Below are 954,167 nucleotides of genomic sequence, written 5' to 3'. Positions count from 1 at the left end.
CATTCCTTGTGACATTTCAGGGATAGTTTTACCCATGGTGTATTTGTATTATAATGACCACTATGAAAAATGGTCTATGATATCTGGGCATATATCAGTATCACTGCTTTCAGTGTTATACAATTTAGTGTGACTACTGGGCTATTAATAATTCAAATCGTTACACAAACTAAAATGATGGAATCAGATTATTAATGACATTCACAACCGTGTTAGGAATCACACGTTAAAAGGTAAGACCTCGTTAGTTCTCAGCTCGCACAAGTTTCTCAACTTCTGAGAGTTGTCGTTCATATGGGGGCAACAGCTGATTAATATGAGGGTTGGAATAATTATGTTGTTATTTTCAATAATAAATCATCAGAAGCATGGTTGGAGTCATGCCTAATACATCTTGTAAATCAATTTTTCCAAAGATAGGTATTCTCACAGTGTATTCACTATATATATTTCAAATTACTCTGAATATTAAAACACGAGAGAATTCCATTCTTAAAAATAGCAGTTTACACAAGTACGATACAAGAAAATGTCGTAACCTACATCAACTATACTCAAGATTAACCATTGGGCAAAACTCGCTATAATAGATTTATAGATTTGTTTAATAGCAAAATTGATCTTGCCGATCTGAGGGTTTTCAAAAACTCCCTGTACAAGTATTTAGAATCCAGGGCATTCTAATCGTTAGAGGAATTTCTAGAGATATGAACTAATATGTTGTAATTAGGTATATTTTTATATATGTCTGACAGACATTGTTTGTATTTTGTTTTTTATACTTCTTCACGTGCTTATTTTTATATGTAGACTAAATACTGAATTTATGTCATATTTTGTGACGAGTCTAATAAGTTATACATTCTGTAGTCCTTTTTGTAATAACTTCAGTGACGAATAAAGTTCTATTCTATTCTAATAGTGAAAAATGCTCAAAGAAAGGTACATTTTCATCATTGTAAACAATAGCAATATGCTCTTCTAAGTTGAGCTTTCTGAATAAATGCCAAATTCTCATTCATATTTCTTGAATATTGGGTTGTTTATTGTTCAGGTTCAGACTTTCATAATTTAGAAAAATCTCGACAGATTTGAAATTCAAGAGACAAATAAATTTATAAAGTGATGAAAATTTAAGGACAGAAATATTCGGAAGAGTTAGTTGATAAAGTAAAAATGTTAAAAAAATAAACAGTATGTAATGTAAAAGTATGAGGACACTTCAGTTGTAAAAAAAAATTATTGTGAACTGGCAAGAAAATAAATCAAAAATATGCTTTACAAAATATCATTAATGATTAATAAAATGTTAATAATCCAACAAAAGTTGAGAAAAATAATGGAGAAAGAAGCAAGAAGAAAAAATTGAAAAGCGAGTCATCTCAGGTGATGCTAATAATTGAAATGTGAGATAGCTTTTGGTACATTATCTTATTGTTTTTTTTCACTATAATTTGTTGAATAAATTATTGACATATTGTTACTTACATTTTTCCCACCCATATTTTTAATTTATTTCTGTTTCAGGTAATGATAATTGATTTTTTTTTCAAATTGGCGTTCTTATACTACCTATTACATTTTTACCTTTTAATATTTCCACATTTTGATATTTTATTCAGTTTTTTTTACTAACTCACCCGAATATTTCGGTTCTAGTATTTTTAATATTTCATTCATTTATCTTTCCATATTTCAAATCAACAACACTTTTTCCGTCAGATGGCAGTGCAAGTTGTACGTTGTACATTTTACCATAAAATGTAATATAAATCTTGTAAGAAAAAAAGTAAACAAGAAAACGATAAGTAATGACTCTCTCTCCACTGAAAAAGTGGTTTTGAACCATAGTTGTGATTCTAACACAACTGATGAATTTCTTGATTCAAAATGAACTTTGAAAATGGTAACATGACAAGTAATTGAAGAAATCAGAATAGTCCCGATGGCCTTGTATTCCTGGACTATCTCAAAGACCACGTCAAGAATTTGATAGAAATATTTAACACAAAAGATTCGTAGGCATGGTAGGTTAAGGATCATAATAAGCAATTTATTATAAAAGGTTTGTTGCAGAGTACCTAACATTCCAACTGTAAAGCTTCAGCAAAAAAATCACCAATACATAAATAAAATTGTTACTTTATATTCGTTTATAACAAAACTTCAATAACAACTTGACATTGATACAAACATGATATTATAAAGGTGAATATCACAGAATGTATACAACATTCTGTCAATTAGTGACTTATTGTAATTACCATTCCAATACTCTGCCTCAATTCCATTAGTCAACAAAAGACCATGAAATATCTCAAAATACGCTTCTGCCCAGCACACTAATGGGATTCGGTAACAATATTTTCAAAACGACTATAAAAACTTTCCCTATGTTGATCAAAGAATGCAAACTTTCACTGCCGAAAGATAACTGTGTTAAAACTATTCTCTGGGTGTGTTGGCCGTGGTCTGCTGGTTTTTATGTATGACGTTTCGTCTACTACTGCGGTAGATAATATAAAAGCCGATGTGGTAACGGTCGCAGTGTGCGAATAATAATATGAAGATAACAGTATTCTTTCGTGAAATTTCCTCTATTTTGAATCTTTTTTCAAATTTGAAAAATGTCCAAAGAATTTTTGAAGATATTTGCAAAAAAACCATACCCATTTTTCTCAGTTGTTCATAACTTTTGCAAGTGGCACTTGATTTTTTCAAAAATCATCTACACACTATTTTGAATCAAATGACACCTTGTTCATATTTTTTGAGGCGGAGAAAAAGGTTTGACCTGTAAGGCACTCCTGAACTAGACTACCTATAAAATACTTTGGTTGAAGGTGGTTGACAATATGTTTCGTGGTGTATTTCATCAGTTCGGACTTCCATTGTCTAATATAATATAAATTGATTTGAAATCCCTGAAAAAAAATTTAAAAGATTAACCGAATATACCAATTTTATTAAACAAAAAACTGAAAATTACAAAAAATAACATACAAGCAACTACCAAAAAAATTAAAAAAATGAAATATTGATAAAAGCTGAAAGAAATAAAAAAATATTAACAAAAAATGAAAAATAAAAAGATTCCAAACCAAGTTACGTCACGACGTTTGGCGGGAGTTGGTCGTTATTCGCTTGATTAGAGGTTTCCATATGTTACGTATCTCAACTAAATGCATTGTTGGGCAACATATACGCGGCTTCTTTGAATTTTCTCCTGAACCAATGTTCCTCTTTGTGGATGATTTCAGCTTGAGCCCACTTGATGTTATGTTGACGAGTCCAAACATGCCCTGTTATTCCGGATTTGCTGGTTTCTCCTCGCTGTGTGTGTTTTTCGTGCTCAGCAATGCGAACTTTCAATGGCCTCTTAGTTTCACCTATGTATGATTCTCCGCACTCGCAGGGTATCCGGTAAATGCAATTCTTGGAATCGCAGTCCGCGTTTGGTGGCCTGGTTTTTGTGAGGCTGCTACGGATGGTGTTCCCAGATCTGTAACAGTTCCTGATGTTATACTTGGACCCAATCCTTCTTATCCTTTCCGATAATCCTCTGATGTAGGGAAGTACAAGTACTGGTTGTGGCGGCTTCTCTTCCTTGTGGATCTCTTGCTGTCTTCTAGCTAAAGCCTGTTTTTCAGGGATTTCAAATCAATTTATATTAGGTATATTAGACAATGGAAGTCCGAACTGATAAAATATAAAATACTTCATTCACATCACAATAAAATTGTAGTGACAAATTGTAAACAGATGAAGGAAATCTATTCAGTTAGAGATATAAATGAAAACCAAAAGCAAATTTTTCATTTTTTCCTGTATAGGTATCTCTTAAAAGGCCAACTCGGATTTTCAACATCATATTAATAGGCTCCGTAACATGCAACTTTGCCTTGATTTAACCTTCTCTATAACCTCTAACATTTTCATGATCCCCATGCATCTACTTTAATTTTCATCTGGTGTAACGGGCCCCTACATTTCTGACAAGTCTAATTGCACTAGACCAGTTTTGATGTATTTCTAACGTTCAAAATGAAAGTTTTCCACATTCCAGGAATGTAAAACTTATGAAACGGTTAACTTTCCACATGTAGATTATTTATTAATTAAATGGATCATAAGTTAGTGATAACTATTAATATATGTTGTGCAGTCATTAGAGAAAATATATCGTGTTACCCAAGCATGAACTACCTTCCTACTACAGAAGTATTAACATGCTATACACATAGATTCATTTTTGGATGTCATAAAACTTGTAAATTGAACCTCTGGCATAATGTAAATACTTCTCCTACACCAAATAATTGCAACACATTTTTCACCCTTCACAAGAACGAATCAGTTTTGGACTGTGGGAGAAATGTCATTTCAATGTACAACCACGCCATAAAAATTAAGCTGAGAATTATGTGATTTGTAACATTACTTGAATAGAACTGGCCGATACTTGATGAAAATCTATAATAAAAAAACTAATCAATACAGTTTATTGTAGGTATGATTTTCACGATAAGGGTTTTACAAAAACCGCGACGTGTTTTTCGCTATACAATAGCTTCTTCAAGCATAAAGAAGTTTATACTTGAAGAAGCTATTGTATAGTGAAACACGTGTCGCGGTTTTTGTAAAACCCTTATAGTGTGTTAGCATAAAGAAGTTTATGCTTGAAGAAGCTATTGTATAGTGAAACACGTGTCGCGGTTTTTGTAAAACCCTTATAGTGTGTTAGCATAAAGAAGTGTATGCTTGAAGAAGCTATTGTATAGTGAAACACGTGTCGCGGTTTTTGTAAAACCCTTATAGTGACAATTATAAAATAAACTGTATTGATTAGTTTTTTTGTAATATTAATGTTTATGATATATATTCCTACATTTTATTAATTTTCCATAAGTCACCATATACTCAGGTCTTCATTAAATTACAGGACTAGCCATATTGTATATAACAGAATACACATTACTTTCAAAACATTTTATTAAAATGAATTTTTTTAAATAATCATGAAATCGGTTGGCTGTCGTCTTTAGAACCAGTCTGTGAGAGATGTTTTACAATATCCACCCAGTTCCATCCTCTTGGTTTTTCACCTTTAGCATCTGTTCTGTTCCATTGACGTCTTTTTTGAGCTTTAGTCAGTTGTTCTTTTCTGTCTTTCTTAATATTTTCCTAAAAAAATAATTTCACTAAATTACATCAGGTCTAAATGATTTCCACTAGTATCCAGTTTCAATACAAAATTTGTCTCAAATTTTCCAGAATATCATCCTTTACAAAAAAAAATTAATGAAAACAAAATTTTCATCAAAAACTAAATATAAATATACTATTAGTTTTGACACAGGATTCAGTTCTGCAACTTGGTTAGATTAGGTTAGGAAAATAGATATAGATTATATTTGACTATTTTCACTTGTATAGTTTTCATATTTTTCATTCTATCAATTGTGGCAGATAATGAAAAGCAAAACATAATTTATTCTCCACCAAAAAAAATCTTCAAGCAGAAATCACAAGCTGTTGAAAACTACCAAGTATTGGAATAGACATTTATAATATACAGTCAATAAATATTGAATGCAATTTCTAGGTTTGGTAATGTGAAATGCAAACTCGGAGAAAGCTTCAATTATTCATTGTTTCATATTTATTGTAATATCCATTTTCATAAACGTTAAAATCTGGTTTTATATTGACTAGTGATTCCAGAAAATATCTTTCAATGAACCAAACTGTTTTAGAAAATATGTGTATGCAGAAATTTCTACGAAATCAGAAACTAGGTACCAGAAAATTAAAATCAGATTGGTAGGTACACTTGACAGTTTTATGTGTGTTTGTTAAATTATTCAAAACTAAAGTATATTAGACCTCCGAAAACCACAATAACCCCAGCAAAATTGTTTACACGTTACCATCAAATGGCTTGAATACAAATTCACTAATACCCGTTATAATACTTCCCTGAAAAACTCCATTCATTAGATACTCTCCTATGTCATCCTCCTAAACCGATGGGAACATTTCCAAAACAATGACTTTACACTAGAGATACTTTTCTATAAATATTATTCTTTCAAAGCCATGGAAAATCGACAAAATTTTTGTTGGAATTATTATTTTTCAACTTTCACGTATAATACATTGATGAAAATCGCACCCAAATTGGTTACACCATTTTTGAGATTAAAGCACACAAACACATAGATAAACTTAGTCAGTGGGCTATGTTTGAAGACTGGCAGTAAACAAATCTAAAGAAATGAACTTTAACAGCATACAATACAACATTCTGAAGATTAAATTTCATTTCAAATCTACTGTTGAGGAATTCATCGTAGCTATAGAAGGCTTTGTTTGTTAAATAATCTTTCAATACAATCTTCAGTTTATTTGTTTGAAGATCCCTGATCTGACAAGGCAGTTTGTTATAGAATTCTGGAGCATAATAAAGTGAAACATGCCTTGGTTTATATAGTCTAAGATTATTCATTGTTACATTGTCTCTTTTCCTTCTGTAGTGATTATGTACATTGCTTTGAGTTTTGTATTGACTAATATTTTTATGCATACAGACAATGCATTCGTATATGTATCTTGATGGAATGGTCATGATTTTGAGATAATAAATTTTGTCCGACATCGACACGATACCCCACGTTGTAAAGTACACACAGTACAGAAATCAAAATAAGGCTGATGAGTATATCGAGGAGGAAATCAATATTTAAAAACATTCACCTCTCCCAATATTCTTATAGAGTAAGATCTGGTAAATTACTACCAGAAAACAACTACTTTCTAGGCTAATACCATGATGGACATTGAATTATTCAGAGAGCGATTTATGTTACTTCACAGAGTCTTGCAGATGCTTCTCTTTCCTTTAGTGCAGGAAATATCCAAGCTAAACAGAAATACTTAATGAATGATATATCGTTGGAAATATGTGGGCAAACAAAAATATTACAAGTTCACGTCAAGCATTTTTAGAATGCTGGTCTACCGGATTGGAAAAGGTAAGCGACTTATTATTACCCACATTGGAAGTGCTGATGATTTTGTTGAGGTCAGTTTATTGATGTTTGAGTCAAAGCATTCCGGTGATTACATGAACGGATAAGTATTTGAAGAATATTTTGAGCAAATGTTGAACATGGCTCTGTTATGGTGATGGATATTGCAAGTTATCATACCAGAAAATACCAAATAATATCAACAAATGCATGGAGAAAAGCGTATATCATAATATTTGATAACGATTCATCAGATTTATCTGATGATAACACACCATAATTTTTGCCTGTGTGCAGTGGCGGATTTAAGGAAAAAGGCCCAGTGGGCAAAATTTCTTTAGGGCCCTCCCCCTTAGAAAATTATGTTGTGTCAGGTGTTCCATGGAAAGTGAAAGACATATGTTTTAAGAATTTATTGAATATAAAAATGTTTTCATTTATTATAAATGAGCATTATAAAAGTTGTATTCTATTTACATCGAGAAAATTTACATATTTTAGAATTTACGAAACCAAAATAAATTTTTAATTTTTGAAACCTCTTCTCGCTTTCTTCTCCGCGAAAACGTCGATGGTTGAATCCAGATCAATTTGATTGGCGACTTCCTGTTCAATAAAAAGTATACTGAAATCGTCCAATGCTTCTGCACTCATTGTAGAACGTTGACGATCTTTTACTCTTTTCAATGAACTCATTGTTCGTTCGGCGCTGGAAGTGCTGACGGGAAGGGTTAAGAACAAACGCAATAAACTGCAGCACTCCGGGAAACTGCTGATCAAATTTTTTTCAACTATGAAGTTCAAATATTGCAATGGACTATGCTTGTTAGAATCTTGTTCTTGTGAGAAATATATCTCAACAAAACTGATTAGCTAATACTTCAGGGCAGTTGTAAAAAAACTTGGATATTTCTCCATCAAATTGCACACATTTTTTTCAACTTCTTTTTCTTCCATGTTTTTGAATGATTCAGGTTTGAGAAATCCGAAAAGTGAGTTAATCTCATCAAAACCTTTGGCCCTTTCTTGTAACTCACTGCACATTCTGTCCAGAACTTCGAAGTACCCAATGCGATGTTTCGTTGCCATATCCAGAGAACTGTCCTCTGCTTTCTCGCCTGGCATTTTTTTCGTTCGTCGTTGTCTAATGATCGGAAAATCCGGATTCTTCCATCCCATCTTCTCCCATTGAGATTTAGCTTTCGAAACGAAAGAATCATACTTGCTCTCCTGACGCAAGTTTTGCAAGTTCTTCATCACATTTTCAAGACAATTTTGGGCCATCAAAAGATCAACTTCTTTTTTTTGTAATTGCATTTCAGCAATGTCAATGAATGATAGGACTGAATGCCACCATGTCAGATTTAGCAAAAATAGCCAATTGATCGCCGAAAGTAGAGAATTTGCGTCCATTATATCTTCTCCGGTAGCCCTTTCTCTCGATGTTTCTCGTTCTAAACAGTTGACAACACAGTCAAGATTTTGGATGATTGCTTCTACTGCTTTTAACCGTGCAGACCAACGAGTATCACTCAAGCCTTTGATGTGGAGTCTTCGTTTCTGTGATAGCGATTCGCTTTCGATATCTTCCGGTGGCACAGCACACTGTTCATCTCGTGTCTCTCTTCGACAGTCAGAGTTGGTCTCAAAAAGTTCTAGTTTCAATTCTTCCAGAAGTTGAATGCCGAAAGATTTTGTATTTTGAGACAGATTTTTGCTTTCATCCAAAAGGTTTTCCCATCGCCGATGAGACTGCGAGAAGTAGTTGAAAATTCGCTGTAATGTTGCGAAAAAGAGTTTGATTGAAGGGCTGGCGAATTTTTCAGCTGCATGAGATAGAACCAGGTTGAGTTGATGCGCTGTACAATGGATGTACGGAACGAAGGCCTTCTCTCCAACATATCTTCTGATAAGTGCTTGCAATCCATTCAGCTCTCCTGACATAACAGGCGCGCCATCGAAAGCTTGACCACATAAATGAATTTTTTCAAATAGATATTTTTCAAACAAGACCCCAATAATATCATGAGAAATCGAGACAGCATCCCCTTTTTTGATTCGAATGAAACATAAAAAACGTTCTTTGATGCATAGTTCCTTGGCTCCTGTCTCATATTTTTGGATTGTAACGTATCGCACCAATATAGCCATTTGGTCCAAGTGAGCAACATCAGTTGTTGAGTCAGCGATCAATGTGAAAAATTTTGCTTCTTTGCATTCATTAATAATAAAATTTCGCGTTTGATCAGCCAAGATATTCAATAATTCGAGTGTAATCGTTTTGCTCAAGTACTTTATCCGATTCGAGGATTCGATGTGATCATGTAGAGTCGAGTTATGTCGGGAGATGAGTTTGATGATAGACAAATATATACCAGGATTTTCTTCATCCATTTTTTCACGATGACCTCGAAACGCGACACCCAAGCCAGACAAAGTTCTTATGGTATCAAAAAAAATGTTCAAGACGTAACGCCATTTTTTCGCTTCTTCGCTAATTTGTTGATTTAGTTGATGACTGATATCAGCTTTCTTGAGAAAACTTGCTGCTGCAACGGCATTCTGGAGATGAGCCTTGCTCAAACTGTGAATTGAAATGGATCGCTGAACATGTTTCCAATCCGTGTAACCAGTGCACCATATACCTTTTTTCGTAACCTCATTTCCAAATAGCCAGCAATAATGGCAATAAGCATAATGTAGAGTCGGTGAGTATGATAACCAAGGGCTAAGATCATTTTCGTCGAAAGGCTTCTGCATACGTTTATAATAATACTGCGAGTTGAAATGGCGCCCATTTTCTGTGAGTTTGAATTTGCCATTGGGCATATCAGCTTCTGTAGGTTGACAAGGGCCAGCAAGTAAAAGCATTCTTTTCTGATCTTCGTTCAAAATCCGATTCTTATAAATTGCTTTGTCATTGTTGAATTTCGATACTATTAGCGGTGCATTCGCAGAAAATAATAATTCAGATTCGGACATTGGTTCTTTATCAAATGAATCAGTGAGTGCGGAGTTATCTTTCTGTTCATTATTGAAAAACGACTGGTCATTAACACTTCTGTCGACGGAGGATTTTTCTCGACTAACACTAGTCTCAGGTCCAGCTTTTACCGGTTCGTTCTCCTGCTTGATTTCTACTATACCTTCGTCATTACAAATTTCTTGGTGGATTAGCGGCGATTTTGTAGCCAATCTTTCATAGCTTGATTCGGTATGTCTTTTGGTAGATGAACTGGCGAATAGGGATTCTTGTTCTGCTGGATGAAATTCGATTTCCGTGGAGCTTTGATCATCGTCGTTTTGAAATTCTACTGATGTTGACTTTGGTGTTGAAGTTGTAGTTGGAAAGAATTTGCTGACTTTAGTCTGCTTAGGGTCTATTCCAGCATTTTCCAATTTTCTTTTTTCTCTATTTTTCCTCTTTTCAAATCCACTTTTTTCTTTTGTTTTTTCCATGTCAGCTAAAACCATTAATACACAATTTTTGAATTACAAAGGAACAACTGTTTAGTGACAAAATATTTCACCGAGGCTACCGAGGCGAGGAAAAGTGAGGGTTAGGGATGTTGATTTTTGGAAAAAAATTGGTTTCGATTTTAGTTGATTTATCCAGAAGAATCGTTTTGGACATTAATTTTGTTGAAGAAAAAATCGATTAAATCGAAAATCAATAAAAAAATAATTTCAAGCGATAATTAATGCTATTAAAGGATTTTTTAAAGGTATCATTTTCGTTGTGAGAAGAAATAATATTATAGGTACAGTAGAACTTGGATAATCTGAAGGTGAAGGGACCGATAAAAAAATTCAAATTATCTAATTATTCGAAATAAAGATGTTGATAGCTTCAGGTCAATCAATAATAACAATAGCATGCGTTGGGTAAAAAAATGTTCACTACATTATAAAAAATAAATCTGCACATGTGCTCTCAATGAGTGGAGTGCTTAATTATATAAATAAATAAATTTAATGTACATACCTAGAGTATCTGGAATCAAGTTGTTTGTTATCGAATGAATTCACAATTTACATTTCAAACGACTGCGGCACTTGTCAATAAACACTGGATAAATGATAAACGATTTCGATTGACACGGAAGTCGACAGAACTTGTAGAAACTACTCCAGTACAGTACTGTTCAACAACTTGGAGAAGGCTGATGTATGTCAAAAGATCCACCCGATCCCCCACTTTTCTACACATCGGCCTTCCCCTTCCCTAAGTTGTTGAACAGCATAGTGATAGCTCCCGTGCATGCGCGGGAGCACCCGGGCCCGGGGGCCCCTTTAGAACGTTTTTGATAAGTCAGAATATTCGACAAACTCTGAGAAAATCGTAGACGGTTTAAATAACTGATTTATTACAAAAGTTATTTGATTTTATATTTAATAACCCCTGATAACAGGGGCCCTGAATGACAATTGAACTTGTGCGGTCCACAAGGGAAGGTGTAACTTTTAGCATGAGGGGCCCTGAGCCTTTCGTCGGTGGGGCCCAGTGGGCAAGCGCGCTTTTGCCCACCTGTTAAATCCGCCACTGCCTGTGTGTGTATGTTTAAAATAAATTACTTGTTAGTACTTAGGTTTAACAATATTGAAAAATTTTGTTAGAACTTTGGGTAAGTTTTGTTTGGGTATATTTCTTTGTAGTACATTCCTGAAGTACAGTTTTGAAGTTTTCTACATGTCCTTCTGAAAAAAATCGCCGGAGGTTATGAAAATTTCAATTTATGTGTAATGAAAAGATAACCTGAAGTCTTCAACTTTTTCTTGATAATCGAAATCATATCTGATTATGAAGTCATACAGACAAGTACTTGGTTTAGCCATTACCCTCAGTGGTTCATGGATGGTATATATCTTGTTGAAATATGTTAAGTACAAAATGAACGGGAAAAAGTAATTTTCTTTTAATTTCACAAATGTTCATATGGAAGAGGTTTTTCTATAGGACCTTTCCTTTGATGTAATTCAATGTTCATGTGGAGTAGTTGTTTCATAAGGGCCCTTCTCTCCAGTTTCTGGAAGAAATCTTTTTTTGCCAAGAATTAACAATTTTGACAAACTTATTGGCAAATTATATTCAATTTAGCAGTTACCCTACTACTCCATTCTAAAGATTCTGAATAAAAAGTAACAAGTGGAAGATGAATCAAACAATATAAAAACAATGGGCATGATCATTCTAGTACAGGAATCATAGCAGAAAAACGTAGTTATAATAGAATCTCTTAGATACCTTTCAACATCTGAGCAACGGATCATCAGCTAATAGTCCCAAGTCTGGGAAACTTTCAAATCCCATTTTAAATCTACTAACAAACACAATTCAGTTCATATTGGACAAGGGACATTCTTACTTGTGTATCTGGTGACGAAATGCAAATTTTTTCAATTTCAAGCTTTTCAGGTTCATCTGGCTGCTCATTTATCAACTCTTCAAATTTTTCCTTAACAAATTCAAACAAAGAGTAAGTCATCGACATTCCTAAGTATTGTTGTGCTTCTGTGTTCACGAGATCGATAATCTTTGTCTTCAATGCCTGAATTCTGAAAGTGGAAATTCCATTACAAGAACTGTTTTGGGAAATATTCTGATACAAACTCTACTTCGAGGTCGACTTACATGTGTTTATTGTAAAAGGTATCCATACTAATATCCGGTGACTCATTTGGATACTCACTTCCCCATTTTATTTCTAGTACAAAGGACTTATTCGAATCGCTCTCACCATACTGAAATTCAGGGGTAACTCAATAATTACAATAAATAAAGGGACAATTACTTACTTTATATTGGTATGTGGTGGAATTGATTTGTTTGAAGGAATTGTCCCCATCATAAATGGATAGCAAAACCTCCATTTCTTCATCTTGTAGTTGGGGATCAGACATAATCACATTATGGGGCTAACAATTTGACAATGATATATGTATGTGTATGAAAAAATCGAAAATTCCAAAAACCGTAATCCTAACCTATAAAAAAAACAAATGAAAGCACTTTTTCTTCTTCTCGTTTTTTATGGTCTTTGCTTCACTTCGGCGTAGTAGACCAGTCTCCTCCTATTGCATAACGGATATTATGCTTCGTCCGGGGACGTTGTGTGTCTTGCTTAACGCAAACTACGTCTTTATGTTGTCGATATATATTTTTTCACTAATAACAGTCTGTAATTGTTTGTGGCCACAGGTAGTTTATTTTTGATTTAAGGGTGTCTGGGATTTTAACGGATTCAATTAGGAATATTAGGAAAATTAACCTTCTCATTTTTCTTTATAACTGTATATGGTTGTAAACTATATACTTAATAAAACCTTTGCAAATTCTATAGTTCAAGGTTTACAGTACTGTAATCATGTTCAAAGGAGCTGAGATTCCATTTTAAATCATTTTTTGATAAAGATCTTGTCCAGGGATAGTGTTGATGGGGCCCTCCAAAAATATATGGTTAATTGTTTCTAGTTGTCCACATTCACAGTTTGACTGTTACTAATCCCAATTTTAAATGAATGATATTTACAACTACAGTGACCTGTTCTCACCCTAATGATACTGGTAATATGCCTTCGATCCATATTCGGTATTTTCGTATACCATGGTTTTGAAGGATATTCGGATTGAACCGTAAAATACATTTTCCCTTTGTTTTGTATCTCATTTTTTTATTGTGTATAAAATTTTGAATTAATTTTTTGTTTTAAATTTGGGAAGGAATTCTTTTTATCCACCTTATTATCTAGTGGAATATTTAGAGATGTACCAATTTTTCCCAGAGTATCCGCTTTTTCATTACCTTCGATCTGTTGATGTCCGGGTTTCCAAGTCATCTTGAAAGTAATGTCATTTTGTAAGGCTAGTCTTATTCTGTCTTTGATATTTAATGTAATGTAATCGCAATTTATTGAGTTATCCGCATTTTGTATTTTTTCTATTGCACTTTTGGAAACTGTGACTATTATATTTTTTCTTTATTTCTTTTGCATAGATACCCTAATACTTTCATGTATCGCTATAATTTCCGCGTCACATATACTTATATGCTCATTCAGTCTAGCTGAAAAAGCATAATCAATCCCAGGAATGTTAATACCTATTCCCACTTTATTATTCTGTTTAGATGCATCTGTAAATACAAATGAGTATTCTTCCTTAAATTTCTCAACAAATAATCTAAAGTTGTTTTCATTCCCGCTATCAGTTTTTTAAGCTTTGAGTCTATTATTTCAATTTCTTGAATGTATGTGTCATATTCGAAAGTAAAACTCGGTATTACCTAATTTTTATATACAATATTTTCAAAATTAATACATTTTTATATGCTTCTAATAAATATGGTATTTGTTGTTCGGATCAATAAGTATTTTGTTGTTCGTGCATTATATTAAGTAATTCCAAAATGTCAATGATGGATGGTCGAAAATCTATGCGTTTGATTACGTATTTGTGAGCTAGCCATTGTCGTCTAGATTCTAAATTTATTACTCCTGCTTCCGCTAATATGGCGTTTATTGGAGTTGATTGCATACACCCCAGAATCACTCTGAGTCCCTGAATATATATTTGATCTAGCCCCTTTAGGTTTTTTCTCGTACATGGTTTGAAAAATATGCTACCATATATTAAATGTTCCATAACTATGCCGTTATAAGCCATTATCATTGTTGTGGGGTCTGCTCCCCACCACATTTTGGAAAAACTTTTTATAATGTTTATCTTTATTTGCTTAATTGATTTTGTTCTCAATGTGTTTGTCCCATATTAAATTGGGTGTAATGATTGTTCCCAAATACTTTACCTCAGTTTTATTCGAGTTTTTATTCGAGTTGGTCCTAGGTTAGTGTTTATTTGATCTCTACTATTTCTCTACTATTTCACCTTTTTCAACTGATAATTGAAGATCATGCTCTTCCAGCCATTTGTTAATATTATTTAATATATTGTTCATTTTATCTTTTACTTCAATAATATTTGTCACTTAACATAATACTATTAGATCATCCGCGTATGCTAACAATTTTCCGTATTTAGGTATTACATCAAAGAGAGATTTAATGTTTATATTGAATAGTAATGGGCTCAAGGGTGATCTTTGCGGTAACCCTTTTGTAGTTAATCGTGGACAGTGATAGACTTCCTGTTTATCTACAGTATAACCGAGTCGGTTATTAAGTATTCTGAATATTAAATTAGCTATATCGTGTTCAATTTTATATTTCATAAGATAATTACATAATTTGTAGATATTAACATTATCGATGCGCCCTTTATGTTTAAAAAAGCTACTATCACACTTTGATTGAGGTTAAATGCCAGTTGTATGTATGATATTAAATATCCTATACAATCCGTCGTCCCTAGTACTTTACGAAATCCCATTTGATATATCGATATTATTTTTTATTTTCACATTTACATTCTACCCTATTTTCAAATAGTTTTTCTTGTTCGCTCCAACTTAGGAAGAGGAATGAAATACTTTGAAAGAATTCCGATTTTCAATTATAGAATATCATCGACTTTAGGTCGATGATGGCCACTATCTGGCACTGATGAGTGGCTAATGAGCCCGAAACCGGTCTGCAAGTGTGCCCGTTCCAAAATTGAAGATCGACTGTTTCAGTTGTATTGCCAATTGCCTATGCAGGAAATTTTTTGTGAAGATTCCTGCACTAACGCCTGTCGGATATAATCCAACGTCCTCCGTGGTATTAGCCAAGGAAGTAGTTGTTTTCTGATAGGCGTCAGTCCATTCAACCTACTGTGTAGGTATATCCGAGACTGGCTTGAACGTTTAAAGTTCATTTTTTAGATCTAAAATTTTTTTTAGATCTAAAAAATGACGACAATGGCTAGCTCACAAATACGTAATCAAACGCATAGATTTTCGACCATCCATCATTGACATTTTGGAATTACTTAATATAATGCACGAACAACAAAAATTTTCATTTCTTCTGAAGTGATGACGATAATATATTCCTCGTTGATTTTATTGAATATTTGGGTGGGTGGTTCTATCGGCATCTGGGGGCACCTAGCATCCTTGTCGTGAATAAGGGCGGCAATGCAGTCTTTTTCTGGGTGGAAACTCAGGTTTTCTTGATTGCAGAGATATATGTCCAAGATTTGTGTACAGGGTTGGTCCATATATTGGAATATTTCTTCTCCGAGAGCCAAGTAAGGTTTTTTCGGGATGATTATGGTATTTGTTTCAGTTGGAATAGGAAACAAATGGAAGTATTGAAAGGTTTTAGGATAAACTATAAGAATATCTATGACAAAGATAATTTAATTTTTTGAAAAATAACAGTTTGTTTGAATAATTGAATACCATGAATGGACATCTAACTGAAGTATTTCGTCAGGACTTTAGTGATTGTGAAGCTCACTAATGATTTCTTCCAAACTTTGACTTGTTAAAATATCAGGGTGAACTATATGTAATTTTGTAAAAGTGATTGCATTTTTGACGTTATCAAGAAAGGTGATAATTACATTTGCATTTAAAAATATTTGATCTAGCATACTTGAATACACAGTATATTTATAAAATTGATCAGTTATATTGATCAAAGCTGGTTTATAGATTTCAATGTATTTAGAAATATCTTTCTGATTTTTGATAATATATTCAATATGTTTGGAAAATTTATCAATTATTTGTTTGGAAAGAGAAATTTGTGAATTAACTTTTTACAATTTTTTGTTGATTGCTTTTCAAAGTTTCGATTACCTTATCATATCGCTCTCCATCGGATGCGTCTTAGTTGCCAAAAAGCCATTTTTGGATTGTTCCTCCAACATTTTTTAATCCTCGTTTTTGTCTGATCGTTGGTGTATTTCGAATATTTTTGAGTTTATAAGAAATTTCGAAAACCAGTGGTTTTAAATGTTCGTATTTATTTGCCAAACTCCTAAAGTACATCTGTTTATTACTTGATATCTCATTCAATTTATTATAGTTCTTTATTAAATTTTTTATTTCAAGTTCAAGGATACTTAAATTAATATCGTTGAGAATCCTTCCATTTAAACAAGTTTAAATGGAAGGATTCCGGGGGAAGGACTTATTGTTTTTATTTCAATTTCTGGATTGGCCCTGACCATTGATTCTCAGGTTCTTCATTTTGAGCCTGTAACAAAGGTGGTTTTCTTAATTCTTTTATGTAAATTATTTCAACCTTTCTCTTTTTATTTTTTATTTCTACTTTGTTATGTTCTAAGATTTTTTGTAATGGTAAATGGTCCTAAATATTTATTGTTCTTTTTATTTCTGTTTTTCGGATTTTTCATGAAAACTTTTTGATTGATTTCAAATTCCTCGTTCGTGTTACCTTTAATGTTTGTTTTTTCTTGTATTTTTTCTTTGCGAGATTTCAATTTTTCCAAAACTTTTTCATAAACAGGGGTTAGTTTTTTATTGTGTTCTTGTACATATGTTGAAAAAAATTCTTTGGGGCTGAAAATTTCTTCTGGGCTTCTTGAATTTGTATGACCAAATATTAATTCAAATGGAGTAAAACCAGTTGAACTGTGAATTGAAGTATTGTAACCTAGTATGGCGTAATTAATGAGATCTGTCTTGTTAGGGTGTATTTCTTTCAAAATTCGTAGATGTTCGATTAAGGTGGAATGAAGTCTTTCTACAGGGCTGTTGGATTCATGGTGTCCAGGGGTGGTGAAATGTACTTTGATTTTGTGTAATTTCAAAAGTTCTTTGACAGTTTCGTTATTGAATTCTCGGCCACTATCAACAGTTATATTTTGAGGGGTGCCAGAAGAAGCAAAATACCTTACTAAAGCATTACAAATGTAAATGGCTGATTTGCCGGCTATTGGTATCGCTTGAGCGAATTTGGAAAAAGAGTCAATAATTGTCAAATATATTTGGGCGTCGAAAAAGAAATCATCGATGTGAATTATTTGAAAAGGTTTTGAAGGAGTTTCTGTCAAAACTAAAGGTACATATGGATTTTGCCTGGAATACTTTGTTCTTCGACAAATATCATATGAATTCATGTAATTTGTAATAGTTTGTTTCATATTGATCCAATAATAATTTCTTTTAAGATATTGTAAAGTTTCTTCGATTCCACGATGATTTGTTTTTCCTTCGTGATGATTTTTCATCAAGAGGATTTGTTCGTCCTGACCTTTTATAGTGTTGACAAGTTTTGTGCACTTGATTAATTTTAGAGTCTGTTTGCTAAAATTTTCAGAGTACACTTTTGTGAAATTTTTCATGAGTTGAGCGTTTTCAAAATATATGAAGTAATTAATATTCGGTTTCAAATTATTATCTTTCATGAAATTAAAAATCAAGAGTTCATTTTCTTCTGAAGGTAAATTTACTGTTGAAATTTTATGAATACCATATGTTTCTTGTTGAGATATTTTGTTTTGTTTATTTTTTAAAACGTGAATTTGATATATTTTATTATTGATTATATTATCTCGAATAGGACTTCCATCATTGGCTACTTCTTGTGATAAAGAATGGGGAGTTTCGTCGGTTTGAGAGATAGGTAGTTGATCGATTTGATTAGTAAGTTCATTCGGGGGATTGATTTGGATATCTGAAATAATATTAATTTTTGATTGTTTTCCAGGATTATCACTTGATTTATCTGGTTTTGAATTATCTACTGGATTTTCTGCTAGTTCTCTAAGAAAGTCTGAAGTTTCTTGGTCAATATCACCTGGATTGTTAGCTATGGAGTCGGTTTCGTGCATGTTAAGTTGAATACGTGAAAGTGCGTCCGCATTGGAGTTTAGAAGTCCTTTCTTATAAACAATTTTGTGGTTGTTTTGTTCCAATTTCAAACGCCAATGGAATAGTTTGGAATTGGGTTCTCGAATATTGCAAAGTCATGTTAGTGGGTGGTGGTCACATACAATTGTAAAGGGTCGTCCATAAATGTAAGTTCTGAATTGTTTGCAAGTCCAAACTATCGCAAGAAGCTCTCTTTTGATAGTGCTATAACGTTGTTCAGTCTCATTTAAAGTTCGCGAAGCATAAGCGATAGGCTTGTCTTGGCCAATATTACCTTGTGAAAGGATTGCGTCTGTGGTCACTATAAATTCTCTTTCAAAGTATAGGGTTGTTACATAAAATTTTCTTACATGTTTCGAAACTTTCGATAAAAGTTTGGTCATGTATTATTTTTGCATTTCATTTAAAACATGCGGTCATAGGTTTTGTAATTTTCGCAAAATCTTCAATGAATTTTCGATAATATCCCATTAAGCCGAAAAATGATTGATTTCTCTCTCTGAGTTTTTGGGATAGGGAATTTTTGAATTGCTGAGATTTTATACGGATTGGGTTTCACTCCCTCAGGGGTGATTAAATGTCCTAGGTGGGCAACTGATTTCTTAAGAAATTCAGATTTATCCAATTGTATTTTGAAATTTGCTTTCCTCAGTCTCTCGAATACGTTTTTTATTCTAGAGATGTGTTCTTGTAAGGAGCTACTGAATATTATTATATCGTCAAGGTACACTAAACAAATTTCGTTGTTTAAGCCCCTCAGAACATTATTTATTTTCCTCTGAAAAGTGGAGGGACCATTTTTTACCCCAATAGACATACGTCTGAATTCGTAGTGCCCATTTTGTGCAGAAAAAGCTGTTTTTGAAATATCATTTTTGTCCATTTCGATTTGGTGGTATCCTGATGCCAAATCGAGAGTTGTGAAATAATTCGACCTACCAAGTTTGTCTAAGATGTCTGTAATGTTGGGGAGAGGTTATTTATCGTCTATTGTTCGTTCATTCAATTTTCGATAGTCTATGACGACGCGCCACTTCTGTTTTCCACTTTGATCTAATTTTTGGGGAACTACCCAAATCAGGCTGTTCCAGGGTGAGGTAGAAGGTTGAATTAAACCCTGTTCTAACATTTTATTGATTTGGGAATTCACTTCATTTTTGTGAATTTCCGGAATTCGATAAGGGGTTTCATTTTTCAATTTTATTTTATGAGTAATTTCATTAGAGAAACTCAAAGGAATGTTTTCACAGTGAAATATATCTCTATAATCATAGCACAATTTTGTGATTGCTTCTTTTTCTTTTTTATTGCAATGTTCCAACCTCAGATTTTTCAAGTTATTTTTTAAAAGAAGGTCCTGTTGTTCGTTTACTTTATTATTTGTCTCGATATTTCCAACGAAATTAGTTTCATTTAAATCGAAAGGTTGAATTTCAAAAGGTTCTGTTATCGTGATTTTGAATGGCTTGGTGTTCGAGTTTGTTATTGTTGTATAAGCAAAATAATTTTCTATGTTAGCTTGTTAGCTAACGATAGCTTGTGGAGATTCTAAATTTTTTTCCAAAATCTATATAATTTAAAATTCCTAAACCAGATTTTTGAAGGACAGGAAGTTTTATAACTTGCTGCATTCTGCCAGGGATTATCAAAGTATGGAAACATTTTTGTGAAGTTTTATTTGATGTGTTTAGTGACTCATCAAAAATAATTGGAATTTGGTTAATATGAGTAATCAGTAATTTTTTATGAATATCGACTATTGCTTTTGATTGTTTTAAAAGATCCATTCCTATAAGTCCGTCATATATTTGATTAAAATCAAAAATATAGAATTTGTGACATTTCTCCATATTGAAAATCTCAAATATTGGAATAACAGCCACTTCCTTGTGGAAAGAAATACTATGAGAGGTTTGAATATTGAAATTTTCATTAAAAATATAATTTTGGAAAAATTTATTTGCCTAATTTGGACTCATGAGACTACGAGAGCTACCTGTATCTATTAAAAATTTTGCTTTCAATTTGGGAACGAATATATATGGTAAATTGTTCTGTAAATGATTGAGGTCTATATTTGTTATGTTGTGTTGTCCTGGGTCGAGATATGGGGAAATTTTTTTTCAAAAGTAAAATTCTCGGTTTCGTTAACATTTTCGTAAGGGCACTGGTTAAATACACTGTCCTGAAAGTTTTATAAATTGTCGTTATAAGCATTTGGGTCATTTTGTTCATTTATAACACCTGAATATTCATATGGTTGGTTTTCGAAGGGATTATCAAATTCTAACTGATCATTTGGGTAGTATCTAGTCTCTATATTATGAATTCCTCTGACATGAAATTTCTTGGACCGGAATTTTGAAAATAATTTCTATTAGGATTACGATTTTGTTGTATCGTAGGATTACGAGATGATGTTGAACGTTACGGAGTGTTCCAAATACTTGTTGGTTAGTAAAATATTTTGGAGGAGGCGTATTTTGTCTCGGTTGTAACTGGATAGGTTGAGATGGAAATTGGTATCTCAAATTTTCAACCGGTGGTTGGTTTTTATTTTGGAAATTTTGGGTATTGGAATGTGGTCTTTGAAAATTTTGAACTGGCATTTGTTGTCGAAAATTTGAAATTGGTTGTTGCGGTTTAAATTGATTAGATGATTGTGGTCTTGGAGGCATCGTTTTTTTATGTTGAAGAGGATTTTGAAAGTAATTATTTTGTTTTTGATTATAAATGAAATTTTCTTCTTCTAGAACATAAGAAATGGCTAGTTCTAAAGAGTTTGGATTTCGTAGTCTAACCATGTCTTGTATTCTTCCTGTTAAACCACGGATAAAGGTTTTTAAAGAAAGTTCATCGTAATTTCGCAATTTGAAAGTTCGTTCTTCCACACTCAGGTTCATTGAAACTAATTTTGAAGCAATTGTACTCCTACTTTTCTGAATTCTCTGACCGAAAGAGAAGAAAGTTTCATTTCGAAAAGGTTTCATTATCATCATTTCTTGAACAAGGTAATCTAGATTTCTTTGGTCTCCGAAACTAAGCCTAAGCAGGTTCTTTAAATTATCCCAATCTCGAATTTCTGGTCGACTTCCAACTAACATTAATGCATTTCCTGATAATTTCCCAATAATAGCTCTGATTGAAAATGTATTGATTGGATCATCAATATTTTGAAAATTTTGTAGGTAGAAATCAAATATTCACAATGTTCAATAAATACTTCTAAGGTACTTTCATTATCACCATTAAAATTTGGAATAGTATCAATATAAAGTTTCATTAATTGGTAATTGATACCCATTTCTTGAGGATTTACCATATTATTATCTCTATCTAATACTAAGTTATTTAATTGTCCAATTAATTCGTCAATTTTGATTGATTGTAAATGTAAACTTATTTTATTACTATTCTTTCTTTTATAACTTTTACTTATTACTTATTACTATACTTTCGAAAAATTGTAATTATCCTCTTTCTCTTCTTATGCTAAATTTATGTTTCATATTATTCTAATTCTTGTAATTTTTCGATCCGTCCGAAAACGGAAAAATCAAAATTTAGGTGTTTTCCCAAAGCCTAATCTTTTCTCACTCATCGACAAGAGATGAAATGAAATAAGTAACATTGCGTGTACTTATTGAATGAGATTTTTTATTAATTTTTTTTCGTGTAATTCCTCTAATTTTTTGATTCTACTGAAGATGAAGAAATCAAAATTTAGGTATTTTCCCAAAGCCTATCTTTTTCCTCACTCATCAATAACTGATTAAATGAAATAAGTACCATTGCGTGTACTTATTGTATAAAACTTTTTATCCATCTTTTTTTCATGTAATTCTTCTAATTTTTCGATTCTTCTGAAAATGGAAAAATCAAAATGTAGGTGTTTTCCAAAAGCCTAATCTTTTCTCACTCAACGATAAGAGATGGAATGTAATAAGAGACATTGCGTGTACTCATTGTATAAACTTTCTTATTCATTTTTTTTTTCGTGTAATTCTTCTAATTTTTCGATTCTTTTGAAGATGGTAAAAATTAAAATGTAGGTGATTTCCCAAAGCCTATCCTTCTTCTCATCATCAATAAGTGATGAAATGAAATGAGTACCATTGCGTGTACTAATTGTATGAAATGTTTAATCATCTTTTTTTTCGTGCAATTCTTGCAATTTTTAGATTCTTCTGAAAATGGAAAAATCAAAATTTAGGTGTTTTCCCAAAGCCTATTCTTTTCTCACTCATCAATAACTGATGAAATTAAATAAGTACCATTGCGTGTACTTGTTGTATACAATTTTCAATCCATTTTTCTTTGTGTAATACTTGTAATTTTTCGATCCGTCCGAGAATGGAAAAATCAAAATGTAGGTGTTTTCCCAAAGTCTATCTTTTTCCTCCCTCATCAATAACTGATAAAATGAAATAAGTACCATTCCGTGTACTTATTGTATACATTTTTTATACTTCTTTTTTTCATGTAATTCTTGTAATTTTTCGATTCTTCTGAGAATGGAAAAATCAAAATAAATGTATTTTCTCAAAGCCTAACTTTTTCCTCACTCATCAATAACCGATAAAATGAAATAAGTACCATTGCGTATACTTATTCTATGAAATTTTTCATCCATATTTTTTTGGTGTAATTCATTTAATTTTGCGATTCTTCTGAAAATGGAAAAATCAAAATGAAGGTATTTTCCCAAAGCCTATTTTAGTTAATATCATTATCACTCATTTTTGTAACTTTCTCCATTATCCTGAGACTAGACTCTGGCCTTTCTCCATTTTTCTGAAACTGAGAAAATGTTTTTCAATGTCTACTCGTTTTCTCATTACCAATGATTATCCGAGTGGAATCAGACTATTTTTTTTGAACTGATTTTAACACTTTTCCATTCAGGAAACTGATTCAAACTGTGGGTGTTTCCTAACTCATCAGTAACTTTTTCCTCACTCATCAATTACTGATAAAATGAAATAGGTACCATTGCGTGTACTTACCGTATAACATTTTTTATTCATCTATTTTCCGTGTAATTCTTGTAATTTTTCGATTCTTCTGAAAATGGAAGAATCAAAATGTAGGTATTTTTCCAAAGCCTATCTTTCTTCTCACTCATCAATAACTGATGAAATGAAATAAGTACCATTGCGTGAACATATTGTGATTCTTGTAATTTTTCGATTCTTCTGAAAATGGAAAAATCAAAATGTAGGCGTTTTCCCAAAGACTAATCTTTCCTCACTCATCAATAACTGATAAAATGAAATAGGTACCATTGCGTGTACTTATTGTATACAATTTTTTATCCATCTTTTTTTCATGTAATTCTTCAAATTTTTTGATTCTTCTGAAAATGGAAAAATCAAAATGAAGGTATTTTCCCAAAGCCTATCTTTTTCCTCACTCATCAATAACTGATAAAATGAAAAAAGTACCATTGCGTGTACTTATTGTATAAAATTTTTTATCCATCTTTTTTTCATGTAATTCTTCTAATTTTTCGATTCTTCTGAAAATGGAAAAATCAAAATGAAGGTATTTTCCCAAAGCCTATCTTTTTCCTCACCCAACAATAACTGATAAAATGAAATAAGTACCATTGCGTGTACTTATTGTATGAAATTTTTTATCCATCTTCCTTTCATGTGATTCTTGTGATTTTTCGATTCTTCTGAAAATGGAGAAATCAAAATGAAGGTATTTTCCCAAAGCCTATCTTTTTCCTCACTCATCAATAACTGATAAAATGAAATAAGTACCATTGCGTGTACTCATTGTATAAACTTCTTTATTCATTTTTTTTTTCGTGTAATTCTTGTAATTTTTCGATTCTTCTGAAGTTGGAAAAAATTATAAGTTTAGGTGTTTTCCCAAAACTTATTCTTTTCTCACTCATCAATAACTGATGAAATGAAATAACTACCATTGCGTGTACTTATTGTATGAAATGTTTTATTCTTATTTTTTTCGTGCAATTCTTGTAATTTTTCGAATATTCTGAAAATGGAAAAATCAAAGCTTAGGTGTTTTTCCAGAGCCTATTCTTTTCTCAATCATCAATAACTGATGAGATGAAATAAGTACTATTGCGTGTACTCATTGTATGAAATTTTTTGTTCATTTTTTTGCGTGTAATTCTTGTAATTTTTCGATTCTACCGAAGATAGAGAAATCAAAATGTAGGTGTTTTCCCAAAGCCTATCCTCTTTCTCACTCATCAATAACTGATAAAATGAAATAAGTACCATTGCGTGTACTTATTGTATAACATTTTTCATTCATTTTTTTTTCGTGTAATTCTTGTAATTTTTCGATTCTTCTGAAAATGGAAAAATCAAAATGTAGGTATTTTCCCAAAGCCTATCTTTTTCTTCACTCATCAATAACTGATAAAATGAAATAAGTACCATTGCGTGTACTTATTGTATGACATTTTTTATCCATCTTTTTTTCACGTAATTCTTCTAATTTTTCGACTCTTCTGAAAATGGAAAAATCAAAATGAAGGTATTTTCCCAAAGCCTATATTTTTCCTCTCTCATCAATAACTGATAAAATGAAATAAGTACCATTGCGTATACTTATTGTATAAAATTTTTTATCCATCTTTTTTTCATGTAATTCTTGTAATTTTTTGATTCTTCTGAAAATGGAAAAAATTATAAGTTTGGGTGTTTTCCCAAAGCCTATTTTTTTCTCACTCATCAATAATTGATGAAATAAAATAAGTACCATTGCGTGAACTTATTGTATGAAATGTTTTATCCATCTCTTTTTCGTGCAATTCTTGTAATTTTTCGATTCTTCTGAAAATGGAAAAATCAAAATGGAGGTATTTTTCCAAAGCCTATCTTTTTCCACACTCATCAATAACTGATGCAATGAAATAAGTACCATTGCGTGTGTATAACATTTTTCATTCATTTTTTTTTTCGTGTAATTCTTGTGAATTTTCGATTCTTCTGAAAATGGAAAAATCAGAATGTGGGTATTTTCCCAAAGCCTGTCTTTTTCCTCACTCATCAATAACTGATAAAATGAAATAAATACCATTGCATGTACCAAAACAAGAGGCGAAAAAGCCGTGCACGGTTGAATCTTAGGCATCGTTAGTAACATTAGTTATAAATAAAAGTGGTAAAAAACATAGAAAGTTTCATTTCTCTTTCCTTCATTTTGATTTCCTACCACGTAGTAACGGCTACATCCATCAATTTATTGAAAGAAGCAAGTACAGCTAGACAAGCCACATACTACTTCACACTAAAAATTAAGTACCATTAAGCATAGCAGAATTTATGGTTCAACCAAGATTGCCTGAAAAGAAAAATTACCCCGAAATCCATTAACATCAGTACCAGGACAAAAACACCAGCAGCGGAGAAGGCGATAATGAAGGCACGAGTGATCTGGCTATAAGAAGAGTGCAGGACACTGTTCTCAAAAAGGAGTATCCTGCAACATTATTTGAAGGTATTACACTGAACTTATAAACTCCACCAGATAGAATTTGACATTTTTTTATGACCAAGTTAGGTTTACAATTAGTGATTTCATATACCGGAAGTACCAAACTCAACTCAAGAAACTTTGGGCACTAACACAGAAGCAACAACATATCATACACAGCAAATCAGTCGAAGCAGATATCCAGTTCAGCGAAAGAATCATTAACTTGACCAAAGTAGAATTTAACAAAGAGGAAATTTCAACAATGTCCAAGGGGCCGAAATATACACAACAATAATTAATAAAAATAGTGTATACGTTGATAACAGGTACAGTTATTGCATTGAAACAGACAAATAATAGAGATATAGGGGATACAAGATAAATTAAGCAATTTAGAACCATCAATTCTCTTTATCAAACAGTAGAGAAACAGGCATAATGAAAACTATGCAACAAAAAATAAGAAATCATAATTTCGTTTTCACGAAAGCTGATAATTCGAATGCCATCGTTATCCTTGAACGAGAAACATATGTTCAGAAAATTGAGTCAGTCATTCGAAATGAAAACCTTGCTGTCATCAAGAAATACCCAACGAAAATAGTCAAAATGAACTGAAAAATTTCTCCTTAGATACTAAAATCATTTTCACGGAACCAGAGAAACGGAGAATCACCAAGATAAACCCCTCTTGCCCTTAACTATGAGGCCTGATAAAAACACATAAAGAGGATAACCCCATAAGACAGGTAGTTTCATATATAAATAGTCCGGTAAGAGAACTAGGAATACGTCTTAACAAGTTGTTTGAGAATATAACCAATTTTGTTCCACCTCACAGCATTAAAAATTCATTGACTTCAGTAGAAAACATAAGGAACCAAACCACGCCACATAATTCAATTTCAGTTTCATTCGATGTAAAGAGTATGTTCTTCAACATACCGTACAACGAGTGTAAGCCCCTCATTCTAGACATATTAGATCAAGCCAAAGTAGACCATATCACAACAAATTTTATAAACAGCATTCAGGTTTACCAATGGGCTCACTCTTTAGTTCACTTTTAGCAGACATATTCATGAACAACTTGGAGACCACTATAGTAAATTCTGAACTGGGTAAAAAACATATTCATTTTTGGTACTATATGACAGCTGAACCAATTTACGACATTTACGAACAATCTCAATAGCAAAACATTCAGTTCACACTCGAAATAGAGATAGAGACACAGATAAATTTCTTAGACCTGACCATTACACACAATCAGAATAAATTCGAGTTCAATGTTTTCAGAAAACCTAGCTAAATCCCAAGCGATTCTTTTCATCCATACAGTCATAAATTAGCAGTTTACAACTCAATGTTGCACAAAGCATTCTCACCACCTTTGTCTGCTAACAATATAGCTGGGGAAATTGATATAATACACAGATAGGTAATAAATATTACTGGAGTTTTTTCCCAACACCAAATCGTTATTTTCAACACCTCGACACGTGTTTCGATCACAAAGTGATCATCTTCAAAGAGGAAGATTAAAACTTCCTCTTTGAAAAAACTCCAGTAATATTCATTACTACACCAAAGGTTCCAAACAGTGCATCATAAGCAGATAGGTCATAATAATGGTTTCAACGCAGATACTATCCAGAAGCTAGTCAGGAAATAAAGCCGGAAATTCACTTACAGATTAATGTACCCTTAGGTCAAACAACCAGAAATCAAGAAATGGGTAAGAAATGCTAACATATTTTGGAAAAAGAACAGAGATAATTGCGGGTTTCTTCAGAAAAAACAATGTGGAAGTGGCATTCAGACCAGTCTCATTTCCTTTTCAATGCCAAAGATAAGGTGGACAAGTTGGAGAAATCTGGAGTTTATAGGCTTAAGTGTCCGGAGTGTAATAGTGTTTATGTGGGACAACATGGCCAAAATTTCCGAAAACGTTATGCTGAACATGAAAGGTCCTCCAAACTAGGAAAAATGATTCGACGTTTTCAAACCATTCCTTGGCATGCAACCACAAGTTTCCGAATCTAAACGATACGTAAATTCTGCACTATGCAAGGAAGGATTACAAAATCAGTTATTTAGAATCTTTGGAAATTCGCAAGCATAAACATTGCGGGTGCAACCTGTTAAATGATCAAATCTATTTAGTTTACCCGCCGGTTTTTAAATTGGCAGATCCGCATTGTGAACTGTGAATTCAGGTACCCAATCAAGCCAAGTACCTCTATTATTACCTACAGGAGTGGTATATAATGGCTAATGTAATGAATCATTGTTAGTTCATTGTATAAGTTTGAAAATGTCCTTATAGGACGGAACTGTAGTAATGTTGGTTACAAATAAAAGTGGTAAAAAACTTATAAAGTTTCATTTCTCTTTTCTTCATGATGGAATACTGATTAGATAATAAATTTTGGGATTGTCAAAATTCTTCCTCGCCTTTAATATAAGTTTCAAATGAAATACATAATGTAAATGGGGGTTAACTCAACCTGCGGAAACGATGCGGAAATGGGCTGGCGCTGTAAACACAACAACAGAAATTAATTGGCATGAAGATAAAGATCCAGCCATTATTGGGGAATGCCGCTGCAATTTTGTCATCTCATAAAAAACAATTGGCGGATTATATTGCACCGTTATCATTAATTATGGAGATAATTCCAGTAATATCCCAGCAAATAACCTACCATCGAGTTTTGCTCGTGAGGTGCATGAAATCATTTGTAACCGACATCCCCTTTCTGGTGTATAACGGGTCTTCCATTTAGCGTTTCCTATCTTTAAATTAAAATGAAATAAAGTGTAATTTCAAAATCTACACCTCACGATTTGTGAAGATCAAATCGTGAGGTGTAGTTTTTGAAATTACTATGGATCTTCATCAAGTAACGGCCGAATCAATCAGAAAAATAAAGTGTGTGTGTGATATCATCGAATTTTTTTTTATTCGTTTGAGGAACCTATTGACGCCACGGCTTTTCTGGGTGGAGCGCATCCGAATTTCCGTCCAATTTTCCAGACGACTCTGGCTCATAAATCGCAGCAGAGGTCTTGTCAGCCACGCGAAAACGACTGCCTCGGATTCGTACTTTGCCCTAACACAACACCCATTCTGATGAAACAATTTTATTATATGCCCGTTTTGTTGAATGCTATATCCGTCCATGATGATTTGGCAAAACATAGATACTGAATAAATGACAAATTATTTGACATACGTCAAGATGGCCGTTATCAATTGTCAAAGTTCGGAAGTCCCTGTTGGAAGACCCAGCATATGCGATCCCAGTTTATATATCTACCTTACGTCTTACGATGTAAGTCTTACGAATACGATGTAGTTCTTCTTGATCAATGAAATTATCAGATATTCGGATAACAAGCCTCCTACGTGAAATGATATCTTTCTCTAACTTCAAGTTCATAGTGGCTAGCCTTATGGCAGAATTTATTAGCCGGATCAATGCAGAAGACACTCTGTTACTCTTGGTTCTTTCTGTAAGTCTATTTAGGCTACGCGATTTATGGTTCCGATGATCACCTCACTGCCGGTAGATAGATAGATAGATAAATATACTTTATTGTCCAAGAATAAATTCTCATTGACAAAGTGTGGAATAAAACAAGACTATATGTATAATAGTAATAATGATAATGATAAAAACGTGATCGTTAATACATAATATTGTTTAGCTTATCTTGGCAGAACACTGAGAATATTTACAATTTGTCATCATAATATTCCTGCAGGCTATAATAAGCTTTCATGAGTAGTATATTTTTGACCGACTCCCTGAAACGTCTCTGCTCTACTATATCCCTAACTACCTGTGGTAAATGGTTGAACATTTTTTTCCCTTCGTACATGTTAGAGTGTTTTGATAGAGGCAATCTGGGTATTGGCACATGTAAATTATTACTACTGTTCTGTCTTGTGTTGTGGATTCTATGTGTATCTGGAGAATCAGTGTTATATCTTTTATGAATCAGGCAAACAACTTCAAGAATGAAGATGATGAATACAGAGAGGATTCTGTATTTAACGAAAAGTTGTCTACAACTATCCCTATGGTTTGCCCCACATAAAAACCGCAAAGATCTCTTTTGCAACACGAAGACCTGGTTCAATAGTTGTTTACTACAGAATCCCCAAAATGCAATGCCATACCTTAGATGAGACTCTACTAGGGCAAAGTAAGTCGATCTAGCAGTGAATATATCAAGTTCATTGGAGACAATTCTGACAGCAAATGATCCTGAAGCCAATTTTGTGCATAAAGATGTGATATGTTCTTTAAATTTTAATTTATTGTCAATATGCAGACCAAGAAATTTTGTGCAAGTCGTTTCTTCTATCTTCCTACCATCTAATAGCAAGTTGTCATAGCTAAATTTGAAGTTTACAATTTTGGTCTTGTCTACGTTGAAGGAGAGTTAATTAGAATCACACCACTGTTTGACTTTTTCTAAATCTAATGATATCATTTGCTTCAAATTGTTAGTATTTTTTTTCATGCCATAACAATGTGGTGTCATCGGCAAAAATTGTGAATGACCCTTCAATATCAACTGTAGCAAGATCGTTAATGTAAAATAGGAATAAAATGGGCCCTAGAACAGATCCTTGAGGTACCCTGCAATCAATAGCCGAAATGTCCGAATACACATTATTGACTTTCGTCAGCTGGGATCTACCTTTTAGGTACGATTTGAACCATTCAAGACTTATTCCTCTTATGCCATAACAGTACATTTTTTTATAAGTATATCATGATTGACACAGTCGAAGGCTTTCGAAAAATCGCAGAAAACTACCGAAATTGCTTCTCCCTCATTCATATTCAAGTATATTTTTTCCAAAAATGAGAAGATTGCATCATTAGTGTTTTTACAGCTTTGGAAGCCAAATTGACATTCATTCAATATTTTTCCATTTGATAAAAATCTCAACAATCTTTTCTTCACTAGCTTTTCGATTAATTTCGAGATAGTTGATAATAACGAGATGGGTAGATGATGATAATGATAAAAGGAATAGTTTAAGTTTATTAGCTATAATTTCTTCTCAGATAACATATACATATTACAATGAATAAACTATAAAAATATATAAAAAACCTCAAGTAGTAAGTTTGTGATAAAGTGTAAACATAATTCATTTCATCCGGTTTTCTATTCGTCTGGAATATTTATTGAAGTTGGGATTTTTCTTTACCACACTGTGGAAGTGTACTATTTCTGTGACCAAAGACACAATACTTATGAAATATCCAATCAGAAGAGCCACAAGAGCTCCAGAGAATTTCTTCATATTCATTAGAGCCTTCAAAGTTTCTGCGTCGTCTGTTTGAATTTCTGAATTTAGTACTTTCTGCATTACATCATCTATCCATTTTTTGACGAAGCCTGCTTCTAAAACCCTTCTTATATATTTATCCACCGCTGGTTTGATAGGAGAATTTTTTTGCAACCCTTGAAAAAATTGATATTCATTTTATTGGTCATAAAATCACATTGCCTCATCTAGAAAGAAATATTTATTATTTCTTAGAAAAGTCGAGATCTTTAACATTTTGTTTAGTATATCAATATTCATGTCAAACATAAGAAAACTCTTTTTTACGGTATGGTTGAAACTACATAGTGTGAAAAATCACATCAAGTTAATCGAGCAAATCAGAGAGACGCTCTCTATAAAATCTTCGGGTAAAATTAACATGCAATTTAACGAAAAACTGGGTGCCAACGTGATTTTATGTTGCAATTATGTTTTATAGAAATAAATTAAGTATTTTTATGATGTAATGATGATGATGTTCAGAAATGAGAGAGACTACAGCAGCATATCTATCTATAAAATATATATATATATATATATATATATATATATATATATATATATATATATAAAATCTAGAAAGGTTAATGCAGTCAATTTGCTGGAAAATAATTTCATGAAAATCAAAATACCGCCTGCCCGGTACTGACGATGCCCAATAGGCTGAAACAGCTGTCTACCGGTGGCTCTCAAATTGAAATCAATATGGGAATGATTCCGTGTGATTCCGTGTTAGGAATCACACGTTAAAAGGTAAGGCCTCGTTAGTTCTTAGCTCGCACAAGTTCCTCAACTTCTGAGAGTTGTCGTTCGTATGGGGGCGGCAGCTGATTAACGGAAAAACAGATTTTTTTTTCAAATTATACCGTCAACAGACACACTGCATTCCTCAATAGAACCGACTTGGCTTTTTCCACAGGAATAAAATATTACAATATTTTCTGTTGGGAGTTTGAAGGCCATGATAGAGCGGTTAGTCTTAGTCTTAGTCTTAGTGATATTCTTCAGTTTACTTCGAGAGCGCGTTGAATAAAAAGCCATACAACATGGAAGCTAGTTGTTCGGAATCCGTGAAGTGTCCGACACTGTCAGCATGAAATATAAATAAAAAACATTTGTTATGAATGTTTATGCTTATACAATTTCCGCCTGAAGTAAAAAATAAGGAGGAAGTAGTGTAAAAATGCGCGAGTGTGACCGGTGCCAATACATCAACAATATTTAGAATTTTTAAGAAACTTAAGGAAACAACAGCTTTTTGGAGCCGAAAGTATCCAATGGCAAAAAGTGTTTGAATATCGACGAAGAAGTCAAGAATTCTATTAGGAGAAGAGTACACTCTTTTCACATAAAAAACGAAATACCTACATCAAATAAAGTTTTGTCAGTTATTCGTGAAGACAGTTTTTTCCTGATATAAGAAGAACTAGATTATGGAAGATATTACATGAGCATGAGGGTCATACCGTCTCGAAGGTTTGACAAGATCAGAACATCAAAAGTGGAAGACTTTATGGAAGGGTGGTCCACTGCTTTGAAAATTCCAGTTGGAAGAGATCGTCGTCTTATCATCACTCACATAGGCAGCAGTGAAGTATTCGTGAAAGATGGATTGAATCCAATAGAGTTGGTTTGGGCTCAAGTTGAAGGATTAATGTAACCTCCAAGCTGTGTGAAGTTGAAGAAATACCTATACAGTGCTCTGGAAACAGTCGACCAAAAAGCTTGGGAAAAATGTATCCACAAAACAATCAGAATCGAAGCAGAGATGTGGGATCTGGATGATTGCATAGACTCATTATCAGAAAAAATTATTCCAGTTGTCCTAATGAAACTGATTCATCCAGTAAAGAATCACTCAACGAATCCCTGCAGACTTTTTTCAGATTAAAATTATCGCAATGTCTTATTCGAAGTGAGTATTCCCATTAAATCTATAAAATTGTTTCTGAATCAACTATAAAATCCAATGAGGAATATTAATCTTCATTTCCAAACCAACAAAAATATATCTCTCAGTGCAGCCACACTTTTCTACTTCCTGAAAATGTCAAAGTCGAAGCCGAAACGTGGAACAATGCAAAATTTTGAACGCGGTTCAACTCAAATCAGATGTTCAAATTTTCAACTGCGGAAATCTTTTCTATTTGTATACTTATCTGGTGATGTTTCGAATACTTTATCCATCTTCATTATCATACCGACGATCAATCTGATATTAGCAGTGTCAATCGTCACCAGATGATATATATTTCTTTTGATATGCAATTTTTTTTAAATTCAAGTTAATGACAAATTTGTTTTTTTTTCCAAAAAGCTAATTTATCAAATGCAGTAACTTTTTGCCTTTTCTACATTTGTATTTATTTGTAAATTTAATAATCTGATTATTTTTTGATCTGTAGAAGGTAACAATTCTAAATGATAAAAAACTATTTCAAATATTAATTGTCCTTCCCAAAATTAAATATTTGAATAAAATTAGTTTTTACCATATTTTAGTTATCTTGTCATTATACAAAATATAGCAATGGAAAATTCATATTAATACCCCCAGTTCGACGCCTAATAATATTATCTTAAACGTAATAGGTATCAGAAAAAACATCGAGCGGTTCTTTTGGCTCGTCAGCGGCGTCCTCAAGGGATATAGAGGGTAGACATATCTCAATGATTTCGTGGGTGAATTGCAGTGCTATTTGCTTGAGACGACTATGTTGCTTTCTTTGATGTAGCGACATGTTTGCATTTTTGAAATTCTTTTACTCTCAGACGATACTGAACGAACTATAGCAGTCATTAGAGCATCCTCTTCAGCTGAGGAGAGTTCTGCGATGACTGTTGCCTAGGACATTCTGAATTATTTTTCAGTTTTTAGTACATTTTAACATAATTTTTTTTACTTATTTTATTTTCATGTTTTAAGGTTTACGAGTTTTCAGTTTTTTACTCAATTATCCTCATTCTGTTATTCTACTAGTCAAACCGTGTCATTTGATATCCATATTGAGGTAGTTGTGAAAAATATGTTATCCGCCATTTTGTAGCTGCGGCCATCTTGGATTTACAATGATACAGAATGATGAGACAAACATCCGTACCGACGGTTTGCTCAGTAGATTACATCTTGATAACTTTAAGAATGTAACTGAACACGAGAAAGTATTCAAAAATCTTATAGGGAAATAAATAATCTACAAAAGGATTACATTTACATCGAAAAATTTCAGGCCAGACTTTGTATATCACTACAACGTGGAGTCTAAGAAATCATCCCCCAGTTTTTCAATCAAATTACTTTTCAACAATGAGAAAACCTAATCATGCAAAATATTTTTCTTAGAAGAATCACGTTACTAACAAAATTATCTTAGGATAAATTTCATTTCTGTGTTTTTATGACAGGTAATTTACTCAAAATTGTTAAACAACTCCATATTTTCAGAAAAAGCTCTTCGCGGGGAAATCAAATGTGAAATAAAATTTAGATACGTTTGAAAATATCTGAAAATAATTGTTGAGTTTTGATTCACCCCCTGTATTGGAAACATGTTTTTGGTCAAATTATTACTTGATGATGAAAAAACCACGAATCCAACGTGAATCGCTACTTTCGCATCGGCACCGCTCTCAGAGCGCCTTATGGATATTCCTGTAGTGCCTGTGTTTTGTCCTTAGAAAAAATGAGAGCTAACAATAATTGCCACAATGGTATCTAAAGATGATATTGCTTTTCTAATGAAGTGTTGCAAGGAAGACAACAGATAGGACAAAGGGCATACAATCCAAAATTATGGAATCAAATGAATGCAGAAGTTAACATAGTTCACAGCGATGAATCGGAAGAAATGGCACCCCCAGTATTATTCGCAAATGAAACGACTTATAAATGGAGTTCTGACACCAACGCCAATTTCTCACATCAGTGGGAATAGACAGGTCTTTGAAAACCTCCATTCTCATAGAGAATTCATTTGACCAAGAAGATTGAAGCAATGCACATTGGTCGCGTTAAGCTGAACGCTCTTTTGCCTCACACTTCACAAGGTATTACAATCAACGTTAGACTTCATTATGTTGTTCAAATCCTTCTTGTATTTATATATATATATATATATATATATATATATATATATATATATATATATATATAAATAAATAGGTAAGTACTTTTTGATCATTTCCATATTGAGCCAATTTAAGAGCCACCGATAGACAGCTGTTTCAGCCTATTGGGCATCGTCAGTACTGGGCAAGAGGTCCTCGATTGAAGACAAAATGAGAAAAACCAAGAAAGTACTTTATAAAAATAACTGCGCAAACGCAAGCGAAACATAAGTGGAACCACCTATTGGTGTGACACCCAAGTCAACTTGCCAAGTTTTTATGTCATTGTTGGTGGTTTGACCAATCTACCGACAACTGCGGTAGCAGAAATTTGGGAAGCTAACCTGAAATGCCATCGAAAAACGGATCCACATGTTTCTAGAAATGATATGAAATCGAGAAAGATTGATGCAGTCAAGCTGCTGGAATATAATTCCATGAAAATTAAAAGATAAATAGATAAGTACTTTTTGATCATTCCCATATCAATTTCAATTTGAAAGCCACCAGTAGACAGCTGTTTCTGCCTATTAGGCAGGCGGTCCTCGATTGAAGACAAAATGAGAAAAACCAATAAAAATTTTTGTATTTCATCTTTCCTAGAATTTTTATTCGAAACAGCTTATTTCATATAAACATTGAATTATACAAAAACACTTTTCTCTATTCAGTTTGTATTCCAGAAATTCGTTATGGAATTGAATCAGATATCATTCACAGGATTCCTACGCAACATAGTGAATGAAAGAGGTAAAATTTCACTTATATGGAACAATGTCATCCTCACTGGTAAACATCCAATGTTGCCTTATCAGGTCTTCATTAATAAAATTAGGACTTTTTGTCACGGAATCAGTTTGATCTACTACCAGTGAAGATGACAGTGTTCCATGTAAGTGAAATTCCAGCTATTTAATTCGATTCAATTCCATAACAAAAGTTTGGAATACAAACTGAATAGAGAACAGCCATTTTTGTATAATTCAGTGTTCATATAAAATTATTTGTTTCGAAAGTTTTTTTTTTCGTGTAATTCAATGTTTATATGAAAGTAGATAACTGTTTCGAGAGTGCTTTTCTATCAATTCGTGTCTGAAAGTTACTTCTTTGCATGATCTACACATCCAGGTATAGAGTTACTTATTTTCCAAAAATTGATCTCTCCTAAAAATATATCCCTTTCAATTCAAACATCATTTCCACTGTTGTTAATTCCGTTTCTTTCAAAAATTTTTTTTGAATACCTCAAGAAGAGTAACATTCGAGACTATCTGCTGAAAAAAAGTTCTGGTCACCTTGTTCTGAAAAATCTAGTTAACAGACCGCTTTGTCTTCTCAGGTGGAAAGTTGGAATACTCATCTGAATCTATGATTTGAAGGAGAAAAATGCAAGTTGGGTGTTGCCATATCCACTCGTCAAAAACCTACCTATAGATATTGGCATGTTGATGATACAGTCCTTCATTATGTGCAATGTCCTCTCCTCTGATTGATTTTGAATGTCATCAAGTGAAACTTCAGACAATTGAAGACGTAACTTTTGCTGTCTTTTTACCAGAGCACTTTTCAAAAAATAGGTATTTTCATAAAATGCGAAGGACGCTCTTGCTACTCTACTGACAGCTTCTTCTGAATCATTCACTAAGACGAAGTTCTTGGTAAGGGCATTCAAATCAGAATCATTCAGCGATCTGAAAAATTCTCCGTTCATTTCACCCCAACCACCACATGTCAATTTGCTCTTAGCTAGTTCTTGAAGTGTGTCTATTTTCACCCTGTAAAATGAATAGAAGATATGAAACTTTATGAATTTAGATACTTTCATGACAAAAGGCCTTTTTTCAAAAACACTATTCAGAAACGACTTATTACCCTCAAAGTGAATAAATGTCCACGATTTTCTAGTTAGATTTAATTTAGAGTTAATTTTCTCTACTTTCAATTTTTACTTTTACTACGGTTACTTTTCACCCTACTCCAAAAATTCAAAGTACATCACCCAGCTGAGAACCATAGTTGAGTAGTCTGTTTCAAACATTCAAACACTAAAATAACTCATCCATATGAATAAGTCAAATATCTATTGAGATATTAGACAAAATCTGATTCATTAATATTTGTGAAGTCATAGCTTCTAACTTCACAAGTTGAGCGACAACATGATTTGGTATACTCAGAAAATCACACCGAATACGATACACTTTTTGATATAATGTCTTCCTGTCCAAAAGTATTATTGCTAAGTTTTGTCTCCTGACGTAACGTACACTTTTGGTAGAATATACTATATTTCCATTGTATCCGCCTTAATGTATAGGATCATAATATGTATGCTCTGAAACTATGAGAGGTGTTTTGCTCAGCTGACAAAAGTGATACTCCGTCAATTTCTGGAGACTAATTCTAGCGAAGAATAATTTTCTCCAAAGTTTCACACTATGGTACATTTTTTTTAGAGCGAACCCCCTAGGCGTGCTCCCATTCTTAATTCGATCCAACAGAGAAGACAGTTAAGGTCATTTGATCAACCTCTATCTCCCCTGTAAACACAGCTCGAAAGCTGAACAATTGGGAAGCCCTTTACTCTTGATCTTCTGTCACAGGGAGTATAGTTGGGGTCATTTAGTTGATGTCCACCTCTTCTATAGACTCGGGTTATTTGTAGGACCTGCTCAACGGGAGATTGTTCCCTCTCGTGATGCAGATTCTACTTTCGCTGCTCAGGAATTTGGTACACGGCATATTCGTAAAATATCCTGTTTTTGATGAGGCTATAAATCGCTCCCAGGTCGCATCCTAGGTTTGTTCAAGAAATGGAGAACTGAGAAGCTCCCGCTCTTGTTTAGATGTTACAGGTAGGATAGTTAGGATCGTTTTTTCCAACCCCCATTTCCTCTGAAAACTAATCCCAGAAGCTGGAAAATTGAGAACCTCTTTTTTACTGAGCCTCCATCATATGGAGGACAGTACGAGTAGTTTAGTCGAAATCTATCTCCTCGGTTGCCTCAGATTATTCGCAGAAAACTATCGGGAGGTGATGGGGATTCTGCTTCTGTTGCTCAAGAATTGGGTGCAAGGCAGATTCATGAAATATCATGCTCTTGAAGACGCAATGAGTCACTTTCTGGATGCTCCATCACCTGAAGATTCGTGGAATGCTAGCAATCACTGATTGAATGGAATATTACAGGAGGAAAATAATTTGAAAAAACAGAAAAAGTGAATTATCAAGTATACTATCACAAATAATGAAAAACTGTTAAAATCGATTGAGATTTGTTGAAGAAGGATGACGCTTATTTTTATCAACCAATTTGAAATCATTTATTTATTTATATGTACCTATCCAAACATACCTACTGGTCTAATTACATGGATAAATATACATATACAATATTACAAATAATTTATATTAATTTACAAGAGATAAACATGAAAAAGAAAAGTAAAAGTAAAAATGAAAGTGAACTTAATTGAACTTAATATTAAGTTTTAATTCAACAAAAAAATTTATTTTGGTAGTAATAAGTTAGCATCAAGATGATAAGTTAATAATTTGTTTGATTTTTTCTAAACATATTCTGAGTTATTGATCAAACCAGATCCATGAGTGTGTTATAATAATTTGCTAGTCGACACATGCTTGTAAGAGGAGCTCTGGTAGTTCTATGTAAAACAGGGATATTAAATGTAACGTTAGTGAATTAGTTTTATTATTGATTATTTTAAATAAAAACTGCAAAATGTTAAGCACTCTTCGGTCTTCCAAGGATACAATTTTGAATTCACGTCTAAGATGGGTAGTTCTAACTACATTATAATCGGGATATACATGATGCTTTTTATAATATAGGAATCTTAGAAATTTGTTTTGAATTTTTTCTAGCAAGAATAACGTAGTTTGGTATTCTCTATGCCAAATTATTGCACCAAATTCTATTTTCAGCCTTACTAAACTATAATACAAAATTTTAAGAGAATGTATATTGGTAAAATTAAATGATTGTCTAATTAAATAATCTAGCAATCGGTTTGTGGACTTAGCTATATTTTAAATATGCGTAGAAAAGGACATTTGATGGTCATTAGTAATTCCCAAATCCTTTACCTCAGAACACCGATTTAGGGCCTCTTCATTATTTCTGTACTCGAACATAACAGGTTCTTTTAATTGCGTTATAGACAGAATACTACATATTTTAAAATTGAAATACAGTTTATTTTTCATGCTTCATTCAAAAATGCTATTTGAATCTTTCTGCAATAATACACAGTGTCTAACAGTTTGTATTCTCTTATAAAATTTGAAATCATCAGCGAACAAAGCCACTTTAGTATAATTCAATACTGATGGTAGATCATTAATGAAGAGAACGAATTGAAGGGGCCCCAAATTAGAGCACTGGGAAACTCCGGAGTTGGCCTCAAATTTACCCGATGTATTGCCATTATATTTGCAAATAAATTCTTATTAGTTTAAGAAGATTATATGACAGCCCAAACTTACTCAATTCACACAAGAGTACATCATGATCAACTGTGTGCATTAAAAATTTTACCAATTCACATATTTAAATAGAAGCATGCTTAAAAACTTACTTCGGTGCTGGTCTTGCTAATATCGCAGTCATGCTCGCTCTGTATGATGTAACCACTAATAAGCAGTATAACCAATGCCATCCTGTTAACATTCTTAGAGACCATCCAAACGGTAATTTTGGAATAGAAACGAGTAGTAACATACTGTAAGTATACAATGCACTGTTTACTGGCTCACTGAATTGATATAAACCTACAGGACCCCCTTCTGCTTTTGGTTTTTGGTATTTTTCTCTCATCTGTGTGAATTTTATATTTGGATCCAGTTTTTCTAGCTCAGGATATAAAGAAAGTGTCAGAACCTTCTTTTTTTTGAGTACTTTGTTGTTGTTAACTCCGGGATACGTGGAATGATCTAATTTATTTTTTATGCTTGTTATATGAATCTGGAATCTAGCCAAATAGTGGAAAGATAAAATACAAAATAGAAGAGACATGATTACACCAGTCCACATAACTGGCCTGAAAGAAAACGAAATGGGTCACATATGCATTGATTCAGAAATTGTGTGAGATTATTTTCCAGAATGCATAAAAATGAAAAATTTCAAGGCTATGCAGCTTTTACAGCCTTAAAATACACAGGATATTAAACAGGAAATTAAAATATGGTGCTCATGATAAGCTCTGTCAACATCAATATTGTTGACAGTTCTGGAACTTTATGATTTTGGAATATTTCACACAAATCCTGATATTTCGATTTGGAAGTTTATGTCGATACCTACGGTCATAGATACGCTGTCTGTTCAAAAAATAGGGTGACTTAATTTTTCTCAAAAAATATGTATTTATTCATATATTTATATTTTGCTTCCTTCAACGTAGCCCCCCCCTCAGATATAATACACTTGTCGAAGCATTCTTTCCAATTTTCCAAGATTTGAGTGTTGAAATTCGATATCGGTGCAGTTATAATTACTTGAAATTTTTGTATCTGTTTGAAATGTGGCATCCTTGGACAAGTACTAATAGTAATAACGAATGTGATAACAATGCAGACTTTTTCCTGTGTAGTGATTCCAATAGCGCTGGTGAACAATGCGAAAAAGAGATACCAGTGAATAAGATTCGGATGCATTTGAATATTGAAACACAGAGAGTATGTTTCAATGTATATAAGAATCTACATACCAAGTTTCGTTCTTTGAAATTATGTGGAAAAAAACTTGAGGACTGCAATGTTGACTATCATGAGAACATGGATGCTAATATTTTTGAGGAATGGTTGAAAACATATTGATCCCAAATTTGTATGCGAATAGTATAATAGTTCTTGACAGCGCTTCCTATCATTCGCGACAGCTCATCAAAGTACCGAATGAAAATTTGAGGAAAGATGGAATACAAAGATATTTAATGGATAACAATTTGTATTTTGAAGATAACTTTACCAAAAACCAACTACTTGAAGTTTTACAGACTAGCAGAAAAGGATTAAAAAAGTAATTTTAGTTGAAAAAGACTATATGGAAATTGGACACTTCCATATTAATGATGGAAATCATTAATTTAAATGACAGTTAAATGATTTGGACGATGCAACTAATTTTTCTTCATTTTCAGTATTTTACTATTAATGTAAGTAACAAAAAGGATTTGACTCTATAACTTCTGGTTTATTATCTGCGAGCGCTTTCGACAGCTGGTCGTGCTGTCATCCTCTAGGTCCTACTCTATCCGAACGTGTCATCCTGTTGAATGTCCTTTTATACGGTTCCAACGCCTCAATACAGGTACTTCAGGTACTTTAGTACACAACAAGACCTAACATTCAATATATTAAACAAATTAAGACACACTCCTAGAAACAATAAACCTAGAGAAGATCCAACACAAAGAATAGTACCTGATGTAATCCAAATTCAGGCAAGTTCACCTAAAGTACCTGAAGTACTTATATTGAGGCGTTCGGGCCGTATAAAAGGACACACAACAGGATGACACGTTCAGATAGAGTAGGGCCTAAAGGATGACAGCACGACCAGCAGTCGAAAGCGCTAGCAAGTAATTAAACAGAAGTATACCTGCAAACCATAGATGAGAAAATCTTAACAATAATAAAAACACATGATGAAAGAGGAGAATGGTTCAGATACGTTGACGATGGACTATACATATCACAAAACAATGGAATAAGAATAGATCAAATAACAAAAGAAATTAACGAAATAAATCAAAAACTATTTTTCAGCATTGAGGAAGAAAACAACTCAAAACTTAACTACCTGGACATAACCATCGGATATAATCACAACAAAACACAATTTCAAATGACAATATACATAAAACCTACACAAACAAGCTCCACCATACCCGCATGTTCAAACCATCCACCATCAAAAAAAATGGCTGCATATAATGCATTCGTATATAGAATGTTAAGGATGCCACTCAGCAAGGAAGCCCGGAACAAAGAACGGAAAATCATATACCAAATAGCGAACGAAAACGGATACACCCAAAAGACAATTAATTAGAAAACAGAATCAAACAAAAATACATAACAAGGATCAAGCCAACCCAACAGACAAAACAACACAACGATGGACAGAATTTACGTACGTAGGACACCAAACCAAAAAGCTAACGAACATCTTCAAGCCATTGAAAATCAACATCACATACAAGCCAAACACGAAAATAACACAAAAATTAAACAGCTATGAAAAAGAAGAAGACAAAAACCAAAACTGGATATACAGTATACAATGCTCGGACTGCAACAAATTCTATATCGGCCAAACCAAGAAAAAAACTGATCCAAAGGTACAATGAGCACAAAAAGGCATACATAAACCCAATAGTATATAAATCAAACCTCGCAACACACGCCTCACAAAACGAACATAACTTCTTACCGCCAAAGAACATAAAACTTATAAAACAAGTCAATAAGAGAAACCGCATGGACATTTGGGAAAACTTAAACATCCATAAATTTAAGTCAAAAATCACTTATCGAGGAACAAGTACAAATCAAAACACAACAAGACCTATCTGAAGCAAATGAACTTCAAATGTTCAAGCCAGTCTCTATATACCTACACAGTAGGTTTAATGGACTGACGCCTATCAGAAAACAACTACTCCCCTAGCTAATACCACGAAGGACGTTGGATTATATCCGACAGGCGTCAGTGCAGGAATCTTCACAGAAAATTTCCTGCATATGCAATTGGCAATACAACTGAAAGAGTCGACCTTCGATTGTGGAACAGGCACACTTGCAGACCGGTTTCGGGCTTATTAGCCACTCATTAGTGCAAGATAGTGACCATCATCGACCTAAAGTCGATGCATATGACAATTGCATAAGCAGAAAATTTTCTGTGAAGATTCCTGCACTGACGCCTGTCGAATATAATCCAACACCCTTCGTGGTATTAGCCAGGGGAGTAGTTGTTTTCTGATAGGCGTCAGTCCATTCAACCTACTGTGTAGGTATATAGAGACTGGCTTGAACGTTTGAAGTTCATTTGCTTTAGATTTGTTTAATGCCAGTTTTCAAGAATAGCCCACTGACTAATAACAACAAGACCTTACATTCAATATATTAAACAAATCAATACACACTCCTAGAAACAATAAACCTAGAGAAGATTCAACACAAAGAATAGTTCCTGATGTAATCCAAATACAGGCAAATTCTCCTAAAGGAACAGAAGTACCTGTATTGAGGCGTTCGGACCGTATAAAAGGACACACAACAGAATGACACGTTCAGATAGAGTAGTGCCTAGAGGATGACAGCACGACCAGTTGTCGAAAGCGCTAGCAAGTAATTAAACAGAAGTATACCTGCAAACCATAGATGAGAAAATCTTAACAATAATAAAAACACATGATGAAAGAGGAGAATGGTTCAGATACGTTGACGATGGACTGTACATATCACAAAACAATGGAATAAGAATAGATCAAATAACAAAAGAAATTAACGAAATAAATCAAAAACTATTTTTCAGCATTGAGGAAGAAAACAACTCAAAACTTAACTACCTGGACATAACCATCGGATATAATCACAACAAAACACAATTTCAAATGACAATATACATAAAACCTACCATATAAGATCCGTTATTTGAAAAGTCACATGTAGTTTACGAAATTCCCTGCAACAATTGTGATAAGATATATATATATATATATATATATATATATATATATATATATATATATATATATATATATATATATATATATATATATATATATAGGTCAAACAAAAAACAATTTAAAAACCCGCATAGCTCTTCATAAAAGTAATTGTAAAAATTTAAAACGAAATTCTTGTGCACTCACACAACATGTTCTAGATAATGATCATTCAGCCAATTATACTAACACCAAAATTCTCCATTTCGAACCAGATTCAAATAAAAGGCAATTTCTGGAAATGGCTGAGATCAAAATTAAAGAAAACAATATCAACAAAAAGACAGACATCGACAACCTCAGCAAAATTTATTCATTTTTACTAACAAAAAATATAAATCTGAATACATCCTGTAATATTAACACAGTATAAATCCCCATAATGAACGATAATAAAAATTTGAAAAAGTATTTCACATTATTCAATGTCAAAAAGTTGTCATTTTGATGTTGAAGACTTCTTTCAAAATTGAATATTCTCACATAGCACAGGTATTCTGTTTTATCCGTTATTATGTTTTATATATATATATATATATATATATACATATATAACCATTACCATATACCCATTACCATATACCCATATACCCATGATTCATAGCCAGTTATAACCCTTCTAAGCAAATCTGGATCGCCGTTGAAGTCAGTCAACAATTTGTCAGAGGTGATCATGCGACGGAATTTTTGGTTGATATTCAGCAATTTTGAAACAAACTTCGCTGCCACACGCTTCAGCAACTTCTCTAATAGTTATTCGACGATTCTTTATAAAAAATTCCTTCACTTCCTCAATATTTCATCGGTTGCTGATGTGCTGGGGCATCTAGGGTAAGCTTTCTGTGAAAAGCTTTTACTTGTCATTGTTTTTCAGACTCAGAGTACCATCACCGTCTGCCCCTGTCAACATTTCATTTGTTTTTGAGTACTCAATTTCATTTTTTATAAAATAATGCATAAATGCTGCAGACTAGGGGGACGATACATGGTGTTTTAACTTCACTAAATGTTTCGGGGACTTGTTCAGCACAATAAGACGTTCGATAGCTCTCTATAATTTCAATACAGACCATTTAATAATAATAATCAGTAAATTGTTATAAGTATATATCAAATTAAGTTACTCAACTGGATAAATACAAATTTAAAAAAGTATATGAAGTTAAACAAACAACTTTCTTCCTTATGACAGGTTGCTGCATTGCTACATTTAGGATTCATATTATGGTAAATATCCATATAGAAGTACATTTTTTTAATTTTTAACAACAAATATAAAATGTTTTGGAACACGGAATGACAGTTAATAATCAACGATTCATTTCTTATTTCTTATTATTTCACATCATTCATATACTTTAAGAAGTTTAATATCAAGTCTCACATCATTTTCTGAAATTTCAATATGTTTTCCTATAAATTAGTGCAGTAGTATCTATAGAAGTGAAATATTAAACAGCCGATCTGATGTTTTAGATTCTGTATGGAAAAGAGATCGATTTCTCTGAGTTTCGAAACTTCTTCAGAAGTATATATGGATTTTCTTTAAATATTTTTTAATCTGCTTCAGTCTTCAGATTGATTTATTTCATTTTTATGAATTAAGTCATTGAATTCATTATATTTTCATGGCAGTATGAATTTTTGATGATCTATTATATCTATTTTTATAGAAATTGCATACATATTGAGTACTCAAGTAGTTTTTTACCTGTTTTATCTACTTTTAAGTTTTTACGCGATGATTTTTATTGCATCCTTTGCAGTATTTATTAGCTGTATAGGTTTTATTTCAGATTGTAATTTTCATTGAAATTGATCAAAAATGGGTTTTTTAGTGTTTTAAATCATCCTATTTCAATGTATAGTAATAAAACTAAAGAAAATGTTCAGAATTTAAACGACGACGTGTAGAGGTGCATTACCGTTGACTTGCTTGAAAATTTATTATTGGACTGAAATACCTTCTGTTGTTACAGCGAATATTCTGTAGTAGTTTGAATACATATTTCGGGAATACCCTGCGAAGATGAATGTGTTTTTCACTTACGAGAAAGGAAGTATCAGAGTTTTCCAAGAATTATCTGTTAGCGATTCCGGTGTGAGAAACGTGAGACATTCTGTGTTATAAGGAACACTTAAATCCATTAAGTCGAGTATATATGAGGTATAGTACAAATCTCCAACAGCTATATCTGCATTTGCACTAACCATTTCTCCAATTATCCCAGTATATAAGCCTCCATCTAATTTTCTACCCCAGAGCTCTGTATCTGAATTTTCTGCTTCGTACACATCGCATTTGAAATTCATTGTCTTCGAAACAGCTTGGAGAATCTGCTTATAAAATAGTGCATGGATTAATAAATGAATATCAGGACATATAAATTAGTAAATTGATAGATGTAGCCGTTACTATGTGGTAGGAGATCATCATGAAAAATGAGAATTCAAACTTCCTACGTTTTTATACCACTTGAATTTGTAACTAACGTTACTGCAGTTTCGTCTTACAAGGCTATTCCCAAACGAATACAATAAACTGAAATAATTTAAAATGTACACCCTTATATACCTATACAGCAACAATAATGATAATACTATTTATTTCACTTGTTGAACAGTATGAAAGCATTACAATAAACATTTACATTCACATACAGTAACAAGAAAGACATCTATGTATAACTAAAAACGACTATGTATATAAAACAACAAAACATGACGGATATTAAACTGGGCATATAAAGGTAATTAATAATTTTTTTATCGAGAGTAACTATTAACACTCGTCAACGGTGTAGCAGTTTCTTTCAATGAGATATTTTTCCAATTGTGTTTTGAGTATGCAGATATTCATTGAGTCTTTAATAGAAACATCTAGCTTGTTATTATAGTTTGGGTCCAAGGTATAGGTGACTCTTCTGATACAGAGAGGTTCGGTGAGGATTCGCTATCAGCAACCCTCTAGCTCTAGTTGCGTATGGGTGGTCTTGTTGGTTTGCGCTAAATTTTTCTCTATTCTTATAAAAGTAGAGACACATATCATATATATACAGACCAGCAACTGTGAGTATTTCCAGCTCTTTCAATGAGCTTCTGCATGGGTGTCGCCATCATAAATTAGCAATTATTCGGACCGCGCGCTTTTGTAAAATAAATACTCTTTCAGCAGAGGAGCTCATACCCCAATTCAAGATTCCATAGCGCAAGTGAGAGCCAATAGTTGCATAATACAGATTTAGGAGAACCTCTCTTCCACAATAATTCGACATAAATCTCAGTGAATAACAGTTCTTTCGTAGTTTATCACATAGTGAATCTATATGAGGACTCCAATTGAGCTTATGATCTAGAATTTGACCTAGTATTTTTGTTTCTGGGTTGGATGTCACCTCTAATGGGCTATCTTCATATATTTCGAAAGTTTCGGTGGTGTTCTGCATTGAGAATTTTACTAATGCTGTTTTGCTGATATTTAGTGCTAAATAATTTTTATCAGACCATTCCATTATTTTTTCATATATGGATTCTGTTGTTTCTGCAAGTGCTAATGTATTACGATCAGCGACCAGAACATTTGTATCGTCTGCATATGCAACTATATGTACCTTCGAAAGACTATTTAGGTATTGTATCAAGTCGTTCGCATAAATAAGAAAAAGCAGTGGTCATTAGTAAGTTACATCCACAATGATTATTTATGTTGATGAATTTCTGAAAATTCCAAAAAATTGAGTTTCCGACCCTTGTCTGCACAGCGCAAAATGTCCGTATTGTTTAGATTCGGGTACTTGTGGTTGCATTCCAAGAAATGGTTTGAAAACGTCGAATCATCATTAGCTAGTCTGAAGGAGCTTCCATGTTCAGCACACCGTTTTGGGAAATTTCGGCCACATTGTAATAATGTGTATGTGATCCACGGTGGCGCAGACGCAGCTCAGCTACCAAAGCCAGAATTTTCTTGTGAAAATTAATCCACTTCAAGGTTAAAGTGGTACCTTTTCCCCAATCTACTGAGAGCTTGATCAGCGGTCAGTCCATAGAATATTAGTATTCTATGGTCAGTCTGTAACTACCTTCGTCAGGTGGGCAACACACATGGTGTAACTTGAGAAGTGGGTCTCCTATGTCGCATTTCAGGGAGATATCATCCTTTGCCTTCAGATAACCAACTACACCTGTGACGCATTTCAGGACCATACCCCCCATGGCTGCAGAGTACCAACTGCACCTACCAGCTAGAAGATGTCCTCCTGATCCTCTAAGGTAACCTGCAACCATCCAGCTTGGAATGTGCCTCTCTGAATTACCTGTGAACTATCTTCAGAAATTCCATCTACAGCAGACATAATGGCATACTGATGGGATTTTAGTTCATTGGTCGATATTGCGGTTGTCAAATGTTCAAGGTGCAAAATTATCTACCTAATGACCTCAGCAACTTTCCCATATGAAGGCGCCTGTCAGCCAGCTATACATAACGATACATCAAGTACAGCTATGCAGGATTTTTCACCACTGGTATAGGTGAATACTCGTTCAAGTATATCTTTCAGCCTCCTAGGTTTGTTTGTTTGTTCTTGCTCTTGATCCATTGTTACAGGGAAAACAGTTGGGGTTGTTTAGACTCAGAGTCGGATTCTTTGGTGACTTCATGGTCAATAAAGGATTCCATAAGTGGCTAGGAATACAACATTGGAGCCTACCGTGTAAAGTTTTCTTCGATAAGAGAACTCCTGGTATCTCAAAGTTCCGTTAGTGGACTCAAGAGTCATACATCCTTTCGGTACGAATACACACACATTTTAGAATGAGGTCATCACTTAGGTAGATTCTTATTTTTATTTTTACTGGTGACATTTGACCCGGCAGAAGGTATAGTGATCTACCATTTGAAGATAAACGTATGCCATAGGGTACTTTTCTGTGCACCTATAAAAATAGTAGAATATGTAGCGTATTGGTCAGTTATATCACAAAGTGATTAGGTAGCGGTTTCTATAGAAGCCCCCCGGCTTAGCACGGATAGCATCGTCGCCCCGACTTCGCTTGGATATCATCATATTCAAAGTAATTCACACAAAATCATACACTAAAACCACCCTTTTCAATCACTCCATCAAATGGTGACACCTTTCAGTAGTTTTTATTATTAAACGGTTTTATTCAGCTTGGCATACTTGTTTGGGTTAAATTCAGTAGTTGAAGTTTGAACCTCTTTCTGTTGACTCATTGATCTTGTATTTTGTACAAGTATTTAGTTTTGATGACAATAGAATTTAATAAGTTCTGTATCATTGTAAATTCCAAATGGCCGCAGCTACAAAATGGCGGATTACATATTTTTTCACAACTACCTCAATATGAGTATCAAATGACAGGGCTTGACTAGTATGGTTGTTTTTTATAGAGGTATAGAACTTTGAAATGGAATAAAACCAAGGTGAATTTTCAAATTGACATGAAATTTATTTCATTCGAAAGGTAATCTTCTGACATTATGATTTAAATATGACTTCTGGCCGCCATGGCTGGCTCGGATGTAGTCTAACCTGGAGGTCCAATTTTCGATGACTTTTTCAAACAGCTTATCAAAATACGAGAGGGCTACGAACAAAAGCTAGACAAGTTTTTGATGCATTCTCAATGAATGAGAATGAGGTTTTTATGTTGCTGGAAACCTGGCCTGACTCATCCATCGATAACTCGGAACTTTTTCCTGGTAATTTTAAAATATATAGGACAGACAGAAATTTCACTGCTACCAATGTTAGTAGAGGTGGCGGTGTGCTAATTGCTGTACACGAAGATATTGTCTCATCACCAGTCAATTTGTCAAATTATCATTTGCCAGTGTCTGGCTTTATTGACACAGTAGTTGTGAAATTATCTTTCTCCGAAAACAGTCTGTATCTGATATGCGTTTATATCCCCCCTAAAACAACGAATAATGAAATTGAAACATTATGGGAAGCTGTAGAATCGTTTGACCCACTGTATGACCATGCAATTCTGATGGCTGGGGACTTCAACGTACCTGAATATGCGTCATATTCAGAAACAGATCGTAGTAGCCCGCATACTACTTTTTTGAACAACACGTCAGAGTTTTTCGGCTTATCGCAAAATAACTTTGTTTTCAATGAGATGTTCAGACTTTTAGACCTGGTGTTCTGCAATCACTTCTGCCTCGTTGAAAAATCCCTAGATCCGTTTCCAAGATGCAAACAATTTTAAAAAAGTTAACTTTCCGCTCATGTATGAGCTGATCCCCAATCTCAATTGGATATTTCTAAATGCATTTCGCAATGTAGATGATGCCTGTCTTCACTTTTATGAAAAATTATACAGTGTATTTGATCGCTGCGTGCCAAAATTGTCGATAAAATTTAAAAATAATTATCCAGCCTACTTTGATGGTGTATTGATAAAGAAAATTCGAATTACAAACCTTGCAAGCCACTAACAAGCCAAAACACAAAAGTAATTTAACTCTGCAAAAAACTCTCAAAGAATTCAGAAGGTTGTTGATATACCATGAAAGTTAAACATACCTACATTTGACAATCAAAAAAACGTTTTAAAAATCTCTCTTGAAATACATATAATTTGCATTCACGATATTCGGAGAAAAAAATTACCATTAATTCTGTTTCACTTTGTTGGACCTTACTGATTCTTAGTAAATAGTACTCACCTCAATCTCAACTCCATGAAATTTGGTGGTAGTATTATTTTCATTTCTACCTAGCAGTGCCCTAACTCCATCTGAAGCATTTGTTCTAGTGACGCCTGGTAAATGGGGAAAAACAATCACTTTCAATGTTTGGTTTTGTAAATCTGAGGTTTTGTCTCTAAAAAGCTCAGCTCCTAAAACCAATATATTTTAATACCTAATATGGAAGATATAGTTCCTGAAATCAATCGGAATATTTTTAAAAGTACGATGTTTCTACTAAGATGAAAACTTATTGAGTAAAATCTACATTCGATCATTGAAAATTCCGTTTGCGTTCCACTCACATCTTCGAAACATTATGAACTCAATTAAAGGAAATTTACATTGTAGATTCATCCTGTTTGAATTGAAAGGGGTATATTTTTAAGAGAGAATAATTCTTGGGAAAGAAAGATTTTGGCTCTCTGCTTCTCCATCTTTATAAAAAAACATATGAGAATCTCCTAAATAAAGAAAGGAATTATTCAATTCCAAAACATTAACTCTATACAAAGATGTGTAGATCATGCAAAGAAGTTACTTTCAGACACAAACTGCAAAAAAACCCCTTTCGAAACAGCTACTGAATAGAGAAAAGTGGTTTTTCTATAATTCTGTGTTCATTAAAAAGTTGTCTGGAAAGTATTGTTTCTTTCATGTAATTCAATGTTCATATGAAACTAGCTGTTTTTCTTTCAGTTTGTGCCTGAAAGTTGCTTCTCTGCATGATCTATACATATTTGTACCTATATAGAGAATTGAGTGCTTCATTTTATGATGTTATCCAGATTGGTACTGAAGAGCTGATAAGGCAAGTGTTTAACGTCGAAACATCGGATGTCCACCATTGAGGATGCAAGTGAAATTTTACTATATTGTGTAGCATTCCTGTGGATGATATCTGATTCAATTCCATGACGAGTATAATCCAGTTGTATAATTCAGTGTTCATATGAAAGTAGTGTAACTCAATGTTTATACGAGTTTGAAAGTAAGTATTTCGAGACGGCTTTTTCATCCAGGTTATGTCTGAAACTCACATCTTTGCATGATCTACATATCTCTGTGAAGATTCAATTTAGTGAAATTGATTACTTCTTTCTTTTCTTTTGAAGATTTCCACTTTTTTGTATGAAGATGAAGAAGTGGAAAGCCAAAACTTCTCTTTCCTAAAGATCATCTTATCTCGGCAATGTGCGTTTCTCAATAGAGTAGGTATACCTACCGTCGGTAGGACGGTAACCTGGTGAGTTGACGTAGATGGTTTGCTCGACTATATACGACCGTCTACGTGTGAACCGGTGGTTCGAACCGCAAGGCCGGACGATCGATTTTCACTTCCTAACGTTAGGCTAGGTTAGGTCCAAAGTGAGTGAGTCTATTCGACCCTCCACCGCAACCCGCAACGGTTTATTGTGGCTCATACCTATTTACACTCGACCCAATAAACCCAATTTCTTAACGAAGTCGATTAGCTTGTGAGTGGTCTTTCAGGACAGATGCTAAGAGTACGGCTCTGCCGAATTCCAAAAACCTGATTCGGTCCCGCATAGTATGTGCCCTGCTGTTTCATCATTTTCCAAACAGAGACGACACACACTGTCTGCCGACAGTCCGAGTCTCTGCATATGATGATTCAAATGACAGTAACCTGTAAGACGGCCTGTTAGACATCGTAGTTCATTCCTACTGTAGTCCAACAACTGTTTGGTATCAAGTTTAGAAGGGTGAATAAACGCCTTGGAGGTAGCCAATCCTGGAAGATTCTGCCAGAAGTCCATAAATCTTCTTGCCATTCAGGGATTCAATCCTGGCAAAGCCTAAAGCGATGCCAATGACAGGTTCTGGTCTGATGAAGCTACTTGCAGCACCCTCCTTTGCAAGGGAGTCAGCAGCCTCATTGCCTTTCAGGCTAGTATGGCCAAGAATCCAGACCAGATACAATCTCTTGAGTCTTCGTAACGAGGAGAGTCGTTTTTTGGCAATTTGCTAACAATTGCTCAATAGGAGCCAGGAGCTTCCAACGCCAAAAATATTTTTATTGACTTGTGCTGGATTCTCCCAATATCTCCACATACAATTCGATAGCGTGAATTTCCGCTTGAAATACAGTCGCATAGGTTCTTAGGCAGGTTGATATCTCTGTACTGGGTCTGCGACTGAAAACACCTGTAGCAGAACCAGAAGGTGTTTTTGATCCATCTGTGAGCCAACAACTATCTGTCAACCAAGAGTCTGTTGCACTTGCATCAAATTGATTTATGCATTCGGCAATGTGCACAAGTCTATATGCAGTTCACCTAGCCTCTCTCTCCAGAAAAATGTGAAGAGAGAGGCTAATTGGATCTTCGAAGCCGGTGACCTGTCTCTGTAAGCCAGAGAGCTTCGCCTGGGCCGTTTTCTGTTAACTCTTCGGCCACCAGGCAATTGCACCATGAGTGATCAGTGGTGTGATAATCATCACATAAATCCAATGGATTCGTTTGAAACCTAAACACCAAGATTCACCACAAATCCTTCGGCATGTTCATAAGGACAGTCTGGCTTTGTGTAAAACTTTTTCCAAGTGAGCGTTCCAGGTGAGTTTTTTATCAAGGACAATGCCAAGATTTTCACCTCTGTTCCAAATGAAATGACTTTACCATTGAGGGAAAGTAGCCTTAGAACGTCCAATTTTCTCCTCCTGGTGAAGGGGATTATCACAGTTTTGCTGGGGTTGTCAGACATCTGCTCCCTCGGGCACCAACTGTGTTCAACGTCTATCGTGCTGAGTGAACCTTAGTCTTTAGTTCGCACAAGTTTCGACTTTTGAGAGTTGTCGTCCGTAGGGGAGCGACAGCAGGTTAAGGGAAACACATATTTTAACAGATCTTTCATACAAGGAACTGCATTCACCATAAATCGACAGATATAATATGAAATATAATCAACTGATTATTCGAAGAATAAAATAATAAATTTGTGAGACTTTAACTGAAAAGTGAAATAAACCTTTGCGTGCTTCAGTACATTCGGAGTCCAAGTGAATTTGAACGATTATTCTTTGTCAGTTTTGGGGACTTGTTTGTTTCGTTCAAAGCTGCTAGTAAAAAAAACTGTTTTTGAATCACCAACCTACCTTTTCTGAATTTCGAATGAGCCCAGATATCGACTTTCCAAAGTATAAGAATATTATTTATTGGAAGAGGGAAAGGTACAGTCATGATTTCGAACCAGCTCAGGTCATTTCCAGATGAATCTATAACAGCATGTTCTTTAATGAAAATTACATTTATTATCCTTTTCCAGAGATAAAACAGCGTCTTATCTAAAAGTCTGATATCAAACAGGAGAATGTACTTAGACATTGTGTCTAGCGCACGATATCTGAAACACAAAAGTTTTATATAATATAGCCAGTTAAGAACATTTATCCCCTGAAGTTTGGCCATTTGGAAAAGGAAACTATTCATACTTGGATTTTGGAAACTAGTATTCTCTCAGAACTTTCAACGATTCAATAACTAATGGAACTTCAATAATGGGAATTTTTAATGGGCATCAATTTATAACTATGCTCACGATGTTGATGCGCAGTGGAAATGCTTCCAAAATTACATTAAGGGAGTTAAATTTAGATATTTCCGAACCTCTGATAGAATAAAGTCCGTATCAAATATTGGTTCAAAAGTTGTGTTCGTTTTTATGAGTCTACTTTAAACTGTAATATCTCAGTGAATACTGACTCAATTCAATGCAATTCAATGTAAATAAGCGCCATTTGAGTCAGTCCACCTGTATCAACGTAACATACAGGGTGTTTCAAATTCGATCCTCACCACTAGTATCTCGGAAACTATGAGAGATACGAAGATGGTTAAATTGGGGAAAAGTTGCGCATTTACCTGACTAACAATATGCTGTTGAGAAAGTTATGAAATTCCGAGTATATCCGGAGATATCCGGAATAAACAGAAATTTCGAAAAATGGTTTTTATTCGAAGGATTCGAAATTAAATTGCACTTCCATATTGCCACTTTTCTCTGCTACATTATGGAGCTTTCAGATTTGCTATCCGACGTTTCTTCTTCTGGCCACCATCATCAACTTAATGTTTTCTCATGGGCGCTACATTGGATTCTTTCTGTTTTGAATAGAACCAGATTTGACATTTTCAATGATGTATCATAAGTTATCATTCTTTTTCGAAAAATTGGAGGTATTGAAGAAAATAATAATTCTTATCATAACAGGCTTTGACTAGGTTGTTTCTAAATTTAACTTTCAATTTGTTACATTCAATAACATTTTGTTATTGTACACGTCATTGAATTTTTGGCGAAAAATGGTGTCACGAAAGAAGAAAAAAAAAGATATGATACAAATTTATTACAAATACAATAGAAAAAGTGTCAGAACATCGGAAATGTATTTGAACTTGTATCCCGAAAGATGCACCACATCGAAACTATGTTGAAGTTATTGAATCAAAATCTCACCGAGTTTGGTTCATTTGAAAAGCCATTGAAAAAATACAGAGACAGAGTCAACAATCAAAATTTGATAAATGAAGTGTGTATGAGATAAATTAGACATTGTGTCCTTTTCAATGAAAATAGAACTTTGAACAAATAACAATGATTAACTAAAAAATGCTGGCCTTGTTCATGATAACACAACTGTGCCCTTCTTTGAATATTATTCACTGCACGATTTATTTCCCTCCTCAATCTACCGAACTCTCTAACAGTGCTGTGTTGAAAGTCCTCAATATTTTAATATTCCCTCTGACCATAAACTCTATGTTTTCCATAAGAATGTATCCATAACATTTAAGTCTGGAGACCTTGCTGGTCACCTCACCTCATAATTCCCTATCCATTTATCACCAAACCTTTCAATCAGGTAATTAGATACTCGTCTGGTAGTGTGCGGTGGAGCATCATCATGTTGAAACCAGATGTTGTTATAGTTAGTCAAAGGTAGATCATCCAAATAGTCTTCGAAAATGGACATTAAAAACTGGTGATAGGTTTTTCAATTAAGAATTCCGTCAAATAAATGAGGACCCAAAATTCTATCTTTGTAAATTCTTGCCCAAACATTCATACTGAATCTCACTTGAAGTCGAATTTCTCGGAACTGTCTGGGGTTGTTTATGCTCCAAATAATAATAATAATATATTTATTGCCATAGGTTTCCTATGAAACATCAGCAACGTCAAATACAAAATTGCAATTTTCAAACACATATAAATAAATGATTAAGTAAGTAAGTGAATATATATGTTACACTTTACAGACATTGTAAAATTCGTCAAGTGAATATAGGGGATTTTCAGTCAGATATTCCTTCAAAGTTCGTTTGAAGGTACTCATGGTATTGATTTCTTTAAAATGTGAAGGCAGTGTATTATATATTTTTATACAGTTATAGTAGGTACAGTAGGTATAGTATATACGGAATATTCCATCTGAATATTTCATCTGTCCAAATTACATTTTTCAGTAGAACAGGAAAATCAGGTCTTCTCAATAGCTAATTACAAAATTCTAATCGCCTTTCGGGATCACCTGGATGCAATTTTTGAGATATGTATATTTTGTAACATTTTAAACCGCTTACTTTGGGATGTCTCCAAGCACTTGTATGACAAATATTCATTTCGGAGGAAATTTGAAGTGTAGATTTCCCCGGGTTTATTTTTATCTACAAATTATTAATTTTTATTAAACAGGACACTCACGTCATACATATTCCATTTATCAAATTTTCTTCAGTTTCCTGGTCCATTCTGTCTCCGTATTTTTCCTCGGCTTTTCAAATGAACCAAACTCGGTGAGACTTTGATCCAGTAACTTGAACATGTGGTTGTCGTCTTTCCGGATACAAGTTTAAATACATTTTCGATGTCCTAACACTGTTTCTATCGTATTTGTAATAAATTTGTATATCTATTTTTTTTTCATTCGTGAAAGCCATTTTTCGCCAAAAATTCAATGACTTGTATAATAACAAAATGTCATTGAGTGTAACAAATTGAAAGTCAAATTTAGAAACATCAAAGTCAAAGCCTATTATGATAAGAATTAATTTTTTTCAATATCTTCAATTTTTCGTTATCTCCAATTTTTCGAAAAAGAATGATAACTTATGCTACATCATTGAAAAGGTACAATCTGGTTCTATTTAGAACAGAAATAATCCAATGTAGCGTTCATAAGAAAAAATTAAGTTGATGATGGTGGCTAGAAGACGAATAGTCGGATAGCAAATCTAAAAACATCATTATGTGGCAGGGAAAAAGTAGCAATGTGTAAGTGCAATTTATTTTCGAATCCTTCGAAAAATAAAGCCAGAAAAAATAAAAACCATTTTCGGAAATTTCTGTTTTTCCGGATATCTTCGGAAATACTCGGAATTTCAGAACTTTCTCAACAGCATATTGTTAGTAAGGTAAATACGCAATTTTTTCCCGAATTCAACCATCTTCGTATCTCTCATAGTTTCCGAAATCCCAATGGTGAGGATCGAATTTGAAACACCCTGTATGAGTCGAATAATTCCGTCAGCATGAAAGCAGTTTTAAGCAGGTCCTGATTGGCGAAATTTCTACCAGTGAGAAGTGCTTGAAAAGATGGTAGTTGGTTGGCGAGAGGTCTGGAGAATATGATGGGTGAAGCAGAACTTTGACGATCAATTTGTTAAATTTTTGGACGGTGATATATGAAACGTGCGGATGGGCGTTGCAGTAGAGCAGGATCGAACCTCCTCGGTTGACCAGTGCTAGCTATTTCTGATGCAATTTTGAGTACTTTTCGTCGATTTCCTCCCAATAGGTCTCTACTGTGATGGTTTGGCCCGGTTGCAGAAAATTATAGTGAATCACAGTAACCACGGTCTTTTTTTGGTGAATTTTCGCTTTGGAAAATGTCTGGGTGGCTCATCGGTATCCAACTATTGTCTTCTGTTTTCGTAGAAGATCCACTTTTCATCACACGTGACGATCCGATCCAAAAAGGATCATTTTGGTTGCGCAAAAGCAAAGACGAACACTCCTCAAAGCGTGATACTTTCTGTCAATCGTTCAAATCGTAGGGAACCCAGGACCCAATGGCACCCACGGCCTGATGACTTCGACAATTGCGGAACTAGTCAAATGTTACACCCATGCTCAATCTTTAAAGAGATGGGATGAAATCAAAGGATGTAATGTTGCCAGGATCACCTTGGGCGACCCTGGGAAGCTAGCGCCGAAGAAATATCTGGCGATGACCAGGAAAAATCTACGCCCTACAGTACAATTTCTGACTGGCCACTGTCAACTAAGGAAACACCTCCATAATATGGGGCTAGTGGACACACCTCTATGCAGGATGTGTGAACAGGATGATGAGACTATCAGGCATGACCTGTGCGAGTGCCCGGAGTTATCGTGAATAAGAGAGTATGTATTCGGCGAGTCTTGGCCTACACCTACCGATATAAAGGAGATATCTCCCAGCGACCTGTCCACCTTCCTGGAAAAGACAGGATGGACGATGGCCTAGGAGGGCAACTCCTCGGGAGGATGACAATGGGTCACATGTGGCCTAAGTGCGTAGGCTTACTCTCACCCTCACTACTCTACAGATACAGAGATCGTGGGGAACCCACTTTTCGAGCCTTTTGACCTTTCCAATACGTTTTAAAACACCAAAAACCACATGAGAGCTGACGTCCAGTTCTTCTCACACACCGCTTATGATGGGTGAGTCTCCACCAGATTCCTCAAATCCACACCTTGGATTATTGTAGGTCGACCAGTTCAGGGCTCATCTTCGAGGCTGAAATCTCTGGAAAGAAATTTTGCAAATACATATATTTATATTTTTTTTTTCTCATTTAATTTTTTTTTTTCGATATTGTAATATAGAAATATTGCAGGTGGAAATATGAGGGAAATATCTGTTGCATTTCTCAATACTAGGTCCTTGATTGGCCATTTTGCAGAATTAAAATCCTTTTTATTAAAAGAGAAATTCGATATTATTGGAGTGTCAGAAACGTGACTGTCAGATAACATTTTGACCAATATGCTGAATATTAAGGGATATACATTCATTCGTAAAGACAGAGGTGGGGGCGTTGGTATGTATCTTAAAAATATCTTCAAATTTAAAATTTTGAAATATCTTCAAATTTGAAATTTTGGAATATCAATCTTGTGACTATCTGGAACAAATTTGGGTTCAATTTAAATTTAACAAGCAAATTTACAAGGTTGGGTCACTTTATCGAGCACTGAAATGCAACACGATTGATTTTTTTAATGGACTAGAGGATTTGTTGTCAGAACTAACGATATCTTGTGATACATTCATTTGTGGGGGTGATATCAATATAAATTGTTTAGATTTGAATAGTCAGATAACTGCCTCATTATTAGATATTGTTGTCTTTCAATTCAAAACAGGTCATTGAATCCCCAACTAGAATATCAAAGACATCCAATAACCTTCTTGACATTATTTTGATTCCAAAGAATATACCTATCTAGTGTTTCTTGGGATATACGGGATGCTTCGAATATTCCAGATCATTACCTCATTCTCTGTAGATTAGATGGCAAAAAATCAGAACACAGTGGAAAATTAATTACATTTAGAAATCTTAAGACTTGAAAAAATTTATACAAGATGTAAACGACCTGATATTGAACATATTTGACATATTGTCACCCTTGAAAACAATTTCCTTCAAATACCAAAAACCTCCTTGGATTACAGATGTTATCAAAAAAATGATTGAACTGAGGGAAAAAGCTAACCGTAAATACAAAAAATTGCAGGACGAATGTCACTGGAACTATTATAAACAACTCAGAAATCGTGTAAATATAGCTGTCCGTAACGAAAAGAAATGCTATATAGAATTCAGTACAAGAAACAAAAATGGTAGTGAGATTCTAAGAAAAAGATTACAAAATTTGAATATACACAGCAAAACAACTATATCTATACCACAATATCTTAACAACTCTAATAGAATAAATCAGCACTTTATACAGTCATCATCGGATAAGTCTGAACCTGAACAAATTTTGCTCAATAAGTATATTCAAAACAAAAAATGTAATTTTGGGGAACTCTTTCATTTTTCGACAGTTACTGTTGAAGAAATTCATAAATGCTTGCTAGAAGAGAAATCACTAGCTACTGGTCTTGACTCAATAATCTTAGAAATGACATTACTTTGCTGCCCAACAATTCTACCAGTATTAACAAATATTGTCAATTCTTGTTTGCTGGAAGGTATTTTTGCTGATATCTGGAAAATGTCACGGATAATTGCATTGCCTAAGAAAAGTGATGTATTGAGTTACAGTGACCTCCGCCCGGTTAGTATACTACCATGTATGTCGAAGGTAATTGAAAAAATTATGAACTTTCAAATAAGACATCATCTTGAAAAATATACTATATTGCCTTCTGAACAATCGGGGTTCAGACCGGGACACAGTTGTGCTACAGCCTTACTTAATATTGTTGATGATATTATTAGAGAGACAGATGCAGGAAAAACAACTGTTCTTATTCTCTTAGATTATTCAAAAGCATTTGACACGATCAAACACGAAATTTCAGTCTGTATTTTACACTTTATATGTTTTTCGCACAGTGCTATTAGTCTTATGTGCAATTATCTACAGGACAGGAGTCATTATGTGGAGACTGCTGTGGGTCAGTTATCAAGAGAAAAGGTCACTTGTGGGGTTTCACAAAGGTCTATACTTGGCGCCATACTATTTAGTATATACACAAGTAATTTTATTTCAATCATTACAACTTCTAAAGTCCACTTTTACGCTGATGATACACAACTGTATCACTCATTTGCTCCAGAAGACTGGTTCGAGGCTCAAAATGTATATCTGAAGATATAAATCGATTAGTAGAAGTATCACATGCGCATAAGTTAAAAATCAACGCACTCAAAGTAAGTCTAAAGTAATGATATTTGGAAAAAACCAATATCACATTGAAACCATTATGAGAATAAAAATTCAAAATGAAGAGTCAAACAGAAAAACGAATTGAATGAGCAATGGATTCCTTAGTGCAAAGTATACCTGTTTCAATTAGACAGTATCAACATCATAGCAACAAAACTGGACTCAGCTCTAACAATTCGGTCTAGTGCAATACAAGATAGTCCCATCAAGCAATAAGAAACAAAAGGAATATTGAAGTGTTTTGGGTGGTATTTTTGAGTGAGTGAATGAAACTGAATGAATTTTATTCACTCATCAACGAACCCGGGGGTGTAATAGTATAATTTTTGATATGGGTTTTGTGAATCATTGGGTTAGGTATGATATTCAACTATTTTCTACCCCATGAAAATAGGGGCAGAAAATCGAAGTTCATTCATTTATGGATTCGGAATAAGTGATTGGAGGAATATTATACATTTTTCATATATAATATTATCCGACTCCGTTCTAGAGGCGCAATACACTTTTCAAAATAGATGATCATTGAAAGCATTAGAAGTATTGGTAGTAGAAAATATAGTGAGTAATTTCTAAATTGTTATATTGAGATTCTCACCTGTCTCCAAATTGCAAGAGTCTGGTAACTTGAACTCCATTTGAAATCAGAATTATGTATAGCTGACAACCTTCAGTTTTAGACAAAAGTAAGTTACTTTGAATTTCGAAACTTGGAGAATATAGATCTTCAGATTCGTCTACGTTTATCTAGAAACAAACTCAAAAACAGAAAAAAATACATTGACTTTTCAGTTGTTCTTCAAGATTCAGATGGAAATATCTCAAGAGTATATCAAATAATACATCAACATATATGAGAAATATATTATTTACGTAACAGGTACCCTTCACAAATTAGTTCTATAGAAAAATAGGAGGTGACTATTTTGTTATTCTGTATATGTATATCTTGTGCAGATCATGTGAAACATGTTCTTCCTTACGAATCGAAAATTTTGGGAAGAAAATTGGATTGGATAATTTAGGAAACACTTGCTACATGAATAGCATTTTAAAAGTGTTGTTCATGACGAAAAATTTGAAGAATGAGGTTTTAATGATGAACGAGAACGAGAATGTTTCCTAATTATTCACCAAACTCAAACACCTGTTCATGCAGCTGCAGTTTCGTAAGAATGTATCATCTTTCTCTTCAACCGATTTCCTGGAGTCTTTGAAGTCCACTAGATATTCGTTAGGACAACAAGAGGATTGTTCTGAATTTTTGGGGTTCTTCTTCTTCTCTTTGTGGGCAAAACAATAGCAGAATCAATACTTCTGACTGCTCTGGATTGAATACAGTCTATCTCGTCTTGTGTTTGTAAATCTTTTGCTGGAAAAATCCTCACTTATTTACTTTGTAGTAAATGATGTTCAAGAGGTAGCAAAAACGTAGGTATATGAATTTCTGGAACTTCATCTAGCGTTTAATAACCAGTCCGTGTGAAACTTATTGTTAAATCATCTCAAAATGGAATTTTTACAGGTGATGATAGATTGTATTGCAAAACAAGCGCCAAACTAATTGACTGTTATAAGAAAACAAGTATAGCTTTGGCACCAGCCAATCTAATAATAACACTGATGATCTTCAAACAAGACTCAACCTCTGACGGAAGCACCAAACTTTTTCGAAGGTTTGAAATAGATGAACTCTTCAATCTAGCAGACCACTATTATAATATTCATGCAGTCATTGTTCACTGTGGTTTTGGCGTTGAATTTGGTCATTATTACGCCTTGGTCAAAGACGAAACGGACTGGTTTAATTTTGACGATAGTCGTGTCACGAAGTGTTCTGGCGGTGTATTGGATTTATTGGAGCCTCTGGAAACACCCTACAATTTGTTTTATGAGAGAAAGGATATTGGCAGATCAAGATTTTCAGTTGATGTGGGCTGCAGGTTTTTACGGGTTTTCCTGCAGCTGAAAAAGCACATGCGCCACTGGAATCAATGAAGTCGCCCCGGAGCGCCAATTGATTTTTATTGTTGTTGTTTTATAAATAAATGAATAAAATTGACTTCTGTATTTGTCTCTCTGATAATTTCCGTTATTTGTCGAATGAAACAAAATAAAAAATCGACACGCTGAATGTTACTAAATTTCCTTACTTGTTTTATTGAAGGTATAGCATTTGATTTGACTCATTAGTTAGATAGATAGATAGATAGACATACACTTTATTGTCCAAGAAAATACAATCTTGTCGACAAAGCTTGTTAAAAAATCCGGTATATATAGCACTTCAAAGAATAAAAGAAAAGAAACAATTCAAAAACACAAATACACAGAATCACAATTTGAGCAAAACTAAGTTCACATATCTAATACATAAAGTATGATGAAGATATGATTAAAAATTTCGAATTTGATACATTTTTTTTTGTTTATTTCAGCAAATGTCAAAATGTGGATATGAAAACCTAAAAAAACTATTTGAGAATGATATTGCTACCCTGAGGAATTTCTTCAAAACATTTGAACATATTTTTCATTAGGTAAAAAAAAATGGTAAATTTTAATATTTCGTCCAATTGTCACAGAAGATATGATTAAAAATTTCGAATTTGATACATTTTTTTTGTTTATTTCAGCAAATGTCAAAATGTGGATATGAAAACCTAAAAAAAACTATTTGAGAATGATATTGCTACCCTGAGGAATTTCTTCAAAACATTTGAACATATTTTTCATTAGGTAAAAAAAAATGGTAAATTTTAATATTTCGTCCAATTGTCACAGAACTATGAAAATTTCGAAAAGTTTAAGCCATATTTTTTCTTATGAATAAATTGATAAACATATCTTTGCAACTTTCTATAATTTGTATAATATGAGAAATACCAGATAGTGGTCTCATCTATATTCAACTACATTCAAAATCGATGTATCGATTCCAAAAGTTCTTTCAATCCCCTTAAAAGTAAAATTTCACCAAAATCTCATATATGACTACAGATGGGGACAATATAGAAAACACTTTTTTTTCATTTATGAAAAGGTTTGAAATGATTAACAAATTCATGTTATTTTTCTGAATGCAAACGCTAGTATAACAATAATTCTCATATTCCGTATAATATTTTCGTTTCCAAATTTTGTCTGTAATTCAAATTGTTATTATTTTCTGAGCTGTACTTCAGTAACACTGAAATCTTACCACGATAAATGAAATAGCCATTCTGAATGTTCTAAACCACATTTCACTGAAAATTTGTGAGTGTATCTGATCTTTTAGGATGACTACACATTTGTAAGGGTCCAAAGTTTTCAACATAACTTCTTGCAGAAGTAAACTGAAACTATCATCTTGTTTTATTTCCGACAAATCTTCTGCAAATCTGAAAAAAACAACGCATTGTCATTCACTTTGGCTCTAAAGACATGCAAGTTATGTGAAAAGATTTTGCAGACTATCCAAGGAAATGCAGTGCTTGCAGATTCCCACCCCGGATCCAGAAACGATTATTATCATAACTTTTTCTCATTCTTTTTGCAGATCTCGATGTGAGAAGTTCTCTAGAAATTTTGTATTGTAATTTTGAGTAAAATAAATTGTTTTTAAAAACGGTTTTCGACTTCAAAGTTACTTAACTGGCGCAGTCGGTAGGATTATTTCGCAGTTCACAGCATCGGGTCCGATTCCGAAAATTGAACGTGAGTTTCAACTCTTTGGCGTTTACTACCTACCTCTGGAGTTCACACGAGGAAGCAGAAGGTACACATCAAAAAAGCAGCTCTGAAGTACAAGTAAGTACCGAGTTCCTTTTTTACCCATTTCCCTGAAGAGGAAAACATTAGATTTAGGCAAACATATATAAGTATTTTTTCTTAATTCTCAAATCCAATCCTGAATAGGAAGTAAGTACCGAGTTCCTTTTTTACCCATTTCCCTGAAGAGGAAAACATTAGATTTAGGCAAACATATATAAGTATTTTTTCTTAATTCTCAAATCCAATCCTGAATAGGATATTACATTGAATAATAACGTAAAATTTTGATGAATCATGATTCAGAAATTGAAAACTTAATAAATAACTTTGATACTACTGTGGTTTTAGAAGAAACAATGCCTAACGGAAACCCAGAACAAATTAACGTTAGTATGCTTAGATTATACGTAGATATGATTACGCCATACGATGGCAATCAAAACGGATTAAGTCAGTTCATTTCAAATTGTGATTTTCTAAATTCAACTTATTCAAATTCAACAAATCCTATTGAGAGATGAACTCAACCAACTAAGAGAAGAGCTCAATAACCGAACTAATAATTTATATTCATATTTTGCATCCTTGGGGGCCTTTAGCCAAATAATAGAAAATTGCCAAAGTTTGATAACATTTCTTGACAATTTAGAAAATGCAATCATGTTTGCCAACTTAGGTTATCTTCATCCTTCAGTAATTCCACTTAACGATTTAGTAAGTGCTATCGAACACATGGCCAATATCTATGGTTATAAAAAGATCCTCAAAACTCAAAATGCATACCTTTATTACCAGCTGGCAGGAACTCAAGTAAAAATTGAGAAATACAAAATTATTTTTGCAATACATATACCAATTTGCCTAGAAGACGAACCTATAATCTTATTAGTTTACTATACCAAAATACAATCATCACCCCCTATAAACCTTTCCTCATACTCGGTACCGAATATCACCAGTTTGAAGATAAACCATGCCCTCAAATAGATGGTGTGTTCCTGTGCCAACATCATGACGAAATTATAATCGACACCTGTATTATTGCTCTGATGAAGGACAAAAAACCCAATTGCTTGACGAATGAAGCCATTCTGAATCACCCCATAATAGAAGAAATCAATGACCGATTTCTCTTAATCCTGCCATCCAGTGAATCCGTTATAGCCCAAGCGGATTGCGAGAAAAGAAGTGTACACAGAATCGAAACAAATACTCTTCTGAAAATTCCAGAAGGCTGCAGTGTTGTTGTGAAAAGAAAGAAACTATTTTGGGAAACCCACTTATTCTTCCCAAACTGAGATAGAATATAGCTTCCAAATCTAATGGTGACCAACAAGAAAATAAGCCATTGATACTGAAGTCAATCAATTTCCAATCCATACGAGAACTTCAAACAGAAGCCAAGCTACTCCAAACGCCATACCTTAACCAATTAATACACCCAGCAATTTGGAATATACCCGGTGTAACTATATGTGTTCTACTCCTTACCGGATTCGCTATACTTTGGTTTTGGATGAAAAAGAAAAATGGCCATCGCAATACCAACCGACAGAAAGACCCTAAAGAAAACAACCCTTTATCCGTATTGTTTTCTCCTGAGGAGGGAGGAGTTATGTGAAGAGATTTTGCAGACTATCCAAGGAAATGCAGTGCTTGCAGATTCCCACCCCGGATCCAGAAACGATTATCATCATAACTTTTACTCATTTTTTTTGCAGATCTCGATGTGAGAAGTTCTCTAGAAATTTTGTATTGTAATTTTGAGTAAAATAAATTGTTTTTAAAAACGGTTTTCGACTTCAAAGTTGCTTAATTTGCACGACAGTACCCTTTGTTAACTTGCTACGTTTTAAATATGGATGATTGAAATTATTATTTCTCCAAATAATTGTTTATGTGAAAGGAACTTTTTGGCTTTCTACTACTTCATCTTGATACAGAAACATGTGGAAATCTCCTAAAGAAAGGAAGCAAGTAATCAATTATAAAAGAAGTAACTTTATACCTACATAGATGTGTAGATCATGCAAAGAAGTAATTTTCAGACAAAAACTGGAAGAAAAAACCTTTCTGAAACAGCTACTTTCATATAAACATTGAATTACACGAACGAACAAATTCTTCGAAACATATACTTTTATATTAACACTGACTTACTCAGTTTGTATTCCAAACATTCGTTATGGAATCAAATCAGATATCATTCACAGGATTTCTACACGATACTGAATGAAAGGTAAAAATTTACGTATATGGAACACTGTTATGCTATGTTATGTTATGTTCATAAATTACGATATTTATGTTACGGTATAAGTTTGATCTACTTATGTCATCGATGACATTCATTCACCTATTTGATTAAATTCCAGCCTTTTGGCTGGGATTGAATCAAAGTCACTTCTTTGCATGATCTATACATCTATGTATGAAGTTACTTCTTTTAAAATTGATCACATTCTTCCTTTCTTTGGAAGATTTCCACATTTTTCTGTATCAAGATGGGGTAGTAGAAAGCCAAAGACTTAGTCAATCCTTAAAATTTAACCCTTCCAAATTTCTTTCAATCCTGCGATCATTAATTTTTTTCAAACACGAAAATTGTTATCCATAACTGGGAGACTATCTTCTCTGAAAGAGCACTAAGAGGATCAATCAAACAAACAATCAATCATCCAATTTAATCAGTTCCAGATAAAAAACATTGGAATGGTACGATGGGTACAAAACTAAATCAAAATGGGAAATGCAGCACCTCATTGGTGAACATTCTATCAATTTTCTGGTATATTTTTTGATGACATTTAACGTATTTATTCAACTATTTTAAGCATAAATTGTAAAGATAGGGTCGACATATTGTTACGTTATCCCACGTGGGTTTACCAATATTTGACTACACTGAATAATGATCAAACTCAACTTCATTTCACTTCAAATACAACAAACACTTTAACTATTATTCAAATGTATATCGCTTTATTAGATCGTTACGCGTACCGCAATGTAACTTCCACTTGACTGCCTCGATGAGCGAGTGGATAGCGCTTATATTTGGCAATCGAAGGTGCTGGAACCTTTTTCGGAAGTCCATCGAAGCCGGTAGCATTATTCTTGCTACATTTAGAACGGCAGCGAACATCGAACATTAGCGCGCTCTTAACTACGTCACAATTGGTTTATGGCTACTAGTGGCGGCCAGCGTTATTTTCTTTATGGCATGATAAACAACAATCTTATATATAAAAATGGATGTTTGTTGGTTGGTTGGTAGGTAAGTGATAAACTTCTACATCGCTCAACCGTTCGTGATGAAACTTGACATGTGTAGGTAATTTTTCATAGAGAAGGTTTTTAGACTATCAATTTTTCTGAAACACGCCACTAGATGGCACTGTAGAACAATTTTTTGAAAGCACTGTTCTATAACGCTGCGCACGCCTAAGTTCGTTGATTCTGATTATGTCAAAACATTGGAACAGCAGCGATCCGGCAACATAGTACTAGTATGATATGAACTTTTGGTAAATCTACAGTACGTTGTATTGGCATTTTGATTGTGCAAAGACGTGTGTTATGCAGATATTGAACGTATGTTATTGGAGAAGTTAGTATTCATACTGAACAATGAAAGATATACAATTATCTATACTCTAGGCACTATATTCTCCGAAATATTATTGCATTAAAACGAAAACGTTGTTGTCAGGTTGTGATTCTATATATTTTTCTATATACTTTTCCCCATCGATTCAGTATAATTTCCATACGCCACTGCAAGAGACAAATTAAGGCAAAAATGTCAGTGATTTCTGAGAATTTCCTGCCTGCTATTTCGGAAATATAGTATAGTGGTGAATAGTCCATTTTCTGAACATATTTTAATGACAGAGTTCTGAATCATTTCTAGATTATGCAGAGAACTTTTGCATATGCCACCACGAACATGTATGCAATACCATATTATGAATTCAGTCCGAAATGTTCCTAGGCTGATTAGTTTTTTTTTTTGGGTTTGTTTAACGTCTAACTACTGAATAATCCATATGATCATTCCATCGAAGATAACTAATCTACAATTGCACCTAGTTTTATTATCGGTTTTATCGATGATAATAGGAGGGCGTCTACAATGAAGAATACTTGAGCAAGAAATTTAAATATTTTGAGTATTTTCATTTGGTTGACCTAGTTTTATTGTTTTTTCCACATTGAAAATCAGTAGATTTTTGAAAAGTAGATTTTTACTCGGCTATTTGAAGATAATTTTCGTTCTAGTTTTGTTCAGATTGTGTACTTAATTTCGAAATAAAACAACTAATTTAGCGGCTAATACCACGTTGGATATTGAATTATATTCGACAAACAAATGTAAGTAATACAATGTGTCCAAGATAAGAATGAACAGCATGGGGATATTGGAAACGGTAAGTGATTCGGTGTCCATTGAATTAGAGAAAAGTAGCGCATTTATGTGCTATTATAGATAGTATGCGCTAACACATAATGTTCTGGTGTCGTAATAATACTGTTGTTCGGTAGAATTTTTGACATATTACCGTTCCTACTTTTACATCTCGTACCTATCTTAATTGTGTTAAAAATGGAAAACGGTAGCTTTTCGAATACTGAAAATTTTGATAAGTTGTCATGTTACATTTTGTGTCAAAGAAATTGTGTTGATGCCAAACGTTCGTACTCTAATAACTATCCAGAGAGGCGACAATCTGGTAAATCAATATTTAGACGTTAATTCTTAATTTAAAAGAATACGGATCATTTAAAAACCTGTGGTTTCCCGACGAAAGCAATCTAATGAAGAAAGTAAGCGTGATGTATTACAGACCGTTTTTAAAAATCCTGAGATATTCACTCGCACCACTGAACATAATACCGGAGTAGCCAAATCCACCGCTCATTTCATTTTAAGAAAAAATAAATATCATCCATATAAATTTAGGATTTATCATGGACTCAGACCAGGTGACGATGCAATGCGAACAATCTTTTGTGAATAGTACACTAGAAAATACCAAGACGACGAAAATTTCTCTTTCAAATTAATTTGGTCTAATGAAACTTAGATCCCCAACAATGGCGTTTTTAATAGGCGGTATGTTCATTATTGGTCACAACAAAATCCGCGTGAACACAAAGTGTCCAGACATAAACATTGTTTCGATTTCAAAATGTGGGTTGGGATTCTCGGTACGCATGTAATTGGGCCTTTTATCTACAAAAACAATTCAACAAAAGAGCGGTACATAAATTTGTTAGTAAATGATTTGGAAGACGCTTTAGATAATTTGCCTTTAGCGGTTACTGACAGCTGCTGGTTTCCACAAGATGGTGCACCAGCACATAATGCTAGAATTGTTTGTGATTATTTGAACCGTCGCTTCCCAGGACAGTGGATACTCATAGTGATACATCCTGGCCTGCAAGGTACCCCGACCTAACCCCACTAGACTTTTTCCGTCGGGGATATATCAAGAATCAAGTGTACTCTCTGGAGGAGATTTGCTGAGATTGGTTACTGCATCCTTTAACAATTCGTCTGTGAGACGAGCGTACTTGTGCTTAGAAAATAACGGCGGGTTATTTGAACACTTGTTATAAGTTTCTATTTATTTCCTATAATACCTATTAACTCCTTGTTAGTTCATTACAATTACATTTTATGAACTAATCTTTTGATATTGCGACTCATCTTTGTATTCAACAACGCAAAAATTTCGGCAAGTGGAAAGTTAAAATTTATTATAAATAAGACTAATCAATTCACTTCATGTATCGAAATATGACATATTTTCAAGCGGATTCTATCTAAAATTGAAGAAAAGCAGGTTAAGTGATCACTTTTTATTTTGCGCGAGAAATGGTTATGAAATAATATTGTGTGATACGTTGCTGTATTCACAATGGAAAATGGAGTCGCATACAGGGTATACTTCAGTTTCGACCCGTATAAAAATACAAAGTTGATGATGTTTTCTAAAATACGAAACATCGCAGGAAAATTCTGCTTACGTTAACGTGTAGTGCTTAAAAAGTGCTATTTGTTTTACATTTCCTATGAAAATGAAGCTAGGAGAAAATATAAACGAAATTCTCAAATTTCGGGTTTTTTCGGATATCTCCGAAACTTTAAGGATTTCTAAAATACTGGCTCTTCCTAAAATATCTAATCCAAATACTCTTAACAATCTGCGCCCCATTAGTCTGCAACCTACTTGTTGAAAATTATTGGAAAAAATAATGAGTTTTCAAATCGAATGCTTTTTAAATTCCTTCAATTTTTTACCAATCAACCAGTCAGGATTTCGTAAAGAACACAGCTGTACAACTGCTCTCTTGAAAATAACTGATGATATTTTCGAAGCCGCTGACAAAGGTAACACGACTGCTTTGATACTCATATAGACTTCTCCAAAGCTTTTGATAGTATTAGTTATCCAATTTTATTTGCAATTTTGAACTTCATCGGGTCTCTGAACCTGCTATAAATTTAATTAAAAGCTATTCTAAAGATCGTTCACAGTTTGTAGAAACTTCGAGGGGAAAATCAAGCAGTGAATTTATTAAATTTGAAGTGCGTCAGGGATCTATACTTGGACCCTTATTATTTTGCATATACACTTGTGATCTAGTTTCTGTTTTAAGGCATTGTAATTCACATATGTATGCGGATGACACTCAACTATATCTATCATTTAACCCTAATGACGTTGCTTCTGCTAATCAAAAATTGAATGAAGATCTAGCTCGTCTTATTTCAGCATCTGAAGCTCATAACCTCAAAATCAACTCAAACAAAACCAATCTGCTTGTTTTTGGTACTAATCGTAGCTTGGTGGAAAGACATATTAATTTTGTTTTTGGTGATACAGTAATATGCCCCACGAACGTGGCAAAAAATTTAGGTATCGAAATGGACGTAAATTTAAGGTTTACAAAACATGTCACAAAATGTGTTCAAAGAAGTTACATGAGTTTGAAAATGCTTTATCCTCATCGTTATTTATTATCAATAAGTTTGAAAATAAAATTAACAAATGCGCTTGTGTTGAGTCATTTTGCATATTGTGATGCTGTGTATGGTTCATGCCTGGATAAAAAAGACCTTTCAAGAATTGAGAGAGTTCAAAAATCATGTCTTAGGTATATATATGGTATTAGAAAATATGACAGAATTTCATATAAACTTAAGGAAACCAATTGGTTAACTATGGAAAATAGATGTGTTTTACACTCGGCTACCCTCTTTCATAAAATATTGATTAACAAATGTCCATCATATTTGTATAACAAAATAAGATTTCTTAGCGATGTACACACTCTAAATTTGAGGTTTAAAGGGTTACTTTCTTCTCCGCCCCATCGAACCTCTCTATATCGACGATCCTTTAGTTATAATATACATAGTTTGTATAATAATATTCCACAAAAATATAAAGTTAGTAAAGTTTCTTCATTCAGGTGCTGTTACAAAAAATATCTCATCGCTGCTCAATCAGAAAGCCATAGATTTTATACTTCTGAAAAATTTTCAGTAATAACATTCAACATGTTTTCTTTCCCTCTTACCTCTCTCTCCTTCTTTTTTTCTCTTCTTTCTTTTCTCTTCTTCCTTCTTTGTTGCTTCTCTTGTTTAGTTTTCTTTTCTTCAAGGCTAGAACTAAGATCAACAGTACCCTTCCGGTACATACTGTTTATAGCCTTATTTGTAGTTTTTTTCATAATTTTTATAGATTGGATATTTATTGTATTTATATGTACTGAGAAACTACAAATAAATATTATTATTATTATTTTTTTCCACCGTCGTGTGCGCTGGTCATGCCCTAACCCCTCGAAGCCCCGATACATTCGGGAGGGCGCGCCAGCATTATCAACCACTCCCCACACCGTGGGGTAAGTGATCATTGGGTCCGAGAATCATGTGCCCTGAGCAAGCGCAGTGAGCCAAGAATGACAGCCTTCTGCATCCGTGCGGCTAAGATTTCTGCCTTAGTGCGGCAAGCCGGTATGATTTTAAGATTCGAGAGTAGAGAGGACATCATTCCACCAAGGACTCCAATAATCAGAACAACCATCTTGACAGAGAGATCTGGATAGAGTCTGCGGAGTTCGAAGAGAAAATCTCGATATTTAAACTGTTTCTCCTCCTCTTTTCTGACGATATTCGTCTCACCAGGAGCTGAAAACTCCACGACAAATATCGTTTTGCTCTGGTGGTCGAGAAGGACTACATCAGGATTATTAGCTTGTATGAGCCTGAGGGTGGGGAACGAATAGTTCCAATAAATTCTGCACTTCTCGTTTCCCACATTATTATTATTGTATTAAAACTTTCTAAATGGCATATTATTAGACACATATATGCGCTACTTCTCTCTGATTCAAACGACCCCGTATCACTTACCGTTTCCGATATCCCATGCTGTTCATTCTTATCTTGGACACATTGTACAGCTGCAGGAATACGACGTCATTCCTTATGGTAAAACGCATGCAAATTTGAGTAGGTCCGAATGACGATTTCACGACCTCCGGTCTTCTGTTGAGCGCTTCCTATCTTCAAATAAAAATGAAACAAAGTGTGTGTCAGATATCATCAAAATTTTTTATTCGTTCGAAAGACCTATTGATGCCGTTATGTGTGGAATATAATATCGTTTGAATGTCGGTTGCGGTTTCTCTGGGTGGAGCGCATTCGAAACATCCAATTTTCCATGACTGGCGTATAAATCAGGCTGAGTTTGACCGATGACATGGGTTATGTTGGTTTTGAGGACCGCTGTGGTTTGTGACTTATTCGCATACACTTGCGATTCAAGAAAACCCCACAAGAAGAAGTCTAACGGGGTCAAATCGCACGATCTCGGTGGCCAGTTCACATCACCTTCCCGTGAAATAATCATGCCCACAAATCGCTCCTGCAGCATATCCAATGTGGCACGTAGGGCCGTTCTGTTGGAATCACATGTCGTTGGTTTTCAGAACATCTAATTCAGGCCAGAAGAAGTTGTAATCATTGACCTATAGTGCTCGCCGTTGACAATGATGGCCTGGACAACGTCGTTCTCAAACCCCATCAGCCCAAAATCCACAGCAAACAGTGGATTTTTTGGAATACATTGGACGCTGGTGGATCTTATGTGGATTGTTATCGTCCCAAAAACCTTCGCACGGTGTAAGTCGGTGATTTCAATTTGAATTTTGTATCTAACGAATTTTATGTCAAAAAGACCAAAGAACTTTTCAATACATATGGTTCATCTCAGAAAGTAACAACCTTTACAAGAATTACTAATAACAGTAAGACCTTAATTGATTATGTGTCAACTAATTGGGACAGAACTGTAGCAACTCTTTTGGATGAATCTAAACTCACAGACCACCTTTTAATATCTGTTAAGTATTTTCATAGTGAAAAAATAAATTACAGAAACAAACAAAAACTGTTAGGAACTTGACAGAAAGAAATTTGTTCAACATCAATCTTAATTTGATAGATTGTAACTTTCCACTTAACAATACAAATGTGAATCAGATTTATGATAACATTAAAGAAAATTGTGAAAACATCTTGAATGAAATTGCATCTTTAAAAACAATTACTTTCTATGGAAAAGATCTGCCTTGGTATGATGGTCAAATCAGAAGGTTGAGTAAAGGAAGCGATTTTGCTTACAAGTTATTTAAAAGAAATGCTAATGATGTTAATTGGCATAATCATAAAAATAAACGTAATGCTGTCGTAAATATTATAAAGGTGAAGAAAAGTCAATATTGAGTTAATCAAATTGACAGCAACAAACATAACCCACGTTTAATGTAGAAAACTCTAAAAAATTTAATAAATCCAAAACAGTTCACAAACTATTTTGCTAATGGTATTAAATTTGAAAAAAATAATCAAAAATTTATCATTAGAGAAAAACAAGAATTGGCTAATTGTTTTGATTCATTTTTTGTAAATAGTATTACAGACATTATTTCTGATATTGAAGATATTGGATTTACCTGTCACATCGACTACGTTGATGAAGAGGGTTTCAGTGATTGTAAAATACTATTTTTTCACAGATGCATTATCGAGCAAAATTATACAGAGTAGTTTTGAAGTAATTGGACAAGTGTGGTGTCATTTTGTCAACACCTCGTTACAAAATGGTAGTTTTCCAGATGATCTAAAAACAAGTACAGTTGCGTCTATCGAAAAAAGTTCCAATATAAAGATATAGATGAAGCTATTAAAAAAATGAATGAAGCATTGCATAATATTGCTATATATTTGAAAACTAATGAATTGAAGCTAAATGTAAACAAAACAAAGGCTATGATACTTACTACACCGTTTAAATACAGAGAATTAAATTTAAATCAAATTGAAATAAAAATAGAAAATGATAAAATTGAGCTCATTACTGAATTCAAATATCTAGAATTCATGTTAGAAAATCATCTATCAATGAATAACCATTTCACCTACATACAGAAAAAAAAAATTTGAAGAAATTGTATTTTTTCACAAGAGTATCCCATCACTTGACTATGCAATCACGGATAACTGTATATAAGACAAGTATACAACCACATTTTGAATATTGTCTCACTCTTCTATACACAAGTGAATTGAATAAAATGAGAACACTACAAAAACTACAGAATCGCGCAATGAGGATTATTTTGAGAAGTGACAGGAGTACCCATATATCTTTAATGTTAAATACTCTAGAATGGTTATCTATAGAAAGTAGGCTTACATATTTACCGATGATTTATATTTACAAAATGTTACATAACCTTCTACCCTCATATTTTGACAAATTTGTAATTTTTAATAATCAAATCCACCAGTATAATACTAGAAAAAAAATTGTATGTAAATAATCAAACAAAATCATTCAACACTAAAACTTTAATGTTCAAATGATTTATTAAGTATAACAGTCTACCTGAAAATGTAAAGCCTTCTAACAGTCTTATTCTGTTCAAAAGAAATTTATTAGACCATTTAAGAGACCATTAAGGTATTATGTGATATTTTTTTACCTTTCATTTTTTTCTTGTATTTTCAATTATCGTAGGTAAGACTACTTATTAACAAATATAAGTATATCTTTTTTGTATTATTGTATTTATATGTATAGTAATGTTAACATTACTATCATTGTTGTATATATTAGGATGTATTCTATTTTGAATAAAGCATTTCATTTCATTTCCAAATTCGACAATTCTGTTCGTTCACGTACTCATTCATCCAGAAATGGGCCTCTTGCTCCAGAACCCATTCAGCGAACACACATGTCGTTGTCTATGGTCGTTTATATTCAGTTCCTAGGTCAGTTGAATTTTGTACTGACGCAAAATTCGCCAAGTTGTGGTCTGTGGAAAGCCGAGTTCTTGTGAGCGACGATGTTTTCAGCAGATCTTGTGTTTCGTAGACGTACGGGTGTTAGTCGATCGTTTACTGAACCAGTGGACTCAAATTCATCTACCACATTGTGAATACTCCTCTCGAATGGACGATTATGGCCGCCGTAAAATAGAAGAGGCGCACGGTACGTTGCCGAACAGAACACCCATTTTGGTAAAACAATTTCATCATTTGTACCCGTTGTTGAATGAAATATCCGTACATTGTAATTTGGCAACTAATTTGACAGATGTAGCCTCAACAATATGGTCGTTATCAATTGTCAAAGTTCGGAAAACCTTGTTGGAAGACCCTATATGTATGCAAGATACCCCACAGAGACTCTTGCAGACGTTTCTTGTTCATCCAGCAGCAGGGCCATACCGAAATCAATCAAGTAGATCACCTAAAGACCGATTGCAAGGTATTACCTCTCATAAGTGCAGGCAAGATCCTACCCAAACAACAAAGTGTCTCGTACTCGAATATTTTCAACGCGGCTAGACTGCTTGTCTTCATCTCAGATGTAAACTAGTAACAGCTCCATCTTGGACTCAGAACCGTTCCTTAAAGTACTCCTCTAGTTATTGGTGGGAGCAGTAATGCTTTGTTAAAATATCATCGAAAATCAGTTTTGAAGATTCAGTTTTGATTCATTGGTTTCATTTCTTGACAACTTTCATAGAAATTAAACTTTCGTTTATAAATAATATTGCTCAAATCGAAGTCAATCACTGGAAAATGTATACAAAAATTTTAAGGTAATACAGCAAAAAACAGTTACTTGACTAAGTTAATAATGACTCCATTGATCATTGAGGATTTTTTCAAACTGGAATAATGTAATTTCATTATTTTGTTTTGATAAAATGCGGAATGGGTACTTGGGTACGTTTTGAATCAATTCTACACCCTACTTTGAACGATGATTGGTATAATAATATGGTATAATAATACAAAATCAATAGATTGATCGACTTACCTGAAAAAAAGTTCGGAGTTTTTCGAACTTTGTCTTCCCCAATAGTATCGTAGTATCGTTGACTCATGAATATGAGTCTACGATATAACGAATGTAATTATTGAAGAAAATAAAGCGGAATAAAGTAACGACACAGCTACGGTAAATTGATGCTAATACTGAAATGTATTAGGCATGGTTATTGCGAATATAATTACTGGAGTTATTTAATTTATAATTGAAATTGGTGGCATATGATTCTTTACCCATTTTGCGATAACGCTATTGAAAATATACCGGAAAATAACAAACAGAATAGTAGCATGATTCACAAAATACAGTAAAGATTTTTACCTATTCTCTGATAGCACATTTTTCATGCAAATTAGGTTTGAATTTTTCATCTCGTATAAGTTGCTGAACGGATTCGTAACAGAAAAAAGGTCTTTAGTTTGAATACTTGATGAGATTGAGACAGATATTGATTGATTCGGGAGAGTTGTTTTTAATAATTCATTGAATGAGGAATTGCATGATTTTCAATGGATAATACACACGGATTAACTGTTCACAAAATTGTAGTTGATTCCATCATTGATAGTGATGAAAATCTAACGGAGTTGACATGTTGAAATTAGCACTGTGGGCTGGTTGAAATCGTTAAACCATTTTTGTTTTATATTTCCATCCGAAACATTCTTCTGCGTTTGAGAACGAAAACAATTGTTTTAATGATATTCTTGGGAAAGAAAGATTTTGGCATTCTACTTCCCCATCTTTATTTTAAAAAATGTGGGAATCTTCCGAAGAAAGCATTCGATTTAAATAGAAAAAATAACTATACCGGGTGTCCCACATTTTATGTGACAGGCAATATCTGGTTTGTTGAAGGAGACACACAAAAATGTTTCATACAAAAGTTTTAGGAGTTCATGAGAGCTATATTTTGGTATAATTTTTAAATATACAGGGTGTTTGGTGTAGGTGCTACAGACCAAAATTCCATTTTTTTAAATAGAACGCCCTGTATATCATTACATATTCAGATGCTACGTTAAATTCTGATATCATTTCATGTTTGGTTTTTGAAATTCGGTTACGATGTTGTTGAGTTATTGCACTTTTCCTTAAATATAAAGTTTCAAAAAAACTTATTTACTCGTACACGAATCCAGTCTATATCTTTTATTAAATTGAACTAGACTACTACTGAATACAAACCATTATTCTCACCTCTACGATACGATATCGATATCAGTTGAATATAATATTGAAATTCTTGAGAATGTGACTAACTTGAGGGTGAATTGCTTTATATTGCACAATTTCATCAAGTAGCTTATGCTTGTTGATGCCATAGTAACAAATGTTGAATTGTATTTACTTGTCAGTTCAATTCAGTGATTCTTTGCAAAACAGTAACTGTATTCTTTGTGCGAAAACTCCAGTATGCCTTTCGCGTTTAGTCCAAGTGATTGCATTGATAATAATTAATTTTTGGGGAATGTCAGAAAAACTGCCGTCAAGCACAACGTCTATACCAAGAACGTTTTCTAGACAGACCCATTCCGTCAAGAATGACTTTTTCGAGAGTTGTAGAAAAATTGCGAACTGGGTCATTTTCTTCTACTATAAAGCATCGTCATTATACGAGATCTGTTAGAACTGAAGATTTAGAGATCAATGTGTTGGCTTGTATTATTATTCATCCACATGAATAAATACCACCCATTCAAAATTCAGTTGGTACAAGGTTTGAAACCCACGGACTTTGAACGACGACTTTCTTTTCACTACTCCCCCTTTGAATGTGGATGATCTGAAAATGAAAATTCGACTAGCGTGCAGTGATATTACGCCTGATATTATAAGAGCGACTTGTACGAGAGAAGTGATTCGACGTTTCGAAGCCTGTATAATATCTAATGGGCATCACTTTGAACAATTTTTATGACTTATTTCTAGGTACCTACCATTCTTATGAAATGATTTATCAAGTTATATTATTTACATTGTTATTAATTAAAGATTTGTTTTCGAATACACCTCTTTCAATTTCGCAATTGTTTCATATTCAAAATGATTCCTGACTGAATTCCACAACTCAAAATTGAAACCATTACTTCGAACACCCAATATTTTTACTAATTTTCATGTGATCTGATGCAGAGAGAATAATTGTATGAGATATTTTTAAAAATAATAGTCGTTCTCAAGACTTTACATTTTAAGCAATAACTCAACAACGCCGTAACCGAATTTCAAAAACCAAACATGAAATGATATCAGAATTTAACTTAGCATATGAATATGTAATGATATACGGGGCGTTCTATTTTAAAAAATGGAATTTTGATCTGTAGCACCTACACCAAATACCCTGTATATTTAAAAATTATATCAAAATATAGCTCTCATGAACTCCTAAAACTTTTTTATGGAACATTATTGTGTATCTCCTTCAACAAACCAGATATTGCCTGTCACATAAAATGTGGGACACCCGGTATACAGAGATGTGTAGATCATGCAAAGAAGTAACTTTCAGTAACTGGAAGAAAAAACCCCTCTCCAAACAACAACTCACCTGTGTAACTTGATCTGATTCATTTTAATTTAGAAAAAAACTAAGTTCAAACTGAGTAATTTGAGTGTTTAAATCTCGCAACAAGCTTTTATATCATAAATTGTGTAATGACGTTATAAGTTGATAGTAAAAATTTTAAAGCAAAAGAATACTCAAATCTATAATGCAGTATTGTGGCTAAATCTTCTCATTCAATTAAATTTTATTCTTATTATTCACCAGTCGAGACGATGGTAAGCGACCAGATGGTACGTCTCATATACCATGGAAATACGATAAACCTGTGGTATGGGACTTCACTTGCGTTGACACGGTTGCGGCTTTCCATCTACCCATAAGTTCGAAGTCTGCTTGAACCGCAGCATTGTCTGGTGAAAAATTGAAACGAAAAAAATACCAAAATCTTGGTAACAGATATCTTCTCTATCCAGTAGCGATTGGAACTTTTGGTGTTTATGGCCCGGTGTCTCTGTTATTCGTTCAAGAAGTCGAAAGGAACTTAGGACAAGAAAAGAAAGATAACCGTTCTCCTTATTTTTATGATAGAAAGAATAAGTGTTGCTATTCAACGTGGTAATGCTATTTCTTTTTCACATAACTTTGATGAGATCATGCATTGCCCTTATTCCAGTACGAAATTAAAATCTCTCCAAAACAAGCCGAGATGTGTATATTCATCAGTCTCCTATCAAGGTTGATTCGCAAGTGATTGATCCACCTTCTTTTTCAGTGCGGTCAATGGATATAGGTCATTCTTGCCCCCCAAATATGAGCTGCAGTCGTCGTGGTTTTGGCTCCCTCTACGAAACCCTTTATCACTTGGAAATGGTTCTGATGCAGATTCTGTGGAAAATGTTTTTCCTTACGAATCAGTAGAGAGTTGTCCTGAAAATGTTGCGAAGATAATTTAGGAAATACTTGCCACATGAATAGCATTTTACAAGTGTTGTTCATGACGAAGAATTTCAAGAACGAGGTTTTAAAAATGAACGAGAACGAGAATGTTTCATTTTTATTTACCAAACTCAAATACTTGTTCATGCAGCTGCAGTTTTGTAAGAATGTATCATCTTTCCCACCAACCGATTTCCTCTTTGATTTCCTCTTTGAAGTCCACTAGATAGAACAACAAGAGGATTGTTTCGAATTCTTTGGGTTCTTGTTGAATACTCTTAGTGAGCAGGAAAATAGCAGAGTCAAAACTCCTGATCGCTCTGGATTGAATGATTCCTTACAGTCTATCTCGTCGTGTGTTTGTAGATCTTTTGCTGGAAAAATCCTCACTAGTTAACTTTGCCATAGATGTTCAAGAGGTTAGACAAACGAATGTGACTTTCTGGAGCTTGAACTAGCGTTTCTTAATATGACTGATAGCCAATCCGTTCAAAGATTATTGCTGAATCATCTGAAAATAGAACTTTTAACGCCAAATATGCGCCAAACTAACTGACTATTATAAGACAACAAGTATAGCTGAAGCATCAGTCAATCTAATAATAATACTGATGATCGTCAAACATGACTCCACCTCCGACGGAAGCATCAAACTCTTACGAAGGTTCGAAATAGATGAACACTTCAATATAGCAAACGACTATTACAATCTTCATGCAGTCATTGTTCACTATGGTTCTGGCGTTGAATCTGGTCAAAGACGAAACGGATTGGTTTGAGGACGATAATAGTGTCACTAAACATTCTGGCAATATTTTGAATGTATTGGAGCCATCTCATTTTATTCTATGATATCTATGGCATTTTTAGAAGTCATGATTTTCGAAGAAAAAAATTGAAATTAATTTTTATTTCGAAAACGGTAACAGATAGGTATAGAGAAATATCAAGAAAAGTTGTCGGGCAATTGTTGGAGATTCCAAAAATAATATTATATACAGAGTGTTCCATTTGAAAAATCAAAGTTGCTACTGCTTTCTAATAGAAGCGGCAACACCGCATTGTCGAAAATATTTTAGTTGGCTAGAGAATGTCCGAATATGCCCTCCATTAAATTTTCAAAGTGATCCGTTGTCTGGTTCACCAGAAACGTCTAATGTGCCATCCACCGTGAATCAGCCTGTATACTTTAGACTGTGGACCTTAGGTGACTTGTTGAGTTCGATTTTTTGTGGGTTCTGTCTAAGGAAAAAACAAGGCTGGGAAACAATTACTTGATATTCCAATTTAGCTAAACCTCAAGTACCTACACGTTGATACATATTAACTTCGTTATTTTAAGGTTTTTTATTAACTTTTGTCGACAAAAGGTTTCGGAGACGATTACTGCTTGCATTTCTTTATCAATAAACAACTTCTAAATTCTTTGCAACCTTATTTATATGCTAAAAATATCGCCGGGCACATAAATAAATTATCAAATTAATTAAATTGCATTCATATTTCTTTTCTTCTAATATTTTTTCAGGTTTTCCATTTCAGTAAATCTATTTCAAGTGAGAGGAAAATTGAAAATATGTTATGCTCCATGTGCAAAAGAGTATTCCAAAATTAAAAGATTCTTTAGTATACTTCAAGTGACTGCATAATCTTTCTTCTGATGGTGTAATGAGACGTTGCAATAAAGCTTTTCAAAATTTGGGAAGTTTTGTACAAGGAGAATACTTTAGGAATATTATTGAACAAGCAGAAGAGAAAAAATTCATTATAGATGTTCTAATTTGAAAACTTCTTCAAAAGCTGATTTACCTCAAGGTTATGTCTTTCTACATTTTTATCTTTATACAAAAAATGTGGGAATATTTCATTTAATTTATACGATATTATATCCCCCTTCTCGAAATGTGGAATATCGTTCGGTAGCCGGGCGGTTCGACGTGGGTGCTTTGTTCACTCAGTTAATCGGACGATGTGTGAGTCGATGGTTCAACCCGCAGGCTGAACGCTATCGTTCACTTGCTATCGTCCAACCTGTGTTGGGAATCACACCTTGAAAGGTAAGACCTCGTTAGTCCTTAGCTCGCACAGGTTTTGAATTCTGGGGGTTGTCGTTCTTAGGTGTGCGATAGCTGGTTAATGGAAAAACATATTTTAAACATATTTAAACAAACATATCAGATGTAGAAGTTACGGATCTTTTAGATTAAGTAGGTTACTTACAAAGGAAAGGACCATGCATGTATTATAACAGAATCGGAACATTTTCTTAATTGAGTCAAAGTTTATCACGCTATTGAATCCCATTTCTAGCCCACAAAGATCAAATAATTAGAGAAATATTTTGTTATTATCCATCAATGGTAATATTAAGTGAAGCCAGATGTACAGATAGTGTTCTTGATAGCGAAATTGTCATTTCAGGGTATTCTATCGTTAGATGTGATTCTAACAGCAGACATACTGGAGGAGTACTTATATATGTAAGAGGGGATATAAGTTATTCGTTAAAAGGAAAATATATACTGGATACCAATTACTGGTGCCAATTTATCAAAATTGAATTGAATAACACTAAATGGTTAGTAGGTGGACTCTACCATTCTCCAAATTCAAGTCATGATGTGTTCCTGGACAAATTTGAAGAATGGTGTGAGGACTACTTCATGAGAAATAAAAAGTGTCTTTTGATTGGTGACGTAAATATAGATTATCTTAGTAATACTACTCACGGCAAAAAAGTTAAAAATATAATGATGACTTTTGGTATTGAACAACTTGTTTGTGATTCGACAAGAATAACCTCTAATAGTTCTTCATTGATTGATTATGCGATATCAAATCAGAGTGGTCTAAAAGTTTGTGTTCACCATGAGCCTAAGATTACTGATCATTCAATAATTTCCGTTATTATACAAAATAGTGACTTTGCAATATCTACACCTTTTTTCACACGGAGATTAAATGATGAGGTTTTTCATAGTATCAACCTGAGGCTGATTGAATGTGAATGGTTGAAAACCTCCACTGATGTGAATGAGATTTACCATAATATTGAATCGGAGTGTAGATTAATTTTAAATGAGATAGCACCCATTATCGAAATCAAAAACAAACAAAATCAGGTACCTTGGTACGATGATGAGATAAAATCATTTTCAAAACAAAGAGTCAAATTGTATAAAGATTTCAGAAAAACTTCCAATGCCAATAAAGAGGAGTTGTGGAATAAATATAAATCAAAACGAAATGAGGTTGTTAATTTACTGAAAATAAAAAAATTGCAATACTTTGAAAATAAAATTGATTCAAATAAAAATGACCCTAAAGAAATGTGGAAAACTATTAAAAAATTAACAAAAGGTGAGAAGCAGCATATGAACTTCAAGTGCATTAACTTTAGCACTGATGGCACTATATCAAGGGTAAAAACTGAGCAAGATGCTGCCAATAAGTTTAATTCGTTCTATGTTGATAGCATTGAGCGGATCTCTAGTTCTATCATCTCTGAAGAAAAGTGGTCTCAGAAAAATCTTAAACCAGTGGTAGCTAGTTTTCCTGAATTTGAAAGTGTAAACCTAAGTAAGTTGAGATCTACTATATTTTCTCTCAAAAAAAAAGGCAGTATTGAGGAAGTAATTAGTGTCAGGTTTTTGAGAGAAACGTTTTATACTGGTGGAATTGTCTTCCTGAACTTGATAAATACTTCACTTGCAAATGGTAGTTTTCCCAACCAATTGAAACTCAGTACTATAATGCCCATTCCTAAAATTAATAACGCAATAGAAATGTCTGACTATAGGGCCATAAATACTTTACCAACTATAGAGAAACTCTTAGAAATAATAGTGCACGAACAAATAACTCAGTACTTCAGTAAGAATGATCTGTTTATGGGTAACCAATCTGGTTTTAGAGAACATCATTCATGTGAAACTGCCCTTCAGTTAACAATATCGAAATGGAAGCAGGTACTTGATGATGGTAAATATGTAGTGGCAGTATTTCTTGACTTCAAAAGAGCGTTTGAGACCATCGACAGAGAAATTTTACTTCTAAAATTGAAATATTATGGCATTCAGAGTAAAGTATTGAATTGGTTCAAAGAATATCTCAGTAATAGATCTCAAAGAACCAAAATAGGCAACTCTTATTCAAACGAAATTATTAATAATTTTGGTGTACCTCAAGGCAGTGTGCTGGGACCACTGCTTTTTATAATATATTTGAATGATCTCAATTATGTGCAAGGTCATGATTTTCTGAATTTATTCGCGGATGACACATTGGTTGCATGTTATGGTCACAATCTTAACGAAACAATAACTCGAATGAACCAAGTATTAAAAAAATATGAAACCTATCTGGGAACTAATAAACTAAAATTAAATACAAAAAAAACCAAAGCCATGATTCTCAGTAATAAACATAAATTAAAGTATGTGGACTATGAGTCTCTACAACTTACCATTGATCATGACAAGATTGAATGGGTAACCGAGTTTAAATACTTAGGTTTCATAATAGATGACTCACTAACACTGAACGCTCATAGCGATTACATTTGCAAAAAAATTTCGAAAAAACTCTTCTTTTTTTCTAGGATATCATCTCAAGTGTCTTTATTTTCAAAGATAACTATATATAGAAGCATTATACAGCCACATTTTGATTACTGTTCTAGTCTTCTATATCTCTTGGACAAAAACAACAAACAAAAATTAGAAAAATTACAAAATCGAGGAATGCGAATAATCTTGATGTGTAATAGATATACTCCCATTCAAATTATGCTAAATACTCTAAATTGGTATAGTGTAACGCAAAGACTATTTTATATGTCAATGATGTTCATTTATAAAATCACAAAGAATTTATTACCAAGTTACTTCAAGTCTTTTATTACTTATAACAATCAAATTCACCGTTATGATACAAGGACTAATAATGAATTTCATATAGCTAGAACCAAAACTAAAAATTCTATGATATCATTATTTTTCAGGGGACTGAATGATTTCAACGAACTCCCTCAAGACATTAAATGCTCGGTCACTATCGATAGTTTCAAATATCAGCTAAAAAAACATATAAGGTCACTGGATATTTATTAATTTTTTTCGTTCTTTTAACTTTCTTTTCTTTCTTTTTAGCTTTTAAAATACTTTTAACTTTATACACACACATTCATATGTTTCACTGTTTTACACTTATTTTGAAGAATATTTTTTTAACAGATTGATATAAAAATTGTTTTTATCTATTTGTATTTTATTACTAGTAGCTATTATAATTGATGTATTCATATATTTCGCGATATTGACAATTTTTTCACATTTATCATAATTTTTAAGATTTGTATGTATATTAGGAATTCCTATTTCAAATAAAGATATAAAGATATATGTGGATTGGTACCGTCCAAAATTCGACAATTTTGTTTGCACATTCATCCAGAAATGGGCCTTATCGCTAAATACACTTTTTTGATAAAAATTAGGGTCAACTGGTCCAGAGCCCATTCAGTGAACACACGTCGTTGTCTTTGGTCGCTTACCTTCAGTTCCTGGGTCAGTTGAATTTTGTACGAGTACAGACCCATGTCGCGATGCAAAATTCGTCAAGTGGTGATCTACGAAAGACCGAGTTCTTGGGAGCGACGCGAAATCGACTGCCTCAAATTCTCCTGCACACTCTCATAGACAGCGGCGATGTTTTCTGCAGATCTTGCGTTTCGTTGATGAGTGAGTGTTGGTCGATCATTCACTGAATCAGTGGACTAAAATTTATCTACCACATTGCAAATAGTTTTTCTTGGTAGGACGATTATGGCGACCGTAAAATGGGCGAAGCGCGCGGTACGTTGCCCGAACAGAACACCCATTTTGATAAAAAAATTACATTATTTGTACGTGCTGTTGAAAGATATATCCGTACATGGTGATTTGGCAAAACATACTGAATGAATGACAACTAATGGCCGGTATCAATTGTCAAATGAAAATCCCTGTTGGAAGACCCTATATTACCAAATGTTACGTCGGACATCATCAGTGGAATGCGCGTCGACTGCTAGAAAGAAAGTTATACCTGGAAGTCAACGCGCATATCACTGATGATGTCTGCCGCAGTAGGAGACGAAACGTTTGGTACTTCAGGTTTCATTTGAATACCAGCCCAGATTTCGCTCTCTTGAGTCCATAATATTTCAGTTACTTTTGCCTCATAATTAATTTTCGAAAATAATATTACCCTTTTTAATGAAATACAAACCCATCTAGATGAATTTGTGGATTTTTTAAATTAGAAAAAATGTAGGAATTTCACGAAAATCAATATTTTGGAAGGATTTTTCGAAACGCTTTTACAAAGTAGGATCTGCTAAAAAACCGCCAGAAAATAACTACTTCCTCTGCTAATACCACGATGGCCTGCATGTATGAAACCATCGTTTAAGAAAAAGAAATTTCAATTGGCAACAACTCTATCCCGTGAACAGAGCTTCAAGAGCGGGGAATAGACATTCCATGCATTAATAAGCCAAAAGAAATCAAAATTAGTCTGATGACTGTATCGAGGAGATATAAAACGTATAAGAAAAAGACATTTCAAGGTGGAATGTCAAAACAGTCATCTTTTTCAACCTTCCTACATAGTAGGATCGGAAAACAACTACTTCCCCGGTTAATACCGCTATTAACATTGAATGATATCCGAAATACATTTATGTGAGTCATCTCATAGACTATGGAGGTTGTATAGTCTCGACCATCCAGCAGCAGAACTACGTTATCAATCAAGTAGGTCACCTACAGACCGACGAAATTACCCCTCACAAAAATCACAGGTGATATACTTGTTTGATTTTAGGGCATCTGAAATAAAAAACGATACCTACTGTATTGACCATTCACTTGAAACATGTTTTAATCGACCCCAAAGCCTTCGTACTTCAACACGAATCACTTCATTCTATCAACCATAGAATACAAAAGCACACTGTTCCAGAATCTTACATGATTATAGTTTGGTGCAAGGAACTATGTTCAACAGATTCCAAGAAAAAAAGTAATAGTAGGTATGAAATTATTCACTTTTCCAGCTAACCGACCCCGTCTTCCCTACATCAAACATTCAAAATGTGCTTGAGATATATTTTGTAGTTTATTTATTGTATTATAATAATAATAATGATATTCTTCATTTACCAGAACACAGGATTATAAAAAGAATAAGGTATATCAAATACGCTACAACATTTCCTATGTAAACTGAAAAGGCGGAGTTCATCTTTTGAGCACCTGAAGTGCACAAAGTGGGTCTTCCACTCAACCTTGTGACAAGCAAAATAAAAGATCAAAATTGAGATAAACTTTAGATATATGTGCTGATTCAAATAACCGCTTTCTAAATATTAGAGAATTTCATACATTCAGACATATGTTTTCGAAAGGAGGAGAGTTTCATATTCTTAAAATCATTTCGAATATAGCATTGTAAATATTCGATATATTATAGGAAAAACTTTTCTCAAACAATGATTATTTGTGGATTGGTGGTGTTATAGTACCTTTAGATCTAATATTAAGATTGTGAATGTCAGTGCGGAACACAATCTTTCTGTGAAGATAGAAGGTAGTTTTGGTAGTATTATTTTATGGTATAAGGTGGAGCAGTGAAGTTTTCGGCGCGAGATTTCACATATTGTGTATATTTTGTATTTGTATCATTCGTGAATGACATTCAGTTTCCATAGCGAGTTTTTGTTGGAGAAGATAAAAATATTACTGTCTAGTTCAAATCACTGATTTTAAGTAGTTTCTTCAGATGCGACCTTTCGTGAGATTTGTCTCTGTGCGTCAAATTTACACATTGATATTTTTTCAATTTATCATTTCTTTCTTCATAAGTTTCCTATTTCTTGTATATCAATGAAACAGAAGAACACCGAAAAAGTTATTTTCTCATCTTTTATTTAAACGTCATGTGTTTTTCAAGCTCCATATCTCAATAAATATTTATTTTACTGTATCGTGGTATATACTGATTGATAGAGAACTTTGAACTCTATACTTAGATGCTGTTAATTTTTTTACAAATTTGAATTTTTTTCCTCTTTTCAGATTATTGAACGCACTGTTCGACGTTGGTTTGCGAACTTCAGTTCTGGAGGTTTTAGCCTCGAAGACGAGCCTCGAAGTGGTCGACTTACAGTAATTCAGGAAAAGGATTTGAGGATTCTGATGGAGACTGGCTCAAAAAGTCGGCGCCTAGTCATCATCTTGAAAGTTTCATCTGTCAATTTCACTTCAAAATAAAGTATTTATTCATGCAAATTTCAATATTTTGAGTTGACTCGTTCAAGAAATAAACGGAGGAGGGGGGGCATTAAAGAAATGCACTGCATATTAAATCACGTCTATCAAAAAAATTATATATTTTCTCTATTGAAGGGTATTAGTGGGGGATGGAAATCTCTAGGACTCAATGAAATACAAGTCGTTAAAAATAGATTGTATTAAAATTAACATCTCTTAAAGTTCCTCTTTATTAACAGTTTTTGATTCTAATAAATAATTTTCAGTATTATCACTTTTTTCAAACCATTCCTGGTAAACCTTAATTGGGTCGATCATCCAATGTTTATGGAAGGAAACAGCATCGTGGGTGTCCAAATAAGCGGCGGGATAATCGTTTGGTCTGGCCTGAAATGAGGAATTTCCAATTAAAATTTTCATACGTAGTGTTGTATTTTAATTGTTGACAAGTTGAAACAAGATATTGAATCGAATACGTATGGCTCAATCTCGATTGCAGTTCATATACATAAAACAATGGTCAGACTAATAAGGAACTGGAGTTCAAACTTGACAAAAACTACCAAATTGGATACAGAAACCCAAAATAATTTTCGAAAGTTACTCCATGCAGGTTGGATCGATGAAAAGGAACACGGCCGATTTTTCATAGTTGATTTGAAAAAATTGCTCTGACTATTTATCCTTATTTTGACAGAGAAGTTTAACTTTAGTATAGAGGTAGAGGATCAAGCGATACCTCGTTTTGTTCACTTTTGAATTTGGTACAGTAGAACATTATTGAGGAAATCTACAAAAAAACGAATGTTAGGCAAAGTTCATCGTGTTAATAGCACGATGTTTTACAACAATTGTTTATTCGTTCATTCACATAATATAATTTGAAATTCGATTCCAAGTAACATTTTGAATTCTACTGGAGTTCATCTAGGTTTACTGAATTTTCTATGGAGGTTTATCAGAAGCTATATTGATTTTAGTCACAAATCATACTAATCGTTTCCTCAGATTGAAAATATTTGAGTAAGAGTTTAGTCTTGAGTGCTACATAATTCAACCATTTAGTATTATAGCAAATCTGTTTCTATAGAAGTTCTTTTGTAACTGAAACAGATTGGTAGAATCTATTATTATTCCGTAGTAAAACTACGGTTTAGTTTAGTTTAGGTTAGGTCCAAAGTGAGTGGGTCTATTCGACCCTCCACTGCAACACGCAAGGGTTTATTGTGGCTCACACCTATTCACACAGTTGTTATGAATGTTTATAATTCGTTAAGAATACAATATCCGCCCGGAATAAAAAGTAAGGAGGAAATAGTGCAAAAATGCCCGAGTATGACCGGTGTCAATGGATCGACAATTCTCAGAATTCTTAGTGGAAAACAACACAACAAGGAAAACAACAGCTCTTTGGAGCCGAAAGTATCCACTAGTTATCTACGAAAGAGTCAAAAATTCTATTAGGAGAACAATACACTCTTTTTACAAAAAAAAAACAAATACCTACATTAAATGAAGTTTTGGTCAGTTATTCGTGAATACAGTTTTTTCCTGATATAAGAACTAGATCATTGAAGATATTACAAGAGCTGAACTTCATTTTTGGAAAACAACATAGAAAGAGTATGTTAATAGAGAAATGTAGAATGGAGAAGAAAGAAATAAAGAAAGCCAGAACAATGGGTAAATCTATTTTTTATTTGGATAATGGGTCAATGAGGGTCACATCGTCTCGAAGGTTTAGCAAGACCAGAACATCAAAACTCTAAAGTGTGTCTCTCAGTACAGTACACTTTTCAACTTCTTGAAAATGGCTTCAAAGTCGAAGCCGAAACGTTGAACAATGCAAAACTTTGAGCACGGTTCAACCCGCAATTCAGATGTTCAAATTTCTTATCGTGGAAACCTAATCTATTTGTGTATTTATCTGGTGACGTTTTTAAGACTTCATCCATCTTCATTATCAAACCTATTTATCAGTATCAGTAATAATAATAATACCAAATTGATTTACATCAAAAGACGAATTATAACTACAAATTATAATGTTTTGATTTAAATAGATTGGATAAAGAGGATAGTCTTTCAAACGACACCAGATGATAAATATTTATTTTATATGCAAAATTTGGAAAATTCAAGTTACTGAAAAATTATATTTTTTCCAAAGAGCTAATTTATCATTTGCAGTGATTTTTTGCCCTTTCTAAATTTGTATTTATTCTTGAATTTAATATTCTGATTATTTTATAGATCTGGAGAAGATAAAAATCCTAAATTATAAACCAATTTATAAACAAGTTGAAACCAATTCAGAGGTGTACTTTGAAAGTGACGATTTGAATGGAATATAATTTGAAAATTCTGAAAACTCCCTATAGAGTTTAGGCATCACAAGATTTTGTTTTCACAAGATACCAAGAACTGTTACACATTTGACTCGGAGGGACGGTAGCCGGTTGCTTAGGTGGTTAGGTCTACTTATTCAATCAACCGCTATGTGGAATGTTAGTTCGATCCCGACGACCTGACGATCGAATTTCATTGCGTAACGCCCAACCCATGCTACACACGTTAAAAGGTAAGGTCTCGTTAATACTCGGCTCACTCCGTTTTAATACCTACGGTTTGTCTTTCTGAAGAGGATAACTGCTGGTTAACGGAAGAAACATATTTTTTAAATTGGACAGTTAGGAGAGCCACCGTGTTGATTTTAACAACTGAGTACGGAAACCTTTGAAGAACATGCTTGAAAAGAATAATCATACAATATCATCGGACCCCATTTTTATAGGCAAAAGTAGTTTTGATAATAATTCGATTATTTGGCTGAATACTCTAAGGCTTTTTTGGTGCATACTTTTGTCAAGAACGATTAGACAATCATTTTAATTAAGGCAATATGTTGATGTTCGGTGAATAACAAGGATATGCTTTCAAAGTACAAGCACTATCATTAGGCATCAGTTCTTAGTAGTAAACAATTGAGAAGTTATGTCTAGTTATACTTCGTTCGATTAGTTTTTCATCTAGGAACCAGGGTCTGTTAAACTTCCTAACAAACAATGTGATGGTGGCAAAGGTCTGGCCAGTGAAGTTTATGCTGGGAAAGTGCCTGCGTCGGTGAATTGTCAATGGTTTTATATATTATATTCCCCAGATGAAAAAGCGTTTGAACTACTTTATGACTGTCGGACCTTTGATTGAGCGTCGTTGTGGTCATGTACAAGTTGGGCTAGACTAAACAAATGTATATATTACATCCTGCCGATGATCATACGCTTGGGAAAGTTAACAACGCTGAGGTGAGGCTTTTGTGGCTAGCGTTGCCGACACGAGGGCTTGCGAGTTTTTGCGAGAGACACAGAGAAGTGAGTCACCGGAGCCCGTCGAGGCTGAGGAAGGTGGCCTAAATAGGGGAGCGCATGGAAATTTAAGGAAAATCGGTAGTGAAATCGTAAGATGGTATTGGATACAGAGAAGTTGAAAGTGAAAGTGTTGGTGTTGAAGACACACCGGGTCAACGGAATCATGAACCACCAAAGAGGCATTATGTAAGTATTTTTCTTTTTATAAACTAATAACCAGTTGATATTGGGAGAGAGAGTTCACATATTATTTTGTCTGAGTTCACTTCCTATTTGCAAAGAGGTTAAATATTGTTGGGTTCCTATTGCGGGTTGTTTAGCTGAAGTTCATACTACAAAATCAAAAAAGAACGCAAATTTAAGGTTATACACCACTCTCCCTAAAGTAAAAGTAAAACAAAGTATTTTCTACTGAGTTGGTGCGTTTGTGATTGTTAAACAGGTTAAATCAATAGTAAATAGCACAGTGAACTTGGCGGCATATTATTTGTTTTATTTTCTTCTATTTTATAGAATTCAACATTTTCTTTATATAAGATTTTACACGTTGTTTTTTTATTATTTTGTCCATGGAAACGTTGTCAAGTCGAGTTGTAGGAAAACAAAAAAAAATAGAGACTTTTTAGTCAATTTATCGAGAAGAAAATAGTAAGGAAAAATTTTTACGAGAATATTTTATATTTCGTATTTCCATATCTCCGTTCCACGTTAGTATGCCACAATTCGATAACTTCCTCTCGAATTCATTGAATATTTTATATTCCGTATATTCATGAAAGCGCGAGAACAGCAACACTCCATCCGAGAATAACCTCCATTAATCTCGGTGATGTCTGTCAATTGTTATGGTAAACTTATGTTCAGTCGTAAGTCCTGTCGATTTGTTTATTTTTGACATTTAAAAATGTTTTGAATTTGTTACATTTTCATTTTATCCAGTGATACAGTGAACTGTACCTAAACAAATATGTTCCAAAGAAAGACAATTATTACGTCATCAATAATAAGTACGAATAACCTAACCTGAAAGTTTTCACACTCGTGCTGTTCTTTCATGCCTTAGTTATTTTTTATATCGTAATTTCTTGTTTGAGTGGCATTTCATAATGCCTAACATTGGTCAATATGGTAAAGCCTGTGAGCACATATAGAAAAATCTAAAAACAAATTGAAAATTTTTCAATCTTAAGTAACTGATATAGACTCCAAAGCTAGTATCAGTTTTTGAAAGAAAAAATCATCGAATTGCGGAAACCATTGAAAGAAGTGTACTTGACCATGTTTAGCTCATTTTCCAATAGAAGAATAATTTTTTTTCAAGTCATCAGCCGTCTTTGCTCCCAGTATCATTTTCACAAGTTTTTCTTAGGTAACTGAAACAAAACGTAAAGATGTCGGGAGGTGTAGATGTTCTTGGTATCAAATAGGATGCTGTTATCAAGATGTTGGCGGTTGGAACAAATCTTGGAACTGCAAATGAAGATTTCCAAATGTTCATAAATGTCGTTCTGATGGAAGTCATATTATTAATCTTCGTAAAACATGGGAAAAAGTCTTGATGGCGGCACGAGCTCTTGTGACTATAGATCAACCTGATGAAGTGTTCCTCATTTCATCCCATCCTTATGGACAACGTGTTGTTCTCAAAATTGCTGCACATACTGGAGCTACTCCCATAGCAGGAAGATTCACTTCCGGTGCGTTTACTAATCAGATTCAAGCTCGTTTATTGATTGTTACTGATTCAGCCTTAAATCATTAGCCTAATACTGAAGCTTCTTATGTCAACATTCCAGTTAACGCTTTGTGGAATAACTACCGATTCTCCTTCGAGATTTGGTGACATTGCTATTCCTGGCAATAACAAGTCTCCACACTGTATTGGTCTTCTCTGGTGGCTATTAGCTCGTGAGGTCCTTCGTCTTCAAGGAACTTTTCAATGCGATACCAAGTGGGAGGTTGTAGTCTATTCTTTTACAGAAAACCTGAACTGACTGGGCAGCTGAGGTCCCACCAGTTGCTCCTGTAGTAGCTGGCGCAACCCCTACGTATACAGCTAGCAGTACGGACGACTGGGCAACAGAAGTTCAAGAACAGTGGACAGCTACAAATACTACACAGCAACCCGCTGTTGCTACCAACTGGAGAAGTTCTAGTGATTGGCAATGAAATTGTTTTTAAATAATGACGTGTGATACATGAATTTGTATAAAAAAAAAAGAAAATCCTGAAAAAAATGCAGTTGATTTTGAGTTTGAGGATGATTCTTCCGTTTTCAATGCGAATCGTATGATTATTTTGTACATAAAGAAAGAGTTATCCAGAAAAAAACACAATGAACTTCACATTTCTTGAGTGTTGAACTATAAGGAAAAATATCACTCATACATCTCTTACTGAATTACTGGACTGTTTCGAAACAAAACCTAGACACGAATACAGTGTACCCGCGATCAACTCTTCAGTACACGCGGGTACTGAAGAGTTTCACGGTTCAAAATGGAGGATCAGACGGTTGTGAGTGCGAATCTACCATACATTCCTAGGATCACAGATAGAATTGAAAACCTTTTGGGAAAAAACAACATTAAAACGGTTTTCAAACCCATTAAGATGATACAACAAGACCTTAGGTCGGCTAAAGATAAAAGAGACCCACTATCAGCAGCAGGGGTATATCGCATGGTACATTTGAGGAAGGTACATTTCGGAACCACCAAAAGATCCATGGAAAGAAGGCTGAAGGGGCATGACAGAAACTATAGGCCCATTGCCCCAACCAAGTATACCATAGCCAACTGGTACAGGAGGCAAAAAAGATCTACAAACACATGGATAATGTCAACAGAAAAGAAGAAGCTGTGAACCTTAACAGAATATTGAATCCCATTCTAAGAAGTTCAAGAAAAGAAAATACCATGATGGCAGGTAGAAAAGGGTCGACGAATGTTATTGACCATTCACCTAATCCAGGTACAGGTATCATCGCAACAGACTACCTGAGCCAATATAAACACGCTTCACGCAGTTTACATAATCCAGGTACAGGTATTAGTACACCAACCTACGAGAGACAACATAAATACGTTTTACGCAGCTGTAATATCCAGTCCTCGGAGATGAACTCAAGATGTATACACGGCGTTCCAACGAAAACTTAACCCCCCTGTACGTCAGAAACGGAAGTGTAATCGAAAATTTCAAAGAGCACTTTAAATTTTATTTCTAGGGGAAATAATTCTCACATGGAAATTATACCCGAAACTTCACCCCCCTGCGGTCAGCAACTACCCCCCCCCTATTTTTTCAATGGCATGGGGGTCGAGTGATGCATCATTTGAAAGGTATTTCGCCCCTTCTATCACATCTGTAATTTTTCTCGAAATTGGTTTATTTGTTATTGAGAAATTGAATGTTGAACGTTTCATTTGAGAAAAAAACAGAAAATTCGCTGTCGTTCATTTCAATGGGGAAATCAACAACAAATAATATCAGTAGGAACAAAATCAAAGGATAAATAGTTTAAAATGACCTCCACCTGGTTCCATACGATACTACAGTCTACTCTCGAAAGCGTTCCGTATATTACTCAAGATATTCAGAGTCAGCAATCGGCATTTCCGAACAATTCTCTGTCGCAGGTCCTTTAAAATTTGAAGGCTTAGTAGAGTACACTTTCGACTTCAGGTGTCCCCACAGAAAAAAATCCATCGATGTGAAATCAGGTGATGTAGCTGGCCACTCCACTGGACTCCTTCTGCCTATTCAATGCATTGGAAAACGTTCGTCCAAAACTGTCTCATCCGAACATCAACATGTAGGGGTGCACTATTTTGCTGGGATGTTATTTCATTTTCTACTGAATTGTCATTATTTTCTAAAATTTGTGTAATTTTGAAATAGATTTAAGTACGTGTCTTCATTGAGATTACCTTCAATGAAGATTGGTCCAACAATATAATTATCAAGAATGCCGGCTCAGTCATTCAATTTTTGTGGAGTTTGTGAATGTGTTTCCATCACCAAATGAGGATTCACATCGCTCCAGTAAAGACAATGTCTATTTACTTCATTCAACATGAAAGAACTTTCGTCTGAAAAACATGTATTTTATAATAGGTTTGGGTTATTTGTCAATTTATTGCTGAACATCTCACACAACTGAAGTCGACGATCAGGATAATCTTCGTTTAATTCCTAAACTAGCCTTATTTTGAAAAGATGGAATTTGTAGGCTTTCAAAATCCGAAAAATACTAGTAGCTGATACACCAGACGCATTAGCTACTTGTCTGATAGATTGTCTATTATCCATTTGTACATGTCCTAAAACTTCAACTTCGACACCGTCATTTCTGACGGAACGGGATACTTCATGTTGTCTGTTGTGAACAGAACCTTAAGTTCGAAACTCATCCATTAACTGTTTAACGTATGTTGTGGTCTAGTTTGCAACAATTTCTATTCTTTCTTCAGTAGAATCAACCATGTTGGAACACAGTGAACAAGGATGACAATAATAATTCGTGTAGAAGTGACAGTCACCAATTACCTACTTTTTTTTCCTGCGACAACTAGATTCAACAAAAACTAGCACTGCAGAAAAAACAAACAGTGGTGTCCATTTCAAAACTTTTATCACTAATTAAATAAATTCTACAAATCTAGACTTGCGACAGAGAATTCTTCGGGAATGCCGATTTCTGACTCCGGACATCTTCAATGATGTAAGGAAAGCTTTCGAAAGTAGACTGTAATATTGCATGGAACTAGATGGAAGTCATTTTGAACACTTCATCCGTTGATTATATTGCCATTGATATTACTTTTGTTGATAGAAGGAAGTTATAGAGGAACAAAATACCTTTCAAATGATATATCACTCGACCCCCCATGCCATTGAAAATAATAGAAGGTTAGTTGCTGACCGCAGGGGTGTGAAGTTTCGGATATGATTTCCATATCAGAATTAGTCCCCCTAGAAATAAGAACGCCCTATATATCTCTGAAATCTTAAAATCTTTTCAGAATTCAATTTTTTTCAAGGAAATAGTAGAATATAATAAATTACTTGGTGAAAGGAATATTTATATTTAAATTCATGCACGGCTTGGGAAATCAAGCTGTGCATTTGAATATGGGATTAGAGCTCATTAACATCGAAGAACTCGAGTAGATAACGTAGTGTTAGTACAGTAAGTGGAGAGATTATACTGTGTATAATGTGTGAGCTATTTGTTGTCTTGGAAATGCCTTCGAAGAGTAAACTGACAAACAAGGTTCTCAGTGGACAAAACAGAGAAATTATGAACAAATTATTAAGATTATTGCAAGCGGAAGCAATGGTAGTGGTGTTATAATGATAATAAATGAAATTTCAACAAAAATAGTATTTCTATTTTACGTACGAACTGTACGAAAAATCAAATTAGAGATGAAAAAATTGACGAGAAAAAATATTTTCGCTTCCAAATGAAAATAGATGTAACAAAAATCACAGAATGGTGATGGACGACGCTGATTTGTCAATTTCACACAGACACCTAATCAATTTCCATGTCAAAGAGAAACGAGTTCCTACGTTTAGGGAGATTCAGAAAATTATTATCCGAAATATTGATTATTAGGGTAACAGGGAGTATTTGCGAAAAGAAATTCATAAGCTTCGATTTCGCTGGAGAAATGTGTTTTGCAGAATATCTACCGTCTACGATTCATAATCATTTCTAGTAACTATGCATTCAATTATCTATTAATTATCGGTTAGAAGTTTTATTCATTTGCAAGTGCCGGGCCTAAGAAAAACAACGCGTTCTTTTTTATGGCTTCATTCATCAACGTAACCTCCATCAAGAGCCACACAATCTAGTGCCGCTAGAACATTTCAATACCACTTTTGTAGAACGATTCATCTTTTGTCTTAAAATATGCCTCAGCTTCAGTAATAACTTCTTCATTCAAGCGAATTTTTTTCCTGTGAGCATTTTTGTGAGGTCTGCCAAGAACCAGTAGCTGGGAGCCAAATCTGGCGAATGTAGTATGTGCGAGAGCAATTTGAAGCCCAGTTCATGCAATTTTGCCATCGTTTTTATTGATTTGTGACAGCATTGTCTTGATGGAAGATCATTTTCTTTTCCTGTTTGTGTAATTTCCCTTCTCAAGATAGTTGATATGAGGTGGGTTAAAGGGCACAACAGGAGTAAAGGTAATCGCATTGCCGACTCTTTAGCCAAGGAAGCGGCTGGACTAAGAATTTTAGGACCAAGTGGCACCCACGGCCTGATGACTTCGACAATTGCGGAACTAGTCAAAAGTTACACCCATGCTCAATCTCTAAAGAGATGGGATGAAATCAAAGGATGTAATCTTGCCAGGATCACTTTGGGCGACCCTGGGAAGCTGGCGCCGAAGAAATATCTGGCGATGACCAGGAAAAATCTACGCCTTACAGTAGGATTTCTGACTGGCCACTGTCAGCTAAGGAAACACCTACATAATATGGGGCTAGTGGACACACCTCTATGCAGGATGTGTGAACAGGAAGATGAGACTGTCAGGCATGTCCTGTGCGAGTGCCCGGAGTTATCGTCAATAAGAGAGTGTGTGTTCGGCGAGTCTTGGCCTACACCTGCCGATATAAAGGAGATGTCTCCCAGCGACCTGTCCAGCTTCCTGGAAAGGACAGGATGGACGACGACCTAGGAGGACAACTCCTCGGGAGGATGTACAATGGGTCACATGTGGCCTAAGTGCGTGGGCTTACACTCACCCTCCCTACTCTACAGATACAGATACAGAAGATAGTTGATAACTGGACTCCAACTGACCTTATTGTAAATTTAGTTCAGGAGCGAGTCTACAGAGGAGATGGATGTCGAGTTTACGACTCCAACTGACCTCCCTGTAAATTTAGTTCAGGAAGGAGAGCTTATAAACTCCCCAACTCCTGATCCAATAACTGAACCTAAAAAAAAGGTTTCATGGTACAGCCAGGAAACATCTGACTCATCTCCTCAAGAGCGGGGTACCTTATAAAACCGCCTTGCACCAAATTCTTGAGCGGCGTACGCAGAATCTGTCTCAGGTGGGGGAACAAACCCCCCATTAGCAGGTCAGCAAACGTTTGCGCTCAAGTGATGATTCACCAAAACCAGAGGCGAAAAAGCCCTGCACGGCTGAATCTAAGGCATCGTCAGGTGTAGCTGACGTGCAAAAACCCTCATATGAGAATGTTGTCGTGGGTATCAAGGTGGGAATCTTGCAACTTGACTATCCGACTACCTCATTAACAGAGCATATACTTTGTGTCTGCCCCGCTGGGGAACGAATCAGGTCTTTAGAGTTCGGTAGAGCCGTACTCCTACCATCTGACCTGAAAAACCACTCACCATATAAACTAATTGGCTTCGTTAAGAAGCTGGGTTTATTTGGCCGAGTGTGAATAGGTGAGCCACAATAAACCCTTGCGGGTTGCGGTGTAGGGTCGAATAGACCCACTCACTTTGGACCTAACCTAATCTAACCTAGTTGATGAATGTTACACCAAGTACATCCCAAAATACCGAGGCCATAACCTTTCCAGCCGATTGTTGTGCTCTCGGGCGCTTTGGAGGAGGTTCACCAGTTGCTCTCCACCAAGATGATGATCGTTTTGATTACGAAGTGAAGTGATGGATCCATGTTTCATTCATTATCACATATCGACTCAAAAATCCCGGTTCGTTATGATTAAACACTGTTAGAATCAACAAGACGTTCTTGTTTTTGGTCAATAGTGAGCTCGCGCGGCACCCACTTTGAACAAAGCTTTCTATAGTCAAATGGTCATGCAATGTAGAGCCAACGCGTTCTTTTGATATCTTTACACTGTCACCTAACTCACGCAACTTTAGTTTTCGATCATTCAAAACGATTTTGTGGATATTTTTATGTTTTCTGGTGTTACTTTCTCATTTGGACGTCCACTGCGTTCTGCATTATCGGTGTCTCTACGACCACGTTTGAAGTCAGCAAACCAACGTTTATTTGTTGTTTCGATGGAGCGGAATCCTTGTAACACTTTTCAAGCTAATGCTTCGCTTGAACGATATTTTTTTCCATTAAGAAACACGAAATTGTTCTTGATTCATTTTATTGAAAATAACAAAAGTAGCTCTTAGCACAATAACTCGAAAACTTTTGAGTAGAATATTATGAAATTTCAACAGCCTTCTTTTGAATTTCAGATTAGATAAGGTCCAAAGTGAGTGGGTCTATTCGACCCTCCATCACAACCCGCAAGGGTTTATTGTGGCTCATACCTATTCACACTCGACCAAATGAATCCAGCTTCTTAACGAAGCGGATTAGATTGTATGCTGAGTGGTCTTTCAGGTCATATGGTAAAAGTACGACTCTGCTGAACTCTAAAAACATGATTCGGTCCCCAGCGGGACAGGCACAAAATATGTGCTCTGCTGTTTCATAATTTTCCAAACAGAGGCGAGACATACTCTCTGTCGATAGTCCGAGTCTCTGCATATGATGATTCAAATGACAGTGACCTGTAAGAAGGCCTGTTGACATCGTAGTTCATTCCTACTGTAGTCCAACAACTGTTTGATATAGAGCTTCGAAGGGTGAATAAACGCCTTGGAGTGAGCCAATCCTGGAAGATTCCAGCAGAAGTCCATAGATCTTCTTGCCATCCAGGTGTTCAATATTTGTTTGGCAAAGCCTAAAGCGATGCCAATGACAGGTTCTGGTCCGATGAAGCTGCTTGCAGCACCCTCCTTTGCAAAGTCGTCAGCAGCTTCATTGCCTTTCAGGCCAGTATGGCCAGGAATCCAGACCAGAGACAATCTGTTAAGCTAGACTGTCCGAGAATATTTTTTGATTTGTGTATGAGGTTGAATTCTTACAATCTCTAGGCACACATTTTAATAGCGTAAATTTCCGCTTTGAATACAGTGGCATAGGTTCCTAGGCAGGTTGGTATCTCTGTCCTGCCTGTGTTCAGTCTGTGACTGAAAACACCTGTACCAGAACCAGAAAGTGTTTTCGATCCATCTGTGAACCAACAAGTATCTGCTCTTAATATTTCCTTCTTCCGGAGGATCCAGTTCTCTCTACTCGAGAACAGTACTTTATAGGACAGTCCGTAGTTCCAGTATTAACCAACAGTATGTTGCACTCTGCATTAAATTGATTTGGGTAATTGGTAATGTGCGGAAGTCTATATGCAGTCCATTTCTCTCCAGCAAAATGTGGAGAGGAGGTGGATCTAGAAGGATCTCCATGGCCGCTGACGGTGTGGTACTGATGGCACCACTGATGGCCAGACAAGTCTGTCTCTGTGAGCCAGAGAGCTTCGCTTGTGCCGTTTTCTGTAAGGCCTTCGGCCACTAGGCAATTGCACCATAAGTGATCATTGGTTTGACAATCATCACATAAATCCAATGGATTTGTTTGGGACCTGAACCCCCTTTTGAAGTTTAGTACTAACTGAAAAAGCGGTGAATGTAATAAGACTAGCGCCATCTATGTGTCAGGTTCGAGGCTTTTCAGCCCCTGGAGTATCTATTGATTGTGATTATTTATAACTAATAATCTTCCAATTATTTTTCACCAGGAGATTGCTGGTGCTTGACCATCAGCCTCAGGCGTGAAGAAATTGTAAGAGGCAATATTGTTTGTTGTTCAAGTCTGAAACTACCAATACATCGCTTAATACGGTATCAATCCATTAAGTGCATGATTCATTTTCAGTCAGTTATACAGGGTGTAACATAAGTACGTTAAAATATTCAAGTGACGTATTCCTGAGACAATGCTTCGTTTCGGAGATACTGGGTGTTGAAATTGAATTTTTTTGTTCGCTTTTTGAAAATAACTCTTGCAAAAAATAAGTTATTTGCACGAAATTCGGTACCCTGGGTTTTTTCGACGTGGGAAATCATAATTTCGTTTTAATTTTTATGTAACATCTAGAGGGCGCTGCGTACGCTGTTATTATTCATTTCAAATTGCCCTAACTGTTTTGGCAGTGAACTTTTGGTACTTTTCATTAAAAAAACCTAATTTTTACACCTTTTCCAACTGAAAAAGGTACACCTCCTCAACAACCCTGGAGGTGATCGTTTTCGAGATATTTACAATTTTCTATATCTGAAGTTGCTGAGAACATTACAAAAACTAAGTATGTGGTGGATCTCGTCAAAATAAACAACTTTTTCCCATAAAATATTTAACGAAGAATGATTCGTTTTCGAAATACAGATTGTTGAAATTTTTCAAAACATGGTAGGTTTTTGTAATAAGTTTTTTGAAATTTTAGTTATTTTCATCAAACTTTATACGCACTATACCCGTACAGACTTTTCTGAACTGAGCATTATCGAACTGCTCATTCATCCAAATTTAAAAAATTTGTTAGGTTTAATTATTCAATTAGAAAGTGCTACATTTCGGAGTTTGTAAAAATCAATTCGGATAAGTACTATGTTATTTATTAGGAAAATCAACATATAAAAATTGAACGAAACAACTATTTCAACAACTGTTCAAAGTGACGACTCCCAACAGTAATACAAGCTTCTGCTCTCCTCATCAAAGAATTCCGCACCCGTTGTAAAATGCCCGGAGTGTTTCTTATCGTTTCCCTCAACATTTTCTTGTTTTCAATGGGTCTAGCATTAACTAGTGATTTTATGTGTCCCCAAAAGAAAAACTCGACGGGATTGAGTTCCGGTGACCTCGGAGGCCAATGCTCAGTGCCTCTTCTTCCTATCCATCGTTGGGGATATGCTACGTCTAAAAAATTGTTTGCTATCACACTGAAATGAGCAGGAGCTCCATCGTGCATAAACAAAGAGTGATTTCGGAGACCAATGGGAACATCTTCCATAAGTTGGGGAAGCTTGTGTTCCAAAAAATGTGTGTAGAAGTCTCCATTCAAACGTAAGGGGATAAAATAGGGCCCAATTAAATAATCCCCAATTATGCTTACCCATACATTAAAAAAGAGAATCTATCTTGGAAATGAGTTTGGGTTATCGCATGTGGGTTATCTTCCGCCCAGATTTGGTTGTTATGGAAGTTCATGATACCATTTCTTGAAAAATTAGCCTCATCTGTGAAGAGGATTTTTGATAAAATTTGCGGATGTTGTTCGACTTTTCTTTGAAGCCATTGAGCAAATTCGATACGTGGCTGGAAATCACGTAGCGTAAGTGCCTGGACACGCTGAATATGACATGGATATAATTGCTGTTCCTTTAAAATTCTGTAAACTGTCATGTGACCCACATTTAAAGTTTGACTGATTTTTCTTGTACTTGTCTCTGGATGTTCACTAATTTCTTCGAGAACCGCCTCCTCCAATTCTACAGTTCTTGTAGTCCGTGGCCGTCCTACTGCAGAATCTGTTTCAAAGCTTCCAGATTCGGAAAGTCGCCGGAAAAGATTCGCAAATGTCGCTGCACAAGGAGTCACGCGTTGGGGATACCTTTCCTGATAGATGCGTCTGGCCTCGCTTGAATTTCCGTCAGCCAAGCCGTATGCAAAAACCATATCAGCCATTTCAGCATTCGTAAAGTCGGGTATGGTACAAAAAAATCACTTCATAAACTCCGTACTGTGAATTTGTCAATTATTAGTTAAAAATTTGACAACGAACTTCTATTTTTATGAACAAACTTTCATAGCCTACTCGATTTAATTAACTCAATTTGCAAGTGGAGAGTGACAGAAATTATTGAAATAAAATTTGGCTAAAAGTAATATGCATCGATATAGAAAATTGTAAATATTTCGAAAACGATCACCTCCGGGGTTGTTGAGGACGTGTACCTTTTTTACTTGGAAAAGGTGTGAAAATTAGGTTTTTTCATGAAAAGTACCAAAAGTTTACTGTCAAAAAAATTAGGGCAATTTGAAATAAATAATGACAGCGTACGCAGCGCCCTCTAGATGTTACATGAAAATTAATACGAAATTATGATTTCCCACGTCTAAAGGGTACCGAATTTCGTGCAAATAACTTACTTTTTGCAAGAGTTATTTTCAAAAAGCGAACAAAAAAATTCAATTTCAACACCCAGTATCTCCGAAAAGAAGCATTTTCAAGCACAACGTCATATAGACTTTTTTTCTTAAAATTATCTCAGGAATACTTCACTTGAATATTTTAACGTACTTATGTTACACCCTGTATAACACAGAACGTCGTCCTTTTTCTCCCAACAAAATGAAATGTCACCTTTAACATTGATATAAGGAATAAATACAGTAGAACTAACAAATTATTTCGACTAGCTGACTTTTTATATGAAAGATACTTGCCTGATGAAACCCAGGAACGTGGGTAACTTGCACTCCCATCTTTGAGATGCAGTATCCTAAATACATGTCGTCTGGACTGTTTTCAGATGGACAACGACAATTTTTGATAATTTCGAGTAGAAGCGGTTTGCTGAATACCATACCGGCTCCACCAGTGATATAATTGTATCCAAAAGGTTCACGCATCTCGTATCCGTATCTTTCCCCTATTGCCATTTTCTTGTTGTAGTCGTAACATGACAACACTTTTTGAAGAGCATTGATACTGTAGGAAGAAAAAATGGTTTTGAATTTTGGTAATCATTAAAAATAGATTGATTTTAGGTGGTTGACAATGTTTCATGGTGAATTTCATTAGTTCGGATTTCCATTGTCTACTATGATATGATTTGAAATCTATGAAATAACAAATGGAAATTAAAAAAAGAATAGCTTAAAATAACAATTATATTAAGCCAAAAAATCCAATATTACAATAAAATAAAAATAAGGCAAAAAATTGAAAATTGAACAATTGAAAAGTAATTAACAATCGAAAACTAAAAGATTGCAAGCCTGGTAACTTCACAACGTTTCGATTGTTAGTATTCACAATCGTCTCCGGATGATAACTGAACTCATTAAACTCCGTTTGAAATCTGTTTTTCCGTTAACCAGCTGTCGCATCCCTACGAACGACAACCCTCAGAAGTCGAAACTTGTGCGAGCTAAGGATTAACGAGGTCTTGACTTTAACGTATGATTCCTAACACGGGTTGGACGATAGCTACGATAGCGGTCCTCAATTGAAGACAAAATGTGCAAAACCAAGAAAAGTACTCGATAAAAATAACTGCGTAAACGCAAGCGAAACATAAGTGGAACCACCTATTGGTGTGACACCCAAGTCAACTTGCCTGCCCGATACTGACGATGCCCAATAGGCTGAAACAGCTGTCTACCGGTGGCTCTTAAATTGAAATCAATATGGGAATGAACAAAAAAGTACTTATCTTTTTATCTTTTGATTTTCATGGAATTATTTTCCAGCAGCTTGACTGCATTAACCTTTTTCGATTTCATATCTTTTCTAGAAACATGTGGATTCGTTTTCCGATGGCATTTCAGGTTAGCTTCCCAAATTTCTGTTACCGCAGTTATCGGTTGATTGGTCAAACCACCAACACTGACATAAAAACTTGCCAAATTGACTTGGGTGTTACACCAATAGGTGGTTCCACTAATGTCTCGCTTCCGTTTACGCATTTTTTTTTACCAAGTAATTTTCTTGGTTATTCATATTTTGACTTCAATCGAGAACTGCCTGCTCAGTACTAATGCCCAATAGGCTGAAACAGCAGTCTACCGGTGGCTCTTAAATTGAAATCAATATGGGAATGAACAAAAAAGTACTTATCTTTTATCTTTTTATTTTCATGGAATTATTTTCCAGCAGCTTGACTGTATTAACCTTTTTCGATTTCATATCATTTTTATAAACATGTGGATTCGTTTTCCGATGGCATTTCAGGTTAGCTTCCCAAATTTCTGTTACCGCAGTTATCGGTTGATTGGTCAAACCACCAACACTGACATAAAAACTTACCAAATTGACTTGGGTGTCACACCAATAGGTGGTTCCACTAATGTCTCGCTTCCGTTTACGCAGTTATTTTTACCAAGTAATTTTCTTGGTTATTCATATTTTGACTTCAATCGAGAACTGCCTGCTCAGTACTGATGCCCAATAGGCTGAAACAGCAGTCTACCGGTGGCTCTTAAATTGAAATCAATATGGGAATGAACAAAAAAGTACTTATCTTTTATCTTTTTACTTTCATGGAATTATTTTCCAGCAGCTTGACTGTATTAACCTTTTTCGATTTCATATCATTTTTAGAAACATGTGGATTCGTTTTCCGATGGCATTTCAGGTTAGCTTCCCAAATTTCTGTTACCGCAGTTATCGGTTGATTGGTCAAACCACCAACACTGACATAAAAACTTGTAAAATTGACTTGGGTGTCACACCAATAGGTGGTTCCACTAATGTCTCGCTTCCGTTTACGCAGTTATTTTTACCAAGTAATTTTCTTGGTTATTCATATTTTGACTTCAATCGAGAACTGCCTGCCCAGTACTGATGCCCAATAGGCTGAAACAGCAGTCTACCGGTGGCTCTTAGATTGAAATAAATATGGGAATGATAAGAATAGTAGTTATCTATTTATCTTTTGAAATATTTTAATTTTTGATTGCTTACTTTTTATTTTATTGTAATTTCATTTCAGGGTTTTCTTGGCTTGATATAATTGTTATTTTCAGCTTTTCTTTACAATTTTCATTTGTTATTTCAGAGATTTCAAATCATATCATATTAGACAATGGAAGTCCGAACTGATGAAATTCATTAAAAATAGAGTTGAAACAGACTACTTATTTTCGACTTGTGAATTATATTGTAAAATTTGTAGACCCATGTCAAATTCAGATTCTGTTAGGAATCACCACAATGTGTAAAACAAAGTTGCTTTCCACTGTCTGTCCCTATGTATGCTCAGATCTATAAAAAACGGAACGGATTTTGTTGCGGGATTTTTTAATAGATAGAGTGAATCGAGAGGAAGGTTTGTATCTATGTATATAACATTCAAAATGTAGTAGAGAAACACTGATAATTCCAGAGGTTTCCAATGTGATGTCGTAATTAAAAATTTGTTTGCGCTTACGTTACAAACGCTGGCTGAACCCTTCGAGATAGATAAAAAAATTTACTATAGTATTGTACACTTCGAAAAGGTCTACAATTAAGTACCTTAAATACATTGTGCATTCAATATATATCAATATGGCCCTTTACAGCATGTAACTTAAATGAACATTTTCGAAGATATTACAGATTTAAAATGCAGGGACATAGCGGTTGCGGCGGTACCGGCCAGGGGGCCAGCAGCGCGTGCCTATAAATGGCGTGATGAAGGCCGCGCTCCGCCCTATAGCAGCGATCGCTTCGGAATATTTATTTATTTATTTATTTACGGGCAATCCCATTTAAAGTATAAATTACAATGTTAAATTATAATTAAATTATAATTAAAATCAGATAAGGTACTGAATTACAAATTACAATTAAGAAAAGCTTCAAAGGAGTAAATTTAAAGTTTAAAAGGGGTTACTTTTAGAGAATAAAACGACAAAAAACAATGAGCGACAATAAAACATATACTATCATCTTAAACTATACACTAAAACATTAAAGCACAGTATTCCGTAATTGAGTTTTAAAATGATGCAAGGATATGTTAAACATCTCAAGATAACGTCACTATCGGCTAATCGTAAGATTCTTGGAGTGCAGCTATTGAATGTGTAGTTCAAACTACAAAATGGCACATACAATGTTTGTTGCTGTCGAGTTGAGCGGTTTCAGCACAACTGAATTTGATGTTAATAATTTAATATCTGAGGAAGTTGTGTTGAACATTTTTGATGTTCTTAATATAAGATACACAATGAGGGGACCAGACAGAAGAACAATACACCAGATGTTTACGGACCAGTGAACAATAAAGGGCTTTAACAGCAGTTGGGTCAGTGAATTCGTGGGTTAGCCGTTTGATAAACCCTAGCAATTTCATGGCTTAATGGACAGCCGTGGATATATGTAGATTGAAGATCAAGGTGGGATCAAGAACAACCCCAAGGTCTTTTATTTGATCAACAGACTCCAAGACATGACTATTTGAAGTGTAATCAAAAGTGGTAGAAGGTACATGGGATCGATAAAAGCGCATGAAATGGCACTTTGTGGCATTCTTGGAAATTGTACAGAGAATAGATATCGGTCGGTTATTATTAACGTCTGACTTAGTACCCGATTTGTATGCATATTTGTATGTATATGTATATTTGGTATCAGCATTGCACCCGTGCAGAGCCGAGACGAGTCGCTAGTAGTTGATAAAATGAGAATGTCACAAGTTGTTTGAGAAAGACCCAATTGCTCGACGTTTTTGATGCTATTAATTGTATTGGGAAGGTCAAGAAACTCGGAGAGTGGATGCCCTACGATTTGAACGATTGGCAGAATATGTCACATTTCACGATCTGTTCTTCTTTGCTTTTGTGTAACCAAAACGATCCTTTTTTGATCGTATCGTCACGTGTGATGAAAAGTGGATCCTCTACGACAACATGAGACGTTCAGGACAGTGGTTTGACACCGATGAGCCACCCAGACACTTCCCATTGGCAAAAACCCAGAAAACAAGACCATAGTTGTGTATGGTGGTCAGCGGCTGGTGTGACTTACTATAACTTTCTGCAACCGGACCAACCAATGTAAAGAAAATTGCATCAGCAGCAGCCAGCACTGGTCAACAGAAGAGGACCGATCCTGCTCCACGACAACGCCCGTACCTATGTTTCACAAATCACCGTTCGAAAATTGAATGAACTGAGCGTCGGAGTTCTGCCTTCCCCACCATACTACCCAGACCTCTCGCCAATCGAGTACCATCGTTTCAAGCACTTCGGTAACTTTCTCATTGGAAGAATCTTCGCCAATCAGGACCGGGCTAAAAACGGTCTTAGCCGACTTCATCGAACCCCGAGCACACAATTATCATGCTGACGGAAATGGTCGACTTGTGTCACGTTGGTAAAAGTGCATTGATCCAAATGGCACTTATATTGATTACATTGAATAAGTATTCACTGAAATATTACAGTTGGAAGAATCGGACAAAACTTTTTTGAAACAACCTTATAATAGCATAAATATATATAAAATACTAGTTGTTGCCCGCGGCTTCGCCCGTGTAGAATTTGGTAGTTGTAGTACTAATTAGTTCTATGTTGCTGTATCGCTACTGTTCCAATGTTTTGACAGAATCAGAATGAACGAACTTAGGCGTGCGCAGCGTTATAGAACAGTGCTTTCAAAAAACTGTTCTACAGCGCCATCTAGTGGCGAGTTACAGAAAAATTGATAGCCTAAAAACCTTCTCTATGTAAAATTACTTATACATGTCAAGTTTCATCACTATCGGTTGAGCGATGTAGAAGTTTATCACTTACCAACCAACCAACCAGCAAATATCAATTTTTATATATTAGACTAGTACCATGTTACTGTATCGCTGCTGTTCCAAAGTTTTGACAGAATCAAAATCAACGAACTTAGGCGTGCGCAGCGTTATAGAACAGTGCTTTCAAAAAATCATTCTACAGCGCCATCTAGTGGCGAGTTACAGAAAAATTGATAGCCTAAAAATCTTCTCTATGAAAAATTACTTATACATGTCAAGTTTCATCACGATCGGTTGAGCGATATAGAAGTTTATCACTTACCAACCTACCAACCAACCAACATTCATTTTTATATATTAGATTAATACATGTGGTAAAAAAACTAGAGAATACAAAAATCTTACCCCAATATTGTATCATCATCTGCAATGACAATCCATTTTATATCGGTATCATTTTTCTCAATTATATTGGCGATATATTTCATAATGGCGATAGTTTTAAGACAATAACCGGATTTGGCACCTGAATCGCCCGCATCGATGGTGGGAATTGAGGAATCTGAGAAAAAATAGATTTATTTATAATTTTTTACGAATGCTGCAAATCAATCATACAACCTTCTTTATCACTGAAAAATTTGATCAAAGGCACATGTTTGCCCCAAGTTTTTTGTACAATAGGAACTCGATCGTGATGAAATTGCTCACATGTTTTGACAGCAAAAAAAATATTGTTTCTTGGCACCATTTTATCCTGAAACAAAATAAATTCAAATGTGAAAAACAGTTAAACCATTACACATGGTGAGTACCTACTCAACACTTTTTTCAAAAAAGTTACTTTGTATGCAATTTTATGATTATACATGGTGTATAAATGATGTCATTGATTTCAGAGGGTGATTATTACCTGTCATATTTCATGAAAAAAGTTCAAATGTAAGTGTGTTCTAACTTGCTTCGTTTCTGAGTAACGCGGTGTCGAAGTTTCACTAAAAATGTTGGTCTTTTGTTATTAAGACTTTTCGGCGATTTTAATGAATGAATGTTTGCAGTAACAAGGGACTTCTTTTCATGAAATTAGATTCCAAATAATTCCAGTAGCGTCGCAGAGGGTTACCTGGTTGATATTTACGTCATTGTACATCACTTTCTTTCTTCAAGTTTGATATTTTTATCAGATTGAACAATTATAAAAAAAACGTGTTTGAAGGCAAGCTTTCACAAGCTGTAACATATTCAAAATCTTCCCATGCAAGATTACCTATCTTGTATCCGCAGCAAGTCTATTACTCACAGAATAACCTAGATCAGCGGTTCTCAAACTTTTTTTGTGGCGGAACCCTTTTGGAAAGCGAAATAATTGACGGAACCCTACAATTAAACAATAGTTTTTAAACGTGTATTCTTTATTAATGAGCATTATGAAAGTACAATGTAATAGTTACTTATCGCTTACTTACATAACAAGTATAACAATAGAATATTTCAAAAAGGGAAAAATCTGACTAATGGGAGGCATGAAACTGTTTTTTATTTTTCATCAGTTGGTTGATATAGAACAGGGGTCGGCAATTAGTTTTAGGTGGGGTCCGGTAACTGTGGGAAAATTTTTACGAGGTCCAGAAAAAACAACTGATAAAATTAAGTGTATTATTTTGGTTTCAAATCAAATTCTGAATCATAAAACACAAGACCTAAAATTAATGTGAGAAATTACACTGACGGTCTTGAGCCAGTTTTTTATAGTTTGGTTCTCGAGAGAAATAGCAAATTCGAAGTGGTGGGCGTTCGTTAATCTCGAACGATATTTGTTTTCCAAAAAATTAATCTTTGAGAAAAATGTTTCACATACATTTGTCAAGCCAAACATAGTTTCCAAATTTATAGCTAGTTTCTTACAATTTTCATATATTTCTGGAATATGTTTGGTCCAAAATTCTTCAGTGGATACCGTTTTATATATTTGCAAAGACACATCTCCTTGCAAATCAATTATCTCTATTTGAAGTGATGCCTTTGGCAGTCACATCTGTCCATTCTGCAGCTACATCAACTTCAAATGACATTAAATGTCGGAATAACAATAAATTCTTGTCTTGCTTGCGACGAAAAGCAGACACGTTTTGTATCAGATCACATATTAATTTTCCATTTCCTTGTAATTCTGTGTTGAGCGCATTTGAATATTTCAAAATATTTTTTTAAAAAGCCACGACCAGCATATTATATACGCTTGTTTGTTCTTTCTGGCTCCCTCCGTATCTAAGTTTTGCTAGAAGGAGGTTACTTCTTCTTTTATCAGCCAGAAACTTTCAATAACTTGACCTTAACTTAGCTAACGAACATTTTATCGTATTGCAGTTAAGTCAGAATACGCTGTCAGAAAGAAAATCCTTGAAATGTCGGTATTGAAGAGCAGAATGAGTTCTCATAAAATTAATCAACTTGACCAAGCTATCCATCACTTCTTTCAGTGTAGCACCAAGTTTTCCACAAAGGGCTGCCTGGTGAAATATGCACTGATATGATATTAGACCTGAGTTTTTATCTCTGATTCTCTTTACTACACCTTTTTCTTTGCCAATCATTGCTGGCACCCCGTCAGTTGAAAGCGACGATATAATTTTATTTTAACTGATGTTAGATTCAGTAATAAATTCAACAATGACCTTGAATAAATCTTCTCCTCGAGTGTAACCTTTCAACGGCAATATTGCTAGCAACTCTTCCTTAAAAATCTATTAAATAATAATAATAATACGTTTATTATTTACTACAAACCCACAAACAATATTAAGTTTCAATAAAAAAAAAACTAGGTGAATGAAAGGTGAGAGTTCAGTTTTCTTTCAACACCAGGAAGAGAGAAACTGGTCTTTCAATCAGACCCTTACTACAAACTGAACTTAAAACTGAAATACACTTACTGACTAGTATTAGTAAACAAGAAAACGAGAAAAAAAACGAGGGAGAGAGAGAGAGAGAGAGAGAGAGAGAGAGAAGATAGGAACCCTTTTCATAATTTATTTTCACTTGTGAGGGCAGAGATTCCTTTAGGTAGTGAAACCGCTAGGTTGCATGACGACGCTGTGAGAATTTAATTTTTTGGTCTAAGTTGGGAGATATTTTCAATTATTTATTAATTTTTGTAGTTCACGCAAACATACAGTAATGGATTTTTTCAAAGAGAAACACGACCTACTGTAGTCGGTTATCTTGTACGTATTCATGTAACTAGCAATATTATATGAAAAACTACGTTTGAAAATTTCCTTTTTATGTCGAGGAATGATGATAAAAAAAGTTTGTCGAGTATTTCTATCATGTATGTCTTTTCTATATATGACTTTATCATGGAGATATTTGGGTTGCTTGTATTTCAAAATTTTGCAGAAGTAGCAATATCAAGAAATTTGGCGTGGCAAGGTGCCTTTTACAGGAGTTCAAGAACAGTGTTTTTAATATCAGCAGCAAAAATTTCCGTTTTTCGTGTATTACTTCTCGCTGATAATAGAATACTTTGAAATCACTTTTCGTACTGATGTTCACAATCTGAACATCAGATTTAAGGGTACTCTTACCCCACCTAGTTTTAAAACTGAATTTTTCAAGCGATCTTTTAGCTATAATATTTGCCAAGTGATCAACCTGTTACCAAAATAAACAAGAAATTCAGAACTTTCTGTTTTACAGAAAAGATTCAAACTACTTCTGTTCGAAAGTCAACTTTAAATATAAATTGCCCAACCCTATACACTTTTCATCATTATGAGACCAGAATAAGTCTTAGTAATGGACGTCCCCTCCAGCATCCAAATAGATATTGGAACAATCCCATCTTTTTTTTTTATTTCATGTATTACTTTCTTTTGTTTCAGCTTAGGTAGAATCTTTTTGAGATTGAGTGGAAGAACAACTCAGTAGCACTTGTGCTAACTAAGTTGAACTTCGCCTTTTGTTATGTTAGCAACTAGCTCTCTAATTTATTTAAATATTTTTATGTAACTACAGCTGGGTAACAATAAAGACGATTATTATTATTAAATTCAGCAACATCTTTTTTTCTTCTAAAAGTACCGTGACTACTTCTAACATAGATTTTTTCACTATCCCAGAATCTGAAAATGGTTTCTGCTGTTTATTAAGCGTCCAGCACACACATAGCACTGCTTCTGTGGATTTTCCTTGCTCGCTTATGCAACGAACTAGTAATTTTGTGCTTTTTCTGTGAGAACTGAGATTGAGGTTTTTCTTTACAAGCCTTACCTCCAAGAGGAAAGTTTTTGTGAAATTGTTGATGAGTTGTTTCGTAGTGTCACTTCAAATTACCACTCTTAACAATAGCGAAAGTTTTATTGCATATAAGGCACACTGGAACCGCTTGAGGCCTATTAGGCAGCGTAAAACAATATTGTTCCATATAATTCAACGCCCTTCGTGGTATTAGCCAGGGGAGTAGTTGTTTTCTAATAGGTGTCAGTCCATTAACCTACTGTGTAGGGAGTTGAGACTGGCCTGAACGAATTGTTCTTTTAGATGATTTGATTTATAGCCAGTCTTCAAGTATGCCCACTGACTATATGTGAAAAGTTTTCTTTCCTTATACGAGGAATTGGACAAATTTTGGATATGCAGTTGGTTACCTCGTTCACAGGCAGATGGGACGACTACAAAAATGTTGTTTGTTGTATGCTTCAGCTTAGTTCAAGGATTGATACTTTGAAGGAATTTGATTTTCAATTATCGGAAATCATCGACTTTATGATATATACACTACCTTACACTGACGAGTGGCCAAACAGCCCGAAACCGGTCTGCAAGTGTGTTCCAATAATTGAAAATCTATTGCGGCAGTTATATCGCCAACAGCATATGCAGGAATAACTTCTGTGAAGAATCCTACACTGACACCTGTCGGATATAATCCAACGCCCTTCGTGGTATTAGCCAGGGGAGTAGTTGTTTTCTGATAGGTATCACTCCATTAACATACTGTGTAGGGAGTTAAGACTGGACTTAACGAATTGTTCTTTTAGATGATTTGGTATATTACTTCAATTAATAAAGGTATGGTATACCATATCTACCTATCAATTATAAAGGTATGGTATACCTTATCTACCTATCAATTTTTATACTTGGTATATGACACATTACAATATTTGGCGGTCCGATGTTCGACTTTTCGCGATCCACATACGGACCGCGGTCCGCCTGTTGCCGACTGTTGATAGAAGACAGTTAAAGTTTCATATCAGGTTCGGTGTCCAATGTATTGCGGTACTTTGATTTCGTGGCTGCATTGTTTCGTACAAATATGTTGTTGGGAACGGGAGAAAAACATTCAGAGCCATATCGACAAGCATTGGATATTCGTCATTTTGAACATTGACTCCATACTTGTGTCTGATAACATTTCTATATCGTTTGACATACTTTCGGGCTTCTGCAAGTTGGGTAAAAAATGATTATGAATCCAGGAATTCAGTGTCATTTTTGTATTCCGTTCTTCGAGAAAATACTTCTCAAAAAGATGCGCGCATAGAATTGAGATATTGGACCAATTCTTCGAATACATCATCTTGAAACATTTCTGAGTCGTTATCGCTAACAAACTCACTGAGTGACGTAAAAGTTTCTATTTCTCTCTTACCAAATAAGTCGTAAACTCGACATCCATCTCCTCTGTAGACTCGCTGCTGAACAAAATTTACAGGGAGGTCAGGTGGAGTCGTAAACTCGACATCTACTTCCTCTGTAGACTCGCTCCTGAAAAAGGTCAATCACGGCAGAGCCCCGCATTACCATTACAAGGCGATGCTACGACGAGAGGGTGCCCGATATCTCGAAGGTTCCGTAGAGACAGCTGATAAGCTTAGTTTCATTCATCCTCTCGGCACGGATACACACACCTTAGGATTGAGCCATCGTTGGGATGCCATTCAGTTAGGGAATAACAGAACCACACATGATTTTGTCATTTTTGTATCCAGCGGGGCTACGTGGAAACAGGCATCCGATGGCCGGTTTGCTCAACCCACACATCCCAAGGCAATGCACTCGCCACTGGTTCAGGCAGTGAAAGATGAACAAAAACAGCCAACCAACGGTACGTTTACTCAAATGACTTGCATCGTTTTATTTGGAGTAGCCGAACGCCGCCTTTCGACAAGGCAGCGGTAGCTTTGTCTCGACCGTGGCTTCTTTGTGTCGGCTCAAGAAAGTATACCAATCAAAAACTTTTATCGCGAGAAACTAGATTGACACATGTTGATAGATGGAACAAGAATCGTTTCCATTTGTAAACATTGGTGTTCGCTTAGCGCGTGTGTGAATGGGATGCCAACGTACACTGGATCTCTTTTATGAAAAATCAAGAGGGTCGTAGATCGAGTATTTCCGTCAAAATATTTTACATAAAGATGGGTACAAGTAATTACACAATGGTATTTCTATACATCTTGATTAGTAACTTGAAGAACTATGATACACGTACCTACAGAATATGATGAATAGTTCAGTCATTATCATTTCAGCTAATAATTATTGGAAAGTATAATATATACTCACACAGGCAAGTAAACGACTTGGAAAACTAGCGCAATAAGGAGAATAACTGGAACAAAGGCTGGGTTCATGCTTTACAAGCGCAGCTTTGCATCCATAGTTGAATATATATTTCGCTAATTCGTACGCAACATCTATGCTGAAGTTGGAGATGAAGATATCATTTTCCTTCAACTGTTTGACGATCCTGAAAAAAATCCAAATCAGTTAAATATTTAAATGATGCTGTGGTAAACAATTTTGCGTTTACTATACTCATGTTGGTAGAAACTAGAGCCTCGTTTATTTTTGACAGAGCCTTATTCAGAAGGGGGTGAAGGAGGCAAATGTTGTCGCCCCCCAGGGAATAGATAAAAACCAGGAAAGGTAGATTTTGAACGGATTTCTGGGTAACTTGAAAATTATCTACAAGAAGATAAGATTCATCATGATGTGGACCCAGAATTGAATGGTAGGTATCACGAATATTTTCATTTCGTATGACGTATTTGAACTGTTCATTCATATTTACTCCCCAAAGAACACATGTTGAATACGTCACTGATATTTGAATTCGGTTCCCGAAAATTTAAACGCAAGAAATGTATCCAAATTGTCATAAGTACCTCTTACCATCCTTTATGTTTCATTTATAATTCATAATGAAAAATTATTGAACTACAAATATTCAATACTGCTTCCTCTATCAAATTTTATTAATATCTTATTAATATTACAGAAGAAAAAAGTTACGACTTGATTCAAACTCATCCATTCATAACTTATATTATATAAAAGCGTGTCGCGAAATTTGCCAATTTTATAAAAAATCGGATAATTTTTCTTGTCAGGATTTCTTCATTATTTAATTGCACAGGTAAATCACCTTGTAACGCATTTATAATTGGAAAGAAACCCAGTAAAAAGTAGATAAATTAGTAAAGTTCACTGTTTAGCCATATATTTTTTTTTGAAAAAAAGTACATAAATAATTTATTTCATCAATTCCATCACTACCTTGAAAAAGAGTTCAGATGAGTTTCCTGATAAACAGCTGTCGTCCCCTTACAAACGGCAACCCTCAGAAGCTGAAATTTGTGCTAGATACGAATTAACAAGATTCATTCTTGCAACCTAAGGTTCCCAGCACGGTGAGCGAATCAGAAAGATTTCCATTGGTGCAACTCGCATCACACACTTGCTTAAAGTGGTTACACATCAAATCCGAAATCAAACTCATTTCATGAGAGATATCATTTTCCGGGAGCCGGATTTCAACCACAATACAAACACTTTAACTGAAATTTCGGACTAATAATCAAATGTCTACCAACTCATTAGAAGACTTCGTACCGCACTTTCAACTGAATTTCTCGATATACATGTTGGTAGTATTTATATATCGTGATGAAAGTCTCTGGAAGCCGATAGGGAAGTCTCTCGAAGCGACGCGACATCTAGAAATATCGCAAAGCCAAAGTCGAGTGAGCGTGATCCTGCCAAAGTAACAATCGATTGAGGAAGACCAGTGGCGGCCGGCGTTATTTTCTTTCAGGGGATAATTCACAAAGATCTGTTATGAAAAATTGACCTAAAATAATAATTCACCTCAAAATTTATCTTACCTTTCGAGAATTGGAATTGTAACGCCAAATCCTGGTCCTAAATTTGGGTATTTGAATGCTTTGGGATCTTCATGAAAATTGAAATGATGTATTATTGTAGCCTCTTCATCGTGCAGGGAATGACCAACTAACACTTCCTGAAAAGCAATACAGATTTGCAATGGCAAAGTAAGTGAAAATAGTGGACTATTCAAAAAATGAGGTTAATGATACGTACATTCGATTAACTTTTTTTGTATAATGGTTCACTCGTTTCGAAAATACAGAGCTTTTCTTTTATTTCCCCCCCTTTTATTTTTTGAACGGGTCAACTTAATAAATTAAAATTTAGGATAATGAAATCAATGCATAAATAAGGTACTTCATTTTGAAGAGAAATTGACGGATGAAACTTTCAAGATGGCGACTGGGCGCCATCTGGGAAAAAAATTAAATGGAAAAGGAGTCTTGTGACACATCTGTTTGAAGCTTTTGACAAATGCTTCACAACCCTACAATATAATGTCAATATCTTCAACTACTACAAAATGGAGGAACTTTCAATAATTCCCTGAAGACAAACCCATTTATATCGATATTTCTAGAAATATTCCTTATTATCTGCCATATGGCAATTCCAACAACCTGATAAGTTTTCTTAAGTAATTTTTTGTTTATAAAAACGACAAAAAATGTCAGTATGACAATGAACATCATTGTTCAGTTAGTAATATTCTCATTTAGTTTTCAGTTTTACTAGTAGAAAGGTACCACGTCAACAATCTCTAAAATGGTCAATTCTCGTCCATTGGAAGAAAAAATTGAAGCGATTTTTATTTACGGTGCGATGCGTAACTTTCACGACACCGAAAAGATTTTCAATGAACGTTTTCCGAATCGTCCTATCTGTAGAAAATATTTGAGGGAACTTATATCCAAATTCACAACTATCGGTAGTGTACATAACAAAAAGTCCCCAGGTCATCCGTCCATTCCGAAAGAACAGCAAGTACAGATAATTGGTGAGATGGTTGTAAATCCTGAACAGTCTACTTATTCCGTCGCGAATGTTTGTGAGGTGTCTCCTTCTACTGTGTGGAGACTTTTGAAGAGGAATAAGTATCATCCTTACGAAATTAAAATGGTACACCAATTAACTGAAGATGACCCTGATTGAAGAACAGAATTCTGCGAAATCATGACGGAAACCATTGCAAGGCATCCTACCTATCTCCACAATATTTGTTTTAGTGACGAATGTACATTTTTTCAAACGGCAATATTCACAGACAAAATTGCCGTTATTGGAGTGACACCAACCCCTCACATTTTCGGGAAAACACATACACAATGTCCAGGAAAAAATAACGTATGGGCAAGAATATTGGGAAACCATATTGTAGGAGCTCTATTTATTGATCAAAATTCAACAGGGGAACTGTATTTGAATATGCTGGAAACTACTGTTTACCCTTTCATCACTGAAATCGTTGAAGACTATCCTAATGAATTCTATATGAATATTGTATTTCAACAAGATGGAACACCATCACATTACTCCAGACAAGTAAGAAACTATTTGGATACTACTTTTCCCGGTCGTTGAATTGGCCGTCGAGGTCCTATAGGATGGCCAGCCCGCTCGCCAGATTTGACACCTTGAGACTTTTTTTATTAGACTTTTTGAAGCAAAACTGAACCTGCTTCAATATTGGATATACGGCAGGAAATAATACATATTTGTAGAGATATTGAAGTTACTGTGTTCGAAAATGTTCGGCGTGAAATATCGGATAGGCTGTTCATATGTCAAGAAGTTCAAGGCAATCATTTCGATCATCTTCTGAACTGACATCAAGCTTATTACCTCATATTATATAGTTAAATGTCAATGTATTCAGGCAATTATTAAAAGTTCCACAATTTTGTAATAGGGTAAAATATTGACATTATATTCTAGGGTTGTGAAGCATGTGTCAGACGCTTAAAGGAGATGTGTCACAAGACCCTCCTTTTCATTTAATTTTGATTTTTTGAGTTTACCCGATCAAAAAATAAAAGGGAGGGGGACATTGAAGAAATGCACTGTATGTTCAACTGCTTACCATGTTTAATTTGTTGGTGAAACGCATACAAGTCAGAAGTGTTTCGCGTGTTCGGCGATTTTCAGATATCAAAAAAATGGATCTAAGAACTTGCATCAAATTTTGTGTGATTAATCGAATCAAGTGCTCATGAACATCTAAAATGTTGACAGTGGCGTGCGGTGATTGTACTCTAGGTCAGAAAAATGTTTACAAGTGGTACAAGCTTTTCACAGGAGGACGAGAAGATGTGAATGACAATGACGATAAAAATGTTGAGAAAGTGAAGAAAATTGTTATGGAGAATCGTCGAATCACTATTAGAGAAGTTAGGGAAGATGTCGGCATAGTTACAGTGGATCGGCATATGAGGTGGGATGACCACATAAACCATGTTGCAAAACGGCTCAGACTTTTAACAAAAAAAATTCATGAATTGAGAAATATTCTGGAATACAAAAATTTGATCACCATATACCAGTCTTTAGCAGAATCTGTAATAAGATACTGTATTGCTGCCTGGGGTGGTACATTCAACAATTATTCAAAAAACCTAAACTATACTCTACCGTACGTCTGTATAAGGAAACGCAGTTACTGAAAACAAGAGAACTCTATATGAGGCGTGCGTTTCCACTAAAATTGAGAAAATGGCGACAACACCTTCTTTGGCAGCTTTGACACATGCCTATATAATTGTAGTAGACCAAATCTGATTACTTCCAGTAATACCTACTATGATATTAAAAAAATAGTACGTTTCCAAAACTAGCTACATTTTTCATAAACACTGTTACAGTCAGTAGTTGTTTGAACCTGTTTTTGCTTAAATGAGAGATTGTATTTTTTTTTAAAGTTGAGTTGAATAAACACTATTTTTGCATAACATAAGTGTTTTTCAACTTCTTAATCATTCAGATAAATTGTCAAAGCTGTATAAATCCACAATATGTTTCCAAAACTCGTTTAATCCTACTTTCGTTTCCAAATAACTCAGCAAAACATTCTCTAATATTTATTTACTGACCGTATATAAGTTTTAAAGGACAACCAACCAATCAGTCACTCAAACCTACTTGATTTCCAAATTAAAGGTATCAAAAAAGTTGGATTTTCTCGAAATCACTTCTGATGGATTTAACAAGTTTGGAAACCTGCGCCTCATATCCACCAATGTTTAAGTTGGGTGTACAAAAACAAACTTTCACTTTAATCAACAAACAAAGAAAAATAAACAAGATTCGTCCAATCACGGTCCAAAATTATTCAATCTTCTGCCAGTTTACATAAGAAACAATTCCAATCTCAATACATTCAAAAAATCAATCAAAACATTCATTATGTTATGTTCAATACCGAACTTCTCGATTTATTCGGCTAAACATAAACGATGTTCAGCACGCTCTTCATCATTCCCAATGTTCATCAGTTCTGTAAATCAATTAATCGAAATGTGTGTGTATAGATATAGATATAAGACAGACATAGAATTGAATACCCTGAGTGGTAGATGGAAAGCGCAACACAAGTACTTTAGTTACTAAGGTGCATCCATCCTCACACTGAGGGTAATAAAACTGTATATATAAACTGTAAAAACTGTAAAAATGATGACCTTTAAATAAATCTTGAAAATCTTTTGATCTTGATCGGTTGGCTTATACCATGAACTTTGTTCGTATATTTCAGGCATGAAGCGTGTGGCAGCGAAGTTCGTGCCAAAATTTGCTTATAAGAGTCATAACTGGTGATAAATCATAGACAGATGGTTATGCCATCGAAACCAAAGTCCAAAGAGCCCAGGAGAGCCAAGAACAAAAATGCACGTCAAGTTTGATCAAATGTCAAGGTTTTGCTCACTGTTTTCTTCGATTACCGTGGCGTAGTGCATCAGGAGTTTTCGACACATGGTCGTGTGGTTAATGAGGAGTATTATCTTGAAGTTATGCGCCGCTTGCGAAAAGTAATTCGAAGAAATCGTCCAGTATCTTGGAAAAACAATTCATGGCTTTGCACCGAATCACTCGTCATTGCTTGTTCGTAATTTTTTGGAAAAAAACAACACCGTAATCATGCCTTAGCCACCGTATTCACCAGATTTGTTACCATGCGATTTTTGACTGTTCCAAAGATTGAAAAGACCCATGAAAGGACGACGTTTTGCGACGATTGAGGAGATACAAACCGAATTGCTGAGGCAGCTTAAGTGCATATCAAAAAGTGCATATCAGAAATGATTTGAGGAGATTGAAAAAAACGCTAGCACGAGTGTATTATATCTGAGGGAGACTGAATAAACACACACACAGCGTATATCCTACTTTCATTCTCGAACCTATCATGACATGATATCAAAGTATGGCAACAATGAAATTATAAAAAGAACGCTACGTACAAAACCAATTATAGTGACCTAAAATGAAAATGGATTGAAGAATGGATTACACAATAATGATAATAATAACTCCATAAAAGTGCTGAACTTGAACATTCTGTTTTAATGTACTTTTTTAAAACTCATATTTTGGGAGTCGATCCCGATGGATGGAAACCCAAAGAGAATTAATCAACAGCCAATTTTAATGCAACGTAAATCACCATTTTCGTACAGTCAAAAAAATTCAGAGCAGCCTCCTTATCTCATTCAAAAGAGCAAAAACAGAATTTCCAAACATGACCAATATAATCTCATTTATTTCATACATACCTCACAATGGTTGTACTTATCCAATATCTCTATTACTTTATGGACTCGCAACGACGTATAATCCTGAAGAAAAAATATCCATGATGCATTGTGTTTGTGCACCTTCAAGATATCTGATACTATTGGTATGATGGCCCACCCGGCGAAATGAGGAAAATCTTGTTGAGCTATGTGGACAACAGGACTTTCCTGAAATCGAGATGAAAATTTTATTACACTCACAACCCATCAAATGAAGAAAAACTGTCGCTCAATGAAATTTCATCTCTAATGAAAATGTTGGTTGTTTCAGCAGTTTAATATTATGTGTTTATATAGCTCCAATAGCAATAGCAATAGCTCTCAATAAATCTTTAATTTCGATGGAAATTTTGTACTTTTTACACAGATATTTTTAATTTTTATGCTTTTTTTTAGCTTATTACTATATGATGTCGAACAAGTTTTGGAAACTTTTTCTTTCTGTACGAATTCAAATTGAACCAAAGCGCTGTCAAAACTGCCCGAAAAATCAACCAAGCATTTGGCAATAATAGTGTCAAATATGGAAAATAAACATGAAATAACTCAAATTCATTAGAGCGAATACATGAATTGAAAGATGTTCTAACCTCAACTTCAATATTCTAAAACAAAAACACTCAGTATTCAGAAATCCATCTTTTAATATTCCAAGTTCATAGACATCAAAAGTGATACGATCGCAGGATATAGAAATATAAAACAATCTCCAAATATGCAAACTTTGCACAGATTGCATACTGAGCATTTTTCCTTAATACAGTGACCGGATCGAAGTTGCAATGTCAGCGTATAAAACTTCATAAATATTGAGGAAGGTCAAGATCAAGAAGAGAGAGTATTGAGAAATTTATCCAATATCTATTGATCTTCAGAAAAGGTTCCAGCAATGCAGCACATCTTCTTTTCTTCGATCCTGCTGGGTAGCAGTATAATGTAAATTTTTGGTGATTTATTATATTTTTGATTAACATTTTAGTGTAGGATTATTCCTGAAGTATTTTCCCCGTTTCGTTACGATACATATTTAATTAAGTTTTCAAAGGAGTTCTTTCATTATTTGGATTAATGATGAATGAGTGAAACAGCGAATAAAATCCTCTCGTTAATGAGCCAAGCGAGTACTGAGTTGCGACACGTGGTGGAGGCGCCGGACCTTTGTATTGTAATACTCAAAAACAATCCAGAGTCACCGTTATACCGTTGACTACTAGCATAATCCAAATCCCAAGCAGCCTACAGAAAATATTTTGCAAACAGTTTATGCCAATTTTTTGGCATTTGACATTTGTCATTTGTTGGGTCACCTGAATATTCACCACCAATAACCAAGTGGAAAAAAAGAAAGTTGTATGAGAGATAACGAAAAATGACTACTTGTGAAACACAGATTATAGAAAAAAAAAAAGAGGTATACGAAACGGAACTGCATCAGAATGTGTTATCTTGCAGGAAACTTTTAAGCTCTTTTTGAATTTATATAAATTACTATGGTGTTTTAGCGAATCGGGAATAGAATTATAAAGATGAAAAATCGAATACGAAAAACTTCTCTGGAAAATTGCGGTCTTGTGTTGTGGACATGTGATTACATTTTTGTTTCTCAAATTTATGTTGTGTACGTCTGTCCTGAATGTTATTTTACGATATAAATAAGGCGGATTTCTGTATAATATAATTTTATGAAATAAACATAATGAATGAACTTTGAACCTATCTTTCATGTTAAACCAGTTCAGTTCCGCAAGCTTGTGGGACACATGTTCATACTTCCTAATTCCATATATATATAACGAATACAAGAGTTTTGAACACGTTGTACTCTGGACCAGGTATCGTAGTCAAAACAAGGTCCATAGACCGGAAAACAATAATTGAATTGTGCTAAAACTAGAGACTCGCATAACATTTCCTTTATAGGTACATTGAGGTACATTTTGTGAGGATATAGTAATCGTAGTGCACCATAGGCTCTCTGAATATTTCGATTGATATGTTCTCTAAATCTTAAAGACTCATCTAAAATTGAACCAAGATTTTTTGCATTACTTTCAAATCTAATTACTTCATTATTCAGATACAGTTTCAAGTTATTTTTAACTGATGCTACATGAGCATTGCTTCCAAATACTAGTGCTACTGATTTTTTTGGATATGTATAATCTAGGAAGGTTGATGCCAAGCTGCTGGAAAATAATTCCATGAAAATCAAAAAAATAAATAGATAGTACTTTTTATCATCCCCATATTGATTTCACTTTAAGAGCCACCGGTAGTCAGCTGTTTCAGCCTATCAGCCTATTGGGCATCGTCGGCACTTTCTTGGTTTTTGGATTTTCAAAATTCATTTTATGATCCTCCGAATTAACATGTTCTGTTAATGCACAAGAATTAACATTTCGTCTACAGTCGCTCTTATGGGAGTTTTAATCTTCCTCTTTGAAGATGATCACTTGGTGATCGAAACACGTGTCGAGGTGTTAAAAATAACGATTTGATGTTGGGAAAAAACTCCAGTAATATTCAATAATACACCAAAGGTTCCAAACAGTGCATCATAAGTATATTATACTTATCAAGCCTAATCGGTCCCAAAATCTCTTTATATTTGCAGAAAAAAGAATAATTCGAAAAGCAAGAATTTAAATTGGCTACATGTCTATTGACCAATAAAATTGATCGTGTCTAGAGTAGAGTGGTCAAGTGTAGTGGTTTCTAATATCCAATCACAGATCGGATGATCCAATTTGACAGACGCCATTTTTGTTTTATTGTTGTCAACTCGGTGTGAATACAACGGTTAAAATTATATAATTACAGAACGTTTTTCTGTAAAAGGTAGGTCTCGGCGGGTACCTATTTTGCTGCATATTCCGTGTCATTAGTTTACATGTGATATACTGTTTGGAACCTTTGGTGTAGTAATGAATGTTACCGGAGTTTTTTCCCAACACCAAATCGTTATTTTTACACCTCGACACGTGTTTCGATCACCAAGTGATCATCTTCAAGAGGAAGATAAAACTAATAACTACTCAAAACTAAAGCTACTTATACTAATCAGGTACATCATACAGGTAGGTAATCAGTAATACCACCCATACAAGTGTACCACCCTAAATTAATTTTACAATTGGCATTTCTATTATTTACAATATGTCCTTATGTATGTTTAAATGTTACAGCTATATATAGAACAATTTTCAGCTATTTAAAATTAGTTTCACAATATTGCCTATCTAAATATATTTACAATGTGTCTTTTTGTAGTAATCAGTAAAACCAACAATATTATTTCAACAAGCTATATAGTATGCTATTTGGTATTGGTCCGTTAGCGTTATTCATAATATTATTACGTTTACTTATTTCCACACTCTCATAGGCATCTAGTTGCCTGTTGTTATTAACTTGTCTAACTAATCTTAAAGAACTGAAGTCTATGGAATGGTTTTGTTGCAAAATATGATGGGCGACTGCTGATTTTTCAGGTCTTCCATATTTTAAGTGTGCTATGTGTTCCTTATATCTCACTTTAATAGATCTTTTTGTCTGTCCATAATATTTTGCATCGCAGTCCTTACATTCAATTTCGTAAATTCCAGACTTTTCCGAAATCTTGACTTTGTCTTTTGGACTTCCCAAAAGGTTCTGCAGTGTATGACTTGTTTCAAAAACTACCTTCATACCTAGTTCCTTGAAAATCTTTCCAAAGTTCTTCGTATATTGGTGGTATGGAACTGAGATGTATTTATCTTGGTAAGTTGGTAAGTTGTAAGTTGTCGGGAGTCAGCTTTAAAAAAACTAGGCTCAACATTCATTTTGAAATTATTTTAAGTAAAATACGAAGTTTGTGGAATCCATCGACATTAGAAAGAGCACATTGTCACATACACTACGGAGGGCGCTGGCTGACTGGATGACAATATGGCTAATATATCAGTAACGTTGAATTTCCTATTTTTTGGTGGGTGGCATGAATGCATAATTGATTTATTTCATTAGGGTTCTTGAGCATTCGAAAACCATTTGAAAATACAGCTCGTTTAATTCTATTAAGAATTATATTTAGATATAACTTGTCCTATATCAGTTATCAAGGCAAATATTATTGTCCATTTCAATGCTTACTTCGTGGATTCGAGCGATCTCATTATTGTATTGTATTTATCTGTTTGCTGGCTTTATTCTTAAAAAAAATTAATGAATAATTACAGAAAATGTTAATTGATCGTTCATTTTCTCAGGAAAATGGAGTGCCCATATCACAATTCATTAGTTTATTCGGCATTGAAAATGTATGTCATACCGGATCTAATCTGCTTGTTTTTGCAACATTGAGTTTCAATTTTTTCTTAGCTGACAGTTCACGTAGGAACAATTCGTTTTTTCATTGAGTTTAGTTTGTGTATGTTTTGAAAGTGTTTTAGAGATATATTTGAATAATAATATGGTGCATTCTTGTGCTGATTTAAATTGTGCAGAAAGGTACAAGAAAACAGAAGGCACATTGGTTTATGAGTGAGTTATTTCATATAATAAGTTTATGTTCCCAAAGGATGAAATGATGAGAAAAAATAATGGGAGAAAGTATTGAAAAGAAAGAACTACAATCCTCCTACTCTTCCAAGACTCTATAGAACTCATTTAAAAAGTGACTATAAATGAAAGGGGAACGACAATATTTAATTTGATGACAGAGTTTTTTATTTCAACTTCAAGTATCTCCACAGAAAGTATTATCTGGAGTTTATTCAGTTACTGAAAGTATGAAACAAAATTATTTGAATTTTATCATATGATTAATGGTATTATTACCTCAGAAGTTTTTGTTGGATCAGTTCGAGTACAATCAATTCTGTCTAAACTTGACCTCATTCAACCTTTCTCTCAAGTTTTGAAAGATTCAACAGATTACCCAAGCGAGCCTATAACGCTTGAATTTAGTAGTTATATCAGAAAGAGGTTTGTATGTAGGAATCGTTAGTTTTTATAATAAATTGCAGTTGTACAGATTGAGGATTGTAGAATGAATTGAGTATTTGAAATGATTCTTCAATCCAGTTTGCTATATTTTTTGATTTTCATAACTTTATATTATTAGATAATGCATAAAATCATAGTTTAGGTAAATAATTTGTGATCTATCAGCTTTGTGTACTGATTTTAGATATAGAACTCCACATTCCATGTGGAGAATTTTTCATTAATTGAAACGTTAACGGGTTCATATACACTTCCATAATTGAACTGATAATTATAGGCTTCGTAAATTTTACGATTTGGCAATGTTGATTATTTCTATTGTTCCTATTGGTCAATGGAACAAGAAGCGGGAATAGGGGCGTGACGTCACCACACTACCACATTCGATTTATAATAATTATTAACGGGAAAACTACGGTACTTAGAGAGATAAAACAGAGTGCACTCTTTTTCAATTTAAAATTTCTATCAAGTGAACTATAAACCAAAAATCATGAAACAAGCCCATTATAGTCCAGTCCAATTCAGTCCACTGCTACGTTGCCAATGTTTCTATCCAGTTGAGTTGTAGTAGCTGAGCAGCCGTCAACCAAAACAAGATCAGAACCAAGACACGAAACGCTGTGCGGACTATGACAATATTAGTGTGGGAACTTATAGTTGCAAAATCAACTGGACAATATAGTACTTCATCGAATCCCGAGCATACAATTTTTATGCTGACGGAATTATTCGACTTGTTGTACGTTGCACAAGTGCACTTCGAATAAATTGGAGGAGTATTCACTGATATATTACAGTTTGTAGTAGACTCACAAAAACGGACAAAACTTTTGAAATGACCTATATAAAGTTCTGGTTCAAGTAATTTCGTTCTGTGCTCAAATGTCGGGTTTATTAATATCACGCATCATGTTGTAGGCAGTTCCGAAACGTTTTCGGATTTATTTAGAATCCAGAACAAACCTATTACTCGTACATGGGTTTCTCTACGCAAGGATTCAGATCATAATTGTTAGATCACTCTGAAGATTAGGTAGAATGTCCGAAAATAACTTACATAATCAACAACTCAATATTCTGCCTAATGATTTGGGAAGTCATTCTGACAATTGAACAACATTTTAGTAAATTTTGTACTTACATTGAATACAATTCCAGACTGGAAAATTATATCGTTCTTCAAATGTTCAGCTAACTTCATATTAAAATCATTTTCTTGACTAGAAATCACGAACACAACATGCCTTACATCTGGAACAAAAAAAATGATTATTTTAGGTTTGCATGAAAGTTTTTCGATTGATGACCTATTTATTTTGTAGAAATTCATCAAATATAGGATGACAAAACTTTCGTCTAATTTCTACTGAGATTGTTATTTGGTTTTGGTTTATTGAATCATTCTCAAGTAAACTGCCTGAATAATGCCTTATCACAAAAATACATTTCATTCTAGTTCAGATTTGTGGATGATATCCTCGTGGGTTCGAAGAGACAGATAAATCAGTTCCTGAATTTCCTCTCCACGATAAGATAAAATTCACGACAGAAATTGAACAAAACAATAGCATTAACTTTCTGGATCTCACTATTACAAAAATTATTAATACTTTCAGTTCAACATATACAATATGTAAAAGCCAAATGGAATACATTCATTAGTTTGGTTACGGTACACATTTTAACAAAATCCAGAAACACGTCTAAAAATACTACCCCTACCTTCAACCCCCATCGAATGACAGGTACAACCCAATTTTTTTAAATTGGAAGTATATGCTTGTGATATATCGTTTGAAAGGTCTCTTCATTTTCCATTCAAAAATATTATCCCTTTCAAGTTTATCGCAACAATTAAGATAAAATGAATCAAAATCATGTCGTTCTCGAAACGTATTGCAATATACTAAAAACTTATTCCATGTTGAGGTATCGATAATAAGAATGTAAGCAAAATCCATAACAATGTTCTTTAAAAAACTGTAATTTTCGTGGCAACGTTAATTTGAAACGCATTGTCAACTTATTTTGTATGATATAACATTAGTTGTCAGTATTTTAATTTGAGTCTGAAGTTCGTTAATTTCAAGTCTAGCAAATGGTGAGATTAACAGAAATGCATAAAATGACAGTTTTACAAATTATTGGTTACGGAGATAAAACCCAAACACAACAGGAAGTAGATCGCCTATTTCATAAGAAATTTCCAAAAATACCGCCCATCTCTCAAGGAACAATAAGCAAAATAGAGAAGCAGTTTCGCAAGCTTGGTCATGTGGGGAAGATAAAAAAAGCAGCTGCCAATGCAATGAGTGATGAACTCAAATTAGATGTGAAGCTTGAGTTTGAGTAAAATCCACATACATCAAGTAGACAGGCATCCACTACATCCAATGTTAGCCATACATCGATAGTAAACATATTGAAAGAAAATAAAATGCATTCCTATAAAATGATACCTACTCAGGAGCTCATGGAAGACGATTTTGACAGAAGAACATATGTGAGCGAATGATAGACATGTTGGATAACAATATCATACAATTGGAAGACGTTATGTTTTCTGATGAGTGTACTTTGTCTCTTAACCGTCATGTTAATCGGCAAAATTGCCGCTGATAGTCAACGGAAAATCCTCACTGGCAATACCCTCAAAAGGTTAATGTTTGGGCAGGAATTGTAGGAAACCGTATCATTGGTCCCTTTTTCATTGAGGCAACTTGAGTTGCGATAATTATTTGGCACAACTTCAAAATGATGTCATTCCCAGTGTAACAAATGTATATCCTGATCCAAGAAACCCTCAAGTTCCAGTGAATACGATATAGTTTCAGTAGGATGGATCACCACAACATTACCAAGTTAATGTCTGGCAATACCACGATACAATATTTCCCAATCGGTGGATAGGGAGGCGAGGATCGATTAAATTTCCAGCGTGATCACCTGATCTTTCATCATCAGATTTCTATTTATGGGGATATGTAATGAGCAATGTGTACAAAACTAAACCTTCAGATTTGAATGACTTGAAAGAACGAATACCGCTTGCGATTAGGTCGGTCACGCCTGATATATGTTAAATAATGTTAGAAGATAGTTTTATTTGGGATTAGGATGTTGCCAAGACGTTCGCGGTGAACATTTTGAACATCCACTTCGTTAACATCCATAGTTTTATCGAATTTCGGTAACCACATGATTTTAATTTATCTTATCTTCATTGTTGCAATAAAGTTGAAAGCGATAACATTTTTGAATAGAGAATGAAGACACTTTTCAAACGATATATCACAGACTGTACAATTTCCATGGATTCTTTCAGTCCATTATCACATAAGTTATCTGCATTCAGATCAATGATACTTAGAGCATTCATGATTCCGTCATCAGAGAAGGTATTTCAAGAAAAAATAAAGATCATGAAGCAAATAGCATCTAATAACCATATTCCATACTACTGGAGTTTTTTCCCCCAAAAGCAAATCGTTATTTTTAACACCTCTTGAGGTGTTAAAAATAACGATTTGGTGTTGGGGAAAAACTTCCAGTAATATTCATTACTACACCGAAGGTTCCAAACAGTGCATCATAAACCATATTCCAGTCAACTCAATTGAGAAAATCATCTCCAATGAAAATATAAAATTGATTAGGAACGAATTATATCCAAATCATGAGAAACCAAAAGAAGCTAAGAAATATGTTAGCAAGAGCTATTTGGGAAAGCTCTCTGAAAACACAAAAAAATTTTTTTTTTTAAATTTAGCATAATTACATAATTTACTAGTAAGAACAATGCAGAGAACATGTTATTCAAAGCAAAACCCAAAAGGGATAAGTGGAATATGGAGACTAGAATGTGGTGACTTCTGTTCAGCAGGTTATATAGGCTAGACAGGCAGAATATTAAAGGTAAGGTACAGTGAGAATGTGTTATCAGATGAAAAACCTCACTTAAAGAAGGATATTTTCCAAATTTTCTCAGAACCTCTATAGTGATTCCTCTTCATAAAGGTGCTGATATTGGTATCTCTTCTAACTTCCGACATATCTCCTTAATAACAACACTTGCAAAAATTATAGAAGAACTAGTTAAGAGAAGACTATTGTTTTTTTTTTTGAGAAAAACCAGATATTAAACAAATGTCAGTTTGGATTCCAGAGTAGAAAAAACACACATGATGCCATATTTTCATTACTGTACAGTCTATATAACAAATTAAATGATGGAGCTGTTGTATTCTGTGACGTATCTAAGGCGTTTGACTGTGTTTAGCCATGGTATACTGCTCCGGAAATTAGAACAGTATAGATTAAGAGGTGTAAGTCCCAATTGGTTTGAATCCTATTTATCTGAGCGTAGTCAAATTGTTAAAACGACCAGTTATTCTGAGAAAGGACAAACAAACTGTGGAGTTCCTTAAGGCTCAGTCCTTGGTTCACTATTATTATTTCTGTACATAAATGATCTGACATCTATTGATATCAAAGGTGAGTTCACCCTATTCGCTGTCAACACTACAATTTTATGACGTGATCAAAATCCCCCTGAACATGAAACAATAATGAATTGTAATATTAACAAAATAAAAAGATGGTGTGACGCAAATCTCCTCAGGTTTAATATATCGAGTGGTCTAATTTGTTGTATTCACTTGAATAGTCAAAAAAAAACAAGAACATTTACTCGATATTTTTGGTGTTAATGAAAATGCGGAAAGAACTATATTCCTTAATTTCTCTCGTACGTTTTTTGGTTCAAATAACAACAGCAGATAAGTGTACAAAAAGAATTTAGGCAAACGTTCATTGATTCAGTTCGGTTGCTTTTGAAATTATTTTAACTTTACTGTAAAAATGGTTTATTCCATTCCTGAACGAGTTGAAATTGTTAAACTTTATTATCAACATAATAGTTGTGCTAGACTTACTGCTCGCCTCTTTAATAACAGTCATCCCGGGAAAAAAATGTGAATGATTCGTACGTTGCCAAGTTAATCCAAAAGTTTGCCGATACCGGATCTGTCTGTAATGTGAAACACCAGCCACAGAAACCGATCAGTAATGAAGCAGTGGAAGTCGCTGTTTTGGGACATGTTGAATTATTTCATACTCAAAGTACCCGTCAGCTTGCTGCAGCCCCAGGTGTCTCCCGTTCGTCCATAATACGGATATTAAAAGCCTATAAATTTCATCCGTACAAAATTAAATTAGTATAGGAACTCAATGAAGGTGATCCTGATAGAAGGCTGCAATTTTGTGAACAACTGAGCCAGCTACTAATTGATGATCCGCACATATCATTCAACACGTGCTTTTCCGATGAGAGTACATTTTTTTTAATGGAGCTGGGAATAGGCATAATTGCCGTTGCTGGGATGACAGTAACCCACACTTATTCCGAGTGGTCCATACCCAGTACCCTCAAAAAATCAATGTCTGGTGTGGCATATTAGGTAGTCATATCACTTTTTATTCCTGGGAATTTAACTGGTGAGGTCTACCCGAACATGCTTGAAAATACAATTGATCCTCTCATAACAGAAATAATTGAAAATGACCAAAATCATAATGATGATCGGCTTCATTTCCAGCAAGATGGAGCACCTCCTCACTATGTTGCTCCGGTAAGAGAGTTTTTAGATGACCGGTTTCCTGGACGGTGGATTGGAAGGAGAGTCCACATCGAATGGCCTGCCAGGTCACTTGATTTATCGCCTTTAGACTTTTTCCTTTGAGGACACTCGAAAAATGAATGTTTTGCTACGCAGCCCGAGTCCATAGCAGATCTTCGCCATCGAATTACAGCAGAGTGCAGAAGTATAACACCTGATATGCTACAGAATGTTAGGAATAGATTTGAACAAAATCTGTATTATTGTATGGAAGCAAATGGGTCACATTTTCATCACTTGCTGAAGTAGGATTCTACTAAGTCAATTACACATTTCATAGTACTGGGTTGTAGTTGTTTTTCTTCATAATACCTACATGTTTGAGTGAAATACAACACATCAGGTATCATTGGAAAGATAATTTTGTGCCCTTTCAAATGATACATCACTCGACCCCACTTTCCTTTTAAAATTTTAGGGTTGTTACTCACCCTCGCCAGGAGGTTGAAGGCACAGGTAGAAAAATACATCTAAAATGTGTCCCTCTCAAAAGCAAAATTGACCTGTCCGAGCATTTTTGCGTTAAGTTACAAAAAAAGGAGAAAAGCAAGGTGCATACTTTTCGTTGGACCACTCTGTATCTAAAACGAACCTAATTTGCTTCAAATGTGCCATTGGCAATTTACAAGTTGAAAACATCTTTGTTGTGAATAGACCATCAACTTAATTTCTGTGACTAATTATTGACTTGTGATGTACTGTTTGGAACCTTTGGTTCCAGTACATCACAACCTTTGGTTCCAAACAGTAATGGTGTAGTAATGAATATTACTGGAGGTTTTTCCCAACATCAAACTCTTATTTTGATACCTCGACACGTGTTTAGATCACCAAGTGATCATCTTCAAGAGGAAAATGAAACTCTCAAGTTATTTACTGAGAGTTGATGTTCCTTTGAGGGAATCTTGTAGAGTTTAGCACTTGGGCCTGTTTGACCCTTTGGATTGCCTTCTTGATAAATCTCTTTCAGATTTTCTCAGGGCATTGATAGGGATCTTTTATATGGGATCTTTCAGCTATTTCCATAATATATGTTTCACTCCAAAAAATGCAAGACCATCTATCAGGTCAACATCACACTGGCTGACACCAGAAATTCATGATGCGAAAAACAGATTAATGTTCCTACACTCTTGGCAGAAACAACATCCAACTTCTGAAAACTCGAAAATATATAATGACTATGAAAAGAATTATTACAAACTGTTGGACAGTACCAAACGTACACTGAACGAAAAACGTATCATGGAATCTGACAACAAACAGAAGACAGTCTGGAGTATTGTCAATAAAGAAATTGGCAGAAACAGAAAACATGTAAAACCTGTTAACTTAAGTGAAGATGATTTAAATACCTTTTTCGTCACTAATGCCGAAAGCATTGTCCAAAAATTAGAAAAAATAAATATTCAACCTGAGACTTTGATAAAATTACCCCCATTACAAAATTCATTATTTTTCAAACCAGTCACCCCATCAGATATCAAGTCTGTTTTTGTTAATTTCAAAAATAAAAAAAGCGAAGATTTGGATGGTTTTAATATGTTTATCGTTAAAATATGTACTCCTTTTCTAACTGAACCACTAGCCGATGTTATTAACGCGTGCTTGACGGAAGGTGTTTTTCCCGAAGGTATGAAAAAAGGCAAGGTGTGCCCATTACATAAAAAAGGAGATCCTTCATTGCCAAGTAATTTTAGACAAATTGTTATTCTTCCTGTTTTCTCAAAAATACTAGAAAGAGTAGTTTAAAATTCATTAATTAGCTTCCTTAATTTAAATAATATATTAAGTCCTTACCAGTATGGATTCAGAAAAGGTTTGTCCACAACTGATGCCCTAAAATCTTTGACCGAATACATTGAGAACTGTTTTGAGGAGAATAAACACTGTTTGGGAATCTTCACTGACATATCAGCTGCATTTGACTGTGTAGACCACCAGATTTTATTATTAAAACTAAACAGATACGGGATACGTGGTACCTGTCTTAATTTCTTCAAGTCATACTTATCTCATCGTAGCCAAGCAGTAGTTGTTGACAATGTCATAGGTTCGTATATGTCTGTAACGAGAGGGGTGCCCCAGGGTTCTGTACTGGGACCACTCTTATTTCTGATATACATAAATGATATGCCAGATTCCATATCCTGCCATAATTTACTAACAAATATGTTTGCCGACGACACAACTTTCTGTATACAACTTGAAAAGGGGACTGATCATTTACCTATTTATCAAGATATTATGGCACATGCTAAGATTTGGATCACAGCCAATGATCTTTTTTTGAATGAGACCAAAACCCGCTGTGAAATCTTTAGTGTAAATGGTACAAATAGTTTGGTTGAAAATGAGCACATAAAATTTCTAGGTATAGTTTTAGACCCACAACTGAGGTGGACAGCTCATATGAACTGTTTATGTAACAAGCTGTCGCAAGTGATATTTGCATTAAGAAAAATACGACATGTCACAAACATGGAAGCAACAGTATCTGCGTATTATGCATTGTTTCATAGTCACTTGATGTATGGAATACAGTGTTACGGTAATGCAGTATCTACACATATTACGAGAATTTTCACATTGCAGAAAGCGGCAATAAGATCTATTTTAAATGTACCATGGGATACCAGTTGTAGAGAACTATTTCTTTCATTAAAAATCATGACCATCTACTCACTGCTCATTTATCAAAGTATAATAACAGTTAAGTCAAAGATAAATGAACATGCAACACACTCGTCAATTCACCCTCATGATACCAGATACAAACACAATTTGTTGGTGCCATTATGTCGTCTGCAACGAACGCAAAGAGACGACATACGGCTCTTCAACCTTCTTCCCACAGAGTTTAGGAATAGACCCTCGACGCAATTCAAAAATCAATTGAAACAGATACTATCAAATAACTGTTTCTATAGTATACTTGAATTCGAAACATTCATCAAGAAAAACAGAAATATCTTCATGACCCACAGAAACCTGTAGTTTTATTTATACTGATAGCACAATTCATCATTATCTATATACATACTTTATATATTTATAATGTATAATGCCATTGTTTTTATGTATTATTTGGGTTTTCTATTGCATTATACCTTCTATTTTTTTATCATTAACCACTTTTAATGTATGACCTTATATACATTTTTAAATGTATTTTTCTACTGACCTGTCTACAAACTTTATGTTTCTTGAGACCAATAAAAATTATTATTATTATTATTATTTCCTTGCTTGACTGTTGATCCTATTGAAGATTTAAGGCTCGCACCCCGACGGGGGGATAAAAGAAATGAGATTGAAACGATGATTCAAAATCATCTGGCCCGAGACATTTTTTTGTCTGAATAATGAAAAATTGGACTGGTTTCGTTTTTGTGTTCTGGACGAAATATTTTCTTTTCGGTACATCACTCATACTACAAATTTGGGTATGACCTTTGAAAAAGTGAAAATAAATATTTCCTCGTCGTGTGACTCTTCTCTGATAAAACAATAAATTTTTCTAGATAGGATCACAAGTTCTGGTCATTTCGGCCATACTCTCTGGAAAGAAAACTATCCCATCTATTCACTTTGGATGTGAGAGGTGTGTTAGAAAACACGATTTGAATAAAGTACGTGGACCGATAAGGGTGAAAGATTGTCGAGTTGCAGTAAATGTAATTCGTATTCAAGAAAGTGGATGCACTTTATCCTCTACAGGGAAATTCAATATTCGATTGATATATCTGCTTCGAACGATTTTAAAGAAGGAACTTTAGGAAGACGCTATCTTGTTTTAGAAAAACTAAAAAGTTGTATCCGTTTCTTTTGATATGAATGAGCTAAAGAGTTTGTTATCTGAGTGATGTGAAAATGAAAAATTTTACGGACAAATTGAACAAATCACAAATGTATTCGAATGCGGTAATATTTCTGTACGAATGTAATAATGGGTCATCCATATTGTATTTATTTTAAAGGGTTTTTGATTTTAGGGAAAGGGAAATCCGTAAATGTCATTTCTGTTTTTCAACATACTTTTTTAAACTGAATATTATGAACTAATTTTTGAATCTTCCATGCATTATTAGAGTATAATAAAAAAATATCTATATTTATGAATGCGGAAGCCACTTAACAATCATTTGTTTCTGTATCTCCATACCAAATGGTGAGTCCTAGGAAGCTAAAATTTGGTATATAAGTGCTTCTTAGGTCATAGATGCGCACTAAAACAATGATTTTTGAAAATTACAACTGGGGCCCCCTGGAAATAAAAGGGGCGCGTTCACATATGAAAATTACCTATTTATCACTGTTTCTCCGTACCGCTATATTTTCGATGGCTCAAATTGCCTATATAGGTTTCGTTTGTGGATGTGCAATAAGGAAGGGATTTTAAATATTTCAACTGGGAAGCTCCCCTGGAAATAAAAAGGGGGCGTTTACATATAAAAATTACCTTTTCATCTCTGTTTCTCTGTACCGCCTTATTTTCGAAGGCTGAAATTTTGAATGTAGGTTCTTTTTATGTTGTAATTGTGTAATAAGAAATTATTATTGAATATTCCAACTGAGGATCCCCCGCTGGGGATAAAAGGGGCGCGTTTATATATGAAAAGTACCTATTCATCACTATTTTTCTGTACCACTATATTTTCGAAGCTGAAATTTTTTATGTAGGTTCGTTTTATGTTGTAGATATGTAATAAGAAAGAATTTTTGAGAATTCCAACTGGGGCTCCCACCCCTGGGGATAATGTCGGTGCGTTTACATATGAAAATTACTTTTTCTTCACTGTTTCCCGTACCACTATATTCAAGAAGGCCTAAATTTTGTATGTAGGTTTGTTTTATATTGTAGGTGTGCAATAAGAAAGACTTTTTGAATATTCCAACTGGGGCGCCCCCCCTGCGGATAACAGCGGCGCGTTTACATACAGAGTGGTCCAACGAAAAGTATGCACCCTGCTTCTCTCCTTTTTTTGTAACTTAACGCAAAAATGCTCGGACAGCTCAATTTTGCTTTTGAGGGGGACACATTTTAGATGTATTTTTCTACCTGTGCCTTCAATCCCCTAGCGAGGGTGAGTAACAACCCTAAAATTTGAAATGGAAAGTGGGGTCGAGTGATATATCATTTGAAAGGGCACAAAATTATCTTTCCAATGATACCTAATTTGTTGTATTTCACTCAAACATGTAGGTATTATGAAGAAAAACAACTACAACCCAGTACTTTGAAATGTGTAATTGACTTAGTAGAATCCTACTTCAGCAAGTGCTGAAAATGTGACCCATTTGCTTCCATACAATAATACAGATTTTGTTCAAATCTATTCCTAACATTCTGTAGCATATCAGGTGTTATACTTCTGCACTCTGCTGTAATTCGTTGGCGAAGATCTTCTATGGACTCGGGCTGCGTAGCAAAACATTTATTTCTCAAGTGTCCCCAAAGGAAAAAGTCTAAAGGTGATAAATCAGGTGACCTGGCAGGCCATTCGATGGGACCTCTCCTTCCAATCCTCCGTCCAGGAAACCGGTCATCTAAAAACTCTCTTACCGGAGCAACATAGTGAGGAGGTGCTCCATCTTGCTGGAAATGAAGCCGATCATCATTATGATTTTGGTCATTTTCAATAATTTCTGTTATGAGAGGATCAATTGTATCTTCAAGAATGTTCAGGTAGACCTCACCAGTTAAATTCCCAGGAATAAAAAGTGGCCCTACGATATGACTACCTAATATGCCACACCAGACATTGATTTTTTGAGGGTACTGGGTATGGACCTTTCGGAATAAGTGTGGGTTACTGTCATCCTAGTAACGGCAATTATGCCTATTCACAGCTCCATTAAAAAAAATGTACTCTCATCGGAAAAGCACGTGTTGAATGATAGGTGCGGATCATCAATTAGTAGCTGGCTCAGTTGTTCACAAATCACTGAATGCCACTGTCAACATTTGGAGTGTTTTTGAGCACTCAGGTGGGACGGTAGTCTGGTAGGTTGATTTGCTTCATTCACTCAATCAACCGCTGTGTGAACCGGTTTTAGAACCGCAAGGCTATCGATTTTGACTTCCTATCGTCCAACCCGCGTTAGGAATCGCACGTTAAAAGCTAAGACACAAGTTTAGACTTTTGAGAGTTGTCGTTCGTAGGGAGCGACAGCTGGTTAACGAAAAAACAGATTTTAACTCAATTCTTTTTTATGCACAAAATTTGATGCAAATTCTATGATCCATTTTACCCGATAGCAAAAAATCACCGAACACGCAAAACACTAAATTGTATGCATCTCACCAACAAACTAAACGCGCTGAATAGATGAAACGAGTATACCAATATAAAAAAACGTCAATCTAATGTATGTCGCCCGCGAAATTTCAACATTAACCTTATTTTTTGAACAGCCAACGTATGTTTTCAATTTCCTTTCGAAATAATCATTCAGAAATATTGTGAGAGAAGTTTCATCGTCTGTTATACAAATATAGGAAAGTGGTTCAATTCAGTTTTTCTTTCATTTATGTCTGCATATCGCAAATCCACTCTTCCGTTGGTGAACATATCTCAAATGAATTCTGAAAATAAGAGAGAAATATTATACACGATTTCATTCAAGCTTCTCAACATGTTGAATTTATTTCCATAAATAATTCAACACATCAAGCTTGTATTGCTCAAGATTCGTCATTTAGTAGTATATGTATCCTGAAAAAACGGATTGCGAGAAAAAAGGGACCGAGAAAGTGCTATTAGGATATTTCGGTATTGTAGCATTTTATTGCAATTGCTAACATTTTCTCCCATCAGATAAAGGAGGAAGAAGACATTTTCTTTTATTGTCGAATATTCCAGAGAACAATGGAAAGGGGATTTGTATAACGTTTCAGAGAATCTATACATATTTTCGGTATAACAAAATACATATATGATACTCGTATTATTTTTTTTTTTTTGGAATCAGACCCGTCTTCAGTTTTGTTAATGGTTTTCTATAAATTGAAGGAAGATTAATCAGATATTTTCAAGATAAAAAGTTCATACAATTATGGGCTCGCAAAGCTCTCGTCTTTGGGATACATATTGTTGCAGATTTAATTTCGTTTATTATAAATCATTTTTGAAATGAACTTTATATGAACACTCAGAACATAACATTGAATTGAGAATTTTTTTCCCACTAGTCCTCAGGATTCTTCACATCCTTTGTGTAGAGGTAGGAATACTTGCGAAAAACACTTTTTGGCTTTCTGGTTCTTCATCTTCATACAAAAAATGTGGGAAACTTCTGAAGGAAATAAAAGTAACTAAGTTTAAATTAAACTGTTCACATTAATGCATAGAAGTTACAAACCATTTCGAAACAACTAGTTTCACACGGATATTGACTTACACATAACAAAATGTACTTTCAAAACGATTACTTTCATGTGAATATTAAATCATACAAAAATCACTTTTTTCTATTCAGTTTGTACTGGAAAAATATACTCCTTTCAATTTAAACAGAATTTAAATGAACGAATGAATGTTTTTTACGTACTGTCATCGATGACATGAGTAGATTCAACCTATTCGTAACATAAAGTTGTTGTTTTATGAATAAATTGAGTGTTTCATTTTATAATATTATTCAGATTGGTGCTGTAAAGGCAATGAGGCAATCGTCTTATTCCGAAACATCGGACGTCCACCAGTAAGGATGACGGTGTTCCATGTAAGTGAAATTTTACTTCTTTCATTCACTATATTGTGTAGCAATCCTGTGAATGATATCTGATTCAATTCCATAACGAATGTTTAGATTACAAACTGAATAGAGAAGAGTGTTTTTTGTATAATTCAGTGTTCTTGTACAAGTTTTCTCCAAAAAGATAAATGTCTCCGAACCGGATATAATAATGTCAGGACAGACAATTTCGCTTTCTGCTTCGATAAGTTGTTGAGGGTCAAAATAGACACCAATATGCCTTGGCACAATCATGTCGCTGGAATTGCAAAGGCTGCTTCTCAAAAGCTTGAAACACTGAACCAGAAAACTGTACACACCTCAGCAACTTTTGATGCTTCATAAAGCTCGGATCAGACCTTTTTTGGCGTAATATTCTCATGTAAGGAGCTCGGTACCTAAGCATACCCTGAAGCTGCTAGATTACACCCAGAAAAGTGCCATTCACCTGATTGGAGACACAAACAATCATCACTTGTAACCTTGATAGTCTGGAATATCGAAGAAAGGTTGGAGATTTGTCTCCCTTTTACAGATACTTTCACGGGAGATGTTCAAGTGACTTTGCACATTTGATTTCACCAAGAACGGTGCATATCAGAAGTACGCGATGGACTGTGGCTGCTTATCGTTTTGAGGTTCAACTCAGTACACCCCGAACTCCACTGTTTAAAAACTCTTTCGTTTGAATATCTGCGTTTATGTGATATAAACTTATCGAGAATGTTTTTCCAAATGATTGTAATCTCCAGCGATTCAAAACCAACGTGAATGGCGACTTCCGCTCTTAGACTGCCTTGAGGATTTTTCTGTAGTGATTGTGTTTTGTCCTAAAAAAAGTATTTGTTTCGAAAGTAGGGAATTAGCTGATTCTAGAGGGCTATTTCTAACAGTCTGTGTTTGAAAGTTTATTCTTTCTCTTGAAGTTGATCACTTGTTGATTGAAACACGGGTCGAGGTGTCGAAAAAAATGAAGGTTTGGTGGGCGCTTGATATACAAAAAATATAGCACAAAGCGCTAACGCTTTTTTCACAATAATAATAGTATTTTTCGTTCGTTATTGTTTTAAGCTTATTCAAAAAAAATATTTTTAACTTTTTAGTTCGATGTTCTTTAAAAGCGTGTTTTTTAATTTTTTAAACTATATTTATTTTTCATTTTTTTAGTTTCGTATGCTATAAAAGCGTGTTTTTTAGTCTTTTTAAACTATATTTATTGTATCTTAACTTTGGGATCAATCAGCCGTATATTGTTTATAAAAATGATCATTGATATTTTTCGATTCCGCAGAGGGAGCCTGAAAATCAGCTACCAAGCCCAAGGCAGCAGACACGCGAAGGAGGGTTACAAATAAGGCAGCAGGCACCCGTTTTAATATAAAAAATCATTTTTTCAAATTTTCACATTTAAATTTTCACATTTTCACATTTAAAGTGTGTTGGAATTATATCAAGAAGGTTACGTATACTGCCCTCTGCCCGCGAATAGATCAAGTAATAATGTCGATATATCAAGGAGGTTAGGTACAGCGCCATCTGCCCGCGAATAGATCCAGCAATAATGTCGATTATTCTGTTAAATACAGATCCCGAAGTTGAGAGTTACTAAGAAAAAAAACGAACATACATACATGCATACAGGTGAAGCTAATAAAAGCGTGTTAAAAATATAAAACGTTAAAGATAATTGAAGGGGTTATATTTTTAGGAGTGATTAATTTTTGGGAAAGAAAGTTCTTGGCTTTCTACTACTCCATCTGATACAAAAAAAAGGATAAGAGAATCTTCCAAAGAAAGGAAGGAAGTAATCAATTTGAAAATAAGTAACTCTATACATGGATGTGTAGATCATGCAAAGAAGTAACTTTTAGACACAAACTGAAAGAAAGTCCTCCTGAAACAGCTACTTTCATATAAACATTGAATTACACGAAAGAAAAAAATTCTTTTGAAACAAATACTTCTATATGAACACTGAATTATACAGAAGATACTTTTCTCTACTTAGTTTGTATTTCAAACATTCGTCGTGGAATAAGAATCAGATATCATTCACATGAGTTCTACTTTGAATTAATGGTAATAAATTGCACTCACATGGAACACTGTCACCCTCACTGCTATACACCGATGTTTCGCCTTAAGACACTTGCCCTAAGGCTCTTCAGTGCCAAATTGGATAACATTATAGAAAATACACACAAAGGCCTTTTTATATTCTGAAACTATAAAAAAAGTCCAGAAACGATTATTAAGAACACTCTTTTTCAGAAAACACAATGTTTGGCCTTTATTTATATCATACTAGTACTATGTTGCTGTATCGCTGCTGTTCCCATATTTTGACAGAATCAGAATCAACGAACTTATGCGTGGGCAGCGTTATAGAACAGTGCTTTTAAAAAATTGTTCCACAGCGCCATCTAGTGGCGAGTTACAGAAAAATTGATAGCCTAAAAAACTTCTTTGCGAAAAATTACCTATACATGTCAAGTTTCATCACGATCGGTTGAGCGATGTAGAAGTTTATCACTTATATACACACATCGGAAAAGTCTAGGGATATTTTTAAAAATGGCAATAATTTTTTTTAGATCGCTTTAGGGAAAAAAAGTTGACGGGTGATTATTAAACAAATGTAACTTACAACAAAATTTATTAAATGGTCAAAAATACTGAGTGCGCATATAAGCAAAACTAAAAAAAATATGGCTCTTCTTTGGCACCCGGAAAAAAATCATAATACAAAAAAAAATTGGAATCAGTACAAAGTATGGCCTCCACGCTGGTTTATTACGGCCCTACATCTATCGTGCATCGACAAAATGAGATTGTCAATGTCTTGTTGAGGTACATTTGCCCATTCAGTGATTAAAAGCTCTCTCAATTGAAACGTTGTGTGAATGTTCCCCATATGCGGAGTAATTCTTCGTTGAAGCATGTCCCACACATGCTCGATGGGATTCAGGTCCGGTGATTGTGCTGGCCATGGCAATACATCAACTCCTTCGTTGGTGAGCCAGTCAGTCACTAAACGCGCGACATGTGGACGAGCATTATCGTGCATTAGGTGGAAGTTTTCACTAACAGCACCAGCAAACGGACGAACGATAGGAAGAAGAATGGTGTCGAGGTTCTGTCGAGCTGTGAGGGAGCGATTTGGAAAAACGAGATCGGTTCTGCCGCCGATCATGATTCCGCCCCATAGCATTACTGTACCACCTCTGTATGTGTGGACTTCCTGGACGTATCTCAAACGTTCATTATTTCCAGGTCGTCTCCACAGTCTTACTCGACGAGAATCTGGATGAAATCCAAATCTGGATTCGTCTGTAAACAAAACTGTGGCCCAATCATTTGCATCCCAGTTTTGATGTTCTTAACACCACTCTAATATTCTACCGCGATTGCCTCTCGACAAAGGTGGACATCTAAGTGGCCTTCTGTTGTGGAGATCTGCTTCATGCAGTCGATTCCTGACAGTATCACGACCAATGGTTACCTGGTGCGTCTGCTGCAACACGTTAACCAACTCAGGTGCTGTGATTGTCGGTTGTCTTCTTGCGGTTAAGACCAAAAATCGGTCTTGAACTGCAGTTGTAGCGCGTCCTCGCCCTGGATGTTGTTCGGCTGGACTGCCAGTTTCACGGAAACGCTGCCACAATCGACTGATAACACGTTGGGAGACCCCCAAATGAAGAGATACATCATTTTGTCGCATGACACCTTGAAGAAGCCCTACAGCTCTATTCATCTCAGCCAATGGTAAGTGATGGCGTTCCATGTTAAAGCACAATATTTCCAGTTTAATTGCTGAGCAAGAACTGCATAGAATGTACAAACTCGACACTTTCAGATTATTCATTTTAGCCGAAAACCTACAGTTTGTAAAAAACTTGATAAAAGATTAGTTACCGTTTTTGCAGGCTTTGTTCAACCCATAGATATCTGCAGGGTGGTCGAGTGTACCAATTTAATCGAAATTAAACGACCTCATGCATTTATTTTTATGATATTTAGTATGTTATAAAAATATCCCTAGACTTTTCCGATGTGTGTATTAGATTCTAGCCAATTACAAGAATTTTACATGCAACCGTTGAAGACCGCTGAGAGTCCTCGGAAGTAATTTTTGTTTTTAACATTCTTAGAAAACTGAAAGTACCTGAAATTCTCTATAATACTGATTTTATTGTACCTGACCATCCCTTTTTTTTGTATCAGATGGAGTAGTAGAAAGCCAAAAACTTTCTTTTCCAAAAAAAGTTAAAGATAAGTATTGTATTATTGCATAGCTTATTTTTATAAAAGGCAAAATTATTGAATACAAGTTACTGATGGAAAGAATATTTTTCTTTGTGAAAAATACTTTTTCACTTCAATGTATCAACTTTTATCAGCTAGTGATCAAATCTGTGAAAAATATTTTTAGTCAATTAAATAAACAAACTCGAAAGTGGCTGCATCTAAGATAAACTTTGTTCGACACACGAGAGAAGAAAGAAATAAAAATAAGTTTCAGTTGAGGAAGCTCCATTTCATTAACGAAATAATTTAGGTTAGATGAAAAGACTGCAAAGTTGTCGAACGGCTCGTTAGCAAAGAAGAGCGTAGTGGACCGCAAAAGAGCCAAGAAAAGATAAATCACACTGAAAACTTTTCCCGGCAGAATCGGAAACTTTATTCAGTCCAACGGAAATACAAACCGATAGTTTGCCTCTCCTGCTTCTTGGAAATTTAGCAGCAATTTCCACTTTGGTACCATCGGGTTATGGTAGCAGTAAATAACTTGAAAATATTTCTGTGTGAATTGTGTACTCCTTATCAAATCAGACTCAAATGCTATTTATATTCAATAGAACTATTGAAAAAAAAAATCAGAGTTCTGTGTCAACCTACCGGAAAATAATTCCATGAAAATGAAAAATAAATTAATGAGTACCATTCTGATCATTCCCATATTGATTACAATTAAGAGCCACCGATAGAAAGCTAAAAATTCAATGAATGAATTTGATACAATCAAAATTAGGGAAAAATTATGGACAAATCACTCAAAAAATAAACAAACCGCAAACACGTGTTTCTAGTTCATCAGCTGTCATCAGCATGATATAGCCAATAGCAATGAATGAATTTTCCCTGCTCTTCTTTATATCAAATTCAGTCATCAAATTATCATCTATCTCGAATACTGGACCCGGATATTAAGTAGGTAGCTGAATTTGCCTCGTGGTGACTACAGTGAAATCTTTAACCCGTGATGACCTGACCGAAACCACAAAAGTGCGGTCTGCTTCTGCTGATGACCCCGTGCATATTGTTGTTTCTGCAACCAAGTGTTGCCTAACCTTGCACTTGGCTATACCGTACTGATTACAGCTCGTGAGCTAGAAACACGTGTCTACGGTTTGCTTATTTTTTGAGTGATTTGTCCTTTGTGCTTTGTAGATGGTAAATGCTGGTTCCACCCAGCGTCGCCCGGTGAGATACCATCGCAACAGCGATGGTTGCTTTCGGACTACCGTTTCGTTCCTGTGCCGCTGTTTCCGGGTTTGAGGGTGGGAATATAAGGAAAGATGCATGATGGCACTCCTAGGGTCAAAATACTACGGATGTAAAAAAGCTCCTCAATCGGATCTTCGCGTGGGGGCTGATTCAAGGGCATCATCCTGCAGAAGTTATTCGAACACCACTATTTCTGACAGTCAGACGGGTCTTCCTAACATCAGTCCACATGAAAATAACATGGTAACTGCATTTGCTAAGAGCAACTTTAGCCACTAGATACTAGTTGCCACTGGCAACTTTAAAATCGATTTCTGCAACATCAGAGGACTCAACTCAGGACAAACTCAGTGCACCAACATCTGTAATCAAATAGTCCTCATATTCTTGCACTCACAGAAACCAAAGTCAGTGCTTCAAAAACCCCGTCAATTTTCTATAGCCCAGCTATAATTTCTACTCCCGATTCAGACGTAACTTTGGAATATCTCTTTTTATCAGAAGCAATCTCTCCTGTCAACGGGAGGAAATGCTGGAACCCCGATGTTATGTGGTTCAAAATAATATCACAGAAGATCACCAAATTCATATATGCTGCGTTTATCGACCTCCCAGCGATTCACAATATTGGGCACTATTCTCTTCACTTACAAACACCATTGACTTTCTGTAAATCAATCATCCCAGTGCCGAAATTTCCATATTCGGTAACTTCCATGTCCACAATATCGAATGGCTCAAATTTTCAAATATCAACGACGAACAAGATCGCGAACCTGAGGCTTTTGCAATAAGCAGCGGACTTACTCAGATTATAAATGAACCAACCAGGAGTCCTGACCGTGATGGAAAATATGCTAGTCTTCTGAATCTATACCTAACAACCAATCCAGAAATTTACACAGTCACTGTAAGGTCTCCATTGGGATATTCTGACTACAAACTCATTTCAATGTTGAGTGAATTACCGATAAATGTTGGGGAACAATTTAAGCCGCGCAAAGTTTGGCATTACAGATCAGCTGAATGGGAGGATCTTCAAGACCATTTCCGAAATTTTCCCTGGCTAGATGTTTGTTTCAGCTCTGAAGATCTATCTATTTGTGCTTCTAAAATCACGAAAGGTATCCTATCATCCATGGATGCATATATAGGGCTATTCAAATTCGTGTCTGTACATGGAGATCTCGTAAACGAGATCGTAAACGAGTGTCGGTTAAATTGTGTATTTCAGAGATATATTCAATGATGTGAAGAAATTGAATATAGCTCTTTTGGTTCTGGAGATATACAGGAAAAACAAAAAAAATCCCAAACTATTTTTTTGCCTATATCTTCTTTAATCGCAGACATATTCGAAATCTGTCCACATTTTGCTATTGGCACTTGATGTGGGCTCTCATGAATCTTTTATACAGGGTGTCATCTGAATTAGGTCACCTCCATCTTTGAATTTTCAAATACGGACCTGTATTTTTTTGTGGTAGTTATATGATCGTAGACGTTCACTTCATACTGAGAAATTGAATTCAATTTTATATTTCGGGATGTTTCGGTAATATTCGATTGTAATTGTGTGAATTATTCCTTTTAAAATTACGGCCTGGAAATTCGTCGACTGAGTTGAATAAAATCATAATAGCAACTTCCACGTCTCCCTATGTATCATAGAGTTTTTCGAGAGTTTTTTTTTTCATTTTTAGGCACCTATTCATATTTTTTCCATTGCTCGGAGCGTTTTCTACAATGAACTTCGAATAAGAAAACCTTTTATGATTATTTGAAACATATCTACATCAAAAATATATTATATGTGTTTTAATAAGCAGAAGAAGAAATGATAGCAATAATAACATCCGAAACGAACACTATAATTGTAATGAAAAATGAAATGAAGTAATTTATATAGGTATCCAAAAAAATTATTGGCGCAATAAATGTTCCAATTAGAGTCCTTCCATTTCGAGACATTTTTAAACTCTGTTTTCCATATTATTTATTGCCCTTAATACACTTATTTGCTGCAATGTTGCGAAACATTCCCAATCTCGAGTCTTCCACATTTTCTATCTCTCTGCCAGCGTAAATCCTATTTTTCAATGTCCCCCATAGAAAATAGTCCAAAATAGTAAGATCTGGTGATCTTGCAGACCATCTTATTGTCCCATTATGGAAGGACTCCAGTTCGAACATTTATTGCACAATTGATTTTTTGGTGTATATAAATTACTTACTTCATTTCAATTTTCATGTTGTTATTATTGCTACCATTTTTTTTTCTGCTTATAAAAACACATATAATATATTTTTGTTGTAGATATGTTTCAGATAATCATGGAAAGTTTTCTTATTCGAAGTTCATTGTAGAAAACGCTCAGAGCAATGGAAAAAATATGAATAGGTACCTAAATATGAAAAAAAAAACTCTCGAAAAACTACGGTACATAGGGAGGCGTGAAATTTGCTATTGTGTTTTTATTCAACACAGTCAACCAATTTCCAGGGCCGTAATTTAAAAGGGAATAATTCACACAATTATAATCGAATATTACCGAAAAATCACGAAATATAAAATTGAATTTAATTTCTCAGTATGAAGTGAACGTCTACGATTCAAAAACTACAACAAAAAATACAGGTCCATATTTAAAAATTCAAAGATGAGGGTGGTCCAAGTCAGATGACACCCTGTATCGGGTTAGTAGCTATTAATAAAATACGCATGAGCGAATTCAATTTTTCTCGAAGGGACAAGGACTCGCTCTCTTCCGTTCGGACGATGGTCTGAGCAACATCGATTGGAGGATTGATCGCTTGAATTGTATCCTGTTGTTTTGAATACCTTAACATGATCTTCCTTATCCGACTTTTCATGAAGTGTTCATCGTTTGAACATAATCGCAGGAACGTGAAAGAAGAGTTCCTAGAAATATTTATTACATTAACTTAATCTTTGGTTATCATAAAATGGCGATATGCATGGTTTCATGCAATCGATATCTAGGTTTATCTTTGTAATCCTACAGTATTTCAGTGGTCATCTCTTCCGTTCATGAATGTTTTCAGGTTATTTTTATCGTGAGGGACATATTGATTTAGTTTTCACAACTTTGTGAAACGGAAATTCTTGATTTTTAAGAATTTGACTGCGTTTTTATTTTCACAGCACTTGGTTGCATGACGAATGAAATCCCAAAAGGGTCTTAATCAATTTCTTCAGAATAGAGGCTGAAGGATATTCCTGCTCGGAAAATATATATTAGAAACGCAGCAACCCACATGGATTCCTGTATATCCAGGCTGGAGATGATTCTGGCTGAGTATTAATACACACATTTTTCTTTAATCATAAAAATCAGTAATTTTGTGTTTGATCTCACCTAGAGTCACCTTTTTAAGCCGCCAGGTCCAGTGGGCAATTTTCTTAAAAGTTGGAATGAAATTTGTGTCTTACCTTTATCTTATCTTTCTCACGTCCCCTGTATTATCTTTACCTTCAAAAATATTTAATTAATTTCAATGAAATTCCTTGAACTCAATACTCATCCACTTGAAACTTGGATTACTTAGATTTTGCAAAGATATATTTGATTATCTCTTTCTTGGAACACTATCACGTTAGAAAATGTTTTGATTCAATGAACAAAATTTTCTTTGTTTCAATATTCTTCTGCTCCAATTTACTTGTATTGGTAATATTTTGTATATATAAACAGTTTCGATCATATATATTTGTATATATATATATATATATATATATATATATATATATATATATATATATATATATATATACATTCAGTGATGAACTTTAGTCACAACGCTTGTTAAAATATTTTTGTAGAACTGTTGTTCAATATTTTTGATATTAGAATTCATGTGTATAATTTTTCTTCTCTATATTCAATATATTCATCAATTGTATATTCGCTGAAAGACTTCAGTTACGATAGACATCCGGGGTTCAAGTGTGGTGTATATCTATCTGGTCCAATGTGTCATTAGTTCATATCGTTTTCATGATACCACTACCATGGTGAGCCATACCTGAGCTGTTGACCTTCAAGGTATAGTCTCCAGAGACTACAAGGGTGAATAAAGAAGCCCTACTGTGATCCCCAACCAATCGATTGATCTCCAAATCCACGCTCCATTTCCAAGGAATACAAAGGTGAATATAGAAGCCCTACTGTGATCCCCAACCAATCGACTGGTCTTCAAGGTCCACGCTCCGTTTCCATTGAGCTCTGACAGATACCCAAGGCAACCTACACGGAACCAGGGTGCAGTCAACCATTGTTAGAACTACCCTAACAGGTACCTCTGTTTGAATTCAGTTATATTTGTATACAATCAGTTATTATAGAATTGCATATTATTTTTATTATATTCCATATACATTTGATTGGTGTCTTATGGTTTTGTACAAAATAGAAGGAAATTACCGTTTTATATATATTTAAAGGAATTTTAAATTTTTATCCTTTTTCTAAAAACAAAAAATTCTGGCGTCCAGCCAAATTTCAATTTCAAGAACCTTGCTTGACACCTAATACAAATCTGAAACTAGCAAGTCAGCCTAAGAACACCACTCCAATCTCCACTGCACTAGCCTGGTAAATCTGCAGTAATTATTGCGTTAATTTATTACGTAATATTACGTTCACAATCAGAGAAGTGGGGATAAACTGCTTGCCAGTTCCAACGGCTCTAGATCCTTCTGGTCGGTGGCTGAAGCTGTTGATAGAACTTTACAAAATCCACAATTCCACCACTAACACAAGCGGATGGTTCAATTGCAACAACAGTCACAGAAAAAGCAAATCTAGTAGTTGAACAATTTGCGTCCCACTCCACAGTGGATTTTCTGGGAAAGGCACCACCACCTATTTCCACACTAGAATCCACAATGCAGGACAACGTCTAGTCAGGCGAATTCTGAAACAGCTCAATATAAACAAGGCATCTGGCCCTGATGAAGTGCCCTTCATCGTACCTAAAAAGTGCGCAAATGAACTCGCACCAGTATTTTGCAGACTTTTCAACCTGTCTTACAAGAAAGGGGGTTTTCCTTCTTGTAGACCAGTCGCTTTGCTATCGGTAATATCAAAAATCATGGAGAAAGTTGTAAACCACCTCAAATATTTGAAAGGCTTCAACATCTTGAGCGATCATCAATATGCCTTTCGGAAACAAAGATCAACAGGCGACCTTCTATCTATCGTATGTCACCCATATTTGAAATAACGCAATCGAAAAATACGGAGAATCATGAGCTGTTGCGTTTGATATTTCTAAGGCCGTTGACCGTGTGTGACATGAGGGTTTGCTGGCCAAACTTCAATGCTATGGCAGATTTTGGCGTCCAAAACGTTAAAAAAAGTATTATATTATTTCTTAGCAATTTTTTGATAGGTAAAATTGTTATATACAACAATTTACTGATAAATAGAACATTTTTCTTTGTGAAAAATACTTTGATTTTACACAGTAACTCATCGAGGTGAACTAAAAAGTTTGTCCTTTCTACACCTGTATGAAGTTCTTCATTATAATATTCATATTTATCTGATTGTGAAAAGTGAAAATACCCAAAAAAGGTCGATAAAAAACTGATTTTCCTCCACAAAAAATGACTTTCGTTCAATATTCTGAAAAATATATTGAACCGATTTTAAAAAAAAATCTGAATAAGTTGAAGGTTTTATCATGAAAAATTGACGGAAGAATAACAACTGAATTTTCACCGAATACTAAAAATTCAATAATGTGTTACTGTTCCCGAAAACAACTCAAAACAATGAAACAGATACGAAGTCTCTACCCAGAGACGAGACACTCTCCCTCCTAAGGCTAGTTACCAGATCATCGACGACCCAATCGAGATTATAAAGACGTGACACGATTTAAGAAATTGCTAATATTGAATTTGTAAACTGCTTTCGGAAAAGGTTTCTTTTTACCTTTGTTTTCATTCACTGCGGATCTATATATTGGGAGGATAGTCAACTAGAATACTAAAGAAATTGTAAAGTTAATTCTGGTTTGTTTTACATGGAGATGAAAGTTGCTCCAAATTTATTCTGGGTTTTTCTTCCGGTCAAATAAAGCCGTGATGGGTTGTTGTTGAATCGATGGTTGAATTGGTAATAAAACTTTAACGAAGTAACCCTAACCCAAATACTATTATACTCGATGGAATATTTGTTTCACACTAGTATTAGTTTTTATTCTGGTTTACGAGTACCACTCGACGAATTATTAGTTCCACTGATAGATTAAAAATGAAAATAATAATAGATTGCTTTTACACCTTTTCTCCCGCGAAAGAAGTTAGTCTACAGTCAGTGTTGAAATAAAAGGAATTCTAAAACGACACAACATAAAAACCTATAAACACACGAGAAGCATCAGAAATCCCATAAACAACCCAAAAGACATAGTCAACCTAGAAAACCAAGTTATACTAGACGGGCTGAAAAGTTTGTAGGCTGCCTCACAGATGGCGCTACTAGTATTGAATCCATGATTTCTAGTCAACCCTAATCTTCAAAAGACAAGTGTACAAATTTCACAGCTGTGGGACTATTAGTTTGTGGAATAGACAATTTTGAGTAAAGCAACTTCTGTTTGAAGGAAATTTCGTGTGGCTTGGCTTCGTAAACATCCGGACTTTGCACCAGGAAAATTACCCGTTGAGAAGTGGTTTGCTAAGTTTAAACGAAAACAGTATATGTGTATCGCACACTAAACAGTAAGTAATGCGAAGAGACGAGAGAAAAGCGTCCGTCCGACGAGAAAGGAGGAACCTGCTTTCTGCTGACGTATGGGTGAGGGAAAGGGAAGCCACACAGACTGGCTACGGCGCCAGTCTGTCTGGCTTCCCTTTCGTCCGCTTCGTCACGTAACGAAGCGGTTTAACCTCTCAAAAATCCACCAAAACTAACAAAAAATTTAATTAACGCCCTTCTGGGGGCGATATTTAGATCAAATCGCTTTCCCTGTAGAACAGCAAATAAGAATCTCGCGTTCTCTGGGGCTCAAACACGTATTCTTCCTGCAGGGTCTTGACCGTCGTACCAAAGCCCTGGTAATCTTCGTGCAACCATCGTGAAAAAACTTCAGATGCAATATGAGGATAACGGGAAGTTTGCAGACCATTATTTGCTCCCACGCTTCGACCTGCTCGTTAGTTTTTGACACCTTTCAACTCTTTTTAGAGACGAGTACCTTAAACGCTTCTTCGACATTTTACTTACTCAAGGTTGAGTGTCAGTGTGGAAAAGGCTGGATATTCTTAGTAATGGAGTCTCTGGCCCGATGAATATTATACCATTTGTTAAGAATGATGTTTTGAATATTACATCAGCTCGCGAAGAAACAATGTTACAGGCTTTTCATGAAAACACTATTTTAGATGATGACTATCCAAAGTGCTTCACGATGATCCTGAAATGTGGTAATTGCACCAGTCCTTATATTTCCAGAGAAGTTTATCATACCCTCAAAATTCATTGAAAACTATCAAATGGTATTCACGAAGAATAAACTGGTCTTCAACTTCTTCCTGTAAATGTTTTTTTTTAATTTGCAGCTCATACTCATAATTTGCAGTTTCTACGGGTAAAATATAGAGTTTTATTCGGAAAGCTCACCAAAAAAAAGGATACTAGTGAGAGTGAATGCAATTTTCGTACCTTCAGTATCTTGGAAATCAAAAGTATCGTGTTTTTTTTTTGCATTATTGGTTTTTGGAATATGCAACTTTTCCTAGGTTCAACTCTTCTCTTCTCTACTTATATATTATGCAGACTCAAATGATACATCTTTTTTGTGAAAGACAAAGTTTAACAAAACGTATAGAAATATGATTTGAAAGGGTTATATTTTTAGGAGTGACTAATTTTTTGGGAAAGAAAGTTTTTGGCTTTCTACTACTCCATCTGATACAAAAAAATGGATGAGAGAATCTTTCAAAGAAAAGAAGGATTAATCAATTTGAAAATAAGTAACTCTATACATGGATGTGTAGATCATGCAAAGAAGTAACTTTCAGACACAAACTGAAAGAAAGTCCTCCTGAAACAGCTACTTTCATATAAACATTGAATTACACGAATCACGAATCACACATGGTATATGTATACCAGTTAGGGTGACAGTGTTCCATGTGAGTACAATTTATTACCATTCATTCAAAGTAGAACTCATGTGAATGATATCTGATTCTTATTCCTCCACAAATGTTCGATATACAAACTGAATAGAGAAAAGTATCTTCTGTATAATTCAGTGTTCATATAGAAGTATTTGTTTCGAAAGAATTTTTTTCTTTCGTGTAATTCAATGTTTATATGAAAGTAGCTGTTTCAGGAGGAGTTTCTTTCAGTTTATGTCTGAAAGTTACTTCTTTGCATGATCTACACATCCATGTATAGAGTTACTTATTTTCAAATTGATTAATCCTTCCTTTCTTTGGAAGATTCTCTCATCCATTTTTTTGTATCAGATGGAGTAGTAGAAAGCCAAAAACTTTCTTTCCCAAAAAAAAAGTATAGAAATATATTACCCTTGATATTTGGAAAACTGCTAAAAATACAGGTCCGTTTGTAAATTTTAAAGTTGAAGGTCATTCATTTTGGACGACATCCTGTATGAAAAATCATATTATCATAATAGTCCAATGAAAGTTGCCAGACAGAGTGACAAAACATTTTCTATATTTCTGTAAATAAAAAAGTTATAGCGAAACACAGAATTTCTAAATATCATTTTTGTGTATAGCTCTTCAGCTTCCTGAAAGAACGTTCTCTGCAAGTTGCCGTCGAAGGATATCCCCAGGAAACCATATTGTCTTCAACCCCCTTTTTATTGTATATTGTGACTTATTTGCAAAAACCAAGAATCCATTATATTGCTTTGCTGACGACAGCAGACTTGTCTCGTCATTACATTTGGATTCCGATACATCGGCTGCAGAGGCACATCTTCACCGGCAGCAGGAGGTTGCATATCTCAATGAAGATCTACAAGTGATTTCGAATTGGGGTGAAAGTAACCGGGTTCAATTCAATGCCACAAAAATCCAGGCATCGGCTTTCTTCAAGAAGATAAATGTCTCCGAATCGGATATAATAATGTCAGGACAGATAATTTCGCCTTCTGCTTCGATAAGTTGTTTAGGGTCAAAATGGACACCAATATGCTTTGGCACAATCATGTCGCTGGAATTGCAAAGGCTGCTTCTCAAAAGCTTGGAACGCTGTTCCGAACCAGAAAACTGTACAATGTTTTTCCAAATGAATGTAATCTCCTGCGATTCAAATTCAATGTGAATCGCTTCTCTAGCACAAGCACCACTCTGAGAGCGCAATAAGGTTTTTCCTGTAGTACTTGTGTTTTGTCTTTGAAAAAATTCGGTTTTGCCCGCACATCTCCGGAACAAAAAAAGCTAGACCAGATATTTCGTTGCATTCAAAAGTGCCCTGAAATCGGCAACTTTGCCACAATTTAACAGACTCGGTATCTCCTTGTATACCCAAATGAAATAATTTTATTCCTGAACAGATATAAAGCATATGAAGAAAACCTCCATACGCCCGAAATAGTAAAACTCTCTTCAACTTGATGTCAGGTGAGAAAATAAGAATGAATTTCAAAGAGCTAATGTTACTAATTCAAGCCAGGATATTCGAAGGATATAGTTGCCGTCTCTACCAAACATTTGTTCAACTTCCGTAACCTTTAATGAATCCTGGAAGTTTACTCTAATACATTCTGTCACATATTTCCGAAAGTTTAACAAAGTTCCGGTTATATTTACGATCAACTGTTTTTGAAATATGAGGACGAAGAAGAAACTCGCTGAACTACTGTTTGTTGTTTGCGTTGAAATACTTTACATTGAATTGCAAATGGCAGTTTTCTCGAATATAAAATTGTTATGGAAACCACACTTTTCATTCATTAATATATATTTTTGGGTGTTATTCAAATCTACTTCATTGTAGTAGCACATTCTGGTCAATTCTTGAAAAATCTAGGTTTTCAATTTTTTCCTATACCTACTTTTCTAGTATAGAAAAAAGTTTGCGACATTTTGGTACAATTTTCAAGTTGTGTTTTTTAAAAATTGCGACATTTTGGTACAATTTTCAAGTTGTGTTTTGTAAAAATTCAAATTATGAACATAATTTTTAATTTTTAACTATAACTGTTGATTGAAATGAATGTTGTACAATGATTAAAGAAAGTTTACTCAACAATTTCAAGAGCGAAGTCAAGTCTGTTGCGAATCAAAGTGAAATATAGTAAAAACCATTTTTTTCACGTTTTCATTTAGATGCCCAGCAATTGTTCATTGCCTTACAGAGTTTATATGGTTAGAAAGTGTAAGTTGAAGCTGGAATCTCTGGCATAAAATGGATCTGAAACAAGCTCTGCTCCCAAATACCAGAACTGCAACATTCTTCTTCTTGACACGCATTTCACTAAATTTGGCGTCTTCATGATATGAAGACAATCATTTGCTTCACCAAAATATATTCAAAAACACACTTCAATATGAGATTTCTACTGGAACGTTTACAAAACCGCGGGATATATGAAATAAACTGTGGGGACTTGGCCAAGGTGGTAGTGCGCCCGACTCACGATCGGAAGACCGTGGGTTCGATTCCCGCCTCGACCAGATATTTTTCTCGAGAGAATTTATCTGGTTGAAGCTGGAATGATTCTGCAACCGTGTTAGGAATCACACGTTGAAAGGTAAGACCTCGTTAGTCCTTAGCTCGCACAAATTTTCCAACTTCTGAGAGTTTTCGTTCATATGGGGGCGACAGCTGATTACCGGAAAAACAGATTTTAAACAGATTTTTTTCAACAGGCAGACTATGACGAAAAGGATATCGGCCTGACTCAACGAGCTACTGAAATTTGTCTCAAAGAACACGATTCGATTTTAGACACTAGAAAAGTCTAGTGTCACTCAACATGCCTTGGAAAACGTCTATAAAATAAATAAAGACTATGAAGAAAAGAGAATTGAATCTTTCTATGTTTTTTACCACTTTTATTCGTAACTAACGTTACTGCAGTTTAGTCTTATAAGGACATTTTCAAACGTATACATTAAAAAGTTTAATGTACGAGTATGAAAATGTCCTTATAGGACGAAACTGCAGTAACGTTAGTTACAAATAAAACTGGTAAATAACATAGCAAATTTGATGATGATTTCCTACCACGTAGTAATGGCTATAACCATCAATTTATTAAATAAAGACTGTCTGAAATTGTTGGGATCGATACATGACACTTTACTTTGATTTTCGATAATTTCGAGAGTCTGGAAATAACGTGTGGCACATAAACTGTTAACAGTGATAAAGGTCCAAACAGCCCATTGTTAACTTTAATATAAATCAATCTGTTGAATATTAGCGAGCCACTTTGTACCCAAGAAATCATAGATGTGTGTCTAAAACTGAAAATGTACCTGTTACATATAAAAAAGCTATTTGAGAGTTAGGAATTAGTTTACTCCATCTCCTGAAGATGCCAACTTGGTTGATGAAACGATTATCAGAAAGGGTGTTTCAGTTCTGGCGTTTGGGAGCTGTGCTTGTATTGAGTGATGATATAAAAGTTTGCCGCAAGATTTACTCATTTCATAAAAAAATACATATTGGTTTATTTTCATCTCCACGGGTAAATCTCAGACAAAGTGGCGACTGTCATATGAATTATTTAATGTGACAAATCGATCAGTTTGATTCAATTTAAAATCTATTTTTAATAATGATTCATTTTTTAATTATCACTGGACACTTTTTTTATTATTTCTCACTTACACTTTACTTACTACTGCGTCATTGTTATAAGGTCAATCCCTATATTTATTCGGACACATTCTAAGTAGTCCCAACCTTTGTCGTGTTGTAATTCATCAAATGAAGTTGGCGGCCATGTTGTTTGATGCCATTTTGGATTTTTTACCTTGGATATCCAAATCATGGGGTTGCATAAAAAAGAATCCACCATCTTTCGGAATCGGCCATATTAGATTCAGAGTGTCATCTAATCATTCGTATTCTTTTCAGCAAATCCTTTCATTTGATATTCTTATTATGAAAGTGCATAAAAATGAATAGTCTGTAATTTTACGTGGTTCTTCATATTGGATTTAAAGTGACGCCATGTTATTTTTCGAATTTTTTTCAGGAAATATTTTCATTTGACAGCCATGTACTGGACGTACATACAAAAACTAGTCCATCATCTTGGAAAGTCCGCCATTTTATATTTACTTCACTTTGTGTTTCACTATGATACACATGTCTGTGGAAATGCTAATTCGCCATTTCGTTGAGTTTGACATATTGAAGAAAAAATGATGGCATTTACGTAATCGCGCATTATCACGAGAATTGAACATATGTGCTGAATTTCAGATCCAACAGATACTGGTAAGTGTATCAAATTCAACTAGCAAGATTTGATTACAAACACTAGGACAAGTGGAACCGAATAAAAGCTTGGAAATGAAAACAAAAAATTCAAGATATGTGCTTGATACCGGGGGTGTGAAACATTTGTCCTCGAATTCATAAAATCGTACCAAAGTATACTCTCATACGCAGTGGTGTCATGTTTCAATAATATGCGGCTTCAAAAAAAAATATACGTGTTTTCTTGCGACATCGAATGTGATTTTTTTTGAGTAAAGAATAGCTTATAAGAAATTCAACAATGACGGTATTCAGTTTAATCAAACATTTCACAAAAAAACTTGCAACTGGTGAACGAATCGCATAAAGCGATCTTCCTTCACACCAAAACGCGACTCTAAAGTTAGTCTCCAAAATACATGACGCCAACGTTGACCCATTCGAAATAAAAACATATGCTAAACAACTACATAACCACTACATTATTTTTATATCGTCCTTTGTTTAGATTAGATTAGGTCCAAAGTGAGTGGGTCTATTCAACCCTCCACCGCAACCCGCAAGGGTTTATTGTGGCTCACACCTGATCACACTCGACCAGTTCGAGTCTCTCCATATGATGATTTCAAATGACAGTGACCTGTAAGAAAGCCTGTTAGAAATCGTAGTTCATCCCTACTGTAGTCCAACAACTGTTTGGTATCAAGCTTCGAAGGGTGATAAATGCTTTGGAGTGAGCCAATCCTGGAATATTCTGCCAGAAGTCCATAAATATTTTCGTCATCTAGGTGTTCAATCTTTGTTTGGCAAAGCCTAAAGCAATGTCAATGACAGTTTCTGGTCCGATGAAGCTGCTTGCAGCACCCTCCTTTGCAAGGTATAAGCAGCCTCATTGCCTTTCAGGCCAGTATGGCCGGTAATCCAGACCAGATACAATCTGTTACGTCTTCCTATAGAGGAGGGTCGTTTTTGTCAATTTGCTACCAATTTAGACGTTGCTCGGTAGGAGCCGAGAGCTTCCAAAGCCGCTTGACTGTCCGAGAATATTTTTATTGACTTGTGTATGAGGTTGGATTCTTCCAATCTCTCCGCACACAATTCAATATTATAAATTTCCGTTTGAAATACAGTCGCATAGATTCCTAGGTAGGTTGATATCTCTGTCCTGGGTCTGCGACTGAAAACACCTGCACCAGAACCGGAAGGTGTTTTGATCCATCTGTCAATCAACAACTATCTGCTCCTAATATTTCCTTCTCACCGAGGATCCAGTCCCCTCTACTCGGGATTAGTACTTTATAAGGCAGTTCTTGGTTGACAGTTGGAGGCATAAAGTCAGAGGTCATTTCTAGAATGCTGTGACTTCCAGTGTCAGCCAACAGTCTGTTGCATTCTGCATTAAATTGATTTGTGCAATCGGCAATGTGCAAAAGTCTATATGCAGTCCATCTAGCCTCTCTCTCCAGAAAAATTTGGAGAGTGGGTAGTTCTAGAAGGATCTCCATGGCCGCTAATGGTGTGGTACTGATGGCACCATTGATTGCCAGACAAACCTGTCTTTGCAAGCCAGAGAGCTTCGCTTGGGCCGTTTTCTGTAAAGTTTTCTACCACCAGGCAATTGCACAATAAGTGATCATTGGTCTGACAATCATCACATAAATCCAATGAATTTTTTGGGACCTAAACCCCAAGATTTAACATGAATCCTTCGACAGTCTGGCTTTGTGTGAAACTTTTTCCAAGTGAGCGTTCCAGGTGAGTTTTTTAACCAAGGACAATGCCAAGATATTTCACCTCCGTTCCGAATGAAATAAACTCACCATTGAGGAAAAGTGGCGTTAGATCGTCCAACTTTCTCCTCCTGGTGAAGGGGATTATCACAGTTTTGCTGGTGTTTCAGACATCTGCTTGCCAATATGACAAAGTCATCTGCATAAGCTTGCAGATCCACTTTTCTTCTGTGAAAGGAATCAATCAGATTTTCCATCCGGAGCGACCACAGAACGGGAGATTGTACTCCACCTTGAGGGCAGCCTCTGGTGACCCTGAACCTAATGGCCTCGCCTTGAAAAGTCGTAGTTGCAGTTTTGTTTACCAGCATGGCATAGATCGAGCCATTTATGGTCGAACCTTTCCTAGCAAGAGATGATCCTATATATTCAGGTAGTGCATTGTCAAATGTTTCTTCGATATCGAGAAATACAGCAATCGCAATCTCCTTGTTGTCAAGAGATTGGGAAGGTTCCATTTGTTTGGTCTTGTCGTAACCCAGATAACAGAATTTTGTCAACTTAGAGAGGATTGAAGGTCCTCCCATAGGCTCAAAGTTAGGTGGTTGAATTATCCACTTCCGACTCTCTGTCTATGATTTTGAAAGCCAACCTTCCCTTCTTTCTCTTTATATGTCAATTGAAGAGACCGACACAACCCATCATTCCAACGTTATTATGTTTTGAAGGCCGATATTCTATATTTACCTTGCAGGCCGATACTATTTCTCCTGCTTTAATATTCCAATCGCTGGAGCTCTTTCACGCAGCGCGCGTTCACACACACACACACACACAGACAAACGCACACATACACGCACGCACTACTATCGGAGTTTCGTGCAACAATACCAAAAAATATTATTTTAATATTTTGCGAGCTAGACAAAACTCTTCTTCTTCAAAGGAAAATATTGTAAAACATATTGGAAACAAGTCTTCAGTAACTGTTACTTCTGATGCCGACTGCACTGAAAGTGAAAGATTTAACTACAGCCGGCATCAAAACTAGAACCGTAGCCATAGTGATGATAATTTCAATTTGGTAGAAGTTAAACGTCATCTTCAGTATAGAAATGTCAGTCACGAAACATCTAATGCGAGTATCATTCGTTTATTGACCTTCAGTGGGTTCATTCTAACTAATCGGACTACTATTTTCCATACACAAATGAAAATTAATGATAAAACATTCCTCAGAGGAAGAACAGAATTTTTTTCATCGAACTAGAAACTCAACTTACTTTATAATGAAAGACCGGTTCAGTCCCTTCACTCGAATAGTATGTAAATCGGGGGTGCTTTTAGAAACTCAGCGTATTGTTTCCGACATCAATCGATCAAAAAGCTTTTCGGTTTTGAGTAGACAGAAACTTTAGAGTGGCTTATTCGTCTGATATACTTCGCGCCTCTGTGGCAAATTCAGACTGGGAGTTTTTACTAGTCTCTGATCAAGAACTCATGGATTGAATACCCTTATGATGAATTACGATCCACATTTTTCATTTGCAAAAATTAAACCATTGAAAAATGAGCTCTAGCAGACAATTCTATTGTATGACTATGAACACAGAGACTTTCACGACCCAAAAGTGGTGATCGAAGAGAATAAAATCCGGGCTGGTAGGTCATGGTCGAAAATACTCTGAAATACCAAGCGTTTCCCCTGATTTTGCAGTAGTATATGCTTTGAGTGTGGGGACCAATGTTATATCTCAAGTTTCGGAAGCCACTGTTTAATTTTTCAAAGATTCGGACCAATTCATTCGTGTATTTTGGTTCTTATGGAAGAACTAAAAGCTATGAGTCATCATCTTTCTGAAAAATTGAAGATTTATGAAGATACTCTGAATTTTCGAAAATCTCTATAAGCAAAATAAATATCAGTCCAATGTGTTCGACTACAACATAACTGACCATTTTCCTATTTCTTCGGAGTACAACTGTAGCAAAATTATAACGAATGATCATCAACAGAATAAATATAAAACGTATATTGATTACAATAATTTGAAAACTGACATCAGTGATGAAGACTGGACATGTATTTACAAATCACAAGACATCAATGAAATGATGGATAAACTCAAATACATTATAAAACGATATATAGAGCTTTTCATGATGAGCGTTAATTAGCCGTTTCTGACAAAACCTGAAAATTTCACAGTATGCATAAATCAATATGACCTACACGCCTAAAATATTTCAGACGAAGCGGCGTTGTCGCTTCTAAAGTAACGGCTTCTTTGATTTTTCAAATGGAACACCCCATATATAATATCATATTATGATTCATTATCACTTTGTCAACCAGTTCATATACTATTTCCCTATACCTATCTATTACCGTTCAGAAGATATAAATTAATTTCGATATTTTTTTTACCAAACATGAACTTTTATAAATGCTGATAATCTTGAACTCTCTTGCACTAAAACGATCAAATTTGAAATGGAATGGAGTGATACTATGAGGATCTTTATTCCGAGTCATATTTTCATTTGCCTCATACAGGGTCTTCAAAAAATGCAGATACTTTGATCTTATGAAAAAATGAGTGGAACTCAATTTTTTCAAATGGAACACCCTGTACATTTCAACATTTTTGAGCTCTACATCCAATTTTAGATTAACTGTGTTCAGATAATACTATTTCTATTTTGAACCGTTTTCGAGATAAACTGTTTTAAACGGAAACTGACGTGGTTTTCTTGCTCGTTTTTTTGAATTCATCAATTATTTTGGATATTCAACATTTTTTTTATACTCAGTAATATTTCTTTTTGATCCAGTTTTTTAACCGTCTCAGATCAGTCAATTCGAAATTGGTATGTACCTACCTTAGAAAAAGTTACAATTTGTATACATTGAGGTATTGGTCTCTAACGTACAATAGTACACATTAATATTTTTTTATAGTGTGCTTTGGAAAAATAAATAAACCAATTATTTAACGTCAGACTTTTGTTGGTGGTTTTGACTGATTGTAATAGCTACCAATTATAATAATAGAATAATGTCAAGATTAGGTTACAGTAATGAAGATTTCTTGAATTTATTAATAATTTATGGTTAGTGCAATAGAATTACAAGTAGAACATGCCGAGTATTTCATGAAAGATATCCACAACTTCCGAAGCCGAATAATAATGTGATAAATCGACTCCAAAAAAACTGTAGGTTGAATGGAACCTTCCGTCCAAAAATCATTCGTAAGAAGACTAAAGTGGATGATGATGACAATGGTATAACAGTTTTGGGATACTTTCATGCATTTCCAAATGCTTCTCTGCACGAGGCTGAAAGGGAGATAGATATACCCTACGTGACAATTTGTCGAATTCTTAATAAGCATAAATGGCATCCCTATAAGTTCTACTGTGTCCAACATTTGAAAGAGACTGATTTACCTCGTAGAGTGGAATTCTTTGAATGGTTACTTGTCAAGACTCGAGAGGATGAACATTTCCTTGACAATATCATATGGACAGATGAGGCCAAGTTCACAAAAAATGGAGTTTTCAATAGACACAACAGTCATTATTGGGCGCCAGAAAATCCCCATGTTGTCCGCCAAAGTGGTTTTCAAGAAAGATGGCAATTCAATGTATTTTGTGCCATAAAGAATGAGTCAATTTTTTATATCGAGTTTTATGATGATAATTTGAATGCATCAAAATATGAAGATTTACTGAGGAATGGAATTCAAATGATTTTAAATAATAGACCAGGAAGATAACGTGTATGGTACCAAATGGATGGTGCTCCACCCCATAATTCTCATTCAGTCAGCGAAGCTTTAACCGAAATCTTCGAAGACAGATGGATTGGTAATAATGGACCTTTTCGTTGGCCTCCTAGAATACCAGATGGCAATCCATTAGGTTATTTCGTGTGGGGTTTCATTAAAAATATGGTTTACTCTACTCTAATAACAATAATGGAAGATATGAAATCGAGAGTTACAACTGCTTTCAATAGTTTGACTCCAAACTTGATCAGAAGCGCTACACATGACAATCTTTTGATGAGATTACTTTTTTGTTTAAGTAGAGGTGGAGTTGTGTTTGAACATATTCTGAAATACACTGACGATTAAATTAACTCATTAATTTATGGGTTTATTATTTTCAGTTCGTGTTTCAGCGTTAATAAAACTATTGTTTGAAGAGAAGTTTCATTCGATGGTTGAGGAGTATTTTAATAATTATCTTTTCATTGTATCATCGGTGACTAATTGAGAAACATCAAACGAAATATATTTTACAAAATTGAGTGATGAACAAGGAAACCATGTCAATTTCCGTTTGAAACAGTTTATCTCGAAAACGGTTCAAAATAGAAATAGTATTATCTGAACAAAGTTAATCTGAAATTGGATAAAGAGCTCAAAAATGTTAAAATATACTGGATGTTCCATTTGAAAAAATTGAGTTTCACTCATTTTTTCATGAGATCAACGTATCTGCATTTTTTGAAGACCCTGTATGAGGCAAATGAAAATATGACTTGGAGTGAAGATCCTCATAGTATCACTCCACTCCATTTCAAACTTGATCGTTTTAGTGCAAGAGAGTTCAAGATTATCAGCATTTATAAAAGTTCACGTTTGGTAAAAAAAATATCGAAATTAATTTATATCTTCTGAACGGTAATAGATAGGTATAGGAAAATAGTATATGAATTTGTTGACAAAGTGATAATGAATCATAATATGATATTATATATGGGGTGTTCCATTTGAAAAATCAAAGAAGCCGCTACTTTATAGTAGAAGCGACAACGCCGCTTCGTCTAAAATATTTTAGGCGTGTAGGTCGTATTGACTTATGCATATTTTTATGGAATTTTCAGGTTGATCCGTTGAATAGTTTGCCAGAAACGGCTAATTAACGCTCATCATGAAAAGCCATGGATACAAAAACGATAAAATTTAAGACAAAAAAAGTAAGAGAAGCCTGGATGTGCCGGAAATGCTAAGCAAAGCCAATAAAAAAATAATACTTCTTTTCAACTTTGTCAGATCCTGATAATGATAAGCTGCAAGAAAGGTACCGAATACTCAAAAACAGTCTCATCCAAACTATGAGCATAGCCAAGAAAGAATATTTGAACAAAATCACAAAAAAGAGTCCGAATTTCTCCAGCGGCCTATGGAATACTATCAATGATATATGTTCAAACCAGGAAAAAGAAACAAAAATAGAATCCATAGAGATTAATAAAAATATCATGAAATCTAGAAATGGAATCGTAAATCAATTCAACATTCATTACAGTAAACCAGGAGAAAATTATGCGAACAAAATCATCAATCCCAAAAATTTTTCAGACGACATTGACAACATCAAGAATAGTATATAACCAACATATACAAAAGAATGATAGACGTCATCAATTATCTAAAAACGAAGAAATCACAAGGATGGGATCTAATCAGATCTGAAACAGACAAACAATTGTGTGAAAAAAATTGATATTTACTTAACATGCATAATTAATTAATGTTTTGGAGCAAAGTAAATTTCTAGAATGCCTTAAACTAGAGATCATCAAACCTATACACAAGAATTGAAGCAAAGAAAAAATATAAAATTTTCGACCAATTTCCTTGTTGGCATTTTCCAAAATTTTTGAAAAACTTGTTGATAAAAGGATTTACAAATACTTAGAAAAATTTGGCATACTACATCAGATATATATGAAGCACTAGATAAAAAATACCCACTCATATACATTTTCGTGGATCTGTCAAAAGCCTTTGATACCGTTTGCCATAAACGTCTACTACAAAAAATCTATTCCTACGGCGTAAGAGGGCCCGCCTACAGTTTACTGAAAGGCTGCTTAACAAATCGTAAACAAATAGTTGAAATTGAAGTGACTCGAGAACCGTCACTTTTGGAGTTCCACAAGGGACGGTACTCGGGCCACTTTCATTCACCTTCTATTCACAATTTATGTGAACAGTCTAATGACATCTAGATCTGAAGATAAACTCATCAGCCTTGCAGATGATATAGCCATTTTGTATGAAGCGGAAACCTGGGTAGGTTTAAAGGCAATAGCAGAACAAAACTTGAAAGGAATATGTGACTGGATCAAATTCAATAAGCTTACAATGAACGAGCACAAAACGTATTATCTTCCTTTTATTTCGTATTCCAATCACTTACCCAATCTAGGACCTCTTGTAATAGATAATAACACGAGCATACAAGAAAAAGATCGATCAAAGTATATGGGCATAATAATAGATAGACATTTGAGATGGGACCACCATATCCATAATGTAAAAAATTAATTGAGTGATCTACTGAGTAAGTTCAGATAATTTGCTTAATTCCTCAACACGAAAAATCTGAAAATATTATATTCTGCTCTAGTACAATCACAGCTGAGTTATGGAATCTTGGGATGGCAAGGTGTGGCGGGAAGTAATCTGTATAATTTGAATATTGTACAAAAATGGATTCTGCGAATATTAAATAAAACATAAGGTATTTCAGTGGCTCGCTAATACACAGAGAACTATATTTTTGATATAAGGCGATTGTTCTGTCATCGAATATTGACAAATATCTATAAAAATGACATAAAAATACAACCTATTGTACACCCATACGACACTTCAACAAAAAAGCAATTCACAATCGTGCCAAACCGAGCAAAAACTATCGGTCAACCATCCGTTTAATTTCTGGCACCTAAGTTACACAATTTACTACCAGTTTCAGGATCACGAAAAATTACAAGACAACCAACATTCATGTTAAAATGTCGATAACAACCACCGGAAGAAAACTTTTTAATGATCTCATTGACTTGAAATTTTTGTAATGAACTGTGACCACGCTCCATATTACTCAAATATTATTACCCACATAAAAGACTACCCATATAAAAGACTATACACTTATCTTCACCCGAATTACGATGAAACCCCAATACAATGTCAATCTAAACGGGACTAGACTAGACCAATATAACTAAAAAGGACTTTTCCTAAGCGCATTCACTTTCTATTTTACTTCTATCTATTGTTATAATGAACTTTGCAAATTGTTGGAAAATAAAGATTTTTATTTCACCGTAGTATGCGCTGGTCAGGCTCTATCCCCCGATACATTCTGGAGGACACGCCAGCATTATGAATCAATACCACTCCCCACACCGTGGGGTAAGTGATCATTGGGTCCGGGAATCATGTGCCCCGAGCAAACGCAGTGATCCTTAGTGCAGCAAGCCGATGTGATTTTGAGATTCGAGAGTCCTTTCCACCAAGGACTCCAATAGCCGGAACAACCATCTTATCAGAGTGGTCTGGATAAAGTTTGCGGAGTTCGAAGAAAAAATCTCGATGTTTCATCAGTTTTTCCTCCTCGTTTGTATGAGCCTGAGGGTGGGAAACGGATAGTTTAAAAAAATTGGGGATTTTTCGTTCCTCACAGCGGATTCAATATCCACGGAGCGTAGGGCAACACTGGTGTCTCGTCAATACCGTAATAGTGCCGTAGATGATAATAAAGCCTTCTTAGGGCCGAGTTATATCGATGGATGTAGGCCAAGACCACATATGTTGGACATGCTGACAGTAAGCCAAGGTATTCAATGTTATTGAAGAAGATCCCATGCATTGGCATATCATTATGTTGCCACAGAAGTAAGGTGATCTTTGCGGCTTTTATATGAGCTTTTGCTGAACGGGTAACAACTCGGTGACAGAGTTATTATCACCTCGGTTCAGTATCGAAAACTAAACCGAGGTCATCAGCTGCTCGGGCAGCAGCCCTGAAGAGAAATGCTTCAATTCCTGCTTTCTCATGGGGATCCAAACTCCTGACGACTTTACAGGCTACATCCAATACCATTCTGTCAAGTAGACACTCCAAAATCAAAAGTCCACGGCGTCCCTGTTGTCGGAGGAAGTATAACCGTGGAACGGACAATTTGGGCTTACTATGGAGATGCATCACTTTTCGGATCTACACGTCGAGTTGATACAGCTCATCCCGAGTCCACTTCACTACTCCAAACGAGTAGAGAAAAATTGGAACGGCAAGCATATTTGTTGCCGCAACTTTGTTCTTTCCCGACAGTTCCGATGACAAGATCTGTTGAGCAGTTTATCTTTACATCCAGCGACTCCTGTCTTCGATCCTCTTTGCTCATATATCTATCCGAACACTCGGTCAACATCATTATTAATATTGTTAATATTTTCAACCGTAGTTTGCGCTGGTCAGGCCCTATCCCCCGAAGCCCCGATAAATTCGAGAGGGCGCGCCAGCATTATCAACCAACGTCCACTTCCCACACCGCGGAGTAAGTGTTCATTGGTCCGAAAATTATGTGCCCTGAGCAAGCGAAGTGAGCCAAGAATGACAGCCTTCTGCATCTATCCGCCTAATATTTTCGCCTTGGTGCGGCAATAATCTCCAATAATCAGAACAGCCATTTTGTCAGAATGGTCTGGATAGAGTCTGCGGAGTTCGAAGAGAAAATCTCGATATTTTATCAGTTTTCCCCCTCTTTTAGGACGATATTCGGCTCGCCAGGAGCTGAAAACCCCACGACGAATATCGTCTTGCTCTGGTGGTCGAGAAAGACTACCTACATCAGGCTTATTAGTTTGTATGAGCCTGAGGGTGGGGAATAGTTCCATTATATTCGGCACTTTTTGTTCTTCACAATGGATTTAATATTCCCCGGAGCTTAGGGCACCACCGGTGTCTCGTCAATATCGTAATAGTACCGTAGATGGTAATAAAGCACTCTTAGGGCCGCGTTATGTCGATGAATAAAGGCCAAGACCACATATGCTGGATATGCTGACAGCAAGTGCATTAGGGACTTGGACGCCTCGCGGTAGGCCCTGCACCTTGTGTCAAGAACCTCTATACTTATCACGCAACTGCGGTAGACTAAGGTGTTGAAGATACCATCCTGGCAAGCCATGATGAACCCCTCAGTTTCCGACCTGAGGAAAGCGAAAGACAGACGCTTTGATAAGCCAAGGTCTTCAATAATATCCCATGCATTGGAACATCCTTGTGTTGCCGCAGTAGTGAGGTGATCTTTGCGGCTTTTATATAAGCCTTTTGCTGAACAGGTTCCAACTCGGTGACAGAGTTGTAATCACCCCGTTCAGTGTCGAAAACTAAACTGAGTTCCTCAGCTGCTCGGGCAGCTGCCCTGAGGGAAAATGCTTCAATTTTTGCTCTCTCATGAGTAGTTGTTTACAGCTGATTCTCGGCCTCCCCCCACCACTATGACGTATTAATTGCTTTTTTTATTGGTTGTTGTTTGGTGAAGTTTTTTTGTTGTGCAGTGAAGTCAAGGCGTTGTGACCTTGAAGTGTCTGGTGCATGGATCGTTCAGATTTTTTTTTCATATGAGATTTTGTGTGTTCATGTGTGTGTGTAGGAGAATGCACGGTACAGGGTTTCATCATGTGCTTGTTTGTCTATGTATAAACATACGTCTGCATACTTCGAAGATCCTCCAAGTAATAAATGCTCCATCGGTGTTAGGGCACCAAGTTAGTAGTGGAGTGACGTCACAGCAATAACCGTTCAACGGCTAGAGAGCGACATGTTCACTCCACGACGTGTGGCAGAGTAATGCGTATTCATCGGTCTGCCCTCACCTCTCCCGAAGCGATGAAAGTAGTTGTTTACAGCTGATTCTCGGCCTCCCCCCACCACTATGACGTATTAATTGCTTTTTTTATTGGTTGTTGTTTGGTGAAGTTTTTTGTTGTGCAGTGAAGTCAAGGCGTTGTGACCTTGAAGTGTCTGGTGCATGGATCGTTCAGATTTTTTTTTCATATGAGATTTTGTGTGTTTATGTGTGTGTGTAGGAGAATGCACGGTACAGGGTTTCATCATGTGCTTGTTTGTCTATGTACAAACATACGTCTGCATACTTCGAAGATCCTCCAAGTAATAAATGCTCCATCGGTGTTAGGGCACCAAGTTAGTAGTGGAGTGACGTCACAGCAATAACCGTTCAACGGCTAGAGAGCGACATGTTCACTCCACGACGTGTGGCAGAGTAATGCGTATTCATCGGTCTGCCCTCACCTCTCCCGAAGCGATGAAGGTTCGCTCTAGCCCCGCTATCGATGGTGACACAACGGCAGCCGAGGACCGTTTGCCTAGCGTCTACCCTCTCCGAGACCGCAACGACCACTGCTTGCTCGTATATCGACATCTGTTATCGCATTCAGTTGGGAGGTAATCTTGGCGCATGTAGTTGAGAAGTGGGGTTGGCTATGACGTCTTGACGGGTCCTATCAGAGTGTATTTAAGAAGCGTACGAGTGTTGGCTATGTCAGTTTACATCAAGTGAGTTAGTGAGAACTATTATATAAAATGTATTCCTGTGACTGTGGTAAATCTTTCACTCGTAGTGATAATCTTCGTCGGCATCAGCTCCAGAGTTGCCAAGGAGGGCCTGCAGTGAAACGGGTGAGAGTGGATAATGCAACACCTATGTATACGTGCAATTGTTGTAATGTGACAATTCCTATGACCCAAGTGAATTCTCACCGAAGAACCATGAGTCATAAAAATAATGCATGTGTTCAATTGTCTGACGGTGTTCAAATTATAACGAATGCATTCAATTGCCGCATTGCTACATACAGGGTGGAGAGTTCGATTGTAACCAGTGACTACATGTCATTTTTCAATAAGATTAGGCAGAAGGTCATTGAATTACTGGAATCAGCCATCAGGATCCATAAAAGCATCAAGGTGAATATGGAAGTTTTTGGGAATTATATTCTTCAGACTGATGATTCGAGGGACACGAAGTCATTTAATTCCCAAAATAAAATAGTGGACCAATCTTCAGATTTGAATGCTGTTTTTGATGGATTCCGTGATGTAATTGTGGCTCAAACGACTGAGTTCCAGGATCGTGACTCAGGTATTTATTTTTTAAAAATTTCAATAAGATTGAATAGTAATATTTTTTTTTATAATTCAGGTTGGACTTGTGAAAAAATATTGTTTCTCGAGGTCAACATTAATAAATACAGTCCACTGGAAGGACGTTCATATGTGAAGCTGCCTCAATGTATTCAATGGAAGAAAGCTGTTGTGAATGTTCGTAATGAAGATCAATATTGTTTTGCTTGGGCTATAACATCAGTATTATATCCTGCAGATAGTCGAGTGTCCGAACTTACGTCATATCCACATTTTTCCACTGTTTTAGATGTCACAGGTATGGATTTTCCGGTTAAAGTTAATAATAAGAGTATCGAAATATTCGAAGATAGGAATGATATTTCAATTAATGTTTACGGTTTAGAGAGTACATTTGAGAAGGGTAAAATGAAGTATGAAGTGATTGGTCCATTGCGATACTCACAGAGAAGACTCCGGAGACATGTCAATTTGTTGTTTATAACTGATGACTCCAGTAATGGTCACTATTGTTGGATCAAAGATCTTTCAAGATTAGTTTCTAATCAACTATCAGCTCATAGACAGAAAAAATATTTTTGTGACGGATGTTTGATATATTTTTCTGATGAGAGATTGCTTTTACGTCATAATATGTATGATTGTAATCACATTAGTACCACAACACCAACTACTAATTTAAAGATCAATAAATATGGTAGAATGGTTGCGGAAAATAAACTAATGTTTGAAAACTTTGAGAGGCAAATGAGGGTGCCATTTGTAGTGTATGCTGATTTTGAATCAGTGCTTAAACCGATTCATGTGAATGAGCCAAATCCTGGAAGTTCATACACGATTAAAACATTCAAACATGCCCCATATTCATTTGCTTATTTGATAAAGTGTTCATATAATGATGATTTGACAAAATTTGTTACATATAGGGGTGTTGATGCAGCTCAGAAATTTGTGAGTAGCATTGAAGATGATTTGAAAGAGATACATGAAAATCATCTCAGAAACCCTAAACCAATGGATACACAAACTGTCGAAGAAGAAGAACAGTTTGTTGCAGCCAGAACTTGTGGTATATGTAATAAAGCATTTACTGATGGTGAAGTCAAAGTAAGAGATCATTGTCATGTCACAGGAAAGAAAAGATCACATGCCGCTCACTCGAAATGTAATTTAAATTTCAAAATACCAAACTTCATACCTATCATTTTTCATAATTTAAGTGGTTATGATTGTCATTTATTCATAAAAGAATTGTATAGGAATAAAGAGAAAGTTGATGTTATCCCGCAAACTAAAGAGAAATATATATCTTTCACGAAGCATCTCTTTACACACAGCTATACCGATAAAGATGGTGTGGTTAGGAAGAATTATCTCAAAATGAGATTTATCGATAGTTATAAATTTATGACTAATTCGTTGGAGAAGTTGGGTGCAAACTTGACCTCCGATCAATGTTTGGAGATGCACAAACATTTCCCACAAATTGAGAAATTCAATTTGATGAGACAGAAAGGTGTATTTCCATATAGTTTTGTTGATGACATTGACAAATTGAATTATCCATTACTTCCGACAAAAAATCAGTTTTATGACACACTCAATTGTGAACATATATCGGAAACTGATTATGATAGGGCTAGAAAAGTTTGGAATTTATTCGAGTGTCAGAATTTGGGGGAATACTCTGATTTGTATTTGAAGTCGGATGTATTGCTACTATGTGATATTTTTGAAAACTTCCGCACCACAAGTTTAGAGATATATAACTTAGATCCGGCACAATATTACACTGCACCTGGATTATCATGGGATGCCATGTTGAAGTTCACTAATGTTGAATTGGAATTACTAACTGACATTGATATGATTCACTTTTTTCAAAAAGGTATACGAGGTGGAATTAGTCAATGTAGCGAGAGGAAACATATAGCAAATAATAGATTTTTACCCAATTATAATCCCAACGAACCTTCCACATTCATTACATATTTAGATGCAACAAATCTAATCAAATTTTTTATTTGTAGACGCTGTTATGTCAGACATTTTTATGTCTACATCACTTGTAAGTTTGTCAAATTTACGAGTGAAAGTTATCCGAGCCTCTGCAATTTTATCGTCAAATGCTTGCCGGGCGTCCCGAGCAATATTGCCTATTGTGGATTGTATTGCAGCTTGTAGGGCTAGAAGTATAACTTCCTTTGCTCCATTAATTTCCCCCTCAAGATATGATACAGTTACACAATCACTCTTGTCAATTGGTTCACTTGTATTTTTCAATATTTTCCTTTGCATGTCATAATGACCATCTTTTGTTAATTTAAAACCATTCCCAGGAGGACCTCGAATGACATTACCACCCCATTTTCTTTTTCTACCAAACTTATCGATTGTTTTAGACATTGTGCACTCTACGATGATTCTCTTCAAACTGATATTTCTGTCATTTACATTATACTATATATTGCAGTAATTGATTAGGGAAATAGAAATAATACAAATAAAATTTTAATCATTTTATATTCATTACAGTAATACATATACATACATACATAATACATTAATATCACATTACTTCTATCATATATTATTAATTATAAATGGCTACATGAATATCAATATTGAATTTTCCGGTTTTGAAGATATTGAATGATATTTCAATCATTGATCTCGGCAGATAATAAATTAATCAATTGATCCAATGGAGTCTCCTGAGATTGTGATTGTTGAATAATATTACTTATCCAACGAATGTTCTCATTTGGATCGTTTTCATAAAATTCAATATCATTATGACCCCAAGGAAGAGTGTGGGTAGTATTCGGAATGATAAATCGTTTATCGTCGTGATATGATAATGCAACTTTATTTTTTAATTCAGTATACATATCATGTAACACGCTTCTAAATGAATTCATCTTTCTGAATATCATACCACCTTGTTCGACGATTTTTTGATAATCTTCGCATGTCAATTCATTCTTTATTACAGATCGTTTAACCCCTTTGGCTTTCTTAAATTCACCATCAACAGATTTCACATAATATGCTTTAGCACCTGTACCATAAAAACTCATGATTGGATCATTTGGAAATTCATCTTTGAAGTTACCCAAGACAACTTGTTACTGGAATATTGAATTGGTTAACTATACTGTAATTGGATGTATCAAATCTACTTATGTTAGTTTTTATGAATTCATAAAAATTTTCTGTGTTTACTTTAAGAATGAGCGAGTCGGTATCTGTGTAAAGTAAAGAGACATTTTCATCAAAGTGTTGTTTGATGCATCCATAGAAAAAGTCATACATGACTGTTTTAGATAATTCTAATATGGAAAATCCCAAATATAATGGTTTATCGTAATGAACCTTCACTCTACCCAATTGAATGGCAACGAAATTATCAGTGAAAATTGAACAATTTTTGAAATTTGGTTTGGCTATGAGAGTGCTGGCACCTATATTTTTCTTTATATTTTCCCAATGTGTAACGAGTCTAACATCAATTCGATTATCTACATTCTCCATTGTCTTTCCATACACCGCATTATTCATTAGTTTATAGAAATCTTTAACAGATTTGTTGTTAGACCTATTACGCATTTCAGTATTAAGATCTATATAGGGTTTCATCCAGCATGATTGTTTGAATTTCAATACTCTATGTGTATTCATTACAATCAATCCATTTTTGACAGCTTGCTGTAGATTCCTATAATGAACAATATATTTTCTTTTATCATTCAAATTTGGAATTATTTTGGGAATTTTCGATTGTGTACGAGGTGGTATTATTTTTTCGACTAAAAATGGAAGGTCAGAATGTTTATCATGCAACTCTTGTGGATAATGAATGTCCACTTCAAATACATACCCATACGGACTATCAGTACTCACATCCATCACATCGAGATTAAGAATTTCATTTGGTGTCAACCATGTAAATTCACTTGTTGGTAGAGGTTGTGACATACTGTGACCGTATAGATTTGTTGCATCTAAATATGTAATGAATGTGGAAGGTTCGTTGGGATTATAATTGGGTAAAAATCTATTATTTGCTATATGTTTCCTCTCGCTACATTGACTAATTCCACCTCGTATACCTTTTTGAAAAAAGTGAATCATATCAATGTCAGTTAGTAATTCCAATTCAACATTAGTGAACTTCAACATGGCATCCCATGATAATCCAGGTGCAGTGTAATATTGTGCCGGATCTAAGTTATATATCTCTAAACTTGTGGTGCGGAAGTTTTCAAAAATATCACATAGTAGCAATACATCCGACTTCAAATACAAATCAGAGTATTCCCCCAAATTCTGACACTCGAATAAATTCCAAACTTTTCTAGCCCTATCATAATCAGTTTCCGATATATGTTCACAATTGAGTGTGTCATAAAACTGATTTTTTGTCGGAAGTAATGGATAATTCAATTTGTCAATGTCATCAACAAAACTATATGGAAATACACCTTTCTGTCTCATCAAATTGAATTTCTCAATTTGTGGGAAATGTTTGTGCATCTCCAAACATTGATCGGAGGTCAAGTTTGCACCCAACTTCTCCAACGAATTAGTCATAAATTTATAACTATCGATAAATCTCATTTTGAGATAATTCTTCCTAACCACACCATCTTTATCGGTATAGCTGTGTGTAAAGAGATGCTTCGTGAAAGATATATATTTCTCTTTAGTTTGCGGGATAACATCAACTTTCTCTTTATTCCTATACAATTCTTTTATGAATAAATGACAATCATAACCACTTAAATTATGAAAAATGATAGGTATGAAGTTTGGTATTTTGAAATTTAAATTACATTTCGAGTGAGCGGCATGTGATCTTTTCTTTCCTGTGACATGACAATGATCTCTTACTTTGACTTCACCATCAGTAAATGCTTTATTACATATACCACAAGTTCTGGCTGCAACAAACTGTTCTTCTTCTTCGACAGTTTGTGTATCCATTGGTTTAGGGTTTCTGAGATGATTTTCATGTATCTCTTTCAAATCATCTTCAATGCTACTCACAAATTTCTGAGCTGCATCTACACCCCTATATGTAACAAATTTTGTCAAATCATCATTATATGAACACTTTATCAAATAAGCAAATGAATATGGGGCATGTTTGAATGTTTTAATCGTGTATGAACTTCCAGGATTTGGCTCATTCACATGAATCGGTTTAAGCACTGATTCAAAATCAGCATACACTACAAATGGCACCCTCATTTGCCTCTCAAAGTTTTCAAACATTAGTTTATTTTCCGCAACCATTCTACCATATTTATTGATCTTTAAATTAGTAGTTGGTGTTGTGGTACTAATGTGATTACAATCATACATATTATGACGTAAAAGCAATCTCTCATCAGAAAAATATATCAAACATCCGTCACAAAAATATTTTTTCTGTCTATGAGCTGATAGTTGATTAGAAACTAATCTTGAAAGATCTTTGATCCAACAATAGTGACCATTACCGGAGTCATCAGTTATAAACAACAAATTGACATGTCTCCGGAGTCTTCTCTGTGAGTATCGCAATGGACCAATCACTTCATACTTCATTTTACCCTTCTCAAATGTACTCTCTAAACCGTAAACATTAATTGAAATATCATTCCTATCTTCGAATATTTCGATACTCTTATTATTAACTTTAACCGGAAAATCCATACCTGTGACATCTAAAACAGTGGAAAAATGTGGATATGACGTAAGTTCGGACACTCGACTATCTGCAGGATATAATGCTGATGTTATAGCCCAAGCAAAACAATATTGATCTTCATTACGAACATTCACAACAGCTTTCTTCCATTGAATACATTGAGGCAGCTTCACATATGAACGTCCTTCCAGTGGACTGTATTTATTAATGTTGACCTCGAGAAACAATATTTTTTCACAAGTCCAACCTGAATTATAAAAAAAATATTACTATTCAATCTTATTGAAATTTTTAAAAAATAAATACCTGAGTCACGATCCTGGAACTCAGTCGTTTGAGCCACAATTACATCACGGAATCCATCAAAAACAGCATTCAAATCTGAAGATTGGTCCACTATTTTATTTTGGGAATTAAATGACTTCGTGTCCCTCGAATCATCAGTCTGAAGAATATAATTCCCAAAAACTTCCATATTCACCTTGATGCTTTTATGGATCCTGATGGCTGATTCCAGTAATTCAATGACCTTCTGCCTAATCTTATTGAAAAATGACATGTAGTCACTGGTTACAATCGAACTCTCCACCCTGTATGTAGCAATGCGGCAATTGAATGCATTCGTTATAATTTGAACACCGTCAGACAATTGAACACATGCATTATTTTTATGACTCATGGTTCTTCGGTGAGAATTCACTTGGGTCATAGGAATTGTCACATTACAACAATTGCACGTATACATAGGTGTTGCGTTATCCACTCTCACCCGTTTCACTGCAGGCCCTCCTTGGCAACTCTGGAGCTGATGCCGACGAAGATTATCACTACGAGTGAAAGATTTACCACAGTCACAGGAATACATTTTATATAATAGTTCTCACTAACTCACTTGATGTAAACTGACATAGCCAACACTCGTACGCTTCTTAAATACACTCTGATAGGACCCGTCAAGACGTCATAGCCAACCCCACTTCTCAACTACATGCGCCAAGATTACCTCCCAACTGAATGCGATAACAGATGTCGATATACGAGCAAGCAGTGGTCGTTGCGGTCTCGGAGAGGGTAGACGCTAGGCAAACGGTCCTCGGCTGCCGTTGTGTCACCATCGATAGCGGGGCTAGAGCGAACCTTCATCGCTTCGGGAGAGGTGAGGGCAGACCGATGAATACGCATTACTCTGCCACACGTCGTGGAGTGAACATGTCGCTCTCTAGCCGTTGAACGGTTATTGCTGTGACGTCACTCCACTACTAACTTGGTGCCCTAACACCGATGGAGCATTTATTACTTGGAGGATCTTCGAAGTATGCAGACGTATGTTTGTACATAGACAAACAAGCACATGATGAAACCCTGTACCGTGCATTCTCCTACACACACACATAAACACACAAAATCTCATATGAAAAAAAATCTGAACGATCCATGCACCAGACACTTCAAGGTCACAACGCCTTGACTTCACTGCACAACAAAAAAACTTCACCAAACAACAACCAATAAAAAAAGCAATTAATACGTCATAGTGGTGGGGGGAGGCCGAGAATCAGCTGTAAACAACTACTCTCATGGTCACGGATCATGCAGAGATATTTTGTCATGTAGACCCTCCAAACTCAAAAGTCCACGGCCTCGTTGTTGATAACTTTTTTCTCTTTCTTCGCTGAATGGTAACATGACCAACCTATGAAAGCGAAAATGTAGCCCTGCAAATTTTTGTTGTAGACAATGATAGAGTAATCAAAAATGTATCTGAAAGTACTGGCACTCTTCCTATATACATCAAATTGCATTTCTTATAACTGATAGATCTAGAAATGGTAGCTTCTGGTTATTTTCAATTTAATACGTAAACTTCATATCTGAAAATCTGTTTCCTCCTATTTGTGAAGTAGAGGATTTTGTGTCAAACTGTATATCTGTTCATTGATCAACGCGAGTGTTTTTCAATGAATCTTTTCGATCTCTCAGTTCACGTGAAAACTTCACGTCTATATTGGAGAATTTCTCCTGTGACGTAATTCGCACACATTATTTATTCATAAGAAATCAAGAGATGAATGATTATCCGTCACTATCCCACTAGTAGGTGATTTATCAAAAAAAGGAACGTAATATCGTGAGACGGCAGTTTCATGCAACCATTTAAATGCCCATGAGAGTGAACAACATAAAAGCAGTTTCGATTTTTGTTATTACAAAATTTATTGGTAGTAAATCAATTCTGTATGGGGAAGATTTGGCACAGAACAATAAAATATATCTCCTAATTTACAATATTTGAACTTGAAATTTGTTCAACTACTCGGCAATCGGACAGATCAAAAGGTTTCGGTGTTCTGCTTGTGTTTTTGTAAACTGAGTTCGCTAAATGGAAACAGCCGGAGATATTATTACTTTATTCAAAGTGTTGATCTGTGGTGGTTATAAATTTCGACTATCGGCACTGGACAGGCTATTTTTATTAATTTATTATATTTCAAACAAGAATGGGATTCAATTTTCCTTAGAACATAAGCGAAAAAAAAGCAATGGACAGTATGAAGAATGCATCAATTTAATTGCTGTTCGAGTAGCGGGAACGATAGAAAACAGTTCATAACAAAACCGCGACTCACAGTAGTTTTTGAATGTTTGTGGGAATTCGAGTTTCGGGTTTGTACGAAACTGAAACAAGTTTTTTGTTTCTGTTCGAACTCGGCCCAACTATCAGTTTGATAATTCGCAGTTTTCTCAAAACTTAACGGAAAATTAAGGTGAAATTCAATATAAAATACCTGAAAGGATCGTAGCCTAGTTGGCCTAGTGGCCTAGTAGCCTAGTGGGTGTGACAGCTGTTTGACGAAAAAACAGATTTCAACAGATTTAACAGATTGGCGTTATGATTCCTTCTACCTGCTTCTTATAGAATTAAGGCGAGCTTAGTGTAATTTATGGCGAAAACTGAGAAAGAAAGAAAACTCTGTCTCTTGGTAAGGAGTCAGCTTTAACAAAACTAGGCTCAACATACATTTTGAAATTATTTTAACAAAAATACGAAACTATTGACATTAGAAAGATCACATTGTCGCATACACTACAGAGAGCGCTGGCTGACTGGATGACAATATGAATACATGACATGAATGAATACAGAATTGTTTTATTTTATTAGGGTTCGTGAGCATTCGAAAATACAGCTCGTTAAATTCTATTTAGAATCATATTTGGATATATCTTGTACTATATCAGTCATCAAGGCAAATATTATTGTCCATTTTTATGCTTAATTCGTGGATTCGAGCGATCTTATTTTTATATATTTATTTGTTTGCTGGCTTCATTCTTTTAAAAATGAATGAATAATTACAGAAAATTTCATTTGATCGTTCAGTTTCTCAGGAAAATGGAGTACCCATATCACAATTTATTGGTTTATTCGGCATTGCTTCGTGCTTGTTTTTGCAACTTTGCGTTTTAACTTTTTCTTAGGTGACAGCTCGCGTAGGAAAAATTCGTTTTTTCATCGAGTACAGTTTGTGTGTGTTTTAAAAGTGTTTTAGAGATATATTCGAATATCAATATGGTGAATTCTTGTGCTGATTTTAATTGTACGGAAAGGCATAAGAAAACAAACAGAAACCGCATTGGTTTATAGGTGAGTTATTTCATATAATGAGTTTGGGTCCCCAAAGGATGAAATGATGAGAAAAAAATTGGTGAAAGTATTGAAAAGAAAGAACTACAATCATTCTTTTTTTCAAAGAATCATTTAAAAAGTGACTATAAATGAAAGGGGAATGAAAATATTGAATTTGATGACACAGTTTTTTATTTCAACTTCAAGTATTCTCCACAGAAAGTATTATGTGGAGTTAATGCTGTTGCTGAAAGTATGAAACAAAGTGAATTAATATTTTTGCAAAAAAAATAAATGCTTTTCATTTTACTTCATTAAATTTTATCATATGCTTAATGGTATTACCTCAGAATCTTTTGTTGGATCAGTTCGAGTACAATCAATTCTGTCTATACTTGACCTCATTTTTATTTTCATGACTGTATATCATTAAATAATACATAAAATCATAGTTTAGGGAAATATTTTGTGATCTTTCGACTTCGTATACCTACTGATTTTAGATATAGAACTTATTTCCAAACATGATTTTTCGTGGAGAATGTTTCATTAATTGAAACGTCAACCGGTTCAAATATACTTCCATAATTGAATTGATAATTATAGGCTTCGTAAACTTTACAATTTGGTAATGTTGATTATTTCTATTGTTCCTATTGGTCAATTGAACAAGAAGCGGGAATAGGCCTGTGACGTCACCGGCCTACCACATTTGATTTTTAATAATTAATTACAGGAAAATTACGGTACATAGAAAGCTGAAACATTCTCTAGCCAATTTGAAATTGAATGGTATAATCAAATCATTTGCTGATGATACTACTATCATATATTTCTCAGACATTAACGAAAAACTAAAAAATTATATAAAGAATGTTTCGGATGAAATTCTCATTTGGCTTAATGAACATAAGTTGCGGGTTAATTTCAATAAATGCTCATATATGAATATTTCCCGGAGACTAATTATTACAGAAACAACAAAATTTATAGGTTAATATATTGATGTGTGCTTTCAGTTTATGTCATCTCCCGAAGGCGCCAATATGGATGGTGAAACGCGCGTCAAGAATAGTGTTACAGTTCTGGTGCTCATTTTGGAGTATAAAAAAACCTGAGAAACAATCTCAATCACGTTAAAAATTGAATATATCACAAAATAAACTTTTAAAACAAAGCCCAATGGTTGGCGCTTCAAAAAAAAAAACCTTCCTGTTTCTTCGTTGTATAATTTTGATGAAAAATTTTTCTTATTGACAAATATTTGAAAGGAAACTTTTCAGTTAGTTCTTCGTGATATTTGTATAGATTTCAGATGGTGAAAGGTTATATACAAATAAATCTGAGAATCACCACTGAAAATCCCTTTCAAAGTATACAATTCATAAGATTGAACACTTCATGGAATATCTTGAAGTCAAAACCATATTTTATAATTGGGTTTTGGAAAACGGCCTTAAAGAGAATTAATTTCTGCTGAAATACTTTCCAACATTTTCTCATCTCAGCGCGCTACTGTGTTCAGATGTTTGAGAACTACTTTGAAGAGGTAATATTTGCCCAAATTAGGAAGCTCATTCTGTATTCAACATTGCTCTGAACAAAATGAGAGTTCTCAAAAGATGGTAACTAATGATTTATTAACTCAAATACGAAGTAATCTTGTTAAAATTCAAGAATGTCTATTTTTATGTCTAGATTTTGGAATTAGTCATTTCAGTAAAGGAAAACAATAGGTTCAAAAATTTCAACAGTATGTCTTTCTGAAAAAAACTGTGAGTGAAATTTTAACTTTCTTATATAACATATTGTCTAGCAATCCTATGAATTATATCTGATTCAATTCCATACTGAATGTTTGGCGTACAAATTGAATAGAAAAACGCGTTTTTTGTATAATTCAGTGTTCAGTGAAAGTATTTGTGTCGAAAGTATTTGTTTTTTTCGTTTAATTCAATGTCTATATGACAATAACTGTTCCGATAGGACTTTTTCTTTCAGTATCTGAAAATGACTTCATTTCATGATCTACACATGTTTATAAAGATTTTATTTTTTAAGTTATTTGCTTTCTTTCTTTCTTTGGAAGATTCCCACATTTTTTGTATAAAGATAGAGAAGCAGAAAGTTAAAATCTTTCTTTGCCATTCCGAATAATGTTATGATCACAACGATAAGTTGTATTTCTGTTTAGGTAGTTGTTATGGCTTATTCATTCACCAACCTTTAACTTTTTCTTTCACATCAACGGAAGTTTCGTGGACAAATACTTCTTCAAAGATTCCTTCAAGTAATAGAGTACGTTGTGAACTGACCGTGTGGTTATTATTATTTGTTAGGGATCTGTTAGAAATAAGTGAAAGTCCTGACAAAAAATTATTCAAACCAAAATACCCCACAGAAAGCGCCAAACGTGATGGGGAGCCCTCCCCTATGCGCACAAACTCATTTTCAATGTAACCCCACCTACAGCTCTTGCAAGACATACAAATGCCCTGTACAGAGGCGTATCATTACTTGTCCTCTAGTGCTGTTGACGTTTGACATTGTCTGAATAATTTGGGTTGTTTCTGAAAAAATGTCATCGCCTAACAAAAAAATGTGAGTAGGATGCGTTATCAAATGTGAAAAATGAAACATCTCTCGCTACAGGTAATATTAAATTACCTGATGTAACCCAAGTACAGGCAAATTTAAAGAGACATCCGGATGGAAGGACAGGACAAATACCTGCACTGAGGCGTTCTAACCGAATAAAAGAACAAACAAAAAGATGAAATGTTCAGTTTGAGTAGAGCCATGAAGATGATAGCACAGCCTGCTATCGAAAGCGCTCGCATATAATAATTAGAAGTTATTGAAGCTTCAAATCCTTAATGTACATTTTTCAACCCTATTATGATTGTTCACTGTATATCATGATTTTAATATTTTTTAAAAACTTTAACATTGTTCACTTCATAAAGTTTCACTAGCTTTGTCAATAAGGATTTCTTGGACAATAAAGCGTGATTGATTGATTGATTGACTTGTGTCTGACTCTCAATAGAGTTCATGTAATCATGGAAATTATTAAAGTACATTATTACTGGCTATTTTCCTGAAGTGTTTGTTGTATTGTGCTAAGTAAATATAAACTGTTTGTGTTATCTTTTTCTGTCCTATTTTGTTACATATACATATATTCAGTATCCACTTGTATAGTTTCATAACTATCTAGCGATAGCTAATATGTGTAATTTTGTTTGTTTGTTTTTTTTTATTTAATTATTTTAACCAAGATTTGTCAATGACATATGAATCTTCAGACAATAAAGCATATTTTGACTTACCTAATATTTTATATTTATTGTAATACCGAATAATTGTAAACAATATATATTCAAAACAGCATTAAATCAATAAATTTACTTTCAAAATAAAAACACGCAACGGCTCTATGGATGCGCGTATAGTGTTAATGATTAATATTAAATAGTTCAACTCAAATTATCACTTCTGTGGGGCGTCCCGAGACGCACACGTTTTTTTCTTTTTTCGTGTAACTCAATGTTCATATGGAGGTAATTGTTTTGAAACAGTTTTTTTCTTCCAGTTCTAAAGGTTTCTTTTTTATTAATTGTCTTTCTTTCTTCCTTCGGAAGTTTACCACATTTTTTTATAAATATGGAGAAGAAGAAAGCCAAAAGGTTTTTTTCCCAAAATTTTTATTCTGGATTTCTCGATGCTTATAGTATCACATACATTCAAAAATTCCATAAAGAGATAATTCAAATAAAAACATAGTTGAGTTTTCGTTTGTTAATCTTGTTAGTTTAAATTAGTTGTAGTTAGTTGAAATTTCGCCATGGAGTATATTCCGAATTTCAGCTGAAACTGAAATATTGTTCAGCCCTCTCCAAAATACTCTGAATGTGAAATCGCATCTATTATCCCTCAGTTCGAAATGCATATTTAAACTCTGGAGAAAGTAGGCTCTTGTAAAGGTATGTCATCAATTATTTACAGTTTCCGAGACCCCGGAAGGTAGATCAAGCAATGTGTGTGCACGGTAATGCGCTATTTTGGGAAGATCGCAATTTGGAGTGCTATGTGTTGAGATTGATACTATATCATTCATTATTACTGCTTTTTCCGCTAAGAGATAAAGAGATACAACCACCGATCGAAGAACAGAAGAAACAAAAAAAATCAATTACCCTCAAAATCGATGTGTCCATGAATATATATACAGGATGTAACATAAGTACGTTGAAATATTCAAGTGACGTATTCCTGAGACAATTTTAAGAAAAAAAGTGCATATGAAATTGTGTCCGAAAATGTTTCGTTTCGGAGATACGGGGGGTTAAAATTGAATTTTTTTGTTCGCTTTTTGAAAATATCTCTTGCAATAAGTTATTTGCACGAAATTCGGTACCCGGGGTTTTTGTAACGTGGGAAATCATAATTTCGCATTACTTTTCATTTAATATCTAGAGGGCGCGGCGTATGCTGTCATTATTTATTTCAAATTGCCCTACCTTTTTTGACAGTAAACTTTTGGTATTTTTCATGGAAAAACCTCAATTCCCACACCCTAATTCCCACACCTTTTCCAAGTAAAAAAGGTACACCTTCTCAACAACGCTGAAGATGATCGTTTTCGAAATATTCACAATTTTCTATATCAATGCATATTACTTAGCTCCTAGGGCGCTAAGTGAAGTGAACATTACAAAAACTCGTGTTCCAAAATATGTAGGTAAGCATATCCATTCAAACGTAAGGGGAGAAAATAGGGCCCAATTAAATAATCCCCAATTATGCCTACCCATACATTAAAAGAAAATCTGTCTTGGAAATGAGTTTGCGTTATCGCATGTGGGTTATCTTCCCAGATGTGGTTGTTATGGAAGTTCATGATACCGTTTCTTGAAAAATTTGCCTCATCTGTGAAGAGTATTTTCGATAAAATTTGCGGATGTTGATCGACTTTGGTTTGCAGTCATTGAGCAAATTTGATACGTGGTTGGAAATCACGTAGCGTAAGTGCCTGGACACGCTGAATATGATAAGGATATAATTGCTATTCCTTCAAAATTCTGTGAACTGTCATGTAACTCACATTAAAAGTTTGGCTAATTTTTCTTGTACTTATCTCTGGATGTTCACTAATTTATTCGAGAACCGCCTCCTCCAATTCTACAGTTCTTGTAATCCGTGGCCGTCCTTCTGCAGAATTTGTTTCAAAGCTTCCAGATTCGGAAAGTCGCCGGAAAAGATTCGCAAATGTCGCTGCACAAGGAGTCACGCATTGGGGATACCTTTCCTGATAGATGCGTCTGGCCTCGCTTGAATTTCAGTCAGCCAAGCCGTATGCAAAAACCATATCAGCCATTTCAGCATTCGTATATAAAGTCGGGCACGGTACCAAAAAATCACTTTATAAACTCCGAAGTGTGAATTTGTCAATTAATAGTTAAAAATGCTTTCATAGCCTACTCGATTTAATTAACTCAATTTGCAAGCGGAGAGTGACATCGATATAGAAAATTGTAAATATTTCGAAAACGATCACCTCCAGCGTTTTTGAGGAGATGTACCTTTTTTACTTGGAAAAGGTGTGGGAATTAGGTTTTTACATGAAAAGTACTAAAAGTTTACTGTCAAGAAAGTGAGGGCAATTTGAAATAAATAATGAAAGCGTACGTAGCGCCCTCTAGATGTTACATGAAAATTAATACAAAATTATGATTTCCCACGTCAAAAACCCCGGGTACCGAATTTCGTGCAAATAACTTATTTTTTGCAAGAGTTATTTTCAAAATGCGAACAAAAAAATTCAATTTCAACACCCCGTATCTCCGAAACGAAGCATTTTCGGACACAAGTTCATATAGACTCAGAAGTCGAAACTTGTGCGAGCTAAGAATTAACGAGGTCTTACCTTTTAACGTGTGATTCCTTAACACGGGTTGGACGATAGCAAGTGAAGATGGATCGTTCAGACTAGGGCTTGAACCACCGACCAACACGGCAGTCAATTCGAGTGAGTGAACAACCGCTTGCCTACCGACCGATATGTTGGAAATGAAAATTGTTCGTCCTCTATACAGACTTCCATCGGAACGGTTGTCATGTGAATAAGTTGTTATGACAGAGACTTTTTAGAATCGTTGTAATTAATTTTTGAATTGTCAAGTTATTATCAGAAAAAGTTAATAAATAGTATATTTTGCATTCGTATCACACCCAAGTTTTTCCCATTTCTTATATATATATATATATATATATATATATATATATATATATATATATATATATATATATATATATATTTATATATATATATATATATATATAGGGACAATATCTTGTCTAGTGTTCCACAACTACTCTACAGTTTTTATGAGGATAAAAACACAGAACACGGAGTGAAACCCGAAAAAACAGCTCATCATATTTTGTCCGTGAGAATCTTTGAGTTATCCAAATGACTAACATCAATTCTTCAGATCGTGGGCGTACAAGCAGAACCCTCTAAGTCCACTTTTTTCGAAAATGAAGAATGTATCACGTATAAGTCTATATTAGGGTAACGCTCCAGTCAAAGAAACATTTAAGTCCATTTTGCGTTTGTTACTGGACATACACCGATTGAAATTCACTTAAGTCTAACTTCGTCATAATTTCGACATGCAGAATCGGTCAAGTGCACTTATACGATTTTCAGATTCTACAGACCAATAAGCGACAAGTCTGAACAGGAAAAAACCTGTAAGTCTGTCATTTGGTGTTTATTGTTTCGTGGTGTAGGCTCCTAAGAGTTTATCCATATTGCATAAATGTCTTCCAGAGGCAAAAATATTGTTTTTTTAGCATGCAATGAACAAGTGAGCCATGTTATCGATAAAAATAGTGTCACTTTCAAAACATCTATGAACAATCATGAAAACTTGATATGTGGAAACATCAGTGAAAATAGGTGTGAAACATCATGTGCAGGTGAGCAGTAGTTAATTAAGATCACGGTTTTCTAATGAATTTATATGCATAGAAAATAATAGTATGCTAGTAAAGACAATAATTAAATCATTCTCTGATCTCAAATTGATATTGGGTATTTGGTTGGACTTATATGGTTCTTCTTGTTAGTGGTGGTACCTGCACCTAAGACTTAATTGTTTCTTAAACCAAGAGAGTGAAAACTATTGATCAATTTTCTGCTTGTTTTCAGGTGATAATTGTGCTGATGATGATTGATGATATTGATGACTCAAAATTGCCAAGTACATCCACGAAAATTGTTTCTCAGCAAATCCCCAGATTCGGACACTGATACACTTGATGCTACAAACAACGGTAATAGACCTTCAGAACGCATTTTTTGGTTTATAAATTGAGCCTGATGCTCGTGCCTTTGCTTTCACTACCCACACTCATTCGAGCTCAATTGCAAACAACAGATTTTTTTTTTATTCTAGTTGGAAATGATGCTGCTCAAATATATGGGAAAACCTCATCGAGAGAAGAAAGAAGTGAATTGTATCAGCTATCGCTAAATGAAGACAGTGATGACACAGTAAAAGATCCATATTATAGTGCAAATAATACATCAGAGTCAGAAAAAGGTAAAAAATAAGTTTATTATAGAACACGATTTTTGTTTTAGAGGAGGAAACGGAAAATGAAAAAGAAAAACAGCTAACGAAATGGAAAAGAAGTCATCCTAGTGATTGGAAACGCAATATCGCAAAAAAGAGAAGAAGTGATGGTTTGAATTATGAGATTAATAAGCGGCAAAGACCACCTAAAAAACCCCGAGCGGTCAATTGTGAAAAATGTCGTTTCAAATGTTAGACTAAATTCTCAGATGCTGAAAGGAAGGCTATTTGTTCACAATATTGGAAAATGGACAATTTCAAAAGACAAAAAGATTTCCTACTTTCCAATATTACAAGCATGTCTCCAGAGAGGAGGAGACAAAGAAATGGAAATAGAGGCCCCAGAAGTAATTCCAAACAGTACTACTTCGAAAAAGATAAAAACAAAATGAGAATATGTCAAGCTTTTTTTCTACAAACGCTCAGTATAAGTGGTGATGTAGTTAGAAACGCCTTTCAAAACAAGGGACCAGCTGGTACCAATATCGGAGAAGATAAACGTGGAAAATCTGTGCCAGGAAATAAAACCGTTCCTGAGCTTGTTGCTGCTGTTAAGGAACACATAGAGAGGTTTCCAACAGTGAGATGACACTATTCTCGTAAAACTACGAAGAAAGATTACCTGGACAGTAAATTATCTATTTCAAAGATGTACAGTCTCTACAAAGAAAAATGTGAAGCAGAAGAAAAACAATTCGTGACATTTATAACGTATAAGAGAATTTTTGGAGAGCACTATAACTTATCATTTTTTAAACCTTAAAAAGATTTATGTCAAATTTTTGAGAGGCATAAAACAGCTGAAAATGAGGCAAACAATAATGAGAATTATGGAAGTCATATAAGGCGGAAAAAAGATTGCTACATAGCTAAAGATAGGGACAAAGTACGAGCTACTAATAATGAAAGTTTTGTTTCATCAACTTTCGATTTGCAGGCAGTACTTCAAATTCCCTGCTCGGATGTTAGCCCCATGTACTACTCAAGGAAAATTTGCGTGTACAACCTCACAATTTACAATTCAGCCCCACCGAATGATGCCTATTGTTATTGCCGGTCGGAATTGAATGGAAAAAAAGGCAGTTCCGAAATAGGTTCCTGTTTATATTTACACCTGACAAAAAATTTTCCTTCACATGTAAAGGAAGTGTCACTATGGTTTGACACATGTGGAGGACAAAATCGAAATCGGCATGTTGCCGCTCTGCTTATCTATGTGGTACAATTTTCACAGCTTGAAACTATTCAGCACAACTTTTTGGAAAGTGGACATTCCTATATGGAAGCGGATTCCATGCATAGTTATTGAACATGCTAAAAAATTTGTACCAGTTTATACAATCAATGTTTGGCTCAATATATTTAGACTGGCAAGATCAAAACGGAATAAAAACAAAAAAAAAATGAGCCCTACAACGTACAAGTTCACAGACTTTTACGATTTGAAAGCATTGTCAAAAATTTTGATCAGAAACAAATCGAAAGACTCGGAAGGACACACTGTAAACTGGTTACTTATCAAGAGCTTAAAGTATTCGACAGGAAATCCAGGCGTTATCGAATACAAATACATACACGATGGTCCGTTCAAATGTATCAATGTTTTTGGAAGAGGAAAGAGACCCACATTTCCTAGGCACCTGAAGAAACTCTACAATAAACCATTACCAATAAGTGTAAAAAAAGATCTTCTCAAATTATGCAGAAGTGAATCAATTCCCATCGAATTCCATTGATGGTACAAATCATTACCTACCTCGACAAATGCGCTAGATCAATCTGCTGAGCCATGTGTAGATGATAGCGAAGTAGACGACATAAGTGACTCTGATGATGAACTGCCACTAGTTCACTTAGTCCAAAAAAGTTAACATATGGAAGAGGAAGAAAACCTTAAATACAGACTTGTTGTGAAAAAACTGAAATAAAAAATTCTTTTTTTTTTTTTTGGAAATGTTTGTTTGATTGAATTATGTGCCTTAAGAAATAGGATACAAACTCTCCTTTGGTGATCAAAATCATTTATTCATGAAAACAAATTTCACAGGCGGATTTGGACATTCAATTGCGATTTTCTCGTTATTCACTTTTATGGACTTACATGATTCTGCTTGTACGCTCACGAGATGCTCTTTTACTTTCTGCAGCTTTCAATAGAGTCAGACAATATGAACTATGGAAGTCCAAACCAACTCAATAGATTCAAGGTCTATTGCTCTGCAAAGTTATCTATCAATTTCAATCAGGTTGTTAAAATTTTCACAAACAACTTAATAATGATCATAATTGAAAGAATTGAAAGAAGGAGGAATAAGGTGAAAAGGTTACCTAGTGAATAAATGCTTGTGTTTTTAAATAGTTCATTTTGTGAAAAAGAAGGCTGAAAAGTCGCCCTTTTCTGAACTTTGGTGGGCCGTAACTTTGTAATCAAGGGAGAGTGCCGCTTTTTTCTTTCGGATTCGTAATCTTCGCATCAAAATACGTAAGTACACTCAAACATTTTTTCAAAATCGCCGGGTGCCCTCAAAACGAAAATTTACCATGTTCTTGCCATCCAGGTGTTCAATATTTGTTTGGCAAAGCCTAAAGCGATGTCAATGACAGGTTCTGGTCCGATGAAGCTGCTTGCAGCACCCTCCTTTGCAAGGGAGTCAGCAGCATCATCGTCTCCCAGGCCAGTATTGCCAGGAATCCAGACCAGAGACAGGCCACTCACTAAGTCAGGTTCACATATTTAATTTCGTGTTGGAGAGAAATGAAGCCTCTAAAATGTTCTCAATGATATTACAGCACATAACAAATTTTCATGAACTGGAAGACACTTACCAATACAGTTTGGTCGAAGATTTTCTGTGTGCAAAATTTTACAGAAAGAGCTACACGTATTTCGTTTTCACGAAAGCTTCCTCAATCAGAAAGCTATTGTACAGCTCTGTGTAGCAAAAAACATGTCGCAGTTTTTGTAAAATCTGACACATCGCCAATGAAGACAGTAAACCACATGAAATATTTTTTATAGTATTGAATATCAATTACCATGTTATCTAAATGAAGTCCCGTTGTAAATACATGTTTATTTTGATTTTTCAAAACGTTTTAATATAATGTCAATCAACCAACGTTTTTCAACCTTCGTTTTTACAAAGGGCAACATAAAAGTGCAAATAGTAGGATTACACATTTGTTGCTGCTTGGAGCCCTCTTATATGTATACTTGAGAATTAATGTCTTGAAAATTTACAAAAAAAATAATTTTGGAAATAAATATTGGAAAATGATGTTGAAAAGTCTAATATATATGAAAAATCACCGTTTTGTCGTCATGAAAACATTACAATAAACAAATTCTGGTGATTTACTATTCTTTAAAACATCATAATTAGCATTTCTCAAGAGGAGAACGAAAACACATTTTTTCACAATTGATTCAATTGTTTATTCATTTGAATATTTGTGAAAGTAATTAATTGCCGAAAGTAAATAAAATATTCATCAAGTTCTGGATTTGCGCGATGAAACAATAAATCTTTGATCAAAAGTTTCGTGTCAACACGGTCACCATCACTTTTTTTCAAATACGGCCTTGTACCTTTAACGACCTCTTTGTTGAATGCACATAAGTTGTCTATCCATACGATTTATGTGGCAATTTTCTAGTATGATGGGTGTAATGCTATCAGGTATAGTCTATACGAAGTCAATTCGAACAGATAAATAAAAAACAAAATTACCGGGTCTGATAATTTACTAGTAATACCATATAAAACCACCCACATAAAAATAAGGATAAGACCTGCTACTTATACCATGCCGCCCATGCCATACAATGAAACTGCCGACGTTCGGCAACTATTTTGTTTGTATGCCATTCGAATTGACTTCGTATAGACTATACATGTATCTCTTATTTTCTGATTGAAGGAAACAATCGCTTGTAAAAGCTTCCAGCCTCAAAATTTCTCATCGGTTTTATGCACTGAGGAAATACTCAAAATTTGTATCCCAGGTGCACCAAGTTTCATTGGTGCAGATCATGGAAGTTTAGTTTATACTTCCATGATGTAGATCCATAATTTTCGAAATTTTGTCTACCAAATGACTTGAGTGTATAATGATTTGATAAAATTAACTATGTGAAGTGTCAGCACTGATTTATGTACTTTCGAAACAGGACATCGTGATGAAAGTATGAGAAGCGTAGTCGAATTTGATTGGATCAAAACAATTTTGAATTGTTGCTGAAAATTTCGACGGGGTCAGCACAAAGCATGTATTATTGTTTCAAACACTATATACATTCTCACTTATGTACCTGATGACAGTCTCAATCAAATCAAGATATTAAAATTGGGATATATCAAGAAAAACTGAATAGAAAAAAGAAAAAAAATCTTCACAAATATGTGTATATCATACTAACTTTCTTTCAGATTCAAACTGGAAGAGAAGTTCCATCTGAAACGATTGATTTTGAATAACATCATAGAATTCGGAAATCAATTAAATTTTCATGAAAGTAAGTAGGAGTTTTTTCCGCTCTGTTTTTGAAAAAAACTTCTGTGTATGACATTAGAATATTTAAGAATAGTTTTTGTTGAAATATAATTTTTTTTATTTCTTTATTTTATATACTCATGTAGAAGTATAAGGTCAAAAATTTTTAAATTATAGGCACCTATGTATTTTGTGAAGCTATGACGAGTTACCATGGTAACTAAGAGTTTGTAAACAAATCATCTTGAAATTACCACAAACATGTGTCATAGAATGAGAATATTAATGAGATTCGCAAAATGGTTTGAAAAAAGTGGAAAACTTACCCAAAGCAGACGAAACACTAATAAACACAAATAACAATAAAAACATTTTCCCTATTCCCCCTAACATGATCGAGGATAACACTAGATTCTGGTCGTTTCCGAAGATGTGAAAATTCCAGGTAAAATTTGAAGACAATGCACTGGCGCGTAGAACGGGGCGAAAATTACGGAAATGCGCGCTTGCGTACAAATGTAGAATTCAAATTAGTTGGTTTCTTCAATATTTCAATCTGAAAAAAAAATACGGTTTTTGTTGCAAAAAGCAGCGTTTTTTTTTAAACAAATACAATACATTTTTAACATTCCTAACCTCAAATGAATGTTGTATATTCCTGTATCACTAAATACACCAGTGAACAGACCGGGAGAAATGGAAGAACAATTTCCATTCGTAAAATAAAATCACATTGTTAACGTGGTATAATTATTTCAGCTCCATTTAATAAATAAATACATTTCAAGAATAAGATTTTGTTGATGGTTTTATATTTTTAATTCCAGTGTTGCCAGGTTAAGTTTTGACAATTCCTCACTTGCATAAAAGATTTTTACAATTTGTCGTATCAATGAAGTTAATATTTTCACACTAGATTCACTTGAACTAGTTGATATGAACTATTTTTTTCACGAAGCAAATTTTGGAGTTATTATTTTTCTAAAAAAAATTGAATCGTATCAACTTTGCGAATAAACTTGTTTATTAAAGGAATGTGTCATCGGAACTGAATGAAGTTATAAGCTGTACAATGATGTTATTAGTGATACTAAAATCATTACTAAAATGGATATGGAAGTTATAAGTGATTCCAATCCAACAAATTATCTGTAGATACAAATAAAATCAGACATTCACCTTTTGTTTCTTATGCAAACTATCCACTGAATCTGGATGACATCAAAATTGATGAAAGTTCTGAAAGGAGTTCATGAAATATTTTGGTATTATGTTATATATTTTCGGATTGAAATCTTCATTTCAAAATTGAGAGGACCTTTATCACAATTATAGTTTTTGAAAAAAATCTAAACATATCTCACTTGAAAATTGTTTATCAGTCTGAGCTGACGAAATTTGAGTGACGGGTATCTTGAGAAATTGAATATAATTTAAGCGATGCGATGGATTGAGAAACAATTAATTTACTCCATACTATCCGACCGACGATTTATTTCATGAAAATGGACAACTATATTGCCTGTATATCCTTAACCACGTTCAAAACTCTACATCTATTGTCTCGTATCTATCATATCTCTATCTTGATATATGAAAATGTGGGAATCTTCCAAAGAAAGAAAGGAAGCAGCGATCAGTTTCGAAAAATCAACCGTTTACAAACATGTGTAAATCATGCAAAGAAGTAACTTTCAGTCGGACTCAAAGTGAAAGAAAAAGCCCTCTCGAAACAGCTATTTCCATATAAACATTGTATTAAACGAAAGAAAAATACTTTCGAAACAAATTACTTTCATATGAACACTAAATTATACGAAAAACACTTTTCTCTATTCGTAAACATTCGTAATGGAAGCGAATCAGATATCATTCACAGGAATCCTACACAATGTAATTGATGTCACACTGTCATCCTCACTGCTAGACATCCGATGTTTCGCCGTAAGACACTTACCTTATCGGCTTTTCAGTTGCAAATACGAATAACATTATGTTGTTTTCCGAATAATGATATGAATTATCAAAAGAGTTTTTCCTTTGATTTCATTCGTTATTACCTCACTAAAAATTTAATATTGCATGCATTGAATGTACCCCGTGACACTTGTACTTGCTGAAAATGTGTGGCTTAGATAATTTTTTGTTTATTCCTAATATTTTCTTTTGCCCCATTTGCCTTTTTTACATAAACACTGAGTATAGTGCAATAACAAAAGCTGAACTAATTTATGTAATCGATTCTTTCATATCTCTTTTCATTTTATGATTTTTTCAGTGATCTGAATGAATAAATAATATTTTCATTCTATCAATAGCTAACAATTAATAATGAAAAATGTGAGAAATCAAGGACACTCGTCTATAATCAAATAGTGGTATAGGTGACGAAAACCCGCAGGAAATATCAGATTATAAATCCTCAAAATTGAGACTTTATTCACAAGTGGCAACTCTGAATTATTCCATCTTATTTATTTAGTGCTGCCATCTAGCGAGGCAAAGCTAAGACGCCTCACACTTTGTAGTAGGATTCTTTCGAAAAGTAAGTGCGACATCTTCCTAACGAAAAATAACTCATGGATCCTCGTGAATAGAATTCTGTAGGAATAATTGAAATCTTGCTTCGTGCTTCCGTAAGATCCATCTAGACAGCTGTCGTACCGCCAAAACAACTTTAAAAAGAGATTGGCGCTTTTAGCACTCATTTAAACTTGAATGGACGTCAGTCGCAACGCAACTTTGAAGACAACGCGCAGTTCTTCAAAAAGATTAACTAATTATGTCTTCTAGCTAACAACAACATATCAAAAATTCGTAATAGAGCAACTACTGTTTTCCGCGTGCGATTCATTTCTTTGAACGATGCGACTTCGGTCAACGAACATTTTGGAGAAGCATTACGAGTAGATTACAAATTTTAAGTTTTTCGAGTGCTGTTAATTTTAGCAATTTGTAATCATGTGTGAGTGTAAACTGATTCTATGTGCGTTTTTAGTGAGCAATGTGATACTAGTGACTTGTTTCAATGTTGACCAAGAAAATTTTGCGGTATATAGACTAGAAAATAATAGCTCTATGTTTGGATTCACCGTTGCGGTGCATAAAGACCGAGGGAACAGAGGATGGTAAGTTTCTTGACAATAAATTGCATTTTCGAAAAAATATATTCCAATTATTAATAATTCATTCAAATCAAAAAGAAATACTTATATAATAAACACTTAACTAAATATATATTTATGACAAAGGAAAACATACTTCAAATATATTTCAAAAAAACAGTTTCTCAATTTCAATCAAGAAATCGATGAATAGGCTCATTCATATCATTTTTGAGTCATCAACAAATTAAAAATATTAATATTTGAATGCAGGTGTTTGAGTAGAAGATTAGAACAATTTTTTAATATTTATTTCAAAACTTTAAAAATATTCGTCGCAAATGGTCGCAATTGGTTGGCTTCTAAAAACAATATTTTGAAATAAATATCAGACATAGTATGAATACATTACATCTACCTGTTTTTTTTAATATTAGTAAATATAGTACTAATCTTAAGAGATCAAGACGTCATTAAAATATCGAACTAACATGAATATTATTTTTTATGAATTTTCACTGAGATAATTCAGTAAGTATAGTTTTGTTAATAAAATTTTTCCATTTCAACAAAAGTTTTTCTAAATCTCACGGTACGATAAAACAACTATGCTAATGATTCTGTTTGCATAACTAGTTATCTGAAAACTCTTTGTAGTTTGTCGTTGTAACTTTTTATTCATACCTGAATTGCTAATCCAAATTGTTATACAGAGTAAGCAATTCCTAGTTTGTTTGTTTCAAACAATAGAATGTCTTTTTATGGCAATGTCCAAAGTATATTTACTTCTTTCTTATAAATTTATTGACATCAAATATCGTAGAACGTTTGAAAACATTATCGAAATTTAATAATACCGAGAAAAAAGTCGAATGTCTTATTGTGATAGACAGAACGTATCTTGGACTGTTATCAACGTTTTGTTCCATTCACTCTTTTAACAATCATCAAGGTGGCTAATGAATTGTTGATATATCCCAACTTTGAACAAGGATAGCATTAGGAATTACTAAAAACATCAATCACGAACGAAAATATTAATTTTTTTCTCAGGCGTTTTGTGAGTATACAACTTTTGTTTAAAAATATTCTTAAACAGCAAAAAAAAATCTAAAATTTCAAAATTTTAATGTGTAGTAGGTAAGGTGGAAATCTAAACTTTGAATTTGAAATTGTTTGAATTCTCACAAGGGGTTGGAAAATGACAATTTAGTCAAATAATGATACATTAAAAAGCTTATTTTCTCTCTTCTTTATTGGCCGATGCTTCCTGTTCAGGCGCAATTGGGGTCACAAAAAAAAAACTTATTTATGATCTAGAAAATTATTGCGTTCACGAAATATCTCGTATTTTTAACGAATTTCATGTACTATTATTGTATATCCCAACTACAACGTTACCTATAACGAATAATTTAGTCCAAAGATATTTATTCTCGATAAAAATGTTTTGACAGTTCAACTGTTCGCTAAATAAACAATACCACGTCATTGGCAAATTGAAAATATGGATGTGTGCGAAAATAATTACAGAATAGGTACCTATATCACTTTTTTACATAGATTTATCACTTGATGACACAAGTAGCAAAAACTGACGATTTATTGATGGATTTGTCATTGCATTGTTGTACTATTGTTAAAAAATAGTGGAGTGCTGAAATAGAACGAATCCTGATACCTAATTTTCAAGAAAAGATTAAACTTGGTAATATTGTAGGTACTTTATCCACAGAGTGTATCTTACAGTTGAAATAAATATGGAACAAGTAAATTATTATGAGTTCTCTTTTGATGAAAATGTAGTAGCCAAGGTTTTAATAATACACTTACCGAATTGTCAATAATTATCAACCTTAACCTCCAAAATATTTACTTAATAACTCATAAAAATAGTGGTATGATGATCAGTTGGACAACGAATTCATCTAATATGAAGAGATATAATTTCTGGTGACGAACAGAAAGCTGAGAAGTTTTGTATTTGAAGATATTCATATATGCATTCAAACGGTTTGTTTGTGTCAAATTTAGTAATTGAAGTTTGACCCCCTTCATGTTGATATATTGGTCTGATATTTGGTAAACATATTCAGTTTTGATAATAATAATAATACACAAGGTCACCCATCTGTTTTATATGGATGATCTTAAACTTTATGCCTCTGGAGAGGAGGATCTCCATCATCCCTTGAGGGTGGTGGAAGAGTACACGCTTGCTATCGGTATGAAATTCGGGATAGACAAATGTGCAATGGTCCATCTCAAAAGAGGACGATGCGGGGACTACGGAGAGGATGTGCAGCTCGTAGATGGAAACATCCAACACCATCTGGATGCCGGAGAGACGTATACTCACCTCGGGGTGGAACAACGCCACTCACAAGAGGTAACAACAGTGAAGAACCCTCCGCGGCAAGTAGCAGCACAAACTTCAACAGATCTTGTCATCGGAACTGTCGGGGAAGAACAAAGTTGCTGCAACAAATATGCTTGCCGTTCCAATCTTACTCTACTCGTTTGTAGTGAAGTGGAATCGGGAGGAGCTGTATCAACTCGACGTAAAGACCCGAAAAATGATGTATCTCTATAGGAGTTTGCATCCCAAATCGCCCTACATGATAGAATGGTACTGGATACAGCCTGTAAAGTCGTCAGGAGTTCGGATCCCCTTCTCTGCATGGTCCGTGACCATGAGAGAGCAGGAATTGAACCATCTCTCCTTAGGGCAGCTGCCCGAGCAGCTGATGAACTCGGTATAGTTTTCGACTCTGAACAAGGTGACCACAATTCTGTCTCCGAGTTGGAACCCGTTCAGCAAAAAGCTCAGATGAAAGCCGCCTTACTTCTGCGGAGACACAAGGATAAGCCAATGCATGGGGTCTTCTTCAATAACATTAGAGACCTTGGCTTATCAAAGCGCCTGACGTTCGCTTTTCTCAGGTCGAGTGGGCTGAAGTCAAAACTGAGGGGTTCATCATGGCTTGGCAGGATGGTGTCTTTAACACCTCAATCTACCGCGGTCGTGTGATGGGAATTGAGGTTCCTGACACAAAATGCAGGGCCTGCCGCGAGGCGCCCGAGACCCTAATGCACTTGCTATCAGCATGTCCAGCATATGCGGTCTCGGCCTATTTCCATCGACATAACGCGGCCCTAAGAGTGCTATATTACAATATACGGCACTCGGTATTGACGAGACACCGGTATTGCCCTACGCTCCGGGGGATATTGAATCCGTTGTGGGGAACAAGAAGTGCCGAATTTATTGGAACTATTCGTTCCCCACGCTCAGGCTCATACAAGCTCATAAGCCTGATGTAGTCCTTCTCGACCACCAGAGCAAAACGATATTTGTCGTGGAGTTTTCAGCTCCTGGCGAGACAAATATCGGATAAAATATCGAGATTTTCTCTTCGAACTCCGCAGACTCTATCCAGATCACTCTGTCGAGATGGTTGTTCTGATTATTGGAGTCCTTGGTGGAATGATGCCCTCTCTACTCTCGAATCTCAAAATCATACCGGCTTGCCACACTAAGGCAGAAATCTTAGTCGCACAGATGCAGAAGGTTGTCATTCTTGGCTCACTGCGCTTGCTCAGGGCACATGATTCTCGGACCCAATGATCACTTACCACACGTTGTGGGGAATGGTCATTGGTTGATAATGCTGGCGCGCCCTCCCGAATGTATCGGGGCTTCGGCGGATAGGGCCTGACCAGCGGACACTACGGTGAAGAAAAAATTATGTTCATTCACTTAATATAGACAAAAGGTATACATAATTCTCAAATATAAAAAAGGAGTAAATGAACAACGGCATCACAGAAGGAGCATCGCCGAAGGGGTATTCCTTAAACGTGATATAGCCATGTCAGTAAATAATAAAAAATAGAAAATTAGTATGTATAAGGTGAGTTGAAATTCATCATGAGAAGTAATATAAAATTAATGTTAAAAATTAATAAAATAAATCTGAATTATAAAATAGTGCTTACTATCGGGCTAATATTTACAGTAGTTCAGCGACAATAGTCATTGACGGTTGAACGCAAAATACATTTTATATGTGATAAAATGACCAATATTTAGAAAAACAATGTTAATCTAGTATGAAATGAGATAAAATAGTACATAATGATAAAAACAATAGCTTAAGTAAAGTAATTATGTTACATGAAAGGTTGTGAAATTAGCCGTTACGTTATTAAAATTTGTTTGTCTTGTGTATTTTTTTTACTGGGGGGTGGAGTTTATAGGGGGCAATTTTGTTTATATATTTTTTTAAATTAATTTGATTAACCAGTTTATGGAAAAATGATCTTTCGGTGAGCAATATCCATTTTTTAAATTTTTTCTTGAAACTTTTGTTATTATAATTGTCTTTGATTACATATATGATGGAATCAGCCGATACTTGATGAAAATCCATAACTAACGTATTCTAAAAACACTTTATCGTGAGATTTCCACTAGACAGTTTTACAAAAACGCATCACGTGTTTCGCCATACAATGGCTTCCTCGGACGTGTCTTGATACACTACTGTTATTAAGACACCCCCGAGGAAGCCATTGTATGGCAAAACACGTGTTGCGTTTTTATAAAACTGTCTAGTGAAAATCTCACAATAAAGTGTTTTTGGAATATGTCTTTCATAAGGAAGTTTCTGAGATATTGGAATTTAGAAAGTGTACCTCCCATCTTTCTCACTGTTTCTTTTATGTGTTAGTCCCAACGAAGGTGTCTATCAATTGTCACCCCTAGATATCTAATTGAGTCATTTTCAGTTATATAGTAATCATTGTTGATAATAAGTTGTCCAATATCAGGTAATCTATTGGAGTATGACGTGAATGGTAAGTAATTCGTTTTATCGAAGTTAATTATGAGTTTGTTCTGTCGAAACCAACTTTCGATTGCTATAAAATCTTCTTCTACACATAATTCGAGTTTTTCCCACGTAGATCCTGTGTATAATATGGCAGTGTCATCCGCAAAGCTCAAAACCTTACCTCTTCTATCAAGAAGGAGCAGTTCATTCAAGTAAATTGGGAAAAGAACGGGGCCTAGCACAGTTCATGAGGTATTCCACAGCCCACAGTTTCCGGATTACTCATTGCATCACCTATCCTGACCCTCTGTTCAAGATCATTAAAATAACTTTCGAAGAGTTCATACGTTTTTCCGCGAATACCAATGTTTTCCAGCTTTTCTAAAAGTTTAGGGTGACTCACTGTATAGAAGGCTTTAGAGAGATCGATAAAAATGCACAGTGTTGGAATCTTTTTGTCTAAAGAATCGTAAATTTGTGATGTAAGTTTATATCTTGCATATTCTGTCGATCTTCCCCCCTAAATACATATTGTTCATCAGCGATCAGTTTATATTTATTTGTAAATTTCACAAGACGCCTTTTCATAATTTTTTCAATTATTTTTGCTATATTCGGTATTAGTGTAATTGGACTGTAGTTAGTCATATCCAATTCATTCCCTTTTTCGTATAATGGTTTGATTATTCCCGTATCTAATATTTTTGGAAAACAACCACTTTCAGAACATTTATTAATGGCCAATGGAACTTCAATTTCAGTAGAAATTATTTTATATTATATTTTAGTTTCCGAGCGAATTCCGTCATGCCCTGGTGACTTTTGTGATTTCAATTCAATGATCACGTCATGTAGATACTTCGTTTGTATCAGTTTCATAAAGATACTATGAATTTTGCAACCTTTGTTTAGGAATATTGTTGATGAAAATAGTTTTTAATGTCTAGTTTTGATGAAAATACAATTCAATAAATTCTGTATCATTGTAAATCCAAAATTTCCTCAGCTACAAAATGGCGGATTAGATATTTTTTCACAAGTACCTCAATATGGGTATCAAATGACAGGGTTTGACTAGTACTACAGTAGTATACTATGAAAAAGAGGCAAATCCAATATAATCTATACAAAAAACTTAGAATCGGGTAACACGCATGGGTCTACCACCCAAGTCAAGATTTTGTATCGTATCACGGACTGTGTGGCGTTAGAGTGGGCTAAAATGATACGTTGTTAGGGATACATCACCCAAGTTGAGTTAAAAGGTTAAAACGTGCCGAGAACAGTGTGGCATCAAAGTAGATAAAAATTAGAAACTGAAATCTGGAAAATAAAATAAGTAAACAAAAAACTATGTCAAACGGTTTTATTAAAAAACAAGAATAAAAAAAGGTGAAAAAAATTAATCGTTGTGCGTAGTATTTACATATTTACTCAGATTACGCTACGCCCAACGATTTTATCATTTTTTTATCTGATCAATACCGTAGACCGTAGATTGCTAAGGAGAGTGGTGTGACGACTGCTACCTAAGACCTTTCGAATTATTTTTAAGTTTTTAGTACATTATCTACAACATTATTTTCTTTTTTTACAATAAAACCGTTTAACATAAAGAAATTACCTCTGAGCATTGCACCAGAGTAAATTATTTTCACTTTTGCGGAATTCTCAATATAAACAATTGATCTATTTTTAGCTACGGCGTCATGAATCATTTCGAAATCCCTAGTGAAATTTTTTTCATCGAATATCAGCTAGATTTTAACTTGAAGTGAGGTAAACATGTATTATACAGGCCGCTCTTTTAAGCTGATCCCACTATTAATATCTCAAAAATGGTCAGACCTACAAGTTCGCAAAAAAGTTTCCTATTTTGGGGAAATAGAATAATCTATCTTCAGATCGAGAAAGTCAGTGGTAGTTTTGAAATACTGGAATGATATAAAAAAAGCAAAGACAGTTTTAATACTGTTTTATATTTGTTATAATCTAGTGTTGACCAATTTGCATTGCGAGTTTCTTTTATTTGACAGTAAACTTCACTTTTCAAATACGGATCTCTAGTTTATTTTTTATCGATTTTTTGTAGTCACTCTAATAAATTCAGATACGTATTAAAATATAGGTTCGTGTTACAAAAAAATAAGTTGATGAAACCTAATAAAGGAAACCTCGTATTACAAATTGGTTTGTATCAGAGTACAACAAATATAAAACAGTATTGAAAGTTCATCTTTTTTTATATAATTCAAAATGGAAGCGGTATAGATCCAAAAAACGAAATTTTACAATTCTATTTCTTGCCAAATATTAAAAAAAAACTGTTTAAAAACATCTGTTTAAAATCTGTTTTTCCGTTAACTAGCTGTCGCACCCCTACGAACGACAACCCTCAGAAGTCGTAACTTGTGCGAGCTAAGGACTAACGAGGTCTTACCTTTTAACGTGTGATTCCTAACACGGGTTGGACGATAGCAAGTGAAAATCGATCGTTCAGTCTGGGGTTTGAACCACCGACCAACACGGCGGTCGTTTTGAGTGAATGAACAAAGCACCCACGTCGAACTGACCAGTTGCTACTGGTATTCTCGATCTGAAAAGAGATTATTCTATTTCCTCAAAATAAGAAAATTTTGTTCAACAAATAAACGGCCCGAATACAAATTTCTTGAAATATAAGAATAGATCGCGAAGCAGTGTACGATTTTATTTAGCCTCAATCATTAGACAGGAGAATTCCATATAAACCTCTGGGTCCTTGGATATTATTGCTCTTTGTAATGAATTGTCTGTAGGAACTTTTATGGATCATGATTGCATGGAAGTCTTTGTTTCATTTTATGACAAACAACAAATGAATTTATCACTGAAAAAATTTCATCACCTTCGTATTTTCCTTGATAGCTCTGTAAAAGTTTTGAAAACAATACCTACTCAGTTCAAGTTGAAGTATATCTGATCATTAGTTTAAACACTTTATATTTGTGTACCACAGATAAGAGGTTGCATTTATTGAAACTCTCTAGTTTCATTGTTGTACCTGAAATGTCTGAACGTTTGTCGGGAAACTCATAAAGAACCCTTGAACTTAAAATTTAGATGTATCACGAGTACGGTGTTTGGTCAAAGGTGAATTTTAATTTTTTCCAAAAAATACTCATTTAGTCATCAATTTTATTTTGTCTCTTTCAAAATAGTACCACTCATTTGTGTCAGAGTTTTATCCTTTCACGGGTCTCTTCAATTTCGGTAACACGAAAAAGTCACAGGGGAGCAAATCTGGTGAATAAGGTGTTCGATTTCATCAGTTCGGACTTCTATTGTCTAATATGACATAAATTGAATTGAAATCTGTAAATAAATTTAAAAGATTAGCTGAAAAACAATTTTATTAGGCAAAAAACTGAAATTACTTACAATGAAATAACATACAAGCAACAACCAAAAAAAGCAAAACAAAAATGAACAATTAACACGAGCTGAAAAAATTAAAAAATTATTAACAAAAAATGAAAATTACAAATATAAAATCAAAATATTCCAAACCAAGTTATTTCACGACGTTTCGATTGTTAGTATCCACAATCATCTTCGGGTGATAAATGGACATACTCCTTCAAGATCTGACTATTTATAGGTCATTCGACTGCTTTCGCATATCCCCCTTTTCCCTCTCTCCGCTTTATTGGTTTTAAGCGAGAGCTGACCGTTTGGCGGGAGTTGGTCGTGTTCCGTTTGATAAGAGGTTTCCATATGTTGCGTATCTCTATGCTAGCGTGGCTACATGCATTGTTGGACAACATATATGCGGCTTCTTTGAATTTTCTCCTAAACCAGTGTTCCTCTTTGTGGATAATTTCAGCCCGAGCCCACTTGATGTTACGTTGAAGAGTCCAAACATGGTCTGCTATTACGGATTTGCTGGTTTCTCCTCGCTGTGTGTTTCTTGGGCTCGGACATGCGAACTTTCAATGGCCTCTTACTTTCACCAATGTATAATTCTCGGTACTCGCAGGGTATCCGGTAAATGCAATTCTTGGAATCGCAGTCCGCGTTTGGCGGCCTAGTTTTCGTGAGATTGCTACGGATAGTGTTTCCAGATCTGAAACAGTTTCTGTTGTTATACTTGGACCCAATCCTTCTTATCCTTTCCAACAATCCTCTGATGTAGGGAAGTATAAGTACTGGTTGTGGCGGCTTCTCTTCCTTGTGGAGCTCTTGCTGTCTTCTAGCTAAAGCCTGTTCCACCATCACTTTGGAGTAACCATTCCATTGAAGGTCATTTTTGATGATGCCTTGTTCCTTTTCGAGACCTTCCTTTGTATTGCAGAGTCCGAAAGCACGGTCTAGTAGACCCGTGTAAGTGGGTTTTCGATATACAGATGTTTCCCATTTAGTGTCGGTCCTCTTCATCAATACGTCTAAGAATGGCAATTCGTTGTGGACTTCCTTCTCCATTGTGAAAGTGTTGTTTTAATTCTGTGAAATTGTCAGTTAAACTTTGGTTTTTGGGTTTCTGAAGAAAAAACATTCAAAAATAACAAATAACCTCAACTCTTCAGATGCAAAATGGAGAATTTCATTTGAAAAGTGTTTAATTCTATTAATTATATGCGTCTTGATTAATTTGGAGATGATTTCGTTTAATAAAGTTTTGTGATTGAATAATTCAAAGATATTATTGGACGAATTGATAGCCAGTCCTTCTGTCTCGCTATGTTATAAAATTTTTGTTGCCCAGCAAAATTATGGTGACCTTCAAATGAGATAAAAGCTGAATTCACTACTGTACGATATTGAATGACGTGATTAAATAATAATAGAATGCATCAATTATTATATTACCAGGCGCTACGGCAGAGTTGATAGAGATCTGTCATTCAATTAAAAAGTAGTTATGAGTAAAAAAAACAACAGCTGAAGAAACAATCATGAGGCATTCATTAGATGTATTAATTCACATTCGCTTTGATTCAGTTTTCACTACGTTCATTCGTTGTCGAAAATGCAAATGATCTCATTACTATTGTTTAGTTACATCTTTTCCTCAACTATGATGTCACATATCAAATCTCCTTCCTAACAATGATTGTATTAACTAGTAACCACAACTAGTAATTTTTATCATCATTGTTGGTAATTATTATGTTTATCTCAACGATTGACTCATTGAAGAGACAAAACGATTACATTTATATTAATGAAAGTTTGCCAGCTGAATAATTCTGCGGAATTTCAGCAAACATCTTCATAGAAAAATGAGATCAGATTTTCAATTTCAGAAATACGGTACATTTCTTTAATGTCCCCCCCCCCTTTATATTTTAAATGGGTCAACTCAAAAAATTGAAAGTCGGGATGATGAAATAAATGCATGAATAATTTATTTTGAAGTGAAACTGACAGAGGAAACTTCCAAGATGGCGACTGGGCGCCATCTGGGAAAAATAAGTTAAACAGAAAGGGGGGTCTTGTGACACATCATTTTGAAGCTCCTGACAAATACTTCACAACCCTAAAATCTAATGTCAATATCTTCAATTACTACAAAATGGCGAAGCTTTAAATAATTGCCTGAATGCATTGACATTTAACTACATAATATGAGGTAATAAGCTTGTGGTCAGTTCAGAAGATACTCAAAATGGTTGCCTTGAACTTCTTGACATACGAACAGCCTATTCGATATTTCACGCCGAACATTTTCGAACACAGTAACGCCAATATATCTACAAATATTTATTATTCTCTGCCGTATATCCAATATTGAAGCAGGTTCAGTTTCGTGAATCTTTTGCTTCACATAGCCCCATAAAAAAGTCCGAAGGTGTCAAATCTGGCGAGAGAGCTGGTCATTCTGTAGGAAATCGACAGACAATCCAACGACCGGGAAAAGTAACATCCAAATAGTTTCTCACTTGTCTGGAGTAATGTGGTGGTGCTCCATCTTGTTGAAATTCAATAGTAGTTTACAGCATATTCAGATACAGTTCCCCTGTTGAATTTTGATCAATGAATAGAGGTCCTACAATATGGTTTCCCAATATTCCTGTCCGAACGTTGATTTTTTTCTGGATATTTGGTATGTGTTTCACGGAAAACGTGTGGGTTGGTATCACTCCAATAACGGCAATTTTGTCTGTGAACATTGCCGTTTTGAAAAAATTTACATTCGTTACTAAAATGAATATTGTGGAGATAGGTAGGATGCCTTGCAATGGTTTCCGTCATGATTTCACAGAATTCTGTTCTTCGATCAGGATCATCTTCAGTTAATTGGTGTACCATTTTAATTTTGTATGGATAATACCTATTCCTCTTCAAAAGTCTCCACACAGTAGAAGGAGACACCTCACAAACATTCGCGACGGAATAAATAGACTGTTCAGGATTTACTACCATCTCACCAATTATTTGCACTTGCTGTTCTTCCGAAATGGACGGATGACCTGGGGGTTTTTTATTATGTACACTACGGTAGTTGTGAATTTGGATACAAGTTTCCTCAAATATTTCCTACAGATAGGACGATTCGGAAAACGTTCATTGAGAATCCTTTCGATCTCGTGAAAGTTACGCGTCGCACCGTAAATAAAAATCGCTTCAATTTTAACTTTCAGTGGACGAGAATTGACCATTTTAGAAATTGTTGACGTGGTACCTAGTAAAAGCGAAAACTAAATGAGAATATTCTAACTGAACAATGATTTTCATTTGTCGTACTGATATTTTTTGTCGTTTTTATGAACAAAAAATAACTTTACAAACCTTATCAGGTTGTTGGAATTGCCATATGGCAGATAAAAAGGAATTTTTTTAGAAATATCAATATTAATGTGTCTGTCTTCAGGAAATTATTAAATGTTCTGCAAATTTTGTAGTAGGTGAAGATATTGACTTCATATTCTAGGGTTGTAAAGTATTCGTCAGGAGCTTCAAAATGATGTTTCACAAGACCCTCCTTTCCATTTAATTTTTTCCCAGATGGCGCCCAGTCGCCATCTTGAAAGTTTCATCTGTCAATTTCACTTCAAAATGAAGTATTCATGCCTTAATTTCATTATTCCAAATTTCAATTTCATGAGTTGACCCGTTCAAAAACTAAAAGGAGGAACATTAAAGAAATGCACTGTATATTTTTTAAGTCTATTGCTTTTTTCGTGGTGTTCTTGTATTGGACTGAATATCTATTAGGTAGTTGAGTAATGTACTTACATCTCGAAACAGGTGTTTGCTCATTTATCGAGTATGTATCATCCATGCAAAAAAAATATTTACTGTATAAATGTTCTCATCATTCTGTTTGCTTTTTGTATTACAATGTCACTTCTATATATATTTTTTAAGTGTGATGCTTTTTATCGTAATGTTCTTGTATTGGACTGAATATATATTTCTTTTTATGTAGTTGAGTAAGGTAATTTTATCTTGAAACAAATGTTTGCTCACTTATCGAGTAGGTATCATTAATGCAAAAAAAAATGTATTTGCTACATACAGTCTCTATTTTCATTAATAAATGATATTATTATCATATTATTATACTATGAATGACGTGGAACATGGCAGAATATTTCAGATAAATTCGTACTGAAATCAGCACAAATTAATAGTATAAAACTGACAATATGCAACATGCAGGACTACAACTGTAACAGTCTTACAGGATAACATCTAAGTCAATTTGCTTATAACCGAATTAATTGCAAATAATGTAAAAACGGTTTGTATAACGAATTAAGACATAACATCTTATAATAGTTACTGAAAGTAGCACTTTTTTATTCAACACATCAAGAAATAATCTATCCTGATCATCATCTTTTTTCTGAATACTATTTAATCAATCATCATTGTGTCTAAGTATTTGCTCGTTGAATATAAACCTACTCTTGTCGTAAACTCCAAACTCCTCATTCCAAAGGAGATAAATTAATCCTGCAACATTTCTTAGGCGACGTAGATATCATTTCAATTTGCAATACCGAATTAATTTTTCTAAAAAGGGCATCGCGTGTATTAAATTCTTCGATTCTGAGAATAGGATATCATTTATTAACATTCACTCCTTTTATGGGTGAACACAGTTCGAATAACAAAGAAAAGTAATTGGCGTTTTATAGGAAATAGCAGGTGCTCACTTACTTGAGATATGTCAAAAAGTTTTCAGGATTTATGCGCCGAAACAAGTCTTGAAATAAAAATAAAACAGGGGTAGATTCATAGGGGACATGTGTTAGAATTAGTTGGGAACTACGTTTGAATATTTTAGGTTTTCTAGAGGTATTTGAAGAACGTATGGAAGGATCTACATACTCGATGAAAGAAACGAAACACTACGGCTTATTTATGTCGTGGACCTTTTAGTGTTTGGAAACTTTTTGAAGTTAAATTTTATGACTTGCACTAGAAGAGAGATGGGAGTTGCTGCAAAATATGCAGAAATGTTGTTAGAGTTTCAGTCTATATTTTCATGTCAAGGTTTGAAACCCTCCACTGATAAATGAGATACAAAATTTATAATGAGAATCGATCTTGTGAATTTATTTTATATTCTAAGTGACAAAGAAAGGTAAACACCCATTTATATTGAAAATATTTCAATAATGTTTTGCATGTATATTTATGTTGAGGACAGTAGTAAAACACCAATACAATTTCAGCCGCATCAGAAGTTATTGTGACCAGTTTTTCAACTGTTTTTTTTGTGTGAGCATTTACCATTTCTCCAATTTTCATTCTTATTTGTGCTTTAACTGTTGAAGTTTGTTATAAACTGTTTCGTATTGTTAACACTATGCCTCGAGTGTGATATTATATCAAACAAAAAACTAAATAAATTTCTTGGAATCAATCTGGACAGCAACCTCAATTTCAATAACCATATCAATTTGCTGAGCAAAAAAAATAGCTTCGGGATGTTATGCTTTACGAACGGTGTCAAATGGATTGGGTACTGTAACTGCAAAAATTGTTTACCACGTTGTGGTTGAATCGCATCTAAGATATGGCATATCATTCTGGGGCACCTGCAACCAACAACACTTCAATACAGTCTTCATTCTCCAAAAGCGTGCCATCTGATATCTGTGCAAAGTTGGGCCTAGAGAGTCTTGTAAACCCTTGTTCAAGGAGCAAAAATTACTAACACTTTCTTCTTTATTCATACTCGAAACTGTGTGCCTAGTACATAAGAACAAATCATCTTACGATTTTGTTATTGGTTTCAGTCGCCAAAGCGACAAATTAAGACTGCCTATTCCATCATCAAATTTGATTAAAAACTCATTGATCTATAATGCAGCTAAAATATATAACCATCTGCCGATCAGTCTTAAAGATATCCAATCACCTTATCAGTTCAGGAAATCTGTAAAGCAAGTTCTCATTGACCAGGTGTTTTATAGTGTTCAAGAGTACTTTGATAAAGATATGGATGGAATTGTGAAATAAAATTATTCCCTGTTCAAGCACTGCTTATGTTGATTTTAATAGCTCCTGCAATTGTCAAAACAGTGTCTGTTTATCTTATTTATTTATATATTTTATCTATTGACTTCCTTATTTACCTGTTAATGTCTGACTATTCGTTCATTTAGGATGTATATAAATATGTATGTGTGTGGTATTTATGTGTGTTTATATATGCATATTCATTTAATTATCTATAATTGTTTTAGCTGTGCACTAAAAATCGTAACCATATTTCAGTATGCCACATACATTAAACCAATGTATATGTATAATGTATAGTTATTATAGTGAAACTCATTCATACATGATTAGCTTTCTCAACGAGTTTATACTTTGGACAATAAAGCATATTTGATTTGATTTGATTTGATTCGTCGTATTCCTCAACTTAGTGATTTTGAGAGAGGACGACTTGTTGGCTTACGTGAGGCAGGTTTTTCAGTTAGAGAAATTTCAAGAAGAACCAACCGATCTTTGCGTATTATTCTAAGATGTTATCAGGCATGGACCCAGGGGGGCCAAGAACACAGAGCTAGGGGCACCGGTAGTCGCAAGGGAACAACAGCGCGTGAGGATCGCCGATTAAGACTTTTGGCTCTTAGGGATCGGTTCATTTCTACTAGAGCAATTGCGAATCAGTGGTTTGAAGAACAAGGAAGGGTTGTTAGAACGCGCACAGTATATCGGCGAATAAGAAGTTCCGGACTTTTTTCTTATCATCCCTATTGGGTGTTCCACTGACTCTCGAGCATCCACGCAACCGATTGCACTGGTGCAGAGACTGAATAAATTGGGATCAACAGTGGAACCGCGTACTCTTCAGCGATGAATCTCGCTTTTGTTTGCATATGCATGATGGATGAGCAAGAGTAAGAAGGCATTGTGGTGAAAGAAAAAATCCCCAGTTTGATGTGCAGAGGCATGTTCACCAAAGTGTTGATTTAATGGTTGGGGTGCCATACTGAATTTACAACAGCCCCCACAGATTTTGGCAGTACTTAGAAATGAGTTAGAAGTTGCGTGGAATGAGATACTCCAACAGGATATAGACCACCTTTTCAGGACAATGCCCAGACACATCCACGACTGTATGAGACATCGAGGATCTGCAACACACTACTGAAGTTCACTGGTTTCACGATCATCCAATTTCTCTGAAAACTTACTCGTTTGTTTGCTATTATCTGTCAAGTATGTAAGTAAAAAATTATTGAAATATTTTCAGCTACAATATCCCAAGGACATTGATAACTAACGAAATAATTTTATCACAGTTTTCGAAAGCACGTTATTTGGTAACATCCCGACGCCGAAGGCGGAGGGATGTTACCTAAAATAACGTGCTTGAGGAGGTTGTGATAAAATTATGAGTTATTTATCAATGTTCGAGGGATATTCGGTGAGAAAATTTTTTGCAATTCGAACCAAAATCATTTATTGAACACACAGTTATTAAAAGAACAATTCGTATAATGATATTCCGTTGATCTTGCTGTATTTGCCTCGGTTACTGCATAGGTGTTTCCACGCATACTATTGATTATTTGGTTATGATGTTCCTGATCAATATTCAAATAAGGTTTTATGGAATTTCCATTATTGTGCCCAGTAATTTTCAACAATTGCTGTTCTTGAACTCCACTCTTAGCTAGTTGACTGACTGCAGTTGCTCTATTAGAGTGATTGGTTATTTTCCTCTGTTTCGTATCCAAGCCAATTGCTTCAGCAGAAGATTTCGTCCATCCGTTGATTATATTTCTACCCAGAGGCATATTGTCATACCAGTTATCGCTTCCTGTCTTCCAGTGACGATTTGGCCTTAAAAATAGTCTATTTGTCTTGATATTTGTGCCTCGTTTTGATAATAATTTAATGAATGCTCTGACAGGACAAGCATTGTTATCACTATTTTGAACTAACCATTTGCTAGAGGCGCAGTTCTTTGAACCCCCTTGGCAGGTTTTACTAAAAATTGGATTATATTCTATCCTATTAGTTGGAGATCCATTGTTGTCCTTTTCGATATGAAAATAATCAACTAAGCAAGCAGCACCTTCACCACCTCTCCAAGCCAATTCCACCGCTGCTATGTGATAAAATTTGCGTAGGAGTCCTATAGGGGTATTTTCATCCCAAAAGTTTATAATTTCACTCATTTCATTTGAAGTTAATGGTACTGAGCTTGTTTTGCGTTTAGTGGGATCTGTTTGTAAATTTCTTCGTGCTGCGTCGCGTGCATTCCGCGCTTGTTTGAATGCAACACTTTTAAAGGGGTCTAGCATGATATTATCCTTCTTGTAATACTTTTCTTGTAATAATTTGCTTGTTATATTCCATACGGTTTTAACAGTAGCCTCCTTAAACTCTGTGCTATCCTTTTTTCTCATATTAATCGCCCAATCCTTGAGTATTAATGCAAGCTCTTCGAGAGTACGATTTCCATCCAATTCATATTTTCTGGCGTCACAAAACTCCATAAATATTTTCCAAGTGTATTTTTTACTATTGACAGTATTTTTTGGTGTATTTTCTTCAATGATTTTGTAAATTGCCGCATCATTTTGAACACCAAAGCGAGGAAGTGACATTTTCGAAATAAATTGAATTACTGAAATGTCAAACAACTTTATTGTGTTGGTTGCTTAGCAATGATAACTACCCGTGAAAACTATCCATGGGTAGTTATCAGTGTAATGATGGTTTCATTGGTTATTTCGACACACATGACTAGAAATAGACAAAAATAAAAAAAAATTTTTTGGCAAAAAATTTTCCTATCAAATTTGTCTATTTCTAGTCATGTGTGTCGAAATAACCAATGAAACCATCATTACACTGAAAATTTTTTGCCAAAAAAATTATCCTATCAAATTTGTCTATTTCTAGTCATGTGTGTCGAAATAACCAATGAAACCATCATTACACTGATAACTACCCATGGATAGTTTTCACGGGTAGTTATCACTTATGTCATGACATTGCTAAGCAACCAACACAATAAAGTTGTTTGACATTTCAGTAATTCAATTTATTTCGAAAATGTCACTTCCTCGCTTTGGTGTGCAGTAACCGAGGCAAATACAGCAAGATCAACGGAATATCATTATACGAATTGTTCTTTTAATAACTGTGTGTTCAATAAATAATTTTGTTCGAATTGCAAAAAATTTTCTCACCGAATATCCCTCGAACATTGATAAATAACTCATAATTTTATCACAACTTCCTCAAGCACGTTATTTTAGGTAACATCCCTCCGCCTTCGGCGTCGGGATGTTACCAAATAACTTGCTTTCGAAAACTGTGATAAAATTATTTCGTTAGTTATCAATGTCCTTGGGATATTATAGCTGATAATTTTTTTGGCAAAAAATTTTCAATATAAATGAATGTTTATCTTTCTTCGTCATTTAGTATAGCTACAATATATTATTTGGATAATGATGAAAAGCTGTGGTTTATGGCTTATTCGCTACACCTGCGACTTGACAAATTCGACAATTTTGTTTGTTCTCGTACTGATTCATCCAGAAATGGGCCTCATTGCTGAAGATCATTTTTCGATAAAAATTAGGGTCAGTTGCCAACTGTTCCAGAGACCGTTTAGCGAACACAGATCATTGTCTATGGTAGTTTACCTTCAGTTCCTGGGTCAGTTGAATTTTGTACGGCTGCAGATCTAAGTCACGATGCAAAATTCGCCAAGTTGTGGTCTGCGAAAGGTCGTGTTTTTGTGAACGACGTAAAATCGACTGCCTCAGATTCTCCTGCACACTCTTACAGACTGCGGCGATATTTTCATCAGATCTTGCATTTCGTCGATGTACGGGTGTTTTGATGAAGCAATTATATTATTTGCACGTGTTGTTGAATGATATATCCGTTCGTGGTGATTTAGCAAAATAGACTGAATACTGATTTAACAAATGTAGCTTCAACAAGATGACATTTATCAATTTTCAAAGTTCGGAAGTCCCCGTTGGAAGGCCCTTTATTTACCATATTCTCCTCGTTGTATTGTCTTCTATTAGCAGGAAAGCCCTCTTGGAAAAGGATCACCTCCAGTTTTGATTTATTCATCACATCAAAAAATATCAAATTATTCATTATAATTATTTATATCGAGTATTTGTTGCAAAAAGTTGAGTTCACGTTATCAGTTGCTTCGGATGGAAAGAGAGAGAAACTATTTAAATAATTATTGTAAATCATCATGAATTATCAAAAATACATATGCATGGAATCCGTGTTAGGAATCACACGTTAAAAGGTAAGACCTCGTTAGTCCTTAGCTCCCACAAGTTTCCCAACTTCTGAGAGTTGTCTTTCGTATGTCGCTGATTAACGGAAAAACAATTTTATTTTTAAACAGATTTTCATGAAAATATTAATAATAATAATAATAACTTGTGTCAGGAACCTCTATACCCATCACGCAGTCGCGTGATGGGTAAAGAGGTTCATGACACAAGGTGCAGGGCCTGCCGCGAGGCGCCCGAGACCCTAATGCACTTGCTATCAGAATGTCCAGCATATGCGGTCTCGGCCTATATCCATCGACATAACGCGGCCCCAAGAGTGCTATATTACTATCTACGGCACTCTTACGGTATTGACGAGACACCGGTGTTGCTCTACGCTCCAGGGGATATTGAATCCGTTGTGGGGAACGAGAAGTGCCGAATTTATTGGAACTATTTGTTCCCCACCCTCAGGCTCATACAAGCAAATAAGCCTGATGTAGTCCTTCTCGACCACCAGACCAAAACGATATTTGTCGTGGAGTTTTCAGCTCCTGGCGAGACGAATATCGTCAGAAAAGAGGAGGAAAAACGGACAAAATATCGAGATTTTCTCTTCGAACTCCGCAGACTTTATCCAGATCACTCTGTCAAGATGGTTGTTCTGATTATTGGAGTCCTTGGTGGAATGATGTCCTTACTCTCGAATCTCAAAATCATACCGGCTTGCCGCACTAAGGCATAAATCTTAGCCGCACAGATGCAGAAGGCTGTCATTCTTGGTTCACTGCGCTTGCTCAGAGCACATGATTCTCGGTCCTAATGATCACTTTCCCCACGCTGTGGGGAGTGGTCATTGGTTGATAATGCTGGCGCGCCCTCTCGAATGTATCGGGGCTTCGGGGGATAGGGCCTGACCAGCTCACACTACGGTGAAAAAAAAAATAAAAATAATGTTAATATTAATAATAATAATAATGGTCTTTATTGGGTGAAATAGAATATAACATACAAGAGGTAGTGTTCTACACTACAAACCTGTAGTGTAGAACACTACAGGTTTGTTCTATCACTTAATTAACATCGTTTTAAAAGAGAGCAGCATATGATCACATTTTATTTTACGAAGTCAGTTTTTTTTAGTTTCACTCATACTTTTGCTAGGTACCTGTTTTTATGAAAATATATTTTAAAGTAATAGTTCATTTTATGTTGGTACATATTTGTTCAGCAATCTGGTTAACGGAAAACAGATTTTAACAGACAACGGAATCGAAGATAAAAATATCGACATCAATATCATTTTCAATTATACATATACCTATAATTCTCAAATTCAATCACAGAAAATGCTGAAAATTGTGAACTTTTAACTGTGAAATGATCGCATTGTGCAATTTGTGTTTTGATTGTGGAACTGATTGTGATGTTGAAAATATTGAAATTTGGTTATCAAGGCATGAATCTCACAATTATCACTATCAGATGTGAAACAATTCATCATCGTATATGAAGATAACCAGAATTGATGAAGAAGTTATAGATATGTCCAGGAGTCTGCTTTAAAATATAGTTACTTCTACTGTTTCTTTTCACTGTTTGATCTAAATGCCATGAAATATGAAAAATTCTTACATGTTCTCAGTTATTAAAATGTCTAGATAGTTATTGTCATATCCACTTCTATTAGTAATGAAACCGTTTTGAAACTTCAAATTGAAACTTCTAATTTTCTAAAACAACATAAACAAATTGTTTACTTTTCATTGATTTCTACTTATCATTATAGGGAGATACCAAATATTTTCAAAAAAGTATCGGCTAAACTTGACAATAACTCAAACAAACATCAAACATATCAGTGCAGCAACTTATGTTTTCATCAGCTGGATACTAACACCTTTCCAATGTTGCAGCTTATTGCTGGTATAACAACCCCTTTTTTTTCTAGACATTTTCACGAAATGATCTAAAAATGAAATAATTTGATTTGATCCTTAGGAGTGGCGATAAGAGATGTATAAATTACGTAAGTCAGACGTGGGACTTGCATAGCGGAAGGTGAACGTGATACTCCGTCAGTACCTGTTTGAACCTGCTGGCGTCACTGGATTTTGCGTAGTAGTTTTTCGCAAATATAGTTTTTCCCAATGCGTTCTAATCAATAAGTAACTCTGATATTGGGCAGCTTTATGCTATAAGGGCTTTCCGTAGAATGGAGCCTAACTACACAGGCAATCTTTTGTCAGGCAACAAGGTTTTTTTAGTGATTTGATTGTCGAAAGGTTGAATGAATTCGGCGTATTGTGCATTCCTTTGCAAGAAATGCACAATACGCCTTTTCATGCGTCAAAATCAGTAAACGAGATTATGGCCAGTGAAAATGTGTCCATCGTTCCTCAGATTCCTCATTCGCCTGACCTGATCCCTTGTGAATTTTTATTTCCGAAATTGAGAGATTATCTCATCGGAAATCAATATCGGACAAGGAAGTTATTTCGACCAACTCTGTCACAAAATAACATTCACAAATAAATTGCCGATTATTAATGGCTATTCTTCAATTGAAATGATTGAGGAGTATCAATCAACAATCATTTCAGCTACCAAGCAATATTTAACAAACAAGTCAGGTAAAACCACTCGAATATCAATATAATTATTACCTAATCTGTTAAATCTACCTACCTCATTCACAACTGCCTACTAAAACAGACATTCAACGGTTTCAACATTCGACACCCAATAGCAATATTATTGGGACATGCCAAGGAACAAGTTGTTCGGCAGATGCCGTCGAGCGATCCAAAAACTAGTTCTCTTGACAAATTTCGTACGAACTTTTTCCTCGACTTTTATGAATGAATTATGGGCCTCCAACAAAAATAATTTTATTGTTTTCCTTCGCATGGCAGTTCGTCGTAGTGGGCTGGCGGCAGGTTCTTCAGAAACAACTGAAGCTCACCTTATGCTGCACACGTGTTGAGAATTTTAAATGACAAATAGCTCGGAGGGACCTTCTGGTTCTTCGGGATTGGATTTCTTAGATTGCTACGATCAGGGTCGGATTGGGACAACTCGAAATATAGTAAATATTCTTTCGACTTAGTTTATCTTTTCACTTGTGAGTTGTCAATCTCCTGAATTAAAAAAACTTTTCAGAAATAAAAGAAATATGCAGGGAAATATGTTGCCCAGAAATGCCTTTAAATAGTTCCCATTATAAACTTGGCCTACGGTTGGGATAACGATAGAATATACATGTGCATGACTAAATTACGCCATAAAACACGTAAGTACTTTTATATAGCACCCTTTTCATCTCCAAGTGAAAAGGGAAGACAAAACAGTTGACGTTTGCCTCCAATCACAGAGAGCTTTTGTTTGGATGATACCTTTCTCGCAGTTCATCGGAGAGAGATAACTATATGAACGAGAGTCGTTAAGAATTTCTCAGATTTGAGAACTAATTAATGACGTATTACTACAGTTTGACAGTTGACATGGTTGCACATGTGGCACAAATAGATGACGCATGTGAATACTATTATCTTAAATAAAAAACATGTGAATTTAAAATGAAAATAAGTATATTTCTTTTAGATAACGCTTCGAAAACCAGCTCTTCCAAATCAGTGGGATAAATTTTATTTTGCGTGACATGTTCCTAGTTATTTTCTCACCTCGAATCAAGAAAAGCTTTTCAAGTTACATTTATCATTAAGAATTTTCAAAATATTTAGGAATATTTCAAATGCTGAAAATGAAAGGTAATGATAATTTTCTGCATCGGCAGTTTCGCAGCCAAGACCTAGACCTTAGATTTTTGGTATTTTATGTAAAAATTTTACAGATTCCTCAAACTATTCAAAATATTAAAAATATTTGCAGGGCTTGAAAGTTCTTTTGCAAATTATCAGTATTTGGACCCATTTCGACAAAAAAAAACGAAAAGTGTATGTTATTTTTGAAAAAAAATCCATCATGGCAAAACACTGGAAAGTTTCGTTGCAAAATCTGCAAAACGCATTAATGGAATGCGTGAAATGAAATTTTCATGATATGAGTGGGATGAAATTAGTTTTTTTCATTTGTTATTCGAAATGCGTGTAACTTTTGAATGAAACTAATGAAGAGAAATAGCTTACATTCTATGTCATTTTTGATATTTTGCTACAGTTTCTGAGCTATTACAATGTACATTTTCATCTTTGGTTACGGATTCGAACATATTTCGGAAATTTGATTTCGACATAATTTTTTCAGATTCCCTAATTCATGAATAAACCGTCCATGAAAGATCGAGGAAAAATAAAGAAGTGTCTGATTCAAAACTATCAGAGCTAGGAACAATGTGTTGAGCTTTTCAGATAAATTTATGTAGAAAATAGGAATGAGATGAATAAATTTGTTTTGTCGATGTTCATGAATAGCGAATTTTTTTCTTACTTTCTTACAATTCCATTGGTTTAAGATTAATCGAAAAATCCCATATTCACATGATGGAGAACATTTGTTTTTCCAATTTCACTTGACCTAAAAATGTAAGACCTCATGACCGCATTCATGTCAAATCGAATATCAATGCGATATTATTTTTTGTTCGAAAGTTAGGAATGTTTTTGTCCATATAGAATGCGACTGACACTTTATTTCAGTTATTACGAGTTATTTTACAGATTTAATTTTGTATATATGAGAAAATGACATAGATTTTCAAAAATTATTATTTATAAATAAAAAAAAAGTTGGAGCTGATTATCATAATGTTTACCTGCGAAAACACTTTATAGGAATATGCCAACTGTTGCTGCCTCCAGGCCTACGAGAAAGAGTTGCCATATGCTTGATCAAAGTTAATCAAATTGGATTCAAGCCTGGTAACGCTTTATTGTGAGAATTTCACTGGACAGTTTACAAATCCCCAACACGTGTTTCGCTATACAATGGCGTCCCCAAGAGTTTTCATATTGTTCCTTTTCTCATTTGTAAAAACGGAGGCCAGAAAAAAATGTTGGTTTGTATTACTTGTATAATTCATATATGTATCATACATAATTTTATGAATGAGTTGTAATGTTATCTAGATTGGCACTGAAGAGGCAATAAGGCAAGTGTCTTATTCCGAAACATCGAATGTCCATCATTAAGGATGACAGTGTTCCACAGTGTTCCAAAAATGATGACTGCAGAAGGCTATCCAAGATGCATGAAAGTTTGTACTCATTTATGCATAGACTGGTGAAATCATCGATAAAACCACTACATCTAAGGATATTTGGTACATTTCGCAATAGTCCAGTCAATGCTGACAAAAAATATTAAAAGTCGTCTCAAATCGAAAACAAACAATTTTTATACAAATATTCGAACGATTTCATTTGAAATTGATCAGAAATTTAGATGCTCCTATCGGGATCCGACACACTAGATGCCCAATTATTATATCTATTCAAATATGTTACCCCCACATCAGAGGTCAAAAAGTCATTATTAGGAAGTTATTTTCTGAATATGTCTTATTCTTCATCACTGTTTCATTTGAAATAGAGAAAGACAAGAAATATTAGAATTCGCGATGACCACTCTCTCCCAGAATCTCCCAGAAGACTCAATCCTTTAATATCCAAGATAAACGAGGCTCCCCAAGGCGTTCAGTAACAAAGCCAAGCTTTGACATCGACTGCCAAACGAGGTTTGCCTTCCTCTGTAATTCACTGCAGTTTTCACTGCAAGGCAGCTGGATGATCTTGTAATCCAACACCATTCAGAGCTGTTTCGGTCCACCAGGTCTCATCAGTGGTGCTAGGCTGAACCACTGAACTGCTCCAAGACCGACAAGCCTGAAAAAAAAGCGATGATATCTTTTCCTACGAATATGACATCTATGGGATCGAGTATCGAATTTGAACGAAAGATATCAAAGATAAAAGAGTTTTCTATCACTCCCATAGATGGCATCTTCGTAGGGGGGTTGTCATTGCCTTTTCTTTCAGGATTGTCCTTCTTAGGACAGTTCAGTGGTTCAGCCTAGCACCACTGAAGACACTCTTGGGTCAAAACAGTGCCGTAAGGTGTTGGATCACAAGGAATATTACATGCATTTTATTAAATTCTACAACGGAATGAAGTTAGCAAACTCTAACTACAGAATCTATTACAATTGAGGGAAGATTCAGTCGATTCAAATCATTTGTCAAAATTAAAATTCATAACTTGATGGTTCATCCACTATTGAAACTTACTAGGGGAAGATGTTATTGTCTTTTCTTTCAGGCTTGTCCTTCTTCGGACAGTTCAGTGATTCAGCTTAGCACCACTGATGATGCTAGTGGGTCGAAACAGTGCTATGTGGTGTTGGATCACACATAATATTACATGCATTTTCTTAAATTCTACAATTGAATGAAGTTAGCAAGTTCGAAATACAGAATTTATTACAATTGAGGGAAGATTCAGTCAATTCAAATCATTTGTCAAAATTAACATTCACTATTTCTGACATGTTTCTAAGTCTGTTCAATCATCTTACGTGTATTTTTCAGCGCTGATAGTATTGGTTGTATCAACTTGACCAAGGAAATAGTGAAATTTCGCTTATACGAGGTTTGTTCAAAAATAAATCTGATGCACTATTGTGATGCAAAAGCCATGAATTGTTTTTCCACATTACCGGACGTTTTTTTCGTATTGTTTCTGGCAAGCGAGGCATAACTTCAAAACAATACTCCCTATTGATCGTACGACCATGTAGCAACAACTCCTGATGCACTACGCCACGGTAATCGAAGAAAACAGCAAAACCTTGACATTTGATCGAACTTGTGCTTCTTTTGGTTTTGAAACTCCTGGGCTCTCCCATTGGGACGATTGAACATTGGTTTCTATGTCAAAACCCATGGTTTGTCACCAGTTATGGCCCTTTTGAGCAAATCTGGATCGCCGTTGATATCATTCAAAAATTACTGATAAACGTACGTAGCCCACAAATTTGAGCATTTAGCAAATTTTTTGAACATACCTTTTATAGCTGCTCAATAAAAGATATTCTCTGATGACATGCTAAAAGATATTAAATAATTAAGAACTTTGATTGTGAAAAGGCAACTTGTTTCCTCCATTTGTTTGCTCCAACTCTGAGTTCAATGAAGTTATACTCAATAAACCAGAAACAAATAAAGCGTATACACCATTATTCTTGATGACCGATTGAAGTCCTAAAAGGGTAAGATTCGTTTGAAATATCCTGAATTCCATTGAGTGATTGCCAGAACGATTTGAAACTCTCCATACGTGGACTATCTCTAACGGTTGGGGAAATCTGTGAATGGAAAAGGAATGAGTACATTTCTGAGAATTGGTGGGATACATATTTTTTTAGTTTCACATATTTTACAGTATATTGAATTTTGAACAAGTTATGATCTCTTTGAAAAATGCATTTATATTCAATTGATATCAGTAATCATTCATATAGTTATAGGAGAAGCATAGTGAATTAGTATTATGTATGTATCAATGTATTATGGTTAACCCTTTGAATATTTTCAGTGCTTTATAGTGAAATATCCAAGTTGAAATTATCAGAATTCTTCTAAATCATTGTGTTTGAATTAGTTGAGATTCATTGTTACCTATTCATGGTAATATATTTTTGAATACGTATTCAATTTAATGGAGATGAACGTTATTTGAATCAGTGCACTTTTTCCAACTTAACATATGTCGACTAATTCCGTCAGCATGAAAATTGGGTGCTCGGGATTCGATAAAGTCGACGAAGGCATTTTTATCTGATATTATTGGCAAAGGTGAGAAAGATATATATATATATATATATATATATATATATATATATATATATATATATATATATATATATATATATATATTACAATGTAGGTTTTCCCGGATGGTAGAATATGATGTATTGTTTTTCCGGGTGTTCATCCGTTGTGTACTATTCGATAGTCGACGTTTCGCCATCATCTCGATGGCATTATCAAGACGAGTTATTGCTTCGCTTCGAGAGGTGTAACTCTCGCTCTCTAAGCGAAGCAGTAACTCGTCTTGATAATGCCATCTGAGATGATGGCGAAACGTCGACTATCGAATAGTACACAACGGATGAACACCCGGAAAAACAATACATCATATATATATATATATATATATATATATATATATATATATATATATATATATATATATATATATATATATATATATATATATATATATATATATATATATATATATATATATATATATATATATATATATATATATATATAGCTGTTTTTATAATTTTTTTCTGCTTCAGAAAAAAAATATAACGTTGGTCAATATTTGTTTATAACAAATTGTTAAACTAATAAACAATTAAATAATAAATATTTTTTTTGACAAACTATTCAAAAGTGTAAATTATGATTTTTGGAAGCAAAATTATTTCTTAACTAAGTATTTAAAAAATCGAAATATAAAGAAATCGATTTTGAACAAACAAAAATAAAAACTGGGAAATTTTTTTTAATCATAATTATCTCTAGACAACAAAATAGTGAAAAAAATTTTTTCAAAAATATTGAATTTCTCTATTTGTTTAAAACAGTTTAATAAACAAATTACGTAAAAAAATCATATTAATTCATGTTAATGACTGCCATTGTTTAATGTGAAAACAGACATAGCTGAACATCAATTGAAAAAAAAAATTATCAATAATTTTCAGATATTTCAATATATATATATATATATATATATATATATCAAAAGGGCTCCACGAAGTTTAAAATTAATTGGCCAATTATTTATACCTCTTATCCCATTATTTATGCCAACGGATATTGGGAAAAATTTGTTAGTTAACAAATGAATAACTTTTTGAAAAATAGTGATAAAACTTTTTTTTCTACGGGACTCGATTCATTCAAGTATTAAGAAGATACTAGATTTTTTTCAAATTTTTAAAATGACATTTTATGTTATAAAAATTAAAATTAAAAATAACGGAGATAGAGTTTCGGGAGTCGGGACTTTTTTATCGGAAATTTCCAAATCAAATGAGCTATCGCTGATATTTTTAGGACCTTTATCTCTATTTTTAATGTTTTTGAACTTGTTGATTAGACTACAGGGTCCTGTAGGTTGACCACTTCGGCGCTCATCTTCGAGGCTAATATCTCCTGAAGGAAATTTCGCGAAGCAACGTCGGAAAGTGCGTTCATTGAAACTATTATTGCGAAGCCCTGCAAAATACATTTACTATACATATTTCAGACCTGGACCACCTGAAACGGTTACGTGGATAAACCATTTTCTTGTGAACAGTGCAGTTTATCAATTATTGCCAAAGAAAAATATCTTCTCCGTTTCAATACATCACATTCTGTTCGAAACAGTCCTGTGAATATTACCAGGCCTTTGTTGTTCCTGATGGTTCAAAATTAATCACGAAATACGTCACGATTGCCATATGGTCAAAAAAAAACAGATGAAGTAACAATATGACGTCTCGATAGATGATGTAAGGCATGGGTTGATCCCCTAGTAGACCTTGTGAATTCAGATAATTTTTAATACAGATTTTTCTATGAAAAAAGTTTCTCAGTTTTATAGTTATTATTGGCGGATTCACATTTGTATCCTTAACAATTATCACAAAATTCATATTAAATCGTTTGGCATTTTCATAATTATTGGTAGCGACATTTTCTAGTTAGTACACGAAACAAACTCTCACGAATATTACATTGACTACAATAACTCACAAAAATCGATGAAAAACACCAGAGGTCCATGTTTAAAAAAATAAAGTTGACGACGAAATATACTGAACGAAACGTCGCATTGCAAATATGCTATATGAAAGTAACAGAACTGTTTATTATATGCCAAGTTTTCTTTCGAACAATATATACTTTTATTTGGTTTTCTGATCAATACCATCTTTGAATATTACTGGAGTTTTTCCCAACACCACCGTTATTCCAACACGTCGACACGTGTTTCGATAACCAAGTGATCATCTTCAAGAGAAATATCAAACTATTACATAAGGAGATATTGTTAAATTGATTTTATATAGCTTGTTAAAATAATATTTTAATTATTAGATTCACCTGACTATCACACAAGGACACATTGTAAAATTAATTTAAGACTAGTAGATAAGGCAATATTGTGAAATTAATTCAAGATACTCAAGACGCAGATAACTTGAAGAGGTATCTATGGTATAAATAAGGATAACTTTCCAAATAGGATTAGTTTGATCATCCTCTTGAAGATGATCACTTGGTGATCGAAACACGTATCGAGGTTTTAAAATAACGGTTTGGTGTTAGGAAAAAACTCCAGTTATATTCATTACTACACCAAAGGTTCCAAACAGTGCATTACAAATACCACCTTCAACATCGAAACCAATGAATTAGGCATCTTCCTTGTTGTTAAAATTTTTGGGCATACCTATCCATCAAGTAGTTTTCCCAAACACTGAAATATTCACATTATTACAAACAATCTTCTCAATATTCATACTGTTAATATCTGTTAGTTTATAAATAACGTTGTTATCATATATGACCTCTAGACTAAATTCACATCCTTGACCATACCCAAATATATTTAGATATAAACTTCATCATGCATTCTCTGAACACTACATATACCAATTATTCAGTAAACGTACATACCTATTATCAGTTTTTCTTCAAATCAATGTAATTATAAAAATACTTTGTCTGAATATCTTAGAAACCATTGCACGAGACAAAAATCTTATTATGTGGTTTCTATGTATATTTTCAAGAGGTCAAAAGTAACATAATGAAACTAACTTTTTGGATGTATGATTATGATCGTCTTTATCGACCTTCTTTGGGTATTTTAATCTTACAGAATCTGAAAAATGTGAAAATTGTAATGGAGAATTTTATACAAGTGTAGAAAGGGCAAACTTTCTATTTCAGTAGTTTAGTATTTTTCACAAAGAAAAATGTTCTATTTATCAGTAACTTGTCATATTCAATATTGAAATCTGTCAAAATAGTTGACATCTGTCGAAGTATTTGAGAAATGAAAATAATCAGCAAAGAAAAAACTGCGTAGGTATAAACTTGAATTTTGTCCATTTCTAGCAGATTTCGAAAACTATTGAACTAAAAAGATTACTTCTTCTACACGTGTATAAAGTTCTTCGTTACAATTTTCATATTGTTCAGATTATGGAAGATGAAAATACGCGAAGAAGGTCGATAAAAAACTGATTTTCTTCCACTTAAATATGATTATGTTGATATTATCGATAATAAATTTAGTAAAAGTGATGATGGTAACAATTTATTTCAATCAATTACACGATAACATAGGTGGGATTGTTGTATATTATGACAAAATTATTGGATCAGGAAGCTTATCATAGCTGTACCTAGATCTAGAAAATAACTGATAGATGAGTCACAAGTATAATAAAAAATATCATATATTGACTTTAATTGATTTTGCAAATGTGTAACAAATCTTTTCTGATATAAATTGTTTTGTCATAACTTTTTTGAAAAAGTTTGTGAACGATATAATGGTTATGTGCACGTTAAGACGTGCTACTAGACATGAGATTTTAGGATGTGAGTTTCTGCCGAAGCCTCATATTATGATGTTATCCAATTCACTCTGTTGCAGAAAAATAGGCACTTCCTTTAACCCTTCCAAATATTTATTGGAATCGAAGAACTCCTTAGAATGAAGGTGTCATCCTAATTGCGTATATCTAGATTGCGTACATGTCTGGGATGCGTACATAAAAATGATCATCCCACAGGAATAGAGAATATCGATTCCAAGAGGGTAGTTTGAAAAGTTTCCGACCTAACAAACAAACAATACATTTTTTCAGAAACTTTTATTGTATTCTTCAACATAGTCTCCTTTCAACTCTATACATTCCTCCCAGCGATTCTTCCATCTCTGTAAGCCGTTCAAATAGTATTCGACGTTATTCTTTGCAAAAAACAAACTGATCACGAAGGTGAACAAAAGTGACGAAAATCTGTCTTCCGAGCGCAATTTTCAGATGAGAGAACAAATAGAATTCGCTTGGGACTAGATCTGGTGAGTAAGGCGGATGGTCAAGACTGGTGTTCAAACCGTAATTCGTGGATTTTCGCCATTTCAACCGCTAAAGTGTGAGACGGCGCGTTGTCTAGGTGAAACAGGATTTTTTCCGCACATGTAGCCCCTACTCCCCAAGTTCTGCTTTCAGATTGTCAAGTAATGATGCGTAGTATGTTTCTGTAATTGTTTTTCCTTTTTGAAGATAAATTCCATGACTATTCCAAAAAACAATCGCCATTACTTTCCCAGCCGAAAAAAAACAGTTTTTGCTTTTTTTGGGGCAGGTTCCCTCTTTGTAGTCCACTGTTTGGACTGTATTTTTGTTTCGGGCGTTTAATGGTGTATCCAAGTTTCATCTACAGTAATTAATCGGCACCAAAATTCGGATTCATTGTGCCTGAACTACTCCAACAGAGCGTTGGACATGTTCATTTGAATACGTTTCTATTCTGACGTGAGCAAACGCAGCACCAACGCGCGAACAGCTTTCTCATGCCTAAATGTTGAATTGATATGTGACAAACACGTTTTTTTGACATATTCATAACCTTTGCCATCTCTCTCACTTTAATTCGGCGGTCGTATAGCACCATTTGGTGAGCTTTGTCGATGTTTTCGTGGGTAGTTGCAGTTTTTGAACGTCCCGAATGTTCGTCGCCTCCCAAGCTCATACGGCCACGGTGAATTCAGCTGCGAAAAATTTCAATGTGGTAAATGATGGTGCAGCGTCCCCATACTAAAAACACTCACATTAACTCACTCAAATGACTGTTACATAACAATTGCGCGTCTGAAATGGCTGAAACTTTGGTGAGTAACTGTCAACAATTGAACAACAAGTTTTTATTTACCAGTGCTGCCATCTTCATGTTGAGGTCGGAAACTTTTTAGACCTCCCTCGTAATTAAGCTTGATTGCGCACGCTTATATAAATGAGCCCATTGCAGTTCTCTTAATTTTCGTGGGCTAGGTTAGGTTACAGATTAGGTTAGATTTTGATAAAAAAACGTTTCAACTCCGTAGGTAATTTAAAAAATTGATAGTCTCATGTTTGTATAAAGTATGAGGAAAACCAGTTTTAGAAGAATGTAATCCGTCAAAAGTCTACACAATTGAAAATCTTTAAGTAGACTTTTGACGTATGTCTCTTATATTTGTATCCATCTAGATGTACGCAATTAAGATACAAACATTTTTAACCTAATCCAAATTGTTTCGGTGTACAAATAACATTCAGTAATTCGAAGAGTTCGATGAACAAATCATTGGTTATTTGTAAATTTTATTTGATAGTCAAATCTAGAAACGGATTGAGCACATACACAAGATTTCATAGTCTTTCAGACTATGCTGAAGTTGCATGTGAGAGTGTTTAAACTATTAAATGTTTCATATATCTTGTTCTGGTCAGGTCATTACTTTCTCTTTTTTCCACGTGCTTTTTTGAACTAACCATGCACATAACACATTAATTTTATTGTGTACACCAACGACCGCCATTATTTGTAAACATCTGTGTTGATGTATTTGCACCTAATATACAATCAATTGCGATATTCATACCGGAAAATGAAGTTCACAAGAAAGAATTTGGGTGTGGGCTCTGTTGCTCTAGATCACATTTTATAAATAACCTGTCCTACCTGACTGAAACTTACGATTAAGCTGTCATTTGACGAGAAGCCGGCAAAAATTGCGAAAGATATAAACTCTTCAGTTAAAAATCAGTTGATATTGGCAATTATCTCTGAAACTATTTGAAGGAACCGAAATTAGTCAGAAAATTTCTTTCAAGTACCACCTCTTGTTCCGTTAATAATTATTACATTAATTTGGAGGAAAAGTTTAGGATTAAAACGGAAAGAAACCTCTACAAATCAATTTTTTCCAAAAATGTTTTTGTTGTTCAGTTAATCATAAAAATCCAGATAATTTTTAACTAATTGTTATTTTTAGCTCATCCCATTATTGCTATCTCGGAAACGGTGAAACATAGAAGGTCGGTTGAATTGGACAAAAGTTTTCTATTTTGGGGAGATGAAATAATATTTTTTCAGATCGAGAATATGAGTGGTTGTTTATGAAATATTCGTCAAAAAGTAGAATTGCCGCCTCCATTTCGAATGAAATGAATAAAAGCAGAGAAACTTCAACTTTAACCGGTTTAACCAAAAGTTGAGATTCCAGAAATTATCATAGTGATGTTGACTAACTGAAAAAATCAACTTAATTGCCGTAAACATGCTGGTGGTGAATTAAAAAAATATTGTCTGCAAAATAGGTGTTTCTGGAATAACTTGGCAATACCGCAATGAAAATTCGAAATCAAAAATTTCTTAGAGAGCTAAAAAATATGGAATCGAATGACGTATTCATATACGGGTGTTCCATTTAAAAAATATAACTTCGGTTGGCCACGCTCGGCTGAATCACCCAGTATGCGTGAAAATAATTTTGAGAGATAGTATTCATCAATATGACTGCGAAAAAAAATTGAGCAATTCGAAAAATTGTTTTCCCTAATAGCAATGAACCGAGGGAACCTTGTTGACTCACCCTGTATTACTAAAGATCTTAAATTATGAATATCGGTAAATTTTCGTTTTGAGGACACCCGGCGATTTTGAAAAAATGTTTGCGTGTACTTACGTATTTTGATGCGTAGATTACGAATCCGAAAGAAAAAAGCGGCGCTCTCCCTCATTTACAAAGTTACGGCCCTTCAAAGTTCTGAAAAGGGCAACTTTTCAGCCTTCTTTTTCACAAAATAAACCAATTAATTGTAATTGTTATAAACAATTAAGTGAAAAAAAAATGGGGCTTTAGTTTTTTCTTAATATCTCGAAAAATTTTCAAAATATTGGAAATTTGAAAAAAGATTTGAAAAGATCAATGAATTTGCGTAAAAAAAGTCTCGACTCCCGAAACTGTATCTCGATTATTTATAATTTTTACAGTGCCCTGAAAATAGAGCCAAAAGCGGATAGTCTGGCTTCCGCGCGCCTTTCGTCACTCTGACATAAAAAAAATTATTTAAACATATTAAACTAAAACCCTGGCATTTTTTTCCTTTGGTGAAGTTATCCTTAATAGGCAAAAAAATAGATTACCGTTGCCAAAATGGAAAAATAGTTATTTTCTATTTTTTTATTAACAATTGAAAATTATAATTTTATAAAAAATACATTACAATTTTTTTTAGTTTTTCATTGTTTCAATGTCTCATGGCTAAAAACTAATTAATAATATTTTTTTAAATTTTTTTACAACTATTGTTAATACATTTATTATAAACAAATACATTGTTTACAAGCAATTAAAAAAATTTTTTTTTGCATTGTGTTAATGGAAAAAAATCGTGATTTTTAGAAAAAAAATGGTTTCTTAAAAAAATTTCTATGCTGCTAAAAAATGCGTTTGTTAATTAACAACCGTTTTTTGCAACTAAATATTAAAATTCAGGAACCTTTTTTTTTAATCATAAATTCTATCATTCTTTAAGGTTTTGAAATTTTTTTTATTCTATTTTGTTTGTTTATTTAAAAAAATTGTTATAAACAATTTTTTTTCAATACTTTGTTCTATAATAAAATTAATTATATGTTTTTTTTAATATCACAATATTAAAAGTTTTATAAAAAATAGAATAAATTCAAAAAAACACACATAGTCACTTTTATTATAGAACAAAGTATTGGAAAAAAAATAAATAAATTGATTAAAAATCAATTGAAAAGTATATAGCGTTTTCGAAGCTTTTTTTACACTACCATTTTCTTTGTAAGTACCAGATTTGTTACATATTTTTCCTTGGAAGTATCAGAATTGTTTCATCTTTCAGTTATGTGGTCACTAGACATAAGGATTTATTAATATTTTGTATCTGCAGGCATTAACCAGAACCTACTGTATAGGTAGTTGGGAGATAGGAAAATTTCGAGATTTAATTTTGAAATATTTATTTACTAGAATATTCAAATGTTTTTAGTTTATTAATGTTTTAGATAACATATCGTAATCAAAAATTTCAAATTGTTGACTCATTTTTATCTTCATATTTGATGAATATTTTGAATACGTCTAACCTTACTAGAACTCTCCTCTGAAGATGAAAATCAACGTTTTGAAATATTGGAATACCTCGTGTTAAAAGTGTTTAAAAAATGAAGAGTTACTTTAGTTCACTGCTAACATAATTTCTGCAATTAAATGAAGGAGCACATATTTTTCTGCTTTCACTAATGATAATTCAAAATGTAGAAGATCCATAAATAATAATAATTATAATAATGAGAAAAGATTATTTTTTGTAATGCAAACTGAAATTTTCTCATTCAACAATCAAAATTTCGAACCATTATGTTAAATCTAAGCATTCACCTCGCCCTGAAAATCAAGATAGAGAAACCCATTGTTATAAACATCTACAGATTCATAGAATATTTATAAATAAACCTAACTGATCACACGTTTGTCTATTTCAGATGTGATAAAAATAAATTAACATTTCACAATTCCTCTCATTCTGTCACTATTCATCATTACCGAGAAATATATCGGTTAATCTGAAAATACAATGAAGATTGTGATGCATTAACGTTATTGGAAAAAGCCCTATATTTCATATTCCATTCACGATACATACGAGATCTTTCAGATGATAAATGAAACAAGGAATTTATTGAACAGTTGGCGTGTGTTGAATACGAAACAAGACCGATGAAAAGTCGTACCAATACTATATGGATCACATGCAACGTTGATGCTATTTCGAAACATTTTGGGGAGTTTTATTTGATGTACGAGTATAGTAGAAAGTGATTCCAGAAGTGCCCGTGTTGAATATGACTGTTACTGTTACCGTTTTTTTTAGAAAAAGGAGAACTCTTGCCCATTATTGAAAATGAGATTGGGAAAATGCTTTCGGCACAATAATCTCAAAAACTTAGGAATTCAAGAAACCCAAATTTCCACTGACTTAGACTAGAAGCCCACAATGTGAAAGAATTACATCTTCATATATAGAGTCCCTCATTAAGCGCTTCCGATTTTTAATTTAAATAAAAAATAGTATGTGTGAGATATCGAAATTTTTCATTCGCTTGAAAGACCTATCGATGCCACGCCTTTTTTCTGACCCTGATCCACCTTTTTATATCATACTTCACTGACAGGCGTCAGTATATTATATTCAATGGCTTCAAGTCCGTGGAATATGCAGCTACCTCGGGTATTCCACAAGGAAGCAAACTAGATCCACTTCTCTTTAGCGCCTTCATGAACTACAAAGTAGAGGTCATTGATATCAACTGTTTGATATACGCGGATGACCTGAAATTATATTGTGAGAACAATGGCATCGAGGACTGCCTTCAACTCTCCCTCAATCTGAAACGTGTTGAGCAATAATCTTTCTTTAAACACGAGTAAATGTAATGTAATGACATACACACTTAATATCGTCCATTTTCATAACAATATTCAATAAACGATATTCCACTTCAACGACCTCTCACATTCACCGACACAAAACTTTACTCCGTACCACACTGCTGCAAACAGAATGTACGGATTTATTGCACGAATATCCAGAAATTTCGCGGATCTATCTACATCGAAAACCTTATACTATGCTTTCGTCAGATCACAATTAGAATAAGCTTCCATAATCTGGAATCCATCCCATCAGTTGTGAACAGAGAAAGTCGAATCAGTACAACGTGGTTTCCTAAAACTTCCCCCATGATGCATTGTTAGCTAGACATACTATGAATAGCTTGACTTGCTGTCGTGATTGTCACTTCACAATTTTTCTTTTTGATCTGATTAATAATTTAATTATTGGCCCACATATTCTGCAAAAACTGAATATCAATGTAACTAGACCAACCTCTAAAGTGGTTAATCATTTTTATCTGCCAACACCACGTACAAATATTCTGAAACGTTCACCTCTGCATAACATGTGTGTCAAATGCAATTCTGCAAGTTGTCAGATCGACATTTTTACTGCTCCATCTCTGGATGGAGTCGTTTAGGACGAAACTGCAGTAACTTTGGTTACAAATAAAAGTGCTAAAAAACAGAAAGTTTCATTTCTCTTTTCTTCATTATGATTTCCTACCACGTAGTAAGGGCTACATCCATCATTTAATTTTTTTGTTTTCTAGCTTTCTATCACATAATTTTGAGTGCTAAAATGTATAATACAAAATTCTTTATCACAGATAATCTACAACGCCTTGTATAATGAGTAATCTTTCTTTGGAAGAGGAAAATGTGCTATCGCACTTTTTTGGAGACTTACGAAAGAAAGGAATATGAAGCAAATTGTTCCGTTATAGACCGGGAGCCCGTGACAGAAATTTTGTCCTCATTTTTTACCATCTGCCTTTTTCAGAGGACATATTTATAGCCACAAGCAAGAATATTATGCGTTGAACGAATTTTTTTCCATGTTACACATGCTTAAACATTAACTCTAGTTTGTATTAAAAAAAGCTTCTTTGACCAACATTTTACCGTCTGTCATTCATGCAACCGGAAGGCTAGGTTACACAACCCACAAAAAAATAATTGGCAGACAGTTACATGGTGTTCTGGCTGAAGCTTGCATTTTTTTCTTTAAAAAAAAAACTGAAATCAGACGGTCAAATAGTAATTTATAGGCATTTGATTGACAATTTTTCCACAGTGCCTCTGAACCATTTTTTACCGTATAAAACTTGATAAGATATAAATTTCAGAATTAAAAATACAGAGAAAAATTAATGGCAGACGAATAGACCGTGTTTATACAACTGAAAAATATTTTTTAATTTGTTAAAAAAAGTTATGACTTTACCGATATTTCACCATCTGCTATTGTTTCCTTGCAATATATATTATTATTAGGTAGACGAATTGTCAATCGGCGGACGAATAGATCGTATTTATACAACTGAAAAATATTTTTCAATTTGTAGAAAAAAAGTAATAAAATTTTACCGTCTGTCGTTGTTCCCTTGTAATATATAATTATTAAGAAGACAAACTGTCAATTGGTAGAAGAATCGACCGTGTTTAGACGAGAGTGGTAGACCATTTGTGATGACACAAGTGTCAATGTTACTTCACAATTTGGTTTTGGAAACAATTGCAGATTTATAAATGCCATATAAATCGGCCGGGCTCTTGGCTTTCAGCTTTGCGTTGGTTTACCTGCATTTCATGCCTTAACCGACTATTATTTTACACTAGCTTTTTACAAAAAAGGTGAAAAAAAACCTTTGTCGATTATAATAGGCAACGAAAAGTTTGGAAAAGCTTTTGCAGACTTGGCGATTCCTTCTTTGGTTGTCGACACTGTGCACCAATAATCGAAGAATTTGTGTGCCGTATGTATACAACAACACATATATATCAAACATGTGGACCAATTCTTTTGAAAAAATCCCATCTCAATTAGACCCATTAAATTATGGCTGGTGTCACAATGATAATAGACAGTATACATTCAACTGTTTCTAAGGACCTGATAAGCCTGAAAAGATTCAAGAAAATTTTACCAAAATCTGCAGGTACGTCAATATTTAAGAAATTATGAGAACTCAATGAAATGAAAATCCAGCATGAAAATATCGAAAATACTACCTTACGTAATTGATCAAAATTAAATAAATGTAGTAGCATATGTTCACGTATTTTTTGTTGTAGATCCTAATGAATTTGCTCAACTCAATGATGAGGAAGTTGAGAATTTGGGAAATGAAATTATTGCTGAAGATCATGATGATGATTCAGAAGGTAGTATAATGAGCCACATTAGCATTGATTTCAATATTTCTCAAGAAACCATTGAATCAGATGAAAGTTATTCAGTTTTTATGTCGATATTGGAATGAAAATATTGTTTATGTATTTCTGAATCTCGTACATTCATCATTATTTATAAACACTTCATCAAAACGACTGTTGAAAAAATGTTAATAGAAGTTGTGTCGTTTCAAGGGTGTTCTTCACTAAAATTGATGAAAATTTCTTATGGAGTAACATTGACATTTGTATCATAAAAAATTGTCTACCACTCCCCTCTAAACACGGTCTATTCGTTCGTCTATTGAATAATTATATATTGCAAGGAAACAATAGCAGACGGTAAAACGTTGGTCAAAGTTATTACGTTTTTTTTTTGCAAATTGAAAAATATTTTTCAGTTCTATAAACACGGTTAATTCGTCTGCCACTTGACAATTAGTCTACTTTATAATCATATATATTGCAAGGAAACAATGGCTGACGGTAAAACTTTGGTCAAAGTTATTACTTTTTTTAACAAATTGAAATTTTTTTTTTCAATCGAATAAACACGTTCAATTCGTCTGCCAATTGACAAATCGTTTACTCAATAATCATATATATTGCGAGTAAACAATGGCATACGGTAAAAAGTTATTAATTTTTTTGCAAGTTCATTCGCGTCTGCCTATACTTGAAACATTGCCTATTTGTCTGCCAACAGTTGTCGCAGGATATTTTAATTATGGAACTTTATTACATTCAAGAGGCAGACGGTAAAAAATGGTTCAGAGACACTGAGAAAAAATTGTTAATCAACTAATGCCTTTAAATTATTAATACATCGGCAAACCGTCTGCCTTGTGAAAATTCGTTTATTTCATGCTACTGTTAGTATACGCTGTGCTTGGCAGACGGTAAAAAATTGATTTTAATTAACCATTTTTTGGTTAAATGAAAAATTAATGCTTTAGCCAAAACACCATGTAACCGTCTGCCAAATATTTTTTTGTGGGTTGAGTAACATAGCCTTCCGGTCACATGAATAGTAGACGGTAAAATGGTGGTCAAAGAAGTTTTTTTTATGCAAACTAGAGGTGATGTTTAAGCATGTGTAACATGGAAAAAAATTCGTTCAACGCATAATACTGTTGGTTGTGGCTGTAAATATGTTCTCTGAAAAAGGCAGACGGTAAAAAATGGGGTCAAAATTTCTGTCGCGGGCTCCCGGTCTATTATAACTCAAAGTAAATAGGCAGCTTTTTTGATGGAATCTCTCACAAATTACATCGTCATATTTCAACCAATTCACACAGAACATTATAAGTTATACAAATAAACCTTTTTTTAATACACTTATATAGATTCATTTGTATGTTTCTTTGTTCCCGATTCCTTTGGGCTCGATTTCGACTAACTTTGAACGGTCATAAGTATTTTAAACTTTCTACACTTATCAAGAATCGGTGAATCGTTCAAACAGACAGATGAACATAGATAATATGTAGTGATGTTCAGTGTTTTACTTGCACCTACTCATCAATATGAATAACATTAAAAAATAACACCTCAAATTAGTTTATACATCAAATACTAATTGCACATAAGCATTACTTTCATGATTTTATATAGTTTTCTATATGTTATCTTTCATTTTAATTCTTGAATGTAAAATTATTTAATTTGAAAGGGATATATTTTAAGTTACTTCTTTGCATGATCTACACATCTATGTATAAAGTTACTCCTTTCAAAATTGATTACTTCCTTCCTTTCCTTGGAAGATTCCCACATTTTTCTGTATTAAGATGGAGTACGTAGAAAGCCAAAAACTTTCTTTCCCGTAAAATTATTATTATCAAATTCGAATTTTCATTACAGATAATTATTTTTATGATCTCATTCTTATTCAGTTACTTTATTGGTATTACTTTTCTTGCAATTTGTTCTAAAGGAATCGGCCACCCAAAATATAATCATTCAAATTCGAAGATGTTTATCTATCGAGGTATTCTTACAACTTGGAGTTTCCTGTCATTATTTTAAATTTAAACATGACGGAAATTCAAAATACACAAGAAAAGCTAAATACTGTGTAGCGATAAAAATGTTTGTGTTAGGTCTCAGATTATAAAACCACAATTAGTATTTCAAATCTCGCAATTTCTTCAATGTCGCAGTTAATGGTTATCACAAAAACAGATTAGATGATTATCGGTAATGAGTAAACATGATAATCTGGATTAAGGTAAAGGGGTGAGATTCTTTATCAGTCAAACCCTTCACAATAATTAATGTCGTATTGTCCACCGAACTAATGCTATTGTTGAGAACATTTGAAAGTTCGGCTTTATGTTCAAACCTCTTGTCTGACTTCCAGCTGAATTTCCAGTTGCTTTTTAAGATTCATTACTGTTTTTTGGGGTATATAATCTTCAACCATCTGAGAAATAAACAAAGCTTAATAAATAGAGAATCTGCTGAATTGTAATGAAAAGTTTACCCTGAAAAGTCACTGCGTTATACTCGTATAAACCACTGAAGAGTCCAATTAGCATATTTTTAAATCAACTGGTGGTCACATTGTTATGAAGTGAAACAGAAATCATTACCAAAGACACTCATGAAAAAATTAGAACACTCCAAGAATCCGCAGATATTGTTTTAGCAGGTAAAAAGTGTATTTCGAATAGCTCTGTGGAAATGGATCGTAACAGCTGTTTCCATGGATAACCTATTCACAATACAGATTATTATAATAATTTCATCTGTGTTGTGGAGCGTCAGTATATCGAATATTGTTGTTTATTTGAGTATATTAAAATCAATAAGTGGGGTGATTGAAAGTAGTACTCTACATTGAAAAAGCAAAATATTCAGTTCTACAGGGTGTTTCAAATTCGATCCTCACCATTGGGATCTCGGAAACTATGCGAGATACGAAGATGGTTGAATTAGGGCAAAGTTGCGCATTTGCCTGACTGGCCATATTAGTCTAGTTCACATGTACTTTTTTTGTAACATTTTTCAGCCCTGTCTAAAAATTACGACCAAGGTGTGATTCGATTCGTATTTTTGCCTAGAAAGTTTAAGAAAAGGTCCGAAAACGCGCTGATGAAAATTACGAAGGTTATAAACAATTAAGTGAAAAAAAAATTGGGCTTTAGTTTTTTCTTAATATCTCAAAATTTTCAAAATTTCGGAAATTTGAAAAAATATTTGAAAAGGTCAATGAATTTGCGTAAAAAAAGTCCCGACTCCCGAAACTGTATCTCGAATATTTATAATTTTTACAGAGCCCTGAAAATAGAGCCAAAAGCGGGTAGTCTGGCTTCCGCGCGCCTTTCGTCACTCTGACATAAAAACAAAAAAAAATTGAACATATTAAATGTAAATATTAAGGAATGAAAAAATTCATGTAATGTTGGGATACATCAATTAACAATAATCCGCAGTCAAAAAATTTTTATCCCAATTTTAACCTTGATTATAAATTTGTTGATTAATAACTTTTTTAATTTAAAATTAATATAAAAATCCTTATAATTATTAAACTAAAACCCTGGCATTTTTTTTCTTTGGTGAAGTTATCCTTAATAAGCAAAAAAATAGATTACCGTTGCCGAAATAAAAAAATTGTTATTTTCTATTTTTTTATTGACAATTGAAAATTATAATTTTATAAAAAATACATTACAACATTTTTTTTCTAATTTTCTATTAATTCAATGTCCCATGGCTAAGAACTAATTAATAATATTATATAAAAAATTTAAAAAAATTGTAATGTATTTTTTATAAAATTATAATTTTCAATTGTTAATAAAAGAATAGAAAATAACAATTTTTTTATTTTGGCAACGGTAATCTATTTTTTCGCCTATCAAGGATAACTTCACCAAAGGAAAAAATGCCAGGGTTTTATTTTAATAATTATAGGGATTTTTATATTACTTTTCAATTCAGAAAAAGTCATTAATTAACAAATTCATAATTAACGTTATAATTGGGATAAAAATTTTTTGACTGCGGATTATTGTTTATTGATGTATGAATTTTTCCATTCCTCAATATTCACAATCAATATGTTTAAATAATTTTTTTTGTTTTTATGTCAGAGTGACGAAAGGCGCGCGGAATCCAAACTACACGCTTTTGGCTCTATTTTCAGGGTTCTGTAAAAATTATAAATAATCGAGATACAGTTTTGGGAGTCGGGACTTTTTTACGCAAATTCATTGATATTTTCAAATATTTTTTCAAATTTCCAAAATTTTGAAAATTTTCCGAGATATTAAGAAAAAACTAAAGCCCCATTTTTTTTTCACTCAAATGTTTATAACTTTTGTAATTTTTATCGGCGCGTTTTCGGTTCATTCCTTAAACTTTCTAGGCAAAAATACGAATCGAATGACACCTTGGTCGTAATTTTTGGACAGGGCTGAAAAATGTCACCAAAAAGAGCTAAATCGAGTACATGTGAACCAGACTATATGCCGTTGAGAAAGTTCTGAAATTCTGAGTTAATCCGGAGACATCCGAAAAAAACAGAAATTTCGGAAAATGGTTTTTATTTTTTTCTGGCTTTATTTTTCGAAGGATTCGAAAATAAATTGCATTTCCACATTGCCACTTTTTCCCTGCTACATAATGGTGTTTTCAGATTTGCTATTCGACGTTTCGTCTTGCGGCCACCATCATCAACTTTATATGTTCTAATGATGTATCAAAGGTTATCATTCTTTTCCGAAAAATTGGAGATATTGAAACAAATTAATTCTTATCATTATAAGCTTTGACATTTTGTTGTTGTACAAGTCATTGCATTTTTGTCGAAAAATGGCTTTCACGAATGAAGAAAAAAGAAATATGATACAAATTTATTACAAATACGATAGAAACAGTGTTAGGACATCAGAAGTGTATTTAAACTTGTATCCCAAAAGACGACAACCACATTGATCTATGTTCAAGTTATTGCCAATGAAAAAATACGGAGACAGAATCAACAATCAAACTTTGATAAATGAGGTGTGTATCAGATAAATTAGACATTGTGCTCTTTCCAATGAAAATAGAACTTTGACAAAAGTCAAAGTCAGTGGCGTAGAAATGGGGATTATGCATCATTCGAGCTCAAAAACGTGTTTTGATATTCGTCGCCATTCGAACAAACTGGGAACAAACTGGGAAATGTGTTTGGATAGTAGTTGGAAGACGTAATCAAACTGTTGGGTGATTTGTATTTCATTCGGAGAACAGCATAGGTAATGGGAAAATGATAACACTTGCTCAAAATGAGAACCTTGACTTGCAATACAAGCATAAAGTCTACGATATTACCAAAAGAAATAATCAAGAGTGTTCAAGAATGGAGATCTAGGTGACCATGGTTGAGGTCCCTCACGGCATATCCACTGATGAGCAAGAGTATCAGTAATATACTGCGTTACGATATCTTCCTCTATCTATAAACGAAATGTATTTCAGCTAATTCAGAGTTGGTATATTTACTTGATAGTATGTAGTATTACAGCCGTATTTGCATGCAAAACAAATTTGATGATATTACATGTCACTAACGGACCTAACAAAAACACTTTTGTCTTACTACCACTAGTTAATTTTATTAATACAACCAGTTTTGGATTTTACCCCACTATCAAGTATAAAACTGAAATAATATGGTTAAATCCGATAAATGTCATATAAATAAAAGTAACTTATGGTAATTAGACAAAAGTGTTTTTATTCATTTCATTAAAGTGATCAATCACACATATACTGTTAAAAAAAATCACTTTCTCACAATCTGCATTCTCTTATTGTTGGTATCATTTTCAAATTCTATGAAAAAAACGAAAAAAAAAACATATGCACATTTCGAAAGAATCAAGAATATAGTAGAAGCAGTGTCGAGGTTAAATCATTTTTCTCTTCACAAATCAATATAATTTTGGTTATAATGTCATAAGTTATTCCAACCTTGCTGGGTTTGCCAGGTAATTATTTCAAAAATAAATAATTTGTATCCCTTATTTCAATACATATTCAATTTTTACTTTGATTCGAAAATATTTAAAAATGAAAATAAAAAAAAATCTAAAGAGCAGCTTTTATAAAGATGCACTGAAAATAAATAAGGAATTTTTTCCATTGTTTTATATAAGTTATTCTGTGGGTAAGAGGCTTGCCGCGGATACAAAATAGATAGTCTTGGGCGGAAAGATTTTGAATATGTTACAGAATAACCTAAATCGAACAATTAACAATTATTCAATCTGATAAAAATATTAAACTTGGAGAAAAACAGGAGCGCACAATGATTTTTAACATATATATATATATATATATATATATATATATATATATATATATATATATATATATATATATATATATAAAATCTAGAAAGGTTAATGCAGTCAAGCTGCTGGAAAATAATTCCATGAAAATCAAAAAATAAATAGATAAGTACTCTTTGATCATTCCCATATTGATTTCAATTTAAGAGCCACCGGTATACAGCTGTTTCAGCCTATTGGGCATCGTCAGTACCGGGCAGGCGGTCCTCGATTGAAGACAAAATGAGAAAAAACCAAGAAAGTACTTGATAAAAATAGCTGCGTAAACGCAAGCGAAACATTGGTCAAAACACCAACACTGACATAAAAACTTGGCAAGTTGACTTGGGTGTCACACCAATAGGTGGTTCCACTTATGTTTCGCTTGCGTTTACGCAGCTATTTTTATCAAGTACTTTCTTGGTTTTTTCTCATTTTGTCTTCAATCGAGGACCGCCTGCCCGGTACTGACGATGCCCAATAGGCTGAAACAGCTGTATACCGGTGGCTCTTAAATTGAAATCAATATGGGAATGATCAAAGAGTACTTATCTATTTATATATATATATATATATATATATATATATATATATATATATATATATATATATATATATATATATATATCAATCACGTAACCCTCTGTGCCGCCACTGAAATTATTATTTGTAATCTCATTTCATGAAAAGAGGCTCCTTGTTATTGCTAACAAACACACCTAGTTTATTCGAAATCGCTCAGACTTTTGAGTTATTAATAAAAGAACAATATTTTTGGTAAAATTTTTTCACCTTGTTAATCGGAGACGAAGTAAGTTAGAAAACACGTTCATATGACCCTTGTTCATAAAATATGACAAGCATTCACCATCATTTAGGATACGTATTGTAGAATCATTCAACTCATTGTCTGAATATAGTACAGTGTCACACTGTTACGGTATCAATATAATTTGAACAACTTCCTCTTTTATTCTAGTAGGTACCGATATCGCCTATTCAGATGCATGATGTGACGCTAATCATGTAACGTAATGATAGACTCTAACACAAGGTGGAAAAGTTTACTTATGGAAGAAGTACCGCGACTCGAGACAATTCTTTTATACATACTTTCACGGGAGATGTTCAAGTGACTTGGCACATTTGATTCCACCAAAAGCGGTACATATCAGAAATACGCGACGGTCTGTGGCTGCTCATCATTTTGAGGTTCAACTCAGTACACTTCGAACTCTTCCATTTGGAGAACTGCGTCTATGTTGAATAAACTTTCTGCGAACGTTTTTCCAAATGGATTTAACCTCCGGCGATTCCAATTCAACGTGAATCGCCACTCTCGCACAGGAACCGCTCTTAGAGCGCCTTGAGGATTTTCCTGTAGTGCTTGTGTTTTGGCCTCAGCAAAAATTACGAAAGATGTGGTCTAATATTTTTTGACATGCAAGTATGTACTTCAAAACATACATTTCTCATTATTGGTTGCTGAGGACCTCATTTCAAGAAACTTCATTAATTGATATAAGGTGACCATTAAGCACGTAGAAGTCTTCTGGATTATGACCGCTGAAATTAGATAATCCAGGACGTGAGGCAACTCATCACAAAATAACCCTCTGAAAATTTTACGTTGCTGATTGGCCAACTGATCACCAACACCTTGGGAACACCTGTGAACTCGTCACCAGTTGGAAGTCAACTCATAACTATCCTTTACACCAACGTTCCTGTGAAGATGCACTTCAAATCATACATGGGAAGCTGACCGAAGACGGGGACCTGGAATAGAACGAAATTACCTGTAGAAGTAATCATGGAACTACTAGGACGCTGTGTACGAAACTGCTATTTTTCACTGAAGGACGAATTATTTACGCTAGATGAGGGACTGCCAATGGGATCGCCACTTTCATCAGTTATAACCAACATATATATGGGATGGTTTGAAACTATGGCCATTGAAGAAGGCCACAAGAAGCCCCGAGTCTGGTTGAGATACGTTGACGACAGCTTCATAATATGGAACCATGGAAATTCAGAACTAGACACCTTCCTGAAGCACAGCAACAACGTAAGACTCCCCATTACTTTCAGAATGGAGAAGGAAGTCAACAACGAATTGATTGTTATTCTTTGACGTATTGGTGAAGAGGATCGACACTACCGAAAGTCCACTTACACGGGACAGTATCTCAACCACGAATCCAACCACCACCAATCGACTAAAAAAGGAATCATCAAGACTCTAGTAGACCGTGCTTTCGAACTCTGTAATACAAAGGAAGGTCTCGAGAAAGAACTAGGCATCATCAAAAATGATCTTCAATGGAATGGTAACTCCAAAGTGATAGTGGAACAGACTTTGGCTGAAAGGCAGCAAGAGCCTCGCAAGGAAGAGAAGCTGCCACAACCAGTACTTGTACTTCTCTACCTCAGAGGATTGTCGGAAAGGATGAAAAGAATTGGGTCCAAGTATAACGTCAAAACCTGCTTCAAATCCGGAAACACTATCCGTAGCAGCCTCACGAAAGTCCAGTCCACCAAATGCGGAATGCGATTCTAAGTCCTATATCGGTGGAACTAATAGGCCATTAAAAGTCCGCATTGCAGAGCACAAGAAAAACACACAGCGAGGAAAAACCAGCAAATCGGGTAAAGCAGAGCATGTTTGGACTCATCAAAATAACATCAAGTGGCCCAAGCTGAGATCATTCACAGGGAGGAACAATCGTTTGAGAGAAAATTCAAAGAAGCCACATATATGTTGTCCAACAACGCATTTAGCCAAGCTAGCATAGAAATACGGAACATATGGAAACCCATAATCAAGCGGAAAACGGTCAACTCCAGCAAAACGGTCAACTCCAGCAAAACGGTCAGCCCCCCTGAACCGGGGAAGCGGAGAGAGGGAAGAGGGGATAGGTGAAAGCACTCGTATGAACTATAAATAGTCATCTCTCTGAGGTAAAAATCCAGTAATCGCCCGAAGACGATTGCTTAATACAATAGTTATTTTCAGCTATTCATTCTAGTTTTATTGATTCTTTCAGGGATTTCAAATCATTTCATATCATATTAGGCAATGGAAGTCCAAACTATTGAAATTCAGGTCTAATTGGAATACACTACTCATGATGCAGCTATCATGAAATCTCTAAAGAAAAAAACAGAAATTCACAATTTGTACTGATCGATATAAACTCGTTTGAAAAACTAATTTTTAACAAACTACTAATTAGAATTGCAGGTGACATGTGATCAGTTCACCTTTCTAAGGTGATGAGTTGGCTGGCATACTCATCTCAGTGAAGATTAGGTTTAGTGGCGAGGTCACCTGTAGCTGGATCTCCAACCTTAGCACAATTCGAAACTTGCCGAACATCCGGTCCGAGCATACTGAGCTGCAAAACCTAGTAATCCCAAAGTAAAATCGAAAGTTCCTAGATTTAAATATCTTCAATGCTGAAAGCTTGGATTTGTTGATCACTTATTTGAAAGTTCTTTAAAAGTATAGGCAGATGGCGGGGCTGGATTCGTAAAAGTCTCTGTGTCAGAAAGGATATATGATCATAAAAAGTTCAAGGCATTTTGACATTCGAGAGAAAGACGTTTTGCCACAACTTACAGTATTATTATAATGATGAAGAGCATTCGGAAAGAACAGCACCAACTCGTAGTGATTTGCAAAATGAAACACCTTCTTACGAACTTTCATCCTAAGACCGACCATTGTTAGGTCAAAGGAGAATGTTCAAAAAATAAGATGATTTTTCGAATTTCGCCGATTATGTACATTCGATTAGCAATTTTTCATTTTTTTATGTTGATACACTTGTGTCGAACATATGTTCAAAGTTTCAACTGTTCAGCATGTTTAGAATTTGTATCAAATTTTGTGTGAAAAATGGAATTAAGTGCTGATTAATACTTGACACGTTGACAGTGGCATACGGTGATGGTACTCTGGGTCAGAAAACTGTTTACAAGTGCTACAAGTATGAGTCGTGTGGCAGCGAAGTTCGGTCCAAACTAGCTAAACCGTCGTATATCGCTCAGGAATTGTTAAATAACGTCATGGCGATCCAGATTTGCTTGAAAGGGGTCATAACTGATGACGAATCGAAGTCCAATCGCCCCAATGGAAGAGCCCAGGAGAGACAAAACCATAAAAAAACATGTCATGTTCGATTAAAATGTCAAAGTTTAGCTCACTCAGGGATAGCTGTAGACCAGCTTTCTGCAAGAATAAGATACTAACGTTACCGTGTATCTATGTATATAAAGCTCTGCTCGATGTGAAAAATAATGTACCCAATCTGAGAGATGAATAAATAGTTCATAACTATGTAACACGAAATAGACATTTATTAACTATCCCAAAACATAAAACATCGACATTGAAGGAATCTCTTGCATATAATGGCATAATATTATTCAATACGTTGCCTCAAGATATTAAAGATTTGCATATTATACCATTTGAAAAACAAATTAAGGAGCTATTAACTAATAAGGGATATTATAGCGTAGAATAATTCTTAGAACGGGATATACTGTTATCATGATTATTGCTTTGACTGCATTTCTTTCATCCTAGTTAAAGATAACTTTACTTTTATGTATATTTATGTATGTATGTGTGTATATCTATGTTTATATATATGAGCATATATGAGTTGTATGTGTATGTGTGTTTGTTTTATTTTTTACATATGTATATAGTTAATTACCTGTTTTAAGTGTTCGATCTGTGTTATACTGTGAACCGTTATTATTGTTTTATATAATTTTCATATTTTTATTTATGACATGTCTTATATCATGTAAATGATCGAAAAGACGAATAAAGTTTTTTTTTCACCGTAGTGTGCGCTGGTCAGGCCCTATCCCCCGAAGCCCCGATACATTCGGGAGGGCGCGCCAGCATTATCAACCAATGATCACTCCTCATACTCCCCATTATTATTATTATTATTCGATTACCGTGGCTTGCTGCATATGGAATTTTTGCCACATGGTCATACGGGCAATAAGGAGTATTATCTTGAAGTAATGGGCCGCTTGCAAGAAGCAATACGAAGAAAACGTCCGGTATTGTGGAAAAACATCGCTTTTGCATCACAATAACGCATCTGCTCACTCGTCATTGCTTGTTCGTAATTTTTTTACCAAAACAACACCTTAATCATTCCTCAGCCACCGTATTCACCAGATTTGCTCCCCCCTACGACTTTCTTCTGTTTCCAAGATTGAAGACACCCTTAAAAGGATAGCGTTTTGCGACGATTGAGGAGATAAAAATCGAACCGCTGGGAAAGCTCAAGAACATACCAAAAAGGCATATCAGAACGAAATAGAATTTAATGATTAAATAAATATTTTCTGAGACACTGAATGAGGGACCCAGAACTCTATTGCTGGCTAATCTAGGCCTGACCTCTAACTGCTCGCAGTGAATTTACTTTCACTGCCCCTTTCAACAGAGGAGTTATTCGCTGCTTTTCACGTCCAATATATTTAAGATGTATAAGGTCCAATCATAATGAAGTAGACATTTAACTCAGCGGTCACATTAAAATGAGTAATTTCATGAGTTTCACCTGGTATTCTATAGTATATTACTTTATTCAGATACTCTCATATCATATTAACCTTTCACACTTTCCCAGCTTTTATCATGTTCATATATCGTAATGAATCATGCCGTCTCTGTTTGCTGTGAGAAACTTCAAAATCACGGCGAGGTAACGATTCGAAACAGTTGACTCATTCCCTTGCTAAATATAATATCGGGTGTGCCTTGCCTTGGCGCTAGAAATGGACCCGAGGCTTGGCAAGATGCCACAATTTCAAGCCCGTCCGTGATATAATCTAAGAGTTCAAGTCATCGATGATATGAGAATAGCTTTTCATGAAACAAAAGCATGTGAACGGTACTCTCTTAAATTGAAAACAATAGAAGTGATCGGGCAGGAACATCCGAACAATTACTTGACACGACATGAAAACTGCTGTCCACATATCTCGTTACCGACTGTTTGACATATCAAATCAAGAATATGACTGTTGAAATTACTGAATTCTTAGACTTCTTTCCACTCCATTACCGATATAAAAATTACGCCCTCAAAATGAATTCATTTGTTCATATCGTCATTTAGAGTGATAATATATAACTTTCAAGAATATTGTAGTCAATTTCCTGATAACCATAACTTGGTTTGGTGATATACGCGTCAAGAATACAGTGTGTCAATTTGAAAACTTCCCACCCTCAATATCTCCCTTCCAGTACATAATATGAAAAAATGGTCAGACAGGTCAACTTTATTTGCAAGGGGGACACTCTGAATGAATATTTTCAACCCTCGGGGTTCAACCCCCTAGGAGGGGTGGATGTTACCCTCAGAATTTCAAATGGAAAGGGGGGTCAAGTGGCACATCATTTTGAAGGGCATTCAATTCTCTTGCCAATGATACCTTTTTCATTAGTTTTTGATGAGCAGTTTTTGAACAATAACGTTCCAAACGAACGGTGATTAGAAGTGAATAAGAATAAATGATTAAAACTCGCCCGCACTAGATGTTTGGTATTCAGGTTGGTATTCAAAACAAATGATTGTAATGGACTATTGGAAAAGGTGAGCATCGTACTAGGTAGCATCGTTCCAACCCTTGAGTAATATTCGAATTCGTGGATGTGAGAGGAATGTAGAACTACTTAGTTAACGAAATACGCATCGAGTGCAAACAAAAAATACTAAATTGCAAAAAACAAATTTCAACCATCTTGTTACGCTTTATCTGATAATATATTCAAAATGTTGTCCATTCTGCTCTAAACAGTAATACAGTCTGTTTTCGAACTCCTCTCGAACATTTTGGAAAACTTCACCACTAATTGACCGGCATGCTGCTGTAATTCGTCCTTTGAGGTCATCCATATCAGTGGGCTGTGTTTTATAAACGACAGATTTGAGATATCCCCAAAGAAAAAAATCTAATGGAGTCAAATCCGGTGATCTCGGTGGCCACTCAATTGATCCCCTTCTGCCAATCCATCTCTCCCGGAATCGCTCGTTCAACCATTGTCGGACGGGGCGAAAATAATGAGGTGGCGCACCGTCCTGTTGGAAATGTAACAAATCTTCCTGCAACAGTAAATTACCGTGTGCATCAATTTGAGTTTCGAGCTCGTGAGTTATAAGTGGATCGATAGGTGCTTGAAGCATATCTAGGTACAGATCACCATTCAAGTTTTCTTCAAAAAATAAAGGTCCGATAATGGCATTTCCAAGAATACCAGCCCAAACATTAACTTTTTGTGGGTGTTGTGTATGTCCTTCTCGAAAATTGTGAGGGTTTTCGTCACTCCAATAGCGACAATTTTGTCTATTAACATTGCCATTCAGGAAAAATGAACATTCATCACTGAAACAGATATTGAACAGAAGATTAGGTAAAGCATTGATTCGAAGAGTCATGATTTCACAGAATTCTATTCTTCTGTCATAATCATCCTCATGGAGCTCGTGGAGAATCTGCATTTTATATGGATGAAATTTGTGCATTTTCAGTGCTTTCCTTACAGTCTCGTGTGACATTCCCGTCTGTTCTGCTACTGATCGTAAGGAGCTAGTCGGCTCTGCAGCAAATGTTCCCAACACCTCAATTTGAGCATCCTCATTCAGTACTCTGGGGTTATTCCTTTTTTTATTCTTCACCGAACCAGTTTCGGAAAACTTTGTCACCAAATCAAGCACATACCGGTGACTTATATTAAGATTTGGATTTCTTTCATTAAAAAGAGATGCCGCCCTTCGTGCGCACTTGCCCACCTCTCCATAAATAAAAATTATTTCAATTCGGTCTTGGATAGTGTAAACCATTCTTACAATTTATACACTTTCTAAGGTATCGCTGATCAGCTCAACAAATGAAACTGAAATGATAGTACTACCAAATGGCTTGAATGCGATGAACACCTTTTTTGCTCAAAAAACGATACTTTTTATAGCAGAAGTAACAAAAAAGGGATAAGAGTTTTAAATCCGATAATAAACCCAAATGAAAGTCACCGAAATCAGATAACTAATTAATGTAAATTTTTTGAGGCTTGTCTAATTTTACCCCTGATGGAAAGTTGAAAAGCTGACCCGTCATCACAAGTTTTACTTATAAGAGAGTCAATAAATTGTATTTCTTTGCATACTAACTTGATAACCAGGCATTTTAGTATAGGCCAATTCTAATTACTTCTATTAGTTTAGAACTACATTTTCGGATACTGCTGATCGGAAAATAATAAATGAGGGCACCGTCGGCAAGCGAATTGAATGCCCTTCAAAATGATGTGCCACTTGACCCCCCTTTCCATTTGAAATTCTGAGGGTAACATCCACCCCTCCTAGGGGGTTGAACCCCGAGGGTTGAAAATATTCATTCAGAGTGTCCCCCTTGCAAATAAAGTTGACCTGTCTGACCATTTTTTCATATTATGTACTGGAAGGGAGATATTGAGGGTGGGAAGTTTTCAAATTGACACACTGTATTATTTTGGTGCATGGAAGAAAGCGGACCCTCTAGCGTAGAAACGCTAGAGGGTCCAGTTTAATCTGTCAACATCCCCATTGGAGAATCAATATAGTCAAATCCAATCAAGGTGACTTCCACCAGAAGATCATAATTTTTATAACATTTCTGGGCATTTTCATTTCCGAAACTTCAATACCAGTTTCAATAAAATTGAACAATTAACAATTTTTATAATATATATTTATATATATATATATATATATATATATATATATATATATATATATATATATATATATGACTTCTATTTGATTATCTGCGAGCGCTTTCGACAGCTGGTCGTGCTGTCATCTTCTAGGCACTCTTATATCTGAACGTGTTATCCTGTTGTGTGTCTTTTTATACGGTCCGAACGCCTCAATACAGGTACTTCTGTTGCTTTAGGTAAATTTGCCTGTATTTGGATTACATCAGGCACTATTCTTTGTGTTAAATCTTCTCCAGGTTCTTTGCTTCTAGAAGTATATATTGATTTGTTTAATATACTGAATGTATTTTTGTATTTTTGTATTTTTTTATATGACTAGAAGTACAACAAACGAATTGCTACCCACTCCAAAATTCAATAAAAATATTTGTCATCGCTTTTTAACTTACACACTACCAAAAATTTGTAATATTCTACCTCTAAGGATAAAACGTATTGAAAATTATGAAATATTCTTTATAGAATAAAAAAATTATCTTCAAAAATTACTTTGAATTTGTCAAAATATTAGGTCACCAATAGATACACAGCTAAATTGTTTCCTAACTCTCTGTACAGAACTGTTATTTTATATTAGTTTTACTTTGTAGCATAACACAAGTGTTAAGGTACTTAGATGCTAGTATATACACAATCCTTACTTTATGTACTGCAATTACTGTCTTTATATATGTCTGTTCATTAGTATTTTATTCTTATTTTTTTGTATTTTGTGTATCAATCAAATAAAATATGGGATCTGTCCATCAAGACGCCCAGGAGTTCTTTCGATATCATTTAGAAAGTTTACATGAGGCCATCAATGAAATTACTGAGAAACCTAAACCGATCTTAACGGAGATTGACGAAAAATTGAGCGACAGCGGAAAAGCGCAAGAGTCCTGGCTGAGATATTTGAACATGAACAACTCCAAGATTATAAACAATTTCGTTGCTCAATTAAGTGCAAACACTGTGGATACTCATCAGTAACCTTCGATCCTTTCTGGGATTTGTATCTCCCTATACCACAAAGAACTGGCCTATTGAGTTTGTCACAATGCTTGGATTTCTTCACAAAAGAGGAAACCCTGGATGAATATGAAAAGCCAGTCTGTTCGAGATGCAAGGAAAGAAGAAAATGCACAAAGTCCCCATCAATCCATAACTTTTCCCGTATTTCAGTAAATCATTTAAAATGATTGTCTCCAACGGAAAGATTCAGAGGCAAATTGAATGTTGCCATTGAATTTTCTTTAAAACGATTAAATTGAAGCAATTGTGCAGCAGACAAAGTGGCTCCTTGTCGTTACAATATATATGCACTTTAGAATCACAGTGGAACCACTTACAACATTACACAGCATATTGCAGACACCCTTATAGTGGCACGTGGAATTAATACAACGATTCATACCTGTCCCCAATTTCACCAAAATCGCTTGTGAGTGACGAGGCATATGTCCTCTTTTATGAACAGGAGGGAACGAAGCTGCAATTTTGAGGTATTTTTTTCTTTTTCTCTTTCAATTAGCCTAATTCTGTTAATCCATTTGTATTTCATGATTCTTCTGCCTTATATATGTATGTCTGTGTATATGTGTATATCCTCTATGATATACGAGTATAAAAAATCATTAGTTATATAGCAATGTAGGCTTTCACGGTGGCGTCAATGTTTTGGATGGTTTCAGTTGACACGTCAATAGGAGTACTTCTAGCACGCCACTGAAGATGACCGCCGCAATTGCAGTCGAAACGTTTGGAAATTATAAACAAAGAAGACCACGGCAAAACCCGGAAACCATCCAAAACAATCATTAGTTTTATTATTGTTTTATTTATAACCTTACGTACAAACATATATCGTTTTGTGGGTTATTCTCCATACATTAATTCATTTATTGTATCACAAAATTATGTTTATGGAAATATATATTATTATTAAAAATAAAAAATCTAAAACTCATTTCTCGACATGAATATTGTTGTTTATCTTTTTTCTGTAGTGATCCAACTAAAATGTCACATCTCGAAGTGTGCTTAGGATTCTTCAACAGAACTTGTTGCTGGAAAAATTATTTGGTAGTGCATTTCCTTTTTTTTGAAACGTGATAAAATTGGATGCCGTGGAGAATATCAAAGAGCCTAATTTTAGTTAAATACTTCTAATTCGTTCGAAATTTCAACCATGGCCTTGTTTCCTCTGGCAAGTTGTCAATTTCATAAATATTCTGCCATGCGTTCAAGCTTATGTCCTAGGGTACGTATTATGAATTATTTATATATGGGAAAGGTGAAGTTTATTCGACTTACTTAGTAGAAATGAAAGCTTCTTCTTTTTATTGATATTGAAATCGACAGTCTAAATATGAGAAGTATAGGTATACGTAATATTTTTCCGATCATTAAGAAACGTATACCTATAAAAAATCACGTTTAATTCATTTTGTGTGCTGTGACAAATCACTTTACTTGAAATATCGGTTTGGCATGTCACATCTGTCAATATAATAATAATAATATATGATGGAATCGGCCGACACTTGATGAAAATCCATAACTAACGTATTCTAAAAACACTTGATTGTAAGATTTTCACTAAACAATTTCACAAAATCGCAATACGTGTTTCGTCATACAATGGCTTCTTCGGGCGTGTCTTCACTCCTATAATAATAATGTTTATTGGTAATCTCAAAATACAAAATACAATGAACATTACGTTACATCAGACAATAAACAAGGGTAGGATGAATTCCACTAAAACCGATTTGGTTGTACGTGGAAGGGTGCTAGTTGCACGGGATAGACATTAAAAACTTTACTAATCTATGATATTTGTGATTTTTTTTAGCAAAAACTTATAGCTACATTGAAAATACCTTATTTTAAAATATTTCAAATGAGGAGGAAGTTTATTGTAAACGTTGCATATCTGATATGTAAATGATCGCTTTAAAAATTCAAGGGTGTGTATCGGAGGAGTTAATAACCCTTTGTGCCATACATTCAAGTTGTGTACGTCAGTCCGAAATGTAATTTTATTATATAGATAAGTCGGTATTTTATTGCAGATAACCTTATGATAGATAGACGCTGAGTGTAGCGACCTTCGGTTTTCTATATTGAGCCAACAAGTTTCGCATAGCTTTGATGAGATTTTGTACCCCATGAATAAGGCGAAAGCAGGAGTATTGAATCTTTTGGATTCTTTTCTTGTTCCTAATTGTGAGGCTTGGTCCATAGAGTACATCTGCATAGTTCAAAGATGAAAGAACGAGACTGTCACATAGAGTAACTTTTGTGTTTTTAGGGAGACATTTTTGATGTCCGTAAATCAGCTTCAGTGAGAAGTAAGCATTCTGGATCAGTTTATTCACATGGGAATCAAATCGGAGATCAATGTCTATAGTCACCCCAAGATTTTTTGCTTTCTTCAAAATTTCCAATCCATTAGAGCCTACACTAATATTGAGTTGTTGTTTTACAATATCTCTGTGATTTTTTGGACCAAATATTAATATTTTCGTCTTAGATATATAATTCATCAAGCACATATTTTCAGCAAGGAATGAAAAAGTGTCGAGATTAAGAACCGATCCGCCTATTAGCGTCATTCACCCTGTGCGGTTCAAAAGAATAATAGATTTGGGTATCATCGGCATGGAAATGTACACTGCAATACTGAAGGCATTTCACTAATTGACTGGGTTATATCGTAAATAGGAGGGGGCCAAGAATTGATCCCTGTGGAACGCCTGTTTTTTAAATTCAATGGTGTGGAATGCACTCCATCAAGAACAACTTCCTGGCGTCGATAATTTCAAAAAAAGAAGTGAATCATCTGATAAGTCAATGTACTCTAAGATCGACAATAACAGCTCACGATTGATGGTGTCACATGCCCTCCTGAAATCTAGAAGAGCCAGGACGGTTCATTGATTTCGATCACTCGCTTTGAAAATATCATCAGTTACCTTTAGTAAAGCTGTAGTACAGCTGTGACCATGCCTAAAACGCGACTGTACTGTTGGTAGTAGTTTATTACTAAGTGTGAGCGGAGTTGTTGTTCTATGTTTTTTTCTATTATTTTAGAGCAAGCAGGAAGGATGCTGATAGCCCGCAGATCTTTCAGTTCTACTGAATTATTGTTTTATGCTATTGGAGTTACCAATGCTGCTTTCCACATAGTCGAAAAAACGTTCTTTTCTATACAAAACTTGATGATATGCCTTGAATAAGGAAGAATGAAAGGACAACACAATGAGATCATTTTTATACTGAGCCCATCATATCCGATAGAATTTTTTCAAATCAAAGATATTGTTCGTGGAAAAGAAAGTTTTTGGCTTTCTACTACTCCATCTTGATACAAAAAAAGAGATGTGGGAATTTTCCAAAGATAGGAAGGAAGTAATCAATTTGAAAATAGTAACTATCTGATTTTATTCCATAACAAATTTTTGGAATACAAACTGAGTAGAGAAAAGTATCTTCTGTATAATTCAGTGTTCATATAAAAGTATTTGTTTCGAAAGTATTTTTTTCTTTTGTGTAATTCAATGATTATATGAAAGTAGCTGTTTAAAGAGGACTTTCTTCCAGTTTGTGTTTGAAAGTTACTTCTCTGCATGATCTACACATCCATGTATGGAGTAACAACGATGAAAATAAAATAAAAACAACAATAAAAATTAATTGGCGCTCCGGGGCGACTTCATTGATTCCAGTGGCGCATTTGCTTTTTCAGCTGCAGGAAAACCCGGAAAAACCTGCAGCACCACATCATCTGAAGATCTTGATCTAACAATGTCCTCTCTTTTATAAAACAAAATGTAGGGTGTCTCCAGAGGCTTCAATAAATTCAATGCATCGCCAGAACATTTCGTGACACGACTATCGTCAAACTTAAATCAGTCCGTTTCGTCTTTGACCAAGGCGTAATAATTACCAAATTCAACGTCAGAACCACACCGAACAATGACTGCATGTATATTATAATAGTGGTCTGCTAGGTTGAAATGTTCATCTATTTCGAACCTTCCAAAGAGTTTCTTGCTTCCGTTAGAGGTTGAGTCTTGTTTGAAAATCATCAGTGTTATTATTAGATTGATTGGTGCCTCATCTATACTTGTTTTCTTATAACAGTCAGTTAGTTTGGCGCATGTTTGACAATACAGTCGATCATCACCTGTTGAAAATTCCATTTTCAGATGATTTAACATTTAACTATTGTAACTCCATAACGAATGTTTGGAATACAAACTGAGTAGAGAAAAGTATTCTATATATAATTCAGTGTTCACATAAAAGTATTTGACCCAAAATCGTAACATGTGATTTTCAAAAATAAAAGACATTCTTCATTGAAATGTTTGGTTGTTCGGAGTGGTAGACACAAAATTTTGTTTTTATTACTTTGTCGACATTTATCGGATGCACAAATTGATGATACATGTGTGTTCTTTCGTCGTCCCAACTGTCAATTCATGAGATAATCCGTTTCAATGCGGCTCTTTATATGGTTCATGAACCTATAATAGGAACCTGTAATGCAATCTATACTAATATCAATGTCACCTTGTTCTCAATTGAAATTGAAAAGTGTCACATCAACAGGGCTTATATGAATTAAGAGGATTGAAAATGCACTTGGTTTTATGGATTTAACACGACGATTATAATTTTGGTCGGGAACTGATCCATTTCAATTACCATTTTTCAAAGTAGTACAATTTTAATATAAATCAGCTTATGGAAAAGTTGACAGAAATACCATCACTGATATGTTGGACTACTCAAAAAGGGATTAATTAATATTCATCAATGTTTCACCTGCAACAATATAAAAAATGCATTGAATAATGAATGCAAGATAACATAATGTGATATAATCCTAAACACTATTTATGTTTCATTTCTCGGTAATTTTTATTAAGACATTTTGCTAACTACATTTTTGCGATCAATATGAAATTCATTATGAAAAAAGGTTGGTTGGGTAACAGAATCAATTTTTTCTCACCGACGTTTCGAATTTAAATGAATTCTCCTTCAGGGCTCTGTAACAATGAATTTTCATGAACATACCTTTCACAAAACTTATATGATTATTGTCGTTTCAATTTCCGAGACAGCATCAACACAAAACGGCATGAAACAAACGAATGGCTTTATCTGTGATTCTGATGTTAATCAATGGCAGAAAGAAAAAGATTGAGAAAAGTTTCTTTTTCAAATGAAAATACAGTTGGAAAGCATTTTTTCTCGAAACAAAAACATCACAAGAAATACAATCCAATATAGTGTACGAATTGAACTGTGGAAGCTGTCACAAATGATATGTTGGTCAAACCGGACGGTATCTTAAAACACGATTTTCAGAACACATGAGCGATTCCAATAAACTGAATATTAAAAAACCGACAGCTCTCGTTGAACATGAAAAAGAATATGGACACATTTTATATTTTGATCATCCAACTATTCTGAATGTTCAACCATATTTATCCAAAATACTTTTGAGCGAAATGATACATATCCTCAAATGCGATAATGTTAACACTAGTTAACATTATCGTTCATTCTTTTCCTTCTGCCATTGATTTAAAAACAAACACCACCTTATCAGAATCACCGATATCACATTCGTTTGTTTCATGTTGGTGTTGTCTCGAAAATTTGGTTGTTACGATGTTTTTTATTCATTTTAAATATGAATCTAATATGTCTGATGGTTTTTGAAATTGTGATATTTTCAACACGAAAAGAAAAAACTACTTTTCGGTGAGTAATTCAATTAGGAACTCATTATTTCTTGTGAAATTGAAACGACAATAATCGTATGTGGAAGGTATGTTTATGAAACTTCATTGTTACAGAGCCCTGAAGTAGAATTTGATTAAATTCGAAACGTCGGCAAGAAAAAATTGTTTTTTAATTAAAAAATTGATCCTGTTATCCAACCAACCTTTTTTCAGAAAAAATTTTGGATCAATAAACTAGTTAAGTGAATAAAATTGTCACAAGGAAAACGCAAACAAAAGCGTTGAATTTTAATAACGAAAGCAATAAATGTTAATGAGTTTTGGAAAAATTAAAATAGCTCGACAGATCTCGTCATGTCAATGTCATTCAAGAGTTTATTATTTATTCAAGAAAAATAATTCCAAATCTGCAAAAAACATTATTAAAGTATAATTTTTTTTCTTCGGAATCTACGCTGAAATTTTGAATTGTTTTTCACAACCCCTCTATGTGTACTTTTGAGTAATTGAGTGAAAACATTCTTTATATCATTCTTTGAAATTGGTTTCTTATTGAAACGATTCATTTATTATTTTTCGTGAAAGCATCCAATATTTTTCTTGGCGTTTGTGAATTGTTGATGGCCTTTAAATAAACCAGACTAAGTTTTTCGCACATTCAATTATGAATGCGTAAATATGAATGTGAGTTTAATGTATTTTAATTTTATAGAATCAAGATCAAAAATTCTCAAACTCTTACATACTCATACAAAAAAAGGTCTTTGAACAGGGTGTGAGTTCATGAAAATGTTTTTGGAATTTCATTATATCATAGTTTTTCAATAAGTTTCAAATTTGACAACACTGCGTCTACTTCAACCAAGTTCAATCTATACAATACGATTTGCCGTTGTTTCAAGTTCAAATGTTTTCCATAATTGTGAACATTTCGTCGATGAGTCCTATTCTGTTTATTTTAAATTTTCAGCTGATTTTATATTGGATTTATATAAACTTTAAGATCAGTTTATGACTTGGCCTACCAGCCAGGATTTTGTTATCTTCAACTTTGTTTTTGTTAAAATGAATTCATGTACCCTGAACGAATTCTTTTACGAATAATTAATATTGAAATAAATAATCGGCACTTGAACCATATAAAACAGAATCATATAGAACAGAATTCGACTCCCTAATTGTTTTTATCCAGTTTACCTATTTTGCCTAGTTTTCCTTCATACAGAAAATTTTATTTTAATTTTTTTTTATATTTCAAACATAGGCATGATTTTGTAGTACCATTTCTATCGAGAGAATACCATAATAGTCCAATAAAACGAAGAAATTGAAACAAAAACCAGTAGTTGTAGAGTTCAATAGAATAGTACAATATTTTTTGTAAGCCTCACGTAAATTCGATTTATTTCACACTCAGATGAATAAAAAATATTATGGAATTGAAAAACCGACGTGTTCGAAATGCAAGGAAAGGAGAAAATGCATAAAGTCCCTATCAATCCACAAGTTTCCCTATATTTTAGTAATACATTTAAAAAGATTCTCTCCAACGGAAAGTAGAGGCAAATTGAATGATGTCATCGAATTTCCTCTAGAAGGATTGAATATGGACAATTTTGCAGGAGAAAATGTGGCTACTTATTATAATCTATATGCACTTTTAAATCACAGTGGGACTACTAACAGAGGACATTATACAGCATACTGCAGACACCCGTATACTAGCGCGTGGCACAAATACAACGATTCACACGTGTCACCAATTTCACCAAAGTCGCTTGTGAGTGGAGAAGCATACGTCCTCTTTTATGTAAAGGATGGAACAAAATCGCGCCTTTAAGATAACCGAGGGAAAGTTTTACTCTTAGTTTCTTCAATTTTGTAATTTTTTTCAACTTCTCATTTTTGTAATTTCTTATTCAATAAATAAACCATATTTTGAGTGAAATTTTGGAAACAAGAAAGTTCAATCGAATTGAAAAGGAAATATTTTCAGGAGAGATTATGTTTTTTTATGATGAAAAATCAATTAGTTAAAGAAATTGTATAATTTTTGCATATTCTATCAGATTGGTAAATATATTTTTGTTATGAACATGAATTTTTTGAACGAATGTAAAAATGTTAATGTGTTATTATAGTTTTAGAATTTTGGTCTGGCTCTGAATTAAGGTAGTGTTTCCATTTTTTATTACAGTGTTTTTCGATATGCTTTTGAATTACGAGGTCTGTTATAAAAAGTGAATTTTCATTCTTCTAAAAAATATTCATTCATTCATTCATTTGTTTTTTGCCCCCTTCAACGGAAAAAATCCCAGGGAGCCAAATATGATCAATACGGCGGCTTAGGCATGATTATGGTTATGTTTTTAACCGAAAAAACAAACAATAACGAGTGAGCAGGTGCATTTTCCTGTTGCGTATTGTTTTTCCACAATACCGGCCTACTTCAAGATAATACTACTTATTGACTGTATCATGTGACAAGAACTCCTGATGCTCTACGTCAGTGTAATTGAAGAAAACAGTGAGCCAGACCTGGACCCTTCCAATGGGACGATTGGACTTTGGTTTCAATGTCATAACCAAACATAACAAATCTGGACGACGGTTTTTTAAGTCAAAATGCAGCAATTTTGGAATAAAATTTTACTAGTTCGGACTTCCATTGTCTAATATGATTGTAATAATATTCGAAATCTATGAAAAAACAAATGAAACTAAAATGATTAGCTAAAATATCAGATATATTAAGCAATGAAACGTGAAATGATAACACAATGAAACGAATAAAATAATGAAGATGAAGATGACAATGACCACAGAGTAAAAAAAAATAAAAAACAAAAATGAGCTAAAAATTAAAAAAAAGATTGAAAAAATTCAAAGAAAGATTTCAAACCAAGTTATAGTTCAAGTGAACGATAAAGTAGCGAGATGATGGCATTATCAAGACGAGTTACTGCTTCGCTTCGAGAGGTGTAACTGATGTTAGGTTCTTCTTGTGGTGTTTTTATATGGTTTCGCTTGCGTAAGTTGTATGGATTTGTTACCTGTTTTTCCACCTGAGGGTTGTTGATGGCTTTTGGCAGTTCTCCTACCTGTTTTTCTACCTGGGGGTTGTTAATGGCTTCTGGCAGTTCTCCTACCTGCGATGGCTCATTATCAATTTGTGGTTGTCTTTGGGGGTTGTTTTTAATTATTGTTTTCTAAATCCTTGGGATGTATAGTGAGTCATCCCTTTTGTTGATGAGGCCTTGCTTTTCGATTTCGATAGCTTCTCTGATTTGTCGAATTCTTGGGTTTTGCACCTGTGCTATCTGTTTTGTGGACTCAAAATTAATCTTGTGACCTGTTTGTAGATGGTGTTGAAAGAGGGCAGAGGAGGTTTGTTTTGTTCTTATCGAGTTTTTGTGCTCCTGGGTTCTGGCAGATATACGTCTGTTGGTCTGACCGATATATTGTTGACCACAGTCCCCGCATGTGATGCTATATACTCCTTAGTTTTCTAGGGAAATTCTCTCTTTCGGTCTGGGCAGCCAACTGGATATCGTTTTGTGCGGTTTGTAGGTTGTGCGGATATTTTTACGTCTTAGTATTCTCCCGATTTTGTCGGTCACACCTTTGACATAAGGTAGTGTCACAGATTGTCTGTCGTGTGGAGAGTCTTCTGTCGATCTAGTGGATGTTTTTCTGGTTCTTCTTTGTCTGTCGATGGCCTTTTGAATGATCTTTGGTCCGTAGCCATTTTGTCGCAGAGCCTTTGTTGTCTCCCTCAATTCTGTTGCCCTGTTTGTTGGTTCTGTTAGGCGGAAACTGCGGGATATTAACGTGTTGGCTACGGATTGTAGCTGAGTAGGGTGGTGGTGTGATGCTGCTTGTAGATAGCGGTTGGTGTGTGTGGGTTTTCGATAAACTGTATAACCCAAGTTGCCAGTTGGTTTTCGTGTTATAAGTAGGTCTAGGAAAGGTAGCTGCCTGTTCTCCTCCCTTTCGGTAGTATATATATATATATATATATATATATATATATATATATATATATATATATATATATATATATATATATATATGAATGATATGATATGATATCATGAATGAATGAATGAATGATATGAATGATACAACTAATTTTCCTTTATTTTCAATATTTTAATATTAAATTTCACAAAAAGGATTTGGAGCTTTATATCTTCTATTAATTATCTGCGAGCGCTTTCGACAGCTGGTCGTACTGTCATCTTCTAGGCACTCCTCATACTGAACTACTAATCCTGTCGTCTGCCTCTTTATACGGTCCGAACGTCTCAACTCAGGTATTTGAGGTACTTCAGGTGAATTTGCCTGTATTTGTACTGCATCGGGTACTATTCTTTGTGTTAGATCTTCTCTAGGAATGTGTATGGTTTTGTTTAATATATTGAATGTGAGGTCTTGTTGTGTTTTGATTTGTAGGTACTTGTTCCTCGATAAGTGATTTATGACTGTTAAATTTACGAATGTTCAAGTTTTCCCAAATGCCCATGCGGTTTCCCTTCTTGACTTGTTTTATGAGTTTTATGTTCTCTGGTGAGGGGAAATTATGTTTGTTTTGTATGGCGTGTGTTGCGAATCAAACCTCGCACTCGGTACTTTGATGAACTGTCGCGAATGATAGGAAGCGTTGTCAAAAACTACTATACTATTCGCATCCGAATTTGGGATCAAACCATTTCTCAAAAGTATTAGCTTCCATTTTCTAATGATAGTCAACATTGCAGTCCTTAAGTTTTTTTCCACATGATTTCAAAGAATTCAGAACCCATCCTTCACTTCCTCCGCAATGCACAATGATAAGTCGCGATCCTTCCTTTGCAGGCATGTTAGGCGTACACATTCTCGAACCATCAGTCCACCCTTCCGTAACTGTGTCGTGAGGGTAATACCAAGTTTCGTCCAAATAAAAAATTTGCCGTTGTTCTTGTCTATATTTAATTATTTGTTCTGAGTATTTGTTACGCATTTCGACTATTCTTCTGCTTTCCATAACTTCTTGATGTTTGTTTATTGTTTTAAATCTGAATCCTAGTTTCTGAAGAGTTTTGTCACAGCAGCTCACGTTATGGCCGAAAGAATTCAATTTCTTCCTTATGATTTCAGTTGTAGGAATCTCAATGCTTTTGTAACAGTCGTATATTGTTTTTTTTTTCGATGATTTTATCAGATGAACATCGAAATGTTGTGGTAATCCCGTATCACATCGTGTCTTGCGTTCGTAAGGTTTGTTTTTGACTATTTTACGTACAGTTGAGAAATGAATTTCAGTCAAATCTGATGTTGCTTGTAATAGTTAGTTTCCTTCGAAACCAAACTTGAGATGTAGATTCTTATATACACTGAAACATACTCTCTGTGTTTCAATATTCAAATTCATCCGAATCTTATCCACTGGTATCTCTTTTTCCTATTGTTCACCATCGCTATTGGAATCACTACACTGAAAAACGTCTGCGTTTTTATCACACCCGTTATTACAATTAGTACTTGTCCAATGATGCCACATTTTAAACAGATAATACAAATTTTAAGTAATCATAACTGCACCAATATCGAATTACAACACTCAAATCGCGATCAGTTCCTGAACTGAACATTGACAACGCGATGTGTCTAAACATCCTCGTCACCGTAACACGACTTCAAATTTAATTTCATATCTCTTCAGCCAATCATAAAACTCGTTTAGTAAAAATTATCCAATACGAACCGCCAATTCTGTAGTCCACGTGGACTAGCTAGCAGCGGCAATATTTCTTTGTATTTGTTTTTTTGGCCTTTGAGTTCGCCGATACCTTCAACTATTTACAATACCGGTTACTTCGACTATACTTGACGACGTTTCGATTGTTAGTTTCCACAATCGAGTGACGATTGGAATTGCTCAAAATTTCCGAAAAATTGCATGGCATGAGCCATGAATTATTTATTTGCGAAACTTGGCATGAATTCAAATTACCCTGGGTGAGATTACGAATCTTATGACACCTCAATAATATTTTTCGGTGAATAACTGAAATTTGGCAAATGGCTCTCAATTTTTAAAATATGAATAATTCAGTTGTGAATGATGAATACCGTTTTCATTCAACATCAGTTGGTTTTAGTCGCTCTATAATTATCAACTTTCTTTCTTTCCTGTATTGTTTTTTCATAAATATCAATCTCGAGAATCGTTGAATCAGGATCAACATATTCAGTAGTTTCAGTAGATTCACCTAGTTCTGTCAGGAAGTTAACTGATTGAGTTTCATTTCAAACGATATTATCGTATAATTTTTTTTCTAAAATTTAATTATGCACAAAATACGCTTTCCATATTCAACACTATACCCAAAAGTTTTGTGGAATTCGAGTTTATGGTAGCCAATTAAATTCAGGAACACTTCAATCTTTTCTTTCTCTGGTTTACTTTCTAGGTATGCTGCTTCCATAAACAACTCAAACTTCTGAATAAAGTTCTTCCAGTTTCTACAATATTGATAACAACAAACCTCAACTGTTTACATACATTTTGAGTATGATATTAATAACTAATATTTATAATATAGCATTTGTTGTGTAGACTCATGTCATATATTAGAACAGAGAGATTCTAAAAAGCAATTCGCAACTTACCGGGTTATTTATACTTCATGACGACTCCAAAACGTAGGTACAGTAGATTCGTGCTTACTCACAAAAACCACAGCTGACACAAAATTTTCTGCGAAACATTATAGACATTAATCAATTTACAAAATTTCGCATTGAGAGTGAGTTATTACTTCGCAAATATAAACGAGAATTAATGAAATATATGAATAATTCAGACTGTAATATGTGTAAATATTTAATTTCAGTCCCATTCTTCTTGAGAAATGTGTTAATTCGAGATGACTCATTGAATTAAAACATAAACCATCAAGGTATATCGATTCGGAACATCTGTAGACCAGCGCAAAAGCCTACTTAAAGACTATGAAAAAAAATCATGAAAGTTATTGCCAGCATCAAAATTGTCGAAGAGGGGAAAAATGAATTGAAGTAATCTGAATCTATAGAGATGTGATGTGGTGAATTCTCACAAGTTCAAAATAATTTTTCACGATTTTTAGGTGAACTACATCTCCTATCGAACAAAGTTGAATGTGAAAGTTTTAGGTATTTAAAAAATATCTGCAACTTGTGTATGAACCATATTTTCACATAGCCTGACACTTTCTAAGAAAAATCAGAAAAAGTGGTGTTCCAATTTGTTTTTGAACCTAAAAAAACATCTTCTATCGAAAATATTTACGTATGAGAAGCAGTTTTTTCGAAATTAACATTTCTTTTTCTGTTGAAACATCTGATTTCAGATGATGTAAAAAAAATCAATGTCTACTTTGGATTTATCAAAATATTACATAATGTATTTATTGAATTTACCGTGACTGTCACTCTTTGAAGCAGGTGGTGGTGGAAAAACATGAAAAAATTAATGGTTGCCATGTGTGGAATATTTAGGTTTTTACCAAGTTTCATAAAGGTGTAGTTTGGCGAAAAATCGTGTAAAATAATTTTCCACGTCCAGAGGTTCACCCCATTTCGTCCCTGATAACTCGGATCGATTTTGATTAATTTTCCCCCTAGCACCATGTTTTCTTCCTTGTTCAGCAATTTTCATGCAGAAACTATAACAGATAAGATACATCTTGAAATCGAATCTAAGATGAGAGAAAGTTATGCAAGGAAAATCTTGAAATTAGGAACTTTACCTGACTTGTCTGTTTTTTTATGAACTGTCCAGCCTAACCCCTCAATTATCAAATGCACCAATTGAAAATATATTTATTTCACTCCACATTGAAAAACAATTTTTTGAGAGATGATTTTCAATTGAAGTTGAATTCTATTTATGAGATTATGAGACTATCATGAGTATCCACAAGAAATATTTTTGAGCTTACAAAAAATTAAAATAATATAAAACGATGTTGTCTCTAAATTTATTTCCATTTTTGCAAATAATTTCAGTGAAAGCCACCTATATTTATGAGAATTTATAAACAAATAAATTTTAATTTTTGCAACTAATTTCAGTGAAATCCACCAATATTTATGAGAATTTATAAACAAATAAATTAAATAAATATTTTTCAGTTTCCATTATAAAACTTTTATTTTAATAAATGATAATTTTGATCCAATATTTTCAATTTTCATTTTTCTGAATGCATCTTACCAAATCAGTTTTAGGAATAAAAGCTTGGTTTATCAATAATATTTGATTGGCTTAATGAATTTCAAGGTATATGTTTACGTAATATTTCACATACGACGTCAGTGTTGATTGATTTTTGTAACAAAATGTTTATATAATGAACAATTGAATTATTGATACAATCATTGTTAGGAATCACACGTTAAAAGGTAAGACCTCGTTAGTCCTTATCTCGCACAAGTTTCGACTTTTGAGAATTGTTGTTCGTAGGAGGGAGACAGCTGGTTACCGGAAAAACAGATTTTAACAGATGTTTTGAAATCATTGTTATTGAATCATTTTTGAGAAAGTTGACTTTGAATTTTTTGTGTACCCCGCTAAAATCTTTGTAAATGAATTGAAAGGGGTACATTTTTAGGAGAGATTAATTTTTGGAAGATTCCCATATTTTTTTTAAAGATGAAGAAGTAGAAAGTCAAAACCTTCTTTTTGATTAATTATATTATGAAGAAATCCTGTGAATGATGTTTAATTCGATTCCATAACGAATATTTGTTTATCGTATAATTTAGCGTTCATATAAAAGTATTTGTTTCGAAAGTATTTTTTTCTTTCATGTAATTCAATGTTTATATGAAAGTAGTTGTTTCGAGAGGGCTTTCTCTTCCAGTTTCTGTCTGAAAGTTACTTTTTTACACATCTTTGTAAGGAATTAATTTTTGGAATTGATTGCTTCCTTCCTACATTTTTGTATCAATATGGAGAAGTAGTTTCTATTTTTGTAATATACAGGTTCATCATAAAAAAAATATAATTATTTGCGATAATGCAGTTCAATAATTATATAAGTAGCGGTTTGCAAATGTCTGCAAAATTTGAAATAATTGTGTCGTTTTATTTAAACAATCAACAATACTTTGTTGATGAAACATTCATATATACAGTTGATATTATCGAAACTTTCCATAAAAATTCATGCTGACATCTATGAGAACTTTTTGGAATACAATGAATCTAATAGAAATATTTGTTTGTAGTTAAATTAACACTTCCAAAATACAAATAATGAAATTATAAATGAACAACAAAAATTATTTGGCGCTCCGGGGCAACTTCATTGATTCCAGTGGCGCATTTGTTTTTTCAGCTACAGGAAAACCCGAAAAAACCTGGAGCACCACATCATCTGAAGATCTTGATCTGCCAATGTCCAATCTCTCATAAAACAAAATGTAGGGCGTCTCCAGAGGCTCCAATGAATTCAATACATCGCCAGAACACTTAGTGACACGACTATTGTCAAACTTAAACCAGTCCGTTTGGTCTTTGACCATGGCGGAATAATGACCAGATTCAACGTCAGAACCACAGTAAACAATGACTGCATGAAGAGTATAATAGAGGTTCATCTATTTAGAACCTTCGTGAGAGTTTGGTGCTTCCGTCAGAGGTTGAGTCATGTTTGAAGATCATTAATGTTATTATTAGATTGACTGATGCCTCAGCTATACTTGTTTTCTTAACAGTGAGTTAGTTTGATAGTATTATAAATTAAACTTAAAATTTTTTATTTGTCAGATTTTTAACATAATTTGTTATCCAGTAATTTCAATGAAGACTTGTTGAGGCTATCTAGTCTTCCTTTCTATATTTATTGTTTAATTTGAATTATTATTAATAATAATAATAATAATAATAATAATAATAATAATAATAATAATAATAATAATAATAAATAAAATAAATAAGCAGGGATGGCCACTAACACCCTTGGCCTTTGGTGAGTTGCGACACCACTTACCCGAGCAACTGGTTCAAAACCGGACCGGCAGCCCAGGCGCACCCGGGAAGGAGAACTCTATTCTTCCTCCGGTGCCGGCCGTGGGTCCACAGGGCTAACCACCCGGTGGACCCAACACTTGGTTCCCTTTAATCAAGGAAGGGGCCCCCACAATCGACCCGCTCGGAGGGGTCAGAGGCAAGGTGGTGGGGCCCAAAACGATGATTTGCCTACTGATGACAACCCTGGCAATGAAAACGGACGTTTTGAGTGGACGCATAAACTAAGAGATAGCCTTATTCATTGCTACGAGAGTAGTGAGCCCGCGCGAAGAGGGTACATGGCGAGATTGCATGCTCTGTGGTGTGAAACACATCCGGAGCATGCCGCCTTTTCTGCCCAAAACCTTAGGGATTACGTATCCTATCTTCGGCGGCAGGGCTATATAGCTCCTTTCCAGCCTGCTAACGAAGTGGTGGAAGTGGCAGTTCTACCACCCGTTGGCACGGCTGGAGAGGAGACCAGCACCATACCACCAATGGAGACGACAATCATAACACGCAGGGCGCTCCACAGGATTAAGCCCCTGAAGCCACAAGAACTGGCTCGTTTGGATGCGGAGGTTCATAGTGTTCTAACAGAAGAGGCTGACATCTGGCAAATCAACACCGCCGTGTATAACGTCGTCCAATCGCTTTCCGAATCGGAAGGACGAAATCCCGGCCTTGCGGTTCGGAAGATTGAACGGCGTGTACACAAGATGGAGGCTAAAATCACGTCGGCGAGACAACACGCGTCTCGTATCCAATGTGTGATGGATTACAGGGCAGCCAACAGGCCTTTCACGCCCGCAGTGCGGCGAATAGCCGCCAATCTACGACGTATCCATCACACTTTGAGCCAAGGCGTGCTGCTGACCACCAAACAGCACTGCCTTGATAGGATACGAATGCTAGTGGCTGCTAAGAAGTCACTAGTGGGGCGAGCGAGAAGTATCGCGGAAAACCTTAGGTTCCGCGAGAAACCTTCTCGCTTATTCCAAGAGCCTCCACGTGTTGTGGATAATCCGCCGACCGCTGATCAGGTGGAATCCTTCTGGAAGGATATCTATGAACACCGCAGCCACTCAACTTAGACACTCCAGCCCTAGCGCAGTTCGAAGCTTTCAACAGAGAGCTTCGACAGCCTGAGCCCAATGAACTGCGCAACCCGATAACCCCGGATGACGTTCGAAGGGCCCTCGTTGGTTCCAAGAACTTTGCTGCTCCAGGCCCAGATGGGCTGAACACTTTGGTGGAAAAAACTACCAAGTACCCACCACCATCTGGCCAGAGTTTTCAACTCATGGCTCGATGGAGAGCAGCCGATTCCGGATTGGTTTGTCGAGGGGCGGACCGTTCTTATCCCCAAAAGCGGAGATTTGTCGATTCCTAAGAATTACAGACCGATAACATGCTTGAATTCGTGTTATAAGTTGTTTACAAGCATCTTATACACACGAATACTCACCGCAGTTGACCGAGTGTTCGAACGGATATATGAGCAGAGAGGGTCGAAGAGAGGAGTCGCTGGATGTAAAGAGAACCTGCTCATCGATAGATGTGTAACGCAGGACTCGATACAATATAAGCGTAACCTCTCTATGGCCTGGATCGATTACCGTAAGGCATTTGATACAATTTCGCATGAGCTCATCTTGCATTTGCTCAGATGCCTTGCGGTACCCGACAACATAGTGAGATGCATTGAACAACTGACACCACTTTGGCGAACTCGCTTCACCATAACATCTGGTCAAGCAAGAGTTCAAACAGGGTGGGTCACTTTCAGAAGGGGTGTATTTCAGGGTGATTCCCTCAGCCCCCTTCTATTCTGCATCTCACTATTGCCATTATCCGTTGCGCTCAGAAAGACTCGAGGATATAACTGTGGCACCCCCGGAAACCGGAGGCACAAGGTCACCCATCTGTTTTATATGGATGATCTTAAACTTTATGCCTCTGGAGAGAAGGATCTCTATCAGTCCTTGAGGGTGGTGGAAGAGTACACGCATGCTATCGGTATGAAATTCGGGATAGACAAATGTGCAATGGTTCATCTCAAAAGAGGACGATGCGGGGACTACGGAGAGGATGTGCAGCTCGTAGATGGAAGCATCCTACACCATCTCGATGCCGGAGAGACGTATACTTACCTCGGGGTGGAACAACGCCACTCACAAGAGGTAACTGCAGTGAAAAACTCTCTCCGCGGCAAGTATCAGCACAAACTTCGACAGATCTGGTCATCGGAACTGTCGGGGAAGAACAAAGTAGCTGCAACAAATATGCTTGCCGTTCCAATCTTACTCTACTCCTTTGGAGTAGTGAAGTGGACTCGGGAGGAGCTGTATCAACTCGACGTAAGGACCCGAAAAATGATGCATCTCTATAGGAGTTTGCATCCCAAATCATCCGTTCCACGGTTGTACTTCCCCCGACAACAGGGAGGTCGTGGACTTTTGAGTTTGGAGTGTCTACATGACAGAATGGTACTGGATACAGCCTGTAAAGTCGTCAGGAGTTCGGATCCCCTTCTCTGCATGGTCCGTGACCATGAGAGAGCAGGAATTGGAGCATTCCTCCTTAGGGCAGCTGCTCGAGCAGCTGATGAACTCGGTATAGTTTTCGATACTGAACCGAGGTGATCATAATTCTGTCACCGAGTTGTAACCCATTCAGCAAAAGCTCAGATAAAAGCCGCAGAGATCACCTTACTTCTGACACAGGGATAAGCCGATGCATGGAGTCTTCTTCAATAACATTGAAGACCTTGGCTTATCAAAGCGCCTGACGTTCGCTTTCCTCAGGTCGAGTGGGCTGAAGTCGGAAACTGAGGGGTTCATCATGGCTTGCCAGGATGGTGTCTTCAACACCTTAGTCTACCGCAGTCGCGTGATGGGTATAGAGGTTCCTGACACAAGGTGCAGGGCCTGCCGCGAGGCGCCCGAGACTCTAATGCACTTGCTATCAGCATGTCCAGCATATGCGGTCTCGGCCTATATCCATCGACATAACGCGGCCCTAAGAGTGCTATATTACCATCTACGGCACTCTTACGGTATTGACGAGACACCGGTGTTGCCCTACGCTCCGGGGGATATTGAATCCGTTGTGGGGAACGAGAAGTGCTGAATTTATTGGAACTATTCGTTCCCCACCCTCAGGCTCATACAAGCTAATAAGCCTGATGTAGTCCTTCTCGACCACCAGACCAAAACGATATTTGTCGTGGAGTTTTCAGCTCCTGGCGAGACGAATATCGTCAGAAAAGAGGAGGAAAAACGGATAAAATATCGAGATTTTCTCTTCGAACTCCGCAGACTCTATCCAGATCACTCTGTCAAGATGGTCGTTCTGATTATTGGAGTCCTTGGTGGAATGATGTCTTCTCTACTCTCGAATCTCAAAATCATACCGGCTTGCCGCACTAAGGCAGAAATCTTAGCCGCACAGATGCAGAAGGCTGTCATTCTTGGCTCACTGCGTTTGCTCAGGGCACATGATTCTCGGACCCAATGATCACTTACCCTACGGTGTGGGGAGTGGTCATTGGTTGATTATGCTGGCGCGCCCTCCCGAATGTATCGGGGCTTCGGGGGATAGGGCCTGACCAGCGCACACTACGGTGAAAAAAATAATAATAATAATAATAATAATAATAAGAATAAATGGGCTTTATTCATTGACATACATTGTTTATAAAGAAGAAGTAAATACAAAAATCAATGAAAGGGCGTTTAGCCGAGGCTGTTTTACAACTTGAGCTGGGGGATAGCATATTTTATATAGAAATATAAAAATAATTACCTAGTATACATTGGTAAGTGAGTAGTTCATGAATCTTTGTGGGACTAAGAAAAAACAAAGGTTATAAATTCCAAAGTGAATATTAAAAATCTATTTAGCTTAAATAAGCTATGAGCAAGGCATAACATGAATATATTATCTATCCAGAAGACTTCAGATATGTTTTCAACTTTTTCTTGAAATTATATATGGAGTAGTGTCTAAATTTTGTGTTTGAAAGAGTTGTAAATAAAACTACGAGGAAAACAGGCTGTCGACTGTTTTGGAATAATAAAAGTGTGACGGTTTCGTGTCCTCGAGTTATTCTGTGATCTGAAAGTTTAAAATCTTTCATAAATAAAATTTGGCTTTGTGTAAATGATGAATTTATGTGTATTAACGAGTAGGTGAAGCTATCAAGTTTTAGCAATCGGTAACCAACCTGATTCCTCGAACTTGGGGGATATATAGTCGAATTTTCTCACACCATAAGAAAGACGAATGCAATTGTTTTGTATTTTTTGTGAGCGATTTATATCAGTTTGTATCAAAGCAGGTCCGTAGATTATATCGCAATATGCTAATCTAGACAATATGAGGGTTTCGCAAAGTTTCAACTTCAATTTGGAAGTCATAATATCTCTACTTCGATAGAGTTGACGTAAGATACTGTACGAGCTACGACAAAGTGAATTTATATGTTTGTGAAATCTCAGATCAGCATCTAGCCACAAACCGAAGTTCTTGCTTTTTGTAATTGTTTGTAGAAAGTCTTGTCCAAGTTGGATTTCAATTCTTCCTTCAATTTTCCGTCTTTTGTGTTTCGGGCCAAAAAGTATCAGCTGGGATTTTTCAGAATTCAATTTCAGGTTATGGGCTATAGATAGATCCAGTAACTTTTGTAGATCGCTGTTAACTTTTTCCATTGCCACCTGTCAGTTACTTGGAGGAAATCGATAATATAACTGAGTGTCATCTGCATAATGATGAACTGTGCAATGATCAATTATTTTATGGAAGTCGGATATATATAGAGAGAACAGAATTGGGCCAAGGATAGAGCCCAATCCCATAATCAATAGGTAAAGCACTAGAACACTTTCCATCCAGACATACTGACTGAGTCCGATTTCTGATGTACCTTTTCAATAGATTCACAGTCCCTTCACTAAATTCGAGAAATGACATTTTCCTACACAGAATATTGTGGTCTAATGTATCGAATGTTTTAGTGTAGTCCAAGAGTACCATGGCAGTTACTTCATTATTATCAGTCGCTTTGAATAAATCTTGGGTGATGTTGACAAGAGCGGTGGTGGTGCTATAGAATGTAAGAAATCCAGATTGAACATTTGTTATTAAATTATTATTGTAAAGAAAAGAATCAATTTGATCTTTCAGAATCCGCTCGAACACCTCAGATAGGATAGGCAGTTTTGCTAATTATATAATCATTTTATAAATTTTTTGTGTATTTCAAATATTTTTTAAGTAGGCTGAGCATATATTAGATTGGAAGAGTAGTTTCTCTTCAAGAAGTATTTAAATTTCGTGTACCATTCCAAAAAATGATTTCATAAGTAAACAATACTTCCTCATGGAGATGTCAGAAAATAGAAATTTTCGAAAAAACTAGACATTTTCTAATCATTGAATAAATGTGATCACTCTTTTGAGTTGACATGGATTTTTCGTATTTGGGTCAAGCGATATGTTTGCAGATGCGAGTAATACACAACCGTAATCAAAACACTCTCGGTTACTAATAAACGAGTGACTTCACCTTCGAAAGTGTCGCGATTCTGAATAATTTAATTACATCACAACAAACACCTCCTCGTTCACGGACATACCTGAGGAACATGAATAACCCACACAGATCATCGGTTTGTAACATTTCCACAAAAATATGATGTTTTGTAACAATAAAAAACGTGTTGAATGTTGAATATTGCGTCAGGAGCAACGTTGCCAGCAATTTACAAAATACGTAGAGTCTGCGTATTTTTACGCATTTTAGCGCATTTGTTGCGCTTTCTGGTTTTTGTTGATTGTCTACGCATTTCGCACCCTCCACTTTGTCTCAAATTAGTTTCATATCAGATTCATCCATTCAGACTTTACCAAAATTCTTATGCCAGGAGCCAATTTCAAAATAATGGATTCGGAAATATTATTCGGAATTGAAAGAGTCATCAACTCGCATTCTCAGCAAATTAGTTTCATCTCAAAATGCCTCAGGCCTATAACCATTCAGTATTAATATATAGGTGAATACACAATCAAAACTGATGTGTAATTCAATAACTGCAGTGGGAGTAAAAAAACTTCCAACACTTTAGACAAGTTGAAAACTCCCAGACTACCCCAATATGAACTGCATGCAGACTCTTTTACAAAATGCCAGTTGTTCCGGTGAATGCATTTTTTCCTACACCTACCATCACAAGCATTTTGGACAATATTATCACGGTCTTATTGAAATTAGATGAAAGTCCTGCGAATCATGTGGAGGCTTGCGATTCAGTGGTAAAAAAATTGAAGAGACATCCATCAATTCATTTATATTTGATAATTCATAATATAGAAGAGGAAACTCTAAGAAATAGTAAATCACAGAATATTTTAGCAAATTTGGCTGCAACTAACAATATTCATCTGATCGCATCAATAAACCATATCAATGCAACATTAATTTGGGATCATAGGAAATTAAGTAAATTCAGTTACATTTGGTGGGATGTTACATTTTTTTTCGCCGAATCGTGAAGAGATTTCTTTTGAACGGTCTATGATGGTCCAACAAAGTGGAACTTTGGCATTGTCATCTCCGAAAGATGTATTTTTATCTTTTACTGTGAATTCGAAGAATATATATATACTTTGATTGTTAAATATCAGCTGGAAAACTCTAAAAATTGATACAACCAAGGTTTCGCATTCAAAGACTTGTATATGGCATGCAGATAATCCTTCATAGTGAGTTCAGATTTAGCTTGGAGGGCTCAATTAAAGGAATTCATAGATCATAAAATGGTTAAATCAAGAAGATACGTTGATGGTACTGAATATTTATTATTTCATCAGTCGGACTTCCATTGTCTAATATAATATAAATTGATTTGATAATCCTGAAAAAATCACAAAAGATTAACCGAAAATAACAATTTTAATAACCAAAAAACTGAAATTACAAAAAAATAACATGCAACAACAACCAAACAAATAAAAATTGAAATATCAATTAATGAAAGCCGAAAATTTAAAAATTGAAAATATTATTGACAAAAAATTAAAAAATTAAAATTGAAAGTTTTCAAACCAAGTTATGTCACAACGTTTCGATTGTTAGTATCCACAATCGTCTTCGGGTGATAACTGGACTTATTCCTCCGAGAGAAATAGTCAGATTTCGGAGAAATAAGTCCAGTTATCACCCGAAGACCATTGTGGATACTAACAATTGAAACGTTGTGACATAACTTGGTTTGAAATCTTGTAATTTTAATTTTTTCATTTTTTGTTAAAAATATTTTTAATTTTTCAATTTTTTCTGCTTTTATTATTATTTCAATTTTTATTTGTTTGGTTGTTGTATTTCTTTGTAATTTCAGTTTTTTGTTTAATAAAATTGTTATTTTCGGTTAATCTTTTGTGATTTTTCAGGGTTATCAAATCAATTTATATTATATTAGACAATGGAAGTCCGAACTGATTAAATACACCACGAAACATTGTCAACCACCTTCAAACAAACGTTGAATATTTATTAATTCCTTTGCAGAATAACTTGTTACAAAAGTTTCTAGATGAGATATGTTGATTTAGTTCAAGGACATAGGTGTATAAGATAATTAACTATTTTTTCATAAACTGTATATAAATACTTCATATCTTTGAAAAAAAAAAAATAAAAAAAAAATAGGGTCTTATAACAGAAACTTACAAACTTTGAAGCTTTGAAGCTTTGTTGAAGCTACATCTGTCAAATCAGTTGTCATTTATTCAGTCCATTTTGTCGAATGACCATGGAAAAATGTAACTTTCAACAACACAAAAATTATCAAAATAGGTGTTCTGTTCGGGCAACGTACCGCGCGCTCCGCCCATTTTACAAACATCTCCGCTGTCTGTTTCATAGAATCCGAAGCAGTCAACTTCGCGTCTCTCACAAAAACTATACCTTTCACAGACCACAACTTGGCAAATTTTGCATCGTGACTTGGGCCGTACAAAATTCAACTGACCCAGAAACTGATCGACCATAGACAACGACATGTGTTCGCTAAATGGGCTCTTGAGTACTTGGCAAGTGACCCTGGTTTTCATCGAAAAGTCATCTTCAGCGATGAGGCCAATTTCTGGATGAATGGGTACGTGAACAAACAAAATTGTTGAATTTTGGACGATAACAATTCATATGAGATCCAAGAAAGGGAGCGTTTTGGAGGCGTGGTCACCTCACGTGGAGGTGATGTAAACTGGCCACCGAGATCGTGCGATTTGCCCCCGTTAGACTTCTTCTTGTGGGGTTTTCTTTAGTGCAAGTGTATGCGAATGAGCCACAAACTACAGCGGTCCTTAAAGCCAACATAACTCATGGCATCGGTCAAATTCAAATTGATTTATGTGCCAGTGTTATGGAATATTGGACCCTTCGGATGCGCTTCACCCAGATAAGCCATGACAGACATTTGAACGATGGTTTATTCCACACATAATGACATCAATAGGTATTTCACACACTCTTCGTTTCATTCAAATTCAAAGATAGAAAGCACTGAATGGAAAATTCTATATCATTGTGAAACGAACTGTCGAAATAGCCAAACCACATCCTCTGCCCTTTTATGTTCTGTGTTCTAATCCTCATTCGATCTATGCTATATTTTTTAGTTGAAAAATAGCAGTTTTATGCCTTCGTAAAAAAGTAATAAAAGCAGAAGATAAAACTAAACAGTAAAACAAAGTCCATTTGATTGAACAGATTTTTGCTGCTGTCGGTTTTATCAGCCTTGGTCTACAACTTTTAGTCAGACGTTTCGTTTGTAATTGCGGCAAACATTATCAAAGTTGATTCGGCAACTACCGCAGTTGCAGTTGGAACGCCAAGCCTGGAAAACCGTAGAGTACGGCTAATAAACAGCAAATACATAATTTTTTATATACCGGTTGTGAAATGCTTTACACACCATGACCATTTGATCTATCAATTTGTTACTTCTTTCATTGATCTGCGTTTCGTAGAATTTCTGGTACCGAGGGCGTTGTTTGAGGTCAAAATTTAAGTATAGTAAACGGGTCATAAAAATGCTTTTGTGAAGGAGATCACCTAATTCCCAGTTCAAATTCAGAATTCAACAAAGTAATCATGAAATTTCGACAAACCCCGGAATATTGTAGAATTCCGATTTTCAATCAGGATTTTGATAAAATTGCTGCTTCAAAATAAGATTTTTTCACACGATTTATACCTGTATGTATGTATGTATGTTTGCTTGTAACTCTCCTTTTCATTTCATATCGGGATCTGTATTTGACAGAATTATCAACATTATTGCTTGATCTATTCGCGGGCAGATGGCGCTGTACGTAACCTCCTTGATATAATTCGAACTCACTTTACATGTATTTTCTTCATTCGAAAAAAATATTTTTTTCAACACGCTTTTATAAGCTTCACCTGTATGTGTGTATGTATGTATGTTTGTTTGTAACTCTCAAGCTCGGTATCTGTGTTTGACAGAATTATCAACATCATTGCTTCGTGGGCAGATGGCGCTATACTTAACCTCCTTGATATAATTCGAACTCACTTTACATGTATTTCTTCATTCGAAAAAAGTATTTTTTTTAACACGCACGCCTGCTGCCTTATTTGTAACCCTCCTTTGCCCGCCTGCTGCCTTGGGCTTGGTAGCTGATTTTCAGGCTCCCTCTCCGGAATCGGAAAATATCAATGGTCATTTTTCTATACAATATGCGGCTGATTGAATAAAATGAATATAGTTCAAAAAGACTAAAAAATACACTTTTTCAGCATACGAAACTGAAAAATGAAAAATAAATATAGTTTAAAAAATTAAAAAACACGCTTTTAAAAAAAACATCGAAGTAAAAAGTCAAAAATAATTTTTTAAATAAGCTTAAAACAATAACGAACGAAAAATACTAGTATTATTGTGAAAAAAGCGTGGGCGCTTTGTGCTTGTATATCAAGCGCCTGTCGCTTTTTCACAATAATACAAGTATTTTTCGTTCGTTATTGTTTTAAGCTTATTAAAAAAAAAATTTGACTTGAATCTTGTCTTCGTAAGTGAGCGTCCACTTTTCTTCGAATTTGTTTTGCACTTCTCGATTTTTGACTTTATTGGTTTGACAACACTGTTCAAGAGATCTACAACTCCTAATACGGCTAGCTTCTGACGTCAGCATTCGCTATAAGTGGGTTTCTTTCTGTTATTATTGCAAAGGCGTTTTATTCTCTTTCATATGACCTAATTTCGAATGAAAAATACAATGAGGTTGATTGTGAAATAAATTTTCAATTACTCGAAGATGCGTGCTATTTGCTCATTTCTTCTTTATTAAATAGCTTGGAATTATTGTTTTCAACTGTAGATGACCGAGTTGAACTCACATGGAGCGACCTTTTCAGTTATCTACATATCGTTGAGAAGAAAATTCCAAGCTACACTGAGAAAAGTGCAATCTGCAACCAATTTAATCTTCTGACTAACAATTTGTTGGAAATGGAGAACGAAGTTTCATTAGGTAACTAATTGAGAGAATTTTCCAGAGAACAGATTGTTCGATCTCAAATGACGACACTCCTATCAGATGCCTCAGCACATCAACAACCGAAGAGAAAGTGAAGAAAATTGTTATGGATAATAATCGAATCCCTATCAGTTTGTTTCATGAAATATTTAAAATTTTGGGAATGAGAGTATATGCAGAATTTAAGGACATGATCAGAATAAATTGGAACCTGATTATACAAAATATTCACACAATTTTACAAGTCAATTACTCACGTAATCTATATTTAATCAAAAAAATTCAATTTGTAAATATATATGTCGGTATTCTCTAAAGCATGGTACATTGGACAAGTATTACCAGTTTCCAAACAACAGAGCCAGAAAAATAAAATAATTACAGGGAATTACATTTGGAGTGGGCACCTATATAGGGTGGGCAGAGAGCAACTACACCTACCAATTATACAAGGTGGTCTGAACCCAACAAATTTTGAACTAAAACCAAAGTCGCTGTTAAAACTTTGTTAAAACTTTACAAAATTTGTGGGCAAGCTGTGGAGTCCAAATCTCATATGAGTCGTCCTTAAACATTATGTTTAAAAATGACACAAATATTCAAATACAAAATTCTCTTGAAAAATATTATGAATTCATTCAAGAAGATCTCTGGGTATGGGACAAAAATATTTCAATCGGCACAAAAAATATTTATTAAAATTATTCCAAAAATGTTATTGTTGAACCTTAATATAAAGTAAATTTACAAATATAAATTGGTACGGTATGGAAAGTCATTGGAAACCACAATATTTCGTCAAAATGAAGATCCCTTGCATACAAAGCAATAAACGAAATATATGCAGTGGGTTCAAAAACTGTGAGACATCAAAATTATTCCAAAAAAGTTATTGTTAACCTTTAATAGAAAGGAAATTTACAAATATAAGTTGGAGTACGGTATGGAAAGTGATTGGAAACCGCAATATTTCGTCAAAATGAAGATCCCTTGCATACAAAGCAATAAACGAAATATATGCGGTGGGTTCAAAAACTGTGAGACATCAAAATTATTCCAAAAAAGTTATTGTTAACCTTTATTAGAAAAGAAATTTACAAATATAAATTGGAGTACGGTATGGAAAGTGATTGAAAAACGCAATATTTCGTCAAAATGAAGATCCCTTGCATACAAAGCAAATAACGAAATATATGCGGTGGATTCAAAAACTGTGAGACATCAAAATTATTCCAAAAAAGTTATTGTTAACCTTTAATAGAAAGGAAATTTACAAATATAAGTTGGAGTACGGTATGGAAAGTGATTGGAAACCGCAATATTTCGTCAAAATGAAGATCCCTTGCATACAAAGCAATAAACGAAATATATGCGGTGGGTTCAAAAACTGTGAGACATCAAAATTATTCCAAAAAAGTTATTGTTAACCTTTATTAGAAAAGAAATTTACAAATATAAATTGGAGTACGGTATGGAAAGTGATTGGAAAACGCAATATTTCGTCAAAATGAAGATCCCTTGCATACAATGCAAATAACGAAATATATGCGGTGGATTCAAAAACTGTGGGACATCAAAATTATTCCAAAAAAGTTATTGTTAACCTTTAATAGGAAGGAAATTTACAAATATAAGTTGGAGTACGGTATGGAAAGTGATTGGAAACCACAATATTTCGTCAAAATGAAGATCCCTTGCATACAAAGCAATAAACGAAATATATGCGGTGGGTTCAAAAACTGTGAGACATCAAAATTATTCCAAAAAAGTTATTGTTAACCTTTAATAGAAAGGAAATTTACAAATATAAGTTGGAGTACGGTATGGAAAGTGATTAGAAACCGCAATATTTCGTCAAAATGAAGATCCCTTGCATACAAAGCAATAAACGAAAAATATGCGGTGGGTTCAAAAACTGTGAGACATCAAAATTATTCCAAAAAAGTTATTGTTAACCTTTATTAGAAAAGAAATTTACAAATATAAATTGGAGTACGGTATGGAAAGTGATTGGAAACCGCAATATTTCGTCAAAATGAAGATCCCTTGCATACAAAGCAATAAACGAAATATATGCGGTGGATTCAAAAACTGTGAGACATCAAAATTATTCCAAAAAAGTTATTGTTAACCTTTAATAGAAAGGAAATTTACAAATATAAGTTGGAGTACGGTATGGAAAGTGATTGGAAACCGCAATATTTCGTCAAAATGAAGATCCCTTGCATACAATGCAAATAACGAAATATATGCGGTGGATTCAAAAACTGTGGGACATCAAAATTATTCCAAAAAAGTTATTGTTAACCTTTATTAGAAAAGAAATTTACAAATATGAATTGGAGTACGGTATGGAAAGTGATTGAAAAACGCAATATTTCGTCAAAATGAAGATCCCTTGCATACAATGCAAATAACGAAATATATGCGGTGGATTCAAAAACTGTGGGACATCAAAATTATTCCAAAAAAGTTATTGTTAACCTTTAATAGGAAGGAAATTTACAAATATAAGTTGGAGTACGGTATGGAAAGTGATTGGAAACCACAATATTTCGTCAAAATGAAGATCCCTTGCATACAAAGTAATAAACGAAATATATGCGGTGGGTTCAAAAACTGTGAGACATCAAAATTATTCCAAAAAAGTTATTGTTAACCTTTAATAGAAAGGAAATTTACAAATATAAGTTGGAGTACGGTATGGAAAGTGATTAGAAACCGCAATATTTCGTCAAAATGAAGATCCCTTGCATACAAAGCAATAAACGAAAAATATGCGGTGGGTTCAAAAACTGTGAGACATCAAAATTATTCCAAAAAAGTTATTGTTAACCTTTATTAGAAAAGAAATTTACAAATATAAATTGGAGTACGGTATGGAAAGTGATTGGAAAACGCAATATTTCGTCAAAATGAAGATCCCTTGCATACAATGCAAATAACGAAATATATGCGGTGGATTCAAAAACTGTGGGACATCAAAATTATTCCAAAAAAGTTATTGTTAACCTTTAATAGAAAGGAAATTTACAAATATAAGTTGGAGTACGGTATGGAAAGTGATTGGAAACCGCAATATTTCGTCAAAATGAAGATCCCTTGCATACAAAGCAATAAACGAAATATATGCGGTGGGTTCAAAAACTGTGAGACATCAAAATTATTCCAAAAAAGTTATTGTTAACCTTTAATAGAAAGGAAATTTACAAATATAAATTGGAGTACGGTATGGAAAGTGACTGAAAAACGCAATATTTCGTCAAAATGAAGATCCCTTGCATACAAAGCAATAAACGAAATATATGCGGTGGGTTCAAAAACTGTGAGACATCAAAATTATTCCAAAAAAGTTATTGTTAACCTTTATTAGAAAAGAAATTTACAAATATAAATTGGAGTACGGTATGGAAAGTGATTGAAAAACGCAATATTTCGTCAAAATGAAGATCCCTTGCATACAAAGCAAATAACGAAATATATGCGGTGGATTCAAAAACTGTGAGACATCAAAATTATTCCAAAAAAGTTATTGTTAACCTTTAATAGAAAGGAAATTTACAAATATAAGTTGGAGTACGGTATGGAAAGTGATTGGAAACCGCAATATTTCGTCAAAATGAAGATTCCTTGCATACAAAGCAATAAACGAAATATATGCGGTGGTTTCAAAAACTGTGAGACATCAAAATTATTCCAAAAAAGTTATTGTTAACCTTTAATAGAAAGGAAATTTACAAATATAAGTTGGAGTACGGTATGGAAAGTGATTGGAAACCGCAATATTTCGTCAAAATGAAGATCCCTTGCATACAAAGCAATAAACGAAATATATGCGGTGGTTTCAAAAACTGTGAGACATCAAAATTATTCCAAAAAAGTTATTGTTAACCTTTATTAGAAAAGAAATTCACAAATATAAATTGGAGTACGGTATGGAAAGTGATTGGAAAACGCAATATTTCGTCAAAATGAAGATCCCTTGCATACAATGCAAATAACGAAATATATGCGGTGGATTCAAAAACTGTGGGACATCAAAATTATTCCAAAAAAGTTATTGTTAACCTTTAATAGAAAAGAAATTTACAAATATAAGTTGGAGTACGGTATGGAAAGTGATTGGAAACCGCAATATTTCGTCAAAATGAAGATCCCTTGCATACAATGCAAATAACGAAATATATGCGGTGGATTCAAAAACTGTGGGACATCAAAATTATTCCAAAAAAGTTATTGTTAACCTTTAATAGAAAGGAAATTTACAAATATAAGTTGGAGTACGGTATGGAAAGTGATTGGAAACCGCAATATTTCGTCAAAATGAAGATCCCTTGCATACAATGCAAATAACGAAATATATGCGGTGGATTCAAAAACTGTGGGACATCAAAATTATTCCAAAAAAGTTATTGTTAACCTTTAATAGAAAGGAAATTTACAAATATAAGTTGGAGTACGGTATGGAAAGTGATTGGAAACCGCAATATTTCGTCAAAATGAAGATCCCTTGCATACAAAGCAATAAACGAAATATATGCGGTGGATTCAAAAACTGTGGGACATCAAAATTATTCCAAAAAAGTTATTGTTAACCTTTAATAGGAAGGAAATTTACAAATATAAGTTGGAGTACGGTATGGAAAGTGATTGGAAACCACAATATTTCGTCAAAATGAAGATCCCTTGCATACAAAGCAATAAACGAAATATATGCGGTGGTTTCAAAAACTGTGAGACATCAAAATTATTCCAAAAAAGTTATTGTTAACCTTTATTAGAAAAGAAATTTACAAATATAAATTGGAGTACGGTATGGAAAGTGATTGAAAAACGCAATATTTCGTCAAAATGAAGATCCCTTGCATACAAAGCAAATAACGAAATATATGCGGTGGATTCAAAAACTGTGAGACATCAAAATTATTCCAAAAAAGTTATTGTTAACCTTCAATAGAAAGGAAATTTACAAATATAAGTTGGAGTACGGTATGGAAAGTGATTGAAAACCGCAATATTTCGTCAAAATGAAGATCCCTTGCATACAAAGCAATAAACGAAATATATGCGGTGGTTCCAAAAACTGTGAGACATCAAAATTATTCCAAAAAAGTTATTGTTAACCTTTAATAGAAAGGAAATTTACAAATATAAGTTGGAGTACGGTATGGAAAGTGATTGGAAACCGCAATATTTCGTCAAAATGAAGATCCCTTGCATACAAAGCAATAAACGAAATATATGCGGTGGTTTCAAAAACTGTGAGACATCAAAATTATTCCAAAAAAGTTATTGTTAACCTTTATTAGAAAAGAAATTCACAAATATAAATTGGAGTACGGTATGGAAAGTGATTGGAAAACGCAATATTTCGTCAAAATGAAGATCCCTTGCATACAATGCAAATAACGAAATATATGCGGTGGATTCAAAAACTGTGGGACATCAAAATTATTCCAAAAAAGTTATTGTTAACCTTTAATAGAAAGGAAATTTACAAATATAAGTTGGAGTACGGTATGGAAAGTGATTGGATACCGCAATATTTCGTCAAAATGAAGATCCCTTGCATACAAAGCAATAAACGAAATATATGCGGTGGGTTCAAAAACTGTGAGACATCAAAATTATTCCAAAAAAGTTATTGTTAACCTTTAATAGAAAGGAAATTTACAAATATAAGTTGGAGTACGGTATGGAAAGTGATTGGAAACCGCAATATTTCGTCAAAATGAAGATCCCTTGCATACAAAGCAATAAACGAAATATATGCGGTGGGTTCAAAAACTGTGGGACATCAAAATTATTCCAAAAAAGTTATTGTTAACCTTTAATAGAAAGGAAATTTACAAATATAAGTTGGAGTACGGTATGGAAAGTGATTGGAAACCGCAATATTTCGTCAAAATGAAGATCCCTTGCATACAAAGCAATAAACGAAATATATGCGGTGGGTTCAAAAACTGTGGGACATCAAAATTATTCCAAAAAAGTTATTGTTAACCTTTAATAGAAAGGAAATTTACAAATATAAGTTGGAGTACGGTATGGAAAGTGATTGGAAACCGTAATATTTCGTCAAAATGAAGATCCCTTGCATACAAAGCAATAAACGAAATATATGCGGTGGGTTCAAAAACTGTGAGACATCAAAATTATTCCAAAAAAGTTATTGTTAACCTTTAATAGAAAGGAAATTTACAAATATAAGTTGGAGTACGGTATGGAAAGTGATTGGAAAACGCAATATTTCGTCAAAATGAAGATCCCTTGCATACAATGCAAATAACGAAATATATGCGGTGTATTCAAAAACTGTGGGACATCAAAATTATTCCAAAAAAGTTATTGTTAACCTTTAATAGAAAGGAAATTTACAAATATAAGTTGGAGTACGGTATGGAAAGTGATTGGAAACCGCAATATTTCGTCAAAATGAAGATCCCTTGCATACAAAGCAATAAACGAAATATATGCGGTGGGTTCAAAAACTGTGAGACATCAAAATTATTCCAAAAAAGTTATTGTTAACCTTTAATAGAAAGGAAATTTACAAATATAAGTTGGAGTACGGTATGGAAAGTGATTGGAAACCGCAATATTTCGTCAAAATGAAGATCCCTTGCATACAAAGCAATAAACGAAATATATGCGGTGGTTTCAAAAACTGTGAGACATCAAAATTATTCCAAAAAAGTTATTGTTAACCTTTAATAGAAAGGAAATTTACAAATATAAGTTGGAGTACGGTATGGAAAGTGATTGGAAACCGCAATATTTCGTCAAAATGAAGATCCCTTGCATACAAAGCAATAAACGAAATATATGCGGTGGGTTCAAAAACTGTGAAACAATTAATAGAAAGGAAATTCGCAAATATAAATTGGAGTACGGTATGGAAAGTAATTGGAAACCGCAATATTTCGTCAAAATGTAAATCCCTTGCATACAACGCAATAAACGAAATATATGCAGTGGGTTCAAAAACTGTGAGAGATGGAATCAGTGACTCTAATTAATGTTTGAAATGCAATGAAATAGACAGCATTTCACATCGGTTGCGAAATTTCGACAGATACATGGAAATTGTGTAAGGAAAAAATAAATAAGACATTTAGCCAGTGTAACAATAGTGGTGATCCAAGAGAGATTTTTCAAACAGTATTCAAAAATGAAAATGACGTAAATGTTTGACAATGGTTTTATTGTGGTTTATTGTATACCAACCTTCAGCAGCACAAAGGTTTAACAGGATTTGTAAACACACTTTGAAGAAGTAGGTGTTTCATGATAGAGTAATCATTTAGATAGATTTAAAAATGAATTCTTTTACATGTAGGACATTGTTTATACTATGCAGTTATTGAATAGATGAATAAAGAGTTTTTTCTATAATGGAAAAAAATGACATGGAATTTTTTGGTAAATTTTAGACACATAGCGTGTGGCAGCTAAGTTCCATGGAAACACAAAAGATATCTGTTTACAAAACTGAAAACTATATGTATATGAAAGTAGCAGATTCGAATGTTTATTTATTCAAATATAAATCAAGACACTGATATGAAGATTTATTCGATTTATGTGTTTTTGCGACATAAATCTTCGTTAATAGTTACATATTTGTTATGTTAAATTTGATCATATAAATGCATTCAAGACTAGTTGGATAGATTGAAATGGGATAAGGTTTGAACAGTTAGTAAGGTTTTAGTGATCAACCAGAATTCATTTGTCATGGATTCTCACTGAGTATTTGCTAATTATGTTATTTATGTAGAGAAAATAATAACATTACCTTGAAATGAACTTATATAAGTGCCAGCCTAAAATACAAATAGAATACCTCAAAGGTGTTGCTGTTTGAATGTTTATTTTGCATTTGAAAGAACTAATGTAATCTTCGGTTATTTTTTATATTTCTATTAACTTTTTTCATATCAAGAAAGCTCAAAAATATAACAAATAGGAGTGAAAGCATTTGCCTCGTCGGAAAAGTAAAACGTTTTTGAACAAAAGTCATTTTTGTGGAGTTTTTTATCGGCCTTTCTGGGGATTTACACTTTTCACAATCTGAAAATGAAATTTTAAAGAAAAACTTTATGGCGACGTATAAAAGGAACTCCGATGAGTTACTACTAAAATTATTTTTCACAAAGATAAATGCATTATTTCTTTTCTTTTTTACTTCTGATTTTTCTTTGTTAGGAATCGGGCTGACTAAACATTTTACCTTTTTTACACCTGTATATAAAGTACACCATTACCAATTTTTTCTCAGACTGTGCAAGGTGGAAACCCCAAAAAAGTCGATTGAAACAAGAAATTGTTATTTACCACGACATATTCACTGTTTATATCCATATCTTGTGATAACTACGAAGAAAAGGAGTTTAGCTAATTGAAAATACTTTCTGCTAGAGTATGTAGTATGCTAGAGTATATAGAGTATTTCATGATTGATGAAACTTTCAGTCCTTCGAAGAAATATTTAATTCAATACATTTATGTAATAGATACTTGATTAAAATCCATAACGTAATCAGGAAACACATCATTGTTTTACAAAAACTCATCTCGTGTTTTGCTATACAATAGCTTCTTCAGGCGTGTTTGCGTGTTTTTTTAAGGACAAAACACAAGCACTACAGAAAAATCCTTACTGCGCTCTCAGAGCGGTTCATGTGCGAAAGTAGCGATTCACATTGGCTTTGAATCGCTGGAGATTACATCCATTTGGAAAAACTTCTCTTCGATTTTCTAGGCTATCAAAGTTGCACGTGATGTTCACGTCTCCAATCAGGCGGATGGCTCTTTTCTGAATGGAATCCAGCAACTTCAGGGTATGTTTGGGGGCAGAACTCCATACATGAGAACAATACCCCAAAGAAGGTCTAATTTGAGCTTTATAAAGCATCAGAAGTTGCTGAGTGTAAAGTTTTCCGGTACGGAACAGTGTTCCAAGCTTTTGAGAAGCAGCCTTTGCGATTCCAGCGAAACGATTATGCTGTGCCGAAACATATTGATGTCCATTTTAACCCCCAACAAACTTATCGAAGCAGAAAGCGGAATTGTCTGACCTGGCATTATTATGTATTAATATTGTGGCATTGAATTGAATCTGGTTACTTTCACTCCAATTGGAAATCACTTCTAGATCCTCATTAAGATATGCAACCTCCTGCTGCCGGTGAAGATGTGCCTCCGTAGCCGATGTCCTGGAATCCAAGTGGAATGACGAGACAAGTGTGCTGCGTCAGCAGAGCAATATATTGGATTCTTGGTGTCTATACTAACCAAATTCATCATGTATCTTGATGTACCTGAATTTTAAGTACCTGAGTTTGTATCTACCTAATTAATGGTAAATGTGTACCTACCTTCGTTTGGGAATAAATCAGTACATTAACATAAGAAAAGGAGAAACTTCATTTGAATAAACCTGTAATCAATGAAATTACATGAACTTATTTACCAGTTCCACACAGTTTCCACAATTTCAAATTATTCAACTACCTTTCTTTGAAACAAAACCATATACACTGTGCAACAACGAAAACTTAACAGAGCCGTTTTTGAATATAAAAAGTAAGATTTTTAAAAGAAGCTCGGACACGTCGATTTCTAATTAAAGGGGGACACCTTTCAGACTAATCAGATTTTTGTAGTACGCACCCCCTCGGAGAGGTGCGTCCGACAACCCTTATTTAGATAGGGAAAGTAGGTCGAGTGGCACCTTGTTTCAAAGGTCTTTCGAATACCTTTACAATTCTGTTAAAAGAAAATTTTTGTAAAGATTAGTTTTCGAGATAATTTGAAGTTAAAATTGCCATGTTGATAATACATTAGATAGACCACTCGGTAACTTGTATGCCTAAATAAAAAAAAAATCGAGCAGTTCTTCTTATCAGTTTTTTGTTAAATAAAATCCCTTTTTTAAAATCAATACCCACTCCTCTTCTTCCAGTTTTCATTAGTACATCGTTCGATTGTTTTGTTTAAACGAGCCGTGTATTGTTATTTGTTTAAAAATGCCTTACACTACTGCTGAAAGGGTTTCAGTTATTGATTTATTTTTTGGAAATGACCAAAATGGTAATAGAACATCAATTTTATTTAACGAGCAAAACCCTGGGAAACACCTAAGCAGAAATCACGTTCTGGATTTGGTCACAAAATTCAGGGAGACAGGTTCGGTTTTAAATAAGAAACGAAATGTTCAGAGAAGGGTAGTGAATGACGATAATGCGATTGGAGTGATTGGTCAAGTCATCGCCAATCCCAGGTTAAGTACCAGAGGTTTATCAGCTATGGCCGGAATAAGCCATATGAGCGCATGGAGAATCCTTAAAAACCACAAACTACATCCTTACAAAATCAAACTTGTTCATGAACTCAATGAGGATGATTTCGACCGAAGGCAGGAGTTTTGTGAGGGCATGAGTGAGAGATTAATACAAAATCATCTGTTTTTCGGACGAAAGCTCATTTTATTTAAATGGTTGCGTGAACCGCCACATTTGCCGTTATTGGTCGGATAAAAACCCAAGACAATACGCAGAAATACATACCCAACATCCCCAAAAGTTGAATGTCTGGGCCGGAATATTAGGCAATCATATCATAGGTCAATTTTTCATTGATGGAAATTCAACCGGTGATTCTTATTTACAACTTCTTGAAGAGGCAATACAATCTCGTATAGTTGAAATAATTGAACAGGACCCAAGATGTCAAAATGAATTTATCCATTTTCAACAAGACGGTGCACCACTCCATTATGCCCAACAGGTTCGAATTTTTATGAATAATCATTTTGAAGGACAATGGATTAGCAATTGAATGGTCAGCATGATCACCAGATTTAACACAATTGGACTTCTTTCTGTAGGGATATCTAAAGTCCAAAGTTTATGCTACACAGCCAGCCAATTTGGATGAATTACGTCGTAGAATTATTGATGAATGCCGAGCTATAACTCCTGAGATGTTGAATAATGTAAGAGCAAAATTCGAACAAAATCTTTATTGTTGCATGGAGCAAAATGGCGCACATTTTGAACATTTACTCTAAATTTCCTATATGAGTTACTCTTATTAGGTGTAACTTTTTTTGTGTGTGCTTTTAAAACAATTATTGGGATTTATTAACCCTAAAACAGTTTTTCAACTTTTCTGTGTCATCAGCATTCAAGGAAATAAGCAGGCTGTATTCGTTGTGTAGGTAAGTTTTTAGTATGATTCACTTTTTTATCAGAAGCATAAAATATCCACCTCAAAAGGCAACCTTCATAAGGAAATGCCACTCAATTTACCTTAAATGTAAGGGTGGTAACCAACCCCATCCCCCGAAAAAAATCTCCTCGTAATAAACAAATAATTCTTACTTTTTTACTAAATCAAATAGACACGTATTAGCAGGTAGTCATAAAAAGCAAACATTTATTATTTTCATGAAAGTTCTGAACGTAAATTGTACTTTAAAAACATTTTGATTTATTTTAAAAAGAGTTGAACTCAATAAAAATACCTTTAAATCTTCAAATTATCTCGAAAACTAATTTTCTTTTAACAGCGATGTAAAGGTATTCGAAAGACCTTTAAAACAAGGTACCACTCGACCTACTTTCCCTATCTGAATAAGGGTCGTCAGACGCACCCCTCCGAGGGGGTGCATACGACAAAAAATATGATCAGTCTGAAAGGTGTCCTCCTTTAATTAGAAATCGACATGTCCGAGCTTTTTTTAAAAATCTTACCTTTTATATTCAAAAACGGCTCTGTTAAGTTTTCGTTGTTACACACTGTATGTTTTAGAATCTGTATTGCTGATGCCGTGAATTTGTATATATATTCACTAGTGAACATGAGGAATGTATTTCAGCACCTCGATGTTTATATTCGAAAGATAAACCGAAATAGTCAACAGAAAACAGACAAACAGACACAATATCCGTAATGAAAACAGATAAGAACAGATGATTCCTCTTCTCATTTGTCAGAGAAAGGGATGATATTCATTTTTGTGTTTTCGAAGCATACCAGTGTAGAAAATCCGCATTAAAAACAACCATTATTTACTCTCCTCTTTAATTAATGAAATATGTTTTATAAAACTAACTAACAGTAACTAACGTTACTGCAGTTTCGTGCTATAACAACATTTCAAAACTTACACGTTAAACTAAAAATGATTGATTACATTAGCCCTCAAATAACTCCACTTTAGGTAATAATAGAGGTACTTAGCTTAATTGAGTACCTGAATTTTGAAAAGGAAATCAGATAAGCTGGCATGTGGTCTGAATGTCACTTCCAAAATGATTTTTCTGAAGAAACCCACAATTATCTCTGTTCTTTTACCAAAATATGTTATAGTTATCCATTTCTTGATTTCTGATTGTTTGATCTGGGTGTATATTAAGCTTTAAGTAAATGTACGGCTTTGTTTTCTGACTAACTTCTGGAATTTTCAAAATGGTATGCTGAACATGAAAGGTCCTTTTGAATTCCCTGTGCTTCCTCCAAATTTCTCTTGCCATCAATAGTACACAGTCTACGGCATACACCAATATTAAATACTGCGTATTGATATTTTTTCTAAATTCGTTAGATACGTCATAAATCCAGTCGACATGATATGAAGACGCCAATTTGGTTGGTAAACGCGCGTCGAGAAGAGTATTGCATTTCTGGTTCTTTGAGAACATTTCACGATTTGGATTTATTCTACGCCACAGGTTCCAATTTCATCTTTCACAAACTTATTACACTAGGTATATGTGTGGAACCTTTTTGAAACGATATCATAAAAACTAGCGATTTTCCTCGGCTCCGCACGGGTGCAATGCTGATACTAAATATACATACAAACGTTATAGGGCGAAGGGCCCCACATGCCCCCTCCCGGGTTAAGTGTCCTGGGATAAAATTTCCCCCACACGGTTACTGTGTGCAGAACATCCCATCTCGTTAATCCACCCCACTCTTATGAGTGGACCTCAACCTACTGATAGGCACTTCAGCAAGATTAACATCTGACCTACTGCGGTCGAAAGCCAGCCTTCAGGTGCTTTTACTTTCTAATCTAATATTTTATTGAATCGTGACTTTACTTGAATGTAATTATTGCATGGGGCCCCCAAAAACTAACCGGAGACGAGTGTCTTTAAATCGCGCACAAGTGTTTCTCAGTGAATCTGCAAAAAAAGTGGGTTTTAAATAGTAGATCGCGCAGCGCTGGACTAGCGTGTGATTGAACTCTATCGAACACGTTTTCTGCGTGTTCTCTCATACACGCATCTACGTAGTGAATGTTCAGGTCCAGGTCCCGGAATATATATCTGTTCGGTATATATCTCGGAGCGTTTACGGCGGCTCGCACGCACGCGTTTATAAACGTCTGGATATTTTATCTGTATATAGCTGCGCGCTGGCCCCATGCAGTGCAGGCATACGGTCTTTATGGTCACAGATGGATCAGAAACATCTTCGGGATCTGGTGGAGGTGTTTTCTGTCGAAGACCCATGAAAGCGGAAATTCGCGCTATTGAAATGTGTGCGGAGAGATTGGAAGAATCCAACCTCATACACAAATCAATAAAAATATTCTCGGACAGTCAAGCGGCGTTGGAAGCTCTTGGCTTCTACCGAGCAACGTCTAAATTGGTAGCAAATTTCCAGAGCATGTAGCAAGCAGCAGTATCGGACCAGAACCTGTAATTGGCATCGCTTTAGGCTTTGCCAAACAAAGATTGAACACCTAGATGGCAAGAAGATGTATGGACTCCTGGCAGAATCTTCCAGGATTGGCTTACTCCAAGGCGTTTATTCACCCTTCGAAGCTTGATACCAAACAGTTGTTGGACTACAGTAGGAATGAACTACGATTTATAACAGGCCTTCTTACAGGTCACTGTCATTTGAATCATGATATGCAGATACTCTACCTGTCGGAAGAAAGTGTGTGTGTGATGAAACAGCAGACCACATACTTTGTGCTGAAGCTGGGTTTATTTGGTCGAGTGTGAATAGGTGTAAGCCACAATAAACCCTTGCGAGTTGCGGTGGAAAGTCGAATAGACCTACTCACTTTGGACCAACTTAACCTAACCTACGGTCTTCTTCACTTGGAGTCCCATGTTACGACCTATAATTGGGTATAGGTATTGTCTGGCAGATTTCGCCAGCTCTATTCCCTGCCGTACGTGTATCCTGAACATGAGTATTCTGTCGAGGGTGACTCCCAGGTATTTCGCTTCGTTAGTCCACGGAATCTCTTGTCCGTTGAAGGTGACATTTCCTTCGGGTGAACAGTATCGCCTGACTTTTATCAGGGTTTATACTGATTTTCCAAAGGTTGGCCCTTTCCTCTAGTCTATTCACCTGCAGGTATCTGGTTACATGCGCTTGGCTTGTTGATCTCGCCAGCAGAGTTGTGTCGTCCGCGTAGAGTGCCAACTTGTTAAAATTGTTCTCTGGCTTGGGCACATCTGCTGTGTATACCGAGAACAGGTGTGGCGAAAGGACTGATTTTTGTGGGATCCCTATTTCCAGTAATCGCATGGTGGAGAGTTTTCGTTCTAAGAGCGAAGCGTGGCCTTAGACGCACTATTTATAGGCATTCGCCGTCGGTCCACCGGCCGCAACCGCCGCAACCACTATGTCCCTGCATTTTGAATCTGTAATATCTTCAAAAATATTCATTGTAATTACTTGCTGTCGTGGGCCATATTGATCTATAATTAATACACAATGTATTAAAAGTACTTAATTGGAATGCCGTCGTTTTTATGGGTTATAACATCGCCGACTTTTTTGTAGCCATTTTTAAAGTGTACAATACTGTAGTACATTCTTTGATCTATCCCATTGGGTTCAGCCAGCATTTGCAATAAAAGTGAAAATAAAATTTGTTTATATACATCACATCAGAAACCTGTAAAATAATCAGTATTTCGCTACTAATATTATGCATGTTATATAATACATATACACCTTTCTCTTGAATCACTTAATCTATTAAAAAACCCTGCATCAAAATCCGTTGCGTTTTACAGATATAAGCATACATAGGGACAGACAGCGGGAAGCGACTTTGTTTTATACTATGCAGTGATGATTTGAAGCTAATCGTGATTAATGGTTTCTGATTTGCAGCTTTCCGAAGACTTTCATGAGTTCAACCTTGGCTTCTTTAATGATAGTTACGTAATACCGACACATATTTGTATCAATAATGCATTAATAAGAACAACATTTCAGTGTTTGATGATGTAATTTATGTAGTGAGTTAATTGGACGAGATCCTCAATTTGAATGAACCACTTCATTTACATCACTGATTACATTGTGAAACCACAAACATTAAAACGGCTTATTTCGAACTATCAACATATACCCAGAATCGAATATCGTTTTTTATTTAAATAATTTACATTAGTGATTGTTTCTTTTTGTGATTTGATACACCCTGTAAGTAAGTGCAGTATCATGATGCAAAAGCCGTGAATTGTTTCTCCACAGTACCGGACGTTTTCTTCTTCTTCTCGCAAGCGGCGCATAACTTGAAGATAATGCGTCTTAATGACCATACGACCATGTGGCAAGAACTCCTGATGCACTAGGCCACGATTATGAAGAAGAAGAATATATTTATTGAAATAGGTAACCCTAAAATACAGTATTACATAAAACATTTAACCAACATTATAGAAATTGCAAATCATTATAAAAAATAAAAATGTTGATATAGTTCAATATTAAAAATTTCTAGTTCGAAAAATCATGACAGACACACATATGCTATTAACAAATACATTGCAATACAGGTGCAGCTCCGATACAATGATAAATAGAAGAAAACAACATACACATACTATAATTATTCCTATATAATAATAGACTGAATGGAGCAGAAAATAAACAAAAAGAAATATGAGCAATAGTAAATGACGAAACTATCCTGAAGTAAAGATAAAGATAAAATCAGTTAAACGATTATTATTGTTCAATAGCCTTCAAATTTACCAACAATATCAATCCAATAGATGACCCGCTTTGAAATTGGAGTAAGGTAAACTTTCCTATGAATTCCCTGTTTTTATATGACACAGATTTGAGTGAGCTGAAGTTAGTAATGAAATAAATAAAAAAACAAAAATTCTGCTGGTGAAGACAACGTATCAGCATAGTGGTTTTTATCAACGTTATCAAAAATAATTGAAAAACTAGTCAAAAGTAGGATAGTGGGTTTCTTGGAAAAACATAAAATTATAGCTCCCGTACAGTTTGACTTCCGACACAAAAAACACGAATGACCGCCATTTTTCATTACCTTGAAAACGTCTATACGACCCTAAATGATAAAGAAGTGGCGGCGGCAGTATTTCTGGACCTTTCTAAGGCATTTGATTGCGTGGAACATGAAATCCTGCTGCAAAAACTCTTTCATTATGGAATCCAGGGAACAGCCTTAGAATGGTTCAGATTTTATATTACTGGTAGAAGTCAAAAAATTAACATTGAGCAACAACACTTATGATAGTGGAAAGTTCCTCAGGGGTCAGTCCTGGGCCCAATTTTATTCTTGCTATATATTAACGATATGGCAAAACTTGATATATCTGGAGCATTTACCTCTTATGCGAATGACACTACAGTACTTTGGCGTAATAAAGTTACTGATACTTTGACTCGGTCCGTCCACTCAGATTTTAAAAAAATTAAAAAATGGTGTGAATCGAATATGCTATCGCTTAATGTTTCTAAAACAAATCTCATAACATTCAAGTGGGACTTAGAACAAGTAATACAAGGTGAACACATGATTGAAAGTAAGCCTGTAACTGAATTTCTTCGTATATTCATTGACAGTGTTCTTAAATTTGATTCGAAAATTACTGATTTAAAAAAGAAATTATCTTCTGCTTGCTTCGTCATATCTCATGAACTCGGATTTTCAGCAGCAATAAATGCATTTTATTCACTTATGGAGAGTCATCTCCGGTATGGAATTTCTTTACGGGGCTCAGGCAGCCAGATTTTGATGAAGAGTATATTTGTTATCCAGAAGAAAGCTTTGAGAATAATATTCAAATAGAAGATGCGTGACTCGTGTAGGCCACTTTTCTGCAGAAATAAAATATTGGCAATATTTGAAATATTCATTCTAGAGACTGTCTGCTTACTTCACAAACATAAAGAAAAGTTCGAAAGCCGTACACAAAGGTCTACGCGTAGCGATAAAAAACTTGCCCTTCCACTGCCCACATCATCTTTGACCAGGTAGTCTCAAATCTATAGAAATAGACGAATATACAGGGTGTCCCTGGACTTCCTCTTTTCCTATCGGGAATGTATAGATGGGGTCAAAATATCACCAGTACTTCATATAACTTTTTTTCCTAAAATCTTTCGTTACCAAGTAACGGGCCCTCGAAGTTACAAAATGAAAAATGTTTTTCTTTGATAACTTTTCAAGTGAATATTCAAAATCATCCAAATTTTGGTAATTGACTAAACAAATGAATTCCGTCGATGAGCTTTCATGCAGGAGTCAGTTGTTTTGCTACAAAGTCAGGAACGGACTACCCCCGATGGTCCACACCCCAAAACTTTGAAATGACAGATATTTTTCAATATTTTTCAACAAAATAAGGTTACTTGGACAATTTTATGAATAAAAGTACTCGTGTGGAAAGTCGATCTGAGCAACGAGTCTTGATAAAAATGTAGTTTCACTCGACGACATCAAACCCGCTCGTCCACCATTATTTGAAATGAATAATTATCAAAGCCGAAATAATAATGATAGCGTTAATTCAACAACATTTATCCTGAGATGTCTACCATTATTCGAAAATATTAGTTTTCAAGGAAAATGGAAATGATAGGTAAAATGTTCATAACGAATTTTTATAATGCAAACACGTTTAACTAACGAAACTCAAGAGCCTCAAGAGCAAACAGAAATGAAAAATCCGCTACAGAAACTGCTCGATATGACCACCTTCTCTCTCTATACATTTTCTTAGTCTGCGAAGACACCCTCTCTGTACTTGAAATAGCATTCCAGGGTCGTTTCGTATGGCTTCACAATGTAATGTTATTCTATTCAACAATGCATCTCTTGTGTGAATAGGTGTAGCGTAAACAAAGCTTTTTAGATGCCCCCACAGAAAGAAATCCAATGGATTTAAATCCGGAGACCGCGATGGCCATGAATATGGCCCACCTCTACCAATCCATCTATTGTGGAAAATATGGTTCAGATGGTCACGCACAATCAAACTAAAATGAGGAGGAGCGCCATCATGCATAAACCACATATCTCTTCGGGTTTGCAATGGAACATGTTCCAAAAGTCCATTCAAATCGTTCTGAATGAACTCCAAATAACGTTCTCCATTCAATCGGTCCTGTAGAACGAATGGTCCTATAAGATGGTTTCCTATGATACCAGCCCAAACATTCACGTTGAATTTCCGTTGGTGTTTGGTTTGCAATATCCCATGGGGATTTTCTTCGGCCCATATATGGAGATTATGAGAGTTGATAACTCCATCTCTACTGAAACCTGCTTCATCAGTGAATAAAACTCGATGAACCAATTGGCATATTCCAGTCGTGCTAGGAAATCTTGAGGTGTCATGGCATGTACCTTCTGGATGTGAAATGGATGGAGCAGTTGTTCCCTAATTATTCTATGAATAGTGGACTTGGATGTATGGAACTGTTCTGATAAATTTCTGATGCTCATTGAAGGATCATCAGCGACGGCTTCCAAAATATTTTCCTCCAATACAACGGTACGTACAGTCCTAGGAGCGCCCTCACCACCTCGTTTTGGCAAAACTGTACCTACAATAATATCGAAATAAAACAACGTGCTCAAATTAATTATCAATTATTACATACCTGTCTCCCTCAAGCTGCGATCGACACGCTCGAATGTTTCTCTTGACGGTACCGTTCGATTGGGAAAATGCTCGGAATACAGACGACGAGCTTCTGCAGCATTACAAAATGCTCGTCCATAAAATACATGCATATCTGCATATTCATTGAATGTAAACTGTTCGGCCATATCAAAAAAATTCAAAATATCCTATAGAATATTGACAATACAACGATAGTCATATGACAACGCACCACTCAACAAAACAAAATCGCATTCCAGTTTCTCATTTTTTATCAAAACTTTCTAAAAGGTTTTTTTGTCAACATCTGTGAAAGAAATGGAACATAATTATTCCCTGGATATTTTTCACCTGATCATGTGCAGCCGTTTTTGTAGTTCATTCGTTTGCTTTTTATTAGTAGGTATAGTAAATATTTTTTCCGATGTGCGTTTTTTCAGCTAAATTTAGATTCGTATTAAAGAATTTTTCCCATAAAATTATAATTATCAGTGAAACTCCTCAACAGTTTAGCTGTGAAGAAGAATTTGAAACATTCGAATGTTGAGTTTCATGAGATTCAGATAACTGATCAACACGAAACGTGATTATTCCACACGTATTATGTACATACAAAATATGGAATGAATTCGATATTTCATAGTAGAGTAGCTTGTTATTTTAAAAACACCACGAATCTACAGAACTTGATATTTCTTTTGAAAAAATATCTGCTATCACAATTGTGACTTAAACTTCCATATAGGTACTGTACTTTTTGTTTACGACTTCATTTTAGCATACTTTGTATTATTCCTGTTATAAATGTTGTTGAATTAACGTTATCATTATTATTTCTGCTTTGATAATTATTCATTTCAAATAATGGTGGACTAGCGGGTTTGATGTCGTCGAGTAGAACTACATTTTTATCAAGACTCGTTGCTCCGATCGACTTTCCACACGAGTACTTTTATTCATAAAATTGTCCAAGTAACCTTATTTTGTTGAAAAATATTGAAAAATATTTGTCATTTCAAAGTTTTGGGGTGTGGACCATCGGGGGTAGTCCGTTCCTGACTTTCTAGCAAAACAACTGACTCCTGCATGAAAGCTCATCGACGGAATTCATTTGTTTAGTCAATTACCAGAATTTGGATGATTTTGAATATTCACTTGAAAAGTTATCAAAGAAAAACATTTTTCATTTTGTAACTTCGAGGGCCCGTAACTTGGTTACGAAGACTTTTAGGAAAAAAAGTTATATGAAGTACTGGTGATATTTTGACCCCATCTATACATTCCCGAGAGGAAAAGAGGAAGTCCAGGGACACCCTGTATAATCATCCACCAAAACATATTACATCAATTAATGAACTTAAAATATTTCAGAAATCAGTAAAGAACTTAATTTTGTGAAAGTGCTTCTACAGTTTGGAAGAGTAAGTTGCATACAAATTCTAGTCTTTTGGTATACCACGATATAGTATATTACGATTTATGTCAAGTAATATTAAAATTGTATTGTTTTATTGATAACATATTTGTACATTTTTTCTTATCTTTGATATTTTTTGATTGTTTTCTTTTGTCTGTTATTTTTAATCTTCACTGTATTTTTGTGAATACTATAGTCTTTAAAAAAAACAACATTTTATCACCGTATGCCACTGTCAACATTTCATGTGTTTTTAAGCACTTGATTCAATACCAACACAAAAAAACTCGCTAATCGAATATACCTATTTTTTGAACAGCTCACGTATATGTAGGTACAAATATCACAAATGAAATACTGCTACATACGTGGTTAATGACCAGACTGGGCGTGACCTAAAAAAATCATGTATGTTCTTCGTGCCCACAGGAATCACTTCCAATTAGCACATTTCCTGTAAAATACATGACTTGGCCTAATTTACAGCTTTGATTGAAATGTCAATATGTATTCACTGTAGCCTTGTAGGATGTGGTTGGAATATTTTCATAATATTTTTGTTTGCTTCAATTTCAATTTATGATCATGACTATATTAATGGTTTAATTGTTTCCTTTTTCATAATATTTAGTTTGTCAGTAAGTATATAATATTTGTTCTTCATGCATATTCTATAGATTCATCAATTTTTGATTTCGTATTTTTTCAACAAAGTTAACAATTCTTTTTATGCATAATAAAAATATATATCATTGAACTGAAGATTCTTGGGATGTTGAGGATGTTGTGTCCAGTTTATTGAGAGATTTGGACGGAATTGACGAGACGCAGGAATTATTGAACGCCTGAATCCTCTTAGGATGCCTATTTGAACCAGTATCCATTATGAAAGTTTCCCTCAGGATTCCACAGTGCATGAATAATCTGTTTTTTTGATAAAACCCATTTACTAAAATCTCTTCAAATATTTCGTGTAATTTTTCTACACTTTGTGTTTCGGATATGTCGGTTTCTCATCATCTAAAATTTGTAGTGACGTGAATAATTCTAAACATCGAAACAAATTAGCCTGGCTAATAGGTAGAGATAGATTCCGGAACGTACGAAGGATAATAAGAATAATAATAATAATGTAATTAATTTCCCAAGAGACAAAATATTGAATTGGAATAGTCAAGCCCAGAAAAAAAAATACAACGTAGATTTAACAAGTTCACATTCAAAGCTTTGGAATACACAGATTCGCCGTTGAAAATTCTAAACATATTAGAATAGTTATATGTGTGAGATATAACAGAAATATTGATAACAATATTCTAATGAGATGTCTTTTGAAAAGAATGCATCTGTTGAATAAAAACATGTTGTAACAAGAAATGTTTTGAGTTGCCTTTTAAAAGTCAATAACGAAGAACACGTAAGCCATTATTAGTGTAAGAATCGAAATGTATATAGTCGAAGTAAACGATATTGTACATATTCAAAATTGACGGCAATCTCAAAGGCCAAAAAAACCAATACATAGAAATGAACCGGCAGCGAACTAATCCACGTGAATTTGGCGGTTCGTATTGGATAATTTTTATTAACCGCGTTTTATGATTGGCTGAATAGTAATAAAATTATATTTGAAGTCATGTTACGGTGACGAATAGAAATCGGGGAATGCGGGGATGGTTATCTCCGTCGTGTTAAGTTCAGGAACTGATCGCGATTCGAGTGTTGAAATTCGAAATTGGTGCAGTTAGGATTATTTGAGATTTTTGTTATTTGTTTGAAATATGGCGTCCTTGGACAAGTACTAATAGTAATAAGGAGTGTGATAACGCAGACTTCCAGTGTAGTGATTCCAATAGCGATGGTGAACAATGCGAAAAAGACATACCAGTGAATGAAATTCGGATGCATATGAATATTGAAACACAAAGAGTATGTTTCAATGTATATGAGAATCTACACTGTTTCAAGTTTGGTTTTGAGGGAAACAAACTATTACAAGCAACATAAGATGTGACCAAAATTCTTTTCTCAACTGTACGTAAAATAGTCAAAAACAAACCTTATGAACGCAAGATGCAATGTGATACAGGATTACCAAAACCTTTAAATGTTCATCTAATGAAATCTTTAAAAAAAAACAATATACGCCGTTACAAAAGCAATGAGATTCCTACAACTGAAATCATAAAGAAGAAATCGAATACTTCCGGCCAAATGTCAAGCAGTTATGAAAAGCAGAAGAATAGTGGAATTTTGTTAAAAATACTTAGAATAAATAACTGAATATAGACAAGAACAACGGCAAATTTTCTATTTGGACGAAACTTGGTATGACACTCACGATACAGTTATGAAAGGGTGGAGTGATGTTTCGAGAATGTGTACGCCTAACATGCCTGCAAACAAAGAATCATAAAAACATGGAAGCTAATATTTTCCAGGAATGGTTTGAAAACACATTGATCCCAAATTTGGATGCGAATAGTGTAATAGTTTTCGATAACGCATCCTATCATTCGCGACAGCTCATCGAAGTACCTAATGAAAATTCAAAGAATGATGAAATACGAAGTTTTTGAAGGATAACAATTTGTATTTTGAAGATTACTATACCAAAAAGCAACTACTTGAAGTTTATATCGTTTACTTGAACTATACCTATTCTATTTTTACAAATTGGTAAATGGAAGTGATTTTGAGAACGAGTATTTTCTTGATGTACATCATAATTCTTCACGGAACTATATTCATGAAAATATAAAAACACAATTCAAAAATATATCACATATTTCAAATAAGCACATGAATGTCATTATGTACTGTCATCGATGACGTGCGAAGATTTTACTCATTCGTGACATGAAGTCGTAATGTTATGAATAAATTGAGTGCTTTATCTTGTGATATTATCCATATTGATGCAGAAGAGGTAATGAGGCATGTGTCTAATTGCGAAACATTGATGTCCCCCATTGAGGGTGACAGTGTTCCATATTGGTGAAATTTTACCTCTTCCATATACTATATTGTGGCGGATCATATGATATCTGGTTCAATTCAATGCAGAATATTCGAAGTTTAAACTGAATACAAAGAAATGTTTTTTATTATTCAATATTCATATAAAAGTAGTTGTTTCCGTGAGTGTGTCTGAAAGTAACTTTTCTGCATAATCTATACATCTTTGGGAATTGTTTATTTTGAAATAATTGCTATATTTCTTTCTTTGTAACATTTTCACGTTTTTTTGTTTGAAGATGGAGAAGTGGAAAACCACAACCTTCCTTTCCCAAAAATTAATCTCTCTTAAAAATAATAATTTCAATTCGATCATATATTTCAATATCTACATAAATGTCGCTTTTTCAAAATCCTGAATGATGAGCTTTCTAATGCTTAACAATTCTTAAAAACTTTCCCATTTTCCCTTCTATTTCAGAATCTCTGTTTCAATTTATTCCAGAATGAAACAAAGTTTTTCATCGATTATTCCATTCCCAAGTGCAATAAAAAGTGAAAAATCCCACAAAAATAGAATGGGGAACACTCGTAGTGACCCAGTTACTCCTCCAACTGTGCCAAAAACTCTTGTTTCTCTTCTCCTTCTAACACACTATGAAGATATTCGTGAAATTCATAATAACATAATCGATCAGCATATTGCAGTACATATTTATAGGCGCGCCTCTTCCTGTTCCAGTAATAAATTAGTTATATCATGCCCTTGTGTTAGGCACGTATTCTTGTTGAATATTATGTCATGATTATCCGGTTCACGCTTCTCTAAATGACCATTCCACGTGTTTTATGATATGTTATGATGGTGATTTCCTTTGTCAAACAAAAAGGGTGTTGTGGCTTCAAGTCTACCACTTTGGGTGTGATTTGCCGATGGTGATTTGTCACAAATTATTACCTGGGCTGAAAAGTCTCGGGACTAAGAAAGAAAACGCGTTTTTTTGTAAAAATTGGTTTTATTCTTCAAAGTAGAATCCATGAAGAACCACTCAATCATTCCGGTGCCGCTCTAACATTTGAATACCACTTATAGAACGATTTATCTTTTGTCCCAAAATAGGCCTAAGTTGCAACAGGAACCTCTTCTTTCGAGCGAAATTTTTTGAAGGTGAGCATTTTTGGAGGTCTGCGAACAGCCAGTTATCGCTGGGAGCCAAATCTGGCGAATATAGTACATGCGGGAGCAATTCGAAGCCCATTTCGTGCAATTTTACCATCGTGTTCTTTGGTTTGTGACACTGTACGTTGTCTTGATGAAGCAGCACCTTTTTTTTCTTCGAATGGGGTTGTTTTTTCGCAATTTCGGCCTTCAAATGCTGTATAATATTCACTGTTAATGGTATTACCCTTCTCAAGATAGTCAATGCATATTGCACCACGCACATCCCAAAATGCTGAGGCCATAACATTTACGGCCGATTGTTGTGCTTTCGGGAGCTTTGGACGAGGTTCACCAGTTGCTCTCCACTCAGATGACGATCGTTTTGATTCCGGAGTGAAGTGATGGATTCATGTTTCACCCATTGTCACAATTTTGTGGATGTTTGAGGGTGATTGACAATGTTTCATGATGAATTTTACTAGTTCGGACTTCCATTGTCTAATATACGAAATGATTTGAAATTCCTGAAACAACTAAAAAAGAAGAATTAAAAATGAACAGCTGAAAATAACAAATACATTAAACAAAAATGATCTGAAATGAAATAATAGTGAAATACAAGTACAAGAAATACAAGTAAAAATAGAACGATTCAACAAAAAATAAAATTAAAGAAATAAAATGAAAATAAAAATAAAAAGGTTAAGAGAGCCACGTTAGTTCACGACGTTTCGATTATTAGTATCTACAATCGTCTTCGGATGATGACTGGACTGATTACTCCGAGAGATGACTATTTATAGGTTGTTCGAGTACTTTCACTTATCCCCGCTTTCCATTTTTTTCCGCTTCACTGGTTCAGTGGGAGATGATCGTTTGGCGGGAGTTGGTCATTTTTCGCTTGATGATGGGTTTCCATATGTTGCGTATCTCTACGCTAGCTTGGCTAAATACGTTGTTGGACAACATGTATGCGGCTTCCTTGAATTTTCTCCCAAACCAATGTTCCTCTCTGTGTATGATCTCAGCTTGGGACCACTCGATGTTGTGTTGATGGGTCCAACTAGTCTGCTATTCCTGATTTGCTGGTTTCCCCTCGCTGTGTGTTTCTTGTGCTCGGCAATGCGAACCTTCAATGACCTCTTAGTTTCACCAATATAGAATTTTCCGCACTCACAGGGTATCTGGTAAATGCAATTTTTGCAGTCGCGTTTGGTGGCCTGGTTTTCGTGAAACTTCTACGGATAGTGTTACCGGATCTGAAGCAGGTTCTGATTTTGTACTTGGAACCAATTCTTCTTATCCTCTCCGATAATCCTCTGATGTAGGAAAGTGCAAGCACTGATTGTGACGACTTTTCTTCCTTGCTTTGGAGTAGCCATTCCGTTGAAGATGTCTAGTTTCTTCTCGAGACCTTCCTTCGTATTGCAAAGCCCGAAAGCACGGTCTAATAGAGTCTTGATGATTTCTCTTTTAGTCGATTGATGGTGGTTGGATTCGTGGTTCAGATACTGTTCCGTGTGAGTAGGTTTTCGGTATACAGATGTTTGCCACTTGGTGTCGGTCCTCTTCACCAGAACGTCTAAGAATGGCAGTTCGTTGTGGACTTCTTCTTCATTGTGAAAGTGATGGAAGGATGGCTGTTGATGTTGATGTGTTTCAGGAAGGCGTCTAGTTCAGTATTCCCATGGTTCCATATTATGAAGGTGTCGTCAACATATGTCAATCAGACTTGAGGTTTCTTGTGGGCTTCTTCAGTGGTCAGAGTTTCAAACCACTCGATATATATGTTGGCTATGACTGGTGGAAGTGTCGATCCCATTGACAGTCCGTCATCTTGGACGATAACAGTTTCGTACACAGCATCCTAGTAATTCCATTATTACTTCTATAGCTAGATTCGTTCTCTCTTTCAGGTTCCCGTCTTCGGATAGCTTTCCCTGTATGATTTGGAGTGCTTCCTCGACCGAAACGTTGGTGTAAAGGCTTTCCACGTCGAAACTAATTACTTGATCTTCCTGGGTGACTTCAATTGATTCTAGTAGTTCGACAAAATGCCTTGAATTCTTCACAAAAGACGATGTTTTTCCTTGTAATGGTTGTATTATGGAAAGTGAAAATCTAGACAAGTTTTGAGTAGCCGAATCTCTGGAGCTGATGATCGGTCTAAGCGGAACGTCCTTCTTGTGGATTTTGTGTATCGTCCCTTCTGAAGAACCTCTTCGATTTTCTGTTCGTAGAAAACAGTATCCATCACCACAGTAGCGTTTCCTTTATCTGCAGGTAGGATCTTGATTGTGTTGTCTCTACGTAGGCCGTTCAGAACTTTACGTTATTCACTGCTGATGTTAGATGTTGGAACTGGTTCTCGATCCAGCTGTTCACTGATTTTCCATCTGAATTTTTCTGCCTCGGTCTGGTCAATAAGGGAACTGGTGGATTCCACTGCAGTAATTATCTCCAAAGTGGGCACAGATGTTGGCGCAATGGCGAAATTAAGGCCTTTCCTCAACAAGGATTTCTCTATTCCCGTGAGCGGGCGGGAACTCATGTTGATGACGTTGGCGGCTTCATAGTTGTCCTGTTTTCGGTCTGTATTTGGGCATTGTTTCCTCACTAACTTCCCCCACTTTCTGTTGTGGGTATTCTCCATGTCTTGGCGGATCTTCAAGTACGTGCTTTTAATCTTGGCAAAGATTGGTCCATAATCATCTTCCAATGTCTCTCTTCTTATTTCTTCAAATCGGTCCGTGGCATCCTGCAATAAAGTTGACCTCTTCCAACGGTGATAATTGATTTGAGACCTTATCAGTGCTCGGCTGGCGTGTTCCAATATGCGTTCAGCCCTCTCTCCTGGGTAAGTACTAACTGAAAAAGCGGTGAATAAGACTGGCGCCATCTGTGTGTTAGGGCCGAGTCTTTCCAGCCGGTAGAATGATGGATAATTGCTTCGAACAGTGTTGGAACAGACCATTTCATAAGTTCAAATTTGTGTTAAATGTCCTAAAAATATGAGAGATAGGTCATTGGATTTAGAATGGCGTGTATTCAAATGATTTTATTGCATACGAAAAAAATCAGTTGTTTTTAGCAAATTGAGATGAAAACAAAAGACAGAAAGCACGTTGATATGCTATTTTTGAAATGGAAATAAATTGAGGCAATCAGGACACTCAAACTGTCGTTGTAAGAATATGTGAGAAGGACAGCTGATGACACAGATTTGCCTAAAAGTGTGATAACTGGTAACGAATCATGGATATATGGTTATGACATTGGAACCAGAGTCCAGTCGTCCCAATGGAAGAGCCAAGGAGAGCCAGGACCAAAACAGCACCCCAAGTTTGATCAAATGTCAAGGTTTGGCTCACTTTTTTCTCAGACTATCGTGGCTTAGGGCACCAGGAGTTCATGCCACATGGTCGTACGGTCAGTGAGTAGTATCATCTTGAAGTTATGTGTCTATTGCAAGAAGCAAGATGAATTTTATAAAAACAGTTCATGGCTTTTGCATCATAATAATATATCTGCTCACTCTTCATTGCTTGTTCGTAATGTATGGCTTTCTTATAGATCAGTCTCTGGTGCAAGGAATCTTTCCTGATGTTTTGAAAAAGCACTTGTGATCCCTCTCCACAAAAAAGGCAATTTAAATGAAATTGACAATTACAGGCAAATATCGCTGCTCTGTTCTTTATCCAAATTAATAGAAAAGATAATAGTAAATAGAATAACCGATTACTTGAAAAGCAACAACATACTTTCAACTTCTCAGCACGGTTTTGTTAAAAAGAGATCCATTAAAACAGCTTCCTACCATCTTCTCGATTACATTCACACTCAGATTGATAAAAATAATTACGTCTTATCACTATTCTTTGACCTAACGAAGGCATTCGATATCGTATGCGTAGAATTTAATTTGAAAAAAATAAGACAATGTAATTTCTCATCTAACATCATGAATTGGATCAAATCCTATATGACGGGAAGAACTATGTATGTCTCTTGTAATAATGTACTTTCTGATTCTCATACCGTAAAACTTGGTATACCTCAAGGATCTGTTATCGGACCACTACCCTTTCTCCTATATGTTAACGATGCCGCAACATATAACAACAGGTTATGTGACAATGTTTGCCGATGATACTACCATTACCGTATCAGGTTCAACTGTTGAACAACTTGCTTCCAACATGAAGACCGTGATCGATGATTTCAGCTCCTGGTGTCAGAGAAACATACTAATCCTTAACACCTCGAAGTCAGTGGCTGTGAAATTTTACAGGAAATGGCGACACCACAACGTTATCGACATTGAAGACTTGCACACGTCCACAGAAGTTAAATTCCTGGGTATTCATCTTGACGCCAACCTAAATTGGGCAAAACAAATCAATCATGTATGTGCAAATCTGAACAAAGCTTTTCATGCTATACGGCAGATGAAGCCCGGTTTAGATAAAGCAGGCTTACTAAATATCTACTACGCAATGGTTCACTCTCGACTTAGTTTAAATATCATGGCTTGGGGAAGAGCAAGAGACTTAAATAGAGTTTTTGTGGCTCACAAAAGAATCCTCAGACTTATATTTAATTTGAATTTCAGGGATAGTTGCCTATTTTTATTGAAAAAAAGATTTTAACCCTCATATCCATTTATATTTTAAAATGTGTTTTGTTTGCAAGACATAACTTATCGGTTCTTGCGACAAATGGATCTGAGCACGAACATAATACACGGCATGGAGCTTCTTTAAGAATTCCACAGCACAAAACCTCATTATATGAGAACTCCCCACGGTACAATGTAATTAGTTCTTACAATAAGTTACCAAATCAGCTGAAACAAATTGCCGATGATAAGGTATTTCAAAACAAAATTAAAAATTTTTTACTTAGAAAGTGCTATTATAGTTACCAAGAGTTTATAAATGATAATTTGATAGACACAGATTTTACATTACTGTTAAGTTTTAAAATGGTAAACGATATTGATTGTTTGTTTTTTATATATACTGACGCTCCAATTCATATGTACGAATTGAAAGATTTTATTTATTTATACATATGTCCGTTTATTTTTTATTTTTTTATTTTTTAGTGTAACATATTATAATATAATATTGACTTACCATATGTACCTAATGTACCAACAAACGGTTAATAAACTATTATTATTATTATTATTATTATTATTTTTATTGGCCAGAAACAACACCGTAATCATGCTTCAGGCACCATATTCATCAGACTTGGCCCCTGCAACTTTTTTCTGTTTTCAAGTTTGAAGAGACCCAAGAGAGGAAGGCGTTTTTTCCATGTGTGTTCATTGTAAAATATGTTATTTCTATTATTTGTTACACATAACTTCTTGGAAGAACTTCTTAGGGAATTGGAAAAAACGCTGGGAGAAGTATTTCATATCTGTTTGGAACTACTCCGAAGAGAACAAAATATAAATTGAAAAATGAATAAATATGTTTGCAGAAAAATGAAAATTCACTTTATTTAATGAACAGACCTCCTATTTGAGAGTGAGCAGTGAGCAATCGCTTTGACAGTAGTTGAATTTCATTTCGAACATCATATGCTGATTTAATCAAGACATACAAGGTGCTATAAATTGAAATAGAATGACTAAAACTTATCTAGACTCAAACCATCCAAATAAACAGTAGGAAGGGTATCATGAAAGCAGAACATATCACTGCTTCAGCAGGGCTATATTTCCGGGGGTACATATAATATTTCGAAGTGTAAAAAATAACATAAGAAAAAATTAAATTCGATTGAGAAGACTTTCAAGTGCATTTTATTTTTCAAGCTGAGACATCCTGAAATGTTGGTAATGTCAAGTGAAGCTCCTGGTTTCAATCTAATCATAGACACAAAAAATCATCTTCTGGATATCAGCAAAACTGTTTTTCAAATAATTTTTTTTTTTTTTTTTTTTATTTAGATTTAAAACCGCATCAACCACATAGGGTTATTAGCGGCGGTACATATGAGATACAGTATATCGGTATACATTAAATTGAATTAAATATATGGATTCGTTTGACATATTTTATTACATTGTTCCATTCTCTATTTAGAATGGTGGATATGTCTCCTGTTAGCTTCAATTCGTTTATCTCTTGTTGGTGCTGTTGACATTTGAATAGGTGTTCCACAGTTAGGTCCATGTTGCAATTTTCACATTTACTTCGAGCTTCCTTTTTTAGTAAATGTTGGTGAGTGATACGAGTGTGTCCAATTCTTAGGCGACTTATGGTTATTTGATTTTTTCGATTAAGGGCAGCATAATTTTTTATTTCCATGTTGGGATTTATTTTGTACAGTTTATTGGCAGTTGAAGATTGCCATTTCTGCTTCCAGATAGTGTTTATGGAAGTTTTAATCTGACGATATATGTCTGTGTGTAGTGTTTTTTCGAATGTCACTGCACTAGTGTTTGAGAGAGCGTTACGTGCCAGCATGTCGGCTTTCTCATTTCCTGGTATCCCAATGTGTGAAGGTATCCAGATTATCTCGACTCTTTTTCCTTCTTGGTGAAGTTTGAAAAGCTCAATCTTAATTTGTTGTAGAAGAGGATGTTTAGGATATAATTGGCGGATTCCCTCTATTGCACTCAATGAATCTGTGAATATTACAGAGTTTTCATTTACTTGTCTCGCATGTATAATTGCCTGTGCGATGGCATAAACCTCTCCAGTGTAAATACTGCTGACGCTAGGTAGTTTGTAACTTTTACTCTCATGTTTGCTGAATACGGCTGCTCCCACACCTTTTTCTGATTTAGAAGCATCGGTATAGATGTGATTGAAGTTAGAGAACTTAGAAGAAATGGCCTGGAATGATTTTCGGATCAGTGCAGCAGGAGTTTCATCTTTTGGGAGTATAAGCAGTTCTGTGTTACAGGGTGGAATATCGATTAACCATGGAGGAGGAGTATTTAAGGAAATGGGATATGTAGATGAGAGGTTGATAGTGACAGGTATTCTGCGGATGCGGGTATGTATGGGCGGCATAATGTGGGTCTTTTGTTGGTATATTTTATTTATATGCTTGGGAAAAATGCGACTATGAGTAGGATTTTTAGGATTGGATGAAATTCTTGAAGCAAATAATATACTGGCCAAATTCACAAAACTGCAATTTCTCTCTCTACAATGGATTTTTCAGAAGCGTTTATTATATAAAGTGGTGTTTACGAAACATTCAAAAGACCAGTTTTTTTATCGACCTTTTTTGGGTAATTGTTACCTTCCACAATCAAACGACAATTCTCATAAATTGTTTAATGTTAATAAGTCAAAAGAATCTTGTGTCGAAATAAATTAGAACCATCATGGTTTGTAGCGAGATTTTTACAGTGAATAAAGGTTCCCAAAGTGGAAAAGGATTGTTTTTCGAAACGTTAATCACTTTAGAAAGCTAAGTATCAATATTTGATTTTTCAATTTGAATTTTATTACCTCTTTCTGATATTTTTTATGATGATCGAATGAAAGTCCACGGCTAATAGAGAATTTCAAAAAAAGGTAACAAGTTGCTAACGGCAGTCAATATATTGAGAGAGCAGTGGTCGTGGGTTTTTTATTTTGTGGAACAACCTTTTTTTGGATGGGGCGCCACTTGATTTGATTTTGCTAAAATCAAGAAATAAAAATATGCATAGTCAGAAAATTATTTAATAGTTGCTGCAGACTAAACCAAAATATGGTAGACAAAAAGCGGTTATTGTTTTCATTACAAAAAGGATGTGATCCAGTAACACAACAAATGAACTAATACGACGCCGCTGCAGCTGCAGTAGGATCTTACAAAACAACGTTATAAAGTAAATTCATATATGACTTTCATTACGTCTACACAAAATAATTATTGAAACGTTGGAAATAATTTTTGAAACGTTACATGCATGTAAGCACATATAATTCAAAAAGGAAACACCAGGTATATAGTTGGTTTCCAAAAATAGGTTGTCTGTGTAGTGGAAATCAACTCCGATGTAAAAAATTGGAAATTCCTCACCAAATGATTTCCTTCTTTTCTGGATGTTATCAGTAACAGGCTGTCTGAGAGGTCGAGTAGATTCTGGATGTAGTCTGGAGGGTTAGAAAACGAAACCGTTCAGTTATCAGGCGATACTATAAATATCCTGGATTTGAAAGATATATATCGAACTGGAGCAATTCGACTTTTCTTTTTTTTTCAAAACTGGTCGACAGCAAAAGACGGTATTTGGGGATCCAAAAGGTTCCAAACCAGAACAAAAACGTTCGAGATGGTTGGACGACCCACGCTTCTTGGAAAATACCAAAGGCTGTACTTGTCCGTAGCTTAATGGAAACCGGCAGATCTACAGAAAGTGATCTCGGTTGTGATATTGGTTCCAGAAATCAAATGGTTAAAAAACTCACCTCCTCTAAGGGAAAGGCTTCCATTAAAATAATGCCCAACACAAAAATGGTAACTGACGTGACACACTCTACTTTCGTTTCTCAACCGTCACCCAAAATCCTTTCAGGTTGACCTCCGACCAGAAGTATTAACACAAACTCGTCCTTTGCGCCGTGACGTACACGTTGACGAAATTTGGTGTACTCCAATGGCAATACTTCTCCTTTGTATGAAGTATTCATTGAGCATTCCTCCTTTTTGAGAATTTTATTTCATTAATAATAATTCGTTTCTTTTTCTCTTCCCCAGACTACATCAACTATGCAATGAAATACAGAGTTATCAAGAAAATAAAATAGCTGATGTTTACTAGATTGGAACTCTGAAATTGTATACATGTATTTTATGATTTCCACAATTGAATGATACATTTCGTAACAAGTGCTTTGGATTGTTGATAAAAGTCAACTTTTCACGTTACAATTTGTTGGCAAAATTTATGAATATGACAAGTAACTAACTGTTTGAGTCTGTTCAAAATCTGTTAGTTACTTGCCGTATTGATAAATTTTGCCAAGTGGTTAACGTTTCGAAAAAAATCCTTTTCCCCTTTGGGAAGTGATTGGACTTTCGGGATGAACTTTTCATTTTATCCTTTACAACACTTCAGCAGATTCTCTGTTGATTCAGCTTTTATTTTTTCAGATTGTAAAAGGTTATGAATCCAAAAAAACATTATAAAATATTGGTTCTAATTATCCATATTGAAGAATATTTCCTATGTTAGACTGACAGCTTCTTAATAAGACGCTGATGTAGAATTTTCTGAGTTCTTGAAAATGTGATTGACAAAGATAGAATTTCCTTTGGCATATATGCCTAACTAAATGGACAAAAGATTTGTCCATTCTCGAGAACGAGAATATTTCCTACTTATTCACCAAACTCAAACAATTGTTCAAAGACAGTTGGTGTTTCGAGAAAATGCATCATCGTTCCCACCAACCGATTTCCTGGAGATATTCATTAGGACAACAAGAGGGTTGCTCCGAATTCTTGGGGTTCTTGTTGAATACTCTTCGTGAGCAAAAAATAGCAGAATCAATACTCCTGACTGTTATGGATTGAATGATTCCGTACAGTCTATCTCGTCTTGTGTTTGCAGATCTTTTGCTGAGAAAATCCTCAGTTGTTCACGTTGTAGTAAATATTCAAGAGGTAGCAAAAACGTATATGATATTCTGGAACTTCAACTAGCGTCTCCTAATATGACTGATAACCAGCCCGTGCAAAGCTTATTGTCATATCATCTGAAAATTGAACTTTTAACGGGTGATGATCAACTTTATTATCAAACATGCGCCAAACTAACTGATTATATTATAACAAAACAAGTATATCTGAGGTACCAGTCAATCTAATAATGACACTAATGATCTTCAAACATGACTCAACCTCTGACGGATGCACCAAACTCTTACGAAAATCCGAAATATATGAACACTATTATAATCTTCATTCAGTCATTATTCACTGTGGTTCTGGATTAAAATGAGGTCATAATTACGCATTGATCAAAGACGAAACGGACTGGTTAAGTTTGATGATAGTCGTGTCATGAAGTGTTCTGGCGATGTTTTAAATTTATTGGAACCTCTGGAGACACCCTACATTTTGTTTTATGAAAGAAAGGACATTGGCAGATCGAAATCTTCAGATGATGTGGTGCTGCAGGTTTTTCCGAGTTTTCCTGCAGCCGAAAAAGCAAATGCGCCATTGGAATCAATGAAGTCGCCCCGGAGCGCCAATTAATTTTTGTTTTCTAATTTCATGATTTGTATTATTTTCTTCTTTGATAAAACTGTAATATCTCAGTGATATTACTCAAGTTATATTATTCAATCCATTCCAAATAAGCGATAAGTGGATTAGTTTCGCCATCATGAAAATTGGGTGCTTAGGATTCGATAAAGTCGACGAAGACAAATTTTGTCTGGTCCTAATTGGCGAAGTTTCTACCGGTGATAAAGTTATCTAAGTGCTTGAGATAAGGATATTCTGTTGGCGAAAGTTCTGGGGGGTATTGTGAGTCAGGCAGAACTTAGACGGCAATTCGTTTAATTTTTGGTGAGTGATTTGTGAAACGTGCGAACGGGCGTTGTCGTGGAGCAGTATTGGATCAATGCCAGTTGCTACTGACGTATTTTTCAGTACATTTTCTCCATTGTCTCACAATAGGACTATGCTGTGATGGTTGGCCCGGTTTGAGAAAGTGACAGTTCTGAATGTCTCCTGTTGTAGTAGACGAGCTACGTTTCATCTCACGGGATGATCCGATCCAAAAAAGGATCGTTTTGGTTGCAAAAAATTAAAATTCAGAAAGAAATGAACAGCATCAATGTATAGAGTACCAACTTTTCTATCGATCAGTATATATAACGACACAGTAGAATAAATATTTATTAAGATATGAAGCTGCAAGAACACATGACATTTAAACAGACATAACTTTTGAACAACCCAAATCACACTTACATTCATTAAACCCACATAAAACACATTCATAAAAACTGAACTGATGGATATCTGAAATACGAAGTTGTTTGGAGATATGAGAATGTTATTTTGTTGTGGATATTCATTTCTGAAGTTTCTGATTTATTACTGTCGAATAATTTGTCATATTTATCGAAGATGCAGTAACGTTCATAACATATGTATACCATTGTTTATACGAACTTGAATAATATTATCAACATTTCTGTATTAGCTGTACAAATTCTGTGAAATATAGGTTTCACAACTGATTCAACGAAAAGTGGTAATGCATAAAAATATAACCATTCCAACTTGAGATCCTGTATTGAGTTACCGATGACAGTACATCCTAAAAATAACCAATATATCACCTGAAAATAATGACACTAAAGACAACATCGTCAACTTTATTGAGGTTGGCACGATGTCAACAGAAGAGACGTTAAGATTTTATTACTCAAGTAATTCGAATGTAGGATGAGGAAATTAATAGACTGTGGGAACAAACGTTCAACACACATTGAAAAACAGTTTAATGAATGAACTTGACTGGATTCTCATTACCCCTGCGTATATTGAAGATAAAGTGTTTGGAATTGATTCAAGTAACATTTTATTGTGAGATTTTCACTGGACAGTATATAAAACCGCAACACATGTTTCACTGTACTATAGCTTCCTCAGGCGAATTCATATCGACTGAATTCTACCTATTTAGTGATTCATATAACAAGGTTAACCATATGATCTTCTACCTACTCATTGCCTAATAGTTTTATCTGAGTTCGGGTATAAAATAAACTGAAAATTCAGACATCATAAAAGAAATTTTACCAACTGATTGAATTGGCATGTAATAAACTAATTACCAATTTCCACATTAGAAAACAGATTTAACAGAGGGAAGAAATTCAATTATATATGGTAATTCAGTAAATTTTCAAAAGTCTCAATTCTATTAATTGAGAATTACGAAAGATTGAGCTTCAAACCTGTCTCTTCCAAATATAATACGTCGTAGACATTGTTGAACAAGTGTCACTTTGCTAAAGATGGTTTTCAGATGTGAAATTGGTCTTTACATTCAAGAAACTACTCCTACGTCCTTTTCTTCTTTGGGAAGAGGTTCTTCCCGTTTGACCAATATAAAGTTTTGGACAAGAAACACAAGTCAACTAATATACTCCTGATATATTTTTATTGTTTTAAATGAATTCGCCTAAATCATCATTCGTTCTGCAAGCCATCTCAAAGTCTTTCTGTTTCTGGTGGGGTTTTTAAAGTATATCATTGTCCTATGACGTGTTTTATCGTTTGTTGAAGTGTGATAGACCTGGTGAATGGCTTGTTTTTATGTTTTTTGGAAAGAATGGAGTCGATATTATCTGTCTTGTAACCGTTGTGAACAGCAATTTATTTGATAAAACTTAGTTCTCTCTGATTTTTTTTTTCTGGCAGTGGAATAAAAAAAACAAGCACTTTTCTCAATCACCAGAAATACAATACTCTTCTCGAGGCGCGTTTCACCAATCAAGATGGCGTCTTCAGGAGTTGCGCTTTCTTCATTTCCTAATTCGCAAACGGCAAACAATTATTAGCAACTAAATCAAGATGGTGTTGATGTATCACATATCTTTTTAATTGCAGGGTACTCGTCGGTGCTCCAGAAGCTCAGTCAAGTTATCAAGGTATCGGCAGGGGAGGTGTATATCGAGGAGGAGCAGTTTACAAATGTCGAATAGATGTGGACAACAGGTGCCAAGAAGTGCCGTTTGATAGAACAGGTATTCAATTATTTTCAATTCCTTTCGATGAAAACTAGATATTTGTTAAATGTCATTTTTATTTGAAGTGTCAGTTTTTTGGTATGATGATATTTCATGATCTAGAAGAAAATTAGAAGTATTTACGAACTAAATACGAGTGTAGAAGTGAGAAACTATGGGGTCTATCGTGGAAAGATGTGTTACCTGTTTCTGAGGAAGACAAATTTTTCAGTTAGTTGTGTTCTAAAATTGACTAAAAAAATTGAAAAAAAAAAGAAAGACAACTCATTTTAATCGGGACGTTTTGGGAAACATATCCATTCCCGTCTTCAAAATAAGTAGAAAAAACACACTGATACAAAAAAAAGGGATGAGAGAATCTTCCAAAGAAAGGAAGGAAGTAATCAATTTGAAACTCTATACATGAATGTGTAGATCATGCAAAGAAGTAACTTTCAGATACAAACTGAAAGAAAGTCATCCTGAAACAGCTACTTTCATATAAACATTGAATTACACGAAAGAAAATAATTCTTTCGAAACAAATACTTCTATATGAACACTACATTCAAAGTAGAACTCATGTGAATGATATCTGATTCTGATTCTGATTCCACAACAAATGTTTGAAATACAAACTGAGTAGAGAAAAGTATCTTCTGTATAATTCAGTGTTCATATAGAAGTATTTGTTTCGAAAGAATTATTTTCTTTTGTGTAATTCAATGTTTATATGAAAGTAGCTGTTTCAGGAGGACTTTTTTTCAGTTTGTATCTGAAAGTTACTTATTTGCATGATCTACACATTCATGTATAGAGTTTCAAATTGATTACTTCCTTCCTTTCTTTAGAAGATTCTCTCATCCCTTTTTTTATATCAGATGGAGTAGTAGAAAGCCAAAAACTTTCTTTCCCAAAAAATTAGTCACTCCTAAAAATATAACCCCTTCAATTCAGATAATGAGCTTATTTGGCTCTATTAGAAAAGTAGCGTTGTTATTTAACTTTCAACTATGCTCTACTTTCAGGGCTCAATGACTAATCATAATGTTGTTTTTTTGTAACACAAAACATTCAAACAAGCAAGAATTTGTCGCTGGCTGTTAACCAGACATATCGATAGTACCGGGAAAAATCTCTAGCACTTCGAGCTGAGCGTTGGTCATACTACGGGTTATGAAGTTTCAACATAGGTGATCAGTGGAAGATGTGATGGAAATGAAACGTTTGATTTGACCGTGTGTAGTATGACTGTTTGCTAGCCAAATTTCGATGCTATGGCTTGACGGATAATTTTTGTGTATGGCTCTCCAGCTTACTGGAAGAACGTTCCCTGCGAGTGGTCATCGATGGATATCTCTCGAATACTGCTACAATCAACGCTGGTGTTGTCCAGGGATCCATATTGTCTCCAAACCTCTTTTTACTGTATATCAACGACTAATTGGAAAAACCCAAGAATCCAATATATTGCTTTGCTGACGACGGCACACTTGTCTCGTCATTCTATTTCGATTCCAGGACATCCACTGCGGATGTACATCTTCACGGGCAGCAAGAAATTGCTGCTGATCTTAATGAGGATCTAGAAGTAATTTCGAAATGGGGTGAAAGTAACCGGGTTCAATTCAATGCCACATAAACCCAGGCATCGGTTTTCTCCAAAAAGATAAATGTCCCAGAACCGGATATAATAATGATAGGACAAACAATTTCGTTTTCTGCTTCGATAAGTTTATTGGGGGTTAAAATTGACACCAATTTGTCTTGGCATAATGTCGCTGGAATTGCAAAGGCTGCTTCTCAGAAGCTTGGAACACTGTTCCGAATCAGAAAACTTTTACACACCTCAGCAACTTTTGGTGCTGAGGTACACAAGGAAAACCTCTCCACACCCTCTGGGTGAGTGACCATTGGACCTGAGTGTCTAGAAGTAGGAACCTGTAATAAAATTCATCCCAAAGTTTCTTCTTGGATTTTTCATCTCCATAATGAATATAATGTTATTCCTGGCATTTATTTGTTTTTACTTTCTTGAAATATGATAAAAATAAATAAAATTAGTCAAATAAAAAGGAAAAATGACTAAATTTGCCCAGAATTGTTATTGCATTCGGATAAAAAATCCAGAATGAATTTAACCAACCTGTCAGTTATATTTTTCACTATTAATTTTGGCTAAATACGTCAAAAACTCAAAATCTTTGAGTTTTCAATAAGAAAAGGAAGTATTAATGAATTCACGCACGCAAGTTTTTAACAATTTTTTCAATGAAGATGGAAAAGTAGTATTCGTTAGTACTGTACTACACTTATTCATTGTAATTTTTTTTTAAGTACCTGGGGTTGAATCATTAGGAATTTAACTTTTTTGAAAATTAATATATTGGGTGTTTACTTTGCTTGATAGGAAGAATATGTCATAGAGATTACTCAAGTATCCGGTCTTGGGCCATTACTTTTTAATTATCCATAAATGATTTATGCAACAAATTATACTGCAATAAGTTGTTGTTTGCAAATGATTCAAAGTTATACACCTCTTTTAACGATATAGATGACTGTACTAGGATGCAATAGCAGTTGAACATTTTAAAAGACTAGTGCCGCAAAAACCGTCTCAATTCAAATATTTTCAAATGCCAAACTGTATCATTCACCAGAAAATTCAACACAAAACAATTTTTCTACAGTATCGATGAAACATTCTTGGGAAGAACTAACACTATCAGAAATCTAGCTGTTCCTTTTGACTATCAACTTACTTTTGATAAAATCATATTAATTTTACTGTTAACTCTGCCTTTTACTTTTACGATTTTACTGTCAGAAATTGTAAGAATTTTAATAATATTTTATCTCTTACTTCCCTATATTTCAGCATGGTAAAGTCAAAGTTGGTACATGGGTCCTTAAAATAGAATCCCACTTCATTAGTATATATCAAGAATTGAAAAAGTACAAAAACGTTTTCGAAATACTTAAGTGTTGAGAATAATGGCGTGTTTTCTCGAAAAAATTTCAACTACATCAAACTATTGTGAAAATTTAATCTTGTATCTTTCGAAAAAAAAAGAAGTCAAACATCTATTTTTTTACATGAGCGGTTGAATGGTAGAATTGATTTTTTGAAATCACTTCCTGCAATACATTTTCTTGTACCAAAATCAACGTCTAGAAATAATAGCACTCTTTCACGCAAAAGAGCTCAAACCAATTCATTGTTAAAATTACCAGTGAATTTGAAGTGCAGTGCCGTATACCTGCTGTCCACCTCATGTGATATATTTTATTGATAAATTGCTTACAAATCCCAACGGGTCTAGATCATTCTGATAGGTAGCTAAAGGTGTTAATCAAAACTGTACAAACTCCATAATTCCACCACTAACACAAACGGATGGTTCAATTGCAACAACAGCCATAGAAAAAGCAAATCTACTAACTGAACAATTTGCGTCTCACTCCACAGTCGATTTTCTGGGAAAGGTACCACCCACTCTCTCTACACTAGTATCAACAATTCCAGAAATTACTTTTCGACAGCATCTACTCAGGCGAATTTTGAATCAGCTCAATGTCAACAAGGCGTCTGGTCCTGTTGAAGTGCCGTCATCGTACCTAAAAAGTGCGCAAATGAACTCGCACCACTATTTTGCAGACTTTTCAATCTATCTCACACGAAAGAGAAAGAGAAACTATATTGTCTTCAACCCTCTTTCTATTATATATCAACGACTAATTGAAAACCAAGATTCCAATATATCGCTTTGCTGAAGTCAGCACACTTGTTTCATCATTCCAGTTGGATTTCAGGACATCGGCGGCGGATGCAGCAGGAGGTTTCATTTCTTAATGAGGATCTAGAAGTAATTTCGAATTGGGGTGAAAGTAATCAGGTTCAATATAATGCCACAAAACCCAAGGAATCTGTTTTCTCCAAAAAGATAAATGTCTCCGAATCGGATATAATAATGTCAGGTCAAACAATTCCACTTTCTGCTTCGGTAGTTTGTTGGGGGTAAATGGTCACCTATATGTCTTGGCACAATCATGTCGCTGGAATTGCAAAGGCCGCTTCTCAAAAGCTTGGAACACTGTTCTGAACTGTACACACCTCAGCATGTTTTGATATATTTCATCAGTTCGGACTTCCATTATCAAATATAATATAAATTGATTTGAAATCATAATGAAAAAAATAATGAAAGATTAACCGAAAATAACAATGTTATTAAAACAAAAAACTGAAATTACAAGGAAATAACATACAAGCTACAACCAGAAAATAAAAAATTGAAATATTAATGAAAGCTGAAAATTAAAAACTATTATTAACAGAAATAAAAAATAAAACTAAAAGTTAAAAGATTCCAAACCAAATTACGTCACGACGTTTCGATTGTTAGTATCCACAATCGTCTTCGGGTGATAACTGGACTTATTCCTCCGAGATCTGACTATTTATAGGTATTCGGGTGCTTTCACCTTTCACCTATCCCCTCTTTACTCTTTCCGCTTCAGTGGTTTTAGCGGGAGATGACCGTTTGGCGGGAGTTGGTCGTTTTTCGTTTGATAAGAGGTTTTCATATGTTACGTATCTCTACGCCAGCTTGACTAAATGCGTTGTTGGACAACTTATACACGGCTTCCTTGAATTTTCTCCTAAACCAGTGTTCCTCTTTGTGGATGATTTCAGCTTGAGCCCACTTGATATTATGTTGATGAGTCCAAACATGCTCTGCTATTCCGGCTTTGCTGGTTTCTCCTCGCTGTGTGTGTTTCTTGTGCTCAGCAATGCGAACTTTCAATGGCCTCTTAGTTTCACCGATGTATGATTCTCCGCACTCGCAGGGTATGCGGTAAATGCAATTTTCGGAATCGCAATCCGCGTTTGGTGGTTTAGTTTTTGTGAGGCTGCTACGGATAGTGTTCCCAGATCTGAAACAGGTCCTGATGTTATACTTGGACCCAATCATTCTTTTCCTTTCCGATAATCCTCTGATGTAGGAGAGTACAAACTGGTTGTGGCGGCTTCTCTTCCTTGTGGAGAAGAAATAGGCATCATTAAGAATGAACTTCAACGGATTGGTTACTCCAGAGTGATGGTAGAACAGGCTTTAGCTAGAAGACAGCAAGAGCTCCACAATGGAAGTCCAAACTGATGAAATACACCACGAAACATTGTCAACCACCTTCCAACAAATCTTTTGATATGTCGGGAATGGTAATAGGTGAATTATAGTAATCAGACGGACACAGCGTTTACAAATAAAAACATTTATCAATAACACCAATAAAACGTCAAACAGAAAAATAACAGTGTAACCTCGTGGCGAGAAGAATGAGAATTGGGATTAGTTCCCAGCCGAAATCCCAGAACAGAATGAGAGAACGTTTTTCCGAATGGATTTATTCTCCAGCGATTGAAATCCAATGTGAATCACTACTTTCGCACAGGCACCGCTCTTAGAGCGCCTCAAGGATTTTCTCTGAAGTGCTTGTGTTTTGTCCTTTGAAAAATTTTAAGGATATGCGAGCTGAAAAATAAAATGTCACACATATTTGTGAGTTATGAATAATTATTAGTGATTCATAGTTGATTCCAATTTTATTTTTTGTTTTACATGAAATTGATTTCCTTTTGTACCTAAATGATATAGTGCTATAATTTGTATAATTGAAATGTTATTTTTTCTCAAAAATGAGAATCTGGAAAGTTATTATTATCATTATCATTATTATTATTACTATATGAACCAACAAAATTTTATTTCTAAAAAAGATTCTGCAACTATGCACCTAAGTTCCTCATATTTTTTATTACAGACGTGGGTTAAAGGACAGGGTCCTGAGATCTGTTGCCTGTTTACTTACACTGCCGACACGAAGAGATAAATATGTACTCAAAGAGAAATATTTTTTAAACCAACCAGAACATATGGTTACAATATATCAGGAACCACTCACAACTCACTTAAAATCCCATAAAAAAAACTTGAAGGAAATTAATGGTGCAGTTAAAATGGGAAACATTTTGAATGGAATGAAAACTCTCAAACTGCGTTTTCAACTTTCATTTTCATATTTGTAAAGTAGCATATTATTGAAACCGGTAGAAAAATTTGAATCCATAGATACAAGTTCAGAAAATATCATCTTCAAACAAAAATAATCGTTTGTTTGAAGGTTATGTTTTCAACATTTCGTATCATATCTGCAAATTCAATAAACAAAACTTTGGTACAATAATTTTTGATAATATTTTTGATCTTATCGCAAATAACTTTGAAACTGAGCATCTTTGGAAAAATTCCATCCTTTTATAAATTTAAGTTCATGCAATTTTGCATCTGAATATCATAATTGAAACAATGATTAGCAAGATAAATGAATGTTCCTCAAAAATAATCGTAATTGCAATATTGAAATTGTGTTTTAACTTTGCAATACGTTTTCGGAAAGAACGGTTTTGGTATTCTACTTCTCCATCTTGATAAAAAAAGTGGGAATCTTTCGAAGAAAGAAAGAAAGCAAGCAATCGATTTCAAAATAAACTCTTCACAGAGACATGCAGATCATGAAAAGAAGTAACTTTCAGATACCAACTGGAAGAAAAAACTCTCTCGAAACAACTACTAAATTGTCCCTCTGAAAATAAAATATTTAAAGAAAATTAGTTTTCACGATATTTCAATATATCATTGAAAAATGTATATTATTACTCCCAGTCCGACGCCTATCAATACTATTTTTAGTGCAATATGATGATCAGTGTCTGCCGCCTCTTTTGAAGTTGTTTGTCAGAAGTCAGTATTTCAATGGCTAGTTAGCGGCGTCCTCAAAGGGCACAGCATATAGAAATATCTCAGTGACTTTGTGGATGAATTGCAGTGAAGCACTCAATTAATTCACGAGAATACAACTTTATGTCACGAATAAGGTGAATCTACTTCGATGACAGTACGTAACGATATTCATCCGCTCATTGCCATAGCCAGCCATAGGAATCTGTTTTTTCCGTAAACCAGCTATCGCACTCCTACGAACGACAACCCTCAGAAGTCGAAACTTGTACGAGCTAAGGACTAACGGGGTCTTACCTTTTAACGTGTGATTTCTAACACGTTCAAAAGGGCTATATTTTTGGGAGACAATAATTTTTGGAAATGAAAGGTTTTGCTTTTTACTTCTCCATTTTCATAAAAAAATCGAATAAAGATATATGAATGATATCTGATTTAATTATATAATGAATGAATGTTTGGAGTACAAACTGAATAGGATTTTTTTATAATTCAATGTTCACATGGGTATTTGTTGGAAAAGTTTTTTTATCTAATTCAATATATAATATACAGTGCATTTCTTTAATGCCCCCTCTTTAATTTTTTGAACAGGTCAACTCAAAAAATTGAAGTTTGGGATAATGAAATTAATGCATGGATATTTTATTTTAAAGTGAAATTGACAGATGAAACTTTCAAGATGGCGACTGGGCACCATCAGGGAAAAAAAATTAAATGAAAAGGTGGGTCTCGTGACATACCTTTTCGAAGCTCCTGACAAATGCTTCACAACCCTCTGACTATAATGTCAATATCTTCTACTACTAAAAAATGGCGGAACTTTTAATACTTGCCTGAATACTTTGACATTCAACTACATAATATGAAGTAATTAGCTTAAGGTCAGTTCAGAAGATGCTCGAAATGGTTGCCTTGAACTTTTTGACATATGAATAGCCTGTCCGATATTTCACCCGAACATTTTAGAACACAGTAACGTCAGTATCTCTACAAATATGTATTATAATTTGCCGTATATCCAATATTGAAGCAGGTAGTTTCGTACACCTTTTGCTTCAAATAGCCCCATAAAAATTTCAAAGGTATCAAATCTGGCGAGCGGGCTGGCCATTCTGTAGGACCTCGACAGCCAATCCAACGATCGGGAAAAGTAGTATCCAAATGTTTCTTACTTGTCTGGAGTAATGTGGTGGTTCTCCATCTTGTTGGAATACAATATCCATATGGATTTCATTGGGATTCGCTTCGAAGATTTCAGTTATGAGAGGGTCAACAGTAATTTCCAGCATATTTAAATACCCTGTTAACGTAAATTTTTTCTGGATATTGGGTATGTGTTTTCCGGAAAATGTGAGGGTTGGTGTCACTCCAATAACGGCAATGTTGTCTGTGAACATTGCCGTTTTGAAAAATATACATTCTTCACTGAAACAAATATTGTGGAGAGAGGTAGGATGTTTTGCAATGGTTTCCGTCATGATTTGGCAGAATTCTGTTCTTTGCTCAGTGTCATCTTCAGTTAATTGGTGTACCATTTTGATTTTGTATGGATAATACGTTTTAAAAAGTCTCCACATAGTAGAAGGAGACACTTTACTAACATTTGCGACGGAATAATTAGACTGTTCAGGATTTACTACCATCTCACCATTAATTTGCACTTGCTGTTCTTCCGGAATGGACGGATGACCTCGGGGCTTTTTGTTATTTACACTACCTATAGTTATGAATTTGGATACAAGTTCCCTCAAATATTTCCTACAGATAGGACAATTCGTAAAACGTTCATTAAAAATCATTTCGGTCTCGTAAAAGTTACGCGTCGCACCGTAAATAAAAATCGCATCGATTTTTTCTTCCAATGGATGAGAAATAATCATTTTAGAGATTGTTGACGTGGTACCTTTCTACTAGTAAAACCGAAAACTAAATGAGAATATTCTAACTGAACAATGATGTTCATGGTCGTTCTGACATTTTTTGTCATTTTTATTAACGAAAAATAACTCAACAAACCTTATCGGGTTGTTGGAATTGCCATATGGCAGATAAAAAGAAATATTTCTTCAGGAAAGTATTAAATAATCTGTTTCTGTCTGTTTAAAATCTGTTTTTCCGTTAATCAGCTGCCGCCCCCATACGAACGACTACCTTCAGAAGTTGAGAAACTTGTTCAAGCTAAGGACTAACGAGGTCTTACCTTTTAACGTGTGATTCCTAATGTTCTGCCATTTTGTAGTATGTGAAGATATTGACTTCATATTCTAGGGTTGTGAAGTATTCACAACCTTAGATGTCACACAAAACCCCCCTTTCCAATAATTTTTTTCCCAGATGGCGCCCAGTCGCCATCTTGAAAGTTTCATCTGTCAATTTCACTTCAAAATAAAGTATTCATGCATTAATTTCATTATCCCAAATTTCAATTTTTTGAGTCGACCCGTTCAAAAAATAAAACAGGGGACATTAAAGAAATGCACTGTATAATAAGTAATCTCTCTTTCGTGTGACTCAATGTTTATATGAAACTTGTTATTTTGAGAGGGTTTTTTCCTGGAAATATCCTTTTGGCATGATCTACACATCTTTGTAAATAGTTCATTTTGAATTCAATTGCTTTCATTTCTTTGTAAGTTTTCCACTTCTTTGTATATTAATATGAAGAAGTAGAGAGCCAAATCCTCCGCTTCCCAAAAATCGATTTCTCCTAAAAAATATACTCCTTTCAATGTACAAACCTTTTCGTTTTTCAAAAAACGTGAAATTTTATTATGATGTATCGTTCATTAAAAATCAACACACCAGCTATTCATCCTGAACAATCAGAAAATTCACACACATGGTGTTGTCAAGCCACTTCAATCTCCCAAGTGTATGAACCCGATAATACAATCTGTAATTTTTTTTTGTCATTTTCGTGTGATATACACAGGTTTTCATTATAAATAATGGCTTCCACTCCACCTCAAGACGTGTTCATTCTTACCATAAAAGTCTTCACCATATGGTGTTTCACTTGCAGAAGCAGCGAAGAGTGATTTATGAATGCTTAGAGCAGTGCATTATACGGTGCGTGTCAAAAATCGCCCCCTATTCATTAATTTCCGTACTAATCAAGATGGAATTTTAATAAATGAGCATTCGAGAAAACGGGTTATACCTACCGTATTATGTTTTATTTAATGAAGTCGTATATAAATTAAAAAAAGCAAAACAAAGATTCAACTAATGGGCTTTGAGTGAAATTGGTATATAACCTATTTACGTGAAACTATTATTTTTTTACGAATAGTCCTGATCCAGAAAGCATTCTGTGAAAACTCAATGATAGAAAAACAATCTCAGAAAATGTCGAAAGTGGTTTGTAACAATATCAACAGTGACAGAAATACTCAAATAATTCAGTGTAAATATTTTGGGATACCATATCAAAAACTAGAAGGTAGTTTTTTTAAAAAAAAGTCAACATGACGACGGCGAAGTTCTCAAGAGGGCATTCGTTTAATTTCTGCAACTCTTCTCGACTTCAAAGATGAATTCCGACGCCTTTCAACGCCGCCTATGATTCTTTTGTCCAGCATTACAAAAACGAGGATATCTCTTGAAACTAAATTGTGGGACACCCTGTATAAATTTATAAATCAAGTGGTGACTGTTGAGAACAGGCGCCAATATGGGTGTGAAATGACATCAAATACTTTCGAATCACTCACGAAGATATCGTAGGTCGTAATTTCACGTTTTAACCAAGACCTTGTTAAGTAATATACCAGATGAGGCCAACTCTACCCACTGTAGTTGTGTGTCTATAATGTGATACATTCATTCAGCTAATGTAGAAATAGAGTTCCCAGCTGTCCTTGTAGCGATTTAATTGAACGGAAATGTTCGCCTGTTTGAGTTTACACCAGATTTTCGGAAATGTCTCATTCAAATTTTGCAACTGAGTAAAATATCTCATTGATTTATTTCTAAATCCTATCATATATTAGGTTGTTTCAACAGTTTTGTCCGTTTTTATCAAACTGCTTCAAATTGTACTATCTCAGTGAATACTTATTCAATTTGTCGATCAATCCGTTAGAATAAAAATTGTATGCTCGGGCACCGTACATAAGTAAACAGAAGTAAATTCACTCCCGTCGGTCTTTTTGATGTTTCGGGTCGAGATTTTATTTTTTGCTGGCTGGTGGCGGGGCAGGAGGGTGTCGGCTAAGAGCTGTTGTGCACCTCTGCACGAGGTTCGATCAAAAAATATGTGACCATGATCTGACTTCGTAATTGCTACGAGGAGCTTCCCATAAATGTCTCATATGATTGTGAACTGTTTAGAAATTGATAAAAAATAAGACAAGATGGTGAAATAAACGTATATTTTATATAGTAAGATTATACAATTCAGAACAAAAACTTATGCTAATATATTTCGAAGGTTTTTTAGAATGATGAGTTTTTGATTTCTTTCTTGTTATCAAATTTCTATTGGCAAATTTCAAAGTATAATGAATTCTTACCCTTGTGAAAAGAGAAAATGAATAATCCAAAGGAAAATTATCACAATCAGTGGCACATACTTTGTTGAAACTATGTCTCTAGATGAATGATACATTGTAAAAATGAATCTGGAGGCATATACAAACTTCCAAACTGTTTGGTTATTACTATATTACTGTATTACTATATGCCTTGAAATGACTTCATACCTACATTTGTTTCATTCAGTGTCGTACTAGTCGCCGCGCCGTGGCAAAATTTGTACATACTTCTCATGAATGATTTCTTAAACATTTTCTCAAAAGATATCCACAAACATAGCCCAAGCTGTTGCCTTATGGAGTGGCTAGAGTTCTATAATCATTTGTCTCTACTCTCAAAGGTTTATAGGGATTTTTTGAAACTACCACAAGAATTTTCATTCTATTTATGTCTGCATCTGTAATACTAGATAAAATATCACTAGTATCTTCTAGAAAGTTAGTTCCTTCTGCCTGTATGAAATACTGAAGAGTAAATGTGTTTTCGAAAGCTCTGGTAATTTGAATAGGAGTTGGGTTTCTGGCATTTCCACAAGTATTTCTGAGTTGACCAAAATAATTTTCCACACAGTCCTGATTTATATTCCTCGTCCATATGTAAGAGTATCCTTCACTATTTAGGTTTTCCCAAAGTTGCAGAAATGCCGAAATTGTTATCTGCCACCCCTCAATGAATCTCATTTGTCCAGTCGTGCTTTTTCCTTTTTTTGATATTACAGTCAATTTTCTAAAAAATTATAAAACAACGATAAAAATAAAAACAACAATAAAAATAAATTGGCGCTCCGGGGCGACTTCATTGATTCCAGTGGCGCATTTGCTTTTTCAGCTGCAGGAAAACCCGGAAAAACCTGCAGCACCATCTGAAGATCTTGATTTGCCAATGTCCTCTCTCTCATAGAACAAAATGTAGGGTATCTCCATAGGCTCCAATAGATTCAATACATCGCCAGAACACTCGTGACACGACTATCGTCAAACTTAAATCAGTCCGTTTCGTCTTTGACCAAGGCGTAATAATGACCAAATTCAACGCCAGAACCACAGTGAACAATGACTGCATGAATATAATAATAGTGGTCTGCTATATTGAACTGTTCATCTATTTTGAACCTTCGAAAGAGTTTATTGTTTCCGTTGGTTAAGTCTTGTTTGAAGATGATCAGTGTTATTATTAGATTGACTGGTGCCTCAGAAAAGCAATTTGTTTTGATGTTCTAAAAAAATATTTATTGAAATCTTTCACACCGTCAAATTTATTTGAATTCAAAATATCAAACACTTTATCCATTTTTTCAATGATTGTTGCCGTTCCTATTGCTGCTGATGGTATCTGATTGAAACTGGCATGAGTATTCATCGCTGTAGCTACCGAATGACTGAAAACTTGACTGGCTAACTCAACCTCCATCCTTTGAAAGTTAGTTGGAAATAAATGAGAATCAGTAAGTTTGGGTGCTAGTCTATATTGCTTTTCCTTATCCAAGTTTTAAAGTTGTTCAAGATGACTTTTATTCGTTGTATATTCATCAAATTTCAAATAGTCATCGAAAAAATGGTTTCTGCTACATTTCAACAGATGTAAAATATTTTTTCCTCATCAACAAAGAAATATGGCTGATCTACAATCACTTCGAGATCATTTCTGGCAAGTTTATAAAAATTTTAACCTAAATCTGAAATGATACCCCTAACTCTTAATCCAATTTTTGATAATTGCCTAACAGCTTCAATCACAATACTTTTTATATCCAGTATTGATGTGGATGAATTGGTAAAAAAGTATGCAACAGGCTGTTTCCAGTTCGAATGTATGCCTTTTGCCATGACTACTAAGGCATTTGCAGAATTTCAATTTGTTTTGAATCATTTTTCTGAAATATTTTTTTATATTATTGGGTTGGTTGTTGTAAATCAAAACTTAAACATAAAATACAGATTTCTTAGTTTTGGGTTGCCTAGTTTGCTAATTATGAAGTGTGTCAATCGAATAAAATTCTAATGATTTTTGTTATTAATGACAGAAAAGACATATTTGCTATTTATAGTAGATTATCTGGAACATATAAATGGAAAGTAGGCTCCAAAAAGGTTATTTGAATATACATTTGATAGTTTGGTTTTGCAAAGATTTCAGTGGAAGTAATTGTTTTTCTACAGATACAAATCAGAACTTGATGTGGACAATTATTTTCCTTTGTGGATTTCCAGTGGAACTGGAGGCATATACTATTCATATAGTTCAATTTCATCAAATTAAATTCATAATAAAAAGTCTGCATATCAATGACTTCACTATATATAGTCTATAACAATTTATTTTATGATTTTCGTTATATGTTCATTACTTCAATCTTACATAATGAATAATAGAAAAACATACCTTTTTTCGTCAATTGGAAATCGAAAAAATGAATGCCGACATCACCCTGCAAATTACAGCAACCCACAGCTTGACACTTGCTCATTTTGAAATTAGACACACATTTCTCACAAATACAAAACCACCACTCACAACGATTCACTCTGTAATAATATTCTATGCCTCAATTTGTCTCGTTTGGTAAACACCTCAGATTCAGTCGGTTGCGCTGTAGTTCGGCCGCGCTTAAAATTCGAGGTGGGGAATCTTGACCCAAATATGGCGGAGAGTGAACTTACTGGTGTTTACTTCTATACTGTGGCTCGGGATTCGATGGAGTCGACGAAGGCCGTTTCTGTCTGGTTCTGATTAGCGAATGTTCTACCGGTGAGAAAGTTATCGGAGTGCTTGAAAGGATTATGTGTTGAGGGAAAAATAAAGAAAATGTAATTATAATCAGTCTTTATTTTTTATCTTTAAATCACAACGTTATGCATTTTTACTTATTGATAATCAACATAACAAACCCTTATTTGAGAAAAAATATTAATTGCATCTTAAAAATACTTAAAATATGTGGGGTGTTTATTCGAGCAGGTGAAGATCCTTCTTTTGAATACTATTGATGGTTATTCAAAAATATCAAACATTAAATTACTTATTTAAGTTGTTACCTACTATCACAAAAGGTATTTAATATGTATGTAATAAACAAAGTAAATCACAAAGTAAGTCACGAGTCACGACATGATTAGGCACGTGGACGCGGCAAAATGTCTTCGTCGCTTGTATGAAATTCAACGCCCGAACATGACCGACCACAGCGCGGGAACTCACGAATGCAGTTTCGGTTTCGGTCGTAGTTTCGGCAGGTTTGCCGTCGAAACCGAAACTAAACCGAAACCCGTTTTTTTTGCCGGAACTCGACCGAAACCGAAACCGAACTTTCGATCGGACACTAATCGTCTTCGTATCTGTTACGGTTTAGAATATGGCAATGTTACCACATGATAAAAAAACGGCCTGTATATATAGTATCACCCCCACTATTTTTTCGCGACGAATTAAAAGGTCCTGAATATTTTATTCATTTAATTCAATCATTACATCACACTTTGTATAATTCTAAACTGCAATGAAAGACATGTCATGTTGTCATGCTCATTTTTTATCGTTGATGCCGCCTATCAATAGTATTGCATTATGGATAAGTGCAAAAAAATGTTGGGCTTGGTTTTGTATCCAAAATGGGTACTATACCCTTCATCGCTTCAGCATTCATATAACATTCAAAGGTCGGTACTAACTTGGGAAGATACAAATTCGTCGTAATAAAACATTCATCTATATATAGAGTGAACGTGTAGGCATCTGCATACAATGGGTCTTTGAAGTTTTGTGTATTATTTCGCAAAAGGTAGAATGAGTAATGTTTTCCACATAAAGATATTAAATGTTGGTATCTGCAGGATGTGGAGCTTAAAATATATTGTTTTGAGAATATAATTTTTTTTTAATCGAATAACTTCAGTACCGCTTATTACAAATGAAACTAAGTCGTTATTCAAGTTCACGTTAAAAGTATTTATAGCCACATTCTGAAATTTCTTTGTCCATTCTTTGAAAGTTTTTAAATAAATGTGTTTGAATTTCACGTGAAAATTCTCAAAATTTCAGCCAGTGTGAGAATTTTGTACTTTATACATTGATGCTTCTCTTTTTTTTTCAAATTTTCATTTTTTGCCTGTTTTTTAATTAGTAGTATATGATGTAATTGAGTGACAATTTTTCTCCACGAATTCAAATTGAACCGAAGCGCTGCCGAAACAGCCTGGCATTTGGCAATGGGCTCATTCAGGCTGATTTAGTTTTTTATTGAAAATTATATATTATAAAAGTAAATCATCTCCCAAGTATCCCACAAAATTTTCCGGTTTTTATGTCAATTGAGAAGAGCAATTGAAAATGTGATATCGCCCGCGGTACATCCTGACGTCACACCAGGCAACGAGCTTCGAGCGGTGGCAATCGGGCCTGTAGTTGGAGGTTATGAATTGCTGCCATCGTCGGATTTTTGTTACATTTGCTGACTGGTTTGAAAACACCACGTGTTACATATGCACGCCGTTGATACACTGCAGTAAACAACACACAACTTGCTCTCTACGGCTTCAGTACACGTATATATTTCGCTTTTCGCTTATCCGCCAGCACTCCCTTGTCGCCGAATCGGCTGATGTGACGTCAAGTTTGACCACGCCCCGTTTCGATGAACGCCACATTCAACTAATAATTTGAAGGGGAAGATAGGGAGTGAAAATTAAAATTTTGTGCAGATGTAGTATTTGAAACATAAACTTTCAACTGATGAAATAAAAAAAATTTGGTAAATGAGCCCATTATAGTGTAAATGAACGCACTGTTCGACGTTGCTTTGCTAATTTTCGTTCTGGAGATTTTAGCAACACGATTGATTTTTTTAATGGTGTAGAGGATTTGTTGTCAGAACTAACGATATCTTGTGATACATTCATTTGTGGGGGTGATATCAATATAAATTGTTTAGATTTAATAAATAGTCAGATAACTGCCTCAACTTTAAATATTGTTGAATCTTTCAATTTAAAATAGGTCATCGAATCCCCAACTAGAATAACAAAGACATCCAATATCCTTCTTGACATTATTTTGATTCCAAAGGATATATCTAGTATTTCTTGAGGTACAGGATGCTTCAAATATTTAAGATTATTGTCTCATAATCTGTAGATTAGATGGCAAAAAAACAGAATAAAGTGAGGAGTTTGTTACATTTAGAAATCTTGAACGTATATATGAAACCCTCTTGAAAGATACTCCATTTGAAAATGTTTATCATATTCAAGATAATAATCACAAGGTAAGTTATGTGAACCACCTGATATTGAACATATTTGACATATTGTCACCCTTGAAAACAATTTCCTTCAAATACCAAAAACCTCTTTGGATTACAGATGTTATCAAAAATTTGATTGAACTAAGGGAAAAAGCTTACCGTAAATACAAAAAATTGCAAGACGAAGGTCATTGGAACTATTACAAACAACTCAGAAATCGTGTAAATATAGCTGTTTGTAACGAAAAAAAATGATATTTAGAATTCAGTGCAAGAAACAAAAATTATAGTAAGATTCTGTGGAGAAGATTACAAAATTTTAATATACACAGCAAAACAACTGTATCTATACCAGAATGTCTTGACGATCCTAACATAATAAATCAGCACTTTATACAGTCATCATCGAATAAGTCTGAACCTGAACAAAATTAGTTCAATAAGTATATTCAAAGCAAAAAATCTCTTTTTGGGGAACTCTTTCATTTTTCAACAGTTTCTGTAGAAGAAATTAATAAATGCTTGCTAGAGGTGAAATCACTAGCTACTGGTCATGTTCTTTCACAATCACTTAAAAAAACGTTAAGTCATACACTTGTCCAGAGTCACTTTAACTTTCGTGATATTCTTTATGGATCATAACGATATCAATCGTATAGAAAAAAATACAGAAATCATGTCTCAGATTGATCCACGGTATTCGCAAATATGATTCAATATCTCACAAGCTAAGATCCGCAAAGATGGTTAAAAATGCAAGATCGTCGAAAACTTCATCTTCTTATTTTAACTCATGCAGTAATCAATAAACAGTGTCCCCCATATCTTTACAATAAAAAAAAATATAGGACAGATATTCATAACCTTAATTTACGTCATAGGGGTCATATCTCACTACCACCTTACAAAACTTCTCTGTTCGAAGAAGCTTTACCTACAGTGTATTCAAGCTTTATAATGAGATCGACCCATCACTTCATCACCTTGGGCGACCTTGGGAAGCTGCCGCCGAAGAAACAGTAGGATTTCTGACTGGTCACTGTCAACTAAGGAAACACCTCCATAATATGGGGCTAGTGGACACACCTCTATGCAGAATATGTGAACAGGATGATGAGACTGTCAGGCATGTCCTGTGCGAGTGCCCGGAGTTATCGTCAATAAGAGAGTGTGTGTTCGGCGAGTCTTGGCCTACACCTGCCGATATAAAGGAGATGTCTCCCAGCGACCTCTCCACCTTCCTGGAAAGGACAGGATGGACGATGACCTAGGAGGACAACTCCTCGGGAGGATTTACAATGGGTCACAGGTGGTCTAAGTGCGTGGGCTTACACTCACACTCCCTACTCTTCAGATACAGATACTCCTCAGATCTCTCGCCGATAGACTTTTTCGAGCACCTCGATAACTCTCTCACCGGTAGGATCTTCGCCAATCAGGACCATGCAAAAATTGCTTTCATTAACTCATTCGAATCCCGAGCACACAATTTTTATACTGACGGAGTTAACTGACTTGCGTCACGTTGGCAAAAGTGGACTGCATTAAATGGCGCTTATTTCAAATAAATTGAATGAGTATTCGCTGAAATATCACAATTTAAAATAGACTCATAAAAACGAATGAAAGTTTTGGAATAACCAAATATTCCTGTGTGATTTGTTTGAGATTTAGAGATGAATACTTTCCTGTGAAAATCAAATTATCGAAGAAAATTATTGCGGAAGGTGAATATCTTCAAATTTGGGATACATTTTCTGAAATGTATGAGAGGTATCTACTTCAGTTTGACAATTTTATATTGAACACTTTTGAAAAAGCTAGCGTATAGTTAAACAAGTTCAAACACTATTCAGTGATAATTTCACAAAGAAGTGTTACTCAAATACTTCATCATGGATTTTTATCGAGTATTGGCAAATTCCATCACATAAATTATTATTGAATGGTTTTCTCAAGATATGCTCAAACGACATTGTAGTGGTGTAGATATTTCAAAAACAGACACTCTTTCGTATTGAAAGTTGAAACTCTGATAGTCAGTAATAAGTGCATCAATGTTAACTAAAGCTGAGAAAATGATTTTCTGAAATGTAATACTCGAAATAGTAATTTTTGTAATCAAATATCTGAGTAATAATTGAACCCAAATGAATGTTTTTATCAGTTCATTTCATTTAATAAGTTATATGGCTTTCTAAATGAAAAATATCTGTTTCATTATGAATATTTGATGTTGAAACTCAAAAACAAAGAATTATTTCTTTTCAATTGAATATTCTTGGGTTTAATTAGTTTGATATAGAAAAAACAGGAAAAAATTGTATCCAAACGTAAGACTAATATAAATCTGACTGAATTTTGTAAACTATTTGGTGTGAAACTTTAGAAGGTGAAGGAAAAATATAAAGGATATATCAATGATTTTTTGTTCAAATATATATAATGCAATAATTATTCCACACCCTGTGCTAACTATTCCTGGAATCAATAATGACCCTTTTTGTTTTCAGATTTGATAAAGTTTTCATAGTCGGCAACGCTACTTTATAAGGTATTTTGTAGTTGATAAGAAGTTTCTGGTCGAAAGAAATTTAGATTTTTTCAATCTTCACACCAAATAAAATGTTTCTGAGTACAAATTTCTGTAGGCAATCATAACAATGAGTGACTATGCAAGATTGAGAAAGTGTGGACGCCAGACGTTTTATATATATACCTTTCAAATTTAAAAGAACAAATGCAATTTGCTTTCGCTAGAAAAAATAATATTTTTGTACACTATGAGACATTTCCCCGCTGTCTGATAAACTCAAAAATTTCGCAACGGATTTTTTACCAATGGAGGAAATGGTTTAGAAGGGAGGTTTACGACTATATTTCATCAATGTTTTGTGTTGAAATATGACGACGCTATCAACGCGTAATCGGGGCGGTGGAAGCTATCCGTGAGAAGCTGAGGCTACCCATCCAGAACACGTTTGATATGGGAAAAGTGTTGTTTTCTTTGGACGTATTGACAAATAATTTCTATATCAGTATGCACTGATATTTCAATCCATCACATTAACACGTGAATGACAGTTTGATGTATTTTGAAATGAAATTTCGAAGCATTCACCTCTCCCATCTACCTACACAGTAGCTTCTGGTGAATGCCTGCTGGAAAACATCTATTTTCCCAGCTAATACCATGCTGGATATTGAATTATAAACGACAGACAATAATGCGAGTTACTGCGAGACTTACCAGAGGTAAGTCTCGCTGATGCTTCTCGTTCATTGAGCAGCAGGACCATGCTGATATTATTCCAGTAGATAACCTACAGACTGGTTTCGAGGAGATCAGGCCCACTCTGGCCCACGCTGGGTATTTGATGAATGTGTATTTGAACAAACAGAATTGTTGAATTTGGGACGATACCAATCCACATGAGATCCAAGAGCGTCCGATGTATTCCGATGTAACGAATGAAAAAATTCGATGATAACTCACACGCACTTTAACTTTTATTCAAATTCAAAGATAGGGAGCGCTTAATGAAAGTTTCTATAGCAAAACACCAAGCGGGGGCGTGGTAGTAGACGGGGAAGTAGTTGTTTTCCGGCAGGCATTTACCAGAACCTACTGTGTAGATAGTTGGGAGAGACGGATCTTTCGAAATTTCATTACGGAATATTCATTTTGTTGGAAAATTTCATTTGTGAAAATTGCTCAATTATCATCATGAATAGCGTTATCAATTCTCATCAAGTAACGAGTCATAATATAGCAAAATTGCACTCATCTACCAATTAATGAATTCTTTTGAAAGATACTTAGTAAATACTTCATTAAATGAACTAAAACAATCATCAGACCCGTCTCAACTCACCTACACTGTAAGTTAATGGACTGACACCTATCAAAAAACAAGTATTCCCCTGGCTGATTGTTAATTTGATTTATAGCCAGTCTTGAAGTATGCCCACTGATAATATGTGAAGGTTTCGTTCTTTATAAGAGGAATTGGCTAATTTTAGATATGCGGTTGGTTAGGACCTACCTTGTTCACCAGATGGAGCAATGGCAAATTTGCCATTGCTCCATTTGCCAAAGGAAGTCGACTTATACTTATGGAATATCATCTACTTTAGGATGATGATGGTCACTACCTTACACTGACGAGAGGCCAAATAGCCCGAAACCGGTCTGCAAATGTACCCGTTGCTATAATTGAAAGCCGATTTCAGCAGTTGCACTGCACTGACACCTGTTGGGTATAATCCAATGCCCTTCGTCGTATTAGCCAGGAGAATATTTGTTTTCTGCTAGGTGTCAGTCCATTAACCTATAGTGTAGGAGTGTCGAGACTGGCCTGAACAAATTGTTCTTTTGGTTAATTTGATTTACAGCCAGTCTTCAAGTATGCCCACTGATAATATGTGAAGGTTTCTTTCCTTATAAGAGAAATTGGGCCAATTTTGGATATGCGGTTGGTTAGAACCTTGTTCACCAGATGGAGCAATGGCAATTTGTTGTCTGTCGTTCGCTTCAGCTTGGTTGGAGGAATGAAACTCTGAAAGGAAGTCGACTTATACTTTTGGAATATAATCTACTTTAGGTTGATGATGGCCACTACCTTACACGGATGAGAGGCCAAATAGCCCGAAACCGGTCTGCAAATGTACCCGTTCCTATAATTGAAAACCGATTCCAGCAGTTGCACTGCACTGACACCTGTTGGATATAATCCAATGCCCTTCGTGGTATTAGCCAGGGGAATATTTGTGTGTAGGTGTCGGTCCATTAACCTACAGTGTAGGAGTGTCTAGACACTGGCCTGAACCAATTGTTCTTTCAGTTAATTTGATTTACAGCCAGTCTTCAAGTATGCCCACTGAATATATGTGAAAATACTTCATTAATTAAATTTGTTTTAGTTGCCATATTCTTTCTGTCCCGATATTTTTCTCTTTCCAATAATTCGAACAAAGTTTGTCTCTCTCTCTATATAGGTACATCTTCAAAGTTTTGCGCAGTTTCATCTAACTTTAGACGTCACAAATAATACAATGAAAGCATGAAACCAACAGATATTATGTATTCACATTCACGTGAAATGATTGAATTGATAATAGCATTGAGCTAGTATTAGTATTTATTTTTCGCAAAATGATAAAAAAAATTTTTTTGGGAAAGAAAGTTTTTGGCTTTCTACTACTCCATCTGATACAAAAAAAAATGGATGAGAGAATCTTCCAAAGAAAGGGAGGAAGTAATAAATTTTAAAATAAGTAACTCTATACATGGATGTGTAGATCATGCAAAGAAGTAACTTTCAGACACAAACTGAAAGAAAGTCCTCCTGAAACAGCTACTTTCATATAAACATTGAATTACACGAAAGAAGAAATTCTTTCGAAACAAATACTTCTATATGAACTCTGAATTATACAGAAGATACTTTTCTCTACTCAGTTTGTATTTCAAACATTCGTTGTGAAATAAAAATCAGATATCATTCACATGAGTTCTACTTTGAATGAATGGTAATAAATTGTACTCACATGGAACACTTTCACCCTAAATGGTATACACGTGTTTTGCCTTAAGACACTTGCCCTAAGGCTCTTCAGTACCAAATTGGATAACATTATAGAAAATACACACACTTCATTCATGAATTACGATTTTGAATGTCACGGAATAAGCTTGATCTGCTTATGTCATCGATGACATCGTAATGACATTCATTCGCCTATTTGATTTAATCCCAGCCATGAGGAATCTTATTTGATTTGAAAGGGTTATATTTTTAGGAGTGATTAATTTTTTTGGGAAAGAAAGTTTTTGGCTTTCTACTACTCCATCTGATACAAAAAAAATGGATAAGAGAATCTTCCAAAAAAGGAAGGATTAATCAATTTGAAAATAAGTAACTCTATACATGGATGTGTAGATCATGCAAAAAAGCCAAAAATTTTCTTTCCCAAAAAAATTAAATACTCCTAAAAATATAACCCTTTCAAATCAGATAAAAAAAATATTTTAATTTCGAGTTAAATTACTTGTTACATCATCCACTCGTTAAAAGAATTTGAAAATTATATTCATCTAACTGCAGACGTTACAAATAATTCAATGAAACCACAAAACCAATCAGTCCCACGTATTCACATCAAGCCGAATACGTTTGAAATATTAGGTTGGAGTATCAAATGGGAAAGAACATACCACTAATCATAACTGATGAGCAGGTACACTTTCTTCATTTGTTTTTAAAATTGTTTATTGTTCCTGTACCTGGGTGGTATCCTCGAACCCATTATCAAATATTCAAGTGAACTCGATGGTTTTGATGGAAAACTATTATTTGCGTGATCTTTCATGCCGTCAACAAACTACTTTTAAAATTTATAATATATTTTCATTTTCAGGAAACGTTTTGATGGGAACAAACTACATAGATGAAAAGAGTGGCCAGTGGTTCGGAGCAACTTTGAGTTCATCTGGACAAACAGACGGACCTGTTGTCGTAAGTAAACACTAACAATTATTAATAATTGATAAGTTGATGTAGCTAGCCGTTACTACGTGGTAGATCATCATGAAAAATTAGAAATAAAACTTTCTATACCACTTGTATTTGTAACTAACATTACTGCAGTTTCCTCCTATAAGGACATTTTAAACTGTATTGTATTTATTTCATTAGTTCGGACTTCCATTGTCTACTATAATATAAATTGACTTGAAATCCCCGAAAAAACAAAATAAAAAGATTAACCGAAAATAACAAATTTTTAAACAAAAAACTGAAATTACAAAGAAATAACATACAAGCAACAACCAAAAAATAAAAATTGAAATATTAATAAATGCCGAGAATTGAAAAATTAAAAAAGTTATTAACAAAAAATTAAAAATAATAATTAAAAGATTCCCAACCAAGTTACGTCACGACGTTTCGATTGTTAATATCCACAATCGTCTTCGGGTGATAACTAGACTTATTCCTCTGAGATCTGACTATTTATAGATCATTCGAGTGCTTTCACCTATACCCTCTTCCCTCTCTCCCCTTCAGTGGTTTTAGCAAGAGATGACCGTTTGGCGGGAGTTGGTAATATTTTGCTTGATTATATGTTTCCATATGTTACGTATATCTACGCTAGCTTGACTAAATGCGTTGTTGGACAACTTATACGCGGCTCCTTGAATTTTCTCCTAAACCAGTGTTTCTCTTTGTGGATGATTTCAGCTTGAGTCCACTTGATGGTATGTTGATGATTTCAAACATGCTCTGCTATTCCGGATTTGCTGATTCCTGTTCGATGTGTGTGTTTCTTGTGCTCGGTAATGCGAACCTTCAATGGCCTCTTAGTTTCACCGATTTATGATTCACCGCACTCGCAGAGTATCCGGTAAATGCAATTCTTGGAATCGCAGTCCGCGTTCGGTGGCCTGGTTTTTGTGAAGCTTCTGCGGAAAGTGTTTCCAGATCTGAAGCACTCCTGACCCACTCCTTCTTATTCTTTCCGATAATCCTCTGATGTAACGAAGTACAAGTACTTGCTGTGGCGGCTTCTCTTCCTTGTGGAACTTCTGCTGTCTTCTAGCTAAAGCCTATTCTACCATCACTCCGCAGTAACCATTCCGTTGAAGGTCATTTTTGATGATGCCTAGTTCCTTTTCGAGACCTTCCTTTGCATTACAGAGGCCGAAATCACGGTTTAGTAGAGTCTTGATGATTCCTCTCTTAGTCGATTGATGGTGGTTGGATTTCCGGTTCAGATACTGTCCTGTGTGAGTGGGTTTTCCATATACAGATGTTTCTCGTTTAGTGTCGGTCGTCTTCACCAATACGTTTAAGAAAGGCAATTCGTTGTGGACTTCCTTCTCCATTGTGAAAGTGATGGAAGGACTTACGTTGTTGATGTGCCTCAGGAAAGTGTCTAGTTCTGCATTGCCATGGTTCCATATTATGAAGGTGTCGTCTACGTATCTCAACCAGACTCGGGGCTTCTTATGAACTTCTTCAATGGCCAGAGTTTCAAACTACTCTATGTATATACAATCGATAGCTTCAAAAACACTTCACTAAATTTTTTCGAAAGCTTCTGATAATTCCTCTTCCATACTCTCCGTTTCACTATCACTGTCGTCATTTAAATCAAAAATGAATTTATTTCCATCATTGATGTGGAAGTGTCCAATCTCCATATAGTCATTTCCACCTGAAATTACGTTTTTAATCCTTTTCTGCCAGCCTTCTTCGGTAATATTAGATACTTCTTCTTCAACTAGCTCTATCACCTTCTTATCAAATTTTGGAAAATTATTTTTACGCCTGATGCTGTGTTTCAATTTTCCCCAAATCAACGTGATGGTATTGAAAACACAAAAATAGGGGGAAAGTCTCAATATGGTGTGTCCATACTTTTCAGCAATACTCTCAAGGGCATACACTTTTTAAATGTTTTTGTTTGTAAAACTTCAAGTAGTTGGTTTTTGGTATAGTTATCTTCAAAATACAAATTGATATCCATTAAAAAACTGTATTTCATTTTTCCTCGAATTTTTATTCGGTACTTTGATGAGCTGTCGGGAAGCGTTGTCAAAAACTATTACAATATTCGCATCCAAATTTGGGATCAATGTGTTTTGAAACCATTCCTCGAAAATATTAACTTCCATGTTCTTATGATAGTCAACATTGCAGTCCTCAAGTTTTTTTCCACATAATTTCAAAGAATTCGGAACCCATCCTTTACTTCTTCCGCAATGCACAATGATTAGTTGCGATTCTCTGTTTGCAGGCATGTTAGGCGAACACATTCTCGATCCATCAGTTCACCCTTTCGTAACTGTGTCGTGAGTGTCATACCAAGTTTCGTCCAAATAGAAAATTTTCCGTTGTTCTTGTCTATATTTAGTTATTTGTTGTAAGTATTTGTTACCCATTTCCACTATTCTTCTACCTTCCATAACTGCTTGACGTTTGTTTATTATTTTGAATCTAAATCCTAGTTTCTTTATCCAATTCTGAAGAGTTTTGTCATAGCAGCTCACGTTATGGCCGGAAGTATTCAATTTCTTCCTTATCATTTCAATTGTAGGAATCTCATTGCTTTTGTAACAGTCGTATATTGTTTTTTTAATGATTTTTTCAGACGAACATCTGAAGGTTTTGGTAATCCCTATTTTATGTACAGTTGAGAAAGAAATTTCGGTCAAATCTGATGTTGCTTGTAATAGTTCGAAACCAAACTTGATATGTAGATTCTTATATACAGTGACACATACTCTCTGTGTTTCAATATTCAATGCATCCGAATATTATTCACTGGTATCTTTTTTTCGCATTGTTCACCAGCGCTATTGGAATCACTACACAGGAAAAAGTCTGCTTTGTTATCACACTCGTTATTACCATTAGTACTTGTCCAAGGACGCCACATTTTAAACAAATAACAAAAATTTTACAACACCACTATTCTACCGATCCTCACATTCTATTGGTCACCGTAACATGACTTCAAATTTAGTTTTATGACTCTTCAGCCAATCAGAAAACTCGGTTAGTAAAAATTAACCAATACGAACCGCCAATTCGTCAGTCCACGTGGACTAATTCGTAGCGGCATTATTTCTTTGTATTGGTTTTTTTGGCCTTTGACTTCGCCGATAGCTTTAAGAATTACTATATCGGTTACTTCGACTAAACACAATGTTAATATGCATTGATTTCATTTCCAAAATCAAATATAATTTGTTTCTTTTTCATTTTTAGATTTTTATTTTTGTTATTGATACCCTTCATCTGGATAAAAATCAAATAATATTATGAATAAATTTCTACCGTACTACTGTATGAAAAAACATATAATAAATTTCTCGCACTTATCTCCAAACAATTTGAAAAAGTAATTCTCTATGATTCCCTAACTTCTGCTGAAGTAGCCGCCGTACAATAATGAATACAATTTTGTCACATCTCGTTAAATCAGAGACACCAATTTGATTGATGTGTGTTATTAACTGTAAAATTCCTCGAGCATTTCTCACATATTAATCAAAAAAGAGCAAACTGGTACGGTCAGCATTAATTTACTAATATTTCCTAGTGTAGTAGACATTCTGCAGATATACCGAACTGGTATATAAGTTGTAACTCGATTTATTTTTATACTCCACATACTCGAGAATAAGAAGAAAGATCGATTCTCGTGGTGTATTGACATCATTGACGGACGATCATTTTCGAACCCGCTTTACCGCATTGCAGCCGATATGTCCGTATTTGCCGAGAATGACCGCTGTTTTTTATCCAGACTCGGTGATTCTGAACCTCCATCGGTCAATGGTACTTTTATTATGAAACTGAATTTTCCGCAAAGATAAAAATGTCGACATAAATAAATGTATTGATTATTAAATGCCCGAAAATGAAACGGAGTCCATTCCATGGTAACAATTTAAGGTCACAGGGAAAATATGACACAAAAACAAAGAGTTGGGAAATTGTCAATCTTTTGATCTTATTCTGTGAGAAAATACCTAATTTTGTTTCGAATCTGTAGTACAAAACCCCCTATACAGTGCATTTATTTAATGTGTCCCCCATTGTATATGCTTAAATACTTCATACTTCATATAAAAAAAGTTCAAAGGTGTCAAATCTAGCGAGCGGTCTGGCCATTCTGTATAACCTCGGCGGCCAATCCAACGACCGAGAAAGGTAGTATCCAAATAGTCGTACAATATGGTCTCCCAATATTCCCACCCAAACGTTAATTTTTTCTGGATATTGGGTATGTGTTTCCCGAAAAACGTGAGGGTTGGTGTCACTCCAATAACGGAAATTTCGTCTGTGAACATTGCCGTTTGAAAAAATGTACATTCGTCATTAAAACAAATATTATGGAGATAGGTAGGATGCCTTGCAATAGTTTCCGTCATGATTTCGCAGAATTCTGTTCTTTGATCAGGTTCATCTTCAGTTAATTGGTGTACCATTTCAATTTCGTATAGATGATAAATATTCCTCTTCAAAAGTCCCCACACAGTAGAAGAAGACACCTAACAAACATTCGCAACGGAATAAGTAGACTGTTGAGTTCTGCTAGTAAAACCGAAAACTAAATGAGAATGTTGTAACTGAACAATGATGTTCATTGTCGAACTGACAGTTTTTGTCGTTTTCATAATCAAAAAATAACTTAGCAAACCTTATCGGGTTGTTGGAATTGCCATATGGCAGATAAAAAGGAATATTTCTAGAAATATCGATATTAATGTGTTTGTCTTCAGGAAATTATTAAATGTTCTGCCATTTTGTAGTAGATGAAGATATTGACTTCATATTGTTGGGTTGTGAAGTATTCATCAGGAGCTTCAAAATGATGTGCCACAAGACCCCCTTTCCGTTTAATTTTTTCCCAGATGGCGCCCAGTCGCCATCTTGAAAGTTTCATCTGTCAATTTCACTTCAAAATAAAGTATTCATGCATTAATTTCAGTATCTCAAATTTCAATTTTGTGAGTTGAGTGAAAAATTAACAAAAATAACAGAGCAAGTGTACACAATGTCCATGAAATAGTTTGTTTATGTTCAAACATCAATATATTCCATCTGTGAAAAGTATTGCTTAGATTTCGTTTTACAAAACAGGTTCTAGATATCCAATTATCCAACTGTGGGGTTCTTTGTGAAAAAAATTATCTTGGATGATCCCCCTTCTACCCTGATTTCTCTTATGGGTCAAAATGAAAAAGACTTGCCCTGTCATAAATTGGTTGTTCATTTTCTGATCAGTGGTTGATTTGTTCTTCGTATTTGCGAGATGTACCTGATCAACCATCCAAAAGATATTTTCAATGCATTGAAAGAAGTTCACAGTATCATGGTTTATTCACTGAAATTGGCGTTTTGGGTAAGTTCACTCATCAGGCGGTTGACAATGTGATTTCCGGTTCATACAATACATATTTATGTCACATTCTAAATATGTGTGTCCACGAATAGGAAATATGATTTTGATGACATCCAAACGTTTTGCATTCGACTGGTGTAATTATCATTTCGCCCGCTGCAGAATGGTGATAAAAGTTCGCGAAACTTCATCATTTCAAAATAAAAAGGGACAGGGTGGGGATTTCACAATCTTGTTCAAATGTAGAAAGAAAGCCAACAAACCTTCCTTGTCACAAAAATCTATGTCTCCTTAAATTTACCTTTTTCAATTCAAAGCGAATATGTGTATTGGTTACGGTTGAAGTATTTATAGAAACTTAGTTTAAACTTCAATTCAGTGACAAGGATAAAGAATAGTTGATGTGGTCTTATATCCCTCATATCTGAAGCCATTTGAGAAAAGAAGTAAAAAAAAAGAAGAAGAAGTCAGGTTCAGTTATGTTCGTAAGTAGCAACTACAATTTCACTAGTTCGGACTTCCATTGTCTATTATATAAAATGATTTGAAATCCCTGAAACAAGTAAAAAAGAATAATTAAAAAAGAATAGTTGAAAATAACAATTATATTAAGCAACAATAAACCTGAAATGAAATGATAGTAAAATAACCTACAAGTAAAAATATAATAATTGAATAAATAAAAATTAAAGGAATGCAAAAAGAAAATAATAAAAATAAAAAAGTGTAGAGATTCCAAGTCACGTTAGTTCACGACGTTTCGATTGTTGGTATCTACAATCGTCTTCGGGTGATGACTGGACTGATTCCTCCGAGAGATGACTATTTTATAGGTCGTTGAAATACTTTCACTTTCTCTACTTTCCATTTTCCGCTTCACTGATTCCGTGAGAGATGACCGATTTGGCGGGAGTTGGTCATTTCTCGTTTGATGATGGGTTTCCATATGTTTCGTATATCTACGCTGGCCTGGCTGAATACGTTGTTGGACAACATGTATGCGGCTTCCTTAAATTTTCTCCTGAACCAATGTTCCTCTTTGTGCAAGATCTCAGCTTGGGACCACTCGATGTTGTGTTGATGGGTCCAAACATGGTCTGCTATTCCTGATTTGCTGGTTTCTCCTCGCTGTGTGTGCTTCTTGTGCTCGGCAATGCGAATATTCAATGGCCTCTTAGTTTCACCAATATAGGATTTTCCGCACTCACAGTGTATCCGGTAAATGCAATTCTTGGAATCGCAGTCCACGTTTGGGGGCCTGGTTTTCGTGAGGCTGCTACGGATAGTGTTACCGGATCTGAAACAGGTTCTAATGTTAAACTTGGAACCAATTCTTCTTATCCTCTCCGATAATCCTCTGATGTAGGGAAGTGCAAGCACTGGTTGTGACGGCTTCTCTTCCTTGCGAGGCTCCTGCTGTCTTTTAGCCAAAGTCTTTTCTACCATCGCTTTGGAGTATCCATTCCGCTGAAGATCACTTTTGATGATGTCTAGTTCCTTCTCGAGACCTTCCTTTGTATTACAAAGCCCAAAAGCACGGTCTAATAGAGTCTTGATGATTCCTCTTTTTGTCGATTGATGGTGGTTGGATTCGTGGTTCAGATACTGTCCCGTATGAGTGGGTTTTCGGTATACAGATGTTTCCCACTTAGTGTCGGTTCTCTTCACCAAAACGTCTAAGAATGGCAATTCATTGTGGATTTCCTTCTCCATTGTGAAAGTGATGGAAGGTCTCACGCTGTTGATGTGTTTCAGAAAGGCGTCTAGTTCAGTATTCCCATGGTTCCATATTATGAAGGTGTCGTCAACATATCTCAACCAGACTCGAGGTTTCTTGTGGGCTTCTTCAATGGCCAGAGTTTCAAACCACTCCATATATATGTTGGCTATGACTGGTGAAAGTGGCGATCCCATTGGCAGTCCCTCATCTTGTGTAAAGAATTCGTCCTTCAGTTGGAAATAACAGTTTCGTACACAGCATCCTAGTAATTCCATATATACTTCTATAGGTAGATTCGTTCTCTCTTTCAGGTTCCCGTCTTCGGATAGCTTTCTCTGTATGATTTGGAGTGCTTCTTCGACCGGAACGTTGGTGTAAAGGCTTTCCACGTCGAAACTAATTAGTTGATCTTCCTGTGTGACTTCAATTGACCCTAGTAGTTCGACAAAATGTCTTGAATTCTTCACAAAAGACGATGTTTTCCCTTGTAATGGTTGTATTAAGGGAAGTAAAAATCTAGACAAGTTTTGAGTAGCCGAATCTCTGGAGCTGATGATCGGTCTAAGCGGAACGTCCTTCTTGTGGATTTTGGGTAGACCATACAAGTGAGGGGGCTTACTGTGGTGCGGTGTTAGGCATGATCTTTCCTTGTCCGAAAAATAGACTTGGTGTTTTTTCAAAATCTGGTACAACTTCCTTTCGATTGATGCAGTTGGGTCCCGTACGATCTTTGTGTATCGTCCCTTCTGCAGAACCTCTTCGATCTTCTGTTCGTAGAGAACGGTATCCATTACCACAGTAGCGTTTCCTTTATCTGCAGGTAGGATCTTAATGGTGTTGTGTCTACGTAGGCCGTTCAGAGCTCTACGTTCTTCCTTGCTGATGTTAGATGTTGGAACTGGTTCTCGATCCAACTGTTCTCTAATTTTCCATCTGAACTCTTCTGCCTCGGTCTGGTCAATGAGGGAACTGGTGGATTCCACTGCAGTAATTATCTCCAAAGTGGGCACAGATGTTGGCGGAATGGCAAAATTCAGGCCTTTCCTCAACAAGGATTCCTCTATTCCCGTGAGCGGGCGGGAACTCATGTTGATGACGTTGGTGGCTTCATAGTTGTCCTGTTTTCGGTCTGTATTTGGGCATTGTTTCCTCACTAACTTCCCCCACTTTCTGTTGTGGGTATTCTCCATGTCTTGGCGGATCTTCAAGCACGTCCTTTCAATCTTGGCAAAGATTGGTCCATGATCATCTTCCAATGTCTCTCTTCTTATTTCTTCGAATCGTTCTGTGGCATCCTGCAGCAAAGTTGACCTCTTCCAACGGTGATAATTGATTTGAGACCTTATCAGTGCTCGGCTGGCGCGTTCCAATATGCGTTTAGCTCTCTCTCCTGGGATTGGCGATTTCAGTAGAAAACCTTTGGGGATGGGAAACGCTACTGTGGTAATGGATACCGTTCTCTACAGAACAGAAGATCGAAGAGGTTCTGCAGAAGGGACGATACACAAAGATCGTACGGGACCCAACTGCATCAATCGAAAGGAAGTTGTACCAGATTTTGAAAAAACACCAAGTCTATTTTTCGGACAAGGAAAGATCATGCCTAACACCGCACCACAGTAAGCCCCCTCACTTGTATGGTCTACCCAAAATCCACAAGAAGGACGTTCCGCTTAGACCGATCATCAGCTCCAGAGATTCGGCTACTCAAAACTTGTCTAGATTTTTACTTCCCTTAATACAACCATTACAAGGGAAAACATCGTCTTTTGTGAAGAATTCAAGACATTTTGTCGAACTACTAGGGTCAATTGAAGTCACACAGGAAGATCAACTAATTAGTTTCGACGTGGAAAGCCTTTACACCAACGTTCCGGTCGAAGAAGCACTCCAAATCATACAGAGAAAGCTATCCGAAGACGGGAACCTGAAAGAGAGAACGAATCTACCTATAGAAGTATATATGGAATTACTAGGATGCTGTGTACGAAACTGTTATTTCCAACTGAAGGACGAATTCTTTACACAAGATGAGGGACTGCCAATGGGATCGCCACTTTCACCAGTCATAGCCAACATATATATGGAGTGGTTTGAAACTCTGGCCATTGAAGAAGCCCACAAGAAACCTCGAGTCTGGTTGAGATATGTTGACGACACCTTCATAATATGGAACCATAGGAATACTGAACTAGACGCCTTTCTGAAACACATCAACAGCGTGAGACCTTCCATCACTTTCACAATGGAGAAGGAAATCCACAATGAATTGCCATTCTTAGACGTTTTGGTGAAGAGAACCGACACTAAGTGGGAAACATCTGTATACCGAAAACCCACTCATACGGGACAGTATCTGAACCACGAATCCAACCACCATCAATCGACAAAAAGAGGAATCATCAAGACTCTATTAGACCGTGCTTTTGGGCTTTGTAATACAAAGGAAGGTCTCGAGAAGGAACTAGACATCATCAAAAGTGATCTTCAGCGGAATGGATACTCCAAAGCGATGGTAGAAAAGACTTTGGCTAAAAGACAGCAGGAGCCTCGCAAGGAAGAGAAGCCGTCACAACCAGTGCTTGCACTTCCCTACATCAGAGGATTATCGGAGAGGATAAGAAGAATTGGTTCCAAGTTTAACATTAGAACCTGTTTCAGATCCGGTAACACTATCCGTAGCAGCCTCACGAAAACCAGGCCCCCAAACGCGGACTGCGATTCCAAGAATTGCATTTACCGGATACCCTGTGAGTGCGGAAAATCCTATATTGGTGAAACTAAGAGGCCATTGAATATTCGCATTGCCGAGCACAAGAAGCACACACAGCGAGGAGAAACCAGCAAATCAGGAATAGCAGACCATGTTTGGACCCATCAACACAACATCGAGTGGTCCCAAGCTGAGATCTTGCACAAAGAGGAACATTGGTTCAGGAGAAAATTTAAGGAAGCCGCATACATGTTGTCCAACAACGTATTCAGCCAGGCCAGCGTAGATATACGAAACATATGGAAACCCATCATCAAACGAGAAATGACCAACTCCCGCCAAATCGGTCATCTCTCACGGAATCAGTGAAGCTGAAAATGGAAAGTAGAGAAAGTGAAAGTATTTCAACGACCTATAAAATAGTCATCTCTCGGAGGAATCAGTCCAGTCATCACCCGAAGACGATTGTAGATACCAACAATCGAAACATCGTGAACTAACGTGACTTGGAATCTCTACACTTTTTTATTTTTATTATTTTCTTTTTGCATTCCTTTAATTTTTATTTATTCAATTATTATATTTTTACTTGTAGGTTATTTTACTATCATTTCATTTCAGGTTTATTGTTGCTTAATATAATTGTTATTTTCAACTATTCTTTTTTAATTATTCTTTTTTACTTGTTTCAGGGATTTCAAATCATTTTATATAATAGACAATGGAAGTCCGAACTAGTGAAATTCATCACGAAACATTGTCAATCACCTTCAAACAAACGTAGCAACTACAAATTGCAGTGGTATGGTTCTACACTGCGAGCCCATGCTGAAGTTTTAGTGTGCTGAAATAGAAAATGAGTTTCTGCCTTATGCCGTCAGTAACACGTGACAATCTTGGGAAAGTGAAAACAACAATTAAAGTGGGGGTAGAGCAACATTTATGGAGAAATCACGTTTTTCGTGATCCAGACCTTGGTAACTGTTTGGTTAGATATTCAGCAATTTTATAAGTAGGTGAACTTGAATTCTTTCTTCTATTCTTGCGACTTATTAAAATTTGTTCGATTGATTTTTAAAAAAAAAGTATATTTCTAATGTAAAAATTAAAATAAATAGTACAATTATAGGCAATCGTAGGATAAGAAACATTCATTAGTGAAATAAAAAAACCCCAGAGATAATCTTTGACCTTCCATTCGATAAGGTTAATTTATATTTTTTATCAAAAAATAATCAATCAGAAAATGACCTTGTTGGAATTTATAATTAATTTCTTATATGGATATAGTTGAAAAACTAACATTCTTGAAATTGAATTCAAAGAGGATTTAGTGCCAATGAAATATCTAAGACATCATCTCCTTTAATATCATGAAGTTGATACAGTTGGGATGACGAAATAATAAACATTTGCCATAAATAAAATACGCGATAAAACACATACTCTTTCAAGTATCCTTTTGTTTTTTTTTAAGGACAAAACACAAGCACTACAGGAAAATCCTTAAGGCACTCTCAGAGAAGAGCCTGTGCGAAAGTAGCGATTTAAATTAGATTTGAATCGTTGGAGATTAAATTCATTTGAAAACAATTTTATTCCACATAAACGCAGTTCTCCAGATGAAAGAGTTCTTAAACAGGGAAGTTCGAGGTGTACTGAGTTGAACTTCAGAACGGTGAGCAGCCACAGTCCGTCGCGAATTTCTAATATGTAACGCTATTGGTGGAATCAAATGTGCTAAGTCACTAGATCACCTTTCGTAAAAGTATCTATAGAAGAGAGACAAATCTCCAACCTTCGATGTTCCAGGCTATCAAGGTTGCACGTGATGTTCGCGTCTCCAATCAGGCGGATGGCTCTTTTCTGGATGGAATCCAGCAACTTCAGGGTATGTTTAGAGCTCCATAAATGAGAACTATACTTTAAGAAATCACTTCTAGATCCTCATTAAGATATGCAAACTCCTGCTGCCGGTGAAGATGTGCCTCCGTAGCCGATGTCCTGGAATCCAAATGGAATGACGACAAGTGTGCTCTTGTCAGCAAAACAATTTATTGGATTCTTGGTTTTTTTCAATAAATCGTTGATATAGAATAAAAAGGGGGTTGGATACAATATGGATCCCTGGGAAACACCAGTGTTGATGGTGAAAATATGCGAGAGATATTCATTGACGGCTACTTGCAGGGAACGTTATTTCTGCTGAAGCTGAAGAGCTATACAGAAAAATGATACGACAAGCAATAGCATCGAAGTTTGGCTAGAAAACCCTCATGCCACACACGGTCAAACGCCTTATAAATACCAAGCGCAACAGCTCTTGATTCTCCATGTTTCTCGATTGCGTTATTCCAAATATGGGTGACATATGATAGAAGGTCGCCTGTTGATCTTTGTTTCCGAAAGCCATATTGATGATCGCTCAATATGTTGAACCCTTCCAAATACTTGAGGATATGGTGGTTCGCGACTTTCTTCATTATTTTTGATATAACTGATAGCAAAGCGACTGGTCTATAGTTGTTTGGAAGAGTTTCCTTGCCCTTTTTGGGAATAGACTGAATGCGAGCAATCTTCCAACAAGAAGGAAAAACCCCTTGTAAGACACTTTCAAATACGATGATTTCATCAGGACCAGACGCCTTGTTGATATTGAGCTGTTTCAAAATTCGGTGACTAGACGCTGTCGAAAAGTAATTTTTGGCATTGTGGATTCTAGTGTGGGGTTAGTGGATGGTGCCTTTCCCAGAAAATCGACTGTGGAGTGGTACGCAAATTTTTCAGCCAGTAGATTTGCTTTTTCTATGGCTGTTGTTGCAATTGAACCATCCGCTTGTGTTAGTGGTGGAATTGTGGATTTTGTAAAGTTCTGATTAACAACTTTAGCTACCGACCAGAAAGATCTGGACTCGTTGGGATTTAAAAGCAGTTTATCCTTGATTATCTAATCGTGAAGTTCTTTGCTTTCAATTATCCTAGGTTTGCAACTCTTGCGAGCATTGACAAACCTAGTTTGGTTTTTGGCAATGGGATTTTTGGGCAAGTGCCGGTAGGCGAAATTTTTGAAAGCGACAGCTTGCTCGCAATTTTTGTTGAACCAAGGCCTACTGGGAATAACACGTGAAAAAAACGCGCCTCAGGTGGTGGGAAAAAGGGTCGATAATAAATCAATAGTAACATAGAAGTGTTTAAGAATAAAAAGTATATATAATAGAAAGCCGGGCGTATTGTATTTATTGTAATCGGAGCGCTGTAATACCCAGATAAATTAATTAAATTGAGCAAATCTGTAGCAGAAATTTTTTGTTGAAAAATACAATTCAACAATAAGATTGCTCTGATGTCATTTTATTGTAAAATGACCAGAAAAAAGTTATAACGCCCAAACGAAAATGTGTTCAAAAATTTTCAGTTGTTTTCGTTTTCTATTTTACGATAAAAAGTAATAGGACAATTTGATGTGCTACGAATAATATTTTATACAATTTTCTGTAAGGTTGCTAGTTCACAAGATACGACGCGAAAACCCTTCGTACCCTTTTTTCCAAAATGGCGGCCGGGTACAAGGGTTACGACCCCACAAATTTGAACTTAAGCTTATACTAACCCCCCTACTAATAAAAAAATTGCGTGTCCTGAAAAACGCACGCTGAACCCTAAAAATGTAACATTTCAACGGACCATTTCCTTCTACAAGTGAAAATGGAATACAAAACGTTGGCATTCAATTAACGAGATATTTTGTTTGGATCATTGCTTGCAAACTGAGTCATTGGTGATTTCGTACATTTTGAAACCAATTGATGACAACTCTTTCATTTATAATATATATTGTGTAGCATTCCTATGAATAATATCTCCTAAAAAATACAGGGAAGCGCGAGTTAACGCGATCTGTATATAGAAAACTGAAAGTAGAGCGATTCTGAAATTTGGTAAGATGGGTGAAGAACTAATGAAGAATTCAATTGAAATATTTTCGTTAATGTGACGGTTTGGCTTTGTTATTTTCAATGGATCACCCTGTTTTTTGCCTCAATTTTTAATTCTTTCCATGATTCAGATTCTAACGAGGGTATAGGGTATGATATAGGGTATGTATCATACCCTATACCCAAGATGAACCTTTTTGAGTTATTCGAGTTTTTGTAGAAAACCAAATATTGTGTTGAGGGATGGACGAAAGCTACCAGAACTATGAATATTTCGGTCAAGTATGTCAAATCAGGTAATATAATGGAATATCTCCAAAATCTAAAGTTTTCTATATAGGAAGGGCTTATTTTCATGATAGAATTGATCCTTGAAAAAAAAAGGGGTTCCCATTTGAAAAAGTTTAGATTTTTTATTTTTCTCATACACTTATTGAATCCACATTTTTTCGCACCCTGTAGATTATTCAGTGGATGTGAAATTGGTGCGTGATCCGTTCAACCTTCAATATCCAGGATTCACTCACTGCATATTTTTAAAATGTTAATTTACATAAAAATGACGCATGTTCGAGGGGCTGCATTTGTTACTTCTCTAAAAAAACTCGAATAACTTAAAAACGGTTCATTTTGAGTTGAGAGTATGATACATAAGTTAGAATATTACTAGAGTTTTTTCCCAACAACAAACCGTTATTTTAACACCTCGACACGTGTTTCGGTCACCAAGTGATCATCTTCAAGAGGAAGATCAAACTAATCATACTTACAAAGCTATCCCTATTTATATCATAGATATCTGTTCCAGGTACCTGTGTTTTGAGTGTCTTAAATTAATTTTACAATTTGCCTTATGTAATACTCAGGTAAATCTAATAATTGGAATATTACATGCTATATGAAATCAATTTCCCATATTGCCTTATCTAGTCTTGAATGAATTTTACAATGAGTCCTTATGTAATAGTCAGGTAAATGTAATAAATAAAATATTATTTTAACAAGCTTTATAGTATACTATTTGGTATTGGTCCACCATCGTTATTCATAATATTATTATGTTTACTCATTTATACCCTCTCATAGGCCTGTTGTTGTTAACTTGTCTAACTAATCCTAATGAACTGAAGTCTATGGCAATATTTTGAAATTGGATTTTATATGACTTGTAATAACGATGAGATTGGAACCTTTGGTGTGAAAGTTGAATAACTTTTTTCGAAATCAATTGCCCTAACACCAAACTGATATTTTTTTCTTCAGGAGAAAAAAATTTATCAATTTTCTTCTCCTGAGGATGCTAACTTTGTTGGCGAAACGCGCGTCGAGTGCAAAAATATCAGTTTGGTGTTAGGGCAATTGATCTCGAAAAAAGTTATTCAATGATTTGTAATATTTCAATTATTAGATTAACCTTACTTTTACATGAGGACACATTGTAAAATTTATGTAAGACTAGTAGATAAGGCAACATGTGAAATTAATTGTATATAGCTTATAATATTTCAATTACAAGATTTATCTGACTATTACATAAGGACATATTGTGAAATTATTTCAAGACAAGTAGATTAGGCAAATTGAAAAAGAAATTTAAGACACTCAAGACGCAGGTACCTGGAACAGGTATCTAAGGTATAAATAGGGATAGCTCTGTAAGTATGATTAGTTTGATCTTCCTCTTGAAGATGATCACTTGGTGATCAAAACACGTGTCGAGGTGTCAAAAATAATGGTTTGGTGTTGGGTAATATTCAGTAATATTCATTACTACACCAAAGGTTCCAAACAGTGCATCGCAAGTACATGGGTTAGAATCACAGGGTGTGGCATTGAAAATAACAAAGGTGTCGTCACTTCCGGTGAAACCGGAAACGACACATAAACGAAAATATTTTTGTTGAACTCTTCAATAGTTCTCCACCAATCCTACCAATTTTAGAATCGCCACTTTCAGTTTTCTATATATATAGATTGCGTCAGGATATACCCTGTATACTACCTTCAATTTCAACAACTGCGAAGTTATGAGTTTGTTCATTTGTAATTTATGTTTTTTAAATAGTTATAAACATATTTTTTATGGAATCGAAACCCCTCGTACAAATCAGAATCAAGAAATTATATTTCAAATACTATCATGTTTACTTTGACTAAGAACTCTCTATTAGGTACGATTTCCGTGTATACTATTTGTCAGCCTGATTTATTCATGATGTTCTCATCAGAGTCGAACTTCCTTCAGACGCAAATTTATGATCACTGCGACACATTGTGAATGTCAACCACTTCTGTTGACGTTGACCTCAAGAGGAAATAGTCCCTAAACGGTCATAAATATAATTACTTTCTTAATTGTTACAACATCCCTTCATTCAGTTTCGTAATCGACTTTCATAAGCAACCTACGAATTGGAGAGTTATTTCATTCCACTACCAACGAGAATTACATTTACTCGTATATACTCTTGACTAAAAACATACAGAGTTTTGGAGAGAGTAGAGAAAGCTTTATTATTGTAATTCACATACTAATACATAGGATCTACTTACTGAATGAAACATATTCATAGCGAAAGTCAAACAAAACGAGTATTACATCAATATATGTTCATGGCTATCCTTAATTCAATAAAAAATATAGTATTGTAGTATGTAGTTTCTAAGTTAATATAGTAAAGAAGAAAGTAATACAAACATGAAATTATGAAACATCAAAAATTAATTGTCGTTCTGGGGCGACTTTATTGATTCCAGTGACGCATTTGATTTTTCAGCTGCAGGAAAACCCGGAAAAACCTGCAACACCACATCATCTGAAGATCTTGATTTGCTAATGTCTTCTGTTTCATAAAACAAAATGTAGGGTGTCTCCAGAGGCTCCAATAAATTCAAGACATCGCCAGAACACTTAGTGACACGACTATCGTCAAACTTAAACCAGTCCGTTTCGTCTTTGACCAATGCGTATGCATAATAATGACCAGATTCAACGCCAGAACCACAGTGAACAATGACTGCATGAAGATTATAATGATGGTATACTAGATTGAAATGTTCATCAATTTCGAACCTTCGTGAGAGTTTGGTGCTTTCGTCAGAGGTTGAGCCATGATTGGAGATCATCAGATTGACTGGTACCTCAGCTATACTTGTTTTCTTATAATAGTCAGTTATTTTCGCGTATTTTTGGGAAAACAGTTGATCATCACCCGTTAAAAGTTCCATTTTCACATGATACGACAAAAAGCTTTTCATGAACTGGTGATCAGTCATATTAGGAAATGCTAGTTGAAGTTCCAGAAACTCACATACTTTTTGGCTACCTCTTGAACATTTACTACATAGTAAACAAATGAGAATTTTTCCAACAAAAACTAATTGTCGCTCCGGGGCGACTTCATTGATTCCAGTGGCACATATGCTTTTTCAGCTGCAGGAAAACCCGGGAAAACTGCAGCCCCACATCATCTGAAGATCTTGATTTGCCAATGTCCTCTCTTTCATAAAACAAAATGTAGGGTGTCTCCAGAGGCTCCAATAAATTCAAGACATCGTTTGACTATCGTCAAACTTAAACTAGTCCGTTTCGTCTTTGACCAATGCTTAATAATGACCAGATTCAACGCCAGAACCACAGTGAACAATGACTGCGTGAAGATTATAATAGTGGTCTGCTAGATGAAGTGTTCATCTATTTCGAACCTTCGTGAGAGTTTGGTGCTTCCGTCAGAGGTTGAGTCATGTTTGGAGATCATCCGATTGACTGGTGCCTCACCTATACTTGTTTTCTCATAATAGTCAGTAAGTTTGGCGCATGTTCGGCAATACAGTTGATCATCACCCGTTAAAAGTTCTATTTTCAGATGATTTTACAATATTCTTTGCACGGACTGGTTATCAGTCATATTAGGAAACGCTAGTTGAAGTTCCAGAAAATCAAACATACGTTTTTGCTACCTCTTGAAAATTCACTATAAAGTAAACAAGTGAAGATTTTACCAGCAGAAGATCTACAAACATAACACGAGATAGACTGCACGGAATCGTTCAATCCAGAGCGGTCATGAGTATTAATTCTGAGCAATCTTCTTGTTGTCCTAACGAGTATCTAGTGAACTTCAAAGACCCCAACAAGTCGGTTGGTGGGGAAGATGATACATACTTACCAAACTGCAACTGCATGAACAATTGTTTGAGTTTGGTGAATAAGTAGGAAAAATGTAAATGAAATTAGACTTTCCCATATTCGTCGTAATTTTTTGTATTATTGAAGATGAAGAAAAATTTAAATCAACTGTTTCACACACACTTCAGCAAGAACAAAAATTTTTTTGGCAATGACAAAACCAATGTCTAATCATAATTGAGGTGTCGATCAAGTAACGTATAAATTTATTATTAGCTAAATGAACCATATCATCAAAAGTCAATTTTCGATTTTGATTAACTATACAGAGTGCCTTTGAGAAAATTCTCTTTACCGGTATGAAATGAGCCGTGAGTATTGTATAAAAATATGTTGGTCAAACTGAGTGAACTATAATAGCTTGCTACAATAGGAATGTTTCACATATTCATTCGATTTCATAGACTAGAAAAGTCCAGTGTTGCTCAACAGCCATAGAGAACGACCACATACAAAGTGGAGAATGCATGTCATTTTTGGGACGGGTACAAGTTTTTGGATGCCTTCGAAAGTTGACTTGAAAGAAGTAGTTTCAGTCATCTCCTGATGGTGCTAGGTTAGGGTCTATTCGACCCTCCACCGCAATCCGCAAGGGTTTATTGTGGCTCATGCCTATTCAAACTTGACCAAATGAACCCAGCTTCTTAACGAAGCCGATTAGTGTACATGGTGAGTGATATTTCAGGTCAGATGGTGAGAGTGTGGTTCTACCAAACTCTGAATGAGTGATCCGGTCCGCAGCGGAGCAGGCTCAGAGTATATGCTCTGCTGTTTCATTATTTTCCAAACAGAGGACACACACTGTCTTCCAACAGTCTGAGTCTCTGCATATGATGATACAGACGACAGTGACCTGGATGGGGCCAGTTAGACATCGTAATTCTTCCCTACTGTAGTCTAACAACTGTTTGGTTTCAAGCTCCGAAGGGTGAATGAACGACTTGGAGTGAGCCAATCCTGAACGATTTTGCCAGAAGTCTTCAAATCTTCTTGCCATCCAGGTGTTCAATGTTTGTTTGGTAAAACCTAAAGCGATGCCAGTGATAGGTTCTGGTCCGAAAAAGATACTTGGAACACCCTCCTTTGCAAGGGACTCAGCAGACTTATTGCCTTTCAAGCCACAGTGTGGCCAGAAATCCAGACCAGAGATAATTTGTGAAGTCTTCCTATTGAGAAGAGTCGTTTTTGGCAATTTGCTAGTGATTTAGAAGTTGCTCGGTAGGAGCCAAGAGTTTCTAACGCCGCTTAGTTGTCCGAAAAATGTTTATTGACTTGTGTGTGAGGTTAGATTCTACCAATCTCTCCGCACACAATTCAATAGCATAGATTTTCGCTTGAAATACAGTCGCATAGGTCCCAAGGCAGGTTGATATCTCTGTTTTGGGTCTGCAACTGAAAACACCTGCACCAGACCCTGAAGGTGTTTTTGTTCCATCTGTGAACCAACAACTATCTGCTCTCAATATTCTCCCTACCGGAGGATCCATTCGATTTCGTAGACAAGAAAAGTCCAGTGTTACTCAACAGCCATAAAGAACGGCCACACAACAAGTGGAGAATGCATGACATTATTGAGACCGTTACTAGATTTTAGATGCTTTCGAAAGTTTAGATAACATAACTTGAAATAAGTATCACTGTTTTTCGAATTTGAAAGCCGTGGATTTTAGTCCGATCTGACAGCAAGCCATGATGGTTAAACCTCTGAAGAAGATAGCCACTCGCGCCAGCGAAACGTCAGGAAGAAATTCCAAAAATCCACGGCTTTCAAACTCGAAAAACAGTGACACTAAAAACCTCAGTTAAAAGAAGTAGTTTTAGTCATCTCCTGATGATGCTAACTCGGTTTTTTTCTGGTGGGAAATGAGTGGTTTTGATAGATTTATTTATTTTATGCCAGAGGTTCCAAATTATACTTACTACTAAGTTTCAACGTTATCAAAATTGTGTCTCCCGAAAGAATGCTGGGTTACCACTAAAATATGTTCTCTTCATATACCCGAAAGGACTGATCATTTGAAGGTCTATTGATTTGACTGGAAGTCATTCACTCTGAAATTTAGTTTTCGTAGTTTCTGTCGGAGAAGTTCAATGTGGAAAATAATAAAACTAGTTGAAACTATCTTTGTAATGCCTTTTGATCCCCTAGAAATAAAGGTACCTATACAGCTCCATACTTTTGGAGTAGAAATCACACCTTCAATGAAAAAATTACTGTTTCATTTGGCTAAATGAAAAACACATTATTTCTGGGTTTCAATTCAACCAGTTCAAGAAGAGAAGAATGTGGCAAATTCTTACATAAAATCTTGATAACAAAATTGACTCGTCAAGTTTTCACTGAAAATGGATACGGTCGAATAGATCAAATCATGATTTTACTTTGACATGACTTCTGGACCGCTCGGTATAAGACCGTACAATGCTATTTCGTCATGAAGTATTTTTCTAGCGGAATCCGAATGTGAAAACCTATATATCTCAATCTTTGGAAAAACCCAACTTTGAGTCGCTACGCTTCTACTGGATACCTTGTATATTGTAGAATCTTTTACAAAAGTGCAATGCATTAATAACTGAAACTTTTATGCACGAAACATTTTTTGATTACTTCACTTCTTTATCTCAAACTTCTGATGGAAGTTTCATGTGGCACACACTATATACATAAAAATTCAAATCTGATTGAACGACTGAACTAGGTGATCATAAATAAAATAAGTAAAATAAATTCCTATGTTAAACGATTTTATTGAAAAAAAAATAATAATGATAGTATATTAAAAGCTACAAAATAATTCGAAAGATCCTAGGTAGCAGACATCACACCACTCTCCTCAGCATTCTACGGTATTGATCAGATAAAAAAATAATAAGATTTTTGGGAGTAATATTCACATATCTACTCAGGTTGGGCGTAATAGTTACATATGTACTCAGGTTGGGCGCAATATTCACGTATTCACTCAACTTACGTTACGCCCAACAATTTCATTATTTTTTATGTAATCAATACCGTAGAATGCTAAGGAGAGTGGTGTGATGTCTACTACTTAGGATCTTCCAAATTATTTTAAAGCTTTCAATACATTATCTACGTCATTATTTTACTTATTTTATTTTCAAGTTTTTAGTTTCTAACTGTTATCTACACAGTTCTCGATATTGTTTATCTTTTTCAAAGTATACTACTATTATTATACTAGTCAAGTCCTGTCATTTGATATCCATATCAAGGTAGTTGTGAAAAAATATGTGTAAATGAAAAAAAAAAGGAAAAAAAGCGATTTACTTCCAATAGGAGCACCCAGTTACTGGAAATGCTATTATTACAGAGTGAAATAAATATTAAAAATAATGGAATACAGAAATACATAAAATAAATTGATGGATGTAGCCGTTACTACGTGGTAGGAGATCATAATGAAAAGATAAATGAAAATTTCTATGTTTTTTACCACTTTTAATTGTAACTAACGTTACTGCAGTTTGTCCTATATGGACATTCCCAAACTAAAACAATAGTTCATTAAACTATTAGTATATGGCATATATAAAATATTCGTATAAGTAGAATTTCAAAAAAGGAATGAAAAATTGAGTATATAACACAAAAAGTTACAAATCGTGCAATGTTGCCATTTAGCTGTGGCTATCTTGAATTTGCATCTTTTTCAAAGTGTACTTACTATTCTACCAGTAAAGCTCTGTCATTTGATATCCATATTGAGGTAGTTGTGAAAAAATATGTTAATCTGTCATTTTGTAGCTGCGGCCATCTTGGATTTACAATGATACAGAATTCATTGAATTGTATTGTCATCAAAACTGAATGTGTGTACCAAATATCAGATCAATCTGTCAACAGGAAGGGGGTCAAACTTAAATTACTTAATTGGGCCCAAACAACAAACAGGGCAAGCTGAATAGAACCGTTAAAAATATACACTTTTTCATAAATTATGATGTATTTTCTTCTAATCCATTGAATTGTTTTCAAAAGAATATATTTTTGTTGGAATACATAAATGTCTTGTATCACTTTGGCAACACTCCTATAATAAATATACCTACTTATTCATGTGATCAAAATCAGCTCAATGGAAAACTATACAAACAACATTTCTATTTTCATCAGTTTCAAGGTGTAGAGGAGTGATGTTATTCTCGTTCAACTCGAATGTGCACCAAAATAGAACTACTATAGTAAAATGAAAACACTTTCGTAAAAATAGCTTCCGAATGATAATATAATTCATAGATTTGTTGTTTTTTTTGGGATTGTTTGTTTGGCACGGGAATACATCCAGTCAAAAATTATGTTTCTTGATTCATCTCTACAAATTTTACATAAGTATCGAAAGAATCAGTTACGGTTGATAATTAATTGTTCAGTAGAAATATTTCATTTTGAATTTCTTGATAGGGATCTCATAGAGAATCAGTTGAATTGAAATAAAGTTGTTCATTTTGAAGGGCTATCGAAATGGTAGAGAAAATGTATTATAGTTCTTTTAGCTCGCGAGATATATCTAATAAAATCAAACTTCTATATTTGGCTAAATCGTCTTTATTCACAGTGATGCTGGAAGTCTGTTTATGCTTTGTCACGAACATTTTTAAAAAAATATCAGAATATGGTCATGATATTCTGATACAAAGACATAAATTATCGTCCAACTTGGATTTTTCTCCATTTTGAAACTTCAAATACGAACCTTTTTTGGGATAAAAACATTTGGCTTTCTACTCCTCCGTCACCAAACAAACAATGTGGGCAACAAAAAAAGGAACTAACTACAATGAAAACTCATTATAATAAATGTATGTAACGCATATATGCACAGGCACAAAGCGAAAAAACCCACTCATATATAAACATTGAATTACACGGATGAAAAATACTTCCGAAACAAATACTTTCATATGAACATTGAATTGCTCGAAAGTCATTTTTTTCAATTCAGTTTGGACTATGAACCACCTCAACAATAATGGATTCTACACAATTGCATATGCAAATAACATAGTTATCTTGTAGACTGGCAAATTTGTGAACACACTGTGCGATAGAGCGCAGGATGGGCTTAACTTAATAGAAACATGGTGTCGATAAATCCCAAAAAGACTGAGATGGTCCTTTTCACCATGAAAAGAAGTTTATCGGGCTTAAAACCTCCCGAGATCTTCAAAAGCAAACTAAACTTCTCTGAAGAGGTGAAATACCTTGGTACTATCCTCGACAGGAAGCTAACACGGATCTCTCACCTACAGAGTAGAGCAAAAAAAGCATGTGGCTTATGAGCAATGTCAACACTACAATAATAAGACCTATGTTAACGAACGGAGCCATTGCATGGGGACCGAAAGTTCTACAAGCAAATACAGGAGCCATGAGAACAACATCAACCGCGACAATGGAACTAATTACCCCTCTGGACCTGTACGTTAAGGAGATTGCGTTGGTGGCCATGTTACGATTGCGCACGGCTGGTGTAAACCTCAAAGTAAGAATGTGTCAATTGAGGCTGAGCCTATGCCGAGAAGCGCATACTGCGCAACCTCTGCTGCAGCCAACCAGTGATGCAATTGAACCCAGGTTTGTGTTTGATAAACCCTACAAAATACAAATAAAACAGAACAGATGCTACAAATGCAATACGCATATATACAGACGTTTAAAAAACCAAAGAAGGCTTAGGATGTGGAGTTAATCTAGATCACTAAGCCTAAGAATTGAGTGGGGAATGAGAAAAAATACCAGCGTGAACCAAACAGAACTGGCTGGTATCTCAATCGCCACAAAAGAAATAACCAGGAAAGGAATTTCTGGCAAAAACATTACAATCTGCACTGATAGTAGACAAGCCCTATTAGCCTTGAACAGACAGAGCTAGTAATACAGTGCCACCAAGATTTAGCCAAAGCCTTGGTAGATAACATTATCCTGAGGTGGGTTAAAGGGCACGATAGGAGTAAAGGTAATCGCATTGCCGATTTTTCTGCCAAGGAAGCGGCTGGAATAAGAATTTTAGGACCCAGTGGCACCTACGGCCTGATGACTTCCACAATTGCGGAACTAGCCAAACGTCACACCCATGCTAAATCCCTAAAGAGATGGGATGAAATCAAAGGATGCAATATTGCCAGGATCACCCTGGGCGACCCTGGGAAGCTGGCGCCGAAGAAATATCTGGCGATGACCAGGAAAAAACTACGCTTAACAGTAGGATTTCTGACTGGCCACTGTCAACTAAACAAACATCTCTACAATATGGGGCTAGTGGATACACCTCTATGCAGGATGTGTGAACAGGAAGATGAAACTATCAGGCATGTCATATGCGAGTGTCCGGAGTTATCGTCTATAAGAGAGTGTGTGTTCGGCGAGTCTTGGCCTACACCTACCGATATAAAGATGTCTCCCAGAGACCTGTCTACTTTTCTGAAAAGGACAGGATGGACGATGATATAGGAGCACAACTCCTTGGGAGGATGTACAATGGGTCACATGTTTTCCTGAGTGATGTGAACCTACACTCACCCTCCCTACTCTACAGATTCTAACATTTGTAATGTTATGTAAGAAATGAGTGATTCATCTTGTAATGAGTTGATGCAGCAAATACATGGGAATTTCCCAAACAGAAAACAGAAAGTAACTTTCAAATCATTTGGCAATGGTTTGGAAGTAGACTTTTGGGTATAAATATGACAAAAACTTGTTACATGCCTTTCACTTCCTATGCAAAATATCTACCAAAATCTACATCACTTGAAATATCTAACCAAAGTGAGAGCTTCACAATTTTGTCTTCCTTATTTTGAATGGAACACCCTTTATATTATTGATCCATAACAAGGGCCAACAAAACCTCTACAAATTTCATCAAGTATTTCCTATGGCTAGGTTCAACAGTTTTTTTTAAATAAGCATTTTTTCCGAAAAATGCTCGTTCTTCCTATTTCTACGCCATAAACTCGACTTTTTTCAAAGCGAAATCCATTTGACGACTGAATTTTGTATATGATAGCGTGTCCTATAGTTTTTCTAATTTTTTTTTTCTAAAAATGACTCTCTATTGTATCGCCATAATATCAATGATTTTTTTACTGTGAAACCCATATGAGACGACTGTGATCGAGATATATATTATGTTCATAACACATTTATTCTCTAAATAGAACACCGTGCAATTTCTTCATTTGATGCATAGTTTTTGTCCAAGCCTTTCCTTAAAATATCGCTTCATGCCTAAAATTACCTATTGCTAGATAAACAAGTTTTGAATTACACCGCAAAATGTACGTTCTTGAATAATTACAATAATTTCAATAATCTCAAAATTTGTGCCATATTTTTTCGGTCTAAAACAACCTCAGCCAATAAAATGAAATCAAACGATTTGTTGAAACCGGATGTAGCAATTATTCTAAACATGAGCGCATCAAGCCAGCTACTAATGAAGATAATGAATTGCGAGTTCTTCTTGCTGTTGAAGAAGATCCTAGTAGGAGTCAACGACAAATTGGTGAAATAGTGGATATAAATGAGAGATCAGTGCAAGAAGAAACATCGCTTTCACCCATCTCATACTACTGTATGCCGATTTTGAGAAAAGAGTGAGATTGTGCAATTGGGCCATGGGAAAAATTCATCGAAACGAATATTTTTTCAATAACATTTTATGGTCGGATGAATCGACATTCTATAAAAATGGATTTGTGAATCGACATAAATACCATTATTATTCGACAGAAAATCCCCACTTATTGAGACACGTCGACTATCAATATAGGTGGTCGATAAATGTCTGGGAGGCATCATTGGAGAATATGTAATTGATCCATACTTTTTTCAGGGACATATGAATGGAACAATGTATGTGCACCTGCTCACTATTCGGCAGAAGTGAGAGATCATCTAAATGAAGTATTTCCCAATAAATGTATAGGACGGAATGGACCAGATTTAACAAAACTGGTTTTTTTATGAGGATACATAAAAAATATGGTTTACGTCGAGCCACCGAGCTGCCAGCTTCTTCCGAAAATATGTGACTTAGAATAACGAATGCTTTTGGCAGCATTACACCAGCTGTCTTGCGCAGGATAGAACAGTCTTTCAAACGTAGACTTCAGCTCTGCATTCAAGAAAATGGAAGACATGTCGAACATATTTTACAAAAGTTTCATCACCAACCTTCATTAAACTCTTTCTTTTTTAGTTTTGTAGTTTGTCAGTTGACAAATTTAAATATCTAGAACTTAAGCCCTGAATTCATGAATATACACCATAACATGAAAAAAAATATTAGTAATATTCACAATGGTTTTTCATTTAATCTTGTTTGGTTTGATATTGCACGATTTATGGGAAAAATTCTGAATCCAATGAAAATAATAATTATCCATTTAGAAAAATGTGATAGGTACATACATTTATTTCGTAAAAAAATATTTGTTTGGACACGCTATAATGTACTAAATTGAAACAAGATATCTTTCGTACATTCTTATCAGTCGTCAAATGGATTTCGCTTTGAAAAAAATCTTTCATCGAATTTATGGCGTAGAAATAGGAAGAACGATCATTTTTCGAAAAAAAGCTTTTTTAAGAAAAACTATTGAACCTAGGCATAGGGAATACTCAATGAAATTGGAAAAGGTTCCGTTGGCGCTCCTTATGGATCAATAATATACAGGGTGTTCCATTCAAAATAAGGAAGATTCTGCAAATTTTTATTTACAATATGTGGCAAGCGGTTTTTCATACCCTGTATGTCACAGGTCTACTTCAGATAAATTGTTTGAGAGAGTTACCACTGTAGAATATTTCACAAAAAAATAAATACAATTGGACTTGGCACAACTTTATAATTTCAAATATTCTGAGTGACGAATATTGGAAAAAAACCTGTCATGCTAGATATCTCGAAAACCGTCAAAATTTTCGAAGTGAAGATATCCATAAAGTCTTTTATTTTCTATGTAGAAACCGAAAAAGCGATAAAAAATATACGTTGCCATTTAAAAAAAACACAGTTGGGATCCGCCCAGAAAAAATTGAACACCCTGTGTGACCGCCAATATTTTTATTTTGTCAGGCTCGTGCAATAAGGTAATATCATAGAAATTTAGATTCCTACCTGTTTCCTAAATTGAGATATGGAACACCGCGCCATTGTTGCAGGACCCTGTATAATATTTAGACACTAATTTATTCACCTTTTCCCCATTCAGTACTTTCAATTTTGTGTAGTTCAGATGCAAATATTCGTTGACAATTTGGAAGGAGTTTTCTTTCTTCAAGTTGGAGCCACAAACCTTTATTAGTGCGAGTCATGGTACGATGATTGATCATTACATCAGACAATTTCAGGCATATTTTTCATATAGTATGATTTTCAAATCTCTTCATTTTTTAAACAAAGAATTTTGTTGGTTTTACTGGCTGTGCAATATTCTTTATTGCAACAAAACACTAGTTTTTTTTTAATGTTTTGAACTGTCAAAATACAATGGTCACAGCCTCCTATGATTGATGCTTGCTGACGCTGGTTATGAATTCCATATCATTAAAGCGCGCTTAACCCACATTAATAGAAACGCAAAAAAAACAAATTTATACGACTTGTAGTTAGTGAAAATTGAAGAGTATACTATTTTCTATCTTGAAATGGTATTCCCATGCAAAAACAGTGAGTGGAAATTACCAATTTGAAGACCTAAATAATTGCTGCCAAAGCTATGACGCGCTGTCAATCTGTTTATGCAGTTTCCCGAAAAACCTCTGAAATTATAATTTTCTACCACTTGTTGTAAGCTCAAGTAACTAAAAATTGAAAGAATATTATATTTTTGGCCCCTAAATGGCACTGTTGAGTTACTACGATCAGTAGAAGTCAACAGTTTATAGGCTAAGAGTCCATTGGTGTGAAGACAAACTAAATATTATTATGTAATTTGTTCCTGTAGGTATGTATCTATAAAACTATTATTTTTTTAAATTTCTATCACTTGTAATATCCCAAATTGAATGAAAAAATCAAAGAATGCAATATATTTCATTATAAAACTGCATTACCGTGTAACTACAATGGGTAGAATCCCTGGCTGAGAAGCCATCAAATGGCCAGTACAGAAACTGCAAAGCACATTAAATTTAATGAAATTTCAACTTTCTACCACATGTAGTAATCCAAAATTGATATAAAATATAATAATATATTATATTACCCCTTAGGTTGCCATTTTTATGCAACTACAATGAATAAAAATTTCAGAATTATCGCAGGCTTGTAACCCATACCTAGAGAATGATATCGAAACTTTGTTATATTTGCTGACTAGGTTTCCAGTAGTTGAAAAATAACATAAAAAATTAGATGAGCTTTTAGTTTTTTATTTTATATGAATGGTAACAAGTGATAATAAATCTAATTATTTATATTATTTTGACTATTGTAATTATTGTTTGTATGAAAAACGCAATTATTATAAACTATGGCACATTTTATGTTTCACTGGTGACTTGATAAAAAAAATAATTTGCATTGTTGAGAATGGAAAAATGAATTTTGACCACGCGAGGTCAAATTAATATCCGGAAATCTTTTCTCGCTCAATTTTTTCTCCCTCGACTGCGACTCGGGAAATTTTCAAAATATTCATGAGCTCGAAAAAATTTGCGGAAATAATTTGACTTCTAGTGGTATTACTAGTGAAAATTCTTGTACAATAGCAAGTCGTTTAAATTTGGCAGAATAGTCCAGCTGTGTTGTGGTTAAACTATTCGAACTGTTATCAACAGTTATCGGCATATAAACCGATCATTTGGAAGTAATCAATACTGAGATGATATTTACTGTCAAACGGTAAGCTTGGCAAACAAATTTGCTAAGAATATATTTCAATCCACTTTGAAATAGTTCCGAACTTTTTTATAATTGCGCGTTTTTATAAACGCGTTTCTGTATCTAATACCTTCACTAGTAGATTTTTAATATCCTCATGAAGCATATTTGTACTGAAAAACCGTTACTGCCATCCGGAAACCCTGAAGCTATTCAGTGTTATTTCTTGCCTTTTCACCTCTGAACAGGGATTTTTCAACACTTGAAACACAAATTGATGCGCTGCATTAACTCTAATCTGCACTCTCGGCATTCCGCAAGCTGTTGGAAGTCTTGTAAGAAATTAATTCAGAAGTAATGTAAGCAGCTATCTACGTCGAGATTTTAGTCGTATTCGGCATAGTTGGTGCCGCGAAAAAAGTAAAAAGATACTTCCATGTTGACCCCTCGTAAAAGGCCAGATCGCCGCCAAAGAGTGCATTGTTGTGTTCAGTCATGGTGATGAGGCTGTTTCCAAAAGGCTAATCTGCTAATATACCGGGAGCAGTAAACGAAAAAATTATCTAACTAACCATAAATATATGTTTGGAATATTTTTTTCTTTCAAAATTTTGCCTCCAAGATTCATTAGTTGACAACATCAAAAGTACGTGAGAAGAGTGCAGCCAAAAGTGTGACGTCGGTGAAACTAAACGAGCTTTAAAAACACGTTTCAAAGACTATACCGACTCATCAATATTTTTCAAGTCTAAACCTGGGTTTATTGCGTTTCCTCCTATCTTTTTCATGACACCCGTTTCAACAATCTAATTCTCTGTACTGGGATGTTTGGAATATTTTCCTAGAAATAATTCGGATAATTGTTCATGATATGCTTGCTTGTTGTGATTCAGTTCTTCAGATTCATATAAAACAGCTGCAGCTGGGCTCTACATTATACAGCCTTATTTAGTTCAGTTGTCCTCTCAACAGACAATGCCCAGTGAGTAGCCCTGTGATTATTATTCTGTGTTAAGGCAGTTCTGCACTTCTCAAACAGTGTCCATATACGTAAAAGATCATTCGTCTGTGTTCCCGAACGAATTTTTCCACTACGTTTTTAACCGACCCACTTTCTGATCAGGTATCATATCGGATATGTTGGTACCCCTACAACTAGTTTGCGGCATATACAGGGTGTCCCATATGAAAATCCGCGGGCAAATATCTAAAAAATTAAAAAGAATATCCATATTTCGGGAAAGCAGATAATTTTGGTGTCAAAGGGTCCTCTTATTTACGTAGAGATTCAGCACTAGGCGTCATCCGTTAGGGCGTCGCGACACCGACGCCAATTTTTTCAAATGGTAACCCAGTATTTTCAATTGGTTTTTGAATTCTGCATTAAATTCTGAATTCTGCATTAAATTCTGAATTCAGCCATATAGCACACTTGTAGTTTTTCTTGAATACTGATGAAATAAGGCAATTTTATTGCGTACTAGTACTATGTTGCTGTATCACTGTTGTTCCAATGTTTTGACAGAATCAGAATCAACAAACTTAGGCGTGCGCTTCGTTAAAGAACAGTGCTTTAAAAAAATTGTTCTACAGCGCCATCTAGTGGTGAGTTACAGAAAAATTGATAGCCTAAAAACCTTCTCTATGAAAAATGACTTATACATGTCAAGTTTCATCACGATCCGTTGAGCGATATAGAAGTTTATCACTTACCAACTAACCAACAAACCAACCAACAAACATCCATTTTTATATATTAGAGGTGAGTTACGGAAAAATTGATAGCCTATAAACCTTCTCTATGAAAAATTACTTATACATGTCAAGTTTCATCACGATCGGTTGAGCGATGTAGAAGTTCATCACTTACCAACCAACCAACAAACATCCATTTTTATATATTTTATTGCGAGTTATATCAGGAACTGATAGTACACCGGTATAACATTACAGATGCATGTTCCCAGACCAGGTCGTTAGCCGATCCAGCTTGCTTACTCAGCATTGCGTCATATGCGAACTTATTTATACACCTTGTTTCATTATTCATGTCATTCAATTGTAGTTATTTGCCTTGAATATACAAATAAAGTTTTTAAAAAGTCTCAAAGCAAATCCTTCGAAATAATTGGCGCAGTCGGTAGGATAATTATTTCGAAGGATTTGCTTTGAGACTTTTCAAAAACTTCATTTGTACATTTAAGGCAAATAACTACAATTGAATGACATGAATAATAAAACAAGGTGTATAAATAAGTTCGCACATGACGCAATGCTGAGTAAGCAAGCTGGATCGGCTAACGACCTGGTCTGGGAACATGCATCTGTAATGTTATACCGGTATCAGTTCCTGATATAACTTGCGTATTAGTACTATGTTTCTGTATGCTGCTGTTCCAATGTTCTGACATGATCAGAATCAACGAACTTAGGCGTGCGCAGTGTTATAGAACAGTGCTTTCAAAAAATTGTTCTGCAGCGCTACCTAGTGGCGAGTTACAGAAAAATTGATAGCCTAAAAATCTTCTCTATAAAAAATTACTTATGCATGTCAAGTTTCATCACGATTGGTTAAGCGATATAGAAGTTTATCACTTACCAACCAACCAACAAACCAACCAACAAACACACCATTTTTATACATCAGATTATAAAGATGCCATGTCAGAAAATCATGTCATGTTGGAATCTAGACTAGTTTGACGATCTTTTTCTGTGGAAGTTGAAGACGTACTTAGTAACTGCCTTCCATTCTCGTATTATTATTTTCGAGATTTTCAATCAGCTTATTACAAAGAATCTCTAGCTAAAATGAATAATCTGAAAGTGTCGAGTTTGTACATTCTATGCAGTTCTTGCTCAGCAATTAAACTGGGAATATTGTGCTTTAACATGGAACGCCATCACTTACCATTGGCTGTAGAGCTGTAGGGCTTCTTCAAGGTGGCATGCGACAAAATTATGTAGCTCTTCGTTTGGGGGTCTCCCAAAGTGTTATCAGTCGATTGTGGCGGCGTTTCCGTGAAACTGGCAGTCCAGCCGAACAACATCCAGGGCAAGGACGCGCTACAACTGCATTTCAAGACCGATTTTTGGTCTTAACAGCAAGAAGACAACCGACAATCACAGCACCTGAATTGGTTAACGTGTTGCAGCAGACGCATCAGGTAACCATTGGTCGTGATACTGTCAGAAATCGACTGCATGAAGCAGATCTCCACAACAGAAGGCCACTTAGATGTCCACCTTTGTCGAGAGGCAATCACGGTAGAAGATTAGAGTGGTGTCAAGAACATCAAAACTGGGATGCAAATGATTGGTCGGGTAAGACTGTGGAGACGACCTAGAAATAATGAACGTTTGAGACACGTCCAGGAAGTCCACACATACAGAGGTGGTACAGTAATGCTATGGGGCGGAATCATGATCGGCGGCAGAACCGATCTCGTTTTTCCAAATCGCTCCCTCACAGCTCGACAGTACCTCGACACCATTCTTCTACCGATCGTCCGTCCGTTTGCTGGTGCTGTTGGTAAATACTTCCACCTAATGCACGATAATGCTGGTCCACATGTCGCGCGTCTAGTGACTGACTGGCTCACCAACGAAGGAGTTGATGTATTGCCATGGCCAGCACAATCACCGGACCTGAATCCCATCGAGCATGTGTGGGACATGCTTCAACGAAGAATTACTCCGCATATGGGGAACATTCACACAACGTTTCAATTGAGAGAGCTTTTAATCGCTGAATGGGCAAATGTACCTCAACAAGACATTGACAATCTCATTTTGTCGATGCACGATACATGTAGGGCCGTAATAAACCAGCGTGGAGGCCATACTTTGTACTGATTCCAATTTTGTTTGTATTATAATTTTTTTTCGGGGTGCCAAAAAAGAGCCATATTTTTTTTTAGTTTTGCTTATATACGCACTCAGTACTTTTGACCATTTAATAAATTTTGTTGTAAGTTACATTCGTTTAATAATCACCCGTCAACTTGTTTTTCCTAAAGCGATCTAAAAGATGAAAGATGAACATCTCGTTGACAAAGCAATTATAAATAGTTATAGAAACCAAAAAAAAAGAGTCGATTGTAAACAACACATAATAAGTTTTTTAAATATAGGTTAAAATAATTTTCTTAATATATATAAATGAATGAATATGCATATATAAACGCACATGAATACCATAGTCAGACATTAACAGGTAGATAAAAAATATAAGTAAATAAGACAAATATAAGACACTGTTTTCAAAATTGCAGGAGCTACTGAAAATCAACATAAACAATGATAAACAGGAAATAATTTTATATCAAAGTTCCATCCATATCTTTATCAAAATACTCTTGAACACTATAAAACACCTGATCAATGAGAACTAGCTTTACAGACTTCCTGAACTGACATTGGATATCTTTGAAACTTGTCGGTAGATGGTTATATATTTTAGTTGCATTATAGATCAATGAGTTTTCAATAAATTTGATGATGAAATAGGCAGTCGTTTTGGCGAGTGAAAACAACAACAACATCGTAAGGTGATTTGTTTTTATATAATTAAAAAAAAATCTGTTTTCCCGTTAGCCAGCTGTCGCACCCCTACGAACGACAACTCTCAGAAGTCGAAACTTGTGCGAGATAAGGATTACATAGGTCTTATCTTTTAACGTATGATTCCTAACACAGTTGCGAGTATCAATAAAGAAGAAAGTGTTTATAATTTTTGCTCCTTGAATGAAGACTAGTAAAGTATTGAAGTGTGATTAGGGTAATAATTATGGTAGGTAATTCAGAATATTATAAATATTTCAACTACAGTGTGCCGTCCTCTTGAAATATTTGTTGTGATATTCTGAACTTTTGTAATCTGAATTTTTATACCGAGACGATAGCCGGTTGCGTTGACGTGGGTGGTTTGCTCCACTTACTCAATCGACCGCTGTGTGAACCGGTGATTCGAACCGCAAGGCCGAACGATAGATTTTTACGTCCTATCGTCTAACCCGTTTCAGGAATCACACGTTAAAAGGTAAGACCTCGTAAGTCCGTAGCTCGCACGAGTTTCGACTTTTGAGAGTTGTCGTTGACCTACAGCTTGTTAAAGGAAAAACAGATTTTAACAGATTCTTGTAACAGATATCAACGTGTTCAACATTATTCCTTTCTCATAGCAATTCAATGTCCATGTCTGAAATTTTTAAAAACAAATCTCGCAAACCCACTGAGTTTTGTATCAAAATTGAACAATTTCCCAAGATTGATAAAAATAGTTAGTAGACTGTTTTTCAGATGAAGTTCTTCAAATCTCACCCTAACAGGAAATTTTGTGAAGGTGCCGAGTTCTCTAGTTTGCCTTCAGATTTTTCCCACAAAATTATCTCCTATCATTCTGATTTCAAAAAGAAAATTTTTGAATAATTTCCATAACCATACCGAAAAGTTGAAAAAAAGGTTATCTTCCATTTCTTTTTCGATTTTTTTCAGTTCAACATTTCTTGAACTGAATTGATTGGATACACTGTATATTACTATTCTAGAGAGTTGGATCTGTCAAAAAAATGACATATCAAAATTCATCATTTCTGGGAAAGAAAGTTTTTGGCTTTCTACTACTCCATCTTGATACAAAACGAAGGATGAGGGAGTCTTCCAAAAAAGACAAGTACCTCTTGTTGCTACAAGACAATTGTTGTTTGAACAATTACATTGGAACAATCAGAAATATAGATAATCTTCAAAAATATTTTGGCATCCTACAGATTCCTGTATCAAATCTATTCTTAAAAGCTACAAATTTCGTTCAGGAACTGGTAGCAGGAATGTTTCTGGTAAAATTTAGTAATTTGACTTTACCATTGATTCAATATAAAATATTTTTTAAATTGTTCAGGTACTTCATATTTCTATCCAGAATCCTATAATAATTTGCAAAATTTCAATGTGAACTTTTGTACTAACTAAATACAGAAATATTTTTGAATCAACCTCGTATCATGATGTTTGTATCTGATGACATGTTCCACGACGTTTTATTTCATCAGGAGACGAAATGCAATGACCTCACGAACTTGGATTCGAGATATGTTCTCCATAAAAAGAATATTATCATTGTTCAAGAAATTTACTATTCCTTTAAAGACTGTTTGTGACTGGGAATTCGACATCGGTTATTTATAAAGAAAGCGCTTGGAAAACCACATCAAAGGGAATTTTGAGTGACATCGATTGTAGGTATAATGATAATGATTATATACTCGACAATTTGTCAAGTTTTTGAGTTGGAAACAATTTAATGAAATCAAAGAATTAATGTCAGATGGCGAAGCACCATTTATATCGCTGAGGTATTCACTTACATATCATCGATAAAAATTATTTGAATTGCTTTCTTACCGTTTATCCAATTACCTCTGAAGATTACCGGTGTTCAGAGATTTCCAATTCTGCGACTCTTTTTAGTTATTGTGTACTTGATTTTGACGCAATTTTGTCATTGTAGAATACTATCACCTGAAAAAGGAATCTGTTGAAGAGGGTCAAAAGTTATCGAGTAACAAAAAAATCTAATCAAATGTTGAGTATCCTGAAAATGAAGCAATCCACAAATCAAATCACTGTAATATTTAACAAAAATATCAGATATGTTCAGAACAACCCCTGGATTTTAATCTCTTCGAGGTCACTAATTCTCAGTTGTATTTCTTTGAATGAAGATTTGGGGGGGATTTAAATGTTTTGGCGCTTCATTAAGCGCTTCCTATCTTTAAATTTAACTAAAATAAAGTGTGTGTCAGAAATTATCGAAATTTTTCATTCGTTTGAAAGGCATATTGATGCCATTATGTGTGGAATATAACATCGTTCAAATAATAATAATAAAAATATAGTTTATTATGCATAAAAAATACATTTATATATAAAAGGAAAAGGGTTAGAAGGCTATTTTCCACCCCTCCCAAAAATTATACAGTGAGTGTAAGAAAATAATTATAAAAATACTTGTTTACTATCACAACAATGCTAGAGAAGAGAAAAAAATAATAGATCATATAGCTAATAACTCTTAACATTATTTCGGTCAATTCAACAGTTTCATTGCACTACCATACATTGAATTTTAAATTAGCACTGAGCAGTAAGCATCTGTGATTTCATTTCTTTGTTAAATTGATGAATATTATGATTTAAAAGGGGTTAAATTTCATTCAGATAAGAAGGGGCTATATAAGAAAAACATCTTTGAAATTTGGAAGTACGGTGCCTCGGTATGTTGAATGAGTTAATTCTCAAATTGACCATATGTATGTCAGAATACCTGCTTAATAAACTATATAAATAACTAGGTGTTTCAGTTTGAAGCAACTTAAACAAAAATTTGTATCAAAAATTGGACTCTGTACCTCACATTCAGATCCTTCATTTTTAACAAAAATGGTGTGACATGTTCACAATATGGTATACACCATATTGGAATAGTATTAGCAATCTTACAAACATCTGGAAAATACCCTGTCAGAAGAACTCGTTAAAAATATGTTTAACTTTATCAATACAGTGTGGTATCACTAAAGAAATCATCTTGATATTTATATTGTCAATACTTAAAGCATTAGATTCCATTTCTTTGATAGCAATCAAAATATCATCATCACATATGTACGCCACGGTTTCTCTGGATGGAGAGCATCCAAAACGTCCAATTTTCCATGACTCTTGCGCATAAATCTGACTGAATTTGACCGATGGCATTAGTTATGTTAGCTTTGAGGACCGCTGTGGTTTGTGGCTTATTTGCATACACCTGCGACTTAAGAAAACTCCACAAAAAACAGTCTAACGGGGTCAAATCGCACGAACTCGATGGTCACCTCCACGTGAGATGACCATGTCCTAAAATCGCTCGTGCGGATTATCCAATGTGGCACGAGCTGTGTGGTACATAGTGCAGTCCTATAGAAACCACATGTCGTTGGTGTGCAGACCATCCAATTCAGGGCAAAACAAGATGGTAATCATTGACCTATAGTGCTCGCCGTTGACAGTGATGGCCTGGCCAAAGAAATATGGACTAATGATGCCGCAAGCCCAAAATCCACACTTATGTGACAATTTATGTCGTTTAAATCGTGAGGTACCCAATTTTCAAGCTTCTTGACCATTCCAATGCATTTTAAACCATAAAAAACCACATGGGAGCTGACGCCCAGTTCTTCCACTATCCCACGCACCGTTTGTGATGGGTCAGTCTCCACCAGGGTCCCCAAATCCTCGTCCTGGATTACTGTAGGTCAACCACTTCGGAGCTCTTCGAGGCTAAAATCTCTGAAACGAAATTTCGCAAACCGACGTCGAATAGTGCATTCATTAAAACTATCATTTCCAAATGCCTGGTTAATTTTTTAGGCTATTTACTGTCTAATAATATTATTGCCAAATATCTGGTTGATTTTTTGGGCTGTTTCGGCAGCGCTTCAGTACAATTTGAATCGTGTAGGGAAATTGACCAAAAATCGCCTTACAAAATCATTTAATAATAAGCGGAAAAGAGGTAAAAAATTAAAATTTGGAAAAAAGGAACAGCATCAATGTATAGGGTACAAAATTATACATCTATCAGTATATACCACGACACAGAAGAATACATATTTATTGTAGTTTGTAGACCCATGATTTGTTATCATTGTCAGTTTTTGACTTGTTGTTCTTTGGACGTCTACTCCAGGAGTTACCAGTTCTCCGGGAGAAGGAAATATCGACAGTCAAGCGGCAATGGAAGCTCTTGGCTCCTACCGAGCAACGTCTAAACTTGTAGAAAACTTACCAAAAACGACTTTCCTTGATAGTAAGACTTAACAGATTGTCTCTGCTCTGGATTCCTGGCCATACTGGCCAGGAAGGCAATAAGGCTGCTGACTCCCTTGCAAAGAAGGGTGCTGCAATCAGCTTCATCGGACCAGAACCTGTCATTGGCACCACTCTAGGCTTTGATAAACAAAAATTGAACACCTGGATGGCAAGACGATTCGTGGACTTCGGGTAGAATCTTTCAGAATTGGCTAACTCCAAGGCGTTTATTCACCCAAACAGTTGTTGGAATATGGTAGGGATGAACTACGATGTCTAACAGGCCTTCTTACAGGTCACTGTCATTTCAATCATCATATACAGAGACTCGAACTGTCGGAAGACAGTGTGTGTCGCCTCTGTTTGGAAAATGATGAAACGGCAGATCACATTGTGCCTGCCCCGCTGGGAACCGAATCGGGTTTTTAGAGTTCGGCAGATCCGTACTCTTACCATCTGACCTGAAAGATCACTCAACATACAAACTAATCGGTTTCGTTAGAAAGCTGGGTTTATTTGGTCGAGTGTGAATAGGTGTGAACTACAATAAACCCTTGCGGATTGCGGTGCAGGTCGAATAGATCCACCCCACTCAACCTACCAGTCTATGGATATTATTGTTCTATTTTGTCTGCAGTCGTTTTATTTAATCTGGCGATGATATGTAAGTGTTTTGTAGGTATAAGCTTCATTTTTAATGTGGAGGTTCACTTGGTTTTTGGCCTGTCTGAAAAGTTTTTTCTCCAGGATGTGATGAATCATGGTCGGGTTGGAGTTGTTCTGTTCTGCAATTATGTTTTATCAAATTTGATTCTTTGTCAAAATTCTCTGTGGACATCGGGGTGCTGGTGAGACTGTGGATCATGCGTTTCATCTACGGGTGTTGGTAGATCGTTTACGGAATCAGTGGACTCAAATTCATCCGCCACATTGGTGGCGACCGTACAGAACAGCCATTTTGATAAAACAATTTTATTATTTGCACGTGTTGTTGAATGTTATATCCGTTTATGGTGATTTGAGAAAACAGACTGAATAAATGACAACTTATTTGACAACGTCCATCAACAAGATGACCGTTATCGTACAGTAGAGCCAATTTATCTCTTCATTTCATAGCTTCTCAATATACAATCGTGGACACTTTTCTTCTGAACGAAATATTCATTTTGTGCATTATAAAATTTTTTTCCAGGCTTGTGCACCAAGATACGTCTGGTTCACCCGATATCTCAACAGAGTGGATCCAGTTGGAACATGCTTTGTTGCTAATGGAGCATTAGATACTTTTGAAGAATATTCGCCGTGTAGAACAAGTAAGTGTTATAATAATATTTGATAAGATTGATGTTTATTTAATGAATGACTAAGAATTGGCAATGACTAAGAAACAGAAAGAGCGTAGGGGTTGATTACATGCTGAATGAGTCACAATAGGTTTGTTCTGGTTCTACCATCCGAAACTGTTTGGAAACTGCGCAAGACATGATGGGTACAAACAAAAAATCTCAAACAGTCCGAAATAATCTCGGACCCTCGGTTAAAACAGAATGCATTTTGAGGAGACCACCTATCGTATATATGAAGAGATGAAGATGAGAAAATACTGTTAATCATGTCCATTCATATTTTCATCATGTCCAAATCATATAAATTAAAAACATCCTAGTAAATAGCCCAAACAAATTTCCACATGAATGCGCATGAGCAACGGGAACAGTTCTCAGCAGTTCAGCCTCGAGAACAAGAACGATTCGGGACGGTTCAAGACAGTTTAGGATCAATTCGCAGTCGAAACCAGAACAGAGGATTCATCAATCCGAACTTATCCTCAATAAACCAGAACACTCTACATCAACTGCGCATGATCCTGATGTCCTAGAACCTGCATTTCGTAGAACCAGAACAGACCTAATACTTGATGGATACTTCACATTCATTCCATGTATCGAAGGACGATACTCATAGGAACACGTTCACAAAAATTATGTACTACAATGTATGACAATTGTGTCTTCTTTGGTACTTTTGTCTTCCATAATACCAAAATAGAAATATACAGATGTAGAAAGACAAACGCAGCTTGATAACTGAATGAACACAATAAATTTTTCCCATAACTCATTTGTCAGCGTATTAGGTTTGGCTGAAAATAAGGTTTGAATAAGTTCTGAAGTAAAATAAGTATAAAAAATGTGTTTAACAGTTTTGTTGTAGAAAAAAATGATTATGATGTAACGTATTCAAAAAACACTTCATTGTGAGATTTTCACTAAACGATTTTACGAAAACGCAACACGTGTTTCGCCATACAATGGCTCCTTCAGACGTGTCTTTACTAACTAATTCTACATATTCAATGCTAAATATACCTTATTCTACAATTTGAAGTACCTACATTTCAAGTACCTGATTTTCACCTAAGTTAGTAATGAAATGAATTACCTGAGCTCATATCCCAGTTTCCACATTTGAAAAAATAATGAGTAACGGAGAGTTATTCAATTCTAATTATTCATTCAGTAATCTGAATCTATTGATTTCTAAACATTCTAGAAGCTTGACTTTCAAACTTTTCCCTCCTAAATGTAACACATCGTATTCAAAAATGAACTCATGTCCTTCTGCTGAAAGGTGGTAAATGTGAAATTTTCCTTTCTATTCACAAAACAACTTCTATGCTCTTTAATTCTGGAAAAATTGTCTCTCTGTTTGGCCAATATACAGTTTTGGGCAAGAGCCACAAGCCAGCTTATATACTCCTAACCTATCCGACACCGAAGTTTTGTCTTTATTGTTTTTAATAAATTCACTTATACTATTATTCGTTCTGTAAGCTACGTTTACGTATTCTTTCCTCAAAAAACGGGCAATATTATTGGTTGGTTCACCCAAATATAACAATGTCCTACAACTGACGTTATCGCATCTTGAATTTGGGTAGACCAGGTTCATGTCTTGCTTTTGTAGTTTTTTAGAAAGAATGGAGTCTATAATATCTACCTTATAACCGTTGTTAACCGCGATTTATTTGATCAAACTCAGCTCCCTCTGGAAATTACTCTCAGACAGTGGAATATAAAATTCATTAGTATATGAAGCATACTATTCAATGCAGCAACTTTATGCTGGTAAGGGTGTGTGGAGGAATTATGTATGATAATGTCCGTGTAAGATGGTTTGTGGAAAATTGCAAATTCATTTTTTTTTTTCAAATCAAATCAAACTTTATTCATCCATTCCATAATTGTCATTTTTTTACAGATTGTTACAGATAATATAATAATATAATATAATATAATGCTGTTTGAAGGTGATTGACAATGTTTCGTGATGAATTTCACTAGTTCGGACTTCCATTGTCTATTATCTTGCCCAATCTTTGCCAAGATTGAAAGGACGTGCTTGAAGATCCGCCAAGACATGGAGAATACCCACAACAGAAAGTGGGGGAAGTTAGTGAGGAAACAATGCCCAAATACAGACCGAAAACAGGACAACTATGAAGCCACCAACGTCATCAACATGAGTTCCCGCCCGCTCACGGGAATAGAGGAATCCTTGTTGAGGAAAGGCCTGAATTTTGCCATTATGCCAACATCTGTGCCCACTTTGGAGATAATTACTGCAGTGGAATCCACCAGTTCCCTCATTGACCAGACCGAGGCAGAAGAGTTCAGATGGAAAATTAGAGAACAGTTGGATCGAGAACCAGTTCCAACATCTAACATCAGCAAGGAAGAACGTAGAGCTCTGAACGGCCTACGTAGAGACAACACCATTAAGATCCTTTCTGCAGATAAAGGAAACGCTACTGTGGTAATGGACACCGTTCTCTACGAACAGAAGATCGAAGAGGTTCTGCAGAAGGGACGATACACAAAGATCGTACGGGACCCTACTGCATCAATCGAAAGGAAGTTGTACCAGATTTTGAAAAAACACCAAGTCTATTTTTCGGACAAGGAAAGATCATGCCTAACACCGCACTACAGTAAGCCCCCTCACTTGTATGGTCTACCCAAAATCCACAAGAAAGACGTTCCACTTAGACCGATCATCAGCTCCAGAGATTCGGCTACTCAAAACTTGTCTAGATTTTTACTTCCCTTAATACAACCATTACAAGGGAAAACATCGTCTTTTGTGAAGAATTCAAGACATTTTGTCGAACTACTTGGGTCAATTGAAGTCACACAGGAAGATCAACTAATTAGTTTCGACGTGGAAAGCCTTTACACCAACGTTCCGGTCGAAGAAGCACTCCAAATCATACAGAGAAAGCTATCCGAAGACGGGAACCTGAAAGAGAGAACGAATCTACCTAGAGAAGTAATTATGGAATTACTAGGATGCTGTGTACGAAACTGTTATTTCCAACTGAAGGACGAATTCTTTACACAAGATGAGGGACTGCCAATGGGATCGCCACTTTCACCAGTCATAGCCAACATATATATGGAGTGGTTTGAAACTCTGGCCATTGAAGAAGCCCACAAGAAACCTCGAGTCTGGTTGAGATATGTTGACGACACCTTCATAATATGGAACCATGGGAATACTGAACTAGACGCCTTTCTGAAACACATCAACAGCGTGAGACCTTCCATCACTTTCACAATGGAGAAGGAAATCTACAATGAATTGCCATTCTTAGACGTTTTGGTGAAGAGGACCGACACTAAGTGGGAAACATCTGTTTACCGAAAACCCACTCATACGGGACAGTATCTGAACCACGAATCCAACCACCATCAATCGACAAAAAGAAAAATCATCAAGACTCTATTAGACCGTGCTTTTGGGCTCTGTAATGCAAAGGAAGGTCTCGAGAAGGAACTAGACATCATCAAAAATGATCTTCAGCGGAATGGATACTCCAAAGCGATGGTAGAAAAGACTTTGGCTAAAAGACAGCAGGAGCCTCGCAAGGAAGAGAAGCCGTCACAACCAGTGCTTGCACTTCCCTACATCAGAGGATTATCGGAGAGGATAAAAAGAATTGGTTCCAAGTACAACATTAGAACCTGTTTCAGATCCGGTAACACTATCCGTAGCAGCCTCACGAAAACCAGGCCCCCAAACGCGGACTGCGATTCCAAGAATTGCATTTACCGGATACCCTGTGAGTGCGGAAAATCCTATATTGGTGAAACTAAGAGGCCATTGAATGTTCGCATTGCCGAGCACAAGAAGCACACACAGCGAGGAGAAACCAGCAAATCAGGAATAGCAGACCATGTTTGGACCCATCAACACAACATCGAGTGGTCCCAAGCTGAGATCTTGCACAGAGAGGAACATTGGTTCAGGAGAAAATTTAAGGAAGCCGCATACATGTTGTCCAACAACGTATTCAGCCAGGCCAGCGTAGATATACGAAACATATGGAAACCCATCATCAAACGAAAAATGACCAACTCCCGCCAAATCGGTCATCTCTCACGGAATCAGTGAAGCGGAAAATGGAAAGTAGAGGAAGTGAAAGTATTTCAACGACCTATAAAATAGTCATCTCTCGGAGGAATCAGTCCAGTCATCACCAGAAGACGATTGTAGATACCAACAATCGAAACGTCGTGAACTAACGTGACTTGGAATGTCTACACTTTTTTATTTTTTTATTTTATTATTTTCTTTTTGCATTCCTTTAATTTTTATTTATTCAATTATTATATTTTTTACTTGTAGGTTATTTCACTATCATTTCATTTCAGGTTTATTGTTGCTTAATATAATTGTTATTTTCAACTATTCTTTTTAATTATTCTTTTTTACTTGTTTCAGGGATTTCAAATCATTTTATATAATAGACAATGGAAGTCCGAACTAGTGAAATTCATAATATAATCCTGTACAGAGGTTACCTAAGCATAAATGCTTGTAGTGCATATCTCTGTACAAGGAAAACAAAAAAAAAAAAGAAAAAATTTAATTGTATTTAATGTTGGGAGAGGTGCAAATTGATTGTACATAGAGGATAGTTTTTTTTATATATATATACATATATTGTAAATATATATTTATATATATAACATATATTGTTATTGTTATTTTCAGTAATGGTTGAGTCAAGGTAATTTTTTGAATCGTTTATTTCCCTCTCTGTGGTGAATTTTATTGATGGGTGGATCGAATTGACATATTCAACGAACTTGCCTAATTGCCCATCTGTACCATTAAAACAGACTAAGATATCATCTACATATTTGTACCAGTACAAGAAACTGTTATTCAACTGATTAATATGGATTTCATACTCTATGTTGTCCATGAAAATTTCAGCCAGCTAGGGACTCAAAGGGTTCCCCATTATTAGTCCTTCATTGCATGAATAGAACTTTTTGTCAAGCTGAAAATAATTTTGAGATAGACAAATAGTAAATGAATCTAAAATTTCCTGTTTTACCAGTGGATTCACGTAGTTTTTGTCTAAGAGACACTCAACCACTCCAATTGTTTCAATTTGCGGAATACTGGGAAATACATTTTGGACATGGAACGATATTAATTTTGCGTTATAAGGAAAAATTACGTTTTTAATATTTTCCACTAATTTATAAGAATTATTTATACTAAATTTTGGTTTGAAATTGGTATAGGTTTGAATCAATTTTATAAGGAGTTCTGAGATTTATACAGTAGGTGCTGTTACAAATGACACCACAGGTCTAATCGGAAAATTGGTTTAATAAAAGAATACAGTTTTGGTAGTTGTGTTTTTGTAAAATCGTTTAGTGAAAATCTCACAATAAAGTATTTTTTGAATACGTTCGTTATGGATTTTCATCAAGTATCTGCCAATTCCATCATATATGATAATGATCTTGATAATTTACTAAAAACTAAAAAATAATTCGTGAGGTCTTAGGTAGCAGTCATCACACCACTCTCCTCAACAATCTACGGTATTGATCAGATGAAAAAATAACGAAATCTTTGGGCATACCGTAATCTGAGTGAATATGTAAATACTACGCTCCGTTTGTGGAATTGGCCGCGATAGTAGTGCGCCCGACTCTTCTCGAAAATTCTCGAAAGAATTTATCTAGTTGAAGCTGGGATGATTCTGCAACCGTGTTAAGAATCACACGTTGAAAGGTAAGACCTCGTTAGTCCTTAGCTCGCACAAGTTTCTCAACTTCTGAGAGTTGTCGTTCGTATGAGGGCGACAGCTGATTCACGGAAAACAGATTTCAAACAGAATTAAACCATTTAATTATTTTTTTATCTGATTATGACCGTAGATTTCTGAGGAGAGTGGTGTGATGACTGCTACCTAGAACTTTCCGAAATATTTTTCATGTTTTAGTACAAGATCTACATCTTTTTTTCCAATAAAACTGTTCAACATATTTTTTTGCCTATTTCATTTTCAAGTCTTTAGTTTCTAATTTTGTTCCTCAATTCTCATTTTGTTTAGAGGGTTATATGTAATCCGCTATTTTCTAGCTGCGGCCATCTTGAATTTTCATCTTTTTCAAAGTGAACTTTTAGTCTTCTAGTCGTGTCCTGTCATTTGATACCCATATTACGGTAGTTGTGGAAAAATATGCTATCCTCCACTTTGTAGTTGTGGCCATTTTGGATTTACAATGATACAGAATAAATTGAATTGTTTTGTCATCCAAATGTGTGTGCCAAGTTTCAGATCGATTTGTCAGAGTGCAAAGCTAAATGAAAATTTAGCTTTGCACTCTCAACTTTTCGAATTTTTCAAAATGAATTTCAATGTCAATGAATTTTGTTTTCGCGCAAAAACATCATTTTCATTCAATTTTTCAATATTCCATCGAATGTGTTATTGTTGAAGATGCAAAAGGGAATCTCTATTGGCTCTGAGCTATTGTCTGATAAGTGTTTGGATTATCAAACTCCTCAATTTTTACATTGACTCAAACTTGGAAAAGTTTATTAAATACATCACCCACGACAATAAGTAAAACCTCATATTTATAAATGCATTATTGATTTTGAATAGAAAATATTCATGATTATGATAATTCAAGGAAGGGCGGCGGTATTATCTTCTAAGTTTCTCATAGGGATGTATTTCCCTAGTTTGGATAAATTATATTTATGTTGAATATGTGATTGACTTTCAAGGTTATTTTGTTGTCAGCTACTAGCTAGGTATAATGTGCTGCAAAACTCTGTTATTAATTCATTTTCATCAATTAAATTGAATATGTGTTATTATTTTTTGCGTAACATATCGCTCAGCATACAAAAAGTATATTCTTCTTACTAGTTTGTGTGATATTAATAACGTAAAGACGACTTATTTTATCAAATACCTAACGGATACGGAAATGGAACAAGGCTTGATTATTCCGACCTCCAATTAGTGATAGATCGGACCGATATCAATAATTGGCAAAAAATATGTGTCATCTATTCAGAAAAAAGTATTACATCGACAGAGTTGCCGTTCCGTGGTAAATTGCAGTAGAATATGAACAAACAAATAAACTAATCGAGAGAAGTAATTCAGTACTTAATGGATAATTTCCCACTTACCTTTTTACCACCATATTGATTACATCAGAAGATTTCAGAAAATTATCTATATATTATATAATAAAATGACAGATGTAGAATGAGTTTATCCATAAATCCATATTCCGTGTTAGGAATCACACGTTAGACGGTAAGACCTTCTTAGTACTTAGCTCGAACAAGTTTCGACTTCTGAGGGTTATCGTTCGTAGGGGTGCGACAGCTGGTTAACGGAAAAAACATATTTCAAACATATGAATCCAGAAAACGTGATTCGAAAAATAAATCGACTTTAATGAGGAATTCACTCAGAAGTAAGAAAAAATTAAATAAAATGTAGCCATCTGCACTCAACTGTGACGTTTGTTAACGGGCATTTCTCACGGGTGGAGTACTATAATTCTTTTTATGACTCATAACAGGAATATTTTGAAATAAGATTAGTTCCTGAAGGACATTCCGAATGAGAGAAATACTTTGTAATTTCATAATTAGAGGCAATCTGAACCATTTCAAATAGTTTCAAAATTGAGCGAAAAGAAGTCTGAGATTGAACCCAGGACCACTGGTTCTCAAGTCCAACGTTCCAACAACTACTCCAAGTAGAGGCTTAGAAATTGATTCGAAGATCTACTTGAGTTTATGATACTCTCATTTTGTTATCGAGTGAGGCACTTTTGAGAAATATCAATTCATTAGCTTCATTACATTTTTTTGTACGATATACCCGTTTTCCTTTCCCGAGTCAATGTTTTCATTCCTATTTCTCATTAGATATTAGGATAGTTCAAAAGCGAATGTCAGTTCTATTAATTCGTTTGATAGCTGAGAACATCAGTGTAGGTAGGGCCGGATTCAGAAAAGGGCAGGCATGGCTACTGCCCCGGGGCATCCACAGGAGAGAGGTCCCCACACATTAGATTAAAAAAACATCCAAATTTTGATGGGTCAGCAACTTTTACGTTTTTTCTCCCAAACATTTTTTGCGTGCTTGCACAAACATAATAATATTGTTATCGATATATCATAAATCCCGATTTTCAAGTTTCCATTCTGACTACCAATTTTTTTAATGTGTAATTTGTACCCATGATTTACAAGTAAAGAAAATCCGAAAAAACGATTGACCCTGCAGGTCATCCTTGCAACTTCTAGCTTCTTCGAGCTCGAAATTAAAAAAATCATTTGGCGAAATCGCTTGAATGGAAATTTTTAAACAAACCTATCTATTGAACGTGTCGATTTTCGCCCGCTTCCCCTTTTTTGAATTTTTTTTTATTTTCTTAGCGGGTAGAGCTCACGGACAAAGCTGTTTTCCTGGTTTCGATCCGTGTTTTATGTTTTTAATCATCACTAGGATTATTTTCACAACGTGTCAGCATAATCTCATCTGCCATCTTCTGGTGATGTCAAGAATTTAGAACTAGACTGATCATCCACCTGAATTTCGTTTTCTGCTTATTTTGGCCATTCTTCCCATAAAGGTTCAAAATTTTAATTAACTCCATGATTCTCACGGACGAAGTACTAGAATGATTAGCTGTTTTTCCGGATTTCGATACGTGCTCTGTGTTTTAAGCCTCACTAGATCACTAGATTGATCTTGTTCTGACGTTCTCTCTTAATTTATAGATATAAGTACCTACAGGTTAGAATATTCAAGTGACGTATTCCTGTCACTGTCATCATTCAGTTCAAATTGCCCTAATTTTTTGGTATTTTTCATAAAAAAACCTGATTTCCACACCTTTTCCAAATGAAAACGATGCACTTCCTCAACAACTCTGGAGGTGGTCGTTTTCTAGATATTTACAAGTTTCTATATCGATGCATATCACTTAGCTCTTAGGGCGCTAAGTGAAGTTGCTAAGAACATTACAAAAACCAAATATGTGGTGGATCTCGTCAAAATAAAAAACTTTTTCCTTTACAAAAAATAATTCGTTTTCAAGATACAAAAAACTAAAATAGCAAAAACCAACCATGTTTTGAAAAATTCATCAATGAGAGTAATTAGTTTTGAACAACTATTCTTTTTCATAGCTTTCCACCCCTTCGTTCTCCCAGGGCCTCGAGACTTCCAAATCCGGCCCTCAGGGGCCTCAGGGATCAGTAGTAGGCCTAATATTGTTCTTAATACATATATGTAAATGACATCGTTAGAGCGAAACCGTACATTTCACACTGTATTCGGATGATACGTCTTTACTTATTTTGGAACAACTTGATCATTCAAAAAAAATTAAATTAAGTTTTTCTTGAGACAGTAATTTCGGAACTTTCCTTCGTCAGCTATCTATTCAGAAATATAAGATCAGTTTTGACTAAGCAACTGATAATGTTATATTATAAACAGGTCGAATACCGACCAGGATACGGAATATGTTTTTGGGAGTCATCCACTTGTTTTAATGATTTGTTCATATCGCATAAAAATTGATTCACTGGTGTTTCTCGTACCTGCTTCTTTGTAGAGTTTTTTTCAAACTTTTTTAACCTTAGTGTGTTTGTAAATACTTGAAGTGTGTGTTTTCGTATTTTGTAATTTGAACTTTTGGGAAAGTAAGTTTTTGAATTTTTACTACTCCATCTTGATACTTGATACTTGAAAATGTGGGAATGTTTCAAAGAAAGAAAGCAAATAATTTCAAAATGAACTCTTCACAGAGATGTTTAGATCATGAAAAGAATTAATTTCAGACACAAAGTGGTAGAAAAAACTCTTTCAAAACTTCTTTCAAAATTGATTGCTCCCTTCTTTTCTTTGAAAGATTCCCACATTTTTAATTGAAAGCTTTTATTTAACTTGACTTGTATGTATGTTAACAAATTTTGCAAGTTTAATTTGACCCACTTGCTGGTATCCGATTGACCTGAAATTTTGCGTGCTAGTCCGGAACCGATGACAATGCATGTTAATCATAAACGTGACATGATGCTGCTTCCAGGATCGGCTCCGTACGATGGATCTCCTCAGCGGTAAATAGCAGGGACACGAAATTTTGTATACGCATTCGTTTATGATAGGCAGTTTGTAGGCCCACCATGAAATAGATGCCACATCCAGGGTTGGCTTCAATGAAAAAATGTATTTCTAGAAAAAGAATTAAATCAAGCTTTTACCTTTAAATACCTACTTCCAGACTCTAAAAAGAAGACAATAAATGGTGTAGTAGGTTGTGAGAACTCATATTTATTTGCATTGTAAAAAATATTATTATCTACCACCCTCTAAGTTCCCTGAATAAGAGGGTCCATCACGCAATGTGAGTAACAGGCACAAGAGGCATACCACGACTTGTGTAATTTGGTGAGATGGGCGTCATTAGCATTGGTCTGCAACTCGTCTAGGAGAAGGAAAACTCCAAAATCAAACCCGAAACGGTGTTTCGTCAGGCACGAGTAAGCTCTAAGTTGAAAAAAGTGGTGCATCTTTCACCAAATTACCACCCAAGTCAAGGTGAGGCCGTGCCGAGGACTGAGTGGCATCAGGGTGTTGTATATTAGCTCTTACCCTGCTAAACGAAGCTCTGGGAGGAGGATTAGGTACCTACCTACTTCTATAGAATATAGTTTATCCTAATAATAGTTTTCCCCGTTCCTTAAATTTTTCTGTTGAAAGACTCTCCGTTTTATAGATGGACTTTCGTTTTGATCAATAACTATCGATTGAAACTAAACATATATAAAATAAAATAATGAACTTTTAAAACAAGCTTTTATTCAAGTGCTCTAAAAAGTTCAAAAAAAAATTTTATTCATTCATGACTTTATCAAATTGAAATCATAATAAAAGCTTGTCGCCCTAATTTCAATTTGTAATTGAAATTTTGTTATTACGTAGGCACCTACCAAACTTGTAAGCAATTCATAATGTTTGTAATTAAATAAAAGTGCCGTGAATGCTTAAAATCTAGAACTTCAACCTTGAATAACTTTTTTGCACACATAGGATTTATCGGGTTGGAAATTTATTGCAGTACCTAGTTGATCTGTCAGAATGTTTCTCAATTTGAATTTCATCTGACTGAATATGAAGATATTTCTTCTAGGCATCGCGACAAGCCTTTATTATAATTTCAATTCTGTAAAGTCATAAATGAATGTGGTTAATGTGATTTGAAATTTTATTTTGATCTTTTTAGGGCACTTAAATTAAAGCTTGTTTTAGAAGTTGGAGCGGTAGAAAGCCAAAATCTTTCTTTCCCAAAAATTAGTCACTCCTTAAAATAGAACATTTTCAATTCAATTTGAACTCTTTTGAAACAAATGAGCAAATTCACACTATTAATACAAGACACTGAAATGACTTACATGTGCGATTACAAATATTTCATCTTTCATTTAGGTCTTCACTTTGACTGGGAAAAGGTTGTTCAATAAACTTCCGACCGAAATTTAATAATGTGTAACATTCAAACAATGTTTGATTTTACTCTTTGGAAAAGTTTCAGTCTTAGTTTCTGTTCTATTTTTTAGTATTTTTCAATCAATTCCCAAACGCGCGCCACTGTAAGAATAAAACGACTCGAATGCTAATAAAATCTTTTGTTTGCGTCACAAAAATAGGATGGACGAGGTATATACAATAAATTCTTTTATACCAGCTGTGCAAATCATAATCGAAAAATCACAAAATTCTGTTCGAGCACTCTGTTACAGTTTTGCATTTATAATGAGTATTTATTACTTTCCACTATTAGAAAACAGAATTTCTTTACGTACTCACTTTGATTAATTTCATTTGGAAGGTGTGACTTTCATCAAATACTAAATGTCATTTCATTTTAGCGCATCCGAATTCAATTTCATTCAATAATCAGTATTCACAACTACCTATTAAGAACAAAGACCATTTCTCTTTAAGTACTCTTCATAAACAAACCTCAGTTTGTTAACTTTTCTGTAGTAGGCTCGACTCCAGAGTCCCAAAAGTAAACACGTTTAATGACTAATAATGTCTTTAAAAAAATCAAACCACGTCTCATGAAAATCTGGCAGGCCATTTTATATCTTTTCTAACACTTTGCCGCTACAATCTACAACCATTATTGTAAAGTATCCGTTGAACACGTGCCGTCTTTCTGTGTCCACGCATATGGTGAGCACATGTTTCCTTTTCGGTCCGCGTGAAAAACAACCTCAAAGTTTGTTATTGTGTCGAATTGTATGGACCGGATGGATGTCCGCCTCGCTTGCTTTCAATGCGTATAAAGAAAAGCAAAGGCATACAAAAATGATTCATCCACAGTGTTCCCACTATCGATTGACGCAAATCGTTTAGAAAGATGACTCGATAAAAAAAAATTCGCACTCATTTTTTGTATCTACTGATACATTTAGTGTGGAGAAGTTGCACGATATTCACTAATAAGATTTATTTTTATTTTCACTATAAATGGTTTACAAAACCGCGACACGTATTTCAAGTAGGATTCGATTAACTAGTTTCAGATTGAAATATTTTATAGTCTGAAAATATTACCATGATAATAATAATAATAATAATAATAACGCTCCATAACAGGGACTAGAGAGTTTCTTTAGAAACCAGGTTTTGCCGTGGTCTTCTTTGGTAATAATTTCCGAACATTTCGACCGCAACTGCGGCAGTCATCTTCAGTGACGTGTTCGAAGTACTCTTCTTGACGTGTCAACTGACTGCCGCAGTTGCAGTTGAAACGTTTGGAGATTATATTCAGAGAAGATCACGGCAAACCCGGAAACCAATTAAAACATTGACGCCAGCTGTGAAAGCCTACGTTCCTATATTAAACAAAAACTTTGTCATCGAAATGAAATTGAGGTGCAAAGAATATTTTATTTCTATGGGTATTGGGCATACAAAAGCTAATGCATCTGGTCTTCTACCTTCACCTTCCTTAATTTTTTTGTTTTCTCAACTAATGTCAAAGACTGTATTTATCACAAAACGTAAAACGATGGACGATCTAAGACTGTGTATTAGGTCTCGGCCTAATACAATAATAATAATAATAATAATAATAATAATAATAACAACAAGCTAATAAGCCTGATGTGGTCCTTCTCGACCACCAGAGCAAAACGATATTTGTCGTGCAGTTTCCAGCTCCTGGCGAGACGAATATCGTCAGAAAAGAGGAGGAAAAACGGATAAAATATCGAGATTTTCTCTTTGAACTCCGCAGACTCTATCCAGATCACTCTGTCAAGATGGTTGTTCTGATTATTGGAGTCCTTGGTGGAATGATGTGCTCTCTACTCTCGAATCTTAAAATCATACCGGCTTGCCGCACTAAGGCAGAAATCTTAGCCGTACAGATGCAGAAGGCTGTCATTCTTGGCTCACTGCGCTTGCTCAGGGCACATGATTCTCGGACCCAATGATCACTTACCCCACGGTGTGGGGAGTGGTCATTGGTTGATAATGCTGGTGCGCCCTCCCGAATGTATCGGAGCTTCGGGGGATAGGGCCTGACCAGCGCAAACTACGGTAAAAAAAATAATAATATTCATGTTAATTTACAAAGTGAAGTAGAACAATAAATAGAAATAGTTTGTTTGAAGGTGTTTGACAATGTTTCGTGGTGTATTTCCTTAGTTCGGACTTCCATCGTCTGATATGATATAAATTGATTTGAAATCCCTAAAAGAATCTATAAGAAATAAAAGGATTAGCTGAAAAACACAATTATATTAGGCAAAAAAAACTCAGTCGATGTATAAATTTAACATTTCATTTATTCAATTATAAAACAACAACAATAAAAATTATTTGGTGCCCCGGGGCGACCTCATTGATTCCAGTGGCGCATTTGCTTTTTCAGCTACATGAAAACCCGGAAAAACATGGAGCATCACATCATCTGAAGATCTTGATCTGCCAATATCCTCTCTCTCATAAAACAAATTATAGGGTGTCTCCAGAGGCTCCAATAAATTCAATACATTGCCATAACATCGCGACTATCATCCAACTTAAACCAGTCCGTTTCGTTTTTGACCAAGGCGTAATAATGACAAAATTTAACGCCAGAACCACAGTGAACAATGACTGCATGAATATTATAATAGTGGTCTGCTAGGTTGAAATATTCATCTATTTCGAACCTTCCAAAGAGTTTCTTGCTTCCGTTAGAGGTTGAGTCTTGTTTGAAGATCATCAGTGTTATTGTTTCCTTATAACAATCAGTTAGTTTGGCGTATGTTTGGCGATATAATCGATCATCACCTGTTAAAAATTCCATTTTCAGATTATATAACAATAAGCTTTGCACAGACTGGTTATTAGTCATAATAGGAAACGTTAGATGTTCCAGAAATTCACATTCGTTTTTGCTACCTCTTGTACATTTACAACAAAGTAAACAAGTGAGGATTTTTCCAGCAAAAGATTCACAAACACAAGACGACATAGACTGTATGGAATAATTGAATCCAGAGCGGTCATGAGTATTGATTCTGCCATTGTTTTGCCCACAAAGAGTATTCAACAAGAACCCCAAGAATTCTAAACAATCCTCTTGTTGTCCTAACGAGTATCTAGTGGACTTCAAAGACTCCGGAAGATTACAATGAAATAAAAAGCAAGCAACAATGAAAAAATAAAAAAATTGAACTAGTAACACGAGATGAAAATTAAAAATTATTAACTTTGTCTAAGGTGTTCATCAAATTTCAGCCTATTATCAATGAATACACCGAGAAATTTTGTGTCTAATTCATTTTGGAGTATGGCAGCGTCTATTGGAATTTCATCAAGCAAACATTGAATGATCTTATATTCGTTTTGGATGCATTAAGAGAGAGTGAATTTACATCGCACCAGCTCTTCATGTTCTTTAAGTCAGATGATATTATTTTATTTAGCTCCATTGAGTTTTTTCATTCCATAATATTATAGTATCATCTGCGAATATAGTGCAACTATCAGATATGTCAAGAATAGAGATGTCCTATAGCAGAAAATAGGGCCTAACACTGAACACTGTGGTACACCAGATGCAATGGCCCTGTTCTCCGAGAGATGGAGCAATGTTTCATTCATTGTCACATATCGACGCATAAATTCGGGTTTTTCATGGTGGAACAGCTTGAAACACTGATCAAAATCATCAATTTGTTGTTGTTTTCGGTCGGTTGTGAGCTCTCGCGGCAGCCACTTCGAACATAGGTATCCCATATCCAAATATTCATGCACGATATGTCCAACATATTCCTTTGATTTCTTAAGAGCCTCCGTTATCTCGAACAACTTCACTTTGCGGTCATCCAAAATTATTTTGTGTTTTTTTTTTCTCGTTTTCGTGGGTAACAGCCTTTTTGGGGCGTCCACTGCTTACATCGTCCTTGGTGCTCATTTCACCTCGTTTGAACTTAGCAAACCACTTCTCAACGTTAGTATTCCTGGTGCAAAGTCAATAATGTTCATCAAGCCAAACGTTGGCTTCAACAGTATTTTTTTCGCAAGAAATCAATACTTTATCAACATACGAAATTCCTTTCTATCTATTTTCTTCAAACTAAAAAAATTTGCTTCACTCGAAATGTTCTGTCCCACAAACTAGTAGTCCAACAGCTGTGAAATGTGTACACGTGTCTTTAGAAGGTTAGAGTTAACTAAAAATCATATGGATTTAATAACAGTAGGGCCATCTGTGTGTGCTAGCTTACGAACTTCTCAGTTCGAAACTGTCCTAACTATGAAATTAAAAATAAAGTCAACTACATCTCCTCTCACGAAGGCGCAATCTATGTGATCAGCAGGGAACTCAAACTTTGAATATCAAAGATAAATAAGGCTCCCCAAGGCGGTCAGTTGCAAATCCAAGCTTCGACATTGACCGACGACAGGATTCGTCCTCCGTATTTCACTGAAATGAATGTTTTTTTCATCTACTTGGACTGGGTATTGTAGTTTGAGCATCCTGTATACTGATTTTTACAGGAAATCCTTTTTAAAACTGGTAGATTGAAACAAGGAGAGAAATAAAATAATTGCCAGTTTATGGCAATTTGTATGCGTGTGGTTCTTCGACTCGTTCGAGTTTTTAATTGAATAATGCTACGATCGGTGTAACGGACCATCGTAGATTAACTATTACAAAAACGATTTCCTATATCCATTATGGTAGGAACAAATACTTTTGAGTCTCGAGTAACCTATTGTGGGCGGTTATGAAACAATACTCAATCGAACAATGTGGAGCTTCTGGCAATTTGAACCTCTTCATTATGCAGTTAAATAGGTGTTAGTACAAAAACAGCCTCATCGAGGAGAGATACATATGTATAAGAAAATAAATATTTCGAAATACAATTTCGGAACATTCATCTAACGTACACAGTACAACTACACAGTAGGTTCTGGTAAATACCTGCCAGGAAACAACTACTTTCCCGGCTAATATCACGCTGTATATGGAAATCAATCCGACAGGCATTTGGACCCCGTTATGCTATAAGGAACCAACTGACAAGAACATATAAAATTAGAAGCTTATTCCCTGATATTAAAAATCGTAATTCATGGATGAATTGTGTGTATTTTCTAGAATGTTATCCAATTTGGAAGAGCCTTGGGGCAAGTGTCTTATGGCGAAACATCGATATATACCAGTGAGGATGACAGTGTTCCATGTGAGTGCAATTTATTTAAAATAGAACTCATGTGAATGATTTCTGATTTTTATTCCACAACGAATGTTTGAAATACAAACTGAGTAGAGAAAAGTATCTTCTGTATAATTCAGTGTTCATATAGAAGTATTTGTTTCGAAAGAATTTTTTCTTCCGTGTAATTCAATGTTTATATGAAAGTAACTATTTCAGGAGGACTTTCTTTCAGAAAGTCTAAAAGTTACTTCTTTCCATGATCTACACATCCATGTATAGAGTTACTTATTTTCAAATTGATTACTTCCTCCCTTTCTTTGGAAAATTCCCTCATCCTTTTTTTGTATCAAGATGGAGTAGTAGAAACCCAAAAACTTTCTTTCCCATAGAAGAAAGTAGTCTGGTGATTATTGAAAATATTCGAATGAGGATATTTAAAATTGTTCTATTGTATTTTATTGAATTATTCCCTTAGGAAACATACCCTTAACAAATTGAATACTAACTCCAAGAAGAACATAAAAAAAAAATCACTTGGGTATTTTTTGCAAAAATGAATTTTAAAAATTCATTCATCTTCCACTTGAATATCCAAGTTTGTATTGTTACCTTCTACGTCCTCCTCGATTATTTTATCGCCTATAAGGTTGAGATAAAACAGATGATCCGCAGAAGGAACCAAATGCAAATAGCTTTTGATGTCTTGAAGTTTCGCTTCTGCTACTGGTTTACCATTGGGCCATAGCGCAGTCAGATGTCTAGAAAATAATGTTCCTGGTTGCCTTCCTTTTCCTTTTTTGATATTGATCTCTGTATACTCATCGCCATCATCGTATTTCGTTTTTGTAAATATACTGTAGGGTTTTTCTTTCCTTTATTTCTTTCCTTTTCAGCCAGTTAATATTTTCTTTTTCGCAGCTTATTTTTCTATTTGTTACTTGCTTTTTCAGTATTTCCGTGCTTACAAAGTCTTCACTCTTCGTAGAAATTACTTTGGTTGGATTTTTTTTTCGGCAGGTTTCCATTACCTCCCCGTAGTCTTGGGGAGAGAATAATTTGGGCAGTTTCTTGAGAGCACATTCTACGTCGCCAAAATCGCTATCGTTTGGCAAGAAACCGTGCCCCGAAACTAAAAAACGCAATCTGATGGTTTCTCGATGTGTGGAACGTTCGAGTATGCATTTCAGCATTAGAACCATTTTTATGTTACGGTTTTGGCCGCCGCATGAATCACTCCACAATATAAGATTTTTTACTGTTTTCGCAATAGTGTTCTCAATGTAAAGCATCAAACAAGAACCAACTTCTTGTGACCCTCGACCTGCCTATTCTTCCAGCCACAAGTTGAAAACTGACTTTGATTCCTTTCCCCCATAAATCCCGCAGTTGTAGAGCCACAACTGTCTTTTATAAAATACTAGTTGTAGCCCGCGGCTTCGCCCGCGCAGAATTTGGTAGTTGTAATACTAATTAGTACTATGTTGCTGTATCGCTGCTGTTCCAATGTTTGGACAGAATCAGAATCAACGAACTTAGACGTGCGCAGCGTTATAGAACAGTGCTTTCAGAAAATTGTTCTACAGCGCCATCTTGTGGCGAGTTACAGAAAAATTGATAGCCTAAAAACCTTTTCTATGAAAAATTACTTATACATGTCAAGTTTCATCACGATCGGTTGAGTGATGTAGAAGTTTATCACTTAACTACCAACCAACCAATCAACCAAGGGTTTTTTCCATGTCATAAGTCAATGTTTCTGTGGCGTCGTTTTCACTTGCATTTTTGAGGTCAATGTTCATCGCGTTCCTAGCTTGTTCTGCTTCTTCTAGATGCATATTGTGCTCTAAACTAGCTATCTATTTCTCATCTCCTTCGGGTACATTTTTAATTTTGGCGTCATATGCCATACAAGTTTTGGTTTCTTCAATTTTAAATTGAATTCGCTTAGAATTTTTTTTATATGAAGCAAAGCTCACTGTGTACGTATTTTCATTTTCATAAAGTGTATACATTTGTGTAAGTGCTGTTCCTTCAGCCAAAAACTCTTGTGTGTCTCTTTTTCCCCTGAAGTAATGAGATATATATCTAGGAAACTTACTGATATGACTAATAACGGCATTTTTTGGTACATTGACATTTTGTTGTGGCCTCCATATATACCTCGTCGATCAAGTGTTTCTAATGTTCTTACTTTACGCAGTGCAGTATTAACACGCTTGGTAGAAATCCCCAACGTTTTGATGAACATTTCTCTACAGATTACGACTTTATTGATCGAATATACTCTAGAAAATTGGCGTTTCTCTGGATTTCTTGCCGCTATATTTTTCCTCATTGATTTTGCTTCTTTTACGTATGCACATAAGAATGAAGTCTGAACATTATTGTTTCCTAAATGCCAATAGTGTTCATAAAACTTTCTTCTTTCTTCAACAGAAATTCTCTCATGACACTTAATCACACATGAATAAAACCAATCAACAAACTCTTTCGGTTCTACTAATTTTCCTTCAGCTGAATAATATTGCTGGTTACTGTTTTTACGTATCTTCCTCTGGTTTCTATTTTGTTGTCCATATTTCCTTTTCCTTCCTTTTTTCGGACGGTCTTTACGATCAAGGGTGATGTTATTATCAATATTTTCTGTCATTTCTGATGAGCGTATGATATTGTTCTGTTGCATATTGAAATCAGCATCTGAGGATGCATCACTTGAATGAGGCTCATAATCTCTGTCCTTCACAGAATCATCGGAATCTTCAAACTCTTGTGTAGAATTTCCTTCAAATTACTATGTTAGTACGTTGAGATTATTAAATGTTTCGAAATTTCATTTCGATTCAAATAATTTCAGAAATCACCTGCATTCAAGATGTAGGTAATCAATTAATTCCTAGGAATTTTAAGTGGTGTTAATGAAGATGAACTCTTATCAAATAGTTTAGGCCATAATGAAACTCATCAGATTTGAAATATATGGATAAATGTGAGACAAAAACCAATAATAAAATATCTTTTGATTAAGTTTTAGTACTGTTAAAGATGAGGTCACAATGAATTGAATTTTCATTTTTTGTAATATAGAAATTTTTGAGTTTTGCATTATGAAAACCTTATTTACAAATCTTATTACAAAAAATAGTCCCGAAACCAATCATTTTGAATGACCAACTGATTGATTGGAACAATCACACTTCAATGATTCTCATGAATTTTCAAACTCTGTATGTTCCTCATTTAGAGATTCGCTAGGAAAAGATGAATTGGAAAAAAATCATATTGCCATTACCTTCATTTGATGTTAGGCATTCATAGTAATGCATGAAACTTCAAAAATAATAGGTTGTTTCGACGAGATCCATCTTGATTTTATCCAGGTTTAGAGACCAGCTCCCCTACCCTTTTGGCTGATTGTTGGTCTTGAGAGGGACCACGACTGATTGATGACGGCATGAAGTCCTTAGACATCAGTGCCGCCCTTCACGGGATACCCCTACCTGGCTGGGGTGGGATGGATGAAAAAGTTATTCATCCGTTAACGGGGGACATGAGGGCTTCATTCGACAGAGTGTCGGGGCCTTCTATATCGGGAGGGGTCGTCTACAGCGTTATCTGTGGCTTCCTTAACTAACGGGTTTTCATGAGTTTCCGTTTTTTCGAAAACTCTCTCATTCCTCGACTGGATGGACTGCCGAATGGAAGGCAGCTGCAAATCTCTGCGGATGGCTTCATTCCGCACGAACCAAGGAGCATTCACAATCATCCTAATTATCTTATTTTGCAACCTTTCCAAAATGGAAATGTTGGACGGAGCCGCTTGTCCCCAGACGCCTGAAGCGTACATGATGACAGGCTTGAACATCGTGTTATAGATCGTGATTTTGTTTTTCATACTCATCTTTGATTTTCTGTTGATCAGAGGGTACAGACTGGCTATCCGACCCTCGATCTTAGATTCAACGAACATAATGTGCGGGTTCCAAGTGAGCCTACGGTCTATCAAAAGACCGAGGTACTTTACCCGCGCTTGCCAGTCAATCTCCCTTCCAGAGATTCTCACTTTTCTGGCCGGAGAAGATAGTAATCTTCCCATGGTTATCGCCTGAGTTTTTTCCGGGTTTACTCGGATCTTCCAATCGAGGTACAAGCGCTCGAAGTCGTCCAATGCACGTTGCATGTAGACGACGCCGAGCTCCCGACCCATGGAAGATGAGAGAAGTGCCGTGTCATCGGCATACAGGGATATCTTCACTCGTTCGGACCTAGGCAGGTCGCTGGTATATAGTGAATACAGCGTCGGAGAGAGCACGGCCCCCTGTGGCACTCCAGCGAGGATCTCTCTGCTGTCGGACAGAGAGCCCTCTACTCTGACCTGAAAAGTTCTGTCTTTCAGGAAAGACCCGATCCACCGGATCAGGCCCCGAGGTAGGTCGAACGCGTTTAGCTTGTGCAGAAGACCTTCGTGCCATACTCGGTCGAAGGCCTTCGAGATGTCTAAGAGCACAATGTGCACTTTTTTGTTGTTGTTAAGCTCGCTGATGGTGTTTTCGACCAATCTCAGAGCCTTTAATTCAGTGGAGTGATCTCTCCTGAAGCCGAATTGTTCGTTAGGCAGAACATTTCGGTCCTCAACTTCTTCGTTGAGCCTTTGCAGTACAACTCTTTCAGCCAGCTTAGCCGCCGACGAGAGTAGACTGATCGGGCGATAGTTCTGCGGGAACAGCTGGTTCTGACCCTGCTTTGGGAGCATGACGACGATCGCATGCTTCCACCTTCTAGGGAAGTGTCTGAGGGCCAACGAACTGTTAATTAGGTTCAAAAGAAATTCGGCGCAGTTTTCCGGGAGTCTCTTCAACAACTTGTTGGTTATTGAGTCGGTTCCCGGAGCTTTCTTGGCCTTTGCAGCCTTGATATGACCCTTCAGCTCTTCCATAGAAGCCGGACGGATGTCGTCGTCGTCATCTTCCCTGAGGAGTTGGTGAACCCGGTCTTCCAGCAGCATATCGCGATCGATGTCGTCATCGTCGTCAACGTTAAGTTGAAACTGACGTTCCATCGTGTCTGCAAAGGCTAACGCCTTGTCGGCGGGGGAGTAGCACACTCCGCGCTCTCCGTGAATGGGTGAGAGAGCAGTCTTCTTCCCCCTGAGCCTACGAGTGACTCGCCAAAGCTCGTCACTCCCAGGTTCGAAGGATTCCAAGAGCTCTTCCCACCTTTCGTTTCGATGCTCAATGATGGCCTGTTTGACTTGATTGGCCATCCTGTTCGCCGCTGTTTTGTCCCCTGGGAAAAGGGTTCGCTAATAGAGCCTTCTCAGGCGATTTCTCTCTCGTATCAAGGCTTTGATACGAGGGGGAAACTCGTTGTAGCTCTTCAGCGGACACTCCTCCCTGGAGGTGGCCGCTCGAAACGCATCATTCACAGAAAGCTCGAAACGCTCAACTGCCGCGTCGAGTTCGTCGGGAGAGACGAGTACCTCAGGAGGGGCGCGCATCTCTTCGAGCTGGGCTGTGAAGACATCCCAGTCCGTCTTGGATCTCATGCGATAATCAGGTTGTTTCAAAAGTTTTGTCTCTTTTTGTGTCGATTAATTCCGTCACAGCATTAAAATTGGCTGCTCCGGATTCGATGAAGTCGAAGAAGGCCGTTTTTACCTGGTCCTGATTGGCGACAGTACTACCGGTGAGAAAGTTATCGAAGTGCTTGAAAAGATGGTAGTCAGATGGTGGGAGGTCTGGAGAGTATGGTGGGTGAAGCAGAACTGCAACGCTCAATCCATTTAAATTTCGGACGTTTGTTTGTGAAACATGCGGACGGGCACGATAGGACTCTGCCGAGATTGGTTCGGCTCGGTTGCGAAAAGTTTTAGTGAATCACAACCGCCGCTGACCACCATACAATAACCATGATCTTTTTATGGGTTTACGCTTTTGAGAAATGCCTGAGTGGTTCATCGGTGTCCTAACACTGTCTTGAATGTCTCCTGTAATCGTAAAGGATCCACTTTTCATCACACGTGAAGATCCGATCCAAAAAAAGGTTCGTTTTCAGCAAAAGCAGAAAAGAACAGACCTCGAAACGGGACAATTTCTTTCGATCGTTCAAATCGTGGGGCACCTACTCTTCGTGCTGTTTGATTTTTCCAACTTTAAAGCATCAAATTTTCACTCAAGAATGTCTGGAATACTATAGGTCGACCACTTCGGGGTCAATTTTTTGAGCTGTTTCGGCAGTAATAAGCTGAAAAGAGGGTAAAAATTCAATATTGGCATCAATGTGTAGAGTATAAAATTCTCTATCGATCAGTATATAAGCACGACACAGTAAAATACATATTTATCGAGATATGGAGCTACAAAAACGCATGACATTAAAACGCACAAAACTTTCGAAACAATCATTACTGACTTGCGATGCACTGTTTGGAACCTTTGGTGTAGTATGGGATACCACTGGAGTTTTTCCAACATCAAACCATTATTTTAACACCTCGACACGTGTTTCGATCTTCAAGAGGAAGATTAACAGTTTGATCTTCCTCTTGAAGGGAGTAAAAAACTCCAGTAATATTCAATTATCATTGCTTCAGTTATTTTATATTTTATACTTAAAAATAGAGGTTTGAGATAAGAATAAGTAAGTACTTTGAAACTTTTCATCCCTATATAGATTTTTTGTATTTGATGGAATTGAAGATATGAGGAAATTTCAGAACATGGCAAGTAAATATTTTGAAAAAATTCAGTTGTCATTGATTGATAAGTTTTGGATTTGAATCGACTCTTATTTTATTTTACATAGAGTGGCGTTGATTGAAGCATTTATTCAAAAAGTCTACCTTTTCAAGTAACACGTTTCAAGTGAGATTTTCACCGGACAATTTAGAAAGCCGCAACACGTGGTTCACAATACAATAGCTTGATATTGAACACATTTCAGCCAATATTATATATAAGGCCTCCTGAGATTGTTAAAAAAATATTAACTCAAAAGTCATATATCATTTCTATCATTGCCTCGAATTAGTTTGGGAGATATTTCTGATGATAACGATGACTTCTATGAAAAAACTTCGAGATTTTTTGTGGGAAATTTCGTGATGAATAATAACGGACCTTATTTCATAGTAGCTACATCAGTTTTCGAGTTGTTTGTTTAAATTTTTATGTATTATATAAAATTATAATACTCCACCAAAGAAGGAAAGAAAATCATAACCATAAAAATTGCTTCGTCTGTAATGTTGTCCAAAACGGTGCTGATGTGGTGTTAAGGCAAGTGTCTTGTCCCGAAACTTCGAAGTACACTATTGATGATGATGGTGTACTAGTTGTTTCAGAAGAGTTTTTTTCTTCAGTTTGTTTCTGTAAGAATTTTCTGTAGCTCACCTACATATCAAGAGGTAGCGAAAACTTGAATTTCCGGAACTTCATCTAGCGTTTCCTAATATGACTAATAACCAGTCCGTGCAAAGGTTATTGTTAAGTCATCTGAAAATGGAATTTTTAAGGGGTGATGATCGACTGCATTGCCAAACATGCGCCAAACGAACTGACTGTTATAAGGAAACAAGTATAACTGAGGCACCAGTCAATCTAATAATAACACTGATGATTTTCAAACAAGACTCAACTTCTGACGGAAACAAGAAACTCTTTCGAAGGTTTGAAATAGATGAACATTCCAATCTAGCATACCACTATTCTAATATTCATGCAGTCATTGTTCACTGTGGCTCTGGCGATGTCTTGAATTTTGTTTTATGAGAGAGAGGACATTGGCAGATCAAAATTTTCAGATGATGTGGTGTTGCAGGTTTTTCCGGGTTTTCCTGCAGTTGAAAAAGCAAATGCGCCACTGGAATCAATGAAGTCGCCCCGGAGCGCCAAATTAATTTTTATTATTGTTTTTATTTCCATCGTTTTTTATTCAACATATCACTGTTAGGAATTTTCAATGTAGGTATTTTCTTTCTCCCTTTCTCAGGAAGTTTTCGGATGTTTTTTTCAACGATGGAGAAGAGGATAGTCAAAAAGATTTTTTCCCAAAATGTTTATCTCTTCTAAGAATACTACGCTTTCAATGTAACGATCATAATCCAAAAGTCGAATTTACGAGTAATTTTTATGAATAAAAAGTTATAGAACTTTTTCTCACAGGATTCTATTGTAATGAATTAAAAACTTTCATTGTTATAGAGAGAATTCCTGGAATATCTGTTTTTAAAATATGTTTTTCCGTTAATCAGCTGTCGCCCCCATACGAACGACAACTCTCAGAAGTTGAGAAACTTGTGCGAGCTGAGGACTAACGAGGTCTTACCTTTTAACGTGTGATTCTTTACACAGAAACATTTTCTGCGCCTTTGACTTCGAATTAAATATGTTCTACTTGGATTTGCTTGGCTTTTTAAAGGTTTTTCTTTCACTATAGTACAATTCCATACTAGTAGGCACTAAATTCTCAGAAATATTAATGCATTAAAATGAAAACATTGTTGTCAAGGTTGTGATTCTAGATATTTTATCATCAGTTTTCCTCATCTGTTTAGTGTAATTTCCGTACAAGAGGCAGATTAAGGCAAATTTTGTGCCTACTATTTTGGAATTATAGTATATAACAAAATACGTAGTAAAAATTTAGAATGCTACAATTTATCCAGTTTAATAGTCTTGGACTATTGTGATCTTGACCTGAAACTCTTCAGCCACTGTTTAATTCACGGCGTGATTTGTCAATTAGCCTACCATCTTATTGATATTCAAATATTAAAACTTATAAGTACCAAAACAGGAAGTAAAACAAGTTATTGTTACCATGTGATAATAGGTAAAAGGTATATTAACAGCAGAACTTCCGTCACGCGGTGTCACATATTTACTAATCTTCCGCCACGAGTTATTTCTACACATATTTTTCTCATTAAGAACACCCAATTTACTCCCGTAGTCTAAACTAAATCAGGCCTTCTGGATATTAAACAACACTTATTTGTTACTTAAATTAGTACCGAAATTAAACAGGGGTAGACTTTTGAACGACTGGTGTTGAAATGTGCTCATGAAACACTAAACAACGGGGATTCTTGAAGGTTCGAGACGTTGAATGTGAAATAAATAGTTTTTTAGGTCTGTTCCTAATGGTGTTTTTTGTTTCTTTTCAGTGAATTGGGGTTACCACAGACAGGGTTACGGCCAGGCTGGGTTCAGTGCAGCAATAAATGGAGTAAGTACTCTGAATGAGTCTAGCCGACATTTCTATATTTATAAACTCGAGAGCTAACTTTGGTAGGTAACCAAATAGCTGCGAGGGGTGCAAGGAATTAAAACAAGAAATATCTAACTGTGAAAACGTTCTATTCGCATTGCCCCAAGTTGACGAACGAGTCAAGGCAAAACTACCCAGTGAAAATTGTATTTGCAAAATATCGGTCGTAGGAGAGACCAAAATGGTAGTAAACAATTACGTTCGTAAAGAGATGATCACAGAAGTTAATTATAAAGTATGTGATCGCCATATTAATGACATTCATGAATACTTTTTTCATTATTGAAATATTTGGTAAATTATCATAAGAATATAAATTTTCTTCAAGCATTTTTTCAATCAAGGAAACCGTTTTGTAACAAACATAAAATAAACAAAAATCTGAAGATGGAAGATGTTATAGTCATCCAAAATGAAATTATTCCCTATACATACACACTGCGATACTGGAAATATCATTTAAAATTTCAAAAATGCACAAATTATGAATTATGCGCATCAAGACGCCCAGGTATTCCTTCTTTATCTTTTAGAAGGTTTACATGATGATGTTGATAGAATTATTGAGAAACCTAAAACGACCTTACCGGAGATTAACGAAAAATTGAGCGACAGCGAAAAAGCACAAGAATCATGGCTGATATATTTGAGTACATATACCTTCAAGATTGTAGATAATTTCGTTGGTCAATTAAAATCCACGATGAAGTGCAAGTAGATGACTTCAACACAGAAAACTTTCATTTTACACTTCTCAAGGACTTCCTGTCATGGATTCAACTCTGAACAATGAGTTCCATCGAACATAATATGGAAAATATTTACTTAATAACTTCTACAATGAATGTGTTGAAAAACGAATTTTTATATTTCAAATACTTTGAACATTTTGAGTCTAGGCTTTTAATGTGGGTTGTATCATGTTGACTGAATCTACCAAAAACTGTGTAATACGAAGTTTATAGCATTGAGGATGATGTGAAATTTTACCTTTTATATAGGTACTATATTGTGTAGCAATCCTGTGTCTGATGTCTGATCCAATTCCATAAAGAATTTTTGCAAAACAAACTGAATGTAGAGAAAATTCTTTTTTGTATAATCCAGTTTTCATATTGAGGTATTTGTTTCTGAAGTATATTTCTTTCGTGTAATTCAATGAAAGTAGCTGTTTCAAGAGGGCTTTTTTTCCAGTTTGTGTCTGAAAGTTACTTCTTTGCATGATCTACACATCTTCATGTAGAGTTCATTTTTTGAAATTGATTGCTTTCTTTCTTTTTTTTCGGAAGATTCCCAAATCTTTTTATATAAATATTCCTTTTCCAGGAATGAACCAATCAGTAATAATAATAACACATTATGAAATGAATGGGCACATCTTCTCACTGATAAAAGAATGCATAGAATATAATAAATTGTTACGATAGAAGAGTTCGCGAAACATACATCTACTGAATTTTCAGAACTGATTTATTTTGATAACAAACAACAGTTATCGAAAAACAAAAAAAGTTGGTATGTTGAATATACATGGTGGCACATAGATACAGAAATGGGAACTATTTTATTACAGAGCTTAGTTCTGAAAGTTGAAACAAATGGCAACAAATTCAAGCTCGAGGAGGGAAGGAAATCAAAGTTGAGGGGGATGAGGATTTTATTAGGGCAACGGTCAGCAACAGGCAGACCGCTGTCCGTTTGCGGACTGCGAAAGGTCGAACCTTGGACCGCCGAATATTTTAATGTGAAATATACCAAGTATAAATTAATACGTAGATAAGTTACACTATATCTTCATTAATTAAAGTACAAAGTATGTACTTATTTTACAAGTACCTACAACTGACACGGTTTTATTAGTTTCCTATCTACCCTGTGTGTGTGTGTGTGTGTGTTTGTGTGTGCTTACGTCACGCGCAAACTGTCAGTCGCAGCGCAAACCGTGAAGCACCATTCATTTGTTTTGTGATTTTCCGTGATGGACAGTAAAAATAGGAGGTTTCTGGCAGAATGGACTGAACAATAATGTTTTACGCTACCTGATAGGCCTCAAGCGGTTCCAATGTGCCTTATATGCAATAAAACTGTCGCTATTGTTAAGAGTGGCAATTTGAAGCAATACTACGAAAACTCATTTCACAAAAACTTTCCACTTGGCGGTGAGTAAACAAAAACTTCATGCATATCTCAGTTCTTACAAAAAAAGCACAAAATTACTAGTTTGTTGCGTGAGCGAGCAAGAAAAATCCACAGAAGCAGTGTTACGTGTGTACTAGTCGCTTAATAAACACCAGAAACCATTTTCAGATTCTGAGATGGTGAAGAAATGTATATTGGAAGTAGTCACGGAACTTTTTGGATAAAAAAAGATATTGTCGCTGCATTTCCAAGTATTCCATCATCATCGGGAAGTAAAACACGAAAAACGGAAATCTTAGCTGCTGATATCAAAAACACTCTTCTTGACCTTCTACAAAAGGCATCTTGCTACGTCATAGCACTTGATGAGTCATGTGACATTGTTGATGATGAACACATGTCTATTTTCGTAAGATTTGTTGATATTGAGCGTCAAATTTTTAGGAAAGAGTTACTGGCAATATTGCCGTTGAAAGAAAACACTCGAGAAGATTTATTCAAGGTCATTGATGAGTTTATTACTAAATCTAACATCAGTTATGATAAAATGGTGTTGCTTTCAACTGACGGGGCCCCAGCAATAATAAGCAAAGAAAAAGGTGTAGTAAAGAGAATCAGGGATACAAACTCGGGTTTAATTATCGGTGCATAATTCGCCAGACAGCCCTTTCTGAAAAACTCAGTGCTACACTGAGAAAGAAGTGATGGACAGCTTGGTTCGTTGGCTAAGCAAAGGTCAAGTTATTGAACGTTTCTGGCTGATAAGCGAATAAGTAACTTACTTCTTGCAAAACTTAGATACGCAGGGCTATTGCAAGACAAAAATTCATTCATTTTTCGACAATTCCTGAATATAAAAAAAAACTCTGAAGAAGACATTGCAGGGTTTATAAAATTTCTGGACGACCTTAGGAGGGGATGGGAAAGCTATCTCTGTTTCTTAAATCGCCATTTGAAGTTGATGTAGCAGCAGACAGATGTGGCTAACAAGTTGTTCAAGCATCACTTCAAATAGAGATAATTGATTCGCGAGAAGATGTGTCTTTGCAAATGTATGAAACGGTATCCACTGAAGAATTTTGGGACAAACAGAAAAATATGAAAATTCCAAGAAACTAGCTATAAATTTGGAAACTATGTTTGGCTCGACATACGTATGTCAAATATTTTTCTCAAAGATGAAGTTTTTGGAAAACAAATATCGTTCGAGATTAACGAATGCCCACCTAGAAGAGACACTTTTAATTTGCTGTTCCTCTCGAGAACCAAACTATAAAAAACTTGCTCAAGACCGTCAGTGTAATTTCTCACATTAATTTAGGTCTTATGTTTTATAATTCAGAATTTGATTTGAAACCGAAATGATACATAGGTAGCACTTAATTTTTATCAGTTGTTTTTTTCTGGACCTCGTCAAAATTTTTCCACAGTATCCGGACCCCGCCTAAAATCACATGCCGGCCCCTGGTTTAGGGGGTACAAAAGTGAAACTTCAAAAGAGGTTTCTGAAAATAATTTTTTTCAACCAGATATAAATAAAAAACAACCTTGAATTTTCAGTATTTGCATACCTAATGTTCTGTAAAACTCTTACCCTGTCAAGCATCGACTCGAATTTCAGTCACCACCACTTTGTATAAGTAGGTACAAATTAACAGATTCGTCTGATAAATTTCAAACAGCTCAGTACCTAGTGTACTCATTGTATTATTATATCACACACATATTTCGTGACTAATTAACACGTTATTTCCTTCAGGTGAATTTACGGTAGGCAAATCTATGGAACACCGCTCCGTTTTCTCATTACTGACAATGTCAATTTGTATGCAAATTTTATTCTACATAAACGAAGACAAAACATTTTTTTGTGATTCATATATATAGTACATTCAATACGCAATATGCTCCAATATAATAATATGTTGAAGGATAATTAACGTAAATTACAATTTTTTTCATCGAAGACTGACAAAATATGGTCATTCTGATTAATGTCAACTGATCAATTATTGATATAATCAAATCAATGTATGTAGGTATCTCAATTTCGAAACATACGATGTCAGTTATATTAATTCAAGCCTTACCCGATATCTCAAATATGAACCTTTATCAAAGATTCTGTAGCTTTGATAAAAAATTATTCAAATGTCAACATAATAATATGTTTTTGATAATCATTAAATACGTCTGAAATGTGTATTAACAACAAAAAAAATTTTTCTGCATAGCCCTTCAATTGTTTCCGTATAATTACATTATATTAGTCACCCTTCATCACACCTTTATGGTAGGCTACTGGGATAACATATACTAATCTTATAAATGTAAAAGTTTGTGAGAATAGATAAATGTATGTAAGTATGTTGTGGCTTTTTCACGCATAAACGACTGAACGGATTTAAATGAAACTTTACATGAATACATCTTATACATCAGAATAACATATAGCCTACAATTTACAGAGGTTTTGTGTAATTTTCTTCATGATGTAACGGTAAGTATTGAGTAAGTCGAAAAAATTTTTGCTCATTGAGAGCTATCTTGGCGTGCGCTGTCTGTATCGTTGGAGTTATATGAAGATAATGTAACCAACCTGAAGCCGCCCCAGACCGATATGCCGGCCGACTCAGCGAACAAACACATGACATCACCGCGAAAGAATGCAGTCGGAAATCGCCGGTAAAAATCTATAGCCGAACCGACTACAGATTTCTAGAAAGGACCGTTACCGATATAAGCCCGGCTTTCCGACCCAAGAGGGCAGTTCAGAAAGTGAATCGAGCGGCTAAACAAGAAATTCAAATAGTGGAAATAAATTAGGCGTTAGTTGCTCAGGGTTGTGAATAAATTAGTTTGTGATCAGTGAAATATTGTTGGAAATACATATGTTTAAGACAGTTAATTCTTTAATTTGTTACACAATAAGATTGTTCATCTGAAATAGTTCTAAATGAAAGTCCGCGATACAATATTTTAACATCTTATGTGGCAACCACTATATGCAAAATACTGAATCATAAATTCAATTGAATTGGATACTTTTTTACCAATGCACATTTTAGAACATCTGTCCAATCCTTATCAAAATTGATACAATTGTCATTTTGAGTATTTAATATAGATAAACTTTCTCTTTTACACTAAGTAATTTGGACAAATTGTCTAAAACTTAACACGATGAGATTTATTTAAAGGTAACACAATTCGATTCTCGAAGGTATTCATTACTTAGTGCAATTACCATATTTTTTCAGTTATTGTATTTTCAAAGTAAAAATATAAATTACTAGCTGTTGCCCGCGGCTTCGCCCGCGTAGAATTTGGTTGGTCACATTAAGTTTCGTAACAGTCTATTTCAAACAAATATTCTCAATATTTTTTTATCAACCCAAAACTTCAGGTTCCTAACTTCAAAACTGGCGAAATTTAGTTCACTCTTTGACCCTCTATTTTCCCCCGTGGGGGTGTAAACTCCTGATTTCCTTTCTTGATGCTTATTCACACTTTACAAAGAACCTACCTGCATATTTCTAGATTCTAGACTCAGTAGCTTCGGCTGTAAGGTAATATAAGAGTGTCAGTCAATCGATAGGTGCTCACTCATACGATACTAGCTGGTCCCAATGTTTTACCCGCGTTACCGTGGGAACCTACCCTATGTGTTAGTCCAGGTCATGATCAATCTATATACCAACTTACATTTGAATCCGGTGAGCTGTTTAGGCGTGAAAAAGTAAAAAACGTAAACACATACATTACATTCATCCATCCTCACAAACTTTACACATCTATAATATTAGTAGGAGTAGGATTAGTAGGATTGCCAATGTATTTCATTCTAATCCTTTCACTTTTTTTGCTGATGCCATTCAATATACAATAACACTGGACTATGGAACAAATATGCCAGATATGTTATTTGTATCGAGCTGGTATAGTCCGCTTAGTTTGACCAACATATTTTTATCCTCATAGCTTATTTCATAAATCCCAGATGTATCTTTAGGATTGGTGAACGTGACCAACATATGGACAATGTAGTTCCGCCATTGAATCGAGCTGTCAGAAATATATCTGGAACTTGTAGTATTCCTTCTATATACATTAAATTCCAAACCCTCATCGACGTTTCTTATAACTAGGACATCCAAGAATGGCAATTCTATACGGTAGGTGTGGCGGTTCCTATGATTGAAAATCTATTCCAGCAGTTGTATCGCCAAAAGCATATGCAGGAAATAACTTAAGTGATGAATCCTGTCGGATATAATCCAACGCCCTTCGTGATGTTAGCCAGGGAAATAGTTGTTTTCTGATAGGTGTCAGTTCATTAACCTACAGTGAAGGTAAGTCGAGACTGGCCTGAAAAAATTATTCTTTTAGGTAATCCAACCTGATAATAACTTTGCTATCATAAAAATAGCTAAGAAAATGTACAATACTTAACGTTTCGAGAGCGAAAATCTACCTCCGTCTTCGGAATTGCTCAAAATTTAAGTTTACACGCAGATTTATCTTAGCTGATTCATTTTAATTCTCAACTTCCTCGGCAGATGTCAAAGGAGTTCTGAAATATGAAATATGACAAATTTGTTCATTGACTCCTAACATTCGATGTAGTACAAGGTGTTTTCTGATACCAGTATGTTATGTTAATTTCATCGGAATAGTGAATTGTCTAAGAAGGTCTTATTCCTATTTTATGATCGGTTGAGGATTTTTTAATTCAGTGACGTCTTTTAGGGACATTTTTCTTCAAACATTCCATGATTTTTTAAGTGATTCGAAGAAAAGTTTAGTAGTCGATATCTTTATAATTATAGGAGTAGATGCAACTGTATGTGAAATTTGATCTATTCTAAAGTTATGTGATAAAGTATTGACAACCAGGAAAGGAAAGAACTTTAATTTATTCATTTGAAACACGTTCTGAATATTCCTCAGGCTGACACAAAAATCCACCAAGCGTGAACGTGTCATACGAAAGACTCATATATTTGCTCTTGTACGTATATCTGTCAGACGGAAATATTGAAATGTTTTTTCATACTTGTGTATTAATAATCACTGCGAGCATCGATACGATAATGGTAGTATATTATGTCGTAACAACTTTATACTTACTTTATATTCCTCTTAAAGATACCGACAATACGAACTTTAGAAGCAGCTTATGGAAACGTTATTATATGCTAAATAGTCTTAACTTATTGATATAGATTCAGTACAGTGGCGTGGATGATAACTTTATTCAAAAAATATCAGTCTAGATAAGTACTTTTGAGGCAAGTAAGAACATTGACGTTTCTTTAAGCAATTATTTTTAAGGAATCAAGAATCTTGACTTCACAGAGAAAAATGAGGACCCCTGAAATAATTTTGAAATTGGAAATGTTGAACATCAATCTAACTTATATGAAATTGAAAGTACATATCAATTCTACGTTTGTTTGATGGTGGTTGACAATGTTTCGTGGTGTATTTCATCAGTTCGGACTTCCATTGTCTAATATAATATAAATTGATCTGAAAACCCTGAAAAAAATTAAATTAATTAAAAGATCAACCGAAAATAACAATTTCATTAAACAAAAAACTGAAATTACAAAGAAATAACATACAAGCAACAACCAAACAAATAAAAAAATTGAAATATTGAAAAAGCTGAAAATAAAAATGAAAATAAAAATATTATTAACAAAAAATGAAAAATTAAAATTAAAAGATTTCAAACCAAGTTATGTCACGTTTCGATTGATAGTAACCACAATCGTCTTCAGGTGATAACTGGACCTATTACTCCGAGATCTGACTATTTATAGGTCATTCGGGTGCTTTCACCTATCCCCTTTTCCCTTTCTCCACTTCATTGATTTTAGCGGGAGATGACCGTTTGGCGGAGGTTGGTCGTTTTTCGCTTGATTAGAGGTTTCCATATATCACGTATCTCTACGCTAGCTTGACTAAATGCGTTGTTGGACAACATATACGTGGCTTCTTTGAATTTTCTCCTGAACCAGTGTTCCTCTTTGTGGATGATTTCAGCTTGAGCCTACTTGATGTTACGTTGATGAGTCCAAACATGCTCTGCTATTCCAAATTTGCTGGTTTCTCCTCGCTGTGTGTGTTTCTTGTGCTCAGCAATGCGAACTTTCAATGGCCTCTTAGTTTCACCGATGTATGATTCTCCGCACTCGCAGGGTATGCGGTAAATGCAATTCTTGGAATCGCATTCCGCGTTTGATGGCCTGGTTTCAGTGAGGCTGCTACGGATAGTGTTCCCAGATCAAAAGCAGGTCCTGATGTTATACTTGGACCCAATCCTTCTTATCCTTTCCGATAATCTTCCCTATATCAGAGGACAGAATGGCCCACTGCAGCGTGATATGGTATAATTTTATTCCCATAGGAGTGTTGCCATTTGATGCGCAGTTGTTATCATCTGACGGTCAATTGGAAAGCAAAACAACTCAGTTCTTTTTTTATTAAAATATTCCATGAATAATTTCTACAACGGTGATTCACGTGTGTGTGCCTCAATCAAATTTTTCTGGACATCTCACAGAGATATCTACCTGCCTAAGAACTTACGAGACTGTATTTCAAGCAGAAATTTACGCTATTGAATTGTGTGCGGAGAGATTGGATAAATCCAACCCCACAGACAAGTCAATAAAAGTATTCTCGGACAGTCAAGCGGCGTTGGTAGCTCTTGGCTCCTACCGAGCAACGTCTAAATTGGTAGCAAATTGGCAAAAACGATTCTCCTCGATAGGAAGACTTAACAGATTGTCTCTGGTCTGGATTCCTGGCCATACTGTCCTGGAAAGCAATGAAGCTGCTGACTCCCTTGCAAAGGAGGGTTCTGCAAGCAGCTTCATCGGACCAGAACCTGTCATTAGCATCGCTTCAGGCTTTGCCAAGCAAACATTGAACACCTGGATGGCAAGAAGATTTATGGACTTCTGGCAGAATCTTCCAGGATCTGCTCACTCCAAGGCGTTTATTCGCCCTTTGAAGCTTGATACCAAATGGTTGTTGAACTACAGTAGGGATGAACTACGATGTCTAACAGGTCTTCTTACAGGTCACTGTCATTTGAATCATCATATGCAGATACTTGGGCTGTAGGAACACAGTGTGTGTCGCCTTTGTTTGGAAAATTATTCGTGCCTGCCCCGCTGGGGACCTAATCAGGTTTTAAGAGTTTGGCAGAGCTGTAAGAAGCTGGGTTTATTTGATCGAGTGTGAATAGTTCTGAGCCACAATAAACCCTTGCGGATTGCGGTGAGGGGTCGAATATACCCACTCACTTTGGACCTAACCTAACATAACCTAACTATCACAATATATAAAAAATTAGATTCGACTTAACGGCGCTACTGTTTTTTCTCTATATTGCATCTTACTGAACGTAAAAATGCTTCCATAGATTGCAATCCAAGTTCGCATCGATAATAATAACAAATGTTGGTATATAAAATATATAATTTGATTCGAAATTGGAATTTGTTGGTGTATCGTTATATGACCCAACTCAGGACTTAACTAAGTCCCAATATAATGATTTACTGCGTAAAATCAAAGTATTTTTCATTAAAAAAATTTCTTATTTTTGTCGTATTTATTGTGGATTAATTTTAGGATGTTTCAAAAGTTTTATCCGTTTTAATGTCATGTGTTTTTGTATCTTTATATCTAAATAAATATTTGTTTTATTGTGTCGTGGTATATACTGATTGATGGAGAATTTTGTGCTTTATACATTGGTGCTATGAATTTTTTTAGAATTTGAATTTTTTGCATTTCTGCAGCTCATTATAATATATGATTTCTTTTGTTTGTTAGTACCGACTCCTTTCGACTCGATTTTGACTAACTTTAAACGGACAGATTCATTTTTAACTTTGTAAACTTATCAAATAATTTTATATCTCACTATCCTGATCAGGATAATGAGATTGAATTATGTCGTCACACAGTCTCTGTATGAGAGCAAGTGAGACAACCACATTGTCTGATATTAAAACAAATGGGCTTGCCAAACTAAAAAGTGAAAAATAAATAATAGTTCAAAAAACTGAAAAACACGCTTCAATAGCAACACAAACAAAAAATTAATTTGAAACTAGTTTAAGATTATAAGTATATAGATAGAATTATAACATCGATAATGAGTCCTATAACTTATGATGTAACTAATGACATTCAATATCAATAAGTCTGAAATCAGAATAAATATATTTACAAAAAAATTCATTTTGTTGTTAAAAAGCGTGGAGTGCTAATAATTCATTGTTATGAATACTTGGTTAGGAGCTATTTGCTAGTTGGGAGCCACAATAAAAATAAAATTTAGTTTTGTAAATAACTTTATTCTGATTTCAGACTCATTAAAAGTCATTAGTTACATCAAGCCATATGACTTTTGTAATGACCCACAAAAGAAATAATTCAATAAACATGAGCTGATTTTAGTTGAAAACAGTATACAATATACGGGTAAAATATTAGCGGTAAAATTCAGTACTCACTTTACGAAGCCACTATCCAAAAATGTCTCAATAGATACTGGATTTCTTGAGTATAATATTCCACCCAATTCCTCCACTTTTTTATGTCTCTCATCACTGGCGAGGGAATTGATACAGTTAATGAATAGACTGAAAATCACAAATTCATGCGGAACAGACCAATTATCAAACAGGTCGATTAAATTTTGCTCCTCTGAACTATGTACTGTACTCACCTTTCTAATAAATCTATCAACAGCAAAAGGCGACATTTTTATAAATAATCTGAAATTCGCCAGTGTGTCCTCTATATATAAAAAAGGGGATAAAAATGATTTGAATAACTACAGAGCAATTAGTATTCTTTTTAGTATTTTTAAACTATATGAAACGAATCTAAAAGAGCGGTTGAATGGTTATTTTACCGCGATGAAATTATTATCACTGGAAAACACATTGCTGATGGTGTGCCTCAGGGATCCATATTTGCAAATGATCTATTAGTATATTTAAATGGAAATTCTGCCACTCACTGTGTATATGTTACGCTGATGACACGAATATACTGGTTATTGAAGATGACCTCAACACTGTTATAAATATGGCTGAAAGCGCTTTCAGTAGAGTTATCACTTGGTGTGAAAAAAACAACTTGGTAATGAATAAAACAAAAACTAGTATGTTACAATACATGGTACCACGACAACACGGTAAGATGAGTCTACACCAGAATACCGAATTACAATTGGATCCCACATCAACAACTAAATTGTTAGGAGTTACCTTTGATAACAACTTGCAATGGAAGCCACAAGTAGATAATTTGTGTAAGAAGCTCAGAAATTCCTGTTATTCTCTAAGGTATCTCTTCAGTCACTGCAGTCAAGAGATTCTACTTACGCTTTATTATGCGAATTTCAATTCTCACCTCAAGTATGACATACTGAACTGGGGCACAAGCTCCTCTGTGGATCGAGTATTCATGATACAGAAGTATGAAGTAAGGATCATTGCTAAGTTGGGATTTAGAGATTCCTGTGGGAGAACACTTCAGAAGTTAAAAATATTAACAGTTGCAATAAAAACAAATTGGCTGCCAACAGAACATCCATACCCATTTGACACGAAATGGCCACTTACTTTTACCCAGTCAACATCGAACTGTTCTCTACCAAAAAATTTTTGAATATCAGGGTTGCAAACTGTATAACAAACTCCCCGACGACATTGAAGTTTTAGGAAATGTACATATTTTCAAGAGAAAAGTTAAGCAACTCTTATTGTCAAAAAGCTGCTACACTTTTGAGGAATTTCAGCCGTAACTTTATTTAAATGTGAAGGGTACGGTTTTTTCAATATACACCTTTTTTAATTATACCACGTAGGATTAGTAACATTAATATATTTTATATTTATATCTTATATTATTTGTAATAATTGTTGTGACGTGGATGTGATGGTCCTATACACATCCAGAGATATTCAATCATTCTAGCCATTCCATATGTATATACATTTTTTATATCATTTCTGTACTTGAATCAACTGACGTTTTTCTCTTTTTTATTTGCATTATCACACTGTTGATGTGCAAAATAATTCGTGAAAATGAAGAAATTATTGAATTTCACTGGTTCGGACTTCCATTGTCTACTATATGAAATAATTTGAAAACCCTGAAACAACTAAGAAGAAGAATTGAAAATGAATAGCTGAAAATAACAATTATATTAAGCAAAATAAACCTGAAATGAAATAGTAGTGAAATAAAATACAAGTAAAATAGAACAATTGAACAAAAAATAAATGAAAATAAAAAAATGAAAAAGAAAATTTCCAACTGAAGGACGAATTCTTCACACAAGATGAGGGACTGCCAATGGGATCGCCACTTTCACCAGTCATAGACAACATATATATGGAGTGGTTTGAAACTGTGGCCATTGAAGAAGCACATAAGAAACCTTGAGTCTGGTTGAGATATGTTGACGACACCTTCATTATATGGAACCATGGGAACACTGAACTAGACGCCTTCCTGAAACACATCAACAGTGTGAGACCTTCCATCAATTTCACAATGGAGAAGGAAATCCGCAAAGATTTGTCATTCTTAGACGTTTTGGTGAAGAGGACCGACGCTAAGTGGAAATCATCTGTATATCGAAAACCCACGCATATGGGACAGTATCTGAACTACTAATCCAACCACTATCAATCAACTAAATGAGAAATCATCAAGACTCTATTAGACCGTGCTTTCGGGCTCTGTAATACGAAGGAAGGTCTCGAGAAGGAACTAGACATCATCAAAAATGATCTTCAACGGAATGGCTACTCCAAAGCGATGGTAGAAAAGACCTTGGCAAAAAGACAGCGGAAGCCTCGCAAGGAAGAGAAACTGTCACAACCAGTGCTTGCACTTCCCTACATCAGAGGATTATCGGAGAGGATAAAAAGGATCAGTTACAAGTACAACAGAACCTGCTTCAGATCCGGTAACACTATCCGTAGCAGCCTCACGAAAACCAGGCCACCAAACGCGGACTGCAATTCCAAGAATTGCATTTACCGGATACCCTGTGAGTGCGGAAAATCCTATATTGGTGAAACTAAGAGGCCATTGAATGTTCGCATGTTTGGACCCATCAACACAACATCGAGTGGTCCCAAGCTGAGATCTTGCACAGAGAGGAACATTGGTTTAGAAGAAAATTCAAGGAAGCAGCATACATGTTGTCCAACAACGTATTCAGCCAGGCCAGCGTAGAAATACGTAACATATGGAAACCCATCATCAAGCGAAAAATGGCCAACTCCCGCCAAACGATCATCTCCCACGGAATTAGTGAAACGAAAAATGGAAAGCGAGGATAAGTGAAAGTACTCGAACGACCTATAAATAGTCATCTCTCGGAGGAATCAGTCCAGTCATCACCCGAAGACGATTGTAGATACTAACAATCGAAACGTCGTGAACTAACGTGACTTGTAATCTCTCAACTTTTTATTTTCATTTTCTTTTTTAATTTCTTTATTTTTATTTATTTTTTGTTCAAATGTATTACTTGTATTTTATTTCACTATTATTTCATTTCAGGTTTATTTTGCTCAATATAATTGTTATTTTCAGCTATTCATTTTTAATTATTCTTTTTAGTTGTTTCAGGGATTTCAAATCATTTCATATAGTAGTAGACAATGGAAGTCCGAACCAGTGAAATTCATCATGAAACATTGTCAACCACCTTCAAACAAAAGAAATTATTATTATTGATATTATCGATATTGAGCACAATCTTATATTAGTTTCGAATTATTTTTTATTTTTCAGTTTGTATTGCTATTAAAGCGTGTTTTTCTATTTTCAAACTATTATTTATTTCCAAATTTTATTTCTACGAATTCAAGTTGAACCCCGAAGTAGTCGACCTACAGTAATCCAGTAATCTACGTCTGCACGTTTCACAAATCACTGTTGAGAAAATCAATACCCACCATATTCCCAGACCTTCGCCAACCAACTACCATCTTCTCAACTTCGATGTCATCGAATCCCTAAAAAAAAATTTGATTGAATAGGTGAGAGATGTTATGCTTCAAAATAGACCATAAAACGGAAAAAACTTTTGAAACACCCTAATAGTATCAATTTCTCCTACTACACTTTCACCAAAATACATTTCAATTATGTCTTCAGAATGGTTACGAAACGCTCTTTCATCTAATATGTATTTTGTCTTGTTTCTCCACTTTCCATACCCCGTTAGAGATTTCCAATCAGATTCTTACTTTCTCATTTTCTTTATTACAGTTAGAAAATGCTGTCTTGAGTTCTCAGGTTTTTTGAAATATTCATTTGTAATTTTATATTACAAGTTTGGATTGAATATTCGAAAATAATGGAAAAAATATTTCGTTAAAAAAATTTTTAATTTTGTAAAGCACCTTGTTCTCAATATCCAACCCAAAGGCATAAATACCAAGTTTAACGACGTCATTGCGTTATAGGTCTATAAGTTTCATCAAAGTACCTCAAGTTTCCATTATGTGCAAGTCTGTAAGTTATTCCCATAGAGCAACAGTAATTTCAATATGGAATTTTAACGATAAAATGATTCCGTTCATGGGGAAAAAATTGTTTCATATTCCACGTCGGTGCAGTTATATTTTATAGCGCAGAATTTCAGAATATATAATGGAGTATATAAAGTTATGGTTCAGTGAATGATTCCTAGCGCAATACTATTTAAATGAGCACTTGAAAAAATACCGCTCTGTGCGAATAGGCCGAGGTAGATGTAAAACATTCTTCGAAACTAGCTCCGACGGAATTGCTGTTATTGTGAAGTCATGTGTAGCACTGGTTTAAAAAAATCAGAAAGGTATTCAGTTATTTATTGGTGCAAACAATTCTTTCAATCGTCAAGGCAGACTCACAGAATCACATCCTATTATTCCAAACCAGTATTTTTCGGTCAAGTAAGTTGAACCAACTTCATAAACATTTCATCTTCAGCAAGTAAAACTCAATAACTTTATCTACAAAACAATTCATGCCATGGAAAGTGATAAATCTAACCCAACCCCACCTAAATAACAAAATACGAAAACTGACTAAATCGAATGACAATTCTTAACACCTCCCAACATCCTTACAAAGTAGTATCTGGCTAATACCTGCCGTGAACAACTAGTTCCCTGGCTGATACCACGAAAGACATTGATTTATATCCGACAGACATTTGTTCAAGTTTCTTCACGAACGAAGTTCTTGCATAGCTTCTCGTTTGTCCAACAGACGCCAGTGATCACCTACAGACCGTTTGGGAATATTACTCCTGGTATGTGCAGGACATATAACAATAGCAATGTGCGATTGATTTTATCGAAGCTTGAACACATATGAAATTTTTGTCAAGAATTGCTTCAATTACAGTGAAGTAGTAACAGTAGAATTGGCAGTTGGTATTGAATAATTTTTACTAACCGATTTTTATGATTGGCTGAAGAGTCATAAAATCAGATTTGAAGTCATGTTATGGTGACGAATAGAAATCGGAGAATACGGGGATGGTTATCTCCGTCGTGTTCAGTTCAGGAACTGATCGCGATTTGAGTGTTGAAATTAGATATTTGTGCGATAATAATTACTTGAAAATTTTGTAATCAATTTGAAATGTGGTGTCCTTGGACAAGTACTAATAGATAGTAATAACGAGTGTGATAACAACGCAGACTTTTTCCAGTGTAGTGATTCCAATAGCGATGGTGAACAATGTGAAAAAGAGATACATTGCGGAGGAAGTGAAGGATGGGTTCCGAATTCTTTGAAATGATGTGGAAAACAACTTGAGGACTGCAATGTTGACTATCATAAGAACATGGGAGCTGATATTTGCGAGGAATGGTTTGAAAACACATTGATCTCAAATTTGCATGCGAATACTGTGATAGTTCTTGACAACGCTTCCTATCATTCGCGACAGCTCATCAGAGTACCGAATAAAAATTCGAGGAAAGATGAAATGCAAAGTTTTTAATGGATAACAATTTGTATTATGAATATTACTATACCAAAAACCAATTACTTGAAGTTTTACAGACGAAAACATTTGAAAAATTATATGCTCTTGAGAGTATTTCTGAAAAGTATGGACACACCATACTGAGACTTCCCCCCTATTTTTGTGTTTTTATTTCCATCGAGTTGATTTGGGGAAAATTTAAACAAAGCATCAGGCGTTAAAATAATTTTCCAAAATTTGATAAGAAGGTAATAGAGCTGATTAAAGAAGAAATATCTAATATTACAGAAGAAGACTGACAGAAAAGGATTAAAAAAGTAATTTTAGTTGAAAAAGACTTTATGGAGATTGAACACTTCCATATTGATGGTGAAAATAAATTCATTATTGATTGATATGACGACAGTGATAGTGAAACAGAGAATATGGTAGAGAAATTATCAGATATATATATATATATATATATATATATATATATATATATATATATATATATATATATATATATATATATATATATATATATATATATATAATCAGAAATGATTATTGCATAACGAAATTAGTTAGCTTCCCAATCATATTATTAAAGGAGACCTGTTGCAAGGTAGGTTGCACTATATCGTTTACTTGAACTATACTTGTCTTCAATATCAAGTGCACCATCATGTATATTTCCAGTTAATTCACTCCTTACACATTCGACTGAGAATTTGAACTATCTCCGAGTGGCGAATCGACAATTGTGTACGGTTTCGCAAAAACGGGGTTTGATATTTTAAGTTGTCAGAAATTAAAACGACCTCCGCAGTATAATTTCGACAATTCTGCGTAAGCCAACAAATTGTCCATGTTCCACATTCGCTGGCATTTTCAGCAACATTTTTTTGAAAGAAAATACAGAGTGTTCGTGAATGAGAATCGAGCAATTAATTCAATCCGTTGTCATGGAAACAATAGCCCCAGCAAAAACAGGCCGTGTCTTACAAATTTAGCGCCATCGCAATAAAATAAAATGCCGGGATGATGGCAGAATTTACATTACCAATGTAACCTTTATGAGAACGGCAGACCATATTTATGTTAGTACTTAAAAAACGCTACCCGCTACATTTGGAATGATAAAATCTACTCTGATTCACTTTATGCATCACGATCGTATGAGTGAAAACTTCTGAATCTCAAATGAGAGGTGAGTTTAATCCAATACCCATAACCTTTTGCGGTCAGAACCAAGAATTCTTCTTTTTGGGTTGGTACTCACGATCAGCGTGATTTTTAAAGCAAATAAATCTGAATAGTAAGGCTCTTTCATTCGCTGTCATGATGTTGTCTGATATTCATGATTGTTTACTAAATTAGGAATGAAGAATGTGTACATGTATACATATACCTTAACGGCATCCACGAAGCACACAAAATATCCATTGTAATGCATTTTGAATTTCATCGGTACATTATAATTCCTATCTAATTTGTTTGATAGACAAATTCTTGTACAGCCTTGTCAATAAAAATATATTAAGCTGTCAAAAACTTATTAGTACACCAGGTTAAGTTTTTTTGGTGCTTCCATCTTGGCATGTGTACCTATTATGTTGCAACAATTGAAAAAATTTCCCTGAGTCATAACAGTGCTTAACTTGATTAGGTTTTGATAAATATAATTACCGGTGATGTTACCACATCGAGATGGTTCGACGTGAAATCTACAGCTACGTATTGAGTTCTTTCTTTTTTGATAGTCATCGTAGCTATCAATCATCAAGTCTATTAGACATTAATGTGAAACAATACTACGTAACACGATAGGATGTACAGGGAGGTTCTGCATTCGGTATTCGATCTATCCGCCGAATAAAAATTACGGCCTTCACTTATATTTTTGAAGACAATAGGGCGAAAAAATTTAGTTCAATCAAACATATACATTATAGTGCGTATCACATCAGACTTCAATTGGAAATTTGAGGTGGACGAGTCAGTTTTTTGAAGAAGGTTTCGTTGAAGATTTGGACTTTTCATAATTATTCACCTAGCACACTTATCAGAGTCGAGTTTTTAATGAAGTGTCAAATTTTGCTTTCCATATTCGGTTTTCCACCGCAGTTATGCTAAAAATAATGCAGTTTCTGAGAATGGTCGAGACTGGTGATAGGTGAATTATTAATCAGACGGACACAGCATTTACAAATAATAAAATGTATTGACAACACCAACAAATGAACACACAGAAAATAACAGTGTAACCTCGTGGCGAGGAGAATCAGAATTAGGAGAAGTTCCCGGCCGAAATCCCTGAACAGACTGAATGCCCCGGCTAAGAAATGTGTTGGAAGTAACTTTCTAATAATCACTGACAATATGGCCGGGGTCATAAATATAATCGAAAAGGGTCAACCACTTGTGCCCGAATTCTTTGTCTAAATCCTTAAAAGTGTTAAGAATGAGTACCTACTCGAAACTACCCAAGTGGAATTGGCCGCGGTGGTAGTGCGCCGACTCACGATCGGAAGGCCGTGGGTTCGATTCCCGCCTCGACCAGATATTTTTCTCGAGAGAATGTATCTGGTTGACGCTGGGAAGATTCTGCAACCGTGTTAGGAATCACAAGTTAAAAGATAAAACTTCGTTAATCCTTAGCTCGTACAAGTTTCTCAACTTCTGAGAGTTGTCGGTCGTATGGAGGCGACAGCTGATTAACGAAAAAACAGATTTTAAACAGACAGAGCAGGTTTCGTTCTAAATATCCATATGTTTTTTGGCAATAAACTTTCGTTTTGAGGGAAGAGAGCATTTCAATGATATGCGATGAAAAAATACAAAAATGCTAAGTGGATATTAAAATAAAAGAACTAACATTACGACTCTCGATAATAGAGTTATGAAAAGTTAATTTCCTAACAGGAATTTATAATACATAAATAAAAATCAATAACGAAATGAAATGTTTCTAAACTAAATAGTTCTAGGAAAAACCCTACAGAATGTTATTGGTATTATGGATAAATCGTTAGTTACAATGAAAATAGTGGGCATTGGAGCATTCACCGCGCACTTCGCTCATTTTACGGTCGCCATAATCGTCCTACCGAGAGGACTATGTGCAATATGGTGGATAAATCAGAGGCTACTGGTTCAGTAAACGGTCGACCAACACCTGTATAAAACGCAGTGTCTGCCGAAAACATCACCGCTATCTGTGAGAGTGTGCAGGAAAATCCAAGGCAGTTGATTCCTCGTCGCTCACAAGAACCCGGCCTTTCGCAGACCACAACTTGCCGAATTTTGCGTCGTGACTTGGACCTGCACCTGTACAAAATTCAACTGACCTAGGAACTGAAGGTAATCGACCATATAACACGACGTGTGTTCGCTGAATGGGCTCAGGATCAGTTTGCAATTGACCCTTATTTTCATCAAAAATCATCTTCAGCGATAAAGCACATTTTTTGATAAAAGTGTTGAATTTGGGACCATACCAATCCACATGGGATCTAAGAGCGTCCAACACATCCCGAAAAAGTCACTGTTGGTGTGGATTTTGGGCTAGCGGCACAGTAGAATAATACAACCAGTAGGCTCCCTTACCACGTGATCCACTCAAGTTGCCGGGGACCTTCAGCCGCTCTTAGGATGAGATTCTCATCCAACGCTTTCCGTGCTGTTCTATCGAAGGATTCGACGGTACCACGGGCATCGGATTAGTTATAAAAAACGGTCGGAAATTGATATTGTGTTCAGTTTATTCCCTGTTGTTGATATTGTTTTTAGTTTTTGTAGTTGGTTGTAAGTAACTTACCACAAAATCTTCTATAATATCCTTAAATTTCGTTTTTATATGAGCATAAGCCTATGGTAAAAGAACGAAATTGGCTCCGCACTTCGCTTAGAGGTCACCCAGAACTGAGAAAGGGGTTGGTTGGGTACCAGGATCAAGTTTTTCTTACAAAAACAATTGTATTCTTGCCGACGTTTCGAATTCAATTAAATTTTTTTTCAGGGCTCTGTAACAATGAATTTTCATAAATATACCTTCCACAAAACTTATACGATTATTATCATTTCAATTTCCCAAGAAATAATGAGTGTTTTCGTGTTGATAATATTACTATTTTGAAAACCATCAGACATATTAGATACATATTTGAAAAATAATAGTTATTTATGTATCAAGGGAATTAGGAGGGCCTTAATTACCGATGGCAAAGTTTGCGTCCCGAGCGCCTCTGGCCCGAGGGACAGCAATTGCCTGAGGTTATTAAGGCTCATTAATTCCCGTAGTACATAGATAATTTTATTTCTGACCGATTTCAATAAAATTTTGTTCATTTTTGAAACGGAAAAATGTACCAATTCATTACCTTCCCGGTATATTTGAATCAGGTACCGTTGATTATAGTAGAGTTTTCTTGTTGCTAGGTTGTTGCTATGTTACTTGTTTATAAACAGAACTTTGTTATCAAGCTGTGTTTGCGGTGAAAACGTGTTTTCTACCCCAAATATAATGGAGGATATTTTGAAAAAAGCTGAACAAGCAAGAGAATCATTAATTCCATCGAAAAGTGAAGCCGTATACCAAAAAGAATACAAGATATATCTGGACTGGCTGACACGGAAAAATGTTATGTCAAAAGATGTCACTGAAACTGTATTTCTGGCATATTTTCAAGAACTGGTAAGGTATGTTGTCTACTTTGTCATCAGAAGAGGCAGGTACCTCGACTGTAGTGAACAGAAGCTCCAGCCATACAAAAGAAGAAATTGTTTCCAGTGGCGGAAGTAATTTTCAGGAAACATTTCAAAATTATACATTTATTATTTGTAATGACGTGAATAAATAAAATATGGTTCAGTTTTCATTTCTATTTATTTTTACTTGTGAAAGGTAGAGGGAATTATAAAATCTATTATGTCCCAAGGGAGTTATGACCCTCTTTATTGATAGCGTAACTATGACGATATAAGCTTATAATATCCCGGTCAGAAATAAAAATAAAAAAACATTGCAATAACAAATTTCCGAGACAGCACCAACACAAAACGACATGAAACAAACGAATGGCTTTATCTGTGATTCTGATAAGGAGGTGTCTGTTTTTTATTCACTGGCAGAAAGAAAAAGAAATTATCTATGAATAATTCGTTCAGGCCAGTCTCAACTCCCTACACAGTAGGTTAGTGGACTGACACCTATCAGAAAACAACTACTCCCCTGGCTAATACCACGAAGAGCGTTAGATTATATCCGACAGGTGTCAGTGCAGGATTCTTCACAGAAGTTATTCCTGCATATACTGTTGGCGATACAACTGCCGCAATAGGTTTTCAATTATTGGAACACACTTGCAGACCGGTTTCGAACTGTTTGGCCACTCGCCAGTGCAAGGTAGTATATATCATCAACATAAAGTCGATGATTTCCGATAATTGAAAATCGAATTCCGTCAGAGTATCATTACTCGAACCAAGCTGAAGCATACAACAAACAATAGGTTTGTCGTCGCCCCATCTGCCTGTGAACGAGGTAACCAACTGCATATCCGAAATTTGCCCAATTCCTCGTATAAGGAAAAAAAACTTTCACATATAGTCAGTGGGCATACTTGAAGACTGGCTATAAATCAAATTATCTATGAAGAATGTGAAGAATCCTGCACTGACACCTGTCGGATATAATCCAACGCCCTTCGTGGTATTAGCCAAGGGAGTAGTTTTTTTCTGATAGGTGTCAGTCCATTAACCTACTGTGTAGGGAGTTGAGACGGGTCTGAACGAATTGTTCATAGATAATTTGATTTATACCCAGTCTTCAAGTATGCCCACTGACTATATGTGAAAGAAAGAGAAAGAATGAAAAATGTGTTAATTATTCAGGTATTTTTACGTATCAAATTGAAATATGCAGTATTAGGGCCATCGACATCTCTTCGAGTGTTAACACTATCGCATTTGACGATATGTATAATTTCGCTCGAAAGTCTTCTGGATAAATATGGTCGAACATTTAGAATAGTTGGATGATTGAAATAAAAAATGTGTCCATATTCTTTTTCATGTTCAACGAGAGCTGTGGGGTTTTTTGTATTTCTCAGAGTTTCTCAGAGTCTCTCATGTGTTCTGAAACACGTGTTTTAAGATACCGTCCGGTTTGAACAACATATTACCTGTGACAACTTCCACAGTTTAATTTGTACACAATTTTGGATTGTATTTCTTGTGGTGTTTTTATTTTAAGAAAAAAATGCTTTCCAACTGTATTTTCATTTGAAAAAGTCACTTTTATTAACAGATACATTTTCTACAAATCAAATATTGTGATATTTGTGTTTCACCCCTGTATTTTGGGAGGAGAAACTTCTTTCTTTGATTAATTTTCTGATAAGGGCTCTAGGAAAATTATTTTTCATTAGGTACAGCAGAACCCCATTCATTTAACCGATGTTATGTACTGGGTGAGTCAAGCTTGGGATACTGTGCGAGCTTCCACTATTCAAAAATCTTGGTCAAAAGTCATTGACTCTGAGGACTCTTATGACAGTGAAGAAAATATTCCATTGAATGATATGGCTTCTAAATTGAAAAGCCGTGAAGGTCCCGGTTCTGTCAATGAGACAGAGAAAATCAAGGAAAAAGAAAAAAGTTTGTTTGAAGTAATGCGAGCATTAGAGGGTTGTGAGAATGTGACAAGTATCGAAGAAATAACGGATGCCTTGCAGGAAACCGAAGAAGTCGATGACGATGAGAAGTGGTAGATGAAAGAGCCTGCCACAAAGATATCTCATCAAGAAGGTTTTGCAGTTTTAGAAAAGGCTTCATTGAGCAGACCAGAGGCAACACCTGCTGATATACACCTTCTTAATAGATGGCGGAACATTGCAGCGAGAAAAAGAGGATGCAATATGAATATGAATATGAATAGATAGTTTACTGTTTTGTAATGTACTTACTTATCTACATTCCACATATCTAGGAACATAAATAGTGTTTTATTGAGCGAATTAAATAAATCCGGATTATTCGAGTTTTCATTTATCCGAGATGGGTTCCCCCCCCCCATTATCTCGGATAACCGGAGTTCTACTGTCATTATCAATTAATTGGAGATTTTTTTATGGAATTCATAATTGGAAATGGAAATTGCTCTTGATTTCAAATTTATAATTTCAAAATCTCTCAGAAAAAGTTGGTTTATGATACCAGTCTACCCCAGAACTTTGTGAATTTTTGAATGAAAATAGTGGGAGTGGACTAACTGGGTTAACTTTTACTATGCTAGCGGTGTCATCAGTCTATATTTCTTTGAGAACGACGTTGGTCAGGTCATCACTGTTAACGGCGAGAATTATAGATGCCACACAGTTCATGATACATTGGATATTCTGCACGAGCGATTTGAAGGCATGGTACTTGAAGGTGATGTGAAATGGCCACCGATATCATGCTATTTGACCCCGTTAGACTTTTTCTTTTGGAGTTTTCATAAGTCGCAGTTGTATGCAAATATACCACAAACCACAGCGGTCCTAAAAGCCAACATAACGCATGTCATGCGTCAAATTCAACCTGATTTATGCGCCAAACTCATGGAAAATTGGACGTTTCGGATGTGCTCTCCACCCAAGAGAAAACATGGCAGACATTTGAACGATATTGTATTGGCATCAATAGGTCTTTCATACGAATAAAAAATGTCTATGATATCTCACATACACGCTGTTCCATTTGAATTTAAAAATAAGGAGTGCCTAATGAAAGACTCGTTAGAAAAATTCAATCAGAAGCTTTTTCACAGGCGAACAGCTTCATCAATGCAATTGTATTGGAAGTGTAAGTTACATTTAAATGTTTTATTCAAGAATGGCTACTATCAAACATATCAGGTTTCTCATTATTTTTGTTATTCATTCTGAACTACTCAGTATGTGGACATTAGCACTTTTCTGGCATCATCTGAAAGTAAAAAGTAATACCTGACATTTACAAAACAATTAGTGCTCCTAAACTCCAGAACTGCAACACTCTTTTCGACTCGCCTTTCACCAACCAAGTTGGCGCCTTCAGAAGATGAGGTTACAAACTGATGACTGATATTGTTGCACTTCATATCAATATTTCTTTTCATCCTTTACAATCATTTGTTTTGTGCACAGGTTCACAGCGTCTATGAATGAATTTATATACCACCCACGTGAGTATATAGGGGTAAAGTAAATTGACAAACTCAAACATAAATTTGTTGTTCAACACATGATATTCCTTTCACCAAATTTTAATCTGAACAATAAGCCAGACGTTTGGAAGGAACCATCATCACCTTCCTTAATGGATCATTAACCTACAGAGTAGGCCGACACCCATATTCAAACGTATCAATTCTTTTTTCATCTTGTAAACCAGCTGTTAACACGCAGCCACTTATAAATTACCAACGCCGCACCTAAGTGCTTCCTAGCTGAGGAAATGGGGATTTAAAAGCTTCAATCAAAAGGCCATAACACCGATTAAATATTTTTCATGGTCGATTTGATATAATTCTAATAACAATTCGGCTCAGAAAAAATAAATCAACCCTGAATGATTGGTACAGGGAAAGATTATCAGATCATATGTTTGGTAATATATGATTATATTTCATTATTATCAGTAAGTGATACAATTTGAGTTTGAGAATTCTTCAAAATCAAACTCCAAAACTGGTATTCCAAAATAATACCTCGATCGATAAGATTGCAGTGAATACACATTAAATTTAACACCATACAAGAAATATATTCAGTTGTCTTTTTAAAACAATGAAACATTGTTTTTTTATGATTGATTCGGCCTGTTTTAACCCACGATTGGTTTACCGTGAGTATAAATGCTCAATGTACACAAGAATTACAATAACTCTTGTTAAAAGATAAGATGAAAAAATAACTAGCTAGATGTACTGTAGACAAGACAAAATTTACTTCTAACTGTACTGTTACAAGGTTTGAAACGTAATGAAAAGAATTTTACACAAAATGCAATGTCTCACATCGCTAGGCATTTTAGAGAAGGGGTTTGTCTTTGGAGGGATAAACGAAGATTTGAATTAACATAGGTAGGCGAAATCATAATAGCGGGTAATTCCCAAGATAAGGGATACAAGGAATAATTGAATAATTGAAAATGCACGGGTTGCTTGAGAATTTGGGTTGAGTATTGAGTATTTAAGGTATTTGAGAATATTGAATTTTATGAGCATAAGTGGATTAGAAAGACTCGTAAATTTGAGACCAACTGGAAAACCCCAATTATAAATAATGAAAAATTAAATAACTTAAACAAGATTAGTTAATAATACATAAAATAAAAATGATGCCATAAAACAATCTGTTTTGTTGTACAAACTTTAGAGCTGGCAAATGTAGCCTAAATACTAAAAAATTAAGATTCACTTGAAAAACATAATAACCTCGACAGTAAGATCTTGAGACCTAACACGGCCATTTCTTGATGAAGATCCATAGTAATTTCATAAACTATACCTCACATTGTTTATCTCGAAAGGAATTGAAAAAACTGTACTAACATCAACTAAAAATTATGTTTTTAAAACAAATAACAAAATTTGACCGAAGCATTAGTGGACTTGCCTAAAACATTGTAGGTACTTGACGTTTTTTCTATTAGAGTGATTATTGTTTAATGATTTTTGAATGTATTCGAAAATTACGAGAAACTATTCAATTCATACGGAAATTGTACAATGATAATTTGTAGATGTTTCAAAAGATGTTTTTTTTTCGTGTAAACCAAAGTATATAGGAAAGTAGTTGTTTCGACATGTCTTGTGTCTGAAAGTAACTTATTTGCAAAAACACTTTTCGTTCCTGGTGCAGGTGTTTTCAGTCGCAGACCCAAGACAGAGATATCAACCTGCCTAGGAACTTGTGCGACTGTATTTCAAGCGGAAATTTACGATATTCAGTAGCGTGCGGAGGGATTGGAAGAATCCCACCTCATATACAAGTCATTAAAAATATTCTCGAACAGTCAAGGGGCGTTGGAAGCTCTTGGCTCCAACCGAGCAACGTCTAAATTGGTAGCAAATTGCCAAAAACGAATCACTTGCAAAGGAGGCTGCTACAAGCAGCTTCACCGGATCAAAACCTGTCACCTGTATAACAAGAAGATGTATGGACTTCTTGCAGAATCTTCCAGAATTGGCTCACTTCAAGGCGTTTATTCGCCCTTCGAAGCTTGATACCAAACAGTTCTTTGGTCACTTCTTACAGGTCACTGTCATTTGAATCATCATATACAGACTTGGACTGTCGGAAAACAGTGTGTGTCGCCTCTGTTTGAAAAATGATGAAACAGCAGAGCACATACTTTGTGCCTGCCCCAATGGGGACCGAATCAGGCTTTTAGAGTTCGGCAGAGATGTACTCTTATGACCTGAAGGATAACTCACCATACAAACTAATCGGCTTCGTCAAAAAGCTGGGTTTATTTGGTCGAGTGTGAATAGGTGTGAGCCACAATAAACCCTTGCGAGTTGCGGTGGAGGGACCCACTCACTTTGGACCTTACCTAACCTACTCATTTGCATAATATACACTCATTTGTAAAAAATATATTCTAAACTTAACTGCATTTTTTCATCCTTTTCAATTTCAACAAGAATACAATGACTAGGATTGATACAAATAGGCGAATGAGTGTCATTACGTAGTGCCATCGATGACATGAGTAGATGAGTAGATGAGTCTCATTCCTGATATAAAATCGTATAGTGTTATGAATGAATTGAGTGCTTCATTTAATGTTATCCATATTGATGCTGAAGAAGCAATAAGTCAAGTGTCTTATTTCGAAACATCGATGTCCGCCATTGAAGATGACAGTGTTTCATGTGAGTTGAATTTTCACCTCTTTCATATACCATACTAGTACTATGTTGCTGTATCACTGCTGTTCCAATGTTTTGACAGAATCAGAATCAACGAACTTAGGCGTGCGCAGCGTTATAGAACAGCGCTTTCAAAAAAAATTTTCTACAGCGTTATCTAGTGGCGAGTTACAGAAAAATTGATAGGCTTAAAACCTTCTCTATGAAGAATTACTTATACATGTCAAGTTTTATCACGATCGGTAAGTTTATCACTTACCAACAAACCAACCAACCAACAAACATCCATTTTTATGTATAAGATTCTGTAGCAATCCTGTGAATGATATCTGATTCGAATTCATAACCAATGTTTGAAGTATATAAACTGAATAGAAAAAGGATGTAATTTATTCATATAAATGTAAATATCCATCTGCTTGGGTTTTTTATGTTAACTCTTCCATTTTAATTTTTACTTAGTATTTTTTTCATCGCATATCATTGAAAGGCTCTCGTATCTTAAACCGAAAGTTTGTTGCCGAAACACATATGTATATTTAGAACGAAGCCACTCGGGATGTTTCGAGTAGGTACTCATTGTTAACGCTTTATCGGTTAAGACAAGGGCCGAAGTGGTTGATCCTTTTTTACTAAATTTATGACTCGACCTTTTGTCAGTGAGAAAGTTACCTCAAACACATTTCTCAGACGATGCATTCATTCAGCTCTGAGAACTATTTCTTATTCAGGGGTTTCTGCCGAGAACTAAACCCGCTCTACAGTCTCCTCGCTGATCGAGAAAATACTTAGCATTAGTTCCTCGAGGTTACCTTCTAATTTTATTTTTTCGTGTTAAGTTTGTCATTGTGTTCATAAATTTTATTGTTGAGTACGCTGAATAATATTTCACCTATCAATAGTCCCGACACCATGATCTACATATCTTTGTAAATAGTTTATTTAGAAAGCAATTTCTATCTTCCTTTCTTGGAAGTTCCCACACTTTTTTGTATAAAGATGGAGACGTAGAAAGCCAAAACCTTTCTGCCCCAAAAATTATTCTCCTAAAAATATGCACCTACCTTTATACCCAACAAAAAAAGAGACAAAATGGTTCAGGCTTCCGCGGTCGAAGTTTTCAGTGTAACTTTTTTCCGGGTCTGAAGGCCGTCGATTTTTGGAATTTCTTCCTGACGTTTCGCTGGTCTGAGTGGCTAGCCTCTTCAGAAGTTCATACATCCTGAGTTAATATCTCCGATGACTAGATATTACGGCTGCGTAACACTTATTTAGGTAATTTAGTGTGTTGATACCTAGACCTGGCTTAGGTAAATTACGTAAAGCGTGTTTATGTCGATTCAGGTAGTCTGGTCTAATAATATCTACCTGTATTTGGATTTGGTAAATCATCAATAACGTTCATTGATCCTTTTCTACTTGTCATCATGCTATTTGCTATTCTTGATCTTCTTAGAATGGGATTCCATATTCGATTGAGGTTCACAGCTTCTTCTTTTCTGTTGAACTTGCCTCCCGTACCAGTTGGCTATTGTATCCCTGTTTGGGGGCAATGAGTTCCGTGTTTTCAAATAGAATCCTGCGGTTTCCTTCACTGAGTGCATGTTCTGCCACAGCTAAGTTGTCCGTTTGGCCTAGTCTGCAGTTTCTTTCATGCTCCTCGACCCTTATTTCCATGGATCTTCTGGTGGTTCTGATGTACATCTTCCTACAAGTGGTGGGTTTGAAAACCGTTTTAATGTTGTGTTTTCCCATGAGTTTACCGATTCTATCTATGACCCTAGGGATATAAGGAAGATATACGCATGCAACCATCTGAGCCTTCTTCCCATTTTGAGCCGTAGAACTATTCAATTTCATGGCTTTGTTGATCTCGGGTACACTGTATCCGTTCGATCTCAAGAACACTCGAAGATGTTTCGGTTTTTCCTCTAGATGTTCTAGTCCACATATTTTTTGAGCTCTTTCCGTTGGAGTGGAGATGACTCCTCTCTTTTGACTAGGGTGATGGTTTGATAGTGCTTGCAGGTACCTATCCTGTGTTTTCGATACACTTTTTGGGTTAGTCTAGCACCACATCGTTCGATTTGTACATCTAGTAATACTATCCCTTGCCTCAGTTCAGTCTCCATGGAGAACTCGATGCTTCGGTTCTGAGTATTCAAGTGATCTAGGAAAAGGTCCAGAGCGTCCCTTCCTTATTTCCAGATGACGAAAAGGTATCATCCACGTAACGTAGTCAGTTTTAATTCACCTTTGACAGTGACACCTAAAGACAAAAGGGACCCACCATCAGCAGCAGAGGTTCTTCCCATACCGTGCACTTGTGGAATGGTATACATCGGAATCACCAAAACAAGGAGAATGAAAGAAACTGCAGACTAAGCCAAACGGACAAGTCATCTGTGGCAGAACAGGCTCTCAGTGAAGAAAACCGCAGGATTCTGTTTGAAAAGACGAAACTCGTTGCCCCCGACCAGGAATACCATAGCCGACTGATACGGGAGGCAACAGAAAAAAAAACTGTGAATCTCAATCGAATATGGAATCCCATTCTGAAAAGTTCAAGTAAGCAAACAACATGATGGCAGGTAGAAAAAGATCAACGAACGTTTTTAACAATTACCAAATCCAGGTACAGGTATTATTACACCAGACTACCTGAATCATTATAAACACGCTTTAGGTAAATTACCTGAACCAGGTACAAATATCAGCACACCAAATTTTCTGAAGAGTCAACATAAATACGCGTGATGCAACCGTAATATCCAGTCATCGGAGATAGTTACACTGAAAATAAAGAGAATATTCAGTCATTATTTTTTATAGAACTATACCAACAAATTCACTAGTATTATAATTCTTTAACGAGTTTAAGTAATAACCATTTTGTTCAATCTGCCTTTTTCAAATCACCTACACACTAGTAATAAATGTCTAATATGATATGAAAACATATTTTCCATACTTTCTGAATATCATTTTGAGAAACTAGGTTTTTATTTGTCTCTGATCAATTACTACTCCAAAAATATCATTGGTTCATTAAAATTTTGCGTATTACATCGCTTTCAAGAGATTTTTTGATCTTGAACTTTTATATACATATAGTAGTTGTATGGTAATACTAGACATTTGTTTCCATATAAATAACTTGCACATGAGTAAGCGAAGCAGGTTTTCATACATACTATGTACTATCATACATACTATGTTTCTATCAATAGTATGGCTGAAGAGAACAGCCAGTGTCTTTGAGGGAAGAACTGTGAAAAGAGTTAGCGGTTGCTTTAGTAGCTCTATTACACTGCAGAAAAAGTTGCATTACACCGTAGAAAAGTTTATCCGTTGATGATCCATTTCGATGACACACTGAAGTGTTTCTGATTGGGTCGTAAGGCTCGGTTTATTTTGGCCTCGCTGTACCCATTTCCCCATAAGCTAATCGAAAATATATGGTGGCAAAACAGGGGTAGTATTTAGCCTTTTCTATGTGACACTTTTTTGCAAATAAGAAAATTTAGACAAACGTTATAAATTGTTTTTATAGGCAAATGTTTCCTTTCAATAACACAAAGAAATTTTTGTGAACTCATGAATTCTTTGGAGAATATCAGAAAAACACAATGAAAATGCGGACGTAGAAAAACCGATTCCACTCAAAATGTCAAATTGAACAGCTTCCATCTTCAAAAGTAGAAATAAAATAATATGTCAAGTATCAAAAGAGTTTTGAAACAATTGGCGTAGTAGAAAATATCAAACTTCGCCCTACCTTGTTGTGAAATTTGAATTTGTTTTATTTCAATATTTGCCTCTTTTTTTGCAGGAAGGAGATCGTCTGTACGTAGGGGCTCCTGGAAGTTACTACTGGCAAGGTAATACAGCTGAATTATCTTACTGATTTTTTTACAGGCTTCTAGACATCTTAGTGCGATTACCAAACGTTCGAAAAAAATGACTTTGTCGAACCTTCCTTCTGTTTCAGGCCAAATGTATTCGATTGATGCTCACGCCACCTTTAACTATACCCCTGGATATTTTGGAAGTCCAGGCTATGGAGCCAAAGGTACCCCTCCAAAAAATATGGAAGATATTTTAATCATCTCACACAAAGTTAACAAAAAATAAACATACCCTAATGAAACAGTAATTGGTGCAGGACAAAATTACTTAGGAATAATGAAATATCAATAACTAATCATAACGTTGATAATAAGCGATTAATATTTACTAAATTATAACATTGCATACATCTGAGGGTGCTTTTATGTTTTAACTGTGATACGATGAGAGCGACGGTACTAGCGCTGCGTGGAAAACGATTTTCTCATATTATTGCTTACATTGCGACAACGCTTTGAACATCTGGTGGTCTACGACTAGTGATGATATGCGATTGAGTTTTAAAAAATATCTGTTCAAAATCTGTTTAAAATCTGTTTTTCCGTTAACCAGCTGTCGCACCCCTACGAACGACAACCCTCAGAAGTCGAAACTTGTGCGAGCTAAGGATTAACGAGGTCTTACCTTTTAACGTGTGATTCCCAACACGGGTTGGACGGTAGTAAGTGAAGATCGATCGTTCAGACTAGGGCTTGAACCACCGACCAACACGGTAGTCAATTCGAGTGAGTGAACAAAGCACCCACGCCGAACCGCTTGGCTACCGACTGACCAATGAATATGAGCAATTGGGGTAATTTTTGACAGGTTTTCACTGTGGACTGAAATGGAGGCGAAAATAATAAAAAAAAAAAACGTAAATGAAACTGTTGTGCTGTCATATGTTTCACGGCCAATTCAACCACCTGTTTGGAACCCATTCAATTTTTTCAACCAACATCATTTTAGTGTTTACTTTTTATTACTATCATACGGGTTTTGATGAAGAAACTTCTGAGGAGATTCCGAATATTTGCTGCCGTTTGATTCGGACTCTCAGAGACATTTTATGAGATAATAAGCATTGCTTACATTAGAAAAATCAGTGAAAATTCAAGATAATGTACCGGGCATTGTCGAAATACATTTTTGCAGTCATGATTAGCTATTAAGTGAATATGTAGGTTGAAGTTGGGAATGTCTGATGTTATGTTCTGCATACTGGAATATTCAAATTGCCCGATACCGGAGTGAGGATATGGAATATAAAATGCATAAAATGTATTCAATGTATTTACTTAACAATTAATGAAGTTCTGATAAATTTTATGAAATTGGTCCAAAGTAGTAACAATGGGTTGCTTTTTAGTGAATTTCAAAATTAAAAACAAATTTTTTCCCGCAATATCAACCTCAAATTGGAAATGTCTGATGTTCCGCATACCGGAATATTCAAATTGACCGATATTGGAGTAAGGAAATGGAATATAAAATGCATAAGATGTATTTAGAGAACAATTAATAAAGTACAGACGAATTTTATAGAATTGGTCCAAAATAGTAACAAGGGGTTGCTTTTTAGTGAATTTCAAAAAATAAAAACAAAAAATGTTCATGTGAAATTTCAACCTCAAATTGGAAATGTCTAATGTTCCGCATATCGGAAAATGTATTTACAGAACAATTGATAATATAACGACAAAGTTAAGGAAATTGGTCTAAAATAGTAACAAGAGGTTGCTTTTCAGTGTGTTTCTAAAATGAAAACAAGTTTTCATCTGTTTGGATCAGCAGCCACTTCGTTGCGTTTTTATTACTTTATTGACTTAATTATTTTGAATGCACAAACTGACGCATGTGTGAATTTTGCAATATTCAACAAAACACCACTGATCTTTCCCTATATCAAAGCTCTAATGTGAACGGCACATGAAAACAGATAATTAAGTTTTGCTCTGATCCACATATTGCAACTATGATTAGATTTGAAACAGTATATTTGGTGGGGACAAATTCTAATGCGCCACAGTGGATGTCTAATCAATTAATTATAGATGGAAAAGCACTCTGTTCAATCGACAATGAAATTTAGTGATAAATTTTGAATTTTCAACAAAGATCTGAATTTATTAATTGGAGAAATCTGTTATGGTTGAATTTGCTGCATTTTGAGTTGCTACTCATGATTTTCTGTCCAACAGATGATCAATTCAAAAGTTATATAACGTTTACAACTTAATTTAAAAAAAGGGTTGGAATTGGATCGATAGAAGTTGTCGGTCGGTCAATTGTCAAAATTTGTTACTCTCTTAGTAAAACGACGATCTTGATTAAATGTGAAAAAAGCCAAAAACTTGGCTTCTACGGAAAAATAGCTTTAGAACACAATGAAGGTCAATAAACAAAAACAAAACACACAACAAAAAAGTTACTTCATCGGCGATATAAGATGTGGATTGTAATATGAATTAATATCAATTAACAAAACAAATTGTTACTATTATGCGAACTACCATATATTCAGCTATAACAAAATTATTGTTTAGTCCAGTACTCAGATGGATGTCTGACGAAGTAAACAAAAAAGGCGACAATCTGTCAAGATACTTAGCTGAACGTAGTTGTAATCTGTGCCCTGATCGTTGCTCTCGTCGACGCTCTTGTCATTTATCGCTGCTCCAACATAAACGCACTCTAACCCATGGGTAATATCATTCGTGGTAGGTCTACATATTGATTAAATACATTCGTCTCTTCTTCTAAGAATATATAGTTTTCAATGACTTTGTTTTTATAAGTTTGAAATTGCACAATGGTACTTATCAACTTTAGGAATTCAATTTTGTTTGTTTTTCATGTATCAGAAATGAATATGAGTTTGATTATAAGTTTTGCATTCATTGCTGTTTTGAAATTTGAGTTGAATGATTCAAAATCATGAAACTACTTCTGAAATTTTCTACAGGAAAATATATAAAGATCAATTTTAAAAGGGGTCTGCATTCAATCATATCAACTTGCCGATTTAAGATTTTCTGTATTTTATACTAATCTACTAATTATCATAAACAATTCGATGTTAATTATATAATTGTTTCCATAATTTCATATTGATTAATATCTAGCTTTTTCTGAGCTTACATAATTTGATATACGAGCTTTGCTCTAAGAATATCTAGACAGAAAAATCTCTTGCAAAACTAAAATTTCAAAGAGGTTGGTAGGAACAATAATCACGCTGAATATAAGGCCTATCACCATGGTAGTCGATAAATTTGACAAAAATTAAAAACCAAAAAGTGTAAAGTAAAATTGGATATTGAAAAATAATGATATTTTTGTTTCACTTCAGTACAAGTATTACTTAACTAGGTTGGATAAGAAGAAAGTGTTGTTTATGGTTTTTCAATTTCAGTTTTCTTTCATAAACAATGATTTCTTATCACTATTCCATTTTAAAAATTTGCTCATTTATCTCAACCGAAGTATTTCGGTTTAATCAGGTATTATTTGACAATGAAAAAACATCATTATTGAAATCTCCTTCTGAGAAGAGGAACTCTTTTTCGATAAAATCGTGTTTGAAATATTGATAAATTGTTTTGGTCTTATCATGGTAGGTATAATAATCGAACAGATAGCTAGTTGTACATGCAATGTCATATTTTCTAAAAAGGGCTCATCAGAGAAAAATCACATGTGATATTGAAAAAATGAGGGTCTGATATTGATTCACCGAAATCAATATTTTTCAAATCATAGTGAGAGTCGTAACCCTCACTATGATGAGTTTGGGGGAAACATTTTTACGCAATAGAAGGTAATTTTGTTATACTGTTTATTATCACAGCTATAATGGAAATTATTAATTTCTCATATGCGTATTCGTCAAATAGAATATTGAAACAGATTCAGTCAAGGAGTCTGATGAAAATGAAATGCACATAGGTATATTTTTTTACCTTAAACCGGGTGAAAATTGAAATTATAATCGAGAAAATATATGCTTCTCTTCATTTTTAAATCTTGTCAATTATTCCATGAGTATTGAAAAGCACACATTTTGATTTCTTTATATTATTTTCTCCAAACAGATACGAAGACCGTCTGGAATAACTATGTCTTCTTATAAATATTTTGAATTATTTTTCACGCCAAACATTTTCAGATGAATTTCACTAGTTCGGACTTCCATTGTCTATTATATAAAATGATTTGAAATCCCTGAAACAAGTAAAAAAGAAAAATTAAAAAAAGAATAGTTGAAAATCACAATTATATTAAGCAACAATAAACCTGAAATGAAATGATAGTAAAATAACCTACAAGTAAAAATAGGTTGTAGGTTATTTTACTATCATTTCATTTCAGGTTTATTGTTGCTTAATATAATTGTGATTTTCAACTATTCTTTTTTTAATTTTTCTTTTTTACTTGTTTCAGGGATTTCAAATCATTTTATATAATAGACAATGGAAGTCCGAACTAGTGAAATTCATCACGAAACATTGTCAATCACCTTCAAACAAACCATTTTCAGATGAAATTGAAATAAATATCGTCTGAAAATCTAAGTACCTACCTATATCATGTTCTTATGAAGACTACCACATCAATATTTGGAATATTTTGAACAATTGATTTCCAAAGTAACAAGGTTGATAATCATGAATGCTGAAGTTCAATATCCGAGAATTGCTAAACAAATAACATACTGCTTATCAACAAGCCACTCCATCTATTCGAAAAACGTCCTGAACTTATCAATGTATTTCCTTTTTTTTAAATCGATATGTTAATAAACTTGTATCATTATCGTTTGACAAGTTCAATGATAACTCCTGATTCATTGTGCTGTTAATTTAGTGAAGTCGAAGGAATTCCTTAGTGGCGACGTCATGATGCCATAAACATTTTGTTTTCAATTGACTCGAATCATTTTCAATTCATAGCGATGAATTAATTTGTCATGTGCCAAATACTTGACCTGCTATAAAGGCGATAAAATAGCTTATTAAAGAGTTCAATTTAATTTCCCGGTGCATCAGATGAAGTGGTTAATTGAAACAAATTGAAAAATTGTGAAGGGTTTCATTGTTTCGACATCAAAGTTGGTGTATAAAAATAATACTCATTATGTCATTGAATCCGTGCTGAGATCGCTAGTAATGACAGGCTGACCTCAAGTTTAACCAAATTGTCTGATCCCTTATGTCTAGTATATTTTAGTATGTTTGCAGTTTGTTATGGATCTTTCAATTGCTTCGTCTCACCTCAGAACGCAATGTTGACTGCCAAGGTAGGTTATGTTAGGTCAGGTCCAAAGTGAATGGGGCTATTCGACCATCCACCGCAACCCGCAAGGGTTTATTGTGGCTCACGCACAGCTTCCTAACGAAGACGATTAATTTGTATAGTGAGTGGTCTTTCAGGTCGGATGGTGAAAGTACGGCTCTGGCGAACTCTAAAGAACGGATTCAGTCCCCAGCGGGGCAGGCACAGAGTATGTGCTCTGTTGTTTCATCATTTTCCAAACAGAGGTGACACAGACTGTCTTATGACATTCCGAGTATCCGCAAATGATGATTCAAATGGCAGTGACCTGTAAGAAACCTGTTATATATCGTAGGTCATCCCTACTCTATTCCAACAACTGTTTGGTATCAAGCTGCGAAGGATGAATAAACGCTTTGGAGTGAGCTGATCCTGGAAGATTCTGCCAGAAGTCTATACATCTTCTTGCCATCCAGGTATTCACTCGTTGTTTGGCGGAGCCTAAAGCGATACCAAGGACAGGTTCTGGTCTAATGAAGCTGCTTGCAGCACCCTCCTTTGTAAGGGAGTCAACAGCCTCATTGCCTTCCAGGCCAGTATGGCCACGAATCCAGACCTATCGAGGAGAGTTGTTTTTGGCAATTTGCTCACATTTTAGACATTGCTCGGTTGGAGCCAAGAGCTTCCAACGCCGCTTGACTGTCCGAGAATATTTTTATTGACTTGTGTATGAGGTTGGATTCTTCCAATCTTTCGGCACACAATTCATCAGCGTAAATGTCTGCTTGAAATACAGTCGCATAGGTTCCTAGGCAGGTTGATATATCTATCCTACGTCTGCGACTGAAAACACCTGCACCAGAACCTGAAGGTGTTTTTGATCCATCTGTTAACCGACAACTATCTGCTCTTGTTATTTCCTTCTCTCGGAGGATCCAGTTCTTTCTACTCGGGAGCAGTACTTTATAAGGCAGCTTGTAGTTGACAGTTGGAGGCGGCATACATTCAAAGGTCATTTTCAGAATTCTGTGATTTCCAGTTTCAACCAAAAGTCTGTTGCATTCTGCATCTATCCTATCTCTACAGAAAAATGCGAATAGTAGTTAGATGTAGAAGAATCTCCTTGACCGCTGACGGTGTGGTACTCATGGCCAGACAATCCTATCTCTGTAAGCCAGATAATTTTGCCTGGGTCGTTGGCCATCAGGCAATTGCACCATAAGTGACCATTGGTCTGACAATCATCACATATATCCAATGGATTTTTTTTGGTCTCAGCCCCAAGTTTTACCACAAATCCTTCGACATGTTCATAGGAACAGTCTGGCTTGATGTAAAACTTATTCTAAGTGAGCGTTCCAGGTGAGTTTTTATCAAGGAAAATGCCAAAATATTTCACCCCCGTTGCAAATGGAATGACTCCTCCATTGAGGGAAAGTGGCATTAGATCGTCCAATTTTCTCCTCCTGGTGAAGGGGAGTATAACAGTTTTGCTGGGGTTGACAGACATCTGCTCCCTCAGGCACCAACCGTAAACAACGTTCATCGTGCTTTGGAGGATATCACAAGCTATCCTTATCTACGTAGACCTTGCCAAGATGACAAGGTCATCTGCATAAGCTTGCAGATCTACTTTTATTCTGTCTAGGGCATCAAGCAGACCATCCATCAGGAGCGACCACAGAAGGGGAGGTAGTATCCCACCTTGAAGGCAGCCTCTGGTGACCCTGAACCTAATGGCCTCGCCTTGAAGTGTCGTAGTTGCAGTTCTGTTACTAGCATGACATAGATCCAGCCAGTTATGGTCGATTCTATACATTTCCTAGCCAGGTAGTGCATTGTCAAATTCTCCTTCAATATCGATAAATACAGCAACCGCATTCTCCTTGTTGTCAAGGGATTCGGAAATTTTCTCTACAATATTGTTCAATGCTAAATCTGTCGATTTGCCGGTTTGATAAGCAAACTGGTGATTATTCAGAGGGGATGCATATGATGCCACCCTCCTGATATGTCCGTCCAGTATCCTCTCAAGTCCTTTCAACAGGAAGGATGTAAGGCTGATTGGTCGTACCGACTTAGGGTGTGGGTGTGCTAAGGTATCTCCAGATATGTTTTTCAGAGATGAAAAATTCAACACAAATGAAGTATAACTACCTATTACAAGTAACCTATGGGGGTTACATGTAATATTCGGGTCTCCAAACATAAAAACACAGCATTTTTAATACAATTCAATAGCCTACATATGAGTGATGGATATTGAAAAAGGATCAATTTGAGCTATTCAAAGCATCAAAATACGAAATATTGTTCCAGGTTTCTCATAATCTACCTATGTTATTCTGGCGTCTTGGTTGTATAGTTCAAGTAAACGATATAGTGCAAATTTGGAAAATTATTTTTACGCCTGATGTTTGGTTCAATTTTTTCCAAATCAAATCGATGGGATTGAAAACACAAAAATAGGGAAGTCTCAGTATGGTGTGTCCATACTTTACAGCAATACTCTCAAGGGCATATACTTTTTCAAATGTTTTTGACTGTAAAACTTTAAGTAGTTGATTTTTGGTATAGTAATATTCAAAATTCAAATTGTTAACCAATAATTTACAATTCATCTTTTCTCGAATTTTTATTCGGTACTTTGATGAGCTGTCACGAATGATAGAAAGCGTTGTCAAGAACTATTACACTATTCGCATCCAAATTTGTTTTCAAACCATTTCTCGAAAATATTAGTTTTCATGTTCTTATGATAGTCAACACTGCAGTCCCCAAGTTTTTTTCAACATAATTTCAAAGAATTCGGAACCCATCCTTCACTTCCTCCGCAATGCACAATGATTAGTCACGATCCTTTGTTTGCAGGCATGTTAGGCGTACACATTCTCGAACCATCAGTCCACCCTTTCGTAACTGTGTCGTGAGTATCATACCAAGTTTCATCCAAATAGAAAATTGACCGTTGTTGTCTATTCTTCTTCTTTCCATAACTGCTTGACGTTTGTTTATTATTTTTAACCTACATCCTAGTTTTTTATCCAATTCTGAAGAGTTTTGTCACAGCAACTCGCGTTATGGCCGAAAGTATTCAAGTTCTTTCTTATGGTTTCAGTTGTAGGAATATCATTGTTTTCGTAACAGTCGTATATTGTTTTTTCAATGATTTTATTAGATGAACATCTGAAATTTTTGTTATGGAAACCAAATTTGAGATGTAGATTCATATTGAAACAATCTCTGTGTTTCAATATTCAAATTCATGCGAATCTTATTCACTGGTATCTCTTTTTCGCATTGTTCACCATCGGTATTGGAATCACTACACTGGAAAATGTCTGCGTTGTTATCACTATTATTATTACCACACTATATTATCAATACTATCAGTACTTGTCCAAATAGATAACACATAACACATTTCAAATAGATAACAACATTTTAATCAATTATAACTGCACCGATATCGAATTTCAACAGACAAATCGCGATCAGTTCCTGAACTGAACATGACGGCGATAACCGTCCCCGATTTCTATTCAGCACTGTAACATGACTTCAAATTTAATTAAAAGACTCTTCAGCCAATCATAAAACTTGGTTATTAAAAATTGTCCAATGCGCACCGCCAATTATACACTCCATGTTGACTAGTTCGCACCGGTTCATTTATATGTATTTCGTGATATCAATATGTCGAGTTATGACATATTTTCTTTCGGAGAAAACTGATATACCCATCACCTCAATCTGAAATTTTCTACTGGCCTTCAGTAAGCCAGCAAAGCAACTTGTGTTCGTTCACCATGGTAAAAGAGGTAAATGTGCAGTCTACATTTCAATATACCACAATTTATTTAATATACATTAGAAAAGGTCAATATAGATTTCAGTGGTACACCGGCATTCATGGTAATGAAATTTGAGAGAGATGGCTACTTATAAGAGACGATTTTGGAAGAGTTGAGAGGTCTTAAATGAAAACAATCTGGCAAGCTGCAATACAGAAGTATATATAATGAATCCTTATGCCAGATACTATCAAAAGTCTTTGAAATAATAATTATTATAATTATAATAATGATAAGCACAATAGCCCTAACAATCCCAAGCAATACGAATATGCAATTTATTTACATCTGTATCCTTGACCTTGGAAATAACTGATAGTTAACGAGTTTGAATTTCTTTGGGAGACTTTTCTCGCCCTTTTTGGGTATAGGGTCGAGTGATCTTCCAACAAATGAGAAAACTCATTTCCCTGTGAAAAAGGTGGAAGACCTTATTGGAAAATTATACAGCTTGCAACAATTCTAAAAGTTCGGACTCTGATTGTCGTATATGATTCTAATATCATTCTTAATCAATGAAAAAATAAATAGAATGATAATGAATAACTGAAATATCCTTATATTGAGAAGTGAAATGAAAATATACTAAAACGAATAGAATAATCACAGAGTAAAAAATATTAAAATTATAAAAATATGCAGAAAATTTAACAAAGAAACTAAAGAAGGTTTAAAAAATGTCAAAACAAGTTACTTCACGACGTTTCGATTGTTGATATCCACAATCGTCTTCGGGTAGTGACTGGACTATTTCTCTGAGAGATGACTGTAGGTCATTCGAACGCTTTCACCTATCCCTTCTTTCCTCTTTCCATTTCACCGGTTTAGCGGAAGTTCGCCGTTCAGCGGACTTTGATTGTTTTCCGCCTGATTACAGGTTTCCAAATGTTGCGTGTCTCTACGATAGCTCAACTGAATGTGTCGTTGGACAACATATATGCAGCTTCTTTGAACTTCCACTCAAAACCAGTGTTCCTTCCTGTGTATGATCTCAGCTTAGGACAACTTGATGTTTTGTTGATGAGTCCAAACATGCTTCCGATTTGCTGGTTTCTCCTCGTTGTGTGTTTCTCTTGTGCTCGGAAATGCGGACTTTCAATTGCATCTTAGTTTCACCGATATGGGATTTGCCGCACTAACAGGGTATCTGGTTAATACAATTCTTGAAATGTAGCCTGCGTTTGTTGGCCTGGTTTTCATGATGCTACTACGGATGAGGTTTCGGGATCTGAAGCAGATTCTGATGGTTGTACTGGACCCAGTTCTTCTTATCCTTTCTGACAATACTCTGACGTAAAAAAGGGTAAACAGTGGTTATGATGGCCTCTCTTTTTCACGAGGATCTTGGTGTCTTCTAGCCAAAGGCTGTTCCACCGTCACTTTGAAGTAACCATTCTGTTGAAGATCTTTTCTGATGATGTATAATTCCTTCTCGAAGGAAGATCTCGAGAAAGAAACATTGGATCAAGAGGAAGTTCAAAAAAGCTGCATAGAGGTTGTTTAATGACGCATTCAGCCAAGCTAGCGTAGAGATACGCAACATATGAAAAACTTTAAGCAAGCGGAAAAGTGAAAACCCCAGCTGAACCGGTGAGAGGGAGGAGGAGAAACGTCGAAAAGTAATAGGTTTGAAATATGCTTTAAATTTTCAAATTTGTTTATCTCTTTGTTCAATTTTTGCTTATTTTTATTTTAATCTTTTTAAATTTCTTCCATATTTCTCCATATTTCTTCCATAATTTCTGCCATATTTGATATTTTAGCTAATAATTCTAATTTTATTTGTTGTTTCATAGATTTCGAATCATATGAGAATCATAGTGGACAATGGAAGTCCGAACTTGTAAAATTCACCATGAAACATTGTCAACTACTTTCAAATAAAAGTTGCCACAATTCATTCTTTATTATTTGTTACAATCAAAATTATAGTTGCACAGGACATGCTCATTAGAGCATAATTCAGTTCTTACTTCAGCCAAATTGTTTTTGAGTGAACTGAATGCTTCATATTCTCATGCAGAAATGCACAAAGACGTTTCAGTTCAATTACGGCTCCCGAGAAATATTTCTGACATAAAATTCTGTTTGCGAAGCGTAAAAACTCAAAGTCGTCTCCACAATTTAATATCACCCTCAGATGTTAGAACGATAAAACTATCAATCGGAACATGTTTCGAACCTATATAGGTTCATCATCAGCTGATTATTTAAAACTTCTACAATAAAAGAAGAACAACATAACTATAGTTGATACATATAGGTTCTAAACATGTACTGATTGATGGTTTTACTGTTCTAGCATCTGAGGGTGATGATAAATTGTGGAGACGACTTTGAGTTTGTATACTTCGCAAATCTACTGCACTCCAATTTGAGATATAATGGACTTCTACTACAGGATAAAATTCTATCATCAGTATCACACATATCATCAAAGCTTTCAATCAATCCTCAACTATAGCAGGATCATGAAACAAAGGAATACCTTGCTTTCCAGGTTTGGTATAATCACCAGCTTTCAGCTTTTGTGAGGCATTAGAAGTCTACCTAGCATTTTGTAGCAGCATTCCCACATCATTCTCACAGTAACCAAGTTCATTTATGTGTAGCTGTTCGAAGTGTTTTTCTACACCAGTATTTAAATTTTTTATATTTTCAGGTTCCGTACACCAACAGAGTTTGGAGAATCGGCCAGCAGTATTCTCAACAAGAGAGGGGAAAGAACCCGATGATGATTCCTACTTAGGGTATTCTACTGTAGTTGGCCATTTCAAGCAATATGAACAGTATGAAGGAATTGCTGTTGGAATGCCAAGAGGCAATAAACTGAGAGGAAAGGTGAGACTTCGATCTAGCATATCGAGAAATTTTCAAATAAAAACATATTGTTGTGACACCTCTTCCAATGAATGCTATGAAATGAGTAAAATCAGTCGCATTCCAAGCATAATTTCACAAATGTGCATTAGCTGATGATATTCTCAAAGAAATAGCTGCGAACGTAAAAATATTTCAAAATTTGAACTCATCAGTTAACTTCCTCCCCGTGACAGAGCCACCAAAAACTGATCTTCGGCTCATATTCCAACAACAACGTCATCAGAAGTTTCAATTTTGCATATAAACTATATAGTTCATCAATAATAGATATGCATTGAAAATTGTACAAAAATTTCATCCTATCCTGTTTATAAGTCCGTCTCTATGCCCTGTTGGTTGGTTACTTGTCAGTTTGACTGATTTATTATATCTGTGAAAAAGTTAACTGAGATTTTTTTGTTTTTATGATAAATTGAATTAAACAGAAATTCATCCAACTTGTCTGTAACATGTCTCAATATAGATTTTTTCTATACAAAGTGACGGATAATTTGATTTCATGATTCAAAGATGTTATAGGTCATTCGCAACATATTAAGTCCGATCAACTAATGGTCAAAACTCTTTGCTTGCAAATTTATTGGGGATTTACGATTGAAAAAAATTGTCTGGCTACTGAAAACAATCAAATTATGAAAAAACTAACTCACTGTAAATACTAAATCGATATTTTTCCGACAGCTGAAGATTTTGTAATCATTGAGGCTTTCGCAGCCGAGGCATCACTATTTTCAGGTTTAAAGGTCGTTGATTTTTGTAATTTTCTTCCTGACGTTCCGCTGGCGCGAGTGGCTAACTCCGTCGAAGAGTTAAACTTCCTTGGTTGATTTTCGATGACTGGATAACTGTGCTAATACCTGTACCTGGATTAGGTAAATTGCGTAAAGCATGTTTATGTTGACTCGGGTAGTATGTTGTGATGATATCTGTATCGAATTGAGACGAAGGTTATTGACAGTTTACCTAATCTAGGTACAGGTATTATCACACCACACTACCTGAGTTAACATAAACACGCTTCACGGAATTTACCTAATCATGGTATATGTATTATCACATCACAATACCTATGTCAACATAAATACGCTTCTCGGAATTTACCTAATTCAGCTACGAGTATTACCACACCATACTACCTAAGTCAACATAAACATGCTTCACGAAATTTACCTAATCCAGGTACAGGTATCATCACACCACATTAGCTAAGTCAACTTGAACACGCTTTGTGGAATTTACCTAATTCATGTTCGGGTATTATCATACCACATTGCCTAAGTCAACACTAACACGCTTTACGGAATTTACCTAATTCAGGTACAGGTATCATCACGATACACTATCCAAGTCATTATAAACAGTATTTACGGAGTTTACCTAATTCAGGTACAGGTATCATCACACTACACTACCTAAGTCATTATAAACAGGATTTACGGAATTTACCTAATTCATGTACAGGTATTATCACACCACAACGCCTAAGTCAACATTAACACGCTTTACGGAATTTGCCTAATCCAGGAAAAGGTATTATTACACCACATTACCTAAGTCAACATTATCACGCTTTATGGAATTGACCTAATACAGGTACAGTTATTATCACATCACACTACCTAAGTCAACATAAATTCGCTTTACGGAATTTATCTAATCGCACTACCTAAATCAACGCTTTACGTAGCCGTAATATTCATTCAGGATGTATAAACCACTCGCGCCAGGAAGACATTCCAAAAATCCCAAAAAATAGTGACACTGATTGAAAAATTACTCTCATAATTTATTTATTTATCAGTTCCAACAGGCTGATTAGCCTAACTATATACATGGATATAACACCAAGAAAATATACAATGAATAATAATACAGTGTATTCGTAACCGTAACTATCAATATACAAGAACAGCAGGAAAAAACTATACAGAAATAATAATAATTAAATAATTGGAAAAAACTTTTTGTATAAAGTTCTCATAAATCCCGCTGATTATTAAAAAAGATGTATGGAAGCTAGCGTACAAGTGAGATCACTTACTTTCTTGTTCCTTGAGCTTTATAAATAAGACAAATGATATCAATCACACGAGATTGAGTCCTGAAATCAAGTTGGCCGAGGTATTCAGCCACCGCAACCTGTTCAACGCTGGGTATTCAACCAATAATATGCACAACTATTGGGAGCAAAAAGGTCGAAAATTTCGAGAACTTTCCCGCCAAAGATAATATTTTTTAATATGTGAATGTAAATTTTCCACAATCACATTATTTGACAGATGACATTACAAGATGAAACAATCAATCGATTTGTGAAATTACTACTAAATATCACGAATGAGGTGAATCTACTCATGTCTTCGATGACAATACGTAATGACATTCATATGCCCATTTGATTTAATCCCAGTCATAGAAAACGTGTTCAAATTGAAAGCGGTAAATTTTCAAGAGACATTGATTTTTGGAAAAAAATAAGGTTTCTGCTTACTACTTCTCCATCTTTATGCAAAAAAATGTGAAAATCTTCCAAAGAAAGAAAGAAAGCAATTTCAAAATGAACTAACTCTATACAAAGTTGTGTCGATAATGTAGAGAAGTAACCTTTCAGACACAAACTGGATAAAAAAGTCATCTCGAAACAACTACTTTCATTCAAACATTGAATAACACGACAGAAAAAATACTTTCCAAACAACTACTTTTATGAGTACATTGAATTATACAAAATCTCAAACTTTTCTCTCCTAAAAATCTACCGTTTCAATTCATATTTTATTAGATTCATCAGTTCACAATTGTTTCTAAAAAATGTTATGGTTACTTTATTAGAATGATCCCTTCATACAGAAGGAACTGTGACAAAAAATTAGTTTTAAGTTAGTCCCTTTTTAACCTAATTTGCATAGGAAAATTAATTCACATGCTGCCAAAAAAAAAAGTTAAGATTTAGGTACATGGTGAGTTCACAAACTGTTTTTTCTGAAAACAAAATATTCATAAAAATATAATGATATTAGGATAATAGGATATAACAACCAAAAGGCGAAGTTTAAAATTGCAGTGTGGAACACTACAGGTTTGTTCTACCACTTAACCTCTGACTTCCATTGTCTAATATGATTTCGAAATATGATTTCAGCGATGAGGCCCATTTCTGAATGAATAGGTACGCGAACAAACGAAATTGTCGAATTTGGGACGATGTCAAACCACATGAGATCCAAGAACGTCCAATGCATCCCAAAAAGGCACAGTTTGGTGTGGATTTTGAGCTGGCGGCGCCATCGATCCATATTTCTTTGAGACCGCCGTTGGCCAGGCCATCACTGTCAACGGCGAGCACTGTAGGTCGATGATTACGAACTTCTTTTGGTCTGAATTAGATGATCTTGACACCAACGACATGTGGTTTCAAAAGAACGGCGCTTCATACCACACAGCTTATGCCATATTTGATAGTCTGCACCTGCGATTTGAAGGCATGGTCATCTCACGTGGAGATGATGTGAACTGGCCACCGAGATCGTGCAATTTGACCCCGTTAGACATTTTCTTGTGGGGTTTTCTTAAGTCGCAAGTGTATGCGAATAAGTCATAAACCACAGCGGCCCTCAAAGCCAATATAACCCATGTCATCGGTCAAATTCAGCCTAATTTATTCACCAGAGTCATGGAAAATTGGACGTTTCGGATGCGCTCTATCCAGAGAAGCCGTGGCAGACATTTAAAGATGTTATATTCCACACATAATGGCATCAATATGTTTTCCAAACGATGATATCTAATCTTGGTTGAGTGGTTGAAAAGCGTAACCAAAAATAATATTATGCTATCCAAGATGCATTCATTTGATTGGATATCCATTTCGGCAAAACGTTTTCAGTGGTATATTGATCTAATTGATTCATATGAATAGTAACGTGATGATTTGTTTGAATGTCTAAAACTGCATTTTTCAACGTATCAGTGTCATACCATAATTTTTCTTAAGGTTCTGCTCTTCACGTGGGATTTGAAAAACTTCAAAAATATAACAATCAGCAAACAAATAGGATCATATTTCGGATATGCCCTGGCAGCTGCCGACATTGACGGCGATAAGAACTTAGATCTCATCGTGGGAGCTCCGATGCACACAGAACCCAACACCGAAGGGAAATATGACGTTGGAAGAGTTTACGTCTTCTACCAGACAAACAGTTCCGAAAAAAGTTTCACCTCGCATCACTTCATCGATGGAATGAACTCCAAGGGGAGATTTGGACTGTCGTTAGCCTCACTAGGAGATATGAATCAAGACGGATATGATGGTAAATAGTTTCAATTTATTTATTGACTCTTGTCAACGACAGTTTGAACATCACCTCATATGCTTTTTTTTCATTCACTTGTTAGCTACGGAACTTTACTTTGTGTAAATTGCCCCAATGCTAAGAAAATATTCTTACTACAAAAGCGAGCTATTAGAATAATTTCAAATGCCAGTTTCAGATATACCAGCCGACCCCTTTTCATAATGACTGTACGCTGTATCTTTATCTATCAATCTCTATTTGAAATGCATAACCACAAAAACGGATATCTGACCAATTCACAGGTTCATGAACGCTAGAGGTGCTAATCTCTTAAGACCACGCATGCTGAACCTACACAGATCCTCGATCAATACACTCAATGTTAATATTTATGATAAATCGCACTGTTAAAGATATACCTATATGTAGTTTCAACAGGTTTACCAAAAATTTCCTAACAACACACCGTTTTTTTAGTGTCAACGAGTACCCGGCCACACCAACTCACATGTTTGAATCTGAATCACTTTAATTGTGGCCTATAATTACCATTTTTTAAAATTTCAATCACCATATCATTTACATCATGTTTGTATCCCTCATATACATTGGCGTCACCACTGGTGATAGTTATCTTCCGATAGTCCGAGTCTCTGCATATGATGATTCAAATGACAGTGACTTGTAAGAAGGCCTGTAGTTCATCCCTACTGTAGTCCAACAACTATTTGGTATCAAGCTTCGAAGGGTGAATAAACGCCTTGGAGTGAGTAAACGCCTTCTAATCCTGGAAGATTCTGCGAGAAATCCATACAGCTTCTTGCCATTCAGGTGTTCAATTTTTGTTTGGCAAAGCCTAAAGCGATGCCAACGACACGTTCTGGTCCGATGAAGCTGCTTGCAGCACCCTCCTTGGCAAGGGAGTCAGCAGCCTCATTGCCATGGCCAGGAATACAGACCAGAGTTAATATGTTAAGTTTTCTGATTGATTCGGCCGTTACTTGATGAAGATCCATAGTAATTTCACAAACTACACTTAAACGATTTGATCTCCACTAACTTTATTGAAAATAATCATAACATGTTTCGCTAAAACATTAGCTTTTTCAAATGATTAATACATCCAAGCGTCCTTACATTCATATTTATATACTACAGGTAACCACAATCGAGACTACCTGTAAGAAATTACCTGAATCTCTACATCACATACCTGCTCGATTATGCTTACCTAAAGCAAATTGCCTACCATCTACATCAATAATAATTCTTTATGGGTTTTTAAGAAAACAAGTTCAATAATGGTGATCTATTCAAATCTAATTGGTCATTCATTAGAATATTTGAATTTTTAAGTTTATTAATTTCCATTGCTTCTAAATGATTCAGTTTGAAACCTTTATTTTCAATGTGCAAAATTTCGAATTCTTCATTAAAGATGTGATTTTCTTCTAGAAGATGATTTGAATACGTTGAATTTGTTTTCTTGTTTACATAGCTCTTATGATGTTCCTGGATTCGATTCCTAAATGTCCTGCCAGTTTGACCAATATATACCTTAGGGCACGTTCCACACTTTAATTTATATGTTAAGTCTTCCTATCGCAATTTGCTACCAATTTAGACGTTACTCGGTAGGAGCCAAGAGCTTCCAACGCCGCTTGACTGTCCGAGAATATTTTTATTGACTAGTGTATGAGGTTGGATTCCTTCAATCTCTCCTTCACATAATTCGGTAGATTGAATTTCCGCTTGAACTAGAGTCGCATAGGTTCCTAGGCAAGTAGATAACTCTGTCCTGGGTCTGAGACTGAAAACACCGGAACCGGAAGGTATTTTTGATCCATCTGTGAACCAACAACTATCTGCTTTCAATATTCCCTTCTCCCGGAGAATCCAGTCCTCTCTACTCGGGTATATTTGAAATAACAAAGTTATCTTCGTCCAAAATTATAAAACAGTGACAATGATCTTTGAACATTTTGTATGATATTGAGAAACGGGTTTTATCGAAATCAGTAGCAAAAAATTTCTTTAATGCTTGGTCAGAATTCGAAAGTGTGATTTCTGTACATTTCTATGTTATTTAGTTTCCAATTATAATAAATTGATGTAGCCGTTACTACGTGGTAGGATATCATCATGAAAAATAAGGAATAAAACTTTCTATGTTTTTTCACCACTTTTTGTAACTATCAGGACGTGTATAGTACGAAACCGCAGTAACAACATTAGTTACGAATATAGTTATAGTTAGGTACATGGTACCTTCTATGAAATCATATTTTTTTTCTGACCTATTCAAAAGTGTATCATTATACAGGGATTTCATTTGAAAAAACACAACTTTGATATGCCACACTTTTTTGAGCCACCCTGAACAAAACAATTTTCTTCTGCAACCTTAATCAATATACATATAATGAAATGAGGAAATTTCCGAAAAAATTATTAGTTTGGTTTACAGTCGTAATTCCATGGCTCTGACACGATATTACCATAGTTATTGACAAATATGTTCCAACTGTTGTGCTTTGTAAAATAATTTTCACGTGTACATTTTTTCCTAACGAAAAAATAAACCAAACCATTGTAGAGACAGTGAAATAGATATTTTTGTTGATATCGCGGATATGTATGACACAGAAAGAAGGACCTTTTGGATATTAATCAATCTCAGTATAATAAGTGTATTCTTTACCTTTTTTTGTTGTTCAGAGACCGTCCAAAATACTGCAACCACACAGATTTATGACGTTTTTCTCCTAAAATTTGATGACACCAATTTCAAAAATACTCTTTTGGTACATGTTTTTTTTATGTTCATCATATTCTTTTGAAGATGTTTTGGTTTGTTCATAAATTGTTTGCCCCCTGTAACTACGAGGTACCTCTGTTTTTTTTGTTGCAATGACTGCATATACCCTGTTCACTAATAATAAGAATTAATGAGTGCTCATTATGAATGCAGAACATAAACAGGGTACTCAAACAAATTTTTGTGATTTTCCCAAGATTTGCCACAACTGGTATAGGTGGGTTTATAATACTTTACAGGGTCCACCCCATTTTTGTATCGCAAACAAAAGATTTTAAGAGCGTTTGGATCGTTTTATTACCTGCAGTGGCGTGCCATTGGGAATTTAATCAAAGAAACTTGTTGTACATAATAACACTATGTTAATTTATTCATATACAATTGAAATGTTTGAACATTTCACTTTCAAATATTTACATTATAATATATATGTATTTTTATTCAAATTATGAATGGGCTGATCCGTTACTCGATGAAAAGTCAGACAAATTTTGAAAAATCTTGTTTATTTTTCCTAGTGAATAGGTTTCTCATTTCAGTTCATTAAAGTTCAACAATAATTTGAAACCGTCTTCCAATAATTTTGAAATCATCAGCAATTGATTAAGAAGAATCAATTGACGAATTAAAATGAAAATACAAAACTTTGTAGATTTCAATCTTCGAAATGTTTTTGCCACCAAAAAAAAATGCACCAAGCGAATCATTTCATTGGAGTCGCTCTTGCCAAATGGCTATATAGAATATGAAATTTTAACCTCTTCCTTCAACCTCTTATTCAGTCTGTTTTGCCGAATCACCATGTACACTGATATAGCATTCAACAACAAAATGCAAGATCTGTCGAAAACATCACCGCGTCGCTCACAAGAACTTGGCCTTTCGCAGACCACAACTTGGCGGATTTTGAGTCATGACCTGGACCTGCATCCGTATAAATTTCAACTGACCTAGGAACTGAAGGTGAACGACCATATACAACGACGTATGTTCTCCGAATGGGCTCTGTAGCAGAAAATCATCTTCAGCGGTGAGGCCCATTTCTGAATGAATGGGTACATGAACAAGCAAAATTGTCGAATTTGGGACGATACCGATCCATATGAAATCCAAGAGCGTCCAATGCATTCCAAAAAAAACCGTTTTGTGTAAATTTTTAACTGACAACATCATTGGTTCATTTTTCTTTGAGAACGACGTCGGCCACGCCATCATTGTCATAGGTGGATGATTACCAACTTCTTTTGGCCTGAATTGAATGATCTGGACACCAACGACATGTCGTTTCAATAGGATTCTGCTACATTGCTACATGCCACACAGCTCATATCAGATCGGATATTCTGCGCTAGCGATTTGAGAGCATGATCATATCCGTCGACGTGGAGGTGATGTGACCTCCACGTCGCAGGTGTATGCGAATAAGTGACAAAACACAGCGCTTCTCAAAGATAACATCGTTCAAATTCAGCCTGATTTATGCGCCAGAGTCATTGAAAATTGAACATTTCGTATGCGCTTCACCCAGCGTGGCGGACATTTGAACGTTGTTATATTCCACACATATGGCATCAATAGGTATTTCAAACGAATAAGAAAATATCGGTGATATGTCACACACATTTTGTTTTATTCAAATTTAAAGATAGGAAGCGCTTAATGACATCTGGTCCAGATAACATACCTTCTTTCTTCATCAGGGACTGTTCTGGTTGTCTCACTGTTGTTTTAACTAAGATCTTTAATTTATGTTTAAAAACGAAAACATTTCCTGAAAGGTGGAAAGAGGCTAAAGTTTGCCCGATATTCAAGAATGGCGATAAAGATAAAATCGAAAACTACAGAGGTATTTCATTGCTCTGTAACTTTGCAAAAGGTTTTGAAATCATTTTGTATAATCGTATATATTCCTGTATCCGAAATATGATATCTCAAAATCAGCATGGATTTGTCAATAATCGCTCAACAGTGTCAAATCTGATATTTATCACTCAATATATCGCAGAGGCGTTAGTTGACCATAGTCAAGTAGATGTCATCTATATAGATTTTGCAAAAGCATTCGACAGAGTGGATCACACCATTCTATTAAATAAATTGAGTGCAATTGGCTTTACTGAAAATGCAAGAGATTTTATAGAATCTTATTTATCAAACAGAAAGCAGTATGTTTCATATAACAGATTCAATTCCGACATTTACCTTGCATCATCTGGCGTTCCTCAAGGATCAAATTTGGGACCACTTCTATTTTTAATATTTGTGGATGATCTATGTAACAATTTAATATGTGAAAGGTTGTGCTTTGCTGATGATTTGAAGATTTTTTCTATTGTGAATGATACGAATGACTGCTTAAATCTGCAGAAACAACTGGATTATATTCAAAATTGGTACAATATTAACAAGTTATATCTTAACGTTAGAAAATGCAAAGTTCTGAGTTATACTAGAAAAATTACATCAATACACTATTCTTACAAGGTTGAGAATACTCAACTGGAACGATGTACGAAAATCAAGGATTTAGGTGTTATTTTTGACAAAGAGTTGAATTTCATAGAAAACACAACCTTAAAAGTCTCCCAAGCACTGAAGACATACGGTTTCATAATGAGAAATTGTAGAAATTTCACCAACATCACAGCATTGAAACTACTGTATTTTTCTAATGTACGATCAAAACTTGAATATGCTAGTATTGTCTGGTCCCCTTTTTACGAGTGTCATAAAGCAGCCATTGAGGGCGTTCAAAAAAGATTTTTGAAATTTCTCATCTTCAAAATAGATAGTACATATCCTGAAAGGGGAACAAACAATGAGGAATTATGCATGAGGGTCAATATTGACAGCTTAGAGTGCAGAAGAAATTGTGCATTTGTTATATTTTTGTATAAAATCTTGAATGGCCTTATTGACTCTCCCAGTCTGCTCAGCCTGATTAATATCAATGTTCCTTCATATTTTTCTCGAAATCATGCAACTTTCAAACTTCCAAGAATAAGAACAAATATGCAATTGAAATCTCCACTTTATATAATGTGTAGTGAATTCAATAAAATTAGCAATCGAATTGACATTCATTCGTGTTCCATCAAGGAACTCATTTCGGTGATGAAAAATTAAACAGCATTGTTATATCGATATTTCGTTAATTTTTGATATGTTATTTTAATTATTGTTTAATCTACTAAATATTATTATTAATTTACTCATACACACCATTTTATGTTTTGTTATTCTTTAATATTGTCCTGTAAATGGGAAACTGTTGGACAATAAAGGCTATTATTATTATTATTATTATTATTATTATTATTATTAATGAAAGACCCCATGTAACAGTTCTGGTAACTACACTAAAGTTTTTGTAATTTGAATTCCTTCGAATCCATTTCCAACCTCGTCAGTCATATGACGGTTATCAAAGTGATAAATAACAAGCCAACTCCTAAAATGAAGTTTCGTTTGTTTTCTTCGTTTTTTTATTCATTCTGTTCATTTCCGGCAACCATGAGATCCAATTTGGCGTTGACAGTCATTTTTTTCATTATTATTTGAAGTGACATTTCAAACCAACATAATAGAAAAGTAATTTGTATTTCCATGATCTTTATATACTATAATACAAAGTAACTCTCCCTCTTCTTGAAGATTTTGCAGTTGGTGCCCCATATGATGGTCCTCACGGCCGCGGAGCAGTTTACATCTATTATGGATCAAAAAACGGAATCAGAGAAAAACACGGCCAGGTTATCTTCGCTGAGGAAATTCAAAGTACTATAGGTAGCCTTACTACATTCGGATTTTCATTGACAGGAGGAATGGATTTAGATGGTAATGAGTATCCAGACATGGCTGTGGGAGCTTATCTTTCTGAAACCGCATTCTTTTTCAGGTAAATTTCAATGTAGAATTCAATTTCGATATTTATTAACAATTGTTTTCAATGTTAAAGCTTTTATTATGTTTTTCGAAGCGTACTTTGGATATTATTGATATTCTAATATTTTTTTTTTTCTGTAAGAAAGAGTTCAATAATTCTGTTGGTTATATTTGTTGATATTCCTTCAATCCATAGTATTGTTATTATTAGGCATTCAATCGCTGTGACCAGTATTATGTCTATGGCTTCCTAATAGATAATTATTACGCTCGACCACTTCAGTTGCACTTATTTCACTGGTCAACCGATTGGAATGGCCTGCTAGATCACCTAATATGAGACAATTTTTGAGGAAATACGTGAAAACTAAAGTGTGCACATAACCACAGTCTTTTCTAGAACTCCCGGATAAAAAAAGAGATGTTTAGATGAAATTATCTCATAAATATTTCATAAAGTAAAAAATTAATTAATAAACAGACTTCATTATTGTCAGGAAGTGAAAAGTTGAATATTTTGAACAATCATTGGAATAAACTGTGTTATAACTGTGTTAATAATGAATATTTTTTCATAATATTTTGGTCAATTTTTTTCAATAAAAAAATCGCTAATAAAAAATCCCGATTTTCGACTAAGAAAAAATATCGTAGTATGCCCTGAAACTTTAATAAACATTTCAAATTTTGTCCCAAGGTAGACCTTTTAGTACTTGACATTTCAAAAAAAAAATATTGAAATCGGTTTACAACTTCAAATTTTAGGGGGTTGTTTCCATTAAAAATGGGTCACACTGTATATACATCTCAGGGTAGAATTTTGAAAATATTTGCCCATTCAACAAATAAAATAAACATTACTATTCTATCCTTTGCTTTGGGAGATTATTTTTGGCACATTCACTATTTTGCAGAACTTAATGATTGTCACAATTTTAGTACAGTACCTATTTATTGTTAAGAATTACGACAATTCGAAAAAGTATTCTCTTCCATGATTTTTTTTATGTTTTCATGAATTATGTTTTAGATCAAGACCAGTAGTTTTGATAGATGGTTCCGTAAAATTTGAAACACCCAATAAACAAATAGACATCAAAAAGAAGAACTGCAAGCTACCAAATGGACTGGAAGGTACTTGTACCGATATTGAATTCTGTATAAGGTATAGTGGAAAAGGAATTCCCGACCAACTCTGTAGGTTGTTGTTTATGCTTTTGCTATACATGCTATAAATAAATTCATTTCAGATCTCACTGTACAATACATCCTAGATAACAAAAAACCCAGTGCACCAAGGATGGGGTTCCTGACCCGTGGTACCCATACATTCAATGACACGATGCTGTTATATAAAGATAATAGGGACAATTGCAAAACTGAGAGAGTTTATGTTAAAGTAAGATAATAGTTTTCTTATTGATTTTAAAAAGCTCATTCGTTCGTCTTCGAGATTATAACAATGTTTCACCAAGATCTCTTGTAATCTGTTTGGTAATTCAACTTGAAACACCAAGGCCTCATGTGATATGTTTGGTAACTTAACTTGAAACTGAAGTCTTCCTTCATGCCTCTAGCAGCGTTAAGTGCGACCCTGAGTTAGAATCTTCCCCGCACAGTCGATTTGTGCATCAGCTAAAATTCTATCCCTCCACCCCCGCTCACTTCGGAACGGTCATCAACCTGCAGCTTTTCACTTCAGCGAGATTGATGTCTTACCTCGTATCGTTGATAGACAGCCCTTGGTAGCTATACTAACTTTATATATATTCTGTACGCTCCGTTTGTTCACTTGATCTACTGTATGTGGTATTTGCATGGTGGTCCCTGTGTGTATGTGTGAGAGCGCCTTAAGGTTTTTCTGTAGTGCTTGTGTTTTGTCATTGAAAAAATATATACACAGGGAGCGTTGACGGTCATCCGAAAACAGACGTCCATGAACTTTGGGATCTGGAGTCTGTATGCTTCTGCACATTGTCCCCATTCAGTGAAGACTTACAGGATGATGGGGAGTGGGATTGTCTTGATTATCAGTAGTTTCACTTGGGAGTCCATGTTACTTATGCGTTCAATAATGGAAAATAGGTTGTGTTTAAAAGGTTTCGCCAGCCCCAGTATCTGTGTAATATGGGACCTGAATATTATTTTTCGTAGAGAGGGATCTCCAGGAATGTCGCTTCGTTCATCTGTTCAACTCTTGTCGAAGTTGATACTAATTTTCTAGAGATTGGCCTACTCGTCTGATCTGCTAGTTGTTATAAGTATCCTGCGACAAGCTACTAACTGGTGGATCTAAAAAAAAACGATTTGTCTTACCATTAATCCCATGTAACCAAAATTTGCCATTTTAGATACTAGTTGGACGTGCCAAACTCTATTAAACGCCTCTTTAGTATCCTTTGGTCAAGTTAAAATCTTTAGCACTCTTAGAACTTACAATATCGTTGAGTTCTTTTCTGGTCCTTGAATCTTTCCAAGATGACGCACTCCGTCACCCTACTCATCGCTGGGTCAAGCTTATCGGCCGATGATGGACGGAGAACGTAGGGCTTGTTGTGTTCGGCGATCATGATGACCATATTCCCTTTGAAGGGATACGGGAAGTATTGCAGTCCGAGTGTGACGTTGATGATGTTCTTCCCCTTCCTGGGATCTGGTCCTGGCCTGGGGCTTTCCGGGTAGCGAAACTTGTGATGTTGTCTCTGACTTCTTTCATGGATGTGGGGTTTAGTGGCTGAACATTGTACTTTACTGTCGTCTGATTCTGCGCACCGCCTGTGTGACCTGTTGCTTGATGTTTTCCAGTTGGTAAGTAAAGGAAACATCATTCTCCCCACATTGTATTTCGAAAGAGTCGAAAATTACTTCGTCTTGAACGCTATAGACGACACTCTGTCCTTTGTCCTTTCCTCAATACTATCCGCATTTTTTCATGCAGATTGGTCTTCGGTGTTGAGTTCCTCGAGGCTGCTTTTGTGAAGCGTTCTGGTTAGTTGGTAAGATATTTATAGGAGATGTGATGTATCTCGGTCTGATTAACGGAAAAACAGATTTTTTTTAAAACAGATTGAAGGCACACTGATTTCTGTTATGGGATGGTGTGTTTGCATGTGCTTTGGTTTTAGATGAGATGGTTTTCCAACTCATCTATCTATTTGTATGGGTTGGTTTTGCTGAATTGTATCGAATTCCTCCATTAGACGTATTCCTAACCAGTACATCAAGGAAATATAATTTATTGTTTCTTCCTATCTCTGTGGTGAACTTCTAATCTAATCACCAAATATCATTTTTGTTTGATTGATATGAACAATTTATGGTCTACCTGTTGAATAAGATTTGTGATAATTCGTAGTATGATACATTGCTTCAGAGAATCTCATGATTATTAGTTTCGAAGGTTTTGGAGTAATCTGAAACTTTCGAAACCACCACACATTTACCATGTGTATTCAGACACAGAACAAGTCCAATAACGACACCTGAATTAAACCTAGCAATCAGTTAAAATATTCAAGTTGCCTAAATAATTCAGTATTCATTTGTGCATATTTTTTTTCCAAAAACTTTGTAATTGATGGACTAATATTAATAGGTCATTAATAATGATGAACTTATTCAATAAATATGAAACTACAGAAATATGAAACATTCTTTTAATAATTTTGAAAAAAATTGAAAAATTCATTCGACATTATCTATTACTGTAGTCACTTTGGAACTATGATTTTTGCTTTGCTTTTCTAATCTCTCAAATATATTTTTACAACAGGAAAATATTGGTTTGAAAAATGTTTCTTCTTCATTTTCAGAGTGAAATCAAAGACAAGTTGACTCCTTTAGAAGCGGAAATAAGGTTTTTCATGTTGGACGACACATCTACAAATTATATACGAAACCCTCAGTCGCAACTGAAACCAGTATTGGATTTGAACAATCCCCCCTCGATGCACGATTCAATTGTCGTACAGAAAAATTGTGGAGCTGATAACATATGCGTGCCAAATCTTCACGTCAATGTCACATCGTAAGATACTTTTGAATCTATACGACCCCTGTATCACTAAAAACCGTTTTCGTTTTTAAGGAATGTGGAAAAATATCTCCTTGGTTCCAAGAGAAACTTAGAATTTGATGTTATTGTCTCCAATTTCGGCGAGGACGCATTCGAAACGACCTTTGAGTTGAAGTATCCAGAAGGAATATATTACAAGAAAATCGATACTAAGGCCAACGTACCTGGAATATTGTGTAGCAATGAAAATAGAACTATTATTTGCGATATTGGCAATCCTTTGCCAGCTGGACGGATTGTAAGTATCACTTTAATTTAAAAAAAAAATATCAATTCGTTGAATTTCTATTTTGCTTTTTCAAAATATTTCCTCTCGAAGCAGTTCTGAGATGCCCTTTCTGGTATATCCTGGGGCTTCCTCAGCAATTCGGGTTTTATCTCCCCAATCTCATCAGTATTGGGAACAGGAAAAGTCGCAGGGGGCCAAATGTGGTGAAAACGGAAGCTGAGGCATGATTACCGTGGTGTTTTTTGCCAAAACATTACTAACAAACAATGACGAGTGAGCAGGTGCATTATCGTGATGCATGTATTGTTTTTCCACAATACCGGACGTTTTCTTCGTATTGCTTTCGCAAGCGGAGCATAACTTCATAACTATGGAGTCGACGAAGGCCGTTTTTGCCTGATCCTGAAAATTATCGAAGTGCTTGCAAAAATGGTAGTCGGTTGGCAAGAGGTCTGGAGAGTATAGTGGGTGAAGCAGGACTTAGACGTATTAGGTCACAACAGAATTGAAAGGTCCGCTAGCGTTCAGTTTTCAGGTTCACAAATACATGAATCCCTTTTGTGGAATATCCAGATTGATGTCATTCGAAAAAAGCTAGCTTCAGTCATTGGGATTCTATACATTGTCATCCCCAAAGTATGCACCATATGGGAAACTTATTTATTGAGAGTTTTTCGACAAAAAGTTATTCCTGATAAAAGTTTGTGCATCTCCTAAAACTATAAATGTACCAACAAAATACAGCAAAACACACGTAATATACGAGGAGCCTTCAAATATTTGATTTTGAGACAGGAGTAAAGTACTTTTAGTAAAGTACTCTTATTTTGAAAAAACTCGGGAAATATCATTTAGAAAAGTTGTTCAGCATTAAAAAATACATTTAGATGAAGTCATTGCCATTTAAGTGAAGTTTTATTCTATACCCATTTTTTTAAATGGGGTAAAATTGCTTAAACGATGAATAGACAGCATCCTGTATACGACGGTTTATTTTAAAAGCCGGCAATATCACAAATTCCACAACTATGGTGTTAACCACGGTCAATTTTTTTGAAGAGTAAAATAAGTTTCAAAGTTTTTGGTGCAAAGTTATTTTTTGTTAACACCGAAAATTACTCAAAATTATACAGTATTATTGTAACAAGAACTCAATATTCAATAATATCAAATCACAAAACATCAATTTTAAATAGGTATTTTGAACCAAACTCATTGATTTTCTGGAGATTATTTTGGAGAATTATTTTGGACAAGAAAATCTCGAGAAAATCAATGAGTTTGTTCCGAAATACCTATTTCATTTTGATGTTTTGTGATTTGCATTTTCCAGAAAATCTGTATTTTACGAAGGAATAATTCCATATAATTAATTACCAAATGACGTTGAATAATTTTCCAATACAGAAAATACCATTGAAGGACTATTGATTTACATAATCATATTCGTTTGTTTTTTATAATAATTATGTCCATTCTGAAAAAGCTCCCTTCGAAGTTGTATATTAATATATATATATATATATATATATATATATATATATATATATATATATATATATATATATATATATATATATATATATATATATATATAAAACAATTTGTGGACACAAAGATTCATATCATGCACACTCGATAAAATCTCTATTTATATATATATATATATATATATATATATATATATATATATGAAAATTTCTTGTATAAATAATTCCCTGTAAAACCATTGTAGTTTTTTGGGAAGAAAAATCGTTTAATTTTAGGACGGTGATTTGTGAAACGTATGGACAGACGTTGTCGTAGAGCAGGATCGGACCTTTTCTGTCGACCAGTGCTGCTCTGTTACTAGTGTTGGCTGCTGCTGACGCAGTTTTCGGTATATTTCGTCGATTTTCTTGGAATGAGACTCAAAGCAGAGCCGGTTGCCGAAAATTATAGTGAAACACAACAACCGCTGACCACCATACAGTAATCATGTTTTTTTTTTGGTGAGTTTTTGCCTTTGGGAAGTGCTTGGGTGGCTCATCAGTGTCCTACCACACTCCTGTTATCGTAGAGGAGCCACATTCCATCACACGTGAAAGACTTCGAAATGTAATAATTTCAGTAGATCGATGTCGATCATATGATGGTATTTCGAATTTTTAAGGAACAACTCTTATATCCTTATCATCTGCAACGAGTACAGGCATTGTTACCGAGAGACTTTCCGAACCGTCTTGAATTTTGCAATTGGATGCTGGAAATGATTAGAAAAAATTATGACTTTCTGAATACGATAGAATTCACAGACGAATGTAGTTTTTCTCGGGACAAGATTAATAATTTTCATAATTACCACATATGGGCTGATGAAAACCCTCACGCTATTGTCGAAACTAACCATCTAGAACAGTTTTCTCGTAACGTGTGGCTCGATTGATTGATGAGGCATACGTTCAATTTTTAAGAGAAGTGCATCCAGTACAGCTGGAGGAAGTTCCTTTGGGTGTCAGAAAGGATTTGTTTTTCATGCATGATGGGTCTCACGCTTATTTTAGTCAAGTAGCACGCCAGCATTTAACTGAAACATATACAAATCAGTGGATAGGTCGAGGAGGACCACAGAACTGGCCCGCTCGATCCTCGGATCTCAATCCTCTCGATTTCTCTATTTGGGGCCATTTACAGCATTTGGTTTATCGTACTACTGTTCGCGATGTAGAGGACTTGAGAAACCGCATCATCGATGGGTGCAGGGTAATCAGAGAGACTCCAGGAATATTTGAGCGAATACGTGGCTCAATGCGCCGCGTCTAGACGCATGCGTAATGTCTGAAGGTAGACATATTGAACATTTACTATGATTTCTACATGTTGGGTGTTTTGTTAATTATAAATTAGTTTCGTTTATTACCCTTTAATCGTTTAATGCAGGTACAAACTACAAAATAACAATAAATCCAGTTCGCATTTATGACGATGTATCTCTGTAGTTGTTCGTAAAATAGTGTTTTGCTGCGAACTGGTTTATTTTGGACAAAAAACCCAGAAGACATTTTTTGTTTATAATGAAACAGGCTATCGCAAATACATTTTTAGGTGGTGAACAAATAATAGGACAGAAAGTTACATTGGAAATAAATTTTAGGGGTTGCTTTTTCCACCCTTTACAACCATGGGGTAAACCAAATAAATTACTGGCTAAGTGTCTTTTTGGTAGTACAAAACGTCAGGTTGATTTCAATATTGTAACTTTTTCAGTGCTTCTGAAAAAAATTGTTAAACAAATTTTATGTACCCCCTTTAAAGGGCTGTATCTTAACAAGGGATGCTCCAATGAAGTTTATTTATATGAAAAATCTTATCTTTTTTTCGATGAGGAATCACCTCCTCAAATGTTTTACACTTATTCAGTTACACCCTGTATATATAGGTATATATATATATAGCAAAAGAATTAGTGACTGGATGAACTTTAAATCGGTTCAATTTGTGATAACAAATGATAACATCGAATTGGCAACAGAATAGAAAAAAATTCATTTTGAAGTGCAGACAAATAAGTTTATTTCCCAACCATATTCCCAATGGAATTCACAACATCATCAACTTAATGAATCATCAAGAAGGAGGAACAGGACGTCAAATTAATAATTTTAAATCAAAGTTGAGAAAGATAATTCTTAATTTAGAAATTCAAATTACTATTTGTGATATATCCAAACTGAACAAAGAACAAGCAGATCTAGAAAGAAAATTATCAACAATGACTGCAGCCTCACAAATTGAACCGAATATATATATATATATATATATATATATATATATATATATATATATATATATATATATATATATATATATATACCTACTCACAACAAAAATGATGAAGCAGACAGTATTATCACAAAAATTATTATTTTCAGGCATCGTTCAAAGTTTTATTGCAGCCATACTACAAAGAGGGAATGCCGGATACCTACGAATTTGATGCCTATGTTAATAGTACAAATCCAGAAGAAAAAGATAGAAGAGATGATAATCATCAGCATATCTCTATTTCGATTTGGATAGATGCTTCGCTTGATCTAAGAGGGTAAGATTATTCAGAAAATATTCAAACAGGTTGCCTGACTTATTGACATTGACTATCAAACTAAAACCAAATGCAAGATTCCTGATCACTAGTCATATGTCTTTTCTCGCCTCTCTTTCTCCAAATAGCAGATGAAGATATTACAGTAATGGTTGAATTCATTTTCTTCATCAAGGGATATGTCATTAATAATGGGATACATTTCAGAACAAATTAATGTCAAACAACAAAAACCTTGATATATTTCAATAGTTTTGGAAAAATATATATCCCACAATCGAAAATACCGAACATACTTTGGCTGTGATCAGAACCCATCACTTTCAGGAAAAGGAAACGAAGTGTTGTTATACTCTACCAGTTCAATCCAAAGACCTCCAAACATATGTGATAGAATTAGATGTTCACTGAACAGTTCACAAAACAACCAACACGTATTTCATTATATATTAGCTTTCTCGAGCGTATTCACCATGAAATAGCTTCTTCAAGCATTTCATGTAACACTTCATTGTGGAATGTTCACAAAACCGCAACACGTGTCTCTCTTTACATTAGCTTCCTCTGGCGTGTTCACTATGCAATAGCTTCTCCAGGTGTTTCATATATTACTTCATTGTGAGATATTCACTTGACAGTTCACAAAACCGTAACACGTGTTTCACTATACAATAGCTTCCTCAGGTGTGTTGACTATACAATACCTTCCTCAGACCTACCATGTAACATTTCATTGTGAGACGTTCACTGGACAGTTCACAAAACCACAACACTTGTTTCTTACATATTAGCTTCTTCGGGCGTGTTCACTATGCAATAGGTTCTTCAGGCATTTCATGTAATACTTTATGGTGAAAGGTTCACCAAACCGCAACACGTGAAACTCTTCACATTAGCTTACTCGGGCATGTTCACTATGCAATACCTGTCCAGGCGTTTTATGTATTACTTCATTGTGAGATGTTCACTTGACAGTTCACAACACCGTAACATGTGGTTCACTATGCAATAGCTTCCTCAGGTGTGTTCACCTCAGACATTCCATATAACATTTCATTGTGAGACGTTCACTGGACAGTTCACGAAAACGCAACAAGTGTTTCGCCATACATAAGCTTCCTCGGGCGTTTCACTATGCAATAGATTCTTCAGGCGTTTCATGTAACTTTTTATTGTGAAATGTTCACAAAACCACAACACGTGTTTCATTATATTTTACCTTTCTCCGCCATGTCCACTATGCAATAGCTTAATTCTTCAGGTGTTTCATGTAACACTTCATAGTGAAATGTTCACAAAATCGCAACACGTGCCTCTCTTTATATAAGCTTCCTCAGGCGTGTTCACTATGCAATAGCTTCTCCAGGCGTTTCATGTATTACTTCATTGTGAGATATTCACTGGACTGTTCTCAAAACCTCAACACATGTTTGACTATACAAAAGCTTCCTCAGGTGAGTTGACTTTACAATACCTTCCTCAGACATTCCAAATATCACCTTATTGTGAGATGTTCACTGGACAGTTCGCTTCTTCGGGCGTGTTCACTATGCAATAGCTTCTTCAGGCGTTTCATGTCTGTTCCGTTCAAGGGTATGAACGGAAAGTATTGTATGGTGAAATATGTATTGCGGTTTTGTGAACTGTCCATTGACTCTTACAACTGACTGTTATTTGAATACCGTCAGAAAAGGTTTTCAACTGCACGCTCATTGAATGACAATCGTTCAAATGGTAATGTTCACATCCAGTTGAGGACGAATTCTTCACATAAGACGAGCCATTATCGATAGAATCACCACCTTCACCAGCTATAGCCAATACATACTGGATTGATTTGAAACGTTGATTTTTGAAGAACCTACCAAAAAGCTTTGAGTCTGATTGAGATACAGTCGCGACACCTCCATAGTGTGGAACTAGGGAGATACGGAACCGAACACTTTTTTCAAAACCTCAATGGCGTATGACGCCATAAACAATGTTGAAAAAACCCACCATAACTTACTATTTCTAGACGTAATGGTGAAGAGGACCGACAACAATTAGGAAATATTTGTAAACGGGGAAGCAACTCGCATGGGATATTATTTAAATACAAGAACCATCAATCTACCACTCGATCCAATTGATCAACATTAGGTCTCACTAACATTAAGGGAGGAAGTCTTAGCAAAAAATTGAGCCTCATCAGGAAAGATCTTTAACAGAATAGTGAACCACAAGAAGACAACAGGGGCCCTACATAGAAGAAAAGCTATTCCAATCAGTTCTGACAAAAATCAAGCCACCGAATTCAGACAAGGACTAGTAAAACACCTTTTAATGAATACCAAGTGATTCCACCAAGTAACTATTTCATTTGAGAGTACAATAAAAACATCCAATAAGGAAAATCAGCAAATGGCAGATAATGGAACATGTTTGAACTATCCATTGTAAACCCGAAACAAACACTTCTCCCAAATAACGGAATTGCCTTCTCGACGTGTGTTCCACCAATCAAGTTGGGGTCTTCAGTACATGAACTAGACTGCATTTCCTGAAGTGTTGCAGTTCTAGTGTTTGCGGGACGTGCTTGTTTCAGACATATTTTACACAAGAGGTTCCACTTCTATTTTTCATCACCAACATATCATCAGGTTCAATTCAATGCTACAAAAGCCAGGCATCGGTTTTCTCTAAATAGATAAATGTATCCGAACCGGATATAATAATGTCAGGTCACACAATTCTACTGTCTGCTTCGATAAGTTTGTTGGGGATTAAAATGCACACCAATATGTCTTGGCACTATCATGTATCTGGAATTGCAAATCCGCTTCTCAGAAGCTTGGAACACTGTTCCGAACCAGTAAACTGTACACACCTCAGCAACTTTTGATCCTTTATAAAGCTCAGATCAAACCTTCTTCGGAGTATTATTCTCATGTATGGAGCTCCGCGTTAAGTATTTCCTGAAGCTGCTGGATTTCATCCAGAAAAGAGCCATACGCCTGATATTGGAGATACGAACATCACTTGAAACCTTGATAGTCTGTAACATCGAAGAAAGGTTGGAGATTTGTCTCTGTTCTATAAATACACCTCACGATTTGAACTCCACCAAAGTTTGTGGAGACCAAATCCTGAGGTGTTGTTTTTGAAATTACTATGGATCTTCATCAAGTAACGGCCGAATCAATCAGAAAAAAAAGTGTCTTCAAGTGACTTGTTACATTTGATTCCATATCAGAAACATATCATATCAGAAACATATCAGAAATACTTGACGGACTGTGGCTGCCCATCGTTTTGAGGTTCAATTCAGTACACCTCGAACTTCACTGTTCGAGAACTCTTCAATTTGGAGAACTACTTTCTCATAGGTACCGCTCCTAGTGCGCCTTAAGGATTTTGCTGTAGTGCTTGTTTTTTGTCATTCAAAAAAAGTGGTTGGAAAATGAAATCATCCACAGGAAGAAGACCAAAATTTGATTTTCAAGAAAGTTATATGTTAGCATGACATTAATTTTTATAAATGAAATGACATTCTTTCAAAACTATTTTCCCATTTTCAAATCTTACAAAAAAGAGCACAGCAATGAGTACAGTTCTAGAGTGTTATCAACTACAATCTCATTGCATGAAATATGTATATCAAATGGAACATATATTTTTAACATCACAGTTATCAGATAACCGTGATGTTGAAAATATATGTGATGGACATATTTCCAAAATGTTATCATGAATCTTAATACGAGTACAGAGGTAGCTAGTAAATCAGCAAGGAACCTAAATGTCTTCGAATTACTTCAGGATTCGGAAAATATTGACATTTGTTATTTTTCAAAATTGTCGAATATCTATGGTAATTGATTATATTTCACCATCGCTATTGAAAATATATCATTGATTAAAGAAATCCAGATTCTTACACCCATATTCCAGGTTTCATAATGACAATCTCAAATTTTCAAAAATCCTTCATAACAGGTTTTTCGTTGAGCATAATCATTATAAATTTTTTTATTATTCCTTAACCTCCCATAACTCTTCAGAAATTCATTAATTATATTTTTTTCTTTTAGTATCAATACCTAATTTTCAGACTGTTTCTATATACTGAACTTCAGGAACAATAATTGAAAAAAAAAGAGAAATATTATTTTCGAATTCTTAATGGTTTCATAAAAAGTGTTATTATTGACTTCCAATACAATTTTTTTGTAGTGAATCGTATCCTGCAACCGTCTATTATAATGAATCATCATACGCAAGTACTGCTCAGGAAATAAAGAGGGAGAGTGACATAGGACCTGTAGTCACCCACGTATATTATTTGAGCAACCAAGGACCAGCCACGATACAAGAAGCTGAAATTTTTGTTTTGTGGCCTCTCACCACACTTGGAGGAGATGATCTCCTCTATCTTCTAGATAAGCCCCATACCCGTGGCAACGTCGTCTGTGATGCAGCTCCTAATAACTATAAACATTACGAGGTGAGATAAATAATTATATCGTTATATTCTTGGGAAAGGAAGGTTTGGCTTTTCTACTTCATCTCTATACAAAAAATTGTGAAAATCTTCCAAAGAAAGTAAGGAAGCCATCAATTTCCAAATATTAACTCAATACAATTTGAACAAGTTATATTCTTCTTATTCAATGTCATGCAATCGATGCAGTTTTCAAAATGATCCTATATTACATTATTTTTCTTTATTGGTCCCCTGTGATAACAGTACAACCAGCTGTATGGATCAGTAACATATTTGTGATTAGAAGACGATTGTCCCCATACAGAGCAGCAGTAGTTACATGCGTGTTATTCGCGTTCTAAATGAGGGACAAGAAGGTTTAAATTGAATATGACGTGAATCAAAATAAGGGAATATGCTAATAAAACACTCCAGAAACATGTGAAATCATCAACATAAGCTAGCCGAACATTTGTACCTCTCAGTTAAACTTGTCGCCCACTTGTCCGGCACAGCACAGCACGACGCTGTCCGTCGCCTAATGGCGACGGCCAGTAGCATCGCCCACTTGTCCAGTGACAGAAACATGTCTATCACTAGCAGTTCTGACGAAGAAGAGGTCTTTATAATGGCCGCATTATTGAATGTAGAAGAAAATAGTCACAAAAAAGAATGTTGTGGATCCATTCCTTTAATCAATAGAGGGCGAATCTGGGAGAGTTTCATAATCTTTCCAACGACCTGAAAGAAGACGAGGAGAAATTTTTCCAGTATTTGTGAATGACTTCAGGCAAATTTTCAGAACTTCTGAATATTCTACAGCCCGACTTAACAAGCCACTCAATTTTTCCTCGTCCACGTCTAACACCGTGCTGTCAACTGATGGATTAGGAAACTTCCCAGGCACGTTTGGGTAAGTTGATGCTGGCAAGCGCTGCTCGGCGACGCGCTCACTTGGCCAGTCCGTCACAGCACGTACCGTTATTTGCTGGACAGGACCGCAGGGCTGAAATCCTTTCCGGCGGCGGACGCTCTTGACCGTTCTGTGCCGTGCCGGGCTAATAAGCGGTTGTCCATTCATTTTCATTGTTTCAATCCTATACGTATTTTGAAGGGACGGGCCGTGCTGTGCTGTGGCAGAGAAGTGGGCGACAAGCTTGAGTTCACGAGACTACAACTGAATTTTACAATCTTTCCGTCATCCTAATGAATTATATTTGGTGGAATCGACCGATACTGGATGAAAATCCATAACGTATTCAAGAAACACTTTATTGTGAGATTTCATTAAACGGTTTCAAATCATCTAAAGGAATAATCAATTCAGGTCTACCTGTCTACACAGTAGGTTAATGGACTAACACGTATCAGATAATAATTATTTCTTTGGATAATACCACGAAAGGCGTTGGATTATATCCAACAGGTGTCAGAGCAGAATTCTTTCCAGAAGAAATCCTGCATATGCTTTTGGCTATACAACTGCCGGAAATGGGCACACTTGCCCATTTCCGGCCCGGTTTCGGGCTACTTGGCGACTCGTCAGTGCAAGGTGGTGTCCATGCGAACGAACAACACATCTCCATCTGCCCGTAGTCGAGGTACTAACCAATCGCATATCCGAATGACCCGAATCCTCTAATAAGGAAATAAATTTATCATATTAGTCACATATCAGTCACATAGTAGTTACATAATCACATATAGTCACATATCAATCACATATCAAATGATTTACATTATAGCCAGTCTTCAAGTATGTCCACATATTAATAATGTTAACAGTTTTACAAAAACGCAAAACGTGTTTCGCTCTACAATAACTTCTTCGGGTGTGCCGTCGATGTTCTTACATACGTCAATTATGAAAATAATAACATTGATGTATCGATGATGTATCGCCCGTACAAAATTCGAAAGATGCATAATTTAAAACCTGATGATTGCATATGTAGAATTAGATAATGAGATGACTCTTGAAGAAGAACCACATTGACGATAGAATTGGTTTCAAAACTTTGTAGACAGATGAAAACAGGTTCACTAACAATGGCAAATTCAATCACAATTATCACTTTTATTGGAGTGATGAGAAGTTTCCAGCCCGTAATATGAATTTCCAAGAAAGTTTTGGTATCAATGTTTGGATTCGTGTATTGAATAGAATATTGATAGGCCCAATTGTGTAGAATCTTGCTATGTTTTTGAGAATGAAAAGTCATTTTATTGCATGTCCATAGACAACAATAACAACATTTCTGATGATGAATAATTTTGTTATTTTTGCATTACTTTCAATAATAATTGATTACGGATATGGTTGTACAATGCAAGATTCTACAGAAACCCCCCTAATAAAAATTTGTAGACTCAGTTACAAAATGCAAAAAAAAATTCAAAAATTCAGTGGTGCACATTTTTTGTCAGATATATTGGTTGAGGTCATGATCATTTCAGTCTAGTGATGGTTGAATTAGCCTCTCACTACTCCAAATACTACTGATAAATTTCAACAGATGCTGCTAAAGGATTGTTGGGAAAAAAATTATTTCCTTCATAAATGTTGACTCCTTAAAAAGGAATCATTACCGGACCTATGTTCAGATGAACTTTTCTTCTTAGAATTACTCCCCTTCAGTTTAGCCACGTACTTACATCACATTCTTGCGCACTGAAATAATTCATTTATAATAACATCATTCAATATTTCCAGCTGGATTATCATCGAACTCCTATTTGGGACAGACTGAAGATTGATACGTCAAGTATTGAACAGACAAGTTCCCAGCAAACCTCGCAAGGCAAAATAACCGAAACTGGTGGGGGTGTCTCAAGTGGGGTGGGGGTTGTTAATAAAAATACCAACATCGAAAAAGAAATCAAAGGGAGCGGAGGAGATTCATCTTTGGTCTTTGAAAAACGCTATAACGAAAGTCAGGTCAATAGTTGGGGAACTCTCAATCCAAATGGACTTTATGAGTACAGAGAATCTCGATATTATACGACGATGGTAAATGGTGTACCGGTTACCAGGTGGGAAAATAAAACCACCATTAGAGATGCCAAAGGAAATATTCTGAATACTTATTATTTCAACGACAACACTGATGAAACGGCGGGAGGCGGTGCGTCAAAAGCTCATGGAAAAACACAAAATGAAATCTCTTCGGAAGGAACTCAAAAATTCACCATACACGGAGGAACTGGTGGAGGAGATTATTCTTCTTCCTCTTCTTTCGAAAATCTCTACAACAATAGTCAAGGCAACAGTTGGGGAACTTTGAAACCTAACGGATTATACGAATATACCGAGGCTAAATATTACACAACAATGGTCAATGGTATACCAGTCACGAAATGGGAAAATAAGACTACCATCAGAGATGCCAAAGGAAATATCGTAAACACAGTCTATCAAACCGATAATACCGATCAACTGGCGGCTTCTGGGGCCAGATCGCAAGAAGAATTGAGAATACGAGGTGTAAATTCAGAACAAGAGAATTACAGGCTGATGGAAGAACGCAGAAAACAAGAACAAATTCGAATAGATGAACAAAGGAGACTGGAAGAGAAGAGACGTGAAAATGAACGTATCAGAATGGAAGAACAGAGAAGAGAGGAGCAGAGAAGACTGGAGGAACGTAGACGAATTGAGGAGCAGAGAAAAATTGAGGAGAGTCGAAGGCTAGAGGAGAAGAGAAGACAAGAAGCCCTAAGGAGGCAGGAAATCGAAAGACGGCAAGAAGAACAGCGGAGACAAGAAGAACAACGGAGACAAGAAGAACAACGGAGACAAGAAGAACAACGGAAACAATTAGCAGATTATGAAGCAAGGTACGGAACCAGATACCAATCAGGGGGAGAAAATCTGAACTTCAGAACGGAAGAAGAGAGGAGACGGTATTATGAGGAACTGCGAAAACAAGAAAGTCGAAGGCAAGGTAAAAAACAATATTTTATAGTTTTTTTTTTATTTTCAATTCATATATTGTAGATTGTAAGGATAATTGGAAAAACATTTTATTTTAACATCAACATGAATTTCGTAAATCCGGAAAACAGAGAGAATTACAAGATGTTGTTACATACAACAAAAAATTAAGGTTCTCACTAGATTTGAATGAAGCTTTCGACATTGTTGGTCATGCAATCCTGTTAGAAATGAATAGATAAAATCGGAGTCAGGGGTGTTATTCATCGTTGTGTTCAAATTTCTGTAAAAAACACACCGTGCGCATTTTGTAGGAATCGAAAATGATATTAGTCACTGCAGAAATTCAACACGTGGAGTTCCACAAGGATCAATATTGGAACCTTAACTATTTTTGATATATACATGTTGTATTTCTTTTGTAGAGTTAGGCTATACAGATTATACTATCATTTTTCATTGTAGATATGACTTTGAATAATGGAAAAATCAAAATTCATCTTTGGTTACATAAGTTCATAAATTGACATGAGTTCATGAACTCGAGAAAAATATGTGATGGATATTTCTCATTCGAATTTGAAACTAATGAAGCAATATACAAAAAATATACAAAATTTTCAGGACTCTATATTGATGAAAAAATATTTCACCATTGTCAGTATTCTCTAGAGAATACGAATTCATATTGATCTCAAATAGTCAATGCACATATATCATACTTATATATTTTTAATTTAAAAAATTAGGGGACCTTCAAATAACGCGATTCTGAATCCATTGAGGAAGAAGCTTCAAAATAAATCTATGAAACTGAAACCCACAAAAGATTTATATGAATCAAATCCATTATTGAATTTGGATTCATCAATTAACAATTTGTTACTTTATAATAGATCAAGAATATGGCAGTTTGAGATCCCACGGAAAATAATTTCGTTCATAATTTTTGGAATGAGCAGATCAAAATTGTCAATTGGGAAACATTTTATTCTGCATAAGAGTTTGATATAGGAATGTAGGCTTTCACGGCTCGCGTCAATGTTTTGAGTTGACACGTCAAGAAGAGTACTTTGACCATGCCACTGAAGATTACTGCCGCAGTTGCAGTCGAAACGTTTGGAGATTATAACCAAAGAAGAGCACTGCAAAACCCGGAAACCAACCGAAACATAAGAATATGATATTTCATAATACGCTATCAGACAACTCTGAAACCATGAAATGTTTTCAAAAATGTGTGTAAAAAAATTGTCCATTAGATAAATATCATTTTCAAAATCGATAATTCATCATAATTATAGCCAAGTCACATAGTCAAAATTTCTAGGAAAATTTAAAATAAATTTGGAGTTGAAGGTTATACAGGGCGTTCCAAAGAAAACTTAACCCCCCTGTAAGTCAGAAACGGACGTGTAATCGAAAATTTCAAAGAACACGTCAATTTTTATTTCTAGGGGGACTTCACCCCCTGCGATCAGCAACTACCACCCCTATTTTTATCAATTTCATGGGGAGTCGAGTGATACATCATTTGAAAGGTCTTTTGTCCCTCTATCGAGAAATTGAATGTTGACCTTTTCATTTGAGAAAAAACAAAAGTCGCTGTCGTAAATTTTAATGAGGAAATCAACAACAAATAATATCAGTGGAACAATCTCTGTCACAGGTCTTCTAGATTTGTAGGCTTAGTAGACTTCACTTCCGACTTCAGGTGTCATCACAGAAAGAAGTCCATCGGTGTGGAATCAGGTGATCTAACTGGCCACTACAGTGAACCCCTGCTGCCGATCCAACACATTGGAAAACGTTCGTCCAAAAACTATCTCACTCGAACATCAAAATGTGGCGGTGCAGCATCCTGCTGGAATATTATTTCTAAAAATAGTGTAATCATAGGATCTACATCTTGTTATAGATTCAAGTATGTGTCTATTGAGACTACCTTCAATGAAGAATGGTCCAACAATATGATTACCAGAAATGCCGGCCCAGACATTTAATTTTTGTGGAGTTGGTGAATGTGCTTCCATCACCAAATGAGGATTCACATCGCTCCAGTAACGACAATTATGTCTACTTACTTTACCATTCAACATGATAAAACATTCTTCTGAAAACCATATACCTACTGTATAATAGGTGTGGGCTATTGGTCAATTTGCTGAACACGTCACAAAACTGAAGTCGACGATCAGTATCATCTTTGTTTAATTTGAAGGGATGCAATTTGTAGGCTTTCAAAATCCGAAAAACACTAGTAGCTGATACACCAGACGCTCTAGCTACTTGTCTGATAGATTGACAAGTATCCATTTGTGCATATCCTAAAACTGCAACTTCAACTCCGTCATTTCTGACAGGACGGGATATTTCATGTTTTCTGTTGTGAACAGAACTTGAAGTTCGAATCTTATCCATTAAGTGTTCAACGTATTGATGGCTCACGTTGTGGTCTGGATGATTGTATTAGCAGCTTTAGCACATTCATTATTTCGATAATAGGTTGCAACAATTTCTATTTTTTCTTCAGTAGAATGAAACCATGTTGGAATACAGTAATAAGGATGACTGAATAATAATTCGTGAAAAAGTTACAGTGGCCAACTATCTACTTTTTGTTCTGCGACAACTAGATTCAACAAAAACCACCAGTGCAGAAAAAACTAACAGTGTCGTCCATTTCAAAACGTTTACTGCTGATTAAATTGATTCTAAAAATCTAGAAAACCTGCGACAGAGAATTGTTGGGGAATGCCGATTTCTGACTCCGGACATCTTTAATAATTTAAGGAACGCTTTCGAAAGTAGACTGTATTATTGTATGGAACTAGATGGAGGTCATTTTGAACACTTTATCCGTTGACTTTCTCCTTTTTCTTGAATAAAACGTTCAAAATTCAATTTCTCAATAACAAATGAATCGATTTCGAAAAAAATCACAGATGTAATAGAGGGACAAAATACCTTTCAATTGATGTATCACTCGACCCCCATGCCATTGAAAAAAATAGGGGGGGTAATTGCTGACCGCAGGGAGGTGAAGTTTTGGATATGATTTCCATATCAGAATTAATACCCCTAGAAATAAAATTGAAGTGTTCTTTAAACTTTTCGATTACACGACCGTTTCTGAGTTACAAGGGGTGTCAAGTTTTCATTGGAACGCCCTGTATTATGCCATTTCGAATCATTTAAGGAACTCATACTAGTATTGAATTTATATCAATTTGCCACTTCTTTTTTCTAATCAGTTGAAGGAAAATGAAAATCTCATTGCACACGAAATATTGTCACCAAATTCATAAATACCTTTTTATATTTGTAGGTTCCATCGGAAGTTACGAAGGTTTCAATATTGGAACGCAAGACAGTTTGGGAGGAATCAATAGAGGACAGCAACAAACCACAGTCGATAGAAACCGAGTACTTACTGGATACTTTGACGAGAATGGTGTCTATCGTGATATACCAAGAAACCCCAAAGGTATGGAAAAATGTTTCGATGTAAAAATTTCATAAGTAATGACAATTCAATGAGCTGCTTTCTTTTCGACACTGATAACATGATTTGTTCGCTAGTCATGCTCTTTTTTTGTACAACTGCAATGTAACATATGTAATATATTCAATTCTAATATACGCTGTCTGTCCAAAAGGTGAATTTTCATTTTTCTCAAAAAATATTCATTTATTCGTCCATTTCTATTTTGTGCCCTTTAAAGTAGTCCCCCTTAGATATAAGACATTTATCAACGTTTTTCCCAATCCTCGAAGCAGTTCTGATATGCACTTTTTGATATGTCCTCGAGCTCTCTCAGCAATTCGATTTTGATCTGCTCAATCATCGCAGAAAGCCGTATTTTCATGAGTCTCTTCATTCTTGGGAACAGGAAAAAGTCGCAGGTAGCAAATCTGGCGAATACGGTGGCTGAGGCATTATTACGGTGTTGTTGTTGTACAAAATATTACGAACAAACAATGGCAAGTGAGCAGGTGTATCACCGTGATGCAAAAGCCATGAATTGTTTTTCCACAATACCGGACGTTTTCATCGTATTGCTTCTCGCAAACGGCGCATAACTTCAACTTATTAACTTATTGACCATACGACCGTGTGGCAAGAACTGCTGATGTACTACGCCACGGTATTTGAAGAAATCAATGATAAAAACCAAGACATTTTTGGTCTTGGCTCTCCTAGGCTTTTCCATTGGGACGATTGTACTTTGGTTACGATGTATAGCAATATACCCATAATTCGTCACCAGTTATGGCACTTTTGAGCAAATCTGGATCTCCGTTGCCGTCATTCAGGTATTCCTGAGCGATGTTGATGCGGCGGTTTTTTTAGTCAAATTTCAGCAATTTTTGAACGAACTTCGCTGCATTGCGTCTTCATTGACATCTTCTCAACCTTCTATGAAAAACTTGTACCACTTGTAAACATGTTTCTGACTCAGAGTACAATCATCATATATCACTGTCAACATTTACAGTGTTTTTGAGCACTTCATTTCATTTTTCACTCGAAATTTTTTGCAAATTCTTTGATCCAATTTTTTTTCGATAGCAGAAAATCGCCGAGCACGCAAATCACTTGCAACTTTTATGCCTCTCACCAACAAACAGCTGAAACTGTGAACATTGCTCGAGACAAGTGTACCAACATAAAAAACGGTAATCAAATGTATTTTGCCCGCGACATTTGAATATTCACTTTATTTTTTGAACAATTCACGTACGACAGTTACAACTTCCAGCAGCAGTTACTACACATCTCCCCATCACGTCCTCAGAATGAAAAAAAATACAGATTTCTTGTGTATGTATATTTGAAATCTACTTTTTCAGTATCTAAACGATAGTAGGAATATAGGCGCATTCCCAACAAACATACAGTTCCAACTTGATATCTTCATGTATCAAAACACTAAGTATACAATAATTGGCCAACAATCAATGAAACTCCATAACGTATATAGTTTACAAAACCGCAACATTTGTTTCGCTATACAGTAGCTTCCTCAAATATTAAATTCTACTTGTGCTTGTGCTTTATAAGTTAACAACTTTTTCATATATTATTACAGCTTATGTATATAGGGGTATTCTAATATACATATGCAAAACCGTTTAATTCCGTCAACAGTGAAATTCGACAAATTTTTTGACTGGCTCATGAAGTCCTATGAAGTCATCATTGGACTTTCCTGTATTATAAAATTTCAAATTTTTTCATATACCGTTACAGCGTATTATATAGGGGTGTTCTAACATACATACGCAAAATCGTCTAAGTTTGTTATCAGTTAAACCTGCCCAATCACCACAAGTCCTGACGCGTACCAAATTATATCTTAGCCATCATGAGGTCTTTTGTCACGGTTACAGGAAAATCTGTATCTAGTGATATATGTACTAGAAAACAGCCTAAACAGCTCTCTGAAAACCCAACTTTCTGACTGGCCCCTTCTACCTACATAATTACTGATAATTTCACCAGTAATGTTCTGTTGTGATGTTGAAATTTTCAATAAATGTTCACTTGAACTCAAGTAAAATTATTAGTCACCAGGTAGGTAGAAGGTCATATGATTCAAATTGTTATTATATGTATAAAGCACAAATTGTAACTTTGGACATGTGTGTCCAACGTTCTTTGGTCAATTACTAACAAAGTGATCACTTGTGGACTTACACCACGCTGTGCAATTTATTTTTTTGGACATTTATGTCCATTTATTTTTCCCAATTTCTCTCAGTTCTCAGTTTTTATTCTCACTCCATTTAATTATAATATAATTCAGCCGCTGCATATTATAAAATTTGGAGAAAAACTTTGAGTCCGCTGGCGGACTAATTCCTCAGTAAAAATTTTTTTTTTCTGGCCACTGACGGTAAAGATTTAGCACCCCTTGTTTATGAAGCAATTGCTTTCTCAAAAAGTTTGAAGAAAAATAAATTATTCCTGTCTCTGATTTAAACTCAAATGAATAGTTCATTAATGCAATGGGGAATGTTCCTCATGACGGAAATCGAGTAGTTTTCATAAAAGAGCTCTAAAACAACGCATTTTAAACGCATCATTTCAACCTTTTTCTTTAAAAAATTATTTAAATTCTTAAAAAAGAGGAATGAAATAATGCATTCAACATTTAAAGAGATTCGTTTCTATTTCACCATTTGGCAACATCGGTTATAGCTAATAAAGAACAATGAATCTGTTACCTGTATGAGACAAACAAAGATGACATATTTCAGAGGCGTGCTGTTCTGTTTACTTATGTTCCGAGTTCCGAGACATTCTGTGACATTTTGTGCACCTAACCTATCTTCCTCTATAAAAGTAAATAACAAAACAACTATTGTTTATGTGACTTGTGGAGGTGGTATTGAACTATAATTTATATTTTGCCTCAATTTGACACTATTGACACGATTCTCCTTCTTCTAACATACTACTAACCTGAACTCCGATCTAGCATTCTAGGCGCTGTTGCCAATATGTGAAACACAATATGTGAAACAAATCCCTATAAAAATTAAAACCCAACATTTTCGAAGTGAATTTGAAAAACTCATGAATTAAACTCAACTTTATTTTGTTTAAACTTGCATTTGCTGTAATAACCGAAATTGATTAACATTCCCCATGGATTAATAAAAGACAAAGCTGGAGCATTCGACGTTGAATAAATCCAAAACAAGCACCAATCACCAAAAATGCAATACTTTTCTCCAAACCCGTTATACCAATTAAGTTGATATCTTCAGTAGATGAAAGGGAGATTGGGAAAAGTGATTGTTTTGCATTTGTCAGAAATTTGAACATAAAATAATTACGAATGAAATACCTAGTTATATTATATTCAAAATGGTATGTTCACCCTCAAATGCGATAGTTGTTCTCCCGATGCGTTTACAAAAAATATTCTTGAAACAGAGAGATGACAAAATCTCTATCAGCAAGTTTCGTTAAATATCTTGACGTTCAATGGACTGAGTGACAATGAATTATTATTATGTGTTTCATCAATACTATAATTGGATTACTCTAATTTGTCAAATGTTATTCATTTGAATTGTGTAATAATATGTTCAAAAACACGTTCCCTACTGACAAATCGGAATTTTTATTATTTTTGAAATCATTAAAAAATAATCTTTTTCCAGGACACCTCATTTATAATAGAACGGATACCGTCGAAACATCCATCCCAATTGACTTACCCGGAGGTTCTCAAAACTTCCGTAATAACCTAGAAGAAACAGCTCTAGGATCAGGGTTTACAGTACAAACCTTAGGGGTTGGTGGAGAAGGAAGTGAAAGCAGCCTAATAGGTTCAGTTTCGGGAACCGATAGACGACAGGGGGGATTTCAAAGTCAGTCTGGAAGTCAGTATTTCGGAGCGGGAGGATCTGCTTCTGCTGGAGAAACTGGACAGAATTATCGTGGACAGGCAGCTTCTGGAAAATCTGGTAGTTTCAGGACTGAGTGGACTGCAGATGGAGGTTACTCTGAAACTGGAACAATTCCTCCAACTTTCTTCCACAATAAGGTCGAAGTAGATAATATTCCTGTTGGCACACGAAATGATCGGGTATCTAGATCTAGAGAGAAAAGGATGATTCAAAGAGATCCGTACCAGGAGATACAAGCAATGGCTAAGTGCAATTCCACTAATTGTGTATATATAAGATGTGTGGTAGCAGATCTCGAAAAGGATAAGGAGGTTGTGATAGCATTGAGGTCTCGGTTAAATGTCAGAGCGATTAGAGAGGTAAGATTTTTTATACCACAACAAATTAGAATCGAAATTTAATGAACAACTACAGAGATACATCGTCATAAATGCGAAAATACGAAACTAATCTATCTAGTAGGTCGCTATTAGCGATACTGACAATTAAATTGGTCGCTGACGCTGACAGTTTGTGAATTTTCTAAATTGAATTAATACTAATTGTGTGTTGTTGTTCTGTTCTTAATTTGTTACTTTAATAATTCAGTTGTCATTAAAATGGCATACACAAATGAGGAAATGGCTGATGCATTACGTTTACGATCCGTCGCAGGAGAATGGGTTAGAAGCTTCTAGAAGATATGCTGAAATGTATCCTCAACGGCAGCATCCTTCACATAGAATATTTGCTCGACTTCATCAACGATTACGAGAATATGGTTCATTCGACAAAAGAACGCAGGATTGTGGTTGCCATCGAGAAGTATGAGCACCACAGCTTGAGGAAGCAGTACTTAATTTGATTGAAGAACATCCTACTACCAGTACTAGAAATATTGCTTTCCAGCTAAATGTTGATCATATGACGGTATTTCGAATTTTAAAGGAACAACTCTTATACCCTTACCATCTGCAACGAGTACAGGCACTGTTATCGCGATACTTTCCGAAACGTCTTGAAATTTGCAATTGGATGCTGGAAATGATAAGATTATTGATTTTCATAATTACCACATATGGGCTGATGAAAACCTCACACTATTGTCGAAACTAACCATCAAGAACAGTTTTCTCTTGACGTGTTGCTCGGAGTTATTGGGGATGATTCAATTGGGCCTCATTTTCATACGTTCAATTTTTGAGAGAAGTGCATCCAGTACTGCTGGAGGAAGTTCCTTTGAGCGTCAGAAGGGATATGTTTTTTATGCATGATGGGGTTCCCGCCCATTTCAGTCAAGTAGCACGTCAGCATTTAACTGAAACATATGCAAATCAGTAGATAGGTCGAGGAGGACCACAGAACTGGCCCGCTCGATCCCCGGATCTCAATCCTTTCGATTTCTCTATTTGGGGCCATTTACAGCATTTGGTTTATCGTACTCCTGTTCGCGATGTAGAGGACTTGAGAAACCACATCATCGATGCGTACAGGGTAATCAGAGAGACTCCAGGAATATTTGAGCGAATACGTGGCTCAATGCGCCGACGTCTAAACGCATGCGTAATGTCTGAAGGTAGACATATTGAATATTGACTATGATTTCTACATGTTGTGTGTTTTGTTATTAATAAATTAGTTTTGTTTATTACCCTTTAATCGTTTAATGCAGGTACTAATTACAAAATAACAATAAATCCAGTTCGCATTCATGACGATGTCTCTCTGTAGTTGTTCGTAAAATAAATTTTTTGCTGCGAACTAGTTTATTTTGGGCAAAAAACCCACAAGAGACATTTTTTGTTCAGAATGAAACAGGCTATCGGAAATAAATTTTTAAATGGTAAACAAATAAGACAAAAAGTTACATTGGAAATACATTTTAGGGGTTGCGTTTTCCACCCCTTACAACCATGGGGTAAACCAAATAAACTACTAGCTAAGTATCTTTTTGGTAGTAGAAAACGTCAGGTTAATTTCAATATTGTAACTTTTTCAGTGCTTGTGAAAAAAATTATACAAATTTTATGTACCACCTTTAAGGGGCTGTATCTTAACAAGGGATGCTCCAATGAAATTTCTTTATATGAAAGATCGTATCTTTTTTTCGATGAGGAATCACCTCCTTAAATGTTTTACACTTATTCAGTTACACCCTGTATATAGATATACTGCTGTAGTTTCTTCGATTTCTGAACTGACTCTATCTGTATTGAGATTTTTCAGCGCCGCTATTTCCCGTCGTGTTGTGTTTGCCTTGGTGGTTTTGCGTGCATTGAAATCCTTCGCGTTATGGATTTGCTCAGTAATGTCGTTAAGTAAAGTATGAAATCTTGACATTGGAAGTGCTATCCTAGGCTGGAGCTATAACGAAGTTTCCACCTTTGGCGAGTATACCGCACTCGTCTTCTAACGTGTCCGATCGGAGAGGTCGACCACTGTTTGTGTGTTGTACTGTTCAGGATTTTTCTGGCTCTCACTGAGATTCTCGTTGTTCTTTATATTAGCGAAGTTTCTACCAACTCGAGCACTGACCACATCGCATAAAAACCTGCAGACCACGGCAAAAAATCCCGGAAAATAGTTCTCACACAGTTATCTCCGGCCGTGAAAGTTTATATACTTTGAGTAACTATGTTTCCGTTTTTTTTTTAATTAATGAGAAAATTAATAAGAATAGACCTTCAGATTTTTTTATAAGGATACAACTCTATTGTGAAATTTATGATAATGTATTGATAATATTGGAATAAATTATGTACGAACGTTTTCGAAAATTAACATTTGTAATTCGAATATCATTTCCAGCTTACATCCAATCAGGCTGTTAAAGTATCTTCGATGGTAATTGGAAAAATCACGAAATTACCCTATCTTGGAAACGTGAGAGAACAAATATCGAAAAAACACGAAATATTCACAGACATTCCTGGCAAAGAAGCTGAGTTAGTTCCTGAAGTAGTGCCATTGTGGGTATATATCGTGTCATCGGTGGCTGGTATAATTATGCTGCTCCTTTTGATATGGATACTCAGTAAGGTAAGAACCATGGCGTCATTTCCTTCGATTCTGGAAATAACATCTTCTTTTTATTCAAGTGTGGATTCTTCAAAAGAAATAGACCTTCTTCCGCGCCAGAAAGACAACCACTGAATAGGAATGGATATCACAGTGGTGACGAAGCCCTTTAGTTGGAAATGCAGAACTGTAATGAATTACTCAGTAACTATTAGGACTACTGCCTAACTCGAGACTCAATTTTTAATTTATTATTATTGTGTATATGTGTTTAGTCGAATACTTTTAGTTTCCGTAACATTCGAACTCTTAACTTCTAACATATCAACTCGAAAGAGTTCAAGCTTTCTCGTTAGTGATTTTATATAATGCCGAATATTGTTTTGTGCTTTTATCCTTTTTTATAACTTATCCATCCGTAACGGTTCGTCCTGAAGGCCCGGAAATATGGCATTCAATTTATCAGCACTCAGTGTGCGCAGACTGGATTATTTTATGAACTTTATTTTCAAAGAATCAAATGTGCCACTCGTAAGCTAGGTTTATGAATAATTTTTGATGATAAAAGTACGTTTTTGTTAAGTCGATATGGCCGGACAATTGTTCATCCTCTTTCTTGTTGTACATTATCTATTTTTAAATGATTATTTTTATTATATACTTTTTGTTGTTGAATTGACGCGAAGATGAAGTCTGTACGTACTTATGATCTAATTTCTCGAACTGTATAAAGCTTTACGTATTTTTGTCCAACGACTCTGTAAATTATAACAATCGAAAAAATATTTATAACAAACTGTGAATAAATGACTAAGATAATTTATTGATCGGTTTATCATTTCTCAAATACAAGAAAATAAATATTTGGAAATAAAATCTCGAAATATGCATCTCTCCCAACTACCCACACGATAGGTTCTGGTGAATGCCTTCCGGAAAACAACTTCTTTCCTGGCTAATACTACGCTGAATATTGAATTATATCCGACATACATTCATGCAAGATACCTCATAGAGGTTAATTACGCATATCTTTCTCGTTCATTCAGACGGACCATGCTGAAATTTTGCTAGTAGATCACCTACAGACCGGATTCGAGGTAATTTTTGAGGATAAAACACAAGTACTACAGGAAAATCCTCAAGGCGCTCTCAGAGCGGTGCCTGTGCGTAAGTAGCGATTCACATTGGATTCGAATCGCTGGATATTAAATCCATTTGGAAAAACGTTCTCAGGAAGTTTATTCCACATAAACGCAGTTCTCTAGATGAAAGAGTTCTTAAACAGTGAAGTTCGAGGTGTCCTGAGTTGAACCTCAAAACGAGAGCAGCCACAGTCTGTCGCGTCTTTCTGATATGCACCGCTCTTAGTGGAATCAGATGTACCAAGTCACTTGAACACCTCCCGTTGAAGTATCTATAGAAGAGAGACAAATCTCCAACCTTTCTTCGATGTTCCAGGCTATCAAGGTTGCACGTGCGCGTTGCGCGTCTCCAAAGAGGCGGATGGCTCTTTTCTGGATGGGATCCAGCAACTTCAGGATATGTTTGGGGGCAGAACTCCATACATGAGAACAATACTGCAAAGAAGGTCTGATCTGAGCTTTATAAAGTATCAAAAGTTGCAGAGGTGTGTACAGTTTTCTGGTTCGGAACAGTGTTCCAAGCTTTTGAGAAGTAGCCTTTGCAATTCCAGCGACATGATTGTGCTAAGATATTGGTGTTCATTTTAATCCCCCAACAAACTCATCAAAGCAGAAAGCGGAATTGTCTGATCTGACATTATTATATCCGGTTCGGAGACATTTGTCTTCTTGGAGAAAACCGATGCCTGGGTTTTTGGGGCATTGCATTCAACCTGGTTACTTTCACCCCAATTCGAAATCACTTCTCCCACTGCCGGTAAAGATGTGCCTCCGTAGCCGATGTCCTGGAATCCAAATGGAATGACGAGACAAGTGTGCTGTCGTCAGCAAAGCAAAATATTGGATTCTTGGTTTTTTACAATGAAAAGATAGTTGGAGACAATATGGATCCCTGGGGAACACCAGTGTTGATGGTGAAAGTATTCGAGAGATATCCATCGACAGCCACTTGCCAGGAACGTTCTTTCAGGAAGCTGAAGAGCCATACACAGAAATGATCCGACAAACCATAGCATCGAAGTTTGGCCAGCAAACCCCTATGCCACATACGATAAAAGGCCTTAGAAATATCAGCTCTTGATTCTCCAAGTTTCTCGATTGCCTTATTCCAAATATGGATGACGTACGATAGAAGGTCTCCTGTTGATCTTTTTTTCCGGAAGCCATATTAATGATCGCTTAAAATGTTGAAGCCTTCTAAATATTTGAGGATATGGTGGTTTATGACTTTCTCCATGATTTATTATATCACTAATAGCAGAGCGACTGATCTATAGTCATTTGGAAGGTTTTTCTTGCCCTTTTCGGGAATAGGCTAAACGTGAGCAATCTTCCAACAGAAAGGAAAAACTTCTTTCTTGTAAGATAGGTTGAAAAGTCTGCAAAATACTGATGCGAGTTCATTTGCGCACTTTCTAAGTACGATGACGGGCAATTCATCAGAACTAGACGCCTTGTTGATATTGAACTATTTCAAAATTCGCCTCTAGTGTGGAAATAGTGGGTAGTGCCTCCCACAGAAAATCAACTGTGAAGTGGGACGCAAATTGCTCACCTAGTAGATTTGATTTTTATATGACTGTTGTTGCAATTGAACCATCCGCTTGTATTAGCGATGGAAATGTGGATTTTGTAAAATTCTAATTAACAGCTTCAGATACCGACCAAAAGGGTCTAGACCCCTTGGGATTGGCAAGAGTTTATTCTGATGATCTGATGGTCAAGTTCTTTGCTTTCATTGCAACAGTTTGCAGCTGTTGCGACCATTAACAAACCTAGTTCGGTTTTCAGCACTAGGATTTTTGCGCCACAGCCGGTAGGCATTTTTACGTTTCCTACACCGTGAACACTACTTGTTGCGCTGACGAGCTAGGAAATGTAATGAGTGCCAAACACTCCGATCCCTACACAGTGGGTGCAACGCCACGAGCCTTATTATTTCACGCTTTTTTTTTGCACGCTGCAATCCACATACCATATTTATTCATTTCATATGGTGCCAGTGAGTCATCACGTACCTACAAACGTTGTTTTGTGAAAGTATGATTGTCAATATGAATCAGGGCGGAGAAGACACTGTAACTGAAGCTATAAACACGTTTGATTGTAATATCAAAATAATTGACATCGACCAAAAAAAATTTATTCTGAAAACCAACATCGACAGAGATGTAGATATTACCGCAAAAATTGGATTAAAAGTTTTTCTAAATCTACTTGCATTGAGTGGATTGTAAACAGAACATATCCTGAAATAAAAAACTAAAGTATCGAAAATATTGGGTTTGTCAGCACAATGCTAAAAATAAGGAAACAAAAACAAGCAGCCTTAGGAAAAGAAACAGGAACTGTGGCGTCAAAACCTTTAGTGAGGTTAAAAATGAAAACAAATTAAAGATGCAGGGATCCTTTGCTCAAGAAGGGTCTAGACACCATTGTAGAAGTAAGTTTTTTTTGGAGAAATGTTATTACAACAATATCAATTCAATAAATTTCAATTGCATATTACGCATTGCCACAGAGTTACGGTGGAAGAAGCCTATAGCTGTCTGAAAGTAAGCTCGTCTACAAAAGATCAATTTTTAAAGTACTTTAGTAAAGGATTGACTCCTAGCGAAGCCAAAAATTTCCATAAGTCGACACTAACGGCTACTATTCAAGTGATAAAATATGTGAAACTCTTGTCAATGCCCAAGTCAATCCTATGGAACGCTCAATTTATTATTTTTATGAACAAAGGAGGTACGTAAACTGAGAGAATTTTTGCTACGATAGAGAGATTTTTTACAGCAGCAAAATCGTTTTAGCAAAGCTTTTTTTAGCCACCAAAAAAACAGTTATTTAATAGTAGTAAGAAATTGAATGGTGCATTTTATGGTGCATTTATTCAAATTTATCAAATAATTGTTTAATAAATACCCATTACACAATTTTACCTACTATTAGAATGTATGTATATGACAGATTGAATTGATATTATACATTACAAATTATCACCTAATTTGTTTGTATTACTGTTAGGAAAAACCTACTATCTACTACTACTACCACTATGACCTACTGTCAAGCATTTTGAGGCGACAGCTTGCTCACAATTTTTGTTGATCCAAGGTTTGCCATTAGAAGGTCGTTTCATTGAAAAAGGAGTATATGCATCCATTGATGATAAAATAACTTCCGTGACTTCAGAAGCACAGATGGATTTTTAGAGCTGAAACAAACATCCAGCCAGGGGAAATTTCGGAAATGGTATTGAAGATTCTCCCTGTAATGCCAAACTTTTCGCGGCTCAGATTGTTCCCCAACATTGAAATGAGTTTGTGGTCAGAAGATCCCAATGGAGACCTTACGGTGACTGTAAATTTCTGGATTGGTTGTTAGGTATAGATCCAGAAGACTAGCATATTCTCCATCACGGTCAGGAATCCTGGTTGGCTCATTTATAATCTGAGTAAATCCGCTGCTTATTGCAAAAGCCTTAGCTTCGCGACCTTGTTCGTCGTTGATATTTGAAAATTTGAGCCATTCGATAATGTGGACATTGAAGACACCGAATATGGAAATTTCGGCACTGGCATCAGTGCAGAAAAAATCCGACCCAAACAACAAAGTGTTGTTTCAACTGTTGAATTTTTCTGAGAGGAAATATAGAACCTACTCCTTTTCATTTGTTCCTACTTCTCTCGACATCATACGATTTTTATATTATAAAAACAACATATTTTCGTGTTTCATTTATTTTACATAATATAACAAGATAGATATGAGTACAAAAAAATAATAAAAATTAATATTAACTCAAAATGAAGTATCAAGTTTAATTTTTCAGCTTCCATTTTCACCTCCACGTTCTTCCCACTTCCACTCATAAAACAAAATTATAGCTTTCATCAAAATGGTTTTTAGTATAGATATTTTCTGACATCTATATGACGCAAGTGATCATTTGAGGACAAATAAATCTATTATTATCATAAATACGATAAGAAAATGAATATTTCTAATGAATTTGTGAATTTCCCCCAACTGATCTACACAGTATGGTCAACGTGCGTAGCAGTATTAGCCATGGAAGTTTATATGTCTTTTTTTGGGTAATTTTTCGGTAATTGCTGATATTTTTTTCCAATTTGCATATTTCGAGTAGAATGCAAATTTTATCGACCCATCGTAATTTCCATCAAATCACATCTATTTGGAGTCGAACAAATTGTTTTCAATAGCCGACCAGAATATTTATACTATACACTCAAATTTTTTTTAGGTTTTGAAGTTTTAGCATTGAAATATCATCAAATATTTTAGTACTGATTAAAATCAATATGAAGATAGGCAGTATTCATTATCTCCAATTATGACTTATTGGGTCGTTGGTAATACATTCGGAAGTAACAATTATAAAGTTTTATAGAATGTAAATCGAAGGAGTAGATATTCAGCAGGATTCTATAATTCAATCCTTTCTTTCGTGAAAGAAGTTGAGAAGAAAATGTCAGTGTTTTTTTCATAACACAGAGCAGCAAATAAATGATCCGGTTGGGCAAAGTGACTACTGTTTTACAGTGTGCTAATTCCAAAATCACAAAACTTTTCTTTCTATCAGCTACCATTTTTGAACTACAGTGTTGCCAACTTATATGTTTGTTTCTTCTGAAAATCCCTAATAGCTGTGAAAAAGATGATGTCAATCGTCATGTCAATTAGTCCGTATCACTTGTAATTGATGAGCAGTTATAACCTCTTTCATTCCTTCGTATAGTTTGAATGAATCATTGCTCAATAGAGTTACTGACAACAACTTAATATTTTGTAATGATGTTCGAAGTCTGCTATTGAAAATAATCTTTCCTGCGAGTTTATCAAAGTGAATTACATGTTGAATGGTGTACTGGTTCACATTGCCAATAACTATGGATCTATTCTAATTGTACCTTCAACAAAGATGATAAAAGACTGAAAGAGTGTAGATCTCAAAATGGTTAATTTACTTTTTGGTCAACAAAATGGATTATTGTGTCACTAGGATAGAAGAGCCAGAGATGATAATTGAGAATGAGGAACTGGCCAAAGAGAATATAATTCAGACTCCTTCCATGACCAGAGAAAAATCATTTTGCCCCCACTACTTTCAAAATAGGGTTCATAAAGCAGCTCATTGAAGTATATGAATAAATACTCCATGTGTTATATGAATGTGTGTTAGGAATCACACGTTAAAAGGTAAGACCTCGTTAGTCCTTAGCTAGCACAAGTTTTGACTTCTGAAGGTTGTCGTTCGTAGGGGTGCAACAGTTGTTTAATAGAACAGATTATAAACAGACAGATTCGTTTGTTTGAGATTTCTCAAGTAACAAGAAAGCCTGACAACTATCAAGAGCCAGTGAACAACATGCTTACGATTTCAAAAATCTTACAATATGAGTTGCATCATTTTCTTAGTGAAAACACTTTCCTGACCATATGGATGGTATTAGTAAAGAACAGGGTAGAAGGTTCAACCAATACATCAAAACTATGGAGAAGCGGTAACAGAGAAGCAGGGACATCCATATGATGGCTGATTACTGTTGGAACCTCAAAGTCCCCCCATGACTTGACATTCTTCAATTCTCCATACATGAGAATCCTCATGAAGTACAATTTACTCGAGAAGTAGATTTCCTGCGAAGCATTTCATATAGCTGTAGGATACTACACTCACGATACGCTGTCCTGAACCTCCCAGGTTCAGTACATCTGTATAATTTACTATCATTTTGGATAGTTTAGGGAGTAGATGTCCTGTGAAGCATTTCATTCAGCTGCAAGGTACTATACTACACTCACTAATCAGGAGACGCTGTCTCGAACCTGTCAGGTAACCTGTGGCCAACTAGGCAGGCCTCTTTCTAAACATTCTGGGTGATGTAAGAGAAGAACATGGTGACTAGTTTCACTAGAACATTGAATATCTTGGAGAAGTGATATCAGAGAAGGTGAGATATCCATTGTATAGCTGATTACTTTTGGAACCTACGAGTCTCATACCCGAAAATCGAGTACACGAAGCTTCAGCTTCAAAGGTCCCTCATGACGCCTGTCTACAATCCTTCCTATGTAAAAATACCCATGTACTGTAATTTACTATTATTTCGAATCCAAACCAGTAAACATTTTTGGTAAAACTTGTGCTACTAAATCGATTTCTGTTATATTTTAATGTTAATACCTACCCACCCCTTTTGAGAGCTACGTAGCATAAGTATTTCTGAAATGTTAGCTGATAGGGCATTTATAGATTCAGTATATTTAATTCATTAAGATTCTGGTCTAAATTCTTCAACATCAATAATAGGGGAGCCTAAGCGGGGATTTCGGGATTTACTAAAGCGCGGCAGATTAATATACAGGGGGATACCTTGTACCCGGTTAAGTACCTCCACCAAATATGAGCCCCATATTAAGGCCGCCTGTGAGGGATAAAGGATCAGATTAATAAAAAAAATTGATCATCAGAAATTCTCGAGCGCGTCAGATTGAAGTAGGGTGAGTTAATTACCTGCTAAAAAGTGTATATTTCAGTAATCTGACAATTTGAAAGTGACGTAAAGAAAAAGGAGGGCAGCAGAGTTGTAAAAAAATAACATTTCGACATTCTCGAGCGTAGCTATATTTTTTTAAGGAAATAATTCAAGGATAACGAAAAATATATAATCTGACGATTTCCGCAAGCCGAAATAACAAAAATTCGTCGATAAAGTTTAATGCGTGCAGCTGTGTGATACCTTTATTTCCCTATCCGAGTTTCTATTCCTCTATTCTCTATTTACTTTTTCTCTATCTATTACTCTCTCATTCCGTCCCCACTCTGAATTCTGTTGCCATGACGCCATCACAGCTGATCACAGAGACTCGTTTGTGATGAAGATGAAGAGGATGATTAATTAATCAATTAATTGATGGCTGGAGCCGTTACTACGTGATAGGAATCCATAATGAAAAAAAGATAAATTGAACTTTCTTATGTTTTTTACCACTTTTATTTGTAACTAACGTTACTGCAGTTTCGTCCTATAAGGACATTTTTTCAAACTTATATATTGTATGAGTATGAAAATGTCCCTATATATTGTAACGTTAGTTACAATATATAATATATATATATATATATACATATATATATATATATATATATATATATATATATATATATATATATATATATATATATATATATATATATTGATTGATGCAACAAATTTTCCTTTATTTTGAGTATTTCAATATTAAATTCTACAAAAAGGATTTGAAGTTTTATATCTTCTATTAATTATCTGGCACTCCTCAAACCAGTGCCAGAAGATGACAGTATCACCAACTGTCGAAAGCGCTCGCATATAATTAATAGAAGATATAAAGCTTCAAATCCTTTTTGTAGAATTCAATATTGATATATATATATATATATAATTATATATATATATATATATATATATATATATATATATATATATATAATTATATATATATATAATTATATATATATATATATATAATTATATATATATATATATATATATATATATAATCTAAGTTACAAAAGTGGTAAAAACATAAAAAGTTTGATTATAAAAAATAAAAATTTTTTGATCATTTTTTGAAAATGATTTTCTTATAAATACAAGTATTTTACTTAAAAAACATACACTTATTTAATTGCATGCTATTTCCTGAGCTTTTCAATTAATTGATTTCAATGAATTGAAAAAAAATTTTAAAAAAACATTGTTTTTGTCAGATTAGGCGAATCCCTCTAAATAATCGTCAGATTATGAGACAATACATCTGAAACATAAAGTTGAACCATATATATCTTAATCTGAAGCGCTTCAGTATTTCAAAATGGCGAATTTTTTGCATATTATAATAATGGCCCCGAGTTTGCATCAGATCGAAATCGTCAGATTATTGAATGAGAGCTTTTTTTGTTGCACTTAACACCCCCCTAGATTAATTTTTTTTCTTTCACTTTTAACCCTTACGTACAACCACCCACATCATGCAAACGATCAGATTAACATACCAACATTATTAAAAATACGTAGGACATTAATGCTATCAATATCTGACGCGCTCGAGTATGTCCATGCAACAGTATTTTTTTACATATTAAAAAATCTATAGCCGCTTTCCCCACCGATGAAAAGGTATATATTTCCTAAGCTTTGCAACCTAATATGTCTCAATGACGCTCGAGTAAATCCCCATTTTGCATCGTGGGCTCCCCTGCTACAATATGTTGCTCTGTGTTATCCTTCAAGTTCATCATATCCTCTGATCAAATACTTATAAAACAAATAATGATTCATCAATAATTTTGTACCTAGTTATTTAGCTCTTTACTCAATGAAAAAACCACTTTTACATGCCTATAAAGCGGAATTAGTTTAATGAAAATATCTGTAACTCGTTACAGGCATATACCACACTTGACTGATGAACTAGTTGAGAATAAAACATATTTTTCAATTTAGAATGAACTTTTTTGATAATAATCAACCCTACTATGATTTAGAATAAAGTACATCTTTGAGAAGAACAAAAATTATAACTTTTCTTGGTGAATACTTCAGTATAATCCCTTCTGATCAAGCTTTATTTATTTTCCAGATTATAGAAGGTCAAATACCTAAGAAACTGCAAAAAATGTTGGCTTCTCCACAAAAATTGTGTTACTCTGGATGCTCATTCAGTATGTAACCATAGGGATGCCGACTACATTCAAATAAGGAAATAATCAGTTAGCGAAACAATGGTTCCTGTATTATAAATATTAAAACACATTTTTTTTCATATTTGAGGAATTTAATTTTTGATTCGATATTTAAAATACACGATGATCACTCGTTAATAAAGTAACAAAAGACACCAAACACACAAAGTGCATAATTTTACTCGCTGTCAAAGGCAGTCATCACTGTTGTTTGGTGAATATTATAGTGATTTCTGTGCAATTTCAAAATACATTTCGAAATATTAATCTCTCCCGACTACCTACACAGTAGGGTCTGGTGAACGTCTGTCGGAAAACAACTACTTCCCCGGCTAATACCACGTTGGATATTGAATTTTATCCGACAGGCATTTATGCAAGATTCCTCGCATGGGCTAGTTTCGCCAGTCTTTCATACTTTGTAGCTCCGCTACATATTTGAAACATTCATATATGTAGCGGAGCCGTGATCAATCGAGTCCCAGACACTTTGCTGTCTGGGTAGAATCTTTCCTGCACTGACGGGGGGTAATACCTCGAAACCGATCTGTAGGAAATATACTCGATTGATTTTAGCATAGTATATTATTCGAAACTATTCTATACTACTGTATTGTTGAAGGAGCTATAACCACGAAACGCAGCTATTTCCTAATAATACCCCAGAGTCAATTTCTCATGAAGTTTGTAAAAATATTGTTTTGCCTAAATGCTGACGACTCATGTCGTCCTTTTGGAGAACTGCGTATTGCCGAATGTCGATTCAGCAGAAGTCAGCATTGACATTGATCTTGATTATCCATGTTACCTTGAGTATGAATAGCGAAGGTCAATTTGGGTTTCAGGCCGGAAAACATAGGTCTCAATCTGTTTTTGTTATATGTACCACTATGAATTATATACGAGTATCTGCTAGTTTTACTCTTCTTGCGGATGACAAAACAAAAAAAACTCAACTGAGTTATATAATTTGATATTATCTAATTCAGAAGAGATAGAGAGTTGATGTAATACCAATCTACTGCCATTGAAATGTCATTGATAATGACAGAGTTCCATGAACGTGAAATTTTATATCGTAACTCTTTTATACACTATATTGTGTGGGTTTCCTATGAATGATATCTGATTCAATTCTATAACTACAAACTGAATAGGAGAAAATCATTTTTATATAATACAATGTTCCGAGAGGGCTTTTTCTTCTATTTTGTATCTGAAAGTAACTTATATCAGGTTTACTTATTGGTTTCAAAGTTTCCGAAGACCCAGATCGAGATAAAGCTAAAATTGCTTGAGAAGATGCAAACAAAGTTATAATAATCGTCAACACGAAATGTTTTTCAAAATAATGTGGAATTCGCCCCTGTCTAGTTTCTGATATTTATTAAGTTCAGACCATAACGAATGAAAACCAATGACAACGAGCATTCAGGACAATGAGTAGTTATTGTCCGATCAGAATTTCAAAGTATTATGCAGAAGTTTTATTCATCTTCAAAGATAAGATTATAATTTGTTAGTTCATTGGATAAACAAGGCAATTCAGCTCTCCCTTTCTCTCTCTCTCTCTCTCTCTCTGTAGAACTTACGCCGATATAGGCTGACTGTTTCTATAGGAAAATATATTTCATATGAATTTACAAACATAATAATTATTTTCGCATAGTCCTGGTGTCTAGATTATTTCTCTCGTTCTTCAAAAAATTAATTTTATGATCATTGCAAATTTCTCTGAAATTTTCGAAGTATACTGACCTCTTAAATCAATCAATAGAAGTATATCTGAAGATGTTATTTCCGTATGTTGGAGAACTTCGAATAGCCAAGAAAAGTTAAAGTTGTTCTTTAAACACCCGAGAAGTATCACTTCGAAACCATGTATAAAATGATTTCACATTTGTATCAAAAGTTATTTTATCACTCGATTTTATTCCAAACTAGTTCTTCAGTACTCCCATTACTTTCCTCGACAAAAAACTATCCTTTCCTCTACTGAATTCCAATACACATCTACCCCGCAAATTGAGTATGCTTGACGAATACAAATCTGACAAAATACAACTAACATTCAATATAATTTCAACAAGTGAATACAACCAATTTTTACAAACGTAGTATATAACTACTACTTTCGTAAAAATGGTTATTTTTTATAAAAATAGTAATATTTATCCTTCGTTCCATTAATTATATATCATCAAGAAACATCAAAGATATCAAAAAATTGTTGATATCTACAGAAATATCATTCTTGAAACATAATACGGTTTTAAAACGTATGCAAGTGGCGTTTTAAAAATTTTTGGGAAAATAATTCGAGATTATTCGAAACGAAGTGGTTTTCGAAAGAGATTAATCGATGGACAGTTAAGATGCAAGTAATGATGGAATCATTTTGTTAATGAAAATGAGAAATATACTTGCGATCAAATTATCTAAAACAACAACTCACCTACACTTCAAGTTAATGGACTGACACCTATCAGGAAACAACTATACCCCTGGCTAATACCACGAAAGCAGTTGGATTATATTCGACAGGTGTCAGTGCAGGATTCTTGACAAAAGTGATTCCCGCAAATGCAGTTGGCGATACAACTGCCAGAATCGATTTTCAATTATTGGAACGGGCACACTTGCAGACCGGTTCCGGCCTATTTGGCCTCCCGTCAGTGCAAGGTAGTGTCCAACATAAACATGGAGGCGATGGTTTCCCATTATTTAAAATCGAATTCCTCTCAGAGTATCATTCTTCAAACGAGGCTGAAGCGAACGACCAACAACATATTTGTCATCGCCCCATCTGCCCGTAATCGAGGTAACCAGGCTTCCTGGCCTAAACGAATTCTTCTTTTAGATAATTTGATTTACAGCTAGTCTTGTATGCTCCTTTAGTATATGTGGAATACGTGCAATCGACAGTTCAAAATTGTTTTGATTTGAACCACTCTGATTTACTTGAAGCAATTTCAGATACGAAACAAGGACTTAAATTTACATCAATCTAGCAAAGTCCATCAATTGTCACCACCCATCTTTTGGTTGATCGATTACAGAATTCGACTATTTTCAAAAGACTATTCCAATTTTATTGTCAGAGATGTAGTGTAAAAATGCTTTGAAAATTGAACAAGTGAACCCGTTACAGTTTTGATTATTGGAAACTTCTGATCAATAATTGTGCAAGCAAAACTGTGTAAGAGAGATAGTATTTCATATCACAGTAACATCTCTTACAGTATTTGCAAAATCTAAACCATTGGAAATAAGTAGTCTTACTTGAGAGTTTAACAACTATCAGTTTTTCTTCTGAAGGTTACCTAACCAAATAATTTTAGAATAATTCGGATGTTCCTTTCCAAAAGGTAATGCCAATCATGAGCTTCCTTCCCTGCATTCTTCATTATCGGATTCTTCTGCTTGCTCCTTCAATAAAGGGCTGCCATCGGTAATTTTCGTTTTACTTCCTCTTTGACTTCCTCTGTGGTTGTTTGGGAAATTAGGCACAAAATTACCGCAAGGTGTGCATGGAGCTGAGCGAGACATCCAATTCTTTGAGAAAACTGGAAAACGTCAAAGAGAATTATTTTTCAATATTTTAAATCATTGATAATGGTTTTCTTGAAATACTTGAATCATATTAGAAGTTTCATCTGAAAACTTTGAACTTCAAGTCGTTCGACCGGCAACCAGCTGCCAATTGAAATCAGTCTTATTATAAGTTTACAGTATACTCGGAGTACACGATATTGTGTACTCCTAAAGTTGGCGGCACTCTCAAAGGTCAAAAAAACCAATACATAGAAATGAACCGGCTGCAAACTAGTCCACGTGGACTGAAGAATTGGCGGTTCGTATTGGATAATTTTTACTAACCGAGTTTTATGATTGGCTGAAGAGTCATGAAATTAACTTTGAAGTCAAGTTACGGTGACGAATAGAATGCGGGGATGGTTATCGCCGTCGTGTCGTCAATGTTCAGGTAGGAACTGATCGCGAATTGAGTGTTGAAATTCGATATTGGTGCAGTTATGATTACTTGAAATTTTTGTTATCTGTTCAAAATGTGGTGTCCTCGGACAAGTACTAATAGTGATAACAATTTATCACGAGTGTGATAACAACGCAGACTTTTTCCAGTGTGTGTGATTCCAATAGCGATGGTGAACAATGCCAAAAGAGATATCAGTGAATAAGATTCGGATGCATTTGAATATTGAAACACAAAAAGTATATTTCAATGTATATATAAGAATATACATCTCAAGTTTAGTTTCGAGGGAAACAAACTATTACATGCAACATCAGATTTGACATAAATTTTTTTCTCAACTGTATGTAAAATTGTCAAAAACAAACCTTATGAACGCAAGACGCGATATGATACAGGATTACCAAAACTTTTAGATATTCATCTAATAAAATCATTGAAAAAAACAATATATGACTGTTACAAAAGCAACGAGATTCCTACAACTGAAATCATAAGGAAGTAATTGAATACTTCCTGCCATAACGTGTGCTGCTGTGACAAAACTCTTCAGAATTGGATAAAGAAACTAGGATTTAGATTTAAAATAATAAACAAACATCAAGCAGTTATGGAAAGCAGAAGAATAGTGAAATCGCTTAACAAATACTCAGAACAAATAAGTAAATATAGACAAGAAAAACGGCAAATTTTCTATTTGCCCGAAACTTGGTATGACACTAACGACACAGTTACAAAAGGGCGGACTGATGGTTCGAGAATGTGTACGCCTAACATGCCTGCAAACAAAGGATCTCGACTAATCATTGTGAATTGCGAAGGAAGTAAAGGATGGGTTCCGAATTCTATGAAATTATGTGGAAAAAAAATTGAGGACTGCAATGTTGACTATCATAAGAACATAGAAGCTAATATGTTCGAGGAATGGTTTGAAAACACATTGATCCCAAATTTGGATGCGAATAGTGTAATAGTTCTTGACAACGCTTCCTATCATTCGCAACAGCTCATCAAAGTACCGAAAAAAAATTTCAAGAAAGATGAAATACAAAGTTTTTTAATGGATAACAATTTGTATTTTGAAGATTACTTACTAAAAACCAACTACTTGAAGTTTTACAGACAAAAACATTTGAAAAAGTGTATGCCCTTGAGAGTATTGCTGAAAAGTATGAACACACAATGCTCAGACTCCCCCCCTATTTTTGTGTTTTCGATCTCATCGAGTTGATTTGGGGAAAATTGAAAAAAAGCATCAGGCGTAAAAATTATTTTCCAAACTTTGATAAAAAGGTAATAGAACTATCAGTAGTAGAAATATCTAATATTACCGAAGAAGACTGACAGAAAATGATTGAAAAATCAATTTTAGTTGAAAGACTATATTAATGGAGATTGGACACTTCCATATTAATGGTGGAAATAAATTCATTATTGATTCAAATGACCACAGTGATAGTGAAACAGAGAATGTGGAAGAGGAATTATCTGAAGCTTTCGAAAAAGTTAGTGAAGTGTTTTTGAAGCCATCAATTGTATATACAGGGCTATTCAAATTCGTTTCTGTACATAGGGATCTCGTGAACGATGAGAGATAGAGTGTCGTTTGAATTGTGGCAAAGTTGCGTATTTTAGAGACCTATTAAATGATGTAAAGGAATCGAATATAGCTCTTTTGGTTCTGGAGATATACAGGAAAAACAAAAAAATCCCAAATTATTTTTTTGTCGTTATCTTCTTTATTCGCAGACATATTGAAAATCTGTTAACATTTTGCTATTGGCACTTGATGTGGGCTCTCAGAATATATCCATGAATCTTTTATACAGGGTGTCATCTGACTTGGGCCACTCCCATCTTTGAATTTTCAAATACGGACCTGTATTTTTTGTTGTAATTTTTGGATCGTAGACGTTCACTTCATACTGAGAAATTAAATTCAATTTTATATTTCGGGATGTTTCGGTAATATACGATGATAATTGTGTGAATTATTCCCTTTTAAATTACGGCCCTAGAAATTTGTTGACTGAGTTGAATAAAATCATAATGGCAACTTTCACGTCTCCCTTTGTATCGTAGTTTTTCGAGAGTTTTTTTTTTTCATTTTTAGGTACTTATTCATATTTTTTCCATTGCTCTGAGCGTTTTCTACAATAAACTTCGAATAAGAAAACCTTTTATGATCATTTGAAACATGTCTACATCAAAAATATATTATATGTGTTTTGATAAGCAGAAAAAGAAATGATAGCAATAATAACATCCGAAACGAACACTATCTGGTGATCTGGTGATCTTGCAGACCACCTTATTGTCCCATTATTTGTCTCGAAATGGAAGGACTCCATTCGAACATTTATTGCACAATTAATTTTTTTGTGTATATAAATTACTTACTTCATTTCAATTTTCATTATAATTATAGTATTCGTTTCGGATGTTATTATTGCTACCATTTTTTTTCTGCTCATCAAAACACCTATAATATATTTTTGTTGTAGATATGTTTCAGATAAACAGATTGGTAGCCCACTGCTACAGCGAGGTATATGTCTCAGAACCAAATAGAGAGAGATTGTGTCTAGGAGTCACAGAAGCAGGTGATTGGTAGCCCACATCAACCTACATAATTACAGATATTGCAGTGATACGAATCCTGTAATGAAAGATCAGCAATCAGAGGATCTATATAGTCAACTTCTCTGGAAAAGCGAGGTATATGTCTCAGAACCAAATAGAGAGAGATTGTGTCTAGGAGTCACAGGAGCAGATGATTGGTAGCCCATTGCTTCAGCAAGGTATACGCGTCAGAGCCAAATAGAGAAAGATTGTGACTAGGAGTGACAGAAGCAGATGATTGGTAGCCCACTGCTACAGCGAAGTATAGGCCTCAAAACCAAATAGAGAGAGATTGTGGCTAGGAGTCACAGAAGCAGATGATTGGTAGCCCACTGCTATAGCGAGGTATAGGCCTCAGAACCAAAGAGAGAGATTGTGGATAGGAGTCACAGAAGCAGATGATTGGTAGCGCCCACTGCTACAGCGAGGTATAGGCCTCAGAACCAAATAGAGAGAGATTGTGGCTAGGAGTCACAGAAGCAGATGACTGGTAGCCGACTGCTACAGCGAGGTTTAGGCCTCAGAACCAAATAGAGAGAGATTGTGGCTAGGAGTCACAGAAGCAGGTGATTGGTAGCCCACTGCTACAGCGAGGTATGTGTCTCAGAGCTAAGTGGAATGATATTGTGGCTAGAAGCCATAGAAGCAGGTGATTGGTAGCCCATTGCTTCAGCAAGGTATAGGCGTCAGAGCCAAATAGGGGGAGATTGTGACTAGGAGTCACAAAACCAGAAGATTGGTAGCCCACTGCTACAACAAGGTATAGGCCTTAGAGCCAAATGGAATGAGATTGTGGCTAGAAGTCACAGAAGCAGGTGATTGGTAGCCCACTGCTATAGTGGGGTATATGCCTCAGAACCAAATGAAATGAGATTGTGGCTAGGAGCCACAGAAGCAGGTGATTGGTAGCCCATTGCTACAACAAGGTATAGGCCTTAGAGCCAAATAGAGAGAAATTGTGTCTAGGAGTCACAGAAGCAGGTGATTGGTAGCCCACTGCTACAGCGAGGTATATACCTTAGAACCAAATGAAATGAGATTGTGGCTGGGAGTCACAGAAGCAGGTGATTGGTAACCCACTGCTACGGTGAGGTATATGCCTCAGAACCAAATTTAATGAGACTGTGGCTAGGAAAGGTGCGGCTAGGAACAGACGCATAGTGGAAAACGACCAAAGAATAAATAAAAAATGTCTGAAATTGTCGAGATCGGTACATGACACTGGATAGACTACAGGCCCATGTTGAAAAAGTTATGGGTCATTTGAACCACCAGGTGACCTATCTAGAACGATATAAGAGCATAAAATAATAAGATTCAGCACTATGCCGTCACTTGTAAGCTGTCCAACTGAGTGCAGGTGATAATTCGAAAGTACAGGTGAGGTGAGTACATTTTGGTCACATATTTTTGTACAGCATTCTTACCACCGATAAATCCATTAAAAATAATAAGAAAACGCGCAGTGCCGTAAAAAAATGGTGCGCCACGAAGTCGGAATTTTTTTCTATTTTCCGACAATTACCGGGGTAAATTTGGTCATTTGATTTTGTACGGCATCTGTGTCTTACTATTTCAATACTGCTTCTAATCCATTATTCCGCAACGCCGTACAAAAATCATGCGACAAGGGGAAAAAATCGAGGGTTGCAATCCCCTCTCTTTCCATAGTCCAGGGGGTGATTTGAAAAAGTACGGCTTCGGTTCCAAAACATTATCTAGCACTCAAAAGTACTATTAAAAGTAATGCCGTCAAAAAATGATTGTTCCTTTGAATGTATATCAATAATCATCTTAATTTCATCGTATCCTTGATTTATAGAGCTGTAAAGTCATTTGATCCTGTACGGGAACTTTTTTTTAACATGATATTGTAAAATACAATTGTTATTTAGTATTGCCGTTCAAAAGAAATCGTTCTAAAAAAAATTATAGAGAAATGCAAAAACTGAAATTTTGAAAATTATTGTAAAAGTTTAAATATCATAGATCAATGAAATATATCAGTTTTCTACATTTCATCCCTTGTTTCAAATGGTATTAACATAGATAAATTAGGAAAAAATGATGCCGTACATTTTTATGCAGACCATATCTTTTAGGCTGATGAAAGTGACGCTACAATTTTAAGGGTACTTTATGGCCATCTGATACAGTACGGTATTAACATATTTTTGAAGAGAACAATTGATAATAAGATAAAATGTCGTAGTGTTCAGAACATCCTAAAACAGCATCGGTTCTATTCCTATGAGATACATGCCGTACAAGAGCCGTAAGTATACAAGCCTATAAGATGAGGGAAGGAATCCAAATGAAGAATTGTTTGGATGGTAAAATAGCGGAAGCTAGCTCCGACAAGAAAAAAATTAAGAAAATTTATTATTATTATAATTCAAACTTTCTGTATTTTTCATGCTCTTCTGTTGAATTTTATTTCTCACTTCATCAATGGTTACATCAACCTACATAATTACAGATATTGCAGTGATACGAATCCTGTAATGAAAGATCAGCAATCAGAGGATCTATATAGTCAACTTCTCTGGAAAAGTTGAATATATAGACCAGGATTATGGAATACTTCAATAGGGGTGAAAATCAAGTAATAGTTTTCATACATAATTATTCTGAATTTTTGTGGAGTCACCTTCAATATAATTGCTAATATATGTGCTTTGGAATCTTTAGTTGCTATTTGTACTAACTTAATCAATGAAATAATTGTAAGTAATCGCAAATCACCCACTGAAGTAATTGACACTACTCAGCAGATATGAACCGTTGTTAAACTCACCACTGGAACTTTTTTTCGCTTTGGCTGCACTTTCATCGCACAGAGGCATGTACAAAGTCTTCGCTCGAACCTTGTGAAAATAATTCTTGCACACCTTATGGCCCGATTCCGGTACTTGCACAGGGCTTTTTTGCTGTGGCAGTTGCTGAATCTTATCGAGCAACTCTTTCATCTCAACCGTGGGGCTCGTTGCCCTCGGTGGCGAACCAGGAGAGCCTAGGTTGGCTAGGCTGCTTATGTCAGATCCTATACTGTTTGTTACGCTATACTGAAGCTCCTGCATATGCGTTGAAGCTCGTTTGGGGTTTTCAAGATGCGTTGCGTTGCTAGGCATACAAACCGAGAGGTTGAGAAGGTCTGAAAAATTATGATCATCGTCTTGACTCTCTGAGTCGTCTTTGGAAAGTTTATGTTTGGATAATTTTGTACTTAGTCTAATGGCGGCCAAAGCATCACAGATATTTTGGCTATTGCTGACTGCACTACCTGAAAAGTTAAAAAAAGACTCGATCAACCCAAATTAAGACTCAAATCAAACTTCATTCTTAAACTAAATTACTACAATTTGAGTAGAGTATTTGTACATCAATTATCAATTTTGGTTCATTCAGAGATGATTCCGGTAAGGCAATTCAATACCCAACTTTTGAAACACCTCTTGATTTGTGAACTTGGATACTCAAAAAAAGGAATTTAATATCATACAAATAGCCTTCGAATCAAATACCTGTCGCGATTGACTAGTCTATTAGTTACTGATGTAACTTTTTTGATAACTAATAGACAAGTCAATCGGGACAGGTATTTGACTAGAGAACTGTTTGTTCATATGAAATGAAATAGCTTCATTGGCAGATTTCAAAACAAAATTAAACGCGGTATCACACGCAACTTTATTTTCATTTTGAATTTTTTCAGGGGTAGCTATTACTCCTAGGGGGTTGAAGAGGCAGTTGAATGATTTCATTGAGAAGTTGTATTTTTATATATAAAAATTTACTTGTTTCAGGATTTTTCATTTGCATTTATGATTACGTAGAAAATTAAATTATTCATTAGTTCAGCACCTCACAGTAGTGAGTGACTTTCATGATGCTTGAGTACGGAAAAGTGGAAAACAACCCTAGCAGGGTTCAATGAAAGATATATAATCCGTTGCTACAGTAAATATGAATAATTTTGTGAGAATTGCGTAGCTCTCTGGCTTACAGAGACAGGCTTGTCTGACTATCAGTGGTGCCATAAGTACCACACCGTCAGCGGCCATGGAGATCCTTCTGGAACTACCTCCTCTCAAAAATTTTCTGGAGAGAGAGCCTAGATGGGCTGCACTGAGAGCATTCTGGAAATGACCTCTTATTTTATAACTCCAACTGTCAACTACGAACTACCTTATAAAGTACTATTCCCGAGTAGAGAGGACTGGATCCTCCGGGAGAAGGAAATATTAAGAGTAGATAGTTGTTGGTTCGCAGATGGATCAAGAACACCTTCCGGTACTGGTGCAGGTCAAGCGGCATTGGAAGTTCTTAGCTCCTATCGAGCAACGTCTAAATTGGTAGCACATTGCCAAAAACGACTCTACTCGATAAGAAGACTCAACAGATTGTCTCTGGTATACTGGTATACTGGCCTGGAAGGCAATGAAGCTGCTGACTCTCTTGCAAAGGAGGATGCTGCAAGTAGCTTCATCAGACCAAAACCTGTCATTGGCATCAATTTAGGCTTTGCCAAACAAACATTGAACAACTGGATGGCAAGAAGATTTATGGACTTCCGGCAGAATCTTCCAGGATTGGCTCACTCCAAGGCATTTATTCACCCTTCGAAGCTTGATATCAAACAGCTGTTGAACTACAATAGGGATGAGCTACGATGTCTAACAGGCTTTCTTACAGGTCACTATCATTTGAATCATCACATGCAGAGACTCGGACTGCCGAAAGACAGTGTTTCATCATTTTCCAGCCTCTGGAAAATGATGAAACAGCAAAGCATATACTTTGAGCCTGCCCCGCTGGAGATCGAATCAGGTTTTGAGAGTTCGGCAGAGCCGTACTCTTTCTTACCATCTGACCTGAAAGACCACTCACCATACAAACTAATCAGCTTCGTTAAGAGCTGGGTTTATTTGGTCGAGTGTGAATAGGTGTGAGCCACAATAAACCCTTGCGGGATGTGGTGAGGGTTGAATAGACCCACTCACTTTAGACCTAACCTAACCTAACCATATTGAGAATATATTGAAAGACTATGATTTTTTCATTGACACATTTTATTAAAGTGTTTCGAAAGTTTTGTCGGTTGTTATGAGTCTTCTTCAAATTGTGATATCTAAGTGAATATTTATTCAACTTAATCGAAATAGGCGCCATTTAAATCAGTGGAATTTTTCCAACATAGCACAAGTCGATTGATTCCGTCAGCATAAAAACTGTTTGCTTAGGATTTGATGAAGTCGACGAAGGCCGTTTTTGCTTGGTCCTGATTGGTGAAGGTTCTACCGGTGAGAAAGTTATAGAAGTCTTTGAAAAGATGGTAGTCGGTTGGCGAAAAGTGTGAGGAGTATGGTGGGTGAAGCAGAAGTTCGACGTTTAATTTTCAGACGGTGACTTGTGAAATGTGTAGACGGGCGTTGTTGTGAAGCAGGTACGGACCTCTTCTGTTGACCAGTGCCGGCTGCTGCTATTGATGCAACGTTTGGTCCGGTTGCAGCCGCTGCCACCATACAAAAATCATGATAATTTTTGGTTAGTGTTTGCTATTGAGAAGTACCTGGGTGGCTCATCAGTGTCCAACTACTGTCCTGATCGCAGAGGATCCACTTTTCATCACACCTGTCGATTCGAATAAAAAAATGATCGTTCTGGTTGTGCAAAAGCAAATAATTATAGACCTCGGAACGTGAATCGTTGAAACCACATGTGAGCTGACGTCCAGTTCATCCGCCATCCCACTCCACCAGGGTCCTCAAATCCCCCGTCAGGATTACTGTAGATCGATCATTTCAAGGCTCCTCTTTGAAGCTAAAATCTCCAGAATGAAATTTCGCTCATTAACACTATCATTGTCAAATGTCTGGTTAATTTTTGGGGCTGTTTTGGCAGCGTTTTGGGCCAATTTGAATTCGTAAAGAAAAAATGGCCAAAACTTGATCAATGACATCATAAAGAGTAATAAACTGAACAGAGGCAAAAAATTAAAATTTGGAAAGAAGTGAATAGCATCAATGTACAGAGTACAAAATTCTCTATCGATCAGTATACAAGACGCCACAGAAGAATGAATATTGATTTAGATATGAAACTACAAAAACACCTGACATAAACACGGACAAAACTTTTGAAACATATAGTTTACGTCGTCTGACACTTCAAGTTACTCGAATTCATTACCCACAAACATCTATTTCACTTTCAGCTGGAAAACTTCAACACTGAAAAAAATATATTGTTGACACTATAATTAAGGAACTACCTGTTATAAGTGCTCTTTTAAGAACAGTTGACATGTGTAGGAAATTATAAATTGTTTCACTATAAAACTCAGCTCAAATATTGAGCTATCGGATCAGTAAGTTTTCGAATTGTTTCTGGTAAATTTTACGCTGGAGTAATAAGTTTTGAGACTGTGAAATAGACCCATGATCGATTTGATACTTCACTTGATTAGCAATCGAAGTTAATATTGCTTTCAGTGAGTAATACGTTCAATGTGTGAGACTTCAAAAATCTTTAAATTTTTAGCGAAAACATACTTTTTGGTAGACCTTTATGTTGCATTAACTGTATTTTTTTAGGCAAGTTTGGGTTACCTACGGCATATAGTTTGTTTCATTTGAAATTATAAAGTGGAGAGATTGTTTGTTTCTTTGTTCAAATCCATTCATGAAAGCAAGTGGCTCTAGTTTCACTAGAGCAGGGGTCTCCAAACTACGGCCCGCGACAGCCAATGATTTACTGTCATCAATCTGGCCCGCGACAGCCAATGATCACCTAATTGTTGTTACTATTGCTGTGATAAGTTGAAGAAGAAAACACAGAATGATAGTTACTCGGTTTTACTTGCAAGGTAAAACTTAACCACAGAAATGATGACAAAGGAAAGTTAACTTAAGGATCTAAGTTCAAGCATATTAATAACTAACAAATAATTGAAATGAATCATAGTAAAACAAAAACACTAATGAGATTTATGTAATTGTGATTTTCCACCGAGAATACTTTGTAGTTGTGGATCAATTTTACTTGTACCAATTATCAAAAGAGATTTAAGATGCTCATCGGTTAATTGAGGTCTGTGAACATTCTTTGTGTACTTCATCTTGGAAAACGTTTTCTTACACAAGTAAGTGGTACCAAAAACAGAAAACAACCCACGAGCAAATTTATGCAAATTATCAAATTGTTCCAGTGGAAGACTTATAAAATTCCAACAAAGATGAATTTTGATATTTGTTCTTAAGAATATCACTGCACCGTAAATCAATAATTTCCATTTGGACTTCCGGAGCCAGGGTTTCAATGTCAGAATCAAAAGGATTTTGAAAAACCTTAATTTAATTCGCAATAACATCAAAATCTGAAAAACGAGTATCAAAATTTATCTTCAAAGCACTCAAAGTTTCGATTGCAAAATTGACGGGAAATTAAGTTGCTGTAGTGTGGCTGAATATTTCACATGTTTCAAAATGTGTGAAACATTTTTTACGTAATTGCGATTGAAATAGTATTATTTTCTGCCTGAAGGATTTGATATTGGTGTGTAAATCAGGGAGAAGCTGATTTTCTCTTTGCAATCTCAAATTCAGTTCGTTCATATGATTTGTCAAATCGACATAGAAGGCTAACTTCCACATCCATTCACTATTTTCTAAATCGGCAAAAAGGGCGCTGCTTCTCATTTAAAAAAATTTCGATCACTGCTCGAAGTTCAAAAAAGCGCTAGAGGACTTTTCCGCAACTAAGCCAGCGTTCGGCAGTATGATATGGTAAATCATTTTCTCCAATCTGTTGAATAAACTCGCGGAATTGTCGGTGATTCAGCCCAGTGGATCTGATGAAGTTAACAACTGATATGACTGGTTTTAGAACTTCAGACATATCCAAACGTTTTCCGCACAAGGACTGTTGATGAATGATACAATGTAAGACTAATGGTTTTGAAACACCATCATTTTCTACATCCTTTGACACAAGTGCAACCACTCCTTTATTTTTACCATACATATTTTTGCCTCCATCAGTTGTTATAGATTTCAGATTTCTCCATTGAAGATTCTTTTTATTAATGGCATTTTCAACTCCCTTAAAAATATCTGCCCAGTTGTCGTGCCGTGAATACTATCAATAACAAGAAGTTCTTCATACACTTCATAGCTTTTATCTACTCCGCGAATAAAAATCAACACCTGAGCAGTATCTGACACATCCGTTGACTCATCCAATGCTAGAGAAAACCACTTATGATGTCCATTTTGGTCAGACAGTTGAGATGATATATTTTCTGCGATGTCTTGCACCCTCCGAGCCACGGTGTTTGCTGAGAAATTGACACTTTTAATTAAATAAATTTACCTTTTCGAGGCATATTTCTTCGGCTACTGCAATCAAGCATTCTTTTATCATTTCTCCATCGGTGAATGGTTTGCCACGTTCTCCGATTTCAAGAGCCACACGAAAGCTGGCGCGAATTGCAGACTCTTGTTCAGTATTCGCTTTGATAAACAAAGATTGCTGCGATTTGAGTCCGCGTTTCAAAGCTTCAAATTTTTCCTTCCGCAAACTTCCTGTATACTTGGAGTAACTTTGAAGATGTTTCGATTCATAGTGTCGTTTAATGTTATAGTCTTTGAGAACAGCTATGGTTTCATTACAAATTAAACATAGCGCCTTATTACTGGACTCAATCACAAAATACTGAAAGTTCCATTTTTCTTGGAACGTTCTGCATTCACTGTCGATTTTTCGCTTCTTTTCCATTATAACAAATCACACATAAAACAATAAGTCAAATCAAAATACGCAGACTAATTCGCAGTTGCGGCGCTAGCCTTTTTATATGCAATTATTACTGCCATCTCGAGGTGATCGGAATACACTAGCTAGAACCAGAACTTTCTCGAACCAACGCAGTAATTCCAAATATTTAATTACGCCACCTAGCGGGTAGCTGAAAAAGATAGTACATAGTACCACTACTCGCCACTAGATGTCGTTAAGTGTCACAATACACAATAATGATTAAAATGCAAAAAAAGCGTAAGTTTGCTTAGGTCACGCACTTTACGACTATCCTAGTCTAGAAATATAGTTAAGGGCAGAAATTGGCCCTTGGAACAAACTGAAAAAATCATTATGGCCCGAAGGCTTCAAAGTTTGGAAATCCCTGCACTAGAGGATTGTTCTAATTTGAAATAAAGATTTGACAGTTCTCACCTGTTTTTATATTTTCTCTGTCATTTGGCACTGTAGAGCTACTCTCAATGTTCGTTGTGTTCTGACCAAAACACGGGTTATCCCTAATGGAAACCACCTGATGCATTTGTTTTGAGGAAGGCATTTGGTGAGCTGGAGTTGAGGGCGTAAAAGGTGGTGGAATAACTCCTTGAGAATGTGTGCTGTGGCTAGGACTAGGGCTATTTTGAAGAACCTAAGAAATATTATCGATGAGTTCCATGTATCAAATAAGTCCTGTAGTTTCGAAACCATATAAGTCACAAAATTGATAATATTGATACGAATTTTTTGTATAATAAATATTTCAACTCGAAATCTGTAAGTTTTCTGCAACATCCCTATAGCTCACAAGGATATATGAAAAAATATTTGGTTTTATTTTATAATTTTTTGTGTCCGGAAAAATTTGTTGAAAATAACGTATCTGGTTTTGAAACTAGACGTCTTAAATATCAATGTGAATTAATACAAATGTTAATTGAAGACGAAATAAAAGAAAATCAGTATGTGAGCTTCAAAATTGATATGAAAACATATAAACGTGTACTGAATAATTTCACTGATGAGAATGGAAGAATTAAAAGTTCAACAGTAGAAAATCTTGTCAGCAATTCCTACTATGTATAGAATTTGAATCTGAAAGGCCTAAATATTTGAAATTTGTGAGACAGTCTTTTTTTGTTAGAATAGGTGAAGGACAATCAAATACCAATCCCAATGCTTCAAAATCATTTAGAATTTTTTATTCATGTTTTTGCAACCTATGTATGTATCTACAGAAAATGACTTCTATTCAGTTGACCATAGTAGGTACCTCGTTGATTTTGATATTGGAAAATTGATGTTTTCAAAATTATTTATATGATAGAATACACCTCGTTCATATAGATAATCAAAAAACTTTTCTTTCTCTTATTGTTATTGTATTGTATTGTATAATTGTGGTCAAGTTGATGTGATATATTCTGATTTTGCTAAAGCATTTCATCGACTTGATCACATGATCCTTCGACAAAAACTCCACCAATTTGATTTCCATGATTCAGCAGTACTTTTCATCAAATTCTACTTACTTCAACACGAACAGTTTGTATCTTATAACGGATATGATTCTTTCTATTACAATCCTTCATCTGGAGTACCTCAAGGGTTGATTCTCGGACCACTTCTATTTTCATTATTTATTAATGACCTCAGCAATTATGTCGATCGTAATAGGTTATTTTTTGCAGATGATTTAAAAATATATTTACCTGTCGAAACTATCGAAGACTGTAATACACTGCAACGACTGTTAGAAAATATACAGACTTGGTGTGAAGTTAATAAACTATATCTCAATGCATCCAAATGTGGAGTAGTATCTTATAGTAGGGAAATGTCAGTCATCGAGTACAATTATCGAGTAGATACCATTTCACTGTTACGAAGTAACTCAATTAAAGATCTTGGTGTATATTTTGATGAACATTTTTTTCCAACCTCATTGGATAAAAAGTAAGTGAAGTATTGAGCATTCATGGCTTTATAGTTCGCAATTGTAGATCTTTTACAAACATATCTACTCTATTTCCTCTTCATGTACCTAGCCTACGTAAGGTCAAAATTAAAATATGGTTCTGTTCTATGATCTCCATTCTACAATTGCTATAATACATTAACCATAACATTCACTATTGAAAGTCTTGAATTACGCAGAAAACTTGCTGGAATTTTTTCTTCTTTTCTTTTTCTGTATAAATTACTGTACAACAAGGTGGATGCTATGGAGGTGTTATCTTTTATAAATTTCTGTGTGCCTCATTTTAGAACTAGAAGTACAAAAACTTTATCATCTTTAGCATTTGCAATGATTTCAATTTAACTTCAAATTTGTGTGATATCAATTTTGATTCCCTGGAAGACATTGTTGACATTGCATCTCAGTATTTCATAGAGAATTTTTAATTTTCTTGTATAGTATTTTTTATTTTATTTTATTATATTATAATTGTGTTATTCATTTTTTCAAATTATAACTTTGTAATTATAAGGTCCTATATTACTTTTTAACATACTCAGTTAACCCTCCAGATGAAGGCTATTATTTTTTTTTTCACCGTAGTGTGCGCTGGTCTGGCCCTATCCCTCGAAGCCCCGATACATTCGGGAGGGCACGCCAGCATTATCAACCAATGACCACTCCCCACACCGTGGGGTAAGTGATCATTGGGTCCAAGAATCATGTGCCCTAAGCAAGCGCAGTGAGCCAAGAATGACAGCCTTCTGCATCTGTGCGGCTAAGATTTCTGCCTTAGTGCGGCAAGCCGGTATGATTTTAAGATTCGAGAGTAGAGAGGACATCATTCTACCAAGGACTCCAATAATCAGAACAACCATCTTGACAGAGTGATCTGGATAGTCTGCGGAGTTCGAAGAAAAAACCACGGTATTTTATCCGTTTTTCCTCCTCTTTTCTGACGTTATTTGTCTCGCCAGAAGCTGAAAACTCCACGACAAATATCGTTTTGCTCTGGTGGTCAAGAATGACTACATCAGGCTCATTAGCTTGTATAAGCCTGAGGGTGAAGAACGAAAAATTCCAATAAATTCGGCACTTCTCGTTCCCCTCAACGGATTCAATAACCCCCGTAGCGTAAGGCAACGCCGGTGTCTCGTCAATACCGTAAGAGTGCCGTAGATAGTAATATAGCACTCTTAGGGCCGCGTTATATCGATGGATATAGGCCGAAACCGCATATGCTGCACATGCTGATAGCAAGTGCATTAGGGTCTCGGGTGCCTCGCGGCAAGCCCTGCACCTTGTGTCAGGAACCTCTATACCCATCACGCGACTGCGGTAGACTGAGGTGTTGAAGACACCATCGTGGCAAGCCATGATGAACCACTCAGTTTCCGACTTTAGCCCACTTGACCTGAGAAAAGCGAACGTCAGGCGCTTTGATAAGCTAAGTTCTCCAATGTTATAAAAGAAGACCTCATGCATTGGCTTATCCTTGTGTTTCTGCAGAAGTAAGGCGATCTCTGCGGCTTTTATCTAAGCTTTTTGCTGAACGGGTTCTAACTCGGTGACAGAGTTGTGGTCACCTCGTTCAGTGTCGAAAACTATCCCAATCATCGGCATCGGCATCTGCTCGGGCAGCTGCCCTAAGGATAAATTCTCCAATTCCTGCTCTCTCATGGTCACGGATCATGCCGAGAAGGAGACCCGAACTCCTAACGACTTTACAAGCTGTTTCCAGTACCATTCTGTCATGTAGATACTCCAAACTCAAAAGTCCACGGCCTCCCTGTTGTTGGGGCAAGAACAACCGTGGAACGGACGATTTGGGATGCAAACTCTTATAGAGAAGCATCATTTTTCGGGTCTTTACGTCGAGTTGATACAACTAAAGTTCAAGATCACCTATATAAAACAAATGGGTGACCTTGTGACTCCGGTTTCCGGGCGTGTCACAGTTATACCCTCGAGTATTTCTGAGCGCAACGGATAATGGCAATAGTGAGATGCAGAAGAGAAAGGGACTGGGGAAATCACCCTGAAATACAACCCTTCTGAAAGTGACCCACCCTGTTTGGACTCTTGCTTGACCAGATGTTATGGTGAAGCGAGTTCGCCAAAGTGGTATCAGTTGTTCAATGCATCTCACTATTTTGTCGGGTACCGCAAGGCATCTGAGCAAATGCAAGATGATCTCATGCGAAATTGTATCAAATGCCTTACGGTAATCGATCCTGGCCATAAAGAGGTTACGCTTATATTGTATCGAGTCCTGCGTTACACATCTATCGATGAGCAGGTTCTCTTTACATCCAGCGACTCCTCTCTTCGACCCTCTCTGCTCATATATCCGTTCGAACACTCGGTCAACTGCGGTGAGTATTCGTGTGTATAATATGCTTGTAAACAACTTATAACACGAATTCAAGCATGTTATCGGTCTGTAATTTTTAGGAATCGGCAAATCTCCGCTTTTGGGGATAAGAACGGTCCGCCCCTCAACAAACCAATCCGGAATCGGCTGCTCTCCGTCTAGCCATGAGTTGAAAACTCTGGCCAGATGGCGGTGGGTACTTGGTAGTTTTTTCCATCAATAAGTGTTCAGCCCATCTGGGCCTGGAGCAGCGAAGTTCTTGGAACCAACAAGGGCCCTATTATTAATGTAAATATTATTAAGCGCTCCCTATCTTTGAATCAAAATGAAACAAAGTGTGTGTTAGATATCATCGAAATTTCGTATTCGTTTGAAAAACCCATTGATGACATTATGTGAAGAATACAACATCGTTCAAATCTCCGCGACAGCTTCTCTGGGCGGAGCACATCTGAAACGTTCAATTTTTCATGACTCTGGCGCATAAATCAGGCTAAATTCGACCGATGGCATAAGTTATGTTGGCTTTGTGGACTGCTGTGATTTGTGGCTTATTCGCATATCCCTGCGACTTGAGTGAACCCCACAAAAAAGTCTAACAGGATCAAATCGCACGATCTTAGTGACCAGTTCACATCACCTTCACGTGAGATGGCCATGCCCTCAAATCGTTCGTGCAGAATATCCAATGAGACTTGAGCTGTGTGACACGTAGCGCCGTCCTGTGGAAACCACGTGTCTTTGGTATCCAGATCATCCAATTCAGGTCAAAAGAAGTTGGCAATCATAAAGCTATAGTGCTCGCCATTGAAAGTGATGGCCTGGCCAACGTCGTTTCGAAGAAAGATGGACCGATGACGCCATCAGCCCAAAATCCACTCAAAACAGTGACTTTTTCGGGATGCATTGGACGCTCTTGAATCTCATGTCAATTGGTATCGTCCCAAATTCGACAATTTGTTCACATACCAATTTATTGAAATATATGAATATTATTTAGAAATGGGCCTCATCGTTGAAGATGATTTTTCGATGAAAATTAGGGTCAGTTGTCAACTGCTCCAGAGTCCATTCAGCGAACACATGTCGTGTTGTAGTTTGCGGAAGGCAGAGTTCTCGTGAGCGACGCGAAATCGACTGCCTCGGATTCTCCTGCACACTCTCACAGACAGAGGCGATGTTTTCGGCAGATTTTGCGTTTCGTCGACATACGGGTATTTGTCGATCGTTTACTGAGTCAGTGGACTCAAATTCATCCAATACATTGCGAATAGTCCTCTCGGTAGAAATATTATGTCGTCCTTGAGATGGGCCAAGCGCGCGGTACGTTGCCCGAACAGAAAATCCATTTTGATGTTGTTGAATGCTATATCCATTAATGGCAAAACATACTGAATAAATGGCAATCAGGGGAAAGTGATCTATTACGACACTGTCCCTATGATGGCCCTCTCATCATATTTTGATAAGAGCAAAGGGGTGTTGCCTTCATTTAGTATTCACAGCAGTCCGCGTGGCAACAGCAGTACGCCTGTGAAATTCCGTACGGAAACGTCGCGTCGTTTCGGTGCTGCATTAAGGTGCGTATTCACCAAAAAGCGAGAACGAGCGAACAAGAGCGAACAAGAGTGAACGATTATTCTGCATCAATAATCGTCTGGTGAGTACGGGCTAGCGGGCGAGCGAACGTATGCTTGTTCGCGTTCAGAAAAGATCGAGAAGAAGGCGGTACTACGAACTTGAAGATATTCGCTCTGGTGCGGACAAGACATCAATATATATCGAGCAAACACGAGCGAACACGAGCAAACATACACGAATGCTCGCTCGTACTCGCTTTTTTGGTGAATACGCACCTTTATAGCAAAACAATTAATCCGGTGAGTACTGATGTAAGGATGGCTAACTTTGAAGTGAGTATTTCTTGACAACCATGAGAGATTACAGATTTGCTACCTTGGAACGTCCTGATATGCAATGCATACGTTAAGACAAACAATTTGTTTAGGTTTGCCTGTAAAGAAATATCGATTTCTGTAATAAAAATGTCGATTTGCCTATGATGGCTTCCCATGGCTGTTCCTTTCATGGCTTGGGGGCCATCAAAGGATCGTCACGTGCACCAAATATTACATTTGTGTGTAGAAATATAACTATTTTTTACAGAAAACAAGTCAAAGGCAAAAGTGGAGGAAAATGATATGGCGTGACGAACAAAGCCATAGGATACACACTGGCAGCAAAAGCCTTTGGACTATTCAGCACTTCATTGCGTAGGAGGCAAAGTGAACCCAAAAACGAAGAAATTCATGAGCCCAAAAATAATCAAAATGAGACAAACATCATCACCAAAAACATTACCAGAGAACAAATAGAAGAATTGTCTTCTATTCCAAAGGCGCCGAAAGCGTGGAAAAACAGGTATTCTTAACTCCACTCCTAATGTTGAGGAACTGGAAAATAAGAAGGCGGAAGCTTTGGAGAAAATCCGCAGAAAAACCGCTAACGCAGCCAAGAGAAAGATCAATAAACAACTGAAAAATTATAGCAACAACGAAGGTATTGATGAAGTCTCTGATGACAACACAGATGCAGCATGTTTATATTACAAATAATTGTATTCCTATTCACGTCGACATGATTTTTGGATAAAATGCCAAAAATGCAAAAGTTGGTGCCACACCAAATGTGTCGGGGTCGGGGTAGAGATGTTTACTTGCGATCTTTGCAAATAGCGACACACAACTTTATAGTTCAGAAGACATATTCCTTCAGCAATGGGAAACCTGTTTTAATTCATAACGAATATTACTCATTTCCTAAATTTTGCTTTTTTAATCATTAAAAAAAATCCGTCATAGGAACTAGCGCCTATGATAGCCACCAATAAGTTTTTTTTAATGTGGTTTCATGGTAAAGAAGAAGTGTTTGAAAATTTCAATGCTCTCTTACAAGGTTCCCTACACTAGCTTCCATTTGAGCCAATTTGTTTTCTTAAAACACAATAATTATCAAAATTACAACCAATTACAGTTATGGGGGCCATCAAAGGGCACTTTTCCCTAATTTGACAGATGCAGCTTCAACGAGACGGTTGTTATCAATTGTCAAAGTTTGGATGTCCCTGTTGGAAGACCCTGTACTTTGTAGATAGCAATAGTCACTTATTATTAGCAGCTGATGTTTCTGACACAATGAAACTAAATTAAATCAATTGATATGCCTGAGAACATTTTATTAAATTCAAGTTTTTACCTGGTGATATTCCCTGTTCGAATTAGAAGAGACGGAGCGAGATACATGCAAATGTCCAACGGATTGCTGTGAAGTTTGGAGCTGGTTCTCTGTTGTGACTTCTTCTAGGCTTCCCATATTTGAATATGGCGGGGGGATCATGGAGTTGGCCTAAAAGTGATTGAGAATTCTCCAATAAGACTGCTGCTGCTAAATGAATGCAAATGAAGGAAATTACCTCGTTAACAGCATTACACAAAAAGCTGGAACTCAAAGAATCTACTGTGCTAGTGGCTGATATCGAACCTGTAAATAATACATTACATTATTTCTATATCGAAATATCTCTAGAGCAAGTGATTTTCAGTCGTTTATGACTTCAGTATAAGTGAAATATTGTGTTCACCAACCTTATAATTGTTTTTCATGATTCCATACTTTCATTCATGTATTTCACTAGCCATCATACCTAGGAAATTAAATTCTTTGTACTCACCAACGGGCCTGCTGATGAAATTTCTAATATATTGAACCATCACGTAACCAGTAGAGCCACTGTTACTTTTTATCACGGGTTCTGCGTTGTAGCTGATCACCAAAGGATAGAGATCTGGTTTTGCAGTCACCTTGAAAACAAGATGAAACTCATTTCAGTTTAATATATCGGTGAATATTTCAATGTTTCAGGGTTCATTGTAAGTTGAAGAATCACTATATTGATGCTGCTTTAGACTTTTTCACATTTTACATGTGTCCCCTGTCTTGGTATAACTAGTCGGAAATTATTGAGGTTATATACAGGTTCCTGAAGACAGTACGAGAAATATTGTAAGTTGCATGAATTATCCTTACTATACTACGCTAATCAAAAAATAAGGTGAGTTTTCTCTCTGCGATTCAATCGTCGCAAAAAGCCGTGCTTTTGTTTTATGACGAAAAAATACGAACGAGCAATGACGAGGAAGCAGGTGCATTATCGTGATGAAGATAATACTCCTTATTGACCTTACGACCAGTGAGCAAAACTTCGACATTTGATAAAACTTAGCGTGCTTTTTTGGTCTTGATTCTCCTGGACTCTTCCATTTCGACGATTGGACTTTGGTTTGGATGTCATAACCATATACCCATAATTAACAGTATATATATATATATATATATATATATATATATATATATATATATATATATATATATATATATATATATATATATATATTGATTTTCATGGAATTATTTTCCAGCAGCTTGACTGCATTAACCTTTCTAGAGTACCCTGCGGGCTATGGAAACACTATTTTTTGCAGTCCAAGCTTTCGGAAATTTATTTTTTTTCCTTTATATCAATATCCGTTGTGTACTATTCGATAGTCGACGTTTCGCCATCATCTCAGATGGCATTATCAAGACGACTTACTGCTTCGCTTCGAGAGGTGTAACTGATGTTAGGTTCTTCTTGTGGTGTATTCATATGGTTTTGCTTGCGTAAGTTGTATGGATGTGTTACCTGTTTTTCCACCTGAGGGTTGTTGATGGCTTTTGGCAGTTCTCCTACCTGTTTTTGTACCTGAGGGTTGTTAATGACTTCTGGCGGTTCTCCTACCTGCGATGGTTCATTATCAATTTGTGGTTGTCTTTGGGGGTTGTTTTTAATTATTGTTTAATGAGTCATCCCTTTTGTTGATGAGGCCTTGCCTTTCGATTTCGATAGCTTCCCTGATTTGTCGAATTCTTGGGTTTTGCACCTGTGCTATCTGTTTTGTGGACTCAAAATTAATCTTGTGACCTGTTTGTAGATGGTGTTGAAAGAGGGCAGAGGAGGTTTGTTTTGTTCTTATCGAGTTTTTGTGCTCCTGGGTTCTGGCAGATATACGTCTGTTGGTCTGACCAATATATTGTTGACCACAGTCCTCGCATGTGATGCTATATACTCCTTGGTTTTCTAGGGAAATTCTCTCTTTCGGTCTGGGCAGCCAACTGGATATCGTTTTGTGCGGTTTGTAGGTTGTGCGGATATTTTTACGTCTTAGTATTCTCCCGATTTTGTCGGTCACACTTTTGACATAAGGTAGTGTCACAGATTGTCTGTCGTGTGGAGAGTTTTCTGTCGATCTAGTGGATGTTTTCTTGGTTCTTCTTTGTCTGTCGATGGCCTTTTGAATGATATTTGGTACGTAGCCATTTTGTCGCAGAGCCTTTGTTGTCTCCCTCAATTCTGTTGCCCTGTTTGTTGGTTCTGTTAGGCGGAAACTGCGGGATATTAACGTGTTGGCTACGGATTGTAGCTGGGTAGGGTGGTGGCCAAACCAAGAAAAAACTGATCCAAAGGTACGATGAGCACAAAAAGGCATACATAAACCCAATAGTATATAAATCAAACCTCGCAACACACGCCATACAAAACAAACATAATTTCCCCCCACCAGAGAACATAAAACTCATAAAACAAGTCAATAAGGGAAACCGCATGGATATTTGGGAAAACTTAAACATCCATAAATTCAACAGTCATAAATCACTTATCGAGGAACAAGTACAAATCAAAACATAACAAGACCTAACATTCAATATATTAAACAAATCAAGACACACTCCTAGAAACAATAAACCTAGAGAAGATCCAACACAAAGAATAGTATCTGATGTAATCCAAATACAGGCAAGTTTACCTAAAGTACCTGAAGTACCTGTATTAAGGCGTTCGGACCGTATAAAAGGACACACAACATGATGACACGTTCAGATAGAGTAGGGTCTAGAGCAGAGGTCTCCAAACTACGGCCCGCGGGCCATATCCGGCCCGCCAGTGTCGTCAATCCGGCCCGCGACAGCCAATGATTACCTAATTGTTGTTACTATTGCTGTGATAAGTTGAAGAAGTATCTAAGTTCAAGCATATTAATAACTAACAAGTAATTAAAATGAATCACAGTAAAACAAAAACACCAATGAGATTTATGTAATTGTGATTTTCCACCGACAATACTTTGTGGTTGTGGATCAATTTTACTTGTACCAATTATCAAAAGAGATTTAAGATGCTCATCGGTTAATTGAGATCTGTAAACATTCTTTGTGTACTTCATCTTGGAAAACGTTTTCTCACACACGTAAGTAGTACCAAAAATAGAAAACAACCCACCAGCAAATTTATGCAAATTATCAAATTGTTCCAGTGGAAGACTCTTATAAAATTCCAACAAAGATTGATTTTGATATTTGTTTTTAAGCATATCACTGCACCGTAAATCAATAATTTCTATTTGGACTTCCGGAGCCAGGGTTTCAATGTTAGAATCAAACGGATTTTGAAAAAGCTTAATTCCATTCGCAATGACATCAAAATCTGAAAAACGAGTATCAAAATTTATCTTCAAAACACTCAAAGTTTCGATTGCAAAATTGACGGGAAATTCAGTGTCTGTAGTGTGGCTGAATATTTCACTGAATATTTCAAAATGTGTGAAACATTTTTTACGTAATTGCGATTGGAATAGTATTATTTTCTGCCTGAAGGATTTGATATTGGTGTATAAATCAGGGATAAGCTGATTTTCTCCTTGCAATCTCAAATTCAGTTCGTTCATGTAATTTGTCAAATCGACATAGAAGGCTAACTTCCACATCCATTCAATGTTTTCTAAATCGGCAAAAGGACGCTGCTTCTCATTTAAAAAAATTTCGATCTCTGTTCGAAGTTCAAAAAAGCGCTTAAGGACTTTTCCGCAGCTAAGCCAGCGTACGGCAGTATGATATGGTGAATCATTTTCTCCAATCTGTTGAATAAACTCGCGGAATTGTCGGTGATTCAGCCCAGTGGATCTGATGAAGTTAACAACTGATATGACTGGTTTTAGAACTTCAGACATATCCAAACATTTTCCGCACAAGGACTGTTGATGAATGATACAATGTAAGACTAATGGTTTTGAACCACCATCATTTTCTAAAGCCTTTGACACAAGTGCAACCACTCCTTTATTTTTACCATACATATTTTTGCCTCCATCAGTTGTTATAGATTTCAAATTTCTCCATCGAAGGTTCTTTTTATTAATGGCATTTTCAACTCCCTTAAAAATATCTGCCTCAGTTGTCGTGCCGTGAATACTATCAATATCAAGAAGTTCTTCATACACTTCATAGCTTTTATCTACTCCGCGAATAAAAATCAACACCTTAGCAGTATCTGACACATCCGTTGACTCATCCAATGCTAGAAAAAACCACTCATGATGTCCATTTTTGTCAGACAGTTTCGCTTCCATCGCCTTTCCTACGCAGACTAACTCGCAATTGCGCCGCTAGCCTTTTTATATGCAATTATTACTGCCATCTCGAAGTGATCGAAATACACTAGCTAGAACCAGAACTTTCTCGAACCAACGCGGTTATTCCAAATATTTAATTACGCCTAATGCCAATCAGCGAGTAGCTGAAAAAGATAGTACATAGTACCACTACTCGCCACTAGATATCGTTAAGTGTCACAATACACAATAATAATTGAAATGCAAAAAAAGCGTGAGTTTGCTTAGGTCACGCACTTTGCGACTATCCTAGTCTAGAAATATAGTTAAGGGCAGAAGTTGGCCCTTGGAACAAACTGAAAAAATCATTATGGTCCGAAGGCTTCAAAGTTTGGAGAACCCTGGTCTAGAGGATGACAGCACGACCAGCTGTCGAAAGCGCTCGCAGATAATTAAACAGAAGTTTATACATATATATATAAAAAAATTGTCAATCCTAATTTAACCAGCTTCTCTATTAACTTGCCTAGAGTGGGAATGCGACATATAGGACGAAGGATCACTGAGATCACCACCTTTGTGCAATGGGATAAGTAATGATTTTTTTTTTTGGCAGGATGGAAATGTTCCGGTGTTAAAGGATGAGTTTATTCTCGCGGCCTTTTCATTTTTAAAAGATTGGATTATTTCTTTAACCTCATTTGCATCAGTAGGGTGTAAAATAAAGTTATCAGCGATTCATATGTTATCTGAATGAGTCAGCGAATTAAATGGAGTTGGTATGTTTTTTGTTAATTTTTTTGCTATAAAGCAATAGTATTTGTTCAGTTTGTTTGCATTTATTGGTATATCAATTTGCTCTTTTCTTTGTTTTCCTCTAAAATCATTAATCGTGGACCACATCTCTTTTGATTTATTGCTTGCTTGCAAAATTGTGCTTTGGTAATAGATATTTTACGAGCATTAAATTACTTTTCTATAAGTAGTTCTATATTTTTTTTAACATAGATATGAAAATATATACTATCCGTGAATTTTTTCATGCAATTGAGTGGACTCATATTTCTCGTGGAAACCTGTATGCCCTTCGTAATCAAGTGTTTTTTTTTTTTTAGTTTGATTCTTTGATAAGGAAAAGATTCATCAAAAAAAAAACTTTATTTGCACTTCCACTCAGCATGAAGACATCCGTGGTAGAATCTATCATAATACCTAGAGTTGAACAGTCGTCCATATTTGAATTTTCCAGTTTTCATAGCTGAATCAATCAATATTGATAGTCCTTTACGCCAGGAAAAGAAGTTTATCTGGCTTAAAACCTCCCGAAATCTTCAAAAGCACACAGAACTTCTCCGAAGAGATGAAATACCTTGGTACTATCCTCGACAGGAAGCTAACATGGAACTCTCATCTACAGAGTAGAGCAAAAAGAGCATATGTGGCTTATGAGTAATGTCGAAGGACAGTGGGACTCGCATGGGGTCTTTCACCCCGTGTGGTCATCTGGATGACTGCAATAATAAGACCTATGTTAACATACGTAGCCATTGCATGGGGACCGAAAGTTCTACAAGCAACGGTCATCCAAAAATTATATCAAATACAGCGACTGGCTAGTTTGAACATCACAGGAGCCATGAGAACAACACCAACCGCGGCAAAGGAATTATTTACGGGTCTGACCCGTTTGGACGTGTACGTTAAGGAGGTTGCGTTAATGGCCTTGGTACGATTGCGCACGGCTGGTATAAACCTCGAAGTAGGAATGGGTCAATTGGAGCTGCGCTTACTGCGCAACCTCTGCTGCAGGCAACCAGTGATGCAATTGAACCCAGGTTTGTGTTTAATAAACCCTACAAAATACAAATCAAGCAGAACACAGAGTCAGATGCTATAAATGCAATACGCATATATACAGACGGCTCAAAATCCAAAGAAGGCTCAGGATGTGGAGTGTACTCCAGATCACCAAGCCTAAGGATTAAGTGGGGAATGGGAAGAAATACCAGCGTGGTCCAAACAGAACTGACTGGTATCTCAATCGCCACAAAAGAAATAACCAGGAAAGGAATCTCTGGCAAAAACATAACAATCTGCACTGACAGCCGACAAGCCCTATTAGCCTTGAACAGACAACATATAACCTCGGGGCTAGTACTAGAGTGTCACCAAGATTTAGCCAAAGCTTCGGTAGATAATAACATCATCCTGAGGTGAGTTGAAGGGCACGACAAGAGTAAAGGTAATCTTATTGCCGACTGTTTAGCCAATGAAGCGGCTGGACTAATAATTTTAGGACCCAGTGGCACCCACGGCCTGATGACTTCGACAATTGCGGAACTAGCGAAGTGTTACACCCATGCTCAATCCTTGAAGAGATGGGATGGATGCAATCTTGTCAAGATCACCTTGGGCGACCCTGGGAAGCTGGTGCCAAAGAAATATCTGGCGATGGCCAGAAAAATCTACGCTTAACAGTAGGATTTCTGACTGGCCACTGTCAACTAAGGAAACACCTCCATAATATGGGGCTAGTGGACACACCTCTATGCAGGATGTGTGAACAGAAAGATGAGACTGTCAGGCATGTCCTATGCGATTGCCCGGAGTTATCGTCAATAAGAGAGTGTGTGTTCGGCGAGTCATGGCCTACACCTCCCAGTGACATGTCCACCTTCCTGGAAAAGACAGGATGGACGATGACCTAGAAGGACAACTCCTCGGGAGAATGTACAATGGGTAACATGTGACCTAAGTGCTGTGAGCTCACACTCACCCTCCCTACTCTACAGATACCAATATGTGGACTCATATTTCTCGTGGAAACCTGTATAACCTTCGTAATCCAGTGTTTTTCTTTCAGTTTGATTCTCTAATAAGGATAAGATTCATCAAAAATATTTTTTATTTGGGAATATAGAACAGAAAGGGGGTCATTTCGCACTTCCAATCAGCTTGAAGACATCCGAGGTAGAATATATCATAATTCCGAGAATTGAAGAGTCGTCCATATTTGAATTTCCCAGTTCCATAGCTGAGTCAATCAATATTGTGAACCGTCTCGTGGTCGGAGAAACCAGGTGAATCTACCGAACACCGGATTTTTTCATTATCTAAATTGCTACATACATAGTCAATGATCGAATTACTGTAGAGGGTTATGTGGGTAGGTGACTCTATATGCATGCTTAGATCAAAGCATACAATGGGGTTGATAATGGAGGGTGTTATATTTGAGTCGTTATCATCAAAATGTATGTTGGTGTCTCCAGTCGAAATAATGGTATATTTACATGGTAACTCAATCAGTAATGACTCTAATTTAGACAAAAAAGAGTTTACATCTGACGATGGTGATCGATATATACATATTATGTTTATTTTCAATTTCTTTGAATATATAATAGGAAACTCAAATAATTTTTCTTCACATAGATAATTTAATTTTTCTAAATTTTCACAGCCCAGTATGTCATTCACCCAATCATTCACAAGAATTAAAGTACCACCATTTGAGTGAATGGATCTGCTATATTTTGATATGACAGAGTAGTTGGGTACAAAAATTGATTCGTCTTGTTTTAACCATCGCTCATTTATCAATATGAAGTTTGGAAAATTTAATTTTTTAAAATAAATAAACAATTCATCAGATTTATTCCTTATTGACTGAATGTTCAGTAAAATTAATAAAAGAAGATTGTTATTTGTTTGTCCCTTCAGGTTATGATATGAAGTAGAAGTTGAATTGTGACAAGTATTAAACTTATTTGAGCTTTCAGATACAATGTTAGCCGCTGTTTCAGTTATGAATCTATTGTTGAAAGTGACAGTTTGGGGTATGAAAAATGTATTTCTGGAGAAAAAATTTGTTGACTTTAACCTGGGATTCTATCACCTTCCTCTAATCTCTTCAGTTCTGCCTCACTTAATTCAGATCGAAGATCATTTGACTTTCGTGAATAACCGGGTTTGATAGTATCGGGACCAATTTTCGTTGAGTGTTGCTTTATGAAGTTTACAATAGATTTGTTTAAGAATAGTCTTTCTTTTCTGTTAATATTCGTCACCAGTTATGACACTTTTGAGCAAATCTGGATCACCATTGATATCATTCAACAATTCCTGACCGATGCTCATACGACGGAAAGATTCAGCAATTTTTGAACAAACTTTGCTGCCACATGCTTCGTGTTCAAAATATTCGAAAAAATTGCTTGGCATGAGTCAACCGATATGCTGACATCTTCAGCAACTTCTCTAATAGTGATTCGATGATTCTCTATAACAATGGAATGGTTCGAGTCAAGCCGTGAAAAGCGATACTATTTCGAAATATATTAACATTGACTATGGAGTGCCACAAGGATCAGTTTTAGTGCCCACTCTTTTTCTTGTGTATATAAATGATTTACTGAGTGCACACACTTCTGGAAAAATTACTTTATTTGCAGTCGACACCACCATTTTATGGCATGGTAAAACTGATGACGATTTGAATAATAAGATATTCAGAGGCATGAAAGTAATCAAATCTTGGTGCGACTTGAATCTAGCAGACTGGAGTTACTGGAGTATGTAACTCCAGTCTGCTAGATTCAGTACCTAAACTGCAGAAGAGAGCCATCAGATATGTGGTCAAACTAGGACCACGCAATTCTTGTAAGCAGTTATTTGCAGAGAAAAATATATTGACAGTTGTGGCTCTCTTCGTTATGGAAACGGGTGTGTCTTATACAAAAAATTTGAAAATATTTATTCAAATACAATACTCGCCAAAAATCTAAAAATAACTAAAAATTACCTTCTCCTTCCTCTTCCTTGGTAAAGAACTCAATTTTCTATAACGGCGTGAAAATGTATAACCACTTTCCGTCTCCTTCTAGAGAGAGCCACAATAGTGAAAGCTTTAGAAAATACACAAAAAATCTTCTCGTGAGCAGACCCTATTATAGTTTACAAGAATTTTACAATGACAACTTTCAATGAAAAATGTGAACTGTCTATTCTTTAATGATTTTATTGTATAGGATACTCGCTTAAAGCGATAACTTATGAGTTGAATAATTAACAAAATTTTCTAATAACATTTTTTATCGATATTGCATTCATTATTTTTTACATTTACTATATTAAATCGCGAGAGCAATTCATCCATCCTAACGTCACTTCCGTTCACGGTCATACTGTGTGACGGCGATGCGTACATTTGTTTTTTATTCAGACGGCGAAAATAAATTTTCGTGCATTCGTGTCGAGTCTCATAAGTATAATATGATTTTCCGTAGATATAATATATTATTTCATATTATGAGACATCTGTGGTTCATGATATCACTATCCGTTTTTATGAATAAATATTGATTCAAAGTTATTTTAGGGGATTATGTTTTGGAGCTCGTTGTCTCAACTTGACAGGGGCTGGTAGTCACATGTGACAACCAACACCATATATGATTGCTGCATTTTTTTTGGCATTTAGAGCTTCTGCTACATACATTTTTGTTTGTTTTACAGAAAATCATAGAAATGTCATGGCAATGATACTGCGTGCTGCTGCAAGAGAAGTGATTTTGGGATCAATTTTTATCGCAGTCTGATACGGTTTTGTAAAAAATACACTGTCGAAGAGATAAGCAACACAGTGTTATCAATACCATCAACAAAAATTGATTATTAACGATATTAGCAAATCTTCATCGACAAATAGAAGAAAGAATTAGAAAAATCCATACTATATGGCTATATGGCTATATGGCTATATACCTATATGGCTCCAAGTATTTATTTCAGTTCGTCTTCCAAAAATATTGAAAAAACAGCATTAAATTTGCCCAGATTACACTTGCCATAATCATGAAATCGAATATTCACTGAATTTCAAACCGACTTAATATAATTTCGCTAGGATGGGTATTTTTAAATCTGAAGCAATGAACTTTAAACGTTCAAGCCATTCTCGGATATACCAGACAGTAGATTGAATGGACTGACGCCTATCAGAAAACAACTACTCCCCTGGCTAATACCACGAAGGGCGTTGGATTATATCCGACAGGCGTCAGTGGAATTCAGAGGAATCGGGCAAATTTCGGATATGCAGTTGGTTAGTACCTCGTCCACTAGATGGAGTGACATTTTCTTGTTCGCTCCAACTTAGGAAGAGGAATGAAATACTCTGAAAAAATACCGATTTTCAATTATGGAATATCATTGACTTTTTCTCTTTTTAGATATAATGAATTACATATATTATTCCACTCTCAATGAAAATATTCATAATTATGTTATAACCCTCAAATACAACCATCCCCGGCTCGGGCTCAAAAGTCACACTTTCTTTTCCCATAAGAATTGTTTTATTTCATCTATGGATGATGTTGTGGGAAAAAAGAGTATTTCTTTTCAAAAGAGTATAGAAACACTATCTATTGATATAAAAACATCATTGAAAATTTATGAAGAAGGGCATTAAAAATGCAAAAGACATAAAATTTACGTCCAACCCCGGTCTCCCCTAGTTATCTACCTAATAGGAGTTAAAAATATAGATAATTATTTTTTGTCACAACTGATACCTTGAAAATGGTTAAATTTAACTCCCATCTGAGATTTTGCTCAAAGACGCCAATATTTGTCATGTGCTGTGAATTACATATTTCAAAATACTGATCAAGTAATGAGGGGTTACGAAGTTTTTTTCCTAATTTAAAGTTTTTCAATAAATATGTGATGTTTCTAAACTAGTTTTTTTTTCAGTTGTAGAAGATATTTTGAATTCAAAAGGTTGACATGAATTTATAAGTTTTTTTATCTACAAACCATCATATTTCCCAAGAATTAACTATTTTCATTAGTTACCTCTGTATAAGGTGGCGGGGCCTGGTAGAAACTATTACATCTACTATATTGTGGCGGTGCATAGCAAGAGTTAGAGTCAGGTTCTGAAGCTCGCTCATCGCGACCTGCATCTTTGCAGCACAAACCGCCTTGGTTATGTTTTCTCCAAAGAGAGCAGGCGCATAGGATACCCGCCACTGTAGCTGTCACAGCAAGCCAAAAATACCTGAAAATGAATTGTATTCAGATCAATCTGGATAAAATCATGTTATATTTTTGAATAAGCAAGATAATTTCCAACATTTGTTAATTGATGTCTTTGAAGCCTCTTAAAAAACTGGTGGCATATAATGATACCAGCTGACCAGCGAACTTAGAAACGCCTTAGAATAAATAAATGTTTTGTCAACTGATTATACTAACTGATTTATATTGTATTTGTGAAGCACGAAGTCCAGCCATACTAACACGACTAGTGTAGTATGACTGGACTTCCTAGTGTTTACATAACTGGATCTACATGATCTACATGACTAGTGTAGTAAACCTGTCAACACTGATCACCATGACGCTCCTCTCGTGCGATTTTTTCTCACCTGCAGCTATTCTCAATAGTCCGTTCCAATAATAGTTATTTTAATTCTTCACGGATGTATAAAGTGATCATTGGTTGAAGATGCTGGTACGTCCTCCGAAGGGATCGGAGCTTCAAGTACAGGTAATGACCAGCAATCCTCTATCAGGTTATTGAAAATAATAATAAGTTTGCATGAGACAACATAGAGGCCGTGGACTTCGTAGTGTCTACATGACTGGATCTACATGATCTACATGACTAGTGTAGTAAACCTGTCAACACTGATCACCATGACGCTCCTCTCGTGCAATTTTTTCTCACCTGCAGCTATTCTGAATATTCCTTTCCAATAATAGTTATTTCACTACTTCACGGATGTATAAAGTGATCATTGGTTGAAGATGCTGGTACGCCCTCCGAAGGTGCCTGAGCTGCAAGTACAGGTAATGACCAGCAATCCTTTATCAGATTAATGAAAAAATAATATGAGCTATTTTCAATATTCCATTCCAATAATAGTTATTTTGCTACTTCACGGATGTGTAGAGTGATCATTGGTTGAAGATGCTGGTACGCCCTTTAAAGGGGTCGGAGCTCCAAGTACAGGTAATGACCAGCAATCCTTTATCAGATTAGTGAAAATAATAATATGAGTTTGCATGAGACAACATAGAGGCCACTGACTTTGTGATGTCTACGTGACTGAATCTTCATGACGTGTGTAGTAAACCTGTCAATACTGATCACCACGGCGCTCCTCTCGTGCGATTTTGTCTCACCTGTAGCTATTAACAATATTCCGTTCCATTAATAGTTATGCCACTACTTCACGGATGTATAGAGTTATCATTGATAAAAGATGCTGGTACGCCCCCCGAAGGGGTTGGAGGCTCCAAGTGCAGGTAATGACCAGCAATCCTTTATCAGATTAGTGAAAATAATAATATGAGTTTGCATGAGACAACATAGAGGCCATGGACTTCGTAGAGTCTACATGACTGGACGGAGTCTTGTAAAGTCATGAGAATTCGGATACCTATGTAAAATTAGAGCATTTATTGATGACCTCGGTTCATCAAAGCTCTTGGACTTTTTTTTTCTCAAGCCTATGGTGCTGAAGTCGGAAACCGAGGAGTTTATCAAGGCCTAATAGGGTGGTGTTTTCAACACCTTAGCTTGTCGTAGTCGCAAGCTCAAATGCAGGTGCAGGGTCTTCCACGAGGTGCTAGAGGCCCTCATGCACTTGCTATCGGCACACATTCTTTGATAAGCCAAGGTCTTCAATGTCTCTAAAGCAGACCTCTATTCTTCTGTTACCGCAGCAGTGAACAAATCTCTGTAGCTGTCATGTTGGTTTTTTGCTGAACAAGTTCAAAATTGGTGACATAGTTGTGTTCACCTCGTTTAGTGTAAAAAATTGCAGTTCTTTAATCTTTCGGAGAGCTGCCTTGAAAAAAATGCTCCAATTTCTGCTCTCCCATGATTGTTGTGGAAAAGGAGATCCGAACTCCTGATGACCTGAAACACTTCAAAATAAAAAATTATTTCTTCCCTGTTGTCGGAAGGAAGTATAACCGTAGAACGTACGATTTGGGATGAAAACTACTATTCAGCATCATTTTTTGGGTATTTACGTCCAGTTCATACAGCTCCTCCAAAGTTCACTTCATTACTGCAAAGAAATATAGTAAACCCGAAATAGCAAGCATGTTTGTTGAAGCAACTTCCGTGACAGTTCCGATCACCAGATCTGTCGGAGTTTGTACTCATACTTGTCCCAGAAAAACATCTCCACTGAAGTAACATCTAATGAGTGGCGTTTTTTCATTCCAAATAGGCATCCACATGATGAAGGATGATTTCTTCTCCGATCTGTTCATCCTCTCCATAATCGCGGCATCGTGTTTTTTTAAATAGACCACCACCTTTGAGGACTGATTGAGATTATTTTCTCCTGTCTGGTTTTTAGCTTGACCAGATGTTATCATTATCATTATGAATGGCATTATCATAATTATTAGAAGCAATGCATTCAACTAAGCACTACTGATGAAACCTATGACGGGTGGAAACAGCGTTGTCTGGTGGTGAATCATGAATGCTTCATTTTTGACCTCTGGTTTTAAATACTCAATCGGTTATAAATAATAACTGTCGGTTATAGATAGTCCACAGAGTTAACTATCGAGTGTGATACAAACTGTTACGTGACTCTTTAGCGACTCACTGTATTACCGCGTTAATTAAGGGGACTAATTTTTGTGCAGATTATTTTGTTGGGAATCAAAGAGAAGTTCATTTCAGCATCTGTACTGAAATTGATTTTTCGTTATAATTTGAAATCAATGAGAAGGAAAAATGAATGATAAAGGCTTAACAAGTGAAATGTCAATAACAATCAGAGGATTTATGTAATGCATTCCATTAGTTCGGACTTTCAATGTCTAATATGATTTGAAATCCCTGGAAATCCCAATTACCGAGAAATGAAAATTAGAAATTGAAAGATTTCAAGCTAAGTTACTTCACAACGTTTCGATTGTTAGTACCCACAATCGTCTTCGGGTGATGACTGGACTCATTCCTCCGAGAGATGACTATTTATAGGTCATGCGAGTGCTTTTACCTATCCCCTCTTCCCTTTCTCCTCTTCGCCGTTTTAGCGGGAGCTGAGCGTTTGGCGGGAGTTGGCCGTTTCCCGCTTTATTATGGGTTTCCATATGTTGCGTATCTCTACGCTAGCTTGGGTAAATGCGTTGTTGGATAACATATATGCGGCTTCTTTGAATTTTCTCCTAACCCAATGTTTCTCCTTGTGAATGATATCAGCTTGAATAATTAACGTTTCTTGTTGATTGTTCAATTATCAATTGTTACTTGTGTTTTATTTCATTGTAATTTCGGTATTTTTTACTTAATATAATTGTTTAATCCCAACACCAAACTGTTATTTTCAACACCTCAACACGTGTTTCAATCACCAAGTGATAATCTCCAAGAAGAAGATCAAACTCACTAGTTTCGGTAGAAATACTCGTAGTGTTATCAATTTTCATCAAATAACGGGTCAGCCCATTCACGAATTGAAATTGTGAATCAATCTAAATTACTTTTGTTCCTACAGAAAAAAATCACTGACCCGATATTATTGTCAAACTCTTCTATTTACTTCAAAAGTTTCGAAATCAACCAAAAAATTACCAAAGATTCAAACCTCATTGCTTGAGGTTTTTTGCTATATACCTACTTTCTCATCCTATTCTCGTATGCTTGCTGTGAATTTTCAAGTTCAAATTAAAATCCAACTATTTCCTATTTTATATTCATCCGGAAATATTCATTTCATAGTCCAATGAAATCTTGATTTAGTGCTGTTCAAATATCTATGGGACATTGGGACATTCTGAAGTGTCTGATTTGTATTTTTATTCACTGAAATCTTTCAGAGACAATCGACGTGGCGTGAAATTGGTTACGTTCATGTACATTATTGGTCCAAACACTTTCCGTTCCGCTATTTAAATAAAATAAAAACATAGAGAACTTTTGAAATTCAATCCAATAGTTTTCCAGTCTGAAAGAAACATTCGTAATGTTTTGTTATCTGGAATATTATTACATAATACGTTACTGGTTCACTTGAATTTTGTTTGGACAACTTCCGTGATACTTAATTTGTTTTCCTCATTTCACAATTGGTAATTTTTTGTTTTATTAAACAGAAAATTCGATTTTGAAGTTACTCCCACATCTTGAACTAAACAGAATTTGAGATGAATAAAATTCCAGAAGGTATTATAAAGACAAGAAAAACACCGACTATTTCTATAGTTTACTTGAGTGGTGAAAAGAGATCATAGTAACGATTTTGAAAAACGAACTTGTATTTATATCCTCTGAATACTTCACATCAACAATGTATATGGTATTATTTGTATATGATTTATTTCATAAAAATGTTTTACCTAGAATCGCTCATGTTGAAATCAAGTTGAATATTATATTTTCGTTCATCTACACAGGTAAATCATATCATCGCCTTCATCAGTAATAGACGTCAATTCGTTTCATTGAAGGATGAATCTAATCTTCTTACACGGACCGCACTATACATAATTCATCTATACACGTGTCGGGGTTTTGTAAACTGTCAAATGTTTTTTGAATAACATGACAATGTTCATTCTTAGAACCCAGAGTATAAAATTCAGATTTCTATTGAATATCTTATAAAATATGGCCCTCTATGACTGTGAAAATTCAGATCAACATTTTTTCATTCAATCCCAAAGAAATACGTAACATATTTTTCTAAATCTACAAAAAGGAAGAACTTGACAATATAACACAAATAAGTGGTGTAATGCAACAAATAATGAAGTTATGGTATAAGTGGAAGGAACAACTAAAAAGGCATACTGGACTGTTCAAAAAATAAGGTGAATGTTCAAATTTCCTGGACTACGTACATTCGATTAGAGAGTTTCAGCTGTTTAGTTTGTTAGTAAGAGGCATAAAAGTTGAAAGTGTTTTGCGTGTTCGGCGATTTTCTGCTATCGAAAAAATAGATAAAAAAATCTGCATCAAATTTTGTGTGAAAAATAAAATCAAATGCTCAAAAAACACTTGAAATGTTGACAGTGGTATACGGTGATTGTACTTTGAGTCAGAAAAAATTGTTATGAAGAATCGTCGAATCACTATTGGAGAAGTTTCTCAGGATGTCGGCATATCGATTGGCTCATGACATACAATTTTTTCGTAAACGTTTTGACGAAAAAAAACCATCGCATGAATGACGTGAGCAGCGTTATAGGTTTGCTTAACAGCGTCATGACTGGTGACGAATCATGGGTATATGGTTATCACATCGAAACTAAAGTCCAATCGTCTCAATGAAAAAGAACTCAGAAGAGCCAAGTCAAAGAAATGCACGCCAAGTTCGATCAAATGTCAAGGTTTTGCTTTCTGTTTCCTTCGATTACCGTGGCGTAGTGCATCAGGAGTGCTTGCCATATGGGCGTACGGGCAATAAGGAGTATTATCTTGAAATTATGCGCCGTTTGCGAGAAGCAACACAAAGAAAACGTCCGGTATTGTGAAAAAACAATTCATGACTCAATGCACCTGCTCACTGGTCATTGGTTGTTCGTATTTTTTGGCCAAAAACAACCCCGTAATCAAGCTATAGCCACCGTATTCACCAGATTTGTCCCCCTGCGACTTTTTTCTGTTCCCATGATTGAAGAGACTCATGAAAGGAGGGCGTTTTGCGATGATTGAGGAGATTAAAACCGAATCAGTGAAGAGGTCAAGGACTTTCCAAAAAGTGCATATCAGAACTGCTTCGAGGATTTAAAAAGACGTTGGCACGACTATATTATATATAGGAAGACCACTTCGAAGGAAACAAAATATAAATTAAAGAATGAATGAATATTTTTTGAGGAAACTGAAAATTCATTTCGTTTTTTGAACAGACAGTGTATATAAATTACCATGTTGTGAACAGTTCAGAGAAATCTTCTGGAACTAAATTTCATTTTACGATTCATCTTCATTATTGAAGCAATTTTTTTGCCAAAAACAACACCATTATCATGCCTAAGCCATCGTATTCACCAGATTTGGCCTCCTACGACTTCTTCCTGTTTCCAAGATTGAAATTACCCGTGAAAGGACGGTGTTTTGCGACGATTGAGGAGATAAAACTCGAATCACTAAGAGAACTCAAGGACATACTAAAAAGTGCATATTACAACTGATCCAAGCATTGGGAAAAAAACGCTGAATTGTGCAGTGTTTAAAAGCAAAATGGAATAGATTCATCATTTCGATTACGGTTCATATTTTAACAAAATCCCGACAACACGTCAAATTTAATTTATAATTTGACATACTTCAACGGAAAAATGCTACCACTACCTCCAACCCCCGTCGATTGACAATTTTTTAAATGGGAAGTATAGGTTTGTGATATATCCTTTCAAAAATGTTATCGCTTTCAAGTTTGTTGAAAGAATTAAGATTAAATAAATTAAAATCATGTAGTTACCGAAATTCGATAAAATACACTCAAAACTTATTGCAATATACTCAAAACTTATTTCATGTTGAGGTATTGATGGTAAGAAAGTAAGCAAAAACCATAGCAAAATTCTTTTCAGATGGTATCCTTAAAAAACTGTAGATAATGTCCGTGGCAACGTTAGTTTAAAACGCCTTATCAACTTGTTTTCTATGGTACAACATTAGTTGTCAGTATTTCAATTTACGTTTAAAGTCCGCTAAGTTCAAGTCTGACAAATGGATTAACGGAAATGCATAAAATAACAGTTTTACAAATGATTGGTTACGGAGATAAAACCCGATCACAACAGGAAGTAGCTCGTCTATTTCATGAGAAACGTCTTAATTTACCGCCCAAATCTCAAAGAACAATAAGCAAAATAGAGAAGCAGTTTCGCGAGCTTGGACATGTGGGGCAGATAAAAAAAACAGCTGCCAATGCAATGAGTGATGAACTCAAATTAGATGTGATGCTTGAGTTTGAGGAAAACCCACATACATCGAGAAGACAGGCATCCACTACATTCAATGTTAGCCACACATCGATAGTAAATATATTAAAAGAAAATAAAATGCATCCCTATAAAATGATACCTACTCAGGACCTCATGGAAAACGATTTTGATAGAAGAACTTATTTTTGTGGGCAAATGATGGACATGTTGGATAACAATATCATCCAATTAGAAGACGTTATGTTTTCTGAGGAGTGTACTTTGTCTCTTAAAGGTCATGCTAATCCGCAAAATTACCGCTACTGGTCAACGGAAAATCCTCACTGGATGAGAGAATAACACACGCAAAATGTTATTGTTTGGGCAGGGATTGTAGGAAACCATATCATTGGTCCCGTTTTCATTAAAGGCAACTTGAATGGCGATAATTATTTGGCACTACTTCAAAATGATGTCATTCCAAGTTTAGCAAATTTATATCCTGATCCAGGAAACCCTCACGTTCCGGTGAATTCGATATGGTTTCAGCAGAATAGAGCACCACCACATTACCAAGTTAACCGGCAATACCTCGATACAACATTTCCCAATCACTTGATCACTTGATCATTTATTATCAGATTTTTTTTATTGGATATGTAAAAAGCAATGTGTACAGAACTAAACCTTCAGATTTGAATGACTTAAAAAAACGAATAACGCTTGCGATTAGGTCGGTCACGCCTGATACGTTAAATAATGTTAGAAGACAGTTTTATTTGAGATAAGCATGTAGCCAAGACGTTCGCGGTGAAGATTTTTAACATCTACTTCGTTAACATCCATAGTGCTGTTTCGTATTCTACATTTCATTACGTTTTGTATTACATTTTAGTTTTTTAGTGTATTTTATCGAATTTCGGTAACCACATGATTTTAATTTATTTTATCTTAATTGTTGCAATACACTTTAATGAGATAACATTTTTGAATAGAGAATGAAGAGACCTTCCAAACGATAAATCACAAACCTATACTTTCCATTTATAAAATTGGGGTTTTTACCTGTCATTAGAAGGAGGTTGAAGGTATAGGGGTAGCATTTTCACGTTGAATAATGTCAAATTATAATTTACATTTGACGTATTTCGGGATTTTTTTAATATGTACAGTAACCAAAATAATGAATTTATTCCATTTGACTTTCACACACTGTATATGAAGGGAACTACTTTGAAGAGAATAAAATAGAAATTGACGAATGAATGAATATTTTTTGTCGAAAATGAAAAATCGCTTTATTTTTTGAACAGACAGCGTATGTGCCATAAAACTAAAAATAATTCATCTGCCGTATTCGGTTCACAGCTAACATAATAATAATAATAATACCGTCTTTATTATCTTCTAATACATTCAAATCAAATTAATCATGTACAGTTCATTCATATAAGAAGACAAAAGGCGAAGTTCAATTTACATGATGACAAGTCATCATTCAATTGCTCTTCCACTTAACCTCAAAAATGTCGCCTAGTACGCAAAGGAATAAACAAAAAGAATTTTTAAATATCTTAAAATATTATGACTATTTATAGATTTGTAATAGGTAGGTAGCTATTGGGTCATTAATAGTTTGAAGATAATAAGAATCGTTTGAAATTGATATTAAAATGATTGAAGTCATCTCGTTTCTTCATCAATGTACGAATAGTTCAGACTGTAGTTTTAAAAAAAAATGTAAAGATACGTGATTATTGCATACTTTTCAATTCAGATTTTCAACTTACCAATGTCCTAAAAACAGTGGATTGAACACAGATCCATGTTGAATCGAAGAAGGGGATCCTTTGAAAATTGACGGAGCGAATATGTAACAGCACCCTTGCTTGCAACACTCTTTAGGGGGTGAACAGGTCCATTGGCCCCCATCACATTTATTCTCTACTAATTGCTGTCAACAAAAAAAATATGTATCACAAAACAAATTTTGTGTATATGTGGTAATGAATATTTCATGAATTTTGCAAAAGTTAGCATCTTTTTGAGAAATCTTTTTATAATTTGCTATAGTACCTTTCAATGAACTAAGAGAATATGCTCATAAAACTTCTATAGAAGCAGTACGTTTTTTCAAAAGTGTCAGGTTTGATTCAATATCATAATAAACCTTTTTTTGCTATTTACAATATCCACATAAATCTGAATAGCTCTAGATAGCGGAATTGTTATTGCACATGATTTCATTATCCAAATTCACCAGATTGTGAAAAAATAAGCAGTTTCCTTTCATTGCGACTATATAACAAAATCACAATAACACTCCAAATTAAATACAGCATGTAGGGGAAAGTCGGGTAAGTTGAAGTGGGTAAGATGACGAACGGCTAGCAATTTCTTCAAACGTAACAATGTAGGTTTTCTGCATAGTGCCGCCATCTCACCAACATTAGGGGAATCAAGTTAGGAACGCAACGCTGCGGAACAGTTTGCAGCTACAGTGGAAATTACTGTACCTCGCATATCTGCTCTAACATAACCATTGTGTCAAATAAGCATCCTACCCAATTGTTGAAGGTATGTTGACATTTGATTGTGCTCAATTACTAGTAATGAATGTATTTCATAGCATGTCACTACAATTATTATCGATATAATGTTTGTCGTGGAAATATGCTTTATGGCTTCAAACATAACCTCAACGGGTAAGATGGTGCGGGTAAGATGACGAACTTCGCACTCACCCACAAAGTCGTCATCTTACCTATGCACAAAGTTTCGCACAGTAAATTCATTTTATTTCACAGAGTGCCACAAAAATATACAAAGAAGTCCGAAAGGCGGTCCTGCAGCGAAGTGAGTTTGATTGCAGCGTTGGAGGCAGTAGATGGTGGTGAATCTTGCAATAGTGCTGCGTAACGCTACGATATCCCCGAGGCAACTTTGAGACGCTATATAAAGAAACATCGAGAAGGACCAGCACTTCCAGAACGTGGTGGAAGATACCGCAATACTTTCAGTTCAGATCAAAGTCAGTCTCTTGCCAAGTATATAACAGATATCGACAGAAGAGCTTTCGGGCTTACAAAAGTTCAGCTCGGGAGACTAGAATTTGACTATGCAGAGCAGAACAACATTTCACATCGGTTTAATAAATCATCAAAAATGGCAGGCAAAGACTGGATAAAGTCTTTTCGGATGAAATTCAAACCAAGTCTCAGAACTCCCGAGCCTACATCGATAGAACGTCTTATGGGTTTCAACAATTTTGCTCACAAAAACGGTTGGATGTGTACGGATATATTTCCGAAATACCTGAAACACTTCAAAACTCATACAAACTCCACACCCGAAAATCCAGTGCTTCTATTGGTTGACAATCATTCTTCCCACATTTCATTGCAAGGTACCAACTATTGTCGAGAAAACGGAATAGTAATGATAGGATTTCCGTCACACACTACACACCGATTACAGCCTTTAGATGTGTCTTTTCTTGGGCCTTTGAAAACATATTTTCCTCGAGATTGCGATTCCTTTGTTGTCAGTAACCCTGGTCAAATAATCACTAATAAAAATATTTGTATAATTTTTAATAACTCATATCTGTTCCATTTGTTACCCTAATTGTAGGTACGACACTGGACGGCTTATCGTAACCTAATAGTAATTTAGTTGGGAGAGTCTATACCTGCGCGATCGCTCGCCATCAGTCGTGGCGTGTACCTACTGTAAAGCTGCGTTCCCACGGGGCAAAAATACGAAATCGTGCCACTCTTTCGTACTCACTGTCTTGGCTCACGACTGGAGTAGGGATAGGCAGCGAACCAGCTGAGTGTCGTGGACAGTTCACACACAGTCATATTCACGATTCAGTTTTCCTTGCGAAGCCGACCGCGATGAACGAGCTCCTAGTTGAAAGTTGTGCAGTTTTGTGTTCAACCTTCAGTGCTATTTTAGGTGAGAGATTAAAGTTACATGGACAGATAAGAAAACGGAAGAAAAGGCGTTATTGGGTGAGGAAGTGGATACTGAAAAGAAGTTCGGAGGTTCAAAATTTGGTTGACCACGAGCTAAGGAGTAATCACCATGAAGATTTTAAAAACTTGTTACGAATGTCTGAAGAACAGTTTGATTATCTCCTGGAACGAGTAACTAAACATATTTTAAAATCAGACACCAACATGAGGCAAGCTCTGAGTCCTAAAATAAAACTCCAAGTTACGCTCCGCTACTTAGCTACTGGGGACTCTTTCAAAAGTTTGGAATATTTGTTTCGTGTACCGAAAAATACAATAAGCAAATTTATACCAGAAACATGCAAGGCTATCATCAAAGAATTCGAAGAATTCATAAAAGTAAGTTTAATTGATGTTAATAATTACAATAGTTATATTAACCTACATACTCAAGTTAATATTTAGTTAGCAACTCAACATCAACCATGTTCTTATTATTAATTACAAAAGTTCGTATGTGGAATCATTAGAATAGTCACTTGCGCCACCAAGGGATGTGTTGTCATTCGATAGTTGATTGGATGAGGGTGGTCGGCTCCAGGTATTTGGTGGTGGGCACATTGTTTGTGTTACGAGACGAGTTATTTGGTCTTGCAGTCTCATTGCAGTTGGTGGTCCTATGTTCCGCAGCATAGATGCCACATATTTTCCAAAATAGTCATAGCAGTCTTCTTTTGGAATTTGAGCAGCACGAGTTGAAATGTCATCCAATTTTTGTATGGCACTACACATGAAATTAATTTGGGGATCTTGAGCTATTTTCTTCCTCTGTGATGGCGATGGTTCAGATGGGGTTTTCCGTTTACCATATGGTGTCGCTGGAGCCTCCTCCATTTTTTCACTTTGCACTGTAGTATTTATAGCATCTGGAGTGACAGTACTCTTGGAATGGCTTGCTGTATTTGGTGTATTTTCGCTGCAGATGTCGATAGAGTGTTCCTGCCGATCATCACCAACGGAGTGTGGACTAGTTGGATTCGCTGGCATCATCTGGAATAGAAAATTACAACATATTTTGTATTTTATTTATTTTATATATTTTTCAGGTACCATCTACTGAAGATGAGTGGAAGAACGTTGAATATAACTTCAGAGAGCGCTGGAATTTCCCTGGTTGTGCAGGAAGTCTCGATGGAAAGCATGTGATTATACGAGCCCCTTCACACAGTGGATCGGATTTTTACAACTACAAGAACAGTTTCAGCATTGTACTACTGGCGGTAGCAGACGCCAATTACAATTTTCTATATCTTGACGTGGGTGTTAAAGGAAGAGGTTCTGATGGTGGCATTTTTCAAAATAGCTCATTACACGCAGCTTTGGAGACGAATTGCTTAAATATGCCAAGAGACTTTGTCATTGTAGAAGATGATGCATTTCCTTTAAAAACATATTTGATGAAACCCTATAGTCGGCGTAATATGACCCAAGAGGAGAGAATCTACAACTACCGACTGTCAAGGGCACGAAGAGTGATAGAAAACACTTTCGGTATTCTTGTTAGTAAATTCAGAATTTTTGAAAAACCAATATCATTGAAAATTGAGTCGGTAGATGATGTAGTCCTCGCCTGTTGTTCATTACACAATTGGTTACGGAAAACAAACCCCACGTACGTTTCCAGTGGTTTGATAGACTACGAAGATGAAAACCATCGCATCATCCGTGGCTCCTGGCGTGAAACCCCAACTGCCAGCTTGCAGGACCTTTCGCGAAATAACAGCAGAAATCCACAACAACAAGCACAACAGATTCGAGACAAGTACCGTGATTACTTCAACAACGAGGGAGCTGTGCCCTGGCAATATAGACTAGTCAATGCTACAACAACTGAATAACCACATACTCTATGCATTATATAAGAAAGGTGTACAGTCTGAAAATACATGTTTATTGAAAAGTAAAGGATTTGTTAACATAACACCTATTCCAAAATATTATTTACATTAAAACTCAAATATATTCTGGAGTATTACTGCAGTTCAAATATGCCACTCCTAATATTTTATAAAATTACTTTTGAAAACTTTTGTCTATACGAATTTTAATCTTACTAAATATGTTCAATTAATTAAAATGTTAATTAAATTGGTATACTCAATAGTATATTTCATAATATTTTGGCTAGGTGATTAAAGTTAGCGTAGATAAATATATCAACGACGTGCTAAATGAAGTGCACAAAAATTACGTTGACGTAAAATTGAGTAATTATTGAATTTTACTTACCAAATTCATGTTCTCGAACCAAATGACCTTCGGTACGTATACATCGTCAGTTCCACTTCCAGATCTTCCAGTATCAGCTATTTTCTTCAGCTCTTGACAGTATGAACTTCTAAGATTCTTAAATTTAGTAATAACCTCTTTCGGTCCAAATCCGTTAATCCCCATTGCTTCGCTAATTCTCTTCGCTGCGGCCAATCTTAAATCCCTGTCCTTGTAGTCTTTGCAAGTCGAATCATACAGCACTCTCTCACTAGCATACAATTCAATTTACTTTAATTGTCTCGTTGTCCTGTAACTTTACTACTCTAGGCTCAGACATTTTACCCACTTATAAATAAATCGCTCACAACTAAAAAAAAAACCCTCTACTAATCAACCCACTAAATAAAGACGTTTCGACTCGTCAAAATCTGGTTGGCAACTGTCGTGTTCAAGCTTCAAAATCAAACACGTTTGATATGGAGCGTGAGCGGTCGTGGACTCTCCACGCTTCCGGAGGCTACTGAGGCAAACTCACTACACATCGTTCAGACGGGTCGTCTTCCACGAATGCGTGAGTCACGCCAGCGTGCCACGCCCCGTGGGAACGGGGCATAACAGTATTTACTCGAGTGCATGAATATTGTGTAAACATCCATCATTTCATTAAAATTAACAAAATTTCAATAATACTTACAGTAGTCATAAGTACGGGAAGATTGGTATTGTTGCTAGCGCAGTAGCATAATACCGTTGCATTGCACCTTATTCGGCGAAACCTCAATTCGTCATTAGCCAGAAAAATTGGAAGACAGTTGGCTGAAACAGATAAGAATATCACAGTTGGAATCTTCGATATCTTTTGTTTATCATGAACTTGGACTGATAGGACTGTAAAGTATCTACGACATAAACAATTCGTTTAAAATGTTTCACGACGCAGTATTCCTTGTTACTCATTTTATAGTTTTCATTCATAGGAAATCCCAAATGGTTTTGTTGGACCTTGAAAAATTGATGTTTATATTTCCGCAGAGTTTTGTGGTGCGATCTCCAGAAGAAGAATGTAAAATGTTTTGCTGGATTATATTTTACAGGGTGATCAAAGAAATAAATACTCGTATCAAAGGGTATCCAAATACGCTCCATGTACGAGTATGTTGGCCGATTTTTTGCAGAAAACCCAAATTTATTCTCCAATTGATTTAATGAATATCAGAAAAAATTATGTTGCGAAAGGTAAAATTGAAACCTCTAGGCAAAAAATAAATGTAATAGAAAAATCGTCCCACACACACCAGAAATCTAACACTCATTTCGATAGGCGTTCCATCAACTGAGTTGATCATTTATTTTCTCGTAATATAAAACTCAAAAAATGAGGGCACCGCTACGAAATAATAATAATTTAGGGTGAACTCTGTTTGATGCAGAACTTAAACGAGATTAGGTATATACAGTGCATTTCTTTAATGTCCCCTCCTTTTCATTTTTTGAACGGGTTAACTGAAAGAATTAGAATTTGGGAGAATGAAATTAATGCATGAATACTTTATTTTGAAGTGAAATTGACAGATGAAACTTTCAAGATGGCGACGGGGCGCCATCTGGGAAAAAATTAAATGAAAAGGGGGGTCTTGTGACACATCATTTTGAAGCTCCTGACGAATACTTCACAACCCTTGAATATGAAGGCAATATCTTCACCCACTACAAAATGGCGAACCGTTTAATAATTGTCTAAATACATTGACATTCAACTACATAATATGAGATAATAAGGTTGAGGTCAGTTCAGAAGATGCTCGAAATGGTTGCCTGCACAGCCCATCTGATATTATTATTCTCTGCCGTATATCCAATATTGAAGCAGGTTCAGTTTCGTACACCGTTTGCTTCAAATAGCCCCATGAAAAAGTCTAAAGGTGTCAAATCTGGCGAGCGGGCTAGCCATTCTGTAGGACCTCGACGGCCAATCCAACGACCGGGAAAAGTGGTACCTATCCAAATAGTTTCTTACTTGTCCGGAGTGATGTGGTGGTGCTCCATCTTGTTAGTGGTGCTCGAATTCATTAGGATTCGCTTCGACGATTTCAGTGATGAGGGGGTGAACAGTAGTTTCCAGCATTGTCAAATACAATTCCCATGTTAAATTTTGATAAATAAATAGAGATCCTACAATATGGTTTCCCAATATTCCTGCCCAAGCGTTTATTTTTTCTGGATATTGGGAAAACTAAATGATAATATTATAATTGAACAATGATGTTCATTGTCGTACTGACATTTTTTGTCGTTTTTATAAACAAAAAATAACTCAACAAACCTTATCGGGTTGTTGGAATTGCCATATGGCAGATAAAAAGGAATATTTCTAGAAATATTAATATTAATGTGTTTGCCTTCAGGAAAGTATTAAATGTTTCATCATTTTGTAGTAGGTGAAGATATTGACTTCATATTCTAGGGTTGTGAAGTATTCGTCAGGAGTTTCAAAATGATGTGTCACAAGACCTCCCTTTCTATTTAGTTTTATTTCCCAGATGACGCCCACTCGCCATCTTGAAAGTGTCATTTGTCAATTTCACTTCAAAATAAAGTATTCTTGCATTAATTTCATTATCCCAAATTTTAATTTTTCGAGTTGACCCGTTCAAAAAATTAAAGGGGGGGCATTAAAGAAATGCACTGTATAGAATAGAGTGTGGCGAATGCTCTGCAGTATATACAGGCAAAATCGGTAGAAATTTTGACGTAAGGCTCCGTGAACACGTCTGTTTGGACAAAAAATCTACAATGTATGAATATCTTCAAGAATCAAAACACAAAATAAGTAAAGATAACTTCAAAATCCTACACATATGTGGAAAGGAAAAAAAATTAATTTGTTGGAAGCCATGGAAATTCACAAATCAATTAAAAACCAGAAATATATACCCCTAAACGACAACTCGATTCATGTAGGTCTCCTTTATTGAATTTATAAGTTTACCAACCCCTTGTTGGCACCATGATTCGTTTAACTACCTGTACTATCTTACGTAGTTTTATACTTGATAAGGGGGTCAAAGCCGAAACCGGTCGAATAAATAAAATTGATTAGTAGTGATTAGACAGAAGTGTTTTTATTTATTTCATCAAAATGATCATGAATTATCACAAAATAAACAAGTCATCAATCACACATATGGAATAAAAATGAGTTTTTGACTTTCTACTACTCCATCTTGATACAAAAAAATGTGGGAATCTTCCAAAGGAAGGAAGGAAGCAATCAATTTCAGGAGTTAACTGTATACAAATTGCTATTGAGTTGTATGCGGAGAGATTGACAGAACCCAACCTCATACACAAGTCAATGAATATATTCTCGGACAGTCAAGTGGCGTTGGATGCTAATGGCTCCCATCGAGCAGCGTCTCAATTGGTAGCAAATTACTAAAAACGATTCTCCTCAATAGGAAGACTCAACAAATTGTCTCTGGTCTGGATTCCTGACAGTACTGGCCTAGAAGGCAATGAGGTTGCTGACTACCTTGCGAAGGAGGGTGCTGCAAGCAGCTTCATCGGACCAGAACCTGTCATTGGTATCGCTTTAGGCTTTGCCAAACAACGATTGAACACCTGGATGACAAGAAGATTTATAGACTTCTGGCAGAATCTTCTAGGATTGGCTCACCCTTCGAAGCTTGAAACAAAACAGTTGTCGGAGTACTGTAGAGATGAACTAGGATGTCTAACAGTCGTCGTCACAGGCCACTGTCGTCTGAATCATCATATGCAGGGACTCGAACTGTCGGAAGACAGTGTGTGTCGCCTATGTTTGGAAAATGATGGAATACCCCGTGGGTTGGGCTACCTATCGGGCGCGTCCCTAGGTGGCGATTAAGGGAACAGCCAGGGGACTGGGAGCCCTGTCTAGGAAGCCCTGTCCAGGAAGCCAATGTGTCACCGGACAACTGGTCAGTGGCAGAAATAAGTAGGTTGAAAGGAAACCAAACCTCTCCAAAAGCTTTTGCGATCCCTTTGGGGAACCGTGCGAAACTTCATTGTAATCAGCCTTCCTCTGGTAATGCGGGGCTCTGCCAGAGTGACCAACTCTTCCTCTGCTACTCGTGAGAACACGCATGAATGAAAGAAATACAAAAACAGACTCAAAAAACAAAAACCAATCCCGAGGCTAGACAGAAATGCTCGCCCCAATCTATGGCAGTGGCTGGGATGAACAGAAATGTCCACCCCAATTTACCGCTCGGAATAAGGCTGGTCATGGCAGATCACCTCGTGATATAATACAAAGGCCAAGGCGTATGCGCATGTGCGGTGACGAGGCCAACGGAGAAGAAGAGCGAAAGAGGCAGGAGTGGCAGCAATTATAAGTGCACCTTCCTCCTCCCCCACTCCACGTACAATAGCAAGGGCACTTCCTGCGGCGGGAGCCAAGAGCTCCGTCTTCAATAAAGGCAAGGAGCTGGCTGCCCCTGCAGGAAATCGCCCTTACTATGAACCCCAAGAAAGTTGAAGAAGCCGCGCAACAACAGTAATGTCGCTGCACCTTTTAAAACCTTCACGAAGGCCGCCGTGAGACACCTGGTTACCAAAGAGAGTGTGTGTTCGACGAGTCTTGGACTCTACCTGTCGATATAAAGGAAATGTCTCCTAGTGACCTGTCCACCTTCCTGGAAATGACAGAATTGACGATGATCTATTAGGACAACTCCTCGGGAGAATATACAATGGGTTAGGTTAGGTTAGGTCCAGGTTAGTTGCAAGATTCCCACCTTGACACCCACAGCAACCTTCCTATATGAGGGTTTTCACACCTGACGATGCCTTAGATTCAGCCGTGCAGGGCTTTTTCGCCTCTGGTTTTGGTGAATCATCACTTGAGCGCAAACGTTTGCTAACCTGCTCATGGGGGGCTTTCGTTCCACCACCTTCCCTACCCTACAGATACAGAGTATGAGTAAAGAGGGTTCTGTGGCACGGAAAATTTAACTAATAGAAGCAATGAAGAACGTAGAGGTCTGAACGGCATACGTAGAAATAACGCCATGTGCAGTGTTAAAGAAAAAAACACGGCTGCCAACGTAAAAGAAAAAAACATGGTCGCCATCGGGGTTTACAGGGTGTCTCATCATCTGAAAAAATACATGACGTCAGTATGTACAGGGTTTCTCAAAAATACGTCATTCAAAAACATGGCAATTCAACGGGGCTCTGTCGTTTCCTAGTGCGATTCTGCAATGTGCACAGGGTGTATCAAAATACATCGTTTAAGGAAAAACATGAACAGTTTAACCGGACTCTATTATTTTGATGTCTGATTCTTTAATGTCTACAGGGTGTTTCATTTAAGAAAAAACATAACAGTTCAACGGGGGACTAACGTTTTAACGTGCGATCCCAATGAGAACTGTTTGAAAATGACGCAATGGGTTTCAGAGTATTCAGCAATGATATTTCAACATACATTGCTTTGCATGCGTTTTTTCGTTGCTGTATCGTTTCAACGTGTGATTCTTCAACGTGTACAGGTTGTCTTAAAATACGTCATTTAAGAAACATGACAGTTCAACGGGGCTCTATCGTTTTAACGTATGATTCTTCTATGTGTATTACGGAAAACAGATTTTAACGGATTTAACATACTTTGTGCCTGCCCCGCTGCAAGGCGAATCAGGTTTTCAGTGTTTGACAGAGCCGCACCCTCACTATCTGACCTGAAAGATCACTTACCATATAAACTATTCGGCTTCGTTAAGAAGCTGGGTTTATTTGATCGAGTGTGAGCCACAATACACCCTTGTGGGTTGCGGTGGAGATCGAATTGACCCATTCACTACCATTTACCTACCATAACCTCACTCCAGGAATGAGTTCCTGTAGTGGTCAACTTTTCGACTATCCGAAAGTAAACCAAATTCTGACTTAAAATTCCTTTCATTTAGTAATAAAATCACATACACTCCCATGCAAATTTTTTCTGAGGTGCTTAAAAGAAAAGGCTAGAAAAATCGTTTCTTCGAAAATTATTTTTATTTTTTTTATTCATTTGAAAATAGGAAATCCTAATATGAATACAAGTCCAAAAAGGTAAAAATGCTATATAAAAAATATTAAAATAGTATAAAAATTCTTCTAACAATAAAATACGTTCAAATAATATATAAATACAGGAAGCTAAAAAGCTAGAAATAGAAATGTGTTCCTGAAAATACTGTCCCATATTTATTTATTATTTATTATTTGTTCAATTACAATGAAGTAAAATGCCCAGATGAGTGTAGAACATGTCAGTGTAATAAATATACAGTTAAAAACATTTAAAAATTGAAATCAATTAAATGTGAGACATTTTAGCAGGTAAAATCTGAAGGGATGGTATCTTTAAAATATTCATCAGTTGAGTAGTATGCTCTATTTAGAAGAAAGTTTTTAAGTTTATTTTTGAGTGTTGTTTTAGAGAGGCTTTTTAGTGCATTTGGAAGTTTGTTATAGATTTTTATTAGAGTATACGGTATATTTTTCTGAATATAAGTAAAATTAGGAATATTAGTAACCAAATCTGCTGTATTTCTTGTTGGGTAAATGTGTGCTTTATCAAAGTCGTTAAAAAGCTTTGGATTGCTTTTAATAAACATTATGCTGTCAAGAATATACTGACTGTATAGGGTCATTACTTTCTTTTCTATGAATAAAGGTTTACAGCTATCAGTTTGTTTGGATTTATAAATAATTCTAAGGCAACGTTTTTGAAGTGAAAAAATTGTTTTAACGTTCACAGATGCACCCCAAAAAATTAAGCCGTATTTAAGTCTTGAGTGGACTTGTGCATAATAGACAGACATTGACGCTTGAACATTTATTGTTTTAGTGATGACTCTTAGCGCATAGCAATGCCTTGCAAAATTTTCTGACAAAGTATCCAGATGAGATTTCCAATCCAGTCTAAAATCTAGCTCAATTCCCAGGAATTTTGAACTTTTACTAGTTGTTATTATTGATTTACCATCCGAAAAAGTATAATCATTTTCAGCTGACTGAGAATTTGATTGCCTGTGTTTTATTAGGGTTCAGCTTTAGGTGATTTTGTGCAAACCAAGCTTCCAGGGTACTTAAAGCATCGAACACATTTCTTTCCAAGTCATCTCCATTTTGTTCTTCAAGGATAACGGTTGTGTCATCAGCAAATTGTATAGTGTTTAAGTTGTTGTCCATTTGTAGTTCATTGGTATAGAAAATGTACATCAATGGACCTAGAATTAATCCTTGTGGTACCCCTCTAATTATTGTTAGTTCATCAGACCTTATAACCTCATTTGTGATGTGACATTTTTCGACCACGTACTGTTTTCTATTATATAAGTATGATTCTATCAAGTTAGCTGAGGTTCCCCTGATTCCATAAGCCTCAAGTTTATTTAGCAATGTTTTATGATTGACATTGTCAAAAGCTTTTGAAAGATCTAAGTTAATCATTAAGCTATGTTTCTTGTTGTTTTGACTATTTATGACTGAACATAAAGCTTGATATATTGCTCTTGTTGTCGATTTACCCTTTCGAAAACCGTTTTGTGTATCACTTAATAGTTCGAATGTTTCAAGGTAGGATATAAGACGATTATATATGATTCTTTCAAAAATCTTACTAATATTTGATAGTAATGCTATAGGTCTGTAATTTTTTATTTGATCCTTGTCACCCTTTCTGAAGATTGCTTTTATATGAGCTATTTTTAATTTGTCAGGAAATATTCCTTTATTAAGCATCATGTTTATAATAATTGCTAGGGGTGTTGATAGTTCACGTGCAACATATTTCAAGAGTTTTACCGGGATTTCGTCATAGCCAACCGATTTTAGATTTTTTAGTGACATTATTGTAGAGATTACTTCATGTTCAGTTGTTGGTGCAAGAAATAGGGTTATATTTATTGGATGTAAACTTGTATGTTCATTTGTTGACATGACGATAGACTTAGAACATTGATTTATATAGAAGCTATTTACTTTATTTAAGATTAATTTTTTATCTTTTTCTTCTTTATCAATATTTCTTAGAATTGAAACGTTCTTCTTTTCTGTGTACTTTTGTACCAATGTCCACACTGCTTTCCCTTTATTGGTAGCGTTATTAATAAACTGGTTGTCACACAATTTTTTTGACTCTCTAATCACTTTTTTAAGTATTTTGCAATATTTATGTAAATAGTCTTGTGGAATTTTTCCTTGAAGTTTCATCTGATAAAGACATAACACAGAACAAATCAGGAGTATTCAGAATAGTTAGTTCCATATTACAATTATACTAGGGCATAAAAACAATTATTCGAGTGGGTAGATAATGAAATATTCAACATATCACAATGTAACACGATATAACACAATGTATACAGAACACATAAAAGCTCGAACCAATAAAACAATTCGATGATGTGAAACATAAAAATTAAAAAAATTACGAAAATTCATAGAGTACGTGATGTAATATATATTTTCAACTGAGCCTTGAATTAATATAAAGTAACATTATCTTCAATGTGGTATGTTAATTAGTTGAAATCATTCAATCCTTTGAAAAACAACGATTTCATAGATTGCTTTGTTCTTGTCCTGAAAATGTAGAATTGATTGGTGGTTCTTGTGTTGTAGTCATGAATTTGATTATTGTACGTAATGAGGGAATCAAAATATTTTGGTAATAAATTTCTGGTTATTTTATAGATATCATACTTGAGTAATACAGTCTATCTGCCACATCATACCACTTGAAGGCACTCAGCATGCATTGAATGGGAGTGTATCTATTACATTCTAAGATGATTCTTAAACCTCGATTTTGCAGTTTCTGTAACTTCTGTATATTGTTTTTATCTAAAAGATAAAGCAGAGTGGAACAATAATCAAAATGAGGCTGTATATTTTTATTTTTGAAAACATGGCAACTTCCAATGAAATCCTGGAGAAAAAAATAGTTTTTCTGATATCTTTTTTCAAATATAGTCACAGTGTGCATTGAGTGTTAGTGATTCATCCAACACGAAGCCTAAATACTTGAATTCTGACATCCATTCAATTTTGTCTCCCTCCACTTCGAGTTGAAGCTTTTCATAGTCAATTGATTTCAGTTTATGATTCTTACTAATTATGATTGATTTGGTTTCATTCGTATAAAAATTATTACCGACTCTCAGAGGAGAATAACTCATTGGAAGTAGAAAATAAGATAAAAGTCTATACTTATAAATGCGAAAGTCACTCACTCAGTACTCACACATTCATCTCTGTTTCTCCGTACAGGTAAATCCTAAGAAGCTAAAATTTGGTATATAGGTGCTTTTTAGGTCTTAGATAAACACTAAGAAAGGATTTTGAGATATTCCAACTGGGGCGCCCCCCGTGGGGGTAAAAGAAACGCGTTTACATATGAAAATTACCTTTTTATTACAGTTTCTCCGGGGGCTGAAATTGTGTATGTATGTAGGTTATTTTTATGTTGTAAATGTGCAAGAAGAAAGGATTTTTAAATATTCCAACTGGGGAGCTAGCCGCAGGGGTAAAGGCGCGTTCATAAAATAACGTTATCTTTTCATCATTGTTTCTCAGTACCACTATATTTTCGGAGACTGAAATTTTGTATGTAGGTCAGTTTTATGTTACCGATGTGCAATAAGAAAGTATTTTCAAATATTCCAACTGAGATGCCAGCCACGGGGGAAAAAGGCGCGCCCATAAAACCAGATTATCTTTTCATCACTCTTTCTCCATGCCCTTAAATTTCCGGTGGGTGAATTTATATTTAGTGTCAGCAATGCACCCGTACGGAACCGGGGCGGCTCTTTAGTTAAATATATAGAGAATTATATCAGCTACAATTTTGTTTGGAAGTAAAATTATCGTTTGATTACCCGTTTCTGAGAAATTGATGGAAAAAAAATAAATTTTTACCATTTGGCGAAGACTGATAATAATTCAATTTTACTGTAGATGGTAGTTCTGACATTCGTTGACTGAATTCTGAATTGAAAGACCAAAGCTTCATTTCTATGAAGTATATGTATCATTTCCTGTAAATATAAATGACGTGTTAATTTTCGTGTTATGTAGGCTCGTTGATTGATTCACTTCTTCGCCAACGAGTCCATTGTTTGCTCGTCATACCTATTCGTTCTGATCATCAAATTTACCCCAATCTAGAATCTAGGACATATTGAATCTGGTCGATTGTGAAAGATTTAAATTACATGTTTATATCCGTTCGCGAGGGAGCGCATTTCTGGGTCGGCACGAAACAGGCGTCCCGGCGCCAGACCTGTACCAATTTGGCGCCGAGAAGATGTTTATACGTGATGCTGCCACAACAACCGTCGACTTTAGATGGATCTGTTTTCGCTCTGGTAAACTGATCGACAAGACAATTCTAAAAACTAATTTTATCCCGTAAAGACGGAGAACGAAATTAGTGAGGAACTCTTTATTGAAGTTTTCATCGTAATTGATTCAATTTTCTGTTGAAAAATAATAACTATTAAGTTGTCCCTTTTGAAAAATGTACTTTAATATCACTGGAGGTCTTTCCCAACATCGAATCGTTGTTTTCAACACCTCGACACGTGTTTCGATCACCAAGTGATCATCTTCAAAGAGGAAGATTAAAAAAAATATTAAAACCAGTTTAAATCTTCCTCTTTGAAGATGATCACTTGGTGATCGAAACGCGATTTGGTGTTGGGAAAAAACTCCAGTAATATTCATTACTACAACAAAGGTTCCAAACAGTGCATCATAAGATCTACTTCAAAGTGTGATATCTCATTTTAAACGTATTCAATTCAAGCGAAATAAGCCCCATTTGAATCAGTGCACTTTTGCCAATGTAACAAAAGTAGATCAACTACATTTTCCTGACCCTGGTTGGTACCTGATCCTTATTGGTGGATATCCCACCGAGGGAAAAGTTATCGAAGTGTTTGAAAAGATGGGAGTCGATTGGCTAGAGGTCTGGAGATTATGGTGGGTGAGGCAGAACTTCGGCGATCTGTACTGTCAACCAGTACCAGCTGCTGCTGACGCAGTTTTCGGTATAGGCGAAGTGAACGATATTTTGCATATTTAAAGTTGGCGGCACCCTCAAATTCCAAAAAAAAAACAAAAACTAGTCCACGTGGACTGTAGACTTGTTCGTATTGGATAGTTTTTTACCAATCGAGTTTTATGATCGGCTGAAGAGTCATAAAATTAAATTTGAAGTCATATTTCGGGGATGAATAGAAATTGGGGATATCGATAAATGTTATCGCCGTCGTGTTCAGTACAGGAACTGATCATTATTTATGTGTTGAAATTCGATATTGGTGCAGTTGGTAGTAATAACGAGTGTGATAGCAACGCATATATATATATATATATATATATATATATATATATATATATATATATATATATATATATATATATATATATAAGAATCTACATCTCAAGTTTGGTTTCAAGGAAACCAAACTATCACAAGCAACATCAGATTTGACCGAACTGTACGTAAAATAGTAAAAAAAAACCTTATGAATGCAAGAGGCGATGTGATCCAGGATTACCAAAACCTTTAGATGATCATCCAATGAATCATTGAAAAAAACAATATACGACTGTTACAAAAGCAATGAAATTCCTACAAATGAAATCATAAGGAAGAAATTGAATGCTTCCAGCCATAACGTGAGCTGCTTTGACAAAACTCTTCAAAATTGGATAAAGAAACTAGAACTTAGATTTAAAACGATAAACAAACGTTAAGTGGTTATGGAAAGCAGAATAATCATGGAATTGCGTAACAAATACTTATAACAAATAACTAAATATAGACAAGAACAACGGCAAATTTTTCATTTGGGCGAAACTTGGTATGACACTCACGACACACAGTTACGAAAGGGTGGACTGATGGTTCGAGAATGTGTACGCCTAATATACCTGCAAACAAAAGATCACGACTAATAATCGTGCATTGCCGAGGAAGTAAAAGATGGGTTTCGAATTCTTTAAAATTATGTGGAAAAAAATTTGAGGACTGCAATGTTGACTATCATAAGAACATGGAAGTTAATATTTTCGAGGAATGGTTTCAAAACAGATTTATCCCAAATTTGGATGCGAATAGTGTAATAGTTCTTGACAACGCTTCCTATCATTCGCGACAGCTCATCAAAGTACCAAAAAAATTCGAGGAAAGATGAAATACAAAGTTTTTTAATGGATAACAATTTGTATTTTGAAGATAACTATATCAAAAACCAAATACTTGAAGTTTAACAGACAAAAACATTTGAAAAAGTGTATGCTCTTGAGCATGCACTCAAGCTGCTGGAAAATAATTCCATGAAAATCAAAAAATGAATAGATAAGTACCGGTGGCTCTTAAATTGAAATCAATATGGGATGATCAAAAAGTACTATTCATTATATATATATATATATATATATATATATATATATATATAAAAATTAATGGATAAGTACTCTTTGATCATTCCCATTTCAATGTATATATATATATATATATATATATATATATATATATATATATATATATATATATATATATATATATATATATATATATATATATATATATAAAAACTATTGGATAGTGGGGTATTGCAGCAAGTAAATGAGTACTCTTTTAAGTTAGTCCAAGCTTTCGGAAAATTTTATTTCCATCATCAGGGAAACTACAATAATATAAGTTTTAAGGTAAAATCAAAAATATTAATTGTTCATGACTTACATCTTATGTGAGGATGGTTACATTGATGTTAAAGAAAAAATGTTGATACATTGGAGAAGATGAAACTTGATACACAATTCTAAATGCTTGAGATTATTTTTTATAAAATATTGTTATTCGTCAGACCGTTATTCATACCATGCGTGCAGGATTCAAATGAACGAGTCTGAGAATAGAACGTTAAAATGCCAGAGTGACATCTGTCAATTGATAAAACTTATATGCTCTCACTAGGGGTACCAAGTGTACTCTAGTGTATAATGTAAAATTTATGTTTGGTAAAATTATTATGAAAGATTAAATTTAAGATATATCATACAATGGAATTGTTTAAATTGATATTGTTTTTGTAAAAGCTTTTATCTAGAGTCAATAAGTAGGAATAAATTTCACTCAAGTGATTAATGTCTGTTTTTTTATTCATACAATTGTTATTTTCAAAAATGTAAGACATTTCTAGGAAGGACCTCTCAACTGAGGTTGATTCAGTGGCTAATACTTTCATTGAGTTATAATTCATAAGGTGGTCCAACTTATTCACATGGTCTGCTAAAGAGCATCTTTCTGGATGTAATCTACAGTCACTTTTGTGCGAAGTAATTCTAGCACCTAATGATCGTGAAGTTTGGCCAACATATATCCTGTCACATGATTGACACGGAATACTATACACAACATTCACTTGGTTTATTAGAGGGACCTTGTCCTTGACTTTGCTATGGATTGATTTAATGGTAAGTACCGTTTTATTGGCTATTTTAATGTTAGGTAAATTTTGAAAAATCCTAGATAGTTTGGGAGTGATCTCCTTGATAAAAGGTAAGGATGTAAAAATGAATTGGGCTGGAGCATCACTAGTTATATTGTCATTGACAGGGAGGGTTAAATTGGAAGTTAAATTATAGTTTTCCAGAGATGTTGGTGTACTGAACAAAATATTATTTATCAAACGAATTGGATAAGAATTTTCTATGAAAAGATTAGCAAGAATGGTACTATGGATTGATTTAATGGTACTTACCATTAAATCAATCCATAGCAAAGTCAAGGACAAGGTCCCTCTAATAAACCAAGTGAATGTTTTGTATAGTATTCCGTGTCAATCATGTGACAGGATATATGTTGGCCAAACTTCACGATCATTAGGTGCTAGAATTACTTCGCACAAAAGTGACTGTAGATTACATCCAGAAAGATGCTCTTTAGCAGACCATGTGAATAAGTTGGACCACCTTATGAATTATAACTCAATGAAAGTATTAGCCACTGAATCAACCTCAGTTAAGAGGTCCTTTCTAGAAATGTCTTACATTTTTGAAAATAACAATTGTATGAATAAAAAAACAGACATTAATCACTTGAGTGAAATTTATTCCTACTTATTGACTCTAGATAAAAGCTTTTACAAAAACAATATCAATTTAAACAATTCCATTGTATAATATATCTTAAATTTAATCTTTCATAATAATTTTACCAAACATAAATTTTACATTATACACTAGAGTACACTTGGTACTCCTAGTGAGAGCATATAAGTTTTATCAATTGACAGATGTCACTCTGGCATTTTAACGTTCTATTCTCAAACTCGTTCATTTGAATCCTGCACGCATGGTATGAATAACGGTCTGACGAATAACAATATTTTATAAAAAATAATCTCAAGCATTTAGAATTGTGTATCAAGTTTCATCTTCTCCAATGTATCAACATTTTTTCTTTAACATCAATGTAACCATCCTCACATAAGATGTAAGTCATGAACAATTAATATTTTTGATTTTACCTTAAAACTTATATTATTGTAGTTTCCCTGATGATGGAAATAAAATTTTCCGAAAGCTTGGACTAACTTAAAAGAGTACTCATTTACTTGCTGCAATACCCCACTATCCAATAGTTTATATATATATATATATATATATATATATATATATATATATATATATATATATATATATATATGTATATATATATATATATATATAATATATATATATATACAGGGTGACCCTGGACTTCATCTTTTCCTCTCGGGAATGTAAAGATGGGGTCAAAATATCACAAGTACTTCATATAACTTTTTTTCCTAAAAGTCTTCGTAACCAAGTTACGGGCCCTCGAAGTTACAAAATGAAAAATGTTTTTCTTTGATAACTTTTCAAGTGAATATTCAAAATCATCCAAATTTTGCTAATTGACTAAACAAATGAATTCCTTCGATGAGCTTTCATGCAGGAGTCAGTTGTTTTGCTACAAAGTCAGGAACGGACTACCCCCGATGGTCCACACCCCAAAACTTTGAAATGACAGATATTTTTCAATATTTTTCAACAAATTAAGGTTACTTGGACAATTTTATGAATAAAAGTACTCGTGTGGAAAGTCGATCGGAGCAACGAGTCTTGATAAAAATGTAGTTTCACTCGACGACATCAAACCCGCTCGTCCACCATTATTTGAAATGAATAATTATCAAAGCAGAAATAATAATGATAACGTTAATTCAACAACATGTATCCTGAGATGTCTACCATTATTCGAAAATATTAGTTTTTAAGGAAAATGGAAATGATAGGTAAAATGTTCATAACGAATTTTTATAATGCAAACACGTTTAACTAACGAAACTCAAGAGCCTCAAGAGCAAACAGAAATGAAAAATCCGCTACAGAAACTGCTCGATATGACCACCTTCTCTCTCTATACATTTTCTTAGTCTGCGAAGACACCCTCTCTGTACTTGAAATAGCATTCCAGGGTCGTTTTGTATGGCTTCACAATGTAATGTTATTCTATTCAACAATGCATCTCTTGTGTGAATAGGTGTAGCGTAAACAAGGCTTTTTAGATGCCCCCACAGAAAGAAATCCAATGGATTTAAATCCGGAGACCGCGATGGCCATGAATATGGCCCACCTCTACCAATCCATCTATTGAGGAAAATATGGTTCAGATGGTCACGCACAATCAAACTAAAATGAGGAGGAGCGCCATCATGCATAAACCACATATCTCTTCGGGTTTGCAATGGAACATGTTCCAAAAGTCCATTCAAATCGTTCTGAATGAACTCCAAATAACGTTCTCCATTCAATCGGTCCTGTAGAACGAATGGTCCTATAAGATGGTTTCCTATGATACCAGCCCAAACATTCACGTTGAATTTCCGTTGGTGTTTGGTTTGCAATATCCCATGGGGATTTTCTTCGGCCCATATATGGAGATTATGAGAGTTGATAACTCCATCTCTACTGAAACCTGCTTCATCAGTGAATAAAACTCGATTAATAAAAGGCATATCCACTCTTTGCCTATCCATGAACCAATTGGCATATTCCAGTCGTGCTGGAAAATCTTGAGGTGTCATGGCATGTACCTTCTGGATGTGAAATGGGTGGAGCAGTTGTTCCCTAATTATTCTATGAATAGTGGACTTGGATGTATGGAACTGTTCTGATAGATTTCTGATGCTCATTGAAGGATCATCAGCGACGGCTTCCAAAATATTTTCCTCCATTACAATGGTACGTACAGTCCTAGGAGCGCCCTCACCACCTCGTTTTGGCCAAACTGTACCTACAATAATATCGAAATAAAACAACGTGCTCAAATTAATTATCAATTATTACATACCTGTCTCCCTCAAGCTGCGATCGACACGCTCGAATGTTTCTCTTGACGGTACCGTTCGATTGGGAAAATGCTCGGAATACAGACGACGAGCTTCTGCAGCATTACAAAATGCTCGTCCATAAAATACATGCATATCTGCATATTCATTGAATGTAAACTGTTCGGCCATATCAAAAAAATTCAAAATATCCTATAGAATATTGACAATACAATGATAGTCATATGACAACGCACCACTCAACAAAACAAAATCGCATTCCAGTTTCTCATTTTTTATCAAAACTTTCTAAAAGGTTTTTTTGTCAACATCTGTGAAAGAAATGGAACATAATTATTCCCTGGATATTTTTCACCTGATCATGTGCAGGCGTTTTTGTAGTTCATTCGTTTGCTTTTTATTAGTATAGTAAATATTTTTTCCGATGTGCGTTTTTTCAGCTAAATTTAGATTCGTGTTAAAGAATTTCTCCCATAAAATTATAATTATCAGTGAAACTCCTCAACAGTTTAGCTGTGAAGAAGAATTTGAAACATTCGAATGTTGAGTTTCATGAGATTCAGATAACTGATCAACACGAAACGTGATTATTCCACACGTATTATGTACATACAAAATATGGAATGAATTCGATATTTCATAGTAGAGTAGCTTGTTAGTTTAAAAACACCACGAATCTACAGAACTTGATATTTCTTTTGAAAAAATATCTGCTATCACAATTGTGACTTAAACTTCCATATAGGTACTGTACTTTTTGTTTACGACTTCATTTTAGCATACTTTGTATTATTCCTGTTATAAATGTTGTTGAATTAACGTTATCATTATTATTTCTGCTTTGATAATTATTCATTTCAAATAATGGTGGACGAGCGGGTTTGATGTCGTCGAGTGAAACTACATTTTTATCAAGACTCGTTGCTCCGATCGACTTTCCACACGAGTACTTTTATTCATAAAATTGTCCAAGTAACCTTAATTTGTTGAAAAATATTGAAAAATATCTGTCATTTCAAAGTTTTGGGATGTGGACCATCGGGGGTAGTCCGTTCCTGACTTTGTAGCAAAACAACTGACTCCTGCATGAAAGCTCATCGAAGGAATTCATTTGTTTAGTCAATTACAAAAATTTGGATGATTTTGAATATTCACTTAAAAAGTTATCAAAGAAAAACATTTTTCATTTTGTAACTTCGAGGGCCCGTTACTTGGTAACGAAGGATTTTAGGAAAAAAAGTTATATGAAGTACTGGTGATATTTTGACCCTATCTATACATTCCCGAGAGGAAAAGAGGAAGTCCAGGGACACCCTGTATATATATATATATATATATATATATATATATATATATATATATATATATATATATATATATATATATAAACAGAATTTAATATCGGACATAGCACTCATGAAAGTGGCAAACCATAGACACGTGTTTCGGGCTTTTGGCCCATTATCAGTATGGTGCAGCCAAGTGTAAGGATGGGCAACACTTGGTTACCAAAAGATAGAAATACAAATGCACGGAGCCACCAACAGGAGCCATCCGCACATTTGTGGTTTCAGTTGATAGATCTCGTGTTCACAAGAAAACTATCAAAATCACCACGGAGGCAGCTATAGCTTTTTTTTCTTGTGAACACGAGATCTATCAACTGAAACCACACATGTGCGGTTGGCTCCTGTTGGTGGCTCCGTGCATTTGTATTTCTATCTTTTGGTAACCAAGTGTTGCCCATCCTTACACTTGGCTGCACCATACTGATGATGGGCCAAAAGCCCGAAACACGTGTCTATGGTTTGCCACTTTCATGAGTGCTATGTCCGATATTAACTCCTGTTTCTATATATATATATATATATATATATATATATATATATATATATATATATATATATATATATATATATATTTCTCCTGTTATTCCTCCAGTAACCTCACATTGTGATCACTTCAATTGGAATTCAATTGAAAAATTAAAGGGTCTTCCAACAGGGACCTTTTCACAATTGATAACTGCTATCTTGTTGACGCTACATCTGTCAAATTAGTTGTCATTCATTCAGTCTGTTCTGATGAATCACCATGAAATAGCATTCAACAACACGTGAAAATAATAAAACTTTACAGTCGCCATAATGGTCCTACCAAGAGGACTATTCGCAATGTGATGGATAAATTTGAATTCACTGATTCAGTAAATGATCGATCAACACCCGTACGTCGACGAAACGCAAGAACTGAGGAAAAAATTGCCGCTGAGATATTTTTTTATTGAAACAAAGTCGGGTTAGACTAAGAGGAGAGTGCAATAACGACGAATTCTCAGGGTAAAACACAATCTTTTATCATACAGTGCATTTCTTTAATGTCCCCCCTTTTCCTTTTTTAAACGGGTCGACTCAAAAAATTGAAATTTGGGATAATGAAATTAATGCATGAATACTTTATTTTGAAGTGAATATAATTGCATTATAAAGATTTCCTACGGGCAATATTGAAGTATTCATAAACAAACTGATTGACCTATTGTATATATTAGACGCAAATAATGTTAATGTCATAATAGGTGGTGATTTTAATATAAACTTTGGTGAGTACAATACTGTATCTATGATAATAATGAATATATTTGAATCTTACGGTTATCAAAAAAATATTTCTGATTTTACTAGAATACAGGGAAATTCAAAAATAGTTATTGACAATATTTTCACTAACTTTCATGTCGAAGAAGCTTATACGGCCAATTATCATTTATCTGATCATTTAGCCCAAATTGTGCGAATTGGTTATGGAAATGAAATGGAAAGTAATCAAACAAAAATAATAAGGAATAAAAGTCTCAAAAATAAATATAGATTTCATGATTGTTTAGCGAGTGAAAGCTGGGCATGTCTCTACAACTCAGTGCATGCAGAAACTTCTAGAGAATTTTTTTAACGATATATTCAATTAATATTTTGATTCATGCTTTCCTAAAATAACAGTTAAAGAAAAAAACAATCGAAACAAACATATTCAACAGTCAAATCCACACTTAGTTCAACTCAAAGAAGATATGAAAATATTAAACACTATATTGAATTCCGGTAGTACTAATACTAATGAAACCGCTGCGTATAGAATGATTCTCAAGGAAAAGAAAATGGAGTATGAACATGAACTTTCTCAGCAAAAAAAGAACATTATAATTAATGATATTAGACAATCAAGTAATAAACCTAAAACCATCTGGAAACATATCAATAATATTACTGGTAAAAAGATTTTAAATAATCAACTCGAGCATTCTCCAATCGAGTTCAACATTCATTTTTCCACCCAAGCTGATAAAATACTAGAACTTCTGCCCACTTCCAAAAAGTCATTCGAAGATTTCCTTTTACAATTCAACTTAGTTGCGCATACCTCACTTACTGTTCTACCAGCTACAGAAAATGACATTCATTATGTTAGAAACTCACACGCTACAGATATTTTCGAACACAGCACATTATTATTTAAAGAGAACATTAAATTTCTTGTTAGCCCCATCACTCATTTAATTAATACTATTTTGTGTGATGGGATATTTCCTGACAAATTGAAAATGGCAAAAGTAATACCCCTTCACAAGGGAGGAGACTGAAGAGAGCTCAACAATTATCGGGGAATAGCTTTAGTTCCCATCACGGCGAAAATGGTGGGTATATGTATCTTAAAACCAGGGAATATTTTGAAAGTAATAAACTTTTCACTGAATGCCAGTTTGAGTTTCGGAATGGTAGATCTACATCTGATGTAGTGACGAGATTTGTAGAGTTTGTAACTGAAGGATTTCAGGCCTTTTCTAACTCATTAGCTATTTTGGCGGATCTCAGCAAAGCTTTTGACTGCGTTTGCCATTATATTCTTATGAAAAAGTTAAAATTTTATGGTTTTTCGCACAGAGCTATACAATTGATGATCTCATATCTTCAGAACAGATCACAATCAGTGTTCTGTAATACCCAAATCAGTGAAAGTCTTCCGGTAAACAACGGAGTTCCCCAAGGTAGTGTGTTGGGACCACATTTGTTTTTAATATATATAAACGACTTACCCGGAAGTATGAATGCCGTGACAACTTTGTTTGCGGATGATGCAACATTCACTGTAAGAATTAGTGGTAGATCCTCAGTAATCCAGGAGTGGAAAGGAAATATAATACATCAGTCCACAGAATGGTTCACCGCAAATAAACTGATTCTCAACGAGAATGAAACCAAAACACTTATTTTTGGAAAGAAAAACACATCTGAAGAACACGTTTTATTTTTAGGACATAACATTGATCCGAGTCTGAGCTGGAAAAATTACATCCAGCAGTTAACTAGCAGATTGTCCAAATCGATATTTGCAATCAGGAAACTTAAATCAGTTGTGAACTTGGAAGCTGCTCTCTCCGCTTACTATGGAATGTTTCATAGTGTTATGGTTTATGGTATCGTTAACTGGGGATATTCCTGTCACATTACATCAGTATTCACCGTTCAGAAAAGAGCTATACGAGTATTAGCGGGCATACCAAACACTGAGACTTATAAACCATGGTATATTAAATTCAAGATCTTGACACTTCCCTGAGCTATAATATATTATAACTTGATTCATGTGAAAACACACAGACATAAGTACCGGATGAATGGAGATAACCATAACTATTCCACAAGGACCAGATCCCATTTAGCAATTCCTCAAAATAGGTTGTCATCCATCCATAAACAGTTGATAGGAATTAAATTATTCAATTCCCTTCCACAACCACTGAAAGACACCCCATTAGCTAAATTTAAACTACTACTCAAGCATCATATCCTTCAAACCGCCTATTATGATATATCTGAATTTCAGTACTCATCATGTTGAATTTTATATATACCTCAGGTTCACCATTTTTATATGTAATTATTTTTTAATAATGATTATTGTCTGTTAATTCCATGTTATATTCGTAAGGAAGATATTTATTTATAAGATATATGTACATATTGTGTCTATATATATGTTCTATTATTAGACAAATTGTGTTAATTTTAATTGTTCACTGTGATATTTCACATTTATACATTTTTACTTTTTGAATCTACTATATGTGACGTATGTATGTACACTTCTGTGTAATGACATGAATAAAATATCTATCTATCTATCTATTGACAGATGAAACTTTCAAGATGGCGACTGGGCGCCATCTGGAAAAAAAGTAAAGCGGGGTCTTGTTACACATCATTTTGAAACTCGTAATGAATACTTCACAACCCTAGAATATGAAGTCAATATCTTCACCTACTACAAAATGGCGAAACATTTAATAATTTCCTGAAGACAAACGCATTAATATCGATATTTCTAAAAATATTCCTTTTTATCTGCCATGTGGCAATCCCAACATCTTGATAAGGGGTGTTAAGTTATTTTTTGTTTATAAAAAATTGGAGTGACACCAACCCTCACGTTTTCCGGGAAACACATACCTAATATCCAGAAAAAATTAACGTTTGGGCAGGAATATTGGCAAACCATATAGTAGGACCTCTATTTATTGATCAAAATTTAACAGGGGAACTGTATTTTAATATGCTGGAAACTACTGTTGACCCTCTCATCACTGAAATCGTCGAAGCGGATCCTAATGAATTCGATATGGATATTGTATTCCAACAAGATTAAGCACCACCACATTACTCCAGACAAGTAAGAAACTATTTCGATACTACTTTTCCGGTCGTTGAATTAGCCGTCGAAGTTCTACAAAATGGTCAGCCCGCTCGCCAGATTTGACACCTTTGGACTTTTTTTATGGAGCTATTTGAAGCAAAAGGTGTACGAAACTGAACCTGCTTCAATATTGGATATACGATGTTTGTAGAGATATTGACGTTACTGTGTTCAAAAATGTTCCGCGTGAAATATCGGATAGGCTGTTCATATGTCAAGAAGTTCAAGGCAACCATTTCGAGCATCTTCTGAACTGACTTCAAGCTTAATACCTCATATTATGTAGTTAAATGTATTCACTGTATTAAATGTATTCAGGCATTCAGTATATGTGTAGCCTAATATAGTGAAGTGGTCGAACTAAAGAGCTCCATCAGAAAGTCAGCCATAGTATGTAAACAACTGCATTGAAAATTATAAAAAGCGGTGAAGCATAAAGTATATGACGTTCTGAAAAACTAAAAATGAAGTATATTAGCAAACTGTAAATAAATAGTGAAAACGAATTAAAAAAGACTACCGAAGTAATAAGAGACTCCCAGAATAAAAACTATCAACAAATGCCCTTATCAGTTGAAGATAAGCATTTGGCTAAGAGTGTCCATACACGTTAAAATCTAATTGCCAAGCTATTGAAATGGAAGAACTTCGTCAAGAAGTCATTAGAAATAGAAAAGAAATAAAAAGTGCAATAGAAGCAAGCGAAGCCAGAGTATTACTGACATTAGAGGAATTGAATAACAAAGTGAATAAATTGGAAAAGGAAAATCAAGACTTGAAGAAGAAGGTTGAGCTACTCGAAAGGACATCAAAAAAAAATAATATCTTGATACTTGGTTTGGACCAAACAACAGAGAATACTACGGTCAATGTTTGCACAAAATTAAAAAATTCTCTTGGTATCAATATCACTGAAGATGATATAAATAACATTTATCCATTGAGAAATATGAAAAGAAACCCATTGAAAGTGGAGCTGATATCTTATATGAAAAAACAAGAGATTCTAAGAAATTGCAAGAAGCTGAAGGGAACAAATATATCAATCCTACAGGACTTGACATTTGAACAAAGGGCAGAAAATAGAATATTACGTGAAAACCTGAACAGAGCAAGACTAAACAAGGATAATATAACGTATATAAAAGGAAACAAACTGTACATCAATAATAAAGCATACACTGTGGAACAACTTGAAAACGCTGAAGAATATCCCCTCTACGAAAAACATAATAGCGCACCTCCCACACCAAACATAAGGAATAAAGAATATACTTTAGAAATAGAATCCAGTCTACCAGAATTTTTCAACGATACACTCAGCCAAGGCACAGCTACGCAAGGAACGGAATCCCATCAAAAAAATAAGACTACCGAAAAATCAGTTATCGCTACGAACTCTAGTATAATTAAGAAGAAAACAGGAGAACAACCTTCCAACGGAAAGAACAGACTACGATCGGCAAATAAATAAATAAGCAACGGCAAGCTGTAAATTAACTACATACATATTCTTACGATTCTATAGGTATTCCAGAAATAGCAATCTTTACATACCTTAGATATATTTATATAATCTCACCATTCTTCGTTATTGTGAACTCTTTCAGAATTTATAGTATAAAACAGTCATAGCAATCTTTACATACCTTAGATATATTTATATAATCTCACCATTCTTCGTTATTATGAACTCTTTCAGAATTTATAGTATAAAACATTCTATTCCTTTGTATTAATATGGTAATATTTGTAAATCTTATCAGTATGGATCCTTATATAAGAGATTTTATAGTAGAAAAAATAAGAACATACCCCCTGAATAATTGCAATGAAGCGAAAGAAGTCTTAGCGATGAATAATAAATTCAGTGATATAAAAGTCCTCAATACTAATATTTGCAGTATTTCAAAAAATATAGATGAACTTAAAATCAATCTTGAAGAGCTTAAAGCGTCTTTCGACTGCATAGTCTTAACAGAAACTTGGCACGTGCCTGATACTTCCACCCTTAATATGACCGATTATGTTACTCTATACAATGACAGCAACTACAACCAAAATGACGGTGTCGTTGTGTTTGTAAAAGCAAACCTATATCATTCCTATAATCATATCGAACTAAACGGAAGTGTATTACTGAAAATCAATATGACGGTAGACGAACAGACCATCTGCATCTACGCGTTCTATAGATCTCCAGCGAGTAAAATTGATGACTTCCTATATCAACTTAACGAATTGCTAAACAAAGAGAATAAGAACCCACATTACAGTTTATTCGTTGGTGATATAAACATTGATCTATTGAAGGAAACTGAAGACTCGAAAACATATCTCGACATTATGAGTGAATATGGGTTTCACTCAACCATAAACACCACTACCAGAGCAAGGAATGGATCGGAATCATGTCTAGATCATATATTTATTAAAACGAAACAGCAAAACTTCAACAATCTATTGCCTATAACTATCTCCACCACAATCACAGATCATTACATAACGCTGCTACAAATCGTACTAAATAATAAAACAAAAAATGAAATAAATAACAATTCAAAAAAATACTTTCAAAGATTAGACAAAAAAGAACTGCTTGAATCCATAAGCCACATAAATTGGGAGGATGAATTATACCCGATGCATAATCTTGAAACTGTAACAGAAAAATTCATAAATATAATAAATACCTGTATTCGTAAATCAACAAGACACATAAAAATGAAAAATAGTGAGCGCAGACGAAAAAACTGGATTACGAAGTCCTTGATAACACATATCAACGAAAAAAACCTATTGTATCGCCTTTGGAAACAAGACCCAACCAATGTGAACATGAAAAATGATTATCTCACAACCAAAAAAATAACTGAGAAAAAAATACGAGATGCAAAAGAAAAGTATTATGGAAAGCTAATGGAAAATGAACAGAATACAAGCAAAAAACTATGGAAAACGGTTAATGAAATTCTGAAAATCGAAACAAAAAAACAAATAAATAACATCAAAAACGAGAAAGGAGAAATCGTCACCGATCAAAAAATAATCGCTGACATGTTCAACAGTTTTTTTCGTGAATGTAGGAAGAAACCTAGCGAAAAACATTAAAAAAATCCTATTCACAAAAATAAGAAAAATATAACGAATAATTCAATTTTTCTCACACCTACAAGTATGAATGAGATAAAGAATACTATAAATGAATTGAAGAATAATAAATCTCCTGGACACGATGGAATCAAAGCCGAAATTCTCAAAATCATCATTGACTTCATTAGCAAACCTTTAATGGACATCATAAATAGATCATTTGAATCTGGGACATTTCTCTCAGTTCTGAAGAACTCAATAGTAACTCCAATTTTCAAATGCGGCGAAACAGATAATATCACAAGTTATAGGCCCATATCCCTTTTATCATCGATCAGCAAAATTTTCGAAAAAATTCTAAAAGCCAGATTATGTACAATTCTAACCAAATATAATCTACTGTCAACATCTCAGTTTGGCTTTAGAGATAATAAATCTATTACTGATGCAATTCATTTCCTAACAAAAACCATCTATGAATCTTTAGACTCAAGTACCCCTTCAATAGGTGTTTTCATAGATCTGAAAAAGGCATTCGATACGGTCGACCACTCCATACTTCTAGATACCTTAGAAAATATGGGCGTAAGAGGTACTGCACACAAATTACTTAAAAGCTACTTAACAAATAGAAAGCAAAGAGTGAAAATTGGAAGCCAAATCAGTGCAGAAATGGAAATAACATGCGGTGTACCTCAAGGGAGAGTACTGGGGCCGGTGCTATTCGTGATCTATTTGAATGACTTATTCATACAAAAAACAATCGGGAAAATTATAAGTTTTGCGGACGACACGGTAATATACTATAAAGATGAAGACTGGTACAATCTGAAACTGAACATTGAAAAAGACCTAAGAAATCTCAAAGACTGGTTTGACAGTAGATTACTTTCAACTAATTTTGACAAAACAGTATACTTACCATTCAGCAGTCTCTCAACATCCTTGCCAGAATACACTCTGAATATTCAACAAAATCTTGTAATTAAACCTGCGAAAAAAATCAAATATCTGGGTATATATATATATAGATAATCATCTTAGATGGGACCACCATATACAGTACTTAACAAAAAAACTACGTTGTATTTCATATAGACTGAAACAAGTCGGAAAGTTCGTGAATTACAAATACAGAAAAATTCTATACCACAGTTTAGTAGAATCACACTTGAATTATGGCATCATTGGTTGGGGAGGAGTATCAAAAACTCACCTACATCCTCTTGAAGTCTCTCAAAGACGATTTCTTCGAATACTACTCAATAAACCTGCAAGGTATGAAAGTAATTTGCTGTATAAAGAGACACAAATTTTAGATTTGAGACAATTATTCATCGTTAAGATAGGATGCCAGCTATACAAGAACAAAGCTGAACATGACACTCCAAACCACCCATACGCAACGAGAAAAAGGCATCACCATTGTATACCACTGGTTTCCAAATCTATAGGACAGAGAAGCTATCGTTATCTAGCTCCCAAACTATTAAATTATTTACCAAAAGAAATTACATATGAAACTTCTATGAAACGCTTCAAAAAACAATTATTATCATTTGTAAAGGAAAATGCAAGAACGGATATTCATAAACTAATCGAAGGTTGAACCACTGCCCAAATATATTGTTATTATGATTATCAATAGCTTATTTATATATGTATGTATGTATGTGTATATGCGTGTATGTATTGTGTATGTGTGTGCGTATGTATGCGTGTATATGTATGTATATATGTGTATATCCATTATTCATTAGATATAAGATTTCTGCAGAGATTGAAATGCATGTATGTATACTCAAGTTTATCTATATTATTATAATATGAATTAATCAGGTATAATTTTAATTGATGTATATTTATTTTACACTTAGTTTTATATTTTATCTTTCGTGACTGTCTCTTTTGTAATTCCACAAACAAGTATGTTTGATACTTCTGTGGATATTATTATGTTTATTCATTTTTATACACAACTCTTATATTATTGTATGGATTTTATTTTATCACGAATAAACGTCATTATTATTATTATTATATTATTATAATCATTGAAGCTTCCGCCATTTTGTAGTAGTTGAAGATATTGACATATATTCTAGGGTTGAAGCATTTATCAGGAGCTTCAAAAAGATGTGGCACAAGACCCCCCTTTCCATTTACTTTTTTATTCCCAGATATCGCCCAGTCGCCATTTTCAAAGTTTTATCTGTCAATTTCACTTCAAAATAAAGTATTCATGCATCAATTGTATTATCCCAAATTTCAATTTTTTGATTTCAAAAGTTAAAAGGGGGGGACATTAAAGAAATGCACTTTATAGTCAGTGGGCATACTTGAAGACTGGTTATAAATCAAATCATATAAAGAAACAATTCGTTCAGGCCAGTCTCAACTCCCTACGCTGTAGGTTAATGGACTGACACCTATCAGAAAACATCTACTCCCCTGACTAATACCACGAAGGGTGTTCTATTATATTCAACAGGTGTCAGTGCAGGAATCTCCACTGACCACGTTAATGAAATGAATAAAAACACTTTCGGGTTTCGAGTTTAACTCCATTATCAAGTATATATAATATATAATTCTGTAATACAATATATAATTCTGTAATAATAATAATTCTCTATACAAGTTTTCGGTTATGTATCCGAGATATATATGTCCTTCAAAGGTTGAACTTTCAAATTAACCATCAAAAGACAGATAGTTTGAAGTTAGTGGTATGTGTTTAAAAAAAGTAAGTTTAATTCGCATTTGAAAGGAAAAATGACAGTTTGAAAAATTTCCTTTTTTAATCTACTCAGTGTTTTGTATCTTTGAAAATACATACTTAGGAGCAATTATTCTTCACTTTAGATATCTGATATCATTTTAATAATAGCATGAATTTGAAAACAAAAACAAAATAAATATGAATATACCAAGTTGGTATCGTACAATAACGCTACAATAACGTTTAGTTTTGACTCTTTAAGCATCATTTCAAACATTTCTTTTTGTAAAACAATTGTTTCAGTTGGTTAAGGCGGACTCGCTTGCGACTAGTTTAGTTTTCAAAAACAGAAACAAAAAACCAAGATACCTACTGGATGAGCTCATGACTGTGAAGATGAATAGATTATGGAAATGATAAAATTATGGCAGATTTGATAAATGATGAGCTAGGAATGAGTGGAGAACTGAGATCATCGAAATTTATACCCACCACAGATTAACACATCAAATGAAATAATCAATAATGTCACACGAAGTCACCCACTAAAACAAAGTAGTGAAGTGAATAGTTGTCTGTTTTTATCGCCAATCGATTCCACATAGCGAACTCTGTTTACAAAAACACAGACAAAATACCGAAACCTTTTGATCTTTCAGTCTACCGACGGGACATTGTCGACAAAAACAGTCGCTCGCGACACAAAGTTTTTGAAATGTTCCTTATTTTGATAACTCAAGTTTTTTTTGGAAATCGACACCGTTGCTATTTTGTTATGGTTTTGTCCGTTCGTTGTCCAGTCATTTTAGGTCGATTTAGGCCTGTATTTCGGAAAGTTGACATACCCAGCTGTAAATTTGTATAAACTTTGTATTTCAGCATCATGAAAGTATTCTCAAAATTCACATATGATTCGACGGCCGCAACTTAAAAAATTGGAGGTCAAAAGTCAAAAAAAAACTACTTTTTGCACGTTTTTTGCCAATATCTCGTTTCCAATGGTTTTTATGGTATTTATTATCAATATTGTAGAGAATCAAATTCTCTACAACTTTTGTTCCAAACATTTTTTCATATGTTGAATCGTTTTTGAGTTAGAGGGCAGCGCGAGCGCAGATTAAATATTATTTATTCCCGATCGAAATCAGCTCATTTGAAGTTTATAAATTATTACCTAATTAATTATCATAAATGATTTTCATTTTTATTAACAAATACATCAACACTAAACAGGCCAGAGATGATGCGGATGTTCTCATTATTGAGACAGCTACTGAAGAATCTAAACGTCAAAGAACAGCAATTATAGTCGGTGAAGATATTGATTTACTTGTGATTTTAATTGGGCGTACACTATCTCATGAACAAGAAATTTTCCGTACACTATCTCATGAACAAGAAATTTTCTTTAGAAAAGTTGGCAAAGCAAATGTGAAAACGGAAATATACTTCTCTAAGAGTTTCGACAAATATGCATTTGCGACAAAAATCACATTTTGTTCCTTCGCGCTTTAAGCGGCTGTGATACGACTTCTGCGCTCTTTGAAAAAGGAAAACATTCGAGAAACTTTATTAGCTGTTTATAATGCCCCAAAGTCTGTAGAAACTATCGATCATCTTCGTTATGCACAATATGTCAAGCTAAAAAAGCTCAATAAACCTGTGCAGTTATCAAATATCCCACCAACAAGTGGAGCAGCTCACCAACATTTGTTTATTACCAAATTCAAACTTGGTAATGACATGATTTGGAACACCAGGAATGGGGTTGGACAATGCGTAACGGATTGCTAGAACCTACATGACCATTTTACCACCTGTTCCAGATGATTTACTCAATACCATATTCTGTAACTGCAAAAGTGGTTGTGGTTCAAGATGTGGATGCAGGAAAGCAAGGTTGCAATGCTCTTTAGCTTGTGGCCAGTGTAATGGGCAAGCTTGTCTCAATGCTGTACCATATGAGACCGATGTTAACGAATATAGGTCCTTTGATCCAGAAATCATGGAAGAAGTTGATTTCAAATAATATTTAATCTGCGCTCGCGCTGCCCTCTATCTCAAAAACGATTCAACGTATGAAAAAATGTTTGAAACAAAAGTTGTAGTGAATTTAATTCTTTACATCATTGATAATAAATACAATTAGCATAAAACCCGTTGGAAACGAGATATTGGCAAAAAACGTGTAAAAAGTCGGTTTCTTTGACTTTTGACCTCCAATTTTTGAAGTTGCTGCCGTCAAATCATATGTGAATTTTGAGAATACGTTCATGATGCCAATATACAAAGTTTATACAAATTAACAGCTGGGTATGTCCACTTTCCTAGGCAAACCCCCTAACATTACTGGACTATTCGGTGGAAATCCGTCTTCAGAATGAGGAAGTCAAATCATCCGGAAAGAAACTACTCCAACCATATCATGGTTGGAGTAGTTCAACATTTTTTCCGGTAGTTGAGATAACAGAATGAATATTCTCCTGGTTAAGGCGGAACAGTATTTCTAATTGCTCACCGTTTCTATCGGAAATACAAAATTACATCCGAAATAACATACAATAGCCACAATTGCTTTGTCTAAACTGAAGTCTTTCTGACGATTTTATAGGGTTTTCTGGATGTTTTCTGGATAGTACCTTGATACCCGATAACTCTCATTGCACCACGTTTCCTTACGCTGTGATAATTAGTCTGGGTCGCAAGATCCTTTATTTGGAACTTCTGTCCAAGGGCACCGAAAATTATGATCCAAAGCTCATTCGATTCGGAATAACCTCTAGCATCTTTTTAAAAAATTTCAAGAGGGGCTTGAAAATATTGCAAAAGTTATAAACAATTTTGTAAAAAAAATTAGTGTATTAAAGATATCTGAAATTTGAAAAAAGATCCGTGAAGAGGAGGAAATTTTCTAAAAAAAGTCCTACTTTTCGCAATATTAATAATTTTAATTTAGAGGCGAAAATAGCACTAAAAATTATTTCAACCCACTAAATATCATTATTCAGAGGAAAAAATTCACATACCTTCTAGGCACTTGAATAAACGAAAATCCTTTGAAATTTTTTCCCATGATTATTTTATTAGATATACTTTAGTTAATTAACTAATTTTCTCAAGTTTTAAATTTACATAAAAACCCTGAAAATTGTTAAACTTATGACCTCAAATTTTTTTTCACTTCTTGGAGCTTCTCTTGAAAGCCTTCAAAAAAAATTTCCGTTGAAGAAATTGAATAGTTTTGATTTTTCACTTTGTTATTTTTCTTAAATACTAACAAAAAAATGAAAACAACCACTTTTTGTGTAATTTTTTTTTTTATTTTTTACAAATTTTATGAAAATTTTCTATTTTTGCGTTTAGTGACACATGGTTGTTTTGTTTTTTTTTGGTGGTATTCAAAAAATATATCGTAAAAATTAATTTGTTCAAAACGAATTGTTTATTAAATAAAGAAAATATAAATAAAAATTTTTTTTCCAGAATATCAAAGAGAAATAGAAATTATGATTTTTAAAAAATCGTTACTCAATATTCATATTTAGTAGCAAAAAAAATTGTTAACCAACAAATGCGTTTTTAAGCAATATTCATGACTGATAGAAATCCCTCTAAAAAATTTCAAATATCTTATAAACTATACATTTGCTTATAACAATTTTTTTAACAAATAGAGCTGAAAATTATGAAAAATCATTTTTATGTAACTATATTTATGTAAATATATCTTAAGAATCGCTTCAATTGAATTATTTACATTTTAAGATCTTTGATTATCAATTACAAAGTGGAAAATCAAATTTTTTTCATTTTTCCAACGGAAATATTTTTTGAAAGCTTTAAAGCTCCAAGGAGTGAAAAAATCTGAAGTTTTTAGTTTGAAAATTATCAGGGATTTGATGTAAATTTAAAACTTGTAATAATTAGTTAATTAAATAATGTATATCTAATCCATGGAAACATTTTTCCCGTGATTACTTCTAATCACAGAAAAAAATTTCCATGGATTTTCATTTATTCACGTGTCTAGAAGGTATGTGAATTTTTTTTTAATGATATTTAATGGGATAAAATAATTTTTATTGTTCAAAGGTCCGTATCGGTCAGCACATGCGGGACGCGCATCGCCTGCTTTTAGTGCTATTTTCGCCTCAAATTCCGGATATCTTCAATATTTTCCGAGATATTTGCAAAAAACCAAACCCCAATTTTTTTCACAAAAGTGTCCATAACTTTTGCAATGTTTACAAGCATCTCTTGAAATTTTTCAAAAAATTGCTAGAGGTCATTTCGAATGGCCTTGGATCATAATTTTCGATGCCCTTGGACAAAAATTCCAAAAAAGGATCTTGTGACCCAGACTATAATAAATAAAATCAGTGTCATCACGGTTTTGTCAATAGTGTGAACAAATTACAGATGGTTGCATAATGAAATGAGTGATTGTAGTAATGGTTAATGATACAAGTTCATAAAACAGTCATAATAATAATCATAATAATAAATATGCATTACTGTCTAAATATAATATATTCTTATTGACAAAGCTTTGGTGAACATTGTTTTTTTTAAGGAAGAAAACATAGTCGAGGACAGAAGTGTGAAACCGCAGAATAGTGTAATTAAAATTAGTCTGGATCACATAAGTAGTTTGCAATTTTCATTGGATTTTATCATCAATTTAATTCCTCTAGTTTTTTCTATCGATGTTTGTAGCTACTGTGATAACAAATTCAATTATGAATTACAATACAACAGAAGTGGCTTCGAATTGGGCTGAAAGTAACCAGGTTCAACTCAATGCCACAAAAACCCAGGCATCGGTTTCCTCCAGGAAGATAAATGTTTCCGAACCGAATATAATGACAGCTCAGACAATGGGGAATGTTCCTCCTGACGAAAATCAAATAGTTTTCATAAAAGCGCTCTGTAACAACGCATTTTAAACTTATTATTTCAATCTTTTTCTTTAAAAAATTATTCAAATACTTAAAAAAAAGGAATGAAATGATGCATTCAACATTCAAAGGGATTCGTTTCTATTTCACCATTTCGCAACATCGGTTATAGCTAATAACAATGAATTTGTTACCTGTATGTAAACAAAGATGACATATTTCAGAGTCGTGCTGTTCTGTTTACTTATGTTCCGAGTACCGAGACATTCTGTGACATATGACATTTTGTGCACCTAACCTATCTTCCTCTATATAGATAAATAACAAAACAACTGTTGTTTATGTGGCTTGTGGAGGTGGTATTGAACTATAATTTATATTTTGCCTTAATATGACACTATTGACATGATTCTTCTTCTTCTAGCATACTACTAACCTGAACTCCGATTTAGCATTCTAGGCGCTGTTGCCAGTTTGTGAATTAGAAACAAATCCCTTTAAAAATCAAAACCCAACATGTGAAATATCAATTTGAATACTTTTCGAAGTGAATTTGAAAAACTCATGAATTGAACTCAACTTTATTTTGTTCAAACTTGCATTTGCTGTAATAACCCAAATTGAGGAACATTCCCCATTGCGCTTTCTGCTTCGATAAGTTTGTTGGGAGTTAAAATGGACACAAATAAGTCTTGGCACAATCATGTCGCTGGAATTGCAAAGGCTGCTTCTCAACAGCTCGAAACACGGTTCCGAACCAAAAAACTGTACACACCTCAGCAACTTTTGATGCTTCATAAAGCTCAGATCAAACCTTCTTTGGAGTATTGTTCTCATATAGGTATAGAGCTCTATCCCAAAACATACCATAAAGTTGCTGGATTCCATCCGCCTGATTGAAGACGCAAACATCACATGCAACCTTGATAGCCTGGAGAATCGAAGAAAGGTTGAATGAAGATATGTCTCTCTTCTATAGATACGGGAGGTGTTCAAGTGACTTGGTACATTTGATTCCACCAAGAGCGGTACATATCAGAAATACGCGACGGACTGTAGCTGCTCATCGTTTTGAGGTTCAACTCAGTACACCTCGAACTTCGCTGTTTAAGGACTTTCTCATCTTGAGAACTGCGTTTACGTGGAATAATCTTCCTGAGAACGTTTTTCCAAATGGATTTAACCACCAGCGATTCAAATCCAATGTGAATTGCTACTTTCGCACAGGCACCGCTCTGAGAACGCTTCAAGGATTTTTCTTTAGTGATTGTATTTTGTCCTTTGAAAAAAATTAAAAATGAACTTGATGATGAAATATAATCAACGAAACGTTGCATTCCTCTACCTTGTTTTGTATCATTCGAAATGGGGGCGGTAGAGACAAAAAACAAAATTCGACAATTCCAGTTTTTGGCGAATATTTCAAAAACAACAACTGATACTCTTGACTTGAAAAGATATTATTATAGTTCGATCTCGTAGATCTTAACGTTTCCGAGATAGCAGTACTGGGATCAGCCAAAAATACGGCCTGTATATACAGTGGCACACATAAAGTTCGCGACATATGGATTTTTTTTATTAATAGATATAATGGAAATTTTACTTCGCAGTTAGTTCGCAGTAGTTCACTGACTGAATCGGGCAAATTACGGATATGCAGTTGGTTAGTACCTCGTCCACTAGATGGAGTGACATTTTATGATGTTCGCTCCAACTTCGGAAAAGTAATGAAATACTCTGAAAGAATTCCGATTTTCAATTGTGGAATATCATTGACTTTAGGTCGATGATGGTCACTATATTGCACTGATGAGTGGCTAATAAGCCCAAAACCGGTCTGCAAGTGTGCCCGTTCCAGAATTGAAGATCGACTCTTTCAGTTGTATTGTCAATTGCATATGCAGGAAATTTTCTGTGAAGATTCCTTCACTGACGCCTGTCGGATATAATCCAACGCCCTTCGTGGTATTAGCCAGGGGAGTAGTTGTTTTCTGATAGGCGCCAGTCCATTAAACCTACTGTGTAAGTATATAGAGACTGGCTTGAACGTTTAAAGTTCATTTGCTTTAGATTTTTTTTTTAAATATCTACGAAAATGTTGCCCTATTTTCATTTTTATACCCTTGCTCAAAATTTGGACTTGTTGCAATTTGGACTTGTTGCAAAGTTCATCTATTTTATCATTTCATTGTTAGACTGATTCGGATTTTTGATGTATGAATGTTAACATGTCAGTAATCGAACTAACGTATTTCTCTTCATTCTTATTACACTCGTATTCCTTCTTTGATAGATTTTCATCCAGTTTGATTATTTTTCTGACCAATAATTCAGTTACAAACTAACCTGAAAGACTTTCGTTCTAGCGATTTGTACTAAACATGATATAAAATTTCGTGATTTTGAACATTACAAGACTAATGCAACATGTCGGGAAGAAAATAGTACGTACTGATCAAATCGAACTGAAATTTTTCCTTAGCAGGCTTTTGACACAAATTTTTAGTTTTGGTTAATGTCAAATTATTGCGTTTAATGAATCGAATTGTTTTGTGTAAAGATTTTCGTACATTTATAATTCACAAATAAGTTTCATGTACAATGTTATCCACACAAGATAAAGTGGAAATCGTTACTTCATGTGGTGAGAATGTGACATAACGAAAAGTTGCTTGAATTTTCAAATCACCGGCATCCAGAAAGAAATATTTACTTCAGTACCATGGGAAGGATATTAAACACATTCAAAAAAACTGGATTTTTATTTTGGTTCCAAGATGAGAGAGAAAATGATATCGCATTTCCCTACAGGATTTTATGGATGCCGATGCTGGTCCAACAATAAACCAAATTTTTAATGGAATGTCGTGCCCAATATTCATTCAAGAAAAAATTGTGGTGTGGGTTATTATATAACCAAATAATTGGACCATGTTTTTTTAAAGAAAATTTGAACGCCGACAGAAATTTCATTATGAATCAGTTGTCTGAAGTTTTGTCCACCAAACGGTAAAAGTGAAACAGTGTCCCAGATGTTAAGGGGCAAAGTGATAGGACGAGATTGGGAAGATTATTGGCCACCAAGATCACCGGACTTATCTCCGATAGACTTTTTTCTGTGGAGTTATCTGAAACAAAAGGTGTATGAGCACAGACCATTTGCAAACAAAGAACCTTTGGAGAATATAATTCGGGAGTGTGCTAACATAAATCCCCTATTTATTAAAAATGCCACGAAGTTTGTGAATGAAAGGACTATAATTTGTATAGAACGGGAAGGACGGCATACTGAATGATAAATTCAGGTTCTTCATAAGATTATTGAGATAAATGAATGAATGTTATGTTTTGTTGTGAATTTGGTTATGGTTGTCATGGTTTAATGTTATGAACACATCTTATGGTGAAAATAAAGAATATAAGATTTATTAAATCAACTTATGAAGTCTAACAGTTTACATCCAACAATCACACTGTTGGGTGTAAACAAAATATTTCAAACTCATCTGCAGCTAATGGGATACAAATTGATAAAAACAGGAATACGAGTGTAATAAGAATGAAGAGAAATACATTTCTTCGATTACTGACATATTAAAGTCCATACATTGAAAATTCGAATCAGTTTAACAATGAAATGAATAAACTAGTTGAATTTTGCAACAATAAAGACGACTTTCTGGAGGTGTATTCATTTTTTTTTTGGTAACATGCCAATGCGGGTATTTTCTAGGCAAGATATGACATTGAAGTCTCATCAAAATTATGAAATTTGAATAATGTTCCGTTCGAATCGATAAAGCGAAAAATTTGAAAAATTAAAAAAATTTGAAAAAAGTCGAAGTAATAGTAGAGAGTCAACATTTTGAGCAAGGGTATAAAAGTGGAAACTGAACAACTCTATTCTTTGACATTTCGAAATTTACAAAAATAAACTGATTTTTGAGGATTTACGAACAAAAATTCAAATTTCAGGTTTAGAGTAGCACATGACAAAAGGAAATAGGCTGTTTTCCACTTATTTTTCAAGCACAAGCTAACTGCGAAGTGAAATTTCATTAAATCTATCAATAAAAAAATTCCATATGTCGCGAACTTTATGTGTGACACTGTATATTCTAATTAAAAAATTCCTTGGTACATGTTTATGAAAATATAAGAATTACACGCCCCAGAATGGACATTCAGCTTTCAAGGTTGAAGTTTATATTTGAGAATCGTTCCCAACTTGGCATTACGAATATTTCACAGCGAATCCTAATTGCACCAAAATCTTTGATTCAAATAGCACGCCAAATAATTTTTCTGGCAAACTACCAACTCGCGTCGGAACACAATAAATATGTAGCTACCTTGATATTGTTTGTGGTTGTGTTTCGGAAAATTAGCGACAACCTGTCGAAACGTCATTGAATGAATGTAAAACCACCGCACAAGAACTTGTTAATTATATTCTCGAACACTATACGCGCACAGAAACACTGATTTCAACATATGCAACAACATAAATGAAAACCGAACCAGAAGATGGGAACGTATGCAATTGGTTACGGACTTCAATTTCCACTCTCATGCGTAGTCATTTGTCACATTATCACCATCCGCCGGAGAGGGGTGAACTCACGCAAAAGCCACCCCCGATTTTATGAGATACGATTTCCTTCTCCACATACCACAGAAATCTGTGTAATATTTTGCATTGACCCGAAAACATATTGATTGTTTTGCCTACTTCTTCAATTATATTCGTTCACAGATTCATGACAACTGAGACATTCCGAGAAGAGACCATTCGATATGATTTAATACAAAGAAAAATGCCACATTCATTGCAACATTCCTATTTCACAAGCGGAGAAAAAATTCGAACTCACCTGATTTTGTGTGTACGTAGTTAATGTGCGCTATTTTGTTCGAGTCATCGGCTCATTGAAGAATAAGGGAAAATAATTCATTGCAACATAATTTAGGCTTATTTAAGAGGGACCGAATATATCGACGCCATTCTGGTGGGATAAAACTGTACTAGTCTGCGCGACGCACTGCAGGGACGTCGATTTCAACGTTGCAGCCTCGCAGGAGTCGCAGGACGACGTTATTATACAATCCCGCGGATTTAAACTAACTGATGAATTTGTGCCCCATCCTTGTTTTCTTCAGCGTACCTAACAGGAGGGCTCTTTTCTTCTACTGAATGTGTGCAAGTTCTTTCACATATATTCAGTGGGCATAGTTGAAGACTGGCTGTAAATCAGATTAACTAAAAGAACAATTCGTTCAGACCAATCTCGACTTATCTAACAACTATTCCCTGGCTAATACCACGAAGAGCTTTGAATTATATCCAACAGGTGTCAGTGCAGGAATCCTCACAGAAGTATTTCCTGCATATGCTGTTGGCGATACAACTGCTGGAATCGATTTTCAATTATAAGAACGGGCACACATCCAGACCCGTTTCGAGCTATTTGACCTCTTGTTGGTGCAACGTAGTGGCCATTATCAACCTGAAGTTGATGATATTACATAATCAAAAATCGAACTCCTTTCAGAGTATCATTCTATTCAAACAGTTTGAGTAGAGCCTAGATGATGACAGTACGACCAGCTGTCGAAAGTGCTCGTAGATAATTAATAGAAGATATAAAGCTTCAAATCCTTTTTGTGGAATTTGATATTAAAATACTGAAAATAAAGGAAAATTAGTTGCATCATTCAAATATATATATATATATATATATATATATATATATATATATATATATATATATATATATATATATATATATATATATATATATATATATTTCATTATAACTCTCGTCATTTAAATCAATAATGCATTTATTTTCACCATCAATATGGAAGTCTCCAATCTCCATAAAGTATTTATCAACTAAAATTACTTTTTTATTACTTTTCTACCAGTCTTCTTCGGTAATATTAGATATTTCTTCTTTAATCAGCTCTATTACCTCCTTATCAAATTTTGGAGAATTATTTTCAAGCCTGATGCTTTGTTTCAATTTTCCCCAAATCAACTCGATGGGATTGAAAACAAAAAAATAGGGGGGAAGTCTCAGTAGGGTGTGTCCATAATTTTCAGCAATACTCTCAAGGGCATACACTTTTACAAATGTTTGTGTCTGTAAAACTTCAAGTAGTTGGTTTTTGGTATAGTTATCTTCAAAATACAAATTGTTAGCCATTAAAGAACTTTGTATTTCATCTTTCCTCGAATTTTTATTTGGTACTTTGATGAGCTTTCGCGAATGATAGGAAGCGTTATCAAGAACTATTACACTATTCGTATCCAAATTTGGGATTTATTTTTCAAACCATTCCACGAAAATATAAGCTTCCATGTTCTTATGATAGTCAACATTGCAATCCTCAAGTTTTTTTCCACATAATTTCAAAGAGTTCGGAACCCATCCATTACTTCCTCCGCAATGCCCAATGATTAGTTACGATCCTTTGTTTGCAGGCATGATAGGCGTACACATTCTCGAACCATCAGTCCACCCTTTCGTAACTGTGCTGTGAGTGTCATACCAAGTTTCGTCCAAATAGAAAATTTGCCGTTGTTCTTGTCTATATTTAGTTATTTGTTCTAAGTATTTGTTACGCAATTTCACTATTCTTCTGCTTTCCATAAGTACTTGACGTTTGTTAATTATTTTAAATCTATATCCTAGTTTCTTTATCCAATTCTGAAAAGTTTTGTCACAGTAGCTCACGTTATGGCTGAAAGTATTCAATTTCTTCCTTATGATTTCAGTTGTAGGAATCTCATTACTTTTGTAACAGTCGTATTCTGTTTTTTTCAATGATTTTATTAGATGACATCTAAAGGTTTTGGTAATTCCGTATCAAACCGCGTCTTGCGTTCATAAGGTTTGTTTTTGATTATTTTACGTACAGTTGAGAAAGGATTTTCGGTCAAATCTGATGTTGCTTGTAATAGTTTGTTCTCCTCGAAACCAAACTTGAGATGTAGATTCTTATATACATTGAAATATACTCTCTGTTTTTCAGTATGCAAATGCATCCCAATCTTATTCTCTGTTGAAAAAAATCTGTTTAAAATATGTTTTTCCGTTAATCAGCTGTCGCCCCCATACGAACGACAACTCTCATAAGTTGAGAAACTTGTGCGAGCTAAGGACTAACGAGGTTTTACCTTTTAACGTTTGATTCCTAACACTGGTATCTCTTTTTCGCATTGTTCACCAACGCTATTGGAATCACTACACTGGAAAAAGTCTGCGTTGTTATCACATTCGTTATTACTATTAGTACTTGTCCAAGGACGCCACATTTCAAACAGGTAACAAAAATTTAACTGCAACAATATCGAATTTCTCCGATTTCTATTCGTCACCGTAACATGACTTCAAATTGAATTTTATGACTCTTCAGCCAATCATAAAACTCGGTTAGTAAAAATTATCCAACATGAACCGCCAAGTTTACAGTCCACATGAACTAGTTCGCTGCCGGTTCATTTCTAAGTATTGGTTTTTTGGCCTTTGACAGTACTGCCAACTTTAAATGTGCACAATATCGTTTACTTCGACTATAGTAACCAACCACATATCCAAGTGTGCCCGTTCCCATAATTGAAAATCGATTCTAGCCGTTGTAATTCAACAGCATATGCAGGAAATACTTCAGTGAAGATTCCTGCACTGACACCTGTTGGATATAATCCAACGCCCTTCGCGGTATTAGCCAGGCGAGTAGTTGTTTTCTGATAGGTGTCAGTCCATTAACCTACAGTGTAAGTGAGTCAAAACTGGCCTGAACAAATTGTTCTTTTAGTTAATTTGTGTAGATTCGTATTATTTTCGCAAAACATTGTATATGTTTGACAAGCCACTACGTATAAGTTGAAGAGCTTAAAGTTCCGAAATACGTGATTTCTCACATGAAAGGTCCTCTGCAATAATGATGAATGTCCAAAAATGTCAAAATTTAAACTACGAACGTCATTCGTTCACTTAATAATAATCTCATTTAATGACTTAGCAATATCGCTTACTGTTCCGAAATAATTCAGTTTTTAATATTTGGCTACACGGCTAGAATGCTCAACGTCATAGATATCATACGAAACTTTTTCAACAAAAATTCAGGCATGCCTAAGTTGGCCATGCACATTGAGAATAACAAAGATAAAAGTTCAGTTTCAGAGAAATCGGGAGTGTATAAATAATTATCATGTGGGTCATATCCGATGTTTTATATAGGTCAAACTGGAAGAACGTTCAAGGCCCGCATAAAGAACACAAAAATAGTTTCCAGAATGGAAAAATAAATTCCACATATGCCACTCATTTAATCACAGAGGGACATGAGTTCAACCATGAATACAAGCCCCTCCATTTCCAGAAGAAAGGTTTGAAATTTAACCTGTTGAAGAGTATGGAAATAATCAAATTCAAAAACTCTCTCGTTTGATCTTATGAACGATCAAACTGAATTGAATAATTTGCCCCTATTGAATCTGTTCATTTCTAGGCAAAAATAGTTGAGTATATTCACGGTACTTGCGAAAAATTCATTCATATGGTTGATGAATAAATACCTGACCTTTTCGGGTAGATTCATTCATTAGAAAATAGGCATACAAGTAGGTAATATGTCAAAGTATAAAATAGTTGTAATTTAGAAGTAACTTTTAGTTTACGCTTGAGAGCAAGGCAAGATGCAACAACAGAAAAATCTTCCTATACCGAACATATCTACAAATGATGTATATTATGAAAGACAGCTCAGTTATTTAATGTTTAATATACATGTGTTTGCTGATTCCCCATCATATTTTTTCGCATATGATGAGGGTATTGAATCAGATGATGTGGCCTCTCATCTCTTCCATTCCATATAATGAAATGAATGAACAGTGCCAGGCTCTTATAATTTTTTGTGACTCATGTGGAGGCCAAAACAAAAATTACACCATCTTTAGGATGTTATGCTACATATTTCACTGTTTCTAACGCAATTAGAGATTTGAATATTGATTGAAATTACGTTTACTTCATTTTCTTCAACAAATAGAACAACTATAATTTTTTTAATCCCCTCCGGCATCAAACCGGAATTTATTTTGTCAGAGAAATTTCGAAATAAATCGAGTTTCTACGTTTTATATTGATATTTTAAATTTGATTATGAATGTTACAATTATGTTATATATTTTTCATTGAATGTAGCTAAAAGGACTGTTGGTTGGTTGGAAACGAAACATTCGAGAAATGCAAATTATTTAAGAAATCCGGCCGGTACAGTCCAAAGTTGGGACATGTAAATAGAATATTGTTGTAAATCATGCCTGAAAGAAAATAAAGCCGTCCTCCACTGGTAACCATAAACCAAACGTGACTTAGCCAAAAGAGCACGAATGCACAATGTTCCCTGCCGCTCTAAAAGCAGCGAGAATAATGCTACCGATTTCGACAGAACTTCGGCGAAATTTCTACGGCATTCGATTACGATATTTAAACGCTAGCCGCGAGCATATCAACACAGTCAAGTGGACGTTACAGTGCGGTACGCAAAGACATTCAAATAATAGTTGAAGTGTTTGTTGTATTTAAAGTGAAATAAAATCAAGTTTGATTATTCAGTGTAGTCAATTATTAGTCAACCCACGGGGAAAAACGTTATAATATGATTTATATCCGCTAAAGAAAGATTGTCACATGATCATAATGGATTCACATCAATGCCTATTAACAACTATCATTATTGGCGGTGAGCACAGTGCACCTCAGATTATTTAATTTTCAGTCAGTTGAAGTTACCTATGAATAATTATTTGCCAAAGAACCAATACTTCATCTAGCGTTTCCTAATATGACTAATAACCAGTCCGTGCAAAGTTTATTGTTAAATCATCTGAAAATGGAATTTTTAACAGGTGATGATCGACTGTATTTCCAAACATGCGCCAAACTAACTGACTATCATAAGGAAACAAGTATAGCTAAGGCACCAGTCAATCAAATAATAACACTGATGATCTTCAAACGGCGCACCAAACTCTTTCGAAGATTCAAAATAGATAAACACTTCAATCTAGCAGACCACTATTACGTTGAATTTGGTCATTATTACGCCTTGGTCAAAGACGAAACGGACTGGTTTAAGTTTGACGATAGTCGTGTCACGAAGTGTTCTGGCGATGTCCTGAATTTATTGGAGCCTCTGGAGACACCCTACATTTTATTTTATGTGAGAGAAGAGAGAGGACATTGGCAGATCAAGATTTTCAGACGATGTGGTGCTGCAGGTTTTTCCGGGTTTTTCTGCAACTGAAAAAGCAAATGCGCCACTGGAATCAATGAAGTCGCCCCAGGGCGCCAATTAATTTTTAATGTTGTTTTTATTTTTATCGTTGTTTTACAATAAAATTATGTGATTAATATGTCTTTTAACTGAAATAAAAATTATTTTCTTATTTCTGAGTCTGAGTTTTTTCACCGTTTATTAACTTATAACCCAATTATCTAAGAACAATAAACAAAGAACATTTCATCATTATTGCAGTGGACCCTTCACATGTGAATATTAAGATCAAACGTGAACTGAATGGTAGTGGTTTTGATTTTATACCTCATAATTCTTTAAGAGTATCGATTCTGGGAATACTACAACCGAACTTAGATTGGATTAGGTATACTATCAAAAAGTAAACTCAAAATTGACAAAATATACTTGTGATGCATTGTTTGAAACCTTTGGTGTAGTAATGAATATTACTGGAATGAAATGAATAAAAACACTTTTGTGTAATTGTTTTATTAATTTCATTAAAGTGATCATGAATGACCACAAAATAAACAAGTCATCAATCACACATATAATATTACTGGAGTTTTATTCTAAATACTAAACCGTTATTTTAAAACCTTGACACGTGTTTCGATCACCAGGTGATCACCTTCCTCTTGAATATGATCACTTGGTAATCGAAACACGTGTCGAGGTGTTGGGATGAAACTCCAATAGTATTGAAAAATTATATCAATTCATTTCACGTCAAAGGTCCAAAACATACTAGTATATTGTGAGATATTCACTTTAAAGTAATCAGTCATAATTTGAAACCCTTCAATACTTTAAATTTAATTTAAAATTATATAAAAATATGGGAAACATCCGAAGAGAGGAAGAAAACAAATTAAGTTCGAAATAAACTGTAAACAACGATGTGTACGAGATCTGTTAAAAAATTAGCTAAATTTTCAAATTTCGCGGGCTAAGTAAATTCGATTATGTTGGTACAGTCGTCTCGCACAAATGTTTACAGTTTTAGCTGTTAAGCATGTTTACTTTGCTGGTGAGAAGAATGAAAAATAAAAGTGAATTTCACTAGTTCGGACTTCCATTGTCTATATATAAAATTATTTGAAATCCCTGAAACAACTAAAAAAGAAGAATTGAAAATGAATAACTGAAAATAACAATTATATTAACCATAATAAACCGGAAATGAAATAATAGTGAAATAAAATACAAGTAAAAATAGAATAATTGAATAAATGAAAATAAAGAAATAAAAAAAAGAAAATGAAAATAAAAAGTGGAGAGATTCCAAGTCACGTTAGTTCACGACGTTTCGATTGTTAGTATCTACAATCGTCTTCGGGTGATGACTGGACTGATTCCTCCGAGAGATGACTATTTATAGTTCGTTCGAGTACTTTCACTTATCCCCGCTTTCCATTTTCCGCTTCACTGGTTCCGTGGGAGATGACCGCCAAAACGGTCATCATGAAACATTGTCAATCACCTTCAAACAAAAGATAGAAGTGTTTTGCGTGTTAGGCAATTTCCTGCTATCGAAAAAAAATGGATCAAGGAATTGATAAAATTCTCTGTAAAAAATGGAATTAAGTGCCAAAAAACACTGGCAATGTTGACAGTGGCATACGGTGATTGTACTCTGAGCCAGAAAAATGTTAACAAGCGCTACAAGCTTTTCACAGAAGGTCGAAAAGATATAAATGACAACGGTCGTCCTGGACGCCCCAGAACATCAACATCCTATGAAAATGTTGAGAAAATTAAAAAAATTGTTATGAAGGATCGTTGAAACACTATTAGAGTTGCTGAGGATGTCGGCATATCGGGTGTCTCATGCCATGCAATTTTTTTCTGGAATTTTGGGCATGAAGTGTGTGGCAGCGAAGTTCGTTTCAACCTTTTTTTCAAAAAATTATTTAAATACTCAAAAAAGAGGAATGAAATAATGCATTCAACATTTAAAGGGATTCGTTTCTATTTCACCATTTGGCAACATCGGTTATAGCTAATAAAGGACAATGAATCTGTTACCTGAATGAGACAAACAAAGATGAAATATTTCAGAGGCGTGCTGTTTTGTTCACTTATGTTCCGTGTTCCGAGACATTCTGTGACATATGACATTTTCTGCACCTAACCTATCTTCCTCTATATAATTAAATAACAAAACAACTGTTGTTTATGTGGTTTGTGGAGGTGGTATGGAACTATAATTTATATTTTGCCTTAATTGTTGATTTATAAAGAAAATTCTCCTTTTTTAAAGTAGAATATGTAGGTGAGTATAAATTATTTCAACTTGATACAGGCGCTGTTGCCAATATGTAAATTAGAAACAAATCCCTTTAAAAATTAAAACCCAACATTTGAAACATCAATTTGAATACTTTTCGAAGTGAATTTGAAAAACTCATGAATTAAACTCAACTTTATTTTGTTCAAACTTGCATTTGCTGTAATAACCCAAATTAAGGAACATTCCCCGTTGTTGAATAATGGCGATCCAGATTTACTCAACAGGAGAGGAAGCATGGGTGTATTGTTATAACATAGACTTTAAAGTCTAAGGACCCCAGCAACACCCGGGGTATACTGGATTGTTTGTAGCTTCGGATCGGTCTACATTGGAACTACGAAAAGAAGTATATGTTTCTCTGAACACAAGAGAAATTGTCGCCTCAGACGAACCGAGAAATTAGCCGTAGCCAAACATGCTGTCAATAAAGAAGGCACTCATATTATCTCATTTAAAGTAATTCCTGATAAAACTCGAAATTACTATCCAAGAGTATATAGAGAAGCAATAGAAGTTCAAAAACAAGAATAACTTCAATAGAAAAGAAGAAGCAATGAACATTAATCAAATCTAGCTACCTGTCCTTGATTGTCAGGTCAGGTCATCCAATTAAGAGAAACCAAGCGACTCCAACCAATAACAATATAAAACCGGAGTCAAATACCAGCATTGAAGTTTCTGCGTTGGTAGCAACGGGAACAATAACACATGCACCAACTCGAGCACTTCGACCGTTACCTCAGTGCCTTTGATAATATCCACCGCAGAAGTTAACGAACGTCAGGCATGAAAACCTACAGGCTCCGCCAAAAAAAAAACGGAAAATACCTTTGGCACTATCCATGATAATAATTGAATAAAATAATAAAATGTTTCGCTAAACGGTGACTTCATCAGTTACTGGTACCTATATCAAACTATTTCACAAAATGTTTTATATAACAGTAGATAATTATGCAACTTATCAGATAAATGATTAATTCTTGTAAAACAAGTAGATTTTGAATAATCAATTAAGTACAAATCATTATTACTTCTAGGAAACAGGAAAAATATTGGCATTCTGTGTAAAAACCTTATTAGATGAATGATTGTTTCTGGCACGAGTATGTAATTTCAAAACGAGATTCACCGAACATAAAAGAAGCTTAAGAAAACTTTTTCCACGTATGCTTGCCAACTTTTAGATAATAACCAATATTTCAACATGGACTACGACATATTATATACAGAAAATTTAAAGAATATACTTGCTAGAATCTCTGGAAATCAATATACGCAAATATTAATTTTTTTCAAACGACCAAAAGGAAGCTAGTTATTCACCATTATTGAACTTGTTCTCATGAATTATCATTATGTAACATACTGAGGTACTCATTAACTGTTTTCCTAGAAATTATATTATAATATTTTGTTTGCTTTTCAAATCTACCAGTTGTGCCAAAATTAATTGTATACCTAATTGACATAAAATGTCAATATTTCACCTGTTTCCTAGAAGAAAAATTCTATAATTACTCATTACTCCATAATTACTCAGGGATAGACTTAATTCATCAGTTAATACAGACTAGTAAATTAATTATCAGATATATGTATGATTACATGGTAAGAACGACTTCAGCAATAGAGAGTTATTCAAATCAGTTTTATCGTAACCTAGATATTTGGAATTCTCTAGTATCTGTAGAGTAGGGAGGGTGAGTGTCGACTCACAGCACTTAGGCCACATGTGACCCATTGTACATCCTCCCGAGGAGTTGTCCTCCTAGGTCATCGTCCATCCTGTCCTTCCCAGGAAGGTAAACAGGTCACTAGGAGACATATCCCTAATATTGGCAGGTGTACGCCAAGATTCGCCGAACACACACTCTCTTTGGCAACCTTGAGGTGTCTCACGGTGGCCTCCGCGAAGGTTTTAGAAGGTGCAGCGATATTACTGTCGTTGCGCGGTTTCTTCAACCTTCTTGGGGTTCCCTCCGTGGAGATGCACAAGTGAGGGAGCTTTCCTGCGGGGCCAGCCAGTTCCTTGCCTTTATTCAAAGCGGAGCTCTTGGCGCCCGCCGCAGGAAGTGCACTTGCTGTTGGAGATGATCTGCTATGTCCAGCCTCATTCCAAGCGGTAGATTGGGGTGGACATTTCTGTTCATCCCCAGCCACCGCCTTAGATTGAGGTGAGCACTTCTGTCCAGTCTCGGGATTGGTTTTTGTTGTTTCTGTTGTTTCATGCATGTGTGTTCCCACCAGTAGCATGGAAAAAGTTGGTCACCTCTGACAGAGCCCCGCATTATCAGAGGTAGGCTGATTACAATGAGGTTTCGCCCAGTTACCCAAGGGGATCGTTCGTGACCGCATATCACCCTGCGGCCATTCAGATGTCGGCACGATTCCTTACATCTTAGCTTGGGTAGGCTGGTCCTCAGTGGCATGTTTTGCAAAGGCTTTTGGAGGGGTTTTAGTTTCCCTCACCCTACTTATTTCTGCCACTGACCTGGAGTCCGACGACCCTGCCCGTAAGGCCACATTGGCTTTCCGGACAGAGCCTCCAGTCCCCTGGCCGTTCCCCTATCCGCCACCTGGGAACGTGCGCGATAGGTAGCCCAACCCACGGGAGGTATTTGGAATTATTGAATTTATTAATTTTTTTGCAGAAGGTTGACTTTCAAACACTTCTAGAATTGAAGAGTTTTGGATTCATGATTGTTCGACTCAACGGACATGAACCACTGGACTATTTGAGAACTCCTAAACTATATCCATCCAACAAAAATAACAACCCAAACAAAGATAGATGCATGATCAAAGCATGATCCTCACGCGCACTTGCATCTATTGAGTAAAATAAACCAGCCTTCTTACGACACTGGCCGATCAGATTTAATTGCAATCGGCTGGCTGAATTCATGTTAGTGTCGAGTGGTCAGTTATGTTTTAACGCCTGTGATGAGTACATGTACGGTATCTGAAAGTTAAAAAATTTTAAATGTCAAGTAGGTACTGACACGGCTGAAGAAATTACTAATTTGTGTCCCTAGACTCCGTTTAAAAATTTCCTATATCCAGCCGCATATTATTAAAAATTAATAAAATTTCGTCGTCAAGCAGCCTTGTCTGGGAGATCACGTGCACTTTTTTTTGGAGCACTCCGTTGCTCAGATGGACATAGTATAATTTATCTGACACCAAACTCTTATCATTGTTATATTTAATATGCATATTCAAATTATATGATTAGTTTCAAACATCCTGTTTATGTCTTCATTTTTTTTAATCAAAACTCTTCCTAGGTTGATGCAAATAAGTTAATGTTTTGCTTGATAATTCTTCTCATCTCTTAGAAACAGTTTTTTCTTTATGACTTGATTTATGCAAGCCAGTTCTTTTATCATATGGTACACATTGCTATATTCTAAACCGTGACATATACAAGACGATTAAAAGAGAAAAAAAGTAACTATCTTGGGGAGCAGTACAATGGCCAAAAAAAATTCACAGGGACTTCCGCTCTTCTCAAGTTATACAAGGAAACTAAAAATGCCGTTTTTGTATTTTTACGAATATAATTATTATTTCAGAGAATATGAAAAATGGCAGAAGAAAGTTTTATTGTATTCAAAATATACTATAACGAAGTTACAAAATATTTTTGTTTGAACGTTTCGTGTCAACACGGCCACCATCAACTTTTTTATGAAACACAGACCTCCTCCTAGAATTACAAAAATGTATAAAGCGATAAAATCATGATTGAGTGGTATATCACACTTTATGTGACATGATGGGCGTAATGAATGATTTTTTTTATTTGAAGGTGGTTGAGAAAGTCTAATATGATATAAAATGATTTGAAATCCCTGAAAGAACCAATAAAATTCAAAATTAAAATGAATAAATGAAAATAACTGTTATATTAAGCATAAACCCTGAAATGAAATTACAATAAAATAAAAAAAATAAAAAATTGAAAATTTTACAGTTGAAAATAAATAAAAATCAAAATATATCAAGTCAAGTAACTTCACGATTGTTATTATCTACAATCGTCTTTGGGTAATAACTGGACTATTTCTCCGGGAGATGACTATTTATAGGTCATTCGAGTGCTTTCACATATCCCATCTTCCCTCTCACCGCTTCACCGGCTCAGCGGAAAATGAGTTAACCGTTTTCCGCTCAATTATGGGTTTCCATATGTTGCGTATTTTTACGCTAGCTTGGCTGAATGCGTTGTTGGACAACATATATGCGGCTTCTTTGAATTTTGTTCTGAACCAATGTTTCTTCCTGTATATGATCTCAGCTTGTTATGTTGATGAGTCCAAATATGCTCCGCTATTCCTGATTTGCTGGTTTCCCTCGCTGTGTGTGTTTCTTGTGCTCGGCAATGGGAACTTCCAAAGGCCTCTTAGTTTCACCGATATAGGATTTGCCGCACTCACAGGGTATCCGGTTAATGGCATTCTTGGAATCGCAGTCCGCGTTTGGTGACCTGGTTTTCATTAGGCTGCTACGGATAGTGTTTCCGGGTCTGAAGCAGGTTTTGATGTTGACCCCAATTCTTGTTATCCTTTCCGATAATCCTCTGATGTAGGGTCACTGGTTGTGACGGCTTCCCTTCCTTGCAAGGCTCTTGGTATCTTTTAGGCAAAATCTGTTCCATTATCACTTTGGAGTAACCATTCCGTTTGAAGATCATTTTTATGATGCCTAATTTCTTCTTGAGACCGTGTCCGAAAACACGGTCTACTAGAGTCTTGATGATTCCTCTTTTACTCGATTGACGGTGAAGTTCCTTGGCTTGAAATCTTTTAATTTTCAATTTTATTCAATTTTTCATTTGTATTTTATTTTATTGTTATTTCATTTCAGGGTTTCTGCCTAATATAATTGTTATTTTCAACTATTATTTCAATTTTCAATTTTATCGGTTCTTTCAGGGATTTCAAATCATTTTATATCATATGAGACAGCTGGTCGTGCTTTCATCTTCAAGTTATCTTCAAGACTCCACTCATCAAACTTGAAGATGAAATCACGACCAGCTATCGAAAGCGCTCGCATATAATTAAATAGGAGTTATAAAGCTTCAAATTTTTTTTGTAACTCATATTATTGAAATACTGAAAATAAAGGAAAATTAGTTGCATCATCCAAAATATATATATATATATATATATATATATATATATATATATATATATATATATATATATATATATATATATATATATATATATACACCAACGACAGGAAATAGAAGAAAAGTTAAAGAAAAAAATTATTTCTGATCTAAAACACATTATTTAGTGTTTTCGGGTTTGTTAGCTGTGGTTTGCAAGTTTTTGGGCCTGACGTTACGTCTACAACTGCGGAGGACTTCAACAATGGCAATGCGGCATATCGAAAACAACGAATATAATCTCCCACCGGCCGTGGGAGTTTACATACCATAACAATTCGACGTATTTCCGTGACCATTCAATGTATTTATATATTTCTATTACTTTTCTCATCAAGCTACATTTCACAAAATATTGAGATTCAGAGAGCTCTTCTGTTACGATTCAAGTATGCGTCCAGTTTTTCTAATAATTTCGCGGTTTACGATCAGATTTTGTGCATTTCTGACTCGCGCAAAACAACCTTATTCTTATTGGGTTGGCAACACTGGTTAAAGCATAACCTGAAAGAAACAAAATACGCAAAATACGCGTATTGTTTAAATTTTATAGAACTTCAGAAAAACAAAATAATACGTTTAAAATACATGGAGCCGCATAGTTGAATGTTTATTGTTCGCTGTTCAAGAAGACATTTTGGCGTTTCAGCGCTTATATCTCAGGAGCTATTGAAAGTTAAATCCAAAATTTTATAATAGGTTATTTAAATTTTATATTTTGACATGTTGATGAATTTAAAACCTGAAAAATATTTGATGCCACTTTTGTGAAATATTATGGATAGTAATATACTGATAAAGGAACAATGTGGCTCTGTTGGAAATATCATAGCCTATACCAGCAGTGGTATGTTCAAAAAAATTAAGAAATAAACATTTTTCATTTCGATTTTTCAACAGGAAGAAATGAAATTATTTGTATCAATCCAAAAAGAACCATTACTGCACCCATTCATTTTATTCTTCACTTTTTACGTGAAGTTTTACTGCCATATGGATACCCAGAAAGTGTAAGCGAAGATTATTTAGAATATCAACTATGGGATACAGCTCAAGCATTTTGTAGCACCATCACAGGTGCATTTACTACCAGAGCGGTATTGAAAGGTGTTGGAGTGGGCGATTCAGAAGCTACTGCATTATCTGCTGCTATTACATGGATAATGAAAGAGGGAACAGGGATGCTGGGAAGGATCATATTTGCATGGTGGAAAGGGTTTGTGAAATTCTATAAAGTTCAATTTACGTCTTCTTTTACTGGAAATTCAATGTCATTCAGCAAAATCCATTGAAATTGTTTAATAATTGAATAGAACTGGCCGATACTTGATGAAAAGTCATATCAAAAACTAATTAATACAGTTTATTGTATGATTTTCACCATAAAGGGTTTTACAAAAACCGCGATGTGTTTCACTATACAATAGCTTTCTCAAGCATAAACTTTATCCTTGAGAAAGCTATTATATAGTGAAACACGTGTTGCAGTTTTTGTAAAACCCTTCATAGCTAAAATCATACAATACACTGTATTAATTAGTTTGAAATTGTTTACTTCAGGAGATTTTAGTTGGTTAAAGTAACTCTGCTTTTAAACTGATTAAGAAAACTTGTACCTCAAAAGCAGATACTGTTTCTCAAGTATGATTGTTCTAATGTGGAAATTATTGTTAAGACCAGAAAGATTGTTTAACACTTTGAGCTCAGGTTTTTCTTCAGTCATTTGACATCATTCAAGATGGCACATTTGAATGTAATGATATTAGTTTTTGAAATATTCATTTTTGCTTAGAGACACAACCTTTTTTATACTCCTAATATCACCACTGATTTATTCAAATTAGGTTCAATCCTCTGATGAAGCCAATTACTGCTTGATGTACTTATTGTAAGAGAGAGATAAAGACAACAGTAATTTCCAAACCTGTCGTTTGTGAATATTTGAGTTCGATAAATTAGTCAACTGGTTTGGAATTCAAAAATGTTTGTTCGAGAAACATGATGGATATTGACTCGGGTGTTAATATATATCCAGACAAACAGTTTGTCTTATTTGGTTTTATTTTATTTTATGGCAAACATTTCAATAATATACAGTGTGACCCTATCAAAATGTAAGTACCCTCATAACACGTTTTTCAAACAATTGGAATTACTTCTTTTTATTAGGTAGACATTCGATAAGACTTCAAGGACATCAAAATTCTTGAAAGAGTCTTCGTTTTCAGGGGCAACTTTTATTATTTTTCAATGTCAAAAATCGAAAAAAATTATCGATTTTTTCAATCTGACCACATCATTGGTTTTTGTCAAAACTATGTTGAAACGTGTTCGTTATTAAAAAAAGTTTTGAGGAAATAAAACTTGATTATTATTTTGATATATTTTTCGAACTTCCTTCACTTATAACTCTCTTAATGACCAGCAGATTTTGATGAATGTTCTAAAATTAAATTGGTGGCAAATTTTTGCGAAATTATTTCTTTACAAAGATATGTAGAGTATACCTGTTGAAATTTCTCTATAAATAGATGTTATTGTAGTTATTTCCTTCATTTCCTTGAAAATTTCCCACATTTTTTGTTGAGTGATGAGGAACCGGGAAGCCAAAAAGTGTTTTCCCAAAATATTCTTCATTGTTAGAATTTACACCCCTAGGTCACATTAAATGTTCACATATTTCCACTCTTCTTTCATTTTATTCATATAAATTTTTGTACTACAAAAGCCATCCAAAACAAACGCTTTTCTCAATCACCAGAACTACAACAATCTTCTTTATACACGTTTCACCAAGTTTCAATTAAGTTGATGTCTTCAGGAGAAGTAAACTGTAACAGTCTACTTCATTACATTATTTTAACAGTACTGTAGCAGTTTACTTCATCTCATCAGTGTTGCTGTTTTGGTGGCTGAGAACAGCATCTGTTTTGGATTCATTGTACGCTAGAAGTTCCAGTTCTATCTTTTATTTTCAGAAGCGGTCTGGATTCAGACTGCAAAAAATGGAGACTATTTGCTGACATTCTTAATGATGTTGCAATGTCAATTGAACTTCTACTCCCGTTCATTGGTGCCTTTTCTATGCAAATTTTGTGTGTTACTTCTGTGATGAAATCAATTGTAAGTGATGAAGATGCATCATGTACATAATACGGCACCTATGGTTTATTTTTTTCAAGGTAGGCATTGCTGGTGGAGCAACTAGAGCTTCCATAACCAACCATCAGGCAATAAAAAATAATATGGCTGAGATATCTGCAAAAGACGGAACTCAAGAAACTGTGGTAAATTTAGTAGCAAGTATTGCTAGCATTTACTTGTTGAATATTTTCAATGGAACATTGTGAGTTTCATGCATTACTGAAGAAATCTTTTGATTTCAAATATTTTGTAGTTCGGAATGGATATTTATTTTTTCTCTCATGGCACTACACTTGCTCACCAACTACTGGGCTGTAAAATCATTAATATTTAGGAATTTAAATGATCAAAGACTAGCCATAGTCCTCAGAACATACCTTACAGTTGGTACTATTATGAATCCAAAGAAAACTAATGAAAAAGAAGTTGTGATTTTAGGATTTGGAAGAAAAGGTAAGTAAACTGTTTTGAGATGTTCAATAACTGAAAATTTGTATGACTAACATAGTCTCTCCAATCATTTTATCAAAAGATTTCATTCGAAAAAAAAGATATATCAGTATACAACCTTCAGCTTCTTTATAAAACATTTTTTATGGTACTTCACTGCACTAGGTGGCAGAAAATATAGGTTTCAATAGCATGTTTCAAGATAATTTGACTTATTTACTAGCTCTTCGAGACTTCTATATAAATATTTTACGAATTGTAATGGTGTTGAATCTTCAATTACAAATTTTCTTCAGAAAGTCAGCGAATGACCTTCTCACAAAAGGTTTTGAAACGGGAAAAATTATCTTGAAAGGCATTATATCAGAGAATGTAGGGAGAGAAGCAGTCGATATAGATCTTCCTGATTGTTACCGCATAATATAATATTAAGATGGACATACCCTATGAAATACAATTTTTTGGCAAAAATATGACTCGACCCTTTTGCCCAAACAACAAAAGTGTATAAAATCAGAACCTAAAAGCAAAGCCAATATTAGACAGCCATTATTCGACCTGTAGAAGTCTCATCAGTGGTTCTAGGCTGAATGCATTGCTGGACTCGGTTGTTCTTGAATGACAAGGCTGATAAAGTAATGGTTACGACATCTGGCCTTATGAAGCTGCCATATTCTGGATCGACAGAAAGCCCATTCCATGAGTATCTAAAATAAACCAGGCTCCCTAGGGCGGTCCATTGCAAAGCCAGGCTTCGACAGCAGGCAGAGGACTAATCTCATTCGGTGGATGTCTTATTTTTTTACATTTCCTATTCAGAACATTTGCATTTGTTGAAGCTGCAAAACGCAAGTTTTTGTTTTATTCTGTGAGTCTACAATTTAAACATTTGACTTAAATTCGAACGTTCATTAAAATCTAACTATGATCATAATTAATTATTCACTCCAGTAATAATGAATAATCAATAACAATAGTGTATTTCCTATTACTATAGTTAGCAAGGTTAAGATTTTTTCTCTTTTAACCACGAGAGCCAAGTTTCAACTGTTGCGAAACATTCATTAAACACTCATCCATAATCACGATTTTTATAGAGAAAAATCGGAGTGCATATACCTTTTTGAATTCGTTCAATACTTATCCAAACCATAAAATTTCATAAGATTTCTGAGGACTTGAGATGTTCATTTGAAAAACTTTCAGAAACATAAATTGAGATGGCATATATGTACCAGAACACTAGAACGGGTTTTGAAACCATAATTTCGTGTTGATTGATAGATTCAACTTCCATTATTTCAAAGAAAGTGAACAGATTTTAAATCTTGAAAAAAATAATTGAATAAAGTTAGAAATAATAAGTGTGAAATGTAAAATTATGCTAATTTCAACAGGAAAAAACCATTATTGACATGGAAATAATTGATGTTATGGTTTAGAAAAATGTGTTATTAAAGTAAAAGTTCAATGTAAATTATATTCAGAAAAATGAAAAAATTAAGTAAATAGTGAATGATGTAGGAAAGAAGAAGTAAGAGATTTCAATTGCTTTCAGGTGATGACTACCTTAAGGGTCTTCATCCCTGAAAAAAAAGGAGTCAGAAACGATTTTTCTTATTCTGATTGAGGAAAGATTGTATGAGTGTATAAAAGAAAAATAATAAAAAAAATATTTTTCGAATATTAGATGAATAAAAAGTATTTTCTCTCTCATTTTTGAGCATTTTTCTTCAATTCCACCATCAAAACTAACGAATATTTTGGTGTTATTCCATTTCGGTATTGAAGCCTATAATTTTCTCAGTTAAACGACTTTCTCATTTTTCTTTTTAATGTTTCCTTTATTTTGTTATTAATTTAATAAGAATGTGTTATTTATACGAATTTGATTTCCTTGCATTATGCCTTTCGAAATGGAAAATATCAAATTTCATCAAAGTCAACTAATAAAGTTTTGCTTCAGCCGTCGACTAGTGAAAACTAATTATTACTTTTGAATCTGGAGTCAGAATAGTAGATGAATTTCTTTTAAATGACACGCCCGTCAGGTTGCTCCTCCCACACGTCTGGTGAGGGAGAGAGAGAGTATCATAGAGCCATTGTAAAATATAGCACAGGGTCGGATTGGGAATAGGAAAAGATAAAAGTTATTCTGACCGAACGAAAGATTGAAATATTAAAATTTCTACAATAACCAGATAGTTTTCAACTTACCTATCTGTATGTTTGCGTGTGTACACGTTTGTATCAAATCTTGCAAGTCTAATATCTTCCGATTGGCTTGAAATTTTACAGGTATTCATTACTAGGGACAAAACTTCATGATATTTTCATATTAAGAAATACTAAGATGGAGGCTCAAGAATGTTGGACGGATTTCGTTATTTTTGATTTGATTACAATCAAAATTGGTAGCAAAAACATTGTTGGATTTCATTTATTTTCAACAGTTGCATAGACATCAGCGGAATTGAATTATTCACGATTGGTATTGACTTATATTGTCTAACCCTTTATATGGAATCAGACATATTATTCAAACTGTGGACCTTTCCTGCAAAATATTATATTAAAATAATTCAATTTTAAAAATATATCTGGCAGTATGAATTAATTTTGAGGAAAAATATGAGTAATTTACCCGGAGTATCATAAGTATCAACTGATTTTCTGTACACCCTGCTCATGTTTTCGAAAAAATTAATTTTGAACAGAACACGACTATGAATCACAAAATAACCCAGAGCCATCTTTATGCTGCTATTTTGAATTCTTGAAATTTGATGAAAAACTCATTATCTTCAACCTCAAAATACCAGTGCTATATATAATTTCACAATTAATAACAAAACTCGTTTGTCATCTCGAATTTCTGAATTCCAACAGAAAAATAACTATCTTCGAACCTTAAAGCCCGACCAGATATCACAAAACTAGTCCGCCCTCTTGAATTTCCGAAATTCAATAGAAAAAAATCACGCCTAGAGACTACAAAATACCAATTTTAAATCGAATCGGTCCCTAATCACAATACTCGTCAGACATCTTGAAGCCGCCATCTTGAATTCATTAACCCTGCGTAGGTCGCGTGTTGTTGTGGATCATAGGGGGTCGCGCGGTATCTCACAGATGTATGAACTTAAAAATGATATTCTATCGAACTACTGCCGTATTAATGAAAACAAAAACAAATATGAGGTACTTTTATTGAATTAGAAAAAGTCAACATAAATTAATAAATTCTTATATAAACATAAAAGCAAACCTTAACCTTATGATAAAATAAAAACATGATTTAAGGTAGAACACCATATACGTTTAACATAACATGTGATGAATAATGCTTGAATAGAAAAACATAACAAAAATCAGAAATAATCGTTTCAGTCAGAATTTGAACTTTGATTAGTGTCCTCATCGAAACATTTTTTTTTACTTTTTGAATAGCACGGTCTGCAGGTTTTTCTGATGTTATCTACTTTTTGTGGAGAATGCTTTTTTTCTGAAACAGGATTATACTTGTTGAGTGCCTGTTGTAGATGTGTTGGAAGACTTTTTATTTGCCCCCTACGTCCAAGATGTTCTGCAACTAAACTGTGAACTAGCATCTTTAGATATTCCCTCCTATTTGCAAAGGCATTTTTATTATCAGCAAAAACTATCATTCCGTTGATGGCTGCAATATTCATCATTCATCATCACAAAAAGGTCGAACAAATCTCGAATGGGAGCCAACTTGTCAATTTTTTTTCTTTCAACTCTTGTACGTTTATCGTCGAATCTACATCTGTACAAAAGTTTGAACCTTCTAAGAGACATAGTTGTTCTGAACAACTCAATACCCATGCCGTCTGTTGACCATAAATCTTCTAAAGACTGTCTGCCACTTCTCAAAATACCTGCTAGGTACAAGAGACCAAAGAAAGCTTTCATTTCAATTGAATCAGTCAATTTTATATCTCTTTCACGACTATAATTCGGTTGTATGGTCTGTATACTCAGATTAGTAGAATTCCCTATGAGATCTATCATTTCGTCAGAAAAAAAGCACTTCCAGGAATCGAGAACAGTTTTTATACCTTTGGCGGACCCAATTACTCCAGGTATTTTTGTAAGGATGTTATGCGGCATTCTTTTTTTGACTTTATTCGTGGGTACGTGTTTTCCCCATTTTGTATTGTCTTTTCCTAAATAGTATCCTGCATAGCAGTCTTCATTGAACTCAACTTCACTACCACTTTCAATGTCCGAATGAAGAATTTCAGTTTCAATTATATCATCTTCATCACAATCACTTTCGTCCAGAATTTCATTGTTTATGAGTTCTTCATTATCTTGAAACGCAAACTGTGTCAAATATTCAACATGATCAGGGTTTGTAAGATCAAATAATATCTTAGAATCCATATTTTCAGACGACAAATAGTGTCACACAAAAGGTCGCGCAGTATCTGTCAGATGTAAATACAACAAGAGATTAGGAATCAGCTGTTTACAAGTCACACTGCAGAGACCTACTAACGTTAGCCACATGAATGCATAGAAGAAACACAAATAGCAAGATATAGCAAGAAGCACAGTTTAAAATTCGGCGAATTACAGATATAATTTGAAAACACATGCGTCATACATCTGAGAGATCGAGCGCGACCTCCGCAGGGTTAATTTTAACTAAAGATTCATAATGTGCGACCCCGAAAACCCCATTGTACCAAATATTAATCGGATAACACAACTTGTCCGTCACCTTGAATTCATTAATTTTGACAATACATTTATACCCTACGAGCCCAAAAAAATCCACATACTAATTTCAAATCGATTCGAACCATAATCACATATCTCGTTCGATATCTTGGAACCGTCATCTTGATTTCGTTGAGTTTGACAAAAGATTCATAATCTCTGACCCCGAAAACTTCCTTATAGCAAGTCAAATCGGGCCCTAATCACAAATCTCGTCCGCATCTTGAATTTATCAATTTTGATAAAAGATTCATAATTATCAAATAATCTGCAATTTTCGTGCAAACTTTGAGATCAACACGAAAACGAACATGTTTTAATCTAAAATTTAATTTGGAAGAACGAACACGTCGGCGAATAAAGTTCGGCCCTGGAATGCCCCGGCCTGGTCAAGTTAGAATTAGGGAGGAGTTTGTATTTATTTCACCGGGCGAAATCGCACTGCCATCTGGCGGTATACGTTTTCGTAACTAAAGGCTAAAGACACTTAAGCTGCGCAAAAGAATTTTCATTTGGGGGGGAAGAGCTCTCTATTACATAGGAAGTTTATCGATTGGATAATTCTGCTGGAAAATGACTTTTGTTCAACAAAAGGATCTATTTTTCCTTACTTGATGATATCGTTCTTTCTGATTCTGGATTTTCATGACTTTTTTATTGATTTTTTAAATTCCTCATTTCACTTGACAGAATTTAATTTTTCATTTATTACCTAATGAATAAGTAAAGTCAAAAATATCTTTCATTTCCCAAAATGAAATTGGTATTTACCTAATTTGTGCATATTCCACTGAGTATGAAACAAAACTTGTATCCCACTGATTTTCAATTAGTTATTTAAGACTTCTAAATCTATAGACTGAGCTTGAGATGTGGAGGCTGCCTGGCAGTCTCTATTAGTGCCGTAATCATGATGCTTCAGTTATTTTACAGTGTTTTGTTGGAACATTTTATGTAAATATGGCGGCAAATACACCTTACCAGGATGTCAATACTTCCTATTATTCATGTTCTTAGTTTTCCAGTCACACCTTATTCGACATGGCAATGCTGAAATTTGGCGAATTCCTACTGTTCATTGGAATAAGAAGCGCGAATAGTCCCGTGACGTCACAGGCCTATAATTTTGGAATTTCAATAATTAATATCTAGACTATTTTGAGCACTCTGTCCGTTACCATGTCGCCTTTGATATTGTCTACCTCAGTCGTAAATGAAATGTCAGGCATAAACCTACAGACCACGGCTAACAAACCCGAAAAATAGCTTTGATACAGATATCTGCGGCCGTGAAAGTTTACATTATTGCAATGACCACTTGATTCTTCAGATAATAAAGATTCTTTCTGCTAGAATTCTACTAAATATGCTATTTATAATGCACCTTATACTATCTTCAAGTCCAGTGCTTTGCAGTTCTACACAGCTGTCTTGAATTTAGTTGTTTGTCACTAGTGTTTTTCATTGTGTCTGCTGTTCAATTTCAATCAAGAAGAACCTTCTGAAGTCTTTGTGCTTCGAGTAATTCAGAGATTTTCTCTCAAAATTACTTCATTGTAATTTTGTGAGGTGTGTTTATGGTAACGACTGTCTTCCACAACAGGTGTAATCGTTTCAAAGCACCATTCTAATATCAGATTGATGCAACTTTTATGGAACCACACAAAAAATTTTTGATTCATAATATTCTAATAACGGCTGACTTAAATAAATATTTGTTTTCAGTAAGCGACTTCTGTGGTTTCAAGATAGTAATGGGAATGTCACTGAAAAAAGTACTACATACTATGGCGGCGGCCGAATTTCTACAGACCTTGGCACTTTACAAAACAAAGAACTATTTCCTAATTGTCGATATTTCTAATGGGACAATTTATATATCCTTTGAAAAGGGAGAATATCCTGAGTCAGTGATCGCTGCTTATTTTCATGCAGTAGTTTTAGGAATTGCAACCTGTATATATAATGGAATGGATTTGGTAACGAAGCCTCTTGAAGATTATTTTATTACCTATAAGATATCATTTTCAGGACATATATTCTAAAAGGCAACTTCATCACCGTACCCCGATAACTAGATTGTACACCTTCATGAAATCATTTGACAAATCTAGTACATACCAAAATATACCTTATGAACACTTGGTAGACTTTGAGGAATTCCTGAAAAAAGAATATTCCATGTTTCATACTGCCTTACAGCTGAATGGTGAGAGAAATATTTTCAATTTGAAAACATTTCATTATTGTTATGTATTTTTATTCAGATTGGGTTTTGACGTCGCATACTTTGAATGTGGGCGAGTGGAGAACAGAATGGAAATCGTATGACAAGAAATTAAACTGAAGTACAAAACATTTCCAAAAACTTTTGTAACTTTCCTAATAAAATACTGTGAGTATTCAAGTTATGCTGTTGTTTATGTTCGAAATCATGTTGTGGTAGTTTATGTGGCACATTCAACTAATGTAATAAGATATTTAGTTCATGAAATTATATCCATAGGTGACGCAATAAGTGACAGCTCAGAGTTCAATGATAATAATAATAATATTTCATTTTCCATTCGACAATTAAAAATTGTATTGGATTCGTCAATACAGGTGAGTAAAATAAAACTGAACACACAAATAACTTGAGACTAAACAGTTACATCAGAAAAACAAAGAAAGGAATGAGCAGATAACATGTTAAGTTTGTGAGTATTCCTTTACAGAATAGAAATACTTTGTCACTAGAAATAGTCCGGTCAAATTAGACCAAAAAATAAAGAGTTAAGCTACCTAAATTCCCAACCAGCTGAAAATCAGTAAGATTGTTTGAAATATGATTAAAAATAAAATTTGAAAGTTTCCCATGTATGGAAAAAAATTATTCAAGGTCAAAGGTCAAAAAATAGTATTTCGCGATTTTCAGCAAAACGGTAAGTTTTATAATAAAAATACTACGGACAAAAATTGTAGACCATAAAATTATCTACAAAAAATGTATAAATACTTTTTCCTACGTGACACCGTTCTTGAGATATAACGATTCAAAAGTTGTAATCGTCATAATATGCATGAGTACGCCACGTATGTACATCTCTATAATTGTAATATATGTTAAAATATTTTTCTATCGGTTAATGTAACTCACATTTATAAAATATATCTGCATGTTACAGGAGGGGTAAAATAACAGTTTTCAAAATGTTTCAAAAACAAAATTTAGTTCAGTGTGCAGAAGTTTTTGAAAATAGTAATTCAACTTGACAAGAAATTATTACTAACGGCATTCACTTTCTTCTTTCTATGTACGGAGCTCCTAAAAAAACTACCTGCTTAGATAAATATAGATATGCATGTTTCGTTAAAAATGCCAGAAGTAAAAAAACAAGTAGGTAGGTAGATAGGTCTAAAGTGAGTAGGTCTATTCGACCCTCCACACCCATAAGGGTTTATTGTGGCTCACATCTATTCACACTTGGCCAAATAAACCCAGCTTCTTAACGAAGCCGATTAGTTTGTATGATGAGTGGTCTTTCAGGTCAGATGGTGAGAGTACGGATCTGCCAAACTCAAAGAACCTGATTCGGTCCCCAGCGGGGCAGGCACAAAGTATATGCAGTTTCATCATTTTCCAGACAGAGGCGACACACACTGTCTTCCGACAGTCCAAGTCTCTGCATGTGATGATTCAAATGACAGTGACATGTAAGAAGGCCTGTTAGACATCGTAGTTCATCCCTACTGTAGTCCAACAACTGTTTGGAATCAAGCTTCGAAGGGTGAATAAACGCCTTGGAATGAGCCAACCCTGGAAGATTCTGCCAGCAGTCCATACATCTTCTTGCCATCCAGGTGTTAAGTGTTTGTTTGGCAAAGCCCAAAGCGATGCAAATGACAGGTTCTGGTCCAATGAAGTCGCTTGCAGCACCCTCCTTTGCAAGAGAGTCAGCAGCTTCATTGCCTTCCAGGCCAGTATGGGCAGGAATCCAGACCAGAGACAATCTGTTAAGTCTTCCTATCGAGGAGAGTCTTTTTTGGCAGTTTGCTACAAATTTAGACGTTGCTCGGTGGGAGCCAACAGCTTTCAACGCCGCTTGACTGTCCGAGAATATTTTTATTGACTTGTGAGTGAGGTTGGATTTATCCAATCTCTCCGCACACAATTCAATAGCGCTTGAAATACAGTCGCATAAGTTCCTAGGCAGGTAGATATCTCTGTCCTGGGTATGCGACTGAAAACACCTGCACCAGAACCGGAAGGCGTTTTTGATCCATCTGTGAACCAACAACTATCTGCTCTTAATATTTCCTTCTCCCGCAGGATCCAGTCCTCTCTACTCAGGAATAGTACTTTATAAGGCAGTTCGTAGTTGACAGTTGGAGGCATAAAGTCAGAGGTCATTTCCAGAATGCTGTGACTTCCAATGTCAACCAACAGTCTGTTACACTCTGCATTGAATTGATTTATTGTCAATGTGCACAAGTCTGTATGCAGTCCATCTAGCCTCTCTTTTCAGAAAAATATGGAGAGGAGGTAGATCTAGAAGGATATCCATGGCCGCTGACGGTGTGGTACTGATGGCACCACTGATAGCTAGACAAGCTTGTCTCTGTAAGTCAGAGAGCTTCGCTTGGGCCGTTTTCTGTAAAGCCTTCGGCCACCAAGCAATTGCACCATACGTGATTATTGGTCTGGATTTGTTTGAGACCTAAACCCCAAGTTTTACCACAAATTCTTCAACATTTCCATAGAGACAGTCTGGCTTTGTGTGAAACTTTTTCGAAGTGAGCATTCCAGGTGAGTCTTTTATCAAGGACAATGCCAAGATATTTCACCTCCGTTCCAAATGGAATGACCACACCATTGAGGGAAAGTGGCGTTAGATCGTCCAATTCTCTTGGTGAAGAGAATTAACACAGACATCTGCTTCCTCAGGCACCAACTGTGAACAACGTCCAACGCGCTTCGGAGGATATTACAAGCTACCCTTCCCGACAAGGTCATCCGCATAAGCTGGCAGATCAACTTTTCTTCTGTCAAGGGCATCAAGCAGACTATCCACCAGGAGTGACCACAGAAGGGGAGATAGTACCCCACCTTGAGGGCAGCCCCTGGTGACCCTGAACCTGATAGCCTCGCCTTGAAGAGTCGTAGTTGTAGTTCTGTTTACTAGCATGGCATAGATCCAGCCAGTTATGGTCGATTCTATACCCTTTCTAGCCAGAGACAATCCTATAGATTTAGGTAGTGCATTGTCAAATTCTCCTTCAATACCAAGAAAAACAGCAATCGCAATCTCCTTGTTGTCAAGGGATTGGGAGATTTTCTCAACGAGGTTATTTAATGCTGAATCTGTCGATTTGCCGGTTTGATAAGCATACTGGTGGTTATTCAGTGGGGATGCTATAATGCTACCCTCCTGATATGTCCGTCCAGTATCCTCTTAAGTCCTTTCAGCAGGAAGGATGTAAGGCTGATTGGTCGTACCGATTTGGGGTGTGGGTCTCTCTGGCCCATTTTAGGTATATATACCACCCCTGCTGCCAACCAATAAAAAACAAGTACAATTACCTTGACTTCCTCCAACCTCAGTTTCTGCTCATCAACATCTTTTTCGGGTGTATTAGCAAGTTCAAGTGTGACTTGATTGTCAGATAGATCCTACAGACTGGGGTTGGAAGTTGATCAACAATTCATTAGAACCAGTCCAAACTGTACTTCCACCTGTGCCGGAAAAACTGCTGAACACAATTTTTTGCACCTGCAAAAAGGGTGCAGTGCTAAATGTGGTTGTAAAAAAGCCGGACTGTTTTGTTCTCTGGCATGTACATATTGTCAAGGCCGGTCGTGCTCTAATATTGAATCACCAACAGTGGAGGATCCGTTTGATTCCAACGAGGCGACATGCGATTCATCGCTATTAACGCAGTTTACATGTACTCAGGATGAAGAAGAACAAGACGAACAAGAAGATCAAGAAGAACAAGAGACGAATTTGAAAGTTGCGATTCGGACGATTAAATTTCACTACTTTTTTTTAACTTAAATTGTTTTTATCTTTTCAATCTCTGCTAATATCCTTTATTTTACAATAGTGTCAAATTAAACAGGATCACAACTGACCCGTGGAATAGGCCTACTCGTGAAACCACGTTAAAAAAAAACGTGGAATAGGCCTACTCGGGAAACCACGTTAAAAAAACGCGCTAAGCACACTAGCGCGTTTTTTTAACGTGGCACTGTTTTTAAAACAATAGAGTGTCAGACTTTTTCATTTCGTCGGATAATTAATTGTACATCCAGGGAGTCATTGCTCTAGTAGAATTATAATGAATTTAAAAATGGTCTTGTTGACGTGTTTTGTATTCGTATCTGGGTTTGTTCGGTGTGAAGTTACTACGATTTTTTTTTACGTATATGTAGAATTCAAAAATTAACATTGATGGAAGCGTAAGGTTTTTTAGATTCTTAAAGTGATCTATACAGGATGTGCGTTTTGAAACTCCAACTATAGTACGAATAATATTATGACAGTTTATTATTTTGTGATTTCAAAAATGGCCTATGACAGGCCACACCCATCAAGTTCCAGTTCAGGAAAAGCGCCATATTCTATAACCTTTTCGGGTTACGACAAAAGGAACGTCTGGTCATATCGCCGCCATTTTGGGTCAGAACTCTCTTCATTTATCTACTGGGCGCCATATCTGAATAATTTGTTCTTCTAAACATTTGAATACAATACCTCTGTAAACATATTAGCGAAACTCTGCCAGTTGAATATATTGATCAACACAATCAAATACCTTTTAGAGAAAGCGCAGAATATAGCAGATGATGGTTCATCACTGTTAACGTCCGTATATAGTTCCTGCTGAAAAGAAAAAACGGCATCACTTGTATTTTTGTTTTTGAAAACCATACTGATTTGTTAAAACTATGTTGTGTGTTTTAGGAAGTTTGATATTATTATAGAAAACAAAATCCGGACTAGTAGACCATGGTAGAATGGAACCTGCATCAGTGGTATGTGCGTTGACTGCAAGAACGAAGGTTATAACTCGAAGTCTCAGCAACGAGTGACTGGCGAGCTCCGTGTTCGCACATAGTTATAAGTTTAGAGAGTGGTGGGGGTAATGGTGAGATGTCCATATGAATATTCACTCCTGACTAGTTCGCACTTTTGCTCAGTCGCTTTAACTGGTCCGCACTGTTACTAGGTTATTCTGATTTCTCCACGTGTTGTTAACAGCTTTGCTGAGGGGGGGGGTTGAATATCGGAGTTGGCCTTTAATAGAGTTTCAATCAAATACAATATAATGTCAAACCATATAATCAGATTAATTGTGGGCACTTATGTTAAGAATTTCTACATAAGTATAGACTTTTTTAAAAACGAATCAGTTCGATTGCACTAATGCTAATAATAAAACAATATCTTACAGATTTACTCTGGAAAAGAATAATTTACATATCTTATTCTATTAGATCCGAATACGATTCAGCACCAACTTATCCCATTTTTCTTTAGCTTTTTTCAATCTCCTACATATTCCACATATTCCAAATTTGTGTCATGGGTAATGAATGATTTGTCTTTGATCTTTTTATCAAATGCATTTTGCTTTGCGTCCCTCTGCACTGGTCGAATCTTGGTGAGACACCCAGAACATCAAATACTTTCAAAATAGTTTCTACTCTGAATTTTCGAGTGCCAAAATCTGATTCACGAAAAGAAGCTATTCAATATTTATCTTCATTCCTTCCGGACATCATAGAAAACATTCTTTCATTAGCATAAAAACTTATAGATTGTCTAGGCCGATAACCTTCAAATGAATAAAAAAATGTAGATGAACTTTTTCACTTCCCACGAAATCAGTGTTTGATAATCAATAATAACAGTATTTTTTTTCAATACGTAATGATCATATATCATATAGTCCATAGGCATTATTCAGTGTGGCTCGTTTCAACTGGAATGCAGTGTATAAACCATTTAAATTCAGTCATTATTTGTGATATCATTCTTACATATTACATTACCTCTGTGTCAAATATTAAGTATTGTGTAGGGCCAAAAGCAATTATCTACTGAAGATTTGACTGTAGCCTTTCCTTTGAGTGTTCCAGCTGTACCTTTAAATATTCTCTTGATACAAAAACAGATTGTTATAATAATAATATCGTCTTTATTATCTACTAATACATTTGAAGCAAATTGATCAGGTACAGTTAGTTAATTTATTATATGAAGATAAAAGGCGAAGTTCAATTTACATGATGACAAGTCATCATTCAATTGCTATTCCACTTAACCTCAATATATAGATAGAGGATAGAATTTTTATGTCTTCTAGTTAGACACCTAAGATGGTCTTCTGAACATTCTCTTTGAAATGAAATAATTGTAACTGAATAATGTTATCAAATATGGTAACACAAATAGTATCAATAGTCCTTCTAAACTTCACTATTTATTTTCAACAGGTGCCATATCAGGATGATGAACTTTCCACTTGAGAAAAGTATTGGGAATATTTTAGAGTCATAGAACTTCAAACTGACACTTCACATAAATATTTTTGATTTGATTGACAGAGTGAAGTGACATCAAGTTGCCATATATCGAGAACTAGCAAGAGTCGAGACAGTGTTGGTTTTGTCGCCGATATTTTTTATATGAAAATTCATATCATGAGTGGAATTGAAGCAAGATTCTTGAATTGAATGAAAAATAAAACCAAATATTTTATTCATTTAAAAAATAAATAACATCACAATTTCCAAACTATGAATGTACAAATTTACATAAATTTTTCTAGATGAGATTTATATTTATCAATTCAACTAAATTGTCCTATAGTGTACCTACATCAATTCTTCAAAGACTTTGTGAGCTCCAACTCTTTGTGTTCAATTTCTAATTGATGCATATATGCTAAAAAACAACACCATACTAGGCTGCAGACACTTACAAAGGGTACTCTGTTTTTCTCAGGTATATAACAGAAATTTATTGTTTGAACAACTGGCCAAACACAAGCTCCCACCTAGAAAAGTATCTCTAATAAATTGCTAATAATTCATGATTAAATTGACCAAAAATGAATTTAGGAACAATTAAAATGTATGACTGAAAATAATAGAAAATTTAATTGATCAATATCATAATGAAATTAATAAAGAAGGTCAAAATTAAGAAAAAATTGATCGAATTTCAATGACCCTATTGGGATTAAATCAAAATTATGCAACTGAAATTTTTGAAAATGTGCTCAAAAATTCATTTAGAAAGCATTTTCTAATGAGTGTTTTGATATTTGGAGAAATAACTCTTTTTTTTGAGTTTTGTTAAGAAAAAAGATAATGATAATTACGTAACTATTATTTTCTTAGTAATTTTTTTACCTTGATCGAAGCTGTAATTGATGCCAAAGTCATATTTTGAAAAACTACCATTGAAAAATATCCCGAATATTATAATCTTTATTGAATATTAGATCATAGTCACAAAAAGGAGTTTTCCACCAATGACTCAACTCTTTTGAAATGATTAAAACAAATTCTCTTACCTTCCATGTGGAGAACATTTTGGTTTCAATTGCATTTTTTGCCTCTGTTACGCCCTTTCCTTCCAACAAAGTCATTCCAAAGAAAAAAGATGCTAAAGCAACTGGTCCATATGTAAACTGTTCCACAATCGCCTCACAAGAAGAAAATATTCAAAAATAAAGATGGTAAGTATAAACTACAGGAAAAATTGAAGTACTTTTAGAACCGATGGGAAAACTCATGTGATTTATTTCAGAATTTCTACAAATATTTTGCAATAGAACAATATGTGAAAATGTTACGATTGTCTCCTGACAGCAAACTTTTCATGGTTTGAAACGAATGGTTTTCAATAGCAAAGAAAACAAAATACATTGAATTGACTCTTAAAATTGCAAAATTTTGTATTGCCAATGTGTATATAAACTAAGTATCTCTAAACTTACAGCTTGGATTATTCAACTTCAACAATTAAAAAAATGTATATCAAATTACTGTATAATGTTAAGCGAATATCAGCCAATTGTTTTCGACAAATTCAAATTGAACCATAGCGCTGCTGAAACAGCCCAAAAAATTAACCAGACATTTAGCAATGACAATGTTAATGAACACACTGTTCAACTTTGGTTTGAGAAATTTAGTCCCGGAGATTTCAGCCTCGAAGATGAGCTTCAAAATGGTGGACCTACAGTAATTCAGGACGAGGATTTCAGGACCCTGGTGGAAACTAATAAAAGCCAATATCAATCACGCAGATTCTTTAACGAAACTAATACTGAGAAATTCATTAATCGCATGATTGGACATGTATATATAGTATTCGTAAAGAAAGCATAAATGAACAATGGGATCTCTTCCTAAACATCTTTAAATATTCAATGAAAATTTCCCTCTAAGGCAAATGAAAAGAAATAGCAGAAAAAAAAAACATTCAAACAGTAAAATTATAACGTACTGTAAGAGCAGGTTAGACACCCTTTTGGTGTTGACACAACATAATGTCCAATACACACATATGTACAATAAGGTGAGAAACGAATACAACAATTTATTAATTAACTCGAAGAAGGACACATACTCAAAGAGACTTACCCATTCTGATAATAAATCAAAATGCATGTGGAGCATTTGCTCTGAAATAACGGGAAGAGTTCGAAATGAAGAGTGTTGCATAAAAGGTAACCCAAAGGCAATAATTAATGATTACAATAAATATTTGGTAGACAATTGGTACCTCAATTACTAGCAAATTCCTCAAATATTCCATTTCACTGTGATATCCCTGTAAATATGCAGTCAATTTTCGTGAGACCCATAACCCCAGAAAACTAAAAAATGAACATTCCAGTGGAGAAGATGAAATTCCTGCTAGTATTATGAAAAAAAGTTTAATTGCCATTAACGAAATCATAACATATATCATCAATAATTCACTGAAGTATGGCATATTCCCAACAGGATTAAAAACCTCCATTGTGAAGCCAATCTTTAAAAAAGGTGATCCAGAGAGCCTAGAAAATTACCGACCAATATGCATCCCTCCCAGTTTTTCAAAATTATTCGAACTATCAATGTCAGTGAGAATTATAGAGTTTATTAATCAATGTAACTTATTTAGTAGGCGTCAACATGGATACTTACAGGGCCATATATCAATTCACACAAAATATAACGAACATGATGAAAGAAAAATTGATAGCTCTCGGGATGTTTTTGGATGTATCCAAAACATATGACTGCTTGAATCATCAACTTTTATTAATAAAATTAGAAAGATATGGAATAAGAGGTTCAGCGCTAAAGTGGGTTGAATCCTACCTATCAGATCGCCTTCAATCTGTAGAAATAAAACGAAATGGAAGAGTCTATAAATCCGAAACCCTTCCCACAGAAGTGGGAATTCCGCAGGGGAGTATTGCCGGCCCTCTTTTGTTCGTCATTTATTTGAACCAACGTCAGTTCAAAACTATCTTCGCAGATGACACAAGTCTGTTATCAGGTGGTGAAACCTTCCGAGAGATGATGTTAAATAGTACAGATCCATTCAACAAAACTAAGGACTGGTTCAATAAAAATCAACTTGTACTAAATGAATCGAAGACACATATGATTTTGTTTAGAACAAACCAAGACAAGATTGATTATCCAGTTAGGGTGGACCTTCAGAACTCTTCTTTTGAACTGTCCCACAACACCAAATTTTTAGGAATCCACATTGACGCGAACATGAATCGGACTTCTCATATTGATAACCTCGCAAACAAACTAAGTGGAATATCGTACGGAATTAGAGTTACATCAATATATCTGCACAACGAGGCTATAAAAACAATATACACGGCTAACTTCGAATCGGTTGCTCGATACGGAATAATTTTTTGGGGTAGCAATCAAAATATCGAAAAAATCTTCATAGTTCAAAAAAGAATAATAAGAGGAATCAACAACTTAAATTATAACCAAACTTGCAGAACAGCATTCAAATCCACCAATATAATGACAATCTACGCGATTTATATCTATGAATGCCTAATGTTCATTTATAAAAATTCACACCTCTTCACTGAAAATATACCTGCTCATAAGTATCCCACTAGAACAAACAAATATAAATATATATATATATATATATATATATATATATATATATATATATATATATATATATATATATATATATATATATATATATATGCACGGAGTCAACAACAGGAGCCAACCGCACATTTGTTGTTTCCTGCTTTCGGCAAACAAGTGTTGCCCATCTTTACACTTGGCTGCACCGCGCTGATGAGGCCAATAGCCAGAAACACGTGTCCGCGGTTTGCCCCACTTTTGGAGTGTTGTGTCCACTAATTGTTTCATTTTTGATTTTTATATCATATCCACTCGATAAAATCTCTCTTTATATATATATATATATATATATATATATATATATATATATATATATATATATATATATATAAACCCTTCATAGACTAACAGTAACTGAAAAAAGCGCCCACTATTTTTCAATCAAGATTTTCAACCATCTTCCTAACAGATTAAAACTAACTAAGAAAATTGGAGTTTTCAAAAGAGAACTAAAAAAACTTCTCATAGACTTAGAGCCCTATGATTTGAACGCATATCTCCCTGGAACATTCATTTGAAAATATTTATAACAAAATATCTGTACCTTCTTGTTTGACGCAATTTCATTCTATGTTACCGACCTTTTGCAATAAAAGTTTGTAATCTACTCTGAAATAAAGCTGTGTATTATTATTATTATTAAACTGACCTATCACAAACGATGCGTGGGATGGCGGAAGAACTGGGCGTCAGCTCCCATTCAGTTTTTGATGGTTTAAATCGTATTTGGAATGTCAAAAATCTCAAAAAGGTGGGTGCCCCACGATTTGAACAATTGACACAAACAGTTTGGTTTTGTGCAACCAAAACAATCCTCTTTTGAGTCGGATCGTTACATGTGATGAAAAGTGGATCGTCTGTGACAACAGGAGACAAAGACAAAAACCCACCACATGGTTACTGTATGACTGTCAGCGGTTGGTGTGATTCACTATAACTTTCTAAAACCAGGCCGAACCATCACAGATGAGGCCTATTGTGAGGATATCGATGAAATGTACCGAAATTTACGTCAGCAGCAGCCGGCACTGGTCGACAGAAGAGATCAGATCCTGCTCCACGACAACGCTCGTCCGCACGTTTTACAAATCACCGTCCGAAAATGAAACAAATTGAGCGTCCAAGTCCTGCCTCACCTATCATACTGCCCAGACCTTCGCCAGTCAGGATGAGGCAAAAACGGCTTTCGTCGACTTCATCCAACCCCGAGCACCCAATTTTTATGCTGACGGAATGAACTGATTTGTGTTACGTTGGCAAACCTTCGAAAAATTCACTTCGAAAAGTATTCAAATTGATGTTTCAAATGTTGGGTTTTAATTTTTGAAGGGATTTGTTTCTAATTCACATATTGGCAACAGCGCCTAGAATGCTACATCGGAGTTCAGGTTACCTAGATATTCTATTTTAAAAAACGAAAATTATCTTTATAAATCAACAATTAAGGCAAAATATAAATTATAGTTCAATACCACCTCCACAAGCCACATAAACAACAGTTGTTTTGTTATTTATTTATATAGAGGAAGATAGGTTAGGTGCACAAAATGTCATATGTCATCTTTGTTTGTCTCATACAGGTAACAGATTCATTGTCCTTTATTAGCTATAACCCATGTTGCCAAATGGTAAAATAGAAACGAATACCTTTAAATGTTGAATGCATTATTTCATTCCTCTTTTTTAAATATTTAAATAATGTTTTAAAGAAAAAGGTTGAAATGATGAGTTTAAAATGCGTTGTTTTAAAGCTCTTTAATGAAAACTACTTAATTTTCGTCAGGAGAAACATTCCCCATTGACACTTATTTAGAATGAATGGGGAATGTTCTTCAATTTGGGTTATTACAGCAATGCAAGTTTGAACAAAATAAAGTTGAGTTTAATTCATGAGTTTTAATTCATGGTAAACACCAATTTCATTACATGATATGAACCCGGTTTAATGAAGCTAAAAACCTTTTGGAAAGATGATAAGCATTATAAAACCATATTTACCGAATTGCTTAAACACCTATTCAGTAATAATTCGGTGATATGAAAATTTCCTAAAGAGCCAGAAAGAAATAACTTTTGAAATGGTGTGTAATTAAATGGGATAACGGTAAGACTTTTGCCTGCGTCACTCGATAAGAAATATGCAGTAATGAATGAAATCAGATAGAAAATGACCCAAGTAGGTCAGTAGATTTTATGCATGAAAACTGTCAAACATATGCAGACACATTTAAGAAATATAATTTTACCATCGATATACTATGTATTTTTGGTTTCATTTAAGGAAAAATTAAATAATTCCCGGAGCAACTACATTTTCATTTTCCCTTGAATACAAGTGTCAGAATATGATTCCACAGAAAGTATTCCTGCCATCACAAAAGGCATCTCCTCAAGAGTTTTCATTTTACTGAAAAAAATCCTCAACTTTCCAACAGCATATATGTCAAATTTGCGAAAGGTCATTCAAACGTTACGTTAACACAGATGATAGTCAGGAATATGTTTAATACATATCAAGTTCCACTTGACAATTGTATATACTTCCCAGAAAGTGGAAGTAACCTCAATTATTATAACAGTTCGAGCATTTGTTCATGCAAATATACTCAATGCCTTGTGAAATTTGAGTTCAGAAATATTTACTGTTCATGCTTCATTTTCCTGAAATGAAGACTAAAACATTTTATTATTCCTTGCTACATTAAAATTTTCTCAATTTACCTTAATGAAATGATGTAAAATCAATAATTATCCACGAATGTATGCTAGGAATAAAAAAAATTATAAAATTGGTTATCTAATTTAGAATGACAGTTGTATTATAGATATGCTAATATGGAAACTCAAAGGCAGCTTACACACTGACGCAACGCAACTGACACGACCAACTCAAGCAACTAGTTGCATCAGTATGACCCTTAAGGATTTCGTAGAAGCATTCACACTTGCCCAATCCGACTGATATAACCATCGACTGGTTGCATGCGACCGGACATGACAGTCGCACTGCGATCAGTTGCATTGATTTTTATATGTATCGTTATTATTTTCTTCAATTTAAAGCAAAATGAACAATGCATGGCAGGAGTAATAAGGTCGAGTAGTTCTAGGAAGGTTGTTGGACTCATCCTATACATACCTAAATATAAATTTAACCGGGTCATGGAGTTCCCTTGCAGCTACATTCTTTGTTCTAAATTTTCTAAAAAAATATGAGTGCACCCAGAATAGCCTTTTCTTTCTCATATGAGAGTACCAAGAAATGATAACATTCTCGTCTTCTGACGACTCCATTTCGGCTTGATTATAGTCGCATCGATTGTACAACAATGTGAAATCATTGATATTAGGCAACTAATTGCATGAGTCCGTCGCATTGCATTTGTGTGTAAGCTGTCTGAAATTCAGAAATTTACGTTTATCAAAACTCACTTTTGTGATGGAGGTCTTCAAATTTGTACCTGGCCATAGAACTGAAGATATTCTGATCCAAGCATAAAGTGTAGGAGCAGTAATAAAACATCCATACAAACTGTATCGTAACGCCTGCATCCAGTCATAATTTTCCAAAGTTTTACCTGCGATAGTTTGTTGAATAATACAAGAAGTTGGCCATATCATTCCATAGGAAATCATCCCTCTCACTACAGGGTAATGTCTGGTGAGAGCCACAATTTTTGAAAATATTACTGTCATGTTGAAATATATTGAATTACTTTTCAATTCGATAAAAAAAAATAAAATATTAATAGCTGCGACACGAAGGACATAGCCAAGGGTATTCTGCCAATTTTGAAAACTTAATCAATTTCATTAATTTCATAATCTACTGATACTGACCTTCATCAACATTATAATCAGTGTTGCCAATGAAAATTGCACACAATACTTTAAACCTTTTTTTGATTGGATTTGATTATATTATGTATGTATGTATATAACCCAAGAAAATTAATCAAAAATACATACAAGGGCTCAAAAAATTACACTTTCTAATATATATATATTTATATATATATATATATATATATATATATAGAGAAATACGGAATAATGTTGGGGATGCAGTCAAAATTGCTGGGCTGTTGTTTAAAGAATACTCTTTGTTATATGGTCGAGCTTTCGAAAATGTTTATTCCCTTTATCAAGACATTAACTTGAGGTTATAGTAAAAAGTCGAAAATTTCACTGAGAAACACAAAAATAGTCCTTTTCATTATGTAGAAAAGTGTCACACATTAAATTTTTATGGTTTAAAGAAAATATATATATATATATAAAACTTATTCAGAAATAACATTTAGAGGATTTGAAATTTTAAATTTTAATTTAACGGCCATGCATGGCACTTACTAGTGGCGTGGTAGCAACTAAAAAGAGATGTCTTGATCCTTGTTCTGTATTTTTTGTTTGATTCTGTTTTCTAGTTTATCTATTGTCTTTTGGGTGTATCCGTTTTCGTTCGCTATTTGGTATGTGATTTTCCGTTCTTTGTTTCGGGCTTCATTGCTGAATGGTATCCTTAACATTTTATATATGAATGCGTTATAGACAGCCATTTTGTGTGATGGTGGATGGTTTGAACTTGAGGGTATGGTGGAGCTTGTTTGTTTGCGTAGGTTTCCTGTATATTGCCATTTGAAATTGTGTTTCATTGTGGTTATATCCTATGGTTATGACCAGGTAGTTAAGTTTTGAGTTGTGTTCTTCCTCAGCATTGAGTTCTTCCTCAGAGGAAGAACTCAATGCTGTTCAAATCAAATGACAACACAAAGTCTCCTAAAACAAAAATCAAAAAGGGTGAGGTGAACTACCAACATTCATAAATATTCATTTAAAATTCGACTTTTCTCTTCTGTCGCTGTGGATTTTTTTTTTTTAGCGTCAGCGGTTTCCGACAGATTTGACATTTAACTGATCTGAAAATTAAGTGCTTTGTGCTCTGTGATCTTGATCTATGACTTCTATGATAGACGGACACGCGGGACAGGCCTATCTGAGGGCCTATTATAATGAGACGGAAGACAAAGAGACAGATTACTTCGACTATCGAAGGACGAAGTGATTTAAATTTATAAATATATAACCTCGGACTCGTTCGAATCAATGCAAAACCAAATTAGGTCATAATGTATGCTTTTCGTCAATGTGGTATGCATGTACGCAAAAATATTGAATTGTATATCAATTCGTACAATTGTATAGCCAGAAGCAACCCTGTACGTTTCTCTCTCTCTCTAGGTTTATTGGATATAAGCTAAAGCTAGATAAGTGTTATTAATATTAAAGCAAATAGTAATCAAATCAACATATTTGCAATAATCACTTCAAAATTTTCACATTTCACATACGATGGAGTGTCTGCGCATGAGCTAATGCTCTATTCCATCTTTGTATCATGCAGGAAGCTGTTACTTGTCAATTATTCTGATGACAGTGTTGGCGACCATTGATGCTATACAATTATAGCGAAAAGCACACATTTTCATCTGTCATTTTCGTACAATTTTTTTTGTCTTGGCAGCACTGGAGACGTATGACGTCATATCATAATAAGATAATATTATATTCTGGTTCCTGATTGTTATTAATTGGGATCGTCCAAAATCAGTTGCATCACAGAATACTGCGTACTGAAAAGACTCTATGGTAACTCTTTGCTCAGTTGAGCGACTGTCTTCACTATTAAAGCTTTTTCCATTGGTAACACTAGTGCACATTCACTGTCTGTCCTTAGTTTATCCATACATTAATAAAGGATAGAAATGCATTTTTAATCTAGCTACTACCTACAATATTTTCCAATTACGTAATCTCTCAGAATTTTGTCGGGACTTCCCATGTTGCCAATGAAAAAACTCACCTCCCTCTCTCTTCAAGCAATGCAGCAGTTTGAATGAGATTGAAGTTTGAGTAATTATTTTCTCATTTTACTTTCTGTCGGCTTTTATAGAATGCCACATAACCTATAAAAATTCAATATTGTTTTTTTTTTAAATACTGAGGCACAGATTAAATAACTTAGGTGATATGTAAATACATTCAATTCAATAAACATTTTCGCAAATCTATAAAAAAGTGAAAGGTTATAGTATGATTCGTTATTTGGTTATTGGTTATTGGTTATTTTTGTGTTCACCATCGCTGTGTATCTTAGTTTTAGACAAAACTCCAACTAGTTGCTCAATTAGGAAAAAAGATTTTTGGAGGTAAGTGTGGCTTTGAATACATTTTGTAATAAGTAAGTAGGTTTGTTTTTTTCGGGTCTTTAGGTTAAGTACACAGGACAGATCAACAACTATAATTTATAAAGTTTTTAATTGAATTAGTAACTGGCTACGGCAATCGAACTTTTCATTCATTCCGAATGTTGGTTTTATTAAAGGCGATTGGATTTATGCATCAATCTTGAGGCTGTAAGTGCAAGTTTTCATTTATGTTTTCCATTGGTTAATATTGAAAACCCAGAATTGATGCATGACAAAATCAGTAAACTTACATTAGCTAGTGTGAGTTAATTTGTGTGTGGGTTGTTGATTTGAATATACATTCATATAATAATAACAAATGTTTATTCAATATATAACGATTCATTTCTTGACAGGACCTATAATTGAGTATAGGGTTTATATAATACAGAGTGCTTTATACTGTCAAAAATCATTGAATATCACAAAAATAGTACAGTTCATAACACAGTAACAATATCAGAATGAAATTTGTGGTCAGAAAAACAACTTTCATTCTAATATTATTGTCACACTTCATGTGCTGCCACGTTCTTATATGTGTGTGTGGGTGTTCTGTGTGTGTGAACTGCTTATGATTTCTTAGGATTTATTGTATGACTTGAGACTGCATGCATGAATCCATCCTTACAGAAAAGTATTGACTTTATTCAGGAGCGTGGTATTAGCCAAGGAAGTAGTTGTTTCTGACAGGCATTTACCAGAACCTATGGTGTAAATAGTTGGGAGAGATGAATATTTTGAGATTTCATTTAGAAATATTCATTTTCTAGTACGTATGTATCTGTCCTCGATACAGTCTTCAGAGATGGTTCGATCTCTGTTAGAGTATTGGTACATGGAATGTTTCTTCCCCGCATGGAGCTTTGGTCACGAGATAAAACTGTTACTAGTTAACATCCAGTTAAGCTGCGTTGAAATTAATCGAGTCCAATGCACTTTGCTGTTTGGGTCAGATCTTTTCTGCACTGACGAGAGGTAATACCTCGAACCAACCTGTAGGTGATCAACTCTAATAATTTCAGCATGGTCCTGCTGCTGGATGAATGAGAAACATCTGCAAGACTAGCCTCTGCGAGGAATCTTGCATAAATGTCTGTTGGATATAATTCAATATCCAGCGTGGTATTAGCCAGGAAAGTAGTTGTTTTCCGGCAGATAGTTACCAGAAAATATGATACAAGGTAGTTGTTAGAGATGAATATTTCTAGATTTTATTTTGAAATATTTATTTTCCAGTATTAATGAAATGTCATAATGTAAACTTTGTATATTAGAGTTATTTTTCCAATATCTAAACAATCCTCACATGAATAAGTCAGGATAAAGTTACAGAGTTCAATTATCAAAAGACTCCAAGATGCAAGTAGATGCAATTTTAAATTTCAAATCAAGGCATATACCTACAATCTATGATTCCAAGAAGCGAAAACAATTAGTGAGTTTATTAATGTATTGAAATCTTGAAAAAACCTCAAAAGAATAAATAACTGAGGAAGCTATACGTAGTAATAATAGTAGTAGTAGTTATTGGCCATATTGACACACAGAGTACAATTGGCAGGTCAAAAAAGTCGCTGACAGTCATGAGAATATAAAAATTTCACGTTACATTGATAAAAATTTAAAAATTTGAGAATATAAATAAAAAAAAGAAAACTATATTATACGTATTTTCACATTAAAAAACTTACTCGGTGAACATTTAGTGTTTGGATTCCAATGTCAGAGATTCCTCTATTGAATTGTTGAATTTTTAATGCTGTTATAGCTATTGATTTCCTTTATATATTTTGGTGAGTTGTTATAAAGGAATATGCCATTATAAAATGTAGACATTTTAAATGTTGCAGTTTTATGTTTTGGTACTTCCAATATAGAACTTCTTGATGGGTAGTTATGATGACTTCCTAACACATTGAAAAAAATATTAATAAATTCAAAACAAGATTGAAAAAATATTTAGTGGAATCTTGTTTTTAGCAATGATTGGCAAAGAAAAAGGTGTAGTAAAGAGAATCAGGGATACAAACTTGGGTATGATACCGTATCAGTGCACAATTCACCAGGCAGCCTTTTGTGGAAAGCTTAGTGCTACACTGAAAGAAGTGATGGACAGCTTGGTCAAGTTGAATAATTTTATGAGGTCTCCTTCTGCTCTTCAGCACCGACATTTCAAGGAATTACTCTCAGAATGTGATTCAACGTATTCTGACTTCCTGCCACACAACAATGTTCGTTGGCTAAGTAAAGGTCAAGTTATTGAACGTTTCTGGCTGATAATAGAAGAAGTAACCTTCTTTTTGTAAAACTTGTATACGGAGGGAGCCAGAAAGCATTTTGAGTTCATAGCAAACAAGCCTAATATGCTGGTCGTGGCTTTTCTAAAATATATTTTGAAATATTTAAATGCGCTCAACACAGAATTACAAGGAAATGGAAAATATGGAAAAACAAATATTGTTAGAGATTAACGAACGCCCACCTAGAAGACACACTTCTAATTTGCTGTTCGTCTCGAGACCCAAACTATAAAAAACTTGCTCAAGACCGTCGGTGTAATTTCTCACATTAATTTTAGGTCTTGTGTTTTATAATTCAGAATTTGATTTGAAAGCAAAATGATACATAGGGAGCACTTAATTTTTATCAGTTGTTTTTTTGTGGACCTTGTCAAAATTTTCCCACAGTATCCGGCCCCACCTTAAACTACTTGCTGACCCCTGCTCTATACCCATCATGCGACTATGGTAGACTGAAATGTTGAAGACACCATCCGGCCAAGCCATGCTGAACCACTCAGTTCAGCATGGCCACTCCACCTGAGGAAGGCGAAGGCCAGGTGCTTTGATAAGCGAGGTCTTTCGAAAGTAGATAGGTTTGTTCTGGTTCTAACATCCGAAACTGTTTGGAAACTGCGCAAGACATGATGCGTACAAGCAAATCTCAAACAGTCCGAAATAGTCTCGGACACTTGGTTAAACCAGAACACATTTTGAGGAGACCACTGTGCCACCTATCGTATATATGAAGAGATGAAGATGAGAAAATACTGTTGATCATGTTTATTTTGTTATGTGGCGTATCTTTATAGTCAGTTCAAATGATATCTAACCTCAATCATCGATTATTTAAATCAAATAAAACAAAGAAATTTCCACATGAATGCGCATGAACAACGGAAATAGTTCTCAGCAGTTCAGCCTCGAGAGCAAGAACGATTCGGGACGATTCAAGACAGTTTAGGATCATTTCGCAATCGAAACCAGAACAGAGGATTCATCAATCCGAAATTATCCTCAATAAACCAGAACGCTCTATATAGTCTATATCAACTGCGCATGATCCTGACGTCCTAGAAGCTGAATTTCGTAGAAACAGAACAAACCTGATGAACTGAAAACGAATATCTGTACCAGCTGCAAGCTACTTCGTTCATCAGACGATGCCAAGTCAAGTATTTCATATGATGGAACAGCCACTATTTGTTTTTGAACAAAGTGGCAATCTTCACTTTTTCTGGAACTGATCCGTATTAGTACACTTCGATGGAGTATTTATTCATTTTATTAAACAGCCGTTTTTAAATAAATAATGATATCATTCTTCCGACAATAACAAATTTGGAATGAATGTATCAAGATTCTTATCTATCAGGAAGGAAGATTTGATGAGTACTGAATATTGCAATGTAATCAAGTGGACCGATATAGGAGTATTGTGTGTACATTACATAAAAACAATTTCAATATCTCTGTGAATCCTTTGAGTAATATTTACTTTTTTCTTCAGGGCTTTTACTACGTCACTAACTCATATATGAATTTTACATGAAATTCATAACCACAGTAGAATTCTACCGTGGTATAACTTTGAGTTACAGTCCACTCAATTCATTTACGAAGGCTACGCTAGTTTCAGATTTTTTTTATATTTCTAGGATGTATAGCAATGTAGGCTGTCACCGCTGGCGTCAATGTTTTGGTTAGTTTCGGGTTTTGCCGTAGTCTTCTTTGGTTATAATCTCCAAACATTTCGACTGCAACTGCGGCAGTCATCTTCAGTGGCGTGGTCGAAGTACTTTTCTTGACGTGTCAGTTGACACGTCAGCAGGAGATTGCTTATCTCAATGAGAATTTAGATGTTTCGAATTGGGGTGAAAATAACCAAGTTCAACTCAATGCCACAAAAACCCAGGCATCGGTTTTCCCCAGAAAAATTAATGTCTCCGAACCGGATATAATAATGTCAGGTCAGACAATTCCGCTTTCTGCTTCTTTAGGTTTGTTGGGGGTTAAAATGTGTTTGAGACTGTTTGAGATTTTTTGCTTGTATGCATCATGTCTTTCGCAGTTTCCAAACAGTCGGATGTTAGAACCAGAAAATTGATTCAATTTATTATACATTTTAAAAATTGGGAGTTCTATCAGATAACATAAACACGAAGTCTTCTAATACAATATTTATTCTAATCCTATAACGAACATTAATAAACATTACGTGCGTGGACTCCAAAAATGCTTAGCTGTGACTGTTCTCATTCAACCCATACAGGGTTATTCGTCATCTTCTAAATTTCCACTCAGATTATTCAGTTCCCTTTTAAAATCCAAAGTTTTGAACTCGAATTTCAATGTGGGCTGCATGCAAAAGTTCATCGGCTACAGAAAGAACGTTTCAGAGGAATGATTGGCTTATTTACTAGCAATTTTTTTTTGTTTGATTGTGAATTTAGAAAGAACAAGAAGTAAGTGTTTACAATTTTCATATAACAACGATTTTCAAACCGAAGTGTTCCCAGAATAATACTTAATTTTTTCAAGTTTTATAAGGAAAAGCTTTCATAGCATCCAACTGTTACTATGAATGATTTAGTATTTTTTAAAATAACAATCAACATTCAAATATCCACATCTTTTTCTAACAAGTATTGGAAAGCAGATATTCTAAATAGGATTTTCGAATTCCAAATATTTATTGAAGTTCGTTAACAAGTACAATTCTGTCGGCTGAATGAATGACTGGTTTCTCTTGTTGAGACCGTGGGTATTAAATCAACTTGCATAGATGCACGTGCAAGTCTACAGGGTGAAAGTGTATCATTCGATATCAGACATTGGGCCATACTGCATAGTCCTTGTCCTGATGGTCCTCACCCTCATGGTGCTCAATCTGAAACAAAATCATTATATATGAGCGCAGGATTGGCAATCTCCAAATTCTAGTTAAACAACGTACTTCGACTTTAAAAAACGAGATATTTTCATATGAAACGCTCTCGTGGCGAACGATTTATTGCAGTTGGAGATAAAAAAGTTTCAGCGTAGCACAAACAATACTTGTTACCCGATTAGATAATGTTGGGTTTTATTGGCAACTTTGTGAGTGACTAGATTAATAAACCTTGTGGTTTTCAAGTGACATTACGCAACATTTGTAATTTGTTAGAACTATTTGAAAAATCGACATTCCCGTGTTTCACTTTTTATGCAAAACAAAAAATAAATTCAAATTTGAAAAACCAAGGGGTATAATTCAATGTGTTTTCATGTGTGAAAATTAATTATCGTAGTTTTTCCTATATTTCTTCTTAACTGTATAATAAATTGCCCAGTGATTTCAGACTCTACACGACAATGACATTTGAAAAACGCTTTTCGATAAGCTCTTATTATTAATCATTTTAATGGGCTTGTTTCATGATTTTTGGTTTATAGTTCACTTGATAGAAATTTCAAATTGAAAAACAAAGCACGCTGTTTCGGCTCTCTAAGTACCGTAGTTTTCTCGTAATTAATTATTGAAAATCGAATGTGGTAGGCCGGTGACGTCACAGGCCTATTCCTGCTTCTTGTTCGATTGACCAATAGGAACCGTAGAAATAATCAACATTGCCAAATCGTAAAATCAATGAAGCCTATAATTATCAATTTAATTATGGAAGTGTATATGAACCCGTTAACGTTTCAATTAATGAAAAATTCTCCACATGGAATAAAATGTACACGAAAAATCATGTTTGGAAATAAGTTCTATATCTAAAGTCAGTACACAAAGTCGAAAGATCACAAAATATTTGCCTAAACTATGATTTTATGCATTATTTAATAATATACAGTTAAAAATCAAAAAAATATAGCAAAGTGGATTAAAGAATCATTTCAAATATTCAATTTATTCTACAATCCTCAATCTGTACAACTGCAATTTATTATAAAAAAAAACTATTCTTAGAAACATACGTCTTTCTAATATTGCTACCAAATTCAAGCGGTATAGGCTCGCTTGGGTAATCTGTTGAATCTTCCAAAACTTGAGAGGAAGGTTGAATGAAGTCAAGTATAGACAGAATTGATTGTACTCAAACTGATCCAACCTTAGCTTCTGAGGTAATACCATTAATCATATGATAAAATTTAATGAAGTAAAATGAAAATCATCTGATTTTTTTGCAAAAAATAATAATTCATTTCGTTTCATACTTTCAGCAACAATATTAACTTCAGATAATACTTTCTGTGGAGAATACTTGAAGTTGAAATAAAAAACTGTGTCATCAAATTCGATATTTTCGTTCCCCTTTCATTCATAGTCTATTTTTGAATGATTTCTATAAAGTCTTGGAAGAGTAGAAGCATTGTAGTTCTTTCTTTTCAATACTTTCATCCATTTTTTTTTCATCATTTTATCCTTTGGGAACCTAAACTCATTACATGAAATAACTCACCTATAAACCAATGCGCTTTCTGTTTTCTTGTGCCTTTCCGCACAATTAAAATCAGCACAAGAATGCACCAAATTAATATTCAAATATATCTCTAAAACACTTTTAAAACACACACAAGCTAAATCCAATGAAAAAACGAATTGTTCCTACGCGAGCTGACAGCTAAGAAAAAGTTAAAACTCAATATTGCAAAACAAGCAGAATGGATCCGACATGACATACCTTTTCAATGCCTAATAAATCAATAAATTGTGATATGGGTACTCCATTTTCCTGAGGAAATGAACGATCAATTAAAAATTTCTGTAATTATTCATTCATTTTTTTCAGAATAAAGCCAGCAAACAAATAAATATACAATAACAAGATCGTTCGAATCCACGAATTAAGCATAAAAATGGACAATAATATTTGCCTTGATAACTGATATAGTACAAGTTATATTTAAATATGATTCTAAATAGAATTTAACGAGCTGTATTTTCAAATGGTTTTCGAATGCTCATGAACCCTAATGAAATAAATCAATTATGCATTCATGCCACCCACCAAAAATAAGAAATTCAACGTTACTGGTATATTAGCCATATTGTCATCCAGTCAGCCAGCGCCCTCTGTAGCGACAATGTGCTATTTCTAATGTCAATGGTTTCCACACATAACTCCGTATTTTTGTTAAAATAATTTCGAAATGAATGTTGAGCCTAGTTTTGTTCAAGCTGACTCCGACAACTTACCAAGAGTCGATTTTGAAATGATCGATGAATTTTACTTGAAAAATTTGCAATACTTTGGTACCGAAATGAAGAATGAAAAATTAAAACGGTAGATGGTATATTTAGTAGGTCCCTTTTATTTATATGACATTCATTTCAGACTTTGCCTTTTATCGAAGGATGGAAAGTTTTGATTTGATTTTCATTTTAGCCCGGCCAACTGAAGAAAACCATAGATCGCTTAGAGTTTTTTGGAACACTGAAAAACTTTTTGTCTGGTATAGATAATCTGTTTTTACAACTAGGTGTGAAACATATATTAACCATTTTGGTGGTAGTAATGGTAAAATTCAATCCAAAAATAACCTGAAAATGTAAACTAATAACACGGAATTTGCAGCAAAACAGGCACCCGCCGAGACCTACCTTTTACAAAAAACGTTCTTTGATTAGATGATTGTATTCGCATCGAGTTGTCAACAATAACAACAAAAATGGCGTTTATTAAATTGTATCATCACATATGTGATTTTTCCAATACACTTGGCAACTCCGCTCTAGACACGATCAATTTTATTGGTCAAGGGACACGCGGCCAATTTAAATTCTTGCTTTTCGAATTGTTCTTTTTTCTGCAAATATAAAGAGATCTTGGGACCGATTAGGCTTAATAAGTATAATATGCCCCTAACTCGATCAGTCTATAAGCAAACCAGTATCATTTTCCATAGCATGAAACAAGCCCATTATTGTGTTGGTTAATTTATCTTCTATTCTCTAATCGTTTTTAATATAATTTTTTAATGTATATTTTTGTAAGGTTGATTTGAAAAACAGCTTACGCTGATAATCTGCCTGCTCATCTAATTTACTTCTATCACTTGTGTCCACTTTTCTTTCTTTTTTGGATGAATGAAGTCGATTCATCATTATTATTTCTGAAAACAAATTCAAATTCATTTGTTTCGAATCTAATGTTTCCTCAACGGGTGCTTCTGAAGTCAATCAGTTTATTTTATAAGGCATAGATGCCTATAATTATTTTTCAATGAAGCGATATTGAAACGATAAACCATGCTTTAATAAAATTTGCAAGCAAGCAACCGACACCAGCGCAAAAAATGCCAATAATCCGATCAATCTAGACATTGGAAGGTACATAAATTTACAAAAAGCTGCAAACGCGTGTAATTGTTCGAAATATAGTTCAAAATAAGATTTTAAAATTCTGAATGATTGCGATGCCTGGAAAAAAATTTATTCGAGGTCAAAGGTCAAAAATCTCGAAAAAAAATTGTTTTTTCGCGATTTTCAGGAAAACTGTAAGTTTTATCATGAAATAACCTCAGATAAAAATTGTTGATCATAAAATTCTCTACAAAAAATGTATCAATACTTTTTTTCTTAGAGCCACCGTTTCTGAGATACGAGTCAAAAAGTTGTAAAAGTTGTAATCGTCATTATATGCACACGTTTCCACGCCACCTATGATGTAGTGTACTTAGCGCGTTTTTTCAACGTGGTTTTCCTAGTAGGCCTATTCCACATGTCTGTTGTTGTTGTGATGCTGTCAAACTGAAAACTTGCATAATAAAATATATTAGGAAAAGTTGGAAATTATAAAAGCGATTGAAATTTAAAAAATGTAAAAATTTATTCATCTGAGTCATAACCTTCAAATAATTCTTCTTGTCGTTTTTCTTGGTCTTCTTCTTCTTGATGTTCATCCTGGGTAGGTATACTGCGTCAAGAGTGATGTATCGCATGTTTCCTCGTTGGTATCAAATGAATCCTCCACTATTGGTCATTCAGCATTAGAACATGACTGGCCGTGACAATGTGTACATGCCAGAGAACACAACAGTTCAACTTTTTAAAACCACATTTAGCGCTGCATCCCTTTTTACAGTTGCAAAAAATTGTGTTCAGCAGTTTTTCCGGCGCTGGTGGGAGTAAAGTCTGAATAGGTTGTAATGCATTGTCGACCAACTTCCAACCCCAGTCTTTTGGGTCTAGCTGATAACCAAGCCACACTTGAACTTGGTAATATACCCGGAAAAGATGTTCATGATCAGCAACTGAGGTTGGAGAAAGACAAGCTAATTGCACCTGTTTCTTATTTTTAGTGTTTTTTACGAAACATGCATATCGATACTTATCTAAGCAGATGTTTTTTTTCGGAGTTTTGTACATAGAGAGAAGAAACTGAATCCCGTTGGTGATAATTTCTTGTTGAGTCGAATTACTTTTTTTGAAAACTTCAGCACATTGAAGTAAATCTTGTTTTTCAAACATTTTAAAGACTGTTGCTTTACCCCTCCTGTAAAATGCAGACGTCGTATCACAGCTAGTTATTGCATGTAAAAATAGTACATGATTTTGCAAAAGTAGATAAACTTTTTGACAAATATATTTTGGTTTGACTTTGAGCTTTTCCTGGCTTTAGAAGGAAAATAGTTTTTTCAGGTGGAGTTCGAGCAGTAAGAAGTACTAGTAAGTCTACATCTTCACCAACAATAATAGTTGTATTTGTCAAATTAAATTGCTCTATAGATGTTTCAGTAATCAGTACGTCGGCATCGTTATTAGCCTGTTTAACATATATTTTCGCAAATAAACTTATCCTTCAACATTGAAATGAACCGAATTGTGTTGGAAGTATTTGCAAGAAATTTCTGTTGACTGGTAGGAACTGTGATAAGTTCATCAAATAGAATATCGGAAGATGAAGATGTTGCTAAAGTTCAATGACGTTGTTCTGCAGCTTTAATATTTATCGTGCACTCATCATAGCCATCAAATACGACCGTAATTCTACCACCAAAATGTCTACGTACATACTGAACGTATTTATCTAAAATAATGCTAAATGTTTCTTCACTATCCCACACAACATGATGTAGTAAGTATCCACCGTCAATGATGTATGTCGTATTAGTATTGTTAATGTCAATATTGACCTGTTGGAAACAATCGATAATGGCAGACTAACAGGGAGACAGATGTTGGCTCAAGGTTACACTAACGGACAAATTAAGGGACTGGATTTCATTCTACCTGATATTCTTATATTTATACTTATGTATACCAATAGAAAAATATTTTTACTCAAATTACAACTTCATAGATGTATATAGGTGGCATACTTATATGCATATAATGACAATTACAACTTTCACAACTTTTTGACTCGTCGTATCTCAGAAACGGTGGCCCTAAAAAAAGTATTGATACTTTTTTTGTGGAGAATTTTATGATCTACAATTTTTATCTGAGGTTATTTTATGATAAAACTTGCCGTTTTCTTGAAAATCGCGAAAAACCAATTTTTTTTCGAGATTATTGTCCTTTGACCACGAATAATTTTTTTTCCAGGCATCGCAATCATTCGGCATTTTAAAATCTTATTTTTAACTATATTTTGAATAATTACACGCATTTGCAGCTTATTGTAAATTTATGTACCTTCACTCTTATTTTTTATTCTAATTTGACCGGATAACAAGGCCAAAATTTGATTCAATTCTATAGCTCTTTAATTTTTCAATTGAAGTCATTCTATTTTATATGCTATATTGTTTCTCATTTACAAAATCCTATCCATATGTTTTTCTCAAGTATATTTAATTCAAATATATTTCGATTAATTTATTTTTTCGGCACTTTTACCTTTTGTACATTAAAATAACTAAATGTTTACTTTGATTCATCTGACATTAAGAATAGAATAATAAGAACTTTCCGATTTTTCTCAAGATCATTGACAAACCAGATATTTCCATTTCAATTAAATGTTCTCGACTATCGCTAAAGATCAAAAAAGACTCAAACCTTTCTCACAGGCATGAATAATATCAACATTTATTATATGATGTGTAAGAATATAATAAAAAAAATATTAGGTTTATATTCAACAATATGCATTTTATGTGTCACCAATCAATAATACTTGGAAATAATGCACCTTCAGTCGAGTAGAGAAACGAATTAGGTGATCAATAATGAATTGTTATTCTGCCCTCATTTTTCCCGCCTACTATCAACCTGCCGTCGATCACTGGGTGATTCCGATTCCTCTAATTTATATATAAGGGGTGATGTTTCCTATGGTACTATTTAAAAAAGAAAAGGAATGTCTATAAAAAATGAACTATTTTTTTGTGAGAAATGAGAAATGAAAATTTCTATGATTTTCACCACTTTTATTTTTAAATAGCGTTACTACAGTTTCGTCCTATAAGGTCATTTTCAAACTAATACAAAAAACAGTTATAGGGCGAAATTGCAGTTACAAATACAAGTGGTAAAACTATACGTATACGTACTTTGAAAATGTCCTTATAGGACGAAAATGCAGTAACGCTAGTTACTGCAGTTTTATCATGATCTCCTACCAGTTTCATGATGATCTCCCACCACCTAGTAACGGCTACATCCATCAATTTACTTTTTTGTTCGTCTTGGTCAACTCTTGGTCAACTCATTTAATATTCTAAAAGTTGACGGTCGTTTTTCGTATAAATTCTGTAATCAGTGTTTCCATTCTATAATCAGTATTTTTTCTCGTGAGAATTTATTTAGTTGTACATGGATTGACTCTAATACGTTTGCTGATAGGGCTAGGAATAGCCATAATGCTTCATGCTTCCCTAACATAACCTATCTATAGTTATCAATGTCGAAGAGAGAAAATACCTTGGCTATACCTATCATGCTGATGCACTAGAGCAGTGATTCCCAAAGTGGTCCAGATGGACCCCTAGGAGTGCACGAGAGACTCGACTTGGATCTACGTTGACGTGACCAAAAAATTGAGTTCACAATTCGTAAGCGGGGGTCCATGTCACCTATCAATGTAGGCATGTAAAATCTTGCAGATTGAATATTACAAAACATTTTCGGCTATTCCTTACAAAACTGAAGCCAAATAGTGATAACCAGTTGTTGCAAACAAATAGTTACAATATATTTTCATCAACCCAAAACTTTAGGTTTCCAACTTCAAAACTAACGAACTTCTAACGAAATTGAATACAATCTTTAAACCCCTATTTTCCCTCTTGGGGTGGAAATTCCTGATTTCCTTTCTTGATGCTTATTGACGCTGTACAAAGAACCTTCCTGCATATTTCAAGATTCTAGGTTCAGTAGCTTCGGCTGTACGTTAATATAAGAGCGGGCAACAGCTAGTAATTTATATTTTCATTTTAAAAATATAGTAACTAACATATGCACTAAGTAATGAATAGCTTCGACAATCAAATTATGTTACCTATGAAGAAATTCGCAAAACTAACACAACAGTTAACGACGTGTGTTCTCACGCGTCTGCCCGCATTCGGGTTGCGTTCTCGGCGATGGCGCTTTATTGCTTAGACAAAGTTTCATCTACATCCGTTCAGTCGTTTAGGCGTGAAAGAGCCACATACATATATACATCCATCCTGACAAACTTTCACATTTATAATAGTATAGATAGATTTGCTGTCAACCCATCAACAAGTACATCCTTTCCATTAGAATTATGACTATTTTGTGATTGTCATTGTAGTGTAGAAATTACTTCATTGATGTTTAATTTCAATTACATTATGATATTTGAATAAATAACACAAGAAAATATACTATTTTTACCACACCGAATGGGGAGTTTTCTAAATAAAATATATGAGAATAGATTGGTTTCTTGTGCTGTGAGTAGATGTCAAAAAAAAGTTAGATGAATTCACTTTTTTGATTGACCAACTTCACTTTTTTGACATCCACTCATAGCAAAATTTATTAATTAACCAATCAATTCTCCCTTTTTGTTCGAAAACTTTCAATTCGTGGTTGGAATGCGGCTGCAACGCAAATTTTCATAGTGAGATATAATCTTCACATTTTTTATCGAGTTTTGGGAATATGGTAGAAATGTAGCTGCAGGGGGTCTACCGGAACCAGCAAAATTTGGAAAGTGGTTTATGATTAAAAAAGTTTGGGAACCTCTGTACTAGAGTTTTCGGCATAATTCGAGACAATTGGGTTACGAATATTTGAAGCTAATTGAGTTTATTCCTTAGCTGGCTAAAGCACTGTTACGCCACCGGCCCCTCCCAATGTACTCCCTCTGAATGAATACTGAACCCTGAAGTCACATGCTCATATCGAAATCACAGCCGTAATGGCTATCGAGGCTTTCGAAAGGATGCGAAGTGTTCGAAGAAGTACAAGTAGTATATGTGAGCACAGGGAGAACAAGAAAGGTCACGCAAAAAAAACAGGAGGGACAAGAAAGGAGAAGAAAGGACGAATAAGAAATTTGACAAAAAAAGAACTGGAAAAATAAGAGATAAGAAAAAATGGAAATATAAGAAGAAAAAAAAGGAAAACTTTAAGAGATAGTGGATGCAACAAGAAGTGAAAAGAAAAAAGTGAAGAAAAACAAAAAGGAAGAAAAGAAAAAAGGACATAGGCGAGTTGTTAAAACATCTCTCGCAACGAAAGCCTTCGAAGAGAAATGTCAAAAAAGTAGAACAAATACCAAGACAAGATACACACGGTTCGATATGATGTTGGTACGGTCATAGAAGAGATGGAAGAGATGAATTAGAAGTTGTGAACAAACTTAAAAATCAACTCGATCACATTCACATGGCGAACCAACATCCCCGTGAGCAAGAATATCAATTACCCAAAACAAGCACTGTTCCTCAACACTAGAACTGCAACTTTCTTCCCAACGCGCGTTCCACAAAGAAGACTCTACTTCATCTCCTGAAGTAGTCAACTTGGTTAGTGAGGCGCGCGTGGAGAAGAGTGTTACCGTTCCGATGTTGAGGACCAGTACTTGTTTTCGATTTATTCTATGCAAGAGGTTAAGTTCTACTTTTCATATATCAATCACAACGAGGGCAGCATTGCCAGCAGCAACAAAAACATCATCAGGTAGAACTCTGAAGCCTCAAACTTTCTTTGACCAATCATAAATTAAATTTTTATGCGAAAATCTTCCAACAAAAAATACTAGCCACCAGATTTGCTCAGATAGAAATTGGGGATTGAAAAAACGCAGTGGCTTTTCATTTTTCTCAGATGATTCAGCGCAAATCTCGCACTGTCGCCCCAGGCAGGAATAAACAATTATATTTATTAGCATAAAATGTCGTCTGATGCCAAAAATATCTTGGGTCATACAAAAAAAAAGTTTTTTTTGCTATAAATTTGGCACCCTATTGTTCAATTGTCAAGACCACGGGAACATTGTTCATATGAAGTTTTTCCCTAATTGAACCCAAGAGCAACCTTAAATAATACCGTGTTATTAATAACCACCGTGTATATTCCATAAGTTTAATTTGTATGTCATGAGGAAACAACTTCTTCTCTTCATCAGCATAAAAATCTTGCTTGTAAACTTGTAAAGCGATATAATTTATTTAAGTGCAGACGTCATCAATATTACGGCGAACTCGGAGATTTCAAACTACTTTTGTTATGAGTTATATCTTATGAGAAGCCTATTACGAAATACGTAAACACATGAAGGATTTAAGAAATAGTCCCTAGTGTGTATTTTATGATGTTCGATTTACACCTGAAGAATTTTTACAAATTTTAATATTACTGATTATAAATACCCTATTCAACCATGTGGGACATAACCATAAGCTAAAGCAGAGGTTCTCAAACTTATTTTGTCTACCGCCCACTTCGAGAATTAATTATTTTCTAGCGCCCCCAATTTTTTTTACTTTACTACATCTTAAGAATCACAATCGCAGTCATTATTTTAATAATTAAATTATGTGTGTCATGTGAAAATAAGACTTTCTGATGAGGGTAATGTAAAACACCATTTTGTAATATTAGGAAAACTTTTATTCATGTTTTTATAAGAAACATTTCAATTTGAATTTTAAAACTAATCTAATTTGATGATTTTCAACAAGTTTGCTAATATCAGGCTCGAATTTACTCAAAAACAGCCGTAAGTCACCGCGTTCGGTAATCTGCAACCGATTTCTCTTTTTAGTTAGCAACGTTGCCACAGCACTGAATCCACGTTCACACAAATACGATGATGGGAATGCTATCAAAAATCTTCGAACGATGGACCATAATCCAGGGTACAATTGCGGAATTGGCTTTTGTAGCCAAGAATCTTGGTATTCATTTTTTAATTTTATTTTTATTTCCTCGTTCGTTATCAGTTCTACGAGTTCTTCCAGCTGGGGTGATCCTGTTGTGTTGACGTTGTTTGAGAATTTGAAGAAATCAACATTCATTTTGTTCCCTTTTTTAATGTTTTTTCTAACGCCAATGTTTATTGAAATAATTGTACAACATTCACGAAATAAAAACAGTTTTGGAAGATATAAGCAGCCCAGTTTCTTAGTAGAACGTAAGCGGTTCAGACTTTAGTTTTTCTATAACATAATTTGGTAGCAGAACGTCGTTATCGCAATAAAAAACACAACAGACGTTTGAAAAAAGGATCCAACACCGAGTCCAGTATTTCCAATTTCAAAATGTCCTGGAATCGTTCTGCAAAATCACTGTGGAGGTTCTCCAAATTTTGGCAGTAAACAAGCAAGCCGTCGTTGTTGAAAAATACTGTTGACAAATTAGGGAAATTGCGAAACTCACGTCTGTATAAGAGCAATTTGGCTACAAAAGCAGCAATGACATTTTTTGTTTTAATCAAATTCAAGTCGCCACTTTAAAGTTGGAGATTGACATCATTGAATAATTCATACAGGTCTGTCAAGTAAGCATCATTCTTTGAAGTGATGAGGTTGTCATGCAATTATTTGTATTTGTTTTCCAAGAAATCTATTACAGAGTCAAATAGATTGTAAAATCGAGTCAGACAGTTACCTCTTGATAACCAACGCACTTCTGTGTGAAATAGCAATCGGTTGAAATCTTCATCATTAGCAACACAAAGCTGATTTAATAATCTGTCATTTAAAGAGCTGTTTCGGATTTTATTGACTGCTTTGATGATATATTGCAGTGATTGAGAAAGGCGCTCACTCAAATTTTTCGCAACCATATGTTGCCTCTGAATGACGCAGTGTAGAGCGAGCACATCTGCAATTTTATTTTTTAAGTACGCTATGAAGCCATCCGTAGCGGCTGATATAATATTCTTCAGTGGATTTTCTTTCTCATCACAAAATTTATCCAGTGTATTATATATGGTTTCTCCTTTTGTATTGGTCTCTAAATTTCTGGTAAATAGTAGTTCTTGATATATTTTCTTAATTAATTAATTAATAATTATTAATAAACCTCACGTATGACAACAACAGTGATTCCTTGGTTGGTAAAGTGGACTCATCTAGCTGAATTGAGAATTTAGAAGTCTTTAGATGATTGCACAATGACTCTTCAATGTTTTCATCCATCTCATCAATTCGTCTTTGCACGGAACTATTTCTCAAAGGAATTTTTCGGATAATATCTGCCGCTGGTTTATGGAGCACAGTAGTTATTACTTCTTTTATTGCCGTTAAAATTAAATCCTCTCCAATAGTGTGAGGTTTGCCTGTTTGAGCAATTTGCAAGGAGATATTGTAGGAAGCTCAGAGTCCGTCGTCGTCTTGCTTAGAAGCCGCCGAAAAAAAGTTTTGACACAGTTGGCTGAGCTGAGTGTTTCTTTTCCAGTTCTTAAAAATAAGTCACACTTTTATTTTTTTTATCTGAATGCATTTTATTCAAATGATCTTGTAGCCTTGAGGGTTTCATCGCTTCATCCGAAAATGTTTTTGGACAATGAAGGCACCTAGGCGAAGATGGAGTTGTGGGATTTTCAATAATCCATATTTATATATTCCGCGCTATATTGCCGTTTCTTCTTTTTTGCTTTCGACATAATTGTGTCTTCAAAAATGCCAAGGTAAAGAATCGAGTATTAAAAACTTGCTAATGACACCAGTCACAGTATTCACCATCTCACGTATATCACTTTACCTAGCTAGTCGCTAACTAAATTCACTTGTTATCGTAATATCGTCGAATAACATTACTGGCTGGATGGCGCGCGCGCTTTTATATGAGGCAGCGAGCGGGCCTAGTATTTTCGAGAATGGAGACTAGAAACTTCTCGCATTGAAGCTTACCGCCATCTATTGTACAGTTTGACAACTATCGGACAGATTACTGTCTAGTCCCCTAGATGGCGTTACACGAGGAAACGCTCGTTAAGCGTAAAGAAGCGGTAAAGTTTGTGTTAAAAGTAGAAAAAACATTTAAAGTTAGCTTCTGCCCCCCTAAACCGCTTTAACACCCCCCCCCACTTCTCTGTACCCTTTACTGCCACCCCTAAAAATTTTTCAATGTTTTTCTGATTGGAAAACGAAATATTATGAAATATTAGAATAATGATACTTGTGAGTGCTTTTGACTTTCATGTCTGTAAATTTTAAAAAGTTAAATTTTTTTACAGCAAAGAGTGGCGGGCTATAAACAAAAAGAAAAATGTCGAAGTAATTTTCAATCCTTGTGAACCATTACCTGAATCAATATGTGGAAAAAATAAACAAGTCTGTATCAAGCATAATAATACCTTGGTTTTCAGCGGTAATAAATTTGATGGTAAGTCAAAATCTTATTTATACTTAATATGCATTTGAACGCTTCCTCTGCATGTGCCATACCAATCATCTGAAAGTACTGATGAATACTCACAGGGTAAACAACAAAAATCTATTACATGGGCTGAAAAATTTCGAGCCTAAAACATAGATGACGCTAGTCTTATTGCATTCACCGATTTTTCAGTTAGTACTAACCTTCAAAAGAAAGCTATTGAAATTTGATGATATTCTATTCATAGTTTGTGAGTTATTGTGCTAAGAGTGACACCACTTTTGTTATTTTCAAAACAATGTATCAAGAACAATTTCTTGTTTTAATTTAATAGTGCTTTTTGATGGTAAAAATACCGTTCAAGCGAAGCAATGACTTGAAAAGTTTCACTAGTTCGGACTTCCATTGTCTATTATATAAAATGATTTGAAATCCCTGAAACAAGTAAAAAAGAATAATTAAAAAAAGAATAGTTGAAAATAACAATTATATTAAGCAACAATAAACCTGAAATGAAATGATAGTAAAATAACCTACAAGTAAAAATATAATAATTGAATAAATAAAAATTAAAGGAATGCAAAAAGAAAATAATAAAAATAAAAAAGTGTAGAGATTCCAAGTCACGTTAGTTCTTGGAATCTCTACACTTTTTTATTTTTATTATTTTCTTTTTGCATTCCTTTAATTTTTATTTATTCAATTATTATATTTTTACTTGTAGGTTATTTTACTATCATTTCATTTCAGGTTTATTGTTGCTTAATATAATTGTTATTTTCAACTATTCTTTTTTTAATTATTCTTTTTTACTTGTTTCAGGGATTTCAAATCATTTTATATAATAGACAATGGAAGTCCGAACTAGTGAAATTCATCACGAAACATTGTCAATCACCTTCAAACAGACTTGAAAAGTGTTATAAGGACTTGGCTCCATCAGAAACAACAAATAAACGTTGGTTTGCTGACTTCAAGCCTGATCGTAGGAGCACCGATGATGCAGAACGCAGTGGACGTCTAAATGAGGCAGTAACACCAGAAAACAAAAAAATCCACAAAATCGTTTTGAATGATCAAAAACTAAAGTTGCATGAGTTACCTGACATTGTAAAGATATATTGCATGAGTATTTGACTATGTTTTTGACCAAAAACAAGAACTGTTGACCAAAAACAAGAACGTCATGGTGATTTTGAGCACTGTTTGGCCATGTTCAAACATAAAAAACCGGAAATTTTGCGTCGATATGTAACAATGGATTGAACATGGATCCATCACTTCACTCCGGAATCAAAACGATTGTCATCTGAATGGAGAGCAACTGGTAAACCTCGTCCAAAGCGCCGACAACACTACAATCGGCTAGAAAGGTTATGGTTAGTGATGTACCGAAGGTTCGGCTTACTTACTGACTCCGGCCATATCCGGCCAACCGGCCGGATGTACTGGCTCCGGCAATAAAGGCACCGGATGCAGGCCGGAGGTATTACTTTATTTTAAAAATAAATGAAAACTAAAAATGATACAAAACTTTATTTTACATATTTACATGTTATATAAACAAACAGTCGTAACTACTTACTAGTATTCAAATTCAAAATTCAAATGGGCAAGATTATGTTGTAGGTATAAATAATAATTTTTCAGCATTTCTTGGAGTCAATCTATTTCTTTTATCTTCGTAAATGTTCCCCGCTTCAGAAAAGCTTCTCTCTGAATACACACTGCTTGGTGGACATGAAAAATACTTATTTGCTAGTTTGGCCAAATCAGGAAACGCGTGCTGGTTATCTTTCCAAAATAATAAAGGATTAGATTTTCTATCGTTTAATGGAAGGGTTGAATACGCCGAAATTTGTGGTGATAAATTTTTGTTTTTTTTTTGTCTTGGGAATAGCTAATGCATCGCCTGATGATGTGCCTGCTATGTTCAAGTTAGATTTCGATGTCGATGCTGATTGAGCAATTTCTGAGTAACAGTCGAAAATTGATTCCCGTTGCCTCTTCGAGGGGGGAGAATCCCCAATACTTAAACTGTTGCTGGATTCACTTGAATATCCATCATTGGATTGTTCGTCTTCTGGAAGTTTTAGTGCCTCTACTAAGAGCAAACGTTTAACATATCCGGCACTTTCTTCATTTGAAAAAAATGCCACTTTGTAACGTGGATCTAAAATTGTAGCAACCGAACAGTTTTCTTTTTTTTCATATTCGCCAAACCTTTTGTGAACTTCTTCCACCAATGTTTGTTGCAGAGTGCCCAGACCAAATGGATGCACTTTTTTTAGATATTTTCTGAGCATAACAATTGAAGGTATTACATCGGATAAATAAGAATCTGTACCGCTGCTAAGTTGTTTAGTTAGTTCTCCAAATGGTCTTAATATAGTCAACAGTGATCCAATTAAATCCCATTGGTTTTTGGTTAAATTATCAATATTGTTTTCATTGGCGTAGATTGATATGCACCTTTTTTGCTCATAGAGACGCTCTATCATATAAAACGAAGAATTCCATCTTGTAGTCACATCTTGGATCAATTTTTTGTTAGGTAAGCTGAGGTCATTTTGAATAAGTTTTAGTTTGTCACAGGCTGATGATGAATGATGAAAATGACCTACTATTTTCCTTGCCACTTGATTAAATTGTTTTTTGCCACTACTAATGTAACTAGAAATGTGTAAATGAATAAGTTCCAAGTGAAAATTGGCGAATGTATTGCCATTTAGAAGATATTTGTCAAAATGTCATCAAATTAATTACGATCACCGTGTAAACGAAGATAGGCATTCACACCAAAATATTTGACATTTCAGTGCCCCCTATTTTTGACGTTCAGGCACCTGATTTAATGACAATTGACAGCCTCCGGCCTACCTCCGGCAGTAACTTCGGCCAAAGAGTGCCGGAGTTACTGACTTTCCACCTTCGGTACATCACTAGTTATGGCCTCGCTAATTTAGGATGTGCGTGGGAGTTACCCGTGAATAAATAAATAAATAATAATCATCGACTATCTTGAGAAGGAAAATACCATCAACAGTGGAACGTTTGAAGGCCAAAATTGCAAAGAAACATTTTGTTTCATCAAGACAACGTACCCTGTCATAAGTTAATCAAAACAATGGCAAAACTACATGAATTTAACTTCAAATTGCTCCCACATCCACCGTATTCGCCAGATTTGGCTCCAAGCGACTACTGGCTGTTGGCAGACCTCAAATAAATGCTCAGCGGTAAGAAATTTCGCTCGAATAAAGAAGTCATTGCTGAAACTAAGGTCTATTTTGAGGCAAAAGATAAATAGTTCTACAAAAGTGGTATTGAAATGTTAGAGCGGCGCTGGAATGATTACGTGGCTCTTGATGGAGATTACGCCAGTTGTGAACAAAAAAAAAGTTTTTTTTTATGCCTGGAACACAGTAAAATAATACAACCAGTAGGCTATATTACCACGTGATCGCCCGAGTTGCCAGGGACCTTCAACCGCTTTTAGGATGAGATTGTCATCCAACGCGTTCAGTGCTGTAGTATCGAGGGATTCGACGGCCCACGGGCATCGGATTAGTTACAATAAACGGTCGGAAATTAATATTGTGTTTAGTTTAATCGCTGTTGTTATTATTGTTTTTAGTTTTTGTAGTTGGTCATAAGTAATTTACCACAAAATATTCTATAATAACCTTAAATTTCGTTTTTATATGAGCGCACGCCTATGGTAAAAAAAGGAAATTGGCTCCGCAATTCGTTTCGAGGACACCGAGAACTTTTTGAATTTATGAATGAAAGTAGTGGGAGTGGACTTACCTACTGGTTGATTTTTATTTTGCCTGGGACTCATCAGTAGCCCATGTGTTAGATTTTTGTGAACCAAAAATATTGTTACGACTAGTGGGTTCGATATGTTCACTTATTCTCTTTACATGTAACACTCCACCAACACTCTTTTGACACTGAAATAACTATTTAAAAGAATAGCAATACCCAATACCTGGATAGCAAAATGGCTCTGTGTATTTGCATTAGATGGCCTAGCAATTATATTTTTTTAAATGGAACACCCCGTATATTAATACATTTTTGGAGTCGCTCTAGTTAATGTCCTATATCTATCTCTATCTGTTTTCGAGATAAAAAATAAATTGTGCTAAATATGGTCCAAAACATAGCCTTAATTGAAATTAAGTACATCAGTACTCTCAATTCATGAAAAGTTGATATTTTGATGATAGTTTGGACAAACTTGAAATATTCAAATAACACCAAGAAATCGACTCCATATCATACAGGGCGTGCTAAAATTACTATTATTTCCATTGTGCATAAAAGTAGTCAAAAAAGTTCATTTTATCAAATGAAACCCCCTGTATATTACTCGGTAAATTGAAAGATGGTGAAAAATGATTCAAGATGATATACATGTCCCTATACCTAAATCGTCAAGTTTTCTCAATAAAGTCGCTTCTTCTAGATTTTTTTTTTTTTTAATTTGGATTTCGGTAGCAGTGGAATTATCAAGCTTATAGCAGTTCGGTTATTTTTATAAGTAATTTAAAAAGAGTTATCGACGATGTTTCGAATCATCTTCCAAAATGAATGCAAATATCGATTATTCTAACGAAGTTCTCATGAAATTATTTATTATACACATGAACAAAGTGATCAAATCATTGTCAGAACGTGTAAAAAAACGAGAGTAAGTTTGTAAGGTTACAAAATAATTTCCTTAACTATGGCTCAAAGTTTCCAGGGAACAACTGTACCAAAAATCAGTCATTTCTAGTAAGATTTTGTGGGCTAAAACATGTGAAAGTACAGACAATAACAGAATAGGATGATTCAAAATAACAAAATTGTAAACACTTTAAAATGTTTTTTTGTACGCGACTTGTGGTTGCTTTTTCAATTTCCTGGGGATCCAGATCTTCAATACTCCGCACTATTCGCCGTCGCAATTCTTTGGTAGGCACTGGAGTACTGTATACCCTTTCTTTTAAAACACCCCATAAAAAAGTCAAGAAACTTCCTGGGTGGAATGAGCTGGCGCTCCGTCCAGTTGAAACCACGAATTCCTATATTCCTCTAAAGGCAAATTTTCAAGAAAATCGGTTACAGTCGTCCTTATTATTTGGAGATATCTCTCTGCATTCAGTGTGTCTTGATAAATAAAAAAGCTAATTTTATTGTTCTTCAGAATACAGAAAACATTCAGGTCAAATTTTTCTTGAAAACCCATTTCTTTTGTAACATGAGGATTATGATCAGCCCAAAAATGTTTATTCCTTCTATTGAAAATACCATCCCTCGTAAATTTTGATTCGTAGCTCCAATTAATTTTGACAAAAATTCCCGATCTTCCTGTGTATGAATCAAAAGGGATTCACAAAAATGCATTCTACGTTCGAAGTCTTCTGCTTTTAGAGCTTGAACTTTGGTAAATTTATACGGATGCATTCCGTGATTTTTCAAAATTCGTTGTACTGAAGCATGTGATACACCTAAATTTTTTTCTGCACTGCGAATGGAAGCTTCTGGATATGCATAAAAATATGCCAAAACGTTAACAGTATTGTCCTCATTTGAAGTAACAGGTTTTGGTAATGTTGAAGGCGCTTTTAACATGGAGCCATAGTTAAGGAAATCATTTTGTAATCTTACAAACTTCCTCTCGTTCATTGGTGTTAATTCAGGATACATTTTTGGTTGAATTTTCTACAAGTTCTGGCAATGATTTGATCACACTGTCCGTGTATAATAAATAATTTCATAAGAACTTCGTTTGAATAATCAATATTTGCATTCTTTTCTGGCGATTTTTTGAAACACCGTCAATAACCATTTATAAATTACTTATAAAAGTCACCAAACTGTCATAAGCTTGATATTTCCACGGCTACCTAGAAATCAAATTCTTTAAAAATTATTTTTTGTACAACTGTTATTGAAAATCTCTTTGATAGAAACACTTCAATCAGAACACCTTCCAAAAAATCATTTAGAAAAGTTCACACATGCAGTTCGTGCTATTGGTAATATTAAATTCCTGTGAAGTTACTGACGATGACGAAGTAGTATTCAGTCCAACTGTAGAAAGTCCTTCATGACTAACCAATAATCCTCCTTAAAATAACGTGAGTTGGCGTATGTAGTTTTAACATATGCCTTGTAATCCAAAAATCGTGTGTTCAAATCTCATGGACCCTATAATTTTTTTTATTATCAGCAGTAACGTTATGCAAAAAAATTTGTATGATATAGTTGTTAAAAGTGATTTTATTTTGCTCGTGAGTTTGCTCCACTTGCTGACGCTCGTTTTTCAATAATCCCCACTCACAAAATAAAATGCCACTTTCAACACTTGTAGATAAAACGTGAATAACTATTTTTCCACAAAAACGGCTTTATTAAGAAAACTTGACGATTTAGGTATAGGGACATGTATATCATCTTGAAGCATTTGTTTGAAGGTGATTGACAATGTTTCGTGATGAATTTCACTAGTTCGGACTTCCATTGTCTATTATATAAAATGATTTGAAATCCCTGAAACAAGTAAAAAAAGAATAATTAAAAAAGAATAGTTGAAAATAACAATTATATTAAGCAACAATAAACCTGAAATGAAATGATAGTAAAATAACCTACAAGTAAAAATATAATAATTGAATAAATAAAAATTAAAGGAATGCAAAAAGAAAATAATAAAAATAAAAAAGTGTAGAGATTCCAAGTCACGTTAGTTCACGACGTTTCGATTGTTGGTATCTACAATCGTCTTCGGGTGATGACTGGACTGATTCCTCCGAGAGATGACTATTTTATAGGTCGTTGAAATACTTTCACTTTCTCTACTTTCCATTTTCCGCTTCACTGATTCCGTGAGAGATGACCGATTTGGCGGGAGTTGGTCATTTCTCGTTTGATGATGGGTTTCCATATGTTTCGTATATCTACGCTGGCCTGGCTGAATACGTTGTTGGACAACATGTATGCGGCTTCCTTAAATTTTCTCCTGAACCAATGTTCCTCTCTGTGCAAGATCTCAGCTTGGGACCACTCGATGTTGTGTTGATGGGTCCAAACATGGTCTGCTATTCTTTTTGCATTCCTTTAATTTTTATTTATTCAATTATTATATTTTTACTTGTAGGTTATTTTACTATCATTTCATTTCAGGTTTATTGTTGCTTAATATAATTGTTATTTTCAACTATTCTTTTTTAATTATTCTTTTTTTACTTGTTTCAGGGATTTCAAATCATTTTATATAATAGACAATGGAAGTCCGAACTAGTGAAATCTTGAAGCATTTTTCACCATCTTTCAATTTATCGAGTAATATCGAGTTTCATTTGAAAAAATGAACTTACGACTACTTTTATGCACAATGGAAATAATAGTAATTTTAGCACGCCCTGTATGATATGGAGTCGATTTCTTGGTGTTATTTGAATATTTCAAGTTTGTCCAAACTATCATCAAAATATCAACTTTTCATGAATTGAGAGTACTGATGTACTTAATTTCAATTAAGGCTATGTTTTAGATCATATTTAGCACAATTTATTTTTTATCTCAAAAACAGATAGAGATATGTTTAGGACATTATCAACAAAAAAGTATTAAAATATTAGAGCGATTCCAAAAATGTATTAATATACGGGGTGTTCCATTTAAAAAAATATAATTACTAGGACTTTTTGATAGAAGTGGCAACGCCGCAATGCTGAAAATATTTTGAATCGATAAAACAGGTAAGGAAATGTGAGCGGTGAAATTTCCAGAAACGTCTAACCTACCATCGACCGTGAGTCACGCACGCTGTATATATTCTTATCAAATTTTGGAAAATTATTTTTACGCCTGATGCTTTGTTTCAATTTTCCCCAAATCAACTCGATGGAATTGAAAACACAAAATTATGGGGGATGTCTCAGTATGGTGAGTCCATACATTTCAGCAATACTCTCAAGGGCATACAGTTTTTCAAATTTTTTTGTCTGTAAAACTTCAAGTAGTTGGTTTTTGGTATAGTTATCTTCAAAATACAAATTGTTATCCATTAAAAAAATTTGTATTTCATCTTTCCTCGAATTTTCATTAAGTACTTTGATGAGCTGTCGCGAATGATAGGAAGCGTTGTCAAGAACTATTACACTAATCGCATCCAAATTTGGGATCAATGTGTTTTCAAATCATTTTTCGAAAATATTAGCTACCATATTCTTATGATAGTCAACATTGCAGTCCTCAAGTTTTTTTCGCATAATTTCAAAGAATTCGGAACCCATCCTTTACTTTCTCCCCAATGCACAATGATTAGTCGCGATCCTTTGTTTGTAGGCATGTTAGGCGTACACATTCTCGAACCATCAGTTCACCCTTTCGTAACTGTGTCGTGAGTGTCATACCAAGTTTCGTCCAAATAGAAAATCTGCCATTGTTCTTGTCTATATTTAGTTATTTGTTCTAAGTATTTGTTACGCAAACGCAACTGCTTGACATTTGTTTATTATTTTAAATCTAAATCCTAGTTTCTTTAACCAATTCTGAAGAGTTTTGTCACAGCAGCTCACGTTATGGCCAGAAGTATTCAATTTCTTCCTTATGATTTCAGTTGTAGTAATCTCATTGCTTTTGTAACAGTCGTATATTGTTTTTTTCAATGATTTTATTAGATGAACATCTAAAGGTTTTGGTAATCCCGTATCCCATTTTGTCTTGCGTTCATAACGTTTGTTTTTGACTATTTTACATACAGTTGAGAAAGGAATTTCGGTCAAATCTGATGTTGCTGGTAATAGTTTGTTTCCCTCGAAACCAAATTTGAGATGTAGATTCTTATATATATTAAAACATAGTCTCTGTGTTTCAATATTCAAATGCACCCGAATCTTATTCACTGGTACATAGAGGACAAAATCTGCGTTGTTATCACACTCGTTATTACTATTAGTACTTATCTCAATTTTCAGTTCAGTTCCTGAACTGAATATTGACAATACGACTGTTATAACTATCCTCATATTCTATTCGTCACCGTAACATGACTTCAAATTTAATTTTTTCTACACCCGTACTCTAACAATACACTTATATGACCATAATCCGTTTCATAATGGTATCCATTATGATACAGATTTTTCATAACGATACATATTATCAACCCATAATTTTTCAATCAAGAATCCTGTTCCTTTGTTTGTCCTAGATTCTAATCTAAGTAACTAAATTGCTTTATTTGTCAAAATCAGTTTTCATATACCTACCTATATTATCAAAATGTCTGAAAACAGCGATATAGAAGGAATACCATCGACTCCAATATTTTTAAAAGATCAGATTAATTACAGTTGTTATATTCAATATAAATATAATTAGAATCTTTATAGTTTTCATATATCCATGATAATACCATTAAGTTTGTGTTTTTTAAAAAAAATATGAGGTAATTACTGTAAATGTGTTCAATACAAATATAATATTTATAGTTTTTTCATTATTTATCGGGTTTAGAAAAAATAGCGTATGCAACTCTCATGTAATGGTTATTAATACACTCGCATATACCATACAAAACTCGCCTTCGGCTCGTTTCGTATCCCGGTTAATGCTCGTGTCTTAATAACCATCATTACATGATCGTTGCATAATATAATATGACTCTTCAACCACTCATAAAACTCGGTTAGTAAAAATCATCCAATACGAAACGCCATAGTCCAGTCATTATAGTAAGTTCACCTCGGAATTCGAGATACCCAGCTGTAAGTCTGTGAATACTTGTATATTGACATCCTTAAAGTTGTCCCAAACCTACATATGGTAGGGTGTACGCAACTATCAAATTTCAAGGTCAAAGGTCACAAAAATCGATTTTTTGCGCTTTTTTTGTAAATATCTCATTTCCTATAGGTTTTTTGCTATTTGTATTGATTATCAATGTTGTAGAATACAAAATTCTCTACAAATTTTGTGAAAAAAAATGTTTCATACGGTGAACCGTTTTCGAGATAGAGGGCGGAGAGCGCACGGTCACAGCATCACTTCAGGTTATATTTTATAATTTTTTTCCTAACCTATCCACTTTTTATTCAGTATCAATTTATTTAACAACACTCACCTGCCCATGTAAATGCAGAATTGTTAATGAAAATATAGGAATTATATTTGAATTTTAACCTAATTAATAACTCATTACATGATGAAAAAAAACAAATAAATTATGAATTAATCTTTTTATAAAAAATATCATTCAATACATTTATTTTTATTGAAAGTAAAAAAATGGAATAAAGGGTACAAAAAGTACAATTTATATTTTTAATCATCTTCTTCCTCTTCATCGTCGTCTTCCGACTGCTGGTAAATTTCAATCTGTTCTTTATTATCGTCTTCAACGACATTTGTCTCAAGCTCTTCCATGATTTCGGGGTCAAAGGTTCCATCTTCGTTAATGTCGCTCTGATATGGTAGAGCATTGAGACAAGCTTGCCCATTACATTGGCCACAAGCTAAAGAGCATTGCAAGCCCGCTTTTCTGCATCCGCATCGCGAACCACAACCACTCTTGCAGTTGCAGAAAATTGTATTTAGCAAATCCTCTGGAGCAGGTGGTAAAATTGTCATGATAGGCTCCAGAAAATCGTTTCGCATTACCCAACCCCATACCTGGGGTTCCAAATCATGCCCTAACCAAGTTTGAACTTGATGATATACATGTTTGAAATGTTGATGAGCAGCTGCACTTGTTGGTGGAATATTTGAAAGCTGTACAGGTTTATTCAGTTTTGTAGACTTGACATAATGCATATAACGAAGATGATCGAGACTTTTCACAGATTTCGGAGCATTATAGACTGTCAATAATCTCTGGGCCGAACAATTTTCTTCCTCAAATGCTGCAGCTAGTTCATCCAAATTTGTCAGTTCCTCAAAAACTTTTAAAAATGATTTTTTCCTTTTTAAAAAGCGCAGAAGTTGTGTCACAGCCACTTAATGCGTGCAGAAATAAAATATGTGTTTTGGAATGTGGATAATTATCAAAACTTTTAGTCGAGTATATCTCCGTTTTCACATTTCCTTTTCCAAGTTTTTTAAAGACAATTCCTTGTTCGTAAAACAGTGTATGCCCAATTTAAATGACAAGTAAATCAATATCTTGTCCTATTATAACTGTAGTTTTTTTCAGACTTTGATTCTTCAATTGCAGTTTCAACAATAAGAACATCCGCATCATCTCTGGCTTGTTTAGTAGTAATATTTGCAGCTTGTAATTTTTCAATTAACATATTAATCAGCATATCTTTAATATTTCAATTTGATAAGAATTTTTCTTGAGTAACTGGTACAACCATTGTTTCATCGAAACATACTTCATACGTTTTTGAAAGTACAGCAGTTCTTCTCTGCTGCTCCATAGCTTTTACGTTCTTACTGTGGTCTGAATATCCGTCAAATACAACAAATTCCCAGGTTTAATTTTTGACGTAGTGGAAGGATCTTAAAATTTACAGATTTTAAAGAAGATGCACTTAATTATTTTCTATTTAAAATGTCATTACTGTGAATGGGAATATAATTATATTATATTCCCATTTTCCCTTAATTATTTTTTAATTTTAGGAAACGGTTATCAGTATTATTGAATAGATATAGATTCAATGCATGAAGAAAATGATAAAATATAATATAATAGTATATAAAAATTGACAAATATTTATAATCATTGATTTATCGATAGTTCATCAACTATATATGGCGCGTTTTCGACCGGAGGCACCGGTTGACCTGAAGTCATCCTGTGGCCGCGCGCTCTCCACCTTCTATCTCGAAAATGGTTCACCGTATGAAAAATTTTTTCATAACAAAATTTGTAGAGAATTTTGTATTCTACAATATTGATTATGAATACAAATAGCAAAAAACCTATAGGAAATGATATATTTACAAAAAAAGCGCAAAAAACCATTTTTGTGACCTTTGACCTTGAAATTTAATAGTTGCGTACACCCTACTATATAAAGGTTTTCAGACAACTTTTAGAGTGTCAATATACAAGTATTTACAGACTTCCAGCTGGGTATCTCAAATTCCGAGATTCTTACCTAATTTAAGCTTAAATGACTGAACCAAAGTCTACAGTTCACGTGGACTAGTTGGCAGCGGCTTTTGAAAGAATACTGTCCATTCATGTGAATATGTCCAACATAGGAACCAGGTCATATGCTATTAAGCTGTTACTCATAAGTTATATCATTCAAATATTTCCTGCCTCTAGAAACACAGGAAATATATTAGATGGGCTGAATAGTTCGTAGGCGAACACACAGATGGCGCTTCAAGCATCAAATCAATATGATTTTTAGTTAACCCTAACCTTCAAAAGACGCGTGTACAACTGTCACAGCTGTCGGATTATCAGTTTGTGGGATAGAACATTTTGAGTGAAGCAACTTTTTTTAGTTTGAATAAAATGAATAAAAAGGAATTTCGTGTGTTAAAGCATTGCTTTTTTGCGAAAAAATATTGTTGAAGCCAAGACTTGGCTTGATGAACATTATTCGGACTTTTCACCAGAAAAAAGTGATTTTTCTAAGTTTAAACAAGATAAAATGAGCACCGAGGACGATGCACGCAGTCAATCAATCAATCGATTGATCATTTATTTCCTATAATTAATAATAATAATAATTTGTTTTATTGATAAGTTCATACATAAGTAATCAGTACATACATAGCTCTTATCAAATGGCAGGATTCATTTTTCGCCCATGTTCACACATGGACAAAACTTGCTCTTCCATCCAACCTGATTCCTATTTACAATTTAATTTCAAAAATAATAATTATGCATGAATACAAAGAAGATTATAATTATTGAGTAAGAATAAATAAATAACAATTTATAACTGTATGGTATACAAGATATGATATAGATATTAAAATGCCTACTTGACATGTCTCAAGATATAGTGAAAATATCCAGTAAAATATCTCTCTTAAGTATCTTTTTCAGCACACCAGAAGAAATATGCATATATCCATTCGGTAACCGGTTGTATAGTCAGGGTAGAAAAAATGAAAAAGAGCCTCTGAATTGAGAGGTTTTATGGTTTGGTGTGGTAAGCTGATTTCGGAATCGAAGATTGAGGTTGTGTACTTCCGTCCTGTAACTGATTTTTCTATAAAGATAACTTGGTTTTTTGTCATTGATTATTTTATGAAACAAGGCAGTAGAATGGAGAATGCGTGGCGACTCCATATTTAGCCATCCATTATCCTTCAAATGGTGTGATATATGGTCGCGTCTTTTTGTTCCAGTTATCAGCCTCACACATGAATTCTGTAGCTTTTGCAATCTATTCTTGTCAGCTTGAAGGAGATTGGGACCATATACTACGACCGCATTTTGTTTTTTTTTTGTTCGACAGTGTTCTATTAGAATATATCATTTTGACATTGCTGTACCCTCGTTTCAGAATTTCCAATACGTGTCGTGTGAATCTTGAAGAACTGCCGAGGTTATAGTCCTAAGTTTTTAGAAATATCCCTAGAGGTAACTTAAGTGCGTTTGCAGTTATAGAAACCTACATACATACACATACACATACATACATTGTATAGGGATAGTCACAGATACTACAGAACTATAAAACTTACAAACTAATGAGTGTATATTACAAATAAGTAAATTACGTACACAAATATTCGGTCATAGTATAAAAAACTTTGTCCAATAAAAATATTTTGAGTTCTTTTTTCAACTCTATTTCCCTATTACAATTTGTTACTGACTCAGGTAATTTGTTAAATAACCTTGGCACAATACAGTTTGGCGAAAAACTGGTAATATTCAATCTGGCAAAAGGTATACGCAATTGGTTCTTTTGTCTTGTATTTATGTTATGTGTGTTGTAATTCTTTGGGATTCCTTTCCTATTTCTATAGACAAATAAACATATCTCAAAACAAAAATAAATAATTCAGTCAGAGTTAAAATGTTCACTTATCTCTGCAAGAGTGTTTGTTGTTTTGATTTTCTTGCTAAGCACCTTACGATTCTTTTTTGTGCAATAAATGTGTTCCTAGAATGTATGGAGTTGCCCCAGAAATGAATCCCATATGTCAAATGAGATTCCACCTGTGCATGGTAGAAGTTCATTAATTGTTCATGAGTTAGAATAGTCTTCAACTTATAGATCAAGTAATAGAATAAATTAAGGTTAGATATTAATGATTCGCAATGTGTTTTCAATTAAAGATTTTTGCCTAGTTCAATACCTAGGAATTTCACAGTATCACTGGTTACAATTTCTTGACTAGGTAGTTCAGTTTTGAAGTCCTCATTGTGGCTGTCTGAAATTTTACGATAGTTGTTTTGTCTGGATTGAAAGATAATTTATTTGTCCAAAACCACTTCATCAAAGACTCTTATATAGATTCGCATTCATTTTGTAAGATATTGTTAGATTTGTCAGAAATAATCAATGATATATTATCAGCATATAATGTAAATTGTATCCTAGGAAATATTGTACCGATTTTATTAATGTAGGAAAAAAAATAGTATAGGGCCTAAAATAGAGCCTTGCGGGAAACCTATATTGACTTCTGAGTTTGAAGATGATACATTTTCTACTTTATTATGATTTTTATACTTTATGCTCACATATTACATACGATTTCTCAAAAATGATGCTATCCAATCTTGAGAAACACCCCTCAATCCGTGAGAATGCAGTTTATCTAGTAGCTTTGTATGATCGACACTTACTTTCGTTATTTAGCATTAATATTTATTTTTAAAATTAAAACTGGTGATGTTCCTGTATATCTAAGTGACAAATTAAAGTATAACTTTGAATATCATGAATACAATACAAGAAGTCGCAATAACTTTCATATACGTCAGACTAGTAATGTCAATTCAAATAATACAGTTTTCATTAAAGGAGTTCAAGCATTCAACGAACTACCGGAGGATATTAAGAATGCTACCTCTCTAAATATATTTAAAAGAAAATTAAAAGTGCACCTTTTAGACCTACAAAGTGTTTAGTATAGGAACCTGCTAATACAATTTTTTTTTCTTCTTTTTATTTTATTTATTGTGCTGTTTTTATTTATATGTTTCAATGTACATGATTTTAAATTTTAATTGTGACATTTAAATTTTTAACCTAGATTAAGACTAATATTGTAACTGCATTAGCTTGTGCTAAATAAACGATACACATATATATATATATATATATATATATATATATATATATATATATATATATATATATATATATATATATACAGTCAAACGCCCCAAAGAGGCTTGCTACCGACAAAAACATAAAAAAGTCTAAAAAAACAAAAACAAAATAATTTTGAATGACTGCAAAGTGAGTTTGATAGAGAAAACTGAGGCTCCAAGGATATGAAAGGAATATCGTGCATGAATATTTGGGAATAAGAAAATTGTGTTCACAGTGGGTGCCGCGCGAGCTTACAATCGACCAAAAACAACAACGAATTGATGATTATTAGTTGTTCCACCATAAAAAAACCGAATTTATGCGTCTATGTATGACAGCAACTATTACATAGCGTTTCTGTAGCGTTTGAAGGAGAACATCGCGGAAAAACGGCCCCATTTAAAGAAAAAGAAAGTGCCGTTTCATCAAAACAATGCACCGTGTCATAAATCAATGAAAACGATAGCAAAATGGCATAAATTCGGCTTCGAATTGCTTCTGCATCCACCAGATTCTCCAGATCTGGCCCCCAGCGACTTTTTACTGTTCTCGGATCTGAAGAGAATGCTCGCTGGAAAAAAAATTTGCGCCGAAGAAGAGGTACCCGTCGAAACAGACCTATTTTCAGACTAAAGGCAAATCGTACTATAAAAATCACATTGAAAAGATGTATTACCGCTATAATCGTTGTAACACCTTCGAAGGCAACTATATTTTATAATAAAATCAAATTGTTTGTGTTAGCTTACGTACTTTTCAGCCCAACTGTTACACATACACATACAATATTCCTCGAACAACGCCTATAATTCTCATCAGCCTTTTCAACTCCTCTGTCGAGCGCCTTAACCAATGATAACTACCATCGCGTCGCGAATATTTCCACTACCAGCAGAGTAGTGGCTTGATTAGTCTCCTTTAGAGACAATACAAGAGCGTAGAGCCAAAAGTCTTGCATTCGTGATGTAACACTTTTCACATTACCACCTTTTTTCATTGTGTGGCCTAGATCACAACAGTAGTACTCGACTGAATCACGAAAGCAAGGTTTGAACTCAGATGTCAACAAGTACGAAGTAAACATGACGACTTCTTTTACAAAGATGTTAACTATGAGATCGACAGACATTTAAACTTTGTACATGAGATGTATGAGGACCCATGAAGCTTGACTTTGCAACACTGCCTTCAGTTTAAGGTTTCTGTTACTCTTGAACATGTTCGCTTTATGCCTACTTTCAATATGTATACAAAACGTTCATGAAAATTGAAACAGATTTAAATCCTGTGAAAACTACACAAAATAATAAATGAAATGCTAGGCTCTTTCCGATTTCAATATAACAGAAATATATCCACAAGGTTTATCAAATTCGGAAAAGATTTAAAAATATTGTGAAGGAGGTGAAGTTTATCATTATTATTGAACATTTGAATATACAAATAGTTTTTCATTTTTCAATTTTTATCAATCGTGTATGAGTAGGGACTTTCCGATTCTTGAATCAATTTATGTATTTGTATAAATTATTACTTTATTAAATATTTTAATGTCATCAGAAATACATTTATATGTTTTGAAGAATATTTTAATATACGTTTCAGGTGAAGATGGAAAAATCTCTCTTACCAGCAATTCCAGCTGCAGCTTGACATTACTTTCGGAATGTGCAGAATACATGCAGGTATTTACTTACATTTTAAAGAAACCTTTAGAACTTTTAATAAACATAAAAGTTACAACTCCATTTTAAAGAATCCGAAATTGTGAAACCGAAATGTTTTGCAGTGAACTTTGAACCCTATTCACAACTCATATTCTTCACTTATATTTTTCATTATTTCTTATATAAAAATTCATATTGAAGATTTTCTCGATTAGTTCGTTAGAAAACATAAAATTTCAGTTCATAAATTCTTATTCTTATGCAGAAAGAAAGGCATCTCTAATAACAGTATAACGTGTTTTAATTGTCGCCCCAAATTTCATGATATTGTTGTAAAATATCCCCTGAAAAAAAATATCGTCAGTCGCCGCTGGTCTTCGTTAATCGACTGTGGCTTGGCCAAAGTCGCGTCCAACTCTACTTGTGTTTCTCGATCGTTCTAGGTTCGCGTCGCAGTGAAAATATAACTTCCATTGGCATATATAAGCACTACCAACAGGCAGATTGGGTTTGTCTTGTTGAAAGTGTGTTAAGAAGTGAGCTAATAAAGCGATAAACACTTGAGAATTAGTCTGAATTTTATTTGAAGATTTTATGTTGTATTGGCAGTATAGTAGCGAAACGAAGTTGAAAAGAACTATGGATATTAACGAAGTAGATGTTCAAAACCTTCACAGCGAACCTCTTGGCAACATCCTAATCTCGAATAAAACTGTCTTCTAACATTATTTAACATGTCAAGCGTATCCGACCTAATCGCAAGCGTTATTCGTTATCTTAGGTCATTCAAATCTGAAGGTTTAGTTTTGTACACATTGTTCTTTACATATCCCCATAAAAAGAAATCTAATGATGAAAGATCAGGTGATCACGCTGGCCATTCAATCGATCCTCGCCCCCCTATCCACCGATTGGGAAATACACTGGTAAAAAATTTTCCGCCGGTACCGGTGGCAATTTAATTACCGCCCATATTAGCGAGAAATTACTTTCGTGTGTGATCTCACATTCCATGTGGAATATTATTTTGTAATTCTACCCCGAAGACAAGTGTGGAATTTTTCAGTGTAATTTTTCATTTTGAGTGTACTTTTGTGTTGAAACTAAACTGTATAGGGTAAATTTGCGATATAAATTTATATCGAGATATTACACTCTTGACAGAATTTTACAGTAGAATTTTACACTCCTGTATAATTTCACAGTGGAATTCTATACTCTGATAAAATTTTACGGTGTAATTTTTCATTTACGGGTTATATTACCTTGGGATATTCCGTTGTAAGAAGGTCCGTATTCAGAGTAGTTTTGAAGATAATGATACCTCAATCGGATGTTGACTCTTGACTCTTAAGTGGCCATTTTTCCTCATAATTTAGATAATTGAATGCACAAGACATATTACACATTGATATATTAAAAAAATATGTATATACAAAATTAGTTCATATACATTCTTGGAATGAAATTCTACAAAACATTTTTTTTCATTTTCAAAAAAGTCAAATAACAGTACAAAATAAAAAACCATTCTTCAAATTAACACATTTTCTTTCTTGCTCATGGTGGTATTATTCGGAAAGAGAAATGAAAGTAATATTTCTTTTTCTTTTTTCCTCAATTGCTGTTATTATCCTAAAAGAGAAATGAAATATCATCAAATGAATATAGGTTTAGAAATCTAAAAACACAATAAGTTGACGAACACACATTCCTAGAGAAAAACTACTACTAGTTTGACTTCAATATTAATATTTCTCAAAAATTCTTGATACATATTCAACCGTTTAAATAAAAAATTAGATTTTTCCAAATGTTTTCCAACATTTTCTGAAATATAGCAAATATAGCTATAATGATATGGTATGAAGTGGTGATGAAGTGTTTTGTTCACCTCTTCAACAGAAACAAAAAGGTCCTAAAGTGTTTCTCAATTCCTTCAATTTTGAGTTCCAACTTGCCTCCCATCGCAAAAATGTTTTCAAGTTCAATAATAAGAATCACAAATCCTCAAATTCATCCAAAATTATGAGAGATACGAATAAAACGTTCATATATTTTTTAGGTGAATAAAATTACGATTTAACATTGTCCGATATTTGCATCCACCAATACGAAACTTTATTCCTCATCGAAGTTCATTTTTAAAATGGATCGCGCATACGACGTCACTGATGAGTCACGCCACTGCTATCGAGTATATCTCTTTTTCTCAATACCATTCAGTAATTATCACAACCATTTTCAAATATATGTTCTGTAATTATTTGAAAATCAGTTAAAATATGTTGTACTATTCCATATAGTATGAAATAATTCGCGATGTGAGGTTAGGATATACTTGTAATAAAAAACACTCTATAATGCATAACGAGAAAACTCAATGAATTCATCTGTTTATTGGACTAGTTATTGAAATTTTACAAGAAATGTACTCACCTTCTTTACTTATTTTCACCAAAAACAAAAATATTCTAATACACACGTCAGACAAACCGATGCGCTTCTGTAGACAAGAATGAACAATACAATAATCGCTCACAAATACAAGCGTAATTTTACATTCGATAAAGAGATGGCGAAAATTTACATTTCACTAAGGGGGAATACCCATCGTCCAGTTAGTAATTCTCTTCACATGAAATAATACGTTATGATTTCACACATATATTAGATGAATATTTAATTCTCAATGAAAAGTACATTGCCTACTGAAATTGCGTTCGGGGATGTGAATTATTCAATAGAGAGAGTATATTTTCAATAAAACTGAAGTAATTTTCTTCGTTCGAAATGAAAATTCCGAGGTAGATTTCAATCATTTTTCCCGGTGTATTGCATCGAGGTATTGCTGGACATTAACTTGGTAATGTGGTGGTGCTCCATCCTACTGAAACCACATTGTATTCACTGGAACTTGAGGGTTTCCTTGATCAGGATATAAATTTGCTAAACTTGGAGTGACATCATTTTGAAGTAGTGCCAAATAATTATCGCCATTCAAGTTGCCCTCAATGAAAAAGGGACCAATGAAATGGTTTCCTACAATCCCTGTCCAAACATTAACCTTTTGAGAGTATTGCTTGCATTCTTCTTTCATCCGCTGAGGATTTTCCGTTGACCAGTAGCAGCAATTTTGCCGATTAGCATGACCGATAAGAGACAAAATACACTCATCAGATGAGTGGATGATATTGATATCAAGATGGCGACCGGGCGCCATCTGGGAAAAAAATTAAATGGAAAGGGGGTCTTGTGACACATCTTTTTGAAGCTCCTGACAAATGCAACCCTAGAATATAATGTCAATATCTTCAACTACTACAAAATGGCGGAACTACATAATATGAGGTAATAAGCTTGAGGTTAGTTCAGAAGATGCTCGAAATGGTTGCCTTGAACTTCTTGGATTATGAACAGCTTATCCGATATTTCACGCTGAACATTTTCGAACACAGTAACGTCAATATCTCTACAAATATTTATTATTCTCTACGTATATCCAATATTGAAGCAGGTTCAGTTTCTCACACCTTTTGCTTCAAATGGCCCCATAAAAAATTCCAAAGGTGTCAAATCTGGCGAGCGGGCTGGCCATTCTGCAGGACCTCGACAGCCAATTCAACGACCGGGAAAAGTAGTATCCAAATAGTTTCTTACTTGTCTGGAGTAATATGGTGGTGCTCCATCTCGTTGGAATACAATATCCATATCGAATTCCTTCGGGTTCGCTAGGACAATTTCAGTGATGAGAGGATCAACAGTAGTTTCCAGCATACTCAACTTCAGTTCCCCTGTTAAATTTTGATCAATTAATATAGGTCCCACAATATGGTTTCCCAATATTCCTGCCCAAATGTTAATTTTTTTTAGAGATATTGGATATGTGTTTTCCGGAAAACATGAGTGGTGGTGTCACTCCAATAAAGACAATTCTATCTGTGAACATTGCCGTTTAAAAAAATGTGCATTCGTCACTAAAATAAATATTGTGGAGATGGTAGGATGCCTTGCAATGGTTTCCGTCATGATTTCGCAGAATTCTATTCTTCTAATTTTGTATGGTAGATACTTATTCCTCTTCAAAAGTCTCCACACATTAGAAGGAGACACCTCACAAACATCCGCGACGGAATAAGTAGACTGTTCCGAATTTACTACCATCTCACCAATTATTTGCAATTGCTGTTCTTCCGAAATGGACGGATGACCTGGAAGCTTTTTGTTATGTGCACTACCGGTAGTTGTGAATTTGGATACAAGTTCCCTCAAATATTTTCTACAGATAGGACGATTCGGAAAACGTTCATTGAAAATCCTCTCGGTATCGTGAAAGTAACGCGTCGCACCGTAAATAAAAATCCCTTAAATTTTTTCTTCCAATGGACGATAATTGACCATTTTAGAGACTGTTGACGTGGTACCTTTCTACTAGTAAAACCGAAAACTAAATGAGAATATTCTAACTGAACAATGATGTTCATTGTCGTACTGACATTTTTTGTCATTTTTTTAAACAAAAAATAATTTAACAAACCTTATCGGGTTGTTGGAATTGCCATATGGCAGATAAAAAAGGAATCTTTCTAGAAATATCGATGTTAATGTGTTGGTCTTCAGGAAATTATTAAATTTTCCGCAATTTTGTAGTAGGTGAAGATATTGACTTCATATTCTAGAGTTGTGAAGTCAGGAGCTTCAAAATAATGCGTCACAAGACCACCTCTTTCCATTCATTTTTTCCCAGATGGCGCCCAGTCGCCATTTTGAAAGTTTGATATGTCAATTTCACTTCAAAATAAAGTATTCATGCATTAATTTCATTATTCCATATTTCAATTTTTGACACGTTCAAAAAATAAAAGGAGGGGTACATTAAAGAAATGCACTGTATAATCGAATACTAAAGAGATATCAGTTGAATGGTCGATATGGAGGATGTTCAAAGTAGAAGATTTCCACCTTAATAACCATTCAGCCACACGGGGCTCGTTATTTGAGCGTAAGCGTTGCTTGATCTGCTAAGGGGTCGTTTAGTCAACGTCCATCTCCTCTGCAGACTCAGGTACCGATTTTTTGGTTACTTCAAAATCCATAAAGTGTCTCAGTAGCTAAAGAAAGAGGGAAGGTCCATCGCGGCAGAGCCCCGCATTACCATGAAAAAGCTTTGCGAAGCCAGGTATTTCGAAGATTCTGTTGGTTACATTGAGATAGCTAAGATGCATCCTTTCGGCACACACACCTCAAGATGAGGCGTCATTCAGGAGAACTCTTACCACCACCTCAAGCGGCAGAGTTACTCTAATTCCCCTCACTGCACTGCGACTCAATGTAAGTAATTCATAGAATGAAGCTCAGTTTTCTCTCAGTTTTTTTCTCATTTTTGGAGGATATTTGATTAATCCTCCGACTGTGATCATTAACTAGTTGGCCTGTGGGTTATTACCAATAAATTATTCATGTCTCATCTCCCACAATGGATATAGGAGGATATAGGATGAGACCCTCAATGCTGAACATACTAATGAAAAGATGTATTGTTGGATGTGTACCCTTGTAATTTTTCAAAAAGGATTTGCCGGTCAGGTACCTTATTCGCAACTGTGGACTGTTTTGAAGCGACGAAAGTATTCTGATACTCTAAGAATGAGTGAGGAACCAGCAAATGACAAAAGTATTTTTTTATTATCCCGGAAATAAGGTAACATCATGTGTTTCGAAATCAGTACATGAAGAAATTACTTCTGTATCTGTAGAGTAGAGAGGGTGAGTGTAAGCCTACAGCACTTAGGCCACATGTGACCCATTGTACATCCTCCCGAAGAGTTGTCCTCCTAGGCTATCGTTCATTCTATCCTTTCCAGGAAGGTGGACAGGTCACTGGAAGACACTCCCTTTACATCGGCAGGTGTATGCCAAGACTCGCCGAACACACACTCTCTTAGTGACGATAACTCCGGACACTCGCATAGGACATGCCTGACAGTCTCATCTTCCTGTTCACACTTCCTGCATAGAGGTGTGTCCACTAGCCCCATATTATGGAGGTGTTTCCTTAGCTGACAGTGGCCAGTCAGAAATCCTACTGTAAGGCGTAGATTTTTCCTGGTCATCGCCAGATACTTCTTTGGCGCCAGCTTCTCAGGGTGATCCTGGCAAGATTATATCCTTTGACCCCATCCCATCTCTTTAGGGATTGAGCATGGGTGTGACGTTTGACTAGTTCCGCAATTGTCGAAGTCATCAGACCGTAGGTGCCGCTGGGTCCTAAAATTATAAGTCCAGCGGCTTCCTTGGCTAAAGAGTCGGCAATGCGATTACCTTTACTCCTGTCGTGCCCTTTAACCCACCTCAGGATAATGTTATTATCTACCGAGGCTTTGGCTAAATCTTGGTGGCATTCTAGTACTAGCCCTGAGGTAGCACGTTGTCTGTTCAAGGCTATTGACAAGCCCTATTGGCTTGTCTGCTGTCAGTGCAGATTGTTATGTTTTTTCCAGAAATTATTTTCCTGGTTATTTCTTTTGTGGCGATTGAGTTACCAGCCAATGCTGTTTGGACCACACTGGTATTTTTTCCCATTCCTAACTTAATCCTTAAGCTTAGTGATCTGGAGTACACTCCACATCTTGAACCTTCTTTGGTTTTTGAGCCGTCTGTATATATGCGTATTGCATTTGTATCATCTGACTCTTGTGTTGTTTTATTTGTATTTTGTAGGGTTTATTAAACACAAACGTGGGTTCAATTGCATCACTGGTTGCCTGTAGCAGAGGTTGCTCAGTAAGGGCTTCTCGCCATAGGCTTAGCCTCATTTGACCCATTCCTACTTTGAGGTTTACACCAGCCGTGCGCAATCGTAACATGGCCATTAACGCAACCTCCTTAACGTACAGATCCAGAGGGGTCAGACCCGTGAATAATTCCATTGCCGCGGTTGGTGTTGTTCTCATGGCTCCTGAGATGTTTAAACAAGCCAGTCGCCGTATTTGATATAGTTTTTGGATGGCCGTTGCTTGTAGAACTTTCGGTTCCTATGCAATGGTACCATTAACATAGGTCTTATTATTGCAGGTGTAGATCCATGGGTGACCCCATGTGCGTCCCACTGTCCTCCACATATGCTCTTTTTGCTCTACTCTGTAGGTGAGAGTTCCATGTTGGCCATGAAGAAATTACTTTCAATAATATGAATTGTTCCGTTGGGGAAGCCCATCACAAAATATTGATTATCATAGATAATATGATGAAAACTCAAGATTCTCAAACTTGATGATAATAAATATCGAATGACGTGGATCATAACAAGTGTCCATCTTGCGTTTACTTATTTCAGTGACGATTGCATTAAACTATTTCAATGGAATTCAGAAAGACATTAAGTTTTATTTTGAAATAAACGAGAACAAATAACTCCACAATGATGTTAGAAATATACCAGATTATGATTGAGTTTTGATAACAATTATTGTTGTATCTCAATTCATTTTGAAAATTATCATAAAGATTGAGGGCAGCAACAGAATTTTCAAAAATAATACCAGAAATATCTCTTATATTTCTGAAACTCTTCAAATTCACTACTTGATAGGATAGAAAATACATTGCATTTCTTTAATGTCCCCCCTCCTTTTATTTTTTGAAAGGGTCAACTCAAACAATTGAAATTTGGGATAATGAAATTAATGCATGAATGCTTTATTTTGAAGTAAAATTGACAGATGAAACTTTCAAGATGGCGACGGGGCACCGTGGGAATGAAATGAATAGAAAGGGGGGTCTTGTGACGCATCAGTTTGAAGCTCCTGACGAATACTTCACAACTCTAGAATATGAAGTCAATATCTTCACTTACTACAAAATGGCGGAACATTTGATAATTTCCTGAAGACAAACACGTTAATATCGATATTTCTAGAAGTATTCCTTTTTATCTGCCATATGGCAATTCCAACAACCCTATAAGGTTTGTTAAGTTATTTTTGTTTATAAAAACGTCAAAAATGTCAGTACGACAATGAACATCATTGTTCAGTTAGAATATTCTCATTTAGTTTTCGGTTTTACTAGTAGAAAGGTACCACGTTAACAATCTTTAAAATGGTCAATTGTAGTCAATTGGAATAAAAAATTGAAGCGATTTTTATTTACGGTGTGACGCGTAACTTTCACGAGACCGAAAAGATTTTCATTGAATGTTTTCCGAATCGTCCTATCTGTAGAAAATATTTTAGGGAACTTGTATCCAAATTCACAGCTACCGGTAGTGTACATATAACAAAAAGCCCTCAGGTCATCCGTCCATTCCGGAAGAACAGCAAGTGCAAATAATTGGTAAGGATAGTAAATCCTTAACAGTCTACTTATTCCGTTGTGAATGTTTGTGTGAGGTGTCTCATTATACTGTGTGGAGGCTTCTGAAGAGGAATATGTATCATCCATACAAAATTAAAATGGTATACCAATTAACTGAAGATGACCCTGATCGAAGAACAGAATTCTGCGAAATCATGACGAAAACCAATGCAAGGCATCTTACCTATCTCCACAATATTTGTTTTAGTGACGAATGAACATTTTTTTGAACGGCAATGTTCACAGACAAAATTGCCAATATCCAGAAGAAATTAACGTTTGGGCAGGAATATTGGGAAACCATATTGTAGGACCTCTATTTATTGATCAAAATTTAACAGGGGAACTGTATTTGAATATGCTGGAAACTACTGTTGACCCTCTCATTACTGAAATCGTCGAAGCGAATCCTTATGAACTCGATGTGGATATTTATTGTATTACAATAAGATGGAGCACAACCACATTACTCCAGACAAGTAAGAAATTATTTGGATACTACTTTTCCCGGTCGCTGGATTGACCGCCGAGGCCGCTCGACAGATTTGACACCTTTGGAATTTTTTATGGGGCTATTTGAAGCAAAAGGTGTTTGAAACTGAACCTGCTTCAATATTGGATATTCGGCAGAGAATAATAGATATTCTTTATTATTATTACATATAAATAAAGGCTAAGGACAAAGTGCTATGTAAGCCTAAAAACGAAGGATATCAACAAGTTAATACAATGCATGCAAAAAGAAAAGAAAAATAATTAATATATGCATAGCGCCGATTAAGCAAATAAGCAACTGTGTATTTTGTTTCTGAAACTGTTCACTGAGTCGGAATTCATAACATCGTTGGGTAAGTTATTCCATGTTTCGAAAATGCGATTCACCAAAAAATATTGTCTCTGCCTCGTTGCGAATTTTTCCTTTTTTAATTTGAGTGTGTGATCACGTAACCGCGAATCATTTACGAAAACAAAAAGTTCTTTCTGATTAGCATAGTTATACTTAGCTATACGGAAAGATATGATGAGGTCCCCACGGAGTCGACGTTGGTCAAAAGCTAGCAGTTGTGCCATCCTCAGTCTTTCGGGATAGGTTGGACACACTTCACCAAAAGTCATACGTGTGGCTCGACGCTGTACATTTTCCAACAAGTCCCTATCGCGCACCAGAACAGGACACCACACTGGACCTGCATACTCCATGATTGGACGAACGTAGGTTTTGTAGAGTTTTATGGAATTTGAATATGATAGATGGAGGAACGTTTTGCGGATGAGGTGAATCAGTGTGTTTGCGCGTTTGCATGTGGATATTATACGTTCGGACCAAGTTAAGTCGGTATTAATAGTCACTCCCAAGTCTCCATGTGAGGACACTGTACGTAACGATTGGCCACTTATTGTGTACGTATGGAGTGGATTGTTCTTTCCTTGATGAAGTACGACGCATTTGTCGACGTTAAGAGGTAGAAGCCAATCCTAGCACCACTGACTAATCGAGTTGAGGTCTTCTTGAAAGGAATTATGTTCGACTAGGGCATTTCCATATAGTTTAGTATCATCGGCATAAAACGACTTGCTGGACTTTATGTGAAAAGCAAGATCACTTGCATAAACAACGAAGAGGAGCGGGTCAAGAACAGATCCCTGGGGAACTCCACTTGTGACTTGTCTGTGCGAAGAACCCACTTTGACCGAGAAAGTTATATCTGTCATGTAATTTTCAACTAATGCGCAAACTGTCAAGTTTGCGCATGTTGTCGGTATTTTCCTATCGTAACCTGTCGTACAATCGTTCATTCATTGTAGTAGATTGCTGGTGGTTGATCTACCTTTGACGAAACCATTTTGTTCTGGTGGTATGATTGCGTTTTTTGTTAAAAATTCTGACATATCTTCTACGATGATGGATTCCATTACTTTGGAAGGTACAGATAAAAGACTAATGGGCCTGTAGTTAATTGGATTGAGTTTATCGCCTTTTTTGAAAATAGCGGTGACAGATCCTTTCTTCCAAGCCCGTGGAAAGCGAGATTTTGCGAAAGAGACTGACATAAGTGTTGACAACGGAGAGCAGAGTTTCGGCAAACTTTTTGAGAAAAAAGGGGCTCATTCTATCCAAACCAGGGGATGAATTCGATTTAATGTTCAATAAATGTTTTTTAATTTTTTCCGAAGTAAACGACACATTAGTCAGATTATCACGTAGTCGTTCTGCTATAATTTTTGGTAAGTGGTCATCTCAAGGCTCAACCGTGAAGGAGCTTGTGAAAGAATCGACCAAAATCTCTGCTGATTCGATGTCTGTAGAACACAACGAACCGTCAGGTTTTCGTAGGAGCGGAATGCTTTCTTTGGTGTTCAGGTTAGATCGTATGAACTTGTACAGTTTTTTATTGTTTTCAGAGTCTGCAATAAATTTTTCGAACTCACGACGTGAAGATCGTATTGTTGATACCAAGTGTTTTGAGAAATTTTGATGAGCTTGGTAATCTTCTGTGGCTTTTGATCTTTTGTATCTTTTCCAGAGTCTTTTTTGTGATGTATGAGTGACATTATTTCGGCTTTGTTCTGTCAATTTCACTTCAAAATAGTGTATTCATGCATTAATTTCATTATCCCAAATTTCAATTTTTTGAGTTGACCCATTCAAAAAATAAAAAGGGTGTACTCCCCCTTTTTATTTTTTTAAAGAAATGCACTGTATATTAATTTCAACTGGATTCTTGGTATATTTTTGTATATATACAGGCTGATTCACGGTGGATGGCACATTAGACGTTTCTGGTGAACCAGACAACGGATCACTTTGAAAATTCAATGGAGGGCATATTCGGACATTCTCTAGCCAACTGAAATATTTTCGACAATGCGGTGTTGCCGCTTCTATTAGAAAGCAGTAGCAACTTTGATTTTTCAAATGGAACACTCTGTATATAATATTATTTTTGGAATCTCCAACAATTGCCCGACAACTTTTCTTGATATTTCCCTATACCTATCTGTTACCGTTTTCGAAATAAAAATTAATTTCAATTTTTTTCTTCGAAAATCATGACTTCTAAAAATGCCGATATCTTTTAGTTAAGAAGTACTATGATATCGAAATTTGGTTTGGAGTTAGGTGATACTTGGACACTTCCCACACGTCAGCCTAATCTCCGTTACTTCAATACAGGGTGGTAAAAAAATAACGTTTTTTCGTTTGCTTGGAAAAGATGCTGAAATTTGATTATTTTAAATGGAACACCCTTTATATTATTGAAAATTCGGAAAGCTGCTGAAATTTGCTTTCTTTCTATGTATATCATACCTATACCTAACTAGTCAAGTTTCGGACTTATGAACATTTATTTGTGAAAATGTCCCTTCAGAATGGTATTTCCATTCGGTATTTGGTAAGCAGGCCATGATTACTATTTGACAGTAGCGTTGTGACATTCTCCTAATAATATCGACATTTTCGTCACTTCAGAAGTTGCAAATACCTTCAAAACGATGGAACAAAACTATTCAAACGAAGTTCTTATGAATTTGTTTATTATTTTTGGACAGTGTGACAAAATTATCAGCAGAACATGTAGAAACTTCAATGAAATGTATCCGAATCTACCGCCAATGAACCTCAAGAAATTTATACGAATTCAGAACAATTTCAATGCATTTGGATCAACTTTAAAAGCACCAAGAAACTTGCCTCGACCCGTAACTTTCGAAGACAACCAGATTAATGTCTTAGCATATTTTCACGCATTTCCCGAGTCATCGATAAGAAGTGCTGAAGAAGATTTGGGTATAAAATATTCATCGGTTCAAAGAATCTTGCGAAGACATAAAATGCATGATTATAAATTCACCAAAATTCAAGCAATGAAGCCTCAAGATCCTCAACAGAGAGTAGAATTTTGTGAAATGTTGTTAACATGCATTCAAGAAGATCCACTTTTTTTAAATAAAATTATTTGGACTGATGAATCGAAATTTTCGAGAGAAGGGATTTTCAATAGAAAAAATCGTCATTATTGGTCCAGTGAAAATCCTCACGTCACAAAAGAAGCCGGATTTCAAGAAAAATTTAGTTTTAATGTCTTCTGCATGTTGATGGACAACAAATTGAGGTACGTGATATACGAGGAGTCATTAACATCCAGAAGCTACCTGAATATTTTGGAGAATACTGTAGACAGTTTCGTGGATAATCTGCCACTCGAAGATTATCGAAACTGTTGGTACCAACTAGACGGAGCTCCTGCACATTGCACAAGAGAAGTGAGCGCAGAACTGGATAGACTATTTGACGATCGGTGGATGAGGCGCTTGGGACCATGGAATTGGCCAGCGAGATCACCCGATCTTAATCCATTAGATTTTTATTTGTGGGGAATGTTTAAAGAAAAAGTTTACAAAATACCAGTGCGTTCGAGAGATGAATTGTTAGAAATGATTGCCCAAACATTTGAAGATTTGAATCCCAATGAAATCAGATCTGCCACCACGAAAGCAGTCAACACCCGCATTTTAAAGTGCTTGGAAGTGAACGGCCAGCGATTCGAACATATTTTGAAATATTCCACATGATTGTTTTACTTTTTTATAATTATTCATATCAACATTTCCAATTTCAAGTTTCTTGGTGCTTTTTTAAAGTTTATCCAAACATATTGAAATTGTTCTGAATTCGTATAAATTTCTTGAGGTTCATTGGCGGTAGATTCGGATACATTTCATTGAACTTTCTACATGTTCTGCTGATAATTTTGTCACACTGTCCAAAAATAATAAACAAATTCATAAGAACTTCGTTTGAATAGTTTTGTTCCATCGTTTTGAAGGTATTTGCAACTTCTGAAGTGACGAAAATGTCGATATTATTAGGAGAATGTCACAACGCTACTGTCAAATAGTAATCATGGCCTGCTTACCAAATACCGAATGGAAATACCATTCTGAAGGGACATTTTCACAAATAAATGTTCATAAGTCCGAAACTTGACTAGTTAGGTATAGGTATGATATACATAGAAAGGAAGCAAATTTCAGCAGCTTTCCGAATTTTCAATAATATACAGGGTGTTCCATTTAAAATAATCAAATTTCAGCAACTTTTTCAAGCAAACGAAAAAACTGTATTTTTTTACCACCCTGTATTGAAGTAACGGAGATTAGGCTGACGTGTGGGAAGTGTCCAAGTATCACCTAACTCCAAACCAAATTTCGATATCATAGTACTTCTTAACTGAAAGATATCGGCATTTTTAGAAGTCATGATTTTCGAAGAAAAAAATTGAAATTAATTTTTATTTCGAAAACGGTAACAGATAGGTATAGGGAAATATCAAGAAAAGTTGTCGGGCAATTGTTGGAGATTCCAAAAATAATATTATATACAGAGTGTTCCATTTGAAAAATCAAAGTTGCTACTGCTTTCTAATAGAAGCGGCAACACCGCATTGTCGAAAATATTTTAGTTGGCTAGAGAATGTCCGAATATGCCCTCCATTAAATTTTCAAAGTGATCCGTTGTCTGGTTCACCAGAAACGTCTAATGTGCCATCCGCCGTGAATCAGCCTGTATTTTGATGGAAATTCATTGATAGCTCATGCGTAAGTTTTTGTTTTTGAAAATTCTTTCACATTTTTCAATCTTCTGTATCACCAAGTCACCTGATTTAATTCTTCCCCGGCTAGATACGAGGGTTCAGAAAATAAGGTGAACTTTAATTTTACTCAAAAAATATTTATATATTCATGAATTTCTATTTTGTTTCCTTCAAAGTATTCCCGCCAGATATAATACACTTGTGCCATCGTTTTTTTCAATCCTCGAAGCATTTCTGATATGCACTTTTTGGTATGTCCTTGAGCTCTCTCAGCGATTCAGTTTTTATCTTCTCAATCATCGCAAAAGCGCCGTCGTTCCATGGGTCTCTTCAATCTTGGCAGCAGAAGCGAGAAGTCGCATTTGGCCAAATCTGGTGAATACGGTGGCTGAGGAATGATTACGGTGTTGTGTTTGGCCAAAAAATTAGAACAAACAATGACGAGTGAGCAGGTGCATTATCGTGATGCAAAAGTCATGAATTGTTTTTCCACAACACCAGATTTTCTCTTCGTATTGCTTCTCGCAAGCAACGCATAAGTTCAAGATAATACTCCTTATTTACCGTACGACCATGTGGCAAGAACTCCTGGTGCACTAAGCCGCGGTAAATGAAGAAAAGAGTGAGCAAATTCTCTCCTAGGCTCTTCCATTGTTTACACTATCGATAACAATTGTTTACCTACTGTTTTCTAGCCTATGTTAACAATTGATTTTCATTTTAGTTCATAATAATCTTTTATTTATAAAAATTAGCGTTTTTGTATTTCATGTTCATTGTTTACTTCGTAAATGTTTTAATATCATTTCTACTTTTCACTCATTTGGACCTTTCGTACCTGATACTCATCATCATTAGAATATACTAACATTTTCAGACAGTGGAAATCATCTAAAGATCCCGATTCTGAGCTGTTTCAAATGTCATAAATTGTATGGATATTTCTTATCCTTCTCAATGAGATTTTTTATTAAAGATTAGGAAGTTTTGAGAAAAATAAATCAATTGAAATTGTAAATTAACCAGAAGAGAAGTAAAGGACATAATTCTTTCAAGTACCTACCTACATTATAACTCGTTAATAAAAATTACATTTAAAAGATCTAGACGTTTCCCAACGGAACAGCTATACCAGGGAAACTAAAATACTCAACATTAGATCCTTATACAGCTACCACTGTTTGATATGTATGTTGTTGAATATTCAGAAATTTAGTTTTCTCGCTCACAAAACGACAAGATCAGTCGGGAACTTGCATATCCAAATTCCGCTCTTTTAAAAAAGTCATACACAAAGATTCGTTTACTTTTTCGGCCTCAAACTATACAACCTTCTTCCAACACACCTGAAAAAAATGAAAAAATTAAGTAAATTTAAACCGACTCTCAAGCAACACATTCAAGAGAACCCGATGTCATTCAAAATATTTTAAAAAAACAAAATATTTGAAGATTCACCTCAAAATCCTGCATCGCCGTTCGCTACCCGTTCCTCTGCATTATCACCATCATTATGATTACCAGTTTTTTATTATAATTTCTATATTTTTAATTTTATATTCTTTGTTTTTTTTGTTTACGTTTACATTTTTTATTCTCTACCACTGCTGTTATACGCACATAATAATGTTATTAAAGAAGTGGAATACTTCTTCAAGTGGGGTAGAAAAAGCACAAAACAGGCGACATACGCCCAGGTGTATTTTACCCCACTTTGGAAGAAGCAAGATTATTATTGTATAAAGATGTATACATTGTATCGTATTGTATATGAATACATTTACTGGAGAAATCATACGAATTTACCTTAAATGTACACATCGTACGATTCCAATGTATTTTTTCTGTATTTGTATTTTTTTAGTATATTCAAACGAATGATGCTAATTTTAATTTTTTACAAATCACTTCTGTAGACTGGGTTTAAAGTTTTATGAATAATTTACTAGATGGTTGAGTTTACGAACCAACGATAATTTTCCCAAAATTATTTTGTGTTTTTCATTTAAAAATTGTTTTTTTTTTACAAAATATTAATTATTTGTTCATGTGGAATTTCAAAACTATTCCATTACCTACATTTGAAATAGGTGGTTACATCCAACAAAATTGATGTAAAGTGGATTCTACCGAGAATTTGTTGAGTATATTTTTGTTGATTACTTCATCACGAAAAACAATACTTTGTTGAGATCATTGGTTGAGTATTCGCAGAAAACTGATTTGTTTTTTACTTTTTATCTAATCTATACCATTCCATTATGCTACAGTTCTAATGTGTTAGATAATAACTGATAAAAGTAATAATTGCATAGGTATTTTTTGTTGTTTCATAATTACCTAATCTCACGAAATATTTTATAATAGATTTCTCGGCGACAATTCATAGACATTCTGGGTATTGTTAGGACTGGTCCTATGAACTCTTGCCGTCTTCCATAGGCACAGTGCTGTATATAGAATGGTGTTTAGGGGGCATCTTGTTTCGCATCCGCAATTGCGGAGCCTCCGCATCGATTTGGACATCAGCATCCGCAATAATTTATGCGGATATTCATGCGGATGCTGATGTGGTTGTTTGGATTCGCAAGAAATCACTAAAATAGTCAAACAAAAATGTAAGAAAATATCGACCCATTTCAATCATTCCACTATCGCGCAGAAACAACTGCAAGCAATTCAAGACACTAAATCAACCTCATCTCGAAGCGTTCCAAGATTTTATAATAGTCCGGTCAATTTAGAGATTCGAAGCTACCTAAATTCCTACCAAGCTGAAAATCAGTAAGATTGTTTAAAATATGATTAAAAGTATAATTTAAAAACTCCCCACATTTTTCCCCTGTATGGAAAAATTTTTATTCAAGGTCAAAGGTCAAAAAAATGAGTTTCGCGATTTTCAGCAAAACCGTAAGTTTTATCATAAAAATACCTTTAACAAAAATTGTAGATCACAAAATTATCTACAAAAAATGTACCAATACTTTTTTTCCTACGAGCCACCGTTTTTGAGATATAACGATTCAAAAAGTTGTAATCGTCATAATATGCACACGTTTCCACGCTACCTATGAGGTAGTGTACCTAGGGCGTTTTTTTAAAGTGGTTTCCCCAGTAGGCCTATTCTACGGGTCCGTTGTGATCTTGTTTAATTTGAGACTATTGCATAATAATGGATATTAGCAGAGATTGAAAAGATAAAAGCAATTTAAGTTTAAAGAAAAGTAGTGAAATTTAATCGTCCGAGTCGTAACTTTCAAATTCTTCTCCTCCTGAGTACATATAAACTGCGTCAATATCGATGTATCGCATGTCGCCTCGTTGGAATCAAACGGATCCTCCACTGTTGTCGATTCAATATTAGAGCACGGACTGGCCTTGACATTGTGTACATGCAGTGAACAAAACAATCCGGCTTTTTTGCAACCACATTTAGCACTGCACCCCTTTTGGCAGTTGCAAAAAATTGTGTTCAGCAGTTTTTCCGACGCAGGTGGAAGTAAAGTTTCAGTCCGGTCAATTTAGACCTGAAAACAGTAATGAAATAACGAAAATTGCGACAGCTAAATTTTGATGAAGACCTTTATTTTACCATAAAAAATAAAAATTTGAAAGTCCCAATCTGTCCCATCAAAAGTTATTCGGGGTCAAAGGTCTTTTACAATTGCGATATCTCAGGAACGGTGATACTTACAGAAAAAGTCATAAGGAAAATTTTTGTAGAGAATTTTGAGATCTACAACTTTGGTCTGAGGTATTTTTTTGATAAAACTTACGATTTTCGAGAAAAACTCAAAAAACCTGAAATTTTGAAGCGCTCATGGGACAGATTGGGACTTTCAAATTTTTATTTTTCATGGTAAAATCAAGGTCTTCACCAAAATTTAGTTCTGTCGCAATTTTCGTTATTTCAATATTGTATAATAACCGGACGATTTGGACTGATTCTAATGAATTGTTGACCAACTTCCAACCCCAGTCTTTTGGGTCTAGCTGATAACCAAACCACAGTTGAACTTGGTAATATACCAATGCCAATGAGCAGCAATTGAGGTTGGAGATAGATAAGGTTATTTGTATTGTTTTTTACTTTTGGTATTTTTGACGAAACATGCATATCTATACTTTTCTAAGCAGGTAGTTTTTTTAGGAGCTCCGTGCACAGAATGAAGAAAGCGAATGCCGTTAGTGATAATTTCTTGTCGAGTTGGATTACTATTTTTGAAAACTTCAGCATATTGAACTGAATTTTGTTTTTCAAACGTTTTGAAAACTGTTATTTCATCCCTCTTGTAAAATGCAGATGTCGTATCACAGCCAGGTATTGCGTGTAAAAATAGTACTTGATTTTAACGAGATATTATAAGTGTAAGTTACAATGACCGATAGAAAAGTATTTTAACATATATTACAACTACAGAGATGTATATACGTGGCGTACTCATGCATATTATGACGATAACAACTTTATACCGGTTTTTTTTTACTTCAACGGCCTGTATCTGTATCTGTCAACTCGGACATATATTCGTAAAAACTACTTTTTTTCTTAAAACGACCTAACGAATCACGTTCTGAAGTTTCGTACCGTAGTTAAGAAACACCCTGTATAATCAACTTATTGATGATAGTGTGGCGTAGTGTGATTTTGCTTTCTTTGCAGGAGGCTACTCACTTTCAATTTTTAAATTATCACTGTCCGATATATTTTTTATTCTCAATGATTTTAAAAAATTATTTATTTAGTAAAACACAGGTTATGTATATGTATACTGTATACACTGTAAGTATTCTGTATACACTATAAGTATCGAGCTCAGTGTGGCGAGGCACAGTCACTTGCGCAGAGCGACCCGTCGCCAAGACATGCGTCGCCAATCCAGCAATCGGTCTTACGTGCGGCTATAGATGTTTCACATCAAAACTTGTCCAGTCTCTGTTATGAGGGTTCCAACTTTCAAACCATCTTGTTGCCTCGTTTAGGAAAAATCAACCAATTCTTGATAATAATGTTTGAACATCAGACCGTCCCATTTCAATTTTAATAGCTTCTACTTGACTCACCCATTTGCTGGATTCATTATTTTCAGGTCTAAAATAGGACAAATCTACCTGTTCACTAGATCGATTTGACGTCAAAACTTCAACCAGTTCAGCTAAAAGTGTTCGAGTCGAATCTCCCTTGAAAGTCATTTCCATAATTATCCACAAACAGCAAAACAAAAAGAAAAATCCTAGTAGAGTATTTTTCGTTTGCGTAAAGCACCGTAACACATCACTGTTTTTCAATGTTCAAACATTCGCGAGTTCACTGTGAGCGTTAGGCACAATCTCACTAGTGGGACTTTGCGTCCCACTGGTGGCACTTTGAATGAACAATGGACCCCACTTTGAATAACACTTTTTATCCCCTTTCACATAAATTATCACATACAACGAGTAAACACGAGCGACTTCTGTATCCGAGCACGAAGAAACACATAATGAATTAATGATCTTCCTAATAATATTCCACTGAATCGTCCCAGCAAAAACCTTTCGATATCGCAATTATGATTCAACGTCTTAGCTTCCCATGACCGGCGACGGCTCGATAAAATATTTCTAATCGGGTGATTAATTCTTACACTGTCATATAGCGTGCAACCTGTCGCCATGCAGGCCAGCAATTGGTTTTAGGTGTGGCTATAGATGTTTCACATGAAAAAAATGACAATTTGAGACATATTTTTCGGAGTCGTTATGAACAAAATAATTATTGATGGGAAACATCTATAGCCTCACGTAAAACCGGCTTGGCGACACACGCCGTGGCGACGGGTCTCCCTGCGCAAGAGACTGTGCTCTCGCCACACTTAGCTTGGATACCTATAATGTACACAATTGTGTTTACTACAGTACAAATAACCAGTGTTTTACTAAATGATTTTTTTTAAATCATTGAAAACAAAAATATACCTGACAAGTGATGATTTAGAAATTGAAAGTGAGCAGCCTCTTGCGAAGAAAGCGAAATCACACTATCAAGTCATCAGTAAGTAAATTATACAAGGTGTTTCCTAACTACGGTACGAAACTTTAGAAGGTGATTCGTTTGGTGGTCTTGAGAAAAAAAGTTTGTATGAACATATGTCCGGAGTTGCTTCGTTTCTCTTCTTCGTCAAATTAAAAAAAAAACGATATAAAATATCATAAATATCCTTACACCGATTTGGTTGAATATTACAGTTATTAGAAGCAATAAGGCGATTATTTAGCTCTAACTAGATTGGAATTATTAGGACCAGTGAAGTCTCACCACAGCCAACAATATTGGGAAAACAGTACGCCACTGACTTGTTGTAGTTTTTTTTTTCGGTTGATCAACTAAAAACAACTTTTTCGATGCTGGTGTTTTCTTCATTTCTAGCTTCGTTTTCGAGAAACAAATTGAAGCCACTTTGCATATCATGAACACCTGCTTTGGAGACCAGCTGACAGTGATAGTGTGGTCATATCAGTGAAAGTCAGAGTTGTCAATTAGCAGTATTCCATCAGAAATAATTTTACCAACGCTGAAATGACTGGCATGCACTTTATTTATGAATTAGCAAATGGAAATGCGGAAGAAACACGGAGATTTACCAGGACAGGTAGCTTAACAGAGTAATTCCATGTGCTAAACAATTTAGAACGCTACGTGTAAGATTATGCGAAACTGGGAATTTTAATAAAAATGCAAGTGGTGGAAGACCAGAAACTAACAACGCATGAACTAGAAGAAGCTATACTCGATGCGATTGAAGAAGATCCTTCAAATAGTACCAGAAAGATTGTATTGCAGCTGGAACTCTGCCCAAAACCGTATAGACAGTTCTAAAAAGAAACCTCCTAAACCCATATCACATTCAGCGGGTCTAAGCTCTTCTGCCTCGGCATTTTCAGCCAAGATTGATGTTTTGCAGGTGGTTGATTCATGCGATGGCACACAATAATAATTTTTTACCAAATATTTCATTTACGGAAGAAGCAAATTTTTCACGAGAGGTTATTATGAGCTTTCACGATCACCATTTTTTGGGCCGACGAAAATCCCCACGTTATTAGAGAAAGTCATTTTCAGCAACAATTTTCGCTGAACGTTTGGGCAGGAATGATTGGTGACTACCTAATTAGCCCATTTTTTTTCTAACAGCAAGATTAACAGGTGAATCCTACACGGACTTTTGTTAGAAGTACCGGTACTTCTAAGACGCAACATGTGGTTTATGCACGACGGGGCTCCAGCTCATTTTAGTGTTCTTGCTCGTTCAGCATCTCGACATCACCTACCCTAATCGCTGGTGAACGTGCAGGACCTTAAAATTGGCCAGCTCGCAGACCTGATATGAGTCCTTTAGATTTCTATTTATGGGGTCATCTGAAGGCTCATGTACTTGAGAAATCGAATAATTGACAATTGCAATTTCATAAGAAATAATCCAGGTAATTTTGAACGTGTCAAACAATCAATGACAAATCGATTGCAGTCGTGTATTTTATCAGAAGGTGGACATTTTGTTCATTCACTTAAAGGTCTAAATTGTTTATTATTCATTTGTGGTTTTTATTTTATGATGTCCATGGATAGTTTTCAAAAGTGATTGTTTTTTCTCTAAAACAAAGCTTGATATGAAAACATAAACGACGAAAAAGTTGTTCGGGCTAAATAAGCGTCTCATTATTTCAAATAGCTGTAGCAAATTTCAACCAATTTTTATAGCATAGCCAGCAGACTACCGATAGGTCTGCTGCTACAAATGTATCTGAAATAGCAACTGTTCGTACTTCTCAAAACACAGACATTCCAATCAAAGACGAATCATTCAGTCAGACAACATCTCACCAAGCTGAAAAGGAACATGTCGCGCAAACATCTTCACAAACATCCTTGGAAAGCCGTCCTTGTTGTTCAAAGAGCCTATCTCCAAATATTGACACCATTTGCTCTTTTACTGTGTCACCAAAGGTTCTGATGCCTACTCCGCACAATGCAATCACGAACAGAACGGAAATAAAGCAACAGAGAAAAGAAAACGATTTGCGAGTGAGGCAAAAAAGAATGGGAAACAAGTTAAAAAGACAAAACGAGTTAAAACGATAAATGAAAATGAATATGAAGAGTCTTCTGACGAAGATAATGGCTTGAATACTATTTGCATTTTCTGCAATGAGGTATTCCAAAATTCCAAAGGCGAAGAAGGGTGGATAGAATGCCCTGAATGCGAAGGATAGGCCCATGACGCTTGCTGTGGAGCAGAGGAGACCGACGATTTCTTCATTTGTGACATGTGCCGTTATAAACGAAATAGTTGTTTTTCAGAAAAGTTTAATAACGTTCACTTCCGCATAGGATTTACATATGTACCCGGCTTTGCACTACCGGTAGGGTAGAACCGGGTGATCTGAGTTTTTTCTTTAATAATTATTAGAAGAAAAACTTTAACACTCATGACATTTTAATTTTATATATGGATGCGCCCATAATCAAAGGCTTTGTGTACAAATTTTCAGTTCTTTTAGCCACAAATTAAAGTTTCCACAAGCCATCAAACGTTATATACTCGGTTTCACCCTACCTTCCCCTAATATTTTTGAATTATGAATTGATTTTAATTTCATTTTTATGTAAAATAATGCACTAAAACACTTGAAGAATAAATTTCATAAAAACTGACAAAATTGTATTTCAAAATCAGCTGATAGCGAGTGGCTCAAGAATGTTTTTCTTATTTGTTATTAACAGGAATATCAAAAAATTAATTAATTAATTTCGGCTAAGATTCTTGAGTTTACTAGTATATTGAAGCCACATGAATTTTTTTTCATGTATATATTATTTCATGTATATATTCTTGAGTTTACTAGTATATTGAAGCCACATTAATTTTTTTTCATGTATATATTAATTACATAATTTTTATAAATATTTCAGTACCCAACAATCATCACAGGGGTCACAAAATATTATTATTGATGTTTCACATCTGCCATGCGTTCCGTGACAACTCACAATTATTTTTTCTGTAATGTAGCTAAGATTTAATAACAGCTCCTAAAATATTTCGGGATCCAGTTCCTTGGAAATTCCTCCTACATGCGCTACTGCATACACATTTTGAGAAAACTACAAATACATTTAAAAACGCTTTAGTCAATAATATCCTTCACAGTTCAAATAAAATTTTATGTAATAAAACTTGTTCATTCAATTATACTTGAGGATCTTTTTGAGTTATAACGATTGAAATTATGCATGATCTCATATTTTTTTAAACAGTGAAACTGTAATTTTTAGGTGGAACCGACTGTGCAGGAAATTTCCTCTTGCATATATGAAGTGAAAATGAGGTCCACAGATTGCAACATAAGACCATGTACATTCTGGTTGAATGACCAACTGATCGACTTGGGACCTTTGAGAGGGAAACAATTGGTTCATTCAAAAAACTTTACTTTTAGCATAGATGTATGCGATACAAATCCTGATTGTGGAAATTTTAAAGCATCGGTTTGTGACATAACTGACGAAAAAAATATTATACCATTATCGTTGACCTCAACGACTGAACACTTCAGGTATAACAAAGAATTGAGCCAAATTGAAAAGCATGGAAAATTCAAGGGAAAAATACCCGGAAGTGAGTAAATAAGTTTCCAGGTTTAAACCGCAACGCCCAATTAATTTCTCACGAGAATTAACATTTTTGTTCATCAGCCTTCTGACTCATTTTTTACAAAAGTCTTCCAAAAACACTGCAGTCTCATAGGTTTATTATTTACCATTTTTTCATGACTCCCATTACACCCATCTTGTTTTGTTACCTGTACTACTATGTACGATTCTTTTATCGGATTTATGTAATTGTTGCACTTGTTGCAGCAATTAACTGACAAAAATGGTGTATGGTTTTTGCAAATATCTCAAGAACTTTTTGACATTTTTCACATTTGAAAAAAGATTCGAAAAGAGGAGGAAGTTTCCTAAGAAATGTCCTACCTCTCGGAACTGTTAAAACCGGTATTTATAATTTTTACACAGGGTTGAAAATACGTTCTAAAACGGGTAATCTGTCTTGCACAATACACGCCAACTTTGGATCTTTGATGAAAAAATATGACTGTAACCAGTCATATTTATTGTTAAATCATCTGAAAATGGAACTTTTAACGGGTGATGATCAACTGTATTGCCAAACATGCGCCAAACTAACTGACTATTATAAGAAAACAAGTATAGCTGAGGCACCAGGCAATCTAATAATAACACTGATGATCTTCAAACATGACTCAACCTCTGACGGAAGCACCAAACACTTAAGAAGTTTCGAAATAGATGAACACTTCAATCCATCAGATCACTATTATAATCTTCATCTCTAATCTCTTCACCTATCATGAAATAATTGATGGATAAATACACCTAAAGTTCCACAATTCTTTGAGAAAAATTAAAAATCACTAAATTTTTTCAAAAACACCGTGCGTGCTTGTGTAAACTTTCATTGAACTGGGTTTCATTAATGTAATAATACAGTCTAGCTCGTCTAGTGTTTGTAAATCTTTTGCTGGAAAAATCCTCACTTGTTTACTTTGTAGTAAATGTTCAAGAGGTAGCAAAAACGTATGTTTTTGGGTATGTATCACTAGACAGCATAATGACATTAATGGCCTTTTTAATGGCACACCTTGTATATTATTTGGTTTCTTGAATCTCCCATGAATATTAACTTCTAATCTAAAGCATAAAATTCATTTCTGTTTAAAATCTGTTTTTCCGTTAATCAGCTGTCGCCCCCATACGAAAGACAACTCTCAGAAGTTGAGAAACTTGTGCGAGCTAAGGACTAACGAGGTCTTACCTTTTAACGTGTGATTCCTAACACGGTGGCAGAATCATCCCCGCTTCAACCAGATGAATTCTCTCGAGAAAAATTTCTGGTCGAGGCGGGAATCGAACACACGACCTTCCGATCGTGAGTCGGGCGCACTACCACCGCGGCCAATTCCACAACAATTCTAACATGATACATCAAATTCATATAGGGTGGTAAACATTTTAGAAAACAAATCCATGTACCCATTGCTTCTTTTGGCAATTACTCATAGTCTGGGTCAAAACATACCCACTAATTATGCATTAGTTGAGTAACAATTTTTGTTTACTTGAACAGGAACATTGCAAGTACGGTAATTGTTAAATAACTATTTTTGGAGGTCTCGGAATAGATTCTCGTTGGAAAAACAAAAATAGCTTTATTAATCATTGAAATCATTGTCATACAGTTGAGTTGAATAAAAAATGGACAGCAACGCTCTTTGTGTCCTTGGCTATTGTTTATATGGCCTTTTTCTGGCATCTAAAAACGAATAACCCCAAATCAGAATACTATACGAAATAACTGGGTGAAATAATTAAAGGATCTTTCAAGAGTCTTAAAGCTGATCACATTATTTAATCGTTTCAGAACAAATAAACAGTAGAAAGTTTGCTGGTCACAGTTTTGATATGATCAACCATCTCAATCTATTATCGATAATGAATTTTGAAAATTTAACGTTTTTAGTTGGATGAATATTGAAATTGGGGAATACAATTATATTTTGAGTTTCATTTTCATTCAAGATTAGCTAATTAGCAGCAAACGAATTATATGCTCTTTTGCTATATCTCATCATTAGTTATAAGCTGGTTAAGTATTTGCTAGAACACAAGTGAATATTTCATCTGCAAACAAAGTACCTACATTTTACTGTTTTTATGAAAATGCATCCGATCTCATGATTTTTTTTTCTCTGTATCTCATTCTTGTATAATAGCAATATCTAACTTCCTCATATCGTTCATAAGAAAGATCAAGGACTTATTACTTGCTATAGGTAGGCCCATACTTCTCCTATTAAGAGTCAAAAGAGTGACTTCTAATACAGTTACCTACGAGAATGGGCTTGTCCTTATCTATAATGTCCCTTCATGGGTTCAAAGCTCTGGTAACCCAGAGGCTACAGTGATTCAAAAGTTTTGTCTATTTTAATGTCATGTGTTTTTGTAGCTCCATGTCTCAATACATATTTTATTTTACTGTGTCGTGGTGTATACTAATCAATAAAGTATTTTGTAATGTTAACATTGATGCTGTCAATTGTCACGTTTCGAAGTCTGTTCTTTGCCTTTGCGCAACCAAAACGATCTTTTTTTGGATCGGATCATCACGTGTGTTTTAAAATGGATTATGTACGACAACAGGAGACGTTCATGACACTGGTTGGACTTCGATGAGTCACCCAGGCACTTCCCGAAGCAAAAACTCTCCAAAAAAGACCATGGTCACTGTATGGTGGTCAGCGGCTGGTGTGATACACTATAACTTTCTTCAACAGGGCCAAACCATCACAACAGAGTCATATTGTGAGAAACACGACGAAATGTAACTAAAACTGCGTCAGCAGCAGCCGGTACTGGTCAGCAGAAGAGGTCCGATACTGCTAACATTCTTAGACAAAATAACCCTAATTTTAACGTCATTTGAGACAATTTATTGAAAATTATTATTTGTTTTTTAGTTGGTAGAAGTGTTTCAAAAATATTTGAGTTAACAATAAAATGCGACTGGAGATCGACTTCTAAAATTCATTATAAAGAAGTTCAAACTCAAGGAAAAACTTTCAAGTTTGAAATGGCTTCGCCTTATGCCTGCATTAAAGGACCACCAAACTGTGTAGTGAGTATTGACAGTATTTTTTTGTTTGAAGGTGGTTGACAATGTTTCGTGGTGTATTTAATCAGTTCGGACTTCCATTGTCTAATATAATATAAATTGATTTGAAAACCCTGAAAAACCAATTAAGAAATTGAAAAGATTAACCGAAAATAACAATTTTTTTAAACAAAAAACTGAAATTACAAAGAAATAACATAAAAGCAACAGCCAAACAAATAAAAATTGAAATATTAATATTTTAATATTAATAAAAATTGTTATTTTCCGTTAATCTTATTACTTTTTTAATTATTCTTTCAGGGTTTTCAAATCAATTTATATTATATTAGACAATGGAAGTCCAAACTGATGAAAGACAGTATTTTTTGTTGTATTTTTTCTGAATTTTGTCAGGCGGGATTATAAAGTGTTTTGTTCTATTACTTACAAAGTTTTATAAAGGATGTTGAACTTCTCAGGAAAAAAATTGAAATATCCGTTATCAGAACAATAATTGTAACTAGACAAGGGACAAACATCGTAAACAATTAGATAGTTATTTTTATTTTGTCTGGAAGACAGCTCTAAAAACAGTACTAAAAAGTTTTATTTTGATATGTCCTATCCAATACAAAATTAAATGTTACAAGAAACGTCATTGGCGTAAATTTTTTGTTTAATAATATTAGCTAAAGGTTGTCTCGAACCGTCACTGAATTCGATAATTTGTATTTAATCCGGGTCAAAATGCCATTTTATCACTCAAAATAACGTTGCCAAATTTCACCAAAATCGAATAAGAAATATTTACTATATTCATAGGAAAAAAAACTATTTTTTTTAGAAAAGTTTAACATTCTGTATCTTGAAAAGATACAGGATGCCAAGGCATATCATAGTGTGCCTTGGTAGGTAACAATAACTGCTCTTTTGTCTGTTGTTGTCAAAATAATATTTTCAGTAATTCATATCTTGTTTCTGTAATCATCTCAAATTTTGTAAAATAATTTCCGGGGAAGCTAGATTTTGGCTTTCTACTTCTCCATCTTCGTACAAAAAATGTTTGTGTCAAGTTACTTCTTTGCATGATCTACACATCTTTGTGGAGAATTTATTTCGAAATTAATAGCTTTCTTCCTTTCTTTGGAAGATTCTCTCATGAAGATGGAGAATTTGAAAGCCAAAACTTTCTTTCACAAAAATAATCTCTCCTGAAAATATACCCATTCAATACTTTCCGTGCTATAAAAATATTTTTTAATATTGTGAAAAAAATAGTTTCCACTTTGTTCCCTACAAATCAAAAAAAATTTTGTTTCAATGGAATAGTGAAAGAGCGTTTTTTCATTCATGAAAAATTCACCTCAATTCATTCCTTCCGCATTGATTAGTTTTTAAGTTATAATCACAATACTTCATAACCTTTCCAATAATGGCTATCCTCAAGTTTTTTGATTTCTTTTTATGAAAAAAAATTATTGAGTTTTGATTTTTCTTCTAACGGGTTTTTTCACTGCCTTTTTGCTCTATATCGTCTGAACAAACAAAAAGTTATAATCTTGTTATTTATTTGGATCGATCTTTTCAAAGATTTTAGAAAAGACTGATTGATAATCGATATGGGGCAATAATTCTCGATGTTAGTGCAATCGCCACCTTTCAATACCGGAATCAATATTGCGATTTTCAGAAGATCAGGGTAGCTTCCAAAAGAAATACTCAAGTTTATTAGGTGTGCAATTGATTCAGATATAATAACAATACATTATTTTAATAAGTTCGATACAAACCTCATCAAACCCTATACTTTTTTTATTAGGTAGCGATTCCACAATATTTTTTACTTCTACCCCTGTGACTGGTAAGAAAAACGTTGTGTTCACCATTACTTTTTCACCTTTTCAATAATAGATATGCTCAAAGAATAGCCTTCGCTATCAAAATAATTACTAATACATCAATACAAAATACATCAAAATATATTGAACTTCATAGAAATTAATTTCCGTATGCCTTTGTATATTTCAATGAATTTGTATAAGTTGAATATTTTGACAATTATTTCATGTTAAAAATGAAGTATTTGGTAATGTTTTTTCCAATTTTCATTATTTGTTTTGGTTTTGACAATTTTTCAAGAAATTATCACACTTTTAGCGTTGGACTACCCTGTGACTGTAAGAAATATCAACACTAATTATATGCATATCAAATGTCCAAATATGAGTCAAGCATTTTTTTGATTTAATCAGAATTTTCCATTCAGTTTTCAAAATATGTTATAAAAGTTAGTGGGCACATCTCAAATTCCCCACCCCGTATCTCCAAAACTGGTTATATGATTGAGTTGGACTCATGGATACTTATCAGATAAAATTTTGAAACATTTGACATTTTCCATATGAAAAGTGCGGGGTACTTTCACTTAATGATTTGAATCAATTTTTTGTTATTGAGAAATGAACGACATTTAAAGAAACTTTTTGAAACAATATTCTACATTTTTAGAATTTCTATAGAATCCATTTCATGATATTCTCTTTAGACAGGCTGAGGAAGAAATTGTATAGTAAAACAGGTCTTGGGGTTTTATAAAAATCTCACTTATAATACGTTATGGATTTTCATCAAGTGTCATTTGTAAAAATGATTAGTCATTTACGTAACATTTAAAGAAAGAATGTAAATATGATCCATTTTAAAACCTTTCTTGTAAGTAAGAGATAAAACACTATAAGTATGAGGTTATGGAAAAATAAAAGATACTATAGGTACATACAAAAATAAACCCCGAATAACCAAATTCAAAAAAATGTTTGCCACATGTCTTTTGTATAGATAAACAGTGCATTTGTGATCATAAAGTATCTTAGCCAACTTCTTACAGCTGTCATGTGTTTTTGATTTTTCGCTTAAGCGCTCAAACATTTTTTGAAATAATATTGATATTTCATCCTCCTTTCAAATTTTTAATATTTCAGGTTCATGATAAATTTTATACATTCAACTTAACTAAACTTCATAATAGTTTGGATAATTGGAAGGTGCGTAATGTAAAGAAAGGGCAAATAGTTTTGAATATGTGTGGACCATTGCAACCAATGCAACCTGTTGAAAATAACTGTACAGGTGAGTTACCTTAAAAGTCTACCTTTGAAATTGATTAGGAAAATATTTATTAACTAAAACAACTTGAAAAAGGAAAGATTTAAAAAACTACCGAGAGGAACGAAGCCCATCATAGAAACAATATATGAACCACGGCCGGAGTCACGATGAAAGAGAACAACATTTGGACTGGTAGACCGTGGTCGAATGGGACCTTAAGTACCAAACGTTTCACCCGCTACTGCAGTGATTATTATCAGTGGCATTTCGGCCTTCGGCGATCACGACCTTCGGCGATCACGACCTTCCAGCCCCGATTTTGTTCTCTTCAACCAGAGGAGCATTCCATTTTGCTGAGTACAATCAGACTTCTTCGTCTGTTGTTGCATCGCTTTTAATAATGTTTACTGCAGTTCGTGGACGAAACGTTGGATATAAAAACCTGAATATCAAGGCCAACAAACCTAGAAAATAACTTCAACACAGTATCAGATCTGTGTCATGAATTTTCATTGCTTTCAAAGATACCAATAACATACTTATATACATCCCAAAGATGTATGCAGAGAAAAAAACTAAAAAAATATCGAAATTTTCTATCGGCTCAAACTAGTCCTGCCAAAATAACTTTATTTCAACTTTCCCAAAAAACATTGGTTGTTGATAATAGGGAAATTAAAACTCAAAATGTGTTTTAAAAATATATAAACATGTTCGAAGATAATTTGTCAAATGTGAAAATAATATTCATCTAATTAATATTTTTTTACAAATACCTCTTCGAATGTTAGGGCAAATTGTATTTTTTTATACTTGGCTGGCAGCATATTGTGAATTATTACACCACTAGTACTATGTTGCTGTATCGCTGCTGTTCCAATGTTGTGACAGAATCAGAATCAACGAACTTGGGCGTGCGCAGCGTTATAGAACAGTGCTTTGAAAAAAAGTATTCTACAGCGCCATCTAGTGGTGAGTTACAGAAAAATTTGTAGCCTAAAAACCTTCTCTATGAAAAATCACTTATAAATGTCAAGTTTCATCACGATCGGTTGAGCATTGTAGAAGTTTCTCACTTACCAACCAACCAACAAACATCCATTTTTATATAGTAGATTCACCATTATGGAAGCTGCAATGTTTCCCAATTTTCGTTTTTGTTCTGCTGGGATGTAATTCCTGAAATATTCTTGTGTGATAATTATGAACGAAACGATTCTCAGTAAATTATTTATTGCTATATTTTCCATTTATGGTGGTGAGCGAATGAAGGAACAAATTGCCAATTTATGAAGTTAAGTAAATTACCAATAAATGTTGGGGAACAAACTAAGCCGCGCAAAGTTTGGCATTACAGATCTGCTGAGTGGGAAGATCTTCAAGACCATTTCCGAAACTTCCCTGGCTAGATGTTTGTTTCAGTTCTAAAGATCCATCTATTTGTGCTTCTGAAGTCACAGAAGTCACTCTATCATCCTATGGTTGCATATATTCTTAACTGCAAACCACGGTTTAACAAAAATTGTGAGCGAGCTGTCGCCTCAAAAAATCTCGCCTGCCGGCAGTGGCGCAAAATTCCCAGTGCTGAAAACCGAACTAGGTTTGTTAATGCTCACAACTGCAAACTCAGGATAAATGAAAGCAAACAACTTCACAATCAGAGAATTAGGGATTGAATGCTTGCCAATCCCAAAGGGTCTAGATCCTTCTGGTCGGTAGCTAAAGCTGTCAAGCAAAACTTTACAAAATCTATAATTCTACCATTAATACTCGCAAAGGAAATGAACTGAGACTACTTTACTCACGATTAGCCCTCGGGCAAGACTCGGCAAGCTATCAAGGAGTCTTATGTTATTATAACAAAGCAACTAGGTTACTAGGAAATATTGAAAATTACAATACATTCAAAAAAGCTTCAATATACCTTCTCCTAGAAAATGCCTTTTACAATGTTGAAGAATTTTTAGATTTGAATGTATAGGTAAGCTGCTTTTTATTCAGTTTATGTAACTAGTCTGATAAATATTATACCAGTAATGTATATGTTATATGTGTATGATATTTTAATGATTCTTCTATTCTAATACAAGCGGATGGTTCAATTGCAACACAACCATAGAAAAAGAAAATCTACTAGATGAACAATTAATTTGTGTCCCACTCCACAGTCGATTTTCTGGAAAAGGCACCACCCACTATTCCCACACTAGAATCCACAATGCCGGAAATTACTTTTCGACATCGTCCAATCAGGCGAATTTTGAAACAGTTCAATATCTACAAGGAGTGGCCATGATGTGTCCTTCATCGTACTTGAGAAGTGCGCAAATGAAATCGCACCAGAATTTTGCGGACTATTCAACCCGTCTTGTAAGAAAATCGTTTTTCCTTCTTGTTGGAAGATTGCTCGTGGAAAAAAATCTTCCAAACAACTACAGACCAGTAGCTTTGCTATCAGTGATATCAAAAATCATTGAGAAAGTCGTAAACCACCATATCCTCAAATATTTGGAAGGCTTCAACATCTTGAGCAATCTTCAATATGGCTTTCGGATACGACCTTCTATCGTATGTCACCCATATTTAGAATAACGCAATCGAGAAACATGGAGAATCAAGAGCTGTTGTGATTCAATAGATGTTATTATTATTCTGAGATATTTACAGTTTACAAACCTCATCAATGGCTTCCTCAGGCATGTTCATACGTGTTGAACACACCTATTATATAGCTCCATTGATAGGTTTCCAGTGAATATTATGCAAAACCGCACTACGCTTTTCTCTAAACAGAAGCTTTCTCAGGTGTTTTCTTACGCGCCTGAGAAAGCTATTGCAAAGTTAAATAAGTGTTGCAGTTTAGTAAACTCTTAGTGAAAACCCCACCTGAATACGTTCTGGATTTTTCTCAAATAACAACCAATTCCATATCCTGAACAATTGTTTGTGTTCGTGTCATAAGATACTTACTGGCACGAGTATCAGAACAGAGAATGTCTGAGAGAGGTTGCTGGATATAGGGTAAAGTTACTCATCATTCCTATAAATAGTCGAGGTTACTTCTGGTATCACCCCTGATATTTCAGAAGACCTGCAGCTCTCTGGAAGTTCATTATGGCAATATTGAATAATTTTGCCAAAAAGCACCGATCTGCTCGAAAATTTCGATTCAGATTCTATTTCAAAGTTGATCCTTTACAGGATGTTGCTTTCACTCTGGAGGTAAATGCCTTCCTTCTCGGAGATTAAGAATGTTTCTTTAGGAATAAGTCCTGTGGAATGGATATATTTTGTAATTTCAACCAACTTCAGTTCTACAAAAGTAGAAAAAATTGTGAGTTCAATTGCAGCAACAGCCATAGAAAAAAATCTACCAGCTAAACAAGTTGCGTCACACTCCACAGTCGATTTTCTGGGAAAGATACCACCAACTATTCTCACACTAGAATCCACAATGCAGACACGACAACGTCTAGTCAGGCGAATTCTGAATTCTCAATATCAACAAGGCGTCTGGTCCTGATGAAGTGCCCATCATCGTACTTGAAAAGTGCCCACCAATATTTTGCAGACTTTTGAACCTGTCTCACAAGAAAGGGGTTTTTCTTCTTGCTGGAAGATTTCTCGCGTTCACCCTATTCCCAAAAAGGGAAACCAAACTAACAAATCCTCAGATATTTGGAAGGCTTCACCATCTTGATCAATCATCAAAATGCGACCTTCTATCGTATCTCACCCATATTTAGAATCGAGAGATATGGAGAGTCAAAAGCTGTAGCGCTTGATATTTCTAAGGCCTTTGACCGTGTGTTGCATGAGGGTTTGCTGACCAAACTTCCCTGCAAGTGGCCGTCGACGGATATCTCTCGAATACTTTAACCATCAACGGTGGAAGTCATCTCGAATTTAGTCAGGTTGGAGCCTGGCATTAACCATCAACGCTGATGACGAAATTACTTGATAAAAATAGCTGCGTAAACGCAAGCGAAACATAAGTGGAACCACCTATTGGTGTGACACCCAAATCAACTTGCCAAGTTGACTTGGGTGTCACACATCTATTGGGTGTTACACATCTATTGGGTGTCACACCAATAGGTGGTTCCACTTATGTTTCGCTTGCGTTTACGCACCTATTTTTATCAAGTACTTTCTTGGTTTTTCTCATTTTGTCTACAGTCGAAAGGGTACGGGAAGAGATTTTCAACCTGATCAAAATCAAGATGGACTTCGTCGTCATTTTGTCTTCAATCGAGGACCGTCTGCCCGGTACTGACGATGCCCAATAGGCTAAAACAGCTGTCTACCGTTGGCTCTCAGATTGAAATCAATATGGGAATGATCAAAAAGTACTTATCTATTTATTTTTTGATTTTCATGGAATTATTTTCCAGCAGCTTGACTGCATTAACCTTTCTAGATTTTATATATATATATATATATATATATATATATATATATATATTATGTCCTTTTTATATTACAGCCCTCGATAAAGCTAATAAACATTAGCGAAAGCTCGGGCAGCTAAAAAGAGTAAATATTTATTCTAATCAGACCGAATCCCCGAAAAACTACTATTCTATACATACATACGGTCGTTACACTATCAATTATATATATATATATATATATATATATATATATATATATATATATATATATATATATATATATATATATATATATATATAATTTTTGAACGGGTCAACTCAAAAAATTGAAATTTGGGATAATGAAATTAATGCATGAATACACTATTTTGAAGTGGAATTGACAGATCAATGCCGAAATAATGTCACTCATACATCACAAAAAAGACTCTGGAAAAGATACAAAAGATCAAAAGCCACAGAAGATTACCAAGCTCATCAAAATTTCTGCCATCATCAATCAGATGAGACCTAATTTCTGCCAATAACTGATAAATGTTTCTTAAATCAAGTCTGACTCTATTAATAAGATTAAACATGTTACAAAACAGGTATATCTAATTTTGAATAGCATTTTTCAAGTTTTTATATTACATTCTGACCAAGTATATTTTATTTGTTAGTTATTTTTGTGTGTATGTTTTTTAATTTGTATTGTATTTTAATTATTTACGAATGTAAATCTTCTGTAATGTATATTAGTATGATGACACTGTAAGTGAAACATTGTAATATCTACTTCATTTACTTTATCTATGAAATATTGAACGTTCTTCATGACAATGAAGTATATGGTTAATTGATTGATGAAAAAAAAATCTATGTAATATTATTTTTTTATGTAATTTATTTTTTTCTATTCTGCAATAACTGAGACATCCACTGTCAGAGAACAATGACACTTAACTCAATCTCAATTCTCCATCCAAGAAGACAGCATCACGAAATGATCCATATAGTGGTGTCTCAGTCCTAGTATAGCATGAAAATATTTTTGATAGATTCAAGTCGGATATTAGAGTTCTTCCTATAAATAAGAATTTATTTATTATTTTTTCATTGTGAAATATCATGGATTTTCATCTAGTATTGACCAATTCCATCACATACTTCATCACCTTTTTTCAGGGTCGTTTTCCCAAGTGTGTGAAATAAACGAAAATGGATATATAAATAGGGGGAGCATCCAAACTGATCTTACTGTGGAAAATAATATAATAACAACAACATTTATAAGTGAGTTTTCAGTATCACTAAGTCACACAAAGAAAAATATGCATAGAAAATTATTGAGTTGAAGCACTAAAGAATTGTCTTTGTTAATTATTTATCGTTAAACTTTAAAATTTGTCTTTGAATTGTTTTGTGATCTTGTAAAAAATTTTTAAGGTGGTGACACTTGCAAAGGTGATGAAACATATAGCACTCATATTGAATTCAAATGTTCTGAAACAGAAGAGAATCCTTTTTTAAATACTGTTTTAAATAGAAGTGTTGACTGTAGAATATTTCTGGATTGGAATACACCTGCTGCCTGCCCTATTATTGTAAGTATCTGTTTATTGATCTCTATTTATGCCTTGGTGTTTCAACATGTTTGAAAACATTTGCTTTCGGAACAGTAAAACAGTGACATTGCTGGACTAAACTGTCCCGAAAAAACAAGCCTGAGTAAGTAAAAGCAATGACATCACATTTTACGAAAACGCCATCTATAGGATCGACAGAAGATTCAATCCTTGCATATTACATATAAACGAAGCCCCTAAGCCAACGGTCGGCAACAGGCGGACCGCGAAAGGTCGAACCTCGGACCGGCAAATATTGTAATGTGTTATATACCAAGTATAAATTAATACGTAGATAAGGTATACTATACCTTTATCGATTATAGTAATTTTTTTAAGCCACATAGAATTCAACTTGTTGTGTACTTATTTTATTTCAAGTTGCCTAGTCAATCTGTTTTACAAGTACCTACAACTGATATAGTTTTATTAGTTTCTCATCTACCCTGTGTGTGTGTGTTTGTTTGTGCGCGCTTGCAACTGTTTTGTTTTGTTGAAACAAACGCGAGCGAGTATCGAAATCGGGTGTGCGGGCGTGTGAGCGGGAGAAAGCACACTCATTCATTTGTTTTGTGATTTTTCGCGTTTTCATAATATTTTCGTACCTATGCTCATATGGATCCTAAAAAGTGTAAAGTGGACAGTGAAAATAGGAGGTTTCTGGCAGAATGGACTGAACAATATTGTTTTACGCTGCCTGATAAGCCTCAAGCGGTTCCAGTGTGCCTTATATGCAATAGAACTTTCGCTATTGTTAAGAGTGGTAATTTGAAGCAACACTACGAAACCACTCATTAGCAATTTCACAAAAACTTTTCTATTGACAGTGAGGCTCGTAAAGAAAAACTTTATGCATATCTTAGTTCTTACAAACAAAGCACGAAATGACTAGTTCATTGCATGAGCGGGCAAGAAAAATCCACAGAAGAAGCGTTACGTGTGTACTGGACGCTTAATAAACATCAAAAACCATTTTCAGATTCTGAAGGAATGTATGTTGGAAGTAGTCACGGTACTTTTTGGAAGAAAAAAAGATGTTGCATTTCAAAGTATTCCGTTATCAGCGTGAATTAATACACTAGATATCTGGATATCTTTGAAAAAGATATTGCAAGACAAGAATTGATTCATTTTCTGACAATTCTTGAATATAAAAAGAACTCTGAAGAAGACATTGCCGTGTTTATAAATTTTCTGGCCGATCTGAGGAACGAATTTGCTACAAGATTCCAAGACTTTGCAGAGATGGGCAAGCTATGCGTTTCCTAAATCGCCATTTGCAGTTGATGTAGCAGCAGAATCGACAGATGTGTTGTTCAATCTGTCAAACGCATCCCTTCAAATAGAGATAATTGATTTGCAAAAAGATGTAATGTATAAAACACTATCCACTGAAAAATTTTGGGCCGAAATGTCCCAGAAAAATATGAACATTGCAAGAAACTAGCTATAAATTTGGCCACTATGTTTGGTTCGACATACGTATGGGAAACATATTTCTCAAAAATGAATTTTTGAAAAACAAATATCGTTCAAGATTAACGAACGCCCACCTAAAAGACACACTTCGAATTTGCTGTTCCTCTCGAGAACCAAACTGGCTCAAGATCATCAGTGTAATTTCTCACATTAATTTTAGGTCTTGTGTTTTGTAATTCAGAATTTAATTTGAAACCAATATGATACATAGGTAGCAGTTAATTCAGTTGTTTTTTTCTGGACCTCGTCAAAATTTTCTCACAGTATCCGGACCCCACCTAAAACTACTTACCGACCCCTGCCCTAAGCTTTGACATCGACCGCGAATGAGATTCGTCTTTTTTTTTCACTGCAGTTATTGCAGTTATTGAGGTCCAACACCAGTCAGCCTAGCACCACTATGATACCTATGGCGGGTTAAAACAGCGCTGTCTGATGCTGGATCATGAATGCTTTTTGGGGGCTCCAGTTTCAGCTAGTTGCCTTGCAGTGAAAGACGGAGGATGGATCTCAGCGGTCGAACTAAAAACTTGACTTTGCAACAGTCCCCGTCGTTTAGCTTTGATATTCGTGGAATGGGCCTTCTGTCACTCCTATAGATGGCGGCTTCGTAAAGAGAGATGTCATCCCTTCATAGTAAAAAAGTTTCATTGTTTTTCTGCCCTGAAGAATTGAATTCTGAAAATACTTTAAATAATATCAGATAATGCTGAAAGATTCAAATACTACGGCTTACATTTAGGAGATATGTCCTTTAGTGGATTTATATATTCTTTCATTGATAGCATAAAAAATATATTATGGACACGAAAGATACATGTATGACAAGAATAATATATTCACACCATCAAACTCTCTCAAAGAGAGAACGTTGTAAATGACAGATGTGTCAAGATTATAGTCATCAGATTGAAAATTTCTCTTTGTCTAATGTCTAATACATATATAAAATAAAATATATTTTATCAAAGGTTCGAAAACTTATTGTTCAAAAACCATAATACAATACAAACAAGTATACCCATAACATATGCAAATAAGGCTAATCAACAAAGTAAGTTCTCCTTGGATATTTTAATACTTCATCAAAGTTTACATTAACTTTTATATAGCTTTAAAGTCCCGTGAAATTTATTCATTTAAATTCATTTTCATTAGCCCTTTTGTTGAGTTCTCATTTATTAATTTCAAATGTTTTACTATTCGTTTTAGGTTCAGTACCTACAATGTGTTTTTGAAAAGTTTCATGTAACAGTTACTTCTAGGTTATTTCATCAACCGCTTGAGTTTCTAATATTCTCTATGTCACTACTAATGTAGAATTATTACACAACAATGATATTTAATTTATATGTGTGTTAATATTATATAACAAGAGTTTATATCTGAATCTCAAATTCACTTGTTTTCACTGTACTCTTGCTAGCATATGGAAAACCTGAATTTCATTAGTTCGGACTACCATTGTCCAATATGATATAAAATAATTTGAAATCCCTGAAAGAATCGATGAAATTAAAATGATTAGCTGAAAATAACAATTATATCAAGCAAAATAAAAACAAATGAAATTGCAATAAAACAAAATTAAAGCAACAATTGAAAATTTTACAACTAATTTTTTTTTTAAGATTTCAAGCTAAGTTATTTCACGATGCTTTGGTTGTTAGTATCCACAATCGTCTTTGGGTGATGACTGGACTATTTAAAACCCAATTTTATAATTGGGTTTTATTGGGTTTATAATTGGGAAAACTATTACATGAAAACTATTTATATGATAAAACTATTAAAAAGTCTTCAAGTATTATATACTCTATTTTGAATATTTTTATTGAAATGTAATGAAACAAATGGGAATGATTTATAGTACTTTGTTTTTTCTCCAAAGGTGCAATGCCGGTATTAAAAAGTCTGATTCTATCAATATTTGAGTAATATCACTAAGGAAAAAGTACAAATTGTATATACATATTATAAATGAAACATCACTTTTATCATTGTTTGAAATCATATAATTCATTTGAACAATTAAATCGTGTTTCTTCGACTTTAAAATTGGTAAACTCGTAAAAGTTTCAATAATTGTATTCCGAACAATTTTTATGTGTTGATCTTGTAAATTTTGTGGTAACAACATTTCATGTTTTATCCTTATTAGTTGATTGTTGAGATTGAAGTTTCCATATGACTTTCATTATGTATATTTTTACTTTTTTAAGAATAAAGAAAGCTGCAAGAATATTTCTCCTGTTTTTGTGAATACTACTCTAGAAACTACCGACAAAATTTATGACTTGAGTATGTTATACAAAAATAATAGTAAATATACTCTTGAAGATGAGGGGGTCGAGTATATGTTTAACATTGGAGGACCCATTGTTGATGATGACTCTCCCTGTATGAAAAATATGATGGTTGCTCTGAAAAATTTAACCGAATATGATATTCGTCATAAGTAAGTATAATTTTAAGAAGTCTGGTTGTGCTGATCTATATTAAACATAATTTTTTCACTTGAATACAATTCCCTTGTGATTTCTTATTGTAACAGTTATTTCAGTTATTCTACCTGTTTCAATAAAACTTTTCTATTAAAAGAATCACTCAGATTTGTACTTACATGACTTGGGGCCGAGGTCGTAATCTCCCTTGTCCCCAAGTGACGATCCGATCCAAAAAAGGATCGTGTTGGTTGTTCAAAAGCAAAGAAGAACAGACCTCAAAGCGTGACAACTTCTACCAGGGTGCTCAAATCCTTGTCTTGGATTACTCCAGGTCGACCACTTCAGCGCTCATCTTCGAGGTGAAAATCTTGAAAACGTTGAACTATACGTTCATCAACACTATCATTGCCAAATGCCTGATTAATTTTTCGGGCTGTTTCGCAGCGTAGAATCCATTCATAATATAGTAATGAGCTGAAAAGGGGGAAAAAATTGAAATTTGGAGAAAATCAACAGCATCAATGTATAAAGTACAAAATTCTCTATTGATCAGTGTATACTTTGACACAGTAGAATAAATATTTATTAAGATATGGAGCTACAAAAACACATGATCTCTTCGCAAAGAGTTTATTATAAATCAGATTAGTTTCTTCCCTCAGAACTTTCAAGAATTTTTTGTATGAATATGGAGAAGTGAAAGCCAAAAAGCTTTTTTTGGTCTTGATATATTTTAAAAATAGCTTCCATTCTTTTGGTTGCTTCCCTCCTTGATATGTTCTATAATGGATGTATCACCTAATGTGGCTTTTGCTGTATTGTGTTAGTAAATTTATACAGGATGTTCCTTAAACACATGCTAATATTCAAGGAGGTAATTCTTAGACCCATTTTAAGAAAAAAACTTCCTATGGACGTATGTCCTAAACGCCTTAACTTTTGAGATACAGGGTGGCAAAGTTTTCAAAAATAATCAGTTTTTTAATAATAAATGAGATAATTTTGTAGACATCTTTGGCGTATTTGGTACATATGTTCCATGCCTCAAGGCGCATTTTCTGATGTACACAAATTTGTATTTTTTCAAACAGTGGCATCCCTACGGGTTTTGCATTGAATATTTTTGGGGAAAAAGTACTACTCCAATGCTTTCTTTTCAAAATAAAATCATTTTTAAAATCCTCATTTATTTTTGAGAAAATTTGATCTCTTGGTTTTTCTCTGTCCGACGCATGATTTTCACTCAAAAAAATTAAAATCGACAGAAAGCAAATTAAGAAATTAGATCAATTCTAAAATGAATGAGAATCTGAAAATTGCTTCATAACGCATTACCAATTTCCTAATAATATTTGAAAACATAATCTGCAAAAAAATAAATTTTTCATAAAAACAAGTTTTATTTTATTTTGTGACAGTAAGTATAAACGAATAGCACAAATTTGTTAATTAGTAATAATACCAAAACTGATTATTAAAATTGTTGGAAGTGGCCACCTGCACTTAGTATGCATGCTTCCGCCCTTCTATGCATGCTTCCGCCCTTCTACGCATGGAATTACGCACCCGTTCAAATATTCCCGGCGTATTTCGTATAGTTTCACACGAGGCAACTATTCGCTCTCTTAAATCTTCTAAAGTATTAACGGGAGTTTTATACACAAGAGTTTTAAGGTGACCCCATAAAAAAAATCTAAACTGTTGAGATCGGGGGATCTTGCTGGCCATTGCTGAGGTCCTCCGCGACCTATCCAACGATTAGGATAAACTGTATTTAAATGGTTTCGGACAATTACACTGAAATGAGCAGGGGCGCCATCGTGCAAGTGGCACATCTTCCAATAACCCAGGTAAGTCTTTTTCGAGAAAGTGTAAATGAGAACGACCATCAAGACGTCCCGGTAGAAAAAATGGGCCTATTAGATGATCACCTATAATTCCTGCCCATACATTAACCGAAAATTGGTGTTGGAAATGGGTTTCGGTTATTGCATGGGGATTTTCTTCAGCCCACACATGATTGTTATGGAAATTTTGAATGGCATTCCGAGAAAAATTTGCTTCGTCTGTGAACAAAATTTGTGTCTCAAACTGCGGATTTAGTGCAATACTTTGTAGATACCACTGACTGAAGTTCACACGCTGTGGAAAATCTCTGGGGAGTAATGCCTGCACTCTTGAAATATGGTATGGGTATAACAAAAAATCAACCAAAATACGCCAAAAAATTTGATGACAAATATCCAGAGTTCTAGCGATCTTCCTCGTACTCGTCTCAGGATGTTCCTCAATTTCTTGCAGCACCGCTTCCTCGATTTCAGGAGTTCTTACTACACGAGGTCTACCTTCCGGAGTCCCTTTCTTGAAACTACCAGTTTCCCCAAGTCAACGATGAATATTTGAAAAGGTTCGGCTATCTGATAAGGCACGATTAGGATATCTTTCCTGATAAATGCGCCTGGCTTCTGTTGCATTACCATCGGCAAGGCCATATACGTAATGCATTTGCGCCATTTCCGCATTCGTATAATTTACCATATTTACTGATATTCAGAAAAACAGCGGACTACCAAAATAACTTCAAAATCAATCAAAACACGCTGTGACAGTTTTTAACACCAACACCTTACTTTAAACCAACATCAATATTAGCTACTGACGTTTGTACATACAGAGAATTCGTTTTTTATTGCTATGGTGGGTACGCTGTTTTTTTTGCTTTTAATCTTTAAAAGAAATCACATATCGACAAACTCCATATTTCCAAGAGGTGCAGTAAATAAATTCTGCTACACGTCATTTATTCCAGGATAACTAAATTTATGTTTTCAAAAATTATTAAGCGGTGCTGCGTTATGACGCAATTTTAATTGAGAACAGTGCATCTGACAACAAACAAATACCTTTTAGATCCTCAATTATTTTGCAACAAATCTGATCTCTTAGTTTGCTTTCAGTCGATGCACGATACCGCATCAGATTTTTAAGGAATTTATCCTTAAGTAAAGCAACTTTTAATTTTTTGAGCGAAAACCATGCGTCGGGCAAAGAAAACCCAACAAATCAAATGTGCTCAAAAATGTATGGAGATTTTAAAAATGATTTTTAATTCAAGATAAAGTAGTGGAGTAGTATTTTTTTCGCCAAAAATATACATTTCAAAACTCGTACGTACGCCACTGGCAGAGAAAATTAAGAAAACATCAGAAAATGCGCCTTGAGGCATGGAACATATGTATCGAATATGCCAAAGATGTCTACAAAATTATCTCAGTTATTATTAAAAAACTGATTATTTTTGAAAACTTTGCCACCCTGTATCTCAAAAGTTAAGGCGTTTAGGACATACGTCCATAGGACGTTTTTTCCTTGAAATGGGTCTAAGAATTACCTCCCTAAATATTAGCATGTGTTTAAGGAACACCCTGTATATTTTACTTTTACTAATTGATTGTCTTTTTTATTTGACTAATGTACGTAATATATTTCTATGTTTTTGATAATGAAATTTTTATGATTATGTGGTCGTTTCTTCGTGAAGTCGCTCGTGCTTTGTACTTTATGGTTAAAAATAATTTAACAAGTAAAATCTTTAAAATGACTGATTTTCAACGAAGCACCGTGGTTTATGGAATGCAAAATTAACATCTGGGCTCAAAAATCCTGGGCCTAAGAAAGGAAACGCATTTTTTCTCTCCAAAATTACCTTTATTCTTCAACATACTCGCCTCCAAGAGCCACACAATCACTCCAGCGCTGCTCTAACATTTCAATACCACTTTTGTAGAACGATTTATCTTGTATATCAAAGTAGATCTCAGTTTCAGCAATAACCTCTTCATTCGAGCGAGTTTTTCCGCAATTTCGGCCTTCAAACGCTCCAGTAACGCTATATAATATTTACTGTTGATGGTATTTCCCAAAATATTGAGGCCGTAAACTTTCCAGCCGATTGTTGTGCTTTCGGGCCCTTTGGACGAGGTTCAGCAGTTGCTCTCCACTCAGATAACGATCCTTTTGAGTCCAGAGTGAAGTGGTGGATCCATGTTTCATCCATTGTCACATATCGACGCAAAAATTCCGGTTTGTTATGTTTAAATATGGCCAAACACTGCTCAGAATCATCAAGACATTCTTGTTTTTCGTCAACATTGAGCTCGCGCGGCACTCACTTTGAACAGAGCTTTTTCATAGTCAAATGCTCATGCAGTATAAAGTTATGCAATACCTTTACAATGTCAGCTGACTCACTTTTCGATCATTCGAAACGATTTTGTGGATTTTTTTTGTTTTCTGGTATTCTGCATCATTTGTGTCTCTACGACCACGTTTGAAGTCAGCAAACCAATGTTTTATTGTTGTTTCTGATGGAGCTTCGCTTGAATGATATTTTTTTATGAGTAGAATATCATGAAAGTTCAACAGCTGAAAAAGCGGTGAATGCAATAAATCTAGCGCCATCTATGTGTTAGGCCCGAGACTTGAAGTAGGTTTATTTCCTACCAGAGAAAAGATACAAAGAATAAGCTTATAATCGTTATCTCAATTAGTCTCCTTTATACAGGCCTCTAAAATATGTCAATGGCACTTTTTCTTCACAGGGTTAAATCTCTTGGTCAAATGAAACCTTTATATGAAAACGACAAAGGACAGCTGGTTGTAGAAACTGATGGTGGATATTATTCTATGGAAAATCAGAATTATTACAGAAGCACAATTTTCTTTGAATGTTGTAAAAAAAATGTTTGTGAGGTATGTATATTTTTTTTATCAGATAGCAACTAGATATAATGTCAAGAAAAAGGTATTAATAGATTCGAAAATCACTTCATGTGACATCTCATTATTATGGACAAACTTTGGAAATTTTGTTGAAGGTAGATGTCTCATTCAATTGTTATGTCTTAATGGTGATCTGTAAGAGTTTTATTTAAACACAGCTATGAACTATGTTTTCCTTCAGGAACATTCTGTCTCTATTCTTCCATTAAGTTGGCCAATTAATATAAAACATTTTCATTCACAGCAAAACTCGGAAGGTAAGGTCTCTCTTATATCATTTACAACGATTTTTGACGTGCAGGTCAAATATGTGAATGATTTTATTCAAAAATAACTTGGTATTTAGTAACAGAGAAGGCGCATATACAGGGTACAGCACAATGACCGTCGGTTTGACCTATTTTTGGAAATAATTGGATTCATATCCTGAAAATTGCCAAAAATAGGTTTTGTGTATATTCATTATTGAATAAAAATAATGGCGTTTTTCCAATATCTCTAGATATACCAGAAGTTGGACTTCCGTAATTCAATCGTAACATCATGTATATTTTCACATGTTTGAATAACCGGCACAATTCCAATGTGAGTTTATGTAATACACCCTATACCAAAACTGAACCGTTCTCGAAATGTTCATTTGTCAACTCAAACTAGGCTTTCGAGTGATTACCCTATACAATTCAAAAGTTTGATTCATCAAAATGCTTCGTTCCATATTTTCATATGAGTGACATTTCCAAAATGTGTTACAAGGTGTTCGGAATCGATGACTTATTCTAAAGATATAAAAATGGGCCAATACTCAGTTTTTTCAAGAGGAACACCCTGTATTTAAAGATAGACATTCCTTTCAAAAAACAACCGTTCCCGAGATATTTTAGTTTTTCTAAAAAAATGAAACATGCTCATGAACACCATAAAATCAGGTGCTACAAAAACTTAATTTCCAACACTTAGTTCAACAGTTCATTAGAGCTATTAATTTGCCGTCATGGTTTTTATTGAATATTTAAATGAAAAAATAATTGGTCAAAAAATGTTTATTTGAAATGTTTCATGTAAGATCGAAAATTTGAGAATATTGTTTTATCTTCTCACATAAAATATAAGTAAAATCTATTTCAAAATATGTTTTAAGACATTTCCGTTTACTTCTAGGCATTTATTAACTCTCTTCAAATCTATTTCAAAATATGTTTAAAGACATTTCCGTTTACTTCTAGGCATTTATTAACTCTCTTCATCAAACTGTTATTTACAGCACGACTGATTTCATCAGTATCTATTATATTGAATAAAATTTTCTATTTATCGTTTATGATTCTTTTACCGTTTAATACAATAGGAATGGTATGAAAACAAATGAAGGTAGTTGGTGACTTATTGATTGTATTTAATGAATTCGTGAGCAAAATGTCTCGTTTAGGTTATACGAACGAAGATTTTTTAAATTTGATTAGGATCGAACTTGGCGTGTTTTTTTGGTCTTGGCTCTCCTGGGATCTCCCATTGGGACGATTGGACTTTGGTTTCGATGTCATAACCATATACCCATAATTTGTCACCAGTTATGACCCTTTTAATCAAATCTGGATCGCCGTTGACGTCATTCAACAATGAGCCTTTTTCCTGAGAATAGTACAGCGAACGTGTCACTAGAGGCAGCACTAGTAGTAGGGACAAACATAAACTATTCACATGTAAAACAGTGTTATTTACGTAATATTAATTTATTATTTAAAAATATAAATCTGATATAAAAAATTATTTTGTGCTAGTATAATGCCAACAAAGCATTGCTCTTTTGCGAATTGTACGTCGGATAATCGATATCAGGAAGAAAACGTGTTTTTTATACCATTTATAAAACCTCATATTAACGAGGTTAGATGTAATAAATGGAGACATGCTTCAAGAAGAGTGGATTTAACAGTGCAATAAATAAATGAATATTCATATGTATGCTCTAAACATGAAATGAATAGTAAATTTTTCATAGTATATGAGATATAACCTCAATCGTTTATTAAATTATATCAATTTATTATATTTAATTAAATTTGTCATTACTATCTATATTTGATTCATATTTCACTCGGAAATAAATCTGAAATTCATAATTATTTTAAATTTCTTTTGTTACAGTTTGAATCTACTGCTACTCTTTTATTAGAGTATGTATACTAACCTGTCTATTAATTCACTTTTTTCCAATTACTTTTAAATTACGGCATGTAAGCCACATTTTAATGTTACAACATTGTTATCCTTTACAGTTGCAAATTTTAGTTCAGCTCCAGGAACATCTTCTGTTAAAAACATTCTTTTTTAATTGTAATTTACCATGTGTTTATATGAGGATAAGGGAGTGTTTGTCCCTACCGAACTACTAGCGCTGCTAGTGTGTAATTTTTCGTAATGATTATGATAATAATAATTTCTTTATTTACTCAGATTGATTTGTATAACCACAGGAGCAGAAGTACAAATGAAAAAGAGGAAAACGTCAATGTACAATATTGAAAAGAAATAAAACTATACAAAATAGATAATATCACAAAGTTGTAAATTAAAAAAAAATGTAAAAATAAATAAATATATATATATATATATATATATATATATATATATATATATATATATATATATATATATATATATATACATATACCTATACATACACCTATACACACATACATACACACACACACACATATATATATATATATATATATATATATATATATATATATATATATATATATATATATATACACAACATACACAGATGTATACCACATAAATATAATAATAGATAATTGTTTCCTATACACACATATATTATTGGATTACAAATAAAAGTCATCAATACTGTAGCAGTTCTTTGACAGAAGAAGTTGCTTCAGTCTTGATTTAAAAATGTGTACATTTTCAGAATTTCTGATATTGTCGGTTAGTTTATTAAAAAGTTTGCAGCCTTGAAACTCAAAACTTCTTTGGAAAAGAGCAGTGCGATATTGACTAGGTAATAATAATTCTATTTCGATAGATATATGTGCAAGCTTCCATTATGTATACTCCTGCTAGCGTTAATATTTTCAAATTCTGAAAAGTTTCTCTACAAGAATCTCTATAGTCCAACTTAGCAATGATCATAATAGCATACTTTTGTATACAAAACACACTAGACACGGTAGAGGATGTGTCCCATTTAAGGATGCCATATCTAAGATGCGAATTGAAGTTTGTGTAGTAGACAGTTAATAAAATACTTTGACCACAATGGTGGGATAGAAACCTAAGAGAATAACAGGCTTTTCTAAGTTTATTACATAAGTGGTCAATATGTGTCCTCCATTGAAGTTTGTCATCAAAAACAACACCCAACATTTTTGTTGACTTGGTTAGGTTCAATTCTAAATCAGTATCAACAAACAGATTCAACCCATATTGTTGCCCAGTATTCATCTTGAAATTTAACAAGTTAGTTTTGGCTTCATTCAACATCAAATTGTTTTTCTTTGACCACATAATAACTTTTTTGTAGGTCTCTAGAGCTGTGTTTTTCGCGGAGTCCATATCGTTTTCAATAATTATTATATTAGTATCATCAGCATAACACGTACAGTGAATGGCCGAGTTCTTATTTAGGTACACTGACAAGTCATTGGCAAAAGCTAAATACAAGAAGGGTCCTAGAATGGATCCCTGTGGTACCCCATCCTCATTATACTTCACGAAAAAGGTTCATTTCTGAGCGATATAAAACCCTTTCATTTCATATCTATAGAGGAGCATAAACAAATTAGTATGCCTTTCAGGATTTATAGTGATGTCGTTTAATATTTCGTATGCTTTTCAGCAAACCCTTTTATTTGATACCCATTTCATGGAGGTGCATAAAAAACTAGTCCGCCAAATTTCGAAATTTCTGGTATCTGTTCAATGCTGTCAAATTATATTTTTTTACGTGGTTCTCTAATGAAATGAAGGTTTAAAAAACAAAAAAATATTGAAACAGAATTTTTAATGACGTTTCCCTAAATCATTGGGGGCATTAGTATTTATACAACTTCTGAAACAACGACTCGAACTGTCGTTATTATTTTGCGTTGATTGTAATAATAACTACAGTACAAAAAACTTCATTTTGTAGCTTTCTCAGCGATCAGAGGCTCTTGAAATTGAAAAATCTTCTGGAACTACCTAACAAAGATAATACATTTCAAAGATAGTATCAGAAAATTTAATGAGCTTGACCAAGTACTAATACAATCATGTTTTTTCTTCAGGAACCTATAAAATTGCTCAGTAAAACTACTTCGACCTTCAATTTTACTTGGAAAACACCTGCTGCTTGTCCCAAACTGAAACCCAGAACCAGATGCCGTTTCAAACAACCATTCAGTGATCAATATTCGTAAGTATCACTACACTACATAGTTCACAATAAATGAAGTTTTTTTTTTTTAGGTATGATTTCACCACGTTGAGTAGGACGGACTTGAAATTGAATGTTTCAGGATCTGTATACCTGTTCGATATTTGCCAACATAATGTGTCAAAATGTAAAGAAAAAGGTAAGTTTTGCTTTATTGTTTGTCTTCGTGCCAGCAAAACAATGAAAAGCGTTACACAAATAAAAAAAGGGTCAATAATCTCGGAAAGCGTCAAATGTCTAATTTTATTTCTGTAATATTCAATCTCATAGTGAATCCTGTATAAAGTTCCTCTTACAATAAAACTAACAACTCTCTCGACACATGCTAAATACTTGACTTTCATAGGCATAATTTTGATACTTTGATAGGAATAGTAATTTTGGTAGGATTTCTGTCTATTTGAAAATAAAATATAAACCATGTTACTCGCTAATAATGAAGCTTTTATAAATGAAATGGTTTTTGAAATCGGTTCAAGTAGTTTTTTAGTTTATCCATTATGAACAAACAAACGAATATTTTCTATTCATAATTTTAGATTATATAGATATGGGGTATACAATAGAATTGGTAATTGTATATAACTCTACATATATTTTACTCACTCCTTTTGTAGAGGTGCCAATTGACTTCTCTCGTTGAATTCAAGTATCTCGCAAATATTAAAAAAAAAAAATATTATTCTTTGATATTTAAAAATACTAAAAAATAAACTGGCCAAAATAGTCTGATGAGGTAGTTAAATTAGAAATACTGTCAAGAATGAGGGAAAAAATAAAATTGGAAATAAAAAACGTAAAAAACACTAATTTGTAAAGAAAAATTATTGTGACCTGGAATGGAGATGAATTGATATAATCAATAAGTGCTTTATGAAGTTTTGATTGTTGGTATCCACAATCCTGTTATCGCCTGAAGACAATTGTGAATGCTAACAGTCAAAACGTTGTGAATTGGTTTGTTTTGAATTCTTTCTCCTCGATACTTTTCCTTTTTTAATTTGTTTTGCGTTTATTCTAATCGTTTATTTTTTTTATTTTATTGTAACTTTCTTTTTTTTTTTTCATTATTTTATGCATATATATTAATCCATTACATAGACTCACTTTCATTTCAGATTACAACCAGTGTTCATTCAATTTTTTTCAATCATTTCTATTTGAACTAACTCAATCTGAATATTTTGGACCAGTTATTTTTAGTATTTGCAACAATTTAAATATTTAATTCATTCAACTTCATTCTTCCATAGATTTCATATCTGTAAGAACTTTTCAGACAATGAAAGTACGAACCTGTATCAGCACCCTTTCTTTATTATTCATCTAATTATTTTTGATTTCAGTAGATTGTATTTTACTTTTGTTGTCTCAACATTTTTATCCACATTTTAGTCTTGTTTATTGGTTTGGTAGATGATGAGAAAAAAAAATTCTAAATATCTTATGGATTTATAGAATAGATCAATAGATTTTTCAGAAATTTAGAATACATATACAGAAGATAAAAAAAGCATTTTTAGTCAATGAGTTTTCTTTTTCAGATTGTACTTATGTTCCTGTTGATAAATCGCTTGTAATTTATGGAAATAAGACACATTTAGAATTCAGTTTGAACAAAACTTGCAATGACCCCCAACAATTCAATAAGGCATTGTTTGAACTTGTTTGTGATAAAATTATAAATAATGATCATTTCGAATTCAAGAGCTTGGAAAATTGTACTCTACTATTCCAGCTAAAAACCCACCAGGCCTGCTCAGAAAAGGTAAAGAATTTTATATATAATTGTTGTTCAGTCATCTTCATGACATGAAGAATAATTTGGACACTAAATCCAATCATTCTTCCGTCCCAAATCTACATGCCCCCGACTTTTTAATTAGAATTGACCTCAAATATTATTCTTCACTTGACATAACTAGTATGCACATCTTTTGATAAGTAGAATTTGGAACCTATAGCGTGAATTGAATGTATTGAAAACATTTTTCCGTCACCATAATAAAATTGCTGTATCTCAATGCGTGTTTTGCTAACCAAGTTAGCATCATCAGGAGATGACTAAAACTACTTCTTGCAAGCTATGTTATTGTTTTTTTATACATCTACTCAAATCATTAACATGAGTTTTGAGTATAGTGTTTGGCAATTATCCTATTGTAATTTACCACCAAAAGATTTAATAACCGAATAATAATTGAAGATGTATTTATGTGCTGTAATTTTTTTTATTCATTTCAATAGTCTTTTTCTTGAAAGGTGAGTTTAAAAACGGCTTTGCTGACACTCCGCCCATTCACCTCAATATATTTTTTATTCTGTATGTTCTTACTTTAGGTGACTAAAGACGTTTTATTATTATTATTATTATTATATTGCAGTGTAGTGCAAGGCAAATACCAATACCATAGAAACAAAATAGTTTCTAATGTCCAATTCAAACTATTAATAAAATGATTCATAAATGAAAAGTTTTGAATTTTCTATGGCAGGGCACCCTTCATCGTACAAGTCGGAACGTCATTTTTAATGAGTTATCTGAGCCATTTCTTTTTTTCTCACGACCCTTCACAGCAACAGTAGCATCAGATCCAATACAATTCTTGATAAACTCTGTAATCTGTTTGTGGTTGAAGGTTGCTGTTGGAAAATCACTTTCAGTTTATGATTCCATGGTAATCCATGCAAATTTCTCGTAAACCAGTTCATATTTTTCTTCACATTTGGATTATAATATCCGATGTCTGTAGGTAAATTTATCAAACGAGAATACCACATTCCAGTTTCAATTCTTGAAATTGCAATTTCTTTGCATATTTTTTTTTTGTGTTACCATATTGAAAACCTTGTGCATCGATAATCAACATGATACCTCGCTTGATGACTCCATTAAAATGAAGTATTCAAACAATTTGTAAATTACTTATAATGATGATTAAGCCATATTAATTGAATCTATCCAACTATTATGTTTGTTACCAAATCTTAGCCATTTATCAAAACCTTTTCCATTATTCTTTCTTTTAAGACTCTTGTCCGCAAGATAGACATCGATATATTTCACTTTTTGCAATTGCTCTTTGCAAAAACCTCTTGAAATATCCTGCTTTTTCGAATCTTTCAATAAATACGTTATAATATTTGTCAAGGCACATGAATGTGCCTTATTTCTAAATCCGTAATGGTGAAGCTTTCGCAGCAGTATCTCATGATTCACACAGTCAAAAGCTTTCGATAAATCACAAAACAGCCGCCACAACTTCCCCATCATTGATTCCAGTATATATTTCATATAAAAGTGAAAAAATTGCATCATTTGTGTTCTTATTGCACTGAAATCCAAACTGTTTGATGCTCAATATATCACACGCCTGCAAAAAGTCAAACATTCTTTTCTTAACGAGTCTTTCGATGATTTTGGCTAACGTAGGAATGAGTGAAATGGGCCTAAAATTCCTAGGAGAGCTCACTTCACCACCTTTATAGATCGGTGTGACAATTGATGTTTTGAGAAACTGTGGAAATATGCCTTCTTTGAAGAATCCATTTATCAGAGATACTAGATGGTTCAGAGCATTATCTGGAAGATTTTCAAAGATCCTAACAGAAATTTCATCAAATCCTGTTGCGGTTTTATTTTTAATTGTATGTAACGTTTCTTTCAATTCATCAATATTAGTGTCATGCAAGATTAGGTTTTCATTAGCATTGAAGTTTGCTAGATTTATTAGTGGATCATAAGCTACGGGTATATTTTTTGTCAATTCATCTGCAACTGAAGTATAATACTCATTTAATGTGTTCGGATTCAACTCCAAATCTACTTTCTTTTTGGGTTTTTTTCCTACAAGATCATTTACTATCTTCCAACTCTCCTTTGATTTGTTGGTGGAACTATCAATGCGATTTTTATAATAATTTTCCTTTGCTAACTTTATCTACTTTCGATATACTGATCTGTACATATTGTAGTAGTTATGGAAAGAATCTGTATTTGTATATTTTCTGATATAATGCAGAGATCTCATACTTCTTGCAGAATTCTTTAGTCCTTTTGTGAGCCAATGTTTCTTATGTTTGTTTTTAATCTTTCGAATTGGAAAAGTATTCATGTTGATGCATATACAAACATTAACATAGCTTGTTCTGGTGCGGAAGAAGGGTTTCAATAGATTTGCATATTTCTCTTAGTTGATATGCATATCTTCAATTTCGACTTCAATATTTGTCTAAACTCTGTCCTAGTACTGCTTGATTCAAGTTGCCAGTTTCGCAAACAGTGTTTAATGACTTTGATATATTCTTCACCACAGTAAAAGGCTGTGGAATAATAAATTTTGCTAGCTCATAACATTTTTCGTAATTTACTTCAGAAAATGAAATTATCAATAATATATTTTTGAAGGACATATTTGTGCCTTTAAAGAGGGAAAAGTCAAAGATTATTCCTGAGTACTCTGTACATTCAATGGATTCTCCAAATGGCCACTCAGTAGATACTGCTACTAAAACAAAAGATCCTCAAACAAATGAGAAGGAAGTTGTCAGAAACAGAGGCGATATAAGAAGAAACTTGAAGAATTGTTCAGTTGAGAATCACGAGACTGGTTTCGAATTCAATATCAGCAGTTTGAAACTAAACGTAATTATGCAATCATTTAAATGAATTTATGGTGTTACAATGAATTTTGATTTTATAGATCTCATCTCCAGAATGTCCTGAAATAGTTTTCAATTATCCCAACAAGTCTGTCGTACTACTGTTTTCTTTGGATAATGCCTGTGGTGAGAACCTTCAATTGATACATTTTGGTAGAAAGTGTCCAGTGTTCGAGAAATTTTGACTATTGAAAATAACTGAAAAAATTATGAAATCAAAAAAACCTATTGTGAAGTTTACAAATTTATTAGGTTGTTTCGAAAGTTTTGTCCGTTTTTATGAGTCTACTTTGAATTGTAATATCTCAGTGAATACCTATTCAATTTAATCGAAAGGAGCGACATTTGAGTTTGTGCACTTTAGCCAATGTAACACAGAAAGATTAACTCCGTCGACATAAATATTGCGTGCTCGGGATTTAATGATGTCGACGAAGGCCGTTTTAACCTGGTCCTGATTGGCGAAGGTTCTACCGATGAGAAAGTGCTTGAAAAGATGGTAGTCGGATTGGCGGGAGATCTGGGGAGTATGGTGGGTGACGCAGAACTTGACGCTCAATTCGTTTAATTGTCAGACGGTGATTTGTGAAATGTGCGGACAGGCGTTGTCATGAATCAGGATCGGACAGAGTCACTGTATAGATTACGAAATTCTCTATCGATTAGTATACACCATGACATAGTAGAATGAATATTTCGGATATATTCCAACGCCGTTCGTGGTATTAGCCAGTGGAGTAGTTGTTTTCTGATAGGCGTCAGTCAATTCAACCTACTGTGTAGGTATATCCGAGACTAGCTTGAACATTCAAAGTTCATTTCTTTAGATTTGCTTACTGCCAGCCTTCAAGCATAGCCGACTGACTAATAAGAAAGAATAAATATTTATTGAGATATGAGGCTACAAAAACACGACATTGAAACAGACAAAACTTTTAAAACAACATTTCTGGGTAATGTTGACAAAACAAATGAAGTATCTGTATACTGGGCACTACATACCTCTTTATCCTATCAAACTATATGTAATCATTCATATTACACTTTTGATATTATTCAAATTTAATATTTCCAGAAAGTTCGAAAATATATGAATATAAGGTTATAATGGAGTGTCCATCGGATCTTATTCGTCAAAACAATACAAAGGTGAGTAAAAATTTTAATTACCACATTTTTAACATAAATAATGTTGTTAGTTGTTGAATGTACAGTAAAACTAAAATATAATGAATAATATGAAAAACATTTCAGAATTATTATCATATATAAATATTGGACGTTTGTTGTATTATTATTAGATTTACATGCCCAACTATCTGGTATCTGTAGAGTAGGGAGGGTGAGTGTAAGCCCACGCACTTAGGTCACATGTGACCCATTGTACATCCACCCAAGGAGTTGTCCTCCTAGGCCATCGTCCATCCTGTCCTTTCCAGGAAAGTGACTGGTCACTAGGAGACATCTCCTTTATATTGGCAGGTGTAGGCCGATACCCGCCGAACACACACTCTCTTTAGCAACTTTGAGGTGTCTCACGGTGGCCTCCGCGAAGGTTTTAGAAGGTGCAGCGACATTACTGTCGTTGCGAGGCTTCCTCCACCTTTAATAGGGTTCCCTCCGATTCCTTACCTTTATTCAAAGCGGAGCTCTTGGCGCCTGCCGCAGGAAGTGCCCTTGCTGTTGGAGGTAGAGTGGGGGAGGAGAAGGGTGCACTTATAGTTCCACCTTAGCTTGGATAGGCTGGTCCACGGTTGCATGTTTTGCAAAGGCTTTTGGTTCCCCTCACCCTATTTATTTCTGCCACTGACCAGGAGTCCAGCGACCCCGTCCATAAGGCCACATTGGCTTCCCGGACAGGGCCTCCAGTTCCCTGGCCGTACCCCTATCCGCCACCTGAGGACGCGCCCGATAGGTAGCCCAACCCACGGAATATGCCCAACTAAACCAAGAATTAAAAAAATTGTGAGTTAAAGAAATTAAAGATGGTGGCTTTCTGTCAATTTCCCAAAAAAATATTTGTTGTTTCAATCATTCACCGAAATTATTCATTCAACTTTGAATTTCGGTTGAATAAATACCATAATAAATCATAATATAGGGAGAAGGAAATATTAAGAGCAGATAGTTGTTGGTTCACAGATGGATCAAAAACACTTTCCGGTTCTGGTGCAGGTGTTTTTAGTCGCAGACCCAGGAAAGAGATATCTACCTGCCTAGGAACTTAAGCGACTGCATTTCAAGCGAAAATGTACGCTATTGAATTGTGTGCGAAGAGATTGGATGAAACCAACCTTATACACAAGTCAATGAAAATATTCTTGGACAGTCAAGTGGCGTTGGAAGCTCTTGGCTCCTACTGAACACGTCTAAATTGGTAGTAAATTGCCAAAACGACTCTCCTCGATAGGAAGACTCAACAGATTGTCTCTGATCTGGATTCCTGGCCATACTGGCCTAGAAGGCAATGAAGCTCCTGACTCCCTTGCAAAAGAGGGTGCTGCAAGCAGCTTCATCGGACCAGAACCTGTCATTGGCATCGCTTTAGGCTTTGCCAAAAAAGATTGAACACCTGGATGGCAAGAAGATTTATGGACTTCTGGCAGAGACAGAGGCTTCCAGGCGTTTATTCGCCCTTCGAAGCTTGATATCAAACAGTTGTTGGACTACATGAACTACGATGTCTGATAGGCCTTCTTACAGGTCACTGTCATTTGAATCATCATATGCAGAGACTTGGACTGTCGGAAGACAGTGTGTGTCGCTTCTGTTTGGAAAATGATGAAACAGCAGAGCATATACTTTGTGCCTGCCCCGCTGGGGACCGAATCATGTTTTTAGAGTTCGGCAGAGTCGTACTCTTACCATATGATCTGAAAGACCACTCACCATACAAACTAATCAGCTTCGTTAAGGAGTTGGGTTCATTTGGTTGAGTGTGAATAGGTGTGAGCCACAATAAACCCTTGCGGGTTGCGGTGCGGGGTCGAATAGACCCACTCACTTTAGACCTAACCTAACCTAATCATAATATAAAACAAAACAAAAAACTAGTTGATGTAAATGAAAACAAATATTGGGCAAAATTCGATCAATTATGAAAGTATCACGTTTTACAATGAGCTACGGAATGCTTTTAAAAAATTTAATAAACAAAAATTTCGAATTAATTTGAAAAAATATTTGTTTGTATAGATATATTTTCCGATGAGTGCATTTATGTGTATGTTTCAGTTCTGATTTATTCTTTTTTTTTTGGTGTTCTTTTATTTTATGTTAGTCAGTTTTTGAATTTTGTTTTCTTCTCCCTGCTATAGTTGGGAAAGTAAATCGTTGCTATTATAAATCATATCGCTCAAATAGTCTACTTCACAAGTTAAAATTCGTTGTTCAATAGAAATAAAGCACTATAAGATTTAGCTCATTGGATTCAGAATGAAGTGTAGAAAAATTGGTTTCTATGATTTTATTATTAAAGAATTGGTATCAAAAAAGATAGATAGATTCCGTCTGCCAATGTAAAAGTGGCTGCAAATAAGGGTTACTAGCTGATAATGATATATTAGAGTGAAAAAGAGTTAACGCTTCACGGCACTCGTCAGACAAAGAAGGTGATAGCCAGCTGTGTGAATTTTCAGCGCTGTTACGCAACTAAACAGTGCTGCTGGTATTCTAATCTCACCGCTGTATCTTATAGACCATTAGACTATTGGATTTAAATATTTGAAATATTGAATGTTAGTAATAATTTCGCATTAGAATAATTAGAGTATTTTTAATAAGACACTTGTTGATAAAAATATTTTCATAAATCTATTTGGTTCAATTAGCAGGAAAAATGTCTCGAAACTTTCACAACACAGCTACCAGAGGCATGTAAACTTCTGGAAAAGACAATTCTGAACAACAAACAATTCAGCTCTGGAGAAATTGCAGGTAAGGAATTGAATTTTTAGCTATTTAATGTTATTGTTATGTGGACATTTTTGACGTTCTGCTTCTGTATAGATGAAAAAGTATGGTTCAAAAACTTGAGAAAAAATTTAAGAAAGTTTGAAATTTATGTAAAATTATTAACATACGTATAAGAAAATAAATATATCTAAATTAAATCCCAAAACATTCATCTCTCCTTAAATTTTTGGGTTACTAGGTCAACTAATTCTTTTTTTGATCTATTGTTTGAATATTTCGAGGCAGGCAAGTGCCCTGTTGGGATTTTCTGTAATCTCTGCAGAACATTCAACTGAATCAGATATAATCATTTCTAAAAAATAGACGAAAATATGTTGTTATCAATAACAGATATACAGTGCATTTCTTTAATGTCTCCCCCTTTTATTTTTTGAACGGATCGACTCAAAAAATTGAAATTTGGGATAATGAAATCAATGCATGAATAATTTATTTTGAAGTGAAATTGACAGATGAAACTTTCAAGATGGCGACTGGAAAGGGGGTCTTGTGACACATTATTTTGAAGCTCCTGGCGAATACTTCACAACACTAAAATATGAAGTCAATATCTTCACCTACTACAAAATGGCGAAACATTTAATAATTTCCTGAAGACAAACACATTAAAATCGATATTTCTAGAAATATTCCTTTTTATCTGCCATATGGCAATTCCAACAACCTGATAAGGTTTGTTAAGTTATTTTTTGTTTATAAAAACGACAAAAAATGTCGGTACGACAATGAACATCATTGTTCAGTTAGAATATTCTCATTTAGTTTTCGGTTTTACTAGTAGGAAGGTACCACGTCAACAATCTCTAAAATGGTCAATTCTCGTCCATTGGATGAAAAAATTGAAGCGATTTTTATTTACGGTGCGACGCGTAACTTTCACGACACCGAAAGGATTTTCAATGAACGTTTTCTGAATCATCCTATCTGTAGAAAGTATTTGAGGGAACTTGTATCCAAATTCAGAACTATCGGTAGTGTACATAACAAAAAGCCCCCAAGTCATCCGTCCATTCCGGAAGAACATCAAGTGCAAATAATTGGAAATCCTGAATAGTCTACTTATTCCGTCGCGAATGTTTGTGAGGTGTCTCCTTCTACTGTGTGGGACTTTTGAAGAGGAATAGGTATCATCCATACAAAATTAAAATGGTACACCAATTAACTGAAGATGACTCTGATCGAAGAACAGAATTCTGCGAAATCATGACGGAAACCACTGCAAGGAATCCTACCTATCTCCACAATATTTGTTTTTGTGACGAATGTACTTTTTTTTAACGACAACGTTCACAGACAAAATTGCCGTTATTGTAGTGACATCAATCCTCACGTTTTCCGGGAAACACATACTCAATATCCAGAAAAAATTAACGTTTGGGTAGGAATATTGGGAAACCATATTGTAGGACCTCTATTTATTGATCAAAATTTAGGAGGGGAACTGTATTTGAATATGCTGGAAACTACTGTTGACCTTCTCATCACTGAAATCGTCAAAGCGAATCCTAATGAATTCAATATGGATATTGTTTCAAACAAGATGGATCACCACCACATTACTCCAGTCAAGTAAGAAACTATTTGGATACTACTTTTCCCGGTCGTTGGATTGGCCGTCGAGGTCCTTCAGAATGGCCAGCCCGCTCGCCAGTTTTGACATTTTTGGATTTCTTTTTTGTGGGACTATTTGAAGCAAAAGGTGTACGAAACTGAACCTACTTCAATATTGGATATATTGCAGAAAATAATAAATATTTGTAGAGATATTGACGTTACCTGTGTTCGAAAATGTTCTGCGTGAAATATCGGATAGACCGTTCATATGTCAAGAGCATCTTCTGAACTGACCTCAAGCTTATTACCTCATATTATGTAGTTGAATGTCAATGTATTCAGACAATTATCAAAAGTTCCGCCATTTTGTAGTAGTTGAAGATATTGACATATTCTAGGGTTGTGAAGCATTTGTCAGAAGCTTCAAAAAGATGTGTCAGAAGACTCCCCTTTCCATTTAATTTTTTTCCCCAGATGGCGCCCTGTCGCCACCTTGAAAGTCACCTGTCAATTTCACTTCAAAATAAAATATTCATGCATTAATTTCATTATCCCAAATTTCAATTTTTTGAGTTGACCCGTTCAAAAAATAAAAGGGGGGGGGTCATTAAAGAATTACACTGTAGTACTTTCAGTAAATGTAATTCAAATTTTATTTAATACGTCGGTAGGTGTACCTCAGGGATCATTGTCAGGGCCAATACTGTTTATTTTATATATTAATAAAAATAGATTCCACAATCTCCAAAAACGTTGTATGCTAATACAGTTTGACATTCATGATAAGACAATTCGTGTCACAGAAGAGACAAACTGTTTAGGAATTACCAATGATGCCTGCTCGACGTGGAAACAACACTGGTCGAATTTAACGAGCACAGTCAATTCGTTATGTTATTTCTTCAGGATCCTGAAAAATATTTTAACAGATCAGCAACTTTTAATACTGTATTGTGCTCTAGCCGCATCCAGGAAGACAATTCATAAGTATGTGGAATAACTCGACGTATCAAATGTATTCGTGGCTCGAAGTTATATTTGGAGAATAATGGCTAAAGGTTCTTTGCAGAAGTTTATTCAGACACTTCAATTCTTTGACCCTTGTCAGCAAGTATATATTGGAATTTTGGATTTGTGTCTTCAAAAATAAATATAAATTCATACATTTTAGATATGAGTTCAGATATTTTATTTCTTAATGATGTCAAATTCCTCACTATGAAAAGTTACTCAATGAATTTAAAAAAATGAAATAAAGACATTTGGTATGACACTTTTGGCTGAGGTGGCTTTTAACAATGAAAAGTTCAGACGTGAAGATTTGAGGAGTACTGTGTGTGAATGATATTGAAAAATATAATTGTTTCATAACAAAACATAAAACATCAATAATTATAGAAAGATTGTAACATCCTCTCAGAGCATACAAGTCCTGATTTGAAAAAATCATTGCCATATCTTCTACTTTGTAACCAGGGCCGTAGCGAAAAGAAAAACCAGGGGGGGGGAATCCAAATTTTCCCAACTCCACCAGCAAAATTTCCCAACTTTCGAAGAAATGAAAGCCGAGGAATTAGTTACTACTATAATATATTCATTTTCTTACTTAGCTATCCAAAGATTGGCTGAATGCTTATGTCCGTTAGGGTATGCACAAACAAAAATAAATTTTGGTGATTATAAAAATAATAATGGGAATTATTCTACTTTGGACCAAGATCCCTGGTCTTTCACCATATCCACCATGTATAGGAATATTCAATACAAATGAAAGGAAACAACACTTACATTTTTTTATTATTATTTTTTTCTATCTTCATGGCCCAAAATTTCCCAACTTTTCCCAAATAGAAAAAGCAGGGGGGAGGCTCCGCCCATCCCCCCATGGCGACGGTCATGTTTGTAACCCTCCAAATTCAAAATATTTCAAACACATGCGAGTCATAATAATTCATTTGAGGATTTCCTGATTTCTTACATGAAGTCTATGCACTTCACCACTAATCAGTTCATAGATAGGGATGATGAAATATTATGAATTATTTACTTCACTAACCTTATGAAATTTTATCATTTATATTTATTTTTCAGGTATAACTGTTGGTACCGTAGCTGCGGTATTAGCCCTCATTGGAGTCTCGATACTTATTTTTCTAAAATATCCCAATTTCGGAAGAAAATCTTATAATTCAATTGTTTATGAAAAAGTAAGTGTTGACATGAAAATCATCAGTTTTATAGAACACAATTTATTTTGAAGGTTACTATTCAAACAAAATTCTAATCATTAGTTTGTTTCAAAAGTTTTGTCCGTTACTATGAGTCTACTTTGAACTGTAATATCTCGGTGAATACGTATTCAATTTAATCAAAATAAACGCCATTTGAATTAGTGCACTTTTACAAACGTAACACATGTCGTTAATTCCGTCAGCATTGAAATTTTGTGCTTGGGATTCGATGAAGTCGAGGAAGCTAATTTTTGCCTGGTCCTGATTGGTGAAGGTTCGACCGGTAAGAAAGTTATCGAAGTGCTTGAAAAGATGGTAGTCGATTGGCGAGAGGTCTGGAGAATATGGTGGGTAAGGCAGAACTTCGACACACAATTCGTTTAACTTTCAGACGCTGATTTGTGAAACGAGCGGGCAAGCATTTCGTCACAATAGGACTCTGCTGGGACGTGGTTTGGTCCTGTTGTCAAATCCAGGAAGTGACTTCAAAGTCTTGACTTAATACCTCTCCTAAGATGAGCGTTCATTAGGTGACTGTGAGAGAGAAATATAAAATTTCAAGTCTTTTCCTAGTTTTGACAAGCTGTATAGTGAATTACACCAGCCGCTGACCACCATACAGTAACAATAGTCTTTTTTGGAGAGTTTTCGCATTTGGGAAGTGCCTGGGTAGCCCGTCGGTGTCCAGCCACTGTCCTGAAGGTTTCCTGATGTCGCAGAGGATCCACTTTTCATCACACGTGACGATCCGCTAAAATCTTCAGAACTAAATTTCGCAAACCAACGCGAACAGTGCGTTCATTATTAACACTATCATTGCCAAATGCCTGGTTAATTTGTCGGGCAGTTTCGGCAGCGCTTTGGTTATATTTTAATTCATAGAGAAAAATTGTCCGAAAATCGCTCAACATCATTTAGCAATAAGCTGAAGAGGCAAAAAATCAAAATTTAAAAAAAGTATCAGCAACTGTGATAAAGTACAAAATTCTCTATCGATCAATATTTACCACGACACAATGACATTAAAACGGACAAAACTTTCAAAACAACCTAATATTTGTATGTTCATTAAAATATTTCATCCAATCTTTCATTTCATACAGTGATGCTTATCATAATTAGTGATTGTTCATGAATAAATATGGAGATGAATCTCATTCTTACCTATCATAAGTAGATTTCTCCAGGACTTCATTCTCTTATACTGAGAAATGTTATTCTAATGCTGCAAGAGTGCATTAAGATAACTACAAATATTTTTCTTTATATCAATCACAAAATTCTTACTGGAAACACAATAAAAAAATACATTGAATGATGTATAGAAACATTGGACAGGGCAGTGTTTTCTTCTTTGTGAGAAAATTTAAAAAATATATGTATATATAAGAGAATATTTACTAACGGTGCACTTGAAATTTTCTCTTGAATAAGGATCTTTTGAGCCAAGTAGAATATGTGTTGAAGTTTTTTTCTTTCATATATTTTGTTTCATAATCACAATCTTGAGTCAGTGATAAATAGGTATTGAATTTTTATTCCTAGCACCTAGCAAAGCCATTCAAATTCGAGTATATGAACAATAAACAGTAGGAGGTAGAAAGCAGGTTGAATTGTATTGAAAATACCAAACATTGTTTCTAGCTCTTTTGCTTTCGAATATATACGAGAAAAACAAAAAATTTCAAATTATGTTTTTGGCAGTATCTGCTTTTTTCGTAGACGGACCTGCATTTTTTCTTGATGATGTGCAGGTAATATCGTGAAATGAAAATCTTTCAGGTATTCCTGAGAATTTCGAATATTAAATCATCTACTATTTTGATTTTTTTCAGAAAATGTGAACATGCGTAAAATGATTTGATATTATCTGAAAATATTAATCTCCCATCTTCGGTTAATTTTTGTTCTCAATTTTAGTTTCCATAATATTTTCGATAATTTCTGGAGAATATCATTATTGGAATCCCAAATATAGTTCTCTAATTTTCTTGCTGGAAAATAGTCGAGATCCTAACCAACAGAGTCTTGTGCTAGGCTGCCATTCTGAGATGATATCATGGTGCTCCAATAACAGCAATTGCAGTCTCGATCCTTATTTTTAGAAAATATAGCGATTTTAGAAAAAATCTTATATTTCAATTGTTCGTTTTCTTTACTAACTTTATTGCTGAAAAATATTCGAGCTACTGATTACAGCTACCGGATTGAGTCATGGGCGGTGGGAAAAATTGCATCTGTACTTCACGAGTTTGACTATTTAAAATATGTTTATGCAATTTACTTTCAAACTCCATCACTAACTGAATACGGTCCTGAATTTGGATGTTTACGACTCGAAAAATCAGATTTCTACACATCTACTGCACATTATGAGGGAGGGGCTTCTCACCGGCCATAATTCAGTTTGGCAGAGCTGTACATTCTTGCTTATAACGCTATTCATTTCATTATTGCATTCGTTCTGAGAGATTCTATATTCCTTATTGCTACAATGTTGATGTTTATGCTTAAATAATTTATTTTACTTCAGGATGCTGACTTGTAATGAACATTCCATGAATTGTTGACAATTTTCAAGATGAAAGACGAAAGTGATGTTACACGAGATGAGATGCATGCATCACCTTCCATCACGTAGAAAGACTGGAATATATTTTTAACCAAAAATCAATTATGCTAAACAACTTTTCAATTTCATGGAGTTATCCAATTGTTTTATTTAGGTTCCTATCTCATGTGTTGTCTAATTTTATTCAACTACAATGAATATCAGATTTTAGGCAACTCAAATTCAGAAAAATTCCTAATTTCAGTATAAGGTAATTGTTTTAATGATGTTTATAATTTATTTGTTTTTTTTGTTATTTAATTCATTGACTATGGTTTCGATTTATTTTTTCATTGTTTTTAAAATCTTTGTCCACATTAAGTTTTCAATAACTTTTATATTTATTTGTAAAAATTGAATCGATTGCTTATAACTTTTTTATAATAAAATATTTGTTTTCTTAATGTTTTATTTTCCCTTTTGATTTCTTTGAAAAATTGCACAATTTTCCAAGAGCCCAGAAGATTTGCATTCATGATACAATAACAGGCAATGCTTTATCTGGCATAAATCTCGGTAGTTCTCGGCTGAATCACAAATGCAACGTTTGAACTCGTTTGTTATTTAAAAGAACAATCCTGAGGAAGAAGTTAAACTCTTCTCATGAAGATACCACATATGGGATTGAAAACTCCAACCCTTTTCATCAAAGATAAACAATGATTGATAATCTGTTGCAAACAGAAATGAGCTTTTTGTTTTTCTACAGCTTTAACAACAAAGGACCAACTAGATCTGCTCTATTATCCAATTGTCTGAAAATGAAAGGTAAGTTTCAACCTCAAGATTGAAACATCTCACTTCCAAAGGTTCTCAAACAATTCTGACTAAGTTTAATCTTTCTCGTGAAGATGATCACTTGGTGATCGAAACACGTGTCAAGGTGTTAAAAATAACGATTTGGTGTTGGGAAAAAACTCCAGTAATATTCATTACTACACCAAAGGTTCCTAACAGTGCATCATAAATTCTGACTACCAAAAGAATGAAAATGTAAGAATGTTAGATTAATAATACTAGCAGTCGAGTCAGTCTGTGTTCACCTATGTCATGCCTTCTACATTTTTTGTATTGAAATCTTTATAATCTACATGTTCAACTCGGTGTTAAATATATTCTTATTTATATTGTTCTTTGTCATATCTATATATTGTGATTTATTCATCAATTTCATTCATTTATTCATCTATGTATTGTGTATTTATTCAAGTTTTTTGCTTTGTACTAGGGGAAATCACATATAAGAAACATTTTATGAAAATGTTTATGCGATGATTCTGTTTGTTTACCTTGCTACTTTATATATCAATATCCTTTATTTTGTAAATAGATTTATATTATATATCTTGAAACACCCACTTTCAAAGTACCCTGAAAAAAGTTGAGGTTCAATGGGCTTTGTATTCTTTGCTATTCATTAAAACCAGCGGATATTGTCTTCAAATTCAGATGGGCAATTTTTTCAAATCACAAGTTAAATTTCAGGAAAAACATACAGGCTGTTTGTTTTCAGCTGATCCCACTAATGCTATCTTAGAAATGGTAATACCTATAAGGTCGGTTAAATTGGACAAAAGTTTCCTATTTTGGGGAATTGGAATAATCTTTCAGATCGAGAATATCAGTACTACATGGATCAATAAGTCCCGAGACTAACCCAGAGATGGCGCTCTTAGTAAACCAGTAACCACGTCTTTCTAGAGTACTAACCTTTGCTTGAAACGTGTCGAAATTTTAAGTCGATCGGACCAGAAACAGCTGAGTTATCGAGGTTAGAGTAAAGTCGTTTTGTAGTTTGTTTAAAAAATGGAAAAAACCGAGTTTCGTGTTCTGATAAAACATTGTTTTTTAATGGGTAAAAACACCGTGCAAGCGAAAGAATGGATTGAAAAATGTTACCCGGACTCTTGTCCATCAAAAGCAACGATTTGTCGGTGGTTTGCCGAGTTTAAACGTGGTCGTACCGACACAAATGACGCAGAACGCTCGGGTAGACTTGTGGAAGCTGTTACACCGGAAAATGTGAGTGAAGTGACAAAAATTGTAATGAAAGATCGTAAAGTGAAGCTCCGTGAGATTGCTGAGATGACACAGATATCATATGGAAGTGTATTTACTATCCTTCATGAAAAATTGAGCATGAAAAAGGTTTTTTCTAAGTGGGTGCCGCGATTGCTTTCAATGGAACAAAAACAGCAACGAGTCGATGATTCAGAAAGCTGTTTATCGCTATTTACTCGCAACAAAAAAGATTTCTTGCGTCGTTACGTGACCATGGACGAAACATGGATACATCACTACACTCCAGAGTCAAAGCGGCAGTCATCTGAGTGGCGCACAGCTGCCGAAAGCCGTCCGAAAACGCAGCAGTCAGCTGGCAAAGTGATGGCGTCAGTTTTTTGGGATGCGCATGGCGTGATTTTCATTGACTACCTCGAAAAAGGTAAATCGATCAACAGTGATTATTATATTGACTTACTGGTACGTTTGAAGGAGGAAATCGCAAAAAAACGACCGCACATGCAGAGAAAAAAAATCCTTTTTCACCAAGACAATGCACCTTGCCACAGGTCGATGAAAACAATGGCAAAATTAAACGAATTGGGCTTTGATCTGCTTCCCCACCCCCCATACTCACCAGATTTAGCCCCCAGTGACTACTGGCTCTTTGCTGATCTTAAAAAAATGCTCCAGGGAAAAAGATTTGGCTCAAATGAGGAGGTCATCGCTGAAACTGAAACTTATTTTGAAGCGAAAGATACATTTTTTTATAAACATGGTATTGAAAAATTGGAAAAGCGTTGGAACCATTGTATCACCCTGAAAGGAGATTATGTTGATGAATAAAAAAAAAATTTGTAAAAAAAATGTTGTTTTCATTGTTAGTCTTGGGACTTATTGATCCATGTGTTAATTGTTTTTGAAATATTCGCCAAAAACTAGAAGTGTCGAATTTTGTGTTTTGGCTCTACCGCCTGTATTTCGAATGATATAAAAAAATGCAGAGGCACTTTCAATACTGTTTCATATTTGTTATATGATATGAAGCAATTTTCGATGTTTCATTCATTAGATTTCATGAAATTTTTTTTTAAAATAAGGGGCCTCTAGTTTTTTTCATCGATTTTTTCAGCCAAAAATCACACATTGAAAAAAAATTAAGTACACTTCTGCAATGTAGTGTATAGCTTTGATGTATATCGTATTCAGAAGAAAAACAATCATCATGTGCTCGACTCGTCTATGATACATTTTATGCATTACACTGGTAACAGTGTTTTTGTCACATGAACTTTGTGACATTTTTTGTTTATGTTGGCCTACCCCCATAATAAATATAGGTATAATAATTTTGTTTCAATCACATCCAGTTTTTTTGTGACGGCTATATATTCATTTCTGACCTAATATACGTCTATTTGTTTGAGTAGTCATTTAGGCGGCTCTATAACTATTGCATCATCTAACATATATTTTATTTTCGTTAGATACATCACAAATATGCAACGAAAGTGTTCTACTAACCCTGACAGTTTTGTTATGTGTGTTTGTATTTTGGATTTATTGTGGGTCCTAGATAAATGCTGTGTAACGTGTGTGAGACTCCTATTAGGTTGGCCTTTTATTTAAGTCAAACAAAAATAAAAGGCATTACAACGAAGTCCAAACTTACTATCCAGTATACAAACTTGTCTTCGGCCAACAGACCCATCCTACATAGTACCGAACTGCTTCTGCCGAAGCCTCCAAATCGATTCCAGTCCCGAAGAACTTGTTCGCATGAGGAATATGAAGATAATGACCAACATTATGAAACGCAAACTTCAAAAGAACCGCACTTATTGACACAAAGTGATTCAAACGATTTAGTACGTGATTTGAATTTGTTTAAAAAACAGGCTGAGCTTTTGGGGTCTAGATTAAAGGACTGAAATTTACTTTCTCCTGATACAAAAGTTTCTTATTTTCGACATTGTGACGATCAAATAAAAGCTTACTTTTCCAAAGTAAATGATTTAGTCCTTTGTAATATTTATGTTGTGATAAATTTAGTGAATTTTGAATATGATCCAAATCACTGGCGATTGTTCATCGACTCTCCAAAAACTAGTTTGAAAGCAGTGTTGCTGTATAACAGAAACGAACTCCCTTAAGTGCCGGTTGCTCATGGTTCTTATATGAACTTACGACTTACGAAAATATAAGATTTCTTCTTGAAAAATTTAAATACAATTAACACGCTTGGAAAATTTGTGGCGATTCAAAAGTTATTTATTATTTGCTTGTACTACATGTTGATTACACAAAATTTTGCTGTTTTATTTGTGAATGGGACAGCAGAGATAGAAAAAGTCACTATTAAAATAAAAGGTTGCTCAATTGTGTCACTCCAGGCCGTACAAATGTTAAAAATAAACCTTTAGTGAAACATGATGACATACTTTTACCACCGTTGCACTCGGTCTGATGGAAAAATTTGTAAAAACTATGCCCAAAGATGCGAAAATTGAAGGGAGAATATTTGTAGGCTAACAAATACAACTTATAAAGGATAAGAGCTCGGAAGAAAAACTAAATGATCAGGAAAAAATTGCCTGGAAATGTTTTGTGAGTCTGGTCCAAAATTTCCTAGGAAGTCATAAAGCGGAAAACACAAAGACTTAGAGGAACTAATAATGTCAAATAAAGCTTTGGGGTGTAATGTGTCCTGAAAAATACATACATTTACTTAATAGAGAAGCGTTATCAATGGAAATGGAGTCCAAGAATGCTAGCAGATTATTGTTGGAAACTCAGGAGGGACCTACCAGAAGACAAATATTCACGAAAATCATAAATATTTATTGTACATCAAGTAATAATTTCTCTGAGTGTAATTGATTTTTGTTATTTTCACCAAAATATATGCTTTGATGTCATGAGAAAACCTGTGGTGTCAATTTTTTTCATTGATACAATATTGGTTAGTGGCCCTAGTAGATTCAAAGTTTGATATAAGTTTTCATATGACAAAAAACAGTTGAAATTTTGTTGACCAGTTTTATCTGCTTTATATTTCTATTCGATTTATAATATTTGTGCATGTGATATTCTGACTCAGTCAGTTGTTGTTGAGACTTTGATATATAAGCTTCGTCCCTACAGTCAACGCACATACCACTGAAGATGTCTGCCACAGTAGCAAAGGAACCGTTTGGTACTTCATGTTCACTGCCCACCAGCCCGGATTTTATTCCCTCTAGTAGTGTAGCAATTACTTAGAATTTTAAAGATTCTTCTTGCCCTTTTTGATACAAGGCTAAAATTTACTGGTTTACCACAAGGAAAAAAAACAACTCCAAATCATAAACAACATTTTGAATGTTGATCGCTTTACTGAAACTATACCATACTCAGAAGAGTTGACTACTAGTGCGCCCGACTCACGATCGGAAGATCGTGGGTTCGATTCCTGCCTCGACCAGATATTTTTCTCGAGATAATTTATCTGGTGGAAGCTGGGGTGATTCTGCAACCGTGTTAGGAATCACACGTTAAAAGGTAAGACCTCGTTAGTCCTTAGCTCGCACAAGTTTCTCAACTTCTGAGAGTTGTCGTTCGTATGGGGGCGACAGCTGATTAACGGAAAAACAGATTTTAATCAGTTTTTTTTTTCAAACAGTGAGTACATAATTTTTTCCCTAGACTCCTCAGAACAAATAATTTGTTGCTTTAATGAAAAATATCTCAATGATATTAAATGAAATCAAGAAATGAGTAAAAGCAGATTTTATTCAAAAAGAATAGTATAACAGTTAAATAAAATATAACAAATATTTGGATAAAAACAAAAATTCAAATTCGCCTCAGTCTGGATTTATGAATGATTCGTAATACTTGGTGAATTCATTTACATTTTACTCTTACAAACCTTAAAGAAAGTAAACACAAGTTTAAGTGTTGAAATTAAACCTCACCTTCAGCATCATACATGCATCTTTTTTTTTAAGTTTTCTGCCAGCTTGTCCATAAACTCAAAAGTTTCCAAGTAGTCCGAACGTTGAACTTTGCTTGCACCTTTAATGCATATGGCTAAATCTTTGGTCATGAAACCTGATTCAATTGTTTCAACACATACTTGTTCCAGGGTATTAGCAAAATGTTCTAATTCCTTATTGTTGTCAAGTTTGGCCCGGTGAAGTAAGCCCCTAGTCCACGCATAAATGGAGGCAATGGGATTTGTTGAAGTTTCCTTTCCTTGCTGATACATTCTGTAATGTCTTGTGACTGTACCATGGGCAGCTTCAGCCTCTACTGTCTTTCCATCGGGACATATAAGAACTGAAGTCATAAGTCCCAAAGATCCGTATCCCTGAGCAACTGAATCAGACTGCACATCACCATCATAATTTTTGCAAGCCCATACAAATCCACCTTCTGACTTCATTGCATAGGCAACCATATCATCAATTAATCGGTGTTCATACCATATATTTTTTGCTTCATATAAAGATTTATATTCGCGATCATAAATATCTTGGAAAATATCTTTGAAACGACCGTCATACTTCTTCAGGATGGTATTTTTGGTGCTCAGGTACAGAGGATATCCTCTATCGAGGGCATATTTTAAGGATGAATGGGCAAAAGCGATAATAGATTCATCAGTGTTGAACATTCCTATAAAAAAAATTATAATAAAATTAATGATATATAACATATTTTGAATCAGTCACAAGAATATAATGATCATTGATTGCTAACTACTGATAAGCTGACTAATTTGACTCAACGCAGAGTCAAAAACTTTCGTGATAGAAGTAAACATTTTTTGCAGCAAACTATCTAGATAACCCAAAATGCCTAGTCCAAGAAGACAAAAATATTGCTCATATTTTCTCAAATGAGCTATCAAGTGAGCTATCATTACTAAGGTATTTAGTTGTTAGCTATATTAGAGCTCAATTTTTGTCAAGAAGATTATACTTTAGGAAGCTGGGTTATAGTAAAATCAAAGGAGAAGACAGAAAAACCTCAGTGGAATACGTAATTTGAAAACTCGTTAATACTAAAACAATAATATTCAAAAGTATACATTATAAGACAAGAAATTCTGATTTCCTGAAATGTTTTTGTCAAGCCTTTGTTGACAGTTGGTGTGTTAAGAAAAAAAAGGACACGACTAAATGGAATGCTTCAATTGTAACAACATATTAGATTTTTTATCTAAGGGTAATTCAATCGGTATTGATAATCCTTTTTTTATTGGTTCCCGTTTTCCTCCTAACTATATTCACACAATAACTATATTCACACAATACATTATTTTTTCATTCAAAAATCCTAAAATGTGCAAACTGTGATTCATTTTTATTGTATGATCTTTATGGTAGTAACTACATTATCGATTTGTTTCACCTGTGGAATGATTGAAAAGAAGTGACAAGTTTTTTTCACAATTCATATTCTCATTATTGATTCTTGTATGAGCCTTCGCAAAAATAAATTTATATAATAAAGTTGACTATGCATATACGTAAAACATTTACAGCAAGGACAGAAAGAATAATTATTGACATTTAACTAATATAAAAACAAAAAAAACCATATAAGAGATACAACATATTATATAAATCCTTAGAGAAAATAATTTTTGGCTCTAATTTCCACTAAGATTTTTATTTGTTATGACTGGTTTCATTTTATTAAACCATTCTCATTGTCACTCGTGAATGGTTTAATAAACCAAAGTGTATCCTAACAAAGATCTTTGTGGAAATTAGATAAAAGTTATTTTCACTTTCCTACTTTTTTACTTTCATATTTAATATGAATTTCCACAAAATAAATAGGTCATCAATCGAACAAAAAAAAAACAATATATTATCAAAAACCACAAGTTTATATTAAAAAATGAATCAAGGCATCACCATGGAAGCAGCCATATATTTATCTTTATTGTCGAAGCATTCACTAATGAAATTTTTTGATATTTTAATACATATATAGGATAAGTCCCTGGCAGCTGAAAATTGAAATTAGCATGTCTCATGAAAATCTGTAAAAAATATTTGTAGAGTTTCATATTAAAAAGACAATGTCAGATAAGGAGTTCGTGGATTACATGCATTTTTTCTAAGTTGACTATTCTGTGCATTTGTCATTAGTGTCAGTTGTCACATGAAGTTGAGTTTTATTTTATATGTGAAAGTCGTTTTCATCAGGTTCATTTTTCTTGATACTTTGTTGAAATGAGAAATAAGGTCGTGAACAATTAACATGACAACTGACATTAATGACAAGTACACAGAATAGACAACACGGAAAAAATGCACGTGCTTATACAGTTTGATTTCTTGGAGTACGAAAAAAGTTTTAATTAACAAAACAGGTTCTTGAGTTCTATTTTTGAAGTAACTAATATGTTGGTGAGGAGAAAAAAAACAACTTCTTTGAGTCCTTCAGATCCTTTAATCTTATTTTTTGTACCCTATGGGAATTCGAAAAATACTGTTTTTACAAATAAATTCAATAGTTGTTTTGAATAAGGAAATTCCTTCATAATAACCAAACTGTATATTATTTTAATGTGCAATCCCAAGCTCAAATTATTTTATATGCTCTGAAAAAAATGTTCATCTCAGCAACCCACATGGCATAATCACTTGAAGTGTGCTGTACAACTAACCCATGGAATACCATAGCCGAACTAAAAATCTTCACTATCAGGCAGGATTCAAACCTGCTCTCAGTACTTTCATGAGTAATACTTATCAAAATCACTGAATTATTGACTGGATTCCGATTATTGTAATAGGTATACAAATTCTGAGTACATGAAATTCATTAATCTCAATTATGTATTTAAAGTAATGAAAAAAAAACAGGTTTCCACCATCGACTGATCCCATTATAAGATTAAAATACAATAGAAATATATCTGGAGTCAACTACTACAAGTAAATTATAGTCATTGTTACATTCTAACGCGTCAATGTAAAGAGTGCTGATTGATATTTATTTCAATGAACAAAACAACACCAATGAACAAAATTGTACAGATTGAAAATATCACCGGTCTTCTACTCACCATTTGAAAGACAATAAATATAAATCAAACGATTTTATGCTAGAATTTTACTAATCCTACAAATTGCCGAATTTTGATCATAATTGGTTCTATAAAAAGGAATTTCGAAAATATTCTAATTTCTGTATTTTCTCGGATATACAGAAAGAGTATAAATCCCAATTCTTTCCACAGAATCAATAAAGAAAAATGGAAAAATATGTTTATTGTCCTGAGAAAACAACTTCCCGTCGGTAAACGTTTTTGAATTAGGGCAAAAACAATACAAAATAAATCACTAAAATCTTATCTATATAAAATCGAGTACAATTTATAAAATGAGCTGTCTTTGCAAAATTCATTCATCAATCAGAGTATCGCTGAATTTTTTCCTGAAAATAATCAAAGAATAACTTTTCAGGCTCATGAGAATTTGATTGTACATTTTTATATAGCCAATATAGCCGTTTACAACCTTTCGCAAAAATATGAGGACGGTAGTCTGGTGGGTTGACGTGGGTTGTTTGTTCTAGTCCCTCAATGGACCGCTATGCGAACCTATGGTTCGAACCTCAAGGCCGGATGATCGATTTTCACTTCCTATCGTCCAACCCTTGTTAGGAATCACACGTTAAAAGGTAAGACCTCGCTAATCCTCGAACAAGTTTCTACTTTTGAGAGTTGTCGTTCGAAGGGGGGCGACAGCTGATTAACGGAAAAACAGATTTTAAACTGATTTTCTTTTCTCTATTGAAATCTGATTTGTACTCAAGTATGGATCTTGGTACAGTATACGACTTTTATAGAATCAACAAGCTATGACTATCCTTCACACGTTTTGAAGGATGGCTCTGAAAAGAAGTCATGAACGAAACTTTAGACTTTTGGCAATTTCTGAAGTCTGGCAATGGTAAAGTGTGGTATGAGAACTATTGAAACAGAGGTCCCATTTCAAACATCCCATTGTCTATTCCAGTCATTAATGTGTTCCAAATCAATAACCTCAGATTTTTCAAAACAATTTCCAATTTCAAAAAATCTAATTCAGTATACAGAATTTCTTGTACACATTGTTCTAAAACATATATAGGATAAACATGGTAAACATCTAAAACTCGCAGTCGATGCATTACTTCGCATAAGAGTTACTGTAGACGAAATGTTAACTGAAAATGTTAATTCAGAGGATCATAGAAGGAATTTTGAAAACCCACATATAGAGAAATTATTACAACTAAAAGAATGTTTTTAGAATATCGGTGAAACCAATTTGCTTGGTTAAATGCGCGTCGAAAAGAGTGCTGCAATTCTGATGTAAAAAAAACAATAATTGTATTGAATTCATTTTACGCTAGAGATACAAATTCTAATTTTCAATTTGGTTTCTGCTGGATATTGAATCCACTTCAAAGATCATCAAAACAATATTGGATTTAATGCTAGTCATTGCACAATAATGAAATAATGCAATGAAAAACAATTCCTTTCCATCAGTTTCTAAACAAATTTGCATTGCATTGTTTACGACATCAAACTCAAAAATACATTTGGCAATTCTGATAACTTGGTTGATATGTTGAATTATTCAAAGATATTGAACAAACAAATCTTGAATGTGGTGAAGTGTTTTTTTTACTTAAAAATAAAAATTAATTTGTTAAACAGCTGATAAAATGATAACAACTGAAAGATATCTACTTTATTGAAATAACACAAAAATATAGAAGGGTATCGAAACTTTCTATTTTTCAATGTGGTTTTGCGTCTATGTGATATTTTTATCAATATGGATGAAGGTTAAGAACCTGTGAAGATTCCAAATTCACCAAAATATGTGACGTAGACGAGATTCAATTCACTTTTTCACATATAGTAACACTTTCAATCATTACAGTCTTTTTATGTTGAAATGTTCATTAAAATTATTATTGTTATTTTAGTGGCTAATATTTAGATTATACACCTAATAATGATAATAACAAATGTAAATGAATAAACAGAGATGGCCATCTTACATCTGAGGCCTTTGGTGAGTTGCACTATCCAGCCAACTAACAGATTGATGTAAGTGGCAGTTCTACCCTTCTGGTCGACTTGGTTGAACAGCAGTGCTGCATCATGCCATCTGTTCTTACAGAAAAGGCAAGTTAACAGCACGTTGTACAACGCCGTTCAAGCACTTTCCCAACCTGAAAGGTGGAATGGCGCCTCTTCGGTTTGGAAACTTGAAGGGCGAAAACACAAGATGAATGTTCAGATCAAGTCGGCGAGACAATATCTCATATTTGATTTGTGGTGGACTACAGGACAGCCAAAAGGCCATTCAAGCTAGCTGCGAGGCGAAGTACCGCTAAACTAAAACTCACACTTTGAGTCAAGCGGTGTTGTTGAACCACCAAGCAGCATTGCCTTGATAGAATGAGAAAGTTAACGGTTGCTGAAGGTACTCTTGGTAGTAGTGAGGCGAATGAGAAGTATCGCGGAAAATACCAAATTATGCAAGAATCCTTCTCGCGTATTTCAAAAGCCTCAATGTGTAGTAGAACAGCAGATTCCAGCTAAGTTTGTCGAGAGGCGGACCGTTCGTGAAAATAGAGATTTGTCAATTCCAAAGAATAATCAACCAATAGCATGCTTGAATTCGTGCTATCAATTGTTTACAGTCATCTTATACAGTGCTTTTCTTTAATGCTCCCCCTCCCCCATTTTATTTTTTGAACGGGTCAACTTAAATAATTTTAATTTGGGATGATGAAATTAATGCATGAATACTTTATTTTGAAGTGAAATTGACAGATGAAACCTTCAAGATGGCGACTGGGCGCCATCTGGGAAAAAAAAATTAAATGGGAAGGAGGGTCTTGTGACGCATTATATGAAGTCAATATCTTCACCTACTACAAAATGGCGGAACTTTCAATAATTGCCTGAATACATTGACATTCAACTACATGATATGAGGTAATAAGCTTGAGGTCAGTTCAATTTTTCCTTCCAATGGACGAGAATTGACCATTTTAGAGATTGTCGACGTGGTACCTTTCTACTAGTAAAACCGAAAACTAAAAGAGAATATTGAAAAAACAAATATTTTCTGTTTTTTCGTTAACCAGCTGTCACACCCCTACGAACGACAACCCTCAGAAGTCGAAACTTGTGCGAGCTAAGGATTAACGAGGTCTTACCCTTGAACGTGTGATTCCTAACTGAACAATGATATTCATTGTCGTACTGACATTTTTTGTCGTTTTTATAAACAAAACATAACTTAACAAACCTTATCGAGTTGTTGGAATTGTCATATGGCAGATAAAAAGGAATATTTCTAGAAATATCGATATTAATGCGCTTGTCTTCAAGAAATCATTAATGTTCCTCCATTTTGTAGTAGGTGAAGATATTGACTTCATATTCTAGGGTTGTGAAGTACTCGTCAGGAGCTTCAAAATGATGTGTCACAAGACCCCCCTTTCCGTTTATTTTTTTTCCCCAGATGGCGCCCAGTCGCTATTTTGAAAGTTTCATCTGTCAATTTCACTTCAAAATAAAGTATTCATGCATTCATTTCATTACCCCAAATTTCAATTTTTTGAGTTGACCCGTTCAAAAAATAAAAGGGGGGGGGGCATTAAAGAAATGCACTGTACGCACAAATACTCTTCGCAGTTGACCCAACATTTCAATGAGTATATGAGCAGAGAGGGTCAAAGACGGATGTGGCTGGCTGCAAGGAGAAACTGATCATCGATAGATGTATAATGCAGGACTCAATGCAGTATATGCATAATCTCTCTATGGCCTAAATCAATTACCACAAGGCATTCAAGACAACGTCCCATGAGCTATTTGAGCATTTGCTCAGATGCCTTTTAGTAGCCAACCAAATAGTTAGATGTCTCCAACAACTGAATAAAACTCATCCCTAATGATACTAACAAGATTAGCAAAACGCGCGTCGAGAGATAGTATTTCTGTTCTGGCGAGGAAAAGGTATTTTTAATGGATTCATGAGCATTACTTGCAACTACTGAATTAAGACATTTCCTATAATATTTATAACGATGTAGATAATGTACTAAATACTACAAAATAATTCGGAAGGTCCTAGGTAGCAGTCATCACACCACTCTCCTCAGCAATTTACGGTATTGATAAAAAAAAAATCGTTGGGCGAAGCGAAACCTGAGTAAATATGTAAATACTACGCCCAACGATTTCATTATTATTTTTTTTATCTGATCAATATTGTAGATTGCTAATACGAGTGGTGTGGTGACTGCTACCTAGAACCTTCCTAATTTTTTTTTTCAGTTTTTAGTACATTATCTACATCATTATTATTTTTCAATAAAACCGTTTAACATAAAAATATCATGTTCAAGTTTTTAGTTTCTGATTTCGTTACTCAATTCTTCTCATTCTGTTTAGTTCATTGAGTGCCTCACTTCAATTACTAATTTGATTCAAACAAGCACAAACAAGCCAAGCTAAATAAAAATGTTCAATTAAAAACAGATCCATCACTTGTTTGATCACCAAAAAAAAAACAGATTTGTCACAATGTTCGACACTTGTCACAATATTCATGTTTTAAATGGCTTCTTTCCTTGATCCACCAAGTTATATTGAGCATAACATTTTCAAATATGACTGAAAATTTGAATGAAGATCGTTGGGTCCAAACTGGGACTTAATGGGTGACTTGTAAGTGGTCATGAGGTTGCTCAGATGTGAATCCTTGTGTTTCTCATCGACAATTCACCGTTTGGGTATTTCGAGATGAACGAAACTGTAATTTTATTTATTTTATTGATATGGCAATAGCTCAAGAGCTGATTTAACATATATAAAGAATTACATAGCTCATAATATTTGCACATAATACTCATTTTAGCAACCGTATCATTAATAAATAATATAATTTCTATAATTCCAGTTTATAATTCTTCTATGTGGCTAGCAATATTGTAACAATGGTATAAAAAAGTGTGTTACGGATATAACAGTCTTTCTGACAGTTTTCCAACAGTTTTCAAATATTGAAATGATTTAGGGAGGAAAGCTGAATATTTCAGTGTTTTTCCTTTCAATCACCTATAGTTGCGTTATGACTGTTTTCTTTTCCTATAGTGATATTACAATGAATATTCAAAATGACGAGGTGATTGGGGTTATTTATTTATAATTATTATAATACGGTAATTATAGCTATTATCATAATATATCATAATATTTACATACTACATATGTAGTATGTAAATTTTGTGATAATTCTAACTCTAATATAATTTTAACGTGTTCCATATAACCCAATCGTTTTTAAAACTCTCACTCTTGGTCATTTCTCTCATTGTCCATCTATACTGTATGTTTTAAACCCAGAACAATACATTTTCATAAAATGTGACTTCTAATATTCTTTAAAATACATTTTCATTTCATATAATATAAATATCTGAATTTTCGAATATTTTGAGGTAATTTTAAAATCCTTACTGCCGTACAAGACTTCTTGTATGACAGAACGAGTAAAAAATTGTTTTTTATTTCAAGTTCTGTTTCTTAAGAACTGTGGGTCTTACAGATTAAGCTCATAGGAACTTTTTGTAACTATGCTCTACAACTTAATTCTTCCTTTTCCAAAGTTAATTTTTTTTCGAAGAGGTTCTTCTTTCTTCTGTATAGCATCAGTCTCTCAGGTGAGAATAAAAAAATTGACCAAAACTGAAATACCCTAACGAATAACTTCTGTATTTCTAAAGCTCATGTGAGTTACAATGGACCTTTTTAATTAGAATATAAAATCTATTTGGTGAAGACATACTCTTGAAATTGGGCATTTTAACTAAATTACATATCAAAGGAGCATTAACCTAACTCTGCATTGCTGATTTACCTTATATAACTTTTTATTTTCTTTAAAAAAGTATATGAAGACCCATATTCCAGTCTTATTAGTAGGGTAAAAATTCAAAAAGAAAAAGTAAAATTTCAAGTCTTTGAACCAGAAATAAACATTGACCAGTATAAAAATTGGCCAAAAAAGTTCAATAAAACATTATTGAAATGTATATTATTTAAATATATTTCTTAGAAGTTATAAGTAATTTTGCATATGATGTGAATGAATTTAAAAACATATATGTATCATGTATGTAACATGATTGAAATTTCTTTCTTTCATCCTTAATTTGAATCATTTACTTGAAACTATGTTTTGTAAATGAAAAATTGGACCAATTTTTTTTAATATTCATTTGGGAAGAAAAATTGCCTGTGTGTCATAGATCTTGAAACTTTTTTCAAGTTATGAAGTTGTTCATAATCTTCAGAAATTATTATACCTATTTAAGGCAATACTATTCTATGCATGACCCCTATCATTTTGCTTATTTATAACTCAACTTATATCTAAAACTATTTTTACTTATAAATGTAATTATGATTAAATATATAATAGAGCATAAAAAACTGCTTTTGAACTCACTGAGCATTATTAAAATTTGGTAGTTGTCATTGTAGAATGTAGGTTTAAGTATTTTCATCTTTTCTACTCCTACATCAATTGATAATTGTGTCAGTACAGAAGTGAGTGTTGAATAGCCTATGTTGTTGTAGGTTTCACCAAATCTGTATCTGACTGCATGAATAATTAATAAATGTACTCACCTAGAGCAACTCCTGGTCCCTTATATTCATGAACAGTATATTTTACTTCATCTCCCGAAGCAGGTGTGTATACCAATTCCAATTTTCCAGGTCCAGGAACCACAAAATCAGTGGCTTTATATTGATCAGCATGGGCATGTCTACCAATAATAATGGGTTTATCCCATCCTGTTACTAAACGTGGAATATTTTTACAAATTATGGCTTCTCTGAATACTGTTCCACCTAATATATTTCTTATGGTTCCATTAGGAGATTTCCACATTTTTTTGAGTTTAAACTCTTCCACCCGTTTCTCATCTGGAGTAATTGTGGCACATTTTATACCAACATTGTATTTTAGAATTGCCTCTGCACAGTCAACTGTAACTTGGTCATTGGTTTTGTCTCGGTTTTCAATTCCCAAGTCGAATACTTTTAAGTCAATGTCCAAATAAGGTAAAATTAACTTGTCTTTAATGGAATCCCAAATTATTCTGGTCATTTCATCTCCTAAGATGTCTACTACAGCTCCTGCTCGAATTTTACCCATTTTTACTAGAAGAATAAAAAATATATAAAATGTAATAATAATGTAGTTCCATTTATAGACACACCTACCTCACAAGTGAATAACTATTCTTGAATTATATTTGATTTTAAGTAGGGAAATTAAAAGGAAGAAATAGAGCGTTTATTTGAAACCCAGACTTCGCGGTGGCGACTAAAATTGAAAACTGACACGTATTTAATCAAGTTCAAAGTACCACTTACCAATCTGTTTTGAAAGTTTGAACATTTATCATTTATCAATCGGCGTTTAAAATTCTGTGGTTTGGGGTAGGGATACGAGTAACCTTGGAAAAATAATTATTCATTGTCACTATTATTACACACAGTGTTGCCGTTATTTTATCTAGTCAAACAACGGATGCAAATGGCTGTTCTCATAACATTTTTTTATGAAAGTAAGGAAGCTGCAACAGAGATTGTTGAAGCAGTGGAGCGCAATCCTAGTCGTAAAGGTTTTCTGAATGAATGAATAAATTAATATTATTTAATAAAAACTTTCTTTTATTTTATTCCATATAAACATGTGGCTTGTTGAATAAAATTTCATAATTAATCTTTACAAGACACCTCACTTCACTACTTTTGTCTATCTTTCATTTTTCAAATGATGTAAAACAATAATCTTGAACTCTGTACTATTTTGTATCTGTATCAATGTAACGTAAACTGTCGTACATAAAAACCGATTACGCTTAGTGAGGCGTGGCAGTATTTTGCCATTTATGTAATATCACCGTATAGAAGTAAAGTTCTAATATTAACTACCATAACCATTGTAATAGTCGACTTTGAAGTTTATTAAAGTACTTTAAAGGAATACCTCTACTCTTTTGAATTGGATTGTCGTTTGGAGGTACCTATATAATATAGTGTAACCCCAACAGAGGTTATGTAGTTAGTAATCTTTGGCAGAATTGGGGTGAAAGTAATCAGATTCAATTCAATGCCACAAAATCCCAGGCTTCATAAAGCTCAGAGATCAGACCTTCTTTGGAGTATTGTTGTCATGTATGGAGCTACGCCCCTTAGCATAGACTGAAGCTGCTAGATTCCATTCAGATTGGAGACACGAACATTACTTGCAACCTTGATAATCTGGAACATCGAAAAAAGGTTTTGGAGATTTGTCTCTCTGCTATAGATACTTTCACGGGAAATATTCAAGTAACTTTTGGCACATTTGATTCGACCAAGAGTGGTACATATCAGAAATACGCGACGGACTGTGGCTTCTCACCGTTTTGAGGTTCAACTCAGTACACATCGAACTTCACTGTTTAAGAACTCTTTCATTTGGAGAACTGCGCTCGAGTGGAATAATTAGATTTAGTCTCCAGCGATTCAAATCCAATATGAATCGCTACTTTCGCACAGGCACCGCTCTGAGAGCGCCTTGAGGATTTTCCTGTAGTGCTTGTGTGTTGTCCTCAAAAAAAGTGGGAATATAGAGGTGTTCAAAGATTGTCGAATATTTTGTTTATTTTATATATAATGTAACGTATCGCCCGTGGGTTTGACAATAATTGACCACTGTACAAATAAACTCAACTTTATTTCACTGCTACACTGACAATGCAACACAAACACTTCAACAGAAACTAATATTGAAATGTCTATCGCCTTATTAGATCACTTCGTACCGCACTTTCAACTAGACTTGCCATATCTGCCTGTTAGTAGTGCTTATGTATCGTGATGGAAGTCTCTTGAAACACATATATATCTTCTTGAAGCGACGGGACACCTCTAGAACAATCGAGAAACGCTAGTCGAGTTGAGAGCGACCTTGGCCAAGTCACAATCGATTGAGGAAGAGCAGCGGTGGCCGGCGTTATGTTTTTTCCGAATGATAGTTTGAAATTACATAATTCCTGGAGTACAAAATTTCGAACAGAGTAAATTGCGGGAAAACCTATTACTGACCTTGTACCTAATTTACCATGTTTTAGAAGGAGATTGTCGCTTCCACCCTTTTGGTTAGAACATTTGTAATGGAAAACCGCTTGCCTTAATATTTTATTGTCAAATATCATGTACGGCCCACTCCTCGATTATTCTAGAAGTCTCAAACTTAGAATGAACATTTTTGGTATTTGAAGTTTTTTTTATTTGCATTTGAACTGTTTTACTTTATTTCTTGGCGGAATTTCAATTGTCGATATTTCAGTTGCTTTTTTTTGTCAGAATTATACAAGACTTTCTTATTAATAATAATTACTCTTCTTCATTAGTGAAAAAAGTTCTAATTGAAAATAGACAACCTACACTGAAAACAAACAATTCAAAATATTTTTAAATTCCGTATGTGCATAACCTTTATGAAAAACTTGGATCAGTTCTAAATAATGAACACATCAAAATTACGTTTGCAAATGCTAACTAACACTGTAGGAAAAATATTTTTTTCAAAACAAAAACTGCGATAAATATGCAATCAAACGTCATTTATAAAATTAATTGCAAGGATTGTCCGAAATGTTATGTAGGACAAACGGGACGTTACCTGAGAAACAGGTTGTCTGAACATGAAAGAGATACAAAAAAGTTGAATATTGCTAAACCAACAGCCCTCTTTGAACACACAAGAGAAAACAACCACAGTTTTGACTTTGCAAACTCTTATATTTTAGATGTTCAACCTTCGTTAGGTAAACGAACGTTTAGAGAGATGATCCACATTCTCAAACAAAAAAGTGTTGACACTAGAAGAGACATAGAAGGACTGAACAGTGCTTATTTCAATTTGTTAAATCGGATTCCTTAACAGTTTATCACAAATAAGTTTCCATCATAAATTTAAAAAATGATCAACAAAAAAGTCCAATTTTAATCAGTTGTCTCCCTTGATAACGTACTCATTTTTTATGTATCTGTGGTTGTACGAGTTTTATGTAGTTAGTCCTTATTTTCGTTTGTTTTCGAACTTATGTTGTCTATTACATATATTTTTAACGTTTTTTAAACATGGATACACTAATAGTCCGGTCAATTTAGACATTCGAAGCTACCTAAATTCCCACCAAGCTGAAAATCAGTAAGATTGTTTAAAATATAATCAAAAATAAAACTTGAAAGTTTCCCATCTTTCCCCTGTATGGAAAAAATTTTATTCAACGTCAAAGGTCAAAAAATGAGTTATTCGCGATTTTCAGCAAAAGATTAACCAAGTTATATTATAAACAGACTTCAGACAAAAATTGTAGACCATAAAATTATCTACAAAAAATGTACCAGTTGTAATCGTCATAATATGCACGTTTCCACGCCACCTACAAGGTAGTGTACTTAGCGTGGTTTCCTCAGTATAGGCGTATTCCACGGGTCAATTGTGATCCTGTTTAATTTGAAAATATTGCAAAATAATGGATGTTAGCAGAGATTGAAAAGATAAAAGCAATTTAAGTTAAAAAAAGGAGTTAAATTTAATCGTCGTAACTTTCAAATACTTCTTGTTCTTTTTCTTGATCTTCTTCATCTTCATCCTGAGTACATGTAAACTGCGTTAATAGCAATGTATCGCATGTCACCTCGTTGGAATCAAACGGATCCTCCACTGTTGTTGATACAATATTAGATTATTAGAGCACGACCGGCCTTGACAATGTGTACATGGCAGAGAACAAAACAGTCCGGCTTTTTTGCAACCACATTTAGCACTGCACCTCTTTTTGCAGTTGCAAAAAATTCCGGCTTTTTTGCAACCACATTTAGCACTGTACCTCTTTTTGCAGTTGCAAAAAATTGTGTTCAACAATTTTTTCGGCGCAGGTGAAAGTAAAGTTTGGAGTGGTTTTAATGAATTGTTGACCAACTTCCAATCCCAATCTGTAGGGTCTAGCTGATAACCAAAAGCCACACTTGAAATTGGTAATATACCCGAAAAAGATGTAGATGAGAAGCAACTGAGATTAGAGGAAGACAAGGTAATTGTACTTGTTTTTTACTGTTGGTATATTTAACGAAACATACATATCTATACTTATCTAAGCAGGTAGTTTTTTTAGGAGCTCCGTACATAGAAAGAAGAAAGCGAATGCCGTTAGTGATAATTTCTCGTCGAGTTGAATTACTATTTATAAAAACTTCAGCACTCTGAACTAAATTGTGTTTTTCAAACATTTTGAAAACTGTTATTTCACCCGTCCTGTAAAATGCAGATGTCGTATCACAGTCAGTTTTATTGCGTGTAAAAATAGTACATGATTTTGACACTTTTGTTTTGACATTTTATATTATACCTAAGTGTAAATTACAATGACCGATAGAAAAATATTTTAACATATATTATAACTACAGAGATGTATATACGTGGCGTACTCATGCATATTATGACGATTACAACTTTTTGAATCGTTATATCTCGAATTTTTTGTAGATAATTTTATGATCTACAATTTTTGTCTGAAGTGTTTTTACGATAAAACTTACCGTTTTGCTGAAAATCGCGAAAAACTAATTTTTTTGACCTTTGACCTGGAATAAAATTTTTTCCCTACAGGGGAAAGGTGGGAAACTTTCAAATTTTATTTTTAATCAGTCTTACTGATTTTCAGCTTGGTGGGAATTTAGGTAGCTTTCCTTATTTTTTGGTCTAATTTGACCGGACTATAATGTTTGGTGAGTCCAACTGTTTGTTTTTTTTTTCTTTCTTGTTCACAGAATATGAGATTAGTTAACACTTTATTAATTTGCAATATGTATTGGCATGTATACTATATTTCCTTATGAAATTATTTTATTTTAGAGCCCCGATGATGGATTTAATGCAGTCCGAAACGTTGCCAAAAACTGAATTGTTCATCTACGAAGAATTTTTTATCCCTTTCCTAACTAATAAGCATTTGAAAATATTATTTGAATCACCAAACCTCGCGAAGTTATTACCTAATTATGTCGAAACATTCAATTGTGCTCCTGATTCCCATTATTCTTAGAAGTATTTCACAAAGAAATACCTAACTCTTATCAGGTAGGGATTCATATAAAAACTAGGATTCGTTGTACCCTAGACGGAGCATGTTGCAGTTTATTTTACTTTAAACGTCATGGCATGTGCATGTAATACACATGGCATGTAATACATGTAATGCATGTAATACACATGGCATGTGCATGTAATACACATTATAATGAAGTTTCAATTTTGATTTTCCAGCAGTAACATTATCAAGTCACAACCCTATCGAGAGATGTTAGGGATTAAGATTCCAATTATAAATATAATAAGTACGTTATTCCAACTCATGTTTTTTATGTACCGTTACAAAAATATTTTTGAACAATTTATAGCTCAAGACTTTTTAATACTACCTATTCATCTAAGAGGAATATATTGGAAAATATGGAAAAAATCTTTTGAATTTACCTATTTCATTGGGAGAATGCCAGGGATTAAGAATCCCATGTGAGTACAATAATGTGATTAAAAGTTTTGGTCCACCTTGTGTTTTTTTCATGTACTACCACAAAAATGTTTTTGAGTAATTTTTGTATTATTATGTGAAATGGAAAATAAAGACGCTATTATTATCATTAATATTACTATTTCTCCCTAAGTTACACTGGTCGCGCCCTGTCCCAGGAGCACCGATACCTTAGGAAGGGCGTTAGCATTATCAACCAATGATCACTCCCCGCACCAGAATGTTAGTGATCAATGGATCCGAGGATCATGTGCCCCAAGCAGACGCAGTGAGCCAAGAATGACAGACTTCTGCATTTGTCCGTAGATTACTGCCCTAGTGAGGCAAGCCAGCATGATGTGGTAGAGACATCATGCCACAGAACAATCATATTAACACAATAGTGTAGATAGAGTCTGGCTTGTTCTGATGGTCGAATTAGCTTGAACGAGCCTGAGAATGGGAAATGAATAGTTTCAATAAATATAATCATTAAAAATTTACATCATTACATGAAATTATAAAACAACAACAAAAATTAATTGGCGCTCTCGGGCGACTTCATTGATTCCAGTGGCACATTTGCTTTTTCAGCTGCAGGAAAACCCGGAAAAACCTGCAGCACCACATCATCTGAAGCTCTTGGTCTGCCAATGTCCTCTCTTTCATAAAACAAAATGTAGGGTGTCTTCAGAGGCTCCAATAAATTCAATACATCGTCAGACCATTTAGTAATACGACTATCGTCAAACTTAAACCAGTCCGTTTCGTCTTTGACCAAGGCGTAATAATGACTAGATTCAACGCCAGAACCACAGTGAACAATGACTGCATGAAGATTATAATAGTGGTCTGCTAGATTGAAGTGTTCATCTATTTCGAACCTTCGTAAGAGTTTGGTGCTTCCGTCAGAGGTTGAGTCATGTTTGAAGATCATCAGTGTTATTATTAGATTGACTGGTGCCTCAGCTATACTTGTTTTCTTATAACAGTCAGTTAGTTTGGCGCATTTTTGGAAATGCAGTCGATCATCACCTGTTAAAAGTTCCATTTTCAAATGATTTAACAATAAGCTTTGCACGGACTGGTTATTAGTCATATTAGGAAATGCTAGTTGAAGTTCCCGAAATTCACATACGTTTTTGCTATCTCTTGAACATTTACTACAAAGTAAACAAGTGAGGATTTTTCCAGCAAAAAATTTACAAACACAAGACGAGGTAGACTATATTATTACATTAATGAAACCCAGTTCAATGAAAGTTCACTCAAGCAGGTACGCTGTCTGTTGAAAAAATTGAGCTTTCTGTAACTGTTTGAAATGATTTTTTAATATAGGGAATGTTCCATGAAAATGACTCAAAAATCAACTCGGAATTTCAAAACTTTCCTAAAATACAGGAGGTTCCATTTGAAAAAACTGAGTTTTGGCCCATATTTTCATATCAACAAATCAGTAATTTAATGAAGTATTTTGTTGAATCAATAATTGCTTTTGTTTGAAGGTGATTGACAATGTTTCATGATGAATTTCACTAGTTCGGACTTCCATTGTCTACTATATAAAATGATTTGAAATCCCTGAAACAACTAAAAAAGAAGAATTAAAAATGAGATAGCTGAAAATAATAATTATATTAACCAAAATAAACCTGAAATGAAATAATAGTGAAATAAAATACAACTAAAAATAGAACAATTGAATAAATAAAAATAAAGAAATGAAAAAAGAAAGAAAATGAACTAGACGCCTTACTGAAACACATCAACAGCGTGAGACCTTCCATCAATTTCACAATGGAGAAGGAAATCCACAACGAATTGCCTTCACCTTCACCAACGTTTTGGTGAAGAGGACCGACACTAAGTGGGAAACATCTGTATACCGAAAACCCACTCATACGGGACAGTATCTGAACCACGAATCCAACCACCATCAATCGACTAAAAGAGGAATCATCAAGACTCTATTAGACCGTGCTTTTGGGCTCTGTGATACGAAGGAAGGTCTCGAGAAGGAACTAGACATCATCAAAAATGATCTTCAACGGAATGGCTACTCCAAAGCGATGGTAGAAAAGACTTTGGCTAGAAGACAGCAGGAGCCTCACAAGGAAGAGAAACCGTCACAACCACATCAGAGGATTATCGGAGAGGATAAGAAGAATTGGTTCCAAGTACAACATTAGAACCTGCTTCAGATTCGGTAACACTATCCGTAGCAGCCTCACGAAAACCAGGCCACCAAACGCGGACTGCGATTCCAATAATTGCATTTACCGGATACCCTGTGAGTGCGGAAAATCCTATATTGGTGAAACTAAGAGGCCATTGAATGTTCGCATTGCCGAGCACAAGAAACACACACAGCGAGGGGAAACCAGCAAATCAGGAATAGCAGACCATGTTTGGACCCATCAACACAACATCGAGTGGTCCCAAGATGAGATCTTGCACAGAGAGAAACATTGGTTTAGGAGAAAATTCAAGGAAGCCGCATACATGTTGTCCAACAACGTATTCAGCCAAGCCAGCGTAGAAATACGCAACATATGGAAACCCATCATCAAGCGAAAAATGGCAGACTCCCGCCAAAACGGTCATCTCCCACGGAACCAGTGAAGCGGAAAATGGAAAGCGGGGATAAGTGAAAGTACTCGAACGACCTATAAATAGTCATCTCTCGGAGGAATCAGTCCAGTCATCACCCGAAGACGATTGTAGATACTAACAATCGAAACGTCGTGAACTAACGTGACTTGGAATCTCTTCACTTTTTATTTTTATTTTCTTTCTTTTTTCATTTCTTTATTTTTATTTATTCAATTGTTCTATTTTTACTTGTATTTTTCTTCACATATTTCATTTCAGGTTTATTTTGGTTAATATAATTGTTATTTTCAGCTATCTCATTTTTAATTCTTCTTTTTTAGTTGTTTCAGGGATTTCAAATCATTTCATATAGTAGACAATGGAAGTCCGAACTAGTGAAATTCAATAATTGCTTATTTATGTATTTTATTAAACTTCTGAACTTTGTGGGGGAATCACTCGAGAACCAAATACCTTGTAAACAAATGAATATCTCGGGAACGGTTTATTTTTGCTATAGGTTGTATTACATAAATTCACATTATAATTATGCCAGATATTCAAAAATGTGGAAATATACAGAGTATCACGTTTAAATTAAGGAAGTTAGTACTAACTTCCTGTATGTATGTATATAGTGAGTGTATACCCACAGCACTTGGGCCACATGTGACCCATTGTACATCCTCCCGAGGAATTGTTCTCCTTTCCAGGAAGGTGGACATGTCACTAGGAAACATCCCCTTTATATTGGCAGGTGTAGGCCAAGACTCGCCGAACACACACTCTCTTTGGCAACCTTGAGGTATCTCATGGCGGCCTCCGCGAAGGTTTTGGAAGGTGCAGCGACATTACTGTCGTTGCGCAGCTTCTTCAACCTTCCTGGGGTTCCCCAAGTGGAGGTGTTCAAGTGAGGGCGCTTTCCTGCATGGGCAGCTGGTTCCTTGCCTTTATTCAAGGTGGAGGCCTTGGCGCCCGCCGCAGAAAGTGCCCTTGCTGTTGGAGGTGGAGTGGAGAAGGATGCACTGATAATTGCTGCCACTCCCACCTCTTTCGCTCTCTTTCTCCTTTTAGCCTCTGCGCCGCCTTTGCATTACATCACGAGGTGATCTACTAAGTCCAGCCTCATTCCGAGCGGTAGATTGGGGGACATTTCCGTTCATCCCCAGCCACCACCATAGATTGAGGTGAACACTTCTGTCCAGCCTCGGGCAGAGCCCCGCATCACCACAGGAAGGCTGATTACAATAACGTTTCGCCCGGTTCCCCAAGGGGATCGTTTGTAACCGCATATCACCCTGCGGCCATTCAGCTATCGGCACGATTCCTTACACCTCAACTTGGGTAGGCTGGTCCACGGTGGCATGTTTTGCAAAAGCTACTGGGGAGTTCTAGTTCCCCTCACCCTACTTATTTCTGCCACTGACCAGGAGTCCGTCGATCCCGTCCGTAAGGCCACATATTGGCTTCCGGACAGGGCCGCCAGTCCCCTGGCCGTTCCCCTATCCGTCATCTGGGGACTTGCCCGATAGGTAGCCCAACCCACGAGCAACTTCCTGTATGAAGCATGTTAAAAAAACCTGTTTGACAATTTTCAGGAAATGAATCCTATTACTTTCCAAAATACGGCTAACTGACGATCATCACTGTATATGCTAGTATCAACAATGGTGAATTAAATATTATCATTATATTTAAATCTACTACATCCTAAACGAAAAAATATTGGTTTTGGAGATGTTGACAGCTAGATGGTTAGAGCCACCATTTCAATGCTTTTACAGAAAATGTTGTGGTTGCGTTCCAAGAAATGGTTTCAAAACGTCGAATCATTTTTACCTAGTCTGAAGGAACTTTCACATAAACACTATGTGGTCGAAAATTTTATTTCTCATTTTTCATGACGATCTCCTACAATGAAGTAATGGCCACATCCATCAATTCATTTATTAATTTACATAGAACATATTAGAACATATTATGCCTGTATCTTCATATATAAATTGATTCACAATCTGGTTGACTGCCCTGATTTGTTATCTCAACTAGATTTTCACGTGCCGAGACGAAGTAGTAGAAACGAATTTTTTTTCTATTTGCCTTTGCCCAGAATCAACGTGTTAATAAAATCTCCAGTTTATAACATCTGTAAAATTTATAATAGTTTCTATTCAGAATGTGATATTTTTGTTGTTCCATTTGGACGCTTCAAGTATATAATTCGTAACAAGCTATTTTCTATGCAAGTCGAACTAGAATCTAATTTCAACCCATAAGTGAAATACTGTGTTTCAACTCTCTGCACACTGCCAATTCTATTAGAATTCTACAGTATATGTTTTTTTTTATTATTATTATATGAATGTATCACTGTTTGTATAATATCTGTACTACTCTATTACTCTGCTGATTGTATATGCTATTCGTTATATTCCATTGTACTTATACTTACTCATAGCTGTGAGCTTAATTATATTTGTCTTGTAATTGGGATTACTCCTGTTAGACAATAAACCTTTTTTTTTAAATAATTATTAATGCTAAAATGAACAGAAAAGTAAGATCCTGCCTCGGAAAAATGTGAAATGGCAAGAGAAAATTTAGAAAAGTTAACCGATAATTTTGAAATGCTTCCCCAAGAAAAGTATATCAACAGATTTTTTGCAAAGAGTGAAAAAGTTCAGAATGATATTGTAGTTGATATAAGAGCAATAAAAAATAACATTGTTATGGCTCATCAAAGTACTCCAGACTAAAATCAAAAATAAGACACAGGATGAAAAAATTCTGGAAGGCATATGTATCTGTGATTTCAAAAATTTCAATGTTGGAACTTGAAATTGTGAATCCGAAAAAAAAGATTGGTTGAATTGAGCTTAGAACTCAATTCAACCAATCTGTAGATAAGGTAACATATTAAAATGTCCAGGGCTAAAGACTATGTAGATTTTTTGAAAAAAGAATGTGAACATGTTGATTTGAGAAAAAACAAGAGAGATAAAGTATGGAGAAAAGAAACACATAGCTGAAACTGTACAGAGAAGTCAATTAAGATTCAAAAAGTTGAATTGTTCCACACGACTGCTTTCATTAAAAAAATAAAGATCTCACAAATGAATTTCATGAAAAAGAATTAAAAATACATCTATTGAAAAAAGAGCCCAAGATGTTGAGAAAAAAAATTCAATGTTTCTGAAAAAGTATATTTATGATCATTACCAATTAGCTTGATGCTCTCTAAAGCTATATAAATAAAAAAAACATAAAACGATTTTTTTTCATATCAGGTGGACATCTCCATTTTTCACTAAATTTGCTACACTATTGTAGGATATTATCATTCGTGAACCGGTGCTGAAATCCACTAAATCGTTGTCAGCATCATTTCCATCATCTATGATAACACCTTCTATGTCCTTCTTTGATTTCAAGAATACGAAACTATGATTGTTTGGCTCTATAATTTGGTTTGACCAATTTTCAGCAGGTAACCCAGGATAGAAACTCAGGACATTATCGAAATATTCTTCTAAACCTGGAAGTATATTAGAAGATCTGTGACTCTTATTTCAAAAAAATATTCAGAACATTATTGAAGATCTATTCATTTAAGAAAGATATAGTTACCCCGAGAAAAATCTTTGGCAAATTTCATTTCTTGTTCGCTCAGATACATATCTTCCCCCTTTTCCTGACGTTTAGCTTCTTCCTTTAGGATAAAAGTAACATAACATTCAATTTTTTCTAATCTGGTTCGCAAATAGCTAGAAACTAAAAATCTCAGTCTATCAACTTCCAACTGATGAATGCTTTTTCTGAAATCTGTGCTGTTGAGCCTCCGTATATTTCCTTCCATCGAAGTTATTTGATCTAGAAGACACTCGACTATTTCGAACTTGTGAGGAAGAATCTCAGGAGCAAATTTTTCATTACTCCATGATTCTTCCATGAGTTCTATTACTTCAGCTGGCGTTAATTGAACGTGGTCTTCATCATCTTCGTCAGAATTAAACATGTTTGTTTCCGAGTTTTCCAAATCCATGTTTTATTTAAAATAGCATTTGTTTAAAAATAATATAAATTCGATCTTGAGTAATCAAAGAGACATTTTTGTCTTGAAGTTTGAACAATATGAGGTTAGGATATTTTTCGCGGGTAATCTCTTTTCAAATTTAGTAACATTTAGCTGCGTTTTATTGTGATTTGATTATCTGCGGTTTGGGATATATGCAACAGAACATACACTTCTAGATTAGAATTAGTCCGAAAAAAACGAAACATTTCTGAATAATTACGTCTGCTCCTAACCAAGATGCCAGAATATTCCTGGGATCTACTAATATACTCTGGGGGCCATAAATATTATGATATATATCAGTAAAATATCTATGCAATCCCCTTATCTTATAGGTACATACAAGTATATCACATGATTCAACTCTGAAAACTACTTCGTATTATCGTAGCATTATATTCCAACTAACAGATCATTTCTATCGATAATGCTTTCACTACAGGAATTTCGGAAAAATAGTTGTCAAATGAACAAATTCTTCTCTGTCTCTGTTTTTTTTGGTCTTTGCTTTCCTTCGACGCATTAGACCAAATGAACAAATTCGATATTTCGCAAAAATATCAACATATAATGTCACTTTGAATGTTACTGGAGTTTTAATCCCAACACCACACCGTTATTTCCAACACTTCAACACATGTGAATCACCAAGTGATCATATTGAAGGGGAAGATGAGTTTAATCTTCTTTTTGAAGATGATCACTTGGTGATTGAAACACGTGTCGAGGTGTTAAAAATAACGGTTTGGTGTTGGGATTGAAATTCCAGTAATATTCTTTACTACACCAAAGGTTCCATGCAGTGCTTCACAAGAAAATGTCACTTAGACAATTAAGTCAGCCATCTCTGTGTATCAGAAAGTAAAAACCCCCGCTTGCAAAAGATTTTTAAATTTCACAATAATTCATTGACTTTCAACGTTATCTCACAGTAACTTTGCTGGGTTATATTTACCAAATACTTGAACAGCTTAAATCTTTCTCTTGTAGATGATCACTTGATGATTGAAACAACGTGTCGACGTATTAAAAATAACGGTTTGGTGTTAGGATAAAATTTCAGTAATATTTTTTAAATACTTGAATGGTTACATTTCTATAAGTTCTATATCATCAACATATCGTTAAAAATATCAAAATTCGAATTCAGCATACTTTATTACGTTTTCCATAATTGCAAGGTTCATATCATACCACTTTTGATATTAGTGCCCTTTTGGTCGAATTTTGGACTGTAATCCATTGTTCACTAGTGGACAGTTTTTTAGCTAAATCCCCCCTGAGGTGGTTTTTTATACCTTTGCCGTCCATACTTCTGACAATGGACCTTTTGAATAATGAAAAACCATTATACTTTTTCTAGTTTCGACACTTAATAAGTGGTAACCATTCTATGAAAGTCAAATATATAAGTTTATATTATCATATTTTATAATTAATCACTACCATCTAAAAACACTTGAAATTTTCTCCAAAAACTAACTAGATGTTTTAGCCGAGTAATGTTGTTGGGACCATTTAAGTACTAGAATGCATAAGCGCGAACATGTCAAAAAAACACTCATAAACATCAATTTTTAGCCAGTGGCATCACTGTGAGAAAGGCGTTCGAAAAAAATGTGGCACACGAACACAATACTGTTATTTTATGTTGAAGCTTGTGGCCGGTCAGGAGATGTCACTTTAAATTTTGACACGTACCCCAAATCATTTTAAATAAAGAGAAATGGGCCAAAAATTTCAATATGACGAGAGTGGGTCTACATTTTTCTATTTCTTATTATCATTTTTAGTACTTGTTCTGATTCCGGCAACATTTTATTATTGGCCAAAGAAGAAAAAAAGAGGCAAGTAAACATGATCTTTAACTTTTTCTTTAGTAATATAGATATTCATATTCCTGTAATAATTGTCAAAAACTCTTGATGGATGCACTTGATTCTCAAGCAAAACATATTAACCAAGTGATTCCAAAAGTAAATTGTGGTCATAACCATTTGGGGAATAACTAGGTTAAGTTTGAAATTTATTAAATTTTATCAAGACTCATACAGGCATATGGCTGAGAAAGATGTTACACGTTAATTGATTTCAGATATATCAGAAGAGAATAAGCAATGCAAATGTCCAGGATGTGTGTCAAAAAGAGAATATTTGAAAGCAGCAGAACCATGGAAGGGGCCAAAGAATTTCCTAATAAAACTCATCATAATCGCTGGCTGGATAATTTTGATTTTGTTGGCTTACAAAGTCTCCCAGTTTGATTATGAAATGGCTAACTTTGACCCCTACGAAATCCTGAAAATTCCTCTAGGCGCCAGCCAGACTGAAATCAAAAAAGCCTACAGAAAATTGTCCTTGATACTTCACCCTGACAAAGACACTGGTAATGAAAAGGAATTCATGAAACTCACAAAAGCTTACCAGGTACCGTGACTGCCAAGTTATAATTAGAGGAACCATTCTTAGTCCCATTGATTTTCAGGCACTGACTGACGAAGAGGCACGGAGAAATTGGGAGATATACGGAAATCCTGATGGGCCTGGAGCTATGAGTTTTGGCATAGCCCTACCATCTTGGATTGTAGAGAAAGAAAATAGCGTTTGGGTTTTGGGGTTGTATGCTCTTGTGTTTATGGTAGCTCTACCTATTGTGGTAAGTGCATGTTGACTTATCAGGTTCAAAATTGCATTAATTCTAAAATAAAATTCTGCGTCTTTTAGGTTGGTACCTGGTGGTACAGAAGTATCAAATTCACAGGAGACCAAGTACTTTTAGACACAACCCAACTATACTACTATTTTTTTAATAAAACTCCAAATATGGCTGTAAGACGTGTGATAATGATTCTTGCAGCCAGTCTGGAATTTGATAAAAAACGTAATTCTGAAATCATTGAAAGACAGTCAGATAATGAAGAAATACCACAGGTGAGGGTTTGCAAAACAATTGTATGGATATACTTGTGTCATTTCCTCTTATCCGTCATAGACAGGTTGTTTTGACATGTCCACATTATTTGGTTGTATGAAATACATTTGTAATCCTAAGAAACATTGATATTGACTACTTCTGAATATTCAGATTGTCGGATTTTTTATAGATTTCTAGTGTGAAGTGAATATAATTCAGTTAACAATATCCTTTTTTGACATGAAACAAAATGCATAAAATTATTCATTTACCTATTGAACATAGCATATAATTATATTGTCATTTGTATATATCATATATTCTTCTTTCACGAAAAGGATTATTGACAATTTTAAATACCAAATATGTAAGACAGTTTCAATAATTATTTATATCGATATCCAAACGTAATAATCACTGGTATGGATACTATTCACAGTTTTACATAAATTAAAGTAAGATTTATTGATGGACATTCACAATATAAAATTGACCAGACCTAATAAACATAAATAATTATTAGAAAGATACCAACTTGATTTGTAAGTATTTGTAATAATGGATGACCGTGTTTCTTAGTAGAAATGATTATCTTTTCAAAAACATTTTCTCGTTTGAAATATCATCAAATATTTTATGAAAAAAAACCTTAATGAAAATATATTAAATTCACTAAAGGCACCAGTGAACTAGATTATAAAAAACTTTTTTTTCCGCCAAAGTATAATTTTAGTTGAAATTATTTGACAACAAAATATTATAATATTTCTGTCATAGCATATCTACATTAAAATGTAGATTCAGCCAATATTTCAATTATATTATCTTATCTTAGTTTGTACCTAGTTCTTTCACTTTCGAGAATTGAAATCTATTTTTAAAATTTATAGGTGTAAAATGCTAGTGTTGTGAAATAATGTATTCTTCCAGCTTTTCAAAAAACTGCAAAATTTGGGAGAGAAAAATAAAGAAAGGCCACTTTGTTACTTGTACAGTATAAAAGCGAGGGCAATCATCCATGCTCATTTGAGCAGGATTCCTTTAAATCCCATCACGCTGGAGCAGGACAGAAAGTATATAATTGGAAAATGTCCTTATCTGATAAACGAACAAGTCAATTGTGTCAATCAGCTCATAATGTTGGCATATGCGAGAAGAAGTAAGTATAGCTTTTTTGTTCATAAGTAAAACATTTCAGAATTCTGTACATTGTTTCACGAGGGAACAGTAATTCACCATGGAGAAATTACAATCAGGAAAACATCAATTATTTCAGGATCCTGAAAAAAAATTCAGTACCTTTATCTCAACCTATTAGTCACTTTTCAATATGGCTTTCCCACTAGAATCATATAAACGTATAAAAAAGAAAATGCCTGGATCACACCAGGACTTATAGAGGAGGGCAGATTCGTTAGAGATGTTTTATCAACTTGTTAGGACTTCGAGTGACAATTAACCAAAATTAAAATACAGTTTAATGAATAAAAATCACATGAAAAATATATATGAAGCTAAAAATGTTACAATGGTCTTATTATTCAATCTTCTTCGAATAAATCAAGGGCCACATGGAGCATTATCAACTACAACATAGGAAATAAAAGACTTAAGAAAACATCGTATCACATAATGGTAAAAAATGTGAAGGAATAAATTCTTTAATAATATTAATAATAACTAAATATCGAGATAATTAAATATCGAGATTTTCTCTTCGAAGTCCGCAGACTCTATCCAGATCACTCTGTCACGATGGTTGTTCTGATTATAGGAGTCCTTTGTGGAATGATGCTCTCTCGAATCTTAAAATCATTCCGGCTTGCCGTACTAAGGCAGAAATCTTAGCTGGATAGATGCAGAATTCTTGGTTCACTGCGCTTGCTCAGGACACATGATTCTCGGACCCAATGATCACTTACCCCACGGTGTGGGGAGTGGTCTTTGGTTGATAATGCTGGCGTGCCCTCCCAAATGTATCGGGGCTTATAGGGCCTGACCAGCGCATACTTCGGTAAAAAAAAAGCCTTTATTACCTAACAGTTAAAAACCATTTACAGGGTTAACTAAGTATGTTAAAAAAAGTAATATAGATCCTTATAATTACAAAGTTACAATTTGAGAAAATTAATAACAAAATAATAATATAATAAAATTTAAAAAAAAACTATACCAGAAAATTAAAAATTCTCCATGAAATACTGAGATGCAGTGTCAACGATATATTCTAGGGAATCGAAATTGATTTGATATCACACAAATTTGTAATTAAATTGAAATTATTGCAAATGCTAAAGATGATAAAGTTTTTGTACTTCTAGTTCTAAAATGAGGTACACAGAAATTTATAAAAGATAACACCTCCATAGCATCCATCTTGTTGTGCAGTAATTTATACAGAAAAATTATTCCCGCAAGTTTTCTGCGTAATTCAAGACTTTCAATATTGAATATTATGGTTAGAGATTCATAATATGGAATACCTCTGTCAGAATAGATACCATAAGATTTGAAGTAAATAAACTTTAGGAAACGACGTTGAACTTTTTCAATTAATGTATTATAGCAATTGTAGAATGGAGACCATAGAACAGAGCCATATTCAAATTTTGACCTTAGGTAGGCTAGATAAAGAGTCAATAGAGCAGATATGTTTAAAAAAGATCTACAATTGCGAACTATGAAGCCATAAACTCTCAATGCTTCACTTATTGTTGATCTAATGTGGTTGGAAAAGGACAAATTTTGATCAAAATATACACCAAGATCTTTAAGATCAAGATATATAAGATGGCCGCAAGTGAAGAAGTATCTATCTTTAAATGCTGTAAAAATAAGCCATTCAGTCACTATATTTGCACAAAATGTAATAGTGTTTTCCACAAAAGCTGCCTACCAAGGTACAGAAAGTTGAAGAGGTTATTGGGAAATAAGATAATATGTTGTTCTGAACAAACCTTTGATGAATCTAACCAGGACACAGAACACAGTGTTTTAGAGAAAACAATCCTTGATTTAGGTGAGGACAATGAAATGAAAAATAAGCATATTAAGGAATTAAAGAAACAACATGAAATATTTGTTGAAGAGGTCATGAGAAATGAAACAGAAATGAATAATTTACTTCAACAGCAGGAAAATATAATAGCAGAACTAAAAAAGCAAATTGAGAAAGTAAAAAACAAACCAACAAAAAATGTAGACACTCAAACAGATAGCCAGGTAAAAACAGTAAATAAAGGAATTTCTACTGACTCATCCCTATGGGAATTCAGTGGCGTAGCCAAAACAAAAACAATGTATTCCGATACTTCGGTTTCTAAAGAAAATGTAAAGAGAGATCGTAGAAGTGAAATGACGAAGGAGAAGAGCAAACAAATACGAAGTTCGGAGGCAGTAAATATAAGAAAAATTAATTTTAAGAAGAGAATCCTGTTTATTGCTGGGAATTTTGGACGAGACATGGCAGATTTCTTCAGAAGACAATTAAATGACAAGTACGTAATAGAGTCATTTCTGAAGCCTAACTGTACAGAAAGTGAACTTATAACAACTGCAATGAATAATAGCAAGGATTTCACAAAAACTGACGTTGTTATTATCTGGCCGAACAACACGTACAAATTTCCAGTGAGACATGTCTCTCGAACATTAAGTTATAAAATTTCCTAATTATTACACAGCCCTACAGACTTGAGGCGGAATATATTATTAATGATAGAATATACAGAAATAACCTAGCTCTTCTAAAGGAATCTCTCAATATTAACCTAAAATCAAATATAGTGGAGTGTAATAATGTGCTACAGAAAAGGAACTACCAGCGAGACGGTAGAAATATTAAAAAAACTGGAAAGTGGTATGTCTGTAAATTGATATCAGGTCTTCTTGAACAAAAAGATATCTCAACAAGGGAAATGAACAGTAATTCTATAAACCAGGAAATAGTACTTGAATCATCAGATAGGGAAGTCCAAGAATATAGTCAGATCTCACTTGCTACAGAATTAAAAGACATCGAAACCAGGAAATTCAATACTGAAGATAATTTTTTATATCATCTCCAGGACCAAGAACACCATCCATAGACGAAGTTCCAAGAATCACATCAAACATATTAGTCAGCAAATACACTTCAACAACATTACCTCATAAAAACAGAAACGTTGTCAATTTATCCACTTCAAAGGTTTTTACTTTGATTCATCTAAATGTACAAGGGTTTAGTAAAAAATTGTTAGATTTTGAAATTTTCTTAGAAGACAATAATTGCGACATATTTTGTGTATCAGAACACTGGGCCAGAGACAATAGTATATCATCTCTAAAAATAGAGGGTTTCCAGATTGCAAACTCTTTTTGTAGGGATAAATCTATACATGGAGGGGTAGCTATATATGTCAGAAATAATATAAATTTTGACATAGTAAAAACTAATTCTGTCGAAATGGATTTAGAGGTGACAGCAATCAGATGTAAGGCAGGTACACTTGGCAAAGGCATGTTAAATAGCCTAGTTATAACAATTTACAGAAGCCCAAACGGGAACTTTGACATTTTTATCAAAAATCTTGAGGAACTGCTCCGAAATTTAATTGTAAAATTCAAAAACTATAAGGTAATATTATGTGGAGATTTTAATATCAATTTTCTCAATGAATCGAAAAACCTCAACTTATTAACAGATCTGCTAACTTCTTATAATATCATACCAACCATTAATACCCCAACAAGAGGAAATAATTGCCTGGATAACATCTGCACAAACATTCACTATGAATTATATAAGAGTACAGTAGTAGATAATTATTTTAGTGATCATCAAAATGCTCAACTGATCTATATTGATACCAACTCACATGAAATTACAGAAACAAAACGTCGACAGCAATTTAGAGACCTTAATAATAAATTTAATATTTAACACTTTATCTCATTTTTGAGGCAGGAAGATTGGAATGATATGTATATGTGTGGGGGTAATGCAAACGAAAAATTTGAGATCTTTTTTCGAACTTTCAAATATTACTTCGACATTGCTTTTCCTCTAAAGAAAGTAAAAGAAAAACAGGCATCATATAAAAGAAAACCATGGTTAACTAAAGGTTTACTCATTTCTGGAGAGAAATTAAAATATCTGTATACGCTAACCTTAAACGGAAATGAGGATACCAAAGAATATTATAAAAAATATAAAAAGTTATATAAACATCTATTGAATGTATCAAAAAAGCATTATAATAATGGCATAATTGCAAACGCAAAAAATAAATCTAAAACGGCCTGGACTATTATAGGATCAGGCAAAAAATCAAAAAGGAGGTTGGAACCAATTCACTTAAATATTGATAACAATATTGTACAGGCACCCCAGAATGTAGCAAATCACTTTGTTGAATATTTTAATACCATACCCACACTACTGGCCAGCAATGTTGAAGAATCATCAGAAGAATCCACACTTAGATACTTCAATCCTTATACTTTTTCATTTAAACCAACAACAGAACCAGAAATAAATGATATCATCAAAAACCTAAAATCCTCTCAATCTACTGGTAATGATGAAATAAGTCCTAATCTTTTAAAAAAGTGTTCGTCATTTATTGCAGGCCCACTAACTTTTGCCATCAACTGCTCGTTGGAAGAAGGTATTTACCCAGATAGCTTAAAAATTGGAAAAATAAAACCTATACATAAAAATGGAAATAAAACTCAAGTTGAAAATTACAGGCCCATTACTGTCCCCAGTGCTTTTGCAAAGGTTTATGAAAAATGGGTGTCAAATTCAGTCGTTTCATTCTTTGATCTTCATAAGCTATTCAATGAAAATCAATTTGGTTTTAGAAAGGGACGTTCAACAACACAAGATATAATAAAACTACTAAAAGAGCTATGTAATAGTCTAGATATGGGTAATCGAACTCTGGGTATTTTCTTAGATCTAAGTAAGGCATTTGATCTTGTAGACCACAGAATTCTACTAGACAAATTGGAAAAGTATGGTTTTAGGGGAAACTCACGTAGATGGTTTGAAAGTTATCTCCAAAATCGAACACAATACGTTGAAATAGATCAGTATCAATCTAAACGTTTAAAGTATACTATTGGAGTACCACAAGGCTCTATTTTGGGACCTCTACTTTATATAATTTATGTCAATGACTTTGAAGGAAATTTTGTAATGTATGCGGATGACACAACACTACTGGTTAGTGGTAAGAATGTTACATCCACAGTAGACTTGGCTCACAGGGAAATTTTAAAAGCCCAGGACTGGTTTTCTAGCAATACATTAATCTGCAATGATAAAAAATCATCCTTCCTAAGATTTAGTTATGCCCCAAATGGTCATGATCACAGTTTACTGTTAAAATCACAGCACAGTTTAATGAAACAGGTGAATTCAATAAAATTTCTAGGACTTACTCTCACTGAAGATTGTAAATGGAATCAACATATTAATGAAATATGTAAAAAAATAACGCCTATGTGTTACTGTATCTATCAACTCAGTAAAATTATAGATAAGTCGGTGGTACTCATGTACTATCATGCCCAATTGCACTCAACAATCACGTGAGGCACAAAGGGTATTTATTTTACAGAAGAGAGCTGTCAGAAACATTCAGAGTGTAAATAGACGTACTAGCTGCAGAGATCTATTCAAAGTTTTAAGAATATTAACTCTCCCATGCATTTATATGTACCAGCTGTTAATTTTTGTAAAATCGGATCAGCGACCTTTTACCTTCTTAAACAAAAATAATTACGGCACAAGAAATTCAACATTGTTAGAAATACCAAATCATAGACTGGCTAGATCAGAATCAAGTCCAATTTTCATGGGTGTCAGGCTATTTAACAAATTGCCAAATCATGTTAGAAAAATGTCACTAAGAAAATTTAAACCGTTCCTAAAAAACTTTCTGATTGATAAAGCCTACTACTCCATTGAAGAGTTTATAAATGACTTATCAATATAACTGAAGAATTGAGATTGTCATCTAGGGTTGTTAATATATTATAATTTTACCTAGTTATAAGTTTTAATATATAATTTTACATAACTGTTCATATCCTATATGTACATAATTTTTTTCTTTTTTATAAGTTTATTTATATCATATTACACTGACTTGTTCTATATCATCGAGTTATGATCCAGAAGAACCAATAAAATATTATTATTATTATTATTATTATTATTTAATTGACTTACTTTGTGACAGTGTAATGGTATCTACTCGATAATTGTACTCGACGACTGACATTTTCCTACTATAAGACACCACTTTCATTTGGATGCATTGAGATATAGTTTGTTAACTTCACACCAAGTCTGTATATTTTCTGTCGTTGCAATGTATAGTATTCGATAGTTTCGACAGGTAAATATATTTTCAAATCATCTGCAAAAAATAACTTATTACAATCAACATCATTACTGAGGTCAATAATAAATAATAAAAACAGAAGTGGTCCGAGATTCGACCCCTGAGGTATTCCAGATGAAGGATTGTAATAAAAAGAATCATAGCCATTATAAGATACAAACGGTTCGCGTTGAAGTAAGTAGGATTTAATGAAAAGTAGTGCTGAATTATGGAAACCAAATTGGTGGAGTTTTTGTAGACGGATCATGTGATCAAGTTGATCAAATGCTTTAGCAAATTCAGTAAATATCACATCAACTTGACCACGATCATCTAAGACATCACTAACATTTTGGGTCAATACAATTAAATTTGCTCTGGTGGATCTTTATTGAAAGTATAGATGAATTAACTCGAGATGTGAATGAAAATAAAATTTACTTCTTTAAGATAAAGAGAAATACCAATTCAATGTTTTTTCTCCAGTAAAAAGAACAGAAGTCTTAGATATTACAACAGATGTTTGTTGTAAAAAATCAAGTGGGTTCGATGAGGCTCCATGTAACCTTCTGAATGTGAATGTCTCTTTCAGAACATACCTTTTTCTCAAAAAATTGAAAAAAAGCTATAATTATTCCTGTACACATGAAAACTTGCCTTTCTTTTGACGGTTCATCACCCACTGCTTTGTCGTGGATAGAACCCAAGTACGAATAGTAGAAAATGGAACTGTTTATCCATCAGATTATGTAGACGTTACTTGTGGAGTACCTCAAGGGAGTGTTATTGGCCCAACACTTTTTCTCATTTTTATAAATGATTTAGGTATAAACCATGACAATTATTTTCTAACCCTTTTTGATGACGATACGTCCTCTATTGTACAGGTGATGAGTGTTGAACAGCTTTTGAAAAATTCCACACATTGCATTAGTCAAATGAAAACTTGGTGCATTGCGATTGGCCTGAAATTAAACCTTTCTAAAACAGACTTGCTGTATTTTAGTCCGATTGGGCACAGACAACATTATAGTATTCTTGTGTGAACAGGAGAAATACCAAATTCATCTTTGTGAAACTCCTTGGCTTGCAGATAGCAGGTTGATGATGTGGGAGACTCATGTTGAAAATTTTTCCAAACAGATTTTAGCATGGAACTATGCGATTTTACAACTGTATAAAATATCCATAATATCACTCTAAAAATGTATTATCATGGATGTGTTAATGTTAGGGAAATTGTACAAATATTGAACGAGTACTAATTTTGTAGAAAAGTATCCTCAGAAGCATGTTCAATTTCAAACGCACTGACTCGTGTCGCTCTGTATTTATTAATGAAAAAATTTCAACTGTCATCACACATTCTTGTTGTGTAAAGAAACATATAAATGAATTTCCAACCTTCAAAAATGTAAATAACTTTAAATAGAAAGGGTTATATTTTTAGGAGTGAGTAATGACTTTACTTATTCACAGCTCATTCAACACAAGTTCACAAAGGACCTTTTATGATATCAATAAAAATCTATAATAACTGTCAGTTAATATAAGAAGTGAAAATAGATTTATTGCTTTCAAAAAAGCAGTGAAAGACTATTTGAGAGGCCATGATTTTTATTCACTTGGGGAATTTAAGGCAACTAAACAGAACTCCTAAATCCAAAACAAATTTTAATCTCCTTTGTATTTTGTATGTATCTGTATTTCATTTTGTTTTCTGAACTTTAGTGTAGGTGTACTAATAATTTCGAAACCTGTATGGGTTAAATGAAAATCAAAATTATTATTATTGTATTTTGAATAACTTTGGAACAATTATTAAGTAAGTGTAGTTATTAAATAAATATTACTGGATTTTTATCACAACACCAAAACCGTTATTTTAACACCGCGATACGTGTTTCGATCACCAAGTGATCATCTTGACAGGAAAGATTAAAAATGAGGTGTTAAAATAACGGTTTGGTGTTGGGAAATAAATCCAGTAATATTCATGAAGATTAAAGATAAATCTTCCTCTTGAAGAAGAAGATGATTACAAATCAATCTTCCTCTTAAAGATGATCACATGGTGATTGAAACACGTTTCGAGGTGTTAAAAATAACAGTTTGGTGTTGGGATAAAAATAGATAGATAGGTAGATTAGATAGATTATCTTTATTGGTTCTTTGGTACAAAGACCCTTACGGGTGTAGAACATGTCAATGTATAAAGGAGTATGATAAAAATTCCAAAAAAATAAAAAATATAAAATGAAAAAAAAGAAGAAAGAAATATATATATATATATATATATATATATATATATATACAATATATATATATATATATATATATATATATATATATATATATATATATATATATATATATACAATATATAAACGCATTGCATACTACAACACATTTCAGACAAACATATAGTACAATAATAACATTGTAAAAACAAAACAGTCAGACAAAGAATATAAACAGGCAGACAATTCAAAGTCTATAAGCGAAATATTCTTCTACCGAATAATAAGCCTTTGATAAAAGCATGGTGTTTAGTTCCTTTTTAATTTTTCTAACAGGCAAGTTTTTGATGGAATCAGGTATTTTGTTATAAATATTAATCACAGAAAAAGGAACATTTTTCTGTACAAAAGAAAAACGTGTCATTAAGTTGAGAAGACTGTTTTTATTGCGGGTATTATGAGAGTGAGTCCTATAAAAAATTTCAAATAATGACATGTTTTCTTTAACAAAAATAACACATTCATACACATACATACTTGTAAAAGTAAGAAGTCTCTTTTCAGTAAATATTTCCCTGCAACTCTCTGTTCTAGGTAGATTAAAAATTTTTCTCAAACATTGTTTTTGTAGAATGAATATTCGCTGAGTGTCCACAGACACCCAAAGGATGATACCATATCTAATGCGACTTTCAACGTATCCATAGTATGCCAGTAGTGCTGCATTTTGAGAAATATTTTGTGATATGACTTTCAAAGCAAAACAGTATCTTGATAAAGTTGTTGCAATATTATTTATATGACTCTTCCAGTTCAATGTTGAGTCAATTGTTAAGCCCAGAAAAGACAATTGAGGAGAAGATTCCAATGTTGTTGATCCATTACTGAGATTACAAACACTACTAGTACCATTTTGTGTAAACTTTATGACATGCGTTTTATTGGTATTCAATTTCAGATTATGGGCTGAAAAGTAGTCTTCTAGCAGGTTCAGGGAGGAAAAGATATTGGTTTTTTCAGAAGAAGCATCATCTGAACTAAAAATCACAGAGCAATCATCAGCATATTGCACCATAAATTCATTCACAGCGTCTGATACGTTATTAGTATATAATATATAGAGTAAAGGACCCAAGATTGACCCTTGGGGTACCCCTCTGATTATTTTCTCTTTAATTGATGTTACTAGTTCGCCGTTTATTTGATCCCTTCCAATCACGCACTGCCTTCTATTTTCCAGATATGATTTTATTAAAACTTCGGTAATATTCATTACTACACCAAAGGTTCCAAACAGTGCATCACACTACCAATGACTTCTTCAATGAAAATGTATTTACGAAGTTTTGACAGCTATCTATATTTAATATCTGACAAATCAATCGACAACCTCACAAAATTGTTTTTATTATTTTTGTTTCTTCTAAAAATTCAATACTGGGCGCTAATGATTGTGATGATGTGATACCACATAGGTTTTGAAAACTAGAAGAGAATAAGCAATACCATATCATGGTCTTATTTTTATCATGTACATTATGATTATTACTATTCATTTATTTTCAGTTAATAAACTTCCCACCATAGATACAGTGGAAAATTGCATGAGATTATGTCCGATGATAGTGCAGGGTATGTGGGAATTCAAGTCCCCACTTCTGCAGTTGCCTCACATCAACGACGATAATCTCAAGTATTTCTTGTCTAAGAAGCGCCAAATCAAAACTTTGCAGCAGTATGCCCAATTGAAAGGGGAGGATCGTAGAAGTCTGCTGAGAAATTTGAGTGAAGATGAGTATGAAAATGTTATGAAGGTACTGGGCAGGATGCCATATATAGATTTTCAGACTCAAGTAGAAGGTGAGGACTGGGGACATTTTTGAAAATGGTGTTTTGATAAGATTTTCTTTTTTTCAGTTATGGACGACGAAAATCCAAAAGAGGTAACAGCTGGGGCAATAGTGACCGTAACAGTAACTTTGATCAGAAAAGACATGAGTACGCTGTTCGGAGATGAATCTGTCAAAGAAGAAATTCAAATCACAGAGAATGGAATTGACGAAGTTAAAGAAGGTGTGGGAGAATCCCAACCAAATGAACATTCTGCGAAACGTCCTGCATGGATGAAGCAAAAAAAGGGTACGTCTTTTTAACCTATCATATATTTTTGTTGCTTCCTAAAAAAGTAAATGGGGATTATTCTGTGCCATATCAAAAGAAAAAATAATAAAAATTAGCAGTTGATTTTCAACAAGTATATGAAAATATTCAATCAGAAATAACAATTTGTGTGCATTTTAATCGAAAAGCTCTGGTTTCAACAGTACTTCTATATAAAATGTTTACTTTATATCTGGTTTATATCTGGAAAATATAATATCAGGTTATTTTCAGTATTCCCATCAACTGCTCGTTAGCTATTCAGAAATTTTACAATTTAGGAAAATAAATCCTATACATAAAACTGGCAGTACTACTCAAGTTGAAAATTTCAGTCACATCACCATTTCTGGAGCATTTGCTAAAGTTTATATCTATTATGGAACCTCTGCTTTATATTATTTATGTCAACAATTTTGCAGGAAATTTTGCAATGTTTCCTGATGACATCCCTATTGGTTGATAGCATAAATGTTCTCTAACAATAAATTAGTCACCATAATGAATACATTTTCAGGGGAATTCGAAATTTTATAATGACGTTTCATTTAGAAGACTCGATGATCGTAATGAAAAGATTGTTATAGGACCCAAAAAAAAAACATAAAAATTATTGAATAGCCTCAATGGCACGAACATGTTTTGGGCTCAAGTTTCTCATAAAATTACAACATAGATTCCATAATGTTTCCTTCAAAAATTCTGAATCCCTAGTAACCCAATCAAATTACTTTTTGATAGTGGAATAACATAGTCTTTCAAAATATTTTTCTGGTAAGAATAACTAAGAATTTTTTTTTTGGAATTTGTTTGATGTCGGAATTTATTTTTTCTGTTTTTATGATATAACTCACTTGAATAACTCCATATTTTTAAGAAAGAACTTTCACGGGAAAATCAAATGTCAAAGAAAATATAGGGTGTTTCATTTGAAAAAAAATTAAAAAATTGTTTTCCAGTTTTGATTTATCTAGCATTGAAAAAAGATTGGGCAAATTATCATTAGATAAGAAAAAAATTATATTTTCAAAACATTTTCCTAACAAAAAACTTTTTAAATGGGTTTTCATTAAAAATGACAACCTATTATTCAAAAATTTTTTAATAACTTCTGAACTAATTGATATATACGTATATATTACAAAGTAATTTTTAACGTCATCCAAATATAGATAGCAATAAATATCATTCCTTAAAAAAACTTCAATTGTCCAAACAGGCACTAGCCCAGGTAGCCAGGCGGTTCGACGTGGGTGCTTTGTTCACTCACTCGAATTGGCTGCCGTGTTAGTCGGTGGTTCAAGCCCCAGTCTGAACCATTGATTTTCACTTGCTATTGTCCAACCCGTGTTAGGAATCACACGTTAAAAGGTAATACCTCGTTAATCCTTATCTCGCACAAGTTTCGACTTCTGCTTTGGTTATTCTCCTGGAATAATTAGTTTTATTGATTAGTTTAGGTTTTTCATTTAAAATGATATATTGGGCCTTGTGGTCAGCTATACAGGGTTCAAAAACTCCTGTATGAATATAATCACTATTCAAATTTTTGAGAATATTGTCGATTAGACTAGAGGATGAGACTGTTATTCTAGTGTCTTCATGTATCATAATATTTAATCCAAAAGAACGCAGTAGGCAATGGAGCTCATTGAGAACATTCGAATCGGTTTTAAACTCAATGTTGAAATCTCCCAAGATTATTATTTTCGTACCAGCCTTCATCAAATCATTTAGGAGATTTTCTAGATTACTGAAAAACAAATCGATATCTCCATTGCAAGACCTATAGACAATGATGTAGTTAAAAATAAAGATTAAATAAGTATTTATTTATTCGCAAACTTAATGTTTTTATTTCTTTTTTGAATATATTCAATAGTGTTGAATATGTCTTCTTTCTGACAGACTTAATTTAAATTATAGTACATTAGGAATATGGGATATTTGAATAACGTGTGGGTTCTCGGTGTTGGTAGGTTAATACATTGTTCAGTTCTACCACTGATTCTTGGCACATGGAACTCTAGTTGTGACAGTAGTTTTGGTGAGTTGATAAGATTGTTTACTAGTTTGTATATGAATTCGCAAGATTGATAAGTTCTCCTGTCTTTAAGAGATAAAAAATGAAAACGCTTTAACAATATATTATTATCTACTTCCAGTCTGGGGGTAGACATTATGTAGTTTGTAGGTGATAATATTTCATAAACTGTCGTTGGACAGATTTAAGCGATTGAATGTGTGTAGTATATAGGTGACCAGATAGATATTCTAAACGGTATTTCACAAACGAGTTGAAGATATAAGGCCTAACATTCTTTTCGCAGCAGTAACACTTTTCTCTATGTGAAGGGTGAAGGAGAGTTTGGTATCAAAAAATACTCCCAAGTCTTTGCAGCTGTCTCTTTTAAAAATCATAATTTTGATCTGCCACGCTTTTACTGGTTATCCTCAAAATTGGATAATAAATATTTTAAAAATCTCAATGCGTTGGTATTTGAACTTTCATAATAAACATTTTTTGATATTCCATTCTTTTGTTTATAACTTCTAATGGAAGAGATGATGATCAGAGATGATTTACAACAGTATTTTTCAGAGATATATCGAATTGGCTTTTGCCTAAAGGTGTAACAATATCATCCTAATCCTTGTCGACAACCTACCTGTTGGTTTCATCATAGATTTTCTGAATGTCGACTCGGTATATCTATAAAAAAAAATTTTTCGCACCTGAAAAAAAAGACTGTGTCTTGATGCGCGTTTCGCTAACTAATATTTATTTTCTTTCCTTGAAATAAATTCTCAAAAAAAATTGAACATTGTCGGAAATACCATAGTTTGGTCAGATCCGAATCAATTCCTATTTTGTATGGGAACTAGATTATAGTACCAAACTGCTGGTTCTCATTAGAGGAATGCTGCTCAGAGAGTTTGAACAATTTTGATTGATAAATCCTACTACTTTGGTGGAGAGTTTATGAATGATTCATCAATATAAGGGTTTAATTTTATGGCATTATGATCGTTATAAAAAAAAATTGTGTAATAATATATCATACAATTTTACTTAAACAATTTTAATACGTACCTTCTCACTTTTTTTATATTTTTACTTATTTTTGACATTTCTTCCACTTGTTCAGGAGGTTCAGTAAATCATTTTTTTATTTATTGAAAAGTCAAAGAATATTGCCTCATAACTTTTCTTCTAAACTATAGTTTACATGTGCATAAACAAATATGGGTCATTTTCAGGCGGTAAGAAAACAAAAAAATCCACCAAACCATCCAATAAAGTTGCAAGTGTACCAAAACCAAAGGTAGAAGAGTCACCTATTCCCACGACTGATAGAAAAAAAGAAAAACCGAAACCAAAGGAGATTATTAAAAATGATCAAGATGAAGATGAAACAGATGAGTCAGATGAGAGCGATATCGACAATGAAACTAATGATAGATCCTCTGCGGAAGAAGATGCGATCAAAACGAATGAAGACGATGACCAGGTTAAAATTCAATAATAGAAAAGTTGCCTTTTGTAGCATGGACTTTTTTTTCAGGAATGGGAGAAATTCCGTAAAATACACGATAGAGAAAAGTCTCTGGAAGGAAAATCTAAAACCTCCCATTCTGTTCATTGTCCGTACTTTCCTCAAGAAAAGCAAGAATATTGGTGGACATATATTTGTGACAGAAAGTCTAGGACACTTCTCACAGCTCCTTACCATGTTACCAGTCTTGTTGATAGAGAGATGGTGCATTTGAAGGTATTTGTCTGTTTTGCTGCTCTAATAGGCTCTTTTTTTTAATCTAAACAAACAATTTTTCAAAACTTTAGCACTCATATGAAAAACAAAAACAAAACTTTATGTTAAAAAAACAGTAATTTTTTAAAAAGATGAGTTGTGAGACCTAAACAATGTTTATACAGGTTGAACAGATGAAAAGAAATCGTCTGTTAATTAGGAACTTTGTCAACACAAAATTACAAAATTTCACATAATGGTTTCGTAAAAAAATGTTACATTTGACGATTGGAATTTGTTCAGGTGTTCGTTTACTAGCAAATGTTTAAACTGATAACGACCTACATCCACACAGCAATAAAGATTTTGATAGTCACCTCTTCCAAATTCCCTACATGGTTGGATCTGGCAAATTCCTGGCAAAAAACAACTCTTTTCTGGCAAAAGTGAATTAGTTCTGTCGTGTATATTTTCTGCGTGAGGAACGAGAATATTTTTAATAAGGGGCGATGACTTCTCCCCTTAGCAAAATGCCATCTACTGGATCAACAGAAGATTCAATCCACAAATATTAAAGATAAACTAAGCAATCAGTTGCAATCTGCATCTTTCACTGCAAGGCAGTTGACTGCCTTAGGGAGCCTCGTTTAGATTTGAAAATCGCGGATTGTCTTTTGTCAATTAATAATAATATTACGTCTTTATTATTTTCCACATACAGTACATCTATATTAGAAAATGTTTTTTAAAAAAGTTGGAAAATAAAGAGTAAAGTTCATTTTCTCCAATGAAGCAATCACTTACTTCATCAGGAATATGTTCTTCCACTTAACTCTATATAGCACTGTACACAGTAGTCAGATTTGGACCGTATAACGAATTTGCATAATTAAAATTTGACAAAACTAATGTTTCACATAATTTTATTTTAACACTTCTTGGAAAAAATTGCTGGTTCCCATAAATCAATTTTAATGAGCTATATGCACGTTGAATTAACTTATTGATATGTTTTTCGAATCTTAAGATCCGAGTCTAATATGACTCCTAAATTGTTGGCTTCATTTACTACAGTTAACAAATTATCTTTGATTTTACCGTTTATTTGCTGCGTTTCAGCACGATCAATAAGCAGTGATCAAAAGCTGAACCAATGAAGGTCGCTAATTCCTGATTTATAATTTCACAAGCATTATCCACTAGTGGGGGAGGAAAAGTGTAATAGATTTAGATGTCATCTGCATAGACGTGAATCTTACATTTCAAAGATTTGATCAAATTGAGAGTGTATATAGAAAAAAGCAAAGGGCCCTGAGGTACTCCTGATTTCAGTGTAAAATATTCAGATTAGACAATTTCAAATGCTCTACTGAAGTCTAAAAGAACAAAAATTGTACATTGACCTTTATCGATAGAAGTAATTATATCATCTACAATATTAAGTAAGGCAGTAGTGCAGCTATGACCTTTTCGGAAGCCAGATTGAACAGTGGGCAGTAATGAGAAATTAGTCAAATGCTCTCTTATTTGTACTTCAATACTCCTTTCAAGAATCTCAGAAAGAATAGGTAAAATGCTTATCCCCTGAGATATTTGTATTCAGCAGGTTGTTGATTTTTGGGTAGAACCTTTACTACAGCCTTCTTCCAAACTAACGGGACGACACCATGCATCAGGCAAAAATTTATGTGTGATATACGGAACAATAAGAGGGCAACATAGGTTGATTAGCTCAACATTCAACCCTTCACAACCCATTGCATTTGATTTAATTTTACATATATTGTCATACACGAATGTGTCATCTATTTCTTTGAACTCAAAACTAGGTGGCACAATGTTGTTAAGCCTGTAATAAGCCAGAAGATGATCAGAAGGAGCAATATTTGGAATAGAATTCACTAGGGAATTATTAATCCCACTAGGATTCTGTAAGTTTTCCGGAATTTGACTCCTTATTAACAAAATTATATGATCCAAGTGTCTGCCACATATTCTTTGACGTAGACTCATTAAATTGATGAAGAAAATAAGCCCTTTTTTCTCTTATTATAGCTTGATTTGCTTAATTTTTTAATTCCTTATAAAATTGTAGATGAGCTGGTGACGTTGTATGATTAAATGTCGTCAATGCTTTATTCATCTCGTGTATCATTTGTTTTATTGTAAATGTTAACCGTGGGGCTTTATTTTTCGTTATTCTAGATGTAACTATTGGAGCATGCTATAGATTACGTCTCAATGAGGAGCGGTAAGAAGAGATATCATTGTCTTTTCTTAATCAGGCTTGTCCTTTAAGAACAGTAGAGTCCAGCAACGCATTTATGCTTCTGCCTATTATTGGAGAACCGCGTTTATGTGGAATAAACTCACTGATAATGTTTCTCCAAATGAATTTAATCTACAGCGATTCAAATTCAATGTGAATCGCTACTTTCGTACAGGCACCGCTCTTAAAGTAGAAAATACACACAATTCATTCATGTTATCCAATTTGGTACTGAAGAGCCCTAAGGCAAGTGTCTTCTGGCGAAACATCGATGTCTACCAGTGAGGATGACAGTGTTCCATGTAAGTGCAATTTGTTACCATTCATTTGAAGTAGAACTTCTGTGAATGATATCTGATTTTATTCCATAACGAATGTTTGGAATACAAACTGAGTAGAGAAAAGTATCTTCTGTATAATTCAGTGTTCATTAAAAAGTATTTGTTTCGAAAGAATTTTTTTCATTCGTGTAATTCAATGTTTATATGAAAGTAGTTGTTTCAGGAGGGCTTTCTTCCAGTGTGTCTGAAAGTTGCTTCTTTGCATGATCTACACATCCATGTATGGAGTTACTTATTTTCAAATTGATTACTTCCTTCCTTACTTTGGAAGATTCCCACATTATTTTTTGTATCAAGATGGAGTAGTAGAAAGCCAAAAACTTTCTTTTCCAAAAATTAATCACTCCTAAAAATATAACCCCTTCAATTCAAATATCTGGTAAAGGACATTTTCTGATAATTTCTATGGTAGAAATTCCTATTGGCATGAATTAAGAATTGTATATTGTTATTAAAGAAGTCTATTGTATATCAGTCTCTCTAGAATCTTCGATAACAAAGATTTGTCTATATTTGCCACTTTTTTAAAGACTGGTATAATTTTTACATAGTTTAGGTTTTTTGGAAAAATTACTGATTCCACTTGACAATTTATTTTTCGAACTTCTCCACATCCTTGCTATCGTTCAGTTTCAAAAAGAAAGAAAATGTAAATTTTTAATTTTTTCTTCTTCAAATTGAACTACTTGTTGGTCAGGATCTCATTCGACTTTTGTGAGAACTGATCAGCAAAGATCTCTACAATTTCCTGTATATCGTATACTACTCTTTTATGGCTATCATACATTTGAAGAGGAATGGGTGAAATTATTGAGCCAACTTTTTTTTCTGAGATATTGTTTTTACTTTTGGAGTGACCCAAAGTTTGTTCTTCTCACCATTCCGTACAATTGAAAGAAAATTCTATACCTGACACAAATTCACAAAATTATTGTAATTACACCACCCAAGAACAACTTAACCTGAAATGTTGGGTTTTCCAGGTAGTTTAATTGCAGCCAGTCATTACCAAGAGTTCGTTTTTATTCGTATCAAAGTTAACATCTTACATCGAAGAGTATATGCACACTAATAATTCATCAGAATCGGGGTTATACAGAATTGGTTGCTCATCACTTATTATCTAATTGTTATATATTTGTATTGCAAACAGTTCAGGTTGCAGTAATACATAATTAGGTCGAGGTGAGTTTAATGAACCTGCAACGTTTCTATACGTAGAATTGTGGAAAAGACAATTGAATATAATACGAATTTGGTAACCTATTTGAAATGTAAAATATGTGACTTAAATCTTTATCACAAACCAATTGTTATGATTTTCGATTTGTTGAATTTATATCTGCCCAGAAAATAGCAAAACAACTACTAAAACATTTAAAAAAACTGAAGATCAACCAAACTGATGTCGTTCGGTTTGTTAGGTTGTGGCAGTTATTATCTTGGGCGCAAATACGACTGCAATTCAGATGTTTTTTTTTTCAAAAAATATTTACAATTGAGGTTACAAGATTTGTGATTGGGCAAGCATGAATGATTGTTGTTGTAATCAAAACTGACAGTATTAACCATCACAGTGTTATCAACAATACCGCAAGCGAGAAGATAGAATCTTGTACAATGCAGCTGTAATACAATTGAACTGCAGAATATTGTGAATCAGTCTACTTTAGATGTAATATAAAGCAGATCTGCTGTTTTTGCAGTAGATATCTTGTTTTGTCTCTGGAGCTACATACTGATCTACTGTTTGAGAGTAAAAAATCCACTGATGACTCATACTTTCTATGATAATTATTGAATGTTTGTGAATAGTGGAAATTACCATGAATATAGTTTGTATCTATAAAATATAATTTCCACTGTTTTTTTGTATCAATCTACTCTTTTTCTGACAGAGAATTTAATGAGCATGAAAATGACCTGGCAACACTGGTCGTGTTTCACAAACACAACATGAAAAAGTTACTATAACTCAACCAATTAGTCAACTTTTCCCCAATTATCATCCCCATTATAATCTCATCCTCCAACTTGTAATTCATGGAGACTACTATGAAGACAATTTCAGAGGCTTTAAAGTGATAGATTACTTGATCCCCGGACATTTACAAATTTTGGGGCTAGAAAAGAGTGTTTTCCTTCAATGATGATACATTATTTTGTCTCCCAATTCGTTTTTGAGAAGTTCCTTGCGAGTAATTACTTCTTAATATGAATTCGTTTGAGAAGAAAAGATCTTATTTATATTCGTTTATTCATAAATTTTGCCTAGGAAAACAAAACAAAAGAAAAAGTGACTTATATTTGTATGTTTGATTTTTTCACTTTTTAAACTTTCACCCATTTTATAAATTTGTATTCTTGTTTCTGATTTATAGTTCACTGCTCCAAACTGGCCTGGTATGTACACATTCACAGTGTGTCTACGTTCCGACTCCTATCTGGGCTTCGACCAGCAAAGGGACATTAAACTGGACGTGAAAGAAGCCCCTGCCGAGATTACGGAGCACCCTCAGTGGGAGTTTGACGACTCTGAAGAGGAAGATCCTGCTGAGAACAATGACCGCGAGTCAGAATATGCGACTGACGATGATTTACCAGAGGATTAGTAAAGGCAAAGTATCGGAAGTTTGCTATTTGTATTTGGAAAAGCTGGGAGCAGGTGGATCTTTTTATAGAGGAATTTTGCAGGGAAGATTTTGAATGTATCAGTTTTGAAAGATGATACATTTTTTTCATTTGGTCTGAATTTATCAAGAATTTTAGTCATGCTGAAGTTTTTCAGTCTGTCAAATAAAAATCTGAGCGAAAGCTGCAACATCAATTACTTTTCATAGTTCTTCTTTCTATTTGTTTTCCACAAAATCTACTGTAGACACATTTTTTAAATTGTTTTTTTATTCAGCATCTTCAGTTGTTTGGGCAATCTCTCACCTGTTTTGTGACAAATTTAAAAAAACAAACCGATTTTAAAATATTTGTCTAGAAATTCGAAAAGGGAGTATTGAAAATCCCGAAGGCTTTTTTACAAATTTGAATAAATAATACTTCACTCTAAGATCAAGTATAGATCATTTTGCCTATGAAGTAACAATGTGCAACTGTGGCAAAAAAATGTTATAATGTTGATGAATTTATTAATACAATTTATGTTGTAGAAAGCAACTTGAGTCTCATGTTTGTCAGAATGAAGCTCTAATCTCTTGTCAAAAATCAAATGAAAGCCTGGGTTTTCTTGGTTTTTGAGAGAGGAGCAACTCATTTAGTAACGGGTTCTTGTTCAGATTTTTATTCGACAGATATGGCGTTTTACTAGTAAAATTCATAATATTAAATTTCAATTGATTAAGGGAAGTACTGATAGGTTCTGTGTGGGATTTCACGGGATAACTTCAATATTGATGTATATTTATATTTGTATTAAAAAATAATACTTGAAGTTCCTTGTGCATTTTTATTTCGATGGAATTCTCTATATATAAACGTATCTCATTTATTTTAATTTCCAATTAATAAAAGGCAAATACAGATATGATCATAACAATTTGTCCTATACAGTGTAATCCAATGTTTATCGAATATGAGATGGTTACTGGATTATTTGAAAAAGGATGAGTACATGAAAGATATCAATACTAATATTTCTAGTACGGAGGGTGCTTTAATCATAGCTTTTGCAGAAGTTATCAAGAAATTGTAATCAGAAGATTCATTTGATAGAGCAGTGAACACTCCTTGAAAAGTCAGATTCAGAGTTTTGCCCCTCGATTCATGGGTCATGCGTATCAAGACGCCCAGGAGTTCCTTCGTTACCTTTTAGAAGGTTTACATGATGACGTTAATAGAATTATTGTGAAACCTAAACCGACCTTAACGGAGATTAACGAAAAATTGAGCGACCGCGGAAAAGCACAAGAGTCATGGCTGATTTATTTGAGTACATATAACTCTAACATTGTAGATAATTTCGTTGGTCAATTAAAATCCACGATGAAGTGCATACATTGTGGACACTCATCTCTTAACCTTCGATCCTTTCTGGGATTTGTCACTCCCCATACCACAAAGAACTGGCCAATTGAGTTTATCACAGTGCTTGGATTTCTTCACAAAAGAGGAAACTTTGGATGGACATGAAAAACTGACGTGTTCAAATTGCAAGGAAAGAAGAAAATGCACAGTCTTTATCGATCCATAAGTTTCCCCGTATTTTAGTAATTCATTTTGAAAGATTTTCTCTGACAGAAAGATTTAGAGGCAAGTTAAATGTTGCCATTGAATTTCCTCTAGATTCATTAGATATGACCAATTATGCAGCAGACAATTTGACTCCTTGTCATTATAATCTATATGCACTTTCGAATCAGTGGGTCTCCACACAGAGGACATTATACAGCATTCTGCAGACATCCTTATACGGACACGTGGCACGAATACAATGATTCACACGTGTCACCAATTTCACGAGAATCACTTGTGAGTGGCGATGCATACATCCTCTTTTATGAAAAGGAGGAAACGAGTTCGCACCTTTGAGCGTTTTAAAAAGTTATTTTTGAACTGCTGATTTTATTGTTATAATGAATTATATGTTATTAAAATTTTGTTTATGAATAATCATATTTCATAACAATTATAATTTTTATTGAACTTGAAGTTTATGCTAGCGAAATACAATGTATAGTAACTTCAATCAGTTTTCCAAGAAACTGGCGGAAGGGTGGGAAACTAGTAACAGGCACAAGATTGTTGTAATGAGTATCATGAGAAAGATGGTAGGAAAACGCAATAAGTCCATGAGGCTGCAGTGTTTGTTAAAGACAACTGAAGTCGATATTTCCAAAAACATCAAACAATTTCATGCACTTAGTTAAAATTTCAGTTCATTTTTCAACACCAGAAGATATTTCAATTCCAAAGTTATTGCTAGAAATGGAATATGTAATAAACGATTTCAATGAAAATAAGAAAAACACTAAAGAGTCAAAAGCCGAACATGCTCACTAATCATTTTCAGAAACCTCATAATGATGGAAATTATCTGAATCAACTTTACAAAAAAATCGAGATCGTATGAAGGTAACGTTATGAACAAAAAAGTAATATTGAAAAAATCTTGAAAAAGGCTACGTATATTCGATTAGCGATTTTTTTGTTGGTACACTTGTCTCGAACATATTGTAACGAATCTGAAGCCGCCCCTGACCGATATGCTGGCCGACTCAACGAACAAACACATGAAATCACCGCGAAAAAATGCAACCGCCGGTTAAACTCTAGTCGAGTACTGAACTAACTATAAATTTCTAGAAGGGACCATTACATTATATAAGCTCGGCTTCCCGATCCAAGAGGGCAGTTCAGAAAGCGAATCGAGCGGGTAGACAAATTTCCAAATAGTTAAAATAAATTAAGCGTTAGTTGCTAAGTTTGTAATAAATAAATTAGTTTTTGATTAGTGAAATATTTTTGAAAATAAATTTGTTAAAGACAGTTGATTCTCTAATTTGTTACAATTGGTGATCAGAAGTGGATTTGTAAAATAAATCTTTGAGCGCTTGGTGGACAATCTTTGTATTGCGGTGAACTATAAGACTTATTTGTTTGCACAGACAGACTGGTGATTCGTTGTTTCGCGAAGTGGACAGTACCGGACTACGGAAATATAAACTGACAGACCTTTTTCGCGAAAAATAGACTTGTGAAAGTAAATAAGTGTTTTCAGACTCGATTAAAATAACTAGACACATACACTTTTGTGAAAAAGAGACAAAATGAGTACCATTAAAGCTGATTTAGAAAAAATTAAGTATTGGTGTGACTCAAACTCACTATGTTTTAACTTCAGCAAAACTAACATTCTATCATTTAAATTTGTGCACGGAAATTTTGTGCCTTCAAACTTATATGATAGAAAATAAACAATCTGCTAAATTCTTGGGAATTTGGATTGATAACTTTCTGAAATTTGAAGATCATTTAAAATATCTGAACAAAAAACTTTCATCTAGCTGTTATGCCATTAGAGTTATCACTAAAGAACTGGGAGCAACTGCTGGTAAAACTGCGTACTACGCTTTAATCGAATCTTACTTGAGATATGGTGTCGCCTTCTGGGGGTTTTGTAGCAAACAGTTACTACAGTCTGTTTTCGTTTTGCAAAAAAGAGCAGTGAAATTCATCTACAAAGCCAATATTAGGGACCATTGCAAACCCCTATTTATCAATAATTAATTACTGACTGTACACTGCATTTTTATCTTGGAAACAGTAAGTCTCATATTTAAAAGAAGAGAATGCTATAGATCAGAAAATACCTACTTTACCCGTCAAATTCACGACATACCTCTGCCTATTCCAATAACAACGTTAACAAAACATTCTGTTTTGTTTGAGAGTCGGAAGATTTTCAACCATTTACCTACCGAAATGAAAAGTATAGTGAACTACAAGGTATTCCGTAACCGTGTAAAAGAACTTTTGCTCTTAAAAGCGTATTACAGCTTGGTCGAATATTTTGAAGACAGGCTTTGAGACCAGCTTCTGATTTAGGTTTTATTTTTTGAACTTTTTACAGTTCTGGAAATTTTACATAACTTCGACTATTATATTTTATTATATTTTTATTTTGTCTGCACCTGTTATTTTTATTTTTCTTTATAATTACTTGATAACTTGTATTTCATATATATATATATATATATATATATATATATATATATATATATATATATATATATATATATATATATATATATGTGTGTGTGTATATATGTGTATGTATATATATGTGTATGTTATTTTGTGTAATAGTATTGTTTTCATATGCTTTGTCAATAAGATTTTTTTCTTAGACAATAAAGTACAGTGATTGATCGATTGTGTTCGAGGAAAGTGCGCCTAGTGAACTTTAAAGTCGCCGAATTGGAGGAGAGGGAGCTAGATTGTTCAGGAAAGAAATCAGTACTCCTGATGAGACTGGGATAACTTGATGCTATCAGGAGAAGATCCCGAAGCATATTTATTCGAAGTTTCTGGGGTGATTTGAGTTTAATAATGAGCAAACTCAATGAGAATACCAAATCGCTGAAAGATGAACTTCAGCAAAATTCAGTAAGTCTGGAGAAGCTTCTGGAGAATTCGAAGAGCTTGAAGAAAGAACGTCTAGAAAATGCAGAAGGCTTTAAGAAAGAACTTTGTTGTGTGACGAGTCTACTCGAAGAAAGGATAGAAACCATCGAGACAGAGATAGACAAAATCAGGACGGAAATGAACACGGAAGTAGAAGAAATCAAAGATGAAATCGGGTATGAAATATCAGTCTTTCTGCTATAATGCATGATGTAATATTGAATAATAGCGTGGGATAGTACTTTCAACAACCACAGTAATATCTTACAAATAGCACAGAACTCAATTTGAAAATAATATTACAAAAAATAGACTTTAGGAAAGAAAGGTTTTGGCTTTCTACTTCTCCAAAACCTTTCTTTCCCAAAAATTATTCTCTCCTAAAAATATACTCCTTTCAGATTAAAAAAATAGAATTTTTTCAATGGATCATCTATATCAAGAAAATAATTTATTTACATCGAATAATAGTTATAAATTTTATTTTTGGTAATTATATCACTATAGTTTGTTGTCTTGGTATTGTCATAATGTTACCATGAAATGTACATATAGAACTCTTGTCAGAATATAACACAATACAGACATTCAAATGCCAATTCTTTGAAAGTTTTCAGAAAAATAATATTCAAAAAATGTCTTCTTATGATAGCCAGGTGGTTCGACGTGGGTGCTTTGTTCACTCACTCGAATTGACTACCGTGTTGGTCAAGCCCTAGTCTGAACGATCAATTTTCAATTGCTATCATCCAACCCGTGTTAGGAATCACACGTTAAAAGGTAAGACCTCGTTAATCCTTAGCTCGTACAAGTTTCGACTTTTGAGGATTGTCGTTCTTAGGGGTGCGACAGCTGGTTAACGGAAAAACAGATTTTTTAAAATAGATTATATCATTATCGATATATAATATATTTCATGCATTTTTATTTAAGAGAATTAAACAAACTTTATTTTATTCCTTTCTATATAATTTTTTCCCTAGTATACCTGAAAGTTGTATGTATCTTCGAAAAATAAATTATTGAATTGATAATAACTTTATTCAGCTTCAGCTATTCCAAACATCAATCATAAAAACATAGTCTAGATAAAATAGCATTAGTATGAAAATTGAAAAATACCTAAAATGATAATAAAATTGATTTATATGTAGTGTTCATACTCCCACATTTACTTCAGTGTGTGTAATTTATTTTTAATTTTTGAAATATGTTCACAAGTTATTAGCATTGAAGTGAAATTTGCCTACATTTACATTTGAAACCCACAAAAATTTGCGGTCCAATTTTAATAAGACACTTTTCAATAAAAAAAATATTCAATAGATTTTTCTAAAATTTAATAATGTTGAAATCATCAATCATACTTTTTTAAGTTTCACAGCAGCTATTCGGGCTTTTATATCATTTATGCTCTCACTAATATCTTTACTCAATGTATCTACTTCTTTGACTAATGCTTGTAAAGTTTCGTGGACATCCTCCAAATTGTTCGTTCCTTTAAGAAATTCTTCCATCTGCGAGAATTTGTGTTCTTGAGGTGGTTTTTCATCCAAACAAATGAATAATTGATTTGCTTGTTCCTTGCTAGCACAAATCGCTTCTACATCATCAAGAATATGTTTACTAGTATATGAAAAAAGTTTCCTTTCTGGTAAGTTGTTTCGCTTAAACATTTCAATATTCTATAATTTGTGAACTCAAGTCGCAATAGAAACAAACATGAAAACATAACACATCAACCAGGTGTTTTTTTTTTAGATATCCCGAAAGTTGTCACTTACACTTTTGCCACAATAGTATACTGTGCTTTTGCTACAAAACTAATCAAAACAAAGACGGTTGACTTACCATGTTTACCGTTCAACGTCACACTCACGATCACAGTTTATCCGTTCCACTCACAGAACTATAACTTACAACTTAGGTTATAGTTCTGTGGTTCCATTTGCCTGCGAGCATTACTGTCGCAAACTTAAGTGAAATGGATTATGGAGCGTTTTGGGTGTATACGTAAACATTGCAAATGGCGAGATTGTAAAAATAAAGTAGGTTTTGAAGAGGTTACATAAGTCTTACAATAAGAAGTACAATTCAAATTTTTATATATTTCAGTGAAGTTATTGAACAAATTGAGTTAGAATGTAATCAAAATGTCTTTAACAGCAATTGGATATTTGAATTTCATTAGTTCGGACTTCTATTGTCTGATATTATATAAAATGATTTGAAATCCCTGAAAGAACTAATAAAAAAGAAGATTTGAAAAAGAATAGCTGGAAATAACAATTATATCAAGCAAAAAAACTGAAATGAAATAACAGTGAAATAAAATATGAGTAAAAATAAAACAATCGAATAAAATTAAAAATAAAAGTTAAGAGATTCCACACCAAGCTACGACGTTTCGATTATTAGTATCTACAATCGTCTTCGAGTGATGACATCACCCGAAAACAAACACTTTTCCGAAACACGAGAGCTGCAATATTAATACTAGTCTAGACACACGCTTTACCAACACATGAACTATCGATGCTCTATCGATGTGTCAGTATTCAACGATGTTGAAAAGTATTCAATGAGAATATGAAATTTGTTACAGATCAAGTCGTTTAGTGCAAGTGGTTTGTGGTCGTTGCACCGTTGCACTGTGCAACTTGTATAGAACGCAAATATAAATTGTAATGAATGTAACAGATCGCGAAATCTTCAAAAAAAACTGTAACTTTATGATATCATTTTCAGTATGACAACTGACAACATTGTAAAAATATTTTATTAACTTCAATGTACCTCAACGGTAGCAAAAGCCATTATCATAGAGAGAAAAATTCTTTTTTATACACTTGAAAACAATGAGGATGTTGGTAAAATCTCTCCATCTCACAACTTCACATCCTTACCTGATCTATAAAAAATTCTAGGCATTGCCAGGTCGATAAGACTTGAAGAGGCTTTTTTAAATATTCATCAAAATCAGTTTGAATCTATACTTCACTATTGACTAAGATGTATATGACGAGAATGTAATGTATCTTTTTTCTATTTTTTTTTCAAAAGTTGAATATTTATAACTTTCTATAAACTATTTTCAAATTTCCCGCTTTATCAAAGGAAGTATCTCGACCGGTCTCTCGACGCCTCTAGTGGCATATTCATGAAATAAGTGGAGATACTTCCTTTTTCTCTTTAATGGCGAACGTCTTGTTCGTGTAGTATATATTTATGCATGGTGGAAGAATAGTGCTAGGAAATATATAAAAGATGGTGAGTTTTTACAAATATTTTATACTGATTTTAAATAGTGACTGTTATACGCAGAAGCTATATCAAATATAATTTTTTTAATATTCGCAAGAGTACCACGTGTAAGAACAGTTATTGAAATGCTCATATGGATCATTGCTTTGCTACGTGAATAAATAAATGTCAATATCCCAACTTATTCAAATGCTGCTATATATTACATTGTAAAAGAAGATTACTCTGGCCCTTCCAATGTAGTCTGGCCACTTCCCATCTTCAGTTTATTTAGGGTGTACAATCGCCTAATTAAATATGTTTTCAATTTTAGTCTTTATCAACTGCTAGGCCACTGATCAGTGTCTACAATGAAAAATCAGAAGTCGTCAAAGAAACGAGCATTGCCCTTCCGGCAGTATTCAAAGCCCCCATCAGGCCTGATGTAGTCAACTTTGTTCATCAACAAGTATCGATGAACCATCGTCAACCCTACAGTGTCAGCGACAAAGCTGGTAAGTGATTGAATTGGTTAATATCAATTGCGGTTTTTGTTGATTTCGGGTTGAATCTAGGCACTGAAAAATGTCCACATTCATTTGGTATTGATCCGCTTGATTGTTCCAAAACTGTGCCAAATCAAAGTGGTGACATAGGCGTTCCTTTGTGATTATACATATCAGAATAGGGCAGTGTTCACCACACAAAACTTTTCATTAGGAACAAAAATTTGGTCTGAATGTTTTATATGAGTATTAACTTCTTAGATATCTTTATAAAATTTAGCACAGCACTCTGAAGTCTACAGCATTTTTTTTGTGTAGGAAGCAAATAGTTTAAAAATGAAGTTTTTATATAAATGTGTAGATTGTGCATAAAACACCTTTGGGAAAATTTTACTTTATGGGAGGATTTTCGCGATTTTTCATATAATGATGCTACGTGATAGTAGGAATTCAGAACACTTTTTATTCTTTGTTGGACTCAATTAGTTTTCGAGATATAGCCTGTCAAAGTTTGTATGATGTCATATTTTACTTCTTTTTTTTTAAGCATTAAATGATTGTAATTCTCATATTTTTCATTTAACACGTCTTTTTCCATATCATTGCACTTTTTTCTATTCCTTTTCATTCACTTATCGCCAAGTTTCTTGAAATTAGATTGAAATTCCATAATTTGTCACATGCTAACTCAATCTAACCTAACCTAACTCAATTTAACCTTACTTTACAATTTTGAAAAACTATGTATCCTCAATATCTAATCTAACCTCCATATTCTAAATGGAACATATTTTCGAATATTTACTTTTGTAAAAACTATCTTTCCTCAACATTTAACCTGACCTTCGAATTCTAAAAGAAACATATTTTTGAATAGTGAAACTATATGCAATTTATAAAAAGTGATTTGTGTGCACCTGACATGGAATTTCATTCTAATTTCAGGAAACTTGACAATAAGTGATTGAAAAGGAATAGAAAAAGGCGCGATGATATGGAAAAAGTTGTGTTGAATAACAAAATATGTGAATTGCAATCGTTTATTATAATATTCCGAAAGCCAAAATCGCCTATTTTGAATCATTTAATTGAGAAATATCTCAAATGCTATTGAAAAGACTGGTATGTGGCCATTTAATAAATAAATTGAAATTCAGTGACAAAGAATTTGAAGCCGTGCAAGTTTACTGTTCCGAGTATACAGTAGACCCAGGTGACAATGTACAACAAATACCTAAAGAAATACATTTTACTCAACAATACCTATCATCGACATTGTTGCCAGCATTACCGCATATATCATCTGTGGGATTAATTACTCCAGACATTGTCCGACTTTACCCTAAAGTGGACAGGAATACAAAAAGAAGTAGAAAGGAAAACTGCCTGGAGTATCATGGATGTATAAAGATACTCCCGAAAAATATTGACTGATAGAAATAGAAAAAGCCAAAGCGATGAAGAAAAAAGAACAAGAGAGAAAACAGAAGGCTAAAGAGATGAAACGTGCATTACATTTGCTATCAGATACAAATATAGAAATCAAACCAAAGAAAAAAAAAATGTAGAGGCTGAGATTGATAGTGACTTTGAGACTGACATAAGTTTGATCAGAAGGATCAAATGAAATTCCAGTTATGACCGAGAACATAAAAGAGGAAACATTTTTGTTAGTGAAGTTCAAAAAAAAGAAGACTTTTACATTATATTGGACAGGTGATTACAAGATATAGCCCTAATGAATATTAGGTTTCATTTATGAGAAAGAAGCCAGGTACCTGGAAATTTGGTTTTCCTAATATTAAAGATGAAGGAACTGTATATTTATCAGACGTAGTATGTGTATTGCCTCTGCCTAAATCTGCTTCTACAGATAGAACAGCTGATATACTTTGTTTTAAAAAAAGATCTCACTATGTATAACATGCAATAACAGATTTATTAAGTTTGTTTAATATGTTACACTAATGATGGTTGAGTGAAATGATGATTTCATGACTTGGATATAACGAAGTTGATTGTGAGTACCTTTAGAGTACATTTTATGTTTATTTTGACCTCAATAAATGGATAATTTCATATAATAAGCTGTTTTATATAATGAGCTTCTCAGAAATGTTGCTGTTGCTTCATCATAGTAGTTTGTATCAGCACTAAATTTTACTCTAACTATATCCAAATTTATTAGGTATATAATAGCATTGAAGTTATTTTGCAATAACTAATAGCTTTTCTGTTATACGGCTGAGAGTAAAAAATGTACGAATCCTACCTGCTCTCCCCTATTTCACTGATGTGTTGAATCTAGTCGTGTCACTATGACAATATGTAATGACATTCATTCGCTCATTTGATTAAAACCCAGCAATAGGAATCTTGTTTAAATTGAAGTAGACCATGCATAGGAATCACATGTCTGATGAAAGAAGCCAATAAACCAAATTTGTCCTTAAATAAGTCTCGAGGCTTAGTTATGCAGCATTCTCACAATTTCAGTCACTGTCTTAATCAAATTGAACCAATGGCATCAAATGTGATTGTGAGAAAATTTCAAAACTTTGTATGGATGCTTCTACAAAAATTCACAGGTTTAATATTATATAATTGAATTAGACAAATCAAATGAATATGTAAATTAAAACTCACGGATAGAATGGCCAGATATAAGAGATCAAAATGAAAAACAAATTACCATACTTCACTGATTCACTCCACCTTGAATACAAATCATGTATATATAATATACAGGAATCTCAAGTTCATATTGGAAACTTATTAGTATAATCATACACAACGTATTGGTAATGCAATAATGGAAGTGACTGATATTTTCAATGAGAATCGATAAACATTTTTCAATTCAATAAATATACATCTTGGCAAAATTATAAATTACACAGTTGGAGTTGTTTCTTCTATGCCGATTTGATTTTGTGGCCTCTTAAATGCTTCCTCTATTCCATAGGTCACCAAACTTCCGCGGAGTCTTGGGGTACCGGTCGTGCTGTCGCCCGTATTCCCCGTGTCAGGGGCGGCGGTACCCACCGTTCCGGTCAGGGTGCTTTCGGCAACATGTGTCGCGGAGGTCGCATGTTCGCTCCCACAAAGCCATGGCGCAGGTGGCACCGCAGGGTCAACGTCAATCAGCGCCGATACGCCCTGGCTTCGGCCGTCGCCGCTAGCGGAGTGCCCGCCCTTGTGATGAGCAAAGGGCACGTCGTCGACCAGATCCCTGAGCTGCCTCTGGTGGTGTCCGACAAAGTGCAGGAGATGAGCAAGACCAAGGAGGCTGTGCAGTTCTTGAGGAGGATCAAGGCATGGTCTGATATCCAAAAGGTATTTTTTTTTACCTGTGTTCCAGTTATAACCACTCAATTCAGGGGAATAATATCAATACAAAAAAAATATTTTGGTGTAAAGAAATAATGTTCAGACTTTCGACTTTTACACAACAATTGAAAAATACTAGAGATCAAAATTACCCTTTCAGTGTGACATGAAATTTTTTTACAAACTGTATGCCCAGTGTAAATCAAATTATCTAAAATAACAATTCGTTCAGACCAGTCTCAAATTACCTACACTGTAGGTTAATGGACTTGACACATATAAAAAAAAACAACTGCTCCCCTGGCTAATACCATGAAGGGCGTTGAATTATATCGGACAGGTGCCAGTGCAGGATTGTTCACTGAAGTTATTCCTGCATATGCTGTTGGCGATACAACTGCTCCAACTTTTCAGTTACTTGATTTACAAAGTGATGGATCATATAATAATTATCCATTAAGGTATAGTGAATATGAACATATGGTGTATCAATTAGTCATACTATTTTTTAAAACAAAAAAACTCGAAGCAGCATTCAAATGTACTTTGAAAATATTTGTTCAACAAAAAATCTATTAGAATCTGTTTGGAATGTATGGTTTGGTTTGGAGTTTTTTTTTTTTTTCACAAGTTAAAAACAAAAAGTGAATCAAAATCAAATCGAAATTGAATGTATTCATAATACATTAGGAAAATTTATCAAACTACAAAAATTATGTAATCCGAAAGTGAAATTTGTTTACTTGTACAGTGGACCTGCGGTAATTCGACAAACGTTTTTCAGGGCAATGTTGAATCCTCGAATTTGTCAGATTATAAAATAATGCCTAATTCTCTATAGTCTGGAATTTTTTGAATAGGAGTACTTTGTAATTCGACAAATTACGAGTCCAGCATAACAGTGGTGTCGTGTACAAGATAACATAATATGTACAATCAAATCGACAATGATAGGCATGTTGAATTACAGGGGGCGCCGGATTAGACAGGGTCCGAATTACTGCGGGTCCACTGTATTTGCAATTCAATCTACATACAAAATTAATTATAATTCACTCTTAACCAACCGATTACGAAATAATCTTGAAAATTTGACTTTAACAACTAATTATAAGAACTCCAACTTATACATAAAAAAACATAGTCTCCACGATATTCTGTTATCTTCAAATAATTTCACAATTCACATTCACTTTGGTTCTCTGAATAATGATTTTATAACGGTAATGATAGGACATTATGATAATACATAAGTAAGTTTTTGTACAGTTGCAAATGTATCTAACAAAAACACTTCTCCCCCACATCTGAACTGTAACACCCTTCTCGACACATGTTTCACAAATTAAGATGGAACTACATTTACAAATTTTGTGTATTTCTTTCAATGATGATATGCTTTTGGTCCGTGTTTATGAGTACTCATGATTTTGTATTCAAAAGCTCTGATTATATACCAGGAAAAGTATCTATTACACGTATGCAATGCAAAATCTTAATTTTTATTTCTTCATTAGGTATACAAGAGCCAGAGATTCCGGGCTGGAAAAGGTAAGATGCGTAATAGAAGACGCATCCAAAGGAAAGGACCTCTCGTCGTTTACCACAAAGATCAAGGTTAGTAATGAAAAATGTCCATTGAAAGTAATATATTTATGACTTCAATAATTTAGTACCGATTAAATTAACAATTTTCGATTGAATTAACAATTTTCATTAACTTTCAATTCCCATTTCAATGAACCATTGTAAATTTGTGAGAAAGACACAATTATAATTATTTTTCGTTTTTATTTATTTGTAAACAATCTGCACAAACAAATGTCCACAGTCTTACAAGCGTTTCTTGTTTGAATGTTCCAAACTTGTGCAATAGAAAATTGGTGGCAATAGGCGTTCCTTTCTGGTTGAATATCAGAAAAGGGCACTGTCCACCAAACATTCCTTTGAAAAACCATTATGTAATAATGCTTACACTCTTTGATCAATGTAATGAGCCTTTTTCCTGAGAATAGTACATCGAACGTGTCATGAGAGGCAGCACTAGGAGTAGGGACAAACAAACTATTCACATGTAAAACAGTATTGTTTACATAATAATAATTTATTATTTAAAAATATAAATCTGATATAAAAAATTATTTTGTGCTAGTATAATGCCAACAAAGCATTGCTGTTTTGTGAATTGTACGTCAGATAATCCATATTCCGAAGAAAACGTGTTTTTTATACCATTTATAAAACCTCATAATAATGAGGTTAGATGTAAGAAACGGATACATGCTTCGAGGAGAGTGGATTTAACATTGCAAAAAATAAATAAATATTCATATGTATGCTCTAAACATGAAATGAATAGTACATTTTTCATAGTTGATTACCATTGATTAGAATGAGATATAACCTCAATCGTTTATTAAATTATATTCATTATATTTAATTAAATTTATTTCATTACCATCTATATTTGATTCATATTTCACTCTGAAATGAGTCTAAAATTCATAATTATTTTAAATTTCTTTTATTACAGTTTGAATCTACCGCTACTCAATTACTAGAGTCTGTATACTAACCTGTCTATTAATTCACTTTTTTTCCAGTTACTTTTAAATTACGGCATGCAAGCCAACGTTTTAATGCTACAACATTGTTATCCTTTACAGTTACAAATTTTAGTTTTGCTCCAGGAACATTTTCTTCTGTTAAAAACATTCTTTTTTAATTGTACTTTACCATATGAGGATTTAGGCAGTGTTTGTCCCTACTGAACTACTAGCGCTGCTAGTGAGTGATTTTTCGTACTTCAGGAAAAAGGTTCATTGCTGCCCTGGTCATTACTTAGTAACTAAAAAAATATTGATGTCTAGTTGAATAATATCGTGAAGATTCTTGATTTGAATGAAAACTATAAGATGAAATTGGCAAATACTTGATGAAAATACATAACTAACGTAATGAAGAAACACTTTATTGTGAGATTATCACTATACAGATTTACAAAAACTAAACACGTTTCGCCATACAAGGGCAAAACACGTGTTGTGGTTTTGTAAAACAGTTGAGTGAAAATCTCACAATATAGTGTTTTTTTGAATACGTTAATGAAAACTAACGAAAGTTTTTGGAACATATGTTTGTACTTCTGTTATTTCCATTTATTTGCCTCAAAAATAATTGTTTCATAAACCTTCAAGGCCTCCGCCGTGCCTTCCGTAACATTCCTGGCATCGATCTGGTCAGCGTGGAGAAGCTCAGCTTGTTGAAACTCGCTCCCGGTGGTCACGTTGGACGTTTCGTCATCTGGACCGAATCTGCCTTCCAACGATTGGACAAACTGTTCGGCAGCTGGAAGACCCCTTCCTTGGAAAAGAAGGGTTACAACCTGCCACAGCCCAAGATGTCCAACACAGATTTGTCCAGGTTATTGAAGGCTGATGAAATCAAGGCTGTTCTTCGTGCTCCACAGTAAGTCAGACTTTTGTTCATTTGAAATTGTCGCAATACTTGTTACGAATAGCTTTTGATTTCGCAAAACCCCATTTTTCTATACAAAATTTTCTGTAGATTGAAATAGAATGAAAAGTTTCAACTGGAATTGAAATTGAAAAAACGTAAAAATTTTTGCAAAAAAAATACCAGATTTATTGACAAGTTTTCATTTATCAAGTATAGTGTCCGACCGAAACTGGTTTTTATGACCGAAACCGAATTTCATCAACGGTCTCAGTTTCGGTCGAAACCGAAACTTCCTTATAAGGATTATGTTTTGAGGGAAACATAAAGAAAACGTTATTTCAATCAGTCAGTCTTGATATCATGGTTTTTCAATGGTTTTTCAAAAATATTAAACATAAAATTACTTGTTCAAGTTGTTACTCAATATCACAATAGGTACTTAATTCTTATGTAATAAACAAAGTAAGTCACGACATGATTAGGCACGTGGACACGGCAAAGTGTCTTCGTTACTTGTATGAAATTCAACGCGCCGAACATGCCCGATCACTCCCGAATGCGGTGTCGGTCGTAGTTTCGACAGGTTTGCTGGAAAAACTGAAACTAAATCGAAACCGAACTTTCGGTCGGACACAAATCAAGTATGTAGTGATTACTTTATATCCTTAAAATTAAATGGATTGCTAGGTAATGAAGCAAAACAAGGTATTAAAAAACTAATTGCATGTAAAATTATTTCCTCTTGATACTTGGAAACTAAATGGAAAATGATCTGGTCAATTAATATAAATTCTTCTTTGATTCAACAGTATAATAATATGTGATTATCTTTATTACAAGGAGACTTCAGTTAGTAATGATACATTCATTAGGTTTGATGCTCTTCTTCCACTAGAAATAGTTTGAATTCTGAACCTATATAATACAGACACAATTATATATGATCAACATTACAATATGGAATGGCAAACCTCTTAGTTCAGCTATTATTCAAAAATTAATTGAAGAAGTTAGGAATATAAAGATTTTTCGATCTTTTTTACTGATTATCAATTGTTCTGATGATTCTATTGAATTTCTATTGCCTAAAATGATGAAGCAAATTTAGAGCATTGGGTTATGATTGAAACCTGTGATTATATGTTGACACCCGAGTTTTTTTTTTCAGTCATGTAAATTTTTATATGTATTTTCAGTATGGTTTAACGTTTTTCTTTTTTTTTCTCAGGAAGAAGGTTGTTCGTCGTGTACGCCGTCTGAATCCTTTGACCAATACCAGAGCTTTGTTGAAACTCAATCCATACGCTGCAGTCCTGAAGCGACAAGCTTTGTTGACTGCCCAGAAAAGGAAGTTGCAGAGAGACGAACAGCTCGCTAAGAAGAGAGGAGTAAGTATTTTTGCTTTTGTCATTATCTCATTTCTTTAAATAATTGAATATTTTAACCTGCAAAGTTTTTCAACTTGGTGATGATTAAGCTTTTGGTCCGTGTTTATGATATTTCATGATTTTATTATTCAAAAGCACTGATTCTGAACATCCAATGTGAAGGTGATGAAAGTATTATATTGTATTATATTGTATTTATTTATTAAGTAGGCAAGCCTAATATACAAAAAAAAAGAAAAATTACAAATTCAAAAATATCTCACGACCTTAACTATTTAAATATAGTAACATTTTAAAGTACCTTTCAAGGAAAACCAAATATACATACATATCTATAGATTATTAGGTTATTAGGTTAGTTCACATTAAAAAATAAAAAAAAAATTACAAATATCATAATGAGCTGTCACTAATATACTTCTTTAATGATGACTTAAATTGGTTTATTGAATTAGATTCTTTTACAAATTGTGGTAGTTTATTAAATTCGTTTAAGCCTTTATGAAATATACTATTCATTCCAAATTTAGTGTTAGTTTTATTAATGTAAAAATTGTTATTTCTTCTCGTATTGTAATCATGAACTTCATTATTTCTCAATAAGAATTTTTGAAAGTAATTGGGTAGCAATCCTTTATGCAGCTTGAATATAAAGATCATAGTCATATATAATATACGTTCTTCAACTGAAAACCAGTTTAGACACTGTAACATCGATTTAATTGCTGAGTAACGGCTACATCCCAATATTAATCGCATGCCCCGATTTTGAAGCTTTTGCAATTGCGCTATTTTATTTTTACCAAGTAGAAAAAGTAATGTAGTACAATAATCAAAATGAGGTTGTATTAGGCTTTTAAAAATAGTCAACCTAGCATACATAGACACTTTTTTACATATACGAGAGAGAAAAAAAAAGTTTCTTAGATATTTTTTTACAAATAAAATCAGCATGACTATTTAGTTTTAAATTTTTATCAATTATGAAACCCAAATATTTTATTTCAGTCACAATTTCAATGCTAACATTATTAATATTTATAACAGCATTTGCCCAAACAATTTGATCATACTTATAAGATGATGTCAAAATCATACTTTTTGTTTTATTGACATTTAGTTTCAGTTTATTAATAAATAAATATGTTTCAATGCTATTTAAAGACCTATTCATTTCAACAATTGCCTGATCCAAATTTTCATGTATACAATAAACCAATGTATCATCTGCAAAAAGATTTATACAGTGTGATCCAGATATGTGATTAATATCATTTAGGTAAATAATAAAAAGCAATGGACCTAACACACTACCCTGGGGTATGCCACTCTCAATTATAAGTTCATCTGACAATTCTTTTCCAAATTTAGTTTTTTGTCTTCTGTTGAATAAGTAACTTTGAATCCAATCGAAAACAATCCCTGATATCCCATAATATTTTAATTTTTCAAGTAGAATATTTCGATCAATTGTTTCAAATGCCCTTTTAAGGTCGAGAAATGTCGCAACAATGTACTGATTTCTATCAATTGTATTTTTCCATTCAGTTATTAAAAATTGTAGAGACGTTTCACATGAGTGTCTAGCTCTAAAACCTGATTGGTTGCCTATAAACAATTTATTGGTATTAAAGTACTGAATAATTTGGTTATATACAGACATTTCTAACACTTTTTCAAGAGTTGGTAGTATATTTAATGGTCTAAAATGTTCAGCTTTAATTGAGTTAATTTTCGGTACAGGAACAACAGTGGAAATCTTAAATTGATCTGGAAACACACCGGTTCTAAGTGATGTGTTAATTAAATTTAATATTGCGTACCCAGCCACATCAAAGCTTTTTTTTAAGAAATTATCATTTAAAATTTCTGCTTTGTTAGTTTTGTCAAGCGAGAATATAATATTTCTTAGTTCATTAATTGTTAAAGGCGAGAATTCAGTGAAATTAGCTGATATAACAGGGTAGTCATGGGTCCATTGCTGTACATTTTGAAAAACTGAAGTTATTTCATTTACACTATATATGAAATATGAATTGAAATTATTAGCAATGTCTATTTCCTTATTCAAAATTACATTTTGATTATTAATCTCAAACTGAATACGGCTAACAACATCTTGTTTTGGCTTAACAAGTTTTTTAAGACACTTCCACATTTCCATACTATTATTTTTATTTTTGTCTATAGTTTGTTCAAAATATAATCTCTCTTTTTCCTTTAGTAAAACAACATATTGATTTCTAATGATCTTATAGACATTCCAAAGTTCTTCTTTTAGACCACCCTCGCAATGCCTAAAATTGTAATATGCATTATTACGCTCACGTCTTTTTTCTTTAAGTTCATCATCAAAGTAGGGTACATAATTACTTTTGAGATATATTGTTTTCTCAGGGACAATTACATTAACAATTGTTGACACATTATCAATTAATTCATGTAAAATATTATCGACATTAACTGAGTTATTGTTCCAGTTACAAGATATTAATTGCATATTTATATTATGATACTCTCGATCTGTAAATTTTCTAAAAGTAATTGATTTTTCAGGCAATCGAAAGTGTTCAGTGGATAAATTAATGGATATAATGCCATGCTCGGAGATGTTAGGTTCATTCACAACTGCTCTAACATTATCATAATTTGTAACAACATAATCAATTAAAGTTTTTGAATCACCACAACATCTCGTATAATCTTGAACAACTTGATCTAACCCATACATATTAAATAGTGTTTTTATTTTTTGCTCATAATATTCATTACTAAAAAAATTGAAATTAAAATCACCAATCAATAAACATCTTTTACCATCAGAAAAATGTTTTTCTATCACATCCTCCAGAGCATCAATAAAAACAGGCTTACTGGAACTTGGAGACCTATAAAGACCCCCAATGTTCCATATATTATTACCTATTTTGATTTTTATGAACAGACACCAATAAACCATGTCAGTTATATGAGTTTTACTTGACTTAACTTCAACATCTTCCCTTACAAAAATTAAAACTCCACCCGTATAACGACTTGTGCTATTACATCTAAACATCTGATACCTTTCAATATAAAGTTCAGCATCATCTATCTCTTCAGTGATACATGTTTCACTAAGAACAATTACATAAGGCTTATAACAAATAATGTTCAAAAATATATCAGCCTTGTGAGCTAAAAAACTACTAACATTTGAATATATAATATGTTGATCAAAACTAGGAGAACTGACATAACGATTCTGAATATTAGGCTCTACTTGTTTTTTAAATTAACAATTTTAGGAACAGAGTTCACATATTTTATAGTTTTAGAAGTATCACCATTTTCTACCATCTCTTTAAGTTTATCTTTAACATGCTTGTAATAATCCCTTTGAATCTTTGTTTGATCAAAAAACACCTTAACATTACCTGGCAGTTTATTCTTATTGAAAAAAACTTGCTTTGCATCATTTTCTGTATTAAATATCACTTTCACTAATCTTATTTTATTTGGATCAAATTTTCCTAGTCTAAATACCTTAACGTTACGATCAAGCAGTTGAATATCTGAAAGTAAACGTTGTACTTTATCGGTTTCATCTAAAATCCTCTGTGTCTTATCGGTTTTTGTAGACTCACTTACATTTGTTATTATAATATTTTTGCTACGCTTCTTACGTTCTTCCCATTCAGAAATGACCTCCTCAGTTTGGAATAATGATGTATTTGTAACTTCAGCATGGCTCGCGATATGTAAACGTTCAATTTCTGTAAATTGAGTCTCTAGGGCTGCTATTTTCACCTCAATTGCTTCAATCCTCTTATTTAATTGTCCATTTTCCACACGTAGTTGTTGTAGTTCACATACAGCTTTATCAAGATTACTTTTCTGTTCATCAACCGAATTGGATATATGTTGTGTAGATTTCTTCAGTTCGGAAAACTCTTTCTCAATAGATTTCTTAAATGGGTTCAAGAACTCAGTAAGCAGCTCCTTAAAGATTGATTTGATTTTTCTCTCATCCATTTTCGGATCACTCTCAGATCTGGTACGGGTGGTAAGTTGGCTGTCGGTGTGACCACAATTTACGTACTCTTTATTGTCTCGCTGACATACAACCTTAGCCTGCCGCGCACAGCTAGGATGAAAGTATGCGTGACAAAACTCACATTCAAAGGAGAGCTTCACCCTTTTTCCGCAATGCTTACAAATTTTTATTTCGTCTTGACTATTATCACACATAACATAACAATAATTCAAATGTTGATAATTACCCACTGTGAGTGCACACTAAGTTTATTAACCAATCTGCAATTCTGCCTAAATCCACTGGACTAGAGGAAATTTGCATTTATCACTTTCTTTATCAGTTTACTTTTTTTTTTTGGTCACCATGTGGTTTCTTTGGTCAGAAGAAAAAATGAATGCTAAACGCTTCTGTTGGGAATTATGCATTTGTTGTTGAGTTTTCAACAAAATTGTTTTGCTCAGTAGATGTATTGCACTCTGCCTGACAGTTTGATACCAAACACAATATTTAAATAACTCTATTTCACAATTTATTTGATAAAGTTTGAAGAGCACACCAAATCGAACTAACCTTGACAGAATATTCTTTAAACCTCCTGAAACAAGAAATGAGTATGTTTTTTCTTTCAGATAACTTTGTCAGCTGATAGTGCGGTCATCAAGTCAGCAGCATTACAGAAGAGAAGGAGGGAACAGTTGTTGAAAGTCAAGAAAGAAGGAAAAGCTAAGCCTGTAAAAGCCAAGAAGTCCTCTGGCAAGAAATGAAAGGGGTCACTATAGTTATAGCATATAAATGAGTTTTGTGCATTTTAACTGTGTTGACCTAATTATATATTAATAAAACAACAAATTAAACTTCTCTATTATTTATTTGTTTCAAAAGGTTATTCCAGTTATGAGTTGGAACACGTCTGTCGGATGAAGACATTTTTTTTTAGGTCAAATATCTGAAGAATTTATGAAGATGATTGAAAATGGAAAAGGAACTCTAATTTTTTGGATATTTCTACTTGTTTGTTCTTCATGTTATAAAATTGTTGATTTGACTATTACTCTTCACTATTACATCTGCCCAAATTGAATATCTGTCCATCAATATATTTTGACAATATTTCCACCTATTAATTCTCCTATCACCTATTAATAATAACTACAGGCTTCTGAACTTATTAGTTTCTATGTATGAGTTCATTATGTGGAGTATTTTCAATATGACTAATTATAATTGCCTTGTCCTTTGCAGCAGTGGCTGACTTTTTAGAAATTATTCTTGATTCAATAGGTGTACATAGTATCAAAATTATAGATTACACTGAAAATGGGAAAGTAATGTGATGAATAATTATTTTTGTTTTTACTAATGTTGAATAAAGAAATTTCCAATCGGAGCTGTTCTATGCAGGATTGATTTTGTAGCCTCTTACACTGTTCCAATCAGCACTGATACGCCCTGGCTTCGGCCGTCGCCCCTACCGGAGTGCCCACCCTTTGAGCAAGGGGCATGTCATCGACCAGGTCTCGTGAGCTGCTTCTGGTGGTGTCCGACAAGTTGCAGGAGATGAGCAAGACCAAGGAAGCTGTGAAGTTCTTGAGGAGGATCAAGGCATTGTCTGATATCCAAAAGGTATTTTTTTTATCTGTATTCAATTTATAACCACTTGATTCAAGAGAAACGTTTCAATACAAAAAAACGGTTTTGATGTAGAGAAATAACGTTCAGCCTCCTGACTTTTTCAGAACAATTGAAAATTAATGGAGATCAAACTTCCCCTTTCACTGATCCCTGAAATATTTACAAGTAATTACTGCTTGTCAAATCTAGGAAGAGACTTGAGACATCTCTCTTTCTCGCTCTCATAGCCCTCTAATGAATGCACATCTAGTGGGCGAGACCGTAACGGAATTCAGAAAGTTCTTCCTACATTTGACAAGCTTTAGTGCTGATATTCAAAGAGAAAGAAAAACAACTTCACAAAATTTGTACAAATGAACTGGATAATATTAATACAAAATATGTCGATGTAATTATAATGAAAAAATTGTAATAAAAATATTCTATACTCTCCTCATAAGAAATGGCTGCTGGTGGAATTTCTCGTGGCAGGAACTTATTAAAAGTACTTGATTTTGAAGGGCAATATCGTAATGGCTGATATTTCAGTGAAATTATAAAAACTTCTGATATTTATTATGGGTACTTGATCTAATTGATATTTTAAAAATATTAAACATATTTTCAATAAAGGTAACTTTTCAGTTCCCTAATTTTTATACAAAGTGATGGATCATATAATAATTATTCACTCTATAGTTATTTAAAACTATATGAAAATATGACCAAATAAAATAGTTTTATTTGAGATTATCCGATCCTTATACAAATAGCTTTTAATTGAATGAAAAGTGTGAACTGGAATATAAATTTAAAAAAATTGGCAAAAAATACTAGATTGTTCATTAACGGCTGATTATCAAGTGTGTTAACTACATACTTGATAATCAAGCATATATATAAGAATTACATGGGTTGCTAGGTGATGAAATAAAATACAGTATAAAATAATCAACAATGAAGAGTGTAAAACAGAAAAATACATGAAAAATTATGATGTATTTCCTGTTGATAGTTGAAAACTAAATGGAAAATGTCATGGCTCAATAATATAAATTAAGTTAGGAATATAAATATAATTTGATCTATATTACTGCTTATCAAATGTCCTGATGATTCTTTTGAATAATGTCTATTGCCTAAAATGATGAAACAAATTTAGAGCATTGGGTTATGATTGAAACCTGTGATTATATGTTGACACCTGAATTTTTTTTTTAGTTATGTAAGTTTGATATGTATTTTCAGTATGTTTTGATGTTTTTCTATTTTTTTTCAGGAATAAGGTTGTTTGTCGTGTACGTCATCTGAATCCATTAACCAATACCAAGGCTTTGTTGAGACTCAATCCTTACGCTGAAGTCCTGAAGCGACAAGCTGTGTTAACTGCCCAAAAAGGGAGTTACAGAGAGACGAACAGTACGCTAAGAAGAGTGGTAAGTATTTTCACCTCATTTCTTTGAATAATTTTATATTTTGACCTACAAATTTTTTTGACTTGATGATGATTGAGCTTTTGGTCCGTGTTTATGATATTTCATGATTTTATTATTCAAAAGCACTGATACTAAACATCCCATGCGAATCTGATGAATGTCTTGAAACTAGAAATGAGAATGTTTTTTCTTTCAGATAACTTTGTCAGCCGACAGTGCCGTCAGCAGCATTACAGAAGACGAGAAAACAGTTGTTGAAAGCATTATTTTTTGTTATTGATCTGTTTTGAAGCGTCATTGCAGTTATAAGTTGAAACACTTCTGTTCGGATGAAGGAAATTTTTTCAAGTTGAATATCTAAACTATCTAAAGGATTCATAAAGGTGATCGAAAATGGAAGAGGTGGAACAACTTGTTATAAAAGGACCAAATTGAAATGGTGAGATTTCATTTTATTCATTCAAGAAGTATAATTGTGTATAATTTAAACACAAGTCTCACTGAATACACTAAATATCATATAACTGTATTGATAACTTTTTTTTTAGTTTTATTTGCTCAATGCCTACTCGTTTGCTTCTCATGTTATAAATTTATTGATTAGATCATTAGATGTACTATTACTTTTTACTATTACATCTGCCCGAATTGAGTATTGTTACACCAATATATCTTGACATTATTTTTTTTCATATTTGCTATCGATGACGTTTATATGGAGAAGAAGCCTCTTAAACTTCTATGGGGGTGGCATTATTTACACAAGCCATTAGGATTAATTTCAAGAACCATTGAAAAAGATTCTGACTTGCCACAGTTCAAGAACAGGTGTATGAAGACAGCAGAAACTCTAGTGTTACACAGTAAGTTGGTTTATTTTTTAATAAATTTGCTTTTTGGAAACGAACTGGAATTTTCAGAAATGTGGTTATGGTATTAAGACAATTTTGTTTGAAATGCTTTTAGGAAATTAAATTCATTAAAATTGGTGAATTTGACATTCTATTTTAATGACTATTATTGAAATCTAGAATTTTCAGAATTTTAAAAATACTGTAACACTTTTAACAGGCTGATCGCCACGAGAACTGGCATACGACTCAAGAATGAATATTGAAATGTATAAAATAAAAAGCAACTTGAAAACTGAATGCTAAATGAAACAATTGAAACCAACACCAGCAATAATAACTAACAAACATACAAGGTATAAATTTATAGAATAAATTGAAGACCTTCAAGGAGTAAGTATAAAATACAAGTTCTGATGCATTAGCTTTCCTCAACATTCTTGACATTGGACTATTGAATCCATTCTAGGCAATTAATTTGGCCTGAAATAATTTGAATAAAAATATTAGATCAGCCGGAATCCGCTTGTTTCTCGATATGGTTAGATGTAGTGTAGAAAGAATATCAGTGTAGTTACGTCGCTTATACCTAAAATCTTCTTTATTATTATCTGGCATTTTTTTAAGCAAAATGTTGAAAGAATAATTGTATATATAGTGGTTATGTTACACGTTTGTGATACAAAAATAGAGTAGACTGAAAATCATTGTTACGGTTATTTTTGTATTCAACTCCAGTTTATTCATTCTTAGATACATTTTTATAAAGTTGTCAAAGCTTAGTTCCAATCAAGATTGGCACTGAAGGATGACCTGAATATTGCCGGTTATCTTCGTTTTTGGCGTCGGGACGTGGCGACCCCATCGCCCAGGGATATCGACTTCAAGTCGACCCTGCAATCAGCCATATGCTCTTGGATTCGCGCCGAATAAAGTTGACTAATCGACTTATTTGACCTTTTCGCAAGCGCAGACATTTGTCGAGGCTATCTACGCCTGTCGCTTCGTAATTTTGGTACGAATCGGGCAAGGCGAATCAAAAAGACTCAAAATCTTGATACTCCAGGATTGAAGGGAAATTGTCTTTGATGGTTTCCGTTAATCCTATGGGACGAGGTGTGTGAACAACTCGAACTTCTAACATGTACTAACATGTAAAGCAGCATTATAGATGCAGTGGTACAATGGGAGTTTTGGAACATCTCTCCACGCCTCTTGGAGATAAATCGTTTTCCTTCAATGTAGTTTCGTGTTAGTGATCATGGATCACATTGTCAGAAAACGATTTTTCTGCTTCAGAGGTTATGAGAAATGCTTTAGTAAACCAATTGAACACTTTCAAGATACAGTATCTACCTAGGAAAGTGATGGTCTTTTTCCTGCATTTTCCAACATCTTTTGAAGGTCAATTGTTTTTCTCAAATGTATTATTTTGTTAGAGATCATATGATACATTATCGGATGACAATTTTTACCAAAGCTAAGATAGTTATGGAAAATGCTTCAATAAGATCATTCACAATTTCAGACCGGGACAAAGCTGTGGATTTCCAGGAAAGCTTGCTGAAGTACTTTTCTTTATCTAATAACGAGCAATCATTTTCCAGCAATGTGTTTTTATGTTTGTGCTCATGGAAGACATTGTTAGATGATGATTCTTTTGCTTGGTTATGGTGATTGTGGAAAAGACTCCAACCAACAAGCTAGGGGATGGGTTTATATATATTAGGTTTTTGAAGGAATCCATTTTTGGGTTTCTTTTAAAACCGAATGGTTCATCTAATTATTGTAGTAGAAAATTATTAATTTTAGATGCATGTATGTATGTGTGTGAATATGAGTGTTGTTTCGTAAAAGGTATTTACCTGCTTTGAGTTGATACTACATTCACTGATCTTTGAGAAACAAAATCAAGTTTTGCTGTAAAAATTGATGCTACACTATGATTAGTATTTTCGAATTTTTCCTTCATTCCCAAATTTTTGACATAGTTTTTAGAAAATTCATTAAGTTAGGTTTAGCAAAATCTATTAGCCATGTTGCTTTGAGCCCGATAAAATGAATTAATCTATAAACACATTTCTGATCGATTCTAATTTTTGATACTTACAATGATGAAACAAATTTAGAGCATTGGGTTATGATTGAAACCTGTGATTACCTGTTGACTTCTGAGTTTAATTTTATGGTTTTTATTTACACCTCCATTATTTCAAATACGTTTTTTGATATACCCTTTTTTTATGTTCTGGATTCATTAGTCTTATACATCATCTCCATCTTGATGTGTCATAATCGAGAAACCATCCAGATCTGGAAAAAGGAGCTGCAGACAACTGAACAAGTCATTAAAAATAAAGGTAAGCTTTCATCAAGTTTATTGAAGTATTCAAAGTCGAACTTGATTTCTTCAAATTTGAAAGAAATCCTGTTGTAATTGATGATATCAACGAAAGTATATTTTAAAAGACAACAGGGAGTTGAAATATTATTTCTGAAGTTGAATTTATTTATGCAATATTTAGTTAAATATATTTGTACAATAAATACTAAGATTGCTAAAAGTAAGAGAATTGCACTAACAATTTATAAGCATTGAAGTTTTTACAAATTACATTTTTTTCTGTAACTTGTTCATTTTACGATTTAAATGATGATTTGCTTTTGGTCCGTGTTTATGAGATGAACTGATTATTTTTCAAAAGCTCTGAATATACTCAGGATTTAAAAAATTGAAATCAAATTATTAGAATTACTAATTTTCTTTTTTTCTTCGTAGGTATTTCGTGGGCCTATGTTGTTTGCTTATTTGATATTTGCAGAAAATCAAGCTGAGGTAAGTTGAAACTGGCAGATACTTGATGAGAATCCATAATGTATTCAAGTGACACTTAAAAACTAGTTTCACTGTACACAAGCTTCCTCAGGCGTGTTCATACTAGTAGGAACTCGCCTATTCAGTGAAAATCTCACAATTTAGTGTTACTTGAATACACTGAATTGATATATTTGTATGTTTTGTTTTATCCATTTCACAATCTGAAGATGAAAGTAAAGCCACTTGAAGAACTAAAACATCAATGGATTATTTTTTATCTAAATTGATCCTTTGGAGCAGTGGTTCTTAACCTTATAATCATGCGGGACCATTTGACAAAATTTCTGTCAAGCCATGAACCACCAAGTTGGTTAATTAGTTTGTTTAAAATCTGTTTAAAATCTGTTTTTCCGTTAACCAGCTGTCGCACCCCTACGAACGACAACCCTCAGAAGTCGAAACTTGTGCGAGCTAAGGATTAACGAGGTCTTACCTTTTAACTTGTGATTCCTTGTTAATATACAATTACTTGTTAATATACAAGTACCTTATGATAACTACAAATAAATACAGTACAGTAAATAAATGGAATGGTTGTTCTAATTCATCTATAAATAAAATACCATATTATTTAATGTCATTTAATCATAAGTTAAAATCTGTAATTGTAACAAAAATTGCATTATAAGTTGATGCGATTTTTGTGATTGCATACTCTTTACTAAATTCTGAATCCTTGGTTCAGTGTTACTTAAACGCATACCAGCAATGGCATCCAACCGATTTCGGTGCTTGTTTTTAATAATCAGAAGCGCCGAAAACATAGATATGTCGAAGAAAATGAAGTTAGGTAACGAATAGCAATGTCTCGAAGTTTTGGGGATGAAATTGCCTTTTGGCTCCAAAATTTTTCAAGAATAATTCCTGATTCGAATGTATCTTTTAAGTTGATGTCGTGTAGCATATCAATTACTTCTTCTTGAAGTTAATCAGTCACCTAAGAAACGTTTACAACAAATGGATTGCGGATCAGTTTTTGAATACTTATCCTCGCAGTCGGGAAAATAGCGAATTAATTCAATTTTTAAGTTTTTTAAATGTATTATGTTCTTTTGTATTTCGCCTTTAATTTTCAGCACTCTGTCCATCAATAATTTGATTAAGTTTATCAAACACAAAAAAATTATTACTTTCGACGTTGTTGATCCATAGCTCGATTTTAGCGATATACGCACTGATTTTGTCTTCTTAAGCAAAAATTTTGCTCATGCCTTGCGACTTCAAATTTCCCGACCCTTGCAGTAGGAGGTTTAATTTATTCAGTTGCGCAAGAAAATCTACCAAATAAGCAAAATGTATTTGAAATTTGGACTCACAGAACTGATCAAACAACTCTTTGTTTTCCTTGTCAGTTAAAATATTTTTACTTCATCTCTTAATTCGTACAACCTCAACAACATGTTTCCTTTGGAAAGCCAATGTACTTCCGCGTGGAAAAGCAAAGTTTCATGTTCAGAGTTCATATCAGAACACAATTGTTTGAAGAGACGAGTATTGGGTGCATTCTTTTTAATGAAATTTACTACTTTTATAGCTATTTTCATCGTCAAAGCATTCTGGAAACGTCTTGGCAGCTAGTGCTTGATGATGAACAATGCAGTGCGTCGTAATTGCAATGCTGCAAGAACAGAGCGAGTACCAAGCATAGCAGGAGAACCGTCTGTACAAAACTCCGCAAGCCGTTCCCACATAAGTCCATGTTTTTCCATATATTGACTTATTGACGTCGTTTCAAGTTCTTGAGAAAATAGTAATTCTTCTTCAAACATTTTAGCGGCGGGTCGCATTTTATCATGTCGATTCATTTAACATATTTATTAGGATGGTTCCGCGGACCACCGGTTAAGAACCACTGCTTTGGAGAAATGATGAATTGCTTTTGGTCCGTGTTTATGAGACAAACTGATTTTCTATTTCAAAAGCTCTGATAGTATTCAATGATCTTCACTTTCTCTTCCAGGAAGGCTTGACTCTTTTATTAACAAGTTTTTCTATTTGTAGATTCTAAAAATTCGCTGTCAATGTTTACAAACAAGGAACTTTCAGGTAATTATATTTTATTTGAATTATTCAGTTGAATGAGGTCAGAAATAAATTTCTAATAGAATTAATATAAAGTCTAATTTTATAACAATGAAAGATATAAATTTTGTTAGATTTTTGTAATTTGAAAAAGTTTCGAAGCAAAATATAGTCTACTTTTATTTAATTTTACATTTTGCTACTATGTTTACATGAGCATATAACATAGGTTATGATAACAACTGGGTTTCTAATCTCTACTCTCAGAAGTATTTTTCAAACAGATCAAGCGTAGCCTTTACACCTACCTTCATGAACCCCCTCTCCCGTCCCTGATTACTATTTCTGCTGCTGACTCTCTTGCAAAGAAGGGTGCTGCAAGCAGCTTCATCGGACCAGAAACATTTGTTGGACTACAGTAGGGATGAACTACGATGTCTAACAGGCCTTCTTACAGGTCATTGTCATTTGAATCATCACATGCAGAGACATGGACTGTCGGAAGACAATGTGTGTCGCCTCTGTTTGGAAAATGATGAAACAGCGGAGCACATACTTTCTGCCTGCCCCGCTGGGGACCGAATCAGTTTTTTAGAGTTCGGCAGAGCCGTACTCTTACCATCTGACCTGAAAGACCACTCACCATACAAACTAATCGGCTTCGTTAATAAGCTGGGTTTATTTGGTCGAGTGTGAATAGGTGTGAGCCACAATAAACCCTTGTGGGTTGCAGTGGAGGGTCGATGGACCTAACCTAACATGATATAATACTGCTGTGTGAAACTGCTGTCAATAGTCACTATAGTTATAATTCCTATAAGATGGAGATTTTGATTGAATATTTTTGTGACTGATATTTGATAGTTGATATTTAGTGAAATATTCTGTGGGATTCATAAAAATGCAAATCAATTATAAACTTGTGGCAGCTTATTTTGTACCATATTTCTTCAGTTCTAATTTTTTACCCATATAATTGAGTCACCACCTCCCGTTTCATATTGAAGATAGTTTGAATCAGATTTTATCTCTATTACAGGCATTCCAATTCTTTGGTAAATCAGCAGCTTAGGCCATTTTCATCTCAGTCAATTTCAGCACTTGATGGATATTTTCATACCTCAAGGCTAGCGTTAGTCATTTTTTCAGAAAGCTTATTGAAACTGTTTGATAACTTTCATATATAAACCTGAATTTCTCCAAAAACCTCTAAAATCATCAATTCCAATTGGGACTTTGGAAATTCGAGACAGTAATTTAATCCTAGAATATATTTTTTCTACATGATGAATCAATTCTTGATAGGAATTGCCGACTGATACATATATGAAGCTAATTCTTGTACTGAATTTAGAATTTATTTTCAATAATTTCATGTTTGTAATTACTATTTTTAATTTTTTCCTTATCTTCATTCCAGGTTCAATGGAAAGATAGGAAGTAAAATTGTGTGTTGCCTCAAAGGATATCTAATGGAGTGATCGAATTAGTTCTTATCTGTAAGTATAATGTGTACCCAGATATTAATTGTTGTCTTGTAAATCACAAGTACAATGGTGTCAGAGTGTTATTTCTCTCAACATTCCAGTATTAACTAATCTATCACTGACAACATTTGTTAAAATGATGAAAACCTTTTTAGAGCACTGGGTTATGATTATACTCATGATTACTTGTTGACACCTGAATTTTTGTTGTTGTTGAATTTCCCTTCAAATTTTTAAGATCCCGTATTCAATTTGCTATTTTTGTTTGCAGGAAGAAGTTGCAGAGAATATATTTCTGTAAAACAGATCCTAAAATAATTACTTCTTGTAAGACTCTGATCTGGAAGGTCTAGGAACCAACGTAACAGGTTTCTGCCGAAAAACTAAATTTTCAGCAGTAATAGCCCAAGGGAATTATGAGTGAATTTCAATACAATGTTTGAAGTACCTTCAAAGGCTACCTGTATGAGAAAATTATAATGAAATTATGTATATCATGTTATTGTGATATTAATTTGAAAATGTTCCGTTATATTTTCTAAAACATTAAGAAAAAGCATTGTTTTATATATTATATGTTTTGAATAAATAACTTGTTTGAATTTTCTCCTTACTTCCTAAAATAGAAAGTTTACTTCACTCGTCGATCTTCTCTCGCTTGGTAACATTTCAATTTTTATTTTGTTGATAAATACAGAAAAAAGGTTGTGTGAATCGAGATTCGATAAGAGCGATTGAAATAAATGTATACTTACCAATAATTTTGGAAACAATTCAATTTTTATATGAAACCGTCATTTTCCATCTTACTAAAAATAGTCTCTAAACTTTGGCAAATTCCCAAACCTTAAATAACGATTTTGTGCTGTAGATTACTTTGGCTTGCGAGAAGGCGTTCTCGATATTAAAAAATACTGAAGTAGATTTCAATAAATTTTTTTAAAGCTCTGTTACGCCAGCAACGCAAAGTTTTTCTGGTCTAAGCTTTGGAACCATTCCTTGAGTTAACGTTTTGCTCTGACAAAATTCATCCCGTTATCTGTTATTATCTCTTTTGTGTGACTTCCACACATAAAACGTCGCAAGTATAGCTGAACTTGTGTCCAAAGATGCCGCGAGTTCAATATGGATTGCAAAAATCATTATCTTCATTTCGTAAACATCTGGACTTTGATTTCTCGCCATAAAAATAATTGTGCACATCTGTCTTCCTCGATAATTGAAACTCTATGAAACATATCTCTGATATCACTTCCAAAAGCAATTCTTTCCTCCCTGAATCGCCACAAGACAGATATCAAAGATGGAACGTAGTCAGGACCTTGGCAAAGGAAATCGTTAAGACTCTTACCATGAAGTAGATAATAACGTTTACCACACCTCGATTTCAAAAAACATTTATTCGACATATGCCCAAATTTGAGGCAGAGGAAACGTAATTTGAAGTTGAGAACATTCTTTCGTCTTTCATTCACTGATAATTCAGAGAATTTCGTACATTTTGATAATACGTAGTCCAGCTTTTTACACTCACTAGTTTTATTCTCCGAAAAACTATCTCTTTTTGAAATCGTGACAGTTTCTCTTCTGATAGGATTATTCGATAAACTATTTCTTTGAAAAGGATTACTAAAAGCGGCCATCGAGTTGAGCTCTTCTTCAAACCATTCAGAAAAATCTTAAAATGATGATTGTATTCCCTTCAAATCACGTTGATGCTTGAATTTTCCTCATGGAAACTTTTGCATAGTAGGAAGCTTGTCTATCAAATTTGCTAATAGATCTGGATTGTAGAGATACAGATGAGAATTGACGTTTTTCATTGTGGTTACCATGTTATTTACAACATTAGAAAAATAAATCCATGACTTCCACTTGTCTTCTTTAATGTAACCAGCTTTTTTCGCCCTTTCTATCAGCGACAAAATTATCCACTCCGGTCTACCAAAATTCATTTCTAGCATCTTGATAATTTTGGAGACGTTTCTCGGGGAAATGAGAAGAGCTTTCACAGTTTCTCTTGCTTTGCCCTTCAATAAATAAATAAATAAAATATTTATTAATCCTTTCAACTATTGTTAACAATAGATATGATAAGTCAAAAACAGTGTCATTAAGTTTTAATTGACAAACAGGACGAAACAAGCACAATGATGACTAACATAGACTATGTAAAATACACTTCGATATCATCTCAAAATTGAAAAGTATAATTCAAATTCCTCAACAGTATAGAAACATTCTCTGATAAGGAGTTCCCTAAGTCTATACTTAAAAACCGCCGGGGATCCCGCGTATTTTATTTCGTTCGGAAGACAGTTAAAAAAACGGCAGCCTGCATTGATAGGAGATAGTTTGTAATAGGAGTGTTTGAGCTTGTTCAATTTGATATTTTTATTTCTGGTGTTGTAAGAATGTGAATCACTATTAATGGGAAATTAATGTTTGTTATTGAAAATATATGTTAATAGTTTCATTAAATAAATTGATGTAACCGTGAGGATCCGTTTAGTTTTGAAAACCTGTCTGCATGATTGGCGACTACTAATGTTAAAGATAAGCTTTACGATTCTTTTCTGAGCAACAAAAATTCTTGTTATGTCAGATGCCTGACCCCATACTATAATATTGTAGGAAATTGTGGAATACATAAATGCATAAGTAAACCTGTAATAATGAATCTGTGTTCAAAATATTTCTTAGTGTTGCCAAAATATAAAAGCTTTTGTTGATTTTTTTACATACTATTTGTATTTGATCCTCTCATGTTAGGTTACAATCTATGAGCGTTCCTAAGAATTTAGATAAAGTGGAGGTTTCAACAATATTATTATTGACTTCGAATTAGAAGGTATTCCATGTTTTGTGTGAAACTCAATTATTACTGTCTTACTTTGATTCATTATTAGTGTATTCTGCATACAGTAATCCGCAAAATCTTTTAAAACTGAATCAGTTTTTTGCTGTAGTCTTTGGCGATCAGTGTCAGACACCACAATAGAGGTGTCATCAGCATACATGAAAACTCTACCGTCCTTTATGTTATGAGGCAAGTCATTGACATAGGTAAGGAAGATCAAGGGACCCATGACACTTCCCTGCGGTGTTCCAAGATCTAAATCGTATTCCTTTGATTTGGTTTCACCGATTCTCACGATGATCTTCAAGAAAGGACGTTATCCAGTCGTTCACTGGGCCACGTAGACCTAAGTTGTTGATTTTTTCGGAGACGAAATTACGATTAACCGTGTCGAATGCCCGCGTTAGGTCAAACGATATGACAACTACATACTCATTTTTGTCCATCAGATCATTAATGTGTTGGACAAGTTCTGTTATGGCTGTTTCGGTAGATAGGCCAGGGCGGAAACCATGCTGGCAATCAGTAAGTATTTTATGCTTTGTGAAGAAATCTGTAATTCTTTTGCAAATGATTTTTTCAATGATTTTGGAAAATATGCTCAGGAGAGCAATTGGGCGGTAGTTCTCTATGTTGTTCGTATCTCCTTTTTTGAATATGGGAATGATGGCAGCCGATTTCAGAACACTAGGAAAAGTGCCTGAATTCACTGATAGGTTTATAATGTCAGCAAGGTATTGTGATATAATACAAGCACACTTTTTTATTATATCAACCGGGATTTCATCTAATCCAGTGGATTTTTTATTAGGTAAGTTAGCGATAACTTCTTCAACTTCCTCTTTAGTGGCCGATATGAATACAAGAGAATTACTTATGCTGTTGGAGGTTGTGCACGACTTCGATATATTATTTCCGAAATGTTCAGTGGATAGGTAGTTGCCAAATAGATCTGCGTGGTTAAATGACCTTCATAAGAGATTTCTAATTGTTTCTGTTTTTTGGATTACCTTGTAAAATTATTTGTGATAGTCCAGATTGCTTTGGATTTATTGATGGATTTTTTTATTTTGTTGTCGTAGAATTCGCGTTTTTTTTTTATTTTTTATCCACTTCTTTTTTAATTTTTATATAGTGAGTTTTAATTTCAATATCATCAGTTCTTTTCCTTAACCAGTCTAAGTGTTTTAGATTTTCTAAGTCTTTTTTCAATTTGTCTGATAAGATTATTTTATCCGAAAAGTTTCGATTTTTAGCTACCTTCCTTTTTTTGAGAAGGCTAAATCAAAGCACCATAAAAAAATTCCTAAGAAGAGTTCGAAGGTCTCATCTACATTGCTCATGTTAGTGGATGGCATATTGCGCATTGTCTTCTCAAGGTGAACACAGAATTCATTTACAGAGGCGTCATCGAAGCTACGGTAGGTATAGTACAGGTTTTCTATTTCAATTTTATTCTCAATATCAATATGAAGAGTAATATATCAGTTATTTGAGCGTGATGGTCAGATAGACTAGACTAGTAACAACAACATCAATACATGAAAAACTAGTTTTGTTATTAATAGTAAACATTCTAGTGTAATTATTAATCATAGATGACATTCCGAAAGAGCTGAAAATATCAGTTGGGATTCTCGATTCAATTTTTCTTCCTTTCATATCGATGTTAAGATCTCTACAGAGCATCAAATAGGTGAAAGAGCTGAATGCCTTCGTTAGTAGCTGGGATAGCTGATCATAAAAAATTTGTAGATCACCGCCTGGTGGCCTATATATATTCACCACGCAACATTTTTTATTGATTGATATTGCATCAGAGCATTCGATTATATTTTCAATGGAATAATTATTTAAAAATCCTACTGATTCAGAATACGAGACTAGATCATTTCTTACAAATATGATAGAGCCTCCATGTATGTGATGCCGCCTATGAAAGCTACTTACAACGGTATAATTGTTAATATGGATGTTTTCGATTTGTTCATTTTTTGTCAACCAGTGTTCACAAAAACATAAACATGTTGGGTCATACTGGTATAGTAGTGGTTCAATAAGGTTCAATTTATTCGATAAACACTGGATATTGAGGCTTAGGATACGTACGTTCCTCTTGTAGTTTGAGTTACTACAGTGAGTCATCGAGTCAGTCGGTGGAGGTGTCGTGTCGGGAATTTGCATTTCGGAAGGTAAGCTACAGATGATGAATTTGGGATAATTTGGGTTATAAAAAATTCTGAGAATCAGTTTCTTCCGGTAGAGAAGTGCATGGATCTCTCTCTAACTCAAGAGACTGCTCATCGATACAGCCGGTTCAAACGGATCAAATTGTCTTCATTAGATAACCCAAGCTGATCTGTAGATCTTCTAAACTCATTGATGAAAATAGGCCAATCACTCAAATCGCCAGAAAGTTTCGTGAGATTCTTCAATTTTTGTTGTAAAAGAACTTTATTTGTGGCATTCGCAATTTGTGTGACAATATCTAAAAGCACCTGTTTATTCTCTCCACCCCCCACAGAACTTGGAACATTGGCATTACGAGAAGATAAAATATTGAACGATTCTGAATGATTGTGATCCTTGTGAATACACTGTCTTGACTCTGTTTCCTAATTATCGATAACATTTGGATTTGCATAAAAATGTTCGGAACAATTTGGAAATTCCTTTTTTTCGTTCACCGAACTATTTGTTTCACTTTTATCGGCAATTTCTCTTCGTATTTCAGCTTCTTTTCGTAAAAACTAACATTCTAACTCTAAGGCTTTTAGCTTTTCCTTAGAATCCTCTTCAGTAAATTCCCTCTCTCTTATCAGTTCCATTTCCATATGTAGTCGATTTATACTTGAATTGTGAGAAGGAACGGAATTTTCTTTAAAAATTTTCACAGAACAAATACTGTTAATCCCTGGTGGAGCAGAAAATGAGTTCTTGCGAAGTTCACTTGTAGAAAATTTCCACTGGTGAGAATCTTTACTAGATGTGACTTTTCTTGCAGAATTTGTGTAGCTACTTGGACCTGGTTGAATTTTACCCGTAACCACACTTGAATCAAATACCTACTACATTTGACATATCTATAAATCTCGAAGATGGGCCTCTACTCCGTCGGACATTTTTGACGTGTGATGATTCATCTGCTTCATTGTATTGTTCCATAGCGGTTCAATAATTACTCGAAGGACCAATGTAAAATACTTCGGTAAATTAAAATAGGTCTAATTGTAACAAGCAACCTATGATATTTATAAAACAAATTATACATTGTGATGAACAATTAACTGATATAAGAAAATACAAATAAAATAATTAACAAGATATAAGGAACACTTAGCACACCTAAAATATGGGAGACCAGAAAAATCAGCAGTCGCCCATCATATTTTGCAACAAAACCATTCCGTAGACTCAGACTTATTGAGATTAGTTAGACAAGTTAACAAATATTTTTCTACAACTACCTCAATATTGATACCTATTAAATGACAAGGCTTGACCAGTAGAATAGTAGTACACTTTCAAGATGGCCGCAGCTACAAAATGGCGGATTACATATTTTTTCATAACTATCTCAATATCTAAAGGATGCAGGCTTCCACGGTTGGCATCAATGTTTTGGTTGGTTTCCGGGTTTTGCCGTGGTCTTTTGTTACAATCTCCAAACGTTTCAACTGCAACAGTCATCTTCAGTGACGTGGTCGAAGTACTCTTCTTGAAGTATCAACTTATTTTTTTAAACACGACATAATGGTTGGTTGTAAAATTTCGAGCCAGGGTTTTGATGTAAATATTACTCAAAATAGTTTCGTTATTTGCAAAAGTAAAGTAATTGAGGTCTGTAATTAAATTTCGGTAACCGAGATCAATCCCAATGTTATTCCGCTAAAACAGAACAGAAACGGTGATTTTTTCGATTTTTGTATCGGTTCTTTCAAATATAATTTCATCATATTGGACAATGGAAGTCTGAACTAATGAAATTCATGACTACTACAAATAGTCCGAAAAATATCAGTTCATCTGTTGAAAATATTGCATTCTTTCTTGAAAGCTAGGAAGAACCGAATAATTTGATTTTTGATATTCGATTCCGCCTATCACTAATCTAAATCGTTTCTAACAGCAGTTTGGCTGTTTATTCCAAATATGTTATTTCGCACATAAGAATTTTTGTTTTCTCATATCTCAGAGATTCTAGGCGACAATTTATGTAAAAAATTTCTATATCCATGTTTTATTGGCGTTTACTTCATTAAATTTCACTATTCCTAATGAAATAGTTGAAATTTGGCGTATCATTACTCAATTTCAGCCTGAATATATATATATATATATATATATATATATATATATATATATATATATATATATATCAGAAATTTTAGAATCATAGTCTTATGATGTGTTATGTTACTGCGTAATCATGTGTATTTAAAAAAAATATGGTGTACATAATAAAAAATTTTTTCAGAGACACGTCACAAAATAGATTTTTGTGAAAATAGTTGTTGAATGGCAGAACACTCATTTGTTAATTAATTTCCACATTTTTCATTCTATGGTGTAGATTCTTTCGCGGTAATGGTTTTTAAATATTTGAACAATTTAAACACACTCTTTAATAAATATTTTATTTCCTATAAAGAAAGGCAACAGAAAATAAAAGAAATTAAAATTTTACTAATAGTACCATTTTTGATGCATCTGCAAGCATGAAAAATGTATGTAATTATACTACATATCACATTTTGGAACATCAATAATATCATTTAAAATTCTAAATTCATTTAAAACAACACATCATGCTTACGTCGCAATATATAATATACGAATGTAAAACAATAGTAACACTGTAAACTTTCAAACTACAGATTGTACAAATTTACATACCGGACTGCCTAAATTATAATATTTCATTTGAAATACTGAAAATAACAATTTATCTCCCAACTTCCTTATTATATATACATTTAAAATTCAGTATTTCAAATTTCTTATTTGACAAAGTCTACAATGGAATGAGTTTGTCGACATGTAAACATCAATTATCAATCAGCTTGGTTTGATACAAAAGATAGAGAAAGTAGATAATTATAATTTGGCTACCTAAATAAAACAGGTGATAATAAAGCCCTACAATCCCACAGAAAAATGTGATAGTTCCCGCCTTTCTCCTTCATGGCTGATCGTTTCTCCTGAAAGTCTTCATTGGGTTAACGCTGAAACAGTCTTCATTGGGTTAACGCTGAATCAGCTTTCGCAAGAAAGAAGAGACAAATTCAGAAGTACAAGAATGTATCTTTATTACAAGGACTGCCAATGTTGATTACAAAATTATACAAAACGGATCAGGAATTTCCCTTCTGAAAATTACAATAGTAGTTGACTCTTCATCTCGCAAAAATTAAAATTTTTCACATTCAGAACAAAAATATTTTCCGAGAAGTATTCGTGACACTTCACCCAATAAAATAAAATTCCACAATTGAAATACCGTCAGACTCTCCCTGAACCATACACAAATTATGTTCATGGCATCAACTTCGACAATCAAGTTCTTCTCTTTGCTTTGATCTGTGTCCGGGGCCTCCCCGTGGTCGATGACCCGCTCCCGATACTGAAAGTACCTGGCACGGCGGGTTGTGTCGCCCCAAAAGCTGTTGTAGCAGAACCACCAAAAGTAGGAGTGACGGTACCACCAAAAGTAGGAGCAACGGTACTACCAAAAGTAGGAGCAACGGTACTACCGAAAGCTGGAGAAGTAGTACTACCGAAGGCTGGGATAGTAGTATTACCAAAGGAAGGTGCAGAAACACTACCAAAAGAGGGCGTAGTGGTGCTACCAAAAGAGGGCGTAGTGGTGCTACCAAAAGAGGGCGTAGTGGTGCTCCCAAAAGAAGGCGTCGTAGTACCACCAAAGGAGGGTGTGGCGTTACTACCGAAAGATGGGGTAACGCTACTACCAAAAGCAGGTGTAGTGGTATTACCGAATGAAGGTGTAGCAGAACTTCCGAAGGCTGGGACGGCAGTGCCACCAAACGGGGTTCCAGTAGCACTCCCGAAAGAAGGCGTCGTGGAACTGGTCGAGGAATTAAAGTTGAACTTCGGTTTGTCGCTTGAAGCAGCTCCTCCAAATGAGAACACCCCACCGGGTTTCGGAGTGGTGGAAGAGGACCCGAAGCTGAATGGCTGAGGATTTGCGGCATTATTGGTAGTACCGAACCCACCCGCGACCTGATTTTGCGCGAAAGCGTTGGTACTGCCGCCGAACAAGTTCTGGGAAGGACCGGGGCTAGAAACGCCCCCAAACAAGTTCGTTTCCGCATTCTGAGGTTTCCCGAACGCCGAACCGGTGTTACCAAAACTGGGTGCCGAAGCTCCAAACCCTGCAGAGGAAGTATTTGTACCTCCAAAAGTTGGCGCCGTTGCCGTTCCGAAGCCCCCGGCTTGCGTCGTAGATGCGCTTCCAAAGGATGGAGTAGTACTCGTTCCGAAGGGGCTAGCTTGCGTCGTAGACGCGGTTCCAAAAGATGGAGTAGTACTTGTTCCGAAGGTGCCAGCAATCGTTGTAGACGCGGTTCCAAAAGATGCAGTGGTACTCGTTACGAAAGCTCCAACTTGCGTACCTCTGTTCTCCCCAAAATTCGTACCACTCCCGAAGGAGTTCGCATTACCAAAAGAGGGAGCTACAGCGGTAGTGGTGGTAACGGCACCGAATCCTCCCGTTGTACTTGTAACGGCTCCGAATCCTACGGTATTGTTCGTCGGTCCGAAGGCAGGCGCATTGATGGAGGCAGAACCGAAGATGTTGGTTTGTGCAGTACCAGTTTGAAACGCAGTATCGAAACTTCCGCTGGTCGTTGTTGCTACTCCGAAACCTACGGTGGTACTTGTCGGAGCTCCGAAACCTCCGCTGGCGGAGGTCGTAGAACCAAAAACGTTGCTCGAATTCGTCGAAGTTTTAGGTCCGAACGAAAACGTAGGGGCGGCGGTACTTCCGAAGGCCGGTACCTCGACCGTTGTGGTACTACCAAACGATGAATTGGCGAAAGCATTAGAGGCAGTTGCCGTGAATATCTTCGAAGCGGTCGTTCCGGTGACGCTCTTTGATCCGCCGAAGCTAAACGGTGCGGTAGTACTGGACGCGGTACTGACGCCGAATGAGGTGGTACTGGGGGTCCCGAACGGAGCTTGAGTTGTTTTCGTACCTGAAATATTGTTCGCAAAGGGTGAGGCGGTACTTATTGAAGTGCTGCCGAAAGTAGGAGGGGCGGATGTAGTACCGCCGAAAGTAGGAGGGGTGGATGTTGTACCACCAAAGGCGGATGTGGTACCACCAAAAGCGAGGGGGGCAGAGGTGGTTTTTGATAAGTTGAGATTGGTAGATTGTGAGAGCGAGAAACTGGGTACCGTTGTGGATGAAGTTGACGTTGTAGTAACAGTATTGGTGGTTGTTTTTGGTGAATTGAAAGCAAAAGAAGTTCCAGAGGTGTTCGTTACTGGGATTGTACCTGTGAATGAGAAAGTGGGAACTTTGGAAGGGACCGTCGCAGGTGTGGAAAGAGGCGACCCAAAAAGCGAAGTTTTATTCGTTGCGTCATCGTTGGGTTTGGAGGCGCCAAAGTTGAAAGAAGGTGCAGCAGATAATGTGGGCGTCGGAGCGCTGATCATAGAAGAAGTTATGCCGGGCTGCGCAGAAGCGTTGGTAGTCGTAGGGATGGTGGGTTTCGGTATGTCAGAGAAACTAGTACCTGTAACGGCCGAAGAAGCCGGGGTTGTGGTGGTTGCGTTACCGAAAAGAGGTGTCTCGGCTGCTTTAGGTTTTTGAGAAGAGGGAAACGAGAAAGAGGCGGTGGTTACAGCCTGGAGGGCACTGGTGGAGGTAAGGGCCGTCGAGACTGGTTTACTCAAGTCGAATTTGAAACCGCCAACTTTTGGAGGACTCGTGGAGACAGTCGGGGGGCTAGGCATCGTAGAAGCGTTACTACTAAAGGTGAAAGTAGAAGGAGCCACACTCGTAGTCACGGAGACAGAAGATTCCTTAGAACTTAAGGTGGTGCTGCTGGTATTGGTGTGTGTGATAGACCCGAAAGAGAAGCTGGGAACAGATGTACACGGTGGAGCCGAACTGACGGGTGAAGAAGGTGGGGCCGGCGTTTCCGATTTGGTGGCAGCCATGTTTATAGAAGTCGAGGAGGCGGTACTAGCGCTAGTCAGACTCGAGACAGTACCAGTTGACTGGTGGGTGCTCTCCGGGACGCTGAAATGAACGTGCCTGTCGGACTTATTGGGCGATTTGTTCGCCGAGGACAGAATCGACACCAACAGTTTCTCTGTCGATTTTTTCTCAACGACGGGCTCGGCCAGTTTCATTACTAGTGAAGCCTTCTTGTCAACGAGATTACCAAGAAGAGTCGACATTCTACTCGTCCGAACCAATTCCAGTGCCTCTTCCTCGAATGGTTTGACTGCGATCTCCGCTTCAGTTTCGTCTCTGTTCGAACCTCTGTCCTCGGTCGATTTTTCTGGTGTTGGTTCAGTGGCCGTTTGCGTTTCAGCGTTAATCAGTTTCGATTGGTTCGGCCTTTTTGGCTCCTCGGTGGCGGTGCTGATGCTGACAGATCTTTTTTTCGGCGTAGCCGGCTCTGACTTTTTGAACGGAAAGTTTGAAGACGAGCAAGAGGCCGCGTATTCGTCGTACATGCACGCCTTTTTAGAGGATTGTACAACAGAACTGGAACAAGATTCCGATGGAGGAGATTCTTCCCTCTGCCTCTTGTTGTTCTCTTCCAACATTTCGGAGTCGTCCGTCCTCGGGCGTTTGAAGGTATCTTCGTTCTGCTCGAGTTCTTCGCTAGCGTGCATTCGTTTCCTGGATATTTCTTTGAGAGCGTCAAGGATGCTCCTCGCCGCGGTCGTTTCCGGTTTCGGTGAGCGGGAGAATCCGGAGCCACCACCGAATGGCTTGGCAGTGCCGTCCAGTACTTTCTTGGCATATTCTTGGGTCCGTTGTCTGGCATAATCTGAAAACAAGTACAAAATACTGTACGAGAGCAACAAGATAATGTATTTATACACAATGATGTGGAATGTACTGTTGTTTAAGTTATATTTAAAAGATATTCATTACATCTTAGAGTGTGACTTCTTAATTCTCTTTGCAGATGACACTTTGCTGACAGCCAGTAATCTCAGTTTATCGACTTCCATCAATAAACTCAATCTGAATACCAATTGAATATAACAACTCAGTATGAGTTTTCAAAATGATACTATCAAAATAACCAATATATTTCCAAAACAAAAATTTCAAAGAAAAATGTAATCAACGACAGTTACTTTGAACATAATGTTTCACAATAAAACCGCCCTCAAACTCGACAAAAAAACTGATGTAATCATTAATTTATTGACCTGCTAGTTGGATCTATCCTAGAGTTAATTATCTGATTGGAGCATAGGTAGCAATGTTATAACAGAGGCAAAGGTAGATACACGAGAAAAAAATATTTATTATCAACCATTCATTACATAAACGAAAATTGTTGGTATGGACGTATCAGACATTTTCTAAATATATCAGAGGGTATGACAATGTTATAAGCTTGATTTGAAGCTTTATATCTTCTATTATCTGCGAGCGCTTTCGAGAGCTGGTCGTACTGTCATCTTCTAGGCACGCCTCGAACTGAACTTGTCATCCTGTCGTCTGCCTCTTTATACGGTCCGAACGTCTCAACTCAGGTATTTCAGGTACTTTAGGTGAATTTGCCTGTATTTGTATTGCATCAGGTACTATTATTTGTGTTAGATCTTCTCTAGGAATGTGTATTCCTAGAGAAGATCTAACACAAAGAATAGTACCTGATGCAGTACAAATACAGGCAAATTTACCTAAAGTACTTGAAATACCTGAGTTGAGACGTTCGGACAGTACGACCAGCTGTCGAAAGCGCTCGCAGATAATTATTAGCTTCAAATCCTATTTGTGAAATTTAATATTGAATATATATATATATATATATACATATATATATATATATATATATATATATATATATATATATATGTTTATTTCATATATAATTCAATGCAACACCGGATTAGAAAAATTTCAACTTGAAGTGTTTGAGGGGAATTATACAAGGCTTCCTTACATAATTTAGATATAATTCAAAACACTTATATACGCCTATGAATGCTTATTATGGACAATGAGTAAACCAATAAATATAATCTATCACACTCAGAATACATGAATGATGGCAAGCGCTACACATATAAAAAATATCAATAGCCACAAAAAACTTGAGAAAAAATAAAACTATTCATTAAAAACCATTATAATTAACTGAAAAATATCTTTGAGAATGACTGAATCAGAAACCTCCTTCAGTGTATACTCTACCTTGATCCTCTACATCAATATTTATATCTAAGCATTCATATCAATTTCTACATATAGTGTTGAAACTTTTTGGTTTAATAAACCTGGTTACAACAGTTTTGAATGCAACTTTTATTCAACTTGACTTACAGTAAATTCTCGAAATTGAATTGTCTTAAAACAAGTGACTGATCTGTCAAAATAAAATATTAAACTTATATACAATGTCTTCAACATTCTCCAACCCGTGAAGAAGTCAAGTTTGAAGGTGATTGACAATGTTTCGTGATGAATTTCACTAGTTCGGACTTCCATTGTCTACTATATAAAATGATTTGAAATCCCTGAAACAAGTAAAAAAGAATAGTTGAAAATAACAATTATATTAAGCAACAATAAACCTGAAATGAAATGATAGTGAAATAACCTACAAGTAAAAAATATAATGATTGAATAAATAAAAATTAAAGGAATGAAAAAAAAAAAAAAAAATAAAAAAGTGTAGAGATTCCAATTCACGTTAGTTCACGACGTTTCGATTGTTGGTATCTACAATCGTCTTCGGGTGATGACAGTCATTGTCATTGTAGATACGTCGTAGACGTAGAAACGTCGTGAACTAACGTGACTTGGAATCTCTACACTTTTTTATTTTTTTTATTATTATTATTATTATTATTTTTTTTCATTCCTTTAATTTTTATTTATTCAATCATTATATTTTTTACTTGTAGGTTATTTCACTATCATTTCATTTCAGGTTTATTGTTGCTTAATATAATTGTTATTTTCAACTATTCTTTTTTAATTATTCTTTTTTACTTGTTTCAGGGATTTCAAATCATTTTATATAGTATTCAAGAAGTCAAGTCTTCATCACAGTAGGCAAAATACACAGGTTTGTTTGTTTGTTTTCACTGTAAATATCGACACCACCAGTTCTCAGCAACAGAAAATTATTGGGAGTGATCGCTTCTCGGTCATTTGGTTCTACTGAGATATGTGTTCTAGGTCTAGAATTCAGTGTATATTCAATTTCGGCCATCAAGGTTTGAAGAACTTCTTTTCTGGGGCAAGCTGTTTTCATAGTTACCCTGTGAGCCGTTTTTACGGAACGAACCATACGTTCCCCGGCCAGTAACTTCATCTGACTACTTCGTGAAATCTAACGTACTAGCAGCTTCTTTCCGCTCCAACAAAATTTCTTTCATTGTCTGTGATAAATTGTTTAGGTTGTCCACGGCGAGAAATGAATCGTCTGATAGCAAGAATTGTTGAACTCGTATCAACTGTTGCAGCCATCTCAATATGGATAGCCCTTATAGTGAAGCACGTTAAAAGTACTCCGTAGTTGTTTTCCTTTCGACGACCAATTGAAACAAATATTGGACCAAAAATCTATTCCAACATACGTGAACGGAAATACGAATGCTTCGACTCTTTCTACTGGTAACATTCCCATTTCAGGTGTAACTGGTTGGCATTTTCTGATTCGAGATTCCCTACAATCACCTGGTAGGTAATCGTTATTGTAGAATAAGAGACAAATACAAAATGAAGAGAATATTGAATTCAAACTTAACTAGGCAAAACACCTATGAAACCTAGGTGTACAGAAGTTCATTCAGAATGGCTTGTTTTCAACTCAAATAATTTTTAGCTTTAAAACTATGAGCTTCAGACCATAATGTATTCTACTTTTTTTTTCTGATTGATTTGGCCGTTACTTAATGAAGATCCATAGTAATTTCATAAACTACACCTCAAGAATTGATCTCAACAAACTTTATTTGAAAAATATATCACGACATGTTTAGTTAACACAGTAGCTTTATATATATATATATATATATATATATATATATATATATATATATATATATATATATGTATATATATATATATATGTATATATATATATATATATATGTATATATATATATATATATATATATATATATATATATATATATATATATATATATATATATATATATATATAATATTAATATTCCGGAGAGGTGCATTATGACATGCTCAGGGACTTTGTAGGTACGTGTGGCAGATACCCAACGGAAAAACAAACAACCCACCCAGCTAATGCCGCGCAGAGAGTTGAAGAAATATCATCAGGCACCTGTGCAACGTCTTCGACTTGGAATCTTCGGCACAATTATATATATATATATATATATATATATATACTCCTTTATTCTTTCTTAATTGACAATCCTAAAAATTGCATTGAAAGTTGTCATAGCACTATACCAATAAAAATATATAAAAATATATAAACATACATAATACATACGCCTACTTAAAAAATTCAACAGTTTAAAACGATTACATACATTCATTCATTAAGATAGTCAGCAACTGAATAGTAACATTTTTCCAACAGAAACTGTTTCAATAATTTAAAAAAAATATGTAAACTTTCCTTTCCTTTTATTTGAGGTGGAAGGTTATTGAATAATCTAGCGCCCATGCTATTTCGAGATTGATTACTCAGCTTTAAACGGACCGTCTGAATATGTATATCTTTTTCTTTTCTCATATGATAATTGTGCACGTTATCATTAAGTGTGAATTTATTTTTGTTTTGGAAAACATACATACATGCTTCATATATATAAACACATGGTGTTGTCAATATACATAAGTTTGGAAACAATTGTCTACATGAATGAGAACTAGACACCCCTGCCATGCAGCGAACAATTTTTTTTGTGCTATAAACACCTCAGCACACCTAGTTGACATACCCCACAATAAAATTCTATATCTAAGTTGGGAGTCTATATGAGCGGAATAAACAGTTATTAACTGTTTTCTCGTTAAAAGATTACGCATGTTCCTGACTAAGTAATTCACTGAGTTAAGCTTGGTAATAATATGTCCACATCATGCCTTCTAGTCAAGGTGCTCATCAATATAAAGCCCTAGAAATTTCATTGTTCCTTTATTAAAGCTTAATATTCACTTGTCATTCACTTCGATTTCTATTGTGTTACATACTTTCTGTTTATTATGAAATCTATATAACCTTGTCTTATCAACATTCAAATACAATTGTTTTCATTGAAATAGTAATTTTTTTCATTACATCAGTGCCGACCTTTTCTATTTCCGATGTTGTAGGAGCTGATATTGTCAGTGAAAAATCATCTGCATATGCAGTGTACTTGCCTAAGTTGATATTCTGATCTGATCTATTCTGTCACATACAATATAAATAGCACAGGCCCTAATACTAACCCCTGAGGAACACCTCTCTCAATAGTTCTCAGTTGTGAGTTGACCTTTTGAGTCTTGCTGCCATTGTTTTAGGTTATACTAACATACTGTGTACGATTTTCTATGAATGTTGATATCCAAATATTCGCTACCCCTCTAATACCAAATCTTTCCAGTTTTGCTAGTAACTTAGCGTGGTTCACACAATCGAACGCCCTGCTCAAGTCACAAAATACTGTAGCTGGACTTTCACCTCCTTCAATATGTTCTACCACGGTTCTATAAAAGGAAACTAAAGCCGTTATCGTCGACCTTGCTTCTCGGAAACCATCTTGGTTTTCGGTTATAATTTCAAATTTTTCAATTAATGTTATAAGACGGTCCAGAAAAGAGTATTCGAATACTTTTTGAAAACTGAAAGGTTCATTACTGGTCTGTAATTTTCCAAATTATTTCGATTATTTTTTTGTGGACTGGAATCACTTTCCCACATTTTAGTCCTTTTGGGAAAGCGCCATTAGAGAAAGACAAATTCACCATGAAAGTGAGAGGTGTTATTATCGATTTGATAACTTTTTTTAATAAAAAAGGAGGAACATTATCTGGGCCTGTCAAACATTTATTTTTTTAGTCTATTATTTAATATGCTGAGTAATTAATTTTCCTGAAATGGACTCAGAAAAATAGAATTGAGATTAAAATCTGCATTTTCTATTAGTTCTATGCTTTTTTTGTCTAATTGAGAAACCAGATTATTTGGAGCAGTAACAAAAAAGTTGTTGAAAAGTGTTGCCAACTCAGAGGGATTTTCAATCATTTCATCTCCCATTTTTATTTTTATGTTTTGAAAACCTCTAGATTTATTTGACAACTCCGCAATCACCCTCCAGCATGTTTTTGCAGGGTCATCTGATACAAAAATCCTGTTTTGATAATGTTTCTTTTTGTTTTTTTCTACTAAGGCTTTATGTTTCTTTTTTGAGATACTATACACATCCGAGAATAGTGGGTTATATTTTTGTAGTATGTAAAGATCACTGAGATCATTACTGGACAAACTAACTTCTTCAGTGATCCAATACTTTTTATTAATTTTTTTATTTTTCTTTTGTGGATATTTTTTATTGAAATGATACATGTGAATTAAATTGTGAATTAAAATGTCAACAGTGAATTAAATTCAAAACACTGTTGATAACGCTACTGTATTCTACTTTGTTGAAATCTGTTCATCCTGGAACATCTGATGATGCAAAACAATTGATCCATTAAAAAAATGGTTTCATGCTCTGGGGGTGAGATAGGGAAAGTTAGATCAAATGTGAATATGTCAAAATGTGTCCCCCTGTATACTATGGTTGACGTGTTTTTTCATTTTTCCTGCAAATCATTGTACCAAAAGTTATTCAGGGTGGCTCGTTTTAAATGGAATGCATTGTATGTACCATCTTTCAATATGATATGCACAATAACTAGCTTAGACCTACTAAACTGAGGTACGTTATTCATGGTGACCTAATAAACAAAAAAACTTCACTTCAAAGTTTTCCAGGCCGTCTGAGATGGTGGAAATGGGGTAAAAACTAAAAAAAATAAAGTATCATCAAATATTGAATGTGCACACTTACAAGATTCAGATATGCTATTCCTGATGACCGATTTGACAAAAAAAACATCACGTCAGAGTTTTCCAGGCTGTATGAGATGGTGGAAATGGGGAGAAAACTTCTCACGGACACCAAATGTTAACGTGCAGATATAACGGTGGCCTGTATACTTTCACAGGACAGAAAAATAGATAAGAAAAGTTTCAACACTGATAACACAATGCCATGACATGGTAGAAAATGAAAAGGGTCTAGTTGATAAAGTATATTAAATATATGTTTGCCAAATAAAGATTTCTTTTGCGACCTCGAGTAATTAATACAAATACAATAAATACTCCTATTACTCATTCTATTTGTATTTCTTGAGATTAGTTAACTATTTAATACTCTGTATAAGTTATTTGTGAAATATAGGTTGTTGTTAGAATTAGACAGATAGATAGTCACTGTTAAGCCATTAAATTCGAAATTGTTTTAATTCGTCTTTAATTTGCTCAAGTATTTTACAATTCCCTCCACTTCAGATACTCATTAGGTATATGCACAAAATGATCAAATAAATAAACTAAAGAACTTCATAATCTTAATTGGATCAAAGTGGGGTTCAAATAGTCTTCTTCAACCAGTTGTCGCCCCCCTAAGAACAGCAATTCTCAGAAGTCTTCATACGATTAGTGCAGTATTATCTTCTAAATTTCGATTCCTTGTATACATCAGAAGATATACAGTGAACACAATGAGCAACCCACATGATACACTCGCTTAGAACTTGTCTTACAATCATACACCACGTCCCAGAGTACGGAACAAACCTGCTTTCAAAATAACGGTTGCTTCGTGAGTGTAACTCAATATCCAACTGGCTATAAAATGAACCAATCCAGTTATATTAATTCATAGAACAAAGTGGAAAACAAAAAAGAAAACACAATTTTCTATTGTAATATTAGCTATAAAGAAAAGGAAAACTAAAGAAATATAGTTCAACTTTTTTCACAACACGAATACTTGATTTACTTGACCCATTTACAGATTTTACTCAATGACATAGTCTATATGGTAGGTGTAGGTGATAGTTTTTTAGTGATAAGAATTTTTAATTCCTTTCTACTACATTTCCAACCCCTCACATGAGTTGGAAAACTCTGATATGATGTTTTTTTTTTGTTGAATCGGTCATCAGGAATAACATCTGTCTTGTAGGTGTACACATTCAATTTTGGATATGATTCTTTAAAAGTTTCCACCCCATTTCCAACCCCTGAAACGGTCTGGAAAACTATGGTGTGAAGTTTTTTTTGTCAAATTGGCCATCAAGAATAACATATCTCAATCTTGTAGGTGTACACATTCAATTTCTGATGATATGATTTCCTTTAAAGTATTCATTACATGTCCACCCCCTCAAACGGCTTGGAAAATTCTGACTTGAAGTTTTTAGTTTTAGCGGTCATCAGGAATAACATACCTCAGTTTGGTAGGTGTACAAAGTTGATTTTTTAAGTTACAAATTTTTTGAACATTTCCAACCTTTGAGATGCCTTGAAAAACTAGGATTTTTCTTCACTAAGCCAGTCAATAAGCTTATAATATTGAAAAATGGTAGGTTTACAAAGTTGTTGAATTAAAACATATGTATTCAATTTTTTTTTCTCAGCGTACTTTGTATTATCTGTATTATGTATTATTCAAAACCCACAAGCAACCAGATTATACAACTACAAGTTTCAAATAAAGTCATAGACATTGAATGAAAATTTAAGCAACAGTTTAAAATGTATTTGGGTCATACCCAGCATAACATTGACTTACCTGGAGATGATATCCTAATGGTAACATGTTTTGGTTTATCCCGTAACTGGGGTAATTTCTTTTTGAAAAGATGAACGATTGGAAATAACCCAACTGTGCCATATTTAGCCTGATGAGTTGGGCGCCTTCGCAAGTCCTTCTCCTGTGCAGCTTCTTCTTCATACTGTACAATACGACCAGCAAGTCCGGGAGTTTTCGCATCTTCATATGTGCTCAAGCTAACATTGAAATTTGTTGAAGCTAATAGAGGTCCGGTACCGTTCTGGGACGTATTCGTTCGAGAAAAATCTCTTCTGTTGGTCCTGGGTGGAGTGGCAACTTCCGATAAAGAATACCTGACAACAAAAAATCGATTATTATTCATCAATATGTACCAAAATATGAAGATTACTTTTCACACTCGATTGAATAGTAAAAGAAAAGTTAGCTGATTTACCTGTGTGGGTTGAAAATTCGAGGTTTGGGAGGAGTAGCAAAAATACTTTCCCGCCTCAGAGGCGTCGATGTTATTTGCGGTCGCAAAAAGCTCTGGTCCGGAGATTTCGTAGTTTCTTCAAGGGAATTGTGATTATCCAATTTAGGCAGAGGCCCGACATCTGATATTCTTGTAGAATTAAACATTGTGGTACGGGTTTTTGAGGTTATAAAACGTTTCTCAGTAGACTATCGATGAATTTCAAAAAACCTTTGGACAGTACTTAGTATAATAACGTTGTGCAGGCACCCAAGTATGAAATAGTTACAATTGTATCAAATCAAAAACCAGGTAAAATAATTTAACGGCAATTTTACATGAACATCATTCAAAAGCAAACTCCAAGTTTCAAGATTGACTTTTGATTTGACCATTTTTCGTCTTTTTCTTTCTCATGGCCACATTGCTTCCTTCCTAGGAGCTTTCAACCACCACTCCTCCTGTTTCATACCTGCCACCATGGCATATAAGTATACTGTGACCATGGAACACAAGCTTCGTCCGGGGACTTAATCTTTCTGCGTTAAGCAACCCTGCGTCCGTTTGTTTTGGCCTTTCACTCCTTTCTGTGTCTCACAGACTATATGATCTGTGCTGTGTCTCCTTTTTTGCTTTATTCTTTTGTGTACTAAGGGGTTCATGACGAATAGCACAAAACATTCCATTCATGCAACAATGACCAGTTTTCAATCTAATAATAGTTGTTATGTGTCATGTGTCATCTATTCATGGCTGGAACTTTCCAGTACCAAGGTATCTGAGGGTATCTCAGAGTTACAAAAGATTATTACCTGAGGAGGGTATTCTGTTTTACTTTTCTTTTGTATGTTGAGAGAGAGAGAGAGAATATGCTTTATTGTTCAAAGTTACAAAAAAATTAAGGCTTAAAACAATATTAAATTAAGGTAAAGTAAAATATACTCACAAAAAGAAGAAATGGAACAATAAGTCGGCATCGACATTATACTAGGGATGTCTCATACCTACAACACGATTGTTTTTCCATTGATCATGGAATTGTTTACTGATCTTTTTTTTAATTTGGTAAGAGGTATTGTTTATTTAATTTGATATCCAATGGAATGTTTTAGAGTCATGCCGATTTTTGCCGATATGACCGCTTTCTCATTTCTTCTAAAATTTGCGTGTCCCGATATACATGCGAATTTAAAGATAATGTGTTCACCAATGGACGATTCCAGTACCTCTATACAGTGTTGCCACTATAACATTTTCGGGTCTAAATCGACTGACATTTTCTAGGCCTTTTTTGGAAAAATCCAAAGTCGGAACAGATAGAATTTGTATTTTCATCGATTCCTGGCTGTTCCCGGATATATGAATATCCTGATTTTGAACTGTACTTATTTTCTTATCTAGTTTTATATAGAGTCGCATTGAATTTGTTTTGGAGAAGATCTATCTTTAAACCAATCTCAGTTATAAAAACCAAGAAGTTTGCCAGCACCCTCGCTAGCCAAAACGATATAAAGCCCACTACCACAGAATTCCTTTTCTTCTTCTTAATTTGTACTATAGAATTCAGGTAGGTTATTTTTTTCGAGATTTGAGACCATATTTAGGTGTGTTCGTTCAATAATTATCTGAAAGCCCAATTAGCTCGCATCGCTCGGCATGCATTCGATAATGAAGGTTGTCTCGGTTGCCTCTATTCTGTGTTCGGTATTAATGAGAAGAAGAAAATGGTTGAGTTTCAAATATTTTTTGGATAATTAGATCATAGTGATATTTTTGATACTTGTTTCGAAGCACATCACTTTTTTCAAAAATGAGTTCATGACATATTCTTATTAACAAAACAATGGAATAGTCATAAAAATATTCGCATATTAAAAAAAATTCTAAATTACACTTCTATTGTAGAAAAAAACTTCATCGATCATATATCTTAGAGGTTTTGTGATAACAAATGATGATATCTCAATTATCAACCAGTCATTTAGATAGAATTGAATGTTCGTTGAATATATTTTGCTCTATTTACTCTGTTATCACGTGGTATCAAATCTAAACCTGCTCGATATGCACCTGTTTTATATAGAATCGAGAGTTCGTTTAATGAATTTCACTCCGTTGACTCGGTGATCACGTGGTATCAAATCTGATTCTGCTCGCTTGGCTCCGAATCGAATACACTCATTGCAAGATCACGCTACTAAGGGAAAATTTAGACATTATTCATTTCATTTTTTTCAACTAGAGAACCTGATACAATTTGGAGCATCGTCACTACTTACCAACCTGAAAAATGACTAAACGATTAAAAAAGCCAATTTAAATGTTTTGATCTAATAAAATCGGCTGACAATGTTATTTTATCAATTCACTGTAATTTCTGGCTTCTCAAATTAGGATTCAGATAATTTAGCCGTGAAACAATGAAAAAAATAAAAACCAACTTTCATTTTATCGAATATTGATCGAAAAAAAATTATTACAATCTGATTAAACTCTAGCTCAAATACTTCAATAAATAGTCTGGAATAAAATTTAATAAATAAGTTTTTGTTAACAAAACTCAAAACAAACGAACAAATCTCTAGTTGCCAATGAAGTGAGTTCTATTTTGAATTTTATTCAAGGACAAATTCCCAAAATGTTAATCATCAATAAAAAAAAAATCAATTGATAAAAACAGACGATGTGTTGAAAAGAAAGGGAAAAACAGTTTTAGTATTTTGCTTCAAACTGGTTATTTGAGTGCACTGTTATTTTATGTGGAGTGGGATTACCATTCTGTTACTTGCTAAGGTACTTGGTGAGTTTATGAACATTTGATATACAGTTATTATAGGCTTATTGTAATAAACTAAGTTGTTTATTAATCGAGTTTTACTAATAATTGATGGGAGCGGTCTTTTAATTTCGGACTTCTGCAAATCATATTTTTTTTAACAATTCTGTTCAACAACAAAATCAGTACTGATGACACACATAAGAAATTTTTGTTTTGTTTTATTCAAATCGCTTAGAAATCCAAGTCACTTTAAAATCTGCACTTAATGTTCCACAGTATCCATATTTTTTAAAGCAAATGGATATATTAAACTGATACATATATATTTTTTTTGATAGCTCAAGGTCAAATGCCAATAAAATTTATGCAAAAGTTATTTTTGTGAAGAAATTGATATGGAAAAACTTTGGTTTTTTGCTAGTTAAAGAATAGTCGGCTATAGAAAAGGAAGAAAAAATGCCAATAAAAAATCTGTAGATGTTTCCTTTTGATATAAAAAGAAGAAAACGCCCTTCTCTTCTGAAACAACTACCTCTTTCGCCGGTATGGAATACCCATAAATATATTTTTTTCCAAATCATACATTAAATACTTACTTTTGTAAGAAAATACTTTGTCGTCCATCAAGTTTTGAAGTCTTTTCACTTGTATGAAATCTGTATCACTTTCATTTATGAATTTTGTTGAACTGGTGAACAAATTGAATAAAATGAGAACCTATAAGTGGAAGTATTCTTGTTTAAGTTGGAATATTATGTATCTGAAAGAAACATCTGCAGATGATTACACATTGCTGGAAAGCGTTTTCAGTGACATTAGTTTCATTCTCCTATATTAACACAGTAGTACAAAGGTCTATTAAAAAAATAAGGTGAATTTTAATTTTTCTCAAAAAATATTTATTTATTCATCATTTTCAATTTTTTTCCCTTCAAAGTAGTCCCCCTCAGATATACCTAATATACTTTCCAATCTTGATATCTATGTTCTTGAGTTCTTTTAGCCATTCGGTTTTTGTCTCTTCAATCGTCGCAAAACTCCGTTCTTTCATGGGCATCTTCAATCTTGGGAACAGAAAAAAGTCGCAGGATGTCAAATCTGGTGAATACGGTGGCTGAGGCATGATTTCGGTGTTGTTTTTGGCCAAAAAAATACGAACAAGCAATGACGTGAGTGAGCAGGTGCATTATCGTGATGCAAAAGCCATGAATTGTTTTTCCACACTACTGGAAGTTTTCTTTGTATTGCTTCTCGCAAGTGGCGCATAACTTCAAGATAATACTTTACTTCTTGACCGTACGACCATGTGGCAAGAACTCCTGATACAAAACACTTCAAAACTTTTAGGCCTCTCACCAAGAAACTAAACATGCTAAACAGCTGAAACTGTGAACATATGTTCAAGACGAGTGTACCAACATAAAAAAAACTCGCTAATCGAATGTATGTAGCCTGCAAAATTTGAACATTCACCTTATTCATGAACAGACCTCGTATACAAATAATGGGAATAATTTTATCATGACTCAAACTCACCCCAATAAGGAATATGTTAAACTCTTTGGATTGGTTTCCTATTAATATTTTTTGTACTAAACTATGATTTTTGTTCATAAAATGAGGTGCACCACAATTAACATATTCGAACATGTGAAAAACATTTTTTGAAGCAACTGTTTCAAGAAAAGCATCCCAAAATTCGGTTTTCTTTAAAGGTTTGAATGCATACAACAAAAACCCCGTCGACATTAAGACTGCAGGAAGTATCAATAAAAAACTCTTGTTGGGTGACTGGATTTCCTCACAGCAAAATGTATTATTCATTCAATAGAATAGACTTTCATATTTCAATTCGTTTTCTACAGTTCTTGACTATATTGGAAACTTTCAACTCTCCCAACATACCTACATAATGGATTCTGGTAAATGCCTGCCGGAAAACAACTACTTCCCGGCTAATAGCACGATGGACATTGAATTATATGCGAGAGATACTTATGCAAATTACCTCACTCTAACACTCAAAATAGGTCTCATATCTGTGTTGAGGAGGAATACTATGTTTTGAGAAAATAAGTAATTCTAAATGAAATTTAAAACACGTCACCTCTCACAACGTTCCTACAAAATAGGATGAATTATATGCGAGAGATACTTATGCAAATTACCTCACTCTAACACTCAAAATAGGTCTCATATCTGTGTTGAGGAGAAATACTATGTTTTGAGAAAATAAGTAATTCTAAATGAAATTTTAAAACACCTCACCTCTCACAACGTTCCTACAAAATAGGATATGGTTAATACCTACCAAAAACAATAACTGTATAATTCAATGTCGAGTGTGGTATAAGCCAGGGAAGCAGATGTTTTTCGGCAGACATTTATCAGATCCTACTGTATAGAAACGTTGGGTGAGGAGAATGTTTCGATAAAATCAATTTCAAAATATATATTTTCTCAATTTGAAAGTTCATTTGCCCAATCACGATTTAATAAATGTGTCGAATATATAAAAAAAAGCACAATATCTAAATATAAAACATCTAGGAAACTTACTAATAAGATTTTTTTTCCACTATAAAAGGTTTACAAAACCGTGGTAGGTGTTTCGCTATACAATTCCTTTTTCAAGCAGAATTTGATTAACTTAATTTTATTGAAACATTTTATATTCTAAAAACAGTATCTTGATCTACGGTCCGATCAGAACATTCATTTCATTAACTAGTAAAACCAAATAGATACAGGTAAAAAAGGTAAAAATACATATTATTTTTTAGTAAATGCAAAAAACAAGTCAATAAATTACTATTGGAGATATTAATTTGTTTTTCATATGACTAGTGAATAAGTAGTTTTTTAAATCTATATTTAGATGCTAAAAAAAATCAAATCCTACTTGAGAAAGCTACTGTATAACGAAACACGTGTCGCGGTTTTGTAAACCTTTTATAGTTTTGATATGGATTTTCATCAAGTATATGTCAGTTTCATTGAATTTCGTCTGTGTATACTTCTGCAGGGCTAGTCAGAAACAGGCCTTACTTTGATGATTAATCCTTTCAAAATCCTTAGCAAAAAACATCTCTACACAAGTTCTGAGAAAGATCAATTTCAGTAACAATTAGATATTATCTATAAAGTAGCAGGTACCTGAGATAAGGTAATTGTGGAGTCTAGAAATATGCACTCAAAATTTGATAATAAACACATTTTCGAAAAGTATAATATTGATAAATGAATAAACCTCCTATAACATGAATAGTTGTAATTTAGTACAAAGTTTGATTGACAATACATGTAAAATATTTTCAAGTAGAACTGTTCGAAAATTATAGTAGCAAATACAGTATTGAAAAGTTCCATTATTTTAGAGTTTTTCAGAAAATTAAAGTACAAATGTTATTCATTTCATATTTTGTAGAGTAAAAATTTGCACAGCTGAAGAAATATCTTTAAAGACCATTCAACATGACACATTTCATACTTCCTTAAGTTTAATAGACAGATTAAAACAAATAGAAGAAATTTCGAAGATATTTTTCAACTTGCCAATTGTTTTTGTTAAGATGGAAACCATGCATTTTTTATATTCTTGAAAGGGATTCACAAAGTTAAAAAAAATATTTTCAAGTATTGTTTTTGACAATTCATTTTGTTCAAAGTTTCACCTCATAATGTCACTAAAATGACTTATATAACAAAATATGTTATGTTGTTTGTCAATGAGTCATCGAATGTCAAAATTTCTAGATTGTTTACTCATAAAATTTGTTATCTGAATTTTTATCAGTATTTTCATTAGTAAATAACATGAATCCATCTCGACTGATGCTTATCAAACTCGCCAAGTTATCAATAATTTTTCCAATTGTAAAATTCCAGGCTGGAAACTTTTAATATGATTCCACAACAATTTATAACATCACACAAAAACTATCAGATTCAATAGTGTTAATTTCAAGAACAGTTATTATCATAGTTATTGTCATAATTATTGTCATAATTATTGTCATAATTATTGTCATAATTATTGTCATAATAATTGTCATAATTATTGTCATAATTATTGTCATAATTATTGTCTGGATCTCTTCTTCTCCAATCGGCCTTTTGCTAATGTCAGATGACCTTGAGAAATTCAAAGCTATATCTGATGTTGAAAAGTGTGTTACAATGGTATTATGTAGTACATGAGTATAAATATTATGTATTGTTTACCAGTAGTTTGTAATAAAAGTCCGTGTTGTAATTGGTATTGTCATCAGTTATAAAAACTGTTTTCAACTTAATTTGGGCATGATTCATCTTTTCTTTAAGTGATTCCAATAACCTGACCAACAACATTTTTGCAAAACTTGCTTATAGATTTCGAATTACTTTTAGAGCACTGTTCAGTTAACTCCAGTTAACTGAATTGTCGTTGATTTTTTATGTCAATTTTTTTGTTTGTAACGGTTTATGAAAAATATTTGGAATGAAGACAAACTGTCTAGGAGAAAGATTTATTATTCATGTAAGTTTCAAATCATTTTCATTATTTTTGAGATCAGTTCAACCACTCTGGTCGGTCGGTAGCCGGGCGGTTCGACGTGGGTGCTTTGTTCACTCAGTCAATCGGCCGATGTGTGAGTCGGTGGTTCAAGTCGCAGGCAGAACGCTCGATTTTCACTCGCTATCGTCCAACCCGTTAAAAGGTAAGACCTTGTTAGTCCTTAACTTGAACAAGTTTCGACTTCTGAGGGTTGTCGTTCGTAGGGATCCGATAGCTGGTTAACGGAAAAAACATATTTTCAACCATTCTTGAGTATATTGGTTTCAAAGGTTTATGAACAAATAAAAAATATATGATTTTGAGAAAAAATATACTCTAAACTCACTTCAGTTCTTTCTAATCAATGTTTAAGTTGATCACTGTTCTTTTCCTGACAATAAAAAAGTTTGATAAAAAATTCATTATGGAATGTTTCAGGCAAGGCCGTAGGCAGAAAACAATTTCGGAGGGGTTTGGTTTGGTGAAACAGTAGAAAAACATGAAATATAAAAATAATGAAAGAAAGAAAATTGTATAACATGATCATATATATTTATTAGAAAACCATTACAGAATTATTAACATCTTTTTACAAAATCAAATTTAGTTTTCTAGCTTTCTTTGCAGCAAACAAATCAATTACCTCCTCGGTGTCGATGTCAATTCTACAGTGGATTGACATTAACACCAAACGTTTTGTCGTTCCTGGCTTGTGGAGTTTCTCAAATAAGTTTTGAGGCGTTTCAGAGAAGAGAAATCCTTTCAGGGGTACATGTGGAAACAGGGAGTGTCGCCAAGATCTTTGAAAATGTGTACGCACATTGCCGTAAGGTTTTTCCATTGTGTTTCGGGGAAGTTTTTCTCAATATTCTCTTTGAAGCACTTGGTTCGTTTTGCCAAGGACTTGATCCAATAGTATCTGTATCTGTAGAGTGGGAAGGGGGGGGTGTAGGCCCACAGTACTTAGGCCACATGTGACCCATTGTACATCCTCCCAAGGACTTGTCCTCCTAGGTCATCGTCGATCCTGTCCTTTCCAGGAAGGTGGAACGTTTTGTCGTTCCTGGCTTGTGGAGTTTCTCAAATAAGTTTTGAGGCGTTTCAGAGAAGAGAAATCCTTTCAGGGGTACATGTGGAAACAGGGAGTGTCGCCAAGATCTTTGAAAATGTGTACGCACATTGCCGTAAGGTTTTTCCATTGTGTTTCGGGGAAGTTTTTCTCAATATTCTCTTTGAAGCACTTGGTTCGTTTTGCCAAGGACTTGATCCAATAGTATCTGTATCTGTAGAGTGGGAAGGGGGGGGTGTAGGCCCACAGTACTTAGGCCACATGTGACCCATTGTACATCCTCCCAAGGACTTGTCCTCCTAGGTCATCGTCGATCCTGTCCTTTCCAGGAAGGTGGATGGGTCACTAGTAGACATCTCCTTTATATCGGCACACTCTCTTATTGACGGTAACTCCGGACACTCGCATAGGACATGTCTTACAGTTTCATCTTTTTATTCATACATCCTGCATAGAGGTGTGTCCACTAGCCCCATATTATGGAGGTGTTTTCTTAGTTGACAGTGGCCAGTCAGAAATCCTACTGTTAAGGGTCGCCCAGGGTGATCCTGGCAAGATTGCATCCTTTGATTTCATCCCGTTTCTTTAGGGAATGAGCATGGGTGTAACGTTTGGCTAGTTCCTCAATTGTCGAAGTCATCAGGCCGTAGGTGCCACTGGGTCCTAAAATTCTTAGTCCAGCCGCTTCCTTGGCTGAAGAGTCGGCAATGCGATTACCTTTACTCTTGTCGTGTCCTTTAATCCACCTCAGGATAATGTTATCATATACCGAGGCTTTGGCTAAGTCTTGGTGGCACTCTAGTACTAGCCATGAGGTAACACGTTGTCTGTTCTAGGCTAATAGGGCTTGTCTGCTATTGTCTGCCGATTGTTATTTTTTTGCCAGAAATTCCTTTCCTGGTTATTTCTTTTGTGGCAATTGAGATACCAACCAGTTCTGTTTGAACTACGCTGGCATTTTTTCCCATTCCCCTCTTAATCCTTAGGCTTAGTGATCTGGAGTACACTCCACATCCTGAGCCTTCTTTGATTTTTGAGCCGTCTGTATATATGCGTATTGCATTTGTAGCATCTGACTCTGTGTTCTGTTTTATTTGTATTTTGTAGGGTTTATGACACAAACCTGAGTACAATTGCATCACTGGTTGCCTGGAGCAGAGGTTGCGCTTCTCGCCATAGGCGCAGCCTCAATTGACCCATTCCTAGTTCGAGGTTTACACCAGCCGTGTGCAATCGTAACATTGCCATTTCCGCAACCTCCTTAACGTACAGGTCCAGAGGGGACAGACCAGTAATTAATTCCATTGCCGCGGTTGGTGTTATTCTCATGGCTCCTGTGATGTTCAAACAAGCCAATCGTTGTATTTAATATAATTTTTGGATGGCCTTTGCTTGTAGAACTTTAGGGGGGGATCAATCCCCCTTGATCCCCCTCACCCCTGGTTGCGGCCTTGGTTTCAGGGGTAATTTCGTTGAGAGCACCTCTCATTATAATCATGAGTTCTGGAAAATACTGCGGTTGTGTGGCATCACAAAAATTCTAAGGGTGTCATATCAGGTAATGCAGCGGGTCTTTCTGAGGGACAACGTTTACCTGTCCACTAGTTTGAGTAATTTTCATCTAGCCACTCTCAAACCAGCTCGTCATAGTAAACAGGCGCCTTATTTTGCTGAAACGGAATATTAGTTGAACACTCACTTGGATTTGTCAATTTTCCAAACCGGTATACAGGAAAAAGTGATGTCCCTTAGAAGAGTCCAGTGGATCACCTGATATGACGCCTCTACATGTTTTTAAGAGAATACGTGACGTCTGAAGTGTACGATACACACTCGCACTTCATATAAGAAATCATAGTGCACTACTATAGTACTAGTCAAGCCCTGTCATTTGATACCCATATTGAGGTAGTTATAAAATATTATGTAATCCGCCATTTTGTAGCTGCGGTCATCTAGAATTTGCATCTGTTTCAAAGTCTACTACTATTCTATTAGTCAGGCCCTGTCATTTGATACCCATATTGAGGTAGTTGTGAAAAAAATATGGTAATCCGCCATTTTGTGGCTGCGGCCATCTTGGATTCACAATGATACAGAATTTATTATATTGTATTGTCATCAAAACTTGATGTGTGTACCAAATATCAGATAAATATGTCAACAGGAAGGGGTCAAAGTTCAATTACTAAATTTGACCCAAACAAACGGCAAGATAAAACATCGTTTAGGGATATTAGGATACTTACCTTAATAAAGGTCAATCTGTCAATGTATTTTTCAGGATTTATACATCATTTGTGGATATACTTCATTAAAACACCCAGTATAGCTTCTGAACATTACTGGAGTTTTTTCCCAACACCAAACCGTTATTTCAACACCTCGACACGTGTTTCGATCACCAAGTGATCATCTTCAAAAGGAAGATCGAACTTTGATCAATTTGATCTTCCTCTTGAAGATGATCACTTGGTGATCGAAACACGTGGTCGTGTCGAGGTGTTAAAATAACGGTTTGGTGTTGGGAAAAAACTGCAGTAATATTCATTACTACACCAAAGGTTCCAAACAGTGCATCACAAATACAGTATAGTTTCTAATCAAACCATTTCTCTACAACATTTTTAGCATTCAGATATAAATGATATTGTGACAGTTTTGAAAAGCCAAGAATAAATTTCGGTTACTTTCCTAGTTAATGTTGTAGTTGAATGTGAGGAAACTCTAAATAAAGTTCATGTGTTTTGAAAAAATTCTAACGAGATTAATTTATTTCAGCTTTCTTCCTCTGCCTACCAATATATTCGTGCCTAGCAACAGATATGGCGGAAACAGCAGTTCTTAAAGGAAGCAGCGACTTCACTAAAAACCTGTATAAAATCCTGTCGCGTGGCGAAGGCAATGTCTTCTTCTCCCCTATCAGCATCCACGCGATTCTCTCTTTGGCATCGCAAGGAGCCGGAGGCGCTACTAAAGACGCTCTGACTTCCGCTTTGAACGTGCCGGATATAAAAGTAGCTGCTGAGGGTTACAAAGCCATTATGTCACGCTTGAACAACATCGCAGAAGTCACTCTACACATGGCCAATAAAGTGTTTCTGAAGGAGAACTATAAGCTCCAAGAGGCGTTTCAGAGCATCGTAACGAGTCACTTTCTCTCGGAAGTGGATCTAGTGAACTTCGCCGAAAACATAAAGGCTGCTAAAACGATAAACTCCTGGGTGGAACAAAAGACAAATAATAAAATCAAGGACCTCATAGACTCTGGTGATTTGGATAGTGACACCCGACTTGTACTTGTCAATGCAATCTACTTCAAAGGTAAATGGGCAGAGCCTTTCAATCCATCGCAGACGAAGACGGAGAAGTTCTATCTCGACGGTACCGAACACAACACCGTAGATGTCCAGATGATGCACTTGAAGAAAAAGTTCTACTTCAAGATCGACGAGACTTTGGACGCGAAAGTTCTGGAATTGCCTTACACTAACAAGGATATCAGTATGCTCATTATTTTGCCCAACGACAAAAATGGAATAGCCAAATTGGAGGAGAAGTTGTCCCAAACAGATCTGACGAAAATAACGGAGAACATGTATAGGCCGGAGGTGATGGTTTCGTTGCCAAAATTCAAGATAGAACAGACTATCGACCTGAAAGATTCTTTGACCGAGGTCAGTATTCTTCAATTCCATTATGAATAACATTTTGTGCATACAAAGTTCACAAATTCATATGTTTCATTGTACATTTATCAAATTCAAAACATCAAATTCTAAGAGAAACTTTTTGAGTGCCTGCCAGAAATATTTTAATAAAAGGAACTACTCAACTGAATGAACCAGGGGTGTCAAACTCAATTTTGCAGAGGCCCATATATTAAATTTGAAATGTGTAGGCGGGCCATATTCAAATAAAAAAGTGTACTGAATTATTATAACTTTTTATTCATTTAATTATATAGTATATAATATACGGTTGTTAAAAATCATATCAAAGTAATAAAAGAGGGTATTCATTTTGAGCTCGAGGATCCAAATACCTGATTTCTCTTGTTTTTGACAAGCTCATTGATGTCAGGTATCATATTCCTTGTAATTATTTTGAGAATTGATTGGACATGTTCATTCGTAAGTTATGTGCGTTGTTTGTGCTGCATGCTTTTTTAATTGCGGGTAGTTACCCAAACTTTTGAAATATTGTGTATAAAATGTAAAAGCAATAGCCTCTTTAAATGTTTCTATCAAAATACTGTCCGATTGAAGATCTATCAACTCCATTTACAAATGAACTGGTGCCTGTGAAGCTTAAAAATTGAATAGTGTGGAAGATTGTTCTCAACAAAAATATTAGGGTATTTCTGCTTGTTGCTAAGAGATGGCGTTACCGTCTATAATTGAGTTGTACTAAAATACTAAATAGGTACCTATTTATTCTTCGGAAAACATTCATTTTAGGAAGTACACTAATAGTTTTTTCTTTACTGTTGTAATCTAGTTGTAGTATAAAGCTATTGTTCATTTCTATTTTTGTATTGTCTTGTTATTGAAGTACCTTATTTTCAAAAATTGAATGTAACTGACCGATACTTGATGAAGATCCATATCAAAACCCACTAATTCAGTTTATCGTGAGATTGTCACTATGAACGAAACACTACAAAACTGCGACAGGTGTGTCACTATACAATAGCTTATTCTAGCAGGAATGGTAAATTTCTCATAATTTGAAACCATTCTATACTCTCTAGCAAATTAGCTACTTCTTATGGACCTATCAGATGACTAGGTTGAATTTAAATACCTGAAAGGACCGGATATAATCCTTAATCAACAAGTAAAAATAGTTCGATAAATTAAAGTATGATTACCTGCAAAGGAAAAAATTAGCAAAGTATAATTATTTGAATGGAATTGATTGTTCATTAGGTATTGGAAATTTTGAATTTTTTAATTTCTGTACTTTCCAAAAGATTTAATTTTTAACCTTCTGGAAATGAAGAGTTTTGAATTTATGATTGAACTCATGCCCCTCTGTGAGGAGGTGAGTAGCATACATTGAATTCATTTTTCAATTCTGGAAACTGTTTCTATGTTCTTTCATGCATATTTGAAATGTTCTACCAGTTTGTCTGATTTAAAATATTGGACATGAACCACACAACAATTTACAAACTCCTCATCTATCTGACACTAAACTCTTGTCTTTGTTATTTTTGAAATAACTTGAACGATTCCTTCAATAATCCCAAGAAACAAATCTGTTATTAGGTATGACAACAAAATAAAAAAATATATTTAAAAATAACAATACTGAACAACACAATTTTTTTTCAAAAGTAATTAGTGACAAAACGGCCCAGGCGAAGCTCTCTGGCTTACAGGGATAGGCTTGTCTGGTCATCAGTGGTGTCGTCAGCGGCCATGGAGATCCTTCTAGATCTACCTCTTCTCCACATTTTTCTAGAGAGAGACTAGATGGACTGCATATAGACTTGTGCACATTGCCAATTGCACAAATCAATTTAATGCAGAGTGCAACAGACTGTTGGTTGACATTGGAAGTCACAGAATTCTGGAAATGACCTCTGACTTTATGCCTCCAACTGTCAACTACGACCTGCTTTATAAAGTACTGCTCCCGAGTAGAGAGGACTGCATCCTCCGGGAGAAGTAAATATTACGAGCAGATAGTTGTTGCTTCATAGATGGATCAAAAACACCTTTTGGTTCCGGTGCAGGTGTTTTCAGTCGCAGACCCATGCCTAGGATTCTATGCGACTGTATTTCAACCGGAAATTTATGCTATTGAATTGAATTGAATTGTAGAAATTGAAAGAATCCAACTTCATACACCAGTCAATAAAAATATTCTCGTACAGAAAAGCGACGTTGGAAGTTCTTGGCTCCCACCGAGCAAATTGCCAAAAACGACTCTCCTCAATAAGAAGACAACATATTGTCTCTGATCTGGATCCCTGGCCATACTGGCCTGAAAGGCAATGAGGCTGCTGATTCCCTTGCAAAGGAGGGTGCTGCAAGCAGCTTCATCGGACCAGAACCTGTCATTGGCATCGCTTTAGGCTTTGCCAAACAAAGATTGACTTCTGGCAGAATCTTCCAGGATTGGCTCACTCCGAGGCGTTTATTCACCCTTTGAAGCTTGATACCAAACAGTTGTTGGATTACAGTAGGAATGAACTACGATGTCTAACAGGCCTTCTTACAGGTCACTGTCATTTGAATCATCATATGCAGAAACTCGGACTGTCGGAAGGCAGTGAGTGTCGCCTCTGTTTGGAAAATGATGAAACAGCAGAGCACATACTTTGTGCCTGCCCTGTTGGGGATTGAATCAGGTTTCTAGTGTTCGGTAGAGCCGCACTCTAACCATTTGACCAGAAAGACCACTCACCATACAAACTAATCGGCTTCGTTAAGAAGCTGGGTTTATTTGGTCGAGTGTGAATAGGCGTGAGCCACAATAAACCCTTGAAGGTTGCGGTGGAGGGTCGAATAGACCTACTCACTTTGGACCTAACCTAACCTAATTAGTGACAAAAAGATCTTTAATAGTAAAAGTTCATTTCCCCAATGAAAAATCTTTAGTGTGAGCTCATTTCCCCAAAAAAACATTTTCAATTTGTTTTTAAATTTCCCTAGCGATTTTTGTATTTTTTATTCTTTTATTGGTAAGCAATTATGAATAACAATACCTTGGTTTGATAATGATCTGTTGGATTGGTCTATTTGGAAACAGTTCATTTGTCTGGTGTTATACTCGTGGACATTTTTAGTTTTTTGAATTTTTTCGAAGGAATTTTTGTAGCCGGTGAACACTTCATATGTACTTATAAATATACATATTTTGATTTTATGGAGAGTTTGAATATCAAAAAGATTTCTTAGTTTTTATAAATCTATAGTCCATTCCAGATGGGATAATTTATAAATACATTAGCAGACCCAGCCACGCGTTGCTGTGGCTAAGGTTTTTGTTATATTACATTGTAGTAAATTATTTAAGAGGAACGGTAGGAGAACATCAGTCACGGGGACCACCATGCTTTTTTACATAGGTGCCATTTTAAAAAAATATGGCGACCTCCATGGCACAGATTTTCTACTACCGTAACCCCTTAGTACAATTAAATTATTATTTACGAACGAAGACGAAAATGTTGGTATAAAAATCCACTGGATTGGGATTTGAAGGGGAAGGACTTTGAACACGATGGATTAAAATTTTCGTACAGTTGATATTAAGCAAAAATCAATACAAAAGAAGTAATTTTAAAATTTATTATTATTTTTATTCAATTTTGTAACAAATGAGTATATTACAAATTGTTAGTAAATAACATGTGACATTTAAACTTATGAATGAGGTACGTCGGCCTGATAGTCTTAAATCATTAACAATAATATTCATTATTTTGAATTATTAATAATTTTAATTTCAATTTAATTTAGCACTAATCGGTGCACAATATTTTTGGTTAACCTGTCTTTAGCTAACACAAATAGATTCGACGGTTTCCCTACACATGAATATGCAACATATAGTTGCCCATGAGAAAAACATAGATTTTCCAAATCTAAACCAAAAATGGAGATTGTTTGGCCTTGAGACCTATTTATAGATATGGCAAAAGCTAAACGAATTGGAAACTGTAGCCTTCTGAAAGGTATGGTAGAATTTGACGGTATCATTGGAATACGTGGCAATAGGACCAGTTTTACTTTAAACTTTCCAGTTGAAATGATTGCTTCAAGAATATTTCTGGTGATCTTTTTGATGATCAAATGAGTACTGTTGCATAATTGAGGGGGATTCAAATTACGTTGGAGAATAATAAGGGAAGCACATTTTAATTGAAGATTATGTGGTGGCATTCCAGGTATAACAATTGAATTTCAAGGTATTTCGTTTACTACAAAATAAATTCAATTATACTTTAGCCTCAACAACACGTGGTGGTTATGCATTTGAATTGTAGCTTGTATGGCACGTTTGTAGGTTTAACATAGCATCGCCATCTATTGATTACTTACTCAATCCAGTCAACAGATATCGCCATCTGTTAAAATCATTTGGAGTTAACAGATAATTGTGAATATCAAATAATAGGCAAATAATTTGCAATAAAATAATATTGCGACTATAAATTAAGATGTATGCTATCTTATCTTTCAAGTTGGATCAAACTTCACACGGTATGCAAATTTGATTAAAATCGGTTGAATAGTTTAGGAGTCCATCGCGGACAAACAACGTGACACGTAATTTATATATATTAGATTTTTTACCTTTCTTTGCAATCTATTAAAAGGTTTCAAATTTTCGGGTGTCAGAGCCCTATAATGGGGTGTCATGTAATGAATTCTAGAGTAAATAAGTGAGAAATGAATATAATATGATAATTTTGTAAAAATTACCTAATAGGGAAATGATTTTGAATTAATTTTTGCATATATCCCTTTCAATTTAAAATTTCATTAGTATAGGGACCAAGTAATCAGGTTGTTTGTTTATAGGAAATGATTTTGTTATCAAAAGAAAGTGGGATGTTAATATTATTGATTTAATTTTGGAAACATACATGTAAGATGATCTAAGGTAAATGTATGTTTTCTGTTTTCTGAATTATTACCAATTATTACCAACGTTGAATCATTTTTTACTAATATTTTATGAATGACTGTATCAAATGCTTTTCATAAGTCTAAAGATATCAAGCAACATTTTTGTTGTCATCTATATCTGTACTGATTTCTTTCCAAAACAGCCAACTCTGTACTCATAGCTTTTCGAAATCTATACTGACCACTGAATAACATTTCCTTCTCTAGAAATTTGATCAACTTAAAATTCATGACTTTCTTCAATATTTTTGGGAATACTGGTAGAACAGAAATTGACCTACAATTGTTCAAGCAACTCTTGTTGCCACTTTTATATATTGCGTAAACTTTTGCTGTTTTTTTTTTCAGAAAAACTATAATACCACTCTCAAAAGATGTTTTAAACTAATTAAGCAGAGTAGGGCTTTTTTTGATTATCATAATATCCGTATTATCAATCTCAATTTCTATTTTACTAATTGGTTCCAGAAATTAGAAATCTTCATACTAGTTTGGCCCAAAAAAGTCAACGCTGTGTAATCATTCTCCTTATCTCTTAGAATTGAGTAAATTTCCTTTATGGCTTGACTGTATAGTTTTTCGGGCAGTAAATAATCTGGTTATGATAATCTAATGAGTAACTATTTGTTGAAAACAAGTGTTTATACATACACTTTACTGAGAATACTCTCTATATTTGAAATTATAATCTGAATATGTAAATGAATTTATTATTATTACTTACATTTCATCAATAAACATTGTGATTCATTTGTTCCCGTTAGCTTGGCCTTGGAAACATGTTCAGTGACACTGCAGACTTCAGTGGCATGTTAGACAGCTCGGAACCGCTGTGTGTCAGCAAAGTAGTGCAGAAAGCATTTATTGAGGTTAACGAAGAGGGTGCTGAAGCAGCTGCAGCTACAGGTGAGTATCGTTTGCTTTATCTACCTACCTCTATATCAAAGTTAAGTAAGAGGCATCTCATACTCTTATGTCATAACAATTCAAAATATTAAATTACCACTTTCATTTGTAACTAATGTTACTACAGTTTCAGTTTTTCAAACTTATACATTGAACTAACAATGATTGATTACATTAGCCCTTATATAACACCACTGTGGGTAATAATAGAGGTATTCAGCTTGTTATATAAGGTGCTATACAGTGCATTTCTTTAATGCCCACCCCCCTTTATTTTTTGAACTGGTCAACTCAAAAATGTTAAATTTGAGATAATGAAATTAATGCATGAATACTTTATTTTTTGAAGTGAAATTGACAGATGAAACCCCATAAAAAAAAGTCCACAAGGGTGTCAAATCTGGCGAGCGGGCTGGCCATTCTCTAGGACCTCGACAGCCAATCCAACGACCGGGAAAAGTAGTATCCAAATAGTTTCTTACTTGTCTGGAGTAATGTGGTGGTGCTCCATCTTGTTGGAATACAATATCCATATCGAATTCATTAGGATTCACTTCGACGATTTCAGTGATGAGAGGGTCAACAGTAGTTTCCAGCATATTCAAATACAGTCCCCCTGTTAAATTTTAATCAATAAATAGAGGTCCTACAAAATGGTTTCCAAAAATTCCTGCCCAAACGTTAATTTTTTCTGTATATTGGGTATGTGTTTCCCGGAAAAAGTGAGGGTTGGTATCACTCCAATAACGGCAATTTTGTCTGTGAATATTGCCGTTTAAAAAAAAATGTACATTCCTCACTAAAACAAATTTTGTGGAGATAGGTAGGATGTCTTACAATGGTTTCCATCATGATTTCGCAGAATTCTGTTCTTCGATCAGGGTCATCTTCAGTTGATTTTTTATCGATGATATCTATTCCTCTTCAAAAGTCTCCACACAGTAGAAGGAGACACCTCACAAACATTCGCGACGGAATAAGTAGACTGTTCAGGATTTACTACCATCTCACCAATTATTTGCACTTGCTGTTCTTCCGGAATGGACGGATGACCAGGGAGCTTTTTGTTATGTACACTACCGGTAGTTGTGTATGAAACCACTATAGACATGGGTGGAAAAAAAAACACGGTACTTGAAAAAACACCGGGCTCGAGAGATTGGATAGAAATAAGTCAGTCAACTCGACCGAGCCAGGCGAGAGCATTGTTATTATTTAGTTGTTTATATTCAGATCGGAAAAGATGTGATGGTTTATTTGTTAAGTTCAATTGTGAATTGATGTATCTTTGGATACAATATATTTTATACGATTATTATATCTGCTTTTCTTATAGCTGTGAATTTGGATACAAGTTACCTCAAATATTTTGTACTGATAGGACGATTCGGAACTTTCATTGAAAATCCTTTCGGTCTCGTGAAAGTTACGCGTCGCACCGTAAATAAAAATCGCTTCAATTTTTTCTTCCAATGGACGAGAATTGACCATTTTAGAGATTGTTGACGTGGTACCTTTCTACTAGTAAAACCGAAAACTACAAGAGAATATTCTAACTGAACAATGGTGTTCATTGTCGTACTGACATTTTTTGTCGTTTTTATAAACAAAAAATGACATTTTTTGCCGTTTTTATTAACAAGAAATTATTTTACAAACCTTAACAAGGTTGTTGGAATTGCCATTTGGCAGATAAAGAAGAATATTTCTAGAAATATCGATATTAATGTGTTTGTCTTCAGGAAATTATTAAATGTTCCGCTATTTTGTAGTAGGTGAAGATATTGACTTCATATTTTAGGGTTGTGAAGTATTCGTCAGGATCTTCAAAATGATGTGTCACAAGACCCCCCTTTCCATTTAATTTTTTTCTCCAGATGGCGCCTAGTCGCCATCTTAAAAGTTTCATCTGTCAATTTCACTTCAAAAAATAAAGTATTCATGTATTAATTTCATTATATCAAATTTAAAATTTTTGAGTTGACCAGTTCAAAAAATGAAAGAGGGGGGGACATTAAAGAAATGCACTGTATAATGGCTAATGTAATGAACCATCGTTAGTTTAATGTATAAGTTTGAAAATGTCCTCATAGAACGTAACTGCAGTAACGTTAGTTACAAATAAAAGTGGTAAAAAACTCTCGGTTCAACTCTCGGTTCAACTCTCTTTTCTTCATTATTCAAAATATTATTGTCACGAATTTGTTCAGTGAATGCAATTTTAATCCCTCAAATTATAGGTAATTCATTGCTTTAAGAGGCATGACTGGTTTAAGTTAAAAAAATAATTTGATTAGTATTCAATGGGATGAGACTGTTTTTCGTTGGAATTTCCTTCTGACTGAAATGAAGTCCCTACATTAAGACTAACTTAATTTCACGTTAAAACAATAGGTTTGTTTTGGTTCTCAGTTCAGTACAGTTCCATCATGCGCATTTACTAAAATCTGTTTTGGTTCATTTAGAACGGTCCTGGTAGTTTGAACATAGGAGTAGAGACTGATTAGAACTTTCCATTCGCACTCGCGCATAAGTGTAATTTTACAATTTGTGTTGTAATAGGTGACGCACAATAAAGCCCCACTTGCGGCTGATCCTATAATTTGAAAAATTAAAAGTCGGGTCTAACTAAACATTTTTACTAAGTAGATTGATCTCAGACTCTCAACAACTTGGAAAAGAAGTTGAGATTTTTGAACGATTTATAAGCAGAGCATTTATAATTTTTTCATCTGAATTTCTGGATTCATCTGTCTCTTCGTAGTCAACTCATAAACACAATCAAATGTAGGATCGATATCCGTTATGAGATTTTATGACTGTTTCTTGCTATACTTTGATGAGGGGTATGTCTCTTAGCTTGAGCTAAAGTTGCCTTACATGTTTTTGCTTTTTAATTGTCCGTCGATGCTTTCCATTTCTTTCACACAAGAATTTTTCATGACTTGCCTTCTGGGGATTCTAAAGCATCATTTAATTTTACTTGTAGGTCAAGGTGAATCAATGTGGCATAACTTTGAAATAAAATTACTGAATATTCCATTCGATCAAATAAAGAAATGCTACAGGGAACTTCGAACAAAAATGTCGTGTTTCAAATTCCAAGTATCTTTCATTTAGATGATTTTATTTCTAATTCATTCTCTATAGGATATTTATCTATGATTCTAAATTGTCAATTTCTCTATTTCTGTTAAAATTTTACTGAAGACTCCTACTTTTAAGCAGACAATCTGAAAAAAAATATTTTAAACAAAACCTTCTTATCCTTTTTTTAAACAGATACAACTTTATTATTCTGAATTCATTTTACTTTTTTGTGAAATGATTATTGAGTTAAGGTTGCTTTAAAAAATAGTGGAAAGTGCTTTAAACAAGAATGAGTGAGGGTAAGTAAAGTGTATTGTATTTGAACCTTGTGGTAAGTAAATTTTATAGAAGAAGGAAGTAACAAATTCGAAAATAATCAGTGAAATTCACTGAGATACTGAAGATGCTCAGTCAGAGTTGAAATGCCCTTCCGTGAGAAATGATATGTTTGAGATGTTTTTGATAATGTTTATATTAAAGTAAATTACTGGATGATTTTTCAGCTACAGAAATATTTTTCAGTCGTTATCAATTGTTGTATTGAAACTGTGAAAACTCTATGATGATTGAATTGAATATTTGACGCTTCAGCTAACATATAAGTCAAAATGTTAAAAAATCTGTTTTTAATTAAATGGTAACACAAAAATCATAATCTATCATATCTTCCAATTGTGATCTTGCAAAGAAGTTTGTTTAAATATAAATTGAAAAATTAATTTCTTAACATAAAGGACAATTTGAATGTTGCATCATATAGATATGAATATGGTTAACAAACAGTATTCTATAGTTTTTTTCTATTGGAATCTTCATTTTTGTTTGAAATATTTTTTTTTGAAATCACCCAAATTGAAGCGGCATCTAATTATCTATATAGTAAAACTTTAACAACATATTAAAGCTCAACAATTTTAGATGCCTGCATTATATGAGAAAATACACCAAGTCCGGCCGTACACGGACCACATATTTGCAGTTGAGGCAACCACAACATTGTGGCCACGTTGACTGCACTTCGCGGTTGACCCAATCACATTTTTATGGTCGACTTGCGGTCATATAAACCGCACTTGCAGTTGAGGCAACTGATATCAAAAATTGAATGCTGTGAGACCAATACGAGAAAAAGTACACAACGATGTAAGCGGTTGGGTCCAACTGCAAGTTTGTGGTTAGTGTATGGCGAATGCCGCGATGACATCTCGACGGAGATCAGCATCAAGTTGACTGCAGACGCCCGTTTTGACTTTTGTGAACGCCCGTGTACGTGTAGTACAGTATTTCTTATGGGCGGCTTCAGTTCGCTGGAACGCGACTGCAATTGTGTGGTCGATCCGACCGCAAAATGTGGTTCGTGTACGGGCGCTCTAACGCAGCTTTTTTCTACACATACTTCACTAAGTATCGAAGGATCTACAGGACAATTATTAAATTAGCCAAGGAAAGTTTTTACAAAAATAAAATTAATGAATCTGATAATAAATCCAAAAGCAGCTGGAATATTATAAATGATAAACTACACTAGCAAATCAGATACTACCCTAACACCAAACGAATTGAATAAGTATTATTGCACTGCTGCCAGTAAAATAACACAGAGTATAACAAAAAATACTGACTCGATGAAATACTTTGGCAACTTTACCATTTCTCAGTCAATCTCTTTTATGATACGGATGTGAGTGAGTTAAAAGAAGTTATGTCATTAATTACAAATGAAAAAACGCATGGAATTGATGAAATTTCGGAAAGAGTTCTTGAAAGTCTGCCAGAAGACGCGCTACATACCCTGGCCACCCTGATAAATGATTCATTTCAGAGAGGTATATTCCCTGACTTCCTAAAAACTGCCATCGTAATTCCCGTACACAAAGGTGGTGCCTTAGACGAGCCAGTAAATTTCAGGACGATTTCTTTTATACCCGCACTTGCAAAAGTAATTGAAAAAATCGTGGAAATTAGAATAACAAAATTCTTAAAAAAAAACATAGTATAATATCACAAAATCAATACGGATTTCAGGAAAAAAAAACTCGAGTGATGCCATCTTTTCATTTCTCCAAGAAATATACACAAATGTCAACTGCGGGGAGGCTGCAGCCGCCGTGTTCTGCGACTTCAGCAAAGCTTTTGATTGTGTTGATCATCAAATACTACTGGCTGAACTATACCATTATGGCTTCAGAGGAGTTGTATACAATTGGATAGAATCCTACCTAAAAAATCGCACACAAATAGTTAAAACTTCATCCATTTCTGATAAAGTAATAGTAAACTGTGGTGTACCACAAGGGTCCATTCTGGGCCCCACCCTTTTTTTGTTATACATAAATGATTTGATGAGAATATATATCTGGGGTAAATTTACAAATTTTGCAGATGACACCACTATTCTATGGCATGACAAACATACTATTGACCTGGAAAGAAAAATAAACTGCGATATGCACAAAATAAAAATTTGATGTGACTCAAACCTCCTTGCTCTCAACGTTTCAAAAACCAATATATTATACTTCAGGTGTGATCTTGATAACATCGAACTGGATAAAGCTTACATAGAGAGCCATAAAGCACTAAGTTCCTAGGGGTATTCATTGAAAATAACTTGACATTTGAAGAGCTTTGCTTTTCTTTCTTTATTTCAGAAATAGGTTTCCCTAATATACAATAAAAAAAAAAGGAAAAGATAGAACAGAAAAAGTAACTAATATATGCTATTCAGTAATTTTAAAACTATTACAAGTAACAATAAATAGTTCTATCGCTCCGTGCTATTATTTTACAAATAATATTTATTATTTCTACTTAGTAATGCTAGTTATATAGGTAACATTAGAAGATTTATACCGAAACAATTCAAATATTTCACAATCAAAACTAACATATAAAACATAGATTTACAACTTTATCCAAATGTAAGTTATGTTTCTTTTATATATTTTAACAAATGTCTTTTGAAGACATTTATTGATAAACAGTCTTTTACGTCAGTTGGTAGGTCATTAAATTTAATGAAGCCTTTAAAAAATACTGAATTCATACTACTTTTAAAATTTGTTCTGACAATATGTAGATTGCAGTTATTGCGAGTATAGTGTTCATGGATTTCATAATTGTAGTTGACCATATTCATGAAATAAGAAGGAGACAAATTATTTATTATCTTATAAATAAATATCATTGCGAAGTACAGTAACCTTTGTAATACGGGCAGCCACTGAAGGGTGGATAACATTGAATTTATTGGTGTGTATCTATTACATCTCAGAATAATTCTCATGCCTCTATTTTGCAATTTCTGCAGTTGATTAATTTTATTTAAGTTCATAGAGTATATGTTTGATGCACAATAGTCAAAATGAGGCAGAATAATTGCTTTATAAACTGTTATTTTAGTGGCTGTTGATAAATTACTAGCAATTCTTGAAAAAAAGTATAATTTTTTTGAAATTTTTTTATGAATATAGTCGAAATGGCTATCAAAAGAAAGTGTATTGTCGAGTTGGACTCCTAAGTATTTTATATTTGTGACGATCTCAATTTTCTTGTTATCAATATTTATGTCTAAATTATTTATCCCAATTTTGTTGTATTTAAATTTATTAGTAATTATCATGGCTTTGGTTTTAGTTACATTTAATTTCAATTTATTGATATCGAGATATCTTTTAACACTGACTAAGATGGAATTCATTTTGTGAATAGCTCTATCCAAGTCTGTATCACTACATGCTAATAATGTATCATCTGCGAACAGATTTATGAATTCACAGTCCACAAATAAGTTAATATCATTAAGATATATTATGAAAAGCAGTGGACCTAAAACACTACCTTGAGGAACACCCTTGTCATTTGTGATTTCATTTGAAAATGTATTGTTAATTCTTACCCTCTGCTTTCTATTAGACAAATAATCATAAAACCAATTGAAGGTCTGACCGCCTACACCATATCTCTTGAGCTTAGCAAGAATAATATTTCTATCAATTGTCTCAAAAGCCCTTTTCAAATCGAGAAACACAGAAACAACATATTTGTTGTGCTCTAGTTCATTATTAAATTTACTTAATGACAACTGGAGTGCTGACTCACAGGAATGGTTTTTTCGAAACCCTGACTGTCTTTCGAATAAGATTTGATTGTCATTGATAAATTCCAACAATTGGTTATAAACAGTAATTTCTAAAATTTTTTCTAGGGCTGGTAGTGTATTAATAGGTCTGAATTCATCAGCTTTTATAGTATTACTGATTTTTTGGATTGGAATAATAGTACTGGTTTTAAGTCCCTGTGGAATTTTTCCCGTTCGTAAAGAAGTATTAATAAAATTAAGTATAGCATGACCAGCCGTTTCAAATATTTGTTTAAGTATTTTACAACTTAGTATTTCATGAATACTGTGTTTATTATCCAAAGAATTAATAATTTCTCTCAACTCCTTTAAAGTGATTGCTCTAAATTTTTTAAATGGTCTGTATAGGTTGTGATCTAGGTTTGACCATAACTCTTGGGTTTCAATGCTATCCGATATTAGATTAACACTATTAACAAAATATTCATTGAACTCTTGGGCAATTTCAGTTTCATTTTTTATTATTATGTGATAACCATTTTTTTCAAATTTTATATGTCTGGGCATTTCTTGTTCTTTGTTATTGACCAACTGTTTCAGTGTTTTCCACATCATTTTTGAGTTATTTTTATAATTATCTACTTTCTCATGGTAGTAGTTCTGTTTATTTTTTTTTAATAGATTAACTACTTCATTTCTAAGCTTTTTGAATTTTTCCCATAAATAATCTTTTTCAATTTCGTTAGCTTTTACAAAGGAAATATATGTATTGTCTCTCTCTTTGATTTTGATTAGAACTTCATAACTAAACCATGGGAGATGTGTCTTATACTGACAAATTCTAAGAGGAGCAACATTTTCGACTATGAGAGAACATTTTTCCATTATTTCATGGTATATCACCTCAATATCAATAGAATCCAATGACCAATTACATGATATAAGACTATTTTTAATAAGATCAAGATCACGGTCACTAAAATTTCTGTATTGTTTTGTTATATAATTGCTATTTGTTTTAACTGACGAAAAATTTACTGATATCAGTAAATGATCTGTTATACTCGGATATAAATGTACATTTGACACATAATTATTTTCATTTGATATTACATAGTCTATTAGAGTTTTGGATTGTAATGTAATACGGGTGGGATCAGTGATAGTTTGCTTTAATCCATATATTTCAAGTAGTTTTTTAATTTTTCTGACATAAAAAGTATTATCAAGATAATTCAAGTTGAAATCACCTACTAAAATAACTTTCTTATTAGATGTCACCAAAGTATCACATAAATCATCAAAATCTTCCAAAAATTTAGCATCAGAACTTGAAGGAGAGTGGTACATATTTCCAACCAACCAAATACTAGATCCTAAATTAATTTTAACCACCTTACACCAATAATTACCTTCTAGAACAAACGTTTTATAAACTGAAAATTCAAACTCTTTTTGAATATAAATCATGCAATGAATTTAAATAATAAACTGGCCTCTGGCTGTTTTGCTGTAAAAATGATATTGCAGCAATTGGGATCCTCTGCTGTAAAAATAGTATACCATGCAGTAACTGAATCCCATCTTAGATACGGCTCCCCATTTTGGGGAGTATGCAATAATAATGTCATGAAAAGCATCCTGATTACGCAAACAAGAGCAATTAGATACATTTTGAAAGCAAAGGCGCGTGATCCATGCAAACCACTTTTTGTATTGCATAAACTAAATACTGTTGTTGCCATATTCATAGCGAAGACAGTTTATCTGATCAAAAACATCTCAATAAATTCAATACGGCTAACCGCTATCCTACACGCAAGCAAAACAGTATTAACTTACCCAAACCAAACTCTACTTTAGTGAAGGACTCTATTATTTATAATGGTTGCAAGATGTTCAATCACTTACCTGATTTTATAAGTGAAATTAACACATTAGATAATTTTAAAAAGGCTGTTTACTTGTTACTGTGTAGTCGCCCTTATTATACTTATTATTTATTTTTTATTTTATTTACTTATTTTTTCTCTTATTGTTGAGGATTTTTATACTATATGTTGACTGACAAATTGTACCTTTTAGCATTTAGTGTTTTATTTATATAAGTACTTTGTCCACAAGAATTCTTTGTTCTTTATGACAATAAAGTATTGATTGATTGATTGATAGTAACTATCAAACAAAGCAATTACTGTTGAATATTTTTTTTCATTTTTACGAATTAATTGTGCTTCTTTGCTGTGCTTACTGAAAAAAGCTGTTTCTTGTTGAGTAAGTAGCCAAAATGATCATTCAATTTTCGGACGCTGATTTGTGAAACGTGCGGACGGGAGTTGTCGTGGGGCAGGATCAGACATCTTCTGATGACCAGTTGCGGCTGCTGCCGAAGCAATTTTCGGAATATTTCGTCACTTTCCTCACATTAGGACTCTGCTGTGATGGTTTGGCCTAGTTGCAAAAATGTAAAATGAATAACACCAGCCGCTGACCATCATACAGCAACCACGGATATTTATTGGTGGGTTTTCGTCTTTGAGAAGTGCTTGGGTGGCTCATAGGTGCCAAACCACTATCCTGAACGTCTCCTGTTGTCGTAGTAGAGTATCCATTTTTCATCACATGTGACGATCCGATCCAAAGAAGGATTGTTTTGTTTGCTTAAAAGCACAGAAGAACATACCTCGAAACATGACAATTTCTGTTGATCGTTCAAATCCTGGGGCACCCATTCTACAAGCTTTCTGACCTTATCAGTACGCCCAGTTCTTCCATCGTCCTATGCACCGTTTATGATGGTTTAGTCTCAACCAGGGTACTCAAATCCTCGTCCTGGATTACTGTAAATATTTATTGAAATATGGAGCTACAAAAGCACGTGAGCACGTGACACATTAAAACGGATAAAACTTTTAAAAAAACGGTACGTATTTTAACAAAATCCCGAAACACGTCGAAATCAAATTATAATTTGACAAACTTCAACGGAAAAATGCTATCCCTACTTTCAACCCCCGTCGAATGACAGGTACAACCCCCATTTTTTTCATTGGGAAGTATAGGCTTGTGATATATCGTTTGAAAGGTATCTTCATTCTTTATACAAAAATGTTACCGTTTATTGCAACAATTAAGATAAAATAAATTGAAATCATGTGGTTACCAAAATTCGATAAAATACACTGAAAACTTATTGCAATATACTCAAAACTTATTTCATGTTGAGAATTTATAATAAGGAAGTAAGCAAAAACCATAGCAATGGTCTTTTAAGAAACTGTAAATAATTTCCGTGAGAACGTCAGTTTAAAATGCCTTGTCAACTTCTTTTCCATGTTAACTTCAAGTCTGACAAATGGTTAAATTAACGGAAATGCAGTTTTACAAATGATTGGTTACGGAGATAAAACCATAACACAACAGAATAATAATTATACATAAAGATATATATATATATATATATATATATATATATATATATATATATATATATCTTCTATGTCTTAAAACATAAACTAAAATGCCGTAAGATTGTTACAGTTTTAACGAATATCAACTAACTAACTTTTGTACAAAGCTTTCTGACTAATTTCAGCACTATTCATTCTTTACATTCTGCACCTCACATCTGATAACTATGTGGTGGGATCTTTAGAAACAAATATTGTTTTTTCTGCTCCTAGTAAGACAGACTCGCCAAAGAATGCTCCCTCACGCTACCCCTAATTTTTTGAGGAAGGATTGTGTAAGAACTCCACTAAAATTATTTTTTTTGCAAGTTATCTTCCTCACCAAATTGCTGAGAGTTGAAATATTTTTAGGAGCAGCGATAAGGATGGCGAGATCTCTGGTTATATCGGAGGAGTTCATTGCGGATCACCCTTTCGTTATCGTCTTGGCGGTAAAAGAAAATGTTGACAACTCACATATTTTGTTTGCCGGAAAAGTCGCTAAACCTTCCTATGGCAATAGACAACGTGACGAACTGTAATATTCAGGAATAAATTTGTGAAACTGACGACTGATCTTTTATTTCTTTCGAATTATATTGACCGTGTCTTGCCTTACAATATGTCATTATTACTTGACCCAAAACATGGTGTCGATAAATAAACGTTATACAGTAAGATATGTGATGGAACCGGCTGATACTTGATGAAAATCCGTGACTGTGAGATTTTCAATAAACAGTTTACAAAATCGCAGCACGTGTCTCACTATATGATGCTTCTTCAGGCGTGTACGATACTCGTTCAATGCAATGTATTGAGCAAGCTGGTAAAAATACCATTTAAATAATTACACATAGTAAAAATACACTGGCGTAAAAATTTGTCAATTGGTTTGTAGTTTTTCGACGTTTAGGCTTCGACTTTGAAGCAATTATCGAGAAAGTATGACCTACTTCAAGTATTTTGTTACTTGACGCCAGGGTCTCAATCTGTTTATTCCCCAGATCTCGTCACTGGCCTCAATCTGCCTACTCCCAAGCGTCGACTGTGGGTCCAAAGGCTATGGTGTGAGTTGACGCCGGGGTCTCAATCTGTTTACTTCCCAGATCTCGTCACTGGCCTCAATCTGCCTACTCCCAAGCGTCGACTGTGGGTCGAAGGGCTATGGTGTGACTTGACGCCGGGGTCTCAATCTGTTTACTCCCCAGATCTCGTCACTGGCCTCAATCTGCCTACTCCCAAGCGTCGATTGTGGGTCCAAAGGCTCTGGTCTGGTATATATGTCCCTATACACAGCGACCGGTAGTGTGGAGCGAGGATGGGGTTGGTAGTTTGATGCAACTAATTTTCATTTATTTTCAGTATTTTAATATTAACATTTGCTTACAAAAGGATTTGAAGCTTTAATAACTTTTACTTATTATATGCGAGCGCTTTCGATAGCAGGCTGTACTATAATTTTCATGGCTCTACTCAAAGTTTGAGTAGAGCTCACATTAGAGGCAAGGGTATGGTGGTTTCACCTTGACGTATATATATATATATATATATATATATATATATATATATATATATATATATATATATATATATATATATATATATATACGTGTGTGTATGTGTGTGTGTGTAAAACACTTTATAGAGTTTACTTTAGTATTGAAAATGTCTGTGAAGAAGCTGTAGTATAGTGAAACACGTGTTGAGGTTTTGTAAGCTGTAAGTGTTACTCAACCACTATGTAAATAACAAGCTTCTTTTATATCCTCATTACTTTAAATAAACTTGGAATATTTTTCTTAAATGAAATCTAACGCTTTCGAAATTTTCATGCTTGTTGTTCTCTTGCTAGGTATGGATATACAAGCGAGATGCTTAGTCTTTCCAGAGGACTTTATAGCGGATCATCCTTTTGTTATCGCACTTGTCGCTACCATTAATCAGAGCATAGATTCTGTACTGTTTTCCGGAAGAATGAGCAATCCCAATGCACAGGTAGGAGTGGCATCATGAGTTTCTGTTGTAATCCAACAAAATTGAACTTCAACTTATAAGAATCCAAATAGAAAAGTATAGTGCAGCTTGCACAAGAACTGAACGTCTCCACTGGAATTTCTGTCAAGTGATAATAGTTAAGTTAACATTTTTTTAAACAAACTTCATATTTTTCATTTGCATGTGAATTTGAATGTCAAAATAGTTTTGTATTCTAAAGTTTTATTTAAATGCCAATGTCTTCGTTTACACTGCCTTATTTATATATTGATATTTCTAATAAATTGTATTCAATCCCAGAGCTAGTTTCATTTGAAGTGTTCATGTTTTGTCCGGTCATTATACAATATTGAATTAACGAAAATTGCGACAGAGCTAAATTTTGGTGAAGACCTTTATTTTACTATAAAAAATAAAAATTTGAAAGCCCCAATCTGTCCCATGAGCGCTTCAAAATTTATTCGGGGTCAAAGGTCAAAATTTCAGGTTTTTTGAATTTTTCTCGAAAACTGCAAGTTTTATCAAAAAAATACCTCAGAACAAAGTTGTAGATTTCAAAATTCTCTACAAAAATGGTCTTCATGATTTTTTCTGTATCACCATTCCTGAGATATCGCAATTGTAAAAGTCACGTTCTATGTAATATGCACACATTAGCCACGTATTTTCACACTCAGGTACTTCAGCAAGTAAAAATCCCTGTTTGTGTCTCTTTTATGTATATACTATATATTATATTTAGAAAATATACATTTAAAGGACCGTCAGTCCCTTCGAAAATTCCCTCTACCCGTATGGCCTTGAATATAACATCTATTGTCCATGTGGCGTCGTTCATGTGCCTGCTTCTTTTAGTGTTAAACGTTCTGTTCGAATGAATATACGTATTTATTACAAGCGTCTACTATAAGAGTTTTTTGTGATTTATATTTGAAAAAAAATGTCACAATTTTGCTTTATTTGCTCTAAGCTTTTGACTGAAGGTGAAATTGTTGTGGTTAATCGTGGAATGCAAACTTTAATGGATGCAAGTGATGCGAGAAGTGATGAGTTTACTGAATATTTAAGAGGTCTAAAGTCCGTTACAATCCACGTGGATTGCCGAAAATCATACACCCGGAAAACTTCAATTGCCGCAGTAAAAAGACAACATGAAGATGAACTGGTCAGTACTTCAAAAGTAAGTCCACCTCGTACTAGAGCACGAGTAAGTGAATCCAGCGATGAAGCGATGGTGGCGATGAAGCAGATAAACAGGCTGAGAAAAAGAAACCGCAGAGTCTTCGAAAAAAAATTTACAAAGTTTCTACATTCAAATTTAAAAAGTCTATTTTGAAATTAGCTGAAGATCGTTCTGATGACTTATCAAAAGCTGTCGTTGATCGTATTATTTTTGAATATGATTTAGTAGCTGCTAATGCTAAATACCATGATAGTTGTTACAAGTCTTTTCTAAGACCTATACTGGCGGTAAAATTGAGCGTCCACAAAATAAGGCTGTAAGCTCTGCGATGGAGGAAATTTTTGGGAAATAGTAACGACTGCCAGTTTATGTAAAATGTAGCTTTAGATAACCGAACTCTAAAAGTAAGATTGAAGTTAAAATATGGTAGTAGAATTATTATTACAGGGAAAGCCGGGAAATTAACATATATTTGTTTTGTAGACAATTATCAAGATATTTTAAGTCAAGCCTGGTCTAATAATAAAAACTTGGATGAAAAAGAAAAACGAAGGAAAATTTTGAAAGCTGCGGTAGCGATCGTTCGAGAAGATATTCAATCTTGTGTGTTTGACAATACGATGTACCCCCCACCAGGTAGAATGTTTGAGGATATAAATAACGGTATTCCCGAATCGTTGTCATATTTTTTAGAATAAGCCATTCTTGAAAAAAAAACGTCGTAATTTGGATGTTAAAAATACCCGAAACAAGAAACAAGTACAACCATCTTGTCTTCCTTCAACATCGGCATCTGCTATTCAACACTTGTATCGGGTATATTATCAAGTTCAGACATGGCAAGGAAATGAACTTAACCCTGAAGTCTGGGGTTGGAAATTAATAAATAATACTCTGGAACCAATTAAAACTGTGCTCCCCTCTGCTCCTGAGAAACTCCTTAACACACTTTTTTGCAATTGCAAAACAGGTTGTAGTGCCAAATGCGGCTGTAGGAAAGTAGGGTTACAGTGTTCATCTGCGTGTACCAATTGCCAAGGTCACTCTTGTTCAAATGTTGAGTTGAGTACAACAGAAGATGATTCATGTGATGCTGATGAAGAGACAACTGATACAATCATTACTTGAACAATTTATGAATATCCGAAAAGAAGAGGAAGAAAACGAAGAAGAAATCGCAGAAGACATGATTGTTGAAGTTAACTAGGACGAGTATGAATCAGATTAAAGTATCAAAAGAAATCAAACTGACAATTACACTCCATAAACATTATCAACTCGAATAATCTTCATGCTGTTGAATAAGTATTGTGAATAAAAATTACGTAATAACGATTCGTGGAATAGGTCTATTGGGGAAACCACGTTAAAAAAATGCGCAAGTACACTACCTCACAGATAGTATGGAAATGTGTGCATATTACATAGAACGTGACTTTTACAATTGCGATATCTCAGGAACGGTGATATTCACAGAAAAAAACGTAAGAATCATTTTTGTAGAGATTTTTGAGATCTACAACTTTGGTCTGAGATATTTTTTTGATAAACCTTACGTTTTTCGAGAAAACTCAAAAAACTCGAAATTTTGTTCTTTGACCCTGAATAACTTTTGAAGCGCTCATGGGACAGATTGGGACTTTTAAATTTTTATTTTTTATGATGAAATAAAGGTCTTCACCAAAATTTAGCTCTGTCGCAATTTTCGTTATTTAATTACTGTTTTCAGGTCTAAATTGACCGGACTATAACTATTATTAAATTTTTGAATGTCAAATTTGACAGGCAAATATTAATGCTAACGTGAAAACACCATACCCTCATGTGAACCTACGACTTTGTACGTCCCTGTGGCAGATACCCAACGGAAAAACAACAAGTAACCGAGCTAATGCCGCGCCGAGAGTTGAAATAAAACCATTAGGCATCTGTGCAACGTCTTCCATTTGGAAGATTCGTCGCAAGTAACTTCCTGTTTATGAAAAGCAGAAATTAATTTCATGGACGATCACCGATAGACCGGTTTCGGAGTACTTGCTTATCGTCAGTACCGGGAAGATCATTTCAAACAGAGTGAACCGTCTGAATATCCCGCACAAACAAAATTAATTCCCACAAGTTCTATCTTAGATGGTTGATTCAGTAGGATGTTCACTGCTCTACCTGCTGACAAAGTACGGAATCAACTCCACAAACACATATTCCGGAGTAGGAGTCAAAATGATAATTGAATATTTTTTGAAAAGCAGCATATGAAATGCTCTAGTTTAGGTGAAAAACCATACCCTTGTCCCTCAGGCGAACCTACGACTTTGTAGGTAGGTACGTGTGGGAGATACCCGACGGAAAAAACATCAACTAACCCAGCTAATGCCGCCCAGAAAGCTGAAGTTAAACCTGCCTGATGGTTTCACTTCAGCCTAAGGCAGGTTACACACTATTTTAGTCAGTTTACACACTATTTTAGGCAGCTTACACACTGATGCCACGCAACCGATCAGTTGCATTGGTTTTTGTATGTATCGTCATTATTTTCTTTATTTTCATCTGCTGTAACGCACCTTCTAAAACTGGTATCCCCTTTTGTCTGGTAGGTGTAATTAAGTCAAGTAGAAATTTGTTAGACTCATGCTATACATAGATTTAAATTCGTCCGGGTCATGGAGTTCCCTTGCCGTTACAAACATTCTTGGTTCAAAATTGTCTACAAAATACGAGTGCACCCAGTCTCTTCTTTCTCATAAGAGAATACTAAGAAATAATAACATCCTCATATTTCGATGACTCCATTCCGAGTCAGTTGTAATCGCATAGATTGTACAACAATGTAAAAATATCGATCTCATGCAACTATAGTCCGTTCATAATTTGTTGATAGCTCACTGCAAGTTTGACCCTCATTAGAGGACTGAAATACAGAGAGGACAGCTAATATGATATAATAACAAAAACCAAACTGAAACTGGCACTTTAAGATGTTTTCGACTAACCCACCTTGTATCTGAAGAAATACAATACAGCTATAAAACTTTCCATCCGATTATGTAGGTATTTTGAGTGGAAATGAGTGACCAGTGTAGTAGAGTACATGATTAAAACATTAGTTACTTTAAATAAATAAATATATTAATATTCTTAAACTGTAGGTACTGTAAACTGTATTTTTATTTTAAAAAAATTTCTTTATTTTATTCAAAAATAATAAGTTACTTGCAATTTGTAAAAGATACATTTATTTAATTAATACCTATTTTTAAATGATATAAACTACGATTACTTACAAAACTATTCAAATTCAAAATAAACAGGATCATCTTCGGAATCCGAGTCGTCTTGCAGGTTAATAATTAGCGGTTGTGTCTCTACAGTCGCATCAATTATATTGTCAAGATCCCACATTTTTTGTTCTTCTTCTATTGCATGTCTTACTGCATCTCGCCAATTTTGTTCTGTAATATGTTGTAAAAACTCATATAACAATTCACGTACAGCTTGTATTTTATATGACGTATTTTTTCTAGCCACATAGCTTTTCATTTGTGCCCAAATGAGTTCAATTGGATTTAATTCGCAGTGGTAGGGTGGAAGTCTAAGGACTGTGATGTTTCTTCTTTCCGCCATTTTGTCAACTACGTATTTCTTGAACTTAGATTTGTGTTGCCGGGCAATTTTTAAAAGTTCTGCTTTAACCATTCCATCTTCGTAAGGCAGGGACTTATTCCGCAGCCAGTCAATGATATCCTGTTTCTTCCACGCAGTCGTTGGAAGTCTTTCAACTAGTCGTGAATGATAAGGTGCATTATCTAATACTATAATTGAGTTTGGTGGTATATGTTCAATCATCTGCTCAAAATACTCTTCGAAAACATCAGCTGTCATCTCCTCGTGATAGTCTTTTGTGCTTTTGGATTCAAATTCCAACGAACCATGCTTAGCAAATCCTTTTTCACTGCCAATGTGAGAAACTATTAATCTACTGCCTTTACCAGAGGGTGGGGAAATACCAGTAGACCAACCTTCCATAAAGGCTTGCCTGGAGCTTGATATATATTTATCTGTCCAAATTTTTGTGAGAGTATGACCTGCGTTTACCCACGTTTCGTCCTGATAGTAAATTGGCCTTCCTTCAGCCCGAAATTTTCGTATAGATCTTAGATACTTTCTTCTCCAACATATTATCTCTTCCCAGTCAATCAAAAGTGATTTTCGGTCTGATTTCTCCCACCGGAAATTTAATTCTTTTAAAACTTGCCACAATTTGGTTCGTCCGACATGAGGCAAATCCGGGTCGTCTCTAACTTCTTGTAAAATTTTGTTTAAGTTGGGTATTTCTTTTTTGTAAAAAAATTCGTGAATTTTCCTTCGAATACCATTTTTGGCAAATTCATCAATTTCGATAGGTTTTCTCCCCCTCTTCAAGTATTCGTTTGTATTTGGGTTAGCTATACCTTTTTTTTTCTTTCTGATAGGAACCTATATATTGTTGACTCCCCTACGCCCGTCATGTTGGCACAACTCTTGATTATGTTCTGAACAGTGTTTGTGGGATTCTGAGAAACCAGAGCATCGTGAACGTTCAAAACAATAGTCTTCTCTCTTGGTGAATAGACAGACTTACTGACTGTACGCAACAGTACCGGTGTAAAACTTGATGATGTTGATGATGATGACGAAGCCATCGCAAGCAATCAAACAAAACAAGCAGGAACGAAAGGTACGTATATGTTTGTAGGAATATGAAAAAAAGTTACTCACGCACTGCACAAAATTCGCAAAATAAATATTAGAGACATTAATTACTGCCGTAGACGCCGAAACACCAACGAGCCGTAAATTAAATGCGATTAAAAAATGTACTAAACCAAAAATTATTTTCGTTCGTAACAACTACACCCTTTCAAGGCAAGTTTCGAATATAAACTGAAGCTTTATATTTAATGAATAAACACCTCAGGAACCTCCGCCTATGATTTTACGAGTTTTACGACCGTTTTATGACTTGGGCCCTCATTTTGTGCTATCGACAAATTATGAACGGACTATAGTTGCAACTAGGTTGTGACGCATCACATCGCGACCTTTTGTAACCCATGAAAACCGATAGAACAGCGCAAGTTAGCGCCCGGACACGTGGTGGCACCACTAGCGTGACACGTGGCTTGCGAGGCACAGTTGTTGAGACACAGTGTTTCGTACCAATTCTTTCGCGTGTCGCCAAAGGCTTTGTATGCTCAGTAGGAATAGGTTTTTGGGCATGACATCCTTTTGCGTCAATGTCTCGCTGAATTATCCCATGCACTTCTGCAAATTGGTTTTGATTCATTCAAAAGTAATTATTAAAATCACCATCACTCATCTTCTTTGATATCATAAATTGTCCACAATTTTTCCTTTCCCTCAATTTGCGCCTAGCTTAATTCAGGGGCCATCCGTGATGCGAGAATTGCTATATCCTGGTTTTTGCATGAACGTTTTCCAGAAGGCTATTGGTAAACATATATACTGATTAAACAGTAAGTCATCGAGTTCCGAAGTTCCATACACACTGCTACAGGACGGGAACATGCTGGGGCGAAAACATGACGTGAATATTCTTTTCTCTTTCTAAGTTTCTTATGGGGGGTGTCTTGGCATGTCCCTCTCCGTTGCCTGCCTTAGTGCGAGCCCCGCCATAAGAAACTATCTGTTTAAAAAAATATGTTTTTTCGTTAACCAGCTGTCGCACCCCTACGAACGACAACCCTCAGAAGTCGAAACTTGTGCGAGCTAAGGATTAACGAGGTCTTACCTTTTAACGTGTGATTCCTAACACGGGTTGGACGATAGCAAGTGAAGATCGATCGTTCAGACTAGGGCTTGAACCACCGACCAACACGGCAGTCAATTCGAGTGAGTGAACAAAGCACCCACGCCGAACCGCTTGGCTACCGACCTATCTATAGAATGAGAAACGTCATGTTCCCGTCCTGTGCCGTGCTGTCGCAGTATGCGCCTTGCAGTAGGCGGAGGACGAAATAAGGTTCTGTTTGGCAGAAAGCCAACCCCGTCACCATCAGCGGGGGCGTCTCCCATATCCTACCGTGGGGCTATGTGGTGATGTTTTCTTTGCGAAAATCCTGGGGACAACATTGTAGGTTCAATCCCTCACCCTTCCTATATCTATCCCTTTCCTCATTCCTCCACCCACCGTATGTGGGAGGGAGGCAGATATGAAAAGAGAACTGAGAAAATGAATATTTTGATTTTGGTAAATAGTCGACAGGGATCAAAGTGCACTCACTTTGAACCATTTTACTTCACAGGCGTATTATATTCATACGCAAAAAATGGCGTCGAGTACCTACCTGCTGGTTGTATCTTTTAAGATCTAATTGTTCATCTCTGAAAAAACTATGCAACTCAGTTCGTTACTTCCGACAGGATGCAGAAATATAACAACTTATAAACAAATAAACCAAAAAACAAGAAAAGTTCAATAGAAAAATGATGCTCTGATATCTCCTGAAGAATTGAATTAGCACAAAATTAACTCTTTTAAATGAAGCAACCCACAGTTGTTTTCTAAAAATTTATCTTTGGGGGTATTACTTTTACAAATGAATAATCTACGATTTTGTTTTTTTTTGTACCTTGGGAGCTGTCTGACTTGTCCATTTAGTCCAAGTCTCCAGAAAATACTGCAGCCTCTTGGGCTTATTGCGTTTATTCTCCCATCTTCTCACGACACTCATTCCATCAGTCTCGTTCCCTGTACTAGTTTGTACAGGTTCCGTCTTGGATGTTCGTCATATTCTTCTGTACGTAATTTTGTACATCCATATATTGCCTGCCTCCTGTGATTCAGTGCCTCACATTCACATAACATGTGTAGAGCTGTTTCTATCCCTTCGTTGCATAATCTGCAGCCAAGGTCTCCGTTGTACAGCCCCATTTTATTCAGGTGTCCTCTGAGCGGACAATGACCGGTTAGTAACCGGTCATTGTATTTTCTCGGACGGTTCCCTAATGAAGGTTCAACTGTGTTTGTTGCCAGGTACTTTTGTCCAGTACTCTGTGTGCTTCTTATTGGTACATGTCCTAATCTGGTTTCGTACCAATGATTTTGGTACCTCCAGAGCTGGTTCAGGACCTATATATGAAGTTGACGATCCGCGTCTGGCGCATTCATCAGCTTTATCATTACCTGTGATTCCTGAATGCCCTGGCACCCAGTACAAAGTTAATTTGTTTCTGTTTGCAAGTTCATTCAGTTCTTCATGGCATTCCCAGACCAGTTTTGATGTCACCTTCAGGTTTGTCAGAGCCCCTAGTGCGCTCTTGCTGTCTGTAAAAATATTGATCCGCTCATTTCCTTGAGGTCTCAATTTAATAAGCCTTGCACACTGCAAGATAGCATACACTTCCGCCTGAAAGACGGATGTGTATAGTCCTAGCGGATAGCTGTAGTTTAGATTTTTATCCGCTTGGTATATTCCAGCTCCCATTCCATGTTTGGTCTTCGATCCATCTGTATACCAAGTGTTTTTTCCAAACATGTTTTCGGGATGACTAATGGTCTTCCATTCTTCACGGCTTATGATTTTGCCGTGAAGTTTGTGTTAAAGTTGTACTTCGGTGTCATGTGGTCCGTGCACATATTCAATATGTGCTCCCCCACTTGTTTCGAAATATCTGTTCGGTCCGATCTTTTGTAGTTCGGCGAGTTTTCCAGTCTGAATTGGCCCATCCTGACCTCCCCCATTATCACAAAGTGTAAAGGAGGTCGATTCAGGAGTGTCTCCAATGCAACTGTTGGGGTAATTGCAAGTCTTTGCACCTTGCCTAGTTTGTTGATGGCGGTCGCCTGCTTCATCTTTGGCCACCAGACCAGAGATGCGTATGTTATCATTGGTTTAACCACCATCGTGTATAGCCAATATACCATGTCTGGTTTTAGCCCCCATGTTTTTCCATAGGTGCGTCTGGCGAGCATCAGTGCTACCTCCGCTTTCCTCTTTATCCTGGCCAAGTATTGGTTCCAGGTCAGTTTGGAATCTAGGATTACTCCCAGATATTTAACCTCCCCCGATACTTGTATTTCTTCACCTCGAAGTTTTACAGGTCCGAGACCCTCCGTTTTAGTCCTCTTGGTCGATTTGGATGGGCTTATGTTGAGCCATAACAGAGGGGATAGAATCCCCCCCTGAGGACAGCCCCTTGCTACCCGTGCCACGACTGTTTCCCCCATAATGGTTGTATATACCAATCTTTCCCTAAGCATGCAGTCTATCCATCTACAGCTTGTCTTGTCGATCCCTCTTCTCCTCGACGCCTGGATGATTGATTCTAAAGACGTATTATTAAATGCTCCCTCAATGTCCAAGAAAGCAGCTAAAAGTACTTCCTTGTTTTTGTGAGTATATTCTACTTTTTCTGTTATCCGACATAGAGCCGTTTATGTTGACATACCTGACCTGTATGCATATTGGTCTCGATGTAATGCACTTGTACGGTTAGTACTTGGATGGGTGACGATTTTGTTTAGATAGTTTAGTTCCATCATTGCTATATACATCAAAAACAACGTCAATGTTAATGCCATAGTTCTACATTTCTGCATATGAAGATCATGCATTATGAAAAAAAAATAAGGGAATGTTCAAATTTCCCGGGCTACTAACATTCGATTAGTGATTTTTTATGTTGGTACACTCGTCTCGAACATATGTTCACAGTTTTAGCTATTTAGTGTGTTCAGTTTGTTGCTGATAGGCATACAAGTTAGAAGTTTTTTGCGTGTTCGGCGATTTTCTGCTATCGGAGAAAATGGATTAAAGAATTTGCATCAAATGTTGTGTAAAAAATGGAATTTAGTGCTCAGAAACACTTGAAATGTTGTACGGTAATTGTAGTCTTGAGTCAGAAAAATGTTTACTAGTGGATCCAATGTGAATCGCTACTTTCTCACAGGCACCACTCTTAGAAAGCCTCAAGGATTTTCCTTGAGAAGAAAATTATCATGGAAAATCGTTGATTCACTATTCACTGTTAGAGAAGTTGCCGAATTTTGGCCAAAAAAAACCGTCGCAATTGCTCTTTTCAAATTTTTTTGCTAAAACAACACCATAATATAATAATAATATCTTTATTCGCCTTGAGAAACACAAGGTTTATAGACATATGGGAATAAATGTCACAATTGAAATCAGGCTACAAACATCTTAAGATTCCACAGTCAATGGTGGCCATAAATTGAGAAGTAAAAAATACGAATACACACTCATTAAAATAAATTAACACATTTGAAATTAGATAACAAACACATATTAGAGTTTGAGAATTAGACGGTAATCATAATATTACATCGAGACCATCAAGAACATCAAGATCGTCAAGATGTTTACTACAGGTGATTTACATTTCAATACACAAACCTATTAGTAAATTGGGAACATGTAACATATTATTCAGGTGTCCACTTTGTAGGCAACTCTATTCATAATATTAAATCGAGATCATCAAGAACATCAAGATCGTCAAGATGTTTAGTACAAGTGATTTACATTTGAATACACAAACCTATTAGTACAATTCCATAAAATTCATTGATGTCATACACAGGATTTTCAGTTAAGAAAAACTTCAGTGAATACTTAAATCTTTTAAATGATAAATTGCAAAAGTCTAGTGGCAGAGTTATTGTATAGCTTAAGGCCAATATTGTCCGTCCTTTTCAGTATATTTGCTTGCATGACAAGGTCTGATTTATTTCTGGTATTATGATGGTGTATGTTTGTACGAGAGGTATAATTATTTGTATTTAGTCGGATATTTAGTAGGTTTTCATAAACAATAACTGAATACAGTAGGTATCATTATTTTGAGATTTTTAAATATCGGACGGCAAGTTTCATTCCATCTGGCAGAAGTTATACTTCTTACAGCGGGTTTCTGCAGGATAAACACTTTTTCAAGATGACATTTTGTTGCACTACCCCAGTCACTGTATTTACCAGATTTGGCCTTCTGCGACTTTTTTCTGTTCCCGCGATTGAAGAGACCCATGAAAGGACGGCGTTTTGCGACGCTTGAAGAGAAGAAAAACCGAGAGTTCACTGACATACCAAATACTGCATATACGACGAACTGCTCCGAGGATTGGAAAAACGCTGTAGTATATCTGAGGGGAACTACTTTTGAGGGTACGGAACGGAAACTGATGAATGATTACATATTTTTTGAGAAAAATGGAAATTCGACCTATTTTTGAAGATACCTCATATTGGAATAGAATAGAAATTTATTTATACTGAACAACAAACAGAATGGTTTCCACTTACATGATGTACATTTTTTTCAAAAGTTCCTTACATATAGTATTCATAGAGTACCATTGATATAGTTAAAATCTATATAAAATATTACAATATAAAACAGTAAATAATAAAATGGCCGTAAAAAGATTCAGACACATTTGAGCATTCGGAGGAGTTGTCCTTCTGTAATACTGAATATATCCAGTTCAGAGTTCCTCGCCATTTTGTTAACTGTTTCGAGACATTGTTGAAGAGGAAACAAATTGTTTGAGATACGAAATGGTTGCATGTTAAATTCTTGTAATTGGCTATAATACGATATAAATAAAGGCCAAACATTGTGTTTTCTGAAAAAGAGTGTTCTTAATAATCGTTTCTGGACTTTTTCTATAGTTTCAGAATATAAAAAGGTCTTTGGATTCCAAATGACACAACCATATTCCAGCTTACAACGAACAATGGAGTTAAAGAGTAACAAACAAGTATCGTGATTGAATTCACGGCTAGATCTTAAGATAAAGCTCATTTTTCTATAACATTTAGATACTAAGTTTCAATGTGCCTAGAGAAACTGAACACACCAGTAAAAATGATCCCGAGATCTTTCATCTCATTGATTCTCTGTAAATTGGTATGATTAATGAAATATTTCTTGATAGTAGGTGACTTCTTTCGTGTGAAACTCATTATTTTGCATTTGGCTTCGTTGAGAGATAGGTCAGATACTGAAAAGTAAGTAGATATATTATTGAGATCATCTTGAAGCATATCAGAATTTTTTTCGCTTTCAATTCGTCTAAACAGCTTGAGGTCATCGGCGGAGAAATTGAGAATGCCCGATATACCGAGAAATGCCATTAACAAATAATACGAAAAGGAGGGGTCCCAAAATCGAGCCCTGCGGAACTCCCGAAGTAGCGGTGAATTTGAAGGAAGATAAGTTGTTAAACTGTACGAACTGTATTCTGTTGGATAGATAGCAGTAAAAGAAATCAAGTGTGTTGTTTGTGAAACCGAATGGTTTTAATTTCAGGGTCAAAACCTCGTGGTTAACTCTGTCGAATGCCTTGGCCAGGTCAGTGTATATAACGTGTATTTGATAGCCATTTTTTATTCCATCCCTAATAAAGTTACTAAATTCGCATAAATTGGTAATGGTAGGTTTATTACGAATAAAGCCATGCTGTTGGTCGATTATTACTGAGTCCACGTAATTGTATACTCGATTATATATTATCCGTTCAAATATCTTCGATTGTTTGTTTAGTTTAAACAACATGGATAATTATGGCCCCGCTTTAAAAGGTTTCAGATTTGAAATACCACTTAAAAGAATTGAAAAAAAATCATGAGAATCGAAGATGTTCCTGAAAATATATATTTACAACAAATTCGATATTGATTTCAACACACGTGTGTGTTGACTCAAATGTAATAAGTTTAACAAAACAATGAAAATGGCTTGTATTAGCTTTAGCAGTGCTTACAAATAATTAGTTTGTTTCAAAAGTTTTGTCCGTATTCATGAGTCTACTTCAAACTGTAATAGCTCAGTGGATAGTTATTCAAGTAAATCGCAATTTGAATCAGTGCACTTTTGCCAGCGTAACAAAGTCAATTAATTCCGTCAACATAAAAAATGGTGTCCTTGGGATTCGATGAAATCGACGAAAGCCGTTTTTGCCAGGTCCTGATTGGCGAAGGTTGTTTTACCGGTGATAAAGTTTTCGAAGTGCTTGAAAAGATGGTAGTCGTTTGGCGAGAGGTCAAATCAAATCAGTTTATTCATTCAAAGGACCCATTAGGGTATAGAACATGTCAGGATATAATGTCTGAGTACATGTTCATAAATATATAAATGGGTTCAAGCTTGTTCATTCATTTCACTACATTCCTGAGAGACAAGAAAAGATGAGTCATCAGCATACAGCGTGATGTTATACTCATGTAGAAATTCCACTATGTCAGAAATTAATAAATAAAATAGTATTGGGGCCGAAACACTACCTTGTGGCACTCCCAGCTCCGGTTGCGAGGCATCTGAGTAGTGCTTACTAAAAGATACGTCAACTTCTTTGAAACAAATTTGGACAAAGTGACTTCTAGAAAGTATGGTGGGAGAGGCAAGACTTCGACGCTGAATGAGTTCAATTTTCGGACGGTTATTTAGGAAACGTGCGGACGGGCGTTGTCGTGGAGAAAAGTCGGATCTCTTCTGTTGACCAGTGTATGTTGCATGGTATTTTTTGGTTGGTTTTCCCTTTATGGAAGTGACTGGTTGCCTCATCGGTGTCCAAATGAACGTCTCCTGTTATCGTAGAAGATCCACTTTTCATCACACGCGACGATCCGATCCAGACTTCGAAGCGTGACAATTTCTATCGATCGTTCAAATCATGGGACAACCACTTTTCGAGGTCTAGGACCTTTCCAATACATTTTAAACCATCAAAAACCTAATGGGAGCTGATACCCAGTTCTTTCGCCGTTCTATGCACCGTTTGAGATTGGTCAGTCTTCACCAGGGTCCTTAAATCCTCGTTCTGGATTACTGTAGGTCGACCACTTTGGGCTGGAATCTCCGGAACGGAATTTTGCAAACCAATGTCGACCAGGGCGTTCATTAATACTGTAACGAATTAAAGAATTGACTGTCTTAAACAAATTTATTTTTAACAATATTTCACTATCACAACTAATTTAAATACAACACTTAGCAACTAACGCTTAATTTATCTTCACGGTTTGAATTCTTTCTTTAAACGCACGATTCACTTTCTAGATACAGACTCTATTTCGGGACGGGAAGCCGGTTTTTATATCAGCAACGAACACTCCAGATCTCTCTAGTCGTTTCGGCACTCATCTAAACTTTTCGCTGCGGTTCCCGGTGTTACATGCGTCTGCTGGCCGAGATGACGGTCAGGGCCGGCTTCAGATTCATTACAACACTATCATGGTTGATTTTCCAGGCTGTTTCGGCAACGCTTTGGTTCAACTTCAATTCATAGAGAAAAATTGACTAAAATTAAAATTTGGAAAGAAAGAACATCATCAATGTATACAGTACAAAATTCTCTTTCGATAGTATCTACCACGTCACAGTAGAATAAAATATGTATTGAGACATGGAGCTACAAAAAAACATGACATTTAAACGGATAAAACTTCTGAAACGTCCTAGTAGCTTAAGCTTGGGAACTTTTCATTTCAATCTCAGTTCAATAATCGATTTTGAAGTTATTTCGGTAATGCTGGTGGTAATCTTTTGTGATTCGTATGTTTTTCCAGGAATGACATGGGTTTATAGGTGTGCGCCTATATCAAAACCTCCAACGCAATTTTTGGCCGATCATCCTTTCTTGATCATTTTATACAAAACCACAGATGAGCTACAGAGCACAGCATCCTTTTCCATATTGTTCAAAGGGCGTGTGTCGCAACCTCAACTTCAATGTAGATTGAAATAGTTTAGAGAATTCATTATACAAAATATTGTTTAGTTTTTTTATATATACCATTAATAGATTTTGTTTATGCCGACAATAGTGCATTTGAACTGTATTTTGATTGTTGAATGTCAAGGCTTTTCAATATGAAACATTTCAATATAATTCGAAAACATTAAATGAGCATTACAGTATTCGAAATATTTATGAAAATGAGGGACTCAACCAATATTTTCTTCTGCTTTCTTTTCCTTTTTGACAATCATTGATTGTATAAAAATAGAAAACACACTTATGAAATTCACAGAGCATCAACTGAGTAAAAACAATGTTCTGTGATAGACCAGGACTGTTCAAAAATGGTAAAAAGTGAAAAAAAATAGTATAAGGATGAAACCCATTAGAAAAGAAGGGGAATATGATAAAAATGAAAGGAAAAATAAATTACGGGCGATCTGAGTTGGGAAGTGGGAGTTTTGCCTCTTTGGTGGCATTTATTCATCGTTAGATTCGACAAACCTTTCCAATTCTAGTTTATCTTTGAAATCTTCAAGACAATCACCTTCTTTGTCTCCAATATTATTTCCAATCTGCATTGGTTCTTAATTCATAATTTCATCTGAATCATTAATTTTCTCGTAGGTTTTTTCTTCGATATTTGAGCAATTTTCAGAACCATGACAATTTGAGCATAAATTTGTGCATTTGAAACCATGTTTTCGACAGCCACATTTTAAACTGTTACATCCAGTTTCACAGCTGCAGCAAATAGTTTTAAGCAATACTTCCGGCATTAATTCCTTTTCTGTAAATTTGGGCATAATGCCACGTTGATGTTGCTTCCAGCCCCAATCTGTTGCTGTAACAATGTTCTGCTGCTCCTTCTGTGGATGGGAGGTTTGTCAAAATGAAAGATGATTTAATTTTTGCCAATTGATATTTTTGAAATCTTAATTGTTTCAGTGTTATTTTTTCATTTTTACATTTATAAATAGATTTGATTCATTGTAATCCTTTTTTTTTCATTAATTTTTTTGCTAAGTTGCAAATTTTTTATAAAAAACATTGGTTAAATTTGACAAATTTTTAGCGTCTAATAATGAATTTACGATACTTTCCTTTCCTTTTCCGGCAAATCCAGATGTTGTATTACAACCAAGAAAACAATGCAGAAATGCAACAATATTTTTGAAGGATTCATGTTTGAAACTATAAGACGTGAAAAATAGATCCTTTACATTTCCAGAACCTGGTTTGAGAAAATAAATCCTATGTAGATTACTAACGTTTCTTTTAAAGTAAATCTGTCGCAATTATTTCAAAGTAACTCATCCTGCACGTGTATTTTTGAAAACGATGTAGTACACTGCTCTGTATCTCGAATACTGGCTAACAGTTTTTACAGCTGCTAGGAAATAACAGGTATTTAGTAAGGCCCAGACCCTCCTAGCTCCTTCCCCACTTTTCTATGAAATACCTTTCAATGGGTTGAAATTTTCCGTAGGTCAATCAGGCATATAAATTATTTTAAAACAGCAATAAATAGGCATCTATAGTAAAACCAATAATGATTGAGAGTAAAGCGCGTTGTCATATCTAAATTTTACGTTACCAGTTTATAGCAGAATCAAAATATAGTAAGCAGTAGAGTTGTAGGTTGTGGCAAATTATAGATAATACACAATACTAGTACGATGAAAAGGTATTATTTATGACAAAAATCAGTAATGAGCTTGTAATGAGTAATACTTATACATTTCCTGATTACTGATCAGTTAAAATTCATTATTTTCTGTATAGTGTTAGATATTTGTTACAACTAGTGGCAACGCTGTACGCAACGATATTTCTGTCTTTGTCACTTTACCGTAACTTCCATCTCATCGTTGCAGTCCTCACTAATGTACTTGCAGCCATGAGCGTATCATTGGTTTGTGAATTATACAGCGTGAATTGTACGTTTTACAGTTAAGTTAGTCAGCAATCGACGTGTTGTGATAACAATTGGTGAAAATAATAGTGCTAATAAGTGTTTAAGCGTTACATAATTATATTTCTACACCGTTCTCAAACTACTCAAAAAATGGGAGACATGGTCGGGCCTTCCACGTCGAAAAAGGTAAAACGGTCGGAGTCTCGGCCAGTAAGAGAAAAACAAATTGTACTGCGAGTATTTCACTGTCTTGAAAGAGATCATCAGCCACCAAAAGATGACTTTGTGCATATGTGCTGTAATTCTACGTGTGTACCTCCGAATAACCAACCGGGCATTTCTACATCATTAAGTTCCACAATTACAAAAGATAAATTAGTATCGTGCTCTGATTATACCGCTGTACAAAATACTAAGAGAAGCAGAAATTCATGGGGACGTACAAACGCCAAAAACTAGTAGCGGACGAAAAAAATCACAGTTGATGAAGAAGCCAAAACCAGTATACGCAGAACTATTCACAGTTTCTTTTTCAGAAATGAGCTGCCCACACTACAAACAGTTCTGGATGCACTTAGCGATCATGAATTGGTCCCAAAAATGGGTAAAGAAACTTTTAGGAAACTTGTGCACGAAATGAAATTTACGTACGGAAAAGTTGACAGGAAAAGCATTCTCATTGAAACTATCTAAGAAAAATTGACGAATTTCGGAAGCTCAAAAAAAATTGTACTTCATGGACGAGACATGGGTTAACCAAGGACATACGGTCAAAAAAGTATGGCAGGATGGTAATATAACAAGTGCACGACAAGCCTTTAATGAAGATTTGTCAGTTGGGTTAAAACAGCCATCTGGAAAAGGTAGTCGTCTGATAGTTACGCATATAGGAAGCGACAGTGGATTTTTACCAAATTGTGAATTAATATTTAAATCTAAGAAAACAGGCGACTATCATGAAGAGATGAATGCGGAGGTGTTTGAAAAATGGTTTGAAGGTATCATTCAACTTGTGGAACCTGGGTCTGTCATCGTCATGGACAATGCCCCATACCATAGTCGACATTTAGAACCATTACCGAAACAATCATGAAAAAAAGCAGCAATTCAAGAATGGTTAATTAATAAGAACATTCAATATAACAAAGATAGTTTAAAAGCAGAACTACTTCAGCTAACAAAATTACACACAGACAAATATAAAAAATTCGCAGTGGATGAAATGGCGTTAAGTCGTGGAATTACAGTTTTAAGGTTACCACCATACCACTACGAATTAAAGCCAATAGAATTAATCTGGGCGCAAGTAAAAGGATATGTGGTACGAGAAAACAGAACATTTAAATTAGTGGACGTGCAACATCACCTACAAGAAGCTATTCGAACTGTTTCTGCAGAAGACTGGAAGAAATGCATGCAGCATGTTTTAAAAGAAGAGCAAAAAATGTGGGACGTAGACAACCGTATTGAACACAATATTGAACCAATCATAATTCACTTTGATGATAGCGGTAGCAACAGTGACGAATCTGAGGTTGAAGATTAGACGAAAATTTGTACATTTACATTTATATTATATTCTATTATCAAAAATTTGTAATTTGTATTTTCTAGTACCCCTGACGATGAGTTTAAGTTACTCGAAAGCTTGAGAATAGTTATAAAGAGTTCACTTATCAATTGCTGCAACCCAATAGTGAAAAAAGTTATATATATATATATATATATATATATATATATATATATATATATATATATGTATATATATATATATATATTGTGTTTTTTATTAATATTGTTAATTTATTTGATACCTACTATAATTACCACGATTATTACTCCGTTTTCATAAGGCCCACCTAATGACTACAGCGATTAGGTAAATTACGATATTGCAAAGTTTTAATGAAATAAATAAAAAATGTGTATGAATATTTTAACTACTTGTACTAAGAATTTTTCTTTCATTCTTAACCCTCTCAAAAATTAATAAGCACGCCCCCGATTTGCTGTGAACTGGGCTTACTTCTACTCTCAGTCATTATTGGTTTTAGTATACAAATATTATTTAAAGAAGATTCTACAACCTTCTTAAAATGAATTGAAGGAGTTATATTTTTAGGAGTGATTAAAGGGATGAGAGAATCTTCCAAAAAATATAACCCCTTCAATTCAAGCTCAATATTGTACATAATGATTAAAAAAAATTTTAGAATTCGAGTTTTTTTCGATTTTTTCATTTTCTGAGAACATTTACTATAGTAATGTATATTTTTTTACACCATCGGAAAGTAGGGATTGCAACGAACAAAAAGCACACCGATTTTTTGAAAAAAGTTGATACTTTGACTTGAGAGTTTATTGAAAATTAGGGTGCTTTTTTGATATTAGGTCAAAATAAGGTGAAGAATTGAAAATTTTAAATCAAATAAATTACAGTGTGTTTGGGACATAAAAAGGTAAGTTTTCACCAAATTTCGTAGAAATTTTTTTTAAAAGATTAAATAAAAAACCAAAAACTTGGTTTTCTATTTTTGAAAATGTACAAGAACAATTCAAAAATGTGAATTATTGTAGTGTCTAAGCGTTTCAAATAATTTCTTAGAACTTGTTCTTTGAGAAACACAAGAAATATTTGAAGAAGGAATATTTTAAGGAGACTTTAGTTTTTGGGAAAAAAGATGTTTGCTGCTGATGCAGTGATAAAACAATGTGTTGTTCCGAAACTTCGAAGTACATCATCGAGGATGACAGTTTTCTATGTAAGTGACATTTTAAACCAATACTTTTTCATATATCTACCACATTGTGATTTTTATAAATGTTTTAATTTCATAACGAATGTTTGTAGTAGAAACTGAATGAAAAAAAGTTATTTTCGCACAATTCAATGTACATATGAAAGTAGTTGTTTCGAAAGGACTATTTGTAATTCATTGTACATGTGAAAGTACTGAGAGTAGATCATTTGAAAGAGTTCTTTTCCAGTTTGTATCAGAAATAAACTTCTGTGTATGCTCTACGCATTTTTATAGAGTTTTTATTGTAGTTATGTTTTTTCCTTTCTCTGAAAGTTTACCTTATTTTTTGTTCAATGATAGAAAAGTAGAGAGTCAAAAGGGATTTTTTCTCACCGGATATAGTTCTAAGACGCGTCTTTTGATCAATAAAAATACTGATTGAACAGAACGAATGTACTAAACGTTTCCTCTGCTACTGTGGCAGACATCATCAGTGGTATATGCTTTGACTACTTGGGTGTGAGGACCAACCCCTAAAACACACCCCACATCTCATCTCAATTCCACTTGAGCAAAGTAAATATTTTCATATTGATATGCATGCAAAATATTTTGTAAATCTTTGAATACGGTTTTATTTGAGAATTTGAACAATCTTTTCACAGTGTTTTTCCCAACTCAAAATGCTATCAAAATGGAAATTTTATAGTAGAATTCTGTTGTAAATGATTACCATTCCCTTCTAGAAAAAGTTTTTGATGTGCTTTTTGATAATTATGAAATCTTAAGAAATGAGTTTCATCAATATTGATGTAGATATAATAAGCTGAAAATCAGGTATTCCTATGGGAGAATTTGCATCACGTCAACCTGACCACCCATACCCCACTAGAGCCGAACTATCCTTCACCAAAAAGATCCGCTATATTTAGGGCCAAAAGTATTTAACAAATGAATATTTGGATAAAAAAATGCACCAAATCTTTTCAGATTCAAATTTTATACTTTTTAACACGAGAAATGAATATTGTTATCATTATTATTATACCTACCACATACACAGCATCAATTCTGCATCAGACATCCCAGTACTGGTTAAATTAATCTGAGTTTACTGAAAGTTATTTTGATATAATCCGCCATTAAGTTGTTTGTGAAGTAAAAAATTTAATATTCGTAACGAAGGTATATTTTAGGGAAAACAATAGTTTTTACCAATGAAAGAAATTAAAATCTCTACCGGTTTAACCAGAAACAAATCCAAATCGAAAATTCCCAATAGAACAATGTATATTTTTCAGCCCATTTGTAGGTCAATACATTTTTTTCAATTATATAACACAAGTTACCATTTCCATTTGAAATGGGGGCACTATGACGTGACGCCATAGTGCCGCCATATTGGCTGTCACTTTTGATATTGTACCTTGTGTTGGGGTTTCTTTTGTTGAGTCTTCATTTTGCAAAAATATGCACACAGAGGTAGTATTGCAATTATGATGTCACCACTCTTGCAGAAACTCTTTCAAAGAACTGACAATTATGTCTGATGCTGCAGCACGTTAACCGGATTACCCATATCCCACTAGAGCCGGAATTTGTTGCTATCTGGACTACACCGAACTGTCCTTTACCAAAAAGGTCCGCTATATATTTAGGGCCAAAAGTATTCAACAAATGAACATTTCGATAAAAAGAGCACCAAATCTTTCCATATTCGATTTGAAAAATTTTTATACTTTTTAACAAGAGAAATGAATGTTGTTATCATTATCATTATACCTACCACATTCACAGAAGCATCAATTCTGCATCAGACATCCCAATACTTGGTAAATTAATCTGAGTTTACTGAATGTTATTTTGACATATCCGCCAAAAATATTTTCACTGGTGTATCTTTTCAGGAAAAAAGGTTAAAAAGATGATACGAAGGTCTAAACCCAAAAAGTTTCTCGCTGACCATCCATTTATTGTACTTCTTGATGAATATTCTCATACCATGGTTATGTTTAAGGGTCGCTTTTTGAATCCTAATAACTAAATGACACAGGTAGACCATGATCTAGCGAATCATATCACGCTTTGAGTTACATTGAAACAACTAACCTCACACATTTTTGTAACACTTGATTTTTCTTTTGGTTTCAACTCTAATTTCATTTTACGTAAATTGAGCTTTTTTCTTATAAAGTTTCATAAAATCTATCAAACTTATTCATTCTGCATGGGGAGAAATTAGGAAATGTGATAAATTTCATCTGGTGCGCTTTGTTTTCATTGATGAAGCTTCAAATCTGAAATCTTCCTCGAACAAAAAAAAATTATTCGACGAATTGTGGCATTTTTTAATATTTACTCTGGATTGTAATATACTTTTTTACTTGGTTATGTTTCCAAAAAACTAGACCTCCTTTCCTAATTTTCATTTGAATTGACTCTCAAGTTGCTGTGTAATAGTATATAAATCAGTAAAATGTTTCGTCATCTAGGTTAGTAATCATTAAAATTATATTGAATGTGAAAATAATGAACAAAATTCGGGAAGATTGATTTTCTCCATTGCTACTAAATTTGTAGACATGCTCAGCATACACGGTTATTTAATATAAACAAGCATTACATAGAAGTTGATGAGCGCAGAAGTCTCGATACAGATGATGTTTGATGTGTGTACTACTCTGTTAAAAAAATAAGGTGAATTTTCATTATCTCAAAAAATGTTTATCAATTCATCAATTTTTATTTTGTCCCCTTCAAAGTAATTTTCCTCAGATATAATACACATAGTGCCAGCGTTTTTTTCTGATAAGCACTTTTTGGTATGTCTTTAACTCTCTCAGCAATTTGGTTTTCATCTTCTCAATCGTCGCAAAAATCCATTATTCAACGGGTATCTTCAATCTTGAGAACAGCAAAAAGTCGCAGGGGGGCAAATCTGGTGAATACAGTGGCTGATACATGATTACGGTGTTGTTTTTGGCAAAAAATTGTGAAAAAGCAATGCCGAGTGCCTTATCGTGATGCACAGCCTTAATTTGTATTAGTGATAATCATATTTTCGTTTGCTCAATAAATAAGGTTAATATTTAGCAAAACCTATTTCCACTCTCCCCTACTAAACATCTTGGAGGCTTGCTAATCTCATCATGCCTGATAAATATTGTTTTCAAAGCTTCCTTACATTTTGCGGCACTCTATAGTGTATCATGTTTGTTTGAAGTTGGTTGGCAATGTTTCATGGTGAATTTCATTAGTTGGGACTTTTTATTGGTTCGGACTTTCTTTGTCTAATATGATATAAAATTATTTGAAATCCCTGTAAAAAACAATACAATTGAAAATTAAAATGAATCGCTGAAAATAACAATAATATTAAGCAAAAAACCCTGAAATGAAATCACAATAAAATAAAATACAAGCAAAAAATTGAAAATTGAACAAACAAAAAAAAAGGAAAAGAAAACTAAAAAATTCCAAGCCAAAGTTATTTAATGGCGTTTTTATAAGTAAGCACAATCGTCTTCGGGTGATTGAGAGATTACTATTTATAGGTCACTCGAGTGCTTTCACCTATTCCCTCTTCCCTCTCTCCGTTTCATCGGTTCAGCGAGAGATGACCGTTTGTGTTTGTGGGGAGTTAGCAGTTTTCTGCCTTATTATGGGTTTCCATATGTTACGTATCTCTATACGATAGCTTGGCTAAATGCGTTGTTGGCCAACATAAATGCGGCTTCTTTGAATTTCCTCCTAAACCAGTGTTGCTCCCTCGGATGGTCTCAGCTTGGGACAACTTGATGCTCTGATTATCCCGATTTGCTGGTTTCTCATCGCTGTGTGAGTTTTATCATTCTCGGCAATGCGGACTTTCAGTTTCACTGATGTAGGATTCTCTGCACTCTCGTAATTGTTCATTCGTGTAATTCAATGTTTATATTAAAGTAGGTGTTTCGAAAGGGCTTTGTTTCTGAAAGTATTTGTATAAAGATGGAAAAGTAGAAAGCCAAAACCTTTGTTTCCCATAAATTATTGTCTCATAAAAATATATCCTTTCAATTTAAATTGTTCCATTATTCTGTGAAATTGAGATCCCTTACGTGTTCGTTAATTCATCATTTCTTTATTCATAATTAGGTCATTCAACAGATACAGATCCAATAACAGGATGGCACTAATTGAACATAAGAATTGGCAATAATTTTTGATGTACAATGGAGAAATCTCAATAGCTTCCGAATACAAACATATTGGTATTGAAACTAAAGTATGGCTACTATGAACAAAGTATTGAAAGCTGAGATTTCAAATTCTTCTTGAAAGCTTGTAGTACCTAGCAAAAAAGTTAACAGAATCTCATTTCATATTACAAAACCTCGAATATCTTATGAGAGATGTCCTGCAAGATGTCCTGCAAGGACATCTCTCATAAGATATTCGATGTTTTGTAATCATATCATATATATTAGGACATCTCTAATATTTGCAAGGAGATATAAGGAACGAAGAAAATTTGTCTATGCCGAGTGTTATTCAGGATGTTTCGAATTCGATCCTCACCATTGGGGCCTCGGAAACAATGAGAGACACGAAAATAGTCAAATTTGGGCAAAGTTGCGCATTTACCTGACAAACAATATGCCGTTGAGAAATTTCAGAAATTCCGATTATATCCGGGTCTATCGAAAATGAATTGTACTTCCACTTTGCCACTTTTTCCCTGCAACATAATGGTGTTTTCAGATTTCTTATCCGACGTTTCGTCTTCGATCCACCATCATAAACTTTTATTTTTTCTTATGAGCGCTACATTGGATTCTTTAAATTTTGAATAGAACCAGATTTTACATTTTCAATGATTTATCATAAGTTATCATTCTTTTTTGAAAAATCGGAGACATTGAAAAAAAAATTCTTATCATAATAGGCTTTGACTTTGATATTTCTAAATTTGACTTTCAATTTGTTACTCAATGTCATTTTGTTATTGTACAAGTCATTGAATTTTTGGCAAAAATGGCTTCCACGAATGAAGAAAAAAGAGATATGATACAAATTTATTAGAAATACGATAGAAATAGTGTTACGACATCGGAAATTTATTTAAACTTGAATCCCGAAAAACGACAACCACATCGAACTATGTTCGTATTATTGGATCAAAATCTCACCGAGTTTGGTTCGTTTGAAAAGCCAATGAACAAATACGGAGACAGAATCAACAATCAAAATTTGATAAATGAGGTGTGAATGATGTAAATTAGATGTTGTGTCCTTTTCAACAAATAACAATAATTAACTAAAGTGTAAAGACGAAAGTAAATTACAGCAAATGCTCAAAATGCTGGCCTTGTTTATGATAACACAACTGTGCTCTTCTTCGAATATTATTCATTGTACGATTAATTCCCCTCCTTCTCAATCTTCCGAACTCTCAAACAATGCTCTGTTGAAGGCCCTCAATATTTTGATATTCCCTCTGACCATAAACTCTAGTTTTCCGTGTGCCACATAAGAGTCTATCCACAACACTTGAGTGTGGAAACCTTGCTGGTCACCTCACCGGCCGATTATTCCCTATCCATTTATCACCACACATTTCAGTCAGGTAATTAGACACTCGTCTGGTAGTGTGCGGTGGAGCACCATTATGTTGAAACCAGATGTTGTTATAGTTAGCCAGAATTCCGTCAGATAAATGAGGACCCAAAATTCTATCTTCGTAAATTCCTGCTCACAAGTTAATACTAAACCGCACTTGAGGTCGAATTTCTTAGAACTGCCTGGGGTTGTTTATGCTCCAAATGTGTTCGTAAAAGTTCTTTCATCTGTCCAAATTACATTTTCCAGGAAATTAGGAAAATCAGGTCTTCTTATTAGCCATTTACAAAATTCTTATCGCCTTTCGGGATCACCTGGATGCAATTTTTGGATATGTGTATTTTGTAACATTTTAAACAGCTTTTTTGAGATGTCTCCAAGCACTTGTATGACAAATATTCATTTCGGAGGAAATTTTACGTGTTGATTTCCCCGGGGTCATGTTTATCTGCAAATTATTAATATTTATTGAAAAGGACACAATGTCTAACTTACCTCATTCATCAAATTTTCTTTAGTTTCCTGGTCCGTTATGTCTCTGTATTATTTCCTCGGCTTTTCAAATGAACCAAACTCTGTGAGATTTTGATCCAATAACTTGAACATAGTTCAATGTGGTTGTCGTCTTTCGGGATTAAATACATTTTCGATGTCCTAACACTGTTTCTATCGTAAATGTAATAAATTTGTATCGTATCTCTTTTTTCTTCATTCGTGACAGCCATTTTTCGCCAAAAATTCAATAACTTGTACAATAACAAAATGTCATTGAATGTAACAAATTAAGCGTCAAATTTAGAATCATCAAAGTCAAAGCCTATTATGATAAGTAGGTATTATTTTTTTTTCAATATCTCCAATTTTTCGAAAAAGAATGAAAAAGGTAAAATCTGGTTCTATTCAAAACAGAAAGAATCCAATGTAGCGCCCACAAGATAAAATAAAGTTGATGATGGTGGCCGGAAGACGAAACGTCGGATAGCAAATCTGAAAACACCATTATGTAGCAAAGAAAAAGTGGCAATGTGAAAGTGCAATTCATTTTCAAATCCTTCGAAAAATAAAGCCAGAAGAAATAAAAACCCTTTTCCGATATTTCTGTTTTTTTTCCGGATATCTCCGGATATACTTAGAATTTCAGAACTTTCTCAACGGCATTATGTTAATCAGGTAAATGCGCAACTTTGCCCTGATTTAACCATCTTCGTATCTCTCATAGTTTCCGAGATCCCACTGGTGAACATCGAATTTAAAACACCCTATATAATCTGCAGTTAAAGAGAAAGTAACTGAGACAGTACTTTGAGTCTGTCATATATTTTTAAAATTAAAGTCATAATTTCTATGAAAAGAATAATAAAAAACTCTTCTGCGCTTCCGTTCATTACACCCACTTTCTAACTGAAATTATCATTCTTTGGAATGCAACAAAAATCTATATTAATGAACTCTTCGTTTTATCCTATAGGGAATATAGTGAGAAGAAAGATGTGTGGTCGGGATCTTCCAGAAGAATTTTTAGCTGATCATCCATTCTTCATTATCAATTGCGGTGATAAGCGCAGCTTGATCATGTTTGAATGTCGCGTCTTGAATCCTTTGAACAAATCTACGCAGGTAGGATGCACATCCCTCGAACTACCTCTCGTTGTGGTTGTATTGAAACAATTAACATAATGTGATGGAACTGGCTGATACTTGATGAAAATCCATTTTTATTATGATGGTGGTCTGTAACCTAAAGGCACACACACCGATTTTGGACGGCCGTTTTTATACCGGTCGTCCAAATTCCAATGGTGAACCATATGTGGAAACGGGACCTGGCACACACGCCGAAAGGTGATCGTCGTCGATCACCGGTAAGCATGTATGCCAGGTCCCGTTCCCACATGTGGTTTACCATTGGAATTTGGACGACCGGTATAAAATCGGTCGCACGCTGGTTGCACACACACCGATTTTGGACGGCCGACTTTGTACCGGTCGTCCAAATTCCAATAGTGAACCACATGTGGACCTGGCACACACGCCGACCGGTGATCGTCGCCGGTAAAATATCGGTCAGCAGCCGTCCATTGCCACTGTATCGCCGGCAGTACCGGGAAGTAGTGGCTAAATACACTCTTGCATACTCACCGGTTTTTTACCGACTATTCCAGTCTCGAATGCTCGGTGAAATTGTAGTTACTACGCATTAACTTCGTTTTGGTAGTGCGTGCTAATTACGACAACAAAGTAACTGATTGTTTTACACATAAAAATCCGGTGAGTGTGCAAGCATCAGCTACGATCACCGGTCCGCGTGTGTTCCAGGTCCCGTTTCCACATGTGGTTCACTATTGGAATTTGGACGACCGGTACAAAGTCGGCCGTCCAAAATCGGTGTGTGTGCAACTAGCGTAAAGCTAATTGCTCACACACCGATTGTGGACGGCCGATTTTATACCGGTCGTCCAAATTCCAATAGTGAACCACATGTGGGAACGGGAATTGGCACACATGCCTACTGGTTATCGACGTCGATCGGCCGTTCAAATCGGTGTGTGTACATTTAGCGTAAGCGTAACGACTGTGATAACAACGCAGACGTTTTCCAGTGTAGTGATTCCAATAGCGATTGTGTACAAGGCAAAAAAGAGATACCAGTGAATAAGATTCGGATGCATTTGAATATTGAAATACAGAGAGTATGTTTTAATGTATATAAGAATCTACATATAAAGTTTGGTTTCGACGTAAAAAAATATTACAAGCATCAGATTTGACCGAAATTCCTTTCTCAAATGTACGTAAACTAGTCAAAAACAAACCTTATGAACGCAAGACGCGATTTGATGCGGAACTACCATGTTCATCTAATAAAATCAATAAAAAAAACAATATACGACTGCTACAAAAGCAATGAGATTCCTACAATTGAAATCGTAAGGAAGAAATTGAATACTTCTGGTCATAACGTGAGCTGCTGTGACAAAACTCCTCAGAACTGGATAAAGAAACTAGGATTTAGATTCAAAATAATAAACAGACGTCAAGCAGTTATATAAAGCAGAAGAATAGTAGAAATGCTTAACAAATACTCAGAATAAATAACTAAATATAGACAAGAACAACGGAAAATCTTCTTTTTGGACGATACTTGGTATGACACGACACAATTACAAAAAGGTGGACTGATGGTTCGAGATTGTGTACGCCTAACATGCCTGCAAACAAAGGATCGCGACTAATCATTGTGCATTGCGGAGGAAGTAAAGGATGAGTTTCGAATTCTTTGAACTTATGTGGAAAAAAATTGAGGACTGCAATGTTGACTATCATAAGAACATGGAAGCTCATATTTTTGAGGACTGGTTTGAAAACACATTGATCCCCAAATTTGGATGCGAATAGTGTAATAGTTCTTGACAACGCGACAGCTCATCAAAGTGCCGAATAAAAATTCGAGGAAAGATGAAATACAAAGTTTTTTAATGGATATTTATTTGTATTTTGAAGATAACTATACCAAAAACCAACTACTTGAAGTTTTACAGACAAAAACATTTGAAAAAGTGTATGCCCTTGAGAGTATTGCTGTTTGTGATTTCAATCCCATCGAGTTGATTTTGGGAAAATCGAAAGAGCATCAGGCGTAAAAATAATTTTCCAAAATTTGATAAGAAGCTGATAGAGCTAGTTGAAGAAGAAGTATCTAATATTACCGAAGAAGACTGGCAGAGAAGTATTGAAAAAGTAATTTTAATTGAAAAAGACTATATGGAGATTGGACACTTCCATATATGGAAATACATTCATTATTAATTTAAATGACGACAGTGATAGTGAAACGGAGAATATCGAAAAGGAATTATCAGAAGCTTTCAAAGAAAATTAGTGAAGTGTTTTTGAAGCGATCGATTATATATATGTATATATATATATATATATATATATATATATATATATATATATATATATATATATATCTATATTTAAACAATTACAAAAAAATACTTTTTCTTGAAATGAGTTATTGAATAACAAAATTAGTTAGCCCCCTTACTATTTTATTAAAGGGAAACTGCTGGAAGGTGGGGGCACTATATCGTTTATTGAACTATACTAATCATAAAGTGGAATTCAGTATTTGATTATGGATCAAAATAATCAGTTGTCATCGTTATTTGGTTACATATGCGACTTCGGTCTTTTGGATTTTCAACTATGGATATTTCTTTATGCGCCCTTTGTTGCTATATGATTTCAGTTTGTTATTTTGTCTGTGATAGATTCAAATGTCTTCATATTATATTCCAGGGAAGATGATGATAAAGCCGAAGTGTCTCCCAAGACCTCCGAAAGAATTTCTGGCCGACCACCCTTTCATTGTTTTTCTTTGTGGGATTTCTCGCAGTTTGATTATGTTTGAAAGTCGTGTATTGAATCCTCTCGTCTGAACGGGCAAGGTAGGCTGTTGATTTAAAACCGTCGCATGTTTTGAGATTGGAACTAACAGAGAAAGTCTCCATAATGTGTTAAGAAGTGTAGGTTGTGTTCTAACAGAAAACCTTCATTTCCAACACTGAAGGAGGTATTACACCTACAATATGTATGAGATACGAGGAAAGAGAAACTTTCGAAATATTTTGTTAGCTTAAATTCTATGCACCCAGTGAATGTTTTGTTCCAATCTGTAGGAAGGGGTGAGGATGAGCATACACTTTTCTGGACTTTCAGTCAACAGTCTCCATTCTTTGAATGTTATTTGAACACTACATTCACTATGGTATTCTTTTCAATACCATGTTCAGTTTTTGATCTGCTTTAGTAGGTGTAGTTCAGGTAAACGATATAGTGCAACCTGAAAGCTTCTGATAATTCCCCTTTCGTGTTAGGAATCACATGTTAAAAGGTAAGACCTCGTTAGTCCTTAGCTCGCACAAGTTTCTCAACTTCTGAGAGTTGTCGTTCGTATGGAGGCGACAGCTAATTAACGGAAAAACAGATTTCAAACAGATTCTCTGTTTCACATCATTGTCGTCATTTAAATCAATAATTGATTTATTTCCACCATTAATATGGTAAAATTAGAGACTTCTTCGTTAATTAGCTGTATTACCCTTCTTATCAAATTTTTTGGAAAATTAACTTGATGCTTTGTTTCAATTTTCCCCACATCAACTCGATGAGATTGAAAACACAAAAATGGGGGGAAGTCTCCATACTTTTCAGCAATACCCTCAAGGGCATAACCGTTTTCAAATGTTTTTGTCTGTAAAACATCAAGTAGTTGGTTTTTGGTATAGTTATCTCCAGATTACAAATTGTTATCCATTAAAAAACTTTGTATTTCATCTTTCCTCGAATTTTTATTCGGTACTCTGATGAGCTGTCGCGAATGATAGGAAGCGTTATCAAGAACTATTACAGTATTCGCATCCGAATTTGGGATCAATTTTTTTCAAACTATTCCTCGAAAATATTAGCTTTCATGTTTTTATGATAGTCAACATTGCAGTCCTCAAGTTATTTTCCACATAAATTCAAAGAATTCGGAACCCATCCTTTACTTCCTCCGCAATGCACAATGATTAGTCGCGATCCTTTGTTTGCAGGCATGTTAGGCGTACACATTCTCAAACCATCAGTCCATCCTTTCGTAACTGTGTCGTGAGTGTCATACCAAGTTCGTCCAAATAAAATTTGCCGTTGTTCTTGTGTATATTTAGTTATTTGTTCTAAGTATTTGTTAAGCAATTCCACTATTCTTCTGCTTTCCATAACTGCTTGACGTTTGTTTATTATTTCAAATCTAAATCCTAGTTTCTTTATCCAATTCTGAAGAGTTTTGTCACAGCAGTTCACGTTATGGTCAGAAGTATTCAATTTCTTCCTTATGATTTCAATTGTAAGATTCTAATTTTGTATTGTTTTTTCAATAATTTTATTAGATGAACATCTAAAGGTTTTGGTTCTCCCGCATCAAATCGCGTGTTGCGTTCATAAGGTTTGTTTTTGACTATTTTACGTACAGTTGAGAAAGGAATTTCGGTCAAATCTGATGTTGATTGTAATATTTTTTTCCCTCGAAACCAAACTTGATATGTAAATTCTTATATACATTGAAACATACTCTCTGTATTTCAATAGTCAAATGCATCCGACTCTTATTAACTGTTTTTTTTGCATTGTTTACCATCGCTATTGGAATCACTCCACTGGAAAAAGTCTGCCTTCTTATCACACTCGTTATTACTATTAGTACTTGTCCAAGAACGCCACATTTCAAAACAGATAACAAACATTCCAATTAATTGTAACTGTACCAATATCGAATTTCGAAACTCAAATCGCTATCAGTTCCTGAACTGATTACGACGTCGATAACCATCCCCGTATTTTCCGATTTCTATTCGTCACCGTAACATGATTTCAAATTTAACTTTATGACTCTTCAGCCAATCATAAAACTCACGTAGTGAAAATTATCCAATACGAACCGCCAATTCTGCAGTCCACGTGGACTATTTCGCAGCCGGTTCATTTCTATGTATTGTTTTTTTGGAGTGCCACCAACTTTAAATGTTCACAATATCGTTTACTTCCACTATACTACAAATGAACTACAATTTTTTCATTCATCAAGTAATTGTTGCATGTTTGTAATACCCTAATATGATTTTGCAAGTTACTAATGCACAGTAATCTTTCGAAGAGTGTTGAAATATAAAACCGTATAGAATTTGTTGTTTGTTATTTCTGGAATAACGATGGTGAAGACATGTAAATAACCACTACCAAAACGATTTTTAGCTGATCGCCCTTTGTTTATTGTTCTCACAAAAAATGACCATTTTGAAGTTGAAAATTGTGTTCTCTTCATTATGTCGATAAATGGCGCTAGTCTTATTGCATTCACCGCTTTTTCAGTTAGTACTAACTTTCAAAAGAAAGCTGTTGAAATTTCATGAAATTGTACTCATAAGTTTGAGAGTTACTGTGCTAAGAGTGACACTAGTTTTGTTATTTTCAAAACAATGGATCAAAAACAGTTTTGTTTTTAATTTTACACTGCTTCTTGATGGGAAATAAAATAATGATAAAAAAACTTTTAAAGAAGCTTTCATTTGAGTGCCCTAAAAAGATCAAAATAAAATTTTAAATTACATTAACCACAGTAGTTGTTTACAGCTGATTCTCGGCCTCCCCCCACCACTATGACGTATTAATTGCTTTTTTTATTGGTTGTTGTTTGGTGAAGTTTTTTTGTTGTGCAGTGAAGTCAAGGCGTTGTGACCTTGAAGTGTCTGGTGCATGGATCGTTCAGATTTTTTTTTCATATGAGATTTTGTGTGTTTATGTGTGTGTGTAGGAGAATGCACGGTACAGGGTTTCATCATGTGCTTGTTTGTCTATGTACAAACATACGTCTGCATACTTCGAAGATCCTCCAAGTAATAAATGCTCCATCGGTGTTAGGGCACCCAGTTAGTAGTGGAGTGACGTCACAGCAATAACCGTTCAACGGCTAGAGAGCGACATGTTCACTCCACGACGTGTGGCAGAGTAATGCGTATTCATCGGTCTGCCCTCACCTCTCCCGAAGCGATGAAGGTTCGCTCTAGCCCCGCTATCGATGGTGACACAACGGCAGCCGAGGACCGTTTGCCTAGCGTCTACCCTCTCCGAGACCGCAACGACCACTGCTTGCTCGTACCGGCAACTGTTATCGCATCAAGTTGGGAGATGGGCTTGGCTGTGACGTCAGGCATCTCTAGTGGATAGCAACTAGCAATGTGAATCTTTCACGGTTTCATGGTGGGGGTGACTCACACTGTTTAATATAAAAGAAATGCCTGGCACACTATGAAATCAGTAGACGAATATATCTGCAGCAGTTAGCAATTGGTAGAGTGTTATTCAGTTCGTAATAGAAGGAAGACGGTGAGTGTATTTGTCTGTTGGAAATTGTTTATATTTTCGTATATATTTTCATCATGTCCGTTTCAAAAGTAGACTTGAATAAAATTAATAATTTGATTGTACAGGAGGTTGAAATAGTAGAGCAAAAGGTCTTATCATCATTGCCAATTGATGAAGTGTTCATAATTAAAAATATGTCAACTTATTCTACACGATTTGGTAAATCAATTTTATTAACTTTGCAAGATGTGAGCAATGATAAATTATTTAAAACATGGCTACCAAAACGTATTTCGTTGCAATTCAGTGATGACGATATATCTTGTATCAACTCATCAGGTGGTAAATATACGATGATGTATTTAGGACAGAGCCAACAAAGTTTTGCTGGCATGAAAACGCGATCTCTAGTCAAATTCAATATAATTGAATAATAATAGTAATAATTTATAGTGAATTTCTTTAGGTCATAGCTAACGAAGTTTTTTTGGTGTGAAAACGCTAACTCTAGTCAAATTCAATATGATTGAATAATAATAGTAATTATAATGAATTTCTTATTGTTTTATAATATTCATATATTAGATGATAATAATTATATGGAAATATAAACATTACTAACTTAGTTGAATACACTCACTTTGTAACTACAAGTAAAATGGGAATGTGAGTATTATATCACTGAAAAATTGGAGGTTGCTTATTGTTTTTTTTATTCAATTTCAGTTCCACCATTTAAAGATGTGGATGCAGTACGCAAGTCAAGATTGGGTCGATGTTGTAGATCTCAAATCATCGGTTCAACATTTGTCGTCTAAATTGAAGGTGTTGGGTGATGGAGCCGAACATGCAAGCAATTATGATATGAGTGTATGCTATGATGAAAAACAAATCGAATTATGCCTTCGTGATGCTGAGAACTATTGGAGTGGTGCAGAAGTTTGTAACAAATTTTTGGATAATGAATTGGAATTGTGGCAACTTTGTGATGTTATGATTGAACTGAACCTAAGAAGATTCCTGTATAGCCTCCAACCATACTTGCCAGAATGGATTATTCATCACTTTGAATTGAATGATGAAAATCGAGAGGAAATTGAAGATGGTCGCGAAAATGATGATTATGAGGAAGAAGTTATTTTAGATAGTCTGTAAGTTCCTGTAAATCATAAATAATGTCAAATAAAAAACTTTGTATTATTTTCATGTTTTATTTATTTAAATCTCATGAAATACAATAGAAAATGATTACAAAACAATAAATATGATATAAAATACAATACATGATATAAGTCAGTTACAAATAAAAAAAAAAAGATCATGAAACAGTACATGATAGAGTGAAAAAAAAAGTGTCAATATCTGCTATGAACTGAACCATCCAATGCATTGTATGTTAAAACTGTATCATGCAAAATTAATGCATATACTTTAGTGTTGTCTGGAAACTTGGTCTTCCTCGTCTCAAACTCAATCTTTATATCAATAGTTGATGATTTTGTTGCATTCGGTTGATGAGAACAATCGATGACGAATAGTGGATTCTCTCTAAATTGTCCAATGTCCATCAGAGGTTCACTCATATCTTTATCATAATAACTTCGCTGGAAACTCTCAAAAGCATAATAAGCAGGAGCATCAAGTTTTTTATCGAAATTCAAATTCCAACGCTCATATGGATAAACTTCAGAATTCAAGTATACTCGAATACTATTGATATCAGCAGTTGTGAATTTTGTAATATCCTGTGTTCTATCTTCAGATGTGGTAGTACTTTGGAATGCGATGATGACAAAACGAGGAGTTTCCAATGCGTTAGTTGTTTTGATGGCCCATATGTCTGAAGAAGTCCCACGTAATGATGGTAGTTCATAGAGGTCCCACATACGATACGCCAACTTGATTTTGGCATTCAGACCGCTTTTGTTTATTCTACTCAAAAGTTTGAGCTTGTGTTTATCATCTGGTACAATATGTCTTATTTTCCATTCGATTTTATTTATTTCCAAATCAGCATCAACCTCACCTATATATGAGTTTTTGAATGATCGAGCGATAATCAAAATCAATTCCTGTTTGGCATTCAAGATACTTTTGTTGTAATCTTCAGCAAAACCCATCAAATATTTCAGTGGTAGTTTTCCACTAAAAACATGACTGTTTGTATCCAAGATATCTTGCTTCAATTGTGAAAGTCCCCAACCAGATGTCAATAATGTGTTAGCATGAGATTGTCCAAATGATATCATGGTTTTCATTGTAGATGTTATCCCAGGTTTTCTAACAACAGCCACTTGTTCACCACCCATTTCATAACGAATTTCGTCAAAGAGAAATGCAATTGCATTATTCGAGAGATAGCATGTTTTCGCTACATCTTTGGGGGTGAATTTACCTTCTATGTAAATGAAGCTCTCGGCAATATCTAGTATAACATCTTGATTATTGATTGCAATTCTGATTTCATCCGAATTCCTGAATAGCGGTGATCCATAGGGCTTATATGTGTGCTCATGTAAACTTATGAGAGAATGATCGAGCACTGGTTCATTGAATATATTCAACTTTTCATTGTTTGTTTCGAGCACCATTGTTATTTTCTCACTTTCAATCCAATCGATTTCAAAAATTTAAGATCACTCACAGACAGAGCGTTATGTGCTAACTGTTTAGCATACACTTGTGGAATGAGCTTCTTTTTATGCACACCTTTCTTTTTGATAGTGCAACTCGTTTGGGATTGTTCAATGCGATTTTGTCTATTATAAATGAAACCCATAACAACAGTTATTCGATTTTCTTCAATTCCAAAATAATGAAAATCTCTTCTTCACTTCCAAAATCGATAAGGTTATTTTTTTCATCCAAAATACGCACTGTAATGTTGTGAATCAATTGACGACCTTCTGGACTGACAGGCATATATATAATACTGTGTGTGGTTCTTTAGTGAGATTGTAGCCAGGTTCAACATCAATATCGAATGAGAAAAGAATGTGGGATTCTTCACCATTTATATATGAACCAGATATTATATTGCAATCTAAGCGGATAAGTCTCACAGTTGTAATGTTTATTGGTAATGATGATTCATGTATCTGATTTGGTGGAAATATTTCATGAGCGAACCCCATCATTTCTGCTATTGAATTTGGATGTGTCAGATCAATTTCATATTTGGATCGCATTTCACATTTGAATGTATTATTATTGGCGTGTAGATAGAAAGTATCATCTGCAACGACATCATTTGGTTTTTTATCATGAAACAATCTGAACATGATATGTTTCTGTATGACGGCATTGATCTCTTCTATTTCATAAGCACCACATGGAATTTCAATTGTCAACTTTTGGGGTATCGATGAGTTGTCATTACTGATTCTAAAACTAACTAAGTTATTAGCTTCAGTTATATTATTGATTGTATTGCATCCATAGAATCCCAAAAGTCCTAATCCATAACGACTGTTCCTATCCAATTCAATTGGTGGAAAAAAATCCGCACTCAAGACACTTGTCCCGACAGCTTGTAGCTCGAACTTTCGTGACATGACTGATGAATATTTTGAAACACATTTCAATTTATTATTGTACACAGCAACAGCACATTTGAGACAATTTACACTTTTTGGAAGGTGTTGTATTGTAATAAGTATCATTTTATTGATACCAATATTCACATCCTCTATATTACAAATACAACACATAGATTTCCGAGGTATAGGACCGTCATTAACATCCGATTCTGAATTTTGATCGTGGTGGTGGTGCTCATAACAATATCTATGTTTCATTATATCGATGTCATCTTGCAGATGCTTAGGCAACTTTTCCCAAACATATGCAATCTCATGTGCAACACATGCAAGTATCACTTCCTTAGGCATATTTGCAAGCATCACTTTATCCATTTTTTTCAAGGTACCATATTTTGAAAACATTCTAAGTGAAAACCCCATTCCCTTGATAGCCTCCCGATCCAGTTTTGGTGTTGAATCCATTTTTATTTGGAAAATTATTTAGAGAGAAACTGCAAGCACAAGTGACCACAGAGAACTGTATTAAATTTCTGTTGTCGATCATAGTTATATTTGATTTTTACATTCGAACATTTTCGAAAGAATCGAGTCAATTCCAATGGTGGGGGTAGATCTCCAAAACTATCGAAATATGTGACTTCTTTCCCACATTTTCTATATGCCACCCAATGTGTTCCTGGTCCACTTATTCCATCTAAATTAACAATAGCTGTCTCGTTTTGTTTTGGACCTGAAGATGGTAATCTATCACGCATAAAAACACCACGAAAATGTGGAATTTTCATTTTTTGTGCATAATAACTGAGATCGTGATCAGTAAGAGGCCTCTGAGGTAGGGGTTCAATTAGTTTTTTGTTTTGTTTGTGGCTTTGTATGGTTTTAAATATAGTCCTAAACCTTTACGGTATGGTTTGAGATATATTCCAATTCCGCGTTTGCCTAATGCTACAGCCTCCATGGTTTTATTGTGACGATTGGCTTCCATTAAAGCCGCTCTGCTGGCTTTTGCCGAATTCACGGCCTTGGTAATACCAGCAGCGGCTCCCGCCAAACTTCCTAGTGCGGATAGTCCAGCAAAAATTGGTATCAATGGTAAAAGTCCACCGATCTTGGGAACAGGAATTATGCGTGGTGTGCGGATTTTCTTCTTTCCACCGGCAGCTTTAAGGTATTTACGTGCCGCCTGCAATGCCACAGTAATAGCTTTTTTGCTATTATTCGTCACAAATTGATTCCCACCAGCTTTCTTCAATACATTTCGCACTTTATGGACTATCCCAGCACCAAATGCAACTTTTTTAATTTTATTTTTCTTCGTTTGTTTCCTCTTACATTTTTTCTTATTGGTACTACAACCCATGCCCATATGTCTTTTCGCTTTCATAATGTTGGTGACAAGTAATGCAGCTGCTCTTTCCCCAATACTCGCGTCCTTCGATTTAACCCTATCCCAAGCGCTGTATTCAAGTTCTTTGTCGGCTAAATGTCTTGCTGCAAGATCGGATGGATGCTTAGAATATTGAATATCGTGTTTTTTGCATTCAATATCTAATTTATTGATTCCAGGGTCGTTACGAGCTAAACGTTGTTTCAATTTTGTACCCGGTCCACAGTATTGATAACCTCCGGGTAGATGTAATTCGAAAGGAAGTTTGTTTATTAAATCATTAACAAAACCACAACCTCTTTTAATTTTACGATCACTTTCAATACGTCCGTATCGTTTGATGGTACACATTGAAATGAATAAGCTAATAACATTTATATAGTCTCCAACCACGGCACGATGCGCATTGTAAAACAGAAAGAAAAGTTTGCTGTAGATAATCTAGATGAGAAATTTGGTTGTGGATTGAATGGACAAAGGGTATTCAGACATGGTCCACTACTTCCATCATCAGTTCGAGGACTCATTATAGGACTTCAAATTGTGGAAAGACGAATGCAATGATATCACTATTAACACATCCACAAGGATGAGATTTAGAAATGTGTATCTCTATTCGAAATCACTCAATCAACCTAAATATCAGTACTTGCGAAGTGTTTTGGAACCTATAAAAGGATTAGGTTTTTATACATTCAGCAATAATGCAGAAATAGTGGAACCCTCCGACGCTAAGCCTAATTCTGTTTTCATTTTCGATGATGTGATATGTGAAAAGCAAGATATTATTAGATCATATTTCTGTATGGGACGTCATAAGGATGTTGATTGTTTTTATCTAGCACAGACATATTCACGGGTACCCAAACAGTTAGTGCGTGACAATACCAATTTCATTTTAATGTTCAAACAAGATGAGACGAATTTACATCACATTTATTCAGATCATGTTTCACCCGATGTAACATTCAAACAATTCCAATTGATGTGTGTTAAATGCTGGGAGGACCAATATGGATTTCTAGTCATTGATAAGGATAGAAAAATAGATGAAGGTAGATATCGCAAAGGATTCGATAGTTTTATATACCCATGATCTTGTTTTTTACACTTATTCGATCACTGAATATTGTAGAGGTCACTTCATCAGCGAATTAGGCTATAATTTAAAAAAGGGCATTATGAATACAAAAAAAGATTCTGAAAATAAAAACAATGAAATGAATTTGAAACGTCAACTAGTAGAGACAACAGAAGCTGTCAGGCAGAAATTCAACTCTATCAAGAATGATAATATTGAAAATCGTACGACACTTGAAAGATTGTATGAGCCCATAATGAAACCATTGAATGTTTTTATCATCAAACGCTACTTCTAAATCACCAGTGTTATCACCAAATCATGGAACTGTTCAATCTACTTCAAATTATCCCATGAGTACTCCAATAGGAAGAAAACAATCTTTTGCTAGTGTATCATCTGTGAATAGTGACACGAGCACACTTCAAGACGATATGAGAACAACTCTATTCGAAACACCATCATCGTCCCACATCGATTCCTCGGATCCTGACACCTCACCTGATATGGAATGAAAGTGGTGTGAAGATGTTTGATGAAACATTTGAATAATGTAAAATCTAAAATCCAGCATATGATGGAACATTTGGCGTACGTATGGATCCTATTACACAAAGTGAAAATGGGAAGTCTAGTGGTGTATTTCAAAGATGGAAACATTCATTTTGGGATGCTAATAAAGTGAAAAATATGAATGCGCAGGTAGTCCAGAATTGTATGGTATGATCTTTTGAAAGAATCCACGAGATGTTGATAATAAAGAAACTCGTCAAGTATATTCCAAAATATTGAAAATAACGAATGCTCCATATAAACAATATCATCAGAGAATGGTTTTAAAATACAAATTCTAAAAAATTTCTTGAAGTTATCAAACCTCTATTAGACTCACGACAATATCCAATAAGAAGTAGAGGTAAAATTGGTGGAGCACTCAAACGAGTGAAAATGGAGAAAATATATAATTCTAAACCTGTGAATTATGTGTACTGGAATTCACCCGAAAGAGTTAGTTGCTCGCCTACGATTATTGGAGCTTCAAAGTCAGCTGGTCATACAGGACATGACAATGAAATAATTTCAATAATGAAGAATTACGTGAAGAAGGTATAATATATTAAACATATTCACATGTAATGATCACTGTCACATCATCATTCAATGCAGTAACATTATCACATTTTCTCTTTAATCATATTGAAATAGAATGACTAATGAAATAAGTGATGTCAAACGACAAGTTGTTAATGAATTACATAAACCTGCAAGACGTAATTTTCGTAGTAGAAGAATAACCACCATCAAAGGTTTTGCAGATCTATGGCAAATAGATTTAGCTGAACTGCAACCTTATGCAAAAAGTAATGAAGGATACCGATATATACTTGTAGTGATAGATTGTTACTCCAAATATCTGTGGACTGTAGCAGTTAAAGATAAAACAGGTAGTACAGTAACTAATGCAATGAAACATGTACTGAAAGAAGCCAAATACTCCCCCCAAACACATACAAAGCGATCAAGGGAAAGAATTTTTCAATAAAAGCTTCTCATCTCTCATGCGAGAATATAATATCAATCATTATTCAACATTTAGCACAAAGAAGGCAGCTATAGCAGAAAGAGTGATTCGTACAATAAAGGGGTGGCTCTATAAGGAATTTTCGATGAGAGGTCACCACAAATGGCTTGATATTCTTCCAACTATAACTAGTAGATATAACAATAAAGTTCATCGTACAATAGGTATGGCACCCATTAATGTTGATCCATCAACAAGATTGATATTCAAAGGTATCAATGGAGTTGGAAAAAAACAAAGTAAACCCAAATTCCGATTGAATGATATTGTACGAATAAGCAAATACAAAAATATTTTTGAAAAGTCTTACACTGCGAACTTTACCACGGAACTCTTCAAGATTGTTAAAATCAATAAAACTTTTCCCACAACCTATAATCTTGAAGATATGAATGAACAACCTATTAGAGGATGTTTTTACGAAGAAGAGTTATTGCGAACCGAAAATCCTGATGTATATCTGATCGAGAAAGTGCTGAAGAAAAGGAAAAATAAAGTATATGTAAAGTGGTTAGGACTTCCTAGTGAACAGAATTCTTGGATTGATGAATCAAATATGTTTTAAATGTATCTAATAATGTATTTATGAATAAAGTAATGTTAAAGTTCATTATTGTTTTCATTTCAATTATATGTAAGTGAATTGAAAAAATATTGCAGCGGTAAACATTGCCCCAACCATTCGCAATGTTCTGTGTATACCAAACCAAATTAATTGTATACTCCATTCCGCTTAAAATTTTTTTCAACTCACAATATTGAGAACACAATACCATTCCCAAAACTAATCGCTGTCACTTTGAAATGCTTTCTCCAACTCTTTTCGCCAATTATCTCTCACTGATAATGCCGTCTCATAAAGTCGAGTCGACTCCTCAAGCTCTGCCTGTGCTTGCATTCTCGAACGTTGATTGAATTTGTCATCTTTCATGATTTTTGAACGTAGTTCATCTGCTTCTTTGCTCATGTTAGCCAATTCAATTTTCGCTAATGCAATCTTAGCATCTAATGCTTGAAGAGTGTCCTTATTGACACTAATAGCTTGCTCACTCTTTTCATGTTCAGCAATAGCCTTTTGCGCCTTTACAAGACGGCATTTCGCTTTCTTTTTCATATCTCCAAACCGAAGTAATGGAGTGAAAGAAGATAGCGATTCAGTCATCAAATCACCCTTCATTTCTTTGGGTTCACATTTTGTCTTCCTCTTCGATCTGTCACTTTTCGTTGTGGGCTTTTTCTCCTGCAAACCACTTTTCGATTGTTTTTTTTCTTTCAACTCAGTGACAATCGATGAAGATGCATTATTAACCTTCCTTTTGATAGTTCTGGATTTTTTATCAACACCAAGAGGGGGGGTAGATGAAGGGTGTTTGGATGATGATGATTGTGAAATGATTGGAGTTTCAACGATAATTTGTTGAATTGGTTCCGGCACATCTGCGAAGTTAACGAAGTCGCTAATATCAAAATCACTTATCGAGTCTTGAGACTGTAAATGTAATACTGGAATATTTTCAAAATTAGTGTGATCGATATCAACAAGTGGTGAACCATCTTCAGCAATCAATAGTGGCATGGAGCTCATGATAATGATTATTTAGGTTTGGAGGAATGATATGTGATAGCAATAGAATGTGGATAGGAAAGGTGATGATGTTACTGATACTTCACCTTTTATAGAAGAAAATAAACTAGCGCATGCGCTCTTTCGTCAACTAGCCCACTCTTTCATCGACTAGAGATGCCATATCCTTCTCTCCCACTTAAAACGAGTCAAGTGATAGGTGGGAGTCGTACCACTTCCGTTTCCTATTCAATCGTATAAGTCGACTTGCGATCCTGAAGTTCATTCATTCACTCTCTACAACTGTGAGCAAACAACAACAAGATGAATTCTGCAAAAATAAATGCTGCATTAAATAGAATATCTGCTGTTGATGAAAACAATTGGATAGACGAATCAGATGATGATGATGTCAATGTTCCGCTAGAGGAAGTGATAGTTGAAGCAGAAGATGTTGGAGTCGATGAAGATGAGATAGACGAAGTTGAAAACGAGGCCAACCAAAGCGACGAAGATGATGACGTGATGGAGTTTGAGAGGGTCATGGATGAAGAAGGAGATGATGAAGGGATAGAAGCTGACACAACTGAAGGCGATGGTGCTTTGAGGATCGGTATGCGAACGCTCAATGTCAGTGAGACATTGGAAGATCCCTTGGATTTGTATTGTGCAATGGATGCATACGTATTGATCAGCACAATAGATGGAGAGAACAAAAAACTATGCTGGTGCTGCTTTCGGTTTTATTCGCATAGAAACAATAATGGAGGGTGGTATGCCCATGTCAACACCCACAACACTGTCTCAATTATGGAAATGGGACAAAATTGGTGTGAAGCTTGCGAGAGGCCACTAACAAACTTCACCCGAGTATCTACATGTATTATAATAATGTCCAACCTGTGGCACAATAACCGTGGACCTACTGGTCAAAAAAAAAAAAACAACAGCCCTTTTCAGGGCTACATTATTCACACAAACGGTAGTAGTAGAATTCACAGATTATGTGATAAATGACTACTTTGACTAAAAAGTCGAAGTTAGGATTTGGTTTATCATCGAATATCTGTGTATATGATGAGTACTACTTTGACTGAAAAGTCGAAGTTGATATTTTCTCAATCATTGAATATAATGATGAGTACTACAGAGTTGGATGATGATACTTTCACATAAGTTTTGACTATAGTGTTAACCTATTTCTGATTGAAAGTATAATGATAGCTCTGAAAATAGTTGTTTATTGTCTTTAATTGTAGCCCTTAAAAGGGCTGTTTTTCCTATTAATCCATACAATGGTATGGACTAACGCTCTTCATCATCAGAAACAATCATGATGGTGTCATCATCTGAATCATCTGTATCTGATGATATACTGATGATGTCGTCCTCATATTCATCAGATTCATCTGAATCAGATGATATACTAATTATGTCGTCCGCATGATCATCTAGCTCGTTATCCTGTAGATCGTCTAACTCATCTACTTCCTCTTGCATACGTTCCGGGAAATCATCAGGAAGATCGTAGATGCGTTGCAGCATTTCTGCGAAGGTTGTACTGAAATGATCAAACGTAGAATCTATTTCATGTACCTGGATGGGTCCTGTACTCATCATAGAAGACTCTGGTACACTCATCGGTTCGGTGGTGGAATCAGCAATCGACATTGTGGAAGAATGATGTAGAACTGGGATTGATACTATATTTATATTGGAAGAAATAAAACGGAGGGGGTGAAGTGTAAATGTAGAACAGTGTTTGAGATTCGAAAACATTAAAAATGACGATCTTCATGAAACTCTGAGCGATTATTATGAGAAATTCTAAGTGATTATTATGAAAAACTAATAAGAGAGAGGGAGGAAGACACTGCCCCAGCCTCGCAGTGCCTCGTGTACACCAACCAAAAAAGTTTGTACTCCGTGGAAGGAAAGGAAAGGAAAGGAAAGGAAAGGAAAGGAAAGGGTGGGAGAAACAGGGAAACGATTACATATCGTCGTCGGAATTTAGGACATCATCGTCATCAATTAGGATAGGAGATGGCGGAGGACTGTCCTCGATAAGGATTGGGGATGGTGGAAGTCTGATGTCGCCAGCGTCATCGTCGTCGTCGTCGTCATCCTCATCTGTGATGTCTACAGGCGGTGGGTCACCCCATTCGTCATCCCATTGGTAGGGATCCGGATAATCCCCGTCCGATAAGTCAGCTTCATCACTCCCAGTGACATGCTGAACCTGCACCCTGTAGTCATTATTCATGAATTCGAAGGGAATGTCATGAGGTGCCGTTGTGGAGTCCACGAATCCTTCATGGATAGAAGCCCAGTAAGGATGTTGATGCGCTGGGTCACTGTACGGCTCAGTAGTTGAATCAGGTTCCATGTTGAAGGTGGCTGATCAACTGAATATTCCAACAGATAATTCCTACTTTTATACTTTTGAAAGGGAGTGGGGAGGAGTGGGGATGAAAGAACTTGGAATTGAAAATGGAAAAAAAGAAAAATAATGAAAAGACGAAGTGAAGAAAAATGCTCCAACCATCGCATTGTTCAATGTGTACCAAACCAAAACAATGTACACCCTTTATTTCACTTCTTTTTTCATTTTTTTTTTTTGTTTTTTATTCCTAAAATTATAATTACAAACCTAAAACTACCATGCTACCTAATTATCCTAAAACTATCCTAGTTGACCTAAAAACTATTTCCCTTTATTCAAAAATTTCTTTATAAATATTTTTAGTTCATTATTGAGCTCTATCGAAGAGGTCTCTGCCTTCCGCCTTTCCTTCAGAGCTGCAGTCCTTCGATCTAGCTCGGCCATCCTCATTAACAACTCGCGCCGTTGGCTAGCAATTTCATTCTCCTCCCGGGAAATGCTAGCCAACGCGGCCTCACTATTTCGTGAAGCAAGTGCAACATCCCTACACCTCTGTAGGAAAGTTTCCATCTCCTGGGGGTTAACCTCTCCGAAAGGCTCCGGCACTGGTGGCACTTGTGGCACGACCTCCATGGCAGGATCAGGCACCGGTGTGAGTTCCATGGGTGTCAACATCGCTGATAATGCAAATTGGGTGAGGATTTCACCTGGAGATGGCACCCTCGGCACCGGCTTATATGCCCTCCGTCTTTCCACTGTCAATGCGAGCGGTGTGGGACGTCTCGGAGGATTCCTTTTGGCGGTCGACCAACTACCTGCATAAGGGTTAGTCCTATTGCATTTACTCCTATACCTTTGAATAGGACCAACCTTAGCTGCAGATTGCCGCTTGGCTTTGTTAACAACCCTGTCTTCCTGAAATGAGACAGGGCTGCGTGGCCGCTGCACACCACCCGAAGTTGAAGCCTTCACCTCTTGGACCATCGCCACCTCGTCTCCCTCGAACATGTCAGGGCTGCCTGGTCGCTCCACCTCAACATCCACAGGTATGATCGATGCCACAGCGTTGTCGATTTCCTGCGTGTAGTTTTCCATTCTGAAAATGTAATACAAAGTTAGTTGTTATGAAAAAGTAACATTGATAACTTACTCAAAATTCGCTTGTTGTAGACTGTAGAAGACTGCTGTATTAGACTGGTGTTGTAGTAGATTGCTGTAGCTGGACTGCACTCGATGAGAAGACTTGTCGTACTGAATGCCGAGAAGTGTGCTCCTCAGGGTGTAGGCAGAAGTGGGAGTGGTGGGAGTGAGGTGGGGGCGCGCATGCGCAATTGTGGGGTGAGGCGAGCAATGGTGGGAAGGGGGCGGGGCTAAAAGTGGAGGAGAGTGGGCGGGGACTACAGTGTGTTGTTAAATTTTTTTTTTAATGAAACATAAAATTAAAAATTTTTAGTCATAGAACCGGCATTGGTCATCCTCAGTCATAGAACCGGCATTGATCATCTACTTGAATTGTGACTGGAGAAAAAAATCTTTATTTTTTGTAAATCTATATTATTAAAATCAATAATGGGGGTATTTAATGTTCAGTGTGTATGTAGAATCGATATTTTTTGAGAAATGAGTGGTGGAATCTCATTATTATAATATTGAATTTATTACACTTATTTTCAATTTTACACGAAAAATAGTAATGACAAAAGTTGTAGAGAATTTAATTTCCAACAAATTTGGTCTCTATTATTTTTTTCGCAGGATTGATATTTTTCGAGAAAAGAACGGGTTGTAATCTCATTATGTAATATTGAATTTATTACACTTATTTTCAATTTAACACGAAAAATAGTAATGACAAAAGTTGTAGTAGAGGATTTAATTTCCAACAAATTTGGTCTCTATCAATTTTTTCGCAGGATTGATATTTTTCGAGAAAAGAACGGGTTGTAATCTCATTATGTAATATTAAATTTATTACACTTATTTTCAGTTTTACACGAAAAATGGTAATGACAAAAGTTGTAGAGAATTCAATTTCCAACAAATTTGGTCTTTATTAATTTTTTCGCAGGATTGATATTTTTCAAGAAAAGAACGGGTTGTAATCTCATTATGTAATATTGAATTTATTACACTTATTTTCAATTTTACACGAAAAATAGTAATGACAAAAGTTGTAGAGAATTCAATTTCCAACAAATTTGGTCTTATTAATTTTTTCGCAGGATTGATATTTTTCAAGAAAAGAACGGGTTGTAATCTCATTATGTAATATTGAATTTATTACACTTATTTTCAATTTTACACGAAAAATAGTAATGACAAAAGTTGTAGAGAATTCAATTCCAACAAATTTGGTCTTTATTAATTTTTTCGCAGGATTGATATTTTTCAAGAAAAGAACGGGTTGTAATCTCATTATGTAATATTGAATTTATTACACTTATTTTCAATTTTACACGAAAAATAGTAATGACAAAAGTTGTAGAGAATTCAATTTCCAACAAATTTGGTCTCCATTAATTTTTTCGCAGGATCGATATTTTTCGAGAAAAGAATGGGTTGTAATCTTGAGAAAAATCCGAATCTTGACGATCAAAATTTTTTTTTAATTATAAACCTTTAATAATTCATAGAAAAAGTAAAATATTGATATTAGTGGTTCAAATCCCGGTTTTTTCGCAGGATCGATATTTTTCGAGAAAAGAACGGGTTGTAATCTTGAGAAAGATTCCGAATCTTGACGATCAAAATTTTTTTTTTAATTATAAACCTTTAATAATTCATAAAAAAAAGTAAAATATTGATATTAGTGGTTCAAATCCCGGTTTTTTCGCAGGATCGATATTTTTCGAGAAAAGAACGGGTTGTAATCTTGAGAAAGATTCCGAATCTCGACGATCAATTTTTTTTTTTTTAACCTTTATTAATTCATAAAAAAGTAAAATATTGATATTAGTGGTTCAAATCCGGAGGGGGGGGAGGGGGGGGGGAGGGGGGGAGGGGGGGGGCAAGAGGGTATAGGTTTGTGAAAAAATATTTTTTTTTTAATTTTAAAATTTATTTTCAAATTTCTAAAAATTTTTTTCAAATTTGCTTTTTTTTTTCAAATTAAATTTTTTTTTTCAAATTTTAACAGTTGGGAACATGTCAAGTCAGAATTCGAGTACATCACTAATGCCACTTCAGGGACATTGAAATATATATAATAATACTTGTTGATAACTTTCATTATTAATTTTTCAAATACACATTTTTTTTCCTAACCTAACTTAATCAGGCCCTGCCCAGGCAGGCTATTCCACTTCACTATTCACCATGTTGGTTCAATTAATACGTCATCTGTTGCTTTTGGTTTTGGTTCTATTATTCTAATATTTGGATCAATGTTCAGTCCTGGATATCCCACTCCACCTGATGGCCTGACTTTATGGCTTTTCTCCAAAACTTCAACTCTCTCTTCCAGTACATCATACTTTTTCATTGTAGTCGCTGTTATGTTTGACATAGCATCAAATTTTTTATTTGTAGACGCTGTTATGTCAGACATTTTTATGTCTACATCATTTGTAAGTTTGTCAAATTTACGAGTGAAAGTTATCCGAGCCTCTGCAATTTTATCGTCAAATGCTTGACGGGCATCGCGAGCAATATTGCCTATTGTGGATTGTATTGCAGCTTGTAGGGCTAGAAGTATAACCTCCTTTGTTCCGTTAATTTCCCCCTCAAGGTATGATACAGTTACACAATCACTCTTGTCAATTGGTTCGCTTGTATTTTTCAATATTTTTCTTTGCATGTCATAATGACCATCTTTTGTTAATTTAAATCCATTGCCGGGTGGACCTCGGATGACATTACCACCCCATTTTTTTTTTCTGCCAAATTTATCGATTGTTTTAGACATTGTGCACCCACGATGATTCTTTTCAAACTGATATTCCTTTCTTTTACATTATACTATATATTGCAGTAATCGATTAGGGAAATAGAAATAATACAAATAAAATTTCAATCATTTTATATTCATTACAGTAATACATATACATACATACATAATACATTAATATCACAATACTTCTGTCATATTGAATTTTCCGGTTTTGAAGATATTGAATGATACTTCAATCATTGATCTCGGCAGATAATAAATTAATCAATTGATCCAATGGAGTCTCCTGAGATTGTGATTGTTGAATAATATTACTTATCCAACGAATGTTCTCATTTGGATCGTTTTCATAAAATTCAATATCATTATGACCCCAAGGAAGAGTGTGGGTAGTATTCGGAATGATAAATCGTTTATCGTCGTGGTATGATAATGCAACTTTATTTTTCAATTCAGTATACATATCATGCAACACGCTTCTAAATGAATTCATCTTTCTGAATATCATACCACCTTGTTCGACGATTTTTTGATAATCTTCGCATGTCAATTCATTCTTTATTACCGATCGTTTAACCCCTTTGGCTTTCTTAAATTCACCATCAACAGATTTCACATAATATGCTTTAGCACCTGTACCATAAAAACTCATGATTGGATCATTTGGAAATTCATCTTTGAAGTTACCCAAGACTGAACTTGTTACTGGAATATTGAATTGGTTAACTATACTGTAATTGGATGTATCAAATCTACTTATGTTAGTTTTTATGAATTCATAAAAATTTTCTGTGTTTACTTTAAGAATGAGCGAGTCGGTATCTGTGTAAAGTAAAGAGACATTTTCATCAAAGTGTTGTTTGATGCATCCATAGAAAAAGTCATACATGACTGTTTTAGATAATTCTAATATGGAAAATCCCAAATATAATGGTTTATCGTAATGAACCTTCACTCTACCCAATTGAATGGCAACGAAATTATCAGTGAAAATTGAACAATTTTTGAAATTTGGTTTGGCTATGAGAGTGCTGGCACCTATATTTTTCTTTATATTTTCCCAATGTGTAACGAGTCTAACATCAATTCGATTATCTACATTCTCCATTGTCTTTCCATACACCGCATTATTCATTAGTTTATAGAAATCTTTAACAGATTTGTTGTTAGACCTATTACGCATTTCAGTATTAAGATCTATATAGGGTTTCATCCAGCATGATTGTTTGAATTTCAATACTCTATGTGTATTCATTACAATCAATCCATTTTTGACAGCTTGCTGTAGATTCCTATAATGAACAATATATTTTCTTTTATCATTCAAATTTGGAATTAATTTGGGAATTTTCGATTGTGTACGAGGTGGTATTATTTTTTCGACTAAAAATGGAAGGTCAGAATGTTTATCATGCAACTCTTGTGGATAATGAATGTCCACTTCAAATACATACCCATACGGACTATCAGTACTCACATCCATCACATCGAGATTAAGAATTTCATTTGGTGTCAACCATGTAAATTCACTTGTTGGTAGAGGTTGTGACATACTGTGACCGTATAGATTTGTTGCATCTAAATATGTAATGAATGTGGAAGGTTCATTGGGATTATAATTGGGTAAAAATCTATTATTTGCTATATGTTTCCTCTCGCTACATTGACTAATTCCACCTCGTATACCTTTTTGAAAAAAGTGAATCATATCAATGTCAGTTAGTAATTCCAATTCAACATTAGTGAACTTCAACATGGCATCCCATGATAATCCAGGTGCAGTATAATATTGTGCCGGATCTAAGTTATATATCTCTAAACTTGTGGTGCGGAAGTTTTCAAAAATATCACATAGTAGCAATACATCCGACTTCAAATACAAATCAGAGTATTCCCCCAAATTCTGACACTCGAATAAATTCCAAACATTTCTAGCCCTATCATAATCAGTTTCCGATATATGTTCACAATTGAGTGTGTCATAAAACTGATTTTTTGTCGGAAGTAATGGATAATTCAATTTGTCAATGTCATCAACAAAACTATATGGAAATACACCTTTCTGTCTCATCAAATTGAATTTCTCAATTTGTGGGAAATGTTTGTGCATCTCCAAACATTGATCGGAGGTCAAGTTTGCACCCAACTTCTCCAACGAATTAGTCATAAATTTATAACTATCGATAAATCTCATTTTGAGATAATTCTTCCTAACCACACCATCTTTATCGGTATAGCTGTGTGTGAAGAGATGCTTCGTGAAAGATATATATTTCTCTTTAGTTTGCGGGATAACATCAACTTTCTCTTTATTCCTATACAATTCTTTTATGAATAAATGACAATCATAACCACTTAAATTATGAAAAATGATAGGTATGAAGTTTGGTATTTTGAAATTTAAATTACATTTCGAGTGAGCGGCATGTGATCTTTTCTTTCCTGTGACATGACAATGATCTCTTACTTTGACTTCACCATCAGTAAATGCTTTATTACATATACCACAAGTTCTGGCTGCAGCAAACTGTTCTTCTTCTTCGTCAGTTTGTGTATCCATCGGTTTAGGGTTTCTGAGATGATTTTCATGTATCTCTTTCAAATCATCTTCAATGCTACTCACAAATTTCTGAGCTGCATCTACACCCCTATATGTAACAAATTTTGACAAATCATCATTATATGAACACTTTATCAAATAAGCAAATGAATATGGGGCATGTTTGAATGTTTTAATCGTGTATGAACTTTCAGGATTTGGCTCATTCACATGAATCGGTTTAAGCACTGATTCAAAATCAGCATACACTACAAATGGCACCCTCATTTGCCTCTCAAAGTTTTCAAACATTAGTTTATTTTCCGCAACCATTCTACCATATTTATTGATCTTTAAATTAGTAGTTGGTGTTGTGGTACTAATGTGATTACAATCATACATATTATGACGTAAAAGCAATCTCTCATCAGAAAAATATATCAAACATCCGTCACAAAAATATTTTTTCTGTCTATGAGCTGATAGTTGATTAGAAACTAATCTTGAAAGATCTTTGATCCAACAATAGTGACCATTACCGGAGTCATCAGTTATAAACAACAAATTGACATGTCTCCGGAGTCTTCTCTGTGAGTATCGCAATGGACCAATCACTTCATACTTCATTTTACCCTTCTCAAATGTACTCTCTAAACCGTAAACATTAATTGAAATATCATTCCTATCTTCGAATATTTCGATACTCTTATTATTAACTTTAACCGGAAAATCCATACCTGTGACATCTAAAACAGTGAAAAAAATGTGGATATGACGTAAGTTCGGACACTCGACTATCTGCAGGATATAATGCTGATGTTATAGCCCAAGCAAAACAATATTGATCTTCATTACGAACATTCACAACAGCTTTCTTCCATTGAATACATTGAGGCAGCTTCACATATGAACGTCCTTCCAGTGGACTGTATTTATTAATGTTGACCTCGAGAAACAATATTTTTTCACAAGTCCAACCTGAATTATTAAAAAAAAAATTACTATTCAATCTTATTGAAATTTTTAAAAAATAAATACCTGAGTCACGATCCTGGAACTCAGTCGTTTGAGCCACAATTACATCACGGAATCCATCAAAAACAGCATTCAAATCTGAAGATTGGTCCACTATTTTATTTTGGGAATTAAATGACTTCGTGTCCCTCGAATCATCAGTCTGAAGAATATAATTCCCAAAAACTTCCATATTCACTTTGATGCTTTTATGGATCCTGATGGCTGATTCCAGTAATTCAATGACCTTCTGCCTAATCTCATTGAAAAATGACATGTAGTCACTGGTTACAATCGAACTCTCCACCCTGTATGTAGCAATGCGGCAATTGAATGCATTCGTTATAATTTGAACACCGTCAGACAATTGAACACATGCATTATTTTTATGACTCATGGTTCTTCGGTGAGAATTCACTTGGGTCATAGGAATTGTCACATTACAACAATTGCACGTATACATAGGTGTTGCATTATCCACTCTCACCCGTTTCACTGCAGGCCCTCCTTGGCAACTCTGGAGCTGAGGCCGACGAAGATTATCACTACGAGTGAAAGATTTACCACAGTCACAGGAATACATTTTATATAATAGTTCTCACTAACTCACTTGATGTAAACTGACATAGCCAACACTCGTACGCTTCTTAAATACACTCTGATAGGACCCGTCAAGACGTCATAGCCAACCCCACTTCTCAACTACATGCGCCAAGATTACCTCCCAACTGAACTAACAGATGTCGATATACGAGCAAGCAGTGGTCGTTGCGGTCTCGGAGAGGGTAGACGCTAGGCAAACGGTCCTCGGCTGCCGTTGTGTCACCATCGATAGCGGGGCTAGAGCGAACCTTCATCGCTTCGGGAGAGGTGAGGGCAGACCGATGAATACGCATTACTCTGCCACACGTCGTGGAGTGAACATGTCGCTCTCTAGCCGTTGAACGGTTATTGCTGTGACGTCACTCCACTACTAACTTGGTGCCCTAACACCGATGGAGCATTTATTACTTGGAGGATCTTCGAAGTATGCAGACGTATGTTTGTACATAGACAAACAAGCACATGATGAAACCCTGTACCGTGCATTCTCCTACACACACACACACACACACACACACACACATAAACACACAAAATCTCATATGAAAAAAAAATCTGAACGATCCATGCACCAGACACTTCAAGGTCACAACGCCTTGACTTCACTGCACAACAAAAAAACTTCACCAAACAACAACCAATAAAAAAAGCAATTAATACGTCATAGTGGTGGGGGGAGGCCGAGAATCAGCTGTAAACAACTACTAACCACATTCATTTATGACTTTACAGAATTGAAATTATAATAAAAGCTTGTCGCGATGCCTAGAAGAAATCGCTACATATTCAGTCAGATGAAATTTAAATTAAGAAACATTCTGACAGATCAACTAGGTACTGCAATAAATTTCAAACCCGATAAATCCTATATGTTCAAAAAAGTTATTCAAGGTTAAAGTTCCACATTTTAAGCATTCACGGCACTTTTATTTAATTACAAACATTACTAATTGCTTACAAGTTCAGTAGGTGCCTACCTAATAACAACATTTCAATTACAAATTGAAATTATCGCGACCAGCTTTTATTATAATTTCAATTCTGTAAAGTCATAAATGAATGTGGTTAATGTGATTTAAAATTTCATTTTGATTTTTTTAGGGCACTTGAATAAAAGCTTGTTTTAAAAGTTTTTTATCATAATTTTATTTTATATTTTTTAGTCTCAATCGATAGTTATCGATCAATACGAAAGTCCATCTATAAAACGGAGAGTCTTTCAACAGAAAAACTTAAGGAACGGGAAAAACTATTATTAGGATAAACTATATTTTTTAGAAGTAGGTAGGTACATACTCCTCGGGCATACCTTATAAAAGAATTAGTTTGTTATATATCTTAGTATATTCATTTCATTGATGGCGTCATTATTACATGGCTGAGTCCCAGTTAATTTCGAACAGTCTAATTCTTCTATCACGCCCTTCTCACCAAATTACACAAGTCATGGTATGCCTCTTGTGCCTGTTGCTCACATTGCGTGATGGACCCTCTTACTCTGGGAACTTAGAGGGTGATAGATAATAATATTTTTTACAATGCAAATAAATATGGGTTCTTTCAACCTACTACACTACTTATTGTTTTTTTAGAGTCGGGAAGTAGGTATTTAAAGGTAAAAGCTTGATTAAACTTTTTTTCTAGAAATATATATTTTTTTATTGAAGCCAGTTCTGGATGTGGCATCTATTTCATGGTGGGCCTACCAACTGCCTATCATAAACGAATGCGTATACAAAATTTCGTATCCCTGCTATTTACCGCCGAGGAGATATCTCGTACGGAGTCGATCCTGTCAGCAGCATCAGGTCACGTTTATGATCAACATGCATTGTCATCGGTTCTGAACTAGCATGCAAAATTTCAGGTCAATCGGATACCGGCAAGTGGGTCAAATTAAACTTGCAACATACATACAACATACATGTTAACATACATACAAATCAAGTTAAATAAAAGCTTTTAAAAATACCGTTCAAGCGAAGCAATGACTTGAAAAGTCATAAGAACTCTGCTCCATCAGAAATAACAAACGTTGGTTTGCTGACTTAAAACGTGGTCGTAGATACACCGATGATTGGGACGTTCAAATGAAGCAATAACGTAAAAAATCTAAGAATCGTTTGAATGATCGAAAAGTGAAGTTGCGTGAGTTAGCCGACATTGTAATGATATCAAAAGAAATTGTTGGCTTTATATTGCATGATCATTCGACTATGAGAGCTCTTTTCAAAGTGGTTTTCGCGCGAGCTCACTGTTGAACAAAAACAAGAACGTCTTGATGATTCTGATCACTGTTTGGCCATGTTCAAACATAACAAACCGGAATTTTTGCGTCTATATGCGATAAAGGATGAAAGATGGATCCATCACTCCACTCCGGAATCAAAACGATCGTCATCTGAGTGGAAAGCAATTGGTGAACCTCGTCTAAAGCTCCCGAAAGCACAACAATCGGCTGGAATGATTATGGCCTCGGTATTTTGGGATATGCGTGGTGTAATATTCATCAACTGACTCAAGAAGGGAAATATCATCAACAGTGAATATTATATAGCGTTATTGGAACGTTCGAAGGCCGAAATTGCAATGAAACGACTGCATATGGCGTAGAAAAAAAATGTGTTTAATCAACACCTCGCACCGTGTCACAAACCAATCAAAACAATGGCCAAACTACATGAATTGAACTTCGAATTTCCCACATCCACTGTATTCGCCAGATTTGGCTCCCGGAGACTATTGACTGTACACAGACCTCAAAAATATGCTCACTGATAAGAAATTCCGCTCGAATGAAGAGGTTATTGCTGAAACTGTGGCCTATTTTGAGGCAAAAGAAAAATCGTTCTACAAAAGTATGGCGTTTTATGGAGATAACGTTGATGAGTAAAGCCAATTTTGAACCAAAAAAACGCGTTTTCTTTCTTAGGCTCGGTATTTTTCAGCCCATGTGTAACTAAACTGTAGAAACGTCAGTTTTCTTATCTGAGAAAAATAATTCATTCAGCTTCAGAGATTAATTACGAGTAAATATCTATGTTAGTGCTTTCTTGATTTTCATTCAAAATTCATAATTATTATTTTTCAAAGAGGTACTACATGAAAAAAAAAAAGATGCAACAAATTATTGACGTTCCTCATTTTGATTCTTCATTTTGATTTTTCAATTTTAATCAAGAATTTAAAATTTTACAGTTTCAAAAACCGAAACAATAAAACAACAAATGGGTTTATGAATATATTGCGGTTTGAAGTATCTCATCTCAATAAAAAGAAAGATGTCTATTGAAAAAAAAAGATTTTTTAAACATTTTTAATGAAGCCGTGGAAAGACCACATATTTTTATTACTTCTTTATTGGAAATTACGACTGTAAAACTCGAAATTTCGACTGTAATTTTGATCTCGAAATTACAACTTTGAAATAAAGATTTTGACTGTGAACTCGATTTTAATCTCGAAATATCGACTAATCACTCGAAATTTTGACTTTTAACTCGAACAATATTCAATCTTTAATTTTTAATTTGGGCTTTAAATTCTAAATTACGACTTTGAACTGTAAATTACGACTATAAACTTCAAATTGCGACAAACTCGAAATTTTGATTTTGAACTCGAAATTACGACTTTTAAATCGTGATTTCCGAAAAACAAATTTTACGTTCTCTTACTTATAATAGACTTTCTGATTATTCTTACTGGAATATCGCCGCTGTTTCTAAAAACCGGAAAAATGAAAACCTAAACATTCATTTGACCTAAGTATCAGTTTTACACCGGCATATCGTCTACAGATAATCACACTCGATTTTTGGAGATGAACGAACTCACATGCGTAGATACTTCAGCTGCACTAATGTACACTGATTTGCAATTATTGAAATGGTTCTTCTGATTACAGGAATGCAAATAATGCTGAAGTGCATGCCCCGTCCACCAAAATCCTTCGTAGTCGACCACCCCTTCATAATCTTGTTGGTTGAAGTTGATCGATTAAACGGAAGAGCTAATGTTTTGTTCAAAGGTCGCGTTTTTGAACCAAAGTACTAAAAGTATTTGTAGAGAATAAAAATATTATTCTTTCTAGCAGTTTTTTTTATAATAATAATCTTTATTCAAAATAGACATCCTAATATACAAATGGTAATATGATTGTGAATATTAAATAAAATTTTAGACGAAATATATAATATTATTAGATGTTAGATATAGTATTAGATATAACATGCGAAAATAAGAAAATGTACTAGTGAGAAAATGGACAATGAAAAGAAAACAATAGATGCAGATCTTAATCTAATAATTCTGTGATCGTATATATTCCATAAGGGAGTGTTTAAATTGTTGGAGTGAATTGCTTTTTTTAATGTTGATAGGAAGTTTATTATAATTCAATAATCCCTTATGAAATAACGAGTTCATTGTTCTTGAGAGACTAGTTCTTGAAACCCACAGGTCACTGCTACCTCTTGTAGGATAGTTATGAATTTAATGGTTGAAACTGATAAATTCATTGAAGTAAGGTGCTATTTGACCAGTAAGTATTTTAAAGATGAAAATCATTGAAAAATAGTATAATCTGTCTTTTATTGTCAACCAGTTCAACGCGTCAATCATTGTTGCAATAGGAGTATATTTGTTGCACTTTAACAGTATTCGCATACCTCTGTTTTGTAGTTTTTGTAGCATTGATATGCAGTTTCCGTCAAGCAGAAAAAGTAAACTGGCACAGTAATCAAAATGCGGTTGAATTATTGATCGGTAAACTGTTAAGTTGGATTGAAATGTTAGTTGACGACTTATCCTTGTAAAGAAAAACATTTTTTTAAAAATTTTGTTGTAGATGTATTGAAAGTGTTTTTTCAGATTCAAATTGTTATCAACTATGAAACCCAGATATTTATATTCTTCAACAATATCAATAGATTCACCATATATATTAATATTGATTGTATTCTTATCAATTGAATTATATTTAAATGGAGTTGTTAATATCATGGCTTTCGTTTTGTTAACATTTAATTTAAGTTTATTTCTGTTCAGAAAGACTGTAATATTAAGTAAGCTCATATTTAGTTTGCGAATAGCATTATCTAAATTAACATCACTTGCTGCGAGTAGTGTATCGTCTGCAAACAAATTTATGAATTCACAGTCTGGAATATAGTTAATATCATTTAGGTATAGTATGAAGAGTAGGGGACCTAATACACTACCTTGCGGTACTCCAGTATTAATATTTCTTTCACTCGAAAATACATTGTTGACTTTCGTACATTGGAATCTATTGACTAAGTAACTTTTAAACCATTGTAATACATTGCCAGAAATACCATAGTATTCTAATTTAGAGAGAAGGATTGAAATGTCGATTGTTTCAAAAGCTCTTTTGAAGTCTAAAAATACTGCCACTATAAATTTATTTTCGTCAATTAATAGTTTCCACTTGGACAGAGTAAGTTGGAGGGCAGATTCACATGAATGCTTTGATCTGAATCCTGATTGATATTCCATTAATAAATTGTTATTTTCAATATATGTACTGAATTGGTTATATACAGCTAGTTCTAATACTTTTTCAAGTGGTGGTAAAGTGTTTATTGGGCGGAAATTGCAGACTTCATTAGTATTTGTAACCTTAGGTACTGGAACTATAGTACTTAATTTGAGCTTTTCAGGAAATTGACCATTTTTCAAAGATGTATTTACAAAATTCAATATAACATGACCTACAACTTCAAAAATACTCTTAAGAACTTTATTGTTAATAATATCAGCATTGCATTTGTTATCTAAACTAGATATGATTGTTCTTAATTCTTTCATAGTAAGCATTTTGAATTTAGATAGTTTGCATTCGATTACTTTGAGATCTATACATGACCAGGGTTGGGAATTAGGAATAGTTAACCTGATGTCTTGTATACTTCCAATGAAAAAATATTGAACAATTCGGCCTTATCTCGATTTGTGACTGCTTTTTGCGCATCAAATATTATTTCGTCTGGAATGGGACTATTGTTGGGTTTGATCAAGGATTTGAGAGTTTGCCACATTTTTTTAGAGTCAGATGAACACTCATCAATATTTCGTTTATAATATTCAGATTTTTTAAATTTCAATAAGTTAACTACTTCATTTCTATAGCTTTTATATACTAACCAATTATACTCTTTATCATGAACGTTTAAGCTATTTTTAAAATTTCTATATGCCCTATCCCTATTTCTTGTTAAATCATGAACCTCGCCATCATACCAGGGCAATTGGTTTTTATGAGGGCTGAAAGATTTATTTAATCAATTTATTTTATTAACTAGATATAGACGAAAAGTGTAAAGGGTAAAATTTAAATTGATACTATATAGGGTTCGAAAATAAATTGCACTTCCACATTGCCACTTTTTCCCTGCTACATAATGGTGTTTTCAGATTTGTAATCCGACGATTCGTCTTTCGGCCACCATCATCAACTTAATTTTTTCTTACGGGCGCTACATTGGATTCTTTCTGTTTTGAATAGAGCCAGATTTTTTCTTTTCAATGATGTATTATAAGTTGTCATTCTTTTTCGAAAACTTGGACCATGAACAAGGGGAAATGTACACGTCCAATTTTCTCCGAAATGAATATTTGTCATACAAGTGCTTGGACACATCTCAAAACAAGCAGTTTAAGATGTTACAAAATACACATATCTCAAAAATTGCATCCAGGTAATCCCGAAAGGCGATTAAAATTTTGATATTGGCTATTGAGAAGACCTGATTTTTCTGTTTTCTTGGAAAATGTAATTTGGACAGATGAAAACACTTTTACGAATTTTGGGATATTCAACCGAAATAACGAACACATTTGAAGCATAAACAATCCCAGGCAGTTCCGAGAAAATCGACCTCAAGTGCGATTTAGAATTACCGTGCGTGCAGAAATTTACAAATATAGAATTTTGGGTACTCATTCATCTGACGGAATTCTGGCTAATTATAACATCTGGTTTCAACATGATGGTGCTCCACCGCACACTACTAGACGAGTATCTAATTACCTGGCTGAAAGGGTTTGTGATGAATGAATAGAGGATAATGGGCCGGTGAGGTGGCCAGCAATGTGTCCAGACTCAAGTGGTATGGATACATTCTTATGGGGTACACTGAAAAATAGAGTTCATGGTCAGAGGGAAAATCAAAATATTGAGGACCTTCAACACAGCATTGTTAGAGAGTTCGGAAGATAGAGAAAGAGAGAAATTGATCGTGCAGTGAATAATATTCGAAGAAGAAAGAGCACAGTTGTGTTATCATGAACAAGTCCATCATTTTGAGCATTTGCTGTAATTTACTTTTGTCTTTATTTGTTCAAAGTTCTATTTTCATTGAAAAGGACACAATGTCTAATTTACCTCATACACACCTCATTTATCAAATTTTGATTGTTGATTATGTCTTCGTATTTTTTCATTGGCTTTTCGAACGAAGCAAACTCAGTGAGATTTCGATCCAATAAATTGAACATAGTTCGATGTGGTTGTCGTGTTTCGCGATACAAGTTTAAATACATTTCCGATGTTCTCACACATTTACCTGACTAACATTTTGTTAGTCAGGTAAATGTGCACCTTTGATCCAATTTAACCATTTTCATATCTCTCATAGTTTCCAAGATCCCAATGGTGAGGATCGAATTTAAAACATCCTGTATAATGATACTCTGCTTTCATTAATGTTCAAACAGACATGTTCAAATACATCACTTAAATTAGACTTTGAATTATTTTGAATTATTTTTCAAAATCGAAGTGAATGCTGATCTGCAGTGGCTACTTGATATTTTTTTATTAAAGTATCCCAGAGGTCAACGGAAATTTTATTCTCAGAAGTACTAACAAATAGGCCATTCTAACAATCGGTATCAATCAATACTCAGAGATATCCCGCAAACAGTTTGTGCCTAATAACCAAAGTTCCATTCGCATCAACTCATCAATGAGCCAAAGCTTGCTTACCGGTCTAGCGAGGGCTTAATTGGTGTCTTTCTCTTTCAGCACTACGGGTGAAAGTAATAAAATGTGCTCGTCGTCGACCATCTCCACAGGTTCATCTATTTATCGCAGACCATCCCTTTGTTTTTGTTATTCAAGAGAAGCAACAAGAAACCGTCAACATATTGTTCCAAGGTCACATGATTGAACCAAAAGTCTAACTGAAAACAAAATTACTGCAAATGGTCTGATTAAGTTTGAATTCCTTCTATAACTAACACGTTTTCGGGTTTGCTATCGTTTTGCTGTTTCTTACTCTATAATAAAAAGAAGAATAAAGTGTTTGTCTACTTATTATTTTAAGCAGCTTCACCTCTTTTCACGTTAACAACCACAAATTTGAATATAATATTGACATAAATTGAAAGGGTATATTTTTAGGAGAGAATAATTTTTGAAATATATTGCTTCCTTTCTTTCTTGGAAGATTCCCACATTTTTTGTATCAAGATGGAGAAGTAGAAGGCCAAAAACTTTCTTTCCTAATATTGACATTTCATTGACACAAAAACATCATGTATGCTGATATCTCCTTGCACTGCCAAGTTACGTGTAACATTGTATAAAACCCATCAGAATTCCAACAACGCAAGTGTCTGGTTTCGGAACAAAATTGTACCCATTCACAACCGAGTCAATTTCTCTCATTTTTTGTTTTCATCATTTAGGAAATACTTGGACAATGGCTCGTTAATAAAAAGTAGGAACACGTTCCTAAAACAAAACAGACATGAACTTATCTGAAAATATTGATGGACGTAGCCATTACTACGTGGTAGAAGATCATGTTGAAAAGTGATATGATATCTGATCATATGGAACACTAAACTGGGATGGTCATATGACTTTCATAAAATCTCGATACTTTTAAATAGACAGTCCAATGCACTGGAGCCTTAATCTACAGGGCGTTCCAGCGAAAACTTGTCCTCCCCTATGAGTCAGAAACGGACATGTAATCGAAAACTTCAAATGACACGTCAATTTTTATTTCTAGGGGGACTAATTCTGATATAGGGATTATACCCGAAAATTCACCCCCCTGCGGTCAGCAACTAGCCTCCCTATTCTATTTGTTTCAATTGTCCAGTCATTATAGGTCGATTTAGGCCTGTATTTCGGAAAGTTGACATACCCAGCTGTGAATTTGTATAAACTTTGTATTTTGGGCATCATAAAAGTATTCTGAAAATTCACATATGATTCGACGTCCGCAACTTCAAAAATTGGAGGTCAAAAGTCAAAGAAACGACTTTTTGCACGTGTTTTGCCAGTATCTCGTTTCCAATGGGTTTTATGCTAATTATATTTATTATCAATATTGTAGAGAATTAAATTCTCTACAACTTTTGTTTCAATCATTTTTTCATACGTTTAATCATTTTTTGATATACAGGGCAGCGCGAGCGCAGATTAAATATTATTTGAAATCAACTGGTTGTCCCGATCGAAATCAGCTCAGTTAAGGTTTATAATGAACAATTATAAATAATTTTCGTTTTTTATTAACAAATACATTATATTAAAAATTGTTTTTCATTAATGAAGCGATCTATGACTTCAATAATGCAATTTATTCCTGTATTTCAAAAAGTCATTGAAGGATATACTTTAATTACATTTTAATTATGTTTTCTTTTACGGTAATTGCATTTTAAGTAGAAAATAATTCAGTAAATATTGTTTGAAATTTGTAAACTCTGAAATTCTTTTATAACTTTGAAATTTATCAAATTATCTAAGAACAATTCGTTCAGGCCAGTCTCATCTCACTACACAGTATGTTAATGGACTGACACCTATCAGAAAACCACTACTCCCCTGGCTAATACCACGAAGGGCGTTGGATTTTATCCGACAGGTGTCAGTGCAGGATTCTTTACAGAAGTTATTCCTGCATATGCTGTTGGCGATACAACTGCCGGAATAGATTTTCAATTATTGGAACACACTTGCAGACCGGTTTCGGGCTGTTTGGCCACTCGTCAGTGCAAGGTAGTGTATATCATCAACATAAAGTCGATGATTTCCGATAATTGAAAATCGAATTCCGTCAGAGTATCATTCCTCGGACTAAGCTGAAGCATACAACAAACAACAGGTTTGTCGTCGCCCCATCTGCCTGTGAACGAGGTAACCAACTGCATATCCGAAATTTGCCCAGTTCCTCGTATAAGGAAAGAAAACTTTCACATATAGTCAGTGGGCATACTTGAAGACTGGCTATAAATCAAATTATCTAAGAACAATTCGTTCAGGCCAGTCTCATCTCCCTACACAGTAGGTTAATGGACTGACACCTATCAGAAAACAACTACCCCCCTGGCTAATACCACGAAGGTATCGCTGTATCGCTAACAGCATATGCAGGAATAACTTCTGTGAAGAATCCTGCTCTGACACCTGTCTGATATAATCCAACGCCCTTCGTGGTATTAGCCAGGGGAGTAGTTGTTTTCTGGTAGGTGTCAGTCCATTAACCTACTGTGTAGGGAGATGAGACTGGCCTGAACGAATTGTTCTTAGATAATTTGATTTATAGTCAGTCTTCAAGTATGCCCACCTACTATATGTGAAAGTTTAAAATTTATACCTGGCAGCCTCTTCTCTTGAACAAGAAATTTTCTTTATAAAAGCTGACAAATCAAATGTGAAAACGGAAATATACTCCTCTAAGAGTTTCGACAAATATTCAAGTTCTAAAAAACACATTTTGTTCCGTCACGCTTTAAGCGGCTGTGATACGACTTCTGCGCTCTTTATAAAAGAAAAAAACGTTTTTGAGGAACATTCGAGAAACTATGTAATTTAGGTGAACTTGCCGCAGCATTTGAAGAAGAAAACTGCCTGGTTCAAAGATTTGACAGTGGATTGCAAACTTTATTAGCTGTTTATAATGCTCCGAAGTCTGTAGATCTTCGTTATGCACAATATGTCAAGCTAACAAAGCTCAATAAACCTGTGCAGTTATCAAATATCTCACCAACAAGTGGAGCAGCTCACCAACATTTCAATCGTGTTTATTACCAAGTTCAAACTTGGTTAGGACATGATTTGGAACCCCAGGGATGGGGTTCCAAATCATCTACAAAATTTAGATAAGAAAAAACTCATCGATTGTATAGGGGCTAATTTCAAAAAGTTGTTGTTTTATTTTATGTTTGAATACTTGTTCCTTGGTTATAATTTTGAAAAACTCCGGAAGTGCATTATATAATCTCAGCCCCAAAATCTCAAACCCGTTCAGACGTAGAGATAAACGTATTTTGGGTATGTGAAAATATGTTTTGATGCGGGTAGTATATTCATGGAAAGATTGGTTTTGTTTGAAAAAATCTTTATTTGTACACCACTTTTGTACAACAAAACTTCCAGAATGTAGAGATCAGGTAGAGGCAAAATTTACATTTTTTAAAATAATGTTCTACACGACGATATTCGTGATGCGTTCGCAATGGTTCTAATAATTCTCTTTTGCGTTACAAAAACATTGTGTACAGGTGGATAATTTCCCCAAACAATAATCCCATAGTTAATTCTTGATTGTATCTGTCAATGGTAATATAAAAGTAGACCAGAGTAGTCTAGAATTTTTTTCAGGTTTCTTAACACATAACACTGCTTATTGAGTATTTTAGTGAGATTATCGCAGTGCTGACAGAAATTGAGATTGCTGTCTAGAAAAAGTCCTAAACATTTTATACTGTCAACCCTTTCTATTTCAATACCGAATATTCCAATATTAATGTCTACCGTGTTAAATTTTGGACAGTATGAAAAGCTACTGCTATCGTTTTGGAGGTATTCAAAAATCATGAATTTTCACTGAACCAAATTTGCAAGTTATCAAGATCAGAATTTATATTTTGTTGTAATTCCGGCAAATGTTTTGCTTTAAATAGAGGGAAGAATCATCAGCGTACAAACAAGTGAGTGACTTTTGCAAAACAGATGGCAACTCATTGATATAGAGAATAAAAAGGATTGGCCCTAAAACTGATCCTTGGGGAACACCTATGTCATTATTCAACTGATCCGAAAAGAAAGTTTCGTTATAATTCTCATTCGAATATTGTATCTTGACAGCCTGGGTGCGATTTGAAAGATATGATACGAACCATTCATGCTGAATACCTCTAATACCCGTTTTATATAGTTTGTTATTCATTCATTCTTCCTAGGATTGACAAAAAAATGGTCGCAAATGCTAAGCATCACTCAATAAGATATACACTATCTCAGAAGAATATCGCCTGAGTTTGGAAATTTTTAGTACAACTTTCAAGTTAGCATGCAATCCATACCTAATCCCACTTGATTTCTAGAAGGTATCCTCCATTCTGGAAACTCCAACTATACTAGAATGTACGATCTCGCTCGACATGAGTTACATTTACTAATTTGCATTCATTGATACGGTTCTTTTGATTACAGGAATGCAAATAATGCTGATGTGCATGCCCCCACCACCAGAATCCTTTGTCGTCGACCATCCTTTCATAATATTGTTGGCTAATCAAGTGAATGGAAGAGCTCATGTTTTGTTCAAAGGTCGCGTTTTTGAACCAAAGTACTAAAATATTTATATAAATGGAGTTCAAATTAAAAATATTGTTATTTCCAGCAGTTTTTTCGTTTTAATTATTTTATTTTATTCACTGGATGTAAACGAAAGATCTGGAGAGTAAATTAATTTCTAAGTCAAATTGCTACACTATACTAACGCTCTTGTTTTAATATTGTTTGTAATACTCGTGAAAATACATAAGTGAAGTGAAACTCTGAATCCCATGATAATAGTTACAAATTTTCGGGTTATACAGGGTGTCAATTTGAAAACTTTCCACCGTTGATGTTTTCCTTTCAGTAAACAATATGAGGAATCGAAAAAATGAGTCAATTTTATTGTCAAGGGGGACACTTTCAAGGACTATTTGTAGCCCTCATGGTTCAACCCTCTAGGAGGGGTAGATGTTACCCTTAGAATTTTAAATGGGAAGGGGGTACAAGTGGCACATCATTTTGATTAACGTGCAATTCTGCTTCCAATGGTATCCTGACTTATTATTTTTTATGAGCATTTTCCGAAAAATAGCGTTTGACCCGAACTGGTAAGAAAGTTAGGTGGTACCGTTCCGACCCTTTATCAGGGGTAACATTAGTCATTAGCTCCAGTTAATTTACATCAAAAAGTAGGTAGGTAGGTCTACAGTGAGTGGGTCTATTCGACCCTCTACCGCAACCCATAAGGGTTTATTGTGGCTCAAACCTATTCACACTCGGCCAAATGAAACCAGCTTCTTAACAAAGCCGATTAGTTTGTATGGTGGGTGGTCTTTCAGGTCAGATGGTGAGAGTACGGATCTGCCGAACTCAAAGAACCTGATTCGGTCCCCAACAGGGCAGGCACATAGTATATGCTCTGCAGTTTCATCATTTTCCAGACAGAGGCGACACACACTGTCTTCCGACAGTTCAAGTCTCTGCATGTGATTATTCAAATGCCAGTGATCTGTAAGAAGGCCTGTTAGACATCGTAGTTCATCCCTACTGTAGTCCAACAACTGTTTGGAATCAAGCTTCGAAGGGTGAATAAACGCCTTGGAGTAAACCAATCCTGGAAGATTCTGCCAGGAGTCCATAACTCTTATTGCCATCCATGTGTTCAGTGTTTGTTTGGCAAAGCCCGAAGCGATGCCAATGACAGGTTCTGGTCCAATGAAGCCGCTAAAGCACCCTCCTTTGCAAGAGAGTCAGCAGCTTCATTGCCTTCCAGGCCAGTATGGCCAGGAATCCAGACCAGAGACAATCTGTTAAGTCTTCCTATCGAAGAGAGTCTTTTTTGGCAGTTTGCTACCAATTTAGACGTTGCTCGGTAGGAGCCAAGAGCTTCCAACGCCGCTTGACTGTCCGAAAATATTTTTATTGACTTGTGAGTGAGGTTGGATTTATCCATTTTCTCCGCACACAATTCAATAGCATAAATTTCTGCTTGAAATACAGTCGCATAAGTTCCTAGGCAGGTAGATAACTCTGTCCTGGGTCTGCGACTGAAAACACCTGCACCAGAACCGAAAGGTGTTTTTGATCCATCTGTGAACCAACAACTATCTGCTCTTAATATTTCCTTCTCCCGCAGGATCCAGTCCTCTCTACTCGGAAATAATACTTTGTAAGGCAGTTCGTAATTGACAGTTGGAGGCATGAAGTCAGAGGTCATTTCCAGAATGCTGTAACTTCCAATGTCAACCAACAGTCTGTTGCACTCTGCATTGAATTGATTTGTGCAATTGGCAATGTGCACAAGTCTGTATGCAGTCCATCTAGCCTCTCTTTCCAGAAAAAATATGGAGAGGAGGTAGATCTAGAGGGATCTCCATAGCCGCTGACGGTGTGGTACTGATGGCACCACTGATAGCCAGCCAAGTCTGTCTCTGTGAGCCAGAGAGCTTCGCTTGGGCCGTTTTCTGTAAAGCCTTCGGCCACCAAGCAATTGGACCATAAGTGATCATTGGTCTGACAATCATCACATAACTCCAATGGATTTGTTTGAGACCTAAACCCCAAGTTTTACCACAAATCCGTCGACATGTTCATAGAGACTGTCTGGCTTTGTGTAAAACTTTTTCCAAGTGAGCGTTTCAGGTGAGTCTTTTATCATGGACAATGCCAAGATATTTCACCCCCGTTCCAAATGGAATGACCACACCATTGAGGGAAAGTGACGTTAGATCGTCCAATTTCATAGTTTTGCTGGGGTTGACAGACATCTGCTCCCTCAGGCACCAACTGTGAACAACGTCCAACGCGCTTTGGAGGATATCACAAGCTACCCTTCCCGTGGACCTTGCCAGGATGACAAATTCATCTGCATAAGCTTGCAGATCAACTTTTCTTCTGTCGAGGGCATCAAGCAGACTATCCACCAGGAGCGACCACAGAAGGGGAGCTAGTACCCCACCTTGACGGCAGCCCCTGGTGACCCTGAACCTGATAGCCTCGACTTGAAGAGTCATAGTTGCAGTTCTGTTTACTAGCATGGCATAGATCCAGCCAGTTATGGTCGATTCTATACCCTTTCTAGCTAGATACAATCCTATAGATTCAGGTAGTGCATTGTCAAATGCCCCTTCAATATCAAGAAATACAGCAACCGCAATCATCATCATCAAAAAGTAGTACAATAGGAAAACGTAAATGGTAGTAAAGTTGTGTTAAGTAAATGTGAATTTTCAATTCTCATTTCAGAAAGTGTGCAGATAGCCGTCCTTTTTTGCTACTTGTGCTGTAAAAAGTCTCTGCTCCTTACGATCACCTTCAGAACAGAATGAATGTCATTCTTATAAAATGCAGATTCTTTAAGAGCTCCACGAGGATGATTATGATAGTATGACCTGTTTCAGCGATAAATGTTCATTTTTCCTGAATGGCAATGTTAATAGACAAAGTTGTTGCTATTGGAAGGACGAAGACCCACATATTTTTCGGGAAGGGCATACACAACACTCACAAAAAGTTAATGTTTGGACTGTTATTCTTGGAAATGCCATTATTGGTCCATTATTTCTGGAAGAAAACTTGACTGGAAATCTCTACCTTGAAATGCTTGAAGAGACTATCGATCCTCTTATAACTCACGAGATAGAAACTCAGATGGATGCAGAAGGATTTGTTACATTTCCAGCAGGACGGTGCTCCACCTCATTATTTTCTTTCCGTCCAACAGTGGTTTAACGAGAGATTTCCGGATAGATGGATTGGCAGAAGGAGAGCAGCTGAATGACCTCCGAGATCACCGGATTTAACACCCTTAGATTCATTTCTTTGGGACAATCTTAAATTCGTTGTTTATAAAACACAACCTTCTGATATCGAAGAACTTGAAAGATCATTTACAGCAGCATGTCAGTCAATTCCTGGTGAAGTTTTCCGTAATGTTAGAGGGGAGTACGAAAACAGACTATTACTGTTTAGAGTAAAATGGATGACATTTCGAACAGTTTATAAGATAAGCGTAAGTAAATTTTATGTTTCGAATGTTTTTCTCGCAAATTTAATTTAATTTCGTAAAAGGACAATAACCAACAAATGAAAAATCCCACGCGTATTACATTTATTTCTGTCACTCAAGGGTTGGAACTGTGCCACCTACTCTTCTAACCATTTTCATTATAAGGAGTCAATACAGTAATGCATCTCAGAGCAGGCGAATTTTAATTACATGTGTAAGTTTAGAACGCTATTTTTTTGGAAACTGCTTCCCAGAAAATAATAAGCCAGGGTACCATTGGAAGAAGAATTGAACGCCAATCAAATTGATGTACCACTTGACTCCCCCTTCCCATTTAAAATTCTAAGGGTACCATCTACTCCTCCTAGGGGTTTGAACCACAAGGGCTACAAATAATCCTTGAATGTGTTCCCCTTGACAAAGGAATTGATCTGTTTTTTCAATTCCTCATATTGCTTACAGAAAGGAAGCTTTACAAACGTTCCCTTCAAAATTGAAACTAATTGTGGTCTGTAGTGATTCGACATTTTTTTTTAATCAAGCTCAACTGGAAATTTATTCTTAGTAGCCTTCTAACAATCGATATCCATTTTGAGTGATACCCAGCATCTGGTTTGTGAAAAATAACCAATAAAATCATCCATACATGAACCCATAAATGAGCCAAAGCTTTCGCCGATTCAGCAAAGGCTTTATTGGTGTCTTTCTCTTCCAGCAAAACTGGTGAAAGTACCAAAATGTGACGGCCCACCGCCACAAGTTTACCAATTCATCGCAGACCATCCCTTCGTTTTTGTTATTCAAGAGAAGAATCAAGAATCCACAAATATTTTATTCGAAGGTCACATGTTTGAACCAAAAGTCTAATTGGATTTGGTGATTCTTTCAAAGATTTCAAATCAATTTATATCATATTAGACAATGGAAGTCCGAACTGATGAAATGATTTGTTTGTTTCTATCAATTTTCTATTTTTTTATAAAATGAAACACTTTTTGCAGTGCATTATTTTCAATGCAATAATAGATCGCCTATAAACAATTTATTTGCAAACTTGATTTCCTGAATTGAATATAAAACAAACAAAAACATCATTTTTTATGAAATATCATATTTGAACATTCAGTATCTAAATCAACATCAAAAATGTATTTAGTTCTAAAACTAGGTAAGTGGGATTTTCCAAGTAAATACCTCGATTACATAGACACTTCTTCAGTTTTGTTGAAAATTTTTGTTCGATGGAAGATATGAATACTTCTAAATAAATAAAATTTAGAAATGGTGATAAACTGGCATTTAATCAAGCCTTCACATTCTACCGAAATTGTGAAAAAACATTAATTTGAGTTTTGCCCGAAACAGCTGATTTGTAGTTACCTAGTTGTAGTATTCATCTCACAATGTGAAAAAATTGTGAATTTTTCTAGACTGGATTCGAACCCGGAACCCGTGGTTGGAAGGCAAAAAATCGAAATAAAAACTTTATTGCCTATTTCTCTTTACAATGTTAGGGCTCCAATAAACAGTCTTGTGTACAAAATGGAAAATATACAAACTAATACATACGAGAGTGGGTGTTCGAGGAGTAGGAAGAAGGAAAAGTATCAGCGACTTTGAATGTGCATGTCGTATCTGTTTATTAACATACCATGTTTTTCGAAACATTTTCTACATCGAAATAGCTTTTGAAACAAAACAAATTTGACTCAAATCTGTCAACATTATTGTTTGTGCGCGTAGATTTTTCATATTTTGATATTCTGTGTTGAATTGTGTTAAGAAACGAACTAAAACGGACATAGAAAATGAAAAGGACTTTTTTTCGACACCACCAGAAATTAGAGGAGCTGCTAAAGTTGCCTCACTAAATGTATTGCCGTAAATTTTCCAACAAAAAAAACTTCAACAAAAATTTTTCTTAGTTGTGGATAAAGTATATTATTCTACTCGCGTATAATGACTATTATTCTCTCGATGATTTAGGCCTATTTATTTCATGAATAAACAGTTCGATAGTGTAAATTGCGAAATTATCACCGAAAAGTTCCAAAATGTGAGAAATGAATTTGTGAACAGACTTCATTATTATGAGAAAGTTAATGATGAACATTTAAAATATTTACTGAAATAAACTGGAAAAAAGTTTTGAATAATTTTGTAATTATACTTATCATAGGTTTCCAGATTCAGAACAGACCATACCAACAGCCAAATACCCAGAACCAGTTTATCTATTCAAAAAAGAAAGTTGGATAGAGAATTGAAAGATCAAACGAGGATCACAAGACTCCCGTTGATAGCACTTTCTTTGTCCTTAAAAAAACAAAAATCGGGTCTTCTGCAGTAACTTCCGAACTTTGACAATTGATAACGGCCATCTTGTTGAAACTACATCTGTCAAATTATTGTCATTTATTCAGTATGCTTTTCCTAACCACCACGACGTGTGCTCGCGGAATGGGATCTGGTACTGTTGGCAACTGACCCTAATTTTCTTCGAAAACTCATCTTCAACGATGAGGACCATTTCTGGATGAATGGTTACGTGAACAAACAAAATTGTCGAATTTGGGACGGTACCAATCCACATGAGATCCAAGAGCGTCCAAACCATTCCGAAAAAGTCACTATTTGGTGTGAATTTTGGGCTGGCGTTGGCCAGGCCATTACTATCAACGGCGAGTACTATAGGTCAACGATTACCAACTTCTTTTGGCCTGAATTGGATGATGTGGATACCGACAACATGTGGTTTCAACAGGACGGCGCTACATGCCACACAGCTCATGCCACATTGGATATTCTGCAGAAGCTATTTGAGGGCATGGTCATCTCACATGGAGGTGATGTGAACTGGCCACCGAGATCGTGCGATTCAACTCCGTTGAATTTCTTAAGTTGATTTTCTTAAGTCGCAGGTTTATGCGAATGAGCCACAAACCACAGCGGTCCTCAAAACCATCATAACCAATGCCATCGGTCAAATTCAGCCTGATTTATGCGCCAGAGTCATGGATAATTGGATTTTTCGGATACGCTTCACCCAGAGAAGTCATGGCGGACATTTGAACATTGTTATATTCCACACATAATGGCATCATCAGGTCTTTCAAACGAATATAAAATTTTGATATCTCACACACTTTATTTTATTTAAATTCAAAGATAGGAATGGATTAATGAAAGACCCGTTATAACGTCCATATTTTGTTTACGCAATTCGGTTCAGAAGTTTTTCCTCGGTTATATTTTCAATAATGTCTATATACAGGGTGTTAGTGAATAACTGCGACAAACCACGGGTTGCTTCTGCATGAAAAAATAATGACAGTTTGCTATATAACTTTTGTCCGCAAATGCTTAGTTTTCCATTATACGTGGTGTTACATTTTGTATTAAAAACGTACTATTTATGTATTGCTATTATACAGGTCGAGATAAATATGCAAATACAATTTGGTGGATGTTAAAGAGGTAGTACTTGAGAAGTACGAATTGTGCAACTAGAAGACGTATTTCTTGAGTTAATTGCTCAGTCACCTTGAACAAGTACTCAAAAGATTGCCAACATATTGAATGTAAACAACTTCACTCTATTTGCCTCGCCTGGTTTTTTTTCCCAGTGGATAAATCGCTCAAATTAAAAATTTTTAATGGCGTTTTGTTTACTTCGAGGCTGATTTTGGACGATAGGGTATATGGAATTTCCATAAAAATCACGTTTGGGCTAAGGAAAATCCACATGGAATATTTGAAGCTCATTTGTAACTCACTTTTCAGTAATTGCATGATTTGGGATAGTTGATCTTTGAATTTGTATATATTGGTGTTATTTTCTGTTATTGTTCTGGTTTGATGTCATTGTATTAGATTGAATGAGAAATTCGAAAATGATTTTCGGTTGGAAATATCTCAGTAGCGTACAATTTTTTTCTTTGAAAAACATGGACATCATCACCCGTATGCGCGCCACTGATGATTGAAAAATTCTCAATTGCATGTCAACAAATGCGCAATAACTACCACTCAACACCCACCAAATTTCATTTGCACATCTCGACTGGTTTCAGAGCAATACATAAATAGTCGGTTTTTAAGATAACTTTGATACCTCGTATTTTGGAAAACAAAGCATTTGCGGATAAAAGTTATATAGCAAACTGTCTTATTCCTTTCATGCAGAATCACCCCCTGAAGTTTGTCGCACTCATTCACTAACATTTTGTATTACAAAATATATAAATATACTAATGCCGAACAGTATTTTTTTTTCAAATTACAAAATCGTTTTTTTTTCAGTGATGATGATGGCAAATTCTTTTTGTGGCATTTATCGGCCACCTGTATTTGAGGAATTCGTCGTTGACCACCCTTGTATCGTTTTCATCCAAAGACAATATCGCGAATGCACCAACTTTTTGTTCTATGGAAAAATCACGAAACCGGAAGTTTAATACAAATTTGAAATACTTTCAAAGTCATTGAATTGTTATAGATATTACTTACTTTTTGTATATTAATGTTTAATAAAATTTATTTTGTCTAAATTTTTTCTATTTTATCATAATTGTGAATTCTGTACCAAAGTGGGCAAATCCACAAGATGAGTCAAGATTCAAACTTAAAAAATGAGAAAATAATAACGATATTTCTAGAAATATCCATTTTTCTCTGCCATATGGCAATTCCAACAACCCGATAAGGTTTGTTAAGTTATTTTTTGTTTATAAAAACAAAATGTCAGTACGACAATGAACATCATTGTTCAGTTGGAATATTCTCATTTAGTTTTCGGTTTTACTAGTAGAAAGGTAACACGTCAGCAATCTCAAACATGGTCAATTCTCGTCCATTGGAGGAAAAAATTGAAGCGATTTTCATTTACGGTGCGACGCGTAACCTTCACGAGACCGAAATTATTTTTAATTAATTTTTCCGAATCGTCTTATCTGTACAAAATATTTGAGGAAACTTGTATCCAAATTCATAACTAGCGGTAGTGTACATAACAAAAAGTCCCCAAGTCATCCGTCCATTCCGAAAGAACAGCAAGTGCAAATAATTGGTGAGATGGTAGTAAATCCTTAACAGTCTACTTATTCCGTCGCGAATGTTTGTGAGGTGTCTCCTTCTACTGTGTGGAGAATTTTGAAGAGGAATGGGTATCATCCACACAAAATTAAAATGGTACATCAATTAACTGAAAATGACCCTGATCGAAAGCTGTGGTCTGCAGCCACATGGCTTTTACCAGTAAATTATAATTTTCAAACCATAACGATTTTATTATGTAATTTTAAATAATCTTCCTTGTACCAGTGAGGAGTCAAAACTCTCTTTTAATCTGGTAACTTGTTTTATTTTATTGATATGTTATGATAAATGTAACATTCTTTTTGACACGGCCATCCTCACCAACACTCTTCTTTGATAATGATAATAAACTTTATCGAAATATTGGAATAACTTGTGTTATAAGAGTACACTTCCGTTCTGCTGATCACCCAAATATACAGTGTGTCTCACTTCTCATGGAAACACCCGCGTATCTTCCGTAATATTCGAGGTAAAACGATGAAACTCTCTGGACTGATGGAAATGCTCAAAATGCACCTACCACCTGATTGGGGTTGGCCAAAGTGATATACACTGTCCGCCACTCGCGATGGAACACCCCATTTTCACGGTAAAACATATTAGGGGGAAAATAGGCTCAAAATTCCTTCAGATTCGTGATCAGGACTACCAACTTACCACGATTACACTTTTTTCCTGAAAAAATTTCAGTCCTCAAAAATCCGAATTTGTTTCACTTCTCATGGAAACACCCCCATATCTTTCGTAATAATTGAAGTAGATTTTTTTTGGTTTTAACATCAAAACATGAACGAAATTGTTTAAGAGAAACTCGACTTTTGTTTTCACATAAATAATTTATTTTTTATTTTGTTGTTAGGAAAGTTATTCCTTCTCAATAAGAGAGAAAATGGTAATTTTGTAATCATGTAATCAGTGGGGTTTTAGGATGGTTAATGTTAGTTCATATTCTCATTTTTCCATTATTTAAAAAAAAAGGATATTTTGTGGCGAAAAATATTATGTAGTTCAAAATTCTTTCGAAGTACTACTTTCAAAATCACATTTTCAATTAAAAAACAAAACAATCAATTTCAAGTGATTTTACTGTTGACAATTTTATATTTTCGTGCCTTCTATGAAATTTCCCTCCAATCTATGCGCCTTCTATTATTTCCTCCAACTCTTCTCAGTTTTCTAGGTGTGATTTCTCTACACGCTTGTATAATTCTTGCACGAAGATCTTCCCTATTTGTTGCCCTATCCTTGTAAATTTTATTTTTCGTTTCCCCATAAATAAAAATCCAGTGGAGTTAAATCTTGGGTCCTATCCATTTCATAGGTAGATTCCTATTCAACCAACCCCTTGTTATGCCACTATTGTGAACTGGTGAACCATCTAACTGAAAAATCATGCTGTGTCTCACATCCAAAGGTAGTTCTTCCAACACGTCGGAAAATGCATTTTCGAGAAAATCAACGAATAGTCGTCCGTTTGAATTTTGATCGAGAAAAACTGGCCCAATAATATTTTCGTTCAGGATACCACACATTAACTTTCTGAGATATTTGGTCTCTACAATTCACCACCCAGTTTGGATTTTGTTCAGCCCAAAACCTCATGTTTTGAGAAGATACAACACCATTCGTGGTAAAGGTAGCCTCATCACTGTATAAGATATACTTTAAAAAATGATGAGCCGCCAATATCGTATCATCATCAATATGATGTTTTACAAATTTTTTGTCCTCTGTTACTTGGCCGGTGCTCACGAATAGATTATATATTTTATGTACAGTTCCAGGGTGTACAGCTACCTCTAGCGGGTGTCTTCTATTAAATTCAGCGGCCGCTTCACGATAAGACTTCACCCCTTCACCAACAATTACAACAATTTCAATTTTTGCTTGAAGTGACAGATGTGCCATGTTGAACTTGAATATATATATATATATATATATATATAGAAGAAGACAAAGACCAAAACGGGATATACAGTATACAATGCTCGGACTGCAACAAATTCTATATCGGCCAAACCAAGAAAAAACTGATCCAAAGGTACAATGAGCACAAAAAGGCATACATAAATCCAACAGTATATAAATCAAACCTTGCAACACACGCCATACAAAACAAACATAATTTCCCCCCACCAGAGAACATAAAACTAATAAAACAAATCAAAGAGGGAAACCGCATGGACATTTGGGAAAACTTGAACATCCATAAATTCAACAGTCATAAAAATCACTTATCGAGAAACAAGTACAAATCAAAACACAACAAGATCTCACATTCAATATATTAAACAAAACCATACACATTCCTAGAGAAGATCTAACACGAAGAAGAGCACCTGATGCAGAACAAATACAGGCAAATTTACCTAAAGTACCTGAAATACCTGAGTTAAGACGCTCTGACCGTATAAAGAGACAGACAACAGGATGACCACTTCAGTTTGAGGAGTGCCAGAAGATGACAATACTACCAACTGTCGAAAGCGCTCGCAGATAATTAATAGAAGATATAAAGCTTCAAATCCTTTTTGTAGTATTTAATATTGAAATATATATATGAAATATATATATATATATATATTATATATATATATATATATATATATATATATGAAATATATAAATATATATATATATATATATATATATATTACGCAGCTATTTTTATCAAGTACTTTCTTGGTTTTTTCTCATTTTGTCTTCAATCGAGGACCGCCTGCCCGGTACTGACGATGCCCAATAGGCTGAAACAGCTGTATACCGGTGGCTCTTAAATTGAAATCAATATGGGAATGATCAAAGAGTACTTATCTATTTATTTTTTGATTTTCATGAAATTATTTTCCAGCAGCTTGACTGCATTAACCTTTCTAGATATATATATATATATATATATATATATATATATATATATATATATATATATATATATATATATATATATATACACAGTGCAAAAAATTGAGGAAATGTAAAAATATATCGTGTAAAATGTAAAATAAAGAGTGTCAAATGTAAGATGTAATATGAATATGTAAAATGTAAAGAATGTAGCAAAAACAGATATACTTTGTAACACTATAATAAAACCAATTTAGCATTACAATAAATACATGATATAAAACGATACAATGAAACACAATGACATACAGCTTAATATAATAAATACAATACACTGAATACACTATAGAATTTTTGTGATTTCATTCAACCATTGGATTCTATTATGGTAATGACGATTGATCTGGGAGTCTGCAGTAAAAACTTTTTTAAATGCGATTCAAATGTATTTTTGTTGCGTTTAGATTTAATGCTTTTAGGGATAGAGTTCTACATTTCAGTGCCAATATAGGAGTAGCTTCTCTGTGATATACAGGAACAATAAACACAATGGGAACAAAAACACGGCAGAGACAACAGGAACAATGGTGATTCAAAGAACAACAATACTAGAAACAACAAATGCAATGAAAACTGGTCTAGGGGTTAATACAACAAGATATTTCAACAATATTGTCAGGTTAACAGTAAATACCAATGAGCAACTGTTTTCAATGGTGATTTCAGGGAACCGCATGATTCAATGAAACTGATGTAATTCAATACCTTCAAATGATTTCAGACAACAATTCAGCAAGTAGGTAAAATAATCTAAATTCTACCTGTTCACCGAGTGCGATTTTTTTTAAAAATCAACAGTTGTTTCGGTGTTGCAATGAGTATGAAGATTAATTTTGTTTCGGATGGTAAAATGTTTCCTCAATATTTTGATAAAGGACCCCGCACATTTATTATGAATGTTCAGCAACCAGAATTAGTTTTACGAATAATCTTCTTCAGTTATAATAGATGCCGCCATCGATAATTTTTCATACACTGCTTCACACTATCTCGATAATCTGAGAATGTGGTGCTGTGACATTTTCCTCAGATAGGCTCAAAATGGATGATAGCATCTCACAGCATCTGTATCTGTCATACCTGAGAGTACTCTCCAGATAGAATGAAGGGGTTCAGGTATTTGAAGCGAACTATTTTGCTGAAGGAATGTTGAGTCTATTTTGCTCCCTAATAAGTTTTACCGTAAAATGGGGTATTCCATCGCGAGTGGCGGACAGTGTATATCACTTTGGCCAATCCCATTCAGGTGGTAGGTGCATTTTGAGCATTTCCATCAGTCCTGAAAGTTTCATCGTTCCACCTCGAATATTACGGAAGATACGGGGGTGTTTCCATAAGAAGTTAGACAAATTCGGATTTTTCAGGACTGAAATTTTTTTGGGAAAAAAGTATATTCGTAGTAAGTTGGTAGTCATGAACACGAATCTGAAGGAATTTTTAGCCTATTTTGCCCCCTAATATGTATTACCGTAAAAATGGGGTGTTCCATCGCGAGTGGCGGACAGTGTATATCACTTTGGCCAACCTCATTCAGGTGGTAGGTGCATTTTGAGCATTTCCATCAGTCCTGAAAGTTTCATCGTTCCACCTCGAATATTACGGAAGATACGAAGGTGTTTCCATAACAAGTTAGACAAATTCGGATTTTTCAGGACTGAAATTTTTTTGGGTAAAAAGTGTATTCGTAGTAAGTTGGTAGTCCTGATCACAAATCTTAAGGAATTTTTAGCCTATTTTGCCCCCTAATATGCATTACCGTAAAAATGGGGTGTTAAATCGCGAGTGGCGGACAGTGTATATCACTTTGGCCAACCCCATTCAGGTGGTAGGTGGTAGGTGAATATATATATATATATATATATATATATATATATATATATATATATATAATTTTCCCCGGTTTTTCTGGGTATTTGATCCGTGTATGTGATATTATCTCTAATTTCACCGACGTTTCGACAAAATCTCATTTGTCATTATCTAGGTGTGCTGTTACGTATTCAGAAGTTAGTTGACTCTGCTTGACTCACTTCTTACTATACTGGTAAAATGGTATTCGTTACGTGTTCAGAGATAGAGTGTCCATAAACGCTCTACTACCTACTACTTAAATGTTGTTGAGTTTTACCTGATTTCTTCTTCTTCTTAGTTGACCTCATCTCCCCGTTAAGGTATCGAATGTTAAATCTGAAGTTTTCACGGATAGGATTATGCTGAACTGGTTTTTCCGGGTATTTGATCCGTGTATGTGATATTATCTCTAATTTCACCGACTCGCCAAAGCTCGTCACCCCAGGTTCGAAGGATTTCAAAAGCTCTTTCCACCTTTCGTTTCTATGCTCAGTGATGGCCTGTTTGACTTGGTTGACCATCCTGTTCGCCGCTGTTTTGTCCCCTGGGAAAGAGATTCGCTGATAGAGCCTTCTCAGGCGGTTTCTCTCTCGTATCAAGACTTTGATACGAGGGGGAAACTCGTTGTAGCTCTTCAGCGGACACTCCTCCCTGGAGGTGGCCGCTCGAAATGCATTATTCACTGAAAGCTCCAAACGCTCAACTGCCGCGTCGAGTTCGTCGGGAGAATCGAGTACCTCAGGAGGGGCGCGCATCTCTTCGAGCTGGGCTGTGAAGACATCCCAGTCGGTCTTGGATCTCATGCGATAATCAGTGGAAGGAAGATCATCGCCCAATACCAGGTTTACTGGATTATGATCGGAATCCAGTTCCCACAGAACGTAAATTTCGCTAGTCAGAGAGACGTTTCTGAAAAGCGCGATGTCTAGTACGTCAGGCCTAGTCTGCCCGCGATAGTACGTAGGATCATCTGGTCAAAGTACAAGATATTCATGCCTGTCAACATGCGCATAGAGCGCTTGGCCGTTTCGATTTGTGGCTCTGCTCCAAGGTCTGTGCTTGGCATTGAAGTCGCCAGCAGCAATTGTCGGAATGTTGCTTCCCATAAGCAGTTTATCCAGAGATTCTGGGAGTAGATGAATGTTCGGAGGGTTGTAAACCGAGATTATTCTGTGGCAACCCCTGCTAAGTTGAATTTCGACCCCCACGGCCTCAGTACCGTGTAATCGAGCACTGTCAATGTCGTATTGGACACACTGTAGGGATCGTTTGACAGAAATGCCAACTCCCCCTCCAGCTTTTCAGAACGAATGCCATTAGCATTCCAAAAAACTATCTTCAGATATCTAGGCAACGTTGGTTATCTAGACATTGGCAGTTCCGGTTAACACGTTGGTATTCACCGTGAACATTGTCTATAGCACGGGGAATTTAACAAACAGCTTTTTCATTTGGTCCAGTGCGGCACAGCCCCCTGAGGCTGAGGTGAGGGTTCAGGTCGAGGGGAGGTGGGCTTTGTAGAAGTACTTGCACCCTTGGATGCAGATTTTGCAAAGCTGACCCCCTCCTGGATGCATCCAGGCCCCGCAGGTGTCCCTGAAGGGGCTGGTTTTCTAGATGTTGTCTGCCCCTTTTTCTGTACCTTGGGGTAGGCAGGGCAGCCGCGGTAATTGGCTGTGTGGACCCCCTTACAGTTGTTACACTTCGGAGGGTCAGTCCTGGCCTTTTTTCAGGCACTAGTTAGGTGCCTGCCAGCGCACTTGACGCAGATGGGCACTGCGCTGGCAGTGACCAAAGCGCTGACATCGGTGGCACTGGCCCATCGAAGTTTTTGCGTGTTGGGGTTCAACCTGAACCTTCACACGTCTTTGACCTCAAACATATGCTTCTGGTCCCTGTTTACCAGAACAAGGACCTAAGGCATAGGCTTACCAGCGCGCTTCATGTGCGTGACGCTGGTGAGGTCAAAGCCCTTAGCTTCGAGCTCCTCACGCACATCGTCGACTGCCAGGTGCTCTGGCACTCCCCTGAAAACGGCTCGTATTTGCCGTTCTTCAGGGAGCGAGTATGTATGGTGAGGGATTTTCTCCTTCACCAAGAGTCTTGCCAGTCGCCGATAGTCATCAGGAGACTCCGGCTGGACTGGTAGATTGACGGCTTTTGAGAACTTAATGTTCTCTTCACGACCAAACAAATATAATTCCAGCTAGTCATAGAATCTCTCTACAGTTGATTCAGTGGGATGTCCACTGCGCCACCTGCAGACAAAGCCAGGAAACAACTCCACAAGCATACTCCGGGATGGAAGTGGGAGTAATGAATTTATTTCCATTAATATGGAAGTGTCCAATCTCATAGTCTTTTTCAACTAAAATTATTTTTTAATTCTTTTCTGCCAGTCTTCTTCGGTAATATTAGATACTTTTTCTTTCACTAGTTCTATTACCTTCTCATCAAATTTTGGAAAATTATTTTTACGCATGATGCTTTGTTTAAATTTTCCCCAAATCAACTCGATGGGATTGAAAACACAAAAATGGGGGGAAATCTCACAATACTGTCAAGGACATAGACTTTTTCAAATGTTTTTGTCTGTAAAACTTCAAGTAGTTGGTTTTTGGTATAGTTATCTTCAAATTACAAACTATTATCCATTAAAAAACTTTGTATTTCATCTTTGCTCGAATTTTTATTCGGTACTTTGATGAGCTGTCGCGAATGATAGGAAGCGTTATCAAGAACTATTACAGTATTCGCATCCGAATTTGGGATCAATGTTTTTCAAACCATTCCTCAAAAATATTAGCTTCCATGTTCTTATGATAGACAACATTGCAGTCTTCAAGTTTTTTTCCACATAATTTCAAAGAATTCGGAACCCATCCTTTACTACCTATGCAATGCACGATTAGTCGCGATTTTTTGTTTGCAGACACGTTAGGCGTATACATTCTCAAACTATCAATCCACTCTTTCGTAACTGTGTCGTGAGTGTCATACCAAGTTTCGTCCATTGCCGTTGTTCTTGGCTATATTTAGTTATGTGGTTTGAGTATTTGTTAGGCAATTCCACTATTTTTCTGCTTTCGATAACTGCTTGAGGTTTGTTTATCATTTCAAACCTAAATCCTAGTTTTTTATCCAATTCTGAAGAGTTTTTTCACAACAGCTTACGTTATGTCCGAAAGTATTCAATTTCTTCCTTATGATTTCAGTTGTGAAATCTCATTGCTTTTGTAACAGTAGTATATTGTTTTTTTCAATGATTTTATTCGGTTTTGGTAATCCTGTATCACATCGCGTATTGCTTTCATAAGGTTTGTTTTTGACTATTTTACGTAAAGTTGAGAAAGGAATTTCGGTCAAATCTGATGTTACTTTTGTTACTTTGCTCGAATTTTTATTCGGTACTTTTATGAGCTGTCGCGAATGATAGGAAGCATTGTCAAGAACTACTGTACTATTTGAATCCAAATATGGGATCAATGTGTTTTCAAACCATTCCTCAAAAACATTACCTTCCATGTTTTACGATAGTCAACATTGCAGTCCTCAAGTTTTATTCCACATAATTTCAAAAAATTTGTAACTCATCCTTTACTTCCTCCGCAATGCACAATAATCAGTCGCGATCCTTTGTTTGCAGGCATGTTAGGCGTACACATTTTCGAACTATCAGTTCACCCTTTCGTAACTGTGTCGTGAGTGTCATATCAAGTTTCGTCCATATAGAAAATTTGCCGTTGTTCTTGGCTATATTTAGTTATGTGGTCTGAGTATTTGTTAGGCAATTCCACTATTTTTCTGCTTTCGATAACTGCCTGACGTTTGTTTATCATTTCAAACCTAAATCCTAGTTTCTTTATCCAATTCTGAAGAGTTTTGTCACAACAGCTCACGTTATGGCCAAAGTATTCAATTTCTCCCTCATGATTTCAGTTATAGCAATATCATTGCTTTTGTAACAATTGTAATTTGTTATTTTATTTCTGATTCTAAAACCTGTTTGATTGTCCCTCGTCATAAACTGTGGATGAAAAGTTGTGGGTAACTTCACACTAATGTTTCTTTATCCAGTTCTGAAGAGTTTTGTCACAGCAGCTCACGTTATGACCGGAAGTATTCAATTTCTTCCTTATGACTTCAGTTGTAGGAATCTTATTGCTTTTGTAACAGTCGTATATTGTTTTTTTTTAATGATTTTATTAGATGAACATCTAAAGGTTTTGGTAATCCCGTATCATATCGCGTCTTGCGTTCATAAGGTTTGTTTTTGACTATTTTACGTGCAGTTGAGAAAGGAATTTTGGTCAAATCTGATGTTGCTTGTAATAGTTTGTTTCTCTCGAAACCAAACTTGAGATGTAGATTATTATATACATTGAAACATACTCTCTGTGTTTCAATATCCAAATGCATCCAAATCTTATTCACTGGTATCTCGTTTTCGCATTGTTCATCATCGCTATTAGAATCACTACACAAGAAAAAGTCTGCGTTGATATCACACTCGTTATTACTTTTAGTACATGTCCAAGGACGCCACATTTCAAACAGATAACAAAAATTTCAAGTAATTATAATTGCACCAATATCGAATTCCAACACTCAAATCGCGATCAGTTCCTGAACTGAGCCAATCATAAAACTCGGCTAGTACTAATTTCAATGCGAACCGCACATTATTCAGTCTACGTGGACTAGTTGGCAGCGGCACCATTTCTTTGTATTGCTTTTTTGGCCTTCGAACTCGCCGACAGCTTTAACTATTCACAATACAGGTTACTTCCACAACAGGTTACTTTCATTAAGTTAAGTACCTCTTTTATTACCTACAGTGGTGTTATATAAGGGCTAATGTAATGAATCAATTTCAGTTTAATGTATAAGTTTTAAAATGTTCTTTTAGGAGGAAACTGCAGTAACGTTAGATACACATAAAAGTGGTATAAAACAGAAAGTTTTAATTCTCATTTATCATGATGATTTCCTACCACGTAGTAACGGCTTCATCCATCAATTTATGAAAACATAATAATGTAGATCAACTGAAATATTATATTGAAACTATAATTAATAGAATTGATGGCCGAATTGTGTTGAAAGCAACACGTAGTGTTATGAAAAGGACCCAAATATGTGTTCAACAATAAGGCGGTGTTTTTAAATATTGACTTGATATTTTATTGCATTTTATTCTCCAAAACGAAGACATTTTTTCCACATAAGTCGCTCATTTTCAACTTTAGGAAGAAAAGTGATATGACCTTTGTTGTTGAGAATGTTATTATAAATCGAAATGCATGACAAAATATAGGATGTTCCATTTAAAAATATATCATTTTAAGAAATATTTTGAAAACGCGACTGTCAATTTTGTATTCTTCATCGAGAAGGCCATTAAAAATGCTACTAGTTTGCCCATTAACCGAATTCACAGCATCAATAATAACGGAGTTGGTAATCGAACTCAATTTGGAACACCCTGTTCATATCTTCATGTTAGGAATCACAGTTAAGAGGTAATACTTCGTTAATCCTTAACTCGCACAAGTTTCGACTTCTGAGGGTTGTCGTTCGTAGGGGTGCGACAGCTGGTTAACGGAAAAATAGATTTTAAATCGATTCATTTTCATATACAGTTTTTTGTTTGAAGACTCAATTATCAATTATTCAATAATGATTGCAAAACGTGGTCTATAAGATCTTTCAATACGTTAGGAGTCGCACGTTTAAAGGTAAGACCCTTTTCATGTTCGGCTCGCACAAGTTTCTGTTTTTTAGGGTTGTCGCTCGTGTGGAGGCGACAGTTGTTAAATATATATCTGAATTATCTGATTCGGTACTTTTTATCACTCAAAGTTCAAATCAATGCAAACTCTTATTCAAAAGGGGTTAATGCTTATGTTCCAAAGCTAGATTTCTTTTTTTGTCCTGCTGATTTACAGAGCACGAATTAAGAGTGACCAGCATCTGATTGTTTTCCTTTCTTTCAGAGGGTTGTTATCCAGGTTATAGGGAACCTTCAGTTGAATAGTTCGTTGCACACCACCCCTTCAGTGCTGTCATTCAGTCAATACATCACGAATCTATTGTTTGTTCAAAGGAAAAATCATTAAACCAGAAGTTTAAATGGAAAACTGCAAGTTTTTGAGATTTATTGAATTGTATTGAATATTAGTAACTTGTATTGCATTAACAATCGATTAAAAGCAACATAATAACTAGCAATATCCTCATTGTGTGAAAAATGAACAATTTGTATAACAATTGTATAATCACCCCTACCTCAACCTCCTTTTTCTTTATATAAATAATAAAAATAATGTTCAATATACATATTGCATAAATGAAACAAGGAGGTGGTTTTCAACCCGCTTGCTCTTCTTCACTTCTACAGGAAAATTTAAAGCTGCAACATCATCTTCAAGAAATTAAATCAGGTGACTGTTGTGGTCACTTCGTAGGTCCTCTCCTGCCGATTCATTCAACCTTGATGGCCTTCACTCAATCTCCAAACTGTTCTGCTTTGTAGTACCTTTTCTTGTGAATCTTGCTGAATTGCTAGAGCATGAGTGGTTAGTCAAATAGCTAACATCTGATCTGAATAACTGAATGATAAACATAGTTTATGTTTATTGTTTTGGAGTTTTTTAGGTTTTGCATTATTTAATTGTGAATTAGCGAGAATGATGATTTATTGTGTTTATTATAGACATGAGAAATTGATGAATAGGTAAAATGAATTACCTTCACTCACAAGAAGCATAAAAAACCTCAACGGTATTTGAAAATGACCGACTAGACTTTGTTTTTGTTTCATCTGGCTTAGTTTCAATATGTCCCATAGATGTCTTATGTGGACCCAATAATTTAATTAAAAATCAATGAAAATTATGTTTTGGTATGTTTTGATGATAGATTCAAAGAGTTAATGTATGTGGTGCTACTCAACAGAATTTTATTGTTTTCCTTTTTTTCAGATATGGTTATGGCAGTACCTTGTTGTGCATTTTTTCCTCCTCCTGTGATTGAAAATTTTATTGCAGACGCCCCCTTTGTGTTTATCATCCAAACGAAACAGCACGAATCTACCAATGTTTTGTTCAAAGGGAAAATCATGAAACCAGAAGTTTAAAAAAATCAAATAGAAATCTGTATGTTTGTTGTACATTTTCTCTCTACAGAATGGGCAAAAAATGCCATACAGGCTCAACAATTATTATTAAGTGTTGATTTTTGATTTATATAGTGGATATTCATAAACGGAAAAAGAAAAAACATATAGATATAAATCTACTTCTAATCTGAACCATTACTGCATATTCAAAAATGTTTCTTTGAGAAAAAAATTATTTTTTTTCGAATTGCATTGCATTAACAATCGAATAAAACTAGCATTTATAATAACTTCAAATATTTTTGTTGTAACTTTCATGCGAATAAAAATTAAACAAACCTTCAACTATTTGAATAAAGGACCAACCTTAAACTTCTCCTTCTAAATCTACTGAAATTTATCAATATCATTATAAGTACAAGTAATCGTTTTTTATTTCCTTGGTTCTATAGAACATAATTTAAAACCCCAGATCGGTTCGGATTATTGCTAATATGGCCATTTCTTTCACTTCATATCCCAGTTTGTCGTAGCCAATGTCTCAGATTCTTTGTCCTCTTCACCAATGTGGTCGTTGCCCTTTGATTTGCGTTGACACTGTACTCTGGACATTGCCAAAGTTGGGATGGAAGGCGGTGCAGGCAGACTCGCAGACTCCTCCAAAACTGACCAGCCCAAATCTGGATTGACTAATTAGTGGAGCGCCGTAAGATTTATACCTCGGAATTCAGGGCCAATCAAAAGATTTTTATATAAAATTTTGAAATGTGTTTTTAACAATATATAAACAAAGTTGAAAAACAAATTTTATGCAATCTTGATTTTTTAATTATTGAAAAAAATAATTAATAATTTCCCAAAGTTTTTTTTTGTTTTTATTAATTTAAAGTTATATTTTGAAAAGAATAACTATTACAAACTTCTCCTTGGACCTCAAGGGACTGCAGGTGCAAAAAGGTAAGATGCGGGAAAAATAATAGAAGGGACACTAGACCGAGAAATTTATTTTCGAAAACCATCCAAAGGCAAAGTACCGCAAAAAGTGTACTCTTCTAAGAGCTAAGAAAGAGTATTACCAAAATGTAAACAGCATACTCTATTCTTAAAGCCATTCACCGTTTGTGACATGAGGGTTTGCTGGCATGACATGAGGGTTATTTTGCATATACACTTGTGATCTAGTTTCTGTTTTAAGACATTGTAATTCACATATCTATACGGATGACACACAACTATATCATATAACTCTAATGACGTTGCTACTGCTAATCGAAAATTGAATGAAGATCTAGCTCGTCTTATTTCAGCATCTGAAGCTCATAACCTCAAAATCAATTCAAACAAAACTAATCTGCTTGTTTTTGGTACTAATCGTAGCTTGGTGGAAAGATATAACAATATTGTTATTGGTGATATAGTAATATGCCCCAGGAACGTGGCAAAAAATTTTGATATCGAAATGGACGTGAATTTAAGGTATACAAAACATGTCATAAAATGTGTTCACAGAAGTTACATGAGTTTGAAAATGCTTTATCCTCATCGTCATTTACTATCAATAAGTTTGAAAATAAAATTAACAAATGCGCTTGTGTTGAGTCATTTTGCATATTGTGATGTGTACGGTTCATGTCGGGATAAAAAAGACATTTGTAGAATTGAATTTGTAGAGTTCAAAAATCATGTCCAAGGTATATATATATATATATATATATATATATATATATATATATATATATATATATATATATATATATATATGGTATTAGAAAATATGATAGAATTTCAAATAAACTTAAGGAAACCAAATGTTTAACTATGAAAAATAGACGTGTGTACACTCGGCTATACTCTTCCATAAAATATTAATTAACAAATGCCCATCATATTTGTATAAGAAAATGAGATTTCGTAGCGATGTACATAGGTACTTTAATTTTGGGGTTTAAAGGGTTACTTTCCCCTCCACCCCATCGTACCACTCTATATCGACGGTCCTTCAGTTATAACATATATAGTTTGTACAATAATATTCCACAAAAATATAAAGTTATTAAAGTTTCCTTATTCAAGTGGTGTTACAAAAATATCTCATCGCTGCTTAATCAGAAAGGCATTGATTTCAGTTTTCTCTCCCTCTTCCCTCTCTTTTTCCTTTGTTTTGTCTTCTTTTTTTTGTTTTTTCTCTAGTTAATTTTATTTCCTTCAAGGCTAGAACTAAAATCAACAGTACCCTTCCGGTACTGTAAATTTAGTTTAGGATCGAGTCTACAAAGGAGATGGATGTCGAGTTTACGACTCCAAGTGACCTCCCTGTAAATTTAATTCAGGAGCGAGTCTACAGAGGAGATGGATGTCGAGTTTACGACTCCAACGGACCTCCCTGTAAACTTAGTTTAGGAGCAAGTGAAGATCGATCGTTCAGACTAGGGCTTGAACCACCGACCAACACGGCAGTCAATTCGAGTGAGTGAACAAATCACCCACGCCGAACCGCTTGGCTACCGACCGAAAGCGCTCGCATATAATAAGTAGGAGTTATAATCCTTTTTGTAACATATATTAATATTAAAATATATATATATATATATATATATATATATATATATATATATATATATATATATATATATATATATAATATATATATATATATATATATTTAATTATCTGCGAGCGCTTTCGACAGCTGGTCTTACTGTCATCATCTAGGCTCTACTCAAACTGAAAGTGTCATCCTGGTTGATCAAATTTTGAAAAATAATTTTTACGTCCGATACTTTGTTTCAATTTTCCCCAAATCAACTCGATGGGATTGAAAACACAAAAATAGGGAGGAAGTCGCAGTATGGTGTGTCCATACTTTTCAGCAATACTTATTTTTGGAATCAGGAGAAAGTCTGCGTTGTTATCACACTCCTTATTACTTTTAGTACTTGTCCAAGAACGCCACATTTTAAACAGATAACAAAAATTATTTATAACAAAAAGTAATTATTACTGCACCAATATCGAATTTCAACACTCAAATCGCGATCACTTCCTGAACTAAACATTGACAACACGACGGCTCGCATTCTATTCGTCACCGTAACATGATTTCAAATTTAATTTCATGACACTTCAGCCAACCATAAAACCCTGTTAGTAAAAATTATCCAATACGAACCGCCAATTCTTCAGTCCACGTGGACTAATTCGTAGCGGCATTATTTCTTTGTATTAGTTTTTTGGCCTTTGAGTTCGCCGATAACTTTAAGAATTACTATATCAGTTACTTCGACTATACAACGTATACTTCAGATTCTCCACAAAACAATATCAGGCTATCTAGCGGGTCATTCTGGGGGTCCATATTTGCCTATCCAACGTTTTGGATAATAGATAGTCATCTAACATTTTCAAACCAGCTTGCTAATCTACTCCCAGAGCTAGATTTTCTTCGAAATGTTGAAGTACTAGTTCCATCGATGAAAATCATGTTCTGGTATATTTCACTGATGGATTCAATTGATAGCTGTGGTGCTACTAACCAACGATATTTTATGTTTTCTCTTGTTGCAGGACAGGAGATGGTATCTCGTTGTGAAATTTTTCCACTTCCTGTGATTGAGGAGTTCAATGTAGACCATCCATTTGTGTTTGTCATCCAAACAAAACAGCAGAAATCTACCAACTTTTTATTCAATGGGAAAATCGTGAATCCAGAAATTTAAGATAATTTCAAATGAAAGCTTTTTAGCATTATCTTGGAGAATTAAATTATTTTAATAGAAATAATTATAGATTGGAAGCCCATAATAATAATAATAATCTTTATACAGTGGAACACAGGATTACAAAAAGGATAAGATCTATAAAATAATCTACAACATTTCTTCTGTTCATCTTGAGCACCTGGAGTTCAAAAAGATGGTCTTCCACTCAACCTTTGGAGAAACAGAACAAAAGATCCCAGACTACTAATCAAAATTGAGTAAAACCATAGATATATGTGCTGATTTAAATAACCGCTTTCTAGATATTAGAGGATTTCATAAATTCAAACAAATGTTTTCGAAAGGAGGAGAGTTTCATATTCTTAAACTCATTTGGAATAGCATTGTAAGTGGTCGATATATTATAGGAAAAACTTCTCTCAAACAATGATGATTTGTGGATTGGTGGTGTTATAGTACCTCTCGATCTTATATTAAGATTGTGAACGTTAGTGCGGAACACAATCTTTCAATAAAGGTAGGAGGAAGTTTGGGTAGTAATTAGTTAATGATATAAAGTGGAGCAGTGAAGTTTTCGGCGAGATTCCATATTTAGCCACCCGGCTTCTCGTAGCGTATGACTGATAGGTTGACACCTACGAATACCATAGATGAAGCTGAGCCAATAGTTTTGGATTTTCTGGATTTTTTGCGTAGATGTTGCCGTAAGACAAGAGCTATAGACCGTATAGCAATAAGTAAAGGTAGAAAGAACTAGAAACTCGCAAAATATTTTTTTAAGATTCAAATTCAAAGTTGCACGAGATCCAAACAAAATTTTCAGTTTCCAGATACTTTCACGAATGCATTCCGATACATGTTTTTCGAATCGTAAGAAGTGATCTATCGATAGGCCAAGATTCTTCACCACATCACGAAACTGTACAAGAATGTTATTGATAGTAACACAAAATTTTTTTTGGTGAAGAAATCTGTCATTTCGCCTCCCGAACAGCATTGCCTTAGACTTGTTTGGATTCAGTGAGAGAGACTGATTTTTGGATATTTTGAAAATTATATCAAGGTCTTCGTTAATTTTCTGACAACCATTCACTATGTCTGAAGGGTGGAAGTATCATCAGCATACATTTGTAGATAACAATGCGAGACAAAATTTTTGAAAAATGCTGTGAAAATTACAAAGAGAATTGGCCGCAAAATGAATCCCTGTGGAACCCCACACTTCAGTTCTCTTGTTTGAGAAACCCTAGTGTTAAGTACAACTCGTTGCTATCAAAGAACATAACAGACTCTTCTGAGAGTCCATAATATCGTAGAATATGTTTCAGAGCAGAATGATTTAGGGTATCGAAAGCCTTTGAATAGTCTAGTCTAAGAGAACTAGCACAGTAATCATTCCCGAGTCGGTTGCCTGGAAGATACGATCTGACACATTCAGAAGGACTGTCGCGCAGCTATGTCCTTTTCTGTATCCAGATTGGGTATCCGGCAAAATATTATGTTTTCAAGAATTCCACAAATTGATCTTTTATACCCCTTTCTAATAATTTTGAGACAACTAGTAAAATGCTGATTGGTCTCAGGTATTTGAGCTCACTGACAACCTCACATTTCGGTAATGCGATCGCTTCAAAAACACTTCACTAACTTTCTTCGAAAGCTTCTGATAATTTCTCTTCCATATTCTCCGTTTCACTATCATTGTCGTCATTCGAATCAATAATGAATTTATTTCCACCATTGATATGGAAGTGTCCATTCTCCATATAGTCTTTTTCAACTAAAATCACTTTTTTATCCTTTTCTGCCAGTCTTTTTCGGTAATATTAGATACTTCTTCTTTCACTAGCTCTATCACCTTCTTATCAAATTTTGGAAAATTATTTTTACGCCTGATGCTTTGTTTCATTTTTCCCCAAATCAACTCGATGGGATTAAAAACACAAAAATAGGGGGGAAGTCTCAATATGGTGTGTCCATACTTTTCAGCAATACTCTCAAGGGCATACACTTTTTTAAATGTTTTTGTCTGTAAAACTTCAAGTAGTTGGTTTTTGGTATAGTTATCTTCAAAATACAAATTTTTATTCACGTGGACTAATTCGTAGCGGCATTATTTCTTTGTATTGGTTTTTTTGGCCTTTTTGTTCGCCGATAGCTTTAAGAATTACTATATCAATTACTTCGACTATACAACTGATATCAAACTTTCTTCAAATTCATTGAGAAAATTTGTCAGGTTCAATTTAGGCGGATTTTAATGTTTTGCAACAACACACTCACCCACAAATCCTCAATATTATCATTGTTGGGAAGTTTACAAAATTTAAGAGTGTTTTTCAAATAAATAGCCAACCCTCCTCCCCTGGTCCCTCCGCTCCTGTCCCTTCGCACGACATTGTAACCAGGTAAACAAATATCTATAGTACGACAATTATTGTTCAGCCAAGTTTCACTCAGAGTGATGGTATCGAACTCATTTGATAAAATTAAATTTACGAAATCAATATAATGAGCGACCAATGATCTTATATTCAGATGGCATAGATTTATTTTCATATTTCCGACCTGCTTACATGCCAAAAAGGCCTATGAGAGGAAAAAAGCATATATATAAATCGATATCTAATGTACCAAAGATGAACTCAAAAGATAACCTATCAACCAATTATAATTATAGCAACATTAATAACAATACAATCAATAAATTCAAATAACAACGAACACGAAAAGTTTTTATTTCCTTGACCTCCCAGCTAATCTCTATGATGTATCTGCTCTCTTCGACATGTTATAATTTTGCTTTTTTACAGAGATAATGATGATACGTTATTGTGCATTGGGAAGAGCTCCTGTTGTTGAAGAGTTCATTGTAGATCACCCCTTCATATTTGCAATTCAAACAAAGCATCACGAAACTGCAGTTTTCCTATTCGAAGGAAAAATCTTGAAACCCGAAGTTTAAGACTAAATGAAAATATAACCTCAAGTGTCTCTCAAATGTATTTTCTATAATTATTATTTTTTATATAATTCTAGATCTGAGAAATGTAAAAGCAATTTCAAACAATAATATAAGTGTTCATATTTATTAACAACCTTATATCCTTTAAATTTATACCTAATAAGATACACTGTCGGAATTTTTCCGTTAATAAACTTATACTTTGCCTAAATGAACATTTTATTTGTGATTTTTATCATATAACACCTGGAATTGTATCCATTATAGGTGAGGTAGTTACTTCCATACACATAATAATCACAACCACATTTTTTCAATTGACATATATTTATCTACATTAATGTTATTCAATGGACGTTCAATTGATAGTTATCATGTTTTTACGAAAATTTCAATTTGGCATTGAATCATTTCATATCCAATAATGAACAGACACGGTTGGGAAGGTGAAGACGAAACAAGTCCGATTTCTCCTTAAAAACATTTGGGAAAAAACTTTTCGCGACTATTATCAATCTTGCCACGTTCATTCCTTCGGCGGATGAAATCCAACCCTTAAATCTTATAAGTGATGAAGGGTTAAACGATACCTTATTGCTTTTCACTTTTTAGAATTTGAAGCAGGAGATATCGAAAAAGATTTTTCGAAATCACATTAACAAAGTTAACGAATTTTCTATTTTCCTAAAAGATTTAAATCGTCCAGATTGGGTTTTGTTGACTGAACATTGGCTTGCTCATAATGAACCCTTTTACTTACCTCATTATACAGAAATGTCAAGATACAGTAGAATCAAGAGCATACATGGAGGAACCATGATTCTTTAAAATAATTCACTGAATGTGAAATTCGTTAACGTGAAAAAATTTAATGATTATTTGGAAGAAAAAACATTTGAATTTTGCTTGTTACATTCACAAATATTGAACATGTATGTAATATGTGTTTATGGAGCACCCACATCTGATGTAAATATTTTCATACAAAATTTAGAACAGCTTCTCAATGTACTTCCGTCAAATGCAACTATTCTGGTATCAGGAGATTTAAATATTAATTACGTTGACAAGAAATCTCTGGCCACCCAATATCTACATAATCTTTTTTCATTTATCTTAACTATGCATATTGAGTCTAATAATAAACCGTAATAAATACAAAAACTATGAAAGATTTTATAATACATGCCTGAATACCACTTGGAATATTGTGAACAATGACCAGGATTCATTCTCAAATTTTTACAATTATTTGGTGATTATTTTTAATAGTTCATTTCCGATTCAAAAGTTGAAAATCAAGCACAAGAAACAGTGGATTACTCGTGGCATAAAAATTTCAGCAAATAATATGTGATCGCTGCACTATATTCGGAAGTTTTACGATAATATCTCATTTCAAAGATATTTCAGTAGATACGGCAGCATCTATAGACAAGTTGTCAGACAAGCAAAAGAAAGTTACTATAAAAATAGATTCGAACAAGCTGAAAACAAATCGAAAGAAACTTGGCAAGCAATTAATGACCTAAGAGGTAAATCTAATAAAGTACATGAAGTTTCACTTTCACCAAACGGTCTTAACGAATATTACTGCTCTGCTGCAGAAAAATTGACTGAAAAATTGACTACTCAGTACGACCCTATGGAACAATTAAAGAAACCCTTTATTTCTGAAAGTTGCATTCTTTATGACACTGATATTTATGAGCTGAAACAGGTGATTGTTTCCATTGGAAAAGAGGCGTCATCTGGTTACGACGACATTACCGCAAACATTTTGAAAAATCTCCCAGATAACACATTACAACTCGTAACCAACATTATTAATGTATCATTTCAAGCGGGAAAGTTTCCTGATTTCCTGAAGGTGCCATTGGTAATACCACTTTATAAAGGTGGAAATCAGGACGTCCCCTCCCATTATCGGCCTATTTCCCTAATTCCTAGATTAGGAAAACTTCTAGAAAAACTGGTCAAGATAAGGATAACTGTATTTCTGTCGAAACATAAAATCATTAATTAAGAACAGTTTGGCATTCAAAGTGGCAAAGACAATAATGATGCAATTTTCTCACTCATGGAAAAAGTTTATACTGGAATCAATAGTGGCGAGTGGCGAGGTTGCTGCAGCAGTATTTTGCGATTTTTCCAAGGTTTTCGGACTGTGTGGATCACGAAATACTGTTGCGGAAGCTTCCCTACTACGGCTTCAGAGGAGTGATACTGAGCTGGTTCAGCTCATATTTGTCAGGTCGTAGTCAGATTTTGGAGAGTATAAAGGTCTATTAGATTTTATATCAACAAATTGTCAGTGGTAACAAAACTTTCCAACAAAAACATTTGTGATTTCTTTCTTTTTAGTAATGATGAGACTGGGTTTTTCAATGCCATCCCCACCAGAAGAATTCACAGCGAACCATCCTTTCATCGTCTTGCTCCAGTCAAAGCATGAGTATTTCACAACATTGTTCTTCGAGGGACTTATAGCTGTACCAATATACTAGGATAATGATTCACTAAAAATAATACTGGTAAAGTTGATTATTCAAACTTATTATATTTTTACATATCACTATATATTTTTGTAAAATATCACAATTGCTAAAAGTATTATTTTCGTTTCTCAGAAAATTGCCTTTTTCCTTCCTCGATCACAGCTTTTGATACACCCTTTTCAACAAAAATGGAGACCACTCCTAAATCATTGATATCATGTATGTTACGCATTTCATCATCAAAAAAAATCATTTCATCAAATTCCAAGCCTGACTGCGACTTTATACTGAAAGTAAAAAAAAATTGTTGGAAATATACTGTGATCGATACCTAAAATAGTTCAGTCACAAACCAATCATCACAAAATGTACAGTCTCACAATATTTTTCATGAATATGTTGATTTTATTCAAAATAAAGTTTAGATTATTGCTTGAAACAGACAAAAAATTGTTATATGCTAAGAGATTACCAAAAACACAATTATTGTAGGTACTAATTTATATGGTTTCTTCAGACTACAGATGATAGAGGTCCTAGAATACTTCCTCGAGGTACACCAAAATTTTTAAGAATGCCTATATCAGCTAACCAGTAGTTTAGTATGTAAATTGACAAGGCAAAATAGTTTTTGTGTAATTAAATGTGTGATATTAAAAATAGCAACATTAGAAGTTTTTCCGTTTGAAGAAGCTAAGTGCAATTTCAAGGACATCAAATTTGAATTTTTCTTCTGATGTATGTGCCAAGGGGAATCCAGAGCTGAAGGAGCAATGTGACAACTTTTGTTCATTCAGGTGCTATAAAGATTATGTATATTTTATTACACTATGTGTGATTGATGACTTGTTTATTTTGTGGTAAGTCTTGATCACTTCAATGAAATGAATAAAAACAATTTTGTCTGATTACCACAGTCCTATAAATAAAATTAACTAGTGGTAATCAGACAAAATTGTTTTTATTCATTTTATTAAAAGTATTACACTATTAAAAACAACCTAAAACTATTCAAAGAATTAAAATTTGGCACTCCCATTTCATTATGAATGTTCATTTTTATTTATACCAACCCTTCTCTGTGAATTAATGAAATTGAAAGCCAAAAAAGGCCTTTTCAAGCATCAAATCCCAAAAACTGTTTTCCATAATAATCCCATGTTTTATAGAAAATACGTACTTATTGAAATGTGTAACTTTTTTCCCAGGAAATATTTCTTTATATTTGAAGTATTTGTCCCATCCGAACAACTGAATCAGTTGCCTTGCTCCTTTTATTTCCGAAGTTCTTGATGCGACTGCTAAAATGTACCCTTCTTCATGCAGATTTTTCAGCACTTCTGGAACTTGAGGGTAGCATGTGACTTTTGTCCCTAAAGAATCTGTAATCGTTCCACTGGGTCTGCAATGATAAGGGTCTTGAGTAGAGAATATGATAATGTTTTAAGAGGAACATACTCTTTTTTAAACGGGGGATTAACGTGAGTGTCCACCCAAAAAGGCCATAACGTGTAATCTGAAAATGGCTGATGAAAAGTTGAAATTTCATATCATACTCAAGTTACCTAAATCAAAAACAATAAGTTTCAATTTTTCCAGACCCATGACCTTAGAGGTTATATTTAGTAACCTAGAAAGTTATTTTATTTACATCTATTTTTTGTCTCATTTAGTAAGTGTTACCAACATCGCTATTTGGCTAAAACACCTCTGACATTTACATCTACAAAGGTAACCTTTTTTGTAAATCAATATATATATATATATATATATATATATATATATATATATATATATATATATATATATATATATATATTTGTTCATTGCATATTGGTCAGCCCGGTATATGAACGGGGCGTTGGTCCACCCAGCACTTCCCGAATATATTTAGGTATATACTTTTCGGAATACTCTTCAGTGGTATGATTTTATTAATAGGCCCATCAGAGGGGTAGATTTTTTCTGAAAATGAAAATTTTACATATCCTTTAAACCTTTGTCAGCCCCATGCTGTTGGTCAGCCCATAGTTATAGAAATCGCTAAATGAAGAGCATCTTGGTCAGCCCTACAATGCTGCCACATCGAAGGGCTGACCAGGAACGCGATTCATTTCAGTGTATTATTGGATTTCATCGTGAGGGTATCAAGTGTTTTTAAAATCCTGGCAAATCCAGTTTTTCAGAGGTAAACTATGTGTTAGTTTACCGGAAAAAATATATTAGGAAAAGAAAAAGATGCCGTTACTATTGACTATTTATGTTTCATATAGTTTCTGTATTATGTATGATTGATTACTTGTTTATCACTTTAATGAAATGAATAAAAACACTTTTGTCTAAGTACCACTAGTTGATTTTATGTATACGACCAGTTTCGGGTTTGACCCCGCATTATTAAGTATTTTTTCAATACTTCAAAACAAATCAAAAATCTTTATTTCCGTAGACCTAGGGACGGCATGGAAAAAGTCACATAACTCAGTACAATTACAAATGAGGTCACAATCATAAAACAACATAATTATATGATATATTACATAACATTCAGACCATAAAAGGGGTACAAAAATTAAAATTTAAAATTCCAAATCAGACTGAAAAAATTCATCAAGCGAATAAAATACCTTTTCACATAATACTTTCCGAACTTTTTGTTTAGAGAGCTTTACACTAGTTATTTTTTAATGGATATTGGGAGCTTGTTGTACAGTTTTTTTGACATGATATGAGGTCCATTAGTCACCTTGGCTAACTTATGACTAGGAATTAAAATATTATAGTTTTTTCTCAGGGTGAAGCCTGAAAGAAGACATGTATCATCTCTGTTCTAAAACTTGGAGCAATTTGATTTAACGTAGATTACGCAATTAAAAATACACATGCAAGTAACAGTTAATATATTCAACTTTGCAAATAGTGGTTTACAGGAATCGAGTTTTTTTTTTAAAACAAATTGTTCTAATATTTTTTTTCTGGAAAATTAATAAGTCATTGATTCTATTGCAGTTGCCAAAACAAATAATACAGTAATTGAGGGCAGAGTAAATATATGCATAATAGTAACTTTTAAGAATTTCAATAGACACAAAATTACGCAGATTCCATATAACGAAACAATGTGTCGCTAATTTCTTCAGTATGAAATCAACATGATGATTCCAATTGAGTTGGGAATCAATAAAAACTCCTAAAAATTTTTTATAGTTTACCTGTTCAATATTTTTAATCTCAGACCTAACCAAAACACTACAATCAGTTTCCTGAATTGTAAAGAAAATGGTGTTGGTTTTAAGATTATTCAGAATCAAGCCTTTCTTAGAACAATAATTTTGCATGTTGAATACAGCATCATTTGCTCTTACTGACAATGTTTCACATTCCGAACCACTGACAGTAAAAGATGTGTCATCAGCAAATTGTATAGAGCACTGTGGATGATTAATTTTTGAAAGGTCAATAACAAATAAAATAAATCGTGTAGGCCCCAAAACACTACCTTGGGGCACTCCTGTAACAACGTTTCGAAATTCAGAGAAAAAGGACCCAGTCTGAAGCCTAACTTTAACAACCTGTGTACGACCAGTTGAATAGGTTTCAATCCATTTCAGACTTGGACCACGAACGCCCATGCCAAACAGTTCATCAAGAAGAAGACCATGATGACTGATATCAAACGCTCGTGTCAAGTCGAAAAGAACACTAAGTGATTTTTCATCGTTGTCGAAGTTTGATAATACATGATTATGTAGAGAAAGGATGGCATCCTGGGTTGACAAGCCCAATTGAAACCCATATTGGTTGTCAGATACGATATTGTATTTATTTAAAAAGGACACAAGTTTTGATATGATTCTTCAAATATTTTCGAATAGTAATAGTAATAGTAAATAAGTAGTAGTTATAGTAATCGTAAAGCAATACCTCTGTAGTTCGACATTACATGCTTATCGCTTTTTTTATAGACTGGGACGACCATTGCTTGCTTAAGTCGGGAAGGAAAAATACCTTCAGAGAAAGATAAATTGATTAGATAAATCAGAGGTTCCATTATTTTCAAAGCAGCCTTCATTAAAACATTGCCTGGCAATTCATCAACCCCACTGGAATTTTTCGAACATGCGAATTTAATTATTTCCACGAGTTCAGTTTCATCTATTGGATAGAGGAAAAGACTCTCAGTTTTTACACAACGATTTTCAATGCCACCAGGTGCAGTACTTTTTACTAATGACTCCACTGAATCGACAAAATAACTACTAAATGCTTGAGATATACCGGGACCATCGTCAACAAGTACACCATCGCCAATGTCTTAGATGAATCATTTATAATAGTATTTTTCCTGATGATAGACCAGGCAGCTTCAGATTTATGTTGAGCTTTGAGGAATTGATTATTAAAGTATTGACTTTTTGAGAGCACAATTTTTTGTCTATGATTTTTTAAGAGTTGCTTATATTGACCCAATAAATGTACATTGGTTTGGCTCTTGTTCAAATTATAAATATCTCTGAGTAATATACCTTCTTCAACGATATCCTTAGTAATCCATGGTTTGTGTCTACTTGAATTTTGATTTTGTTTAATTTTTTGAAACTGTTTAGGAAAGGATATATCAAAAGCTTGAAAAAAACATCATGAAAATGGGAAAATTTAGTATCGAAGTCAAATTCAGTGAAGTATAGAAAATTGCACTTTTCATCCGATAATAAATTTATGAAATGGAGGATATTATGATCATCAAAATTTCTCTTCAGAAAATAATGCAATATATCAGCGGCGACGAAATTTATAGGTAAGGTAATACTTGGTAATGGGGTCAAACCCGAAAACGATCATATAAATAAAATCAAATAAAGGTAATTAGACAAAAGTGTTTTTATTCATTTCATTAAAGTTTCAGTATTCCTACGAAATCTGCAATTGTTTGACACGCGTTAATTATTTTGGCGCGAAACTCTTTGAGAACCGTTACGATCTTTGCAATGGTCCTAATGCTATTTTGTTAATTGGCTTGCCAATATTTTGGTATACTTAGAGAATAATTAGAGAATATATAGGTATATGACGATTACAAATAAATATCATAGAATCTACTTAATTTTAAGTAATTCACTATTTTCCAATTCCTAACTCAAATGAAATATTATTTTCCTGTGTTTTCATTTTTAGTTCGAATGGATGTTCCAAATTTGGTATATAGATTTGATGTGAATGTGTGTAGAAAGTAGCAAGTATTAGAATAAATATGATACTTCACGGAAGCTCATCAATTTTTTTTATCAAATAGATGTTACAGTTTGTTCAGGACTGTTGTATTAAATATTCATTTTGCATGTATTTCTTCAAGCATTACGATATCCATTTATCACTAGTGAATAATGAAATCATTACAGAAAAGCAAGTAGGCAAGTTCGTTGAATATGTCAATTCCATCCACCCGTCAATAAAATTTACCACTGAGAGGAAGGTAAATAGTTCATTAAATTACCTTGACTCAACCATTACAAAAAATAACAATGAACATGAATTTGCAATTTTCCACAAACCACCTTACACGGACATTATCATACATAATTCCTCTACACACTCTTACCAGCATAACGTTGCTGCATTCAATAATATTCTTCATAGACTATTGAATAATTTCCAGAGAGAGCTGAGTTTGACCAAACAAATCAAACAAAAACTACAAAAACAAGCCATGGACCATATCTACCCAAATTCAAGATGCGATAACGTCAGTTACGAGACATTGTCATTTTTGGCTGAACCAACCAATAATATTTTTTTGAAGAAAGACTGCGTAAACTTAGCTCACAGAAATAGTAATAGTCTGAATAATAGTGTAAGTGCATTTATTAAAAACAATAAAGACGAAACATCGGTATCGGATAGATCAGGAGTATATCAGCTGAGTTGTGGCTCTTGCCCAAAACTCTATAATGGCCAAACAGGGAGATTATTTTCCAAAGAGTTAAAAGCTAAGATGTAATTTTGTGAATAGAAAGACCAATTTCACATTTGCAAACCACCTTTTAGCAGAAGTACATGAGTTCAGTCATGAATATGACATGTTATATTTAGAAGAGAAGAGTTTGAAATTCAATTTTCTAAAATATCAAGCAATCAATAGATTCAAGAATTCGGGTAACTAACTAAATGATCAATTAGAATTGAATAACCGTTACTGAATATTTTTCAAATGTGGGGACTGGGACATAAGCTCAGGTCATTTAATCCATTACAAACTCAAGTACTTGAAATGTAGGTACTTTATATTTTAAAATTAGGTATACCAAGCATTAAATTTGTAAAATATAGTAGATAAAGATACGCCCGAAGAAGCTATTGTATGGCGAAACACGTGTCGCGTTTTTATAAAACTGTTTAATGGAACATATTTGGTTGTGAGTTTAAGAAAGTATTTTGAAGTGTTTTGTGTGAGAAACTTTGCCAAAAATCCGGCAGATATAATTCAACGCGACAAAAGTTGTTTTCTGTTAGGAACTTGACAATAGAAATAATTGTTGTATACGTTTTTGTGAGAGATTATATCAATTAATCTAAAAAGTCGTTCACTTATACTTCAAGGTCCTTTTTCACAGTAAATTAGAAATCAACCCTGAAAAATCATCGTTGAATTCCTGATAAAATCACTTATCCAATAGATGGCATATATGGGGTTATTTTGTTTGATATTTTGAAGAGGAGTGTGTACGCATCTTAGCGATACCTTTTATTATTTCACAAAAATTAGGTGTTTCTGGAAATTTACATTACTGTCTTATGGAGATATTGAACGTGGCAACTTTTGAAAAAAATTCCCTATATGCAATCATCTATTTATATTTTGAGCTGTTTTGGAATCATCCGTATCTCTGAGTGTAGGTTGGAAATGAGTCAAATCACTTTTCAGTATCGTCCTTCCATTTTTTATTTTTATCATTCATTTTTGGATCCATTTTCAACCCGTTTGATATCTTGATAGAGTTTTTTAACACACTGATCTCATTTCAGATCATCAGACACGCACAGTTTTGAAAACAATAAAACCTTCTCAAAAACAAACTTGGTCTAAGGAGCAAAACGAAATATAGTCAAAAAGTTTTTCGCTCCGAAAAAAAAAAGAAGTGCTAGAATTGAATTAGTTCTTGTTTGTATCTAAAATATAAGGAAAAGAAATATTCATCATTATTTAAAAATAGAAACAGGGCTGCAATCAAAGAATACGTTTACTGTTGTTATAGAAAGAAGAAATAATGTTAATAATTTTCATTTGATATTTTTTTACCCATGTTGTAGTTTCATTTCATTAGAAATTATGTTATTTTTTCATACTACGTGTTTATTAGTTTACCGAACAATTTTTGTCAGCAGTTCTCAAATTGAAGAATAATACTCCATTCAAATAAATGTTTATTCAACCTGATCAAATTTTTTCTGTGCTGAAATATTCCAAGTCTTTTTTATTTTGATTGAAATGTCTGCTGCAGGTTATAATCGATGATGATATGACGTATTCATCATCATGAACAGTCAACATAATAAAAAAACATTGGTTTAATCTCCACTTCATTATGTTCAATCTGAACAACATCATACCTCCAAAAACTGAAAGGGAGTTTTCGAAAAAACTACTGCTAAGAAAAAGAGAATTGAAACTTATTACTAATATCTGTTTCACAAATTATATCTTACCTTATGCTAGTCACTCAGAATTTCGTTTCGTCATAGAAAACATACTTAGTGCGATTTTTACCCAATTTTTGAACTAAATTATATATCGGAAATCCATAGTGCTGCTGCGGATTTTTATATAGAATTTATTGAAACTGTAGACATTCTGGATATTCACTATTCATTTCTCAATAAATTCATTACCAGATCATCCATCACATTTTAGATTTTTCGTTTGTGAAAAAAATGTCATTTCTCATCTACTCATTTCTACTCAGTCACACTTCGATTATTTTTGTGCAGTCAGGTTTTCAAATCTACAATTTCAAAGTCAAATCCGAAGTTTCCTGCTTAATGTCTAAAATTGATTTACACAA

At 34.7% G+C, this 954,167-nt stretch overlaps 18 protein-coding genes, 5 long non-coding RNA genes, 2 other non-coding genes and 2 pseudogenes across 58 annotated transcripts; 13 read left to right on the top strand and 14 right to left on the bottom strand.

The window, feature by feature from the left end:
* Positions 1 to 4,974: 4,974 nt before the first annotated feature.
* On the bottom strand, positions 4,975 to 13,047 carry LOC111515841 (RWD domain-containing protein 4). Its single transcript, XM_023172044.2, has 4 exons — positions 12,828 to 13,047; positions 12,664 to 12,773; positions 12,398 to 12,587; positions 4,975 to 5,184 (listed from the first exon to the last, which is right to left on the bottom strand). Exons 1-4 carry the CDS (start codon positions 12,930 to 12,932, stop codon positions 5,017 to 5,019), a joined length of 573 nt encoding a protein of 190 aa, XP_023027812.2. The 5' UTR covers positions 12,933 to 13,047; the 3' UTR covers positions 4,975 to 5,016.
* Positions 13,048 to 31,349: 18,302 nt separating this feature from the next.
* On the bottom strand, positions 31,350 to 64,573 carry LOC111515158 (Ionotropic receptor 68a). Its single transcript, XM_074175148.1, has 8 exons — positions 64,400 to 64,573; positions 61,796 to 61,944; positions 54,341 to 54,588; positions 51,202 to 51,374; positions 46,552 to 46,838; positions 40,341 to 40,802; positions 37,170 to 37,516; positions 31,350 to 31,768 (listed from the first exon to the last, which is right to left on the bottom strand). Exons 1-8 carry the CDS (start codon positions 64,514 to 64,516, stop codon positions 31,452 to 31,454), a joined length of 2,100 nt encoding a protein of 699 aa, XP_074031249.1. The 5' UTR covers positions 64,517 to 64,573; the 3' UTR covers positions 31,350 to 31,451.
* An 18,556-nt stretch (positions 64,574 to 83,129) lies between these two features.
* LOC141482190 (uncharacterized) lies at positions 83,130 to 83,912 on the top strand. Its single transcript, XR_012465403.1, has 2 exons — positions 83,130 to 83,186; positions 83,248 to 83,912. It is a non-coding gene; the product is annotated as an uncharacterized lncRNA (long non-coding RNA).
* A 5,413-nt stretch (positions 83,913 to 89,325) lies between these two features.
* On the bottom strand, positions 89,326 to 194,137 carry LOC111506461 (beta-1,3-glucosyltransferase). 2 transcript variants are annotated; one of them, XM_074175146.1, is made up of 10 exons: positions 193,980 to 194,136; positions 193,670 to 193,899; positions 128,937 to 129,046; positions 122,786 to 122,974; positions 118,016 to 118,152; positions 116,415 to 116,598; positions 110,460 to 110,595; positions 110,244 to 110,400; positions 104,830 to 105,094; positions 89,326 to 89,528 (listed from the first exon to the last, which is right to left on the bottom strand). In XM_074175146.1, exons 2-10 carry the CDS (start codon positions 193,734 to 193,736, stop codon positions 89,358 to 89,360), a joined length of 1,416 nt encoding a protein of 471 aa, XP_074031247.1. In that variant the 5' UTR covers positions 193,737 to 193,899; positions 193,980 to 194,136; the 3' UTR covers positions 89,326 to 89,357. The 2 variants fall into 2 exon arrangements, with proteins under 2 accessions (XP_074031247.1, XP_074031248.1); XM_074175147.1 differs by lacking the exon at positions 122,786 to 122,974 and having other exon boundaries at positions 193,980 to 194,137.
* On the top strand, positions 93,901 to 94,538 carry LOC141482231 (small ribosomal subunit protein uS2-like; annotated as a pseudogene).
* A 1,919-nt stretch (positions 194,138 to 196,056) lies between the features above and the next one.
* On the top strand, positions 196,057 to 484,708 carry if (integrin subunit alpha inflated). Of its 2 annotated transcripts, XM_074175144.1 has the most exons (21): positions 196,057 to 196,471; positions 314,455 to 314,591; positions 337,578 to 337,675; positions 376,541 to 376,661; positions 402,605 to 402,666; positions 433,612 to 433,660; positions 433,771 to 433,851; positions 445,458 to 445,636; positions 449,673 to 449,991; positions 456,449 to 456,692; positions 457,710 to 457,876; positions 457,930 to 458,078; positions 460,492 to 460,706; positions 460,767 to 460,992; positions 464,895 to 465,064; positions 469,280 to 469,550; positions 472,243 to 473,473; positions 476,792 to 476,950; positions 480,640 to 481,247; positions 483,676 to 483,906; positions 483,966 to 484,708. In XM_074175144.1, the coding sequence occupies exons 1-21, from the start codon at positions 196,305 to 196,307 to the stop codon at positions 484,056 to 484,058; spliced, it is 4,977 nt and encodes a 1,658-aa protein (XP_074031245.1). In that variant the 5' UTR covers positions 196,057 to 196,304; the 3' UTR covers positions 484,059 to 484,708. The 2 variants fall into 2 exon arrangements, with proteins under 2 accessions (XP_074031245.1, XP_074031246.1); XM_074175145.1 differs by lacking the exon at positions 433,771 to 433,851.
* On the top strand, positions 269,562 to 273,731 carry LOC141482230 (origin recognition complex subunit 2-like; annotated as a pseudogene).
* Positions 309,544 to 310,757, bottom strand: LOC141482189 (uncharacterized). Its single transcript, XR_012465402.1, has 2 exons — positions 310,290 to 310,757; positions 309,544 to 310,228 (listed from the first exon to the last, which is right to left on the bottom strand). It is a non-coding gene; the product is annotated as an uncharacterized lncRNA (long non-coding RNA).
* An 8,676-nt stretch (positions 484,709 to 493,384) lies between the features above and the next one.
* On the bottom strand, positions 493,385 to 579,099 carry LOC111507123 (uncharacterized). 3 transcript variants are annotated; one of them, XM_074175141.1, is made up of 10 exons: positions 578,925 to 579,099; positions 541,857 to 541,978; positions 536,723 to 536,886; positions 527,874 to 528,078; positions 517,259 to 517,388; positions 517,001 to 517,068; positions 516,784 to 516,933; positions 509,633 to 509,846; positions 503,196 to 503,681; positions 493,385 to 497,348 (listed from the first exon to the last, which is right to left on the bottom strand). In XM_074175141.1, the coding sequence occupies exons 2-10, from the start codon at positions 541,863 to 541,865 to the stop codon at positions 497,161 to 497,163; spliced, it is 1,614 nt and encodes a 537-aa protein (XP_074031242.1). In that variant the 5' UTR covers positions 541,866 to 541,978; positions 578,925 to 579,099; the 3' UTR covers positions 493,385 to 497,160. The 3 variants fall into 3 exon arrangements, with proteins under 3 accessions (XP_074031242.1, XP_074031241.1, XP_074031243.1); XM_074175140.1 differs by lacking the exon at positions 578,925 to 579,099 and adding an exon at positions 578,403 to 578,765; XM_074175142.1 differs by lacking the exon at positions 578,925 to 579,099 and adding an exon at positions 569,642 to 569,793.
* Positions 539,282 to 541,451, bottom strand: LOC141482188 (uncharacterized). Of its 2 annotated transcripts, none has more exons than XM_074175143.1 (2): positions 541,181 to 541,451; positions 539,282 to 539,941 (listed from the first exon to the last, which is right to left on the bottom strand). In XM_074175143.1, the coding sequence occupies exons 1-2, from the start codon at positions 541,343 to 541,345 to the stop codon at positions 539,393 to 539,395; spliced, it is 714 nt and encodes a 237-aa protein (XP_074031244.1). In that variant the 5' UTR covers positions 541,346 to 541,451; the 3' UTR covers positions 539,282 to 539,392. The 2 variants fall into 2 exon arrangements, 1 of the variants encoding a protein (XP_074031244.1); XR_012465401.1 differs by lacking the exon at positions 541,181 to 541,451 and adding an exon at positions 540,002 to 540,141 and having other exon boundaries at positions 539,802 to 539,941.
* LOC141482186 (uncharacterized) lies at positions 565,781 to 568,041 on the bottom strand. The gene is made up of 3 exons (XR_012465399.1): positions 567,644 to 568,041; positions 567,350 to 567,418; positions 565,781 to 565,993 (listed from the first exon to the last, which is right to left on the bottom strand). It is a non-coding gene; the product is annotated as an uncharacterized lncRNA (long non-coding RNA).
* A 13,233-nt stretch (positions 579,100 to 592,332) lies between the features above and the next one.
* Positions 592,333 to 602,599, top strand: LOC111508504 (RUS family member 1). The gene is made up of 8 exons (XM_023164026.2): positions 592,333 to 592,692; positions 592,746 to 593,061; positions 594,824 to 594,968; positions 595,028 to 595,191; positions 595,243 to 595,442; positions 601,914 to 602,167; positions 602,220 to 602,397; positions 602,456 to 602,599. The coding sequence occupies exons 1-8, from the start codon at positions 592,623 to 592,625 to the stop codon at positions 602,533 to 602,535; spliced, it is 1,407 nt and encodes a 468-aa protein (XP_023019794.2). The 5' UTR covers positions 592,333 to 592,622; the 3' UTR covers positions 602,536 to 602,599.
* A 6,319-nt stretch (positions 602,600 to 608,918) lies between these two features.
* On the bottom strand, positions 608,919 to 616,238 carry LOC111508507 (mpv17-like protein). The gene is made up of 3 exons (XM_074175139.1): positions 615,808 to 616,238; positions 609,756 to 609,887; positions 608,919 to 609,233 (listed from the first exon to the last, which is right to left on the bottom strand). The coding sequence occupies exons 1-3, from the start codon at positions 616,069 to 616,071 to the stop codon at positions 609,057 to 609,059; spliced, it is 573 nt and encodes a 190-aa protein (XP_074031240.1). The 5' UTR covers positions 616,072 to 616,238; the 3' UTR covers positions 608,919 to 609,056.
* LOC141482187 (uncharacterized) lies at positions 614,465 to 615,508 on the bottom strand. The gene is made up of 2 exons (XR_012465400.1): positions 615,097 to 615,508; positions 614,465 to 615,036 (listed from the first exon to the last, which is right to left on the bottom strand). It is a non-coding gene; the product is annotated as an uncharacterized lncRNA (long non-coding RNA).
* Positions 616,239 to 618,221: 1,983 nt separating the features above from the next.
* Positions 618,222 to 717,928, top strand: Lerp (lysosomal enzyme receptor protein). Of its 6 annotated transcripts, none has more exons than XM_074175132.1 (19): positions 618,222 to 618,584; positions 636,499 to 636,647; positions 653,498 to 653,577; positions 676,828 to 677,170; positions 680,094 to 680,251; positions 683,212 to 683,359; positions 688,900 to 689,007; positions 689,161 to 689,318; positions 693,041 to 693,276; positions 697,867 to 698,017; positions 702,343 to 702,470; positions 702,524 to 702,630; positions 704,036 to 704,259; positions 706,900 to 707,136; positions 707,195 to 707,279; positions 708,229 to 708,302; positions 710,987 to 711,089; positions 714,774 to 714,889; positions 717,447 to 717,928. In XM_074175132.1, exons 1-19 carry the CDS (start codon positions 618,469 to 618,471, stop codon positions 717,459 to 717,461), a joined length of 2,736 nt encoding a protein of 911 aa, XP_074031233.1. In that variant the 5' UTR covers positions 618,222 to 618,468; the 3' UTR covers positions 717,462 to 717,928. The 6 variants fall into 6 exon arrangements, with proteins under 6 accessions (XP_074031233.1, XP_074031232.1, XP_074031237.1 ...); XM_074175131.1 differs by having other exon boundaries at positions 618,226 to 618,584; positions 710,984 to 711,089; XM_074175135.1 differs by lacking the exon at positions 618,222 to 618,584 and adding an exon at positions 618,663 to 618,791 and having other exon boundaries at positions 710,984 to 711,089.
* Positions 717,929 to 723,278: 5,350 nt separating this feature from the next.
* Positions 723,279 to 734,126, bottom strand: Idh (isocitrate dehydrogenase [NADP] cytoplasmic). Of its 2 annotated transcripts, XM_074175138.1 has the most exons (4): positions 733,996 to 734,126; positions 733,843 to 733,945; positions 733,243 to 733,779; positions 723,279 to 724,184 (listed from the first exon to the last, which is right to left on the bottom strand). In XM_074175138.1, the coding sequence occupies exons 3-4, from the start codon at positions 733,772 to 733,774 to the stop codon at positions 723,490 to 723,492; spliced, it is 1,227 nt and encodes a 408-aa protein (XP_074031239.1). In that variant the 5' UTR covers positions 733,775 to 733,779; positions 733,843 to 733,945; positions 733,996 to 734,126; the 3' UTR covers positions 723,279 to 723,489. The 2 variants fall into 2 exon arrangements, with proteins under 2 accessions (XP_074031239.1, XP_074031238.1); XM_074175137.1 differs by lacking the exon at positions 733,996 to 734,126 and having other exon boundaries at positions 733,843 to 733,989.
* Positions 734,127 to 734,524: 398 nt separating this feature from the next.
* On the top strand, positions 734,525 to 739,326 carry LOC111508509 (uncharacterized). Of its 2 annotated transcripts, XR_012465398.1 has the most exons (3): positions 734,525 to 737,717; positions 738,348 to 738,411; positions 738,539 to 739,326. It is a non-coding gene; the product is annotated as an uncharacterized lncRNA (long non-coding RNA). The 2 variants fall into 2 exon arrangements; XR_012465397.1 differs by having other exon boundaries at positions 734,525 to 738,411.
* A 5,651-nt stretch (positions 739,327 to 744,977) lies between these two features.
* Positions 744,978 to 745,970, bottom strand: Sld5 (DNA replication complex GINS protein Sld5). Its single transcript, XM_023164027.2, has 2 exons — positions 745,416 to 745,970; positions 744,978 to 745,323 (listed from the first exon to the last, which is right to left on the bottom strand). The coding sequence occupies exons 1-2, from the start codon at positions 745,828 to 745,830 to the stop codon at positions 745,067 to 745,069; spliced, it is 672 nt and encodes a 223-aa protein (XP_023019795.1). The 5' UTR covers positions 745,831 to 745,970; the 3' UTR covers positions 744,978 to 745,066.
* Positions 745,971 to 747,485: 1,515 nt separating this feature from the next.
* Sec63 (translocation protein Sec63) lies at positions 747,486 to 770,361 on the top strand. The gene is made up of 10 exons (XM_074175130.1): positions 747,486 to 747,710; positions 747,959 to 748,290; positions 748,349 to 748,519; positions 748,588 to 748,794; positions 749,708 to 749,936; positions 759,960 to 760,253; positions 760,311 to 760,532; positions 763,815 to 764,065; positions 764,120 to 764,326; positions 769,297 to 770,361. Exons 1-10 carry the CDS (start codon positions 747,590 to 747,592, stop codon positions 769,525 to 769,527), a joined length of 2,265 nt encoding a protein of 754 aa, XP_074031231.1. The 5' UTR covers positions 747,486 to 747,589; the 3' UTR covers positions 769,528 to 770,361.
* A 6,800-nt stretch (positions 770,362 to 777,161) lies between these two features.
* On the top strand, positions 777,162 to 790,847 carry RpL4 (Ribosomal protein L4). Its single transcript, XM_023165859.2, has 7 exons — positions 777,162 to 777,319; positions 777,627 to 777,807; positions 780,764 to 781,134; positions 782,646 to 782,745; positions 784,326 to 784,596; positions 785,816 to 785,975; positions 790,623 to 790,847. Exons 1-7 carry the CDS (start codon positions 777,317 to 777,319, stop codon positions 790,755 to 790,757), a joined length of 1,221 nt encoding a protein of 406 aa, XP_023021627.1. The 5' UTR covers positions 777,162 to 777,316; the 3' UTR covers positions 790,758 to 790,847.
* Positions 782,511 to 782,581, top strand: LOC111510004 (small nucleolar RNA SNORD18). The gene has a single exon (XR_002722711.1). It is a non-coding gene; the product is annotated as a small nucleolar RNA SNORD18 (small nucleolar RNA).
* Positions 790,848 to 792,693: 1,846 nt separating the features above from the next.
* Positions 792,694 to 800,870, top strand: LOC111509999 (uncharacterized). 2 transcript variants are annotated; one of them, XM_074175129.1, is made up of 9 exons: positions 792,694 to 792,829; positions 792,884 to 793,040; positions 793,237 to 793,479; positions 793,765 to 793,903; positions 796,153 to 796,251; positions 796,671 to 796,727; positions 798,771 to 798,815; positions 800,212 to 800,290; positions 800,550 to 800,870. In XM_074175129.1, the coding sequence occupies exons 3-6, from the start codon at positions 793,477 to 793,479 to the stop codon at positions 796,724 to 796,726; spliced, it is 297 nt and encodes a 98-aa protein (XP_074031230.1). In that variant the 5' UTR covers positions 792,694 to 792,829; positions 792,884 to 793,040; positions 793,237 to 793,476; the 3' UTR covers position 796,727; positions 798,771 to 798,815; positions 800,212 to 800,290; positions 800,550 to 800,870. The 2 variants fall into 2 exon arrangements, with proteins under 2 accessions (XP_074031230.1, XP_074031229.1); XM_074175128.1 differs by lacking the exons at positions 792,694 to 792,829; positions 792,884 to 793,040; positions 793,237 to 793,479 and having other exon boundaries at positions 793,524 to 793,903.
* On the top strand, positions 796,537 to 796,606 carry LOC111510005 (small nucleolar RNA SNORD18). The gene has a single exon (XR_002722712.2). It is a non-coding gene; the product is annotated as a small nucleolar RNA SNORD18 (small nucleolar RNA).
* Positions 800,871 to 808,422: 7,552 nt separating the features above from the next.
* On the bottom strand, positions 808,423 to 821,130 carry LOC111510001 (uncharacterized). The gene is made up of 3 exons (XM_023165861.2): positions 820,627 to 821,130; positions 820,191 to 820,525; positions 808,423 to 812,167 (listed from the first exon to the last, which is right to left on the bottom strand). Exons 1-3 carry the CDS (start codon positions 820,809 to 820,811, stop codon positions 808,695 to 808,697), a joined length of 3,993 nt encoding a protein of 1,330 aa, XP_023021629.2. The 5' UTR covers positions 820,812 to 821,130; the 3' UTR covers positions 808,423 to 808,694.
* A 2,151-nt stretch (positions 821,131 to 823,281) lies between these two features.
* Positions 823,282 to 946,222, top strand: LOC111510002 (leukocyte elastase inhibitor). 21 transcript variants are annotated; one of them, XM_074175127.1, is made up of 5 exons: positions 823,282 to 823,437; positions 831,811 to 832,706; positions 838,442 to 838,583; positions 877,869 to 878,017; positions 936,789 to 937,264. In XM_074175127.1, the coding sequence occupies exons 2-5, from the start codon at positions 831,855 to 831,857 to the stop codon at positions 936,834 to 936,836; spliced, it is 1,191 nt and encodes a 396-aa protein (XP_074031228.1). In that variant the 5' UTR covers positions 823,282 to 823,437; positions 831,811 to 831,854; the 3' UTR covers positions 936,837 to 937,264. The 21 variants fall into 21 exon arrangements, with proteins under 21 accessions (XP_074031228.1, XP_074031218.1, XP_074031208.1 ...); XM_074175117.1 differs by lacking the exon at positions 936,789 to 937,264 and adding an exon at positions 943,458 to 943,478 and having other exon boundaries at positions 823,286 to 823,444; XM_074175107.1 differs by having other exon boundaries at positions 823,286 to 823,444.
* LOC141482229 (uncharacterized) lies at positions 893,616 to 897,645 on the bottom strand. The gene is made up of 4 exons (XM_074175225.1): positions 896,998 to 897,645; positions 896,433 to 896,943; positions 895,562 to 895,697; positions 893,616 to 893,662 (listed from the first exon to the last, which is right to left on the bottom strand). The coding sequence occupies exons 2-4, from the start codon at positions 896,940 to 896,942 to the stop codon at positions 893,616 to 893,618; spliced, it is 693 nt and encodes a 230-aa protein (XP_074031326.1). The 5' UTR covers position 896,943; positions 896,998 to 897,645.
* On the bottom strand, positions 946,150 to 947,825 carry LOC111515249 (magnesium-dependent phosphatase 1). Its single transcript, XM_023171476.2, has 4 exons — positions 947,673 to 947,825; positions 947,566 to 947,623; positions 947,288 to 947,509; positions 946,150 to 946,394 (listed from the first exon to the last, which is right to left on the bottom strand). Exons 1-4 carry the CDS (start codon positions 947,710 to 947,712, stop codon positions 946,223 to 946,225), a joined length of 492 nt encoding a protein of 163 aa, XP_023027244.1. The 5' UTR covers positions 947,713 to 947,825; the 3' UTR covers positions 946,150 to 946,222.
* Between the last annotated feature and the right edge of the window lie 6,342 nt (positions 947,826 to 954,167).

This window comes from Leptinotarsa decemlineata, unplaced genomic scaffold (assembly GCF_025532065.1).
Source record: "Leptinotarsa decemlineata unplaced genomic scaffold, Ldec_3_MD MMD2_tig00000882_RagTag_RagTag, whole genome shotgun sequence".
Taxonomy (NCBI): domain Eukaryota; kingdom Metazoa; phylum Arthropoda; class Insecta; order Coleoptera; family Chrysomelidae; genus Leptinotarsa; species Leptinotarsa decemlineata.
This window is presented reverse-complemented; position numbering and strand designations above follow the sequence as displayed.

Bases quoted from the DNA above. Each gene is read 5' to 3' on its own strand.
- LOC111515841 (XM_023172044.2), bottom strand. From the start codon at position 12,932: ATGTCTGATCCCCAACTACAAGATGAAGAAATGGAGGTTTTGCTATCC. The intron at 12,774-12,827 runs GTAAGTAATTGT...CCTGAATTTCAG, and splicing joins CCACCACATACCAATATAAA to TATGGTGAGAGCGATTCGAA. The intron at 5,185-12,397 runs GTAAGAATGTCC...TTATTTTTTTAG, and splicing joins TTTCGTCACCAGATACACAA to GAAAATATTAAGAAAGACAG.
- LOC111515158 (XM_074175148.1), bottom strand. From the start codon at position 64,516: ATGTTGAAAACTTTGGACCCTTACAAATGTGTAGTCATCCTAAAAGAT. The intron at 54,589-61,795 runs GTGAGAATCTCA...TTTGTGTTTCAG, and splicing joins CTCTTGCAATTTGGAGACAG to ATATCGTGCGCTAGACACAA. The intron at 37,517-40,340 runs GTAAGTTTTTAA...TTCATTTTACAG, and splicing joins TTAGCAAGACCAGCACCGAA to GGTGAAAATAGACACACTTC.
- LOC111506461 (XM_074175146.1), bottom strand. From the start codon at position 193,736: ATGTTAGGGGGAATAGGGAAAATGTTTTTATTGTTATTTGTGTTTATT. The intron at 110,596-116,414 runs GTGAGTATATAT...ATTTTGTTTCAG, and splicing joins CAAGTCGTTTACTTGCCTGT to GATAAAATGGTGCCAAGAAA. The intron at 105,095-110,243 runs GTAAGATTTTTG...TTCTTCCTACAG, and splicing joins GATGATGATACAATATTGGG to TATCAATGCTCTTCAAAAAG.
- if (XM_074175144.1), top strand. From the start codon at position 196,305: ATGTGTGAGTGTAAACTGATTCTATGTGCGTTTTTAGTGAGCAATGTG. The intron at 196,472-314,454 runs GTAAGTTTCTTG...TTTTAATTGCAG, and splicing joins GACCGAGGGAACAGAGGATG to GGTACTCGTCGGTGCTCCAG. The intron at 473,474-476,791 runs GTAAAAAACAAT...TTATATTTGTAG, and splicing joins ACAAGAAAGTCGAAGGCAAG to GTTCCATCGGAAGTTACGAA.
- LOC141482188 (XM_074175143.1), bottom strand. From the start codon at position 541,345: ATGGGGATTAACGGATTTGGACCGAAAGAGGTTATTACTAAATTTAAG. The intron at 539,942-541,180 runs GTAAGTAAAATT...TTTCTATTCCAG, and splicing joins GGTTCGAGAACATGAATTTG to ATGATGCCAGCGAATCCAAC.
- LOC111507123 (XM_074175140.1), bottom strand. From the start codon at position 578,460: ATGACGTTTCGACAGGTTGTCGCTAATTTTCCGAAACACAACCACAAA. The intron at 536,887-541,856 runs GTAAGTATTATT...TTTTGTTGACAG, and splicing joins TTCCCGTACTTATGACTACT to CAATTAGTAGAGAATAAATG. The intron at 528,079-536,722 runs GTAAGTTGAAAA...ATTCATTTTCAG, and splicing joins CCACTGTTTTTAGGACATTG to GTATTTTTGGCTTGCTGTGA.
- LOC111508504 (XM_023164026.2), top strand. From the start codon at position 592,623: ATGGATAGTAATATACTGATAAAGGAACAATGTGGCTCTGTTGGAAAT. The intron at 594,969-595,027 runs GTAAGTGATGAA...ATTTTTTTCAAG, and splicing joins CTTCTGTGATGAAATCAATT to GTAGGCATTGCTGGTGGAGC. The intron at 602,398-602,455 runs GTGAGAGAAATA...ATTTTTATTCAG, and splicing joins TACTGCCTTACAGCTGAATG to ATTGGGTTTTGACGTCGCAT.
- LOC111508507 (XM_074175139.1), bottom strand. From the start codon at position 616,071: ATGACAGTAATATTTTCAAAAATTGTGGCTCTCACCAGACATTACCCT. The intron at 609,888-615,807 runs GTGAGTTTTGAT...TCTTCTTGTGAG, and splicing joins TGAAGACCTCCATCACAAAA to GCGATTGTGGAACAGTTTAC. The intron at 609,234-609,755 runs GTAAGAGAATTT...ATACTTTTCTAG, and splicing joins AAATGTTCTCCACATGGAAG to GTGGGAGCTTGTGTTTGGCC.
- Lerp (XM_074175131.1), top strand. From the start codon at position 618,469: ATGATTCGTTATTTGGTTATTGGTTATTGGTTATTTTTGTGTTCACCA. The intron at 653,578-676,827 runs GTATTTACTTAC...TGTAATTTTTAG, and splicing joins AATGTGCAGAATACATGCAG to GTGGAACCGACTGTGCAGGA. The intron at 683,360-688,899 runs GTGAGTTACCTT...ACCTTTTTTCAG, and splicing joins TGTTGAAAATAACTGTACAG to GGTCGTTTTCCCAAGTGTGT.
- Idh (XM_074175138.1), bottom strand. From the start codon at position 733,774: ATGGGTAAAATTCGAGCAGGAGCTGTAGTAGACATCTTAGGAGATGAA. The intron at 724,185-733,242 runs GTGAGTACATTT...TTTTTTTTATAG, and splicing joins GGGACCAGGAGTTGCTCTAG to GAATGTTCAACACTGATGAA.
- Sld5 (XM_023164027.2), bottom strand. From the start codon at position 745,830: ATGGATTTGGAAAACTCGGAAACAAACATGTTTAATTCTGACGAAGAT. The intron at 745,324-745,415 runs GTAACTATATCT...ATATACTTCCAG, and splicing joins TGCCAAAGATTTTTCTCGGG to GTTTAGAAGAATATTTCGAT.
- Sec63 (XM_074175130.1), top strand. From the start codon at position 747,590: ATGGGCCAAAAATTTCAATATGACGAGAGTGGGTCTACATTTTTCTAT. The intron at 749,937-759,959 runs GTAAGTATAGCT...ATTTATTTTCAG, and splicing joins GTTGGCATATGCGAGAAGAA to TTAATAAACTTCCCACCATA. The intron at 764,327-769,296 runs GTATTTGTCTGT...TCTGATTTATAG, and splicing joins GAGAGATGGTGCATTTGAAG to TTCACTGCTCCAAACTGGCC.
- RpL4 (XM_023165859.2), top strand. The intron at 781,135-782,645 runs GTATTTTTTTTT...TTTCTTCATTAG, and splicing joins CATGGTCTGATATCCAAAAG to GTATACAAGAGCCAGAGATT. The intron at 782,746-784,325 runs GTTAGTAATGAA...TAAACCTTCAAG, and splicing joins CGTTTACCACAAAGATCAAG to GCCTCCGCCGTGCCTTCCGT.
- LOC111509999 (XM_074175128.1), top strand. From the start codon at position 793,756: ATGGAGAAGAAGCCTCTTAAACTTCTATGGGGGTGGCATTATTTACAC. The intron at 793,904-796,152 runs GTAAGTTGGTTT...TGGATTCATTAG, and splicing joins AGAAACTCTAGTGTTACACA to TCTTATACATCATCTCCATC. The intron at 796,252-796,670 runs GTAAGCTTTCAT...TTTTCTTCGTAG, and splicing joins ACAAGTCATTAAAAATAAAG to GTATTTCGTGGGCCTATGTT.
- LOC111510001 (XM_023165861.2), bottom strand. From the start codon at position 820,811: ATGTTTAATTCTACAAGAATATCAGATGTCGGGCCTCTGCCTAAATTG. The intron at 820,526-820,626 runs GTAAATCAGCTA...TTTTGTTGTCAG, and splicing joins CGAATTTTCAACCCACACAG to GTATTCTTTATCGGAAGTTG. The intron at 812,168-820,190 runs GTAAGTCAATGT...ACTTGTTTTCAG, and splicing joins CATTAGGATATCATCTCCAG to ATTATGCCAGACAACGGACC.
- LOC111510002 (XM_074175107.1), top strand. From the start codon at position 823,402: ATGTGGAGTGGGATTACCATTCTGTTACTTGCTAAGGTACTTG. The intron at 838,584-877,868 runs GTGAGTATCGTT...TTTATCCTATAG, and splicing joins TGAAGCAGCTGCAGCTACAG to GGAATATAGTGAGAAGAAAG. The intron at 878,018-936,788 runs GTAGGATGCACA...CCTTTTTTTCAG, and splicing joins CTTTGAACAAATCTACGCAG to ATATGGTTATGGCAGTACCT.
- LOC141482229 (XM_074175225.1), bottom strand. From the start codon at position 896,942: ATGGAAAACTACACGCAGGAAATCGACAACGCTGTGGCATCGATCATA. The intron at 895,698-896,432 runs GTTAACCCCCAG...GTGCAGGTTCAG, and splicing joins TGCCGGAGCCTTTCGGAGAG to CATGTCACTGGGAGTGATGA. The intron at 893,663-895,561 runs GCGACATCAGAC...ACTCGTTTTAAG, and splicing joins CGACGACGACGATGACGCTG to TGGGAGAGAAGGATATGGCA.
- LOC111515249 (XM_023171476.2), bottom strand. From the start codon at position 947,712: ATGGGTCTGGAAAAATTGAAACTTATTGTTTTTGATTTAG. The intron at 947,510-947,565 runs GTATGTTCCTCT...TTATCATTGCAG, and splicing joins AATCCCCCGTTTAAAAAAGA to ACCCAGTGGAACGATTACAG. The intron at 946,395-947,287 runs GTACGTATTTTC...TTTTACTTTCAG, and splicing joins AAAGTTACACATTTCAATAA to TATAAAGTCGCAGTCAGGCT.